Source organism: Daphnia pulex, chromosome 6 (assembly GCF_021134715.1).
Source record: "Daphnia pulex isolate KAP4 chromosome 6, ASM2113471v1".
NCBI lineage: Eukaryota > Metazoa > Arthropoda > Branchiopoda > Diplostraca > Daphniidae > Daphnia > Daphnia pulex.
In genome coordinates, this window is record NC_060022.1 from 2,322,683 (window position 1) to 3,143,344 (window position 820,662).

An 820,662-nucleotide genomic window follows, 5' to 3' on the forward strand; every position below is an offset into this window, starting at 1 on the left:
GTGTTTAATTATGGCAGGTCAGTCATTTATTAGAATCTTTTTCTCTCTCTCTGAGTTTAACTTGTTCTCAGGGGTCTAGTAAGCAAATAGATCCCTCTAAACAGTAAATTATTTTTCTTCTCTCTCTTGAATTAAAGCTAAAATATTTCCTCAAAGTTTCTTAAAATTAAAATAGGATTCCTAAATCATTTTTGAAGGGGGATTTCTTTTTTTGTCACGTAAATTATCATCGCCTAAGTTGATTATTCTCTCTTCCCTTTCAACAAATTTTTTTTTTTGGGGGGATATTGCTTTCCAATATCTAAGATTGGGCAAACTTGGGAACTTCCCTACCTCTTTAACGTGTTCACCTCGTGTGAGCCTTAGGTTAAATTCCCTCTCTATCTCTTGATACGCCTCCCGGCATTGTAAAAACGAATCTCAGCTGATTGGGTTCACTGCCCGTTCTTTAAAAATGGGATAACGCGGGAATCTCTTTCCTTTCAAGAATTTTTTTTTGGGGGGGCTTGCTTCCCTACCTCTTAGATTGGGAAAACGCGGGAACTTCTCTAACCCTTCAATGAGTTCGCCTCGTGTGAGCCCCAGGGTGAAAAGACTTAAATAAATTATCGCTCTCTTTGCTATGGCCTTAGACCATTTCCCGAAAACAAATCTCTCTCATTTTTTGAATTAATTTGCATTGTTTGTTATTCAATCATTTGGGTAAATCTCTCTCTGTCTCAGAAGGCACAACGATCTCTCTAAATACGACAGAAAAATATTCTCTTTTTTGGGGGGCTAGGCCGGTTTCCCCTTTAAACTGGAAAAAACGCGGGAAAATTCTCTACCCTTTCAACGCGTTCGCCTCGTGTGCGCCTTAGGGTGATTAAAACTTGAATTTTTTTTCTCTCTCTCTATTTACAAAGGCCTTCCGCCATTTCGAAACAAATCTCGCGCTCTTACGCTCTTGCATTTTTTGTTTGCTTAAAGGGAAATCTTTCTCTTTTTCTGAGAAGGCACAAAGCGCCCTCTGAGCACAAAATTGGGAATTAGAAACCGCCGTCTTGCGGCAAAAACTCTTTAAATTCTCTTTCCTAAAAATTGTTATTATGCCGTTTGTGGGATTGTAAGGAGCTAGAAAATTACCCTAGCTCCAAAATCATTCAGTTTTTGCAGATATCTTCACATAAAGGAATTCAAAGAAAGTGGAAAAGACAGCAGAATTTAATTCGGCACCACGAATCTCCGAAGACCGAGCAGAACAACAAACAAAAAGGCTAATCAACTTAATCAAAACATTAATTTAAACTAATTATCTTCTTTTCGTACTCTCAGCAGCTCCTTAGGAGCCACCTCCAACTCACAATGGCTCCAAATTACGCAAGAACTTTAATTAAAAAGCATATCACCCGTATCATTAACCTCGTCGAAACGTACAAATCAACAGAAATGACGTTGGAAGCGTTTATCGAAGTCGAAAAATTAGAAAAAAAGCTAGATGGATTCTACAAAACTTATGAGATATTCTCAAAAAGGGTCCAGGCTGAAATGTACAAAGAAGGCGAAGACCAAGAAGAGATCAATGCAGACATCGACACCATGTACCAAACAATGGACGATGTTATTGTCGCCAAAATTCACATCTTAAAGAAAAAACGAAGAGAATGGTTAGACAAACTCGAAAAGGAAGCAGATGACGAAGAATGGGAGAAGGACAGAGAAAGAATGCTCCAAATTCTCCAACATCAGGCAGCAACCCAGGCAGCAAACCAGGCAGCAACCCAAGCACAACTCAATCGGGACATAATCAGTCAGGTGATCGCAGCCATCTCAACAGCCTTTTCAGTGCCCGTCGCTCCAGGAGATGTCAACTTATCACCAACAGCTTCTCAGGAGCCAGCTTCTCAAACAAATCCAGTAATAGAGTCAATTCTCAAAACCCTCTCAACATCTCAATTTGCAGCAGTATTAGTGCCAAACCCAACTCCACTAGAAGTGTCGTCGCTTACGACAACAAGCTGTAGTTTTCAAAACACCCCTTCATACCAGTCAAAAGAAAATATCCAGACGGAAGAAAAAGAGACTGGAACGGCCAGTCTCCCTCACCCACCGAAAAAAGGAGACTCACTCTCGGATTCTCCGGATGGGCCAGACGGATATCCCGACAAAAAAAGGTTTGAAAGGAACGAAATAAAAGAAAATAATTCCTTTGTTTCAAAGTTAGAAAACTCAGCAAATCTGGAAGGAGCAGAAAAAATCCCATCATCGAACGCGAAAAGTTGCTACAGCGACCAAAACGTCAAATCAGCCCAGTCAAAAGAAGTCCCGATGGAAAAGGAGCCTGGAACAGCCAGTCTCCAACAACGACCAAAAAAAGGGCTATCAATCTCAGATATTCCGGTCAAATCCAGTGGAAACAAAGACGAAAAAAGGTTTGAAGACGAGCTGAAAGCAACTAACCTCAAATTTGCAAACTTAGATGGTGTAGATGCAGTGGAGTCCAAAAATCTCTTGAGCTCCTCTAGCAACGAAAAAACTGCTTGCACACTCATTATTCAAGAAGCTCCAGCTACTCCGGCAGAAGCTCCTCGTCCTCTCATTATTCTAGAAGCTCCAGCTACTCCGGCAGAAGCTCCTGGTACTCTCAATCTTCAAAAAGCTCCAGCCAATCCGGCAGAAGCTCCTCACTCTCTTAGTCATCAAGAAACTCCTACTTATCAAGCAGAAGTTCCTGACACATTCAATTGTCTAAAAACTAAAGATTCAATTATTAGGATTCCGCCAGCCGGCTCCAAAGAAAAGGATATTCCTACCTTTCTTTTTTTCCCCTCGGGAAGGCCAGCTGCATCGCTGGAAACACTTAACTCTTTTCCGAGTCAACTTAAACAAACCAACTTCTCTTCTTCTGGAAATTTATCATCGTCGCCAGAAATCCAGGAAGCTTCGAAAGAAAATCCTCAAGAAGCCGCTGCATTTGTCAATTCAACAAACGTAGAAAGCAACCAAGAAATCATTCCGAAGTTCAGATCGCCGTGCAGTCAAGCAGCAATTCTTCCGGAATTGGCCAATCAACAAAACTCAATGAAACGGAAGCGCTTGGAGCCAGTAAAACCAGCTCCTAAACGCATCTCAAGGTTACCAAGTATAGAAGAACATCTCATCAACCAGTTGCTGTTCTCTTATTCGTTAACCCAGGTACCAAACAAAATCGTTTCACATCTACTAAAAAATATTCTTGTGTTAAAGGACATTGAAGAAGATTCCAACACACACCAATCGGTATGGGATCCTGGTGGCAAACTTCCAAAGAGTCAGCCAACTCTCAATCGGAATCAAATGGAATGGACAATTAACTGAATCCGTAGCCAGTCAACGAAACAGCTCCTCTTAATCCAGGCCATCCATCTTCAACCGCATTTTCAGATCTCCAATCCAACGGATATCAAGTCGATCAGGATGTCGAGCCAATTGAACGGGCTCTACTGGGGAGTGTGTTGGGAATTTATTGCATCCCAACAGTGATCGACATTATTGCTATTGTTAATTCTGTGTAATTTGTAGGGACCTCAACAGAGGGCCCCAATTTTACCCTCTCTTCCCATTCAATCTATTGTTCCCTACCCTACTCAACCCTAAACCAACTATTGAAATACCAAAATGCTGTATTATACGGCAGTGTGAAATATAAGGACGAACTAGCAACAACAAAGGTGTCATCTCTTATCTCAATCTTGGAAGTTGAACGGTCGACACCGCCAACAAGAGTTCCATTTCCAACATCTTGCCCTGCTGTAGACTATTTCATCTACATAATCTACTTTCTCTCTTAATCACTTATTACTGTCACTGCAATAGATATTTTACATCTATGACTTGCGATTTCTCGTAGTCTAAAGTTCCAAGACAAACGATCTCAAATCTGCATCTCATTTCTACATCTTACACACTCATTAGCAGACAACTTGACTAAAATTGGCGCCAAATTGTCACGCCTGACAATAACTAGCTAAACTCCCCTCTAGTATGTGAACAGGAAACGAATATAAATATAAATACACCAACATTACATGTAAATCGGATTTGAATTTTACTTTTAATCCATATTCCGTCATATCCACCATAAGTTCCGGTTGGACGACTCGTCAGTAACGAAATAAACTCGAGACTAAGTCGAGCTCATAGTATTTAAATAAATGACAGAAGTATGTGATCAAAAAAAGATCACTGTGCTACGATGAGCCCTCCCTTGTGTCATTACATAATAAGCTGCAGAGACCCTACTGTAGCTACAGTATACTAATGTCATGCAGGTCTACAAAGAACTGTGGCCAACTCTCTCTCCCACTCTATCCTTCGTCTTCTTGGCTCATTCAAAAGATCTTTTGAATAAAAGAAGGAAAGAAAGACAAGAATATATAAAGACAAGAATCTAACGGGTCAAATCCTCTTCTCTATCCGCTCTCGGCGCATACATCACCAACTCGAGAACCACAAGCGGGATGAGAACATATATCGGTCAAGGTTTTTAAAGCTCTTGCGTGTGTTATTTTTCTATTTCAACATAGTTTACATTATAAAACCCTTCCACCGAAATCCTTTCATCCTCAATAGGTTCAAGTGTCTGCAAAACAAAAGAAGGACGAGTTATGCGCACACACAGTGGACAGACGACCCTGTTTCTCTTTTTTCCAACTCTAATTAAAGTGTGAAATCAAACAAGTGTGCAGTCAAATAATTCTTGGGCTGGTTTTTTTAGGTCATTTCTTTTTTTTTGTCCAATTGAGCGCAACTAAACACAAAAATCTAACCGAGCGGAACGGTGACACATGCACGCGTGTCTGGATTATTACAACGCCAAAATGTAATAAGCTGCCTCGGGCGACTAGCTCGTTAGCGCAATTGGAGCCCTGTACAGATAGGCGAGTATACAGTCTTCGAACCTGTATTTTTACTATATTGTCCATACGCAGCATATACTACGTGTTATATAACTGTATTATTACATGCTCGAGAGAGAAGGCCGGTGCATGTTTGAACAGCCCCGGAGCATTTTAATAATACACACACACTATCTGTAAAAATCTATTACACTTTGGTTGTTTTTTTTTCTCTTGCATAAGACAATCGGACAGGTAAAAGTCTCACACTCTCTATGCACTGAGATAGTGTTATAGTGTCTGGGTCCGGTTGCCCGTGTACAGGATATCTATATAGTACTCAGTTATCCGTCTAGTATAGTTATACTACATTACTACTACACACTTTTGACCAATATCATTTTGTCGTTTTTTTACGAGGTAAATGGATAGGCGGTGCAGCAGTCGCGGTGCCATTATAGAAAAACAAACAGGGGGGACCAGCAGACCTACTGCTGCTGGGCGTCCGTGACGATATCTTGTCTAAGTGGGTGCGCATATAGACACGACCACTCCTTTTTTTGTGTTGGTCTTGTGTTCTAACGCGTCACCTCCGGCCAGCATTTTATTACTATAGTTGCAGTGTGTAATAACAGTATAGCGGTAGCCAAAAAACAGAAAACTAAACTAAAAGTCGACTATCTTTGTCGCTCAAGGTCCTCGTCTCCCCGCATTGGTTAGAATCTTTTATAAGAAAAATGTGTCCACTAGAAGAATGTCCATTCCAATTTAATCCTCGCGGTACTACGTGCCGAAAAAGAACCTTGAAATCTACTATACTACTATGCTACTCTCTTTTACCTTATTTGTTTTTTTTGTGAAAAAAATCTAGGAGAAATCGAAATAATAAAATTGGTTTTATTTTATTTGTCGCCGCGTGCCGGCCGTTGGAGAATTCTAACGGCGACTACCAGCAGCTCAATTTCTGATCGTGTCTTTGTTATTTTATTTTGTGTGTCTAAGTCCTTTCTCTTATTACATTTTTCGGGGGCCGGTCCGGTGTAGAGATGTGGGCGATGATTTCTGCATTTTCATCCGAAATCAGAAATTCAAATTTCCCCCGTTTTCTTTGATTCGGAATCGTAGCAGCGACCCATATTTCTGACTTTTGGCGCATAGTACTTTGCTCAATTATCTTACCCGTGTTTATTGCGATGGCCGAAAAAAGCCAAACATTTTTTCTCCCGCCGTGGTCGTGACGTCGTGATGTTCCATCTATATCCATCCGACGCCAACGACCTTGCCCATATTTTTTTTCGGCTAGTTATTCGTACCGTGTTTATTTCTCTCCGTTTTGGGCCTTTTTTTTGTTTAGTAGATCGACAAGCCTCTCGGCCGTGCTGATCTATTCAGATGAGGGCGACTGAGAGAGTCTTTGACGTTCTTAATGTTTTCTTCTCGTGCCAACACACTAATACTCCCAGACAACACAACAACACACAACAACCAGAGAAAAAGAATAGGCGACTTTCCCTCTCGGTAAATCATCCGCCCGCCAGCAGTTTGAACGAAGCTGTGTGCTGGATACAGAGTCGGGACTTGTGAATTCCGAGCCGGCCGAAAAAAAGAGATAGTGAATAATGAGTGAGTGAGAAAAAGAAAAGAAACAACCAACAACTCGACGAGGGAAAACATTTGAGCTAATAAAAACCTGCCAGCGCTAGCATCAGTTGCCAGCAGCTAGATTAGTCTCTCCAACCCATCCAGTTATCATTACGTTTGATGATTATGTTATTATTTACCATACCACTATATACTACATTCTCCCCACAGTTTTGTTGGCCTCCTCGATTCGTGTTGCGCTCACGAAATTGTGCGAGATGAAGCGATTCGTTCGTATATTTTTCCCAATAATTGTGAGGCGTTCGCTGGGAGAAAAATTCCGATGATTTACGGCGTTCAAAGGAAATGGCGATTTTTATTCGCCGAACGTGTGCTGCATGGCGTTAGCAGTTATGGCGGTTGCCGATTAATCCCTTTTGTATGCTGTTGTTGCAGTAAAAGGAGACAATCGCCAAATTTCGGGGGCGATGTTCCAGATAAGTGCAAGTCCAAAAAAGAGAAATTGAGCGAGAGGAATATTATAATAAGGTCACACGTCACCGCAGTCAACTTCTCGTGAAGAGAGTCATGAATACGAGTCAATCATTTATATAGCGAGATGATTGTGAGCCACGGATGCGAAGATTTATTGGGGGGTTGCTGCGCTGTCTCTTTGGCATTTTGGATGGATGAATAGCGCAACCGGTTATTCTCTCTCTCTACTATACATTTCAAATCGGAATATGATGTACGTGTGATCGACTCTCGTGCTTCCCCTTCACCTCCCGAAATCTGAAATAGTTGAAGGTGAAATGCCAAATTTGTTTCGCTTGGCAAACTACCGAAACTGGAAATGGACATGATTTTTAATTTATTCATTTTTCTGCAATTCGGAGCTGAGGGTTTTCATTTTTCAATTTTTTAAGTAGGAAAAAAGAATTCAGGTTACTGATGTGATGTCCACCTCTTTGATGTAATAACCGAATATAGAAAATAGTGACGTATTATTCCAGATGGTCAAATCGGAATTATTTGGAGTGATGATCTAGCTAGCCTCAATTAGCCTAGATCTCGAAAAACAGGTAGCGGGTCAAGGTATAGGATAGGTCTTCTCTTGTGCCTTCGAAATGTATCAAAAATAAAACAGATTTGGAGAAATGCAATCACTTTGATTGGGTCGTCAAGGCAAAAGGAGACGTTGAAATCCTGTTGCAGCTGTTTACCCGTTGATATGGGAAAATCGAATTTGGGATGAAAATAATAAAACAGGTAAATGTGAGGTAATCAAAAAGAGTCGAAATCACAAGGCATTTCGACCATCAAGAGTTCACCGAGTGCCTTGTTCTCGTTTTTCAATGTTGTTGCGGAATTTATTGCACAGACGACGACGGCCGCTTTATTACATTAGAATGAACCGTATACGTGAGCGCGTAAATGAACCAGAGGCTATTATACAGGTTTACGCAGTATAACCCTAAAAAGTGAAAATCTCTTTTTACTTTTACCTATTTTTCCATGGAAAAACAAAAAATTCAAAATGTTTCGGCGCTCGTAAACTCGTCGCGGTTGTGTCTAACGACAGCAGTCTCATTCTCTTGTTTTTCTTATGACACCCCAATTCCTTTTTTTTTACCGACAAATTAGCCACTTTTTTATTTTTAATTTGAGACGATGGAGGAATTACCCACAAACAAACACAAAAAAATTTCTCGTTTATATGCGGCCATTTGAATTTCCCGCCCCAAAACAATTATTGACTTTTCAAACCAAAAAATGTTGATTTCTTCGAATGAAGCCGAGAGGTGAGGCTGGACAGCAGCCGCACAATATGCCGGCACACGCAACGTACATTTGCGCGTTTGATGTGTACACATTATATATTACACGTGCTGGTGGTGGTGGTGGAGGAGGTGTATCTACTGGTAACTCTCGTTCCGTGTGCGCGTAGGCTGGAAGGACGACGGCACGCGCGCTCGTTTGTTACGTGTCAGCTCTCGCATGTCCGTGCGGCGTTGGGAGGGTTCGACGGACAAAAAATCGAAAGTCTATTCTTCTATTCTTTAACTATTCACGTCATCCATTGCCAAATCTCCTCCGCATCATATCCGAGCCCCGGCGGAGGGACAAGTGAAAAGCCAAAACGGACGAGAGCCTCGCTGTTCGACAGGGGAGAGCGGATGAGAGATGACGAGATAATATCGAAACATTTCGGTAGATTAAAACAGTTTTTTTTTTTTTTCAACTGGAAAAATGAAGCGGAGATTTTTATTTATAAGTGTGTAAGTCATTAACATATGATGATGGAATGAATAGCCCAGCCAGCAGCATAATTAACCTCATTATTAAAAAAAAAATTGGGAAGAGGAGAACAGCAGCAGCGTAAGAATGAATGAAAGAGAAAGTGAATAACTTTCGGCCCTTTTTTTAATGTATTTATTCAAGTATTATTATTATTATTATACTAGCGACGGGTGAGAGAGTCCATCTCCAAACACACCTTGTTTCTGACGAAAGTGTCTGCCGGGGCCAGATGATGTCTTTGTTATACATAAACATGTGTCTACACAATCGCTTGTGTAAGAAATGTATAAACAGTTATATATTTCAAATAATGGCGCGCCGGGCTGTTGTTGCTGCATATCTTTCACCTCGAACGGGTTCAGCCGAAGAAAATTCTTACGATCGCAGCAGACTACATATTTTCACTTTCTATAATCTGAATAGAAGATGGCTGTTGTATATGACGAGAGTCGCGGTGTTATACGGTTGCATTACGTAGTAAAAAAAGGCCGCCGTGAGTTATTCCACACGGACGTGGGGGTGCTGCTGCGCCATGGCGAATTCGAACAATTGTTTCGCGCGGGACTCCGACAGCTATAGTGAAGGGGATTCTTTTTTTCTTACCAACGCGTGATTGCAGCGCGTGAGGTTTTTACGCGAGCACAGCAGATATACATCCGCGCTCACGAAAGCTGTCGGCCATTGTTGGGCTCGCTGTTATTTCTCAGAGAAAAAAAAAATGAATTTTCTTTCGTGCGGCCGTTCAGTTTTCCCATCATCGGCCACAGCTCGTCCGGCTCTCGTTTATGAAAAGAGAAAATGACTTAGACTTTTTTTTTTTTTTTTTGGTGGCAACCAAAAGGCAAACAACAACGCCACACAGCAGACTATGGATATATCAAATGATGAATGCGACATTTAGTCTAGATAGTTTATTAGATCGGGTCGGCAATTTTGCCTTTCGGTGGGTTGCGCAAACACCTTTTGTTTTTCACTTATCAAATATTATTTTTTTGGTTTTTTATTTACGTGGGAAAAATTCGAATTGAACAAGTTTTTTTAACCTAGCGGCGCTGTCAACTGATGTGGGCTGGCAAATTTTATATTGCTCTTTTGTTTACTATAGTTGACGTCCAGGTTGATTTTCAAAAATCCAACAAACGGATACACAAGGGCCATTTTCTAGTTCGGAAATGGACTGGCCATCAATAGAAGATGAAGTGAGAGTGAGACTATATGGCCGCCAACTTTCACCTGCCACTCCTTATTATCGACTTGTCGGACTCGTTATCTTTCTCTCGTATCCGACACACGACGAATATGCCTCCGTGTGAAACCCCAGGCGCAAGTTGTTGCTGTTGTCGTTATTTTTATACGACGAAACTATTGGCATTTCAACGACTGCGCATGTCTATGTATGTAGAGAATTACGATTGAGCCAGTCATGTTATCGACGTGAGAGGAACAAGGCAGGGCCATTTCACGGCCAAGAAAATCACGGCGACAACAACAACAAAAAAAGCCTTTTGAAACGTGCAAGAAAAAAATAGAAACTGATTAACAGAAAAAAAAGGGAAAGCTGTTGCTGTTTGTACGTGTGATGGCCCGCTCAAAACTCGTTCAACACACAAAAATAATAGGACAAAAATAACCGTTTGACAAAGCGCCTTTTTTCTCAGTACTATCTACTATGCACCCAGTCAATATTTTATTAACAAGCCCAAAAAGAACAGAAAAAAAAACTAACTTATCGAATTTTTTCGGGTGAACGGTGGCGGGGAATTTAAACGGTCAAGCGGTTGACTTTTATTTTTTCTTGTTTCACCGCAGAGAGAAACTCAAATTCTTTTTTTCCTTTTTCACGGTTACCTTTTACCGATGTAAACAGTTTGGAATTGAAAGGGCATGTGTCATTAACACACACAACTAAAGGAAATGTAGTATGTACAGCGCGTATATAGATATATAAGAACACAAAAAAATTACATTTTTAACAAAATACACCGCCCGTGGCGAATCGAACTCGATTCCTCCCATGTGTGTTAAGTTTATTTGTTTCGCCTCGGTCGCTGGCGATAAAAATAGAGAGTAGATCGGGAGAGTTATATACATCTAATATAATATAGTTTATCGACTGTGTGTGTGTGTTTGTGTTGGCTCATTAACGTGTGCTATAGGCCAGCTGGCAATAGAACAGCGGAGAGCGATTGTCCAATAATTCGTCACGACCGCATCTGCTGTCAACTGTATAGAGACTCCACCCTTTTTGATACATTTAGAGAAATATCAAACATTTGTTTGTTTTGTTTGTTTTTCAAGGGAAATTCAATCGTTAAAATACTGAGCCAAAGAAATCAAGCGGACTGGACCCTAACATTTAATAGCTGATAATGACTCTCTCTCTCTCCTAGCTCTAGAGCTGGTTGTCTGTGAGTCAAAGCAATCAACAACCAGTCCATGTATAGAAAGCGATTGTCATCGCTCCGATTATCCAAAAAAGAAAAAAAAGAAAAAAAAAAAAACTTATTGCAGCACACGCGGCCGTGCGTTTTCTGTCTGTCCGCGCGCGCAAGTTTTTGCGGTTTTCTAATGTGGTCGCCGCTGATGATTTTTCGGTTTTTTTTCTTATCTTTTGCAGACATGGACGTGATGCCGGGCATTAGACACGCGCATATAGATTCGGCCATTGCTCAGCAAGAAAAATATAGACAAGACACACAGTGCCAGTACATTGTTGTGTCCACTTTCTCCCGAACGCGCTAAAACAACAGCAACAACAACAGCAACATTCGATTCTCCGGAATATAATTTGAGACACTCTATAAGTCTATATACAGCTGGATGAGTCTGTAATACGGTAGATGGTATTCTTCTAGTTTCACTATAGGAAGAGACAGGTGGGTGGGTGGTGGGTCTGGGATGGACGAGCCTGGTGATGACGGGGAGAAAATGTGGGCGGCCGCCTCCTCCATTTTCACTTTTTTCTCATATCGACACATGATTACGTTACATCCGCATGTGCTGCGTCTGGCCTGTGTGGGGGGTATACGGCCGACAAAAAAAATTGCCGTGTAATTATTTATTTCTAGACGATTCACGACACTCAACAAGAAGAGAAAACCGACGCAAATTATTTAGTTCTGGGCGGAGTCAAAACTCCAAAACATTTTGGCGCGCTTTCATTTTGAAATGTATTTAATTTTGTTTTTAAAAAAAGGTCACAACTATAACTGGCATAAATAATAACGCCTATCCGATTAAAACTTATTTATAAAAGTACGTGGTCTGGTCTCTTTTTATTATTCTACCCAATAAAAATTCGGGTTGAATTGAAACTTGGCTGGCGAGTGTTACAAAAAAAAAAATTTAACCTACATAATCACCGTGTCAAGTGTTATTTGTGTTGGCGTCAAAAGCTGCTGCTGCCGGCCGCAAAAAGAAAAGTGGGAGTTTTAAAAAAATAATACGAGATGAACACGTACTGTATAATTGGGTTGTTGCTCGATGGTGTGTGTTGCCTTTCGTTCGAATGCGGGCAACCCGAGCGGGACTTTGTCTTGTTCTCTATACTCCCGCTCCTAAACTGTGTTTGTTTCTCGTCTAGCGTGAATAAATACACACACACACAAGACCAACTTATTTTTTTTTCCTTTCTAGCCAAAATAAAAATATTCCAATTACATCGCATCATCTTGTTTTTTTACGGCGCGAGCGGTCTGACGTCGTCGCCTGGACGACCCTAACGGCAGTTTAGTTTTCATCGTAAAAAAAAAATCTAAAATAATAAAAAAAAAAGAGGAGAAGGAATTCGTGAAAAAAGAAGCGCAAGAGAGAGAGAGAGAGTGAACGGTATAGGTCGAACGTTCTGTAAAAAGTAGCAAAAAAAGCTCCGAAAACAAAAGAAAAAGAAGAAGAAAAAAAGCTACTGCTACTAGGACAAGGTGAAAAGTAGCGAACAAAAGGAGCTAAAAGGGCAGCGATAGGTAGTAGAGAGATAGGAGAAGTGTTACGTATAGAACCGCACTGCACCATCACCAGGTATTAGACTTATACAAAAGCGGCGCAGCATAGAATAGCAGAGAGAGAGAGAGAGAAAGCCGCCGCCATCTATTCAAAGTCGCTCTCTGTGTGTGTGACCTGTTAGATGTTCTACACGTATACGCACACGCTAAATCATTTGTTATTATACACAGAGAGAGATGAGGTCAGTAAAATCTGCAGTCTAGCTAGTCTCTAGCTATATATATGTTGTGAGCGCGGCCGATTATGATTATGGTAGCGCTAATAACACAGCGGATCGCACTGGGTCGTGATTTTTCATATAAATTAGGTATGCATATGCTGGAATTCTTCTTTTTTTGAGGGGGGGGGGGGGGGTTTCCAGTGAAAGTTGCCGGTAGAGAGCGAGGGGGGGGGGGGGTTAAAAGAATAGATCAGGTGAGAAACGGATCCATCTTGATGAGCTGGCTGTCGCTGATGTGCGTCTTATTGATTGAACGACGTTCATCTCTGTGCTTCTATTCTCGTTTATTATAGACGTCTGTAATGATGACGATGGTGGAAAAAAAAACACGACCTGCGCAAGTTGTTCTCTACCCCCTCGTGCATGATATTCTCTCTGCTAATGAACCAACCCCGCCCTGAATTGATAGAATGACGGATAGGAGTGAGCGACCCCCCCCCCCCTTCTCCTATAATATAGTAAAAGGGAACAAAACACATTTCGCCACGGTGTTATAATATGCAAATGAACTTGTTTTTGAATATTGTTGCCAGTGCGGTTTTTCACGTCTGTCCCAGCCCTCAAAATCGCTAATCCCATTCTACGCTGCTGCTGCTGTATATAGACTATAATAGGATGTCTAATTTAAATGATACCTCAGCGAAGAAAATTTCTATTTCTTTACGCAATACGATACTATCTCTCTCTCTCTCGCCTGATCTAGCTGTTGCGGGAAAAAGTGACATCAATCGATTTTTATTCTCGTTTTTAGTCCGGTCACAAGAGTGAAAGAAATAGAAAATGCTGGGCAGCGTGCAGAGAAAAATAACTAGAGCAACTGTATATATAACAGAGCCAGACATTCCCGGGCGCAGGTTATATATTCTCTCCTGGGCTGCTGCATTCTCATTCATTCTCGTTAGGTATTATGTATAAATGTAACACACGTCTTGTATGTGTATTTAGATCTTTTTTTTTCCCCTCACGTCGGAATTCGGACACCGTCTCTTTTTTCTTCGACGGAATTTGTATGTGCGCGCGGATACCCCTCTGGTTTTTATTTTTTGGGGCCAACGCCTGTCGTTTTCTACTACTCGAGAAAAGGTCATCATCATCGTCCAAACTTTTCTCTTTTTCTTTTATCTTCTTCTTCTCCGCTTGAATGTCTAACTGTCGGGTCCAGCTGGACCGTTTTCACGCCGCACGAAATGCTGATGGCCCAAAAGAGCGCGAATGAAACGGAGCTCATTAGTATTCACGCTGCGCCGTCCGTGTGTCTAACACACACATGAATATTCGCAGCTATAGCTCGCCGGCCGCTTGATCCCACAGAGACTTTTGGGATTCTTTTCCAGATGTGTCGACCATGTGAAACAACATCCCCCCTCCTGAAGAGCGCGTGAGAAACTTATATCCAGCACAATACCCAAGCTGAATAATACACCAGGGCGATTTCAATTCATTATTCAACACCTTCAGACGCTCTCTAATATTTCCTGGAAGATCCTACTGTTTCTTTTTTGTCAGTATATTCCCAGATACTATAAAACTGAAAGCAGATGATGGCACTTGTGAGTGACGGGCAACCATTCTCTCTTTTTGGCCATCACACACCAGTTCGTATAAACTGTGTTGTTTTCTACGTATTATTGATGTTGTTTGTGTTTCAAATGAGCTGCGATATGCAATGCTGGTTGGGATACAGTATACTTTTACATCTCTCCAGCTGAATGTCAATTAGTTATGCGGGCAAGTGGCCAGTGAGAAAAAAACCCAACAGAAACGGACGGACAAAAAAAATGTGAGGTAAATCTATTGGCGAACAAATTGCCTGGAACTCTTTAACGATTATACGGGAGAGACATGAAATAATGAGCAAGTAGATGTGATGATGGAGGTTTTTTCTTCATTTTTTTTGGGTTTCATCGGTCGGTTGCTTTAGTAAATAGATGTGTTACAATAATGGAAACCAATTAGAAAGAGATAAGGAATAGTGCGGTTGAAAAGTGGACAACAAAAAAAAAACAAAAGAAGAAACCCCAAATTGTCTATGGGGGCTGTCACTTTTGCTTTTTCTCTTTAGAGTTTGAAAAATCATTAACTTTTTTTTTTTTCAAAGTTTTCTAGCCGCTGATTTCACTCTAGAGAATAAGACGGCGAAAGCTCTTTTGTGGTTTTTTCCATTCATATTGATGGTTTCTATTTTTTGTTCTTTTTATTTTTTCCCTTTTCTGGGTGAAATTGTTATTTCGGCAAGAGATGATGATGAACGAGGCGTGGCTACTGCTGCCGCAAAAAAATATATAAAAATTCCTCGCCAGCCACACACAATAGAATTCTCTTTTAAAAGAAGAAGAAGAAGAAGAAACTGGAGAGCTAGCGGGGTATATAACTTATATAATGCGCCGCTCACACAAAAACATTTATCTATTCGCTGGTAATAACGTCGCGGCGACAACAAAAGTATAAATGAATGAATGAAATGAAAAGAGGAAAAAGGGAAAGATGATGATGATGATGATGATGAGAGCTCTACAATTGTCTAATCAACAGTTTGTCAACCGCCAGGCACAACACCGCCAGAAGTCGGCTCAAGGACAGGAGAAGACGAATCAAATTGCCAACATAACAAAAGTGTTTTTGTTATGCTCTTCTCTCTCTCTTATAGTATAAATTCGTGAAAAAAAAACGAACGAACGAACGAGCGTCCCTGAATGCCGACGACATTTTCCCATCGTAGATTTTCAAAGTTCTTTTCCCTTTCTTCTCTCATGATCTATGTCATCACTTGCGGTTTTTATTTTTTCTTCATTTCATTTTCGGGATTGTACCGTGCTGCGGGAGACAGTCACTAGCTGGCTGACTGGGCTGCACCATATTCTGTCAAAGTGTCTCTCTTCTGCAGCAGAGCTCCAGTAAAGAAATGGGACCGTCGACGTTTTTTTTCCTTTCTTATTTATTTATCTATTTATTTATTTCTATGGGCTGAGAAGAAGACCGCCCGGTGCACACTATACTTCTCTCCCTTTCTCCAGTACATGTCCGAATAGATAAAAAAGAAAAGAAAAAAGTTGCCAAGCAATTTGGACACACGCAGTCGGAGGTGCCGACAGGAGGACGCAACTACTACAAGAAAAAAAAAAGAACAAAACACAAAACGGAATGGAAGAGTTTTTGGGTGTTCGGCCTTGGGGGCTCGAAACTTTCCATCAGCGATCGGCTAAAAATAAACAAAACCAAAATTCTTAAAATTACGTGATTCCATTTTGGTTTTTTTTAAATAACTCTCTCTCTTCGATATAATTGGTACATGTGAAAACATGTTTGCAAAATTGATAGGACCGACCTAGACTATTTAATCCCTATTATTTTCAATTTTTTTCTTGTCTTTCTGATATAATTTTCGACTTATAAAATATTAAAATAAAAATAAAAGGCGAAATCTTATTTTTTTGTTTGGTCAGATTTCTGATTGTCTTTGTACCGGGTGCAGAAAAGCCGACGATACATATTGAAGGAAACGTTCCGTAATCACGAAGACATTTAACCTGCGGGTCGTATAAATTCAACAAACTCAAACTGAAATAAAAAAAATAAATACAAAAAGTTTCATCTAGTTTTTTCTTTCTTTTTTTTTTCTGGTCGGTGTAATTCACGTTCATCCCGGGGCGGGGTATGGTCAAATTCACGATTTTAAAAACCCTTCTGACCGTTTTTTGTTTTTTCACGAATCACCCTACGATAGAACAATGTAACGGAAACGTCTATGTACATGTGACGGCACGCAATCAAACCGACTGCCCCTCTAGAGTTTGCGTGACGTTTGGAAGGAGCGTTGACATCTTCTTGTTGATGATGAGCATCGGAAATCATCGGATCGCATTACCATGTCACCGAAAATAAACCCGCAGCAGCAACCCAAATCATTCCAAATCATTTCCCCCCTTTTCCAACAATGTATACTCTGCTCTGCTCCCAGACAAAAAGGGGCTAGTCTCTATCCCCTTTGTTTGCCGACATTATTCAACTCCTAATGATGAAGAGAGCTATAGGGAGGACACTGAACGGGATTCATTGAACGGAGAGGGGTAGTAAATTTTATTTTTTTCCGTCTCCAGCGGGAACCCAACGGGGGCACACTACTATACAAGTCGTCGGAGCACAAAGTGGATGTGGAATACATATAAAAAGAACTCGGATGGGATCCCCACCCTTTTTGGGGTTCGAATGAAAACACCGAAGAGAGAGAAGGGAAACTTCCGTCATCATCATCATCATTCTGAACGCGCGCGGTGGACATTGAAACGCGGGTATATATTACACATTAGGTCAAAGTCAACACGAAAATTATACACCCCTCCCTGTTGTGGAAAACCGTAAAAAGTCCGCCCGGATATGTGTCTGTCCCCCCTCAATCCATCCATCCATCCGTCCGGTCAGTCTACTGCTGGCTCCTGTCACGCTTTATTGAAAACGAAACGACGCAGAAATAAAAATAAAAATAAGGGAAAATAATAAAAACCCCATCAGCCATCCAGCCATCCAGGCATCCAAAAAGGGGTAAGTAAATGGAAGGTGGAAAAACCCCCCTAGGGATATTATATACCAAACAAACACACACACCCAAAAGGATATCTCAAATGAATGTCGAGAGAAAATAGAGAGATCTTGTCACTCGTGAGCTGCATCAGATATTATTATCCACCGGGTCGTATATCGATGGTAAAATGGGCAAATTCTATGGAGCAGACGACAGGAGCAGCAGGGAGAACTAAGAGCAGAGTCTGGGGTATTGATCCAAGTTCTCTCTCCCATTGGCGCCTACCTCCCCTTTTTCCACCCGACCCCATCAGTCGCTTCCTGCGGATCCCAGATGAGAATGGGGGGGGGGGGGATCCACGACGACGACGTCTTATTTCCCTCCTGCTCCTCCCATCATTGGCACAGTGAACGGATGGCTCTCTCTCCCTTTTCCATCGACAACCGCCTACACTTAAGAAAGAGCTCCTGTGTGCTGCACAGCCTATAGGAGCTGAATCGAGCGCAGGAGCCGGATGAGCGGAAAAGGGGAGACTCACCGATTCCAGCGCGCAACGGTGCGGCTTAGACTTTGGCGCGTCTCTTTTCTCTTTCTCTCCCAAGGAGCAAGGCGGACGGACGGGCAGAGATTTTGATTAAGGAGTCAAAGCTCGAGTTCACCTCCTACCCCACCAACCTCTTTGTGTGTCTACTGGACGGAACGCTGACGAGTTGGGAGCCATTGGCTTCAAATTGAAAGAAAGGAAGGATCCAATACAAAATAAGAAAAAAAGGAGCGGACCAGATGGCACAAGGATCGCAATCACGATTGAGATTTCCGCCATCAACCGAATTTTCTCTCGCTCCTGATTCGGCGACTGGCAACGAGTCTAGCTACTACTATTGGGTATAGGGGATGAATTTCCAGTATTGTTCCGCCCGTTGATTTGGCAGTTGAGAGAGCCGACGACGACGATCGATCCTGCCAGCGGAAGGAAAATTGAATCGTCAGTCAGAGAGGATCGTGAGCGACGTTTTTCGGTTTCTCTCTCTCTCTTGAGGCTGCTGTTGGGGCTCCTGATTCATCGATCGGGACCCCATTTTCGACAGTCTTGAACGTCAAAAGTCTTGGGAAATTGTTTTTTTCGTGACCACATAAGAAAAAAAAAAAAGGATCTCCAGGGGGGGGGGGGGGGAACGCGACGAACTTGCCGAACGAAACCGGAAGAAAATACCAAATCATCGACATAATAATAACAATAAGTCGGGAATATAATCATCTCTCAAAAAGAATCCGACTATTTCTGATAAGACTGCCGTTTTTTGGGTTTGATTCCGCTGAGCAGACAATAAACGGAAACTTCTTTGCTAGACTCTATCTATCCCGCGATCCCGATGGGCTGCGGGAGTCAAGGAACTAACCGAGCACATGTTCACATCTTCTTTTAAAGAGAAAGAAATGGAAAGAAAGAAAAGAAATTCTCTTTACATGTCTATGGCAGACAAACAAACTTCGGCCCTTTTTCAATCTCTCTCGGGAATCGAAAGGATCTTTTATAGTTTCCTGCCGTCAGTTTTTCTTATTCTTTCCTTCCATTTCGTCAGCGGGAGGAGAATGATGGAACGAAAGAGAAAAATCCAGACATATTCCCAATTCAAATTTGCCGCCTTTTAATTTTTAAATTTTTTTTTTAAATCACGGAGGTTGTTGGCGGGATGATGATCTAACGCGGTCATTAAGTTTGACGGTTAATCGATAAAAGAAAAACGGTGGGTGGGGTACGACGAACCTGGTGGTGGTGGTGGTGGAGATGGGAAGAAGAGTGTCGTGAATGGCTGCCGCTATGACTCGCCGTGATGGGTAGGTGACCGCACAAAACAGATGCGGCGGAAGGCGACAGCATCCACAGATCAGAGGGATCGCAACCAGAGTCTTTCTCTTGCTGATCCTCGCCGCCGCCGGATGTCGGCCCGTCTCCACCCGTCAGAGACGAAATTGACGCATCCCGACGGCTTCCACCCGTCGATCCTGTCACCACGATAATTGCCATTTTCTGTTTTTTTTCTCCCGTTCTATTCACTCAAATTTTTGTCTTTCTTCTTTTGAATAAAACAAAAAAAAAAACAAAAACAAAAAATGTCCACTGACAATGACTCGGGGAAAAAAAAAATTTGATTTCAGATTTTCTCTTAATCAAGTCCGACCGGAGAAACCAGAAATACAAAAAAGATGTCCAGTTTCTATCCCAGCCGCTCTATTAGATGTAGGAAGCCGAGATGTTTTTTAAAAAAGCCAGTTTTTAGGTTTTCTATCCAAATTGGGTTGAAATTGAAATTTGGCTTTGATTTGAAAATGAGGACGACGCGCCAATTTCAAGTGAAAAGTTTGAAGTTTTCCCTTTTTGGGTGCGTTCGGGAAATCCAGATGCTTTTTCTTCTTCGTGTCAGGATCTCTGACAAGAAACACAACGGGAACAACACTCACAAACATGTGCCCCACCTCCCAGATAGAATCAAAAAAAAGGGGGAAGGGGATTATAGATTCACGCTGGAAATAACAAGGAAGATTTCACAACTTGTCAAATAATCGGAGCAGAGAGTTTCTTCTCCCGATCAAAAGAAAAACACAAAGAAGTTGTCGTGAGAGAGGCTGGTTATCCGCTAAACAACACCACCACCAACAACAACAACAACAACAACAACAATCGACCGGCGCTTTTGGGCGGATGAGAGTTGAAATAGATGGATCCGAATAACCGGCAGAGCTGGCACTATTCTGGCGGATCTCTACCGCGTGTCGTCTGGTCTATATGGCATCCTCCTCCGGCGCGGATCAAGGGAAGCAGGAGCACACAACACACGCAGCCGAAAGGAGGGGGGGGGGCATTCATATAAAGACGGAACGATCGCCGCTGAAAAAGATCGCTGGATAGCACGCGCATGCGTTTCATCCGGCCATTTCTCTTTCTCCAGACCATCAGCCCGGCGAGAAAGAGATGGAGAGCTGTACGCAATATATTTGAAATTGTGCACATAGAGAGAGCACACAGCATTGTACAGCGTACATGACACTGTTGGATGGTGGTCTTTGACTTCTTCTTCTTCTTATCGGTGTGAGACCGGCTCGTGCGTGAGTGGCAACTCGACAATGCCCCTGGTGTACACACATCCAGCCGAGAGAGAAAACCTATATATAACTACTACCCCCGTTGGTCAGTTTCCAAGGGCCATTCCCGGCCTATATTACAGTATATAACGTACTACACCCTTTGATATTATTCTCAAGTGGTTTCTTTCTATTAGTGAGTGCTCCATTATTCCCGTCGTGTATACGGCTGGCTGGCTGGCTGCTGGATAAATCATCATCCCTTACGTATCATTATGTTTCTCTTCCTGGATAAGATATCCATCCTATTTATATGGGTGGGTGTGTGGAGACTCTCATCTGTACGCTGTGGATATGAGCAATCGACCCCCTTTTTTTCTTTCTCTCGGAGGATATAGTTTCTGTATAAGCATCAATTACATTCACTTTATTGCTGCAGACACACCACCACCACCACCCTGCAGCCGACAACACACATCTATAGTAGGGCATCGGGAGGTTATATCATATCATTGGGTGCTGTTTGGCTGGACTTGGGTGGGTGTGTCGGTCTCATTTTTCTTTTTCTTTTTTTTTCGGTTAAACAAATATTCTACATGTTACATGGAGCGTATATTCTAATGATAATAACGATGGCATTTTGACGTTAGTTCACAATTGGCGGGTATTCACGCGTTGGGCACGCGTGATCATTTCCAGCCGAAATGGATCAAATATTGAACGGGGAAAAAAACAAACGAAAGAAGAAAAAAGGGCCAAACGCAAACACATTTGTGTGTTTGTTTGTGTTGAACGGGCGGTCGCGTCTCGCTCTGCCGCACACCCACACACGCTCTCGAATTGCACGACCGCCATCGTCGTCGTCGTCGTTTCGTATTAGATATAAGAGCCGACACCAGTTGACAGTTTGACAGCCGCGTATTATACAGCTCTCGGAGAAGAAGAAGAAAAAAAGAAGAAGGTTGTTGTTTTGTTGTTGTTATAGCCTATACAACACGTACATAAAAACGCGACTCGGGTGACAACGATCTGGTGTGTAATATAAGACACCTTATTACAGCACACAGCTAGACTCTTGGTGAAACATTTTTGGCATCAGGTGTTTTATGGCCGTTTAAGTCGTGAATCAGCCGCCACTTGAGTAGCTTAGCGATATGGCACAGTAGCACTCTCGAAACGGAAAGTGTTCTAGAAATCAAACGGGGCCAGCAGCAGCAGCAGCAGCGTCGAGCTCGGATCAAAGATAAATAACAAGCACACAAAGTGCTGCTAGAGTAGTAGTTCGACGACCTATTGAATTTGAGATTCAACAGAGCCCCCTTTTGCTGCTGCTGACGATCGCCCAGCGTGATTAGAAAAACGCATGTACACATCACCTTGTTAGGAGCTAGAACCAATCAAGCCGTTTCCAAGAAATCTCTCCCCAACAGCACATGTGTGTGTGTGGTTACTGGAGAAGAAGAAAAGAGGGCGGCGAGAAAACAGAGTCACGGACATACTCTCAACTTATTAGATTCCATTCACTTTAGAATTAGATATAAATTTAGATGCACCCATATGTGGCTAGGTATAATCACGTTTCGCCGCCGCCGCTGCTCCTCCCCCCCTTCTCGTTTAATTGAATTGAATGGGACGATGGAAAAAGTGTGAAAAATGTGTTACAGTTTCTCTCAAAAAGGATTCTTTTTGAAATGCTTTATACATAGTATAACCCGACATTGAATTGAATTTCGGGATTCTTTAAGCCTTAATAATTTTACGGAGTGGGGGGAGAGATGGCCATGCCAGGTGGATGGCAATGGAGAACAAAGGGGAAAATGTATAGTGACGCTCGATTATACCAGCTCGGGAAAGTTTGCGTGAGCCAACCTTTGACACCTACGTGCCTTCGTCAAGCGAAAGCAGAAAAAAAAAAATCCCGGATGCTTCCGGTCGTCCTGACGACATTAACGTGTACCTATACAACACCCACCACTCAAAAAGAAGAAGAAAAAAAAGGCAAGTTGACTCTAGGAGGTCTAACACAATCACGAGCGTAAATCAGCGAAAATCCTTTTCTCTCTCTCTTCCCGAAAAAGTTTGGCAAGAAAATCAACATGACCAAGTTAAAAAATTTTCGATCCCGTCGTATTAGACGAACCGGGAAATGATAAGTTGAGAGAAGAAGAAGAAGCCCTTCCCATGGAAACAAGAACAATTCCCACTTGCTACAAATGTGTATAGTTGAGAGAAGAAGGAAGAAGAAGAGGAATATTCACGTGGCACTAAAATTGGGAGCGGCCCTCCCCAGCTTTGGTGGTCGTGGTGTGGGCGTTCCTTCTATTATTTTCTCTTCTCTCCCGCGTGACCCTTTTTTCTTTTCTTTTTTTACGCCTCGTTATATATTTTCTCCTTGTCTCTTTCTCGGCTAGAGACAGCGGGATCACGTCAATGACGTACCCCAAAAGAAAGAAAAATAACACACACAACTCAGGAGGGGGATGTTTTTCATTGATTTCCAGCTATTCTTTTTTTGATATTTTTTGGTTGTTCCCGAATTGTAGATGATGATTCAACCCATTCGTGTGCAAGTTGCGTGAGTCTCCCCAATGATCACGCCGCCCCATCCGTCTCTACACGCCTTCCGCACACGATATGACCCAGCGTCAAAACTATACCAGCAACCACACACACGGAAAAAAAATCAAAACCCCCCAAAAAAGGCAAATACGATTCGATTGAAAAATCAAATTATTTCGGAGTAAAACAATAAGGTGGGGCGAGGATTATATACAAGGCCCGACCATCACACACACACGTGATAGTAAGGAAAGACTATGCGGAAGATAGTTGGCGATCGATTGTTTCGAGTCGCGGAAGAAAATGGACGACAATAGCGTCGCACGAGCAGCTGCAGTCAGCAGCTCTTTTCTTTTTATTGAATTAATGTTTTCTTTTTGTTTTTCTTCTGTCTATGTAGGGGGGGATAGAAACGAAATAAAAAGGGGAAAACTCCGGGGGAGGAAGTCAACACCCCGGAATTCATCCCACCGCGACAGCCAACATCAGCGATGATGAATAAATAAATAAATATCCGTCAACAGTCGGAGCTGAGGAAAAGAATGTCGCGTATATGTATTTATCGTGGAAAAAAAAAGGTTATATAGCTCTCAATATTGATCGAAAAACGTCACGTTCACTTTGGTGGAAAAGCGGAGCGAAACCCACAATTCGCTGGGTGTGCGGATGGTGAAAGAAGAACGAGACTTTCACCCGTGGAATAAAATAAAAAGGAAAGAGGAGGATCTGCTTTTTGTTTTTGTTTTGAAACGGTTGTTACAAATCAAGAAAGATTAGAGCATAGCCAAAAAGCTCGTTCCATTTGCGCCAGCAGTCTCGGGTGATGCGATTCTTGATCTCTCGATGGCATTTAACTTTTGGAACGCGCATTTTGAGGTGAACGAGATTCTAGTTATGGCCGCGCCAATCGTCGTCACGACTTTCACGATGTCTAAAAAAGGGAAAATGCAACCGGCACCTATAGAGTCAACGCGATCTAGTTTATATAATTTTCTTCTTTAAGGTTTTTTTTTTCGTCTTCCTTTAGACATTTCTGAGATGGGCAGTCTCACAAATACAAATAAAAACCGGTCGGACGTTTCTTTTCTTTCGTTCTTATCTTATCCGTCAATCGAAATAGAACAAACGATGGGCTGCAGAAAAAAAAAATAGTCCCGCTCGTCGTTCGACTTTCACCAATGAAATATTTGTTTTTTCATTTTTTTTTTAAATTGCTCCGTCTCATCATGTTGCTCGTCTTCTTTTCTTTTTCGACATTTCTATCGACAAACGGGACGCAACAACATTCACGTTCGCCCATCCGAAGACGAAAGAAACGGGATTGTTGCGGAATTCACGTGACCAAGTGAAAATAAATGTTTCGTTTAAAAAGAAAGAAAAATGAATAGAAAGACTCACATGGTTGCTGTCGACGTCTATGATCATTGAGTCCGCTTTTTATGATGATGAACGTTCGTTTTCTCTCGTTTCTTTCCCTTTTACCAGCCGCAAACAAACAATGCGCTTCTGTTGCAATCGAACCCAAACCACGACGCGGAGTTGACGGCGGGCGTCGGGACGCGATGGCGAGCAAACACAATTTGTGATGAACGACCTTTCTCGTTTTTCCTTTTTTTTTTTTTCGTTCTCCAAACAATCGCTGACCGTTTCCACCGAAATGGCTGCGGCAAACGCTCAACCCTTTTTCGTTTTCACCGGTTATAAATATAAAAATAAAATACCAAATGGAAAGAGAACTCGACTGATGACACCACGCCCCAGCAACTATCCTCTCATAAATCGCGTAGGCAACTACTACTGACTGACTACGCCACCAGAAGCACACAACCAAAAATTTCTATAAAGAGACTTGTGCCGGGCTGTGTGTGTGTGTGTAACGATGATGATTGGATTAAGTTTTCTCTCTTGTTTTGCTGCGTCGTCGCATACCACATACCAAGTAGTCGTCGCATATAATAGACACAGATAGGCTTTCTTTCTTTTTTCCTGTTCAAACTTTTATTTTGAGTTTTCAAAGAACCAGCGCAGCGCACTTGCATGCCGACAATAATGCACCAGTTCTGGCTGGTTTTAACACATACCACGGCGATCGAACATCCCAGGAAGCCTCCCACGCGAATATATATACCATGGAAACAAAATTGTACCAAAGCCAAGTACACTATACACAGCCTATAACGCATGCATCCTTGTCACGTGAAGACTTGCGAGAAGACCTCAAAGTTGACCATACGTGTCGTCGAGGAAAAAAGTAAAAGAAAATGAAAAAGGAGTTGGCAGCATAATACGAGGCTTGGTCAAAAAATTGTCTTGTTGCACTTTGCTTGAAGTGTTTAAAGTTCAAGTATTTTCGATTGTGACCCACAGAAAACGTTAATGTGAGGTACAAAACAAAACAAGCCTGATCTTTAGTCGTTCAACAAATGAGATTTTTAGTGAACTCTTACTGAGAAAAAACAAAAACGGAGAGAGAAAACAGTTGCAGTCAGAACCGCCTAACTCAGGAATAAACGTACTCCATGAACGCCACCAAAAATTGTCAAAAAGGAAGAATTGAGATCAATTTGGTCCTACCTTTTATGCCCGGGAAATACAGCCAGGCATCCACAGTTGCTCCATCCATCCGCTGAAGAGTTAAATTGCCCCAGACGGGATAGGGAAAAAAGGGTGTCCTCGTGAATACACCCACATTCACATGGGCGTACACGTGGACATTTAAAGAAAGGGGGAAAGGAAAGATCCATAACTCGATTGACATCTTTAGATTTCCCAGTGCAATGCAGGATGCTTTTTATCTAAATAAAAATAGAAAATGGGTTACGAATAAATATTGTCAGAAACAACAAGAAAAAGTTAAAAATGAGACACTGCCCTAATTGTTAATAAATGGGAGAATTTAAGGTTTACATGCTAATACACTGCATTTATGCAGGTAATGCAGCATTAAAATATCTAGTAGGTCACAGACGTCAATTAAAGTAGAACCTGGAAATCATTACCCAAGTGATGATCCTGAGATTGTTGCTGATGGCAGGTTAACACCTGCACAAGGAAAACTTGCATATTGTGTGGTTGATGGCTGGCTCTGGCCTCAAGTTTGCAAACAAGAAAAAAGTTACATATAGTACAAACTGCCATGTGGTATCAACAGGGCAATCACATGATAAATGAACTAGTTAACAGGTTAACAGGTTTAACTCTTCTATAGCTCCCACAATCATTCTATTTGTATTCTTAGTTTTATTTACCCGCTAAACAGCATGGAGTTGGAGTATGATGGTTATGAAAAACAAATAAATCTATAACAATAGAAATCTTGAACTTATTGTCTCTGACTTTTTCGAAATTTTAAACTAAAGGAAACAGCAGACGACACTTGCCAATTTTCTTCTAATCAGCATCAGCATGCTTACGATACCATGGTGATAAAACGATATCGATAGAAATTATAAAAAATCAAATTCACCCACCCCCTCAAAATCCGAAACCGCTCAAAAATGATGAGGGAATAAGTTAAAATATTCCTGTTAGCAATCCAAGTAGAAAGCTTGTCGCATGATGTCGTCATTCAAATGCGGTTGACCCCATTACCCGGAGAGCAAGATCCTAAAATTAGCGGATGACTATCGCCTAAAAATTTGAAATTCATAAGCTTTATTTATAGATGCCAATTCGGCTTTGTAAGTAAAGGAAAGGCTCGAGTTTTTATGTACTTTTTGTGAGTTTATTGTCAGTACACAAATTTACGTGACAATCGACGTCATGTGGGTGGATAAATGGAGAGTGAAAAATTTAACCTATTTTAGCTGGTAGAGCACAGTTTTTTAAAAGCCTGAACGAGAGAGAAGGAGACAGAAAAAAAGCACCGAAAATTGAAACAACAATTCAGAACTTGCTTTCTCATTCTAACTTGAAAGGTTTTTTTTTTCAATATTATAATAATGCCGCTCAGTTATTTCTCCAGCGACCGACACCGAAAATCACAAATGTAAATGATTAGCAGATACTTCCGAGTGTACTTGACAAGATGTTGGAGGGTATCATCGTTTCTTTTCTCCCTTTTGAGTGCGTTTCTTCTCCTTCTCCTTTCGATCGAGTGCGAGCTGCTTCTGCTTCTCGCGATCTTCTTTATCCTTTTCTTTCTTCTTGGCTGAATCCTGGCGCAGGGATTCCTTTTTGAGCTTTTCCAGCTTCATGACATCCTCTGCATTGGTGTTACGAGAAAGAAGTTTGTCCTCATAATCATCATCATAGCCACCATCTTCTTCGTCTAGCCCTCCTTCACCATCAGACACCTGAGAAGGGACAACGTTGTGATTAGCCTTCAAGCTTATTGTTTCATGCATAAATAGATACCTCTGCGTATTGCGACAAGATGTTTTGCTTCAGCTTCCTTTCTTCATCAGATGCCTTCTTCTGGGGGACAACGATGAGGGCTTGTTGCTCCATGATTCTTGCAATTTGTATATCTACAGCTGTTCTCACCGCCTCGTCGGATTTCCCTTCAGCAGCAGCCGCCCGGCACAACTCCCATTGGTTTATGATTTCTTGGCAGATCTCATTTTGAGTCATGCCATCTGTCTGCATTGTGCATTCGATAATTTGTTAAACAAATCATAAGACAGCGGATGTGGAAGCGGTGGGAAGAAAGACAAAAGTCACTTTACCGTAGAGATTTCCACCAAGATTCCCTCGAGCGCCTCGATTTTCTCATCTTGAGATTCTTCGCCTTCTAAAATGCCCTTGATGTAGTCTCCAAATATACTTTCATCGGTGTTCAAAGATTTTAATTTAACCGAGAGCCATTTGTCAAAATCAAGGACTGTGGAGGCAGCCATCTTTGGCTGGAGACGTTGCCAACTACTGACCAAATTAACTTCCCATATTCAATATCATCGCATTGCAGGCTTTGCAGCAGCGTATTACAGACTTTGATTGTCAAACGTTCACGCCTTCACGGCGGGATCGTTTATCATGACGTGAAAGCTTGCCGAGACGGATATTGAGCCACTTGATCCATAGCCTATTTGAACGATTTCCCCCCTCCCACATTTCGATAACCTTGTATCGATCAATTTTCGAACCATTTCTTCCAGATTTCCCTTTCGAAATAGAAAAACGGCCGTTTGCTTCCATTTGAATTATCACTCGAAGCGTCACGCTCAACATTTTTACATCTTAAATAAATAGGGTGTAGTAAATGGAAAAGAAACGGAAAACACGGGCCGAAGCTAACAGCCAAAAGTGCGGTTCCATATCGCTGCCGTGATCTCTCGTACTCCCCCTTTCAGATTTCGCGTGAAAATTGGAAACAATGAAGCGGCTTCACATGGGCGAGCAGGGCATTCAGAATTGTTTATCTAGCTTTCACTGATCCTCTTGTTTGTCTCGTCTGTATCACCTTGAGTCGGGAAATATCGTTCAGATCAAGGAGAGCTATATAATTTTCGACCAGAAATCTCCGCCTTAAATGGGTTAGCACAAAGTTTCGTGCCAGATCCCTCGCAATAATCGGCCCAAACGATTCGTCGAGCCCCCACGAGAGAGCCGCAGTGATTTGTGTTATTAGACCATTTCGAGCATAACCGATTGCAACTGCATATTGCTTATACTGCTATAGCTCCAGCATCACACGAACAAATTCTCAATCAAACTCACGCTCCTTTACAATAGATAGTTCTCTTGAATTTATGTAAACTCAATCCCATGAAAAAAAGAAAAACGGAATAAATTTACTGGAAATAGCTTTTGCTGATTTCTTTCCTCTCGCTCATTAATAACTGGAATACGCACCGTTATGTCCATCCCCAAAGAAATTCAACGCAATCCATTTATTTTTTAACCGGATTACTTGTTTGTTTCGAGGTGCGTTCTTTCGTTGAAGTCGCAATCAGCAAATGTTTTTCGACTTACTTATTCATGCAACGCAGGAAAGTATCGCGGGGAAGACAACGAGAAACGTCGTAGCAGGGGGAACGCAAGCATGATAACAAAAACGAATTAGTCGATCCATTAAATTGAAACGCGATCAATGATTTAGAGTTAGGGGTGACTCCACCCGCCCCTTGCCCTCTTTAACGAAATTTGAATATTAATTGCAACTTTTTGAAATGAATATTTCGAGTTCGGCCCATGCACCTGGCCGAAGTTTTAGAGAACATTGTAAAACATAAAAAAATGTATGCTGGTTGCACAGTAATTGAGAAGCTCAGTTTTCGGAGGAATAACTGTCGAAAGTCATATTAACTGGAACGACCCCCATCAAGGAAAAAGGGCTATTAGTCTGCGTTTAGTCTCAGTCTCTTTATGGCAAATCCTGGAAAGTGCGTCTATAAAACGTACGTATAACCACGACCCCTCATTTCTCGAAATAGAAGATCAAACGGAGGTATGCGTGTCTGCTTCGAAAGAATGTTGCAACTTGCTCGATACAAAAAGTCTCGATTGGAAAATTTGTATTGTAGTTACGACTGCTGAGTGATCTTAAAACTTGTCCAAGAGCTGAAGGATGTGTTGTTTCTCTTCTTCTTTCGCTTCGCTTTCACTGCCATCGCCAAGATTTCCTGCGTACTCTGCGCGAAGGACCAAATAAATATTAGTTTAACTTGGACAAGGGCTTTACGATTGGACGAAAAGCGAAAATATTTACCTCTCATTATTTCACGAATTGTCTTGACTGTGCCTCCTCTCAAATTGAGCGTATGCAAAACGCGCTGCTTGATGGTTGCGGCTCCTGAGGCGCAAACTTCCATCATAATGTAGTCCACCAGCTGAAGCGTGAACAATCCACCTTCCAGACGTTTAAGGTACATTTCGTCCTCGTCCTCTTCGTCGTCGTTCCGCTGGAGTTGAGCGTCAATCACGCGTAATTTGTCGAAGTATTTGAAGTGCAACTCCATCAGTCGATCGGTTTTTTCGTGGTCGTTTTCTGTAAACTTCGTCAGAAGTCTGGTGCGCTGTGATCCTCGGCACGACTTTAGCATACTTGCAATCACCGAGACTATATGTTCTAAAAAAACGATTTACACGGGTCACGTTTTATAAATTTGTGATGCACATCAGTATTTGCACTATATTTTATATTTACCTTCATACTCTTCTGCTGACATCCCCTTTCTCTTCAGTTTATGCGGCGTTTTCATGAATAGCGGAAAAATAGTCCTTAAGCCGAGGATGTCCACAAATTTGGTGCAATTATCTTTACCGGCCTCACCACTAAGTGCGTGATTCAAAACCTTTAACGCGCCATTTCTGGACATTTTTTTCTCTCTGTAAAGAAAGTGGGGAAAAAAACGGGTCAGGCTTCAAGATCAACAATATGAATGGTAGCAAGCCGGATCGTGGGAATTTCAACAATACCGCAACATGAGGTTCATAAGTTGCAAGCCCTCTCCCTTCAGAAATCTGTCGCGGTTGGGAACGTGAATCAGACTGGAACAAACACAATCGAACAAATTCTCCATCATTTCTTGTTCTTCTCCTGTTTTGGGATCTTGCCGCTTGAAAATCTGCGAGAAAATAATTAAAAAAATGACTTGCACTTTTACACAAATGAAAAATGAATGAAGAAAAACGTTTTCTTACGGCTAACTGTTGAAGCAAAATATCAATTCCGTCAATTTCACCCAGAAGTTGCCGATTTTCTGGTGTGCCTTGAAGCAAAATGGACAATATTTCACTGCAATATAGTTTGTTGGCGTCGAATGGTAATTTAGCTCTTAGCCGCTTCATTATCCAACTCAGCAACCCCTGTTGGGCTGCTTGTTGACACACTTCAGGCCTAATTTCCGTTAAGTTTTCCACAATGGCTGAAAGAACAAATTATTTTGTGAACAAAAACTGGGTACTTATGAATTATAGAAACATAAATGATCGTCTATACCTAGTGTATTGTGAACTCCGTCAGATTCTTCTGTTTGAGCTTCGTTTAGTCTTTCCAGGTTGTGGACTAGGAGGGCACAGATTTGCTGGTCCAGGAGTGCATCAATTAGAATTGCAGCTTCATCTTGACTTTCATTCAGAGTATCAATGTCAGTCAATTCTTGAAGCAAATTGACCACAGCGACAGAAATGTCTGCATTGTCATGTGACAATAGACCTAGCAATGTTGGTATAAGCTTTTGTTCAACACCTACTGTGTATAGTTCAGGAGCTGTTGCAAGTGCATGCATCAGTTGAATTGCTTCATGCAATTCCAATTCTGATTCCATAAACCTAAAAGATAAAATAAAAACTATTATGAAGAATGATGACAAAACAAGCAGAGGATAGGAATCATACTTCTCTGGCGCATCTGGAAATTTAACACGTAGTTCTTGATTTTTCAGAACCCGCTTTTCAAAATTTAGAATCATTCTCTTTAGGGAGGCTTCATCAAGGCTTTCAGAACCTTCATCTTGCTCTACCAATTTGAGCAATTCTTCTTTTTCTGGAGTTTCAACAACTGGGGGAGCAATATATGTGGCTGTTGATCTTGGGTTTGGCTTTACATTACTGGTTGGAAACTGTTTAAGTTTCTTTCCGGGACGTTCAAACTCTGGCTCTTTATCATCATCTGCAACATCTCGTTTGGGGTTTTGTTTTGGCTGTAACAAGAAAGTAGTGATTAATCATAATAAAACAAATGAAAGCTTTCAAAATAATCCAACAAATGCCATTGCAATATATGCTCCATGCAATCCCATAACATCCAATGCTTCTGTTTCCCCTTAATGGACTTATAGCTAAAGAAGTGTTAATACAAACTGATTTACACACCTTAAAAGATAAAAGTTCACCGACATCCATTGCAGATATTCGATTAAATTAAATAATGAACCAGCATAAACAAAATTTGAAGAGATCTTTTGGAACTTTCAACTTTTTAAAAAACACGATGTGTCAAACATGAAAATAGAGTCATCTACCGTTAGGAATATCAGAATAAAAACGCCATCTGGCCATAAGTAATGAAACTCGATGGGTCGATTTTATGATTAGTGTTGTCTGCTTTCGTTTTGTTTGAAAGTTTCGAAAAAGAAAAAGAGACAAAGATTTTTGGGGGGAAACGTTACGTTGCTGCACGAAAAATAGCACTAAAAATTAAAAACAAAAATGTGATTGCCGTGTCAACTCTGGTCGCCGGTCGCGTGTCTTTATAGAATCGCTTAATGCACATACACATGCTGCTTTAGCAGGTAAAAAAACCCCATAAATTCAAATAGAATGACTGACTAGCATGTATCATGTAATAAGGGGCTTACATGATAAGTGTTGCTATTGCATGTGTGTTTGTGAGCACTATGTAACATTCTCATCTTTGTGCAGATTTGAGGCCAGAGCCAACCATCAAACCACAACATATGCAAGTTTTGCTTGTGCCAGTATTCACAGTGTCATCAGCAACAATCTTAGTATCATCACTCAGGTAATGATTTTCGTTACTTTTATTAACCTGTTAGATGTTTTAAATAGCCATCACTTGCAGAGTGTTACAGGGAATTCTTACATTCTCTTGTCCATTAATAAATAGGATTCATCTGCTGTCTTGTTTTCTATTTATCACTAATTGTTTCTGTAAATATTTTTCGTAACTCATATTTCATATTTGATTTTTATTTAGATAGGATTTATAGCATCCCGTTTGATTGGAGAGACTATCACCGATGTCGACCGAATTTCTTCCCCTTTCTTGGAATGTCCTCTTTACACCCATGTGAACGTGGACTTAAAGGCTTTAAGGTAGAAAAACATTTATCTAAATTCTTCCTTTTTGACTGTTACTTGGCGTTGATTATAAATTTTTGAGTACGATTATTCCTGAGCTATGCGGTTGACCGGAACGGTTTTCTCTTGCCGTTTTTGTTTACTCGGTCAGGGTTTGAAAAAGTGGTTGCTCATTTGTAGAACGGCTGCAGTTCAGGCCCTGTTTTGTACCTCACAACTTTGTCTATAGGTAAAAAGTCCAATTCAAAAATATTTCAACTTCAAACACTTAAAGCAAAGTGCAACTAGAAAAATTTTATGACGAAAGAGGGTCCTTGGTCGCCACACTGGCACTCGTTCTTAAAATATTCCCTCGGTTAACCCTCGTTTTCAATTAGAGAAATTTTTAAGAAAGTTTTTATAAATGGTGTTATACCAAGAGGAATAAGTTTTCCGGTGTCGTTTGTGGTTTTAGGGTAAAATTCATATTTAAATGGAATAATAATAGGAGGCTATTTAATATCACACCGTATTAAAAATGCCTGAAGGAATTGAAACTTGAAAAAGTAATGATTCTAAGCTACGAATGATATTTCTCGAGAAACCGACGACAAATCATCACATGAGCAATTAAAAGGGTTCATTTTTACGACGCACTTTCCAGCTGTGGAGAGTAATAACCAGCGACTATTCATCTAGAAAGCTTTTAAACAGTCGCCTTTTCCTTTCCCATGTGCAAGCCTACAGTAGAAAAAGTCCTGTAATGTTGGAAAGTGACTGTCTCTCGTAATAATTACGATATCATGCCATTATGCTGGCTTCCTCTGACACTATTCAGAGCTCTTGGTCGTGAGTGTTGCGACCTTTGTCGCATTCAGTTTTACCCGCCCCATCAATGATTACCCGGAATTTTCCTTAGTCGAGTGGGACGACGAAAAAACGAAATCGAAACTGACACATTCTGTAGGCTACAGTGTACAAGGAACACGACTCGTGACACTGGCAGACAGCAGTTGCTGCCTCGAGTCACCGTCACACAATATCCGGAATTATAAAAGTAGTATACATGTTTTTTGTGTTGTTGACCGCCGTGACCTCCATCAATCCTTATCTGGTTTGGCGCAAAAGAAATGGAGACGGGAGGGAAAGGCGGAACAGCAAGAAACCGCAGCGACAGGGTCGGGAACTATTGAAAAAAACCCGCGGACCATTTTTCCCGTTTCTTTTTGAGCAAGAAAAACGCATCTATATACTGAACAGAATCGACATAGTTGAATGACGCGGAAATCGGATTTTATTGCTTTAATTTTTGGCATGCTCCCGCTAGGACAATGTCTTTACAGTTTAATAGTCCGTAAAGTTATACTATGTTCTCTGGCCAGCTCTTGTTGGACTGCGCAGGGAAATGAAAAAAACAACAAAAGAAACAACCTCGTCAACAAGGCGAGTTACACATGGAAGATGACAAGTACTTTTCTCAAAAAGCCTTTTCGAGTTCGTTTCTTTTTTATGACGGTTTTAATCATTTCCCATTCCAAAAAGGCAAAGACCCAATCGGGAAGTGAAATTTCATATAATGTTGACTCATCGATGCGACATTTGGCTATCACTTCCCCCGGCACACGCGAGTCAATATTCCTTATCGATCATGGGGAATGTTCATGTTTGGAAAAATGAAATGTAAACATGGGTTACGATTTACGGATATGTCAGCAACGCATATATGTTATAGTGACACAGTTATTCAGTGACGAATGAAATTGAAATGCCACGATCTGTACTGACTGCACTGGTATGGAATAATTTCCTTATCAGAAAGTGCGCCCCGCCCGACAGATATTTATTTCCGCTATTCGCGGAAAAGCGGATGCATAAATTGCTCAAGGCCGGTTGTTTATTCAAATTCAATCATGCGTCCGCCAAATTCAAGAATTAGATACACAGTTTCACAATAACGGATAGATTAGTAAACCCATTTCAATTCATATTTGGCGCTCAATAACGGAATTTCCTCCGGGGTCTACATCCTCATCTCGTCATGCCCAAAATTAGAAAGAAAAAAATTAAATTTGGTCTTAAAAAAGAGTAGACAACTTTCAACACCACCTGCGAATAAAATGCAATCGAGCGCAACGTAGTCTGAGCTGCCTTAACGTCTACTAAACGGGTTCAACCACCAATGAATTGCAATATTTTTAATGAATGGCGTTTTATTTCGATCACGCATGACTGACTCACGATTCAATGGTCATTTGGTTGGTCCACCCAGTTATTATTGCCTTCAAAGGAAACAAACAGAATAGAGATTAGATTGTATCTTTCCCGAGTATTTTTACGGCTTTTGAGCGCGGTCGAGCGCTGGCTAAAGGGGCTATGCGAGTATGGATAAAAATTGCATTCCAATGTAGCACCGAAACACAACAACGACGACGAGGTAGATTTCTCTTGCAAGTTGTAGCGACGAGCGTATACGTAGTTGAAGGACTGAAGGTTATAAGCGCCAGAGTTTTATATAGCGTCTGATGGTCCTTTTCTCTCCGGCATCAACAAGGCCTTAAATTCCAGCATCAGTCTTGCATGTGACCTTAGCATCACCTTAGATAGACTGTCGGGGAAATAAGGAATAGAATAAATGTACGAGAGAGGCCGGCAAAGTCGTCTCTTTCCTATAATATTGCCCAGGTGTGGCCCAGCCAGCTTCACACAGACGCACACGTACGCATCACTCTTTTAATGATGGTGCGTACAAATCTAGCCAACAGAGCGAGATAAATTCACCGACATCACGACGAATAAAACTGTAGCCATCGGCGGACATACAGAGAGAAAGGATCGGTTTTCAAAAAAGTGTGTGTAGCTATCGGAAATTTTTATTCGCTTTCGTGTTTGATTTTTATTTTTGGAAAATTCCTCGCTTTTTTCAAAAATTGGGCGCGTATACTACAGAAACGTTTATTGTTGTTACCCTTCTTTTTTTATTATTTTGTCTGTTTTCTTTTAAATTCCTTGTGGCTTTTCGTGTATCTATAGATTATCGCTCACTTAAATACCTGGACGGGGTCACTATACTGGCTGGTGGGACCTTTTCGAGTCGCCCGGAGGAATTTCCATTCACAACAAGCAACCCGAAAGAAGTTTTGGGGATACAAAACGGCACGACTTATTTCTTCTATACACATGCACACTTGTGTGTACGTAGGTATATGTGTGTGCACCGATAGAGGCGTCCAACCAATCATCTGGCGAGCACGCAGCGATCCATTAGCGCGCCTAATCGACTGCTTAAGTAGCTGTAGGCGGATACGAAATAGCTTGTGATTACTTCTCCAGGAGAAGGTGTGGTTTTTAAAGTGAGAAACAAAACAAAAAAAGAAAATAAACGTTTTTTTTGTGTTGAATATACAGGTCGCAACCTTCCAGCAGTCGGGGGAAAAAAAAGAAAAATTCCGAATCGTGAAATGTGTCCGCACGGAGATGCTTCCAACTGCGCAGGTCCCCGCCCGCCACTTCCCATTTTCGGCCGCCATGACCATTGGCACGGCTGCCAGCGCCTGGCGGCGGTCTAGCAAACAGGGGCGACAGCACAAGTCCCGACGAGTCAGCACAGACTGTTGGGGTCTACATATCCAAACGAAAGGAAAAAAACACGCTCACTTCAACGTCGAACGTTGAATTGTGCACATTCTCTCTCTCTCTCTCTCCCAAGTTGCACTAGTCTGGTGCTGACTAGGACACTCCGGCGCATCATTCAGACATTCCTCTGTGAAATTGTGTGCCGAATAACAACAGCCAACTGTTATTCAACCCGTCAACGGGAACCACAGAGCCAACAAATCACTAGACAATCCTCACGAGTGTGTTATTGTGCGAGTGAATACATCAGCTGATTGCCAGTTCGCGTCCCACGGCCTAGCAGGTGAGTCATGTGTATATATATCTCTCTCTCTCTGTGTACGTTGTTGTTGTTGTATCGATCGGACGTCATTTCGCCCTAGTATATAGTCCAATCTATCGTGCCTAAAAATAAGCTTGGTTCGTTCGTTCGGCGGAAGGACGAAAGAAAGTAGATACGCTCATCCATCCCGGCGTCGTGTTTGATATGAACTCTCCCCCTGTTGTCTACGCAACGTGTAAATCCGCGTCCTTCAAGAGCCTCTTCCTAAAAATAGCTTCAAAGAACTAAAATGCTGACGGTGGTGTTAAGCAGAAGAAAAAAAGGGGAGAAAAAATAAAATGAAAAAGATTTTTCTGACCCACATAAAAGAAAACAAAATGCCCAAAAAGAATCTAGGAGCGGATCGAGGCCTCTGGCCAGACTAAATAAGGAAACGCCAATCGTGCAGCACTGGGGTTGGTTTTTCTTCTCTCGAAAGAGGAGAAGAGAAAAAAGAAAATAACAACCAGAAGTTGTTCTTTTTTGCGCTTCTTTCGTGAGAGATGCCCTTATACAGATTTTGGTTTCGTCTCTGCTTGTCCTCGATTTCTCTCTCTCGCTTCTTTTTTGCGCATCAGCTGTCGTAGGGCGATTGACGGTCCAATCGAAATTCCAGAAAACCCGCTCCATTATTGTCATTCAAACAGGTCTAGTGAGTTGGAAAAAAACCTTCATGGCGATAAATTCCTCCTTATCACCAACGTGTTTTGATTTTTTGTTGCTACTTGTGTCGAACCAAACTTTTATTTTTAAGAGCTCTCTGTTGTGATGGGTTGGTGGGGTTTCAGCATCCCAAAACAAAATTTCTCTCTCTCTCTCTCTCTCTCCCGTGGTGTCGTTCACATGTGCGCAATATCCGGGAGTATTCCCGATTTGATTGCCAATTATGCGCCGGTGCTGGTCGATTTCGAATCGTGACTTCCACGCGCGCATATAGCAGAGCTAGCCAGCCAGCCAGACTCAGCATTATTATTTTCATGAATAAATAACGAGAATCCTTGGTTCCCTTTTTCGTTTGCCCGGCAGCTCTCGTTCGGCCTTTTTCATGCATAGAGAAATATACTATGAACTCTTTTGCGGTCGTGAGTTTTTTTCTGAGCGACAACGCGCGTGCAATGGGAGCAGGCAATAAGGGTATCTACTTTGCTACTTCGCTAGAGAGTGTGTGTACTGTGTATACAACGATGAACTTAATTAAGTCTTTCGCCCATACCCAATTCGGCCATAACGGGTTCTTCCACGCGGGTGTACTCGTAGGTATTCCTCGAGCTTATAAAAGTCGCTGAGGTTTTTTTCCCGTCTAGAGCTGCTGCGCTTTGTGGATTCCCGACTTCGTTGCGCGCCAGCCACTTGACGACAAACGCGTGTCCCCACGCACGGAACACACACACAAAAAAGCGGATATTTTTAGGTACACTACACAACATATTGCGGATGTCAGAACGTTTTAAAAAACATATATAGAGCCCTCACACAAGCTTGGTGTCTCCTCCCCCTTCCGGGCGAACGCTTTTTATCATAAAAGAAAAAGGGAAAAACGAAAAGAAAGATAAAATATGTGTATTTTTGTTTTCTTGGCTATGTGTTTCTATGTACGTGCTTTGTATGTATGGATTTATTCAGAGGATATAGTCTTATTATCCGAAAAAGGCCAGCATGGATCCTACGTCAGCCGAATTCAAGCAAGATCTACGTCAGCGACTCACTCCGCTCCAGTGGTCAGTCACGCAAGAGAAGGGTACGGAAAGGTGAGTTGCGTTTTGTCTACTTACAATGTTTATTAAAAGCTACCCGTTTTTTCGTCGTTGCTAGAAGGTTATTCTCCTTGTTGTTTGATTCTTTATTTTTTTTAAAATTTTCGTGATGGCTCACAATCGAGTCTATAAGTGCACGCGTCTTTCCACTTCATTTCCTTCCTACACACGATGTGAGACTTGAATCTCTAACTCCGGTTTTTTTTCTTGTGCCATTCCGGCGGTATTCCTACATGTTTGCGTGATCAGAGCGTTTACCAACAAGTACTACAAGCTACGAGACAAAGGCACTTACGAATGCATTTCGTGCGGTCGGGATCTTTTCGACTCGACGACCAAATACGACTCGGGCTCGGGATGGCCAGCTTTCTATGACGTCATCGATCCGAAAGGGGTCAAACTTACCAAAGACGCCTCTCACGGTATGTGTGTGTGTGTTATCGTCGAGTATTGTTTTTCTTCTTTCTTCTTACATGATGCGTGACTCATTTGCATTTGTCACTTGTTCGGGGAGAGACTCTATTACGTTCATACTAGGATGAATATCTTTATGGGTCTGTCTTGGCTCAAGGCTTTGGTTTCACACAGAGGGCCATCTTTACAACTTCAAAAAAAGATTTCTCCGGATTTCTCAAGGGTTATTTTATTTTCCTTTTTTGAATTTTGGAAGTTGTAGTTGGAAATTATGTACAGTAAGTAGTTTTGCAACATAAAACCGGAGCTAAAATTTCATCAGAACACTTCACTCTTTAAAGCTATACTATACTTAAATGGCCGAAAAATGCCTTTCCTTATATACACTTATCGAATTTCTTACGGTTTGGACCGGTCGTAGTTGTGTAGTACCACGTTACTTATTACTAATCATTTTGCGGTATTGATTTTCTCTTTGTCTCCTTGGCTTGTGGTTTTTTCCCCTCTCTTTTATTTTTATTTTATATATCTGTCTGCTCCATCGCTCTCTTTCTGACATGGACCCCTATGTGTACATCGGACGAACTCGACTCCTTTCACTCAATTCCCGAAAATTGCACGCGCGACTTTGTTGTCTCTTCAACAACCAAAAAAAATTACCTCACGACCGCAATGACTATCTCCGCCTCTACTGGCGCTCAACTTTTCGGCTCTGACCTTTCATCGACGGATTGGTGGTGATGCGTGATGCTGCAGTCGGGGCCAATCTACTTCTTATAATCGCCAATCCAGGTTTGGTGAGGACCGAAGTGAGCTGCTCCAACTGCCGGGCTCATTTAGGACATTTGTTTACCGACGGTCCAAAGCCAACCGGTCTGCGCTATTGCATCAACTCCTCGTCGCTAAATTTCCGCCAAGCTGCTGACGCTGAAGCCGAAAGTCAGCCGACGGGTGACAAGTCGTTCAGCTCTAGTTCGTTCAGTTTCCCCGCCACTCAGGGTGGATGCGGTCCGCTTCGGTGCGGTGCGGATACAAGCATCTCCTGTTCTAAGAAAGTGAACGGGACCGTTTGATTTGTCTGTCAAAAAAAGGTGTTGTTCAACGAAGTCTTCACGCAAAAAATATGTCCGGAAAGGATGCGCTACCTATCTTTTGTATTATTTAAACGATGGATAGCTGTGCCCTTGATAAGATTGTTCGAAATAAATACACGGCTACCACACAATAATGACTATGTGTAGTTGAATCTTATCGCTTTTTTTTTTGTTTTTTTTTAGATTTCTGGAACAGTTTAAAACCTCAAACGTATAGCGTCCGTATTCAATACGGTACAGGTAAATATCCTACCCAATACTATAACCTAACGTTCTTTTTGGTAAAAGGACGCCTAATTGAACGTCAGGTGAGTTTAGAGTTTATAGAATTGAGATATTGGATATATTGATATTGGTCCATACATAGTTAAAGTGGACGAAATGCATATTTTCGTGCACAAAACCGAGAGTTTCAAATGTTCAACATATTGTATACAGTACAATCGTTTACCGCTAGATGCTGCGTTTACTTGTTATGATTCGTTTCGTTTCAACCGAATCTCATTTCGTTTCTCTGTGTGTGAGTTGACAGTTTGGTTGGATCAGTGCTACACTTCATCTTGTTTAAATTGATTAAACTGATTGATTTAAATTATAATGTCTCAACCCAAGAAATCTGTGTTGTTTGTTTGCCTGGGTGAATATGATTTTTTTTTTACATGACAGCATTTGATACAAATAGTATAAAATGGAGATTGATAACATAACCGAGTATTCAATTTTGGCGTGATGTAGGAAATATATGCCGCTCTCCGATAGCAGAAGCAGTTTTTGTAAAGCAACTTAAAGATGCTGGAAAATATGATGATTGGATTGTTGATAGTGCTGCGATTGGCAGTTGGCATGTTGGAAAAAATCCAGACAGGCGAGCCATCTCAGTCTTGACCAAACACCAAGTGCCCACCAATCACAAAGCTAGACAGGTATGTGCCAATTATTATTACATCTACATTCATAAATGAGTAAATTTCATTATATTATTCAGGTAAAAAAAGCAGACTTTTCAGAGTTTGATTACATTTTTGGAATGGATGACGACAACATTGATGACCTCAAATCCATGGCACCTGCTAGTTTTAAAGCCAAAATAGAAATGCTCTCGAAATATGATGATGCAGAACGGACAATAAGAGACCCATACTATGTAAGCTAAAATGCACTTTCACTGTACTTGAGCAATAACATCTCTTACTTTGTTGCTTAAAGTTTCTATTGTTTACTTTTTCTCCAGATGATTAATTGTTTTTAATGGCATATTTTAATTACAGGACAGTGGTGAAGAAGGGTTTGAAAAGTGTTACCAACAGTGTGTAAGGTGCTGCACAACTTTCTTGCAACGAATCGGTTAAACCTTTGGCCAATTATGTGACTGAAATATCGAACTGTCAGTTCTGACATTCAGTGCAAAAATAAATCGTGAAACTTCTACTTGACGTAGAAGGATGCTTAACTGTGTAGTGAAAATTGTACCTTATAGTATTTTTCCTTTAAAGTATTAATCCAGCGTCAATTGCATATGATAGGCTGATAGTACTAAGGTACCCAAATCAAATTTTTGACAAATTTGACAATAAGAATTTTTGTTTATTTGACCATTTCACCGTGGTTTTTGCAAACAAGGATAGCTTATTGAAATGTGGACAAGCCAAATTTAGTGCAAGGTTCGTTGAAATAGTCCGGATTCAGCCTTTTGTAGGCAAGTCGGGATCTCACTTACCAATAGTATCCATTGCGATATCCGTACCTGCTGTAACTGTAAGGATAACCATAATAACTACGGCCGTACCATTCGTTAGCGTCCAGGTCACCATCAACTTTAACATCGACATCTTTTTCCGGTGTTATTTCATCTACGGATCGACGTCCACGCCAATATCCCAGACCGTAACAGCCTCGGCGAGACTCGTTGATTTCCAGGTCAGTATTAATGGTTCCATCTTCTTCTGATGTCATCTCCCTTTCAGCGGAACGACGTCCACGCCAGTGTCCACTGGTACTTAAGTATCGACCATAGTACCCATAAGGACGGCCGTAGTAGCGGCTTCCGTACGATTCGTTGCCATTCAAGTCATCTCTAACTTCAACGTTGCTGGCTTCTTCTTCCTGTTTTGCTTCTTCTACTGAGCGACGACCACGCCAATAGCCAAGATGTCCACCGTAGTAGCCGCGACGGAACTCGATTGCCTCCTGGTCAGCAACTTCGATGTTGGCTTCGTGTTCCGGTTGCACCTCCTCGACAGACCGACGTCCACGCCAGTATTCACGATATCCACCGAAATAACCACGTCGGTGCCATTCAGCGACGTCTTGATCAGACACTTCCACGTTGCTCTCGGTTTTAGGTTTTACATTTACCTCAACGGCAGCAGTCAGTGCCAATGAAAGGCTAGCCAATATAACCTAAACATCAACATTTAATAAATTTGTGTACGGTACATCATAAATGCTGTCAAACACGGTGTAATGATAGCGACAAAGAACTCACCACGAACTTCATTTCGAAAGAGTTGAAAAAAATTAGTAGCAAGTTGTTGGTCAGTTGCAAGAAACTGATGCTGTTGAAATTTTCATTTGGACTATTTATACTTCGCCGTTCAATGACAAATCCGGCCACATCGTTTAATTCTTTCCACATTAGAAATTAACGATTAACAAATAAAACTTCACATCGTCCCTGAATTCTGTTTGTTAGATGTATATCTTTTATGTTCGTATTATAGACTATGGTTACCGAAACCATCCTTAACCGGACATGAGAAGTGTATCGCGAAATTATCTTCCGTATAGAGAAAACTTTCAAGGCAGCCCAAAACATTACTGTTAAGGTTAATTAGTTTGTACAAAGACAATAAAGATACGGTTGAACCAACAATCAGCAAACAGCTTATCTGCTTCGATACACACACGGTTCGTGCCACATTTCCCAGAAAATGTAAGGGAACATTAGTTTTGCTTAACACCCTGTTTTATTTGTTTATTTTTATTCGTCTACAGTCTACACTAGCGTGTCCGTTAAACCGTTAACGGTTTAGTAAACTTGTACTCAATAACTCAAGTGTCCCACCCTAGATGGCGAAATCCTCGTCATGGAAAATGTTTGTCTAATTTGGGCATTATTTCTTTGTTGAAAAAATGGCGGTCATGTGCGAGTGTCGGGACTGTCGGGACGTCAGGTTTAATTAAGCGGCAGCAAGTAACCGGCTTATTACGTCAACAATTCGTGCAGTAACAAACAGCAATCAGCAGTGTATTGCAGCATGGAGTACCAAGAAGAAGAAAGTTTAGAAGAAAACAGTTTCAAACAGTAAGTTAAGTCAGAATTTTAGAATTTCAGCGAAGGAAGTTGTTTTGTTATCATGACATGTCATTGGTCTCTTCAGATTTCAGAATACCTTTTAATTAATATTAATATGTCAGAATTAATGTTAAATTATCATAATTAATCAAACTCATTGTATTCTACTAAATGAGCCATCGAAATTATACAGGTAACAACTAACACTAGCTTTATTACAGTATTGCTGCAACATATATTCTTCTCATGTTTTATAGGATTCATCTTAATTATCGGCTGTTTGTATTGGAGATCACCAACCCCAGCATGGACCAATCTCTCATTCCATCTTCTATCGGATAATTGATCGGTGCTTTCATGCATAAGAAGATCACTTGTTTTGTATTGTTGTTTTTTATGTACAGGTTCTTAATTAAAGGTTTATAAATTGGCATGACCAACTTTATGAGAAGTCATGTCCATTCAAGAAAAAGGACAAGGACTATACAGTCAACAAGGTTCTGTGTTTGCTATCCTGCTACCCTTGAATCTCCCTACACAGGCCCTCTTGCTTTGAGGTATTGCTTTCTGTCGCAACAATCTCTATGAATATTAAATTGCCATCCAAATAAATGCTCATTCTGCTTGCAGGGTAATCCTTCCCTACTGATCATGGACTCTATTGGTGAAACTGAAAACCGACGAGAGAATGCTGTAATTCAAGACTGATAAATTGTGTAGTTAGATTCAATTACAAGTGTATTTCTGGGCTCCCTTCTTTTCTGTGGCCCCGTTTCCCTAACTAACCACTAACCAACGCCCGCCGGTGGTCACTCACCCGCTGTGAAACCAGGAGGAGGGGAGGGCTCTGGTCGAACGGGGACTTGGAAGGCGCATGATCCGACGAAAACTTAGGGTCATGAGTCTAACCCGGAAACTTAGTATGACTAATCGCTCCCCAGTAAAACTTGCCTCGCACTCTTCTCTCTTCTTCCATTTCCAGGTAATCTCCCTGGATCTACGCCGACACTGCATGTGCGAGTTTTAGCAAGCAATCCGCCACCCAATTTGACAAAAAGTGATAGTTTGTTTTCACGGAAATTTCGTCAGACGGTTACAAAATTTCTAATTCAACAATCTCATGTAGAAATTTGCATCTAGTCTACTGGTGCAAATTGTGATTCTTTAAGCTTGATTAATTTAGGTGATGTGTTAAAAGAGCAATTGTGGGTAGCTAAACAATTGAACTACTTTTTCTGAATATTTCGGTTTTAGATCACTTTGTTGTTATTAGATTTTCTTGTGATCTTCAAAATATTCTGAAAAAGCGAATTGGTTCTATTTATTGGCTACTCACAATTTTTTTAACACATCTCCTAAATAATCAAGCTTAAAGAATCGCAATTTGCACCAGTAGACTAGATGCAAATTTCTACATGAGATTGTTGAACTAGAAATTTTTTAACCGTCTGACGCAATATCCGTGAAAACAAACTATCACTTTTTGTCGAATTGGGTGGCGGATTGCTTGCTAAAAAGCCTCGCACAAAAAATATTGTCTCGAACCGGACGCTCTGTTTAATAAATTGTTTATTTTGTAAGTGTTTCAATGAAGAAATGAGTTTTCATATCATATAATTAGTTTATTTATTCAACAATAATATTTATATATTACAGATATGGGGAAATGGGTGTTTAAGGAATAGATGTTGGTGGTAGTTATGGGGTTTAAGGATTGGATGTTGGTGGAGGTTATAAGGTTTGAGGAATAGAAGTGGTTATATAGATAGGTATATGGATGTGATAGACAAAGGTTTTTTGTCCTACCTTATTAAAACAAACCACAACTTCTTTTAGTTAATGAAAATCAATTGCCCCCCCCCCCTAATCTCCTCCTCGCTGGTTACCCAATCGCGAAGGCATGTTTATTATTTGTTCAACGTAAAAATTCCCCGTATTACTATTTTTTTCATTCTCAACATATAAACGCTTCATAGACGCAAATAGCAATTAAACAAAATACTGGATGTAACTTATGTGGCACAACACCAGCGATTCAACACCAAAGAACTTTTCTGTTCCTTTTCAACATAAAAACGGTTAACTGCATAGACACAAATAACAATTAAAACTGGATGTAACTTTTGTGCACAACACCAGCAGTCCGGCACCAAGGAACAGCAACAGCATAACTCTATGCAAAAAATCTTTCACCAGTATAGGCTGCAACAACATGCCATATTGGACAGCAACATCACTGCTACGTAAACATAAACCTAAGACCAAAATGAAATTAATGTTTGATCAATGGAAATTTTGTATAGAATAAAACAAAAATCATTTCAAATGGAGTTCACCCAAATATTCTATGGCAACACCATCTGATAACTATAGTTTAAACAAAAATTTACATGAATTACTAGATTACTCATTTAAGATTTCAATACAAATTCATTTGAAATTTGTAGTGCTCTGCAGCGAAACAAAAACATTCTTCTACAATATCTGCCTATCTTGTTAACCAATTCCCCTTAAACAATCCATAACTCAATTTACATATGATCAAAGGAAAGAGCTGTTGACATTATGAAATCCCCAAATGTTTAAACAATGTATAAGCAATTATAGTAGTCCAAGCATGATACTTCCCAAGTTAGAACTTATAATTTTTATCAAATTACCATTTCAAGGAGTCTTCTTGCAGTTCTACTAGATGTCCAACATTTTGGCAACCACAATACAGCATGATCCAGCGTCAACTCAGATATGGCTGATTCCAGAAGACTTGAAGCATGGAACTTTCCCACACTCCAGGACAACATCAGCACCAAAGACTGCATGCAACAGCTCAATTTAATCACACCTTTCACTGGATGACTGCAACCAATCCATGTGCACATTAGAGTGCAACAAAGAAGCACAGACTTCACCTGGCTATTGAAAAACAAAATCAAGTTACTATCAAGGAACAGAATCTCATGTAACATAACGAAATGACAGATGTATGAAGTTAAACTATACAATCTCTCAGAATTAGCTTGATAAATCTTACAAAGGAATTTGTAGTTGTCAAGTTTTCCAAGTTGAAAATAACAAATTATGTAATCCACATTTCTTCTCTCACCATAATGGTCTTAACTCATAATTGCAACAGAGAAGCAAAGGGGTCTACTCTCTAGTCGAAACTAAATCTGTAGCGATCAACTATAATTACTTTAATTTTTCTGAAAGTGTTCCGTATGTGACGAAACGAGCAAGAGACATTTTGGAATAAATGGATAGCAGTTTCAACAAACGAACTATGTCCAGTAAAAAATATAGAAAGAAGTAAAAAACACACCGTATACCGTATACCTTTCCTCTCAGTGGTGGTGGAGCGTGGGCCGTGGTGCCCGTGGAAGACTACAGCTTTGATTTTTTACCTTGGAACTGCAGACGAACTTCCGCTTTTCAGCATAGTGCCTGATGGAGTGATGGGGCCATGGACTCGTTAAATAAAAATGAAAAGAACATTAGATTTATCGCAAGTCGCATCCCCAGGGCCACGGGGGTGCCAGCATATTTTGAAATAATTAAACTATATATATTTCCCAAGAAGATTTTTAAAACTGATTCTTATCACTAATTTTTTCAGAACTTTACTCCACGCCACCGGCGCCACCAACCTTACCATAAAATTGACTGAACGTCCGGTTGGCTGTATCTGTGCTGCTGACTGGCGAGAGGTGCAAAGCTTACGGGCTTACGGCATTGTAGGTCTTTATTATGTAGGGTAGTAAAGCCGGATTTTTTGTATCTATTTTTTCGTTTATTTACATTCTTAATTTGATTTTCTTGAGAGGATATTGATGTATCGACATTCGAATAGAAAACGTTAGTGAACTGAACAATCTTGTTACACTTGTACTTTCCACTTACGTACGGTCTTTTCAGTTTTTTCTTTTCAGGGTGTTGGAGCCTTATTTCATAGAAATTCTACAGAAAAGGAGTTGTTTTCATTTGTTGTGAATAAAAAAATTAAATACTGTAACTCGGCAAGTACCATGTCCAAAAGCATGCAAATTCTAAGTAAAGAGTTGTTGCTCCTAGAAATGAAGAAAAGCATCCCAATACTAAGTAGTTCATTGCACAAAGGTGAAAGTGGTAGAATCGGAGTGATTGGTGGTAGTTTGGAATATACAGGAGCACCTTATTTTGCTGCAATGGCTGCCCTCCGTGTGGGTTGTGATCTTGTTCATGTGTTTTGCATGAAAGAAGCTGCTCCAGTTATCAAGAGCTATAGCCCTGAACTAATTGTCCATCCATTGCTTGATAGCCCAAATGCACTACAAGCTATTTCTGAATGGTTGCCTCGAATTCACGCTTTAATCATTGGACCAGGTCTTGGTAGAGATGCAGGAGTTTTTAAAATCCTGGGTCCCATTATTAACCATGCAAAGGAACTGAAAATTCCTCTTGTGATAGATGCTGATGGATTATTTTACATCAATAGCAATCACCAAATTATTCATAATTGTACCAATGTGATTTTGACTCCAAATGTCATAGAATTTACCAGACTTTACAAAGCTGTTATGGGCATATCAATTGATCCTAGTCAACCTGTACTAGTTGAAGATGTCGCAGCCTTGGCAAAAAGACTGGGCAATGTAACAATCCTGCAAAAAGCTGAAAAAGATATTACTTCTAACGGAATTGACGTCAACATCTGCGAGAAGATGGGTTCACCGAGGCGATGTGGAGGACAAGGAGATTTATTGTGTGGATTTCTGGCTACTTTTCTTTATTGGAAAACTCATGACAAGTATACTCATGAAGTCACACTTTCCGCTGCGGCTGCGGCAACTCACCTTAGTCGAATGATTAGTCGAAAAGCTTTTGAAATCCATGGTAATTAATAAACTAATAATGACTGTATATTTTGTACTTAACTGTTCTTACCTAACATCGTTTATTTTATAGGTCGTGGAACTCTCGCCTCTGACATGATACCTTACATCCCAGAATGTTTCAGGTCACTGTTTAATCAGGAGTAAATTATATTTATGAAAATTTTAATGTTAGAAATTTAGCATTATGTAATATTTTTGTAGATGACAACCAACTATAATACAAAATATGTCCTATGCAGATTTTATCACCAAGCGACTTCATTCAGTTGATTGTATAATTTCATTCGGTTTCAAGATTCGCATATAAAACTATAGATTTGCAGCTTGGCCGACAGAGGAAGATTCCTTATTTGAACAAAAGAAAAACGTTAGGATAAGTAAAAAAAAATGAATAGAACAGGGAGTTAAGTATACTTGTTGATCGCTATTCTGAGAATGGTCCGCTGATGCAGATAGTTCCGTAAGTGGTATAGCTTCCTTACTTCCACTTCCTCTCTGGACGGTAGGGTGAGCAGAGGAAGACCGTGGCCGTACGGGTGTATCGGATCTTCCTGTTACAGCTAGACCAGGGGCACGACGGAAACCAATTGGTCTGATGCCAAATGGTGATGGAAAGGCATTTCCGGGAGGAGGTCCTACATTACCGGCCACTCCACGACTCAAAAGAGCATGGCCTTCATTAAAAATCGTAAAAAAAAAACATTGAAATCGAAGGGTGTGAACAAAGTTCAAAAATAATATTACGCGAAAGCGAATCCTGTCGCATGGCATGCAATGTTCCTAGCGGTGGTGATGAAGGAGTAGAGGTATTCACATCCAGTAATTTTCCAATCAAATGCATTTTTCTTTGTCGAGCTTTGATTCGTCCTTTGCTTAATCTAAAAAGGAGACACCTTTCATTACAAATTACAAGGCCAAGGAAGAACTTAGCGATTAGAATTAAAAAAAAGACCTCTGTTTAGCAGCCATACATCGAATATGGTCGTCGAAAACAAAACGAGCTGCTAATTGTGGTAATCGGTGCGCAGGACTACGTGAAGATAGAAATGTAGAAGCCGTTGGCGAATTATGGACGGTCACATGCAAGCAACGTGAATCGTCTTTATCCCCGGTAACTTCAACATCCTAATCAGTAATAGAATCATATAAAACAACAATTCCTAAGTATTATTGACAAGATATTGAACCTGTAGGAAACCGACAAACTTGGCGACTCCCCAACCAAGTCTCCTAGAGTCAGGCTCGACCAATATCAACTGGTTAGGGTCGATAACTAGAAATCGCCGCAACCTAGTACCCTCTCGGTTGACCACGGTGCATGCTATCAAGTCTGAATTATCTAAAATAATTACCAAACGGAAATGTGAATTAATCTCATTTAGAACAGCAAACGATCAAGGGTCATGTCTTACTTAAATCAAGAATATCAGATATTTTAATGCACTGCTGTACACAGACTAAGGGAAGTTGAGCTTCTACTTCCCCACTGACCGCTAGACTTAAACGCCTCATCAGCACGAATACTCTTATGGCTCGGCGAGCTCTCTCAACCTAAGAAAATATGATTTATAAGACGATAGCATAAATAAATAAAATTTCAATAAAACAAATTTCCAACCTCTCCACAGGGAAGACGTTTGGTAAATTCGATACCAGTCATCGGTGTTCCAGTAGGTGGCAATAAAATAGAGCTATCCTGTAGCAGATATTCAACCTATACAAGAAATTATTATTATGTTGACAGAATCACTGGTTTAATCAACTGAACGGACCAACCTGCAATGGACGCTTGATAATCTCATTGACTTCTGCTTCAAAGAGCTCGAGAAACATGTCTTCTGACTAAATTGTTATTCAAGATTCATGTTACATAAACACGCAATATGAAGTATTTGATCTCTGCATACCTTAAAGAATGTTCGAGCCACCATAATGCTCTCCTCTTTCGCTTGTTCAAGGAGAGCAATATTCTTATCATCCAAACCATGCGGCACTGATGAATTTGGCACAGCAACCACTATAAGCAGGTTGATGGCTAGATCAACGGTAACTGGGCGAATTTTGCTAATCATCTGACAGGCAGACGACAGTAACAACATTAGTTTGCCAACCAGGGTCGGCTTCCATTCAACTGTATTCCAAAACGGTTTATCTTCGTTGACACCTAATAACAAGAAGAGTTCACACCTAGTATAAAGTTACTTTCTTTACATTAATTTCACCTCTATTTTGCCCAATGGCGTAGAGAAGACTTAGGCCAAAAAGAGCTTCGTAGTCATTTTCCGCAGGATCGAGGGATTCTAGAATAGTTTCCAAGTGAGAAGTCAAGTTGCTCGACTCGCCAGAATTCATAGCAGTAGATGACGACATTCGCTGCTCTTTTTCTTCGTCCGTGATATTATCTTCAATAGCTGCAGCGTTATCTTGCTGGACAGCGGCGATTGCCATAGCCTGACTCTCTTCGAAATTTATAAGTATTCTGAGAATAGTGACCACTAAAGGCCTGTGATGAATGATGAGGAAAATTTGACTTAAAAGGAAGAGAGAGACTACTCGGCTGACCATAGGACGATCACCACTCTTCATTTGAACTTGTCCTGGAAAATGAAAAATTTTCTTTATAACCTTTATTTTAACAGGCTTAATAAGTTGGATTACCTTTATTGAGCGAATTGATATAAAGGGGAAGTAAAAGGCGCTGAAAGAGTTGTTCGACCAGAACTTCGTTCAAGTTGTCGATACCAAGGCAGAGAATATCGTTTACGTAATGTATATGGTCCAGGTGCTCTGCCACTAAATCCGAAAGTCGACCTCTGCTTTGATGACTACAAAGAAATTTTCAATGAACCAAAATTAAGAAAAATTTTGATGACGACTAAACTTACTCGGCATCAGCCCGAACACAATTATCTAGCTCGACAATATGGTTCCCAATAAACCAGACTAAATTAGAAAAGTAAGGGGCAGCTGTTCGGTCCCGGATAAAGTTTAGCATAGCCTCATCTCCGACCTGATTCAAATTGGAACATTCAGAAAAAGAATATATTTTCATTGATGTATAATATGAGGAGGCTATAGACCATAAACAACCATTTAACCAGATGGCCTTGAAAATATTGCAGTATTTTGTATTACAACATATTTATATTCTAGTATTTTGTCTAACCTTATAAACGTTTAATGTGAGCGTCCGAACAGCAATTCGCACCATACTCTCCGAGTGATTGAAAAACTTGATCGCTTCAGTATAAAGTGGGAAATCATTTGTGTTCTAAGAAACAAATTAATATGGTGTAAATAACAGTAATTCTTTAGTTCAGCAAAGTATTAAATTGTAGTTTACCTCATTAAAAAAGAAGTGTATGGTGTGGACATTCAATTTTAGTGACAAGGTCTTAAGAAAAGATATGTAATAAGCCATCACTTCCTCGTCAGAGAAATCAAACTTGTGCACTATGATGCAGTTGACATGGTTATTTGATAATAAATAATCTGTATGAGACATTCAAAATTCCATTTAGATATTTCTCAATAAAAATTTAAATTAAAAAAAAACTCACACAAAGAAGTTTCATTGCGGATGTTCTCAAATAAAATATTCAAAGTCTGCAAAAGCTGGACACAGACAAATGATCCACATTTTTGTTTCATTATTCTCAAGAAAAATGAAAGCATATTTTTCTCCAAAAAAAAACTAAGAAATGAAATTTAGTGATCAATTTGTAAGTTTAAAAATATAGTGTAAGAAAGCATACTCAAACACTGAGCTGTCATTTTGGTCTCCCCAGATGAGAATTTCTGTAATTGATCTTAAACTTTCAACCAGTAAGCTTCGGTTACTTTCACTAACTGTTTGGTTCTTGATCATCACATTGTATAGATACCTAAAAATGAATCAAAATATCATTTGCAATATGAAGAAATTTTCTATGATGTCCTTCAATATTCTGCTTACTTCAGATGATCCAGTGAATGCGGATTCTTGGGTTTCGACCCACCTCCTCCAAACCATGAACCAGAACGACTTCGAAACATATTTTTTACCCTTAAACTTTGAGCAAGTTCTAAGTTCTTATAAAATGAATGTCTTCATCAACAATAGATAAATTTTACAGTGACTTTTAAGCAATGTTATGTTCCTGATAACCCTGCTTTGTTTTTAATGGACGTAGTACACTAGCAGACTACAGTGCTCAGTCCAGTCCACTGTAGGTCGTATTACGAAGGATGCAGCATTGAAATTTTTATCACAGGTGAAAATATAAATGAAAATAAATTTGCATTAAAGAAAACACGAAATGATCGGAATAAAAAATTTGTCTTTTAAAAAAATGGGCAGCATAATCATTTCTAAATTTTTTTGTTCAAAAAGCATCAAACGGTCGTTGGCAATCATTTCAGAATGTTTTAAACATTACGATAATTCAAACGTATCTTCAGCCAATTTATATGAAATCTTCTTAGTTTAAATATTTTTTATGAATGTGTCAAAACTTAATAGGATAAAAAAACAATTATTAAAATAATATGCGTGCGCGCACGAAAGAATAAGAAACGTCCGGCAACCACCAGTGAGTTGTCACGTCAAACGAGGCTTTACAAAAAAGCCGGCAGGTGGCGGCGTCAATACTTCACGTTCTCAAGTCCAAATACTTTCAATCTGAATCTGGTAAGTCCTAATTTCCATTCCTCTCTGTTTTGCGTATTAAAAACACGGTTAGTGGTTTGAATTCATTTTCTGAATATTATTCAGACCATTCTATACATTTCTAGTTTCAAATATTGTTTATTTGAAGTAACTTGATGGATAATAATGGTTGGATAAGATACCCGGCGTTCAATTCGTCAAGTGGTTGACACTAGATTTTCTTGCCTTAAATATTGAATCTTTTTTTGTAAATGTATAGTAGTAAGAACCATGGTTTTGCATGAACTTATGCTCTATTTATTTTGGAATCCGAACAGGTCCTTTCACCATGGATAACTGGCTCAAAATCTGCTTATTGGTTGTGTTTGCTGTTGCAACAACCGGAAATGAAGAAGCAACACCTGCCAAGCTTCTTTTCTCAAAGCAAATTCTAAACAAATACCTCGTTGAAGGAATGGACATTGTTATCAAGTGAGTTGAACACAATTTTGTGCTGAATTTGGAATTTTTCACTAGTCTTTTCATTTTCTCTCCTAGATATTCTCTCTTCAATGTTGGTGGTACTGCAGCCCTTGATGTTCAAGTTGCTGATAACACATTTGGACCCCAAGACTTTGAAGTTGTTGGTGGTCAGCTGAAGGTCACAATTGGTATGTTTTTCGCCAAAAAAAATTCTTGTTTGCATTGGATTTCATACTAAATTCAATTTTATCATAGATCGCATTGCTCCTGGTTCTAACGCTACTCACGTAGTCGTCATCCGTCCATCAAAGTTCGGATATTTCAATTTCACTGCGGCTGAAGTCACCTACTTACCAAGTGAAAATGCTGCTGAGGTATTACTGATCAGGATCTATCCAGTTGAAACGGAAATAACATATTTTTATTTTTAGGCACTCGTTGGTCTTTCTAGCGAACCCGGACAGGGTGCTATTGTGCCATTCAAGGAGTACGACCGAAAGTTTTCTCCTCATTTGGTAATTTATTGACTTCCGCCTTTATTGTGTAACGTAACTAACTATAATTTATTTGATTGAATTAGTTGGATTGGCTGTCCTTTGCCGTTATGTCGATGCCTTCTTTGGTGCTTCCTTTTGCCTTGTGGTTCTCTTCAAAATCCAAATACGAAGCTGTCTTAACACAGAAGAAAGACAAGTAAAGTAGCTACGGGGATTTATCAACAACTTTGAAGTGAAGTAAAAATAACCCTCCACTCTGCAAAGACTTATGTGTGCTCGAAGAGGCAGTATGTTATCATTTTTCTGTTAAAGAAAATCAACTGAGGGTTTTTACGGGTGCAAGCAGAAATAAAACTGTTTTATCCTGATCAGTGTGTTTTCATTACAGCGGTACATATCTTTGATATCAGCCGGCGCAGCTATGTAATTGATCGAGAGCATAAACCGTTGACAAAAGTAATGAGAAAGTTGGATCAAATGAGAACTGAGGGATCTTGCAGATACCAAAAACGGTTTCGCGTTTTTTTGGCATGTACAGCTTTGTCTTGAGTACTTCTGAAAGTCGGAACGTAAAGACGGATTTAGTTATACAGCATCCGGCTAGGAAATAGCGCAAAATGCTAAGACTGTATTAAAAGCAATCTGCAGAGCCAATCGTCATAAAGACGGAGATCGAAAGAGCCCAGAATTGGCAGCGGCGAAAAGAGCTATAAAGGCGAAATGAAATGGAAGATTTAAGGGTGTGTATAAAACAGGGCTGCTCATATGGCTTTATTACCTTATAATAGTATTTTAGTGAACCAGACAGAATGAGTTCACTCAATGTGGCTGGCAGTGGAGCTCCGCAGAATAAGTGATGTTGGGCAGGGCGGCAAGCCCTGCCCTGTATAGGCTGGTAAAACGGGGTATACGTCTAATTAGTTTTGAGCGTTACTACGAATTAAATTTGAAGAAGTGACTTGTGAGTTGTGACTGTTACTCTGTCCGAGTTAAGAACTAAGAATAGATTCATTTTTCTATTTCTTACCAAGACATAAAATTATTGCAATTGGTACAACTACATTAATTTGGCATTGGCATACTGTCAACAACAAATTTGTTTGATAGAGGCCACATAGAGGTTTTTGAGGGGTGTAATAATAACGTGACAAATTTTTAAACTTTATGATCGGTTCATTAATATAAAGCAAGAATGAGTGAATACGAATCTGCTGGCGGTCTTAATCTGCCAATTGAATCCATGAAAATGATGGCAGAAAGTGTCGGTGTCGCCGGTCTATCAGACTCGGCTGCTAAGGAATTGGCAGATGAAATTAATTTCAGAGTTAAGACCATTATCCAAGATGCAACAAAATTCATGCACCATGGAAAAAGGAAAAAACTTTCTACAATGGATGTTGACCATGCACTTAAAATTAAAAATATTGAAGTAAGTTGGAGAATGTTTGAAATTGTTCATTTTGAATTCTCGATCATAATTTCTTTTCTTTCTAGCCTCTGTATGGGTTTTCAAATCCAGACCACATTCCTTTTAGATTTGCAAGTGGTGGAGGCCGTGAATTGCATTTCCTAGAAGATAAAGAACTGGACATTGCCGATATCATTGGCGGTTCTCTGCCAAAGTTACCATTAGATGTTTCTCTAAGAGGTACATTTATTCAACTACCCTTCAAAGTGACTGATTATTCACTTTACAAACATGTATTTAGCTCATTGGCTTAGTATTGATGGAATACAGCCAGCAGTTCCAGAAAATCCCCCATCCTTGTCCAAAGATCAACAGCGGCTGGAAAGCTCTGACCCAGTCTCTAAACTTGCTAAAATTGGGGACAAAACCAAAAAGGCTTCAACTCTCACGTAAGTTGTTTTAATCACTTAATTATTTCAATTTCAATTCACATTTCTTTTGTTTTCAGAGCAATTAACAAACCTAAAACAGAAACTGTTCAAGTTAAACAGCTTACAGCGCACGAATTGTCTGTTGAACAGCAACTCTACTATAAAGAAATTACTGAGGCGTGTGTTGGCTCCGATGAAGCCAGACGAGCTGTAAGAGATTGTGATTTATATATTTGTTGGTTCCTTCCGAATACCCTTTTTTGTGTTGATTCATTTTAGGAAGCATTCCAAAGTTTGGCTTCAGATCCTGGATTACATCAAATGCTACCTCGCCTGTGCACCTTTATCGCTGAAGGCGTTCGAGTTAACGTTGTTCAAAACAATTTGGCACCTCTTATTTACCTTATGCGAATGGTTAAAGCACTGCTTTCCAATCAAACGCTTTACCTTGAAAAATATGTGAGTTTACATTTTTGCAGTTCTTTCCCAGAAAGCCCCGTTATGTATAATTTCATTTATGTTTTCAGCTTCACGAGTTAGTTCCTGCTGTCACGTCTTGCATGGTCAGCAAACAACTTTGTCTTCGGCCAGAAGTGGACAATCATTGGGCTTTGAGAGATTTCTCTTCACGCCTGATTGCACAAATTTGCAAGAATTACCACACAACGACGAATAATTGCCAGACTCGTGTCACGCGATTGTTCTGTCGAGCGCTGGCCAACGACAAAATGCCATTGGCGTCATTTTACGGGGCTCTCGTTGGTAATTTCATCATTGTATAGGGCCCAAATGATTTAATCAATTTTTCAATTTCGTCAAATTACAGGATTATCCGAATTGGGAACGGAAGTGATCAAAGCCTTCATTATTCCGAAAATACGAGCGATAGGTGAACGCATCGAACTTTACTTGGATGGAACAGGGCAGGCCAATGCCGATCGGATAGCAGCCTCCCACATCAAGCAATTGACGATCGTATGGTGTTCCCTTGAAAACTTTTTCATCCGTCAGCTCCTATGTTCTGATTTCAATTACAGAAAGTCATGGTGCCTATATTGAAAGTGACGCGCCAACCGCCTGATAACATTGACGATTACCGTCAGGAGTTCGGGTATCTTGGGCCGGCTCTTCACGGCGCCGTAACTAGAGCCCGATCTCAGAACACAACTCCGGCGGCGTCGTCTACTGGCATTTCATCAGCTGCATGTAAGGATTTTGTTACTCATTCATAGGGTGGTATCAGGGTCAAGTCCAATAATCGTAAAATGTCTTTAGCTGGCAGTCTAGGAATATCTGCTGGGCGTGGGACTATCGTCATGGGCGGAGCTTCCAGTTCAGCTGCGACTTCGCGAACTCAAAGTGGCGCTGTAGCCAACGCTGCTGGCAATCCTACTAAATACATGTTCGTGACTTCTAGACCTTCAACTCCTGTTCAGGTACACACACACACACAATGATTCAACTGATGTAGAAAATCATTTCTGTATTGTGCTTCCAGGCTGCCGCCCCTCAGACCACTCAGGTCGTCAAATTAGTTTCCGGCGCTGGACAGGGAAATAAACCGAATACCATGTCTGGCAACCAACCTAAATACGTGATGGTTCAAGCATCCAACACCACCCAAATCGTTCGGGTAAAATGGCACATATTTGTTTGGTCAAAAGAAAATATCAGTTAACTTGATTTTTTGCTAATTAAGGCTCCTATAAAAGTGGAAGGCGGTGAAGCGACGGTGGAATCTACCATGGAAATCAAGACGGAAAATATCACCATTCTCGATGATTGAGACAAATATAATGAAATAATGGAACTTTTCTCTTTTATGCAATGCTAATAAATGAATGATTGATTTAAATAGAAATCTCAAAAAGTGTCGAAGACGACAATAGCAATAATAATAATATAAATTGATCCGTTGCGCAAAATATGCCAGGTTTCAAATGACGTGAACTTGCCCGGTGCAATGCGGACAGCAGGTAAAGAATGACTTGTTCATGGAACGACGGGCCAGGGCTGCTACGTGATGAGCTGTAACATCGTTAGTTAATTCTGACATAGTACAGGAACCAACTGGATGATCCGTCATAACCTAAATTTTCAATTTAACTTGTAGGACCTTTCTTTTAAGCTAAACGAAATAAAACGCACCTCTTGGGCGGCAAGCTGGGCTGGAGACAGTTTCGCCGCGATAGAAGGATGAACAGCAGTTGAACGGGCTGCTGAATCTTCATCTCCTCTGACTTGAGTGTAGGTACCCAATAAACGTTTTGCGAGGCTTTCGACGAGTCTCAGAACGGACACACTTCCCTCTATCACGTCGTAAGCAACCAATTCCGGAGTCTTTTGACTCGACGCTCCAAGTGGATGAAAGGCACTGTTTAAGGCTTTCAAATGACTGAAAATAAAAGGGGGGCAATAAAATCAAATAAGTTGTAATCTCTCAATAATGTTAATAGTATAACTATAGTACTTGTAGGTTTGGTTTTGGTGGTTTTGAATAGAATTCATTTCATCGAGTAATCCTTGAATGCACAATTGAAGATTATTATTGCGGGTGCAGAGGGCGGATTTCCATCGGGTTAATTCGTCAATAATCACACTATCGATTCAAGAAAGAGATTGTATAATATGTTTGGATTTGTTTGTTTTTTTAAGGAATAAATCTACCTAGATGCCAAGAATTTGCTTCTCCAGATATCTGCTTCGATCGATAGCTTTTCTTTCTGCTCAAAGTCCAAAGCAATTTTCTCGACGTACTGTCTGATATTATCGCCCAGTTTCACTTTGTCTTCTGTTAAAAAATGAACTCTGGCTTCCATATCTTCTCCAACACTTGCCACCAGTAATGCTTTCAATTCTGCATTGACCTATTGATTCAAAGTGAGATGAATATGATCATGTTAGAATGATGTTTGGAATACATGTTACTTTAATACATACCTTGCATTGAATTGCCAGTTGTTTTTCTAGCTCTTCCTTCTCTTTAACTATTTTGTCGTAGTCTTGTTGGCACACCACATTGCTGACAGTAGAATCTTGTTCTTTACTTGATTTCTTAGCACAATTTTCTATGCCTTTCAAATGGTGAGCGAGTTCTTTTTTGCTGATCTTCTTCTTCGATGGGACAATGGGTTTGACTGCTGCCTTGTACGGCTCGTAGGGAACAAACTTGGCCTTCTTGTTTTCCATGGCTGAACTGGACGTTTTGGGTTTCATTCCTGAGAGGTTGGATATTGGTACAAGGCTAATGATCCTTTCAGCCGGTGGTGGAGACTTCAGCGGCAATATGCTCAGCCTCTCCATGGCATTCACTGCAAAGGCACTTTTGACATCTGAAGTAATTGGTGTGTCTAACGATTCCATACCGTCGCCCTCCGTCCGAGGGCAAGAAGTATTAATCAACGTTGGCTTATTATTGTTGCTAAAGCTGTTTTCCATCTTCGTCGTTGTAGGAAAATGTGACGTTTATGTTTTGAAAATACCGTCAAAACTTTTAAGTGGAAAAAAATAAAATCACGGTTCAATCTGCCGTATTTATTTTATAAAAAAATAGAATCTATGTACACTGTTTTATTAACGAGTTTCTCAGACGTACAGCCTTGTTCATGAAATAACTCGGTGACGTGGAAAATCTCTCTCGATTGTTTTGACAGCTAAAAAGAGCAAATCATTTACATGTTTCTGACTGAGCACACAGCGTTGCCAAATATTTTCTATTCACTATTATCTTCGTCCCAGTCGGAAACGCGATCGGGTCGATGGAAAGCCACTTGCTTGTCGTAAACGAATCGAGGATCCGACGGACCGATGACGTTGTTGATAAAAGTCAATTCCATCAGCTCCTTTTGACGTTTGAGTTCCGGTTCGGAAACGACATTCAAATCCCGTTCGACGTCGACCGAGAAGCGTTGCGTCACTTGTCGTACGGCCTCGTCCACGTCCAATCCGATCATCACTTGCTGGGCGATTGAAATGAGTTTGGTCAATACCACAGTGGGGACGGCGGCCAAATAGGTCATGTGACGTAATTTCAATTCCTCGGCTCTGGCCCAGGGATCGGCTGGTGATTTCAGGTTCCTAATCGGCATGAATCTCTTCCTCACTTTGACCTCACCATCCTGGTAGAGAAGAATCAAACTCAACGGGTCCAGTTTCAATCCGATCTTCCGGGCACGGATGACACGACTCGTTTTGCCGGCCCACTGCGGTGACGCCATGTCTACAAGGCTGACTCACCAACGATTCTTTTAGCGCATTATTTTATGTTTTCGCCCCCCTTTGTTGTTATTTTGACGGTCGCTAGGGGCAACGGCTGAGTTATATTATCCGATGGCAGACGCGGTGGCGGCCAACAACCTATCGTGATCCTGATGTGACGATCAAGTCGTCCTACCCACCGCTCCCTCCCTGTATAGAAAGCCATCAATTACCACGTCAATTCAATTAAAGGTGGGACTCGCTGGAAATACCAGGAAAAAGGGCCAATCACACGATAAGGAAAAATGAGTCCCATCAGACTGAACAAGTTTCTATCTTTTTTTAGGTTAGGAGCTAATCAATGAAAGTGAAGGAGTGTGTGCGTAAGGCACACTCCTGTTGAATGCAGGAGGAGCCGAGAGTCAGTCGCACTTTTTGGGATATTTACAATGGCGCGTTCGCTATCTTTTTACAGGGAAAAGTGGCGTCTGAACCTTCTAATGAATAATTCAATAAGCCAGACTCTCTCGGAAGAAGCGCGGCGGATCTAATTGATCAAGAGTCCCTGGTACAGCCAAGTCTATAGTAGGAAGGAAAAAAGATACGCGTGAATCAACCCCCTCTGCTCGGCTCTTTCTTCCTATAAATGTTGAGCAAGTAGACAGGATATAGGCGCAAGGGATAAAACGCGCCATTATACAATAAGTTGGCCATCTATGCTGCGCGCAGAACTTGAATATATACATACAGGAGCTCCGCAAAGAAGACCCTATCAGCTGAAAAGATCCTCTTTCGGCTCCTTCTGCTGTCTCGGTGGATATGGCCAGAGACACCACCCGAATGAAGATGGAAAAGAGGAAAAAAAACTTGTTTCTTTAGTCATTTTTATCCACTTGCCTCCTTACATGTTAGGAGCCAAGTATTGGATGACTTCCCATATTGCCTGGGGTGGGGAGAAAAAAATCCTACGAGGATCCTTTTGTGTGCTGTAGGCCTATTAGAGGGACTTGATTGAGTTAAAGTTTTTTTGATGTCACATTTGTTTAGATTCTACGCAGTCTGGTAGTACTTGTATAGACTCCCCCAACCACCACCCTCTCTCTCTATATAATTAAGTCTCTAGCAGGGCAGCAGTCTAGGGTCATAATACATATATATATACGCTCGACTCGTCTTTATACTATATAGTGCGCGTCGGGCGCCATCAACTCTGAACTGCAAGTAGTTTGCAACGCTGGGGAAACTTTTGTGGCCTCGGATTGTGAAAGTTTTCGGGAGTGTGTGTGTGTGGGGAGGGGGGACGACGACGACGACGTGAATAGGAGGTGGCGTGTTGGATACATAGAGAAAAGGGAGGGGTCGGCGCACACATTGGAAAATGTTGTGACAGCGCCGCAAATGAGTTCCTTCTTCATCAGCGAGTCGTGACGCGACCTTAAAAATAAATTGCGAATGTTTAACAAACGTGACTAACTCTCGCCCTTTTATCCAGATCTGAATAAATCACCAGCAGACTGTGTCGTGTGTGATGTACATATATAGACAAGTCGCGTTTGAAAAAATCTTAAATGACGTCACTCTAAGCTCGACATTATGATTCGCCTCCGGGTTTATTATTATTATGGATGTTGTTTTGTCCCACGCAAAAATAGTCGACCGTTCGAGTGGAAAGAAGAAAAAAAAATAAAACAGATCAATTTGTTTAAGAGACAAGTTGAGAAGCTCAAAATGGCGGAGACTCGATCAACTTATTCAAAGTTGGGTCTCGGCGACTTTGCAGCGAGCTATTGGAAAACTTGGGCGTGTCTTTGAATACCCTAAAAGACTTAACACGGGAAACGCATGAGCTACAAAAAAAATTTAAAAAAATAAAAGATATGCAGGTTGTGTTTTTTGGAAACTTTTGAAAATTGGATAAAAGTTTAGTTTAGCTTCTCCGGGGTATATTTTTTATTATTCGATAAAATAAAACTTGTGCTAGTTAAAAAACGGTTTCTATGCTGATTGAATTTCAATTTTATCGATGAGCCAATTAATATCGCGTTGTCAGATCTCGAATAGAGCCATAACCGTTAAACTAACTTTATATGGGCAATTCTAGAAAAGAAATTGTTAAGTTTGTAGAGTTAAATGTGATTGATATTTTCTTTCGTACACGTTGGTCTGGTTTCTACACGATTGTCACATAGAATCCATTTTTTAATTTACTTGCATGCCTATAAATTGCCGCTGAAATTTGTGAATGGCCTTTTTACATATTTCTATTCGGCTTTTGAAAGATCTAGAAAATTGGCCGTTTTGAATGAAATGTTGGATATTCGAGGGGGGACTTGTGTAGAATGTAATGAAATATGCCTTCGTGTTGGATTCACATCATATGTGTGGGATAGGGTAGGGGAAACGGAGGCCATGGCGGATAAATAAAGACTTTGCGTGACAGACACACATTTTGTTGGTTATTTGCTGTTGGTTGCTTTTTGATGTTCCCTGTAGGGTTCAGCACACAGGCAATGTATAGGCCTATATTAAATGTAATTTACAGGAAAAAATAAAATTGCCCTGTTGGCTTCACGGGGCTGCTGATTAAGGGTCATAACATTTTCCCAAACTATTTCTATTTTTAAAAAATAACATGCCAGTCGAGTCAGCATTTGATACAATTTATTTTGAATGAATTTTAGAAAAATATCATGGATTCGAAACCTTCCCCTTTTTCTTGTTTCTTTTTATAGTTACAGCACATGACGTAATTCCCACTCTGTACCCGGTGACATTCAATATATCCACTAGATATCGTCCATATTCGGGAGAGTAGACAAGGAAGTTTTCAAAGTCAACACATAATGTAGTTTGGCAGTTCAGCTAGCAGCAGCGGCAGTAGAGTCTATGTACTTTCAACCTTTGCACAACACATCTACACAAAAGACGTCACAGCAGGGCGATATGTGTGTGCTGCTGACTCATTCGAGCCTGAAAGACAAAGAGGGTTTTAACGTATCATCTTCTCTTATTTAGATTTATATGCTGCCGTATTGAACATGTGTCGCCTCATGTTTGCCAGATGTATAATACTTTCAAACCCAAAAGTTTGAAACGTATATGTATAAACCAAAAGATTTGCGTACCCACGCCAATTATAATGCACGACACATGGACTCGAGACCTGTTTTCTTTGTATAATAGTTATACGACAGACTAAAAAAACGGTTTGTGTACACAAACTATAGAAAAGGACGTAATTATAAAATTGTTCTGTCTACAATGGGAAATAAAATCGGAAAAAAGATCACAAATGGTCGTTGAGTATTTTTACAGATTCAATCATTTGATGGGTAAAATTGCCCTTTAGATTTAGAATAGTCTGTATATAAATATTACTTAATCGTTTCAGGATGACTTTGTTCTTTTTACTAGGTACCGTTACAGGAAACTATTGTATACGTAAAATCTATAAATGGATATCCGTTTTGGCCATTATATGCAGCAACAGTTTCTATAATATGCAGGGTCATGTATGAGCCTGTTTAGATGATCAGGAGACGATCGATCATTGCGGATTATTCCAGACAGCAACCGCGTATGCGATAGGCCACCGAGGTTGGGTATACTGTGTGGCGGCGTAGATCATTTATTATACGAAAAATCACAATATGTTGGCTGCCGTGCTGTGCTGTGAAGCTCCCTCGCCATGAAAAATAGATCGGCTAAGTGTACGAGGGTCCCTCTAAAGTCCCTCTTGGTTATATTACAGTTTCTCTAGACTTTGCACTTTGCTTGAAGTGTTAAAGGTAAAAATATTTCCGAATTCGATCGTTTCTACCCATGGACAAAGTTGTAAGTTACAAAACAAGCCTGACCTATAGTCGTTCTTCAAATGAATTATTGAATAGACCCTGACTGAGTCACCAAAACAGCAAGAGAAACAGTTCTAGTCAGCACCTAGCCTAAGAATAATCGTATTCCGTACTATCTAACAATTTAAAATCAACGCAGCCAAATAGTCAGAAATAAGGAAGACAGATAAATTCTTCCTACCTTTAAAGCCTGGGAAATCTAACGGCCAGGCATCCACAATCGCTCCATCCATCCGCAGAGAAGTTGAATCCACCAGGCGGGATAGGTGTCCTCGTGAATACACCCACACTCACACGGATGTACACGAGAACAAACGAGATTTAAAAAAAAGGAGAATTTCTCCAATTAAGGAAGATGCTGTTTATCTAAATGAAAAATAAAAAATGGTTACGAAAAATATTGTGGATATTGGATAAACTCTAATTGTTAATAAACATGAGAATTGAAGCCTTCAATTTGAAGGTTTCCACATTGCATTAATACAAGTCATGTACCATTAATATCTAGCACGTTGCAGTTTCACAGGTTAATAAATGTAATGAGAATCATTACCCAGAAACGATGACACTGAGATTGTTGCTGATGCCAGGTGACCAGGATGATGACAGACCAGCACAAGCCAAACTTGCAAATTGTGTGGTTAAGTTGGCTGGTTCTGGCCTCAAATATGCAAAATAGAAAAAGGTTACATCGTGCAAACAAACTGCCATGCATCAACAGGGGGCATACATGTTACATGATAAATGCAAGGCTAGAACTAACAGTTGACAAATTTGGAACAGGTTTAACTGTTTGATTCAAACCCCAATAATTATTCTATTGATATTCTTGATTTTATTTACCTGCTAAACAGCATGGAGTGTGTATTAAGCGATAGGCGACGAGAGTTACCACGCGATGACCACATTTTTGTGATTTTAATTTGAAACTTTAAGCAGACGACATTAATATTCTAATTAGCCCTAAGATATCGATAAGAAATGAAATGGAAAGTTGCCATTCATTCAATTTGTCTCTGCATAATAATTCCCAATTCCAAAAATGGATTTCCCCTAATGATGCTGAATTGGTATGACTCATATTGTTCACGTTGAAGCAGATCGCAAGTCTAACGCAATCACTCCCCGATAAGAAAACAGTCTACAACATTTTGTTATTCATAAATGCTGCAACCGGCCAAATAAAGAAAAACAGGTTTTTTCGAACCGAACAAATGGAAAGAGAATGGGCGTTATGTATCTGAAACAAAATAAAAGGGCGTGTATTACATAAAAGAAAAAAGGGCGTTCTACCCCCTTCCCAAAACAACAACACAGACTAAGATATTTCGAAACAGATAAAAAGTTAGACAAATAAATACATCAAGTCTAATCATATCAAGACTTAAATATATGCACTGCACCAAAACATCACGTCTAATTCTCAACATATACACAGCAGCAGCAGCAGCATATCCTTCACAGCGTGACTGATATATAATCCCGTATTATTAATACAATCGAGTGAGACTGGCTGCTGGCTGCTGGGCTGTTGTGGGAGAAAGAGCAGCTAGATATCTTTGGGGACGACTCTCTCTCTCGCACAGCAATGCGATATCATCTCCACTCTTCTGTGCTGTACAGCAGCACATATCTATCTTTATATACACATGTACAAAAGGGACCTTTCTTTTATATTAAACCTCTTTCGAGGAAATGCTGTTCTATGCACAATAAGTCTATATATAGTGTTTTTCTTTTTAAACATGTGCACAGCCAAATGCGCATATGCGGTATAATTCCACCATTTTCACCACTCGTATATTGGGAGTGTGTGTACACCATTTGTAGATGTCTAACAATTGAGCTGCTTATAATATGCTCAACCCCAGCCAACAGCAAAACTAATATATTATTTAACTTTATTTATAGGAATGAATCGAGATTTCATTTAGCGCCGGGGTTCATTGGGTGCAGGTGGACAGTTGATTTCTTGTACAAATGTGGGCGGGGCCATATTAATGTGTCTAATTAATTAGAAGAGGCCGATGTGTGATGATTACATAACATCAGTTGATTGCAACACTAGTTGATTCATTCTCCCAATTTCTTTCTAAAAATAAATGCAGCCGAGAAATCGAGTTACACGATGATGACTACTGTAGGCCTACACAGCATACAGAGTCAATCAACACAGCTGTCCGTCTTTTTGTTATTTTCTTCTACGTCTCAGCTGACGAATTTCCGACATTCCTCTCTCATCTCGCTTGATGCAATAACAACAACGGCCCAGCAGCAGCAGCACCGAGAGAAGAATATATAAAAGCTAAAAGAGCTTCAGCAGCACGTCCAACCAATAACTTGTTGATGAGCTGCTGCTGGACACGCTGGCCCTGCAGGGAATCGCTCCAGGGCCTTTTCCTTTAAACCTTATATTACGTGTGGGTGTGTCTATACTACGCCAGGCCAATTTATCTATAAGAAATGAAATAAAAGAACCTGTTGTAAATGTATTGCTCTTGTATAGAATATAGATGTATAGAATCATTTGATATTATCTATTTAGAATTACTTATAAACAAAGTCCGGAGAACGTTTAACATGTAAAGTCCGCGAGCAATCACAGAACTAAATAGACGCACACATATTCGAGTTATACAACTGTTGGATTATATAGTCCAAAAGACAAGTAACCTCTTGATGATGTCTCGTGCATAATGTATGGTAATTTTATTCCTAGATAAATATTCTATCCGCCGATATCTATAATACGTGGAAAAACCCCAGCAGCAGCAGCTATACACGCAGGAGAGAAAATAAGATCTCATCAAACAGCCCAAAAGTTGAGACATCTTTCCTGGTCCAAACTTTGACTTTATGTACTGAACACACACGCCCCTATACTACACGCGGACCCACTAAATATATCTACTGTGATGTGCTGGGCAAATATACAACTCTCTCTTACTATACATTCATTCCCGATACACCCAGCAGCAGCAAATCAGCTCTCTCACGCCGGGCTTCGTCTATAGTTTATAGGGTATAGAGGCTACTAACACAGCAGCAGCAGCAGCTAGAACGAAACTTTGAATGAGCAAAGTTTTATACTATACTTTTCTCGTCTATAGCTCTCCTTGTCTGTATATAGACTTGTTTCTTATTCGGATGGGCACGGCGGCAGCAACAGCATGTCAAGTGGGGCTAAATCACGCACCCCTGATTTGCATACGGACGAAACGCGCAGCCACCGCGCGTCCGTATCCTACATATTAATAGCTTATTTAGGTAGATTGTACGTATATGTAGAACTTTATATAATTCCAGCGCTGCTGCTGCTTTTAGGAGGAGTTGGAGCAGCTGCTGCAGAGAGTTGCATCAAATTGATTTAGGCATAAGGAAACGAATTGGGGGTAATTCATTTGCATCTATTTAATTCTGTCTGTTTTATCAGAATTGTTTTGCAATAACTTTGAAAAGATGCGCATAAAAGTATACCCATTTTAAAGTGCCATGGCAAATGGGTGTATATTGGCTGATGTATACATCAGCCATTTTGAATATATTCAAATTGTTCAATATTATTGTCAATTTTGTGGGCTTATACATCTTTTCTACAATTGAAAAAAAAACCTTTTTATTGCTTCATTGCTATTCTCCTATCGTCCTTTCCTTGACAGTAGAGCCCCATATAAAAGATCTGAATAGGCATAATAGCTATTGCTCTGTTAGAGATATGTAGGCCTACACATTTCTATTCCTATTTCGGCACCAGATTGTCCCATCATTTCTATATCTTCTTCTTCTATTTTTTAAAGGAAATGTATAAAGTTAAACATTTCTTATATTTAGATAGATATTGTGTCCACCACGCGGTGCCCAACTAAATGGCATACCACCCAGTTGGAATACCTAAAATGTTTTTTCTATACATTTCCCGACATGCGTGCTATAACAGCACTGCCATGTCCCAAATAAATGTGTGTGATGTGTCACTATAAAAGGAAGAAAAAAGGGCCATCGCCTTCTGCTTCTGTCGTCAACATATATCGTCATCAGCACTCGCGAGAAACGAAAATAGCCTATATTACATATAAAGAAAAATAACAAATAACAAACCTGACTTGGAAGAACAAACAGACGTGGAGACAAGACCTTCTAATCCATCATATAATAACGTTTGACCCTATATATAGATCTATGTATGTTAACATCTTCTTATACAACCAGAATTATAATATTTTAAATAAATTTGATGTAGAAACTTTATCAATCAGCCCATTTTTCTATTTTTGATTCGAATTTGTTTTCGCATGATTTGACAAAATATATTATTTAGTATAACAAATTAAATTGATGTACTTTGCATCTTATTTCTTATTACCATAAATAAGTCAACATTTATTTACTGTGAACGTGGTTGGATATAGAGCTGATTCAGCTCCCTTTGCATGCGCACTGTAAATGTTCTTTATACATTTATGTGAACATGTCCATATGACATGTGAATATTTACATAAACATATCCGGATATATGAAAAACCTTATTGTATTCCATCCTCTACTACAACAACAAAAAAGAAACAAGTCAAACAACAAAATTATTGTGATGAAAGAAACCCCCATCATGTCTATACGAAAACACCTCTGTGCAACATTTGCGAGCCGAGAAATATAAACGACATCACAAATTCGGGAAGAAAATAAGAAAAACCAAAAAGTGTCAAACGTCAATGGGATCGAACAGCAGCACAAGGGGCCGGGGGGAGAAAAAGAATAAAGGAAATCAAGCGGCTGTGGGGCATTTTATTGATCCCTGCTGATGCTGCCGTGCGCAGCCAGGGCGATGTCTCCTTTTAGATATTACAACAGCAGCAGCAGCAGTATAGGGCCGGTATATAGATATATTAAAAGACTCTCTCTCTCTCCGCTATAGCTGCTGCTTTATTGTATAGATGGGAAATGGTTTTTGCGGGATGCTGCTGCGCTGTATGGGTCTCTCTTATACTATAAAGAGTGCTGGGGTATATGTATATCCATGTATATACAGGCTGGAGGGGATGCACTTAACCAAAGCATCCAGTAAATATGCATGAGATATTATATAAACGAGACGCGATGTTTAACCTTTCGCTATGTATATCCTCTATGTAGACTATGTCTATGTGTCTATGCGGCGGCCAAAACCCACCACCACCACCCAAAAAGAAATTGACGTCATGTGTCTCGACTCTGGTAGAGAGATATTATTTATGCATATATGTGTGCTGCTGGGTCCTCTAAATCTAATATAGAGACCCCCCCAAAAAACATTTTGGAAATTTTAGAAAGAAAAGGGGGGAGTCTTGATTAGATGCAAAAGGATTTGATGTCATCATATAGAGCCGGGGTCTTATAACCACCACCAGCAAAAGAAAAACAAACAGCCATAGCACAGCATCCAGCAGCCCGGTGCTGCTGCTTTTAGCTAGGCTGAAAGACTTGATTAAAAGTTGCGTGCTGCTGGGGTTAAAGAGAGGAGAAACTCTATGCCTGTGGGCATGATATTGCCTAATAATAATGCGCGATTTATTCTGCTCTTAGACCGCATCAGCCTCTGGTCTCCAGCATTAATCCGCACATATTATAGCTAGCTGCTGTGCTGTTGCGGTGCTTTTCATATATAGACACTCGTCGATGGCCAATGTAACAACGTCCTTAATATTTCTCGGCTCCCAGCCACATTTATAATGACTGCTGTAAGACTGATGTATTGAATTGGTTTATTTGCAAATGTCTTAGATTTTTCTCATCATCATTTCTATTCCGGCGTTTCCTTAATGTATAGCCTATAATAGAATCTACATCCTTAAAATGGTGATTTATGCATTGGTCTCCCAACAGAGGAACAAAGGAACTGCCAAGTAAAACCGTAATAGCCTAATAACAACCCTAGCAAAGACCAGCAGCAGCACAGAAAACAGTGTCTATATAGAATTTCGTGCTGTTTTGGCTATAGCCCACATTAAGAATATAAGACGAAAGAACGGGGTGCCGCATACTACTACTCGTTTCCATTTTCACGCTTCTTTCTTTGCACTCGCGGGGGTTCATGTGCTGTAATATACACTATACTTAGTGCTGGGACAAAAACGAACTACTGTAGGCCTATATCAAGTCTGATTCCATCCTCCCATAAAATTTAATTGATGCATCAGGGAGGCCAGCATCAACGCGAAGGCCTGTAATAAAGCAAAAGCTCTACTATTTTCAGAAAATCCTATGAAACATTCATCAGTTCCGCTGGTGTTCCATTGAAATTGAATTAAAACAATGCGTCTTTTTTTAATTGCCGCTGATAATCTCGCACTTTAAAACTCACCTCCTGATTTTATAATAGGCCTTCTTTTGCCAGCGTACTATAAAATACACGTCTATAATAATATAATATATAAAGATCGCAAATCACGGCAAATCATCATAAAACCCTGGCGAACCCCGTTGACTCGCTCGGCTAGTTAGTCTCACGTTCCAAAGTTGCGTGGGAAGGATATGTACGATTAACCCCTGAGGATCGTCGTCCGTTCAATCGGTGTAGTAGGTGGTCCAATTATATATATAAGACCCAGTCTATGCAGCCTACACAATCAAGTGCGATCGTGTACCCAACGCTCCTAATATAAATGATAAAAATTAAACAGAAAACAATAACTATTTTTGATTGTATGATATATAGCAGTCCTAATAGCTATAATGTTTGGCAAGTTTTCCAGTTGATTATACTTTATCTTCTATTTCCAGCGAATCTGCTGCTGCCACAATAGCAGCCTAACAAAATGCTTATGGCATATTTATAAATCTCTTATTTCCATTACGATGATTAGATTTTGAGCCTAGGAGAATATTATTATTATTTTGCCTGCGGGTCATTGATTGTGCCTGTATATCCCGGCATTGCAGCAACAGCTAGCGCCCCCCAGGCCAGCACATATTCCAGCCTCTTATATTCATATCTATATAGAAATTACTCAGCAGCTTAAAGGCAAAGAGCATTTATTCTTCTATATATATGATGGTGCTGCAGTGTATTCCTTTATAGCTGATGATGATGGCATTATACAGTATAGAGTAGTAGGCTATATATACAGAAACCATCATCTATCATAGTTTTGTGATGCTCATAATAAGATGGCGGCGTATTAAGCAGCAGCGGGGCACAGAGGAAGAGCTACGGTGATGATGATGATGATGATGAACGTGACTTGCGGCCTGACAACCTCATTAGTAACTCCTTTAAAACCCCCCAAAAGATCTCTCTAGCCGAGTATTCTTCTTTATGGGCTGTATAGATCTGCATGGCATTGAATCCTATAGGGCAGCATCACTCTATTATTACATAACATTTGAAAGACTCAAGCAGCTAATGTAGTATATACATTTTATAGATACATCTACAATAGACAAAAGAATAACATTTTCATTGTATAATTAGGCTAAACAAGAGTTGATATAATATTTCGGTTGGCCAGCAACCGTTATACAGATGCTAGTTTAATTAAGCCTATAATTATGAAATCCTGCGTTTGATATCTAATGATTAAACATTGTCTGTAGGCTAATATGGATAATTATAGCTCAAATTAGAAACAGATAAAACATGTAGAAATGGTGATGAAATGTGACTGGTTTTAAACTTTGTGAATTTCAACTATTTTATAGACATCACACATCAGCAGCATGCATGGTGGAACCATCGCATAAGTAAATATATAGGCGCATCTATTAGTCACACCAAAAAGGATATACTGTATATATAATATACAAAGTTCGAGATTTCAATCTAAACAGCAGGGACGAGGAAACTTTGTTTTGACGTCACTGTTATATATATAGCTCCTCCATTGCTGTGCTGTCTAATATATATATATATATATTCTTATATGTTTCCTATATCGATCCACGTGTCACACGTGGCCATAATAGTAAAGGAAAGACGAATCCATATATATAAGGACACTGCGTATATTATACTGGCTGTCCAGCCCCTATATATATCTATATAATAAAGGGTCAATAAGCTCGCATCTCTTTCGATCGCGAGGATGCTGCTGTGTGATGCTGGGCGCTGCTGCTGGCCTATCCCATTCAATATTATACCGCAGCAGCATCCATTTCCTTTCTTTTCCTCTATATGCCACGCCCTTTTGTGTATCGGAATTTCGCTTCTGACATGACAAAATGACGTAACAGTACATACAAACTCGCTGTCTGACTTTATATACTATAGTTTTGTGTGCTGCTTCAGACGATAGTTTACACATTTTGGCTGTTGCCAAAGTCGTTTGCGTTCTCAGACTTTATTATAGATGGAAGGGGGGGTTGCCTGATTGGTGCATGTCTAGCCGTATCAAATATCGTTCAAAATGCGCACACATACTGGCACGAGACACACACACATACTTGAGTCTCGTCCTTCCAATCTCGGCCAATCTCGGCTGAATATCTTTATATATATCGAGTTTATTATCGAGTATAAAAAGGCAAGGCGCTCTATTAGATATGAGAGGGGGAGCTCCCCCTCGTATATAATAACATCCCCCCTCTCTCTCTTCCTTTTTCCCTTCCTTTTCTATATATCCCGAATATATATATCCGCAGGAGCAATTCCCGGACCGAATCGAAACACACGCCACTGTGCTGTGCTGCTGGGCGCCTTACATTCGCTGTCTATTCCCTCATACATCATATATTATAGATAGATAGAGAATATATACTACCATATATAAAGATATACACTGGAACAACCAAACTATATATGTGGCAACCGCTCGCCAATGTGGTGCTGCCTAAACATTTGATATGATCAGAAGATTGCTGTTTATTGTATATTATATTTCTCTGCTGTGCTGTGTTGATGTACTAGACTTCAAGTTGTATATGCCAAGTATATATAGAGAGAAAGCCTTTGTGTATTATATCACACCCGTGTATACGATGTGTCGCACTGGGAGCCCAGCAGACGAGACATACAACGCCATGCAGAAAAAGGGCAACAAGAAAAAAAAGGGGATTTTATGGGTCATTGCTCTTGGCTGGATAAATATGATCAATATATTCAATGTGGCTGCTGTGCATGTGTGCTGTGTGTGTTGTATTGCGCTAGCCTTATTATATGTTCAGTTTCCTTATTGTATTTATACATATACAATTCCAGGAGCTGCTTTGTTAATATTCTGTATACCTGGTATAAGATTATGCAAACATACGTTATGTAAATATACGCATAAGTTGATTGCGTAATAACGATTTTGTTTTTTTCAATATTCTGTATTGAAAATGATAAGACTGTAGAGTGCTGGAAAAAGAAGAAGCTATAGACCAACCAGCCCGTATAATACTAAGGCATCTACCTAATAAAAGAATGTTAAATTTTTGGCGCGTGGAATAAGCTCGTAGCGCATAGAGGCGAAATAAGAGGAGGCGTGTCGTGAAATTTTCATGTCCATTGTCGTAAATTTGTCGACGGCGAAATGAAAATCCATAAAACAAAAACTACCGCGCGCCGTCTATAGCCTACGGCAGCAGCAGCTAGCAGCCATGGCATAGAATATGTAGACTACTATATAGTGCAACACAGGGCAGCCGTTTGACATTAAACGGCGCCAAAGTTGAACGTGCAAAAGCTATTACGTCTGATGCTATGCTGCCCTTTAATAATACACACAGCAGCCACTGTATAAGACTGAAATGTATCTATACATTTTTTAATAACTTTGAAAAGATATAGAGGCCTACTATCGCAAAATACTGTAGCCTGCACAATATAGACGCTTTAAAAATCTTTAGAAATATAATATCTAATATTTTTTAAAAGTAATAGATAAAGCGAATAGAACCGTTGTAGAACCGACTGAAAGTGCTCGCCATATATTTTCGGCTCACCAATACACTTTTGATGGCTTTTTAAAAGGAGGGAAAAAATAAAATGTCCATATCAAATATTTTGGCCTATAGCTGCTATAGCTGCTGGGCTTTTGCATAATTGAAATGGAAGATTTTATAATAGATGTATACTATAATATAAGCAGAGAGATCCCACAGCATCTCTATCGATTGATGATGCTGTATAAAGTGTCTAAACGCTCCCGCCGAGAGCGTCTTTTCCCGCGGATAGTATAATAGGCTGCAGGTTGTTAAAAGGAATAAGATGTGCTGCTGGAAAAGAAGCTGCTGCTGCTGTGCTGCTGGTTGGTGGTGAATAAACGTACACAAAAGAAGAACGCGGTATATATGGTCCTCCACAGCACACATGTCTTTGCCATCTGCCGTGCTCTTATTCGTCCCTCTGCGGCAGTTCTTTGTCCCCCCCCCCCTCCTGCTGTCCTCCTATGTATTCTAATACATATAATGTGTGCGGCACTGGCTATTAAATAGGTATTTGCTGCTGGGCGTTTCGACGTGTGACCAGCCCCAAATGCTGTTGGCATTACATTTTGAATCTATACAGTCTAATTACACGGTGATGTATGCTGCTTGTGCAGCCATAATAAGTAATAAAAGACAAATTGCAATCAGCCGGACGTTGTTTAATCAAAAGTGATTGTCTGTAGCTATATACAAATCAAAAGTAATTAAATATATAGTTTATAAATTAAAAATAAGGTTTTGCTGCATATTACCTGATTTCCCTGCCTATTACCTGTGATCGATCAATTGGCTCATAAATAGCCTAATATATAAAAAGGGTGAGTGGAAGTCTATTAGACAGATCAAATTATTGATCGATCCTATATAATATATCAGATAGAAACTCAAATGGCGTCATCGAATATCTCGTTTCCCAGTATATTCATCACCAACCCCTTTGATCATCAGCACGTCTCGCGTTTATCTAATACGCATCACAATCAACTCCTGCTGTGCACAGGAAATAAAACTTGGCGCGGACCTTTTCACCGTATTATTATAAATATAGATTATAGGAAGTGAATGATGCCCACATTAGCAACAGGCTTTCATCGTGATTGGAGATAATATCTTGATGTTAAATATACTTATATAAAAGGTGATGTGGCCGACGTCGCACATACTAAAAAAGCGGCACAACTTAAATCATATTATATAATCTTCTGAAATAATATAATGTAATATATTTGATGATTGTCATCAGATGTGATGTGTCGCTAATGCGACTTTCGTGTCGGCTTTCACCAAATCGTTGCGCACAGCGCCACCCTTTTTATACACACACACACATCCATCTGTGGACGTAGGCTATATTGTGTAAGCAGTCCAGCATGTATAGACAGCACAGCTCTATACCCCCATCAGCCACAAATCCCATATATATATATATATAACAATTTCCGGTGACTGGGCTGCTCTTATATAAAGGCTGACCCCGGCTCTTCTTATACACAAATATAAAGTGCGCCGAATATATATAATAAGAGAGAGAAAAGAGAAAGTGCGCTGCTATGTGGGAGGGCGGCCACTTGTTCGCCTCAATTTGGGTGCTGCTGACTGTGGCGGCCCAGCTATATGACCACTTTGGTCCTTTTTTTTATTTCAAGCCCATAGTCTTTTGTGTGCTCTGTTATATTATTATATTCACCTCTCTTAGCGCGACCCAACGTATATAACATCATCAACGAGCTGTTGGAGATGATGGGCGAATTCCAGCGCCAATCTTTTTAGAGAGATATTATTCACATCAGCCGAAAGCCATGGGGCTTGAAAAGGAGTTGGTGTATTATATCCAGACGGGCTAAAAAAGGACATGGAAAAATGTTCAAAATGATGACGTAATAATTTTATAAATCTGTCAATTGCTGGATTTATATATATCATATAGGGCGGGGCTGTATATATCCTAGTAGAGTGATGAATTGTACATTTCTCTAAATAACTGTAGGGCCTAAATAGTATACGTAAAATTCTAATAAACTCGACAGCATCCATGTCCATGTAAGAAAGAAAGAAAAATATATAATATAAATATCAAGCGATGCATCATTTATAAGTTATATATTTATATAGAAAGTATTTAGATAATTTGCATATATAAAAGTCTGGTGGGGAGAGAGAAGATGGATGCGGTTGGGCTCGATCACTCGTGACAGATTCAATCACTTGTTGCCCTCACGGCTTGTATTATATAGGCCTATGTGGTAGTACGCGTATAGACATTCGTCTTTCATCATTTTGCCCAAATTTTTATTAGATAGATTCAGCTTGATATGGACTTGTATAGATAGGATAACTTTATTTGGAAGTCCTTTTGGCGCATTATCTGCCTGCTGTGATGTTTATATTAAATAACCAGTTTGCTTGGGACGAGATCCGTGTCATTCAAAACTTATATAATCATCAAATGATAATAGTTTTATAATGTAATATCAAAGAAGATGGAGGAATTGTAATATTATAGGCCTATATCTGCAGTCTATTGCTGGGATGACAACTATTCTGTTTCTGATGGAAATCGATGTTACAATATGTAACCAAATACAAATCATGACCTACTAATTACAGACGTACTCACCGTCGTATTGTATAACTCCTCCTACTGGAGATCAATCGCTCCCCGACAACAAGAAAAATCGATTGGCATATAAAATTGGCAATAAATTATGTGTTCACGTAAGATATAGAAGGCCATTTTCATTTTCGGCACGCCATCACCATGGCAGCCAGTTATTTTTCCTATTGTTATTATCCATTTACATTTATTATATTATGTTGTGCTGAGGAGGTCAAAAAGTATAACTCGTGACTGGAATTATATATCAGCCATCATCTGCAATTCTCCACGTCTATTATTTCGTTGTTATTGGTTGCCTTTACACGAATTCTATCATCATTTTAATTCTCTCTTATACATATCATGTTATTATTTCATCGTCACGGTGAATAGACGCCGAGAGATGGCGTAGCCCGTGACTATTTCGTCTGTGCACGACCGCGAATAGAAATATAATAAACGCAGTTGTGCTGGCCATAGTTGCTGATGTAATACAGTAGATAGATAGGTATATATATATAGAGTGCTGTGTGCTGTTATTCCGTCTGGAATAAAACTCCTAGTACGTCAATAGATATAGATTGCGTAAGCGCATGTGTCTCTTATTTAGGCATGCCCTGTTTCATCGAAACCCGTCCCGCCGGTTGTATGACTCACGGCCGTCACGCAGCCACTCACGACAAAATATATCGACACACACACACACAAAAATGAAAAATCGCTGTCCAAAACTTTTTGTCTACGTCGCCTAGTAGTCATCAATAATTTCCGCATATAGTCGAGTCAAATAACTGTTACATAATGGAGTCATTTTCTTGACAGAAATATGTTTATAGAGTTTTGTATCAAATTATTATTCAAATGTGGGCCGAAAATCTTGTTTTGGCGCCAAAGAATTTCCAAATCGAATTTACAGGTGTGAACGTGAATGGTAGGATATAATCTGATCTAGACGATCGATAGAAAAACCGGACCGCTCTACATTTAATACCAGGAATAAAATATAGAAATCAAAGTCCACCCTTTTATAAATTCAAACCAATAGCATTTATATTGGATCATGCACCAGCAGCAGTCTCCATTATGGTATATAAACCCACTTGTAGGCCATGGAGATTTGATTTTGTATATTAGATTACTACGCTGCATTGCTCTATATTATATAATATCGTATAAAGTAAAGAATATTGAATTCTTTTCTCCTGTTGGTCATTCGATCGAATTGGATAGAGAGGGGGGGGGGGCACATAATCCTCTATTTTATAGAAAAATCAAAATTGGTGGGCCGATGTTGTATATATGTACCTATCGACTATATATATAGGCCTATCTATAACTAATAAGACGATGGACGCGGGTCTTATTCATATTGAATGTAGGCCTTACAAATATCTACCTATCAGAAATGGGTGCCATTTTGTTGGCGAGGAATGCTCGCTTTTTAGCTAAATATATAGCCTATATAAAGTACTATCCTATGTATACACGGTCATGTATATATGATTGATATAATATTCGGCTGCTGTTGATGAAAGATGAAGAGCAAGGGAAAGGCGCCTATTATATGATGATGATTATTATCCGCCGCTCTATATGACTGCTGCTGTCGGTCTATACTACATATATAACGGAAGAAAAGGCACATAGGGCTATAGCTACGGGCCAGTTTCTCATTGTGCCCAGCACGATCTATATAGGGGCTCATCTTATATATGTGTATACAAGTTCTTGGAATATTTCTCCTATATATATATAAGCGATGAAAATGGACTTTCCTCGTCGCATATCGGATATATAAGAGGACAAATATCTGAGGAAAGAAAAAAAAAACCGACGAGCTTTTGTCAAACTATTCAAGTCTGATGCAGAGACTCTCCTGCAGAAAGTGATGAACCCCTGGAATTTCATGCCTTTTTCTCTATAATATGTTTTTACGCAATCTTTTATCATGTCGAAAATTCGTGGAAATGGAATGCAGAAATCTATATAATATCAAGCTATATAACCTGATTATAATATTTCAAAAGAAAAAGAAGAAGTATATAGTAGTATAGTAGTCTTCAATCGATATAAGGTGGAAAAACTCTTTCGCATGAGGAAGCCGCGATGTGTTCAACAATCTAAAAAGAATTGGGACGTCGTGATATTATTTTCTAGCCTATACTGCGGGCTGCTGAACGCAGATATATATTAGATGAGAAACATTTCTCATTATCGCTCAACTGCTGTGCTGCGCTGTATAGGAAAAAGGGGGGAAATGTATAAAGGACCTGTTCTCTTCTCTTATATACATAATATCCACCCGCAACAGCGACAGGGGGTTGAAATAATAAATAAAAATTTGAAACACGATCTCATTTAACTCTTTTTCCTTCTTGTTTAGACGTAGTAGGCTCACACACACATGGAACATGTCTAATATATAAACATATATATATAGATCCCCCCTCTAGCTCTATATAACTGTGAATAAATCACTGTCAATGTGTATGGTACACTATATTATAAATATACAAAAAGGGATCGAGAAAGAAGAAGAAGCTATAGACATATATCACGACCCCACCCTTAAATTTCCACCACCACCACCAGCCCAAATGGAGGAGGGCCTATAGCCGCCCTGTTACACGTGAGTAGAGAAACTGGTGTATCATAAAGTCATAATTCAATTCAATTTCCGCATATATATAATACTGCAAGGATTTTAAAAAATAAAAATAAAAAAAATCCCATCAAATGACGCAACAATCCGGAAAAAATGAAAGAAATCGATAAAATATAGAATTTGATTATTTTTCCTTGTTTGCAATGTAGCAACAAATAGAGGCAGACATCGAAAAAAAAAAAGTTGTTGGACCGGCATACTTAATATATACAGTGGAACGTTTTCACGCTACATTGAGCAGTCTCACGACGACAGCAGACGGAGAGAACGACAACAACAAGAGCAATAAAAAGAGAGCCACAAGAAGAAAAAAGAATCTAAATAATAACCAGAATTGAATAGAAACACGAATGAATAACAAATATGGAGGGTTTTTACACAGCACAAAAAACATATCAGCATATGCCCCTAATTTGAGTTTGTACGTATAATCATAAATAATATCGTGACGATTTGCAATTTCGGTACAAAGTCGAATATAACAAAACAAAATGACTGGAAAAAATAAAACAGCCATGTACCCACGCAGTCAAGTAAACCGTAAATGAGTCAAAGTCGCCAGCCAAAAGTTATTGGCACGTGATTCACGCAAAAAAAAAAAAAAAAAAAAATAGGAGGGTTGTATGTGTGGATGGACTGGGTGGAAAGTTTGCGTGTGATGGTTGGCGAATGTTATACAAGAGAAGGTCGACCCAAGAAATATCTATCCCCGAGGCTATTGGCTCGTTCGTGAGTCACGGACAAGAGTCTGAAAAAAAGAAAACCGGGCTTGCACGTTCGATTGACTTATGGCATGCCGGCCATCAGCATGTTACATCTATAGTCCTCTTCTTCCTTTTTCTTTCTTATATTTCTAGATATTCCACGTCTTTTGAGAGATATATATATTTTTTATTCTACATTCTGTATTATAGACTGCGCATAGCATATATCCAACGTATGGAGAGTATATAGGACATGATGGCATGTCTTGTTCCCTTTTTTTCTCCTTTTCTTTAAGTGGATGTGTCTGCTGTGCCGGGACTCTTAACCGACTCGGCTATACAACCAAATAAGAGAAGGACACGTCATGTATATAGTCAGAACGATCAATATTTTTCTTTTTTTTCAGCGGATAATTTTTATTTTATTTTTTTTGGCAATTTCTCATTATTATTAGATTTAATAATTGTACCGTTATTATTACACGCATATGGAGGTATTATTATTATTATTATTTTGCTTTCGAGAGGGGAAGAAATACAAATGGCCTTTTTGAATTTTTAATGGACGGCATCCGTGGTCCCGCGTACAAAGTGCGTTGAATATTATTCCTTGATTGAAAAGTTCCCAAAATTCCTTGCGTGGCGTATATAAAATCCAGAAATTTAATCTCCCAACTGAATAAATAATTAAATTCTACAATACGTAGGTTATAGAAAATTTAATAGTTGGAGGTGCTTTTATATTATATCTCATCATTCGGAATATGTATGCGCTGAAATTTAATAACGAATTTGCGGTTCTTGTCGTCGTTAACATTTCAATGCGACACGCGATGATGTAAATGTAGAAGCGGAATTTCCCGCGCTCATTCGTAATCAATTCGAATTTTCCAACCCGCGCTCGCGCCGCCATCATCACCACTCAGAAATTTGATATTAAATTCTACACAGGTCCGAGGGTTTATGATATTTCTCGTCTGAAAAACCCCAAAAAATATTTTTGTTGTTCCCCAACAGAGTCCAGACACCCGAAAAAACAAAAACCTCCCACCAAAAGTCTCACACACACAACACTGCACGAAGAAACAAAAGTTATACATAACATTCCACTCTGCGTGTTTGGATATATTATCCGACGTATCACGCGCGCGCACCTGTGCGTCAAATTCTCTCCTCTCTATACTCATTCGCCTTTTTTTCTGTTTGTTACGCAGCTGGGAAAAATTGTTATTTCATTTTATTGTTTAAAAAGAAAAAGAAAAAAAGGTGCGTTTCGTTCTTTTATATTCGTCACTTTAGTCTGTTTGACCAGTCGGGACCGTGTGCGGTTGCACCAGGTGTGTGTACTCCCCCTCCTCTTTTTTATATTGTCGGTGTTGTGCTTATCTTCGTGTCAGTTATGGAAGTATACTCTGTAAGGCGAGTGAATATTATCAACGGTGGTTAAAAAGGAAAAAAAAATAAAAGAAGAACCGTTATATCATTTGATCCCACCTTACAAGGCCGTGAGTGTGTGATTACAATCGAACCCATCTCAACCCGACCTTAATTAGATTTCCATCTTTTTATTTTTTCGCAGACATTCGAGGAGAGACTAGAGAGAGACCCATCATCATCATTCACCATTTCGGAATATTTTGATTATTTTTTGGACGCCCTAATCTTTTTCGTGTTCGTCGTTTTTGATCATTCGTGGAATCATCGACGTGCAGGTAGGGACGCCATTTTGAAAAATTTCACCTCCCAGCTGTTCATTTGTGTGTGCTAATCAAGGGGGGGGGGAAATAGGTGTTGATTGTAAATGTATGTTAGTTTTCATCCCGGAGATTCAACTGATTTTGATTAACGACTGTGCTGCCAAGACACACAGTCGTAATAAAATTTAAAAGTAAACTAAAACGAGCTTCAAGTCGAGCAGGAAAAATGGCAGATCAAAAAGATCAAGGTCAAACAAATAAATAAAATCTCCGAAAAGAAATCTTGGCTCATTTCAAAACGGAAATGACAAATAATAAAAAGCGCCGTTCTAGTCTAGTCTAGTCTGTGACGGTTCGAGTTTCTGTCGGTTTCCGAACCGCGGCGCTGCCTGACGAACACAATAGGCGCCGGCCTTGGTCCAACGATTACGAACCCACCGTGTGTTTGTTACATTCATTTATTCAATTTCCAACATGGCCGACTAAAAGAGGAAACAAACTATACTAAGGCTCTTGGTTTTTTTTTGTGTTATTTTAACCCTGCCATTCCAGAGACTGAAAATTCCCGTGCAAAACTCTCGTGATTGCCTAGAATTCATAGACAAAATAGTTATTTAGAAAGAAAAAGAGACTGCCAGAGAAAGTAAACCATTTTTAAGTTTACCTGCAACCACCTCACTGCACACCCCCCCCTTGGCTGGTTTCATATTTTGTTCTTCTGCTTGTTGTTGACAACGACTCGAAAAAGACGAGAGAAAACGGTGAGTCGAACATTTATTTTTCGTTTTGTTTTTATTCCCTTTTTTTTTACGTGTGTGTGCTGTGTGTGTGTGTGCTTGAAGCATTTTCTGTATATATAGACAGGGTGCACCCACCCACCCTCTTGTTCTTGTAGAGTGTACAGAACATTCTATTTGTGGCCGGCGTGATGCACATTCCCGAAGGTAAACAAGGCAAAGCCGGGGCGCTGTCACTCGACACCTTTCGGGCCCGGGTTATGGCGTCTCGCCCCTTTCGCCTTGGTACACACACAGACATGGGCCCTGCTGCTTAGAACAGCATAGCAACAGGCTATACACCAACTAATGACCGTGCTGTTCCTTTTTTTCCAACCAACTTTCCTCCTCTTGCTTGGGAGAGTCTTTTTAGCGTGCCAGTTTCCTCTCCATTTTAGAACTCATCAAGCTGATTCACTTACCGAGTCACCTCTCCCTGGCTGGAACCAGATAATCCTTTGTGGAGCCCACTCGCAGGTGGTTGCCCACAAGGAGTCAACCCCTTTCCGTTGAGATGGTCTTGACATGAGAATGGCCAATTCAGCATGCCATGTAATAGACTCACTTTTGCTGATCCTCTCTTGTTTGCCAAGCATGTTGAATACTCGCAAGAGTGGCACCCCCACTCCTGATGGCCACATCTTGTTGCTTCATTGATTCCGATTCCTTATCAGGGCCAATTGAGGAGGAAAAGACCCCCCACCCACCTTGTGCATAGATAAATCCAGGGCCCATTCTTCTTAGTGCCACTCTTTTGTCCATTAATCAATATGGAAACGCTAGTGGTTTCAGGGGGGGCTCGTGTACTTTTGTTGTTTGATGTGGGGTTTTTCTCGTTCGCCGGGGTCGGATTTATCAGCCTCGATTCTTCGCTTCGAGTAGTTTGTCAATGTCATGCCCGCGTTTGTTGTAAAAGGGCACATTTCAGAGATTGGTTCCTTGCTGCTGCTGCATGGCCCCCACCCACTCTTGCCTCATCAGGTGAATGGATCCTCGAGTGATGGGTCGAAAGAAGAAGGAGGGGATGGAGTCAATAGTAGTGTATATAAAAGAGAACTAGTATAATCTTCTTGGCCCACAACTTGATATTTCCCCGGGCTGGCTTAATCGCATGTTTCCCAATCGCTCGCTTGAATGATTCACTTTTTTCTTTTGTTGTTGTTGTGTCGCTCCTATTTGCTCACCCGTTCCACTCACGATATATCTAAAAATAAAAGACGAGGGTGGCTCTTCTTATTCCTCCCCCCTCTCCGACTAAAGACTATTGTAAGTACTGAAGGGTTACTTCAATCTTGTCGGCGGTAATTAACGGTAAGAGTCGCGTGCTGATTGCCTCTCTCCCTTGGCTTTTATTTTGATTTTGTCTCGGCTATACTGCTGCCGACTCCCTTTTTATCCGATTGGTTCGACCGTCTATCGTTTTTATTTTTCGGGAGATGTTGCGTCATCTTCACCCTCCTTTCTTGCTGGGATCCTAAAACAAATGATGGATGCGTCGTGGTAATAAAAATAGTGATCGATCTGTTGCCGTGGAGAAAGATACACAACAAAGGGGGTGGGAGAGAACAAAACGCCGAGCTTTTTTTCTTTTATTATTCCGTGATTGCATGTACATATAAAATTCAATCGTTTTGTCTTCTATTCGGTTGTATATTTAGCGTAAATTTCAATTTCATTGTTTTTTTGTTTTCCGGACTATCGATTCGTGCGGTTGTACCACCAGAGTGGAACTTTTTTGATTCGTCCACACACACACACACAACAGGAGACCATTTTTTGTTTCTCTCCCGTTTCGGAAGTCTAGACGTTTTGGATGGTTGCCGCGCGTGCGGGAGGGTAGAAAAAACGAAAAAAATGATTATTATTATATTTATAAAGGAACTTGTTTTCTCTCTTTGGCATTTGCCATTCCCACCCTTTTCCCAACGGTTGTTACGTATACGCAGAGCGACTCTCTGCTGCGACGTTTGGAACGGCGCCGAACGGTTGCTGGTCCCGGCCGTGTGCTAATTGACCCCAAAGGCTTGTCTCTTTTTTTGTTGAGGAGGGACAACAACGACGTGATGAACGATATCCTCTCGACCCTCTTCTTTTTCACCTGGGAAAAAAAGAAAGAAAGAAGCTGATTGAATTTTTGCACGTTAAGGCAGAAAAAGAAGTTTTTATTTTTTCATTTCCCTAGCGGTCGTTCGTGAATGTTTTAAAAGGAGGGAAAACAGAATAAGATGAGATCGTTTTTCAAGATGTTGCACAGCACACGGAACGAGTAGGTGGTATAGTGGTAGTAGTAAGTAGTGGTAGGGAGAGGCTCGCTATGCGGATTCACGTCACTCTTGGGTGTGATGGATGGTCTTGAAGGAAGGGCCGAAAGAGAAGAGAAAAGAAAAAGATGAAGGAAAAGACATAAAAAGGGGCCCCGACCAACCAAGACTCTAATAAAAGATTCGACTTCTTTTCTTTTTTGTGTGTTTGTGTTGGATAGTTATTTCCCCCGGTGTAAGCATCTTTTCCTTTGGTGGAGAAACAACACGCGTATAATGCAAATATAATAATAAAAAGGAAAAAGGGGGAAGAAGAAGAATATACGCGAGTCGAGTCAATCTTATTTCTGGGAAAAGGGCGGCGTTTGCCGAATGCAAAAAGGGAAGGATGTTGGCGAGCAGCGGAAGAAAAAAAAAGGGGGAAGCAGCTAAAGACTTTAGGGACTTTTGCGCTTCTCCATTCCATTGGGATAATACATGGGTTAAATGGGGAAAAAGGAAAAAAGAAAAGGAAATTCAGCTGGGCTACTATACCACGGCATAAATCGTTACTTAAAAGGTCCAAACGGTGGGCGGAATGTTGCCATGTTGTGTGTGTGTCTCCCCGATGGATCGCTTCGGATGGATGTGGGCGGCTGGTGAGTCACCCCGACCGATTTGCACTCTGCACATTCATGTATATACTCCTCTCTCTCTCTCTTTCTGTGTTTTTATCATTTCCATTTGGGTTGTCATCATCTTCTTCTTCCACATGTTCCAGCTGGAAATGGCAACAAACCGGAGAGAGGCTCCTCCCATTTTCGCTGGGATATTGATGGAAATCATTTGCCCCGAGGATTCGTGACTTTCCGACAGTTAAACGTCTCTAGCCATCGTTAGTAAATCATGATAACGCACATTTTCCTAACCGAAATGGTGGTGGGGGGTTATACGCCGCATCCTTTTTTAACAGCATGGGTTGTGCAAAAGTTCTTTTTCTTTTTTTTTTAATTTATTTCTCGGCACCGTTTTAAATGCTGAGCGTTTATCAAGTGCTCGATTTGTCTTTGGCTTTTCTAGACGTTTTGTTTGGAAATCCATTTTATCGGGTTTGTCTTTGATTATTTTTCTTTTTCTCGGAATATGTCTGCTAGATCGATCTTCGGTCTGTTTTTGTGAGGCTCGTTTTCATTTTGGGTGTTGTCGATGGACGTCCGAAAATCCGCTTTTTTTTCTAGTCATTTAAATCTCATTAAATTCTCCCAAGACAAAAAAAGTCAAATACTTTCAACGTAGGGTTTTTCGTCTCTATTTATTGGGCGGATTTTCAAGAAATTCAAAGATGGAAACCATCTGTTTTCTTTTTTCTTTTAAACGTCCCCGCCCAAAATGTATTTCAAAACTTATCCGATTAGAATTTCGTCGCATTTTCCCGTAGTAGTAAGAAAATCTTGATGTTGTTCCTCATTTCTTTTTTCATTACTTGAAACCACACACGACGTCGCATTTTCAGACGGGATTATTTAAACGAGCTTCCCGCTGTTTTCTTCTTCCCGCTACCCAAAAAAGGGGGTAAGGAATGAAAAGTTCATTTTTTGGTTGTTGTCCGGGGTCCCTTTTTTCTGATATAAAAATAATAAAAAGATTAAAAGAAATGAAGAAGGGAGAGAGATGCCTTGTTGTATGTATGTATGTGTGTGTGAGAGAGAGCTCTGCAAATCGTTTGATCCCTGCACGACTGAACCCGGAATGATCGGATTTGGTGCGGTGCGCGCGTGAAAAGCCGCGCGGGAGTGAAGCGACGAAGAACATAAAAATGGCAGCAGAAGCGAAAGAAAGAAAAAAGGGAAAAGAGAAACACACTCATATAAGATCTGACAATAAGAATGGGCTTGTCCTCCTCCATATAAATAGCTTCTCTCTCCTTTTTGATTTTTTGATTCTTAACTATTTTTACTTCTCCCGCAAGTTGAAGCGGAAAATAAAAGAAGAGATGCAATCACCGACGACCGAAAAGTCTTTTGCTTTCGACGACGCCACTCGACGTCGTCGGCGACGGGAAATCACCGCCGCACAGCAGGGAGAATGGGACGGGGATGGGAAATGCGGTTATGTATTTTTAGAAAATGCTTGCGAGTGTGTGTGTGTGTGTGTGTCACTTGTTGATGTTTGACAATGTTTTCTTTTCATCTATTTTGCCCTCGATTTATTCCCAATTTCTTTTCTTTTTTCTCGTTCATTTTCTGATTTATTTTTCGACCGGAAGTCGGAAAACTCGTTCGGCAAGGGTGTGTGGGGGTTCTTGATAGCTCTTTAACGTCATTCCTCATTTCCTTTTAAAAGAAAAGAACGAAAAAAAGGAACTTCTTGGAGGGGATTTGATGGAAAAAACAGAAACAAGTTTTTTTTTTCGTTATTTCTTAACTTCCAAACTCTTGTCGGTCTGGGAAATGTGATCCAATCTCTCATCTTCTCCTTTCGTTCTCGGTGTGCACCCCCACCATCTCTACATCCCCTCCAAAAACTGGGAATGATGATGATGATGCGTCCTCCCTTTGGCTTTTGTGTGTTTAAAACATCTACCCAAAAAAGATTTATTATTATCTGATTTTCAACAGTCGGTTATTCATTTTTTAATCTAAAAAATGTTTAGAAATTTTAAAGCGAAGATTTTGAAACTTCATTTTTTCTTCCCGAATTGGCGATTGATAAAGTGTTGGCATGTTTTGTTCGAAAAACCCCTACAAGACTAAAAATGTTTCCATTTTTTGTTATCTTGTTTGCGTGTGTGGTTGGATAATGAAACTTTTTTTAAGGTTCTTATCTCTTGCCAGTTTTTGTATTTTCTGATAAATTTCGGGTGGGAGAAGATTCGAGTCTGAAACCGCACCGCAATCCGGATAGCGGCTTGCAGTATGTTTGATTTTCTCCGGTAACCTCATCCGGCCACTGTAAGAGATGACGTCAAGAAAACTGCATCCTAACTGTCGAGATAAAAAAAAGGCCAACACATTTCGTCGACCAACAATAATTTTTCAGTATCAACGCTGTCAAATGATTTCCATTTCGTTAGCGACCGCAATTTCTGATAAGTTTTTATCGCCCGCCTTCAATTGTTTTTAGTGTTCGGTGGGCGACGGTAAAAAAAGGCGGCGTGTGTTTGGGACCGGTTTTCATTTTGATTCTTCTGAATTTCTAGGAATCCCAAATTGTTAATCATATCCACAATGACTTGTCTGCTGTGAGAATGTCTAATTAATGTGGAGAAAATTACAAAAAGGAAAAAAGTCGAACCAGATTTGTCTGTTCCCTTTTTTCAATCCGGTGAATTGGATAAAAGGAAATAGTAAAAGAATTCCTTTCATCAATCTGACTAACTGGTGGTGTGACAAAACTACTTGACGCTTCTGCGTGTCATCCCGATCGAAAATGATGCATCTCTTTTGATTTTTTCCTTCTCCTTTTTTCTCTCTCTCTCTTATACAGTTTTATAGATTGCCACTTGGTGTGATGAGTCGTGCGTGTCGACGGCCGCCACCATCATCTTTTCCTTCCTCGTTCTCTCCTTTTTTTTATTTTTTATTTTTATGGATTGACGACGACCGAAAATCCGTCGTATACGTACGTATAGGGATTCGTCCAAGTGACCAATTCGGTCCGAGTCAAGGAGGGAACAAAAGAACAAGATCCCATCCAGCTCAGACTATAGAGTCGTGGTAATATGTGCTGTGTGTGTGTACGACATTCGCTTTAGATGTCAGTGGGTGTGTGTGTGTTGGGGGGGATATTGGGAAGTTGAATTACGAGAAATTGCGGTTGGAAAAGCGGGGCGGCCGTTGGTGGGGGGCTCTCTCTATGGCGGCGGCAGTATGTAGTTATAAAAGGATAAGGGACAGAATTGGATGGGAGGACATTGATGGCGCATGATGTGTGCGGATGCTCTTATTGGATGGATTGTCGTCATCGTCGTTATGTGATGATGACGGTTGTGTGTGTGCGAGGGGACTGGGGTTGTTTGAGGGGGAAAGGATGAAGGGAGTTATAACGGCCACACGAACCGTCCTACCAACATATCACCCGTCCATGGCCATATATCTTCGCGTTCTGTCTGTCTGTCGTGTTCTTTCTTTTTGTGTTTGCTTCTTTCACGACCGGAGCAAAGGAAAGTCGTTCGGTTTTTTTCTTCTTCTTCTTCTTTTTTGACGCAATAGAAAAGTCATTGGCACTTTTATTTTTTAATAGTTGAGTTTTCTTTTTCGCCCCTTTTGTGAATATAAACACGTCGCGTCGTTTATTATTGGCGATAAAAAGGAGAGAGAGAGACGGGAATGAAAAGAGCCGGGGAGCAAAGTTTTGATTAAGGTTGTTTCGGCCAGGGCGAATGGGGGAGAAGAACGATTGGAACGTGATGACGAATGGCGTACGTACATAAAAAAAAAAGAGAGGGACGGGAAAAAAAGATCGTCCAAATTGATATTGCAATTCCTTCCTTTTAAAAAAAAAATAAAATAATTTTATTTTGATGTGGAATTCAATTCATTCTCCGACAAGGGGAAGAAAAAAAATATGATTTTTTCTTCTTCTTCTTCTTCGTTTTTGACTTTTCTCCGTGGGAATGTGACAGCGGGTGGGGCGGGATTGTGTACGGTCCGACTCGCAAAAACCCCGAACCCAAAAATCTTTCCATCGGCTCGGTTGTAGAAGAAGTTGCCGCCATTCGCTTCATCTTTTTCGACGTTCGGCCGGGGGTTCTTTTCTCTCTCTCTCCTTTTCACGCTGTTCGCTTCACTTGACATTTGATATACAGTGAAACTGCGCCGCATTTCCCAAACCATACGAAGTCATCGATGATTCGGAAAAAAAGAGAGAAATAATATTTAGATTCACTTCCCTTCTTATCCAACTTGGAATATTATTCCGTTTCAACAGTAGGGGGTCCTCCAGGCTCTCTCCTTGTGCTTGGGTTCTCACGTACGTACCTCCTTCGCACTCTCTCCGTCAAACGTCACGTCGACAAAGAAAGGGGAAAAAAAAGGACGGACGACTTGGAAATCCGACAGGGCGGAACGTTTCATGAGATCATTTTATTTTGTCAAATATGAAATTTTTTTTTCACTATGGAATAAATCCGCTTACATCATTGGATTTTGTGTGTGTGTGTGAAAGGCACAGCAGATGTATGTATACAAGACATTATACATCCGTGACGTTGGCGAGTTTATTTACCTTCTATAGCACAAAATGGTGGGGGGAAAATTGAACTATAGGCATCTGCAATTTCTTTTCTACACGACTGTCCGAAACTGCAGCATTTTGAACCGGACGGACGGGAGAGAGAAGAAAATAAAAGTGTGTTCTATTTTTGGTTTGGATTTTTTGGAGATGAGAGACAGTCTAAAATAGGGGGAGTTTGGTTGGGCCAAAAAAAAGAAAACGAAAAAACGGGGGAGATGTAAGCCACTTTTGCCCACTAAAAACACCCAACTCGTTTGGGATCCCAGTGTAGGACGATATTTTTAGCCGTAGACCCCCGAAAGTCGTTAGTAGTAAATACTTGGACATGGTTCACGGTGTCTATATAGCAAATTGGCGGGGGGGTTTCGTTCAAAATTGCCGCTCTGACGCCATTCGTACGTGTCTGTTGACCATCTTCTTTCCAACTAAAAGTATCGCCAGTTTGTTTTTTTTTGATCCAACAGATTTAGGCAGTAAAGGGAGAGCTGAGTGGAAAGACACTTGTGAATCTTTTTGATTAGTTAACGTTAACGCTCAAGTCGTTGCTTATTAGCTCCGACTTGTGTGTGTCCAATCGGAATGGTGCTGGTGCTGGGGAGAAGGAATTTCTACGTTCGTGATTTTGGTTGGCTTCTTGACAAGGATCACTTAATCAAGTCATCAGAGAAATGTTTCAAAAAAAGAAAAAGGTTTTTTCTATATTTTTTTTATTTGTGGTGGCTGGTCTTTCGGTTCGTACCAATTAGTCAAATTGGATGCGACACTGGGAGAAGAAGAAGAAGAAGAATTTGACATTTTCTTTTTGGTTGTTGAACGCAGCTGGCCGTGACCGATAGGACGGAAAATCAGCTTCGCCGCTGCTGCCACCGCTACATCTTTTTCCACCCTTTTTCCTTTTTTGTTTGTCAAAGGTGACGACGATGTCGTCACTGTCGACTGTCATTAAGTCGCAATTCACCAGAGCCACGGGCTAAGCTCTAAGCGAGTCTGCACGAAAATTCGATTACAGTCTCACAACGCATACAGCACACCCCCAGACAGACAGACACAATCAACGGCCCTTTTTTTATTTTCTATTATTTATTCTCTGTTAGACAAGCGCAAAATGGAATAGAGAAAATTGGTTAAATTGTTGTTGTTGTACAGGGCAGACATCGTTTTCTATTTGATTATATCATCATCTTCCTTAACTAAAAAGGAAAAAGGAAAAAACAGCTAAGCGGTTGGCGGCTGTTTGCCGGAGCGTGTGATGCGATGCGTCGTCGCCTTGGCCGTGTCTTTGTCACTGGACTTGATTGAATGAGAATTGTTGTTGCACTCTTCTTCTCTCTCTCAATCCACCAGCAGTCAGCCGCACAAAAGAGGAAAGGATAAGGTCAAAGGTCGTTCCACCCCATTGGATTTGTCTTCTCCTTTTTTCGCCCTCGGGAGGAAGGAAAAAGAGTTTGCGGGTCTTGTGGTGTGTGGATGCGATAGACCCCCGCACGAGTCCATCACGTGACTGCTTCGTGTGTCTGTATAGTTTGGGGGGGGAGAGAAGAAAATGTATTATATAAGCCTATATGGAAATGATGATTACTCTACCGAGGACAGGCACTGGCGAATGATTACAATCCATCCCGACGAGATGAAGGAGAGAAACAAAAAAAGTCCCACTGGTAATTTTCCACTAGGGGTTTTTAGCTGCTCGGTACCGCCGCCGCCACCACCAGCCGTCGGTTGGCTGGTTATCATTGGGTCCTACCAATTTCCCCCCTCCGTTATTTTGTTTTTCTTTTGAACACAAAAGAGGAAAGAGAGAGTTATTCACGTCATCATTCGTATGTGTAAGCTAGAGTTATTGTTTGTTGTCATGGCGGAGGGTTATATGTTGCGCGCAGCGAAAGAAAATTGCGCATTCCATTTTTGTTTTTGTTATTTTCCCTCTCTCGCCCGTTTTGTTATTGGTCTGATGGACTACTACGAGTACTATACTCTTTTTACCTTCCAGCAATAAAAACTGGGCAGAGTGGACGCTGAAATTGATGGAGGGGAAATACATATATATTTTTTGTCGGTATCCGATTATTCCCGTACGTGAGTTTTGAACACACACGGCCGCCGACCCGATGGTTGTGAAGTTGTGTAGGCCTCTTGTATATATTGTTGTCGGGGAACCTTGTTTTTCCCTTCCGTTTGAAACGGATGGATTGCCCAGAAAGCGAGTCGAGGAGGGGGGGAGAGCAGAGAAAAATCGTCTGTGTTCCGTTACACGTAATAACGTTCACATTAACCCGGGTGAAATATGGGCACGGGATCTACACACACCCCTGCTGAGATTCTCTTCTTCTTTTTGTGTGTGCGTTGGATATTTTTCTTTTGATTCTTTTTTTCTCGCTTCGTCATGGATTCTAATGAGATTCTATTCTCTCGCTCGTTCGCTGGCGCGTCCGGTTGGGGTCGACTCAAGGTGAAGGAGAGAAAAGAACGAAAAAATATCTCCCCAGCACACGACGATGGAAAAAAAAAAACGGGAGAAAGAGCGCAGGGAATCGTGATCGAGATTCTGGTCGGGACTTATGAACAAGTGGTGGTGGGATATCGCCAACCCAGCCAACCAAATAAATACATAAATAAATAAATGATAACTTAAAAAAGAAGTAGAAGAAGGGGTCGAGGGGAAGTGCGAGTTATAACACCCGCCGAGAGAGAGAGACGATTTTCTTCGTGATGATGTCATTGCCGAGTTGAGGACTCTCAAAATGGCGTCGGAGAAGAAGAAGAAGAAGAAGTAGATTTTTCATTTATTTGCCTTTACAAAAGTACGTCCACAATGAGGACCCAGGGACGTTTTCTCCTTTTCTTGTTATTTTCTTTATTTAGAAGATAATTGAATGGATCGTAATGGAAAAAAAAGATCGGGGGGAAACGGGAGGAGTCTGGAAATAGCTCGACCTCGCCCGCACGCGCCAACTTTCAACAATCCTTTTTTTTCTTCTTCTTCTTCTATTTTCTAGCGTCCATTTTGCTGGACCCCATATCTCCTCTTTTACCCCCCTACAGGATCGCTCCCAACTTGTCTAAAGAGAGAGAAAAACAAGCCCTACTAGCCCGTGTTAAAAAACACTGCAAAGCTCTCACCCCCCGTCCAACTTTTCTTCGGTGTCTTTCACTATAAAACGACGACCAGCCAGAAATAAACGAGTCACTAAACAAGAGTGAGTGAGTTGTAACACTCGAATAAATATCAAGTTGGAAACGGCCTACACACATTTGTCGAGCATTGACCTCCTTAATTTTTCTTTTTCTTTCAATGTTTTTATTATTTTTCATTCGACAGATTGCCACGATGGGAATGTGCTTTTTTTTTTAAAGATTTCAAAGTTCAATTGTTTCTTTTGTATTTCTTTTTAAATATTATCGGCCAGTCGCCCTTTTTATTTTTTAACTTCATCGTGTCGCGCGAGTTTCAACAGAATCCAAAAGATTCTGGGCGTGAAATTCTTGTGAAAGCAAGTCGGGATGGGGGGAGGGGGACTGGGCTGGAAAACTATACACGCACCCGACCATCCATCAACTTCTTTTTCCTAGCTAGAGATTCTCGACTTTGTCCCTTATCTTCCACAACTCGAAAAAGGAGAGAGAAAAAAAGTTGTTTCTTCTTGCCACATATTTCTGAGCAGGGAATTCCTCCACCGTATTAGAATTGTTAATTGACCTCTTTGTTGCTCTCGTCTGCGGTGGTTTTCCCTTTTCTCTTGTCTGGTCCAACATGGAAGAAAAAAAAGGGAGTCGCTCCTCTCCGATTCCACACGTCATTCTCTTTGCCACACCCTCACCACCACCAGAAGAAATCAAAATGTTTCGAAGAACGTGTGTGTGTGTTTCACTCGTCTCACAAGAGGCTACTAATGTGTTTGTCAATAGCCTTCGAGATATCGAGCTCATCGATCCAATCCGGGCCGGCCGTGCGGAAGGTTTTTCTCATCTATTTATTATAGGGAAAGAGAAGGGAGAGAGAGAGACCTTTCTGGTTTCTGGTCGTTTGCTTGTTGTTGATGTTGTTTGAGACCATATTAGGTCGAGAACCCGAGACGTAGACATTGTTGAATCGATATCACTACTACTACTCTTATATATAGAGAGAGACTTATACTTGTACCACCATCACACCAGCCGGGCAGTACCACTGGCAGACATACAGAGAGGTCCATTGCGGCCCCGCCTTGTTTTGTTTCTCCCCCCCCCCATCTCGCCAATCGATTCAGACACACAATTTCAAATGAGATTACCGTGCCAACAAAAGAGAAAAAGAATGCCAGCAAGAGAGTCTTTAGACTTAATCTGTTCGTGTGTGTGTGTGTGTGTGTGGGGAGGTAAAAGATTGTTGTGTGTATAAAAACAGAAGGGAAAAAAAGTTGCCCGGCAGCTGCTGCTGCTGCTGTGCCCGGCTTGCTGCCTTTGCTGGCCGCCAAATCTATCAGGTCGATGCCAAATTGCATGTTTGTCTTTTACAGAGAGACGCGCGCACGCGGGCGCTCTCCATTCGTTGCTTCCTTCCTCCGCACACACACACACCCGAAACTTTTTTTTCTTATTTTTTTTTTTTATTTTTTGCCCGTCTCCCGTCTGGGACCGGCCTCCGCCGCTGCCGTTACGAGGGAGGAGTTTTTTGGTCTGTCCACCTATTTGCGTGTGTCTGGGCTACCAACTGGAGCGAAGCAATAAGCTGGCAAAGAGAGAGAGAGAACTTCAGGGGGAAGTTGTCTATAGCGCAAACTTAAACAAAGTAACTAACCACACCCTTACAGTCTCTTTCTCGACTGCGAATTTACAGAATAATAATATCCCCCCCCCCAAAAAAAAAAAAGTTTTCAATTTGAAATAAAAGAAAAAGTTGACGTCGTCTCCGGTTTTCTTCATTTTAATTTGAGCAGCAGCAGCAGCGGCGGCACCAGCAACGACAATTAGTTGAAGCCGACACAAAGTCGCCAAAGTTTTTATTTACATATTAGAAAAGTAGAGGGAACTAACTACTGTTAATGTGATTCAAAGTTTTTTCGGGGGTCCCGCGCCAGCAGCTGTTGCGAGATCTTAAATTTTGTTTGTTTGTTCCCGTTGAAACTATATAATTGAATTTTCTACTTGATTTGTATTTTGGGTTGTTGTAATCGATATCGATCGTCCCCCCTTCAAATACTTTTTTGTTTTATTTTTCTTCTTTTTTTTCTATTTGCCGATGTCGTCGTTGGTCTTTGTCTCCCCAGAGCGTTGACGTCACGGGCTATTTGAGAGTCGAGCCGGAACCGAACGACGACGACGACGGTGGCGGCGGCGGCGAGTGCGCGTGACCGCTGCCGGGGTGTGGGTGGTTTATGTTGGGTGGGGTCTGGGTCTTGTGTGTGTGTGTGTGCTGTGTTGTTATTCTGCTGTTTTTCTGCGAATTATTAGTTTTGTTTTTTGTCTAATTTTATTCTCGCCGTTTCTGCCAGGAAGGGCAAAGAAAAGGAAATCATCGCCTCCGCCATTTAATTTTACAGTTGCGAATCGAAATGTGAAGAGAGAGAGAAAAGAGAAAAAGAATTCCGCATAGTCTTTTTTCTTTTATTATTAGTTTTCTCTCTTTCTACGTCTTTGAAGGGGAAACATATCAAAGAGAGGACCCGCCCCTCCGTTGACTTCCAAACCGTATGTGTCCGTCCGTCGGTCCGTCCGTCTGCGGCTTATCTTTTCAACAGCCGGTGCTGGCCCGACTCGATTCCTCTTCCTCTCCCCTCTTTCTTTCTAGCAGCGCATTACTGTGCGTGTGTGTGTGTGGAACAGGCTACTACTATCCATCTCACACAATCCCATACAAATAATAATAAAGTAACAGAAAGAAGAACAGCCGTTAAAATTGAAATCGAAACAGAAAATCTTTTTAAAACGTTAACTGGTGGAAAAGGAGGGCCTCTTCGCCCTCTTGTGTAATGGCCGTATACGGCGTTAATTCGAAACGTGTAACACACACGAGAGAGTGAGCGTACGCAAGAGTTGTCGGGTTGCGTCATCCATTGGCCAGAAGAGCGAGCGAGCAAAGAAGTCAACTCTCTTCTTCTTTTCTTCTTGTTCGTCTCTTTTGTGACTCTGCTGCTGCTGCTGATGTTTCCAAATGAAGTGGCGCGGCAGCAGCAGTGTGATGGCCAGCGCCGTCCATTCCATCCATCCATCCATCATCATTTTCAACAGCTGCGGGCTGCTAGCTGCTAGCTGTTGAATCACCGGGGAAATTGATAAGACTCTTTCGGGATGAACGCTGCGTGTTTTTATTTTTCATTTTCTTTCTTGTTTTTTTATTTTTTTTTATTAGATATTTTTTTTATTTATTATTTTACAAGACAAGAACAACAACAAACTGGCAGAGAGAGAGAGAGAGAAAATGGGGACAAATTATGAATTATGATTCAAAAATGTCGAGAAAGGAAAAACAAAAAAATGAAATCAAATAAATAATCGGGGGGACCTATTTTGTTTGACGTGAGTCATATCAATTTTTATTTCATTTCGTCTCCTCTCTGTTTAAGGGGGAAGGCTTATCCATCGAATCGAAAGAGAGACACAAAAAATAAAAACAGAAAAATAGTTGCGTACGATTCTGTTTTCTTCGACTTTTATGGCCTGGGTGTTGTTTTTTTGTTTCTTGTCAGTTTAGGAGCCAAAGTTGACTCTCCTCCTGATTTGAGTCACGTGGGAGGAAGGAGAAAAAATTTAAAAAATAAAAAAAAAAGAAGTTGGTCCGTCGTGCGCCAATGTCTATTCCCGGTGAGTCAAGACGCGCGGCGGCCGGTTCCAACAACAACAACACCAACACCACCACCGCCAGCATCATCAGAGTTATACCGAGAAGCTCGGCACAAAATGGGCGTGAGACTATTTAACTCGACGTTGACGGACACACGACGGCCTTTTGTTCAGCGCAGAGTTTTTTTCTTTCCTCCTCCAAACTGTTTAGTACGACTCCAACCCACATTGAAGAACTGGCCGTATCTAAATAGATGCAGATAGGGAAGAAGAAAACGGAATAGAATCAGACGGTAGGGAGAGGGGGCAAATGTGAATATTCTTTTTCTGGCTATTTGTTTTGGCCGCGGACAACAAAAGAACTTGTCTTGCACGCGCACCGCCCAAAAGCTTCCGCATCTTTTTCGAGAACTCTTTCTATGCTGCTGCTGCTGCTCCTTGTATTCTTCAACTTTACTTTTATACACAAAAGTAAAAAGTAGAGAAAAGATTAAAACTTTATTCTCTTCTTTCTTTTTTTTTCTATTTGGTTTGAAAATGTTTCGGGGTTTGGAAGGGGGAACAGTAAGGAGCTAGAGGATAAAGAGAGGCAGAAGGAATTGGTTTGGCCCGATTGATTTACAACGAATTGGAAGGACCGTGTCACCCGGGTGGCCGGCTCCTCTGTCTCTCTTTCTCTCTGTGTGTGCTGCTACGATTGCATCGCATCCAAAGACACGAGAGTGTGTTGTCTAGTACGTATACTTGGGTGTACCGTATCGACCTTTTTTTTTTTCTTTCCCTCTTTATCGGCTGCCTGCCATCGACTGTGAATGAGAGAAGGGCAATCTTGGTATTTTATATCCTTCGTGCCCGTTCGCTTCGCTTCGTTTCTCTTTTGTTTTTGTTTCTTTTTTCGCTTCAACTTCGTGAACCGATTCTAATCTCCCCGGCAGTTGTCCTTCTTCAAACGGCCCTTTAAATGCCCACCTCTCTTGTTGTCTTTTGCCTCGTGTGTGTGTGTAGTACCTTGTACTGCTTCGGGGTAAGAGTAGTAAAGTAATAATAATAATGCTTTTCTTGCTTAGACACAACCATATACCACCTGGTGGGGGCAGCGCATTCGTTTGTTTTGCGCCATTTTAGGCCGGAGAAAAGTCGAGAGAGAGAAACGTGATTCCCGATTTTTATGTCTTTTGTCCTTTTTTTCTTTGTGTCTTCTTTAACAGCTCCTGGGACACACGTACGCAAGACAACAACAACAACCGGACAAGCAGGAGAAGAAGAAGAAAAGTGTTTGGCTGATTTGGACACTGCCACGTTTAGAGACGCTGTTAACCTGTTGAGGATCGACCGCACTACCCGACGTCACTTAATCCTTCGTTTCCCATTCGAGTCGCGTCAGCTGGCCAACCCGATCGAATGTCGATGATTGACGGTAAGTCCAACATCCAATTTTCATTCTTTTTTGGGGTTACATCATTGGGCCGAATGGTGTGGCGGCTAGATGACGTCTTGATGGCCGACGATGATGATGATGATTCAACCCGACATCTATTTAAAATTTTACTGCCAAATTTTCGGTGTTGGAGGGAATTTTGGGTTTTTATTAGGTGGGAAGGCTAATAGCCGAATAGGAGGGAAACTTTTAGAACTTGATGTCAAACAAACAGCTGTGTCTGTGTGTGAGTGTTTGTGTCGCTTGTTTGTGTTTTTCACCCTCGTCGACAGCCAATTGTCATTTGGTCTGGGGTAATAAGAGGCAGAAAAAGAACAGCTGCCGCGGTACTTTCAAACAACCGAAAACCGAAAGGAATTTTTTTTCTTTTTTCCTTTTTATTTTTTTCTCCCCTTGAATTTCTGGGATATGGACGCATGATGAGTATTACGGTAGTTAGAATGCGCCCCACTGTTTTTCTTTTTCTTTTTTTTTTGATTATTCTATCGCTGTGACGTAAGCGATGGGATTGTGTCGGCCGAGATGACACGTAGAAAGAGAAATGTTCGTTTTTGATCCTCCCGATTGATGGATTCCTTTGTTTTATTTTTCCCCTTTTCTTGTTGTTGTTTTATCTCATTTTACCTCGCCATTCATTGTCCCGATACATCGAACAACATCCTCCATTCTCTCTCTCTGCCGGCCAGACCGGCCAAAGATAAGCGAAATGGAGAGAATACGAAACAAAAAAAGAAGAGAGCCCGGTGTGTGTGTGTCTGTGTGATTTGTTATCGGTTCGATGTTGTTTTGAATGAATAAAAAAAGAAGAAGGAGGAGGGAAACAGTAAAAAACAACCAGGAGAGAGAAAAGGACGCGAGTTCCTGCAGTTTTATAGCCTCCTCCTCCTCCTGTCTATATGGCATTAAATATATACAGAGTAATGGTCGGCTTGCTTACTTTATTGAGCTGCTTTTCTGCCGAATGGCGAATCGGGAAAAACAAAAAAAAAAACAAGAGGAAAATGGAGGACGGTTTCACTTTGGAATTGACCTCAGAGGCGATCTATGTTGTGGATGAGATTCACGATGAATCTTTGAAGAAGAAAAAAAAACAACTTTGCCCAGCCGAGGGGCTATACAGCAAAGTCGCTAAGAGAATGAAATAAAACAAGAGCAGGAGGAGGCGAGTCCAACTTTTCTTTTGCTCTCGTTCGTCCATCTTGATTTCAGCCTCGAGAGAATCGCAGGCGAATCGCGAAGGAGCTGGTAAAAGAAAAAGAAAAGAAAAAAAAAGACAGAGAAGATTAATGACATTGGCCGCTGCGATTGGATGGAGCGGTGACGCCAAAACCCCCCACACACACGCGACGCACTTGCGATCCTTCCCAGACTCTTTGATTCTTTTAAATTAATCTTTTTTCTTTCTTCCCCAGAAAAGAGAGAAATAAAAAGGGAAATTCATCCTCTCCATATTTTTCGGGGTCCCACTCTCTTGAGCCAAAACATATTGTGTGTGTGCGCGCATGTTGGCCAGCGTCGTTCGCGTTGTGTCACAGCAAAAGTCATCCGATCGTCTGGGGGTCGTGACGGCCGACCGTTGGCCGCCAATCCCCTCCAATTTGCATTGTTATTGAGGAGGGCCACCGCATACGTTTCGGTAGCAGAGTGCTACGGCCCATGTCGGCCGTATTGTTTCTTTATTCCCTGGCTCTTTTATTTTTTACTTTTTTTGTGTTATTACTACTACACCGGGGGATGGGCAAGATGAAAGCAAAGGGCAACGAAAAAGTAGTAAATGGATTTTTCAGGAATCAAAAGAGAAAAAGAAAAAACGGAGGAACAAAACGTCGTTTTCTTCCACTCTTCTTCTTCTTTTTTGTGTTTGCGCGATGTGGATGGATCGATCCGGTTTTCCTTGTTAGTCCCGTTGCACGCATTTCCGCATGGGGTGAAACAAGATTGCCGCATCAATCGATATCGCTTTAATATCTCCTCGATGGTTTTTTTCTTATTTATTCCTCCAGTCTGTGAAAAAGACGTTGGTTGGAAACTGGGAAAAAAGATGTTCCTCCTCGCAGGATTTTTTTGTTGAATGAAGTGAAACGACCAGAAATTGAAACAAAAGGAAATAAAAGGAAGGACGGAAAGAAACAAGAAGGGTTGGAAATGTAATCCGGGCGAAACGGGTGGTCGCTGTACACACACACACATTGGATATAGGGCCAAAGAAATCTAAAGAAGTTTGAGAAGGGAAATGTTGAGAGAAGTAGAGCGCGAGTGTTGCGTTTCGCACGCTCCGGAAGGAAGGAAGTATACAGACAGGGCAGACAGACAGACAGACAGACAGATATATATATATGTATATACACAGCAACTACACTGTCAAGTGTGCTGTGTTACTGCGAACAATCCAGGAGCAGCAGGAGCAGCCAGCAGCCAGCCCAGGCTCTGTATAGAGTCCCACCCACAGCTCTCTCGTCTTTTTTTTTCGTCGAGTAAATATCCTTTTTCGAGTAAAGTACTTTTGCCCCTCCTTCACTCCCCTCCGTCTCTGTCTCCGTGTGTCTTATTTTATATATATACAAGAGAAAAGAGAGAACTTGCACCGGGGGTATATATATAATCTCTTTTCTCCTTTTTTTTGTGTGTGTTGTCTTGTGCTTCTTGTTCTCTCCCTCCTCTGCCTCTTTTGCTCTTTCTCCTTTGGCTGTTTGTGTGTGTAGATTTCTGGCTCGTGTCACGAACGAGTGTCTTGTTTCAGCACCAAATCCAATCCAATATTGTCTACGTATCGTCGTCCTTCTCCTACATCTTCTTTCTTGTGTTTCTTTCTTTTTGTTTTACTATTTTCCAAGATTGTCCTGTCGGTAGGGAGCAACCACCACCACTAGAACAACAACAACATTCCTTCCTTCCTTCCTTCCTTCCTTTGCGTTTATTTGCCCTGACTTTTTCGTTCTTTCTCTGTGATGGGAGACTCACCGAGATCCCCCTCAGCTTCAGGCAAAAATGGCGTCTTTGTCTCTCATTCCATCAAATAAGAAACGATTTCCCAGCTGGATCGATAGCGGATCACTCTCTCCCTTCCCCCAATTTCAATTCCAATCACGAAAAGAGCCAGTAGAGAGAAAGACGGAAACTTTTATTCGGCTTTTATTTTTGTTCTTCTTCTTCTTCTCAACACAAAACGTTTTATCAATAGTATGTCTAAATCAACCAAGTTGATAAATCTTCAATAAAAGATTTCGATCCTTCCAAGGATCGTCGGTGATGTCCGACAATCCAAGAAAACCCCCACAAAGTTGTTGTTTGAGTCCGGCAAGTGCTGTTGTCGAGTCTGTCGTGTTGAGGAGGAAGGAACTCTGTAAAAAGAAGAAGATCTTTTTATATTTGATTTGATTTTCATTTTTTATTTTTTGGCCCTTCTCTGTCTTGTCCTTGGCTGCTGCTTCTGCTGTACACGCTCCGTCGAGCAGAGAGTGACATCATTGTGGAGGCATCTGGAGATGAGATCACGGTGATGGAGAGAGAAGAAGAAGAAGAAGACCTTCACTTACAGGCAAAAGGAGCCCCCAGGATACACACTGTGTTATACTACCTCTCTCTTTTTCTCTGTGTGTTGTGTTTGGGGGTTGCGCTGTTTGGGTGTAGTTGCTGTTGTTGGGTGGCTGAGGATCTTTTTTCCTTTTTCTTTTTTTTATCAGACTGGTTGCACACACACACACCCACCCACTCACATCCAGAAGAGAAGGAACACACCCATCAATCGGCCATGGGGAGTGTGAAGGGAAGGCGTTTTGATAGAGTGTGGATGCGTGTGTGGAAAATTTCATCTTTTTGGTCGAGTGAAAAATGGAACGGAGAAAAAGAAAAATTGAAATGAACAAAATTTTTTTAAATGGGAAAAATAAAATCCTGGGGGTAAGAAAAATGAAATCAATCAATGGACCAGAGAGGAAGGGGTCAAAGTTTCTGTTTGAAAAGGATCAAAGATAAAAATCTGGTCGATAACACTGAGGAGGAAAATGGGGGGCGGCTTTGCCAGCAGTATTTATAGGCTCAAAGACTTTTTGAGTTCTCCTTCGACTGAGATGATGTACCAGCAGAGATGATAACGTGGAATGGAACTCCAATCATCTTGTTTCTTTTCTCTCTAAAAAAGAAAAAGAAAAAGAAAAAAAAGAGAAAAATCATTAGCTGTTATTTATTTATCTTGCGATGGGTGGTGGTGCAGTTTTTTTGGGTTGGGTTTCTTAACTTCCTCAGGACTAGCTCCTCCGACATTGGGTGTGGGTGAAGACGAGAGACGCCTGTTCACTCGACTTTCAATCTGTCGTCGTCCCGGCCCTCCTTTTCTTTTCTCGGATTTTTGTTTTGTTTTTGTTGTTCTGCTTTTCTTTTTCTTTTTTCTTTTTTTTTGCTCGTTCCGTTGTGTCTTCCGCCTTCTTCTTGTGTCTCCGGACTAATTGAAAAACAGTTTGAAATAGTTTCGGGTCGCCCGAAATCCCAGCCAAAAAAGAAAAGATCACCAAAAAAGAAATGTTGGAAATCGACTGTCAACTGATGAGTGACTTGCCATTGGTCACATAAACCAAACAGGAGGTTGTCTAAAAAAGGGACCCCAGCCTAAATCTTTATTTGGCAGATGCCATCAGATGGTTAATGCATTCTCCATTCAATTACAGTCACCTATGTAGTAAGTAGGCTAGTCCATCCGGCTTTTGCAAACGTACCCGGTATAATCTCTCGACTAACACCCACCCCAGTCGTCATGGGTGCATTACGTGTACGTTTTGTAACCTTTTCTTCTTCTTCTTCTTCTTACAACCCCGGAAAGAAATCAAGTAATCGGCTTTTGCGTACTTTGAAATGCTCGTCAAACATCCTGCTAGCGTTAGATTAGAACGACTACCGGGGAAAGAATGGGACTCGATACACTTTTGACACAAATGAATTGTGTGAGTGGGTTATGTTTCCCCCCCTAAAAAAAACTGCGCCCATGTTGGGAAATATGAAAATATCAAAGGGGCGCGGCCCCGGTCGTCACTGGCGCTGGCGCTGGCTCGGCTGCGGATGTGCGGCTGTTGTTTTGGAGCGAAGCCAACGAACCCCGTCTCCCCCCCCTTTCTAACATTTCCCAAAACTCTTGTGCTGCCATCATCCATATTCCTATCTCTTTCTGACTGGTAGAGAATAAAGCTAGAGGATGAATATCAAAATCAAACATTTTTTTTTCTTCCCCCCGATAGAAATCCCGCACGAAGCGCAATTGATGAGTTCCACACAAACACATTTTCCCGTCCCTGGGCTGGTGGGAGGAGGAGGAAATTCATTTCTCATTATCTGCTCAACGGGCAGAGAGTTTTTGTGTGTGTGTGTCTATATCTACCACCACCCCCCTCGCTCTCCTCCCCCCCATTCCCGTTTGCTCGCACATCACCATCGATATAGCTTCATTATTCCTTATCGAGGAGAAAAGTCATTAATTGCTTTTTATTGTTGACTGAGCGAGGACTAGCGGGAAGAAAGTCCAAAGTCCTCTGCGCATTCATATATTTTCTCGGGTTTGTTTGCTGGTCTTCTTCTTCTTCGTCTTCCTTCTGGCCTCTTCGTGTTGTTAATATTTATTTATTACATCTCCAAGTTTGACGGGACGAAAGAAAGACAAAGGGGGCTAGGGGGTGGTTGGAAAACAAAAAGGCGAATCAATATTCATACACTAATATAGAACCCGTGTCTATATATAGGTAATTTTACACACACACACACGTACACGCACACACAGAACCTTTTAAAAGAGTGGGGAACGTGTACGTCGAGAGGTGGGAGGGAGACGAAAGGTGGTCAAACGTAGAGCTTCTCACCCATTTGACACAGAAAAGGCTTCACTTCCTTTCGTTCACAGTTGCACAGGATAGGACGCACTGGATTCTCTTATGGCTTCACGGCCTTATAGCCGCCCTGCTTACGTGAGCGCTGACGGGAAAACAAAACAAAATAAAAAATCCCGAGTCCAGCAAACCAGATGGGATATAGTATACGAAGATTGAGTTTTTGTTTTGTTTTGTTTTTTTCCCTTCCATTTGCATTTTTTAATTCAATGTCCGGAAGCCCCTTGGATTCAAAACTATTTTTCTTGTTATAATAACAACACGACATCGATCGTTGACCCGTACATTTTTGTATCACTCGGACCTACTATATACAAGGGAAATGCCAAAACACAGACAAAAAGATGTTGTGTGTTTGGTGATGGGTGCAGTTGTATCGATCGTAGATATCCTGAGAAATCAACTCATTTCGAGTTGAGGAGAGTAAGGAGTTGAGGGCGAGGTAGTAGTTTGAGATGGCGGGGGTGTTGCGGGTGAGGGGGGGGGGAGAACTTGATGAAGAAGGATTGATGGATCAATCAGCTGACATTGCAAAGTCTTTCGTCGACTCCGGAATGCGGTGGGTGGAGAGTTACCCAGCTGGGGAGGAGTGTGTGTCTAGTTGTAGTAGTGACGAAGATGTCGAATGTGTGTTTGTCGCTTGCATTGTGTAACTACAAGATTGTCGTTCGGGATGGAGCAGCAGAGCGGAGCCGAGCATTGTTGCCATTCCGCCGCATTTCTAAATGAATCGAAATCGTTTTTCAACGGAATATTCCTCTGTCAAAAGAAGACAGAATAATTGTTTCGTTATACCTTTTTTTTCCCCTCGTTTAAACGATTGAGACATGGACAATTTGGTAGGAACTGGGGCACGTCATTTATTTTTTTATTTGGATGGGGGAACGCCCCGACGGTGGGCATTACGTAGCCCCTCGTATGAAGGGGTCTGGCATCCGAAAAAATGTCTGCACCCTAAAAGATAGAGGGGACTTGTGATATTTGACTTATTTATACGTTGCCCTTTTGCGAAGCTCATCGGCAAGCACAGCAGGTATTGGTGGCACGTTTCAGCTTCTTCTTCTTCTTCTTCTTTTTCTTCCACTTTTTCAGGCCGGCGTTTCTCTCTCTACATTCGCCGGTTCACGTTCGTGAACGGGCCATTAGTTTGCGAGGATTTCATGCCTGTCTTGTTGGGATTTCTTTTCTTTTTTGGGGGTTTTTGATTTTATTTTTGTTCGGTCCGTTCTTGTCGTGCGTCGAGGAAGAGCCCCCTGTTGTTTTTGGATCGACGAATGGACGGACACCACCCAGGGCAACCTATCCCCCTTTTGATTCTTTGATGGTTGCCCATTCAATGAATTATTCATCGCTCCTCGGCTCGGCCCCAACAACCGGCTCCTTACGACTCTTTTTTTCTTTTTCCTCTTTTCTTTCTTGGAAATGAGATGAAAGAAAAAAGATTCCGACCAGCTACCGCGCCGATGGATATGATGAAATGTGTTGCGACAACAATTTGGCCAAAAAAAGAGAAAGAATAAGAAAAAAAAGGAGAGAAATTGAATTTTGTTTTGGGGACTCGAAAAAAAAGAATTTGAATATATTTCGAGGGACAAAAGAGAGTCGAAAAAAGAAGAAGAAGAAGAAAAAAAGGAGAGATAAATTGGTAGGAGAGAGAGAACGCGGAATGTGTGGAGCCGTAAACGGATGTTGCGGTTTGCCACACAAATAAACAGAAACGAAAAAGAACGAACGAACGAACGAACGAACGAACGGAGGAGTTTGTTGTTGTTTGTCGGTGGTGGTGGTGGGGAAACTGGAACACGACGATCGCCGAGCGACGGATCATTTGGCCATCGGTAGGAGAGTGAAAGATCAACTGGGAAAAGGTCAGAGACACTTTTATATATATACAAAAAGAGAAAAAAGGAAATGTTATGGCGGCCAAAAGGTTCTCTCTCTCTCTCTCTCGCTTTTTTCTTCTTCTTGTGTTGATACGCTCGTAACAATTTTTCCATGTCTGGGATATCAAACAGCTGCTGCTATACACAGCAGCCCAGCCGAGGAGGAGGAGGAGGAGGCGGCGGCCATGTTTGCCAACTACTCTTTACTGTGTGTAGTCGGGTGAGTGAGTCACCACCGCCGAGCACAAAACCATTTGGCGACTCCTCCTTGTGTGTTGTGTGCTGAGCTGAGCCCCCCACCACCACCAACTGCAATCTCGTGCTGCATCTCTGCCCCGACCGAGTTAATAAAAACCGCACACACACACACGCACACACGGAACGGGAGTTGGGAGTTTCCAGGAAATTTCGGGCAGCCGCAATCAATTCTAGAGAGAGAGAGAGACACTGCGGAAATCAGGTTTCAGTTCGGCAATCATTAAGAAAATGTGATCTCTTAAAACAGGATTGAACACTTTTTATTTTTCGATTGTTGGTCGTGTTGCAAAATGACGTAATGCAGTGATGAAATAACAAACGTTTGCCGGGATCGATATAACGGGTTCTTTTAATACCGCCGGTATAGATACACAAGTCTAGCGCTTATAGTTTTATCGTTCGTGATATATTTTTCGGTTGGGAGAGAGAGAGAGAAAGGGGGGTTGAAGGATCGTCACGCGAAACAACTCACTTTACTTTATTTTATTTTTTCACCCCCCCCCCCTTTTTTTGGTGCTGTGCTGTGTGTCTGGACTGGGACTCCCCACCACTCGGATGTTAACCGACCATCCAGGGCGTGCACACGCATCAGGGGCCAAAGAGAGTGAGAGAGTATCCAACTCTAAATGGGGTCCGGCTTAATCGGTCGTATATCAACGGACCCAGCCAACCCAACTCGGCGACTCTGCTGCTGCTCCTACTATACTCTCATGTGATGTACAGTGGAGAGTACAGTCTGAGCGGATCGATGTGTGGGAGCTCTTTTCCCATCACCCACAACCACCCGCTCTTCTCTCGCTCACTCTCTCTCTCCTTCCGCCCAATTAAATTCGGACTACAGTACATATATAGTGGCGGGGGGTCTGCTACTGCTGGATGGCACCCGACAATATAACGTCGGCGGGCGCGTTCCAGCAGCAAAACTTGTCCTTTTTTTTTCCTTTTTATGGGTGGCCAAATGACGACGTTACATTCGTCGGTGGGTGTCGATTACTCGATTCTTTTCACTTTTTCGTTAGCAGGGTTGCCGCCGGTAAAATGAATTTTTTGAAAAGTCTTTTTAATTAAATCAATTAATTCTTTCAAATCTTTGAATTTGAGCACCTTTTTTTGGAAAACTCTTGGAAAATCGAAATTTTCCTGACAGTTTTCAATTTGTTGTTATTTATTCGCAACATGGCAACATCCTTGAGGTTTATTTTGGGGGGAAATCGTAATCCTTTATTAGGGGCTTAGGGCTGTAGCAGACTACAAGTACGGTGACGGCATTCTTTCTGTGCACGTGTTGAAGATGAAGATAGTGCAAGTAAAGTTGTGTGTTTTAGTTGAATTCGTGGTTAAATGTGATGGTTCAACAATGGGACAAGCAAGTAGAGAAAGATGACTCGTAATCAAAAGAAGATTAGAGAAAAACAGGTTGGCAAAATGCCGAGCTCTGCCAAGATTTTAGTGCGTAAGTGGAAAAAGTGGAAGGCGAGAACCAATATTATGTGAGTGTCGGTGGTGAAACCAACACTTATTCCTATTTTTGAGAAGGTGGACTGAATTGTCATGCAAAATCACCCCAAAACACTTAAAGACCTTGGCCCCAGAAAAGAATTCAAGCTTCGGTTCAAACATCTTCCAATCTAGTTGAGTCACAGTTTACCAGGTATGATTTTTCCTTTTGTCGATTTCTTTTTGCTTGTCAGTTGAAAGTAAAGAGAAGCTGTCTATATTTCTAAAACTCTGCTCGGGGAAGTGGAGTCACAAATTGCCATTGCCATTGCCATTGCCAAATTGATATTCTGATATCGTAGGTTACTGTAACCAAGATATCATTCAATATGTAGACTGGCAGTTTTTGTCTTTCAAGAATAGCCAAAACTGGTCGTTGAATTCTTCCAATCATCTTTGCACTAATCAAAGTGGGAACCCCTGGTTAGGACCAATTGCCCAATGATGGAATTAGGTGGGTGGGTGTTATGTTACTTATAGGTCGACTAATTAAACTCCTCGGCCTGTACTTTCCATTTCATTTCGTTCAATTTGTTCTATTCGAACGTTTTTCCTTTTTTTATTTTTTGGCTATTTTGTGGAGCGCGGCAACCGTTTTCTGTCTCGTCAAATTTCACCGAATTCAAAATTGATCCTGGAGACGAGCAGCTGGAAACTTTCCCCTTCCTTTTAGGAGAGTCGGTTAATTTTTATGATTTCCTCCTCCTCTCTCTCTCCCTGCCTGTCTAGTTTTGGGGAGTTTGTGTTGTTTTTGTTAGTCGCATCGTCAATGTAACACGCTCACTTGAAACAAAACAACAACCAGAAAAACAAAAAAAAGTGGAAGGGGGGAGAGAGGGAGAAACCGGATGACCGGAAAAGCATCATCCCATCCCCCGGCGAATGTGCCAATGTTTTATTATGACACATTTGATGATGAGGAGAATAACACGCGCGCATTCAAAAGAGAGAGAGAGAGAGAGAGAAAACAAACTTTTGTTTGAAATATATTATTTTTTGCCGCTCCCCCCCTAGTGTGTCGTTTCAGTATTCATAGAGCCGAAAAGTGGGCGGGACCGTAACCGCCCCCTCTATTGTATCCGAGCGGACGACGACCTTTTTTTTTATTTTATTTATTTTTTATTTTTATTCGTTTCTCCCTTGCTCGTCTCTGTGAACTTGTGACGCGTGCATTGGATTTAATGTGCGACGTCGTGCCGCCGCCGACCCACACACACACAGACGGAGCAAACGAGCGACGCCGTGTGCGTGCCGTCGCCACTCGGGCGTCCGATCGGGAGAGAGAGAAGTGGATGAAGGGGGGACACACACACACACACTCGAACTGGGTTTGCGTGTGGAATATTGGGTAGCCAAGAGAGAGAGAGAGAGAGAGAGACCCATATAGGTTGTATTCCCCTCTGTCTGTTAGTCAGTCAGTCTGCTATAAAGTCTAATAGGTTTTTATTCGATTTTCCGTTTGTTTTTGGCTGGCCGAGAACGACGACGGCGGCGGCCAAGTAGTGAAGGGGGGTTTACTCAAAAAAGTCTAATCGAGAGGTACTGCTCGGAGCAAGGGCCCCCTCATCTATATACAGCCGGACGGCACGCCACATTGCAGCTCTTGTAAAAACAAAAACTTGTATCGAACGCTGTGCTGTTTGCCCAATTCCGCACGTCTAGCATTGACGCCGGCATCCCGGCCAGTCTGGCGAATAGTATTTTTTTTTTTGAAAAATTCGACAGGGAAAACAAGAGGTGAGATATGCGTGGTAGACTTTATGCGACGACAGGGGAAACAAACAAAAACAAAAATATAAAAGAGAGGCGAATGACAAAGTTGACGCGAAGTAAAAAAGAGAAAAAGAGAGAAAGGTCGATGCCACTTTATAAAAGCCACTTTACTCGTTCTTTTTCCTTTTTTCCCTACGTGTGTGTGTACGATGTTGTGGAAATATAGTTTGTTGTTTCCCTTTTTTCTTTATCGAGTCGAATCATCTCCCTTTCTCTCTCTCTCCTTGCAGACACTGTCAGATCCAATCGGGGTCTAATCGGACGTCTTGTGTACTTGCATGTACACACAGAGAGAGAGAGACCCCTCGAAAACTATTCGTTTTTCTCTTTTTCTGTTTTATTTCGTGGATGATGTTATCGCCACGACGACGGCCAGCGACTTGTTATTATTCGCCAGTGAAATTTACATGTCGAGTCGTACTCACAATGTTTCTTCTTCTTCTTTTCGGTCGTGTGTCCGGCATTACAAAGCAGCGGCAGCCGAAGAAGAAGAAGAAGAGTAGTACACTAACTGCTCGCTGTGTAAAAGACGACAGGGGAGGAACAAAAAAGAGAAATTGACGGGCCTTGTATGGACAAAAAAAGAAGGGGGGGGGAAGAAGAAGAGGTCACCAGTATGTCTCCTGATTTACGATGACGCAAGACTCACGAACGAAAAAAAAAAGAAATAGAAGAAGATTATCTGATAAGTTACTACTAATGTGTGCCCATTTGGTGTAGAGTGGCGGTCCCTTTCAAAAGGAAACGGCGCCAAACTCTGAACTATTTGAAAATTGCTATTTATTATTATTCCTCCCCACCAATTTTGACGACGATGGAATTATCAATTCCATTTCTCTCTCTCTCTCGGGCGACGCGTGATTGGGTAAACAAATTGAAAACAAAAGAGCAATCAACCGAAGCAGAAATGAGACGACGACGTCCCCCGCCGACTTATCAATTTCTTTTTCTCCCATTAATTCCTCCCAATCAGCAAACAAACGAAATCCAATAAAAACGAAGAAAATTGATGGCGAACAATGTAACGAGTTTGAACGTTCAGATTGTTGTCGTCGGCTGAGGAGGGTAGGAACCGGTCGACGCGCCGAATGTCGTTGTGGATATGACGAGAAATCGGCGCCTGCGCCTTATCGACGCGCTCCTATACTCTACCGCCGCCGCCGCCGCTGCTGCTGGATCTGTCCGTCTAATATTTCCCCCCTCCCTTCTTTCCTATGTTGTTGTTGTTGTTGCCGGCGAAGCGAACGATTCTCCGCGCCCGGCACAATTCAAAGTGGCACGTTTCTCACGTTTTTGGATTGCGCTAGAGACTCCGCCCACTTTTTCGTGTGTGTGTGTGTGTATCCCCCCTTCTCTCTCCATCGGGAGAGAAAACTTTTCTCTCTCTCCCCTTTTTGCGCCGTCGTTTCCCGTCCGCTCCCCTCTCTCCCTCCCCTCGTCCGTCCCGATGTGTTTTGGGGGGTGAAAACGGGAGGAAAGAGAGGAGGAGAGGGGGAGCTACACACACACGTACACACTGATCTTTCTCTGCTGGGCTGTGTGTAGATGTCGGTGGAGAAGGGACTTTAGTCGTGCCGGGACTGAGCCGCCGTCCAGTCCTCTCTCTCCCCCTTTCTTCTTTTTTAGTGAAAACAGCTTTGTGGCCGCGCCCGTTCGCTCTCTTGTGTGTTTTGTTGTGTGTGTGTTGTGTGTTTCTTGTCACTCACGAAAAATTAAGGAAAAATTACGGAAAAAAAAACAAACATCCATCGAGCGATAAACCGAAAAGTTTTGTTTGGCGAAATTTTTCAATTTTTGATCGAAACCACAACATAACGCGCCGCCGCCGCCGCCGCTCTGCTGCCGCTTCTTCTGCGCCAGTTTGTTGTTTTTCTATTTCTTTTTTCGCCCAGTTGATTTCCGATTTAGCCGTCGCCGCTGCAAAGAGAAGTTTAAGAGAGATAACACACACACGAATTGAATCGCGCTGCTTTTGTTGTACGATTTTTATTTGATCGTCAAACCGCAAGCGACCACCGCATTTTCTCACTTTTCCTCTTTGGCTCTGATTTTTTGGTGTGTCTGTGTGTGTGAGTGTGTACGCCCGTGTGTGTGTGTGTTCCAGCAGCCCCAACACACTGGAGAAAAGAAGGGACGTACATTCTTTAGAGTTTTTTGGTTTTGTTGAAAATTGGCTCCGCTCCGCTGCTGCCGCCGCCGCCGCTAGAAATTCCCTGTTATCTTCTGATTCAGATCATCACACACACACTTGGGGACAACAACAACAACATCCACAGGTTCTCACTTGAAAAAAAATCGGCGCGGATTGTCATCGAAATTTTCTCTCTCTCGCTCGTCGCTTTTTCTCTGTGCGGCTCAAAGAAACTCAACACGTCGCCGGATCGTGATTACATATGCGTCTCGCTCCTTCTGATACATCAAGACAACAACTCGCAACTCTCTCGTGTGTCTTGTGTGGTTCTTCTTCTTCTTCTCCCACCATCGATCCATCACGCACGCCAACCGAGGGAGAGAAACGAAATATAAATTGAGTTTTTTATTCTTATTCCCCCCCCTCGAAATCATCGAAACAAAAAAGGAAAAACTTAAACTCGCGAGCTCTTTTTTCTTGGTGGTAAGCGAAGCTTTTTTTATTTTCCATCTCATTTTCGATTCAAATTTTTGCTCACACAAAAAAAACGTGTCTGAAAGAATTTTCAAGAGATTTTTTTTTTCTTGTCTTTTTCAATTTCTGGTACGTCATTTTTTGTTGTTTCTCCTTTCTTCAACTCGAGACGTGATGAGAAAACGAAACATTATTTTTTTTCATATTTTTTGGGGTTGGTTGTTGCTCTTTCTTAATCCCTGACGAGCTTCAAGTTGAGAGAGAAAAGAAAAAGATTTTTGGGACGAGTAAGTGGATACAATTGGGAAAAGACACGAATCGTGTGCAGCCCAACTCTACAGGCTCCGGTGGTCGCCATGTTTCGCATTTTTAGATTAGAATAAAAGAAGAAGAAAGAAAAACGTCGTCTAGTGTTTCTTGCGTTTTGATTTTCCGTTCAACTCCTTTCCGCGTGTGCCCGTCTTTTCTCGTCGTCGTCGTCCTTGGTCTACGATTTCAAACGGCCAGTCAGATTCTTTGGCTTGTGACGTCAAAAAAGACACCCGACCGTTGTCGTCGTCGTCGTCCTTTTTTTTAAATTTTATTTCCGCCGAATCAGAAAAAAAAAAAGTTGCGGATGATGTCGAGGGGGTTAGAAAAATTGGGAGAGAAATTTTGGTGAACAACAACGGGTAAAAGAGGGAGAGAGAGAGGGAGAGTGGGGTTGGGGGGACCGTCTGCGTGTGGCGGATTCTATTGATCCGCCCGTAGTTTGAGCTCACGTTGGCGGAGAGAGACTTTTGAGTAGTTGTGAGGGACACGGACGAGCGGGGGAAACGGAATTACCGGCATCTCTCCCCTCCTCCTCTTTTCGGTGACATATTACACAGGAGGATTGATAAGGGATCTCCGATGGCCAAATTTGATTGTCCCGCTCCTCGCTCCTTTTTTTCCTTTCTTATTTCGCATTAGCGACCAATAAAAACGGGTTGAGGACCCCACCCACCAGCACTCAGCTCGTCGATTGATTGAAGGAAATTTCCAACGGATGGGGGGACTCAGTTGATGACCTAATATTCGAATTTCGACGGCGATATCTGTTTGGTTACAAATGTAAATGAAATCTTCTCTTTAATAAAAAAAAAAGATGTAGACGAACCACACACAAGTCCATACATAACCAACTATGCCCCCCCCCCTCAAGTGGTGGTATGAGTTTTGCTCGCTTGGCTTGCCTCTCTCTCTCTCTCTTTCTCTCGCATTTTGCCTCGAGGTCAACACATATAAAAGCGTATCGAACCATCCGATCTTGTCCTTCTTCTTCTTCTTCTGGTTGGGGAACGTTAGCAGCTGGAGAGAGAGAGAGATGTGCTGCGCTCGCTTCTCTCTCTATGTTGTGCTGCGCTGGGCTTTGACCTTTTCGACCTCGATTGGCGTCGTCAGCAATGCTTTCTCTCTTCTTCTTCTTCTTCTTCTTCTTCCAACTCTTGTTGGCACGAATCCATCGTTCCAGAAGGAAGAAGAAGAAGAAGCTCGTTTATCTTTTGTTTGTAAATAGATAGACGAATAGAAGAGAAGAAGAAGAAGAAGAAGAGAGCCAAGGCCAACTCTCCCTTTTTCGGAGTGTGTTCTCTCTCTCTCGCTCTCTGAGCTTGTGTGTTTGTTCCTCCTTCTTTCTCTCTCTGCTGACTGTTCGTTCGCCTCTTGTGTGTTTGATTCCCAATGACGCCATTTCAACACACATGTGCACACAGCCGTGCAACACTCTTCTTCTTCTTCTCCCCTCTGGAATCCGAGTTGCGTTTGGTAGTTGAGAAAAGGTAGAAGAAGAAGAAGCGAGTGGTGGTTTGGGGAGGGGGGAAGGTGATAAGTTTTGATAACTGGCCGTGTAACAAACATGCAAAAAAAGATTTCTCTCTCTCCGGCTGGCTGTTTTTTCTTTTGTGATTTGTCCTCGGTTTCCCTTTTTTTTTCTTTTCTTTTCTTCTTCATTCTCCCCACATGACGGCGGCGGCCACACATAATGTGCTCGCAACTGTGTCTCTCTCTCTCGTTGGCTCGCTAGCGCAAAGGAAACGAAACTCGGGGCTGACGTCGAGGCACGTAGGAGAGCAAGACAACAATACAAGTGTCTGTGTGTGAGGGACGTCTGGGAGCAAAACCTCAAAAAGTCTCTCCAGACATCCAGAGGGCGTGTGAGTATTATGTAGCCGGGGTTGAGAGACCAGCAGCAGCAGCAGCATAGACATTCCATTCTCTCTTTTCTCCTATTCTTTTTTTCTTTTTTTCTTTGACTCTACGCCCTTGATAATATACTCATAAATATATACACACACACAGACACGCATTGGATTATTACAGTACACACACACACAAGAGTTCTAGAGGATGGATAGGCCTTTGAGGAGAACCTTTTTCGCTATTGGGTGAACCGTGAAAACGTCTACACACACACAAGACATCTTTTCCTCCTTCTCGCCCTTATCTCCACTCTACCATCCCTTATACTATATACTCCTATAAATACTATCTAAGCAACTTTTTTTTTTTCTTTTTCTTTTTTTCCCGGTTGTTGTTTTTCTTTCCTTTGGCCGCCCTCCTCCCGTCAATAAAAACGAGCTGCAAGGCGAAGAAGAAGAAAAAGTTTTTCGAAGCTTTTGCGCCCGTGTTTTTCTTAGAGCGCTTGGATGCTGCAGCAGCAACATCCAGACAGCATCTAAAAGAGCAAAACTTTGTGTTTGTCTGCGTGTGTGTGTGTGTGTCTGTCTGTATATAGTCTATAGATCCTCTGGGAGAGAGGAGTAAAAGGCAAAGGCAGAAAAAGGGAAGGAGAGTCGAGGCTTTTCTAGTATCAAACGTACACCCACATGTGTAGCGCTAGTTGATCGTTAATCTTGTCAAGTGTGTATATATATATATATGTGAGTGTGCGAGTCTTAGGAAGAGAGAGAGCGCCAAAAAGGAGAAGAAGAAGAAGTTTTGGGCAAGGCTTTTTCGTCCGTCCGGCAGGCACGTACTGCGGCCCGTCTTGTACATAACGTTTCTCTGCCGAATGCGTTTTGGCCAGGGCGAAAAACATATGACGGAAAGTACATCTTGTCTTGTTTATTGTGTCTTGCCTCTTCTTTGGGAGGTAGAAAAAAAGGGGGGTAGTTGTAATAATTGCATGTATAAGCACTTCGTGGATGTGGCTACTCTTGATGCTCACATTGATGCAATGCACTTAACTGTGCTGTGCCATTAACCGGGCGAGCAGATGGGATAAGTCTCGGTCGTCTTTTTTAGCCCTTTGGGGCATTTGATTTTTGATTAGCATGGGGTGCGCTGCCCTGACTCCTACTTACGTAAATGCACTTGAAACTATTTGATCTCTGTCCAAACTGACGTGGAAGAAGAAAAGGTCCTTTTGGCGTAGGGCGACGGAGAATTCCGGGATAGTTTGGTCCTCCTTTTTCCTTCCTCCCGCGCGCTTCCCCAATGTGGCCCCAATAGTTTCCGAGTATAAAAATATATACTGACACACGCCCAGAAAGAGAGAGAAAAGAAAGAGTCAAAAGAAAAAGAGAAAGAAAGAAAGAAGAGACAGAAGGTCTATAAGCAGTTTTCCATCAGCGGTAAGGAGCCAGAAGCCAACCCGACAGTCCTAACAGTCTCTCACAACAATAACAAAAGAGGAGCAGGAGCAAGAGCCCAGGAGCCAAAGGGAAACGACCAAGAAGGAGGCAACAGCAGCAGCAGCAGCTGCTTTTGTATTAGTTCTCGGCCGGAAAGTCATTTGTCACCTCCTCCTACACACATACACACACACACTTTTCTTTCTTTTTCTTTCTGGCACGCCATCTTCTTCTTCTTCTAGACTTTCTATTCTTTTTCTCTTCTTCTTCTTACCGTTTTCACGTGTTAACCGTTTTTCTTTGCGGGCAGGAGGAGTCACGTGATCTTTTTTCTTTCCTTTTCGGTACGGAGGAGGTCTCTGCTGGGGTAGTATCTTTTCGTAGCCCGGCCGTCTAATGGCAGGGTGTAAGCGCCCAGGACGTGGCAGTTCGAATATCATTATGAATGGATGGATGGCTGGTCTCTCCCTTTTTTTTTCTTTTTCTTTTTCTTTTCTCGTTAATATTTGATAGAAATAAATACTAGGACCGACTGCGATCCCACGAGTTACAAAATCTCTCGAGCGGAGAACCTTCCCCCCCCACCACCACCAACCGACTATACTATTACACACGTCCATGGATATTATACATTAATTTTATTACATGTCTTTTTTTTTGCGCTCTTTTTCTTTTGTTTTTCTCTTCTTTGTCGGTAGCAGCAGACAGGACATCCAAAAGGAGGATTGTGTCGACAGCCCCCCGTTCTTTGTGTGACGTCATCCCGCTTCCTTGAAAAGAAACCGATCCTTTTGTTTGTGTGTCTATGTGTGTGATTGTGCCGTGCTTTTAATCGATCGCGTAGACAACAATTTTTCCGATTCATTCAAAAAAAAAAAGATCGACCGGATCAAAAAACTCGAACTCGGTAGGGGAAAAGACACACACGAAAATAATCGAAAGTCGACTAGAAAAGTGGAGTCGATTAGTGACCGTGTGCGTTGGTGTTGAATCATCATCAACAGAAAACAGGCCGAGACCAATCATCATCATCAGCTGCTGCTAGCGCCCAGTGCTGGCCCTCCTAGAGTAACCGTCTGAATAGTATGGCTGTGGTGAACGTCAACAATCTCAATAACATGATCAATGCCAAAGACTCGCGCTGGCTCCAGCTGGAGGTCTGCCGCGAGTTCCAGCGCTCCAAGTGCTCCCGCTCCGACTCGGAATGCAAATTCGCCCACCCGCCAGCCAACGTCGAGGTGCAGAATGGACGCGTCATCGCTTGTTACGACAGTATCAAGGTAAGGACACAAACAAACAAACAAACTCTTCTTCTTCTTCTTCTTCTTCTTTGATCGTTTGTTTCTTTTCTTCTTTCTTTTCTTGTTCGGCGGAATTCCAACATGGCCGGCCAAGGGAGAGGTCGGGAGAAGAAGGGTCTGAAAAAGGGTCGTTGGATGTGCCAAATGATCCGCTGCGGCGGTCGTGTAATTGGCGATCCGTGTTGTTTGGCCGGGGGTTGGTGGTAGTAGACGGGCGGCTGGAAGAAGAAGAAGAAACAAAAAAGAACTGGGGATGTGAAGTGAATGGGTTGAGGCAGTGAAGGGGAGAGAAGGAGAGAGAGAGATATGGCCGCGCGGCTCCTGATCGAGTTACGACGATTCACGAACGCGAGCCGTTACGGTCTAGTGGAAGGGAAAAGGCTAAACCGGTTACAAGTCGGTCGGGCACCGTTGAACGCAACAACCCCAGCAGCGCCGCAGGAAAGGAGAAGAAGCAGAAGAAGAAGATGAAGAAGAAAGGAAAGAGGAAATAACGAGAGCAATAGACGCTCGCCCCGTTATAATATATGACAATCGTCTGGGCTTTTCGTTTCGCTCCTTCTTCCATTTCTTTTTCTTCTTCTTTTCGGCAGGTTATTTTTTCCATTGCGCCAAAAAATGAAGGGGAAAATTTGTCGTGTGAATCGAGTCGGATGGATATTTTTTCTAGTGACGTCATCTGCGACCGCCGTGAGTCTTTGGAAGTGAATGACTGGGAAAGAAAAGAAAAGAAAAGAAGAAAAAAGGGGATCGGCTCTTGTTGCTTGGCCTCAAGTATCGGCCGACAGAGGAGAGAGAGAGGGGAAACAAAATAACGGTGACTCGGCGCAATATAAAAATGGCGTCGTTTCAAATCACCCGAAAAAATAAGAAAATTTTTTTTTGTTGAAATAAAAATCTTATCTATAAATAAACATTAAAAAAAAGGGAAAGCGAGAGAGAGAACTGGTGAGGGGGAAGAGATCGATTTCAGACGCATCATCTCAATAATCCTGTCGTGTCTGTCGCCCATATGTTGCCCGGCACCGCACACCAACAGCCGCCGCCATCATCTTCCGTCATCGATTGGCCTCGTGTGTGTGTGTGTGTGCACGTCTGCGTCTATTCGGGAGCGTGAGTCATTTTTGTGTGTGTTGGTTGCCCGAAAGAGAGAGAGAGAGAGAAAAGTCTTGTCGTCGCCATTTTGGAAATATTCCAACTATTCAGACAGTGTAATCACACGACGGCATTTTCGGGTGCACCCAACAAGCGCCCAAGAAGAAGAAGAAGAAAAAAAAAACTTTTTGGGAAGTTGGTGGCGGGGGATATTTTTTGGACGATAAGAGAAATGAATCACACACACACACACACACACCTGCCCCCTCCACGTAACTATCGGTCGCCTTGGGTCTCTCTCTCTCGCAAGAGCTCGAGAGAGTTCGGAGCCAAAAAAGCTTTCAAATGAATATCATTATGTAAATTTCTCTTATTTCTTTTTTTTCTTCTTCTTTCCGTGTCGGGACTAGTGGTGGTGGGGTGATACTACGAAACATTCATATCCCCGCCGTCAAGAGCAAGTAAGTTACGCGCACAGCTGTTGGGCCTCTTTTGTCGGGGATTTTCGATGATACTTAAAAACGGAAAAGAGGGAGACCGAACCAAGAATTTCATTTTTTTTTTTTTTTTGTGGGTTACAGAAATCACCGACGCCATATTTGTCCCGTTTTGTATATAGGAGAGAAAAGAGAAAAAAAAAAACAAGATCGGATTTTTATCGGTTTTTTGCGGTCGTCCTTTATATAATATACCTTTTTAAAACTCTCTGTCGAATGTGTGTGTGTGTGTAGCGACGCCCCAAGGCCCTCTGTGTTGAATAATCTTGAAGCCGCGTCGAAGGCTCGTTTCCCCTCACCCGAGCTTCTCTCTTTCTTTCTCTCTGCCACTCAGTTTGGGAAAAAAATTTTATTCCCTTTTATGTTTGCACAGTCTGCGCAGCACAACGGTGGGTGGAACCAATTCAGACGTCGCTGGGTGTGGGTGGAGGGGTGCGACTGTTGAAAGTTATAAATCACATCTGGGGGGCCGCTTTGTATATTACTGTAGTTAGGAATTTCCGGTTTGGTGGCGACGGTGGTAACGGGAAGCTTTTTTTCTTTTTTTTTCTCTCTCTCTCCAGTAGGCGTTGGCATAGTTTTGATTTTTTCCCAAATCTTTGCTTTTCCACTCTGAATGAATCAAAGAGAAATAGGAGGAAAAACAGACAAGTCAATATACATAACACAGTCCGAAGAGTTGGATGGGCTGGCGTTTGCGATTCCGGATTCAAATCCAATTGAACCGAAAGTTTTTATTATTATTTGTCCCTTTTTTTTCTTCTTTTTATTGGATAAAATATAAAAAAGGGGCGAAATAATTTTTTTTCTTTTTCTTTTTCACAACTGACGTGCGTAGTGGATTTTTTATCCGGCCGTATATTTTGGTGTTGTATGTTATAGGACGGGCGGAGGTAGAAAGGACGAGCTGATAAAAACTAGGGAGATGGAAAGAGAGAGAGAGAGTAAAGATGGCTCCTGCGGGAAATCAACACAGAGAGGACCGGCGGGTGGGGTGGTGGATGGACGGGTTGGCGGGTGATGAAAGAAATGAAACTGGCTACGGCCGCACGGCTGTATATAGTTCCTCTCTTTCCTTCCTTCCCTTTTTTTGCCTATATACTTCCCCTATCAACTTTTCTCTCTCTCTCTCTCTCAGCTACGTGAGGGGAGAGAGAAGAGCTAAACATAAAGGCGTCGACGGCGTCGACATTCACAGAGAGAGAGAGAGGGACAACGCCCTTTTTATTTTTATTTTTTCTTCTTTCCTCTTTCCCTTTCACTGGCGTTACGCGCGCGCGCAGAGAGATCAAACGGACGCGCAGACTGGAAACTATCACGTCGCAGTTGATGTTTTATTTATACACGGCTGGCAGTTAAAAAGCGCAGCGGACGGACTTTAACCCCTCCCTTTTTTTCTCTCTCTTAAACACAAACAGACAGTCGTACACACGCGTCCGAAAATTTAAAAAAAGAAATAAAGAAAAAACTCACGAAAAAAATAACGTTCAAAATCAATATCGTTTTCAATCATTTTCAAGTCCTCCGACTATCGGCGCCCATCCGCTTCGCCCGGATTCGACACGCAAAAAAAAAACAAAATTCTCCCGACAAAAAAAAAATCTATAAAAAATGCAGCGTGACTGCACGACTGCACGGCTAATGACGAGTTATTGCGGCCTGGAAGAGAAGGAAGGAAAAAAAAAATTCCGGCTTGGATTAGTATCCGTAGAAGTGAGAGTGTTAAGGAAGCCATGGAAAAAAAAGGGACTGAACAACGAACGAACGAGGGATAACGACCGAGAGACTAGAAATAGTTTTCAGTTTTTTATTTTAATTCTAGGGGGTTAAACAGTACATGGATGAGGAGAGCAGCAGCAGCAGCTAAGAGTTGAAACCGAGTCGTGGATAACGCTGGAATGTTATTTGCCCCGTCGTTCGTCTTGGGTCGTAAATCGCCAGTCGTTTTCGTCCGGGCCGTCGTCGACGGATGAGATTCGTGGAATAGTCAAAAGGAGAAGGGGAGGGGGATAGATAGATAAAACGGGGAAGAATGATAATAGTTTTGTTTATTCCTGTTTTCTTTTTCTTCCTTCTGCTATTCTATTCGTGCGGATGGGTGGAAATTGTTCACCGCGATGGGGTTCTCGGAAAAGGGCTGGATGAACGGAACATCCGCATAGATACCGAGACCCCCCCTTCCACCAATGAAAATGGATCGCGGAAAGGGAAATGGAGTCTGATGAAAAGACGGCCCGGCAGAGATGATGATGTTGATGATGTGAACCATCACCCACGCACAAACTCCGTCCAGATTGCATCAAAACTGCCGGAAGAAAATACCCAGAAATCCGGATGCCATTTTTATTTTAATATTTTAATATTTTGTCTGGCTTCTCGGAACGAAATTGTTGAGCGAAAAAATTATGCAGTCCATATATTTATTCGTCATTCCAATCCGCCAAACACTCATCATTTGGTTATGAATGAACCGGAAATTCTCGACTCCCCTCCCCTCTCCACCCCAGAGATTAAATTTCCATTCGAGGCTCTTGTGCTTGAGCTTTTTACACGGTAGTTAGATCGAGTCAATTAGTTTTTGACCAAATGAAGAAAAAGAGATTGGTTAATCTGTTTTTCCCCACCGAAATTCGACTGTCCATATCGGGCGGTTGACTGACCATTTTGTTTTGATTCATTTTCGAGTGGTACTTGTTTTTCTGGTTCCATTTCAGCCACACCCGAGAGAGCATTTGGCCCGTCAGCAACAGCCGAATGGTTGGCAGGGTGGGTAGAGAAAAAGAAAATAGAAAAATAAAAAAATAAAATGAAGTGGATGACATCACCGAGCGCTCACTTCTTCAGCTCACAGTTTCTACCGTCCATATTTTGGCTTGTTTTGTCGTGTCAAAATCGCTGCGACGGCCACAACTTGTTGGACTTTTTTCTTTTAATTAGGCCGGCCAGAGGGGAGTTCGTGTTTCTCTGGCATCAACAAGTTTCAAAGTTCATCCTGCCAATCTCCCTGACAGACACACACACACACGGACATATTTTTTGGGAAAAGGGCAGTCGGAAGACGTCGACTATATATAGTGTGAAAGATGATGATCTAATTCGGCGATAAGCAGAAGCAGAGAAGCTGCGCTCTCGCCCATCCACCGTTTCTATTTAAATTTCAAAAAAAAAAGAGCGGCAGCCATGTTTTTTTTTTTTTGGTTGAGGGGGATTTTGAACTCTCTGGCTCTCTGCCAAAAAATGCGCACGGACTATGTCTGTGTGTGTGTGTGGGTGTGTGTGCGTGTGTAGGTACTTGATCAACTTCTTTGTCTCTTTGTGATTCGCTTGTCGAAAGAAGAAAAATCAAAATGAAAAGAAAATAAGAGATCCGTGTGTGTGTTTGACACGATGACAAAACAAAAGTTGTTTCCACCGTAACGGGAGCAAAGAGAAGTTGGAAAGGGGTAGAGTTGTGTGTGACGTCACGGACGCCTCCGTTCCGCTCGGTTGAACCCATCTGTCAAACGCAAGTCGCACACACACACACGGACCCAGACAACACCAGACTCAAATGTGAGACGGGTCAGCACAGTTGGTTGGAGTCGCTTCGCATCTTCTTCCAATTCGATTCCGTCGAGCGGGTCCCGCCGACAGCCAACACGGGACCCGCTAACGTGAAGACAAGACTCTCCGAATCGTGTCACGCTCGCTTTGCATTTCTCTGTGTGTCTCTGGTTTTCCTTGTTGGGTCTTGATGCTAATCGCTTTGAACATGTTGCCTATTGATTTCGATGGTGTTGTTGTTGTTAGGGGGAGATAGAGAGAGAGAGAGGAATGTTGTTGTCGTGGGGCGTCTGCTAAGTTTCGAGGTGTCATTCTGTTTGAGATTTCGCCCCCGTGGGAAAGCCAACACACTCACAGCACACACACACATCTCTGTTTCTCGTTACATTACGGCCGTGACTCAACAGCCAACACGTAGGAGCCCAATAAGGGGCAGGGCGGGCGGGCAGGTGTGTGTGGGCAATTGCGGTGAACGCCCGCAGTGGGGAGTCGACGATAATAATCAAAAGAATAAAAACAAAAAGAAATTATTTTTTTTTGTTCTTTTGTTTCGTATTTTTTTTTTTTTTTTTCAGGAGTTCCGTCATTTGCATTTTGTGAATTTGTTTGATGCTGGAATTGCGTTTGATGATCTTGTTAAATCGAAAAACGAGGAGGAAAACAAAAAGATTTTGATTCGTTTATTTGATTCTAATTTTTTGTTTGTTTATTTGTTTGTTTGTGTGTTGCTATAGGGCCGATGCAACCGTGAGAAGCCGCCGTGCAAATACTTTCACCCACCGCAGCACCTCAAGGACCAGCTGTTGATCAACGGGCGCAATCACCTTGCCCTCAAGAACGCGCTGATGCTTCAAATGGGCATGGCGCCGGCTGGCCAGTCCGTCTTACCAGGACAGATACCCACTATCGTAAGATTGATTTCTGTGGTTCATTTGTTTTTTTTTTCTTTATTTTTTTTTTTTATTATTATTATTATTATTTTTCCTTTTTAAGATTTGATTTATTTTTTTGCAAAAGAAATTTAAATCAGAATTTCAAATAATAAGTTACTGACGATCTATTCTAATCAAACTCGTAAATTATAATTGTCTTTTGGAAAGAAGCTATTTCTGAGTTTTTTTATTTTTTTAATTGTTGAAATTCAAACCTACAGAAAAACTAAAGAATTTTTCATTCTTTACCGATCATTCCTTTTTATTTTTGTTTTCTTTTTTTTTTTTTTATTTTAAAATCTATTTCTATTTATTCTTTCGCTACTCCTTTATTTTTCCGTGTGGCTGTGGCTCTGCTTTTCAGACGGCATTTACATCCCTTAGTCTTCCCGTGACGATCAGTCCCCCTACTCCTAGTTATTCATGAATAGAAAATGAAATGTTCATTTCATTTTCTCTTCAGTCGACAAAATTTGATTATTCGAAAATTGTGATGTGATATCCGCGGGAAGACACGATGGATGGCTTTTCAAATCGTTTGTTTTTTCACTTAATACCATCACCCCCAGCATCTGATTGGCCGAAATTTTTTGTCCTAACACCCTCCACCAAATAAAAAAATCAAATCAATCCTATCAATTAATTCGCCATTAAAAAAAAAAAATTTGAAAGATTTAAAGAAAAATTGTATTTTCAGCTTTTAACCAAAAAAGAATCGAATGACTTGCGAGCGCTATGATGCTAAACTACTACTACACTTAACTATCTGCTGCAATCGCCGCTTTTTATTGTTTTTCTTTTGTTTTTGTTTCTCTGTTTTTATTTTTGCATTTGATTTCTCGACTCGTTCGCACAAACCAAGAAACAAAAAACAAAAATCTTTCAGAACTTTTATCGAAATCGTTTCAAACTCTCTTCTTCGTTTTGCATTTTCGTTTGTTTTGCTGATTAGAATGTTTCATTTTAACGGAACTAAAAAAAAAAGGAATCATCACGTTCGAATGTAGAGAGAGAGCCGCATAGCGCCGTTTGAAGTATTTAAAAAAAACCAATTCGATTCGAAGACAATCAAAAATATTTTCCAATGCATTTTGTTTCGTTTTTCATTTTTCGGTGTTTTGATGTACACACACACATTTATTCACGACGATGTCGTCCATTCTAGATGAAAAAAAATCATGAAAGATATTTTTCCTTTTTTTTTCTTTCTAAAATTTATTTAAAATTTTAATTTGAGAAAAAAGTACGACAAAAATTATTGACCTTGTCCGTGTGTTTGTGTGTGTTCGTTTGTGTGTGTGTGTTCGTGTAGGACTACGAGTTTCGGCCGGTGAGATGTCTACCGTCTTCCGTTCACGATTGGTGTGAAATGTCTGTACGTTGTCCCACAATCTCCTCTCTCTCTCTTTATCTTCTAGTCTCTTCTTCTTCTTCTTCTCTTTCAATTTTTATTGATTAGAATTGACCTTCTTCTTCTTCTTCTTCTTATTCCATTTTGAACTGATTTCGTTTTTGGACGTTCTCCATGATGATTTTCTATTCGATTGTGGCATTGGAAATTGGCGCTGCTTCTCCCATCGACTAATTTCTGAATTTATTTCTCTGCCCAATTCGATTCGCCTCGGACGGATGGAACGGACGCTAATTGCTGGAATGTTGTGCCGAACGATCGTGCAGGCATCTCCGTACCTGGGAATGCCACAGTTGAGTTCGCCCTACAGTCACTACACGATGAGCGCCAGTCCCATGCTGCAGGTGGTCTCGCCGGCCGAGGCGGCCGTCAACTCTCAGCTGGGCGTCGTGGCAGCCGCTCAGGCCGGTGGCGCCGGAGTCGGTGGCTACCACGGGGCGCCGGCCAACAAGCTCCAACGCTCCGACCGCATCGAGGTAAGAAAAAAACAAATTACAATCACATTTTTATTAGTTCAACTAAAAATATCTCATAGAAAATTCATTGCCCCTTTCGTGAGTTCTCGTTCTGTATTTTTTAAAAATCAGACGTAAATGTTGTATACGTAATATATTTACCTATTTCGGCTGGTAACATCCAATCAACCCCTCCGTTCCCCCCAGCCACCATCCCACCCCTCGTCGACCCCTCCTGCCTTTTAAGCAGCAGCAAATTGAGCGTAGATCGTTACAAAGTAAAATAACACAACAGGTATCGTCCCATTCTTCGATATATTTCAGAGCTCTACTTATAGTTCGTTGACCAGCTTGATTATACATTCACATCAGCTCGAATCTTTCATCCTTAGAATGTCTCTCCCCTCGTCTTCTTCTTCTTCGGCGTTTGTAATTTCTCTTCTCCTCCTTTTTGTTAGTTCCAGCCAATGATCCACTGATTATAGCCAATCCAATGTGGATGATTGCGTCCATTCAATCATCCACTTCTTTTCTTTCTCCCCCCCCCTTCTCCTTTGTTGTTTTCTTATTTCATTACACTCCATCGGGCATGGGGGGAAAAAAGAAAAAAAGAAACAGCCGAGTCGTGTTCTGTTTTTCAAATCTCTCCTTTTACAGCCCTTTTTTTTCTTCTTCTTCTTTTTCTACTTCTACTTCTCTTTTTTCACGTAGACTCCTTCTCATCTTCCGCATTTGGTCTCTTGAGCGTGATGATGATGATGTAAGAGCTCCACCACCACCCCGCCGGCCAGATTTTTTTTCTATAAGCCCCAGCGCAAGCAATCGAAAAACGAAATGAACTAATCATTCATTTAAATCCCTCGTTTCTTTTCTTTTTTTTCTCCCCTCCATAAAAGGTGATCATTGAGCTCGTGTGGGGGAAAAAGAATTTGTTCTCTCCCTCTTTGTAGGAAAAAGAAGTTCTCATTTTCAGATGAATAACAATCGATGAGTAGATGATGTTGAGAGGCGTGGCTCGTTATAGAAAGGCGGGGTGTTGACCAATTTTTTTTTTTTTTTTTTTTTTTTTTCCCGGAGTGGAGAAGATGGGGTGGGGGGGATGTTGGGATCGTGTTGCTGCTCCCCTCGACACGACCCACGAGGAAAAGAAGCACGAAAACAACCAGACAAATGATTGGGCTGATTTGTGGTGTTCACCATTTCCCCAAAAGTTGTTTAGTGGTTTGTGCCCGGCAGCTTTCGACAAAAAACAAAAAAAATAAAAATCCCGGCATAGAGGCTCACTGGGGCACCTCCCGATTGTAGAAGAGCAAGTTTCGCCGCTTGTAGCGATCCCGCCCGACAACAACAACAACGAAAGAAATCCGAAAGAAAAAGGTGTGGCCGCTCGGAGGAGATAAAGATCAGAAGGGTCGAAGCCAATTCAAAGGTGTGTGTGCCCTGTTGTATAGTGGTAGTAGTAATACATATCCATAATTATACGGGGGGGGGGGGTTTCCAGCACCATCGGTCTCGGGGCAGAAAGAGTCACGCAGCTGCCGGCCGGGAAGAAAATTGTTGGCACTTCTTCTTCTTCTTCTTTTTGATTTTTGCGTGTCGCTGCGCAGAGACGAGGGCGCGTCTGGCATACCACCACCAGCAGGGGGTGGGCGTGTTTCCTTTTCTTCCTTTTATGGATGGGAGGAGGAGGAGAGGAATCCTTGCTCAATCGTTCCTCCCTTTTTATACTTGGAACACTCACGCTAGACCGTCAGCCTTCCGACGCAACTTTTTTTCTTTTGGTGAGGAGGAAGAAGAAGAAGAAGTTGAAGGAGGGGAGAGTTATCGGTTCCCTTTTCTTTTTTGTTGTTGGTCCGGGTGGAGTGGATCAGCTGTCTGACTTTGAGTTTTCTTTTTCTTTTCTTTTTCTTTACTAGACTGTTGAATAAATGATGATTGGGCCGTAGAAGAAACTTTTTTTGTGTGTGCGCCCCTCTCTCTCTCTCGCCCAGAAAAGGAAAATGGCTGCCACTATTATTATTATTATTACTGCTACTTAGTACTTACCGTTAAGTGCGATCCAGCTGAGCACTCGAAACATTTTTCTTTCTTTCCTCTTTTCCCGTTCGAGTGGCATTATTAACAACACTGGTAGAACAAGACGTGAAAGAGCTGCTAGTTAAGTACGACTCGACGCCATACGGGTGGGGTCGGTTAGTCCATATGGAAATGAGACGTGCATCGAGGGGTGAATAGAGAAGGAAGATTATGAGCTCCCGTGTGTGGGTTGGGTGGGTGGCTGTGTGTGGGTGAGGAGGGATCTAATTGAGAATCGATCGGTTATACACTAAAGACAAGATTCTTTCCGCTCCAGTTGGTCATGCGTTTCATATGTTCGCCCTCCATTTTGGGCTTGTCTTTCTGTGTGTGTGTGTGTGTGGCCCCCCTCCGATCCCTTCGTCGCAAAGTGGATCGAGTTGTGCTCTGCCCCGACACGGTGATTGCACACACACACACACACACACACACACGGGTCTATATATAATATCATCCAGTGATGTGCACGTCAACGGGATTTGTTGACGTACCAAAAAAACGTAGAAGTCATACGTATTTTAAAAGTACTACGTAATAAGTCAAAAAAAAAACGTCAACGTAACGTAAATTTTTTCATACTTCAAACGTATGACGTTACGTCACATATACATCATTACATTATTTATTGCTATTGCCCATAATATACACAGATTGCATTTGGAAAAAATAAGAATGAAAATTAAACATGGAGGGCTATTTTTAGAAGAATTAAAATTTCAAGAAAACTATCAGACAGTTTGTTCCTTCTAACAGTTAACAATTTTCAAATGGCAGACGAATTTTCGCAAAGCAAATTGTTTCTTGACTTTTACGGTAATAACTCATAACTGGACTTTTTTACACGTCAAAAGTATACGTAAAAAGTCAGTATTTTTTTTCACTTACGTAGAAGTCACCGTAAACTTCAAAAACAAGGAAAATTGACGTAACGTACGACGTAACGTCAAATTTTCGAATAAGTCACCGTATGACGTGCACATCACTGATATCATCCAATCTAGTGTGTGTGTAACGAGGAAGCACAACGTCGTCATCGTTTTTGTCTGACGAGAGCGAGAGAGGATAAAAGAGGATGGCCCTTTTCTTATTTCTTCCTGGAATCCCCTCTACCCCGTTTCTACTTTTTTCTTTATTACTTTCTTTCAAACTCTTCTCCGGGTCGACGAACCGATTTGTTTGATTGGGCGTCAAATTCTTTTGTAAGAAAAAAAAAACGTATTTCAACTTTTATTTTGATGATTATTATTATTTTTGATTCGCTGTCCCCGTCGTTCCTCAGCTGCTGGGAGAGTTGTTATCGTCGTCGCAAATAGCCTAGTACTGTGTGTGTGCTTGTTTCTGTTTGATCATTCGGGCGCTTCCCGTTATAGATTGTCATGGCCCTTTTGCTTTAAAGCAACACAGCCACCACCATCCAACTCTTTTGATGTGTACAGAAAAAAAAAACATGGACACAAGAATAGGTTGTACGCAAAATGACGAGAAGAAGAAGAAGAGAAAAATACCCGACACACAGAGTTGAGAGAGAAAAAAGATCTTTCCCCCTTTTTCGCTTTCATGTCATTGTCCCTTTAGAGTCTTTTGTCGTTCCGCTTCTTTGACGCTGACTAGAGGCTTTGATAGCTTTGATTGAACGAGAAATCAATTTGTTTTCATGCCTTCCTCCCTCCCCCCTCTTGTCTATATAAGTGTAATCGAAAAACAAATTGAAGCAATTATGAAATCGACTTAAAAATCCCAAAACGAATCTCAAAACGGGACCGAAAAAATCCCCAAAAAGATGGAGACGTGTCAGAACAACAACGCGGCGACGTCTGGACTTGAACAGCAACAGCAATTACTGCTCCTGCCCGTGAACTTGGTGATGGATGACAACTGTTCCGCCGCTGCCGCCGCAACGACCGCCGCCGCTGCTGCTGCTGCTGCCACCAGCCTGCGCATGGCCAAGAGACAACGGGACCCGGTCGATGAAGACCATTTGCCTATGGTATCTTGCATCCATCCGAGTCCGAAAAAGGAATCATTTCCAAAATGGAAATGATCCCCCCGTAGCCAATCCCGTTAGATTCCCCTTCGCTGGCAGCTCGACACCTTGTCATTTCAAATGAAAATGGGTCGATTCAAATTTCCCGGGCATTTTCTTTTTCTGACGATGATGAAGATGATGATAAAGAAATGAAACTTTCCTGGAATTCATTCAATCCGCTTTTTGTTGTCAAGATGAGAGTCGAGTGCGCAAATCTCGATCGAGAATTATTTTTCTTTTTGTGTTTGGCGCCGATCGATCGATCGATGGGCTCAGATATGTCCCCTCACTTTTTCAATGGATCGATAGGACAAGAAGCCGATGGATAGGTACAGGGTCGTCGTTTCGTCGGTCCCTTTTTTTTGTAGTTTCTTGTTTCACTTTCAGGGAACGCCGTTCGTCGACCTGATCCGTTTTGATTTCATTTGCGCTTCCGATCTTCACTCGAGATCAAGGAATCTTCCTGCCCATCCGTCACAGACACATAGACACACAGCGACTCTTTGATACGCGATTGAATCAGGCCCCCACCCCTTCCTCCTCCTTCTCTTCCCTATTTTGGGTCCTTTTCATCCGGCCCCCGACGTGGAGTGTGTGACTTGTTTATAGTCGTCGTCGTCGTCCTCTCCATGGAATTCTCTTTTGGGAGTCCCGGCTCTCTCTCTCTCTCTTATTCCTGGGAAACCTTTAAAAGGATTGGGAATCAGATAAGAGAAAGGATAGATCCTTGTACTCACTCCGCCCTCCCACTCCCGCCTTTCCTGATCCGATCCTCCTTATTTACATTGACTACTACCGAACTACTTGATATTTTAATTTCTTGAATTACATTACAGTTAAAAGTAATGTTTTTTTTTGTTAAAAGTAAACTTATTTTAAGAAGAAGGAAAAAAACAAAATAGTATGCTTGTTAAGTTGAATAGGTTTAAATCATATTATATATTAAGATAATCATGTAATAACTGACGTGTGTGTCTGACTGTCTCTCTGTCTCTCTCTTTGTCTCTTGTCTGTCTCTCGCTCTTGCGTGTCTGGGGTGGTGTTTGGGTGCTATACAGAACGAACTCAACAACCAGCTGCCCAGCAGCAACACAACGTTCTATTTTCCGGCAAGTATTTTATTACACATTTTTGGTTTTTTCGTTATCAGACTTTTTCCTTCTTCCTCCTATTCTGACGTAATAATAATATTATTAGAGAACATGTTTCCTATTTTTTTTTTTCGTTATTATTTTTTATTCTTTTTATTTAATATCGTATAAGGGGGAGAAGGGTCGATTGGATTATACCCGCACTCAGCTGCTATATACCAACCCACTTTGTACCTTGTTTTCCACGCAAATTCCTACATTTTCATTTTTGTATTTCTTTTTTTGTTTGTTTTTATTTATTTGATTTCATTTTTGTTTCGTCCTTTGATATGTACACCGGTCGCCTCTATTTCAGGGGTTTCATCTATTTTAAGTTTTCACTTTACGCAATTTCCTCGCAACTTTATTTTGTTTTATTTTTCTCTTTCCGGAAGCTTTTGACCGAGAAATTAATTTTGCGCTTGTACGGTGGTCGGTGTTGTCGATGTGTTGTATAGGCTTACCCTGGGATGATGCAACAATACAAGCGCTCTGCCGGCGACAAGAATTCGGCGGCGCAGAACATGGCGGCCGTGTACCAGCAGCACCAGCAGAGCGCGGCCAACGCGTCGCACCAGGCGGCCATGACGGCCGCGGCCTACCAAGCCCAGGCCTTGATGCAGTTGCAGCAGCAGCCTTACGGCGTTCCCGTCTCATGTGAGTACAACACTCTGGTCTCCTCCTCCTCCTCCTCCACTTCCACCACCTCTGCCACTTGCTCCTCCTCCTCGTCCACAACTAGCAATCCTCCAGCTGTCACAATCAACAATCTAGCAGCTACTACTACTACTACCACTACTACTGCTGCTCCTCCTCATGCTCCTGCTGCTGCTCCTGGTTTGGTAGCCACGGCGGCGGCAAACGTCACCACTTCTTCTTCTTCTTCTATTCCTTCTTCCATTCCTTTAACCTCTTCCTCCTCCTCGACTGGAGGTCTCCTAATCGCAGCCAATCCTTGTCCTTCTTCTTCTTCTTCTTCTTCTTTGACAACCAACACGACCACGACCAATAGCTCCTCTTTACACAACCCAATCGCTTCCAGTGCTTCTTCTTCTTCTTCTTCTGGTTTCAATTCGATTTTGCCCGCATTGTCGACGGCCGCTGGCCCTCTGGCCCTTGGTGGTGGTGGCGCCGTCAAAGTCTCGTCTGCTGCTGGTGGTGGTGGTGGCCTTCTCCAGCCTCCCACCGGCTTGAGTTTAGCCCTGACCAACGGTAATGCGGCCGCTTACGAGGCGGCCACTCTGGCCGCTCTGACCAACTTCTCCAACGCCAAACGGGCGACGGAAGAGTCTGAGCGGGCGGCCGCCGAAATGGAAGCCCTGGCGGCCGCCGCTGCCGCTGAGGAGGAGGAGGACGACTCCTCTTCCGCCTTGTGCATGAGCAAAAACAACAACAACATCAACAGCATTAGCGGCTGCATTAATAGTAGTAGTACTGTTGTTGGTACGAGCACGATTAGTCACGGTAGTACTCTTAGTAGCCAACTCGGCGGCCATTTTCCCACGTCCGCCTCCTCCATTTCTTCTTCCGCCGCTCCCACGGGCGCCTCGATCGCCTCCCTGATGAGTTCAGTCGGCGCCGGCATCAAACGGCCGCGCTCGCCCAATTCCAGCCAACAACAACAACAGCAGCCGCACCAAATGTCGAATCATTTGGCGTCGCAATTCTCTTCCAACTCGCCCAGTCTCCTCTCCTTCCCGCCTTCTTCCTCGTCCATCTCCTCCACTTCCGCCTCGGCGTCGTCGGCCTCCTCGTCGGTGGCGACGGCAGCTGCGGTCGCCGCCGCGGCTGCAGCGGCCGCTTTGCACTACCCGGCCCTGCAGCAGCCGCAAACGGCTCTGGCCTACACTGGCGTCTCGTTGAATAAGCAGCAACAACAGCTGGCACAGCAACAGCAACAACAGCAACAACAACAACATCACCATCAGATGGCCGCCGTGAGTGCAGCCTCGATGGCTCCCGGCTCGGCCTCGTTCCCCCATCAGATCCAGACGAGTTTGGCCCAGGCCATGCAACAGCAGTACCAGCAATATCTCAATCCCTATTACAGTCTGGCCCAGGCTCAGGTCCAGCAACAGGTCCAGGTCACTCCGGCGGCTTTCGCCAATCCCAGTTACGGCGTCAATCCGTTCGCCGCCGCCGCCGGAAGCGCCAATCATTTGCTAAATAGCGGTCATGCCGCCCTCGGGCTGGCCTTGTCCCACCACGGACTAGCGGGCCAACACGGGCACCATCAAGGCTTGAACGCTGGCCAATCGCCTCAGGCTCAAGCCGTGGCCGCCGCTGCTGCCCAGCAGATTCAGGCCCAGCAACAGTTGGCCGCCCTCCAGCAGTTGATGCAGCAGAATCCCGGTCTGATGGCCGCCGCGGCCGCTGCCGGCTATCACCCGGGTGCCCATCACCCGCTGTCCGGCTCGGGCTCCGTTAACGCCTCCAACTCCTCCCATCAGGCCGCCGCCGCTCAGGCTGCAGCGGGCAGCGCTCTCGGTATGTACGCGGCCGCAGCCGCCGCCCAGGCTCAACTGGGCAATCACTTTAGTAGTTTGGCCCATTTCAATCAGCAGCAACCGAGTCAGCAACATCAGCAACAACAGCAGCAGCAGCAGCAGACGCAAATGCATCCGCACATGCATCCGTCGCAGTACATTCAGTCGTTGACCGGCCAGGCGGCCGCCATGAGCCGCGGTGGCGGTGGCGTCGTGCCAGTGCCCAATCCGGCCGCTGCTGCCGCTGCCGCCGCCGCCGCTGCGGCCATGGCCAACGCCGGCCTTCAACCGTACAAAAAAATGAGGACCATTTGAATCCATTAAAAAAATCAGTAGAAATTCAATTTAAAAATAAAGAAAAAAAAAAGATTGATTGAGAAATTTACAACAAAAAATGTGACATAAACAAGGGCCATAATCCAGTTTGATAACTTTTAGTTTAGTCGAGTAGACGACATGATTTCTGTCAGTTGATTTATTTTTTGAAAAATTCCTTTTTCATTTGATTACGGATTTTCAATTTTAGAAAGAAACAAAACAGTTGAGTAATCGTTTTTTATCTCTCCCTATTCGTCGCCTAGCTCTCCCAACTCTCTTTTTTTTTATCCCCTGTCGTTATTTTTTTTTGAAAATATTTTTTCTTTGGCTCGAGTTCAAATTTTGAAAAAAAGATTACAGTTACCGAGAGAAGAGGACGAGACACAAAATAGGACAATCCTAGTCGTTGCGCAAAAAAAAAGGTGGGCCAATTCCAAAACCAACAAGAAATCAATTTCTGTCAAGTCGTTTGACTACTAGTGTAGAAAAGTTTTTTTGTCGACTTAGGATTTTCTTTTTGGAACAGACAAGATAAAATGTGAAACAATTGATTGAATTCGTGTAATGATTATTATAGTTTAGGTAGTGTGATTAGATCGTCGTAGGTGTTGTCTTATTATCTATCGCCACCCCCCTCCCCCCACTTCGAAAAAAAACGTGTGTTGACGCCATTGTTGTATGTTAGAGCTGTAGCTGCTAGCAGATTCTTGACACAAACACACACACACCGAAAAGTGCCGGTTTCAATTTCTCGCTCGTCGGAGACGCTATACGTACATTATATCTATCCTTGATATCATATCATTTACTTTGAGAAATTGATCCTTACCTTTCCATCCACCTATACTCTCTCCCCCTCCCCCCTCCAAAAAAAAAAAAAAAAAAAAAAAAAAAAACGACCGAAAACCCAAAAAATGTTGAATAAGCCAAAGATTCATACACACATTCCTTTCTTCTCTGTTTCCTTTTTTCTACAAAGAAAAGAATATTTGATTATATTACACGCATATAAAAAATAACAAAAAAGGGAGAGAATGTCGGAAGAAGAAGAAGAAGAAAAAACATTTAAAAACAAAAACTGAGAGCTGGTCTTGGTGGGGATGTGGTTGGACGTTGCTGGTCTATTCGCTTTTTCTTCTCCAAAAAATTCTTTTTTTCATATTCTTTCCTTGAAACATTCCCACAACCTTTTTTTTATTACGTTGCTCGAAAAAAAAAGAAACCCCTTCGATTCTTTTGCCTTTTTATCCGATTCCTTCCCTCCCTCCCCCTCGTACACACTCACGCACCACACAAAACAACACACAGATACACACACATCATCTTTTATTGCAACCCTATCTTCCCCCCCGCCAAAGAAATATTCATTCCTTTTTATTTAAAAGGAAGGGGGACCCAAAAATCTTCCCGTTTCTTTTCTTTTTGGAAACGTACCAAAAAACAAACAAATCCGCAAAACCCAAATTGTTATGAATTTTACCAGCCAAGAAAAAAAAAACAAAAAAACTACCTTTTCTCTTTCTCACCTTTTCCTACCTTAATTTGGTCAAAACTTCTGCTACAGTGCTATTTGACTCGCCCACCATCACACACAGTCACCAAACAACACTCACAACGCAAACACTGAAAGTCTCCCATTTGGGATTTTCGGGAGGAATTTACCGGGGGTCAGAGAGGACAAAGTATTTCTAGTTTTTATTTTATTTATTTTTTTTATTATTTAAAAATTTCTTTTTGATTTTTTTGAATGGGGAAATTTACTAATAACCCTCCCGCTGGTCTTGACAATGCCAAGTTGGTCTTAGCTCTTTTTTTTTTGTTTTAATTCTATTCTACTGCCAGTGATTTTGAACGTAATTTCTCCCCTCGTTTTCTCTTTTAGTATCCTTTCTGAACGCAACAGTTTTCCAACTAATAATTTGACTGCTGAATGCAGCTTGAGTTTTTGTGACTTTTACACAATCGCAAGAGCAGTGTCGTAAATGCTCCGAATTACATTTTCTGAATTTGACTGGTCGCCCCCAAAGAGAATGTTCACTTTCTTATCAAGCGCTGTCCTCTCGCCCCGGATTGGGAAAACGAATAAGATCAAAGATTCCGGTTTTCCCATTTTTCCCTTTTTATTTTATTTTTGAAATAGTTGATTCGATTCCAACCCCAAACGAAAATGCCAAAGTGTGAGAGACACGCAGGGGGGACTTTCAATTGACTACCAAATGTGGGCTGGTAAAATTGAAAGAAACCCAAAAGACACGTTTTTGTTACACGAAGACACGTAGACACACGCAAAAAGACCCGGACGTTGTTGATTTGCTAATGGCGAGTGAAAATTTTCATGGAAGCTGTGCTAGTATATATCTATTGTGGCGTTGTTCGTTGACTTACCAAGTATATATTTATCTATCAAGTAGATGCCGCGAAAGTGCATGAAATAATTTTTGCTCTTGTTATTTGGACGTTTGCCCTGTCCTCATTTGCATTTCCGGTTTTTCCCCCAACCACCCTCTGCCCCCCGTCTCTTTCCCCTCCGTTGATTTCTCAGTTTTCCTTGGACTCGGTGAAAAACAAAAACTTACAGCTTTTCTGAAGTGCAATTTCGAGGGAAACAAATTTATTCCACAACACAAAAACATTTGCTTTAAAAAAAAATTTTCAAATGCCGGGAGGGAATAAAAATGCCGTCACACACACACACACACACACACAAACTATCCTTGTCTCCCGCCGCTATTTCTTTTTTATTTTATTTTAAAATTTTTTATTTTATTATTTTTATCTTCTCATTTCTCTGTCCGGTGATCGGTGATTGTTTTATTTTTATTTTATTTTTTTATTTCCAACAATCCAAAATAATCATGCATCCAGCTGAATTTATTAACACGCATTCCGAGAAAAAAAGAAAAAAAAAACACACACACACACACAACAAGAAACACAAACGTTCTCACAAACCTTCTCCCATTTTTCCTCCTATTTGTTTTTTTTAAACGTAAAAAAAAGAAATAACCAAGTGTTGATTATTTAGTGCCAATCAAACAAGAGGCGTTTTTTTTACGAGTTTAGAAATTTTCATTTTTACATTTTTTGAGCGTGAATTGAATTGCATTTTATTTGTCTTGTCTGGATGGGGGGGGAGATTTTGGAACCAAAAGAAAGTCGTTTTAAATGTTCTCATATTATGCGTCGTTGATCGATTTAAAAGTTAAGAAAATTCAATTAGAAAATGCAAAAAAAAATTATTTTAATAACCAAAATTGCGTGTTTTTATTGGCCGTTGAAAAAGTTCATTGTAGATTCAAAGATTGTTATAAATACGACATGGGCTTGTCTAATTTTTTCTTGGGCATTTATGGTAACACACACACACACACACACACACCAACATCTACACCGATTTTTTTTTCCATTTCGAGATAAAAAGAAAAATTGCAGGAAGAAAATCCCCCTCTCTCCCGTTCCCCATGTTATACACCACATTGTCTCTTTTTTTACTTTTTTTTCAATGGCTATTCGGCGCTGTGTTGTACATGTATTGGCAGATATTTTCATTAATAATAATGGCTTCTTTGATCTGTGCATGAGTTTTTCGTTATTGACCTTCGTATTTGCGCGCCTCTTTTTGACATTTTACTGCCAAATCCCCTCCGGAAAAACAACGACTCACCCAACACCTTGATTTGACCCCGCCTACCCTTTATTTCACGTCACAACCAAATTTATTGATTTGTATTTTTTTTTATTATTAATTATTATTGTATTATTTTCTACGGTTGGATTTGGGTTCGAAACTTAGACTTAGGCGGAAAATAGGCCGACGCAAAAAGCTCTTTTTAAAAAACAAAATTTCCTTAGCTACTGTCTCAGTTTATTTATTTTTTCTGTGAACGGGGGATAATCTTCTCGGTCGTATTTCGCTCTACTACTTCAACGCTTCCATACAATGTACTATAACACATTCCAGCAGCTAGCCTTTTATTATTTAGACCGCATTCTCCTTTTTTTTCTCTCCTGTAATCTATTGCCTGTTATATATTTCTCTATTTCGCCGTACCGCTGAATTAGGACATATCAATTCATTTTCTTTTCATTTCCTACGACTTTTTTTTTTGCTCTCTCTCTCTCTATCGCCCCATCTACCCATATCTGTTGAATATATTTAGACGTTTATCTATTTCTGTCTGTGCTTCAAAAAGAGCCTTATTAATACCGTCTCATCCATGTGTCTGTGATCCGCTTACAAAAATCCCCATCGCACACACCCTCTTTTATTTTTCTCTCTCTCTCCTATTTTTATTTTATCTCTTTTCGCTGTTGAAAGTCGTCCCTTCGATACAACATCCGCACACAACACGTTAACCAAAAAAAAAAACGAAAAAGAAAACCACCTTTTGATCAAGTCTAAACAAAATAAAATATTGTTTTTTTTTTCTTTTTTTGGCATCAGCGTGTTGGCTTTCCTGGAATTCATTCTCGAATGATTTCAACAGGAAATTCAAAGAAACCGCTAGGAGAAAAAAAAAAGAAGAAAAATGGAAAAAGAAACAAATCGCTTTTATGCTCTTTCATTTGGTCACGAGCGCTGCGTATTTCTGCTTAAAAAAATCGTGTTTTTTCTTCCCCCTTTCCAAAAATAAATACCAAAACATGAATTATTTATAATATTCTTGTATTATAAACATGAAAAATCGATGTTGTTTGCGTTATGTAGTTGCGGGGCGCCTTTACACAATTTTCCATATCTTATATCCTTTTTTTGATTTCTTTATCTGCAAAAAAGAAAAAATTATTTCGTTTTTTCATAGAAACACCTCCTTATTTGCTCCCCTCAAACTTTCCAGCAGAAAAAATTGTCCTAAAAAAAAATATTAACTTTTTTTGAAACTAAACTTAGTTGGCAGCTGCTTCCCCCCACTTCCATTTTTCATCTTCTTTAACTTATTCTTCGCCTTGCGGCATCCTCAGCTTTTATAGTAATCTCACATCCACTCAGACACACGCGCTATAGAAGACGTTTTTGTGATGGTAATCGTTTCTGACTGGCCCGTAGACGTCCTACTACTAATTAACGTGAATGTAGTTAGTCTGTTTTGTAGTCGACTGCTGTCCGAGTCCAGAGAAAAGGAAAAAAAAAAAGCCTTTCAATGGACACATTTTGACCGCAACGAAACACACACAATATTAATCAGCGAAACTGTACTCTGTATTATAAAATTTACGCTATCGTGCAACGAAAGTAGTTGATTGCCGGCCAAACAAAAATTACGAAACAAAAGTGTTTGTGACGCGCAGAACGTTGGGTTTCTTTGGAATGATCTTCGCTTGATTAGATAGAGCAAACAAAAGAACAAGCAAAACACGGAACAAAAAACAAGAAGAAAATCTAAGCAAAGCCAAACAAAAGATGGTGGTGCTCACTTTTTTTTTTCTTTTTTGCTCCACGGCTTTTATTTTTTAAACAAACAAAAACAGAACATTTGGTATATTCACACCACACACGGCATTGTATAATCAGCCGGGACGGAATCAGCAGGTAAGTATGTGTCAAAATTTTTATTTTTTCTATTTCGTTTCAAATTTTTTGTTCAATTATTTAGTTTGTCCTGCAAGTCGGGATTGTTTATTTTTTTTTCTCTTAGCTATTTATCAAATGGATGCCTGATTGTTGCATTGTTAAATTTAAAAAGAAAAAATTAAAGAAAAAAAAAGATTTGGTGGATTTGCATTTATATCCTTTGCCTGCAAGATCTTTTTTTCTCTTCTGTTGTTGTGTTGGGGTGATTCGTGTTGACTGCCTTAGATAAAGAAAAAAAAAATTAATTAAAAAACAAAAAACGAATGAAATATTTTGTTTTTCCTATTTAATGTCTTGAATATTTTCTACTCCTATTTTGCATGCGACTCGACTCTCTCTCTGCTTTTGCTCGCAATTATTTTCCTGGCGTGGACTCTTCGATCCCGGCGACATCTTCGAATGTCAACCCAATCTCGACGCGCCTTCAACATTTTAATTTTCCACGTTCGCCACATTAATTTCACACGCATGTTGTTGTACTGTTTTTCTTCTTCTTCTTTTTTCTTCGTTTGTTATTTGCCTGCCACGAATTGTGGATGCCGTGTTTGACATTATTTTGTTTGTTTTTCTTCCGCTTGACATATTTATTGAAAAACAATATTTCATCGGGATTGTAAATTTTTGCACGAACACTCTACTACCATCCTGATTCTCCTCCTCTGTTGTGGTTTGGTGGTGGTGGATGTCTGGTGATGGTTATGCTAAACGACAATTACCCACACAACCCTACCATTCGGATATTGATTGTGATGCGCGTCCTCACAGTATCAACTAACGTTCTCAGTGTCAACTACACTGACGAACAAGGCCAAGTAAGTGCTCGATTCTTTATTCTATTGGAAATGGTAGAAAATCAAAAAACGTTTGCTCCGAATGGGGGTTGATTCCCACCTGTGTTTTGTTTCCCCACTACTACTACTACTGCTGTGCTATGAATTGACTTACGGTAGACTAATTGCCTCCCCCCTACTACTAGAAAATTATTGCGCTTTATTTTCTCTCCATTTCAGCCCTGATTTTTCTCGTCTCTTTTTACTTAGATTTATTTTTCAATTCGTAAAATTACTATCTCTAGTTTTTTTAGTAGAAGCTTTTTTTATGGGGGGTGACAGGTGTTTGATCTCCCACTATTCAGAGGGATTTTTAAATTTTTACTTTTGTGGTATCGGATGTGCAACGCTTTCGTTTCTCATTTCAGTTTTAAAATATTTATTTTTTTCTCAATTTAATTATTTACATCCACCTGCAAACAAAATGTACCGCTTTGACGTCTGTGTTGCATCCGTGAGTGGGAGGGAGAATCAAAAAACGCCTTAAAAGCCTTTTACACCTGCCGCTGCTGGCCACATCTTTGCGCCTCGATAGCATTTCGCCATATTAAAAAAACAAAAGAAGCAAACGCTCCGTTTTGTTGTTACGTGATTTCTCTTGTGTCTAGAAAAAAAAAACGATTTGGTTTTTTTCCAATAGTTGCCATTCATGCTCGGCTTTGACCTTCTCTGCCTGGTTCCGTGTGGTATGGTAAGCAAGCATAAAACCATTCTCATTCTTGTTGGCCAGGTGGATTTCGTGCTTTCATTTAGAAAAAGGAAAAAAAAAAAAAAAACATATCCTTCTTTTTTTTTTTACTTTTTATTCATGTACTTGTACTTTACTATCCTCTTTTTAGACGTTTTAAGAGCTAATGTTTATGTTTAATTGCACAGAAATTAATAGCTTACGTTTGAGTTACTTTAGCAGTCGTTGTTGTGTCTTATATAATCTTCGATGTGTGTCGAGCAGTAGCTACGATATAACAGATGGTAGAAGTGCCTCATTTTTTTCAATTTTTCTTTGCTAATTGCTTCTTAGAATGAGAAAAACACATTAACTGAGCTTGACTAGACGTTAAGAGTATCTTGTACTACGCTTTTGCTTTGAATCGATTGCCAGCATGTTATTGAGTAGACGAAAAAAAAAGAAAATTAATTCAAAAAAAAAAAAAAATTAAAAAACTGTCAACAAAACGTTCAGACCTCTTCAACCTCCAACTCCAATTTTTTTTAGGCCTCCTTCTTCACACCTAATAATATAATCGATATACATTCAATTTACAGTTTATCCAATTCCAAATGTGATTTTAGATACTTAATGAAACATTTCACGTACCCAACAATTTCATGTCCACCAATTTTTAATGTTTTGTCGTGTGTCGTTTGAATTTCGGTAACTTATCGTCTCCTTTCTTTCGATCCTCTTTTTTTTTCTATGTTAAACAGTTACTGGACACCCTCCCGGTCTGCCGCGATTTTAAGTACGGCGAATGCAAACGCGCTGCCTGCAAGTACATCCACCTTCTCGACGGTAAATTACGTTGAATTACGCGTCAATCGAGTAGAGCGCCGAGTGTGCTGCTGCTCAAGTAGCACACTGAGTGCTGTAGTTTATTATTAGAATAATGGTTCACGGCGATTGGCCAACTCTAATCATTGATCCGTCTCTGTTGTGTCTATCTCCTTCCGTCTAGATCACGTGGAGATTACAGACATGCGCGTTACCGTGTGCCGAGATGCCGTGTCTGGCAAATGCCTCCGGAATTCATGCAAATTCTATCACCTTCCTATCGTGTTGCCTCATCCGGCCACCCTCGCCTCGTCTCTGGCTCGGTGAATCAGTTGCCACATACACAAACACTCACACAAAAAACACACACAGACGATGATGCTCCCCCCCATCAACATTTAACAAGACAAGACAAATAATTCTACAGAAAAAGCAAAAAAAAGCAAAAAAAAACAACAAAATACCAACACATGATCTTCGTGCTCTTCTCTTCCATCATCTCCATCAAGTCGCCGACACGTTTTCTCGTACTCCCGGAACTCCGCGTACGGTTCACATCCTTTTCTCCCCACCTGTTATAATCCCCCCCCCCCCAGATGATTTATCTCTTTTCTCCATCCATCTTTCTTCTCAAGAGACACAAACTTCGATTTCTACTTCTTCTCTCCGACAAAACAAAACAAAACAGAATTCTCAACAAATCACGTTTGTTTTCAAATTGGTCTCGTTGACTCAAGATCATCAGTTGTCGTCGTCTCCTCGATCACGAATTTGTTTCTATCGATTCTCTCCCCCATTTTAGGTTCTTTCTCGAATTTTGTTTTAAATCTTTCCAATTCTTCGAGTAGCGTACATGAACTATCTTTTCTTTCCCCGTTCGTTCACTTCGTTCACGGACCAAGTCCGCCTTCAAGAAGACTGAAAAAGATTTAACAAATTTTTGACCAGAAATTAAAAAAACAAATTTTTTTTTGAAAAAGATTCGAGACCAAAAAAGCTACCAGATGAAACGACAAAAGTCCCGCTATCTTTCTGCCTCTCCTACTACTCCATTTAAAAAAAAAAGAAAAAATTGTCTCACATCAAATTATAGTTTAAGTTTAGATGCAAAACCCCGGTGAGAGAAGAACACGCACCCTCCCCCACCCAAAAAAGGAAGAGAGAGTGAGAGAGCGAGCGAATGTTGTGTTTCTGTGTGTTGTACCGTGTGTTCGTCAGTACCCTTGAAAAGGGGCGATTTTGTCATCGGACACAAGAGAACGCTAAAAAAACAAAAATTGCCATACCCATTTGAGAGGAAAGGAAATTCAACCCAATGCAAAAAATTTTATTAATTTTTTTCCCTTTAAAAATTTAGAAGAAACAAAATAGAAAAAAACAAAAAAAAACAAAAGAGTTTTTTTAAAAGAATAGAAAAACATCTCCCCCTTGCTGGAAAGAAAGGCTTAGATGCGGATGGGAATGATGTTGTTGTGGTCTAGTCAAGTCCACGGATCTAAAGGGTTAATGTGTTTTGTGTACTGTACGTAGACATATCGGAAGGGAAGAAAGAAAGAGAAGAAATGATATTATCGAGACGGATTATAATGGGCAAGGGTTCTTTTTTTTTGTCGTTTTGTGTTGGGAGTAGAAGAGAATCAAACAAATTAGGTTACCAGACAAAAGCAATCTCCTTGAAAAAAAAAACAAAATGATATTTTTCTCTATTCAGTTGAACAGAGGTACAAACGTGCGGGACAATCGTTATTTTGAAAATAATAAAGAAGCCGAGTCGAGCAGAAAATCAAGCGTGCCCGTTTCCTTAAAAAAAAAAGTTATTTTATTTTTCTTCTTTTGTTTCGTTTTTATTTTATTTTTTTGAAGACAAAATTTAAAAACTTGCGCAGAAAGGCCTTTGAACTCCTCACCAATCGACCACATGCTGGTGAACGGAGTCTTGCAATCACCCTTCCTGAGTTGCACGATTCAATAAAAAAGACCCCCAAATGAGAAAAATTTAAGTCGCTATAGCTGGGCTTCAGCCGATTCTGTTCAAGATTCCCTTTGCTTTTCTATTTTGCTAGGTTTTTTTTTTGTCTAGGGCGGTCCCTCTCCCGCGTTTCAAGCTGATCGGCCCCGTTAGTTTTTTCTTCATCGCCAGACACTTGAGACAGCGAATATATTATTATTATCCCTTTGGCTTTAATTTTTTCTTTTTTTTAAATCCTTTTTTTGGCGACGCGCATTCATCATTGCCCACACAGACACACCATATACATTTATACTTGCGTACACAGCTTTTGTCTCTATTTGCATATTGAATATATCGCTCCCTTCTTTCGCATTAGTCCCATCATACCAACTAAGATTGTTTGTTTGTTTTATTTTATTATTTTTTCAAAGATGGGAAATTCTCTTTTTGTGTCAAACAAATGCGGAGCCCCCGAAACGAGTTAGTAAATCCAACTCTCGCCGATGCGTTCTTCATTTCATCCAGCAAGTTTTTCATTCATTTCCCCGAAATCGTTGCGACATCAATTAGATAAATCCTCCTGTTTGTTTCTTTTTTTCCCTCTCTATTATTATACGAAGATGAATGATCCCCCTCATCCCGTTTTGACATGTAGTCGTTCGCTGTCTCGTTAACCAAAATCACGTAGCTTAAACATATAACTATAGTTGATATAGCTTCGCTCGCCCGTGAGAGAGAGCATCATTTTCATTAATGTACCGATGTTGTCCGCGCATCGAACGGTGGCGGTAATAGAATTTTTGCAGATTTTTTTTTCTCTCTCTCTCTCTACTCTCGCTCTCTCTCTTTTTACCATCCCCGTTTCGCTCTCATTATCTTCCCGTTGATAACGCAATCGAAAACGATCGCGATGCTTTGTGCTTTTCTCTCCTTTTTTATTTTTTCTCGGATTATTATCGATAATATTGTGGACATTGTTTTGCTCTCCCTCTCTCTCTGTCGGAACTCTTTGCTTGACAACATGGGAAAACAATTTTGCGGTTGCGAATGCGGATTATTTTTTTATTTTTATTTTTTTTCTCATGTAGGAAACACAACCACACACAAGGCGCACTCGCTTCAATGCCCTCCCTCACACCTCCCACTTTTTGCTAACGTCCAGTAGATTTCCATTGGAACAGGAAACGGAACTTTTTTTTTTAATTTTTATTTAATTTTTGTTTGTTCGTTTTTTTTTTCAAACCCCCTTTTTCCGAACGTGCAAAAAAAAACCAACAAACAATACGAACACACACTTTAGAAATTCCTTGATTTTTTCTTTCACTTTCAAAAAGGCCGCCAAAACTACAATTGTCAAAAAACAAAACAAACAAAACAAAACATATAGAACCGTCAGCATTCCTACTCGACAAAAATGTTCGTTTCTCTTAGAAATTTCAAAATTTTCAGAGGTCGAAAAGTTAAAAGAAAGACAGCTGATAGTAGTCTCCTTTTTCAAAATTTTTGCGGAGGACAAGAGTTCATTCGGACTGAGTTGTGATACGCTCTTTTTTCGACACATATATATAAATATACATATAATAGAAAAAAAAGCAAAACATGTCGTGGTCGGAAGACGTGTTTTTTGGGAGTCCCACTGAGAGAATTTTCTTATAGAGTTGAGAAATAAGCCCATTTTTGTAATTTTTTTTTATTTTCAATTATTATTATCATTATTATTTTATTTTTCAAATCGTGAAGCAACCATTTATTAAATCCTGTATCGGTTTCCCACATCAAGAGTTTTTTTTACCATTATTATTCATTTAGAACAGATTATGAAAATTGATTGTGTGACATGTTCTTTATTTTTTTTCCTTAATATTCTTCCATTTCGGAGTTTCTCTTTATTATATACTTGACTCGTGTCTTTGTTATCATGAATATTGTGTAAGCCAAGTTAAAAAGAAGTTGTCATCTCATCAACCATATGATTACTGTACCCCCCCCATTCGACGATTTGTTCTTTATTTTTCCGGTAAGGCCAGTGGCGCGGTGCAGATTCTAAAATGTTTTCGATTTATCATTTTTGTTGTTTCGTTTTTTTTTTCTTTCTTTCTTCTTTCCCTGTTCCCCCCTTCACTTTTTTCCCCTCTACACCGCTCTAAAATTATGATATTCTCACACCCTTCTCTTATATATCCATCTATGGACGGTGGGCATTATATCCGAAAAAAAAGAGTCTGATCGAGTAAAAGTTAACTAAGTGTATGCAAATTGATCGATGAAAAAAAGAGGAAAAAAAAATACTCGTAAGTGAACAAAGAAAAAAGGGCAAACAAGTTATTTGTGAATGTTAACACTTCATCATGGTTGTTGTTTTGCTGGGTGTGTTCTTTCCCTCCCCCCCTTTGATTCAGTGGTGAACCGAAAGACATTCGGTTCAGAGTTCGTTGAATTAGTTATTGAAAAGGAGAGGCAATTGAGAAAAAAAAAATCAGACATATTTGAAGTAATAAAAAGTAAGGGTAATGCGTGACTTGTTTCATCGAACTTATTTGCATGTTGATTTAAAAAACAAAAAAAAATAAAAATAAACAAACAAACAAAAAAAAAATTATATTTCGTTGTGCTGAGCCTGGATCGATGGGACGAGTCGTTTTTATATACGGGGGCCGGTTGAATGCCAATGTGACAACCAACCAGTCTCATCATCGTACATCATATTATAATCATTTGAACTTCCCCCTTCTTCCCTCATATTCTCTATATCCACCGACAACACACACACACAATGTACTCATTTAAATTTCGGCGAACAACATGAACAATTCGAAACATGTTGGTCTTTCAGTAAGTTCAAGTGTATTGTGGGCATGTAAAAAGTAATACATTATCAAAAAATCATATACCCGTGAATGAACTATGCAAGCAGACGGGCCAAGACCCCAAGAGCACCAGCTGTGTATGTATAAGCAGCATTTGGTAATCAGGAAATTTGGGCAATGCCATGAATGTCCATCATACCGTCGCTAATGTAATCACGTCTGCGCTTGATAGATAAGCCAAACATAATTGAAATCCGGACAAAGATAGGCCCAAGCATACATATTGGAAGTGAAATGAAAATTATGAGGGGGAGTATATCTTGGATACATCAGGGAATGGATTTGGATGGACGATAGTCCTTCTTTGATGATAATAAATGACTGAACCGAAGTTGTTCAATTATTTTATTGCGTGGGGTAGACGATGATTCCGGAGGATGATGATTGATGCACTTGATCCTTGAACGGAAAATACGAAGATAATTACAAGTTATAAGGATATCGTGACTTTGATGGGGTCGTGCATAACTGCATATGCCTTGTAAAGCCGTTGTAAGTCGTTTAGACCAACTATAGTTAAATGACCTTAGAGGTCGTTCAATTATGAATTTTAAAAAAAATTGAAACAAAATAATTGAATTTAACAAACAGTTAGCGAAATATAATCAAGATAATGGCGAATTTCAATAGCAGCATTTGTCCGCATGAAAAATGGCAACGTCAAACTCTGGCAACGTCTGGTTGTTTATATTTCTGTGAAATCTTCACTCTTCAGTCGTCTGCTTGCTTAGCTGTCATCCAGTCATCGACCTTCTTGACTGTTGATGACTAAAGTTTCCAAGGAACACCTGCTGATTGCACAATCATCAACTTGGTGAAAAAGTATTCTTTTCCGCCCAGTTTCCTGTAGCCTTGTCATGTTTTTTTATTCAGTACTGCAGTCATAATATTTTTCAAATATCATGACTTCTTCTGGAACAACTTTACAACAAGCTATAGAGCTTGGAAAAAGAGCTGTGTTACTTGATCAAGAAGGAAAACATGAAGGGGCTGCCTACTTTTATGAACAAGCTGCTGTTGCCTTGGAAGAAATAGTAGCTACAAATTCAATTGTACAGTCTGCAACTTTGGCTGTGAAAGCGAATGAGTATAAGCAACGAGCTACATCATTAAGAAATTTATGTAAGTTAATGTAAATAATTTGTACATGCTTTTTGGGAAATAAGTTCATATCTAAATGGTCAAAATGGGATATGTTTTAAATAAAATAAGATAAAATAATTGTGATTTTTTCCCCCAAAGAACCTGAAGAAATTAATTAATTTAAAACTAGTAAGATATTCCAATAACAGAAACAACTTTTATTTGAACATTATCTTAAATTATTTTAGATAATGACATTTTCCTTCTATTGTTTATTAATTTTGGAACATATTGGCTATAATAATAATTTTATTCTGTTTTACGAAGATTTGTCATCCAATGACATGCCTTCATTGACAGAGGAGCAGCAATCAATTTTAAATAATGCCCGCAACTCAGTTAATAAAGCTTTGGAGGTTGATGAAATGGGAGAGCATAAAAAGGCTTTACCGCTCTACATAGATGCTGTTGAAGTCTGCAGTTCTGCTGTCAGTCAACCTTCTTAAATATGTTATCAGTTACGTATAAATACAGTTTTTTCATTGCAGTTTTACGGTTTTTTACAGGCTAAAGCAACATCAGATAAAAACCTTCAATTAAAACTGACCAAATTAGCAATGCAAGCTTTAAATCGCGCTGAAGAATTGAAGATGAAACCTCAAACAAACAAAAAGACAGCATCAGCTTCACCAGCAGTATGGGTTGTTACTTAAATTAAAAGAAAAAATACAGTTTATCTAATTTCTTGTGTGTGCTTATTAGGCATCAGAAAGTGCACCAGTTGAACATCTTTCTGTTTCCAACTTAAAAGTGTCTGGGGCCCAGACTTATTCAAGCGAAGAAAAAAAAGTTTTAGAAATTACATCTATGATAAATGGACGAGAATATGTTCCTTTCATGGCCGGTGATCTGCAAGAACGTTTCATTTTATTATCTACTTTCTCGGACAGACATGGAAAACTATCTCTTTCGCCAAAACAGAAGAAATCATTTTCGAGATGGGCAAGGGCGGAAGAAATAAGTGCTGACCCGAAAGTGATTGAAAACATTGACTGCTTTAGTATTAAACAGACTGTGGTTTCTGATTGCTCGTTCGTCGCTTCTCTGGCTGTAAGTTTCCTGAGTTAACTTACTAGACTTACATAAATGTCTACTATTTTACTCAATCAATATTATATTGTAATAATTCAAATGATTCTTAAAGCAAGCTTGTTTTTATGAACTTGATACAGGTTTCTGCCCAGTATGAAAAACGTTTCAACAAAAAACTCATCACCAACATAATTTATCCGCAGAACAAAAGTGGCATGCCACTTTACAATTCATGCGGCAAATACATGATCAGATTGCGTATTAACGGAGTCTCTCGAAAGGTTGTTATTGATGATTATTTACCCATGGGGCGTCACGGAGAACTTCTTTGTTCATATTCAGTACTTTATTATAACGTTTGTATCGGATTAAATGTTTTTTTTTAACCAATCAATGTTTTACTTAAGGTAAATCGGAACGAATTGTGGGTTTCCTTATTGGAAAAAGCTTACATGAAGGTTGGGTGTTTAATTATTTTCCGTCATCTGCATAGCTAATAAGTGACCTTATTTGTTGTGTATTTAGGTCATGGGAGGATATGATTTCCCTGGGTCAAATAGTGTAAGTTATGGTCCAAAATTGCATTTTATCAGTGCATTCCATTAAATTTATTATGTTTAGAATATCGATTTACACGCCTTGACCGGCTGGATACCCGAACGTGTCGCTTTGAAATCCAGCGGTGGAGAAGAGTTTAAAAAGGAAGAACTTTTCAAGAAACTTTATGACAGGTTTCATAAGGGTGATGTCCTTGTTACAGTCGCAACGGGCGAAATGAGTGAAGCGGCAGAAGTTCGAACTGGATTGGTTTCAGCACACGCCTACGCCCTTCTAAACATACAAGAAGTGAAAGTACGTTTTACAATTCTTCCCTTCGTTTATTGCTCTGTTGCGTAATTATGATTGTTTATTCGACCAGGGAATCCGTTTGATTATGCTTAAAAATCCTTGGTCACACGTTCGATGGAAAGGCAATTACTCTGAACTCGATGCCAATCATTGGACGGAAGATTTGAAAAAACAGTTGAATTATAATCCAGAAAGTGCTGCAAACTTCGACAATGGAGTGTTTTGGATAGATTACGATAGTCTGTGCACTTTTTTTGACGTCGTATATCTTAGCTGGAATCCTTCTCTCTTCACCCACACTTTTTCAATTATTGGGTAAACATTATCGTTTATAGTTGGTTATTTAATGACGTTAACATGTTTCACTTGTTTTGTGTTCGACAGCTGTTGGAACGCTGGCTCAGGGCCGGTTAAAGATTTGTACAATATTGGAGAGAATCCTCAATTCAGCTTAACAGTGCGTAGTCCTGGGTCTGCAGCCGTCTGGATTCTTCTATCGCGGGTATGATACAATTTAATATTAAGTGACATGCAACCTCAAAAGGCAATTTGTTTTTTTCAGCATATTACCGACATAGACGATTTCCGAGAAAATAAAGAATATATAACTGTTCTAGTATACAAGAACAAAGGGAAACGTGTATATTATCCTGGTAAATCATATAATTACTTGTTTTTTTTCTTCAAGAAAATGTAATTAAGTTTTGAATTTCGATATGACCTCGTTCCATAAAAAATGTGATCTAGCCGATCCACCGCCTTATATCGATGGTATCCGCATTAATAGTCCTCATTACCTATGCAAGCTTCTTCACACGCAAGCAGGCGTCGAACGCTACACCCTCGTCATTTCACAGTACGAGAAATCTAATACCATAAACTATAGTCTCCGGGTGTATAGTTCTTGTCCAATTGAACTAAAAAAAATAACGAATCCGTACAGATTCAAAGATGAAGTAAGTGCGCACCCTAAAAATTACTTAACTTTATATTCTTTAAATATCGTATTTTGTGTCTCAGATAAGAAAGGATGGCTGGAAAGGAGTTAGTGCCGGTGGCTGTGGAAATAATCCTCGTACCTATCCAAATAATCCGAAATATCAATTTACTTTAGAGAAGACGAGCGATCTTTTAATCGACCTTAAAGGTCCGAAAGAATTTTTAATTGGATTTGACGTCACATGCATTTCACTCTGCGATAATGATTCTTCGTCTGGGACATTTACAAAAAAATCCTCGGGCGCATTTAGGTAATTTACTCTGAACATTATCCTGTAAACGTTTTTCAAATTTTATTACTTTCAAAATTTACCAAATAGATCAGGATTTGTGATATTAGAACTGGAGAATGTTCCTGCGGGAACATATCAAATAGTTCCATCGACATTTCATCCTGGACAGGAGGGGTCATTTTTCCTTACCATCCAGTCGCCTAATCAAATCAAACTTAAAAAAATACAGTGAGTTTATATTATCGCTGCCAAGCTTTGTGCAATAAATAGGTTGTATACATAATTCTCATTCCGTATTTGAAGTAACTAATAATCAATATTTAAAAAAAATGCATTTTTCTTAGTTATTAAGTAGGTCTGGCAATCACAGGAATTGTGACGTTTGACGTAGAAGTTATTTTTTGCAAATTCTTCGGATCGTGTGCAAGTGCAACTGTGCAAGAGTACATGTTTTGACAACTGCTCACAAGCATTTTGAGCTTAAAGAAAAAGAGAGAAGGGGGAGACAGCTAATCTTGAATCCCAGTGGACATCAAAGGGAACAATAGAGCTCAGTTTAGGCAACACATAACATCTTTGCATTTGAAAACAAGTTACTTCCATCAACGGATGAAGAATAAGAAAATGCCTATATGTTGCAACATTTCCACAAAAATCCATAGTCAACAACCAGGTAAGGATGCCAGAATGTGATACATAGTAAGTATACAAATAACATCTGCAATGTTACATTTTTTTTTATTTCTAAGAGCAACATCAAAAGACAGAATAAAACAAAGATGATATTAACAAACCACACCTAAACATAGAGGAATGTGTATGTGACATATTTTAATCCTTCCAGCTTGATCCCCATTCTTGCTTCATGACCAGGAGAGTATGGTTGCTCATTTCAGGACCAATCAAAGGATTCATTTGCATCAAGTAGCAGCAAAGCCAGCTGAAATCAAAATGTAACTTTCTGTTAAAAGGTTTGATTTTTTAGTAAAACAAACTAGTTTGTAAAGAACACAAGACAAAAATAATTAAGACTAACATTAGATTCATATTAACAAAAAATTGGTGTAAAATTGGCTAGCATTGTTCATTAAGATAACACAAACTTGACAATTTGAAGTGTTAGTAAATTATGACTCACAACAACCAGCAGCTGCAAGCAGTCATGACGAGGACTGTTTGAGTAACCCTGTGTAGAAAACAAGATCACCTATTAATTTTAGTTCAAGAGTAGATAATTTGTTTTCATTGAAACTCACCCCCTGTTTGGACCTTTCGGTACGAACCAAGGTAATATGGCACCAACAACGAACCAAAAAGCTGTTACGACAATGATTGGAACAGCACTTGCACCCATGTTGAAATTATTTGGTGGATAATTCAACTGCTAACGTTTAACTACTTGCAGAACTTCGAGTTGTTATAAAAATGGTCTGGAAAGAGAGATCACGAGAGATATCTTGTGTCATGTGACAGCTAAACATGGAAACCAACACAGATTGGGCACTCGTTTTCTGTTCGACACCAGCGCCGCCTGGAAATTGTTACTCAAAACCAGGTATAATATAATCAAACTAAATTGCATTTACCATTTCCTGAAAATTTTCTTAATTTAGTAATTTGAAAATCTATAACTTTTAAAAATGAAATTCTGCGTATTTAATCTAGGCACTGCTTTCATCGAAAGCGTCCTCTCTCTTTTACTCTGCTTGACATTGGATGTTGTTTACGAAAATCGATATTTTACGACCTCTTTCGAAATTTCGAAATTATGACTAATCCTTTTAGTCAATGTTCTACCACGATATGTGGTTCTACGGTACTTATTAATTATTAATTACAAAAGAAACGTAGACAACAGTGAAAGAATATCTAAGTAAAGTCTGATTTAGTGTATCTATCGATCAGTCGACTTGCATCCGCATTTTGTCGCATTTCTAAAATTAAACATGGGGTTGAACGCCGCTGTGTTTCTGTTCGGTAGCTACCATCATGAGCACAAAACAGCCGCTCGAAAAAGTTAGTCTTAGAGAAAGAAGAACGGGTTGCAGTCTAAAAAGGCCAGCTCATAGTTATTTTAAGAAACATTGAAACAAACACAGATACAAAGACCGGATACTCTTACCGGGTAAGCAACTGCACTTAGTACAATATCTTACGTTATTCGTTGAAGTAATTTTTTCTATCTAGGTTTATCAAAACTCGAATAGCACGTGCTATTATAGATAGCGATAGAACATAGGCATGGAGAGCCCTGTAGATAGTGCCATTCAGGTCGAAAAAGTCTCACTTTGGCGTGCTACTCGGGAAATATTTCGGGATTCCCGATCAACATTAAAATATGTTTTGAATGAGTGTCCTGCATCTTGGCGAACGATTCGATCGGGTATGTCATGGTGTTGTTTGCTCCTCATCATCAATGGAGCTTTTTGGCTGTTTGGTGGACTTCTCTTTGCTTCGTTAGAAGGTATGTTTATGTTCATAAACCTTTTGTCTTTCACCACAACAAAATGTTACCCAGGGTTTGATTTCAGTACAACCGCTAGATGGCATGACAAACTTCTGTCTGCTATCCATGTAAATGTAAACAAAGAGAAAATTTATGTTTTCTACGTTGTTCCCTTTAAGGCTGGCACGAAAGTCGCTACAAGTGTGGAGCCTTGCGCATCCGGCGTCACTTCATTGAAGAATTATGGGAACAGTCTGCAATATTACCCGAAGACGAATGGAGAGAGTTGGCCCGTCAACGGCTGATTGATTTTGAAGACCAGCTTCATGAAGCTTTCAGCGCTGGTCTCACTTCTTACACAGGAAAAAGAACTTGGGGTTTTTGGGATGCCGTCGCATTTAGCATGACGACAGTATCTACAATTGGTAAATAAAATGTTTGTTCAGCTGAAAGTCATGTTGGTGGCAATGTAATGGCAATGATAGATATTTTATTTTATTTTCAGGATATGGCCATATAGTGCCAGTTACGTGGCTTGGACGAATGATTACTATTTGCTACTCCACTTTTGGAATTCCTCTATTTCTTATTTTGTTGGCTGAAAGTGGGTTACTTCTGACAAGAATATTGAAACTCTCATGGGTTTATATTGTCAGATTTGGGGCAACTCCCTCAGGAAAGAGAATTTGCCACTCAAAACTTATCAATGTAGGGGAAAAAACATATTTTACCTTTATATTTCTGAATTCTTCTAATAATTCCTTTATGAATATAGAATTTGTTGAGGTTAATACATAACACAATCAACAAAATTTTTGAACAAGGAAAATCAAAAAGGCTGGTTGGGCCACTGTTTGAAACTTTTCAAGGAATCTACAATAATGCCATCAACAGTGTTAATACTTCCAGAACCTTCTCTGTTGATGACCAGTTTGACATTTCAGCACTAGTAGCCATCTGCCTTCTTTTTCTTTATCTTCTCTGGGGATCCATCCTTTTTTTCTTAAGTGAAGACTGGTCTCCTTTAGAAGCCTTTTACTTTGTTTACATAACATTGACAACAATTGGATTTGGTGACTATGTACCACAAGTAAATTAAAAAACCAAAGTCCTTGGAGTAGACAGTTATTGTTAACCTTTAATGTTTTATATTACAGCATCCTCTTGCTCTTTTGACAAGTGTTGTATACATTATTTTCGGTCTTGCTCTCACAGGGCTCTGCCTTAACACCATTCAGGTAACATTGAATTAAATACCTTTCCTTATAAAACTATATTTGATACACTTTTCCTGATTCTAGGGCGAACTATTGAGAAAAAGTGACAATGTGCGCGGCAAACTTTGTGCGTTACTAGGACTTCAGTTAAATTGTAACGAAGTTGTGGACCTCGGATGCCCTGGCAGTGAAATATTTTTGCCTGCTGAAACCTCTTTCCCATCTGAACCAGTTCCTTTGCCATCTGAAAAAGTTCCTTTGCCATCTGAAATGCCTTTTCAATCTGAGGAAACAGATCCTATACAATTAGAAACTACAGAAATAGAGAAGAAGGACCAGTAAAAGTTACCATCATCTAGTTTCATAAAACTTTCCTTTTATTTAATGTGTTTGAACTTTGAAGCATGGCTTTAATTTGTTATGAAAAAAAATGCCATTTTTTTTGTCTTAATTGTGTGTACTGAAGCATACATAGTTACACACATAATTAAAATACTTTTTTTTTTGTAAAATTTATAATAAGAAAAAAATGAGTTCAAGTTAAAAATGTGCTCATGCTCTTCTAGACACAGGGCTTACATGGATGTGCTGGTGATGAACAGGTCTATGAATAATTGGATACCATTAAATATATGGTATTCTTCATGATTAGTTCAATGTTAATTTTTATGTTCACATATCTACATGTCTTTTTTCACTTTATTTCTTCTATACATTTATTTACTTATCAGCTAATTTAAAAAATAGGAAAACGATTTGATGATTCAGTCGTTTAACCGCCAGTCCGCCCGTTCACTTTGAGCTAGTAGGCCTAGTTGTGTTTGAGCTAATAGTCATCCGTAATCGAACTTGCAATGGCATTCAATCAAGACGGGCTTCAATTTTCGAACATGATGCCGATGATGGACAAGTGATAGTGCTTTACCTACGTAATCCTTGTCAAATTTGAGGTCGATTTCATAAAAAGGTGGTAAATTTTTTTTCTACGTTTTATCAACTTGTTGGACATATTTATGATTACAAGTGTTTATTGAAGCATTGAAGGTTGTAAAGTTTGTGTCAAAAGGTGGGGTTAGAATTTTTGTCAAAAGGTAGGGTTAGTAGAATTCGTCCACCAGGTGGTTTGGTGTTGCAGTCAGCTACTGTCAGTTCCTCAGTTGTCAGTACAGACTACAGAAGACCGAGGCGAACAGAAGTGAATACTCCTCTACAGTATTACCTTATTCGTCTTCGGGACGCTGCACGCTGACGATGTTTGTCATGACAACGAGCTTCAACATTTTCCATTGTGAAGATGAAGATTTGTTTTAAATTTATGTCCATGAACGCTATTGTGTATGTGAATTAGGTATATTCTGGTATTCGTGTGTGGATCTAAAGGTTATTTTGCCTACAGGCTACAATATCAGTCCCACTCCCAGTGTGTCGTCCGACCATGTGTCCTGAAAGTGCTGTCCGTATGCTGAAATGTCTCGTTACTTCAAACTTTATTGGAATGGTAACTATTTTTGATATTCGTTTTCCAAATTAAGTTGTAATATTAGTCAATTAAATATATTCCTTATTGGATATTTCATTACATTTTCATTCAGTTTCATTTTGTTTCAACTACATTTGATTGCAAAACAAGTGTTGACGATTATTGCTGGCTTAAAATTTTGAAAAAGAATTGTTGAAGCAACGTTTAAAGAAGTCGTTAGCACGCTAATTTAATTTTGTAACTACTGCGTATTTCCAAAGTTGAAGCAATTTTTTTCCTTTAATTTTCGAAAGCTAGATTTATTCAAACTGTTGAATGATGGTGTTTGCTGCTCGATGTGTAGATGGTGAAAGGTGTGGTTGACTCGGAATAAGCTGGGGTTGACTCTGGTATTGGTTAATCTACAGTTTCTTTGCTTACGTTAACCTTCTTCCGGAAAGTGGTTTGTATAGGAATGTTGATGATAAGATATAATTGGTTTCTAATAGACGTGCCTAAGAATGTTAACTTTAGAATCAGTAAAAAAGAGTGACAAAGCCTTTTTAAGTAAGATGCTGGATTGCTTTTGTTTATCTTCACTTCAAAGGTGATTTTTACGTAAATCGTGTCATTCAGTGCTGTAGAATTTGGGCGAGAACGAGACATGTTTTGTTACACAACCATTTGGTATTAATTTTGATTTTGTTTGTTGTAGACCCATCCCCATTAGGAAAGTCAACCTGCAGAAGGCTGGGCCAGTTTGTATGTCCTTTACTTTCGACGGTCACGGAAAGCATTACGTAAAACATGTCATGCAGTAGTGTAGAGGTTGGGTGAGAACGGGATGTGTTGCATCATTATCAAGCAGGTACGGAGGCCGTAAGGCTTAGGAGGTGAAACAGGGTGAGAAAAAATCGTATAAAAGGAGAGAGAAAAGGCGTTTGAAATCAGTTGAGTGAGCAGCTCCGACGCGGCAACAATTGCAGAGCACCATCTGTCACCAGCTGTCTTCTTCATCTTAGTACCAGTCCGTAATCATTGGTATGTGTTCTGTTTTTATATGATGTTTTGTATTTTGTGTTTGTTTTGTTTGTTTTGTTTTGTGTTTCGACTATGGCGTCGTGCTGCTGATGGGTGTTTTACCGTTGATGGCTGTGACGACCATTTGTGTACAGATGTCCTCTGGGTATAGCGGATACCGAACCGCAACGCCGACGATCTACTAACAACAATAAACGCAACAGCCAACCACACCACCAAGGTTCCAGGGAATAACACCACAACTTATGATGTCCATAGCGCCTACACCGGCGCCATGAATTGTAGATTATAGATATCTTATCCTGCAGTTGCTGCAAGTAGTAAGTGTGTGTTTCTTTAATTCTTTATCGGTTTCAGACCTACAGCATTTGATTGTTTTAGTTGGCATGGGAAGAGACATGAGCTTAACGGATGTTTTAATCCTCTCGTGTCCTCTACACTATCAATGTCTAGAACTTTTGTTGAATTGTGTGTAAGTGTTTCAAGTAGAGAGCGTAGAGACAATAGTTTTGCTAAGGAAAAAAATGTATTTTAAATTATTTTAAGTGAAGTTCTTCTCAACAAGTCATGTAGGATTTCGTGTTGGAATTTGTTGGTATAGTTAAATTTGAGCGGTTCATGGGCTGCTAAACTAATTTTTTCAATCATTCTTATCTTACTTCTCCAATCTCAAATGCTATTTACAAAGCGAGTTTTAAGCTGTAACCGTGATATTCCTTTTGATATTGGTTGTTGACCTGTTGTAGACCTGTTGTAGACCCATTCCAATCCCCAGTAACATAATCCAGCAGAAGGAAAGATCAGTTTGCATGTCCTTCCTTCGCGCTCGAAGGTCACATTGATGTTTAAGTTATTAAACGTGCTATGCAGTGCTGTAGAGGTTGGGTGAGAACGAGAAATATTTTGTTACATAACCATTTGGTATTCATTTTGATTTTGTTTTTTTTTGTAGACCCATCCCCATCAGCGACGTCAACCTGCAGAAGGATAGGCCAGTTTGCTTCGAAGGTCACGGAAATCATTACGTAAAACGTGTCATGTGGTGTAGAGGTTGGGTGAGAAAATGACGTGTTTCATTATCAAGCAGGTACAATACCCGCAAGGCTTAGGAGGTGAGGGTGCGAAAAAAATTCGTATAAAAGGAGAGAGAAAAGGATACAGACATCAGTTGGGTGAGCATCACCGACACGGCAACAACTGCTGTGGACCACCTGTACCAATTGGCTTCTTCATCGCATTACCAGCTCGCAACAATTGGTAAACATTCCGTTACTCTACATAGAGTTTTGTATTATTAAGTTTACTATTGACTATGGTTTAATTATCAGTTGCTATTTGATGCCAATGTTTAAATATATAATTTGTCTATTTAACCATGGCGTCGTGCTGCTGTTGGGTGTTGTATCGTTGATGGCTGGGTCGACCACTGGTGTACCGATGTTTCCTTCACCAACGCCATCACCAACTGGATTGTTCATCGTTTAACCAGTTCGCAATTATTGGTAATGTTATGTTGAATGTTTATCAATTCTTCTTTGTTCTATTTGGTAATATGACGGTTATTGATATTGATATTAATATTAATATTTTTAATTGTTTAGCTAACTATAATGTCGTGCTGCTGTCGGATATCGTTGATGGCTGGGTCGTCCGCTAGTCTACCAATGACTTTCGGTACGGATACCAAACCGCAATGTCGACGTCCTACTACACAACAACAGCATACGCTTCAGCCGGTTATTACACCATCAATGCTCCAGGGAATTACACCACAACTCATGATCCCCCGAGCTACTACACCGACGCCCTGAATTTTAGATATCCTTCAGCTTCTGCAATGCAGTAAGTGTGTTTCTTTAATTCTCTATCGGTTTCAGACTTCCAGCATTCTGTTTCAGTTGGTATGGGGTGAAGCCAGGAATGAAAACAGATGTGGGGTTCAATGGGTGTTGCTTTAATTTTATCGAGATTTTCTCGTATCTATACACACTTTATGTTTGAAATATTTGAATAGTTATATGCAATTGTTTGAAGTGGAGGGTGGGGAAAATATTTTGACTGAGGAAAAAATTGCTTTGGATTAATTTAAGGGGAAGTTCTACATAACAAGGCATTTAAACATGTGGGGATTTGTGTTAGAATGTGTGTGGTTATGGGGCTCCGAAACTGAAGTTTATCTTCTGCTAGATTTCTCTCAAATAGTATAATCCATGAAGCGTTTTTGACTAAATAGCATCTGACCGTATGGAAGGGCTTTTTAGCTTTTACATGTTAAGTCATTTTTTCAATCATTCTCATCTTATTTCTCCAATGTCAAATGCTATTTACAAACCGAGTTTTAAGCTATTATTATGATATTCCTTTTGATATTGGTTGTTGACCTGTTGTCTACCCATTCCAATTCCCAGCAACACAAACCAGCAGGAAGAAAGACCAGTTTGCATGCCCTTCCTTCGCACTCGAAGGTGACATTGATTGTTAAGTTAACTTGTCATTCAGTGCTGAAGTGGTTGGGTGAGAACGAGAAATGTTTTGTTACATAACCATTTGGTATTCATTTTGATTTTGTTTTTTGTAGAGGCCAGTGTGCTTCGAAGGTCACGGAAATCATTACGTAAAACGTGTCATGTGGTGTAGAGGTTGGGTGAGAAAATGACGTTTCATTATCAAGCAGGTACAATACCCGCAAGGCTTAGGAGGTGAGGGTGCGAAAAAAAATGTGTATAAAAGGAGAGAGAAAAGGATACAGACATCAGTTGGGTGAGCATCACCGACATGGCAACAACTGCTGTGGACTGCCTGTACCAACTGGCTTCTTCATCGCATTACCAGCTCGAAACAATTGGTAAACATTTCGTTTCTCTACATAGTTTTGTATTACTAAGTCTATTATTGACTATGGGTTAATATGCCATTCACTGTTTGTCTATTTAACTGTGGCGTCGTGTTGCTGTTGGGTGTTGTATCGTTGATGGCTTGGTCGACCACTGGTGTACCGATGTTTCCTTCGCCAACCCCATCGCCAACTGGATTGTTCATCGATAAACGAGTTCGCAGTCATGGGTAATTTATCCTTCATTGTTCTATTTGTTGCCGGTTATTGAATATTAATATAAATATTTTTAATTGTTTAGTCAACTACACGCCAACACGCCCTGAATTATAGACGTCCTTCAGTTTCTGCCAGCAGTAAGTGTTTCTTTTATTCTCTATCGGTATCAGACTTCCAGCATTTAGTTTTAGTCGGCATGGGGTGAAGCCAGAAATGGAAACAGATATGGGTCCAAATTGCTTAATTCTCTCGTGCTTAGTAGAGGGAAGAGGGAAGTAGAGGGTAGGGAAAATATTTTGGCTTAGGAAAAAATTGCTTTGGACTTATTTTAAGGGGAAGTTCTACATAACAAGGCATTTAAACATGTGGGGTTTTGTGTTGGAATGTGTGTGGTTAATGGGCTGTGAAACTGAAGTTTATCTTCTGCAAGAATTCTCTTAAATAGTATAATCCATGAAGCGTTGTTGACCCTTCACTAGCACATGCGCATCGAGTTTTTCCATGCCAAGTAATTTTTTTTAATCATTATTTTAAATGTCAATTGCTGTTTATAAATTGAGATTTAAGACACAATTATTTGGTGTTCATTTTGATATTGGTTGTTGTCTTGTTGTTGTTCTTGTTGTTGACCTATTCCAATCCCGGTAACGTCAACCTGCAGAAGGAAAAGAATGTGAATGCCATGCAAACTTCCGAGGTCACGGAGATCATTACGTAAAACTTGTCATGTAGTGGTGTTGGGGGGTTGGGTAAGAACGGGCCACTTTTCATTGAGTTAGAGTGAGAAAAAGTCGTATAAAAGGAGAGAAGAAAAGTGTAGAAATCAGTTGAGCAAGCATCTCCGACCCGGCAATATAACTGCACTATTCCAATTCTCAATAATAGGTAAACAAAAAGTTCAACTAGTGTTTTGTGACAATTCAAATTTACTTGTTTTTGTGTCACTTTATAATTGAACATTGATTATTCTCATTGTCTAGTTAACTGGCTTCGTGCTGCTGTTGAATGTTGTATCGTTGCTGGCTGAGTCGACCACTGGTGTACCGATATTCCCTGGGCATGGCGGATATTAAACCGCGACGCTGCTGTCTTACTACACATCAACATAGGTGACGACCTGTTACCACACCGGGACTACCAAGTATACTTCACAGAAAATGCAGAATATTACACAAGTACATGTGCTACCCCAGTTTACTACATCGAGTAACCTAAGCATTACTCTGGTCCGAGCTACAACAGAGGCACTGTTTACTACACCACCATTGACCCCGATTGTTACGCTGCCCCCAACCGCTACATTGAAGCTCCGAAGTACTACACCATTGAAGGTAAACCAATTCGCATTGATGGGTAGATATTCATTTATATTTCGAGTCGTGAATCAATTCTACATAGTTTCTGGTTGTTGATAATTTGATATGACTGTTGCGTGTTGTATCATTGATGGCTGGGTCGACGACGAGTGTACCGATGTATCCTGGGTATGCTGATTTTCAAGTACCAACAGCTATAGAATATTACACCACGTTGCTGCCTTACTACTTAACATTAACATACGCAATATATACGAATATCTACGCTGCTTCGAGGTACTGCACGGAAGTATCAGTCTACCCCAAGTTACATCAACAAAACGAGTACTACACTGGAGATCTCAAATTCTACACCACCAAAGCTACAAAGTATTTTACCACATCCTACGCTGTTCTAGGTTACTATACTGATGTTTCGAAATATTATTTTGATTATAGGCACTACACCGAGGCTGCAGCTTATTAAAACACCAAAGCGGTTGAGTATCGAGGGGTGTAAGTACTACCCCTTAACCTACTGCAGAGTAGTGTTGTTAACAACTGCCATAATCATTAGAAATATTCTCAACCATGGGTAAATATTACATTTTAATTAGAATCGTGGATTAGTGTTATCGTTGTTGTAAATATGAATAGTTACAATTTAAAACTAATGTTCACATTGTTTATCTTTTAGATAACCGGTGTTTTGCTACTGTTGAGGATGGTGATAAAGTGATGTGGTGTTGGTGTAGTGATGTTTCCTGGGTATGGCGGATATTAACCAGCGACGTTGCTGTCTTACTACACAACAAACTTTACGACCTGTTACTACACCGGGATTTATTAACGGGAAATATTAATGTTACACAACCACGGATGCTAAATCAGTGTCTACAATCAGTGTCTACAATCAGTGTCTACAATCAGTGTCTACAATCAGTGTCTACAATCAGTGTCTACAATCAGTGTCTACAATCAGTGTCTACAATCAACAAACCGAGACTTCTATATTACACTACCAACGCCCTCAAGTATTACATTACAACCTACGCTGCCCAATACTACTATACCGAGGCTTCGAAGTTCTACACCATTAAGGCATAACCAATTCGCCATCATGAGTAAATATGCTTTAAAACTGCCTTTTTTTTATCTTGATTTCTCTTTATCCTATTCTTTTTGTTTATCTTTATTTTAACTTTTTTATTTTTTCCTTATTTAATATTTTTCTTTTTTTAATTTTTTAGTCTTTCTTTTTCTATTTTTCAATCTACCTTCTTTTTCTTTTTTTCAAATCTTCCTTCTTTTTCTTTTTTTAATTTTTCAATCTTCCTTCTTTTTCTTTTTTTAATTTTTCAATCTTCCTTCTTTTTCTTTTTTTAATTTTTCAAACTTCCTTCTTTTTCTATTTTTCAATCTTCCTTCTTTTTCTATTTTTAATATTTCAATCTTCCTTCTTTTTCTATTTTTCAATCTTCCTTCTTTTTCTATTTTTCAATCTTCCTTCTTTTTCTATTTTTCAATCTTCCTTCTTTTTCTATTTTTCAATCTTCCTTCTTTTTCTATTTTTCAATCTTCCTTCTTTTTCTATTTTTCAATCTTCCTTCTTTTTCTTTTTATAATTTTTCAAATTTCCTTTTTCTATTTTTAATTATTCTATCTTCTTTTTCCTACTATCTTCTTTTTCCTACTATCTTCTTTTTCCTACTATCTTCTTTTTCCTACTATCTTCTTTTTCCTACTATCTTCTTTTTCCTACTATCTTCTTTTTCCTACTATCTTCTTTTTCCTACTATCTTCTTTTTCCTACTATCTTCTTTTTCCTACTATCTTCTTTTTCCTACTATCTTCTTTTTCCTACTATCTTCTTTTTCCTACTATCTTCTTTTTCCTACTATCTTCTTTTTCCTACTATCTTCTTTTTCCTACTATCTTCTTTTTCCTACTATCTTCTTTTTCCTACTATCTTCTTTTTCCTACTATCTTCTTTTTCCTACTATCTTCTTTTTCCTACTATCTTCTTTTTCCTACTATCTTCTTTTTCCTACTATCTTCTTTTTCCTACTATCTTCTTTTTCCTACTATCTTCTTTTTCCTACTATCTTCTTTTTCCTACTATCTTCTTTTTCCTACTATCTTCTTTTTCCTACTATCTTCTTTTTCCTACTATCTTCTTTTTCCTACTATCTTCTTTTTCCTACTATCTTCTTTTTCCTACTATCTTCTTTTTCCTACTATCTTCTTTTTCCTACTATCTTCTTTTTCCTACTATCTTCTTTTTCCTACTATCTTCTTTTTCCTACTATCTTCTTTTTCCTACTATCTTCTTTTTCCTACTATCTTCTTTTTCCTACTATCTTCTTTTTCCTACTATCTTCTTTTTCCTACTATCTTCTTTTTCCTACTATCTTCTTTTTCCTACTATCTTCTTTTTCCTACTATCTTCTTTTTCCTACTATCTTCTTTTTCCTACTATCTTCTTTTTCCTACTATCTTCTTTTTCCTACTATCTTCTTTTTCCTACTATCTTCTTTTTCCTACTATCTTCTTTTTCCTACTATCTTCTTTTTCCTACTATCTTCTTTTTCCTACTATCTTCTTTTTCCTACTATCTTCTTTTTCCTACTATCTTCTTTTTCCTACTATCTTCTTTTTCCTACTATCTTCTTTTTCCTACTATCTTCTTTTTCCTACTATCTTCTTTTTCCTACTATCTTCTTTTTCCTACTATCTTCTTTTTCCTACTATCTTCTTTTTCCTACTATCTTCTTTTTCCTACTATCTTCTTTTTCCTACTATCTTCTTTTTCCTACTATCTTCTTTTTCCTACTATCTTCTTTTTCCTACTATCTTCTTTTTCCTACTATCTTCTTTTTCCTACTATCTTCTTTTTCCTACTATCTTCTTTTTCCTACTATCTTCTTTTTCCTACTATCTTCTTTTTCCTACTATCTTCTTTTTCCTACTATCTTCTTTTTCCTACTATCTTCTTTTTCCTACTATCTTCTTTTTCCTACTATCTTCTTTTTCCTACTATCTTCTTTTTCCTACTATCTTCTTTTTCCTACTATCTTCTTTTTCCTACTATCTTCTTTTTCCTACTATCTTCTTTTTCCTACTATCTTCTTTTTCCTACTATCTTCTTTTTCCTACTATCTTCTTTTTCCTACTATCTTCTTTTTCCTACTATCTTCTTTTTCCTACTATCTTCTTTTTCCTACTATCTTCTTTTTCCTACTATCTTCTTTTTCCTACTATCTTCTTTTTCCTACTATCTTCTTTTTCCTACTATCTTCTTTTTCCTACTATCTTCTTTTTCCTACTATCTTCTTTTTCCTACTATCTTCTTTTTCCTACTATCTTCTTTTTCCTACTATCTTCTTTTTCCTACTATCTTCTTTTTCCTACTATCTTCTTTTTCCTACTATCTTCTTTTTCCTACTATCTTCTTTTTCCTACTATCTTCTTTTTCCTACTATCTTCTTTTTCCTACTATCTTCTTTTTCCTACTATCTTCTTTTTCCTACTATCTTCTTTTTCCTACTATCTTCTTTTTCCTACTATCTTCTTTTTCCTACTATCTTCTTTTTCCTACTATCTTCTTTTTCCTACTATCTTCTTTTTCCTACTATCTTCTTTTTCCTACTATCTTCTTTTTCCTACTATCTTCTTTTTCCTACTATCTTCTTTTTCCTACTATCTTCTTTTTCCTACTATCTTCTTTTTCCTACTATCTTCTTTTTCCTACTATCTTCTTTTTCCTACTATCTTCTTTTTCCTACTATCTTCTTTTTCCTACTATCTTCTTTTTCCTACTATCTTCTTTTTCCTACTATCTTCTTTTTCCTACTATCTTCTTTTTCCTACTATCTTCTTTTTCCTACTATCTTCTTTTTCCTACTATCTTCTTTTTCCTACTATCTTCTTTTTCCTACTATCTTCTTTTTCCTACTATCTTCTTTTTCCTACTATCTTCTTTTTCCTACTATCTTCTTTTTCCTACTATCTTCTTTTTCCTACTATCTTCTTTTTCCTACTATCTTCTTTTTCCTACTATCTTCTTTTTCCTACTATCTTCTTTTTCCTACTATCTTCTTTTTCCTACTATCTTCTTTTTCCTACTATCTTCTTTTTCCTACTATCTTCTTTTTCCTACTATCTTCTTTTTCCTACTATCTTCTTTTTCCTACTATCTTCTTTTTCCTACTATCTTCTTTTTCCTACTATCTTCTTTTTCCTACTATCTTCTTTTTCCTACTATCTTCTTTTTCCTACTATCTTCTTTTTCCTACTATCTTCTTTTTCCTACTATCTTCTTTTTCCTACTATCTTCTTTTTCCTACTATCTTCTTTTTCCTACTATCTTCTTTTTCCTACTATCTTCTTTTTCCTACTATCTTCTTTTTCCTACTATCTTCTTTTTCCTACTATCTTCTTTTTCCTACTATCTTCTTTTTCCTACTATCTTCTTTTTCCTACTATCTTCTTTTTCCTACTATCTTCTTTTTCCTACTATCTTCTTTTTCCTACTATCTTCTTTTTCCTACTATCTTCTTTTTCCTACTATCTTCTTTTTCCTACTATCTTCTTTTTCCTACTATCTTCTTTTTCCTACTATCTTCTTTTTCCTACTATCTTCTTTTTCCTACTATCTTCTTTTTCCTACTATCTTCTTTTTCCTACTATCTTCTTTTTCCTACTATCTTCTTTTTCCTACTATCTTCTTTTTCCTACTATCTTCTTTTTCCTACTATCTTCTTTTTCCTACTATCTTCTTTTTCCTACTATCTTCTTTTTCCTACTATCTTCTTTTTCCTACTATCTTCTTTTTCCTACTATCTTCTTTTTCCTACTATCTTCTTTTTCCTACTATCTTCTTTTTCCTACTATCTTCTTTTTCCTACTATCTTCTTTTTCCTACTATCTTCTTTTTCCTACTATCTTCTTTTTCCTACTATCTTCTTTTTCCTACTATCTTCTTTTTCCTACTATCTTCTTTTTCCTACTATCTTCTTTTTCCTACTATCTTCTTTTTCCTACTATCTTCTTTTTCCTACTATCTTCTTTTTCCTACTATCTTCTTTTTCCTACTAATGAAAACAAAAAATTAAGAAAAAAAAATAGATGAAGAATGATATAAAATTCATTTAAAGAAAAGTAACTTAAAAGATAAAAAATAAACAGCAGTTTATCACAGTTTATTTACTTATTCATTGCGAATTGGTTGTGTCTTTGATGGTTTAGTACTTAGAAGCTTCAGTTGAGTTGTGTGCAGTGTAGGTTGTAAAGCAGTGTTGGTGATGTAGTAAATAGCAACATCTCTTGTGTCTTGGAGCACAGTAGTATTTGAATATCTCGAGGTCTTAATCTAAGATAAAGATAAAAACAAAATTACTAAAATATTAAAATATTGATAAATACAAAAAGGTAAATCAAGAAAAAAAAATATTTAAAGATAAAGACAAAAAGAATAGTCTAAGATAAAGACAAAAAATATATAGAAAAAAAGATAAACAAAAATAGTTAAAGAAAAAAGATATAAAGAACATTTTAGTAAAACAAAAAGACTTGGAGATAAAAAACAGCAGTTTAACAAATTATATTTACTCATGATTGCAGAATGGTTGTGCCTTGATGGTGTTAGTTGTAGTGCAGCTGTAGGTAGCGTAGGTTGTACTTAAATTTTCTGGGACGTTGGTGGTATAGTAAACAGCAACCTTTGTCGTTTCTCGAAGCACAGTAGCACTTGAATTCCTCGGTGTAGTAGACTGGAGTAGCATACGTGGATGTGTAATTTTCGGCCTTTTCGGTGTAATAATAGAGAATCCCGGAGTAGTAACTGGTGATTTGAGTTGTGTAGCAAGGTAGGTGGCGTTGTGATACACTAAACCGTCATACACTCGTGGTCAACCCAACCATCAACGATACAGCATCCAACAACAGCACAACACCATAATAATCTATACTTAACAATTAACAGTTCGAAAAGACTTTTAATTAAAACTGGTTATATCAAATTATCAACAATTAAAAACGATATAGAATTGATTCACGACTCATAATATAAATGAATATTAACCTATGAATGCGAATTGGTTTTCCTTCAATGCTGTCCTTCGGAGCTGCAATGTAGCGGTTGGGGAAACAGGAGCCTATGTTTCAGCTTAGATTCCTCGGTGTTGTAAACTGGGGTTACGTCCGTCCTACTAGGGCCATACGGGTTGTGTAAGTGTAGTTGGAAGTACCTGTGTAGTAACAGGTCATTGAAATTGTTGCGCAGTAAGACAGTAGCGTTGCGATTTCATATCCGCCATACCCAGGAAACATCACTACAACAGTCATATACATCACAGATACAAGATTCAACAGCAGCACGTCACCAAATAACTATAAATAAATAAAATAATCGTTTTCAGTTATTAATTAACATTAGGGAAAATGTGGAATAATTCAAATTATGTAAACATCATATTTACCCTTGCTAGCAAATTGGTTACAGTTCCATGGTGTAGTACTTCGGAGCTTCAGTGTAGCGGTTGGCGCCGGCGTAACACTCGGGGGCGATGGTGGTGTAGTAAACAGGAGCCTCTGTTGTAGCTCGGAGCAGAGAAATGCTTGGGTTCCTCGGTGTAGTAAGCTGGGGTAGTATACGTAGTTGTATAATATTCTGCCTTTTCGGTGTAGTAGTTGAAAGTCCCGGTGTGGTAACAGATCGTTACAAAAGGTTCTTGTGTAGTAAGACAGCAGTGTCGCGGATTGGTATCCGCCATACCCAGGAAACATCGGTACACCAGTGGTCGACTCAGCCAGCAACGATATAGCATTCAACAGCATCACGAAGCCAGTTAACTAGGCAATGAAAATATCAACATCAGTATTCAATTATAAGTAACACACCAACAAATAGAAAACTTTGAATGGACACAAAACATTTTGTAGAACAAAACAATATTTACCTTTCATTGAGAAAAGGAAGAGTGCAATTGTCGCCGGTTGTTGTTGTAATTAAGGACCCCGGTTTAGTAGGCAGGGGCAGTATGCGTAGTGTAGTATTCCGGTGCCTTAGTGTTGTAGTACTTCAAAACCTCGATGTAATTTGCTGGCTCTTTGGTGATGCACTTTACCACTTTAGTGATGCACCGCCATATCCAGGGACCTCAGCACACCAATGATCAACCCAGCTTTCAACGATACAATCCTAGACCGGAAGCACAACACCACAGTTAACTAAAAGATAAACAATGTGAACATTAGTTCTAAATTATAACTATTCATATTTACAACAACGATATATTACACTGATTCACGATTCGAAATAAAATATAATATTTACCCATGATTGCGAACATTTCATCCGATTATGGCAGTTGTTGGTTAAGGGGTAGTACTTGGACCCCCTCGGTACTCGACCGATTTGGTAGTTTAATAAGCTACAGCCTTGGTGTGGTACATATGATCAGAATATTATTTCGAATTATCAGTATAGTAAGACAGAACATCGTAGTTTGTAGAATAATACTTACTACCTTTGGAGGTGTAGTATTTAAGATCTTCATTGTAGTATTCAGACGTTTTGTTAATGTAACTCGGAGCAGAGTGATACTTCCGTTCAGTAGCTCGGAGCTGCGTAGATATCCGTGTAGTATTCTTGGAGCCTTGGAGGTGTAGTATTTACGAGCATCAGTGTAGTGAGTAGGTGTTGCGTATGTTGTTGTTGTTAAGTAGTGAGGCAGCAACCTGGTGTTCTATTCTATAGCTGCTAATACTTGAAAACCACCATACCCAGGAGACATCGGTACACTCATGGTAAACCCAGCCATCAACGATACAACACCCAACAGCAGCACAACTTCATAGTAATCTAAACATTAACAGTTCGAAAATAGACTTAGAATTAAAAGTGGCCATATCAAATTATCAACAACTAGAAACGATATAGAATTCATTCACGACTCGAAATATAAATAAATATTTACCCATCAATGCGAATTGGTTTACCTTCAATGGTGTAGTACTTCGGAGCTTCAATGTAGCGGTTGGGGGCAGCGTAACAATCGGGGTCGATGGTGGTGTAGTAAACAGTGCCTCTGTTGTAGCTGGGAGCAGAGCAATGCTTAGGTTACTCGATGTAGTAAACTGGGGAAGCACATGTACTTATGTAATATTCAGCCTTTTCGGTGTAATAGTTGGAAGTCCCGGTGTAGTAACAGGTCGTAACGTATGTTATGTAGCAAGACAGTAGCGTTGCCAGGAAAAATCACGACACCAACGGTCATATGCATCAAAGATACAAAATTCAACAGCAACACATCACCAAATAACTGTGTACAATATTTAAAGAAACCATTTTCAGTTTTTATTTAATAATTAGAGAAAATGTGGAATAATCCAAACTATGTAAACAGCATATTTACCCTTGCTTGCAAATTGGTTGTTCATTCATGGTGTACCACTTCGAAGCTTCAGTGTAGTAGTTGAGGGCAGCGTAGTATGCATGTAACATTCAGATGCGATGGTGGTGTGGTAAACATGAGCCACTGTTGTAGCTCAGAGCAGAGTAATACACAGATTCCTCGGTGTAGTAAACTGGGGTAGCTTACGTCCTTGTGTAATATTCCGCCTTTTCGGTGTAGTAATTGGACGGCACGGTGTAGTAACACGTCGTCACCTATGTTGTTGTGTAGTAAGACAGCAGCGTTGCGGCTTGGTATCCGCCATACCCAGGGGACATCGGTACACCAGTGGTCGACTCAGCCAGCAACGATATAGCATTCAACAGCATCACGAAGCCAGTTAACTAGACAATGAAAATATCAACATCAATGTTCAATTATAAAGTGACACAAACAAGTAGGAAAATTTGAATTGTCACAAAACACTAGTTAAACTAAACAATATAAGAATATGTCTACAACAAAACAACCAATATCAAAATGAACACCAAATAGTTTTGTCTTAAATCTCACTTTATAAACAGCAATTGACATTGAAAAAAATGATTAAAAAATGACTTGACATGTAAAAACTCAATGCGCATGTGCTAGTGAAGGGTCAACAACACTTCATGGATTATACTATTTAAAAGAATTCTTGCAGAAGATAAATTTCAGTTTCGCAGCCCATTAACCACACACATTCCAACACAAAACCCCACATGTTTAAATGCCTTGTTATGTAGAACTTCCCCTTAAAATAAGTCCAAAGCAATTTTTTCCTAAGCCAAAATATTGTCTCTACCCTCTCACATAAAATGTTTCAAATATTTCAGACTAGTGTGTAGACACGAGATTTAAAGCAACACCCGTTGAGCCCATATCTGTTTCCATTACTGGCTTCACCCCATGCCAACTAAAACAAAATGCTGGAGGTCTAATACCGAAAGAGAATTAAAGAAACACACTTACTGCTTGCAGCAACTGAAGGATAACTATAATTCAGGACGTCGGTGTAGTAGGTCGGGGCATCATAAGTTGTGGTGTAATTCACTGGAGCCTTGATGGTGTAATAACCGGCTGAAGCGTATGCTGTTGTTGTGTAGTAGGGCGTCGGCATGTTTGGTATCCGTACCCAAAAGAAATTGGTACACTAGTGGTCGACCCAGCCATCAACGATACAAAATCCGACAGCAGAACGACATTAAAGTTGAATAAACAATTACAAATATTAATATTAATATTCAATAACCGGCATATTAATAAAAAGAACAAAGAAGGATTGATAAATTACCAATAACTGCGAACTGGTTAAACGATGAACAATCCAGTTGGTGATGGGGTTGGTGAAGGAAACATAGGGACACCAATGGTCGACCCAGCCATCAACGATACAACACCCAACAGCAGCACGACGCCATAGTTAAATAGACAAATTAAATATTTAAACATTGATATTAAATAGCAAATGACATATTAACCCATAGTCAATAGTAGACTTAGTAATACAAAACTATGTAGAGAAACGGAATGTTTACCAAATGTTGCGAGCTGGTAATGTGATGAAGAAGCTAGTTGGTACAGGCAGTCCACAGCAGTTGTTGCCGTGTCGGTGATGCTCACCCAACTGATGTCTGTATCCTTTTCTCTCTCCTTTTATACAAATTTTTTTTCTCACCCTCACCTTCTAAGCCTTGCGGGTATTGTACCTGCTTGATAAAGATGCAAAAGATCCCTTTCTCACCCAACCTCTACACCACACCACACGTTTTACGTAATGATTTCCGTGACCTTCGAAGCAAACTGGCCTATCTTTCTGCAGGTTGACGTCGCTGATGAGGATGGGTCTACAACAAACAAAATCAAAATGAATACCAAATGGTTTTTAACAAAACATGTCTCGTTCTCACACAACCTCTAAAGCACTGCATAACACGTTTAACTTCATATTTAATGTGACCTTCGAGCGCGAAGGAAGGACCTGCAAACTGGTCTTTCCTTCTGCTGGTTGATGTTGCTGGGAATTGGAATGGGTCTACAACAGGTCAACAAGACAACAACCAATATCAAAAGGAATATCATGGTTATATCTTAAAACTCGCTTTGCAAATAGCATTTGACGTTGGAGAAATAATTTGGGAATGATTGAAAAAATGACTTGACATGTAAAAACTAAAAAGGTCTTCCATACGGTCAGATGCTATTGAGACTTTGAGAGTCAACAACGCTTCATTGATTTTTCTATTCAAATGAATTCTTGCAGGAGATAAGCTTCAGTTTGGCGACCCATGAACTGCACAAATTTAACTATACCAACAAATTATGACTATTACTAACTACTATAACTACACCTATAACACACTATAACTATACCAATAATAAATGGCATTATTCAAAAGTAACATAAATACAAATCTTCACATAAAAACTGAACACATACCCATGATTACGGACTGGTAATACGATGAAGAAAGCTGGTGACAGATAGCGCTCTGCAGTTGTTGCCGTATCGAAGCTGCTCACTCGACTGAATTCTTTCCGCCTGTTCTCTCTCTTTTTATACGATTTTTTTCTCATCCTGATCCACCTCTTAAGCCTTGCGGATATTGTACCTGCTTGATAATGATGTAACACGTGTCGTCCTCACCCAACCTCTCCGCAGTTGCATGACACGTTTTACGTAATGATCTCCGTGACCTTCGAAAGAAAAGGACATGCAGGTTGACGTCGCTGATGGGGATGGGTCTACAACAAACAAAATCAAAATGAATACCAAATGGCTGAGCCTTGCGGCTATTGTACCTTACTTAATAATGATGCAAAACGTCCAGTTCTCACCCAACCTCTACACCACCGCTTTGACAGTTTTACACGTGCTGTTCCCTGCGACCTTCAAGCGTGAAGGACATGCAAACTGGCCTGCACGTTGAACTCTACAATGGGAATTGAAAAATATTTAATAAACACTGCATTAGTTGGATCATGTTGATCTCCTTCTTTTTCTTTTCCATGGACTGCATGTAGCAGACCGATACGTTAAATTATTACCAATTCCCGTGGAAAAAATTCATTTTTGAACAAATGGAACTGTCTACCATATGTTTAAAAGATTAAGAGGAAAAAATTGTTCTGTTAAGTTTAAATTAAAATTTTGATTGTACAAGAGTAGAACAGAAAACTTTTCAATAAATCATAAGACAAAATTTGAATAAAATGTTCTGTAAATTAAAATGAAAATTTCTTTCCTAGTTAAATCAAAAAGATAATTACAAATTGGTTCAAACTGAAGATTCAGATTTGTCTTAACAGAAAAATGATAGCAGGAAATAGTTTGATTACTATGTTAATAATTTTCTACATATTGTGAAGGTTCTACTATCTACTTGTTACTTGAACACAGCAATATAAAATAAAACCATACAACATTCCAGTTACAAATATTTTAAATCAAATTAGCATTTCCAGTTGCTGTTACATTTTACATAACACACACTTACTGCTTGCATCAGCTGCAGGTCAACTGGAACTACCTCTCACCAGCTAGCTGCAATAGAATCATCTGCATGAAAGACGCAGCACGCATATCATGAACTGGGACCAACATGAAATTAATCTTTAGCATCAATAGACATACTGTATGGTAAACACATTCACCTGATGTACAATTATCTTTCACCATCATAGTTAAACATGTCACATTGAACAGTAACATCTATCTACTGTGTAAATGTGAACCTATAACTGATGTGTAATTGATCTTCAACATCAATGGACATGCTGTATGAAAACCAAATTGACTTGAAAATTCTTTCATTCACTAACTCTCTATCTTCACAACAACGTTCACTTTGCACATGTCGTCAGAATAGCGATCAGAAACAGTCATGTATAACCTAAGGGTAACAAAGATGGACTGATAAATCACATTTTCAGTTGGCCTTGAGGGGAAAAAACAACATATGTCCATGCTGGGGTTAGTGACCTACCAACATCAAAAAACAAATAACTGTGTTGATAAATGTTCACAGGGATGTGCAAACTGCAAAGTAACTGAAAATGACTAATTTGACAGGAAAAAAATTAACAAAGGCTACGATAAAGCCATCTAGCGTTAGAAAAAGGAAACGTATAAGTCACACAATTCGTTTGCGATTCGCAAAAAGATACAAAAAAAAATAAAATTACGGAAATGTTTCCATATTCGTCTTTAATAATCCCATACAATTTACAAAACAACAAATAAAAAAACAACATTAAATTCCACTATCAGACATAGAAAAACTTCTCAATTTGTTTTTAGACTTTAACGGACTAACTTTTCCTCCGGACCAGATAGGGACAGCTGCTGCTAATGGTAAAACTCTTTCCACCAAAATAAATTCGTCATCAATATGGTCAATGCCATAGAATTTTGTCAAATCTTCAATGGCCTTCTCTTCGATCTTCACATAAACGAAATACCTCGTATAAAAATTAACGCAAATATTTACGAGTAACATGAAGAATTCAATTTACTTACCAAAGTTAGTTTTAGCGGCTTTGTACTGATTTTGATCAAATTTTTTCGTTCAATTCTCTCTTTCGCAATAATACGTTGCAGGGGCACGAATTTTTCTTCATTTTCAGAAATTTGAGCTTTTGATGTATCTTGGGTTTTATCCGGACTTCCCCAAACAGAGTGTACTTTACTCTTACTGGGGCTATTAATGGGATCGTCACGACATATGATGGATTGGTCCATGGGATCCAAGGAAACAGTTATCCGATCTGCACATTGCGGTTCTGAAAAAGTACTCTTCCAAGCTAATGAAGAAGTATTCGGAGTAGCTATTACGGAGTTGTTTTCTTTAAATTTTCTTTGCTTTTGCGAAAGTTTTCGAAATTTTTTGCATTTCTCATTTTCTGGTGAGTTGGTCGCCTGGAAGATCGTTGCCACTTCAAACAGTGTCAGACTGTTTTGTTTTGCAGGAGTTTCATCGTGTTCATTGACAGGTGAGCTAGCGCCGATATTGCTATCAGTCTCCTTAGAACGAACACCCAGCAACACTTTATTGTTATCTGGGATTTGAGCTTTAGAAGGAGAAGAACTGGGATTTAATTCTTTAATCGGAGTTTCAAAGCTTAGAGACTTGTTCCGTTTCTTTGGTTTGTCGACCTAAATTAACATGTTAAAATTGTTTTCTTATCTTACGCTTGCCACGAAAATTCTTATATTACATATTTACTTACCTTTGACCAAACTTCCTTTTTCAAGCATACCGTATTTTCGATATTCGGGTTTACATCACTTGTTAACGGTGAACAAGGTTCACTTATTTGCAACTGATGAGGATGTTTGAATTCGCTCCCTTTTTTCCCCGATTTTCTCCGCGTTTTTTTTCTTTTGACATCTCGTTCTCGATTAACGGAAGCTAAATTGACGTCTTCGAGTGATTCAGTGATCGTGAAAATATCCAAATCGTCAGAAGTGAGGTGTTTGGATGGAGTTGGAAGTCGACTAATTCTAGGAATGAACTGTTGGTAGAAATGTGTTAGTTCCTTCATGACTTCTTCACTAAGGCAATTCCATACTCTATGGATCCAAATATAAAACACGCATAATTTAGTATATTGCATTTTAACATAAAACGTAAAGATACCTCAGTTCAATCACGGCTGGTAGATTGCAACATACAAAATGCATGCATGAAATTTTCAGCTGAGTAGCGTTATACTCTGCTGCAAAATCAAGAACTTTCCCAACGTTCTTTATTGAAAGTAATCCAACAAGTGCTGATTCGCATATTGAAACCAAACGAGGAATCAGAAGGAGATCGGCCGATACCAAGCAATTGCTTATCCATTCCACATCTTCTGATTTTTCCACCTTTGAAGCTTTATCTTCGTAAAAGTAGTCTAAAATAACTTCGAGAACCAATGAATGAATAGGAAGGGGGATCTTTTTCGAAACTACGCTCTACAAAGGAAGAAAATTTAAAAAAAAATTCGAATTACAACGTCGATAAGTTATTCACCTCAATCCAGGCGTAGCTGAACATACTTCGGAAATAATCCGACCGAGCAATCAAAACAGCGCGATGTGCATCAAACTCTTTACCGTCGTTACTAACAATCTTAGTATCATAGAAATCGTCTCCGGAAAACCGATTCCATTGTTTCGGTTGAAGGTATAAGCGATCATTGCGAATCAAACCAGTATTTGCAATGTGGGCCTAAATTTAAATGCAAGTATTTGAGATACGCAATAAAACTGAGACTGAAATGTTCAATGAGAAATAATTATTACCTTGTCCAATATTTCCGCCAGTTTTCGAAGTCCTACATTTTTCGCATGAAATTGTACCATTCGAAGGACACGTGACAATCCATCTCGTTCATTTGACTTCCATTCCTCGCCTTTTACTCTTTTCAGCTCTACGGCGCTAGGAAGATCTTCCGCATAGTTGTCCTTATCCAAAGGTTCCTCCAAAGGTAACTTTAGATTCCACTTGACGGCTTCAGTTTCGAAGATGGCACAAGTGCCAGTGTATATAAATTCCAATATTAATTCAAAAACTTCTGCTGGGACGTCGGTGATGTGGACAGTTTTGTTATCATTTTTAAAAGATAATGATGAAGCACAGACATTCTGGTAGAAAGCGTTGCAACTTGCAGACAAAACAAAACGATGCGCAGCAAACGTTTTTGATCCCACAAGAAAAACGATATCATGTGTTAGATCATAAGGATCAGCATCCTGAAGAAGTTGTTTCAAATCCGTTTGCAATTGGGAAGGAGGAATGCAAATCTGAGCATCTTTCATTTCAGCGCTAGGAAGAATCTAAGAAAAACACGGAAATTAAGTGCAAGAAAGATGAAAATTTGCAAGCACTTACCTGAATTACAGCAAAGTTTTTACCAGCTGGATCACACACAATACTTGTCGCACGATAAACTCCAGGTATTCTCTGAATTTGAATTCGAATCAAATGTTCCTGCTTATGAAGCTCTATTCGTGAGACATTTTCTTGAGTAGCACAATGAGCTTCTGTTTTGCGTTTGCTAACGAACCTTTTCCCAATCGTACCAACAAAAGCTCCACCTTCTATGTTGACAAGTACAATGGCATTTTTGCAAAGTGAAACATCCTTTATAATGCAAAACGGGCTACCGCGAAAAGCACATCTAAAAATTTTGCGACGAGCAAATTAATCAGCGAAATTATTACTTCAACATCTTTCACATACTTTGTAAGCACCGGATGTGTTTGTGACCAGATATATATTTTTCCACTCTTCGTTAAAAGAAGAACCTGAACGCGTTCAAAATGGAATCAGTTTAAAGTTGTATAAATATGCCGAAAACTAATATGGCAATTTTACCTGAAATGGAACGCTTGTATCAGCTGCCAAATCTTCTTGAGAAAAATCCAATTTACCTCCTTCCATGACTATTTTCAATAAATCATATTGCCTAAGGAGAAAAATCCTTGTTTGGATATATGAACGTCACCGAAATTAATTGTAAAAGTACTTTGAAGCGATTTTGCGACACTGAAACTCATGCAACACAAAGACGTTTCCACCTTCTGTGGCGATTGCAGTTGCACCATCAGATGCTGCTACGTGAGTGATTGTGTAATTTTCTTCAGATAAGAGTGGAACCTGAATTAAATGCAATTAATTCCATTTCACAACTCAAGCAGATATTTGAAATGAATGTATACTCGTTTAGGCGTAATGACGGTTTTATCCCCTTTGATATGCCCAAGCGCTCCAGCGTTAAGCCCACAAGTGTACACATTACGTTGACACCAAAACACCGAATGAAAGCGGCTTGCAGAAATACCCTTGATAATGACTCCTTTGCTTTTGTCTTCAAACCGGGTAATAACTTTAGGGGCGACTAGTTGATTCGGAGGAGGATTGTGGCCTAGCTGAAGGAGGCAAAATAAATGGATAAGTTAACGGATTATTATGTTTATAACTGCGTAAAACTTACTTGATGATACATATTGCTGCCAAAGGACAAAACCTTGTAGATTGAAAAATATTTGATAAATAAATGCCATTTTCGTAAATAATGTATAATCAACCAACTTACATTTCCACCTTCAGTTAAAAGGATTGTATGATATGTTCCCAAAACTGCCTCCAGGATAACTGCAGACTTTTTCACTTTGCTGTTTGAAGAGTTTTCAGCATCTATGCTGATTTTCTGTGGAATTATAACAGTGGCTTCTGAACCAAGTCCTAGTTTGCCTCCTTGGCCAATTCCACAGGAAAAAGCTTGGCCTGATAATGTCAGAAACACTGAGTGGAATTTGTTCATAACCACCTTCTTAATGCCACCACTTCCTTTAGGAAAAATATCCAATAATTCTGGTAATTCTGGACTTTGTTGCTTTCCAAGTCCTGTAGAAAAAGAATAGGAATGAATATTGATTTTTTTTAAATTTATTTAAAAAAAAATTGCATCTTACCAAAATTTGAGTTTGATCCCCACACATGTACTTGAGATGGGAGATTAGCATCAAGTTTATTCAAATCGGATCTGTCTTGAATTAAATGGTCAAATGGAGACATATAGTCATTATCTAATGGATGAAATAAGCTAGCATTATTGTGCAGCAAAGCTCTTGCAGCTTGTAATTGCCCATAATAAAAAGTTCTATGTAAGGCAGAGTACCCAGACTCTTCATCTTTAGCATTGACATAGACATCATGAGAAAATAGCCAATGCAGAATTTTCATTTTCCCGAGTGAAGCTGCAACTTGTAAAGCAGTTCTTCCTGATGAGTCTTTATTGCTGGCTATGTTACAGCAGGTTGGTAAAAGTTTCATAACCATATCCTCAAATTCATCACCAGCAGCGATGAAAACTGAAAATATGCTATCTGCATGTTTTCTTGAAGAACATTTTGTTGTGCATTCTTCCCACATGTTTAATGCTGTTGATGATCAAATATATGTTATATGTTCTATCTCAACAATAGAATTATGTTTAAATGAATAGCCTTTTAGTCAGACATGCAATTCAGTTTAGGAATTAACCTTTGGGAAATGGATAAGCTGTCACTTTTTGAAACGATTTTTTTTACTTAATATTCACAACTGGGTATGCCTCTATATAATGCTTGTTTTTAGAATCTTGATCAATCTTGTTGAGACTTACGACTGTTGACTATTCGTGTTCACTTGACGAAAATTCTCCCAAATATGATGACGGAACTCTTTGTTTACAAGGTTTCACTGCCATCTGTAGTCACTTGTGCGAGCTACTACAATTCGTAATTTTTGACACCAAGTCACAACAGCAGACAACAGAGACGTCAAAACATCTCAGTATTTTTTATTTTGTTATCAATTGCCTGCGGCCGGTAAGTGGATAGCGGAATTATCTAGCCTCGTGCTTGTATCAGGGTTTAAGTCAGATAAGTAACGAGACGCAGTCTGAATTGGAACTAACCACGATGAACAAGTTACTGAAGTTATCCTTAGCCGTACTTCTCCTTGCATCTGTGATCGCTTGGTTTCAACCAAATGTTTTGCATAATAATACCAAATATCTCCACGATGTTGCGGCAAAATTTCCTGCATTAGTATCTTTCTTCAAATGGTTCCATGGTTCTAAAGGGTCTACTACTTCAACTGATCATTCTGATCATGCTCAACTTAAAGAACCAACATCAGCACCTGTTGAGCCCACACGTGTCTTCACAAAAGAAGAGTTAGCGAACTACAAGGGAGAAAATGGGGGTGACATTTACCTTGCCATTATGGGTAGAGTATATGACGTCACCAGAGGAAGAGATTTTTACGGACCTGGAGGGGGTTATGCTTTTTTTAGTGGCAAGTATTATACAGTACATGAAATGTATTTAGTACTCTTGTATATTATGTCGCCAATAACTGTTGAATGTTGTATTTGTAGGAGTTGATGGTTCCCGAGCATTTGTGACTGGAGATTTTAAACCAGAAGGACTCATTGATGATATAACTGGATTAGGAAGCCAAGATTATATAGGACTTAGAGATTGGTTGGACTTCTACACAAAAGATTATGAATACATTGGTAAGTAATTAGTCCAAAAGTTTTGTTGTTATCATGTTTATGTAATATTTTCTATCTTCAGGTAAACTTCAGGGATTATTCTTTGATGCTGATGGGAAAACAACCGAATATTATCATGATGCTCAACAGTGGATAAAAGAGGCCTCTAGTCACAAAGAAGATGAAGACTTGTTCAAAGAGAAGTTTCCCATGTGCAATATTGAATACAAGCCAGAAGAAGGATCTCGCGTGTGGTGTTCGACAAAGAGGTAAAATTACTACATGTGTTATGAATGAACGTGTGTGATTAACTGATGCCATTTTGTCTTGGTTAGCGGTGGAATCAAAAGGGACTGGGTAGGATTTCCTCGCTCTCTCTACTCAGCCGATTCCAAAAATATTCGTTGTGCCTGTGCTCAAGAGGCTGATCTGAATGATTCGTTGCTTAAAGAATATCCCAACTGTCCAAAAGATGCAACTTCGTGCATGCTCCCAAAATGATCGTTCTTATATTGTTGAAATTTCCCTATATTTTGTTTTGTTCTTTTTACTAGTGTCGCCTTCAGTTGCTGTCCTTTTTCTGTATGTGCAACCGATTTATTGTTTTATGGGATGTCAGTGGGATTTATAGCGTATAGATTTGAAGAGAAAAAAAAAGGAATTGGACCAAAAATAACCACACACGTTCTATTTTTCAAGTCATCAAAATGTAAAACATAAAAAGATACGTCTTTTGTTGTTGAACCTTAACGGTCAGTTATTACTTGGCGAAAGGAAAATTTGAGAAAGAAATAATAAAAAAGAGCTTTTTTTTTCATAATACTTGGATGTTGATTAGGAAATGTTTAGCCGGAACCATTTGCGTTAGGATCGTGTTCGTCTACGTTGGAAACCAAATTCTGTAAAAGGTGCTGCAGAGCTGGGTGGGCGTGTAAAACATCGATTGGCAACGTTTCCAACACTTTCGAGACGGATTTTGACCAGCACACTTGAGCGTCCAACCGGGCAGAGAGATCATTCCAGCGGTAGGAACCTAAGTCAACGACTTTTTCCATAGTTAACGGCTCAGCTTCTTCTCCTGCCTTCCGTAGTTTGTTTAGTTCTTCCTTAGCTTCGAGCAAAGCTACAGTCTGAGCGTTAAGGCTTGCCAATAGTTGTTCTCTGTAGAGAAATGTTTTATGGTTCACAAATTTTTGATAACAGAAACAAATGAAGCAAGTTTGTTACCTTTCGTCATTTAGTTGATGCATGGTAGAATCTTTATCCAGAATCAAACGCCGCAGAACTCGCAACAGCTTCGACAGAACATGATCGGTTTCTTCGATTTGGTCGACCAGGGAAGCGGCTAAGCGCAACTCTTCATCTATTACTGGGTTGGGTTCTTCGCGGCCTTCAGGTGGACGACGACGAGTGAGATTGATGGCGTCACTCAGATCCTAATGCAATGTATAAAAATTAAATACAAATTTATCCAACAACAGCATTTTTGTAAACTACCTGTAAGCTGGTGCTTCCGACAAGCCGCTGAATCGGCTGTGTTTGTTCAGGCATTTGAGAATTGTCAGTTTCAGTTTCATTAGTATCATTTTCTAGATCAGCTGACATTGTCGAGAATTCGATCAGATTCGGCAGCTCAGCAGAAATATTTGAACTCTCTTCCTTAAAAGTCTCATTAGGGAAGACTAAAGCTTCTAGTTCAGCACGGGGTAAGGTGTGACTTTGCAAAATTATTTGAAGAAGTCCGTCCATGCGTGAGTGCAGCTTAACTAGATCTAATGCCGCTGCCGAAAGCTGAGCTCCTTGGGCCAGCAGAACAGAGCCCGTACGTCCTTCAGCTCCTTTCAAGTCGGCTTGCAGAGCAGCAAGTTCATGTCGTCTTTGCTCTGCTAACCGAACAAGATGTTGGCACTCTTCTTCTTTAAGCAACAAGAGTCGTTGGGCGTCGGCAAGTTGGGATTTCAGCAAGCCCATTTCGGATTCAGAGTCACGAACGGCTTCGTGCAAGGCGAGTTTTTCTGCTTGCAAGAAATCCATCATCTCACGGTTCTCTGATTCGCTTTCCTGGATCTGTTGCAAGAGTGCTTTTTCAGCTTGAAGGCTTCTGTCAAGTTCCAAACGTTGGGCGATCAGCGCTGCGTCCTGCGCCTCCAACTGTTCTTGTAAAACCGAAATGGTTTGCGACGAAGTCTGCAGATTGGTCTCCAGATGAATAAGCGAGTCACCGCGTGTGTGAAATTCTCGCTCGACACCTTCCATAGAATCCAGCATAGCTGCTACGCGTTGAGTGGTTTTTTCCAATTCCCGTTGGACAATCTGTCGCTCTTCCCGTTCTTCATCCAACTCTTGTTGAAGCAATTCAGCTTCATCTTTGCTCTGAAATTGAATAAACAAAAAGTTTTATTTAGTGAATTCGTTTGTTTTAGACCGCATAGTGTACAATAAATACCTGCATGAGCATTCGTTCCAGTTGACGAGCTTCCTCATTGTTCTGCTGCTGCCACGATAAGCTTCGAAGTTTATGGCAAGCTTCTTGCCCCTCTCGAACATCTTTATGAGACATTTCAGTCTGAGCAGATTTCTCCATGTAAATTACTGTACGCGGTTTCATAATTGGGCCCGGCAAAGTTGGGCTGCTCAACTTCTTCATGGGTCGTGGCAGAGTAGCTCCACCGTCCATTCGAATGCTGGAAACTGGTTCGGGTTCTCGTACCGGTTTTGGAAGACAAGGTCGATCCTTGGTTGGTTTTCGGCGAGGCAAAGTGGCAAATTTATCTGCTGTGGCTTTTGTCTCGCGAGCTGCAGCTGTGATTTCCATGGAAGTACCACCACTCATCGACATCGATATAACTGGCGAACTGAGTTTGGGCCGACGACCAAGAGTGGCGAATCTTTCGTCCGGTCGCTTAGGGGGCGTCGATGGTTTGGTGGGCGTCACTGGCTTATTGGATCGGATGACGGAAGGCTGTTTACCAGAAGCTAGAAACGACTTTGCTGCCGGAGAATTGGTGCTGGTAGAAATGACGCTACTACTGCGTCTGGGAGTCATGGGACTTTCTGGTGTTTTTGCCTTGAGAGTGGAGGGTTGACGGGTCAGTCCAATCGGCTTAGGTGGAACTGCGGGTCGTGAAGAAGAAGGAGAACAAGATGGTGGTTTTCGTATCGTTGATGGAGTAGTAGGTTGGCTATGTGGGCCTGATACAGACACAGTTCGCCGGGTGGCAAACGGGGAAGGCGAAGAATATCGACCTTTGCTAGAGCTCGTGTTATCAGTATAGCTTGAACGAGGTGCCATTAGCCTCTGTTGATCTCTGGATCTGGAGCTGGAAGATGTCCGGCTGGACAGAGTGCTGCTGCTTCTTGGCAACATACTTCTAGTAATGGAAGGCTCATCAGGTTTGTAGTACGATTGAGAAAGAGAAAGTCTGCTCATTTCTTCCTCTGGTTTATAATACGATTGTGACAGAGAGAGCCTGCTCATATCTGGCTGGACATCTGGCTCAATCAAGACGGTAGAATCTGCAATGCTGGAAGTCAGGCTACAATCGTGGAATTTGAGATCAGCAGTGTTGGTCTCACTGAGATCCTCCAAAGCGGAGTGCATTTCACTGTCCTCCCCATCACAGGAAGACCCTTCATCGTCACCCAAGATGACCTCCGATTCCAGAAGATTGTTCAAACTTGGCAGCCTATGAACATGCTCTCTGTGGGGTGACATGGCTATGGTGGGTTCCATCATTATTGCCTGCAATACAGAAAAAAAAAAGATGTTATCAAAGAAAGCACGAGAAAAGGTTGTGGGTTTTCGTTACTATTCGCGTAAAACAAGCCGACACAACCATAGTCATGAAGTCATTTTTGGGGGCAAGGTTGAGATCGTGAGTAACGAATTGCGTGAGTTGAGAACCTAGAGCGTGATATCAAATTTACACACAAAATTCTCCTGCTGCTCAATGATCCCGTCTGTATGGCTAGTGTGTTCGGCGTGCTGGTTGTGTATATTTTTATTGTATTCTTTCGAATCGACAATGGCCGCATGGTGGATAGAAGAAAAAAAACAAAAAACTAACGCCATCCGCCCCGAGTCACGCAAGAATAAACTGCCTGAGGCTAGAAAAATACGGGAAATATTATCGCCGTTTCGTAAACGATAAAATCTCACTGTGAAATCTCAATTTGTGACCAGTACGAAAGAGACAAAGAGAAAAGAGTACCGCAACTATAATCACGAGCGCGGCCGCACACACACATTTTTTGTTGTTTCCCTTTTAAAAACAGACGACGCAACAACATCCGCAGCCGGGAGGCGTGCTGCGTATAGAACCGAACATAACGTGGGAAATAGACAACCCCCTACTTCACTCGTTTTCTTTTTTTTTTTCCCGAAAAACTTCACCTCGTAATGATTTCCTTTTCGCCCCTTTCCGATTCCCATTTGTTATCAAAAACTTTTCTCTTCCAAGGACGTGCTAAGGTATAATAACGTTCACTGTCAGCAGTGTCTTTTGTTTGGTATCTATAGCGTTCAGATTTTGTTCTTGTTCTTTTAGAAATGGTGGTGGCGTGACTGCGGACCGATCCGGACTGCTGAACGATGGTTCAGATAGCTCAGGGGAAATATTCGCATCACATCCACACACAAAAAGGGGAAAGGGACATCGATTTCTGTCAAAAACCACCGGGTTGGAGAGAAGGATAAAAATAAAAGTGAAATGGAAAGAAAAACAATCAGGTCATGGGAAGGACGACTATAGTAGACAGTTGATTTCCACGGTGATTTTACGCATATTTCTCGCTGCGGGTAAAAGAGCCGATTGTTGTTGTTTCGAAACCCCAAAGCCAGTGGATAATACATGCTCACTCGTCTTTGATAAACTTGACGTTTTAGGTTACAGCTGATTTGTTTCTCGGATGTAACAGAATGTATATGATACAATGATGTCTTATATATATGTGAGAGTGCGGGAGCGTGAAGGATAATTCGCTACGGGAGAAGCGATTTGAGCTATCTACGGTACGTATCCCGTTGCGTGGAAATCGGATAACAGCTGTACAAACAGAATTCTTTTTTCTTTCCAGTATACCATAGGGACACACATAGGAAGAAGAACTCAACCCCAATGGGCAGCCATTAAAAATAACCGGATACCAGTCGCACAAAGGGGGCAACAAGAGGGGGGAACCGTATGAACGCCCTTTGCTCTCTCCCTGTTGGTCGAAAAGAAAAAAAAGTTAAAATAACTAAATCCCATCATGTTGGAGCTTCGTCTAAATCTTTGCCTAGTCATCGAATCGTGAACGATGCAGGTAATTGGATGTTTATGCAAAGTCGATGCCTGCAACACGATCCTCGTGTATCCAACATGCTCACAGACGCATTAAAACATACTACGACAAAGAAGTTCACCGTAAGGCTTCAGTCTAAGCTTTAACTTGATTACGACCTGCACACGCGCCTCTTTAAATATTTAACTGCAGCATTCTGTTACGACATAGTTTGGGAACAAAAAAGATGATGTGAATATATGAATGTAAACACTATGGTCAATGGGGACTAGCGAGGGGGGGGGGAGAGAAATGCTATGCATGGAGTGCGCATCCAGCAGACTCGAAAGATCTGTGTGTTGGCCGACATCTGTCGTTTTTCCCCCCCACACACTCAAAGAAAACTAGTATACCGGGGGAGAAAACTTTTGGATTTCAACTTGGAACGCGAAGAAATGATGACAGTCACTTACTTGTTTTGGCAAGTTGAGTTGTTTGAATTGTGGTGTTTTTCCCTCGGTCGGCGGCTGTACAGATTCAAGGAAGTAGTAACATGTTTCGTTAAACAAGTCGGGAGACTGTGTGTGCAGGGAAACGTCAGAACGGGTCGGTTTTTCAGTTTGTTGTGGCCGCCATCAGCGGCGGGGATGGGGGTCCTTGGCTGTATGGGGGAGGAGCTTAGTCGATGGGGTTCGGCAACTCCGAAATTTGCCGCTCGCTGCGCATATCGGGTTGTTGGAATGGATAAAGGCCGCGCCACAGAAAACGGGTGTTGTATTGTGAGTTCCTTCACCCAGTTATTATATTACGTAAACAATAGCCAACCCTAGTCATTACACGATTTCCGCCGAGTGCCGGTCCACAAAAATTCCAATAATAAACCGTCGATTGTTCCGGTCGAAGCTTTCACTTCCATTCTCTTATGTTGTTGTTCCTTTTTGTGTCTATAGTTTGTTATTTATTTGAAACTTTTTTGTTTCGTCGGCCGGTCAGGGGAATGGGACCACAATTTGTGGTTCGCGCAAGCTCCATTTTGAGCTGCCTACACATGCTGTTCCTCGGGGATGTATCGATTTATATTTCCCTTTTTTGTTACCATCGGTTTGCTGAAGAAATAGAGAGCTGCTGCATTGAGGAGCTCCGCGGCAGAAGGCTAAAAGGGTGTAATAATAAGACAGCACAGCAGACGCGAGATATATACGTATGTAGGTGGAGAGAAAACCGGTGATAAGAGCAGCGCAGCCATTTGCTCTCAGCTAAAGAAAACAGTTGAGTCGGTCGACTTGTGAGAGTTAATCATGTCAACGACCATGGCCTCCGCACATATATACACATTTTGGAAACAGCTGTAGGAACCGGCAGTAATTGCTTTAGCTCATCTAACGTCTTTGGCTTCAGGGGGGAGAGAGAGACTCTCGGGAAACGCACCCAAAAACAGGAAATTTGTTTTTTTTTTGTCACATGGCTCTGCGTGTCTGACGAGGGTTAAAAAAGAAAAAAAAAACGAAAATCATGTTTTAAAAATAAACTTTTCATTCTAATAATGAATTATTTAATGAGGTTGTCTGGAGAGACACGTGTAAAGGTGTTGACGGACTGAATTGGGGTTTTTTTTTAGATATCGCCCAATGTTGTTTCGGTTGGATGTATAAATTGTTAACTTACTTTTTGTTTTGTCAATGAAAAAGCGTGATGATCAGCAGGCCGTGAAGTCTGCTCCAGTAGAAATGGTTGTTGGCTACAGAACACACACACAGAGCTGAGGGAATGAAGAAAAACCGCACTACTTCGCGGAACCGTTATATAATTCCAGGGCGACCATGTTATTAGTTACGCCAGAAGCCAAAAGCCTATAGTCTTGATGCTTGCGCTTCTATGTGTATATACGTACGTGTTTGTTATTTTTTTTTTCCTTTCCCCGTTTAAATACAAGTTTCGCCATTTTTCTTTTTCGGCTTTGAATCCACCATTGTCGTCGTTTCCTGCCCTCAATTTCGGTCGTCGTAAGATCAGATAGACTCTTGTGTTTTCTCCCAGCTCGATTTCTTCTCGCGTGTACAATCATCTAGTCTCTCGCCTCATCCTTTTGGTCTGAGTCAATCCAAGTCATCAGGTAACCGTAATTGAGGTCTCGAGATGATTGTGGAAAGTGATGGATGCTGCACCACACTCAACCACACGATTCTCCTTCAATCATTTTTCCTTTTTTCTTTTCTTTTTACTGGATGAATTTTTATTATAATTTCAAAGCCACAACAGCATCTATCATCATCATCATCGAAAGATCAGGAAAAGAAAAGGAAATAACCAAAACAAAACAACAACCCAAAAAAAAACCAGGGACAATTTGACTAAATTTAAACTTGTAACTTGTTCGGAACGATTTCAGCACCGCAACACGTGTTTAAATCGTATGGGCAGAAAAAAAACAAAATCATTCATTTTGGTTTTTGAAATGAGATTTAAAAAAAAGAGATCACGACACAATACTTAAAACTATTGTATAATTAAAAAATTGGGGGCTGAGATCTGAGGTTGTTTTTTATCGGGGTCCTATTCATAAAGGAATGTGGAACAAAGTCGTCGAATGTTGTAAAAACACAATTCAAAAGACTGTTTTTGTCTATATTATTTAATAATAATAGCTCGCTGCATTTTTTCTTTCTTTCTTTCTGCATTTAATTTGTTGTTGTTGTTGTTGTCGTCGTTCACTTATTCCCACCAGCGTCGGACTTTGCGGGAAAGTCGGTCGCTTCGTCCATAGGAGGTGGATAACTCCAGTACCACTTTTCGATCATCTTTTTTGATTTGGCACTGCTCATCGACTGAGGATCGACCGACGTCGAGGACCGCAGCGACCGACGCCGGCGAACCGCTGCCGCCGAGGCTCCCGCCGCACTACCGGCCGGCAACTCGTCTTGACGCAGACGCACGGGCAAAGGTTGGCAATGAAAATCGTCCTCGTCTTCCTTGTCCATCGACTCGGCCAGCATCAGAATCTCCCAATCGGGATTGTAAGGAGCGGCCGGAGAGCGGGCCGGAGTCGATTTCGACGCTCCATTCGACGGAGCGCAAGCGGCGGCGGAAGCGGCCGACGCCGCCTGTCGTCTAGAACCGACAATATCCAAACTCATGGCCCTCATCTTTTTGCGTTTGGACGGCGCAATCGTTTCGGTTGCGCTGCTGCTGCTGCTGACGCTGCTCAAACTGCTCTCCTCAATGTCGACGATAAAGTCTCTGGGATTGCTGGTGACGGGCGACGACTGCATCCGGTGCCAACACGAGCCGAATTCCAGCTGCCACAGAGGCTCCGGATTGAGAACGGCCGCCGTTGGCTGGTGCTCTTCAGCCGCAGAGTCGAGCATGTCGTCAATCGACGGGCACGGACTCGGTTGCTGATGACTATCGCTACCGGGCGACGACGACGACTGCTGAGGGGTCGACGGGCTCGGTGGTGCCAGGTGAATAAACGAACCCTTGGAAACAGATCTCTAAGGAATTGATAAATTGGAAATCGTTACTCATCGCTGTCTTGAGGTGATGGTGGCGTGTGTCCAGATTAATCAATTGATTTTTGAACCCCACCATCTCAACCAAACAAACGAATCCGGTTTTATTTGGGTTGATGAAAAGAAATAAATAATAAAAAAGAAAACTGACCGCAAAATAGCGCAAGGTTCGGCTGTCGTCGTCGCCTTCGTCGTCGTCACTCTCGATGGAACTTGTTGGTTCATCCTCTCGTTCAGAGTGAGTCTCCGAACTGTCTGCCTGCTGGTGAATAACCGGTATGATACTAACCGGTAACTGGACTCCAAACGATTCCAGTTGAATTTCAAGCTGAGAAATGAGTTGGTCCTTTTTCTCCACTTCGCTACGCAGGAGATGAATTTGAGCTTGGAAGCGGGCCTGGATTTCGTCCTGTACAAAACACCCACACCACCCGCCCAGGAAGAGAGTCATTAGTTTTAACCGTAAAGCGTCCAACTATTTATGGCTCTAACAGGAGAAAGCGGCGGGCAGGAAGAACGGGAATGAGAAAAGAAATAAAATTGATACCAAGCGTTCTTGCAAGACAGTCTTGATGGCCGTCAGCAATTCGGCGACGCACTCTTCTTTGACGCCATCGTGCCCAGAAGCTTTAAAATAAGACAGCTGCTTCTGTTCGACGCCCCCCATAGATTTGAATCCCGGGAGGAGATCCTGATGATCCAGCGGCAGGGGCGTCGGCGGCCGAACCGTCGAATCCGTCACCGCCGGCTGATGGAAGGGAAGCGGAGGCGGCGACGGCATCGTTTGAGCGATCCGGTGGTTGTTCTTGAGGCGTTGGTGGTTGAGTTTGGTGAAATTAGAGTGACGGACAGCGTAGCCCTCGACCGTCTGCGAGCGGAGCAATTTCATCCGGTGATTCTGATCCTGCGGAAGGAGCATCTCTTTGCGCGACGCCGACTTGAGCATCTTCTTCAAGCAGACGCGCTCAGGAGTCTCGTTGCTTTCGGCCGCCGCCACCGACGTCCCCACGCCTTTGACGAGGCTCTCGACGGCCGGAATCTGTCCGCCGGCTGACGAATTTTTAGTCGTCGAAACGGTCGTCGTCCGTTCTCCGCTGCTTTCGCTCACGATCGACACGGACGTCGTCGCCGTCGTCGTCAGCGCCTTTTGGAGTTCGACGATTTTCTGTCGCTCGTTGAGAATTTTGAGCCGCTTGACGAAGGGCAGGACCGTGTACTCTGGCGACAAATCGTCGATGGAATTGTAATCGCGAGAGCTGCGGTTCTTGCACTGGCGCAGGTTGAGACGCTGCGGCCGCTGCGGCGGTCGATCACCGACGATCGTCTCATGCCTAACCGATTCCCAGTTGGTGGTCGGTTGTCTCATGGCTCCTAAATTTGCACAAATACATAAAACAACAAAATCAAAGAGAGAGAGAAGGAGGGGGAGAAAATACAAAACGATGAAATTTGGAATCCGACAGAGCCGGAAAAAAGATGATTTATGATCGCCGTACCGTAATCCACGGATGCGGGTGATTGAACGGCTGGGTTGGCGGACATCAACGGTTTGGTGGAGGCGGTGGATCGACTCGACGACTTGGAACTGGGCACGATATCTCGTAGGATATCACTCAAGACCCCCTGAACGTCAGAGACAACCTGAATGGTATTTTGGCGTGAAAATCGCCTACCAGATAGCGGGACGCCCGAAGGACCTAGTGGCCGGCTCTTGGATGATGAAGATGATGAGGGTGGCGGCGGGGTCGACGACTGCTGCCGTTGCTGCTGGTTCAAATCGCCACTCCAGTGCCACGGCTGTTTGATCATTGAGCGAAAATGTTGAACGGGTCGATATGGCACGTCGTCCGCTTCGGCGACCGAACAAGGAGAGTCATCCGCACGCAACGTCTGGGCCCTCCGCGGCGGCTTCTTGCGCCGGATGCCCAGTCCGGGAAAATGAGGCGCCGGGGGCCGCGGAGGGGCCAAAGGTCGAGGCGGAGGCGACGGTGAAGGCTTGCTGGATTGCCAAAAGGGCGGAGTCGGCGGAAGCGGCGGCGGCAGCGGCGGAGGCGGTTCCGCTTGTTCGAGGGAATCGATGGCCGACGACGACGACGACGCCTGTTTGATCGTGTTCAGCCGAGACAGTCGCGTCTTGTTGAGTTTGGCCGGCTGCTGCTGCTCGCTGGCTCGACCCACCATTCCGGGCAGGGTCCAGCGGGCCGATTTGCCGCGCACCTTGGGCGGATCCACCGGAACGTAGTCGCGCTTATTCTTCTCGGCATTGGTTTCGTCGACGAAACTGATGTGACGGGCTTGTTTATCGTCGCGCATTGTAGACGGAGGAGGCGAAACGGGCGGCGGAGTTGATTTGCCCACGCCCACGCCATCCGCCGCAGTCGTCGTCTCCAGCAGGGCCACCGAAACCAGCTGCAACGAACGGATCGTTTCCGCATCTTCTGCTTTAGAAAGCAACGCCTCCTGCTCTTGTTGCTGCTGTTTTTCCTTCTCAAGTTCCCGCTGGCGGAGGAGTTTCAATCGCTGGAACAGAGGCAGACCGGCACCAATCACTTCCACCTGTTTTTAAATAAAATTCCGCCAAGACGATTTTGATTATCCGGAACTGTGAATAATTTGGCGAAATAAATAAACTTACTGGCGATTCCGGTTTCTGAAGCAACGGCTGGGTCAGCCGGCAGTCCTCGCTGGAACTGTGGTGCGTCGTTTGGGCCTCGTCGCTAGCGACGCGAGGCATCCGCCGGAGCAGGTGAGATTTCGATCCGGAAGGAGATAACGACAGCAGAGTCGAATTACCCAGCGGCACCGAACTAGCCTTAGATAATCCGCCGCCGATTCCGCCCAATGTGGAACCCACACCGCCGTAAGTGCCCATCTCGATGGTCGGACTATCACTCTTGGGCCTGCCGGAACAAAGTACAGAATAAAGTAAATACAAAATCCATTTTCCTACTCGGTTAACTTCTGCGCTCGTCTAGGAATTATTTGACGTAGTGTCGGCGTGGGAATGTGATTTAGATGCGGGGAGCTGGGTAGGCTACATATTTTCAACAACAACAAAAGAAAACGGAACATGCGCATTTATGATGTAAGCGGAAGCAGTTGATCGTTTTTTTTTGGGGAGGGGGGGGGCAGCAAAGCGTTGCTCGTGAGATCAGATTTTATGATTTTTCTGGGTCTCGCAACGGTTGGCGCAACCGTTCGGCCGACCGGCGGGGAAAATACGCTAATCCACTGGCAAGTTTTATGGCGATTTTTCATGGCTGTAAAGTGCTGGTGGTAGTAGCGGGTTCAACTAACAGAAAACACACAAAACGAGGTGAATTGCTCCAGCCTTTTACGTCGTTTTCTGGCACGTGAAATTTTGGTATTTTTTTAAATTTTCTTTCTCACATTTTTCCCAGTGTTGGGTGACTAGGGATGTCACCTAGCGGAAGAGCGGACAACTCGATTGGGATTGTTGGGGGGGGATTGGGGGAATAAATTCGATTGATTACGAGGTGAAATGGAATTGATTTCCGGTCATTTACCTCCGTGATTCTTTGAAGCTTTTGCTGATGGCTTTTTTCAATCCAAACACGTCGCTGCGGATGCGGTCCGTGAATTTGGAAGCGGCCGATTGAGTTGATCCTTCGGCCCCCGCTCCCGTTCCGGCTGTCGCCGCCTCTTGCTGCTGAGCTCTCAGCTGGGCCGCTTTCTCCAGAGCCAAAAGTCCTTTGCGCGCCATTTGGGCCCGATGTTGACTGGCCATTTTCCGAGCTTCCATCAATCGTTTCCGGCCCAAACTCAGCAAAATCTCCTGCAATTTTAGCGCGTTCATTAAAAAAATCAATGCGATTCATTTCAATCACTTTGTGGGATATCAAATATGTGGGAATGGACGAAGGGGAATTGATTACCTCGGCTTCGGGGTAGTCTTTCATGGCCGTCAGGACATCCTCCCTGGAAAGGCTAAAGAGTTCGGCATATCCAACGGATCGAACGTCGGCCGTCCGTCTGCGTAGTAGAAAGTATTGACAACATATAGGAAAAACGATCCATCGAAACGCATCAGAGTAGTATCAGAGCTTGCTGCGAGCTCAAGCCGATCGCGTGCACAAACAAACAGAATGTCGTGACGGCTTATTTTTTCCCCTTACTTGTTCAGTCCGTCCAAATTGAGAATGCCAATCTCTCCGAAAAAATCACCGGCCTGCATGCTGGTCAGAACCTTGCCCGTTTCACTGCTTGTTGAAAAAGACACGATAAAGTTAAATATACAAGAAGATTGAATGTTGTTTCGATTTATTTTTTTTTCTTATTCTGTTCCGGTTTGGATTTCCCCAGACGTCCAAACGATCGGCTACCGTTTGGCATTTGGGCGGAATAAATCTTCCTCTAATTCCGGGCGTCATTTTTAGGACTTTCATTTCCTTGTTATTTTTCCACCCTTTTATTTTCCCCCTATACACATATCCGTATTTACCTAATGACTTCCAGAATTCCGTCGGCTATGATGAACATTTCACGGGCCACTTCTCCTCGTCGGCAGATCATGTCACCAGGCGTGAAAATAGAGGCACGCATTTTGAGCACCAGATCGTGCAGGAATTCCGGCTGGCATTCTTTGAATATGCTCACCTAAATCATGCATAACAGCGGGAGGGAGGGGGGGGGGGGGAGAAAGAGATAAAAAGAAAAAAACCTTGAATATATTATCGAGTTATTTACTAAATAGAAGCCCCAGAGTCAATGAAAAAAAAAGAAAAATCGATATTAATGTAATCTCTTTTCTCATTTTGGGCTGCGCGACGAACTTGGCCCGTTCGTCGCTCGACCCATTTGAAAAGGACACCAACAGCAATCAGCCATTCAACACACACGAACTCTCACTCTCACGCTTCTTCCTGGATTGTATAGAATTCTAGAGCTGAGTGACGAGAGCTGCCATCAGGAATGAAAAGATTTGAAAACGAAAAATTCCCCCAGTGTCGTCTAAACTATCGATCCCGACTCTTGAGGGACGGGGAGGTTTGTTACCCCGTTTACTGAAATTAGCAGCCGAATAGAGAGGGGGGGGGGGGAGCGTGAGAGAATTTCACGAGAATCTGAAGAGGAGCGATCTCTTCAAGTCTTTTGAACTCGATGAGATGTCGACCCTAAAGAACTGCGTGTGGACTTACGTAGCGAGAGACAACATTATGTGGAACGAGCAGAAGAACACACTTCTGGACGCAAAGTTTGAACAATGTCTTGTGTGTGTGTGCTCCCGGCTCGCCTGGGCACAAGTTGAGCACTCGGTTATCATTAAAAAGAGATGCTGTACGAGATCCCCCCCCCCCCAACTCCTTGGTCGCGCTCCTAGTTACCCAAAAAGTTGGCCGTCCAGGTGACACAAACAATAGGCCAGTCTCCTCCTCGCCATGTATATTCAGTTGACGAATGAATGCAACTCGGAGCCTAACCATTCCATGTCATGTGCATAGTAACAGAACTTGTATAGTATACTTGCTGCCTGCACTGCAGCCTGGAAAATGGGAGATGTCTAAAGTATTTTTCTTTATACTATTACCTTCTTCAAAGTGGCCAAGTTGACGTGAAGTGCCAATTCGGTTTTCAACTTGTCCGGCAAGATGCGCAGTGCGGAACTGGTATCTCCTCCACCTTGGATCCTGCCCCTGCAATAAGTAGATGAAAAATACACAATCATGGTCCAACATTTTTTTTAATTGATTTTTTTTCCCCCGATCTTCGATGTCCTTTTTTATTTTTACTTTCAGGAATTTCAAAGTCAATAATAAGGGGACGAAAAAGCCAACGACAACCGCATCATCCTGCACACACACAGACGCTCTTTGAAGTTTGTCGAATGGAACCCAAGCGATCAATCAAGCGACAAGCTCTCCTAACTCACTCAAGGTGATGAGCGGATCGTTTCTCTACGATCCGAAACGACACAGAGTGCACTCACGAATACCGTCGTCGACGAAACCAAAAAACCAAAATCAAAACTAGACCCAAAATGTCTGATAATAAAGACGTATGCGACTAGAATGTTGAAAAATCCATCGGGATCGCTCCTTCTAATTGAACTCGATCGCCCTTAACGAGGAAAAATAAAATCAAAGTCGAGGCGTCGTCAGCAGTGTTATCGATTGGACTAGTACAGGGCTCTGATGGGCTCAACTTTATCTCTCTACCAACGCGGCCCTGCTGGTCGCCTGGTCTCAGCCCCAAAAGGGATCAAGAGAAAGAAGACGGGAGTCGGCGTGAGAATACCTTAAGCTGTCGGGTCGCTCTCTTTTCCCATTGTCAACACAGAATCGAAAGTGATGATGTCGCAAAGCAAATATTGGGAATCAAAGGGAAAACACGAGAGATTGAGAGATTCCTTCAGCAACGCCAGACTCGAAATTTTCCCATCACGACAGCAAGAGAGTTTGAACGACCTCATCTCTTTGCTCTGCCGCCGCCCGCTGCTGCTGCTCGGAGATGGATGATGATTATAAGCCCTTTGTAGATGTTGCAACACGAACCCCGCAAGACACGATATTCTATTGTTGGATAAAGTAGAGTACACGAGTACATTATCACGTCCCGCGGTCTAGTCTTGTTATTCCACCCACTAGTTTCTCCCCCCCCCCCACCCACTCCCGTAACTGCAAGGAAAGTAAACGATTAATCGCAATCAGATCAACACCCGAGTTTGCAAAAGAAAGAAATTGTTCGCTAATGGATTCACCACTGTGTGCCATTTTCGATAACAACCGATAATTGGGTAAGGGTCTCCCAGACAGCGCAGTGGAACCAATCAAATCATGAGTAGAGGCAGAAAATCTTATTTTAGACGAATACACGGCATAACATTTCCTATTGTGGTTACCGACTGAACGGAGTAAATGTCACTAGGAACGTTACCTTTTTTTCTTGGAAAAATGGAGGGGAAAAAAGCAGCGAGAAAAATCCGTGCTAGTCACATTTCATTTCTCGACTTTATTAAGTCATCTTGATGATTAGAAAATTTAAAAAAAAAGATTAATTTAAAAAAATGTGAAATATGCCGACAAAAGGAGGCCGGAGAGAGATGAGTTTGAATGATGGAGTACATATGCTGATGCAGTCTAAGCACCTAGTCGAGATATTCTTAATGTACATTTCTAATTAGAGGGCGACCAGTCCAAAGCAGACTGAATTCATGAATGGGTCCTTTTCTCTGCTTCTGTCTGTATAGGCCATCTGATTTATAAACAGGCAAATCTCCCGGTTCGTTTGGGCCCCCGCAATATCGACCAGCAGTATGTCCGTCTCTTTTCTCTGACGAGAGAGTCCCGTCCTGATTAACTTTAGCCATCGACCGCTCATCACGTCAACTCGGCTAGTTAATGAGGATTGATAGGATCTCGTTATCCTACAACAAAAACCGACTCGACGAAAACTGTCTGGCGGTTGTCATCCACTTTGTCTCGTCAAATTCTATTTGAAAATCAAGTGGAATAGTTGTCATTACCGGCTCCACGAGTAGTCGTACCAGCGCTGGACTCTTCGCTGCATACTGCGAGGAACTTTGTGATGTCTCATGTACAACTTGGCGGTATCCTAAAAAGAAAACGAAAGAAATAATGACAAAAATTCACCCGAAACTCGTTACACACGTCACAAACAATGTCTCCTATAGCTTAAATCAATGTATATAGTTGTCGTACCAAGAGTCTTTCGAATTCCAAACGGCTGGCATTCCGATTGGTAATGACGTTGCCCACCTGACCTGCAGAGACGAACAAACATACGTCAGCAGAGCATCAATAGAGACATTTCTCTTTGGGGAAAAATGCCGCAAATAAGATTCCGCGAATTACCGACGATAGTGGCGAAGATAAAAACGCCAATCAAATAACTGGCGATGGTGAAAATGTATCTGCAAGATGAAAGACCCCGTCAAAATATTTTAGATTCAGCACAACAACAGAAAACAAAACATAAATAAAAACCAAACAAATTCCACGGAAATGACAAAACAGGTCTACGTGCGCCAGGGAAGGTCGATCCGAATGTACGATATAAAAATTGATTTAAAAAAAAGTCACAAGCGAAAGCCTGAAAATCGGATTTGATCGGGTGGAGTTGGAGATGTGAAAACAAAGAGGCGAGCATGTATGCATGTATAGTAGTGGTCCCGACAACAATATCTTCCACCAAATTCTGTTCTCTTTGATTATTCAAAGACAACAAAAGATGGGGCGAGAGTCAAAAACATTTTTTGAATTGGCAACGTTTACATCTCTCGGGGTCGGAGCGGTACGTGAAATTTTGCTGCTGTCGACCTTCCCTGTTTCAGGTTGTTTTGTTTTTACTTGTATCACATCATATTATAAAAAGAAATCAATTTGAATACAAGAGAATAATGACGTGAACTGAACGAGGAACAAAAGAAAAGGAAGTCAACCCAATCTGAAAGGAATAAGAAATGACGAAGCTGATGCCATTGGGTTGATAACTGAGCGGGGGAAAAAGTATAAGGTATAACTCGAAAAAGACCAGGCGACAACGAGAGTGGAGATGAGAGACGACGAGGCGATATCCGCGACGCACGAACGGACGTGTTTACACGTTATCTTTTAATTTCGACTTGCATCAGTTGTATAGACTTTCTTCGACAGGAGGATATAAATAATATCAGAAAGAAAATGAAGAAAAACTTCAAACATCTCAAACTGGGCAAAATGATATGGGGCCGGAATCAAAGAAAGTCATCATGTAGGTCTTTAGAAAACCGTTTCTTATTCAAATGAAAGAAAAAAATAAACTTTTTTCCCATTGGGCAGCGACATTACAAGCCGCCATTGATTGGTGTCATGGTCAAAAAGTTTTTCTTTAAAAAGGAACGGCCGTTCGAAGGCTATATACGCACACGGGACCATTTTAAAGTACGGATTTCACGATATCTATTTGGTTTGTTGAGATGGGACAGAAGTATCGATTGTTCGACCAACGTAATCAATGAGAAGAAGAAGAAGAAAAAAGGGAAGCAATGGCAAACTATTGAATCTCGATTACAATATAGTCCGTATACAACTATACGTGAAAGCGAATAAAATCACGGAGAATATATAGTGGTTCATTTGGCTCGTAACCTATAGATCGGATATCTCGTTTCGCCCCCATCATCTACCTCGTCGTCTGTCTGTCTGTGTACACTGTAATACGACACGAAATCGAATTTCAAGCGTATGAGATCCAACTAAACGGGGGGAAAGATCATTCAGCCAACCAAACAAATCAACCGAAAAATAATAAGAAAGGAGTCTGACCAAATAAATAAATAAATAAATCAGAATCATAATAATATAAGATCAATTGATTGTAGCGCGATCGGACCCTTGATTGGTGGAATGGTGGAGGATGCGGGACTTGAGGCCGCGTCTGGGCAACGCTTGCAATCCGTCGTCGTGGCCACCGTGGCCGCCGTATCCTTGGCCGGACACGCTGGCGGAAGCGACACTCCAGCGGGAAGTGTTTGAACATTGGCCGACCCATCCAGGGGCAGCCGTCGGACGAGCAGTCGCAGAAGACATGGTGGCCGATCGTTGCGGCCGATGAGGTTTTCTCGGCCGGCTGAAAAAACCAACGCCAAAAAGTTCCCGACCGGTCGACAGCAACAAAACGTATGCGCCATTGACCCCAAAAGAACAGCCGTTTCATCTCTTATTCAACTACGATAGATTTTGACAGACCACCATTTGTTCTGCCTTCCTTTTCTTTGAAATTTTGATGTGAAATTTTTTCTTTTTTGATCGCAACAATTTCATCAAACATTAAAAAAAGGGAGGGTAGATCAAAGTCAACTGATTTTTCGTTCTGTTTTCCAATATCTCAAAAAAGAATTTTTTTCTCCAAGGGGGAAATTCACAATTGTTGATCAAATTTTTAAAAAAGCCGATTTCAAAAATATATAGGAAATATGGAGGACGGAAAATAAAAAAAGAAAAGAGAAAGGAAATCAAAAATTGAATCAAATGGCAACTCACTCTGCGTTGGTCTCCGGAGTGGGCAGATCGCCGATGGTAGTGAGTGTAAGAGTGGACCAGTAGAGCGAGCCGAGATATTTGCGGGTCAGCGTAGCGAAATCACCTTCCGGATACGGATAGGACCAATCCGACTGGAAGCCTTCCCATTCAGACAGCAGATAGTAAAAGCAGCCAAACCAGTGGGCCAACATGAGTAGGATGTGGACCAAATTAACGACCCGCCAAGCATTCGGATACACAATTCTCGATTCCACCCTATAATAATATACAAACGAAAAGGTATGTTGATGAAAGAAAAAGAAAAATTTGAAAAATTCAAATTTTCAAAAAAAAAAAAAAAGGCGGGAGATTTGCATAAGAAGGATTTTTTGGAATATTGATCGATCCACTTGAACGAGCAGTTGATGACAGAGAAAGAGAGAGAACTATGGCTTTTTCTAATCAAAAGAAGGCACGTTCTTGGATGGGACTTCTCACTCTCCTTGGAATCAATAGGGCGCAGTTCTCGGGATTCTCAATAAGTCCGCGGGTCCAATCAGCGACCTCTTTATTTGCACTATTGATAATAAATATTCTAGCCTTTTTATCCCGTTGTTATTTCGGCTTTCCCATTTCAAATGCTGGCGAGAATTCAACCGTATAAACAATCAGTTTGTTGCAATCGATTTCTTACGACCGAAATAAATCCACCTCCACCGGATCGATTTGCCATTTCGAATAATTATTCATTGCTGATTCTCAGAATAGTATAATAAGCAATTCCAATCGCCCCCAACCATAAACGATATGTTACATCTAGCATATGCTAATTGAAATAGATATCTATAAAGACACAGGTAACGGTACTTTAAGGACTAGAAAGTAAAATAAATAATTACACATAGTAAAAGGCGAAGACTCGGTAGAGTTTGGTCAAGCGTAAGAAGCGGGCGGCTGGCCGCCATCGCGCCATGACTGGGTTGGCCACTTGGTCCGTCAGCAGCATCCAATCAATGGGCAGCAAACTGAAGATATCAATCAGGAAGGCCTTTGAGCGAATGTAGTGGGCTGCTAGCATGCGGCTGTCGTGGACCATGATGCCCTGCTCCAGGTAGCCGGTTCGGAACTGGACGGCAATGTCCAGGGCGTAGGCAGCATCTCCGAGGGCGTCGCACACGTTCCAGGCGAACAGGTTTTCGCCCTGCTGGAGTTCGGGAAAGGCCAGCCGGACGACGACCGTCCATAAATTGTAGAGGACCCAAAGAGCCAAAAAGGCCAGCCAGTAAAATAATCCGTTTTCGTCCGGATTAAGGACGGATCGGGGCGGTTTCTGGTGGCGGCGACGGCGTTTGACCTTTTCGGAGGCCGAATTCGAAGATCCAGTGCCACCACCGGCCACTTTGCTGTTGTCTCCCAAGGCCGGCAATCCACCCCCGCACGTTCCGCTCCCGCCGTTGCCACCCGAGCTACTTCCGCCTTCGTCCGTCGCATCGAATGTCTCCTACCGGAATCATCCCGTCCATCAATAAAAATAATAGCAAATTTATTAATGAAATAAAGAATCACATTTCTTATTTTTCTCGACTAAAAGTCTCTACAGTTGATCCCCTCGTATTTAATTCAGACGTCATCTTCTTTTAACGTCCATTAATTGCTCATTAAAAACCCATGGGCGGCGTTTGCCCTGCGGCCGTTTCACGTTACCAGTAGATATAAACAGGCACCCGTGAAATAATCGCTAGCTTGTCTTAATAATAAAGTAGCACAGTATGGAATTCGAGATGAGAGATCGGCTCTGTATAGTTTTCTTTTTTTTTGTTTTTAAATTCTGAGTCAGCCATTGGCTTGGTTGAAGAGGACTCCCGGAATTGGTAGAAAGTCACGAGCGTGATGCATGATCCAACGAATGCATTTTGGCATGTCCAATGAAATACACAAAAGCCCTGACGGTTCGAGTCCTCCTCTTTGCATACGTGAGGATCTAGAGCCCACTATAATGTCCCGAATAACCTATGCGAGAAGAAAGAAACCCAAAAGAAAGAAAAGCAACGACGTTCTGGAAAGAAAAGGGGAAAAAATAAAAAAAAAACTAACTGGATCGATGTTTTAACTTTTAAGCTTTTCACCCCCCCCCCCCCCCCCTATACAACACGTCCGGAAGGGAGAGCAACAAGGTTGGGGCGGGCAGAGAGATCCGTGCTCGGGTACAATGCGAAACAACACCATGGACGTCATGGACATCTTTTACGTGGACGGAAAAAATCAAAAGGATAGTATGTCTAATCCACCGACAATCTCTCGGAAATTCCAAACAAGGACAACAAAACAAAAATATATGTCGCCTATCGATTGACAAAATCTAAGCACAGCTCCCCCCCCCCCCACTCACTTTTATCATGGCATTATCTATAAAATGAAAGAAAAAAGAAATCGTGAACGAGAAATGTACACTGTCAGGCCTGAGCTCTACCGAGACAGTTGCTATATCGTGCAGAGCGGTCGTGTATGCACGCTGGAGTGTAATAAACCGCCACAGGCTTTATTACGTCGGCTCGAGAGGTAAGATATGTATAAAAAGAAAAGAAAAAAGGTAATAAAATCAAACGTAATCATGGCTGCACGAAAAATCGATGGCTTCGAACGTATGGCGTAAGTAATTAATTGATTTCAAGATAAGAGACCCAACGCCATGTCCTTGTGTAGACTTTTATTGCGTAACTTCTTTTTTTGTTTGTCTGCATATTGTCGCACAGTTTCGATTTAAAAAAAAAGGCCGAAGAACAAGAGGCCGTTGCAACGACTCGAAACCCAAAAGTCAACAGCCAACGAATTGTGTTTCCTGCATTGTCTTTGATGTTCATCGCGACTGTCAACTGCTGTCGTAATCATCTCTTGACGGAATCCCGTCAAGAGCCATTGCGTCCCCCCCCCCCTCCGGTTATTGTTTTAGCACCGACTGAACTGCTCTAGACAAGAATTTGTCCTGTAACAATTTTAAATTCGACTTTTGGGAGGTTTCTCTCATTGTAGTTGCGCATTTTATTTATTTCCCAATTGAATTTCTCCCCCCTCACCTTGGGCTTGTTTGTTGTTTGATTGAATCAAATAATTTTTGTGTTTTTACCTGAGCTTCCGGGAATTGGCGGGTTGAGAATCGAGCGATGAAGGAATCCTCACGTTTGAGCGACGTCTTCTTGGACTGGGCGACCGAGCTGGAGATGGCGCTGGTCAATTGGACGGTCGTCCGCAACTTCATCCATCGCTGAGCGCTCCTCGACCTGCCCTCGACAATCGAAGACGGATCATGTGAAGCCGATGGTTGAGGCGCCGCGTCGGGCCCCATAGAGGCGGCGGCCCCCCCGTTGCCGTTATCGCCAATTCCGGGACTCCTTATTTAGTTTTTAACACACACACACACAGACACGCACACACATCCCGCAACGTAGTCGTCGTGCGTATTGTTTTTGTTTGGTGGTAGTACGAATGCAGGAATAGAATTGGTCGTTTGCGCGGGGGGTTGTACGCCCATGCACCATTAGTTTTTGGGGGTACGCGGTACAAGTGGTGGTGGTGGTGATACACAAGCGGTAGATTTCGAAGTTGGTAGAGTAGTTTCGAAGAGTTTTTTTGGAGTCGGTCCGGTTAAGATAGAGGAGATGGTCCAGCGATCGACGTGACAACAGCCGAGTGGGCACATGGGTTACAGAGTGGTAACAAGACGGTGTCGAGCAGGACCAGAAATCAGACAAAGATGGAGAGGGGTTTTGTTTTGTTTTTGTTTTGGACAAGAGAGCAGACGAGACGATGGTTGTTTCAAGAGAGAGAGATAGAAAAATACACAAAAGAAAGAGAGAGAAAGAAAACAAAACAGATCAGCCGCAAGCAACAGCGCAGACACATTTTCTTTTTTTTGTTTTCCAACAACAGCGGCACATAAAGGCAAACCAAAGATCGTCTCAAGAGTTTGGTTGAGAGTTCACGTCTAGACATATGTGTGAGATATCAAAGTCTACACGTATGATTGATCATTGGATACATTTACATCTTTTTCTGCCAAATCTTTCGAAAATCTCTGCATGACGTTATGTGCAGGTGGGAATCCCAACATTTCTTATCACTTACACTGTTCAAGCCTACAGAATCTAATAATAACGCAATCTCGGCGCGGTCAACGCACATTTGGCCGATTACATTGGCCTCTGCGGACAGTCAAATAAATAAATAAAAAAGACCATACGACAAAAAAACAAACACAACGCAAGCAAATAATAATGTAAAAAAAAATCCAATGTCCCGATACAACCAGACTCTACCACCCGACATGTTTCTCTGACAGCAAAGAGATTTAGTTCCCCCTTATCCTACCTCAAATGTTTTGTTTTGTTTTTCTGTTTTTTTTTTTTTGGTATATGCAGTATCAATAACACACTTTCTTTTTTTAAATCTAAACTCGTTATTCAAGGAAACCAACAACAGCAAACAACCCCAAAATAGTCGTAATAACAAAAAATACGGGTAATCGTATACTACTGACTTTTTGATCCTGCGCAGTCGGGTGTACCAGGCCATGACAGCGCGAACACTACATTTCAAAATAAAACACAATCAAAAAAAAAAAAAGAAGAAAAAGAAATACAAGAGAAGAAACCTTTGTTAAATACCAGTTTGTGACAGACCAAAGAAAAAATAATAAATTTAATTTAATTTAATTAAAGAAATTACAAAATTAATTTAAGAAAAAAAAAATGGCAATTAACGTACCGAGTCCATTGCTTCTCGCCGACGCTCCGCGATCGTGCCCGGCCTTCCTGTTGACAAAAGGACATCCTCCTCTCGGAAGCGACAAGAAGTCCGGCGGGTCCTCCTGACGATGGAGATTTCGATCCTTCCGGCGCCAGGTGAATGGCGTCGTCATCTCCTTGCGGGCGAGTGGGACTCAGGACAACAGCCGACGGCGACGGCGGAGCAGAGGCTGACGAGATGTTGAAGGCTGGATGTTGATCCGCTTGATCTTTAGACTGGCCGCTCATTAATTCTGCATCTGAAGGGTCGGCGGCGTCGGCGGCGTCGACGGCAGCGGAGACGGCAATCAGAGGCGGCGGTGGTGGCGACGTTGTCGTCTCGGACGTTTCCTATTTCACGATCAATATGGAATCAATAACGCAAGTTTTTTTGCCATAGTAAATATAAGCACGTTCGCCATGCACAATTTCAAAACGGTACAGTGTACACGGCGCGCTCCGCCAGCTAGAGTTGATCAAGCTTTTCATTGCCGTAGCCTTTGTTGTTGTTACGTCAATCCCGAGTACACAGTAATACTTTGAAGGAAAAAATAAATAAATATAGAAAACGGAAAATCCCAGCTCGCCCTAGCATTCAAGTCTCAAATATCCGGATCTATAAGATCCCCCTATACTACTCGTGCATATATTCTAGTCGAATTCGATCCGGGCCCGTTATTGTCATCACTCGAATGTAATACAAATAAGTTTGTGTTGCCTATGTACACTACTTGGTCTCTCCTGCCATTTGTCATACTCGAGATATCCGTAGCTGCTGCTGAGCACTGCTGCTGCTCCGGGATTTTGTTCGCATCAGTTGACTCTCGTCCGATATACACAAACGTATATACAGACAACCATCTCTGTTTTTCCGTTTTTTCTTTTTTTGGTGGGGGGTCATATCCGCCGAAGCCCCACTACGGTATGACGTTATTTATTACAAGACGATGAAGGGGCTTTGATCATGAACATATGATGATCAAATCGGTTAATGGATCTATAAAAGAGTGGTCGACTGTGTACGATGGCGGGCTCGACGGATTGATTGAACAGCGCAGTCGTATTGCTTTCCGGGGTTGGCGGATTACGAGTCACAAAGTGTGTGGAACTTGTGTGTGTGCTCAAGTCCCACTGTTTCCTTATCGTTTCTTCTCGACGGGTTGGAATAAGCGCGGCGCAAAAGCCTACTAGCCCTCCCTCTCTTTTTCGGCAAAGATATTGGATCAATTTGGAGGCAGTAGAGTATAGGTGGAGACGACCAAGCGACGAATAGATGAATCTCTTCTATTCGCTGCTGACTCACTACTTGGCGCTGGATTCATAAAATTTACGGGTGTCCCACCGCGCCATGATTTCACCACGACAACGCGCCGCCAAACCAATATATGAAATCAACTCCGGGTGTTCCGGCGATGCGAGTCCCACATTATAAACTGATTTGAGTCGCCCACATCAAATCGGATAGGGCCCGGCCGCTCTGAGCTATACAGAACTGTGTCGAATTTTCCAAAACTAGCTGGCCTTTTATTTATACGCATCGTTAAAGGAACTTGATTTCAACGGGCGATTCTCCGAAGGTTATTTTAACCTGGATTTCTGATCAATACTAACAAATTTAAAAGGTTAGTACCACCAAATTTGACTCTCCCCATCTCCCTCCCTCTCTCCCCTTTTATCTAATTGCTTGCCTAGCTGCTTGGCTGCTTCGTTTATTATGTGTCGACTTGAGAGAGACCGTAGGCAAATTCAATTCACCTGGGACTTGAACTATCCTAAAAGGGAACAAGACAAGCAATACTTTAATAGGACCAAATTTCCTCTCCGACTCTTCGCCTAGCATTACCTTAATAAATCAACGAATTTAACATGCTACTAATGGATATCAAAACTGTTATCGTAGCTATTAAAAAACAAACCCTCACACATATCAGCGGTGTTTTTAATATGCGCTCAAATAAACCCACGCAAAATGAGATTCTTTTCTTTTTATTTTCCCCCAATATCACTGAAAGCGCAACATTTCTCTTGGTGATTTTTGTAAAATTTTGGGTGGTATGCCAACGCAATAAGAAACGGACGAACTCACGAAATCAAACGGAAAATCTAATTAAATGATAGCACAGCCCTATATCCGCTGTCTGTTGCTTACGAAATGACAGATGGCAGAACATTTTAAAATGTTTCCATTGTGCGTCACCAGATTCTTTCCGTTCACATTTTATTTATTTATTTCATTTTTTATCTCCTAACCGAAAAAGTTATTTAATGATTTTTCCATTAAGATTACGTTTGGCGACTCGGGAGAGTTGGTTCTATACTCAAAGAGTCTGCAACGTTATTAAATATTAATCGCACGTCAGATGCTGGGCGAGCAGCTCCACGTCAGCGATCCATCAAAATCAAAAATTTATATCATTTCCTTAAAGAAGAAATTGAACGCAAACTCACTAAATAACTGAGAGAGCCAGCCAGGACGGCTGGCCCGTGGAATTGATTTTAAAACGACGTGACTAGGGTGCATTTATATATAGAGACCGACTTTTAACCAGAAATATATTGGGCTAATTCAATCGATGCAAAATAACTGCATCGGGCGACGAAAAGCGTCCGCTACACTCCCGACTGAATGTCAGGCGAAAATCAGGGATTCGAGGGAACTACTTTTACCTTATTTCTTTGCTTCTATTTCGACTCTAAACGTTCTATTCAGTTAGTTAACTTCGTTTTAGCTCGGAAAGAAAGAAAAGAAAAGACGCCAAAGCGAAATGTGCGATACTTAACTAAAGAATGGAAATTGCGCATAGGCTGGCATCAGAATCTGAAAGAATAAGATTGGAGGGGGGAGGAGCGAAAAAATGCGAACCTGGCACGCAGCCCGCCATAAAAGAAAATCTGGAACGATCGTCAATTTTTCCCTATTTGGTTTTATTCAAATCAAATTCACCACAAGAGATGCGCCATTCTTCTTTTACAAAGTCGACGACCATCAATTCTTTTGAAAGGGGTCGTCGTCGAATGTATAATAAAGGTAAAAGTGAATAATCTACTGCGATTGGCTCAGAATAATTCAAATGGATTTCGTTTACCGCATCAACGTATAAAAGAGCAGCAGCGCAGACACCACGGTCGGTGAAAAGCAATGCGACTCGTTAGCCATCGGTTCTACTGCCGTCAATGTAATTACGCGTCGATGATTTTCGGGGGGAAAAAAGTTGATTGGCAGATCATTAATGAGGTGGAGGTGCACACATATCGGAAACGTGAGAGCAACGGAAGCTGTTGGATCTAACAATGGAACTTGGAAAAAAGAGGATATAGCCGGGCTGTGAGATGGAGAGTGATCGTGACGAACGACACAGATCGTGACTATCGGCCCTTGCCCATCTGTCATGTCAATTTGAAGGCCGAAACAATGAAGCGCATTTCGTCGGAAAATCTTGACCAACAAACACTAGCCGGTTGCTTATGACAACGCTAATCCATAGCGATACAATAGTCACGAGAACGCGAAACGAATTGGTGCATGACTGGTCAGGGCTAGGCTAGCTTCCTATCTCTGACCGAGTTCTGAAATAGTATCAGCGTCCAGCATCTATCGGGACCGATCCAGGATCCACCCTCTCTCATGATGTGCGGTCGATGAGACTAATTTCCGTGTGGTTTTAATGAAAGCAGTCGATATATAAGACCCAAAGGCCTGCAAACAGCTTGGCACGGTAGAATAGAGAAGGAAAATCGCGTAGGACGTTTCTCTTTGTTCTCAGCTTTTTCGGCGAGTCATCATCATCGTGATTTACTTCGGTAAATGTCACATATTCCACCCCCCCCCCCCCTCCTCTACACGGATAATAACGTCTGATCAATCGTTAAACAAACCCTGGTTTAACTCTCAACCAAAATTGGCGGTTTTTCGTCGAAATCAATACAAGCTTAGGGAAAAAACCCACAACAGCAGCAGTAGCAGAAACCACGCACACACACACAATAAGCTATGTACCTGACTAAATAAATAACCAAAGTTGGAAGGTGCAGCACCCTCCAGCGTCGCACACAAATCGTGAAAATCATTACAAAAAAAAAAAAAAAAAAAAAAAAAAAAAAAACTTTTGACATTTGCCAGCGTGAACAAAGTTCCCGAGTAGGTATATACGGTAGTAACCCTGTAAACGCAAAATAGAGTCTCAACTTGGAAGGTAAGAAGCTAGGGAAATACGTAAGCACCGCCAACCTTAGCCGTCATCCACAGAAGACTTAAAAGTTGACAGTAAATTTTTTTCCATGTTGGGGGACGATGGAGGATTTGTAAAGAAAACAACACAGTTCAGCTACATTACCGGGGAGGAATATTCTTATGGATTTTTGTAAGGTGGAAAAACAACCGACATGGAAAATGAGACTATTCAGCATCCGAACTTACCATGACGTAGAAGGAAATCGGCGACACTAATCGATCAAAAGTACTCAATAAATAACAACTAGACGATAATCGATAAGAATTTCGTCGTCAATTCAATAGTTTTCCACCTTGTTTTTGTTTTAATTATTTTCACTGAACAAAAGTCACGGCGCTACTAAGGTTAGTACACGCAGTCACAGATAGACACGCAATCACAGACACACAAAAGACTCGCACTCGGAATAACGATGGTCACACAGACACACGCACCAAAAGTCGCAACATTGTTTTGAAAATAGGAAACAAAAAGGTGGTTCGGTGTGGCTCCCGGTGACTGAGGGAGGGGGTGGGGGGGATGAGAGAGACCTGGAGCGCGTCGACACCGCGTCCGGTCTGCTTGAAAGACCCACCGGTACTGCGAGCGATCCTGCCGGCTGCCACAAGGTACTGTACAAGTAGTAGGATGATATGGCAACGCAAAGGTAGACGAGCGGCCGGAGAGTAGATAGATAGACTCACGCGTGGTGGGCGGGAACAAGGCGACAAGAAAAGAATGTTTCATTTTCATCTATTTCGTTATTAAGTTTGATTTGATAAGAACTAAGAAAAGTTTCGAAAAAGAAATTGGGAATGGCACAGGTAAAAGGTGAAAATGAAACTTTTTGTTTTTAAACTTTTAGAATGTTGTAATAGGAGGTAGAGGCTGTTATTTCAAATGAAATCAGAAAATACATAAGAAAAGAAAAAAAGGTCTACAACTTCCGGCGGCCAAAAGAACCTTTTTATTTTAGTCATCCCTAACTCCACGTTAAAATGATATGCGCACCTTTAATCCTTTTTTTCTTTTTACTCACTCCACCCCAAGTATTACCGAATTTTTCACAAAACATTGAGACATTATATTTCCAGGTTTACTTTTCTACGAAAACGAAACCTTTTTTTTTATGTCAGAGAATTTTCACAACGACAATTTAAAAAAAAAAAGGCGAAAAAGGGGAGGAATCCGGATAATATCACGATAAAAAAAGGTTTACAGAGGAAAAAGAGATTCAGATCTACATATACTATACAGCAGGGCGCCGACAACACACACACACACTATACTGCGTAGTTAGATGGTATGGATAAAAGGTATTAGATAAGGTATACAACATATAGCGACGGAGTCATGAAAGAATCACGAACGATATATTTACGCACATTGACAGTGTCTTTTCAGCCCTTAAGACTCCGGAGAAAATGACACGGGGCATTTTCAGACTTCAATCTAAATGAGAATATCAAAAAAAGGTGACAATCTTCTTAGACTTGAAATCCCTTGAGTCGCACCCACACACCCACCACGCTGTACCCCAAGTTTTTAAAAGTCGGGAAACTATAGATTGAATACAACACGTATTGATTCCCCCCCATCAAGGAGCCATAGGGGAAACCCCCCCAAAATAAATAGAAATAAGTAAATACATTTTTTTCGTGAAACAATATCTGGAAGGAAAATTAGCTTGCGCGCTCCTCCCATAACACAACCGGGGCGTCGGAGCGTCGGAGGAATCGATCTTGAAAAGTGGAAGGTAACAGTTTGTGGCATCACTGTCGCTAACTATAAACACTCGCGATCACGTTGCTGTGCACTACTTGCCCTAGCGCGCATAATGGATATTGACATCTGGCGCACCCCCGGAATGATTGCGTACGCTACCGGCGTGTGCATAGTTTACCCTGTATCTATATAAATATACCTGCGAGTTATAGTTAGTTGAATTGGGCTTATTAGTGCACGCAAACTAATGGTTATACGCAGGAATCACGAAAGGCGGACGGGAACACGCAACAGCAGCAGCAGCAATTTGAGATCAACGTTCGATCTCTTTTCTTCTTCCAGCCGAGTCTCATCTTCAAAACCTGGCGGTTACAAAACTTTATTAAAGATTCGCCCGGCACAAAATGGGGGGGATTTTTTGGGGTGGGTGGGTTATATCGAACAAGGACAAATTGTCGTAAGAAAAAGAACGTGATGGTATAGTAGAAATTGTGGAATTTCCTTTTAAGTGGTGATTTGTTATCTTATATATAGGAAAAAGGGGGGCGGGAGGAGCTGAAATTGGTCAAAGATTTATGATCGTCAGAAAAAGTCTAGAAAGAGAGACAGCTTTGATGGTCTAATTATTTTGATGGACGGTCGCTCATCTCCCTGCTCACCGACCCAACTCGGCGCAGAGAACCGGAGATGGCGGGGGGAGAAGGTTTGGAAAGACGCGATTTTTCAGAGTGATTGGGTAACATTCCAGTTTTCTCTCTTTTTTCTTTTACCAGTAGTGGGGCAGCTCTAGTATAAAAGTAGGATGAGCGGACGCAATACAGCCAAAGAAAAAGAAGACTATACACAATCAGGATGCCATATCATCGCCGCCTCTTCCAGCCATTACGATCCCGCCGCTGTGTACTACACGCATGGATATGCCCTAGTCCTCGCACGCACTGGCCATCGATTTCTTGTACACACGGTGCGGGACGAGCGCCATGATCGCGTAAGAAGACTCGCAAGCGCTCACGAGCGCGCGACCCGACCCAATCCCATTACCCAGACACTAGACGACGACGACGAAGAAGAGAGAGAGAGACCCGCATACAACGGAAGGAAGGTTCTTTCTTTTTCTCTCCAGCAACGAGTTTGCGCTCCTGCCGAGTATTTTGTCTCCGCTTCCTCCCGCTTTCACCCCCCCCCCCCCCTCTCTCTATGGATTGTGTAGGCCTTCCCGTTTTTCTTTTTGGGTCGGCCTCTCGACGACAGGTTCATTAATTGAGCGGGACACCAGCAAACTACGGGAGACAACAGCCGTTGATGAGGTGTGTGGGGGGGGATGAGCAGAAAACCTGCGACCCACAAAAGCGCGTGATAATCAAGTGACTCTCTCGTTTCCTTTTCTTTCTTTTTTTTTTCCCAGCGTGCCGGTGTTCAATCGCCAAGCAAAAGGAGCCATTGGAATGGCGCTCGATCGTGAGTGATCGCTCTCTCCTTTTTTTCCCCTTTTTTCCTGCTTATCTTTCACTTGAGTGACTCGTCATCGCCGGGGTCGAGCATCCACAACGCCGAGAACATTGCCATCGATTGGCCGTGACGTCCGTAATACTCCGGCACGATTGGGGGAAAAAAACAAATAGGAGAGGAGAAACAACAAGGGGAGGTGAAGGAGTACAAGAACAAAAAAAATCATTCATAGAGGAATTTTGCAAATGTCAAATCAAAAGGGGGAAACTACCTCGATAAATCAAAATAAAATGCTGCGTAGTTTTGGAACGAAAGATAAATTTGCATGTCATTTCGACTGATTTTCCAGTTAGATTCGTGGTCGCTAGACTGCTCCTTTGAAATGACTGTTGTTTCTTTATCGAACCGAGAGAGAAAGAGAGAGAAAAAAGTTTAGAATCCTGGCCGTATACCTTTGCCTGTACAGGATCAATAGTGACTGCCGTTTCCCTTTTTTTACTTTTCTGAAATTCCGGGTATGTTCTTCCTATGAAGAAATCTTCCGGCACACATCAAAAGCCATCGGGGAAAAAAGGGGAGATGGCCGTCTAGCCGTGGTTATATAGAGAGCGCTAGGTTGCAAATCGATCCTCATTTCTCTCTTAGCTGCTCGATGCTGCTGGCTAGGCTATTCATTTCTAGATTGATGATCGCGATCCAACGTTTGAATGGAAAGGAAATCAAAAAAAGAAAGAAAGGAACGGGGCAAACTCTGTGTAAACGCTATTCACAAATCTTGTCAATATGGCTCCTTTTCAATGCTGTACGACTGATCAGAGAGGGGGGAGAGAAACATGAGATATATAGGTCGCGCGTGCCATCCCACCGTGTTCTGATTAACTCAGCCCCCCCCCCCATTTGCATAGCGAGAGATATTAAATATTTCAATGATTGCCGTTTGAATGATAAAGCGAGGAGAGAACGAGACAGTTAAGTGGTAGTAGGAAAGATGGGGGGGGGGGAGTGAAATTTGACTTTACGAGCTGCTAGTAAGAGTAGGCTACTACGGTACATTATTTCTCCGGATGAATAGGCAAAGTCGTGCCATTCAAACTCCAGCACGTGGGGATGTTGACCTCCTTTTTGAGTCTGGCCGTTTCGGCCGTTCGACCGCGGACAATTGCCGCCTGGTGACGTTGTAATAGGACTGTTTCAAGGTAAGCCTGATTGAATCTCGTCCAAAAGTGTTGAAACGGTTCCGACAGCAAACAATTGGCCGGGGGCGAATCGGAAGAGGAGGAGCTGGATGGCCGATGATCCGCTTTCAGTAGTCGGCAGCGCTGGGCCGATCGCAGAATCAACACGCCTTGCTTGACGAGCTGCTCGAGGTGCTCGGCGGCGTCGCTGGAGTTGGCCGCCACGGCTTTGAGTCTCTCGGCGTGCTGCTGCTGTTGTTTGAGCAATCGGAGTCGCCAGCGCTCCCGCCTCTCGTGCAGCTCGTTGCGGCGCTCCATCAATTCCTGTGCGCCTTGCTCGTGACAGTTGCGCTTCTCCTGGATTTGGTTGACAGCCTTGGCGAGCTTTTCGAGACGAATTTCGGCGATGCGCTGCTGCTCGTAGGCGATTTGATCCCTCCTACGCAATAGCGAGTACAAGGCCCAGCGTTGTTCGTCCAACTCGCCACTATCGACGCAATTTTCGTGTAATTGCTGCCAGCTGTGCTCTAAGCGACGAGGAACACTGTTAGATCTCTCGACACACAATACTACTTTGTAGACTCGGGGATTTCTTACCTAAGCGGCGCTCCAGGTTCTGGCAGATTGTCTGCTCTTCTTCCAATCCCTGCAAACAGACACAACAGATTACCGGAAGGTTAAGAGAATGACGCCCCCAAACGTGTTGGGGGCCTTTTTATTTATATAGATAAAGAGGGGTACTATAATGGCACACATTAGCTTGACACGATTTATATGTACCTGATTAATGATATCATCTTTACGGATTTGGAAATTGGCTTTCTGAGCTGTGTAGCTTTCGCGATAATGAGATTGCAGAGTGCTGATAGTCGAGAGCAGGGAACGCTTCTCTTGCTGGTGACAAGTCATGGCCGAAGTATAGTCTGTCACTATCGTCGCTTTGAATAAATTACTTTCCTGTTGATAAACATTTGCCAGTATGTTCAGTCTGGAGACATGCTCATCTATGGATTTTAATAAAACTATAGCCCAGATTAGGTTAGTTTAAATGTGTTTTTATACCAAAAGTTCTGTCTGTTTCTAGTTTTTGAATGTTGCAAAGTTGAACGAAATCCAATCCATTTTGAAGCAGAGATTCCATCAGCCGGTTAATTTCTGTGATATTCTCGCTGTAGCGCTTGTCAAAATCCAATTTCATTAACTGTTGCAAAAATAAATTTTAATGAAATTGGCACAATAAAGTCAACATTTCAAGACAAACAAATAAAAATTTTTGCTAATTTTATACTTCCAATTCCCTGGAAAGTTCCTGGCTTTTCGCATCTCGAAGGACATGCCTCCATTTCTCAATCAATTTACTTTGATTAAGACGAGTCAAGTTCTGCTCTTTCAGAAGTTTGTGCTGTTTGGAAATGATTACATAATTAGTCACACAATTAGTATTATGAGTGTCTGTTTCTCTTCTGCTAGCAAACATTTGAAAATATCTTACCCTGAGAAAAGAATTGATTAATTCTTCTCTCATCCTTCTCCTTTCTTCCTCCACCGCAGCACGTTGCTCTTGTTGCCTGTTCTTGGCATCTTCGCTCAACTTGGGTTTGGCCTTCTTTTTGCCACCCTTTTTCTTACCCTCTCCTTTTGTGCCTTTTCCTTTCTTTCCACCACCAGCTTTCCACTTGTCTGATTTCTTCCCGCCAGCCATTATTGTATACCGTTACTAATTGAAACAAGTTTTCAACGACGACTGTATCATCCGTGTTTCAAACAACACACTGACGGCGAAGGTGAAATTACCTTCGCCCACATCGATTCGACAAAGTTTGACGTTGCCGGGGTTACAATTTTCCTCCCAAAAAAGATCAACGCGATGTTGCCAGTTATATCATCAAATCAGTGTATTTGTATGTAACAAATTGTAATTGCGTACACAAAGAGGACCATGTCACTCTGATTGATTGCAGACAATCGTAAATTTTAAAAGGGAAAATTCTAATTCCGGCGCAGTCGGCGCTGTCGGGAAATACGCCACGAATTAGGCTCCTCGTATTTGTTGTACAACGGCTCGAGCCGTTGGTTTCGTTTGACTTTGCTGAGCTTGGTCGGGTCAGAGAATCTGAAAAAGGCCGGAGCAAACTCCACCAGCCACTTGGCATCGATGACAGTCACTTCACGCATGTACTCTTTTGTGGTTTGAACCAATTCATGGTAGACGACCCACTCGGGTTGCCGGTTAAAGATCGCGCTACTCGGGTGGATGTAGACCACCTGGCCGTCCACCAACGTCCGATAACCTTCTTGCGGATCCTTCTTGGCCGCATTACGGAAGAAACCCGAACAGATGGCTTTCTGCACCCTAGCCGTATTCTTGCCAGCCGATACCACGTCCAATTTGTGCCTGGAAAGTGTAGAAGAACAAATGTTAGATTTTTGAACGGATAATACAATTTGCATCAAAGACTAAACATACCTGTCCATAATGCCCAATAGCTGTTTACGAACATCCTGAGCTCGTTTTAAGGTACGCATCTGAACGAAATTCTCGTAACACCAGGCACTGCTAAACTTGTTGTTCTTCCAGGAATTGTAAACGGCCAATAAAGTGATGTGATCTCCTTCGGCTTGATTGAATTTGGCTTTCTTCTGATCAGCCAACTGTTGCTTATCTTTGGGTCGGTAGAAGACGTTCTGAACTGACAACATGGACACGACTGTCAAAATTTCGTCCGAACACATCTAAAACAAAAATTTTTAAAACGTCAATTACATCGATCAGGAACAATTGTTGATAATATCATACCAAGTGAACAGACATGATGAGCATCTTGGAGAGAGAAGGCTCCAGAGGAAATTCGGCCATACGTCGACCAAGACGCGTGAGTAATCCTTCGTCGTCTAGAGCGGAAAGGGAATGCAGCTGTTCAAGTGCCATGATAAGTGACTCCACAGGAGGAGCGTCCATGAAGTCGAAGTTGAGCAGGTCATTGATGCCCATAGCTTTGAGTTGCAGGACAGTGGAAGCGAGATTAGTACGCTGGATCTCGGGAACAGGCGTGGCAAGCATTTCATCACGATAAGCTCGCTCCGTGTACAAGCGGTAAGTCTTTCCAGGTCCAGTACGACCGGCGCGACCAGCTCGCTGCTTGGCTTGCGCCTGTGAAATGGGTGTCACCACCAAAGAGTCCATTCCGGTCTTGGAATTGTAGACTTTCTGCTTGACAAAACCAGGATCGACGACATAGTAGATACCGTCGATGGTAAGACTGGTCTCGGCGATGTTGGTGGCGATAACAACTTTTCGGGAGCCTGGTGGAGCCGGTTCGAAAATTCGAGTTTGCATTTCAGACGGTAGAGCGGAATAGACGGGAAGAATGATGAGCTCAGGAACGTCAGGGCCCATGGACTTCATGCGCTCGTATAGAATTTCGCAGGCAGTATCGATCTCTTCCTGACCAGTCAAGAAAAGAAGAATGTCGCCCGGTGGTTCGTTAAGGTGGATCTGCATGACGGTAATGAGCGAGGCATCCAAGTAATCCGTCTCAGGTTCCCGAGTATACAATATCTCGACGGGAAAAGTTCGACCCGGAATGGTGAAGATGGGCGCCTCGAAAAAGTACTGCGAGAATTTCACGGCATCCAAAGTGGCCGACGTTACGATGAGTTTGAGTTCGGCTCGCTTCTGGACGGCTTGCTTGAGAAGACCGAAAAGAACGTCTGTGTGAATAGTTCTTTCGTGGGCTTCGTCCAACATGATGCAGGAATACGATTGCAGATCGGGATCAATCAAGCATTCACGCAGCAACATACCATCCGTCATGTACTTGATCAAAGTTTCAGGACTGGTGCAATCTTCAAAACGAATCGTGTATCCAACTTCCTGTCCTAGACGACAACCAAACTCTTCCGAAACTCGCTTGGCAACGGACATGGCGGCCACACGACGAGGCTGCGTACAGCCGATCTTTCCACGAGCCGTGAATCCGGACTCGGATAGATATTGAGTGATTTGCGTAGTTTTTCCCGAGCCCGTCTCACCGATGACAATTAGGATTTGGTTGTCATTGACAGCTTTGATCAGTTCATCTCTGAGTTTGTAGATGGGAAGTGATTGACGTTGCTCGACGATGGACAAACTAGTTTTCTTGCCGAAAGAGGCTCCTTTCGGTCCACCAGTGATGTGCTTTTTCCATTCGGGCATGTCGTATACAGGGGCTCCCGTTCCGCGACCCAACGACGTTGACGGTGCAGCCCCAGCATCCGGCATGGGATCAATCCAGGTCTTGTTGGCGCCTTGAGCCGGTGCGTCAGCTGCTTCTTGTTCTTCTCTGAGCAACATTTTCTGTTCGCGGCGTTCTTTGCTGAGAGCGCCTTGCATCATGGCGGCTTGAGCTAGAGAACCGTCGGGATTCTTGACGATACGAACCGGACTAAGTTCATTAAGCACTCGACCGTGACCTCGAAGAAAGGGTGCCTCTTCTTCCACCAACTCGATTTCGATATCTTCTTCGTCTTCGGCCAGCTTTGGCAGTAAACCCGTTTCTTCGTCGAATTCGGGCAAGTCCATTTTGTCGATACAATTTGCTGCCATCATTTGCTTCAGTTCCCAGCGTTCAGGAGACGAAATCCGTTGCACACGCTTGCGGTTGGTTAGTTCATCCTCCTCTACATTTGCCTTCAAATCTAGCAATGAGAGAGGTCGATCTGGATTCCTTAAAGCTGTTTCACTTTCCTGGCTGGTTAGTCCAGGGCGGCTTGACGTCGAAGGAGCTGGGTTCAAATCTTCGCCAGTGTCTTGGTCCACATCTTTCATAGAAAGAGAGATCTTTTGGCCAGCAATGCTCATAACTTTGACATGAACCTTATCTCCACGATTGACAACTTCAGCCACACTATTCACACGGCCTTCTCGTCGCAACTGGGAGATGTGCACTAGACCCTCACATTTTTTCCGTATTCCTTCAATTTGTACAAAACAACCAAAAGCTGCAAGATTCATGATTTTTCCCGCGTAGACATTTCCCACTTCTGGATTCTCTGGAAAATCTTTTTGAGGTTTCTTTCGACTTGGGGATTCTCGTCTGCCTTCGTTACTTCTTTTATCATGATGACGATCACTTGTTCTGTTTCGATCTCCTCTATCTGTACTCCTGGACCTGTGACTTCTGTCCCTGCTTCTTGATCTCCTCTTTTGATCTCTGCTTCTTGACCTTCTACTTCGGTCTCTGCTTCTGGATCTCTTGCTGCGGTCTCTGCTTCTTGATCTTCTGCTGCGGTCCTTGCTTCTTGAACGTCTGCTTCTTTCCTTCTTGTCTTTACTCCTTGCTCTTTCCTGAACAGGCTCGATTGCTTCAGTAGAAATCTTTTCTTCTTTAGGAGCCATGGCTTCTAGTTCAGCCATTAAATCGTTAGCTTCTTCAACATCTTTAATAGTCAATTTTATGTCTTCGAGAAGCATTGTTCTTGCCTTAGGGTTATCTGCTAAGGCAAGACCAGGGAAGAGTTCCCGTTTCTTCTCTGTTTCTGCATTGTAAACTGTTTTCTTTACCTGGGCTAAGTTCACATCAGTTGTTTTCGAGTTGGCTGATTTCATGTGTTTGATAAGACGAAGCAAATTTGCAATGAGAGAGTCTGAAAACTCGGCGCCATTCTCCAGCATTACACTTTTGAACTCATCAAAGGTCTTGTGTTTTTCGGCCAATGCGATGATGAACTCTGCCAGATCTTTATCGTTGAGTCCCAAATGGTTTTCCAATTCTGTGCACACCTTAGAAACAAGCGACAGGTGTTCGAGTTTCTCTAATTCATCCATGATGATATAGGATATTTTGCCACTTATTAAATCATTTACAAATTGACAGCACAACAATTGGGATGGCGACGAATGTGGAAATTGACGAGCCGACGAAAAAACGAATGCTTTCGTTGTTAAGACAACGTTGCAAGAATGCTGTAAAAGAAAAATCAAAATTAATAGATGAACTGGCAACATTGCGCGCAAAAAATATTTACATTTTTTCGAAATGAATTTGTTAACTTTTGCGTTTCACAGATTGAAATGAAGAATTATCTAATCTTTCTCGGTTCTCTGCATTTTGTGTTTGAATTTGAATGAAACTTTTCCATGTTCATATTGAATTGGTATTCTAGACATACAGGTTCATTTTGCAAAATTCATATAAGAATGTAAACAACGCCGATGCTGCTACTAGTAAAAGACATTACTCATTAGTCAACAAGAGTTAAGTTTTTTTTAAATGAAAGTCTATTTGTCTAATGTCTATGATGATAAGATTTCACGAAAATGGGCAACTTAGTGAATTAAAGATTATAAACTAAGTTGCATCCATGAAAATGGTCAGCCAATTTAAAATTTATGTACAACACATTGTCAAAAGTAAAATTAAAAATATGACTTAAGCTACAGCTCTTCGAAAAAGGCCACGCGCGCTCCAGTCGATCCAGATTTTGACTAGGAAAAAAAGAAAAATTAACTCAAATTTGAATTAATGACTCTCATTCATGCGTACCTTTTTGAGAGTTGAGTATTTGTCGTCCCCTGAACGGAGTTGCTCTTCGTGTAGCTGATCGTAAAGCGTTTGTTTTTCACCTACTTTCAAGACTTCAATCTCTGTACGCAATTCTCTCAGTTGCTCCTGCAGTTGCTTCGATTTTTCCAAGTATTCGACTCTAAATTTATTTTAAAAAATGAGCAAACAATTACGCAACAATTCCTACGATAGATTTACAACCTCTCTTTCTCAATTTCAAGTGAGAGTTGCTCCATATCGCCATGTGTCATAAGGTCATAGTTGGATGAAGAGTTGACCAGTTCGGAAGCAGCAATAGCTGATAGATATCCACTACTACTTAAGCCAGTTAAGTTGGTGAGGCCAGTAAGCTGATTAGCCAGCGGAATAGGAAGGCGGGCCTCATAAGCCGGCAAACTTGCTTCGTTAGAGACATCGTCGAGTCGTCGTAAATGTTGCTGAATGTCCGACTGATGATGTAAATGGTGGTCTGATCCAGCTACCGACGAACTTGATGTCGGAAACAAGTTGGGAACAGACTGAAAAATGGTAATTGTAGTTATTCGCTCATTAAAATGTTGACAGAAACTGCAAAGTACCAGGACAGACGCGGACGACGGGATGCGTGTAATTGGACGAGATGCCGAGTGTAAGGCTGCAACACTAGCTTGTGTTGTTAAAAACTCTAGTAGCTTCTTTTTGGCTTGAGTTTCAGCGTAACGGGCCTGCAAAAGGTCACCTTTTAGCTGCTCTGCTTCTGCTGCACAACGCTCAGAATTCTCTAATAACCTTGAGGCAATTTGCTTCGCCTCATGTAATTGTCTCTGAGACAAAAGTTTTTCCTCTTCGGTCTAGACGCAAAAAGACAATTAAATGTAAAGCTACCTAAATAAGTTATGAAAAAATTCACTTACTTTCATGGCAGATAAACGAATTCTTTGCAACTCTTGTTCAGCGTCTGAGGCTTTTTGAGTTAACAACATTGACTCTTCTTCTGCAACTCGCGCCTTTTCGGCCAGCAGCTCAGCCGACTCTTCGGAACGCCTCTACAAAATTGGTATAATGAAATACTGTACTTGATACTAAAACTAAAAATTAAACTGAAGAATATCATACCAACTGTTCGTTCGCTACACGGAATTCTTCCTGAAAGTGAATTAACTGTTGTTCTAGGGCTGCTTTTTCACGTTCAGCTGTTTCGCGTAGTTGCTTCTCTCGTGCAAGCTTATTTCTTTCACTCTGTCGTCTGAAAAACGGTAAAGTAACCACAATAAGAACTCAACAATGAATAAGACAAAACTTGTCAAGGTCAAATTTACCTGAGTTTCTCTTCTTTAGCCTGAGCCTTCATTTGCTGAACTTCAATTGAATCCGGTTTCCTCCGACGCATAAAGAGATCATGATTTCCAATACACAAATCTAAGATCTAGACATAAAAATGCGGAAATAAAATTCGCTATCCTTTTTCATTTATGTAAAAATCATGGATTACCAATTTGTTGACTCGATGCTTATCCGAATAGAAAATAAAAGGGGGTGCAGTTTTGTCGACTGGTTTAATGGCAAACTTTTTGTCGTCATAGCTGATGTTTTGGATCTCTGACCAGGGAAAGTTAATGCGCGGTACGGATTTGTTATCCTGCTCGTAAATATTCAGACCGAGGGCCGTAACACCAAGCCACAACTCGGAATCCCTTTTATTCTGTTCAAATAGAATAATAAGTTGTAGATTAAAACAAGTTAACAATATGCAAGATATACACGCATTTTAGTTTTAGCTAGGGTTTCTAAACTCACTTTTATAGGAAAATAGTTAACGCCATACATTTCTAAATCCTGTACGATTCTCAAGTACTCCATTTCAGCCTCATCACGACTGAGACCTTTATGATCCGCGTACCTATATAACATAAAGTAAAGTCTTAAGTCTATAAAACGGTTAAAATGGAAATGATGATCCTTATTACCAAATTTTTATTCTTTCTTCCCACATTTCAGCTGTCATTTGATACTGATCAAGAACTCTCTTAGGCAGTAAGTCTTCTGTACCAAGGAGACCAGGTTTCATGGCTGCCTCATCATAATCACCATACTAATGGGAAGGAAAAATTAATTGTGGAAAATCACCCAAGATATAATAATATTACCTTGGCTTGCAAAGCATATGAAGCAAGCAAGACTGATATTTCAGGAGGACAGTATATATCCATGTTGAGTATACTCTGCTTTACTTGCAAGAAAAACAAATGTTGAGTTATTTCTTGAACCAGCTCTTCAGCCACATTCTCGGGATAAAACTTAGCCAAAAATACAAAAGGCACAGGAGTTGTTTTGGGCACATCTTGGTCCTGAACTATAGATATTATGGCCATACAAACAGTTATTAGGTGAATGACACATAATAAGCATTAACACTCACCTTTTCTATCCATTTTCAACCACGCCAGAAATCCTTTGCAGTCTTCATACTGTAACCCAAAATACCAGGTCTCCCTTAATCCAATAGTTCGACACACTAGATCAAATAAATCTCTTCCATTTGCTTTGCACTACAAGAGTTATAATTGTCAGTTTTTTACATGAACATGATTATGTGAATAAATAATACAAACCTCTAGGTTGAATTCAAGTTGTGCGTCTAGGGTAAGAATTTTTACTGGAAAACATTTTGACGATTTGTGCTTCCGGCGGAAATTCATTTTAGCACACCGAGACCTAAACTTAATCAAACAAATCTAATGCAAAAACTTATAAAACTTAGAAAACGTCTTCATTTTGATTCATTCCATTTGTAGAATCAACACAGAATTAACAAATACTGTTCTTTCAGCTGATACAAAACAACGGAAAATGAACAAAAACAGGCTTGATTGCAGACGATGGGATTTTCCATCTATTGACTATTGCCACAGTGCACAGCCATCTGGACCCTGGCGGGACAACATGAAACTACTGGCGGGAAATCGTTTTTTTTTCTTCAGTTTTATAAAAAGAAACATTTCATGTCTGGTCGTCACAAAATTACAGCGTAAATGTCATGCTTTAGAAAATAGTTGAATACATGTATAGTAGGAGTATGACGAATTTCAAAATTGTATTATTGTTCACTGCATTTTCATTCAAATAAAAATAATACATTACGTGCACTGTTGACTTCAACCACTAACATCTGATAACATCAATATTTTAAATTTTGTTTAGTAAATGCAATAAAGTTAAACACAGCAGCCACGTGTGAGAATTCATTAGGGAAAAAAAAACAAGAGCCAACATACCCTTTTTTGTTTATGTTACACACTCCAGAGAAAAGACTAGGTATTTTGTTAAGGGAATTATAAACATCCATAAAATTGAAGGGATCAAAAAAATCTGAGTAAATTTACCCGTGTCCAAAATGCATCGAATCGATAGGATTTAAATTTTCCAACCACCGCACTTCCAGGTGCATATCTGAGACAACAAGCAGTAGCTAAGCTAGTAAATTTCAAGGGGAATGAATGTGTTAAAGAATAAGTATCTTGAAAAAATGATGTACAAACGGCGAAACCAAACATATTGACTAGCATGAGCTGCCATTGCTCTCTAAACGTGAACACATAATTAATTTATTTAGCAAAAGTCTTAATTGACATTATTAACTGTTTAAAAAAATACCTGAATGTTCATCCTATTAACCCAATCGGCAGTACAGATTAATGCACTAGGTTTGATTAAAATCGAATCAATAAATCCCAAATATTTTCGAAACAAACTGACCGTTTCCAAAATGAAAACTCGGACAGTAACTGTTGGAAAAATTAAAGACGATCTTTTAAATATCAATACATTTAATTATGCACACTATAATATAGTTTAAATACCTCTTTTTTTGCTTTCTTTCTTTAATTGCAACACCCCCTGATAAATCGATTTATGATTTAGGTGGCCACTGATTCCATTCTCATCAAAAGTTATGAGCTATAAAAAATTGCATTAAATTGTATTGTTAGTTAAGCCTATTAATCTATTCCTGAAATACTTACACTGTCAATTTTCAATTTTTCAATGTAGATATTCAAAGTATCTGCAACTGATTTGAAATCCCACAAAGAATGTGGATCATCTTCAAAGAAAGGAGGTCCACTGTTCACAGATAATGTAGAAATTTAAGAAAATTTAAGAAATTTCAACAATTTATGAATGTTTGAATGAATTTTTACCTGTGAATTATAATATTGGAATCAGCTAGTCCAAGAATCTTGCAACTTTTTTTTAGTTCCTCTCTCCTTGTTTTACCTAAGCCATCAGCATTGCCTTGAAATAGTGAATTTCACACATTAGAAATATTGTTATAACGTTTGAATTTAAGCACAAGTAACGAACAGACAAGTATATGAGTCCAAAGAAAAAGCTATAGTTCATGTAAGCGTATAGTAATAGTGATATGTAGTATTGATTTACCATCACTCAAGCAAAGAATGTAAATATCCTTTGCTTTCTTTTTCCTGGACGAAGAATCACTTAATGATGGTTGGACTAGTGCTGTGATGGCAGGTCCAAAAAACATGCATCTATTATACATGCATTCATAAGTGCATAAGAGAAAAAAAGTTAGATTAAGGTATTCCATAAAAATGTATATCTCAATTAACAAAACATACTCGTCGTCCGGATGAGCAATGACGAACAAGACATTGCTAAGCTTTTTAAAGAAAACTTCTTTAAGAAACAAACTTTTCTTTTGACTCAAATATCGGTAAGTGAAAAAGGAAACGAAAGTCCAAATTCCTAGTATAAGTAGTAAGTACCAACACATTTTAAAAATAAATATAAGTAGATAAGCCGAAATTGCTCTTCGAAATTCAAAAATACACAATCCTACAGCAGACGACAGCATTCGTTTTACAGCTGCTACCTGCTAGCTGTTTAGCGACTTTAGCCTAATGTGAAAATAAAGAAAATGAAAATTTGAAAACTTATTTCAACAACAAAATAGACCATGCTAATCCGCACAAAGTTTCTTTTAATTATCCTAGTAGCACAAATAAATAATTATCCTAGTAGCACCAAAAAATTATGAGCTTATCTTGCAACTCAATTTCACGTTTTACTTCTGCTAATTTACATCAAGATAATATGCCGGCCGGTATACTTAATGAAGAGCTACTGGCCGTGATGTAAGCCTGTAAGCTTATTTAACTTGAAAGATAGTTGCCACAATCAACAAATTCTCTTCTAATTAACGAAGCAGAAGCAACGTTGCAGATGAAATTTCTCAAACAAACAGCTAACGATTATTTACAGACTACTAATGTAGCTACGTTTTAAATCACGTATTATGACAAGGTACAGTGGTACAGTATATTCCGTGTGTTGTCATGGTTATAGACTTATAGGCTCGCACTTTGTTGTCGTTATGGACTATGCGCCACATCCTTTGATAATCAAAATGTTTACTAAAGCAGGTGAAAGATGAAACAGAACGAGTAGTCGTGGGCGCTTCTTGACTATAAAGATCAGAAATGTGCAGCAGGAGTCTGAGTATGTTATGGAAAAGCAGCGCCACTTCATGCTAAACATTGTATTTACATTCAAGGAAAACTGCGAGCAAACTTCTTAATGACTGCATTAGCTAATCGTGTATTTACACAAGAGTAATTCGCCTTCCTAAGTAGTCCTAACAGTATCAAAGCATCTAGTTAGGATCAAAACAGTCATGTGCTGTAAAAGATTAAAAAAGCTACCCTGACAACTCGTTGCTGTCGCTAGGCAACAGCACAGTATAGAAATAGTAGGCATATACAATTTTTCTTATCCTTTTTTCCCTGATGCAATAACTCGAGTGATTGCTGATCCAGTCGGATCCAGCGGTGATGTAAAAAGTACAACCCAACTTCTTCTTTGTCTCTGTATACTTTAGTAATTGGATATTGTCATCGCCTTAATCTTTTACATCTTTTAAATTGTTATATCAAAAGGTGAAACAAGCTAAAACTGGTTAAGTAATACTTTGAACTTCATTTTCAAAATACGTGAGCTATAACCTAAAAACAATACAAATATGGCGATGTGTATAATGCCATCGGAGAATTAAAAACGGATAAACGCTAGAGCCTTGCGAGTTTGAGTTCACGAGGGACTGCTGTAGACATACAAAGTTATTGATTAAGTTATCACATGAAAACAAGAGAATGCTATGACGCTATGTCAATAAGGTGTCAAAAAGGCTAATAGCTAAAGTAAACTATTGTTTGTTCCAGACAGTTTGGAGAGCTTAAAATGTAAACATTTTATTTGTTCGTTTTTTTTTTGCCTCCTTGACGTCACTATATTATATCTAACAGTCTACTCTATAAGCCTCAACGTTACAAAGGTAATATACTTGACTTTTTTGAATGATGCATGAGGGGCGTGTTACGTCCAACTCCTATGGGATGCACTTTTGCTGTTTAGAAATTTTGTTAAATATGAAAAGAAGGTCAAGACATTTCAACTGTTCAGTACCGTGCAATAAAAACATCACTGGCTGTAATACGTTGCTGCAGCATTGTCTAACTCAGTATGGGGATGGGTAAGAAGAAAAAAGGAAAATTGGTGGCGCAGGTAGAAGTGGTGGAATGAAAAATATTCGTTTTCTCACCTGCCCCCCTACCAATTAATGAAAACTTAGGGAAGAATGGGCGTAATGCTACAAAAAGAACAAGAAACTTTTTGTCGAACGACGAAGGTCATTAGATCCGAATAAATCAATGGGCGACTTTCTTTTCGTCACCATCACTCTTGTCAAGCTATAACAACCTATTCATAATCCGGGAATGAATTTCACAATTATGATCAAATTTCAAATTCGGTGGAATTACATAAGAGCCCACTCAGGTTTAGAACCTGTATTATTCATACATGAGCGATCCTTACGGATCCTTACACGGGTCATTATATATTCCCAGTCATACAAGGGGTACTGCCCACGTGAACGTCATTGGCAGGTCGTTGGTAATTCCACTTTCTCGCCATATCTCAAACGTGTAACATAAAGAAGGTGTCAATAATTACACTTTTGTAAACACTGTGTTGTACTTTGTTGATTCTACTATGATGGGCTTTACAACACCGATAAAACTGTCGAGTCCATAAACTTGCGTGTCCCCTGCTAATCGAACGCAGTCAAATGTCATGATTGCCAGTCATATCTCAAGACATGAACGAGATTTTATTTTTGATAATACTCTACTACGCACACGTTAGTACGTTATATAAAAGGACTTCTCGAACTTTCTTCAGTGCAACATTTTCAAAATGATGAAACTACTTCTTGCGTTAACTACCTTGGTGGCTGCTGCCCACTGCTGTAAGTAGACATTTTCAGCAAAACATAAAATTCAATGTTGGGGATTGTGTTGCCTGTGGGCTATAATTTATAACGAAAAGTAGTATGGCCTCATAGTATTCACAGACTTTTGCTTAATTACAAGTTACAAACGGCAGCCAGGAAAAAAAAGTTTTTGCGTTCACTTTTCCCAATTATCAATTGACGTATTTATTATATAGTTTCAGTAAACCCGGCTTCCGGCTTCACTGGAGATAACAACGAGCCATGCTACAGCACCGCATCTAGTGGAAAAGACGGAGGCATTTGCCTCCAAACGGTACGATCAATAGGAAGCCATTACTATTATATTTAATGAGAGTCTATCCAGATTGGATGAAAGAATTAAAGAGTTCATAATTTGTTATAATAAATGTGTTCTATTCAGGACTGCTGTGCTGGTGCGACCTACATTTCTAACTTGTGTCCTGATTACCAGGCCAACGTGAAATGCTGCTACTCTTATAATTCGTGCAACACAAATGGTAAAATGCACCTTTATTCATTTAAAGAGATTAACATTGAAAATAATGCAACTATTTGCTTTAGCCGTTTCTTGTCCGGCTGCTCAGGCTGTAGCTTGCGAAGTTTTGGGAATGCACGAGAAAGGCCAGATTTACTTGAAAGGTGAGCACTTTGATGCTTCGGGCAACAATCCTTATGATGGAGCCAGCGCCTTATCCAACATCCGTGATACGTGCTACGGCAAACATGCCAAGCTATCCGCGTAAGTTAAAAAAAAAACCCATAAATATTGAGAAATGATTTTCAAAGTTCCTTTTTCGTTGACCAAAGCTACGGTAATGCTCCCGGAGGAAATGTTTGTCTGACAGCAAAGATGGTGACCAGCTTGCGTGATTATGCTCGCAACTATTACAACTCAAACGGTGTACCCATCGAGGTATATAATTTAATTTCTCTGCCGAAAATATGATCGTTCAAGACTTGAGTGGTTCTTCCAATAAAATTTAGGTCAATGCGTTGGCCGGATCAAGCCATTCCGCTACATCTTGGCACTACCAAGGAAACACTTTCGATGTTGGGTGCACTTACCCCACGTAAGTGCTCTAGTGTTACTCTTTCACACACGTATTTCTGATGATCGCTGGTCTATTTACAGAAATCATTGCTCGGCTCTGACCACCTGGTGCCGCAATCAAAACCCCGTGGAATTGTGCTACCCTGGAAGTTCATGTGGAGGTTGGTGAACTATCGCGCACGTGCTAACGATTTGTCGATTTCTAAACATTTGTTTGTATTTTGCAGGTCACGAGACATGGGTCCACTGCGCTCATTAAAAGAATTCAAGAAAAACACGCTGACTTTAACCAACTTTCCCCCTTTTTTCTGTAATTTGATAATGCAAAACTTCCTTTTCTTGGCCTGAATAAACGGTGCAAATATTCTAGAACAGTTTTTGTGATAACACTAAAGATGAAAATTAATTTTCTTATTCTTATCGAAACACCGTATTAAAAAAAATTAATAAAAAAAAGACTGGCGTGGTTCTGAACGGATCGCTACATGGTTATAAGACTCAGATTTGTCAAGGGCTATTCAAACTTTATAAAATGTTGTTTCTCCAGAGGTTCCCATCCCGCCGTGGGTGGCGCTAGTATAAAAAATCACGTTTTTCTTTAATTACAATTAAACGATAAAATCAATCAAATGAAACAAAAATGTTTTCCCATACCGGGAATCGAACCCGAGCCTCTTGGGTGAAAGCCAAGTATCCTAGCCACTAGACCATATGGGATAAACTCTTGCCGAAACCCGGGATCGAACCAGGGACCTTTAGATCTTCAGTCTAACGCTCTCCCAACTGAGCTATTTCGGCTTACAACAAGACCATTATTTTAGAATACCAATCGCCTTTAAAGGAAAAAAAGAAAAAACACAAACATTTCATCTAGGGATCGCCAAAATGTCAACAACACAAACAAAATTGTTTTAGTTATCTTCAGACCTGTTAAGATTCTTTCAAAGAGAAAGTTTTTTAAAAGTGTAAACTGTAAAGTCAGAGTTACAACTACATTCAAGATTCAATGCATTTTGATTGTCAAGAGACAACTTATTTTTCTGAGGCATAAGTTCCTTTTTTGTTTGTAAATTTTAGCATTTTTTTCACGTACTCAACTACTCACGCCTATGAAATATCAGTTTTGCTATATAATCTATGCATAGTCTATTTATTGCTTACCTCCAGCCTCGAGAGTGCTGCATGTCTAACGAAGCGACTGTTGACTTTGCCAGCATGTTCCACTTCAATAGTTTCATTCAAGTTTCTCTGCACACAAGCTGCAATTATTAAATTTGTGATTTTGAGCTTGTTCAAAGTCCACGAACTTTTACACCAAAATTAGTAATTTTATCAAAGGCTTAGCTTTGAACCTTTTGATGTCGATAATTTCTTTCGTAATGAATACAAACTCTTGAGTTGCATCTGTAACCTACAACATTGAACACTGATAATTTTCCTGAAAAATTTTAAAGAATATTAAGCTGAGAAAGACGTGCTAATTTAATGGAACAAATAAAATAACACGTTGCATTTTTGGGACATAAACTGATAACATATCAGATCATTGGATATATTATTTTACAAATGTCACAAAGTTGGTGGATATATTTGATTATGAATAGCTGCGAAAAATGATAATAATTGGGAAATTAGTGGGACACGAAGGTACAGAAACGTAGAAGGAACGGAGACAACGGCAACAACGTCAATTCCAGAACTAAACAATGCTGATGGGGGATCACACCAAGTCTGTGCCGAAAATGCCAAAAACACCCAAAATGACAAATGTGGGTAACATCACAGACTAATACGTGTGAAAAACAAAAGAAAAAAAGACAAATTTCACGTATCTAAATGGAAGGAAGGTGGAAAAATAAACTGCTGTACGTCAAAATACGGACAAGAGAAATTGAATGTTACGTAAATGCTTGACTGAAAGTTTGGAGGGATCTGCTGAGTCGACTGGAATCTGGAACAGAACTGCCCAAAGGCTCTCTCCTTGGCGTTTGTAACAACAAAAGAAATTCTTTTTATAGGCGAGTCGACTCGACTCGCGCACAAAGGAATTGTGATGAGCAATGTTTTATCCCCAAAATTACTTGTAGAATCCATCATCTTTGGCCATCTGCTGGAACTCATTTCGTAATTGCACCCTTTGTTACAAACTTCTCTTGGCTATTAAACGAAAGGATTCAAGGAACCTGCCCATCTTTCGTCTAATCTCAAACGTATTCGTTGGTGCCTGGATGGTTGAGCGGCTCCACCTCCGGTGCTGACGGCTTAGACCGCCCCGACGGCGGGTTCTTGGACAGAGCAAACTTGTCCTCTGTCGTCTTTCTGTAAACGGGATTATCAAAGTTCATACTCGTCGCGTTCCGCAGCACAACATGTCGGTAGACGAAGAAACCCACCTAAGTTGTTTTTAAAAATAAGCATCGCATTAGTGTTATGACTTGTGATTCACGGAGTCACGAAAAGACTTGGTTACCAGGGCGACAACTAACAGCAAAGCGACGACACTACCAATTACCAATCCGGTAATGGTTCCAGAGTCGTTGGTCAGGGAATGAGTTGCTTCCTCAGAAATAGACGTCAATAATGTATCGTTCATCGTTTTCGACTCTAAAAATACCAAAGGGTTTTAATATCATTTTCGTGTAACTAAAAAATCGATAAAAAATATTGCACTTTACCTGTACTTGTAGTTGATGTTGTCGTTGAAGCATTGCGAGCTAGTAAATGAGCTGTAATGGAAAAAGAGGTGTTTTAAATTCATTCATAAAATTACACAGCACTCAATTTCAAGTGGAAACTTACTTTCAACGCAATTAAGTCCGTCGTCCAACATCTGAAAGTTGTCTGGACAAGCGCAGGATATCTTAGCCGAGCGGTCATTGATCTGAGGGGCTGGCAAGCATAGATGGGAGCAACGGCCGTTGAAGGGCATACAGTGATTGGGTCCACCGGGCTGGCGATAGGAATGATAAACGTGCACTACCATGGGCAGCTGTGACTGAATGTCAATTGAATCGTAAGATGAGTGAGGAGATATATATTGCGTTATAATGGATTTCATACCGAATGCGTCTGAGTGACTGAAGTGGCATTTTTGCCATTGAACTTGTTGGCTCGCATGATGGTTCGATGATCCCAATCCGACCAGTAGATCCAATCTTCGAATACAGTGACGGAAAATGGGTGGCTAATGGCCGGACCGGCGGCAAGCACCACGCGTCTGTTGGATCCATCGTAGTTGCAACTGCCGATCATATTCATTTTGGCGTCGACCCAAAAGAGTCGTCTATCAACTCGATCCAGCGTGATACCGTTGGGCCACTTGATGTGTGAATCAATCAGCACCTGCCTGTGAGTGCCGTCGAGGCCAGAGCGTTCAATGCGCGAGGCTCCGCCCCAGTCGGACCAATAGAGCCAGCCCTCCAAAGGATCAACGGCGATGGATCTTGGCTGCTGGAGCCCTTCCGTCAGCAATGTCTTTCGGAATCCACCTTCCAAGTCAGACACTTGAATGGAAGATACCAGCGACTCTTTGGATGAGTCGGTCCAATACAAATGGCGATAGATCCAGTCGACTGCCAGCCCGTCGGCTTTGACAACGTGGCCCGAAGCCACAACCGCTTTAGTTTCACCCTCATCGATCGGGGCTTTGTAAATCCGCCTGTCATTGATATCACTCCAATACAGCATGCCACTCTCGAAATGAAAGTCGAGTGCTGTTGAACTGCGCGTCTCGTTGACAATGGACGTCAAATCCCGACGGTCGAGAGAGAAGCGGCGGATATCCGTCCCGTGGGTGAAGAGCAACGCCGAATGTCCTTCATTAGCTTTGCAATGCGTTCGGTCGTGCGGATCGCGGGTATAACCCGTAAGACACTCGCACTTGAAACTGCCTTTTTCATTGATGCACGTCTGCGAGCACGTTCCTGGCTCCAGGCACTCGTCCACATCTACAAAAGAAAAACAAAGAAAGGGTGTGTGTTTTTCTCTACTGTTTCTAAATGATCCCACACGAGAGATAAAAAGAGGTACTAACCAACACAAGTCGAGTTGTCTGAGAGCGTGTAACCAGGATGACACCCACACCGGAATCCCCAAGTCGTATCTGTGCAAGTGTGCATACATCCGCCATTGTTGATGGAGCACTCATTAACGCTGCATTTGCCTTTGGGTTCGTCCTGCCATTGACCGCAATCGTCGACTCCATCGCAGACCTTGTCGAGGCCGATGCACATTCCACCGCCGCAATCAAATTCGCTCTCAGGGTTACAGCCCGTGGAGATTGTGCCTATTTTTTTGTTAACGTTATCACTCGTAATTAAATTCCAGAGAAAAAAGAAAAATACCATTGCAAGACGTTTCGTCGGACGTGTCGTTGCATTCAGCGGCACCACTACACTGCAAATGACCCGGAATACATTCGCCGTCATCACAGCGGAACTGATCCGGTCGGCAGGTGGATGGAGAGCAATTACGTTCGTCGGATCCATCTGGGCAATCGCTATCCCCGTCACACTGCCATCTGTTAACAATTAAATGTATAAGTTATGGGAAATGCCTGATTAACTACACAAGTTATGTAATTCTTACGAAGAGTGGATGCAGTCAATTCCGTTCAGGCACTGAAATTCTTGTGCGTTACACTGATTAGTTCCATTGAGTGCCGATGACGGGCAATCCTGAACATTTCCATTATTATTAATAATGAGATATAATCATTACGTGGGTGGGAGAATATAAAAAGAAATAGTTATTACCGCTTCGTCCGATCCGTTAGAGCAGTCAACAAAGCCATCGCATTTCCTCTTGTTGGGAATACAGACATTATCACCGCAATTGAAATTATTGTCTGGTGGACAAGAGTCTTCCGGGCAGTGGTCACCTTCATCGGAATTATCGCCACAGTCATCCTGTCCGTCACAGAACCACCTTTTCTGGATGCATCGACCGTTGGCGCAAGTGAATTCATCCGTCGTGCAATTGACATCTGCAAAACAGGAATTTCATATAAATTTAAATGTGAGATTTCATGGAATGTCTTTTGTTCTTTTTCCTTTTCATTCTCTTTATTTGATCAAGGCTTCTAAGAATTTGCGTCGGTAATCAAGACGCGGAATGAGTCGGGTGGAGGGGGGCTGATCTCATTTCTTATCTCGAGCGACAGCCGGAGGTATTAAATTTCTCTCTACTCGACTGGAAATACGATTGGCTCTTAACGAGTTCGTGTCTACTTGAGTGACTCTCTCCAAAGGCCTGTTGCGAGAGAGAACAATCGAATTGTGTGTCCCAAGTGCAAATTATTCCACTCCGGCAACTATCACCCGACGATGACTGGGCCGGGTGGGCCGCCCATCTATTCCATTTTTGATGGTTGCCGAAAAAACACCCTCTGTGGAGAAAATGACTTACTGCATCCTTCCTCGTCCGTCCCGTCGGAGCAATCGGCATTTTTGTCACAGATCCACGACAGCGGGATACATTCACCGACCCGGTTCTTGCAGGCAAACTGCTCCTCGGTACATTTTTTGATTTCTACAGGAAGTAGAAAAGAAATTTATCACACACGCACAAAGATCAATAAATCAATAATCGATTACATCAATAACAATTCAATCTAATCAAAAAGACAAATAGTGCGGAAAATACAACGTACCGCATTTGGTCGGATCCTCGTCGCTGCGATCCTCGCAATCGTTTTCTCCGTCGCACTGCCTGTAGAGAGAAACGCGAATCGATGATTAATGTCGAGGTCGAAACTTGTTATCATTGCACAAGGGCCGAGGTTCTAGTTAATTATATATAGCTTACCATCGCAGCGGTATGCAGCGCGGGCCGGACGAACACTGGAACTCGGTATCGGCGCAATGGACTGACCCTGTTTAAAAAGAGAGAAGGTTGGCAATTAATCAAGTAGGTCACTCAAATATATACGCACACTCCACAGCTTCCTCTAAAAACAATTTGAGTGTACAGGAATTGGCGTCTTATAGCAAGGTGGTTGTCAGGGCAAGCCGGAATGAAATCAGACAGCCGGAAAATGATCCTGCAAGGATGCAGTGCGGAAAACTTTAAGCCGACTTTGATGAGAGGAACTTGGAGGATCGTTTTTTTAAGAGACGGTTATTTATTTTATGAGTCCAGGTCCCCCCTCCACTCCACTCCATTTCAAAACTCGTCGCATAATCACGACGCGGATTGACTCGGCGTCGGGAACCAATAGAAATGAAGCTATCAATCATCCCACGTTGAAGCCAGACCAATGAGAATAGACTGTGACGTCATCGACAGATGGCAATCGTTCGTTCACGCGGTCTTTTTCAATAGTCCCACGAAAGCCGCTATTGATGGTAAAACATGGTCCTTTCCCGATATCCCCCCCCGCTCTATTCAATAACGCCTCTCATCACGGGTGGTGAGAGATCCTTCCTTGTTGATGGAAACGTTCAAAAGAATTCCCCCTTAATCTAACAGACGGTAACGGCCTCGGCCTGATCAAAAGAAACGATCGCGCAACTGGATTCTAAAATAGCTTCCAGCGGAAATATCTAAAAATCTCGTCATGTCAAAAATATTGCATGCTGTCGTCTGATGTAAAAAATTTAAAAATTCATGATTGGTCAGGACATGACCAGACTAGTAAAGTGAACCAGAAAAAAGGGTTACGCCGGAATCATCGATTTTTCCACTCTCGACTCTTCAATATAAACGACGCTGTATTTAATAGCATAAAGAGCCCTTGAACTACACACGCCATTTAAATACATGTTAAGGCTAATGGTAGTACCCTGTGATCTATCAGCGGTTGTTATATGTTATCCTACTCTGGTGTGATTGAATTTCCGTTACGGTCTCAAGAGTCTCTTTCGCGCCACGATGAAACAGGTTCCAGTGCTCATGGAACTCTCACACAAAAAGTGGGACCATCCCCCAACCGACCAATTCAGTGTTGGGAACACGGCCCTATTGTGGAAATACTGCATCCTCATTGGTCTGAAAAAGAACCGCGCCACTATCTCACCACCACCAAAAAATATATACAAGGGAAAAAGAAAAGTAAGAACCGTTTTTGTAACGAACTGACGGATGGAATACTAAAGACCCCTCCCATCTAATGCCTTTTTTTCCCTATGGACAATTCAAAAAACCCTTTAGGCGGTGGAATGAGTTTCGGCAACCTGACGCCGGCTTAATCTTTTCCTCCCCATGATGACATGGAAAAGTGTAGAAAAATGCCGGTATTAAATGAAAGGCAGGAAATGTAATTCCCCGTGACGTAAAATAAGACGTCAGATTACTCACCACGGCAATGTTCGTTTTCGTCTGATGAGTCATCACAGTCGTTTTCGCCATCACACGACCACGAGAAGGGAATGCATCGTCCAGAGGCGCATTCAAACTGATGCGAAGCACAAACCTCACCTGTTCGAATGCCAATTGAACAATGTTTAATCAATGGAGAAATAGACGGAAAATAAAACATGAATTACGTACCGGCCAACCCAGATTTCAGACATAAAAAGAACAGAAAAGTAATCAATAATGTGGTATGGCCACGATGGTCCAACATGATTTGTCTAATCCTCAATGCCAATGTCCAATGTGAAAATTCTGTTGCAACCAGACACACACGTCACGTGATGTTGTGTGTCCTTCTAGTAGGATTTATAACACTCGATTATTTTTTTTCGCCAAAGCCTTGATTCAATTACGAAATTGAGACCGTCACACATACACACACACACACCAGAAAACTATAATCTAATCAAAAACTAAATTTGAATCAACAACTAATTTTGGGGCTTTTTCTTTTTACTTCTTCTAAAGGTGGCCGCCGGGAGACGTAGCAGACGAACGACCGATTTCTAGGGCAGTCGAGTTAGTACTGAGCCTCTTGCCAGTGGCCAGTGACGTGGATGGTGGTGGGGGGGGGGGGGGGGGGGGTTTATTTCAAAAAGAGGTTCTCCCACTGTGCAGTAGGTGCGCATAGCAGACGACGCGCGCAATGCTAAAAGATTTTTTTAAAAATGGTGAAATGGAAAACACCACAGGGGAATATATAAAAATCAAATCTTGGAAATGGTGGGTGTGTCTCTGTTATTTTTCGTTCAAATAAGAAAATATATGATAAAAAAAGGCTTCTTTGGCATTGGCCGACTTTTGGGAGAGTGTGTATCGAGATATTAGTTTGAAAGTCGGGGATTCGGCAACTTTTTTTTTTTCGTGCAAGTTGAGCACGCGCGCCAGGCGACACTTCAACGGGAATCAAAATAAATGTTTCTTGAAAAATCCCACTCTACTACATAGCCAAGTCCGAAATCAAATTGTACAAAAAGGAAAGATATTTTATCATTTTTTTTAACTTACTGCGTCAAATAAAAAAAAACCCCGGGCGTGAACGTGAAATGTGCGTAGTACAACACGAATTTCTCTAGTATTATAAATTTTTTTTTATTCCAATTTTTTAAAAAGTTGTTCCAATTAAATAACGCCAAGAAAGAAAAAAAAACGAGTCTGGGGTGTAGGCTACTAGTTTGACTGCGTTCCATTTATGATAATGACATGATCACATGACTCTCGATGAAGAGGAAACGTTCCATTTTCATTCCATCTCCTTTTTTTACAGTATATACGCCAATGCTGGTCGAGTTCACTTCAAGCCTCGGCTTTCCCGTCTTTGTTAGATCCTCTCAAGACACACATTAAAGTCCGAATGCAATAATCAGCAGCAGCAGCAGCACGGCAAATACGAGCGTCTCTTAGGAGCAGTTTGGGTGGGTGGGCGAAGAGCTGTTTGAGTGTGAGCAGCAGCTCTGGCCATTGTGGGGATAGTCCACACATACACTATATATACTTCTAATTCTCTCTGCTCTTTTGTTCTCCTTTTTAAGCTCTGTTTACCGATGGTCCGTCCGGCTCTGTGTGCGTCTACCCCGAAAAAAGCCCTACAAGTCACGAACGCATCGAACCACCTAGGTACGATCAATTGCAGACGAAAAACGAGTGTCGACTGGGTGTAAATCGTTTCATTTTTCTTTTTCGGAAGAAAGCTAGATATTATGTTATAATATCCATTCGAGATGAAATCATGGTGTCTACATCTACACCATTTTTAAGGAGAAATGGAGGATAAATTGGAGTGTTTCTTCGTAGGCTACGCGTTACGCCGACTCAGTGGAGCGTGACACTGACAAGGCGGCGCTTCCGCTGGCGTCATATGTCTTGTCAGGGATATATATATACACGCCCAAGCTTTTCGTTATGGCCAAACTCTGTATGTAGCATATATATAATATCCGCTTACTTTTAGTACGAAAAAAAATAAAAAGATAAAGAAATCAACCAGCACTCTGTCCGGCCCTTCCATTATGATACAGTAAATATTGATGTGCCATGTTACATCTTTGTGTGTACATCATTGTGTGTGTGTGTTTTTTCTTCTCAACTCCCCCTCACGTCTCTTTCTGCATGAAATCTGTCAATAGTCGACGAACCGGCAAAACGCGTCCGACCGATATGTAGAGAGATGGAAAATGTATGCAGAAGGAGCTAGGAATCTAAAAAAAAGTCAAACAAAAGCAAACAATCCAAACGAAATAAATAAAACGGGAGAGAGAAAAGAAAAAGAAAAATACATATCTACTCCCTTTCGTCTTCTGGATCTCCAATTTTCCATGGCTTATATATACGTTAAAGTCCCTTTGTGGCTGCGCGCAACATCGATCCATCCGGTGTATAGTGTATAGACCTCCCCGGAGGAGGCATTTAATCATCAAAAAAGAAAACGATTCCATCTCTCTCTCTTTCTCCATAGCTCGTCGTCTATTATAATTCTCTCCTCCATTTCTGTTTCTTCACTTTTCTCCGTAAATCTCGCGGGACTCTAATTTGAGAAGAAGAAGAAGAAAGATACGACGAAACTACAAAATACACGTGTGTACAATCAAAAGTTAAAATAATGTATATTGTTTTTTCTTGTTTTTTTTTTGTTTAGGGATGTAATGTGTGTGTGTGTGTGTGTGCGTGCTATACAGAAACGGGGAAACGGACGACAACGCCATCTCTGAGCGGGAAATGTTAGTCCATTTTTGTTCTAAAAACAACAACAAAAAATGCGTTTCAAAACGGGGAAACGGCAAATCAATAGTCTCCAATGTAGGTGGAATAGTTGCTCGAGTAGAGTCCACTATCGTAGGAATCATTAGTCCGTAACTTGCGTCCCAAGTTACTCCCGACGGAACCGCCGCCGCTAATTCCCGACCGACGACTCTGATGAGCGGCGTTGCTGCTGCTAGTGGATTTAATCGTCGACGTCGAAATGGGAGCGACGGCCGATGGCTTGTGTCCATCTTCGCCAAAAGTGTAGAAACTTTTGAGCTTGATCCCGTCGGTCGCCTGGTCGACGGCCTGCTGCTGGCTCATTCCATCATTGATGGAATAACGATCCCTTCCCGTTCCGTCCGAACCCAAACTCGACTGCGAATCGTCGTCCGTGTCGTTTTCCTCGTCGCTGGGCGGAGGCGGAGGCAGTGACTTTTTCAGGAGCTTGGCAGCGGAAGATGGAGGACGGCGCAGGGTCGATCCGGCCGACTCTGTTTCGGAGAAAGAGTCTTCCACCTTGTCCAAAAGCTTCCGCCACGTTTTCTTGATGGACAATGTCTTTTTATGATCCTTGAGCGATCCTTCGAGATGACCCATGCGAGCCTTCAGCGACAGGGCGATCTCCATGCCTTTGGATGCGCCGGAAGTGCGACTCTCTTCCCGCTCGATCTGGGCAATCCGCTCCAGGACGTTGGGTAATTTGATAGTGCCACTGGGCGACGGATGGCTCAGGATGAAATGGCCACTGTAGATCTTGCTGTCGTCGTCGTCGTTGTCGTCGTCGTCGACTGTGAGGCCCTTTTTGGCGGAAGTAGCGGTGTCGGCGGCCGCTTTACCGGAACTTCCGCCTTTCCCGTTTTTTGGCGGAAGGGTTGGCGGAGGTGTCGATTCCGTTTGGACTCCCCGGGAGCTGTAAGGAGGCGGCGGCGGCTGCTGCTTCGGCATCTTGGGATGCTGATGGACACCTGTGGGAGGTTTCAATTCTCTCGGAATGGCCGGAGCCGATGACGGACTGGCGATGGATTTGATTGGTAAAGGAGGAGGGGAATTGGGTTCGGCCAGAAGGGCTGAATGGTGACCGTAGATTCGTGAGTCGTCGTTTCCTGCCAACCGTAGGAGAATTTGGGTATTGGATGCGGAAACAATCCGGCTGGGAGGTTTTTTGGTGGTTTCCAGCGTTGCCGTTGCCCATGTTTCTGGCTTCGGTTGGTGAGTGCGGGCCGTGTAAATCTGACGGAGTGAGACGACACTTCCGGGTGGAGGTAATTCTTCCTTTTTGATCCAGTCTTCTTTATTGGCCAGACTCTCGCCGGAAGAGCCCAATCCGGATGAAGAAGAAGATGGCGAAACGGGTGCCACATTTCCAGCCGCGTTACTACTAAATTTATTAATGGTCGATTTCACCGGCTGGATGGGCCGCTCCAGCGAATCGGCGATAAAACTCTCCTGTCTTCTGAAAGGCGGCGCGGATTGCGAATCGTTGCGACGATCCAGCGTGTCCGGTTCGAATGCTTCCTCGTCTTTTACGCTGCGGATGTCATCCACCTGGATGGTCAATTTGTTCTTGAGACAGTCTTCCACTATCGTAATTTTGCTACTGGAACTGGACGTGTTGCTGCTCGAGTAAATCACTTCCGGCGGAGGTTTCTTGAATTCTTTATTGACAAAAATGCCGTCCGGCTCCTGATTGCGTCCGATCGTTTCGTAAATGTTGGCCCCGCCCCGATTGGGTTGTGCAACTATGGTCGGTTTAATTAATCGCGGAAGAGTTGGGGCTCCAGTGTCCATATTGAACAGCTGATTGCCCACTTCCATGGCCTCTTCGGCTGGCAGGACGCGGCTAAGAGATTTCATCGAAGTACATGTGCTGGATGTGTAACCGGCCGCGCTGCTGCTGTTCTCATCCGCTTCGCGCATTTCGTCATTGGTGTCCGATTGGTGTTGCTGGGCGCGCTTGGTCCAGCGAGGCGGTTTCTTTTGGTACAAATGCGGCTTGCTGTTGTTGTTGTTACTGCCGCTCCCGTAATTGGTGGCCGGCTTCCGATCCAGACTGTCCGGCTCGAAATAAGTTTTACGGTTCATTCCGGGCCCGGTGATTTTAGGCATTTTCGATTCCGCCTCGGAGACTAAATCTGAGACGGCATCGCTTTCCGCCCCGCTCTCGGCTCCTCCTCCTCCTTTGTTTAACCTCGGCGGCTGGGAACGGTCCAGCGACCGGTAAATTTCTTCAATTGACGGATTGGTGTAAATGGAAACCAGATTCATCGTCTCGGACGACAATCCAGTTGATTTCCTGCCCGGCAGTGGGCTTTTTTGAAGGAAATTGGTCCTCAATTCCATCGGATGGTAGATGTCGTCTTTGTTGTTCTCTGACAGGACGGCAGACTCGGCCGCGCCATTGTCGCCCGTCGCCGTTTTACGACCGAGTGAATTGCGCTGGAGCGAGTCGTATTTCTTTGTTGTTGGCCGCTTGAGAGTGCCGTATGAATTGCGCAAGCCTTCCGTTTCGTCAACGGTAGTAAACGGCGGCCTATTGTGAAATGAGCCACTCCGGCGCAACTCGTCGGCGTAGTGCGACAAACCCTGGTTGCTTCCCCCGTAGCCGGAATAATGGCTCAGCTCTTCCGGAATGTCAATTAAGCTGGGCATGAATCGCTTGGAAGACATTTTATCTTTGGCCACGTCAATCATCCCACGGATTCGAGTCAGGAATTCCAGCGCCGCGGGAGGCGGCGACTGCTGAGAAGTATTATTGTTAGCCGGATAAGAAATGTCAATTTTATTTTTAACAGTTAACCTCTTGAGTCACATACTTTGAGCAATTCCAGATCGAAATAAGCCGGGCTGAAGTAGAGTCGCCGGTTGGCGTCATTGGTCATCATTGGCGAATCTCTGCGGTAGTAATAGGCGGCTGCCTCGTGCCCAGCGCTGGCGTCAACAGATGAATCCCGGAAGCAATCTTCCGATTGACTACTGCTGTAACGGTAGTTATTCATGGTCGGATGAATGTTTCCGGCCGGGTTCGTGGGACGGCTGCGGCGATTTCCCTCCTAACCAACCGCAAAAAAGCAAATGACATTTTCTAATTTTTTTTTTTACGGAACACGGAAACGTTGGACGGATTTTTTTTTCTGCATTTTTGTGTGAAAGTGAAAATGAGAAACAATTTCAGATCAATTCACGCCATTATTTGTCCTGTTTGTGGTTCATATCTCAAGGAAATGCGATTGCAACCAAAACATTGACTGGGAAATTAATCGAGTTGAACAAACATACAACATTGGTACAAGGTAAATAAAGAATGAAATTGAATTACGGATCGTGATTCCATGGAGGATCGATGATGAGGTCTGACATTTAGAGACGGGTCAGAAGAGGCTGGCCGGCTGCTGGTTCTGTTAGATTGAAGCAGCGGATTGAGCCGCATGATGCCCAGTTCCTGGACAGGAGTCGAGGGCTGGGTGGATAATTTGATGTGGACATTCTCCAGCTGTCGCTTCCGGCGCCGGTAGCAAATGAAACCCACAAGTCCAGCCACGTAGAGCATACCGAGCAAAGCAGAGCTAATGCCAATGGCCAGATAATCCGCATGACGCAATCCGCTTTTTTCATCGCCACCTCCGGCACCGCGGATGGATTCCACCAAACCTTTGCATAACATTATCCAGAACGGGAATGTCGAAAAATAGTATAATGTAAGTTTCTTCACATCAATAACAACGCCATTGGGGGAAGAATACACATCCTGTCTAACATCCCCACAACTGATAAAATAATAATAACCAGATAGACGTCGTTTTGGAGGAGATTTAAGAATAGCGGGGGGGGTTTGTCTACTTGGCATCTTCCCATGCCCACTGTTATTTATTGGACCATAAACCAATCAAAACTACGATTGGGAAAAAAAAATAATCCCATGAAATTGATGTTACTGTTTTGGCAATCCAAAAAGTTTCTCGAAAAATACCGGGTACAGTGCCATCCATCGATGATGGATCAAATCACGTGAATATTTCCCCGGCTGAATAATTTTGGCTCCATTTTTTTTGTTGTTGTGTGTGTGTACAAAATCAAGTTGTTTTTATTCCAAGAACTGGATTGACCTTTATCTTAAAATAGTGTGTATCATAACCCCCTTTTTGTTTCCACCTCAAAATAATCTCAAAAAATAAAAATAAGACACACACACGCGTGATTTTGATCAAAGGGAATAATAGCCCAAAGGATCGGTAGTCTGAGATGAGTCCATTGCGTGTCTGGCTATATGCAAATCATCTTCTGAGAGAGGGGGGGGGGTAGACAGGCCGTAATGGATGAGGTTCATTGCATCACCCGAAAATCGACAAGAAGATTTTCGGTAGGGAATGAAATAAAATATTAAAAAAGAAACGAATTACCTGGACTGCCGGCAACGCGGAAGGCGATGCAGGGAGAGAAGACGCCGATGCGCGCATTGGCCGTGTCCTTGCACAGCAACTTAACCAGGACGATCCGGCCTTCCATCAGCGACCGAAGTCGCGGTTCGCCCAACCACTGAACAACAACAACAGCAACAACAAAGAATAAGAAGATACGATTTCTCTTTAAAAGATGATGTCAATGGAATGTTGTGTGTGTGTGGGATTGTTACGGTGATTTCACCTGTAAATGCGTTCGGCCGGATTCGCGAGCGAGAGCGAACGGCAGTTCCCGATCTGTCGGGATGCCAGAAGATGAATTGTCGGAAGCCATCCATCCGGAACGGGTCAAAAAATGAGATTTGGAGACGACGCAAACGGGTGAAACGACCACTTGACCTTCGGCTCGTACATCTATTGACAACAAAAAGAATAGAATAGAAAGAAAAACGGGACGTGATTTAGATCTCGTGTAAAAAAAGATCAATAACCTCGACAAGGTCGTCTGACAGCTCTCGAAAAATGCCCACGTGCGCTGGACTGATGGGTCGTATACAATAAATACACGGCAAAGCGGATTCAATTACCTGATAGGGCAATTTCAGCGTTGGGATTGATCAGTTGGCCTTGGATGGGCAGGAAGACGAAAGGCACTTTCTCCGATTGGATCCCGCTGACGTAATCGGCCAGGGCGCATTCTGCGGGTATGTGATTACACATAGGCAATGAATGATAGACGTATGTAATATACAATTAGAAATCAACCATAAAACAAAAGTCAGTCGACACTCTTCTCTCTTTTATATTGGGACAGAGAAAATCCCCCCAAAAATGTAACGGACATTGTTGCCGACCCTTTCACGGGAACTTGCGTGTATGTATAGTATCAAATTTTTTTGTTTTGTGTGTGTGTTGGAAAGGGGGGGGGAATAAAAAGGAGAGAAGCTCTGGATCAGTTGCGGTATAATTGATGCCTCATCTTACCAGATGGTTCACATGGCTACGAGGGAAAAAAATCACCAGAGCGTTAACTCATGGACGTGTAACGGGAGAGGGGAATCGAATAAAACACACACACACACTTCTGTTTTGTGTGTGTGTGCTGGATCCTCCCGCGGCTTTTAGAAATGATTCCGGAGACCCCTTCAGGCCGGAGAAGGTCAGCGAGTCGAAAAAATGGTCCATCTAGTATAAATAATCATCTAGGACCCTAGAGCTCCGTTGATAAGAAAATTGCAAAGCTCAAAGACATAAAATACAATCCGACTTTTTTTTCCCGTGTGATGATGGCCAGTTGCTGGCCATCCAACAAAATGGATCTCCTTTTCACGCCCACCACCAACAACTCCCATCCACCCCACTTTAATCATTATTAAGTGCGCATCATCTTCTTGTATCGTGACGAGGAGTCGTTAGATGTAGCAAAAACTTGATATCAAATTCCCTCCCGGTCGTCAGTTTCCCTCAACTTCTTTTTGATATAACGGCGATATTTTATTAAAAACGTAACGTAGACGACGACGAGAAAAAACAACAACTTACCGTCTATGGTGCTGACGCATTGCTTGAGGTCTTCCCGGTAGATGGGTCGGTCCATGGGGCACTGGCACTGACAGTGGCGGCCAAGTCGGGCGGCCGATAGGCTCCCATTATTGCGCTGGCCAAGAGCTGATAGACAAGCCGCAGCATTGCATTCGCCAGCGGCACCTGTACATCGATGTGTAACGAACAAGCCATCATCTTCACTGTACCACCGAAAAATACTATCTGAGATATGAATTTAAAAAGAATAAAAACCTTGGTGAGAGAAGATGTCTCCCTGCGAGTGCCGATTGATGGTCGACGGTCCAGCAGTCGTCATGATGGCCAAGGCGATTTGAAAGAAAGCCAACAGAGCGAGCCCGAAGCCAGCAGTCGAGTGCATTCTCTTGTTGTCTTCTTCTTCTTCTCTGTTGCTGGTCTTGTTTTTATTTGTTATCCCCACAAGCAGAGCTAATAACGACAAACAGTAAAACCGAAAAAAATTATACAATACAATTTTTAACTTCTAGCTAACAAAAATGATACGTCCAAGATGCGCAGAGAAATATAAATACACCGACTTCCAAATAAGGGGAAACTTTCGCGCCTCGGCGATATGATTTTTACAATCTCTCGTCTCGTCTTGAAGGGAAATTCGTTACACTTGAAGTAGCCACACCTATTTTGTTTCCGCCGTTATTATACACAAGATCTATATAATAACTTCACGCTTTTTTCTTTCAATCCTGCCATTACGTCAAGATACGGCTAGGGTAGCAATAAACTCTTAAAGGGAAAAAACAGATGATGGCTATCAGCTTTCTTCTCAAACTATCCCGGGGCACCTTTGCAACACATGATTACACATAGTTCTCCCTCTCCTTACAGTGTCGATTGTTGTTTTTCGGCCTTAGCCGACACGTTTTCTTTTTAAAATTGCAGCCGTTTTGATAAATCGACCAGAATTCACCCAAGAATATCAAGGAGGTCATTGATTCTCTTTTTAAAAAGGCGTTCAAATCGGCGAAAACGCGTCATCCCGTGCCATGTGTGTTCCTTATGGCTGGGCTGGAAAAAAAAGCGACTGTAAGGGATTTGTGTCAGTTGCCGAAAAAACCTAAATGTGGGAATACACGACCGCAACATTCTCACGAGCAACAAGTGCAGTGGCCGAAGACGTGACGACATTATTGGAATTAATTTTGTGCATGTGTTGGTTTGGCTGATCAACAGCGTGGATCGGCCTGCATGACCCAAAACACATCACACACACACAATCCGACCATCACATCTTCGTGAGATTAGAAAATTGCCTATTAGTTCTATAAAAAAAAAAAAAGTTTTCAGCGATTGATAATCGATCACGAAAAACCTAAATATCCTAAAAAGCTTCACGCCGACAACATTAAAGTAAAAATGGGAGCTCAAATAATTGAATCAATGCGGGAAATTTAAAAATGGTGTAAAAACGCGGAAGCGCTTGTTAAAAAAGGACGTTTACCTCTTGGTTTTCAAGTATCCATCAGGAGAAACACATTCACTCGGATTTTTCAGTCGATGATTTTCCTTTTAAAACCCCCCCGAAATTACAAACTGAGTTTGAACAGAACGGAACGGAGAGTCGGTTGCAGATCGTACCGAACGGTAGGCAAGTTCGAGGCCGACTGATTACGGACGATGCGTTCGGCTGAGCAGCTTCGCGGGTGCTTGCACGCGGGAAAAGAAGAGATATACGTGTAGCACTGTATAGCTAGATCCAAGAAAATGGTTGGAAGAAGAAGAACGGCTGGGTATATAGGAGGACGGCAGACAGATGGTTCCGTGATTCTTGACTCCCTTCGGGCTTTTTTTTATATTCTTTTCCTCCTTGTCGACTGACAAAACAGTTCACTGTCCGATCTTTTCCAACGTCGACGACCAAACATTTTTTTTCTTATGACACTCTGCAGATTTTTCATTAAACTTTTTTTTTCCGTTTCCTATTGAGAAAAAGAAAACAATCAATTGTCGGGAATTTAGTTCATCGTTACGCTTCATTCTTCTCTGTCAAAACAGCATTCAGGCGGCAAGAGACAAATACCTCCTTTGAGGGTTTTGTGGACTAAAACATTGCGATTACAAGAACGCGGTGGAATGAAGACAACATTTCGAAATTATTCAGAAAAAGAAATTAGTGATTTATAGCGGGTGAAACGATTACAAAAAAAATGGCCCCAGGTGTTGTTATACTCCCAATGCTCATTTCAGAACCGAGTTACTACACGTTAGCCTTATAAGATGTAACCGTAACCAACCTTGAGATCTTTACCACATTATATCTGACGTGAATTTAAAAAGAAAAAACGAATGAATGAATAGTTACCCCCGTTAGCCAAATCGTGCAGAGACCTCACAGCTATCCTACATGTTGTAATTTCTAATTACAGTTAAATCTCGGATAGAGTTTTAGGGTGAAACTGTGAAGATTTTATATAGGAAAATCTCTGTTGATAGCCATCAAGTTGGACATTACCTCGTTATCCAATTTGAGTGCTGAACGGGTTAACTGATGCGCAACTATCGCGCAGGGATCAACCTGCAACAGTAGAAAGGGATTGAATTCGTTATTGCCTGGACGATAGAAAACTGTTCCAGATCATAAACAGTTACACCTCATTCCATTGGTCACTTTTCTGTTTAAAAAATATACAAATATGAGGTTACATACACACATGTGAAAGAAATCAGATTTTCACTTGGAAAAGAGGAAGCAACGCTCACGGCACTTTTCCTTTATCGATTCACAATCCGTTAGGAACGAGAGAGAGTCATTACGGGCACACCTATTACCTCCGATCTTGAAAAGCCTACGAAAGTTTTGTGGAAAACATTTTTCGAAAAGTGAACGCCATGTTGCATTCCGTTACGGTGCAAAAGGATGTGCCATCTGTCGCTACTTCTGTTCCAGACAAAGATAGATCCTATAGCCCCCCACACAGCACAAGAATAATAATAATAGGCTTTTCTTCTTTGATGCGACTTTCAGTTTTGGCCTAGGGCAGAATAATGGATCCTCAGTATATATTCCTGGGCAGAAATTTAACGTCATTGATTCAAATCTTTTATTATTGACGACCCGTGAAATTGAAGAAGGAAAAAATTATTGCGAGAACACGACAGCGAAACAAAAATGGCTTGAGGAAGGACAATAATATTTGTGGGCTAATTCTTCCTTACACGGAAAAAAGAACAATATTTTCTTATTCGAGCTTTGTGTGTGCTATTATGTTGATTACCTGAAACCATCGTCGGAGAAGCGCCGGCGATCTTTTTATTTTCCGCATTCTGAATAAGAAAACAGAACATGTATTCCGGTTTTAGGAACACAAAATCTTGCCGAGTTCGGACACGCGTTACCTCTTAGCATAATCGAGAGATTATACCAACGCTTCTGCGCCCCAGGTGTTGAATAAACAAGCTTGACCTTCTGCTCATCATCATTCGACTTGATACGGATATACACCAGCATCTACTACTACGATGTTGGTTTAATGAATATTAACGAAGCCTTATGTATACATATGCCATCAAAGATAACATACACGCGTATCGCCCTGCCATTCATCTACAAATTAGAATTTGAGACAAGGTTTCAGACTACTGTCTTGTGAAATTCAAATTAGACAAACGAGATACTTGACGAGAGCTCAAGTGTCCCGTATGTTATACGAAAAGCTCTAATCTTTTTACGAATGATGAATAATTCAACTTTTCAACAAAAAGGGCACCAAACAACAACAACCGGGGCGATAAGTGTCCAGCCATGAAACGCACACGCAATATAACGAAAAGAAAAATTTACAATTTTTAACCTCTGAGAAGCTGTCGAAAGAAAATTTGTTAGGGCAGAGGTGGTTCTCGTATTTAGGCCCGTAAAAACGGTTATGGCAGTACACTGCCGGGAAACAACCCGAGAAAACCAACGTTCCAGGCGGTTGACCAGAAAATCATCGACTCTAAAGAAAAAAAAAAAATAAAAAAGTCCCAATGGCGGTCGGTTTTTTTTACTTTTATCACCTGGAACAAGATTTTCGATGGCGTTTGCTGTTGGCGATCTAAAGAGTGGAGGAAGATGGCTTTCTAAAGAGCTTTGCGAAATCACTAGGAATACGTAAATTGCTTGGCAGCCAAAAGCCATTCAAAGTTGAGGTACGAGATTTCTTTACATCGTTTACAGACGGCACGTTCGGTTAGTTTCGCTTTGTTATGTGATGAGAGTGACAACACGTTTCTTTACGATTTCCGCATCATGAGATCGAGTGGACTATCTGACGTTGTTATTTTGTTTAACGGTAGATGAAAGATGCTAGCCAGAAGCTACAGTGATCGTCTCGTTTCAACAAATATCGTGAGGTACGCCACATGCTATCCTGTACATCATTCTGAATTTTGAAAATCTGTCGCTGCCATTCACAAGCTCGCGACAGATGGTTAATCCAATCAATTGCTTTTCAATAGTTCAATTACCACAAAATGCCGATCGCTTTTCTCTACTTTGCATGTCAGAACCGTTATTGCTACATACATTTTACCCTTTCACATTGCATACAGTTTGTCTGGTCTTCCTTATATTACGATTTATATGATTGGCGTTACACACTCACCTTTTCATCGTTGAAGCGCAAAAATCGGGACCAAGGAAGAACGACGGTGAGCCACCTGAGGACTAAAAATACAACTACGTTAAATACGAACACATGGCTGTGTTTTTTTAACGGAAAAATGGCAAAAGAATTCGATGAGAATCGTTGGTTTAATCTGACTCTTCGAGGACTCTTGAACGAAATTGAAAAATGCTGCACAAGTAAAAAGGAAGGTCAGTAATCGAGATATCATTTACGTTTCTGAGCAGGTCCCTATCTTGGCCATAACATTTTCTAATTGCAGTTTACTGATCAAAGTCAAAACATTTTTGAATTTGAAATTCTTTCAACAATCTTAATTGTGAAACATGGGTTGTTTGTCAGGAAATCATTCCATTGCTGTTCTCCCAAGAAATTCAAACGTTTTGAATAACAAAAGACGATACATTTGCAAAGTAAAATTGTTGAAACTATAATAATTATTACTGCAGCAAGAAATAGTTCAGGAAAATTTGCAAGAAAATGTGACAATGTGCATGTTTTTTACACCATGTGTTCTTACTATGTTTTCTAAAATCAACATGAGGGATTCCCACAGAAACTTGTAGTCCCAACAACTGGAATGATTTCCTGACAAACAGTACAGTTTTGATTCACAACTTGGATTATTACATGATTTCCAAAGTTAAATCAATTTAAAATGTCTCATCTCCATAAGCCAAGATCAAATAGAAAATTTTGTGTTTAGTACACGTTTTCGAATATTAGTTACACTATTTTCACTATTGCTTTTCAAATAGATTGTAAACATAGAAATACTTTAACAATATATTTAATCATTTCAAATTGCATTTTACCTTCAGTCGAATTTCGAATGGTATCATTCCATTTGGTTTCTAATCTTAAACTTCGTCTCATTTTTAAACTTGAAGTAATGAAGTTGGAACAGAGCAGACGAAACAGAAATCGATCAAAATTTTTAAAGAATCGATAGAAACATTAAAAATCGACCCCCCTAAATCCAAACCGCTCAAAAACAATAAAAGCGGTTTTCTCGCTCGTTTTCTCAACAAGTTACGTAAAATCAGCATGAATTTAAGAGGGAATAATGTCTATATGCTATGCTCACTGATTTATCACGGGATTTCATTTCTCTAGTCACAGAAGATTTACTTGCGAGTATCCACACATTGTTTCCCATTCACTCTATCACAGCCCTAGATCTCATCGACCATCGGAGTGTATCTCTATTGACAAGTCCTTCGGGTACTAATTTATAAATTATTTACAGTGAAAACCAGGTATACGTCTGCTTTAATCCTTTAGGTAGAAAAATTTACTCTTGTCTAGGAAGTTTGGGGACGCCCTACCTCATTTGCTACACTGGATTTACTTGCACTTGCCCATCGTTCCGGCACAACTTTAACATCGAAAATCTCTGGTGTAAACATCTACTGGCGCTTCAACTAAGCCTCGCAATGGGCGTTGTTCAAGTGAAGGAAGTCTCAGAGGAAATAATGATGACTATGTTGAATGAACTAGTCATGTGTCATGAATGAAATATTTGAGCAAGACATTCTTAGAACTTTCTAATTAGAAAAGTTCCCAGAAGTCTAGTCTAAAGAATGCAAAAGAATTGCAAACCAATAAACTTCTATTTCTGACTTCTAATTGTAACACATGAGACATGAATGATTGTGAATTTAGAAAAAAAAAATTTAACTTGTAATTTTACCCATTGATCCCCTGCACACACACAAAAAAATTATACTATCAACCAAAGTCCGTTCATTGGCAGAGGAACATACACAGGATACGAGACTGTCAGGATTTAGAACGGTAAGAGAAAAGTGAAGGGCAAGCATCAGGGTTATCAATTCGGAGAAAAGAGTGGGGATTACAAGTGAGGGTTTTGAATTGTTTCTTTAAAGTTTGCTTCATACATCATCTTCCACATCGGCTAATCTCTGGTTTCTTTTTACGGTGTCTACATTTCAAGAAAAATTGAAAAGGGGAAAAAAGAGAAAACCCGAGTAAATAAACTAAGGCATACGGTTTATATTTACACACAAAAAGGAAAAAAAAAAAACAGCCAGCAGATTTCTTGGACCATCAAACATTCACGCCCTCGGAGGCACTATAGAAAAAAGCCGCACAGGTGAGGGACGGGGAAAAATGTCTAATTGGATCCAAACAAAATGTTTCCTATTCGACGATTGAAAAGTAAATTCGTTTCTCAACTTCGGGGTGCCAAAGTAGAAAAACATTGGAGGGGGGGAGACAAAAAAGAGAGCTAGAAATCACCCAGTGTTTTAGTAAGTCGTTTGGTTTGAACCGAGTTTTTGTTTTGCTTACATCTACAGACACAAAGGACAAGGGAAAAGTGGTGGAAGTTTGTAACTAGATGAACGTAAGAGGGTCGAGTGAGCAGCCCGTTCACCACAGAAAAATATAGATTCTTAAGAATCAGGACTTTTTAACAACAAAGTCTCCTCGTAAATGATGATTCAACTTGGTCCGGATTAATTATGCAACATGGGGAGGAAAAAAAAATCTGTTTCGAAATATCAAGATCCTGAACAATTGCTCGCAAGATATTAGTATAGTAATAATAATTAGTAAACCTGACGGCCGAAACCCTGAATGCATCGAAAGTGCGCTTTTTACGTAAATAAAATTAAAAAAAATATATAAATGGTTTGATGTTACGGGATTTAACATGACGTGTTCGTGTCTTTCTTCAATTTTAAGCTAATTGGAGACCAGTTGAGGTTCGACCCACTGAGCCACTCCTCGGTTGACCAGCTGCCTGTTGATGAGCGCTTCCTCCGTCGATTCCATTTGATACAGATAGACGAGCGGCAATCCTTCTAGACTGTAAGCCATTGCCTGGCCCTGGAGCATCCTGTCTCTCGTCAGACTCTCCAACTCGTCGTAAGCTTCGGTCGTCCAGCCCTCTTCTTCTGCAAATAATGTTAACAAATAATGTTTAACAACCAAAAGTTCAACACATTGGTATTATTCTATTTACCTGATGCAGGAGCGACGTTGGCCAACAGACATTCGATGGCTTGGAAGGGTAGCGACATGAAATCGGCACGAATTTGACGTAGGCACGAGGCCGGCACTCTGCTGTATCCACCGTAATCAACAAAACAAATATCTACTTCGTAATCTTCATCGGTCTCAGGGATCCTCAGCTCCAATTCTGGATCAGCCGCAGCTACTGTATTTTCAGTGGAATTGACCTCTCCTGTTACTTCCCGCTTTTCAGCATTTTCATCTGCACTCGCCAGAGACGCTGTTGGGTACACGGCAACAACTTTGGCTCTGTACCAGCCATCCATTGAAGGGGCTGCGCAGACCATACTAGGCCGAATGGGTAGGGGAAGACCCGGTGTTACGAATTCGTTGTAGCATTGTGCCATGCAAATATCGAGTCGAGCAAGTGATGGGTAAGTGGGATGAGTTATTTGTTGAAGGAAAATGTGGTTTGGCGACACAACAGCACTGATCATAACGTCGCAACTCACTTCGGGAGGAAGGAGCAACTAGATAAGAAACAAAGAATGTTGGCTACGATTCAAGAAATTGAAAAACAAGAAATAGATTTACCTGGATGGAATCGGGCAAAACAGGTTGGATGGCTGTTGTTTCTGGAGCAACATTTATCTGAGCCATAGTTATGTGGGGATAGCGTTTGATAGGGAATTTACCGCGAATCAACTCAAGGGCGGTATCAATTTCAGTTTTCGTACCTATATATTAGGAAAAACAGTAATTAGGTCGCCGTGCTAGAAGAATTTTAAACTTTAGAATATATATACCTTCAACAGCGCAAAGTTTGCAGCGCCGATCACGATCTTTGATGAGCAGACTGGCACCCGTCTTGTCCTTGATCTGATTTACAAAAGCTCCATACTTGCCGATAAGTAAGCCTACAAGGGCCTGTGGTATTTCAAATTCATAGACGAAAAGTCGTTCTGGCAAGGGCACTAGTGCGGCGGTCGGATGGTGAGGCGACAACGGTGGCGTAATCACGTCGAAACGATTCGACGCGTGGTGGTCACCATTGGTATTGGCACAATCCGAACCCCCTTTGCCACTGTCGTTTGAGCTCTGAAATGGAGCAATTAAATCGCATTTAAATATTTCCTCCTTTTCAAACTCCCTAGTAGATGAATCTACCTCGCTGTGAGAATCTGAATGCAAGTTTCCGGACAAAAAATCAGACGGACTATGGTTGGCTGAATCACGGTCAGGGATTTCGGCCTCCTCGTTGCCAAGTTGCGGCGATTCCGCGGGCTGCTGAGCCACTTTAAGTTGTTCCATAGTAGAAACAAGCTGAGAGACAGAGTTGTTCGGACAGTCGATTTCTGCTGCGGCTGCCATTGCGATAGAACTAATGTAGATACTTTTCCTTCTTTTTCGACTGGAAGTTGCACGTTGTTGGACGTACACTGCACTGAGACCAAGTGTCACTGATGCGATCGCAAAAGCGCAACACTTGAGCTTCAAGCTCCAGTCCATTCAACGATACACTAGTTTAGGAGGAAGTTGTGGTTTGCTCCAGTAACTGTAGACATAAAGAAATAAGTTCGAAAAAAAAAGAAAAAAAAAAGGATCTTATCATAAAATATGGGTTTAAGGGGAGGGGGCCCTACAGATAAAGAAACATGGCAATAAGGTTGTTTTACTCACTGAGAAAAGCACAAGTTTAATAAGCTTTAAAATTTGGCATTAACTCTTCACTTTTGCTTAAACTTCTTTCATAAACCACTCAAAATTAACCTATGCACTTTCACAGCTTCTTGAGCCTATTTAGAACACAATTGATTATTCCTGTGAAGCCACAAAAGTTTATCAGAGACATATGTCTATCAATACACAATAGATAAGTGACAAAACACGAACAGTTAAATTAAAGGACTGAATGAACTAAATGATAACTTGATAAGGTACATCAAAACCTAAATTAGCACACTTCAGGGTAGTCTAAAATTCAAAACAATTCAATTGCCATTTAAAGCAAACTTTAACTTAAAAGCAGAGACAGTAAACCCAACTTCAACTGTAATGTTGAAGTTACAATTCCTTGATTTTACACGCTTCCCACCCTGATCCATATGGAAGTTGAGAACAACGCTTAGTCACCGCAATGCTTTCCGATTGTTTTTACTAGCATATTAAATACAAAACAAACAAATTAATCAAGCTTACCTGTAGTAGAGAATAACAACTGTCGATTTTCGAAATTAACGAAGTAAGTTAATGTGACAAGCAATAGATATTCCAATTATTAACTAGAAAAGTTGGGCTGAGTAAGGAATCGTTTCACCACGCTGCCACGTGTGTACCAGTCGGCCATTAGACTGAATGATTTTGCTAGTCGAAGTGGAGTTTACCTATTAGAAAAAGCAAATAAAATTGGTTTCAACTAAATTAATATTCGAATTATTAATTAATATTAATTTTAGTAAGACGAAATATTACAAAATACTAATTTTTAAATATTAATATTAGTATTTAGTTTCTGATTTGACCTCCGTGAATTCACGTGGCGACGGTGGCACATCTAGCGTCAAAATCTGAACTACGACCAGCAATATGTATAGACGAGACGGGCCATGCGGCATTCTATTATTTACCTCGTTAGTCTACTTTCAAGACTTTTAGAGTGCCTTTCTCTCTGAATGACCAACTTTCGAAACGAGTTAGTTTAATTCCTTTCCCCAGTTCATTCAAATAGGATATTTTCAAGGAGCGAAGTCAGTTTACGTAATATACTAACTAAAAATGTTTTATACATATTATAGTATATAAAATACCTTTCAAACGGTAAATTTTTAGTTGAATTGGCATCACTGTTAACCGAGATGAATGGATGATTGACGTATATCTTTGGAGACATCTAACGAGCAATCTAAAAATTCGAACAATTCCAGACAAGATTATAATCCCCATCACTTGACAGAACTTGATGGAATGAATATAAAAAAACATTGTAAATGACCTTGGAAGATTAACAATTTTTCATTATGGGTGGTTCAAACAGAGCTTAGATGGACAGCCCCACAGGTGAGGGTCACTGGGGACGAGGATGTACCCAATTAGCTAGCATTTTTGGCCATCTTATACCTCTAGAATTGATACAAGTGTCTGTATGGAGATAATGACTATTAGGGAAAGCTTGGTACGGTTTTAGTGATACACATCAGCTTAAACCCCAGATTTGTAGACATGTAATGAAGACTAATTATTTTTGTACAAACAATCAAAAACGTGTTTATTTCTTCTGCGAAAGAACAATCAGTGACCAAGGCGTTGCAAATCTGAGACAAAGATCAACTTGAGAAAAGAGGGTAGGGGAACTGAAAATATGAGGATGCTTCGGACTGGCGATTACTATAGTGACAAAAGAAATCATAGACTGAACAAAAAGAAGAAATAATTGTAATCAGAGATGAGAATGGGAACTGAAAAACTGAAATTTGAGGAAAACATGGCAACAGCAAAGCAAACAATGAGAAAACAAAATTTTTCTCTTCCTCCAAATGTTTCTTGTTTTCAGAAATTTAGGGTCGACTACGAAGAATTCTTCCCTACCTAGGGATTATCATAATCGTAATCATACTACAAATTAAGAACGTTCACATCGTCACCGACTAGACAACACGTTTTTCTTTCTATGTCAAAATACAGCCCGCTATTGATGAACGAGAGAAGGATTTCTCTAGCTTAGCATCTGGAAAACGTCTTAGATTAATATAACATGTTTTTTTGTTTTTGTTTTCTTTTTTTTTTGTGGCATTTGTGTTTACTGCAGAGGCGGCGAGACTTCTAGGGCATTTAACCTCCTCCTTTTTCCTTTCCATCACGCTATGTATCGTCAACATCCGCACAATCGCACCGTCAAAGGGGAAAAGAAAATCACAGACGCAAGGCCTCCGGAGGGTATCAGCTCGTGTGTGCCCTTACCCATTAGAAAAAAGCGTAGTCGAAGAAAATTGCGGCGGGATTTATGATTTCCGCAAACTATCGGCTATAGCTTGGACCTTGTCAATTTTTCTCCTTTGAATGTGCGGTGGTGGCTTGCCTTTCGTTTTAGTTACTTTAATATATAATCAGCAAACAATAAATGTGCGATCAATCGGCGCCCCAAGTCGTTTCTACAATCTTTGGGAGGGAAGGAAGGGGGGAGGAGGAGAAAGAAAAAATTACACTTTGTACAGTATGGTTACTTCACAGCCTCGGATCGAATGGTATGGAGAAAAAGGAGGAATCACTCGATCACGACGTAAGGCAACAAATGGAGAGGATCTCCATGGTAGGAGGCGACCGTAACAGTCTCATGCCACTGATGGAACTCGCCGTTGATGTCACGAGAGCCATTCACGTCATCCACTGATCCGTTGTGCAGAAGATCTACATCCTCATCGGTCACCTGATTAAATAATTTAAAAAAAAAGTTAGATTTTGCACGCCGGAACACTAGCTTGGAATAATGTATGTTACTGGACGCTCTGGTACAGAAGAGTCTGTTTCTAACTCTTCTGTTTCCGGTTTAACTTCTTCTTTCCAAAGGGAGGCAACAACCGCCGGATCCAGAGGAGGTAGACGAGCGTAAATTTCCGCAACCGGGTCATTTATGGCGGGAGTAGCAGTAGTTTTAGGTTTGCTAACTACAGTACTCGTGGTCGTGATACCGTCACTACGGCGATCAGTAGAATGTGATCGGAAAAATTTATCTAAGATTTCCTGCTTTGCATCAGGCCACTGCCGGGCTTCATTCGACGGCGGCACGGTTAGAGGTTGTTGCTGATGTTGCTGCTGATGGACTGAATGAATTTCAGGTTTAACAATTAAGTTGGGCGAGCCACTTCGTCTCGCCAAATCTTCCAGTAACTCCTGGGTCGTTTTGACCTGCAAGTATTCAAATTTTGAGCTTAAAGAACGCGAACACAAATAGTATGAGATATACCTTAGAAACCCTGGCAATTGAGGCGAATTTTTCTCTGAGTACGTCGCTTGTTGGCTCCGGTTTGACGTTTACCTCTGCCTTGCTTCTTCCACGGGGAGGTCGGGAAGCTTTGGATGAAGAAGAAATGGAGCGATCCTCTCCACCACCTAAGGCGCTGTGGTTTGTCATCCGCAGCGAGTCTCCGGACCAGCTCAAGTTGCTATCACGGCTGCATTCGTCCATCCATGGCCAATCCACCCCATTACTGCCTCTCGACCGCTTTCCCGTCAGCTGTTAACCAACCAAAGTTGTTTACAAATGAAATTCTCAATCAGGAGAAATGATTGAGAGACAACCTCGAAGCCCGTCATAGTCTCTTCATCGTTGTCTCTTGTTCGCTTGATACCCCGGTGATGATTAGTTTTAGAAGGGAACTCTGACGAGTCAATCATGGGCCGACCCGGACCGGGACTGATCGCCTTTGACTTGACCACCAAGGAGGAAGGAGTAGATGGTCTAGACGAGTTAGAATGTGTTTGGGAAAGGGAGAAGCTCAAACCAGGACTGGTGCTGGTGTTGGAAGCCACAGAGTTGCTGGGACTGATGACACGTTGTTGCTGCAGCTGCAAACCGCCCGTTGACTGACTGGACTTCCGCTGCAAAGCTGGGCTGAGGGTGACACCGCGAAATGCCGGACTGGTAGGTGAGATTGCAAGGTTGTGAACCGGTCTCGGCAAAGCTGGACTAGCTGTTCGGCCCATCTCGCACAGAGCCGGACTCGAAACAGAATTTTTCACGCCCGCGACACGCAAATGGTTCACTAAAGAGGCCCCTGGCAAAGAGAAAGCAAAAAGTTGCCAACAAGTCCTCTTCAAAAGTAACATCTTTTGGCAAGCTTGAGACAACCTTGCATACCAGGTCCTTGTCCAGTTCCACCTGTGCCATTTTCTGATGGCTTTGAAACCATGTCCCTCCATCTCCTGACCAGGTCCTTAGCTCTACGGGCCAGACTGTCATTCTTGGTCTTCTTCCTCATTTCATTCACCAATCTCCCCAATCGTGTAGTCTATAATTAAAACAAGTGGTTGATTATTCTACTGGATTCATAAAGGAAGACCAAAGTCAATTGTAATCCAACCTCGAGAGCTTCTTTGGTAACAGGAGTCTTCTCGAGTAAGGATACTGCCTCCAACGCCAATGCCATATCCACAACCTGGCAGAACAGAGAATGGAACATTACAAAACAACCAACTCAGTAACATTTTATTTATAAGTAAAGAACATGCATAATAAAAGCTTTGTGAAATGAATGTTTTATGTCCATAAAATATTTTTCTGGTTAAGTAAAGAACACGTTCGACACACTACCCATATTGCCCATGGAAATGCTGGACGTCATCGTTTCCCTGGGTATAAAAATTTCGTCACATTAACATGCAATTTTGAAATTGTTATCAATGGGACGAGAACTGCTAAAAATGGAAGTTTTGTTTTTATTAATTAAAAAAGAAAATGGCTGTTTGGCAGTGGGTACGAATTAAAGCGAGGCGGCAACGTCCGTTGGCCTCGTAGCGGAGAAGAAAGGAAAAGAGGAAGGAGAACTAGAGAGAATATTTCCAGTCCTTTTGCGCTTGCCCAGACAAGTTTGCGGGTTGGGGAGGGAGGACGAGTACGCGGCCCCAGTAGCGGCCGCGTCGAGGCGCCATGGACTGGACCAAGGCTTCCTCGCGTTTTCGACGACACTTTAGGGCGCACTTAAATCGCGCTTAACACAATCTTTTTTGATTGTTTTGAGCACCATTCGAACGATCGCAACGAGAGCTGTGTCTTCGTGTTATTCCCATCGAGCTCGCTTGTATTTTTCCCCCGAAAAGTTTTTAAAAACATCGTTTTCGTGTCGTCTCCCGTTGGATGGCTCTTATCTGAGAGCAGAGTCGACAAAACGATGGGGTCGAGTAGCAGTAGCAAAGGGAGGATTTAAAGACGTTTTTCGGACTAAAGGGTGGTCGCAACAACAGTAGTGGCAACCAGTCAGCAGAGAAAACTCCTTACATGATAATCGCGGTCGAGAGCTTGCAATAATTTCTCCTTGATTTGGCTAGGCGAGTGCGGCGGCGAGGGCTGCTGCTGCATTGAGGCAACAGTCGTCAGAGAGGAGAAAAAAAATTAATCTAATGGCACTGTGTAGTTGGAATTCGAATGGAAAAAAAAAATCTGTTAAAAATGACCAGCTATCTTCAGCCAGCCCGGTTTTTGTCGGTACATGCACCGACAACAGTTTTCACGAGACTGTGTGCTCTCATAGGCTGTCGAGCTCTTTTTGCTTGTCCCTTCCCCTCCGTTTTCCGCCCTTCCTTCTGCTTTATATACTCTTGGTGACGTCAGACGGTTTCACTATGCGCCAAGCAAAGTCGGAGCTCTCGTATTCCGTTAGGAACCATGTTTTATTTCCATTTCATTTTCTGACATTCATATTTTTTTTTTACTACTTTTGTTATATTACTTAGCAATTCCGATTTCTTTGTTAGTTACTTTGGTGGAAACATGATTTCACCGTGTAAAAGTGTTAAATTTTGCTTACGATTCTCGGCAAGGTAAAGAATATAAAGGTCAAAGAGAAAGTTGGTGTTTATTCTAATTCTTTTACTTATTATCATGGTTACCAGCTCTCAAGTGGAAGTACAATGCATTTCTGATTCATCTATAGAAGAGTCAACTTTTATTGTTGTATTCAGGTTTCAAGGTTCATTTAGTATGTTACAGACCTCAACCACTTCAGCGTTAAATTTTTTATTTTTTTTTGGTAGGGTCCAGTCATTCTAGCATCCACTCTTCAGTATCCACCATAGTCTTCATTCATTTAATGTGAAAAAGCACTATTGATACTCAAATGAATAATCAAGATATTGCTGATGAAATTGAAGCTCTGAGTGCTATCTTATGTGCAGCTAGTGAGTTTGAGGTGAAGTCTAGCGATGAGAACGAAGTGATACTAGTGATCCAGCCTCAACAAATCAATAGTAATGTTATCAGTTTAACTGTCGTTTTGGATCCTAAAAGTTATCCCAGTTCTAGTCCACAGCTATCAGTTCAGGTATTTTGTTTCTCTTCAACCCAGTATTTTCAACTATCACATTTTTGCTTCTTTTTCAGAGTCCTAGGCTGAGTCGAGCAGAATTGCAGAATCTTGACACACTGATCAAGCAACAAGCTTCCAAGTTGCAGGGAGAAGTGACAATTTTATCATTAGTTGAATGGCTGGTGGAATATTGTTTACGGTACGAGGAAGAAACGATCTGCCGTGCAACGAACCCTGTGATAGAAAGAGATATCGATAATGATTATACGGTTGTTGCCCAGCTGGATCACATTCGCAGTAAAACAATTTACTTAAAAACTCTGAACCAGTGGTTTCGTGAGCTCGATCTGCACGGAGTCTTGATCTCCTATCGAAAGTGGATATTTCTCTTGGTCTCCGGGAAAAAAGATAGTCTCCAGGTAATATCTGCGTTTGTACAGACAAGTTTGATCGATCAGCTAATACATTGACCCTCGAGTTAGCTGTATCTAAAACGACACAGGACTCGGAACGTCGACGTCGACTCAGGCGGAAGGCCGTGTAGAGAGCGCATGCTGACTGTTCTGGGTCAAGTGGAAGAACCGCTCGATGCCGGCGGCGTACTAGTCGAGGTGGAACTAAATGATTCCGGTGAAGACTGGTCAACATATTGGAAGAGTAGGTCATTGTTAGTGAGTATCTATCAGAAATTTATTCAGCCACAAACTGGACAGAAGAAATGATGAAAGTAATCACAACACACACCAGCAGGGCAGCAACAAGAGAAGTTCAAGTCATCCGGAAGATGAATGAACATAAAAATAAAACAAAAGGGAAAAACAAAGAAAACAAACACACAATCTAACTTCTGTTCAATCCATAACCTTTTTTTTCCTTCTTCCGGCGAGATCACACTCGTCTTTTTCCACTTTTGTTTTTTTTTTGTTTTGTTTTTCATCCATTATTGTACAAATTGTTAAATATACAGCAGTTTTCACGATACAAAATTCATCAAACCCGCACAAACGTTTCCTTTTATTTTATATAAATATTGATGGATCAAATTAGAAAGTGATTAAGAGTGCGCTATATATCACATCAACCACTTGGTAGCATGTAAGCAGGAGTGAAAAGAAAGATACATCTCATACCAGGAGAAATAAAAAAATAGGAAAAAAAGTAACCCTAAATTTGACTCCCGTAGTCCATCATTTGAGCTGGATTGTAAATCTGTACGTCATCGATTCGAAACGAATGGGAGGGCCAGGAAAAAAATATGAATTATTTGTACATCACAGATGAGAAGTTCGTTCAACTTGATCGGGCTGCGGTTGTTGCTGTTGCTGCTGCTGCTGTTGCTGTTCTTCGACGGACGAATTCTTACGGCGCCGGAGTTCAGTGCTGGCTGCAGCAGCAGCTAGAACGCAAGGCTCGACCGAGATGTCGGGTGGCGGAGTAGATGCTAGAGGGATGGGAGATGCACTCCTCGATCGTGGACAACGTTTCACATTAGACGGAATCTCCTCCTCCTTAGTATTCAATGTATCCGATTCGAATCGGACCGTTTTTGGTCCATCGGACGAAGTAGACGCAACAGTTGGATCGACAGGCTTGCCTTCTTCCTTTTTAGTCTGGCTGTCCGATTCAGCGGCAACTTCCGGAGTCTGTAATAATATTGAAATCATTGACACAATTTTTTAGTTTCACTTTTGAGCTATCGACCAATCAAAGCAATTTACCGTTTGCGAAAGTATGGTGACACGCGGCGGGCTGATGACGGTCACTTTGGGCAGACCGCAACGTTGGTTAGTAGTTGAACCGTTGTTGCTGGAATTGGGCGGTGTGCTACTGCTGCAGGCGTTGCATAGAGGTGATATAACCAAGTTCTTCTCTGCGGAGCGCGGATGGAGCCTGTCGGGTGAGAGAGCTCGGCGCAAAAGTGGCGATCCAGGCTCGGCCGACTTTGGCCTAGAGAGAGCGCGTTGTTTGGCGGCCGGTGAAACAGAAAGCGAAGCCCCAGGACTGAAAAGTTGCGTCGAATGAGAGCTGCCGGGAGGATGATGGACTTGCATGGGGAAGGCCAGCGGGCTGGGCGAGCGAGTCGGGGAAACTGGGAGTGGCTGCTGTTGCGGCAAAGGTGAAGGTGACGGAGTGCGGGCCAGCGGAGAGAGTGGTATGTGTCCAGCCGATTTCCGTCTAGACGGCGAGTGCATGTTCTTAGCCACCGAATGCAACTTGTTCTTGAGGCCATGCAGAGATGACGGCCGGTGAGGTTGAAAATGGCGTGCGGCAGAGGCTGGAGGTCCGCCTGAATTCATTTGGCCGCTAGCAGGGCTGTTTGGGGCAGACGAACCCGGCGAGCTGGACGGTGTTGAACGAGGCGACTCGGACGCCGGACTGGCAGCAGCCAATTGGCAGTGATGGCGCAAAATCGGCGGAGAGTAGCCCGAAGCCGAAGAGCGACTTCCGGGCGAATTGGACCCCGACTCGTGGGACGGCAACGATCGATTCAGCGAATGGAAACTCCTGCTGGGCGTCAGCACAGGTGAAGACGATCCTCCATAGTTGGCCGCCAACTAGTCAAATACACGTGCATAAAGTTCCAAGGTATTATTTAGCATCAAAACATCATTCTCCTCCTGGTGGATTGAAATTTCAATCCGCTGGCTTTTAACGAGTTCATATCACACGGCACGGCACACGCATGAGCGCAAACATCACGCACGACTCGTCATTCTCACTGCACATTCCGTGCCTTCCCAGAAAAATAAACACGACGTCAATAGATGTCCAAAGGAAAACAGATCGTTAGTCTCAGTCCCCTTCAGTAGTGCAGTAACGCTGTATACTCCACTACTGTCTAGTTGTCGCATTCACCACCAGGCTGCCATTTTAATCTCTTTGGCAACGCTGCATCGTCTAGTCTACATAGTTTGCTGCTCCAGCACATTCTTCGAATTTCAATTTTCCAACCCGTCATCAAAATCAAACCCTCCCCCCTAAACATTCAAACTGACAACAACAACAACAACTAAAAGAAATCCACTTGTCAATCAAACTAGCCCAGCCAAAAAGGGAGGAGGAGGAGTCAAAGCGGATTCTGGCTTATTTTTTTCCGGCGGATCAGAAATTCAATCAGAAAAATGGGGGGGGGGATGTAACGTTGTTAGGGCAAGCCAGGACTGGAGAGAGAAACAAGACGAAAACAACAAAGCCGAGCGCGCAGCAAAGCAAAAAAAAGTCACTGGCCGATGCCGATTCAAAATGGCATCGAGTGTGCACCATCGAGTTTTGTTTTTTACCAAAAAAGGAGACGAGTGGCCGCGCGGAAGCACGGGAGCCGACATGGGGATCTGCAATCGGAGCGACTGCAAAAATACACCATGTCAATGGACCACAGATGGAATTCGTAGTGGCGTCAAGAAAAACAAAACCAAAACAAAAAAGATTGTAGAGAAATGGACGCGAACGTCGTCGTCGCCAAGGCGCACAATGTCGGTAATAGCTGCTACTAACCTGCTGGATTTCAGCGCTGGCACGTTTGCTACTCAGACGACGGAATAATGACGATTTACGGCGTCTATCGGCCTGCTCGCTACTACTCGCCCCTCCGGCTTTGACTTTGGCTCCGCCAGGAGGTCGTCGTCCGGCCCCGTGCGTAACGCGGTAATAACCCCGGCGAGCCAAACGGCTCTTGGCTAATTCTCTTCTCCGTCCGCCAGTCTGGATACTCGTCTGGTCAAGAGGAGTGGCTCGCAGCGTCACCTTATCTCCTTCCGACAAAATCAATTGCAACACCTAAAAATAGAATTAAAAAAACGATCAAAAGTCCATCCTCTCTCTCTCTCGTCCGTCGTATTGAAATTGTACCTGCGTGTGAAACAGTCCCTGGATGGCTTCGCCGTTGATGTGAGTTATCAGATCTCCAGGTCTTAAACCGGCCTCTAATGCCGGACTTCCTTCGTCGACAGCCATGACCAAGTGATGAACTGTGTAGAAATCGGAATCGCCCAGGTAGACTCGAATAGCCCGGAGTGTGAAGCCAAATCCGCGTGGTGCTCGTCGGAGAACAATGGGAGGCTTCAGGCTGCCCGTAATGGTGGGCGAAAGCTCCCGACATGGAGAAGTGTCACGAGAACTGGCCGTGCTGGAACCACCGCCAGGTGACGGCGACGGACCCTCTTCCGCCAATGAAATGACTAGCGACAAACCCGATGCCGCAGGATCGGTTTTGGTGCCGCGTCGCTGTTTGAAGTTGGGCGAGAAGGACTGGGTCAAGACATTCTTCGGCCGGACGCCTCCGCAAGCTGTTAAGTGAATTCCGGCAGACGTCGGCGGAGTGGAATCGGTTGTTGTTCGATCCCCTTCGTCGACGGGCGAGAGTTCACGAATGTGATCCGGCGTCGAGATGGGCGTCATGCAGCGGCCACCCGATTCCGATTCGACAGAGATGGAGAAACGCGGAAGAGATTTCAGTTCACGATGAAGCATCCGGCGACGGCGTTGCAGCTGCGGGCTGGAGTCTTCGTTCTCCGTAGATTCCGGCGTCTGCTGGATGGGAGGAAGTGTTAGAGACTTGTCCTCACCAGCGCTGAGACTTCCACACGATTCCGATTGATCCGAAGCGCCCGAACCGGAATCGTTGCTAGACTTGGCGTCAAGGAAAAGTCCGTGCGATTTCTTGTATCTCGGCGAGCAAGAGGAGAAGGATCCAAAGAGCGGAGTGGTGGCGCCACCTTCCGTCGTTTCCAAGTCCAGTTCCAGATCGCCGGAAGCGTCGTCATGGCAGTAGCGATCGGCTCGAGTGTCGAAATAGCTCGTGTCGTTATCGTCGTCCAGCTGCGGAACGAAGCCGGCTTTTTGGCGTAACAACGAGTTCCAATCCAGACGGTCAAAGAACGGATGCGACTTGACTTCGGCTCCGCCGGCCGTGCCCAGTCGATCCCGCGGGTTCTGCTGCAGCAGCGCCGTGATCAGATCTTTGGCTTCGACCGGAACGGGCCAATCAGATTCACTTGGCCATTCGATATCGTCGTTGACGACGTGGGAAAAGAGCTCTTCGGGCGTTTCGCCAAAAAACGGAACGCAGCCAATCAGAAACTCGTAGAGGATAATGCCGGACGACCACCAATCCACCGGCTTGCCTACAAAAACAGCACAACAAAAGTCGTGAAATGAAACGCGATGCCAAAAGTGACAGGGTACAATGACCAAGCAACAGCCGGGTTAGTTAGTTAGTTGGTTAGTTACCATATCCTTGACGGAGGACGACTTCGGGAGCGATGTATTCCGGAGTGCCAAAGACTTGCTTGTCGGAAAACTCTCGGGTCTCTCGATCGATGAAACCCTCATACAAGTTGGTGGCCAGCGACATGAGACCCATTTTGCTCAGACCGAAATCGGTCAACTTGATGTGTCCCATGGCGGTAATGAGCAAGTTATCCGGCTTCAAGTCGCGGTGCACGATCCCGTAGCTGTGCAAGTACTCGACGGCCAACACCATCTCGGCAAAATACAGTCGGGCCATGTCGCAGGGGAATGGTCCCATGTTCTGCAAGTTTCAACAAGAATCAAATGAATAAAAAGTCAACAGCCAAACAAAAGTGCTCCTTCATTAACGACTGTGCACAATTGAATCGCTTCAAACCACAACGTGACAAGCCCCCCCCTTCCAAATTAAGTTTACTCCGAGTGATAAATCGTTAACGAAACAAGAATTGGCATCTGAAACTTGAACAAAGCCAAAGCGAAAAAATATGAAAAGAGGCACAAGGCCAATATTCAGAGTAGACATTTGACCCAGTAAAATTGTGCCAACAGAATTTTCAAATTCTAATATTTTTTCTCCCCTCCCCCACTCGGCGGATGTTGGGAAATGTTGGTTGGGGCAATGTTATCAGCGTACCTTGAGGAGAGTGGCGCAATCGCCTCCTTCGACATATTCCATCACCATGCACAAGTGCCTTTGCGTCTCGAAACTGCACTGGAGACTCACGACAAAGGGGTTGTCGGTGAAGCAGAGGATGTCACGCTCGGCAAAGGCCTGCTCGATCTGGTTGCGTAAGAGCAGGTTGCGTTTGTTGATTTTCTTCATGGCGAAACGCTGGCGCGTTTCACGGTGACGCACAAGGTAGACGGCCCCGTAGGCGCCGTTGGATATCAGTTTAACCACTTCGTAGTCGCTTTCCTTGGGCAAGTGCGACGTGTCGGCGACTTTCTTCTTTTCGGGTGTCGACGTCGTCACTGGCGAATCGGTTCCTTCGGTCGGCGGCTCCGGAGTCGAACACGTTTTCTCCAACTGACTTAAATCCTGTTGAAACTCTGCCAGTGGATCACGGTTCAAACCCAGCTGAGTGACAATGTACTGCGGAAAGTCAGTCACGCCCTAGAAATTCCAAACAAAACGTCAATTTTGGTCAGCGCTGGGCATCCGAGAAATGTCAACAATTTGTTTGTTTTGTTTACCTGTGTGGTTTTAACCTGTCCTTCGGCCTCTTCCAACATGTGATAAAACTCCTCGGGATCAAATTCTAGGCACTCTAGAAGCCTGGCCGGCCGGGAGATGATGAGCAGGAGCTTGCGAACGAGTCGACTGAGATGGGGAACAGCGTCGACTGCCTTGTCTTTGGCCTCGTTCAAGAGCCTCTCCAAATTGTCCGACATGTCGTAAAAGTAGCGGCTCGTGATGAGTCCCTGCTCCGATTTCTGCAAGCAATCTCTGCCCAGCTCGATCACCTGATGCTGGACGAATCGCACAATGGCTATGGCGTCGGCTGGGATGGGCTCCGACGAACCCTCGGCAGCTGCCACGAGCGCCTCTGAACTCTCGACGCTTGCGTTCTCTTCGACGAACGTCTTGAGCCTCTCCTCCATCTGTCGGGTCGCCTGCAACGTCATTCATGTACAAGATGGATCGTCTCTCACTCTTTTTATATACAAAATATAAATTGGATGTCTGCCAAAAATACCTTGGGGAAGCGTTCCTTGTACAACATGTTCATCATCACCACCTCGCTATCGACGACCGGAGAGCGGATGGGACTACTGCAAAATTCCCCGCCCAAAACGAAAAGAAATTGCAAGTAATGAAGGCACGTTCCAGCAGTTGCAACGTTAAGAAAATACAAACCTCAAGCTTCTGGATCTGGGCCGCATTCTGGGCGAGTGGCGTCCAGCAGCGGCAGCGCCGTCCGTCTCCTCGATGACTGGGTTGCTTTCGTTGGAGGAAAAGTGTCGCGAGAGGATCCTCATCTCTTCGGCCGTCGGCACCGTCGGCAAGTGATTCAACCGCTCCTGACTGGAACACTGTGACTGGAACGCATCAATACAAGAGGCCACCGGGTGGAACGACGGGAGTGGGAAGGGCGGGATTAGGCAAGACAAGGGCAAACGCAACGAAAGAGTTAAGAGAAAGAGAAAAAAAAACAGAGATAACAAAAAAAATAATTGTTACAACATAACCTCATGCATAAGCTACCAAACAAAAAGTCAGCCAATGTTTGGTCTTTTTCATTGTGTTCAACTAAAAAATGCCAAACGGAAAACAAACAAATTGGATTCGCAAATAGTAGAACAGCCACCAAAGCCAAGTGATTTTAATCATTAAAACAACCAAATAGCTAAATTTATGTTTCTACAAATAAAAAAATTCAATTTCTTTTAAAAAAGGCCGACAACATAATGAACGAATTGGGATGTGTTTGTGTGTGGATGTGGAGAGGTGAATAGGGAGAGTATCCAAAGTTCTAGACATATCAAAATACGCACCGACACATTGGAGCTGGCCGGAGTAGTGCCGTAACCAGATGAAGGCAATGAGGCCACAGACCATCGTCGACATTCAGCCCTGAACCAGACAGAAGATAAACGCGTTTAATTGCGACTGTAATCATATTGGTCACAACTTCCCCCGCACTCAAAAAGAAAAAAATGTCATTACTTTTTAATTGGGATGAAAGCAAATTGCTGACTGGGCGACATGTTGCGTGGACTTTCCATCGGGCTCCCTGGTGGTTTTTACGATTGAAAACAAATCATTAATAATTGAATCATTCTTGCTACCCAGTGAATTGCCAAATTTAACCTTGCGACAACGGCGATTGGCAACGAGGTGGCATGGTGGGCGATGTGGCCGATATCATGCTCTTCCGATGCTGCAGGTGATGATGCTGGACGCGGGAGCATCTTCTGGGCAGCAACAAATCCCTCTGTAAAATTAAAAATTGAAAAGAAAAAACAACCGAATAAATGATGAGACATTTGCCGATAGAGGGCTGCTGGAACACCGGAAATCGATCATCGAAATGAGAGCAGCAGCAACAACCCGTGATGTGCCCTCACGACAGGATGTTGACGACCAACATGGGGTCGTCATGGGAACAGACATCCTAAATTGCTCAACACATTGGGCCAAACCAAGCACCTGGGCCACGAGGCCGCTCGATCGAATCAACAACTGAAAGACGGACGCTTGGCCCCCGTCTCACCTTGAGGAGGATAAGAGCGGGATGGACGAGAGTTGGCGTAGTGGGAGCGGACGGAGTGGAAGCGGCCGACCAACTGGCCGAATGGACAGTCAACGGCAGCGACAGGTGAGATCGAATCGAAGAGCGACGCTCCTGCAGTCGAGTCCGGAACGCATTGCCGGTCGTCGAACGCAAGTTGTCGTCGCCGGACACAGTCACGCGGACTTCGGACGCGTTCATCTAAGCCACACACACACACACAGACAGAGAGAGACACGCGATAGCCCGTCGTCAATAACTAGCCATCCAAAAAAGAAGAAAGAAACGGTGGGTCTGAATTTCTCACGATGCGGGTTTCCTCGAAACAAAACAAAAAGCGCCAGGTGGATTCGATCCGAATATGGGAACCAGATATCAAATGATAGAAGAACGAAAAAGTGAAACGCAATGAAGATCGGGTGGGGGGGGGGGAAGAACACAACAGGCTTAGAAACTTTTTTTCGTTTTACGCACCGTTTGATGTTCGTTTCAAAAACTGGCCTAACGAGAGAAAGTTTGAAATAAAACTTCAAAAACTTACACCGGAGAGAATGTGACGGAAACCACTGAATCGGCCACAACAACAGACAGCTGGACAAGCGGCGGTCGGAACATCGGCAGACTCTGGAAACGACAGGCTACGACGAATCCAATGAATACTGGGAGATCCCAGACTCATTTTGTTGGTTGGAGGTTTGGGTTCGGTTCTGGCAAGTGTGTGGTTCACACAACTTCCTCTTTTGCACGTGTTAGATCAAGTGAGCCATGAACTGACTAGCTGGCTGTTTTCTCGCGATTGCAATAAATCGACAACAAGCACGAACGAAGAAGAGAGAGAGAGAGCAGTGCTTCCACAATTCCATTCAGGATCAAAATGATTGAAACGTCAAGTGATGTGAACCAGTACGCCCTGGCGTTGCCAGAAAACTCAAATACGTTTCTTTTCTTTTCAGTTAAAAAACCCTTAAAAGGAAAACTGACATTTTTCGTGAACAAAATTTCGAAAACCCTCAATCAGGGTGTTGAAAGCCCTGGTTCTCTCTCTTCCCCCCCTCTCACTGTGCCCAAACATAAACAAAACGGCTTTGAAAAAGGCACTGCTCCGTTCGGGTAGACGACCAGAGCACGACTAAAGTCACGAGACACCAAAGAAGAATGGCGGGTGGTGGTATCTTTCCCCAAAGCAGAAACGGTAATTATCACCGTGCAGCAAACAACAACCAAAAAGAAAGAAAAAAAGAAAAACCAAACGAATATCCGGCGGTTTTATTTTTTGTTTTTCGGACCCTTCGGCCACTTTTTCCGGTGTCGACATGAACGCAAACGCCAACCGCAAGCCGGCCTTTCCCTTTATATTTATTTTCTGACACAAAATCAACGTCAACTTCCAATTCTAATTGATAAAAATAATGATGACGTCCGGTGGCTGGTTGGCCGACCTGAATCGCATTTTGGCAAAAAGCGCCAACGTTCAAATGTTTTAAAAATAATAATTAGAAAGAAAACCACGAAAATAGGTAAGTATCGAAAAATTTATCAACGGGTATACCACACTCATGTGATACCACAATCAATGATCCGGGATGGATATTGAAGAATGTCCTTGTCGACGTTTGAAAATAGGTCTCAAATGTAAATGAAACAAAAGATGACATTATCTCGCTACTGACGTTGGTCCATTTAAAGACACTCGTCTATCGATCCGCTCGCTATTTTGTTTGCCTTTTTAAAATAAAAAATCCTTATCGATGATAATGTTGTTTACCTCATCACTTGCCCAGATAACTCCAAAGACCTTCGCCAACGGGGGGAAAAAAAATTTGCCCCCTCATCTTTCGATTAAATGCTGAAATAAAAATAAAAAAGGAAAAAAACTAAATCTTGCGAAATAAGCAATTTAAAGTCTGGCGCGTGGGCAGGAATGTAAATACGTGCGGAACCAGTCAAAAATTGTGGACAGCGGGAGCGCATACAAAATGGCGTGGAATAAAACTGATTGGATCGATAGAAATCGACCCGCCGTCTACACACACAATAGCGGAATAGTTGCCAGCAATAAAAAAAAAGAACATTTTCTATTTTTTCAATTGAGGAAGTGATCAAGTCTTTAACAGGATTAGTTCCTTCGAGGATGGGCAAATAGGAGACGAGTTCAGAACCGCCAAGGATCCCCAAACGCCGCTGACGTCATAAACGCCCGCTAGCTATCTTGAGATCACACGGATTTATTTTTCTTTTCTTTTTTGGCGTAGAGTTTTTCTATCCGGCCGGATCGATGATGTGTAGCTTCAACGCATTCTCGGCTCTCACAAGCGCATTCTTGTAAACGCATTACGACCATTTCACGCGGTACGCATTTCCGACAACTGGTCCAATACAGCTGCGATCCAGAAAGCCCACAAAAAGTGAAACTTTGCTTACAACTTGGCTTCCGTTACTACGTCACCTGATCGATTGGCCGAACGCAACAAACCGCAACCTTCCCGCTAGTTCTATTTCTTTTTTTTTCCTTCCTTTCACGAAACTGGGTACTGAATATAAAGAAAAAAATTCCGTCTTTTGATCATTCCTCCTGGAGATTGCGGCAGAATGGCCTGCGACCTCTTTTCTCCAGTTCTCTCTATTCTACCCCGTGTGCCCCATTTTAAAAAATGGCAATCGATCCGTGACGGAATAAAGAGAGAAAAAAAAGGATTCGAGGAAAAGGCCAACCCGGAAAGTAAAGAAATTCAGCCACACACACACACAGAGGCAAATACAACAGTATCATAAAAGTAGAGAAAGAAAACCGAGAAATACGGTGGTAGCTAATTAACTGTAATAATGATACTAGACCGGCTGGACGTCTGAGTTGAGATCCCCACTCCACTGGATACAAACCAAAATTGTGGGCAAACAAAACTGACAACCAAGAGCTGTTCCACACGACTGTCAGACGTCAACGTCGACGACACAACAGACACACACAAGAACAGGGTCGAAATGCGCGCGCATCTCTCGTTCAAAAACACTGTCTAAGGCTTCCTTCTCTCTCTCTCTGTGTGTGCGTGTGTGTTTTACATTAGACAAATTCTCCGGATAAAAGGACGGAGGGAGAAGACCGGATAACTTGAAATCGTGTTCCGACAGGATCAAAAGGAAAATCATTATCATCGAAGCTCCTTAGAACAACCCCGGCCCAAAGACTCATCTTCTATTCAATATCGCGAACAATCAATCGCCGAGATCAAAACCATTTTTCAATTTCAAAGTCAAAAAGTTTCGCTCACCACCGAGTTGGCCGTCAGGGACGGGGCCGATTGGCCCAACGCCGAGCTACGGATCCGTTGTAAATTGTAACCATCTTCTGCTTCAGCTCCATCTATAACAAAAAATAACAATGTCATCAATCAGATTGTAGAACAAACTTGTAGACTCGTGTTTCATCCCTTTAATAATAACACGTATAGGTTTTCCCTTGACCCTATTAGAGGACCTCTGGATGTTGTCCCCGAACCGCCCACTCTTCTTTACGCCTACGCAACAGAGTTTGAAATGATCCCTCGACGTTGTCGTCGTCGTCGTCGTGACAACACATATCTTTTTCGATGTTCCTCCCGAATACGGGGAATTCGACTTCTTTCTGGTTGTTACCTTAGTAACCAACAATTGCATCTCCCTCTTAATCAATAGTGCCACTATACTACACTCTTTACACCCCGATTCCCCAAGGCCGACTCTTAAAGTGCAGCTCGAAATCACATTATCCGGCAGGGCGGATCTTTAGCGGAAACGTGCACTGTAAACCACCCCGCTGCGTAAGAAAACGCAGAGCTGAAAGGCGACCCCGAACGCCATGCTTTATTCACAGCATGTCTACTCGGCTGGTTTTTTCCCCCTCCTTAATGTGATCTACTGTAGTGTGTGTATACCATTGGCAGCGGAAGCGGCCGCACTGGATGCGGTGGCCGAGTGAAGCCGAGCGCTATGAACCAAGTTGCCGGGCATCAATTGTAGACCGCCGACGCTGTGACGATGGGACGGGACGCCCACGCCTGTGGCCAGCGGCGAATAACATCCTCCATTCGATCCATACTGGCCGGCTGCGTAACTCTCCCTCCGGCGGCGTAAGTCATCCGAAAGTTGACGAGCAAAGGCACGCGGACGAAGTAACAACATGGAGGCAGCCAAGGATGAGGATGCCGATGATGACGGCGAGGAACTCCCGCTCCCGCTCCCCAGTGACAAACAGTCGACATCCAATGAGCGACGAACCGGAGTCAGGCATCCTCCTCCCCCATCCGCCTAAATAAATAAGAAAATGCCAAATCAATAAAGCATTACATTATGTACTGTACACCATTCCATTCGAAAGTTGCGACCTCAATTGGGATCGTTGACTTGCGATTGCGCTTACGATTCGCAAGCTTTTCGGGAATATACACTTTCTACATCCTCCGATCGATCACGAACCATTTATTTCATACGAGAGACTTTCGCGCCATCTAGTGGTCACATCGTAAACTACAACCCAAAACAGCTTGCGCCCGGTGACAACAAAACAATTGGGACGCAGCTCGGCTGCTGCTCGCTAGCTGGGCTTTTTCACGTCCAGCAAACACAAATCGGGTCAGACGTGGAAACACGGCAAGTAGGACGGCCACACAATCTCTCGCCGGTTAGCAGGAAAAAAGAAAATAACATTACGACGAAAAAGAGAGAGAGAGAGAGACATTTTCGCCATTTCAGCTCGAATGGAGATAGAACCTTATGAGAACGGCGAGTTGGCAAGTTGCTCTCGCGACCATTTGGCTCGTGAAAAAAAACCTTGGACGGGCAACTGAATATTAATCAAGTCGGTTGGCGAGCGGTACGGCATCGATGGACGCCGACAACCAAAACACACACACACACACACAAATCGAGGCATGGAGAACGAAAAACCCTGGACCGTTCAAGTGGGCAGAAGGCCAGTCGGAGGCCAAATTTGGCACCAAGAAATGACCACCTTGAAAGGAGAAGGGCGCGGGCGTGAGACAGTGTCAAGGACGACACGGTGGACGTGAGACGTCGACATCAACATCACCCAGATCTGATCTCTGCAACCACTGGGCAAATAATACAGTTGCAATTGGGAAAAGTGAAACCCCAAACGCAACTGACCCAAGGTTCGATTAATCAACTAAGATTAGCTCGAATCACAACATTGACCAAATTGTTTTAACAAAAAGAAATGAATACCTTGAAGGTTTCATGACAACAGGAAATGATCACTCAACGACAAACAAATTCAAATAATGAATGATTACATTAATTACTTGGTTCGAGGTAGTCGAATCGTAGACGGGTGACAGGACGGAAGAAAATCGTGAATAAATTGGGATTGGTAATTTTCGGCAGCGCTGCCCCGATCGCGATAAATACGTTTGTCCCGCAGAGTCGGTGACGTCAGCGCTATCCGTTCGGGATAAATTCAACGTCAAATCTTGGCGTTTCATTTTCGTTTCCTTTTCCCTCCTTTGGGTCTTGATTTGAATTTTATATTTCTTATAAAATTTGACGAGTCTCAACAACAGTTCCACACGATTCAATTACTCTTTTTAATGAAAACATGTTTCGTTTTCCCTCCCTTATTTACTGGCGGGTCAGCTGTTAAAATTCATGACCGCCAGAGGGTTGGCCATCGACTTGGAACACTGTCTAGAATAAATTAAGTGGGCCATGGGAAATACACGCGTGTTTTTTTTTTCTTTTTCTTTCGTTTGTCCTGTTTGTTTTCAGTTGGTTTCGGGTAGTTGTTTTCGATGAGGATCAATGTCAGATCTCGTTTCACTAGGCTGTCACTTTGTAGTTGCAATCATGACGACGACGACGACGAAATTGTCTTTGCTTTGCTGGAGAGCCGACACGAAGGGAATCCCGAAGAAAACTCCATGGGGGGAAATGAAAGAGCCGTCTCTCCCCTGCCGAGTCAGCTGATGTATCTGTGTGTCACAGGACTAGCCCAGGAGACCATCACACGGGATTTTGCAGTTAGGTAACCACCACGACACACACTGAGCTGTCAAATATGGCTGACTGGGTAGGCGCGCGCACACACACAGCCGAGATTGCCACACGTGGGAGTTCTTTTTTTTTTTCTTCTTTCCTTTGCTTCTTTCCAAAAATGGCAGATAGTTGTAATAAAAAATAAAAAAAAACACGAGAGCCGATCGGTGAGCGTGTGCAGTTAGTACTACGTCTGTGTCACGACTGACCGGAGGGCCGCAGCTCAAGCAATGCAGCAAGGCACAAAGTATTATAGCAAGCCATAAGCCTCTGGACTACTGCTGCTGCCAAACTCTCTCTCTACTCTCCTGTTGCGACTGGTGGCGCCACCGTGGCAACTTTCTTGAAACTCGTCTAATAACAAAAATTTCGCCCCGTGTGTTCACCGCACTCGGCAGCAGCTGCACGTTTTCTCACTAGCCGGAAAGAAGAGGAGAAGAAGAAGAAGAAAAAAAGAAAGAAATTGTGTGTATATAGAGTATATATTTATACTCGTAAAAACCGCAGAGACAAAACCAACAACAGGCAAACAGAGCCGAGAGAGAGAAGGAGGAGTTGGGGAGGTCTTGTTTCTTTCTCTTCTTGTTGACCAACAATGGGCCGTCGCATTCTCTTCTGCTCCACTCGACAGCAGAGAAAAAGAGATTGACCTCAATTTTGGCAAGAAAAAAAAAAGGGCTGCGAATAATTGTCCGCTATTTGGAATCCCCAATAGTCGCGAGATCAACAACTTGTCATACGCCAATGGTCGGAAAAAGGCCGTTTCGGGCTAGACGGGCGGCTCGAAATCCCTCACAAATTTCAATACCCCCACGAAAACCACTTTTCTTTCAATCCTTTTTCTTTAGTCCTCCCCCAAGGTTAAAAAACCCAAACAATTCATAACGAGCTCTTGATTGAAATTGCTCCTAGGCTTTCTTTTCGGGGATGGTGACTGAAAGAAATGGCGTCACATAAAAGCCAAGTCAAAACGCCCAGTCCTGCACACAGCACACATATCCTAATACCATAAAAGGAAACCGTTGGAATAATAAAAAAGGGACATTAAAAAAGAAAAGATAAGCACAAAGTATTGATCCAGACACTGTGTGTCCTTTCAGTCAAATCCCCGGCACACGCAGTCGGTTTATCGCATTGATCCGGGCGCAATAAGTCGACTAAGAGAGAACATATCCGGATAACAATATCCAACTAACTTAAAAATAAGCCGTCGTCGACGACGACGTCATCCTTGTGGCAACAACAACAACAACGGCAAATACCCACCAGACGGCAGATAACAAAATGTAAAGACTGAGGAGGGAAAAAAAAAAAGATACCGTCTACACAACAATGAGAATCAAAAGATCATTTGGATCACGGTCTGGAGGTTCTTATCGACCTGCTTTTTCGTCTCCCTATTTTTTTTTTTTTTTTTTTTTACAACGTGAAATAAACCAAACAGCCGTCGTAAAACAATATTGTTTTCCACGGCCAGCATGTTAATAAGGTCTGCGCTGATGACACGCAGCAGATTAGCGAACGTAAATAGAATTCGTGAACCATCAAAAGATCAAAAGGATCACCTTTGGGGCACGCTACGTAAAAGAAAAAAAAAAGGCACAACCATTAACGATTAGTAATCTTATGACGGATGCACCTTCAGGAAAGATTCCAGAGCCTTGGCAACGGATGCCAAAGGTCCTTTCTATTTCCATCCACCCTCAGCGCGCGTTTTTCTTCTTTTTTCTTTTCGGTGTGTGTACTATACTACAGTACTATACTACGCTCTCTCAACAACGGCGGATAGAAAGTCATCACACAAGTGGAGAAGGAAAGAGAGAGAGAGAGAGGAAAAGTCGGTACCATCGAGCCTGACCATATAAAGAATTGTTGCTCAAGAACCCCTGGCGCAGCTTGTTTGGCGGAAGCTGGACCCTTGCCAACAACGCCAATCGATGAATTCGCGTCTCTTTACAACCTACATCCGTCGTCGCCCCGGCCAAGAGAATTATTTCTCCCGGTATTTTTTTTTTCTTATTTGACGCACAGCGTCGACGCCCACCAGAAGCGCGTTCAAACGCTGTTTTTATTTCTCTCTCTCTCTTTTTTCAATGCCTACTTGAAAAGAGCCTTGATTTCTCTACGGCAAAAGACTCATTCAAACGGAATTTATAACGCTGCCTTGCCCGGAAAGTCGTGCGGATGTATTTTTTTTTCTCTCTCTTACTCCCATTTCAAAGAATCCCTTACTACCTAGCAACACTCACGGGGTCATTTTGTAATAATCTAATATGGCCTTATTTTCCTCTTGCAAGATAACAGCAAAAACAGGTTTTTTACATGGTTTTTTTATGGTAGGCCAACGTCACGGTCAACTTTTGGATGGGTTTCAAACTTTCTGTACTAAGAGGATTTTCAAGAGTATTTTTTTTCCTTTGGTTTTGTTTTCTATCCATTAGACCGAGAATATCGACCGGGTCGTCCCACACGCAAAGGGTAGTCAAGAATGAAAACATCCGGCTGCTGCTGGCAGAATGCGGATTCAGCTGGATGACGTGAAATATGAACTAACGCTCGCGTGACACGAGCCATCGAATAAGGCATAAATCCGTGGGATGTTCTACGACTAGATGGATTTGCTATCGCTTAGACAAAAAAAAAAAAGGGTACGTGGGGAGTGGCCGACGTGGAATAAGGAATACCCACATAGACTAGGGGGTCTAGAACCAGCATGAGTCACCTGATAGATCAATAATGGCGTGTGCACGATGGAAGCAATTGTTTTTTTGTTTTTGTTTTACCTCTGATTGGTTGATCCATTGACGGGCCATTTCGACTGCGTTCAAAATGCGCTGGCGCAATCCGCTTTGATCGGGCAAGTTAACCAAATCCTCCGGCAACAAACTGGTGAAAAGGGCGAGCGGCGTATCTTTCGGGTAAACCTGCAACGAAGGGAGAGAGAAAAGAAAAACAACGACATTATTTTCGATGCTATACACACTAGTGTCCTATTTCACGCGTTCAGACCGCAGAGTAACCAACGGTCCCCTTAACCGACTCTCGGTTTGAAAATGGCGTTGGTAATAATGTTACAACCACAACGAGGACAAACTCGTCTTACCTGCAGAACTTCTTCCATTTGCGGGAACTTGGCGCAAAAGTCGCCCAAGTCGGCGGTTGACGACGGAGTTGACGAGGAACGACCGAGCAAAGCCCTCCGCCAACGCCTCCAGTGACCTCCAAGAACTCCTCCCGCCCCTCTGAGATCCTCGCAATCATCCTCGCATCGAGGAGTTAGTGAGGACACGGCCAAACGCCGACGCCGTTCACCTATTTGACAAATCGAAATGACACAATTTTTACGTCACCCTAATTATTTTGTTTCGCAATTGTAGTTGCCTAGTCGAATCAATTTATTCCGAACGGTTATCACTTATGCAATTCATTGCAACACACAAAGTGAAATTTTTAATGACATACCTGAACGGTCTGGTTGAGACATTGCCCGTGTTTTAATTGCAACTCATTGACGGAGTCAATCGAGAACCGGCAAATTGGCGATGAGATGTGACAGACCTGTCCGTCTGAGTGTAGTTGACGACTGTCGTTGGTGAAACCAGTAGCACGAAAGTGTTGGCGGATGGGAATGTTCCCACGCGCAGGATTCAGCGCAACCGATGAGAAATGCAGCCGATGTCTCCAACAGCAACGTGTCAGGAGCGGTACGTGCGTGACCGGATAGCTGACTGAAAATGTGCGGTTGGCAGTTCTTTCTTTAATAGAGCGTTAAGTGCACCATCTCGCAGAGTGGTTTTCGGGTACTAACACGAGCGGGTCGATAGCAGAATCCAAATTTTTTTACTGCCCACAATGAATTGCTTCAAAGGACAATTGGGGGTTGGGCAAACTTATGGGTGGAGTTCCCGTCATTGGGTACCCATTTTCATTCTTTGATAGAATAGAGCAACAGTCTATTAGGTATCAAAATTACGTATTGGTAATGGGAAATCAATTGCAGCTCATTAATGGAGTGGTTCGCTGATCAGATCATCATCGGCACAAGAAACACTGCTTCTTCACTTGAGATCCACCTCCTCATTTCAATTTTGGCCCAGTGGGGCTGCCTGTTTCAGATCCTCGTGAGTTGCACAGCATAACTTACTGTGAATGTTGAATGATGTGCTGAAACATCAAGTTGATGATGAAAGAAGGTAGTGGTTAGATTCATTTTGGAAAACCACACTGTTGACATACAAAATTGCAAACCATTCTTCTCAAGGGGAAGGTATTGGGTTTCTTCATTTCAGGCATTTTATAAGGCAGACTGAAGCCATCTTTGATGAACTCTTGTAAGTTAGTTTGGATGCTGCAGTAAGGCTTCATTGATGAGATATAATGAATTCTTCATTGTATGTGATGCTAAATCAGGTACAAGGTCAAAATTGTTAAGAACGATAACTAAATCCCTCAAAAACAAACAAGATATTGAGTATAGTTTTGATTCACAATCACACCCAAAAAATCACTTGTTACCTTAAACTCGGTTGCAACTTAACCGATGTCATCTAGCGATAAAATATTGCAAACGCCAATAGTTAGAATTCCAAACCAGATGGCGTACGGGCTGAACAAAACAAAACTTTTTTGTACCGTTGCGGCAACGTCGCGCCAAAATAGCCGTCTGCCGAGTGCCGTCCGTCAAATCAAATCTTTGGAGTTTGGAATTTTGGACTCGTATGTTTTCTTATGGATTTGAAAAACATTCTTCGTGCAGTTTAACGCTGTTGTTTTTCAACTGCTTCAAAGAATTAACAAATAAAGTAAGTAACCAACGCACATTTTATATATTTAGTTTTTCGAATGCAATTTCTTGCAAATAATTTTAACTGAAGTAATTGCAAAATACAAGTTAAAGCAATTTTACTTGAGGGGATATTCACAGTAGAATGAACAAAACAACTCACGAATAAAAAATTTGTTACAATTTTTAATGTGGTAACGACGTTTTTTGGACAAGTTTAACTATCAAAACAACCAAAACTAGCAAAAATCCGAGTGTCGTCTGCTGTAATGTTTACGCTTACTTCGTAGCTATCTATTTGGTTGATTGATATCAAGTGATTCTTTCATATCTGGTAATTTTGATAAAATGTTAAAGTGTATACCTTTTATTGGATGCATTTGTAATATGTACAGTCACTTTCAGTTAAAGCATTGATCTTTTGTCTTATAGTGCTGTCCTGTAGAAAATTACAAAATGGATCCAGAATTACAAGACATTCTTAAAGATTTTCCTCCTGGCCCTCTCTCTGAGTACAGAAAAAATGCTTCTTTTAATTGGAAGGATATGTGTTTGTTGATCCAAGGCAAGGATGCCTTAATTTTGAAGGTATAGACAAACAAAATAATATCAGCAATTTTATTTAAAATTTCAACTAAAATTTACTTAACAGCACAAAATATGGTCTACTCTCGAAAAAGATCCTGCATTTGCTCATTGTGCTACCAAGCCTACTCTAAAAGAGAACCGTCTTCTCACTTTGCAGCGTGCTCAAAAACTTGCTGAGTATAATTTCATGCCAGCAAAAAATTTGTTGCAGAAACCTGAAATGGTTTGAACTCTAAATTATCTTGTGTGTTGGTATTCTTTTCTAAATCTATTTGTGTATTTAAAAAGTTGGATTCTGTTGTTATGGCCATTGGACAGCTTGACTGGAGTTCCATAGTAAAACTTCAACTGCTCTACAACTTTGTGATTTCAGCATTATATGGAATGGGTACAGAAAGACACTTTAAGGAAATACAGAGATTAATGAGAAGAGAGGTAACCAGTTTAAGTCTTGTGTTGAAAAGAGAGAAATCCTGATTTTGAATAATCAAAGTTAATATTTTAATGCTCATATTTAGATTGGAGCTTGTTTTTGTCTGACAGAAATAGGCCACGGTACCAACACCAAAGCAATGAGAACTACTGCAAAATTTGATGTCAAAACTCAAGAATTTGTTTTTCACACACCTGATTTCCAGGCAGCCAAATGTTGGGCTGGAAACTTGGGTAAATTTTTTTTCTCCGTGAATTTATCCTAAAAATGTTGCGCATAACTTAAAATTTTCCTATCTATAGGCGAAACAGCAACCCATGCCGTTGTCTTTGCTACACTATACACACCTGATGGCGAAAACCACGGGTTACACGCCTTTTTCATCCAAATTCGAGACACAAAGACATTCGAAAACCTTCCTGGAGTGAGCATCGGTGACATGGGTGAAAAACTTGGTTTAAATGGTGTTGACAACGGGTAACAAAGAACAAATATTCATTTGTTTGTTTCATTAATTTTTCAAATTTCATTTTGATTGAAAGGGTGATGTTATTTGATCAATTCCGTGTGCCACGTGCTGCGTTACTTAACCGGACGGGAGACGTGAGCGAATCGGGTTTGTACGTGTCGCCCTTCAAAGATAAGAAGAAGCGTCTCGGTGGGTTAACTGGGTTATTCGTCAATACTGATAGTCCAAAGGGTCTTCATGAACTACTTAATCTGATTTCGTCATTTTGTTTGTTTTTGTATTTTTAAATATTAAAAAAGGAGCTTCACTTGGAACGTTATCGGCTGGACGTGTTGGCATTGCAAGTATGGCGACAGCCAACCTTATCAAAGCTATTACAGTGGGTATCCGCTACTCTGCCGTACGACGCCAATTCGGACCGGAAGATAGTAACGTAGAATTGCCTGTATTAGAATATCAGTTACAGGTTATATTGTAGAAAATTATTTTAACATTGAAAACAATTTGTTAAAATGATATATTTTTTATTCTTAGCAATGGCGTCTGTTTCCTTATTTGGTAAGTGTTGTTTGGATTTTGTTTTGATCATTATTACAATGGTATTCTTGCAAATTTGATGAATTCGCCATTTTTTCAAATAGGGAGCTGCCTACGTCCTGATTAATTTTACTCGGACTTTCCGCAAAGACTTTATTGACATGCAAATGGCTATGATGAACAAAGAAGATCCTGATCGATTGGTAAATAACACGCAACTTAACCAACAAATATTTAATAATTGGCTAATATTATTTCTTTGTCAAGGCTTCGGTTGGTGCAGAAGTTCACGCCATTTCATCTTTTGCAAAACCTCTTTCTTCTTGGCTGGCGCAGCAAGGAGTTCAAGAGTGCCGAGAAGCCTGCGGAGGTCATGGATATCTGGCAGGTGATGGATCAATTCAACATAGATATTCAAATTTTTATTGAAAATTGATTTTAAATAGTTAGTGGTTTGGGAAGCGTGCGAGAGGACAACGACGCAAATTGTACCTATGAGGGCGACAATAATGTTTTGCTTCAGCAGTCAGCAAATTGGCTTCTGAACCTTTGGTCACTTGTCCAACGTCGCCAAAGCGTCGCTCCTTACACCCCACTTGGTTCCGCCATTTACCTGGATTCCGCTGAGTCTATTCTTAAATCTAAATGTAAACTAGATGCTCCACAACAATGGTTCGAACCCCAAGGTAACATTATGAATTTTTCAAATCAAATTTAAACGTAACGCTTCTATAATCTATTTAGCTTTGTTGGATGCCTACCAGTTTGCTGTGTGTCATCTTCTTCGTTCGACGGCGAATAGGATGCAACAGTTGATGGATCAGAAGATGGATGCCTTTACTGCCAAAAATCAAGCACAAGCCTATCACTATCGTCCATTGAGCATCGCCTACGGTGAAACATTGTTCTTGATGAGAATGATGAGACTTCTAAACGATCCAAACATCCCTGAACAATTGCGGGCTGTTCTCAAATCCTTAACTGCCTTATTCGGTGCAACCAATTTGATGAAACATTTATCAGCCCTCACTCAGGGCGGATACTTCCAGTCCAACACGAGTGCTGCCCTGCAAACAGTCATCGAACAACTATGTGAGAAATTGAAGCCTGATGCAATCGCCTTGATTGACGCAGTAGCCCCGTCAGACTTCGCCCTCAACTCTGCATTAGGACATTCCGACGGTCAAGTATATCGTCACTTAGAGGAGCACATGGCCTCTAGTATGAAGACCCGTCCTGACTGGTGGCAGCAGGTTTTACTTCCTCCGAAAAAGACTTCTCATTTGTGAGGTAGTTATTCATTAAATTTATCTAATCCCCTTCTATATTTTACGGTATAGAGTGAGCGTACATTTAATTACTTAAAAAGGGTGACGTTCTATGTAGTTATTCAAATGAAGGAAATGACATTTATATTTTGGGAAAAAGTTGGTTAATACAAAAATATATTGATAATAATTAGTTATTATCGTGCTTGTGGAAATAAAAGGTGGCTAATTACATAAATACTCGAAAGAGAGAGTTCTTACTTAAAACTTTGTCAAGATGTGAACCTTTTTGTTACGTAACGTCATCCAATATCGTCCTGACAGAGAATCTGTTACTTTGCATCACCACAATTTTACCGAGCCAGCGGAATCGGAAAACGTTCGGTTCGGTTCAACGTAGTACGAAGATACTTAGCTTCAATGTAGTAAGTCGTGGCTGCGTAATACCTGGCCGGTTGTGGTTGCGTAGATCGAGGCAGAGTAGTAGTTTGGCGCTTCAGTGTAGTATTCGACCGTTTTGGTGAGCAATAAGCCTCGGTGTAGTAGCTGGGAACAGGGCAGTACTTATGCGCATCGGTGTAGTAAGTAGTTGAGAACAGAGTAGTACTTGGCAGTCTCGGTATAGTAGGATGGGGGGGCAGCATACATAGTCGTGTCGTACTCTGGTTCCTTGGTGGTGTAGCAACTCGGGGCAGAGTAATACTTCGGGGCGTCGGTGTAATAGTTCGGAGCAGCGTAAGTTGTGGTATAACACTCCGGTGCCTTAGTGGTGTAGTAACTTGTCGTTGCGTAAGTTGTTGCAGTGTAGGCGTTGCGGCTTGGTATCCGCCATTCCCAGGAGACATCGGTATACCAGTGGTCGACCCAGCCGTTAACGATACACTTTTGCTCGAAACACCCAACAGCAGCACGACACTATAGTTAACTAAACAATTAACAAATTAAAACATTAATATTCAATGTAAAACTGGCATATAAACAAATAGAAAAGAGTAGAATTGATACAAAACTCAAAGTCGAAAACAGAATATTTACCCATGATTGCTAACTGGTAATACGATGAAGAAGCAGTTGGGGACAAATAGTGCGCTGCAGTTATTGCCGTGTCCTCACTTGACGGATTTATACCAACTTTTATTTCTCCTTTTATACGACTTCTTTTTTTAAGACCACTCCTTTAACGCAGAGTAATACTTCGGGACGTCGGTGTAGTAGCTCGGGGCAGCGTAGGTTGTAGTGTAGTCTTTGGGTATGGTATTAATTAGGACCCTCGGTGTAGTAGGCAGGAGCAGCATACGTAGTCGAGAAGTATTCCGGTGCCTTAGTGGTGTAATACTTGGGAACCTCGGTGTAGTACTCCGGCTCTTTGGTGATGCAGCTTGGGGCAGAGTTATACTTCAGGCTTCGGTGTAGTAGCTCAGGGCATCACAAGTTGTGGGGTAATACTCTGGAGCCTTGGTGGTGTATATGTTGGTAACCTGTTGTTGCATATGTTGGTGTGTAGTAAGGCGGTGGCGTTGAGGTTTGGTATATGCCATACCCAGGTACACCAGTGGTCGACCCAGCCATCAACGATACAACTCCCAACAGCAGCACAACACAGTTAACTAGACAATTATTAAATTTAAACATTAAAATTCAATAATAACTGGCATATGAACAAGTTGTCAAAAGTAACATTAAAACAAACTCCATAGTCCATACAAATAACAGAACATTACCAATGATTGCAAACTAGCAATACGATGAAGAAGGCTGGTGACAAATAGTGCACAGCAGTTGTTGCCGTGTCGGAGATACTCACCCGACTGATTTCTATGGCCTTTTCTCTGTCCTTTCATACGATTTTTTTTCTCACCCTCACCTCTTAAGCCTTGCGGTATTTTACCTGCTTGATAATGAGGTAACACGTGTCGTTCTCGCCCAACCTCTACGCCGTCGCATGAAAAGTTTAACGTAATGATCTCCGTGACCTTCTAGTGTGAAGGACATGCTGACTGTACTTTCCTTTTGCAGGTTGACGTTACTGGGGATGGGTCTACAACAAACCAATATCAAAATGAAAACCAAATGAATACCAAAACAAAACACGTCCCGTTCTCACCCAACCTCTGCACCACCGCATTGCCAGTTTTACGTAATGTTCCTCGTGACTAGCAAGTGAGCTTCTAAATATTGAAATTCTAGATTTTTAGCAAATAAAAGTGTAAACAGAAAAAAACATAATTGTAAAAGTTCAACATTTTCTATTTGAAACAATTATTTTCTGGTTAAAAAGTAATCAATCACGTCTTCTGGTTAATCAGACACTGTTAATTGTTGATATTTCAATAAAAGGACAGGCATATGAAGAATTTAATATTCGGGTGTATCTAAATAGGAAAATTTTTAAAAATAATGAAGCTTGTTCTTCAGAGAGATGTTTCAAATAAAATACTCTTAGTCAGGGGTGGAGACGGTCGAGACGGAGAAGAATGAGGATAACTGTCAGTTTCTTGTCCGTTTCCATCCAAGAATTCAAGGAGAGACTCGGAGATTGCTTGATTAGAGCTCGAGAGAGACGGTTCAGTTGTTGATATTTCTTCCTGCAATTCCTGTTCTTGCCCAGATTCGTCAAAGACCTGTATTTCTCGATTCATTAGATACTTCTTAAATGGAGATGTCAAGGGTCCTGTGCTTTCCTGGATAAGGGCACATCCTGATAGGATAGACGATTCCGAATCAACTGTCAGACTAATGTCAGAATCCTCCTCTACATCCGAATTATCTTTATCAGATGAGGATGATGACGATGACGAACATGATGGTTCTTCGGACGCTTTATTGGTTTCATGGACGGATGGTGGTGGGTGAATTAGGTTATTCATGTTGGCTAATTGAAGGGAATCCGAATTGGGTACTAGATCGTCGGCGGGCTCATCAATTGGAGAGAAGGTGAAGACCGGTTTTCGGCAACGCGGAGTCATGATGGAATCCCTAACGTAAAAAGGGAAACGCTGAGCCGATTGCGTCAATGGAGAAATAACCTGGTCTTGATGGATATTGCTCTCTTTGGTCAAATCTGAATGTACAGCTGACAACGGGTTAGAAGCGACATTCCTAGGAGGTTTGGTAAAGGCCGGATGTCGAATGTAATCCGATGATGTGGGAGTGGATTCAAGCAAGCTCCGGCGACTACTGACATGATGAAGTCGACCAGACTTTATGCTTGGTGATTTACACTCATCACTCTAAACAGACAAAAATAATTACAATAAGTTTTAGTACAAAAGACCTTAGTATGTACAGTTATAAATCCGATCAACATTACCGAAACTAGCGAATCCGGAAGAGGCGGCGAAGTTTCTCCGGAGTAACAGAGCGCATGAGCACGGCTGGAGGATTTTGAGCGCCTTCTTTTCGGAGTCACCCCAGTTCCGTTAAAGAGGTGTTTCTATGAAAAGGGAAGAGAGAGAGAGAGAGAGAGACACATAGCTTAGAGATTAGAAATTAGCACAAGCTTAGAGCTTCTACAACCGATAATCAACTCTAACGAAAAAATGTTATGATGTAACTTACTCGTATAGACTGTGACAAATTCTTGCAATTCTTGGCACAGGCGTCACTGATGCTGGAATTCAATATCACCTTAGGTGTACCACAACCGTTTTCTTTGTTAAACTTATGAACCCACTTTTTCTTGACCTCAGATTCTGGTTGCGATTGAACATATGCGTACAATTCAGCTAAGGCTGCTTCGGTTGGATCGAGTCCTACCTCTGCTACAACTTTGGCAGTCATTTCCCTATAGAATAATGTACAATTCGAGATATTTTATGAAATTAAAAGGAGGAAATTAAAAATAAATAAAACCTGTCTACGAAGGTAATGGTGGTTTTGACGGGTGGAGTGGATGATGTACTTGAAGAATCTTCTTCGTTGTCACGTTTAAAATGGAGACGAACGTCAGATACAAATTCAGGGGGCAAATCAAATAACACCTTGGTGGTTTCGATCATAAACGAAACTATGTGAGCCAATGATGATGCATTTGTTGTCAAATCTTCTGCCGACATCTAAAAACAAGTTTTTATTATTTTAAAGATTATGTGCTGATAAGTTGAGCGATTAACATACTTTTCGCGGGCATAAGATGTGTGGGGCAAGTACGATACCGAGATTCATCGCATTCATTTTGTTTGTTTCTTTATGTAAAGAAACCTCATGCAACATGTTTAGGAGTCGACGAAGAATTTCAGCATTCTCGTTTGGCAAAAGAAGGACAAGCAATTGACAGCCTTTAATCTGTCTTTCTTGATGATTCAATTCTAAAAGTAAGAAATGTCAAGCAAATTTTTTTAACGGAGAAATATAATAAAATCTTCATACTAGCAAGGCAGCAATGAAGAGGATAATAACTTTCTATCAACAATGGCTCTGGCATTTCAGCTAACAAATTTTTCAATACAGTAGCAACTTCATGCACAGAGTATTCATTTGATTCTAGCAGTGCTGTAATTTCAGAAACTTGTTTCTCCTTTACAAGGTTCATGAGTTCTTGCTGTTGCTTGACTTTTCCATTTCTTCGAAACAGGCCTTCTTGAACTAAACCTGTAAAAGGTAACAAACCACGGTGACGAATAAGCAAAACAAATCCATAAGAAAATTTAAAGTCAGATTTGTACTTGAAGGTTTCGATAAATAATCTATAAGTTGGTTGATCTGTGAAGCATATTTAATTCCTTCACTGTTGCATGTCTGCTTTGGAATGCGTGTCTTTTTGTTGCTTGTGACAGACTTCTTGTCTGATGTCTTACTTGGAGTCAAACAATCCACTCTGAGGAATCATTCTTTTTTATTAAATGTAAATAAAGAAATAAAGAGTACTAAATCTTACTCGTCGGTAGACTGGTCCAAACAAAACGAAAGATGCATCTTTACAAGAGAGGTAAACTGATCGGGAAAATCATTTCTCAACTTTTTCACTACGGCTTCGTCGGAATCCATTTTTCTAAATTTCTCAATTGATAAGAAGAAAAAACTATTGTCGCAATTTACTTTTACCTCGAACTCGGATGAAACTCAAACATTGTTTGTTAACTGCACTTTAAGGTAAGAAGTTAAGGCCGTTTGCACACCTTTCCTACCGTTGTCAAAATTCTCGTTGACATATAAGTTTGAATTCTCGAAATGCGGCGTTGTCAAGCCGAACAAATTGCAACCCAGATACGCCAAAATCTAAATAAACAAAATTTGTTTTTGCCCACTTTGAGTTGTGAAAAGACCATGATTACTCTATTCTATTGCCAATAAAGCAAAAGTAAAAATTAATTAATAATTTTGTAGTAACAAGTTCAAATTTCAAAATATATATTTTTTTAAATTTCTTATGAGAACGGATTCAACGGAAGATTGAGGCTCTCCTTCCTCTTCCTCTCGGCAATTTCAGCGACCAAAGTACTTATAATGTACTTATAATACGTATTATAAGTGTTCAAGTGCTGATCTGAAAATGTCGAACAACTATGTGAGAAATTGAAGCCTGATGCAATCAACTTGAGACTTGACCGACGTATCACGCTTTACTAGAGCATTCTGACAGGCAGGTGTATCTTCATTTAGAGAAGCACATGGCCTCTAGTATCAGGATTCAGGAGTCGTCTTGACTGGTGGCGGTAGTACAGCAGTTCAACAACCTACAACGAAACTTCTATTTGTGATGTCATAATTTAAATTAGTCCCCTTTTATATTTTCCAGTAAAAGGTGACGTAGTTTTACAGTACATTCAAGCAGAGTGGCGTTCTTATGTAGTTATTCAATAAGAAAAGACAATTTATTGTTTTGAGAATAAGAAGGTTAATTTAATTTTAAAAAACAAAAGGAAAAATAAATAAGAATTAGCTATTAACGTACACGTGCAAATAAACAGTGGACAATGACATGTTTACTCAAAAAGATGGTTCTGATTTTCAAGCAGTCTATTATCACAGATGAAAATTCAGTTTGAAAACTTAAAACCTTTATTATGTTTTACCATGAATCATGAATGAACCACCAGAGCAAGAGGCAAGAGAATAAGCACCACTGAAGCCCAGCAGCAGGGCTCGCAGAAATAGATTTTGAAGAAGCAATAATATCGACTACTTGGTAACGGCCCTCGCCCGGTCCTGCGTTCATGTCCTCCTCTAAAGTTTGCATACCGGTCGGACAGCTCAGCCAATATGGGGCCGATAAAGACGGAATAGGGTTGACTACCCGCATCCGTCTGTCATTAAACTCCCAGAACACTTTGCCTTTGAAAAAATATGTTTTCCCTAAAAGCAAAAATTTATGTTCTAATTATGCAAGGCAGAATTGTAAAAGCAAATTTAACGTTTACCATTGGTGTGCTGGAATACTGCGTCAATATTATACGGTACTCCTTTCCACATGGACATATCCCGAGGATAGTCCAGCTCCACCTTACCCGTCTCTTCGTCAAACCTGTATGTAATAGTGTTATATACTTATGAATTTGATATTATCAATTAGCGGCGATTACAACTGACCTCCAATACATTGACCCACTGAAAAAGTATGTTTTTCCATTATGTCCCCAAACTAAGGCTCCGTCCAATTTCTCCAGATCGGTTGGTAAACCCAAATTTGTTAACGGATAGGGTCCAAGTCCTTGTTCATTATTCGGATAGATCCAGTACTGTTTCCCGATGAAAATGACCATTTCTCTCTGACCAGACGGTTTTTCATAGATGGCGTCAATGTGAGTGAGATTGACTGGCAACTTGCTCCAAAAACGTTCAATTTCCACGGGATAATTTGCCTCCAATCCAGTGGGTCCGATTCGCCAGAAATACTGTAATTGGCCAACCAATTCTTAAATTAGTAAAAACGTTTAATGTCATAATAAAAACAGACCAAGAAATTTACCCTATCTTTGAAAATAAAGAGTTCACGGCGAATGATGGAGATGGCGTCGTAAGTGGTATCGCATGTGCTGGGCTTTCGGCCTCCATGAGGAGGACGAGGATGAGGTTTGGGAGGATGGACGGGTTTTTTGGTCGGTTGAGTTGGTTTGGTAGGAATTTCGGGCTTGCCTGTTATCCTTGGACTGGGAGTTGTTGTCGTAGACGGTCTCAAAGCCGGATTGGTAACCCGACCTTCATTTCGACTGCCTGTTAAAACCGGAAAATTCCAATAATACCAACATATCGTTTTTCCGAATTTACCCAAAACAAAATACCGTAAATGGCTTGGATTCCGGTAATGTCGTCCGAATGCAGCGAAAAACTTCCATCGACGGATTGGTAATATGGGAACATGATGGCCCCTTGAACGGACGAATGGGAAAGTCCTAGCGAATGCCCAAATTCGTGAGCCGCAACGGCAAAGAAGCTCAATTCCGAATCTGAATCAATTGCAAACAACTGATTTGTATAGGGTTGTGAAACAAGATTAAATGGTCAGATAGTTCTACTGACTTTGAGTGGCTTCGTCTGGAACCCAAGGTTCTTCATCATCAAAATGGGCATCACCACCGATCCCTGTCCCAGGAAAAAATGCGTGCGCCTAATGCAAAACCGTTGAAATTTTAAATCGTATTACATTGTGTTGAGCAGAGAATATCTTATACGCACCAGCAGCGTTCCTTTGCCATCGAACGGATATCCGTCGTTGTGGAAACCCCTATATTTGATTGTTTAAAAAATAATAAGAATAATAAGGTTTCCTTACTTACTAGGCTGGTTCATAATCATAGATAATTAAGAAACTGGATACTTACGAATGAAACGAGACGCGGATGTCTGCATCTTCATGGTTAACTTCGGTAAAGGTGAGCCGGGAAGCCTCTTGCCACAGGTTGAGTGCCCGGTGCACCTGGTAGCGGATCTGTCCACTATCCATGTCCCTGGACTTGGCTCCTTTCCGCAAGCTATCATAAAAATGAATACCAACAATTTTGAAAAAAACCTCTTCTATTTGAAACTTTTAGATTATTTATATCCTTTTTACTATTTCAAATAAAGTAAAGTTCGAGTCTCGAAACATTTCCATAAACGTCTCGTTCATCGTACGAAAATAAAATAAAAAAACTAACAAGCGGACGTGTTCCAGATGGCTTTGTGACGGACGGCTGGAAATTCTGGCCCCATTGCAAAATAACCAAAAAATTGTCACGACTAGAAATTAGTAGCAGATGGTTAATTTGTGGCTACTCTCTTGATATGGGCGTGTCTGACAATATCCTCGTCGGGGATACGCCCACTTCCGTTCGGCACATCTCTCTCTTCATACGTTTCCTTTCTTATATGTGTACAATGGTCTAAAAAGCAGAACTGCGATAACGAGCTCCGGATACAACAGGGTGGCGCCAAGAAGTGCTAACCAATCACAGATGAGTTTTAACATCAAGCGGGAAATTTAATTTCACTCCTTAAACATCGAAAACAATGCAGCCTGAATGGGTATTATATAAAAGCACAAAGAGGTTCATCTGCGAGCATTCAGCATTGTTATATAACCCGTATGTTTTCCAGAGTATTCTGTAATAATATAAAAAGAATCGAGAAAAACTCTTATCCCAACAAATTTTGCCGAGTGAATTCGATACAATTGATAGTGGTGAAATTCTTTGACTCGGCTTGTTTGTTGTTGTTTTTTTTGTTGTTTCAGTTTGATCCATCATTTCAAAAGATTTTGAATTTAAGTTTTATCTAAGATCTGGTTTCACATCGCATAGCCACATAAGCGTTATTAGAATCTCGACATAAAGTATCCAGTGACCTAATGGAATGCGGGTCTTATTTTTTTTATGGTTTCTCTATAGGCCTCCCCTCCATCTTTCGTATTACATCAATGCCTGAAAAGGTTCAACAACCGTCTAAATTCAAGACTTATTTTCTTACAAGAAAACGCAGATGTTTTGCGAGGAACGAAGGGGGATCTGTTTTCAAGGGGGGGGATGTATAATAATAAAAAAAGGGGCCTGAAATACGGTTCAACGACCTGGGGTATACGAGCCCCCCTCTTCTCCCTGTCTATGGTCAAAAATGGGTCAACACAAGAATTGTAAAAGTTAGCCCCCTCCGACTATCGGTCGGTCTCCCCCCCCCCCCCCCCGCACGTTATTATTATTACTTCCGTTGGTCACATTTTAGCCAAGACCTTGTTTGATCCTCCGTTTATTAAACCTTACAAAAATTGTTTTTACATAATGCGAAGCCAGAAAATGGTATTACGACGCCGGAGTGAAATATCACCCCTATATACAACGCCATCTTCTTCTTTTCAATTCTTTGTTTGCACGCTTCTTTTACGTATTCATTTCCACGTCAGAAAATACAATAGACGAAAATACAAAAATAAAAGAGAGGACATAATGCTATGCAGCAAGAGTCCTTGGACCGGAATATCGCATGACAGCGCGTTCATTTCTCTCAACGACAACAAAACACTACAACATAATTCACTTTTTTTTTTAAATATAAAACAAAATCGAGATTACGGCAGATGAATTATCTTTCGCTACTTCACTCACTCAAGGAGGTTGTGACGAAAACAGAAAGTGACCGAAATTGGTCATATTTGTTTGGAAAACTACACCACAACCAAATTGAACGAGGAAAGTCGCCGAAAGTGAAAAACTGCTACATCAAATACGAACCCATCGGACAAAATTTAAAATAAAAAAGATAAAAGTTTTTCTTTTTTTTTCAAGTTTGTTTTTCAATTCAACTTGTTGAAGTTTGGGAGAACTGCGTCTGTCCCAGGGGCCGACCACTTCGCAACTGACGGGGGGAAGAAGAAGAATGGAAGAATTGCGCTTTACTTCTCTGCCTGTTTCTTTTTGTTCGACCAATGGGGACGCTAGCTGTTGCGTCTCCCGCCCCCCTTCTCAACCCCCCCCCCCCTCTCTCTAGCAACCCTCTTAACAAAAGACATTCCTCACGTGTTGACTGACAGGTCAAGCAGTGACATCTGGAACCATGTCACACATTTCCATCTTCAACATGTGGTAAATCTTATCGGTAATGGCAACATTAGTTCTAATTGGATCTGATTTCTTCAAGCCATCCAGCATAAATATGGTACGTAGGGCGAAAAGAGGGGGGGGGGGGGGGGCGATGACCTTACTCCTCACAAGAGGGGACCTTCGAAACTCGAAGATCCTGAAGAGGGGGTAGAAGAAAATGTGACGTGGTTTCCAACTTTTTAACACAAGACTCGAGGGTGATGAAAAGACCGTGTGGGAACAAGAAATGTCGGACCAAAGGAAACGAGGTCACGTCAGTTGTAAATCTTAACACTACAGAGAAGTGGAAGGTTCAGAAAATTACAGAATTTGCGCTCAAATCAACTGGTCATTTTAACTGGCCATTTTGAAAAAGTCAATCAAGAAACAACACTTGTTTTAACTTGGAAGGCTACAAAACCGATAACGACCGGCTGTAAAAATGGCGGCGCGACACCCCCCAAAATCTATTTTGCTTCATATTTTCCGAAAATGATTTCCTTCATGACCGCCATTTTTAGTCGTCAAGGTCGACAGAAAAACCCATTAAACTTTAAGTGAGTCTTCGAGAGTTCGAGGGCTGATTTTTCCACAACACATAACCCCATGCAGCAGCAGTGGTTATAACACCCCAAAAGAATTAACAAAAGGGGGCTGCCAAAAAAGAAAGAACGGCCATTGTAAAAGATGGCGGCTTTTCGAAAGAGGGTAACTATTTTTTCCTTTTCTCAACATAGAAAAATAGAGGGAAAATAAAATGGTGTCTCTCACCTCCATGTCAAATTGGTGTAGTGCCAGCGCTGACCTTGGACAGTATAGCGTTTATTTCGTGTAGTCCTCGAAGCCTGATGTCGCAGCCTATGTCTCGGCTCCGATTCCTCATGGCTGCTCAATGACCGTCTTCAGACAAAAAGAGAATCAAGTTACACTTTTTAGAAATGATGGTTGCTGGTAACTTTCAGACGAGAACGAAACACGACTCGCCATGCCCGGAATGAAAATCTCAATAAGCCAAAAGCACGTGGGGCTTTCGCGCTCGCCATCTAGCGGCCGATTTCAACACGACGTATTAAAAGTGTCGGGAGGGTTATAAAATACGAAATTAGATCCACGTGATCGCCAGTCACGCTTCGCGAAGGAGAAAAGAATGATAAAAACACACACACATTTTGGACGAATGAAAAAATGTTAGCCATACTTTGCCCGATAAGAGTCTGAATTGATGTCAGGCAGTCCACAGCGCGGTTTTTTCATCAGCTCACGTGTCGCCTCGTCGACTATTCCCGTAACGGGAATATGGGCAAAGGCCTGGATCATACATATATATATACAGCATCGATATTAATTTCATGCATAGGATGCTCTTATCTCCCGACAACCGACCGAAAGAAATAAACATAATTGGGGACGAATGCAACCATCCACTTGCATTTCTCTAACTATGTTTTCCCCTCTCCCATCAAGGAAGCTGACAAGAAAATCAGACGCTCGTTGACGTGTGACTACGTAAATCGACGTAGAGATTAACAAACACACACGGCCCGACGGCCGGTAGACCAAGTATCGAGCATTCCTGTTTATTTATTTTCTTCTTCTTCTCCCTCCTCGAACGGCGGCATAAAAGATGCCCAGCTTTTGAGATGCAAGACCGAACAGCTTGACATCGATTTTCTCTGATGGATGAGCGTGTTAACAGCTTTAGAATATATTTATTATTTAAATTCGAAATGTTCATCTTTCCCATTTAGAAATAAACGACAATCCCATCAACAGGAGAGCCGGTTCGGTAAACACACAGGCATCACGCCGATTTATGATAATTTGCTTTTTAAAAAAAGATGAACAAAATGCAATTCTTTTTCTTTCTTTGAATACATTTTGTCTAGAAAGAAAAAGAGTGGATCACCCTCTGCGTTTGGTTGTGTTATTTACCTGTAAGGTTTTGATGGCATCACGGACCTGATGCTCCGTTCGTAAATTCCCAGTTTCCAGATCCGACTGCGGCAAATACCCGAAAGTCATCAGAAACATCAACTGTTGTAGGAGAAATAAAATAAAACAAAAAATACAAAGAGTTATCACCGGTTATCACATACAGTCCATAACTTTAGACATTTTTTTTGCTAGTTTCGGTAGCTATTTTAAATTGTTACTCGGTCTTTCGTTGGAATTCGCAAACTTCTGTAGACATCGACATAACTTCAACTGAAAGATTGTCAAGCATAAACCTGTCAGAGCGATACTTGTGCGCATATTTTGGTATAACACATTTCATCCGGATAAGGTTGCGATATAAAAAAAAAAGCCATCAACTGGAATTAAATGGAAGAGACAACTTAAACGTCCATATAGAAAATTGTCTGTTTAATGTGCCACGCTATATATGTTTCCGGGCCAAGCCTCCAACATGACACCTCCCAGAAAAGAATGCATTCCATTTATAGTGTTAAAAACGTAAACAAAACTCGTTATTTTAACCTTTTTAAAAAATAAAAGTTCTTTGAATAAAACCACACAAAGGACCTGTATATTGTTACGAAGGAATCCACACAAAAGGGGGGGATATATATAAATGTATGTTAATGAACACCTGCTGTTTAAGTAAAAAGCTAGCGCTGGAACGGCCATTTCATCCAATTATAGAAACTTTCACATTTCTCTGAAGAACGGAATGAATTTTAAAAAGATAAAAATAAAACGCCTTTTTCAAAAGCAACAGAAAGGGTTATGCCCTGCTAAAATAATATTTTTAGATGAAGTCTGCATGATGTCTGTTCACTCTTCGACCACATTGCTTCATCATTGAATTGACAGCTGGTCATAAAGCTGTTCCCACAGCTACTTTCAAGATTTCTCAATTGAAACAAACACATTTAAAAGAAGTAAACAAGTTCTGAGATGATGAAGCTAAATTTTTAATATTATTGACAGTTCAGCCTTTAGAAGTAAGGATTGCGTGGCGCAACGGTAGCGCGTCTGACTCCAGATCAGAAGGTTGCGTGTTCGAATCACGTCGTGGTCACTCCTCTTTTATTAACAAAATAAACTTGAAATGAATTTTGTTTTTCCACTTTTACTTTAAGTTGATCCAAAATCAAAACAAAGAAGATGTTCTACGATTGAGAGAACAATTTTTAGAGTTTTGATCCGTCTGTCGGTCATACGAAAACATCAACTCGTAGCCGCAAGGCGGCTTTAAGAACCCAAAAAGCGGAAAGTTCCCGAATGAAAAAAAAAACTTAGTTTGATAGCGGAAACATTGAGCATAGCCGCCAACCACAAGTCAATGCTCTTCAACCGTATCCTCGATATTACATGTTATCTTAGTGAACATAAATTTATCGAGAACAAGAATGGGTGCAGGCCATATACAGTTGGCCAACCTTTCTCATATTTAGCCTCATTACTGTCATTAGCCATAGAAAGGGACATTTTAGTGGTTGAGTCTTTGACGGGCCGAACCAAGTTAATTAAATTTCTAGCCAACATTGAACAAAATTCTTCTGGGAAAAAAAATATATAGATATACGTCTGTTTGCTGTCCCATATTCGCCTGGAATCCATTACGATTGTTGGAAATTGTGACAGCCGTTCCCGGCTGTTTCCCAATTTGGCCGTCTACTATGGACCTTCCCGACAAGAATAGCCCAAAATCCGGATTCTCGACTTGTGACTCCATTCACTTGCGCAAAATCACATCCACCCACACCGTCTAGCAGCTTCGTTTTTCAGTTATGACCTAAACTATCTTTGGGTCGGCATTCTTTTTCAAAAGAGAAACAAAAATACTGGAATTCTTTTTCTTAAGACTGGTAGTAGTAGCAGCTGAGCCTTCAAGTACTATACGCCACAATCTATCTCGTTAAAATAATCGGCAGCATCAAGTAAGAAAGAGATAGGAGCAAAGTTCATTCTCTATCGAGTGATAGAAGAATCGATGAGCAGAACGGTGTGTGGGCGGGGTCCATGCGTGTGCGACGAGACAGACATCTGGTCGTCTGTGGCAGTTGTTCAAACAGCCGTTCGTCATTCGTTCACGATGATGGTGCGCTACATATCCATAAGACTCTCCAGCTATATTGAATAAGCTCGAGGGAATGTGTTCCGTGAGAGGAAAAAAATAAAAGACACAAGCGTCACCATCATTACCGCATTAAATTCATCGTCAACAGAACGGATGGTGGTTTAGCACAGGACGGGCGGAGGATTTGTTGTTACCTTGGAGCGTGGTAGTATATACGCCCCGCTCTTTTATATCCATCTCTCTAGGACTTAATGATGAAGCTTTCCCGTCTCTTCTTTCCCAACTAACGGAGACCGGACCAGACCACCTTCACGGGCAATCTAGCGTGTCGAAAATGTACTCGGTAAAATCCCAAAATAATAACTAGAAAAAGAAAAAGAAAAAAAAAGGAATGGCTGATGACGTCCGCTGTCGTGTGTTGCCGGGACAACTAAACAGATGACTGAAGTTACATCTCCTTCTGAACGGCTGCCAAAAAATACGCGTCTAGTCGAGCAGAGCACGAGCGCAACACTTTTGCCAAAGAAAATAACAACAAGCGTTGAATAGATCGTTTTCTCTAGGACGATTCCCGCTCGCGCGCGCGGATGCCCGGAGTTTTTCCATGATTTCTTTTCCCGGTCATCGACGATTGCAGTCGAGTCCCTAGCCGGCCTAAATACATCAACCGAAGCACTAAATGAAAGTTCTTGATGCCTAAAATACACACCCAGTGAGAGACTCGGTTTTGGGTGTCGGGAAAAAAAACACGGACACAACCGCACCCCCTTTTACCATTTTTAACTCTGGCCTTCTCAAAATGGCCGACATTTAAATGTGTGTGTGTGTATAGTTGCAGCGGCGAGGGGTTGAGACAACCCTCCCTATAAATACTTCTATTGTTACATAGTTTTTTTAGTGTGCATGTCTGTGTTTTTTCTCTCTCTCTTTTGTTCGGTTACAACTTGTGTGTGTCTATGCGGGATGTGAAAATTCCCATGATAAGAGAGATAATGTACTACGAGGCAAAAGCCTCCGGAAAACAGCCGTTAAACGTATTACCCCCATTGCTGTTTGTCGGGGTTGTCTTTTTATGATTTAACTTTTTTTTTAAACACCCGGAAATGACACGTTCACATTTTCTTTCTTTTTACAAAACATTATTTCAATTCAGACACGTTCAAGGCCCTTTTCTCTCTAACATTGACAAATTATTCAGACTTTATCGACTTTTCCTCCGAAAGAGTTTTACGGGTTCCTCACGACGAGGGTGCGGCAACTATGTTTGCGTCTGTAAAGGAGGATCGACGTCAGTAGCTACCGACGGCGGTCGATACCGAACTCGGGTGACTCATTCACTCTACCACGGCGCCAGCACGCAAATCCCTACGCTAGCTTACATGGTCGTAATTTTTTTGGCTATTTTTCCACTCGCTTATTCGGCGTTGTTTTGCATCTAATGCTGCAGCACTGACGTTTTGCGGCAACCCTATGTCAAAGCCTAATTGGGAAAAATAACGTTTGCTTTGTTGACCTAGCGAAAGGAAAAAAATAAAAAAGTCGACCATGCGACTAATTCAAATATGGAATGAATGATGGGTTTGTACGTATGAGTTAACGACCCGGAAAACCTGTCAAGTTTTATTCACGATGCCTTTTTTTTCTTTTTTCAAATTACCCAAATGGAACTGGAACCGCACCCACCGCCAAGTTTAGAGCAATCAAGTTCTTTTGAACGTGCGGGAGTTGGGAGCCGATTGAGTTGTATAATATCGATCACAGCGTGATTATACAACTTGGCAGACGGAGCACACACACCCCGAGTGTGGCTAGACTGTCTCTCTTGTATAAAAAAACAACAATTAGTTGTCACGATAATTTCAACACGATCCCGAAGCCCCCTATGCTTGAATTCGATACTCGTGTAGGGCAAATCAATTCGGTAGAGAGTAACAATTGTGTTTCCCCCCGCCTCCTTTCAAGGATTTCTAATGACGTCATCGATTGACTAAAATAAGAATACAATAAAAAAAGTAACGTTTTCCCACGTGAAAGTGGTTGTGGCCTCCAAAAATTCCATTGTCCGCAATTCTTTTAGATGTATAGAGACTCTCTCTCTCTCTCTCTTTTTCCCTTGATCGCTTCTTTCACTCTCTGGCATTTAAATCATTTCTCTTCGGAAAGAAAAAAATAAAACCCTCCCGACAGTGTGAGCCCCATGACACGAGACCACGAAGGAAAAATGATCGGGATAATAAGAAGGGTATCCAGAACGTGGCACGTCATAAATAACTGTTCTAGCCATATAGTAACATATGAGATGCGAAGAAGCTCCTCACCACTTCAGCTTCTCAAATGAATTTAAATACTATCAAGCATTCTTCTCTTCTTCAGAAGAAAAACGAAATTTACATATACCAATGACAGTCTACCAATGGGGTCCCAACGAGATGGCCGTTAAAACAACACATTGGGGGGATTTTGGCCCCAGGTACAAATTCGAAAAAAAAAGGAAACAATTTACATATGCTGGCGCCAGGTATAATCCTGTGACGTTGCCTGTCTCACGTATTTTTCTGTTCAAGTGGTCGACGTATTTTTCTATTTCTTTCTAATGCGTGTGGTCGCAACGTTCCTATGACTCACGCGTTGCAGAAAAACCAGACACGGCAATTGGTCAAGGTTCTCCTTTCTCCCCTATAGGGGTCGCCTGGTTCTTAATCAACCGAAAACAAACTGATTGCTAATCATCTCTACCTCTTCATCAAGTAGTTCACCCGTAACGAAATGATCCCATTCAACTAATGAAAACCAACGCCAGCGCGAACAGATGGCCCGCCGCAAATCTTGAACGATTCGCACATCTGCCAATGTGTGGGGAGGGAACCAGATGGGAAATCGTCGAGAAAATACAGTGTGAAATGTTTCCAAGATTAAGTTTCTCACCAAGTTGTCGTTGATGTCGCGCGTGCTTCGACTGGGACGAGCGTGATCCTCCGATTCCGTCATTGGTGAAGCCCAATGATCGAGCCGCCTCTGTAGCGGATGGGATTCAACCGAAACACCCATCTGCGCCATGATTAGACTGGCCATCACCAGCAGACCATTGAAACTACTCGGCCGTTTCATCCTCTTTTTTTTTTCCCTTCGTCTGGGAAAAAACAACCTTCAATGTTTTATGGGTCTATCCTTCGTTTCCTTTATTTGGGAGGGAAACAATCACTTTTGAAATTTCGCCATCCGGCGAGAACACTTCCGGGACGGATGCATTGAAATTAACCGACAAAACTTCCAACGCTGCGGATGTTTCAAAAGCCTGGATGTGTAAAAGAAAGAAGAGTTGAAGTAAAAAAAACAAAAACCGAAAACAACAAAATATCAACCACAAATGATCGTCTTAAGAGTTGATGAAATCCTTCCGGCATCATTCAACCGCTACCTCCTCTCTTTCTCTCCACAAAGGCATGTGAGGAAATGCCAATCAAACCAAAAAATCTCATAATCGTGAAAGAATTAAGGAAAATGGGAAACTTACTCGTGTTTAGGTTGAGAGACAGACTTAGAATTCGAAGCACTTGAATACACATAAACATTCACATAGAGAGAGAAAGAGACACATACGATCACACACGAGGAAAAGAAGAGCCGGATTTCCAGCAGTAAAAACAGTTCAACGGCCCAATGTGTGTGTGTGTGTGTTTCGTCTGATTGTTATTGTTTGTTGTTGAAGGACGTCGCGATGTCAAGCCACACAGCGTCGGGCGACGGCAACGCTGCTGCTCCCATCGGCACTTGCGATCCAACTGGGCCGAGCCGGTAGAACTGAACCGAACAACATCCCCCCCCTCGTGTAAACCCCGCGTCAATCCAAGTCCACATCCAGATGTTGTTCTAATAAATAAATACAAAAAAAACAAAACACCGAAACTTTTAAAACTTCGTGAATCCCGAGGCTACTCAATAACAAGTTTGTCGCGTTAGTCCTGAAACCACAAATCACTTTTGTCGGGATCAGATATCGAATTCCCCTTGTAGACCAACAACTTTTCAAAATATTGCGAGAAGAAGATAACCATCCATTCTGGGGCAAGCGAAGTCAACAAAGAACAAAGTCGCATTCGGATGGGATCTCTGATAAAAATAAGAGATTTTCTTTTGTCGTTTGAAGGAGCGCCTTTGCGACTAGGAAGGATCGATACTCTCGCAGACGCCGGTGTTACAAGCTCTGAGAGACGCCCTCTTTTTGAGCTGTTTCGACCCTCTCCTCTCTTTGACGGTTGACCCGAGCTCCATTTGTAACGACCTTAGGGTATTTCGGAAAAATAAGAAAGAAAAAAGGGGGAGAATATCAGACGATGGTTGGTTGACAGCCCAAAGAGAAAAAGTAGTGTACGTATAAGATATCTCGACAATGGCTTTGTTTGATGTTTACACGCTAGTAACCATGGTAACGTCATCAAGAGAAAAAGAACTTGACACAAAAGAACGACTTTATGGAATGACGTAGATTGATTATATATGATCTCTTTGTCTGTCCAAACTTCTTTTTCGTTCCCGAGAAGAACGTGACTCAAATACTCATCTGGTGCAAAACTTGTCTTTCCAATGATATCAAAATCGAAAATCACCTTCACCGATAGGCAAGGAAGAATTTCTACTTTCCCCAAAAAACCTAGCGATTCCGGTTGAATTAGTTATAATCACGAAATGGAACTTTAATAGGGCAACCGCCCGGCCACCACGTCGAAAGAGGGTGTGTTCTTCGTCGCCCAGGAAATAACACACACACACACTTAAGAGTTTTGGACTCACTCTCCCCCCCTTGAAAAATATTTCTTTTTTTTTCATAAACAAAATGAAACTCGAGCAGACTCCCTACCACCCCCACCCTTCAAAACAAAATAAGATAAGATAAACAAAAAAATACCCCTACGCATTTCCAGGAAACTCTCCTTTAAGGATTCGATCTCCGGCAAACAGTTTCTGGCTATTTCTGTTATTTCAAAAGCCGGAAGCCACGTGGATCTTTTGTGATGGGACTGGAAAACCTCAATCCGACATTCCCAATTAGAGAGCGAAGGAACTTGCCCACTCGGCAAAAAAAAAATGGAGAAATCATTATAATTCTCTAAAAACTCACCACCACAGTAAGAAAAGATGAATAAATAATCAAAGTAAGAGGGTGTCTAGTATTTCTAGTGGAGATAGGAGAGAAGTTGTGTTTATCCGCTGCTAAATGGACGATCATTCATCAATGTCTAAGGGGCTGGCGTGGTTGGAATACACATTCAAACAATGGAACTTGTGTAACATTTGAGTTATTCAAATAAAACCGGAGTCCAAAAGGGGAAAACGTCGCGACAGAAAGCCAATGAAATCCGAGAGTTGAAGGGCGAGGAAGAGGTATTTGACTGGTAAGTGAGCAGAACACATGTAATTCAATCAGCGGTTAGGGGGGTGTCTCCAATAACGGCGCCCGACAAGTTCTTCCAGTCCCGGGAGTCGATTATTCACCTAATCGCCCACCCCAACTTCACATATTAACAACTCCTTTTTTCTTTCCCCACTAGTCTCCTATTTCTGGATTAAATGAAAATATTAAATTTTGGTTCGTGCGGTTTTAAAGAGCTTCTTCGTGTAACACCAGGCAGCCGAATCATTCACACTCTATATGTTTTTTTTTAAAGTTCAGGGCGAATATAAAGCGGTTCTCCAAAAAAAAAAAAAGAAAAATTAGATAAGGGGAATTTGTGCTGGTCAACATTGCACAAACTGGTCAAAATAAGAAAAGAACTAGTTCTTCCTTATTTCTGCCAGACAGCTGCAGTTTTTACCTGCCCAACACCTCATTTTCCAAATACTTTCCTGCAGAAGCCGTTTGAAGCAAAAGGGAATTTAAGAACAGTACACAATTTGTTTTTACCGTTTCCCGCTGTCTAGCACGGTTATTAGGACATCGGAGCACAAGTTCAAGCTTCATATTGCGAAGCCAGTTGCGTCGATATAATGTATCCTGTATCAGACATTCTTTCCCAAAAAGCCACAGACAAATTATAAAAACTTCCGATTTCTAATCAGGACCGCAATATCCACTTCCGAGATCCTTTTCTTGTAAGTTACAAGCAAAACAGAAATTGCTTTCCAAAACCGAGATCATATTTTGAAAGTTGATTGGTCTACAAGAACATAAATCTATCTACCATCGAGATAAGAATAAGACAGAACAATAGAAGAACCGTCTAACAGATTGAGGTCGTTCACACCGCTGGAGATTGCCGACATCCAGCGGACGAGTTGTTTTCTACATTACATTTTTTTTTTCTTCCGCTTTTATTTCCGCTGCCAACGGATTTGACACGCATCGCCCGGTTTTGTGGTCGACGTCGTAAAACTAACTTGAAAACCGAGATGATTACAAAAGTCTGACCCCGGAAGCTTGACAAAATAAAAAACATTTTGCGACGCGTGAGTGTGTTAGAGACGAAACCGACGCGTCGTCTTAACTATTCTGTCAGCAGCTGCTGTTCTCATTCGGCCATAAAGATGACACTGGCCCCAATCGAAATCTTTCAAACATCACTGTGCTACCTCAGCTACTTATTGTGTGCCCGAATATCGTAAATTCTACACGACAGTCTAGAAGGCATGCCTCTGCTGGAGTGTTGCCAGTCTTTTCCCAATAAGCTCCAGAATTTAGGCTTTAGCTGCACGCCGTGCACTGGTACGAACGAGTCACCATTAATGGCGCGTCCAACACCCACACATTTTCGTCCCACACAGTATTTGCAAATCCTTATTTCCTCACAATTTTACAAAACTACTAATACTTCAAAACATCTTACCCAATTCTTGCTGAAACTTTTCTGGCTCTACAATTTTAAGGCATGCATGAGCTAATTCAAGGAATATTGGCTCCTTCATTGCTTCAGTGATAGATGCCTCCGGTGTTTGGCTCTGAACCAGAGATTTCAAAATATCTCTGACATGAGGATTAGATAGACACTCTTTCAGCTCATCACTTTGAACTAAAAACAAAAACAAACACATTTAATAGGGGTATAGGCAGCATGGTTTAGGTTGAACAAAAGAAGAAAAATACCTAATGCTTGTAGTTTTTCAATTGGCACTGTATCAGTGGTGGGAAACTTGTAAGTCAAAGGCAGGCATTCACCTACCAGATTTTCAGATGGAGTAGAACTTGGTTTTTCACATATTGGTGATTCCTTGTGCGCTTTGAAACACAAGAGGCTGCAACTATGAAAGGACAAGAGTATTTGAAAAATTCAATCATTACAAAATACCGACAACCAGAGCCAAGACCTTTAAACCATTATAGACTACTGTGGGTATTTAACTTCACCAATTAAAAGTGTTAATTACACATTACTTACTATTTAGTATAACAAGTTGGACACTTGTACTTAAAGGGTTGCAAATTACAAATTTGACATGTAGTCGTCATTGTTTTTCAAACAGGACTGTACTTATAAGAAATATCACAAGCAAGTTATTATAGGGATATTAAACTGAATACTGTATTCAACAGAAAACGTGCTTATCGTACCACGTAGAATATTGAGTTGAGTGGTCGAATAGTCGAATAACAATACTTGCAGACGAAATTTGCCACGCAAGTTCAACTCATGATTCCTAGGTGGCACTTGCGGGCCAAAATTGATTATTCAAATTATTCTAAGTATCTAGGCAAATTCCAAATAAAACAACTATCATTATTGATTCATAAGTTTATGAATCAACATATATATTTCTGAATCAAACGAGGAATTGGGAATCGCAGTCAATGTAAAAAAAAATTGTAAAACAAAAAAAAAAAATTAATTTTGGATGTTCATGGCTCGAATTGTTTGCAAGTGCTTGTCGATGTTCCATCCATCGCACACATACTCGCCATTTTGCACAAAATGAATCTTCATGTTGGGACTGTAATCAAGACCAGGAAGCAACTAAATAAATAAAGAAAAAGTTAATTCTGTGGATGAAGGAGTTTACAGTTAACAAGATAACAAGATTACTTTAGGAGTAAGAAGGAAATACTGGGCGCTTGTTTCCCTGCATGCCGTTTCGACAAGTAAATCAAAAACACGACGCTCATTGATCGGATCCATACCCTTTTGAAATAGAATTTGTTATTGTAACGTATCATCGATGACTGCTATTGTTAAAATGCGAACCTGGTTAATTTCGTCAACACATCTGAAAGGCACTTGAGTTAATTCTTGCATAGCTAACATATATAGGGCAGTGGCAACTGCTCTCTCGCCTCCGGAATGGTGGGTTCCTGAAAGATCAAGCAGTGGTTCTGAGCTACGATACTTAACCCGAATTTTGATCCCATAGTTCCTGAAATCATCCTGTATGATAAGGGGAAAGACAACATATAGAAAATGATAGCATGTGATTGTAAAGTTAACAAATCATACGTCATTTTCTCCTTCTCCGGTATGCAAGCACACCTCTCCAACACAATTCATGCTTGCGTAAAAGCGTCCAAAACTGTGGTTGATATGAGAAATCAACTGAAGCAAAGGGGGTAGGAACTTTTCTTTTAATTTGTCTCTAAAGAAATATATAGGAATTAATAACCCCACACTGAAAAAAGGAAAAATGTATAATAAATACATTTTGTCTTTCATGGACGTCGCTCGACTGTTAATGTTATTAATTTTCTTTGTGAGCTGTTCGATAAGGATTTCTCGTGCTGCATAGTCGCGTACAATCTGGTTTATGAAAACATAAAATCAAATATAGTTTGAAACAGAAGAAATATTTAAAACTATAAAGACCTGTTCATCGGCTCTGCCCATTAACTGAATTCGTGCAGTTGCACTGCCGATGGCCTCATCGATCTCTGGTATAGTGTTTGGTAGAAGCTCAAACATGGCGCGCACTTCTGCAGTAAGTTCTTCCTTCACTCGGATTCTTAAACATCGATAAGCGTCTTCTTGAGCTCTTTTAGCTCTCAATTTTGCCTCTTCTGCCATTCGACCTGCTTCATCTTTTTCATCCTTAAAGCAAAATAAATGTAAGATTACATCGAAAATAAACGAATAAGCAATTTCTTTTACCTTTAATGATACAATCTGCTCCTTTTCTTCTGCCAGTTGGTTTTTGGCAGCATGAATTTCAACGCGAAGGATATCCAAGTGTATCTGAAGAGCTTCCCTTTCCATGTCTTGCACTAGAAGCTGATCCATGAGCTTGGAAAACTCTTTCAACTTTTTAGACAAGGCACGAACCGCGATCTTAAAATTGAAGAAATAAAAACACATTTTAAGCCAAAGGGAAGAAATGTCTAAGAAGCTAAAATCAACTTTCTTTACCCCACACTTTTCTTTGACATTTCGCTCCTCTCCAACAAGGTCGACAGCTTCTTTTTCGGAGCGCATTAGTTGCGCACGTACTCTTTCGAGTCGTGACACCACGACACGTCGATTGGCCTGGATCCCTTGGATACTTCTTTTTTGCTTTACAAGGTCTTCGCGAGCTTTATTAACCCCAATTTCATCTTGGCTGATTTTGACTTCATCTGCCTTATTTTGTGCTAGTCTTTGTTCCAATTGTGCAATTTTTGCATAATATTGTTCCAACACACAAGTGTCAACAGTTTGATCAAGAAATCTCGACGGCCGAATTTCGGACATTTGGGTAATCGCATTTCTGCTATACCTAGAGCCTCTTACTACAATTTGTTGATTACCTAATAGGGAAAAAAATAATTATAAACAGCAAATGTAAGAATTAAAAGTTTTGAAAAATGTTTTTGATACCTCCAAAAAATGTAGGGAAGAGAGAACCGTATTGGTTTCTAATGACACCGAAGTTTTCGTAAGCTCTTTGATCACCAACTGGAATGTTATGAACTTTGTACATTTTGCACAGATACCGAACAACGGGCTCAGGTCCAACAAACAATTCACGCAAAAATGAATGAAACCCCAAGTCCCTTTTATTATGAGCAGAATAAATGTGTTATGTTTACGTTTCGAAACAAAATTTGTTCAACTAACTTTAAATCGGATATAGCCATCCTTGGTTGAAACTCGGAGGTCAAAGGTTCATTGTCATTTCTTGGGGAGTGAACCACATTGACTGGCAAGTGGCGATCTTCTCGAAGTATTTTCATCAAATCATTCACTAAATAAAAGTTCATAATGGTTAGCAGAAATAAAAAGTTAAATATCTAAACGGGAAGTTACTGTCATCCTTGTTTTCACAGTAAAAGGCTTTCATATCATTAAAACCAATACTGTTTTCGACGTATTTCGCCATTTTGGTGTCTTTTACGCTCAACTGCAACAACAAAAACAAAAAAAGGTACAAAACGCGTTTTGAAACGTATCTTTAAAAAATGTTTGTGAAGCCTTACCGATATTAAAGGTGGTTCATGAATAGGGGCACGGAACTTGTTCTTGTTTTCCCGCAACCACATTACGGCTTCATAAACTGGCGTAAGGCCACGATCCGCACGGAGCAGATTCAAGCGGTTCTTGTCGATATCTTCGATACTTTTCACTTTAGACTGAAATTCTGCAAAAATAATTTAGTTTAAAAATGAAATTAAAATATTAAACGCAAGAATCCCCTTTACCATTAATCTCGTATCTTAAACGACGCATTTCTTCTGCTAATACATGTTTTCTCTGCGCCAATGCTGTTTCGTGAGGAGCGATTGCATTCAGCCTAGCATCAATGTCTTCCAATTCTGCACTGGAATTTTTTTCTTTGACAGAAAAAAATACGTCAGTATTGATTTAATAAAGTTAAAACACCATTCAAAATACCTTGTTCGTCCAATGCTTCCAAATCCTTCTCCAAGTTGAGAATTTGTTGACGGAAACTTTGCTCATTTTCAATACGCTTTCTTTCCGCGAGCTTTTTCGCTTGGAAATCTGAAGCTAAACTTTCCATTTTTTGTTTGTGTGCATCTGCACGGTACATTTCTTGATTCATTGTGGCTGTCTTTTGGTTGAATTTATCTCGCTGAAATAAACAATAACGATTACATCAGAAATGTTTAATTATTGACACTCAACATTGGTACTTTATAAACTTTAATACCTTAAGTTTAACAGCAGCTTCGGCATCTCGGACAGTTTTTTCTTTCTCAGCAATCGTTTTTTCCAATGGTTCAAAGCGAGACGCAGCTTTAGCATATCTTTTACCAATTTCAATCGCCTTTTCTTTAAGATTTTTGAAATGGCTCAGTTCTTCTTTAAACGTTAGCCAAACTTTCTTTTTTTCCAGGTTTTTAACATTTGCCTTCAGTGTTTCCCTTTCTTTGAAACTTTTAACATCACTCTCCCATCTTTTATTCTCTTCCTGGAGTTTCTTTAATTCTAATTCATCCTTTTCTTGATTTAATGATTCACTTCCAAGCTGACCTTGCATTTTTGTCAACTAACAAAATAAGGTTTATTACTTTCACGAATTTTACCATATCTTCACATTACTAACCTCTTCAAACTGCTCTTCCAACTCTGGCTTTCCTATTAAGAAAACATAAAGTTTCCAAAAGTCAATTGAATTTTGTAAGCATAATACTTACCAACTGCTTTCATTGTGCCAATCAAAAGCTGCTTATCCTTCAGCCGAGAAAAATTTTGTACTTGTTCTTGTGGCAGGAATTGACAGAGATTATCTACTTGTATATTCAGTTTTCTAATAACATCTTCAATCTAAAGAAAATTTAACATTCAAATGGTATCTTTAAAAAGTTGGTTAGTATATTACTTGAGCACTAGAGACAGGTTTTCCTTGGTATTTCCAAGCAGATTTGTTGTCCAATGTTATTTCTCTGGTTACAAGAAATTTCTGGCCTTCAGAATTGTGCAGCTCTATATTGATGATTGCCTTGCTTGCCCCATGCCGCACATAACCTGAAAGCTGTAAACCAACAAAACCGGAATGACAACTGAAACACGAAGTAGATGGATTGAATTGCCACTTACCGAACTAGCTCTTGCTATAGTACTTGGTTTTCCAGCCATTCCAAGACAGATGGCAGAAACAATGGCAGATTTACCATTTCCATTTGGACCAAGAATCAAATTCAGATTCGGTCCTGGGATTAATTCTACTTCATTGTATGTCCTATAAAAACAATTCACCCAATATGAAATTAAATCATCCAAAATTAAGAAGAAAACACATTCTTACATGAAATCTTTCAAATGGATTCTCACGATCGCTCCCTTAGTAAAAGCAACATTTTCTGACGAGGAAGTTTGACTTAGTGGTGGCATTATAAAGCCACTTTTGCTGTCGAACATGAAATATACAAAGAAATTATCAAAAAGAAAAGAATCAATATCAGAAAATATTTACATTTTCTTTAGACCATCAATCGTGTTATAATGCAAAATACTGCTAGAAAGAAACGAAACAGACCATGCCGCCAATTCGCTCGTTGAAAATAAAACGATTTCTTAGAACCAGGGCTGCCAATTTGTTGAATTTTGTTTTTAGATTAAGCAAATTAGCTCTTTCTTTGAGTGAATGAAATGAGTGATTTACTGAGTCTTTTTCTTTCTTTGGCCATTCTCTCTTTGAATTATAAAGACCAGAATGATTTAATGGATTGGATGAGCGAAAAGAGTTTATTTACAAATTAGTGTAAGATTAGATTAGTGGAGGAGAGGGATGCTTGCGTCGATTCGAATATTTTTCTGATTGGATAATCGACGTGTGGAATTTACCTAAATATTTAAGTCCATAAATCAAAGAGGGTTTATATCTGTTCTCGGGAAAATGTCATAAAATAACTAGACTTATAATCTAGTGCGCGCCATATAATAATATCATAACCGCTTTTATTGCCAAAATGCCTAATCCAGAAATATATTACATATGGGAAATGAAATGTCAAGGTTTCTTCTCTTTTACAAATTAACTTTTATAGACATCAGCACTTAGTACATGAGATGCTTTAAGTGAATTTTCTTTAGAATAAAATAGAGCAACTTCACTTCACCAATTGATATTGCTCTCATGGTTCTGTTACCTTAAAAAGGGTAAAAATAAATAAATATAGAGAGCGGAGTAAAGACTTTTCATTTTCATTTGGGACCGATTTCCCTTTTGCTCTTGGCCGCTAAGTCACTTTCCTTTTCTTCCACTTGAAAAATTCATCCCACATCAAATTATCGGCAAACTTTGTTGGCATGTGTTCAAGTGAGAAAATGGACAGTCGTCGCACCACTTTGGCCTTGAAAAACTACTTACCGTAAATGTACAGATTGGATAGGCTCATCGCCAAATTTTGAAAGACCCTATTGAAAATGTCGTCTTACCTTATGTGTACAGTTGATCAACAAGTCAAAGCTACGTTTATTTTTTAGCTGATTCATCCAGCAAGCATCAATTCTGTCGAGTAAGGATAAATTAAGCAAGAGAAATTCTTAAGATGGAGAAAGTGGAGCGTAACGTTCCTCGGGCCATTGAAAAACAGGTCATGTAATAGTAGAAGGACGATGTATAGTGTGAGAAAAGGCGGATCGCCAAGGAATTAATTAAAAAAAAAATAAAAGCCTGTTTGAAATCTTACTACAAGAAGTTCACTGACAACAGTCACTCTCAAGCAGTCTACCTTGTCTCTTGTACTACTGGACTCATGAGAAAAGTGTGAGTGAACTTGTAGAAAAATGGGTTCCCTTTTTCTGACCTTCGTCGGATTGAGTTTCGTCATTCTCATCAATCATTCAATTCAAGGTAAGATAACATATTCATCAAACGTGTAGCTATTACCTCATCGTGAAATTTTCTACAAGCAATCTTTTTTCATTGAACGTATCCGGTTGTCAGGTGCGCCTTCAGGTGAGCAGAAAAGTATTTTACCGACGTGTTCCCTTTGCAATCTTGTGGTCCGGGGTATCTTCCAAAGTTTCGAAATTGGACTTACGGATGAAGACATCGTCGATAATATCGCTTTAACGTGTATCAGTCGGAGTCTCTACGACGAAGAGATTTGTCGAGGTGTAGCCTCTGCCGCCATCGTAAGGGAATAATTAGATTCATTATTTTAGTACTTTTTAGCTTCTATAAAACTCCTTGAGGCATTTCATTCCTTAAATTATTCATTCATTTCCTTCTAGCCCACAGTGAGATACATCTACAATAACTCACTAGTGGATCCAGGAAACGTTTGCGGTATCCTTATGCAAGAAGCAAATTGCACGTTTTCTGATCGCGAGAAATTGGAATGGAGTATCGCGCCAAGTTCGATATCAAAACCGGATGTGGTTCAACTAACTTTACCTTCGGTATGACCTATATGTTGCAGATAACGATGAATTTTACAATAGTGTTTTTATGCTTACCTTTCGGCCTATAGGCAGAGATGCCAACCATCAAAGTTCTCCATTTGGCCGATCCTCACTGGGATCCTGAGTATATGGAAGGTTCAAATGCTAACTGTGGAAATCCGCTCTGTTGTCGGGCTTCTTCGGGTCCGATAACGAAAAACGAAGATTCGGCCGGATACTGGGGTGACTACCGAAAATGTGATTTACCTTGGAGAACTCTGGAAAACTCGGTCGAGCAAATGTCGAAGCATCACCTTGTATAAAACGATTTAACAATATCCAATTAGATTTGATTTAACTATCACGTATTTCCTATTATAGGACTCCGCTTACATCATCTGGACTGGCGACCTTGTTCCACATGATATCTGGTCAACCAGTCGAGAAGAAAATATGCTCATCCACGAACGCTTACTCAATCTTGTAAAACGATTCTTCCCCGACACGCCTATCTACCCAACTTTGGGCAATCACGATGCTCATCCCGTGAACACGTATACCTATAAATTTATTTCCAAAGAAAGTTGAGTTATTGCATAATTTTCAACTGTTTTCAAATAAAAGGTTTGCCTTACCAGAAATAACGGATCAAGAACTTGGCACCGGCTGGTTGTATCAAGATGCTGAGCGTCTTTGGACCAAATTTGGTCTTCCGAGTGAAGCTTCTTCTACGATCCGCCATGGAGGCTATTACACTGCTTTAGTTCAACCGGGGCTCAGGATTGTTTCCTTAAACACAAATTATTGCTACACATTCAACTGGTGGACACTTTCTTCGGCAAAAGACCCGGCCTCTTTACTCTCGTGGCTTACGAAGACTCTCGAAGCCGCAGAAACAGCGAAAGAAAAGGTATTCGAGGGAAGACAAAACGATTAAAATAAGAAAAACTGCATAATTTAAATGACTACAAACAGGTACATATTATCGCACACATTCCACCTGGTAATGAAGACTGTTGGACAATCTACTGTCGAGAATTCGACAAAATTATCAATCGATTCGAGTCGACAGTCGCCGCTCAATTTTACGGACACACTCACAATGAAGAATTCAAAATATTCTATGATGAAACAAATGACACGCGTCCTATCAATGTTGCCTACATAGCGGGAAGTCTGACCAGCTTCACAAACCTGAGTCCTAGTTACCGGGTGTATACCATTGATGGCCAACGACCAGACTCCAGTTGGGTTGTCATATTAGTTTCTGGTCAAATGTTGTATCAAATGTGACTAATGATTCTTCTCTCAATCTTATTTCTAGAGCGTGTTGGACTTCAGTACGTGGACGATGAATTTGACTGAAGCCAATGAAAAGGGTCCGATGCATTTGCCCGAATGGTTTGAACTTTACCAGGCTAAAAAGGAATACGCCTTGGCCGATTTAAGCCCGAAAACAATCGATGAATTTTTCTCGCGCATGTTAAATGATGACGCACTTTTTCAACTGTACTTCAAGTAAGTGGTTCTGACCAACAGTCTTCTACGCATTTTTAAATTGTTTGCTTTTCACTCATTCATGTTTGAATAACGCAATTTTTTAACGATAAAAATTTAGGAATTATTATAAAGCCACTGACAACTTTGTGTCCGAAGGTTGCGATGAAGAGTGCCGCAAGAAAATTTTGTGTCGATTGGTCACAAGTAATATCGCCGATAGAAAACGCTGTAATAAGATCGATCGAAAATAACCAGCCACGAAGATCCTCATGTTACAATAAGTGCGCAATGAACAAAGTTGCACGACAATGAGTTTTTTGTTGCTTAACAAATAACGAACAAGAAATATTTTAGTGTAGCGAGATATTTTTTAAGTTATTAGCTCATAAATGCCTAGAGTTAGACCGATCTTTTACTTTACGTTAAGGCCCAGTGCGAAAATGTTGAAGTGCAACAAATATTTTAAAATTTGAGCCCAACTATAGCAAGGAATCGAAATTTTAAATTATACAATGAATTAAATTCCACCTATTATTTAAAATACTAATGCTCATTATTTCAAATATTTCAAATATTAACAGATATGTCAAATATTTCATACGACGAATACGACGAATAAACGAAACTGCAAACAAATACTACGATTGAATTATTTAAGAAAATAAACGATCCCAGGAAAAGGATTGATTGTTAAGTTTCTAACCGTGCTTCTGGCTAAAAAGCTATCCGTAGATAAAATAAGAAATAGAACAGAACAAGATATTTCCGCGAAAGAAGTGTTTTCAAATGTGACGGATGGCGCCGAAAAACGTATTAAAAATATTTTTCCTTAGGTTCCAATTTAACGATTGTTTCGCTCACTTCCCACAATTTTTTTGCAATTCCAACATCTTGTGCCAGCTTTGAAGGTTTAACAATCTGATTTGAAACAAACAAATGTTCTTTGTAGAGCATTTAAATAAGGGCATGGGCATACGAGGCTATGAAGAATAATTGTTATTGGAAATAGCTAACCTTGCAATCTCGGAAATATTGTCCTGTCACGTTTGCAACATCGTCAGCGACCGCCAAATAAATTGTGGTCTGTGCGCCTTCTCTTGGTGACTAGAATATTAGAAAGAAATTTTTTTTTAATTATTAAACCTGAACTTTACTTTTCAATCACTAAATTGCTCAACGAACACACCTTCAAAAAAGGAGCGAACAATCTCATAAAAATGTTTGCTACTATGGAAAAACGACCAAACTCGGTTAACACTGCTCCTGGGTGCAGAGAGTTCACAGTAACAGCTTTTCCTATTTTAAAACATTTTTTAAAAAGATGAAAAGGGCGCATATCGTAGTATTTCATAACTATACAGTTAATCTTGCAATTGTTTGAACAAGAGAAGTGCAACATTTCATTTTCCCACCATAAGAAAAACAAAATATATTAGAATGATATTATACCGTGGGATTGGAGTTTGTTCGATAGTTCGACGCTGAAGAGAATGTTGCAAAGCTTCGACGCTCCGTAAATTTTTAAAGGTGCCAACAGTGTTCCTGCAGTACTGTCACGGGCAAAATTCAGATCATCTAAGTTCAAATTTCGACACAGAAAGCTGAGATCGGCGCTGACGTTAATAACGCGGGTTTCCTCCTGTTCCTTTTCACCAGTCTCAATCATCAAGCCTTTTTGCATTTAAAGGACAAAGAGTTCAAAAAATATTTCATTTTATAATTATCAATCTCCTGTTAATTAATAATCAAACCATGCCTATAAGTAAATTTGTAAGCAAAAAATGGCCAAAGTGGTTAGTTTGCATTTGGTTTTCTAAACCATCCACTGTCCTTCTTTTCTCAATCCCAGCACATCCAGCATTATTGATGAGGATATGTAATTTGGGCTCATTTTTCAATACATCAGCTGCAAATTCTCTGACAGAATCAAAAGAGGCCAAATCAAGCTTCTTGATAACAATATTGTTGTTTCCTGTTTTTTCAACAACATCATCTAAAATTTAAAAAAGTGTTTATTGAGCATTTAACTGAAGACTATCAAGGAAAAGAATTTAATATTTGATTTAATTAATAATTAAAGATAATTATTTGAAAATAAAAGACTAAAATAAAATAATTATTTTACCTTTTGCTAGGGTTGCTTTTTTCAAATATCGACAGGCTAAAATTATTCGACCGCCTCTTAGTGCGAGATCTAGGGCCGTTTCTTTACCGATGCCAGTATTCGCACCTGTAATAATAATTGTTTTCCCATCAAGTCTCTTCTTGCTTCTACAGACTCCCTTCGTTATTTCAAGATAGATTTTAAAGGTCACTATTAAAAAGATGCCAACAATAACACTATTGGGTACATCAAAATTAAACAAAAACATTTGGAAAGGATTGAATCGATCGAGCAAGACGAATCTTCTCATCCAAGTTAGGGATTAAACGTCAAAGTGGCAGCTCTATGCTAGTGCTTAACTTACGACCTAGATGGAGGGTTACCTGAAAAATTCTAATTAAACGTTAGTAGAGAATTAGGAGATACGTTGATTATGTTTATTTCCAACACTGCCGAATACTTGAATAGTGTCGAAACTTATTATGGCAACGATGATAAACTGGAAGAACACATAAGGTTTCTAGGATGAGACCGAGTGACGGCCACAAATAACCCTTTAAAAATATTTTTCTGTTGGTTCCAACTTAACGATCGTTTCGCTAATTTCCCACAATTTTTTGGCAATTCCATCATCTTGAGCCAACTTTGAAGGTTCAGCAATCTGATGGAAAATATGGTAATAATTTTTCGATAACATTTAAATTACGCAATAGCCATTTGAAACTAGGACGTATATTTTGTGGATAGCAAACCTTGCAATCGCAGAAATATTGTCCTGTCACGTTTGCAACATCGTCGGCGACCGCCAAATAAATTGTGGTTTGTGCGCCTTCTTTTGGAGACTAGAATTTGTTTAAATGAATATAAACAAAAAAATATTTTTCTTATAAAATAATCTTTGCTGTAATCATTCACTAGGCTACATCGTTTTCAGAGAACATACCTTCAAAAAGGAGGCGAAGATTCTCATAACAACGGTGACTACTGTGGAAAAACGACCAAATTCAGTTAACACTGCACCTGGGTGTAGAGAATTCACAGTAACAGCTTTTCCTGTGATAAAATTTTTTAAATTCAGTTAAATAAGAAAAAAATATAATAAAAATCTTATATCAAATATAAGACCAACTAAAAAATATGACCAAACAGATATTAATATAACAGTGTGAGGGACATGCTGCAAATAGTATGCAAGAGTTGCAAGACTGTAGTGAAGTTTTATTTCCAAAATTTTAAGAAAAAAAAAGTTATTATAAATGATTCACCGTGGCGTTCGAGCTTGTTTGAAAGTTCTTTGCTGAAGAGAATGTTACACAGCTTCGACGCTCCGTAAATTTTAAAAGGTGCCCACAGTGTCCCCGCTGTACTGTCATGAACAAAATTCAGATCATTTAAATCCAAATTTTTACAGAAGTTGTTGGCATAGGAGCTGACGTTGATGACGCGAGTACATTCTTCTTCCGATTCAGCAGTCTTGATCATCAAACCTATTTAAAATGAATGAACTATTTTATATTTTTTAGTCAACAACTCAATTTAAATTAACATCAGCATACCTATCAACAAATTTGTAAGCAAAAAATGGCCAAAGTGGTTAGTTTGCATTTGGTTTTCTAAACCATCCACAGTCCTTCTTTTCTCAATCCCAGCACATCCAGCATTGTTGATGAGGATGTGTAGTTTGGGCTCATTTTTCAATACATCACCTGCAAATTCTCTGACAGAATCCAAAGAGGCCAAATCAAGCTTCTTGATTGATACATTAAGGTTTCCGGATTTTTCAACAATGTCATCTAGTAAAAAATAATTTTGTCTAGTATTATTGCTAAATAATATTTTACTATCTATGCAATTTCTTTGATTCAATTAATATTAACAATTTAAAAAATTGTGTTTTAATTAATGAAGTGTTTTGATAATTTTACCTTTAGCTTAACTTGCTTTTTTCAGATCTCGACAGGCTAAAATTATACGACCACCTCTTAGTGCGAGATCTAGGGCAGTTTCTTTACCGATGCCAGTATTCGCACCTGTAATAATAATTGTTTTCCCTTCAAGTCTTTTCTTGCTTCTACAGGATCCCTTGATGACTTCTGAATATATTTTTATAGTCACAATAAAAATGGTGCCCAAAATGACACTGTTGGGAAAATCAAAATTAAACAAAAACATTTGGAAAGGATTGAATTGAGCAAGACGAATCTTCACATCCAAGTTAGGGATTGAACGTCAAAGTGGCAGCTGCTAGTGCTTAACTTACGACCTAGATGGAGAGTTACCTAAAAAATTCAAATTAAAAGTTAGTTAAAAAATTAGATCAGTTTACGTTGATTGTGTTTATTTCCAACACTGCCGAAGACTTGAATAGTGTCAAAACTTATTATGGCAACGATGATAAACTGGAGAAAACACATAAAATGTTTCTAGGATGAGACCGAGTGACGGCCACAAAAAAACCCATTAAAAATATTTTTCCGTCGGTTCCAACTTAACGATCGTTTCGCTAATTTCCCACAATTTTTTTGCAATTCCATCATCTTGAGCCAACTTTGAAGGTTCAGCAATCTGATGGAAAATATGGTTATAATTTTTCGATAACATTTAAATTACGCAATAGCCATATGAAACTAGGACGTATATTTTGTGATAGCAAACCTTGCAATCGCAGAAATATTGTCCTGTCACGTTTGCAACATCGTCGGCGACCGCCAAATAAATTGTGGTTTGTGCGCCTTCTTTTGGAGACTAGAATTTTTTGAAACGAATACAAACAAAAAAATATTTGTCTTACATAATTAACTTTGCTGTACTGTACATCGTTTTCAGAGAACATACCTTCAAAAAGGAGGCGAAGATTCTCATAACAACGGTGACTACTTTGGAAAAACGGCCAAATTCAGTTAACACTGCTCCTGGGTGAAGAGAATTCACAGTAACAGCTTTTCCTGTGATAAATTTTTTTAGACAAGTTAATACATAAGACCAACTAACAATATAACCAAACAGATATCAATATAACAGTGAGAGGGACATGCTGCAAATAGTATGCAAGAGTTGCAAGACTAAGAGTCATTTCCACAATATTAAGAAACAAAAGTTATTATAAATGATTCACCATGGCGTTCGAGCTTGTTGGAAAGTTCTTTGCTGAAGAGAATGTTACACAGCTTCGACGCTCCGTAAATTTTAAAAGGTGCCCACAGTGTCCCCGCTGTACTGTCATGAACAAAATTCAGATCATTTAAATCCAAATTTTTACAGAAGTTGTTGGCATAGGAGCTGACGTTGATGACGCGAGTACATTCTTCTTCCGATTCAGCAGTCTTGATCATCAAACCTATTTAAAATGAATGAATTATTTTACATTTTTTAGTCAACAATTCAATATTAATTTTAAATTAAATTAACATCATGCCTATCAACAAATTTGTAAGCAAAAAATGGCCAAAGTAGTTAGTTTGCATTTGGTTTTCTAAACCATCCTTTGTCATTTTCTTTCCAATAAAAGCACATCCAGCATTGTTGATGAGAATATGTAGTTTGGGCTCATTTTTCAACACATCAGCTGCAAATTCTCTGACAGAATCCAAAGAGGCCAAATCAAGTAGCTTGATTACTATATTGTGGTTTTCTGATTTTTCAACAATATCATCTAGTAACCAAACAAAATGACAGTATTATTAGGTATTTATATTTTACTGATCAAAAGTATATAAAGCACATTCGATTAAATGTAAATAAGAATGCATGTAGGTAATTGTAATGCATTAACTAACGTTGCAATAATTATTTCACCTTTTGCGAGAGCTGCTTTTTCCAAATCTCGACAGGCTAAAATTATACGACCACCTCTTAGTGCGAGATCAATGGCAGTTTCTTTACCGATACCACTATTCGCACCTGTAATGATAATTGTTTTCCCATCAAGTCTCTTCGTACTTTTACAAACTCCCATTGAAATTTCAAAATATATTTTCAAGGCCACTATTAAAATGACGCCAACAACGACACTATTGGGGACCAAATCAAACAAAAACATTTTTGGTTAGGATTGAGATGAGAACGAACAAGACGAATCATCAACGTTAAGTTCAGCTTAAATAACAGAGTTCGAAATAAAAGTTACCAAGTGCCAAAGTGGGTGCTTACTAACTTAAGAACCAGATCCTAGATGGAGAGTAAATTCCTACCCTTTCTATTCCACAAGATCCCGCCATTTACTAAAGAGCAGTGAGCCTAAAAACACAACACTATTTCATGCAATAATAATTTCCTCGTAATATTAAACAACAATAAATTAAAGGAAAGAATTTTGAAAAATCAAACAAAAAAACAGTGCCAAATAGATAGCCGCTTTTCGCAATGGACAGTAGAGATTTCAATTTCAGTAATAAAAACATTAGCTACCCAAATTTTCAACAAGATATTTCTGTTTTCAATGCCTATGAAGTCTCATTTTAAAAAAATTACTTCACGCATTACTAGAAGCATTTTCTGTTCCAGCTAATCTGAGTGTTCTGTCCGCCTACTAAATCTAATCTGGAATCTTGGGAAAAATTACAAAAAAGCGAAATAAATAACACAGAAAACGATTTAATTAATACTGAACGACTCGTATTCTATCTTAGTCAACATTCAAAATGTAAATAGAAATGGCTTTGTTGGGGATTACACCGATCTACTAGAGTTTGGATGAGAAAAGACACATACGCACTATGTGTTTGCTGTTTGGTATCACTTGGTATCGTTTCTTTTGGACGCCTCTTTCTTCTCCTTGTCAACGTCGATAATGTACTGCAATAAATCGTTGAGACCAGAAAATTCCGTACGACCCTGAGGATTGTTTCGTGGGACGGTCGGAAGCCAAGTACCAACTTTCAGTCGAAACTCTTTCAACTATTAAAGCAAATAAATCTAATTAGTTAGATTGCAAAGAAAAAATGATAATAGTGGGGCACTGTCGGCCATTGGAGTGAAATCTGCGCGTGTGGGAAATTCTTTACAGTTACGGATTAACGAATCAGTTCATTATTATCGTCGAGAAACTACGCTAGCATTATGGTCACTCGGTTCCAACTGAACCAAAGGAAAAACGATATGCGGAGGTTACGATGTATTATAAATCATGGAATATTTTCTAAAAGGCTGCTGGCAACATACCGCTTGAATTATGACGCGGAGTAAATTATTTTCTAAAATAGCCTGACAACTGGAACGAAAACCTGTCGGCAAATATTTTTACTTCCCTTGTTTAAATCGAACATTGGCGCCTGCTGCTTGCATTGAGAATTTACAGCAAGACCATGACCTTATTGGACAAGAATCTTACCAAGAAAGATTCTCCATTGGTAAAAGAGAAAGTTTCAAATCATAAAGCCATTTGCCGTTGAAACTTGGCAGAAAACCCTTCTGTGCCAAATGTAAGGCTTGTTTGTGTGTTGTTTTTTTGTTTTCATTCTTGGTTCTAGTAAATCGTAAGACATTGTACTCACGTCATTAACAGCCATAAGTTTCCAGATGCCGTAGAACAGTACAGAACATCCTGTCACTGCATAAAGAGTGCCCCAACCGAGAGCTCGAATAGCTAAAGATGCACCCGGCTCCACAGATGACATTGATACTGGAACACGTCTTCTCACTGCTGCAGTCGTTTGACTTGAAATTGGCTCTGTCGTTTGTTTTTCGATGCGCCCAGTCAGACCTTGGTCGAAAAAATGAGGATCCTTCTTCTTGGCCGCGGCGAGAGTAGTACCAAATCCAAAAAGAATCGAAACACCAGTCACACCGGCAAGGAAAGCTGCAGCTATTCCACCACAGAAAACCAGAAATGAAAAATGTGTGATCAAATAATTATTTCATTATTTATTACTATTTGCAAATCTAATTTATGATCTATAAATAGAAGTTTTATGCATGCTTTCAATATTGTCAATTTTCTGAGAGTAGGCTACGGTTTTTACTACTAACAACTATATCACACGAACTCTGACAAACTAAATTTACTTGAATATCGTAATTTACTTGGTTGTAAGTCTAAGGCCAGTAGAACTTATATACATGATAGGGGAAATTGTGATGTAGAATAACCAGTAAGATTATGAGAGTGAAAATAGGACTGTCTATCAGATTACAACGAAAAATAAATTCAATTCCTAAGATTGGAATCTCATCCGAAACATGGCAGTATGGCATGACAGTAATATTACATTATTTAAAGAAACAGGCTAATTTAAGCTAAATTCTTTCATTACTGCTCAGCTGATAACTACAGAGCTATTTCAACATCAGAATTCTACCCTATATGCTATATCTACTTGGAAAACATGAAAATACCTTTAAATTTGAATGCTCTTTCATCTTTTTCCTTTGATGCTGCACTGACTGCGACACTATTGATCATCTGATCGTTTTTTGTTTCATCTTTGTTCATGACTAGAACAAAAAAAACGAGCGGTAAAAGGGCGAGAAAAAATCATGTGCTCACTCAGAGCATGTTCAGACGCAGGTGTAAAATTGAAAACAAGACTTGAATACAGCGTTTCCAGATTTCAATAATCTGGAATTTCATTTCAATCTTCCAATGGAACAATTAACGTTTCTTTCCATGACCAGTAGATGGCGCCACCATACTATTTATTTTCTTATTTTTTCATAAGGGGGAATGGGGAAATTGAAAATGAGATTCATATCAAAGCTTGCCCTTTTTTCCAATTTTGTCATATCCAGGTAAAGTGCTTAATTACAAGTTCAATTTATACTTTCACCATTGTTATTCTCAATTATTTAGAATCACAAGGAAACAGATATGGAAGAAAGTACGACAGAAGATTAGCAATATCCCTCAACTGTCAGTAGACTGGGATTCAGTAACTGACCGGTTTATTGAACCAATAATATGGGTGGTCGATCATTTCGCCGATTCCCTAGGAAGGGTAATTTTAAATTGTTTCATGTTTAACACAGAGTTATGTGAACATTTTCTATTTTATCTGTATTCAGATATTTGTCACTCTAGTCTGGCTCTTGATTCAATTTGTTGTTGGTGTTGCATATTGGATTGGACTCTCATTTTATTGGAACATCAGTGCAGAGCTCACCATCGCCCTTGTGATATTTGGGCATTGGATTTTACTTAATGTAGTATTTCACTACTACATGGCTTTAATAACACCTCCAGGAAACCCTCCAAATGTAAATTCTGTTGTGATGCAATTTTTATTTTGCCAACACTTATATAATGTAATTATTAGGTAGACCAAATTCCCCACATTAAAGCTCGCTGTAAAAAGTGTCAGTCAGCCAAACCTGAGCGAACTCATCACTGCTCAATTTGTCGGACTTGTATCCTCAGGATGGACCATGTAAGAAACACACATTGCCAACCACCCTTTTTAGTTTTTCTCTCAATTTTAATTATAACATTTATTTACAGCACTGCCCTTGGTTGAATAACTGTGTTGGCCATTTCAACCACCGATATTTTTTTCTTTTCATGGCGTACGTTGTACTAGGAATGATTTTCCTTTTCATTTTCGGAGCCCCAGTCATTGTAAGTGTATTGTTTACATGTGAAATTGCACGAACATATCTAATCGGTTTGAATTTCAGCTTCACGAATTATCAAATTTCGATCCTTCGGAACCAATAGGATACCCAGTATTCAGTAACGGATCTCATGTGCATCCAGTGGTATCAATGAATATCAAACGAACGTGCATACAAACTGTTGAAACTCTTAATCATTTAATTAGCAGGTAGAAGAAGTAGCTCCAGCACCTCGACCAAGATCACTGAGAAGGGCTGTCGCTGTAACGGAGGCAATACTCTGTGCCGGAGTTTTAGCTGCCTTGAGTGCCTTAGTTGGGTGGCACGCCAGACTTATATCCAGAGGGGAAACGAGCATTGAAAATTTGACTAACAAAGATGACCGCGAAGCTAAACGATTAGAAGGAAATGTCTTTGTCAACCCACATGACTACGGTACTTATGAAAATTGGCGGATATTTCTTGGGCTCTCTGAAGGAAGGTAATCAAGTTTAAATTGCTAAAGCTTTATGTTCGGTGATTAATTGTTCTTCTCTCAGAACATGGTGGTGCGTTTTCTTTCCATCTGTTCATCCTCCACGAGGTGACGGAATCTCATGGAACTTCAAAAATGATCTGACTCATGTTTCTTACAAATGATCAGTTTGTATAAATTAAAACGCTTATAAGTTACTCCCGCTTAAATATGATTGTGAAACCTAGTGTAATTTTATTTGTGATTAATCGAATTTTTCCAATCAATAATTCGAAATAAATCTCACGTGTGCAAACAATTGAAATGATTTAGCGCATTTTATTCATAGCGAGCAAATATGCTTAGTGGCATGACATTTCTCACAATGTTTTAAAAACGAAACCGGTCATGATACCAGCAAAAATGGAAACAAAAATAAAGATTGAAAAAGTTTTGGACTTCATGTTTAGTTGGAACCAGAGTCAGAATCTTCAGAGTTTGATGGTTCCTTGACATCGATGGTAAACTTGTACTCTTGATCACATCCCGTGTACGAATCGCTCATGAAATAAATGGTGTAAGAATGCTGGCCAGGAGTCGTTGGAGCCGCAAAATCCAATTTGACTTTGGCCTTCTGCTGTAATGTCTGACGTTTGATGGAAACGAGAGCATTAGCCTTCGGGTCGCCGATTACTACCCACCAGCCTTCTTCGCGTTTCTGTGGGAAGAAAGGAGCAAGGACTGGGCCAACGACTTCATCTTCACGTTCAAGGTTCACTGCAATCACTACAGATTGTCCTGAAGTGATTCGATCGCGATCCAAAACGTCAAATCCCAACTCGATGTTGGGGTAACGATTGCAGAATCGCGCGACGTCCGCCATCTGGGACTCATTAAGTCCGAGTAGAGTGTTGCGCTCGTCGTCCTCCATTTCCATGACGTCGAAGATTGTTTCGAGTCCCTTGTCGGTGCACCGTTTGACAATCTCGGTGGTGAAATGAGGTAGCTGCTTCAGGTACGAATCCTTGGACCACATAGCTTGAGTCACCATCTGCGATAACTCCATGGCGGCCACAGCTGGTGAAAGCCATCCGTTGGAGCTGAGCACATCCACAGAGGCCTGAATCAATCGAATCGCCTTGCCCAGAATGAGTTCCGTATCCTGCTGCAACTCCGCTGGCAACTGGACGCGAGACAAATGAGCTTGCAGCAAGAGGAACGTTTTAGTGTGGGGATCGCTAAACTTGGCATTAGTCTGAGGCTTATTGGGAAGTCTGGTAGCCAACTGACGTAATACGGCTTCTTCTCCATGCCGGACTGGCACGCTCTTATACTCGGCGGCTGCTGAAATAATTTCCAATAAACCACGGATTTTGGTCTTGGCGTTGAGCGACAAGCTGAACAACTCGATCGTCGTGTAGTGGATGCAATAGTAGGCAGCAATCATGCCCAAATTAAGCGGACTAACGTCGATTTCTTCCTCGATGGTAATGCACTTGGATTGCTCCAAGTCATTCAGCGTGCTTTCCACCAACTCGGACAAGTGGTCAGACAAGTGTCGATGACTCACTCCCTGAAGATTGTAGTAGTTGGGATTCTGAGTCATCCGCCGGTACAAAAAGGTCCACGTCAAGTTGTCGACAGCGTCCTGCTTGTTTTCAATTGTTTTGGTCACGATTTCGGCGTTGAAATGATCGTGAAGGCAATGGTCCAAATGGCTCTCGATGGGCAATGGTTCGTACAAGAACTAGAAAAGAAAGAAACAAATAAATAACAATCAAGTGTTACAACATTAGGAGAAAGTTTCCAAGTTTACCTTTTTATAGAAATCTTTTTTGGACGATTGGCACAGGAGAACGCATTTAGCGTCGTCATCTTCGCGCGGTCGATTAGCCCTGCCAGCCATCTGGATCAAATCGGTAATGGGATAGTCATCGTACATGTGTTGTTGACCGTTGTAACTTTGCGTGTCCATAATGATAACCAGGTGAGCGTGAACGGAGACAGCCCAACAAAGAGTGCGCGAAACGACAACGATCTGGATGGCCCCAAGTTCAAACAGCTGCTCCACAATTCTTCTGTCTTGGACTGTAAGACCTTCGTGCAAGTATCCAACACCTTGCTTAAGTGTTTCGTGGAGTGTCTTGTCGGTTAGCCGTTGGATGAAAGGTTTGATGTCCTCCAACTCGGCATGGAGATAGCGTTCCGGTTCGTTCTCGGCGGCGGCGTAAGTCAGGATATCGAAGGCCGTCACGCGAGACTGCTTTCGCGACGGAACAAAGACCAGTACCGGCTTTTTCGGTGAATGCTTAGAAATAGCGTTATGCAGAGGTTTAGCCATGGCAATGAGGCGAGACGCATTGTGGGTGATGTTAAATCCCTGGATGTGAAGTTCCAACGGAACTGGTCGCACGTTCGGGTGGAAATTGAAACTGCCGTTTGCTGGGCAACCCAACCACTGCGAAACGTCCTTGGCATTGGCCAAAGAGTGACTCAAGGCCACTAACCTGATGGGTTTCTGAAGCTGGGCACCGATGTAGCGCATTCTTGAGCAAACTACTTCGAGTGTAGGCCCGTCTTCTCCGCCCAGCAATTGAAGTTCATCGACGATAAACAAGTGAACGTTCTGGACATTCTTCCTCTGCTTCCAACGACGTGACAAAACATCCCAGTGCTCTGGAATCGAGATCAAGATGTTGGCCTTAGCCAAAAGTTTCAGGTCGGTGCCTGTTTCTCCAGTCAACATGGCCACTTTCTTGCCTAATCGCGATGCGAATTTGTCTTGCCAGTTGATGAAGAGATTATCCGCAAGTTCTTGATTGGGGGTAACGTAGACGCAACGAGCTTCAACTTCAGCTACTCCTTCAGCCGAAGCCTCTTGTTCTTTCTGACTGAAAAGGCGCAGAATGGCAAATTCAGCACAAATGGTTTTTCCAGCTCCAGTTGGAGCACCAATAAAGACGTTATCGTCGGTGTTGTACAGCGCGTTAAACACTTGCGTCTGAATGGGATTGAACTGCTGGAACGAGTCGGCGTAGAGAGCTTCGTAGGATCGATTACGCAAAGCAGTGACAGGAAGCGGCTGCAAATCCAACAGCTCAGTCGGTGGTGGGTATTTATCCGGCAAAATCAAGTGACGGAATGAAACAGGCAACTGCGTCTCCGAGGAAATCCAATGATCCGAAACAACGCGGATAAAGTAGTGGGGTGGCAGAGGTTCGAAAACTGGAACGAAGAACTTGACCAGATGTTCGTCTTGTGCGTAAATCGATTTCAAAAGAAAGTATTCGTGGTGGAGAATAACCTCAGAGTCCACATCCTCGACAAAGATCCAGAAAGCTTCAGCTTTGCCGTGAATCTTGTCGTCCCACTGGAAATCGGGAGTAATGGTCAATTCCACTTTGAGCGTGGAGCGAGTGATTGGCTGAATGTGAGTAGACAACTCCAGCTTGGGAAACTGATGAACATACTTGTGGATGGTCTTGCCCAATTTAGGAGCTCGAATAAGTTCTCCCATTTCGGTAGGGCCTAGATCGTAAAGTCTTTCCCACGGCAAACTCTTTTTCTCCAATTTTCGAATGATCTCCTCTGGCATCTTCTTAAATTGCCGAAGCGGCGACATGGATTGCCACATGCGACGATTAATCATCTTGCTCAGTGAGAGGGCTTTATCAGCTAGCTGGGCCCATCCTCGGCTAAGAACCATCTCGAAAATGGCTCGGATGAGACGACCAGCTGACTGAGTCACGTAAACCATGTCAGCCATCAAAGCGAAGCCTTCCAGTTTCAGCTGCGAAATGTAGGCTTGCAATAGAACGTTGACTTTAGCACTAGGCTCCTCGATACTTTCTTTGATGGGTATAGGCACACGTTCCATAAGTTTCTGAAGTTCCAATTTCTCTTCGTCACGTACGGTGATGTTGCGGAACTCGGAAGAGAGCGAAAAAACTCGGAATAGTTCAATTTCGCTCAAAGTTGGCTTCAACAGCTGGTTGTAGGTTGCCATGCTTGCGTTGGTGCAATAATAATGACTGGCAATTCTTCCCAATTCCGTGCCTACATTCCAACACAAGACCCATCAATTTCTGTGGACATTATAACAAAATTGCAATGTAAAATACAGTACCTTGAAGTTGACCGGATTTGCGATCGTATTTGAGCAGCTGGCTCTTCTCAAGTGAAACTGCTGCCGTATGGATCAAGTCAGCTCGGTGTTGCTCGAGCATCGGATCTTCCTTTAGTTTGTCGACCGATATGCCGTAAAGTTGCGGTGAACGAAGCATCCTGATGTAGAGATAAGTGTAGCTCAACCAATGGACGGCGTCTTTGACATTTTGCACTGTGCCGGAAACGATTTCAGCGTTCAGCATGTCTGGTAGTTTGCTGACCATTTGCGACTCGACGGGCAATTGCTGATTTTGCAGCGACAGGTAATACTGTAACTCGCTGTGGTTGGTGATGAGGATACCTTCACCTTTGGTATCGTACTGCGGTCGACCAGCACGACCCAACATTTGCAAGACATCGAGAGATCCAAGTTCGCACCATCGACCTTTCTCCGGATTGTAGACTTGCGTTCCTTTGATGATGACAGTATGGGCTGGCAAATTGACACCCTAATATTGGTAAAAAAATCGTTAAAATTTGACCTTTTCTAAAACGCTCTGATTAGTTATTATATTTACCCAGGCCAAAGTAGCTGTGGAAACGAGCAACTGGATGTGACGATCAGCAAACAAATCTTCGACCAAAGCACGGTCCACACGGCTCATACCAGCGTGATGGATGGCAAAACCATAGGGAAGTAGGTCCTTCAGCTCCTGATTCTTAACTTGTTCGGCTTCATTGCGCAAAACTTCCGTAGAAGCGGAACCCTCACGTAGAAAGGCTCCCAGAGAGTCTTTCTCCAAACAAAGATCGCGGATGGAACGTGCTGTTTTGCCGGTTTCTTTCCTCGAATGAACGAAGACGAGAATTTGATTCTTGCCGGCGTGCTCCATTACCTTCTCGTATACAATTTCGTTCATAATCTGATAACGCTTAACAGCTTTCTTCTCCGTGATTCCAACGTACTGCTGTTCCAAGGGTACAGGGCGGTAGCTGTTGTCGAAGAAGAATAGACCCGTCTTGGGTCGGACACGCAAGAAAGTGGCCACATCTTCGTAATTGGGAAGCGTGGCAGAAAGACCCACCAATCGCAAATCTTCTTGAGTGGATTCGACGGTGCGGATAGTACGAGCTACCAAGGCTTCCAAAACTGGACCACGGTCGTCGTGCAACAAGTGAATTTCGTCAAAGATCATCAACTTGACCAGTTGCGTGTAGGTTCGGTCTCCTGATTTGCGAGTGATAATGTCCCACTTTTCGGGCGTGCAGACAATCACCTGAGTTTGTGCAATTTCTTCACGGCTGAGTTGATGGTCGCCCGTCAATTCGGCAACTTTCAGGTTGAAAGGCGCCAGTCTTTTGCCAAAACTGCCCACCATCTCTTGTACGAGCGAACGCATGGGTGCAACGTAGATGATTTTGAATTCATCAACGCGAATTGTTCCGTCCGGATTGATGTACTTGCCCAATTCTCTCATCATTGTCAACAAAGCCACGTTGGTTTTGCCGGCGCCGGTTGGGGCGCAAATTAACATGTTCTCATCCGATTCGAGAGCTGTTTTATAGATTTTAGACTGGATTCTGTTGAGCGTTTTGAATCCTTCGAAAGCTGGTTGGGCGTAGGTTGGAAGTTTATCGATAGGAATAAGCATTTCATCAGCATCAAAAGGCCTAGGTTTCAATGGTGGCACATGAACTTCTTCGTAGCCTTTACGCTGTTTTCGGAAAGAACCTGCAATACAAGTCCATGTTTAAATTTTGATTGAAATTAAAAGATGAGAAACTAAATTATTATACCTTCTGGAAGTGTACACTTTTTGTTGGCCATGAAGTGAGAGCCCTGAGCGAATGCAAGATCCTCCAAGTCCAGTAGCTCTCGAAGACCTGGAATGCCACTGTACCCTTCCTGTCCTCCACCTCCGACTTCTTTGGAGGCAGAAGTACCTTGACGTGAACTCTTTTTAAAATCGACTTCCATCGGTTCGATTCCAGTGTCGTCCCTCACAGTATCTAATTGTCGAAGGATCTTGTTCAGATGGGGATTGCTCTTCATCTCGTCTTGAATGCTTCGACGTTCAGCTTCGCTCTGTGCGGATGCCAGTAACGAACAGTAAAGAATCATGTGTCTGTTTTGTTTAAGCAGCTTGATGAAGTCAAAGCAGTCAAAACCAAGCAAGACAACTAGCTGATTTTCACATTCTCTTTCATCCTGGATATTCTTGAGGATGTTGAGGACTTCACCGGCTCTGGCTTGAGACACCATGGGGTCACTGTAAAACTTTGACAGCTTCCTCTGAAGCCAATAGGCATCAATATCGAGGGGATGCAATTTCTTCTCTTTTTTACCGCCCAAATCGACGCCACTTGCGACAGCATCAGCATGAATGGCATGGTCTGTTTCAGCTTCATCAGCTTCATCCTCACCGTCATCTTCTTCTCCAATCTCTCCATACACATTTTCTTCTTCGTTTTCTTCGTCTGTGTCTTCAAATTGCACATTGATGCCATACTGGTCGTCCATTTGCTCTTCTCCAGTACCCATTTTCTCGTCTTGGCCCCAATCTGTGATCTTCTTACCCAGGTTAACGAGCAGGGCAAATCTTTCTTCTGGCAAGGAGCCAAGCATAGCCTCTGTTTCCTTTTTCTTCTCCTTATCCTTGAGCTTGTCGTTCTTGAGAACCGTGAGGACTTCATCAGCAGCACCACACAACACATCTCTGGGTTGATCACTCAACGCTTCCTGAATAAAACTGAGAAGCACTTCGTAAGTCTGTTTGGTGTCCTGCGTTTTGGGCCTGTAGATGATGCCAGAGATTTCATCCAGGTTGTCGCTTTGCAAAGGTCCTTTTCCACCATTTTTACCACCAATATCAGTTTTGTTGGGATCACGCTTCTGACGTTTTGCCGGTTTCATCCGTTGGGCTTTGTCACCCATGCGAGTTCCTTCCAACTTCCCAGTAAGGGACATAACCTCACCGGTGGCTTCATCTCGTGCTCGGCGATCGATTAAACGAACGTCAGCTTGTAAAACCAAATTAGAATTGGCTTTATACTCGTACTGGAGCGAACGTGCTGCGGCGTCCGCCATTTCTTACGGCTTGCTTTTAGACACTGACGAAAGTTTCGTATGCTGTTCGAACAGGCAATTGACAGCGTTGCCAGTTTGTAATAAAACAAAATTCAGAATTCGAGAGGAAATTTGTATATTGAAAAATTTAAAAATCTCGCCATAAAACTCTGGGTCGACACGCGCGAAAAAAGGGATAAAAAAAATACAGAAAAAAAGCAATTAAGAAACTAAAACACCATTTTTGTAAGGAGAAAAAACCAAACATTTTTCAAAAGTCCATCGGTCTTGAGAATGAAATGAGAAAAAAACACAGAAACAAAACCCCCCACTATGCGAACTACAAAGGAGATGGAAAAACAAAATCAGGTCTAAATAGGGTAAATCTATAAACGTTAAAATTCACGCAGCGTTATTGCAAAAATAACTCTAAATCGACGAAATAAAGAAACATTGGTAGAGAAAAAAGCCATCTAACGCTGTACAAAGCTTTTTTGAGAGTAACGCAGATATGAGGTGGGACATAGGGATGAAAACAATATTTTTTCAATGATGTTGTACGAGAGGTAATAACGACACCAGTCAGAGAAATCGTCACTGAGCTACGGCAGCCTGGTCAGTGGCAAGATACAAAACAACACTGCATCTTCACAACGAAAATTATGCACACACAACAACACGCTCCGGCATGAATTTGTCATAACAAATACGAAAGCCAATAATAATTAAAAAAATAAAAAATAAAGTCAAAACGTTTTTTTGTCTTTTGTCAAAAAGTTGCCCGCAAGTAAAAATGGTTTCAAACAATATCAACCGCCCAGCGCGCCAAGTGTCATAGATCTTTTGAGATCCGTCATCCGCACAAAAACTTGGCTCCTATTCCGCAATACATCCAGCACCAGACATCAAAATTTAAAAAAAAATTTCCTGTCGACAACAATAAAAAGAAAAATAGCCATGAAACAACAAAACACAATCAGACAAAGAAAAAGGAGGGGAGACGTTTGTTCCATGTCAAAATCAAGCGGAAAACGGATTAAATTTCTACAGTCGGAAATCCGAGCGGTTGTTTTTCTTTTTCTCGGAAAGGATTAAATAGTATATATATACGTACACATTGGGGTGTGGTATAGTCATTTGTTTCACTCGCCGAAGCGAGTGCAAGCCTTTTTCCATTTGCATTGAGTGCACCACTGCTCGCGGTGTTCCATTCCGTAAACCTTGCGGCACTTTTTGGCCTCGCCGCGGGGCCGACGAACGGGACTGCTCTTGACTGTAAAGACCGAAGCTCCGGTAGTAGATGGTGGCGCTAGTGGGGGCGCCGGTGAAGGAGACGTTTTGGGCGACACAACCACTTTGGCCTGTTTGAGCGCATTCTAGAATAATAACAAATAAATTTTAAAAAATTAGTGAAAATCTATAATTGACATTGATCACGGTCGTGTAGTTTAGTAGGGCGTGGCAACTTACCGAGCCATATCCGTAACCGGAAGACCATGAAATGCTGCGGACACGTGCCGGTATAGCGATCGGCCTCGCCTTCATCAATGCGCGTTGATATTCTGGATCTAATTAGATAAAAGAAACCGGTTCATTTTTCCAATTAATTTTTCGGTGTCACGCTGCTCGGGGGTCTACCGACCTTCGTGCGGAGGTCTTGCCATGTCCATGTGGGACAATGTGGGTGGCGAACTAGCCATCCAGCCTGGATGCGGTTGCTGAAAGCTCTGCGTTTGAGCGACTGAGGATTCGACGACCTCAGCCATTGGAGGTAGAGTGGTCGACTGCTGATCCGCAATCTCTTCATCACCTTCCTCTTCCACTTCCGTGTAATAAAACTCTTCCTCGTGATCGCTGATCTCTTCATCGATTTGACGTGGCCCGAGATGGATGGAGCGGACGTGGGTCTCGATGGCCTCGCAATTGTCTGTAGTAGTCAAGCAGCCGGGCCAGGTACACTGATAAATTGTTCTAACCTGATGATGGATGGGGGTAATTAAATAAAATTACAAAACAAACCCAATTAAAATATACCTGCGAAGGAGAGGGCCCTTCATCGCATTCGCTGATGGATTCATCGCTGACGATTCCATCGTCCTGGGCGTTTTTGGCAACAGGAGCTCTAGTAGCACCCGGATGAAATTTGTTGAGACTTCCCGAGAAATTAGCAGGGGCGCTGCCGCTCATCAAAGGCGGCGACGGTGTTGCCGAACGAAATTTCAGCTTGCGCCCAGTGCCGACCGGAAGAACCCGGCCGGCCGCTCCTGTTGAACCCGACGACGAAGCGTGCGGTGGTGAATCACTGCTGCTAGACACACTTCCGCGCCACGAAAAAGCCCCACTGCTGCTACTGCTACTGTGATTACTCTGCTGCCATGCTGCAACATCTGTTGCGTAAGCCGGTCATTATTACACAGTTCAACATGTATAAAAGGGACGCCCATTTTTATTTGATAAAACTCACCTTCCCATCGAGGGGAATGAGGACTGCAGGAGAGACGCATGAGGACCATGGCGGCTGCGCATTCATCCATAACATCGCTGTCTTCATCTTCGTCCATGATGACGTCGGCCGCGCCGTTGGCACTACTCGGACTGGAGCGACGCTTACGCGACCTAACGTGATGGTGGGCGTCGCCAAATAACAAAAAGGAACAGATTGCACAGGTTATTAGATGCTGTGACGTCAACCACCTTGCACAGACTCTGTGACGTCAATCGCCGACGACGACGACAACAATCACACATTCGAATCGGTTATCGGTGTAAACATGAGACAACCAGACGGCCACTGTACATCGACCCCGGATGAGAGTCTTTTGTTTTGCGTTGGGACGTGCGTTTTTTCGGTTGATGCGCAGACAAAAAAGAACTCGGGATCGAACGTGTTTGCTACCACGTTTGCGCAAAATCCGACATAATCTTATCAGGAAAAGTTCAACGGACTTGTTGTGTCACCAGGAGTTTCGACTTCCTGTTCATTTTTTGTTGTTTCTCTTATTTTCTTGGAGGAATTGATGGATTGCGTCATTTTACTGGAAAACTTTCGCTGATTCTAGGCCGCGCGTCAATAAAATATGGAACAAGCTGACTGCTCGATCTCTTGTACAACTTCCGGCGGTATCCAATTTTCGCTCGATAGATTTTTTCGAAACAAATTGAGAGCACTTAATCCGGACTAGAAATCAAATCCCAACTTCCGATGGATAACGTCTCGATCAATGTAGAGAGAAAGTGAATGACGGGGGAGAAATTAAATAAGAAATGGGTCAACCTCATCGAGAAACTTCATCAATTCAACAACGGCAAATATATATATAAGAGAGAGAGTTATTTTTTAAAGCGGTTTCAATAACTCCACCCATCAAAAAAGAAGGGGGGGGGGGGGGTTCGTGTTGTTGTTGTTGTTTGTTACACTTTTCTCGGTTTTCCTCGGTTGGTGTAACAACTTTTGGTTGGTCCCTTTCTAGTCGCTTTCCAGATGAAGATAATCGGCCCGTGACCCACTGACACGCGGACGCCTCTCCTTTTTACCGCGTGCAGAAATCGTGCCGTGACGTCACTCACGGCATTCACCCACTTTCACTCGGCCTCGGCTTCATGCCGTGACTCTTACCTACATTCTTCTTAATTGTCCCTTGAAAAATAAAATAAAAATTCTCCGTCCCATATCCACTGGCTACTACCAACAATCAGGACGACGACTATATTAGAAAGCTGCGCCGGAAGATCTTTTGGGTTGTTTGGTTTTGGGCTTACCCGAAGAAGGCGCCGGGTACGTCGATTCCGGACGTTGATGCGGATGAGCAGCGCTTGCGGGGCGGATTGCCAACACTGATTTGATGATGGTTGGATTGTGAACAATCCTGGTGTCCATTAACGGATGCAGTCAGCCCACCGACAACTCCTTCAGCCAATCGTGCGAAATCCACGTCGTGTTGATCCATCAGCCGGAGTGATTTCCTCGACTCCATCAGTCGTACCTCTTCCATTCGTTTGACGATATCAACCGAATTCTGCAATAATTAATAGGAGAATAAATAAATAAATTATTCAGATGTGAGATAACGAGTTGCTCTTTGGTCGCCAGGAAGATAAACAAAGAATAGAAAGATCTGGACGGATTAACAAGGCAAAAATGAAGAAATAGTAAAACCTAACGTTGCGGCCTTGTTCTCTATATCTTATTGAGGTTACCAGGTTTTTCTTTCTCTCTTGCTCAAATATCCACACACACACACACGTATTATTGTGTTAAGACTATTTTGCCTAACGGGTGGCGTGTGGTGGCCCTGCGTAGTTGTTGATATTTCCTTTTACAGGTTCGGCGACACATAACGGAACCCCGAAATCAATGAAACGCCCTTTTCTTCTTCTGCAGCAGGCGGCGCAGCAGCTAAACACCTGAGGCCACCATATTTATTGTACGTACGCAACGTCGTCACACCGCAGTGGCGTCGTCAACGGGCAAAAACCGCACGACGCCATCGCTGCTGCTGCTGTACATATACGCACAATAATAATAAAAACGGAAAAAAAAGAAACGAAAAATTCCAAACAAGATGGAAAAACCGGTTGCGTCAAGAACACACTCGGCGGGAGAAAGGCCAAGAGAGATTTTTGTTTACATTCGCACACATGCCGGTGCGCAGTTGTTTTTATCCGCAACCCGAGGAATAACGACGACACACACCAAAAAACCAAAATGGCCGCCAAGGAAATTTTGATGACGTTGGGAGAATTGACGTCACACATGGCGGCCCTGCGCGCGCGCGTTCCATTACCTCCTCCCGAAATGAACCAATCGGGAGAAACTTCTTTGTTTACAAAACAAGGGGATGGGGCAACAAAAACACCGGCTTTTTCGAAAAATAATAAAAATGGTATCATCACAGATATATTTTCATATCTGAACATGTATAGACACGATTCAAGGTCGACAGAAATCTCATTTCCATTTGGGAAGGATTAGAATACCACCCGCCACTCTTCTTCCTGTCAGTAGTTGAAAATGGCACCGGTCATTCAACTCTTTTGATATATTTCTCAACCCTCACCCTGCTGCTGTTAGTGTGTGTGTTACCAAGAGGATGTATTTTAACAAAGCCAAGGTTTCACCCTTGAGCAGCAGCAGCAGCTCTGCCGCAAGGCAAAATAGGAAAAATCTCTTTAGACAAACACTTGGGCACCCGGGAGAAAAGGCCTTGGCTCTACAGCGGCCATTGACTCTACTGTTGATTGCGTCAGAAAACAACAACAACAACAACAACCTCCTCGTTCAATGCAGACGACCGGGTTGTTTTAATATAAGCATTTCCTCTCTATTTCAGCCCTAAATGCATCCATATTGTATACTACCGTATCTGACAAAATATATCCGCCCGGTTTCACATGGTATCAATAATGGGAGGGGCCTGCGAAAAAGAGGCGTTAGTCCAATAGTAATTTATTTTCCCCGAGTCCAACAACAACAACAACAAAAATGGCCTACTTTTGGCCAAAACAAAAAGGAGAGAGAGAAACCCCAGAATTTTTGCTGTGACGTCACAGTTGCATCACGCGCTGCATCTGCTGATGTCATCATCGGCATTTTTTCCACCGAAAAATTTTTCACAAAAGTAAAAAGTTATTGCAGCTACACATACAGTGGGTTGGCCCAAGGTTAGTTTAGCGTGCGGATGAAAAGCTCTCTGAGATACATATGCGACTACGTCTTCTGGGAGAGAAAAAAGATGGCCGCTCCAAGGCCGTACGAAAATATCAAAAGCTTAGCTTGTTGACATCACTTGATTGGGGCAGAAAACGGAAACGCCCCCTACTAACTGGTGTAGACCACACACACACACACATGAAATGTTAATGGAAAAATTTTGTTTAATTACCGAATTGGAGACTTGCAAAGTGATGTGAACTTCATCGACGTCGGGTCGGTGTTTGGTGACGTGACCGGCTACTTCACGACCGGTAAAGGTTATGTACACCTTTTGGCCGGGCTGGAGAGTCAAGCCGGCCGTTGACTGGAAACCTGGGCCAATCAGATCGACTTCAGAGTATTCAAGCAGTTGCTGACGGCCAGGGTGACCTGCAGTCTCCATGATTGAACGGACGGCGTATTTCGTGTGAGAGAACAACTGCCCCCTGGACGGATCCATTTCAGCCGTCTTTACCGCTTGAATTATACCTTTTTATCGTGAGCCAAAAATAAACAAAGAATCAATACTCGTACTCTAAATAATCAAAGTTTAGAAATATTATATTACCTGGATAATAAAGGCCATCTTCACGAAGAACCACCACTTTTGTACCGACAATTGATCTTTTAGCCAAACGCTTCCCTGTCGACATTCTTTGTGAGCGATTTTGTACAAACTAATTTTTGGAAGTATCGAATTTAACTCTCAAATAAAGACCCCCCCAAAAAATAACCTAGCGGAAATTGTCCAGTATTGTGCTATCGTGGATCTCGTACAGACATCTGGGATTAATTTCAAACGAATTGCGAGTCCAATCGGCCAGCAAGTTCAACATGGTTTCTCAAACTCGAACGAAAATAATTCCCGGCCCAAAAATGTTTCGTTGGGGATCGCAGAAAAGAAAAACAATGGCTCCCAGAAATAGTATGTACGCACGGGCAACCCAAAAAATCTTGCCTCGAAAAAGTGGGTCCCAATCACAAAGGACGAAAATACGATGGATGGCAAACTCACACACACACAACAAGTTTTTTTCGGGAGAATCGTTCAGTTTCGTTGTGAATGGCCGAAATCTTTCAAGACTTTTTTTGTCGGGATTTATAAATAAGGGAAGCACAGAATTTTAATTTCGTTTTGATAATAAAAAGGTGAAGAAAACAAAAGAGTCGGAAAGGAGAGGGACTTGAAGATGAGCGCAACTCGCGAGTCAGCGGTCGAACGAGAACTGCGAGTCTTTGTTTTGGAGAGAGTAGGAAAAGGAGGAGAGGGAAACGCGAGGGAAATCCTAGTTGGACAACAACAACTAAATTGTGGTTGTCGTCAAGTGTAACACTCTGCCACCTAGCGGTCAATTTCATTTCAAGTTCATTTTATCACTTTTACTGCTATTTACTCATCTGATTTTACGAAATTGTTTGGTAGTAGTTTATTTTAAGCCGTTTGGCGTTTATTATTCATTTAATTAATTGAGTTTTGTCTTTGATAACGACACCTTTGGTAACTGGCCGCTGCAAGCACTCAGATAACAAAGACCGGCGTCTTTTGTTTTGAAAGTTGTCGGGAAACGACTAGCCACTAGATGGCACCAGCCGTTCCAGCAACAACAACAAAGCCCTTGTTAAAAAGCCGGTTAACAACAAAAGAAAAAAGAGCTCAAATTTATCCATAGGCCAAATAGATATATGTGTGTGTGCATCACAGATATTTGAAAAATAACAAGAAAAAGCTATTTTTAATGTTGAAAGAAACGACCGGTTATTACGGATAGAGCAGATTTTTCTCTTCTTCTTCCCTCTTCTTTCCTTTCTCCTTTATTTCTCTCGGCCTTTCACACGCTTTTCGTATACGACACACACTGATGTATACGTGAGGTCAGTGTGTGTGTGTATACAAACAAAAAAGAACGGGGGGAAAAAGTTGCCAACGCATGCCACCAGAGCCGGCCGCACACTTTCGGCACACTTTCGCCTTCTTCGATGGCCAATTTGGCAACCAAAAATTCACCTTTATTTACAAGCTCTTTTTTTGGTTCTGTTGTTCTCGTGCTATTAAGTCACTTATGTAAGACACACTCGTATACATAACTTGTAATACATCGGCATTAAACACACACACAGGAGAGTTATGTAACTAGATATCGATTTATACAGTCACCATGGGCTGTGTGAACTCTTTTGTTGAGGAAGTCCCCTACATGGCGGACATTTTTATTTATAAAATTGAGGTCACTTAAAAATCCCTAGCCTCTTTGTGTTGTCCTGGCGTATTTCTTTTTCTTTCTTCCCTTTTTCCGTTTGAGTGGGTAGAGCCGGACGTCTTAAACTTGAGATTAAATGGCAGAGCGACTTTCTGATTGGCTTGAATTACAATTTTCGTCCCCAAATTGATGGCGTTTCACTTCTTTTCATATCTTTTATTTAAATAAAGATGCGAAATTTCGTGATCGACCAGGCAGGATCACAATCGTATTATTCTTTTGCTTTCCTTTTATTTAAATTATTATGATGAAAAACCAATCCAACAACTGAACTTTCTAGTCTTCACTAATGTTGATAACATCCACCTCTTACTCAAATTTATAAGAGGAAATTCTTGCGAAATGAAAATATTTTTCCAACTGCGTATTGGCCGCCCGGCTTAACTTTCAGCTGTGGCGCTCCTTATCGACCTACTTCCGTATATTTTGACATCGCTGTCCTCATTCAAAATTTTAAAAAATTGTGAAATACACTAACATTTTTCCTTAATTAGTCTTGATTGTTCGTTTCGTTCTTTCATGTCGCATTTCCGTCGGGGAAATCCAAGTTAAAGAATTTCACGAAATAAAAGAAAAAGGAAAAACGTAAACAAAATGCGCGCAGATACCCCATACTCCATGAAGCCTCATCTGTGGCAGTACAAAACTACAAACTGACAGGTAACAGATTTCTGACTTCTTTTTTAAAAGTGGGAGGATTTTCTTCCTAATTAGATTTATTTAGTAGTTTCCTCATCTTTTTGCTAAGACAGATTACTCAGTAACATGCAGTGCAATACGTTTTACAACCCCGTAATGTTAGTGTCAAGATTTTTATTAGTTGTCCTTTGTTGCTGTTATCTCTTTTGTCCTTGTCTAACGTGCGAAGGCGATGCAAAATTCCCCTTCGACAACCAAATAGAAGAAATTAATGCAACTATTCCAAACATTTTTTTGTGTCGAATGTGTGGCCTTTCTCAGGATGATGGGGGATCATTTTTAGACACTGCCAGTCCATTTAGTTTGAGTGTGAGAAACGAAACCATTGTTTATGAGCAAAGAGCCACCAAAGTTGTGAAAACCGTACCTGTGCAAAAATTGAAAAACCCAGCGGGCAATGTTTTTGATGTAGTCACTTTGAAAAATTCTTCTTGTAAAGGAGTTGGCAAGGTTGCATCTTCATTTCCTGTTTTATCTTTTCTTTAGACAGCCTAAATAGAATACTTTAATTATAATGGCATTTATTCTTTACAGTGGGTCTCAGATTCTACTTGGTTCCCTGGATACAGTTGGAAAGCCTGTGTTTGCAACAAGTGCGGTCGTCATTTGGGGTGGTATGTTTACACTGAAAAATGTTTCAATGTCTACCTTGACTAAAATTATTTTCTTTGTTGCAGGATGTTTGAAGTCAATTCAGCAGTTAAAGGATCTTTACCTACCCAACCTACCAAAACTGGTTTCTATGCCTTGATTCGTGATTATATTTTAACAGAGTCAGGTAATCTCTAAATCTTTACCTGAAAACGTATGCCTACAGCTCATTCTAATAGAACTGTGTTTTGTGCGTCTATTACAGTTGCCCAGACATTGACGTACGTGCCAAAAATCTTCAGAGAATAGTTTAAAATGGAGTTGACGGAAGAGCAAAAGTGTTTTCTGGCCGAATGCGAAGAAGAGTTTTCCCAGCGCTACACAGAGAACGACGCCGAATTCATGAAGCTGAAGAATAAACCATTGTCTAATCCGCCTATTGTGGATCCGTGGGGTAACAATTTCAATCGCAATCAACAGAGGGGAGAGATGGACCGGGGAGGTGGATACAGGGGACAGCGCCGTCCTTACGGTCGGCGTCAAAGAGATTATCGTGACTCTTATTCCCGTCATGACTCACGACAGTCGAGAGATAGACATTACGATGACCGAAGTCATCATCGAGATCGATCGTACGAAGACCGCGGGCAGGACAGGACGGGACAAAATCGTGGTAATGTTCATCATGACAGAGAAGACGGGCACCACCAACCCCGCTATCATCCCTACTAATTTTTTTTTTCTCATTACCCCACGGTATTGACAATAAATCAAATGATGGATTCCTTGTCTCTTCAAATTAAACATTGCATCATTCCGTCACATCCCGTGCCTATTTTTTTCGTTCAAATTGCTATTCTAGTCCATGACTTCTACCCTAGGTAGCGACCTAATAGAGAATGGAACAGGAAAGTGTGTTTGGTTCCAACTTTCATTTCCCCTTTCCCTCATAATGGGGACAGGGTCTCCATAGCAACGGCCTTAAGTAGTTCAATGTGCACACAGAATCAACCAATTTTTTGTTGTTTGTGGGAATGCAATTTTTTGTTGTTGCCATTAATCTTTTGTTTGTGTGTTCTTGACCGTAGGTATATCCTTGTCCGTCCCAGTATGTCTATTTGGTTAGAAAAGTGGATGTTGCATGGAACGGAGAGTTATGTACTAGAACCGGAAGAAGCCCCACTCCTCCCATCGGCTTGACTTTAGTCGCGGTCTAATACTCGGTAAAAATGAGCCTTTCTAATTATATGTAGCGCGAGAAAGAAAAAAGAAACAGCAATTCAACTTGGGTGTTACGTGTAGTAGAATCGGACTTTGTCGGGAGTTTAAAAGCGGTAACCACCAGTTGGAAAATGAAAATTGGGAGTCGAACGGTTGTTAAAAAAAAAGTAAAAAGGTCAGGAGGAACGTTATAAGTAATTTTCTTGTTGTAGGTTTCGAGCGAGTGACTCCAAGGTCAGCTGTTTGAAGGAACAAAGGGCTATATGTTATAGGCTAGCACATACCGTCTTTTATATTACTTTTCAGAAGAAAGAAACGCATCCGCGCTCCTCCCCTAACACTGCCCCGGGATATTCTTGTAGTTCACCTGCAACTGGACATTTTAGGTTCATCCAACTGCGAAGATGGCTTTATATGGATATCGGATTGCCCTTTCTTTCCGTTTGGATGCCAACCACATCCAAGTCAGTTCACAATATTTTTAGAGTGAAATCCTTCAAAGGCGTTTTCCATTGCCCACAATCACTCACTCAGTCTGATATTTAATAACTTTGCTTGACGCTTCCCCTATTAACATGATTTAATACATTACAGAGTATGCAAATAACGGTTCTTTAAATCGAATCTTGACCAGAGGAATCCGATAATAGGTTGTCGTAAGTATATCGCAGCATATTTTCTTAATTCCGTTCTATAGTTGCCAACGAGCAAATGGCGTGATGGCGTGCAATTTCTTTTGACGTCGTGATCATGTTTCGTGTTGTAGTGCAGACGGAAGCGGAATGAAACTCGCCTTACTCGATGCAATTTCCCCCCTGATGGACATAGGTCATCCGCAATAACACACACTCTGCAGAGGGGCTTTATATATAGTATACCATCAACGATCGTTACGTCCTTCCGCACTATACCCGGTAAAAACCATCGTCTATTTCTCATCTGCATTATCAAGTTCCCGCCGAATTTACGACATTTACGCAATCGATGTCACCGCTCTAATGACACGCTGGCGTTTTAGACGAGCACTATTCTACAAATGAGACCAATTATCCAAAATTAGTAGCGATGCGCATTTTTTGGCTAAATATGACCTGTCAACATTTAAACATAATTCAGTCAAGCGCTCTCCCAACGTTTTTTTCTTAAGCAAACGTTGAGCGGCCTCCCAAAAAGCGTGACGTCAACTGCTTCTTGGCAATAGTTGAGACGTTGTTAAATTGGAGGTTTGATCAAATTCTATGATTCTTTCACACGCTATTCTAGCGTGCGAAAGTCAGTTCTCCTGTTTGTCGGCGAAAGATGTTTACCTTTTCGTTTGGGGTTCACGCAAACACGGTAGCCTACGTGAATCGTTTTTGCCTTTGTTAGACGGTGGCAGGCACGAAGTTTGATCGATAGCTGAGCTGAGCTGAGCTACTTGGACTCCTTGTCTGCTGACGCCCTTTAATACCTTGTATACACTTGCGGTTGATATCTATAGGTTGCCACTAGCCCGGCCGACGCTTCACTCGCTGCACGCGGGAACTTTCGCACTGCGAAGACCCCTCTCAATAAAAAGGTATCGTCATTTTCAATTGAAAGTTTTTCATCCATTCTTGTTATAATACGATTTATTATTCAACAAACCAAGCAAATTTTTTTGGTTTATTTAAACGTAGACCGGACGATTTACAAATTGTGGACGTTAAAAAGTAAATACTAGCCTCATTTCAATGTTTGAACGCGATTCAAATCTTGAACTTTGACTATGAAACTTTGAACATGTAAAAAATGAACAAAAATTCAAATTGTTTTTAAAATTATTTTGTAAGAAGCTTGCTCTATCTATCGAGTAAGATGTGAACTGATTCAACCTTCAAATGTCCTAAAAGGTAAACATGTCGACTCCTACGGAAGGTACTGCTGTTAAGGTTAACCACCAGCGCCAAAAACAAAATGAAATTATTCAACCATTACTTACCGGTATTTGAATTTAGTGATACAGAGAAATGAAAAGTTTAATTTACCGTCATGTTTCTTTGAACAATGTAATGTTTTCAGATCTGTACCAGCTCACCATGGCGTACGCGTACTGGAAATCGGGGAAAGTGGAAGACACAGCGGTCTTTGATCTGTTTTTCAGGAAAAACCCGTTCTCTGGGGAATTCACAATATTTGCTGGTCTCGAAGAATGCATAAAGTTTCTATATAACTTTCGCTATAGTGACAGTGATATAGCTTATCTCAAGCAAATCCTGCCTCCCTACATTGAGGAAGAGTTCTTTCGTTATTTGAAGGACCTTACGGTAGAAGATGTGACTCTCTTTGCCATTCCTGAAGGTTCAGTCGTGTTTCCCAGGTATTTTACGATTACGGTACACAGTTCTGTTGGTTCCAAGTACAGCTTTATTTTGCAGAGTTCCCTTGTTGAGGGTCGAAGGGCCACTTATTGTAGTCCAGCTGTTAGAAACAACATTTCTGAATTTGATCAACTACTCTAGGTAAATCAAATAAGCCCATTTGTATATTTCACAATTTAACTCGCTGTTTTCTAGCTTAATTGCCACCAATGCTGCAAGATTTCGAATGGCAGCAGGAAAGAGGATTAAACTTCTTGAATTTGGTTTACGTAGAGCCCAAGGTCCTGATGGAGGGCTTTCTGCATCCAAATATGCTTATCTAGGTCTTATTCTTTGTTAACATATTTTAACATAGTTCCATGCTAATCTTTTAATTTATTTCCTATTAAAATAGGTGGTTTCGACGGCACTAGCAATGTTTTGGCTGGTAAACTGTTTCACATACCAGTCAAAGGAACTCATGCTCATGCATACATTAGTTCTTTCTCTACACTAGCTGATTTAAAAACTCGCGTAGGTTGTCCACTTACGCTATAAGTAGCGTTTACGTGAGTTGAACAAGCTATTACCTTTTTTTATGCTGTAAAATAGGATTTGGCGGTGCAGAATGAAAATGGTTCAGATTTGATAGAGAGTCGCGATTTTGTGGAGGCGTGTACAAGGCGGCGCGATCAGTTGGCTGCACTGCTCGGTATTCTGTTGCAGGAAGCTAACGACGGGGAATTGGCAGCTTTTATTTCCTACGCCATGGCATTCCCTGATGGTTTCACAGCCCTAGTCGACACTTATGAAGTTCTCAGGTACTATATTCGATCATCAGCTGTGACCAATGCGAGTGAACAGAGGAACGGGTGAATGATCCTTATTTAGACAATTATTGGTACGACAGAAAAAGAACACAAGACTATGCGGCCTTATTTCTCTTCTTGTCTGTTTTCTTTTTGTGATTGGTCTTTCACTTTTTGCCAGTTGGAGCGGAGAAACCCCTAGTCAGCGCTATGTATCGGAGCCACGTCTCCATTACAGGTCCCTCCCTTATAAATTTCATCCGCATTGATTGAAACCTTACACTTACATGTATATAGCGTCATTAGTAATCTCTTATCGTATCAGTTTGTTATTGACCGTTAAATTTCTTTTCTGAGCTTTTCGATTGCGCATCATTTGTTCTTTTTCTAATTGTCCCAGCTTGATTAGTTTCTTTTAAATCCATACATATACACTACAGATTGTGTGAATATTATTTATAAAAATGTAGCCCTTTTTTTTATTATTTTTAAAAATTATTTCATTTTATTTGGAACGATTACTAAACTCGTTTTGGGGTATTCTTTTATGTTCGCTTTGAGCAGAAGTGGATTACTGAATTTCTGTGCAGTGGCTGTGGCATTGAGCGATTTTGGCTACAGACCCATTGGAATTCGGCTGGACTCGGGTGACCTAGCCTATCTTTCGAACCGAGCCCGTGATGCCTTCCGGAAAATCGCCGAAGAATTGGCCATTCCTTGGTTTTCTCAGTTGTCCATCGTTGCTAGTAATGACATCAATGAAGAAACCATACTGAGGTAAGTAATACACACCCAATAGTTGCATTCTGCATGCATAATCAAACGTAGAAGAATGCCGGTTTAATAGTTAACATTGCTTTTAAAAAAATTGCTCATAATTCAAATTATTTTCCAGTTTAAACGATCAGCATCATCAGATTGATTGTTTTGGTATTGGAACTCATCTCGGTAAGTAAAATGTAATTCAATTTGCAATTTCAACAAATCTTTCTATTGTATTTTTCTCTGATTCCTCAGTGACTTGCCAAAAGCAACCTGCTCTTGGCTGTGTTTATAAGCTTGTAGAGATCAACAAACAGCCCAAGATCAAATTATCAGAGGATCTCGAAAAGGTGACCATTCCAGGACGTAAAGACATCTATCGCCTTTACGGATCAGATGGTATGCAATTTATAGTTCATCATCCCCATCACATTGACTCGAGACTGACACTCATTAACTTTTTTGCAGGTCACGCTTTGATAGATTTAATGCAGAAACATGGTGAACCTCCACCATTGGCTGGCAATCGAGTTCTTTGCCGCCACCCTTTCCTGGAATCAAAGCGAGCCTACGTCAGTCCTGCTCGGGTTGAGCCGTTGCTGCATATCTACTGGCAGAACGGTACATGTTCTCAGCCCTTGCCATCCATGGAACAATTACGTCATCGTGTTCAACACCAGCTAGGAACTATCCGCCAAGATCACAAGAGAAATTTGAATCCCACTCCCTACAAAGTGAGCGTCTCGGATTCGCTCTATTCTTACCTCCACAAATTGTGGTTGCAAAACGCACCGATTGGGGAGCTATCGTGAAATATGTATCCTCTCATCGTGTAACACAATGAACAAGTATTCGTTGCTAGCTAATTAATGACAGACTGGACTAATGCCCTGTTTTCCTTAGCGCGCGTCACAGATGCGCATCTCATATATTTTTTTTTTGTCTCTAGTCCTCGTAGGGGTTTCAAATTCAAATGGGGGTTTATCTTTAAGTCTTTGTTGGATTATCCAGATCGCAACCTGCACATCGACTGCCATTCTTGTGGTGGTAGTACATTGTTGTTGTTTTTTTCGGTGTGTGAATCTGCATGTTAGTCTGGGACTGGATAAGCAAGGGCCAAGGCTGTCACGAATCAAATCAGGCCACTTTGTTCAACGGTTTGCAGTACTAAATTTTGTTGTTTTACTTTAATATACAGATTTGTTCATTTTCACGCGTTGCTCTTACGCCGTTAAAAGCAATCGGACAGAGATGTTTATGTGTCCCACAAAGATGCCCTGTTGTCGTCTTTTTCTGTCGATATCCGACTTGATTATATACCAGCATTCTCCTCTGAACGAATCTTTAACGGTTTCGTCTACGTTGAATAAAACATATTAGATAAGCGCATATCGTTATCGATGTTGTTTATATACAAATCAGTATGAACAGTACTGGTATGGAATCGGGGTTTTTTCTTGTTACGAAACCGTGATTTTGTGCTATCGTGATATCGGTGAGGTCATAAACTAATCCAAAGTTTGAGCATGCGTGCTCTCCTTATGCATCGGCTATGTTTGAAAAGGGAATGAGCATAAGAGAGATAGATATGGGTTTCATGTACGTTCTTGAAATTTAAGCATTTCTAGTCTACATTTTATCTAGTATATTGCTCCGCCCAAGCGACGACTTGTATTATAGTATAGGATACCTAAAAAGAAGACTGAAAGCTAACCGGAAGGCTAGTTGGAGGCAAAATTTCGTCCCGAATAAGTATACGATAAATCATTTTCTCTGTTTCATACTGCAAAGCGTTTTACAGTTTCTCTCTTTAGCATTGGAGCCGCAACCCTTTCAGTTGCTCCGCCTACCAATTTGTATACCTTTCTCTCTTGTGAAATCCCTGCAGCAGAAGCAGACGAAACTTGAGCAGAACTGTGAAAGGCAGCTATCAAATAATCAATGTAAGTCTTGATTCATTCAGGCTTTCAAACGGTTTCGTTTTAATTTTCTAGAATGTATTTTACTGTTTAAAGTGTTAGATCGAGTTTACTTTTATATTGGTATTGGGTTCATTCACGCTAGTTCCACCTCCACACTTTGAGGTCGAGTGAACTTGCAAACAATTATTTGTACTCAAACGGTGACAGTGCTGGTCGGTCGATCGAATAGAAATCTGAATCCAAAAGTAGGGCGTCTGTAAAATAAACGACACTTTCCCCATTCCCTCATTAAAACGTGTAAGTAGAATGTATATTGATTATTATTTCTGTTATTGCAACTGCTGTTGAAATGACAAGTCAATAATAGAAATATCCCATAATATAAGACCATTTTTAGGTCATGTGCCCTACATTTACCTGGTAATAATAAAGAATTTTACATCTTATTCTAGGAGATGCCCATAAATATTCTTACCCAACTGAAGCTGGAAAAGTAAGGCATTAGTGGTGATGATATGATGAAATATATGCGGCATTTTTTTCTCCTCTGTGGCTTTGTGTGCATTTCCATTCTCATCACATACAACTACAGCACTCAAACGAGAGAGGGTAAGAGATTTCAACATTTTTTGTGATATATATTTTTTTATTCTATTCTAGATTGCTCCATTTTCATCTTTTGTTTTATGGCTCATTGCCAACGATTTTTTTTTCAACTTCTGTTGTACTCATGCTAGTGTTTTGTTTTGTTTTTCATTTGGTTTTCTTCATCTGCATATATATTTCGTTGCCCTATCCATATTTGCTTGTTGGAATCATACTTTCTTAGGATCTATAGAGAATGTAGGTAAGTCCCAGTTTCAACCTTTTGTTCACAGTGACTAAGTTGTTCCCAATTCTCTGATAAAAGTAGTTATTTTGTATTGATAAGGTTGACACAGTCGGCATTTTTTCTTTATCTCCCATACTCAGAAATCTTTAAACTATCCTACCCAAATATTGTGTCTTATCATTTGCAAAAATAAAAGATAACTTTTAGCTCTGTGTAAAGATAACCTCAAAAGACAAATAACTAAAAAGCAAATTTTTTTAAATGTTACAAACAAGTGAGTTTTAATATTTCCTTTTTGTTGGTTTTTTTAGCTCCCAATTTCACGTGGAGTGTGAATTCTAGTCGTGATTTGGCGATATACGTTGACCCAGAAAATACTACCGCAGTAATTACCAACGAAAACTTGTGCGCGCCCAATCCGGAAGACGATCCGCCGAAACCTATCCTTCTTATCATTGTGTGCTCAGCAGTGGGCAATACAAAAGCACGTGAGGCCATACGTGAGACATGGATGTCGCTGGAACCTAATCAGACAACTCCGTTTGATGTGCGAACAGCTTTTCTGCTCGGCCAGACAGTCAATGATAGCAGGCAGAATGACGTATTGATGGAAAGCAACTTGCACGGGGATATAATTCAAGAAGGATTTATCGACGCTTATTTGAATTTGTAAGTCTTATTTTCATTTCTTTCAAATTGATTCATTCTATTGATAACTAAAGAATTGAAATTTTCTTGTCTTTCAGGACCTTGAAGTCTGTGATGATGTTGAAATGGGTGAAGACTTTCTGCCCCCAAGTGACCTTTGTCCTTAAAACGGACGATGACATGTTTATAAATGTTCGCACCCTTACCGAGTACCTGTCGCAATCTCACGTTCTGCAGCGCAAAGACTTGATCGTAGGCTCACTTTTTTGCCGTGTTAGCCCCATCAAAGACGCCGGTAGCAAGTGGTAGGAACAAAAGTCAATGGCCATTGTTCGACAGAAATATTTTTCACCTAACTGGATATGCTTTGTATTGCTCTAGGTACTCACCCCTCTTTATGTACAACGCTAAAGTGTATCCCGATTACGTCAGTGGAACGGGTTACGTTATTAGTGGGCCGTTAGTGCCCATTCTATTCGAAGGCGCCCTCCACGTACCGCTTTTCCACTTGGAGGACGTTTACACAACAGGGATGGTAGCGAAACAGGCTAACATCATTCCGGAGAACAGCAACTTGTTCAGTTTTATCAAGCATCCCACAGCCAATTCTTGTCTCTATCGCAAAATCATCACGTCGCATGGCTTGAACCCCAGCGAATTAAAGTCCATCTGGAGCCGAATCAACGATCCTCACCTGGATTGCACCTCCGTCCGCTTGCCCAAAATCGGCGATCCGAAATTCAAAAAATGCCACAAGGCCGCACGTTTGACCGTCCATCGCGGAGGTAGAAGGGGCTATGGCTAAGCCCAGTCGCCGATTTGAGGGGGGCGCCAATGACGTGAGCTCGTTTCTCTTTAGATTAGATTCATCCTCTTTGCCTCCCTCCTTACTAATAAGGTTAAAACCACTTGCAAGGATCTAACTCGAGTGTGAAATTTCGTTGAATTGAACTAGAAAAATTCTTCACAAGGTCTGTCATTAGGTTAATTCTACTTTCCTAGTCCAAGGATTTGAACGCTGGGGTATGTTCGCCAGTGAAATCGTAAAACAGATTGTTTACGATGACCGAAAGTCATGATTTTCCTTTTTGATTTTGTCTTATCATATTTTCTTCTCCCTTTATTCTTTTTTTTTTTTTAAACCAGAAAAAAAAAATATATTGTATATTTTGTTGGCCTTTTTACAGCATCGATTTGTCGATAGATATCGATGTGTGTGATACGTCCCGGTAACTGCCTTGATTGCAGTGCACCATCACTTTGTTTTGATGTCTCCCGTGAGAATGCGAACAAATACAATTTAGCTACTTAAAAAAAGTAACGATTTTAATTCATCTCATGTCCAACAGTCATCCATACAGTGAGAACTGTTCAAAGTAGGTAAAATAAAAGAATCATCGGGGCATATAACGTTCATGGTCGAAACTTGTTGTGACATGGTAATGATGGAGCTCCTAACAACATGTGAATCGGACCAGAAGCTGAGACGTTATTGTCTCGGAGGAGATGTTCCGAATTCCGGCGAACAACGGGCTTAACACTGGCGTTCTCGGGGGTAGTAGTAGTAGATACAGTAAATAGATTCTATTAGAGATGTAGCACGATTCATTCCGTTTATTCTTTTGAATTGTATCGTCGCTCTTTACAAAAGAAGAAGAAGAAGAAAGAAAAGGGTCGAATAATCGTTGCTCATTTTGTCGTTGCGTTGAAGTCTCGTTTTTTAATTCTTCGCCTCGGCTGGTTCCCGACTCGCACGCATTGCTGGTCGTCCGAAACCAGTTGACCTACAATATGGTCATTCCAACCAAGCGTCTCAATCGTTTACCACTCACCGTTTCTTCTTCTTCTTCTTCTTTCCTCCGCTTATTCTATTCCCCCTTGTAGTTTAACTCTTTTGAAAAAATTCAACTAGACTCATCGACTCTCTCTCTAATGTAATTCACCCATATTTCGAGCTCGAGCAAAGTTATTATGCACAGCACACGCAGCAAAGCTAGGGGAAAGAAAAGAAATCCGCATGGATTCGTCGCTCAACCGCACCACCACGAAGACGCGCCCGCTCATCATCATCATCTCCTCCTACCCCTATTCCTCCTCCTCCCTCCCTCCTTTGGCTCGTCTTCGTACCTCTCTCTTTTGCTCGCCCACCGTCTTCTTCTTCATTCTCTCCCTGCAGCGCTGCTGGCGACCGAGCCACCCGTCAGAGGTTTATATTGAGCCGCTCCATCCACTTGAGATCCAGTTGTCCTCAAGCCTCTCGAACGTTAAGATGTTGACACGACCAAGTTTCCTCCTTGTGCTGGCCTGTGCTTACGTTCATGTCTCCTCCGTTCCACTCGGTATTACATCGTAGTTTTAAATTATGTTTTATGTCAACTTGTTTTTTTAAATTACCACATTTTTCTTTCCCCCCCTCTGTGGTAATCACGTTGAAAAAACATCTAGTCGGCCCACCTTCCATACGACCATTAATTTGCCTCAACAAAATCACCAACCAGTCAGGCGTGTGCATGTTCACGATGGATTGCCATCGCATCAACGGGACGGCCATCGGCGTGTGCGGCGACCGTTTCTATTTCGGCTCGTGCTGCATCGTTCCCGCCCTGGATGAGGAGCTGAAGGTGCTGGAACGCACAGCCGGAGCGCCCAACAAAAGGCGGCACAACCCGGCCATCCACCTGTTGGAGATGAAAGAAGATCGCTCCCTTTCGTCGTCGGAAGAACTTCAACAAGAGGATTTCTAATAATTTCATCTCGAATATCAGAAGAATTGGATATATTTTACGAATTAATATTTGGTCCAATTTCTGATTTGGGTGCGTGTGTCAAATTATAGCGCCGGTCGCTACTGCTGGTTATATATACGTACGTCAACTGTTACTCGTTTTATCTGTTACGTTTTGATCTGAATTTCAATACATTTTTTCTTTGGTACCACTAAATACCCACGCGCGTTTCAGTTCAATCATATACATAGCTGTTTAGTTTGAACTTTACACAAGAGGTCGAGATGGCGCAACCGAATTTCTTGGGTTTGTGAAATAACACGTATATACGCAAAACTGACGTGCAGAATGAAAAGGTCGTCGGGAGAAAAGAAAAAGGGTGAAAAACCGAAATCTGTTTTGCTACAATTGCTCACACGAATGTACACATCGATCTAACGGAACTCGAACCACATCCAGCTGGATAACAGTCATCCGCATCTCATATCAAGCGATTGTCTGTACACAGCACCGACTGCATAGAGAGCGCCCGCGTCAACTCTACAACTTATTCAATTGAGTCGAACTTTGGTTGTCTAGTTAACAACTGGGAAATTCTTCGACCTCATTTCTAGGATTTCGATCACACACACACAAGAAGAAAAAAGGAAAAAACAAATGTGTCTGCATTGCCAGACCGTGTGTGCATGTACATAATGGTTGATTACAATCAGGCCCTAGATCTATGCACCGTATAGTATATACACCTGGGCGGGAAAAAATGTCGAGTATATAATATGACCGACGAACCAACGGGTTCATATATACCTGCCGTCGCTTTCCTCCCGTGCATTACGGTGTGTAGCCATCACGTCTCGCCGCCAACCTTCGCCTAGTACCCGCCAGAGTCCTGACCCTCCTTTCGTGAGCCAACTGATCTTTTGATTTTCTTCTTTTTCTTATTTCTCTTTACTGTCTATGTCATTAGTAACTGATTGTTGGGAAACAGTGGCCTGGCAGATTTTCCAAATGTACTGTAAACGTGTGTGAATAATTCTTATCCCTTTTTTTATATTTTGAAGAAGAAGAAGAAATAACATTCAACTTGACGTGTCATGACTGTGAGTTTTTCCATGAAGGATGACTGGCGCCTAATGCATTCAATGCCTTCCATATACTACGGCCCATTCATGATGGCTGGCCCATCACATAAATCGGCCGATTCAGATGAGCGAGATGGTACTTTCCGTGCTATTTATTTCCACCGCTCGACTCACACAAGAGCAGCTCAAAGAGCTTGTTGATAAGAACAAGGAGCGCGCTGGTGTCCAAATAGATTTAAACGTCCATATCCAGCCAAAAGGATTCCTGTTGTGGTGGTGGTTAACTTCCAAGAAACTCTCCAAAATAAGAATGGACCCTCGCTTTCATCTTTATGTAGGACGAAGAGTTTAATCCCGCCATCCCAGCAACTCGTCTTCTTTCTTCAGACCATCAACACTTGACGGTTGATTGGCCTCTCAAGTCTTATACTCGCTTTCTTATTTACAAGCCTACATTCGGCGCAGTTTGCTTTATACCCATAATTTTAGAAATGATCTTTTCTTTCTTTCTATTTTTCGCCAAAGCAGTATAGCCTACTAGAACTGTTTGATCTCGGGAAAGCAAAAAAAAAAAAAGGAGTACACAGTGTATATCATTGAAATATAATACGGCGGTGGTGGTGACTTCCATTTTACCAATTTACGACGCTGCTGCCTTGTAATTATTTTCTTTCCATTTGTTGTTTTTGACGGTGAAACAGAACAGTGTACAGTCATTTATTTCTCACAGATTTTCTTTTCTCCCAGGTGTATGTCGCCGCAACTGATTACATAGACATGTATATGTGAACAACCGTTATGGCCAACGTTGGAGACAAGGACGCCAAACCGCGGAAACCTAATTCTTCCACAATCCATCTCTCACAGGAGAATCAAGGAAAATTACTCGCATATACTATCAGACTAATGTCGCGGCTCGTGCTGTTTTATTCTGCATTATACTGTATAGTGTTGATTGACAGGGGGGAGGGAGAGAAGTAGCCCAACACCTGCCGAGTGTTTTCTTTGTAACTGCTGCGCCACGACTGCTGCCAAAAAATCGGCTGCAACATTGTTTCTACAAATAGACGTACAATAGCGTAATTGGAATAACATTCCGCGGTGTCTAGTAAGTAATCCAGCTGCTGGGGTGTTGTAAAAATTGGAAAGTGTACAAATGTGTAGTCGGTAGATCAGCTTCTGTCGTGAAACCGCATCTATTTGCCCAGATTTCTCGTCTTTGACCCTAATAAAAACCAAGTGGATAGCATAGCCCAGGTAGAGTCTAGAGTGATGGTGCTGGCGATGAGGGAGGTCATTGTATCCGTCTAATATGGAAGCTATTTTCGTCAAAAAATAAGGGGCGTCGGGTCTATCCTCTCAGAGTTGATTGTCAAGCTGCAAGACATAGAGCGGAACGCCAGACACAAGAGCCCGCAAGATAAAAAAAATAAAGTGACGCTCAAAGCCCAAAGCTTTTAGAATATAACTAGCGGAGTGTTGCGTGCAGTGGAGACATATACTGTGGATCCGCATAAGAAAATTTCTCCACAGCCGATGATAATGTTTGAAAAAAAAACAAAAAAAACAATAGTATTATTATTAGTAGTAAAGACGAACTTCCTTTTGTCACCGTGTCTTGCATCAATTAACGTCTCTTTCATCAAATCGTGTCCGGTTAGAAATCGGAAATTCCAGACCACGGTCAATTTTATGTTTATTTATTTTTTGACAAAAGAGGAGAACAAAGTTTGAGGCATTGATGATTTATTCATAGAAATTAAGCGGCAGAATTTTTAAAATGGGGAAAAAATGGGCTAAAGACATTTTCTTCGGACGGCTCACGCCAGTGAGAAAGATGAAACTGCTCTATACGAAATACCATCTGGCGGCGGCGCTTAAAATGTAAGTATAGCCTATAATAACTCTGGCGTCTTCCAAAAAACTCTTGTGCAGAGTTGTTTCACGCTGCGACTTTCTCTCCGTCACATCAACCTCCATTTCAATCCCAGAACGATATTATTGTATGTAACCTTCTTTTTCCTATCAGTTGACAAGTTTAAAAATACAAATTTTTTATTTTCAACTTTCTCAGCTGGAGCGGAATTCAACGAAAGGAGTATATAAATGCGAGGAAATAACTTGCGCATGGAATTTGTCCCGTTGGGCGTGCGTAATTGGCGACAAAAATTAAAACCGCTATACACTAGGAGGAAACCCGGCTGAACGGTGAAGTGCATTCTCGATGGCTCGGTCACGGCATTGGGTGCGACATTCCGGATTCACAGTCAATCAGCCGTCAACGCGGCTTATCCCAAGGCTGCATAAAAGCTCTCCTAATCGACCATATTCTACCGCATCGAGTTGAGACAAAAGAACCGATCGGCGTTCACGAGATTTTCTTTCAACCCATCACGCAACCGCAGTCGCGTCGCCATCCTTTTGTAATGACAAGACGAAGAAGAAGAATAGAATAGAATATCTTTTCCATTATTTATAGGTAAACTCATTAAATGAAACAACCGCATGCTCTCAGAGTGCTATAGTATATAGACTTTTATACGGTAATGTTAATGTGCAGTGTATACATGCTCCACTTTCAACTCCTTTTGTTTCAATTTTTCGGCGCTATTGTGCGAGGTTATACACTTTGGTTCAACTTGATCTACTTCATGGCGTGCATGACGACGCTGGAAATGATAGAAAAAGATGGGTTCTTTCACGCAGCGTCAACAGCGCTGCCCATTGTGAAAATGAAAAATGTAAACGAATTTGAGCGGAAAGTAACAAAGTCCAACAATTCGGTCAATAGGCCTATGTCGTCGCAATCTAGTCATTATTTTAAAAGAAATGTATAAAATTTACTACAGCTGGACTACATTCCATTATCTGATGGGGAAAAATGTCAAAAAGAAAAACACAGTCACATAAGAGCAGGAGGCGTAAAATGAATAAGGTATTCCGGAATGGGGAAAAGCGTGCCAAAGGTCTGGAAAATTACCGATATTTTTGGAATAACTTGATCACGATTATTGGTTTCGAGATTTGGGAGGCTAGATTCTTTTTCACTCAAAAAATTTGGACCAAAAGGAAAGAGATTAAAATTTTTATTCTTTTTAAAAAGTACAAAGAAGAAGTTGTCGTTGTCCCACATAGGGCCAGCAGCGTTATTGACGAAGAAATAATACAACTAGCAATTCTCCAAGAAAATGTAGAGAGATACAAATGTGGAACAGCAGCAATAGGACATTTTCACCAGTTTCGTGCTGACGATGGCGAATAAATGTTTAGTACTGCAGCTGTAAAGTGGATGAGGACCATTGAGAGGTGAATGTCAATACAGGTAGGTAACGTTGCGTATTGGTCCTTTAACCACAAAACCATCATTGGTTAAATCAACATCTAATTGGTCATCAACAGCAGTATTAGCACTTAAAAAGTATGCAACGGTTTAAAGGACGAAATTTACATGAAGGATACAATGTCCTATTGACTTTGCTGCTGTTGGCTAATTAAAAAAATCTGGTGTTCATCACGCAACATTTTCTGGATTAATCTAATCGTTTCAAAGCGTACGGAAAAATTCGTGAAGCCAAAGCATAACGTAAATTTATTGCTAGATGATAACTTGAATTTAGAAGTGGGTTACGTAACCAAATATGCAGGAAGCGCAACAGGAGCCGAAATTCGAAAATTATTACCCAAATAAGCACTTTGAAACACATGCAATGAACGGGTAATTCCCATTTGAATGAGAAAGGCGGGGAAAGGCTGCCGGAACGCAAAGTTAGGCCGTAAAACTAAATCATGAGAATGGTTCACAACTTTGTAGGTTAATATTGGCAAGTCATACGATATAGAACTATATAACTCTTTTATAAAAAAATAAATATGCTCGTGTCTCGATCGCTTGCGAATTTCTACTCGTCATATGTCTTATCAGGTTAAAATAAGAAAATCTAAGCAAAATAAGATGTGGTAGAGGTAGAGGGTCTTATTGCATGGCGGTTTCGGTCTAAAAGTAAATTATCTTCAGGTTTAGTGAAAAATTTGTATTTATATCTTGACCGTTCATCGGATGTCGAGCGCGGCTGAGAAAACTGCTTTGATCGCTTTTGATCGGTTTGGATTAGGGGTGAGGGTGGTCCGATTATTTAGCTATCGATACATGACTGATTAGAAAATTTGTGTCGTCTGCTTTCGCAAGTTTCGAAAAAAGAGACAAAGTTTAAGATTATTATGAAGTAAACGGAACGATTCCTTTTTTGGAAAACGAACACGTGACTGAACGAAAAACAGCACAACAAATAAAATGACAAAAATGTGGTCGTCGTGTGAAAACTCTGGTGTCGGGGCTCTCTAAGTCTCCCTGCTCTCCACCATTGTATTCCTGTACCATGCTCTCCCACTAGTCCACTCCACGATGTTTGGCGGGCAAATAAAACTGAGTATGCTAATGGAATGATGATGGGAGCTTAGATAGAAGAGTTAAACTTATTCAACATTTTTGAAATTTTAGCATCCTATAATGCAATTTGTTTGCAAGCTGTAACCTTCTTGAAGCAGATTTGAGGCCTGAGCCAGCCATCGAACAAAAAGATATGCAAGTTTTCTATTGCTGGCAATGACCTGTCATCAACAATCATCAACAATCACAGTATCATACTGAGTTGTGTTGCTTTTATTCCTGCGACCACATTTTGATGATGCATGACTTTCATAAATACTGTGTATTACATGGCACCCATTACTAGTACCACAGTCTAGTCTGAGATATCTATGCTAGTACCTTCAATCCTTCCATTCGTGAAAAATTTTCAACTTTTCCTTACTTGTTGTTTCTTTCAATATTTATCGTAACCTATTTTTTATTTTTTTTTCATCTAGATCAAATCAGCATCCCGTTTGTGAGTGTGGGTGCATTCACGAGGATGCCGGACGCTTATCCTGCCTGGTGGATTCAACTTCTGCAGATGAAGCACTTGTGGATGCCTGGCCGTATTTCCCAGGCTTAAAGGTAGGACGAATGTTATCTCTACTCTTCCTTTTTGACTATTTGGTGACGTTGATTATATATCGTGACATAGTACGGAATACGTTATGCTTGAGTTAGGCAATTGACTGGAACTGTTTTCTCTTGCCGTTTTGGTCAGTTAGGGTTCATTAACCAACTCATTTGTTGAACGACTGCAGATTAGTCCCGGTTTTTTACCTCACAACCTGGTGTGCGGGTAAAGAATCAAATTCGAAAATCTTTTAACTTTAAAAACTTGAAGCAAAGTGCAAAATAGAAAATTTTATGATCAAGAGGAAACTGCCGTCACACACTCACACCGTCACTTCCTCTCTTTATTGCGGCTGAAAAATTGAAAAATTATGACGTAGTGTTGTGTATAAAGTGTTGCGCATGAAAAAGAGTTAAAATGGCAGAAATTCAATGGTATGAAGATGATGAGTTGATGACCCTCGCTACATTTTCCCTCACCTGATCCGTTTTATGGTCGACGCAACTATTTCTTTTTCAAAGCGGCTTCTTTCAAATCTCCCGATTTTCCCTGAGATTCTATCTCGGTTAACGACTCTCCCACCTACCACCCAAAAGATGACGCAATCGTGTAAAAGTGAATAAAAGGGAAACATTTCCAATAACAAATCGTTGAAAATCAAATAACTTTAATTCGTGGTTCTAGTTTTTCACCTTTTCAATTTATGATACACTTTTCGGGTTGTAGATGTCGTGACAGTGCACGGTAATGTTATATCATCAAGTACAGATTTCAAGTTATCTGCACTTCATGTGTATATTTTCAGTTTGATTTGATGAAGTAACGCACAACAAAAATAATTCTTAAAATGAAATCCTTGTATTTGCACATGGTGAATTTTTTCTCCGCAAGATGCTGACACTTACGTAACCAAACGTGAATTGCCGAATCACGCTTTTGGTTACAACAAAGGCTTTAGGTGTTTTTTTTTTCTTTTTTTTTTCTTTCTTTAATAGGGTAGATTCACATCTAAGCCACCGTTTAGCAATAAAGTATAAATACGTCTAAACTTTTTTACGGAGTACTTTCCTTGGCAATCCCAAAATAGCGGTCAGTATTGTTTATTCCCGTTATCGTTGGTGCCATGGTCGAAAATAACTTTTTAAAAGTAGTAATTAATACAAATTTCATTTGAAACATTTCTCGGAAAACGACGCTTTTAAACTAGAAAATTTCATGCCAATTCTAGACAACATCGAGCTCTTTACAAGTAACATTTATTAACGCTGTTTTCGTCACGAATTCATAAAGTTTTTTCCCGCTCTTTTTGAACGTCCATTCTACCACTAGAGAAATGTAATTTTGTATGTTGTTTGTTTGTTTTTCGAATTTGTAAATTCACTTCAAACGCTGCGGTGGCTTTACTAAAAATATTTTGCACCACATTGAAAATAACTGAAATCAATCAAATCACAAATTGTCTGACGTCTAAAAATACGATGAAAGTCATGTAAGGAACAAAAGTACCAGGCCCTTTTTTTGTTTTTGTTTGTTTTTTACAATATTCCTAGCACTTTGACTGAAGCTAGCATTCGTTGAAAGGAAGCGACATAAGTGTTGTTCAAATCACCGGGAAGATCAGCCCCCATACCGGCGGCACGCGTCCGATCCAAGTCCACTCGGACACCGGGAATCATGGGGACGATCGATGATGGCGAGTAATTAGTCACGTTCAACTCCTTGCAATCGATAAGTCGACGAGCTGTTTCACGCCATTGAGACGGTCCGCCACGAGAAAGGATATCGTTGGAAGGGACGGCATTTTTGAACCACTCTTGGCCAGTGATGTTCGTCTTCCAAGACGGAAAAGTCACTTCCCCTATAAATACCAATATAATTAAAAAATTGACTAACAGAGGGCAACAATTATGTATCATGTTACCTGTCGTAAGATCTATAACGTCGTCCACAGTGAAGAATGAAAACGTGACATTCTCGTACAAGGCATTCGCTATCGACTGAGTTGGAATATCAGAAACGTCGAGGTAGAAGACACCGCTAACAGCCCACCGCGCAGTCATAACCTTTCAACAAATTATTAATAAAATTGAATTCATTTTGCTTTAAAAAGGTAGAGGGGGAAAACCAAGTATTTGTACTTTGGCGACAGGTCGAGTGAGAGGACTTTTGACAATGAGAGCCGCGTTCTCGTCGACGCCGAGGCCTTTGGGGGTGTCGCTTTCGACGAGCGTCCTCATCAGTCGCACTTCGCGACCCTTTTCACTCAATTGGCTTTCTATCACGTAGTCCACGTTGAGGAGATTGAGGCCACCTTCCTTGTGAAAAGAGAAAGGAGTACGGGGGAAAGAGACGAATCGAGTCCCAGTCACCAGGGCGCTGATGGAATCGCCTCCTAAAATGATGGCCGACTTGCTCTAGAAACCGATGCGTCAAACAGTGAAGTTCCCTTAAATGATTAGAGTTTACTTGAAAGTTCTAAACTTACCATGACGGCGGCATTTCCAGCCACCATTCCACCTCGATTCAAAACTGTTTTGATGGCCGCCAATACCAGCGAATCCTTACCAGACGGACGTAGTGTATCAATCAAATTTTGGCGTTTGTAGCTTGCGCTTTCGTAACAGACAGCGCCAGCGGGCGGCTCTTCTGTTCCATCACTCGGTCTGACCAGTGAAGAGACCCAGTTCAAAAAATTCCAGGATCGATCTTCCGAGTCTTCAACGATAAAAATCCCCGTCTGATCCTCGACTAACTTGGCCTATAAACAAATCACAAATCCACGAAACTTTTGAATTGAATTTCTTGGTAAGATTTTATTCGGTAACTTACCACTTTAGGATCATTTGCGCCAATTGCAGACACTGGGATCCCTATGGCTTTAGCTCCGTAGAGTCGGACGAAATTGTCAATCACTTTTTCACCTTCTAATGTATTCAGTTTAGAAGCTGAGATGACTCCGATTCTAGCCACGCCCGATCCGCCCTATATTTTTTTAATCGATTGCTTTTTTAAATCTGCCAATCACAGTAAAAAATGTGTCAAAATACTTACAGCCAAATCGACCATTTTGTTCCAGATTTGTGTATTGTCGTCTCTTAAATTACCGCCGATGAGAACTAAATTCTGACCGACTGTCAGAGTAAACCACGACATTGAGATGATGATGACGGATGAAATTAAGCGACACATTTTCGTTTTTCACTTGCAAGTGGGAAAGGAAACACTTCCAACGACGTACTGACTACTGACGTACTGACTACGTTTGGTCTGGCTACTGACTTTTTTACAGCTGGTGAACTGCAGATATAATGTTCAGCTGTTTGAAATTCTGAATGTGTCAACATCTGAGCCACATGTGGACAAATACAAAAAAAGAAGGGCGTTTCTATAAAATGTACCGGACAGAGTTAGAGAATGATAATGCGGTTTGTTGCCCATTTCAAGGCCTTTCAGCTATTTAGTGGTTTAAGCCATTACTGTGAATTTGTTTATTTTCTCACCCACCCTTATTACCTTGATGCACAAGAAGGGATAGCAATGCGCATTACTTTTCTTTTTTGTAAAAGCTTTTTTTTTTTTTAAATAACACGTTTATGAAAATTACGACATCAATTCCAACAATTGAAAGTGGATCTCTGACCAGGTATAAATATGTCATACGAACCAGTTCATTCGTGATCAAAAGGGCTTGTTTTTAAAAGTGAGTAGTTAAACCAACTCTTAAACAAATCTAGAAAATTCAAAACGATTGAGCGCAATTACAGTACGCAATTATAAAATCCGAATAAAATGTTCTAAAAAACAAACACATGATCAATAAAAGTGAAATTCAAATTGTTTGTGAAATCGAAAATGTTGGGCAAGAATTCAATCCGGAACGCACCGGAACGTACCTATGCAGTTGTTTTACGCGCATCATTGAATAACAAAACAAATAGGCTAACTCCTGTTGCGCAACGACAACAGCTGCGGTTTTTAGATCAGCATCAAGATTTCTCCTGAAAAAGAGGAAAAAGAATTGTGGATGGATCACTTTCCGTATGTTATTTTTGTTTTCGTCTATTACTATATAATGGAGCTAGGTGAAATCCTTAATATAGTAATATATTGTTAGGTTATCATGAAATAAAGAAGGCAAACATTTGCGTTATTCCATTTGTACTTAGCTGGTGTTTTGTGAAACAATTATTATGGGGGTCTGTTTTGTCTTTTGGTATTTAATTTTAAAATGTTTACGTTAAATACCTGGTAGCTTGCAATGTTGGAAAGGTCTCTTTAACAACTTTAAATATTGGAAAAAAAATGTACACATAAATGTTCAAATGTCTTTTACTTGCGCTAGATGACGTCAGTGTTCATTTGTTGCACGAAAACCGCACGCGTGATAACGTGACACGACAGGAGTTTGATTTGCTCCGATAGATGGCGTCATCAGCTTCGTGAAAGAAACCAAATCGACTTGTTTCGCAATTTTACCATTCACGTCGGTAATAAATATTCAACACATTGAGCCGCCAGCCTGTTGTTTAAAAGTGACAACTGGCCGGACCGTAAAGCGGGCATTCCCGCAACAGTAAAAGGGAAAACCCGTTTCCCTACCTAATCTCGACCCCTTCCCAACTATTTTAGTTCCAACAACGACTAAAAGGCCATCATCCTGCATATTTCACGCATGTGCGTTGACTTGTTGGCACAAGCGGTGGCCATCGTTTGGCGTCAATCGTTCAATTGCACCACAAAATGGCAGCAAATTTGAAATTTCACACAGCCAGCTATTAATTCTGTTCAGGGGGTTCTTTCCCTTTCAGATTTACAAAAATTCACGATCTAGCTTCATTTCACATTTGAAATGTTGTTGTTGTTAGCCCTAATCACAAGTCAAAAAATCTAAATGAGAACAAGGTGTTTCAAAAAGGAAAATAGGAATTTGTAAATAAACCAGCACAAGGTAGAAAATGTTATTGAAGAGAAAAAAGTGTGCTGATGGAATACTTTCACGGATCTACCAACATCAATCCGAATCGCAATTGGAAAGGCAATTAATCAATTGAAAACAAATGTGATGATGAAAGAATCTGCAATAACTGCGTTCCTTTTAGTGTCCTCTCGCGATCGACTTGATTAATTGTGTTTTCAAATGAACCACGTGACGCACATGCTGTATCAGGTTGGACGTCTGACATAGACAACCCCACCCATTCCGATACGCACATTATAATTTATTCCCGACCGGCGTGACTCGAGCCGCGCTGCATGACGAAACAGACCGACGTTGTCATTTTGAGAATCTGTCATGCGTCATTTTTTCGATCCTGCTCGGAAATGAGTGACACATCCTCCGCTCACCTTACCTGTATCTCATGACTCATGACTCTTCCCTCGCTTGATTCGTGAGCAATAAGCTTTAGATCTGAATTGACTAGTTTACCTTGACTTCCTGCTCGCGTGACAAACCTGATAAGACATTACGTACCTTCGACCTTTATTCTAGCTCCATTTTCATTGTTTTTCTATGATTGAGTCACTCGCTGCACACCGTTTGGGCATAACCGTCCTATCACTCAATGCCGTCGCTCGTCAACTTTGACACTTTATTTGCATAGCAGTGATTATTTCAGAATGGACTCGTAAAAGTACTATTAGACAATCTGTAAACGGAGATTTCATTTTCAAAATCATTAAGCAACTGTGTAGTACATCCGCGATATCGCCAAAGTATTTATTTCCCCTAGCTTCTTTATGTGTCGGGACTTCCCTTTTTCCCAGTGTTTAAAGGTCGTCGTCACCTTGTGGTCTTGCACGCGTTACCAGCCGGCGGCGTCAAGTTTGGTGATCGTAATCGGCAGTGCGTACGTACTCGGGACGAATCTTTATTGTTTAGGCTACCTTGAAAAGTGAAAGAAAAGGAGATTTATCATTTGTTGACTTGCATCTTATTCGTCACAGTATTTCACTTTCAGTTCATAAAAAAACGGTTATAAATTACGAGATACTATACACATTAAAAGCGAAGAAATGCCTCGGCCTCGTTTCAAGTATTATTTGATGGACGAATGATGCTGGGGTTAGAACATTGTGGCCATAAATTTGATGGGATGCCATAAACTCGAGTATTAAAGAAAAAAAGCTTTTTCTTTTTTAAATCAATTATATACTGGGATTTTCTACTGTTTTCTTATAGGAAATAAGGAAGGAAGATTTCCTCACCGGATCATTGAATTATTTTACAGTCCAAATGTGTAACTGCGCATGGGAAAACCGACAAATAATTTGACGGGTACGTCGTATGCATTATACGGTGTATTCTGCGCGTTTATTCAAATGAAATCCCCCAGCAATTCCGGAAAGCTTTGAGAAATGCAATAGCTTTTGCATGTGTAATGTGGATGATTCATAATAAAAATATTTTGCTTGCGTATTTTTTTAGAAAGAACTAGTATTTTACAGCAAAGGGGAAAAGCTTTTACCTGCCAGGTATTTTTTTTTCCAAGTTCAGAAATGGCAATTTAAACAAATTAAAGCCAAATCAAAGTGTTTGCAGATACCGAGTGATTTAGAGATTCACTGCCTGTTTGGTACATTTAACATTAATGTTAAGGATCGACTGGTTAAACCTTCGAAATCTCATTCTAAATTGAACTTCTGAGTTCTCAGTATTGAAATATTATGAATTACGCAAGTTTGATGGCCAGCTAAAATCCATTACGAATTCCAAATACGTCGCACCCCACAATAATTCCCTGTGCTGTAACACCAACCACCAACAACATACAGTAGTCTCAATACACAATCACCGTGGCAACGTTAAATCGATACGTCAGCTGGCCCGATTCCGTAGCGTCATCGGGACTAGGTCCACGCGACATCGACTAGCGAATAGAATCGTGAAAAACTTATAGTGATGTCTAAGTAAGTATACATTTATTCACGCAGTAATTGTTATCTAATAGACCCCCTGTTCCATTTCCTACATTTTCGAGACTTTGTCCGGTCATTTACAAGCATGTCTGCTACTACGCTCCCGCGGTACGTTAAACCCCGGCTGACGGGTGAGTAGGTCAGGTTTGAATGCACAATTGTCAATCTGGACATGGTGGATCGAGTGCTTTTATGTATATTGAATCAAGTGGGAATTCGGGTTGGTTAGCTAGCTTCAATATGCCGTACCTTGTCGGTCGGCGATGGCGCCGTGCCCTTGTTTGGAGTTGCTCCGGAATTATTCAGAAGCTCTCGCTCCACAGTCTATTACACTGCGCAGTATGCATAATGTGTCAAACCCGTGAAGACTCGGGTCGATTCTGAATCGTATAATATAGCTAGTGTAGAGACGGCGACAAATTGTGTCTAGTGAATGTGACAGTTGATTTTTCGTCATTGTGTGACAGGACGGACTTGAACGAATTGTGGCGCTGGGCCGAGGACGAGCTGGAGTCGCTGTGGGACCAGGAGAAAGCCATCGTTGCCTCCCTGCCGGAAAAGCACCGCCACGTCCTCTTTTCGCGGCTGTCTCTCGTCTACCTGCGCTACATTGTCGTCGCCCGTCAGCTGGACGTCTGCTACCGGAATATGTTGCATGTCCAGAAGCGTCGCGACATCAGCGCCATCATACGGGCCGTTTTGGGTCGGGTGGTGGAACTCAAGAACGAGCTGGCCAGCCTGGACTTTAACGAAACGCCGTTCGTCGGGACGGCGCTGGCCCAGCTGAAACTGTCGCCCGAGCAAGTCGACCCACCGCTGACGCTCTTCATCGACGGAGACCGCGACGGCAACGCCTCTTTCAGGTCGGCCAGCGAGACGGAGCGCAAGCAGCTGGTCCAGCGAGTCCTCCTCAAACTGGAGCGCAATCCTCGGCGGCAGCTGAGCGCCGACAGCGCCTCGATGACGTGGGATGAGGCCGTGGCTCTGATTCAAATCCACGAGCGGGCCCGCCAGGGCCGCCTACGTTTCAACTTGATGAAGCAGATCCGCCAGCAGAAAATGCTGGCCGGACGCGGCTTGCACAAGCTCAAACCGGCCATGAACACTTACACGGCGGCCATCAAAATTCAGAACGCTTGGCGCAGTTTCCTGGCCCTCAAACGAGTCCGACAGATGCGTCACCAGGAGATGGTCTTTCTCGGAATGGTATGGAATCTCTCTTCACAACTGTCACCATTTCAATAACAAAGTCTACATAATCCAATCATTTATAAAACAGCCATCAATCAGCCAGCGCCAAGTATGGCATGTCAATTTATTACGCCATCCGGGGTTGTGAGTTTGGACAGTTAAATCTGTGTCAACTGACCTTTTAAAAATTTGGAAGGTTGTTTCAATCACTTTTGCTTTTTTTCCGCCCGTAACTCTCAACTGCGTCATGCTGACTGTAGAATGACTTAAATGACATTCGCATCCTCAATGTAAAAAGAGTGTTTGCTCCGGGACTCAAGTACCTACACACTTACAATAGAGCGCTGGCTTTGTGTAGGAAAATGAGATCGGGACGAGGTTATGTGTGCGCACGTTTATATACAACAATCCAGTGTCGAATGCATTATTTATTAGATGTCAAAAGGAAACCCCGCGGAAGCGTCGGGTCCTTGGCCTGCTGGTGAAATTGCGGAGCCTTGAAAGAGGCGCGATGAAATCAGCGCTTCTTCTTTATTCTTTCTTGTTTATCTCTATTCTTTTCATTTTTTTAACGTTCAATGGCATCAAAAATGTTTGATGGATGACTCGAATGTTGAGAGAAAATGACTTGCGAATAAACAGGTCCCGAGGAACTACAAGGAAAATCCGGAGATCATCCGAGCTAAAGAACTTGAGAATCTGAGGACGCTGAGGCAATCGGAACTCGAAGCCCAATACCAAATCGAGCTGGCAGCCCTGCGTGATCGCCAAAGGGACAAGGATGGAGCGGCGATTCGTGAGTCTTTTCTCGAACAAATCCGAACTTGGTACATCGATCACCGAGAGCAGAGCGGGAAGTTCCCTGACCTTCCAGCCGAGGACGAAGGAGGTTCGAAAATGATCTACTCCATGAACGACGGACCATCGGAAACGCCCGTCCCGGTCGTCGTGAAAAAAGTACTAAAAGAAAAAAGTTCAAATTTTTTGGCGCGAAATTTAAAAAAAAATTCCAAAACTTCCGCACTGTCCGCAAAGAAAGATGCAGCTCCGCCGATGGCTAAAACGTCCAGCAGCATGAAACGGGCCGAAGAGGATCGACCCAAAGGTGTCGACATGGCGCCGTCCCAATGGCTCGAAAATATCGTCCACGAAAATCAGAAATATTACGGTCGGTTCTAAACGATCGTGCGCAATTACTGGCGGATGCTGGATTAAATTTCCCTTGTTCTGATTGTGCAGATGTTTGGAGAGACCGGGCAGAGCCGGGAGGAGAAGTTGGCTGGGATGTTGAGCTCCTCAGGGCTCAAGTGTCTGAAGAGTTGAACGACGAGATGCGGCTGGAGGCGGACGTTCAGGCCCGTTACGAGTTGGATCGTCTTAGATCGGCCTACGATCGTGATCGCGGGCGGAAGAGTAAAGGCAAGCGGAAAACGGCCCGCAAGGCGGCCAAGAAGTCCAAGCGAGGGCGCAAAGAGAAAGATTTGACTCCGGATCGGACGCTGGAGTCGCTAGTCGAGGAGCTGGTCCAAGTTGGCATCATCCGCTCCTATCCCAAAGCTGACATCCGGGATTTTCTGGGCTCCGTCGCCGTCGTCGACCCACTTAACCGGAAATGGAAGCGGGACACTTTCCCCGGACTGGGCGACATCCGCAGCGCCCTTATCGAATATTGCATCCTGACTCTGGGTGAAAAACATTTTTCCAATCGATCCTTTACAGAGCAAATGGCTAAAACTGATTTCTTAATTTGATTTGTAAAGGTTCGGAGGAGATCCGGAAGAGAACGCCACTGACTCGATCCATCTTGCTGGCCGGTCCGCACGGCTCGGGTAAAAGCTTTTTGATGCACGCCATATGCAACCACATTGGGGCTACTTTATTTGACATCAGCAACTCGTCGCTGATGGGCCGGTATCCGGGCAAAGCTGGAATGACCATGTTGATCCATCTTATCACCAAAGTATATTCCATGCCACAGCACATCTGTCAGCAGCAGCCGGCGGATTTTCTTTTTTCAAAAAAATAAATAATAACATTTTGAAAAACGCCATTCTTGGTATCTACCTTGAAGGTTTCCAGATTGCTGCAGCCATCTGTGATCGTTATCGAAGACGTCGATCGTCTCTTCATGAAGAAATCGGTGAGGATGGAACGGTGGGACATGCGCCGAATGAGGAAGGAATTGCCGAAAATTCTGAGAGCTATCGTGCCGGAGGATCGAGTCCTCCTGGTGGGCACATCGGCCACTCCCTGGGAATGCGATCAAAGAGTTGAGTTCTTATTTGGCCCTTATATTTCTTCATCTTTTGTAACATTTCCAAGTATTTTTTGAACAAAGAATTTGTCGCAAGTGTTCCAGCGGATGATTGGAATCCCTCCGCCCGATTACGGCACGCGTTTCACCATGTGGGACCACTTTATCCGGCAGGCGACCCGTACGGCCCAGTACACGATGACGCCAGCCGAGTTGACCAATTTGGCCAGGATCTCCGACTCTTACACACCCGGCTCAATAGCTCGCTCCGTCTCTGAAGTAACTAACTCCTTTCTATCACATGGCTAGACAGAAGAAGGAACAGCTTTTTTCTTCTTCTTTTCTTTTTTTTTGAATATTGTGACGTCACAGATATTGAGCGAGCGACGGAAACAGCTGTTGCCACGTCAATTGCTGCGAGCCGACGAGTTCGTGTCGGCCATGGCCCGCTGCGAGCCCATCTACAAGTAAATTTCCCGGAATCAAATTCTTTTAGAGTGTTACTTTTTTCAATCGACATTTTGTGTTTGTTTTTCTTCTTTTTTAAACTCTCTCTCTCTCTCTATCTCTCTCGCCTTTTCTTCTTTTGAAAAAGATTGGGATGGCTGCCAAAAAATGGCGATCTTTCTCTTATATAAATATAAATATAGCCAATGTGAGTCAATAATAAAGGCAGCCGGTTATGGCAGCAGCAGCGTAAAAATAACGCGCGGGCGCGGGGGCGCGCGCAAAAAGGAAGGAAAAAGTTTCGACTTTATTTTGGCCGATTTATTCCGGCGTCAATTTATGACGCCATCCGCGATGTGTATACCAAAAGAAAGGGGGGAGGGGGGCGAGTGTAGAAACCGCTATCTTTTATGACGTCAATTTCAACATTTTAATTTTTTTATTTTCAAAAGATTCCAAAAAAGGGAAGCGACCGATTAAAATTGTAATTGATGTTGATTAGCATCTTTTATTTTTTAATTTACATTTGATTAAGGGAGGATGAAGAGAGTCTGAGAGTGTGGTACGGCAAGACACCGTGTCGACGGAAGCGACACCGAAATGCTGAAACCGAAGAGGTAAAAATTTCATTTTTCTTTTCTTATTGTTTAATTTTAGTCTGGAAATTAAATTCAAGGTAAAAATATTTGGTGATTTAATTACAGGACGATTTTTTGGCTGGGGGCGGAAACGTCAAAGAGAAGAAGAAAAAGAAGAAAAAAAAGAAAGGATCGAAGAAAATGGGCGTGAAATCGACCAAGGCCAAGAAGAAGAGCAAAGCGTAAAACTAGAAATTTCATCCGCCATTTGCACCTTTTTTTAAAAAATGAGAGGAATGACTCGAAAGAAAAGACTAAATTACGATCATTTGGAAGAAGCGTTGCGTAACCCAGCCCCCAGAAAAACAAATGGTGAACCCACCTTTTTGTTTTAGTTTGATCACTTCTCCCTTTTCATTGTATCGACCAAAGGTCGTCCTAGGTCACATGTAACCCAGTTCTGTTCAAACTCTCGACGAATGTGGACGGCCGATTTGCGCGTTGTGTTTACATTGATCTCGAATTTTTTCAAATATAGATTTACTTATTCTTATTTGAATTGAATCAATTCACCCGATTTTATACTCTTGAATCCACTTTTTGTTATTTTGTTTGTTTGAAAGTCTTCCATCGTGTTTCACGCGTATTCAAGCATGTTGAATGCATCCATTTCCACATCAGATGAGGGTAAGTTTATTTTTTTTTTTTTTAAATTAAATGAAAAAGCAAATTCCCGTTTTCAGACTGTGATCGATGGTCTTGCTGTTGAATATCTTTTTTAAATTGTTTGATGACGCAATTCTCCATTTTTTTTATTTCCAATAGTGCGGACGAGTACGATGCAGGATGTGAACGTGGTCCCCACGGTCAGTTCAACAACCTCGTCATCATCGGCCGGTCTTGTGAGCGTCGTCGTCGTTTGTATGACCATCATGGCCGTCTGCGCCCTGGTCTATTTCGCCATCCGTTGCTATTTTGACGAAAGGCGATGGAGGGCCAGCGCCATGCTCTGCAAATGTTTACCACCCGCTTCAGCCGCCTCGCTTGTCGAATGTGGCAATCCGTGCCGATACGTCGAGGTTAGCCATTTTCTTTTTTTATTTATATTTATTCAAACGTTTCTGTATTTGAGGTTTTGATTCTTTTTTCTTGTATTCGGTTTGATGGGGGGTTTGGATCAATACTTTTGTGGCCTTTTTATCCATCGTTGCGGATGTGCCATTAACCTTTTTTTTTTCTTTTATATATTTGATGTTTTTATTGTTTTTCCGGTTGGTTTTTACTGTTGTTGTTGTTGTTGACATTCCTCGCATGTGCCGTTGACAGCGTCGAGCCGTTAATGTGGCTGTGCAAACTGGAGCTCCGTCTGCTGGCGCTGAAGTGGCGACCGGAGCGACAGCGGCTGCGAATTGTTGGCCAATGTCGTCGGATGTTCGCATGTCGGAAGCGAAACGCATTTCGGGCTGCGCCTTCAGCTCGCCGCTGGCCAACGATAACGAGGCGATTCCCAATTGGCGCCCACCGGCGACGGGCTCTAGTCAACGTCATAGCAGTGCTCATCACTATCGTCATTTGCAAAAGTCGAGTCAGCGACAAAAACATCGACACCACCGACAAATCCAGCGCCAATATTACCGCGAGGTGCAGCACCAACAAGATGACGAGTGTCAGCACTACCCGCTGCGGCGCGTCCGTCCCGTTTCCATGATGCCGTCCATCCAGGTCCAATCGCCGTCCAGCTCTGAATCGTATTCGATTCTGGCCATGTCGACCAATTCGAAATCTGCCGCGCTTAACAAGTTGGTCTAAACAATTTCCCCGCCAAAAAAGATTTTAAATTCAATTTTTACTTATATTTTGAAAAGGGAATTTACGCCCATGACGTTTTCCGGATCGGAGGAAGATGATGGAATGTCTCAGATTCACCACCAGTACAGTAAAAGCGGATTATCTGAGGGTCATTCTTATTGCGGCTCTACGAATCCTTACCATCCGCGCTACAATACGCCCGTGTCTGAGATTCACCATAACGACGTGGAAGTGGTTGTGGCGACGGCCGACATTGAACAGGTCGTTCCGGTTGTCGAAATGGAAGAAAAGGAGAATAACGAAGGACGAGAATTCCGACCGGATTTGATGAATCTTTTAATGGACCGCATGGAAGGTCGGAAATGGTCGAGACGGAGTCCGAGTGCTTGCAGCGCGGCTGACGGACTCTCTACATCCGCCGAGCATTCAACGACTCCGGCCGCCACTACTACGACGACGACGACCAACACCACCAACAACACGACGGCCACGACGGTGCAGCTGGTGGACGAAGCGACTCAGAGTTGTCCGTCTTCGGTCGGCGGTTGGATGGCGGGCAATTTGAAAGGTTGCCAGACGTCTAAAACGAACAGCAGTTGCAGTCTGAACGTTGCGGCTTCCGCTGGCTTCGCTCTTCCGCTCGATATTGCCCGATCCGGTCTGCCGCTCAAGGGCACTTTTCCGTCGTTCGAAGTTCTGCCAGGAGGCCGCTTGGTTCGTTTCCAGTTCCTTTTCTTAACACACCACCACCACCACCACTCATTACCATGTGTGGTAGACACATTCACTCCCCCCCTCTCTCCACACTCGTTACGCCTTCGTTGCTCCGCTTCCGTTGGCTTTTTTTATTTTATATCCCCCCACCGTCTTCCACTTATCTTTATTTTTTCATTTCTCAAAAAATTATTTTTCTTTTTTCTTTCTCTTGGGGGGTTGATGTTTGAATTGTACAGATAAGCAGACGGACGCAGACGGATAACGTCAGTCTGGCTTCGCTGGATTGGGATCCTTATGAAAGTGAGCGGTTGCGGTCTGCGACTATGGCTGATCTGTACGACGAGGATTTCGAGGGTGGCGGCGATGGATACCATCGGTTGACGAATGTGGATGAAGGTGTCGAGGGGATGACCGGTTCGGCCACCATGTTGGCGTTGTCTCACGTCTCTGCCGACACGACGTTGCAGGCGTCTCGCATTTCGCATCGATCGGCCTCGTCTCCTTACGTTCTCTGTTACGAGTGTAGCGACGATTTTGGCGTCGCCAGGCGATCGGAATATTTCGTCCCTCGCCACACTTCCAGCTCGAGTCCGGCGAGTCGCAACGCCAATCGACGACGGTCCGTTGCTCCGCCGCCATCACCGCCAGCGCCGCCGAATCTTTCTGCTGGTCTATCGCCGCAACATTCAACCTCTTCCAGCCATCATCTTCAGCCGGATGGCCAAGATGGACGATCGAGTAAATCGGTCAGACCTCGCCGGAAGTGAAATTCATTTGTAATCGATTTTTTTTTCTTGGCGCTTTTTTGGCGCCAAATTCAAATAATCTTGTTTTTTCATTCTCCATTCTTTATTGTATTCACTATTTAGGAAAGTTATCCAATTATTCCGTATGGCGGATTACGGAGAAAAGAGTTCTTTTTCTTTATGTCTCTATGTGTTGTCATGCAAAGGGAAGACTTTATAGTGTATGTACTCCGGGGCCTTATGGGATGACGGATTGCTCCATTCGTCGTCTTTTTAAAAGGGCCATATCCATCCCTTATTTCTAGCGCTCTGCCTCTTGTCTGATTTCGTCTAGGGGGACATTTAGGTTGACTTTTCCTTCTTTCTTTCTTCCGGATGGAGTTAAACCACAAGGACTGGAAAAAGAGTAAAGAAAAAACAACAAAGTAGCAGAGCTGAATGTGGGAGGGTTTAGCAGCCGATTGGGTTGTACGCCACCACCACTCTATATCATTCGCGACGGCATCTAATGCGCGCGCGCACGCAGGCTCGCTCACTCCAACTCGTTTTTTTTTTTATGTGATATGATTTCGTTCACCATCTTTTCACGATCTTGGCCGAGGGAGGCGACAGAAAGAGGGGAAGGGGGTGAGAGATGGAAGTGTTGGCGTAACCCACTTGACGATCGTTACGCGCGCCGTTTCTCTGTCTCTCTCTCTCTGCTGTGTGCTGTGTGTGTGTCTATTCAATTTCAACTGGCGGCTCAATATTTGTTTTTGTCTCTCCCCCTCTGTTTGTTTTTGTTTGTTTCAATTTATTGATGTCAAGACGCCCTAGACTTTATATCGAAGAGAAATCCTGATTTTTTGACGTTAGCCTTATTCGTTTTTTTTTTTTGCTTGTTGATTGTAATATTTGAGTTGTTTTTGAAATTCCCGCCTTGTTTTTGATTGAAAAACGAACTTGAAAAATAACAAATAAGAATGATGTGTTGATTAAAAAGGAAGAACCTGTTTTCTTGTTTATGGGTCGACGCTGTGGTTAGTTGAAACCAAAAGTTGCGTGTACGTCTGGCGAAAGTCGTACATTCTGCCTAGGGTTTAAAATGAAATAGAACTGCACTGGAAAAACCTGCTCCGATTAGATTAGACCGGTTATGATGATTTGATTTGATCTTGTGTTGTGCTCTCCGGTGAAGGGGGGGTACGTTTTGATACTGTGTTACTATTTTTGGTGTTTTTCTTTTACAGGCTTGCCGAACCACTTTTGCTATCGATTGGACGAGAGTGGCTGGCGGAGAGCGAAAGATTAGAATGAGTAATCGTGTCGTCACGGGATTGCAATCAGGTTGAATGGCTGCGATAGAAACAGCAATCATCTACCGAAATCGGCACGTTCAATCATTCACTATTAGTTCGAGTTAACGGACCTCTGAGACATGAGTGAAATGAATGTTTTTTTTTCGTTTTCTTTTTACTCTCTTTCATTCTAGACCCGTCATGAAAGATTATTGCTGTTGCCGGGAACAAAGAAAGAGAACGCTGGCTGTTTGTTATCCTCTAACGAAGGGCTGGAACTCACGCTGCAGCATCGCAAATCCCCCCTCCGCCCTTATTGATGTTGGAGGCTCATTAGAACGGATGGATCGTCAAGTCGTTGTTGTGTTCCCCAACCGTCGGAGTAGCCCTATATTGACATTCTTATTCCTTTTTTTCTTTTCTAGATTTTAGTTAATACTCTTCTTTTGTCACATCTTGCCTTTTAAATTTAGACGCCAAAACTCATCGACAAGACTTTTGAACTTGTCTGTAGAGCGCCAAATGTCTTTTCTCTCTCTCTTTCATCTCCAAAGTTTTTCGGAGCAGTCGGTTGGCTATGTACTACTTTGTGCATTCGCCATCTTTGTCGGCGGATGGTCGTCGTCGAGGACGTTATCGAGTTCCGCCGAAGAGGTTTCTATGTGCATGTGTCCAACGCCGTCCGTATTTTCCCTTTTCATCCGCTTTTGAAGCCGACAAAAAGGAAAAAGAGATGGTGGGGGGAGAGACAGAGAGATCCGAATGTGTGCGCGCGCTTGATGCCAACCTCGACGTCGGGAGGCTCGACTGGCGTCTCCATCCGAATAGCTGTCAGACGTCGAGCGTCTTTGTGAGGTGGTTGTTGCTGTTGCTGTCGTCGATCCCTTTTCCTATATATCTTTGATAGCATTATATATCTTTTCCCTTATAAATTATTTCTTGTCGTCGTTGTTTTTTCATCGGTGAAAGATAACAAGATTATTTGGTTTTTCCTCCCCCTCCCCATCCGTCGTGTGAAAATTCCGCAGCTGTAAATTTTCTGCCGGAATTCGATTACGTTTTCGAAAAAAAAGAGAGACGCTTTTTGGGTTATTGTTGGTTCTCTTTTTGATTGCGGAGAGTTGGAGCGTGTGATTGAGTGATTGGTTGAGTATTGAAAAAGTAATTAAAAGATAGACTGTGGGGGTGCCGCCAGCAGCAGGATGGATGGTCGATTATGGATGTTGACCGTCTTCTTGATGATGGTGGTCGTGTTTCCAGCCGCAACGTCCGCTCTGAGATGTCTCAACTGCAAGGGCTGTTCCAAATTCGAAGATAGTCAAGCGGTGACTTGTCCCTCTTCGGCCGACAGATGTCTGGTAAAATATTATCTTTTTGAGTCGCCAAACATTCTTAACCGACACCTCAAGACAATTTCTAATTGGCCATGTGAAATTTGAATGTTTTTATTTTGCTACTTTCCTCCTTTTTGAATTTGGCGCTTCTTTCGAAAATGGCTTCGATTCAATTGGCTGTTTGGTTTTCCTCTTTTTGCGCTTTCTCTCTCCTTTCCCAGCGTCTTATTTCTTTGGTTTGGCTGGTCCCAGCAGCTCAGCTCAGCTCACAAAGTCAGCAACTGTGCCAGCACAGTTTTGTCGGCATACGGTTTTTTGGTTAGTGTGTCCTTGTTTGATGTACGCTCTTTCCATAGTAAGCAGGGCCATTTTCTTTTCTTTTCCCCGGCTGAGCCATCTGCCATTATACCCATGGCCGACATCATAGCCTATACATGTTTGTAACGCACATACTAACATGTGGGAGAAAAAATCAAACTGAATCGATTGTCATCATTTCAAGAAAATTCCAGTTTTTCCTATTTTTATTTTTAAAAACTACATTTCTCCGTGTTTTTCTTGTATCGTTTTTATTGATTTCTTTAGAAATTGCACCTGCCTTCGGGCCTAATCAACCGCGAATGCGGCGATGAGAAAACCTGCGTCGACAGTAAGTTGAATCATTTCCTTTTTTTCGTACTTCCTGTTTTGTTTTTTGAAATCTACAAATATTTAAATTCTATTCTTCTTTTTTTTATCGTTTGTGATGCTAAACAGCAGACGATATGGCATCCACAGCCAGTGTATAAATAAATGAAAGTAGGGCACAGGGGTTAGATTTCTGCATGCGATTAGACCACGAAGATCCCAGCTCCTCTCTCCCGGTAGGTTATATAGAGGGGCTGTTTATTATCATTCCTTTGCGTGATAACAGAAGAAGGGGGGGGGGAGGGGATCAGCTCTCTTCTGTATAATAACACACTTTCACTTTGCCAAACCGAAAAAAGAAATACGCAAGCATCTGTGTGTGTGTCTCCATATGTCGCCGTCTTCGTGACTATTCACTCGAATGCCCTTCTTCTTCTCAACTCCATTTCCCATCGTGAATATAATCACACAATAGACCCTCCCCGTTTTCTCGTCGTCTCCAGTTGACTTTTCTTCTTCTTCTTCTTGTTCACGAAGCGCATTTTTTGTTCTCTCGGTCGCGGGAGAGAAATTTGGCTTGCAAATTTTCGAAATGCTTTTGATGCCAGACACAATCGAGGAAAAGGGCTGGCAAAAGGAAGGGAAATGAAAAAACATGGCGGTGGCCACACTTAATCTTCATGTGTTTTGTGTGAGATTTGGCATTTATTTTTACTTATATACTGACGAGTGGTTTGATGGAATCCTGTTGTTTATTCCCGTTATACCCCGCACACACGCTGCTGCTCATTTCTGATCTGAACCGAAAATAATTGATAATAGAGAGCAACGATCGCGATCGCTTCCTGGCCGTCCACTGCTGCGAGACCAACATTTGCAACGGCGGAGTCAGCAGCTCACGCTGGACGTCATCGGGAGTCGTCGCGGCTATTCTTCTCCTGTTGGCGACATCCTTCCGTTCCTTTTTCTTCTTCCGCTATTGATTTCGTACACTCCCTTCCAACCACCATCTTTTTCTTTTTATATTTTTTCCCGAGCTCGGTATCGTTCCTCCTCCCGCTTTTTGGTTCTCACGCATTCTATCCACTATATATCCTCCTCCTCCTGCCCCCCTCTCATGTTTCATATTTTTTTCTTTTCCTTCATCAATCTATCTTTTTCTTCTTTTATCTCTTTTTATGGGTGTGTGCCTGATAATACACGGAGCTTCTCCCTTCTGTTTTTCTTCTTCTATTTGCCCCCGTAGAGTAACTGAGGGTTGCGCACAAGATCCTGTGCAGTCCGGGCGTGTGATAATCAAGAAAAAAAAACGAAGGGAGTCTGGCTAGTATATAGTAAGGCTCTTTTCATTTTGGCCATATTCCCAACGGTGGTCGAAATCTCAAGAAAAAACTTGGGCTCTCTCGCCGTGTTTAGATTCTCACTGCCAGCACCACTCACGGCCCTGCTGGAATAAGCCGTCGTCAAACGAATAGAAAAGAGGTCAGCGTGCCATTGGGGCCGTCCTCTTTGCCGCGCTTCTCTTACGTGAATTGAGTTCTGAATGAATTTGTTTTTTTTTCTTTTTTTCAGAATCCCGCTTTGTCAACTGTATAACGTTGGAATAAGAAAAAAAAGAAGAGACTCAACCGTTTGATTTACGACTGTCTGGCTACTCTACAAAAAAATGTCTACAAAGAATAAAAAGGATCACGAAAGTTGTTTCCTCGATGCAATCAGCAGATGGATGGGATGGATGCGGAGCACGTTGGCGTTGGTGTTCCCTCGAGGAAATCACGTCAACCAAATTATGCGATGAATTTGATGAAAATATCAAATGTGCGGTATACTACATTTTATTTTTAAATTTATATAACGAACCCATTCGATTGTGTTGAACGCTCAAAGATAAGATGAAACCACCAATGCCGTAATAGGTCGAGAATGTGGCGACCCCGGTGTGTATCGGCTGTCGGCCGACTATCAGCTGAACCGCCAACGACAAGAATTTTGTACGGAACACCAAAATACCAAGCCAATGAGGAAGTTGCCAAGTTCAAGGTTTTCCAAATGGCCCTTTTATTTTGCCATCCGATGACGACGTGCGTATCGTGTGCCCTACTCCCGATGCCAACCGTAACCGGCTGGAAGAAGGGGGGGTTCTTCTTTTACACGGAAGGTCGGCCCCTCTTTTTCTTTTCTGGTAGTAGAGAACCACTCGAGGGGATTAATTTTGCGGTCGTTTGCTTCGTGTGTGTGATGTCACTTTTTTGAGGTCACGCAACAACAACAACAACAACAATCCGACTGCTGCTGCTGCTGCTGCACAGGTGGTGCAGTTTCCCGCAGTTTCTTTTGGGATTTGAATTCATTTGTTGTCGAGTTATTTTCAGGTTATACGGACTCGATATTTAGCCATCACGCCACTTGGTGGGGAGTCTTTTCGGATGTGCTCTGATAGTTTTCTATCACACTGGCCATCGATGACGTAAGCACGTGCCACTTCCTTAAAAAAACAAAAAAAACAACGTGTGTGTTACGGGGTACAAGGTATTTACAGTTATTACGTCACGAGTCATACCGAAGAAATTTTCTTTCGATTATTTCCAATAAATCAACGGTGCGTATACTACCGGACAAATGTTTCCCGGTAGAACATGTATGTATACTGTGTCGGCCGGCCGCCATTTCTGGGTTTGTTTATCCCGCCGAGCTCGGCCGTTTGAAAGATACTACATGTACCCACGACCTCGATTTCCGTTCGACAAAACTGTTAGTTACATACTGCACTAGATTGCATTGTATATACATTTGTTTCTCGCTTTGTTGGTCATATAATGGACCTTGTTATATTTTTAGATTCTTTTTCCTACCATTTTATTATTTCATTTTTCTGTTCAAATGGCTGTTTCTACTTTTGGAAAGCGAACTACACCTGGTTTAATGGGTGTGTGTGTCGGCTGTGCAGGGCAGAGTACTTACAGAAGACCGTGCTCGTACCGTACAAGGAATACAAGTGACCAGTTGTTATACTATTTTCGACTTCATTATGGCTAAATATGATACGCAATCTTACGAGACCATTACAAAGAGAGTCGGACTCGTATACGACGATCCACCGTTGGTTCGCTGGTGGTGGGAGATTGGGTGGGTTTTATGGGCGACGAGAAAATGAACGCCGAGTATAGGAGTCACTGTAAATTCAGCCATATGCTGTCAAAAAGGAGCTCAACATTTTCTTTTTTCTTTTTTTGAAAAACACTCGCAGCAACAGCGTTGTGGGTTTTTTTTTTCCAGATAAGAAATTAAGGTAAAGTCCTAAAAAGAAATTTTTTGTTGTTGAAATAAGGGAGAGAGCTCGAAGCTAATAAGCAAACGAGCGATGATAATAATGACGGTGGAAGTCGGGCTGCTTATCTGCGTCGTGGACGATGGAGGAGGTTTTCGGGGCTCACGGACTCCAACAACCGGAACGGAGGAAAACACACACAACACACTGGCCACACCTGCTGTTGCCTCATCCACCCAAACCGAGGAGCCCAGTGACTAAGTAACCTGATTAAGATAACACGAAAATGATGTGTCGAAAAAAAAGAAAAAGAAATAAATTGCATGTTTGACTCTTTGGTGCGATTAGACTTTGCCATCGAAAAAAGATGGAGGCAACGGCGGGCTTATTGATGGCGACAAACCGGAAAAATGGAGATTAATGGACTGCGGTGCCACTTTTAGATAAAGAATTATGAATTATGACACGGAATTTCCCAAAGCTCGTGAAAGCAACTTTGGTATTATTATTATGAAGAACTTAAACAAAACAAAAGAGAAGCGAAAAGAAAAAAAGAGTCAGATGGCGATTTTCCACTTAGACGCAGAAGGTGGAGCAGCAGCACGTGTGCGGTTCGTCATTTCCTTCAATGGCCCTTAGTTCAGCTCCATCATTACAGTTATTTTGCCTTTTTTTGAAATATTTTCACTCAAGTATGTTGAGACGCCACGGCAAGGAATATGAACAAATTTGCGGTTACGTTTTAAAGTTGAACGCCATTTCTCCATTCACATTTTTGAATATTTGGTAGATTGGCGCCCATTTGTTTGAAAGTCGACGTTAGATGGCGTCGATCCACGAGATAGGGGAAGTGGAAAGACGTCATCACAGAGAAGAGGGGGGGGGGGGGGGAGAAACGCACACACACACAAACCTGACACACATGACCGAATAAGAAAAAAAAAAACTAGTAAAACAAGAAAGACTAGAGACTCGCGTGAATGGTAATGTCATTTTCCTATCAGATTTGGAGGATCTTTTCGAGTTAATTGCCCAGTTGGGCCAGAGGAATGGCCGCCATTTCTGTTATACGTGTGTGTGTAGGGGGTGCAGTACACACACCATCACGATTAAATTCTACAGTATATTTATCCGGCAGACAGAAAGAAAGAAAACAAAAAAAAAACAGGTAAAAACCAAAAAAAGGCACACAAGGTTTCCCGGCTTGTGTGTGTGTACGTACGTATGTATGTGTGTGGGGGCGTGAGTATAGTCTCTCTACCTCCTTTTCGCCCATTTTCTCCGCTTCTGTTGTCTGGCGTTGGGGAGAGTCGCACTTCAGGCACCAGGCCGGGCCTTCAGTTGGCCAGTAGAAGTGTCGCTGATCGTGTCAGCCGGTTCTCTCTCTCTCTGCCACACTTTATTTCTAGTACAAAGCCAAAAAAGAAGGACCGGTTGAACATCCCATTTTTAAAAAAATTATTATCCCCCCTTTATTTTCACGAAAGTCGTCTTTCGCAACGGGTTTTCAGTTTGCCTTTGGAGGGATTGTTTCGTCACCATTTTGGTTGAGATCACGAGTCGCAAGTTGGGTAAGTTTTCACTTTATTTTCTCGATTGTCTGTCGTCAGAGACCCTCGAGCCATTTGGCTTCATTTTTCCTCCCCCTGATAAAGAAACGTGCCCGACTTGTTACATGTTAAAACCACCTGTTTCTCGAGTAATCCTGTTTTTCTTTTAAAAAGTGAAGGAAAGTTAACTTTTATTTTATCTGTCGGAATCCAGAATGGAAATTTTTGAATTTACAACATTAATGCGGTTTTCTTTGGGGTGGAGGGCCGCCATTCTGTCTGACACACAATGCTCGAGAAACACGCGCTCATCTTGTGTGTGTGTGTGTAGCTCTTAGATTTCCTTGAATTCTTTTTTTCATTTGTCTTAAATTTGGTGTGTAGAATTTTCTGTACTCGGTGAACTTGAGTGAGAGAAATGGCATCTCGAAAAATGGAAAATGTGGCGGATGATGAATCGTTCGTGTCTGCTCATAAAGGTGGAACAGGTGAAGGAAAGTTTATTGACTCGTAGATACTTCCCCCTTGGAAAAAATAACGAAAAAACTGCCTCGTGACTTTGAAAACGGTCGTTTCCCCGTATCTGATTAATTCCCGAAAAATCGATTGCTTATCGTTGTGTGTGTGTTGCACGTCTCTCGTTTCCATCCGAGTTTTTCTCGTTATTTTTGAATTGATTGCGAGTGTCTTTTATCAGCACACGGAAGTGTGTGTGTGTGTGTGTGACGACCGCACGGCTCTAGCCTTATCGCGTATTGTTGGCAAATCCCATAGTTGTTGGAATAATAGAATGATGCACAGGGGAAAGGAGAACGTATGGGTTTCTGTCCATTTTCTCTCCTCACGCAATCGCTTTAAACCCGTAGGAGCTAGCCAAAAAGAAATAAAAACCAGTTCTCTTCTTTTTCGTGTTCCACATTCGGTTTTTTAAAAGAAGAGAAACACGATGCCTAGTATTTTTCAAGGTGTGGTTTCTTCTTCAAATTTTTATGGCAAAAGCTAGACAGAAAAAATCGCTAGTCGAAAACGATAAAGAAAAATAAAGTAGGCTCTAGTTTTTTATTTTTCTTGAAGAGAGAGGAAAGGACCGGGACGGATTCCCGTTAGGAATCTAAAACCCCAGAGTTCTTTAGAAAGAAGAAGAAATGGAAGGGCGGATGAAAATCCCTCGCAGCTACGGCATGACCTGACGACCTACTAAATGGAAAAAAAGCCCACCTGTAAAAAAAAAGAAAAGGAAAAAGACGAGCTAGTGTGTAGAGTATCAAACCCTAAAATGTAGAAAAATAAAAGGCTAGAAGAGGAGATCCAATCGAAGTGAAGCCACGCATCTTCCTTCTTCTTTTCAACGGGATAATAAAACAAAAAAAAGGTACACCGAAAAGAGGAGAAGGAAGGTAACAAAACGCCGTGAATGAGTACCGTACGTCCATCAGGTTGTATCCGAGACGACATGAGAAGAAAAGAGCCTTGACCTGACGGAATGCGGAATAAACAAGAGAGAACGGCCAGGAGCTATAGGTCATCTCGAATGATTATTCAACATTTTTTGTATTCCCCTTTATTTCTCTCTTCCTCTTTGGTTATGCCTACGTTTAATATCGTGTGCCATCTATCGGATATTGGTCGACACACATTTTCGGCAGGAAAGTGTAGTGTACACATTTTACGCTGACAGACAAATCCCAGCGGGAAATTTGCCCATTTTGTTGTTGTTCTAGGAAGGAATTGAAAGCTTATTTTTTCTTTCATCTGGGAATGTTGGGGAAAGGAAGATGGACGTACTTTCTAAAAGAAATAAATACAAATGGCCGCCAGGTGTTTGGGCGAAACTCACGCCACCGGTTGTCGTGATTACACCAGACGAACCGCTTTCGCTTTCCTAAATTAGCTCATCACTTTTTACCTTTTTTTATTGTATCTTCTATGCATTTTTTTTCGATCACGAAAATGTTGTTCTACTCTTGTTTTTTCTTTGCTCAATCGATTCCTGTTTCTGTTCGTTGGAGAGGTGACGAGATAGATCCACGTGAATTAAAATTGCAGCATGTTCTTTGTAGTTTCGTGATGTCATCTTATGCGGAAATGTCGGTCGGATGCCCAAGGACGCACGATAGAAAGGTTGCTGTGGCAACGGGATTGTCATCACGAAGACGATAGGTAGACTACAACCATGAATCGTCTTTTCTCTCTACTGGGGAATTGGGTACCCTTGATATCGATTTGCTGCTATTGACAAATTCTTTGGAGAGATTGTCGAATCATCATTCTCCTCTCTATCTCTCACTCTCTTCTTCCGTTATTTTTGAAAATTGGAATTCATCGCACAATCTGCCCGGTGGGGGGATCGTGCCGAGTTGTGTTTGCGACTTTCTCTCTTTTAATATTATTTTCAGCCCATCCGACGAGTAGTCTTTGCTCGCACCTTTTAAAAATGGTCTGTGTTGGCTCCCAACTGGTGGCCGTTGATGGTTGTGAACCACAAAAAAAAAAAAGAGAAATGCCGCAAAGAGAATAGAATTCCATTTTGGAAAAAAGGGTTTTGATGTACTTGTATTTACGTATTCGAATTTTCACTTTCTTGCACATCATTTTCCTTTTAGAAGAGCGAGACTGTGTGCTGCCTCCCCTCTGGCCGTTGACGGCCGGGTAAAAGAGTCCGTGTTTGTTCCTCCTTCCGCAACCCAAACTTTCGTTTGGCAAATAGAAAGTTTAAGAGTTTAAGAACGAAATATCTGTTCCGTCTAGTCCGCACATCTTTCTTTCTCTGTTGATGGCTGGATTGTAAATCTTTTGACAGCGGCAGGTAAAGCGTCGGAGAGAAGAATCAAGTAATCAACAAAAAGCTGCGGATATTATTCAGTAGGTCAGGGACATGGAAGATTCGGATTCTTTTCTAGTACACCTTCTTCCTTGTCGAGGGTTTAACAGTTGACCTTCTAACTGTCCAGAGTGTCCACCCCTTTTATTTGCGCATCTCTGGAGAAATCAATTTTTATGTTTTGGGGAGGATAAAGCAAAGAACTATCCAGGTGAGCGGGTATTGAAAGGTGAGGATTTTCGATTGAAACATTTTCGGGGTCGTGCCCAATTCAATAAAACAAAGGATTCAAGGGTCGAAGACACTTGAACCGGAGCCGTTGTCTTTTCCGAAATTCCGGATAGATTGTTGACCTCTTTATCCGCACGAGGTCAAAAAGTTCGTTGTGAATTTCGCCCCGTTTATTTTTAGTCCAATAATAATTGTAGGGCGGAATTTCAACAGTCATTTTGTGGTGTTTTCCATTCTCTTTTTTGTTTTTATTGATTTTTATCATGACTGTTATTTGCTTGAGTTGATTTACGATGGCAAACGTTCGAGTGTGTCTGTCCCTTTTCTTTTAAATTCCCGTTCACGTTTTGTCGCACGTTTTTTGAGCTCCCGCTTTATGACCGTGTCCCCCCTCCCGTTGATTGGCTCACTCTCTTATATGAAGCACTTGAATTGAAGAGTTGTTAAACGTATAAAAAGGGGGGAAATAGTCTTCAAACAACAAGAGTTATTATTATGGGATCGATTAGCACATTCCGATCAAATACTATCGCCCAATTTAACGCTAGGTGGCGTGCTATGGCATGCGATCAAGGAGCCAATTGAAACGAGTCGTTCGAAATCGAGTTTTTTCGTCGGTTTACCATCTAATGAAACGAGAGAAAAAATGAACGATTAATTCGGTAAGGTCAATGGGTATTGTGGGTGCCTCTAATGTAGGTGTATCAAACAAGTTTTGATCAAATTACTATACTATTGTTTTCACAGACTTGGATGTACTAGTGATTTTTTCCTTTCAAGAAAATTGCACGTGGATTAAGAACTGGTTTGTCCATGGTTAATGGTGAAACTATCAATTGCACGTGTTGGAACAGGATTTCGAAGGGTCCCTTGCATCGAGAAACAACCTTGATTGCGTATTCCTGAAGGGTTTTATTTTTACACAAACAGGTTTCTGTTGTTGGGCATCTGCTCATTGTTGTTGTACCTTGAACTATTTCTTCACAAACACTCGCAGGCAAAACAATAATTAAGCTTCAATTGTTTCAATTTTTGCTTCTTCGTTAATCCTTGATGCGCAACATCCACACTGTGCCAAATTCTTGGAAAGTCGTAATCGACAACATAACATAACTTACTGAGAACCAAGCAAGGTCGACACGAGATGGAAAGCAGATGAAAGGTGTTTGGTTGTTGTTTTGCTTTTAATCTGAAAACAGTTGGCCATATTTTATTTTTGCTCGAATTATTGGAAAGTCTCACTTGTGCTGCCTGGCCCCAGATGAGAGGCGGGGCTACACCTTCGACACACCTGAAAGGAAAAAAAGGTGTGCACAGATATATATATATATGCAGGCCCTTAAGTCAACTTGATGGTCATTCTCCGACTCTTGGTTACCTGAGAGCGCAACAACTTTGAGGTGCTCTGGCCCTTTTCAAGTCTCAACTCTTTTTTTGTGTGTCTGTGTGAAAAGGACCCCCATTTCCACGTGGAGCAGAGTCTCTCTCTCTCTTCGCCTACTCCTTCTCCGTGTGTCTACGTGAGTGGTGTGTAGTGTCTGCGCGCGTGCGCCGACTTTCCCCTCCGATTCGCTGCACGTCCACCGTAGCGCTTCCGACAGTCGACAGTGAGTGCTTGTTGCGGCTACACCTGCCACTATTTTTGCTTTGACTCGTTTGGCGATTCCGGTTTTGAAAAAAAAAGAAACAATTTCAAAGTTGTTTTTCTTGTGTCCTCGTTTAAGGTTCGGGTGCGTGACCACTTTAAACATTTTTTGGGTGCGTTTCTCTGATCTTGTTTGAAATTCACGATTGCCTTTCAAACCGGCTCCATTCACGTTTTGGCTATTTCGGTCGCTACTCCTTCTACTTTTGATTTCCTTCTATGGTCGTTTTAGATAGTTAGCAATTTTCATATTATTTCACTCAATTATTTATTTATTTATTTTTTTCATTGAGTGTCCAGTGGTGCGAATGGTCGGCAGAAGAAGAAGAGAAAAAAGATTAAAGAAAGTTTGGGAGAAAGTTTTGTGTTGTTTTGTTTTTTAAAAGAAATAAGGAGAGAATTACGAAAAACAAGAAAATGTAGGTCGACGGCCAGGGAGATGACGACTCGCCAGAAGGTTTTGTGCGAGCACGCAACTGAGGGTCGGACTGTGAGGTTTTTCGAGAGAGTCAAACGCGCTGATGAAATTTGTCAGCTTCTTAGAAAATTGAAATCTTGTGTCGTATTATTGGCACGTTATTGCCAACAATTACGGTGAGTCCCCACCTAAACGCACTTCAAATTTAGTATTTCAAAAGAGAGAAAGAAGGAGATGCGTATCGTTCGGTCCGTTTTGAGTCTGGACTTGACTCGTTGCCCAATCGAGACGAGGAGGAAAAAGAAGTTTCGAAAGAGGAGGAAAAATAAGAAGAGGGGTTGGAACAGGTGAAAATTCTTTCCATACCTTTTTTCTTCTTCTTCTTCTTCTTGCCTGTGCCGTGAGTGTGTGTTGATGCCCCTCCTTTTCTGATTATCGACGCTCTATGCGTGTGTCTACGTGTGTATGTGTGTGTATCATCGCTCTAAGCCATGGTTTGACCTGGTTCCTTAACGAAAGAAGACAAGGCCCCCCTTTCCTCCTTCTTTGACTCAAATTTGTTAAAGTCTTGTCTGATCTTTTTCGAGAAATTTTTATTTATTTTTTTGTCGGTCAGGGGGTTGGGTGATTGGCATCTGTGTATAGCATCACACCATCTCACCAGGAGTTTGAGCGAGCGGTGTGTATTCCGCAATCTGACGCAACGGCCGTTTTCGCTGACCCTGTTTGGCTTTTTTTTTTCTCTCTCTCGTTTGGTAATGTAGAGGTAGTGGAAAGTCATTCTAAATTCTGTTACACCCAGAAAAAGTTGTAGAACTCGTTTCTTATCTGTGCTAACCGCTTGCACTGGACAATCTTCTTTTCCGCGCCAAAAGGTGAATGCGGTCGCTGAAACGGTGAATCTTAAAAAGAAAAGAAAGAGAAATGAAAGTGCCACATTCATTCATTTTGCAATCTCTATACAAGATGAAAAATCCCCATTTGAACATTCTAAAATTCCTGATATAAAACTAAGTTGGATTTCTATTTGAGTCGGAAATGACTGCCAGCATGGGCTCACCTTATTGTGCAATACTAATATCCTCATTTCTCGTTTGCTATCCGTTAGGTCCGACTTTTCATTCCGCGTGGGCCACATAACGTCGAAACCCGGTGGCCGGTTTTTCTGCTGCAAAGTGAAACGAAGTAGACAAAAGAAATTCCAACAGTGAAAACCTAGAAACGTCAAAAAAAGTAGCGATACAATATGGCGTCCCTTGTGGCTACCGTCGTTGACGGATACAACACCATATGGGATCTAAGAGGTACGTAGTCTAAACTTGTTTCTTTCTCTTTCAAACGGGTCGGTTGTTGATAACTACGTTTTTCTCGGTTGGGTTTCCAACAGACAGGAGAGTGGAGAACTGGCTCTTTATGGGCTCGCCGCTGTCCACCTTGGCTATTTGCTTGAGTTACGTCATGCTCGTCAAAGTGTGGGGACCGGCCTACATGAAAAACCGACCAGCCTTCCAGTTTCGCCGCACTTTGGTCATTTACAACGCGATTCAGGTCATCTTCAGCACGTGGCTCTTTTACGAGGTAAAACAAACTGTTCCATGACCGAGATAAAATTTAAAGTCAAAGTTTAAACTACAAATTAAAAAAAAAAAAATCAATTAATCTGCATCGCATATGGAAACGAGGGAAATCGCTGATAAAGCCATAGAAAAAAATGCTTGGCAGGGGGGGGGGGGAAGAAAGAGCCAAATGGATGTGTTGTCAGTTGAGAAACAGAGAAAAGAAACCTAAACCGTCCTGCCACCATATTGTCCACACCGGTATCCATCCTTACATATCCTTAAATCCTTTATCGAATCGGACCAGTCCGTTTCACACCTGATTCTTTCACCTTAAACAAAATCATCGAATAATCCTTTACTTTCTTTCGACGAAATTTCAAGATCTTGGATTTTTTTTTAAAGTTGTCATGTCAATTTTTTTTGGTTAGTGCCAGAGAAAATTGTGATTTTTTTTAAATTGGGAAAATGTGATGGTGGGGAAAGTGGATCCGCTGTTCATTTTCAGAAACAAAATTTGCGTCACATTAAAATAACTGTTCGGTAGTCACGCACAACACGCTTTCTTTCTCGCCTTCACATCTTTTTACGTTTTATTCGAATTATCTCCTCGCATTTTCTCCCCTTTTTCTGTTTTTCTTCTTTCTCGTTATTAATGTCACATTTTTTATTCGAGTTCTTTCTTTTTTGATGGGGAAGAACCTGGGGTGGGGGAGGAATTTCTTACATAAACTAGGCGATATTGATTAGCATACCTTAGTATTTGAACTGGACGTGCATCGAATGTTGATGGAAGGAATGACAAGAAATGTGTGGACAGTGGGACAACGGTGTGGATCAAGTCTGGTGGGACGACGAGAGAGTAAAAAAATGGCCCCAAGTTAATTTTTGGGTTTGTCAATGAAACGATGAATCTGTAATACTATATCTGTATGCGTCTCGTGACAGTCGCTGATGGGTGGATGGCTCTTCCACTACAGTTTAAAGTGTCAGCCCGTTGACTATAGTGACGATCCTATTGCCATTCGGGTGAGTTCAGTCTTTTGTGTCTCCCGTATCGATTATCTCTCTCCATCTCTTACTTTTTGCTGCCTTTTTTTTTATCTTTTTCATCAAAGTAATTGATACTCTCTCCACTCTCTTGGAATTTGTCAATTTTTGCCCTCCACAATCAAACACGAAATCGCGTCAGCCACATGAACAACAAGAATGTCAACAATTACGAATTTCAAACTTAAAATCTCCATTTTTTTCGCGTTCGTCGAATGAAAGTTTAATCAAAAATGAGTATTCATATTTGTATTCCATTATTATTAATGTTAACAAAAGAAAAGAAACAGGGTCGGCGATTTTTTTTTCAACATTCTCATCTCATCTGCTTTTTTTATTATTATTTATTACTCGGGTGTATTTATTCGTTGCTTTTGGTATCTCTATTCTGACCCCAAAGATTTTTCTTGTTTTGCCTCTACTATTTTTCTATTGGCAATTCTGGATGACAAGCTTTCTTATCCATTTTTAGATCATCATTATTAACACTTACACCACACCACCAAAAGTAATTTTAAAAGTAGATTGCGGTTCTCGTGAGAACCCGGGGAAAATATTCAACCAAACCAAAATTAATTAAAAACAAAAATAATGATAATGAAAAGGAATGATTTCGCAGGAAAGTCCGCGGCGGAGGATGTGGTGTGGGGGTCTGTTCCAACCTGATAGAACTTGCAGAAATTATATCTCTATCAAATCTGTCCTGATTTTTCTCTTTACACTTATTACATTCCCTGGTTCCTACCTCAGTTCTCCCTGTAATCCTCCCTCTCCTTGTATCCCTATCCTTTAAGACCACAAAGGTGGGTGGTAGGTTGGTTACTTTTTTTGCGCCATACACGCATTTCCGTATCACGGAAAGTTCAGTTTGGCGGTCGAATAATAAAAAGGAAGACAAATTTCGTCTCGTGTTGGATCGTAACAGGCCATAAAAAGCAAAAGTCCACCTTTTGTTATAATAATCCGATTGTTATTTTTTATTTTGTGATTCTTCGCAGTATGGTAGAGGGGGCTGGTTCCACGGATATAGCTTTGTGTGTCAACCAGTTGACTATTCCCTTGACGATATGGCCGTCAGGGTGAGTTTTGAATTTTTTCAATATCCCTCCCTCTCCCATTCCCTCCACAATCTCCGTCCATCCATTCAGACAAAGACGAAAAATATTTGTATTTTTTTTTTCTTGAATTAAAACTATTACCCCGCAATTCTCTTTTTAGCCCCACTACTAAAAAAAAAATTAAATTAAACAAGCGTCGGTTTGGTCAAGTGAACAACGCCCCTTTGCCGGCCTCCGCTCTGGAAGCATTCCGCCCTCTCTTTAATTTCTTTACTTTGGACAATATTTTGGTTTTTTGTATAATAATCTCGAAACTCGTGGGATTGGTCGTGTTTGTGCATGGAGGTGAAGCATTTAAACCAATCTCGCTTACATTATTCCAAACTAATCGATAGAAATGTTGTTAACAACTAATCCCAATTCAAACATTTCAGCAGCTAGGATGTTTTTATTTTTGTATGGGATTCTATTTGGTATCAAGTAATGTAGTTTTGAGTATTTTACTTATCGTCAAACACACAAAACACACCACACTCCTTTTCCTTATTGTTGATCCCTCTATTCTCTTTTCTATCTTTCCTCATCCGGAACGAGCTGATTGACCCCGGATGGCATCTTGTCTCATTCTCTCTACATTGTCTGCAGGGACACATTAGGCTATTAAGGGAGGGGCACCCAGATGGACGGGGCAGAAGAACGGTGTAATTTTTTTTTCTTGACCGTCCGCTTTCGTTTGGTGGACAATCGGTCATTTTGTTGTCAAGATGTCACTGGGTTCAACAGCTCTCGGCTGCGGACAAGAGATTAAGTCGATCACCAAAAATCTATTTCTTCTTTGGACACAGTTCTTTATCCGCACAAGTCTTAAAATAGAAAGGAAAGATTGACCCCTTTCCTTCACTCTTCCTAATTCTTTTGGGATTCTAGACTAAAATAAATCTTCCTTTTAATTCTTTACTTTGCCTTGTCAACCTGTTTTCACCCTACTATTCCTTCTCTAAATTCTGTCTCACTATTGAATGCTGCCAAGTGATCAAAATTTAAATCCCTTTTAAATCTTCACTCCGGAAGTCGAAAAAGTGCACAGCTTCCATAACAAACAAACAAAAATGGGCAGAACAAAAGAACAACGGGTCCACTCTCCATTTCCAAATTTTTTGTCTTTTAAAAAAGAGTGCTCTCGCGAAAAATCAATAAGAGAAGAAAGTTTATCACTTTTTGTCGATATTTATCGAGAAAGAAATGAAAAGTATCATTTTTTGCGTGCTTTTTTGAGGGGGGATTTAATTTTAATTTATTAAAAAGAAGAAAAAAATTTAAAGACAATTCGTTAAACAAGAAAAGAAATAATTTTTGCCAATTGAAATGATGGAATATTATGGTGACGGTGCGCTCGCGCTTTTATTTTATTTCCAGATAGCCATGTCTGGCTGGGCAAATAGTTACAGTTACCGATGCCAACCGGTGGATTATACTGATAATCCGCTGGCTATTCGGGTGAGTTGTGTGCATGAAAAATTATCCTTCGACATACTTTCTCAATAGCCCATGTCCATGTTTTTCACCACATTTCCGCACTCCTTTTCCTCGTCATCCTACTCTACACAAACACAAACACACAATTTCTTCCCTGCCTCTCTCAATATCTCACACTGTTCTAATAATTCCACTTTCTTTGTCGGCTTTTCATCCAAGACTTATTTAATTTTTTTTTCTGGTATTCCTTCCAGTATTCCTTACAATATTTTTTTTTTTTTGTAATTCTAACTTTCCCACTTGACTATACACTTGACTAACACAATGCTGTAGTTAGTGCAATTTTTTAACTAGAAAACGACAAAGTTAAAAAAGAAAGACCGACTCTCGTATTGACCATAGAAAACTGTTCATTCATTAAAAAAAGGAAGACAAAAATAAATCGCGACCAAATCGACCGACAGATCAAAACACGAATCCCCAATTTGCGAATTTTTTTTTTTACGTTTTTTTATTTGCACATTGTCCTTGCTTCACAGTAATTTCAAACAGTTGACGCACTTTACGTTGTCTCTTCCCGACACGCCTCCAACAATGTCCTCCGTTCTCAGAAATCCCAAATTTATGTTCAAAAATTTCTTCACCCATTCCTCTTGTCATCTCATAGTTGATCTTAAGGAATCTTGCAATGACCCATTGATTGATTAAGACACTACTGATGGCTGTCTTAATCAATTAAGATTTTAAAAAATCAATCACGACTTTAATTGCACGACTCTTTTTTGATTGATTGTGAGATTGTGTGTTCAATTCCACGTGTTATTTATTTCCTCCTCATTTTTTAAAACTTCCAAATTCAAAAACTAGACATACTTTAACTGAACGTGGTGATCTAATTGTTATTATCTCTTTGCGCTCGCCAAATTCGTCGATACAGATGGTCTACGCCTGTTGGTGGTATTATTTCTCCAAGTTCACCGAGTTCTTCGACACAGTAAACATTCTAGAAATTCTTTTCCTTAACGAATCGGATCACATTTTCTGAATTTTATTTTGTGTTCTAATTGTGTCGTTTCTTTTTTTTCCAGATTTTCTTCGTCTTGCGCAAGAAAGATGAGCACGTTTCTCTGTTGCACGTCGTCCACCACGGCATCATGCCAATGAGCGTCTGGTTCGGAGTTCGTTTCACGCCTGGCGGTCACTCAACCTTTTTCGGTTTGCTCAACACCTTCGTCCACATCGTCATGTACTTTTACTACATGGTGGCCGCCATGGGACCTCAATACCAGAAATTCATTTGGTGGAAAAAATACCTCACCGCATTCCAGATGGTGAGGTCCTATCTATCTCTCTCTCTCCCCTTGTTATTCGGGAAAAAATGGCTTCGATTCAGACCACACCCTTTGCCCGCCGCTTGCTGCAAATTGATGTTTTTTTACCGGGAAATCGATGTGGTCTACTGGCACTGCTGTTCGATCGGTCGTCTGTCTTAGTTTGGTGCTTAGTTTTCCTTGACGTCTCATGAATATGTGCGCTCGAGATCGATGGACTCCTTTCGCTCGAGGGAGTGGCTGTTGAAGGCGGAAGTCCGACCGTGACGACATGACGATCTCAATGCAACACATACATTAATAATTATTTTGTTGTTGTGTGTCCCTTCCCATGTTGTGATTAGGTTCAATTCATCGCCATTGTGGTGCACGCTTTCCAACTGCTCTTCATCGATTGCAACTACCCCAAGGCCTTTGTCTGGTGGATCGGCTGTCACGGCGTCCTCTTCTTCTGCCTCTTCTCCGATTTTTACAAGCGCAGCTACAAGAACGCCAAGTCTCGCGTAAGTGACCTCGCCTTCTCCCATTTTCTTTTGATTCAGCCACCCGGCATTGTTGTCTGCCTTTTTCCAAAGGAGAAAAAATAAAATAAAAAGAATTCGATAATGAATAGCCGACGATAGTAGATTGTTGGAGCCGTTTTCTTTTTAATTGGGCAAATCCACGCTAAGGCGAGATTTTAGAGCCTATGGGAAAATTCTAACCCCCTTTCTTTTTTTTTTAAACAAGAAAGAGACATGGATTACTTTCAGCCCCACGTGTCGCTCCGCCCTCTTTTCTCTCATCCCTCCTACCTTGTCCTATCCGTCCCTTGTTTGATTTCAATTCGAAAACTACACCCAAAACCCGTTTTAATTTCATTTGCCGATTTTGAAAGGCTTTTGATTGGCGGTGCGCTTTAACTGTCCTCATTGTTGTCGAAACTCGTTGACTTAATTTTCTTTTGTTTTTATTTTGTTGAATGGAACGCAGATTGCCGCTGCTACCAATGGATTGAAAGCCAATGGGCACAGTAACGGATACTCTAATGGCAGCACCAGCAATGGGCACAGCAACGGCCACACCACTAACGGGCATGCCAACGGCCACAGCAACGGTCACGCCAACGGCAAAACCCACGAAAAGAACGGACACTCCAACGGCCACTCGAACGGCTACACCAATGGAGCTCTTCATTCCAAGAATGAATAGATATCATCACCCTCTTACCCTCTCTTGGAAGAGAGAAAAAAAAAAGCAAAAGCTGCTTCTCCTTCGTATCTCTTAATTGTTTTCTTTTCTCCGTTCTTCGTCGCATTTTTTCCCCCCGCCCAATCAACAACCTGGCTGTGAGAGATGATGTTCATCTGTCATTTGTTTTGTTTTGTTTATTTTCTTCATCTATTTTTCCTTGTGCTCAAAATGCTGAATCAATAAAACGAGGAACGAAAGAAACGAAAGAAGAAACCTTAAAATAACGGAATTGAAAAAAAAAGAAGACAGCCCAGTCAAATGCGAGGACCAAAAAAAAAAAAAAAAAAAGACAAAATAAAAATAAAAATGTAATGGGTTATCTCCTTTTCTATCGTTGCCTTTGCCCAAGTTTTTTTTTTTTTTTTCGACAAGTTCTTTCCCTCTTTCCCCCCTTTTCCCATGGAATTCCTGTTACGGAAGATGTGGCACTGGGCTGAACAAATAACTGGAAGAAAACGAAATCCGCCGGGTTCATCTTTTTTTTTTTCATCTTCTCCGATTTAGTTTTTCACCTGGAAAGACACCAAACAAAAAACAAACAGCGTGTTTTTTCCACTCCTCCCTCACCATCCCCTTCACGGTTCATTTGATGTTTCTTCTTGAAATGAAAAACACAATAAAGAATTAATAAAGAAGAACGTTATATCTTATCTTGTGTGTGTATCTACGGGAGAATTGGGTCTTTCGCTTCTTTATTCGATGTTGGCTTCATTTATTATTATTTTTCTCCCACTTCTTTATTTTCACACAAATTTTTGCATACATTCCGACTACTCCTTTTTTTTCTCTCTCTCCCTTTACACCTGTTCTCCCGAAAAAACTCCCCGAGATGCATGTTCAAGTGCTCAGTTAATTGTATTATTTTTTTCACCCCCTGACCCTCTCCCCCCCACCCCATCCGTACCCCTTTTGTGTTAATACATCATTACTACATCTCTTACCAAAAGATTCCGTCATTTTACAGATTCTTCTTGCGCGTTTTATAATTCCAGTTTATTTTGCAGGATCCAATCAGCTCCTAGCCGTCTGGCAACCGACAGTGTTGACCCAGACGGTTTTTACGAGCAGTTGGGTCAGTTCCATTCTTGGTTCTTTTGTCGATAAAGCACCGACCGGCCGTTCAACAACAACAACCAACTTCTCTAAACGCTGGCCGTTAGGAGCGCGGACGGTCGAAGAGTCTGGAGGACAAGGAAGCGCGGTGTCTTCGTGTTGTTGTATAAAATAACGCGAGAGGAGTCGAGGAAATGCGAGAAGAATGGTTGAAGAGTTCATTGGCTTTCGTGCAGCAGTCGGAGAAGAAACAAGAGAAACTTAACATTCTCCGACGGCGGAGACACAAGAGTTCTCGAGTTGCATTTGGCTTTAAGATGCTGGAAGACCAACGCAGATGGATGGAATAATTTTGAAATGAGTACGCGAGGACCTAACAAGAACTCTGGGATGGTGTGACCATCTTTAGGGGCCATTTTTCAAGGATAAGGTGGGTTACGTGATGCGAGTTTATCCCTTATTCGGTTCACATTTGACTTGAATTCAGGTAGCCTTTGGCTGCTGGCATTCGACGAGAATCGACACGACAGCAACTGACAGATCCCCTGATTGATGGATCGGTTTGTAGAATGTGTTTCCGCTTCATATTTTTGCTATGAAAAACAGTTAAAATGTAAAAGCTTTATTTTATGTAGGTGTTAGTTAATGGTTCAAAGTTAACATGAAAACTTCAGCTGAAATTAACTGAAAACATTTAGTCAAGAATGCAGTAAGAATCATTATTTAAAGATTGTTTTCTCTATAACTTAAAAACAGTTGACTTGTTATCCGATCTCCGCTGTTAAACTTTTTAAGTAACTTATGAAAGTTACGAGTTACGACGTGTACTGTCATGTCTGTCTGTGATTGACTGACTGTGCAACTAACTTAAGATTCAAAACCCATTACTAGATGTCGTCATGACTGACTGTGCAACTAACTTAAGATTCAAAACCCATTACTAGATGTCGTCAGTGTCGCCCATGTTGTTCTGACATCGTGAAACGAGGCGAAACAAATTGTAGCTAATTTATACTTATATTCCTGTGATTTCAAATACCAAATTGAACTTCGTATCCTATGTAGGTTTATCTTACACTAGTTTCCTTATTTTTATACTGTACCAACTTATTTCTTGAAATTCTAGATGCATACTGTCAGTCATTCCAACAAGTTGACTTAGCGCTCAGTCAATTTCCATCCATTAGGCCCACCATGCTGTCAAAAGCACATATACTGGAATACAAATGTTCCGAGATAAGGTATTTCCCCATAACTGCTACCAGACCATTACATTTCAGATTTTCATATAACATAGGTATTCTTGTTTATGAACCATAGGATCTTTCTGAATCTCGCTTTTTTGGTGGCTTTCAATTCATCACCCATATGATAAAAGTAAGCATCAATACCACCTATTACCACGCTACTGCAATACTTCATGACACTTTCTTAAGCATCAGGAAATTTATCTCAACATGTGGAGTAATGCTGTTGGTTGCTGTGAATTCCATTTTTACGGTTTTTTCATCATGAACATTTCAGTGTGCTTAGAAAAGGTAAAGATTGATATGCTTTATTCATTGTTATATTTTCATTAATGTAAAACATTTTTTTTTTACAGAGCACGCAGTTTCTTTATGGAATCGTGTGGTCCTGGCACGGAGATTCTTGTGCCAATGCTGACCTTTGTCCATGACGGAAGAGGAACTTCCACCAACGTCCATCCTTATCTTCGCGACGCACGCTCATCTAGCTTCACTGCTTCTAAACACAATTGACAATTTGTTTTACTTCACTGGCGACTTGGCGAGTTTCTGGACCACTTCATGATCGCTTCCGTCCGCTGTTACACACCTGCAGTCACTCACCACGGAATTATGCCCAGGTACCCAACAATTGACTTATTTTCCTAGGTTATCTACCAATAGTCTAGTTGCGTTAGACTCTGTCTGTGTAATAGTTTCCAAAATCAGTCCCTTCTTACGCGCAAACGAAGTTTTACTTGGACGTTTCTTTTTTCTAACGCTAGATGGCTTTTTGAAAATTTGCAGCTGTCAAAACAGTCAGTTTCAGTTACTTTGCACATCTCTTTAAACATTTATTGGCAGTTATTTTGTTGAAATATTTAGTGATAACTGACGATTACTATTCCAGCAACAAAGCTCACTTGTTAGATTTTCGATATTTGATTTTTTTTTCTACTTCCGGTTTACTCATTTCTGTCAGTAGTTTAGTCAATATTGATCTGAAGCACAAAAGAACCACATATTCGTGATCCTCGTAAAATTTGTGGTAAAGTTCATGTTCTGTTTTTTACGTACGCGTACTTCCGGTTTCGAAAATTTTCCTGAACTATAGTTCAGGAAAATTCTCGATTTTGGCAAAATTTTGGATTTCGTTTAAATCACACCTAATCGACCCCAAATTTTATGGGGATCACGAATATGTGGTTTAATTTGACGACAGCTCAATGGTTGAGGCGCTGTGGTTACTTCCGGTATACTTCCGGAATTTTTTAAAAAGACTAGTAAGTGAGCTTTGTTATGTGTACAGTTCTCAATATTGTTAGGTAGATTTTAAGCAATTTAAAGCGCGCCTTTGAAGTTTTGAGCAAAAAAACCAGATCAATGAACCTATATGTATTATGTGACTATTATGTAGCTTTTATTGGCATGTCACTAAATAAGAATTGTTTTCTCTTTATTCAGGTAATGCAGAGGAAACGTCGAGAAGATGGACATTAAAACGCCGCCGGTATCTCCAAAATGTCAGCGCGGATCATCATTTGTTGTTGGTAATATGTTTTCGTTTGTGTTAGTTAACCCGATGGCTGCCACGCCTTTGTTCTCCCCTAGCTCCTTAGCACGGGCCGCGCTGTTCGGTCTCGTGGTTTTCATGCCGCGGGGTCGGACAGTCGCACCAGCCCCAGATTCGCCGAAAGGCCATGTTAGGCAATGCACCATAGGGACTTCCCCCTTGTCGATACGGTGATGGATTCTAGAGGTTGTGCATTCCATCTTCTCCTGTCACCGTGTCAGCCCGGACTTGTCAGCAATGGCAAGTCCCACCTTGGTCATAGATCCTTCAGACGTGGCGCGTAGAGTAGTAGAGAGCAACCTACGGGTTGTATGGCGTGGCAGCCAACGGGTTAACTTAAGTGTATGTGTATGTATGTATGTATGTATGTATGTGAGTGATTGTAAAATGTGGTGGAATTGTGGGTGGAGGTGGGACAATAAAGCAATTCCTTTTAAAGTTTTTTGTTTGCTGTGTCTTATAACTTAGTAAATAATGTTTAGCACCTGACTTGTATATTTCTTACAACTTAAGTTTTACATAAGTTATAGGCAAGCAACTGATTATCTCCAAGACTCTTTAAATAAACTACTGTGAGGAACTAAACACTATCTGCAACTCCTTTGTTACGCCAATTTAAAAACAGAGCTGTTAGCGTAAAATTTTTTTAGCAAACACTATACAGTACGTCTCATTCGTAACTTGCCCTGTAAATGAAGTTCATCCCAACACTAGAAAATGTCGGAATGCAGAGCAACTAGAGCAATAGTCACGTCTAACATGCGAAATGGGAAAGATCGAACAAAAATCAGAATACGTCGCAAAGTCAAAAGGCTTTTAGGTGGCAAGAGAAGTCTTACAATATGATTACCCAGTATGAAAAATTTATTTTCTCATTAAAGATCAACAACAATTCCCAGTGACTAGTAAATATTAAGATATGACCGAAAAGTCTGAACATAATTATTAAAATTGAAAATTCGACTCTAATTTAGGAACGTCCCTGTAGTAAGTTGGAGAAGCGTAGGTTTTGGTGTAATATTCAGGTGCCTCAGTAGTGTAGTTACTCGGGGCGGAGTAAGAGTTCGCAGCTTCGGTGTAGTAGCTGAGTGTAGCGTAGGCTGTGATAATTGGAGCTTCAGTGAAGAATTTCGGTTCAACGATATACGAAGAGACGGTGGTTGTGTAGGAAGTTGAGGCAATGTAATACTTGGCCGCGTCAGTTTTGATTATGTAGCTCATGGCAGAGTTGTATTTGGGCGCTTCTGTGTAGTATTCGGCCGTTCTTGTGGTGTAATAAGTTGGAACCGTACTTGCAAACATCGGTGTAGTAAGCTAGCGCAGCACACGTAGAGGTTTAGTACTTCGGTGCCTTGATGGTGTAGTACTTCGGTGCCTTGATGGTGTAGCTCGGGGCAGCATAAGTTTTAGCGTATAATCTGGAGCCTTGGTGGTGTAGTAGTTGGACGGCTCGGTGTAGTACGCTAGGGCTGCATACGTGTAGAACTCCGGTGACTTGGTGGTTCGGTGTAGAACTCAGGATCTTTGGTGATGTAGCTCGGGGCAGCATAAGTTGTGGTGCAACTCTGGAGCTTTGGTGGTGTACTAGTTGGGCGACTCGGTGTAGTAACTGATGGTTGCGTATTATGTTGTGTAGTAAGACGGCGGCGTTTTGCTTAGATATCCGACATTCCCAGGAGACGTCGGTACACCAGTGGACGACCCAGCAATCAACAATACAACACCCAACAGCAGCATGACGCCATAGTTTACTAGACAAAAATTATTTTAACATTTATATGCAATAATAAATAACAATTTTAAAAAAATAGAGTTGATTCACAGCTTCAAAAAAAGAATATTTACCCATGTTTGCGAAATTCGGAAGCTTAGTTTGAGGTGTAATATTCGGTTGCGTTAGTGGTGTAGCAACTCGGGGCAGAGTACTGCTTTCGGAGCTTCGGTGTAGTAGGTCGTGGTTGCCTAAGTAGTGGTGTAATACTCGGACGCCTTGGTGGTGTAGTACTTGGGAGCAGCGCAGGTAGTAGTGTAGTGAACTGGAGCCTCGGTTTAGTATTACAGTTCAACGTAATATTCCAGTGCCTTCGTGGTGTAGTACTCCGGTGTAACGTAGGTTGTAGTGCAGTACTTGGACGCCTCTGTGGTGTGACAAGTTAGATCCTGGGTGTAGTAGCTGGGAACAGAATAGCACATGGCAGCATTGTTATAGTTAGCTGGAACATCGTAGGTTGAAAATTACTCAGGAGCCTTGGTGGTGTAGTACTTGGGGTCTTCGGTATAGCAAGTAGGCGTTGACGTGTCTGTTCAGTAAGTCGGCAGCGTGGTGTAGTATTCTTTCGCTGCTGAGTTTCGGTATCAACCATATCCAGGAGACATCGGTACACCCGTAGTAGACCCAACCATCAACGATCCATCACCCAAGAGCACGGCGACGTAGTTAACTTCACAATAAACAAATTGAAAAATAAATTTTCGAATATAACTGTATCAACAACTAAAAACAAGATAGAATTCAGGAGCACCTTCTGTGTAGTAAGTCGGGGCTGCGTAATCCTTGGCAGTCTCAGTCGTGATTGTGTGGATCGGGCAGAGCAGTAATTTGGCACTTCGGTGTAGTATTCCACCGTTTTGGTGGAGTGATAAGCCGGAGCCTCGGTTGATTAACTGGGAACAGAGTAGCACTTGGGAGCCTCGGTGTAGTGGTACGGGTCAGCATACGTCGGTGCCTTGCTGGTGTAGTAACTCGGGGCAGAGCAATACTTCGGGGCAACGGGTAAAATACTTCGCCAGCGAAAGTCTTGGTATAACACTTCAGTATTTTAGTGGTGTAGTACTTAGGGGGCCTCGGTGTAGTAACTAGTCGTTGCGCCAGTTGTCGTGTAGTTAGGCGGCGGCGTTGCGGTTTGATATCCGCAATACCAAGGAGTCATCGGTTCACCGGTGGAGTGGTCAACCCAGCCATCAACGATACAACCCCAACGACGATATAGTTAACTAAACAGACAAATTTAAAATTAATACAACTGTATAACTGGAATATTAACAAAAAAAGCATGATTGAAACAAAAATCAATGTCAAAAACAGAATATTTACCCATTATTGCGAATTGGTTACACGATGCGGAATGCAGCTGGTGACAGATGGGGCACTGCAGTTGTTACCGATTCCGGTGCCTTAGTGGTTTATTACTTGGGAGCCTCGGTTCAGTACTCCAGCTCTTCGGTGATGTAGCTCGGGGCAGAGTTATACTTCGGGGCATCGGTGTAGTAGCTCGAAGCATCATAAGTTTGGGTGTAATACTCTGGAGCCCTGGTGGTGCAGTAACCGGTTGTTGCGTATGTTGCTGTTGTGTAGTAAGGCGGCGGCGTTTCGGTTTGGTATCCGTACCCAAAAGACATTGATACACTAGTGGTCGACCCAGCCATCAACGATACAACATCCGACAGCAGCACGACATTATAGTTGACTAAACAATTAATAATATTAATATTCAATAACCGGCATATTCACAAATAGAACAAAGGATTGATAAACACACAACATAATATTACCCTAACTGCGAACTAGTTAAAAGATGAACAATCCAGTTGGTGATAGGGTTGGTGAAGGAAACATAGGTACACCAGTGGTCGACCCAGCCATCAACGATACAACACCCGACAGCAGCACGACGCCACAGTTAAATAGACAAATTCAAACATTAATATTCAATAGCAACTTAATCAACTCATTAATAGTCAATAGTAGACTTAATAATACAAAACTATGTAGAGAAACGGAATGTTTACCAATTGTTGCGAGCTGGTAATCCGATGAAGAAGCCAGTTGGCACAGGTAGTTCACAGCAGTTGTTGCCGTGTCGATGATGCTCACCCAACTAATGTCTGTAGCTTTTTCTCTCTCCTTTTATACGAATTTTTTTCTCACCCTCACCTCCTAAGCCTTGCGGGTATTGTACCTGCTTGGTGATAATGAAACACGTCCCTTTTTCACCCAACCTCTACCACTGCATGACACGTTCTACCTGGCCTTTCCTTTGGCAGGTTGACGTCGCTGGGGATGGGTCTACATTAAACAAAATCAAAATGAATACTAAATGGTTATAAAACATCCCGTTGTCACCCAACCTCTACACCACTGCATGACACGTTTTACCTGGCCTTTCCTTTGCAGGTTGACGTCGCTGGGGATGGGTCTACAACAAACAAAATCAAAATGAATACCAAATGGTAATAACACATCCCGTTGTCACCCAACCTCTACACAACTGCATCACACATTTTACGTAATGATCTCCGTGACCTTCGAACTGGAAGGACATGCAACTGGCCTTTCCTTCTGCCGGTTTTACGTTGCTGGGGATGGGTCTACAACAACCAATATCAAAATGGAGAAATGGTTATGGCTTAAAACTCACTTTGACACATTATACTAATTGACATTTGAGTCATTTGACCCATTTCTTCGGTGAATGAATACATCTTCCATTTCGAACCATTTGAAGGACAGTCGGATTTTTTGAAAATATTGCAACCTTATATCTAAGTTTCAAACACATGATAAATCCACATTCATTTCATGATGTGAGATCTAGGGTTTCAATATCCAAACATATGCTTTAAATTTGTAATATTTTTACCTCAAGATCATCTTCATCAGATTAATAATGGATATAATTTATCCAAAGAAAGAACAATCCACTGACGCGAGAATAAAAACTGGGGGAGGGAGTTTGTTGTTTCGGGTTGTTAAGCAGAATACGACGACAATAGAATCTAAACCATCCCTGTGAAAGCGATAACACAAAATATAAACGTGATCAACATAACTTCAAGGATTGAAAAACTAAATAAATAATCATTTAGATGAGATCTATTTACAAGGGAAGAGGAGACATTTTGAAATCTGCAACCCACATGGACGAGGTTAACTAAGGTTTGGGGGATTCCGACAGGATGGGCCACAGAGGATTACCTGATTAAGAAATCGATCGTGCCCCCAGCACTTTTGAAAGAATAACACGTGTGAGCATGAGTCGGTGCTAGTTTTTGCTGCCATTTCTGTCGAATTTCGCAAAACGCGCGTTCCATTTCTGTCATGGGGAGTTAGCAAATTGTGGATTCAACATTGATTTCTTTTTTCATAAGTGACGGAGGCGTCTTTTCGGTTTTTCTCTTTGGACCTCTTTAATTTGAGGTGCTAATTCATCAATGTGAATCTAGTTGGGCGCCTTTTTCGATCATTGGATACACCGGCATTTGATGCAGGAGGAGGTGCGAGATATCATTGGACATACAGAGATAAGAGGGCCATCTATAAACAACAAATTTAATGAATTCAAAACACTTCAGAAAATATAATTGCAAAATCATCTTGAGTATGAGTGACGATTGGCCAGGATCCAGCTCTTAATCCGCTTCTCCTGGAGAATGTGGTCACGTAGGGTAACTTGTGCCAGACAGAAGAGAAGCATCCTAGCTCAAATAGGACGAATGGAAATTGGAATGGTGGGCAATTGCAACAACATAGGATGAACAGTCTGCAATATGACAGCATGGTTGCAAAAAAAAAAACGTCCGTTTAAACTCACTGCAACCTGGAATGGAGAACTTGTGAAACAAGCCAACAAGTACCATTTTTGGTGTCTCTGTCCTCTGATGCCTAGTTTTAGCGAAAGTGGATAGCTCGTCGGGTCCTGGTTGACATATGTCTTGTGTCGGCCGTGCATACACAATTTGAAAATGGCGTTGGCTGGTAAAAGAGATTGAGATTTGGTGGGGGAGAGGGGGTTCACCTCCTTGGTAACGAATCCACCAGAATCATTAATCGCAAGTCAACATATGCGCACTCCACAATGGCAGTCTTGAAGTGTATGGAATAAGTTTCGTTAACAGTTGGTGTACCAGTAATAGATAGTTCTTAGCTGACTCTTCTTTGGATTTGGATTCTACATACTTGTAACGTCAAATCGCCATCTGCAACGCATGATTTGTTTACCGTAACTTTTTCAGTTACCATTTTGTTCCCTTTGTTTTGATTCATAAACAGATCAGGCTTGTCATCTTCTCTCTCAACTTAGATGACCGTCTTAAGGGCTTTTCTAGCAACTCACTCATTCAAATCTTGAGAGGATTCGATGTTAGCCTACTAAAACATAGCAAATTATGGGCGTCTTTTATGACAAAACTAAATTTCTGTATGCACCTTTATGCTTTTTTGTCGACTGGAAGGAACCTGTTTCAATATTTCTTGCCTCAAGCTGCATTTTCTCATGACAAAGGGCCTTTTCAAATTTTGTCTTGACGAATTGCATGCAGCCATTTAAGTTGACATGGCTGCTCAAGTAGTACCACATCTTACAGTCCTCCACGCCAAGTTTTTCAACCACTGCCAATTTCTTCCCGGCTGCCACTTTAACGGTGTCTTATATAACGACCCACTATATATGCAGCCCATGTCGGTCATAGTACAAAGATTTCAGAATCTGAAAAGAAAAAAAACAAACAATTATGTTAAACTACTCTTACACTTGGAGAATACATACAATCAAGAGTTGCCAAAATCTGCTCGTTATGCAGGAACTGTAGGACGAGAAAGTCGAGAAGATTAGTTTTTATTTTTAAACCTGGAACCCGTAGGCGGAAACTGGTCCGTATGTTGACGATCCCGAAACTTTTTACAATAACGTCAACATTCTTCTCACTGGCTAGCATTTTGTCTTCAACAGAAAGGCATATTTCATTGCTTGATGTGGAAGTGTACAAATTTTTTTAACTTCCATGTAGATTGGAAAAAGCAATTCGGGCTACATTTTTCTGGAAAAGAAGTGTACAGGATCAACCAGCAGGTACTTTTCCATCACTGGATTCTTCAAAAGCACAAGACAACACCAACTATGACTTAAAAAGCTTAGACTAGTATTTGAGCTAATGTGATGATGGCCCAATAATAAAGACACAGAATAAAATTTTCGGCTTCTTGCACTTTTTCACCATGGAGAAGTTGAATGACTGAATGTCCAGTGCAGGTGAAACAATGCAAATCTCATTTTGCATAAATGTGATGTGATAATGCTGGATTGACACCAACGTTTCCTTGACATGAATGATTCTCTTAAACCACGTGCAGGGATGCGGGACAACCACTGATAAGTATTGGACAATCGAATCGAGAAACAAAGAAGACTTTGCGTAAACGGACTTCATTACCAAATGCTCGCCACAATCTAACCGTAAGCGTAATAAGACAAACAACAACATAACAATAATATATCAAACAATAACCTACCTTTCACTAATTAGAAGCAGTGAATCTGTGGTTTTTACTTTTTACTTTTGCACTGCAGACGAACTGTCAAACGGTTGCCATTGGCAACTTGCCAACATTTTAAAAAATACCTTTTTTGCGGGAAAAATCCGATGTTCCGAACGTGGCGGCACCTGGTGTCAGCTATCAAGCTTTTTTATTTGAAATTCGTCTGCTGCAATGTGGTGGTAAAATCATGGTGAAGTTGTTCTGAATTTTTTTTATACAATAGCAAAAACGGAAAAATCAACATACTCTGAAGAAATATCTCATCATGGAGTTAACTGTCGAAAATTTAGAGAAAGCCGTTAGTCATTTTTATCAAAATTCGGCCACACAGTCTCAACTTAACTTGTGGTTGACTGCTGCCCAGTCATCGGCTCAAGCATGGATATTCGGATGGCAACTTCTTGATCAGTCAAAAGTAAAATAATAAAAAATATAAGTTAAGCTTGTGATTGTTTTTTCTAAATTTTATATGTTACATATCTAATAGCCGGTGGAGGTGCAGTACTTTGGAGCTAGCTCATTGCAGATAAAAATCTCTAGATTTTGGCAAGAAATTCCAGCTGACAATTATGCAGCTTTCAGAGAAAAACTAATCGATGCTGTTATGTTTTATGCAAATGGACCCAAAATTGTACTAACTAGATTATGCCTTGCAGTAAGTGAAACAAAGAATCTCAAAGTATTTTACAGAGTTTTACTTATGTTGGTTCTTGAAAACAAGCTGTCATCCATGATTTTGCACTCTATTCCTGATCAATGGACTAGTCCTTTGAGCGATTTCATATCAATATTGCAACGTGCCAGTGGAGGTAGCCAACTAAAACCACAACATGTAAATCTATTGTTAGAGATATTGACTGTTCTTCCGGAAGAGGTTTGATTTTTAATTTATTTTCTAAACGTATTTATTTAATATTAATCTATTTGTTGAATCAGTTTCAAAGTATGCGATTAGCACATGAAAGAAAAATTGCTATCAGAGGAGAACTACTTAAAGCAGTTAAAGATGGTATAAATGTGTTAAAACTTAAAGATAAAACAACAGTTTAAGTTGCTTAGCTTTTCCCCTCACAGTACTGCCAATTTTACGTGAAGTTATTTGCCGTGGAATTCATCGTGAAACACCGGTTTCTTCAGATGACGAATCAACTTCTCAATCCGGCATTAAGTGTTTTTCGTCGTGGATTCAACATGGAGTTGGAGTCGGCTTAGACGAAAGCCTCCATTTGGTAGAACCTTTATTGGCAGCGGCCCGTAATCCCAATATGACAGAAACATCACTGGAAGCATTAACTCATCTACTGAATCACCCTGAAACTCACCGTTATCCAAATTTGCTCATGGACATGCTGAACCAGCTGCTCTCGCTTCAAGACCATATTCAGCTGTTGAGGTATTTTGCATTACGTCTAACATTTATATCTGCATTACAAAAAAAAATGTCTGTGAATTTCTTAGACGTGAAGGAGACTTGGAGGGTGCAGCTCACATCTATGCTACGCTTGCGGCTTTTGGCGAGAGCCACTCTCGTCTTCTGTTGGATGCAGTTCTAGAAGACGGATTAAAGAAGGAGAATGTTCTTCAACTGATACAAATCATGTTGGAGAGCACCGGAACTCCTGGTCGATATCCTCTAGACGAGAACTGCAGTCACTTGGCTTTTAGTTTCTGGTAATTGCCCCTTTTTTTTTAATTATTATTCGTTGATTGCCTGATAAAATTATTATTTTTTTTTTCCATCAGGTACATTCTTCAAGATGATATTTGTACTTCACCTGTTGACAAACAAAAAATCTATCAGTCATTATTTGGTCCCGCGTACTTGACTCTGGTCGATATTTTGATGACCAAATCAATGATAGCAATTGATCAGTCGGATTGGACCCCTGACGATAAGGAAACTTTTCGGTGTTATCGACAGGTATTCGATTCAAAAAGTTCGTCCATTAAAATTTTATCATCTCAATACATGTTGGTAAATGCCAGGATATTGCTGATACGCTAGCTTATTGCTACAAGTTTTTGAGATCCGCAATGATGGAACGTTTGGCCTCTCACCTGGCCTCAACCGTGTCTCAATGTAATCAGAATCCCAATGAGTGGCCTCCATTGGAGGCATGTCTGCATGCTTTAAAAGTAAGATCCTTATTATTTTACACCAGGCCAGTGAACATAACATACCTACAAATGTCACTGAACTAACAGGCGGTCGCTGAGAATGTTGAAGCGGAAGCAGATCTGCTCGTACCTCAGATACTGAGTTTGTTCGGCAGTATTCCATACGGTTCCGGTCATCGCTACGTCGTTAACACGGCCCTTGAGACCCTAGGTGCTTACGCTGAATGGTTGAGTGCACACCCCACCTACTTGGGCCACGTACTACCTATTCTTCTTTTTGGGCTTAATAACCCCGACGCTGCCCCGGCAGCAACTTTAGCCCTTAAGGTAATTTGCGCATTTGAATGTTACTTTTGATTTCTCTGAGGAACGTAGTGTTATCGAATATTTCTCTGTAGGACATTACGCGAGATTGTCAAATTGGTATTCGGCCGTATGCCGAAGCATTATTGCAAGGTGCTGAACAAGCTCTGCGCCTCGATGATCTCAAAGATAGTGAAAAGGTAGTATATGCAATTTTGACATTTTTCTATAACTTATGAAACATACGTGATGTGACTGACTTGTTATTTTTCTTTAGATTCGTTTGATGTATATTTTAGGGAAAGTGTTATCGATTCTTCCTCTGGATATGATAGTGGCCAGTTTGAATCGTGTAGTAGGTCCGTGTGTGGAGGAATTACGAGCTCTATGCACTACCCGTGAACCGGACGCCACTACAAAAATTGTTCTTATTACTCGGCTTAAAATGTATTAATTACTTACAATGTTACTTACTTTTTTTTAATTATTATTTGTACGTTTTTCCTTTTGTCTATTTCAGGATTGCCACTTTATGCACTACTCTTGATTTGAGAATCTCTAGTGGAGATGATTCTGAAGCTGACGAATCCACTACTCGACAGGTTTTAGCAATCCAGCAACAGCCCGTCCTATTGATTGCACAACAGCTGCTACCTTTTTTGAAAGGTGTTGTTGATCACTGGGGTTCCGATGAACAGATTTCAGAGGTATAAACTGCTTAAGCCGACTATTAGTAATAGTAAAGCTCACGATCTAATACTTTATTTTTAAAAATTACTTATTTTAATTTTCAGTCCATTTGCTTGGTTGTCAAACATACCGTCTCGACGTTAATGGAAGAATCATTATCTTTTTTGCCAGAATTGGCAGCTGTGATAGTCCAATGTCACCGGTTATCACCGCAAGCAGCTACATTGGACGTGGCCAAAATGATCATTTTGATTTTTAGCCAGACCTCGAACGACGCTCAGCAGCTTATTAGTGCCTTTCTCTCGGAGATCATAGGAACTACGTTGCAAGTTTGCGGAGTGGACTGCAACACATTGACACTTGATGGAGTTCCATCGATTGATGTTGCCCGCCTCGCTGATAACAATGAGGTCTTGGGTAGTTTTCTCGGTCTACTAACTCAAATCATTAGGAAGAATCCCAAACTATTGATTGGTTCGTCTTACCCTTTGCCATCACTTTTTTATTGTGGTATCGCCGGTTTGACGAGACCAGAATCACCAGTCCTCAAAGCATCTACTCAATTTTTGGTCCACTTCATCACACAAAGCAGAGAGAATCCCGAGTTGGTATCTGTCGTGCAAAATCAAGGCCTACTACTGGTTACTCAACTTTTAAGCTGCATAGGTAAGTAAAATAAATATTTCTTTGGTGTTTGGATCATTCTAACATGTCGTACATTTTACTCCAGGAGGGGAATCTCCTCGAGCTCTTGTGGAGCACACGGCCGATGTTATTTTGGCCCTTAACAAGAAATACTTCGACAGTCTTTGTCGATGGATGAGTGCATCGCTTGGTCGTGAACGTTTTCCATCGGCCCTTGTCAACCAAATTCAAAAGGAAAATTTTTGCCGGTCTATCCTTAAGTAGGCATATATAAGATTTCTGCTAACTTTTAGCGTTCACTTGTGCATTAATTAACATGTTTGTTATCCTGCCCCAGGGAAAAATCTAACAAGAGAAGACTGCAAGACATTGTAAGAGAGTTCTCGCTACAATGCCGAGGACTTGATGGTACTGAGTACTCGGAACAGACAAATCGATTACTTCCTTGAAATTTTATAAACAATTTGATGTAATTTGTATATCTTTCTCGTCATTACAAATCCGCTCGAAATATCAACTTGTGTACCTTTTCAAAAATTCTTTCTGGAATGGGCTTCCTTCGACCAAACAAATAAAACCAGGAGTACCCCCTTGAACAACATACCTTTAAAGAAAAATTAAGTCATAAGCGATTAAAATATATAATTTAGGTATGAAAATATTACGTGTTTTGGGACAGCACAGTCTTCAATGAACTATTCGGATCAACAACATGAAGTTTCCCGCTATCTCTGTGTTCATAATACATCCGGATTGAAGCTGGATTGTATTTTTTCTCCAGATCCCAAAGTGGTAATTCCTCAAACATCAATTGCAGATGGTCCATAAAGCTACACCACAGGGAGGAAAAAAATTAAGTTAGCATTTCATTGAAACTGAGAGATAAAAATCAATAACGACCAAGTGTCTTCGTGGAATTCCTGAACGAAGTCGGTTTCCCCATACTCTGGATACAAGAAAAGGACTGGCCAAACTAAACAACCGTCGACAAGGTGAACACGTTTCCCAATCCTACGTCAGACAAAAATTTTTACATTATAAAATAATGCTGATGCAATAACTTTTCGTGACACATACGCAGCAGGATGGCATGGTTCAATGCTTGACAAGTCCAAGATTGCGCGTTCACTATCCTTTTTCCTCTTTAAGCCAGTGTTGATTCCACGAACACCTAGGGCGGTAATTAGCTCGTTAATTAAAGCTTCTTCTTTTCTTTCTGCTATCTCTTCTTTTCTCTTGTTTCTTTCCTCAAGTTTCTAGTAATTAAAGAATTCGATTAGTTGACACATCTATTTGGCTGAGTGGCTTCACAACATACTTGACCCTGCACGAGCTCAGTTCGCAATTTAACAAGCGAGGGATCAGTGTTTTTTAGTCTTATTCCATAGTCGCACCATTTCTGGCCGTCAGCGTACCGTTTTAATTTTAAGCAACATTGGGCAGCTCGTACGACGGCCTTTGTGTAATCAGGTTTTAATTTTGCAGCTTGCAGGCTGTCATTCAAGGATGACCTTGGGCATGAAATCTTATTTTAGCTGATTGAAATTTAAAAAAGCAAGTTAATTTCCAACCTGTAGTTGCCTAGATGAAATTGGCAAGCAGCTCTATTGAGATACAAGGTTGCATCAATTTCCACGTTTCCACATTTCTGTTTAAGACCTTCAGTATAATTCGCGATAGCAAAGCGATATTTTTTCAGTTTGAAGTTGAAATTGCCATCATCTTTGTAGGACAAAGCTAAGTCTGCAAATTAGGTCAGAAAAATTGTGAATGCCAAATCAATTACCAACACTTAAATTATGATTACCTTCAGTAGTATTTTCTTCTGGGTCATACTTTAGCTGTTGAAAAGCTTCAAGGAGAGGTGGTAAAGGTTCTCCCTCTTCTGGAAGTTTCTTCATGAAAAATGGATGCTGCTCCATTTCCTAGTGACATTGGGGATATTAGTCAATTTGTTTGAGTAAATAAACTGATTCAAAAGCATACTTGTTCCCAGGTCTCCTCGTTCCATCCTTCAGAGTAAGGAGTATTTTTACGGGAATTTATAAATTCTTCTAAATCTTCATCAAGCTTCAAGGCTAACTGATGCTTCTCTTCATCTGTCATATGAGCTTTGGGGTCTGTCATTTTCTGTGCAAAAAGAATATTGTTATTAACAAGGAGCTAGTCAGTACAACACAGGATAGAAGGAGATACAAATAATAACCAAGCAACCAACAGCGCAAGTCTGCCGTAATCACAAAAGTAAAATAAATGATACGTGTCAATCGAAACTGCAATCAGATTTCAAACGGTAACAGTTATGAGCAGACATGGCGTACATCAATGGCCCCACCTTATTGACGTTCTATTTATGCTTTACTTCAAAACCATTACCTTTCGCTTTCACGATGTCTAACCTTTTGTTATTCAAGCAACTTGCATCAACACACGTGCACTAAATTACTCGTCTGCATCAGACAGTAAAGCCTCGTCTGCATATGGGAGAAAAGTAGAGCCATCTATCTTTAACTTTTTAACGAGTTGTAATCAAAATCCCGAATCGATGCTTTTTTTCAAATTGAGAGTCCTTAGATCAATTTTAAATAATCATACATTCATTGAAAATTCAAGGCATTGCTAAAAGCGGCCGAAAAATTACAGATGAAAAGGTCTCGACAGAACGAATTACCAGATGGCAAGAATAACTATAAATAGGAAGAGACGGAGATATACTGGGTATTGGCTTTCGCCACGCTGCGCAACTACAATGAAGCCAATCGAGACTGATGGAGGCACAGCGCACAGCTCCCATGTTGAAACTTGTTTTTCAGTGAAGGACTCGATTGGCGCTAAAGTTGGTTACATGTTTGAGAGTTCTTTAGTCAAGTTGATTTACACTGTTAGTTTAGCTCAAGGGTGCCGATTCAGTAAAAGTATAGCCTTAACAACAAGCAGCAGTGAGCTGATACCTCCGGCAATAAAGCAATAGCCAAATGAAATAGATGCCCCAGAAAAATATTTAATTCGCTGTTAAAAGCGTTGTAGTATACACCAATCAAGGAGATCACATTCTACCCACTTTTTCACCCAATGATATGATAGAGTGGACTTCATTCAATTCAGTATCTAGCAATATTGCCGGGTAAAATAACACAATAATAAAAAAAAAACGGTACCAATATTCGTCCACATGCTGTTCCTGCATTACTCGATCACACGCCGAGAAGTTAATTAAGTCTCCCTTGTTGGATGCGCAGCGCAAGTTATGTTAGACCACACAATAAAGGCAATAGATCTTGTGAAAGTCGTGGGCTGTTTCTATCGAAACGAATGTAACGTAATAGAATCATCTAACCTTTTTCGTTTGGCCTAAAATGTCAGCGCAACAGCTTCCGGTAGAGAACGTTTGCCAATGTGTTTGTCAATTGTGTTGCTGCAGAAAAAAACCTATCATTGGAAGTTTGTACATAATTCAAGGCGAAGAGGTGATAACAATAACAGCTGATTACACATCAACCTGTTTGATCCGCTAGCTCGTAATTCCAAGACACTTCATGAATTTCAATGTGGTTTTACTAAACGCAGTTTATAATTATTTAGGCACATTTTCCTCAATACTCGGATGCTAAAAGTTAGGAACTTTAAGTTCCTAGGAAAAGTTAGTTTTGTTAGGAAGTTTAGTTTCCTAAGAAAAGATAAATTACAAATTGAAATGGTTAAGTGCTAGTCGTTAGAATTAAAATGTCAACAGCTTCCGGTGGAGAATGCACGCCAGTGTAGCCAAAAAAGAATTATCCTTTAGCAGTACATAGCATTAGCAGTACACTTACCTTTAGCGGTACATATTTAAGGTTTAAGATGATATTAATTAATTACACACCCACCTGTCGGATCCGACCAATCTCTGACGACACAATCCCAGACTTCATAAACTTCGACGTTGTTTAACTTAACAGCTTCTAATTATGTTGGCACATTCACTTTCTTCCTCTGTATTAGGATGCTAAACTAGTTTCCTGAGCGTAAATAAATGAAAAAGGTTAAGTGTTAGGCTACTGAAAATCAATAGAGGATAGAAGAAGGAAATTTAAGAAGGTGGTTACTTGCAATTTAAGCTTAAGATCGCTGCTGCCGTTGGAAACATCGCGAATTATTCTACTCCATTTCTCCAAAGAAGACGAATCAGCTATAGAATTCACCCAGCTATTTGAATCTATGGCACATACTGGTCGTTTACAAAGATGATTTCACCAATTGAGTCTGCTTGTTGCTACTCCTTGTACACCATAGCAACTCGTCTGTCCCTTCGTCACTATATAAAGTCCATCCAGCATCCGAAGAGTATCAGAGTGTGCGCCTACATCATCCGGTACGGGAACCTCGTGCGATCTACTCACCTCCTTTCCTCATCTGGTAAATAAAGAAATTTATATTTGTCATTTTCTGTTAAAAGCTTATGGTATAGCAGAGTAGATGGTATTGTTATGGCAAAATTTTATAGTTTTACTTGAAATGTCATTTTGAATTTCTAAAAAAAAGAGTTCTTTCATAATTTTGCAATGTAAAAATGGCATGTTAGTAATTTCAGTTGTTCGTCGTAGTTACCCCATCTCATTCCTGATAGCGGAATTTTTTTTTGCACATTTCAATTTCGGTAAAAATTAAACCTTGATACATTGAAGAGAAAACTTTCACATAGCATTTTGCTTCGTTCGAATACTCAACTTGAATTTTACTCTAGATCACTCTAGATTTACGCTATTTTTCCTGTTTAAAATTTGATACTATTTGAAACGATAATTTGGTCACGGAAATAATCAGGGCGTTCATTTTTGCCATTAGTGTTGATTGTACGGAGATTGTAACGCGTTTTGATGTTCTATGACCCTCGGCTTCAGTCTATCCATAAAATAAGTCCAGTGTCGTGTGGGAAATACAAAATAATAACTCTCGGCTTGTTGCGCAACAATGGGTTTTGTAACTTGACAGAGGACACCTGGGAATTCCACCCCATAAGAATAGAGGAACTTAAAGGTTCTTTTATCTTGCGTCAGCACGCCAACACGTTTTCCATTCACGTATCCACAGGATTCCCAAGATGACGATCACGTAATGCTTGAAGCAATTTCAGTTTCCTAATTTCAGTTTCCCTCGAATAGTGTGATGACCAAAGGTTTTTGGGTATGACAATGCACTTTGGAAGTCGCTTTCTTCTGGTAAAGGCCAGAAAATAATAAGGGTGTCTCTCGTTAACTTATCTAACAGGTTTCATTAAAGCCGTATAATATTAACTAACATAGTATTTCAAGAAGTCGTAACAAAACAAACAACACATCGGTTTTCTGAATTTTGATTTTTCACGTCCTCTTTTTTTTCTGTGAAATCAAACTAACCCAAAGGCTTATCAGCTAGACACATTATAATATCTAGAAATGAGGCCGATCTAGCAGCAAATCCGAGGCGGGTGATTTAGTATTAGCAACTATACAAGGCAATATGAATAAGAACAGTTACTTTGTCACCTATTTAAACGTGAATATGACACATTCGCAGCAGGAAATCGAAAGCGGGAGACTATATGGTTTTAAATATTCAGAATTTTGATAAGGGCCGAGGATTGAGAATAAAGACTAGGGTAAGTCTCGCTATGTGGGTACCGTCAGATTAAACTAGAGCCATCGCCCTTTATTCTACTTTGCCACATATAGAAATTCGAGTCTGTTATAATTACTGACCTGGGCTCTGTCTGATCAGATTCAACCCCAATGCAGATTTGGAATGTTAAACACCCAATGTTATTGTTTTAGCAGCTATCTATTAGCTATCTAAAGAGGCATTTTAATTGATAAAAACCTGTTGCGTCATATACAAACGCCATCAAAACGTGACTTGTGATAAAAACAAAATGTTTTACGCTTGAGTATAGAGCAGAGAGAAAGAAAGAAGGAGGCGGAAAAATATGAGGAGGAGTTCTCTCTACCGACAATAACATGGTGAATGGGAATAACCAGGTAAGAAAGGGCTGTAATCCATCGGATCACCGGGGGGCAGAATCACGTGACTCACCTACGCACGCCTAGTATAAAAGTGGAGGTTATTCTCGTGATTACTCAGTATTCTTACAGTTTTAAAATACTTCCTTTACTTTGAACAACAAAGAGTGTCAGTTCCCTTTCGAGAAATCAAAGAAATCAAGAAATCCCACGTGCAAGCGAAGGATTTGCGAAATTAACAAAGGTAAACAGAAAATTCTGCAAATAAGAAAGTTAATGCAACCGGAAGCGCCTTTTTGACGGCTTAGTCTACAATCAAATTTTTCTAGTTAAATATGTAGTAGTGGCACAATCTGTCGCCAATGAGTGACGCGAGTCACAATTTTCTTAATAATAGATTAACTTTTGGAATACGAATTCGTGTTCTGATCTAATCGTCGATTGATGAGCTTTTCTGGCTCTTCTCTGACAACAACTGACAAGAATTTAACAGCTGGCTTTTTTCTGAGAAGAACTAACAAGAATTTAACAATTGGGAAATAATATTAGTTTGTTTTCAACTATTTACTTTTGGCTACATTTCTCAACCAGAATTTTTGTTCACAAACGATTTCAATACTATTACCCAGAGTAGAATAGCTGTCTCAGACCACAGTCAAACAGAGAAGAAAAATACAATCAAATAGAGGATTTAACTTACCCAAAATTGAGGTGTCCATATTGATTTCGAACCGATTAACGGTCCCAATAAACTGTTTGATCGTGCACAACTTGTTGGTTCGGTAGGAGAGATGACGACTGGCGATCAGGCGAGAAGCAAATTTTGAAGGTGGTCGCCACACTGGCGACAACGTGGCGTAACGGAATACAATTAAACTAAGAGAAGGGACTTGTATGGAAATCGTCACCAAATTCATATAATATTTCCATGCTGCGTGATTGTCTTTTTATACCAATGATTTCATCGGTCAAAAAACACGAAAGATGTGAAAAAAGATCAAGGACTCCCAAGAATTCGTGCATGTATTATCAAATCATATGTGCTATTTATAGTATCTAATTTCCACCGCTAGATGTCCAAGGGAAGAGAAATCAAACAAAACGAGGGAAAAAATAGAAAATAAAGGGGGTAAAGTATAACCGATTGTCGTATTGTCATATATGCTACACCCCCTTTTCAGTATTCCCCTAATTGGTTTAGTTCATTCGTTGTGTTCTGTTCCGGTTCCGTTGCACCGCGTTTTCTCCAATTTGAAAGTACCCCCTAACTACATACTTCTCCATGGAATTTGTGTAACTCTAAAAATTAAATTAGCATCGCACTAGCCGAAATCAGTTGGCCACTCAGTGAAAAGTGGAAGCTCAATTTAATCCTGTTTTTACAATAGCTATGTATAACACAAACTTGATCGAGAACATATCCTCCCCCATAGTTACTAGCCTTTTCCTCTTTCCCTAATAGAGGAGGGTACATTTGTCCTTCAATAGAATGATGCAAACTCATAAGAAAGGGAGGAAGAGGTTGCAAAATTTTCTCCTGTTACTCCCCATCCGACTATTTGAGCCGCTCTAAATAGCTGGATCATTTGTTTTCACAGATCGAAAAAGCTCTAGGAGAACGAAGAAAACCATGGCCGCAGTGCAGCAGAACGGACGCCAAACACACAGTTCCTACTCCATTCGATCTCTTTTGGGCCTAACCACTTTATTGGTGGTTTTGCTTGCCATTCTTCCGTATTATCCAACATCGGCCATGTCTGCTTTATCTAGCGGTCATCACTCCTTGTCAAAACGCTCTTTCTTCGATATCAATTGCAAGGGGCTATACGACAAAAGCATTTTTGCTCGTCTCGACCGCATTTGCCAGGATTGCTACAGTCTCTATCGCGAACCCGAGCTTCACACACTGTGCAGGTAAATTAGTTTTTGTTTTTTCTCGCCGTTTAATTTTGTCCTTAATTGAACTTGCAACATTTATCGAACAAAGATTCAACACACATTCATTTGTTACGACTGTAAGATTATTAACTATAACGCAAGTGTGTTGCAACTCTGTTATTAGGAAGAATTGTTTCACCACCAACTATTTCAAGGGCTGCTTAGATGCCTTGCTCATCAACGATGAAAAAGACATTCAAAGAGTGATGAAGGATATTTCAATCATTCACCAGATTCCAATTTAAAAGAGGGCATACTGTCCAGGTATAATTAGCCATCCTTCAGCAGCTGGTTTGCCAGTCCATCTTTGCTTTTCGGCATATGTTTAATAACCGGCAAATTATTCGTGGCATCCGTTTTAGCTTACTCCGCTTTAATATCAACAACTCTTTTTCAAGGCCCAACAAGACTGGTGCCGTATTAATAAGTTTCTATGTGGCTTAACTAACTCGGTAACAACTAAGGTATTAGCTGAACTAACTGTCAGATTTAAAAACTGGCTGGTGATTTGCGCATTTGTTTTAACCCACTTTTTAAAAGTGTTAACAATTGGATGGTGATTGTTTCTGTGTTTCTCTCCGCTCTTCTAGCGCATTCAAATTCTTCGTGCAGTAAAATTAATCGTAGTCGTGTTTTAATGTATATCCAGGTCGGAATGTTTTACAACTCCTTTCTTCAAGGCTTGCCTCAAAGTCTTGCTTATGGAGGACCAGGATCCAGATTACTCCGAAATGATCGACAAAATTGGCCGCTAACGCAACTTTCAAGATAATATCGTGGACAGAGCGCGCGCTTCTCCTCTCTAGATCTTAAACTACTATGTGCATCATCCTATTTATTTGAAATTTCGTCGGCTGATTTTTTTCGTCTTTGGGCAACAGTGCAAAACACCCCTGAAATTTTTCTCCAGTTCCTTTTCTTCGTGCGCGTAATAACGCACGAAGAATTTTATTTAGACAGTCGAAGATGGATAGAACAGTGTAATTGATATCTTAGCAACAGGTTTATGTTTGTCGTAATTCGTCATATCTCTTGGCTGCTTATCTTGTCCCTAATTTGCTGCCCTAAAATGAAATCTAGTCTACTCTTCTGAACAATCAAGAGCCTATATATTTGTCACACGTGAAAAGCTAAATCGCGAATATATTTATACATGAATCTATATTGTTATCAGTGTCCAGCGGGAAATATAAAATCCCGTTCTATTATTCCCCCTTTCAGTGCAATCCCGGAGGAAGTTAATTATACCTTTTAATCCTCCATTCCTATTTTCTATAAGTTTCTCTATATTAATGCCTCTTTCTGCTATGTCCAATATATGTACTTGAATGTCCACTGTGTCGGTCATGTTTCTGGATATACAAATATACTATTAATCAAGCATGTTACTTAAATATGATAACCAATTTCAGAAACAGAAATGTGAAGAAAATTTACAAACTTTTGGGCGGTAAACTAAAATTTGGACAACATCGACTGATGATTCTTTTTAAAGTGCAAGTTGAAGTCATTTTTAATTCTTCCCTCTGGGTTAACATTGCTTATATAACTTCATATATAAAGGAAGGACCAACACTTTTAAACTGAGAAACCAAACTGTTTTATCGGGCAACGTACAATACGAGAAACAAGGACGGACATTTTGGAATGTTTCTGTGTTTCAAAGATAACAGATCAATTTAACTAAAAATAACCAGTTGAAAACATCAAAACTGAAATACGATTATTTGAAAGGAAAAACCGCTAGTACAACGTACGAGAAATCTGCGATACTCACCGCGTTAGTTAAAGAAATTGGTTGGTAAAATCTTTTCCCAAATTCAGTTCCTCTCTCATCCGGTTGTACTTGATTTCTAGGTTACGTAGCAATTCTTCTTTTTCGATTTGAAATTTAATGCCCAGCATCTTTTTTTTTAGTTCCAAGAGGTTGCGATAGTTCTCGTTGTTCTCAGTGCGAGATTTCAGTTGTGAATAGTAGAGGTTAAGCTCCAGATCAACAGAAGCACGGTTATAGCGCACTACCATCAATTCCGATTTTTCTTTCTCGATTTGTTCTAAAGTTTGTTGATACGCAGCATTTTTAGTTTCAAGGTCTTCTTCAGCATCTTGCAAATCTTTTTTAGCATTTTCTAGTTGAGAAACAGCGAGATCACATCCCTTCACAGCAGCTTCAGCCCTTTTTTCCTTCATAGCTAATGTATTGCGCAGATAATTCTTGAAGTCTCCTTCTTTGGCGGAATTCAACTTTTGTTTGGCTTCGCTGACGCCCTTTTCTGCAGCAACGGCCTGGGAACGAGCCAAACTTAGGGCGATAACGAATTCTTTTGCGATGTTGGATAAGGAATCTCTTTCTTCTTTGCATGCGTCGACCAAGCATTGAGTTTGACTAGCTTGGCGTTCAAGTGACTTCAGTAGATCTTCTTTACTTGCTAATAATTCTTTTTCAATGAGCAACTTTGTTTCCAGCTCAGTTATCTTTAACCTTTTTTGTTCAGAGAGGACTTCATTAAATTCCAACGAATACGAAGTTATCAATTTTTCCAACTCCCTTTCCTCGGCTCTGAGTCCATCTAATAACTCAACATGTGTGCAGTCTAAAATACAGAAATAGAAATTAGAATTTTAAAAATTAACTTTATTGTTCTGTTAATTAATTATTATTTTAGCTAACCTGATTTAGGGTTCCAAGGAGAAGGAACAAGTTTAAAATCAATTATTGGTGAAACGGCTGGATCGTCTAACGAGTTAACTACCCTGCTGGGGTTCCATTTCACCAGTTGTTGTCGTTGCTGAGAAACATCTAAATTTCGAAAAATGTTCATTAAGAATGGATACACAAATAAAGGGACTTTCGCTGCATTAGTCTGGCAGTCAACTCCTATCTTTTATAAACTATCATAATCATTGGAACATGAAAATTTGTAGGCCTACAAAGTACAAACCTATATCTCGCCTTTTGATGGGGGAAATTTTAGAAGTGGGTTTCTGATGGACCTGTTTTTCAATGTTGGTGTTGGATGATACACTCAAAATATTCGTTGCTGCAGTTTTATTGGCATAATGACTAACAGGTAGCTCATTTTTCTTTGAATTTGAGCTAACATTTCCATTTTCCAACTTCCGAATTTTAGCTGGTTGCAAAATAACAAGAGTACACATAAACACTTTGGTTGAAAATTTAAAGTATTCACATTACTTATTACCTGGATTCAACCTGTCAATCCTTTCGGTTTCCTTGTTGCAAATGTTTAATTGTTTGTTCAATGGAGGCTGATCCTGTTTGAAGCCAACAAAGGACTTACTCAAAACTTCTTCAGATGAATTTTGCACGTTTTCAAGGTATATATGGTCAACTTTATGGTTTGCATATGGTCTAACACCTTTGGAACAATCAGAACAACACTTCTCAGTATTGCTTTTAGGCTGAAAAAAGATTTCACAATCATAACAATTTCGTATTTTTCTGCTGCTTGTTGATGTTGACGATCCCTCAACATGATTAGATTTAGATTTCGTTTCCTTGGTCATCTCTAAAATTGAAGCAAAATAAGAAGGTTTAGCGCCGTTTCCACCATTAAATTTCCTATGGATTTAAGTCGCTATCTAGCGGCCATATTCGCAATTGTGTCTAAACTAAATATGTCGGAAGTCGGATTAATGAATTCTTAATCAGAAAACAAATATTTGTAGCGGAAACAGTGTGCAATACTTAATATTTTTTTTTTCATCGACTTCTTAGTTCTTACATTCTTAAGTTTGAAGAACACTTCGATTTAAAAATCAACTCAAAACGCGTTTCTGTAGAAGAATATTGGATCGTAAATCATATGGTTAATTCGTTTTCACTACCCCATAATCGTCTATGTTTACGCGCCAACGTGAAGAGAAATGTTCCGTCATAGCTTGATCTGATTCGGGGACTCGAGTTAAAACTGGCCAATTCCTGTTGAGCATTTCACCATTTAAAGTTCATGCGCTTGCCAAAGTGCATACATAAGAATACAATTTACTCATCAGCCAAAGCCAAGGGAGAAACGTTTGTAATTTCAATTCAACATTATTCCTGAGAAAACACAGTTAAGAATCAAACAAAATGGTTTCACATAAACATGAACGCGGAAAAGAGTTACCGTGTTTACGAAGTATTTCCAAATACGAAAAATGATTTAATTCAAATCAACCGAAGAACGCGCCAACAAAAAAAATAAATTTCAAAAGTTCGACTGGAAAGCAGCAAAACTCAAGGTGACAGCGACAACATCTGACTTCTTTTTTCTCTTTCCGCGTCTAGATCCTTCTTTTTCAGTACGAGTTTAATTTCAAGGGATTGCTGGAATTCCAATCTTTCCTTTTCCAGCTTTCTTTCGTGCTCTGAGCATTCAATTGTACTGCGAAATGCATTTCGCCTAGACCCTAAGGGTGTAGACCTACATTTATTCAGCTTTTTAAAGAACAAAAAGAGGGGGGTGTGCTGCCCTTTCCTCTTACCTGCACACGCCCTTTGCCATTCAGACTTATTTCAGCTCGCGTACAGTGCAGTCAGAATTTCAGAATGGCAGGCCCTAGTGATTTTTATGGTTGGCATAGGCACCAGAGAATGGACCCACGGGCCGTAGGTTTTCGTACTGAACAAGAAGCTAGAGATTGGGCAAATCGTTCTCGTGATTGGAATGGTCAGCCACGCGACCGTTTTGTTCACTTTGATTATCCAGATAGAGAAAGGTCTCCTCTTCGAAACTATCGAGAGTGGGCTCCCTCCTTTGACGCTCAACCGCCATTGTTTAATATTCCACCCGTGATTCCACCACCGGCTTTTGACGTTCCTCCGCGTGATCAGTTTTTTCACGGAGACCGGTTTTATCAAAATGATGTGGGGGATCGACCAAGGGGGCGTGCGAAGGAACGGGGGAATGGCGCCGAGTTTCCGTTAGATGATAGGATCGAAGAAGAAGCCTACGTTCGTTTTAGCAAGCTAAGAGACTTGGAAGAAAGAGAGAAGCGGGAGAGCAGACAGGAGGAAGACGAAGAAGATGGCGAGTATCTTGAAGTAGAGGACGAAGAGGAAGAAGAGTTAGACGAGGGGGGTCCAAAGCTAGTGGACCGTCCATGGCTACCAAAGGAGCGTACTCCCCAAGCCCCTGCCGCCGGATCTAAGTCGAAAGGGAAGGCTCTAAAACCAACGCGCGCGGCAGCCGCGGCAGCCACGGCAGGCTCATCCAAAGCAGCCAGTGAATCAGGGGAAGTGACGGCGTTCATCCCAACAGCGATTTCAGACGAGATTAGGGTTTGGCTAACGACTGGCCTGTCAACCGACGATTCAAAAGCAATCTCAAAGAAATTTGAGCTCGAGTTTGAGGACCCGACTTTCTCGATTAAACCGCCTAAGCTCGACGGCTTTATGTTGAGGCATGCTAAAGACAAAGATCGATTGAAAGGGGTTAATGCTTCGGAGGAAGCGCTTATACAGACTCAGCTTAAAATAATGGACGTTGCCCCACCTCTGTTTGATTTATACGCTAAAGTGTGTGCTCTTGGAGAGGGAGAAACGGTGACGCAAGCCAAGAATACGGTGCGGGCCGTTTTACAACAGTGGGGTAGAGCGTACTACCACATCACCCAAAGAAGAAGGCGAGCGGTTGTGACATTGGTGGAACCGACATATGACTTCATATTGTCAAACCCTGACGCTTTCGCACCGGGAAAGGAGGCAACTGAGCTCCTTTTCACGGACAAATTCTTAGAGACGATGCTCAAGGAGGCGTCTCAAGACGCCACACTGGCAAGCTCATCGGCGGCTCGAGCGAGGGCTAAGGCAGGTGGAAGAAAGGTAGCAGTGAACCCAGGCCCATCTCAACGGGTGTTGCGCCCAAGGAGAGAAGCAGCGGCCCAATTTCCCGTTGAAGGGAGGCAGAGTGGTGGGGTCGGAAGAGGACGACCGCCGGGTGCAACTGCTTGGACTCGAGGAGGTGAAAGGTATGTTTTCGTCCCTCCTTCTGATCCCATTCAAATTTTACGCAATACTGTTGTGTGTGAAAATGTGGGCGGGCGTATTTTACATTTTGCTAAAATGTGGGAGACTGTTACGGACGATCGTTGGGTCCTAGACAGCGTGTCAAACGGGGTTAAGCTAGATTTTGTAGAAACCCCGAATCAAACTAAACTTCCGCGTCCGATAACAATGTCGAAAGAGATGGCAAGCGTTTGCGACCAGGAAGTAAAAGATTTACTTGAGAAGAAAGCCATTGTAGAAATTTCGAATAGCGGGGAGGATGGGTTTGTCTGTTCTCTATTTGTTATTCCAAAAAAATCGGGCGGTTTTCGCCCGATTGTAAATCTTAAACCACTTAATGTATTCATCCGGTATGAACACTTTAAGATGGAAAATCTTGATTCCGCACGCTTCATTTTGAGAGAAGGGGACTGGCTAGCAAAGTTGGATTTAAAAGATGCTTATCTTACGGTCCCTGTGCACCCCTCCCACCAGAAATATTTGCGTTTCACCTGGAAGGGGCGTATTTTTCAATTTACTTGTCTGGCTTTTGGTTTAGCTCCGGCCCCGCGGTATTTTACGAAAATTCTAAAAGTAGTGGCGGCTTTTCTGAGAAGGCAGGGCATGCGTCTCATCGTGTATCTGGATGATATATTAATAGTTAATACATCAAAAGATAGCACCAAAGCCGATGTAAATAAAGTGGTTGAATTATTACAAAATCTGGGTTTCTTGATCAATTGGGAGAAGTCAATTGTAGAACCGTCGCAAGTAATAGAGTATCTGGGCTTGGTTATTAATTCGGTAAAACTTTCCTTTTCGCTGCCGTCGGACAAGGCTGCAACCGTTAAGGCCAAATGCGATGCGGCCCTTGCCAGGAGCAGAATTTCATTGCGAGAGATTGCGTCGATAATGGGCAACTTTACTTGGGCCATACCTACGATACCTTTTGCGCAGTCTCATTTCAGGAGGATGCAGGCATTCTATATTAAGCAAGCTAGAAAAGTGGGATTTAATTTGAAGTCGGAATGCGTGCTATCGGCGGAAACCAGGGACGACTTAGAATGGTGGTCCAACAATCTAGGCTTAAAAAGGGAAAAGTTGTTCTTTCCTAGCGTGCCAGATCTGGAGATTTTCTCCGACGCTTCTCTAACAGGCTGGGGAGCGTATTGTAATAATGTGAGGACGAGGGGCTCATGGACTTTGGAAGATACCAAGAGGCACATTAATGAACTAGAGATGTTAGGCGCGTTATACGCGATTCAATCATTCGCGGCGGTATCGGAAAGTATAGCGATAAAAATTTATTTAGACAACGTCACGGCAGTGGCTTATATTAATCACGGCGGGGGTACCAGGTCCAAAGCGTTGACGCAATTATCAACCACTCTGACAGCTTGGTGTGAGAGCCGGAATATTGCAATCGAAGCGGTTCATTTGAGCGGCAAGCTGAATGTAATTGCTGACGAAGAGTCTCGCGCCGGACCGGATGCAAGCGATTGGAAATTAAATCCATCCGTTTTTTCTCGCGTTCAAAAGATCTGGCCATCAAAAGTTGACCTTTTTGCGTCCCATTGGAACGCGCAGCTCCCCTCTTTCTTTTCGTGGCGGCCGCAACCGCAAGCGTTGAACACAAATGCCTTTTCAGTTAACTGGAAGGGCCTTTCGGGGTATCTTTTTCCCCCTTTTGCGCTAATTTTTCAATGTTTGGAAAAAATTAGAAGAGAGAAAGCTGACGTAGTTTTCGTTTGCCCCGTATGGACAGGTCAGGCCTGGTTCCCGGTGCTACTCGAGCTAGCGTGCGACGTAGTATTTCTTCTTCAGCAGGAGCCGGACCTCCTGACATCGGCACTGAACGAGCCGCACCCGTTATTAGCATCCAGCGCACTTCACTTGGCCGTTTGGAGACTGTCCGGCGACAGTTGCGTGACAGAGGCTTTTCGTCGAACGTGGTCGACCTTCTTGTGGCCGGAAATCGACCGACCACCCTCGCAACTTACGATTCCGCATGGCGGAACTGGACACATTGGTGTGTGCGAAGGGATACGGATCCCTTGTCGGCGGATTTAACCGAGGTTTTGCAGTTCCTCACCGACTTGCTGGCCTCGGGCAAGTCGTATAGCGCAATCAACATTCACCGGTCTATGTTGTCCAGGACCCTGGGGTCCATCGAAGGCGTTCAGATAGGCGCGCATCCGCTTGTCGTCCGATTAATGAAAGGCTGCTATCACAAGAATCCCCCCAAGCCCAAGTACAACGACATGTGGGACCCGAGTCAAGTTGTAGAATTTATTAATTCGTTGGGCGAAAACCGACACCTTACCCTGAGCGTCTTAGCTAGTAAATTGGTCACCATGATAGCGTTAGCTACCTTAATGCGAGCGTCGGAGATAGCGGCAATTGGTTACCGATCCGTCGTCTTCTCAGAAAGAGGGGTAGTATTCTCATTAGATAGGTTACGGAAAGCACAGCGGAACGGTCCGCTGCAGTCCTTTTCAATATTAAATGATCCGGATCCGATTTTATGTCCAGTCTTGGCGCTTAAAGAATTTGTGGAACGTACGAATCAGTTTAGACGCGAGACAGACGAAGGAAAACTATTTGTTGCACTCATCGCGCCCCATAGGCCGGTCTCAGCCAGTACAGTGAGTCGCTGGATTAAATCGTTCTTGCAAAAGGCCGGCATAAACACTCGGTGTTTTGGGGCGCATTCCACAAGAGGAGCGGCCGCTTCGAAAGCGGTCAGTGACGGCGTACCGGTGGAGGCAATCTTGCGAGCCGGAAGTTGGTCAAAAGAAACGACGTTCAATCGATTTTACAATCGAGCGTCGACACAAACGATGTTTGTTCAAAATTAAAAATTCATCATTGGGCTTTAAAATCACCCTTAGGGTCTAGGCGAAATGCATTTCGCAGTACAATTGGTAAATTACCCGAGGGATCGTTCTACGATCCTGAAGGGTAATTGAAATTGTATAAGAAATAAATGTAGACGACGACCCTAAGGGTCTGTCTCCCACCCATACCCACCCTGTGTCATCATTTATTTAATTATGATTCATTCAATTTTGGAAAAAACGCGTAGAAATCAAACCTTTCGTGGCCGGAAAGCTGGAGGTTATTCTAGAAGCAAGAATAACTAGACTGGCGAGAAAGTAAGAAGGCCCCATTACGTGTTCAAGTTACGGCAGTTGGCAGAGCTGTCCAGAAGAAGAAGCGCACTATTTTTTGCTGCAACCATTATGTTCATGTTTCTGTGTTTCATGATATGTTACCTTGGGATAGAGTTTTTTTACCCTGAAGTCCTCAGGTTTTTTCTCGTATCCCCCTCAAACTGTTATTTGGAAGTTATGTGTGAAATTCTCTCTGATTATGTTTGATAACATGTAATTGTGTTTGGTTAAAACCCTGTACACGGATCTGTAGCTATAAGTCTGAATGGCAAAGGGCGTGTGCAGGTAAGAGGAAAGGGCAGCACACCCCCCTCTTTTTGTTCTTTAAAAAGCTGAATAAATGTAGGTCTACACCCTTAGGGTCGTCGTCTACATTTATTTCTTATACAATTTCAATTACCCTTCAGGATCGTAGAACGATCCCTCGGGTAATTTACCAATTTTGCATTGTATTTCAAGCAACTGCTCCTTGAGTTCGAAGTATTTACAAAAGTTTTCCAAGTTATTGCCTTGCAGAAGAGACTCCAGTTGTGAATGAGCACGTTTGACTTCTTCATCGGTAGAATTGCAGGTATCGTGCAATGCCATCAGTTCTGATTTCAACTTTTCGCCTTGCAATAACATTTCGTGATGAACAGCCTCTTTCGATTTAAGGTCCCCTTCTGTTTTCTTCAGATCTTTTTCCGCCTCTTCAAGTTGGGAAACGGTGTACTTGGCTTTAGCTTCTGCGTCCTTTGCTCTTTCTTCTTTTTTCGCCAAGATGGTGATTAAGTAATTCTTTACAACCTCATCTTTTGATTCTTCTAATTTCCGTTTGATTTCGTTGACTCCCATTTCAGTTGAATCGCATGACGAACGAGCCAGTTCTACAGCAGCACCGGCTTCTTTTATGTGGTTGCGCAGCGAATCTCTTTCTTCTGCAAATGCTTCTACTACGCATTGAGACTGGACGACTTTTAATTCGAAGGATTTTACAACACCTTCTTTGTCGAATAGCATTTCTTTCTCGGCGGAATGCCTGGATTCTAGTTCAGTTATCCTTTTTTGTACAGAAGAGATTTCATCATAATCCAACTGATATGGAATTAACATCGTTTTTAGTTCCACTTCTTTGACTCTCAGATCATCCAACTCCAAAGTTGAGAAGTCTAATGTAAAGAAATATAGAAATAGGTAAAGATATGATAAGACTTCTATTCACTAACCTAACATATGGTTTGAAACATGTTGAGGAACATTTCGGATTGTTAAATGTTCGGGATTATCCAACAATTCCGTACTAGGCTTCTCGCCGGAACCGCTTGACTTCGACGGTGGCATTGAACGGCATAAATCTAAAAACAAATATAATTTAAACATTAACTTTGCAGATCCAGTCCGTAGCAGCTTTTTTAAGGCATTCTAAATCATTTCAACAAATTATATTCATATTTCTTTTCAAACATTTTTCACTAACCAGTTTTGCTTAACTGAGTTAATTGATGGAATTCAGAAGGGCAAGAATCACCAGCCTCATTTTTAAAGCTAGCTATCTGGGATGAAATGGCATTTTCCATGCAAATGACTAATTTATAAAAAACCCAGATGAAAATACATATTTCAAACATAAAACCTTCTTTTTCAGGTCCAGTTTAAGTGTTTACATTTACCTTGATTCTCATCTTCATCATTATTGGATTCATCACAAGACGATGTAGATAAATCAATAACAGCTAATGGAATACTGTCAGTTGATTTCCTAACAGCTAATGGAATACTGTCAGTTGATTTCCTCAGAATACCAGTACCTGTTGCTGAGGAACTTTTCCCAATAGCACAGGTTGTTGGTGTTTCAGATCCTAAAGTGGTGCTGCTAGATGAGATATTTTTTATGACTTGAACAGCATCAACTTCTTTAGTTCTGATTCCTGTGAGTGTTCGCTTTGCAGTTTCCATCGGTAAATTGATATGTGGAACTGAAATGAAAAAGACAGTAATTAAATACAAATTGATTCATTTTTTTGGTATGCATGTTATGGTGTGATTATTTTAAATTATGAGCATACTCACTTGCTGAGCGTAAATTCGTCCCTGCGAGGTCAATTAACAAACTGCCATTGGGAACAGAAAGAATGCCAGGTTGGTTTTTAGGTACCAATTTTATTGGTTCCAATTTCCAAACAGATGGCTTTCTTAGACTTAGACTGGACTGAGATTTTTTGTTTCCTAGATTACTTTGATCTACAGCAACAGCGTTTATGGGTTTATCCGCACTACATTTAGTACAAAACTTGTGTTCTTTTGAAATTGGTTGATAAACTTGTTCGCAATCATAACAACGAGAAACGGTTTTAGAGGTTCTAGCACGTTTTGCTTGATTAGAACCATGGCTTTCGTCTTTAGAATTTTTAGACATTTTGACGGGGAGAAATTTGAAAAAAATTATTGATAGAAAGACTAACAACTTCTTGTTATTACAACTGTAAGACTTTAATGAACATAATCGGATAATCAAAACGTGGTTGGAACAAATCAAACCAAATGAGAGGGGGAAAAACAACTCTTCTCAAGCTCTCTAGTCTCTACTAACGCTCTTAACATGGCAACAACTCCTAAAACACCATCTAGTGGTAGCATAAGATATTTTTAGTTCAGCTGTGCGCCATATTTTTTTAATTAAAATTGCATTGAAATATTTCAACAGCAATTTTATATAGAATTTTCTTTCCTCTCATTTTTCTGATAATAAGCGGAGAGAAGTGTCGCACACGAACGACGAACCAAACGAAAATGTTGGAATCCTAGAGTGCTAATTTTCTTTCTCGCTCGCGTGATTAACAAAAGTCCCTGTGCATGTGCGGCCGTTTAGCGACAGAAGGAAAGAAAAAAAAGTAAGGATTTAATTTGTACTGCTTGCACTCTTGTGTATTATTCAAACAGACCTTTTTGAAATATGTATATTTACTTGAGGCTCTCTGCAGTTGTGTTATAATTATAAACAACCGGAATCATAAATCATGGCAACAAATTTCCTGTGGCAATGGAAAAGCTATTTGTTATGCAACACGTCCTGTTTTAAAAAATGCAGTGGCTGTCGATTGACGGGAAAATTTAGAATTTTCATGTTTCGTTATGTTTCATGATCCACAACAGAGATGGCGCAAAATTATCCTGCGAGTTTTCTAAATCGATTGAGTTGACGAGGACATTTCTTATGCTGGATTGGATTACTTGTTTTCGTTGACATTATTATTACGTCATGTTTTTTGTTGTCTTTTGTTTTCTTTTTTTAAGATACCCACCCATTAAACCCAAACGCGTTTCTCGAATTTTCCACTTAAGTCTAACTTAATTGTTTCCAAAGTCAGTTGATGCATTTAAATTAGGTGAAACTATTAATCAAATTTGGTTTCACCGGCTTTTGAGTCCGACGGATATGCGTAGGCTACGAAAGATTCTTGGATCTCATTTTCGTTTTGCTTTTTATTAGGACGTTAACTCAATTTCTTGGAAGAGGACTGAGTTACGTGACCGTACCAAAAGTGGCGGTTCTATATCAGAATGGTATGTACATTGCCCTTTTTAAGTGTGAACTGTGTGACGCATCAGCGTCATCGTACCAGGCGACTCAACTGTTTCACTCACGTAGACCAACACCCGTTTTGTGTCAACACTATTCCCTACTTATTGACATAATGTTAATACATCAGATAACATTCGGACAACCTGTGCAAGTGAGCCTCTGTTCTGATGCATCGAAAGTACACACACAAACGCTTCTATACCCTTATGTACAGGTGGATCTCAAAGGGATGCCCGTATGTTTGGACAGACTTAATCAAATAAGACCTTTGACTTGACACGTCGCTCAAATGACATGAGACATTCACAGACTGCTATTACGTAGTAGTACGTCCCATATAGTCGCCTTCGATTTCCTGGCAGGGCATCCAAGTCCTTGGATCTCCATTTGGTTATCGCGTTTTACATATGCATGGACGTATAGAATAGCTGCCATATGGGTTATTAACACGTACTGGATGGTCTACAGGGATCGGCTTTCCATTGTGGGACCTTCATCCTCCGCGTCCATTGTTCACGGACGTTAGATTAATTATGCAATATCCAATTTCGTCGTCCAAGATGCTGGTAGCCCGTCTCAAGAAGGTCCGCAAAATCCCGTTTTGTCTTGGCGCACAAAACTCGACTACATACAGCACACACACACAAGTTGCGTCGTCGAGACTGTCATCGATTGAAAGGCAGACTCTGGTAAGAAGATGCGGCGACGATAAGAAACGGTCGTCGCTATTGATTATTGGACTTTTGGCAGAGAGAGAGAGAGAGTTGGAAACTGCTCACGCGATTGCCGATCAAGCGGAATACGTACCCTTCTCAAAGCCCTGTGTGTAGTTTGGGACGTTTAATTATCCACAATAAAAGAAATAGTAAAAAGGGGAAATCAAATGAGGGATTTCAAGCCATACTACGGCTGATGAAGGACAAATAGTTGTTGGAGAGATAAAGAAAAAGAGAACTATACACATGACCCGTCGTCCCCAGTGGCAAATGTTAATCGCTAATTCAGCCTTTTAGATTGCCAGACTCAAAACTTTGCATTTCTTATCGTTCGAATAATGGCGGGAACCCCCTGGCTGTTGTACAGCAGGGGGGTTATTGATTATCAAGTTTTCGAACGGTAGACGCTCATCGACGCACTAATACGGAAACGTCGAACGGAACACAAACTTTAATTAATAATGGTAGAAATGAAAAGAGAACAATTTAAAAGAAAGAAAAGGATGATAAATAGCTGCCGGCAGTCAGAAGAACTCGAATAATACAACTGCGCAATAGTTCAAGTTTATTCTTACATTTATGCTATTAAATTTCGATTTGGTCGTTGCATCATATCTTTTGTGTATTTACCGGAGAACTTCTTATTTTCCTTTTTGTAGCCCGGAGGATTTAATCGGATTCACTTTCCTCTCTTTAAACACGTTGTATTAACATGTGGCCAACAAGAGAGGATGGAGTACATACGAGAAATCCCTTCTTCTTTCTCGATTATTATAATGCAATCACTTTCTATAGTGATTTCACGCATGCAGAGAAATTCCTTTATACGAAAACCTATACTATACATCATATCGTTGTACAGGCATATCCGAGTACACCATTATAAACGACCTTGTCACATTTAAATGCATTGAATAAACGAGCAACCGCGTCCGACAACGACACCACTCTCGTTAATAATATCAATGCGCAACTCTCTATTTGGTTTTTGGTTTGAAATTTCTCTTTATTTTCCGCTCTATTCTTTCAAACGCGGAATGAGTTGAACGAGAAGAATTGTTGCAGGAAGTATATAGCGGAATAAAGACTACTGTGCACGCCTATATTTTTCCCGTCGTCTATATAGTATAAACATGAAGAGAAAAAAAAGGTTTTGAAGAGCGACACGACGAAACTATTAAAGAAAAGGGGCTGAAATAAAAAGAAAGAGAAGAAAGCCCATATCTTGTATGTAGTAGAGTGAGAGCGAGCAAGCTATAGACGGCGGCCGGGGAAAGATAAGAGAACTAGGGAAGGAAATAATGGACGTGCGCTTCGGGACTAAAGATTGAGATCGGGAGTGCCTTGGCAGTACCCGAGTTCTCTTCGCGCGTGTCGGTGCGTTTCCTACCCGCTTCCATCGCCCGTTGCCACGCCACACACACACACACACACACACATCGGCATTTGAATTCCTTTTCAGGTGTTTGCTACTGGATTTATCGATTCTCGCTCATTCGACGAAATCGACTGCATCGATCAAAACGACAGTTTGAAATTTAAGCGTTTGCCAATATTTTCTTATCGCGTTCAACGATATCAGGTAACATTATTTATCGTCTAATGTTTACACTTTTGTCGTCTTCCGTCTCTCACATCACGATTATTTCAGTTCTCACGGCGTTTATTTTTACAGCTGCTGCTGTGTATATAAACCAATGTTGAAGTAATGGAATTGATTGATGGAATTTAATTCTTCTTTTTTGGGCGTATGAACGCAAGAATCACGATGTCGCACACCTCGCCTAATGGCAGCCAACTGCTGGAGGATTTGCAAAAAGAGCAGCCAGAGACAATAGCGTCCAGTGATGATAATCCGATCGATCCGGTGACTGGTCTCAGCCAGCGGGAAAGGGATTACATACAACAAAGTTGGCATCACGTCCGTCAAGACCTCAAAGCTGCGGGGCTGGGCTTCTTTCAAGCGTATGGCACTCGATCTTCTCATCATCTTTTTTTTCTTTTATTTTCTTCATCTTCTCCTTCATATATTTCAATCATTTCCGGCCGTGCCAGCGGCGCGTTAATAACTGCCGGATATCCTCTTGAACGATCGCGCGGCAAAAAAAGATTTTTTGAAATTGTTTTTCTTTTAATTTCGCAGGTTTTTCAAGGCTCATCCGGACTATCAGCTAAAGTTTAAAAAGTTCGCCGACGTTCCAGCTGACCAACTGGCCGATAACAAATCGTTCCTGGTATCAAATTTCGAAAAAAAAAAGTGTTTGTACATACTTAAATAGCTGGAAACTAAAATGCGAATATTGCACAGGTGCATGCCATGAGTGTTATGAACGCCGTCACAATGGTCGTCGATTCTCTTGATGATATTCCGAAATTGGTGAACGAATTGAAAAACCTTGGCAAGAACCACGGGCGTCACAATATCAAGACCGAAAACTTTCGGGTACGTACATAGCCTTTCCTATCGTTTAATCAAACAAACACCAGCACCGCCATTCCTGGTTGATTAATTCAAAACCCGTGTTGAATATTGCGACAGAATTTGACCGTGGTGCTAGTGGCCTTCCTCGAGAGCGCCCTGGGCCCCCAACTCTTTCCCGAGGATGTCAAGCAAAGCTGGATAAAAGCGCTGGATGTTGTTGTCAGCGTCGTTGCCACAGGTTTACCGCAACCCTCACCCGATGATGACGCAGGATCGGCCATGTGAAAGTAAACAATAACAACGGAAACTTGCTGCTTTTGTTTTTGTTTAAATTTAGCTTGTTTGGTCATATCGAAAAGGTATACATCCTATAATTCTCTTCCCTCAAGTATTATTTGTAATATCATCATTCCTCCTGAATAGACCTACAGTATCTCTGTCTTTTTCTTGATGGAGGCCAATTGTTCGTGAAAAGTATTGATTGATAATACTTGTGCAACATTTTCTATACAAACAGCATATTTAATAAGAAACTGTTTTATTATACTCTCTCCCATATCTTTCATCTTCTCACACTGTTCAATTGTTTTGGTGTTGGCCGTTTGCAGCTTCAATCGTCTCGTTTGAACGTTCACCTCATTATCTGTACACTTTCTTCATTTTTATTAGACTATACTTTAATCGAAAGTCGAATACATATTCGTACATAAGCGTTTTTTTTTCCATATTTCATTATCTAATAAATTGACTGGGTTTGACGATTTGCTTCCTCAACACGTGCACAGGTTATTCAAATTAAAAATCACGCGTGATTTCGGGCTACTTTTGTGGTTTCAGCGTATGGTGAGGGGGATTTTAAATTTGGAATGAACAAAAAACAAAAAGACAAACATTACACGAGATATCATTAGACTGTTTATTTCTTTTAATTATGGGAGCTTGAAACAAACAAAAACAAATTGACGTCATCTTGTTGCGCTTATTTCAATTTCGGGCGAGTATAGTAGCTGCCTGTGCATTTTGAGCTAGTTGTTAGGCTTGAAAAAGTTGCACACCACCGCGAGATTCAACGGCGGATAGGATCAATACTTGGGGGAGATCGTCAAAGTTTTAGTTTGAATAATACAATAAAGAAATGACGCATGTTTATCGTGAAAGGCGGAGAAGAAGAAGAAATAACGCCGCGCACAAACAATAATTAATGTAATACCGTCTCAACCGGCTGCTGCCATGTAAAAAGTTATGGCTTATAGGAAAGTTTGACTTTATACAACAACCTAAGAACTTTTACGCCCAATTTCGATTGTGAAAGGTATAACGAACTTTTGCGAGGGTGCGCCCTTTTTGTTATTTTCCAATTTGTTGCGTCACACAATAATTTGGAACAGAGTCAACAATGACCTTTTTCTCACGAACGGCCTATAATCGTGTTTCAAAAAAAAAGGATTTGCGTCGTTATTTCTTTGATCACAACGATTTGGCTCTGTTAGAGTGAGAAAAAAAGAGGACGAAACCACTTGAGTTGATGCCATTTTCTTTGTTTCGTGAAACGAGATGATGGAATTTCCGGCAGCTGATTATACCGAGGCAAAACAAAGGGGGGTGTGACGATGACGACCGTATAGCGTGTGCTTTATAGTTCCTATCTAATCAAACAGACGGCACTTGATGAAGAAAGATCAAGGCCTCAACTCAAAGTGAAACCGGACATGAAAAATCGTGTTTCGTTTGCCCATCACAAAATGCCAAGTGACGTCTAGGAAAACTAATTTCTTTTTAATATTCGAAATGACGGAAATGGGATTTCCGCATTGAAAGCGCCTGCAGTTCTTGGACGAACTCTCAAAGAGGAAAGCAATTAAGAGGGATAAAGCACTATTGATCACGCTTGAACGACAAATAAATCCTAGAGATTTCATGATGTACAAACACACTGGATTCAAGCAACATTCCCATCCATCACTAGTCGCCGTGAAACTCTCAGAGAAGCGGAAAAAAAAGTTTGAAAATTTGCATTTTCACTAAATAAATCAGTCCCGAATCATTTGAAATAATTCATCACGATTCAAAGGACAAGATTAATGACACGGGTTTCCATCATTAAATTTTTAATTAATGGTGTATATTGCTTACCGGCTCCTGTCACCCAATTTCCGAAAAAGGAATCATTAATAGATCAGTTTTCACGTATGTACATATGGCGAAACAACGAAGGTGAGTGCATAATTGCCTACAACTATGCACAGCTAAGTTTTGTAGGAAGGCTGTATAACTTTATCGAACCGATCTTGTTCGGGTTTCACGTTGAGGAACACATTGCAAGACAACGTGACCGAACGTGACAAAGGACCTTCGCCAACTTTAGCAGTGTTAACCAAACAGCACGTGTTTTGAGAGTTGCATGCATTTTGATTGCAACACAAAACCACAAAACTCTCTAGCTGGATAGTTCATGCTGTAATTACCTGCTGCTCTTAATCAGCGTGATAAAACTGAGATTATACATTTAAAGATAATTCTAAAGAGATTATATAATTAAATATTTACAGACAGATAGCAGTTCAGCTTCAAAACGTCATTTGAATTTCATTACCCTTGACTTGGAAGCGCTTTCATTCCATTTGTTGGATTCCTATAAACCGACTCCAAAGAAGGTTTTACCACCTCGTTGTCTAGCCGAGTAAGGACACATTTTTAAAAGATGGCCTCGATGATACGAGAGTTTCTCTAACACAACAAAATGGCCACACAATTTTACTTTTTATTTAATTTTACATAATATACTTGTTAATTTGCATTTAGTTGAACACAAGACAATTTATTTAAGGAAGTTCGTGTAATATGTAATGGTTCAGCAGTCTCATACGTTTAGTCCGGAGACATGAGGAAAAAGAGAAAACATTTTTATTATAACAAAAATCTTGTTAGTCAGAGTTGCCTCACGTGGCGACTTGGCTAGTTACCCACAAAGTCGTCTGATGTCTGCCTGTCAAATTCAAAATTGAATTCCGTACAGACAGCGAAGCCTTTTCTAGCTTGCATTCAAAATCCTTAGTTTTAAACCGATTAAAAAAAAATTACGATCAAAATTATTATCGATCTCAATATCAAACAGATCACAGATGTCTTCATTTTTAAAAGAAAAGATAAAAGTGTTTATTGGTTTACGAAGGCAACCGACAATTTCACAATAAAGCCTGCAGGGTAAAAAACTAAAATTAAAATGCCAAAAAAATAAATAATACCGGTACGTGTGGAAAGACTCCAGAGCCAAAAACACACACACGTACCGTGCATGTTAGCTGTTACAGCACACGTCGCCCGCCCATCCTTCTAGAAGTTCACGTGTTTGTTAACGTGAGCCGCGGAGCCCTCTAGTGCCAACAGGCGAGAGAAAGCCAAAGTACCGGCTTCAACAACACACAACACAGCTAGCCGCCCTGTGTGTATATACTGCTAGTGCGCGTGTGTTACAACAATCCCCGAACGGAAGAAAAGGGGCAGAGCTTCGACGTGAAAAAAGGGAGAGAGGGCCACGTGAGATGGTCCCTTGCAACGTGATCTCGGCTACGACGTTATTCGCCCATGGCCCAAACGCCAGCTCTCGTTCCATTTCAGTCGTACTTCGTGTGTTGACCTGTGTGTGTGTTGGCCGTTGATTTAATTCATGAGAAACAAAAGAGACTTTTGGGGCGATCAGCTAGACTAAAAACCACGTCCTTCAAACTTTGCTGTTATTCCACACTTCATTGATGAAATTTCAGTTGTTGTGAAATTCAGGTTGAAATCCATGTGAAAGTTATTTTTCAACTTTATCGGTGAGTTTTTGTGACTTTCAGTTGACTCTTCACCGTGTACATGTATTGATTTGTTGTTTGTGGTCTCTGTTCTTTGACGTTTGTCAACAGTCGCCATCTCGAACTAGATAGTCCACCATTTAAGAAACCACCCACCATCCAGATTCCCTTTAACATTTCATCCCAAACTAACAAAACAGATTTGCATTGATACAATAAATTGGCAACGAAATCAAACCAATGAATTGTCCACATTTTTGTCATCACAGTAAAAACACACTTGTTATTGTTATGATGAAATTAGGGTTTTAAAAATATTGTTTTAAGTATTGAAATGTTCTGAACTGTTCTGATCTGACAGCAAAAGACCGTGAGCCATTTTTATGTTGCAATCATTCAACCCAACCAGTAACACAAGTTTTGAGTTTTGTTTCTTGTTACCATTCAAGGCAAGGTAAAATCTTACGTGGTTTATATAATGGCGTCATCATTTCAGCAGCGTCACGTAAACCCACGCTGCTCACTACCTTCATTTGTATTCCATCCGTTAAATTATAAAATGACGTATCCCCGTTACTTCCATTTTTCATCTTCTCCCAAGCTTTGTCTTTTACTTTTTGTCAAGTTTTTCCCAGGTCTAAAATTATTTAAATATTTGGAGATTATACATCGGTCTGGTCTGCCTGTCAAGAAATCGAAAAATAATCTGTAGTTCGTGCAAGCAAAAGCGCACCATCAGTTTGTGCTTTTAGTTAGCCTTGATCTGGGAGTATAGCAGGTAAGAAAATGGTGACCATGGTTCCCGTTTTTTTTAAAACCTTTCACAGGTGACTCTATCGGTACAAATTTTGGTTTGCCTTTATATATTTTACTATTTTTCACATTTTGAAATCCAATATATCGATAGTCGATAAAGGAATGCATTGGGTGATATTATTTAATCAGTTTCTCCAGTTTCTGTTCAGGTGTATTCTCTAATGTGACAGCAAACATACTTTTTATAGAAAACATATAAAGGCAAACGAACATTCTCTTTTATAGACTAAAAATAAGACGATTCTATTATGATACCCATATTTCCTCAATTTTTAATCGGAATACTGTGATGTCGATTTCATGGTTCGATTCCTTTCTTGAAACTTGAAAGGTCTCCAATAAAAATAACGTCCCAGATCTCCGCCCACTCAACGTGTTCTATCTTTAGTTTTTGTTTTCCCCGAGAACCTACGTAATTACCGGACGTGCGTAATTACTTGTGAATGACTCGGTGACATTTTGAGAAATTAATCAAACAATTGCACCTTTGTTCCTTCAAACAAACAAAAATGAGCCAAAACTTTTATTTTACCCCTCTGTTTTCTTTCATGTGTGTCTTTACAGAGTCTTTCTACTGAAAGAGCACCGACAGCTGTCGCCTGTCAAACATGTCAGAGAATGATGGCAGCAGCAAATCATCTTCAGGACCGTCGAGCGGTTCTTCGCGAATGGATTCAGCCGGCTCGGCAGCGGGCTCATCGGCTGGCAATTCGCACTCGATTGGAGCCCCTTCTTCCCACGCCGAATCTGATTCTTTCCAACATTCGCACATGTCGTTAAAAGGGACTTCAAATTGCAACATATCGGCTACTTCCGATTCGGCCTACGGAGGCTCCATATCAAACAGCCAGTCGCAGAGAAGTGGTAGTGGAAGTGGCAGCCGTAGCAGCAAGTCCCAGATCAGCTCCAATTCGTCCAACAAGTAACTAGTTACAAACATTTCTAAGGTATACATCAAATAATCACAATCTTGTTTTGTTATTTTGTAGTGCCGGAGCCCAGCAACCACCAAAGTTACGTAAGGAGAAGGATCCTAAGAAACGCAAATCAAAACAGGCGTCCATACCTCCAGTGCAATCTCCTGGGCTTACGGTCGACCGACCTGCTTCAGCTGGATCCAATAAAGCCGCCGCCTCGGCAGCCGCTGTTATCTCAGCCACGTCTTTGGCTATGGCCAATGTTTTTACGGTCGAGGGGGGAGACTTAGTAACGACGAGTGGACCTAGTCCATCCGATTCTACAGGATTCTCAAGTGGCACTGGGGCGTCTATTGGCGGCAGTACCGGAATTGCATCGGCGACTAATCGTAATACACGAATAAAGATAGCCAGATCGACTATTGGAATTCGTGGCTTTACTGAATCAAGAGCCGTTCAAGCCGCAGCTTTGTCCAGGGCGTTGGATTGTCTCAAAGGCACTGGATTGGGTCCAAGTAAAGGTGAGTTCTTTGTTCTTTTTGGAAATATAAAAAAATGCAAATTGTGCTAATTTCTTTATTTGAAAACAGAATCAATCAGTTCATCAAAGTGTGGAAAAGAGGATGCCACCACATCGTCGTGGAGATCCATTATTGATCCACTGGAATCGAGTTTGAAAAAAACTTTTGCTCATTTGGAGGAAGTGCCAACTGTCAAATCAAAGGTAAGAATAAGATATTTAAGTTGGCATTGATAAAAATATTCAAATTTGATTTTTTCTTTTGTTTTTCTAGGAAGCTTTTATCGCGGCTATTAGTTTACAGGATGGGATCGTAGTGTACGTCACACCTTCCCTAACCGAAAAACTTGGTTATCCCGTTGAGATGTGGTGCGGTCGTTCCCTGCTGGATTTTATCCATCCTAAAGATCGACTCGCTTTCACTAACCAAATCACTTCAAAATTGTTGGCCAGTTTGGACAAGGACGATTCTTCATCGGGTTATTCGTTTAGTTCAGGTAATAAAAGAGATAACAGTCCATTAAGTAACATAATATGTAATCTTGGGGATTTTCTATTCAACAGACGAGGGATTATTCCCACGCGGTAGCATGATTGGCAGCTCATCCTCACCACCAAACATGCTCTGCTGTCGACTTCGAATGTACCGCGGTTTACGCACATCTGGCTTCGGTATCGTGGACAAAAAGACTTCCTACTTGCCTTTTAAGATCATTTTGAACTTGGAGAAGATCACACTACCTCGTGAATCTCCTGAAAGCCAAAACGAAAAGGAAACGGTTGCAGACGGCTCAGTACCCAAGAATCCCGAAGAAGACGATTCCGATTCGGCCGAGTACTACTTGTTGGCTTACGCAGTACCAATTTCAACAGCTTACAAAAGTATGTTTTTAATGATGCCCCGAAAATCTTGAAAAGTTTTTAACGATCTATTGATTTTTCTTTATCGCCAAGATCCAGATGAAAAGAACTCGACGGGAGAATTCGGCTTGCGTCATTCCGCCAACTGTTTATTCAGCGAAGTGGACATGAGCTCCGTGCCCTATTTGGGACATCTTCCGCAAGATCTTTTAGGCACTTCAGCACTGGATTTTTACCACCCAAACGATCTGCCCGAGTTGAAAAAGATTTACGATTCCGTGATTGGTCGCCAAGGGAAATCGCTCCGCTCTAAACCATACAACTTTCGAGCATTTAATGGGTGTTATGTCCTCCTACAAACGGATTGGACTTGTTTCGTTAATCCATGGACCAAAAAGCTCGAGTTTGTAGCCGGACACCATCGAGTACTTAAAGGACCGTCTAATCCTGACGTGTTTGCTAACCCTCCGGAAGGAACAGTTCCTTTCGTCGATTTGGATCCCACAGCAGCCGAAAACACTAAAAAGCTGCACGCTGAAATATGCACCATTCTAACTGGTAATTTGATTTATGAAATACAGAAAAAATAGTAATTGATCTTTTTTGTGATGCTTTTTTGAATCAGGTTCAGCCAAACCTCCCCATCAGGCACGTACTTCACACAACAGGGTGGATACGGCGTTACTGGAGACGGCAACCCGCCGCCGGAAGAACTTAGCAACGCTGATGGGTTCCTTGATAGACGAAGTGGCCAAAGCAAGGGGGAGTAATTCCTGCGGCAATTCGTGTTCAAGCAGTACCTACGCACGTTGCAAACCGCAGTTACACAGCCCAGCTGAAGAGGGCTCATTACTAGGCGACGCTTCGGTAGTGATGGGTGATATATCAACTCATGGAGGTTCAGCATTTGATTCCAACAGCGCAGATACTCCACTCTCTTATTCTCTGCTAAACTACAATCAAAATTTAGAGCGGTACTTTCAAAGCCAGCCTAAAATGATGCCTTCAGATGGTATGAAGAAGCTTTTTTAATAATCCCGTGATTGAGACCTTGTTGTTAAATTTTTCTTTCTTCTTGGTTTTAGGATCAGGGGAAAGCATTGGTTCGGGGTCAGGTGATTCCAAGCCAGGTAAAAATCAAACTCCAAATATGAGCTCAGAGGAGGAAGGTGGTTGTCTTGGTACCGACGACACTTTCTCTGGAACGTTGCCTAGCACTGACAGCCAAAAGCTGAGCAGTTCGAATAGCAACAGCATTAGTAACAGTCGCAGCACCGACAGTCAAAATGGCATGCCATATGAAGCTGGATTCAAGGGATTGCCATTAACTAAAGAAGCAATGGCCAGGCACAATGAAGAAATGGAAAAAGAGTTTATGCAACAGCACAGGTATAAAACGTAATGACAAAAAAGAAAATAATTGCCTATTTCTAAGCTTTTATTAACATTCTTGGTGCATCGCTTGTTCAGAGATCTACGAAATCGAAGCACACCAGGCCACAGATGTGGACCACCTCACTGTCGGAAAGATCTACAAGGCGTCAAACGCGGTCAGGCCGCTTCTTGGGAAGAAGGAGGTGCTGGTGGAAGGCACAAGCATCCACACATGGATGCATTTTGCGCGACGCCTCATTGCTATCAGAATCCGTTGACAGGAGCTGCCACCGGCCCATTCAGTCAGTTTCAATTTGTTCCGTTTCCAGTTACATTGATGCTTATTTCCTCTTTTTTTCTGTTAATTCTTTCAGATGACTGGGCTTCACTAACGAGCCCTTCATTGATTCCTTCGAATCTACTTCCTCCGTTTTCCGTGAGTGCGACGATGCCCAATCAACAGTCACCTCTCTTCAGGTTGGTCCTACAAGCCCCTCCCAGTATGTGTTGCACAAGTATTGATTGCCAGGTTTTTATTTTTATGTCTTGTAGCATTCCTATGACAAATCGAGGGGAAGTTACCAATTCGTTGCCAGCATTTTACCTGGCTACTTCCGCTGGAGCAACAAGTTCTGGCATCCGGTCGAATAATGGCATGTCCATGGGACCGTCACCGTACATGGTTCAAAATGAACATCATCATCAATCTCTCGGTCCTGCTTTCTCTCTCCAGCCGTACGCCGCGTATCCCCATGGCGTCATTTATCAACCCGTTATGGTCCCTCCCATGTTGTTTCAACCTGGTTTGGGCATGATGATGTCCCCGTCACCCTCCATGACGCAGCCTCAATCTTCTCGTCACAGACCTTTCCTTCATCAAAATGTAATTTCAATCAGCAATATAACCATAGCAACTGGCCTAGGAAGAAACTAATTAACTTTTTTGTCACCCATTTACAGTATCAAAGCGAGAATCGTCATCGCCAACCCCAACCTTACCGTTTGTCAAGCGGACATGTGGATAATCCTGTTGCTGGCCCAAGCTATCGGGACGATGGGGCTGCCAACGCCAATTCAATTGAGCAGCAGAACTCTTCATACAGACAACAGTTTAGAGAAGCGGTGAGACACACTTGTATAAAGATAGCAAAAAGACTGTTGACTGACTTTTCATTATTTCTTTTCGATCGATAGTCTGCAAGTCGACAACAAGGAACGGAACAGTATGGTTCGAATCAAGCCCAAAATCAAGCTCAGGCTCCGTCGAACCAACAACGACCAACTTGCAAGAGGATTCCTCCTTGGATGGAAGCCGTTTCAGTTTCAAACGAACTCGTTTATCAGTACCAGATTCCTGGACGTAACTCGACGGACGTCCTAGAGGCGGATCGTGAGAGGTTACGGTTACTCCAGCAGCCCGTCATGCTCAACCACCAGCTTATGCAACTTTACACAGAAATGGAAGCAGAACAGCGAAACGGCATCGACTTGGCACTCGACGATAGTGAAAACAGTATCTCGTCGAGAGATACGGATGAGACGAATCACAGGAGAAGAGAGTTACGTCGACGAAGTAACGATTTTAGACGGACGATGCTTTATGAAGAAAATGCACCTTTCCCTCACCCCGAATCATCATCCACAGATGGATGACGAGATCCGATGGACAATTGTGAATGTTACTTGTTTTTATTTGCTAATTTCTCGCGAACTTATTTTGATTAATTAGAAAGCGTCGCAGATCGAAAGTTCCTTATATATAATTCGATTTAATATTTTTACAACAAAAAAGCCAAAATTATTTTATTGGCATTGGCTGTAACGCATCAAATCGTATCTACACACAATCATGTTAAAAAAAAACAGAACTTTTCGATTTGTTCTTTCTAGTCTCTGTATAATGTACTGTGGTAATGGATTCAATACAGAGAATTCACGCGTGTGTTACATAACAGCTTAAAAATGGTGAAAATGTTTATTGAATAATAAAATGGTTAAATTTTGCTTCGACGTTTTATTTGTTTTGTAAACTAAAGTTCGTCATTCTCCAATATCAATGTTGATCAGCTGATTCTCCAAGCGAATGTTTAATCAATTTCCGCTCCTAGCTACAAAAATAACCTAAAAGAAACTTTAGACTGCCCGAGGCAGATAACCGGAAAGTACCGAAAACAAGTCCCTAGCTAAAGTAAAGTCAGTTAAGCTTTCATAGACTGCCAAGAAGGGGGTGTTGATTTGTTGTTCCTGGTTATAATTTCCTATTAATGTTCGTGTCAGAAAAAAAAGAAATTCGTTTAATTTCTTGTGGTCTAGAAAAGGCAATTTAAAAAGAATTCGAGTTAACTGAAGGAATAAAAAAATGACAGATGACTCGGCAGAACTAGAAAGACAGAAATTGTTGTACCGATTGCAGCATATCATTCCGCGCAGCTTATCCACGTCGAGTTTTTATAATAACAAACTTCAAATTCCTTCGTCTAATAAGACGTCTGCTGATGGCCCTCAAGATGTTGAATTTCAAATGACTTGGGGGAAAGTGGCAGGTAGCAACAGGTTTAAAGTTTGTATTGTATGCCTAGCTAGAACTTGTATCAAGTTTTCAAAGTAAATCTGTCAGATACCAATATTTAAAAAACTAATTGTATTTTTCAATGCAGCCAGAATATGGGGCCCACCTGATGGACGTCCAGTGTTCGCTATCCACGGATGGTTGGATAACGCTGGTACGTTTGATACCTTGATACCTTTATTGCCCAAAGACTTGCGTATAGTTGCTGTCGAAATGCCCGGTCACGGTCTAAGTGATCCCTTCCCTCCCGATGCCGCCTACAATTTCATGGTACAAAATCAAATTTGAAAAGTAATCATTTTTCATATGATTTTCAAAATATTAAAATATTCTTACAGGACTGTCTAGTCGCTATCGAGCGGTTTGCCAAGTACTTTAAATGGGAAAAATTTTCGTTTATTTGCCATAGTCTAGGAGCTACTATGTCTATGATGTATGCCGGAATTTACCCTGATAAAGTTGACAAACTCGTCCAACTCGACATCGTGCGAGTGGAAACTACCAAACCGGAATCGATTGATTACAGATTACGAAAAACGGTTGGGAAATTGCTCAAGTACGAGGCTGAAATCATTGCTGGGCCGGAGAAACCTTTCAGTTACGAAGAAGCCATCGAGAAATGTATCGGCGGAACATTTGGATCGCTCGATAAAAAAGCCTGTGATATTCTATTCAAACGTGGATTGAAAAAAGTTGAAGGAGGATACGTTTTCCGTCGCGATCGACGTCTGCTAGCCGCCCCACTATCATTTGCTCCGAAAGAGGATCAACTCATTCTTGCACGCAAAGTCACGGCCGATGTCCTAATTATCAAATGTAGTGATGGACCTGATTTTGAAACTGCGGAAAATTCATTGGAACACGTTGAAGCACTCAAGACCAATGCGAAACGTGTTCAATATGTCATAGTGGAAGGCAAGCATCACACTCATCTGACAAATCCTGAGCTTGTCGCTCCAATCATCACCGAGTTTTTCAACACCTAAAGAGTGAATTCAACAACGGTCAGTTTTCCCTGTTACGACCATTTTTACTTATCTTTCTTTAATGCACATATTTCACGTTAACATAAATTGTTTTTGTACTAACTTGTAGTACGTTTTCTGAACAGTAATGTGTTAATATGTCTGTTCGTTTCAGAAACTATAATAATGGGTTTTGTATGTATTATTGGATGACACAAAATAAAATAAAAAATACTTGAGCATGGCGTTTATTATTTTGTGAAAATGATTTATTAATATTTCATAATAGCATAGTCATATCATATTATTAGAACAGTTACTGCAGCAACTTACAACGAGATAAATTTACATGGCTGTATAGATCTTGATTTATATCTTCTATCGACTATCGGACCAGACAGTGAGTAAGTGACACTGACAGGACAGACGCAGTAAGGTAACAAATATCTAGATATTCAAATGGCAACGCACCGTACGCACGGCTCTCGGCCGATAGCACTAGCAGACGCTTTTTGTGATTGTACTTGAGCTTTGAGTTTTCCTGTGTTTGTTTTTGTTTTTGAGATTATGATAATAATCAGCATATGAAGTTTTCATATTCATTGTTTGAATAAAGATTGCCCCGCTGGTTTTCTCGCCCTGTTTTCTGTCTTTCTTAAAAGGCAATTAAAGTATAGGATTTATAAGTTCAGTAGGTAAGTTTTAGAAATGAGACCATTTCTTTACCTTAACTGAGATCAACATAAACATCAACATAAAATAATATCTCATTATCAATTTTTACCCAGAGTTAAAAATTGAACACCCACATGGCCAATGATGCAGAAAAATTGCTGTTCCGAATGCAGCATATCATTCCACAGCAACTTTCTTCAGTTCTGAATGTACATGACAAGGAAACAGTATCATCAAATGTTAATCCAATGGAAATTGAATTCCAAATGACATGGGGGAAAGTAGCTGGTACGTAAAAACACATTTGTTGTAATAGTATACAGATATAAGCATTACATTTTTGTATTTGTGAAATAGCTAAAGTATGGGGACCACCTGATGGACGGCCAGTATTTGCCTTACATGGATGGTTGGATAATGCTGCTACCTTTGATGCCTTGATACCTCTTCTGCCACAAAATTTAAGAATAGTTGCTGTGGACACAGCTGGACATGGACTCAGTGATCATTATCCTCCTGATATTGCCTACAACTTTTTTGATTGCCTTGTTGCAATTGAGAGATTAGCTGGTCTGCTCAAATGGAAAAAGTTCTCATTCCTTGGCCACTCAATGGGCGCGGCCATGGGGATGCTGTACGCGGGAGTTTTCCCGGAAAAAGTAGATACCCTTGTCTGTCTTGATTTAGCTAGAGCAGAAGTCACCAGACCAAAAACGGTTGGCTACAGGCTAAGAAAAACCACAGAAAAACTGCTGAAATACGAAGCCGCTATCGTCGCAGGTCCAGAGAAACCATTCAGCTATGATGCAGCAATCGAAAGAAGTATAACTGGCTCGTTTGGATCACTGGACAAAAATGCGTGTCATCTTCTTTTCAAGCGTGGCCTTAAAAGAGTTGACGGTGGTCACGTTTTCCGAAGAGATAGAAGATTGATGGCTGCGCCTTTAACCTTAACTCCTAAAGAAGATCAACTCGAAATGGCCAAAGAAGTTACTGCTAATGTTTTAGTTATCAAGTTTGCTCAGGGACCAGATTTTGAGAGCCCTGAGAATTTCATGGAGCACGTCAAGACGCTTCAAACCAAAGCCAAGAATGTTCGGTATGTAGAAGTGGAAGGTGCGCATCACGTTCATCTTACTCATCCAGATCGTATTGCTGCCATTATTTCCGAATTCTTCAATGCTCCAAGTAGTGGCGGCATTCCTTGACCAAGTTCGGTGCAACTAGATTTAGCATCCCCGCCCTCCCAAACGGTAAAAATAACTGTAGTAATATCGCAAACTTACGTGAATCAATAGGGAAATTGTAATCTCAATTTCCCTTGAGGACCAAATACTGCTAAACTTCTTCCCGAGTGAAATAAAAAGCATAAAAATTGCTTTCACCAATTCTCATTTCTTATCATACTATTTGTGCTTTTCGATGGTGGTATAGATTAAAAAAAAATCAAATTAAGTGTATTTAGAAATTTAAACGAGCAATTCATTATGCCAATAAATATATTTGTTTAAAGATAATTTTTAAGATTTGCTCATGCAGGTTTTTAAGATGCGCATAAGGGAAAGGATAGATCCTTTTTTCGATCCTTATTCAGCCTTTACTTTACAGCTAGTTGTCAACATTCTGCAATAGATGGCAAGATGATAATATTGTGTTTTTGCTTTAGACAACAGACTATACCTGTTTAAACTGTAAAAATCTGTCACTGTCATTTTGAAAGAGATCGTTACTCGTTATCGGCCGCCTGAGGATTTTGTCTCATTATTTGAGTGATAGCAATTTACACCTTTCCCTTTTTCTAAACAGATTTGATTACAAACTTGCTGCTTGCTGTAAGGTTTTGTGGAAGGATTCAGGAAAGCTGGACAAAAGCTTTAAGGGGAAATACGTACAACGTTTAAGATGCCTGACACAAAAATGTACGATTCGTCTCAAATTATGAATTCCATGCCGAAAGCCGTAAGTCATATACTAACCAAACAATATATTTAAATATTTAAAAAATGATCTAGAACAAATGTGCACGCGTAGTATACAATGTAGCTTTAACATGACTGTACTAATAGTAATTTCTCATAATCGTTCGTGGTAGTACCTTTAAGAAAATTGATACCGTATTTTCCGTTTTCCGATGTTGATATAAGAAAGGAGTTATGAATTTCAATTTTGTTTTTTTAAAGGAGAGTTTAACAAAATATTTTGAATCATCATCTTGTAGGAATTACATGCTCATTTGAATGGTTCGCTGAGCCTATTAACCATACGAAAGTTAATAGATCTAAAATCGTCTCATAATTGTGAAGACGTGCACAACCTTGAATCAATCATTACAAAATTATGTGACGAAAAACATAATAAAACACTCGATGAGTAATAATAATATTCTCCGTTGAAATACCGTCCCAAATTGAAATAGTAGTTTTTTTTCTATAGGTGCTTCGAGGTCTTTAAAATAATCCACCAGTTAACTGACAGTGAAAAAAGCATTTACATAGCAACAGTCGATGTGGTAAAAGAATTTGCCGAAGAAAATGTGCGCTACTTGGAGCTCAGAACCACTCCACGTGCCATTGATGGATCTCTTGACACATATGTAGATGCCGTAATTAGAGCCATTGAGTAAGTGTATTGGGGTGTGATTTTTGGAATTACTTTCTTTTTATTCATAATTTTTACTAATTTATTCTAGTGATTGTCGTAAAGAAGAAGTTCCCATCCTTGTTAAATTATTGCTATCAATCGATCGAAGTCGAGGAGTTGAAATAGCCCAAAAAATTGTGGATTTAACCATTTCCCTCGGACACGCTCGCAAAGACGTTGTTATCGGACTGGATGTTTCTGGAAATATGGCACAGTCGAATGTTACTGATTATTTCCCGTTGCTTCATAAAATTAAGGAGGCCGGACTAAAGCTCACTGGTAAAACAAATATTACCAAATAAGTTTTCTTATGGAATAACGTTTTAAAAATAACATAAATTTGATATCTTTCTGATATTTACTTAAAGTACATACTGCCGAAATTAGGAATGACGCTGAAACCGAAGCAATTCTGCGATTAAAACCTGATCGAATAGGTCACGGAACTTTTATTTCTCCATCGCTGATTGGAAGCCCACATTTACTTGGACTTTTGAAGGAGAACAATATACCAGTGGGTACGCAATCTTTGATTTCTTTTTATGATTATTTGCTAGAAGCAAGGCATTTGAAGAGAAGACTAAAATTAAAATATCTTCGTTTCAATAATGTTTTGCGCTTAATCGGTTTTCAGAGCTCTGCTTGACTTCCAATATAGTGTGCAAAACTGTGCCTAGGTACCAAGATCATCATCTAAAGATTTTTCTTGACCACGGCATTCCATTCTGCATTTGTGTAAGTTATTACTTGAATTGGAAAACCATTTGCATAGCGAATTCGATTATTTATTTTATGTTATGCTGAATACGGATGTGTGTTAAAGACCGACGACAAGGGCGTGTTCTCAACCAGTCTGAGCCAAGAATATCTCATCGCTTTTCGGACTTTCAACTTCACCCTTTCATCTGTAATAAGATATTCTTTTAAAATTCGTTTGCAATTAAGTATCATCTAAAAAAATTGTTTTACAGATGTGGAGCTTTTCTCGGAAATCGCTGGATTACACGTTTGCTACCGAAAACGAAAAAGAACATTTGAAGAAAATATGGAAGGAATGGGAGCATGAAAATGTAGATTTGAATTTGGTGAATAGCCAGGAGACAAATGAATGAAAAGGTGTATGAACCATGTGCAATATAACCAAACTAACCACTAGGTTTCAAAATCACCTTGAACACAAATGCTACTTTCAGAATTCGAAACACATTTGAATTGTTATGTCAAAAACAAGTTTTTTACTTTTCAGAAATCTAATGAAATTGAACGAAGAAAATTATATCATGCAAGCAAAAAGTAAGACCAAAGAGCGTACTTAGACTAGAAAGCAAATTTTAAAAAAACGAGGAAACTAGTTCATATAAGTAAAAACTGGAGGGCAATAGCAAAACTTAAAGCAGGCCGTTCGGGATTTGATGTAACGCGGTCATGTTTCCAGTTTAATTTAGAGCAAGTGAGCAAGCAAGCAGGAAAAAAATCTGCTTGCTCACAAACCATTCCAATAATTTTATTTGATAGTTATGTATTTTTCGAGATTTATTTATTATTATATTTTTATTATATTGCCTTATATTTTTCTCACAATTTGGCTCATAAATTGCTGTAATTTATTGTGCCCGTTAGATGGAGGGACGTGAGATCCACGAAACAAGTTGGCCGTGTAGTCGATTTCAAAAGATTTCTCTGCTGTCTGCTGGCAGTGCTTAAACGACCTTTATAAAGTTGGTCTGAAACTCGTTTGTTTATTTCCTACATAGTTGTACGAACCGTGACCGGCTATCGTAACTAAAACTATGAGAAACGAGTTCTCAAGACGGCAAGTGATCTCATTCTCAGCAAAATTGCCAGTCTGAAGATCACGTCAGTGTTTCAACGAGAGCTCTTCTATTTGTAGTGCTGTCAGGATTCGGAGAAGAATAGCATCGATCCAGACGACTCAAGGTAGGCAACAAGATCAAACTATTTTCTGCTAGCTTTATCTCTTGTCAAGTAGCTATTTAGTTGCATATCGTCAGCATCTCAGTGTCGATCTGCGTCTAAACCAATGAACAGACTGAACATTTAGACCTAATAATGTTTTTAGACACAATCCTGTTCAAAGTCAAAATGTTTCTTTTGTTTTGTTACTATGGAGTCTGAAGGTTACGTTTGTTTTTCACTACAATCAACGTATCAATTGATTCTTGATCGATTGCCCTTTACATCAGTCTGCATTCTATTTGCCATTGACACCAGGAAGCGATAGTTTTGTCTCCCGGTGGGATTTTTTCAGTCATTCGACGTGACAAAGTGCACATTTGAGTGAACTTCGGCATCAGGATTATAATTCTAAATTTTTTAAGCCCGTCGTCGTCCATTGCGATTTAGTCGCTCGTTGTAGATATTTCGTCGACCCATCTGGTGAGTTTTTGATTCGCTTCTCCAGAAAAATGCAAAATAGCATTGACGCTTATTATGCATTTTTTTTTTCAAATCATTTTTTAGAATTGAAAAAAAATGGAGAACGAAGCAGAAAAGAAATTTTTTCGTTTGCAACACATCATTCCGAGGAGCCTGTCAGCCGCTTCCGTGAAAGTTAGTGCTGGTTCATCGCCAATCAGGGAAACCGTGTCGGCAAATGCTAACCCTGAGGAATTCGTCTTCAAAATGACTTATGGAAATGTAGCAGGTATTCGATGGTTCGTCTTCGTTCATCAAATTTTAAATTCCGTGACGAATTTTCTTTTGTTTTTGAAAAAAAAAGGCAAAATTTGGGGTCCCCCCGACGGACACCCCGTGTTGGCACTTCACGGCTGGCTAGATAACGCTGGCACTTTTGATACCTTGATACCTCTACTGCCACCAAACTTACGAATAGTTGCTGTCGACACCGTATAACACACATTTTTTTTGGCTTTAGCTTATGTCTGAAGTTTAACGAACAAAATTTCTAATTTTTTCTTTAGGCCGGACATGGATTGAGTGACCCTTTTCCTCCTGACATTGCTTATAATTTTGTTGACAGTGTGCTTGGCATCGAACGATTAGCCAGACACTTCAAATGGGACAAATTTTCGTTGATAGGACACAGTTTGGGCGGTGCCATGGCTATGATGTATGCCGGAATTTACCCAAATAAGGTGGATAAGCTCGTATGTCTCGATGTCGTCCGCGTTATTCCTACTAAAACCGAAACGATTCATCTCCGATTGCAAAAAGCGACCCATAAATTGCTCAAGCTAGAAAATGCCATCATTGCAGGTCCGGAAACACCTGTGAGTTATGCAATGGCTGTCGAGAGATGCGTTCTTGGGACATTTGGATCCCTTGACGAGAAAGCGTGCGATGTTCTCTTCAAAAGAGGACTGAAGAAGGTCGAAGAAGACGGATATGTTTTTACTCGAGATCGACGACTCTTGGCCGCTCCACTGTCGTTCATCGCCAAAGAGCACCAACTCTTTTTAGCTCATAAAGTAACAGCTGATGTTTTAATTATCAAATTTTCGGAGGGACCTTATTTTGAGACCCCGGAAGATTATGAAGAACATATTGAAGCACTAAAAACTAGTTCCAAACGTGTTCAATATGTCACCGTCGATGGCATGCATCACACTCACCTGAGAAATCCCGAATCCGTTGCCCCAATTATTTCCGATCTTTTCAAAGATCTCTAAATGTTTATATGTATCATTATAACTCAAATCACTTATTCAGTTTAAATATTGTATATCCATCCTAGTGTAGGACAATTAACTTGGTTCTTATTATCAAATAAATTTTTTTGTTGGGGGTTGATGAAACAATTGAATTTCAAATTTGGCTTGCAAGAATTTTAATTTTCTCTATTCTTTCCGGTAACTTCTTTTTTAAACTAGAATTTACCGACTTGCTTCGGTGTGCGGTGTATTAGGAATCACCGTTTCGCTAAGGTTTTTTTTGAAATCCGAAAAACATTAACTCAAAGATAATTTTTTTTTAAATTCCAGTTATATTTTTACTATTCTTATTTGTCAATATTACAACTAGAATGTTTACATTTGAAAGAATATGGAATACTGTAAATTTTTTGTTTTGTTTTTATTTTCTATTATCCTAATCATTATCATGAAATATAATTGATTGGATTCATAGAAAATAATTGCTGTCCAGAAATACTATTCTGATATTTCTGAAAATCAGTAATTGATTTTTTATATCGAGTAAATCATAAACGTCTCGTGGTATATTATATGTAGGAAGTAATGCTAAATGATCTCTAATCGATTAATAATTCACGGGATCAATTTTCAAAGAAATTTGGCTTGTTTCAAGTTATATAGGCCATTATATGCTTTATATGCGATTATAAGAATTGAAGCATATTTATTTATTAGCCTATGTAACTTGAATAGGTTGCTACTCATATTTTATATTGCCTTATTTCAAATGAAAATTTTATCCCCCCTTGAATTTTAAAGAAAAAGTATTCGATATGCTTAACGTCGATACTTATTCTGATCAGCTACTTTTTTTTTCTAAATGTACTTGTAACACTATGTCAAAATATTGTACCAATACGAAATAAGTTGCTGCTCAGAGGAGGCACCCGATAGTTTAACCAACTATCTTAGCCGAGGCAATGGCAATATGATCTTTGCTACAGTCCATGTAACTTATTGCATCACAAACGGCGAAGCCATCGCAGACATAACCGAATACGGTCGACGTTCGATGATTTTCGTTACTTTCTTCTCCAAGGTGAATGCAAAATTCTGTCGAAACAATACTGCATTGCGTTTTTACATAGTCGCGTTTTAATCGGAAAAAGATGGCTCCGCGGGTCTTTTTTAAAGGCGAAAGATCCGCCATGTATAATGCTTCCGGTCCTGGAAATTTGCCTCCCATGATGTATGTCTTCGGCTTCGACTATAATACAATATTCAATTTTTATAAAATAGGTTTTCTCTGAAAAATTCGGTCATACGGATGACAGTTTAAAGCCTACTTGATAAATGACAGTTCCAGGATAAGCGGGTCCTTCGGTAGCTTGACAACTTTGAACAAATTGCTGGCACATGACTGGAGCCAAACTAATGGTAAAAGTCGGAAAACAAATTATTAATTGTCAATTTCTATTTCTATTCAAACAAAATGGTTGTATACTCCGGTCGAAGTTCAAAGACGATTTTTCCGTACGGCCTTCCATTCACGGCTAGGTTAAAGACAACTGTTGTGTTTTTTAATGACACCAACGACGATGCCCTCATTCGTGATGGCCTAACGCTGTAAGTCTCTTGAGAGGTCGTTTTTAATGGTTGAAATTCTGGGCTTGATAGATTCCAACTCGGTGACAAGGGTTCATTTTGTTTTTGAGTAAGTTTCTCTTGCCTGGTAGTGGTAGGACGAAACTGGCCAGTTTTATCATAATCCGTTTGCTGACTGCTGGAACATTGATTTGCTAAGGACACATCCGTTTTAGTATATTCAAAAGACTCTGGCCTTAGTGCTAAATAGGAAGCTGTTCGTGTTAAAGGTTTGCCTATTTTTTTATTTTCAGCTTCTTTTCCCGGAGAGACTTCCAGAAATTTGACTTCTGTTGTGTTTCGCCTTGCTTTTGTCATTTTCAACTTTCTCTGCATCACAGAAGATTTTGCTGGTGATTCCATTTGAACGCTCAATAGAATCAAAACGAACAGAGAAGTTAAAATATTCGATTCTTGTTCGTTGGCTCCTTGTGCGGGGAAATTGATTAGGGCACGATTGAACAGAGGAATTGATAGCTTTTCACTGTTTGAATTTTGTACGTCAACGGAGACCATTGCGTTGCGCATTGAATCGAAATCCGTCGTTTTCTTTTGTTTCAATTCGCTCATCAGTTGATTGTATTCCTGGAATAACCCGTGAATATTTTCTCCCGTTTCTTTTTCTTCTAATGGTTTGCTTAATTGATCAGCTACGTCCTGTCAAAATAAGTTGATTGAACTCCGCGTCTACAAAGAAATGAATTTATCCGAAAAAAAAAAATAACCGATAAATGATTTTGAATTTTGGTGATGTGATGTTCGGTTTCTTTGGTGCGGGTGTCGATTTGCGCTTCAACAGCTTGAAGAGCAATTTTTGCGGCTTTCAAAGTCGATTCCATCTATGGGTTGTGGATTATAATTAGGTCTTGGCACTCGCCAAATAGCTGATGCCATGATGGATGGCTTTTTTTTTACCTCTCGATACTTGACCAAAGACCTATTCCCGTGAGCCTTGCACGTTATTAAAAGCGATTTAAGGTGACTTTCGGCCATCTCTCTTCCGGTCTCCTCTTCCAAGTCATGCGTATCGTGAATTTTTAAGCAGCTTGTATTTTTCGAAACAGTCGTGTTGCAATTAATGCACCAGTAAAAGTCATTTTTCGGATTTTTCAGAGACTCAACATCAGGAGTCCTTAATGAAAGGAGCGTGTGAGAAAAACATTTGATTGCGGTTTAATAGATTCATACGTACTCAGCAATAGCCACAAGGTTTGGATTCTCCAATTGCTTCATTATGTAGAAGTTTGTTTGGAGGCTTTTGTCTAGTTCAGAATTTAATTCCGTATCTTGGGCGCATGTTGGGCAATTAACAGTTCCGTTGGTTTTACAATTCTTAAAAATCGTTAAGTATAACAATCAGGTTTGAATGAAATTTATTTCCGTTGTAAATCTTTAATTTAAAAAAAAACCATTTTGCCAGTGGATATTCGCTGTCCGCCGATTGATGGAAAAATTTGAAACAAAATAAAAAATAAAAAAAATGCTAACCTCAAGACATAATAGACAAAATGTATGGAAGCATTCCAAAAATTTTGGTTTTCTTTTCAGTGTGTCGTATTCTTTTGTGCAGATATCACACTTCGTTGCTGATGATTTCATGGACGCCATGACGCAATTGACTTATTTGAAAAGTGAGGGGAAAAAAGACGTTTTTAACGTCCTACTCTTCGAATTATGTTGATTTATCTGTAGGATTTGCTTTGTTGCATGTACTTCAACGTTTAAAAAGCATCTTGCTGATAGGGGAGGAAAATGAGATAACTTATCTAATCATACTGTGTCGAATAGTCATATCGTGCAATCTGTTCAAAAACTAGCCAGTGAACGTAATCGCATAGATATTAAATTTTTTAAACTTCTTTGTGAGCGGGTTGAATAGAAAAAAAAAACCAATTCCGATCTGGAAAGCAAATGTAATGTCTCATATATAGTTCCGTAACTACACAAACATTGGGCCAAAATGGAGAGAAAATGAATCAGAAGAATAAGACATACAAGACTGGATGATATTTCGCATGTAATTGTAAAAACGAATAATGGTAACAGGGTCTGGCATTAGGGTTTACCAGTATTATTGTTGTCCCAAGTTTAAATAGTATGATGCTCCGATTTCAAGAGAATATTATATGGCTAAACGGGCACCGATACGATACACAGTAAGATACAATTAAGCAATCAAAGCATTTCTTTTTTTTAGCCCACGCAACCACGCTGGATTGCGTAAAAAAAGCGTTGCGACAGGTACTTCTTAGTTTTTCATATTATTTCCTTTTCATTGTCTGTGTAATTGCCCCAAACGGTTATTGATTGATTGCAACGTCCAAGAATTGTTTGTTTGTTTTTCCAAAATAGATACACTTTAAAACTTATTTACAGGTAGCATACGATTATATATAATATAACATTATATACGGACTGTATAATAATATTTAGAAGCCAAAGATTGATGGATAATTATCACATGTAAACCAGACTAAATGTAGAGGCGTTTTGTGTGTGGATTTCGCGTAGGTGTCTACATGGACCTTTTTTTAAAAAAGGGCGTGTGGGGAAGGGGGATGGGAATGAAGCGCTGGTACCTTGAAGCGAAGACACATCGAGTGCCATAAGGCTGCCGAGAAAACATTAGATTAACCAAAATAAATGAGGGGGGGGGGGCATGGTCTGTGATATGGTATTGCACTATCAACGCATTGTTAACCTTCACCGGATGAAAAATGAAGAAAGATTAGACATACAAACAGACAATACGGTACGTGAGACTACTGCTACTGTTCCAGCACGTCCGATTCGAAGCTCAGGTGGCCGGATGTGGGATCATAGAAGCCGGCTAGGTAGAATTGGTCGTAGCCAGAACTGTTGTTGTCGTCCAAATTCAAATTGACGTCAGGTTTGCCTTTGCACAGAAGGCGGTACTCGTCTAGCGAGGAGACGGTGCAACAGTGTGAGATGGTCTGCACGTCATTCTCGTCGACATGGTTCGATTCAAATAAAGCGCCCTTTTTTTTATAAACAACAAAATATTGCACATGAAAAATTTTGAATTTTTTAGAAATTTTTCATTACCGGAATCTTGAGATTGGTGAGCCGGCGTCCTCCGCAAGTCTCTTCGGGGTGGTAGAACCAACGAACTTTAACTGTCATGGAACCACCCCACGACTGCCAGAGAAGCTCGATACGGCCAACGTAGGGACGATCAGGTCTACCGGCTGACAAGAACACGGCACAGTCACCGACCTGTTTGGACGAAATTTTGATTGAATTTGGGTTGAATTGAAACAAATTTGAATGGCTGGTACTTACGCGGATGATTTCATCTCCGCGATGGATGGCTTTGTAGAATTCTTTACGGCCTTTCCCCTTGGATGCTTTCTTGAAACTGGCGCCTAACCACTGCCACAATTGCCGTTCCGGCAGGAATGCCGCCATTTTGCTCTTATTGGTTTTACGCTGCTGCTGCTGCTGCGGCTGCTGGGGCTCTGGAGATCTGGTCTTGGCTGCCGCCCGGCGAGGAAGCGGCGAAGCTGTGTACGTTTCGATTCAAGTCAACACATACTGTGTAACATGTCATCAAAATGATGAACGAATCGGTCTCATACCAGAGTAGTTGACCGCTTCTTTGCTGCCTCTCGTTTCCATTTTGACGATGGGCTCGCTGTCATCCGCCGCACCCTCTAGAGCGTGATCGATGGCCAATCCGGGACTGATGGGAATGATCAAATCCGGCTGGTCCAACACCGGAGGCAGCTCATCTGACGTCTCAATTTGGCGCTTTTTCTTGTGCTTCTTTTTATGTTTTTTGCTCTTTCTACACTTTTTTAACTGGACGTTACCATCGTCGTTGTTCTCTTTAGACTCGTCACCTTCCGTTTTCTTGTTCTTCTTCTCGGCCGGCTCGTCCACTTCCGCCGCCGCCGCCATTCCTTCTGCCTCTTTGTGAACCGACGGCTTGACAGCTGCTACGGGAATTTGGGCTGCCGTGGCAGAGGCCGGCTCGGAAATGCGCCTCTTATGGCGGCGGCTCTCTATCGGCAGCAGTGGATTGGGATCCCTTTCTGTTGTAATGTCGAAACGAAAATGCGATTTAGTAAATCGGACCATAGGAAGAGAGTATACAGCCAGTGGCTGTAATGTCAAATCGGATTGGACACTTGCCCAACACGGGATAATCTGGCGGTAGAAGTCTAATTTGACTGACGGGAATGCGGCCGCTGTCGCCGTCGTCAAACTCGACGTCAATCTCATCCTCGCGTGCAACACTTCGATGACCTGAATGACAAAAGACAGCCGTAACGGATAACGTCAATACATACGTCATAGCCGATAGAATTGAAACATTCGTGATGTTAATTAAGTTCGTACTGGCGTTGGGCGGTAGAGTGGCCGGATGGATGTTGGATACGAAACCCGGATAGAGGCAACGTGACTTGCGACTCCAGTAGCCGCAAACGCGTGTTCCGACCTGCAGCTGGCTGAGACCGAGCGGACAAACTTCCAGCAACTTAAAAATTGAAATAATAAAAAAGGGGAGATCATTAAAAATCACGTAGGATCCTCCGTCATCTGCTATCAAGTTTGCCGAGGGACACTCGCGTCGTCGTCAGTATTCTGATCCTATGACATTCACACTGAAAGAACAAAGAAAATGGGAGGAGCTTTTTTTTTTCTTTCTTGTTGCGGAGCAATAGCCATAACTATCCGGACATCCAGTTAACGATTCGACGCGCCCGGGTAATAAATGATCAGGACGACACTCGTAAAGTAAAACCCAAAAAATGATGGGAAAACTGGGAAGACGCTGGGCTCACACACATCGAAAAGTATATACAGGGCAACTCACTGCTTCGTGAAGTAGTTCTTCCGTTGAGAGAATCCTAGGCCGGCTGCCACGCTCACCGTCTACCACGACACCGTAAATGTCGGGTGGACAGATCCCCGATACGGTGCCACCATGGAGAAGTCCTTCTTGTTCCGATATCAGCACGCGTAGCCCGTCCTGCAGTAGATCTTGAGTCAATAACCACGGCGATTTGGTGGTATCTTTTGTTGGTTCCGGATCGCTGCTGGATCAATGGTAAAAAAGGATTAAATCCATTCAATCGGAAACAAAAACTGAGTTTGGCTATTATTTCTTTTTGGTTTGAGGTTGTACCGTTTTTCTGGTTCAGTTGGCCGCTCAACGACTGGGACTTCAATCACCGGTTCACACGTCGTCGCAGGTGTAGTCGGCGCAGGTATCGGTTGAGTAGGGGTAGCCAGTGGAGGAGTGGGAATAGGTGTAGGGGTGGAAGCCGGTGGAGGAGTAGGAGCCGGTGGTGGTGGAATACAAGTCGTAGAGACGGTATCGATTTCAGCATTACTATCGTCGCTCAACTGAAGAAATTGCAAGGCTGGCAAACAATGTCGCTCCAGTCGATCGCACTCTTCTTCCGCATCTTCCTTCGCCTCTCCTTCCAGAGTTTCTTCTTCACTTTCCTCGCTGCTGCTGCTACTGAGCTGCTGCTTCAATTGGAGCTCGGCTATTTAAAACGAAAAAACAAACAACATCGCCATTGATCAAGTGGACAACACATAAACAGCCGAGCATTCATTTTCTCAAGGAAAAATAAAGAACAGCCCAAGATAGATCAGAGTTTGAACATTTTAGGGAATCCCGAATCTTTGACTAGAGACGTGACTTGAATAATTCTGCTCGACCCTTTCCCACCCCAATAGGGTTCTATTGATCTCATTTGTAATGCTATATAGCCTTGAGCAGGTTCTATTGGACTCTTTGGGTTGGAGAGATAACAACCTGATTGGTAAGCTGGACGCGCGCCCAACTTCCACCTGTGGCTGGAAAAAGAAGAAAAGAAAAAAGAGCAGAGAGAAACCAGTTCCCTCGTCTATACTTTTGCTTCATCAAGCCAAAGCATCTTGCTCAATTTTGGGTGGAAGAGGGGACCCCAAGTGGACATTGATCAATGTCATTTGTCGATTCCATCAACGGAAGCTTCACCGCAGGAAGGTTTTTTTTCTACTACGGCCGGAAGAAAAAGGAAAACAATAGGAAACACATTTTCTTACCTTTGAGTTTGGGTTTTATTTTAGGTTTGGCGGGACTTTTGGATTTATGTCCAGAGGAATTCTTTTTCTTGTTCTTTTTGGTGGCAGATGGATCGCCCGAGTGGCACCACTGGAACAATTGGAAAAATTTGCGCTTCTTGCTGGGCACAATTGTTTCGGTCAATTCGGAATCTTGCTTCCGCACAGGGAAATCCGGTTTGCGCTTCTTCTTCTCCGCCGGAATGACAGCATTGGTCGGCAGTGTGGGGGCTAAAGCGTTGGCAGCTGACGCCAAAGCGGCCGCATACGAAGTCGGAATCCTCGGCAGTTCCACTTCATCACCTTTGGAAGGAAAAATATCAAAAAAGGGAGAGAAACGTTAACAATAATGAAGACCAAATCCGCTTTTGTTAGACCGCAAATTCGATTAATAGGTAGGGGCGGATATTTGTGGTTTTCTGGACTCTCTCATCATTACGGTGGGGCGCTCTCTTTCCTTGATGGAATCGAAAAGCATTAGTCGCCAACGACAGAGACAAAAAACCAACAGAAACAAAAAAAACAAAAACATGTTGGAAATGTTCAAATAAAAAGAAACGGGATCGACTTGTTAGCGAGCTGTTGTTGCAAGGAAATGGGGAGTTACATTAAGTCATTTTGAACGATCTAATCTCGCCAAAAGCGCTGCGGCAGAGGGGGAAAGACAGCTCGGAGAGAGTTGGTCGATGCAAAACAAGAGGTGGGCGTCTATGACGTTCGTTTTGTGTTACACACCCGTGAACCGTTGCGTAGTAGATGACGGCAGCTCCAAACGACCGGGAACGATAAAGTCGACTGGCGCCGAAACGATTTTGGCCAACTCGCTCGACTGATCTGGTTGCTTTGTTGCCGAATGGTGGCTTCCGTCGCGGCTACTGCTACTGCTGCTATTCCGTCTTCGGGAAGCTTTCTCTTCTTTGTCCGAGCTGGATCGCTTCTTTTTCTTCTTCTTGTCCGACTTCTTCTTGCATTCTGCAAAATGAACAGGTACATTGTTAGTCAAAACTACCGAACGCACCACTCGGACGGGGGGGAAATTATTGACATTCTCATTTACTTAGGCTACTCAGCTCCTTTTGTTTCTCCTTATACTTGCGTTGTAATTCAGCCAGCTTGGAGCGGAAGTCGAATTCCACCTGAAATCCGGCTAGGCGTGGGCCGCATGACGTGTCCGGCAAAATTTCCCTAGACTCGTTGGTCGATGGAGGCGGATCTGACTGCTGGTACAAGGCGGCCGCGCACAAGACATCTAGCGCGTTTCCGGCCATTTCCACTGTCACCGGCTTGTCGCTGCTGCTGCTGCTGCAGTGCTCCTTTTTGACCATCTTGATTGTTTCCGCCTGGTTCGTCAATTTCGACTGATCAGCTGAAACAAATCGCTCTATGCTATCCGACAAGAGCTGCAATCCCGAATAATCCGCCAATGGCGCTGGATTTTCCTGGACTGTCGGTGAAGGGACGCGTCGATCGTCTAATGAATTTGGAACGCAGATGATTGGATCCTGACTAACTGGGATGGTGGTGAGGTTGTCTCTGACTCGGATGGTTGTTTGGTCCGTCGTTGCTGTGACAGATTCCAGCGGCTGGGCCGTTTCGGACGGGATCGGCTGTTCATTTTTCTCTGGAACAGGCGGTTCTGGACTCATTCGTTCTTCCTTGATGTCTGCCACGTTGGTGGGGCAACTATTTGTGACGCATTCGGGTTTGGACGCGTGGGTGGATGACTCCTCAGCCCTCAGAAGCGGCAGTTCAAAAGCCGACCCGATGACCGGCGGATGGAGAGACCATGAAGCTGTCGGAGTCGCTGCCATATCTGGTGGGAGTCCCCACGGCGACTGAGCCGACGCCGCATAGCCCGGCCACAGAACCGTTGCCCGTGGATACGAATCTGCGCATTAAAAAAAAAAACAAAAAAAAAGTTGAAATTAAATTTTACGGTCAGTCAATCCAGTCAAATGATTATCGCAAGTGAAAGATGAAACGGTCTTATTAGCTGGATCAAATTTTTGTTTTAAATGGCGATCCGCTTCAACGAACCGAAAGGAAAAGAAAAAACTTTTGTTTTTTCCCCACGACAACGTCCTTGGTGAGAACCAAGTGAAAACGAAAATTGCCTTTAAAAGTCCACCAATCTGTTGGCAGTTTTACTCGTTTAGATCGGGAGCATATCGAATTAGAATACAATAGCTGGCATCCCGTCCATGGCGTCTCCTGGATGCGGGATATAATAATGGGGTCGGGTGGAGGGGGGAAAAACAGAATTGGTCCTTTCTCTTTTCATTTAGACGAGACTAGTTTCAAACTGATGAACTTTGTTCTCTCTTGTCACGCCGGTTTGTCGACATGGCAGTACATTTTAATTTTTTTATTCTTCGATGTTGTTGTTGTTGTTACCAGATTGTGGGGGTGAAGCCTCTCTCTATCTGCTCTATTCTCTTTCACGACACTAGAGATGTTGTCAACTATAGTGCAGCTAATGTGAATTCAATGGAAAGTCTCGCGGGCTATATAATGGATTTCAGTGAGGTTGATCGATCAACGCAAAAACATTCGAGTGAAAAGAAAACCCACAACTATGTCGAATTCGTTCCCCTTGGCGACAACAGATAAGTTAAAAAAAAGGAATGAATCATTTCGGGAGGGGTATACTGATATTCCACGTCGCCTGTGGTGAGACTTAATCTTTGCTTCATTACAAAACTGTCGGGCACTTTTTAAATCGTTTTTATCAGGTCATTGGTCTTTTAGTGCGGGATACTCGGGATTTGTTTTACGGGAGGTACCAGAGTGCGCGCGCCGACCGTTTCCTGTTGCTCTCCGTTCGAAATTCAAGACGACGTCAAGATGCAACTGAATCCCACACATTCTATATGCTCAACACTGTGAACTTGTTCCTTTTTAGCGTGTTTTGTTTGGCTTCCAAGATTCCATTTCGGTATTTTAAACTTTAAAACCCGTGTGTGTGTGTGTGAATGAGCTGCGAAATTCTTTCCTATTTTTCCGTCCCGATCGAATCGGGATCAATGGACTCAGATCTGTGATGTCATCCGACAATACCAAGTGATCGGATTATATCGGACGAAAATGGCTGACTTTTCCCGATTCTTTCAATTCGTTCGTCGGGTATTATTTCTCGTTCGCATGTTGAAAGATAAAACCAAACGAGAAAAGAAAAAAAAAGGAAACTCACCCAGACAGGCGGTGGGGATCAGAAGGAAAGGCGAAGGAGTCATTCCGCCAGCGAGATGATGATGATGATGATGTTGATGCAGGAGAGATGAAGAGACGCTGGATGACGGTGGAGTGGGTAGATAAGTCGAATAGCCCATGATGGAGTTCATGTCAGTTGTCGACCAAAGGGAGTTGGCCACCGCAGCATTATATTCCGCCTGATTGGACCAGCCCCAATTTGCGGCCGGAGTGGAGACGAGCGACGGAGCTGCTGGATGACCAGCGTAAAGAGCCGTTGGATTATAAACAGCTCTTCCGGCCGGATAGCTTGCACTTAGGCCAGCTAGTGAAGAAGGACTGAAGAGATGTTGTTGCTCAGTAGATCCGGCGGATGAGTTGGACATGGTACACAATAGGTCCGTTGGGTAAGAAACGGGACTGGACTGGGCGGCACGCCTAGCTTTGGGTTGGACGGGCGGCATGGGCGTATCGGAGCGGCATTTATCCCTACGCTGCCTGGCCACGGCAATGCCGACCGGAATGGCAACATTCGATGAAGAGGCCGTTGTGGCGTTGTGCTTGCGTTGCGGATGGATCAAAGCCTTCCGCTTGGGAATAGAAGCGACGAAATCGAGATCAGTGGGCGGTGGTGATGGTGATGGCAAGGAGCCGTCTACTGTCATCACCGCAGCCGGCTGCTGGATGACTTGCAATTGTTCATCCTGGTGCCGTTTCTGCTGCCTCCTCTGGTGCCATTTGAAGAGACTCGCCTCCGGCATTCGTGGCATCGTCCGGCTACATCCTCCCCCCATCTCTTCTTCTTCTTCTTCTTGTGTGCCGCTATCCACTTGGTCGTCGTCGTCTCTACTCTCGTCCTCATCACCGCCGTCGGAATCCGGCGATTCCGTCTTGACTTCACGTTTGATCCGCGTCTCCATCTCTCCGCCACACTCTCCGTCCACCGTCACTGTAATAAAAGGAAGTCACATTGGCAACGCAGGCCAAATGCAATAACAACAAACGTCAGTTCCCAGAAAACTTGGTCGGATGTTTAAAGACGCAAATGATTGCGGAAATAGCTCCAAGTCAACAACATGATTGTCAAACAACGGCCAAAATTTTTTCTATTTTCGGGTGGCTAACAAGGGGGCTAACACACAATCATACTAGTCCAGCAGACTCTCTTCCCAAGGCCACACACCCAAGCTTCGAAAGGTATCCCCAGGTTATTGTCGTATATAAAAGTTAAAACACATTTCTCTCTTGTTGTATATGTACATTCACAACCCCCACTCCCTCAGGGGGGGGCTGAAAGATTAACAGGTAAGAAAAAGGGAGGAGTCACTCCAACCCTCGAAACTTTTTTAACACACAGGTCGACTTGAGAAAGGTGCATTTCAAAGAAAAAGAGCGGGAATCTAATTGAACCTTCCTTCACTTTGTTTCGGAATGGAAAATTTCCTCCTTCTTTTTACAGGATTAGATAGTTCTGATCACCAAAGTGAATCTGTCCAACTGCCAACATTTCCCAGAGCTCTTGTATTACCATCGTTTTTTTTTCTCTTTTTAATTTCTATTTTTCTCCGTAATGTCTGTCGAAATTCAACCCTACTGACGTTATCCCTCGAGGGGTGGTACAGAGAAAAACAGTCAAGTAAATGACATGGCTCTCAAAAAAAAGTTATGTGGTGCACTAATAATAACCATTGGCTAGTAGAAAAGAATAGGAAGAACGCTAAAACACAAATAGGCCTATACATAAAGTCGTAAAAAAGTTATCCGTCATGGATAGAAAAAGGTCCTTCAAGTGAACTTTGACCTTGTTGCGCGACTTGACCACCACCACCACCACAGGGGTATTGGTGACAACTGACAGGACCGTCCTCTCTCTTTTTGTGTCTGTTTCATGTCCCGACAAGCCGCCCCCATCGTATTCCGCGAAGACTATTATTGAAATGAATGTCTACTGAATTCGACTGGACATGCACTGTGTGTCTGTTTACCAGGAGTGTAAGGTGACTGGATGGATGAAGGGTGGTGGTCGACACCACGGGGAGACAGATCCAGGACGACGGGCGGACCGAAACCGTGCCCATCGTAGACGGGTGGAGGTCCTGGAAATTCCGTTTTCATTCCGGGAATCATTGGAGATGTGTTAAGACGTGTCGATCCAGCAACGACTAGCATCGCAGCCTGCTGCAACTGCCCGACTTTGCCCGATTCCGGATCCATGATTATTTTTCCTTCGCCAAGATGTCTTACGATTGTTTCACGAACAAGTCACGGACGTTGCCCATTGCACCCAACGCTAAAAATACAAAAGAAACGACAAATTAGGTTATTGATCGATTGCCTAAGATATTCGAACGTCCATCACATCTAAATCAGCCCACGTCAGCGTTCACATCGATCCTTTGCTACAACCAATCCTAGGAGATCAATAGCCACACAACGCTAGAAGTTCTCTTTTTATTTTATTTTAAATAATAATAAATAACGGCGCAAAATAAAAAAGTTAATTTGACCTCGTGACTGTGGGTGACGACTACTAGAAACATCAGCCGACACAGCAGCAACTGATAACGATATCTCTCCCGGGCAACTGATGTGAAGACTCTCGGCGCGACAATCAAGAGAATATTACGGCTAAACACACGGGAAAGGTTTTGAGTGAAATCGGATCGGACTCAACCTACAAGCTGGAACGCGAAGCAAGCGGGAAATTCGATCACAGTGAGGGGGTGGCGGTTGAAAATTGTTCCAAAATATAAATAAAAAAAGATGTTTAAAATATTAAAAGAGAAAACGCCGGGAAAGAGGTCATCAGCAGATGGGAAAATGCATCTCAACTGAAAATTATATTCATATGCTGCAGCCTGTCTTATCATCGTGTTATTGAGTTTGTTTATGGTAATTGCAAGCAGAAAAACCACCTACGTAAAAAGTTAGTAGACACGAAGGGATTGGCCTAACAATAGTAAATGTCTTGAGCCATTGCGTCATTCAAGGTAAACGTACAGTTGCAGCAAACATAAATGCCCATGGGACACAGGCCAATCAACGTGCTTTCTACGTAATATCATCAGTTGGCGAAAAATCAACTTCAAAACGTGCCTTTGATCTTTGGAAGAAAAATCAAACTTCCACTTGACAAGACTAGGAGCTTCTAAAATTTCAAGAGTTTTTCTTACCCGGTAAAAGCCGTCGGAATTGTGGTCAGCTAATAAAGACTAGCGTCAACACGGGGGCCTAAGATAGTCAGTTCAGCAGGATGAACTACGCCGCAAAAAAAAAGATAGAACTGCGACGGTGCCGTCGCGGAACTTTCCAGGCGGCGTCACTATTAGCAAACAGTGATCCAACGTTTTCCAAAAGGTGGAAATTCGGTGAATTTTTAGATATTTTCTTCGCTTTCAACACACGACAACACTAAACCGATATCGAACTGACAGATTTCTGCAATGTCAACTTTGTTTTCACAATCAAAAGTGTTGTTTTGATGAAAATTGTGCCTGGCACCAACAATTTCGACTGAGCGTCACTACGAAAAAAAAAACAGCACAAACGAACGTAGTTTACTCGTCCGCGTCTCTCAACAGAATGGTTGAACGCGAGTCGAATGCAAGAGAAGAGTCGAGCCCAGTGACTCCGCCCTCCAACGAATTGAACCAATGGCAAGAAATGGTTGTTTATCTAGCCCCGCGCAACAAACTCCGCCCAGGGCCTTTTGCAAAAGAGGTGGATTGGGGGGAGAGAAGGGGGGACCCTTTCATTATTTTTAACCCGTTTTTCTTTTACTCAGCGTCATGGCTCTCTTTTTTGTTGTTATTTTTTAAGCCGCGTGAATTTTTATCGGACGGCTGCCGTCTTTCATGCACGCACGAAAACGCCCTATTTCGCGCAGGGAGTTTAAGAGAGAGAGGGGAAAAACGCGCGGGAGCGGATGATCAGAGTAACAATACTTCGACTTCCGTTTGCATCGGCTCTTTCAAAGTTTCAATACGACCGAATTCATATCTCGACGAACTGCAGCTTACTAATGTCATATTTCATGGTTTTTCTTTATGTTCCAGTTTTTTTATGACCCCGTCAAACAGGTTTTTTTCTTATTGAAGAAAGGAGACTGCTGCTGCAGCGGGTGTTTCTGAACTCTCGGTAAGTGTTGAGATGGATTGTAGTTTTCAAACTCTCCCAATTCCGTCACTTTATAAGCTACAACATTTATCTGGATTAGAAATAGTGTTGTCAAATAACGTTGGAAACTAATTTTTTGAGCATTTCTTGTCTGGGAGGTTCGTTAGTCGCGACAAACTCGGCCAAATTTCCCTTTGGCTTTGACATTTTAACCTTCAACAGCGGCAACTGCAGTGAAGACGCTATCTGTGTCTCGTGGCGGCAGAACGAACCTGTGGGCCATCGTGCGTGACTGGGAACTTTTTCGAACCTTGGTTATTACATACCCTCCAGACACGAAAAAGCAGTCGAGAACGAGAAGAAAGACATCTATACGTCGAAACAACGAACTACGTGGTAAGTACATGATGTATTTCTTTCTCGCAAACAGAACCATTCAAGCCCCTTCAAGCCCTTTCGTTTTTGAAACATTCATGAAATTAGATTTAGAAATGTAAGATGTAGTCAGACGGAGGTAGTTGAAATAGATAAACATTAGTGCAGTGGATCCATTTCTGAAGGCAAAGGAATTTTCTTTTGAAGGGCAAATTTCTGGAGGGCTTCATATTTGCGATGAAGGGCTTCAATCTCTTCACGGATCTTGCCATTATCTTCTGCCAGCTTCTCTGTTTCTGAAAGTTCACCAACCTTCTCCTGCTCCAGTTCGTCCTTTTGCTCTATCCTCTTGATGCGACAGCTAAAAAACAAACACTTGTTAGCTATTTTTATTTTATAGGAAATACCCAACATCAAACACAGTGTGATGTAACAATATACCTAGCAGCGTAACCTCTGTTCTTTAAGGTTCTACGGCGTTGCTTCATCCTAACTATCTGTAGAACAGTCTTGTTAAAAATATGCAATGTGTCAGACTGAAGTTTCTGTTACCTCTTCTCTTGTCAAACCTCTAAGTTTGAGTTGTCTATTCAAGTCTCGAACAGATATGGATACTAACTCATCATCAGAAATACCCAGACAAGGGGATGGAGACAAAGGTTCCTAAAAGTTACCTCACATTAGTTTTGCATTTAAAAGTAGTAAAACAACAACAAACATTTTGGATTTCATCACTCACCAGATCAAATTTGTTGGCATTAGCATTTCTATCTTTCTTGTCACCTTTTTTCATTTTATTTAAAATTTTCGTTTTTCTAAGGCGAAAAGTGGGAGTTCTACGAGGTAGACGTGAAAGAAAAATTTCATCGCAGGTAGAAAACGCGCTGAGTCATTCTCTATCGCGATGTTTTTCTATTCCAGCCATGTTTCGCTTATTTTGACAAGGCCTTATATAAAGAGAAGGCCGGTTAAACCAGAATATATGTATAGTTACACCGCAACTAGAACCACGTAGCGGTAGGGAAAACAATTCTTGGAAAAAAAAAATAATTGAAAAACATTGAAAAATGAAGGAGAAAACCGATTTTATTCCCTAGTTCCTCTACTTTTCAGTTTTCACCTTAAAACAAAACGTGCGCTTTATTAGTAGCTTTATACAAAATATCTATACAGTGTATTTGTAATCTTGTGGAAAACTTACTAAAACTTGCGGACCTACCGAAAGTGACAGTCTATGTAATAATGAAACAATTAAATGTTAGTTAAAGTTTGTAATAACATAGAAACAACTGGGGGAATAATTTTGGTCGACATAAAACACTAAGATACAGAAAATTAAAGTTGTAATGCGAGGCGGAGATGAAGTGTCCATCACGCACATCGATTCAGACTTCAAGAGTAGACCATTTCAGCTTTAATCGGGATAAACAATGCGCCATATGTGGTAGGTTCTTTTGACATTTATTCGCTTTCAACGACAACTGTTCCACACAATATATCGTATAGAGTACGATTATGTTGAACAACCATTAATGGGAGGAAAGTGGGAAACAGAATGGCTGTGCCCATATTCTTCAGGAATGCTCGACCTAGAGATCTCCAAAATGTGACTTTCGTTGCAGGTTGCACGAGCACTCGATTTTCTCCTGTAAACAAATATAATGTATACATTTTAGCAGGTGTAGTAATGAAGATGTATACATACCAACTGGGATACACTTTGTGCAGGAAATTATACTGAGTCCCATTGTTCGTTTTCCTGGAGTGCCACCTTGAAGGGTAAAACAAACTTCATACAGAACTACTAGCAAGCGGTGAATCAGTTCAATAGTTAACAAATTGGCAGTAATTGCCATGGCCATTTCATAATCAGCTTCCTCTGTTATTTCTTTTTCTTCAGTTTGGAAAAAACCTGAATCTCTGGAGATTAAATTTTATTGTTTGTATTACATAATCCATACTGATTAATAAAAATAAAATTGTGACCTACTCCATATTCCAAGCATCTAGAACTGTTAATGTCACAAAGGCTTTGATGAAAAACAGTAAACCAAAATCAATCACTTCAGCCAATAAGCGCTTTGAAAGTTTTGGGACTTCAAAAACTCTTCCTAATAAATAAAAAATATTGTTTTAAATACTAAGCATGAATCTCGCTAACAAAAATTTTTTGCTTATTAAGAAAATCAAATACCTTCTATGGGAGGTGTTGCCGGAACTGAACCAATTCTAGTAGATGGCCTTTGTTGGTGATTGACATTTGTCACTGGCGTTTCAGTTCTAGCCGAAACTGGTGTACTATTGGACAAAGGACGATGTCTACTTTGCATGAAAACTGAAGGCATTGAATAAGGGAGACATTGTAATGTTTGCCATTGATATGCTTGTCCCAACCAGCTTCTTAGCTGATCGGCATACTCTCCCATTCTTCGGAGTTCTCCAGCAGAATCTTCAGATTCATTTACACCACTATTCATGATCAAATTCTAAGAAAACCGAAATGTTTTTCACTGTTGTAGGCCAAATTACATAGCCTACGTTGATTCCGAAAGAGTTTCAATAACTCAACCACAACAAACCAGAGATATAGAGATACGACACCAAGAAGTATGTCTCCATGACAGCACACCCTACCATCTAGCGGACAGAAAGCAGTTTATAGGTGGCGCTAGTTATACCGATTGCTGTCTAATACAGCACTTTTTAAGCGGCGTTGGCAACGCTGAATCGCCGATGAGGAAAGGGGGAAATGGACGAAGAAGACAATTGTTCTCAATTCCTGTGTCAGTTCTCAGTTCTCAGTGTCTCTCAGTTCTCAGTGTCAGTGTCAGTCAATTGTTAATCAATTCTGGTGTCAGCTGTCAGACTCGAAAGAGATGAGTCAAGTTAGCATCTCCATGGCAACAACTGTTGCGTGTATTTGTCATCAACTGCATTCTTCCAATCCGTAATCATGGGTAAATATTCGTTTTTCTTTTTTTTTATGTAAAGTTTTTAATCAATATGTTTTTGTATGTGTTAAGTGCTAGTTGTAACTGAAAATTAATGTTAGAATTTTTCATTGTCTAGGTAACTATGGCGTCGTGTGATTTTGGGTGTTGTGTCGTTGACGGCTGGGTTGGCCACTGGTGTACCGATGTCTCCTGAGTATGGCGGTATTGCTACGAAGCAACAACATACGCAACGACACCAACAATAGACCAAAGTTCTGCTCCGTCCTTATCTTCCCTTCAATCTTCGCGCTCATCTAGCTTCTATGCGTTTTATGTTGCTACATAAAACTTGTCTTATTACTCCACTGACAAGTTAGACCACTTCAGTCCGCTGTTACTCTCATGGTGAAATGCCCAGGTATCTGAAAAAGTTTTCATTATTTACCAGTAACCTATTAGCTTTAAACTCTGTTTCTGTGTTATGATCCCTCAATGAGACCCTTGTTCATTGAATGAAGTGTTTCTTACACATATTCTTTTCCTAACTTTCGTGGCTTTATTTTCAGCTTTTGTCTTTGATAATTTTCAGCAGTCTAATTACGTAGTTTTTAGTTACTTTGCAAGTCCATGTAAATATTTATCGGCAGTAATTGAGAGCTAACTTTTGGGGTGGTACCTTACGACATTTCACCATCAAAACACATTTGTTAAATTTTTGATGATTGCTTTTTTCATCTACTTTCGGTTTCAAAATTCGTTAATAAGCAGCTTGTAAATATTCACTTGACGCCAAAAAGAACTTAATAAAAGAATTCCTCGTCAAATTTGATAAAATTAAATACAATACTAATAGTGATTAACTTTTTTATCCTTAGATTACACATGACTGTTTCTGATAGCTCTTGATGGTTCATGCACGTGATCGTTGTCATGATGAATACGAATTAGTGAACAAAAGAATTTTCAAGTTAATTTGTTTTTCATACTGAATTTCCGTAAAACGTGTCATGGAGTGATGTTGAGGTGGGGTGAGAACGGGAAGTGTTACATAATCATTTGGTATTTATTTTGATATTGATATTGTATACCCATCCCCAGCAACATCAACCTGCAGAAGGAAAGGCCAGTTTTCACTTTCGGAGGTCACGGAGATCATTACGTAAAACGCGTCATGTGGTGTAGAGGTTGGGTGAGAAAGGGACGTGTTTCATTATCAAGCAGGTACAATACCCGCAAGGCTTAGAAGGTGAGGGTGAGAAAAAAATTTGTATAAAAGGAGAGAGAAAAGGATACAGACATCAGTTGGGTGAGCATCACCGACACGGCAACAACTCCTGTGGACTGCCTGTACCAACTGGCTTCTTCATCACATTACCAGCTCGCAACATTTGGTAAACATTCCGTTTCTCTACATAGTTTTGTATTATTAAGTCTACTATTGACTATGGGTTAATGTGTCAGTTGCTATTTGATGCTAATGTTTAAATATATAATTTGTCTATTTAACTATGGCGTCGTGCTGCTGTTTGGTGTTGTATCGTTGATGGCTGGGTCGACCACTGGTGTACTACATGACAACAATATACGCTTCAGCCAGTTATTACACCACCAAGGTTCCAGGGAATACCATCACAGCTTGTGATTTCCAGAGCCACTACACCGATGCCGTGAATTGTAGATTATAGACATCTTATCCTTCAGTTGCTGCAAGCAGTAAGTGTGTGTTTTATTCTTTATAGGTTTCAGACCTACAGCATTTGATTGTTTTACTTGGCATGGAAAAAGATACAGGCTTAATGGGTGTTGTTTTAATCCTCTTGTGTCCTCTACACACTCAATGTCTGGAATTTTTGTTGAATTGTGTATAAGTGCTTCAAGTAGAGAGGGTAGGGACAACATTTTGGCTTCTTAAGAAAAAAATTTCGTTTAAATTATTTTAAGTGAAGTTCTTCTCAACAAGACATTTAGTCATGTGGGGTTTCGTGTTGGAATTTGTTGGTATAGTTAAATTTGTGCGGTTCATGGGCTGCTTAACTGAAGCTTATCTTCTGCAAGAATTCATTGGAATAGAAAAATCAATGAAGCAATGTTGACTAACTAGTATCTGACCGTATGGAGGCCTTTATAGTTTTTACATGTTAAGCTATTTTTTCCATCATTCTCATCTTATTTCTCCAATATCAAATGCTATTTACAAACCGAGTTTTAAGCTATACCCATGATATTCCTTTTGATATTGGTTGTTGACCTATTGTCTACCCATTCCAATTCCCAGCAACACCAACCAGCAAAAGGAAGTACCAGTTTGCATGTCCTTCGTTTGCGCTCGAAGGTCACATTGATGTTTAAGTTATTAAACGTGTTATGCAGTGCTGTAGAGGTTGGGAGAGAACGAGAAATGTTTTGTTACTTAACCATTTGGTATTCATTTTGATTTTTTTTTTTTGTAGACCCATCCTCATCAGCGACGTCAACCTGCAGAAGGATAGGCCAGTTTGCTTCGAAGGTCACGAAAATCATTACGTAAAACGTGTCGTGTGGTGTAGAGGTTGGGTGAGAAAGGGATCTGTTGCATCTTTATCAAGCAGGTACAATACCCGCAAGGCTTAAGAGGTGAGGGTGAGAAAAAAATTCGTATAAAAGGAGAGAGAAAAGGATACAGACATCAGTTGGGTGAGCATCACCGACACGGCAACAACTCCTGTGGACTGCCTGTACCAACTGGCTTCTTCATCGCATTACCAGCTCGCAACAATTGGTAAACATTCAGTTTCTCTACATAGTGTTTTGTATTACTAAGTCTACTATTGACTATTAATGAGTTGATTAAGTTGCTATTGAATATTAATGTTTAAATTTGTCTATTTAACTATGGCGTCGTGCTGCTGTCGGGTGTTGTATCGTTGATGGCTGGGTCGACCATTGGTGTACCGATGTTTCCAACACCAACTTTCCTACGCCACTGGATTGTTCATCGTTTAACCAGTTCGCAGTTATGGGTAATTTATCAATCCTTCTTTGTTCTATTTATTAATATGCCGGTTATTGAATATTAATATTAATATTTTTAATTGTTCAGTCAACTATGATGTCGTGCTGCTGTCGGATGTTGTATCGTTGATGGCTGGGTCGACCACTAGTTTGCCAATGTCTTTTGGGCACGGACACCAAACCGCAATGCCGGCGCCCTACTACACAACAACAGCATACGCTTCAGCCGGTTATTACACCATCAAGGCTCCAGGGAACTACACCACAACTTATGATGTCCAGAGCTACTACACCGACGTCCTGAATTATAGTTATCCTTCAGTTGCTGCAAGCAGTAAGTGTGTGTTTCTTTTATTCTCTATCGGTTTCAGACCTCCAGCATTTTGTTTTAGTTGGTATAGGGTGAAGCCAGAAATGGAAACAGATATGGGTCCAACGGGTGTTGCTTTAAATCTCTCGTGTCTACACACTTAATGTCTGAAATATTTGAATAATTTTATGTGCGTGTTTGATGTAGAGAGGGGTAGAGACAATATTTTGGCTTAGGAAAAAAGTGCTTTGGACTTATTTCAAGGGAATTCTTCATAACAAGGCATTTCAACATGCGGGGTTTTGTGTTGGAATGTGTGTGGTTAATGGGCTGCCAAACTTAAGTTTATTTTCTGCAAGAATTCTCTTGAATAGTATAATCCATGAAGCGTTGTTGACTCTTCACTAGCACATGACCTTGTGTAAGGACTATGAGTTTTTACATGTTAAGTCATTATTTTATCATTTTCATTTCTCTAATGTCAATTGCTGTTTATAAAGTGAGATTTAAGACAAACCATTTGGTGTTCATTTGATATTGGTTGTTGACTTGTTGTATGTAGACCTATTCCAATCCCCAGCAACGTCAACCTGCAGAAGGAAAAGGCAGTTTGCATGGCTTTCACATTCGGAGGTCGAGGAGATCATTACGTAAAACGTGTCATGTAGTGGTGAAGGGTTGGGTAAAAACGGGGCGTGTTTCATAATTATCAAGGAGGTACAACAGCCGCAAGGCTTAAGAGTTGAGTTAGAGTGAGAAAAAGTGGTATAAAAGGAGAGAGAAGAGGCGATAGAGATCAGTCGAGTGAGTATCTCCGACACGGCAACAGCTACAGTTCATTGTTTGTTACCAACTGCATTCTTCGTCGTAATACCAGTTTGAAATTATTTGGTAAATATTCTGTTTGTTGTTTTACATAGATTTGTGAATCATTTCACATTTGTTTTAATTGTTAATATGCCTGTTATTTAAAATTAATGTCAAATTGTTTACCGTCTATTTTACTATAGTGTTGTTCTGCTGCTGCTGGGTGTTGTATTTAGCTGATGGGCCAGGATTCAGACCCAAAACCTAAAAGTAGAGAAGGAAGGTGATAGATCAGTTGAGTGAGCATCTCCGATCCGGCAACAGTTGCAGCTGCACTCTTCCAATTCTCAATTATAGGTAAATATCATTTTGTTCAACTAGTGTTTTGTGACTATTCAAATTTTTCCTATTTGTTTGTGTGCCAGTTCTAATTGAATATTGATGTTGATATTTTCATTGTCTACTTAAAGGGCTTTGTGCTGCTGTTGAATGTTGTATCGTTGCTGGCTGAGTCGACCACTGGTGTACCGATGTTCCCTGGGTATGGCGGATACCAAGCCGCAACGCTGTTGTCTTACTACACAACAACATAGGTGACGACCTGTTACTACACCGGGACTTCCAATGACTACACCGAAAAGGCTGAATATTACACAAGGACGTATGCTACTCCAGTTTACTACACCGAGGAACCTAAGCATTACTTTGCTCCGAGCTACAACAGAGGCTCCTGTTAAGTACACCACCAACGCATCTGAATGTTATAGATAATCTACGCTGCCCTCAACTACTACACTGAAGCTTCGAAGTGCTACACCATCAATATACAATCAATAAGCAACGGTAAATATGCTGTTTTACATAATTTGAATTATTCCACATTTTCTCTGATTGTTAATTAATAACTGAAAATGATTTATTTTATTTATAGTTATTTGGTGACGTGCTGATGTTTAACTTTTTATTTTTGATGCATATGACCGTTGGTGTAGTGATGTTTCCTGGGTATGGCGGCTGGCGGGTATTAAACCGCAACGCTTCTGTCTTATTACTCAACAACATACGTAACGAACTGTTACTACACCGGGACTTCCAACTACTACAACGAAACAGCAGAATATTACACAACTACGTGTACTACCCCAGTTTACTACACCGAGGAACCTAAGCTTTTTACAAGTTAATAACTCTGCTCCGAGCTACTACCATACACTCTCAACGCCCACGAGTGTTACAATACAACCTACGCTGCCCCCAACTACTACAATGATGCTCCGAAATATTACACCATCAAGGCACAACCAATTCGCAATCTTGGGTATATGTGGTATTTTAAACGAGTTTTGAATTGTTGATAAATTGATTTGACCACTTTTAATTCAAAATCTATTTTCGAACTGTTAATTGTTTTAGATTACTAAGGTGTTGTGCTGCTGTTGGGTGTTGTATTGTTGATGGCTGGTCGACCACGAGTGTACCGATGTCTCCTGGGTATGGTGGTTTTCAAGCACTAGCAGCAATAGAAGAGTACACCACAATGCTGCCTTACTACTTAAAAACGATAACGTATGCAACACCTACTTACAACACTGATGCTCGTAAATACTGCACCTCCAAGGCTCCAAGAATACTACACGAATATCTACGCTGCTCCGAGGTACTGCACGGAAGTATCAGACCCCGACTAACATCAACAAGACGTCTGAGTACTACACTGAGGATCTTAAATAGTACACCACCAAAGGTACTAAGTATTATTCTACAAACTACGCTGTTCTGTCTTACTATACTGATGCTTCGAAATAATATTCTGATCATAGGTACTACACCGAGGCTGCAGTTTATTAAACTACCAAATCGGTCGAGTACCGAGTACCAAGTACTACCCCTTAACCAACAACAACTGCCATAATCGGATGAAATGTTCGCAATCATGGGTAAATATTACATTTTAATTCGAATCGTGAATCAGTGTTATCGTTGTTGTAAAAATGAATAGTCATAATTTAAAACTAATGTATACTACATTGTTTATCTTTTAGTTAACTGTCGTGTTGTGCTACTGTTTAGGATGGCATCGTTGGAAGCTGGGTAGATTATTGGTGTACTGAGGGTCCTGGATATGGCGTTGTATCACCCACGGCAAAGTGCATCACGTAAACTACATCAAGATTTTTAGGTACTACACCATCAAGGCACCGGCACCGGAATACTACACTACGCAAACTGCCCCTGCCTACTAAACCGTGGACCTTAATTACAACAACAACCGGCGACAATTGCACTCTTCCAATTCTCAATGAAAGGTAAATAATGTTTTGTTCTACAAAATTGTGTGTGTCCATTTAAAGTTTTCTATTTTTTGGTGCGTTGCTTATAATTCAATACTAATGTTCATATTTTAATTGTTTAGTTAACTATGGTTTCGTGCTGCTGTTAAGTGTTGTATCGTTGATGGTTGAGTGGACCACTGGTGTATCGATGTTGCCTGTGTATGGCGGATATTAAACCGCAACACCACTGTCTTGCTACACAACAAAATACGTAAAGACCAGTTGCTACTCTGGGCTTATCTATTGCTGAACCGAAATGGCCGAAAATTACACATCCACGTATGCTACCTCAGTTTACTACACCGAGGAATTCAAGTGCTACTGTGCTCCGAGAAACGACAGAGCTGTTTACTACACCACCAACGCCACAGAATGTTAAACTACAACCTACGCTGCCCACAACTTCACTGAAGCTCCGAAGTACTACACCATCAAGGCACAACCAATTCGCAATCAAGGGTGAATATGCTTTGTTAAACTTCTTTTTTTATATTCTAAATCTATTCTTTTCTTTAAATGTTCTTTATGTATTTTGTCTCTTACTATTCTTTATCTCTTTTTCTTTAAATATTCTTTATCTCTTTTTCTTTAAATATTCTTTTTGTCTCTATTTCTTCAATTATTCTTTTTGTCTTTATCTATTTCTTTAAATATTCTTTTTGTCTTTATCTATTTCTTTATTCTTTTTGTCTTTATCTATTTCTTTAAATATCCTTTTTGTCCTTTTCTTTAAATATTCTTTTTGTCTTTATCTTTTTTTTTAAATATTCTTTTTGTCTTTATCTTTTTCTTTAAATATTCTTTTTGTCTTTATCTTTTTCTTTAAATATTCTTTTTGTCTTTATCTTTTTCTTTAAATATTCTTTTTGTCTTTATCTTTTTCTTTAAATATTCTTTTTGTCTTTATCTTTTTCTTTAAATATTCTTTTTGTCTTTATCTTTTTCTTTAAATATTCTTTTTGTCTTTATCTTTTTCTTTAAATATTCTTTTTGTCTTTATCTTTTTCTTTAAATATTCTTTTTGTCTTTATCTTTTTCTTTAAATATTCTTTTTGTCTTTATCTTTTTCTATCTTCCTTCAAATTTCTATCTTCCTTCAAATTTCTATCTTCCTTCAAATTTCTATCTTCCTTCAAATTTCTATCTTCCTTCAAATTTCTATCTTCCTTCAAATTTCTATCTTCCTTCAAATTTCTATCTTCCTTCAAATTTCTATCTTCCTTCAAATTTCTATCTTCCTTCAAATTTCTATCTTCCTTCAAATTTCTATCTTCCTTCAAATTTCTATCTTCCTTCAAATTTCTATCTTCCTTCAAATTTCTATCTTCCTTCAAATTTCTATCTTCCTTCAAATTTCTATCTTCCTTCAAATTTCTATCTTCCTTCAAATTTCTATCTTCCTTCAAATTTCTATCTTCCTTCAAATTTCTATCTTCCTTCAAATTTCTATCTTCCTTCAAATTTCTATCTTCCTTCAAATTTCTATCTTCCTTCAAATTTCTATCTTCCTTCAAATTTCTATCTTCCTTCAAATTTCTATCTTCCTTCAAATTTCTATCTTCCTTCAAATTTCTATCTTCCTTCAAATTTCTATCTTCCTTCAAATTTCTATCTTCCTTCAAATTTCTATCTTCCTTCAAATTTCTATCTTCCTTCAAATTTCTATCTTCCTTCAAATTTCTATCTTCCTTCAAATTTCTATCTTCCTTCAAATTTCTATCTTCCTTCAAATTTCTATCTTCCTTCAAATTTCTATCTTCCTTCAAATTTCTATCTTCCTTCAAATTTCTATCTTCCTTCAAATTTCTATCTTCCTTCAAATTTCTATCTTCCTTCAAATTTCTATCTTCCTTCAAATTTCTATCTTCCTTCAAATTTCTATCTTCCTTCAAATTTCTATCTTCCTTCAAATTTCTATCTTCCTTCAAATTTCTATCTTCCTTCAAATTTCTATCTTCCTTCAAATTTCTATCTTCCTTCAAATTTCTATCTTCCTTCAAATTTCTATCTTCCTTCAAATTTCTATCTTCCTTCAAATTTCTATCTTCCTTCAAATTTCTATCTTCCTTCAAATTTCTATCTTCCTTCAAATTTCTATCTTCCTTCAAATTTCTATCTTCCTTCAAATTTCTATCTTCCTTCAAATTTCTATCTTCCTTCAAATTTCTATCTTCCTTCAAATTTCTATCTTCCTTCAAATTTCTATCTTCCTTCAAATTTCTATCTTCCTTCAAATTTCTATCTTCCTTCAAATTTCTATCTTCCTTCAAATTTCTATCTTCCTTCAAATTTCTATCTTCCTTCAAATTTCTATCTTCCTTCAAATTTCTATCTTCCTTCAAATTTCTATCTTCCTTCAAATTTCTATCTTCCTTCAAATTTCTATCTTCCTTCAAATTTCTATCTTCCTTCAAATTTCTATCTTCCTTCAAATTTCTATCTTCCTTCAAATTTCTATCTTCCTTCAAATTTCTATCTTCCTTCAAATTTCTATCTTCCTTCAAATTTCTATCTTCCTTCAAATTTCTATCTTCCTTCAAATTTCTATCTTCCTTCAAATTTCTATCTTCCTTCAAATTTCTATCTTCCTTCAAATTTCTATCTTCCTTCAAATTTCTATCTTCCTTCAAATTTCTATCTTCCTTCAAATTTCTATCTTCCTTCAAATTTCTATCTTCCTTCAAATTTCTATCTTCCTTCAAATTTCTATCTTCCTTCAAATTTCTATCTTCCTTCAAATTTCTATCTTCCTTCAAATTTCTATCTTCCTTCAAATTTCTATCTTCCTTCAAATTTCTAATGGTTATATTAAAATGGCAATTACAATGATTTTTTTAATTTTTTATAAGTGAATAGGTTTTAAAAAGTAGGGTTATGGAGTATGATGTATAGTTTATGGCAAAATTGTTACCGGGGTTATTGTTGTAGGATTATTGAAGGTTTTAAAAACAAAAAAATAGTTACAGAAAAAAATAAAGACAGAATAGTTAAAGAAGAAGATAAAGACAAATAGAATAGCTAAAGAAAAAGATAAAGACAGATAACAAAGAAACAAAATTAACACAACATATTTACTTTTGATTTGGTTACTTGATGGTGTAGTCCTACGGAGCTTCAGTGAAGTTGTGGGCAGCGAAGGTTGTCATTCGGGGGTGTTGATGGTGTAGTAAACAGCAACCTGTCGTTTCTCGGAGCACAGTAGTACTTGAATTCCTCGGAGTAGTAAACTATGATAAAGATGAAGACAAAAGAAAAATAAAGATAAATACAAAAAGATAAAGATAAAAAGTAGTTATAGAAAAGATTTAAAAAAAGGATAGTTAAAGAAATTAAGACAAAAAAATAGTTAAAGAAAAAAGACATAAAGAACATTTTAAGAAAAGAAAAAGACTTGATAAAAAAACAGCAGTTTAACGGCATAGTTACTCACGATTGCAGATTTGATGTGACTTGATGGTGTAGTACTTCGAAGCTTCAGTGAAGTTGTAGGCAGCGTAGGTTGAAATTTAACATTCGGGGACGTTGATGTTGTAGTAAACAGCAACTTCTCCCCTTTCTCGGAGTACAGTAGCAATTGAACTCCTCGGTGTAGTCCGTGGATGCGTAATTTTCGGCCTTTTCGGTGTAGTAATAGAGAATCCCGGAGTAGTAACTGGTCATTGCGTATATTGTTGTGTAGCAAGATAGTCGCGTTGCGGTTGACTAAGCACCATACACAGGGAACAGCAATACACCAGTGGTCGACTCAGCCATCAACACTCAACAGCAGCCCGAAGCCAAAGTTAACTAGACAATCAAAATATATACATCAATATTCAATTATAAGCAACACACCAACAAATAGAAAACTTTGAATGGACTCAAAACATTTTGTAGAGCAAAGCAATATTTACCTTTCATTGAGAATTGGTAGAGTTCAATTGTTGCCGGGTGTTGTAGTAATTAAGGACCCCGGTGTAGTAGCCAGGGGTAGTATGCGTAGTGTAGTTTTCCGGTACCATCAATATACCATCAAGCATCAGTATAGTAAGCTAGAACAGCGTAGGTTGTGGCATAATATTTTGTAGCTTTGGTGGTGTAGTATTTAAGATCCTCAGTGTAGTACTCACTATTCAGACGTTTTGTTGATGTAACTTGGGGTAGAGTGATACTTCCGTGCAGTAGCTCGGAGCAGCGTAGATAATCGTGTACAGTATATTCTTGGAGCCTTGGAGATGTGGTATTTACGAGCATCAGTGTAGTAAGTAGGTGTTACGTATGTTGATGTTGTTGTTAAGTAGTAAGGCAGCAACGTGGTATACCATTCTATAGCTGCTAGTACTGAAATACCACCATACCCAGGAGACATCGTTACACTCGTGGTCGACCCAGCCTTCAACGATACAACATCCAACAACAGCACAACACCATAATAATCTAAACAATTAACAGTTCGAAAACAGACTTTAATTAAAAGTGGTCATATCAAATTATCAACAACTAGAAATGATATAGAATTGATTCACTACTCGAAATATAAATGAATATTTACCTTTGAATGCGAATTAGTTTTCCTTCAATGGGTGTAGTACTTCGGAGCTTCAGTGTAGCGGTTGGGGACAGCGTATAACACTCGGGAGCGATGGTCGCATAGTAAACAGGAGCCTATGTTGTAGTTCGAAGCACAGTAATGTTTAGGTTTCTCGGTGTAGTAAACTGGGATAGACGCCTTGTCCTCGTCCATGTGAAATATTCAACCTTTTCGGTGTAGTATTTGGAAATCCCGGTGTAGTAACAGGTCGTTGAGTAAGTTTTGGCGTAGTAAGACAGAAGCGTTGCGATATAATATCCACCATACCCAAGAAACATCACAACGGTCATAAGATTCAACAGCAACACGTCACCAAATAACTCTAAATAGATCAAATAAATCATTTTCAGTTATTTATTAACATTAAAGTAAATGTGGAATAATTCAAACTATGTAAAACAGCATATTTACCCTTTCTTGCAAATTGGTTGTACATTGATGGTGTTGCACTTCGTAGCTCCAGTGTAGTAGTTCAGATGCGTTGGTGGTGTAGTTAACAGGAGCCTCTGTTTGGTGATACCTCGGAGGAGAGTAATGCTTAGGTTCCTCGGTGTAGTAAACTGGGCCTGGGGTAGCATACGTCCTTGTGTAATATTCAGCCTTTTCAGTGTAGTAAGTGGAAGTCCCGGTGTAGTAACAGGTCGCTGAGTAAGTTGTTGAGTAATAAGACGGTAGCGTTGCGATTTGATATCCGCCATACCCAGGAAACATCACTACAACGGTCATATACATCCAAGATACAAGATTCAACAGCATCAGGTCGCCAAATAACTCTAAATAAATAAAATAAATCATTTTCAGTTATTTATTAACATTAGGGAAAATGTGGAATAATTCAAACTATGTAAAACAGCATATTTACCCTTGCTTGAAAATTGTTTGTGCATCGGTGGTGTTGCACTTCGAAGCTCCAGGTTAGTAGTTGGGGGCAGCGTAGATTATCATGTACCATTCAGATGCGTTGGTGGTGTAGTAAACAGGAGCTGCTTAGGTTCCTCGGTGTAGTAAACTGGGGTAGCATACGTCCTTGTGTAATATTCAGCCTTTTCGGTGTAGTACTTGGAAGTTCCGGTGTAGTAACAGGTAGTTACGTATGTTGTTGTGTAGTAAGACAGCAGCGTTGCGGCTTCGTATCCGCCATACCCAGGGACCAGTGGTCGACTCAGCCAGAAACGATACAACATTCAACAGCATCACGAAGCCAGTTAACTAGACAAAGAAAATATCAACATCAATATTCAATTATGAGTGACACGCAAACAAATAGGAAAAATTTGAATTGTCACAAAACAAAATAATATTCACCTATCATTGAGAATTGGAAGAGTTCAATTATTAACGGGTCGAAGTTGCCCACTCAACTGATCTCTATCACCTTATTTCTCTCCTTTTATACCACTTTTTCTCACTCTAACTCAACTGTTGATAATTATGAAACGCGCCCCGTTCTTACCCAACCCTTCACCACTACATGACACGTTTTACGTAATGATCTCCGTTACCTCTGAATGTGAAAGCCATGCAAACTGCCTTTTCCTTCTGCAGGTTGACGTTGCTGGGGATCCGAATAGGTCTACAACAAGACAACAATCAATATCAAAATGAACACCTAATGGTTTTGTCTGAAATCTCACTTTATAAACAGCAATTAACATTGGAGAAATGAGAATGATTAAAAAACGACTTGGCATGTAAAAACTCAATGCGCATGTGCTAGTCAAGGGTTAACAACACTTCATGGATTATACTATTTAAAAGAATTCTTTCAGAAGATAAATTTCAGTTTCGCTGCCCATTAACCACGCACATTCCAAAACAAAACCCCACATGTTTAAATGCCTTGTTATGTAGAACTTCCCCTTAAAATAAGTCCAAAGCAATTTTTTCCTAAGCCAAAATATTGTCTCTACCCTCTCACATAAAATGTTTCAAATATTTCAGACTAGTGTGTAGACACGAGATTTAAAGCAACACCCGTTGAGCCCATATCTGTTTCCATTACTGGCTTCACCCATGCTAACTAAAACAAAATGCTGGAGGTCTGAAACCGATAGAGAATAAAATAAACACACTTACTGCTTGCAGCAACTGAAGGATATCTACAATTCAGGACGTCGGTGTAGTAGGTCGGGGCATCATAAGTTGTGGTGTAATTCCCTGGAGCCTTGATGGTGTAATAACCGGCTGAAACGTATGCTGTTGTGTAGTAGGGCGTCGGCATTGCGGTTTGGTATCCGTACCCAAAAGAAATTGGTACACTAGTGGTCGACCCAGCCATCAACGATACAACATCCGACAGCAGCACGACATTATAGTTGACTAAACAATTAAAAATATTTATATTAATATTCAATAACCGGCAACAAATAGAACAATGAAGGATTGATAAATTACCCATGACTGCTGCGAACTTGTTTATCGATGAACAATCCAATTGGTGATGGGGTTGGCGAAGGAAACATCGGTACACCAGTGGTCGACCCAGCCATCAACGATACAACACCCAACAGCAACACGACGCCATAGTTAAATAGACAAACAGTGAATGGCATATTAACCCATAGTCAATAATAGACTTAGTAATACAAAACTATGTAGAGAAACGGAATGTTTACCAATTGTTTCGAGCTGGTAATAATGCGATGAAGAAGCCAGTTGGTACAGGCAGTCCACAGGAGTTGTTGCCGTGTCGGTGATGCTCACCCAACTGATGTCTGTATCCTTTTCTCTCTCCTTTTATACGAATTTTTTTCTCACCCTCACCTTCTAAGCCTTGCGGGTATTGTACCTGCTTGATAAAGATGCAAAAGATCCCTTTCTCACCCAACCTCTACACCACACGACACGTTTTACGTAATGATTTCCGTGACCTTCGAAGCAAACTGGCCTATCTTTCTGCAGGTTGACGTCGCTGATGAGGATGGGTCTACAACAAACATAATCAAAATGAATACCAAATGGTTTTTAACAAAACATGTCTCGTTCTTACACAACCTCTAAAGCACTGCATAACACGTTTAACTTCATATTTAATGTGACCTTCGAGCGCGAAGGAAGGACCTGCAAACTGGTCTTTCCTTCTGCTGGTTGATGTTGCTAGGAATTGGAATGGGTCTACAACAGGTCAACAAGACAACAACCAATATCAAAAGGAATATCATGGTTATATCTCAAAACTCGCTTTGTAAATAGCATTTGACGTTGGAGAAATAAATTGGGAATGATTGAAAAAATGACTTGACATGTAAAAACTAAAAAGGTCTTCCATACGGTCAGATGCTATTGAGACTTTGAGAGTCAACAACGCTTCATTGATTTTTCTATTCAAATGAATTCTTGCAGAAGATAAGCTTCAGTTTGGCGACCCATGAACTGCACAAATTTAACTATACCAACAAATTATGACTATTACTAACTACTATAACTACACCTATAACACACTATAACTGTACCAATAATAAATGGCATTATTCAAAAGTAACATATATACAAATCTTCACATAAAAACTGAACACATACCCATGATTACGGACTGGTAATACGATGAAGAAAGCTGGTGACAGATAGCGCTCTGCAGTTGTTGCCGTATCGGAGCTGCTCACTCGACTGAATTCTTTCCGCCTGTTCTCTCTCTTTTTATACGATTTTTTTCTCATCCTGATCCACCTCTTAAGCCTTGCGGATATTGTACCTGCTTGATAATGATGTAACACGTGTCGTCCTCACCCAACCTCTCCGCAGTTGCATGACACGTTTTACGTAATGATCTCCGTGACCTTCGAAAGAAAAGGACATGCAGGTTGACGTCGCTGATGGGGATGGGTCTACAACAAACAAAATCAAAATGAATACCAAATGGCTGAGCCTTGCGGCTATTGTACCTTACTTAATAATGATGCAAAACGTCCAGTTGTCACCCAGCCTCTACACCACCGCATTGACAGTTTTACACGTGATGTTCCCCGCGACCTTCAAGCGTGAAGGACGTGCAAACTGGCCTGCACGTTGAACTCTACAATGGGAATTGAAAAATATTTAATAAGCACTGCATTAGTTGGAACATGTTGAGCTCCTTCTTTTTCTTTTCCATGGACTGCATGCAGCAGACCGATACGTTACATTATTACCAATTCCCGTGGAAAAAAAATTCATTTTGAACAAATGGAACTGTCAACTGTCTACCATATCTTGAAAAAATTAAAAGGAAAAAAATTGTTCTTTTAAGTTTCAATTAAAATCTTTATTGTACAAGAGTAACAGAAAACTTTTCAATAAATCATAAGACAAAATTGGATGAAAATGTTCTGTAAATTAAAATGAAAATTTCTTTCCTAGTTAAATCGAAAAGATCACAAATCGGCTCAAACTGAACATTCAGATTTATTTTAACAAAAAAAATTATAGCAGGAAATAGTTTGATACTATGTTAGTAATTTTCTACATATTGTGAAGGTTCTACTTGTGACTTGAACACAACAATATAAAATAAAACCATATGACAAAATGACATTCTAATTACAAATATTTTAAATCAAATTACCATTTCCAGTTGCAGTTACACTTTACATAACACACACTTACTGCTTGCAGCAGCTGCAGGTCAACTCGAACTACCTCTCAACAGCTAGCTGCAATAGAATCATCTGCATGAAAGACGCAGCTTACATGTCATTAACTGTGACCAACATAAAATTAATCTTTAGCATCAATAGACATCCTGTATGGTAAACATATTAACCTGATGTACAATTATCTTTCACCAGCATAGTTAAACATGTCACATTGGACAGCAACATCTGCTGTGTAAATGTGAACCTATATAACCAACATGGAATAAATAATCTTCAGCATCAATTATGTATGAAAAACGAATTATTTCATTCACTAACTCATATTCTCCACAACAATCACTTGGTTGTTGTTCACTTAGTTGTCACCGAATCCAGTGGGGGAAAAAGACAAGATTAGACAACATTATTGAATTAAAAAGTTCTGTCAAATGTAATGGGGATTTGTTTCCTAATTTAATCCAATTAAGATTATTACAACTCGTCACAAGCTGATCATGCTAGTCTATCCAAAGTCTTCTTAACACAAAAACTCTAGGCAGGAAAAATTTGATTACTACATTACTACATCACATCAGGGTTCTACTTGTGACCTGAACACAGCAATTTAATAAAACCATGCAACATTCACAGTTACAACCAATAATCTCAATCAAATTACCATTTCAAGATGTTTTTGGTTGCTGTTACACCTCGGGTAATAAGTTCTTAGGGCCCCAATGCCTAAACATTTCGCCGAAAAGTCCGAGTTAGATGATTGGGCGAAGTGGTATTTTTATGCTAGATGACCTCTGTTAAGTTACACATCGATATTTTAAAGAAATTAACAAGAGTCAAGAAATACTTTTTCACTTTCATCATGAGAAACGTCAGGACAACACCACAAACACCAGGCCAAATTCAGTCGCTGTTCGCTGAAGACACTAGCGCAACCTGGTGAGTGGTGACATAACTTTAGCCACCTAGCGACAGCGAATTGCTTGAGTAACCAAAAAGGAAAACAAACCTTAACCTTAATTAATGAAATCGAAACCCGATTGCGCAAACACCAATTTTTGTCCTATCCGCTCCTTGCGGACTGCGTGTTAATTAAACTCACTCAATTTCACTGTAATCTTTTTATTTAGTGTGTAGATCAAAAGCTAGCATAAATCAAAGGACGACGGGAGGAGGAGCACTCAAAACGGGTAGATTGGATGAAAAATACAAGGGTTACAAACCAGTCGTCGACATTGAGGAGGGCTTGTTTTTTTCATTTAAAAAAAACCGTGCAGTTGGCTTACAGACACCGTTTATCTGCACAAAAGTGGGATACGATAAACGTGTACATGTATTACATACAATATAATATAGGTACATCAGTTGGCTGGGCGGGCAACACATAACAAAAGGACGGTGAAACAAAAAAAAAGGGGAAAAAAATGATCCCAACAGTTAAAATCGTCACGTAACGTAAAAGAAATCATTTCCATCGAGATGGACCAGTGTTAAATTGAAGAAGAAAAAGGGAGAAATAAGAATATAGGAATTTCCAACACTTGTTCATCAACTGTTTCATCAATCCAGATGGATCATGCTTGCTTTACGAGACATGCTTGTGAACTAGGCACTTTGACGCAGCTGGCTGGCTTTAAACAAAAAAGTGGAGCCCGGAACGTTTTTCTCATTCCAAGGGAAGGGAGGGGGGGGGGGGCCTAGGGGATCAGCAAACGTTTAAAAATCCAGGTTAAGATATATATAATTACAAACAACGTTTTTTGCGTCCCCCCATTTTCCATTTTAAGATTTCTGCCTTATGGGCTGGTTACTGCTTTCCTCTTCCAACATAGAGTCCAATTCGTCCGTCAAGTCAGCTAGCATGTTGCCAATGTCGTTCAACACGTCGCTAGTTCCTGTTAATTGAAAACAAAAGTGGCATTGACAAACAAGCGTTGAATTTGGCAGCAAAAGCTAAACTAAATGCAAACGCTAAAGAGTTTTCAAAGCGAGGCAAATGTAGGACGAGTGAGAGAATGTACTTAAGAGACAGGGGTGCAATGCTGACCGAGATTTATGTTGGTGTTGGTGTTGGCGTTGCTGGTGGATGGCGCCCGTCGGCCGAGTGACGGAGACAGAACGGCGGCGACAGAGGAAGAAGAGTACGTCAGTGCCGCAAGGGCCGGGTGAGCCCGCGCACTTCGCTGTTTGATGGTACCGGCGTTGTCGTTGGCAAACGGCATTGAATCCGATTCCGTGCTGGACGTCGACTGCTTTCACCACAGATAAATACAAAAGAGTTGTTTGAATTCGTCAAACCAATTTCGAATGGAATCATTTGCATTTTTACCTTGAAACTGGCATCGGATCCATTCCGGCGTTGACGGAATTCCATGGCCGGGCTTCCCGGTTCGGTATCTGAAGTTTCAATGCTTTCGCTTGGACTGCATTCTCTGGTCGAGACCATCTTCATGGAGGACATGGTGCTGCTACAAAAATAAAATAAAACAAGACAGAAAAAAACAATTGAAAGTTAACCATTTCCATTCATTTCCATATATATTGAAATTTATTCCGTTGATTTTACTTGGGGCGACTAGGTGTAGCGTTGGGGACTCCATAATGAGACTGTTGCGAATGGGGGCGAGCTGGCCAATGCCCAGCACCCGTGCGCTGGAGGATGTTGTCGAGTCGTTCGCGGACAGAGGCGGCAGCCGAAGAGGCGTGCTGCCCGTGTTGCAGGTACGAGTCGGATGCTGTAATCGGCGCTGGCGGAGGAGGGAAATCCTCTGAGTCATCCGAATAAGCCAGGAGGCTCATTGAATCGGCGGCAGTGACGGGTGGCGGAGGCGGTAGCGGCAAGGGACTAGACTTGGCACTCCGTCCGTAAATGGGCTCGGCCGCCTCGCTCTCCGCCGAGATGGAGCTGCTGCTGGCACGTTTGGGCGGGGCAGGAGGCGGGTTCTTCTTCCCGAGCGTGCCGTACAGCGGCTGTGTAGGCGGACTGATGGACAGAGCTTTGAGGTCATCGTGAAGGTGTGCAGATGGATCGGGGCAACAATCGGTTCTCGTCTTGGCGCTGATTTTGGCCACTGGGCGAGGTTTGACTGTTCCTCGCGGGCGCGGTAAAGTGCCACCGCCCGGCACATTCTGCCCTTGCGGCAAAAGGTGATGACTGTGCTCGCTCACCGGCGTCACGTCACCATCCTCGTAGCTCCTCTGACGCCATCCGGGCTTGTAAAACGTCTGCTGGAGAGCAGCTGGCTCAGCGTTTGCAACAGGGCCAGGCTGGCAAGATCGAACGTCTTCCGATGACCTATTCCGGTGAACCTACAATTACAAGAAAGTCAATTATGCATTTATTTTCCCAATGCAAATTTAATTGCTGAATGACGCACCTGAATCGCCACGACATCCGGGCGGTATGTCGGCTGTTGATAATGATAGTAAATAGGTTGCTGTTGTTGTTGTTGCTGCTGCTGCTGAACATGATGTTGCTGCTGATAATGTGGTTGTGGTTGAGCCTGTTGTTGTGGCATAAAGAAGACAGGCCGCATGATGGAAGGCGGAATAGCGTAGTGAGATGAAGATGCCGATCCGTTGCGGTACTGGAACGTCGAGAGAGACGACATTTCGTGCATTTCACCTCCTGGCGAAACCATTACGTCGCCCTGTTGCATCTGCAACGGCACGTACTTGCCAGCCAAAATGTCTTTCACTCGCTTAATGGCCAGCATGATTTTCTTCTGGTGACCAAGTCGTAATATTCCAAAATCCTCTAGATCCTCCCACGTCAGCTGGGTGACATCTTCCACCGTTCTGTAGCCCTGGCGTCTCAAACTGGGACTGTACTCAGCCAGTCCTAGTAGAGCCAACCATTCTTCGAGCGTTTCCTGTTAAAGCCATCAGCAAAATGTTAATGAAATTCAATTCAATCAAATCATTAATTTTTTTTTCTCCCTACCGGTTTGAAATCAGGCAACCCGTCCGGTATTTGGAGCAGGGCCATTTCAGCTTTAAGCTTTTTGCGGTGGTTTGGCTTTTGAATCCCAATGGCCGTCAAGTCCTGGAAAACAAAAAGAAATAATAGATTAAATCAATTACCCCCATATTGCGGTTTTATATTGCATTACCTCGGGAGTCATCCGGGTGATAGTGTGCATGTCGTAACCTGACTGGACAAAGAGATCGTAATATTCTTCGAAGCCCAGATCCGTCAACCAGGCATTAAGAATCTCGTGTTCCTTGAAAATTAAAAAAAATCAAATAAATAAATAAAAATAATGAACTATAATTTTCTAAATGATGAGGGGGAAAATGACATAAGAAATTACCGGCATTCCTTGAGAAAGCATTTCGCCAATATTGATTCGATGGATGTCATCGATTTTGCCTCCACTCGATCCCAAACTGGACGAAGAACTGTGGTAGCTGTTACGCAAGCAGCTCTCGTACGATTGGCCCGAGAATCGTTGCTGTTGCTGGTGCTGGACCAACAACATTTGACCGCCTGGATGGTGGAAAGTGGACGTGGTTGACGTCGACGAAGTGGAGCCGTGCCGCTGGTTGGCCCCGTGGTGATGGTGGATGTCATAAGTGCCCGATGCCCTTCCACTGTCTAAGCTCGTCGTGCTGGTGGTGCTGTGGCGACAGGAAGAGGATCCCGTCAGGAGAGCCGACGCGGCGCTACTTCCGCTGCTACTCCCGCCGCTAATGTTGCTCTTCAATCCCACGCTGACCGTACTGCTGCTACTCGACGGGCTCTCGCGGCCCGGACTCTGCGTCAGATCGATTCCTTGATCTTCCATCGACAGCTGATGACTGTAATTTGGATGCGGAAGCAACGTCATGCTGGGAATGGCAGTGGCCGAAGTTGAGCCCGATCCCACCGATGCCGGTGAAGTCGGGTGGTTGTTATCCATGGCGAACGACACGTGCTGAGAGCTCGACTGGCTACCGGATCGATACTGCCCTATCTGACCGTAGATACCATTCTGCTTCATTGAAAAACAAACAAACAGCATTCGGTTAGAACAAAATGTCCATGACCACAAAAATACACGGTTTCGAAAAAAAAAATAAGGCAATCGCTTACGGTATGGTGACTGTTGGCTCCTGACGCCGGATAAGTAAAGATACCGCCAGGTCCGCCAAAGCCGGGCGAGCCCAGATTGCGTCCGCTATACACCGGCTCGTTTTCTCCTACTCAACATAATACCAAAATACACACAAGAAAAGAAAAGAAAAAGAAAATAAAAAACCCGAAAAAGTGAGAAAATTAGATATGGCCGACATGATAGAAATTTGTATACAAACACACGGCAGGCAAAGAGGCAATACATTTGAATGTGAAATAGCGGGATAAATTCCAGAAATCGGATAGTGTAGGAATGCTGCGGTCGGTTGGCGTTTCTTTTCTCGAAAAAAGAGAAAACCAAAACGCCCAAAAAATATTTTTGGGGTTTTTTTTTTTTGTCCCCCGATGCATCGTCATCCGTGTAGCCGGATGGAGAATGAGACGAAGCTAAGCATTCTTAATGAAGCGTTTGATTTTGGCAAAGTGACTGGAATGCCACCAAGGAGGAGTCACGAAAAAAAAGTGGGCGGAGTAGGGAAAAAACAAACCAAATACAACACCCGATACGCACCTCGACTGTACATGTGGTGTTTGTTGTTGGCGGCGTTGTTGTTGGCGTGGGCGGCCGGCGACGAGGGTGGAGGCGGCAGAAAGGCGTCGTCCAGGCCGATTGAGCTGCGCTGGTCGCTGCCGGCTTGGCTCCAGGCCGACGACGAAGGAGCGTGACAGCTCGACAAGCTTCCCGTGCCCGAACAGTAGCCACCGGAAGACGATTCGGCCGAACCTCCCGAATCGAAACTAGATCCGGAATGACGATGTTGTTGTTGCTGCTGCTGCTGCTGCTGCTGCTGCTGTTGTTGGTGATGGTGGTTGGGATGCTGTTGTACGGACAACGACGATGACGATGTTGAAGCCGTCGCCGATTCCGGAACAATTGGCGGTGCCACTCGTTTGGCTTGACAGACGCGCAAGCTCCGTTGACTCAGACCGCTGACTGAAAACGACACCAAACAAACAAAACAAGACATTGAAATTCCAGTTTTTCTTCTTCTTCTTCTTTTGACTTAAATTCCTCACTGGAATTTGATTGTCTCTGACAATAAAAATAATATTAAATGTTGACTAAAGCGACAGAGTGAAATCAAAATACGGTCACCCTTCTTCTGGACGCGGTTCATCGCTAAACATGAGAAACGCAGTTGTCTCCACTCGAGATACGAGACCCGATAAAAACACGTACGCACACACACACACACACAAACTGTCCAGAGTTCAAGCAGAGGGGGGCAGAACGAGTAGGGAAAAAGGCCAAGTCGCCGCATGGCAACGTCCAATAACAACCTAGCACCATCAGAAGAAGGAAAAAAAATCCGAGACAATCTCCCAAAAAAAAACGTATTTGACATTTGCTCAAGCGATAAGCAAAGCAGCAACGATCGTAAAACAGACTATCAACCATCTCTCTTTCTTTCTCTCTTTCGCTTCGCTCTCTCTCCCAAGGTCCACGCGGCAGTCGACAATGCCAAAGCCCATCCGTCATATCGCAATCGGACCATCATCTGAGCATTCGCAGATCATTACGTCCAAAATGGAAATAAATCAACAAGCCTCGAATAAATAAGATGATGATGGGATAGTCAAAAATGACTCGAACATTGTCTCCGACGTACGATAAATAATTTCTGAAATCAAAACTAAACGTCTAGAAGCGCTCATACACATACAAACAGACAGAGAGAGAGAACAACTTCAAATGGAAATGGATGATTTCCAAACTTTAATTTTTGACCAGGAGGAAGGAGGAGCAGGCCAAAAGTTGTTTAAAGTTCTCTCGATTATACAACCATGTGGAAAACTTGACGCCCGAGGATATTGGTTAGCCAAGAAGACCTTTTTCTTTTTCTTTTTCCAAAAAAAAAAGAAAGAAAGAAAGAAAGAAACCCAACTTTTAATGGATTTATTTAAATACAAAATCTCCTTCGTGTGTTACGCCAAACTTTATTTTTGGGAGGAGTCGGACACAAGTCCAGAGAACGGGGCAAGGTCGTCTTATAAGAAAGAGGTTCTTTTTAACCACTTACTATTGAAACCAACGGCAACAGCAGCCGGAGCAAGGTCCCGGTGGATTTTTTTTTTAACTCAATTCGTGTTTCTTCTTCTTTTCATTTTCCCCTTTTTTCTAATTCCTTCTTCTTGGGGTTTTTTTTACGACCGGGATTGCGGGAGCAACAATGCAGAGCCGTTGGGTAAGACAGGCTCTCTCGTGCGAGCTCATTAGCATAATTCAAATGGAATGACGGTGAAGGGGAGAGAATAGGAAGACGAAGAAATATCAAATAAAATCAAATAAAGATTTCGTTCGTTCGTTCGTTCTCTCTCGAGGGCGACTGAACAGAAGGAGGAGAGAACCACAGAAAAGAAAAAAAGTGGGGGGGGGGGGAATCACATAACCCGAATGTTATGTGTGTCTATTATTCCCACAGACATGGGCAACCGGTTATCCCCTAAAAATAAAAAAAAGGGTACATGAATAAATGATTGAAGAGTTCAAAAGTTCGAATCGGAGTTCAATTGCCGAAGGTTAGGCATAGACGCGTCGCCGTGTTTCCGACTACCAGATCGGCCATCAGCAAAAAGAGACAAAAGCCCACCTGCCAGCTGTTTTAGGTATTCCCAGTATTATTTTTTCAGAAAAAAAACTTGTTTCGGAGAAATAAATTATTTTGTTTACAAGATAAATTTAAACTTGGCCTTGCTCCTTATAAAAAAACGGAATTTTTAAGTAGCGAGGAGGGAAAACGAGTCGATCGATGCATCTTCACAATAAATTTCCAGCTCTTCTGACGTTCACTAGCGCGTCGATAAGTAATATTTACGTTTTTTTTCAAAAATGGCGCGCAATCCAAAATGGAATTTCAAATTTTTATTTTGGGTCCACCGGTGGTTAGGATAAATAAAAAATGAATAAATAAAAAAATAAAACAAAAAAAAAAGTCAATTCCAAATTTGTCGAGCGTTCGCCCAAAACGGATGTCGTGTCGCGCGCGCCCCCCAAAATAGGGACGCACAAGTCGAGGAATGAACCAAGAGGGGACACAACAAAAAAATGATGACGATGATGACTTACGCCAGTGGTGAAACCAATGACCGTGACTCAGGGTTCGTAGGCAACGGTGAACCAATGGCCAACCGCCCGGTGGTTCGGGAGAGCAGCAAGATAGGAGGCCGTCGACGGCTATCTCGGACCTGGTCGTCGTCGACTCTCGTGTGGTGTTGGTCGACAAAATGGACGATTGGGATCGGTGTAATGTGTCAATCGATTGGCTGCTGCTGCTACGATTCTTGTTGTTTCGGCTGCTGCTGCTGCTGTTATTGTTGTTGTGCAACAAGGCAGCAGTTTCACGCCGGGTCCACTCGGGGATGTCGGTCAGCGTGAGCGATTTGTGCGATAGTCCGCTAATGGACGTATCGCCAGCCAAATGGAACGACTGGAGACTGACGTCGCTGTCGCGGAAACTGCGATACGTCGACGAAAGCGACTTGCTGACTGCACTTTCCTCTTCTTGCGACTTGTTTTGTCGTCCCGCTTGTTTCTTCAGCCGTTGCCTCGAACCGCTCAACACTTCCATGACGACGGGGGACAAGAGGCAAAAACAAAACGGGCAGCCAAAAACAGAGCGCAACCCTCACACGACCAACATCCAGCTACAACGGATAGCCAATCGAGACTGAAGAGAGGCAAACGACGCAGCTAGTGGAGATAAAAAAGAAGAAGAATGGCGCTACTGCACACACTACCAAAAAGGAACGTTCTCAGATTTTTTTTTTTTTTTTCAGGTTGGGCGGAGCCATCCAACACACAAGCACACACACACATGTGTATGTGTGTTTCTCTTTTCAAACATCTCTTCGAAAATGTAATCATAAAAAAATACAGGCGCTTTCGCCTCCCGGCGGCTCCCTACTCTCTCTCCTGTATAAGTCTGAGATTGGTGCATATCCTCGACACAGCAGTCTGCAGCTATAATGTATTCGTACTTTTTTGGGGGAAATAAACGTAAAAAAAACGTTATCCTCCCCATAAGAAAAAATAAAATAAAAAGGTAGAGACTAACAGACAGTTGGTGGAGGGATTTTTCACGTTATTTTACGATCGTTTGGAGCGCAATCTATCAGATCCGCGGCTGCAGCCCATCTCGTTCCGCAGATTATTTCCGACCGACCGCCGAACGGCAGGGGAGAGAGACTTGAGGGCTCTCTTTTGATTTTCATCTCTTTTTCTTTTCGTTTCTCTCCCCAAAAGAAAAAAAAAAAAAAAACCATTTCGGTTCTTCTTTTAACCGCTAAGAAAATAAGGAAAAACAAAATATATCCATGCAGACAAGTCCGCATTCTTCGCCTTATTTCTCCAGAAAAAGAAGAAGATCTAGATTTTCCCGTCTTCTTCTCCTTCCATCCGGAACTCGAAAAAGCTCAAAGATTCCCGGAGAATGCGCCGTCAGGTTTCAAAAAACACGACCCAGCTGGAGACGCGGAGCGTGATCTGCTCCACCAGCGGCAGGCCCGTTCTCCCTTTCAACCTCCTCCTCCCCCTCTCCAGGTTGTTTTCTCTGAAATATTTCGTATTTTTTTTCCCTCTTTCTCTCTCGTCTTCACCCTCTGAAGGCGAACATAACTTTGACGTGCGAGATGGGGGAGAGAGAGAGTCTGGCAAAAGAAGTTTCGGGTTTCGACAATGTGAAATCCATCTGTGTGTTAAGATGCTGGTTAAGGATTTTCGGTTGTGGGGTCTCTCCTGTCGCCCAGTTCTTTTCGGTTGAAAAATCGTAAAAGAAAAAGGAAAAAAAAAATACATTTTTTTCGTGTTTTTGCTACTTTACTTGTCCTCTATCTCAAACTCTGACTGTTCTCGGGGTGGGTGTCGTATGGCTTCTCGGCTAACAATCCGAGCGAAGCGGAGCACAAGGTCCTCCAGGGGCCCCGACTGGTACACAGTACAACAACTCCACCCTGGCCATAAAAAAAACAAAACAACATGGACCTCGCACAAACCTCAAAAACCAAATAGACGCACATTTTTCTACTTTTTCTTGGAAGGAAAGTCTGGCTCATAAGAAAAAATTTTAGCAGCAGTGCCAACCCGATAGCGGCCGCATCTGTGCAGGGACAAATCGCTGGTGTGCGACTGATTGGCGACGCGAGCGCAAGTCCTCGCTCTTAATAAGCGGCCATAAAGCACAACCTCCCCAAAAAGTCAGTCCACCATCACTCTTTGATTTTCTCTCTCTCTTCCTTCTGAGAAAAAAAGAAAACCTCGAAAAGTCAAATTCCGGTTGGGCGCCGGCCAAACAGAGTCGAGTCGCCACCAATCACCCCCACCGAATCCAATAAACAAAAGAAAACACAAACGTCTCTTTCTCTCTCTATGGCTCATTCCGATATCCCCCAGCCAGAACCGTTACGTCAATGTGTTGTGTGTTGTACCTATCGTTTTTGCACTTTAACAAAAACTCTTCTTTCGGGAAAGAGATATAAAGCCAGATCCGTATACGGCCAATGTGATAGTTTGGACGGAGAATTCCGAATCAACTTTTTCTCTGAAAATGATTTGGAAGTAAAAGTGTACAGAGACGATATGGAATATCATATTGTTCTCGCAAAGAAAGTGGGTTTTTTTCCTCGTTTATTCCATATATAGGTCGGCACCCGAAGAAGATTGTATAACAGCGGATGGATCGATGTGAACGAGGAATCCAATCTCTCCGGGGTTTCTTGGTCTTGGTCGTTCCGTTCGTTCGTTCGTTCGTTTTTTTTTCTTCTTTATTCTTTCTATATAAAATTGTAATCTCAAAAGGGCGGAACAAACTATTCGGTTAGATCTGAAGAGTTGCCATCCTTCTTCTCAAGTTCTCTATCCCCCTCCTCTCCCTCAAGAGAATCCAACAACAGAGCGGGCGGGATGCCATCACGCAAGAAGAAGAAGAAGCAACAGGAACCTCCTCCACTACACCACCTCGTCACTGAATGTCTAATGCGTCTTCTGCCCTATAGTGCTTTCTCTGCACACACGGCCGTCCCGTTCATCAGAGTCCCGAAGAAAAGACGATAAGAGAAGAATGAAAAGAGCAAGACGGGGAGGGAAGAAAAACAAAAAACAAAACTAAAAAAAATTTAAAGAGAAGAAGAAGAAGAAGAGAAACGTGAAAATAGCTTCCAGGCGGGAGAGAGAAAGAGAAGAGACTTTTTTGCTGGACATATGAAACGCCCTTTTCCTTTTTCTTTTCGATCTTACTTGTTTTGGAGTGAATAGTTGATTCCTTATATTAAAATAAATTTAAAAGGAGGAAAGAAGAAAAAATAGAAGGAAAAATTTAATCGCTAAGTGTACACACATCCCAACGCAGCAGGATTTTTTTTTTCCTTTTTTCTTAGCTGCATCATCGTTGCTTTTATTAAAGGCTCCATAATGATGCCCCATTAAAAATGGGGACGTGTAAACAAGCGTTTTGTCCCGACAAGCGGTAAGCGGACGAACGAAAATTTCTCCTCCCGAGACATCTGAACACATTTCTTCTTTGATGAAAAAAGGAAAAGAAAGAAACTGTTGGGATGCAGCAAAATGGAAATCAATCAAACGGCCGAGACTTTACAGAGACTACCATACTATATAATATGTCGCTCCCGACCGTATAGGGCGCGTCATGACTGGAAACGATTTCCCGAGGGCCCAACACCACCACCAGAGTCATCCACGCAGCAGACATTTCTTTTTTTTTTCCCGCCTTCCAAGTCGACAAGAAAAACAGAAGACGAGCTTTACATTCAGTGCCTACGCTATAAATATACGCACGTCAGTCAAGTCACCAAAAAATAAAAAAATGTTTGACTGACTCAAGAAAAATAAATAAATGTCAATTTTCTTCCACGACGTTAAGTTTCTTATTTCCAAGGACGGCAGGGAATTGTGAGGTACAATCGAAATTCTTTTGCTCCGACGCCAAGAGACACTTTTTTTATTATTTTTATCAAACCAGAAAGGAGTGCGTGGAATAAGAAATCGATGGAAACAAAAGTCAATTATTCCTTCGACTTTGATAACACAACAGACAGACGAAAAGTGAGAGGGTGGTGTGTGTGTGTAGAGTGGTTGAAGAGAAAACACCCAAAAACGTTGAGAATCGAAAAATCAAAAAGAGAGAAGAAGAAGATTGAAGATGTGAGCTGATGAGGCAAGTTTTTTTTACGTGTGTTACTCTCTGAATTTTCAATGACAAGACAAACTTTCTTCCACTCGTTCGTCATGTTTGGAAACACGGACACTCTTGACAGATCAATTCGGTTATTCTACACAGCACTTGTGTCCCATCCCCTCCCTTCCCTTTATCCCTGATTATCCTCCCAACAAACTTTGCGTTTTAAACCGCTTCTTCTCCATTTTAGATTTCGGTAGTTGGATGGGAGCAGCGTATTGCGTGATGGATTTTTTCTGTTTTCCGTAATATTTTATTTTCACCCTCTTGCAGCACGGTAGCCAGGAAGAAAGACAGAAAAAAAAGAACACAGTTGGTCGCCCAATTATTATAAAAACTTGGAAACACGCAACCGCACAAGATGGAATTCTCTTTCAGCTATATCTTCTGTCTATTTCTTTTTTCTTCTTCTTCTGAACAATCGAAAGAGATAGAAGATAATCCCCTCGCCCATTTCTTGTTCTTCTTTCTTATTTAACGGGAAAATGGCAGTTTGAAATTGCACGAGAAAAAAGATATGCGAGACTATAATGAGACGACCACAGATGCAAATCCTCTTCAATCTCTTTTCATTTTGACTGAGCGCAGATGATACTCTCTGCCCATTTGACATTGCCCAAAACTAACCGAAAAGTTTTTAAGAGTTTTTTTTTTTTTCTTTCCTTACATGGGCGAGAAGGACAGGAACGACGCCACTGATCTCCAATGTCGCACAAGAGAAATAAGAACCGACAATGCAATCGCATCCATCTTGTGTTTTTTTCCTCCTTTTTTCTTACCGGCAATTGCATCGTTTCCTCCGCATTTCTTTTAAAGTTTCTCATTCGGCAATGGCGTCGCGTTTAATGACGCGTCTTCCTTTTATTTCCTTTCAACATCCAATACCTTCGTTTACTTGGAAAATCAGCGGCCAATCCCATTAAAAGACGAATTGTCTTTTTAGTAGTATTCCTCGACACAAAGTCGCACCGCCAACACCATTCGTTTTACACGGAAATTAATGGCACCGACATTTTTTTTTCTTCCGGTTTAACCAAAACGAATACGAAATAAATAAAACCACGTGACGACGACGACGCCATTTAGACAAGGATTTTCACATGGTCATTTCCATGTGAAAAAAAAATAAATAAATAAAAATGGAAACAAATAACCAAAAGGGTCTCAATTAAGTCAAAATCACAGAGCAGTAGCCAACCCGACCAAAAAACCAGTGACGTGTTTTACGTGGCCGTTAAAATAACAAAACTTTGGGCGAAAACAACACCCGAAAGCCCCCCTGTCGACGTCTTTTCACAGTACATTATTGTACAAACGCCAATAAAAATATGACCCCCAAAATCGTTACTGTGTGAAGGCTTCTGCTGTTGCTTTTTCTGCTACTTGCTCACTCTGCCACCGTGAGAAATCATGTCCAGCATCTTTTCTCTCTCTCTCTCTGTCGCTTTGCCTCATCTCCCGTGAAACCACAATCATCCCGCAGGTTCTCAAAAGCCACGGGCGCACCAGCAGGTTCAAATTTCCCGCATTCTTCCCCGACCATGTTTTCACAATCATCCCCCAATTACTTAACGCGCGTACAGAATCTTATTGGAAAGACAACCTCAAACATAACGGGAACGGAACCCACAGAAGGAAGAAACAAAATTCTTCGTTTTTTTTTCTCCCTTCGGATGTGGTCGACGTCAATTCAACAAGAGAGGAGGGAAAATCACGGGGGCATTTCCAATGACAAATTAATGCATACTTTGTTCGTGTCATTGGAGCGTGAGAATCTCATAACAACCGAAAAAATGGCGTCGAAAAAAAAAAGAGAAAATCCCAGGCCCCTGTAGATTCTACAGTTTTTATTTTTATTGTGTCCCCCAGAGCGATCAAGTGCATAATCCACCGTACACTTTGTACCGTGCCTTTTTTTTTATTGCCGATTGTTGGGAGAATAGTTAGCCCACATATTTATTTTATTTGATTACATTTTATCTATATTTTTTGTCCCTCCTGTTCTAGAGCAACCAGAACCCGTTTCCCTTTTGTAATTACGTAAACGACTAATTGGAATTCCGATTTCTACTCGATTCGCCTCCAGGGTCAAGCGCCGAATCGTTTTCTTTCTTTTCTTCTCCTTTCGATATACTTAAAAAAATATAAGGTAACCAAAAGAACTTGGCGTGAAATCTGGCGCGGATGATTTGCGACGGTCTCTCCATCTCTGCCTCATTTCTCCGTGTCTTGCGTGCGCCTTTTCATTTCCCAAACGAAATCGAAATCACACAGACAAAACAAACTCTCTCTTCTCTTCTCAATGCCACAACCTCCATCACCTCCTCCTCATTAAAACACAAGATAATAATTGAATTTCAAATTTTCGTAAACAAGATCACGCCAAACGCAGCTGTCAAATCCTGAGGGGAGATTGTCTGACTAGAAATAAAGTTGACGAATTGACGAAGCGATACAGAAGGAGAGTTGAGGGCTAGAACCAACAACTTTGGCATCCATCTACCGGTAACGGCGAAAACGACGCTGACAATTGACACACGAATGCCATTTGGATAAATGAATATAACATGGACGACGACAAGAGAAATTTAATAGCGCGAGGGAATCTTTGAAAAGAAATTGTCGGAGTAGCGACCGAACCAGACTTCGAGGAGATTTTGTCCTTCTCTCTCCCTACTGGCCCGATTCCAACTCGAATAGAAAAATAAAAACATAAAAATGTTGAAAAGGATTTGAAAGGAAGACGAAGAAAGTTAAGGGCGTTGTTGTGTATATGGACCTGCTGTGTAAACATACGGTGAGCGAGCATATACACACACCACTCCCCTCTATTTAACGCGGACGGCCAGAGAGAACCAGAAAGAGCCTGCCAGAGTTTTAAAGGGGACCTACAAAAAGTTAACTCCAAGTTGAAGGTCGTTAAACCTATACAATTCTTTTCGTTCGACCCGGACATCGCTGGTCTGTACTGGAACTGTTCAAACGATGACCACGAAACATTTCTAGCCCACCCCTCGAGTTGCTAACAAGTCCAACCCTCCTGACAACAACATCTTCTTCTTCTTGCGGTCCAAGAACAATCGGTCAGTTAAAGAAATAAAAAGACGCCAGGGAATTGTTTCCGCTCTGCTTTTTGCGCCTTTTCTTTTTATGTTCTGGCCATTTCAAGAGTTTCTCTTCCATTGCGAATGGCACATTATTTTCTCGGTAGAAGAGAGAGAGGTGGAACCGAATAAAAACAACAATAATAATAACACAAAAGGCAATTTCATGAAGCGCAGCCGGGGCCGAGCTGAATATCATCATCATTCCATTTGGACTGGCAGCCCCAGTCAAGTCAGTTGAGAGCCAAAATATTATCTTTCTACCTTTTTGTTGTTGTTGTTGTATGGGAGGGTGACATACAGACGGCCCCCGAGTCGTCCCAATGTTGTTATTAACAGCAATAATAATCATCATCATCACGACGGAAACATAGCGCGTCGGTGTAAGTACGACATGACACGAAGAGCGACGCCGGATATGATGCGGCGGCAGAGTCAAACAAACGCCTTTGTATTTTTTTTCTATTATTTCATTTCATTGTTTCGGGGGAAAAAAAAACAATTATCATTTTTCTTTTTTTTACTATTATTATTATTTCCCTCCCCTTTCTGTCCGTTGGATTCGAGTTGACTGACGGGCAATGTGCGGGAGTGAACAATAGGAAGTCGAGAACGTGAATAGAGACCTCAAAAACGTTGCATTTTCATTCCATTCTCTCTCTCTCCTTTTGTCTCTTGACCGGTCAATCATTTGGCTATGTAGGAGCTCCGAACGCAGAGATGATGGAATTTATTCAACAGTGCGTGACTAACGCCTTTTTTTTCTTTTCAGTTTTATACTGCGGATGCGCAGTGATGCAGGGGCAGAAACTATACGGAGTTGATTACCTTCACATTCTCCAAACGTAATTCCTTCCATTCTTCCCCCCTTTTTGTTTACAGCCTTATGATAAGAAGAGGAGGAAATCAATAGACACAATCTCCAATCGCCATTTTCCTCTGTCTTTCTCCCCTGGATGGGAAATATACAATTGAATTGAAAAACTCCGCAGAGACTAGTTATATGATGCATTATTAAAAAGCCACGCCCAGTGTTTTTTCAATCGAAATATGAATAGGAGGAGGAGACTCTTTAAACGAAAAAGAAGAAGGGAGGTTGACAAGAGAATGTGTTTTTACACTGCACCATCTGCCGCCAACTCAAATCCAGTTTGGCTGCTCTAGTGAACAGCAGATGGCCTAGCAGCCCCAGTCCCATCCCCCCTAGACGCAATCATCAAAATAGAGGGGAGAGTAAAGAAATAGGACCGAAAAAATAAAATAGCTGGTGGGCCGGAGTGGGGAATTAGCGAGGGCGTCCATTCCGGCTGTACTGTAGTGTACAACAACATCCATACACTGGGTACAAGTCTCTAGCGCGCGCGCGAGCCGTCACCTCATCCATCATTCCCTACACTTCTCTCTTTGCTAGACCTGCTGCTGCTGCTGCCGCCTCCAGAGTCCCGTTACACGCGCTAACTCCCTCGCACATACATCCACACACACACCTTACACCTTTTTGACGTTAAAGGCATCTCCAACAACAAGAAACGGGAGGCGATAATCAATAGAGAATGTTATTTAGATAGAAACCAGAGGGTTCGGCCTTGCCAGCATGTTTTTTCTTTGGATTCGCCCGAGTCCCTTTCATTGCGGCCCATCACACAAATTCGTTCCACCAAATGACGGTGTTTAAACTCGAGGGAGAGAGAAACAACAGCGAAAACAACAACAGGCGACACGTTACAAGAAAAAAGAGAGATTGGTTGGCATCCTACCTTGACACAGAATCATCAAAGCTTTCAAGAAAATGATACCAACTGTGAAAACTCTCTCTCTCTCCCAGTCTCGCTCGGCAAATCTCGTTGGGTTGCTGCAATCCGTTGGGAAACAGGTCTGGCTGAACTCTTTTCGTGTCCAGGAAAATCCGTGTGCAACCAACGGGTGCAAAACCTCGAAGTCTGAATTTTGTTTGACGGACTACACACAATCCATTTGACGTGATGCAATCCAAACAGTCGATATATCGCGTAGAGTGGAAAGTCGAGCGCGCGCGTGTATCACCTTAATTATCATTTGGGTTGTCTTCTTATTTTTATTGAACGGCTTGTATTTTGTCCGCCTCTCCATTTTGGGGGAGAATTTGACACGATGGCGACATTTGTGTCACAGACACGCAATCCTTTTTTCTTTCTCTACCCTCCCCCCATCCGTTGCAGGTAGGACCAAACCAAAAATTGACGATCGGGTGTCAATCGATGCACGCGAAAACCTTTAAGCCTGGCACCACCAAGCAAACCACCGTTTCCTCTTGTAAAGCAAAATATCAAACAAATGTGACGGTCGGTCGGTCGGTGCCAGAAAAACAAGAAACGGATGTCCACACGTGGGCCTTTATTTCATTCTCTTCCAGCTGGCCGGATGCTCTAAGCACTTTTTTTTTCCAACCCACTCGAACTTGGATGACACCTGGACACGGAGGAACGCCGAACGCAAGTTCGCTCGTGCGCTTCCATCTGCTGCCATCGTTAAAAGAAATTTCGAGAGGAATAATTATTCCTCCCACAACTGGAGAGAACGAAACAAGAAGAAGAAAAAAAAAAGAAGGAAATGTATTCAAGAAATTCAAGTGTTTCTCTTTTTTCTCTTGAATCATGAATTCAAAGAAGGTTGGAGGGGGGCGCCTAAGAAGGAGGGGGGAATGTTAAATCCCTTATTCAACATGTCAAAAAGTCGCTACCACCAACTCTCGCCGGATGAAGGAACTGCCCTGAAAGAGTTGTTAAGGAGAAGGGGGAGCAGCTAACGCAAGAAAAGACTCAAATTTCGGTGAGCACAGAACAACTGGATTTTGTTTTTAATTTTTACAAAGCAGAACGAACCCCCCTCCCGTTCTAAAGCCTAAAGAATTTCCGAGGGATTGTGTAACACGAGATGAACAACGTAGAATGCTAACTTAGGTGAAAGGGGGGGGGGGGGTTATTTTTTCAATGTTTTCAATCACATGTTCTACTCACTCTCCTTCCGTCTCACCTCCTTCCCTCAGTGGAATAATAAATCATTTGACAAAATGCTGGCCGCGACGACATGGCTCATGACGGTGGAAAAACGTGCGCCGAATCGGCAATCGGGTCGTTCACACTGCCATCACGAGCCGCAGAATCTCATTAACATCCAAGACGGAAAAGAAAAGAAAAAACAAGAGCCCCAACTTTTCTCCTGCCCCCCTCTCACATATACATCCGCCCGGGTGTTGTTACCAGGAGACTCTCTCTCTCTCTCTCTCTGTCTACACATTGATAATCATGGCGTTCTTCGTCAGTCATAACTCGAACAAGAAAAAGAAAAGATGGAAGAAAAAGAATCCTTTTCTTCAAAGGACTAGGCATTGGGTCGAGACTTGCACGACGTCCATTGTCGCTGGCTCAAAAGAAAGAGAGAGAGCCCCCTCTCGTATGTGATGTGTAAGGAGGAAAATAAAAAAGTTCGCCCCAACCATTGGCGTAATGGTAAATCACAGGTGTTTTGTGTCTTTTTTCTCCTCCGTCACGACCAGAGTGCGTCACGGAGGCCGAATCATCATTAGCGCTTGGTGGAAAGTCGTCGCATCAAAGGCAAAGCAGAAGAAGATGTACACACGCAAAGTTGTTGGTGGTGGGCCATTAATGACCAAAGGTTCGAGGTCGACTCCCATTGTTTTCCCCAGGCTTTTTGAATGCTGAGCACACACACACACAGACATCATCCAACAGAGAAAGCCTTTCTATTGTAAAAGACGTTTTCTGGGTGTGTGTGTGTGTGTGGGGAGATGCTTAGTCGGTCGGGGGCTCATCACAACGGGGGACATGATGATGCCACTCTTCAGCCTCAGTGTCTTATCACGGTTAAACAACAAGACCTACAAAGAGATTATATAAGAGAGAGAGTCGTAAACTAACCCAAAAAGAATATTCAAGTGTGGCTGATGAAGTCATCTTTCACTAGTAGAGAAAAAAAAAGGGAAGTTTCAGATTGAAGACTTTTTCCGGTGCTGTGCACTACCAACGAGCAAATGACATTATTGGGTGTGAAATGTTTCCCCTTTTTTTCCTCCCTATCTGGATGGAAAACCGTTTTTCTCTCTCTGCCGCATGAACGAAGATGAAGCGATTCCCATTCTATATAATCTTAACTCGAGCGAGATCAATACCATCGCTCAAGAAATGCTCGGGAGAGAGGGGGGAGAGAGAAATAGTGTCGAGTCGACACTGAGCCAGTGATGGAGTTAGTGCGTGCAGGGGCAATAGAAAGAGAACAGCGGGAGTGACATAATGAACGCGCAGCGCCAATGCCGCTCCTTTTTGGCAGACAAAGATCCCCCCCCCCTCTGCTCAACACTCGTCGAACTATTTTCTTGCCGATAACGCGCACGCAATAGCCATCACTCTCTTTCGCTCCCGATTATTTTCGTGCCAAATGAAAAACCTTAAAAATAAAAAAGGAACCAGGACAAACAGAAAAATTCTCTTTAATAATAATTCCTTTTTATGTTTCATCTTCACGCCTTGTCAGAGTCGAACAGAGTTCTTCTTCTTCTTGATGGCACCCATCGATTCAACAGCAGCGCAGCGCAGTAATAAAACGGGACGGATCGATTCTGGGCGGACTCTCCATCGCTCATATTGCGCGACACTTGTTATTACTTACATATTATCCAGATCGTAAAGAAAAAAGAAAGAGGCAAAAAGAAGCCTGCTTTTGTTATTGATCTGTCTTGTTTCTTTCTTTTTTCTCGTCGTAATTTAATCACAATATAAGATGATTGCATTAGTGATTTTCGGTCGGCAGGAAATAATTTGATTTCAACCAAAAATGGGAGAGATATTTACAGCAAGAGAAACGCCTCTAGGAGAATCACACACACACCAAAGTAGTTTTGAGAGATCAAGAGCATTTATATGTAGACCGCCTCCTACTCATGGGAACCGTGTCAAAGTAAAAGTTACCAGTTAAAAAGAAGAAAAAAACGAGGGGGAAAAGGAACGATGATGGATCAGGAAGGGAGAAGGCCCCATTTCCGGACCGGAATACACGCTAGGGGAAGACTATGGACAAAATTTGTGAGCAACTTGGAAATGATTTTTCTTTTCATTTGTTTTTTGTTTCTTTCACCCCTGAAGTCTTGTAACTTCTCTAAACACGAATAGAATTCAGACGACGAAGAAAATGTGATTTCTACACATAACAAAAAAGGAGTTCTCATCCGGGAGAGAAGAAACGGAAAAGCCATCCATCATCTTCTTTTCCGCCCAAAGTTCAAACAAAAGATTTTCTTTTTTTCAAATCACACATCTAGTAGTTAGTTATAATGCAACTAATTAAGTATTTGTGTGTAAAAAACAATTCCCATCAAAATAGATGCGGGAGTCGGGACAAAAAATCTTATTAAAGGGAAGTGGGCGGGGCGTACGAGATGACGACGTCTAATTGTCAAACGAGACCCGTATTTAAAAGAATCTATGGGAAGGAGAAGGAAAAACGAATTGACGAGACAAACAAAACAGGCGCCCAACAACAAAACAACAAAAAAATCCAATTCCTGAGGATCTATATGGAGGCATATATACAGAAGAAGTAGTAGAAGAAGATGCAGCATTTTACAACGACCCCGATAAGAGCATTGACTTGGAAGAAGCTTTAAGAGATGCACCACCACCACACAGCAATCTGTTGTTGTCCCTTTTTTTTAAATTTTTCCTCCTTTTCTTCCTTTGTCGTTTCGTTTTTCATGTGACCTGGTTCGTAGACCCAAGACGAAGAAGAAAAAAGAGACAATGGAGTTGCTAGATAAAATGAGGGGGGAAAAAAGACGAAAATTGGAGAACGGGATATCAAGGAATGGCGCCAGGCTGGAGGGAGTTGTATCGCTCTAATGGTCCTATCTATTAACTCCTGTATTTCCTTTTGAATATATATCGAATTAATAATTCAAACGAATTTTGATACTCTCATGAACCCGAATTTTTTTGTTTTTTAAATAATAATAAAAACACGACAAACAACAAATTTCTGAAACGTCGGTCCGACTTGTCCCCTTTTCTTTTCTTTGACAGATGGCAAGGCGACACGGACAAGCACGGCCTTGCAATGGCCCGTGAGTTGGCCGTTCCTTCCAGTTGTGGCGGTCGTGACAACCCGCTTTCTCCTTACTCTCTTGTCCGTCTGTCCGTAAGAGATGCGACTTTATGTAAACAAACGACGCGCTCACGTAACGGTTTGCTGGACGAACACGACATCAATCTATAACGCGAAAACAATAGGCTGGTTTGAGCACATCAGCGGGAAAACAAAAGAGGAATGATGTGCGGTTTCTTCTTCGTTTTTCCTCCTCAAATTTTAAAAGGGGGAAATAAAAAGCAACGGGATGGGAAGAAAAATGAATTCGAATGCGGGTGGAACTGTTGCCATGGTAACGAAACCTGTATCTTCCTCTCCAACTAATTCTTCTCTTTCCAAAAGCAACTCGTTATTATAATGCGCTCACGAATCAACGAGTGCCTGCGCTTGATTGCGCCGTTGTTTGATAAAGAAAAAGAAGAAAAAAGGCTTTGGCCTTGGTATGAAAACGCGCGGTCGTGAATTGAATTGCTCACAAGAGCATGAAAATAAAAAAAAGGGGCTAAATTATTTCGGAATCTTTCGAAAAAAGAGAAACACACATGAAAAAAAAAGCGTTCTGAGCATTAACGACTGGAAAAAGATCGCCGATAAAAATCATTTTTCTCATTTTCTATTGTCCTCGAAGGAGAAGAAACAGGAAAACCCGTATCATTGGCCTTTTTTTTCATGACACGATCCAGTTGTGGGTTCGGCCATTTCCAGTGAGAATCGAAAAGAAAGAAAGAAAGAGCTAGGTAGATCAGATTACTCGCGTGGTGCCGTCATCATCTTGCATCCTTTTACATTTATCAGAGCCCAAGGAACCTGATTACAATCGTTAACTGAAGAGAGGCAAAGAGAGAGATAGCCCCCGGAAGCCAAGTTCATCATCATCATCATCCCGGGCTACCGGATTATGTTGCGAAAGCGATCGGCAGATCGGATCGTACGATTCCTCCCCCCATCCATCCGGCCCACCCAACATTTTCCTATTCAACTCTGGTTAATCCGGCTGACCGTGCACCGAAAGAGGAGAATTTTTCAAAGATGGGAGGAAAACAGATTGCGCGTGTGCGGTTTTTCCATGGTCTCCCCCGAAACTGTCAGATGAGCAGATTGCATGGCTTGCACACATACACAGAGAGAGAGATCCGTATCCTCTCGCAATATACCCAGTGTGTGGATGTGGCTCAGATTTATTTTTATACCCAACAACCGGAACTGATGCTCTTCACGCTTGTCACATACATCTTCTTCCTGTGTGCGCTCTGCTCTTGCTTCTTTTCTTTCATCCGATTTATCACACACGGGCGGTACCTACCACCACCCCAGACAACATCACACAAGACGGACCGTTGCGAAACGTTGTGTTGAAGAAAAATATCTCGACAAAGAAATCCTGCGAGTTTCAAAAGGGCGAGAGAGATGATACGGAGAATCAAAGAGTCAACGACGAGGTTTGTATACGAAAAAAGGCGGCGGCGGCAGCGCATTGCAACAGAGATCCAAACGAGGAAGGTCATCTCCCGATTTTACGGCTCTTTTTATACGTGAAAACAGCTTCACCCGACAAAAATCTCTTGCGTCATTAAGTCAATATGAATAATAATAAAAAAAAAGACTCACTGCACAACAGAAGGTAGAGACTGGCTGTGTACATTGCAACAGGATGCACACGGCTATACACACACACACATTTGGGGTTCTCTCTCTTTTTGTTCGTAAAAGGGTCGATCGAGTGAAATGAAACCGTGGCCAACAGTTTAAAAAAGACAGCCCATCTGTGCGTGGGTTGTATATTTCTCTTGCCATCGAGATGTGGTTCTTCAATGAAACAGGTCTCGTGTTCAGAAAAGAAAACCAGACACCCTCTTCTTCTAAACCCTCCGAAAAAACCACAGACGTACACACTTTGGGAGCTAGTCGTTCGTGAAAGAGCAAAAAGGAACAGATGGATTTATGTGTAACACAAATATATCTGGTCGACGCTTGAAATGGAACCTGAAACACTCGGAAAGACTTTTAACCATCAGAAAATGTTGAATAAAAGATGAACGTGATCTCTCGGTATGTGAGTGTCGTTGTCTACACACCTGAAAGATGTATATAGGAAGATGTACACGGAGGGGGAATCCATTCAATTATACAGCGACTCGGTAGGGTTATACCTGTTTTTTCCTCTCTCTCTTGAACAGAGACGAAATGGAGCTGCTAGCTCTTTGAAACGGGATTTTTCTAGCGACTCTTTGACGAAAATGACACGTTATCCGTAACGTCTCATCTTTTTCATTTGAAATAAATGTTTTACAAGAGCGGAGGGAGGGGGAAATGCATCAACTTTGAAGAGGGGTGACTCTAATGCGATCAATTGGATGAACGATGAGACTTGTGTAGAGCAGCACGAAATTGTTTCTCTCTTTTTTGTCGACGGTTAAGGAAAAATGTCAGTTTGAGTTAGCAGAGACACTGGAAGTCGTGTCCATCACATTGCGAGTGCTAATCAATCAAAAGGATTCGATATAGTGAGGCGGCGTGAGCAAGGGAACGTGACGAGCTTCGTTCACTAAACCACTACCAAAAAATAATTCAGCGAATAGCGTCTCTACTAGTTAAAACAAAACCAAAAAGGGTCACCTGATCCCTTTCAACGAACCGGAAAAGCATCTCATATCACGACACTCAAAAAAAGAGACGATAGCCGTTTCTCAAAAAACGTAAAGACCCAAAAAAGGATAAAGAGCGATAATAATCACAATCTCCTTTTTTAACAAAACGAAAAAAAAGCCATTAGGGAGAATGGAGAAAAACTCACCGGGTAATTTCCTCATGTTTCCAATCGGGTTGAATAGCAAAGAGCAGCAAGGCAGTTGCTGCTGGGGCATTGGACCAATTCCCAATCTTATTGCACTAAAATCATTTCTTCTACTTGGAATTGAGGTGGGTGTTCTTGTTAGTTTGATTTCTCCTTGAAGTATTTCGGTTGTTGGTCTCAGAGATATCCACAAAAATATTTGATTATTCCACTCTCTCTCTCTTCACTTGACTTTCCAACACACACACACACACACACTACCCGAACCACAAAAACACACGAGAATAATTATTTATTTTTTAGAAAATGAAAAATTGAACACGTTGGAACAAAAAACACGACTGGTCAGACTCGATGGCAACTGTGGAATGAAAGCTTTGCACTGTGTTTTCACGGCGTGTATATATATCCTGTTATATTTCTTTTTCCAAAATATATATTTTTCAACCGAGAGAGAGAGAATAAGAAGGAGACAAGTTTTTTCACTTCCAACCGCAACGCCGGACAATAAAACTGTGAGCCGTTGGGTTGGAGAGGCAGTTGAAGGCAAGGGGGAAGAAAAATGGGCCAATGCGTCAAGCCAAAATCAAAGCACAGTGTTTTTTTTTCTTCTTGACGCTGTTTTTACTGGGATTTTACAGCGAATTGCGTTTCGTAATATTTATTTAAGGAAATTAGATTGTCGAAAAAAAGAAAAATCTAGTTTCAAAAGTTCAAAGTAAAACGCGATTGCACAATAATATACAAATAGATCGAGCCGGGGGTCATCGCGCGCGGCCATGATCACATCTGGACGATCATCATCCAAAATGGCGGATAGTATGCTTTTTTATTTTTTAGAAGAAAGGGAGAGAGATCTTTTTGGAGGGAATCTTTTAGAAACCCCCGAGGATGAAAAAAAGATGGAAGGAGGGGGGGGGGTTAAAGTAAAAGGCGTCTCTGCCCCCTGGAAAACATTTTGAGGGAAAAAATATTATCCACAGCAGACAAACACGGCACATGCATATACACAAGGGACACTGTGTCGTAGCTGCCGATTCTCTTTTACCGTTTGTATTCATCCATTTTCTCTGGCTTTATCCACGTATTCGTTCAACCTTAATTTAGTCTGCTGGAAGAACATCCGTCATTTTCTATCTCTCGCGCCACGTGTTTTTCTCTCTATGCCCTGTGGCGGAGCCTCAGAGATCTTTTGCCAACTTTTTCTCATTTTGAACCGTATTGTTGTCTTGTTTTGAACTGAACTGGCTGACCCTCGCTGAAATCAACTCATCCGTGAAATGAACTTTAAAATACGGACCAACGCGCACCGTGTTTCTGTAATTTCAACTTCCGTTTCTATTTTGTTTCGTGTCTTTTTTATAATAAGTGTCCCTCCCGGATGTTTCCGCGATTGACCACCACCACCGCCATTTTGAACTGTGTGTTTTGTGTGACGAGTCCACGTATTGTTTATACATACACTGGGGTTTCGTCAAGTTGTGTGTGTGTGTGTCTACACACACTAATGCAGCTGTCGCAAGCAGCAGGTGAATTTTTCTACCTATTTTTTCTTGCCCAGTTGTTTAAGTTTGAGAATAATTGCAGACGGTCATTTGTGTTTTACGGAAGCACGGGTTCCCGAAATGTCTAAATAAGGCCTCCACCTGTTCCTGGGCATTCGATTGAACAAAGAGAACCCAAATTAGAATCATCCACTGTAATAAGTCATTTCTCTTTGACCACCACGGAATCGTTTTTTCGGAGGCCGGTTCAATTTTCTTTTTCCTTCCGAATCAAATGGACGTAGAGTCCCCCCCGTCGAGTTTTTCATCAGATAAGCTTAAAGAAAGAAACGAAACGAAATTGTCTGTTTTTACGAGATGATTTTTTCCTTATTTCATTTTTTGGGTCCATTTTTGTATCCCCCTCCGTGATAAGGTTTCACGATCGCTCGTGAAACATCATGCCCAATTCGAATCTAAAATAGCCGGGGAAAAAAACAAAAACAAATCGAGATAGTTTATTATACAAAACACATACACACACGAGAAAACCAAGGTTGTGTGTGTGTGTAAAGCCCCTAAATAACAGCTCAATCAATTTTCACTTTGGCGGAAGTCTTTTCTCTTTGTTTTTTGGTTTTTTTTTCTGCTGTTGCCACTGGAACATCAGAGTCAAATGGGCGTAGGCGAATTGCGTCGGAATAAACGATCAAAAAACGTGATAATAACTGGACTCGATGCCAACCCATCATTTTTCAATTGAATCGTGACTTTCCTCGGCAGAAAAAACCAAACATTTGCGTCAAAGTCCGACAGATGGCGGAGCGATCGAACAGTCAACAAATCCTCTTACGGCCAGAACGCAATAAAATTGCACGGCGAATAGAAGGCGAAACGCACCGGATACCGCAACAACAACAACTAAACCGAGAAGTTGTTATGGGCAAGATTACAGCAGGGGGGTTTCTAGTCAAACCTTTATTTTTTTTCTTTTCTCATATCTATTTAAACGGGACAGATGGCGCAATAAAAGATGAAGGTAAACCCTCGGTGGCCACCCTCCACATTCGCTGTGCACATTTGCTGGGGAAAAAAGAAAGAAACCAAAATACACAAAGACCATTTTAACGACACGGAAGTTTCTGGAAGGTTGCCCACCAGATATTCAGCTCACTCCACTATGTGTGTGCGCATTAGGTAGTTCTACACGGTTGATTTCATCACCAACGCTTTTATAGATTGCGAAACGGGGATTACTAATCGCCGTGCAAAATAGTTCAAATGAAAACCGCTCAGTTTCAAATCGAAACCTTGTCATTTCCCTTTCTAAAAAAACAGCAAAAATTTTGGACGATGCCAAATTTTTGGGTTGGTTGCGTAATTGAACCGAAAAGACAGGCGAAAGCGGTGAGCGATGTAATTAATTTCCAATTCCATCCCGCCAGAGCAAGCGGCGTCGGCAAGCGACCTTTTTGATGAATTATTGATCGCTTTGAATAAATCCTCCAGCTGACGTTTGTGCATGTTTATCGAGCTACTTATTTCAACAGCCCATAATGACTAATGAAGAAAAGAAGTGGGGAGATATATATAAGAATATACGTCAAATAAGAAACGCATAGACGGCGGCGTCGGTGTACAAGACAGCCCAGTGCATGTCTAGTCGGAGGATTTATTAAAAAGGTGAAAGGCCCCCAGAATGCTGGGCGGAAAATAAAGAAAAAACCACGTCAGTTCCAGCTGTTGCCGAAGAAAAGTTTTCACCCAAGAAATAAGAAGGAGAAATGTCGGAGACTATTCACGACACCTTTCAACTGGTTCTTTATATCTTTTCGACCATACACTATAGACGGAGAGGGGTTTTATTTTCGAGGTGTTGCTTTTGGGTGTTGCCCCGATGGAGAGAGAGAAAAAAAGGACCCGCCCAGTAGTATATAGTACGTTAGCACTCAAACTCAAATAATCAATAAATGTGTTACTGGGACTGCGGGACTGCTGAGACTGAGACGAAAAATTCTGGGATTGCAGCCAGAGCGTTAGAGATAGCGTGTACATAGCTTATACCAGATTCGTCTTTCTTTCTTTCTTTTCTCACTGCCAAAGATAACTCTTTTGGAAGAACGTTATCTATATAACTTGGTCAGGTCTAGAATCTGTGTGGGGTCCCAATGAGAAATCTATTGGCAGCGATAGACATGTCACACACATGTAACGAGAGTCAGAAAAGAAGAAGAAAAAGAGAGCAGCTGCCTTTGCTGCCTGGGTATATAGCAGCTTTTCAATGGCTTTTGCGGCTAGTGGTATATTCGTAGTCCCACCATCTTTTCAACAAGACTAATGTCCTCATTCCTCCTCATGTGTGTGTGGGGTGTCCGCTACTTCTAGGTCCCCCCCTTCTTCTTTTTTAGACACCCTGAAATAAGAATCAGATAGTAGGGAATTTTTCGACAGCCTGGCAAATGGCTGGGTGTTGATTGACTTTTTGGGTGACCTGATGAAACCGTTGACGGATGACTAAATCCCCCCCCCCCCACCCCACCTACCCCACACCCACGGTATATATCTTCTCCACGAGCACCGCCCATGAGCAAATGAAGCCTTTTCAAAGCAGCTGCTCGCTTCGGTTCTTCTCTTACGTTAGACACCACAGACATATGCTGAGCTACTTACTTTATAGCGCCCAGCTCAGCAAATGGCGTATACATGTACACATACATACACACACCACCCCTTCAAGAACCGAGTCATACCCCAAGCGCCCATCCGTCTGCTCCGGCTGTGAACGTTTTATAGACCCCGCCCTTTTTCTTTTTTGTCGTAATAAAAACATTTGAAGTCATCAGATTGATGCGATATCGATACGTCTCGATTTCAACAGGATTTCTGGGTGGTTGAGAAACGAGCCCGATTGATACAACAGTTTCGCTTTTTTACCAATTTTTATATTTGGGTTTTCGGTACAAATAAACGACGTAGTACGTCATCTCGCAGGCCACAGTGTACACAAGTCTGCATATATTGATGGCCCAGATATACAGAACTTGTTAGCCGTGGTATATGTATAATATATAACACACAGAGTTCGGCCTCTCGAACTTTTGAACTCTGGCGCGTGATGATGTCAACTTGATAAATGCCAAGTTTCTCTCGACTCCACCACCAGCAGCAGCAGGAGCCCAGCTGATTTTGCTTATTTGGCTCTGGGTTGATCCGTCCGTTTTTGGCTACACGCTGAGACTGTGCGAGTTTCAACTTTTGAGAATATGAATTCTCATCATTTCTCCTCTTTCGCCTTTTGCCAATCTGAGGTATGAAGGACGTCATTCCTACGTAACACGTAGCGTCGGAATGGTCTAGCTCTATTTGATGTGTACATTTATTGGAGCGAAAAAGGCTGGAAAGTGTAACATATAATAACCGGGCAGCACAGCCAGTTCAGGAGCGAGTGTATAGGGCAGGAGCAGCAGCACTCTAGACCGCTCCCGATTGAATCAATATTAGGAAGAAGATTTATGCTGCATGTGTGGGGGTGATGCGTGCAAGAGCTCTCTAACAGTGTTGGCCATCATTAAATATGGAGGAGAGAGAATTGATTTGAATAGCGCGGGAGCGGCGGATCAAAAGAGAACTGGAACCTCTACCGAGGGGGGGGGGGGGCACGTGGCCAACGGAATCGACAGAGAGAGTAGACGTTGTGTAGAGTGCTCCATCGGACGGATTGGACGGAAGGGAACGCGACCGGATGAAATAGTAGTACCGTATAGAAGAATAAGAGAGCCCCAGCCAGCAACCCAGCCCCTCTTGTGTGCTGCTGCCGTGAATCAGTCGTGACATTGGCTCCGTGCAGCATATAGAAAAGCAAATCGATGGGCCAGCTTCAGCCTCAGAGTTCACAAAGGAGATGAATTTCGTGACTCGTCCCGCGGTACAAACCAGACGAAAAATAATACAAATCACGCCAGAGAGACATCAAGCAGAAGCCAAAGCAACACAAAAAGATCGGTCATCCACCATCATCGTCTGCCATTTCGCTCCGCTGATCTTCAATACACCAAAAAAAAAAAAATGTTCGTTCGAAAATTCCAACCGAAATGGACAAGAGATCCCATGACGAATCGAATTTCTCCCCTCAGACACAAAAGCAGAAAATGACATCCGAATAATAAAAAAAAAAACTGGCTGGCTGTTAGCGATTGATAGAAAAATAGATACTATTTCCTTTCAATTAACATCAATCGTCATTTCAATTTCACGTTCTCATTTCATCCGTGACTCTAAATTCCAATGAGATAGAAAAAACTCGTTTGAATCATCGCGCTCAAGTAATAACGTCATTTTCCCTTTCTAAACGCAATCAAATTAGAAAGTTATGATTCTTTTATATTTTTTGAGTTGGGGCTGCTGCTGCTGGGCCTTATAAAAAGAACGGAAAAACAAAAATCCCACCAGCTGTGAAATCCCGACAATCGAGCGTGGCATCTGTACATAACATTCACCAGCCGAAATAAAACTTGAAAGAATAAAAAGATTCCGGTTTTTTTATTTTTTATTTTTTCAAGTGGTTCGAACGGAGAAAAAAGGTGGCGCCCAATACACACACAGTCTCTCACTGCACTCGATATGCATGTGTGTGTGTGTAAGAAAATAAGATTGGAGATCTATAGACCCTCTCTTTTTTGGGGGTCGGATGTTTGTGTGCACGGAGAAGAGCGGACGTGACCGTTAGAGATCATTTGACCCGCTATATTCAAAGTCACGTTTTTTTCTTCTTCGTTTTCTCCTTGTTCGATGTATGCAAATTTTGTTTGTGTGTGTGTGTGTGTGTGTGGAGAAAGGAAAAAAAAAAACTTTGCGGAGAAAAAATATTTTTCACGGTGACTGACATTTCGTCCGCGTGGGTCTGCCACCGTGAATAACTGGTCTACGCCAGGCAGTAGACAATATAGGATATCGCAACAGCCTAGCTAGTGCTCCGGCACGTTTTTCGATTTGTTGCGTATAAAATGGCCATTTTTCTCTCTTCACCGGGGGCGCCAAAACAACAACTTTTCAAAAAGGCGTAGTATATAACCTCATCGGTCTAAGTTATTCATTCAGGTCGGGGCGGAAAAAAAAAACGGTATTCACTGCAGTACACATTTATCCGAGCCATTATTATTAGAAACACGCACGATCACGGAGCGCGAGAACCGCGTGCATGAATAATTGAATCAACCAGAAAACGATGAACGATATGCGAATCGACTGAGAGAGAAAAAAAAAGGAGAGAATGATGATCGGGACTTACCGGACTGACTTTTCGACACGGATCGACTCTCTTCTCGCGTGACGGCCAGCGAGTCGACACTCTGCAACCAAAATTTTATTTTTTTTTCAATTAGAAATTCAAATGAAATTGTTTAGTTATTTTTTTTTAAATTATACATTTGATAAAACTGCTCGTACATAATTGAGTTGAGACTAAATTAGACTTATTAGACCGCAAAATTGATTGCGTCATTTATTCAAGTATTAAATAATGAATAAGGACCGTACCTGATGGTTTTTACTGATTCCGGCCGGAACGCCGGATTTACGGAAGAGAAGCGATCGACGGAAAACGCTGCTGGCCGGTCTGGTCAATGTACGGTCGCGAGCGGTCGGTGCTGTCACTTCTTCTTCTTTAACCAAAACTATAGACAAACACAATCAATCAAAAAATCGAAGCCAATTAGAAATGAATGGAATCGTAAATATGTTAGGCAACTAAATTGTACTACAGTATACTTGGTAACAACAATAATAAACTTCCAAGAAAACATCAAACCAGATGAGAGATTTGTACTCGTGAATACATGTAGCATAGGCAATCTGGCTCAGCCAAAATCCCCACCGAACAATAAGCCAAAACATTTCCGTTTGTTAGCCACAAAATACAAAAGCGACAAATTCAACGTGACGTGTTGGCGGTGGTGGTGGGGGGATATTCTGGAGAATCTCGCGGATTTCATTAGCGTCTAGAGAACCCAGAGAGAGAGAAGGAGGAGGAGATAGACTTAACGGATGTGTATATATATAGAGTCGCATCCATCTGACGATGGTTATCGGATAGAGTCCCTCTCTTTAGCTTCTGTCTGTCTTTCGACGATATCATCTCTGCTCTTAGCTGTGCCTCGTATTACATTATTGATCGAAGCTGCCAACAGAATCTCTCCCCCCTCCACTCTCTTGTTCTCTCTCCATCCCAGCCAGCCCAGGCAGCTCTTTCCAGGCAAACTTACGGCGAGAGATGAGAATAAAAAGAGAAAGAGAGCCAAACTCACTGACATCCTTTTATAGTTATACACAGCACAGTCCCAAGTATAAATGTAGGGGGGAGCATCTTTCTCCCCCCCTACAGCATCGACTGCTGGGGCGTATAGGCCTATAACATCAAAGATCATTTATATTGCCTTGTACATAAGAACCTGAACCCAAAAGAAAGAAAAAGAACCGCGACCGCGGGAGATGAAGCGGCCGGTGCCTGGCCGGTTTCGGTGAAAAATGATGAGCCGAAGCGGCCAAAGAAAATTGGATTGGACCGTGTGCGGTGGTGGCTATTTGGCTGGACAAGATTTTTTCCGCGCCTCGTGTCCCAACGGCTCAAAGCTCGTTAAGAACCTAAACCTTTTTTCTTCTTTCTTCCATTTTGACTTTTTTTAAAAGAAAAAAAGAAGAAAAGAATAGGATAGCAGTTACATGTACAGAGTCTAAGCGGATTTTCACGGTTATCCAAGCAGACGCTATATTGCCTAGTCGATCATCATCTCTTGTTGTTCTTTTGTTATTTTTTCCCTTTCGAAATCCCCTTCCGGATTTGATGGTGTTGGATGATGTCGACTGGCTTTGAATCTCTCCCCACGTTTAGAGTAGCGCAGCGGGAGGTGTGTGTGTATGTAGCGTCTACATCGTCTAAAAGAAATAGACGCTCGGTTATCACGATCCATCAGCATGATATATATACATCTCTTCCTAGCTCTCTCCCCCACACAACTAACCGAATCCTTGATCTCTGGTGTTTCTTCCCAACCAAATATTACATAACCACGGTCTACAAACACTTTGATACTCTTGTCTGATTTGTTTTGATGATGGCGCAATCGCCGCAAAGCGCATCTGAATTCATTAGCAGAGTGTGTGTGACGACTCACCGAAATCACCGGTCGCCCAGCTGTTGGCCGTCGTTAAGGAAATAGATAAACGGCCGTCGCCATTCAGAAAAAAATAAAAAAACAAGATCCTGGCGCTGAACTGGAGAATGGGAAAAAACGGAGCATCGCAGACAATGTCGTCAGCAAAACGATCGGCGGAAAGTGCAAGACTCCTCCTTCTGCCCGCCACTCACAGGCATTCCTCCGGTAATTACCTTTCGATGGAGATTAGCTTATAACTTGGTCTGGCCCAGCACCACACGTTTCCTGTTGCCAGCGAGAACCTCAATTCCATTTCGAATGGCGGCCGGAGGTGTTTTGTTGTTTCTCAACCGGAATATATACATTTTTCTCCGGCATTCTATACGTGTACGACATGTTGAGCGGTCATCATTTCTCTCTTGTGTGTGTTTTTCTAAGGGAAAAGAACAGGAATTCGATGGATCACGCTGTTGCCCCGCTCCATTAGTTTGGGAGTTCCGTTTCCAGAGGCTCCGGCTCACCGGAAAATAAATAAACAAGGCGGCCATCTACTACTTATGCATGCGGTTGAAAACAAGCGGGGGGGGGGGGGGGAGAGAACAGATGAGAGTCGAGAATTGCATAGCTGCTTGTACAATCCCAAATTTCCAACAACCCCTCAAAAAAAAAAAAATCAAAAACCACAAGGAAAACAAAAAGAAAAAAGAACAAGGTTGGACAAATTGGACGGGCTGCCCCCGCGCATTCTTCTTTCTTTTTCTTTTCCACTCGTCTATAATTAGTATGTCTGTTTGTTCTTCTTGGCTCGACACGACACGCTGTTGTTATTCACCTCCCGCCTCACGCTCCCGCCCGTCACAAATTCGTCTCAATTTGACAGTTTCGTGTCCTCTCCATCGACCCGGTTCGACAACATCCATCCATCAAAAATTAACAAAAAGAAAATTGCTGCGCATTTCGTCGCTGATAATCGATCGGGCGATAGAGAAACAAAAAAGCACAACGGAAAAAAAAATTAAGGAAAATTCGATTTTGGGTTTGATTTTGTTATTGATGAAAGAAACCCCGGAATAAATCTCGGTCTAAATGAATTACTTATATAACAAAAGGGTGGGGTGGGGGGAAGACAAACTCGGTCGGGTACTTTTTTGTTTGGGTGAATCAGGACCGAAGATGGAATTGTCCCTGGCTGAGAAGGAAGGGTGGGGGGAATGAATATGGTTTAATTAGATTTGCTTTCCCATTTCACCCTCGGCTCTCCTATACTGCTACTCACTCACTCTGTCTGCTGGCGCATTACGACAGTCCCTCCTCCTCCCACCCCCCGTTCTATATAGGGATGGCGTTCATTTCCAGGGTGCAGTACCACCAATCTGGCTGCTGCTGCTGCTGCTGTTGCTGCTGGATATATGCGGGTGTGTATGCTGCTGTGGTACTCTGTTTAATTTGACACTTTTTCCGCCTGCGAGCGCGCCACACGTCGCCCAGACAATTTTTTGACGAGACGCAATGACGCAAATAGAGACTTGCCGGCGATGCCCGAAATTCAATCTCGTTTCGACGACGACGACGACGACGTCAAAAAGGCCGGGATATAATTTTGCCTCTGGGGTTCGTGTAATGAACACCAGGTCCTTGTCAAAAATACAAAGAAAAAAAAAAACAATTGCTTGGACGTCAGCAGAGTCTATCTCCTATGTGTAATCCCCTTTTGTTTGTTTTTTCAAAAGCCAAAAGAGACCCTGATTGAAATTGAATCTCCCGCCTCTTTCCCCTTCATTTTAGAAATTCATCAATTTCCATCAAGTGTCGAATTACCCAAATAAGACTTTTTTGTTGTCCCAACGAAGAATCCAAACAGGGGCTAATGATCTCTCTTTCTTCAATGTGGACTTTACATAATGAGTTAGCTTATACTGGTAATCACCGTTCATTAAGTGACTGGCGGGAATTTCAAAAAAAATCAAAAAAATAAAACTTTCTAATAGGACATCGTCAACTCGACTTTTATGTCCAACGGACGAGAAAGTCTCTTTCATTCACTTTTATATCAAATACAATAAATTTGATTTTTTCTCTTACATAAGGGAGATGTAAAATGCCCATAATAGTGAAAGAAAAAGGAGCGGATGAATCTTTTACCCAAGAAAAATATCCTTAAGAAAAGAATCCGTAGAAAAAACCGCTGGAGCAAAGTTGTTTGACGAAAGGAGCCCACACAACATGTTATGTACTGCACATCAAGTTGTCTGTTCCGTTAGTTTTAAAAACACCACACAGAAGGTTGAATAATAGTTAAATACAAATTTAAAAAAAAAAAAAAAAAAGAGTATTATTAGCTGTCGACGGATCTCGTCCAGCCAGTAAACCGTTGTCGAGTGGCATAAGGCATTTCCGGCAGCACTCAAACAATTCTAAATCCTGATGCTGGGCGTCTTCTTTTTTCAATTGGAAACGAACGAGAGGAACAAAAAATGTTCCAATTTGTTTTTTTAAAAGACTATACAGAGTCTCGATGACACATGTAAACACACACAGACAAAGTTTGGACGCCCGACTTCTACCGACTGTTTACGGCTGGACGCAAAGTGATGGCTCCGAAATGTTTGAAAGTTAATAATAAAAAGGCTCAACCAACCAAGCGCGGGACGAGCGAAGAAAACAAAAACTCAAAAAAACAAGTTTGCGAGTAAACAAATAAATATCTAATATGGATCCATCGGAATCTGTATAGGCCGACGGAAGGAAGCTGAAGCATTTTGTTTCCCCTTCGTTGCCATAGCGACCGACCCAAAAAAGTAACCGAACGGAGAGATATGTATACTATATACGTAGCACGATCCGGTGCGTCTATAGAAAGTTGCCCCTTTTTTTCTTTTCTACTTTGACGGGATAAATTTGAATTTAGATCGACTCTACAAAACGTAGGAGAAAGAAGAAAAAAGACTTAAAAGAAACGGTCTCTACGGGGAGGAAGAAATGCTCCCGACCGAGTCCGCTCTGCTCCGTGCCGTGCCGGGATCAAAAAGACACAGAGACACCCCCCTCCATCGCATAGACCGCGTCCAACCATTTTCAATATCGGGCGATTTATGTGACAATAGCCTCCAGGGCGGCTATAATATATAAGAAAAAGGGGCTAAAGGCTTCAAAAAAAGAAAAGAAAACGATTTTTATGACTTTTCTAGCCCAACATTCCATTTTCACGCCCCAAAAGCGTTTGGATGAAATCGAAATGGTTGAATAACGACCGCGATGTGTCCGTTTTCACTTCCAGATTTTTGTTAGTTTGTTTTTTTTCTTTTCCATTTATTTGATTTCGGGTTTGAGACGCGTCCGATCTCTTCCGTGTTGTCTCATCTGCGTGTGTTGTCAGTGGCAGGCAGGCAGGCGGGCGAGGATTAGATTGTTTCTGTCGTTCACTTTTCCGACTTTTTGATATTCTTTCAATAATCGATAGCCTCCGCCACCATGCACCACCCGCAGCGCGGGAAAGGCATACACAACGGGAGGGAGAAACGGGAGAAAAGATTGACGAGGTCCCGTCACATGGCTTATATTGGAATTACATAGCTCTTTCTCTCTCTCTTTCTCTCTCCCGTCGTCATATCCCGCGTGACCCGACCAAAAAAATCAAACGCCAAGAAAATAAAAAAGAAACAGAAAAAAGGAGGAAATGTCACGTAGACAACGACGGGACCCAAAAGGAGATGTATCGGTTGCGCATTTAATGAAAAACTGACCGCCAGCCCAGTGTGTGCACGGTGGGTGAACTGGACAACCCAACAAGAAGCCACACGCCCACCCCTCTTTCTTTTTAGTCTCCTATCCTATCCTGTCCATAGATACAAGGAGTTATTACGTGGTGTGGCGTATTACTACTCTACATGTGTATGCGACATCGATCGCTGGACTAGATGAAAAGAGAAGTGTCAATCCTGCGACCAGCAGCCAACAGAGAGCAACTCTATATAGAAATATAAATCTTAGGTTCGTAACAAGCAGCAGACTCCCCCCTACCACTTGTATCAATAGCAATTGATTTCTGGTTGACCAAGGCCAGTCGGACTCATGGCAGGTCAAATCCCATCCAAAAAAAGTCGTTTTTTACTTTTTCTTTTCAAGGCCCGGAAAAGTTATACACAGGAACACACACACGAACAAATTGATTGAATCAACTTGTCCATCTATCAAAGAGACGGGAAATTGCTTGGCCTATAGGGTCCCAGCCCAGCCCAGCCCAGCAGACAGCCCTTTTTGGTCGAACGAAATGAGAGCAAATCTCTTGATAAATATCCTCACGTCATCAGCTAAATAATTACACACATCCTACAGCCTACACACACGACAACTAATGAACCGTTTTTCTTTTTCTCCTACATAGATATATATAAAAGAAAAGTCTTGCTCTCTCTCTCTCTCTCTGTCGTTCAGGGTTCTCGAATCGTGACAAATCGGCCGGGAATAAGGAACGTGAAAAAAAGATAAAAGAAGATCGTCTATTTCCTCCCTTCTTTTTTGGATAAGTCACCCAGCTCGAGAAAAGTCGTTGGCTTGTCCGTCTGTGCATTACGTCTATCTATATATAAAAGGGGAGAAAATGATCACGTATATAGTAGTAGTAGTAGTAGTGAGTGTGCAGGGTCTCGTTCGTTTCTCTGAACGAGTCGGCCGAGCGTACGACGATGATGGATCTCTGCATCTTTGATATATTCAACGACAACTCTATATACAAGATTTCCCCCTCTCTCTCTCTCTTACTCACTGATGTAACTGCTGTACGAACAAACAACTGGTAAAAAAAAAGGGAGATGAGAAAATCTATGCGAGAGATGAGATCATTTTAGTGAACGCCGAACCAAGGCCCATGATGGATGTCGCAATCTGTGGAGTGAACAACAACAACAACAGCACGTGTCCATTCACCGACAACTTTAGAAACAACAAGAAAATAAAGAGAATTGATCATCATCGTTTTCCCCCTTTTTTCTTTTTTAAAAATCGAAAATTCAAAATCATTTCCACACAAAAAAATACGTGTCCGATATCTTTTTTCTAATCTCTCAGGGATCGCCGGCTGATCCTTTCGTCTGATCCACACACCGTCCGAAAAAAGAAAAAGAAAAATCTTAAGTGAAAGTGAAGACTATCCGCCGGTCCTACTATATATAAGCTGACAATCCTCCCTCGACCCCCCTCTCGTACGTAATAATAAAGAAGTAAAGGAGCGTGATGGCTATACTACGTGGAAGCGAAAAGAGAAAAAAGGAGCTTTTTGGGTGCGGATCGATCGATGAGAAAAACCCCCCTCGCTCTTCTCCGTACCTCGTTTTCCTCCTTCCCCCCGCAACGAAAATCCAGTGTAACTCTACAGTAGCTAGCTACAGTCCTATATACAGCTGTAGATCTAACACATATAAATTGTATTGTGTATATTCTTTAGGACACATATATATATAGTCCTATTTTTATTATAGTGGAAGTATAGAGTCCTCTTCGGTGTAGACATTAAGAGAGAGAGAGAGAGAGAGCTGGGCAAAAAAAGCTGGGCCGCCATCGATCGACTCTCGTCAACAACAAAAGAACTCGAGGGAGAGATGGAGCGAACTGCTGTACGGAGCTCTCTCGATCGGCCACTATTATCCAACCAGACGAGAGAGAACCAAGAGAAGTGAGAGAGAGAATGGAGGACTCAAAAACGGATGAGGAAGCGAAAGAGAAACCTATAGAGATGAGTGGGAGAATAGAGAGAGAGCAGAGAGAGAGAGAGACTAAGCAATTCACCTCCTGCGGAGGGGCTGTCGTTTGCAAAAAAAAAAAAAAAAAAAAATATCAAAAGCGGAACAGGAAGATCGGATGTTGCCGACATCAGCACACAAACAACTTTTTTTTCCCCTCGACGCGATCAAAATCGTATTGCATTTGTATAGTCTATCCCCTCCAAGAAAAGATTTCTTCCCTACCTAGAGGCAACATTTGCAATGCGAGTTCAATGTCCGTGGGACATGTTTTCAATCAACTCAATGTGTATCAAATATATCACGAATGGAAATGGATTCAATTTTTCTCAACATCTTCTTCTTTTTGGTGGGGCTGAAAAATTCAAACAAACAAAACCCCAAAAGGCCTATATATATTACAGCCTGGCCTCTCCTTCACAACCAAATTCCAGCAATATGAAAGGCTGAAAAGCAAAATGTTTCAACAAGTTTGAAATTTGTTATATTTATAGAAAATGAAACACCCCAGACCAAAGTATAAAAAAGACAAAAAATATATCTAAGATTATTGATTCACTCAAAATCTAAGAGGCTGCTGCTGCCTATAGGCGGCGTCTGGTCTGTCTTAGACAAGTAAAAAACAGACGCCCATCCTAGAGACACTTATGCAGGCCGACAACAACAACAACAACAACTAAAAATCCCGAGTTGAAGAGGCGGGCGCGTGATGTTCTAAGAGAAACACATCCTCCTCCACCTCCACCCCTTTTTCACGATTCAATTCCCCTTGCATCTCTCTGGTATTGTCTTCATCCCGTGTTGTTGCTGTTGTTGTCGGGCAATTAAGAGGAAATCAAAAAGAGGCGAAACTGATGGCAAAAGAAACGAACCAGCGGTTGTTGTTTTGGTTTTGGGGTTTTTCACGCGTCCCACATCTCTAAGCAAATCAACATCCCGAAAGGAGAGTTACACGAGAGTCAGAAAAAAAAACGTGAGTGGACATAAAAAGAAGCTAGTGCCGTCGCGTTACACACAATAGACACCGCGGATAGGAGGAAAAAAAAACAACAACCAACAGCGTTCCGTTGCTGGCGTGCTGGATCGGGACTTTTGGCGATGGGATGATAATAATAACAATGCGCGTGTGGTCTTTTTCTTTTTTGATTGTCTCTCTCACGGCCCGTGTTGTTGGACAACCAATACCGGGGCAACAACAACAACCGCGCGTGAGTTAAACAAGTTACAAGGAACGATTTGAAATCCCCCAAACAACACGACACTTGGTTTTCTTCCCTCACCTTTTTGGGAGTTGAAAATTAGCCGGGCGACGATGTCGATTCCAAGTTTGTTTTTAAATAAAATCACGTTAAGTTGATCACTGATTCAAACTGGAAAAACCGAAATATCCACGTCAATAATTGGAAGAAGAAGAAGAAGCCCCGTCAATGTTTGATATTTTTCTCGCAAACGAGCAAAAGAAAGAGAGACAAACTGCGAGAAGCTTTTGACGTTGGTGGACTCTGCTGGGCGACTGATGAGTACACAGGGGGGTGGGTGAGGGATAGTCCACGTCTCCTAGGGTAACGCTGGCGCTGCACTATAGAGCGCGGCGTCGTCGACGTCGCGCAGTCTCCCTCTTTCTTTTCTTTCTTCCCCCCTCGTTCTCTCTTTCTGGCCCCCAGTTTTCCTTTATCATCTCGTACCATCTCTCTTCTCTCTCTCCCTTGCTGTGTGTTTCATTGCAACAACAGCCTCCCCCCCCCCCTTAGTTTTTCTCCAACAGGAGCGACATAATCCCCCGGTTAAATGCGTCGCACAGAGTGTAGTAGGACACACAGACTTTAGAATGGACTACTTCTCACTACGACACAGCAGAAGAAATGCCAAAGAAACACACACAAAAGACCAGTATAGCTCATTTGCATGCACATTCATCTGTACGCGAATAATCCGTGTGACGCCGATTGGCATCCGAATCATCACCAGATTTTCTATTAAAGTCCAGTGTAACCCCCCATCGTCCGTTTCACTTGTCCGGCACAAAGATGAAAGAATGCCGAGCAGATTATTAGTTTGCATAGACGTCAAATCAAAACGTCTAGAAAATGTTGGACTAAATGGACTATTACACACTAAACTAATTTAACCGATTACTAGATGACGCATAAACAATCCAGTCGGTGACTCACATAATAGACAACGCCGAACAAAGTCGCCTAGAGTCATTTATTTCTCTCTTTGGCCTATAGCTAGCGCTAGCTATACAAGCAGTTTGTTGTTGTATACAAATCGTTCGGGGGCTATTTATGAGATGATGGGGCGCTACCGCCGCCGTCGCTGCCGCCGTCGCCGGAAGATGGAAGAGGCGCACGGACTGCAGTCGCTCAAGAGACTAATGATGATGACGACGTCGACGAATGCGACGACGACGAATGCGACGACGACGACGAGTCAGGAGGAGGAGGAGGTGTGAGGGCGAGCCAGGAGCTTCCAACCAAAGAGGAGAAAACAACACCCAAAACGTGCTGTGGCCCAGCACTGCGAAAAAAGGACGGACCGCAGAAATTCGGTCAGGAAGTGGACAACAGCCCACACGCGGCAGAGTCGTCAACGTTTTCGAGCTGGACGCAAGAGAAGAAGAAGCCCCTGCAACGGTCTTTTTTAGGTTTGTCTGTCCAGGGGTACACGTTACAAAGCCAATAGAAGAAAAAGGAGAAAAAGGAGAAGCCCTTTGAAAAAAAGAGGGAAATGTATATAACGTGAAACAAGGCTGGAATGTCGACTTATTTTTCACCGCCAATATCGATCGACTACTCTGCAAAAGACGGAAGAAACTATGTATAGTCCGATCGATAAATGACTTTTTATTTTTATAAAAAGAAACTGCTGGGCGAGCGCGGACGACTAGATCGCATTTTCAAATTTCGCGCGTCTTATTTGGCTAGCTTGCTTTCTATTTTTTTGGACGCATTTCACACGATACGTTTCCAGGGAATGTGACTACATACCGCAGTCTCCAGAGTTTGTCGTACGTATATAAAAGTCCAGCAGAAAAAAAAATATCTCAAACAAATTGTGTCCAAAAGAAAAGGAAAAAAAAAGTTCCATTTCGCTCGATTGCCTTTGGCCACACAGCAGCCCCGCCCCTGCGCATTTGTCACTGACAAGTTCGGCCTACATACATCATCACACAGAGAGAAAGAGAGAGAGAACTCTATATAGCAACGCGTCGCGCTTATTTGGGGCTCCTGTTTCTCTCTCTCCGTTCCGGGCCGTCCCCAATTTTTCCCTTTTTGTCGCCCAGCTCTCGTTGCGTGCAGGACCGCAGGAGAGAGATGAGAAGGGGGGGGGGTGAATAAATATTTCGCCGCAGTATAAGTAGACATAGTAGTGTAGTACCACTAATACATTAGGAAAATGGATTGATTTGAAATCCTCTCTTTCTCTCTTCCGACTGTATGTGTGTGCATATAAAAAAGGAGAGACTTGCCACTGGATTTATGCGCCTCCCAATGAACTGAAAACCTCCGAGACAAATAGATGTGAGAGATCTAATTGGACTAGGATAGGGAGTGAAGCTGGAGGGGTTAGGTATGGTCAAAAGCTACTCTAACTGCTCCATAGTCCGGATAGATCTTTTGTAGTAGATGAGGATTGTACAGGAAAGGCCGAGATAATTAGTTATTATCCCACTCGTCCATGATATTAGCCGAGAATGAGCCCGAGTGAAGAAAATAGGAGAAATGAGTCGCTTGAAAATCGGCAGCAGCAGTCGAGGGTTGAGATAGAATTTCCCCGGCAGTATAGATATTTATTAATGATAGAATAGTCTATAACTATAGCGAGGCAGCAGCTTAAATCCATGAGCACAGAGAGAGAGAAGGAACGGGAAACAGCCTCAGCACGTTAGACTCGTTTGAAAGTACAGCCGACTGGATAGGAATAAGGCAAGGCACGTGCGCTATTTCTCTCTCGCTACAACTGACTTTTGAGCTCGACTGCTGCTGCTGCTGCGGCCGGGATTGTTTGTACGTGTAGACTTGTGCTGCTGCTGCTGCTGCTTCACTCGCTCGTCTTCATAAATTAACAAACAGACGCCACAGTAGAGTTCGTATAGCTAACACACACAGCTGGCTCCCGCTGCTCCTCTTTTTTTTCTTCTGCATTCGTTTCGCCCTTCGTCTTTTCTTTCTTTTTAACTACTCGACGTGTTTTTGTGTTTATGTGTCGCTTCTTCTTTTTCCATCCATCCAGCATCTTTTTCGGGTTATAAAAGCTCCGCAGGATGACGATTTCACCTTTAGTAGCCAAAAAGTGACATCCGCCGCATCCCCCCTTTTTTTTCAAAAACCAAATCCTTTTCACTCCTGGGCTCCTATAGCTCCTGGCAACGCCATATTAAGGAACCGGCATGTCAAGAGTGAAAAAACAACTATAACCCTCTTTTGCTAGACGTTACGCAATTGCTTGGCAGAGCCGAAAAAAGGGACTTTGCGTAACAACAAACGGGTCTGAATTTAAGATGAGAACCGACTAGTCGGCTACCATCTAGCGGCGTGAATCGGAATCGCCAAGTCACGAATCAAAATTCGACAAACACAACAACAAAACGGTACGGATAACATAATAAAATGAGATAAACACGAGGAGACAACGAAATGAGGTTGAATAATCGTAAATTTTTTGGTTTTTTCTTACCTTCATCGCGGACGCTTCTGGTGCTGCCACTGGTGGCCATATCTTCGCCATAGATCGGAATGACCGGCATAAAGCCAGGTCGGTAGTGAACCTGTTTATTAAGAATCAAAAAAATAAAAGAGAACGTTAAAATAAAGAAGGACACGAAACAAAAATAATATAATTCAAATAAATAATAAACCAATAAAAATAATAAAACAAAAGAAAAACAAAAAAATCCGGTGGCAATAAAAAGAAAGAAAAAAAAACAAACAAACATTGGTATCCCCTCGATCCACTGCGTGCTGTAGACTAGTGTAGCCGGTATTATATCGGCAATCACGAAGTCTATTAGAATTTATAATCAGTTGGTTTGGTTTTGTTTGTTTTTTTTCACCATGAACTTGCATTTCCATATTTTTCATGTTTCTTTTTTTTTCAGACTGCGATCGCATTTATTGGCAGAAGCCACGTACCCACATAGTTACCCAACCGCAAGGTTCTTGTTGTTGCCGGGTTACTTATTCACGAGAAAATTGAGGGGGGAATTCTAACGAGGAAAAACAAATCCAACCGATGGCCACCGACAGAGTTTTTTTTTCCCTTTTGGTCTCGTCTTTGATTTATTCATTTTTGTTTTTTTTTACAGTTACGTAACGAAACATTTCTGTCCCGAAAATTGAGATCGTGCGCATTTCAAACTTGCACATGTTTTTTCTTTCCTTGTCTATTTGTTGTATAAATTAGTTCTACACAAATGTCGATCGAGAGACCGATCGAGAGGAGGATAGAACACACCTACAACAGCCCAGCAGCCGTTACCAACACAAATCTATCCGACAAATAAATCTACGAGGATTATCAGTTCAATGGCCGGACCTCTCGTGAAAATTGTATTTTTTATTATTATTCTTCTCCCGGTGAAATAAACCCCCACTCCAATCGCGTTCACGTGTTAACTGAGCGTTAAATTTTTTAAAAAAGGTATGAAACATAAAAAAGGGATGGACAGCGGGAAAAAAAAAAACTTTTCGTGACCCGTCATCTTTTAATCCCCTCTAGTCCTGAAAAAAAATCAAATAAAATCTTAAAATAAATTTCGTGATAGAAGATGGAGAAGAAAGACGCTTATTGTTGCGGGGAGAAAAAAAAAATAAACGACGAAACAACTGAATAAATGTGTACCTTTTTTTTCTTAGCTTAGTTTATAGCTGAGGGCTCGGGATATTAAATTTATAAGGCGAAGTAAATCAGACGCGCCAAAGAATTTTTTTTTTTTTTTTTCGTTAGGGAAAATGAAAAAGAATAAAAATGTTTTTGCCTATTAAATACTCTCATCAGCTATTATTTAAAAAATAAGAAAAAATAAAAAAAAAAGGAATTTCATCCCGGTGAAAATGAAAAATAGAAAACGGGAGTGGAAGATTCTTTCAATGAATAAAAGAGATGAGCTATGACTGTCGTCCGCTCTTGCGTGACGGAGTGAAAATGTGTGTGTGTGTGTCTCTCTCTTCTGTGTATAGAGTGAGTAGTAGTAGTAGCTCTCTAGCTGATGTTCTTTTCCCTTCTGGTTCACCAAGTTTGTCCCGCCGGTGTTGTAGGAAATATTTCAAGTCAGATAACGTCAAACATTCATCAACTCGAAAAAAAGGGCTTTCTGCTGCTGCTGCTGCTGCTGCTGCAGCCCCCCTGTGCAGTTGTGTGCATGTCACCGTCCTCTTTTCCCGTTGGCGACGTAAATGGGCAAACGTGAGACGGACGGCGCTAGATGGCAGCACGCGATCCCAGTCACGAAACGCCGCACGGAGAAAATCAAAAATCAAATCAAAATAGCAACGAAATATCAAATTCCTTATAAAAAGGAAGAGAGAAAACGATCGACAGATTGCCGACGTGAAAAAGAAAAAAAAGGTAAAAACCGGGATGGAGTTCTCGTGTTGTTTTTAAAAAGAAGAGGCTCTTGATTCACTCGGCGTGAATTCCAAGAAGAAGAAGAAGAAGAAGAAGAAGAAGAAGAAGAAAAAGAAAAAGGATTCCTCCCGCGGTTACAACAACGGCAACAACAACCAGGGGGGCCCCCTGTCGTATACGCAGAGACGGGAGAAGAAAAATTCACATGAGCATTAACAATAAGGAGATGAGTGCACAAACTGGCAGAGTGCACATACGTCTCTGTCTCCCGCATTATATATTATGACTGTGTTAGGTATCCAACTTGGTGGATATCATGTCACGATGTCCACGACGACCCGGTGAAATTCACTGCGCAACAGGAGGGAAGCCCACAGCATCAACGCAACAACAAACTCTCGGATGAGTTGTTTTTTAAAATATACATTCGCCGTTGATTGCAATTAAAACAGTGTAGAAAAAAATAAAAAACAAACTCAAAAACTCAAAAAGAAGAAAAACAGATGACGCTCGACCTCATTTCGCACGACGACAAAAAAAAAGAAATAAAAACGAATTAAATAAATAAATAAATAAAAACCAACTGTCCCCCCGGTTAACAAATCAAGAACGTGACCGTATTTTCTTTTTTTCGGCGACATTCACGTTAAATGTCTATGCGTTTGTGTGTGCGGAGAGACCTCAATCCCAGCTATACATGCGTAATGGCATAGCAGGAGAGATTACATTCAATCCAGACACATTTTCTCCTTCTCAAAAAAAAAAAAAAAAATTGTAATTCATTTTCATATCTCTATAATTTATTTCTTTTTTTTATGTTCGATTTCTTTTATTTTCTCGACTATTATCTCTTTTTTCCTCGCATATTTTCGCTTCTTATCATCATAGCTGGCGGATAGAGGAGGGCAGTTAAACAAACGGTCTGTAACGCTCTTTATTATAACAATGGCCAAACTTCTTTTGTGTTTTGTGGCCACAAGGTCCGTGTCGCCTTTTCGATTCTCTCTCTCTCCTTTTCCCAAACAACAAAAAATAAAACGAAAGAGAAGAGACACAAGAGACGGCGCTAAAAAGGGAATGATTCCTCCCTCCCACCCAAGACAGACAAAAAATATCTTCCGACGTCCGTTCTCCGGTATCATTTATTATGCACAAATCTTTAAAAAAATAACAAAAAAAACTCAGAGGGAGGCTATAGAGAGATATAATATAGCCAAAAGAATTGATGAAAACAAAATAAGAAGAAGAGGGGCCTGGGGTGTGAGAGAGTCACGACGCCAAAGAGCGCACCTGAACCGCAATAAGCACCGCCGGGTCTACACAGTTCTTTTTTCTTCCAGTCGGGTGTTGTCGGAAGAATTTGGTTATTTATTTATTTTTTTTCAAAAGAAGGGAAAATCACGGCATAGAGAAAGGTAAAGAAGAAGAAGGAGGAGGGAAACAGGCTTTTGTTGGCGTCCCCGTCGTTTTCGCTAGGCTTTGGCCGAGAGTCGGCAAAGGAGAAGGAAGCCGCCGACAGCAAAGAAGAAAGAAATGACACAATAAGACTGGGCTTCTCTCCCCTTATACGGTCCCCCAGCTGCCGAGGGAAGAAAGGAATTTCTCGGTGGATAATAATTATGTAGTGATACGCCGGAGCAGTGTGTGTGTGTGTGTCTACCGTATACTTTCTCTCTCCCTCTTCATTTAGACCTATATTTCATTATTAGGTTACAAGTCCACCGCAGAAATCAGGCCCCGTCTCCATCATTTGATTTTTAATGTCCAGTTTTCTAGTCGACACCGGCGGCACGTCCTTGATGCGACGTCGATCACGTCTATTCCCCTATTCCCTTCGACAAGTTTTTTTTCCTCTAAATTGGAGACGTCCAGTAATATTATAGACGTTCTAATCGTCAATCACATTTCCATTTCTTTTTTTTCTTTTCACCACTACATGCGGCGATTTATTTCAGTGTTGATTTCTTTCCCCTTTTGCGCTAAGAATTTTCTCATTTCGATCCTCTCTGGACGGTTTTTTTCTTCTTATTTATTTATTTATTTATTATTCCCGAAAAGAAAAAGAAAGAAAAAATATAACTCCAACGTTCCTTTGGGGACTTGTTGAAGTGTTCAATCATATGGGAGCGCTGCTGCCGCGCTTGGCTTTGTTATATCCAATTCAACCCTCTTCTTCTCCGAAGTCGAATATGAAATGCGCTAGAGCCAATCAACCCAGGGATAAAAACATGTCGAGGGGCTATAAATTCAATTCATCATCTATCTCTCCCCCCTTTTTTTCTAATATTTTTCCTAGTACATTTTTTTACCTTCAACAAGGATCGTTAGATTCGGGCACTATATAGGTATATAATATACTCCGACCAGAGTCTATCCATCACTGCCGTGAATGTAGAAAAATCCGGTAAATCATGTTCTTTCCAACATTTTTTGGAAATAAAATAAAATAAAAAAAGATTTAGATTCGTTTTCCATCTCCTCGTTATCTTTCAAATCGAATCTTTTTCCCCCAAAAAATATTCACGAAACGCGCATTTTCATTTTCTTCCAAAGTCCCAATACGCTCGACATTTTTCGCCTTGATCCTTTTGGTATATCCAACTCTTAACAAAAAAAAAAGAGAAATGCGAAAGATTTGATGGATGATGTGGCAGCGTGTTTTCTGTCCGGATGAATTGGCGGTAAAAAAAAAGTGGAACCGCATTTGAATTTCCACCGCAAAAAAATTAAAAATATAGACGGACGGACATGATCATATAGGACAAATGAAAGTTCTTTTTTCTCTCCTCAAAGAGTACATGTAATGAATGAATGGATTTTTTTTTTCCTTTTTTACAGATTGGCCGATGACAGATTGCTATTTAAGCATTTCTTGCGTAATAAAAGCGTACGTACGTCGTGCCCAACAGTCCAACGGACTTTGTATCTTTTTTTAAAAGAAAAGAAAAAATACAAGACTGGATATAGTAGAAAGCACGACTCTTTACTGTCCCTCATTATGAATCATTGTCGACCGCGTGATCGATAGTCCACGATAAAATCCCGCTGTAAATATAGACAGACCGCAAACAGAGAGGAGCCCCGAATAAAGAAACAACTATCAAATGAATCTTTCCCCCCATTCTCCCGCTATTCGGTTATTTTTTTTTATTATTTCCCGTTGTTGCCCGTCTGCCGCCCGTATATACTATAAGTCCATTTTCACGGCTTGTTTCGCCCTCCTCACCTGCCCAGTCTGACAATTCGGCGCCACGCCCGATTCAATTCATTCCGGCCCCTTCCGAATCCCCCCCTAAAAGAAAAAAGGGGCTGCCCAGCACAATCTTCTTGTTTTCCATCTCCCGACAACATTGCTGGAATCATCGATCGTTCGCCCATTTTCAAATCAAAACAACAAGACGTGATTTGGTTAGTTTTTTTCTTTCAACGAACGAGAGGGACCCGCCCTTCGTTGGCTGGGCCGGCCGCTGTTTCACGACTTGCAATTGACCATGTGGGCTGCGCATTTCCTGCCAACTCGAATGCGCTAACAGCAGTTCTTCCACTAAGTTGTAACAACCTCGTAGATCACGTAACAAGATTGCCGCCCCCCCCCCCCCCCCATCGTGAAACGTCAATAGAAAACGCAACGCTTGTCTATTTCAAATTCGTGATTCTCTGCCCGGGAAGATTTGAATTCCTACTCTCTCTCTCTCAAGGGCAGCGAATAATAATAATAATAATAATAAAAAAAAAGCCAGTTACTAAGGTAACCAGTTTAGATATAGATAGATATATCCTTTCTTCTCTTCATCAAATGTTATTCAGCAGTGAATTTATGGATCTTTCCAGCCTTCTTTTTTTTTTTTTAATTTTATTTTCCTCCCGTGAAAGAAAAAAGAAATAAGAAACAGGTGCGAGAATATAGAGTGTGTGTGTTTCGTCACCGAAACGGTTAGATTTTACGAGCCTTAACATACATACAAGCATGTACTGTATAAGAGACCCTGAACTGACATAAATAACGAAGCGAAATTTTCCCTCCAGAAATATTTCAAAGAAATATATAAAAATGCCTCACTTATTTTTTAGCGTTTCAGTTGCATAAGAAGTGGAAATGTGTTTTGCATGCGCTGCTGCCGCTCTGGGTCGATGTGTCGTCCATAATCGGCGGGACAAAAAAATAAAATAAAAATAAAGGCGAAGGTCCTTTTTGACGGTCGGTCCAGCACCAACTTTCTTGCCCGCCATTTCACGATTTGAGTCGTTGCGAGCTCGCTCTCTCGAATCGAATATATTCGTGAGAGTTCGGGAGTCCCGAGCTCGGAATTCAGATGGCAAGCTCTCTCTCTCTCTGCTGGCCCGTCGTCATCAACATTCTTTGCAGAGTTTTTGAACAACCTATGCGCAGCTTTTGGGCCGGCCACTTTTTTTTTTCTCTCCATACAAAACAGCATTTAAGGCGACTAGAACCCCAAAACGCCAAAAACCGGTTAGCCAGCAGCAGCAGCAGCAGGTCAAACGTCCTACATTTGCGCACAGATATGGGGACGGCCGACATACCCAACCCAAAAGGGCCGGCGACACACAGCGCGATAATAAAAAAAAAAAGAGAGCCGAATAATGTGGGCGAAATGAAACGCTGCAGTGGCCTGGCCAAGATAGACTGGAAGAAATATTTGGGTCCCCCGTAGAAAAACGGCCAATTTCTGACGTAATGTGAAATTGTCAACATAAAAAGGGTCAAGTCTGCTTGTCGAATCAAGATAAAATCCTCTTGGAAATAATGTTCCCGAAAAGAGTCAAACGAAGACGACAGAGAATTAGAATTAGAATATAAGGAAAGAAGAAGAAGAAGAAGAAGAAGACGAAGAAGAAAAGAGATAGACCGTTTTAAAAAAGTGACAAGTCAGACAGCAGAGACGGACGTCTGCGGTGCCCGTTTAGGCGGTGATTTGGGCCAATCGCGACACAAGACGATGCGCACCATTGAGCACTTTTTCCGAAAGACGGACATCACACAACTGCGCACAAAGAAAACACACGCCCTGGACCGCCGCAGACACTCGGAGGAATCAAAGTTAAAGAAAATAATAAAAATTCAAAAAACGACCAAGAAATATAGTAGAGTGCTTGCTGGGCCGCTAAAAGCCTGGCCGGCGAGACCCAAAATTATGACAATTTTGGTTGTTGTTGTTGTTTGGTTTAGGAAACCCTTCAAAAAATAACAAAAAAAAAAATCCTTATCTCTCGGGTGCGTTTCTTTTGTGTGCGCATATGACAGTCTCCTCTTGTTATTTTTTATTATTTTCTATACACGAACGAAATGGTCGAAAGACACGCGCTTACCTGTTGTGACGAGGCCGAAGTGTCTTTCTTATTCTTCTTCTTGGTGCTGGACGTAGACTGCTGGCCGGGCTTGGCCAGCATCGACCAAAGGGTCAGGAAACGCGAAGGCATCTTCTTCTATTTTCTGTTCTTTTCTTTTTATCGTTTCTCGTTTTTCCAAAAAGATGAAAGAAAAAAGGAACGAAAATGTCGCCGTGTGTTTTGTTGATGGATGCTCGGCTGCGTCGTGTCACGTCGCGGAAATTCCACTTGACGGCAGCAGACGGAATAAGATGGCCAGCAACGGAATTTTCTACTCTCCCGGAAAATTCCTGTCCACCTGCTGGAAATACAAGAGAAACAAAACACGGAATGAAATAACAGAAAAGAGAGAGACTAACGAAAAAAAAAAGCGAACATTAGTAGCACATTACACCGTCACACCTCTTAATGACGTATTATATCATTTTCTCGGAAAAGAACAGAAAAGAAAAGAAAGAAAAAAAATCTTCGAGCTGGAACAAGAATGTTGAGCTTTTTCTCTTGTCAATTATTTACTTATGCCGCTTGGCCGGGACCGACTCTGTATAATAATCATCTTTTTTTGAAAAAAGAGAAAGAAAGAAATAAGAGGGTCTCTAGGCATAGCTGAGCATCATTAGGCACAGGTGGAGGGCTAGCGCTAGCACTAGCAGCAGCAGCTCATTCCCCTCAACCGGAAAAAAGTTGGATAATATTTTTCCCGTCTGTTGGCCTTTTGTGGGGAGGAGGTATATAGGAATATTGAGCCGTAATTTACGAGTGAAAGAGCCGCAACGCTGCGATTCGCTACGCCCTCTCTACCTGATATTTATTCAGCAGCCATTTGATTCCAGCAGAGTTCTCGGAGATGAGCGTCCGACCACCGATAAAGCGATGCCAGTGAGACGGCCGCCGTTAGAGACGTTCAATTTTCTTCCCAGAGATTCCGACTTACAACTTGTTGGTGCGGAGGAACTGTGCAGACGCCAACGAGGAAAAAAGAAAAACGCGCGTCGAATAAAAAGCGATACAATAATAATCAAAAAAGATTACAATCAAAACGAAATGAAACAAAGTTCCTTTTTTGAGCCCCACACTAAAAGAGAGGAAGGAGAAAAAGATAATCATCATAATGCCACGGCAGGCAATTTTCAAGAGGCGTCCGTCCCGTTTCAAAAAATAAAAATATATTTGACAAAGGGCGTCGTTCTCTCTCTCAACCTCCTGTCTATAAAGGGAGAGGAGAGGCTGAGCCACCGCCCCTTTTGAATACATACGGACCCAGCGGACACATCAACAGTCCTGGCAGCAGCCTCACATCATCCCCCCTCTGAACATTTTTAGGCAATTCAAATTCCATCGCTTTTTTTTTCCCGGCACCCAAAACCCGAAAGAAAAACCGAAAGTGGATTAGACTATTCCGGGTTGGTATAGCGCCTGACGTTGTTTCGTGGACGGCGGATGCGTCGAACCGTGAGGCTGCGGTAGAGCAGATTTCACAGAGCCGTGAATTCGTGAACAAATCACCAGGGAGCTATACCCCTTCTCTCTATACTCCTCATTTGCTGACCGAAAGAAAAAAAAGAAAAATTCCGGAGAGTCGACTTCCGCTCGACCGGACAAACGCGGACGCTATATACATCCACCGCAAAGAGAGAAATACACACATAGCGGTGGTACACCTTGGAAATCTCCTCCCATTTTTTCCCTCAGACAGCGGACAATAAAAGTCGAGTGAATCGAATTTATTTTTCTAAAAAAAGAAAAGAAGTTCTGAGAAAAATAAGTTTCTTCATGGCCAGCACACGAAACACAAGAGCCGATGGGTGCGAATAGGCTAAAACCTTTTGTTAACTTGTCCTCTTGGCACATTTCTTTTTTCACATTTTATATTTCACTGTGTCTTTCGGCCGTATAATAATCTCCCCCCCCCCCCCCCCCACCTCCTTCCAAACGATTTGTCTCGGACACCAGCACCGTGACAATCAGACTCAAAAGAAAAATGACTTTTTTTTTTTTAAATCCTCAACCCGGATGTGTATGTTCTTTTCTTCCCAACCGCAAGCGATAAAGCCTTTTGGGCGGAGGCAACGACGACGACGACGGACCTGTACACACCTTCTAGCTCGGTCCATATAGTACACATAAGAGATCACAATCGCTTTTCTTCTTTTTTTATCACCAGCAAAAAGAGACAAGGAAATGTAAAAGAATCAGATAAACTTTTGACGACAACCGGAACGTTAAAAATAACAGGAAAAAACAATACGAAAATCAGCGAGACTTTTAACCATCGCCTATAACTTTAGTTTTAAATTTCGGACAACTTTCTTTTCAAATAATAGAGTATGTGTGTATAGAGTGAGCCACGTTGGAAATTACTATACTATACATAACAAAAACCCAAAAAATAAGGTTCCCCTCTATTTGGATTTGGTTGTACACGAGCCAATATAGCGTTCGATGGGTCACCGTCACAAAAGTTTCGGGTTAGAAAACCCGTTGAAGCGGGACCGAGCCGAAGCCGTTAGACTTATATAACATAATAGTGTATACATATAGGTTTTTGTGTGGGTACACACACAGTGAGCTTTCGTCGGGCAAACCAAACAACCAAAAAGGGGGGGGGGAGGCTACTGACTGTACCGTGTCACGGTCCACCCCGTTCTTTTTTTCTGTGGTGTGTATACAAGGGCGACTCTCGACATGGTTTATTCCCGTTCGGACAACGTGAAAAAAAAAACAAAAAAAAAAGAAAAGTAAATAAATAAAATGCTCCATCCATCGTGAGCTATACATCTTTCCTCTATGTGTGTATAGCGTCCCGCGAGCGCCGAGAAATATACTTTGTGGCCGTTCCAGGTGCTGCGTGTGCCGTCGCCCACTTTTTTGTTTCGGGTTTGTTTATAGTTTGAGACGCATACAGACGATCCTTCTTGTTTTTTTTTCTTATTTTGTCATAGTAAATAAAAAAGAAAGGGGAAAAAAAGACATGGGTGACTCATGTTTATAGGGAATATATAGGGGCCGGGATTTTCATATCTGGTCAGTTGTTGACCGCAATGTGGGAAAGAGAGACAAATAAGAAGAGTCCAATGCTGTATTTTCTTTCTTTCAAAATCTAATGGCAACTCTTAAGGTGAAGCCTGGGTATTTTGTTTTTCTCTCTCCTAGAAACGGTCAAGGACTTTTATAACACAAATTCGATGTTATTCATTTCTGTTATTAATCTTCCTTCGGTTTTATTTTCAATTTTTAAAATCTCCCCCCTCAGAAAAACGACGTCAAAAATGTGAAATATTAAACAAGCAGAAAAAAAAAGAAATAGATACAAATTCTTATTGGAGACTGTGTGGGGCCATATAAACTGAAAACAACACACACTAACACTTTATATTGCTCAAGACTGTGTCCATGTATATATTTAGCGGCGCATAATTTTCTTCTGTAAAAAAAAAAAGATTCCCCAAAAATTATTCGTTTCCTTTTCCCCCATTCTTCCAGTCTCAAACACAAACACTTCCGACCTTCGAGAAATAAAAATGCCCAGATAATAAAAACAAAAAAAAAAAAAAGAAATAATACGACTTTTGAGGGTTTTCTTTTAACGTCCGGCAAAGCCATTTAAAAGTTAAAACAACCAAATGGAGAAGGCATTATAATGACGCAATTATACATTTTTCGACTAGCAATAAAAACGATGATCGAGCGAAATCATTTTTGTTTTTTTCCCCTTTTAGATTCAAGAAGAAATTTCTTTCTGTTGTATCACAAAATAAAATATCGAGACCTCCAAACCGACATAAAGGTTGTGATTAATGAGCTCTCCGGTCGTGATCCATGGCTGCACAGATCATAATCGGCTTCGCGTGTGTGCATATATCTTTTTTTTTTTTTTTTGCAAGCGATTCAAAGTGACTTTGGGTTGCGGGATTTTAAAATCCAACATGTGGCCGACAACAATAAGGAGACTGGTCGATGATTCTCTAAACGGACTGCCCTTTTATTTTATTTTATTTTTCTTTGTACGACGATGGAGGAAAAAAGATTTCCCTCCACAATTGAATTTCATTTGCAATGGTAAACAGTTTTGGTGGCCGTTCGTGGTGGTGCGTCATCGTTCAAAATTCATCTCTCTCTTTTCGTGTTTTTATACGTACATTCAGCTGCCGGAATTTATTAGCCGCATTTGCTTTTTATTTGTTTCTTATATCTCCGCGAGAAACGAAACTAGAGAGACCGATCATCACGCGCCGGTTGTTTTTCACGAAACGCCATCGGTTTCCAATGGATTAATGAACCCCAACTCCCCCAATAGACAACAGACGGACGACTGGCCAGCACTACATTACAAATTCTAGTTGGGGCAAAAAAATAATATACTCGGCCAGCAGACAGGAAATCAAAATTTATGTCTGTCTGTGTGTGTGTATATATATCTAAGAATATAACAAGGTGAAAGATTGATTATTCAAATTTTCCTGTCCCGGAATCGCTGGCGGTGGGAAATAAGAGAAGGAAAATAAAAAAAATGGCGCATCCGGCGATTACGTCATGCAAAATTTTTGTTTTTTCTTTGTAGGTGAAGAACTGCCAAGAAATTTATTTTGAAACAACAAACTAAAACATCAGCGTCAGCAGAGCCCCCGCCGGTACCGCAGTTGCTTTGAAACTCGACACTATCGTCATTGGTGAACTCCACACACGTTCGTGTAGGAAAATAAGGTAAACTCTTTTGGGTCCCTCACTTAAAAAATGTTATGCATCCCGTTATTTTCCTCTCTTTCTCTCTACCCCCTCTCTAAAACGGATACGAGCAGCCCAACAACAACAGCAACAACATTCGAGCTCCAAAATGGCAGGTCGTTACTCTATACGAGTATCTAAGAACTTCTATATATACAAAGCAGGAGCCTTTGAAAAAAAAAATTCTTCTCAAATGCCAGGCAGTCGGTAGCTGTTGAATTATGCATAGCTGGTGGCGCACACAGCACAGCAACTACCCAAGACCATGCACAGCAAGAGAGCGAGTTGAGCTGCAAAAGACCTAATGACCTTGCCGTGGTGTCAGCCAAGCCCCTCTCGTTTCCTTGGTTCGAAAAATGCCAAGACAAGTGGAAGGCATTTGGCGTCGTCGGCCAATCCGTTTCAAAGTCAACGAGAATGGCGGTCTCGGTGCCAACAGAGCCCAGGTATTATTACCCAGGTGTATAGTATATACACACGGATGTGCAATTGGCCCGCTCGTCACTCACGCGTGATCCCCAATGACACGCTCAAGTGGCTGCTCACGCTAATCAGAGACATCACCTTGTTGTGTCACAAATCGTCGCTAAAAAAAAAAGACGCACATCTGGCGCAGAGGAGCCCAGCCGGAGGAGAACCAGTTCTTCCGCACGGGCAAACGGCGAAAGTCTGTTTGAAGGACTTTTTTCGTTTTGTTTTGTTTTTGTTATTTTTTATTTCCCTTTTAACGAATTTTGTCTTTAAAAAAAATTGGAAAATTTTAATTTTTCGACTCCTTTCTAATGAAATAAATAAAAAATGGACGACGCAAACCCGTTGTGTCGAGAAAATTTTCCTACTTTATTCGTCTAATTTGGAATGCGATTCGACAGTCCGAACGACAGGTTTATAGACAGGTATAAAATGAATATCTTTCCAGCTAAAAAGAAAAAAAGCTGGGGAAATTTATTTACAGGTGTGTGTTGAATGTCTTCGGGGAGGATGTATAGAACTCCTCCTCTCTCCCCAGAGAGACAGAGAGAGGTCAAAGGTGCGTTAGCAGTACGGTACCTGACCCTTTAGTCGATTTAATCCTCCAACCAACGCCACTTATCCTTTCTCTCCCCCTCACATTATACCAGCCCACGTATTGTTAAGGCAAAAGGTAGAAAGGTGGGAATTAAAAAAGAATCAGGGGTCTTGTGGGAAAAGAAAAAAAAAAAAGCTTCTTATAAAAGAGAAGAAAAAAAACGATTTCTTTTCCGAATGCAGGACATCCTATCTACACTACACTGGGGGGGTATTCCACTTTAATGACATATTTTATGATAACCCCCACTCCATGGCAGATTTCTGGGTGATTTTTTCGTTTTTTCCATCTATTGTTCTTGGCGCAAATCAATTCTCTACTGGTTCTTCCTGTTTCTGCTAAGAATATTTTATTTTAAGGAGCACCACCTAACCTAACTTTTGAATAGATCTCTGATGAGATGTTTGTATATCGCGGGCATCATCAGCTGTTACACATTCCGATCGACAAGACAAAATAAGGAGAAAGAAAAAAGAAAAGAAACAAAATCCAAAAAACTCGATTGGCCAAACTTGTGGAAGGTGACCCAGACGTTCTACAGCTCCCAAGGAGCGACGAGATCCCCAAAACTCTTAGAAGGACGAACACGGGCTGAATGTTAGATGAGATGAAAGTCGGCCGGCCGTAACACTATTTACTACGTATATACAACTTGGATGAAGACACACGCACTGGACAACACGGGCCGGGCAAGACGGGAGTTTTCACCGGGACAATGTCGATGCAAATTGTTAAGGTAAGTACTACACTAGAAACCTAGGGCCGGAGAGGATGATCCTCCTCCTCCTGGCCAGCGGCCCTTTATTGGCGTCAAAGTACGGGCGTCGTTTTGGGCCGGCCTGCAGCAGCAGCTTCAACCAAAGGAATCGTTAATCGATGGGGCCCCGTCAAGCGAGGAAGAAAAAGAAATCCGAGGTCGAACTCTCCGTCTGTTTATAAATCAAACGGGCCTACATTTTATAATAAGAGAAGAAGAAGATCGGGTTGCCATGCATCCCAATACGGCGTGTTTTCTCCGAAGCCCAGATTGAAACGTAACTCGACACCTCCTACCCACCACCACCAGCCTATACACTCACTCACAAAAAATAAATCCACCCAAACAACAACAAGGAAAAAGGAAAAAACAAGACCGGCAAAAGGCCTTGAATGGGTAAAGACAAAAGGAATGAAGAACTTCCAGAAAAATTTACAAAATGGTCGATCACGACCCCCAAAATGAAAACAAAAAACAAAAGAAGAAGAAAAGTCGTCACGGAGCTCCGAACGCAGCACGCTATCTTTATGTTGCCTAGTGCCAACACCATCATTATTTCACGCTTACCTTTTTCGAGAATGAACGCGGCGCTACTACTTCAGTAGTAATAATAATAATGGTAAACCGAATAGGAGTGAGAAATGTATAGTCCACTATCGACGACTGGATTCAAACAGCAGGAAGTTGGGCTAATTATCAAATCACTTATTCGAACAAATCCACAAGTTCCATCCTTTCTCCCCGATTGCACTCAAAACACTTTTTTCCGATGCAAATCCAGCGGCAGGTATTAACAGAGAAACTTCCAAACGTAACAAAAAAATAAAAAAAATAATAATACGAACAAAAAAACAAAATCACACTTGCGTGTGATATGCAGAAAGCGCTCCGGCGTGTATGCACTCGACCACGGCTGGAATAGCACTGCCAGTGTATAGTAAACTACAGAGGCACTAGAGTCGCCGCCCGGCTATATACATGTAGGACCCTCCCTTTTTCTCTCTCTCTATGTATACTCGGAACTTTTTGAGCTTTTTTCTTATTCTTTTCTCGACTGAGAATCTCCTTCAATTGGGGATCTCCATCGACTTCCTCTACTACAATCAACGATTCAACGTTGTACTCTTTTTTATTTCCTACTACTTTTTTCTTTTATTATTCGACGAGCGAAGAAAACGGATAAGTCTCGTTGGAACTGGCGGACATGTCGCTCGATAGACATCAGCCAAGCATATGGCCAAACAAAAATCAACGAATGTATATGTTGTACGCGCGCACACACATACACGACGAGAGAGAGAGAGAAAAAGAACGAATGGAAAGGAGAAGAAGAAGAAGGAGAAGAAGAAGAATATTAGCATTGGAATGGCGGTCGTTTCGATCCAGGTGGTCGTCGTTTTCTCAGCATCCCTCTCGTCAAGACGCTCTTCTCTTCTGTCAAAAAGATGAAACGTAACATTTTCCACACGAGAAATAACCCTAAAAATGCACCCCCTTTTTTCTTCTTGTGCGCATTGAAAGATAATCACCGAGGAGCAGTTGGTCCACTTGAAAACGTTACTCGTCTTGTGGATCGAGACCTCTGTAATCTCCCCTGATGGAACGCGTTGGTATGGGATTGCGTCTCAAAATAACGAACTCGGCCTAATTGACACGAGAAACAAGACACTCGAAAAACAACAACAACAGCAACAACAACCCAAGGCAGCAACTCTCCAACCGTCTAGATTGGGGAAATAAAGAGGTTGAAAAAAAAGGTCACGAGCTTCGTCTCGGTTGGTTCTTTCAAGATTAGAAAGACGCAATCAGCAGTTCAGCAGAGTTTGTGATGATGATGAGTGGTGCGGACATCCCATCACTTGACGCGGCCGTGACCTCCACTCTCATCATCATGGGACGAAAAGGCCCCGGAACGGAAAACTTTTCTTCCCACATCATCCAACTCAAAAACTTGGCTCTCTCTCTCAGTCTCTCGTCACTCTCGGCACCCCACAAGACAAGGCCAAAAACCAACAATGGTGGGATTAATAAGGAGATTAAATGGGCCCGAGCTGACGTAATCTAAGCGGACCAGAACTCGGTCAGAATAAAAGAAAAGGGAAAAACTCTCCGTCGGACCTCATCGTCGTAACAATAAGGGCAACAGTTGGCCCCACGGTATGGGACCGGATCACGGCCGGTCAAATCCGGATGCTCGCCCACATCGTCATCCGTACCGGCCAGTATTATCTCGATTGGCTGTCGAAACAAACTTGAGAAAAATATTAAATAAAACCTTATCCCGAAATAAGACGCAATTTTTTTTAAAGAAATATACAAGACGCTCACGATATATTTTTTTAAAGATAACCCTCATGGAATCGTACGGTAGAGGCAATGTGTACACATATATAGTTTACGACCGCATGTAAATGCGACCTGTCATGTAACACGGCCATTTCAACTGGGGCTGCCTTCCATAGAGGCGGGCCGGATCGATTGATTGAATTTATACGCAGTATAGTCCATGTGTGCTGCGTGTGAGTGTGATGAGGGTGCTTTCGTCGGAAACTATATATTACCGGCCCGTCTACTAATACACGATACATACATATCTACCTGTACCAATTTTTTGGTGTGTACTATACAACAGCCGGTAGATGTAGAAAATAGAAAGCCGGGCTCTAATATAACCGAAAAACTAAACAAAAATTTTGGCCTTGCATTTCCGAACTCTAGACTCTTGTTCGTGTATCGACATGTGTGTAGTTGGCCCCAGCTATTACACACTGTCGTCCATTTCAATTAGGGAAGACACACGGTGGCGGCCGACAGGGCGCAAAAACCGCACCGAAGGGGCCCACACGTTGGTACAATTTAGCTCCCGCTTACGTGCGTTACACACTCAGTGTGAGTGTGTGTGTGTGGTGGTGCTGGGCACCGCAGCAGTCTATAGACAAAGTCTAATACACCAACACTGTGTTTGTTAAATGGAAACGTGTTCCATTTGTCTCAGGGTCGCTGTCTAAACCAAAAGAACTTTTCTCTTTTTCTTTTTTCGTCTTTCTCTTCTGGTCGGCACACACACACAGAAAGAGAGAGAACAGACGCGCTTAGCAAATAATATCGACATTCATTTATTTCTCTCGGTCTAGTCGTAATTCGAGAGCAAGGACCCCTCTCCCTTCTAATAATTCTAAATAGTCCAACGCTGGCGGATCTTAATTGAGACGAAAATCTCAAGGGGAGGAAAAAAGATTAAAGAGAAAAAGAAGAAGAAGAAGAAGAAAACGGATTGTAAGATTTATTTGTTCTTCGATGGGGGAAATAAAATCAAAGATTAAAAAGAAGGGTATGTTCGATCGCGACGTTCTGTTCTCTATAAGTCAGTGAAAAAGAGAAAAAAGAAAAAAACGGGCTTTACGACGATATAGGAGCGAGCGTGATTGGATTGTTGCGTGAATTGATGGCCGCGGCTGCTGCTGCTGCTGGACGCGATATACGTCATGCGTCGGATCGTTCAATCAGCATCGAAATAAAAAATACAAAAAAATAAAAAAAGGAAATATATTCAGCGATGATATACGCCCATCGCGTACGTAGACACAGCGCAAGAGACGAGCAACAGCTAAACAAAAACAAAAAAAAAGAAGATGAGAATCGCTTCGTCGACAATCAATAGGAATAAAAAAGAGTGTGCCCTGCCCTTCGGATCAAACAAAAGAATACAGAGAGTCGAGTAATCATGGATGTATAGACAGAAAAGAAATATCGCTAGACTGTAACAAAAGAAAGAAGAAGATGCATATGATTATTACTATTTGTAGAGCCAGCACGACGAAAATCACATCTTCATAAATTGGCTGTTAGAGAAAAAGAATGTCTAGAGCGTAACGTTTGTTCTATACAGCCGAAGAAAATAGTTGCGTATTTTTCTACCTGGCATCGATCCCAGGTACGTCAAATATTTTTCTCAAAAAACAAAAAATAATCTGAAATTCGACACGCGTCTTATAAATAGGCGTCACAAAGGCAGAAAGATGAAATAGTAGGAGCATGGCGGCAGCGGTGGTGGTGGTGGCGGCAGATCAACACACAATCACGACCGCGCTCGAGAGACGTGAAAAATAATAATAAATGCTGCAACATGTAGCTTCGGTTGCCAGCCTCCATCTTTTTTTCATTCCATTTTTTTCTATTTTCTTCATATTCCCCTCTCTTATTCTGAACGATGCCTCCAGCAGCCTTGGTTCATTTTTTCTTTTTTCTGTGTGTAAAATGTATTCAATGCTGTGCGCTTGTGTGCCCCATGCTCAGTTGGTAAATGGTCAAGTTTCTTCTTTGCTCACGGCCCCGGCCGGTGAAACTCTCTCGAGGGAAATAAATCAAAGTAACGTGAAGAAGAAGAAGAAAAAAAAATAAAATAAGAGAAATAATGAATTGAACTGCTAGCCCTTTGAGCGAGAACACCAAAAAGCCGGTTTCGTCCAGCTCTTGATTTTCCCATTTCATTTTTTGGAAGGACTTGTGCTGCTGCTGCTAGGCACCACCACCACCAGCACACACACACACAGAAATCAAAAGACAATTTCACTGCAATCAATCAACTTCATCAAGAAGAAAAAAAAGGAAAAAAAGCCCCGAAAAATGCTGATTGAATTGATCACTTTCTTTCGTCCAGCAGGGCTTGTTTCATTACTACTTCAACCGTCATTTTGTTGCTTCCAATTTCGAACAGAAATACAGAAAAGATCGAGATTATATTACTTTTCTATGTGCAGCCCATTTTTTTAGAACCCCCAATCACATTTTTTCTCAAAGAAATGTTTTTTTTAACAGAAAATCATCAAGAAAAAAAAAGTAATAACAAAATAAAACTAATGTTGAAAAAAAAAGTTGAATGTCGAGTTTTTAGTCTCAAATGACTGTGATAAATTAGTTTCTGTTTCTTCTTGTTCATCTTGCGAGCCAAGAACTGAGAGAGAAACCCCACAGTCCTTGAAGTGCTCTGCTGCTGTGTGTGCCCTTGTGTGTGATTTCTTGTCGTAAATACATATTCCAACATCTCAAGTGGTCGTGTGTGTGGGCAAAGAAGAACAAACACGAGCAAAAGAGTAAAAACATAAGAGTTACTATATGCGCGTTCAGTCTTGGCAAAAGGGAATGAAAGAGAAAAAAAAGGGCGTCGTATTTGGCTTTTGGCTTATCAAGTGCTGGGGCGCGCGGACTGCACGGGAAATCTTTTTTCAAAAATCTACACAAACCATCGCTAGAGAAAAGTCACTCCAAATTTTCTCCATCGGGAGAAGAGAGGCGGGATGAAAAGAGGAGAGAGAGAGAGAGAAAAAAAGACGGGGGGCGCACAACTATTTGTATTCAGATGCGCAATACGGGTTTCTACAGCTCCCGAATGCGCGCACACACACACACCAAAAGGCAAACAACATGGGGCTCAAGTTTCTAGACTCCCAAAAAAAGAAAAAAAAATTATTATTATTATTGGGTTTTAATTTCAGAACTGGGCGCGTTCCGACGCCCGTTCCGCGTGAAACATCACGCGCGCGCGCGCTCGTCCTACATTGGCTTCGTTTGGTTTTATTTTGTATTTGTTTCTTCTTTTTTCTTTATCTGACCCGATTGAATGTGTAATAATTCGCGCGTCGTCATTTCTATCCATTAAAAAGAAAGAAAAAAAATCGTGTGACGTTTAACGAATTTCAATTTGAATTTTTGTTTTTTTCTTTCCTGGTTTGAAAGTGGCGCGCAAAATGCGATTCCACGCTCTTTTAGCTCTGCATTAGAGATTTCGTGCTGCGATAAGCGCTAAGGAGATCAACACAGCTCCTATTTTCACGAACGAGTGCCTAAAAATGGGCGTCGGCCATCAGTTCCATCAAAAACGGAATAATCGGGTCGATTAGAAAATGGTCAAATGATCGACCATTACCAGTTCACTGCCAGATTTCGCTTCCAGATTTCCCGTACGAAATAAAAACAAAAAACAAACAAGCCCAAAAAGTTGAGCTGGACTTTCAGATCTCCCGTTTGGATTTCACAGTGTTGGACAAGTGACGATAGAGCCGGTGATGGCCGCTCTCGGTGTAGAGAGAAAAGAAAGGAAGCCAAAGGAAGAAATCCAGCTTGACGGGCAGCACGTCGTCGTCACCCGATGATTATTGCTGGGCGGTGTCGCGACGACTGCATCAGTCCTTTTTCGGCACCAAAGTGTAGTGTATACAGTCAGTACTTTTCTCTTTTCCCTTCTTTATTTCGTTGTTTTTTTTCCACCCAATTTATCTCCGTAAAGTTAACAATAACAGCAACGACTACAATAACAACAGCAACGACTACAATAACAACAACAACAACTGCTAGACAAAAGTGAAGAAAGAGAACCCAAAAATATATATATACGTATACATCTATAGACGACAAGCGACTCCCGCTGGCTCTTGGCCGTTGCGCTGCCCCCATCGTCGTCCCTTTTGTTTTATTTTGATTTTCTTTTCCAACCAATAGAAAAAAAAAAAGATTGCAAGAAGAAGAGAATTGTTCTTTAAAATGAAAAAAAAGGTACGTGTTTATACTTGAACGGACGACTTGATGGCCAGAGGCGTCGACAGACATTTCAGTCCAGCAAGTTCAAAAACAAACTAACTGTGATGATGCCGAGCCGGGCGGATCTTTTTTTTCTTAAATTTTGTGTGTGGCCCATCCCAACAGAGTAAACCTGTGATGTATTAGGTCAAGTCCGCATTGCTGAGCTCGACCGTGTATAATTCTCGGACGCTATTTGTCCGTCAGTCGCGTATCAGCAGAGAAATGGATGACAGGGTTCCCAAGGGACAGATTAAACATTTAACATTTTTCCGATGAAAAATGTGAACAACCAAACTCGTCGACTCTTGAACGCCAAAGAAAAAAGAGCTCCCGACAACAGCAACAGCAACAAAAAAGAGAAATTCAAAAGGCGAGAGAATCGAAATGAAAAGTCAACATGCCACCACCACCACCACCAAGCTCATTGGACGTGACACAGGGCGAAAGCGCGCTGGCAAACAACGCGGACGACGAACTCATCTCAAAGCCAAAGAAGAAGAAGAAGAAGAGGGCGAGTTGCTTGGAGAACGTGAACTTCATGCCCAATAAGGTAAACGAACGTGCAACTTCAATATACATTCCTTCGCCGTGATATTCTAGAAAAAGAAAAAGACAAACTTTTCTTCTTCTTCTTCTTCTTTCCCTGGTGCTGTTTTTCATCCGCATTAAAAGGCAAAATGAAAGAAAAATAAATGCGCGCACACACACACACACACACACAGAGGACCTTCTTTTTTTATTTTCCGAATAAAAGTAAAAAAAAAAAAAAAAGAAAGAAAATCTCTTGGCTCAAAATGGAACTCACGAGACGAACGTGATTGCGCTGCTCTCGCTTGTGCAAACAAATCGGCATGCCAAGCCAACTATTCACGCTCGGCAAACCTTTTTATAAGCTTCTTATTTCATCTCAACCCGTCCACCTGTTCTCATGTCGTGTGACGACGACGAGTTGAGCAATTTACCGCAGTCAAACGGGCGGTTCGCATAACGATAAGGAAGCAAATGAAAATTCAAAAAAAGGTAAAGCGACGAGGACAATATCCAATGAGCGACATTCGTCTTGTTTTTTTTTGGCGTCCGGTTTCGTCTCAATTTAAAAAGCGGGAAAAATAAAACAATAAATAAAATCCCAAGGTAAAACAAAAAGCTTTTTTCTCTTCCAAGGGAATTGTGTGCGCGCTGCCAGCGCTGGGTGTGTGTGTGTGTAATGATAATAAACAAACGAGATTGCGCAGCCACCCGCACAACATCAACAGCACCCAGCATTTTTACAAATATAGAACTCGACTATATACTACCAGTTTTCAGCGTTATACTGAGGAAACAAGATCTCTGCGTCGCCATTACAAAACTTATTTAACATCCATCGTAAATATTGTGCTAACGATTTTTCAGCATTTCAAGACAACGGCGTAACGGCGTAGGATTTTTTTGGAGGGAAACGGCCATTAAGCGCAAATGGTATTTTTTGGTGGTATAGAGTAACAAAGAAATCACGTTCTATTCGAAAATAAAATAATTCAAATAATCACGACTTACCGAAAGACTATGGATTCAGATGTGTGCTGGGCAGCCTCACTGGGTGTTGAACACTTTGAAGAGAGAAATGATAAAAGTTCACATTGACAGGATAATTGACACGACGTGGAGAACGGACCTCCGCACTGGACCACGAGGCGAATTGCACTGCATTTTCTACCGGTGGGTGGATGTTGTAAAACTGTTACGCAATCAAAAGAGAGGGAAGGGTCGAGAAAAGTCACTACCAAAAAAAATTACGGGGAAGGGTTCGGAAAAGAACATTAAGGAAAAGAAAAAACAAAACAAAAAACCAAATCAACCAAACTTTGTAGAAAAATTGTAATGGCGTCTAAGAATCGTTCAAATTTGATATTTTACCTTCCCCCTAGTTTGATATCCTTTTCCTCCTTTTATTTATTTTTCTTTTTAGTAATCTTTGAGATAACCGTGAAGGTTGTTGTTGTTGCTGTTGTTGCTGAAATTCGCCATTGAGAAAGAGCGGAATAATCGCTTGAGCCAATCCCCTTTTTTTTCTTCTTCTTTTTTTCTTTCCTAGAAGTTGCGCGATTCACCTAAAGAAAAAAGGAAATAAAATTCCTTCACGAACGAAAATGTATGCCGAGAATGAAGTTGCTGGCGGAGTCGCTCGACTGTTGCCAAATACCTGAGACTCATTGGATATTCGAATGGGCGGCCGACCGGGACCGGCTGCTAATGCGATGACACAACAGATGCGCTGCCACTGCCAATTAACATCTGCCAAAGGGCCAAAAAGCGAATATAATAACGCTTTAAACAAAGTTAATAACCAGCAGTTTGCTTTTTAGATTATTCTTAATGCAAAAGTGACGACGGAAGACCAGAGGGGAGGGTATAAACACGAGAGAAAAAAAAGAAAGAAAAAAAAAAGAGGAGAACATTTCGGGAGTGGCTCGCTCCGCCTACCCACCGAATCAACAATCCATCAGGTGGATGAACCGCAATCCGTCCTACTTGTTCCGTCCAACTAAAAATACGTTTTTTTTCTTCTTCTAATGAATACAAAAAAATTACAAAAATAAAGTTAAAAAAAAATTAAAATTAAAAAAGGAAATAAACAAAATGCTTGGGCACGATGACGAGAAGCTTCTAATATCATTAGCACCACGACTGCGCCGGTAACACAAAAGACTGTCGACTTGGACGGTATACAAGCTGTAAATACCGCCGTTGCGGGAGAGTCTGCGACACTTCATTAATTCTGATTACACACCTATAGTCGAGCTGCTGCTAGTGCACCCCATGTGGTTGTTGGAGCTGTTGCTATGCCTTCCCGCCGATGTGTCGGCCCTCGGCTTCTTTATTTATTTCATTTCCCTGGTAAATTGAATTAGCACCTTGTTGCATTCACCACTTCTTCCACACTTGCTGGGTCCCACACTCGCCAACACGGAAAGGGTTGGTATAAGTAGCGTGTAGAGTTGGGTGAGACTGCACTTTTTCTTCTTTTCTCTCACCTCTGGAATTCATTTTTTAATTTTAAAATCCCGGGTAACCCTTCAACGACAGAAAATCCCCTGGCTGCGGGATGAAGAACCTCGACGACATCCGTAAATGCAAATGACACATGGGGAAAAAAAAAAGTCTTTTGTCGACGAAAGAACAATCTTTACAAAGAAACGACACGGGGACAAGGGAGGTGCTGTTTCATGCCTGCAAATAGTGTAACAGCATCAGAAACCTGGTCGAGGAGTGAGTGTTGGGACCGTATGTGCTTAGCATGGTTAAAAAAGGTCCTTGAAAAAGAAAAAAATATATAAGGAGTCTATACTAACCTTACCACTACACTTTTCTCCCCATCGTCATCAACCTCCTCCTCTTCGTGTTGGTTTGCATTATGGGCTTATTTCACGTCACGTCCCGGTCGTAAAGAAAACGAGAAGAGGAACAACTCACGAAAACACGGTCTGGCGAGGATCTCTACCGCTTCCAGCGCCATCTGCACAAAATGGTTAACTTTATACCCACCACCACCACCATCATCATCATCATCTACTTGGCTGAGCCAAGGTAAAGGGCCGTTTTTCCGGTTTGCTGCATCCCAGTACAACGTATCACTTAGCAAATTGAAAGACGGTACTAGCGTGGCGATCCCCCCCCCATCGATCCTTGCTCCACCCCTGCGCTTTCTCAACTCTACATACAGGACGACATATACAAAGTTAACAGCGGCGAGTTCATCAGGCGTTTACAATTAGCCGACACGGTTGACGCGTCACGAGGAGTTGCTGAAAGAGCGAGCGAGGCAACTGCTGCGGTATAACGAGACGGAGGAGGTTCAAAGCCGGCAGTCTATACACTACACCGAAGACGCACACAAGTGGTGAAAGAAAAACTAACGTCAGGCAATTCACCGGTCGAAATGACGCCTCATTATCCGACCAACCGTGAGAACCTTCGACAAAAAGAAAAGAGAAACGGAGAAGAAGAAATAGTAGAAGTCTAAAAAATAAAATGCCCGAAACGTCCCCCCCCCCCAACTGCCACAGACCCACGCCCAACGGCCACTTGGAATGTGTTTTTGAAGGCCGAATGTGTCGAATTGTCTTAACCGAGCAAGAAAAACCTTTTCTCGACACCTCGACTCTGATCTTGAACTCACAAGAGCGTGAAAGAAAAAAAAAGAAAGAAAAAACCCAGTCGTGAAAACCACTCAAGAACAATAACACAAACTGGTCTCCCACTATTTTTACTCCACTACACTATTTTGCTCTTAAAAAAAAGAAAAAAAAAGCGCTGCGAGTAAATCAAAGTTTTTTTTTCCGGCATGTAATAAAACGTCCTTGGCTACACGCTCGACCAGCTCCCGTGACGTCTAATGCATCTAAAAAAGAGATAAAAGCAAAGAAAAAGTCGCTTTTTTTGCAAGCTCCTGCTGTTGTTGATAAAGAGTTTATTATTTAGAATTGATTGATTTTTTTTTCAGACTGAATCTTGCCAAACAAGTGCTCCGCATTCGACCGACTCGACCAGACCTTTGCCCATAATGAGAAAATCCTGGCAGATGGCTTCCAAATTGGGGGCTAACCGCTTTTCACCACCTGCGGCCGACGGCGCCACCAACATGGAGCCGTTCACGTGGGAGACTTTAAATTCAGTTGGCGTGCTCCAGGCTTTGTCGATCCACATGACGCCGATCAGCAAGCCTCCATACTTGTCATAGAAAAAGCGGGCCTTGTCGGCATAGGCCAATCGTAACTCATCCAGCAGTCGATCGACGGGCTCGTAATCGTAGATGGAGAGCGTCTTCCTCGGCTGGTGCTCGTGAAGCTTCACCTTCTTGTCGAGCACACTGTCGAGCGTGTACAAACGGCGGGCGACAGCGCCTTTACACAGATGGATCACGCAGTTGTAGGCATCCAAGGGTGGACGGAATGCCTGGAACACGTCCACGGTTTTCACGTCAGATTCCATCAACTGACGCTCCAGCAATTTGAGCGACTCTTGGGCTAACACCATCAGACGTGACCAGACGGGCAGCGGTGGCGTGCTACGCGTGAACGCCACGCCGGATGGATCGTAAGGTGTCACCAGGACTAAAGGTGATTTCAGGTGGGCTCGCTGGGCTGCGACAGATGTTTCAATGTCGCGAATCACTTCTGGTGTGAGGTCATTGTTGAAATTGATGACGAGCGGCTGGCTTGTCCAGTCGTACGTCGAAACTAACTGGAGGAACCGGAAGAAAGCAACTTGAGGTGTCAAAGGTCCCATCCAGTCGATGGCGTCATGCAGCGAGGACTTGGCGCCGGATTCTTCTTCCGACGGTAAACCGTACATGGTCGAATCAACAAACAGGCTGGCTACAATCATTTCAACGGCTTCTTCTTCGAGATATTCCAACAGCATGTGCGAAGCGATCCAGCGCTTGGCCAAACGAACGGCCGTGCTGTAGGCTGGCTGCTCCGCATGTAGGGCACGTAGTGCCGCTGCCAGTCTCGGGGTAATCTCTTGATCCCTCTGCAGGAGGAGTGATTCCGGATTGTCGCGGTACCTATGACAAACGAACAATGCAAATCAAGATAGGACCAAAATAGCTTTTGATCAAAAAGTAGTGGTAACTCACTTGACAATTCCGTTAGGCTCGACGAAGCGTTTCAACAAGGCTACATCTCGATGATAAGCGATCACCAACTTGAAAATGTAGCCTCTGCGCTCCACAATGATGTGATCGGTGAAAACTCGAACGACGAGGTCGAAGAGGACGCGAAGTTTTTCGGCCAGCTGGATGTAGAAAGCCGCTTTGATCCGGCGAACGGCTTCGAGATCATCGGGCCACTTGCCGCTCGTTTGCAAAGTCAACAGGACCGATAGCGAGGGAAGGTAAATAGGAGTCGCTTCGACAGAAGGGAGCATGTTATCTCCAATTTTGTCGAAAAGAGATAATCGACCTTGCGGAATCCCTGGTTGGGGTGGAAAGGTTTCGGCGTGCCTGAAAGTTGCAGCCACTCCTTGCACTTGAGCTATCGAGAGAGGCAAGTCCTCCAGTGATCGCAGATTCTTCGTTAGTTCATCCAGGGCTTCAAGGGCCTTCATAGTGAACTCTTCTCCCGTTCCGTAGGCGACCGATTTCTCCAACCTAGGAATAAACAGGGCAGTCTCCAATTGATCGGCGATGTAAACGAAGCTATTAGACAAGTTGAGCCGTTTCTCCAACAGAAATGAGACGATTCGACGGCAGATGAGACGACGTTCAGCCCAATTACTGGCTGGCCAATGTACTGCTTCGCAGATGAAGCCATCTTGAAACCGTCTAAGTTGAGACATTTCGCCCCAGAAAGAGCGAAATTCGACAGACTCTGGGCTGTCGGCGGCCGGTCCTTTGTTCACCACTTCCCATGCAGCGGGAGAATTGAAACAGAATCCGAATGCCAACTTCCGTGAAGAGTCTTTCGGTGGTTCTGTTGCAACGGACCATGACCCAACTGGCAGCCTCCTGCATGCCGCCAATTTCAGACGATCGCCCAATCCTTTGACGAGACACTGATGAATTTTCTCAGCTGCTCCAGTCAGCCAATAGAGTTGACGTTTGTCTTTTTGCAATCTGGCTTGCGCATCGTCAATCATGACAACGTTATCGAAAGTCAACAAAAACGGCTTCGGAGTGATGAACAGGGCGGCGAAACTGTTGACTCCCTTCTTGTTGAGCAACCCAACAGCCAGGGTGGATTCCCATCTTAGCCATTCGTAGGCTGCCTGAGAGAGGTGGGCGCAGAAGTTCAACGTACTCGTCTCATCCAGAAAAACAATCGGGAACGAAGCGTGGGCATCGGCGACCGGCAACGGAGCCGTATCAGACTGTTGACGTAGAGTAATTCCTTCTTTAGACCAATCTGAACGAGATAACTGAAGCCAAACAGAACGAATAATTTGATATATGCTCATGTTCGGGAAGAGCTTCTTTGTGTCAACCAAGTAGACAACAAATTGGGTCAGGACGAACATGCCGATAGACTCATCAAGTTGTCGGTGTCGAAGCCAGATTCGTAAGAGTAGGCACGAGTCCAGAATATTCTTCTTTGATGAGAGTACTTCCGATGCGTGCTGATTGATCTTGGCCATCCGCATGTCGGCTAACACGCTCATGTTGTACAGAGGACTTGGCTTGTTGTAAAAATTTTTTGAACTAGAGTTTGTAACACAATTCCGTCTGGGAAGAAGTTTTTCTACTGCTACCAAATCCGCAGAAGCAGAAGCGTAAATGCGGAAGGCTACACGCTGGTTCAGTTTTCCTGTAGGTTGAACGAGAAGAATGGGTCTTGAAAGATCTCCGGAAAGAGACTCGAACTGAGCATCTTGAACCAATGCTGTCGCTTTCTGTAAATGGGCAGCCAAGTACGCCAGATACAAGGCTCTTTTTCGATGGTAGGTGTAATTCAGATAATCGTCCCGTTCTAACGACTCTCGAGGAATCTCAATCAGGATATCAACTGATATGCCTTTGCCAGTCATGCCAATAGCCCAAGAGCCAATAGGGATGAGCTTTTGTGGTTTCAAATACTGGAATGTCTTAGTCGAGTCATAACAATCAGATTCAAAAGGGCACGTGACATTTAGTTCGTCGAGCCAAGTTGTGTCAGAGATCTTTTAAGAAATAAAAAAATCCATATTAACTTTGTTGGTCATCTGTATATGCTTTGGTTGACTTACTGAATGTGTACCACTTTCAGGTATGTTGTCAATGATGTCTTGAAGTTGATTCATCCAATCTTCGATTTCTTTCTTGCGTTTATTTTTCATTGAAATTTCTGCTAACATTTCCTCAACCTGAAAACTACATGATTATGTATATGATATATATATTTTTAAAAATCTCAATAAACCTGAAGTTTGAAGATGTTGGAGTGGAAAAGATTCTCAGTTTCCCGCAGAGCATTCATTTCTTGGGAAGTTGGAGGCTTCTGTAAATCTTTTTTGTGAGCTTTGGTAACATCCTTCTGGTTAACTTTTTCTGATTTCTAATAAGGAAAGATTATATATTACTATCGCTAGGTGAAATATATTGAGCTCTTACAACTTTAGCAGGAGCTTTAGTCTGTGGTTTAGATGTCTGCTTAGCTGGCTTTTTAACGATTGAAACAGCCTCAGTAATATCTAAAGGAATTTCCTCCATGTCGTCAAAACCATCTTCACTATCACCAAAACCATTGTCATCTTCATCTTCAAAATCTTCTTCTGGAGAATCGTTTATCACTTTCTCTACGACTTTTTTTGCTTTTTTAAATGTCGGCTTCTTTTTGGTTTGAGGACCTCCAGATTCGTTGACTAAAAACGTAAAACATGTTCATAATATAGTCAGATTGATGTAAAACACTGTAAAAATAAGCATTTACCTTTGCGTCTCTTTAGTGCCATTTTCCCCATGTAATTATGAAGTGATTATGAAGTGGAAGGAATATTTTGAAGCTAAGTCAATTTACAATTTTTAGGAGCACGTGCTTGTGCTTCGCGCATCTACACACACTTGTCGTCTGCAATGAATTTTTCCACTATCTTTTAAAAGCCTTTAACAGATGGCGTTTCTTGCCGCCATGCACGTGGTCCTTTTCTTTTTCTGCTTCTTTCCCCCTCTGTCTTTTTCTCAGTCCATTCTCAAAAATAGCACATCACACTACTCTGAATGTGTGGTGTGGTCTGTGATTACGAGCCAAATAGTTTTGAAATTAAAAAAAATTAGTCTTAGTGTAAAATGGAATATTTCGTTACGCTCCACGAAGATGTCAGCCGAAGCGGAGGTACATAGGTTTTGTTTTAACTAAAGAATTTCTACTAGACAGAGAAAGCGGATGTTTCGCCGGCAGTGTTTTTTGTCTTCTTCGTGTTTACGCAATCTTTTTTTAGTTTTGGGCGGGTGGGCCTATTTTTACTATGAATTTCTAATGTTTCTGTCGAAGATTTTGGCGGATTTTGGCGCCAAATTTGTTTTATATCTCGTTTTACTTAATAAGATTGTTATGTAACGTAACAGACTTGTTGAGTGATACATGTCCATCGTGAAAGGAAAGGGACAACTTTCCGATCCGTGAACAGACTGCATGGTAGACTATTGATTTCCTGCTGGATCCACCCCCGTGTGTCCCTTTATATCGATTTTCTAATCAATAAGGAAAATTTTCCGCTTACGCTGCAAGTCACTCACCAATATTTGTTCCATAATCAAATTCCACTGTAATTTGAGAGCTGATATTTCCGGTGTTTTTTATTAGATCCGCGCGTCGCCAACTGGTTTCTGGTTCGCTCGCCACTGCCAATCATTGGAATAATAGTCTCGTATTTACTGTTAGTCTTTTATGGCCCTCGATTCATGGAGAAGCGTACAGCGTTCACACTTAAATATTTGATGCGGATCTACAACATATTCCAGATAAGCCTTTCGGCTTATATGTTTTACGAATTTCTCGTCACCTCTGTTTTATCGCGTTATGATCTAACTTGTCAACCAATTGACACTTCCATGGATCCCCTCGCGCTAAGAGTATATGACGACATAAAGTTGCAAATGCGTAACAATTAATCTAGAATTTAATATTTTTGTGAATTTTAGATGGCCGATGTCTGCTGGTTGTTTTTCTTTTCAAAAGTTATCGATATGATTGATACGGTATGAATTTTTAAGCACATAACTTGGCATAAGACAACCCTGATAAATCCTGTTTAAATTTCTAGGTATTTTTCGTTTTACGAAAAAAGAACAATCAATTAACATTCCTACACATCTTTCATCATAGCACTATGGTATTTAATTGGTGGCTCGGAGTTAAATACGTTCCCGGAGGACAATGTGAGTCATTAATAAATTGTTTAGATAAACATAAACTTAAATAGTTCTCAAATATCCTGTGATCCTGTCTCTCGTTTCGAAAAGAAAGCCTACCAGAGAAAGAGACCACCATGTTTTGTTCAAATAAGTAGTTTTCCTTGCGCTATGCCCACGCATACGCTTTTCAACCCTCTGTAACCATAGCCTACACACTTATCTAAGATATGTATGGGAGCGGCATACAAGGGCGAGGTCTCTGACCCAAAGTATCGTCTCATGGTACAAAGTTTACAATTCTACCCGCTCCCATTGGTTTTGCAGTGTAAACTGCTTGCACCAAGATCTATAAAAGCTTATCTCCAAGGCAACCATTGCTACAACAAAGCGAAATACGAAAACTTGTACAGCCTTACTGCTTTAATTAATCATGTTCCCGGAAATGTTTTAATCGATAAATTTCTTGTTCTTTTACAGCTTTCTTCTGTGCAATGCTCAACTCCTTGGTTCATGTTGTAATGTACAGCTATTATTTATTGAGCTCACTCGGGGCGTGGATTCAGCCGTATCTGTGGTGGAAACGCTATTTGACTCAATTCCAGATAGTAAGAAAGACATGGCATAATAAATTCAAAACTGAGATAACGATGACTCATTCATTTTGTAATACAGGTTCAATTTGTTCTTATCGTGTTTCACATCTCCTACGGTCACTACAACAACTGTGATTTCCCTTCGACACTCAGCGTCGTACTGGCACTTTACTGTTTAACACTTTTAGTGTTCTTTTCCCATTTCTACATTCAAGCATACCTGCGCAAGTCAAAGAAACTGCCATAATGGCCACGAAGCAATTTTATTTCTAAAATTGACGACCTCTTTATCGATTAAATTGAATTTTTTAACACTATAAAATAAAGAACTCATATAAATTACAATATCTTGTTTCATCACTTAATAATACTAGAATAGTTTGAAAAGCACATACATGAAGTTAAATTCCGGGTTAGAAAATGGAAAAAAGTTTTTGTTCTGGAATTATTGAAAATTCAGCAATTCGTTTCTTACGTTTAGTAAAATAGTAATATAAATCAAACTTTATTTCGACTGTTGTCGATTGAGTTGAAATTCTTATCTTGTTTTTCTGGAACACTGGCATCCTCTGATAAAGGCGAATCGTGAGAGCGTTGAGAATCTTCCTCGCAGGCTGGATCAGTATTTCGCTTCCGCTTCAAAGGAATTTTACTTGACGGCTCCGAGGTTGAAACTGTGGGGTCTTCAGATGAGCTATCTTCTCCATTTTGAGGTTTTGATTGGGAAGACGTGCAATGACGTTTAGATTTTTCATCACCATTTGGTTCTTCCACACTTTTGCGTTTGGATGGGCGTGACGAGGAGTTCTCCTATAAATTTTAAATAATTTTTTAATACAATATTTTTGGTGACATAAAGGTTTTTTCAAATCTCAAACCATAGCATAAAGTTGTGTCCATTTTTTGGCATTCTCAATAAACAATGTTTTGTTGGCAATATATTCTTGTGCCTGGTGGTGGTGATGAAATGAAAATAAAAATTACTAAGGGTTACACTTCAAAAACTAAAATTTAGATATGCACATACAATCGCTGAATCTAGAGGATCATGAGGATTTGGATCTGACAATAATTGTTTGACTGCAGTAAGAATCAAGGAAAGATTATTCACAGGTCTCCAACGACCTTGTGGAGGCATTTTCAGAACATCAAGACAAATTAGACCAGTGACATTGTCAATGTTGGGATGGTACACCTTTGTCAAAAACTTCAACTGAGGTGGGTCCATTGGATAACTGCAATAACATTGAGAAGGTAAGTTTCAGTGAAATTTGCTGTAGGGGTTTTCACAAGCTGTATTTAATGTCACAGGTCTTACCGTTCTGGAATGACAATGTCAATTCTGAAGCTGCCATTTGCATAGGGAGTATCTTCACTACCTTGCACAACTATAAATAGGAAAACATTAGAAAATATTTATAAACTTACATAGAAAACTCAACTTACTAGCTTCCAAAAGATCATTTCTGTCATTTTTGGGCCAACAGGTGATTCCATGAGGAGGATTTGTTGTCAAGTCTTTTATTTCTTTCGCCATTCTCATTGTCCGAATATTACTGGGCATCATTTCGTTAAATTTTTCACAAACCTGTCGGAAAGAAAACAAAAACTGCAAGAGCCCAGCGTTCATAAAATTGCGTAGAAGAACCGTTTTAAGTTTATCAATGAGGTTATCTTTCAACCAACTGATACGCTGATACATACAGACTCTGGTGGCCCTCTGGTGGAAATTTTCAAATAATGGCGGTAGAAAATGAAAACATGATTCACAATTGCAAGCTTATTAATTAGAATGTAGCCTAGGTCTTTACATTTTAACTAGTGTATAGAAATACTAATTAATGCTACAGAAAAATTATTTTGATATTTAATTTACAAAAATATAATTTATTTTGAATTTTACAGAAATGTGGCAATATTAACTTAAATGTAGGCGAAGGGGGTGCATGCCCAAAGGCAATTAAAGTGATTAGCAAAGAAACTAAAAAAATTTATCATTAGTCATTACGCCGATCACGTCAAGAGAGAAAACAACCTCAAGTGATTGCCATCATGTTTACTTAGATTACTCGTCGTTAATCTGTTTTTTAACTAGTGGAAATTCACCAAAATAAAGATATTTCATTTGTATTTAGAACGAAGAGTTACCTTTCCTTCACGCCGTCGTGCAAGCCGGTAAGTTGACTTTTGATATCTTGGTATTTGACGTAGCAGCCTTGAAGGACACTGGTGCCATGTGATGGGTTAGCTATTGTTCTAAAAAGACTAACCGTAATTAAGCGAGTCTGATCGAAATGAGCTTGTGAATAATGATGTATGGAAGTTCTGTTTTCTGATATTCTGCAGATACCAGAGTATAGCAACAAAAACTGAGAATGCTTTTCCTGGGGCTCGACTGGATTTCGAGAATTTCCATTTTCACATCTTTCTTGATCGCTATTTCAATTTCCATCGGCCATTCGCACACGTCTGACTCCACTATCTTTACTGATAAATGGGCGGTACATGTCATCGGTGGAGATAGCGTGGCGGATGCCATTGCTGCAAAACATGGTTTCAGAAACTTGGGAAAGGTGTATATTCCAGATGACTTTGCATTAATTGTACTTTATTGATCGTAATGTATTGCATACTACAGATTTTCGACGATTATTATCATTTCCAACATCGCAAGGTTGCCAAAAGATCAACGCACTCAAGTTCCAATCACCATTCGTTACTTACTAGCGAAGCAGAGGTACAGAATGCAATGTTAGAATGGTAGAAGATGTGTATTGAATAACGATTTGTTTTGAAGGTTCAATGGGCACAGCAACAAGTGGCAAAACGACGTGTCAAACGAAATGAACGATCGATTCGTTCTGTCAGTCTTAACGATCCTGGATGGAGACAAATGTGGTATTTGGTGAGTGTCCGCCATTTTATTTCATTTCATTCATTGGGGAAAGCTGTAATTTAATATAATTTTCAACGTAGAACCGAGGAAACGGACTTGATATGAACGTACAAGAAGCTTGGGCAGAAGGCATAACCGGAAAGGGCTCAGTCGTCACTATTTTAGACGATGGATTGGAAAAGGACCATCCAGATATTATCCGGAATTATGTACACCTTTTTTTTCCTGTTACTTTCCACCTAGATTTTTTTTTTAATTTCTTGTGTTTATTTTCCTGGTCAGGATCCCATGGCCAGCTTTGATGTCAATGATCACGACGATGATCCATCACCTCGATATGATGCCACCGATTCCAACAGGTTAGTTGATGCAATTTTACCATTTTCTAAAAATAAACATTTCTCATCTGCTTGGTAGACACGGTACTCGGTGTGCTGGTGAGGTCGCTGCCCAGGGAAACAATTCGATCTGCGCTGTTGGAATTGCATTTAATGCCAACATTGGTGGTATATTCATTAACAGCCCATCCGATTAATAAACGATTTATTCACTTTCTGTTCTTTAGGTATCAGAATGTTGGATGGTGAAGTGACTGACGCTGTTGAAGCCCATTCTCTCAGCCACAACTCGCAGCACATTGACATCTACAGCGCTTCGTGGGGTCCTGACGACGATGGCAAAACAGTAGATGGTCCTGGCGAGTTGGCCACTCGAGCTTTCTTAGAAGGGATCCGAAAAGTGAGCTCAATTCCTGATACAAGTCCTATTGAGTCTAAATGATTCTCGGTTTATAGGGTCGTAATGGAAAAGGATCAATTTTCGTGTGGGCGTCAGGAAATGGCGGCAAAGAACGCGACAATTGCAATTGTGATGGTTACACCAACTCAATTTGGACGTTGAGCATAAGTAGTGCCACAGAGAACGGAGCCGTGCCCTGGTATTCTGAAGCCTGTTCTAGCACATTAGCTACAGCCTACAGCAGTGGGGCTGCCGACGAAAAACAGGTATAATACTTTAACAATACATGTCTTATTGCAACTAATCTCCTTTTAATTTGATCAATAGATTGTTACGACAGACTTGCATCATTCATGCACACCTAGTCATACAGGTACATCAGCCGCAGCACCACTAGCTGCAGGTATCTGTGCTCTTACGCTGGAAGCCAATCGAAATTTGAACTGGCGCGACATGCAACATATTGTCGTTCGCACGGCTAAACCTGATCACCTTATTGCTCATGATTGGCAGGTTAATGGAGTTGGTCGAAATGGTATTTTCATTTTTTCTTTCTCTACATAGATTTAATTTGATCGAGCAACACATTTTAATTTTTGTTAAAACCAGTAAGCCATTCATTTGGTTACGGGCTCATGGACGCAGGAGCAATGGTCCGCCTAGCACGGGTCTGGAAAAGTGTTCCTCCACAACAGTTTTGCGAAATTAAAGCTGCTGATACCAACACGTAAGTTTAACCTGATAAATGTGGCGCAAAGGACTTCAGTTACGTATGCGTGTTAACGAGTGATTTGATTTATCTACTTTGTGTTTTAGGATAATCGCAGCCAAAAGCTTGAGCAAACTGCATTTATTTTTGCGAGAGTGTGGAAATGTCAACGTTATAGAGCATCTTCAGGTATTTTGATTTAAAAACAAATTTAAACTTTGTACGTCATTGTCAGCTTGCTTATTTTAGGTATTGATTTCCCTATCTGCGGCGAACCGAGGAGAGATTCAAATTTTCCTAACGTCTCCTTCAGGAACTCGTTCAACGCTTCTTCAGCGTCGCCCTTTAGACAATTCTCGTAACGGTTTTCATTCGTGGCCTTTTATGTCGGTTCATTTTTGGGGCGAAAGTCCTTTTGGCGTTTGGACTCTTGAGATACAAAATGAAGGCCGATTTCCTGGTGAGTTATCTGATATGAATTTTCCTTTACATCCTTAGTCTTAATCAATATGTAATTTGCTCCTTAAAACTCAAAAACACAACTTAAAGATTAACCTAGTTTCTGGAATATTTCAAAATTGTAGCGACATTGATAGGATGGACTCTAATAGCGTACGGAACCAAGGAACACCCAGAGTCCCAATTATCATCTGATGACATTCCCATTCAACCAGTGAAACAATCGGTTGCTGAATTCGTCTCAAAAGATAGTCAAATTCAGCAGCCTCTTCTATCATCGGGACTTAACGTGGAGAAAAACCGTGAAGCAGAATTGCCCCAAACTCTCTTAATGACGACCGTTAGCAGAAGTCTTAGAGGTACTACTTGATTAACTTAGCATGATTGATTAACATACCATATTTGAATCCATTATACCTCTTCTGCTGTGGCTCCCAGGGTGTGAAAGTGGTTCCTATTTGTGGGAGGGCAAGTGCTTGGCAGTCTGTCCGAATGCTTCACATCCAATGAATCGCACCGAACTAAATGGTCTCCTTAGCGGTGTATGCGTTCCGTGCCACTATTCTTGTCTTTACTGCAGAGGACCAAGTGATTCTCAGTGCACTTCATGCTATCCTGATTCACAGCTCAAGTTTGTTTCTATACCAGGTACTGATGGTTAGACCTATGTTTGAAAAATCTATTAACAAATGTTGTTTCACCGTAGGATCCCAAATAGAACCAGAATCGCACTGTTATCCGCATGAACTCGTAAAGCAATTAACGGGCTACGAAAACTGGTCCGTGGGTGTCGAACTGGCTCTGGCGTTTAATTTAGCACTCGTGATGGCTTTAACGATTTACATGATGTGCACTAAAAAGAGTTTCAGTTCTTCTTTTGTTTTAAACTGTTGTAGCGGCAGCAACGAACGGGAAACGAACCACAGGCAAGGTGACTACGATCTGTTGACACAAACAAGCGCAAATCTTCCTCCACCTATTGGCGCCGAAAAATCAGTTTAAAGAGTAAAAGTTCTAAAGTCAACATTGTTTAGAAGATAAAATGTCAGTTTTTAATATTTATAAAATGTAAAGATTATATTTGTAAAAAGGTTCTATAAATATTTGAATGAGCGGTTTGCCAGATTCTGTAATAAATTACATTCTAACGGATACCATATTGATTGTCGTCGTCAGTCATTGTAAAAACTGGTAAAAACCGTGTTTGCTATAGAAGGCCTAATGCATATAAAACAAATAATTAAATGAGCTTGGTAAATGTATAGTGAAATAAATTTGCAGCAATCACAAGTTGTGTTAAGATTAAAGTTTTCACTAAAATATATGATTCAAATATAAAGGTAAGAACAAAGCCTACTAAATTAAAATCATACCTGAAAAAATGTTTATACATCACATCACAATAAAAAAATATGCATAAGGATTCTATAATATTAGAATAAAAAAGGTTATAAAAAATGATTTTTATTAGTTATCCCTATATGTACAATTTTTCAATTTGACTACAAAGATAAATTCCAGATAATTTCCATAACCTTAACTGTCGTTTTGGAGAAGGTTACATTTTATTTTCTTTTGACGGTTCTTGTTTTTTTGTTTCATGTTTCATTTCTTGGTCAAGTCGTTCTTTAGCTCTGTATACTTTAGATTGAAGGTAGAATGAACCACCTTTCGTCTTGTCATTAACTTGGAACAAGTGATCATAGTTCTTCTGCACCAACTCAGGTTCTAATTTATCCACATTCAAGATTTCTTTTGCTTCCTCAAGGGTCATGCCTGTCTACAGAATGAAAAAAAAAACATGTTAACTTTTTAAAATTTACTGATATTACATAACTTTTGTGTGTAACAAACAAACCTTGAAGTTAGCTTCTACACGTGATGCGCCGGCTTTCCCACCACCAGCTCTTTTGGCAGCTTCCTGGCTAGCTTGATATTCTTGTTTAAGAGCTCTAGCAAACGCTCGCCCAATAACCTGGCCCCCCATAACAATTATTTGGGCCAAATATTTTGCCATAACCGTGGCGAGATAGATTCAAAATGATTACGTGATGATTTACGTCTGTAGTAGTATCAAGGTAGTATACTGGAATGTTTAGCAGGCGAAAAACAAACGGAAAAGCTACAGAAAAAAATGAAGACTCTTCTCTCAGAACAGACAGGTCAGTTTAAAAAATTTAGTTTGAAAAATCTTAAATAACTTAAGTGATTGATTTGTTAAAAATATAAAAATATTTCATAAAAGTAAACTAAATAACGATAAAATTTTCTTTTCAATTGATGAATTGATCGCCCCACCCACTTGACCACTTGATGTCTCTGTCTGTCCGTAGCAGACGACGGATTCAAGCGTCGTTCTGTCGTTCCGTTGCTAATGCCGACAAAGTTTTACTTTTTATCAACACAGTTAAATTTCAATGATTATTCTTTTGACTGTACACATCTAGTGTTTTAGATTAATTCAAAATGGCTAATCGAACAATCAAAGAGGCAATTTCTGTTAAAGGAACAAATCCTCAATACTTGGTTGAAAAGATTATTAGAACTCGAATTTATGATTCAAAGTACTGGAAAGAAGAATGCTTTGCTTTGACAGGTATATTGAAAATTTTACTTGTGTTTTGATGCACTCATTTTATTTATGTATATGTATTTTTTTAGCTGAGTTGATGGTGGATAAGGCCATGGAATTAAGGTACATTGGTGGAATATTTGGTGGTAATGTTAAACCTACTCCATTTCTCTCACTTACACTAAAAATGCTTCAAATCCAACCAGAAAAGGACATTGTAGTGGAGTTTATAAAAAATGAAGATTTCAAGTAAGTTCTTTGACCAAAACAGACAAGTTATACAGGAAATCACCTAATATAATGTATCATTATAGATATGTCCGTGCCTTGGGAGCATTCTACATGAGACTTGTTGGAACATCTGTGGAAATCTATAAATATTTAGAACCACTTTACAATGATTACAGAAAAATTCGGTTTCAAAACAAGGAAGGAAGTAATAATAAAAATAAGATATTTTTAAAAAGAATACTGCAAATTAACATGTGGTTTTATTTAGATTTTGAGCTTCTTTACATGGATGATTTCATTGATAGTTTACTGAGAGAAGAGCGTTTTTGTGATGTTATCCTGCCCAGACTTCAGGTATAAATGTGAATTAGTATTCAACCTAAAAAATACTGATTAAATACGGTTTATTTTACTTTCAGAAACGTCAAATTCTGGAAGAAGCTAATGAAGTTGAGCCGAGAGTATCAGCTTTGGAAGAAGACTTGGAGGAAGAAGATTCAGAAAGTGAAGAAGAAGAGGGTGAAAGGAAAGGAGGTTCGTTGTCGCCCCCTCCTACTACATCGCGTTCAAAGCAGGACAGTGATCGAGAACGGGAACGTTCTCGTCGTAATAGGGATAAAGAACGTGAACGAGAGAGAAGTAGGGAAAGACGTGATCGACATAGAGACAGAAGTCGAAGTCGTGACAAAAGGAATCGCAGCCGTGAGCGTGACAGGGACCGCAGTCGTGAAAGAGAAAGGGATCGAAGTCGCCGCCAGCGAAGCCGCTCAGTCGAACGTTCGCGTGACTACAGAAGAGACCAAGACAGGGATCGTAGAGACCGCAAGGACCGCGGGAAAGATCGTGAATCAGAACGAGATCGAAGCAAAAGAGGCGAAGATCGTGACAAGTACAACAACAAAAAGAAAGATAGCAAAAAGAGTAGCAGTTCCAGTGCTGCCATCGATCCTGAAATTGCAGAAGCGAATGCCTTGCGAGCTAAGTTGGGGCTGGCTCCTTTGCGACCGTAATCTGCTGTCTTTTTTCTAATCGTTTTGTAATAAACACTCTTTTCATTTCCTTATTATTCCGAGGTCTATCTGATTCTTTATTCTTATTTCTTGTGTTGGATGTGCAGACTTCAACTTAGACAAGAACTTAGGATTCTTCCTAAGTGAGACGGTGTTCGTTATTGCAAATGTAAAAGAGTCAAAAACAAGGTAAGTATTAGCTGATCCCAACAGACATTTTAAACACAAATTTGTAGATCAATCATCATTTTGACACTACTATTTAATGTTGACCCCGTTTTCTGAATTCTTTGTAAAATGGCGAAAAAGTTTATATCTGTTCACGGATCCCGAAAAACTATTATTGCCCTCGGCGCGCAGTAATGACTTCATGATTGGCTGGTGCACCAGTATGAATTTATGGTGATTTTTATTTTTTGAGATAATTTTTCCAAAATTTCCTTTCGTTAAGAACTTACGAAGCATCAGCCGTTGCAAGAATAACAATCAGAAAAGGACTTGTTCCTCATTTGAAATTTTTCCTATTATTTTTCGTCACTTACAATTTTTCCTCAGTACCGTAGTTACTAGTTAGGCTAAAGATCTCGTAGTCTCGTCCTATAAGATAAAAGCTCAACACGGATTACGGTACTACGGCCTCGGAGATGCAGACGACACCAGCTTCCAATCCTTTTTAACGTGGTCTGACTAAAATTTAAATGATCTGTGATGTGTGGGATCTTCATGGTTTCTTTTCTTTTACTGGAACTGGACATCATTTTTCCAGCTATAAAATGTATTGCCATTAGATCACTCGTTGGCTAAAAACTATGTCCACTAGATGGTGTAAGTGTCTTTGATAGAATCGAAATTCCACCATTTTTTTTTCTAGACACTGAGAGAAGATGTAGATTGCAGATGTAGACAAAAAAAGACCGAACGCTACCTCAGAAAGTATCCTAGAAAATGAAGAGAGTTCTTCGAATCCTTTAGTTATCGAAAGGGGAATGTACACACCACATAATTTCTTCGAAGGCGGTGCAGTGGAGTAGTAGTTTCTCCAGGACGCTGTCTAGGCAAAGTACCGATGGTTCTCAGATAAACTTAATAGAGTTCCGACGGCCTGCCAGATCAGGTGCAAGCTGCAGAAACGGTGTATATATGGCTTGAAATCCGGTTTATTATTTATTGCAAAGTACCTTTTCGAATTGGTTAAAACCTGTCGAATAAATCAAACGGTTATTGGATAAAACAGATCTAAGTAAAATGTTTAATATCTACCAGCTTCTTGAGGAAAAACCAGGGGCTTTGTTCTTAGGTTGATTGATGGTCCCACGTTTGAAACACCAAACAGCGCGAAATATTACCTGTTATGGCTGTTATGAGCCTTCGAAAGAAAAACAATTTGATGTAATAAAAACAAGCACAAATAAACAACCAAACATAATGCAAAAGCTAAGAAAATATTTAAACACAGTTAATCTAGGGGGAATTGAATAGGGGAGTTGTGATACCTTAAGGACTTGAGGAAACTGAGGTAGAATATTTTATAGGACAGCATGGACTTCCTTTTTAAAAACAAATCAAATGTGTGTTTGCTGTTAACTTTGAATGAACCTGTTGGAAGATGGAAAAAAATAAAGTTTTACTCGAATGGAATAACAACCAGCAAAAGATTCTCTATTTTAATTAGGAAAATAAATAACATGTGTTACCATTTTCCCACCTGGTGAATTCTTAATTTGCTATCGCCTCCAAAATCTAAATTGAGCTTGGATGATGTTTCAGTCAATTCAATTCGTGAAGTGGACAATCAAAAGAAATCCTCTTACACAAATCGGAACCGGAAATCACCTGAAATTGCAGTGCATCATTAATTTCCAATTTTAGATTTTGGTCTGTAAGCTTTGTTCATCCTTCTGTTCTCTGATTAATAAGAAACAAAACTGAATTAACAATAGTTTCTATTATATCTGGTACTGTGGTTAAGTACTTGGTTATCTCACATAATAACACTAACAAGTTAATGACGACACGATTTTCTGGAAACTAATAACGAGTCGCCTCGCCTCGCCTCGCCGTTGAACGGGTTGAACTTTTTTCGACCATCCTCTGCAAAGACTACTGACAGAATGCGCCAATGCGGACAGCTTAAATATTTTCGCTTGAAAGCCCATCTAGTGAGACATTCGACAACGTCACAAGCAAAAGAAACCCTTTCGAGTAATCATTATTAGAGTAACTGCATAAGCACGATGCATTCACCTTTGTGTTTGTATTTTTAAGGCGCGATTCAACACGAGAAAGAGAACAAAGTGAAGGGATTAATAAAATGGTTTGTGATGAATTCTTCTTGAATTTTAACATTTTTGTTATATTTTTACTCAATTTTACAATGATAGAGACGGAGTTTGGCCCCAAGTCAGTTGGTTCAAGTTAAACGAAAATACGATGAAGATGATGACCCAGCTTGGTCAGAAAAGAAGAAAGGAGGCAAGAATAAGAAGACACAAATAATAGACAGAGCTTCAGAGTTTCTTTCTCCATTTCGTAAACCACTTGCTCAATGTAGTCTTCCAGTTGAAACCAATTCGGAAATGGCTGGATCGTCATTCCATGTAAAACATTAACTATAATAGTTACTTAACTCTATTGCCTCAAAATTATAGCTATTAACTATTTAACAGGAAGAACTTATCAAAAAGATTATGTCAAAGCCATTCAAAATACCAATACCAAACTACAATGGGCCAACCCTTAGCAAATCACTTGGAATGAGACGAGCTGGAGTACGACAAGCTTTACATGACCCAGATGAACCTGGTGCTTTGATTTTATATTCCCCTCCAGAACTGTCTGCTCATGACAAGCTGAAATCATCCATAAGGTACAATATTAAATAGTTTGAAAAGACTGGGGGATTAAATTTTCACATCTTTAAATTTTTTGTTAGTGATAAACATCCTGTTCATGTTGTTGTTGATCCAGTATTGACCAAAGTACTTAGACCTCATCAACGTGAAGTAAGTTCCACTTATGCTGCTGTAATTCTGGTCTTCTATTAATTTTCTATTGCTAGGGAGTGAAGTTCATGTATGACTGTGTCACTGGTCTATGCATTGAAAACAATTATGGTTGCATTATGGCTGATGAAATGGGATTGGGGAAAACTTTGCAGTGCATTACCCTGCTTTGGACACTACTCAAACAAGGCCCAGACTGCAAGCCCTTAATTTCAAAAGGGATCATTGTCTCACCTAGTAGTTTGGTCAAGGTGCATTGATTCAATGATCACTTTAATAATTCACTTTGAAATTTATTAACTGCTGTATTTTTTTTTACAACCAAAAGAATTGGCAGAATGAAATCAACAAGTGGCTAAGTGGACGAGTCAATACGTTGGTGATAGACTCTGGAAGTAAAGACGAAATTGATCGCAACTTGAATGGATTCATACACACACACGGAAGGCGAGTCGTCACTCCTGTTCTGATCATCTCCTACGAGACATTTAGACTTCACGCCCACGCCCTTCTCAAGGGAGAAATAGGACTTGTTCTTTGTGATGAAGTACACTTACTCATAATTAAGATCATTATCTGGCGCGAGTCTCTTATTCAACTAACAACCGTTTGTTCGTCTCGTTAGGGACATCGTCTGAAAAACAGTGAAAATCAGACATATCAAGCTTTGGTTGCATTGAATTGCAAACGACGTGTCCTTCTTTCCGGAACGCCCATTCAGAACGATTTGCTGGAGTACTTTAGTTTGTTACATTTCGTTAACCAAGGCATTCTTGGCACTGCTCAGGTGATTCAAGATAAAAATGAGATCCTTAACTAATAATAATGACAACAAACACATTTTCTTTTTGCAGGAGTTTAAGAAACGGTTCGAGACGCCCATCCTTCGAGGTAGAGACGCTGATGCGACGGAAGAAACTCAGAAGAAGGGTCAGACACAATTGAAAGAATTGGCCGATCTAGTCAATAAATGCATCATTCGGCGCACATCCGCTTTGCTGACCAAATATCTTCCAGTCAAAATTGAATTGGTTGTTTGTATTAAGCTCAGTCCTGTTCAGGCGTCCATTTACAAGAAGGTCGTAGCATCCGAAGCTGTCAAGAGCAAAATGAGGGGTAAATATTATATAAATTAAAGTACATGATTGATTAAATATTTTGTTGCTGTCCTGCTTAAACTTAAATAGAAGCCAATGAGAAACCGAGCAAATCGAGCATGACTGCACTGGCAGCCATCACCAATTTAAAGAAACTATGCAGTCACCCGGAATTGGTTTACGAAAAGTGCCAATCGGGCGTTGACGGATTCGAAGGCACTCTGCCGTTATTTCCTGCCACCTTCGATCCCCGGTTAGTCCCACACCATTCGTTTGCGACAGTAGAAAAATCTATAACCTCGCTGCTGATTTGATCGATAGAAAACTGCAAACCGAATTGTCCGGCAAGCTCTGCGTCCTCGACTGTATTCTGGCTATGGTGAAAAGCACTACCAACGACAAGATCGTCTTGATTTCCAACTACACTCAAACTCTAGATTTATTCGAGAAACTTTGCCGAATGAGGTCTTACCCGTGCGTACGCCTGGACGGCAGCATGAGCATCAAGAAGAGAGCCAAGGTACACAGACAAATCAAACCAGTCTTAGTTCTTAATGAAGTCGGGTCAGGAAGGACTGTTAAGTACCTATTTTGCATTTCAGATTGTGGAACATTTCAACGACCCAGCCAGTTCAGATTTTGTCTTTTTGCTCAGCAGCAAAGCCGGTGGCTGCGGATTGAACTTAATTGGAGCCAACCGGTACTAATTGGTTAATGCATTCAATTTAGAATGTAAGATTATTCACAAAAAAAAATGTTGAATTACTTTCGCACAAGGTTGGTGATGTTTGATCCGGACTGGAATCCCGCCAACGACGATCAAGCTATGGCTCGTGTTTGGAGAGACGGACAAAAGAAACCCTGTTTTATTTATCGCCTGTTGTCCGTAAGTATTTCTACCCAGAAAAAACAGTCGCAAATTGGACGGTTCTAAAGCAAATAATAACAAAAATAACTCGGTCGATTTAATGAAACGACAGACTGGAACCATTGAAGAAAAAATTTTCCAGCGTCAAGCCCACAAAAAAGCACTCAGCTCCTGCGTAGTAGACAACGAAGACGACGTGGAACGCCATTTCAGTCTGTCGGATTTACGAGATTTGTTTAAATTGGAAGAACTAACCTCGAGCGATACTCACGACAAGTTGGCATCATACCAAAATTTGGAATCAGACATTCATTCAAAAATATCTTTTTTTTTTAACAGATTCAAATGCCGTCGCTGCGTCAATCGGATCCAAGTCAAACCGCCACCGGATGACGCGACTTGCAATTCGGATTTGTCTCAATGGAATCACTGTGCGGATCGCAAAACCATTCCGGATCCTGTTCTCAAGTCTGCTTGGGACGCTGGAGTCACGTTCGCCTTCCATCAAAAATCCCACGAGCCTAAAATTGTTCCTTGAATCTTTCAAACAACAAAGAGAAAATCTTCCGCAGACGAAAGAAGTTAGTTGCAAATGCTCTGTGATTTTTCAGTTTTATGTTTTTTTAACTTACACGAGTTCTGTTGTGCAAAACACTGTAAATGTACTTTGCATTTTCCCCCCTTGAATACGAAATTGTTATAAAAGAAAACCAGATTGTAAAAAAGGTTCGTTAGATTGATTTGGACATTTCCTTGTAATGCTGCAGTTTTTTCTTATGAAAGAGGAAATAAGGAATTTTCACCACTTTTGCAGAAAAGCCACGAAACTTTTACAACAATTTTTTGTAATACAAACTGGATGACCTTTTTTCAAGAAATTTTTATCAATTAAACGACGACGACGACAGACGGAAAAAATAACGGGGGGAAGGAGACGATGTAAATAATTAAAACGTGGTACGAGGTGGGGAGACATCACTGACACATTAAATGGGGGGATGAATCAAGAAAAACAATAGGTGGAAAGAGGGGAGGGCGAAAATAAATCATCGAGGAGACAAAATGCTCCAAGAAATCATTTTTGTTTTCTTTATGTTTTGCTCCCGCCGGGATAAAACAAACAAACGAACAATCAACTGGGGAATTTTCCTTTATGTTTCACAGGAAAAAATCCTATTAAAGAAAAAATAAACGAAAAAGAAATTGCGGAGGAAAAATACAACAAAACAAACGGCATGGATTTAATTAGCGAAAGAAAAAAAAACTTTCAGGGCAAAAACGAAATAATTTGCTGAGCTTTTTTTCCTTTTTCGAGTTAATTTTTCTTTGATTTTGTTTTATACACGCGCAAAATAAATCCGAAAAATTTTGTGAATTCCATCGACTAAAAAAAGAAAAAAAAGAGAAACAACGAAACAACAGACAAAAATTGAGGGGATTTTGGGTGGATGGAGGAAGAGGACTTTTTGAATAGACCAAAACAATTGCATGGGGCGTTTAAACGAATTAACAGAAATGGGAAAACCGCTCGGTAATTTAAAACGATTGAACACAAAAAAATTTGTCAAGCACTTTTTGTTTTTTTTTGTTTTTAACAAAACTGTACAAAATACTATTGTTATTTTTCTTTTTTTCCCGGTCACCCCCCTTGTCCGTTTCCACACAAACCGACCGACACTCTATTGGCCCATTTAAATAGAATATGTATGTAACAAAAAGACACGAATGCAGGAGACGGAACAAGGGGTTTACGGGAATGGGGATTGCTTCTTGTTATTTTCTCTGATTTGCATTTTCTTTACACGCAGAAAAAAAACGACACGACGCGGACGAAACATTTTTTTCTTGTTTTTTCCCTTCAAACTTTTTTTTTAGTTTTTTTTTCTTGTTTAAATTTTGTACAAAAACATTTCAGCTAAATGGATGAGGGCTTGTTGTTGTGGCTGCCGATAAAGAAGACACAGACGCAAAAAAATTATTCATGTCCCTGAATTTGAACGTCATGGACCTCAGTCTTCTCGGTAGAAGAGTTGAAATCGCACAGAAATTTTTTTCTTTCTTATTATAATTTGTTTTCTTCAACTGAACTCTTCTCCTTTTCTTATTCAAAAATTATTCTAATAATAATATTTAAAGAAATTCGAAATTTCGATATGCTTCGTAAAAAGGAAAATAAAGAAAATTTAAAAACCCAAAGTAATAACCAAAGACATCCAATCCGCCAGATTTTTCCTTCACTGCGTGAAAATGGAGAGGGGGTGTGATTGGGGGGAACAACTTTTGATAGAAGTTGAGGTAGATGAATGGGAGGGGTCGCCCAATGATTTTCGATGGAGGAGTCGGGTCAAAATGATGACGATTTGATTCAACTACTTCTTTTTTTTCTTTTGATGGAGGTTGTGACGAGAAGAATCTAATCCGAAGAGAAATCTGACGAAAAAGACGACAAGGTGAACAAAGGAAATCATAAAAGGAAACCAACGAAAAAGATAAATGAGATCTGACGGATTCGAACCCGACGCACGCTCACGCAACCGATTGGACCAACACTCTCTCGCGCGCACACACACACACACACACACATAAAATTCCCATCCAATTCCTAGCGTTTTCCCAGTTTCTTCCTGTGACGGGCGAGAAAAATTCCCCCGAAAAACAACACAAAAAAATCATGTTTTATTAACCATTGCATCTTTGGTTGGCCTCGATCGACTTTTATAGGAGTTTTCTTTTCTTTTCTAAGAAGTCGGGCCGGAGGAGAAAAGGCACCCCAACCCATCCTTCCCCATTTTGGTGGGGAAAGAAATTCAAAAATAAAAAAAAAGGGGGGAGGAGGGAATAAATCGAAGCTGAAAGCCGGAAATCAACCAATAAGTGAGGACACACGAAAAAAGCGAGGAGAAGTTGCTTGGGGGTTTTTTTCAAAAAAAAATTATCACAATGATGCAATGTGTACGTTCAAGACCTACAGTCAGGGTGTTTTCCGTGCTGATTGTTGACGTAAGATTATTATGTCAAAGAAATGTGTTTTTTGTTGCTGAAGTTGTTGTTGTTGTTTTCGGTTGGTTGGTTGTCTGTGTGGGTGATTTGATTAGGTCACCAGACCTAAAAAAGCGCTTTAGAATTGAAGGAGATGTCTGAGATCGGATTGAATCTATGGCTGTTGTTGTTGTTGTTGTGTTTTGTTTGTTTTTTTCTGACGATTGTTGGAGAAGAAGGATTGGGAAGGGAAATTCCGGAGCGAAAAACCTCAGGCACAAATCAAAGTCTTTCCACGAAGATATGCATCAACTCAAGGAGAGCGAGAGAGAAAAGTTATATAAGGAAAAGAAAGAAGTTGCCCGTCCTCTCTCTCTCTCTCTCTCTCTTATTGGCGAATGTGAGGAGAGAGAGAGGGATAAGAAAGGGTTAAGGGACAGCGACGACTGGCGATACTTATCCGAACCTCTCCTTGACGAGGAACATGAGCTTCTTTTTGCCCTTGTAGGCCATTTTCATGTTTTCAATGAGCTGGCCGAATTGCATCAGACCGTCGTGAGCCAAAAGGAACGTCTCACGAGCTTTGGCCAGAAAGTCGATAAAATCGCCGTAGTGACGTGGACTGATGTGCGTCAATCGCGAGTGCGTCGTATTGACATAGGCCGCAATAGCGGCGTCCAGCAAAGGTTTCAAAGGCGCCTGAAAACGAAAATAAATTTTTAATTAGAAAACAAGAAAGCAAACGAAACGGCGGGGTGGACAATAGCAATAACAACAACAACTCTTATCAACTGGATTGAGCTGATGGGAGCGGACAGTTGGGAGAGCGTGAGGGTAGAGTAGACAAATATCCATACTTTATCATATGGGAGTGGCTTGACGCAGCGCCGTTTGGCTTCGGGTGGACAGGCGGAGGCGACGCCAGGAGCCGAGACGGCGCAACGTCTGAGGACGTCAGACAAGACGGTGGCGCACTGGACATTTTTGACCAGCAAGGGAATCATGGTGCTCAATTCCGACTTGCCCAGCGAGTGACTCAGCGCGCACGCCCAGTGAATGTCGTTGATGGCCGCGTGCGTGTCCTAAACGAGCGCAAAAAGGGACGGACAAAATAAGACGGATGAGTCTAGTCGACAAACATTTTCGTGACCATTTTGACCAGCGACCGCTCTTACCTGATTGTAGGCCAGGTGGACGTTCTTCATGGCCAGGAGGGCCAGCTTGTACGCCCGGTGAGGGTATCCTCGGTGCTCCATGTACCTGGCGATGGTGAAGAGCTGCATGGACGTCATGATGTGCGAGGCCGCGTCGATGACGATCTGATAGGCCGTTTCAAAGCTGATGGGGGCACTCTCGCACAGGTTGAGGGCGTTGAGCGCACAGTTGGGCGGATCCTACAAACAGCAGACACATCCATCAGTTCCATATATACTCTAACACGTTTATTTTTTTGGGGGGTACTACTCGATGGTCAAGCACATTTCTGCTTTTCCATTTTTCTCCACCCTCTCCCCGGGGCTTTCCGCCCAGGAATTCTCTGTGGAAGTATTCAAACGCACCTTGGTGGCGCATTGGAGGGCCAATGTCCTGGCGCAGTTGGACAGCTCCTCCTGCTGGACGTAACTCAAGTTGAGCCTCATGACTGTACTGTGCGACATGATGGTGCTGGCGACCGGTCCTGAAACCAGAAAGCAAACACACAAAGGCCATTTAAAATTTTTGGGTTTCTTTCTTTCTTTTTTAAAAAAAGAAAAAGTCGTCAGTCCAGTCTTACCGGTGGCTTCTGTGGGCGTGAACAGCTGATACCAGTTGTGCATGATGGAGAGCAAGGCTTCGAAGCCGACTTCGGTGGCGCAGGTGACGAGCCAGCGGACCATTTCGCGCCGGCGCCAATTGACCGACGACAGCGTCATCCTCATGACTTGCAGGCCGAGTTCAAAGGCCACGTTGAGCAGAGTCGGATGCCTCGGCCCGTCCTGAGGCGTGGCGAAGCGGAAGGCGTCCTGCGCCAACTTGAACAAATGCGACGAGCTGTGGATGTTGCGCTGCGCCGACTCCAGCACCGTCCGCAGCCGGTGAATGTCCCCCTTGGCGGCGCTCAACATGGTCGACGCCAGGGCGCACTGCTGGGCCTCAATGTGGCCCAGCGTGAACCAGCGCGGGTAGCGGCTCAACACCAGCGAGCTCACGTTGCCGTTGACGGGATCGTCAACGTCCTCGTGGTCCTCCAGGATGGGCAGTCGCATGGCGCGGAGTCCGATCCGGTAGGCCAAGTCCGTGTCGTGCGGCAGCAGGGCCAGGAAAAGGAATTTGGCGTACGTGTGCATGGGGATGCTCTCCGGGTGGATGCCGGAGCCGAGGCCGGAAGTGGGACCCGATTCCAGGAGCATCATCGATTGTTTCCGCAGAACAGCCACCAAAACCGTGTCCAGTTCCATCTCCTGCAGCTTCTGAAGGAGCCGCTCTTCCTGCTTGCACGCCTTCTCCTGCGAGTAGAGGCCGGCCGGCATGACTCGTTGCTGGCCGAGACCAATCAGGGCGGCCTCCGTGGCCAGCGTCAGGTACGACTCGTTGCGATCCCTCGATCCCGACACTCCAACGTGCTGGTAACGAGGAGGCGTGGCCGTGGCGCTCTGCTCGCCATCCACGTTGAGGCCAATCGGGTCGTAGTAATACTGATTGCCTCCACCGCGCTGGTTCTGGTCGTCCGGCACGAGCGAGGCTTCGGCTAGCGTGTCAAAGAGGCAGCCGATGGGATCGAGTGGGTGGCCAATCCAGCCCTCGGCGGCCGAAGGCACCAAAGCCGCGTTCCTAGCCACAGCCGAGCCAGTGCAGTCGACCAGGTGTCGACCCTGTTGCTCTACCCATCGCTGCTGGCTCTGCAATTGTCCCTGCTTCAGCGTCCGGATGATGGAGACGGCCAACCGTAGGGCTTCGACCGTATAGCCGTGAGACCGGAGGGCATCCACCCGAGCACAAGCCGTCGGGACGTGTTCTGTTTCAATGCATCGAAAGGGAGACCAGAAAAAGTGGAAGAAAAAATGCCATGAGATAATGTCATTCAATCAATCAACTATTGCCCGGGTCCATTAAAATGGGTCGGCAAAGTGAATGTTCAACAAAAACGAGCGGATGATAAAAAAGTATCCATCAAGTTTCTTTTCATTTTTTGTTATTGTTGTTGTTTGTTGCTGTATGTCTGTTGATTGGAAGTAGACAGACAACATCCTATAAAAAAAAAACTGGAAATACATCCGATATAGCTGAGGTAATTGTAGTAATTGCTGTGTCATCATGTAGCGATTTCAATCGGGATAAATATTGTCAAGTTTCCCACGAAGTTTTATCACAAAACCGGCTACTACTGTTTTTACTACTAATTTTTTTCGAGGACGAAACATTTCCGTGGGAAAGTTAAGAAAATTTCCCAATTTGATTTTCAACGGACACGTAGAAAGGGGGAAACAAAAAGGAGAGCAATTCTCCTCCTACGAATGGCCGCCGCCGCCAGCGACTCGACTTGAAATACATTTTCGATAAATACTTGTTTATATATATAAATACAAATCTTACGACGAAACGGTGACTCGACTGGCCAACAATTTCCCCCCAGTAAAAGAAATTCTATTTTCAGTTTAGCAGACAAAAAAAAAAGTTTGTTTTTTTGTCTTCTCTCTCTCTCTGGCTGGGAAAAAAACAAAATTACAAAATGAGTTTATTTTCTCTCTGCGTTTCTCGCCAATGCAGTTACTATCCAGCACTCGAAGGTTACGAAATCTGTTAGTTGACGCAACTCGAAAAAAACCTAATCAAATGCCCACAGCAGACAGATAAAAAATAAAAAAGTAAAAAATAAAAACAGAAAGCTGCTGTCAAACACAGACGGGGCAAACGTACAAATAGCTAAACACACACGCACACTCACACAGCATGTGTGTGTGTGCTATAATAAGATGGCGAGAGAGAGAGAGAGAGAGAGAGAGAGAGAGAGAGTGAGTGAGAAACGAGAGCAACCGAGGCTTTTTCTACCCATTCAAACGCCCAATATTTCTTCTCCTTGTGTGTGTACGCGAGAGTTTTGTCTAGAGACAAGAGAGAGAAGGAGAGATACACTGGCAATATTTACCATGCCAAAGAGGCTGTCCTTGTGGGTTGATGTTGTTTGTGCTGTGAGGCTCATTGCTGGCCGATAGGTTATCGTGGGCTAATATTAACTTGAGATGGCTGTTGTCCCACGTCAAACTGATGGCGTCGATGGCCCTGTATAGTTCGTTGTCCAAATATTCCAGAAACATATCGAAGAAAGAAACAAAATCACAAAATCAATTAACGCATTTCAGATTACGAATAGGAAACGTTCCAACGCTTTCCCTAAAAGGCAACTGACGAATTTTTGTTTTGTTTTTGGTTTTAAGAAATGTGTCGCTTTCATACCGATGGAAAACGCTACGACGTCGGGCCGCAACGGGCGCTCCTCTCGCATTCCTCAATGCCGACGCATTGTTGTTGGCGTTGTTGTTGTTGTTGTTGGCGGCGGCCGCCGCCGCAGTCGCGTTCCGGTTGGCGTTGCTCAAACTGTGATCCAAGCTGGCCTCCCGCCCGCGTCTAATAGATTAGATAAACCGAGCCAAGAGAGAGAGAGAGAGAGAAATGAAATAATAAAATTCACAGTTTCGACTGATGAGATCAGAAATGAAAATAATCAGACGCAAAACGTTACCGAGATGCTTCGTCGTCGTCGTCGGAACTCTCTGAGCTGGTCGTATCGTCCCCTTGAACCGACCTCCTGGGCCGCAGTCGGTTACTCTCCTGACCCGATGACGTTTGCGGTCTGTACAACCGACCAGATTAAAAATTGAATTTTTCTTTCTTCCAAAGAAACAAAAAAACCCCACCAACAAGTAGGAAAAAGGAAATTTGTGGTGGAAAAAAAAGAAACCAACTCTCCACAAGTATAAAAAGACGAGAGAGGGAGGGTGGGTGGATCTGGAAACAACACATACCTAAAATCGGGGTCCTCTGGAGGACAGACGTCCACTTGGGACCAGCGTTCCAGCATTTGGCGCCACTGCAGCTTGTCGCTCGAGTTGCAGTGGGGATTGAGGACGACGCAGACCCACAGGGCTCCTGGAAGGTTAACAACAACAACATCATTAGCCAAATTGCGCAGGGCATTTAGGGGAGAATAAGATTGCCAATCGGTCGAACCCGAAATCAAAGGCGAGAGAGAGCGAGAGAGAGAAAAAAGGTACAAACCGAGTTGATCCCAAAGTTGTCGGCACTTGTCCGTCATGGGCGTGCCCTGCGTTTTCCACTGGAAGAGCCGGGGATCGGCCAGGAACTGGTCCGTGATGAGCGTCAGCATCCGGGAGCCGTTCGAGTCTCGGGCTCTGAGCATTTCCCTGACTTTGGCGAACATGGAGACCAGTTGTTTGTTGACGTTGTAGTAGCCGCCCTGCGAAAGGAACGAACGCACCTGTTCGCAAACCTGCTCCTCGTCCAGGTGCCAACTGTGCTCGTCGTCTGCACTGGCTCCCGCCGTCGGATCAGGAGCGCCTGAATGATTCATTCCGGTTTAGTTTATCGACATCATTTTTGGCCGTCATATAATGTGTGGAGATTTTAATGGATGCCAGTCCAGTCCCATCTAATTGCTTATTCGGCGGAGTTGATTCTCAACACATTTCGGGAGGTCGGACAAAATCAAGAAGAACAAAAAATACAACCCGAGAGAAGACCCGGTTTTCTCTTCTTTTCCTGCCCATAATCGGATGGATATTATGTCCAGGAGAATAGAAAAAAAAAAGGAGAGAGCGAGAGAACGGGACCATCGCAGCTGGGGATATTTGTAGGGTCCAGTTTTGTCGGTTAGTACCTGGAATGCGATTGATCTCTGATCTTTGCTGAAGGATTTCGTCGGCCAACTTCTGGGCCGTGGGCAGGACTTCCGTGTGATGTTCCGAGATGAGGTATTGCACAAACTTCTGCAACTGCTGCCGATCCATTTGCAGCAAAGTTTCTGCAATTTCATCGTCACGTCCAGTCGCCGAGAAAAAAGATAAACCAACCAACAACGAAACAAAAAATGGACGATGAGTAAACAGGAAACGATGATGCCATCGAGATAATACAAGACAATAAAAGAGCTGCCCTGTCGAGCTTGTTGGCCAACTCGACGAGCAAACAACAGGTAAGAGAGGGAGGATAAAAATGTGAAATGATATTTACCTGAAATGGGAACTCGTAATCGGACAGTGTCGGCATTGCGTATTCGAAACAAGGCCAGCGCCACAACGTGTTGACACCAAAAGATGTCTCTGGCTTCGCAGCTGCACGTCACAGAAGTGATCTTACACCTGCGGTCGCATTACGCCCCGTGTCCAGTTGTACGCATCCATCCATCCATCCGGAAGGAGAGAGAGAGAAAAAGAAAAAATTTCGATAAGTTTAAATAAAATAATAAAAATAAAAATACGAGACACAAGAAGAAGAAGGGAAGAAGGTGGGTGGTTGAAAACCGCCACGCCGGCGGGCGCGGCGGCGTCAGATGTTGGACATGGCGTTACCGGTCGAAGCTGACGGAGACTCGATATTTCTTCTCCGTTTCCACTGGCGGTCCTCCCGACGTTCCTCCTCCTCCTCCTCCTCCAACTGCTCCTCCCGTCGTTCCACCCGGAACAACAACGCCTCCACCGGCAGCGCCACCGCCGCCAGATGATGAGGCCGGAGGTAGTGGACTACCGCCCGACGTTTTAGGCGCCGTCACCGTCCCGCTCAAGTGGAAACCTGCGAAATAAAAAAAAAGAGAGAAACAAAACAAAACACAAAATCAACAACCAATTCAATTCAATTCCCAGGAAGAAATTCCGCAGTCGGAAAAAATGTCAAACCCCCCAAAAAGAATTCACGGCTCCAGCGGGCAAAGAGCAATTCACCGGATCGATATTTTATTTATTACATCATCATGTACTGTACAAAACGAGAAGAAGAAGAACGAAGAGGGGGGTGGTGTTTTCAACCAGGGGGGAGAGAAAAGGAGAGAGAGAGAGAGAGAGACTACCACCGTATTGATTAGTGTGCGGATCTGTTGAGAGGTGCCAGTGTGGCCCCCAGCCTATGCATATCCAATGCGGTCCGTCCATCCATCCATCCACACAAAGGCAAAGGAGACGTCTCTCTGTGTGTGCGTGGAGGAGCCTTACGAGTCTCGAGTAGAGACAGATGTGTGCATGTTTAACTAACTACAGTCCTCCTCCTCGCTCCTTCACTATACAACCTCCAAACTGGTATAGTGGCGCGGAGGGGCCGGCTGGACTCTCCTCGCTCCCGAGCGAAGAAACTTTTTTCCTCTCCGGAAAAGAGAGTGAGAAAAAAAGTTGGTTCTCTTTTGATATGTTTGTTGGCTTGTAACTACACACTACTCCAAATGAAAAAGAGATTTCTGCTTTTTCTTTTTTGGCAAGACGGTGGGTACGAGTACGCCAGATTTCCAGACTCCTGGGCGCATATCTTTTCTTTTTATTCTAATGACTACGATGACTCAGAAAAGCAGTCGAGTCTCTCCTTCTTCTTCTTTTGCGGGGAGAGAGAGAGGGGGATATGAGTATAATATAGTCTAAGTATATGGTTTACAATCGTCCACATGGGCCTGAATAAGCAGCAGCAGCAGCACACATGTGGGGGAGAGAATAAGAAGCCCCAGGACCAACTCCCTCGACTGAGAAAACCACCGCCATCCAATCACCCACCCACCCACCAACACTACCGTATATACAACAGCTCCGCTGCTGCTGCTGCTGCTGTACCCACTACAACTATACACTTCTACTATTACTAACTATCTCCATCTGCAATGAATAGGACACTATATAGCGGGGGGTTGGGTGGAAGAGGGGGGGAGGGGTCGCTAGGAGCTTTTCTAGGAGCAGTTTCGGATAGGACCGGAATAAGAGGGAGAATAGAGCAAACACTCAGACATACACACACACACAGAGGGACCAGAGGGGGCCATTTTTCAAAGGGGGTTATATATATATGTGTTGTGTACGTATATATACGCACACGGGCGTAAATGCTCCTTTCTCTCCCTGCTTCCCTTTTTTGAGTCTCTCTTTTACTAAATCCTATAATACAACATGGGGGCATCGTCAATGGTAAGTCAAGTAATAGGAACCTGGAAATAAAAGAGAGAAAAAAGCAAAAGGAGTTGAGCAGGAGGCGCGCGCGCAGCCCCTTTAAGTACACGGTACTACTCACACTACCACCAACCAGTAGATATTTATGGAATCGATAACACACACACACACGTACGTACGTACGTATATATTTTGATATAGAAAGTTTTTTGATTGGATTAGCTCCTTGCAGCTTCAAGTTGAGAAGGGAGGGGACTTGAAGAGTTGGAAGGGATGGAAGAAGAATAAACTTGACTGCCTCCAAGATTCTATTCCGGTTTCTTCCAGTTTTGACTTTTATTTGGGCGATGGATATTGGCCTCTCTAGACTAGAAGAAAAAACAAAATCTTTTGACCAAAAGAGAAAAATAAAAAAGTACAGACTGTTTGTTGGTTTTTTATTTTTCCCTTTTCGAACACAGACTGACCCTGCGTGCGTGTTCTTTTCTCCCGGTTTAGTCGTGCGGGATGGGGCAGAACGGGAGACGGAAGAAGCTCGAGGCGGATAGTTGGAGGAAAAAATACACTTTTCTTTTTTGTGTATGTAGAAAAAGGGACAGCGGTGGCGGCGGCAGCACACACACATCCGCAGGAAATTTCAGTTGTGTGGGATATGATAACAAAACGAAATGACACAACAACAGACGAAAAAGAGAGAGAGAGAAAATAAAAGGCTTCTCTTCTCCCATTTTCCTACGACAACTGCCACCATTTCACACGGCCACACACACATCCTCTATCTTTCTCTCTCCCCCTGCTTTCATCTTTCATCCGGGCGAATACAATCAATGAATGAATCAAGGAAGGAAAGAAAATGGGAAATTCATTTTAAAAAAAAGGGACGACGACAAATTTTTGACACTAGGTCCAGTCGTGTCGTGAAAAACAAGACAAAACCGGAAGAATTCGACAACGAGGGGGGGAAATGAAATTCCTTTCCCTTTACTACCACCACACGACGACGACGACGACTACTACAACATTGTTTTCCACCTTTTATTTTTATATTTTCTCCTCTTCTTTTTTTAAAAGAAAAGGCCTTGACTCAAAAATAAAAAGAAAGAAAGAGGAGAGATAGGGGGGGGGGGGGGGAGAGCCGAGTCCTTTTAAATCACGGGCGAACGCGAAGGAACGGAAGGAGCGCAGATGATGAAAAGTCGTGAGTGGAGGGGAAAAAAAAGAGAGAGGTCGTGAGGGGCGTCGGGTGACGTCACGTTCGCCCCTTCACGTCACGACGAGGAAAAAGCGATAGGAGATGATGATGAAAACGGTGGATGAGGGGGAAAGCAGATAACAGGAGGAATGACGTAAGGAGCCAGAGAAAGGAGAGCACAACAACACACAGAAAAAAGGGAAGAAGAAGAAGAAGACGGCCAATGTCAAACTGGTGGGGGGATGCTACCAAGAAGAAGAAGTAAAAATGCTTCGACGAAAACACCGAGAACTTGTAAAAGTAGGGCCCTCTTTTTTTTACATTTTATTATTGTTATTATTCTTAGAGAGGGGCTCGAGGTTTTTCTCCTCATTTTTTTGTGAAGGCGTTGTGGTCGAGTTCCCAGCTGCTCCTTCAAGAAAGAAGAAAAAAAGAGTCTGTCTCCTGATCCACGCTCCAGGGCTGGTAAGAAAAGAAGAAGAATACTATCCAATGTATTTTAACCGGAACTTGATCTCCCCCCCGCACACACACACACACTCTTTTTTATTTTTATTATTTTTCTCACAGATCTTTTTTCCTTCCTTTCTTCTTATTTCTCTTGCCTCCTTTTTTCCACCAATGCGGTGTGGAATGCTTTACACATACAGGAGAGAGAGATAGAGAGAGAGAGAAGAAAGACGGACCTGGACGTCGTCCTCGGGTCCCGGTCGCTGGCCCTTTAAAAGAGGAAAAAGGGGGCAGGAGAGGCCCCAGCTATAAGATGGGAGAGAGAGACGGGTCTGTCCGTCCTTGACTCTGGTGGTAGACCGGGGGGAATGGAAGAAGAAGAAGAAGAAGAAAAAGGAAAGATTCCTGTTTTGTTTTGATTCTTTTTTATTTCGGACGTCTTCTTTCGCCCAGCATTCCGTCCCTCCTCCCACCCTACGTGCTACGCGAGTCCTGGAAGAAGAAAAATAGAATTTGTTTTTCTTCTTTCTTGTTGTTGTGGGATTCCAGGCAACTTGGAATCCCTTTTTGTTTTCCCCTTTCCTCCTCCTAACACTATAAACAACAACTTTACTAACTCGAACCAAACGCGCGTGTGTTCCGAAACTTTTGACTGGGCACAACATTCCCCGTGCACAAGATCCTACCTCAACCCACACTCGGACCCCAATGCTGGGCACACGACGACCCACGGTCGTGTGCGAGAGAGTTGGACAGAGTTATGACATCATCGCTCCCACCAATCGATATTCCTTACACGAGTCCTGCAAAAAAAAAAATCCCCTGTGATTTTTCTTCCAACATTTCTAAACCAAAAATAGGGAGAGGATCAAATTAAATTCTTCTATAATTGACTGAAATGCCCTTGTCCAGCCAAATAGCTTTTGAGTAATCCGCACAAATTCCGGCTCGTTTGTGCGCCTTGACCTCCCTCCCCAAAAAAAGTAATCGAACCTTTTATTATTATTATTTTTCTGGAAACTATTAATTCGCTATTTTCGCTGATGCTGTTGTGTGTGTGTGGCTGGGCTGCCTTCCGGCTAAATGAATTCATTTCCCAACAGACACAGACACACACACAGACAATATATACATAGATATACACCTTCTTTTTTTCTTCCTTTCCAACTCCGCCCGCAGGTGATGGGTTCCAGGTTCGCTCTCCCCCGCTGTACGTAGTTTGTATGTGTGTGTGTGTGTCTTCTTCTCAACAATAAAAATGGTTGTGTTATTTTATTTTTTCCTCTTCTTTTCTGAGGGGAAATAGAAGACAGACAAAAAAACACAAACATTTCTGGAGGGCAGGTCGAGCTTGGGTCTGAAATAACTGCGTGTGTGCTTTATTGATAGGGCCATAAGTTTAAGAGAGCGCGGCCATCTTCTTCTCCTTATTATTTGAGAAAAATGAAAAACAAGAAGAAGAGAAAAAAGGGATTCATCGATTTGTCTGCTGGCGGCAACACGGGCCTCACAGAGAAAATAGAAGGGGAAAAAAAGAGAGAGAAGAAAGTTAACGATCAGAATAAAAAAGGTATTGATCCCCCCCACCAGTCGCTATCCATCCACACCGCGAACAACAAGATTTTTTGGGATATTTTCTTTTCGAGGCAAAGCGCCATTTTCGACAGGCACCGGTGAACTACCGACACGACTCTACTAATGCCATCCCAGGCAGCCTCATGTACAATTGTACAGCCGCTCCATTTGACACGTGTGAAGCCAAGAAGAGAAACTAGACCTCCATCAAAATAGATATGGCCCAATAGCCAATAAATAGTGCTAGCCACTCCAGCCGACAAAGATCAAAAAGAATTCAGGACAGCCAACCTCAAAAAACAGTAGCATATTTTCTGGAGGAGGGAATCAATAATTTGCAACGAAAAATACATTGACACCCTACACGCAAATTCTCATGGGTGTGCCTGGTGCAAAGAGAGCCCGATTTGATATATTCCCGTACGCGGTTTTTCTATTTCCATCTTTGATGATTTGTGAACGGCGCAAGCGCCGATCTTGTCAATTGAATGTGCGGCCCTCAATTTCTCTCCTCACCCCACCCAACCATCACCCTCTTCTTCTCCCTACTGACACATTGAAATGCATCCCGACATCGATTTCCGATATAACCTCGTCGCTCCCGTTTACGCGTGTACGATATACTAGAGCTGGCTGCTACTACTGGTTGTAGACGCTCTTTTACTAGCGGGACATGTCGCCCAGTGCACCGAACCCACAGACACACACAAGGGGATGATGAACTTGAACTGAACTTGTCTACTACTAATCGATCCATTTCAACTTGATCTCATCTGCTGGGATTGTTTCGATTAAGACACGTAGAAACTGTTTCAAACGTTTTGGCAAAAGAAGAAAATGGTGGATTCGTCTTCATGGGAAAAAATGACAAGGGACTTGTGCGTTCCACCCCTTTTGAAGGAATAATCTACTACACTTAAAGCGAGTAGCGGAACAAAATGGCACCCCCGAAGCCATTTTTCTGGGTAGAGGGGGGGGGGGCAACAAATATTTCTAAAAGGTAGAAAAAATAATAGGAGGGGGGTAGTATATATTTTTTGTTAATGTATGCATTGCGGTTTCCAAAGAGTTTTTGAACCTGACACATAAACACCAAAAAGAAGAAGAGAGTCTGAGGAAAATTGGAAAGTTGTTTGAGAGAGAGAGAGAAAAAAGAATTCCTTGAGCCTTCAGGTTTTTGTTCGACCTTAATGGCCAGAGAAGAAGAAGAAAAAAACTAAAAATCTAAAAGAAAAAGGCTTTCTCTTCTTCGGAAAAATAAAGATTGAAAATAAAACAAAGATGGTTGGAACGTACCGACTTGTAGGACGGAATCGACGCAACCCGATTCCAAGAGTTTCAATCCTCGATGAAATGGCAAATTTTGGTATTCCACAGAATTGGTCGAAGGTCTTGAGAGTGACGAGTACATGCAAATGTCTCGCTCGTTGCGGGGGAAAGACCAAAAGATGACGCGCCGTTGAACCGGCTCCGGAATGCGGTCGTATCTCTCTTCGATCCGCTGGAAGGGGATCTGTTGAGCCACAATACGGGCGCAGATGTCGAGCAACGTGTCGGGCGTCCGACCCGATCCGGAGCTGCTCCCGCCGTTGTTCATGCCCGAACCACTGCCACTGAAACCGCCAGAGCCCGAGCCAGATAAACCCAATAAACCCATCATCATTTTGGCACTACCACCACCACCGCCATTATTGTCACTCACAGCCAAACTGCTGCTGCCGCCGAAACGGCCACCACCACCGCCGCCTCCGCTGCAGCACGGTCTGCGCGAGGCGGCCATTCTCTGTCATCTGCTAGTGCCTTACACACTTTGGTTTTTTGGTCGAAGAAGAAATGAGAAGAAGTAGAAGAAAAATACACACACACACAACACACACGAAAGAAAGAGGAGGAGCGAGGCTTATGGCTTCCTGTGGCTGCCAGCACACTCACACACACACACACACAACACACTGCGAGAAAATTCGATAAGAGAGTGATCCGACGACGAGAGAGAAAATGGACGACACACACATACACACACACAACACACAGCAACTATTCCACCATCACTTTCGCTTTGAGTCCAAGTTTTTTGTGGGCGCCCAAAAAACTGTGTGTGGAGGAGAGAACACAACTGCGACGACGTGGAGAGTTTGTTTTATCAAAAGTAATCCGTTTCTATTTGTCGTTTTTTCCCCGTTTTCTCTCGATTTTTTTGAAACACACAACACACAAAGAAGGGGGACGAAAGATTTCACTTGTGTTTTTGTTTGTGTGTGTGCGTGTGTGTTGTGCCCTGGATGTGGTCGACAGAGACCGGGACAACACGCACTGCTCGGCACCACTTCTCGTTCTGACTAAAGATGGACGAATGTTCGTCTACTATAGAAAAAAGGGGGCAGGGCCTAATTCGCCCTTTTTCCTGGTTTCCCCCCTAAGGGCCTTCGACCCCAAGCAATTGGCCAATGACGATTTTTAGGACTTTTCGCCGCGCTCAAGCCATCTAGCGGTCGACATTTCAACGTCAGAAGTATTTTTCGTGTAGCAGGCACACAGAAACCCGTCTGTGTTTTCTATCGTTACTGACTGACGAGACGATTGGAGTCGGTGATTATGTTTTTAGTTTTCCCCTCCTCGATAAAAAAAAACATTCCGAAAATGCCTGAGCGCAGCCGCGTGGCGTGCCTCTCTCAGCAGCAGTTTCATCTCGTCGTATCAAACAAATGGAAACATGTGTGTTGTTTTGTGTTGTAGACCTCTGCACAGCTCAATAGAAACATGTTTTTTTTTTCCTTCCCCATTCCCGTCGTTCGTTCAGAATTCTGTTTTTCTCAAACAAACAAAAAAAGATAGAGAAAAACGACAGACAGACGAGAGGGCAATAGGTGTGCTATGCCCCTCCCATCACGTTAGATTTCGTTCCTTTTTCTATTTTAATTTTTCCGGTTTCTCGGTCGTCAGGCAGAGAAAGATTATAGAAGTGTCGTCATTATTCCTTCTACTCGTCTCTTTTCATTCCACGTCATTTTCTACCTCCTTCCAGACCTTTTTTTCTTAAATGATGAAACGTGTGACTAGGCTCACGAAAACGGACCGAGCGACCGACACACGAAATGAAACGAGAATACGAAGAGAAAAAAAGATAGACTGTTCTGCTGGCTGGCTGGCGCTGGCTTATAATATACATTGACTATTATACGACCAGGCAGCAGCCAAAAGAGCCGTGCACACACATTGGCATTTGCTCAGCAGCCAAAGCCTCAGCAGCAGCAGCAGCAGCAGCAGAGAGACAAGCTCTTGAAAGATAAAATGGCCGGAGTCTCGGTGCGTGTCGTCCTCAGCTATATAAGGCCATTCTATATCCTGCTGCAGCAGCGTCGTCGTCGTGTATCTAAGCTTTAACGGCAGGCCTCGGAAATATACATGCAACGGTCTACAAACCTACACACAAGCTGATAGCTTTTTGGCTCCGAGTTCTCTCTCTCCATCCACCACCTCCTCCGCCTTCTCGAATGTTCGCCTATTTCATGTTTATATAGATATGCACAGGCAATAGGGGACTTGCACAGCACACACCAGCCCTTTTGGTAATATTACACAAAAGCCTCTCTCTCTCTCTCCTACACCCACATTCCACGCAGACGCTCGTTTTCATTTTGATACCATCTCTATCCTTTTTTTTTTCTGTGGGCTTTTAGACTTGAAAGACAGTCTTCCCCAATAAAATAAGCGAGCTATAGGGCAAAAAAGAAGAAGAAGAAAAGTGTTAGGCGGCTGAACAGCAGGGCTCTCGGCTCATCATCATGCTTGAAATCCTACATCTTTCTTTTTTGCTTCTTCTTCTAGCTAGTCTCTTTGGCTGGCACTCTTGTGTCAAGAGAGCGAAAACTCGGCGTTCCTGCTGCCATATTCAATGACTAGAGAGCTGCTCTCCCTTCCATCCTCATTTATACATATCCCATGTAGCGGCGACCGTGTATATCTACTATATATATATTGTATTGTTGTGTGTGTGTGTGTGTATTGTATACCAAATCCAGGCATTCACAGCTGGTATTATCTGACGGAATGCTTTTGTGTGTGTTTCAGCTCTTATTCTTCTATATGTACGATTTTCATTGCTTCTTCTTATTATTATTCTTCCCCCCACTTTTATCCACCCTCTTTCACCCACTACACACATCTGATTAAGAATATATACGCGTGCCAGGATGCAGCGCCTAGCCCTGGCAGAGATAAAAAGGAGAGAAAAAAAAGTTTTCAGGTTTTTTACGACGAGCGTAGGCATATTTTTTTCAAATGGATAGAAAGAGAGATGCCACCACCGCCCAGTTTCTTTGATTTTTTCCTTCCCTGGTAATAACACGATCCCGACGCGCATCCAAAACGGATGGAATAAAAAAAGTGGAAATTCCAAATATCGTTTGCATGTAGCAGCAGCAGCTGCCCCCTTGTGTTTCTTTAAAGAAAAATACTAAATGGTCGAAAAGAAGAAGAAGTTAGTCATTCCATTCATTCAGTGGAATGTTTGAATTCTCAACTGGGAATGGGTCGATTCCTTGCTTCTTCCTTTTTGTTTTGTTTCTTTCATACCAGCATATCTTTCAGCCGGGAAAGAAACAAAACGATACCTCCGCTCCCTCCTGCTGTGTTCGGATCGTCTAGAGAGAAGAGAAGAGAAAAGAAATGAACTCTCTCTCTTATCTTGTTGAGTTGCGTTCGGTTTAGCTAACTCGTGGGGGCCATTGTTCGAGCCGATGATTCGAATTTCTCTTTTGACAAGTTGCTGTCGTTAACAAGTCGCAAGCGTGGTGATGGACAGCAACAGCTTTCGTGTGTCATTCCATTCCTGGGAGATTCGTGACGACGTGTGCGCACGCTCACGAAACATTCACTCAAGTTGAGTCCAAGGTGGCGAAAGGAAGACGGTAAACTAAATAACGGAAAGAGCTACAGAACCAAACAGATGATGGATTCCTACACGTAGACCTTGTTTGAATTACAAATCACCCACTCGGACAACTCACTGACGCACAAGACTGGCCAGAATTTAGAGAGAGAGATACAACGGTCGACTAAAAATGCATCGCTACAAAACCAGCAGACCTCAGAAAATATCGACAAATTAAAAAGAGAGCTTAGATTACTTTATGATTTAAAAAAAAAAAAGGTAACTTGAAATTCAACAACCAAGAAGAAAACTGATGACGGGTGAAGAAAAAAAGAAAGTAACAGGTTTTGGGGGGGGGGGGGAAAGAGGTTTAAACGAGGCTTGTGATTCTTATTGAGCATTAGTGAGAAACCTCGTAGAGTGATGCCAGACCGATTCTAAATGTCAACAATCAATAGACCCACAACAGTACTACACTCTCAACGCTTTCACGACCATCAGACAGTGAAGAAACCTGACGCCTTACAACACAAATGGAATGATGGCTTTGCGGCCGCGGGGGTAGTCTTTAAAGTCTTTCTTGTAGGATCGATGCTTGCCAATAGCCCAAATGACCATTTGGTAGAAGCCAGCAAAGGCGAACAGACCGGCTAAATGAAACCAAATCAGTTATTAGCATTTTTCTATGCATTGCAATTTTGGAAAAAGTGAAATGCTAACCTGGTATGCACTGCGTCATGGCGGTGAAAGCGACCCAGCCACCGACTTCGTAAGTGTAGTTGGGGCACGAGACCAAATTGAACAACAAAGTCAACGGGTCTTTGGTTGGGCGAGGAATACGGCGCTCCTTGGAGCCAGGTGGGCGAAGATTGCGTAGAAGCCAGTGGATGCTAAAGTTACCCAATTCGCATACCTGTCAAGGAATGGAAAAAAAGAGAGTTGATTATTTGTTTTCCTTTTTTAAGGCCTGAGGAAATGCTTACAGTCCAAAATCCAAGAGCGATATAGCTCTGAATTTGGCACGGAGCAGTGTAGAGCGGATGATTGACATGGTAAGCAACGTAGGCAGCAAAGACCCAATAGTAGGCGCAATTGCGAAACAGGTTGCGTACCGGCATGGTAGCATGGGAGAACCGATGAACAAATAGAGTTTCCAAGATGCGTTTGCTGTAGTGAAACACCCAGCAAATGGCTGCAATGCTGTTAACACAAACAACGAATTAGGAAAAGAAGAAAAAATAACAGCAAGTAAATGAAACCTACTAGCTAACTTGACTCATGGGCTGGCTGGCTGCATCCTCCCCATAAAAGAGCCAAGGCCTTGTATAAATCCATGCATAGACAAAGAGAGGGCCAGCATATTCAGTCAAGAAAACTGTCTTCCATGCAATTTGTGGTCCCAAATCCTAAGCGTAAAAAGACAGCAGCCATTAAATGATGTACTATGAATACAGCATAAAAGGTTGAATACTTTAAGATACAACTTGCTCTTGTCTTTCAAACCAAGTGCTGCAACTGTTTTGCTCTCATCCAGTCCCTTGCCACGAGGTTCTTGACGAAATTCTTGCCTGTCAGGGTAGAGATGAGATTTCAAGCGGTGAATTTGGGTCTTCAGCTCCTTTAGTGTTGAATTGGGGTCAACCTAAAAGAAGAAATACATTTAGTCAATGGTCATTCTAGTGGCAGAGTGCCATACTTGTGTGTCAGCTAACTCAACTTACCGTTAGGGTTGCCAGCTGTTTTCCCCCTGAAGTACTTAAAATGCCAATCTAAAAGTGAACCCAAAATGAAATGTTATTAGCAATTTTTCAGATTGATTCAAAATAAAAAGCAGGTATAGGTATTGATAACCAAAATAAAGCGAGTTATTTGATACACACCTCCATTTTGATTTCCTAAGTCAAATATCGTTTCTCGCGATTCAGAACGAAACCGACAGACAATTTATAGCAAGTTCTACAGCTGAAATAAAAGTTGTCAAGCGAGTGAAGCCCGTGGGCAATTTCAGCTGTTAACTCTGTATAAATATGTAATGCCGGAAGAAAAGCTAGAAATTCTAGTCTGTAATAGTCCGCACAATCTTCGTTCACTTGTGACGTTTCCTATTCCGTGTAGTTTTTAACTCGGTTTCAGCAACCGCTTGTGGATTATCAGCTATTTAGATTTCAAACTTTTAGCAGAGAGACAGAGAAAGTGCTTTCAGAGTAATTTTTAGAGAAATTCATTTGGCTTTGTATTTTGTCCATTCCTGTTTTTACATCCATTTTCTTTTAGAAATAGCAATTAATACACAGTTAATAACGGTAATTCGGTTTGTGCTTAATGTTACAAAAAACACGGAAAATCTACTACAAATTCTGATAGCGGCTACTATTATTACGTAATTATCTAAGCAGATGGGATGATACAATAAAACTTAAAGCGCGTTTATTTTAGTCACCCTTCACGAACCTACGATCCAGTAGATCTTGTCGACGGAAGCCAAAGGTCCCACCGTAGGAGACGGTGAAATATTCGCCCATTCTGGTACAAGACACGCTGCGTAATGATAAGTTTCCATTGAAATCCGGAAAAAAAAACGAGGCGGAGCAACAAGAAAGAGGTAAGGAAATACTTGATGTGCCAACCAACCTGCAACATGACTGTTTTATACAAAGGTTTTACCTAGGAAGAATTCGAAAAAACCGGTAAGAACTAGCACATCCGGAAGAGGAATCAACATTTTGTGAATCCTCAAAATTGTAGCTGCAGTATACAATAGGGGCGAGATAACTACATATCTAAGTTATAAAATGTAGACTCAATTAGACTAACACAATCCAGTTCTCTAAATGCACGTTGAAATTTTCCCATGACTTTTTGGTGTTATCGAATCATATCAACAATCAAGATGACAATTACGACATGCATGAATGTACAGTTATTAAGATTATTATCGCCCAAAATATTAATGGGAAAGCATACATTTTATTAACTCGACATCAAAGATAAATTCAAAGAGCGTCATCCTTAATTCCCTGTGCGGATAAATCGCTCTAGAAATCTTAGAAGATTGACAAGGGTGGGATACGTGACAAACGAACGGCTGTATGAAATCCAATAAAATCAAATCATGAAGGCTGTATCCAAGTCATGATCCGTTCCGGTACGTATTATATTTTATATAAGAGTCCTTTAAAGTTGATAATGTAATTCAAGCTCCACGCATCTAAGGCCCTGTGGAAGTGGTACAAGTGAGGCCAAGTGTAGATAAATTTGAATCTTGTTCGCGCTTTACCATCGTAAAAAAAAAAAACACATTTTACGTAACGCTAAATTGGATTCCGCATATCATTTTCCGTCTTCAGGATAATGTTTTCTCCATAACACCCATACAATTTCTCTTTTATCTTAGTACTGAAACATATTGCTATTAAATTATTCCAGTGAAATGTAAAAATACTGTATACCTACTTACGGGAGTAACTTAGGGTTCGTTTTACATGCGCAATTGATCAGTACGTATGAATAGCAAGAAACAAGGAAAAGTGCTTGCGCCAAATCAATCCTTACGATAATTGATCCAATTATGAGGGAACCGTACCCTAATGGTAATCCTTTCTTACAACTCAAATGATGTAGCCTCTCTTTTGTGAATGAGAAATCCCAGATAAACAAAGCAATAATTGATTGGAATTATTTAATCAGAACGGCAAATCTTTTTAGCACCTCGCGCTATATTGCGGCCCGCTTCAGTTCAAAAGTTGCGATTGCGCAGTTTGGATTGCTCTTACCGCATTAGACATAGAAACGTACATTTTTTTTTACAATTTGATTATTCATTGAACTGAATAACGGACCCTTTAGGTTATATAGGTCACCAAGCAGACAAAATTTACATAAATATTACACCTTACCAACAGCCTGACCAAACCCACTGGTAATAATGACTGCTACATAGCTAGCTTCTGTTGTGTATATTCGTTTGTTAAACAATTAATATCCTTGTACAGGCTTCTCCGCCTTCTCATCTAAACATTAAGTTCTCACAATACGGAATCAAATCCAATTACGCCCCTTTCAAAGCGCAAGTGAGCGGTGGGATGTGCTAGGGCAATATATTATTAGTATGAGTATGCGCACCGTTTTTGTATAATCTTTTTAAGCTTCTGGACAGACATACTTTGTCCCAATGGAATCTAAAAATGAAGTTAGAAAATTCATTCTTTGATTAGTAGTCTCGTTATGAAATTGGGCAGATCCGTGTTGAGTCCTAAATGGAATCATTCATCAATCGCACCATTTAATTGCGTCCTTCTGACGTCTAGAAGTCATGGATCTGCAAAATTGACTCGAGTTATGTAAGCTAAATTTTACAAGATTATCTCTGTGAATGCACGGACGAAAAAAAATTAAGTAGTGGAAGCGTGTCCCGAGGATTGGAAAACACCCGTGCAACTCTTTCCAAAACAACAGCCGCCTTCCTCAGATATCGAGCACTTACCACTAAGATAACTCAATTAAAGCTATGTAGAGTATCGTGAAAACATATCAGCTTTTTTTTGTCCGTGTGACGCGCTAAGAGGAGACCATTCAAATGTTCCTCGAGCTGCACACATTTGATGGTAGGCCAAGTGCTTCCCGCTGTGCAAAGTATTTAAAGCGAACAACACCCATAGAATTCTCAGCAGCAAGCTCATTCTTGAAACAGATCGGGAGCAGAGTTGGCCTTTTCCTTCGACTCAGCAGGAAGCTACCCAGTCCTCCAACAACCGAAACTACAACAACTGAAAATCAACAACAAAAAATTCATTTCTAAAAAAAAAAAAATGATTTCAGTCAATTTGACAAATGCAACTTTTGCTTACCGCAAGACCCAGGCCGTCTGGGGCTTTCCGGAAGGAGCATCAATCATTGACACAGTTTCGGAGGACATGTTGGAAATGATCCATCCTCACTGGAAGAAATTCCCTCCAGTCAATCCAATGTGGCACTATCTGCTGGTAAGTAGTAGTCTGTCTCCTTTAAGTATTGAAACGAGTCCATTAATGGTTTAATTTCAAACAGGGATGCGTTTACTTCTTTTTGGGAATCACCTCCATCACAGGTAACTTGTTCTGCCGTTTCCTTCATTTGTAACTAACTGTGCATGTGTTTAAACCACTTCCATCCATTTCAGGCAACTCTCTGGTCCTTCATCTTTTCTCGAAAACGAAAGATCTGAAATCACCAGCCAACTTGCTTGTCGTCAACTTGGCCGTCTCCGATCTGGGCATGATGATCACACAGTTCCCCATGTTCTTCTTCAACTGCTTTAGCGGAGGTGTCTGGATCTTTGGCCCTTTCATGTGTGAACTCTACGCCTGCACCGGGTCCATCTTCGGTCTCTGCAGCATCTGCACCATGGCCGTCGTTAGCTACGATCGCTACAACGTAATCGTCAATGGGATGAATGGAACACCTATGTCATATGGTGCGATCAATTTCTGTTATTACAATTATAATTTAGTCCGAATAATGATAATTTTGCCGTATCTGTTTGTTGCCGTCAACAGGAAGAGCCACTTCCCTAATTATGTTTTGCTGGGTCTACGCAATTGGCTGGAGCCTTACTCCCTTCTTTGGCTGGGGCAAATATATTCCGGAAGGCATTTTGGATTCATGCTCCTTTGATTACCTCACCCGTGATACCACGGTTTGTCATACATTCTTTTTACCTAAATTGATAACAAACAAACGAATAATAATTTACAAAAAAATGATCTTAGACTATTTCCTATACCTGCTGCTTGTTTGTCTTCGACTACTGCGTCCCACTCATGGTCATCATCTTCTGTTATTACCACATTGTGGGCGCAATCTATAAACACGAGGAGGCTTTGCGTGAGCAGGCTAAGAAGATGAACGTCACTTCTCTTCGTTCGAATTCCGACCAGAATGCCCAGAGTGCCGAGATCCGTGTCGCCAAAATCGCCATGATGAACATCACTTTGTGGGTAGCTGCTTGGACACCTTATGCTGCGATCTGTTTGCAAGGAGCGGTCGGAAATCAGGATAAGATCACGCCTTTGGTTACCATTTTGCCAGCTCTGATTGCCAAAAGCGCTTCGATCTTCAATCCTATTGTTTACGCCATTTCGCATCCGAAATATCGTCTGGTAAACTCAGTTAATTGCTGGTGATAAAGCGGACTGCAAATTTAAAATCTTTTCTTTTTTTTAAAGGCTTTGCAAAAAGAGATGCCGTGGTTCTGCATAAACGAAAAAGCTCCATCTGGAGGAGACAATCAATCCAATTCCTCTGTTGTCACTTCAACAACTCAGTAGTAGCAGTATTAGTAAAGGATTCGATCTGATACATTCCGATACATTCTGACCCATTCTGACGGACTGACACTCAATAAGCACCATGAAACGAATATCTGATTCAAGTATAAATACTTTTCGTACCCAGCAGTAATAGGAGTAAGAGTTATATAGTTTGTTGGACAAATTTCCGAAATTTCTTTTTTCAATTGACCAACACTATGGTAAAAGTTACTATACCTCAAAGCATTTTACATTTCCTAATTAACAGTTTAATCAGAAACTACCGGACGGTACTTCACTCAGCAGTAATCAAAAGGGCTTAAGAGATTGCCTAAATATGCTTTATTTCCGGATTCCCTCATGCGAACTTGTTCTCTATAATGTGCATTGATGTCTTATATTAGAAAAGAATCCATCTCTCCTTTACCGTGCGTCTGGTTAAATAGTGATTGGTCCATGTCACGAATTTATATACTCATTAATTATCCTGTTACTATTGTACGTTATATATTATGGTCATATAATACACTACCCAAGCATCTATTTTTCACTGTTTTCAATTTGACGCTATAGCGTTTCAGAGCTCAAACATGTCTAATAATTAGAAAAGAGTTAAATGACTCTTTGGGGAGAAAAAAAAAGAAACTCAACGCAAATTTTAAGTGAGAATGTTGCGATATTTGTTTGCAGCGTTATTATACCTTTTATAATAATGAGAAAAGATTTTAATGACATTTTGGGGAGAAAAAGAAATAACGTAAATTTGAGTAGGAAAGTTGCGGTATTTGTTTGCAGAGTTATTCTTTATCAGGCAAAAATATTTTGACAATAATTAGTCATGAGAATGCAGGTGTTACCGGATATAGATTTGACGTAAGTAATTTCACATGACTGGTCGCGCTCGGAAAAAAAAAAATACGCTGAAGAAAAAGAAATGAAATACGGCAAACAATCAATAAATCGCGCTACAAAAACTCGTTCGGGAATTCTTAAATTATTGCGCTCGGAACCGATTAGAAGGGTTTTTAACGAGGACTATTTAAAGACGAATCTTAACATTTATAACTTTTCTTTAAATTTGTTTAGCCTAAATTTTCTATTTCCGTCTCAAAATTAACCATTCGGGTAGACAAATAAAAATTAAGTGAAAGAGTGACTCACATTTTTTTTAGCAGTGCGACGATATTATTCGATTTGACAGGCAGGTACGGTGTTCGTGACATCCCTCAGCCGCTATTGTAGAGGTGCTAGAAAAAAATTGAAAAAAAAATTAGCCACTTAAACTGGATCAATATCGTAAACGTAATTTGAACCCCTGCGTTAGGCCTATGGACAGCGTGAAGCTCAAATCCAAAGTCGAAAAAACAACAAGCAAAAAACGTGATACACTGATACAGGGCTTAGTTTTCAATGGGGTACTTTTCTCTGCTGACAGCTTGACCAAGCCTGCTAAGGTTTCACTGTTTTATTCTGTTTGCAAAGATTTTGAAAGCCAAAGTTGCTCTGGGGCTTCTCAGTTCAACTGGTTCAACTAACATCAACTCTCAGCCTAATGATCTATAAACTCTCAGCCTGAACCTATCCAAGCCACGACTGTGTTAGCTATGTAAAACAAATATACACTAATTTCGCTGTTGGTCACCAAATACCAGATGACCCTTCGCCTGTCTTCTCTTCTCTATTTTTCCATTCTAATATAGGCTTAATTTATAGGAGGAATGCTACGTTAGATAAGTTAGCTAATGGAAGTCCCCCCAACAGAGCTTTTTGCAAGGGGTCCGCAACTCAAATTTGCTTTAAAATAAAAGGGAAAAAAGATTCAATACAAGCTAAAAGACTATACAAGAATATACATACAAGAATATACTATCTAAGAAGTAAAAAAAGAAAATTGACACAATCAAAAAGTAAACAACAAAAATAATAATGATAATAATAATAAATGGCAAATTTGAGTTGCGGACCCCTTGGTTTTTTATCAGCGAATTAGACCCCTTTAAAGACGTGGTGGTAAGATGAATGCACTTACCGCTAGTCAGCAGTCCGCTGGCGAATGCACTCATTTATAATGATACTAAGTTTCATCTTTTAAACGGATTGAGCAAGGGCGCAAGATCAGCATCGGATACCAGGACTAGCAAAAATGCACTTAACGATTGCATTCACTAATGTTCCCATAGTTGGGACCCGACTAGAAATACAAATTTGCTGGCGAGTGCGCTTTCCAACCACCAACCGTTTGTTTTAAAGGGGGTTTCAGTTCGCTAGCCAAAAAACCCCATTGAGGAATCGTTGTTAATCAAAGAGATGGCTCATTTTAAAGGTGTAAGCATGTAGCGCGTAAAAGCTCTGGTAAATTTTGTTCGCTCCCAAAATAACATATAACTACTATTTACCTGAAACAATTTCTTATCAATTTAAAATTAGTGTATAATGGATAAATTTTCTAAGGTGCTTAGAAAATTTTCAAGATTCAAGGAAAGGGTCTAATAAAAGTATTCAATGGGTTGGCAACTACATTTTCCTGTTTTCCTCAATTTCCCAAATTTGCTCCGTTTTTGTTTAGTTTTTCTCTCTTATACCCTTTCCTCTGAGAATAGCAGAATTAGGTAATCCCATCCCTTGATGAAGTAAAAAGGAAAAGGCGCCAAACAAAAATTGACAATACCCGAATTTTTAGTTGCCAACCCCCTTAGGAATTATTAAAGGAGCGAGACAAAGTAGTTCATTAAAGTTAATCTAACTCTAACTCTAATGTTTCAACTTTAAATGCGATGAAAAGATAATCGTTGTTCAGAACGAACCTGTACGTGATGAGCTCCGGAAGCAGATTGATACCTTTTCTCAAGAATGCCTCCGATCGTACCTTACCCATCCCTTCCCCCATCCCCTTTGGAAGGATACTTACCATACCAAACCTTCTACTACAACGATATCCTTCGGGGAACACCCCAATCGGCCATGCCCCCACCCAGGAGTTTCCTATAGAGAAATTGTATAACCCCTAATTCTCTAGAAGATAGGGAAGTACGTCACTCCCAAAATGTAAGGCACAAACGTTAATCGAATCAAAGGGTATATAGGCTTTCATATCCACCTAGCTAACTATAGATGCGCTGTATTAAATTTGGGAGCAGTGGATCAAACCGAGCGCGGTGCATTTTGAAGACGTCCGCACGTTTCGTTATCTCAATGCGTGCGTGCGTATCAAATTTTTCGGAAGTGATACAAGTGCAATACAAATCATTTTGAATTTGGCTCATCTTACCGTTACAGAAAAACGTTTACGTAAATGCCAAATTGGATTCAGAATTCCTGATAAAAATGTAACTGATGTATCAAATTCATATTCCACGTGAATCCTTTCCCTCGTCTGGAAAGGTAATCCTCTTTTAATAAATGATTGGTCGTGATATGTTTTCTGCTTCAATACATATAGTATACCATCTGAAGCTAATTTAATAAACTATTGTTAAGGAAGGAGTTGAAATAAATAAGAAGAAATATGGCTTAAAATTTGAAACCATTTAAATTTTCTGCATTGCCCCGGCAAACACCAGAAATGATTTCCTATGATACATATCACTGGCCCAATAGTTTATGTAAGGTGATCCAATTATAAGAACATCGTTCCGTAGAAGTACCCGCTGTGTACACCAGCGAGACGCAAATTGTTTTGTGAATGGAATTTCAATGGCGCGGGATTAAAATTGTCCAAAACTCTTAATAACTGGAATAGTGACGATGGTGCCAATAAAATGGGTGATGGCGGAACACGTTTGCTAATCATTATAGCTGATTAGCTATAGTTAATCATGTGGGTGTTACCTGGTTAAACTGCAGGCTAGGCTCTAACGAATATAAATCCTATGCATCATAATCTTGGGCGTACGGACGCACTTGCAAGAAATCCAATTATACCACTCGGAGCGCGAACTGGAACACTGAGAAAAAGATGAAGGGTGATATGACGATGGACTTGGCTCTACGTTACGTAATCACTGTAAGCCATATTGTGTATGAGGAAGTATGTCGCTCTTCTCTCTGTCGTTCTTCATGGAAATGAATTCCAGAAACAATTTAGCTTGAAAAAAAAAGTGATTGGCTCTTCTCATTGTATAAATGCTGACATTTTACTCCTTTCAAATTACGTAGGCATCACTGAATTTAATCTGTGCAGTTAGAAGTGATATTAGACATTATCAATAAAACGGTTTCTCTTATGTAAGATGAAATTTTACAAGATTATCTTCGTCAAAAACAGGGATGAAAAATGTTTACGCCTTCAAGCATGACGAATCATTTCTTAAAAAGAAGTGTAGATGCAACCCTTCAGGGAATCTTTTCCTCGGCTATCCGACACTTACCGCATGCTAACTGCATTAGAAATATAACATCGGAAACAACTTTAATGTGATGGCACGTACGCAAGCGGCGAGGTGCCATTCAAAGGTTTCCCCGATAAAAGTTAAGGCGGCAAAATGCACCTCGCAGGGACCAGTATTTAAGGATGCAATATCCAGGGAGAACGAAGAGCGAGCTCATTCACTGAGTAGATCCAGAGTAGAGGTGACCTTTACTTTTGACTCCTCATTTTGAATTTACTCCTCTGATATTCGATCAATAAAAACAACCAAGATGGAAATTCTGTCGAACGCTACTTTTGCTCACCGTAAGACGGAACTTGTCTGGGGCTTTCCTGCCGGCGCATCACTTATGGACACGGTTCCAGAAGACATGCTGGAAATGATTCACCCTCACTGGAAAAAGTTCCCTCCAGTGAACCCAATGTGGCACTACATATTGGTAAGTTCTATTCTTAATTATTAGTTTGTCCAATTCACATTTGATTTTGAAATAGGGAATTGCGTACTTCTTCTTGGGTATTACCTCCATCACAGGTATAAACTACACATTTCTCGATATTTCCTTTTTTAAAATAGAGTCAACTTCATGTCCGCTTTGCTCCTCAATGTTATAGGGAACTCCTTGGTTCTCCATCTGTTTTTGAAAACCAAGGAGTTGAAAACTCCTGCCAACATGTTCGTCGTCAACTTGGCCGTCTCCGATCTGGGCATGATGATCTCGCAATTCCCCATGTTTTTCTTCAACTGCTTCAGCGGAGGTGTCTGGATCTTTGGCCCTTTCATGTGTGAACTCTACGCCTGCACCGGGTCCATCTTCGGTCTTGGCAGCATCTGCACCATGGCCGCCATCAGCTACGATCGTTACAACGTTATCGTCCATGGCATGAAAGGGACCCCTATGACTTACGGTAAGCTGTTTTTCCGTTTCTTTTATGCCTATAACTAAAATAAAAAAGGTTTAAACTAAATTAGAAAACTAAAATTTACAAATGCAGGCAGAGCTGCTGCATTGCTGCTCTTTTGCTGGACTTACGCAATCGGCTGGAGCATTCTTCCCTTCCTCGGTTGGGGAAGATTCATTCCGGAAGGAATTCTAGATTCGTGCTCTTTTGATTACCTGACTCGCGATTCTTCGGTACTATAAGATGAATGAAGCAGCAAACTTTTGATTTTAAATCTTCAAATACCTATACATTATTCATTCCAAAACAGACTGTATCGTACACTTGCTGCCTGTTCGTCTCCAACTATTGCACGCCCCTTCTCATCATCACTTTCTGCTACTATCACATCGTCAAGGCCATTATGCATCACGAAGAAGCGCTGCGTGAGCAGGCCAAGAAGATGAACGTCACTTCTCTTCGTTCCAATGTCGACCAGAACGCCCAGAGTGCCGAGATCCGTGTCGCCAAAGTCGCCATGATGAACATCACTCTGTGGATTGGCATGTGGACACCTTATGCGGCCATCGTTTTGCGAGGAGCTTTCGGCGACCAGGATAAAATCACGCCTTTGGTCACCATCTTGCCAGCTCTGATTTGCAAGTGTGCTTCGATCGCCAACCCAATCATCTACGCCATTTCACATCCCAAATATCGTGTGGTAAGATCGCACACTATAAATAGTTTGGCGGATAAAGTCTTTCATTCAAATCAATTTCTTGCAGGCTCTGCAAAAGGAGATTCCCTGGTTCTGCATCAACGAGCAACCTTCGAATACTAAAGGAGACACACAGTCGCAAGGATCCGCTTGTACAACTTCAACTGACCAGGCCTAAAAACGATAAGCAATATCGAGAATTATTAGTTCGGATACTTAATTATATTCGCGCTCCATCACTCTTCTTCACGGTTTGACACTATGCAAGAAAACTCATTAAAAGGAAATCGGATTCAAGGCAATAATAATAATATATATTTTTTTTAATCCAGAAGTAGAATGAATTGTTTGTTATTTAAACGGAAATATTAATGAATTTGTTAGAGTTGGATCAGTGCTCTACTATGCAAAAAGTTTGATTGTCTGTACCTATTATATTGTATACCTCATGGCATTGTTCATTGATGTTCTTATTTAATAAGATCATTTTCTAGCTTTTCCTTCACAGCGTATTCGAAGAATGAAGACTCCATCGAGCCATCGATTACGTCTCTTTCTCAGAAATATGTTAATTTCAACCATATTTTTTTGTATGATATTCGACAGCTAAAGTTAATTGTCAAGTTAGTCATCGTCTTATCGTCATCACGAAAAATCGATCAACATGCCATACATTTACATACTCATCGTATTATAACAACCCCGTACGTTAGACTTTATTGAAAATCGTTAATACACTACCCAAGCATGAACAATATCGATTGCCTTTTATTCTGTCTCATTTTTTCCAAGCGCTTGAACAGTAGCATTAAGCCTTCGTATTTTCCTTTCTATCTATTTTAATTACAACTTAACATGCCACCAAGTTATTATCAAAGTTGCTGCAACACTAGGCAGCATTCTTTGCGTGTTCGTTATTTGTTTAGAAATGGTAAATCAAACTCTACTTAGTATAATTGGCTTCATCGTGCAATGCTTCAAGTAGGTATAGATACAAGGGACAAACGGGACATCGCGCACGGTAGGATTATGACACTTGTAGAGCGTGTAGCTTGAGTGAGCTTACAATGGTTTCTCCATTTTGCCAATTCAGAGCACTGGTTACTTTTCAAAATAGCATCAACCCAAAATGCGATGTTTGTATAGAACTAGGTGTGACTTTCGAGACCCTACAAGTTTTGACGAATAAAATGATCCGTGTGTTTGGGATATAAAATTCAACCCACAGGTTAGAATGGAATTGAAACATACTGTACATATTTCTAAAACCTTTGTCATGTGAAAACGACCTCTCAACCTTTCATTTCAGCCTTTAAGTAACAGGATTACAAGCATTTCCTAAAACACTTGAGTAGTACTTCCATTCAAAAGGTTTTCAGACTTACAGACAGCCAGTGGGCAAATACTTGCGAATTTTTAGATGATACACGGACAAACAGCAAAAGCCATAGTAATGCCAACAAGAACAACAAGTCATTGATGGATAGAACATAGAAGCAAAGTGGTGATAAAGCTGTCGCAGAGGCCAACTCTTAAACTATTGCAAAGGAAGCATAAGCGTGGAATAACATTTAACGTGAAAAGCTCCTTAGATGCCCTGCTAAAACTATGTCGGTAGGCTAACGATAAAAAAAATTTCCGAAGCCGTTTGGGCCTGACAGGCCTGGCAGAATTAAAAAATGCGGCGCAATACAACTACGCATCGAAAAACAAATGGCTTCTGTGAATTGCAAGAACTCAAGAAGTGCTTAGGGCGTTTGAAGTTAAATTGTTCGGTTAAACCTCAAAAAAGCATATTAGTCTCCGTCTCAAGTTTTGGTAGGCTTACTTTTACATATTTATATTTTACCTTCTCTAGTTTTAAACTTTTTTATAATGTGTTCGCATTCTTATTTTTCACTCGACTGCGTTTAAGTTAGAAGCCTTTCTTCTATTTAATCTCTCTGTGAGGAAGGAGATGGGTTATTAAAGAAAATAAGGGGGTCGCAAAAATTTGATCTCCTATACGTATTACGCTCAGGTACGTGCAACACAATAAATCTAAGACGAATATTTTTTTAAATTCCAATAGATTTTTGCTTCCATGTCACTGTAATATGTAACACCAACTCCAATATTCAATAAAGCTTGGATTTGATTGGACTAGCAAAGTGATAAAATGGCATGAATCTAACACATGCTACAATAATAAGGTATTTAAAAAATTATTAAGTATACGTGCGACTTTATCCGTCTACTATTACGCTGAGACTCTTTCAGGAACAATCCTCTCCTCCATCCGGGATTGTCAATTAAATCTTCAGGAGTTTTGGCAAAGAAGTCATTAATTTTCCGCAATTGGTATCCACAGTTTCTGTAAGGCTCTTTTTCATATTGGTCAACAATGTTTGCAAATCTTCACCGAACGAATACTATAATAAAGTTAAAAATGTTAAGGGGGAAATAAGAATTTTTTTATTGCGATTGGTTTAACTCTTATACCTGTTCAATAGAAGCATACACAGCCTTGAACGCCGGCTGTTTCTTGTTATGGAAGCTACCTCTGTTTCCGTGGAGAACATGTATACCTTGTTCTTCAGCTGTCTTACAAACGCTCATGTACATACTAGAAAGGAGATGATACAAACTCGTATTCCGTGAATGAAAAAACAAACATTCAAATACGGTATATCTCACCAATGGTCTGGACGGTAGTTGTAGTGGCAAGGATAAACGTAAAGCTTTTCGGGGTGAAAATGGAAGACAATATTAATGATGTCTTGGTCTCCCCATACTATTTTGCTTTTATACTCATGATATATGGGAACGACATATTTTTCCCAACCAAAGTGCCGCATTCTTGTCAAATTCATCAACATCACTCCAGAATTTACACCTAATAAAATTCAAAATGAATATACTTGAAAATCAGTAAAATTTCAAGCTGAAACTTTCAATAATAACACACTACCCAAATTTCCATAGTAAGGATGTCTTGCAAATCTGTTATACCACCCAGTCGAGAAATCTTCATGCTCAGGGGCAACAGCAGCCATCTGCATTTCATCCATTTTATTAAAATGTTCCCACACATTCAATGGGGAAGTGAGGAAAATTGTGTCAGTATCCATGTATAATACAGAATCCACATCTTGCAGCAAACTCTAAAAGGAAAAGATGAGAAAAATATCAAAATTTAATACTGATGCAATGTACACAAAACGTTATCATAAACTCACCGGAAGGAAAAGTCTTTGAGAGGCACACGGTTTGAATAGTTTCTTCCATTCTTCAGCCTTGTCAGCAGGAAAAGTTATGGGGCGGAGATCAAGAGACATACGGTTTAAAACTTTGTCAGGCCAGAGTTTGACTGTTCCATTTAAGGAGGAAGTTGCAGCATCATCGGCAAATAGTATAAATTTGATGAAGATACTACTCCTAATCAAGGCAGATTTGATCATAACTATTGTTTCATTTGTTCGATTCCCACAGACAACTGCAGCTATGTGAATTTCTTGGGGCTTTTCAATTTTTACATTTCCATGGGGATGTTGCTTGGGTGTATCAAACCCTACATCCCTCATGGATTGAGGCACAGAGGAAAGAGTAGAATCTATTTTAGTAGGGATTTGTTGGGGTTGCTGCAGTCTGAAAACCCAGAAAAAATTCCACAGGACTAGTATCAGAGAGATGAATATTACAGCACGTATAAAAAACATAGTTTTTCTCGCCATTTGGAAAGCCTTGTTGGTGGAGTTACATTATCAATAGAGCAAGAAGAATCCATGTAATGGAAACTGTTCAACACTTTTATTCAGTTGTTGTTTTTGTAATTCTATCCAAAGTTTTCGAAACGCATCATAACTTGGGCGTCCCTAAACTGCGAAAGCGAAACGCGAAACGCGAAACGCCTAAAATGCGGAAAAGCTGTGCGAAACGGACCAAAATTTTGGGACCGTTTCGCGGGACCAAATGCCGGAGGGCATACTAAAGAGCGAAACATCTTGCGAAACAAAAAGTTTTCCTTTTCTCCACAGAGGTCCAAATTGACGGAGATTGCCGCCATTTTTCATTGTCTCCCGCTATGATGAGGCATTAAAGGAGGAAGGGGGGCAATCAAATTCGATTTCTTCGCCACTACCCCTGTTTGTTTTAATGCGCATTTTACGATTATTAAACTAATGAAAGACATAGAGCAGCACGTTATGGTGATATTTTTAAATAATAAAATATTAGGTAATGGCCCAGGGATTATACATTACATTAAATAATTTAAATCAACCAGTAGGTACGTGCACAAAGAAATAATCGGTCATAACAGTATGAGTGCCTTATATCAAGCTAAAAATCAAAGCTACCATGTTCCAAATCAAGCTAAAATTTAATCAGCTAAAACTTTCCTTAAAATTAAGAATGATAATCTGATTGATATTTGATACTGATACATGGGAACGAGAAGTTCCATTAATTTTTTTATACCAATCTTCTAATTAAAAACACCTATTGCATATTGCATTCAAGGTATTCCGTATTCATGGTCAACACACAAATAGACTAGCCATAAGGTGCGCGAAACTCGAAGTCTCGAAAATTTGAAACTCTTAACAATTTGTTTGTTGACGGCATCCATTGTCGTCTGCTACCAAGACGTTTACACTGCGACGTTTCGCAAACACCGATTTCGCAGTTTAGTACGGACCCAAAGACTAAAATGCGAAACAGGGTCCCAACTTTTGGGTCCGTTTCGCACAGCTGTTTCGCATTTTAGGCGTTTCGCGTTTCGCGTTTCGCTTTCGCAGTTTAGGGACGCCCTCATAACTTCGTCAATTTTTTCTCGGAACGTCAGAGAACAAGCCACACGTCAGTTGCCACCAAGTGGGATTTTTGGGAACTTAAATTCAAATTTTGAATGGCAGCAAAAGCGGGAATTTGGAATGTGGATAAGTGCGAGGAAACACAGCAACCACGTTGGTGCGATCGTCAATCGAGTCTCGGCCAAGGTCTCGGCAATGCTAAGGTTTCAATTAATTTAATTCGTGCTAATATGCAAGTGTGGGTTATGTAAGGAGAATGTCTTGAAATCGATAAAATCCTATTAGAACTGTTTCTCAGCTGTTCTCTGGGTATCTTGCTGGGTAACCTTACAGAAGTGGTATAAATGTGCATAATTTTGCATTTCTTTTACTTTATAGTCAATGTAAAAAAAGGCATTTGCGTCATATAAAATTGGATTGATCCATTATGCGTTTCTATAGTCATGAAAGAAAATAATAAATCACGAATTCACGCATCGCGCTACGTGACAATTTGCGGAGTATAAGCCTTACTAGTTTTATGTCAATTGATCCAATTACAGATAGGTGCCGGCTGGTACACCTGAGCACCATAAAGAAGGACCTACATAGTACCCTGACATAGTAATCCCTTTCACAACTCTAATATTGCTGCTACTGCTGTTTCACACCCAATTTGTGAATGGAAACAACAGTCGGAAGCAATTAATAATGTAACAGAGGCTCTTGATTAATAATTAAATATAGTCACTTGCGTCATCGTTCCTGAGATTCACATTGAAGTTTATTCTTGCATTATTAGCAACCCAGTAATATTAAACCAAATTTGGCAACGGATGAAGCACTTCGGCATTATATGGTTACTTTGGAATGTCTAGCTTAAAAAAGTCGCTAGTTCTATACGCCCCTTTTGCCTTTCATTTGAAAACCTTTTGAATTAAAAGAAAACCAGGCGGCAGGAAACAATACCGACCGTACCTACTTTCCTGACTAAAAACAGCGAGCTTCAACTTATTTACCCCCCTCCCCCCTATTTTTGTCTTTTTTGTTTTTCAATCCGATTATTGTTCAAAAAGCCAGCAGCACTCACGTGGTGTCAGCGCAAAGGAAAAGTTACGATATCAGCCAGGGCAAGTCCACGCCAGAAAACTTAAATTACCTTTTTCTTGAAAGTCCCTTAATTGATGTTGATTTGTGTAGAGGCATAAAGTCGGACACACATTCTTTAGTTACCTTCGCAGAATGCAACCTTAGACCTTAACTGGCATATAATTAGGAATGATTTTAACACAGTTAAGTATGAATCAAGGCAATACACAATGTATAGTATTTAATATAAGGAAGTTTTCTGTTTTCATCCGAGTCTGCGGTTATTATAAAATTGTCTAACTGTGGTCTCACCTTGGGTTTCACCTGATGGGGTGGACAAATTTTCACAGGTCTTTAGCCAAGACTCTTCATTTCCTTTATGTTTTATTGCGGGAATTTTCCCCAGTTTATACAACAATCTAATCTTGTAAACATTGTTTACATAACAGAAAAGCTTTTCTATAGTTTCTTTTTGTTCTACTTTACTTCTAAATAAACTTATAGATATTATGTTTGTAAAAAAAAATAAGTAATATAGCTTTGATGATGGTCAGTGCTGAGAAAAAATTTATCGGTTAGCTATCCGAGTTCTGTTGTAGAGAGAGAAACAAGGCGTACCCATTAACCCCTAGATTAAAATCAAGAGCATCCTCAATAGTTCAATTTTCTACCTGGTTTCGATAGACAATGAATTCAAGGATTCTGCAAAACTCATTGGAGACTGGCTTTTTATGAGGCAGGACAAAAATCTTTTGCAAAAGAAACACTCCATAAGTGTATACTTGTGTAATCTTGAATATGGTCACGTTGCAATACACATCGTCTAGGTCACCTTGGTGCGCCAAGCGAGTCAGTATAAGTACAGAATTATATAATTCGCGCATACAGCACGGTGTACATATTTCTTCCAATTTGATTCGTAAGAAATCTAAGCAAAACTGCTACTGACAACAACAACAAAAAATCGCGCCATAATTGAAGAGGCCATATAGGATTCTCACCACTGGATCCTCATTCCATCAGTACCATAAAAAAACTGGCCAATAATGAGACCATGCAATAAGGGGTTATCCTACCTATGGGGAAGTTACCCTACTTGAAACACACAAGAAATAGAAAGAAAAGCTATAGTCCGTATATGGCTACATTGTCACTTCAAAATATATCGACAACTTTTAATATTTTTAGGTGTGGCGATATAATGTGCTGTCACGCCCGCACTATATAGTCTCAACGCCCATCTATTGGAAGTATTTTCCCCACAGTTCCTCATCACTATAGGTGGCAACTAACTCAATTAGAACATATTGCAATTCTTTATGAGCGGCGTTCATTTTTCTTTTCAACACGGCGCGTGTCAATGAGAAGCCACTCAAATGTTTCTCAAGACATAATTTGAGGGGAATTAGAAAGACAATGAGTTGCGGGGTAGTACTTAAGGACACAATAACCGTAGGATACCGCAGGACAAGCCCATTTACGAGGTAGAAGTTGAACACCTAGCTTCCCGGCGGTCTACTCCGAAGAAAGTTGGCGGATATTATATAACACTCACATAAAAGACGGAAGCAACATCTTCATTATTCGAGATGGAGAATTTACTACTGAATGCTTCTGTAGCTTATCGCTCAGCAGGAAAGCCCCCACTAGTCTGGGGCTTTCCTCCCGGTGCATCCATTATCGACACAGTTCCAGAAGACATGTTGGAAATGATCCATCCCCACTGGAAGAAATTCCCTCCAGTCAATCCAATGTGGCACTACCTATTGGTGAGTAGTAGTAATTTTCCCTTTCCAATTTGCATGATTCAAATTAATCAAACTTTTCTGTTCCAAAAAATTCAGGGTCTCATCTACATTGTTTTGGGAATCACTTCCATCACTGGTGGGTGTTACACTTATTGTTGTTGTTTCCCTATACAATTTTGAATGAAATAAAAACAAATTTGGATTTATGTTTTTGATAGGAAACTCTTTGGTTCTTCATCTGTTTATGAAGACTAAGGATTTAAGAACTCCGGCGAATATGTTTGTGGTAAATTTGGCTTTTTCCGACGTGTGCATGATGATTACGCAATTCCCCATGTTTGTCCTCAACTGCTTCAATGGGGGAGTCTGGCTGTTTGGGCCTTTATTCTGTGAGCTTTACGCTTGCACCGGATCAATTTTCGGTCTCTGCAGCATCTGCACCATGGCCGCCATCAGCTACGATCGCTACAACGTTATCGTCAATGGGATGAATGGAACACGAATGACATTCGGTAAGTTCTAAATAAATAAATGGATGATAATTTGCCATGTGGAAATTAACTTGATTAAAATTTGCAGGCAGAGCAGCATTGTTCATTCTCTTTTGCTGGGTTTACGCTATTGGCTGGAGCATCCCTCCCTTCGTCGGATGGGGAAAATACATTCCGGAAGGCATTTTAGATTCCTGCTCATTTGACTACCTCACGCGTGACACGGCGGTAAATGACCTAACAAACACAATTATGGCCTTTGTCTAGAAAACAAATTTGAAATGATTTAATTGACTTGCAGACTATTTCCTTCACTTGCTGCTTGTTTGTCTTTGACTACTGCTTCCCACTCATTATCATCGTTTATTGCTATTACCACATTGTCGGAGCCATCGTTCACCACGAAAAAGCGTTGCGTGAGCAGGCCAAAAAGATGAACGTCTCCTCGCTCCGTTCCAATTCCGACCAGACTGCCCAGAGCGCCGAGATCCGTGTCGCCAAAATCGCCATGATGAACATTTCTCTGTGGGTAGCTGCTTGGACACCTTACGCCGCCATTTGCTTGCAGGGAGCCGTCGGAAATCAGGATACGATCACGCCTTTGGTCACCATTTTACCAGCTCTGATTGCCAAAAGCGCTTCGATCTTTAATCCTATTATCTACGCCATTTCGCATCCGAAATATCGTCTGGTAGGACAATCAATAAAAATTCAAGAGAATAATTAATATTCAAAGTTAATACGTGTTACGTTTTCCAGGCTCTGCAGAAAACGGTTCCATGGTTCTGCATTAACGAGACCGCTCCACCAGCATCATCTGGAGGAGACACGCAATCGCAGGGATCCGCCTGCACGTCTGCGACTAGCTAAACGAAATTTGAATGGCATATCTTCTTTCACCCTTAATTTTACTCTCTCCGGTTCGAAACTACTAAATTTAACCAAACGAAATTCTACTCGATTCTACTTCAATTATATCAAAGGGGAAATGTCTACTGTACCTTTATACGCGCGTAAGTTTGGCAACCTTTCGTCAGGTCTTTTTATGGGCATCAAGGTGTTTCTGTTAACCGCGCCCTGTTTTCCAATCAATTTAAACGCATCCTTATATTATAGTTTGTACTTTTAATGAGCTGGCTTTCTATATATTGTACTGTCAATTCAACCAGCAGCCTATAACAAAAGTAATCATTTCTCAGCTTAAATCAAAAGGGATATCTTTGAGTTGACAGCGCACGACTCTTTTCCCAGAAAATAGAAGTATAGCCTAGTTATTTGTTTTATGATATGTACCTACCGATATGACCTTGTATGATGTAAAATGTTCTTTATCACATTCTGAGTATTTATGTCAATAAGGTTTACAAAATCAAAAGACACATACACATATTTACCCACTATGTAGCTACGAAACCTAGATTGAGATTGAATATGAGATAGGATTAAACTATATAGTCCAAGCAAGTATAAATTGTTGTTACTTAATTACTTATCAGCATCGTTCTCGTATATTTAATTACCATTATGTAGATCTCATCACGTTGCTCGCAAACAGCCCATACACCCTGCATGAGACAATTATTTCTAGGTATTACGTAATAGTATGCTAATAGCCGCGCAGGGAAGTTAATAAAAGAACACTTGGAGCTAAATGTGTTGCACCGTTATGGTTTCGGCTTGTATCATCAAGGTGAAACAGACGTGAAATTATTTGCAATTAGCTTTGAGCTCGAGTAACACTGGTCAAAGATCTATTGAAGTAGCTCGTGCTTTTAAGGTTTCAAGTTGTTTCTTTTTCATCAACCCTATATACAGCAGTGTAAATAAGACTAAAACTCTTTATAGTGATAAAATATGCGGACGACTAGTTCTCTGTTCCGCACCAAAAATCTCTTGTTTGGCTTCTTGACGTCAATTTGATGTGTCCTACATTATATAAAATATATCCAATGGCGGTTAATCTTTTTGAGAAAAGAAACGAAACAAGTAAAATAGCCATAAAAGATTGTTGGGTTTAGATAACAGGCGAATCATTTCATGTACAAACCATACCGTCACGTTGAAAAGAAAATGGATTACTAAGAAACTGACCTTGCAAATCCTGTTAAGCACACGCGGATAGCTACATCCTGTGCTGAAATCCAACCCCCTTGTTGAAAACTCAAACAATAAGCTTGCTTAATTGAAGGTGTAGTCCAGACCACCAAATTTGCTATACCTTTATAGGCTAAACGATACAATTCATGATCCAAGTTAACCTATCAGTAAGAGGTTATCCTAATCATCGCCTCAATGTGGGTCTAAACCTAAACGGTATAATCCAGTTAGTTTACATGATTGATAATAGGGTGTCGTGGTAATAACCAACCACAATTGTGGTTGGTATATATGACTACTGCTTCCCACTCATTATCATCGTTTATTGCTATTACCACATTGTCGGAGCCATCGTTCACCACGAAAAAGCGTTGCGTGAGCAGGCCAAAAAGATGAACGTCTCCTCGCTCCGCTCCAATTCCGACCAGACTGCCCAGAGCGCTGAGATCCGTGTCGCCAAAATCGCCATGATGAACATTTCTCTGTGGGTAGCTGCTTGGACACCTTACGCTGCCATTTGCTTGCAAGGAGCCGTCGGAAATCAGGATAAGATCACGCCTTTGGTCACCATTTTGCCAGCTCTGATTGCCAAAAGCGCGACGATCTTCAATCCTGTTGTTTACGCCATCTCACACCCGAAATATCGTCTGGTAAGTTTTAGCAAAAAAAATGTCCAGGAACAGGTTTTTTAAATGTTTGCTTTTGTAACAGGCTTTACAAAAGGCACTTCCGTGGTTCTGCATTCATGAAAAAGAGGAAAAAGAGCCACCTCAAGATCGAAGAGAAGATTCTCAATCAATAGCAACAACTAATACAAATTCTTCTGACGTGACGTTGCCTTAAATTATTACGGGCACTGTCCGTGAACAGAAAAGAAAACCATGAATCTCACTCTACGATGTCTCCGAATATATTAAAAATTGATCCTCATAGTTACTGTACTCATCAACATGAATTATTAACCCTTCACCCTCAATCATTTTAATTGGAACACCAAATATACTGCAAGTCTTATTAGTTCTTCATGATTCTCATTCTGTCCAACAAACACATAAAAAATAAGTGACCTATTTATATCGCCGAAATAGCTCAGTTGGGAGAGCGTTAGACTGAAGATCTAAAGGTCCCTGGTTCGATCCCGGGTTTCGGCAATTCTTTTTTCCTTCTTGGCATAATGGTCAGTGTTAGGTAATATTGTTGTAAAAGCAATGGGGAGGAAACAGAAAACATTTAAATTCCTTTGAAGTACAAGTATGGCCATAGCCGAGTCCTTGCTAATAAGCGTGTACTGACTGCCCCGTTTGCTGCCGTATGCTGCCCTACCGTGATACACGCATTCTGATTGCACGAGGACGAGTGTGCACTCGCACCAACTCACGAGGGGCAAGTAAGAATTGACTTTCCGTTTGTTTGAAGCCACTTCAATTTTACCATCTACACGTCACCCCAGGACATATGAAATTTAAAAACTAAGGGCGCGATAACCAAATTAATATGTAGGAACGGGCGTGGTTAAATGGATTTAATCGAGGTGCCGAGATCAAAGGTCCACGCATTATCTAGTATTCACTTAGCAGAAGAGGGATTTTTTGATAAGAAATGATAACGTACAATATCAAAAGTAGTAATCCATTTACACAGTTTACATTGCCTCTCTCATGTATCTCTATGATGCACTATATATGCGTGGTTATATAACCTGGGGAAAAAATTACGCATTGCGCACCATATCTTGTCCAAGTGAATCCAAAGAAACCTACAAATATGAAGGATGTCAAATCAAGTTAACGTGCAAAGCCCTAGGATAATCTCGAACGGGATATAAACGTCCGTAAACGACATCCCAAATTTTTGTTTTCACCGGGGAACTGAACGAGATTCATCCGAAGAAATAAGGCTCCTGTTATTATCTATTTCTTTTGAAAGAATTTGTAATTAGCTTTTCTAATACATAGTTCAGAAGTGTAGACTAGATTTTATTTTGGAGCAACAAAGTAAGTGAAGCAGCCAAGAGAAATGAAAGAAAGACGACAAACGTAGTTGCTAAGATAATTAAACACTGTTCTATTTATCTTCGATTGTCTAAATAAAATACTTCGTGCGTTATTGCACGCACGAAGTAAGGAACTGGAGAAAATTCGCACTGTTGCCCAAAGACGAAATTTCTAATAAAATAGGCTGATGCACATAGTAATATAAGATCTAGAGAGGAGGAGCGCACGCTCTGTTAATCACGATATTATAATCTTGAAAGTTGCGTTATTTAGCGGCCAATTTTGTCGATCATTTCGGAGTAATCTGGATCCTGGTCCCCCATAAGCAAGACTTTGAGACAAGCCTTGAAGAAAGGAGTTGTAAAACATTCCAACCTGGATATACACCAAAACACAACTATAAGATTAATTTAATTTTGCGAGTTGGGGTCAAAAACTAATTTACCTGCAAAGTGTGTGAAACTCGGGTGAGCGATAGAGACTGGAGCAATCATGGCAAATGCGGTTCAGCCGATTAAAAATGCTTTTGTCGTAAAGCCCATTGCAAGAGGAGTGGTGATCGCTTGATAGAGCAGACATGGCCGATGTTGGATAACAGGGAAGAATTGCAAGCAAAACCACAAGTACAGTGGTTAGGCCCAAAAGAGTTCGAATGGAGCAGGAACTGTGTGATTGGCGTCCAGAGTCCATGACTATCTTCGTGTTACTGAAGCGTGTCATTGGATCTGTGAAAAAAGAAATGGTCCTACTACTTATAGAGCGACTCAAAATAGTCGAACAGGAGAAAATTTGCAAGGTTCCTCTTTTCTCCCTTTTTTATGACTTTGCATTGTTACAAATACTTTTTTTTAGAAAGGGAGAAAAGGCTCTGAGTATAACGTTACGCAGGGTTTTGTTGCTAATTTTGGACCCTTTTCCAATTGATATTCTCAGCCACGTAGACCGAACCTTTCTTTTTCTTTTTTAAATTGAGCCAAATGGTTGGTTGGTCAGACAGAGTTCACAGAGTTGTGTCTGCTTTTACATGGTACACGCGATACCGCCTTCATTTGTTTTTGTTTTTCGCATGGCTTTTCAGCAGATTTTCATTTAGTTCCTAATTGTCGTCTGTTGTTAAGTGACCTCGTGATCTTCAGAGCAATCCAACTCGTGTCGGGACAGTAAGTAACGACAATCAAGATTCTTCCATTTATATTAAGATTTCACTGTACCTCGTAAACAAATCGGTAATGATATGCTGCTAAAATTGTGTATTTTCACAAATGATTAAGGCTACAGTTTTAACATTGTAAGAAGACAAAAAAAAACCTCGGAAGAACGTCAAATCAGATTAGAAATTTAGTGTAGCGTAAAGTATTTCGTCTGGGAATTAATGAGACTTGCGAAAAGCCACGTCACAAGCAATCAAACCATCTTTCCAGGCTTTTCTTGCCTCAGTGGAGAAGGATTGACCGAGTTCTTCTTCCATGACCGTAAACATGACCTCACCAAATAATTTAAGATCATCAGGCTTGACAGCTTTGAAGACTGGTGAATTTAGGTGGGGGCATTGTTTAGGGTTCTTGCCTAGGTTCTCCATGTAGGCATTCAAACCGGCCAGGCAAGTGTAGACTTGGTTGAGGAAATGACTGTTGGTTGGCAGGTCAGCCAAATCGACATCGGCGAAGGCAGCGAACTGCTTCTGGGCCTCGGGTTTCAGTTTGAAATAACGAATAAAGGCTTTGGGGGCGATGTTTCCATTCTTCTTGGCGATTCTCCAAGTTCCTTGGACCAAAGTGCGATCAGCCTCCTTCATGGCGTATTCACGGGTCTGAGTCTGAAGATGAAAGACATTTGTTTACGAGATGAAAGGACAGAATGTGTTTAAAGTTAAGACACCCTACCTTGGAACTGTGACCACATTTGTGGGGGCATTTGGTTCCATGTTGACTGTGAGGGCACTTAGATCCTTGTTTACTGTATGGGCATTTTGATCCATGACCATGGCTGTAAGGACAATTGGATCCAAGCTTGAGAGATGATTTCTGTACAATAATTATTGATTCAATAAGACATGTTCAATTGATTTGATAGCAAAATATGTTTACTTGAATTCCGAATGGGCATCCTTGTCCATTAGCAGATTTCTTCAGATGGGGCAGCAGCAGATGAGTAAATAGATTATTGTTCCAACTGTAATTGTTTCTGTTTTATAACATTTAAGAAAAGTAAACTGTACCTTGAAGCCATGAGGGCAACCACTAGCTGAAGCATCGGCGGTCTGTAAATGAATAAGAAAAAATTGTTAATTATTTTTCTCTTCTCATTTTAAATCAGGAATGAGGAATTTACCGTGAATCCATAAGGACATTTACTTCCGGCAACCATCTGTTTCTGTTAAAATAGAAAACAAGTAAGTAACACTTAAGAATGATTCTTGATTCACAAACAAGTTTAATATAATTAACTTACTTTGATTCCAAAGGGACAACCGTGTCCAGAACCGGAAGACTGAAAGAATCGAAACGATTGTGACGCTGTTATTTTGAGACGAACAAAATGGTCCTGCAACTAATTACTTACCACGAAGCCGAGGGGACACTTGCCATCGGTCGATTGGGTGAGCTAAACATAAGAAAAAGTATTTCATACAATTAGTGCCACATCTATACAAGTTCACTGAAGAATTCAAATTGACTTACCGAAAATCCAAATGGGCATTTCGAGCCTTCAACTAGTCCTCGCTGAAATTTGCAACAGGTTAATTGTAACTATAACCTAACAGGATATAATATATTTTCTTAGCAACTATTAGTACCTTGATACCGAAGGGACATCCACCAGCATTTTTCTGTTAGAATAAAATAAAATTGGGTTAGGTTGGGGTTGCATGTTATGAGTAGTGGTAACACCAAAAATTACCTTGAATCCGTAAGGGCAACCGGAAGCTGCTGCTCCCTCCTTCTGTTAGATTACGATGAATGCAAAGTTATTTGGGTTAGTTCTCTTTGAAAGCTGACTATTTCAATTAAACTTACTGTGTATCCGTAAGGGCATAGAGTTCCTTCTACCGAACGTTTCTGTTTCATCGTAAAGGATATCATCGATTAATTTCCATAGTCATCACATCATGTGAAATACTTTTCTATTCTTTTTGCTATGGTCATTAAACTGTACCTTGAGTCCAAGAGGGCATCCCTTTCCAGAAGTAGGTCCCTAAACGTAAAAAATAATCCGCAAGAGTTAGATAAAGTCAAAAACGAAAAATTAAATTGAAGTTTACCTCAAATCCAAGTGGGCATTTTCCATCAGTAGCAGCCTCTCTCTGTTACAACGAAAACGCCAATAAATTTTTGTTACTTAAAATTTTATTACGAAAAGGCTTGTTCGCTGTTTAAAAAAATATTCTCACCGTGTAACCGAAGGGGCACGTAGATCCTTCCACCAATCCTCGCTGAAGTCGGGTGAACGGTAAATTGATTAACATTTATAACGCGAATATTAATCATCCTAAAATGTTACCTTTAAACCAAGAGGGCAGCCAGAGTCAGATTTCTGTAAAAATGTAGATATGTGCATGTAGATCTTTTACAACTCTGAAGTAAAATGAAATATTTGGTTTACCTTGAAGTTCAGGGGACAACCGGGCTTAATCTCAGATGCCTGCGCAAAATAATTCGTCATTTTTTGGTCGTAACATATTTACCATCAAATGAAGCGCAAAGTTGGTTAAATTGAAGCGATACTCACGGAGTAGCCGAATGGGCAACGGGTGGAATCCGATGAAGATTGCTGTAAGTTAGAAATTAGAAAAATGTTGTCAAATTTTGTCGGTTATTGATCGCAAAAATTAAAGATCTTTACCTTGAATCCGAATGGGCAAGGATCGCCAGAGCCAGTCTTCTGTTAGTTTCAAAAAAATACTATGTTAATGGAATTTCCCTTCGAATTAAAAAGAAAATCAACTAAACGAAATATAAATTACATTGAATCCATGTGGGCAGTTTCCGTCATTGAATCCGACCTTCTGAATAAGACAATTAAGATAATTAAATAATTCTACGACAAAAAAATAATTCTAATTTTGTATTCTTATAGACTAACCGGGTATCCGTAGGGGCATCTGCTCTTGGCCTTGTAGTCGGCTTTCATCTACTCACAAAAAACATATAAGGTAAGTGATTTGAAGATCTTTTTTTTAGTTCCTAAATGTATAATTTCAATCGCAATATTTACCGAGTGGTAAGGACATTTGTGCGCAGTTGCTTGTGTTTTCTAGTATCGAAAAATAATTTTAAATCAAGTAATTGAATTTTAATAAGTGCCATTCATTGCTCCTCCTTTACTTACGCTGAAACCATAAGGGCAGCCAGATGCAGATTTCTATTAAAATTCAAAAGAATGTTAAGTTTTAGATTCTTTTTTCTAGTTATAGTATGGTTTGTTGAGGATTTTGTACCTTAAAGCCGTGGGGGCATCCGTTAGCTGCAGCATCACTCTGCTATTGAAAACATAATGCGAACGTTAAAATATGAATACTTGATTCAATTAAATTATATTCATACGCCAAATCCGTAGGGGCACTTGCTTCCTGCAACTAGTTGTTTCTATTTAAAAAAAAGAATAGCATTTTGTTAGTATTTACACTAAGTAATCGTTCTAATTGATGTTTTTAATAATGCAATTTACCTTCAGTCCGAGTGGGCAGCCATTACCAGAACCAGTCGACTATAATTTAGTAAAAGAAATGTATTAAAAATTGATGCGTACGGTAGGAATGTTAAGTGCGTTGGGTACCTTGTATCCAAATGGACACTTTCCGTCATTAGCTCCTTCGAACTGTAAAAGTTTTTAAAGTTAGGGAGATTAATAATTGGAAAAAAATGACTATTAAAATTGCAGATTTTCTGCAGATTTTATACAGAATTTTAACTTACAGTGCCGCCGTAAGGGCATTTGGATCCAGCGACTAATCCTTTCTGTATTAATTGAGAATTAAGATAATGTAATTTTCCGTTGGAAGTCAATGATGGAAAGATAATACGGGTACCTTGAGTCCCAATGGACATCCGGAGACACCTTTCTTGAAGTTGTGAGGGCATCCTGGTGCAGCCGCATCTTCTCTCTAAACAAAACAGAGATACTTAGATTTAGACTTTGTCCTTGTGCAATCATGTGAAATCAGCTTACAGTGTATCCGAAGGGGCATAGAGATCCTTCAACCAATTGTCGCTATACAGAAGTACCGGTACAAAGTTTGTTAACAGCAGTCATTACGAAAAAAATGAACTAAATTGGGGAATGGCAATTGTACCTTAAAGCCAATAGGGCAACCCTTTCCAGTCGAGACTCCCTAAAAAAACAAAAAGAAAACATTAACATCTGGCTATTACTTGAGGGGAAATTCGAACTTGAAAGGAAATAAAAACTTACAGAAAATCCAGCGGGGCACTTTCCGTCGCCAATTGATTCTTTCTGCAATTTTAATTAATTTTTAAATGAAGCTCTAAAATTACTAATCATTTGTCAAAAATACGTTGTATCCGAATGGGCACTTTGATCCTTCGACGAGTCCTTTCTGCAAAATTAAAAGTAAACGGGATTAGAGTTGGGCTAAACGGACTAACCAAGAAATAAAAGCTCGATCGTACCTTCACTCCTAGTGGGCATCCCGTGTCAGTATTCTGTTGATTTCAATTAAAAGTTATAAAGAGAATGCAAGCGAACAGTTTTTGTGACAAATACGTTACCTTGAAGCCGTAAGGACAGCCAGACTTGGAAGCGGAGGCTTTCTAAAAATGCGAAAAATGGAATTTGTAAAGGCGGAATTTTGCGGATTTTTTTTTTCTAACTTACGTCATATCCGAATGGGCATTTGGTTCCAGCCACAGATGATTGCTATTTATGATACAACAAATTTTAGAAATTAATATCATTAAGTCTAGATACAAGTGCCTTTAAGGATATTTGCTCGGATATTAGTTCTGGCAGAATAGTTACCGCAAAACCCCATGGGCATCCAGCACTTGAACCAGTTGCCTGAAAATAGAAAATAACTATGGTTACCACTTGCGAGCTGATGAAGCATTAATCAAAATTGATTTACTTTGAATCCATGTGGGCATTGTCCGTCATTGAATCCGGATTTCTGTTGACAATAATAAGTGAAAACCACGACAAATGATATCTTTAAAAACAAAATCATACCGGATATCCGTACGGACAGCTGCTTTTAGTCCTGTATCCAGCTTTTTTCTACTCGAGCAAAAATGATAAATTAACGTAATGCAAATTCAACGCCAGCCGAACTCGGAATACAAAATGACTTTTCCGGATTGTTCTTACCTCGTAACCATATGGGCATTTGTTAGAAGCTGTAGCGGGTTTCTGGGTAGGTACCATCAAAGAGAAAAAATGTAACTGAACCCGCTCTTATCGATTTTGAATTAAGGTGATTTTTCTTGTAACTCTACACTTACATTGAAGCCATAGGGACAGCCAGAAGCCGATTTCTGTTTAAACGCAGAAATGTTTTAGAAAATGTGTAAAAGAGTGTTAAAGAATAAAAATTAAAATCATACCTTAAATCCATGTGGGCAACCATGGGCCGCCATGGCAGCTCCCTAATAGATGCGACGAAACATTAAAATCTAAAAAAATTATAAATAACAAAGCACTGAAAGTCCATACATCGAATCCGTAAGGGCATTTGCTTCCTGCAACTAGTTGTTTCTGCGTGCAACAAACAAAACATAGTTAGAGTCAATTCCGAAAATCTTTGTCAACCAAGTAAAAATATATTACCTTCAGTCCAAGAGGGCATCCATTTCCGGATCCAGATGACTAGTAAATGAATAAATAATGGATTAAAAAATTTTGTAAGCAATATTTACGGATCGGTTTGTTTACCTTGTATCCGAAAGGGCATTTACCGTCGTTAGCCGATTCAAACTTAAATATAAGTTGATTAAGTTAAAAAATGATCAGAGGAAGTAATTTAATGCAAATACTGTGTTGATAACTTACAGTTCCACCATACGGGCATTTAGAACCAGCTACTAATCCTTTCTGTAATAACAAATGACAAAAGTTTGATTTCCTCTGTTTTGTAACTTTGGCGCGTTTTTAAAATAACATCTGTATTTGATCTCTTAGGATATTGGTACCTTCAGTCCCAATGGACATCCGGAAGCACCTTTCTTGAAATTGTGAGGACAGCCTGGAGCAGCCGCATCTTCACTCTGAAACACAAGGTAAAAAAAAAATCTGATTTAGATCTTTTCTGTAAGGCAAGTTATTTCACTAGATGAACTTACGGTGTATCCGAAGGGGCATAGAGATCCTTCAACCAATTGTCGCTACAAAAGTACAAAGTATGTTAATAACCGCTAACTAAAATGAATTGCTACAAGCGCGTTTTTAGTAATTCAATTCTACCTTGAAGCCAATAGGGCAACCCTTTCCAGTTGAAACTCCCTAAAATAATAGATTACAATTTTGAAATGAAACACTTATGACACAGGATTTAGATGAATATTATTTAAAGCCAACGCACGGAAAATCCAGCTGGGCACTTCCCGTCACCGATAGATTCTTTCTGCAAACAGGAAAATAATTCACATAAAAAAACCGAGCGCTTTAATTGAAAATAATTTCTGAAACTTACCTTGTATCCGAATGGGCATTTAGATCCTTCAACCAATCCTCTCTACAAAACGAGAATTACGAAAATAACATTGTGAAAATACATTTTCCAAGTCTACAACTTACCTTAACGCCAAGTGGGCATCCTTTGTCGGAATTCTATTTTTAATTAAAATAAAAAAAAAGACAATCATTATTATTTGAAATTATGTTTTAGTTTGTTTACAAAGAGTTTCACAAGATAGGTGTTATACCTTAAAGCCATAAGGACAGCCAGATTTGGAAGCGAAGGCGTTCTAAAATTGACATGCAAAAAATTACGTTAATTAAATTTCAATTTTTCAAGTAGGAAGTCGAGCTATTAATGTTATACAACTTATTTTCAACTTACGTCATATCCGAATGGACATTTGGTTCCAGCGACAGACGATTGCTATTTTGAAATGTCAGTTGGTTATATCACATCAGAAAAGGATTTTAAGACCCAATTTAATTTTGCAAACAGACCTTATTAAATCCCCAGGGGCATCCACTTCCGGGGCTAGTATTCTATGAAACAGAATCAATCAATATTTTGAAATGTGACTTGAGTATGAAACACTGAACTTACTTTGAATCCATGAGGACACTGTCCATCATTGAATCCAGATTTCTAAAGTTTAAATGTATGAAAATTAATTATTATTCTATAAAACGTCTAGATCACAGTTAAATAAATGCACTTACCGGATATCCGTAAGGGCATTTGCTTTGGGTTCTATAACCAGCGGATTTCTTAAAATAAAACAAATAATACAAATAAAAACTGGTATGTCGCAATTGATTACATAATAATGGGTTAACATACCGTATATCCGTAAGGGCACCCTGTTCCTTTACCAGTTAAGTCGATGGCGCTCTGCAATATTGAAAAGGGAAAATTAGCTTATTAATTTTTACAACAAATGGGAGCATTCAAAATTCGAAACATTTAATCAAAGCAGAAAGGAAGACAGAAAAAGTTATGATCTCACATGAGGGTTCTTCCCAGCAGATCGTTTGCTGTAAGGGCAATTGTGAGCGCTTACTGCTGCCAGGCAGACAGCAATCAAAATGAGAATCTTAGTGATACTCATGGTGCTTTTCTCAAACTTGTGTAAAATTTGTGCTTCCAATTCGTGGTTGGATGGTCCTTGTAGTCGACCAGTTTCTGAAGCTCAGCATCTTCGTCTTGGGTTTATATACCCTGTCGTCCGTCGTCCTTGTCACTCATGAAATTCCATATCAACCAATCTAGATGGCCGGTCAATGTTTCCAACCACCCAATATCCTGTTGATTTCATCATAAGCCAGCAGCTCCTTCGGATGGACTTGGTTTCTCCGTCGCATCAGTCTAAAAACAGATAAACTCTGGGTTTACGCCTTCGTTTTTTTTGTGTGTGGCCTCGTTTTGATTCCAAGATTTCACTAGACAAACGCTGTCGAAAGATGCAAGTCGTCTTATGATTCATTCGCCATGCTAGCTTTATGTAAAAAAAATTCGACGAGCAAATAGACTCACAGTCAATGTCTATTACCCAAAAATGATTAAGAAAACTGGCTACCGCAAATATTGGTTACATAATTATATTTGTTACATAATTTATAAAATCTGAACTAATATTTGTGCGTGTGAGACTGTAAGACACTTCGTGTAAACGCTATAAATATTTCTAGTATATGTGGAAATTACGTGTTTAGGATTCAGTTCAATAAAGTTAAATAGAATGAGAAGATTTGGTGTATTCTGGTGTATTCGATGGGAAACAAGCGTAACATTTTGTTCCCTGTAAAAACATGCTGTGTCACACAGAAAAGGCAACGCTTCAACAGAAATTTATCAACAAAATGTTATCTCGCTTCTAGCCAGTCAACAGTTTCGACAGAACAGCTGTTGCTGCCTTTGACCTATACATGAAACATGAGCAATTTTGAACTTTCGAGAAACCTTTTGCTTCGGCCTTAAGACAAAGAAATATCGACAAAGAATATGATTAAATGTGATTATTTAAAGCACTTCATGATGAGTCGTGTTCCGATTTGTTTCAAATTCGTTTAATAATTACTGGATCCGGCCGGCATCATATTTGTACTTCATGAAAGATTTAACTCTAAATAGAACAAATCCTAACTCTTCCAATTTATTATTTGGGGTCGCTAGATAATAAAAATAAGCTTTTCTCAAATCACTCAAACTTAACGATTCAGCAATTAAACGCTTTTTTTTCTTCAAATTCATACTGAAGTTTCGGCGTCATTTCGCTTTTTTCGGCTACGATATCTTTGTCTTGCAGCATCTTGCTCAACGAAAATGAATATGCTGCGTATCTTTCAAAAATGAATAAAGGTCACGCAGATAAGATGAGTTTATGTGTACGACGCACCAGACAACTTTTGGGTAATTTTATTCACAGCTGCAGATGAGGTCAAAAATTATGAAGTTATGTAACAAAAATTTTAAAAAAGAATTAAAAAAAAAATTATTATCCTCGATTTAGTCCTGGCATTCACATTTATTAGCGTATCCAGGGTGGAGTAGGATCTGTTGATCTTTCTCAATTTTGTCTAGTCGTTTGCCACAAGGGAAGATGGTAATTCCTTTCCAATGAGAAATTCCAAGGACTTGAACCGATACGAATCCCAATCATTTGCACCTGAGTCGCAATCGCTATCCAACATACCTTGGTTGCACATTATTACGGCAGCGAAAGAATAAAATATGAAATCGATTTTCAAAAGTAAATCAAGCAACGTCAATCCGAAATCAAATAAATAAAAGTTCTCTCAGACCACGGAATGGCATCAGTTTCGTTTGAAAAGAACGTTGTGAAACTTGACGAAATGGTCAAAGATATTGGTAGCTCGGCGTACTGTTTTGATTGCGCAGAAGGCTTAACTCCGACACTCCTTCCGGTCAACGATTCACAGAGTAATTAAAATATATATTTTGCATGCTGCTAATGAGATTATATTGTGATTTTGTCCAGGTGCAAGAGATAGAATCGCCTCGAAGATGGAGTGCCGCAACGAGGACGTGCGCATCTACGACAAGTGGGATTTTCCTCGCCGTCATCACTATGCAGACAGTCGGAGAATATCCAGCCTCCTCTTCGATCTCGGCATTCATTGGAGAGCGATAGTTGGCACGGAAGATTACTTGCCGGGAGGTCACGGATGGGACAACATTTACAGCGACATGGCAGCCATATTCGTGGCTCAGGGACCATCATTTCGTCGTGACGGCTCGACAGTGGATCCATTCTACAATATCGAATTGTACAATTTAATGTGCTTACTGACTGATGTTAGTCCAGCCCCCAATAACGGTACGTGGGGTGCTTTGCATCATTTATTGGCCAAAAAGCCATCAGAGCTGCCTGTCAACGATATCGTTGCTACTTACATTCTTGATTATCCGCTGGATAGTCACGGGCAGCGAACGCAGTACATGGATCACCAGAAACGTAGACGAGTTTGCGATCTCCTCTCGGGTAATAATGATCCTCGCCAAGTAAGTTTTTCCCTCCTTTCAAGTGTAATTTTGAACAGATAACTTAAATGATGGATCATCAATAGAATTTAGGATTTAACCTGACGGAATCAGCTGCGAAGCAATTGGTAGAACTGCACGCTCCTTGGGGTTTGCCAGGTTCCAACAAGACAGGCGTGAAAGTGCTTATCAGTTCTGATTTCATCATCGGTAAGTTTTTAAATTTAAAACAAAATAGAAACTAGGTAAATGCATATTTATGTATAGGTTTTAACGTCCAAGACGGGATACCATCTTGGGTATCCTATACCCTTTCGAATAGTACCAGACTATCAAATGATTCACTTACCCCATCGTGGCGAACTGATCCACGTCTTCGAGTTTCTGACGTTTCTATTTGTGATCGTCTGAAAGAAAATCCACAATCGTCTTCATTGCTTTTGGCTCCGCTCTTTTTCCCTAGTACGACAACACTATTTTTGATTTTTAAGTATGAAATGATTATTTAAAATATTTACAAAGGGCTTAGCAGTTCGTTACGGCATCTGACGGATGCGTGGGTAGAAACCAACGCTATCGAAATCTCTGAAGCTTTCGAAAAGTATTGGGAATACATTGAAGCCACGATTGTACAGCTTTCGGCCGACCTTCCTGGACGATTGAACGTCTTAGCCGGGCCAGTGAGGAACTCACCCAGTCCAGCAATTTTCCTCGTCGTTTCGTACTGTCCCGATCCAATTGAGTTAGGTTGCTCCGAAGATCAATTGGACGTCCAATCTTTCATGTTTCCGACTCACCTTCACTACAGCCGAGACTGTTTATCGACGGATCTTTTTTCACGCAGTCACTTAACAACTGTGCGTGACGTAGAGAGGGCTTCCGGACTCCATCTTTTCCAATCGCTTTCCAGCGAAGCTAAGGTTCAATTGTTGAGGTGCACTCCTTTGGCTTCTAGTTTATTAGTTGACCCTCGTCCCATTGAAAAAAAATTTTTTACGGATAAAAATTCCGCATCAGATGAAGCTACTACTCTAACCTTTTTTTCTCGATGGGTCTTTAGTATGTTGTCACTAATTGTAAGTGCAATTTGGAATAATTTCAACGCTGATGTTAAATTTCCTTAAAGATTTAACTGTTTTCTTCATTAATGCTTATAAGTCAGTAATATCTAGAAGCCACTTTTTTGGATTTAGATTGATTCTGGCTTTTCTTGTATGAAGAAATAAATCCTTTATAGGTAAGATAACACAACAAGCGAATAAGCTTGAATTTACATGGATTTTTACATTTACTGCTTCTTGGTTTAATAATCGCTGGCTTCTAATATACACAGATAAGCGAAAAGTGCGCTAAGTGATCATTGTTAATTTTTTCAGTTGCGATTGTATGTCTTGTTTATACGACTTTTTGCTCCACCCTGCTTGGTTTAATGTTTTATCCCTCTTTGCTAGAGATTTTAAATTTTTAATGTTACATTTCTTTTTATGGTCGACTGTGTTTTTTTTTTTTCTGTTTGGAGCTTACCAATCTTAATACAATGCTCACGCAAAAAAAATTAATGAGTCTTCTGACCTGACCTCTTCTGATGGGTGTATGAATTGTCTATCTGCAAGGTACCCGAAGTAATAAGACAATAAATCAAGGTTTTACCGTTAATTCGGTTCTTATCCTGTAACAATTTCTTCAATTTTTGTTATTTTCGCTGATTTTCTACAGTCCAGCAGGTAAAACTGTAAAAGGGCAACAACGCTTCTTAGTTCTCACGGAAATTCGTCTGCAGTGCAAAAGTGAAAAGTTGTTGATGAAATGTAAGATTACTAAGCTTGGTCTTTCCGTTTCCTACATGTTTACAACTTTACAAGCCTTCGAAAGTGACATTAGCTCTTTGCAATTGCCAATTGCAGAGATCCCAGATGCGAAAATGGCCAAAACTGAAAATGGCAATGCTGCGCCTTTTACTTTAAACATGGCTGCTGCCAGTGCTGCCTGCTGACAGCCTGACATTCAACGAGATCGTTATGGTGGTATTAAAATGTACCGGTACTGCGCCATTTTCCATTATGAAAGTTAAGTTAAAAATATTTTGTTTCGTTACGATATTGTATGGTTGCTGAACGTAAAATTTTTACATGTTTATTCACAGGAAATCTAGCCTGTAATTTCAAATCTGCCAAATCACCTTATCAGTTGTCAGTTGTCACGTCATTCACGTGACCTGAAACCATCCTGAAACTCATGTCGTTGCTTGCTACTGGTATCGGTTGTATGTACAACCCATGCAAAAACACTTGACAGCAAAAGTAAGTGTGTGTGTTTGATTATGTCAACCGATTTCCATTCAAATTTAGTTAATTGTTGACAGAGCAGATCTAGATCCTGTCTTGTTGTAGAATCGATTGTGTTGCATCTTCAATGGATATGTGGTTTACGATTCAATTTCCATGGGGTTGAACTAGACTTACTAAATTGTTAGTTGGGAAGTCTTGCCAAGTGTAGATTCTATGTAAAATGTATGATATCAGAATGGCAAAATGAGCACAAATTCACAAATAAAGTATCCGTTTAGTTTTGAGGGACTGTTTAGTTCAACTTTATGCCCTTCATTATATTACATCCAATGAGACATTTCCTTCTCAATATTAATTTAATATTTTTTCAATTGTTTTAACAGCATCTGAGTATGAGCTGCAGCCAGTTGGTGAAGGTGTACACAAACCCAAAGTAAGAGTGCTAAATTCATTTTTCAATAAATTTAATATTATTATTTTGAAGTCTTGCAGGGGACACTGACTGAATTGATTGACCCGGCAAATGGCGGTTCTTTGCATTATTTCCATCCGACTACTTGTCCAGTCGTTTCAACTGAAGAATTTTTGCAGCGGATGGTGGAATATACGCGTAGAATATAATTACAAAGTATTAGGTCTGGAAGAAGAAAAGGTGGAAAGAACAGAACCCACTTCCAAAGAAGAAGAAACGAAATGAGCTTTTCTCGGTTGGCCTGTGCCGTTTCCCCTGACCAAACTTCTTTGATTCTTCTCTATGCGCACCTCTGCTTGGATCTTGACGTCCAGCTAGAAGATGCCGTTCGACTCCTTCAGCAAGTAACCCTATTCATTTAAATTTTGTGTGATCAAATAGAAAATTTCGTTTTGGTTGATGCGCAGGTTGAAACGCTGCACGATCATCGACTAATGGAAAAATGCATTCAGAAATTAAACCAGAAAATGTCACTAGTCACAAAAAAAGTAAGATTTTCATCTTTCCTGCAAATGTACGATTATTAATTAAACTTTATTCTTATTGTTTATTTATTTTATTGTTTGCTCATCAGAAGGTTATCCACCTTCGATCATCATTCGTTAAATACGCGGTGGGACTTGTTATGATATACCAACATAGCGCTTGTAAGCCACCGTTACTGTGTGTAATCGAATCCTGGACACACCATGATCCACCGTAGGAGAATATTTTGTAACGTCCTTTTCGACGATGGGGAATTCTTCCTTCGTTGCTGAAGGTAATCGTAATGAATTTCGAATCACCGAATTCCTACTCAACTTATTGGAATTTTTTTTTACAGATAATTTAAAACTCAACACTGATGTGTCGTTCGTCAGCAGCCATCCGAATATCGGGCTTTCTTTTGAACGTTTCAACGGCCGCCGATACTCCAATGCTGAGATGATCTTCCCAGAGGATGAAGCCTTTGCTCTTTCCCTGGTCGGATAAAATTATACGTATTATCGTATCGTATTATGTAATTGTCTGCCTTTTACGTACATTAGCTGCTAAATAGTTTCGTCAAATTTTACGAGAAATCAAAAAATTATTTAGGCCATTCAGGTTGTTTTTCTTAAATTCAACCAATGTACAACTGTATGTAAAATTGTAAATCAGGTTCTTGTTTCACCTTTTCATTCATCATTTTGTAGCTTAAATCTTGTGTTATTTTGCAAACAATTTTAACTTTCACTTTACTTAAAAATTCCAGACAGAACTCCCTCCTACCTCTGGGTATCAATCTGGGTCGCCTCTGACCCCAATTAAGAAGTAAAGGCCCCCTGTGTAAGAAAGGTAGGTAAAGGAAGGAATCCAACATAGAAGACTTTAAACGTAAACAGAAATCTAAAAGATTTATTTTGTAACAACTTACAAGTGATTTTTGTGCTACAAAATAGCACTTATAAACCAATAAAATCAGACAAGGAAGAGCATTCACAAAGACAAATAAGTGGAAGAACACAACTAATTAAATGAGACAACACCCGTTATTTTATTAGGTGACATGTTGCTTTCTCACCCTCGATAATAACAGCGTCATTATTTTTTGACGCAGAAAAATTTGTTGATCTAGTTAGTAGTTGTCAATGAAATCACTCCTGTATCATGTAAGATCAGGTTCAGGTGCCTTAATCTTACTGCATGGATGACATTGGAAACAGGAGATTTGACATGGCAGTCAAATTAACAAACAACACATTGAATTGTGGCACCACAGACAGTAACAGCTTCAAGCACACCTTTCACCATCTCCATTAACAGCCTGAGCATCAATGGCCATTGAAACCTACAGAGAAAGATTCATCACAAGGCAAAGTGCAGAATAATAGAAATAAAGTGAAAAGTTAAAAAAAGTGACACGAAAAGGTAGCAGTATACGATATTCCGTCAAGAATCTGGAATCACTAACAGATGCCATAGACAAGGCACAGATTCAGAAGAATCAAGAATGTCAACTGTGAACTGTCAATAAGCTGCCTTCTCGGCTTCTCCTCATTAAACCTTGGGGATTTCGTCTGTTGTGATGTTGATGTGTGATGCTGCAGTGCTTTTTGGTGTTTTTGGTGAAGACGAGATGTAAATTTGGAGAGGAGAATATTACGTGAGTATCAAAGTTATTTGCCTTCGTTTGTTAGTTCTTTCTTTCAACTGTCAACGAGCTAGAGCGGACATTGTTTTCATGTATTTATTTTTTCTGACGCTAGACGGTTAGCCTTTGATCATTTTCCACTCAGTTTAGTTACGTTTACTTTGCACATCTCTGGAGAAATTTCTCGCTGCTACTACAAAGAAATTTTGGGTGATAACTGTCAGTTTCTCTTTCAGCAACAAAGCTCACTTGTTAGATTTGTAATAATGGGGTTTTTTTTCTACTTCCGGTTTTCTCATTTCTGCCAGTAGTTTAGTAAATATTCATCTGACACACAAAAGAACCACATATTCGTGATCCTCGTCAAATTTGTGGTAAAGTTCATGTTCTTTTTTGTACGTACGCGTACTTCCGGTTTCGAGAATTATCCTGAACTATAGTTCAGGAAAAATCTCAATTTTGATCAAATTTTCGATTTCGTTTAAATTACACCTAATCGACCCCAAATTTCATGGAGATCACGAATATTTGGTTTATTTTGTCGGGAGCTCAATGGTTAAGGCGCTATCGCTTACTTCCGGTATACTTCCGGAATATTTGCACAAAACTAGCAAGTGAGCTTTGTTTTCTGGACAGTTCTAAAGATTGATTGCTAGGTTTTATCAAACAAATATGGACTTTTCAAGTTTTTTGAGTATCTTAAGACCATCTGCAAATACTGAGTTTTGAGACGTGTCAAATAGATGGCGTGTTGATTTTGTCAATAGAATGGCGGTTTGTTGTCAAAAGTTAAGCTATCCTTTCTTCAAAAATTAACAATGAATTCATTGGTAAATTCGAGTTATTTCGTCTCTAACTTGTCGGTGATGTGTTCTATTCCGTGTATATGTTGGATAACCTTAATGTTTCCCATCAACTTTCAGGAGGAAACGTGAAAGGGTCGTGGCCGTCGTGCAGCTTACCGTCAACTATTTGTTCAAAATCATTGTATTCTACTGAATGTGCCATCGAAATGCTACAGGTAATAACCAACACAAGCTTTATCCATTTCATGTATTGCTGAAACATATATTCTTCTCGTCTTTTATTAGGAGTCATAATTGTATTGGACTTGCTAGATCACCAACCCCAGCATAGACCAATCTCTCATTTCATCTTCTCGAGAGAAGATTGGATAACTGATCTGTGGTTTCATGTGTAAGTTCACTTATCATGTCACTGAACTTTTTTTTCCATTGCAGTCTAACATGTATTTAAAGTATAGATCTCTACTTACGTCTATGGTCTATCTGATTTTTAAGAGGCGCTTTTGAGTGTTTACTGATAATTGTTTATTCTTTTAGATCATAGACGTCAAGCACATTGATGACACAAATTATAAACAAGCTGACTTATTTTTCTTTTTTTATTTACAGGTTCTAAACTCCAGCTTTCTAAATTTGCATGGCAGACTTAATGATAAGTCATGTCCTTTCAAGAAAGTCAACAAGGTCCCTGTTTACTAACCTGTTGGCTGCTACCCTTGAATCTCCCTTTTTACTTTCTTAAGCGGACATCTTTATTTGAGGTATTGCTTTCTGTCGCTACAATCTTGTTTGAATATTATTGTCATCCAAATAAATGTTCATTCTGCTTACAGAGTAATCCTTCGCTACTTGTCATGGACTTCATCCACTGGTGAAAACCGACGAGAGAATGCTGTAATCCAAGACTGATAAATTGTGTAGTTAGATTCAATTACAAGTGCATTTCTGGGCTCCCTTCTTTTCTGTGGCCCCGTTTCCCTAACTAACCACTAACCAACGCCCGCCGGTGGTCACTCACCCGCTGTGAAACCAGGAGGAGGGGAGGGCTCTGGTCGAACGGGGACTTGGAAGGCGCATGATCCGATGAAAACTTTTGGAGGGTCATGAGTCTAACCTGGAAGCCTAGTATGACTACATCTCCCCGGAAAAACTTGCCTCGTACTTCTCTCTTCTTCTCGGTCCAGATACTATCTCTGGGGGCCGTAGACAAAACCTACAATTGCATGTGCGAGTTAAAACAAAGCAACCCACTACCCAATGAAACAAAAAGCCATGGTTTATTTTTTGCGGAAATCTGCATCAGTCAAGTTACAAATTTTTCTAATTCAACAACTCGCGTAGAATTTTGCATCTAGTCTATTAGTGCGAATCGCGATTCCATGTGTTTGGTAGTTTAGAAAATGGTTGTTTAAAAAACAAACAATGGGGTGTTCTGGGTAGCCAAAAAAACTCACCATTGTTTGTTTTTTAAACAACCATCTTCTTAACTACCAAACACATAGGATCGCTATTTGCACCAGTAGACTAGATGCAAAATTCGACAGAAGTTGTTGAGTTTGAAAAATTTGTAACTTGACTGACGCAGATTTCCGCAAAACTATACCATCGCTTTTTGTCTCATTGCCGCAGCGGTGGTGGCGGGTTGCGTTTAAACTCGTACAGAAGAAAAATGTCTTGAACCGGACGCTCTGTTTATTGAATTTTTTCTACGTTTAAAAAAAAAATAATAAAAACTAGTGTGATGTATTAAATTTTTTTATTTATTACAGACATAGGGTTTGACATTGGTTTATGTGGTTTAGGGTATACATTTGAGGGTTGGTAGGTGTAATGTTTGTGGGGTCAGAAGAATTAGAAGGTATAAGTGTGTGGGGTTTGGAGATTAATTGGTAGGGATATGTTTGTAGGGTTATAAATTAACTGTTTTTTAACCAAACTTGAAATATCCCCCTTCCACATCCTCCTCTTTCCTTTCCCAATCCCGAAGACATGTTTATTATTTGTTTGACATAAACATCCCCATATTTCTTTTTTGTTCCTTCTTAACATATTAACGGTATACTACATTGACACAATGCCAATTTCATAAAATAATAATGCAACTTCGGTAACACGACACCAGCACCAAACGGCCAATTGAATTTGATGTAGAAAGATCTATAACCAGCATAGGCTGCAACAACGTACCACAGCGGACAGCAACTACGCGAACATACACGATAAACCTGTAACCGAAATTAAATGAATTAATCTTCACCGTCAATGGAAATGCTGTCTGAAAAGACAAGGCTGTTAGTGTGATGTGGAATTCACCAGCATTGGCTGCGTACTGTTCGATGACCTCCGGCATGTCTTGGGCTTTCTCTTTGTCCGGCATTCGTCGGAGCAGCTGCTCCACTGTTCGTTGCGACTGGCTCCCTTCCTACACATATTTTCCATGTCTGCTTCGCATTTCTTATCCTCCCACGGCTCAGTTTTCTGTACGGCAAACAACAGAGACAAAAGAGGAAGTGTCGATTACTAGACTCCTACCAGCACGCAATTGTTGTTTGCTTAACAAAACATTAGGACGTACCCAAGACTTGCTGACGAAAACATTCAGCAGATACATGGCGTAATTGACGTTCTGCATTCTCAAAGGACACCGCTCAGAGACGATCGTCAGCACGTCAGTTTCTAGGTTGTAACGCTCTTTCACTAGTCGAAGCAGTTTATCCTTGGCGTGATTGTCCGATTTCAAAGAGCTCGATTTCACCTACATGAAGGAAGAAAAGAGTTACTTTTAACAGGATATGAAATGCTCTTTTTTTCTTCTTTTCAGACCTGGAGTGTTACTATTATGGATCGGGCATCCCTCAATGAGGGGGAAGAATGGAGGTAATCACTAGTTGTGATTGTGATAGGTAAATGATTTTCAATCTTTTCGTTGGTATCCAACTCTTTCGGCCACTCTGTGCAGATCTCTATAAACAAATAATGCGTAAAGCTTTATAAATATATCTATTATACTGAAGGGTTCTCACTTTTCGATGCTTGGCATTGTCTCTCAATGGCGGGTGGTGTCAAGTGAAGAAAGTTGGGGATCTTCAACAACTCTGCATTGGCAAATTTACCGGGTGGTGGTAATTCAGCGGTGGTGGAACCCGCCACCACCGCTGCGGCAATGAGACAAAAAGCGATGGTATAGTTTTGCGGAAATCTGCGTCAGTCAAGTTACAAATTTTTCAAACTCAACAACTTCTGTCGAATTTTGCATCTAGTCTACTGGTGCAAATAGCGATCCTATGTGTTTGGTAGTTAAGAAGATGGTTGTTTAAAAAACAAACAATGGTGAGTTTTTTTGGCTACCCAGAACACCCCATTGTTTGTTTTTTAAACAACCATTTTCTAAACTACCAAACACATGGAATCGCGATTCGCACTAATAGACTAGATGCAAAATTCGACAGAAGTTGTTGAGTTTGAAAAATTTGTAACTTGACTGACGCAGATTTCCGCAAAACTATACCATCGCTTTTTGTCTCATTGCCGCAGCGGTGGTGGCGGGTTGCGTTTAAACTCGTACAGAAGAAAAATGTCTTGAACCGGACGCTCTGTTTATTGAATTTTTTCTACGTTTAAAAAAAAAATAATAAAAACTAGTGTGATGTATTAAATTTTTTTATTTATTACAGACATAGGGTTTGACATTGGTTTATGTGGTTTAGGGTATACATTTGAGGGTTGGTAGGTGTAATGTTTGTGGGGTCAGAAGAATTAGAAGGTATAAGTGTGTGGGGTTTGGAGATTAATTGGTAGGGATATGTTTGTAGGGTTATAAATTAACTGTTTTTTAACCAAACTTGAAATATCCCCCTTCCACATCCTCCTCTTTCCTTTCCCAATCCCGAAGACATGTTTATTATTTGTTTGACATAAACATCCCCATATTTCTTTTTTGTTCCTTCTTAACATATTAACGGTATACTACATTGACACAATGCCAATTTCATAAAATAATAATGCAACTTCGGTAACACGACACCAGCACCAAACGGCCAATTGAATTTGATGTAGAAAGATCTATAACCAGCATAGGCTGCAACAACGTACCACAGCGGACAGCAACTACGCGAACATACACGATAAACCTGTAACCGAAATTAAATGAATTAATCTTCACCGTCAATGGAAATGCTGTCTGAAAAGACAAGGCTGTTAGTGTGATGTGGAATTCACCAGCATTGGCTGCGTACTGTTCGATGACCTCCGGCATGTCTTGGGCTTTCTCTTTGTCCGGCATTCGTCGGAGCAGCTGCTCCACTGTTCGTTGCGACTGGCTCCCTTCCTACACATATTTTCCATGTCTGCTTCGCATTTCTTATCCTCCCACGGCTCAGTTTTCTGTACGGCAAACAACAGAGACAAAAGAGGAAGTGTCGATTACTAGACTCCTACCAGCACGCAATTGTTGTTTGCGTGCTGCCAAAATTCTACGCGAGTTGTTGAATTAGAAAAATTTGTAACTTGACTGATGCAGATTTCCGCAAAAAATAAACCATGGCTTTTTGTTTCATTGGGTAGTGGGTTGCTTTGTTTTAACTCGCACATGCAATTGTAGGTTTTGTCTACGGCCCCCAGAGATAGTATCTGGACCGAGAAGAAGAGAGAAGTACGAGGCAAGTTTTTCCGGGGAGATGTAGTCATACTAGGCTTCCAGGTTAGACTCATGACCCTCCAAAAGTTTTCATCGGATCATGCGCCTTCCAAGTCCCCGTTCGACCAGAGCCCTCCCCTCCTCCTGGTTTCACAGCGGGTGAGTGACCACCGGCGGGCGTTGGTTAGTGGTTAGTTAGGGAAACGGGGCCACAGAAAAGAAGGGAGCCCAGAAATGCACTTGTAATTGAATCTAACTACACAATTTATCAGTCTTGGATTACAGCATTCTCTCGTCGGTTTTCACCAGTGGATGAAGTCCATGACAAGTAGCGAAGGATTACTCTGTAAGCAGAATGAACATTTATTTGGATGACAATAATATTCAAACAAGATTGTAGCGACAGAAAGCAATACCTCAAATAAAGATGTCCGCTTAAGAAAGTAAAAAGGGAGATTCAAGGGTAGCAGCCAACAGGTTAGTAAACAGGGACCTTGTTGACTTTCTTGAAAGGACATGACTTATCATTAAGTCTGCCATGCAAATTTAGAAAGCTGGAGTTCAGAACCTGTAAATAAAAAAAGAAAAATAAGTCAGCTTGTTTATAATTTGTGTCATCAATGTGCTTGACGTCTATGATCTAAAAGAATAAACAATTATCAGTAAACACTCAAAAGCGCCTCTTAAAAATCAGATAGACCATAGACGTAAGTAGAGATCTATACTTTAAATACATGTTAGACTGCAATGGAAAAAAAAGTTCAGTGACATGATAAGTGAACTTACACATGAAACCACAGATCAGTTATCCAATCTTCTCTCGAGAAGATGAAATGAGAGATTGGTCTATGCTGGGGTTGGTGATCTAGCAAGTCCAATACAATTATGACTCCTAATAAAAGACGAGAAGAATATATGTTTCAGCAATACATGAAATGGATAAAGCTTGTGTTGGTTATTACCTGTAGCATTTCGATGGCACATTCAGTAGAATACAATGATTTTGAACAAATAGTTGACGGTAAGCTGCACGACGGCCACGACCCTTTCACGTTTCCTCCTGAAAGTTGATGGGAAACATTAAGGTTATCCAACATATACACGGAATAGAACACATCACCGACAAGTTAGAGACGAAATAACTCGAATTTACCAATGAATTCATTGTTAATTTTTGAAGAAAGGATAGCTTAACTTTTGACAACAAACCGCCATTCTATTGACAAAATCAACACGCCATCTATTTGACACGTCTCAAAACTCAGTATTTGCAGATGGTCTTAAGATACTCAAAAAACTTGAAAAGTCCATATTTGTTTGATAAAACCTAGCAATCAATCTTTAGAACTGTCCAGAAAACAAAGCTCACTTGCTAGTTTTGTGCAAATATTCCGGAAGTATACCGGAAGTAAGCGATAGCGCCTTAACCATTGAGCTCCCGAAAAAATAAACCAAATATTCGTGATCTCCATGAAATTTGGGGTCGATTAGGTGTAATTTAAACGAAATCGAAAATTTGATCAAAATTGAGATTTTTCCTGAACTATAGTTCAGGATAATTCTCGAAACCGGAAGTACGCGTACGTACAAAAAAGAACATGAACTTTACCACAAATTTGACGAGGATCACGAATATGTGGTTCTTTTGTGTGTCAGATGAATATTTACTAAACTACTGGCAGAAATGAGAAAACCGGAAGTAGAAAAAAAACCCCATTATTACAAATCTAACAAGTGAGCTTTGTTGCTGAAAGAGAAACTGACAGTTATCACCCAAAATTTCTTTGTAGTAGCAGCGAGAAATTTCTCCAGAGATGTGCAAAGTAAACGTAACTAAACTGAGTGGAAAATGATCAAAGGCTAACCGTCTAGCGTCAGAAAAAATAAATACATGAAAACAATGTCCGCTCTAGCTCGTTGACAGTTGAAAGAAAGAACTAACAAACGAAGGCAAATAACTTTGATACTCACGTAATATTCTCCTCTCCAAATTTACATCTCGTCTTCACCAAAAACACCAAAAAGCACTGCAGCATCACACATCAACATCACAACAGACGAAATCCCCAAGGTTTAATGAGGAGAAGCCGAGAAGGCAGCTTATTGACAGTTCACAGTTGACATTCTTGATTCTTCTGAATCTGTGCCTTGTCTATGGCATCTGTTAGTGATTCCAGATTCTTGACGGAATATCGTATACTGCTACCTTTTCGTGTCACTTTTTTTAACTTTTCACTTTATTTCTATTATTCTGCACTTTGCCTTGTGATGAATCTTTCTCTGTAGGTTTCAATGGCCATTGATGCTCAGGCTGTTAATGGAGATGGTGAAAGGTGTGCTTGAAGCTGTTACTGTCTGTGGTGCCACAATTCAATGTGTTGTTTGTTAATTTGACTGCCATGTCAAATCTCCTGTTTCCAATGTCATCCATGCAGTAAGATTAAGACACCTGAACCTGATCTTACATGATACAGGAGTGATTTCATTGACAACTACTAACTAGATCAACAAATTTTTCTGCGTCAAAAAATAATGACGCTGTTATTATCGAGGGTGAGAAAGCAACATGTCACCTAATAAAATAACGGGTGTTGTCTCATTTAATTAGTTGTGTTCTTCCACTTATTTGTCTTTGTGAATGCTCTTCCTTGTCTGATTTTATTGGTTTATAAGTGCTATTTTGTAGCACAAAAATCACTTGTAAGTTGTTACAAAATAAATCTTTTAGATTTCTGTTTACGTTTAAAGTCTTCTATGTTGGATTCCTTCCTTTACCTACCTTTCTTACACAGGGGGCCTTTACTTCTTAATTGGGGTCAGAGGCGACCCAGATTGATACCCAGAGGTAGGAGGGAGTTCTGTCTGGAATTTTTAAGTAAAGTGAAAGTTAAAATTGTTTGCAAAATAACACAAGATTTAAGCTACAAAATGATGAATGAAAAGGTGAAACAAGAACCTGATTTACAATTTTACATACAGTTGTACATTGGTTGAATTTAAGAAAAACAACCTGAATGGCCTAAATAATTTTTTGATTTCTCGTAAAATTTGACGAAACTATTTAGCAGCTAATGTACGTAAAAGGCAGACAATTACATAATACGATACGATAATACGTATAATTTTATCCGACCAGGGAAAGAGCAAAGGCTTCATCCTCTGGGAAGATCATCTCAGCATTGGAGTATCGGCGGCCGTTGAAACGTTCAAAAGAAAGCCCGATATTCGGATGGCTGCTGACGAACGACACATCAGTGTTGAGTTTTAAATTATCTGTAAAAAAAAATTCCAATAAGTTGAGTAGGAATTCGGTGATTCGAAATTCATTACGATTACCTTCAGCAACGAAGGAAGAATTCCCCATCGTCGAAAAGGACGTTACAAAATATTCTCCTACGGTGGATCATGGTGTGTCCAGGATTCGATTACACACAGTAACGGTGGCTTACAAGCGCTATGTTGGTATATCATAACAAGTCCCACCGCGTATTTAACGAATGATGATCGAAGGTGGATAACCTTCTGATGAGCAAACAATAAAATAAATAAACAATAAGAATAAAGTTTAATTAATAATCGTACATTTGCAGGAAAGATGAAAATCTTACTTTTTTTGTGACTAGCGACATTTTCTGGTTTAATTTCTGAATGCATTTTTCCATTAGTCGATGATCGTGCAGCGTTTCAACCTGCGCATCAACCAAAACGAAATTTTCTATTTGATCACACAAAATTTAAATGAATAGGGTTACTTGCTGAAGGAGTCGAACGGCATCTTCTAGCTGGACGTCAAGATCCAAGCAGAGGTGCGCATAGAGAAGAATAAAAGAAGTTTGGTCAGGGGAAACGGCACAGGCCAACCGAGAAAAGCTCATTTCGTTTCTTCTTCTTTGGAAGTGGGTTCTGTTCTTTCCACCTTTTCTTCTTCCAGACCTAATACTTTGTAATTATATTCTACGCGTATATTCCACCATCCGCTGCAAAAATTCTTCAGTGGAAACGACTGGACAAGTAGTCGGATGGAAATAATGCAAAGAACCGCCATTTGCCGGGTCAATCAATTCAGTCAGTGTCCCCTGCAAGACTTCAAAATAATAATATTAAATTTATTGAAAAATGAATTTAGCACTCTTACTTTGGGTTTGTGTACACCTTCACCAACTGGCTGCAGCTCATACTCAGATGCTGTTAAAACAATTGAAAAAATATTAAATTAATATTGAGAAGGAAATGTCTCATTGGATGTAATATAATGAAGGGCATAAAGTTGAACTAAACAGTCCCTCAAAACTAAACGGATACTTTATTTGTGAATTTGTGCTCATTTTGCCATTCTGATATCATACATTTTACATAGAATCTACACTTGGCAAGACTTCCCAACTAACAATTTAGTAAGTCTAGTTCAACCCCATGGAAATTGAATCGTAAACCACATATCCATTGAAGATGCAACACAATCGATTCTACAACAAGACAGGATCTAGATCTGCTCTGTCAACAATTAACTAAATTTGAATGGAAATCGGTTGACATAATCAAACACACACACTTACTTTTGCTGTCAAGTGTTTTTGCATGGGTTGTACATACAACCGATACCAGTAGCAAGCAACGACATGAGTTTCAGGATGGTTTCAGGTCACGTGAATGACGTGACAACTGACAACTGATAAGGTGATTTGGCAGATTTGAAATTACAGGCTAGATTTCCTGTGAATAAACATGTAAAAATTTTACGTTCAGCAACCATACAATATCGTAACGAAACAAAATATTTTTAACTTAACTTTCATAATGGAAAATGGCGCAGTACCGGTACATTTTAATACCACCATAACGATCTCGTTGAATGTCAGGCTGTCAGCAGGCAGCACTGGCAGCAGCCATGTTTAAAGTAAAAGGCGCAGCATTGCCATTTTCAGTTTTGGCCATTTTCGCATCTGGGATCTCTGCAATTGGCAATTGCAAAGAGCTAATGTCACTTTCGAAGGCTTGTAAAGTTGTAAACATGTAGGAAACGGAAAGACCAAGCTTAGTAATCTTACATTTCATCAACAACTTTTCACTTTTGCACTGCAGACGAATTTCCGTGAGAACTAAGAAGCGTTGTTGCCCTTTTACAGTTTTACCTGCTGGACTGTAGAAAATCAGCGAAAATAACAAAAATTGAAGAAATTGTTACAGGATAAGAACCGAATTAACGGTAAAACCTTGATTTATTGTCTTATTACTTCGGGTACCTTGCAGATAGACAATTCATACACCCATCAGAAGAGGTCAGGTCAGAAGACTCATTAATTTTTTTTGCGTGAGCATTGTATTAAGATTGGTAAGCTCCAAACAGAAAAAAAAAAAACACAGTCGACCACAAAAAGAAATGTAACATTAAAAATTTAAAATCTCTAGCAAAGAGGGATAAAACATTAAACCAAGCAGGGTGGAGCAAAAAGTCGTATAAACAAGACATACAATCGCAACTGAAAAAATTAACAATGATCACTTAGCGCACTTTTCGCTTATCTGTGTATATTAGAAGCCAGCGATTATTAAACCAAGAAGCAGTAAATGTAAAAATCCATGTAAATTCAAGCTTATTCGCTTGTTGTGTTATCTTACCTATAAAGGATTTATTTCTTCATACAAGAAAAGCCAGAATCAATCTAAATCCAAAAAAGTGGCTTCTAGATATTACTGACTTATAAGCATTAATGAAGAAAACAGTTAAATCTTTAAGGAAATTTAACATCAGCGTTGAAATTATTCCAAATTGCACTTACAATTAGTGACAACATACTAAAGACCCATCGAGAAAAAAAGGTTAGAGTAGTAGCTTCATCTGATGCGGAATTTTTATCCGTAAAAAATTTTTTTTCAATGGGACGAGGGTCAACTAATAAACTAGAAGCCAAAGGAGTGCACCTCAACAATTGAACCTTAGCTTCGCTGGAAAGCGATTGGAAAAGATGGAGTCCGGAAGCCCTCTCTACGTCACGCACAGTTGTTAAGTGACTGCGTGAAAAAAGATCCGTCGATAAACAGTCTCGGCTGTAGTGAAGGTGAGTCGGAAACATGAAAGATTGGACGTCCAATTGATCTTCGGAGCAACCTAACTCAATTGGATCGGGACAGTACGAAACGACGAGGAAAATTGCTGGACTGGGTGAGTTCCTCACTGGCCCGGCTAAGACGTTCAATCGTCCAGGAAGGTCGGCCGAAAGCTGTACAATCGTGGCTTCAATGTATTCCCAATACTTTTCGAAAGCTTCAGAGATTTCGATAGCGTTGGTTTCTACCCACGCATCCGTCAGATGCCGTAACGAACTGCTAAGCCCTTTGTAAATATTTTAAATAATCATTTCATACTTAAAAATAAAAAATAGTGTTGTCGTACTAGGGAAAAAGAGCGGAGCCAAAAGCAATGAAGACGATTGTGGATTTTCTTTCAGACGATCACAAATAGAAACGTCAGAAACTCGAAGACGTGGATCAGTTCGCCACGATGGGGTAAGTGAATCATTTGATAGTCTGGTACTATTCGAAAGGGTATAGGATACCCAAGATGGTATCCCGTCTTGGACGTTAAAACCTATACATAAATATGCATTTACCTAGTTTCTATTTTGTTTTAAATTTAAAAACTTACCGATGATGAAATCAGAACTGATAAGCACTTTCACGCCTGTCTTGTTGGAACCTGGCAAACCCCAAGGAGCGTGCAGTTCTACCAATTGCTTCGCAGCTGATTCCGTCAGGTTAAATCCTAAATTCTATTGATGATCCATCATTTAAGTTATCTGTTCAAAATTACACTTGAAAGGAGGGAAAAACTTACTTGACGAGGATCATTATTACCCGAGAGGAGATCGCAAACTCGTCTACGTTTCTGGTGATCCATGTACTGCGTTCGCTGCCCGTGACTATCCAGCGGATAATCAAGAATGTAAGTAGCAACGATATCGTTGACAGGCAGCTCTGATGGCTTTTTGGCCAATAAGTGATGCAAAGCACCCCATGTACCGTTATTGGGGGCTGGACTAACATCAGTCAGTAAGCACATTAAATTGTACAATTCGATATTGTAGAATGGATCCACTGTCGAGCCGTCACGACGAAATGATGGTCCCTGAGCCACGAATATGGCTGCCATGTCGCTATAAATGTTGTCCCATCCGTGACCACCCGGCAAGTAATCTTCCGTGCCAACTATCGCTCTCCAATGAATGCCGAGATCGAAGAGGAGGCTGGATATTCTCCGACTGTCTGCATAGTGATGACGGCGAGGAAAATCCCACTTGTCGTAGATGCGCACGTCCTCGTTGCGGCACTCCATCTTCGATGCGATTCTATCTCTTGCCACTGGACAAAACCACAATATAATCTCATTAGCAGCATGCAAAATATATGTTTTAATTACTCTGTGAATCGTTGACCGGAAGGAGTGTCGGAGTTAAGCCTTCTGCGCAATCAAAACAGTACGCCGAGCTACCAATATCTTTGACCATTTCGTCAAGTTTCACAACGTTCTTTTCAAACGGAACTGATGCCATTCCGTGGTCTGAGAGAACGATTATATCAACACATCCGAGAAGTCCATTGGCAGCCATGGTATTGAGTAATAGTTTGATTTGATTATCGACTATTACAATCTGTTCGTCCACCTATTTACTCCCGGAATCATATAACAGGAATAAATTCATTAAACGTACAAGCCAAATTTTTGAAAGCATTTTACCAATGGTGACCAAGGGCCGTTACTGTGGCCTGAGCCGTCAGGTTCTTCTAGATATAAACCGATAAAACTTGGTCGGTTTGGTTGAGGAAGCTGTAGCCATTCTATAACTTGACTAACCCGCTGTTGGAACGGAATTTTCCCGTCATAAGGTAGCCAATAATCTGGTCGCCGATCGGGGTCGTCGATGTAAGATCCAGGCCAGAAGAAGGCAGCACTCTTTTTACCCTAAGAAATGTCGGTGACTCATAGATGATTCAAGGAAATTGAAAACGGGGAAAGCCATTGACTTACTTGCCGTTTAAGGGTGTACCAAATGGGTTCGCCCGTCCACCATAGGGGATCGAGTAAATTCGGGTCGGAAAAATTAAAACCGGCAGCCGGTAAACTGAAGTTGCGCCCGAGTTCAGGATCGTAAAATTCGTGGGCTACGATACCGTGCGATTCCGGATACAAACCCTGTAGCGTTATAAGAAGGAAGAAAACATTATTTATAGGAAACCCCCCGCCGGAAATGTTGAGGAAGTGAGAGGGAGAGGGGGGAGACTAATAAGAACTCATTATGTTACTGTGACGATAGAGTAATGATTCGGAAGGGTGACAGTGGGGAAGACGGGAATCATGGAAGCCGCTTTGACACCACACCGGGCCAGACGAAGAAGTCCATTCGTGGAGGATGCCAGCACTAATCTCCCGAGATAATCGGACCGGAAGCCGTCGAGAGAGATAACCAATAATGGCGGTTTCTTTACTTCTCCGTTAAGAGACAAGTACGTGTGGCATCGGGTCTCATCAACGTGAAATTCTGCACATGACTCATCGGCAAAATGATGGAGATTGAGAGCCAAACTGGCGCCAACCTTTAAAAACACACACCTCATTTCAAATATAACCAAGTCATTAGATTTTAAAAATATTTCAAGCTATTTTACCAGAAGACTAAACAAAGAACAGTAGGTGGGCGTTGTTCTCATAGTAACGAATTGTTTCAGAGAGTTCAGCTCGTGTAACAATCCGATGAGATCTCGGGACACGCACAATTTGGCACAAGTTTCGGGTTTCAACGGTGTTGTGCGCACTTTTTCAGCCGTTTCAAATTTTTCTCCCGGTGATTTTACTGTAAGCTGTTCACTTAGGCTTCATCAGCTAACTGATTCCGCGGGCGTCTCTGAGTTATCTACAAATACCCGACGAGGGCGATGCCCAAAATAATACATTTATAAACAGAGTCGCCGACAGCCCGACAAGGTTCACTTCTAACGTAAACAGTGCATTCTATTACTAGCGCTGTGCGCGCAGAGATGGTGCAGACATTGCGAAATCTCATGACGTTATACACTCACGGTATAATCGGTGCACGGGAATTTCATCTCGGTCCACTACCCATTACTCTTAATAAAAATTGATATTGATGCCAAATAAACGAGGGTCCCTCTTGGCCATAAATTTTTTTAGTTGCACTCTGTTTAAGTGTTAAAAGTTAAAACATGTTTGATTTTTTAAATAAACAATCTCAATTGTGAAACACAGGTTTGTCTGCAAATCATTCCATTACTGTTCCTCCAAGAAAATCAGAATGTTTAAAATTGCAAGCAACAATATGCTTGCAAAGTAAACTTTAAACTGAAATGATATACAATGATGGTACCGAAGCATGAAACAGTTAAGGAAAATTTGCACGAAAAAAAAATAATTTGTGTTTACCATGTTAGTATGATTTTTCACATGCACTTGTGAACAACACTGGATTGATTTGCCCACATACAACCTATGTTTGATTCACACTTGATTGTTAAATGTTTAAACAAATTCAAAATAATGAGTTTAACTGTAATCTCTGAAAGTGAAGAGCAAATATAAAATTTAGTGTTTACCATGTTTTCACACAATTGCTTTCCAGATTTTAGACAGCAAACATAGAAATACTTAAACAATATAATTTCAAATTGTATCTTACCTTTAGCTGAATTTCGAATGTAATCATTCCGATTCTGTTTTGTTTGTTTCGTCGTCTCATTTTATTGTAAACAAAAGGAAAGCAGACGACACTTTTCTTGATTTCTTCTACTATTGGCTATCTTTGAGAAATCGATTAAAACGATAGAAAATCGACCTCTCCCCTGATGCTGATAATTACTTTTTGACGGAAATCGCCATTCGCCACCCTCTTGGAAGCCAAGAGGAAATAATGAAATTAATTTATCACTGCCGTCCGTGTGCGTGAGTAATTAATATGGAAGGGGTTTCGAAAACAAAATATTAGGTCCCAACGAGACTCGAACTCGTGATCTCCTGCTAACTTCATGAATACTAGGCAGGCGCTTTGCCATCTAAGCCATGAGACCATGAATCTTTAAAAAAATATTATTTATCTAAATTGTTAAAAAAAAATTGACAGAGAGAAATCACTTCAAATGCAATGAATCAGTCATGAAACATGATTTAAAAATAGAACTAACCGACTAAAAATGAGAATCTTTATCTGTAACTGCTACAGGCATATTTGTTTTGCAATTACTGTTGATTGATGCTGGCATCTCTAGCTGCGAATAGCTAAAGCTTCATTCAATCTTATCCGAGTTTATGCAGACCATTTTTAATGAAAACAAAACAGTGCACCTAGTAGATGGAGTCGTAAAAAAAAGAATGGTTTAATTAGCTACGTGTAGCCTAGTATTATTATGCACGCATCGAGCTGGAGGCAGAGCTCTTCATGGGTTGAACCATAGTGATTATCTAAAACTATTCGGGGCCTTTACTGACGTTGATGAATTTATCAAACATAATGGCCCTTTTAATTGCAAATTCGTAACTTAATCAGCTGCACAAAGCCAAGTTTAAATGCATGGCATGTCTTCTTATAAATCTACGGCCAAAGGGATGAACACGGTGCATAAAATTCGTTAATTTAAATTCTATCTTGTTGGAGAAGATTTTTTGTTTCTTACAGAATATAAAACGTGTGCATTTTCTAGACAAGAAAAGAGGAAAAGAATTAATCCTGTTCGCTATGCAATTACTTGTGGCATTCTGAATATCATATGGGGGATGATACCTGATGTCACGATTGCGTACAAATCGCGCCATATGTTTGAGAAACTCTTGCCATTTTGTTCTTTCATTAGAAACAAAAAGAAATTATTCGACATAAAAATGAAAATTGACACTGTTTTTATTGCTATTACAAATGTTATTAGAAAAACCATAGTTATACAACACACATTAATATGAGGCGTGACCAAAATGATCCCGTTCGGATTGGCGTTCCACTGCTGTAGCATTCCACTGTCAATGTTTTCGCCATCAGCTTCCGGTGTGCACATAGTTATTTATTTGTTGCCCTATTTTCAATTTGTTTCATCGTCTAAAAATCAGCCTAAATGATGGTAAAAATGCAGTCAGCAGTTTGAATTTGTAGTCAGAAAAGTTTCTTTCTTTCGGCGGGCAGTGCGATTTCAACTCTGTTTCTTCCTGATCATGTGGTCGATTTTTTCCATGAAAGACGGCCACTGTTTGATGCCGTCCCGCTGCTGCTGCTGTTGCCGTTCGCTCACCAGAAGGTGGGCCGTTTTTATAGCGTGAGGCGTCGGCAGAACGTGACCGATCCAGTGGCACAGCTGGCTCGGCTCAGGTTGAAGATCCGATTCGTTCCTCGTCACCTGTGCTGGACCCCTACCTGCGAACGGGAGACAATCATAAAACATTTTAAACTTCTCAATGTTACAAACGAAGGGAGTAAATGAATCATAAACATTCAAAAAAATAATACAGCTCCAACCAAAATTTCCAGTAAATATTTAGACGGCGAAGAATAATTAACGGATATTAAAGACGGTGGTCATTCATTCTTAACAATGGATATATGTAATGCACTCGTACAATTTAGAGAGAATAACGAGCCACAATAGTTGGCTAAACTTATCAGGGAACGACTGGAAAGAGAAATTAAATAATAAACTTTTCCCCATCTATTCCATCAATGATGAGCTTTAAGACGCGATTAAGCTTTTGGATTGTTTGCTGAATAGTAGAGAAACCAAGAAACATTGAGTAGATGTACATAATGAAGTTTGACTGGGTTTAACTTTAAAAAAAAAGAAAAGAAAAGGAAACCCGCAAACAAGTTCTGGCGAATGGCTAAACGGGTACATACGAATTACACCAGGCAGACATTTAGCGAACGATTATCTACGCCTGTTGTTCTCCTATTCATTTTTCTTTTCTTCGAGACCGAAAACATTCCACACGCCTTTATATATACCGTACAGCCTTCACGAGCCATTCATCAAGCTGACAATCGATCCCCATTGTCCTTTTCCGTCTCTATTCTTTTCTCCTGGCCAGCCGAAGAAACAAAAGCTGTGGAAATAACACGCCGCAGCATAGTATAATTACGTACACGCGAGAAGGGGGAGAATTCCCAAAAACGACTAAGCTTTTTTTTTTTCTTTCTTTCTTTAACAAAAAAACTCGGTAGATATTCGTTCGTGATGGCCAACCTCTCTCTCCTTATTGGAACGATACAACAACAGATGGGCACTGAGGGAAACGAAGGAATGTGCGTTCGGGGTCAAGGCGTGATTTTCCTTTTTTTTTTATCTCTCTCCACAAGAAAGAAATGAAAGGAGTGAATGAGTTGAGGAAGAAAGAAAAAAAAAACCAGTCACGCCATTCCGTTCTATCACGATTTTTCAACCTAGTTATTACAGGAGATATCCATCCCATTCGGTCGAGTTGCTCGGTACTTGAATCATTTTCATTCGAGGATTATAATAGTACAGACAACAACAACTGGACAAAGAACGAATGAAACGTAAATAGGAGAGTTGATCGATGACTTTGTCCTTTTTAGTTTTGATTCGTTGGATTGTTTGTAAGTTTTGAACGATGCCCGTTACAACCTAATCGGGATACCCGTGGAATTTCGGTCCGTAACTCGCCTGTTTGCTGCGATCAATTTCCCATTATCTGTTTTTGGGGGGCTGATTATTATTATTGTTCGATCCCTCGATCCGAGTCTCTTTCCCGGGTTTAACGAGCAGTTCCTCTTTCCAGATTGTACGCTATTTCCCCCCGTGTTTCATTTCCCTGCTGCGTTCCCGTTTTTACCTGTTGACCAGAAATAATTGTCCTCGATCGTTGGCCAGTCCACCCTTCATCCCACATGTATACGGTTCGACGGACTACCTTTCCCCTTTTTAACCGGGCAAACCATGCGTCTCTTCTTTTTTCTTCTTCCGTTCTTTAGTTATTCCCTCACCATGACGTCGCCGTTCCACGTGCACCCGCTCACGTGTAAGTGTGTGTGTGTGTGTACTGGGTCAATTGCTCTCGTCATTGTCAAAATGGTCAATAACCTTTTTTTCTTTCTTCTTCCACGCCCAATTCCCAGCATATAAAAATGTTTTATGCATTGAAGACGGACATGGGCAATTGATCGCCGCCCCTCTTCCGCCGTCAATTTCCCAATTTTCCAATTGAGAAAAATGGCGGATATGCCTACCCATTTGGAATTTTCATTCAGTCTAAATCATTCCGAGCGAGAATTACATTTGATCACACGGCGCGAGGACCGCCACAAAATGACTTCCCGTCCGGAACCCCTAACCTTTTTGGAATCTTTTCAATTCAAAATAATGTGTGTGTGTGTGTTTTCTCTCCCCACGGCGCCCTTATTTATTTTTTTACTCCGGCGACAATTTAGACAGTCGACGACGACTCATTAACACAAAACCTCAATCTTTTTTTTTTTGGCACCGCCGACACACGCACGGAACCGTTACTCAGCAGCAGCCAGCGCTCATTCTTATTCCCTTTTTCTTTTCTCGTCTGTCTACTATTTTATATATGCACTATATGCCTTCTATTCACCTTTTTTCCCAGCATACTATACTACAGTCTCCCCTTAATTTTACCACCAAGTTCCTTCGTCGTCGGTAATGAAGAATCGTGGGGGTCAGACGGGTCAGGAGCCCCACTCCGTTCCATCCGCACTTTAACCATTTAGCTGGGATTTTTTTCCCCCTCCTATTTAACCACGACACCAAGAAGAAGAAGAATGAAGGGGGGAAAAAAATTAAATAAAATGATGAAGAAGAAAAAAAAAAAAATTCAGAGGTTCACCATCTGTTGTGCTTTTCCCACGGCTCCATCTCCTTTTTTTTCTCCTTCTCGCTCCCCTTTTAGGAGGCGAAACAAGTTTCCCTTCGTTTTCTTATTTGTATCTTTTCTCGGTCGTGTGTGTGTGTGTGTGTACATAGGTCTTGGAAGAAGAAGAAGAAGGAACCACGACCGAAATCACTTCTAAAAGGGGCGGGATATCCCAGCCTACACTACATATACTATACCATCCCTCCCCACACCCAAACTACCTTCAATCTAAACCCTTAAAGAAAGGTATAAAATTGCCCTTTAACTATACACATTTCTGATGGGGCAACTCCCAATCCTCACTTGATTATTTGGGGGTTCCCGTTTCACACAGTCGGCCCAATCATTCCGACCGTCGGAAATTCGATCCTTTTTTTTTCTTTGTCTTTCGAGTTTCTTTCATTGCGTGTCGAAAAAAATTTTTTTTCTTTTGTGATTTCTCTTGATTCAATATAACGACTCGGCACACCTGTCGCTAGGAATAAATGTCTACGGCTCTACGCCAAGAGAAAGAAAAAAATGCTCAATGGAGCGGATGTTTTTTTACTCACTGGATACGGTGTCGGCGTCGGAGGTGGTGGCCAATTCCTGGGCCCTGAGTCGTTGAAAAAGAGCCACATGGAGAGAATCGATGTATTTGATGGCCTCTTCGATCACCTGCACCTGTTGTGATCAAAAATAGAAAATGAGTCAATCAGCCAAAGGACAGAAAAACATTAAAAAAAACCATAAGATAACGCGCCTGACGTCATCCCGATTTGTTCTTATTCCGGATAAGTAAGTGATATGACAAGTGTCAATCTATTTCTTACCTTTGAGACGCGTGATTGGGCGGCGACGGCCGGCACCATGTTCTTGAGTCTGAGGTATTCTTCCTTGGTCATCCGTCTCTGGTGGCGCATCCTGCGCGCCCGCCGGAAGGCCGAGAAGCTCAACACCATCCCGCCGTTGCTGTTGTTGTTGTTGTAACTGTTGAGTGAGTGGTTGTTGTTGTTGCTGATTGCCGCACCTTGATTCCACCTGCGCTTCAACAGGCGCAATCGCCGACGCTCACGGACGGTGGCGGCAGCTGTCGGTGACACGGTTCTTTCACCGTCGGATGACTCGGCGCAAGACATTTTTTTAAACCCAAACAAAAGTGTCGAAAGTGCGTTCGAAAAAAATAACCAAAATTTTTTTTCCGGCCGGAATTTTATGCGGAGAAGAGGAGACGACACACTGTTAAGGAGGAGGACGATGCGAACGGAACGAAGGCTCGGTACCAACTGACGGGCAACAGGTTTCCCGCAATCGGTTTGGCTTTATCTGCTGGCCTCGCCTCCTTCTCGACTGCATGTGTTGTTGTTCCCTCCTTCTGGGCTCTCTCTCTCCCCCCCACGAGCAATGCACATTCTATAGGCTTAGAGATACACCCACCCATCGTTTTTCTTTTTTTCTTTTTCTGAACACTTTGAAATGCTTTATGGCATTTCCCTTTACCCACACAAACATAACAGCATGAACCCCTCACATTCTCCACACTGGACAGCCGTCATCTTTATCGGGAAATTAACTCTCAGAATTCGCTCTTGTCTGTTTGTACAGGAAATTCAAATTAACATCTCTTTCTCGAGTGTCAACTAACAAAACTCGACTTGTTATTATCAACGGCCGATGGGTTTTTTTAAAAGGGGGAGGATTGTTTCCTAATCTATTAGTTATAGTCAGCGGATTATTGGGTTTATTCGGTACGCCGTACAATAACAGTTTATTTGCTTTTGCCTTCATGCAACGACGATTAACAAATTCCCCGAAAAAAAAAGAAATAAGAAAAACAAAATTCGTGCTGTGAGTACGTGCCGGACTTAAAAGTTCGTCAGGTGCGAACGGATGTGTGTATAGGCCGGTTGGCCAGTCTTTTTGGCCTCGGGAGAAGATGCCCATCACATTACGCTCTTTGAAGTAACACGTCAGCTTGAACACGACCGCTTTTTATAATGCGCGATCAAATGGGCCAGTCTCTAAGAAGAAGAAGAAGCAACTGGCGCGGGATAATAGAGGAGAGACGGAACTCATTCTTCGGCTTCTCCGGCCGGCCCCCCGAAGAAGAAAAAAAGCCTGAGAACCTTCTCAAACAATTTCAAATGCAGACACACACGAGAAAAATCCATCAATTCGTTCACGTTCTCTCTCGTCCAGGGAAGAAAAGGAAAAAAAAAAAAAAGAATAACCGGCTGCTCCTTACGTAATTGTCCAAATGCTGGCCCAACTGTTTGACTCTAGTCTATACACATCGAGCGGTCGTCTCCTATTTACCTCGTCATTCGATTGCCTACATTTTCTGAGCTGCGCCAACTGTTCATCCAACAGCCGATCATTCTGCTGTTGAGTCACGAAAGAAAAAAAAATCCGGACAATAAAAAAAGGAACGGCGAACAAAATGAGAAATTAAATTCTCCCAAAAAAGAAAAAAATCAGGGTGGACTCGATCGCCATCGACCGCAGATTGGATTGAAAATTACGTTGGGGGTCTAGAGAGAGACGGCGGAGGAGTCCAACAAGGTGTTGAGAACTCGGCCGTGATGATGTCGAAATCTACCACGGGGGCCAGCCAAGCCGTAGAGTGTTGCCGTCGTTTCGGACGCGGGACAGATGGTCGCTGGCTGCTTCTCCTTGCAGTTATTCCCCTTTTGTTGTTGGCGACTGTTGTTGTTGTTCAATTATACAACTTCTCAACCGTTGCCTCGAGTAAGAGAGTGTATAGGTATCGCAGTCGTTTCATTTCCAAACGAAACAGGAGAGAGAAAGAAAAAGAGAGAAAAAAAAGCGATGACAATCCAATCTACCGTAATGCCCTACAGAATAGTCTCAAAAAAAGAAAAAGAGTTGGCCCACCTCGAGGCCCAGCACCGGCTGTTGGCCGTTTTGTCTAATCAAAACAGCCGTGTGCTGTGCTGTGTTGCTCGGACAGAAGAGAGCAAAAGAGAGAAAGACAGATTCAATTATATTGGGACTAGAGAGATTTGTCTACTTCCATCATCTGCAGCAGCAACAGCAGAAGCAGCAGCAGCTCTTCGCCGTGAATGCTAACTAGCAATTGCAGCAATCAAGAACAAGTAGACCAGTTCACGATATGTCCACCGGCGGCGGGCTGGCGTAACGGGTGGTACGTGTGTAACACACACACAATTCATCACGGAGCGTCTAACAAAAGCGGAAGGATTCGCGGCCGCAAGAAAAAAAAAAAAAAATGTTATCCCGCCACACGAACGTGAAGCGTCGCCTCGCATGCGTGTACTATATTATCGTCCGTATACACACGCTACTATATCTTTCCAATAGAGAGATGGAGGGGGGTCCCAGAGAAGTACTTAATTGTAAGAAAACATTAACATCAAGCACCTGTGCACCTCTCTACGGACTGCATAGACACACACACACACACACAGGCGGGGATATGGGGCCAGCAGCCAGAGTCTACACGTATATATATATACACACAAGCTCACACGGCGGACGACGTGTGTCCGCGCGCTTCTCTCTCTCTCCTCGCCCATGTGTGTGTGTCTGTCTTTAACCACCTGGATGATTTACACGTAGAATTCCGGGCGAGTTGGCCGAGGAGGTTTCACGCTGGGCGCTCCCGGGTCCTCTTTGTACAATTACATCTCGCGCATATCCCCGAGTAAAGAAGAAAAAGAAGAAGAAAAAAAAAATGTAGAATTAGTCTATAGATATGCTCTTTTTTTTCTCCTATTATCTGCTATGTGCCATTGGGTATTCCCGGGTATTCCAACAGTTCAATGGGTGGCCATCGAGCGGAGAATGACAAACGGCTTCGCTCGGCGACCAACGTGCAATAATACTAAAGGCGGAAGAGCCCGTTTTCTTTGATACTTCATTTTTTCTCCGTTTAAAAACCGTCACTCATCACCTTTTCCTTTTTTCTTCTTCTTGTGGTCCACGGCCATCAGAAGAGTGGAGCTAACTCGAGAGTCTTTTCGCTTGATCGCCGTTTATTTAGACCCCCGAAAGGCTTGACGAGAGAACCCGTTGAACAAGTGACGACTCTCTTTTGATCTTTCCCATCTTGTGCACCGTGAATTCTTGACGTTTTTCTTTTTTTTTTTACCTGTTGCTATCAAATGAATGCTGCTGCTGCTGCCCCCATAGTGATACTATACACCAGTCTACATCTGTTCCGTCCATGACGAACCCGTCCGGATGGCAATGGCATTCTCTTCGCCTCTGAGAAATAAAAGACCTCGTGACGCTCTGACGTCTGAGTGAAAGTGACCACCTGTTCTATGTGCTGCTGCTGCTGCTCTGTCCTCCAGCAACCCTCCAACATCTTTTTCCGAATACAACGGCTGCTGCCAACTCTCTGGCTCTGGCATTCTCAATGCGGTGCGCAATCGCATCTAGACTATGGACAAACAACACACCGTGGTGATGACCGGCCACAGCCCGACGGCCAAAGCGCTCGGTTGGCCGTCTGTTGCTGTCAGCAGTCTAGCAGCCGGACGCTCTCGTCCGAATCGGAAAGAGCAAGAAATTCAAAAAACAACTGGAAACAAAGTCAATAAAAGAAAAGGGGAGAAAAAAAAATAGATAAAAGAAAAACGTCAAATAAAAGAAAAAAGAGACACCCAAACTCTTAATTATTTCGGCGATTCGCTTGGAAAACGACCGACCAGATAACAGGCCTCCCCCCCCCCCTCTAAAAAAAAGAGACAGGACATACGTTATAATAAAGCCAATAAGAGATAAACGAAGAGGAAAAAAAAACCGTGTCAGTGGTGGGCGAGAGATAGAGAACGAGGTACAACTCTGAGCTGTTTTTCAGCGGCCGGCCTCCAGCAATAGACCCCGGTGTCGTTAAATAGAAACGAAACAACACAAAAACAAGACAACATAGTATTCTTGTGGACGAATTATACGATCATTAGAGTGTACAATCATATACACACACGCGTAATGGGACGAGAGGTGAACGAGAAGAGCCTTGGGAAAACAGCAGATGCTGCGACGGGAGCGCGGGCCATGTGGCCGGTCCATTCGGCCACCACCACCGCGACATTAGCGTACGGCCAACAGTCGGCAGAATAGAAATGTCAGAAAGAAAGAAAAAGAAGAAGAAGAGATACACTCAAATGGAAACAAAAGTGAACTCGTTCTACTTGGAACAGATAAAAATAAGAACTTCCCCAGCGGACAGATGTGGGAATTGTTGCGATAGAGCCGAGGCGTCAAGGACGGACTTTGTCAATGCGAAAAACGGCCCGAAAGAAAAAAATATATAACTCCACACAATATCTACTTAAATAAGTTAACAACTATAGCTTGTGTTGTCTGCTGTTGTTTCTCATTTCCTCGGTTCTTTCGTCGAGCACATGGCACGCCGCCGCCGCCGGTTACAACCGAAATCATTTTCTTTCTTTCGTGTATATAGGGAAGAACCGCAGCCGTGAGTTGTTGTTGGCACGACCGGGACTTGCACTATTCGAGCCTATCATTAAGAAAGTTTCAGACTTTTTTCTTTTGGCCGCACAGCCGTTGTGTGTGTGTCGCCCATACAGTCGGCGTGAAGGGAAAGTGTGTGCCCGAGATTCTATTGGGGGCCCAGGTTATACTAAGACGGCCGCAAAACGTTTGGCTGTTTAGTCCCTTATATAGGATTATATGCTCGGCAGAAGTGAAATCGCGGTCGGCAATGTCTTGTTCACCGTTCAGCCAACACGCACAATTGGTCTGTATGGCTGTTTCTTCTCATTTTCAAAGCGTGGAGCCCACACCATATGGCTTGGCCGTCATCGTCGTCAACATTCAATTGTTCCCAAAAGAAACGAAACGAACAAAAAAAAGAAAAAATAGTAGAGAGCCTTAGCTTTATTTCTCTCTGTGTGTGTGTCCGTTTCTTTTTCTCTCCTCGGATCCAAATAAATACGGTAGACTACACTGCAATTGTATAGGTGCACTTGACGAAGAACAATTGGGTGAAAGAAAGCTGATCGGGCTGAATTGCAAAATGTACTATACGTAGCCGGAATTAAGGTTCGTGCGCTGCTGGGCGCGTTCACTCTCCATCGGCGCTCTAATTAAACTTTTCCTTTTCGACTTCGACCCGAATTGGACGGAGACTGTGTCACGTCGGTTTTCTCCGGCAACAACATTCCGATCCTCCTCCCACTCCTCGGTATCACATCCGCCACACATCCGCACCAAGGCGTGTGTTTCGATAACTAGACACAATGTAGAGAGCTGCAGAGCGCGTCTCTCAACAAGATGCCAGATGACAATTTCACATCGTTTTTTTTTTCCACAAGAATAAAATAAAAAAAATTACAACAGAAAACCAAATGCCTTTTCCCGAGAGTGATCTTTTTTTTACGTTCTTGTTTTTTTTTCTTTTGTGGCCTTACACATTGTATACGATTCCATCTTGGCCGATTCCCATCGCGATAAAATCCAAATCGTCTCCGCTGCTGGCCGGAATAATCTCCCTACAATACTACATCGTTGCCCATCTGCGACCGGAGCTGAGCCAAACGACAGTTGGTCGCCTTTTATTTTATTTTTCCTTTTCTTTCTTTCTTATTCGACAATTTGATTCTACAGACTTCTTTTTTTGTTGTTTTGGGGGAGGAGGTTCAATCTGTCAGCGGAAGAAAAAAAAAGACAGAGGAGAACCGGTTGTGTTTTGTTTCTTTTTCCACAACAAACGGAAGGTGCACAGACGTCGCTCCCACACAACCGGCGCGTAAAGGAGAGACGTCCGACCGACCGTGAATCCCTCCAAAACAGCAGCTTGGATGATTTCGTGTCTTCCAACAGAAGGCACAAGATGCAACAGCCAACAGCCAGATCAAAAGACAAAAGAAGAAATAAACGAAAGAAGAGAAAAATAAAAAGTTTCAAAACAATGAACGACAACTGTGAATGCAAATGAACCTGCCGAGTGTACTATACTCTATAACTAGTGTAGCTGCTGGAAGGAAGAGTGCGTCAAGCGGTTCCAGCAGCCGGTAATAGTTTCCTACATCTCGTCTCTTTTTTGCCTACGTACTCGTCCCGAACACCCAACGAAAAAAGATGAAGGTGGCCACAGCTGCTGGTCTTGCCAGTTTCGTGTCAAAATTGCGTGACGAGACGAGCGTTACATTATTTCTTCTCGGCCAACAAAAGGGGTAACAGTATCAGCCCATCAAGTTGGAAGAGCACAGACATAAGAAGACTTATTACGCAGGACATGAACGACGGGCCTTTTTATCTTTTTTAAGTTGTCGTTCGGGAGCCGGGTGATTATGTCCGCATGGATATACGACGCGATGCGTGTAACATTTAAACCGGCGTACAAGAAATATTACCGACACGCTCGCCCACCTTGACCGCCCCCGAAAATGATGCGCGCTCATCATTTATCTTTAGAGCTGTCGCATTTCAACACAACCCTCCCGCCTCTTCCTCCCACTGAAACCCAAGAAAACCGCGACGGATTGCAGAATGGACCCGAAATAATGTGGTCGTCATCTTTTTCTTTCTCTTTTTCTTCTCCCCCCTCTGCTGACGAATCACATTACGGACGGAGAGGTTTTCCCTTTCGTTGCTACACAAGATGGAAAACGAAAAACAATCTGGGTCAATGAGAAACAACTCTCTCACGTGGATATTATAATTCACACATATCACATTATACTCCTCAGCTATAGGTTCCATGGTGACAAGCGTATTAAACGAGCAACCCAAAAAGAATCCGAGGCTTCCAGATTTCATTCGCGGCCAATCAGACGTGACCGGGAATGATGTAACAACACCAATATCCATTTCCAAGGCTTCTATTGTTGGCTGCCATGTTTGTTTGGTTTCTTTTTGGGGGACTGGTAACTGGACACTATATGCGCATTCGGTTAGTTTAACTTTGCCTTTCATTGATCGTTCAGATTGGACCTGGGGGGAACGCACAGAGTACGTGCACATAAAATGAGTTTAAAGTGACGTAAAAAAAAACCCGTCTGAAGTCACAGTCGTTGAGGCGGCCATCATTTTACGAGTGGGCGTAACTAACCAACCGATTCCACACTATCTTGTAGTAGTCGCCATTAACGACTGCACTATTTACCGTCCGGCTCTTCTCGGCCAGCGGAAAACGGAACGAAAAAATCAAAAGCGCCGCTCGTGTGTGAAGTTGGGAGGGAACTTGGCCAGATTATTATTCGAAAAAAGAAATGATCCGTACGTCCCACGTACTGTAATAATGTCAGACACACAGAAGCACTTTTTCTCTTCCCCCAACTTCAAGACACTTAAGCCCTAAATATTCCCGATTGGCTATCAACTGTTTTCCCGCTGCCTACCAGACACCTCCTAATGGCGTACTGTATACACATACCTGTAATAATCGAGATATTTTGTTTTTTGCCTTTTTATTATTATTAGTCTTTTCCTTTTTATGGTGGAATTCGGATGAAAACATACGGCTCTATGCTTACACCCAGAGTCTCTTTTGGAAAGGTGTGATATAAAATAAATTGGGCTGTATATCACATCGGGAGAAATGACGGTGTGACGCAAGAGGTTATTAAAAAATTTCGTGTTTCATTTTGAAAAATAAAATTTAAAAAAGGCGGAAAAGACGCGATCGATGTTTATCTCCATCTGCTGCTGTGAGCCACTGAGCCTTCTGTTCGCCCATGTCCTCGATCTCTTGACTGCATCAAATTAACACTTGATATCATATCACGGTGATAACGACATCAAAAGCTGGAAAACTCTCGGAAAAAATAATTGACGAATAATTTGTTGCCCGGCGCAAATCGTTTAGAAAGTTGTCGGCAGATGAGTTTTTCCGGTTAAGTGACCGTGTCGCGCTGTGCACTTTCATCCGCTGGCAGCAGCATCAACATGTACTAAATTTGATCTTTAAAATCCTCAAAGACTCGGCCTTGTTTCTCTTCAGTAACGGTGTTTTAAGAAAGGACGGAAAAAAATAAACCATTTAAAATGATACTCGACTTGACGGTCTTCTGGCGGTAAAGCTGGCGTATTACGTGTTACGAGTTTTCTCCATGTTTGGCACCTTTTCGCTAAAGCTCTTGCACGTCATCACGGGGGATGTTGTTCGACAACACGAAGATATTAAACGAGTCCATTGAAAGGGTGAATCTGGTGGACGTGAGAGTGGACGTCGGACGGAACAGTTGCGAAGCTAGTCAAGTAAAGTGTAACAGCCATTTTCTCTCGTGTTGAAACATGATGGGCATTAAAAGGGACTCTTTTAACTACTCGCGGATGATGGCCCGACGCAAGATGGCCAGCTAGAATCCAGATGGTGTGCCACGGTCAAAGTCCTTTTAATGAACGGTTACATCTTTTCCAACACTTGTACTTTTCAACAATCTGATGATCATGGCGATGCGGGTCGCTGGGAACGACTCGCTCAGAAGAAGAAAAACAAAAAATGACGTCAATTTAAGCAATCTAAATCAAAACATTTCTCATTTACCGCAAATGACGTCACGTACGCAATTTATGACCCCCCCATGCGAACGATACTTTCGAAACCCGGATCTTTGTTTGGTTAAGATTTACGTTAAGACAGCCAAAATACTCAATATGTTTCTTGCGTGTATTACGATGGGCTTTCGGGGTAAAAATAAAGCCAAACGTACACTGGGTATTTCTCATTGGGAAACGCTTCATTAGAGAACCACAACAAATAACCGGACTTTTAAAGCGTTCCCGGTGGTTCCTCTTTTTTCAGGCAACCTATAAATCAATAATTGACAAGACAACAAGTCTATAAGCAATTCGTCGAATAAGCCAACAATTAAAGAAGTGAAATTCGTACCGCGGCTTTCAATGCCTGGTCCAAATCTGCAATCAGATCACCGACATCTTCCAGACCGACAGATAACCTTATCAAGTTATCCGTGATGCCTAAAGTGGCCCTTTCCTCAGCACAGACCGAGGCGTGAGTCATCAGCGCCCTAGAGAGTAAAAATCCCTGTAAAAAAATACTTTTGCACACGCCAATTCTTAATAGACATAATCAAATAGCGCATTAAACTAATGCCCTGACCACCTTCAAAAAGGGAAACAATTTAACCGCTGCGTGCAGCGTACGGCGGATGATAAAAGCTGCAACTAAAAAAAGTAAGAGCTCAGCCACCAAGCTAGTTCATCAATTCTTTTGCATCAGCAGCAAGAAGTTGCGCGTTGTTTCATGCAAGGCGCATTATGAACGTTATGGAGTTTACGATGTGAATAGCACAACAGGGGCATCAAGTGGCGTAGTCGTAAAAATTATCTCATCACTGTTGCACAGGGAATGAGTGTCGCTTTTCTTCTCTCCCACCTCTCATTCGGTGCCCACAGGCAGCGGCACACATATGGTGGCTGGCTTTGCCAGACAGCTCATTGAATTTTTTTTGTCGAAAATAATAGAAAGATACGCTAGGCAACAAATTAGGCACGAAATCGACTGGTGCCAGCTGTTACTTAATATCGAGAACGTTCCGACGGCCTCGTGTTAATACCATGCAAAAGAAATATTCGAAGCTGAAAAACTCACGGCAGTTCTGCTAAACTCTCGTATCCTCCCAAGCTTTCAGCCAAGGTGAAAACTTTGAGTGCCTTGAAGAAAGCGCGGGACTCGGGCAGTCCTCCCTTGATGTAGATGGTGATCATTCCACTATGACCGTAACACTGTCGCTTGGCAAGTTCATGCTGCGGATGCGAGGGAAGTCCTAAAAAAAGTAGGTCGGTTTTTATTTTATTACACTGTTCACGGAGGGCAGCGGAAACAGCAGCAATTACCTGGGTGGATGACGCGTTCAACGCAGGGATGGTTTTCCAGGTAGCGAGCAACGGCGAGGCCGTTTTTCATGTGCTCCCGCATTCGAAGGTGCAAAGTTTTCAAACTGCGGTTGACCAAGAAACAATCGAAAGGCGACGGAACAGGCCCAATAGCTGAACACCGTCATAAATTTCAAGCACCGACAACCAAACATTAAAAGGGTTTTTTAAAAATAGAAAGAATAATCTCAAAATTTACCGTTCTGGAGGAAGCGAAGGCGAGTATGAACATCATCGTCATTCGTCATTGCTGCACCCATAATTACATCGGAATGGCCATTCATGTATTTGGTTAACGAGTGCATAACAATATCAGCTCCTAATTCCAATGGTCGCTGCGCAACAGCAGACGGTCGAGAGAAACTTTCAGTATAGTTCGGCAAGGTTTGTAGCAAGCTATTTTTACCTGGAAATAGGAGGAAAGGAAAGTATTGTCCACAACCAAAAGAATATTTTCTCTCTTGTGAACAATCTCAGCAACTGCTGCAATATCCACTAGCTTCAAAGTGGGATTTGTGGGAGTCTCCACCCACACCAGCTGCACTCAAATAAAAATTATCTTGGCATCTGCTTTATGACACAATATCTGATAATGAAGGCAGCTAACAGACCTTGGTGTTTTCTTGAATCGCTTTTTCAACATTCTCAGGATTAGTGGCATCAACAAAAGTGGTTTTGATATTCATGCGGTCAGCAACTTTCCTTAGGTAACGATTAGTTCCTCCATACAAATCATCCATCGAGACAATATGGTCTCCTGCACTGAGAAGGTGAACAATAGTGGTTGAAGCAGCCAGACCGGAGGCAAAAGTCAATCCTAGTTTAACATAACAAACAAAGACCAATTAGACCGTCAACTTAGTAGTGGACTAACTTTACTTTATATTATGTTTGTATACCATGTTTAGCTCCTTCAAGAGAAGCTAGCACTTTTTCAAAGGTAGTTCTAGTTGGGTTTCCACTTCGGCCATATTCATAACTCTAAAACCCAAATTCCCAAGGTCATAAAACATGGTATGGAATATAAACAGGTATTAAAGTTACTCTGAATTCAGCAGGGGCATCCTGTTTGAAAGTGGTGGCCAGAGAAATTGGGAGAACAACTGGCATGGCATCCCATTGTTCAGGATCTTGTGCATCATGAATAGCTCTGGTTGCAAATGTAGGATCTTGCTCTTTGAACCCTTCGACAGACATTTTTGGCCTACATAAAAGTGAATTTTTCAGCAAATGTACAACAGTAGAAATAGAAACACTCAGTGTGCTTTAATCCTTAATTAGATTACTCTTCGTGTGTGTCCCGAACTCGGGCTCAACATTCAAATGTGCTTGAAAATTTAGTCCCGATCGATAACGTTCGGGATATTTCTACTATTCTCAAAACTTTACTTTTGGCTCTATTAGTCCAAAATATACCGAAATTACCTTTATGTATATGGCAGGAGGGGTGCAAAGTTCGGGACAAGTTAGACAGCACGGCTATATTGACACACGTGGAAAACGAAAGTGATTTTGCCAGTCGTGATGTGCGCAGTAGAATTCCAGACTTTTATCAGATGTAGTCTGCTAGAGAAGCGGCTATTGATCCTGCACACATTCCCGATTCTGACCGATCCGCCGCTTTTAACTATACTTGATTCTGTGGAAAAATAAATGATAATAAACATACACGAGAAAACTGGCAAGACCATAAAAAATACGAAAAAAAGATGTAATTTATTTTTGAAATCGCGATGCCGCTATGAAATTTGACCTTGCTAAAACAAACCCAAGGTAACCGAGCTTCCGCCCCCCTCAAGTTATCGACAGATGACGGGCTTCTATGTAGGATGCCATAGCGACGAATTACTTTACAGTAACCATAGACGTCCATGTCAAATTTCCAGTTGCCTCTCTACGCTATTCAGTTACATCTGATAACATCATTATGTGATGACGAAGCAAACCTAAAGAGAGTTTATTCAGTTGATTTAAATCTTCAACACTCGAAAATTCAAGTTTTTCACCCAGATTCTTGATATGTTCATGACTGCGCACAACTGTCTAGCTGTAATGCACTATCTATTGTGCGCCAGACTGCGGGAGGCCAGTTTTTTTAAAACGTATTTGGTTAGTACATTACATGCCTCCTTCGTTCAACAAAGTCTGTCAGTAAAAAAAGAAAAACGAACGTCACGGGTCATAATTTTTCTTTTTACATAAATCTCAAACGCAGTCGTTTCGACTGTTCTTAACTTCACCTTATGTTATTGTGTAATTTTAACTACAACAAAAGCTTTTGTTTTTTTTTTTTAGTTTACTCTCGTCAAGGGCACGGTAGCAGAGAAGCAGTAGCTCAATTCGTATAATATACCAGTTTTGATCGTGAAGGCCAAAGAAACTGGAAAGGAAGTTGTTTGAACGCTCCAAACCTCGTCCAAATAAACGATATCACGAAAACAGAATTAGAATTCTTCTTCCAACAAAGTCGTTTTTTAATGGTTTATAAACTATTCGAGTCATTTGAGAAGGAAACGCCATTGGCAACAGGAATCCATAGATGCCCTCTTCGCAACTCTTTCTTTGTTGGATAGAAAATTGCATTTGTAACCTTCGGAAGGCTATAAGGTTAACTAACTAGACCTATCATCTGCTGCCTGAAGTTTTCTGAAAACGCCAAGCGCGTTCATTTCTAATATTTAGTCACTAACATGTGGTCCGCGTTCACGTAAGACTTTTTACCTGGACGTCTTTTACACGCACTGCGTAACATACGATTGAACGCTAGCTAACAATTACGATGCTAGCTCATTTGCAATATGCTACCTTGCTGTACGACCGCATGTGCAGTTGAAGCTATAGAAAAAAAAGGAGGATTAATTGTTATGGGTTGCTGCATTTCACGCAACAGACTTTCGGCGTTTAAAACCAACATGTGTCTTTATCGTTAGCAAGGGGTTTTCCCCTTATAAATTAGTTAAGCTAAGAGAAAAGCCTACGGTAAGGTAAATATGGACCTAGGCGCAAAATAAAATCGTAAACATAATCAGTGTTTCGGCAGCAGCGAATTTAATCAACGAGAATAAAATGTTGCATAACCCCTCACGCCCAAAAGAATCCGGCGCTTAATGGACATCAAAATTTAACATTCTGGTACCTACCTAGAGATACGTATAATGATACCTACAGAAATGTGGCGTGTAATGATAAATGGAGGCCGAATAGAAATCCAAGAATCTTTTGAAAGCGGAATAAGGGCACGTGACGCTCGGATGCGTAATGCGCGTCGTAATCAGATTTGTGTTCGCATCACCACCACGTGCGCCACAGGAAACGTTTAGTCTCGGACAACCTTGTTATTATTCCATGATGACAACCGTTGGGTTTCTCGAGGAGGGGGAAAAATAAAGATGTCGGGTCGTTTTATAACTGACGTTTCATTTCATTTCTGTCAAGAAGAACTAAAATATAGTTTCTTCCACAATAAATTGAATAAACCGCATCTTTTTTATTGGATTGGGTTCCATCAAATTGGAATGCACTTGTTATTTCCCTGTATTTAAAATTTTAAACAGCAGTTAAAATTCGCCTAAACCAAACAATCATTGCCTTTTGCCAACAATAAAAAAGTAAAAGACAGCTGTTGTTGCAAGAACAACCCAATTCAAATGATTCACTAAGCAAACATATTTGGCCATAGGCAGCATAATCACCACCTAGAATTAATTGCCTTGATAATAAAAGCATTAGCTTAGCTTTGTGCAGTCAGGAGGATATCTGGGCTCTTATTCATCGATCGAAATTAAGGCGAACGGACCTATAGAGCCGAATGATATCATTAATTAGTATTAGTCGAATTAATCCTAGCCAAAAGCAACTTGATCAAAAAAATAAATCTTTTGTATTACAGCTCTGAGTGCTTGGTCCAAATCTGCTATCAAATCGCCGACATATTCCAAGCCAACAGCCAATCTGATCAAGTTGACCGGAACATCAAGTTGGTAAGTTTCCGGCATCAGGGCGCTATGAGGAAACGGAGCATATTAGACTAGTTTGTTGTTGCATAACAGCTATATGTACCGTATATATCACAGATCAAATCAAAAGTTTTACTAACGGGATTTTGACCAAACTTTCGTATCCTCCCAAGCTTTCCCCTAGAATAACAACTTTAAGGCCTTTGACGAAAGCTCGACATTCGTCCTTTCCACCTTTGAGGAAGAAAGTCATCATGCCACTGTGGCCGTAGCACTGTCGCTGGGCCAATTCGTGCTGCGGATGTGATGGTAAACCTAATTTGCAAAAGATTGGCTTTGATCTTGCAAATGATATTCGGTTATGTAGGCCAATTTTGATTCAACCTGGATGCAGAACTCGCTCAACGCTCGGATGGTTTTCCAGGAAACGGGCGACAGCCAGTCCGTTCTCCATGTGTTGGCGCATGCGAACGGGCAACGTCTTCATTCCACGATTCAGCAAATAGCATTCGAAAGGCGAGGGAACGGCGCCAATAGCTTCAATTTTCCCCACATTATACAATAAAAAAAAACGTTAATGTCTTAACTGATTGCGCTAATGGTTGGCATTGATCAATGAGCGATTAGTACTCCTCTGGAGGAAGCGGAGACGGTCGTGTACTTCATCATTGCTCGTCAAAAGCATTCCCATTAGCACGTCAGAGTGGCCGTTAAGGTACTTAGTGGCTGAGTTCATCACAATATCGGCTCCGAATTCCAATGGCCTCTGTTGATTCGGAAATGAATAAATCATAAAGGGTATCGAATGAAAGAAACCCTTCGATGGGGGGTTTTTGAACGTTGTTCTATAAAGCCTACTTGAAAATAAGGAGATAAAAACGTATTGTCGATGGCGAGAAGGACGTCTTTTCTCCTACGAACAATTTCGGCGACTTTCTCGATATCGACCAACTTCAAGCCGGGATTAGAAGGCGTTTCCATCCATACCAGCTATATATATATATAAATGATGCAAACAACAGAAGCGCTTTTTATATAAATAGCATTGCCACTGAATAAAACAATGAGGGAGGACTCACCCTGGTGTTGTCCGTAATGGCTTTCTCGATATTGGCAGGGTCCGTGACGTCAGCAACAAAAGTTGTTTTAATATTCAGACGGTCGGCGACTTGCTTGAGATAAATGCTGGTGCCACCGTAGAGATCCACGGAAGAGACAATATGATCACCGGGGCTTAGCAGATTGAAGACGGTAGTAATGGCGGCCATGCCAGATCCATAAGCGAGTCCGTATTTGGCTCCTTCTAATGACGCCACTACTCGTTCCACTGTATTCCGGCTGGGATTATTCAACCGGCTGTACTCGTAGCTCTATACAGAATTGATATTTTATTAGTCCCATCGTTCAATTACATTGCGTTATCTATTTAGGTCCATACCAAGAATTTTCCCGGGGCTGGCTGCTTGAAAGTTGTAGTCAGGGAAATTGGCATGACGACGGGATTACCATCTGACCATTGTTCCGGTTCCTGTGCGCCGTGAATAATTCTAGTAGCAAATGAGGGGTCTTGTTCTCGGAATCCATGGACAGTCTGAGTAGTTGCAATCAACCTGCGCATCAAAGAAACAACAGCATGATTTAAAAAACAATCCAGGTGTTGCTGATTTGAAAAATTTAAAACTCCCGCTGTTTTATAAAAAACAAACCTGGCATTCGCAAAGTAAGGTAGATGGAAATTTTGGCCTAACTGCATTAAGCGTCGTGCTTGTCCAGTCAAATACATTTTTAAAGTTGATGCAAAAATTCTGTTGACCAGCAAGTCAGTCAAATGAAGTTGTGCTCTCGAAGGAGTCAGCAACCAAGTCAGGGCGTTTACTCTTAGTTATCTCGACGATAGTGATATCTTTTGTCCATTTAATTACAAGCTTTCCAGATGCCATTCCATCTCCCAGCAAGGCAACGGCACTAAACCTGACTCGTTCGCCTTGAATTATCCAAAATTGGGTGAACAAATGCCATTAGGAATTAGTTTCTTATCTCTTTCGCACAAGACTCTCTTCTATATGCGACGTCAAATGCGCGTGCCGCTGGGCGAAGGACAGCCCAAGAGCATGTCCTTATTTTCTCGTCAGTCTAGTCGGGGTTGTTTTCTTGTTTTGTTTGGCTCTGGCTGGAAACGTTTCAATCGATACGGGTGATACCGTGATGTGTCTAGAATAAGATGCCAATACGAGCGGAAGAATTCCCCCTTCCCTCTCGCCACATCTCTTCTTTTGCACGACTGAGAATTGTCTCCTGGGATGTGCATAAACAACTCGGAAATTGCTCTGTAGTGAGGGCTTTTATATGCGCGGAAGGCGACGAGGGAATCATGAGTATAGGGCATACATATACTGTCAAGCTCTGTACATCCAGTGTGTGTGTGCGGATGGCCGAATTCCTCATTTGTATTTGGCTTTTTCGAGTCAGCTTCCGTCCAAGTAGAGAATCTAATCGATAAGGACCGGAAAAGTTTAACTTGCTGTACTCTGCTGAATGCTATATAAGCGAGCGGATGTTGTTCGGTGAAGTTGGAGTGCGAAGAAAGATAGTAGGTGTATCTCTGCCTCTGGCTAAATCATCTGATGAATGCTGTACACTGTATACCCAAGGGCTGAACAAATAACTTGTAATTTACTACACCGCAACGTCTGTCTCCGATCCCCAGATGTTATTCAACCAACATTTGGAGGAAAAAAGAAAATAAAAACTTGTGCCGCCAACAGCTTGTGCAGCTCTTATTCAATGACAGTAAAGTATAATGTATAAATAGCCAAGATGGCTCAGAGCCCTGCCGAAATAGCAAGCGATCTAGGGTGCTGCTACAAAATATTGTCTATAACATATTAGCCTAAATTGCGAATAAGAAAAGCGTTTATTCAGACGTGACGACGATGTCTTGACCTTAATTACACGGACTCACCGCTCCAGAGAGGCGTACGTAATGTGTCGTGTCATCAGCACTCTATATTCCATCATGTATTAAGCCTTTACTCTCATTACAAAACATAACGGCCTTTTGATATAGACTGGCAGCATCATCAAGAGAGATGTATCGAGTCTTTCGCCAGCCTATTTCCATCGGGTCTCTCATCCGCATTGACGTTCCGCTGTCTTTTGTCCTACATTTTTGTTACAGCTCCTTTGACTTTGATGTTTTAACGGTTGAAGCCTCCGCTCAACAACAAAGTAGTAGGGGCTAATTTGATTCGTATTGCGGAAAAAGTTTCGACGAAAACTTTGAATCCCTACATGTACATGAACGAAACTCGGCCATTTTCTTTTGGCCAATAAAAGTTTTACGCTGGAAATGAGTAGTGCGGACCCCCGTCATATGTCGGTAATAATAATTTGAACCGACAATTTCATCAGCTTTGGTGGGCGCCATTTAAGCCTAGTGGGATAAAAAAAGACATATTGCTGTGCCAGTTGATATCAACCCGTTTAATTAACGTTTTTGATGACGACTCCCGCCCGGTTGGTCCTCATCAAGTGAGAAAACAACCGACAGAACGAAACCGAGTGGGAGAGAAGTCAATAACACTATAAATGGCCCCCTTGGTTGTGTTATGAGGTATGAAATGAACGCTAGATTGAAGTAGTTAAAATTGAAGAGTCGTCAATCCTTTTTTAAATATTACACGAAAACGATTTCGTGCCGTAGACAAGTTTCGGTTGCAATCGAAAAAACCATTTTAAATACTTAATCAAGTTCGGGACAAACCGTCACATGTGTTGTACATAATGAAACTATATCGTCGGAACAGTTAGGCACTTTTTCACGAGAATGGCCGTCCATCAACATCTTATACACAGCAGCTTGGCTTTTTTCTTTGTCGGCAAATGCTCACAGCCGGTAGATTGCGAAGATCTTTACGCCTATACGCAGTCAACCCATTTCCGGCTGCATCTCTCGATTCCGCTACTCCGGCATTCAGCCCATTTCCTCCCGGGCAATTTAATATTAAAAAATTCATTCTTTTTGAATCGCGCTCTGAATATGCTCTGTTGAAATTATAAACGAGTTTATACTATCTTTTGTTGTTTAAATTTAGTTTTGTTTGGTAAAAAAAAAACAGAATTGACAAATTAGGTTATGTCAAATGTGTTTGGTTTCGAGTACTGTCTAGTGTTGCAAATTTAGTTCAATTTAACAATTTGGTTTTTTCGAAAAACTTATTATTAAGTTTTATTTAGTTTTTTAACTGAATAAAAAACTAAATAAATAAACTCCTCACAACACAAGTGTTTTAGTCGCTTCATCAACAAGAACGACAAAGTGCCTTTTACACATGGCTGATGTTGAACAAGTAAAGTCTGAGATGACTAAAATGATCCTTCATCAGTTTCATCAAGTTTCCTTCTAATTCGGCCGTGGAGACCTAACCCTAGCCTCTGACAAGAAAGAAAGCAATGACTTTGTCTACCTCTGCCAGCAATTTACAAGTTACAAAATATTTCACAATCAAGTTAACAAAATCAAGACAAACATACCTGCCAAAATAATAGATGCCCGTAGTGAGGTGCACAAACTATTTCCTTATTACAGGTTTTCTTTGCGATTTCTGGCATTTTATCACACTCAAAATAAAATAAAAACAAAGTCGTTTCATCAATCATCATGTGTCGTTACACTAAATTGTAGTCTGAAATGTGGGATCGTGTGGGATGGACAGGTTTCGCATTTGCCAGATTGCGAAAATGAGTCGAAAATTGCCAATTTGTTTAAATTATTATCGAGTTTTTTTAACTGAATTTATCTTTTAAAAAATATAAAAACTAAATAAAACTAAATAAATCGAAAACCGAATAATACGAATAAAACTACAGATAGGCAAAACTAGATTTGCAACGCTAGTTCTGTCCACTACAGAAAAGTCGTGACACACGAATTATTACAGAACTGCTACAATAACGAAACACCGTTTTCTCATTACTGGTCGCTCAGTGGGAGATGTTTGCCCGACATGCGACGTTTCATCACGACATGTGAAACTAATAACACTTTTTTGTTCATTTTATATTTCATCCGCCAAACGGCGGGGTTTTCAAATTAAAAAAAAAAATAAAAGGTAAAACAGACGTTCTCTTTTTGTTGACACATTCTACAGTGTATTTTTTGGGAACAGAATTGTACACAGATCTGGGCGAAATGGAAACCAACAACAATATTTGCCGTTGGCACGATCTAATTCACGCAGCAAATTTTTTTTTTAGGGGAATGTTTTTTTTTGTCTTTTTGTTGTAGTTTGCTGATAGACTCACACCGATATGTTCTATAACCTATATTTTTTTTTGTAACAGATTGCCTTTTAAAGAGAATTCTGCGACAAATCAGAATTTCTTTTTTCTCGCGATTGCCGACTTGTCGCCGATGATGTTGGAATAAGAGGCGACAGATAAACTTTCGTTATGCATCGACTTCGCTCGCCCTATCTCTCCGAAACGAATAAGAAAGAACGTGATGTACATGTTGTGTGAAACACCAACCAAACTGGTCGAAACAAAGTGAATGTTGACTATAAAACGTTCGAAATGAAAACGTGAAATTTAAAAAAAAAAGATGTGAAATCAAAGATCCGAATCAAAAAGTGAATTGACTTTGAATGATTCCAAACCAGATGAAAGTAGACCGACAGATATTCAACAAACATGACCAATAAGAAGAAAGAATGTTTCCTTTTTTTCCGATAGAGAAAAAACAAAAAAATAAAAAATAAAGATGTAAATATGTCGAAAGGTGATAATGCTAAAAGAGCCATCTAAAAATTAGTACAATATCAACGACCTTTCAAGAATTGAACCAGTCTAACTTGTGTGTCTGTGACGCCAAATCAAAATAAATCGAAACCATCAGCAGTACATGCGCGCCAGCTGTCTGGGGTAAAAGCGCTCAAAACATCGTGTAGGAGCTAAGGGATAAGCTCCTCAACTTATTTTTTTGAATGGAAACTGTTATTATGGAGATAATTCAACACTGAAAAACAAATGGGATATTTGAGGGAGAAAAAAAGATGGTAAAATTATTTCTTTTCTTATCATTTTGAAAAATTGCGCTAGTCCCGCACTTGTAAACGCTTTTTTTCTGCTGATGTCTTCTGATAATTTTTGGGGGTATTTTTTTTTCATAAATTATCAAAAGTAAGTAGTTTTCTGCAGATAATTGATTTGGCTTCAATTGATGAAACTCTATTTCATTCCAAGGAGTAAGAACTTTGTGGGGTTTTTCAAAAGTAAATATTGGTGAAGCATTTGATTTGCACATCGCACAGTTTTGAACATACTCAGATATACTTTTATAGGAGTATCTCCAAAAATGTTTTTGCTGCAAAATACGATGCATTTTTTTAACTCCATTATGAAAACCTAACAATAAATGTTGTAAGTACTTTATCATATCAATGCAAACACAGCCATATTGAACTAGTACCTTTAGTGCCATCAACATGAATTTGTTGTAAAATTGCAATTTTGGCTTCTTCATCAAGGACAACTTTTCGAGGCCGTCTTCTACCATAGAACAACTCACCATCTTTTAACTGTAATACAATGGATTAAAATATATTATTATGAGAGTTATTTAAAAAATACTTCACTGAAAAGAAACATACAAAGTAATTTGCAGCTTGTATTTTGACCCATGATGTATTGATGTTTTCTTGTGTTGGATCCTCAAGATAATGGAGTATTTGCTCATAGTATTGCTGATTGTCTAGTCCTTGGTCATCATTTAAATCTGTCATTTTGCTTTGGGTACATATGCAGTATGCATAAACATCTCAACTGAATATAAATTTTAATATCATGATGAAAGAAAGGGTTCAGTACGGTTCGATGAAAACAACAACAAGGCCATGACAAGAACAGTAGGAGCGACAGCGACTACCAGAGTCTTGGTAGTTTGTGGAAGTGGAACTTGGAAAGACGTAGGCTATGTAATTATGTATGATGATGATTAATAACGGGTGGTGCATGCTAAAAAGTTTTCTAATCAAATCGCAAGTTTCACAGCTACAATACTTGTTACTCGATTATTATTTATCATTAACATTCAAGATTCAAAAATATTTTTTAATTAAAAAAACGCGGGATAAGATTTTAAAAATTCACGGCAAGATTGCCATTTTCCGAAACGATTATCCGGCCTTTATTAAAATTAGCAATAGAAATTCAAATCTGTTTTGCGAATGTTTCTGCGACATAATTTAGTTTTTTGTCATTTTAGGGAATTTAATAAATGGATAGAGTAACAAATAAAGAAATGTCTTAATAAGAACGTTCATCGTTGGTTCTTTAAGACCTCCGCCATTTGTAGTTGTGCAGGCGAAAGGCGAACGTGATCAAGCTAAGGTAATTTTATCTACCTTGTGAAAAAGTTTTCGTTGAAAATTGTACGTAACTGCGTTGTCCGTTACATTTCAATGCTGTTAAAGGTTACCGTTTTAGTACTAAAATTAAACAAAAATCTAAATATCGAAAATTCGATTCTGTTATCTTTTACCGGCTGTGAAATTGGATTGCAACTACTGGAATTTGTTATTTAATAAATTAGGTTCTGGTTTAACTTTGTCTGCAATGGAATCACTAATTTTTTTTTTTACTTATATTATTTGTTTGTACTAGGAATGGCAAATCATCTTGTAAGATACGCTGCTCAGCAGACCAAGGCTAGGATCACCCCAGCCATTTCTCAAGTCAGAGCTGCTCACGATCATGCTCATGAGCATCATGCAGTTGGAGACCCAGTTAAAGCTGTAATTGGAAACCGAGAAATTGTTGGATTTGGCATGAATGGTCAGCCTAACTACATTGATCGTGTTGACTTCCCTCTGCCTGCTATCCGGTACAAGGAAGTTACTCCAGACATTCAGGTTGGTAGCTATATATTTTGTGGTAGCTATAGTATGTCGAAAAATTAAATAACAATTTCTCTAGGTTTTGAAAGAAAAAGAGAAGGGAGACTGGAATAAACTAACCATTGAAGAGAAGAAAGCTTTGTACAGAGCATCTTTCTGCCAAACCTTTGCTGAAATTAAGGCACCAACTGGTGAGTGGAAGTCCGTTGTTGGATATAGTTTGATCGCCTGTTCGCTTGCCATGTGGATCTTCATTTGGATGAAGAAATACGGTAAATCCATTTGATTTTCAATTTGATGAACTAATTTATAACTCTTTTTTGAATAGTATATGCTCCCCTTCCTAAAACTTTTACACCAGAGTGGCAACAGGCTCAATTAGAGCGAATGCTTGACATGCAGATAGGTCCAATCGAAGGTCTTGCTTCGAAGTACGACTACGAAAAGGGACGATGGAAGGAGTAGATTCCTAAAAAGTAAATATTGTCAGACCATCGGAGACATTGTACACAGTAGTTTGAACATCCTTTATGTAGCTGAAAGGCCAAGCTCGATTGGAGTTATCGGTATGTTGGCTACTAAAAATAAATACATCTGTCGAATACATAAAAAATACTATCGTATAATTTGATTTTTATTTGGAAATTACTTATCACTTATTATGGGACGTATTCTATAATTTTGGTGGTGATACTAATACGGGTTTTTTTTACCGCATGAATAAAACAAATTTTAACTGCCAACATAGGCATAATACAGCAAAGGCATTGAAATTAGGGATTCTATAATATTAAGGGATTTTCACAAAGTCCCATTTGGCAGCAGATGTATCAGTACAAACCGTCATTATAACGGGAGTATTATCTAGGTTTGGATTGGCAAAATCTTTAATACCAGAAGATGAGATTCCTAAGCACAAACCAGCCGCAATATTGTAAACTGGCGTATCGATCTGAAAATTACGCAATGAGGTTCAAATCCATGAATAAGTTAAACGAGGAATTTTTATCATTACATCGTCATGGTGTTTCCATTCCTGCAGTCCGCCCATTTCGTGACACTTTGAGAGTCGGGGTTTCTGTTTAGAGCTTTCCGGTGATTCCATGCAAAGCATTTGAGCCAGAACCATTTCTCCTTTATCCGTCACAGACCATAGCTTAAGATTTCCAAGCCAAATTTAGTTTCATCACAGAATATAATAATTACTGAAATGATTTCTTGTTTGTTTGCATACCTGTTTTTTTGTTCTTGAACATACGCTCAGCAATAGCGTAGAACCTTTTGAAGTCACCTCTTTATCACTTTCCACGCACAGGTGACTACCAGACAATTTGATCTGTGGCCAAATCACAAACCATCCATTAATAGGTAATGAAAAACTATACGCTTAGTACAACTTAGTGAAAGTCTTTCCTATTACCTGATATGTTGCGACGTAATTCTTCTTATGATACTTGCGTCGTGACTGTAGTTTACTGATTGTTTCTTTTTTAGCTGTCTGGTTACTTTCTTTTCCAGGAACAGTAAGTTCGGGATAACTAAATAACGCATAAGTAAAATAGCTAATATCCAAATTTAAATGATAAATTGTTTGCAAAATGAACTTACACGTTCTTTAAATACCAATCAAACGATTGACATTTCATTAGTCGCCGCAAACGCTGGCGAGGTCCAACGTCTCCATATGATACATGTCTTGCATCCGGTCGTACATGGAAGAAGTGCTCCTAACAAATAGATGATTTATGGTAAATTTTTGTTCATCGATATTGTAACGGACATGCTTTACAATATAATCATCGAGCCAGACGTGAGCAGCGCGAAGTGAGTTGTAAGTAATAGTATCCTCGCCATTAGGACTACCATACGGCCTTCGACGCCGAAAGACATGGCCTACTCGAGAGCAAGGAATTATTTCTAGTCTTCCTCCACACATCCAAATCTGAAAATATAGAAATAGTAAATAAGAGAGACTTAATCAAAAATCTCCTCCCAACAATTTATACTTCGTACCCTAAATGATATTTCCAGATTTTCACCGCCCCAGACGTTCATCCCTGCATCATACTCTCCTATGTCAAAGAAATATTCTCGTTCGATGGCAAACAAACCACCGGCCATTGTGGGAGATCTGATAAATTTAAAGTTTGAAAACATTATATGAAAAAATAAATAAATAAGAATCCAATTTTAGTATTTCTGTCATACAAAATCGGTTTGACAAAATCTTCATTTGTCTTCAATGTGTCATCGGGTAAGCTATCCCACTTAAAATGCAGACCCCAGTTGAAACCACCTCGAACTAAAGGTGAAGAAGTGTACTGGAATGTATCAGAATTGATTATATCAATTATAGGAGTAACGACAAAAGTTCGATTTTCTTGAATTCGCGCAATTAGAGGTTGAACCCATTCTCGATTCACTTCGCAGTGTGAATCTAAGAATATTAGCACCTGAAAATGAATACAAATTCAATGTTGACCTGGGACTTTTATTTAAATGATATTATAATATATTGTTTACTTGTCCAGTTGCTTTTTTAGCACCAAAAATTCGCGCTCTGATTAGACCTTCGCGCTTCATTGTTTTCAGAAGCTGCACTTTAGGGGGGAAATTCTTGCCTACAAATTCTTCTACTTCATTGTGAATATTACCTAAAAGTTCTTATATTATTTTACCATTTAATTAAATTGAAATAAATCATGAATATTTTACCTCCATCACTGCTGTCATCCACTAATAAAACTTCATGTAGCAGCTCGGCAGGAGTTTGATCCAGGACTGAATGAACAGTCCTAAAGAGAGTATTGGGATCTTCATTGTAAAAGCAAATGATGACACTAGTATTGAGAAATAGTTTGGGATATTTTTGGGTTTGGCACCTGCACAAAATACACAAAAATTATGTGTGTAACTGTTTAGAAATAGAATTTGGTGAAGAATATTACATTTTATGTCTTGAATCAGGAATCTCCCTATGGTAATCAAGTCTTGAACTTACAAGGACATTAAAAGCATGTTTGCTGTAACCATCCTCCCTGATTTTTTGATCTTCACTGTTCCTAACCAAACCCAAATTCGTTTCTAGATTGTTTGATGCAGATTTACTAGTCTTAGCTTTGGAATGAGGAACTACATTTTTTTTTTGTGTGTTTTGATCAAACTCATCTAAGTAATTATTTATCACATTATGGGTAGTACTACTAATTCCCTCTTTGGTAGTCACAATAAAAGGGACGGAGTGATGTTTCAGTGTCGTACTGCTGCCTATGGGGCTGAGAGAAACGTAAAGATATAACACAACACACCAAGTAATTGAGGTAAATATAATGCCTAGGAAAAAGGGCTTGTAAGAAGCCCTCATTTTAGATCTAGTTGAACTAACAATGTTTATAAAAGAATTTTACTGTAACACATTCGTAACCTGTTTACAATTTTTAGAACTTTTACATTCTCTTTTTCGAATGCTTCTGACACGACATCTAGAGGCTATCTAAGTAACAAACATCTTGACAATAGATGTCGATTGTCAGATTTCCAGATGACTAGGACAGGATTTAGTAATCAGTAAATCACCCAAGGTATATGATAAAATAATTTGGAATTAATCAAAATAAAAAAATATCTTTAAATAAATATTTTATAAGTTTGTAGTTATGATTTTAAAATAGACTTTGAATGAGCGTGCCAAGGTGCCATCAGCCCATCACGGTACGTGAAAACTGAAAACTTATTGTCCGGAAAAGTTTTAACTTGAACTATTCAAATTTTATTATAAAACAAAAATATACAGAACATTAAATAGGTAATCCTTAGTTGGGGTTTTGATTATTGTAGATATTATTGAAAAGAATACAAGAAAAATTCATCTAAGAAGAGAGGGCAAACTGTTACCATTCAGGATGTGATTCTAAGAATCATCGAAATTGAGGGTTCGAATTGGTAGACCATATACTACTGCAGCCGCTCCAGTTAAAAAGTTTTTAGTGACTGGGCGGGACTGGGCCACAGCACGAAGCATTTCGGGTTCCAACTGTTCCGGAGGAGAAGGTAGATCCGTTTTGACGCTTCTTTCATTAGGTGGCGTCTGATTTAGCTTTTCAAGCACCTTACGTTTTCGGGCACCCAAAATTAGATCAAGTAATCGAATGGTAAAACGATCGCAATCGACATCCGTTACTTCCCATAACATGCCGACCATTCCAGGGCTGTAAACCAATAAACTATTAATTACGTCTTTATGATTTGCAATTCGTAGATGTGGATCACCTTCCAGCCAGCCAAAAGATAGTAAATGGGGGCTCCAGTAGGATCGGCTATTCTTCCACTCACAGCAAGTTGACCGCTAGAACAACCCATTAGAATAGGTGCCGCCCGACAATCCAGTTTGACTAAATTATCCATTGGAAAATATTTTGAGCCTGACCCATGACCACAATATCTGTAGACAACAGACGTTATTTAAAAAAATAAAAATAACAATAACAATAAAATTAATAATAATATACAAGAATATATCTCGTTCCATTAAAGATTGCTTGATCTCTTGTTCAACGGGAACAGCTCCGCTTAAACCACATTGTTTTCCCCATATTTTCTCTAAAATAGGCTGAAGTCTTAGCTGAACTCCGGGAAGATCTTGTCCAGGGTTGATTATGTAATAGGCCAGTTTAGGGTTGACTTCAATACCGTTGGATCGTAATTTCAACTCTGTCGTAGGGGAGGGATTCGGTCGGTCGAAAGAGTGTTTCCATGTAAGCGAATTAAGAAAATGGAGGGATGGTATCCGGGAAACTGGTGTCGTGCTTAACATGGCGATGCTTTCCCAAGGTAGTTGCTGGATCACCTTGTACGAAAATGTGAAAAAAGGTGTTTGAACAAGAGAAAAAACATCCATGTATTAATTTACCAACCTTATCTAGAACGAGGATGACTGGATTGCGCTTTGCAGTTTTAAATTTTTCGAGATCTGGCTGCACGTTTTTAAATAAACTGAGAACCTCTTGCATTATTGGACTTCTTACTGTGGTATTAAGTATTTTTAATAAACCACGAACAAGTTGCTGGTGATTCAGGTAACAAAAACATGATATCAACAACCTAATCGAGGCTTCTTCATCTGAAGTGAGGATTCTTTTCATTTTTTTCAATAAATCTACTACAGATGATGTTGTGTGGCTGAGCAACTTTATATCGGTCGGGTCACTGAGTTCTCCTATTAACAAACACTTCCAAAATCCTAGCCACCAATTCTCAAGAGAATTAACCAAAACCTGAATAATAGAGAAAAATTGTAATTTTATATAAATACAGAAAATGTTGTTCTAAAATATTTTTAAATTATTACCGTACCTTCAATTGATCGTGATGTTCTTGTTTCAATTTCCAATACATATCACGATTTCCACGAAAGTCTTTATTTACAGTGCGGTTTCCCTCCAATATTGAGTGCAATTCAGCAAGTAAACTTTCCCCCAATAAACCACCTGCTGGTTCATCTATAAACCTTGTCAACAGGGATCCAGTATGACCTCCATGAAAGCGTGCAATTATCAGTTTGGGCAAACTGTAGGCAATAGGAGGTGGACCAAATCCTTGCATCTTTAAACTTTCATAACCTTGCCAAATTTCTGATATGTGAACAATAGTCCATTCAGGAGGAAGGCTGTAAAGAAATTTGGGGAAATTAGCTTTTGAAAATTGGAAGGATTGATCAAGCTGGTGAATGGCTTTTGAGTCTTCATTCCCTTCTTGGGCTACTGTGTTGCTCTTAGAAATCTTTTTCTTTGCCAATTTATCTCGATGAGCATTAACAGCAGCATGTCGAAGAGATACACAGTGAGAATCAACAAGATGTGCAAATCCATTATGAAATTCATTATCTTTCAAAAGCTTCTCTGCTTTCTGCTTCTGGAGCTCTATAAAGGAAGATAATAATAGCATAATAACAGCATAAGTACAGAATGTCGATTTGTTGCTATAAATCATTAATCGGTTACCAGAGTGAAATGGAGAACATGGAAAGGATTGATTCATAAGTAATGCTCTATCCAAGATGTTTTTAGACTCTAACAGATTTCTCAAGTAAACTGTACTTGCACTCATCTTTAGTTTTTTGGAACTTGATTGCAATAATACGCCACGATCTCGCACTCGCAGCAATTGATATGAAATTTTGAATCTTAGTTAATTTCTTCTGCTAGAGCCTAGAGAAGCCAAACGGCAATTCGGTTGCCATTAAGGCATTAACAGCCATTACATTTACATTACAGTTCACATTGATTATAAATAACATCTAAATATTTTCAAAAATGAGATAAAAAACAATGACATTTTTTTTATTAATAAGGACTTTTAACTAACGATCTTTTTTTTTATTAATTCGCATTTTTAACTGTTGTGTATCAGCGTTGCCATTTCAGACGTTTGTTTTGAATATTTTGAACTGTTGTAATTGACATAGAAAGTTTCTTGTCAAAGAGCTTTTTTATTCTTGTCAGCTTAGGACTTTTAAAATTCTGTTTGCAGCGTTGTTAAATGAAGTGCCGACAATATTTACTTTCAAGTTCATAAACAAGTGTTTCAATTTCATATTGTCATTTAAACTATAACTACAGAGCTTTATCCTGACCAGTATTGTTACAATGGAAAATAATTCTACTTATTTCTACTTCTCTTACGGGAGTAACATGTTGAAAGAAAGAATCCAAATAAATGACCCTAATGCTAAGCCGTATGCTGCTGCCAGATTAGATGTAATGTATGTTCATCATACAATTAATTCGAGTTATTATAAATTCTTCTTCTCAGGATTTTCGGCTAGAATTCAACTACAGAAGTCTTCGGTGGATGGGAGCAGTTGCTACGATTGTAGAAACCCATGGCTGTCATTTGTGGGGTGTTGTCTGGATTAAAAATAATGATACTATCACATCATTAGATGAGTAAGATTTTATATCACATTTTTATGTTGGGATTTCAATTGATTGGATATTTTAAAAGTCAAGAAGGTGTTCATCAAGGAATATACAAACCTTTAACTGTAAAGGTCACTACAGTTAATGGAGAAACTTTAAACTGCCGTTGCTACCAACAAATTTGTGAATGGGAAGTAGACAGAAGACCATCTGTGGTTTATAAGAATATTATGATTAAGGGAGCTAAAGAAAATGGTGTTCCTGAAGATTACATAAAAAACAACTTGGAAAATATTGAAGACAATGGCTATAATGGTGAAGTGCAAGTGAAAATGGATTTATTGCAAAAAAATTAATCTGCTTTAGATTAACCCATCGAACGAATCGTAATGCACGGACTGCATGAATTTTTTACCTTCAGTGCATAATTGTACAACATAGCTCGAAAACAAAAAGTGCAAATCTTCTTATTAACATCAAACATGGAATTAAAAATTAGTATATTGTAGATTAAATCAATTGGTGAATGTGCAAAATTTGTGTTGAATACACAAATAATTAACCTAACCAACCTATAACGTGTTTATGTTTAGTTGTTTAATTTCGTAATTATTAATTAATAATCAACTTGTAATGCAAACATTCACTTTTATTTATGCTTTAACTTTCAGATGTTCAATACTATTTGTTTGCTACAACTTCAGTTTCTATATGTTTTTTCTTTCTTGGTTCAGTAATTACATGTAAAGTGGCATCAAGCCCTGGGTAATGATCAAATTTGGTTTTTAAGATTTGTTGGGTTCCATTGTACTTGATGTATAATTCGTCTTGCTTGAGAAGTTCTAGTGCCATCGACACATTAAACTTGTCAAGTTCGCAACGAGGAATTTTTATGGTGCAAGCTGGTTGGTTGTTGACGACACAGTTTAGCTCAAGATTGTAGTCCTTATCTACTTGTGGCCAATTTTGTTCTAGAACCGGTTTATCCTTCAATAAAAATGTAATCATTGACTAGATATATATCAATTCAAGCTATTCTATTAAAAAGTAACATTTACCCAATCAAAGTCATCAGAGAGTTTGGCGGCATTGTCAACGAAAGCGCTCCACATTTCTGAAGCAAAGTGAGGTGCCAAGGGGGCCAACATTACGATTTGCACTCCAAGTGCTCTCTCAAATTGTCGACTATATTTCAGGTTGAATCCTTTAGGAACTTTCTAAAAGTGAAGAAAGCATTTGAAATGATTCAATATCGATCGTACTACTACTACTAGGTAGGGCAAACCTTCAGAGCGGTAGTCAATCCTTGCATTTTGGAAATGGCGACCGAAATGTGTTGACTGTGATGGATACCAAATGTCACACCCTTTAAATAAAAATTGCGAGCATCGAACCAGATGGTCTCTTGTTTATCTAAAGTCTCTTTCGCAGGTGTTGATGGGTTTCCTTCTTGACGCTGATGATCAATCCATACTTTCATAGTTGCCCACATGCGATCCTGCCATCTCAAGATTCCGGGGAAGGCTGAAATCGACCGTTCATTGTTATTTGCACTACTAACAAGATATACTGAAGTCTTTACTATCTTTGGACCAATGTCTCGATGTTCGTGGACTGACGTCAGCTAAGATGAGAAGACGGGTGGTATCAATCCCATGCTCGTTCCAAACAGATTCAGGCTCAACTCCGTTAAATTTCGATTTGCTCATTTTCTCCCAACTAACGACCAACGGACTTTTCGTCGACATTTCAACGGGCTTCTCCCCTTTTAATAAAACAAATAAAAAGCAAAGCGAAAATATAAATAATACTAATCAAATTTGTTTGGAACTTAATAAAATACTACCACTAAAATCGATTTCTTCCGGCTTCAAGTATCTTCCCGTTCCTTTGACTCTGTAGCTCCGTCCCATCACCATACCCTGCACGAGTAATCGTTTAAAAGGTTCGCGTTCCGGTAACCATCCAATGAGATGAAGAAAGTGTGATATGAATCGCGCAAAGTAAAGATGCAACACGGCTATGGGTGATGAACAATAAATAAGTAGGTTCTTTTTTTTAGATTAAGTGATAAAAATAAAAACACACCGTGCTCTTTGCCTCCTATATAAATGTCAACAGGCATGGCTGCTCTTGCACACTCTGGATCAAAAGGTACTTCCAAATTTTTAGGGTCCAAATAACGTAGAAAATACCAGGTCGAATCAACAAACGTATCCATCGTGTCCGTTTCCCGCTTAGCTTCTCCTCCACATCTATAGATAATTAAATACGGATTAATATTGAAAAGAAAAAACGGATATTTTATTTAAATAATGGATAGAGTACTCACTTTGGGCAACAAACGTTTAGGAATTCTTCGTTTTGAGTTAGAGCAGCATGTCCTTTAAACCTTTCATTGGAAGGTGGTAACAACACGGGTAGTTGATCGGTTGGAACAGGTTGAGTGCCGCATTTATCACAGTGAATCATTGGTATAGGAGTACCTGCAAAAGAACAAGTATTGATTGCAAGCCATTTTTTCTAAATAAAAATTACAGAAAAGATAATTTTACCCCAGTACCGTTGCCGAGACACCAGCCAATCACGAAGTTTGGAACTCGCTTTATAACCACCCCAATTTTCGGCGAGAGCTTTTTGACATATCTGTTCTCCAGTTCTTTGGTCGTCATTAGATAGCATTTTGAGATTTAATTCGGCTGTAATTGCAGCTAGTTTTGGATCCACCAGTGGATCGCCGAGTAAACTGTCAGCTCCTTCTGGATAGTCCAAATCATTCGAAATCACAACAGGCAGTAAGAGACCGTTGAGTGGATTCACAACGCTGATTTTCAGTACGCTCGATTGAGGAATTTGATGTCCCGGTTTATCCAAAATATGACCCGATTTCAAAGCCACAAACTGTGCCGTTTTCAACGATTCCGGATTTCTCGTCCAGACGGTCAACGTTGTGTGATTCACTTCCTTCACAGGTAAATCAAAGTTATAGCCATCGCATTCACCGATCCAGTGTCGTTGCAGTTTAATAATGTCTCCCCAGTCTTCTTCCGTCATTTCTTCTAATCCATCTGTCAGTGATTCCGAGAGTCTAGTCGTTTTAACAAACCATTGTTTCAATGGTAGTTTTTGCACTTTGGCACCCGATCGCCATGAACATCCATTAGCGTCAACTTGCTCTTCAGCCAGAACTGTTTGATCCACAGGATCCCAATTGACTAGGGCTTCTTTTTGATACAGAAAGCCTTTTTCGTAAAGCTTCAGGAATATGAATTGAGTCCACCTGTAATACTCAGGAGAGCATGTTGCTACCTCTCGTTGCCAGTCAAAACTGATTCCTAACTTTATCAGCTGTTTCTTCATATACTCCATGTTGGATTTTGTCCACTCATCCGAAGACAAATTCTGAGAAATTGCAGCATTTTCAGCTGGTAAGCCAAAAGCATCCCAACCCATTGGGTGGATGACCTGCATCAACAACAAAAGTGTTAAAATTAGCAGACGAGCAAGAAGTTTTGAAACTAAATTTACCTACTTCTTTCCCTTGCATCCTGTAAAATCTTGCCAAAGAGTCACTGATCGTGTAAACTCTTACATGGCCCATGTGGAGTTTTCCTGATGGATAAGGAAACATAGACAATATGTAACATTTGTTTTGGGACGGTAATGCTGTAGATCCACTGTTTCTATTGATTTTATCTCTCCAGTAATCTTCAATCTGGAGTTTCATTTTGGCTGTCAATGGTTCCTGGATTGAAGTTCTCAATTAATGTCCTTTTGTTGTTTTAACAAATAGAGTGAAACATACCCATTTTTTTGTCTGCTGGTAATAATGCCTTTTGATTATTGCATTCGTAAAACCTCGATAGAATAAAACACAATTCATTTCCAAAGTGGTACGGAGAATCAAACAACAACATGTGTGTTTGTAGTAACCGGTGATCATGCGGTGTTCCTAATGCAAAGAAATCAAGGCACCATGGCGCGTATTCACGAATCCCGATCGACATGCACGATAAAAATGTAGTTTTGACTTACGACCAAACAGAATTATTAAAATCTCTCGATTCGGTGCACATAATTTTTCCACGACTGCAGCCAACCGTTCTGAAAACGAATGGCGCAAAATTGAAAAACTAACCCCAAAAAATCGTGAAATTTCAAACAGCAGCCGATGGCAATTATCCGAATGCATTATCCATAAAGAACAATTTGAATTTCTAAACAAAGATGAAGATATACAAAGATAAACGTGGACCTATTAATCATCCGTCGTTATGGAATTGATTATACAAAATTCATCGAACAAGCCAGTAATGGAAGCCAATAAAGGCGTGATGACATTCGTGCCAGGAATAACTCGTTTTACGGAAAAGGCACAACGCGTTGTATTCTGCTTACTATTTAAAAATAAAATAAAAAAATCTGCTTTAGCTGTAGCTCTGGGTTGTTGTAAAACACGAACAATGGCCCACACTGTGCAGACGCACTCGCGGAAGTTAAAGAAATGCGCATGTAAATCTAAATAAATGCAAGCAAACAGCGCGTGCAGAGCTCTGGGCCATATCGCCGCTCCTAGCCCGTTGTTGCAGGTGGATTTTTATTTATTTTACTTTTTTAATTCGGGGGGGGGGGGGAATTTGCATGGAGAGCGTGTGCACCGCGGGTACCGCTCCGTGTTTTCGTGAGTGCTGCAATGGCGGGAAGATGTGTAATTTCAACTATTACGTACCGATAAACGGTCAGTTGGTTATGAGATTCTTTTCATTACACGACTCCCCCAGTCATTATCCTCCTTTTTTTTTCCTTTTCCCTTGTCCGAGCGCTTGTATATGCGCGTGTTAATAGCCTTTGGATATTTTTTTCCACCTCGGCAGGTCAAGTATCAACACGCGGACGCTTTTTCTTCATTTTCGGTGTTATTCATTAACGGCGTGTCTATTTTTTAGTTTCTCTCTCGGGGGAATATTATACAACATTTTTTTCCAAATTGTTTATTTGTTTTTTTGTTTTTTTCTCGAAAAGAGGTGAAAATCTCTCCTCGCCGGACAGACCGAAACAGCTGACCCGTATTATCTGATAAGGATTTAGCCAACCAACGTGTGCGTACACGTAATCACCGCCGGAGAAGCAAGCCACATCACCTGGGCTGGGCAGCAGGCATTACGCTATATACAGCTAGGAGAAAATGATCGGCTTTAGTTTTATTCCGGTTTTATTATTTTTTCCTTATTGTCCTACCTCCTTTTTTCATTTTACTAGATGCATACATAAGCGCACAGGTATATTATTTATATGGATGATAAGCTGAAAGTGGTTAATAAACGCCATCATTACAACCGGCTGTTCCATGATTTATATGCGCCGACAAGTCTCTCTCGCGTTTGAAATCTCAAAATCCTGACGAGCACGACAGGTGTGTGTGTGTGTGTCTGAGAGAGAGAGAGAGAGTTTGAAATTCAAATTGATTCGCGCTGGTTCGTGACAGCTTACGTCTTTTATACGATCAAGTTACCTACTGCCGGCTTTGATCCTGTTTGAACCTCTTATTTTTCTTGTTGTTGCTGTTATTGGCGTTGTCTTATTTGAAAGGACGTTGGATCTAGTCATTTCTTTTTATAATCTCCTATGATGAATTCATTCGTCAACAGCAGTTTGAGTAGTGTGTCGGCCCATTTCCACACTCCCACAGAGCTTAACACGCCAAAATCTATTCAATTTCAGAATGGAAAAAAAATCCAATTATGAAATTATTTACCAAGACGAGGTGATATTTTCTCCAAGATTATCAAATATCTCTGCCGGTTATGTATCCGTTTGATTATAAACATAAACGAGTAAAACGACACACTATAAAGTAGTTAAATTGATGAGAAAAACCCATATTTTGGTGAATCTATGTGAATTCAACGAAATCAGCATCCACCATTCATGTCTTGACCAATAAATACGTTGATCAAATTTCCCAAAATTCCAAATCGTCTAAAAAGTCAAATACGTAGGCTAAATACCCACCCAAATAACTCTGCCACAGCTGCCATGACACAAAAATGACAGCAAATCCACCACGAAGGACAGGAATCAATAAATCGGCCAAGTTTTTAAATAAATCTGCGCGAGAATGTGTACATAAAAGAATCGATCTCCAAAACTTTGAAATGGCAAATAAGTAGGTGACCTACCTTGAGTGTGCATACGACGTACCCCCAAAAAACACAAAAACAGCCATCACGGCTCCTACAAACACCTATAAGAGACACACTGTGCGCAACACACCTTTGGCACTATATACATACGCAGCACACACACACACACTACATCCAAGATCATAAGAGGATAGATGGGAAACGAGCGTGTGTGTACCTTATTTGACGCTTCCAAATACTCTGATGCATCGCATTTCACCTGTCGAAAGTCGAGAGAAAACAAGTTCTTCTTTTTATTTTATTTTTCAACCGTCGAAAATGTTGTTGCCGGATGAACGAAAAAAAAAAGTTCTTTTTCCTTTTCGTTCGGAATATAATACGTTCTCCGCCCTTGCGAAGGGGAAATTTTCCATGCCGTTCGCTCTGGCTTTTATGTTTATTTATTTATTTTGTTGTTAATACCAGGAAAGAAAAAGAGAAAAAAAAAAGAAGCGACGTGACGTGCATGTGTCGAGGTCACCCGGCGCATATTTACATTTTTGCATAATGACCTATCAATAAATCGCAGGCTGTCAGGTGCCGTGCAGCAGCGCCACCTCCCATCTCCAATCAGGGGGGCCCGTGCCAAGCGCCGGCGACTTTCGCTTCTTGACCAAAAAATAAATAAAAATTCAACAGGTCGAAATAAAAAGATGTTAAAAGATACGGAAATTTCTTCTTCTTCTTCTCCCTGTGGATTGAACTGTACAACGTCTGAGAAGTAGAATTCCAACTGGTGCGGAATGTGTCCCTTTTCGGCACTAACAAATTGGTCCGAATTCCATGTACAGATACGACGCATATTTATGGATGCGTAGCAAGGTAATCCACAGGTGTGTGAACATCCATCTGAGAAACCACTTCATTTTGCGGTGGTCGGTTGTTGTTGTTGTCGTCGGTTGACAGTTCCAGTTTCCTTTTTTTCTTTTTTTCTTTTTTTAAATTATTATTGTCATATCTCTAGAATGTATAAACCTATCACATTTTGATTTGTCTATATACGTGAAATTGGGGATTCGGTTTTCTTTTTACCTGAATATTTAAAAGATAGGCCATTTAAGGTTTCACAAGAGAAAATGTAGCGCTGCGCATAACATTTCGTCCGCGGGACAGGTGTCTATAAGAACTAAGAACCATCCGGCGGAGCAGATGAAACACTTAGCGGACCGACTTTACATGACAACAATACAGGTCGAATGATATGTTTGTCTACATTCAATACAACCAGTTTGTGTGTTGCAACTGTCCAGCTCAAGGTGATTCTTCCATTAATGGGGAACACAAAGACACAAAGGCTACATCATCTGTGTGTTTGGATTATTTCTGTCTTTCTTCTTGTGATGTTTACATATAGAGGCGTACTGTTGTTAATATTATATATGTACGAGAGCCGGGATATAGTGGTAATGTCATCGGCCATCATGAGACACACACACACTATATATGACCAGCATAGGGGCTCAATCCGCCACTATAAGGCTCTGTGGAAATGTCAAGGCATTCCATAAAAGTCTTCATCAATTGCCAACTCTTTTTTTATTTCTTTTTTTATAATTCAATTCCACTGAATCAAATATCAACGACGCCGTGATGTCTGTATTGGCGCCAAACGTTTGAAAATTCTAACGGCCCTCGGAGAAAGTGGCCGCGATTATCCGCGCTGATGTCCTCCATCAAAAAATAAAGAAAAACAAATAAAATTCCGTGGAATATCCAAATGTTTGTGAATATTTCACGGCAACGGCAGCAGTCGGGGGGAAAGACAAAAAAAAATGAAATAAATAAGAAAGAAAGGACCTGCTGGAAGACCCTGTATGACTTGTGCTGGTCTAGACCATGGTGATACACCTGTCATCCCTCAGCCATCGCCTCCATTACTCATCTGGTAGAACGAGAGGGTCGATTTACGGCTGCGCTTGATTTCTCTCTCTTCTTTCTCTTTCTCTTTCCAACCTGAATTCCAGACGATGGCGCATTACAGTTAGATCATGTACACTATTATACATATAAGGCTGCTGCACGATATGCAGGGAAAAAGTATATAGATGATGGGCCTGGCGACAGTCTTTTTTTTTTATTACCCGCTTTTAATTTCTTTTTATTTTACAATCATCAATGTGTGGTCTTATACATGTTGTTATAAGGACCTTTTCTTTTCTGATTATTCCTTTTTTTTTGTTTTGTTTTTTCCGGCTATCATTTTGGCTGGACAACTGATGAGGAAAAGAGAAATGGAGGAGGGTTCACTGGGCTGCTGCTGGTATCATAATAATAATATGTAAGGTTATGTGTGTGTGTGAGCGCATAATATAAAAAAGGAAGAGAAACCGGTCGCGCGCCGGCCAGGTGTCGTGTCCTGACCGGACTCTGACAATTTGCCCCGCGGTCGATTTAGACGACGACGGCCGACACAGTTCACCCCAAACGGAGAGGGAAATTTCGAACCCTCAAAAACAAGAACAAAACTAAATATGACACACGGTCAAACTAACTACTACCAGTATAATATAAAAATTTGATAATAGACCTGTTATAACCTGCACCAGTTGAACCTGTGACGGACCGGCAGCGCAGATGAGTGTGTCTGTAGCAGCACTTGACGTGTTGGGGGCTTTCAATCCTTTTCCATTACGCATTCAAATTCGTGCAATTGTTAACGCATTGTTGATATTATTAAACAACAGCGAGAGAGAAAAAGAGAGAGAAAAAAATAAACGTCCGAGCTGGACGACGGCCTTGCCTTTGACGTCAATCACATTTTTAAAAAAGACGACCGGACGACCTTATTATTAAATATTCGTCGGGTTGTTGTTACAACAGACATCCTTCAAAGGTGAATTCGGAGAAAACTCATTCTTTTTATTTTCTTTCTTCCAGTTGTATGTGGTAATTTTTGAAAATTTCAGGATTTAAAGAAAATGAAATGCAATTTGAAACCACGTCGGCATATCTACTTGTACGTTCGTGTTTTCATTTGAGAAAATTTTTCAATTCTTTTTTTTTTTTTTCTATTCTATTCCAGCCGATTGCCATTGGGCTCCTGATGTTTTCATTTGACGTGAAACAAAAGACGAAATCGAAAAAAGGAGAGAAAGAAATGAAAACAAGAAAACAAAAAACAGGCCGTTTTGTGTAACCGCAGTCCAGCCACTGGACTGGACCTTGGAAAAATAACAATTGGAAAATCTCAAAGACATCACGTCATCACATGGGATTTAATTGCTGGTTTCGGCTCTCCGCTCGAACGAGCCTATACAAATCCGTTTACATAATGGAGACAGGGAGAGAATAAAAGATTCCAAAGGCATAAAAAGAATTAATAAAAAAGAATAAGAAGAAAAAAAAATTCCTTATAATTTATTCGGCTCATGTTGGCCAAGAAAAAAATAAATAAAGGGAGAAATGAAAGAACATAATCTCGTATTACCAGATGACTGTTATCCTGTACGGCCTAGTATGTATTGGGTAGTAGTACGTAAGATATATATATACGGCCCAGCAACGGTCTTTCTTTTTCTACTCGCTCCCTTTTGAAATTAAAAAAAGAGAAAAAGAATATCTAGAAATCGACGCTCTTTCTCATTGTCGATCCTCTTGTGTATTTAATCATCGACCCGTGCACACCGCCGCTCCCGACACATCCGCACGTTTCTACACGTGGCCAACAACATTTGGAGAGAAGAAGAAAAATAACAAGGAAGCCCCACACGCCGGAGACTATTGTATCTAACATAAATATCGAGACATAAATAACGACGTGACGCATCTAAATATATTTCATCCGCACAATATGGACGAAGAAGAAGAGAGCACTGGAATCTTTTACACAACATAATAGGAAGCGCTTCAATTAACATATGCGGCGCACAAGGGATTCGCGTTCGGTTCAAAAAAGGCAAGTCGGCGTACGTATGTATGTATATTGGAATTGAAAGATATCTACTTTACGGGGAGGAATGAAATGTGGAATAAATATTCCGCCGCTCAATTTCTATATGGAACTGATGGCGACGATCGTCTTTATTTTTGGCTGGCCCTCCTTATAAGCCCACGCATAAATTGATTTGAGCCCCCGACCATCAAGATGGGAAACGGGTGTCAAGTTTGCTATCCCGAAACAAAAAACTCAAATAATGCGATCACGGCAGCAGCAGCAGCCGCAGCTGTCCCGCATTTAATCGGATGGAGAGAGAGAGAGCGCAATATTTTGATTTTATTCCACCGGCCAGGGTAGAGACGATAAAGATCGGCGATCATCAGCTTATAGACAGAAAGAGAAAGAAAAAATAACGAAGACAAACGAAAATAATATTCATCTCTTCGAAAAACAAAAAAAAACAAAAAGAAAAGAAAGAATCCGGGATGGAAGTGAAACTCGGCGATCCAATAAGAAGCTGTCGTCGCCCAATTGGAAAATAAAAGAAAAAGAAAAAAAGATCCCGAGTTATTGATAGTCACGAATCGTGTCGATCGGCGGGAAAAATAGGGGAAGGATATGTACCCAACAAAAAAAAAGAATGAGTTTGACGATGTCCAGCTGCTCAAAAGTTCAGAGGTCCCTTTCCATCTGGATGAGCGGGAATTTTGAAAAACCAAAAAAGCGCTGGTCACGAAAAGAGGCTCACACAAATGAATTCGAATTGGTAAAAGGCAATCAAATATTAAAAGGGGACAGGTAAAAGTGTTGGCGATAATCATCATCCGTTTTTAATCGGGACCGAGTAATAACAATAAGACAATGACGACGGATATTACATCGAAAGCGAAATAATAACACGACGAGCGCGGGGCCCACCAGACGATGGCGTCATGGTCGAAACAATACGAAAAGGATATCATCGACAATCTGTTCCAAAAATCTGACGAGCTATTACCCAGGGTCATTCACGAAACAAGCGGGTTATACTACACATCCACATTGGTTTCTTTTCTGGAACTTGTTGAGACCCTGAGGAGCAGAGGACGTGTATGGGCAAGGAAACACATCGAAAATAATATAGGGTCCAAATTCAACTATACAAAGTCAAACGCAGGTGACAGCAGGTGCATCACGGGTAAAGTTCCAACCCCCAAGGTTAGAAAAAAAAGGTCGTAAGTCAGCTGCTAAATAAGTAAATAATCATAAATAAATACTGTATACTTTTTCTTCTTCTTCCAGGACTTTTAATCTTTGATCTTTTATTTTTTTGTTACTTTCTTTATCTTTTCTCCCTGTTTGTTTTCTTAAAGGAATAGACTAAGAGAGAGAGATATAGCTGACTCTCTCTTTCCTTGAGAGTGTGGCACCAAGGCCGGCACATTGTGTAGCTCGCAGATATTGGCGGACATAAAATGTTGTGTTCGTTTCCTGAGCTGTATATCGCCGGCTACTACTAAGTTACTATTTACCCACTTGCCAGAGAATACACAAAAGAATATTTGAAAGTGCGTAAATCACCCAAAGACAGATTCCCCCCCACTTTTTTGTTTTAGTTTTGTTTTCTCAGCTCTTTCTTTTGTCGTGTCATTTTATTATCGTCACGACTATAAAAGAAGAAAAAAAACAAGGGTTCGTTAATCCAGCGCTGGAGGAGAGATTGACAGTCCGGAATAAAAAAAAAAAGTCCGAGTGAAAATGTTTTTATCATTTCGATGATTGGACTAGGGTCAATTTGAAATGAAAATGTGCTCTAGTATAGAAAAGAGAAAAACAACTTTGGGATTTTTTAAGAAAAAAGGCGCGGGTGATGGGTGTGCTGTTAACGCTGTCGTGATTTTCGTCCGACATGTAAAAGGCCATCAAACAGGTTCAGCTTTCTTTAACGGTTCTCTGCACTCTCTCTCTAAAGTTCTGGCGAAACGTAATCACCGAAAAGTCCCTGCCCGGCTAAAGAAGAAGAAGAAGAAGGGAACGCCCACGAGAAGAAGGGCCCCTTGTATAGATGAGCGCCGTATTGTTCAATTATTTATAAGAGCATCATCGCAGCAGCTTGGGAAGAAAGAAGAAAAAGAATATTACATTTATATACAAGATCGAGGCGCAACTCTCTTGGTATATATACATGCAATTCGCTCTGGACCCGGGCCGGCCGGCCCATTTCATCCGCCCGATCTCATCAGAGCTGGGAGACAATGAAAAAGAACTCAAACAACAACAACAACAACAACAACAATATAAAAACGAGACTTTGCAGGGCAAAACACCAACACAAAACCCAAATTCTTTAAAAGAAAAAAAAGCCCGTGAGAAAAACCTTGTTATCGACAGAGAGAGAGGTGGCTGGTGGCTGGATATATATACAGGTACAGGTTCGACAGGTTGTTGTTGTTGTAGCCTTCTTTTATACTACCTACTATGAAAACAGTTATATCAAATAGAAGACGGCGACGATGCTGGTTGATGTATAAACATTCAAGCGGGACAACAATAGCCCCCACAGATTGGGCTGATTGCTTTTTTTTATTATTTTTTGGGCTTGGAAATTGACGTGCTGGTCATCTGGGCAGTAGTAAATCTATTAACCCACAGAAAATGTCTAACCAGAAACCAAAAACAAATTGTCTAAAACCAAAAACCAAAACCAAAAAAAAAGAAGACAAATTACACATGTAAAAACACTCCAGTTTTTTAAGGAGAACAAGGATAAAATGACCAGAGTGGATGGATAAAACATCTACCGAATCTGATCAGCAAAAAAAAAAAATTCCCAACAAGAAAATTCAAATAAAGTTTACTAGGAAAAAATAGTTTTCCTTTTTTTTTTGTTTCAATGTTTTCCTTGGAAGTCGTGAACGAATTCGTCGAGTTCGAGAGGTCACCACGAAAAAGAAGAATATTCCACTTGCGAGTTGCAATGGGAGAGAGATGGGGGGGACTTGTTGGCTGCGTGGGCGGTCCCCAGTTCTATGGCGGCACCGGTGGGGGGGCCTCCCTTTCATTTCTAATTGTTATGGAGGATATCATCGGAATTCGTCCGCTCCATGTGAAGAAAGAAAAGAAAAAAAAAACCAAGTGGGGGGACCCGATAGAAATAAAAGCAGAGAGAGACCTGCCCCATCTCATCTCTCTACCTGTTGTTGTACAACAGGTTGTTTCTCTCCCTCACAGTCTGGGGTAAATCTTATAGTACATACGCTGGATATATTGATGAATATACGCGAGTATATATGTATATATAAGAGCTGGCCTATATTACAAATTGTAATGGAATTCACCGTCTCATCGTTGGTGTTATGGGCTCCGGTATACATGTACCTGACATAACACGGCCGAATTACGGGCCGGCTCTTTTTATTTTTTAAGAACCTACACGACTTGCATCATCTTTTATTCGCCTATTGTGTATGTGGGGAGATTCTATACGCGTTTAGTTTTTTAGTTTTTTTTATCTCTCTAATATACACACACTCAACTCGGGTTAGAGATATTCATTCATGTCTGGCGTGTTCTTTTTCTTCCTTCCTTCGGACCTGTTTCCAGTCATTAGCGTTTAACAGTTGAGTTCAGCTCTCACGCCGATGACCGCACATGGATGGAGCGCCTCATTCTTTTCTTTTTTCCTCATTTTTTCTTCTTCTTCTTTGTGTGAACGCCATAACAGTTTCACGTCTACTTGTGTGGCTATACGCGTTTATTTCATTTTTTTTGTTGAGAAGTAACAACAACAACAAAGTTCTATCTTCTCTTGGAGAAACAAAAAAAACAACAACTTGTTGTTGTTTCCATTTACAATTCAATATTATCGAGCGCTGGATGCCGGAGAGTCGCTAGCGGTGACTTTCACATTTTGTTGGATATATACCTATTCGACGAGAGTTGTGGCCTGCTGCTTTTTATATTCTAATATCTAAAGCGGGGCTATATAGATTTCCTGTAGACGGTAAAATAAAAAACAACTACAACCCAAAAATATTATGAATCGATAGCTTAGAAATAATATATATATATACCTAATAGGAGACTCGGACGACGGGGCTATATTTAGGGGCTACATAAATTCCCATTTGGAATCGGCGCTCTTATTTTCATTGCAGAATATGGAAACGAGAGCGATATGAGCCGATCGATTTTGACTTTGTTTTTTGTTTTTGTTGTGTGTTATCGAGATCTTTTATGACGCAATAGTCGTATAGAAATAAATACCCGCGCTCGGTCAAGTGGTTATTACATTCGTTTGGCTATATTTATATATACACGTTGGGATTTTGGGTGGGTGCACCGATGATTGAGTTTCCAGACGGGGGATATGATTCGTTTGATTGTTAAATTATCATTTTCGAAAAGAAATTCTATTACCGAAAAAACCCAAATTTCATTCCATTTTTTATTGTTATTTGGAAAAAGAAAAACAAAAATATCGAAAGAAAATCAAACGAGCGTCATTACGTTTCATAGTTCATTCATGAAACGTTGGAGCTGGGGGTCTCTCTCTTTTATGAACGGATAAAACATAAAGAAACAAAAGAATAGCGAAAACGAAGCAGTGGCCGGCGGCCACACCCTTTTTCTCTAGCAAACAGACGGACCGGCTGTCGAGCACAGGTATAGACAGGAGAGACAGGTGTTATCAATTCAATTGTTTTTTCGCCATTTACGGAACCGCTCAATAGTGAATTTTCATCAAAAACAAGTCGAATAATTATGAGTTAACTGAGATTACATTAACAAAATGTATCCTGAGCGACGATGATTTATTGATTTAGTCGTTGGCTAACGTTTTCTAAAGAGGACGGATGCTTGGAATTTTCTCAAATATTTACCAAAAAGAAATAGAAACTGAAAGCTACCGCGCGGCTGTTGTGGGAGCGGATGATGGGCGGTTAGTCCGGGTCGGTCCGGATTCCGACCAAGTAAAAAAAGAAGAAGAAGAAGAATGAGAATAGACGGTAAGCCACACACGCCAATCAGTCGATGATGTATCGATGCTCCTGAGAAATATTTTCTCTTATTCTATGGTCTAGGAGGGGGGTGGGGGAGTTAAAACATGTAGCCAGAGGCCACATCATATGCATCGGTATAAATACATATTAGAGAATCTCTCCAGTCTCTCTGTGCCAACATGTGTGTACGTCTGTACACATATAATAGAGAAAGAACGAGAGAGGAGATTCATCATTTTCGCCTGGATGAAGCGCTCCGCACAGCCGCTCTTCTCTGTCCATCTTTCTTTTATCTTCTTCTTCTTCTTCCTCCTCCTAAACGTCTTGTGTTATTAGGAAGAAGAAAAAGGTCGGCCGATATAATAGCGTCAGGTAGAGTACCTACGTACAGTCTAACGTAAATAGGCGGTGGGAAATCAAATCGTTTTCCACCACCCCCGAAACATCTTCAGACATAGACACACACACAGACATCCGACCGCTACTCAAATTAAGAGAGGTGTGTGTAATACGTGTACACACAACAGATCGACTTGTTCAGATTCAGTCGGCCGTGTACGAAATTCAAATGAAAGACGGGCGAATCATTTGAGCTTGTCACAAACATCACGAAGCAACAGGTGAAGGTCAGTTCACCAAATGTTGTCAAAAGAATTCAAAATGCGCAGAGATTCTTTTTTGCGGCTGTTTGTGTCGTCTCTGAATGGGCCCAAAAGCTCCGAACCAAAAAATTCCGTCTCTCTCCGAGTTGATCCACCAGCGCTGAGCTCTGGTCCCAACTTTTTATCCCCCGACACCTTCCACATTCACAAACATAAAAGGACAACAACAGCAGCAGCTAAAAAAAGGAATAATATCAAAAGGACCACCTCGGCACGGCACAAAATACTTTGCACACCTAAGAGAGCGTCACTTGTGTGTGTGTGTGTCCATATCGGTAACAGTAATCCGCGTCCAGGTAGACATTAAAAATTGTGGGAAGGTATTTTTTTTTTTCTTTTTCCATTTGAAAGGGACAGAACGAAGAGTTTTTCCTTCATTCTTCATTCTCGATGGGGCCATTGAAAAATAGATTTATTTGACCTTTCGCACACATTTGAATGACAGAATCAGGTGGATATCAAAGTATAGACCTCCTCGCCCGATGAAAAAGGTAAAAAAACGTTCAGTAGTAAACAGTTTTGAAGAGACTCGGCCAGCAATAGAATATATTAAGTATCTAACCTTTTTTTGGAGCTTTTGGTCAGTAATTTCATGGCCAAACACTTAAAAAGAAATTTCTCTATATTTTTTTTTTGACCCTGGCTCCATTCAGAAATATATAACGTTTCTCGACTATATATCTGTCCGTCATTTTCATCTGCACTTGGCAGAAAAGAAATCATTTTGGCTATTTGAAAAAAGGAAATTCTTTTTCGATCAACGAGAACTTGAACCAACAACTGGAAAAATGCTGGTTTCTTCTTCTTCTTTTTTTCTTCACGTGGAAAGTGTCTAAATCCATCACGTGATGTTGCTCTTCTCTTCAAGAGATCACGAAGCCTCTTCTATAAAGCAGCCAGTCAGCCACAGCTCTAGATGAATGTAGGCTACATCACATCTATAAAGAGGGGGGTTGTGTTTCCCACGTCCTGTCTCCTTTTACGTTTCCCATCCGCATTGTAATAAAAAAGCATGATCGAACAGCCCGGCCAGTCCTACTAAATGTACACAATCGCAGCGCTAAACCGCATTTTCGATGCCCAAGAAAGAAAAACATATTGAAAAGAAAACCCGAAAAATTGTGAATTTCTTAAATAGAAAAATTGTAATTTCACTCTATTTATTTTTTTAAGAAAAAGAAGAGCCGAAAAAAGATGTATTTTTTTTTCACGACTTGATCCCTCCCCTGTTATTATATCTGTTGTGAATAGCCAAGAATAACAATACGATACCAAATAATAGTTTAAATAGCCTGAATGTGTAGCACTTTTATAAAGATGAATAGGATTCTTGTTCAATTTTTTTTTCTTCATTTCGATTCGTTGCTCCGCTTTGATTCGACTTGATCTTCTTTGACACAACACGAAAAAGTAGGCTATTACACATTACGTAAACGAAAATGAAGGGCGTGTTTTTAAGTGAAAAATCAGATTTTATTTTTTTTCTTACTCGTTGCTTTTGATTCAATCTGGCGTTTTCAATAGTAACAGAGTGGAAGCGTAGCCGTATAAACATATTTTGATGTATCATAAGTACAGACCGGTCGTCTACTTTGTCTCCGTGTCAATCACGAAATCCTTTTTTTTTTCTCTCTCTCTCTCTTCTTTCCATTTTGAAATTGTTGCGTATCCTAATGCTTCGCTGTCTCCCAAGGCAACCCACAAAATCTTTTCTCTTTTCTCTCTCTCACTTTGACCAGCAGCCAGCGCAAGTGGCCCGGCCCGGATGCGTGTTACTTTATACTTAATAAAAAAAAAGTAGCTCCCAGCGCACGGGGACAATAACTTGAAAGAAGTTGCGGGTCGGATTTGATGGAAGATGTAGCTAGCTAGCTAGCTAGATGCGCGTTATTATTATTTGGCTTTGATATTTGTTCCTATCTAACAGAAGAGAATCTCCGGCTGTGTGTCGCTTCCCTAATGTGGTGGATGATTATTGTGATGTCGCGCCAGATGTCCAGTCGAGATAACGAGGCGGCCCAGCAGAGCATTAGCCCCTTTCTATATGCGTATAGACTCCGAATGCGCCGTGTGTGTTTGCCCGCCGTTTTATTGCCACCGACAGCGGGCGCGTGTCCCCCCAAAGGCCGGAGCTTCTCTCTCTAGCTACCACTACTACATATGCGTGTCCTGTCTATATTTGTGTATCAAGCTCTGGGATCATCCAGCATCAACTATCATTCGATAGACAGAGGAGGGGGTCATATAAAGTGTCCCATTCCTCTCCAACCCCCGTTTCCCAATCCCTGTTTTTAGATATAAAATTCCAAGCGGGAAATTCGGTCATAAGAAGAAATTTCAGTTGATGAAATTGACGTGATTGAAATAATTCCCCATCTGAACCTGTTGCAGTATTTCAGCAGAGCGACTGACGACGCTAATGCAATCGCTTCCTATTGGTCAACCAAAGAGGACGGCGATCGCAGTTTGGGTACAATCAACGGCACACATCTCGCTCCCGCATGTGTCTGCGTTGTGTCGTGAAAGCCTTTCGTGAACTCTCACGGCTGGATGGGGGGTAAAAAAAACCCAAAATCAAATAATAATAAAAAAAAAAAAAGATAACCGGAGATTTGCTCTATGGACGCGCGGTGTTTTGTGCTATGAGCATTTCAAGTAGAAGAGCGTGACCGAACGTGAATGTTTCCCATCAAGTCTAACTGTTTAGTCTATACCAGTAGGTGGGCATATTTCATCAACTTTGCTTTATCTGAAGCTACGTACGTCTGGACTGATGAGGAAAAATTAACCAAACAAAAAACGAACAAAAACACGTGAGAAAAACGTGTAAATACAACGAGGAGGTGCCAGTGTGGCAGCAGGTCCCTCTTGGTCAAAACGTTTTCGAGTTGCACTTTGCTTGAAAGTAAAAATATTTTGGAATTTGATTGATTACCAACAGACAAAGTTGTGTGGTACAAAACAAGCCTAATCTAAAGTCGTTCTAGTTATTGAATGAAAGCCAAGAGAAAAACATTTCCAGTCAACCGCCTTGCTCACGAATAATGATACTCCGCACTATGTCACGATTCATAACCACCGTAATCAACGCCACAAACAGTCAAAAAGGAAGAATAGAGATGAAAGTTTCCTACTTTTATGCCTGGGAAATTCAGCCAGGCATCCACAAGTGCTCCATCCGAAGACTAGTTGAATCCACTAGACGAGATAGGAATAAGGGTGACCTCGTGACTGCACCCACACTCAAGAAAGGGGAAGAATAGCTCCGTAACTCGATCAGTAGTTTCTTCAATAAGATGAATGCTGTTTAATTATCTAAATCAAAAATTAAAAATGGGTTACGAAAAATATTGACTGGAACAATTAACAAGTAAGGAAAAACTGGAAATGAGAAAGTGTGTAAACACAATTTTTAATAAATGGGAGAATTTAAAGGTTCCCATGCAGTACAAATAGCATTTATGCAAGTCATGCATCAATAAATACCTAGCAGGTCACAGGAAGAATTGTCACGAAAATCATTACCCAAAGGGTGGTGACACTGAGATGACTGACGACAAGTCAATCCAAAGCACAAGCAAAACTGGCATATCTTGTGGTAATGATGGCTGGCTCTGACAGCCTTAATCTGCAAAAAGGAAATAAAGGTTACATAATGCAAACAAACTGCCATGCATCAACAAGGGCTTTCACGATAAATGCTAGCCAGGAACTAACATCTCACCATCTCACAAACAGTTTTACCTCTTTCATTTGAGCTCCCATAATCATTCTATTACAATTCTTAGTTTTATATATCTGCTTAAACAGCACGAAGTGTCTATTGAGCTATTCCTATTCTATTAATAGCATCGACACCAGCGAGTTGGCACACACGACCACATTTCTGCAAAGACACAACTTTTTTACAGAACGATGGCAGACGACACTAATATTCTAATTAGCCAAAGTTAAGATATCGATTAGCCAAACATAGCAACTTTAGATATCGATAGAAATCTCTCGTCCAGTTAAGTGACTCTACGGCTCTACCAACTACCACTCTAAAAAAAAATAAAGTAAAAATTTGCACGAACCCGCAAATAATTACTTTTAGACTGAAACCGCCACAATGAGACACTCCAGGACCCCCTTAAGAAGCCAAGAGGGAATAATCACAATTTAATGAAGTGCTTCTTTAAAAAAAAAAAAAAATAAATAATAAAGTAAAAGTGGGTTTTTTTTTATTTATTTTCTTCTAAGAGAGAAATTTTCCCGGATTCGATTATAGATTAAGCGCCCCTTTAAAGAAGAGAAAATATACGTCGGGAGGTGATGGCTGCTGCCTAGCCACTTGATGGTTATCTGATGAACGGCGTGAGGGGCAGTTTCAGCTTATATTTACTTAAAAAAAAAAAGAATCCAAAAGCACCTCTCGCACCGATGTGAATCAACCGACCGACGGTATATATACGCGTCTATACACATTCAACACGACGACGGCCTTATACGTTCACATAGGCAGCAGGACCCATTAAAAGAATTTTGTTTTTTTTCTGCGTCGTCTTGGCGATTATTCACGGCGTTCAGAAAAACTTTCTCACATTTTCCCACAGTGCCACACATAAAATAGCGTGCGGTGAAATTACACGGCACTCGCCAGCACAAGAGACCCTCAGACTGTTGTAATACCTGCCCGATGTGGATGGAACCGTCCGTTCACGCAAAAAAAAAAAGAAAAAGTCCATCCGCAGCGCTGGGCTGTGTTGATGTCTTTTGCCGAGTTGAAGGATCGTATATTTTACGGGACGACTTGATGGGTGGCTGCTCCTGCCGCTTCCCCGCTTTATTTGTTTTCTTTCGCATTTATTATTAGGTTACACATTGAAAGCTAGCTGGGCAAAAGATTTTCTCTCTCTTATGTATTTCATTTCCGTCGTCGACCGCGTCTGCAGGACAAATCACGACACATAGACACGACCGATTTTCCACCTTTTCCACCTTTTTCATCTCATTCCGTTTTTATTATTTCTTCGCTGCTATTTTGATTCGAAAAAAAAAGAAAGAAAAACATGTTTTTTTTTTTAAGGGGGGGAAGCGACGGGCACGAAAAGCGTTTTGTCGGTTTTTGTCGTCTTTTTTTCGGTTTTAAAAGTCAGCGGGAAAAAGCCCAAAAAAAAAAAAAAACCAGTCCGAGATTTATGCGCTCGTTCGGCCCACTGTCTCTCCTCTTAACCCTTAGCCCCCCTATATGTTACCAGGTAAAAAAAGAAAAAAAGGTTAGTTCGCCGTCATCCGACCGAAATGTTATTTTCTCTCTCTCCAAACAGCTTGCGAAATCGCAATAAAAAAATCTCGAAAATCAAACAAACGAAATTATATTTTATTTTTCTCCGCCGCTTCGTTTCTCGGCAGTTTGGATTTTTCAAATATTTTATTTTCCCTGGAAATATACTATGCATTCTGGTAATTGATGGGACGTATGCGAGTTGATTCTTTTCGTCAACAGCGCAGTCATCTGAAATTCTGAATGATGAATTTTATTCAACTCAATTTTTCCGTCTCATCGGGGTCAGTTTGTAGGAGAAAAAGAAGAAGATTTCTCTCTCCTGGAAATGGGATGCCAATTTTGGAGTTTTTCCTTTCCTTTTTTATTGTGGGCCGGCCACTAAATTTTAGATTTAGTCTCTCCGCGGTTATATAAATACGCGCACAAGAGACGGGCGAAGAAAAAAAGAAAAGTAGAAGAAGAAAAACACATTTAGTTTTCTGGTAGATGTTGTGTGGATATTTGCAGTTTAAGAGTTTTTTCGTGGTCTACTATAAGGAGGCACAAGTGGGAGGGGCTGGAGGTGGGGTAGGAGGAGGAGGACATGGGCTGAATGGTCCGGGTTCTTCTCTCCTGGGCAGGTTTTTTGTGGACCAAATCTAATAACAATGGACAAATAGGATGAAGAAGAAACAACAATAGTGACTCTGGAGACCGGTGCGCTTCTATGTTGTTGGGCCCATTTAACACAGCAGTGCTGGACTTTTTCCACGTCCGGCGATGGGAAAAAAAGTAGCCAAGGATCAAGCGATGACAACTGAGAGAGTGTCAAGTGGATACACGAAATACAAAAAGATCTGGATCTATGGGTAAACTGCTTGGCTATAGGTATAGAAAAGATCCCAATGGGAAAAAGTTTGGCGGCTATATCCAATCCAAACCACTGGAACTTTTTGGGGGAGTTGAGATGGACCACTTCCGCCCAAACCTTATGTGTTGTAGACACAGGACAACTAAACAAGTACCCTATAGATAACCCATTGAACTTTCCCTTGAAAGAAGAATCAAAACTTGTGATGGCCTCCTGGACTTTTTACAGCCACCCGAGCCAATTCCGGATTTCTCTCTCCTTTTCAATCAACTCGGATCGAGAGGAGAAATTGAGGATCTTCTAGTGCGTGTGTCATCCGACCGCCTTGCGTGTAGGTACCTGGTACCACCAAGAGAGTTGGAATAGTTTCTTTCTCTGGATTCTCTCTAAAGTTACGTGAAAGTGAAGAGAGCATTGAAGACGGATCTGTCCGTCTTGCAGCAGCAGTGGCTTCTTTCTTCTTCTGCTTTCTATTGTATTGCCGACGTTATCATCCGCAGGCCGGACAAATGGAGAGCAAATTGAATCCGCGTGTCATTCAAAAGCTCATCTTGATATTTATTTCATTTTAAGAAAAAAGGGAAGAATGGGAGAACATTTTAAAAAGGAGGGACCAACTCGAGTGCACAAGCACTACTCGCACTAGTCGACACAGACACACGTGTGCACTTCTCTATACACAGGTTGTAATAAATAGAAATAAAATTGAGATAGTCGAGTTTCTATACGCGGCCACTTGACCTGGATATTGTCCGATGTCGGCCACCGATTCTTTATTTTTACATTTCCTCCCCCTTTTTTTTCCCACCCCAATTTCAATTCCATTCTCTTCTTCTTTTTGGGCTTTAATGGCTTGGGTCAGCTTCCTACAAGGCACCTGATCCGGCACCTCATCATGGCCACATCACCGGTGAAATAACGCTATTATGCAACACAGAAAGAAATAATAACGCCGAGAAGAAGATTTCTATCGGCTTCAAACAAGGACAGCACGAGGAATAGTAGAACAAGAAAAGGTGAAAACTTAAATTTACAAGAGTGACTGGAACAAAAATATATCAAATTGACTATTTTGTGGTCTTTTCACCTTTTCCAGGTATTCGCTTTTCCTTCGTTTTTCTTCCCAAAAGGCAATAGAATGCAACTGAAAAAATAAATTCTCCACTTTGGCCATTTCGCTCCTCCAGCTGTCACGATGATATGACGACCGGTGTATATAAATACTACGCGTGAGTTCACCTCTCTCTCTCTCTCTCTCTCTATGGCGCACATGCCAAAAAAAAGCAGGTGTGGCTCTGATTATGTATTTCCTTCCTCGTCGTCCAAATGTCCTTATTTTATTTTTTCTCCCGACCATTCCGTATTCACGCGGGATCATCGCTGTGTAGGGCCATCGAGGGCATACGCGCTCACACACTGTGCAGCGCTTTGTATGTGTCCGCGTGCGTCCAATAACGGCCGCCCCATGTTTGGCCTGTCGCTGCGATTGAAAGAATCTCAATCGGTCCGCGAGTCTGCGGAGCTATAGGAGAGTTATCTAAGTTATGATTCACGATGAATCGTAATGATATCCTCCTCCCCCCGATGCCCCTTTTTTTTTTACTCGACTCCAGTATGAACGCAGAGGCTCGTCCCAGTGTCTAACCTGCCCAGACAAAAGGCCAAGGCCCCGGCGCAAATGGAAACCTGTTGCTCTCCTGTCGTTGACTGCCAAAAAATGCGCGCATATTTATATTATTATTATTATTATTACAGCGCTCGGGAGAATAGAAAGAAAGAAAGAAAAAATATAAGGAGGCCAGCAACAACAACAACAGCAACAACAACAACAAACAGTATACGTCATATCCAGGATGATGATGGAGCCTGGACTTGAGAAAAGAAGAAAGGGAAAATAGAAGACGAAGAAAAGGCGCACGCGCTCTATGGCAACTCTCCGCACAATCCAATATATAAGTGCGCGCTTCACGAGAGAGAGGCCGTTTAGCAGCAGAAGAAGAAGAAGAAGAAGAAGAAGAAGAAGAAGAAGAAGAAGAAGAAGAGAGAGTTCCATCTCAGTTGGCGGCTGGACGATAAGCGGAGGGAGGAAAGAGAAAAAGAAAAAGAAAAAAGGAGTAGGCGGAAGGACTTGTCGCGGGCGCGCGTCGCTCGGCGGGAGACGCCAAACTCTGGCGCACGGCGCTCGCTACATCCACGCGCGATGAATAATGGAACGCTCTCCACCACCGCACATAGCCGCCTGCCAGTGCCTCCTACTGGCTGCAGCCAGCATATGATTTTCATGAATGAGAATATCAGACAATAACAAGAGGCCAGTCTCTCTGTCCAGAAAATAAAAAATAAAAAAAAGGAATTTCTTCTTTTATTTTTCTTCTCTTCCAGCCAAAGTAATAATAACAAAAGAAAAAGAAAACAAGGATGTGTAAGGTGACGGTCATGGTGTGTGTGCGTATACTATACACCAGTATAATAACCGCATAATGGCCCGGCATGGTCGACGATGTCGTCATATAAGAGCGTCCGTCGAGAAGCGGCGCCATGGCCGCCCATTATTTAAAACCAGACGGCACTTTTCTATTCTATTCTTTTTTCATTTTTTGGTTAGCCCAAAGGTCGTTTGCTGGTAGCTGCTGCTGGCCCATCTGCGCTCCGTCGTTGCGGATGATGAAGATGACCAGAGCCATTCAAGAGTCAGTTAGCAACAAACATACCGTGAGCATAGCGAATAAAATATGAGACGGTCGGTTAAACGGGAACAAAAACCGCACGAGGCATATTTATAAGAGTTTGAAGCGGACAAATCGGCGGCCAATCAGTCACCTGGGCTGATGACAGGTGAATGGGACTTGAGCGAATAATATGTACATAAGTGCAGCAGTTATTGGCAGTTATTATCTAAGTGGAGGAATGTCCTGTTTGATAACTCCATGTAGTGCGGATTGGCGCAATGGATGGATGATATTGTTTTGCTCCAGAGGAATACCGGGCTGAATGGATTCGACTGTCATCCGGATATGGACGACCGGAGTTATCAATGAAGGAAGACAAAAGAATACAAAAGGAAAAGAGGGTTGCACGGCTATTATGAACAAGTCCACCTACAAGGATGTATTCATACGGGTTCAAAAATGTTTTACCCCGTTACTCTGTGAGATTCTCACGAGATTGCGGAATGAGAACGCGCAGATGAATGTTAAGAGAGGAAGGAAGAAGGGCATGTCGTGGCTCTGCAGAAGAGGCAGGGGAGGTCAATGAACTCAAGGAGATTGCGCAGACACTGGTTAAGTACTCTTTTAAATCGACCCAGAACCAATCAAATTATAAGAATGACGAGCTTATTACTAATGAGTTTTATTGATGCATTTCATGACAAGCATCGCCAAGTGTTGTTACTTTGATTACCAGTGTTTTAACACACATTACAACTGGGATTGAACTAACTTATTTTACCACCTAGAAAGTGACTCTTCATTCTAATTTAAAGATTGGCTTTTATTTCCGTTATTCATACGTGTGAATGACATGGATTCAAAAGCAATTTTTTCCTCTAAGTCACAATTATCCTGTCAACATGCTAACAAATAGATTTGTGTGGCGGCGCGGCTTGACGGTCGGCACTTACCACTAAAACTATCGGTTCGGCAGTTGATGCAGGCCTTTGTCACTGATTCAGATACAATCCCATTTCAATGTCAATTCAAAATCATCAAACGCTGTCTCCAGAAATTTGAATAGTTCCTAACTTGAATCTAACCTCATAAACGGTCGATCTAAAATCGTTGCAAGTGGTGTTTAAAATTGGAGCGCCCATGAAAATATCGTCGTTATTCCCGAAGGTTTACACTGTGTGAACACAGTTCACTTGTTATAAATTCCAGTCAGCAAATCCTTGAATGCAAAACACAGGCAATGCAGCAAAATGGAGAGAAATGGCTACCGTGAGTATCGGTCATAGTTGCCACTGACTAGCTGATCATGACAGCGTAGCCTCACCGGCCGCCGTTTCAATACAACTCTGATAAATTTAAGCCAAATGAATTTTGAACCTAAATAGATGAGTTCACTTTCAAAGAAAATACTAAGTGGTTTTACATCAACTTTGGTTGCTTTAGTAGCTCCCGTCCCCTGCCCAAGTCACTACCTCACTTAATTGATAAGTATGAGTGATGTTTGAATTAAAATTTATAATCGAATATTAGACTTGTATGATGTAACATGTTTCGTGTTTCTACACATGAACTTTACTGATTAAATATTAGACTACTTTTTCCGATACAACCCTTGTGATGTAATCGTATTGGCCACATGCGAGGTCTCCGATGGAATACACGCGCGTTGGTAGCAATGTTTACAACTACTCATATTTAAATAACAAGATTTTTTTTCATTGAAATAGGATCTCTGAGAGAGCTGTTCTCTTCATGGTACCAAAAATATCCAAATGAAGTCAAAGTTTCGATTTTTTATCGGAATTGTTCCACAATGTCTTTGGAATAAAGAAACAGCATAAATTTTAGTGGCAATCCAGCCAGAATATCAATCAATTTTACGGTCAACTTCAATTGGTGAAAAACTCGAGCTTCAGCCAAGTGAAATGTTCGAATAACGCCTCATGTTATAAATTGGGCTCATTGAAAGCATTCTGTACAACAAAATCTTCATAGTTCACGGTCTTAAATATATCATTTCGATGTAAATTAAGGTGAATTAATACATTTACACCTCAACGGCAAAAATTTTATGCCCAACCTTTCAACAGAGAAAGTAATTTACCGGATTTTTTGTCAAGATTTAATAGAATAACGTAGGACATCAATCTCTTCAAAAGTTCTTCGTCATTCACTTAGTATACTAGACGGACACACGAACAAGTGATGCAAAAACTATCGACAATAGCCATGAGCAACAGGTGCGAAGTGCATTGGATGTTAATAAACCAGAAAAGGATGAGAAGAGGGCGGATCGCTTCCGAAGGGATCGACAGTGAGCTCAAATCAGTTCCTGTCATATTTATCGCTCAAAACTATCATTTCGAATATTACGATCTATGATGTCATATATTTCGTGTTTCTAAACATGAACTCAATTAATACATCAATAAACTAATATTCGGAATACCCCAAGTGAGTAAAATAATGTATCCCAACTGCGGAGTCTCCAATGAATTACCCGTGGGTATGTAACTCAAGTTTTCGTTATCTTATTAGCCTTATATAGAATTTTGTGTTAATTAAAATCAGGTTTTCCCGTGCTCGATTCAATAACTCGTGAATTCTTCGTTTGTACTTGCGCGTACATGAAGAATTCCAAATATAACAACTCCAAACCAGACATTAAATGATGGAATTGAATGAACGAGTCGAGCACACAGCTTACATGAAAACGGTAATCCGACCAGAATATCAATCAATTGAATGGCAAACCTTCATGGGTGAAAACAAACGATCTCAAGTCACTAATAATGTTCGATTTAAGCCTCTTGTCATAAATGTGGCTCATTAATAGCTATCTGTGCAACAAATTCTTCATAGTTCGTGGTCTTAAATATGTAATTTGGATGTAAATTAAGGTAAATTAATAGAATTAATGCAAATACGATCGACGATAGCCGCGAGCAACAGGTGCCAAGTGCATTGGATGTTAATAAACCAGAAAAGGATGAGAAGAGGGCGGTATTACTTCCGAAGGGATCGACAGTGAGCTCAAATCAGTTCCTGTCATATTTCACTCAAAACTATAATTTCGAATATTACGATCTATATGATGTCATATATTTCGTGTTTCTAAACATGAACTCAAATTATACATCAATTAATTAATATTCTGAATACCACAAGTGAGTAAAAAAATGTATCCCAACTGCGGAGTCTTCAATGAATTACCCGTGGGTATGTAAATCAAGTTTTCGTTTTCTTATAACCCTTAAATAGAACTTTTTATTACTACAAAACAGGTTTTCTCGTGCTGGATTCAGTCAGTCGTGGATTTCTTCGTTTTTGCTGTTTTCGGCAACAAAGAAATCACACCCATAAACTGCAATCTATACGTTAATGAACGAGCCGAGCTTACAGATTACTTGAAACTGGTGATCCGACCAGAATATCAATCAATTTAGTGGCCAAGTTCAGTTGGTGAAATCATTCGAGCTTCAGCCATGTGAAATGTTCGAATATCGCCTCTTGTTATACATTGGGCTCATTATTAGCCCTCCGTACATCACACTCTACAAAGTTCGCGGTCTCAAAGTTGTCATTTCGATGTGAATCAAGGCGGAAGAATACATTTTCACCTCATCAACAAAGATTGGACAACACCCTCTCACCAGAGTTAAGGCAGTTTACCGAATCTCTTGTCAATAAAGTTGAATGACGACGAGTACGCGATATCAAACTCTTAAAAAGTGATTCGTCTTTGCACACTTTGTTTAGAACGAAGCGAACGTCAAATAAGGCAGCACTCCAGATGCCCAACAAGATTATAACCAGCAAGGTGTGCAACGTCTACAAACTACTGCGAAGATGACGGGAGTTGGTTAAACAAGAAAAACAAAATCATTTGAAAAAAAAAGGGCAGAATGAAATAGCGCTTTTTTCTTTTAGGTGGGGAGGTTTTGAGCGAGAAAGTTTCAAAAAAGCAACTTGGCCATAATGAATAGAAAGAGACGGTTAGAATGTATACAACACGAACGAGAGCCCAGCGGACCCAAAAGCGAAGAAGCAGGTGATATGGTCCTACCTTGAAAACTCACAAGGGGAAAAAAGAAAAGAAATAAAAGGGAAAACGGCAACAGGACGAAATAACGCGCAACCAACGACCCACAACCAAAGGACCCGAAAAAAGAGAATAACCCAACACGTCTATCTATCTATCTACAGTACATGTATACGTATATATATATCTAAAAGGGCTAACCAGGTAGAAAGATATATATGTATACAAGCTGGCACCCCGTCGAGTCAATACGCATATGTTTGAATCGCAAATTAGAAGAATATCTTCATTTCTCTCTCCTTCCACGAAAATGAAAAAGCAGCTCGTCTTGTACCTCCAAAAAGGTTCTGCCTTCTCCCGCAAAGGACCACCACCAGAGGAAAGTTTTGGAGAAAAAAAAAGGACCCGAACAAACTCCCAAACGGGAATAATCATGTAAGAAAGGAAGGAGGAATAAAAACGAAAGGGAAAAGAAAAGAAAAAAAGACGAATAGAGCTAAAAAGCATTGACTGGTGGGCTCTGCCATGATCTATAGTGTTGTGATGGCCGGACACATTATCTGACTGGGAGATCGACGCTATATACAGTCGTCTGTTTCTTATGTTTCTCCCATTTGCTTTCCCCCCGTTCCGTTTATACATTTAATGTGTATAACTCTTTCGGGTACCTCGCAGAGATATGGAAAGGTTCAGGCTTTTATTTTTACTTTTTAAGAAAAACCCCACCGGGGCAGAGAGAGAGAGAGAGAGCATATAGCTCCTCGGCTGTGCTGGCCCTATACACAGCTGTCATTGGCTTTTCGTGCAAGCGTGATACCTTCTTTTGCCTTTTTCTGTTTTTTTTTGTTTTTTTCTTTTCTTTCTGTATAAACTTGTTGGTGTTGTTCTTCATCATCTTCAACACGCCTCGTTATTATATTCTCTCTTGTATTATTTCCATCGCAGTGTCTTCCTTCAGTCTCCATCACCTGATATCCATGTTGCTTGGATATAGCGCCAGTGCTGTGCAGTGCAGCGCCCGTCTAGATAGAAGGAGGATAGAACCAACGCCATTTGCATGCTGGCCAGCAGCGTATGTATACACATTTGATATATACACATCGGAGCCTAAAAGTCCAAGGTGATATGCCCAGCAGTGTGTATATGTAATAGAGGAAGAAGAAGAAGAAACAGCTAGGGGTTTCGTACAGAAAAAGAAAACGAAAAAGTATTTAGGAGAAGACGGGAAAAAAGAAATACGAACGAGCGCCCGATCCGGATTGTTGCTGTTGTTGTTGTCGTTGATGAATACGAGGCACAGCACCAGACACAGACGTATATATATATATATACACGGCCATATAAACACACGAGGGAATAACCATCAGCACGGCGCTGTATCAGAAAAACTTTGCATGGGAATTCGCTGGCCACGACGGCACCGGCCACGTAGCACAGCAACCCGGGACCGATAGCATCACACGGATTTCCTCGTGTCCCCTTTCACCTATTATTTCAACTTACCCACTTAGATTCTTCGTCTACATTTTTTTTTCTTTTTTAAAAAACAGTTGGAATTCTTCCTTTTGTTTTGTTTTTTTCCCGACTTTATTTTTACGACAAGAATGAGAGGCTACACCTTGCGCGTTGCGCAAAACGGGCCTCCTCGTGAGGGGCGCGCGAGAGCAACCTGATCCGGTTGGCATTACAATGCAAGAAAAACTCGGTTGGAGCGGGCCAGGGACGAGGAGGTGCCCGTGTGGCGGCAGGTCCCTCTTGGTCACGAAATGTTCAAAGTTAATTTTCGAATTTCATCGTGGATACCCACAGACAAAGTGTGTGAGGTACAAAACTGAGCCTGATCTATATATGCTTATTTAACCCCTTACTGAGTAAAAGAAATAAAAAAAACGGCAAGAGAAAACAGTTCTAGTCAACAGCCTAGCTGTGGAATAATCGTAATCCGTACTATGTCAAATAACCACCGTAATCAATGCCACGAAATAGTTGAAAAGGAAGAATAGAGACGAATGTTTCCTACCTTTATACCCGGGAAATACAGCCAGGCATCCACAAGTGCTCCATCCATCCGAAGACTAGTTGAATGCACTAGACGAGACAGGAATAAGGGTGTCCTCGTGACTGCACCCACACTCGAGAAAGGGGAAGAAGAGCTCCGTAACTCGATCGGTAGTTTCTTCAATCACAGATGGATGCTGTTTATCTAAATCAAAAATCAGAAATGGGTTACGAAAAATATTGACAGATACAACAAGTTAAGGAAAAAGTTGATATGAGAAAGTGGCTTAACCTAATAAACTGGAGAATTTAAGGTTTCCACATAATTCACTGCATTTATGCAAGTCATGCATCATTAAATACCTAGCAGGTCACAGGTTAATAAAAGTAATGAGGATCATTACCCGTAAGTGATGCTGAGATTGTTGATGACAGGTCAATCCCAGCACAAGCAAAACTTGAATATCTTGTGGTTATTTGATGACTGGCTCAGGCCTCAAATCTGCACAAAAGAAATAAAGGTTACATAATGCAAACAAACTGTCATGCATCAACAGAGTGGGCATAAATACATGACAAATGCTAGCCAGGAACTACCTTTTCACTAATTCAGAACAGGTTTAACTCTTCTATAATTTGAGCTCCCATAATCATTCTATTTCTATTCTGAGTTTTAATTTACCATTACGGTGAGTGTATTCGGAGATTCCATAAAGAGCCGAGACCAGAGTTGACGAACACATTTTTGGAATGACACACACGTTGAAACGAGAAGTTAGCAGACGACACTAATCATTTCATCAAACATAAGATATCGATAGAAATTATTAAAAATCGACTCCCCGCCTAAATCCAAAGCGCTCAAAAGTCAAAAGCCATGAAAGCGGTTTTCTCGAGGGTTCTTTAAGGGAGGGCAAGAGGAAAAGAAATTCCGTGATTACGCCACGGCGAGAGAAGACGAAAAATAAGAAAATCATACATGAAAAACAAACCCCAAAAAAAAAAAAAAAATAACAAAACAAAATGAAATGGTAGATGTACAAAAAGAGAGGGCGGGAGTCGCGGGGCTCATCTCGGCTGGATGTCCCGCGCCGCAGCATCACGCAAACTCCCACAATTCATCTCGTTTCTCGGAAAATGAAGCCGCAAATTCTCAAAGGGACACACGTACGTATACACCGACTTTGATTCTCATCATTCTTATAGATAGATGCATACACACGCACGTGCTGCATCTCTTCGATCAATTTTCTCTTTTCAAACTGTTGATCTTTCTTCAGCAAATATTTCTTTCCTTTTTTCCAAAACTTATTTCTTAGATAGATCTCCAATTTTCTTTTTTCTACTTTTTTTACTTTTTTGAGTTTGGCTGTTGTTGTTGGTGTCTCCGCGATGGTCTCTGCTACACGCCCAGATGGTTCTCGTCTCCATTGATTGTGTTTCCTTCCCGTTTTGGAACAAACAAGAACGCATGTATCTTCGCAGCGACGATCCATGTGCCAGCAGCAGCAGCTCGTGTCCAGCCTCAATTGCGCTGCTGCATGCCTCACCTTGTAAACCCGGCAGTGCTGGCCGGCCGGCCAGCCGGACATGGTGAACACTCTATTTATATCTGCACCGAGAATCAGAAGAGTCACAACGACTCGGCTTGTATAATTGAGAGGTCTTATTTGAAAAAAGAAAAAGAAATACAAGAAGGAAAATAGTTTGGGCGGGGGGAAAAATCGAGACGGGCCAGCAAACTATATAGTGGAAAGTGCTGCCCAGCAGTTATACGTACCGAATGTAAACCAACGTGATTTGGAGATCCCCAAATAAGCCAGCACCAGAGGAAGAAAAGAGAGAGAGAAGAGATGGATTGCTATAGTTCGTTAGATTCTCTCTCCGCGGTGATTTTCCAGGGAAAAGTCGCAGGCTGCTGGTCCAGCAGCTCAGCTCATCTCACACATATAGGGCTGCTGCTGCTGCTGCTGTGGGACTCGATGGTTCTTGTGTATTTTACAAGAATGATGACTACTCCGTCTTCTTTCTCGATTTGCACATCAGTGCGCTTGTAGTCTGCCCTTATTTGGGGAACAAGAGAGAACAGATTGGTTGTTGGCTGCTCTCGCTGGACCGCTATTATTATAAGACTCTCTGACTCGAGTCTATGTGCGCACTATACCTCAGACTAGCTCTCTTATATAGCCATATAGCTTTCAACTTTTTCTTTTTTTTTCTTTTAGTGCCCAGCCAAGTCTTTGGAGTGAATGAATGAATTTTGTTTGTGCGCCGTTTGCGGTACATCACAAGCCCAGATACGGCCCGGTTTTTACCGAGAAAAGAGAAGAGACAGGGAGACAGAGAGAGAGGCAAAAAGAAAATTTCCAGTCAAAATTACAAGGAATGCAGCAGCAGCAGCACACAGTATATAGTAGATCAATGGAGTTTTGTGTCTAGTTGAACTCGGGATCACCTTGACCAGCAGCAGCACCTCATTCCATTGACGATGGCCCCTGTGTGTATGCACCTGACTCTCCATTGTGCCTGTAGATGATATGGCCCGGCTTTCTATGCGTACCTCTCCCTCTTTTCAGACCGTTTTTCTCTCTCTCTCTGCTGGACAACAAAAAAAAAGAAACCTTCTCGACGGACGACGATATTGTTGTACAGGTTGTTTTCTGTCGGCTCCGCGCTGCCGCCGTGCGAGTTTTTCTCCCCTTCCTCCGGTTTGGCCAGGTGCTTTTTGCTCCTCTTGGTACCTCAGCTTGATCATCATTGACGGGCGACAAGTCGAGCGGATCAATGCAACCAGCTACTTCCATCCCCAATCCATCTAAGCCAATCCTGTCTGTGGCGATGACCTCCTTTGACCATCTCCAACAAATCTCCTTGCCCTCCCCCTCTGGCCGTCCCAATATGTACAACCCTCGATGGCCGATACGTCTTGTTCCGAATCAATGTAATACAGCATATCACAAACCTGTTGCTGCCGCCGCCCGCTAATGCCCTGCAACACACAGAAAACAAATTTTGTTTCAGACAAACGCGGAAACAAACAGCTCAGCAAAATGGAGATGGAGTTTCACATTGACGTAACGCTCCATTTGGGTTGTGATGGAGTGGGTGTAAGCATCTTCTGACCTAAAACGAAATGAAAAAAATAAAAAATAAAATAAAGAAAAAGACCAAAAGAAAAGAAAAATAACCAAACTGCGCTAGTGAATATACTCGATCTGCTGCGGGAGACAATGAAACAGTGGGAATAGGGCGGAGGTATATTTTCTTATGTAATATTTTCATTTTTTCTTAGGGGGGATTTTCCACTGTCGTTCTTTTCTCGCCGTGTTTTTTGTTTCTTTCTTTAAGAGGAGAGGCCCTTTTTTTGTGGTTGCGGTTGTTGTTGTTGGTGGTTGCTTCACGTTTCGTCTTTTTCTCGCGACCGGGAAGGCGCGTGTACCGTGTACAACGTGCTGTACGCGTGGGGCGGTGCTAATGATGACTAACGATCTCCGTGGCCGTTTCGTTGTGTGTGTGCGCAACGTTTACAAAAACAAGACTGTTTAGAACACGTTTATAAGCTCGTTAGGCACTCGATGAGTAGACAGAATCCATCCTGTTCTCCCCCCCCCCCATCCCCGTTCCTTTTTCGTCTTGGAACTTGGTCGTTTGTTGTTTAAATTCGGTGGTGTCAGGCGCTTGTATTTATTTTCCTTCATCTTTGACGCAACTTTGATTTTCTAGTTTGAAATACATTTACGTACGCAGCGCATCACCAGCCAAACGAAAAATACTATAACAGTTGTTAACCCAGAATTTAATCATCTAAGTTCACTGCTGGGGCACATTCAATTCAAGTCGAGCAAGAAGAAAGAGCCTATAATAATCGAATTCTAAAATCTGGATCTCTCTACAGCTAATTATACAAAAACCTACTGGTGCTGTTTCTCTCAACGCCCGTCTTCCGTTTCATTTCGCACCAGCGCACCCGCAAACAGTTGCAACACATATTTCCAGCCAACAGATGTTGTTATGCATTTCGGGTTGCTCTGTGGGGCGCATTCAAAAACCCAGTGACCGGACAACAGCGCGCCAAACATGTTACCGGCCCCGGCTGAGAAATACTATGTTGACAGCTTATTAGCCGACGAGTATTCCAACTATGTCTCGAATCACTTGGCGGCCCCAAACCCGGTCTATACTATTCAAGTGTACATACAGTATACTATTATTACATATAGTATACTATAGCATTCGCAAGGCACATACGGTCCGTTTTTCTATGTAATAAGAGAGACATTCAAAACGTTGAGGGGGGGGGGGGGTGAGACGATGGCCATCAAGCCACAAGACGCTTCTGTTTGTATATCTACTGGCCCCGTGTGGGTGTACAAATACAATCCGCGCATACAAACGTTATTGGTCTGCTTCTTGTTACACATGTTTGTAACTTGTAACTGTTTGTGTGTGCGCGCATTCCACGAGCCCGACCGCATTGATGGGCTAAAGCGAATCACTCATCGGAGATATTGTTCGAAAATGGAGAGAGAGAGAGAGAGAAGAGCCACTTGTTGTTTCGTGGCCCAACGGTCAGCGGTTTGAGTTGTACTATATCTGGTAAATGATACAGTCTCTCTTTGATGTTGTCGAGGGGACCCCATCCACTATAACGAGTGTTGCATTCCTCCGCATTTTTTTATTCTTCGTCGAGTGCTGGGCTGGATGGCTGAGACAGAAGAGGCACGGGACTGGGACTGGGACGGAGAGTACTTATTCTTGTTTCCTATAATGGGCGCTGCATCAAACACAGTAGGAGGCTTTGTTGAGGGTTAGACGCATCACATCCACCGAAAATCTGAAGAGCTACAAAATGATGGGCATTTGGGGGCAAGTAACAGATAAGCGCACACCCCCACTCTGTCTCATTCCATCCGTTATACATTTTTTAAAAATCCAAATATTCCGAACGAAAGAAATGGCAACGAGAAAAACGAGACAAGAAGGAAAAATCGTTTCAATGGAAAACAAATTCCCTTCACCGCAACTATTTCAATTCGGCTCTTTGTGCTTTAGTCGATCCAGCCACCGACATTGTTCAGAAGAAATGTTGTTGAGGAATCTATTCGATGAGCTACATAACATTTTTAAAAGCCACCGCTTTGCCTCAAGTCATTGTTTTTTATTCGGAGCTGATTCGGAGTGAATGGATGTTTATTATACCCATACATGTGTATACTGCAGTCGATTGGAAATATCGAAACTTGTCCTGCATTGGCCAATGTAACACACATCACTTGCCGCTGACGCGTTAAACGGGTTGTTGTTGCTTGTGCACCGCTGCATTTCTATTCTGCGGAATGTTTCATCCATTTCTAAGAAGAAACTATATCAAAATTTGTTTTTATTTTCTTGTTGTCATCGTCCATAACTATCGTTATTTGGCTTTTATTACCTGTTGGATCTGATTTGATTCTTCATTTCTAGTCGAGTGTGGATAGCCTCAATCTAGCGGAGGCCGCCAGTTGCCACCCCCATCATCACCAATGTCTTCACAGGGGATGGAAAGCGAACGGCCAGAGTTCTGTTTGAGTAGCGACACTTGAAAAATGGACCAAGGGAAAGTAGAGAGTATAGACACTTTAAAGGCCCTCAAGTACCTGTTGGTATCGTTTTGGAGAACACTGTGTGTACACACACACTATGGACCGGGCCGCTCTTCTTTTGTTGTAACGCAGACAGCAGTCAGTCCGGCTCCTTGTGTATGCGCATCTTGTGTGCAAAGAGAGAACAGTACGCTGTGTGTGTGTATATACAAGACGAGAATATGTATACACTATATACACCAGACACTAGAAAAAGAAGAAGAAGAAGAAGAACTGTTGGCATACCGTTCCAGTCTGCATTCCATCGAGCCATCGACTCCGGCTGCCCCTGGACGGATGAAACGTCTTTCTCTCTCTTTTTTTTCTATTCATTTTCTTTCTACGCCGTTTCTCCTCTATTTTTCACCTGGGCCCATTATTAGAGTCACATTCTCCGCTTTTTTCTTTCAATGACTACAACACGACACGGCAGTTCCAAGAGAGAGAGAAAAAAGGAGCAAAAAGGGATGGAAGTAAGGATACGCTTCATCCATCACGGCCAATAATTCGGCTTGTCGTCAGGTATAGATATCGCCGAGTAGCTTCTATGGATGTATGCCGTCTCTCCTTGAGAACCTTGTACACACTGTTTAGAAGACATTTTTCTATAACTTTGTTGTTGTTGTTTGAAAAAAAATCGTCGTTGCCGCGCTTGTTATTTCGCCTCCGCCGCGCGCATCGGCCGCCACTGTGATCGATGACACCAATGTGCTCGCTATTAACAATCAGCTGACGGCAGTGTACGGCAGTCACTTTTTCTCGGCATATCATGTAATAACCATTTGGGGGGGGGGGGGGGAGGGACTTGCATCATTTTTCTCAGACATTTTCTGGCCTTTTTCTTTGAGATTTGGTTTGAATATTTGATTTCTTGGCGCGCTCTCACCCATTTCCCTCGCATTTTCAAATTTTGGAAGCAGAGATAAGGCAGGTAACCCGGGCAACACCTGGGCATTTATTTTTTCGTGAATTCCGTCGTGAGAATAAGCACGTACGGAATGATGGGCCACGTTAACATTTTCAAGGTAAAAAGAAAAAGGAAAAATGTTTCGGATGGGAAGAAAAAAAGAAAGAAAAGAGATGGCGATATCATCATGACAACTATGAAACATAAAGATTACGAAGGCGCCCGATTCGTCAGCCCGCCCCATAAGAGTCCATAAGCGCTTGTATATAGAAAATAAAAAAAGAAACGAATTAAAAAATCAAAATCTCCACCTGACAAATCAAAGGGGAATTTACGATCTCGTAAACGACCGAGACGCTTTCCAGGTTGTTTACTTATTAATTATTCATGTTCATTTTTATAGGTGGTATTATGATGCGTTAAAGACCACTTCTTTCAAGCCCGCAGAGAAATAAAAATAAACCAAATGAAGAAGAAGAAGAAGAAGAGAAAGAGAAGGCAACACAACACACACACACACGAAGGAAACACACAGTTGATATATAAATACACGTGTGAGGTGGTGCTGGGCTGTTTGTTAACTCTCGTTAGTGTCTACTGTCTATTCCTCCTCCTCCTCCTCCTCCTCCTACCGGCTCATTTTCTCTGTTAAATAATCGACCACTTCCGGTGCTATCCCGGTGCATTCCCCCCCCCCCACACAGCCAACGGTGAAATAAGAAACAAACAAAATGCCAAAGAACAAACAAACACGCCGACTGCCCTTCTTATTTTCCCCCTTTTCTCTCCTATCAAACGTTTGGCATCTAGAACTGACTGTGGTACGCGTCCGTGTGTGTGGGTGTGTGGGTGTTTGTCTTACGGGTTACGTGAAAAGATCGGGGGCAATTGATTCGGTCGGACGAGCACAACGTCGGCGCGGGTCGAGCGGCGGGCGTGATTTTATTCGTTCCGTGATTTCCATATTCCGTTTTTTTTTTTTCTTTTTCTTAGAAATATGTCTTGGGTTTTTTTTTTTTTGGGTTGTTGTTGTTGTTGGCGTTCCCCCCCCCCCCTTTAGTCTCTTTTCACACTTGGTGGTTGTATTAGTATCAGGTATGACAGTGTCGCGCCGTCTAGGTCGTCGCCGACACGCCCGCGCTTTCTCTCCGTTCCCTTTTTTTTTTCATTTTCTATTTTCTTTTTTTCCCCCCCCATCCGGCCGTCATCTCGGAGACCTCCTCTCGTGCATGATGACCGCTGTTTGTATCTCTTCTTCTTCTTGTTCGTGCAGTGACTGTAGATCAGCTTACACGGGAGAGCGGCCAGAATAACCCCGACAAGGTATCACTCGCCCATCATAGACTCATTCCCGCCCATTGCGACCGACCGACGTGTCTTCCTATTTATTTGTGGTAATCGCCGTAGTGATAATAATAACAATAATAATAAGGCATGCATATATTCATCAGCCAGCAGAGAGAGAAACACAAGAGAGACAGAGGGAAATGAAAATGAGAAGTTTCACGTTTCGCGCTAAAAGCTCATTTCAGAACCCAACCGGATTCGATTACAATTGCGTGTCAGCATATGTTGAAAAATGATCAAACGCTCTGTCTTCTCTTTCATTTTCATCTCCCTTTTTTTTGTTTTGTGTGTGTGTGGGTGTGTGTCTTTTTACAAGGAAATGAAGAAGAATTTTTAATCGGACAAAAACGGGGCCCCCTCTGACCAATCAAAGGCTGGCGCAGGATTAAAAATCATTCCACGCTCGTTGAATCAACAAAACAAAATGCACAAGCCGAGGAGAGTCTTTCACAGTCCGTGTCTAACCTCTCCGGCAGCTATCGTTTAGCTCCCCCAACCAAAATCTTGATGTTTGCTGGACTCGGCCGTCCTTTTGGCACTAAAATAGGCGAGTTGATGAATCGGGTCGTCCCGGGCAACACCAAAAACAGGAGGCGAGGGACCGAGAAGGAAACAACAACAACAACTCAAAGAGTTAAATAGCCCAGCGCTCTTCACCCAACTGCATGGAGGGGGTGAAGATAGCGCAGACGTCCTTCTCCGCTTTCACCAAGTCAGAAAAAGTTTCATCCATTTTCATTTGAAGATGAGCACACAGAGAAAAGCTCCTCCGAAGGGCATCGCCATCCGCGTTTCCCTCGACCATCGGAAGAAGAAAAAAGAAAAAAGACGAATGTGTTGACAGAAGCAAAAGGAATGCGCATCAGCTAATAACACAGCAGCGAGCAGAGAAGCAGAGAAGAGACTATGAGAGAGCTGGACAGACACACGTCGTCGTCGTTCGTCAAAGGCCCAGCAAAACAGCGGGAACGAGAGTTAGGATATAGGAGCGTCGATAAATATATAAATATAAATACACGTGCAGATATATCTATGCAAACATCTTTTTTGGGGAGAAGGAAAAAAAAGTCCAAAAAGAGAAGAAGAAAAAATAGAAAGGGTCATGAAATGATTGAAAAGACAGGGCGCTCCGGTTTGGAAAAATAAAATAAAATAAAAACTTTCTTGATGCGGTTGGGAGATGAGTCAGACTTCCCAAAAAAGTTTTTTTCCCCTGTGTCGTCGTCGTCGTCGTCGTTGGATGCCCTAAGTGAGAGAAATGGCCGGCCAAAAACGGGATTGGGTTACCCGTACACACACACACTTCAGGTCTGCTGTGCGCAGCACAGGCAATATGCATATCGCCAAGGATTTGTCTTGTTTCAAAAAACTTCCTGCTCATGTTGACTCCTCTCTCTCTCTCTCGGCTGTAAGTATATAACGATCGCGAGATTGTTGTTCAGAATGTAACAAACTACTATACCGGATAGGAGAGACAAAAAAGGGGGGGGGGGGACGGGCCAATGTAGCAACAGCATAACAGCATGTGTTGCGGGGGTGGCCTCCGTTGTTAAATGTTGTTGCAGCTGCCCATCAGCCCACACGAGACAGAGAGAGAGAGAAAGAGAGAAGTTATTTTTCTGTGGGCCCGGGTGGCTCTTTTCTATCCCTCTCTAGCCGGCGCGCACGCGTTCGCGCTGACACCGAAGACGAACTGTTGGCTCGTCAACCTGTGACACAAACTGTCCGGATCCTATTTCTCTCTCTCTCTCTTCAACGGCTGCTGCTCCAGCAGCAGGCTTCATTATTATTATTCAAGCTCAGATTTGTACAAATGAAATAAATATTTCCAATCGACTGCAGATAGTTACTTAGACTTGGTCGCTGCTGGCACTGTTTATATTCTTATATCTTTTTTTTATGAAATTATTATTAATGGTTCGGGAATGTGGTCGATCCATCAACTTCCAGGGATTCTCTTGATTAAAACATAGCGCCATTACGTCGTCATAAATCACCAAATAGGCCTAATAAACATATTTCATCTAGAGAAGGCCAGCAGCAGCAGCAGCCGTGTGGTAGATGGACACTTGAACGGCCGATTCGATTCGTACACACAATTGCTCACCGGGAGGTTGCTGCTGGCCGTCCTCTATACAAGAGAGAAAGCGACGAAGAAAAAAAATACAAAATTGTGAAGGAGGGATAGAAATCAAATGGATCTCGGAGGAGATGGTGGATGAGGCGCACAAGAGAATATTTATACCTATCGGGAAAGCGACGGAAAAAAGGGGGAAACAAAAAGTCAAAGAATTAAATGAGGCAACTCCCTTTTTTTTATTTTCTATTTTTTGAAAATGTCAGAAACGAGTGTTTCGAACGTTCGTCACTTGTCCGTTTGGCGCCGAAGCTTCGGTCGCCGACCCACTGCTGGCTCCTTGTTGTGGCTGAGCCATCTCGTCGGGGAGAGAAGGAAAGATCCATCAATTCTTTTCACATATTTCAACAGCTAAATGGGAGTGACTGAACTGTGGATTCCTCCGTGTGTGCTGTGCAACAGCGTTTTCTTCAGATTCCCCCCCTCCGTACCATTCCATCTCCACGCAATGGCCTACTCATTCTATTCTAACCATTTTACCCCGGCCTCTTTAGCCCAACAAGCCCAACAAGTTCAAACACACATGAACACATCTTTTTTCTATCTGCGCTGGCTTTTCTTTTATTTGGGCGGCAGTTCGTGTAGCGTTCGTTCTCTTTTGGCTTCTTCTTCTTCTTTCAATTTCTCTTTCCTTCTTCTTCTTCTTCTACCCACCCAAAAAGAAAGAAGAGAGAGAGAGAAAAATATCGGGCGATGAATTATTCAGCGACCGGTTGTTGCACTGCCTCTTTTGCCCGATCATCATCAGCTCTCTTTCTGTCCAGACTGACTCTCTGTGCACTAGTATGTAGTATATCTATACCCCTGCATAAACATGCATAAACCTGATGCAGAGGGGCCCAAAACAAGTCGGAATTATAATGCAAAATGCCACCCACCACGGCGCAAACTCACTTGGCTGGCGGTCGATTTAAACGCGGACACTATCAGCCGGGCCACGTCAAAACAAGACAATATTGATTCGAAAATGATGCCAAAGTCAAGAATGAGTCGAGCGATGACGACGCTGATAACACAAGAAAAGTCTACTATACCAACTAGAGCCGGCCCTTTTTTTCTTTTTTTAAAAATCATGACGGCCCACGATGATGAACTCCTTTCTCTACATAAATACTACGTAAAAGAATACTATATTTGTGTGCGGTTGGAAAACAAAAACAATCTATCCAACATGCTACACACTCACAAAGGGGCAACGGGTTCATTTATTTATAGACGTCATTTTCCAGTCGAACGCCGAGCGTCTTGTTTTTATTATGTATCATCGAGAGAAAGAGAGAGGCTCTTATCATCGCGCATTCTGATTTCATTCGTGTGACCGGGCATCACGCACCACGGCGCGGTGACCGGCGCAACCCGCGTTCCGACAGCCGAATGGAATAGAACAACTCGAGTTAAAAGGCCGTCCTTTTTTTTATTTTATAAGAACGTGCCGATTCCAAAAGCTCCAGCAACGTCTTTTCCACAAGGAGAAAAAAAAAAGAAGAGAGAGACGGACTAGACAGCTGTAAACGACGGGCGAGAAAAAGAAAGAATAACCAAAAAATGACCGTCACGAATACACGAGTTACAAAAAGGAGCCTAGCTGGTAAGGTAGCCATCTACACACGAGTATACGAGTATACGTCTGGTAGATTTTCATTTGATTCGCCAGCAGAGAGGTTGGCGCGCGTTCGTTCTTGTCACGGTGTCAGTTGGCGGAGAGCGGGATCGAATGTCTATGGGTTTTAGCCATATGCACTTAAAAGGATTGCGCCGCCCGGGCGCCTGTGCGTAGGACATACACACTCAAGAATGGGTGCTGATTGTCAATCAGGTGTACTGCGCTATACACGTGTTACGTGGGGTTTAGAGACTCGACTGGCTGCAATCCAATCTCATTCGATTGAACTACTGCGCGGTCGCTTTTAAACAGTCCCGATTGTTGTAATAGTTTAGTAGGGAGGAGGGGGTTGGACATGTGGAATTTATTTCCATCACTACAAAAAAAGGAATTTAATAACAAGCGGAAGCGCTATAGATCTTCAGAGTCGTCCAGAAATAATAATAATAATAGGGGGGGGGGAATAAAGGCTGGTGCTGCGTCTGCCGATGAAGGAGGTATTTTTACCTTCTTCTTCTTCTTTTCTTGTGTACTTGAATTCACTTTTTTTCTTTCTTTCTTTTGGTACGGCTGATATGGTTAGCGATGGCTCGTGTATACTGCCGTTAAAGAGTCCAGGGGCCCGCCGCAGCTGTTCTCCTTTCGACAGCTTAGATTGTGTGTGGACGACCCCGACGATGATCGCATTTCTTTCATAGTTTGCCGTCGATGAAACTTCCGGCCTCCTTCTTCTTGTTGTTAAAGGGGGAGGACGGAGAGAAGGGCCCTTGGCCCCCTTTTCTTCTTCACTTATCAATTCTCTTTTCTTTTCTTATTTTTCTCCCTTTTTTATTTTCCTTTTTTTACTTTCGATCCGCAAGCGTTGGGTACACATAGGACACACGGGGACACACCTCCGGATGAACCGAAATGCTTAGAGACTTTGTTATAAGACATTGAGAAATACAATGCTGCTTCATATAGACTCTCTCTCTCTCTCTTGTCCCAGTACTATTCTCTACGATGATCGGAATGTTATATAATCCCTTTTTATTTTTTAAAAAAAGATTTACAATCACCGTGTTGTATAGCATATATAGGCAGCACTGACATTCACCGGATGGACGAGTTCAACTACGCAATCCGTCTCCTGTTGCGCGCTCGCAGGAAAAGATTAACACAAGAAAAGAGCTGGAAAATCAGGAATACGAGACACCTGGAAAAATGTCAAATCTGAGTGGAGACTGTAGATTCGAGTGAGCGTTGCGTTGGACGGGAAGATTATCAAAGCAACTTGGACGAAAGGTGTCGCATTTTTTTGTGTTCGATTGCGCCAATGCGCAAATGAAGAAATATATGTCGAATAAACCTTGTCCCTATTCGAGTATTAACACAAGCAATTTGGTCAAGGATTCTCTTTTCTCTGATGAGCTATTTCGTTGTGGCGCTATCAGATGTGTGTACGGTGGAGTTGTATAGGATGTCAAGAATGAGTCAGAGAGCACAAAGGGCAGCAGACAGCGCAAAGTAAAATGAGGAATACAAACAAACAAATCCGACCTTGCCAGGATATTGCCAGCCGTTTGTCAACGTGCTGAATAACTGAATGCCATCGCAACGACGAATTTTGGTTGGGGGGGAAATAAAATAAAAAGGAGAAGGGCGCGCGCATTTTTAAAAAAGGCTTTAAATATATGTAGGAACAACCTTTATTTTTTTTTAATGGGGTAAAAACATCGGAACAATATTCTTTTGTCTTTTTTTTTTATCTGTTACCCCTTTTATTTTTTGGGGGTCCTCCTGTTCCCATCTTTTTTTTTCCCCTTTTGTGTTCGGTTAGGTTTCAGGTGACACAGAAACCTTTGACTTGTCAAGATTTTGACCTCATAATATATTTATCCACGTCGACCCCCCTCTCTACTTTCACAACTCTCTCTTCGGGACTCTCTCAGCAACAACCCTCCTCTGCTGGCTGGCTGGTGTGTCTCTTCTTGATTTCACATCGCTTTGACCATTGTGGAAAAAAAAGGAGAGAGAGAAATAAAAATTTCGGAAGAAAAAAAAAGGGGGAAAGAAGCTAAGCATAAGAAGACATTCTCTCTCCGGCGACGCATTACATATACATAAGAAGAAGGTCGAAGGAAACTAAAAACCACCAGATTTTTTTTTTAGAGGCCTATGTGTTTGTGTGTGTGCGCAACCCCCTTTCACCCCCCCCCCCCTACGGTCTCTCCATGAGCGGATAATGTTGCCCAGCTCTCGTGTGTACCTCACCCCATCAGGGGCGCAGAGACTGCACACAGAGACATCAGACACAGAAGTTGAACGTGTACAGCCCACAGGTTGGTGGTGGTGGTGGTGCAAGGCTCTTTACTGATGGTTGGTTATATATGTACAGGTGACCACTTGTCTTTGTCAAGTTCCACCTGCTGCTAAACGATGTGACATTCTTGGGACTTCTCGTCTCCACCTTCTTGACCTATAACCCTCTTTTCTCCAACATTTCTTCTTCTTTCTTTTTTCGCCCTCTTCATTCCTCTTTCTCTCTCTCTTTCTTTCGCTGTGTATAAATAGGTATAGAGAATAGTGTCTAGTAGTAGTAGCCCATAGTATGTATAAGTAAATGCACCGGCCCATACGCACATATTTCCCTGCACACGCTCTTTCATGTTTCTCTTTTCTTATTCTTCTTCCCCCCTCCATTTTCTTTATCTTTTCTTTTCTTCTCTGGCACAGCACAGCACACACACACACATCCATGCTGGGCCTTGCAACAGGTTCTTCTTCTTCTCCTTCTTCTTCTGGCCTTTTGGTTTCCCCTTATCAGCGCAGAGTGAGCGCCATATAACCATCGGAGAGAGGTGATCTATTGTCGCTTGTGTGTGTTTCCCTTTTTCTTCTTCTTCTTCTTCTTATATTTTTTCTATTCAGAATAAACCGGCAGCGTGTCTGTCTGGTACGCAGCACCGAGAGATGCAAACATACGGCACACAGCAACCTGCTGTATATGTATACACAAGCACGTTTCTCAGTGTGTGTGTGTGTGTGTGTGTGATGGGCTCGGCTGAGCGATGAATAATGACCGTCCCTGCGGTCGAGACAGCATCAGCTGTTTGATTACGGCAGAGAGGTGAAAGTTTGGATAAAGAATTATCAAAAGGAAAAAAATAAAATAAAACCTGGCCAGACCGAGGTACACGGGAGAGCACAAACGACAGGAAGCGCGGCAAAATAACGTGTTCAAATTTCGGTATTCAAATAAACGAAGAAATCTTTGCGCGCGCGGTTCAAAACGAGCCGAGATTGAATGAAATCGCTGGAATAGATTGAGAGAGAAATGAAGAGGTTGATTTAGCGGTGCTGGTGCGCTCAGCAGCTCTGTGCTATAGGAGAGCGACGGTCGTTTCACCTGTCGGCGCCACAGCAACGGACGCGAGATTCTCACAACCGCCCGTCCGAGAAAAAACGCACCAGCCCCGCGCATTCCACGGGGGCGAGGCTCTGACACACTACGGTAACGGCCATCATTCCGACGGCCAACAGAAGCGACGGCCTCTATGGCCTGACGTCATTTGACAGCGAAAAAATAGATACAAAGTTAAGCGGCTACTATCCGGGGGAAAAAGAAGAAGAAGAAGACATCTCGGCTTCACACGGACACACAAAAATTGGGCAAAAGTTTCAAGAAGCCGAGGAATTCCGAACGTTCCGACACATATCGCCTAGACGACAAACGTTTCCAGTGGGCTGTTTCTTTTTCTTTTTTCTTTCTATACAGCTATTGAGCTATGCGCTCCGCATTCCGGACTCATCATCATAAGAGCAGAGAAACCAGTTCCCCAATGCGCAACTACCAAGCGCAAGAGATTTCTGTCGGATGAGTCGAGCGCGACTGTGGAACGTTCACAAGGTCCGCCGCCTCACTACTCGAGAGTCTCTGATGGTTTGATGAGGCGACAAATCGTTTCACGTTTCATAACCTAACACGTAGAGACTTTGGAGGGAAAGAAGAGAGAAGCCATCAGAAAGCGCTGGGCCTATATACAAGAGATTCTATTCGAGTGGGAGAAAAGGGGTCCCAACCGCCCGGTGAGCGGAGCTGCGCAAGTTAGAAGAAGAAAAAAAGAAAAAAAAAAAGTTTGAACCAACTTGTGTAGGTCTCCTTCTCACGTTGTGTCTGATTTTCAGGAATGTCGGCCCTAACAGTTATCAAATAGCGAGAACTATAAGAAGTTAAGAAGGATAGATAAAGAACGGGGTAAGAAACAAAAGGAAGAAGAAGAAAAAAAATTGAGTTGGCTCTGGCCTATACAAGTGCGGATGAGAGCGGCCCGAAAAATCCCCCAAACAGCCATATTCATTTAAGAAATGAGAACTCGACCTGGAAAAAAAAGGAAAGAAGAAGAAGAAAAAAAACTACAGTAAATTCTCTCTTTTTATTTTTCTTCTTCTTTTCTCTGTGCGTGGTGTGCTGGAACTCTCCTCTCCCTTGATTGAAGGGAAAGTTATGTTACTGCTGCACACACACACACACAGAGAGAGAAGAGAAGGTTAAATTTTCTTATATATTCCTCCCGGATGAATGTTGTGTGTTTATTTAGGTCCCTTTCTCTCTATCTCTTTTTCCTTTCGTTCGTGCGTGGATATATATCCAATCCGGGCAAATGGAATTAGCTGTTACTTGACAGTTCGGGGGAAGAACTAAAAAGAACTAAAAAAAAGACCTTTACACTATAGTCTGAGCTGTGTGTGTGTGCATTTGCTGTATATATATATGTGTGTGTGTGTGCTATATAGCCAGCAGCAGGGTGGGCAGACGGATGAGTGACAAGTGGTGTTTGGATAGGGCCCAGCAGCTCCCACAAGACGTATGGAAACCTTAAGAGTTGAAAGCTTCGTCTGGATAGAAACTGGAAAAAGTGTTCTTCTTCTTGGAGAGCAAAAAGAAGTCCGTTTCTTTCTCTCTCTCTCTGACTGGGCCGTGAAGGCCTCCAAGCTTCTGCCCTCGGCTGGGCTTGTCTTTCAGATTATCGCCCGCGCTATCTATCTATCTATATATATATATTTTCCAAACATCACACGACTAGCAGTACTCAAAATATTCCTCCTCTTTATTTTCCCCGGCTTGTCTGCTGCCCCCTGATTTTCCTTGACATCTTCAAATGTAATAGACGCTCCTGCTCGGAAACCCTGGCTCTGGCGCAATAGCTGTCGAAAATGGGGCATACGCCATCACACACGGGCAGCAGCCATCGGCGGCACGTCTCTCACAGCCGACAAATTGGAAAAAAAAAGAAAAAGAAAGCCGGACCTTTAACTCGTGTGTCAGCAGAGTTAGAGCTGCCACGCTCTGCTCAAGTACCCTCGGAAATGTTAAGAGATATTCTGGAAAATGAGAACTTTTGCGGTGCGAGAGGGGGGGCCATTGCGGCCATTGCGACGATGGGTTTAAATTTAATCAGAAGCGCGCGCGGAGGAGAAAGATCAATATTATTTTCAAAATGACTCAGAAATATTTTCTTGTTACAACCCCCGAAAAAAGTTGTGCAGTTAAAGGTGACACGGCAGTAGTTTCACGTCCATCGTCACTCTCCGAAATGGTCGCTATAACCGCTTTCCAGCTAATGCAATATATTACCCGCTAAAGCCAGCCAATAATAGAAATCATTTGAATATTACTGGAGGGAAATTTCAAATCGTCAAATGAAACAGACGATGAGCATTTTATCGTAAAATCATCGTAATTTCTGGTACACAGCTGCATCTTGTCAAAAAAGCGGAATATAGTACGTATGCAGCATTCGCCATTTTCCAAAAATCCACTTTGTGGATATTCCTGAAAGTTTCACGGTCCGTTACGTTTTCTCCTTTCGGAGCTTCTATTTCTGGTGTTGATGTCCGCCGCTCCTGCCGCACTTTTTCCCGGTAGCGAATTTTCTGCGCACTGATGCGAAAACTTTGGGATTTTTAAAAACCCGGGAAAATTAAAAACCCCCAGAAAAATCCAATGAAACCAACAAACCAAAAAATGAAATGATTTCCTTCAAAAAAAAAATAATAATATGCGCATGGTCTTTTGAAAAAATAAAATGATGCGTGCAGACCGGAAGGAAAACACATTTCACATCATCAGCAACAAGGATACAGACATACAGTCGCCAAACACATAGTGGTGTATATAGAGACTCCCAAATAAGCCTAGGAAATTTGGTTTCCTTTTAAAAAAAGAAATAAAAAGCCGAAGAAGAAGAAGAAGTGAGGCGGAGAAGTAGGAGTGACTTCGTCATTTACCCATTTGTCAAAACGACTCTCGGCACACACACACGCGCACGCATAAAGAGCATATCGTTCGGTCCCGTTGATATATACACGCGTATGTACAGTATTATATATATTTAGACTTGACTGACTTGACTTGAAGACGGTGACCCTGCGATTACGCACAAAACTGCGGGCGCACCGCCGGTTATATTTATATGCAGACATGTTGTGTAGTAGGTACACAGTTGTTTCGGATGGGTGTTTTTTTCTATATTTTTCTGAACTAAAAAATAAAACTATTCGACCTTTAGCGACGAAAAGGGGAACCCACAATATCAGGAAGAAAGAAACAAAGAAAGACAAGAGAGAATGTTCATAAATTAAGGCGTCGCTCGCTGTACGTATACGTATGGAGGACTATACACAGGCAAACAATCAGATAGGATCGAGAGAAGTGTGGCCCAGGAGCGGAGAGAAGGACAACACAATTCCTAGACGGAAAAAAAGAGGCACAACTTTGCTGGGCGCGGGATAAGTAGCTGATAAGACGAAGAAGTTTCAAGAGTTGTTCAAGAGTTTCAAGGTATAGGAAAATCAAATAAAAACAAAAAGGGGCCTTTTAAAAACCCCATCGTACATCTATAATTATATGTAGGCTGCCGAGCGATAGGCCGGCCCGATTTTGCCGCTTTTGAGCCCTTTCCTCTCTCTCTCTCGTCGAGACTGGGCAGCCGCCCGCACAAGAGCCACAAACGGTCGTTATTGTTGTTTCCACTTCAAGTATGTGTGTGAATTGACGGGCCATAAATTCCATTGTCACCTGCGTTAACGGCTGGTCGTACGTCATTGGGACTCAATCAGATCAATGGGGCCGGTGGTGGTCAATTGCCGACGAACCAAAACACTGGACAGAAGATTTTCCAGAGACAAAACCAAAAGCAAAAGGAGAGGAAGAGAAGAACTTTTGTTTTTTCGCTTCTAAACATTTCCGAAGAAACGAAAGGAAAAGACAAGAGAGCTAAAGAGAATAAGGAGAAAAGAAGGTAGATGTCCATAAAAAGATGCTAAATAGGCGATTCGGTCAATTTATTATTTGGTTGTTTGTACACACAAAACAAAAACAGACGGAGAGATCCACCGTAAATTCATTCCTTTTTCGTGTATTGTTTTTTTTTGTCTTCCCCCCACCGTGTGGTGTGTAGCGAGTTGGGATAGACTGGGCGATGGGCGCGGAGGAGTTTTCGGTTGTTGTTGTTGTTGTCGTCGAGTTATTTACATCGGAATAAGAAGTTTCAAAAAGGAGAGAGAGAGAGAGAGAGAAACACACGAACAGACGTACGAAATGGCAGCAGCTCACATTATATACCGATGCGGATATACACACAGCACGGTGAGACAACAGTGGCCGCAACAGGCGTTCACATATCAGCCAGTTTCCACCGGCGCCCAACCAAACAAAAAAGCCAAACAAATAAAACAACAACAACAACAACAACAAGAGAGAGAGAAAGAGAGAGAAAAATAAGTTGCATCCGCTCCTGGATCCCCGTTATTTACCACCTCATTATTTACGATAAAGACCTTTCATGCCACGGAACAGACCACTGTCAGCAGCAGGAGGAGCAGCGGGTTAGTTTTTCTTTAAGTCTTTCGTGTGTGTTGTTTTCTCAGTGGCTATATTGCGTCATTGAGTCAACAATACACATTAGCCGAAACGGATATTATAGCTTATTCAGCTCCTACTATAATACTATCTCAATCTGTGCTGCTGTCCTTCAAGATATTTCAAATTCAACCAACGTATATCCCTTCTGAGAATCAAATCTAGTGGAAGAACGAAAGGTGCCGATGTGGCGGGAGGTCCCTTAGTAGTAATAAAAATTTCTAGTTGCACATGGCTTAAAGAGTGAGTAAAAAATAAAAATAAATAAAAATGCAATTCGATTGTTTATACCCACAGACAAAGTTGTGAGGTGTACAAAAACAGGCCTGATCTGTAGTCGTTCTACAAATAATGAAACCTGACTAAATCAACAAAAAAGGCAAAAGAAATCAGTTCCAGTCAACAGCCTAGCTCTGGAATATTCTGTGTCACTCACGATTTTTATAATCTACGCCATCAAACAGTCAAAAAGGAAGAATAGAGATGAATGTTTCCTACCTTTAAGCCTGGGAAATACAGCCAGGCTTCCACAAGTGCTCATTCCGTTGAAAAGTTGAATCCACCAGGGATAGGAAAAGAAGATCCCACGTCCTCGTGAATACTCCCACACTCACATGGGTGTACACGAGGACAGAGGAAGAGATCCGTAACTCGACCTACATCGGTGGTTTTTTCCAATCAAAGAGGGATGCTGTTGATCTCTAAATAGAAAATAAAAAATGGATTACGTAAAATGTTGATAGACACAACTAAAGTTGTAAATTTGAAATGAGACAGTGACCTAATAAACTTGAGAATCTAAGATTTCCATATAGGCTAATGCACTGCATTTGAGCAAGTCATTCATCATTAAAATAATTAGCAGTTCGCAGGAATAAAAGCACAAATCATTATCCTAGCCACGATACTGAGATTGTTGAAGACAGATCAATACCAGAACAAATAAACTTGCACAGTTTGTTGTTACGATGGTTGGCTCAACCCTTAAGTCTGCACAAAGAAGGTTACATTCCAAACAACTGCCATGCATCGACATTGGGCTTACATGATCAATACCAGTCAGGAACTACTATTTCACTAATTTGGAACAGTTTTCACTTCTTTTTATGCTCCCATAATCATTCCATTTGCTTTCTTGGTTTCATTTACCCACCAAAAGCAGCATGGAGTGGAGAGCATGGAGACTTGGAGAGCTGCGACAGCAGAGTTCACACGACAATCACATTTTTGTAACATTATTTGTTTCACTAATTTTCGTGTAGCTAGGTTTGTTAAAAAAAATGATTTCGTCCGTTTTCGTTATAATGTTAAACCTCGGCTCGTTTTCGAGACTTTCCAACAAAACGACAGCAGAGTAGCAGACGACACTAATTTTCTAATTATTAGCTTAATAAGGTATCGATAGATGAAAATCGACCCCTAAATTCCTCCCCCTAAATTCAAACCGCTCAAAAACAATCCAAGCGGTTTTCTCACCCACATCCGGTGAACGGATCAGCATTATTTCGTATCTAATAGTTAGTATCATCAAGTCACACCGAGCCTCCATTACGACAGTCGAGATAAAAGTAAAAATTCGCACCTTTCATGCAAATAATTACTTTAAGACCGAAACCAGGCCAGGACCCTCTTCTTGGAAGTTGGAAGCCAAAAAGGGAATAAAGGGGTGTCTTACCGCATGTCCTGCCAACGGCGGATGACCTTTCCGGCTGTTGCATTATTCTAAAGAGAGAAAAAAAAAGAGAATAAAAAGAAAACTCTAAGAAGACGGAAAGGAAATAGAAATGTGTTTCGGTGGAATGATGAGGTCAACCGTAGGATATTTTACCTCAACCACCACTACCACCCGCCTCTATACGCTTTGAATTTGTGTGTATGTGTGTCTTCAAGTCTGAGAGAATTTAGAGATACATTCCTAGGACACACTCAAATTCTTCAGAAGGTTTTGACTCTCACCCCGAGCCCTTCTTCTTCTTTTTTCTTTTCCCTGAAAAAAGAAAAAAAAAAACTTCTCAAGTGACAAGACAAAAAGAAGAAGAAGAAGAGAGAGCGAACCGATGAGAAAGTTCCGTCTAGTGGCTCAGGTGTATAGGCCTAAACCAAAAGGTATTTTTATTTTTATTTTTATTTTTATTTTCAATTTGAATAGTACGTATGTTGAAACGGGTTAACGGGTTAGTTCCCCTCCATCTCGATTATTTAAATCAAATTGGGGGAAAAAGGAGAAGATGAAGACTTTTGACTACATTTAAGGAGAGAAAAATCAGCGATAGAACAGTCATCCCACGGCTGCTGCTTCTGGTTAGTATGTGGGGGAGGGGAGTGTCGGGAAACTTCCGAGTATCCATCTGTATTACACAGCTCACGAAAATAACCCTGAAAGAGAGAGAGAGAGAGAGAGAGAGATGGGGGAAAAGTCTCACCGAGAAACAGCGGAACAATTAGTCAGTATAACACACACAACTGCTGCGGTAAATAAATCCGTGGTCTCATATATATCCGATTCGAAGAGCCATCCATCTTTCACATTCCCACCCACTCGTTACCTACTTACGCTCCTCTACTTCCCCTCTCATCCAGTTTTGTATTTGTTTCTTTCCCCACGCACCGATATTACGCATTTATTTGTAACCTACTGTGTGGCGCGCTTTTAAAAAACTCGGTTCCAGCTGGCCGAGTTCATTCTGCCGGGGTAGTCGTCGGCAGGCCAAAATTAGCTCCAAAACTTTTTTCCCTTCAAAAAGAAGAAGAAGAAAGAAAGAAAAAGAAACGGTTTCGAGAGGATCTAGCGCAGTCTCTCTCTTACGTGCGTATAATTCAGGGCGGATAAGCCTGAGGAATGCATAATATAACATTTCACATCTATAAGCTGAGACGTTCAACTGCGTATAGCCCATAGGATACATCTAATAGCAGTTAATACAGTCAAACTGGCTCGTTTACAAGGATTAGTTCACCGTTTTCAGCGTCAAGCTTTCAATCCATTAGCGTCGCTCTGCGTAGAGTCCCGGACCTTCTGGGTCCCATCGAGGAGGAGGAGAAGGAACGAAACAAGACTGAAACCGCTGAAGCGGGAAAAACCAAAAAACCAAAAAAATCCAGAAGAAGGAAAAAAGACATTGAGACATGTGTGTGCGAGGGGCTTCTTCTTTCTTCCCTTCGACTCGACTCTCCCAGTCACGCCGACCGTTTGATGAACGACCGTATCCCGCCGAAACGGGAGGCCGCGCTCGGCTGCTGCACCTGCTCCGGACTTTATCAAACGACAATTTCTGTTTTTTTTTGGTTACGCACATCCTCCCTCCCCTCCTTTCCCCTTTTGCTTCTCTTCCGCCCATTTTCATTTCTATAATCAAAAATCAACTCGTTTACAGACCTCTTTTATTTTTTAAATTTCTCCCGCTCTCCTATCTTTTCCAGCCAACTCCCAACGCCAACAACAACAGAAACGGAATTCAAAAAAAGGAAATGAAGAGTAAAAAAATAAATAAAATAAAATAAAATAAAATAAGCGGCGGCGAGAGCGTGCCCGTCGTCACAGTTTAATTATACACACAGGCACACACACTCGTATCAATGTGTAGCGCTGCTGCTGGTGGATGGTGCTGCTGCGGCCGGTGTATTCTATATCCACTTGTGCTCTAGCGCATTATGCACACCGTGGCATTTTCTACGTACGTACATGGCAACATATAATAGGAGTTTCCACATATTTCAGGGGATCACCTGTCCGTTCCTGCTGCATGGGCTCGGCTGCGATAGGAAACCGAGCGAAATGGGCTCCCACCTGTCCTCCCTTTCTAGACCTTTCTTTCTTTCTATCCGCATCGGAGCGCCGGGGCTCCCGTCTGTATCCGCCAAACATGTGTATGCATATACAAGTACAAACAGTGTGTGTGCGTGTGTACCTAGTGGGGAAATAAAACACCAAGACACGACGTGAAACAACAAAGTTCTGGTCCATTTTTCTTAACGTTGTTGCTGTTGAAAATGCCAATGATGCTTTAATGCTTAATGGTCGAGAGCCAGCGGGAGTTTTTAAGGGGGGGGGGGGCATTCAGGGAGTCTGTGTTTGTCGAATATTTATACGTATAAAAGAATTAAGTAAGAAGGGGAAAAAAAACGTGCTGGAAAAGTGGAAAGCTGAACTAATGTGACACTGAACGCTAGCGTCATTCATCAAAGAATTTTCCAAAAGTTTAAAGCTAAACCGAGACCGACAGCTCTTGAATTCCAACCCATTACTTTTCTTCCTATCCCCCCCTCATGTCCACCCGACCCTCTTTTCCCCTCCTTCTTCCCACCGACTTTGTGTTTTTCCTTCACGTGAAGAAAAAAACGGTTCGTTTAATTGCATTCCGGCTGGCAGAAAATTGAATTTGAATTACGCGCGCGCGCGCGCCCGGAGCGCGGACACTCGTCCGTTCGTTCGCCCGAAAATTGAATCTAAAATGAAACGGAATGGAGAGGAGGCCGTCTGTTTTCGTGTTTGTTGTTCCTCTCTCCTTTTTTTGTTGTTTCCGGTTAAACGACTGACTACGGAACGGGCTGCGGAAATAAACCGGAAGAGTCACGGTCGATCATGTGCACACACACACACACATAGCTACGCTTGTGTTTTTGGCTGCTGGTTGATGTTTGCTGTTTGCTTCTGCCTCTTCCGGTTTACCAGTTCCGACTAAGCAGAAGGGGAGGGGGGCATACCCGCGCACTCACGCTGTCATTCTCCCCCCTCCTAACCCCACCACCCGTTTCCCCCCTGGCTCTGTCTGTATCCATCCGTCTGTTACAACATTCTGTCTATTCTCACTTGTCGGTATAATATATACGAGCAATAACAATGACCGAGTGTAATGAAACACCTGACCGTTGCCTATTTGCACCTGTCCAGGAGGTTTTTTCTTTTTTTTCTTTTTTGATTCGTTTGTCCCTGATGTGCTGCTGCTCCTGCTGCTGCCGTCCCGTCCGTCCGTGTTTGTGCGTGCGTGCCAAAAGGGGAAAGATAAAAACAGGAGATGGAAAAATGCGCAGACACCGTGACCAAATGCGGGTCAATGAAAAGAAAAACACAAATTTGGAAAATGAAAACAAAAAAATTTGTGAAATTCCGGATCAAACTTCCGCATTTATCCGAAAAACAGCAGGAGGAAGGGGGTAAAAATGTTTACAACGTGTGTGTGTGTGTGTGTCCTCGGTGGCTCGATTGTTTCGGTTACGTCACCCGCCGGTGTAACGTCGTTGTAAAACTCATCTCCTCTTTTCTTTCCCCCGGAAAAAAATAAACATTTTTCTGTGTCAACTTTTGGGTGCGTTTCAATTTCCCGCGCTTCTTGTTTGAATTTTGGTTTGTTTTTGTTTTTTTTAATTTTCACCATCCAACGCAAAGGAGAGAGAGAGAGAGAGAGAGGTGGGAAAAAATGGTCGACTTTTGGTTGGCCTTTTGATTTCACATCCATCACATCACACGACGGAGAGTGCATGATGGTGTCATATAAAACTTGCTACTGTTGCCGGGCCGGGCTTATTCGTTGCTGTTGGTGTCGCTCGAGAATGTCGGGGAGAAGCAGCTTTATTGTTTTTGACACAGGAACAAGAGTCCGAAATGATGACGACGGCCCAGAGAGACTACAGTGTACTAATAATGGCGATGAAAGGAGGCCACCTTCGTGTGGTTAAGGTCACCGTCTCCGGGGTCGAAACCAACACACGAAAAGGCACATCTCAAAGCCCCAACAGCGAAAAAAAAAGAGGCAACAACAACAACAACACCGGGAGGAAGTGGCTTATATAATACACAATAACTATCTACACTACAGTTGCCATGGTGTATATATACTTTTGGGCTTGTGTGTTGTGTGTAGAATGAAATTAATGTACTTATATACGAGTAAACTACACAACCTTCTCTCTAGAGTACATTTTAGTACAACAAATATTCTTTTTCTTTCGGACTGTTGTTGGATATTATGACCCGACAACAGAAGCCCGCCAGCAACTACATAGACAGACACTATGTGTGTGTGTGTGTGTGTAGTAGTAGTAGTTTGATGAGAAACGGCATTTTTCTCCCTTGGCTCGGCACGGTACCTCTCTCTCGGTCGCCACCCAACCACCTGGAAAAATCCACCATCTTCCCAACACTGTGAGTGTAGTGGTGGTGGTTTTGGCTTCTGCTTTTTCTGCTATGCCACAGTTAGTCGACGTACGTGTCTTTTGGCTATTGTTTAGTGTGACACCATCTGCGCCAAATAAGGAAATTTGATCAAAAAGAAAAGAAGCCCCGGATTCGGACCAAGGCGTCCCTTTCGGCACGCAGAAAACAACAACAACAACCAAAAGAAAAGCAGAAACACCCAAAAGGAGAAACGAGCGACTCTATTATTCTCATTTTTTCTTTTTGTTTCTTTTTCTTTTTTATAATTTTATTACAAAGTGACGTGATGTATCATCTGGTTCAAATGACGTGCGATGCTTCTCGCGCTCTACAAGGACGGTGTGTGTGAGTGTGACGCAGTCGCGCGGGAGACGGTCTACGTGCGGGAGGAAAGGCTGATAATAAGGTTGTAGATCGATTTTCATGGCCCATCAACCTGCAAAAATGGTCATCGGGAAAAGGCGGCGGCGGTGAGGGCCTTGGACTTGGAGCGATCTGTTTGACGGACGAACCTGTTTTTTTGTTTTAGTTAGGACGGGCGCGAATCATCGTCTGTTCGTACCAGATGATCTCGAGTTTTGAATTTCAAAAAAGTTACCGGCGCGCGCCCTTTTTTCTTTGATGGGATAGGAGGAGGTTCTCACGTCAGAATTGCGTGTCAGATTCGGCGGCAACAAACACACAGCCTAGCGTCTCTCTCTCTCTTCAAATGTAGTAATTCAAACCCAACGGCCTTTTTATAATGTATGCCACCTGAAGGGCCCCTATTTGCGCTCGTTGGCCAGCCAGGCAAAACAAAAATAAAACAAAACAAAAAAAAAACGGGCGAATATCTAAGAGAGAAATATCGATAAATATAAGAGTATATACATAATACATTCAAGTCTCCATACGTACTATATCAATCGGCGCTGGCCGGCTATAGATTATATGAGCGCACCGTATTTTATTAAATTTCTTTTTTTTTTCTCTCACAGTTTCCACAGGTATAAAAACTTTTGTTTTTTGGCGCGCGGGTTCCTGATTGAACGGCCATTTTTGGATGGTGGAAAACGATTTATTCTTTCGGAGAAAATATACAGGAGAGAATTCGATAGTGTTTTTTTCTTAGTTTTCTTTTTATGATGGAAGATGCCAAGTGATTCTTTATTCGATTATTTCTCGTGTGTGCATTATTTATTGATTTATATTTTCTGTTTGTGTTTTTCTTTCTCGGCTTATTTTATTTTTTCTTCTTCTTCTTTTTCACTCGCGTGACGTATGAATTCCAAGCCGCGTGTTGAAAGCACCGCGCAACACGCGGTGGGCGTGCAATGAATTTCTTTTCTATCGGCGCTATCTCAAACTGCTGGGCCAGCAAGGCAAAGAAGAAGAAGAAGAATAACACAGCCACAGAAAGATGCCATCTTCTATCTCTCTTCTATCCGTCTATTCTTATCTTATATATATATTTCTCTCTCCTCTCTAGCTCTCTTCTCCTCGCATTCGACCCTGTTGTTGTTGTTGTAGTAGATCGTGATGAAACTGGAACAAACTATAAAAGGGGACCGTTTCCTCCGTCCGAATTGCCAGCTCCGGCATTGCCCGTTTTGCTCGTTGGTTCCTTTTCGTTTCTTTTCGTTTTCTCTTCAATTTCCATTACGACGATTCTGATTCGAGACAAACCCCAAAACAAAACAAAAAGGACAACCATTTTATTGTCTGGTTATTTTGCTTTGAGTTATATAGCGGGCCCGGGCTGCTGGGCTGGTGTCGCACTGGATTTCTCCGAGCTGGATCTAGTGCCAGCCAGGTCATACGATGATGGCATTGGGCGCTGCTATTTCCGCTTTTCTCCAACGACTTTTTTTTCCCCTCTGATTTTGATTCTTCCTATACAGAGCGACGCTGTTTTGCTCACCAGGCCATCCATCCGCGTCTCATTCTATCTCGACTTTGCCACGAATCAACTCAATGCTGGCCCTGTTGTATACGCATAAAAGACGCAGCAGCCAAAGCGAAAACAACGAAACGAAACGATAACGAAAGAAAGAAAAGAGAGAAACTACTTGAATCAAAAAAGAAAAAGAAAACAACTTTCCCCATAAAACACGGCCGATTGTACTACTATACAGATAGAGAAGAAGCGCTAGGGGAAAATCTTTCTTCTTCTTCTTCTATATATCCAATTTTCACTTTGCGCGTCTTTTTTACTTTTTTTCTGTGTGTTCATTTCTTTCTTTTTCTTTTCTATCCTCCTCCCGACTTATTATAGACGTAGCACCGAGCGCCGAGAGAGCCGGGGCCCTTGTTGATTATTTATTAGTTCGTGTTGGGTGTTGACTTCTTTCACCTCGGCCGGATCATTATGTTTCTTTTATTATAGATTTCAAAAACCTTATACCTCCTTCTTCTTCTTCTTCTTCTTCCTTCGGCGCCTTATTCTCTTTCTCTCAACTCTCTCTCAGTTCTTTCTTCTCCTCCTACTATCTAAGCGTCGACCCTCTCTGCCCAACTCGTTTAACTATCCATTAAAACCTATCGGCCATGGTGTGTCTACAACGGCGTTCACAGCATCCCCCGAGCCGAGAAGAAGAAAATACCCGGGCACTGTCCTCCTTTCTTCCCCCCCAAGTCCAAGATATTAATGGACTCGAACACGGACGTTTTTTTTTTTTTCTTATTTTTCTGGTTCTGGGGGTCAGAAAGAAAAAAAAAATAGAGAGGACCATCCAAAGCGATATAGGTAAGAATGAAAAACAAGAAAATAGAATGGGAGAGAGAGATAAAGAGAGAAATAAACGTTTTGCTCGAATATCTTTTTACGATTTGGGAAAGTCATCGTATAGACCACATACGACGACGGCGACTCGTCGACTCGAAGGCGGGCTGCGTTTTCTTCTGACTTTGCTTCTTCCCAACGTGTTTGGTTGGGTTGTGGAAGAAGAAGAAGAAGTTTCCTCTATTTCTTTCCTTGAACCAGCGAGAAAATAGAAACAGAAAAATTCCTTTTCGGAGCAGAAAACGCGCTCGTTTTGCATAAGCATGTCATCACGATCATTAAAAAGAAAACAAAATCGAAATCTCTCTCTCTCTCTCTCTTCTCCCGCAACTTCTTTGGCTCTAGAGGGGGAGAGATGTTATTGAAAGGAATAACGTCTTGTTATTGCCTGGTTATTTCTTCTTCTTCTCCTATTTTTGGGGGAGGCGAAAGAAGAAAATGGAAAAGAAAAAGGTCAAATTTTTAACACTCGAGTCCTTACGAAGGAATGCGCATCTCCTGGAATAACATCCGGATTTGTGATATAGATAAATAACAATCGTAATACTAAAGGTCTTTTTAACAGTTTGTGTGTTTCTTGCGAGTTTTTGACGACATCTGCGCGCGTCCATATAGAAAAACGAAATGACCGTTGCCAGCAGGTTCTTTGTTTTTGGACGATTCATAACGTCATCATCATTCCCCTGCGCAGTAACCCAAACCGGCTAGTATTATAATAAAGCGGCAGCGGATTATTTAGAAACGAAATTGATTCCCCCCTAAAAAAAAATTATTCCGTCCATTATTTATTTTTTCGCGACCAGTCGAGCGAATAATTCCGCATAGCTTTTCATCCATTGCAATTGGAAGGAGACCCGAGAATGTTTCAAAGCACGCCCATTCATAGTGTGTCCAACCGACCACAGCGAAATCAACCGGCAAACCTCCAACCGCAGGTTAAGTCCCGTCTCGTATGAAAAACCGCAACCAAACACTCCCACCATTCCGAGAACGGACGCAAAAGCGATCGTCCATTCCAAACGATTTGCGACCAGAAAAAAAAAAAATAAGAAAATAAATTCAGCCAAAAAGGAAATACTTTTTAAGCCTCTCGCCACATCATCCCGCGCAACGGGCGCGGTTTCTTCTTTCTCCCTCCATCATCACACACGCACAAAATCGCAAGCAAATTATAGCGAGAGACTGTAATAATACAACATTGTATAATCCCGCGTTATATAATAACATCAACTGTGTGGTAACCGTAACGCCCCCGAATGGAAATCTCAAGCGCATTCCGCAGGAGCGCGGTCGAAGCGGATTGCGGGATTTAAGACATTCCCACTGACCGTTTTTTTGTTGTCCTCCTGAACGGCTGGAATGTTGATCCGATATTATATTGGACGTTCATTCGCCATATCCCACCGATTGATACACGTAACCAATGTGTGATGTCATAACTACAAGAGCCAACGATCGTTAGGGGATTATCGGATTTTTATTCCAACAACTTGCTGTTTGGCACACACAACAACAACTCAATCCACTCGTTACATTGTTGCTGTTCGGTCGGGGGCATTTCAGTTTCAATGGCCGGAAAAACCTTGGGAGAAAGAAAAAAATCCGTCGTCACATTCCTGACGGGCAGATGAGAAGTTGAAGGAGGAAATAGTTCAACTTTCGTTACTGTGTGGATTCCACAGCAGCCCAGCCCAGCAGCAGCAATGTTGTTCTTCGATGATAGGATTCCCCTGAACAAATAAGCCGGGCGATTGAGCGCTTAAATAAATACCAATCCGATAAGACGATGAAAGAATAGTCAAGACAAGCAGGGCCCGCAAGTGGACGGACTGATGCACGGGGGCCCCATATGCCCAGCATTAGAAATGTGCAGAGCGCTTTTGTGCCCCAGTCCGTCCAAGGGGGGCACTTGAACTGACATTTGGCTCGATGGACGGGCGCGCAGTTGCTGCGTTATTTGCGCTCCTTTGTCTGTGTGTACATAAGCAAATTATCAAGAGGGAAAAACAAATCAGAAAATGAGAAGAAGAAGAAGAGCCCCCGCAAGTCGGGCGAAATGAAGAGGCTATCCCCAGGCACCCAACCGGAAACGGAGTCGGTCCTCAAAAGAAGAAGAAGAAGAAGAGTAACCCAAGACGGGGTCCATCAGTCAATGATTTTCTCCGCTCGACGGCGGATGGACTGGAACAATACTTTCCAGCGGTTCTTATAGCCTCGCTGTTTGACGATATTTCGCCAAAAAAATAACGGAAGAGGAGGACGGACCTCCTTCTTCAAAGATGTCTTTTCTTCTTGTCCAAACGGAAATAAAAACACAAACCCTCCTCTACAAAAAAAAAAGACTTAACAAAACGAAGCGGAGATGAAATTCTACGAGCCGAGTGTTTTCACTGGAACACGAGAAGAAAGTAGGGGGTTACAACAACCCCCTGGCCGCACCGCTCTGTTTAGAAATATAAATCAAACCTGTTCCCGTTTTTTCAAACAAATAAAATAGAAAAAAAAAAGACTTGTAAAAGAAGAAATGGAGAGTGAACTTGAGGAGATGAAACCAATGCAATAACAAAACAGAGAGAGACCCCCCTTGGGAAAAAAAAACTAAAATTGAGAGTTGTATTCCCAGTTTGATTCGGCGGTGCAGCTGCCGCAGCTGAGTTAGAAGACACTGGTTGCTCGATATATCCATTGCTCATGTCACCTACATACATGTAGGGTATCTCCTTTTTTTCATCTGCTCCTGCGCTTTCTCCAGTTGGCTACTCTTTTTTTTTTTGTTTGATCGTCCCGCTAGCTGTCCAGGCAGCAACAAATTTTTTCCAGGGCCGCTTTTTGTGTGCGCTTTATTGGTTACTACACAAGAGAGGCCATCAACGATAACAACAAAAAAAAAGGTTAGATCCCACGGAATATAAATCAGTGCACCGGATGAAAAAATAAAATAAAACCGAAACACCATCCAGCTTCTTCTTCTTCTTCTTTTTTCTCATCGTCCAACTGTTTATGGTGAGCAAATCTCTCCCCCAAGGACGCTCTCACGTGATACATACAACACGTAGACGTTTTTAATAAATAGAGCAAATGGTTTATATGTGAATCTAAAGGGGGGGGGGAAGTGAGGCTTATGTAACAAAATGACAATAAAGTCTGTTGCTCTACATCGACCCTCACTCCCCTCTTGCTCTCCTTTTTTTATTTTTAGATTTGCGACTATAAAGCTGAGCTCTCCCCTCTGTACCTCCGTCAACTATTGAATTCGGAAACGCTAGACAATCGGCGTCTATCAGCGTCCTGGGCGTCGCCGTGCAACCCCCCCTTTTTCTCCTAATGCGATCCCACGGTCCTTTTTTTTATTTCTTCTCATCTTTCGAAAACCTGCTGCCTCCACACCAGCACCGGTGGCTGTTGCTGCTGCTGGTGGTTCGGCTCCTGCTGGCTCATGATGGTGGTGGTGGCCGACTGGTGGTGTGTGTGCACTATAAATACGTGCTCTCTTTTAAATCAATAACAATAACCATTTTCCCCCCTCTTTCTCTCTTATCTTTTTAGATGGATGATTCTTCTTCCTCTCCTTTTCATTATACCGTCATGTGTGTTAAACGGCGCCCGTCGTCGACGTCGTGGGAAACCGGCAACGATCTAGTTCAGTCTCACGTCTTTTCTCTCTTTCTCTCTCTCTATCGGTTCTATGTGTGACTCGGATGCGTGCATGGTGATTTAGTGTGCGAATAGAGCACACACACACACCGGATCGCTCTCTCAGCAGCATCACCCTCTCCTTTTATTCTTATTTTATTCCCCCCCCCTTTCCCTTACCCGTACTTGTTGGATCTAACACAACAAGAGAAAGAGCGCGGCGTGTAATATGTTATGGAGAGAATCGCCGACCGGAGAGCAGATGCAACCCCGCTGTGATGTAATTCCCCCCTTCCCTTTTTTTTTTCTTCTTCCTTGTGTTCTGAATCTTCTTCGATGGACTTTTGAGAGCATCGATGGCATAACATATATTATAACATCCCGAGACCAGCTGCAACGGTTTTCTCCTTTTCGGTGATGTGACCGCTTTTTATTTTTTTTTTACTTTAACCTTTTTTGGGGTCTGACACGCCGACACGGACGCTGCTGGATCCGTCCCGGCCGGTCAGGTTGATAAGGCAAATTTCTCCCCAGTTTGAGCGATTGATTCTATACAAGCGCCGCGCAACGGCGGATAAACTCACGTGTCCAAGACATCAAAACCGTGACGTCGTGACACTCGAATTGGTCCGACCCCTTGTCGATATTTAGTCAATGCCCATAATGTGACGTCGACACAAGATTCGAAATTTGAATTCGTCAATTAATAATCTTCTTTTCTGTCGTTATTTTGAGTTGCCGACTCGATTCACTTGGAAGGATTGCACAGGAGAAGCCAAGAGGTAGAAATGGAGTCACGCTCTCTTATTGTCTCCTTCTTTACGTATACTATACAACCTCCTCCCCCCTGACTTCCCATCGCTCTTCTTCTTCTTCTTAGTACATCCCATTTCAGAAAGAGAAACCAGCATCAAGAAGCTTTGTCTAGACTACAACTTTGTTGGAACTTTTTTTCGGGTAAAATGAGTCGGCGGTGGCGACACAGCGACGGTAAATCGACAGGTGACGGTTCGAGAAGAAGAAGAAGAAGAAACCGGCGACTTATAGGATGCGGGGGAAAAAATATCTTATAAGAAAAGAAAGAATATAAGAACCGACTCTTCTTTTCTATTTCTCTCTCTCTCTCTCCGAGTCGTAATAGTAAATGTATAGTCATCAGACTCATCCGACGTTGTATAACAAAGTGGGGGATTGTCTCTCTCTTCTCTTTTTGATTCGTCCACACGACAACGATGACGACGCCCCACGGAAAACGACGATGGAATACAACATGTAGAATAGCACGGAGAAGAAGAAGGTACCGGTGGTAGTATATATCTACAGCCCCGAAAACTTCCTGTCAGGTGTTGACGATGAAGAAATATGAACACGGGAGAGAGCAGCTATAGTGGAAAACGTCTCTCAACCTGCGGGGCCTGTCTGCCGGCTGGGCCATTGTCAAATAAAGAAGTTAAATATATTCACACAAGAGCTGGAAGAAGAAGAAGAGGGAACCTGATCTTATTGTTATGGACGCGCACAGTTTCCCTTTTTGGGTCTTGCGCGTCTATCTGGTAGTTCTGGCCCCTGGCCGTGTAGTCTCTTTTCAGTCTCTCGTTCCGGACAGATTGCCGCTCTACGGTGTCTTGGTTTTGGGCCCGTCTCCGACGACCTTCCCTTCCCAAAAAAAACTCGGAAGCAGGAACCCGGCCCACTACTACGTACATATAATCAAACTTCACACACACACTCTATAGAAAATAATACAATAGGCGGCGGCCGCCCTCGTCCGATGACGATGGAAGCGGCCCCGGAACGGAGAAAGCGGATGAACATGACCCATGCGTCGGCCGTCATTAAAACACATTTTTCTGACAGCAACTGCACTCGAATAAAAAAAACCTTCAAATAAACAATGAATTTCTCGAAGGAGGGGGGGGGGGGGGAATTATAAATAATAAGAAAAAAAGAATAAAAGAGAAAATCCATCTCATCTAACTATGGATAAGAGAGCGCCATCGAGCATCTGTTCGGAGTATTTCACCTCGTCTTGTTTGCTGTTCATCAAAGATTCAACACCAAGCCCTCAACATACATCGAATCCGTGTCCGACATTCGATTATCTTCTTCTTTTTTTGTATTTTGTTATTCAAAAGAATTTTCTTTTTCCCTTCATTTGATTGTAATTGGAATCGATCGACCGGAGACCGGGACAAACCTTTATTTTGAATTTCAAAATAAAAAACTTGTTTTTCCATTTAGTAGAAAAATCAAGAAAAAATGTATGCAAGTTCGTTCCCAAATAGACTGTTGAAAATGCCAGACGAAAAAAGGGGGCTGGGGGAACGTCAGTGCAGAGACCCGAATGGAATGCGGGAGAAAACAAGAAGCCCCCAAAAAAGACTGGAGAAAAATCACGCGTCCAAATCGAATAGTTGAGAGAGTGATGAGTTTTCGCCACGGCATATATGCAGCCGAGTGACGAGAGCAATAAGACGCAAAGAAACACGGCAAAAGATGGGCATAGATAGTAGTTGTGTACAGTCTACACTATAGGGTATAGTGGGTGGGCCCTTGCCCGGTGTTTTCACGAGCTTCCGAGTGGAGAGAGAAAAAAGAAAAAGAAATAAAAGGACGGACGGGCGTTTGGAAATATCAACAGCATCGGGAACAAGTTGTCGTCGGCTCGTCGAAGGCGCCCGGCGCCACATCAACAACAAGAAGAAGGAAAAAAAAAAACAGAATTACAAAAAGAAAAGAAAAAAAGAAGTTGCTGTCGTCGACGACGACCGATGGTGCCCAACCTCATCCGTCCACTTGGTTATTGGTGAGCGCACGTTCTACTACTATACGACAGCGGTGCCGAAGCGGTCGACCCTCTCTCCTTTTTGCCACCATCCGGGGCTAAATCGAGCATCCAGCTGTTGTTGGCCCCCGCGACTGGTGACTCGATGACATCTGACTTTTCTGTTTCGAACGGTTGTTGACTGTGGTAAGTTTTGATGGTGCCGTGGCTGGGTGGCAACGACCAACCCGGGGGGTGAAAAGAGGAGGAATCGCCCATGCCAAGGAGCTTCTCGACTTTAGTTATTCGTTTAGCGTGTGCGTATATGACTACCGCAGCACCGGTGGGGTTATTGGGTGAAGCAACCGACGAAATAAAAGAGCAACAGAGAAAAAATTCTCGGTATTATAGTAGACATAAAATATTTGAGCGAAAAGAAAAAAAGAACTGTGTGGTTATTATACAGTGGAGGTGGTGGTGACGGCTCACGACGACAGGGTCGTCAAGATTCGACCCAAAAAAAAAGACGACGGACGAGGGGGGAAAAAAATGGCTATATACCGAGCACACAATAAATCGGTGATGATGGACGAGGCTCCTATAAACTACCGGGGTCGTCATCAAACACACTGGAAATGAAGAAGAAGATCGTCAACACATTTCCATCAACGCAATATCCGTCCGCTATTCCCCCCCCCCTCCCAAAAGAAACCGGACGAGCGTGATCCCGAAATGAGACATATTCATTGGCACATATAGAAAAAAGGGGCCCTGGCGTTTGATCGTAAAAGTCAACCGCTCACTTTTTTCTTTCTCCTCTTTTTTTACTTACAGAATAAAGTTTCCCGTTCTTCATAGACACCTTTAGACATGGCTCTCACGTGTCCCTCGTCCAGCAACTTTGCATTCTGTTTTGGGTTCTTGTTGTTCTTCTTCTTCTTGCGCGGTTTCATTTGTGTTTCTTGTCATCTCCGGTGATCTCCATCGTTTTCCAAGGCAGCCAAAGGGAATAGACAAACACACACATCGACTTGTAGTCGAGAGAGAGATAGCCGCCCTATTGTCTTGTGTGTGTGTGTTGAACATAAAAAGTTTCAGAGCGAGCGCGGTCTTTTAACAGAGAGAAGAAGAAGAAGAAGAATACACATGAGCACATGTATCTAGAAACATAGTCGTCCGTAGCGCTTGATATAGTGGAAAGGCAGAAAGGGAGGAATCGACCGAGCGCATCACGAGACTTTGGGATGTTGTTGTTGTTGTGCCTTTTTGAAACCGAAATAAAATCGGGATGGAAAAGAATAACCAACCCGCGCTAGGAGGAGAGAGATAATATACTTTGTGTCTTGGGAAATCTCTCCGCCAGGAATCCGGATGTTAAATAGGTCATCCACCTGGCGAAAAAACAAGAAACAACAACACAATTTTGGTTTGTTTCTTCTTTTTCAATTACATTCGACTCGTGTTTTATTTCTTTTTTGGCTACGGCGCGACTTTTCTCTCTCTTCGCGCCACATCAAACACTTTTGATTCGATTAGCCAATAAGAAAAACGATCGACGATTGGCGAGTTTTGGAGACGGCGTCGAAATTCCTGGCCAATAACACGTCGTCTCGTTCGACTCTCGACGGAAAAAAAAAAGAAAAAGAAAAATCTCACGCCCGTTTGGCCAAATGAAATATGGCGGGAGAAGAAGAAGAAAAAGAAAAACGGGAATGCATATAGTATAAGACTCACGGGCGCGTGCCTTCCTCTCTCTCAAATATGGTCTCCCGGCGTCTATATAGATACATCTATGGATTGGTGGAACGAAAGCCGATTCGACTCGACTCATCGGCTCTTGATTGAATTTGATGCAAACGGGCCGCCCGGGAGAGCGGAGCCGTTTGGGTCCGCGCGGCGTGAATGAAGATATTTATCGGATCTTTGTCTTTTTCTTTCTTCTTCTTAGTCGGGAGTTTTTAAGAAGAAAAAAGAGTCTATAGGAGAGTCTATGTTTTAGCCGATGGTGTGTATAAAGACAGAGTACAACAGTATGTCTCTCGTCCGCCGTGACTGCCGCCGAGCCGCCAGTTCTTCTTCTTCTTCTTACGTAAGAAAAAGAAAAAGAAAAAAAGGGCCGGCGAGAGCGGACGCGGACTTCTTTGCACGTCACTCTGAATGGATGGGATGTTGCCTTATTCTCTCCTCTTTCTCTCACTCTCTGCCCATTAGAGTGAATGACATGTGAGCGCCCTCACGCACGCACACACCAGCGCATCACGCACATTTGAATAGACACACACACGCACAAACACACAGACAGCGAGAAAGAGAGAGAGAGAGAAAAAAATCTATGCATATGTTTAAAGACATTAACGGCCGCAGGTTTTTATACACGTACACTGTGTGTATACGTCATACATAGAAATAGTTATATATTTTTCGGGAGGTTGTTTAGTTGTACGCAGAAAATATTACCCGTGCCACCATATATTCCAGCTAGACGTTAGACGTCTGTCGGAGTCGATGAGAAATCGGCTGATGGAAAGGAGAGAGACATTTCATTACATTTCTACTGATGGACTCTCTCTCTCCTTCTCTCTCTCTGCTGGGTGGGATCATCACGGACCTGCGTGGCGCCCATTTGTATATCTAACCTCGCACACACAGTACCGAACATTCCCCCCAAAAAAGCGACTGACACATATGACCGCTGAGAAATGATTTAATTGTTCATTGTCCATCCATCTTCATTTCGATTAGAAATGGATGTTAACAAAATATCTCTTCTTGTTTCCGGGGGGCTCTTCAGACACACAGACTTTTTGATCCCATCACGTTTTCCCTGTTAGATTCGGGTTTAACTTCTCTCTCTCTCTCTCTCTCTCTCTTCGCTTGTAGGTCGGTTCGACAAAACAAAAGGAAATAGAGTTCCCTTATTTACGAGGAGGTACCGGTGTGGCGGCAGGTCCCTCTTGGTCAAAAAATTGTCTAGTTGCTTGAAATGTTAAAATTAAATTTGATTGTTTAACCACAGACAAAGTTGTGAGGTGCAAAACAAGCCTGATCTGCAGTCGTTCAACAAATGAGTTTTAAAAAACCCGCCAAAACTGAGTCAACAAAAATGGCAAGAGAAAAAAAGTTCCAGTCAACCGCCTAGCTGTGGAATAATCGTACTCCGTACTATGTCAAATAACCACCGTAATCAACGCCACGAAATCAAAGTCGAAAAGGAAGAATAGAGATGAATGTTTCCTACCTTTATGCCTGGGAAATTCAGCCAGGCATCCACAAGTGCTCCATCCATCCGAAGACTAGTTGAATCCACTCGACGAGATAGGAATAAGGGTGTCCTCGTGACTGCACCCACACTCAAGAAAGGGGAAGAAGAGCTCCGTGTAACTCGATCGATAGTTTCTCCAATCAAGAGGGATGCTGTTTATCTAAATCAAAAATCAAAAATGGGTTACGAAAAATATTTAGACAGAAGTAAGGAAAAGTTGGGAATGAGACAGTGGGTCAACCCAAATTATTAAGTAACATGAGAATGTAATGTAAGGTTTCCAATTATTCACTGCACTAATGCAAATCATCATGAAACTATTTAGCAGGTTAAAAAAAAAGTAACGAAAATCATTCATTACTCAACAGTGATGATACCGATATTGTTGATTGAAAAACTTGTCTTCTTGTGGTTATGATGGCTGGCTCAGGCCTCAAATCTGCACAAAGAACAAGGTTATGTAGTGCAAACAAAATGCTATGCATGGACAGGAGGCTAAGGGAGCACATGACCACACCACATGATAGGTAAATGTTGTTAGTCAGAAACCAACATTTCACAAATTTAGAATTAGAATTGATTTCTCTACTATTCAATTTCCTATAATTCATTCTATTCTTATTCTTAGTTTTATTTACCTGCTTAACAATACAGGGTGTGTGTGTTAAGTTATTCCATAAAGAGCCACGAGAAAAGATGTCCACACGAGACCACATTTTTGTCATTTTATGAGCAGACGACTCTACTCTTCTAATTAATTACCGCGCTTTTTAGATATCGATAAAACTAATTAAAAATCGATCCTCAACCCCAAATTCAGTTCCCCTCTACCAAAGTGCAAAGTCAAGATAAAAGTTAAAAAAATTGCAGGAAACCCTCAGATAATTACTTTTAGACCATCACAATAAAACCCTCCAGGTCCCTCTTGGAAGCCAAGAGAGAAAATAATACTTATTGCTTTTGACATCTCGTCGATGACTCCCGACAAACGCCAAACCTCATTTCCCACATTTATTTAAAAAAAAAAAAAAAAAAAAACTTGAAACGATCCTTGCGTTCGTGCGACGAGGTACACACTAGACCGGTATATTTAGCACGGCAGGGCGGAGGACTCAGGGGCCATCAAATGTCAATACAGCTGCGGCGGCAGTGGCTAGACTAATAATAACGGCCATAAAGTATCAAACAACTAAACAAGACTTTACGAAACACACAGCTCGCTAACCTCTCAAGCTATAGTCCCGTGCGTACCGTGTTACCAACCCTGTGCCGTGCAGCCCAATGACCAGCTATATAGTATACGCCGGTGACAGGAGACGGACCCAAGAAAACAAAAAAGACCAAAATTCGTATTTATGAAAACGACTGGCCGATAGACTTTCGAATGGGAGGAAAAAGAAACTGTCAATTCCACTGGACGCTTGTCGGTTTTCTGTTTATGTTTTTTGTCCACAGCAGCGTAAAAAACTGAAACTCAAGAGCCGGCCTGTGTATATGTCTACCTTGTAAACTGTTGCAACTGTTGGATCAATATCGAATCTTATCAAAAGAAATAGGTTTCAATGGCTGCACAAGTAGTGGTATTCGCTTTGGCCATTTCTCGCCAGTGTTTGGGATATATAGGACCCAGCGTGGGGTAGTTTGTTGCCCAGTCAGTCACGTCATGGGCTTCTAAAAAAAAACCTGTCCCGCGCGCTATGGCCCCAAAAGTCCGCCTGCTATCAGAATACTGCCCTGTGTGTGTGTGTGTGTTTGCCCTGGCACTTGATTGCCCCGGCTTATAGTATTGCCTCATCATCGATAAACGGTAAATGCGTCATTTGTCATTTGCTCCTGATTTGCGTGCAGCTCAGAGATATAGGCGAGAGTCTCGGCGGCACAGACAAGCGGATCCCGACAAGTCAGGCGCCGTCGTACATGCATACTATATACTGCGGGTCATATGTCTAAAAGGCATACAACACGCAGCCCCGACACAGCCGAGCAGTTCAGCCACAACTTGGAACCGGTTCAAAGACGGCGCAACCCGCGCGATGAATTAGCGTCGCATTGAAACGAGGCTCTTATATAGTCGGGGCAAAAAAGAAGAGAAAAAGAGAAAGAAAAAAAATGTGTACGTAAGTATATAAAAACCTATAAAGCATTGGGCCGGATGACGTTTCATGGCGACCCCATAATCTCCAGTGGTGGTGGTGCTCTCTCTCTCTTTCTTTCTTCTATGCTGTAACCAGCCACTCTTCTTCTTCTTCTACTCCGATCCAATCTTGTTTATACACACACCATCACCAGGATATGCGGTCACCATAACGCGCTCTTTTTTCTGCCCGCCGTTGCCGAGAGCCTCATTTCCACCACCAACCGGTGCGCATTTCGCCGCGGTTTGCCATGCCAATCCAAATATAGCGATGATATGCGTAATCTCTCTATGCTCATCTCTGATTTCTTTTTCTTATATTTATTTCTTTTTTTTCCCTTCTTCACTTAAACCTTTTAACGCAAGAATGTTTCTTCTTTCATTTTTTTTTTACTTTTTGGCTTTTGATAAATTTGGTTGGTTGAATTTGTACCAAGAGATTTGTGATCTTTTTGACTTTTTGGCATACCAATATGTTGAGTGATGCCTCCCCCCTAACAGTCCTCCGAGCGGTGCTATCATGTCGGCTAGACACGAATATTATTGCGCAGGTAAATTTTTTTCTTTCAAACAGAAGGGAAATTTCAACTATGGGGTTGAATTGAAAGAGGAAGGCAAACAAACCAAAAAAAACATGTCAATCTTTTTTTTCTCCTATTTTCTATGCGGGATGTGTGTTTTTCTCAGACACGATTTTTCTTCCATTATTATTATTTTTTAAATTCAATCTCTTTCGCTTCTATCAAGCGTAGAGTGCAAAATGAGTATAGGGAATGAAACAGAATAAATAAATAATGGAAAAATAACATATTTTTTTTATTTTTTATTAAACAAATCAATCCCCGGAAAAGTTCAAATAAATTCGGAATGAGAAACTATACGGAATAAGAGGAATAAGAAAAGGAAAACGGCTTGGAGCAGCACACAGCCGCATACATGGGGCGCTACATGAAGGATGGTTGTTTCTTATCTCATCTTCTTCTTCTTCTTCTTCTTCTTCTATTTATATATATATAAAAAGGGACGGGACCGAGTCCGTTTAAGGACTTGCTGCGGCCGGCGAATATAAGTTGACCACTCCCGTTTTCCTTTCTCTCATCCGCAGCTCCTCCATTGCCGACCGGATCAAGTAAAAAAGAAACTATAAGCAGCTTATATAATACACAGCGCGGAAATACTTTAAAAAAAGAAGAAAAAGCGGGGAACTTTTTGACCAGCAGCAGCTGCTAGCGCCAGATCTTCCATCAATTTCAATTTCGCCATCAATCCGTGGTGTGCGGAATCATCGGGATTTTTCCTTGATTAGTCATACGAAAGTAAGGCGCGAACAAGACTGTGTGGTGCCCCCGGTTTTTGTTCTCCATTACAAATCCACCACCACCAAGAGGGGCCGCAACCTAAAATGAATCTCTAACTATAACACCACCCGGCCGACCTTGCAACATGCCACGGTGAACGACACACAGGAGGATATTAGAGCGAGAAACGGGAGTGAGCCATCAGAATAGATCATCAAGACATATGGACAGCAGCATTAGGTAGGAGGAGGGAACCGCAACCGTATACATTTGACGCAATGGACGTGTCGCGTCCATCAGAAGATCAGAAGCCCAAAGCCGCCCGGCAGTTCAATGAATATTCACCGGGTGAGATTCTTCTTTTTCGTGTTCAAAGTCGTTGGGAGACCAACTCGGCAGCTATATATTGCGTGCTATCGAACAAGTTCACTCAACAGTTTTTTTTTTCCAGAATTGATCAAGAAACGTGTCGGATAGTTCTAAACACAATCCGGTTGAAGAAGAAGAAAGGAGCTTAGTTCATTTCTCTCTCTTTGGTGGCTACTGCTGCTGAGCGCTGGAGGGACAGGAGAGACAGGTGGAAAACGGCGGCACAATAAGTAGCCACTGCTGCCGGTCCACCGGTCCCAACACACACTGGAATGGGTTTAAGCGGACCTACTACTAATTAGTCACGACCTGTCTATCATTCTTATTCTCCTTTGTCTGAGCTATGTGCTGTGTGTACAACTGTTTACCACACAGCTACTTACTACAGAGTTATCGATCAAAAAGAACTTTTGTTTTTTCTGTTTTTCTTTAAGAGTTTCCAATAGAAAATAGTTGAAAATCTTTTGGGTTGTGGGTTTTTGTCTCTTTATACCTTGTTTGTTTCAAATGCGTCATGCGGATTTTTTTTTAAATAAAGAAAACTATTATATTCTTTCCTGTTTTGGGTTTTTTGTTTATTTTGTTTTCTTTTGTTTGCTCGACTCGCAGGATTGTCATCGCGGTTAGCAACGTGCACCGCGTGTATTTTTTCGAAAACGTTCACCGCTCAAACAGTCCAATGCAGCAGCAGCAGCGGGAATATGAAATATTATAAGAAAAAGTAAAAAAAAGATGAACAAGTCAGCCCAGTCTCTCCCGCGCGTCTTTATCTGCCGTTCAAATCCATCTCAGCGTTATTTCGGCAGACAGTGCTTGCACCACACACACACCGTACAATTTTCTATTGTTCTGTGTGTGGATGTTGTGTTTGTCGTTGTTGTTTTATTTTGTTTTTCTTGGTCTTATTCTCTCCTTTTTGATATTCCTGTTTTATATCGAATAGGTTTCAAAAGCTTTCAAATGACGTGTAGCCCCGCGACTGTCGACAGTTGGTTAATACTCTATATGCCGGATAATCGCCCATAAAAAAAGCGAGTTTGAATAGATTATTAGAATTTCTGCGATTGTTCACGCTTCTCAAGCGGGACAACAGTTCCGGTTGATTTCCACGTAATTTTCAATGTGGTCATTTTTTTATTTTGGTCACTTGACAATGACGAAAGAAATAAAAAAAGTGAAAATACATAAAACAGGAAATATTACAAACTATATAGAGTCTGTTTTTTTATTTTAAGCAAACCAAACAAAAGCTGTTGCCATAGGACGAATAAAAGAGAAGGAAGCAAAGTACTTGCGGTCGTCACCTGTCTTTTTCCTCTCTCTCTCCTGTACACTGTAATATACTTTGTTTTTTGTTTCGTTGTGTGTATGTGTGTGGGTGAGTGTTATTTGTCTTTCCTTTCTTTTCCACCTCTATATAGTAGCTGTTCTGACCCGAGACTGCCAGGGTCTTTGGAGGAGCTCGTGCCAGCCAACCCCGGCCCTGTCGTAGTCTAGATGATATTTCTTTGCCTGGCGCCCGCTATAGCTATAGTCTTTTGCCACATCACCACTTGCATTTCTCTCTCTCTCGGACATTAAAAAAAAAGTATAGTTGGCGCTTCTATACGTATATTCCTACATTGACACTTTCTTCATTTTCTCGATTATCGGCTGATTGATTTGGATAGACTCGCTGGTCCAGCCGATGGTGATTGTCGTATATATTTCGACCAGAAAAACAAACAAGCGAAAAGTTAAAAAGAAGAAGAGACACGTATCCAGAAAGTGTTGGCGATGGAGAGAGAGCGGACCAAAACTCGGAGTCAAGTTAATGACAGAGCAAGGGGCACAGCATTGATCAGCAGATGGTCAGCAGCAGCAACACAAGACACGATTGCCGAGCAAAGGGGGTCAGCCCAAGCGGAAGCCCATCCACAACACAAACAGAAAAAAAAAGAAAAACAAAAAATGGACGCCGCGTACAGTTGCTGTCGGCTGACGGGCGTGAGTTGGCTATCCCTCTGAGCGACCAGTTGTGTCATCCGACCAAAAATTAAATAGAAAAATAGAAAAACGAAAGAAAAAGAAAAGAAGAAGCACCTGCTCTGATGTGTATACACTACTACCACTACTACCTGTAACCTTCTTTTTTTTCCACCCAGGGGGATGAATAGCTTATGTACAAATATAGTCTTAGACATATTCTTATTCCCCCCCCCCCCCTTCAATCCTCTTTTTCTCTTATATAGCTCGGAGAGAGACAGAGACTCGGCGCTCTTATCCAAAGTTCACATCAAGAGTCGACCGTGTTATTAGCTCAGGCTAGATCAGTAATATAAAACCCGAGCTTGTCTCTTTATTTCTCTTCCTACGTAGTATGTCTGTGAGAGTGGAAGAAAAAGAAAAAGATGGAGATAGAGAGCCCCGCATGGCCGCATATGTTACCACAAAGAATTATGTCATAACTCTTTTTATTTTTATTTTGTACTGTATATGTAGTGTATGTATTTCTTTCTTTTTCTTCCTTATTCTGATATTACTACGCTGCTGTGTGTACCTGTATGTGTGTGTGCTCTAATCGAGCCGGGAGAAGGTCACGACGCGGTTGCTGCTCTCGCTCGCACAGTACGGTACACGTTATGTGTACACGTCGACGTATTTACTATGTAGTCCCGATTATCGGGCACCGTTACGCGTGGGAAAGGGGCAAACCGAAATGATGATCCCGCCCCCCTTCGATGAGGCACTCATGATGATCGACGACCATCGGGAGAATCTCAATTTGTGTCGGGAATTTATTTTATTTTTTTGTTGAGGGAAATATCTTTTCGATTTTGTAATAAGGAAGCTAAAAACAACACAATTACGCAAGGAGAAGAGCGCGCATTTTTCCCGGGGGGAAACGAGAAAATCAAACAATCATCATCACTTTATCGAGCTGCGAAAGAAAGGAGAGAAATTGGCCAATTATTGAAATGTGTTCAAATAATACGCAACGCTGTTGTTGTCCCCTCTAATCTTTTTTTTCCAATCAGCTCCCAACTCACGCCCTATAATGCATTAAACAAATAATCAAGAAAACCAAAAAACCAAAAAAAAAAAACGAGATAAAAAAAGGGAATGGAGTTGTTGGTGCTGTCGGGCCGGTACGACAGGAAATGCTTGGACAAAAAAAATAAAGTCTATCTGGTTATATATGTATACAATACATATACACATGCGTGTGTGGCGCAATAAAACTGGAACGTGAAAAGTGAAAATACCAAGGGTTATTTCTTCTCTTCTTTTTTGTGTGTGAGTCTGCTGTCGCTTGTCCGCTCGGATAATACATATATACGCCGAAATGACAAGGGCCTGCACACTCCTAGCCAATCCCATTCAACTTGCAACCGGCGCAAACATGTTAATCTCTTTTTGGGAGCTGTGCAAAACGACGACAGCTATGCTGTAATATTTAGAAGGGCCCTGTTGCGAACTATAAGAATATGTGTTTTTTTTTTTGGTCAACCTTTTTTTCGACTTCTTCGAAATCGTCACGTTCGAAAGTGGAGGACATTGAAATCCTCCGGGTCTGAAAAAGGAAAGAAAAAAAACAAAACAAGCAAAACAATTTGTATGAAAATTGGGTTCGTCGGGAGTGAACCCGCAGTTAATTCGCGCTAAAGCCGGCGATCAATCACGGCCGATATCGATCAGTTTTAAAAAAAGAAGAGTGTACAGGTCCGCGCATTAACCCACTTTTTATGGAAAACCATCAACAGATTCGAGTCTGAACGAAACTCGAAAGAGAGAGAGAACCACACGCGTGGAATGGAGAGCCGAGTGTCACTCTGTGGCGTTGGCTGCAATATTATAACAAGAAGAATATGTGTATGTATATTACAAGCATGGGACTCTCTCTCTCTCTTTTTCGAAGGGAACAAGACGGCGCGAGCAAAAGGCGAGCCGTTTGTTGTCACGAACGGCACGTCCGCCGCCCAGCAGAGACCCGGCCCGGTGACAAAAAAAACAACATTTTTTGTTCCACCAAAATGTAATAACATCACGACTGACCAATTTCTTCTTATAAGTAACGCACCACTGTTTCTCCTATTGTCAATAGCTCCTATTCTTTGGCCAGGCTCGCGGAGCGCTAGTCGAAGAATTCAAATAAATCAATGACAATCCCGCGGGAAAAAATGATTTTTCGAAAAATGTTATTTCGGAGAGCGATGGAGACTTGTTAGTTTGACACGGCGAAGAGAGAGAGAGAGAACCGGAGGAAAACCAAGTGTCGTGTCACGTTTTGGTTGCAACTTTTCCTTTTTCCTCCCAGCAGCTCTCTGCTTGCGCTGTGCACGTTATACGTTATAAGTTGTGCACGCATATGTATATATACATACACCGTCTGCTTATGTCTTATCAGAAAAAGAGACTCGAACTCGTTTTCCCTTCAATAATATCTGGAAAAAAAGACACCAGTCTTAGATAGATAGACACCTTAGACACATTTTTCTTCGAAAAATTGATTTGTGTGTTTTTAATTTTTTTCTTTTTCCCCGTCTGCTGCGTTTTGGCTGGCGCGCTCACGCCCGGAGAAAAAAAGTGTGTCAACCCCGAAAAAAGATATAGAAAAGAAAAAGGTGGGATGTATACTAAATCAATGCAACACAGGATTATGCGCGTGATTTTCAAGTAAAATAAGAGAAGAACTATGTGCGTCGCTTCTTGCTGAAGACAGCACAAGAGGATTCATATATCCGTTTTTCTCTTTTTCTTCTTCTTAAAATAAAAATAAGAATTCCTTGTAGTCATTTTCACCTCTTCTTTTCTACATGCGCTGCGTGTGCTGGACCCTTGGTTGTATCTCTCTCAGCTCAGCTCGGCCAGCGTTCTCCATTCATTTCCGAATAGCACCTGCTGCTTATTCACATCGGGGTTAGAAGAAGAAGAAGAAGAAGGTCTTTTTTTTTTTCGTGGCCCCCATCTTCTTATTCTTTCCTTTTCCTTTCCATTCTTTTGGGGTTTGTATTTACCTGCTGGTCGTCGTTTTCTTTTTGGAGGAAAATTCGGGGCTGCTATAGTGAAAAAGAAGAAGAAGAAGAAGAAGAGAAAAAGACAAGAAGAAGGTTCGGAAGGTCAAGCTGATATTACACTTGAAGATCTCTCATATAGCGCAGCACAGGTATTTCTTGTATATAGATACAGACCCCAAGTTTTAGCCTTCATTCCGTGTGCTGGTTAAGTTTCTCTTTCTGACTGGGCGGAAAGTTTTTTTTTTTTTTTTAGCCGATGAAGGGCCGACGCAATGAATCTAGCGAACCTCTCTCGGACCGAGTCGCTTGGCTGGACCCTGATCGCGACCGTCCGTTAAGAGTTATATATATAAGACTCGTCCGCTTTTACACATTTTTGGAAAAAAGGAAAATGTGGTTGTTGCTTCTTTCTTCGATTCATTTGTTTGATTATTTCTTCTTCTTCGTCTTTCTTTTTCTTTTTAAGCGTTTTTCGTGTCGTCCTTGTTGTCCCGCCGGCCGTGATCCGCACCCGTCCAGATTTATGGCTTGTCCATCCATTCCGTGTGGCATGTCCGCTCTCTTACGCATCTACAGGATAGGCATCAGGTGCCGGAGCAGCCCAAAGACCGGCCCAATCTGGTCAGAGTATAAGAGAGTCATCCCCTTGATACCACACCGGGAACCCAAAGAAACAAAACATCCCGAGACCAAACGAAACTATTCCCGAAGAAGAAGAAGAAAACCCAAATAAAGACGACAGAGAAAAAAAGAAACTTGCTGGCCTAAAACACACGGACTATATTTATATAAATGTGTGTGTGTCTGTTCAAAACACCAGACCTTATCGCCATCCATCCCAAAAGCATCCGCATCCAGATAAATGGATTTGTTTGTTTGTTTGTTCGTTCGTTCGTTCGTTCCTGGAGAATTTAAAAAAAGACAAAAAAAAGTCTATTTTCTATTCCACACGGAGTATAGTACGCAGACACACTAGCAGTTCCCTGTGTGTGTGTCTGTGTGTATACCAAGCGCATGTATATATGTATGTGTGTTTAGACCAAATAATACAACTAGTCTATATCTGTGAGAGTTGGTTCTCGTTCGCATTGGTGCGGCCGATCCCTGGAAATTCGCTGCTGCGGAATCCTTCCGGTTCTCCAAGGAATCTACAAAGAGTCGGACTTGATGAACAACGCACAGGTGACGTTGCCACACACAAAAGACATAATAAGGTGCGGCTGGAGAAAAGAAAAACTAAATAAAAAACAAAGTTCCTTGAAGGTCCTTTACCTTCTTCGAGTTGTTTTTTTAGTTTTTTCACTCCCGACGGTTGGTGCTCCCGATTTGGTCACACGGCCAACAACAAAACAGGAAGAGTCTCACACCACACGTATGCCAAGCAAAGCTAGAATCGACTAGATGCGTTCGCGAAACAACAAAAATAGGGGAACATTTGATACATCAAAAAATCAGATTGTGCTGGCGGAGTAGAAGAAAAAAGGGAAAACAAGAAGAAAAACGTTTGAGATGAAGATAAGAGAGAGAGAGAGTAGAAATTATAGACGATGTATCGCAGTATATTTATAAGCGGCGCAATAGGTCAAAAAAAGGAGTTTTGGGCGACCGCGAGAGACTTGGGCCTTTAGATAACTTGCGAGATTTTATTTGCAATTTTTATTGATTTATTTATTTGATTTGTCCTTTTTTCTTCTTCTTGGCTCTTTCCAACTTGTCCCGATGTGTCGTCCTTTTTATTTGGTGGAAAGGGGGGGTGGGCAGGAATTGGCGGCCGTCGTAATTCACGCTCGGGCGGCGACGTGGGCGGCCTTATATCCCGTCCGCCGCCACCAAACAGAACACACCACCCCCTTTTTCGGCATGCCCTTAAACAGGTGCTGCGGGAATATATATCTAGACGTGCAATACTTTTCATTTGATTTTCAGACGTTCACCTTGCTGAATCTTTCAACATTTTCTCGTTCGTTATTCGTGTACAGATGAAAAACGTTTGGTTATTTTTTTATTTCAAGCTCCTAACGCAGGAGCTGTAGGAGTCGAAGGAGAAAAAGGAATTGCTCGAATGATTTCTTATATGCGTTTTGGTCGAAATGATTTGCGTTAGGGGAAACATTCGCCGATTTCCTTTCTCAATTTTTATAGACGTTTTGTTCAAGATCATAATTCTGTTGATTTCTTTTTCACTGGATTTCGCTGTTGACACGACAAATGCCCAAGTCATCGTTCGTCGCCGGCACGCGCCCAGCCATCGGAAAAAAGTGGCCGGCCATGTCAATATTACAATTACAATATTACGGTCATCGAATAAATAAAACAAGACAAATTCGAAGTTGTGGTTTTTGTTTGAATTTTGTTTCTTATTTGTCGTTTTTTAAATAACTACGTACATTATACAAAGGCACTGGGCATTCAAGAAATTATTTATAAATCTGTAAAAAGGTATAGGGAGAGAGGAAAAAGTGGGGACCAATGAGAGAGTGACAAAATATATATCAAAAAGTTGAGTTGCTGAGTTGGGAAAACGAGCCAAAAAAGACAAAATATTCTTAATCAGAAATTGAGTAGACACACACACACACACACGGGTATATATACTGTATATATAATAATATAGGCGAGGCTTTTTTTGTGTTTTTAAGGTAAAAGGAGTGCTTCAACTCCAGCTTGGGTGGGAGAAATCCAAAAAATCTTTTATAAAAGAGAAAAAAGAGGAGAAAATAGAACGAAAGAAAAAAAATTGTTTGATTTTTTCCTTGTCTTTCTCTCTCGCCTTTTTGACCAGACCAGTGTCCAGGACCACTGAAAAAATATTGAAAAAATACACGTCGATATTATACAGTCGGACATCCCCCGAAAAACTCTCAGACACGCAAACACCCATGAATTAAAAGAGACTCTATGTTGTAGCTGCTCGTTTCACATGAGAGAGGGGGGGTTATACAGTATATCTATAACGTCGATACAAAGATACAAATCGGGGATTTCGAAAAGAAAATATGAAATTTTCATTTTTTTTAAAAACAAAGAGAAAACATGGAGAAGGGTACATCATCAAAGAAAAAACTGGTTCGGGTTCTGTTTTGTTTGTGTGTCCGCATCATCTTCGTGTGAGATGGTGTGGAAAAAAGAAACAAAATAAAAATGAATAAAATAGAATCTGAGATATCTATAAAGAGATGGGCAGCAGCAGCTGCCAGCAGCTCAAAAAAAAAGACAATTTTCTGTGGTACTTTTGGTGGCGAGAGAGAGAGAGAATAAAACGGGGAAGGATGTGAACATGTTGAGCAAAGGCTCGATGACTAGGGCTGGGTTTGTTTCTGTACCAATAATCTCTAAACCCCCGATGATGATGATATCCGTGAACGGCTCATCATCAATGTCGCAGACAATTCAGAGAGGTTCAAAAGAATGTTTCACCTTTGCGATAGAAATTTCAAGAAAAAGAAGGACTTTGGGGAGCGACACACAGAAATGAATTCCTCCTCTGACAGAAATTGTGTTTTTCCTTTTTTTTTGGCACGGCGAATTCCTTTTGTGGCTTTTCCTTTTGGTCGAGTTTGTCACTACTCGCACAAAAAAGAAGAAGAAGAAACTGATTTTTAGGAGGGTGGACTCGTCAGGTGGATGGCCCTCCAGAAATTTCAGAAAAAAGAAGAAGAAAATCAGAGAATTTTTCAAGTTGGACACGAAGAAAGAAATGACAAAATCAACCAACTGGAACAGTAGCCAAGAATGGCTATACGGGGGGATGGGGGGAGACACACACACACAATTCTCTCTCTCTCTCTACATGCATCTAAGCTCATCCAACAGGTATTTAGCACGTAAGGTGTTTCTGCCCCGGTTACGAAACAAGTCGAGATCGTAACCTTAACCAAACTTTTTCTTCTTTTTATTTTTTCAAGCGACTTCTCGCTTGGCAACGGCCAGGAGCTGCTGCTGCTGTGCGCCGTTGGGCGAGGGCGAGGAGGCGGATGAGCTGCCGCTGGAAGCGTTGCTGGCTCCTCCGCATCCGCATCCGCCGTCCTCGTGCTTGGAGAGGAGCGACATGCGCGAGAAAGTCTTGCCGCACGACTTGCACGAGTAGCGCTTGACGTCCGAGTGCGTCTGCAGGTGGGCGCGCAAGTTGGAGCGGTCGGCGAAGGAGCGGGAGCAGTGAGGGCAGGAGAAGGGCTTCTCGCCCGTGTGCGTCCGGATGTGGCCCTGCAGGAGCCACGGCCGCGAGAAGGCCTTGCCGCACAGCAGGCACTTGCACGGCAGCGTGTGCGTGCGGATGTGCATCTTGAGGGCGCCCAGCGAGACGTAGACCTTCTCGCAGTGCTTGCAGCTGAAGGATTTCTTGTTGGCCGCCTGCTGGGCCGCGCAGTGCAGCTCCTGGTGCTTGGTCAGGCCGCAGTAGGTCGAGTACGACTTGTGGCAATCGGGGCACTGGTAGCGGGCCGTCGTCGTCGTTCCGGCCGACGTCGAAGACGCTGAAGAGGCCGATGAAGTGGATGAGGCACTGCTTCCGGTTTTCTTGTTACTCCGCACAAGGCCGGCCGGCGGGCTGTGGTGGTGGTGGTGATGATGGAGGAGGAGTGACTCGGTGCCGCTCTCCTCGCATCCGCTGGATCCGCTGGCCGGTGAGGAAAGATCTTCAATGTCGCTGGTCGACTCTGACAATTTCAAAGCCACGGCGCTGCTGATGGCCACTGATTCCGGCCACTGGACTCGGAGCGGTGAGCTCTGCTGCTGGCTGGCCGACTCGCTGGGAGCGAACGGCGACAGCTGCTCGCTGCTGGGCCGGTGCGGGCTGCTGTTGGAGGCGGCGACGGCCGGGTAGAGCGGACTGATGGCCGCCGTGCTGAACGAGCGATAGGCGGGAAAGTTGAACGGCAGGTAAGGCGCGTACTGGTGCTGGGTGTGATGGTGGTGGTGGTAAGGCACGGCCACGTTGATCTGGTTGTTCAAGTGCAGTGGCTCCAAAGGTGTCGACAATTTGGCGGCCAGCGACGGGCTGCTGCTGGCCTGGGAGATGATGTGCGAGACCGAATGTTCCGGCGCGTAGTGGTGGTGGTGGTGGCCCAACGGCGGCGTCCACGATTTGAGCGGCTGGTGGGCCGGCGGCGGCGACAAAGCGGCCGGCGTCATCGAAGATCCCACCGCCGCCGACGCTTCCAATAAAGTGCGGAGTCGCTTCTGATTCTGGCGCTCACGCTCGGCAGCCGCGTAGCGATCCTCCGGTTTCAGGCTCAGATTTTCCGGCTCTTCGCTCATGGCCGACGTCACCAGCGCGGCTTCTGTTAATTTTTAATTAAAAATGCACAACTGTTAGATAGAAATTCTTCCAGTCATTTCGGATGGACGGATGGATGGACGATAGTCTTACCTGTGGCAGCGACTGACTCGGCTTCGAGACTCTCCTGCAGGAAATAGGAGAGCGGCCGCTTCTTTAGCGGACAGTGGCTGTAATTTTGATTCTTCTTGACGAGGAAGGAGCGCGGCATGGTGCTGGCTTCTAAACTGCTTCCGCACATGGATCGACTGAGAATGCGACAAGCCGCAAAAATTTCGATTGTTTTTTTACTGTTTCAAACTGGTGTCTAATGTAACGTCGTCGTGTTACACTTTCGAGAGATGAGATGAATGAACAAACTTTAAAACCAAATCGCGGAAAATAAATTTGTTCCAAGTTCTTTTTTAACTGGATTGGGAGTTAGGAATAGGAGAGAGGAGAGGAGAGAGAGAGTATCCGGTCGGTGCGAGTGCTCGGCGCTGACTGAATTGTTCACCGCTCCGCCCTGCCCTTCTTGTAGCCGCACTCGATCCAAGCGCCACCGCTGCTACAGGTGCTAGAACTCTCCAGTGGGGGGGAGATCTAGAGAGAGAGAAAAATTGGTGGTGGGGTGGGTCCCTCCCTCTCGGAACCCCACCCACCGCCACCCTCCGGAACGAAGCACGTGCCCCACCGGCAGCCAATCACAAGGCAGAGTTGCGACACATGAAAATAGGCGACCCGACAGTATAACAGCCAAATGAAATAAGAACGGGGGGTGCACCCAAATACACACACTTGAAGTTGTGCACTGGAAAAATGTTTCCAGCAGGCACCCCCCACCCCACCCCTACTACCCCTCCCTTTAGATTTCATTTGCCTGTGTGCCCAGGTTGGTTGTACTATATATCCAGTCAAAAGGGAAAATCAAATTTCATTGAATGGACAATGAAAAGGAGAGAGAGAGAGACGAGCATCTGCTCATCTTTAGTGCACAGCTCAATGGCTCCGTTTTCATAGCATTTACGTCAAAGGCATTATCGAGGAGCGGCCCAGGAGCAGCAGCCGGGCAACCCAGGTAACAAATAACAACAAGGAGCAAAGAAGAAAGAAAAAAAACCAACACAACACAGATTGCACATTGCACTTGGTTGGATATTGTGTTCCAGGTTGCAGAGATAATGCGCCGAGATATAAACAGACCAGGTGCAGATTTTCGTCAGCATTGATTGAAATCATTCAGGACGGACTCATTAAAAACTATGAGAGAGAGGTGAAATGGCTCCTTCATCAAATGTCAATTCGAATTAAACCGACGGAAAGTTGACACGTCGGCTGCAGCCGGAAAACTTGTGCGTGTCGCTGCTGCTGATGTTTTCCAACGACCTCCGGTTGTTGGCACTGATTGAATGGCATCACACAAAAACTTATTGGATATGACGAGTTGAGATTAACATCAAAACCCTTTTTTTTTATTTGCGTGTGCGTCTATTTCTCTCTTCCTTCCGCAGATGTTATTGTCACCGGCCAACTTCCTGTCGCCCAGAAAGAGAAAGAGAGATCCAATCAGTGACCACCGCATCAATAGATCCCCCCCGGAGTTTTGCTCTCTCTAATCCGTTGGTAACCGAAAACCTTTTCCGCCGCGATCCTATAGCAACGGAACCTTGGCATACCTTCCGCCCAGGAGGCAGGAGGGGGTGAGACAAGGAGGAAACAAATAAACAAACGTTGAACGATTGGCAGTTTAACTTGGGGGGAAAAAATAAATAAAAAGCCGGGACTACTATACGGTATTAGCCCGTTTCAATATCTCATTAAGGTAAAAGTCCTGCAGGGTCTCTGTGGCAAAAGGGGGGAGCCCAAAAAAAAAGTAGGTGTCACACAGGAGGGGAATCGATCCAGTGCTGGATGGATGGAAAATGAAATAAAATACAAAAATATAAGAGAGAGAGAGCGACGTGTGAGAGAGTAAAGAAAAAGGAGAGAACATGATGGATGGGGCCGGATGGTTTAACTCTTCCGCGCGCTCGGCCAGCACCAAACAACAAGGCCAGCAGCAGCACACACAGCTCATCGTTTCGCTTCTTTTCTGGCCGTCGAGAAAATAAAAAAAAGGGCCGTCCGAACTCAACTTTCTTCTTCTTCTTTCTAAATATGAGCCGTACGCATTTATAATACTGAAAATAAATAAATAAATACTCGCACAGAGAGACAGACAGACTGATACCGATTGCTTACTAATGACTTATTCACGTGCCCTGTATGAGCTTCTAGATCCGTATAGCTTATATACTACACATATACACAGTACTGTCAGCTCCTCCTTCTTTTTTTGCTGCCCCGAGTCTCCGGAATCTTTTTTTCTTTTTGAGAAAGAAAAAAATTTTTAACTTTTTTTTTTCTTTTACTTTTCTGACGGTTCGTTCGGGCCATTCATATGCAAACGGGGTCCCGCCGAGCAGCGCGTCAATATATTTTATTCGATAAATGTCGCATTTTCTTCTGGTACATTAAGAAGGCGACACACAACCACCACACACACACACACACATAAGTAAAGGAGGGAAGAAAGGAATGAAGGAGAAGAAGAAGAAGAAGAGAGAGCGCTAAGCTAGCTGATAGAAGCAATGACTTCACGAAGGGATTCCCGCGTGTAACGGGCGCGCGCGCGCGCGCCAGCGCCAGCCCCGGCGACTCTCGCCGATCCAACCCGTCGGGTCAAACGGTCGACGGCGTTACATTTGTCACTGGCTCGTATATATATATATACATATAAAGTCTTGAAATTGTTATTTATCCCTTTTGATTCCTTTTTATTTTTCTTCTTCTTTTTCCCGTTCACGCGTCCCCCTAGCTGCGCGTTCAATATAACCGAGAGAGAAAGAGAGAGAGAGCTAGCTCGGTGCGTATATATTTACTGGGATATAGGATATAGCGTTACAAACTTATTATGCAAGAGTCGTGACCTTTATTCATACCCACATTTTTCTCTTCTTCTTCTTTTTCTTTTTTCCGCGTGGCGTTAAGGAAAAATATCTCCCACTTTTTATTTTTATTGTATTATTATTATTCCTCTTTTCTTCCAGTTATCTAACGTTGGCCATCTCTCCAGCAGACCGGGAGGAAGCGTGAAAAAATTAACAAACAAAAAAGGAAGAAAAGAAGAGGAGAGAGAAAAGAAAAGAAAAGAAAAGAACTTGAAAGGAATAAACGAGATGATGTGGCTGAGAGAGACGAGAGTGTATTGTGCACTGGCTGCTGGAGCTCTTGTGTGTGTGCATTTCGGTTAACCATCAGTCGCACGCTGTTTAAAACATGTTAAGCATCGACCAGAGTCGCTTTCCATTCTGGTTTTTATTTTGTCCCGTTGGTTATATTTTCTTCCGGTTTGATTCGTTCAGAGCTGGGCAAAAGAAAGAAAGAAAGAAAGAAAGAAGATCGTTTGACACATAACATCCTTGGCCCCTGCCGTCTGATGAGATTTTTATTTGCCCCCGTCTAGCCACATTGTCGTGCATTATTGATAGGCCTCTATATTCATGCAAAGCGGTTGAGCGCAGACATTGTGAGCTACAATACACTTACCTAGTCTTGCGTCATTCGTACTTTGCGCATCAGCCGGAGGAATATCCGATCAGCATACACTTATTATCCTCTCTCGTCTCGCCAACTAATACGAGTTCCACTCTGTTTTTGTTTTGTCTGATAGGTAGGGAACGCGCACCTGGCAACTAACTTTGAGATCATTCCAGGTGGGCGGGAATTTCCTTACCTTGACATTTGTCAAACGGGGGGGGGGGGGGGGGGGTTGAACTTTCAAGGATTTTCACCCAACATTTCTCGGACACCGACATACATGTATGGAAGAGAAAAGCAGCCATTATTGAATCATGCGATGATTATTATTTAGACGACGACGGATGTCTCCTGCCCGATTCCCAACTGGATTTTAACTTTTCATCGTGTCTTTGATCCTGCTGTGCTGTCGGCTGGTTTCTTAAAATTTCTTTTCCCAATAAGAAGTAAAAAAAAAAATAGATAAGCCATTCTTACATGTTCTTATTGTAGAAATTCGTCACCTAACTGCTGCCATTCGAAAGGTGAGGGAGGGGGCCGGGACAAATGACGTTTTAGACACTCACAAAAACGTCTTTGGGCTTCATTCACGCGGCTTCATCGCTCGCTTCAAGTCAAGATTATCTCTTCGATCTTGACATGGAAGAAAAAGAAGAAGAAAAAATATCATATCCCCCCCTTGTTATCATCACAATAATAATTTTTTTTTTCCACGTAATCGTTCACCCCCAAAAAGTTGACAAAAGATATATATCCATCCGGAGTTGCTCAGGACGGCCAAGGAGGAGAGATGTGTACAACCAAGAATAGAGCGTCTATATAGACGGTGCTGGGGCGGTTGTATTGTCATCGACGGGCAGCTGCAAGACGTCAAGGTATTACCGCTCGCGCCAGCCAGCCAGTTTCAGAATAAAAAGGGAGTTGAAGAATCTTCTTCTTCTTCTTGTTGTCGATGGGGTGTTACACACACACAAGGTGGCTAAGGAGGGTTGGAAAGAGGGGGGAGAAGAAGAAGTAGCCGCGACGCTGAAAGAAAAGTGGCGCGTCGAAGCTGATGATCGGGCCGTCATTGAGCACGGCGCATTTCCACCAGCTGCTCCCATCAGCTGGCCCGTCTTCCAAGGAGCGTCAAGGAGGGGACCAAGAAAAGAAATAAGAAAACATGATTACTATGCACTATAACAATCTGCTATAGAGAGTCAACAGTACAATATTATTCGCTTCTATTCAAATCGAGTCGGCGCGGGCTAAGGTCGCGTGCCCGACGAATCACCTTTTCATGGCTGGACGGCCCAAACGGAAAGAATAGCTCCCAGAAAAAGAGAAATGACCGGGTTGAAAGCGGGGCGCCGATTTTTTCTTTTGTACAACTTTGCGGATGAATGGAATGGAATCTCCAGGCCTTTATATTTCTTTTTCTAGCGGACACACACTTTACTTAAACACACATCGTTTGAATTCCTTTAAGTATCACGCGGTAGTTTTAAAAGCAGGTGATCGACGTCGGAAATGTCCGACTGGGATTGATTTATTCACTCTTATATTTTATGGTGTATCGAATGTCGCTGTTGTATTACAGCCGGCAGTAGCAGAAACCCACAAATATCCGTAACCGATCAGAGTCTATTTTTATTATACCTGTAAGGGATAGAGTGGTGATGTAACGTGTATAGGGAAATAATAATAAAAAAGGAAAATGTCGGTTCTAATAGGCGTCCATATCACCTGGCCGCTTCTTGTGTACATATATCCCAAAAAGATCTATACTCGAAGCTGATGGGCCAAGGCAGTAGCACCCCGGCACCCAACAACAACCGGTAACATACGAACCCTTCTCTCTCTTATTCATCTAATAGTCGCTGTCGAACATCAAATGTAATAATCCCCTTTTGGTTTTCTCATCACCGCGTGTATGTGTACGGATGAGCAGGGGAATTGATGGAACATCACCGCAGCGTGCAACTCTTTTCGGTCGGGTCGGGTTCTGTTACACACACACACACAGCACCCTGTGTGTGTAGCACCGGCTTATAGAGCGGCAGTTGCTGCTGCTGCTGCTTATTTTTCTTTTGGGAAAATCGGTGAGCTCCTATCCATCATCCGAACGGCTTCATCGACGCCATCGATCATATTTCTTTCTCTCGTCTCTCCTTTTGTTGTTGTTGTTGTTGTTGTTGTTGGGGGCAATATAGAAATGTGTAGTGGGTTTTTGCCCCCTATGGGAGCGCACTGTCGACGGCGCCCATAATGGAATCAAATCAGCGCCGTTGATTACCACATCATCCTCTTTTTTTTCTCCATCCGTCCGTGATGGGCAAGGAAAATAGTAGAAGGGGAATTCATCCATCAGACTTAAGTGTTTTGGCTGTTGCTGTTGGTATAAAAAAAAACGGTAGTTTTTTTGTTATCCCATTTGAAATTGAGAGAAACATTGAAGATGTAAAGTAAAAAAAAAAACGCATCCGTGTGCATAGGCGGAAGAGAGAGGCACTGTGTACATATAATAACAATAATAATATGGCCAAATAATCAATTGAATGCGCTGGCTTTTGGTGGGGGTAATACCGGTGTGTGTGCTGTGATTATTAGGGCCGGCCAAATCGACATCGTTTCTCGCGGTACTACGGGGCCTTTCCTTTTTTGAAATGATCAAACGTTAGTTGCTGTTTATTTTGATTACAAAAAGAAAAATCCACATAGAAGCGCGCACGGTTATTAGTTTGGTGGGCGTGTCCTTTTCAAGTAAAGTTCCCCCAACCAAATAAAAAAAATTATATTTGAGAGAAATGATGAAACCGTCTGATAACGGCATTAAAAAAAATATTCCGATTCTACTTTGTATGAATGTTGTTTATATTTGGCCAAAAAAAGGACCGTCGCAGAATATTATATACTGGCCATATGTACTCTACCCCCTCCCCCCCAAAAAAGAGCGCGTGCTGCACCTTTGGAATAAAAGTCTATAACCCGGATTTGTTTTTTTATCTTTTTTCCTGTGTGTATGTGTGTTGGCCTTTTTGCTTTTTTTTCGTGCAGCTGCTCTCTGATGATAGCGAGTCCGGCCAGCACGTCTCGCGAGCACCTTGAGTTCCTCTTTGGCACCTTACACACACACACACATAGAGCTATAAGGCCATTTGCACTATCCATTTATATCCACCAGCGACCGGAGCTCAGCTTTTTCTCTAGTGAATAATCCACAACACGGTGCACACACACACAGAGGGCCCCCCCCCTCTTTTTGGCCCCATACACAGACGTATCAATACATATGAATCGAACGTATCAACAGGCCGTTTGTGCTGTGTGCTGTGCTCGGTGCTGTGTGTCTATATCCTTATGGATGGGCAACAGGAGGTGTGTGTGTCTATACGAGCAACACATGCAGCAGGAGAAGAAAATGCATAGAGAGAGAGAGAGTAGAGATTGTAACAGCCGACCATGGTGCTGGGCGCTCTGCGCTGTTGGGGCTTAAGCTTTTGACCTATTGTCCGTTTTGGGGCTGAATAGGCCCCCCCGCCGACCTTTGGGTTTCCATGTTGTTGCTTCATATCTCTCTCTCTTTCCCCGATGAGCTTTTGTTGTCCATTGGAGTTTCTATATCCTCTGCATCCAACCTTTTATATATTTCTTTTTGGCGCTCGGTGATTTGATTTCTCTCTCGTATACGACGGACCCACGCACCTGGCGCTAGATCTCTCTCTCTCCTGCATACAAACCCCCACCACCCTCCAAAGCCTATGTATACCACCCCACCCCAATATCCCTATCTCGGTTAAAATAAACCTGATTGTAATCGATGGCTGAGCGTCGTCGTCGTCGTGAACCGGAGCGGACAAAAAGTGACGGCTGCTCCTGTTCGTCTCATCACCCGCCAATTTCAAACGTTGAAATTGTTGACAATTTAGTAGCCGTCGCCTGCTTGCGGGATCTATATGTGAATGAGCTCGAGATATTAGGCAAATGTCCAAACGGCCGATATCATTTCGTAATATCCGCAGCGCGGCACTTCACGGGAGAGAAGCGGACGCAGTGCGACTTGATATGGAAACGAGCGCGGCTCAGTCAAACATCTGCGCCTTATTCATCGCTTCAACAATGGCGACGAGAGTTATAAGGGGAGGGAAGCAGTCCCCCCGTCTATTCTCCGACTGTCTATATAGACACACATAGCGATTCCAACTTTTTCCCTGAATGGAACGGATTGCCAGTGTACAGCCGTAAGAGTAAATACGAGTGTTGCTGCTGTGTAGTACTATTATAGCAACAGCCGGCCCTTCCGAAGTTAAGGCCAAAGTTTTATGTGATGTGCACAGATTCCGACGTATACATACAGCAGCAGCAGTCACACTCTTTGGCTATGATTTTATGGGGAAAAAAGGACCTTAAGGTTATGGTGCGGGGCGCCGCACGAGCGATTGTCAGATTTATACATGTAATTTCCCTTTTTTTCTATCCTCCTGTAACGTCCACACCACCTGCCCACCCTCTGCCGTGGCCAGACTCTCCACCACCGATGTGTGTGTACTGTGTACACACACAACCGCCGCCCGAAAATATATACAGTCAAAAGACTTGTGATCCCCCTTATATACCAGTGTTGGATCCAATATCCTGCCAAATTGATTTTCAGACGCAAACATTTTAGATTCAATCGCATAGTCAACGACGTCATCAAACGCCGTTCTCGGAATTTCCGAGATGAATTCCAAAATCGCTGATCAAAGGCTCAAATACAATCCGTTAAAGGAGGAGTCGTCGGCTATTTTGCATAAACCACTCAAACAATATTTTTGTCTCTTTCTCAATTGTTTTCGCCCAGGAAGGAGGTTTTGATGTGACCGCGGCAGAAAATGAGATGGGGTCCGTGTAACTTGATCCGTTTCTTGTGTACCGAATAATTAACGAAGTAGACGGGCCGAGTACGCGGACCGTTTTTTTTTTTTGGTTTTCTTTTGTTCCCGAGAGGCAAGTCGACACCGGATCTCTCCTGAAAAAAAAAATTAAGAACGTAACTCGGAAAAAGAGGGGGGTTCAGTTCCTGCTCGCGTTCGTTCATCATTTTTGTTTCCCCTCTTTATGTCGCCATTGAATCAGCTGCGTTTGCTTAGCGTTTGCCGTTTGGACTCTGCGAACCAAATAGAAGAAAACATTTGTCATGTATAAACGGCCTGTGCACACGCACGTTTACTCATCACCAGCTACAACACACACAGGGAACGGCTAAAAGTCGGAATTGGCTGGCGGGGCTAATAAAAGAATTGATTCCGGAATCCTATTATTATTCAAGGTTTTTTTTTCTAAATAATTAAATTTCAGGATTAGATTTTAATATTTTATTTGCAGGGGGTTGGTAAATTAAATAAATATACAGTAGTGGACCACATATATAACCCATTTTTCTATATCCTTGATAGTTTTTTCCCCCCACGGTCACTCGAATGTTTTGAATAGAATTATGGACATCACAGAAGCAGAAGCCGACAAGTTTCCCTCCAGTTTCTTTTTTTTTCTTCCCCCCTTATCAATTGATATCCGATTCCCAGAAGATTCAGACATGAGTATTTTTTTTTCCCATGGAAAATGGGGAAAAAATTATCGATAAATCCAGCGGAGGGGGATGCAATCATAACAGGAGATGGGCTGCGCCAACAATCCGCTAGCCAGTCTTGCACACACACACGTACACATATACAGTATGTATACGGACGCAATCAAAAGACTCGGCCAATACAGGTGTTCATTTCTACGATTTCCTACTGTATAGTGCGCGCTCAAAGAACCATTTATTATATATGATCAATTCAATGAAATCTAGCTAGCTCTCTTTTATTGTATGTCTAGATTCCCCTCTTCTTCTTCATTCTTTCTTTTTTATTATTATTACGGTAGCCGTGCAATATTATTGGCTCACACTGGATGTATACGGTCTCTCCCTTCATGATTAGAAACTATATAGCGTAGTATAGCTGGCGGGTTTTTATGATCCAACAGTCGCCAAAGCAAATAAGAGAGAGAGAAAAATATATCAAGTTCTTTTTGATGGTGTTTCCTTTCCCATTTTCATTGATGACCGACAACTTGTAGTAGTAGTAGTAGCCGAAAAACAGTTTCGTTTTTCTCATTTTTTTTTCTAGCGAGTGGATTCTCTTATTATATTCCAGCGCAACGAAAGAAACCCATGTGTTGTTCAATCAATAAAAATATCCCAGTCGGAGAAAAAGATGTATTTTTAATCAAAAGAAAGAAATTCACATGGAAATAAATGATTTCCCAACATCAAAAGGAACAAAAGTCCACACATACAGAAATAGAAAAAAATGTAGCCTACAGGAGAGAGAGAGAGGCGACGGGAGTGTCAGAATTTCTACCTCTGCCCAGACTGTCGATTTATCAATGCGTCTGAACTCCCATATGTGTGTGGGAAACGTGTAGTATATTTGAGGATATCTGTCAATGCGAAACGGCCAATTGTTCAATAGACGAGAGAGTCACCGATTTCAGTTATTTGTGGAAAAATGTGCCGCACATCATCTAAAAACGCACCGGTTCGATGATGGCGGGAAATATAAGGAAAATAAAAAAGGAAAAATTCCTGGGCGCACACATCAAACCGCCGACCATCGGTAGCCATTCCTTCGGGTGTGGTGTATATAGGTGCCGTCAATGATGCGCAACCGTTGCCCACCCTCCTCCTCCTCCTATATCTGCACCCACCAAAGTCCAGCACCATCACGTCCGTCTTCTTTTTTTGGATTTCTTTTATACACTGGAGAAATTCTCGGCGAAAAACTTGTTTCATTCTCTTTTCAGATCACGATGACGGCTTTTGTGCAGCAGCAGCTTCTTGTGTGTGTGTGTGTGTGTTGTTTGTCTGTGTGTATAGCTCTGCTGCCATCGCTGGCGAGATGCAACACGTCAATAACCGGAGGTAGGTGGTATCACAGGGATCCGGCCAGGAGCACAGGATGAACCAAACAACAAAAACTTCCGCTTTTCCATGGCCAACAGGCCAACAGTTTTGTCTCATATTTTCCCTTTTTTTTTCTTCTTCTTCCTCTATAGAAACATTTCTCTCTGGCCCATACTGAAAAATGCCAAGTATTTTGACGGATGTGTCTACATCTTCTCCCACAGGCACAGGTATAGAGGGATCAGCCAGAAACGTCACTCTCTCTCTATGAAACATTCCGATCGGTTTGACAGACACACACACAAACATCAGAATGCGCCACCAAACAGTTGCCGTGTGACACAACAAGTATAGAATAATATGTGCGCGTATTATCCAACAATTACACAATACTATATCCAGCGCGCGGTTATAGTTCATACGAAAAACATTATCCGACTCATCTCGAAAAAAAAAGTTGTGAAATTGAAAGCGAGCTGCTGCAATCACCAGCACGGCAACGGTTATTTTCTTTCGCCGTGTAACCGCTCCTCGCAGGAGTTTTTCCAAAGGTTCTATTTTTAGTGGTTGAGAAATATCTACAAGGATATACGCGGCGGAGATGGTATAGAGTAGTTGGGTCGGTGCTCCTGCCGTCCGTCTCTAGGAAAAATCCGGTCGCCTTTTCTCTTCTCTTCTCTCCGCTAAATTGATAAATAGTCGGAAGGAGAAAAGGAGGCAATGGATACATGTCCTTCCAGCTGCTCGGGCCGTCTCCGATGTCATCGCGGCCCAGACAACAGCGACTCTCTCTATACTTTTAGCTTGAGACTTTTTTTTTCTTTCTAAGAAGTTTCAACAACAACAAGAGAGAGAGAAAGAATCAAATAAATAAATGAATCAAGATGGAAATCTTCTTCTTTTACCGACCCTGGTTGACGGTTATACTGTATCATGTCGCCGACGTTCAAATGCGATTGAAGATATATTCGAAATCGAAAAGGAGGGCAATCGTTTGAATACAAAGAGCTACACAGAGAGAATCCGAATAGTCAATGGAGTGAGCTCAAATGATATGGAGAGAGGCTCTGCTGAGAAATTGAGAGCTGCGCTGGCCGAATTAGTAGCCGCAGAGATCGGCAATCGATTTATGAACGCCGGATTGAACATTCAGATAAGCGCCGCCTGCGAAACCGCACCTATCCAATTGGAGATGGTCTGAGCAGCCCTTTTATATAACATAATCGAGTAGCAGAGAGGCTATTAATAAAATATAGGCGAACAACATCACGACGAGTGCATTCAACTAGTCCAAGGATGGAATCAGGACGGGACGGTGTTTCATTCCAGCCCTGTGATCTTGTGTGCAGGCCAGCAGCAGCTCTATACGACATGAGAAATGCATTAGTATACCGAGTCGCGGGGAAACTTATTGGCCAATAATAGTGTCACGCAATGAAATGCATCGCTCTCTCTCTCTAGTCTCTCTACTGCGTGGGGCTATATATACATGCTGGTCTTGTCGTGTTACATTGACAATCTGGGCCTATCAAACGATTTCTTCTTTCTATCCAGTCCATCACAGGGCCGGCGTGTAATCCTCTTATAGTTAAGAGGCTCGATATATACAGTAGGTTGTCGAAATTTTCCGATGGCTAGAATATAGTGGTCGTTTATCTTATTAGAAGATTTCCTCCATTGAGGAGAGGGCCATTAGTATAGCAGAAAGCATCCATCCTATATGTATTCCGGATCTATGTACTCTATTCCGGCTATAGGAGTTTTCTTTTGGATAAAAGAAACGAATCGGAGGCCGTTGCTCTCTCCCACCAATTTACTGTGCATACTCTCGCCAAGCTATATGCACATCAGCACTAGCAGACTCTATGATGCGCAACTCGTAAAATCTATCAATTTCAAACTGAAGAATTGGCGGGTAAAGAACCGGAATTGATGGGTGTCGAATTTGTCTTGCGAGCAGCCGCAGATGTATAGGTATATGTTATACGTGTGTGTGAGAGTTACGGGGCTATAAGTGGAAGGGGGGGGGGGATATACCACCGCAGTTATATACCACCCGCAACGTGAGGTGTTTCCTCTTTATTCTCTCCCTGCCATTCCTCTGTGTCTACATTAGAGAATAGGCCGGAAAAAGGTTCTCTTCTTCTTCTTCTTCCTCATCTTCTCATCCGCCGTTGATTCCCCCCCCTCCCCTTTTTCTTTTTCCTTCCTATTTTTTAAAGAGATTTCATTTTTCTTCAAATGGCCGCGTCTATTCAACTTTCAAACACAAACACAATTGTGGAAGAGTAGTATAAGAATAGGCAAAAGAATGGATATAGGAGCCGGGACTTGCCATGGAAATGTCTGACCGGTTTTTTTATTTTTTCGGTCTCTTCACTCGATCCGCACCGGAATTATGGGAAAACGAAAAGTAGAAAAAAGAGAAAAAAATCAAATAATAGAAGAGGGCAAAAGAAAAAAGGGTCGGACTACATACAGCTATAGAGAAAAGCGGAAAGGTTATTCAGCTCCTTCTCTGCCATCTCAACAGGAGCTTTGGTCGCCCCCTTTACTCTAACCTCGTCGATTGGGGTAAAAAGGCGACGTGATTAAAAAGTTCAACAGAGCAAAAGACAGCAGCACCACCGTCGAGAGACCTGCTGAGTTTTTAAGGGGGAAAGAAAAATGTCCATGTACGAGACTGCGGTGTATCTCTCTCTCCTCTTTGGGCCGGAAACTCTTGAAACTGTCGCTCTTATTCTCCGGGTGTAGACACAGACACCTTTCGCTTTTGTGCTGGCCCACAGCCAAAATAACTGCAGTTGGAAGAGAGAGAGAGAGAAGGTCAAATAACAAATAAAATAGAAAATAGGAATCGTGGGGGAGAGAAGAAGAAAAGTAATAAAAATACACCTGCTCTTGGACTTGTCGAGGTTATTATTATAGTCTGATATTCTTCTTTTCTTCTTCTTTTCTCTACATATAAAAGGCCGATTTCTATCTCTGCTGTGTGTAAATAGGCCTAACCGGTAGAGCTCTTTGACCTTCTCAATCCGTTTTGGCAAGTGCCTTTATATTTCTTTTCCTCTTTTTTTCAAGAAATTTTGTTTGGTTGTTTTTCTTGCATGACTAATGAGACACTGAAAATAGTTGGCTGTTTGTGCCAGTGTGTGTAGGGTATAGCGTTGACAGGTGCCGGTGTGAAACGTCAGATCGGAAGGCTCGCGAAACTCCGCCCGCCGCTGGAGCGGAAATGAGCCGCGTTGCTCGTCTATGTCCTTCTTAATGATATGCCCAAAAACCGTCTCACCTTCTGTGTACTGGAGAAAAAAAGAAAAACAACTTTCTTAGACTCTCGCATCAACGACGAACCTCATAAATGACACAGAGAATGCCAACAAGATCCCGCACCGTCGTAGTCTTACGTATTAACCGGATTTTCTTATTTCTCCCCCACCAGTTTGGTTTTTGTTTCTTATTTTTGGGTGGGGAGAGAATAGAAAGACGTTGGGTGACATGTGGCAGTCAGGTGTGTGTTTCTATCTAGCTCTCTTGTGGCTGCCTGGGCCGGCTGCTACTCTTGTCGACCGACGCTGGTGGCGGCGGCGGCCTGGAACGCGGGGCCAAGAGAACTCGCTCTCAATAAAAATAAGTAGAAAAAAGAAGATTTACGGAGGCTTTGAACTGACTTATCTATACTGGAATTCCATCGGCATTTTTTTTAAGGTTTTTATTTGTCTTTTTTTTTATCCCCGCGGAGTCACGTGAGTTTGGAGGAGCGCGTGATCTAATAGACAGTCCCGAAGAAGTCGCCGAGTTATTGTTTTCCAATTTTCCTACCAGGCCAGTGAGGCTCAGTGAGGCTGCCACGCCCGCAGCCTGCGCGCCGTAGAGTTCTCCGCAGACACAACAGCAACAACAACTTCACTACAACCGAAAACGAAATGGGGAGAGCCTAGATTTGGTTCTTTTCTCTTTTGGGTTTCAAACTCACGCCGGGAGAAGAAGAAGAAGAAACAAAAAAGACAAAATAGGGATCCTCTTGCACAGCACAGCAGTCGGCGCTATATCGTCTGTTTTTAGAATAGTAGTATGTATCCCGCGCACGCTCTCTTTCGCTTTTGTCTCCTCTTTTCTTTTTGACTGACCGTTTTGGAACATTATCCGGCGTCTTGCACGATTTTCTGTGTGTGTGTGTGTGTGTTTATTCTTTTCTTTCAAAACAGTCAAAAAATCTTTGCATGGAGAGAGAGTTGTGTGTCTTTATGTTCATGGCTTTATTCTACGCACGAGATACTGAGATAGATCTCGTTTTCATTTTTTCTTTTCGTTTGTTCTCTCCTTATATTTATGTATTCCCTAGAAGCTACTAAAATAAAAAAAAAAACAATGCCAGCAGCTACCAGTGTGATGTGTACTGTAGTTAATAACAGTCTACTATTCCCTATTGGCTTCCAAGAGGGTCCTGAAGGCCTGAAGGGGTCTCATTGTGGCGGTTTCGGTCTTTAAGTAATTTTCTGTGGGAATCTTACAAATTTTTACTTTTATCTAGACTGAGGTAGAAGAGGCTATGAGATGAACTAATTATTTCTCTACACTCTACTACAAATAATTATTTGGATAGTTTCTATCGATATCTTAAGGCTAATTAGAATATTAGTGTCGTCTGCTGTAGTTTTGTAAAAAAGTTTTGTCTTTGCAGAAACGTGGTCGTGTGCCAACTCGCTGGTGTCGCTGGTCTTTACAGAATAGCTCAATAGACACTCCATGGTGTTTAGCAGGTATATCAAACAAAGAATTGTAATAGAATATGGGAGCTTAAGTAGAAGAGGTAAAAACTGCTGTTCCAAGTATGTCAGATATTAGTTCCTGACTATATTTCATCATGTAAGCCTCCTGTCCATGCATTGCATTTTGTTTGCACTATGTAACCTTTATTTCCTTTGTGCAGATTTGGAGCTTGAGCCAGCCATTATTACCACAAGATATTATGCAAGTTTTACTTGTGCTGGACCTGTCATCACCAACAATATCAATGTCATCCTTTGGGTAATAATTTTCGTTACAATTATTCCTGTGGCCTGCTAGATTTTAATGATGCACAACTTGCTTAAATGCAGTTTGTACTACATGGCAACATTAAATTCTCATGTTTATTAAGCATTATGGTTTACCCACTTTCTCATTTCCAACTTTTCCTTTTCTGTCAATATTTTTCGTAACCCAATTTTGTATTTTTGATTTAGATAAACAGCATCCCTCTTGATTGGAGAAACTACCGATCGAGTTACGGAGCTCTTCTTCCCCTTTCTCGAGTGTGGGTGCAGTCACGAGGACACCCTTATTCCTATCTCGTCGAGTGGATTCAACTAGTCTTCGGATGGATGGAGCAATTGTGGATGCCTGGCTGAATTTCCCAGGCTTAAAGGTAGGAAACATATATTCATCTCTATTCTTTCTTTTTTGACTGTTTGTGGCGTTTATTACGGCGGTTATGACGTGACATAGTGCGGAGTATCATTATTCGTGAGCAAGGCGGTTGACTGGAACTGTTTTTTTCTTGACGTTTTTTGTTGACTTAGTTAGAGTTCATTAAACAACTCATTTGTTGAACGACTGCAGATCAGGCTTGGTTTTTTCCCTCACAACTTTGTTTGTGGGTAAACAATCAAATTCGACAATTTTGTAACTTAGACTTAATCTTTTCAACACTTTAAGCAAAGTGCAACTCGAAAATGTTTTGACCAAGAAGGACCTGCCGCCACATCGGCACCTCCTCGTATGTATATTATACGCCCAGAGCTCCGGCTTAAATGCATCTAACGATCAGCACACGAATTCACGAACAACACACACACATACAGACACACAACTCTGAATAGTTAAAAATATAGAGATGTTTTCTTTTCTTCTCTCCTTTTTTGTTGTTGTCCGCGTGAATACGACCGGATTGTTACACCTATAGAGTTCTCAGTGTGTATATACCTTTGGCAAATTGATGCGTTCTCTTTTTGTTTCTTTCTTTTCTTGTGTGGAAACATTTTTTTTTGGGGGGGGGGGTTTGTTTGTTTCTTTTTTTTTATCTGCCTCTCATTTCCATCTCGTTTTTTCCCTTTTGTTTTCTTGTTTCTTTTCTCCGGCGACCAGAGCCAGCGAGATGTTGAAAATGCCAACACAAGTTTTTATTAGCAGTCGTATAGATAGCGGGTAGGGAGGAGAGTCCAACGGGTTCGGTCGTTAACCAGACACACAACCTGCTGCAAGCACAGCCGTTAAAACATCTCCGTTAACACAGCAGCAGCAACAGCTAGCGCAGCAGCAGCCACCACCACCATCACCACCGCATAGCTCCTTGGCTAGGAGCTAGTGGCTATCAGGGGGGCTCCTGGTGGCTATACAACAACAACAAATAAAACCGCAGACTACAAAAATTCGTAACAAAGAAACAAGACCAAAAAAAACAAAAAAACAAAACACAATCGAAAATGGCAGGCGAATATATAAAAAGGAAAGGTCCGGGGTGTTGATTACATTCTCCAGATTTCGTCTAGAATTCTCGATCCGTCCGGCATTTTCTTTATTTTTCTTTATTTTTCTTTTTCGACTTTAAGAAATAACAATTCAAGCCAAGTCTTTCCGTATACTAGAGAACCGGCACACACACGTATGGCAAATTGAGGACGAATAGTCAATTTCCAATAGGTTTTCATCACTTTCGGAGGTGTTTATTTTGACTGTTGGCCATCAGGACCTTTTCTCTGCGGTCCGATTTCCAACACCGTGTGTATATACACAATGAGGAGAAGGATCACGTCTGCACTTGTATAACCTTTCCTCCCCCCTTCACTTGATAGTTGATACACATTCCTTTGCGGCGATGGCCGGCAGTGAGTTTAGAGGTGGGCCAAGAGGGGATTGGTCCCATTTCGTATTCTTGTCTTTCGCGCTCCAGACATTACACACACACACAGGGGTTCAGAGTTTGTGTTTTTCTCTCTCTCTTCCAAAGTGATGGGCAGCACTGGCACTTCAACACCTGCTGTTGGTCCGTCTAGCCCCAGATTCTTGACTCTCCGCTCGATATTTCTAGTCTACACAGCGCCATGGCTGGCCCAGGGATTTTCATCCGCAAACGCCGGATTGACCTCGATTCCTTTCGTCGTCGTTGGGCTTTGCAACTGGAATTGAGCATAGCCGGCCAAGGCCAATACGCATTCAGACTGGCATAATCTCTCCTCTTGTATTATCTGTTGCAAAAGCAAATTCAATTTTTAAATCGGATCAAATGATGTTGAAAACAAACCAAAAAGAAAAGTTTCCGCTTATAAAAAAAGGAAGGCAACAAAATATTTAGCGAAAAGCAAACTGTAAACGAACAGGGCGAAGTTCAGCGGGTCTTTTTGCTACTAACGTGCGGTGCTAGTATGCTATATGCCTATTTACTACATCACTCTGGATGGAGGATCCTGTAATAGCCGGCCGAGGTTTAGCTAGCTGCTGCATCACTGAAATATATATATATATATACACACACGCGCTAGCACGCGCTCAGCAAGTAACACACAGGCAGCGCAGCCACATCTGAGGAGTTGAAAGACGAGGGGCAGGTGGCGAGATCCAACTCTTATAACTCAACGTCTTGGCGGCCAACGATTCCCGGCGCTCCCCTCTTTTTCCCTCATTCTCTTCTCTCGTATCTCCCCTTGGCCAAAAAGGCAAAAAGGTTTTTATTATTTTATTTTTCCTTTTTAAACCGCTCCTGGGGGAAAATATTTCCAGGAAAAGACGATTAAGGCGGTGGCGGCGGCGCGTAATAGGCTGGAAACGTTTCGGCGTATAGAACACGGAAACAGATTTTTTGGTTTTTACCCGGGAAAATTTAAATTTAACCCCCATCACACTTTCCATTTCGAATCGAGTTCAATTTTTAATGGTAAACGCGTGTGGTGGCGGTGCTCTGAGTAATTGCGAGGCACTTTGCTCTTCTTCTTCTCCTCCTCCTCCTCCCACACACATTATGTACAGGGTCCGTCCGTCCCGCCCATCTACACCAGCCCCTTCCACTCCGTTTAGGAATGTCAAATGATTCCCGGGTGTTGAGCCTAGCGACAATCCGCTCGGCGATTGTCATCCGAAACCCCTCGCACACGAACGGGCGTGAGAGTCGCCCGTTTCCCCGTGATCTATTGACTTTCCCCGTCTCTTTTTTCTTTAGTCGAAACCCAAAACAAAAGTCGAAATTTCTTTCTTTTCTTTGATATTTCCACAAAGTCAATGGATAAAGAAAGTGATTCCCTTCTCACTCTTCAGCTCCTTTTCGACTCCTGGACTCCTGACTCCTTGCGACTGGTAACGAGAGGAGATTACCATTTTTCTCCCGTCTCTGCGGGGGGTGTCGGATATAATGAAACGCGCGTGTTTTTGTTATTATTGAGTTACCCACTAAACAGCCCTCCTCTTTCTCACCCTGGCCAAAAGCAAAAGGAGAGAAAAAGGAGATACTACTCCAAGAAATATAAAAATAAAAAGAAACCATCACGAGCGCCGGGGAGGTAATAGAAACCATTCGTCTATGGCCCTGGCTGGGTAGCCGTGATGTACAGGCGCGTGCACAGGCGGACTTGTTGCCAACGAATGGAGGTCCCGGTGTGTCCAGCTGTTGCTGTATAGGTCAAAGTCAGGTTCACATGGTGCGCATGTCACTTTTCACCTTGCCTCTTCTTAATCTTCTCTCGGCTTTTTTACTTTTTCTCTCCCATTTTCTTTTGATTTCTTTGGAGAAGAAGGCGCGCACTACTAGGGCCAAGAGATTTTCTGATTTCTTTCCGCGCTCGCGTTACCGCACCCGAGTCGCCCTTTTTCTCCCATAAGGACACACACAACAACAACTCGCGTGTCCGCAATCGGCTGCGGTGACGACGTACCGGCGAGAGCAGCAGCAGTCTCAGTCATAATGTACCAACATAGTAGAAGAGATCCAGTCAGTGTGCGTGTGTATATTTAAAACTGACTGACTAGTAGTTCGCTTGGTAATGTACCAAGCAAATGGAAAAATTCCGTCATTTTCTTTTCCTTTTTTTTGGTGCAGCGCCTAAAAGCGGTCGGCTTGTAATAGCCAAAACAGCTGACACGGAGAAGAACACACACACACACACACGGTCAAGTTGAAAACTTTCAAAAAGAAAAAGAGAATGACGATGTGTCGGGAGATAAATAGCCCGAGCTCAATATTCATTTGTCACCGATGATGCAGGTCAGAAAAGGTTCGGAAATATTCTTTTTTAGTTTGTAGACGCGCATATCAACTCGTCCTGCTGTTGCTTCCATGAGGAAATTTTCCAAAGTCTTTTTTTATTTATTTTTTGTTTTTTCAAAGTTCCCTCCTCTTTTAATTTCAAACATTTTTACCGCCTTCTCGTCCTACTCCTCCCCCGCAGCACCTACTCAAACAAGCGCACCACTTATATAGACAAAGTACCTACACTATGTGTGTGTGTAGGACAGACCTGCGGTGTGGATAGTCAGAGCCACCATTACCATCGCACCTGGAGTATATAGACACATTTCACGAGTCCAGCAGGCCAATCAGGGCTCACATTGTAACGGCGGAAAAAAGGAAATATATTTTTCCGCCGCCGCTGGACGGAGGGGTGAATTTTCAATCAAAACAAGACGCCTATTCCAAAAAAGACCTTCTTTTTTTTCCAGTAACATGTTATTCTGCTCTTTTTTAACTCCAGCACCGACGTCAGGACGGATGACGTTGAAATTAATAGTCGATACGCACTGGGCTGGGCTGGCCGGCCGCTCGTGCTGTGTCCGAAAAACGGGCGACGCAGTACTGCCGTCCTGTCGGTAAAGCGATGATAAATGATCACGTAAATGAAGAGGGGGGAGAGAGAAAGTAATAAATAAATAGATATATATATCTCGTCCATTGAGAGTGTTTCTCTAAACTCTGTATGGACAGGCGTGGGCAAAGCAACGCATTAGAAAACGTTGTACCGAGGACTAGGCTGACAACAAAAAGTCTCCAGGTGCGAGTTTGACTCTGTAAAGGTGAGTTTTTCCTCCCCCCTTGTTTTCTCCATCCACCCACCCCCTCTGATAGGTTTGTGAGTGAGTCAGAGTCTGTGCAATCAAAAAATAAAGAACTTGGTGAGCGATGATTTAGCACCGTCATGTCGCACCTTTCCCCGACCGGCAGCCGGTTCTTTCCCCCCTCTCCGCCTGCGCTTATATTCAAGGGTTTAGTCTTACAGGCTCGCATTATTAAATAGAATCTTGTATTTATGTATAAATCCTTGATGATTTGATTTTTCATTGATTTCAATTGGTCATTTGTACCCGGGGGTTTTTTCCCTCCCGTTTATTTCGAAATTTTTTCGCAAGTGCGCTGGGATTTTTATTGTGGCACAGAAACTGGGTCATACGTTCGGATTAGAAAAGAAACTTCGTGTCACTCTGCGGAATAAGGTCCAAGTCGCGTCCGTGTTTGGGATCTCAATCGAATATCGGCCCTCCATCAGTGATGATGTCGTCCCTTTTTTGATTCTTTTCTCCTCTCTATGTTTCTCTTTCTTGTGATGATTGAGATCTGTGTGGCATCTGCCGTTTTGGTTCCGCGGTGAAATCTCCACATCGTCGCTACATGGGAAATCACGATGTTACACATAATAGCGGCCGACGCTTTCGTTCTTGGGCGACAAAACAAACGAACGCACGAGATTCTTTTTCTTCTTCTTCCCCAGTCCTTTTAAAATGTTGGCCAGCAAAAGAAATCATTCTTTTTCTTTTTTAATTTAATTTATTTTCTGGGGGAGACTTTCTCAATTCTTTTGTGAATAATGGGCCTGATTGCTCTGCTCTCCGGTTCGGGATTCGACCGACGATATTTTCTCCGTTCGCCGTTTTCTCCCCGTGAACTTTTTTTTTTCTTTTTTTTCTGGCTCTGGTTCCGTCACGAAATAACGTGTTAGTTGGTTCTTCCTCTTTCGGCCGGTTCTCGTCTATTCTTCTGGGTTCTTCTTTTCACCGAGACGTGCGCACACATAACCTCACGCCGACCGAGGCCGAGTCAATCTACACAACAACAACAACCCAATTCATTGACGTTGTAACTAACGCTCCAATATAATATACATATTCCCTCCTCCTACTCTTCTTCTTCTTCTTTCTCCTCTTTCGATCTCTATTGGTTCAGATTCATCGACTCGCGGGAGAAAAGGAACAAAACAAAAAACAAAAAATAAATTTTTTGGAGTCGAAGGAGGGCGGCCTCGTTTTTTGAATTTAATATATTTCGGCCGGTGCTTGTAATTTAGACGATGCAACTCCCACACCCTTATTTTTTCGCCGCAGTTCCTCCTCCTCCTCACTGGTAATATGGAAGGAGAGAGAGAAGGAAAACAAATCTCGTAAAGAATCGACAGCTTTTGACATGGTTGGCCGATTGTAAAAGTAACAACCACAACAACAAGAGAACAGAAAGTCGAATAATTTGGCAGGATCGTATTCACTATGGGCTGCCGCCCGACGAGAGCGCCCAAATCATAATAAATACACAAGAGTAGGGCCCCCTTTATTCGTTATGTGTTGCGTGGCAGTTTCACAAGTCCCAAAAGGTTTCTTTCACTTGCAAATTTCATGTCGACGAGTTTTGAAGAGCCCGCCAGTCTTAGTATACACAGCATGGCCGGGGCCGTTTCGTTCGACTTCGTGACGGACGCCGCTCACTCTGATCGCCCGTCACCGCGGCCCAGGTTGTATTTTTCTTTAGAGAGATCACAGCAGCACTATATGAGTCTTATAGACCACGTTTATTGTATATTATACGGACTTGTAACTTACAAAAGAAGAAAAGGAGTTTTTGATACATATTTATTTATTCCAATCTTACCGGCTGCTCTTCTCCGTTTCTCTTTGGGTTTGATCTCGAACACAATGGAGATCCGTTCATGACGGACTAGTGTTTGGGGTATCCGCGCAGCCCCCCCACCAAAAGCGAATTTAAACAAGAAGGTGAGAGACGTCGACCTGCATGCCAAATCACGTCAGAACTCCCCAGCGTGGATGTCCGTTTCTAAATTTTATCTTCTCTTATATTGTTCATTCAACCACCCAAAAAAGAAAAGAAAAAAACAAGGCTTTTGGTTCGGTTTGGGCACACCAATTGGACGGTTCTTTCTGCTAAACATATCAACACACAGACACACGTACGGACGCACCTGGACTCGTTTGGTTGGTTGGTCCCCTGAACTGCAAAGTTTGTGTGTTGCTGTGTGTCTCTCTGTGGATATTTGGGCGTTTGTTGCACACGTCGTCTGGGGTATCAGCTTATTATGTTTGCTGCTTCCTGCTTTACTCTACGCGCCATAACGCGATTTCAATCCGTTCCGGGACTTTCTTCCCCTTTGACAGCCCACCAAAAAAGTTTTGTGTGTGTGGTCAGACCAGTTTTTTCTTATTTTCCTTTTTCTTTCTATTTGTTCCGAAGGGATAAGGAAAAAGAACTTGAAACTTTGGCATGGCGGTTACGTACATTATCCAGCGACTTGATGAGGATTAACAATAGGAGGAGACGGCCAGGAATCCGAAATCCGGGCTGGAAAGGGAAGGAGAGAGAGCAACCATCCAATAGATCTCCTTGGAAAAAAAAAGTTATATAATGAAAAATACTCCAACTCGGATGTATAGAGGGAAGGAAAAGAGCGGCTTTAGTCAAATAGAGCACAAGGATGTGCACGTATATACAGAAAAATAGAATAGCTCCGTGTGTGTGTGTGTGTGTAGATGAAGTGAATGTGGAAAAAGGAACTCCAGGTGCAGATGGTCTGGAACAACTCACCGGCTCTTTTTTTTCTTCACTCTTTCATTCTTCCGTTCTCTCTCTATATATATAATAGCAGCACGAAGAAGAAGAAAGGCAGTTGAAAACAATCAAAAGCCAGTTTGAGAGTTCCAAAGGGGAGACTGAGAGAGAGGTGGAAATAATAAAGAGAGCGGGGGTCCCGTGATTTTTGCGGTCTTGTTCCACCGCATTAATCCTGAATGGTGTGTAAGCGCGCCCGGTGCATAGAGAGAGAGAACTTACACCAGTTCTATTTCAAACACCCCTTCCGCCAGCAGCGCAGCCCCCCAGCCGCTATGTGCTTACTACACCCAACACACACATGCCGAGATGGCCAAAAGAAAAAGAAAGAACCCGTTAACTTTCTCCGCATTGAAAATAACCGTCTTCCGACGTAACGTTACACAATCATGACCCAAAGATTTGACCGGCATCTGCTCACCCCCCAAGTTAGATAACAATTTTTCCTTTTCTTTTCCAACTCGGTGAATTTTTTCAAATTATTTATTTCTTTTTTGAAAAAAACCAATAGCTGTCGCATTCCAGGCGGACATTAGCTACGTATGCGCACTCATCACCCACCACCAGCGCCACATTTTGAAATTGATAGTTTTCCAAACGATTAAATGGATGCACAGTGGCCTAGATGTCTTAGAGTCTTAAGGACCGTCGGGGAATGTGCTGTGGCGATATGAGGTGTCTGTTGTCGCTCGATCTATTCCATCGCCACCGGATGGATACATCATCGACCGGCAATCAGAGACCTTACCAAAACTCAGCGCCGTAGTCGGTACTCACGCAGAGAGACGGTCACGTAGGACGACCGGAGAAATTTCCCCACTGAGGATCCCGAAAAGTCGCGAGAGCTCTCCAAAATCCCTCGGCGGTCTCGCCACCGAATTTTTCGTGCGTTTTATATTTAGATCGCGCGCGGGTCTATAGCGGCGAGTTGAAAAAAGAATTGGACGCGCGGGTTTTTTTTTAAAGAAAAAAAAATGTCGACGGACCGTATAGAAAAATGAGCAGAAGAATTCAATTGCCTTTCGGGGGGTGTTGACTGGGCTCTCATTAGTCCCTCGAAAAAGGAAACTTTGTCCGTCGAATCTTCATTTGAGAATCGCCTTGATTTTGTTGGCTTCTCTATGGTTATAAGAGAAATGCCAATCCGAATGGCTGCACAGCCATTTTTTTTTGTGTATACCACCACCAGTGGCGTACGTGTGTCCGTTATGTACACATCCGTTTTAGACAAGGAATAGGCAGGCGGAAGAAGGATATTTTCGGTGTACATGTGTACTTCCCCCCTGCCCTTTTGTCTTGGAAACTTTTTTTTGACGTGGTCGCCAGAGTTCATCATCGCATTTCATCATCGACGTTTTTGCGGATGGGCAAATAGACGGGCCGGCTGCTGCTGCTGCTGCCCGGTTACCGCGAGGGTTATACTATGTATAGTTGTCAAGGAGAAGGTGCCAACCCTTTTTCTTTCTTTCTCTCTTTCTCTCCTGGCCGGAAGTTTGTTGGAACACTCGACACAAAACGTAACCTGACTGCCTCTATTACCTCCCACCCCTTTTTTAGTAGTAGTATATTCGATTCACTCTTCCACCGTCAAAGGGTTCAATAACTCCTCCGAGTCCATTCAACACAACAACCCCAATAGTGGGGTGGGGTGGGGGGGAGACAACCGAACCGAGGGGGGCTGTGTCCTATCGGTACTAATCAAACGACTGCTGCTGCTGCTTCCACTTTGAGCTAGAGCCCAACAAAAGGACCACATTGGCTATAGGTTAACACTCTAGTGCAGTTTCGGGGTGTAGTGTAGATGGGTACGGTACGCATTTGCTTGTATATTCCAGGTAACTTTCCATGTGCAACTCTTTTATTTTCATAGTCATCAATGACTCGAGACCTTTTTTCTCTTTTCAAGTCGCATAGAGACTCGAAAGGGCTGGGCCGGCACTATACGTGTACGTCCATGTGTGTGTGGCGCCTGAGTGTATATAGCAACACCTGCCCGTCTTATCTAAACAACAGACTCTCGACTTTTGTTCTCAACAGCTTCTAAAAAAACACAACAACAACAACCCAAAGTTTTTATTTCATTTTTTCAATTTTTCACCGGGGCGACCCGTCTGTGTACGTAGACAACATTCAATTCCTTGGCAGATGATTCCAATCGTTAATAGTTTGGTACACCTTTGGCATTGAGACCCTCCTGGTTCTTGCTGGGTCTCAACTTTTCAAAGAAACAGATATCGGCTCTCCTATATACCATCGACTATATTTTTGGGTTGTTGTTGTCGTCGTTTCGTGCCCGTCTATTTCTGGTAAAATGCATTTCTCCTTCTTCATTTTGTCTGTGTGTGTGTGTGTGTGTGTGTATCTATTTCGGGGTGAGGCCGAAGGGGGTTACAGTGGTGATAGGATTCTGTCCGTCTAGTATCAACAACCTGATCGATGACTCTGTTTATTTTTTCCGGCCCCTTTTTCTTCCGTTCGTCTTTCGTTTTCGCCTCGTTTTTTTATTTTTATTTTTTAAATTTTTGACTGGATAAGATTCCCCCGCTCGAGTCGCCGTGGGCAGCAGAAGCAGAAGTAGCAGAAGCGCTTTTATATACATTTATAAATCAAAGATTGGAAAACATTTCCCGAACGGACTGCGTGTATTATACCTACTACGTGATTATCGTTTCAACTAGTTTCGAGTGTCTGAATTGTTGTTAGACGTATAGAATTCGCATAGTGGCGGGTTGTATACCGTCAGCCGGGCAATTCGGGTTAGGAACAGTCGAGTCACGCCGTGGGGTGGGGTGGGTAACATATATTGTCGGTGGGAGGTGAAAGGTCACGAAGAAGCTGCTGAATTCCGATTTTCTCCTACTCCTACTCTCGACCGCGCTTGATGAATAGAATTGGTTTCTCCTGCGGTTGTTTCTCGGCTGTTACGTCTAGCAGCTAGCAGCTCAAACCCGATGGAGAGATGCTGGAGTGGCGCTCGCGGACGAACTTCATCATCATCATCAACGTCAGCGCCTGTGTATCTTGTGATGTGAAATGTGTTATTTATGGGAAAAAGGAGAAGGAGAAGAAGACGAAGAAACTCGTCCCGGCATATCCACACACAACTGAACAAACACATTTTTTCAGAGCGTGTCTGTCTGTCTTGTAAATTTTCTCTACAGCCCAGAGAGAGAAAAAGAGAGGTGGTAAAAGCCCGAAAATTCGTGATGGAAAGGAGCGACGCCGCCGACGCGCTCACCGCTTAATGGGCTCCCTTCATTAAGCAACCGAAAGAAAATATGCTGGAAGATGTGGGTCTCTCTCTTCTCCCGCTCCGCTCTTGAATCACTCACGAAGGAGAGAAAGAGAGAAAAACGGGATAGAGGGTCCAATGATAAAAAAGAAAGCCTCCCGAAATAAGTGACGTCATCACTCCCGGTTGAGAGAGGGGAAGGGGGGAATTGACGGCTATGGATCCGCCACGATCTTTCATCTCGCGCTGATGCGTCTTCGCAGCTCTTCTTCACCTGGTGCGAGTGAGAAATCAAAAAAGAATGGAACGACAAAACAACGGGCGCGCCGTGACTGGATCGACACAGTTCTGTTTAAAAAAACAACAAAACAAAACAAAAACACGCGTGACGTGAGAGGTAGAGAACAACAAAATGTAATAAAAGTCAGACTGACGCCACTATAGTTTTTGTTTTGTTTTTCAAAACGATCGTCGCTCATCTCTCCTATTTTATATCCTGCGATGCGATCGCCATCGTCGTCTTTTGTCTCACACGATTTGCTCCAGTTGGACCATCTCCTCCAGTTCGCTAACATCCTCCACGTCGGATTTTGTCGTCTGGAAGGACGAATTTCCACTCGATAAAGAAGCGGAAAGATTGGAAACCCCAAAAAGAGAAAACGACCCAAGTTGTCTCATATTATTACGTAGAGATTTGAATATTTAGAGTTTGTAGTTAGCGTAAAAGATTGCGTCGATGTTTGTAACATTATTGGGTCTATAGGGTACGCACACACGCACACACATACCGTTCAGGAGCTATTCATAGTTGGGAGGGCGTCTTGGTGTCGGCGTCGTTTCTCCAAATGGACCGTTGCGTTTATTTGACATTCGGGACGGGCCGCGCGCGCCCTTCTATCCCCTCTGTGTGTTCCATCCCTCCTGGAAGGAGCCAAACAACCCAACCCCACTCCTCCTCCTCCTTCCAGAAAGGAAAAAAAAAACATATTGGTGCAACGCAGTTAATTACCGGATGTAGAACACACACACACACACACACATGCAAGCGCAAGAACATTGCCCGGGCGTCGTCCCAGCCCAAAAGTTGTCGGCGTGAATTGACGCCATACACCGTTCTAGAGATTCCCAATTTCATTTGCATTCGTCTCTCTCTCTCCCTCTGAGCTGCTGCTAACCCTCTTTTGCGTGAGTTGATATTCTTGCGCCGGGCATCACAAAGTGCGCGGTTCATTATTTTCGGGGTAAACTTTATCAATGTAGAATGCAAAAGTGTCGAGTTGTCCGCCTCTTACGTCTCTCTCTCACCCACATACACACAATTTGAGGTACAGGGCTCCTGGGCTCCTGGACGTGGTGTGTACTGTTTATAGCCTTGTCGTTCGTTTGTTTGTTGCTTAGGGAGTTGTGTCGCAGATGCCGTACTGCTTAACGCGCACTTTCAAACTTGCCTTTCTTCAAGCTTCTTTTCCTTCCTTAGTTCCTTCCTTCTATTTTTTGTGATAATCTTTGACAGTTTCCTGATCCTCAAGTTTCTTTCGCAATGGGCTCCCGCGTGACACATGTCCTCCCACTCCCGACAATTGAATTAAGTATGCAGCGGGGGGCTGCTGTACATCCATCCGTTTGAATCGTCAAATAATTGAGCAGACACGTACACCCCTTACTTGCTCTCTCCTCTAGAACGATTTTTTTTTTTTTTTCAAAGAATGAAATGAAATTGAGAGAAATACGCGTAATAATAAATTTTAAAAAAAAACGGGTTATTACCACCACCACCCCCAACGTTACGTGAAACGAGGAAGATACGGAAGGCGTGTCAGGCCTATAAATTGGTTGCGGTCTTTCTACTCCCCCGACAAAAAAAAAATATATTTTTCAGTTCAAAGGGGAAAAGCGAGTACTATATTCAATAGATGAAATTTAAAACAGATAAGGATCAATTCGAAAGTCTCTTTTTTTCTCCCTATGATTATTATTATTACCGAGGGGGGGGGGCGTGTAAAGAGACGACGGAAATGCATGTGGGCGCGTCGACGACTCTTTTGTTTGCTGCTTGAATGACGATGTCGTTGATATGATTATTAAAATTCTCAATTGAGCTGTTGTCTATTTTTCTTCCTTTTCAACCCCCACCCAAAAAGAAGAAGAAGAAGGGCCTGTACGTGCAGGGCGATATAGACGCCACGTCGCCCGGAGTGTCTGTGACGCTACCAATTAGGTATTTCTCTCTTTCTCGTATAGATGTTTTATTTATTTTTCCTTCTTTTCCCCGTGTTATTTTTCAAAGAGTCTACGGGTCGTTATCACCCGGCGCTTTGCCGACTCGACAGTAATTCTATCGTCACGTCACAACTGGTGGCGGGTCCCGGCCGGCCAGCAGCTCCGGCAAATAATGACTTTTCTTCTATAGCTCCGTCTCTCTTACTCTATAACTGTTTTTCTGACTCTAGCAGAGCTCTATATCCTCATCGCAAACTCGATGCCCATCATGTGTGTGTGTGTGTGGGTGTGTCGGCGGTGCTCTAATTGACGCCAAACTTCCTAGCTGGCCACCCAGGGCATATCCTCGCCAGTTGTATACAACATTCCTCTTCTTCTTCTTAGGGTTGCTAAAGGCAATAGCAGGAGCCCGGCCATTTGTTCGTCATTAACCGCTACGCTCGCTTATCCGTCAGCAAGTGAGAGTTGAGAATCTTCCACCCTCTTCTCAACCATTTCCAGCTTCTTTCCCAACTTTCTCTAGACAAGCTAAACATTTCTTAATTTTATTTTTCAAAAAGAAAAGAAGGTGAGAAAATGCCATCGTTTAGAAGAGTCTCGCATAGTTTGACTAATTTGAATCAAGAGCCTATCTACGTGCTCTTGATTCGTTTAAAATGTGTGTGCACCTTCTGTTTGGGTTTGACAAGAGCAGGTGGAGGTGCTGTGCGGAGCAGGTGTTTTTTATTTTATCTTTTGGGCGGTGGGTTAATGTCAATCGTCTTTATCGTATCATGCGCCCCGAAAAACGTCCAGATATTCCAGACTTTCTGACAGCTAGTTAACACTATCACGTATTAAAAAAAACAAAAACAAAAAACAAAAAAGCAGTTGGGAAATTCACCTGCGGATTTTGACAGACGACTTGTGAGCGCGTTAGATGTCTCGAAATGAAACTGCGTGTGGGTGTTGACGAAACGGGGAGAGATAAGAAAAACCATTTTTTTCTTTTTTTTTAAATATCTAAATTATAGATGCGATAGGAACGTGAGAAACTAGTCGGCTTCCCCTCTATACACGCTTGGATAAGAATCAGACAGTTTCCTATGAGTTTTGTTTTTGTAAACTATTGAGGGGGTATAATACTATGTATATACACAGCGCATTATTAAGGTGGTTTCAAGTCCGGGACTCTTTAATATAGAACCTGCATCATCCGATCCCGGCGGCCGTGCAACCGCTGCCCGTTCCTCGTGACCCGCGCTCGATTCTAATGGTCTTTAAGGACAGCACACACAGCACATCTATTGACTTATTTATTTATTTTTTATGGACTTTGATGTCACGACCGCCCACCGGGTCCGGGCCGTGCGTACGTACGTATGCAACGATCTTAACCGCCGCTTTTTAAAAAATACATAAGGGAAGAAGGACGTCGGGGACGTATCCAATCACAAGTCAATAAATAAAACGAGCAGCATCTGAAAATTCTGAATTAAGAATAAAACGACAGACTGAAATGGGAACTAACAAGGTTATTTATTAGAGTTGGACAGACACCAACGCAACGAGTCCCGTAACAGTTGCGTCATCGTTTTTAATCGTTAACTCACCTTTGTCTATTTGTGGACACACTGTGGTGCACCCGGTTCAATGAGTCACTGCTGCTGCTGCTGCTGCTGTGCTCGTTTCCAGACGCTCGGGGTAAATTAGACGCAATGCTGGAGAGAGATCTGCTGTGCACAATGGAAACCCCTTACGCTTTAATAATTATAAATGTACGGAACATGTGTAATGCACATGAGAAAATGATGTATGGCCCTCGGTTTTTACCAAGTAAAAGAGCGTGAAAGAAGCGGATCTGTCTCTTATATTCTCCCGTTTGCTGCTGCGTTAGATTTTGTTGTATGTACCTTTTAAAAAAATAATACTAATTTCTCCGACTCGGTCGGCACAAACCATTCGACGTAATGGACGGGAAGAAAAAGGCAAAAAGAAGAAGAAGAAGAAAAGAAGCGCGATGGATGTTGTGAGAAGGGGCTCTTCTAGTGCTGTGCAGAGATAGCTAGGCCATAAGGGCGCATGTGTTCAAGTTTCCACCCATAATCAAACCTTAAGCAGCCGAAAATGGATACGCTTGTTCCGTGTTTTCCACCTAGGGTCTCCCAAAACTGAAATGTTTATCTATTTTAGATGCATATTATTCCCTTCTTTTTTCTTTTTCTTTTTCGTCAGAGGGGAATTTTCACACAGCACCCAACAGAAAGAAACAAATTTTTTTAAAAATAAAAACAGATAAAAAGAGAAGAATGGAATAAAAAGCATGGAGAAAAGGGGGCCAGCCTGCGCAGGTATATATATCTAGAGAGAGAGAGATGAGATATATATCAATATGAAAACGAAACAAATTAGTCGACTCACCCGAGCCACCCTGTTTCATTCTTTTCTTTCCTCGGTCAGCTCATATGTGAGCTGGGCACACACTCATCCACCTTCTCGTTTTTTTTTTTTGTTTCGGGCCGGCTCTCTCCGCCACTGCTGCTGGAACACACACACACATATACCTATTAAATAAAGGGGGCACCCTAATACTACTAGACATATCGTCCGTGAGAGGAGCGCAGGGCCTGCACATGACAGTAACGCATGCCATTAATTATCTCTCTCTCTCTCTCTTTCTTTTGTGGACACAGTTTACCCTCTGTTAACTCCATTTAGGACTTGTGTAGGAGAAGAAGAATATATAGAAAGGGACCACCACCCCACTCTCTCACTGCTGGGCCGTGTGGTGTTATTGCCCCTTGTGGAATCGGGTGGGGGGTAAAATGCCGGCCGTCATCCCTTATAGTTACGCTTGTATTTATTTCTTATTGCCTTTTAACGTGCTCACATGTGAGGTAAGAGACAATAGGGACTCGCATATGTTACACCTAGACGAGCTCTCTCTCCCTTTATTCACGTCATTTCAAATCCCCCCCCTCTCCACCTCTTCCCCATTCCCCCAAATAAAAATGGGCTATTGGGTTACCTCAGCGAGCCCTGAATGTTTGTGAGCAACAGCAGTCATGTGTTTCACCTTTCATTAGCGGTCTGATGACTCATCTGAATGGGATGATGCGGATCATCGGGAGGGTGAGGGCCTCTCATCATCTGTGCCACGGGAAATTGGGAAACACAACACACACACACAAATAAAATTAGAAATAAACAATAAAAGTTTTGGCCGTGTCGATCAGGTGTTGTGTTTGCCAGACTCCTGCCGCGCTCCTGTTCCTCGCCGTTATAGCTCCTAAAAAAGCGCAAACAACATTGTCGGCCTGTCTATATAAAAATACGTACAGCAGTCGAACGCGAAAGCCATTTTCGTGTGTGTGTGTGTGTGTCGCTAATTCTGTTATGTACGCTAGCACAATTGATTCATAACCAAACAGAACATCAATCATTCACGGCGGACGCGACCAAATTAGCAAATGGATCTTAAGGTAGTCTATTTCCGGCTGCCGGACAAATTGTTTACGATGCTTTATTGTATAGACTTAATTACTGAAAATAGCGGAGTATCTAATATCTAATAGTTATTCCCTCCTGACTAACAAGAGAGTCCTGGAGGGTCTAATTTCGGCGGTTTTCGTCTGAAATTTATTATTCTTTCTATCAATATCTGAAGTATATGGCTGATTGAAGATTAGTGTCGTCTGCTTTCGTCTTTGTGTCTTTACAGAAATGTGGTCGTGTGTCAACTCGCTGGTGTCGTGGCTCTTTATTGAATAGCCCAATAGACACATATAAAAATAAGAATTGTAATAGAATATGGGAGCTTAAGTAGAAGAGGTAAAAACTGCTGTTCCAAGTATGTTAGATGTTAGTTCCTGACTATATTTCATCATGTAAGCCTCCTGTCCATGCATAGCATTTTGTTTGCACTATGTAACCTTTATTTCCTTTGTGCAGATTTGGAGCTTGAGCCAGTCATCATAACCACAAGATATTATGCAAGTTTTGCTTGTGCTGGACCTGTCATCACCAACAATATCAATGTCATCCTTTGGGTAATGAATTTCGTTACAATTATTCCTGTGGCCTGCTAGATTTTAATGATGCACGACTTGCTTAAATGCAGTTTGTACTACATGGCAACATTAAATTCTCATGTTTATTAAGCATTATGGTTTACCCACTTTCTCATTTCCAACTTTTCCTTTTCTGTCAATATTTTTCGTAACCCAATTTTGTATTTTTGATTTAGATAAACAGCATCCCTCTTGATTGGAGAAACTACCGATCGAGTTACGGAGCTCTCCTTCACTTTTCTTGAGTGTGGGTGCAGTCACGAGGACACCCTTATTCCTATCTCGTCGAGTGGATTCAACTAGTCTTCGGATGGATGGGGCACTTGTGGATGCCTGGCTGAATTTCCCAGGCTTAAAGGTAGGAAACATTCATCTCTAGTCTTCCTTTTTGACTTTTTGTGGCGTTTATTACGGCGGTTATGACGTGACATAGTGCGGAGTACCATTATTCGTGAGCAAGGCGTTTGAATGGAACTGTTTTTCTCTTGGCGTTTTTTGTTGACTCAGTTAGAGTTCATTAAACAACTCATTTGTTGAACGACTGCAGATCAGGCTTGTTTTGCACCTCACAACTTTATTTGTGGGTAAACAATCAAATTCGACAACACTTTTGAATTTTGAAATTTCGTGAGCAAGAGGGACGACCTGCCGCCACACCGGCACCTCCTCGTCTAAAATCCCCAAACAAATACTCTTGACCGATTGAAATGAATTCCCCCAATTGTGTTTCACCGTCATTTCTTCCCTGCCTCTCAATTTGCGGGATATCTGGTGGCCGGCCTTGATGGCCCTGTTAATTTGGCGCTGATTCAATTGATTCTAAAAATACCAGCGTATTACATTGTAGACACCGGTTGTAATATGCACGTCTTCAACGTGCGTATAATATGAAGAGCTGCTAGCGATCGTCCGCAGGAGGGCTGGCTCAATGATGATGATGATGATGGGTTCCGTTAGACTCTACCATCTCACCAATTCTTTATTTCTTTTCTTTTTATTTCTACGAACTCGACTTCTATAGGAGTGACTCGGTGTGTTTTCACACCGAGATTTAATGGTTCATTCTCCGGCAGAGTGTACATCGGAGTTGAGCTGGGCGCGAATAAAGCCCGCGTAGTATAAATGTGATAATCAACCTGTCTGATTAGAAAATTCTTCTACGTGTATTTGTACCGTACGCTCGTTTCATTTTGTCCCAGATATTTTTTCGAAAAATTTAATTTGGTTTTTTTCTTCTTCCCCGATGGTGAAATCTTTTTCTCCCCTTTCGAAACCGAATTCCTCTTCATCTCTGGTCGATTCTTTTTTTTATTTTTTTTAATTGAGCTTGAGCGCGGCCTTCGGCTTCGCCCGTCTTTTTTCATTCTCTTTCGGCGTTAGTGTTTTGCCTCTCGCTCCGATGTTGTTGTTGTTGTTGTTGAGCTGGTGCTGGTATAGTATAGTGGTTCGAATAGTTTCGGTTGTTTGGCGAGCCCCACGACGGCTCCAGGTAATTATATCGTGCCGTAACCAAATGAGATCCCGCCACGACGTCGAGAGAGCGTGAATTTACAATAAGACTCTTAAAGTAAAAAGAAAAAATAAATAAATAAATAAACCGAGAGGAAAAGAAAAGAAAAAAAACAGCAGAGAGAGTCTTAATAAACGGCAGCGCGGCATACACTCTTGCGCCATAGAGGATGCACAAGATGGGAGAAACGGACCGATGGAGCGCCGCGGCGGCGTCGCCGTCTCATCTACACCGCCAACACACACACACACACACAAAAAGCCGAAATATTTTTTTCTTTCTTTCTTTCAATGAACATTTTTCTGGCTGTATACCGTAAACGGAAAAACAAAACAAAAAAAACGAGTGGGGAAAACCGCGGGCAAACACATTCACGGCCGCCAATACACAACAGACAAACACGGACCTTAGCGACTGCTGTGTGCCCGACCAAGCGCGGTTCCACCTTACACTGTTTGTACACACATCAAGCCTAATAAGGGACGACGATGTTGTTGTTTGGGCAAACACAAGAGCCACAGACAACATGCACATCAACAACGACCGCAGCGCATCAATGAACGCGGCCAGCGCTGAACCGCCGCTGCTGTGATTTTTGCCGTCATGGCGATAAAGATGCGTCGAGAAATTATTTTTGGCGTTACATCTTTTTCTATTTTATTTTTCAGTGACGCCTCTTAGATGGTGGGGGAACTTAGTCTGACAATTGAAAAAAAGAAAAATGAAAAGTGGAATTTAAATATAAATCAAATAGGTCAACATGCGGGAAATAATCAGCCGCTACGATCCGACAAAATAGGAGACGATTTATTATCATCGTTTTTTTCTTCTTCTTCTTTTCTCCGTAAAACCACAGAAAATAAAATAAAAAAGCTGGAGCCGGTGCATTTCTAGAAGACGAGGGGGAAAGAAAAAGAAAACGGGGGAAATCACCGTCAAATCTAACGAGAAAGGTGCACTTGTTTCTTTTCTTTTTGGCCTTATTTGTGGTGAGCAAGGGACGAAGGGGGTTTTAGACACAGCTCAGAGAAACTCTGTGTGTGTGTGTAGTTTGTTTCTTTTTCTAAAGGCTCGAAAGAATGAAGAAGAAAAAGAAGAAAAGGGGGAACCTCATTTCAATCTACGACTGTAATTTATAGCGGAAGCTGACGCGGTCGCCAGCAGTAGGTCAAGTTCTTAACCCCCTCAACTCTCTCTCTCTCTTTTTCCACTTCATGCATATGTCCTATAGCCTCGCATACTCTATTCTCTCTCCTCTCGTCTGTGTGAACACACACATAACCCGAAGAACAAACTACCATCCAGCAGTTCCAGCCGCGCTGCTGCCCCCTTCTTTCTTATAGACTTGGAGGTTCCAGCAGGTTGTGCATAGACTCTGAAGAAAAGCTGGCATTGATAAGCTACATCAAATTCCACTCTATTCCGATCTCCGGCCGCCCGTGTTTAATTCCATTTATTTGTGCCGACTCTATATAGAAAAAAGAAAATCAGTTTTCTATGGTCAGCATCGCGATTGATACGTCGTTTCGTTCAATGTAAATGTTTGGTTTGTTTGTTTTATTTTCTTCGACTGTATTTTGGTTATAAGAGAAAATAGGAGAAAAAAAAAGAGTGCCGCGGTCTCTTTCACGGTCTAAAGAAATAAAAAAGAAAAAACAAACAAAAAACACGAAATCTCGGCGGCCCCATCTAAACTGTTTCCATCTTCTTTTCATTGGCTATCGGAGGTAGAATAGATTTCTTCCATAAAAACCAAAAGAAACATTCTGTCCTTTTTCTTTTTTTTCCCAACCGAGATGGTGATCAGCAGCAGAACGAGTTCTTCAGGTGTTTTCCCCCTTTTGTTTTATTGATTTGTGCGCGCGCGTAACATTTGTTATTTCCTTGTTTTATTTCGGTTTTTATAGCGCGTCAATTTGTAATCGACTTGTTGCCAGCAATCAGAATTCGATCGCTCGGCTCTTCTTCGGCGCAACCTGTTTGCCGGACTTGTTCCACTCGCTTACGTCAACACCGTTACATACATAGAGGGAGAGGGGGATAGAAATACCTGTTCCTCTCTTGTATAGTCTGTCGGTCAGTCGCCGTATAAGATATTCAATCACATTCATCCCCCCCCCCTTTTCTTTTTCGTTTTGTTTCCCCAACAGAGAAATAATAAAATAAATAAATACAAATCATTCCCTCAACCTCCGTCTCTCAAATAGAGAGAGAGAGAAGAATCAAAAGAGAAAATGGTCAGGGGATAAAAGGTGGGTTGAGAGAAGAGGTAGGATATGAGGCGGTGCTGATGGAGGAGGGAGGCTATAAGGAATATTTGGGTTGTGTTGTTTAGAAGAAGAAGAAGAAAAAACCCACACAATTTAAACTGTCTAAGAGGAGGTTTTTTGTTTTTTTTCGATATGGGCAAGAAGCAGAGAGGTGGGCGGGAACGGGCCAGCCTTTTATTCCTAAAGGAGGGGATTCTCCTCTACAGAAAACTTGGAGAAAACGGCGCTGTACACACACCACCCACCTGCAAATAGATGAGCCCACGGCTCAAGATGAATTGTCTTTGGGTGCACTAGGCAGCCAGCCAGAGCCATCCAGAGCCATCCAGCAGGTCCAAACAAAAGAGGAACGTTCCGGAGAGAGAGGGGGGGGGGGTCAAGAGGGGGTTGAAAAAGAGGTAACCTTCTTTCTTTTCTTTTTTCAAGGAAGAAGAAGAGGAGAAAAAGAGATTTCTATATTCTTGTAAATTTGAACTCTTCAGCTTTTTTTTGTAAGGAAAAGAGATATAAATGTATAGCCTGGAAGAAAAATAATAAAGGGCCCCCCTTTTTTCTTCTTCTTCTTTTTACAAGTCGATGCGCAAGAAAATGTCGAAAGGCCAAGTCGAAAATAAGAATTCTATGCCACCCTCATCAACATTCCCCGTCTTGTTGGCATGTGTAAATTCGGCACGTATTACGGCCGATGCGTGCAATACCTTACTATGTGTACCACCACCGAGAAAAAGTCGGTGATGGTGGTGGTGGTGGTGGTGGATGATGACTTTTACGGAGGATATGGCGCGGAGGTCATTTCCGTCACGAAAGGGGGAGAAAGAAAGAAAAAAACTCACGCCGGGGCCGGCAGACATTATCAGGCAAACGAGATGAGGCCGAGTTATTATATCAAATAAGAAGCCGCCCGAATTAAACGCGACCCGAAAGTGCTGGATCGAATCGAGCCGTCAAATCCAAGAAACCGCAGAATAAATTTCAAAATTCTTTTTTTGGGGTTTTTAAAATTCAAATTTGTTTTTTCTTTTCCGTCTAGAAGAGAAATGGCGTATAATGGGTGACTTATGCGCTACACTTGTGTACACTTTGGAAATGGAGAGAAAAGCTCTAGCTGTTGGCTGTGCTGCTGCTGCTGGCTGAAGGCGAGCGTGTAACACGTGTCGCCTTTAGCTGCGGCAGAGCTCGCAAATCCATCATCGCCGCCCATCAGCTTGAAATTCCTCGTCTATCCTTGTCTTTTCTCTTCTTTCGCTCTCTCTCTCTCTCTCTCTCTCTCTCTGCAGTCGAGTCGAGAGTCGAAAGGACTAAGGTTTGTCTTGTTTATTGGCTGGAAACGAGCGCCTCGAATGGATGTAGGTTAGAGATCTCCACGACAAATTGTCAACTGGAGCAGAGCGCAGCGCCCAGCCAAGGAGACCCCCCCACACACAACACGTTTCGCACTTGTCACACGTTGGGCCCCAACGTGAAACAGCTTGGGCTGACTCGATACTTTTTTTTTTGTTGAATGGTTGATGGCAGTAGTATATATATGCTGCTGCCATACTGCCACAGTCTCGGATTTCATTTCTCGTCCTGTGAACTGATGGGTGGGTGACTCCAGTCGGAGAAAAGATCATCACGATTCGACCGACTTTATTCTCTTGTTCAACAGTTCGCCAAAGGGGAACGACAGAAAAAGATTTCCTTGTTTTTTCTTTGGGTTTTTTATCGTTGCTCGACAGTCCGTCGTCACTTGAATCTCATTATAGCACACAGTGATATGAGCACAAGTTCTTGAGCTGTGTGTTCTTGTTCTTGCCAGTCCCACACATATATATATCTAACAAGCTCCGGCCAAACAACAACAGCCGGCGAATGTGAAACGGTTTTCCCCCCTGACAGTAACAGCCCAAAGTCGCGGACACAATATGATGGCCGAGTCACGTTTGTCGTTATTATCTCAGCATAGTCAGGGATATAAATAGTATACATCTAAGCGCGGTCATATATAAATATAGCTAGAGAGAGAGAGACAGCTATTACAGCACTATTCCAGACGAAGCGCAATGTCCCTGGCAAATTCTTTTCTTTTTTATTTAATTTATTTATTTGTGACAACCGGACATCAAGAAATGATCCTGCGACGGATGAGTTTTTATCCGGAGCTATTTTTTAACCTCATTTTTTGGGTTGGAGCCGTGACTTGATTTCAAGACAATGATGTACCCCCCTCTTCTAATATGTGAAGAATCTATAACCCCCCTCTCAGAATAACCAACATGAGAGAGAGAGAAAGAAAGAGAAGATTACCTGTATAGAGGAGACGAAACAAGGCCACGAATAATAATCACCATGGGCGGCCGCCCGTGTTGAAAAAGATAAAAAGAAGTCGAAGCTCGAAAATGTTTTGTTTTTTTCTTGCTTTTTTGCTTTTTTCTTCTCTTTTCACCGCGATCGAAGGAAAACTTACAAGAGGCGGAGGGAAATCAGAAGAGGAAAACGAAAAAGTTGCCTCTCTTTTGGGATCGGGTCCCTTATGGTCGGATTTTTTGGCTTGAAATTGTTGGGCATTTTCTTCTTCTTCTTCCATTTTGTTTGATGTTGTTGTTGTTGTTGGTGTAGTAGTACTACACACAAGGTATATTTCCTCATCTATACCGCCCTCTTTGTCCTCAACTCTCCCAAAAGGCCCTTTTTGTTTTTGTTTTTTTTCACCGTGGCTGAATGTGTACTCATTAATTGCTGTGTGCAATAGCCAAGAAGAACGGGCTGATGGTCGGTCCTCATCTTCATACAATCCCCTCCCTTCCAGCTCTCTCTCGGTGCCCCCAACCAAATTGGAGGTACTGATGGTGTACGTATACCACGTTTCTAACTATAGGAAGAGATGGAAGAGGAAAAATGCTAATCACCGTGATTTATTCCATCCCACCCAGGAATATTGGTCAACTTTCGAATATATATCTTCAAGGGCGATGACAGGTGAGAACAATCACGACTTTCTGCCTCTTATAAACGTACACACACACACTATTACATTCTCTCAGGTGGATAGTGTAGTAAATATTATAACGTGGGTCTCTCTCTCTCTAACGTGTGTGTGTGTGTAATAGTTGGATGGTAACGGATTCCAGCGCAACACAATGCCCAGGAACCCCGGACAACCTGCAATCAACAATTCAACAAATGGGAAATAAATGGCGCTATGAGTAGATACTAGACACCAAGGACATACACATGTTCACACACATGTTCAGTGTTCAACGGCCCTATTACCGCCCGATAAAAGGGGCTGCCTCTTTTATAATATTATATTTTCTTTTTTTCTTTTATAAGCAGTTCTCTCTGCTCTCCCCATCATCAGCTGTGGGCTAGACATTCAAGTTAATCATCCGAGATGAATAAGGGACGACCCGATAATAAGATGAAAGCGGGGAATAAATAAAAACTGGCCAGTCTTTTTTTCTTAATATTATACTGTTGTAATGGGTCTTATTCTCTATTAGTCTATCGTCTCTACTATATTATAGTAGCCTGCTCTTCGGTTGTGTGGGAAAGGACCTGCGGCTTTTCAACTGTATTTTTTCGCATTAGCATCTCAGCAGCTCGCCAGATTAGAAAGACATCGATTCGTTTTGTTTTTGTTTCCCGAAAGAAAAGATGCGCCCGATGACAGGTTATATTCTATCCCGATGGGCTTCATCATCACGAGCCATGCAGTTGTGTAGTATTATAACGAGGAAAGAGAGAAACAAAAGAGATCTATAGCCATAGGAAATAATACAACGCAATAATAACATGGCAAAAGGGGCCGGGGAAACAAAAAAACAAAATGTTAATAATCGAAAGAAGAAGATGAGCGCAAATTCCGCGGCTGCCGCCACCACCGCCGTAACGATTGTATCATCCGAGCCGATCATTGAAGCGATGGAGAGGATTATTATACAAAGTGATGGGCAAAAGACGAGAGAAACTTTGCCGGGGCAGAGCCAAGGATATAAATCTATTCGGCGCTATTTAAGCAGCAGCAGCGCGCCGGGACACAAGAAAGGGGGGGGGGGAAGGCTTTAGTTCGAGGAATGATGGCGACGTGAAAATATGCGATACAAATCGTCACGAACGAAAAAAGAAAAAGAAAAAAAAAGGAAGAAGCTAAAGCGCATAGCTATTTTCAGGAGCCTGGCAAAGTACCGTATAGACTCCTATGTTATATATTCCGTCCCGCACGCGCTCTCTTCAGTGTACAGCGTCTTATTCTTATAATTAAACCATAGATCAAAGAATCGAGCGAGACGACGGTAGGCAAGAATTATGTCCACCAGCCGCTGCGTTGTGCAACAACAACAACAACAAAAAACTAACAGCCAGTTGTGTGTGTAGAAGCGGATGAAAGAGGGGCCAACGCCAAACAGCGCTAGCTATAGAAAGAGATGGAGTTCTCCACTTCACGCGCAAGAATGTCGGGATTTTTTTGTTGTTGCTTTCCTCCAGCTCAGCCAAAGAGGAAAACGGCCCGGAGCGAAGAAAAAAGAAGAGCATTTGTAATATATCACAGCGCAATATCTGTCGGCGCTAACAGCGTGAGATGACACGGCCAATGGCTCCCACGTGTTTGATGTCATGTTTAATCACACGCCAAGAGAGGCCAGCTCGACGGACGGGACGAAAACTGTGCGGCTGTTTTTTTTTCTTTCTTTCTTTTCATTTCTGACCGCGCCTTTCCTTTTACGTTTTTGTAACATTTTTCTTTATCTTTAACGTCCGGCTCCTTTTGTTGTTGTTGCGCCTCTTTACGGACCGATGGAATTGTCGTAGTCGATCCACGTTCGACTCAATTTTCTCCGTGTTTTTCTTCTCTCTCTCTCTCCTTTTTATTTTATTTGTGCGCCCGTGATGTTTATTGGAAGTCGAAAAGGGAAGAGGATTTAAGACTTATATAAAGATGGTCGTGTGTAGGAAGAAGGACATGTATACAAATCAAAGGGGGAAACGAGACGCTTGCGGTCGTCGGCCATCAACTCCCTCCTTTGAGATCATTAATATAAAGACTGTTATCATTACGGCCTTGCGCTATAAATGTGTACAGCCCTTTTCAACACGCCCTCTTCTTTCTTTCTTTCTTCCCCCTTCCGTGCTGCTGCTGCTGCTGCTGTGTGAGGAGGTGGTGCTTGATTGAATCGTCAAGGTGGACCTCAATCCAAAAGGGCGCCAGTCTCGTTCAAAGTTTTATTATTATTATTATTTTTTTTTTAAGTTTGTTTAATTTACGCGCGGGAATTTTTTTTTCTTCTCTTTTATTTTTATTTTTTATTTTATTTTTTTTGCGCATTGCGAGTCTTCCGTTCCGGCTATACTTCTGTTAATGGTCTGCAGTTTTTTCGTTTTATTTTTAAATGCCCAAAGAATTTGTGGTTGCGACGTTTGGATATCAAAAGCCAGCCACAGATATATAGCTTCACAGTTGCAATATATCCTTTTGTGTGTTGGCTATATAATCACGATTTTATTCATTGCTGCCCCCATCCATCGCCCCCCCACTTCTTATTCTCCTGTTGCGGGGCCCTTTAGCGATTCGGGTCAGTTCACTCTCCGACATCTTCTGCTTTTATATGCCTCACGCCTTTTTTTCTTTATCCTTTATTTTTCATTCGTTATCTATTTTTTTTCGTTTAGAAAAAAGAAAACAACTCGCATATCCTTTATTTAGCATCGACGAGTCGTAGCGTAGAGGTTGGAATAGGCGTATCATCCAGCAGCTTCTTCCTCTTCTGCGTCGTCATTAGTTTTTTTTCTTCTTCTCTCTGGGGGCCGTCCGCATCAGCGTGTCCGCTATACACGAACGAAATGTATGGGATACGTCGTGATTGCTCGACCTGTCGACGTTCTTCTTCTTCGGATTATTTTTTTTTTCTCTCTGTCCGATAGAGCAAAGAGACAAGGACGACGACTAGGTCTCGTCTTTTTTTTTTGTGTTGGATAGTCCGGCTGCTGGATAGATCAAGGGCTCCCTCCCATTTTTGTAGGTCATCTGACACACAACAACATCCTGGAGCTCTCTCTCCTGTTTCTTCTCCAACTACGCCAGGAACAGATATAGCTACAGTCGAAACCCCCAAAGGGTCAAATGAGATATACATACATTTATTTATATACATATAATACTACCACTACTACTATAGATGTATATAATAATATATTTACACACACACAGAGCAGAGCCCCCCATCTTATTATACACATCCCCCCTTCGGTTCTTCTTCTACTCTGGAGAGACACATTTTCTTCTTCTTTCTTCCCCTTTTAAAGCCGATTTACACGTGGCTAACCTCTTCAGCCTGCTTTTGCTCTCTCTCTATCTCTATTTTTTTTTTTGGTTCTTATATAACATCTTTGCCCATCTTCTTCTTCATTTAGTGGGTCTCTCTTCTCTCTTTTTGCCTTTATTCTGTCCATGTTGGTGCCTTCCATCTCTCTCTCTCTCTGGCGCTCGACACATTTGTAGACATTTAGGAAGGCTTGGCTGCGTACGCGGAACAGCGGAATGATGAACAGCCGTAGTGACAAGGTTCACAACTCCGTGTCTGTGTGTCCGTCTGTCTGTTGATAAGCATCCACATCTAACGAGCGCGGCCTTTTGTCAACCTTCTTATTCTTCCTCGGTGTTCCAGAATTTGTTTGCCTCATCTTTTATTCTCTTTTTCTTCTTCTATTTTTTTTCCCCCTTTCGTCTTCTTCGTATTCATCTAGCTCTCTCTTGGGTGCGCTTGTATTTTTATTTATTTCTAGATTGTTGTTGACCATTTCAAACGTTTTTTTTTCATCAGGTATTCATCCCTTTTTTTATCTAATACATATTTTTTTTCCAAGGAAAAATGAGTTAAGAAACTAGACGTTTTTTGTAAGAATTTTGAACCTTCAATAAAATTTAAGAAGGTTTTTTGTTCGATAGTTTTTATAAATGTGTGTGGCGGTCTCGTTTCCCCCTCCCTTTTAATATGTTTGGCGTTTTTATGTCCTAACGGGGTCCCCGGAGACACGGAAAGAAACAAGTTGCTGCCGAGAACTCACCTGCAGAACGCGCATAATAAGGTGTATAGCTTTTGCCATTTCCTATACGCAATGTCGACGACAGGCTCTTATTACGCAGTTTTTCTAGCCACTTTGAGAAAGCTCCGATAATGGATTTGCAACTTGGACGCACGTATGTATCATTTAAAAAAAATTTTCAATTTGGGCGATATCTCTTGTTCACATTTTTTCCCTTGAGAGTGTATAGACCACGTACGGTACCTTTACGTATATCGCCTAGAAACGGAGAGAACCCTTTTTTCTTTTAGTTTTTATTATTATTTTTGAGTTTAGGAATTTTACGAGGATGTGGGCAACTCCAAAGTTAGCTCTTACTCACTCACACGTCGACCGCGTATTTAAAAGTGGACGCCACCATGTAGCCGGGCGCGTTATACGCCATCGGAAGTGGCGCCCGTCAACATTCACGATCCATAAAGGCCACGCAGGGTCCGGGCTGATTATTTACGAGCCGAACGAGCCAGTCTCTCTCTGTTAACGTACATGTTACACACACCAGTCATCCATCCACCATTCATCCTGCATTTCTGTATAAATCCCAGAAATGATGGAAGAATAATATGTTTATTATAATGCTCTTATTATACGATTCTTCGCCTTGTTTCTTTCCCTTTCGGAATTCGACGGCAGGGAAACTACACCGATGGGTTGGTTGCGAAAAAGAAGAAACGAAATGACCCAACTTCGTCTTCTTCTTCTTCTTCTTCTTCTTCTTCTTCTTCTTCTTTTGATTCTTTTATGATTTTGAATAAAATATGCGGCGCAACTTGCGCACAAGAGGCTCTCGCGGACCGTATCGTAACCGGACGCAAATGCGGCCGAACGCGGAAGGATTTTAATAAGCGCGTTCACGCCTTCTCTTCTTCTTTTAGAACAACAATTCAATACTGGGCGCTGCTGCGTAATTTAGAAACGTCGATTCACGAAACATTTTGGTGGGTTTTTTGGGCAATTGGGAATTTTGTTTGATTAATGCAAGACCATTTTCACATTTCCTCGACCTTTAATGTATTGCTGCGGGAATTCTGTTTACAACTGAAACAAAATGTAACACGGCAATTTTTGGTAGCAAAGGATTCGCCGATTCGGCTCTCTTTGGTTTGCAGTGACTTCACTTGATAAACTCGAGTCGTTCCTGAGCTTCTGCTGATGGCGATGGCTCCTCTTCGACATCTTTACTTGTCAGTCCCAATTTCCCTCTGCCAATATTAAAAAGAAAAGATAAAAATGTGCTGGGCTTTAGGCATGTGAAACCCCAATTGGGATGATGCATGGAACAGGTTTTTGGAAAGACTCAGCAACAACGGGGGAGAATCCAACACAAAGAAGCTGGATGACTTACAGCCAATAATGTTTGTACTGCGTGGCGAGATGGTCAGGTTCACCTCCGAGGTGGCAGGATTCCGAATGTTCGCCCAATGGATTCCTATATGATGGGGAGGGTGTGCATTGTGTTGCTTCTTAACAAGGGCTTTTGAGATAAATTGCTTACTTATTCTTTTTGCGAAGACCCACCGCTTCCAGCAGGCCGTGACCAAGTGCTTTGAACCGGGACCACCACCGACCATCATCAGCCCCATTCGGCTGTTGCCTACCACTCGTCTCGGACTTGACCTCCTCCGGTGTCGAGTTGTTCTCCATCGCGACGGGTAACTTTTGTTTCGGGCAGCGGGGACGAAGGAGAAGAAACAAAACAAGGAAATAAAAGGCAACACGAAACTTTTATTCATGAAGTGTAAATAAAGAGGCAGGTGACTGTAGACTACTAGAGCCCTACGTTCTACCCTACCTACTTGTTTTCTGGTTGGGAATTGAAATGGCGACTAGCCATCGTCCGTCCGTTTGAGTAGTAATAAAGAGTCAAGTCAACGATAGGACGACGTCGCCCCGACAAGTCGTTAAAGGCGCAGGCCGCAAATTACCATAATGTGAAACTGAATTGGATAAGAAAAGTTTCCGCTTAAGTAATGGACTCTTAGCGTTCAAAAATTGATGGCTTTCCACTTGTAACCAGGTAGAGTGGCATGGCCATCGCATGCAAATGAGGAAAGCCTATCGCACCGGCGGCTCTCTTTTTCTTTTTTTCTTTCACGTTGGATCTCTCGCCATGTTTTGAATATGTTTATATTCTTCCTACAGATCCACTAAATGCTGATTACCGCTTCGGTTGGTTATTGGTTGTCGATGTTTATTGCTATACGTACTATTATACTCGCCTACGACCATTAGATGTATCATCATAAAGATTTGTATTTACAGCTCTTCTGTTTTCCATGCGTTACTTTTTTTTATAGAAGGCAACGGCTAACCTTGAATTATTAAAAACGCTATTTTTCATTTTTTTTTTTTCATTTCACTACCAGCAACGCCACCTAGCTGTTGCAATTGCATTAGACAAAATAATTGCCATCTGTTATCGTTTAGAGTTAACTTAGTGCAAGCAATGGAATAAGGTCGTTGCATGAAGGTTGAAGGGGATTTCGGTTTTGGTTAAAAAAATCGTGTAAAAATAAATAAAAAATTTCATGTGAAAAATTCAAATTAATGTATGTTATTGTGACATCTCTTGTTTTTTGTATTTGTCGCGTAAGTCCTCTCATTATAAGAAGACCTTGTTTTGTTGTGAATGTCAAGAATGCCGCTCTATGCCATGCAAGTTGATCAGCGTCTAGAACTGTTATTGTACGCGTCGAATTGGAATCAAAGTGCTCCTTTAGCCTAACTGTTTCAATACATTCATTTTTGTTTTCATATTCTATTCATTTTCATTGGCTATTCATCTTCACCTACAAAAACCACTGCATACTAATAAAGCAGTCAAGACCTTTTAGAAGATGTCGAGGCAATAGATTTAACAAAATTTGAATGATCTGTGGTGAATCTTTTTCTTTCAAAAGCAGGGGGGTAATAAGTCATTTGCTAAATTGATTTAAAGTAATTTCGAAAAAAATTGAACAGTATTTACATTTTTCTACTTATTTCTTTAACATACGAAATTCATTTGTAGTGTTGTTTAAAGCAAAAGTCGGACTTTTTTAGCTTTACTTTCATGCTTTGGCTGTTGGCTCTTTGCAATTGCAGCAGATTGTCCCGCTAGGTAAAATTGTGTCCACCAGGTGGCGGAGTGGCTGTTCGTGAGTGACGAAGCCGCCATTTGCGTTTGAAACAGTGTACGGGAATGTGTTGCTGCTTAATGCGGTGTTCTTCGCTTTTACATTTAAAAAAATGATAAAGGTGTTTCCACGCCTTTCGACCAAGCCGAATCGAAAGTGAACAATTTTAAAGCAAGTAAGTCAATTGTGATAGTTTTGACTTTTGGAAAAGTCCATTTTCTAATATACGAAGAATCAAAATTAAGGCAAAGTGCAGAATAACAGGAATAAAGTGAAAAGTTACAAAAAGTGATACGAAAAGTAGCAGTATAGGCGAGTATAGGATATTTCGTCAAGAATCTGGAACAAGGCACTGATTCAGAAGAATGTCAACTGTTAAGCTGCCTTCTCCTCATTATACCTTGGTGATTTCGTCTGTTGTGATGTGTGATGCTGCGGCGCTTTTTGGTGAAGACGAGATGTAAATTTGGAGGGGAGAATATTACGTGAGTATCACAGTTATTTCCCTTCGTTTGTTAGTTCTTTTCTTTCTTTCAACTGTCAACGAGCTAGAGCGGACATTGTTTTCATGTAAACGTTTATTTTTTCTGACGCTAGACGGCTTAGCCTTTGATAATTTTCCACTCAGTTTAGTTACGTTTACTTTGCACATCTCTGGAGAAATTTCTCGCTGCTACTACAAAGAAATTTTGGGTGATAGCTGTCAGTTTCTCTTTCAGCAACAAAGCTCACTTGTTAGATTTGTAATAATGTGGGTTTTTTTCTACTTCCGGTTTTCTCATTTTTGTTAGTAGTTTAGTAAATATTCATCTGACGCACAAAAGAACCACATATTCGTGATCCTCGTCAAATTTGTCGTAAAGTTCATGTTTTTTTTTGTACGTACGCGTACTTCCGGTTTCGAGAATTATCCTGAACTTATAGTTCAGGAAAAATCTCGATTTTGATCAAATTCTGGATTTCGTTTTAATTGCACCCAATCGACCCCAAATTTCACGGAGATCACGAATATTTGGTTTATTTGGTCGGCAGCTCAATGGTTAAGGCGCTATCGCTTACTTCCGGTATACTTCCGGAAAATTTGCATAAAACTAGCAAGTGAGCTTTGTTTTCTGTACAGTTCTAAGGATTGATTGCTAGGTTTTAGCAAACAAATATGGACTTTTCAAGTTTTTTGAGTATCTTAAGACCATCGGCAAATACTGAGTTTTGAGACGTGTCAAATAGATGGCGTGTTGATTGTGTCAATGGAATGGCGGTTTGCTGTCAAAAGTTAAGCTATCCTTTCTTCGAAAATTACTAATGAATTCATTGGTAAATTCGAGTGATTTCGTCTCTAACTTGTCGGTGATGTGTTCTATTCCGTGTATATGTTGGATAACCTTAATGTTTCTCATCAACTTTCAGGAGGAAACGTGAAAGGGTCGTGGCCGTCGTGCAGCCTACGGTCAACTATTTTGTTCAAAATAATTGTATTCTACTGAATGTGCCATCGAAATGATACAGGTAATAACCAACACAAGCTTTATCCATTTCATGTATTGCTGAAAGTCTGAAACCCCTTCTCGTCTTTTATTAGGAGTCATAATTGTATTGGACTTGCTAGATCACCAAACCCAGCATAGACCAATCTCTCATTTCATCTTCTCGAGAGAAGATTGGATAACTGATCTGTGGTTTCATGTGTAAGTTCACTTATCATGTCACTGAACTTTTTCCATTGCAGTCTAACATGTATTTAAAGTATTGATCTCCACTTACATCTATCTAATGTTTTAGAGACGCTTTTGAGTGTTTACTGATAATTGTTTATTATAGACGTCAAACTTATTGATTACACAAATTATAAACAAGCTGACTTATTTTTCTTTTTTTATTTGCAGATTCTAAACTCCAGCTTTCTAAATTTCCATGGCAGACTTTATGAGAAGTCATGTCCTTTCAAGAAAGTCAACAAGGTCCCTGTTTACTAACCTGTTGGCTGCTACCCTTGAATTTTTACTTTCTTAAGTGGGCCATCTTTATTTTAGGTATTGCTTATTCTGTCGCTACAATCTTGTTTGAATATTATTGCCATCCAAATAAATGTTCATTCTGCTTACAGGGTAATCCTTCGCTACCTGTCATGGACTTCATCCACTGGTGAAAACCGACGAGAGAATGCTGCAATCCAAGACTGATAAATTGTTTAATCGTTGGATTAAATTATTAGTGCATATCTGGGCTCCCTTCTTTTCTGTGGCCCCGTTTCCCTAACTAACCACTAACCAACGCCCGCCGGTGGTCACTCACCCGCTGTGAAACCAGGAGGAGGGGAGGGCTCTGGTCGAACGGGGACTTGGAAGGCGCATGATCCGATGAAAACTTTTGGAGGGTCATGAGTCTAACCCGGAAGCCTAGTATGACTACATCTCCCCAGTAAAACTTGCCTCGTACTTCTCTCTTCTTCTCGGTCCAGATAAATATCTCTGGGGGCCGTAGACATATCCTATAACAGCATGTGCGAGTTAAACAAAGCAACCCACTACCCAATGAAACAAAAAGCCATGTTTTATTTTTTGCGAAAATCTGCATCAGTCAAGTTACAAATTTTTCTAATTCAACAACTCGCGTAGAATTTTGCATCTAGTCCATTAGTGCGAATCGCGATTCCATGTGTTTGGTAGTTTAGAAAATGGTTGTTTAAAAAACAAACAATGGGGTGTTCTGGGTAGCCAAAAAAACTCACCATTGTTTGTTTTTTAAACAACCATCTTCTTAACTACCAAACACATAGGATCGCTATTTGCACCAGTAGACTAGATGCAAAATTCGACAGAAGTTGTTGAGTTTGAAAAATTTGTAACTTGACTGACGCAGATTTCCGCAAAACAATACCATGGCTTTTTGTCTCATTGCCGCAGCGGTGGTGGCGGGTTGCGTTTAAACTCGTGCAGAAGAAAAATGTCTTGAACCGGACGCTCTGTTTATTGAAATTTTTGTACTTTTCAAAAAAAATAATAAAAACTAGTTTGATGTATTAAATTTTTTTATTTATTAAAGACATAGGGTTTGACATTGGTTTATGTGGTTTAGGGTATACATTTGAGGGTTGGTAGGTGTAATGTTTATGGGGTCAGAAGAATTAGAAGGTATAAGTATGTGGGGTTTGGAGATTAATTGGTAGGGATATGTTTGTAGGGTTATAAATTAACTGTTTTTTAACCAAACTTGAAATATCCCCCCTCCAACATCCTCCTCTTTCCTTTCCCAATCCCGAAAACATGTTTATTATTTATTTGACATAAACATCCCCATATTTCTTTTTTGTTCCTTCTTAACATATTAACGGTATACTACATTGACACAATGCCAATTTAGTAAAATAATAATACAACTTCGGAAACACGACACCAGCACCAAGGAACGGCCAATTGATTTTGATGTAGAAAGATGTTTCACCAGCATAGGCTGCAACAACGTACCACAGCGGACAGCAACTACGCGAACATACACGATAAACCTGTAACCGAAATGAAATGAATTAATCTTCACCGTCAATGGAAATGCTGTCTGAAAAGACAAGGCTGTTAGTGTGATGTGGTATTCACCAGAATAGGCTGCGTACTGTTCGATGACCTCCGGCATGTCTTGGGCTTTCTGTTTGTCCGGCATTCGTTGGAGCAGCTGCTCCACTGTTCGTTGCGACTGGCTCCCTGATGGTGAAGATTAATTCATTTCATTTCGGCTACAGGTTTATCGTGTATGTTCGCGTAGTTGCTGTCCGCTGTGGTACGTTGTTGCAGGCTTGCAGCCTATGCTGGTGATAGATCTTTCTACATCAAATTCATTGGCCGTTCCTTGGTGCTGGTGTCGTGTTACCGAAGTTGCATTATTATTTTATGAAATTGGCATTGTGTCAATGTAGTTTACCGTTAATATGTTAAGAAGGAACAAAAAAGAAATATGGGGATGTTTATGTCAAACAAGTAATAAACATGTTTTCGGGATTGGGAAAGGAAAGTAGAGGATGTTGGAGGGGGGGATATTTCAAGTTTGGATAAAAAACAGTTAATTTATAACCCTACAAACATATCCCTACCAGTTAATCTCCAAACCCCACAAACTTATACCTTCCAATTCTTCAGACCCCACAAACATTACACCTACCAACCCTCAAATGTATACCCTAAACCACATAAACCAATGTTAAACCCTGTGTCAGAAACAAATAAAAAATTTAATACGTTAAACTAGTTTTTATTATTTTTTTTTGAAATGTACAAAAAATTCAATAAACAGAGCGTCCGGTTCAAGACATTTTTCTTCTGCACGAGTTAAAACGCAACCCGCCACCACCGCTGCGGCAATGAGACAAAAAGCGATGGTTTAGTTTTGCGGAAATCTGCGTCAGTCAAATTACAAATTTTTCTAACTCAACAACTTCTGTCGAATTTTGCATCTAGTCTACTGGTGCAAATAGCGATCCTATGTGTTTGGTAGTTAAGATAAGAAGATGGTTTTAAAAAACAAACAATGGTGAGCTTTTTGGCTACTCAGAACATCCAATTGTTTGTTTTTCAAACAACCATTTTCTTAACTACCAAACACATGGAATCGCGATTTGCACTAATAGACTAGATGCAAAATTCTACGCGACTTGTTGAATTAGAAAATTTTGTAACTTGACTGCTGCAGATTTCCGCAAAAAATAAACCATGGCTGTTTGTTTCATTGGGTAGTGGATGCTTTGTTTTAACTCGCACATGCAATTGTAGGTTTTGTCTACGGCCCCCAGAGATAGTATCTGGACCGAGAAGAAGAGAGAAGTACGAGGCAAGTTTTTCCGGGGAGATGTAGTCATACTAAGCTTCCAGGTTAGACTCATGACCCTCCAAAAGTTTTCATCGGATCATGCGCCTTCCAAGTCCCCGTTCGACCAGAGCCCTCCCCTCCTCCTGGTTTCACAGCGGGTGAGTGACCACCGGCGGGCGTTGGTTAGTGGTTAGTTAGGGAAACGGGGCCACAGAAAAGAAGGGAGCCCAGAAATGCACTTGTAATTGAATCTAACTACACAATTTATCAGTCTTGGATTACAGCATTCTCTCGTCGGTTTTCACCAGTGGATGAAGTCCATGACAGGTAGCGAAGGATTACCCTGTAAGCAGAATGAACATTTATTTGGATGACAATAATATTCAAACAAGATTGTAGTGACAGAAAGCAATACCTCAAATAAAGATGCCCGCTTAAGAAAGTAAAAAGGGAGATTCAAGGGTAGCAGCCAACAGGTTAGTGAACAGGGACTTGTTGACTTTCTTGAAAGGACATGACTTATCATTAAGTCTGCCATGAAAATTTAGAAAGCTGGAGTTTAGAACCTGTAAATAAAAAAAGAAAAATAAGTCAGCTTGTTTATAATTTGTGTCATCAATGTGCTTGACGTCTATGATCTAAAAGAATAAACAATTATCAGTAAACACTCAAAAGCGCCTCTTAAACATCAGATAGACCATAGACGTAAGTAGAGATCTATACTTTAAATACATGTTAGACTGCAATGGAAAAAAGTTCAGTGACATGATAAGTGAACTTACACATGAAACCACAGATCAGTTATCCAATCTTCTCTCGAGAAGATGAAATGAGAGATTGGTCTATGCTGGGGTTGGTGATCTAGCAAGTCCAATACAATTATGACTCCTAATAAAAGACGAGAAGAATATATGTTTCAGCAATACATGAAATAGATAAAGCTTGTGTTGGTTATTACCTGTAGCATTTCGATGGCACATTCAGTAGAATACAATGATTTTGAACAAATAGTTGACGGTAGGCTGCACGACGGCCACGACCCTTTCACGTTTCCTCCTGAAAGTTGATGGGAAACATTAAGGTTATCCAACATATACACGGAATAGAACACATCACCGACAAGTTAGAGACGAAATCACTCGAATTTACCAATGAATTCATTGGTAATTTTCGAAGAAAGGATAGCTTAACTTTTGACAACAAACCGCCAGCCATTCCATTGACACAATCAACACGCCATCTATTTGATACGTCTCAAAACTGAGTATTTGCAGTGGTCTTAAGATACTCAAAAAACTTGAAAAGTCCATATTTGTTTGATAAAACCTAGCAATCAATCCTTAGAACTGTCCAGAAAACAAAGCTCACTTGCTAGTTTTGTGCAAATATTCCGGAAGTATACCGGAAGTAAGCGATAGCGCCTTAACCATTGAGCTCCCGACAAAATAAACCAAATATTCGTGATCTCCGTAAAATTTGGGGTCGATTAGGTGTAATTTAAACGAAATCGAGAATTTGATCAAAATCGAGATTTTTCCTGAACTATAGTTCAGGAAAATTCTCGAAACCGGAAGTACGCGTACGTACAAAAAAGAACATGAACTTTACCACAAATTTGACGAGGATCACGAATATGTGGTTCTTTTGTGTGTCAGATGAATATTTACTAAACTACTGGCAGAAATGAGAAAACCGGAAGTAGAAAAAAAAACCATTATTACAAATCTAACAAGTGAGCTTTGTTGCTGAAAGAGAAACTGACAGCTATCACCCAAATTTCTTTGTAGTAGCAGCGAGAAATTTCTCCAGAGATGTGCAAAGTAAACGTAACTAAACTGAGTGGAAAATGATCAAAGGCAAAGCCGTCTAGCGCCAGAAAAAATAAATACATGAAAACAAAGTCCGCTCTAGCTCGTTGGCAGTTGAAAGAAAGAACTAACAAACGAAGGTAAATAACTTTGATACTCACGTAATATTCTCCTCTCCAAATTTACATCTCGCCTTCACCAAAAACACCAAAAAGCACCGCAGCATCACACATCACAACAGACGAAATCCCCATGGTTTAATGAGGAGAAGCCGAGAAGGCAGCTTATTAACAGTTGACATCTTCTGAATCTGTGCCTTGTCTATGGCTTCTGTTAGTGATTCCAGATTCTTGACGAAATATCGTATACTGCTACCTTTTCGTGTCACTTTATTTTAACTTTTCACTTTATTCCTGTTATTCTGCACTTTGCCTTACTTGTGATGAATCTTTCTCTGTAGGTTTCAATGGCCGTTGATGCTCAGCAGGCTGTTAATGAAGATGCTGCCTAATGAGGAGATGGTGAAAGGTGTGCTTGAAGCTGTTGCTGTCTGTGGTGCCACAATTCAATGTGTTGTTTGTTATTTTGTCCGTCATGTCAAATCTCCTGTTTCCAATCTCACCCATGCAGTAAGATTAAGGCAACCTGATCTTACATGATATAGTGGTGATTCCATTGACAACTGCTAGATAAACACATTTTTCTGCGTCACAAAAATAATGACGCTGTTATTATCGCGTTTGAGAAAGCAACATGTCACCTAATAAAATAACGGGTGTTGTGTCTCATTTAATTAGTTGTGTTCTTCCATTTATTTGTCTTTGTGAATGCTCTTCCTTGTCTGATTTTATTGGTTTATAAGTGCTATTTTGTAGCAAAAAAATCACTTGTAACGAAATAAATGTTTTAGATTTTTCTTCATGTTTTAAAGTCTTCTATGTTGGATTCCTTCCTTACCTACCTTACTTACACAGGGGGCCTTTACTTCTAATTGGGGTCAGAGGTGACCCAGATTGATACCCAGAGGTAAGAGGGAGTTCTGTCTGGAATTTTTAAGTAAAGTGAAAGTTAAAATTGTTTGCAAAATAACACAAGATTTAAGCTACAAAATGATGAATGAAAAGGTGAAACAAGAACCTGATTTACATACAGTTGTACATTGGTTGAATTAAGAAAAACAACCTGAATGGCCTAAATAATTTTTTGATTTCTCGTAAAATTTGACGAAACTATTTAGCAGCTAATGTACGTAAAAGGCAGGCAATTACATAATACGATAACCCCCCCCCCTGGGTAATACGATACCCAGATTGATACCCAGAGGTAAGAGGGAGTTCTGTCTGGAATTTTTAAGTAAAGTGAAAGTTAAAATTGTTTGCATAATAACACAGGATCTAAGCAACAAAATGATGAATGAAAAGGTGAAACAACAACCTGATTTACATACAGTTGTACATTGGTTGAATTAAGAAAAACAACCTGAATAGCCTAAATAATTTTTTGATTTCTCGTAAAATTTGATCAAACTATTTAGCAGCTAATGTACGTAAAAGGCAGGCAATTACATAATACGATAATACATATAATTTTATCCGACCAGGGAAAGAGCAAAGGCTTCATCCTCTGGGAAGAGGGTCATCATCTCAGCATTGGAGTATCGGCGGCCGTTGAAACGTTCTAAAGAAAGCCCGATATTCGAATGGCTGCTGATGCTGACGAACGACACATCAGTGAAGAGTTTAAAATTATCTGTAAAAAAAAAAATTCAAATAAGTTGAGTAGGAAGTCGGTGATTCGAAATTCATTACGATTACCTTCAGCAACGAAGGAAGAATCCCCCATCGTCGAAAAGGACGTTACAAAATATTCTCTGTGGATTATAGTGTGTCCAGGAGTCTATTACACACAGTAACGGTGGCTTACAAGCGCTTTGTTGGTATATCATAACAAGTCCCACCGCGTATTTTAATTTAACGGATGATGATCGAAGGTGGATAACCTTCTGATGAGCAAACTGAAGTTTAATTAATTAATCGTACATTTGCAGGAAAGATGAAAATTTTACTTTTTTTTGTGACTAGCGACTTTTTCTGGTCTAATTTCTGAATGCATTTTTCCATTAGTCGATGATCGTGCAGCGTTTCAACCTGCGCATCAACCAAAACGAAATTTTCTATTTGATCACACAAAATTTAAATGAATAGGGTTACTTGCTGAAGGAGTCGAACGGCATCTTCTAGCTGGACGTCAAGATCCAAGCAGAGGTGCGCATAGAGAAGAATCAAAGAAGTTTGGTCAGGGGAAACGGCACAGGCCAACCGAGAAGAGCTCAGTTCGTTTCTTCTTGTTTGGAAGTGGGTTCTGTCTCGACCTTTTCTTCTTCCAGATCTCATACTTTGTAATCAGATTCTACGCATATATTCCACCATCCGCTGCAAAAATTCTTCAGTTGAAACGACTGGAGACGTAATCGGATGGAAATAATGCAAAGAACCGCCATTTGCCGGGTCAAGCAATTGATTACAGTCAAGTGTCCCCTGCAAGAACTTCAAAATAATAATATTAAATTTATTGAAAAATGAATTTAGCACTCTTACTTTGGGTTTGTGTTCCACTTGAGATTACCTGATGCTATTACCTGACGTCGGTTTGTAAAGAACATTTTGATTTGGTGGAGGTACCACTGCTTTCGGCCTTGATTGCTCCGCCAAAACCATTATTCGTAAGTCAACAATGGAAAGCCACAATAATGCTAGTCTTGGAGCGTGTGGAGTAAGTTCCGTTGGCTGTTTGTATACCGGCAGTAGATGGTTCTTCTGGCTCTAATTTGGGTTCAGATTCTTCTTTTTTCTCAACGTTGACGACCATCTGAAAGGCATCTCTAACAAAATATTAACATATATTAAGAGAAAAACTAAGTAGTTTAATTCTACGCACTTTCATGTTCATTTTTCAACTTTGTTGTGGCCTTGTGGGAGCACCTTTTCTCAATTGTTTGTGTTTTGCTCTTGATACAAGGCCTTTTCAGATTCCATCGTAACTAAAACTCTAATCAACTGTTCGAATTGATGGGGCTGCTCGAATAATACCAAATCTTACGGTACTCCACAGCAATAGTTTCTTCACACCAATCCACCACCGTCAATTTCTTCCAGGCTGCCAGTTCCTTCATTGATCTTACAATGAATCAGTATTTGTGAATTGTGACGATGGTGGTCTTAACCCAATTATTCCAGATTCTGAGAGAATAAATGAAGAATTCCATTATAATATTCTGTAATTATGATCAGATGCTGGTTAAGAACCAATAAGCCTTCATTGGTTATTCCATTTAAGAAACATTTCTTTAGAAGATAAGTTTGACTTTGGCAGCCCACAGCCCACACACATTTAATTATCCCAAAGTTTTAACAGCAAAATACCTTTTATTCTAAATCTTTTGTTATTTCCTCTAAACATACAGTGTGTTTCCTATATACCAGAGGAATTCTCTCCATCCTTTCTACTTCACACAGTTTACTTAACAAATATTCCAGTACTTTAGTGTGTGAAAGAGGCATGAGAAGATGAGAGCAATACCTGTTTCCTGTTCTTGCTTCACCATTGGTACTCCTTCATTCTAAATGTTGTGTGTCTGAAACCTAAAAAGAATACAAGAAACAATTATTATTAGCACATTCATAATTATTGAAAGATTTTAATTTCTACAATTCAACTTTTACTACACTTTAGTAAACTGAGTCACATTTCTGGCCTTCAATTAGTGTACATGTTACTGACGTTCACAGCAAAGGTAAATGAGTTCCATGCAGCCCACACAATAGGATGGCTAAAGTTCCATATTTTAAAAGGGGCCTGCAATACAACATTGTAAATGTCATGATAAAAATTTTAATTAGTTCAATCAATCGCAATCAATAGTTATATCGTTTTATCAGTAAAAACATTGTAATGTTAAATGTTACTCAGCTTCACGTGGGGACAGCGTGGTGGACAGCACGGTAGACAGAATGGTATCCAAATCTTAAAGCACGGTCTCGGTCACGGACCGTGCTTAAAGCTTCAAAATTCGCCTACAAATAAACGACACTTAACACTTTCTGGGCTATATCACGATTATCACGTACAAAAATAAAAATCGCGCTCGCCGTAGACAACTCTTCAGATTTAGAAATACATCTCTACCAAGTGCCAACTGCCAAGGAAACCACCTAACTTCAAAACTCCAACGAAGGACAATGGCATCTCTTTCTCTCAAGTCTCAACACGCTTCTATTCAACTGTAAAGAAGTGGAATCAGACAACAGCTTTCGATGACTGCCGCGAGATGGGCACAAACTAGACGACTTCGCCATCTAGGGTGGGGAGTAAAAAGTTTTCTAAAGCGTTAACGGTTTAACGGTTGACGGACATTTTAGTGTAGCACTGTAGCTGTAGCGGTGTAGCGGTGTATATAATGCATACAACGACAACCCAAATCTACGATAAGTCGATAATGAAACTGAATTTCGCAAATGGGAATTACAACGTGATCGAGGAACGTATGATGAGGATACGTGCCTTGATCATTTATATAGATCGACTTGGATTATGGCATAACGCCATCACAGCGACCATATTGTAATCAATCTCCACGGCAATCGCAGCCGATGTAAAATTGTGTCATCGTACCGCTGGCGGCAAAAAAGTTTGGTCAGTTAAAACTACGGATTGTGCATCGCCCGTTTTGACCCCAGCAGCTGATCCTTGCGGAACTTCCAACACTCTGGGCAAGAACCTGCCCTGCTCTTGACCGTTGCGTTGACTGAGCTAAGCTAAAGTTTTCCAGGCGAAAATATGAATCAACTTGATTTAAAAAGGCCGGAGGGAAGCTTACAAAAAGGGGATCACCAAAACCATCTGACAAAATACGGAATGCCTGCTATTTAGCAATGAAAAAAAAATGGCAAAATTTCAAGGATGTCTGTCTAAAAGTCCTGCAGCCACGTGAAGAAAAGATAAAAGAAATGAATAAAAGCTTCTTATTGGACTGACGTCAATTCAGCAACAAATTATCACGATCTCCGTGAAATTTAGGATCACGGGAGGTTACATGAAAAGCCAAAATAAACTAAAATTGAAAAAAATCCGGAAAATCTTTGTTCGGTGAATTCACGATTTTAGAAGTTTTCGGATATTTTCTGTGCTGAATTTGTAATTTACCCAAAATGTAACACTTGTGATTTTGCATTATATCCTTTGCTCCCATATGTCACATATGTAGTGTAGTAGGCCAGTTTAATTCTCAAGCGCGACTACCGGTATTAGTCTGTGGAATCTGTTCATTAATTGCCAATGCCATAGCAAGCAGTCCGCCCCATGTCTCGATCGCAGTTGGTTTAATTTCGTCGAGTGGTAACATGAAACCGTTCGTCCCTCTGTCTCGCAGTTGCACCACGAAAGAATTCACAATCCCAAATGTCTCATAGCAGTAATCAACTGCTGATCCGGGAGCCGAATCTGAAAATCAGTCAATCATTTGTTCATTTCATAACTTTTGAAAGAAAAACATAAAGTCAGTATTGTACTGTAATCTAACGGGGGTGGGGGGATTCATGAGCTGTATTGCATTTGAAATAGATTGTATAATATGGAGTGAGTAGCCTAATTGATTATGTATAAAAGAGTGTACTCACACAAAATATTGGCGATACTTCCAAAATTAAAATCGGTTCCAAAGAAAGATTTAACCGCATTGACAGCCTTAGACATTACTCTCCTCTAAAGACATATTTAATTTAATCAAATAACGTAAAATCACTCTAAAAGCTATTAGTACCATCTCGGGATATTCCTTCGGATAGGTATTGTTAACACTGTATGGTGAAAGCCATAGCTGTGAAAACGAATGGATGAAAAGTGTTGCTTTAATTCGGTAGCTGTTTAAATATAGCAGTTTGGTCAGGGCTTTGGTTTCTTCTTCCGATTCTGGTTCTACTCCTCCGTAACTGATTGAACTATAATTTCAAAACATTCGAAAACATACAGATGGCTCTTTCCTGACTATTGAACGTTATACACAGTGCGTACCAGGGATTTCTAGATGTAGCATTGAATCCGACATCAAAATTTCTGTTTAAATCTACACCACTACACGGATTACCAGGAGAGCGGTTTTTGCGCCACAGCCGATCCTTCCAAGAAATTTCGATTTGATCAGCAATTTCATTGAGTATTAATTTATTTAAATTTATAGCTTACCGTAGTCCACGAATAAATATAGCCATCAGGATTTGCTACAGGAACAAACCAAAAATCATACGTGTCCAAAAGGAGTGACGTTGCTGATCCTGTTTTACTAGTGACAAGCTAGAAAAAAGAGTCAGTTGGAAGTCATTATCTTATTTTATAGTTATTTAGTCGTTGGTTTTAAAAGATTATAAAGCTTCTTTTTATAATTATACGTCTACATAGGAAGATGCAAGGTCTTAGATATTAAGAGATAAGATCACCTTGGCCAACAAAATGTACCACAAGACTAACCTCATTAATCATCCAAAGGCAAGAAGAGATAGAGATCCATTCTCTTGCATGCATTCCACAGTTGATATAAATTACAGCTTTTGATTGCGATTTACCCATCGATATCGGTCTGATGCTGCGTTTTTGAAGGAAGTTTGATTTCTGATAAGTTTTCGATCCGTGTTCTTGCTCCACTGTTTGATGTTGATTTAAATCCTCGCCTTCTTTACTTCTGGACTTGTTGGCGCTGATTGAGACCAGTAAGAGATCATTTCCCTCATAGGATTTACCCATAGAGCTCAGACTGATCAAACTGCTTGCGTTAGCTAGCGTTTCGAGCCATGTAACAATCTGTCAATCAACATTTTCGTTAAAATATTTTGTTTAAATGAAAAATGGTGTCGGGAAAAAAATTAGATAGGCCTACCGCTTCGTATGGATGGTAATTTTCAAAATCAAAGAGTTCCGTTGTTTGCTTGTTGCGCCGCTCGGCTATAGAGCGTTCTTCTTGGTCTATCAATCTTGAAAACATAAAATAAACAATTTTTTTCAGTTTTCATGTGTAACAATAGGAACAATGTTTTTAATTGCTACGTTTGCATATTCTGAATAAGGATATTAAATTTCAATTTATTTCCGTGAAGAGTCTTCGTTAGTCGATGCATGGAACCGGCCTTCGCGAAGATGTACACTGGAATATCCGTGTTGGTTGGTAAACCCCAAACCTGCGCATCGATGTTGAGGCTATCAAAATTCTGTAGGTACTTCTTATCACTTTCAGATTTCGGAAAAACGCGTAGCAACACATCCCTGGGAAGAAAAAATCGACACAACTTAGCTGACAACAGATGGCTGATTCTAAATCGATCAGACTACGTGACAAGTGAATATACAAATATCGATTGCATACATTGATTAGCAGCATAATGTAGCTGAGCAAAATTATGCTTGCACAAGTATTTTTTGACATAACGTACCCAGAATAACTTGTTTTGTTTTTCATGCCATTGGCAATTAGATGGGCGAAACCCAAAGAAGCTAAAACGACAATAACTACGATTGAAATAGCGGCCCAACACTGATTCTGGCGTAGACTTAAAAAATCCGGATAGCGACGGTTACGTCCTGTTCTTACTGAATTAAACATACTGTCAGCAACAACTTGAATCACCGGCAGCATTAAGTAGACTGAACAGAAAGGTTTTCCGTCGAACGCTTTCGTACCCTACCTTGCTATGTGACACCGCCCCCTGTCGACAAACCCTACCCTATCCATTAGTTTGGTTTGATGAACAAAATGTTGCTGGGTGAACATTCCTATATACACAAGTGTGTCTTGAAAAAATCGATCCGCTTCCGTCCGCTCCCCCTGACTATAATAACATTGTATTACATAGGAATCAGTCGAAATTTATTGTGATTGTTATTGTTAGTGGGGGTCTATACAAGTATTCCACGGCTGATGATGACGGTAGTTCATTAGCCAGGCAACATAGCGGATTACCGGATACAATAGTTAACTAAATAGTGGAACACCTCGCAAGGAATGTATAAACGTATATAAGATATGCATTACTTGTCACGAGTTGTGGGATAAATATGAAAAACAACACTGTTCTGGAAGTAGGTGGACGTAGGACTCAGGTCTACTTGCCAATTCAAGG

At 41.3% G+C, this 820,662-nt stretch overlaps 100 protein-coding genes, 21 long non-coding RNA genes and 4 other non-coding genes across 321 annotated transcripts; 52 read left to right on the forward strand and 73 right to left on the reverse strand.

The window, feature by feature from the left end:
* Positions 1-26,824: 26,824 nt before the first annotated feature.
* On the reverse strand, positions 26,825-27,992 carry LOC124195480 (coiled-coil domain-containing protein 43-like). Its single transcript, XM_046589908.1, has 3 exons — positions 27,790-27,992; positions 27,479-27,703; positions 26,825-27,417 (listed from the first exon to the last, which is right to left on the reverse strand). Exons 1-3 carry the CDS (start codon positions 27,958-27,960, stop codon positions 27,163-27,165), a joined length of 651 nt encoding a protein of 216 aa, XP_046445864.1. The 5' UTR covers positions 27,961-27,992; the 3' UTR covers positions 26,825-27,162.
* A 1,568-nt stretch (positions 27,993-29,560) lies between these two features.
* On the reverse strand, positions 29,561-32,047 carry LOC124196546 (beta-catenin-like protein 1). Its single transcript, XM_046591684.1, has 8 exons — positions 31,880-32,047; positions 31,403-31,707; positions 31,005-31,336; positions 30,707-30,930; positions 30,482-30,630; positions 30,210-30,391; positions 29,772-30,131; positions 29,561-29,694 (listed from the first exon to the last, which is right to left on the reverse strand). Exons 1-8 carry the CDS (start codon positions 31,907-31,909, stop codon positions 29,606-29,608), a joined length of 1,671 nt encoding a protein of 556 aa, XP_046447640.1. The 5' UTR covers positions 31,910-32,047; the 3' UTR covers positions 29,561-29,605.
* Positions 32,048-35,861: 3,814 nt separating this feature from the next.
* On the forward strand, positions 35,862-40,136 carry LOC124196548 (peptide methionine sulfoxide reductase MsrB-like). 7 transcript variants are annotated; one of them, XM_046591691.1, is made up of 6 exons: positions 36,018-36,142; positions 36,212-36,722; positions 38,045-38,151; positions 38,364-38,488; positions 38,744-38,916; positions 39,701-40,136. In XM_046591691.1, the coding sequence occupies exons 4-6, from the start codon at positions 38,397-38,399 to the stop codon at positions 39,979-39,981; spliced, it is 546 nt and encodes a 181-aa protein (XP_046447647.1). In that variant the 5' UTR covers positions 36,018-36,142; positions 36,212-36,722; positions 38,045-38,151; positions 38,364-38,396; the 3' UTR covers positions 39,982-40,136. The 7 variants fall into 7 exon arrangements, with proteins under 7 accessions (XP_046447642.1, XP_046447648.1, XP_046447647.1 ...); XM_046591686.1 differs by lacking the exon at positions 38,045-38,151 and having other exon boundaries at positions 35,862-36,142; positions 39,665-40,136; XM_046591692.1 differs by lacking the exon at positions 38,045-38,151 and having other exon boundaries at positions 36,016-36,142; positions 38,391-38,488.
* Positions 40,137-40,483: 347 nt separating this feature from the next.
* On the forward strand, positions 40,484-41,452 carry LOC124196550 (low molecular weight phosphotyrosine protein phosphatase 1-like). Its single transcript, XM_046591693.1, has 4 exons — positions 40,484-40,639; positions 40,738-40,925; positions 40,988-41,146; positions 41,271-41,452. Exons 1-4 carry the CDS (start codon positions 40,600-40,602, stop codon positions 41,349-41,351), a joined length of 468 nt encoding a protein of 155 aa, XP_046447649.1. The 5' UTR covers positions 40,484-40,599; the 3' UTR covers positions 41,352-41,452.
* A 113-nt stretch (positions 41,453-41,565) lies between these two features.
* On the reverse strand, positions 41,566-42,674 carry LOC124196547. The gene is made up of 2 exons (XM_046591685.1): positions 42,488-42,674; positions 41,566-42,402 (listed from the first exon to the last, which is right to left on the reverse strand). Exons 1-2 carry the CDS (start codon positions 42,635-42,637, stop codon positions 41,716-41,718), a joined length of 837 nt encoding a protein of 278 aa, XP_046447641.1. The 5' UTR covers positions 42,638-42,674; the 3' UTR covers positions 41,566-41,715.
* Positions 42,675-46,944: 4,270 nt separating this feature from the next.
* Positions 46,945-48,408, forward strand: LOC124195379 (ATP-dependent (S)-NAD(P)H-hydrate dehydratase-like). Of its 2 annotated transcripts, XM_046589750.1 has the most exons (3): positions 46,945-47,149; positions 47,210-48,166; positions 48,239-48,408. In XM_046589750.1, exons 1-3 carry the CDS (start codon positions 47,125-47,127, stop codon positions 48,310-48,312), a joined length of 1,056 nt encoding a protein of 351 aa, XP_046445706.1. In that variant the 5' UTR covers positions 46,945-47,124; the 3' UTR covers positions 48,313-48,408. The 2 variants fall into 2 exon arrangements, with proteins under 2 accessions (XP_046445706.1, XP_046445707.1); XM_046589751.1 differs by having other exon boundaries at positions 47,009-48,166.
* Positions 48,204-52,369, reverse strand: LOC124195378 (protein CLEC16A homolog). The gene is made up of 17 exons (XM_046589748.1): positions 52,124-52,369; positions 51,924-52,052; positions 51,729-51,862; positions 51,512-51,660; positions 51,335-51,439; positions 51,054-51,178; positions 50,827-50,993; positions 50,391-50,765; positions 50,076-50,332; positions 49,945-50,010; positions 49,787-49,882; positions 49,581-49,719; positions 49,356-49,507; positions 49,121-49,293; positions 48,913-49,046; positions 48,583-48,842; positions 48,204-48,513 (listed from the first exon to the last, which is right to left on the reverse strand). Exons 1-17 carry the CDS (start codon positions 52,201-52,203, stop codon positions 48,478-48,480), a joined length of 2,577 nt encoding a protein of 858 aa, XP_046445704.1. The 5' UTR covers positions 52,204-52,369; the 3' UTR covers positions 48,204-48,477.
* A 558-nt stretch (positions 52,370-52,927) lies between these two features.
* On the forward strand, positions 52,928-54,143 carry LOC124195343 (translocon-associated protein subunit beta-like). The gene is made up of 6 exons (XM_046589700.1): positions 52,928-53,020; positions 53,134-53,287; positions 53,354-53,466; positions 53,534-53,652; positions 53,710-53,793; positions 53,859-54,143. Exons 1-6 carry the CDS (start codon positions 52,972-52,974, stop codon positions 53,973-53,975), a joined length of 636 nt encoding a protein of 211 aa, XP_046445656.1. The 5' UTR covers positions 52,928-52,971; the 3' UTR covers positions 53,976-54,143.
* Positions 53,922-54,643, reverse strand: LOC124195346. Its single transcript, XR_006875154.1, has 2 exons — positions 54,554-54,643; positions 53,922-54,482 (listed from the first exon to the last, which is right to left on the reverse strand). It is a non-coding gene; the product is annotated as an uncharacterized LOC124195346 (long non-coding RNA).
* On the forward strand, positions 54,642-57,469 carry LOC124195341 (transcription initiation factor TFIID subunit 6-like). The gene is made up of 11 exons (XM_046589698.1): positions 54,642-55,204; positions 55,270-55,423; positions 55,485-55,632; positions 55,692-55,824; positions 55,894-56,073; positions 56,142-56,376; positions 56,441-56,589; positions 56,652-56,820; positions 56,890-57,050; positions 57,113-57,247; positions 57,314-57,469. Exons 1-11 carry the CDS (start codon positions 54,968-54,970, stop codon positions 57,398-57,400), a joined length of 1,788 nt encoding a protein of 595 aa, XP_046445654.1. The 5' UTR covers positions 54,642-54,967; the 3' UTR covers positions 57,401-57,469.
* LOC124195342 (golgin-45-like) lies at positions 57,417-59,588 on the reverse strand. The gene is made up of 5 exons (XM_046589699.1): positions 58,555-59,588; positions 58,282-58,481; positions 58,085-58,213; positions 57,763-58,009; positions 57,417-57,703 (listed from the first exon to the last, which is right to left on the reverse strand). Exons 1-5 carry the CDS (start codon positions 59,050-59,052, stop codon positions 57,551-57,553), a joined length of 1,227 nt encoding a protein of 408 aa, XP_046445655.1. The 5' UTR covers positions 59,053-59,588; the 3' UTR covers positions 57,417-57,550.
* On the reverse strand, positions 59,170-61,658 carry LOC124195344. Its single transcript, XM_046589701.1, has one exon. The coding sequence runs from the start codon at positions 59,829-59,831 to the stop codon at positions 59,328-59,330; it is 504 nt and encodes a 167-aa protein (XP_046445657.1). The 5' UTR covers positions 59,832-61,658; the 3' UTR covers positions 59,170-59,327.
* A 1,358-nt stretch (positions 61,659-63,016) lies between these two features.
* LOC124195345 lies at positions 63,017-64,586 on the reverse strand. The gene is made up of 4 exons (XR_006875153.1): positions 64,509-64,586; positions 64,219-64,326; positions 63,847-64,031; positions 63,017-63,418 (listed from the first exon to the last, which is right to left on the reverse strand). It is a non-coding gene; the product is annotated as an uncharacterized LOC124195345 (long non-coding RNA).
* Positions 64,587-80,867: 16,281 nt separating this feature from the next.
* Positions 80,868-145,140, forward strand: LOC124195665 (hormone receptor 4-like). Of its 15 annotated transcripts, none has more exons than XM_046590185.1 (11): positions 80,868-81,020; positions 81,095-81,227; positions 97,431-97,639; positions 115,838-116,419; positions 122,310-122,483; positions 123,820-123,882; positions 124,185-124,394; positions 129,534-129,584; positions 130,064-138,793; positions 140,240-140,324; positions 140,488-145,140. In XM_046590185.1, exons 4-9 carry the CDS (start codon positions 116,225-116,227, stop codon positions 132,404-132,406), a joined length of 3,036 nt encoding a protein of 1,011 aa, XP_046446141.1. In that variant the 5' UTR covers positions 80,868-81,020; positions 81,095-81,227; positions 97,431-97,639; positions 115,838-116,224; the 3' UTR covers positions 132,407-138,793; positions 140,240-140,324; positions 140,488-145,140. The 15 variants fall into 15 exon arrangements, with proteins under 15 accessions (XP_046446141.1, XP_046446139.1, XP_046446142.1 ...); XM_046590183.1 differs by having other exon boundaries at positions 115,841-116,419; XM_046590186.1 differs by having other exon boundaries at positions 115,844-116,419.
* LOC124195666 lies at positions 100,777-101,783 on the reverse strand. The gene is made up of 2 exons (XR_006875352.1): positions 101,238-101,783; positions 100,777-101,139 (listed from the first exon to the last, which is right to left on the reverse strand). It is a non-coding gene; the product is annotated as an uncharacterized LOC124195666 (long non-coding RNA).
* Positions 145,141-145,827: 687 nt separating the features above from the next.
* Positions 145,828-150,790, forward strand: LOC124195338 (calpain-7-like). Of its 5 annotated transcripts, none has more exons than XM_046589694.1 (16): positions 145,828-145,935; positions 145,995-146,243; positions 146,532-146,692; positions 146,771-146,899; positions 146,967-147,314; positions 147,437-147,637; positions 147,704-147,754; positions 147,822-147,857; positions 147,918-148,148; positions 148,216-148,460; positions 148,530-148,647; positions 148,708-148,798; positions 148,893-149,101; positions 149,166-149,395; positions 149,465-149,605; positions 149,722-150,790. In XM_046589694.1, exons 2-16 carry the CDS (start codon positions 146,024-146,026, stop codon positions 149,726-149,728), a joined length of 2,418 nt encoding a protein of 805 aa, XP_046445650.1. In that variant the 5' UTR covers positions 145,828-145,935; positions 145,995-146,023; the 3' UTR covers positions 149,729-150,790. The 5 variants fall into 5 exon arrangements, with proteins under 5 accessions (XP_046445650.1, XP_046445646.1, XP_046445649.1 ...); XM_046589691.1 differs by having other exon boundaries at positions 145,850-145,935; positions 146,771-146,905; XM_046589692.1 differs by having other exon boundaries at positions 145,879-145,935; positions 146,003-146,243; positions 146,771-146,905.
* Positions 150,097-150,874, reverse strand: LOC124195340 (V-type proton ATPase subunit e 1-like). Its single transcript, XM_046589697.1, has 3 exons — positions 150,634-150,874; positions 150,516-150,563; positions 150,097-150,317 (listed from the first exon to the last, which is right to left on the reverse strand). The coding sequence occupies exons 1-3, from the start codon at positions 150,729-150,731 to the stop codon at positions 150,209-150,211; spliced, it is 255 nt and encodes an 84-aa protein (XP_046445653.1). The 5' UTR covers positions 150,732-150,874; the 3' UTR covers positions 150,097-150,208.
* A 291-nt stretch (positions 150,875-151,165) lies between these two features.
* On the forward strand, positions 151,166-153,527 carry LOC124195339 (TWiK family of potassium channels protein 7-like). The gene is made up of 7 exons (XM_046589695.1): positions 151,166-151,502; positions 151,565-151,841; positions 152,003-152,248; positions 152,329-152,531; positions 152,599-152,913; positions 152,981-153,061; positions 153,125-153,527. Exons 2-7 carry the CDS (start codon positions 151,619-151,621, stop codon positions 153,380-153,382), a joined length of 1,326 nt encoding a protein of 441 aa, XP_046445651.1. The 5' UTR covers positions 151,166-151,502; positions 151,565-151,618; the 3' UTR covers positions 153,383-153,527.
* Positions 153,528-155,872: 2,345 nt separating this feature from the next.
* LOC124195407 lies at positions 155,873-157,969 on the forward strand. The gene is made up of 5 exons (XM_046589796.1): positions 155,873-156,425; positions 156,493-156,565; positions 156,628-156,797; positions 157,030-157,042; positions 157,142-157,969. The coding sequence occupies exons 1-5, from the start codon at positions 156,382-156,384 to the stop codon at positions 157,349-157,351; spliced, it is 510 nt and encodes a 169-aa protein (XP_046445752.1). The 5' UTR covers positions 155,873-156,381; the 3' UTR covers positions 157,352-157,969.
* Positions 157,970-158,224: 255 nt separating this feature from the next.
* On the forward strand, positions 158,225-160,050 carry LOC124195387. Its single transcript, XR_006875167.1, has 3 exons — positions 158,225-158,603; positions 158,675-158,729; positions 159,573-160,050. It is a non-coding gene; the product is annotated as an uncharacterized LOC124195387 (long non-coding RNA).
* Positions 160,051-160,059: 9 nt separating this feature from the next.
* On the forward strand, positions 160,060-161,040 carry LOC124195386. Its single transcript, XR_006875166.1, has 3 exons — positions 160,060-160,277; positions 160,347-160,482; positions 160,585-161,040. It is a non-coding gene; the product is annotated as an uncharacterized LOC124195386 (long non-coding RNA).
* Positions 161,041-165,015: 3,975 nt separating this feature from the next.
* Positions 165,016-170,048, reverse strand: LOC124195478. 6 transcript variants are annotated; one of them, XR_006875212.1, is made up of 13 exons: positions 169,861-170,048; positions 169,617-169,629; positions 169,295-169,475; positions 168,305-168,687; positions 167,889-168,211; positions 167,417-167,751; positions 167,224-167,327; positions 166,847-167,117; positions 166,367-166,739; positions 166,207-166,277; positions 165,970-166,135; positions 165,498-165,850; positions 165,016-165,258 (listed from the first exon to the last, which is right to left on the reverse strand). It is a non-coding gene; the product is annotated as an uncharacterized LOC124195478 (long non-coding RNA). The 6 variants fall into 6 exon arrangements; XR_006875213.1 differs by lacking the exons at positions 169,617-169,629; positions 169,861-170,048 and having other exon boundaries at positions 167,889-167,986; positions 168,045-168,211; positions 169,295-169,534; XR_006875214.1 differs by lacking the exons at positions 169,617-169,629; positions 169,861-170,048 and having other exon boundaries at positions 165,498-165,855; positions 169,295-169,534.
* An 80-nt stretch (positions 170,049-170,128) lies between these two features.
* Positions 170,129-170,989, reverse strand: LOC124195656. The gene is made up of 3 exons (XR_006875344.1): positions 170,935-170,989; positions 170,763-170,875; positions 170,129-170,169 (listed from the first exon to the last, which is right to left on the reverse strand). It is a non-coding gene; the product is annotated as an uncharacterized LOC124195656 (long non-coding RNA).
* A 1,514-nt stretch (positions 170,990-172,503) lies between these two features.
* On the reverse strand, positions 172,504-177,597 carry LOC124195649 (inhibitor of Bruton tyrosine kinase-like). Its single transcript, XM_046590160.1, has 14 exons — positions 176,784-177,597; positions 176,405-176,715; positions 176,303-176,335; positions 176,028-176,237; positions 175,835-175,965; positions 175,684-175,774; positions 175,549-175,613; positions 175,198-175,486; positions 174,609-175,142; positions 174,337-174,534; positions 173,962-174,278; positions 173,552-173,894; positions 172,842-173,477; positions 172,504-172,764 (listed from the first exon to the last, which is right to left on the reverse strand). The coding sequence occupies exons 1-14, from the start codon at positions 177,241-177,243 to the stop codon at positions 172,576-172,578; spliced, it is 3,807 nt and encodes a 1,268-aa protein (XP_046446116.1). The 5' UTR covers positions 177,244-177,597; the 3' UTR covers positions 172,504-172,575.
* A 7-nt stretch (positions 177,598-177,604) lies between these two features.
* LOC124195653 (neuferricin-like) lies at positions 177,605-179,176 on the forward strand. Its single transcript, XM_046590166.1, has 4 exons — positions 177,605-178,152; positions 178,235-178,375; positions 178,437-178,623; positions 178,690-179,176. The coding sequence occupies exons 1-4, from the start codon at positions 177,774-177,776 to the stop codon at positions 178,853-178,855; spliced, it is 873 nt and encodes a 290-aa protein (XP_046446122.1). The 5' UTR covers positions 177,605-177,773; the 3' UTR covers positions 178,856-179,176.
* LOC124195650 (FYVE and coiled-coil domain-containing protein 1-like) lies at positions 179,028-184,264 on the reverse strand. Of its 2 annotated transcripts, none has more exons than XM_046590163.1 (5): positions 184,090-184,264; positions 180,801-182,096; positions 179,852-180,727; positions 179,582-179,790; positions 179,028-179,515 (listed from the first exon to the last, which is right to left on the reverse strand). In XM_046590163.1, exons 2-5 carry the CDS (start codon positions 182,088-182,090, stop codon positions 179,200-179,202), a joined length of 2,691 nt encoding a protein of 896 aa, XP_046446119.1. In that variant the 5' UTR covers positions 182,091-182,096; positions 184,090-184,264; the 3' UTR covers positions 179,028-179,199. The 2 variants fall into 2 exon arrangements, with proteins under 2 accessions (XP_046446119.1, XP_046446118.1); XM_046590162.1 differs by lacking the exon at positions 184,090-184,264 and adding an exon at positions 182,164-182,681.
* Positions 184,265-186,076: 1,812 nt separating this feature from the next.
* Positions 186,077-207,055, reverse strand: LOC124195647. 6 transcript variants are annotated; one of them, XM_046590155.1, is made up of 20 exons: positions 206,304-207,055; positions 201,867-202,237; positions 201,640-201,687; positions 200,230-200,383; positions 198,005-198,606; positions 197,127-197,381; positions 196,477-196,713; positions 194,958-195,016; positions 194,805-194,866; positions 194,609-194,697; positions 192,674-192,779; positions 191,588-191,742; positions 191,262-191,348; positions 191,022-191,118; positions 190,653-190,921; positions 189,761-190,025; positions 188,622-189,681; positions 187,673-188,496; positions 187,277-187,534; positions 186,077-187,107 (listed from the first exon to the last, which is right to left on the reverse strand). In XM_046590155.1, exons 1-20 carry the CDS (start codon positions 206,304-206,306, stop codon positions 186,325-186,327), a joined length of 5,784 nt encoding a protein of 1,927 aa, XP_046446111.1. In that variant the 5' UTR covers positions 206,307-207,055; the 3' UTR covers positions 186,077-186,324. The 6 variants fall into 6 exon arrangements, with proteins under 6 accessions (XP_046446111.1, XP_046446110.1, XP_046446109.1 ...); XM_046590154.1 differs by having other exon boundaries at positions 191,262-191,345; positions 200,230-200,494; XM_046590153.1 differs by having other exon boundaries at positions 200,230-200,494.
* A 124-nt stretch (positions 207,056-207,179) lies between these two features.
* On the reverse strand, positions 207,180-212,252 carry LOC124195652 (dynein regulatory complex subunit 2-like). Its single transcript, XM_046590165.1, has 7 exons — positions 211,939-212,252; positions 211,735-211,848; positions 211,509-211,647; positions 211,227-211,450; positions 211,044-211,092; positions 210,323-210,973; positions 207,180-208,184 (listed from the first exon to the last, which is right to left on the reverse strand). Exons 1-6 carry the CDS (start codon positions 212,146-212,148, stop codon positions 210,324-210,326), a joined length of 1,386 nt encoding a protein of 461 aa, XP_046446121.1. The 5' UTR covers positions 212,149-212,252; the 3' UTR covers positions 207,180-208,184; position 210,323.
* A 71-nt stretch (positions 212,253-212,323) lies between these two features.
* Positions 212,324-216,384, reverse strand: LOC124195648 (ATP-dependent RNA helicase DHX8-like). The gene is made up of 3 exons (XM_046590159.1): positions 213,244-216,384; positions 212,914-213,179; positions 212,324-212,841 (listed from the first exon to the last, which is right to left on the reverse strand). The coding sequence occupies exons 1-3, from the start codon at positions 216,250-216,252 to the stop codon at positions 212,436-212,438; spliced, it is 3,681 nt and encodes a 1,226-aa protein (XP_046446115.1). The 5' UTR covers positions 216,253-216,384; the 3' UTR covers positions 212,324-212,435.
* A 167-nt stretch (positions 216,385-216,551) lies between these two features.
* LOC124195651 (merlin-like) lies at positions 216,552-219,889 on the reverse strand. Its single transcript, XM_046590164.1, has 13 exons — positions 219,583-219,889; positions 219,390-219,519; positions 219,118-219,323; positions 218,938-219,062; positions 218,768-218,870; positions 218,463-218,672; positions 218,290-218,396; positions 218,087-218,216; positions 217,885-218,016; positions 217,570-217,821; positions 217,193-217,509; positions 216,971-217,130; positions 216,552-216,912 (listed from the first exon to the last, which is right to left on the reverse strand). The coding sequence occupies exons 1-13, from the start codon at positions 219,667-219,669 to the stop codon at positions 216,862-216,864; spliced, it is 2,010 nt and encodes a 669-aa protein (XP_046446120.1). The 5' UTR covers positions 219,670-219,889; the 3' UTR covers positions 216,552-216,861.
* Positions 219,890-220,045: 156 nt separating this feature from the next.
* On the reverse strand, positions 220,046-223,455 carry LOC124195654 (N-acetylglucosaminyl-phosphatidylinositol de-N-acetylase-like). 2 transcript variants are annotated; one of them, XM_046590168.1, is made up of 7 exons: positions 223,332-223,455; positions 221,411-221,520; positions 221,170-221,263; positions 220,993-221,092; positions 220,831-220,927; positions 220,625-220,755; positions 220,046-220,552 (listed from the first exon to the last, which is right to left on the reverse strand). In XM_046590168.1, exons 2-7 carry the CDS (start codon positions 221,514-221,516, stop codon positions 220,445-220,447), a joined length of 636 nt encoding a protein of 211 aa, XP_046446124.1. In that variant the 5' UTR covers positions 221,517-221,520; positions 223,332-223,455; the 3' UTR covers positions 220,046-220,444. The 2 variants fall into 2 exon arrangements, with proteins under 2 accessions (XP_046446124.1, XP_046446123.1); XM_046590167.1 differs by lacking the exon at positions 223,332-223,455 and adding an exon at positions 221,611-221,978.
* Positions 223,456-224,152: 697 nt separating this feature from the next.
* LOC124195655 lies at positions 224,153-225,723 on the forward strand. The gene is made up of 8 exons (XM_046590170.1): positions 224,153-224,297; positions 224,498-224,595; positions 224,704-224,800; positions 224,865-225,042; positions 225,111-225,216; positions 225,288-225,373; positions 225,436-225,515; positions 225,582-225,723. Exons 1-8 carry the CDS (start codon positions 224,246-224,248, stop codon positions 225,611-225,613), a joined length of 729 nt encoding a protein of 242 aa, XP_046446126.1. The 5' UTR covers positions 224,153-224,245; the 3' UTR covers positions 225,614-225,723.
* A 276-nt stretch (positions 225,724-225,999) lies between these two features.
* Trnae-uuc lies at positions 226,000-226,071 on the reverse strand. The gene has a single exon. It is a non-coding gene; the product is annotated as a tRNA-Glu (tRNA).
* An 8-nt stretch (positions 226,072-226,079) lies between these two features.
* On the reverse strand, positions 226,080-226,152 carry Trnaf-gaa. Its single transcript has one exon. It is a non-coding gene; the product is annotated as a tRNA-Phe (tRNA).
* Positions 226,153-226,818: 666 nt separating this feature from the next.
* Positions 226,819-233,513, reverse strand: LOC124195349 (very low-density lipoprotein receptor-like). Its single transcript, XM_046589704.1, has 14 exons — positions 232,843-233,513; positions 232,651-232,770; positions 231,160-231,226; positions 231,005-231,063; positions 230,761-230,883; positions 230,109-230,338; positions 229,942-230,030; positions 229,698-229,873; positions 229,388-229,639; positions 228,415-229,301; positions 228,154-228,349; positions 228,030-228,080; positions 227,825-227,958; positions 226,819-227,747 (listed from the first exon to the last, which is right to left on the reverse strand). Exons 1-14 carry the CDS (start codon positions 232,916-232,918, stop codon positions 227,559-227,561), a joined length of 2,649 nt encoding a protein of 882 aa, XP_046445660.1. The 5' UTR covers positions 232,919-233,513; the 3' UTR covers positions 226,819-227,558.
* A 1,684-nt stretch (positions 233,514-235,197) lies between these two features.
* Positions 235,198-246,936, reverse strand: LOC124196325. 5 transcript variants are annotated; one of them, XM_046591300.1, is made up of 13 exons: positions 246,847-246,922; positions 246,011-246,072; positions 243,730-243,942; positions 243,006-243,346; positions 242,869-242,933; positions 241,644-241,838; positions 241,389-241,553; positions 240,434-240,544; positions 240,091-240,260; positions 239,847-239,982; positions 238,766-239,097; positions 238,263-238,499; positions 235,198-238,188 (listed from the first exon to the last, which is right to left on the reverse strand). In XM_046591300.1, the coding sequence occupies exons 6-13, from the start codon at positions 241,768-241,770 to the stop codon at positions 235,489-235,491; spliced, it is 3,978 nt and encodes a 1,325-aa protein (XP_046447256.1). In that variant the 5' UTR covers positions 241,771-241,838; positions 242,869-242,933; positions 243,006-243,346; positions 243,730-243,942; positions 246,011-246,072; positions 246,847-246,922; the 3' UTR covers positions 235,198-235,488. The 5 variants fall into 5 exon arrangements, with proteins under 5 accessions (XP_046447256.1, XP_046447253.1, XP_046447252.1 ...); XM_046591297.1 differs by having other exon boundaries at positions 235,200-238,188; positions 242,869-243,346; positions 243,730-243,767; positions 243,880-243,942; XM_046591296.1 differs by having other exon boundaries at positions 235,200-238,188; positions 242,869-243,346; positions 243,880-243,942.
* Positions 246,074-247,653, forward strand: LOC124196343 (zinc finger SWIM domain-containing protein 7-like). 2 transcript variants are annotated; one of them, XM_046591353.1, is made up of 3 exons: positions 246,074-246,222; positions 247,154-247,255; positions 247,316-247,653. In XM_046591353.1, the coding sequence occupies exons 1-3, from the start codon at positions 246,129-246,131 to the stop codon at positions 247,546-247,548; spliced, it is 429 nt and encodes a 142-aa protein (XP_046447309.1). In that variant the 5' UTR covers positions 246,074-246,128; the 3' UTR covers positions 247,549-247,653. The 2 variants fall into 2 exon arrangements, with proteins under 2 accessions (XP_046447309.1, XP_046447308.1); XM_046591352.1 differs by having other exon boundaries at positions 246,078-246,222; positions 247,148-247,255.
* LOC124196336 (A-kinase anchor protein 1, mitochondrial-like) lies at positions 247,626-251,643 on the reverse strand. 2 transcript variants are annotated; one of them, XM_046591339.1, is made up of 7 exons: positions 251,533-251,643; positions 251,210-251,394; positions 250,178-250,565; positions 249,817-250,108; positions 249,605-249,747; positions 249,021-249,540; positions 247,626-248,952 (listed from the first exon to the last, which is right to left on the reverse strand). In XM_046591339.1, the coding sequence occupies exons 3-7, from the start codon at positions 250,517-250,519 to the stop codon at positions 248,741-248,743; spliced, it is 1,509 nt and encodes a 502-aa protein (XP_046447295.1). In that variant the 5' UTR covers positions 250,520-250,565; positions 251,210-251,394; positions 251,533-251,643; the 3' UTR covers positions 247,626-248,740. The 2 variants fall into 2 exon arrangements, with proteins under 2 accessions (XP_046447295.1, XP_046447294.1); XM_046591338.1 differs by lacking the exon at positions 251,533-251,643 and having other exon boundaries at positions 249,817-250,565; positions 251,210-251,372.
* Positions 251,621-252,473, forward strand: LOC124196345. Its single transcript, XR_006875666.1, has 2 exons — positions 251,621-251,767; positions 251,840-252,473. It is a non-coding gene; the product is annotated as an uncharacterized LOC124196345 (long non-coding RNA).
* Positions 252,426-256,138, reverse strand: LOC124196335 (mediator of RNA polymerase II transcription subunit 26-like). Of its 3 annotated transcripts, none has more exons than XM_046591336.1 (7): positions 256,002-256,138; positions 255,088-255,162; positions 254,865-255,015; positions 254,306-254,781; positions 253,971-254,240; positions 253,505-253,912; positions 252,426-253,433 (listed from the first exon to the last, which is right to left on the reverse strand). In XM_046591336.1, the coding sequence occupies exons 1-7, from the start codon at positions 256,080-256,082 to the stop codon at positions 253,272-253,274; spliced, it is 1,623 nt and encodes a 540-aa protein (XP_046447292.1). In that variant the 5' UTR covers positions 256,083-256,138; the 3' UTR covers positions 252,426-253,271. The 3 variants fall into 3 exon arrangements, with proteins under 3 accessions (XP_046447292.1, XP_046447291.1, XP_046447293.1); XM_046591335.1 differs by having other exon boundaries at positions 254,856-255,015; XM_046591337.1 differs by lacking the exon at positions 256,002-256,138 and adding an exon at positions 255,318-255,477 and having other exon boundaries at positions 254,856-255,015.
* Positions 256,139-256,283: 145 nt separating this feature from the next.
* Positions 256,284-258,029, forward strand: LOC124196340 (RWD domain-containing protein 3-like). Of its 3 annotated transcripts, none has more exons than XM_046591348.1 (5): positions 256,284-256,543; positions 256,616-256,692; positions 256,757-257,043; positions 257,103-257,447; positions 257,511-258,029. In XM_046591348.1, the coding sequence occupies exons 3-5, from the start codon at positions 256,840-256,842 to the stop codon at positions 257,748-257,750; spliced, it is 789 nt and encodes a 262-aa protein (XP_046447304.1). In that variant the 5' UTR covers positions 256,284-256,543; positions 256,616-256,692; positions 256,757-256,839; the 3' UTR covers positions 257,751-258,029. The 3 variants fall into 3 exon arrangements, with proteins under 3 accessions (XP_046447304.1, XP_046447306.1, XP_046447305.1); XM_046591350.1 differs by having other exon boundaries at positions 257,531-258,029; XM_046591349.1 differs by having other exon boundaries at positions 256,616-257,043.
* Positions 257,697-276,075, reverse strand: LOC124196324 (microtubule-associated serine/threonine-protein kinase 3-like). Of its 19 annotated transcripts, none has more exons than XM_046591276.1 (18): positions 275,001-276,075; positions 274,642-274,850; positions 274,322-274,462; positions 269,423-269,795; positions 268,781-268,872; positions 265,091-265,214; positions 264,947-265,013; positions 264,775-264,853; positions 264,137-264,312; positions 263,976-264,051; positions 263,473-263,892; positions 262,913-263,392; positions 262,258-262,558; positions 260,878-262,151; positions 260,524-260,805; positions 260,310-260,375; positions 258,747-259,583; positions 257,697-258,671 (listed from the first exon to the last, which is right to left on the reverse strand). In XM_046591276.1, exons 1-18 carry the CDS (start codon positions 275,020-275,022, stop codon positions 258,300-258,302), a joined length of 5,391 nt encoding a protein of 1,796 aa, XP_046447232.1. In that variant the 5' UTR covers positions 275,023-276,075; the 3' UTR covers positions 257,697-258,299. The 19 variants fall into 19 exon arrangements, with proteins under 19 accessions (XP_046447232.1, XP_046447231.1, XP_046447234.1 ...); XM_046591275.1 differs by having other exon boundaries at positions 264,137-264,318; XM_046591278.1 differs by lacking the exon at positions 260,310-260,375.
* Positions 276,076-276,146: 71 nt separating this feature from the next.
* On the forward strand, positions 276,147-279,854 carry LOC124196327 (peroxisomal acyl-coenzyme A oxidase 3-like). Of its 4 annotated transcripts, none has more exons than XM_046591304.1 (13): positions 276,147-276,340; positions 276,754-276,909; positions 276,974-277,132; positions 277,198-277,344; positions 277,428-277,575; positions 277,645-277,819; positions 277,885-278,000; positions 278,111-278,277; positions 278,346-278,369; positions 278,453-278,551; positions 278,616-278,736; positions 278,795-279,034; positions 279,093-279,854. In XM_046591304.1, the coding sequence occupies exons 1-13, from the start codon at positions 276,257-276,259 to the stop codon at positions 279,635-279,637; spliced, it is 2,181 nt and encodes a 726-aa protein (XP_046447260.1). In that variant the 5' UTR covers positions 276,147-276,256; the 3' UTR covers positions 279,638-279,854. The 4 variants fall into 4 exon arrangements, with proteins under 4 accessions (XP_046447260.1, XP_046447263.1, XP_046447262.1 ...); XM_046591307.1 differs by lacking the exon at positions 276,147-276,340 and adding an exon at positions 276,507-276,655 and having other exon boundaries at positions 276,767-276,909; XM_046591306.1 differs by lacking the exon at positions 276,147-276,340 and adding an exon at positions 276,520-276,655.
* Positions 279,744-281,675, reverse strand: LOC124196344. 2 transcript variants are annotated; one of them, XR_006875665.1, is made up of 3 exons: positions 281,338-281,675; positions 280,652-281,223; positions 279,744-280,541 (listed from the first exon to the last, which is right to left on the reverse strand). XR_006875665.1 is itself a non-coding variant. In XM_046591354.1 (2 exons), the coding sequence occupies exons 1-2, from the start codon at positions 280,653-280,655 to the stop codon at positions 279,970-279,972; spliced, it is 576 nt and encodes a 191-aa protein (XP_046447310.1). In that variant the 5' UTR covers positions 280,656-280,789; the 3' UTR covers positions 279,744-279,969. The 2 variants fall into 2 exon arrangements, 1 of the variants encoding a protein (XP_046447310.1); XM_046591354.1 differs by lacking the exon at positions 281,338-281,675 and having other exon boundaries at positions 280,652-280,789.
* Positions 281,676-281,842: 167 nt separating this feature from the next.
* Positions 281,843-284,815, reverse strand: LOC124196328 (rho GTPase-activating protein 19-like). 2 transcript variants are annotated; one of them, XM_046591309.1, is made up of 10 exons: positions 284,660-284,815; positions 284,493-284,606; positions 284,281-284,432; positions 283,985-284,206; positions 283,733-283,923; positions 283,469-283,671; positions 283,175-283,400; positions 282,927-283,049; positions 282,054-282,846; positions 281,843-281,988 (listed from the first exon to the last, which is right to left on the reverse strand). In XM_046591309.1, exons 1-10 carry the CDS (start codon positions 284,683-284,685, stop codon positions 281,972-281,974), a joined length of 2,067 nt encoding a protein of 688 aa, XP_046447265.1. In that variant the 5' UTR covers positions 284,686-284,815; the 3' UTR covers positions 281,843-281,971. The 2 variants fall into 2 exon arrangements, with proteins under 2 accessions (XP_046447265.1, XP_046447264.1); XM_046591308.1 differs by having other exon boundaries at positions 281,843-282,846.
* A 508-nt stretch (positions 284,816-285,323) lies between these two features.
* Positions 285,324-297,449, reverse strand: LOC124196329 (matrix metalloproteinase-2-like). 2 transcript variants are annotated; one of them, XM_046591310.1, is made up of 13 exons: positions 296,992-297,144; positions 296,555-296,924; positions 291,538-291,639; positions 290,804-290,913; positions 290,377-290,505; positions 287,377-287,526; positions 287,231-287,279; positions 287,075-287,162; positions 286,837-287,001; positions 286,524-286,768; positions 286,145-286,449; positions 285,976-286,079; positions 285,324-285,910 (listed from the first exon to the last, which is right to left on the reverse strand). In XM_046591310.1, exons 2-13 carry the CDS (start codon positions 296,735-296,737, stop codon positions 285,627-285,629), a joined length of 1,914 nt encoding a protein of 637 aa, XP_046447266.1. In that variant the 5' UTR covers positions 296,738-296,924; positions 296,992-297,144; the 3' UTR covers positions 285,324-285,626. The 2 variants fall into 2 exon arrangements, with proteins under 2 accessions (XP_046447266.1, XP_046447267.1); XM_046591311.1 differs by lacking the exon at positions 290,804-290,913 and having other exon boundaries at positions 297,144-297,449.
* Positions 297,149-301,215, reverse strand: LOC124196341 (zinc finger HIT domain-containing protein 3-like). The gene is made up of 4 exons (XM_046591351.1): positions 301,000-301,215; positions 300,708-300,862; positions 300,451-300,633; positions 297,149-297,499 (listed from the first exon to the last, which is right to left on the reverse strand). The coding sequence occupies exons 1-4, from the start codon at positions 301,068-301,070 to the stop codon at positions 297,471-297,473; spliced, it is 438 nt and encodes a 145-aa protein (XP_046447307.1). The 5' UTR covers positions 301,071-301,215; the 3' UTR covers positions 297,149-297,470.
* A 122-nt stretch (positions 301,216-301,337) lies between these two features.
* On the reverse strand, positions 301,338-306,422 carry LOC124196326 (structural maintenance of chromosomes protein 5-like). 3 transcript variants are annotated; one of them, XM_046591302.1, is made up of 21 exons: positions 306,017-306,422; positions 305,786-305,887; positions 305,578-305,719; positions 305,360-305,512; positions 305,175-305,304; positions 305,084-305,115; positions 304,688-305,026; positions 304,411-304,609; positions 304,218-304,349; positions 303,996-304,156; positions 303,826-303,919; positions 303,637-303,763; positions 303,397-303,572; positions 302,950-303,326; positions 302,695-302,871; positions 302,413-302,634; positions 302,249-302,346; positions 302,050-302,185; positions 301,801-301,980; positions 301,642-301,737; positions 301,338-301,572 (listed from the first exon to the last, which is right to left on the reverse strand). In XM_046591302.1, exons 2-21 carry the CDS (start codon positions 305,869-305,871, stop codon positions 301,444-301,446), a joined length of 3,186 nt encoding a protein of 1,061 aa, XP_046447258.1. In that variant the 5' UTR covers positions 305,872-305,887; positions 306,017-306,422; the 3' UTR covers positions 301,338-301,443. The 3 variants fall into 3 exon arrangements, with proteins under 3 accessions (XP_046447258.1, XP_046447257.1, XP_046447259.1); XM_046591301.1 differs by having other exon boundaries at positions 305,954-306,422; XM_046591303.1 differs by lacking the exons at positions 305,360-305,512; positions 305,578-305,719; positions 305,786-305,887; positions 306,017-306,422 and having other exon boundaries at positions 304,688-305,024; positions 305,175-305,274.
* Positions 306,423-306,937: 515 nt separating this feature from the next.
* Positions 306,938-311,802, reverse strand: LOC124196339 (retinol dehydrogenase 11-like). 2 transcript variants are annotated; one of them, XM_046591346.1, is made up of 7 exons: positions 311,495-311,802; positions 311,126-311,362; positions 310,819-311,040; positions 310,556-310,665; positions 310,384-310,473; positions 308,505-310,287; positions 306,938-308,429 (listed from the first exon to the last, which is right to left on the reverse strand). In XM_046591346.1, exons 1-6 carry the CDS (start codon positions 311,781-311,783, stop codon positions 310,183-310,185), a joined length of 1,053 nt encoding a protein of 350 aa, XP_046447302.1. In that variant the 5' UTR covers positions 311,784-311,802; the 3' UTR covers positions 306,938-308,429; positions 308,505-310,182. The 2 variants fall into 2 exon arrangements, with proteins under 2 accessions (XP_046447302.1, XP_046447303.1); XM_046591347.1 differs by having other exon boundaries at positions 306,938-308,183; positions 308,263-308,429; positions 308,505-310,473.
* Positions 307,194-310,497, forward strand: LOC124196334 (sphingomyelin phosphodiesterase-like). The gene is made up of 9 exons (XM_046591334.1): positions 307,194-307,336; positions 307,430-307,620; positions 307,720-307,887; positions 307,959-308,186; positions 308,251-308,423; positions 308,494-308,779; positions 308,845-309,120; positions 309,194-309,387; positions 309,488-310,497. The coding sequence occupies exons 1-9, from the start codon at positions 307,270-307,272 to the stop codon at positions 309,618-309,620; spliced, it is 1,716 nt and encodes a 571-aa protein (XP_046447290.1). The 5' UTR covers positions 307,194-307,269; the 3' UTR covers positions 309,621-310,497.
* A 93-nt stretch (positions 311,803-311,895) lies between the features above and the next one.
* LOC124196148 lies at positions 311,896-317,991 on the reverse strand. Its single transcript, XM_046590962.1, is given in 15 exon segments — positions 311,896-312,134; positions 312,226-312,315; positions 312,417-312,526; positions 312,739-312,960; positions 313,030-313,266; positions 313,399-313,698; positions 313,800-313,872; positions 313,937-314,038; positions 314,129-314,218; positions 314,309-314,418; positions 314,589-314,810; positions 314,889-315,125; positions 315,269-316,369; positions 316,966-317,276; positions 317,807-317,991. Coding segments are annotated over 13 exon segments (2,142 nt in total). The 5' UTR covers positions 315,513-316,369; positions 316,966-317,276; positions 317,807-317,991; the 3' UTR covers positions 311,896-312,029.
* Positions 317,992-318,117: 126 nt separating this feature from the next.
* On the forward strand, positions 318,118-319,791 carry LOC124196338 (palmitoyltransferase ZDHHC16B-like). The gene is made up of 8 exons (XM_046591345.1): positions 318,118-318,199; positions 318,261-318,405; positions 318,473-318,664; positions 318,724-318,834; positions 318,906-319,022; positions 319,082-319,162; positions 319,225-319,499; positions 319,558-319,791. The coding sequence occupies exons 1-8, from the start codon at positions 318,135-318,137 to the stop codon at positions 319,655-319,657; spliced, it is 1,086 nt and encodes a 361-aa protein (XP_046447301.1). The 5' UTR covers positions 318,118-318,134; the 3' UTR covers positions 319,658-319,791.
* LOC124196333 (zinc finger protein 704-like) lies at positions 319,226-333,585 on the reverse strand. Of its 2 annotated transcripts, XM_046591332.1 has the most exons (10): positions 332,907-333,575; positions 332,529-332,827; positions 330,406-330,662; positions 329,111-329,262; positions 328,681-329,033; positions 328,289-328,622; positions 328,117-328,214; positions 327,780-328,022; positions 325,364-325,369; positions 319,226-319,240 (listed from the first exon to the last, which is right to left on the reverse strand). In XM_046591332.1, exons 1-8 carry the CDS (start codon positions 332,989-332,991, stop codon positions 327,789-327,791), a joined length of 1,812 nt encoding a protein of 603 aa, XP_046447288.1. In that variant the 5' UTR covers positions 332,992-333,575; the 3' UTR covers positions 319,226-319,240; positions 325,364-325,369; positions 327,780-327,788. The 2 variants fall into 2 exon arrangements, with proteins under 2 accessions (XP_046447288.1, XP_046447287.1); XM_046591331.1 differs by lacking the exons at positions 319,226-319,240; positions 325,364-325,369 and adding an exon at positions 326,766-327,573 and having other exon boundaries at positions 327,761-328,022; positions 332,907-333,585.
* LOC124196323 (U5 small nuclear ribonucleoprotein 200 kDa helicase-like) lies at positions 319,792-326,712 on the reverse strand. The gene is made up of 5 exons (XM_046591273.1): positions 325,377-326,712; positions 324,158-325,311; positions 323,599-324,088; positions 321,289-323,528; positions 319,792-321,219 (listed from the first exon to the last, which is right to left on the reverse strand). Exons 1-5 carry the CDS (start codon positions 326,665-326,667, stop codon positions 319,939-319,941), a joined length of 6,456 nt encoding a protein of 2,151 aa, XP_046447229.1. The 5' UTR covers positions 326,668-326,712; the 3' UTR covers positions 319,792-319,938.
* A 1,664-nt stretch (positions 333,586-335,249) lies between the features above and the next one.
* LOC124196330 (nicotinate phosphoribosyltransferase-like) lies at positions 335,250-342,385 on the forward strand. Of its 19 annotated transcripts, XM_046591322.1 has the most exons (19): positions 335,250-335,745; positions 335,830-335,909; positions 335,973-336,073; positions 336,152-337,109; positions 337,192-337,259; positions 337,320-337,341; positions 337,414-338,442; positions 338,588-338,665; positions 338,979-339,069; positions 339,148-339,445; positions 339,504-339,587; positions 339,642-339,769; positions 339,841-339,959; positions 340,038-340,246; positions 340,416-340,472; positions 340,799-341,011; positions 341,130-341,182; positions 341,252-341,395; positions 341,465-342,385. In XM_046591322.1, exons 7-19 carry the CDS (start codon positions 338,407-338,409, stop codon positions 341,806-341,808), a joined length of 1,854 nt encoding a protein of 617 aa, XP_046447278.1. In that variant the 5' UTR covers positions 335,250-335,745; positions 335,830-335,909; positions 335,973-336,073; positions 336,152-337,109; positions 337,192-337,259; positions 337,320-337,341; positions 337,414-338,406; the 3' UTR covers positions 341,809-342,385. The 19 variants fall into 19 exon arrangements, with proteins under 19 accessions (XP_046447278.1, XP_046447274.1, XP_046447277.1 ...); XM_046591318.1 differs by having other exon boundaries at positions 336,152-337,640; positions 337,702-337,763; positions 337,874-338,442; XM_046591321.1 differs by having other exon boundaries at positions 336,152-337,640; positions 337,702-337,757; positions 337,874-338,442.
* On the forward strand, positions 335,362-336,195 carry LOC124196149 (protein cereblon-like). Its single transcript, XM_046590963.1, has 5 exons — positions 335,362-335,388; positions 335,557-335,745; positions 335,830-335,909; positions 335,973-336,073; positions 336,152-336,195. Exons 1-5 carry the CDS (start codon positions 335,362-335,364, stop codon positions 336,193-336,195), a joined length of 441 nt encoding a protein of 146 aa, XP_046446919.1.
* On the forward strand, positions 336,202-336,618 carry LOC124196150 (RNA guanine-N7 methyltransferase activating subunit-like). The gene has a single exon (XM_046590964.1). The coding sequence runs from the start codon at positions 336,202-336,204 to the stop codon at positions 336,616-336,618; it is 417 nt and encodes a 138-aa protein (XP_046446920.1).
* Positions 342,386-342,601: 216 nt separating the features above from the next.
* Positions 342,602-347,340, forward strand: LOC124196337 (beta-1,3-galactosyltransferase 1-like). 4 transcript variants are annotated; one of them, XM_046591341.1, is made up of 9 exons: positions 342,602-342,748; positions 342,811-342,939; positions 343,012-343,215; positions 343,371-343,527; positions 343,748-343,765; positions 344,062-344,419; positions 344,497-344,703; positions 344,780-346,737; positions 346,844-347,340. In XM_046591341.1, exons 4-8 carry the CDS (start codon positions 343,434-343,436, stop codon positions 345,201-345,203), a joined length of 1,101 nt encoding a protein of 366 aa, XP_046447297.1. In that variant the 5' UTR covers positions 342,602-342,748; positions 342,811-342,939; positions 343,012-343,215; positions 343,371-343,433; the 3' UTR covers positions 345,204-346,737; positions 346,844-347,340. The 4 variants fall into 4 exon arrangements, with proteins under 4 accessions (XP_046447297.1, XP_046447296.1, XP_046447299.1 ...); XM_046591340.1 differs by having other exon boundaries at positions 342,811-343,215; XM_046591343.1 differs by lacking the exon at positions 343,012-343,215.
* A 5,754-nt stretch (positions 347,341-353,094) lies between these two features.
* On the forward strand, positions 353,095-364,860 carry LOC124196182 (dynein regulatory complex protein 11-like). Of its 2 annotated transcripts, none has more exons than XM_046591037.1 (11): positions 353,095-353,202; positions 360,577-361,315; positions 361,943-362,257; positions 362,336-362,468; positions 362,540-362,986; positions 363,061-363,260; positions 363,372-363,569; positions 363,639-363,833; positions 363,927-364,021; positions 364,537-364,618; positions 364,706-364,860. In XM_046591037.1, exons 2-11 carry the CDS (start codon positions 360,758-360,760, stop codon positions 364,823-364,825), a joined length of 2,343 nt encoding a protein of 780 aa, XP_046446993.1. In that variant the 5' UTR covers positions 353,095-353,202; positions 360,577-360,757; the 3' UTR covers positions 364,826-364,860. The 2 variants fall into 2 exon arrangements, with proteins under 2 accessions (XP_046446993.1, XP_046446992.1); XM_046591036.1 differs by lacking the exon at positions 353,095-353,202 and adding an exon at positions 359,638-360,100.
* LOC124196184 (cyanophycinase-like) lies at positions 354,432-356,980 on the reverse strand. The gene is made up of 6 exons (XM_046591039.1): positions 356,243-356,980; positions 356,021-356,173; positions 355,677-355,949; positions 355,330-355,605; positions 355,113-355,254; positions 354,432-355,049 (listed from the first exon to the last, which is right to left on the reverse strand). Exons 1-6 carry the CDS (start codon positions 356,378-356,380, stop codon positions 354,727-354,729), a joined length of 1,305 nt encoding a protein of 434 aa, XP_046446995.1. The 5' UTR covers positions 356,381-356,980; the 3' UTR covers positions 354,432-354,726.
* Positions 364,847-369,010, forward strand: LOC124196183. The gene is made up of 5 exons (XM_046591038.1): positions 364,847-365,266; positions 365,405-365,658; positions 365,906-366,378; positions 366,445-367,102; positions 367,342-369,010. Exons 1-5 carry the CDS (start codon positions 365,233-365,235, stop codon positions 367,870-367,872), a joined length of 1,950 nt encoding a protein of 649 aa, XP_046446994.1. The 5' UTR covers positions 364,847-365,232; the 3' UTR covers positions 367,873-369,010.
* Positions 369,011-369,322: 312 nt separating this feature from the next.
* LOC124196186 lies at positions 369,323-372,306 on the forward strand. Of its 2 annotated transcripts, none has more exons than XM_046591051.1 (3): positions 369,323-370,486; positions 371,048-371,111; positions 371,219-371,905. In XM_046591051.1, exons 1-3 carry the CDS (start codon positions 370,331-370,333, stop codon positions 371,248-371,250), a joined length of 252 nt encoding a protein of 83 aa, XP_046447007.1. In that variant the 5' UTR covers positions 369,323-370,330; the 3' UTR covers positions 371,251-371,905. The 2 variants fall into 2 exon arrangements, with proteins under 2 accessions (XP_046447007.1, XP_046447006.1); XM_046591050.1 differs by lacking the exon at positions 371,219-371,905 and adding an exon at positions 371,912-372,306 and having other exon boundaries at positions 369,329-370,486.
* A 3,262-nt stretch (positions 372,307-375,568) lies between these two features.
* LOC124196185 (elongation of very long chain fatty acids protein AAEL008004-like) lies at positions 375,569-389,666 on the forward strand. Of its 9 annotated transcripts, none has more exons than XM_046591045.1 (8): positions 375,569-375,928; positions 382,131-382,326; positions 382,410-382,600; positions 383,527-383,607; positions 387,100-387,156; positions 387,251-387,493; positions 387,838-387,996; positions 388,466-389,666. In XM_046591045.1, the coding sequence occupies exons 2-8, from the start codon at positions 382,269-382,271 to the stop codon at positions 388,682-388,684; spliced, it is 1,008 nt and encodes a 335-aa protein (XP_046447001.1). In that variant the 5' UTR covers positions 375,569-375,928; positions 382,131-382,268; the 3' UTR covers positions 388,685-389,666. The 9 variants fall into 9 exon arrangements, with proteins under 9 accessions (XP_046447001.1, XP_046446997.1, XP_046446996.1 ...); XM_046591041.1 differs by lacking the exon at positions 383,527-383,607 and adding an exon at positions 384,627-384,707 and having other exon boundaries at positions 375,586-375,928; XM_046591040.1 differs by lacking the exon at positions 383,527-383,607 and adding an exon at positions 386,103-386,183 and having other exon boundaries at positions 375,670-375,928.
* Positions 389,667-390,297: 631 nt separating this feature from the next.
* Positions 390,298-391,221, forward strand: LOC124196187. Its single transcript, XR_006875605.1, has 3 exons — positions 390,298-390,840; positions 390,906-391,020; positions 391,100-391,221. It is a non-coding gene; the product is annotated as an uncharacterized LOC124196187 (long non-coding RNA).
* A 2,203-nt stretch (positions 391,222-393,424) lies between these two features.
* LOC124195476 lies at positions 393,425-396,775 on the reverse strand. The gene is made up of 8 exons (XR_006875209.1): positions 396,735-396,775; positions 396,368-396,644; positions 396,131-396,142; positions 395,673-396,045; positions 395,101-395,572; positions 394,818-395,019; positions 394,424-394,751; positions 393,425-394,329 (listed from the first exon to the last, which is right to left on the reverse strand). It is a non-coding gene; the product is annotated as an uncharacterized LOC124195476 (long non-coding RNA).
* A 459-nt stretch (positions 396,776-397,234) lies between these two features.
* On the reverse strand, positions 397,235-397,888 carry LOC124196503. The gene is made up of 2 exons (XR_006875742.1): positions 397,554-397,888; positions 397,235-397,365 (listed from the first exon to the last, which is right to left on the reverse strand). It is a non-coding gene; the product is annotated as an uncharacterized LOC124196503 (long non-coding RNA).
* A 65-nt stretch (positions 397,889-397,953) lies between these two features.
* Positions 397,954-399,956, reverse strand: LOC124196502. 3 transcript variants are annotated; one of them, XR_006875739.1, is made up of 5 exons: positions 399,867-399,956; positions 399,124-399,394; positions 398,784-399,063; positions 398,213-398,726; positions 397,954-398,118 (listed from the first exon to the last, which is right to left on the reverse strand). It is a non-coding gene; the product is annotated as an uncharacterized LOC124196502 (long non-coding RNA). The 3 variants fall into 3 exon arrangements; XR_006875741.1 differs by having other exon boundaries at positions 398,213-398,701; positions 399,124-399,804; XR_006875740.1 differs by having other exon boundaries at positions 398,213-398,723; positions 399,124-399,804.
* Positions 399,957-400,038: 82 nt separating this feature from the next.
* LOC124196497 (importin-13-like) lies at positions 400,039-404,166 on the forward strand. The gene is made up of 15 exons (XM_046591605.1): positions 400,039-400,308; positions 400,381-400,548; positions 400,615-400,767; positions 400,830-400,902; positions 400,968-401,286; positions 401,352-401,564; positions 401,637-401,814; positions 401,880-402,029; positions 402,099-402,338; positions 402,410-402,514; positions 402,592-402,761; positions 402,835-403,021; positions 403,109-403,670; positions 403,735-403,909; positions 403,987-404,166. The coding sequence occupies exons 1-15, from the start codon at positions 400,159-400,161 to the stop codon at positions 404,096-404,098; spliced, it is 2,955 nt and encodes a 984-aa protein (XP_046447561.1). The 5' UTR covers positions 400,039-400,158; the 3' UTR covers positions 404,099-404,166.
* On the reverse strand, positions 404,083-410,454 carry LOC124196499 (tetratricopeptide repeat protein 4-like). 8 transcript variants are annotated; one of them, XM_046591614.1, is made up of 14 exons: positions 410,325-410,454; positions 407,883-408,041; positions 407,735-407,817; positions 407,516-407,647; positions 407,149-407,316; positions 406,987-407,078; positions 405,636-405,779; positions 405,457-405,574; positions 405,221-405,392; positions 404,968-405,160; positions 404,727-404,905; positions 404,550-404,660; positions 404,315-404,479; positions 404,083-404,253 (listed from the first exon to the last, which is right to left on the reverse strand). In XM_046591614.1, the coding sequence occupies exons 7-14, from the start codon at positions 405,774-405,776 to the stop codon at positions 404,163-404,165; spliced, it is 1,170 nt and encodes a 389-aa protein (XP_046447570.1). In that variant the 5' UTR covers positions 405,777-405,779; positions 406,987-407,078; positions 407,149-407,316; positions 407,516-407,647; positions 407,735-407,817; positions 407,883-408,041; positions 410,325-410,454; the 3' UTR covers positions 404,083-404,162. The 8 variants fall into 8 exon arrangements, with proteins under 8 accessions (XP_046447570.1, XP_046447569.1, XP_046447564.1 ...); XM_046591613.1 differs by having other exon boundaries at positions 407,735-407,797; positions 407,858-408,041; XM_046591608.1 differs by adding an exon at positions 409,612-409,707 and having other exon boundaries at positions 407,149-407,280; positions 407,739-408,041; positions 410,325-410,419.
* LOC124196501 (crustacean hyperglycemic hormone-like) lies at positions 407,878-412,317 on the forward strand. The gene is made up of 3 exons (XM_046591615.1): positions 407,878-408,044; positions 411,223-411,538; positions 412,212-412,317. The coding sequence occupies exons 2-3, from the start codon at positions 411,255-411,257 to the stop codon at positions 412,315-412,317; spliced, it is 390 nt and encodes a 129-aa protein (XP_046447571.1). The 5' UTR covers positions 407,878-408,044; positions 411,223-411,254.
* A 728-nt stretch (positions 412,318-413,045) lies between these two features.
* LOC124196498 lies at positions 413,046-415,165 on the reverse strand. The gene is made up of 4 exons (XM_046591606.1): positions 414,766-415,165; positions 414,505-414,693; positions 414,234-414,362; positions 413,046-414,156 (listed from the first exon to the last, which is right to left on the reverse strand). Exons 1-4 carry the CDS (start codon positions 415,088-415,090, stop codon positions 413,348-413,350), a joined length of 1,452 nt encoding a protein of 483 aa, XP_046447562.1. The 5' UTR covers positions 415,091-415,165; the 3' UTR covers positions 413,046-413,347.
* Positions 415,166-415,586: 421 nt separating this feature from the next.
* Positions 415,587-423,301, reverse strand: LOC124195440 (ankyrin repeat domain-containing protein 26-like). 6 transcript variants are annotated; one of them, XR_006875195.1, is made up of 7 exons: positions 422,774-423,301; positions 422,374-422,679; positions 422,181-422,288; positions 421,930-422,058; positions 421,162-421,872; positions 415,693-415,942; positions 415,587-415,625 (listed from the first exon to the last, which is right to left on the reverse strand). XR_006875195.1 is itself a non-coding variant. In XM_046589843.1 (7 exons), the coding sequence occupies exons 1-7, from the start codon at positions 423,117-423,119 to the stop codon at positions 415,803-415,805; spliced, it is 1,698 nt and encodes a 565-aa protein (XP_046445799.1). In that variant the 5' UTR covers positions 423,120-423,301; the 3' UTR covers positions 415,587-415,802. The 6 variants fall into 6 exon arrangements, 5 of the variants coding, with proteins under 5 accessions (XP_046445799.1, XP_046445801.1, XP_046445798.1 ...); XM_046589843.1 differs by having other exon boundaries at positions 415,587-415,942; positions 422,374-422,469; positions 422,512-422,679; XM_046589845.1 differs by lacking the exon at positions 422,181-422,288 and having other exon boundaries at positions 415,587-415,942; positions 422,374-422,469; positions 422,512-422,679.
* On the forward strand, positions 415,949-421,159 carry LOC124195442. The gene is made up of 2 exons (XM_046589847.1): positions 415,949-417,535; positions 420,637-421,159. The coding sequence occupies exons 1-2, from the start codon at positions 416,115-416,117 to the stop codon at positions 420,692-420,694; spliced, it is 1,479 nt and encodes a 492-aa protein (XP_046445803.1). The 5' UTR covers positions 415,949-416,114; the 3' UTR covers positions 420,695-421,159.
* Positions 423,302-426,254: 2,953 nt separating the features above from the next.
* LOC124195592 (neuroglobin-like) lies at positions 426,255-428,147 on the forward strand. The gene is made up of 5 exons (XM_046590074.1): positions 426,255-426,584; positions 426,764-426,967; positions 427,146-427,236; positions 427,311-427,445; positions 427,542-428,147. Exons 2-5 carry the CDS (start codon positions 426,771-426,773, stop codon positions 427,707-427,709), a joined length of 591 nt encoding a protein of 196 aa, XP_046446030.1. The 5' UTR covers positions 426,255-426,584; positions 426,764-426,770; the 3' UTR covers positions 427,710-428,147.
* Positions 428,148-430,741: 2,594 nt separating this feature from the next.
* On the forward strand, positions 430,742-437,712 carry LOC124195525 (period circadian protein-like). Of its 10 annotated transcripts, none has more exons than XM_046589970.1 (15): positions 430,821-431,242; positions 431,671-431,999; positions 432,602-432,959; positions 433,027-433,475; positions 433,545-433,678; positions 433,749-433,971; positions 434,039-434,356; positions 434,429-434,893; positions 434,961-435,347; positions 435,421-435,724; positions 435,806-436,011; positions 436,084-436,186; positions 436,262-436,592; positions 436,670-436,831; positions 436,904-437,712. In XM_046589970.1, the coding sequence occupies exons 3-15, from the start codon at positions 432,646-432,648 to the stop codon at positions 437,360-437,362; spliced, it is 3,855 nt and encodes a 1,284-aa protein (XP_046445926.1). In that variant the 5' UTR covers positions 430,821-431,242; positions 431,671-431,999; positions 432,602-432,645; the 3' UTR covers positions 437,363-437,712. The 10 variants fall into 10 exon arrangements, with proteins under 10 accessions (XP_046445925.1, XP_046445926.1, XP_046445918.1 ...); XM_046589971.1 differs by having other exon boundaries at positions 430,850-431,242; positions 431,847-431,999; XM_046589965.1 differs by having other exon boundaries at positions 430,853-431,242; positions 431,333-431,999; positions 435,421-435,733.
* A 137-nt stretch (positions 437,713-437,849) lies between these two features.
* Positions 437,850-439,482, forward strand: LOC124195527 (serine hydrolase-like protein). The gene is made up of 3 exons (XM_046589973.1): positions 437,850-438,252; positions 438,367-438,548; positions 438,617-439,482. Exons 1-3 carry the CDS (start codon positions 438,069-438,071, stop codon positions 439,262-439,264), a joined length of 1,014 nt encoding a protein of 337 aa, XP_046445929.1. The 5' UTR covers positions 437,850-438,068; the 3' UTR covers positions 439,265-439,482.
* A 269-nt stretch (positions 439,483-439,751) lies between these two features.
* On the forward strand, positions 439,752-441,296 carry LOC124195532 (serine hydrolase-like protein). The gene is made up of 3 exons (XM_046589981.1): positions 439,752-439,938; positions 440,032-440,206; positions 440,276-441,296. The coding sequence occupies exons 2-3, from the start codon at positions 440,053-440,055 to the stop codon at positions 441,124-441,126; spliced, it is 1,005 nt and encodes a 334-aa protein (XP_046445937.1). The 5' UTR covers positions 439,752-439,938; positions 440,032-440,052; the 3' UTR covers positions 441,127-441,296.
* A 148-nt stretch (positions 441,297-441,444) lies between these two features.
* Positions 441,445-443,713, forward strand: LOC124195530 (adenosine deaminase-like protein). The gene is made up of 8 exons (XM_046589978.1): positions 441,445-441,877; positions 442,137-442,288; positions 442,352-442,537; positions 442,608-442,837; positions 442,927-443,076; positions 443,193-443,293; positions 443,382-443,465; positions 443,530-443,713. Exons 1-8 carry the CDS (start codon positions 441,821-441,823, stop codon positions 443,668-443,670), a joined length of 1,101 nt encoding a protein of 366 aa, XP_046445934.1. The 5' UTR covers positions 441,445-441,820; the 3' UTR covers positions 443,671-443,713.
* Positions 443,714-444,179: 466 nt separating this feature from the next.
* LOC124195531 (serine hydrolase-like protein) lies at positions 444,180-446,349 on the forward strand. Of its 2 annotated transcripts, none has more exons than XM_046589980.1 (5): positions 444,180-444,496; positions 444,791-444,955; positions 445,029-445,223; positions 445,299-445,426; positions 445,501-446,349. In XM_046589980.1, the coding sequence occupies exons 3-5, from the start codon at positions 445,052-445,054 to the stop codon at positions 446,206-446,208; spliced, it is 1,008 nt and encodes a 335-aa protein (XP_046445936.1). In that variant the 5' UTR covers positions 444,180-444,496; positions 444,791-444,955; positions 445,029-445,051; the 3' UTR covers positions 446,209-446,349. The 2 variants fall into 2 exon arrangements, with proteins under 2 accessions (XP_046445936.1, XP_046445935.1); XM_046589979.1 differs by having other exon boundaries at positions 445,040-445,223.
* Positions 446,350-446,525: 176 nt separating this feature from the next.
* On the reverse strand, positions 446,526-449,515 carry LOC124195529. The gene is made up of 7 exons (XM_046589976.1): positions 449,305-449,515; positions 449,009-449,148; positions 448,732-448,948; positions 448,542-448,655; positions 447,677-448,473; positions 447,519-447,603; positions 446,526-447,439 (listed from the first exon to the last, which is right to left on the reverse strand). The coding sequence occupies exons 1-7, from the start codon at positions 449,422-449,424 to the stop codon at positions 447,128-447,130; spliced, it is 1,785 nt and encodes a 594-aa protein (XP_046445932.1). The 5' UTR covers positions 449,425-449,515; the 3' UTR covers positions 446,526-447,127.
* Positions 449,516-449,709: 194 nt separating this feature from the next.
* On the reverse strand, positions 449,710-460,678 carry LOC124195528 (protein winged eye-like). Of its 2 annotated transcripts, XM_046589974.1 has the most exons (15): positions 460,263-460,678; positions 459,075-459,379; positions 457,091-458,038; positions 454,958-455,788; positions 454,636-454,872; positions 453,883-454,203; positions 452,969-453,335; positions 452,657-452,879; positions 452,179-452,317; positions 451,972-452,085; positions 451,416-451,871; positions 451,120-451,340; positions 450,883-451,053; positions 450,586-450,815; positions 449,710-450,517 (listed from the first exon to the last, which is right to left on the reverse strand). In XM_046589974.1, coding segments are annotated over exons 2-15 (4,488 nt in total). In that variant the 5' UTR covers positions 459,304-459,379; positions 460,263-460,678; the 3' UTR covers positions 449,710-450,516. The 2 variants fall into 2 exon arrangements, with proteins under 2 accessions (XP_046445930.1, XP_046445931.1); XM_046589975.1 differs by having other exon boundaries at positions 449,710-450,815; positions 452,657-452,876.
* A 917-nt stretch (positions 460,679-461,595) lies between these two features.
* Positions 461,596-462,530, reverse strand: LOC124195534 (transcription factor MafK-like). Its single transcript, XM_046589983.1, has 4 exons — positions 462,320-462,530; positions 462,133-462,243; positions 462,022-462,077; positions 461,596-461,941 (listed from the first exon to the last, which is right to left on the reverse strand). Exons 1-4 carry the CDS (start codon positions 462,371-462,373, stop codon positions 461,740-461,742), a joined length of 423 nt encoding a protein of 140 aa, XP_046445939.1. The 5' UTR covers positions 462,374-462,530; the 3' UTR covers positions 461,596-461,739.
* A 306-nt stretch (positions 462,531-462,836) lies between these two features.
* On the reverse strand, positions 462,837-464,202 carry LOC124195533 (protein FAM8A1-like). The gene is made up of 4 exons (XM_046589982.1): positions 463,775-464,202; positions 463,571-463,691; positions 463,286-463,500; positions 462,837-463,226 (listed from the first exon to the last, which is right to left on the reverse strand). The coding sequence occupies exons 1-4, from the start codon at positions 464,055-464,057 to the stop codon at positions 463,042-463,044; spliced, it is 804 nt and encodes a 267-aa protein (XP_046445938.1). The 5' UTR covers positions 464,058-464,202; the 3' UTR covers positions 462,837-463,041.
* A 318-nt stretch (positions 464,203-464,520) lies between these two features.
* On the forward strand, positions 464,521-471,426 carry LOC124195535. 7 transcript variants are annotated; one of them, XR_006875257.1, is made up of 13 exons: positions 465,678-465,904; positions 466,107-466,226; positions 466,964-467,271; positions 467,500-467,512; positions 467,593-467,838; positions 468,825-468,978; positions 469,092-469,464; positions 469,614-469,939; positions 470,035-470,365; positions 470,442-470,558; positions 470,692-470,927; positions 471,035-471,165; positions 471,248-471,426. It is a non-coding gene; the product is annotated as an uncharacterized LOC124195535 (long non-coding RNA). The 7 variants fall into 7 exon arrangements; XR_006875258.1 differs by having other exon boundaries at positions 466,964-467,101; positions 467,157-467,271; positions 471,035-471,426; XR_006875259.1 differs by having other exon boundaries at positions 466,964-467,036; positions 467,102-467,271; positions 471,035-471,426.
* Positions 471,427-473,777: 2,351 nt separating this feature from the next.
* Positions 473,778-479,196, reverse strand: LOC124195553. Of its 4 annotated transcripts, XR_006875268.1 has the most exons (12): positions 479,044-479,196; positions 477,919-478,450; positions 477,601-477,843; positions 477,027-477,097; positions 476,387-476,733; positions 475,936-476,297; positions 475,692-475,846; positions 475,486-475,598; positions 475,064-475,370; positions 474,848-474,985; positions 474,385-474,740; positions 473,778-474,181 (listed from the first exon to the last, which is right to left on the reverse strand). It is a non-coding gene; the product is annotated as an uncharacterized LOC124195553 (long non-coding RNA). The 4 variants fall into 4 exon arrangements; XR_006875270.1 differs by lacking the exon at positions 479,044-479,196 and having other exon boundaries at positions 475,486-475,846; positions 477,919-477,934; positions 478,140-478,358; XR_006875269.1 differs by lacking the exons at positions 477,027-477,097; positions 479,044-479,196 and having other exon boundaries at positions 475,486-475,846; positions 477,919-478,357.
* A 1,999-nt stretch (positions 479,197-481,195) lies between these two features.
* LOC124195543 (caskin-1-like) lies at positions 481,196-547,882 on the reverse strand. 34 transcript variants are annotated; one of them, XM_046590012.1, is made up of 18 exons: positions 547,186-547,882; positions 546,036-546,127; positions 545,750-545,943; positions 545,390-545,612; positions 530,700-531,018; positions 523,482-523,572; positions 511,448-511,584; positions 511,200-511,260; positions 485,717-486,139; positions 485,164-485,270; positions 484,403-485,062; positions 484,202-484,312; positions 484,033-484,134; positions 483,467-483,961; positions 482,656-483,398; positions 482,419-482,557; positions 482,137-482,338; positions 481,196-481,984 (listed from the first exon to the last, which is right to left on the reverse strand). In XM_046590012.1, the coding sequence occupies exons 5-18, from the start codon at positions 530,808-530,810 to the stop codon at positions 481,872-481,874; spliced, it is 3,495 nt and encodes a 1,164-aa protein (XP_046445968.1). In that variant the 5' UTR covers positions 530,811-531,018; positions 545,390-545,612; positions 545,750-545,943; positions 546,036-546,127; positions 547,186-547,882; the 3' UTR covers positions 481,196-481,871. The 34 variants fall into 34 exon arrangements, with proteins under 34 accessions (XP_046445968.1, XP_046445969.1, XP_046445965.1 ...); XM_046590013.1 differs by having other exon boundaries at positions 482,419-482,554; positions 530,700-531,021; XM_046590009.1 differs by having other exon boundaries at positions 530,700-531,021.
* A 404-nt stretch (positions 547,883-548,286) lies between these two features.
* LOC124195542 (nucleolar protein 6-like) lies at positions 548,287-552,385 on the reverse strand. The gene is made up of 6 exons (XM_046589990.1): positions 552,241-552,385; positions 551,922-552,172; positions 551,731-551,865; positions 551,558-551,674; positions 549,474-551,491; positions 548,287-549,401 (listed from the first exon to the last, which is right to left on the reverse strand). Exons 1-6 carry the CDS (start codon positions 552,269-552,271, stop codon positions 548,333-548,335), a joined length of 3,621 nt encoding a protein of 1,206 aa, XP_046445946.1. The 5' UTR covers positions 552,272-552,385; the 3' UTR covers positions 548,287-548,332.
* Positions 552,386-552,501: 116 nt separating this feature from the next.
* LOC124195550 (elongation of very long chain fatty acids protein 7-like) lies at positions 552,502-554,602 on the forward strand. Its single transcript, XM_046590030.1, has 6 exons — positions 552,502-552,642; positions 553,114-553,382; positions 553,452-553,508; positions 553,574-553,688; positions 554,142-554,269; positions 554,337-554,602. Exons 1-6 carry the CDS (start codon positions 552,597-552,599, stop codon positions 554,502-554,504), a joined length of 783 nt encoding a protein of 260 aa, XP_046445986.1. The 5' UTR covers positions 552,502-552,596; the 3' UTR covers positions 554,505-554,602.
* LOC124195549 (ubiquitin-conjugating enzyme E2 T-like) lies at positions 554,544-555,972 on the reverse strand. The gene is made up of 5 exons (XM_046590029.1): positions 555,704-555,972; positions 555,576-555,645; positions 555,285-555,492; positions 555,136-555,207; positions 554,544-555,067 (listed from the first exon to the last, which is right to left on the reverse strand). Exons 1-5 carry the CDS (start codon positions 555,957-555,959, stop codon positions 554,756-554,758), a joined length of 918 nt encoding a protein of 305 aa, XP_046445985.1. The 5' UTR covers positions 555,960-555,972; the 3' UTR covers positions 554,544-554,755.
* Positions 555,973-556,189: 217 nt separating this feature from the next.
* On the forward strand, positions 556,190-560,211 carry LOC124195547 (furin-like protease 1). Of its 2 annotated transcripts, none has more exons than XM_046590028.1 (16): positions 556,190-556,432; positions 556,604-556,830; positions 556,896-556,994; positions 557,055-557,162; positions 557,234-557,362; positions 557,436-557,512; positions 557,571-557,659; positions 557,719-557,891; positions 557,948-558,157; positions 558,219-558,426; positions 558,501-558,618; positions 558,708-558,789; positions 558,850-559,060; positions 559,185-559,418; positions 559,498-559,707; positions 559,766-560,211. In XM_046590028.1, exons 2-16 carry the CDS (start codon positions 556,633-556,635, stop codon positions 560,059-560,061), a joined length of 2,442 nt encoding a protein of 813 aa, XP_046445984.1. In that variant the 5' UTR covers positions 556,190-556,432; positions 556,604-556,632; the 3' UTR covers positions 560,062-560,211. The 2 variants fall into 2 exon arrangements, with proteins under 2 accessions (XP_046445984.1, XP_046445983.1); XM_046590027.1 differs by having other exon boundaries at positions 556,248-556,432; positions 556,581-556,830.
* A 296-nt stretch (positions 560,212-560,507) lies between these two features.
* LOC124195551 (mitochondrial import inner membrane translocase subunit Tim16-like) lies at positions 560,508-561,165 on the reverse strand. Its single transcript, XM_046590032.1, has 2 exons — positions 560,918-561,165; positions 560,508-560,839 (listed from the first exon to the last, which is right to left on the reverse strand). The coding sequence occupies exons 1-2, from the start codon at positions 561,074-561,076 to the stop codon at positions 560,618-560,620; spliced, it is 381 nt and encodes a 126-aa protein (XP_046445988.1). The 5' UTR covers positions 561,077-561,165; the 3' UTR covers positions 560,508-560,617.
* A 215-nt stretch (positions 561,166-561,380) lies between these two features.
* On the forward strand, positions 561,381-562,921 carry LOC124196099 (pre-mRNA-splicing factor 38A-like). The gene is made up of 5 exons (XM_046590912.1): positions 561,381-561,655; positions 561,721-561,880; positions 561,946-562,067; positions 562,131-562,216; positions 562,282-562,921. Exons 1-5 carry the CDS (start codon positions 561,526-561,528, stop codon positions 562,870-562,872), a joined length of 1,089 nt encoding a protein of 362 aa, XP_046446868.1. The 5' UTR covers positions 561,381-561,525; the 3' UTR covers positions 562,873-562,921.
* On the reverse strand, positions 562,104-564,954 carry LOC124196102. 7 transcript variants are annotated; one of them, XR_006875588.1, is made up of 5 exons: positions 564,872-564,954; positions 564,567-564,705; positions 564,366-564,468; positions 564,133-564,238; positions 562,104-564,070 (listed from the first exon to the last, which is right to left on the reverse strand). It is a non-coding gene; the product is annotated as an uncharacterized LOC124196102 (long non-coding RNA). The 7 variants fall into 7 exon arrangements; XR_006875587.1 differs by having other exon boundaries at positions 562,104-563,638; positions 563,798-564,070; positions 564,567-564,924; XR_006875582.1 differs by having other exon boundaries at positions 562,104-563,993; positions 564,051-564,070; positions 564,567-564,923.
* A 104-nt stretch (positions 564,955-565,058) lies between these two features.
* On the forward strand, positions 565,059-568,708 carry LOC124196095 (DNA repair and recombination protein RAD54-like). Its single transcript, XM_046590908.1, has 14 exons — positions 565,059-565,186; positions 565,254-565,469; positions 565,539-565,738; positions 565,805-565,874; positions 565,931-566,125; positions 566,203-566,421; positions 566,500-566,661; positions 566,729-566,990; positions 567,062-567,224; positions 567,293-567,491; positions 567,574-567,671; positions 567,749-567,857; positions 567,952-568,115; positions 568,179-568,708. Exons 1-14 carry the CDS (start codon positions 565,184-565,186, stop codon positions 568,375-568,377), a joined length of 2,259 nt encoding a protein of 752 aa, XP_046446864.1. The 5' UTR covers positions 565,059-565,183; the 3' UTR covers positions 568,378-568,708.
* LOC124196094 (zinc finger SWIM domain-containing protein 4-like) lies at positions 568,576-584,520 on the reverse strand. Its single transcript, XM_046590907.1, has 14 exons — positions 583,467-584,520; positions 577,385-577,604; positions 577,047-577,174; positions 576,694-576,837; positions 576,075-576,374; positions 575,822-575,945; positions 575,539-575,649; positions 575,253-575,423; positions 574,945-575,078; positions 572,593-573,813; positions 572,378-572,496; positions 571,994-572,212; positions 571,676-571,900; positions 568,576-571,517 (listed from the first exon to the last, which is right to left on the reverse strand). Exons 1-14 carry the CDS (start codon positions 583,948-583,950, stop codon positions 571,275-571,277), a joined length of 3,843 nt encoding a protein of 1,280 aa, XP_046446863.1. The 5' UTR covers positions 583,951-584,520; the 3' UTR covers positions 568,576-571,274.
* A 2,583-nt stretch (positions 584,521-587,103) lies between these two features.
* Positions 587,104-589,132, reverse strand: LOC124196101 (probable very-long-chain enoyl-CoA reductase art-1). The gene is made up of 7 exons (XM_046590913.1): positions 588,924-589,132; positions 588,765-588,812; positions 588,515-588,685; positions 588,307-588,449; positions 588,027-588,243; positions 587,764-587,956; positions 587,104-587,693 (listed from the first exon to the last, which is right to left on the reverse strand). Exons 1-7 carry the CDS (start codon positions 588,927-588,929, stop codon positions 587,566-587,568), a joined length of 906 nt encoding a protein of 301 aa, XP_046446869.1. The 5' UTR covers positions 588,930-589,132; the 3' UTR covers positions 587,104-587,565.
* Positions 589,133-591,703: 2,571 nt separating this feature from the next.
* On the forward strand, positions 591,704-593,873 carry LOC124196097 (compound eye opsin BCRH1-like). The gene is made up of 6 exons (XM_046590910.1): positions 591,704-592,025; positions 592,090-592,129; positions 592,202-592,495; positions 592,578-592,717; positions 592,791-593,180; positions 593,247-593,873. Exons 1-6 carry the CDS (start codon positions 591,852-591,854, stop codon positions 593,346-593,348), a joined length of 1,140 nt encoding a protein of 379 aa, XP_046446866.1. The 5' UTR covers positions 591,704-591,851; the 3' UTR covers positions 593,349-593,873.
* A 3,898-nt stretch (positions 593,874-597,771) lies between these two features.
* Positions 597,772-600,053, forward strand: LOC124196096 (compound eye opsin BCRH2-like). Its single transcript, XM_046590909.1, has 6 exons — positions 597,772-598,136; positions 598,192-598,231; positions 598,312-598,605; positions 598,693-598,832; positions 598,910-599,299; positions 599,364-600,053. Exons 1-6 carry the CDS (start codon positions 597,969-597,971, stop codon positions 599,472-599,474), a joined length of 1,143 nt encoding a protein of 380 aa, XP_046446865.1. The 5' UTR covers positions 597,772-597,968; the 3' UTR covers positions 599,475-600,053.
* Positions 600,054-601,412: 1,359 nt separating this feature from the next.
* On the reverse strand, positions 601,413-603,138 carry LOC124196098 (glucoside xylosyltransferase 2-like). The gene is made up of 5 exons (XM_046590911.1): positions 602,515-603,138; positions 602,247-602,439; positions 601,973-602,171; positions 601,778-601,901; positions 601,413-601,707 (listed from the first exon to the last, which is right to left on the reverse strand). The coding sequence occupies exons 1-5, from the start codon at positions 603,007-603,009 to the stop codon at positions 601,588-601,590; spliced, it is 1,131 nt and encodes a 376-aa protein (XP_046446867.1). The 5' UTR covers positions 603,010-603,138; the 3' UTR covers positions 601,413-601,587.
* A 3,470-nt stretch (positions 603,139-606,608) lies between these two features.
* On the forward strand, positions 606,609-608,867 carry LOC124196509 (compound eye opsin BCRH2-like). The gene is made up of 6 exons (XM_046591628.1): positions 606,609-606,926; positions 607,002-607,041; positions 607,124-607,417; positions 607,485-607,624; positions 607,698-608,087; positions 608,156-608,867. The coding sequence occupies exons 1-6, from the start codon at positions 606,747-606,749 to the stop codon at positions 608,264-608,266; spliced, it is 1,155 nt and encodes a 384-aa protein (XP_046447584.1). The 5' UTR covers positions 606,609-606,746; the 3' UTR covers positions 608,267-608,867.
* A 916-nt stretch (positions 608,868-609,783) lies between these two features.
* On the forward strand, positions 609,784-610,510 carry LOC124196151 (compound eye opsin BCRH1-like; the record flags this gene model as incomplete). Its single annotated transcript, XM_046590966.1, has 2 exons — positions 609,784-610,143; positions 610,205-610,510. Coding segments are annotated over 2 exons (492 nt in total), but the record flags the coding sequence as incomplete, so codon positions are not given.
* Positions 610,511-610,571: 61 nt separating this feature from the next.
* Positions 610,572-610,644, forward strand: Trnaf-gaa. The gene has a single exon. It is a non-coding gene; the product is annotated as a tRNA-Phe (tRNA).
* Positions 610,645-611,448: 804 nt separating this feature from the next.
* Positions 611,449-612,239, reverse strand: LOC124196510 (crustacean hyperglycemic hormone-like). Its single transcript, XM_046591629.1, has 2 exons — positions 611,933-612,239; positions 611,449-611,862 (listed from the first exon to the last, which is right to left on the reverse strand). The coding sequence occupies exons 1-2, from the start codon at positions 612,205-612,207 to the stop codon at positions 611,757-611,759; spliced, it is 381 nt and encodes a 126-aa protein (XP_046447585.1). The 5' UTR covers positions 612,208-612,239; the 3' UTR covers positions 611,449-611,756.
* A 481-nt stretch (positions 612,240-612,720) lies between these two features.
* On the reverse strand, positions 612,721-620,317 carry LOC124196507 (multiple epidermal growth factor-like domains protein 6). Of its 2 annotated transcripts, none has more exons than XM_046591626.1 (58): positions 620,124-620,317; positions 619,958-620,008; positions 619,837-619,884; positions 619,721-619,762; positions 619,618-619,659; positions 619,502-619,543; positions 619,365-619,406; positions 619,237-619,269; positions 619,133-619,174; positions 619,022-619,063; positions 618,904-618,942; positions 618,783-618,824; positions 618,633-618,707; positions 618,493-618,534; positions 618,376-618,417; positions 618,271-618,309; positions 618,157-618,198; positions 618,048-618,089; positions 617,946-617,978; positions 617,812-617,853; positions 617,674-617,721; positions 617,573-617,614; positions 617,467-617,505; positions 617,323-617,364; positions 617,217-617,258; positions 617,118-617,150; positions 617,003-617,044; positions 616,900-616,941; positions 616,781-616,819; positions 616,657-616,698; positions 616,517-616,591; positions 616,404-616,445; positions 616,264-616,305; positions 616,156-616,194; positions 616,032-616,073; positions 615,926-615,964; positions 615,817-615,849; positions 615,703-615,741; positions 615,571-615,618; positions 615,452-615,493; positions 615,331-615,369; positions 615,217-615,258; positions 615,091-615,129; positions 614,989-615,021; positions 614,879-614,920; positions 614,750-614,791; positions 614,644-614,682; positions 614,505-614,546; positions 614,389-614,430; positions 614,285-614,317; positions 614,169-614,210; positions 614,050-614,091; positions 613,939-613,977; positions 613,819-613,860; positions 613,706-613,747; positions 613,575-613,613; positions 613,371-613,511; positions 612,721-613,303 (listed from the first exon to the last, which is right to left on the reverse strand). In XM_046591626.1, exons 1-58 carry the CDS (start codon positions 620,223-620,225, stop codon positions 612,857-612,859), a joined length of 3,003 nt encoding a protein of 1,000 aa, XP_046447582.1. In that variant the 5' UTR covers positions 620,226-620,317; the 3' UTR covers positions 612,721-612,856. The 2 variants fall into 2 exon arrangements, with proteins under 2 accessions (XP_046447582.1, XP_046447581.1); XM_046591625.1 differs by having other exon boundaries at positions 615,926-615,967; positions 620,124-620,313.
* A 144-nt stretch (positions 620,318-620,461) lies between these two features.
* LOC124196508 (ectonucleotide pyrophosphatase/phosphodiesterase family member 1-like) lies at positions 620,462-624,293 on the forward strand. The gene is made up of 5 exons (XM_046591627.1): positions 620,462-622,057; positions 622,116-622,639; positions 622,705-622,828; positions 622,886-623,080; positions 623,141-624,293. Exons 1-5 carry the CDS (start codon positions 621,925-621,927, stop codon positions 623,740-623,742), a joined length of 1,578 nt encoding a protein of 525 aa, XP_046447583.1. The 5' UTR covers positions 620,462-621,924; the 3' UTR covers positions 623,743-624,293.
* Positions 624,294-624,354: 61 nt separating this feature from the next.
* On the forward strand, positions 624,355-626,849 carry LOC124196511. Of its 6 annotated transcripts, none has more exons than XR_006875745.1 (7): positions 624,355-624,426; positions 624,523-624,918; positions 625,290-625,339; positions 625,391-625,722; positions 625,786-625,866; positions 625,953-626,138; positions 626,202-626,849. It is a non-coding gene; the product is annotated as an uncharacterized LOC124196511 (long non-coding RNA). The 6 variants fall into 6 exon arrangements; XR_006875746.1 differs by having other exon boundaries at positions 624,391-624,918; positions 626,202-626,734; positions 626,800-626,849; XR_006875747.1 differs by having other exon boundaries at positions 624,397-624,918; positions 625,956-626,138.
* A 3,175-nt stretch (positions 626,850-630,024) lies between these two features.
* On the reverse strand, positions 630,025-631,459 carry LOC124196152 (28S ribosomal protein S35, mitochondrial-like; the record flags this gene model as incomplete). The annotated part of the gene is made up of 5 exons (XM_046590967.1): positions 630,025-630,522; positions 630,611-630,775; positions 630,873-631,052; positions 631,121-631,260; positions 631,321-631,459. Coding segments are annotated over 5 exons (807 nt in total), but the record flags the coding sequence as incomplete, so codon positions are not given.
* Positions 631,460-631,929: 470 nt separating this feature from the next.
* Positions 631,930-632,732, reverse strand: LOC124195408. The gene is made up of 2 exons (XR_006875179.1): positions 632,516-632,732; positions 631,930-632,427 (listed from the first exon to the last, which is right to left on the reverse strand). It is a non-coding gene; the product is annotated as an uncharacterized LOC124195408 (long non-coding RNA).
* Positions 632,733-635,558: 2,826 nt separating this feature from the next.
* Positions 635,559-638,060, reverse strand: LOC124195668. Of its 3 annotated transcripts, XR_006875354.1 has the most exons (7): positions 637,982-638,060; positions 637,490-637,885; positions 637,069-637,118; positions 636,686-637,017; positions 636,542-636,622; positions 636,270-636,455; positions 635,559-636,206 (listed from the first exon to the last, which is right to left on the reverse strand). It is a non-coding gene; the product is annotated as an uncharacterized LOC124195668 (long non-coding RNA). The 3 variants fall into 3 exon arrangements; XR_006875355.1 differs by having other exon boundaries at positions 636,686-637,009; positions 637,490-638,017; XR_006875353.1 differs by having other exon boundaries at positions 637,490-638,017.
* A 42-nt stretch (positions 638,061-638,102) lies between these two features.
* LOC124195667 (ectonucleotide pyrophosphatase/phosphodiesterase family member 1-like) lies at positions 638,103-642,753 on the reverse strand. Of its 2 annotated transcripts, none has more exons than XM_046590195.1 (10): positions 642,623-642,753; positions 641,598-641,842; positions 641,235-641,525; positions 640,960-641,124; positions 640,669-640,893; positions 640,351-640,594; positions 639,769-640,292; positions 639,580-639,703; positions 639,328-639,522; positions 638,103-639,267 (listed from the first exon to the last, which is right to left on the reverse strand). In XM_046590195.1, exons 2-10 carry the CDS (start codon positions 641,637-641,639, stop codon positions 638,666-638,668), a joined length of 2,412 nt encoding a protein of 803 aa, XP_046446151.1. In that variant the 5' UTR covers positions 641,640-641,842; positions 642,623-642,753; the 3' UTR covers positions 638,103-638,665. The 2 variants fall into 2 exon arrangements, with proteins under 2 accessions (XP_046446151.1, XP_046446152.1); XM_046590196.1 differs by lacking the exon at positions 642,623-642,753 and adding an exon at positions 642,540-642,558.
* Positions 642,754-642,926: 173 nt separating this feature from the next.
* Trnat-agu lies at positions 642,927-643,010 on the reverse strand. The gene is given in 2 exon segments: positions 642,927-642,962; positions 642,974-643,010. It is a non-coding gene; the product is annotated as a tRNA-Thr (tRNA).
* Positions 643,011-643,819: 809 nt separating this feature from the next.
* LOC124195675 lies at positions 643,820-656,273 on the reverse strand. The gene is made up of 3 exons (XM_046590208.1): positions 647,628-656,273; positions 647,367-647,478; positions 643,820-644,341 (listed from the first exon to the last, which is right to left on the reverse strand). Exons 1-3 carry the CDS (start codon positions 647,931-647,933, stop codon positions 644,121-644,123), a joined length of 639 nt encoding a protein of 212 aa, XP_046446164.1. The 5' UTR covers positions 647,934-656,273; the 3' UTR covers positions 643,820-644,120.
* A 132-nt stretch (positions 656,274-656,405) lies between these two features.
* On the reverse strand, positions 656,406-659,230 carry LOC124195674 (cystathionine gamma-lyase-like). 3 transcript variants are annotated; one of them, XM_046590207.1, is made up of 10 exons: positions 659,074-659,230; positions 658,693-658,852; positions 658,548-658,629; positions 658,260-658,465; positions 658,055-658,186; positions 657,848-657,983; positions 657,610-657,762; positions 657,365-657,539; positions 656,642-656,780; positions 656,406-656,559 (listed from the first exon to the last, which is right to left on the reverse strand). In XM_046590207.1, the coding sequence occupies exons 2-10, from the start codon at positions 658,843-658,845 to the stop codon at positions 656,551-656,553; spliced, it is 1,185 nt and encodes a 394-aa protein (XP_046446163.1). In that variant the 5' UTR covers positions 658,846-658,852; positions 659,074-659,230; the 3' UTR covers positions 656,406-656,550. The 3 variants fall into 3 exon arrangements, with proteins under 3 accessions (XP_046446163.1, XP_046446161.1, XP_046446162.1); XM_046590205.1 differs by having other exon boundaries at positions 656,525-656,780; XM_046590206.1 differs by having other exon boundaries at positions 656,525-656,780; positions 658,693-658,854; positions 659,077-659,210.
* Positions 659,231-661,115: 1,885 nt separating this feature from the next.
* Positions 661,116-666,287, reverse strand: LOC124195673 (cystathionine gamma-lyase-like). Of its 2 annotated transcripts, none has more exons than XM_046590204.1 (9): positions 666,138-666,287; positions 663,043-663,214; positions 662,684-662,974; positions 662,463-662,594; positions 662,235-662,370; positions 661,989-662,141; positions 661,745-661,919; positions 661,536-661,650; positions 661,116-661,444 (listed from the first exon to the last, which is right to left on the reverse strand). In XM_046590204.1, the coding sequence occupies exons 2-9, from the start codon at positions 663,094-663,096 to the stop codon at positions 661,430-661,432; spliced, it is 1,071 nt and encodes a 356-aa protein (XP_046446160.1). In that variant the 5' UTR covers positions 663,097-663,214; positions 666,138-666,287; the 3' UTR covers positions 661,116-661,429. The 2 variants fall into 2 exon arrangements, with proteins under 2 accessions (XP_046446160.1, XP_046446159.1); XM_046590203.1 differs by lacking the exon at positions 666,138-666,287 and adding an exon at positions 663,311-663,583.
* Positions 666,288-668,862: 2,575 nt separating this feature from the next.
* Positions 668,863-670,122, forward strand: LOC124195676. Of its 3 annotated transcripts, none has more exons than XM_046590210.1 (4): positions 668,863-668,993; positions 669,267-669,514; positions 669,579-669,771; positions 669,828-670,122. In XM_046590210.1, exons 2-4 carry the CDS (start codon positions 669,269-669,271, stop codon positions 669,962-669,964), a joined length of 576 nt encoding a protein of 191 aa, XP_046446166.1. In that variant the 5' UTR covers positions 668,863-668,993; positions 669,267-669,268; the 3' UTR covers positions 669,965-670,122. The 3 variants fall into 3 exon arrangements, with proteins under 3 accessions (XP_046446166.1, XP_046446168.1, XP_046446167.1); XM_046590212.1 differs by having other exon boundaries at positions 668,962-669,034; XM_046590211.1 differs by having other exon boundaries at positions 668,970-669,195.
* On the reverse strand, positions 669,666-673,218 carry LOC124195671 (polypeptide N-acetylgalactosaminyltransferase 11-like). 3 transcript variants are annotated; one of them, XM_046590201.1, is made up of 13 exons: positions 672,907-672,925; positions 672,636-672,774; positions 672,448-672,561; positions 672,215-672,381; positions 672,023-672,153; positions 671,708-671,952; positions 671,513-671,630; positions 671,289-671,441; positions 671,108-671,226; positions 670,920-671,037; positions 670,734-670,835; positions 670,515-670,655; positions 669,666-670,451 (listed from the first exon to the last, which is right to left on the reverse strand). In XM_046590201.1, exons 2-13 carry the CDS (start codon positions 672,665-672,667, stop codon positions 670,290-670,292), a joined length of 1,602 nt encoding a protein of 533 aa, XP_046446157.1. In that variant the 5' UTR covers positions 672,668-672,774; positions 672,907-672,925; the 3' UTR covers positions 669,666-670,289. The 3 variants fall into 3 exon arrangements, with proteins under 3 accessions (XP_046446157.1, XP_046446155.1, XP_046446154.1); XM_046590199.1 differs by lacking the exon at positions 672,907-672,925 and having other exon boundaries at positions 672,636-672,806; XM_046590198.1 differs by having other exon boundaries at positions 672,448-673,218.
* A 23-nt stretch (positions 673,219-673,241) lies between these two features.
* LOC124195672 (separase-like) lies at positions 673,242-675,749 on the reverse strand. Its single transcript, XM_046590202.1, has 6 exons — positions 675,499-675,749; positions 674,852-675,417; positions 674,413-674,772; positions 674,008-674,345; positions 673,769-673,940; positions 673,242-673,707 (listed from the first exon to the last, which is right to left on the reverse strand). Exons 1-6 carry the CDS (start codon positions 675,602-675,604, stop codon positions 673,636-673,638), a joined length of 1,614 nt encoding a protein of 537 aa, XP_046446158.1. The 5' UTR covers positions 675,605-675,749; the 3' UTR covers positions 673,242-673,635.
* A 172-nt stretch (positions 675,750-675,921) lies between these two features.
* On the forward strand, positions 675,922-676,983 carry LOC124195677 (gamma-glutamylcyclotransferase-like). Its single transcript, XM_046590213.1, has 3 exons — positions 675,922-676,254; positions 676,310-676,443; positions 676,502-676,983. Exons 1-3 carry the CDS (start codon positions 676,144-676,146, stop codon positions 676,770-676,772), a joined length of 516 nt encoding a protein of 171 aa, XP_046446169.1. The 5' UTR covers positions 675,922-676,143; the 3' UTR covers positions 676,773-676,983.
* Positions 676,984-677,047: 64 nt separating this feature from the next.
* Positions 677,048-680,386, reverse strand: LOC124195670 (probable leucine--tRNA ligase, mitochondrial). The gene is made up of 10 exons (XM_046590197.1): positions 680,222-680,386; positions 679,949-680,161; positions 678,972-679,881; positions 678,749-678,902; positions 678,505-678,671; positions 678,263-678,436; positions 677,999-678,181; positions 677,702-677,940; positions 677,475-677,633; positions 677,048-677,403 (listed from the first exon to the last, which is right to left on the reverse strand). The coding sequence occupies exons 1-10, from the start codon at positions 680,357-680,359 to the stop codon at positions 677,098-677,100; spliced, it is 2,643 nt and encodes an 880-aa protein (XP_046446153.1). The 5' UTR covers positions 680,360-680,386; the 3' UTR covers positions 677,048-677,097.
* A 31,771-nt stretch (positions 680,387-712,157) lies between these two features.
* Positions 712,158-712,882, reverse strand: LOC124195678. The gene is made up of 3 exons (XR_006875356.1): positions 712,584-712,882; positions 712,379-712,507; positions 712,158-712,309 (listed from the first exon to the last, which is right to left on the reverse strand). It is a non-coding gene; the product is annotated as an uncharacterized LOC124195678 (long non-coding RNA).
* Positions 712,883-756,173: 43,291 nt separating this feature from the next.
* On the reverse strand, positions 756,174-759,600 carry LOC124195679 (protein escargot-like). Its single transcript, XM_046590214.1, has 2 exons — positions 759,206-759,600; positions 756,174-759,116 (listed from the first exon to the last, which is right to left on the reverse strand). Exons 1-2 carry the CDS (start codon positions 759,351-759,353, stop codon positions 757,738-757,740), a joined length of 1,527 nt encoding a protein of 508 aa, XP_046446170.1. The 5' UTR covers positions 759,354-759,600; the 3' UTR covers positions 756,174-757,737.
* A 15,231-nt stretch (positions 759,601-774,831) lies between these two features.
* LOC124195681 lies at positions 774,832-805,530 on the forward strand. The gene is made up of 4 exons (XR_006875357.1): positions 774,832-774,993; positions 791,819-791,916; positions 792,114-792,295; positions 804,292-805,530. It is a non-coding gene; the product is annotated as an uncharacterized LOC124195681 (long non-coding RNA).
* Positions 803,670-804,423, reverse strand: LOC124195680. Its single transcript, XM_046590215.1, has 3 exons — positions 804,275-804,423; positions 804,125-804,208; positions 803,670-803,981 (listed from the first exon to the last, which is right to left on the reverse strand). Exons 1-3 carry the CDS (start codon positions 804,421-804,423, stop codon positions 803,894-803,896), a joined length of 321 nt encoding a protein of 106 aa, XP_046446171.1. The 3' UTR covers positions 803,670-803,893.
* A 3,365-nt stretch (positions 805,531-808,895) lies between the features above and the next one.
* LOC124195682 lies at positions 808,896-809,586 on the reverse strand. Its single transcript, XR_006875358.1, has 2 exons — positions 809,486-809,586; positions 808,896-809,397 (listed from the first exon to the last, which is right to left on the reverse strand). It is a non-coding gene; the product is annotated as an uncharacterized LOC124195682 (long non-coding RNA).
* Positions 809,587-817,327: 7,741 nt separating this feature from the next.
* Positions 817,328-820,197, reverse strand: LOC124195683 (carboxypeptidase A2-like). Its single transcript, XM_046590217.1, has 9 exons — positions 819,976-820,197; positions 819,593-819,808; positions 819,426-819,519; positions 819,020-819,349; positions 818,738-818,845; positions 818,567-818,670; positions 818,316-818,493; positions 818,173-818,257; positions 817,328-817,996 (listed from the first exon to the last, which is right to left on the reverse strand). Exons 1-9 carry the CDS (start codon positions 820,176-820,178, stop codon positions 817,782-817,784), a joined length of 1,533 nt encoding a protein of 510 aa, XP_046446173.1. The 5' UTR covers positions 820,179-820,197; the 3' UTR covers positions 817,328-817,781.
* Positions 820,198-820,662: the final 465 nt, after the last annotated feature.

Excerpts from the sequence above, each read along its gene's own strand:
- LOC124195480 (XM_046589908.1), bottom strand. The coding sequence starts at position 27,960 with ATGGCTGCCTCCACAGTCCTTGATTTTGACAAATGGCTCTCGGTTAAA. Across the intron at positions 27,704-27,789 it reads TCTTGGTGGAAATCTCTACG|ACAGATGGCATGACTCAAAA; the intron begins GTAAAGTGACTT and ends TGCACAATGCAG. Across the intron at positions 27,418-27,478 it reads TCTTGTCGCAATACGCAGAG|GTGTCTGATGGTGAAGGAGG; the intron begins GTATCTATTTAT and ends GTCCCTTCTCAG.
- LOC124196546 (XM_046591684.1), bottom strand. The coding sequence starts at position 31,909 with ATGGATGTCGGTGAACTTTTATCTTTTAAG. Across the intron at positions 31,708-31,879 it reads GTGAACTTTTATCTTTTAAG|CCAAAACAAAACCCCAAACG; the intron begins GTGTGTAAATCA and ends TTCTTGTTACAG. Across the intron at positions 30,392-30,481 it reads CTTATGAACCTCATGTTGCG|AGAGAAAAAAATGTCCAGAA; the intron begins GTATTGTTGAAA and ends CTTTCTTTACAG.
- LOC124196548 (XM_046591686.1), top strand. The coding sequence starts at position 38,397 with ATGGATCCTACGTCAGCCGAATTCAAGCAAGATCTACGTCAGCGACTC. Across the intron at positions 38,489-38,743 it reads CAAGAGAAGGGTACGGAAAG|AGCGTTTACCAACAAGTACT; the intron begins GTGAGTTGCGTT and ends TTGCGTGATCAG. Across the intron at positions 38,917-39,664 it reads TACCAAAGACGCCTCTCACG|TCGGGGCCAATCTACTTCTT; the intron begins GTATGTGTGTGT and ends GTGATGCTGCAG.
- LOC124196550 (XM_046591693.1), top strand. The coding sequence starts at position 40,600 with ATGTCTCAACCCAAGAAATCTGTGTTGTTTGTTTGCCTGG. Across the intron at positions 40,640-40,737 it reads TGTGTTGTTTGTTTGCCTGG|GAAATATATGCCGCTCTCCG; the intron begins GTGAATATGATT and ends GGCGTGATGTAG. Across the intron at positions 40,926-40,987 it reads CCAATCACAAAGCTAGACAG|GTAAAAAAAGCAGACTTTTC; the intron begins GTATGTGCCAAT and ends TATATTATTCAG.
- LOC124196547 (XM_046591685.1), bottom strand. The coding sequence starts at position 42,637 with ATGTGGAAAGAATTAAACGATGTGGCCGGATTTGTCATTGAACGGCGA. Across the intron at positions 42,403-42,487 it reads CTTTCGAAATGAAGTTCGTG|GTTATATTGGCTAGCCTTTC; the intron begins GTGAGTTCTTTG and ends GTTGATGTTTAG.
- LOC124195379 (XM_046589750.1), top strand. The coding sequence starts at position 47,125 with ATGTATCGACATTCGAATAGAAAAC. Across the intron at positions 47,150-47,209 it reads TCGACATTCGAATAGAAAAC|TTTTTTCTTTTCAGGGTGTT; the intron begins GTTAGTGAACTG and ends CGGTCTTTTCAG. Across the intron at positions 48,167-48,238 it reads AAAAGCTTTTGAAATCCATG|GTCGTGGAACTCTCGCCTCT; the intron begins GTAATTAATAAA and ends TTTATTTTATAG.
- LOC124195378 (XM_046589748.1), bottom strand. The coding sequence starts at position 52,203 with ATGTTTCGAAGTCGTTCTGGTTCATGGTTTGGAGGAGGTGGGTCGAAA. Across the intron at positions 52,053-52,123 it reads CATTCACTGGATCATCTGAA|GTATCTATACAATGTGATGA; the intron begins GTAAGCAGAATA and ends ATTCATTTTTAG. Across the intron at positions 50,011-50,075 it reads TGGCTCGAACATTCTTTAAG|TCAGAAGACATGTTTCTCGA; the intron begins GTATGCAGAGAT and ends ATAACAATTTAG.
- LOC124195343 (XM_046589700.1), top strand. The coding sequence starts at position 52,972 with ATGGATAATAATGGTTGGATAAGATACCCGGCGTTCAATTCGTCAAGT. Across the intron at positions 53,467-53,533 it reads TCAGCTGAAGGTCACAATTG|ATCGCATTGCTCCTGGTTCT; the intron begins GTATGTTTTTCG and ends ATTTTATCATAG. Across the intron at positions 53,653-53,709 it reads CAAGTGAAAATGCTGCTGAG|GCACTCGTTGGTCTTTCTAG; the intron begins GTATTACTGATC and ends TTTTATTTTTAG.
- LOC124195341 (XM_046589698.1), top strand. The coding sequence starts at position 54,968 with ATGAGTGAATACGAATCTGCTGGCGGTCTTAATCTGCCAATTGAATCC. Across the intron at positions 55,633-55,691 it reads AAAAAGGCTTCAACTCTCAC|AGCAATTAACAAACCTAAAA; the intron begins GTAAGTTGTTTT and ends TTTTGTTTTCAG. Across the intron at positions 55,825-55,893 it reads CCGATGAAGCCAGACGAGCT|GAAGCATTCCAAAGTTTGGC; the intron begins GTAAGAGATTGT and ends GATTCATTTTAG.
- LOC124195342 (XM_046589699.1), bottom strand. The coding sequence starts at position 59,052 with ATGGAAAACAGCTTTAGCAACAATAATAAGCCAACGTTGATTAATACT. Across the intron at positions 58,482-58,554 it reads AACTGGCAATTCAATGCAAG|GTCAATGCAGAATTGAAAGC; the intron begins GTATGTATTAAA and ends TTGAATCAATAG. Across the intron at positions 57,704-57,762 it reads CCCAGCTTGCCGCCCAAGAG|GTTATGACGGATCATCCAGT; the intron begins GTGCGTTTTATT and ends TTGAAAATTTAG.
- LOC124195344 (XM_046589701.1), bottom strand. The coding sequence starts at position 59,831 with ATGGCGTCACCGCAGTGGGCCGGCAAAACGAGTCGTGTCATCCGTGCC.
- LOC124195665 (XM_046590185.1), top strand. The coding sequence starts at position 116,225 with ATGGCTGTGGTGAACGTCAACAATCTCAATAACATGATCAATGCCAAA. Across the intron at positions 123,883-124,184 it reads ACGATTGGTGTGAAATGTCT|GCATCTCCGTACCTGGGAAT; the intron begins GTACGTTGTCCC and ends ACGATCGTGCAG. Across the intron at positions 124,395-129,533 it reads AACGCTCCGACCGCATCGAG|AACGAACTCAACAACCAGCT; the intron begins GTAAGAAAAAAA and ends GGTGCTATACAG.
- LOC124195338 (XM_046589690.1), top strand. The coding sequence starts at position 146,024 with ATGACTTCTTCTGGAACAACTTTACAACAAGCTATAGAGCTTGGAAAA. Across the intron at positions 147,315-147,436 it reads CGTTCGTCGCTTCTCTGGCT|GTTTCTGCCCAGTATGAAAA; the intron begins GTAAGTTTCCTG and ends AACTTGATACAG. Across the intron at positions 148,149-148,215 it reads TAAACATACAAGAAGTGAAA|GGAATCCGTTTGATTATGCT; the intron begins GTACGTTTTACA and ends TTATTCGACCAG.
- LOC124195340 (XM_046589697.1), bottom strand. The coding sequence starts at position 150,731 with ATGGGTGCAAGTGCTGTTCCAATCATTGTCGTAACAGCTTTTTGGTTC. Across the intron at positions 150,564-150,633 it reads CCGAAAGGTCCAAACAGGGG|GGTTACTCAAACAGTCCTCG; the intron begins GTGAGTTTCAAT and ends TTTTCTACACAG. Across the intron at positions 150,318-150,515 it reads GCTTGCAGCTGCTGGTTGTT|CTGGCTTTGCTGCTACTTGA; the intron begins GTGAGTCATAAT and ends TTTTGATTTCAG.
- LOC124195339 (XM_046589695.1), top strand. The coding sequence starts at position 151,619 with ATGGAGAGCCCTGTAGATAGTGCCATTCAGGTCGAAAAAGTCTCACTT. Across the intron at positions 152,249-152,328 it reads GACGACAGTATCTACAATTG|GATATGGCCATATAGTGCCA; the intron begins GTAAATAAAATG and ends TTTTATTTTCAG. Across the intron at positions 152,532-152,598 it reads GCCACTCAAAACTTATCAAT|AATTTGTTGAGGTTAATACA; the intron begins GTAGGGGAAAAA and ends TTATGAATATAG.
- LOC124195407 (XM_046589796.1), top strand. The coding sequence starts at position 156,382 with ATGTTTAAGTTATTAAACGTGCTATGCAGTGCTGTAGAGGTTGG. Across the intron at positions 156,426-156,492 it reads TGCAGTGCTGTAGAGGTTGG|ACCCATCCCCATCAGCGACG; the intron begins GTGAGAACGAGA and ends TTTTTTTTGTAG. Across the intron at positions 156,566-156,627 it reads AAGGTCACGGAAATCATTAC|GTACAATACCCGCAAGGCTT; the intron begins GTAAAACGTGTC and ends ATTATCAAGCAG.
- LOC124195649 (XM_046590160.1), bottom strand. The coding sequence starts at position 177,243 with ATGTGGGAAGAATGCACAACAAAATGTTCTTCAAGAAAACATGCAGAT. Across the intron at positions 176,716-176,783 it reads GGGATCAAACTCAAATTTTG|GACTTGGAAAGCAACAAAGT; the intron begins GTAAGATGCAAT and ends CTTTTTCTACAG. Across the intron at positions 174,535-174,608 it reads TGGCGGAAATATTGGACAAG|GCCCACATTGCAAATACTGG; the intron begins GTAATAATTATT and ends ATTTAAATTTAG.
- LOC124195653 (XM_046590166.1), top strand. The coding sequence starts at position 177,774 with ATGAACAAGTTACTGAAGTTATCCTTAGCCGTACTTCTCCTTGCATCT. Across the intron at positions 178,153-178,234 it reads GGGTTATGCTTTTTTTAGTG|GAGTTGATGGTTCCCGAGCA; the intron begins GCAAGTATTATA and ends TTGTATTTGTAG. Across the intron at positions 178,376-178,436 it reads AAAAGATTATGAATACATTG|GTAAACTTCAGGGATTATTC; the intron begins GTAAGTAATTAG and ends TTCTATCTTCAG.
- LOC124195650 (XM_046590162.1), bottom strand. The coding sequence starts at position 182,199 with ATGACTATGGTTGTGTCGGCTTGTTTTACGCGAATA. Across the intron at positions 180,728-180,800 it reads TGGAACGAATGCTCATGCAG|AGCAAAGATGAAGCTGAATT; the intron begins GTATTTATTGTA and ends ATTCAATTTCAG. Across the intron at positions 179,516-179,581 it reads CATCAACTAAATGACGAAAG|AGAACAACTATTGGCAAGCC; the intron begins GTAACAAACTTG and ends ATTTCTCTACAG.
- LOC124195647 (XM_046590153.1), bottom strand. Across the intron at positions 190,026-190,652 it reads AGCTTCAAAGAATCACGGAG|GCCCAAGAGTGATAGTCCGA; the intron begins GTAAATGACCGG and ends TTGTTCCGGCAG. Across the intron at positions 189,682-189,760 it reads TTCAGAAACCGGAATCGCCA|GTGGAAGTGATTGGTGCCGG; the intron begins GTAAGTTTATTT and ends ATTTAAAAACAG.
- LOC124195652 (XM_046590165.1), bottom strand. The coding sequence starts at position 212,148 with ATGGCTGGCGGGAAGAAATCAGACAAGTGGAAAGCTGGTGGTGGAAAG. Across the intron at positions 211,451-211,508 it reads AGAAACAGACAGAACTTTTG|ATGAGCATGTCTCCAGACTG; the intron begins GTATAAAAACAC and ends TAAAATCCATAG. Across the intron at positions 211,093-211,226 it reads AAGATGATATCATTAATCAG|GGATTGGAAGAAGAGCAGAC; the intron begins GTACATATAAAT and ends GTCTGTTTGCAG.
- LOC124195648 (XM_046590159.1), bottom strand. The coding sequence starts at position 216,252 with ATGGATGAATTAGAGAAACTCGAACACCTGTCGCTTGTTTCTAAGGTG. Across the intron at positions 213,180-213,243 it reads TCATCATGTCTGTTCACTTG|ATGTGTTCGGACGAAATTTT; the intron begins GTATGATATTAT and ends TTTTTGTTTTAG. Across the intron at positions 212,842-212,913 it reads CTATTGGGCATTATGGACAG|GCACAAATTGGACGTGGTAT; the intron begins GTATGTTTAGTC and ends TACACTTTCCAG.
- LOC124195651 (XM_046590164.1), bottom strand. The coding sequence starts at position 219,669 with ATGAATTTCCGCCGGAAGCACAAATCGTCAAAATGTTTTCCAGTAAAA. Across the intron at positions 218,871-218,937 it reads GAAGAAAGAATAAAAATTTG|GTACGCGGATCATAAAGGTC; the intron begins GTAATAAGGATC and ends TATGTTATATAG. Across the intron at positions 217,822-217,884 it reads TTCGTTTATCTGCCATGAAA|ACCGAAGAGGAAAAACTTTT; the intron begins GTAAGTGAATTT and ends TTTTGCGTCTAG.
- LOC124195654 (XM_046590167.1), bottom strand. The coding sequence starts at position 221,846 with ATGCTGTCGTCTGCTGTAGGATTGTGTATTTTTGAATTTCGAAGAGCA. Across the intron at positions 221,093-221,169 it reads TCCAATATTATAATTCACAG|TGGACCTCCTTTCTTTGAAG; the intron begins GTAAAAATTCAT and ends ATCTGTGAACAG. Across the intron at positions 220,928-220,992 it reads AAAAATTGAAAATTGACAGT|CTCATAACTTTTGATGAGAA; the intron begins GTAAGTATTTCA and ends AATTTTTTATAG.
- LOC124195655 (XM_046590170.1), top strand. The coding sequence starts at position 224,246 with ATGATGAAACTACTTCTTGCGTTAACTACCTTGGTGGCTGCTGCCCAC. Across the intron at positions 224,801-224,864 it reads TAATTCGTGCAACACAAATG|CCGTTTCTTGTCCGGCTGCT; the intron begins GTAAAATGCACC and ends TATTTGCTTTAG. Across the intron at positions 225,374-225,435 it reads GTTGGGTGCACTTACCCCAC|AAATCATTGCTCGGCTCTGA; the intron begins GTAAGTGCTCTA and ends GTCTATTTACAG.
- LOC124195349 (XM_046589704.1), bottom strand. The coding sequence starts at position 232,918 with ATGTTGGACCATCGTGGCCATACCACATTATTGATTACTTTTCTGTTC. Across the intron at positions 231,064-231,159 it reads CGCTGCATACCGCTGCGATG|GCAGTGCGACGGAGAAAACG; the intron begins GTAAGCTATATA and ends TTCTCTCTACAG. Across the intron at positions 228,350-228,414 it reads CAGTCACTCAGACGCATTCG|TCACAGCTGCCCATGGTAGT; the intron begins GTATGAAATCCA and ends ATTGACATTCAG.
- LOC124196325 (XM_046591300.1), bottom strand. The coding sequence starts at position 241,770 with ATGCACTCGACTGCTGGCTTCGGGCTCGCTCTGTTGGCTTTCTTTCAA. Across the intron at positions 241,554-241,643 it reads AGACATCTTCTCTCACCAAG|GTGCCGCTGGCGAATGCAAT; the intron begins GTTTTTATTCTT and ends ATCGATGTACAG. Across the intron at positions 238,500-238,765 it reads CCTCCATGGAATCACGATCC|GAGGGAAATCGCCGCAGCCG; the intron begins GTAATTCAATTT and ends GCGGTTGGTTAG.
- LOC124196343 (XM_046591352.1), top strand. The coding sequence starts at position 246,129 with ATGGCAAAAGAATTCGATGAGAATCGTTGGTTTAATCTGACTCTTCGA. Across the intron at positions 246,223-247,147 it reads CTGCACAAGTAAAAAGGAAG|TCACAGAAGATTTACTTGCG; the intron begins GTCAGTAATCGA and ends TCATTTCTCTAG. Across the intron at positions 247,256-247,315 it reads TCTATTGACAAGTCCTTCGG|GTAGAAAAATTTACTCTTGT; the intron begins GTACTAATTTAT and ends TTAATCCTTTAG.
- LOC124196336 (XM_046591338.1), bottom strand. The coding sequence starts at position 250,519 with ATGGACTGGAGCTTGAAGCTCAAGTGTTGCGCTTTTGCGATCGCATCA. Across the intron at positions 249,748-249,816 it reads CAAACTTTGCGCTGTTGAAG|GTACGAAAACTGAAATTGAT; the intron begins GTATATATATTC and ends CCTAATATATAG. Across the intron at positions 249,541-249,604 it reads TTTTGCCCGATTCCATCCAG|TTGCTCCTTCCTCCCGAAGT; the intron begins GTAAATCTATTT and ends TTTCTTATCTAG.
- LOC124196335 (XM_046591335.1), bottom strand. The coding sequence starts at position 256,082 with ATGCAGCAGCAGCCCTCGCCGCCGCACTCGCCTAGCCAAATCAAGGAG. Across the intron at positions 255,163-256,001 it reads CTCTCGACCGCGATTATCAT|GTTGTGGATATGGCATTGGC; the intron begins GTAAGGAGTTTT and ends CTGTTCTGCCAG. Across the intron at positions 254,241-254,305 it reads AGACTATGACGGGCTTCGAG|CTGACGGGAAAGCGGTCGAG; the intron begins GTTGTCTCTCAA and ends GTTGGTTAACAG.
- LOC124196340 (XM_046591349.1), top strand. The coding sequence starts at position 256,840 with ATGAATAATCAAGATATTGCTGATGAAATTGAAGCTCTGAGTGCTATC. Across the intron at positions 257,044-257,102 it reads GTCCACAGCTATCAGTTCAG|AGTCCTAGGCTGAGTCGAGC; the intron begins GTATTTTGTTTC and ends CTTCTTTTTCAG. Across the intron at positions 257,448-257,510 it reads GGAAAAAAGATAGTCTCCAG|CTGTATCTAAAACGACACAG; the intron begins GTAATATCTGCG and ends CCCTCGAGTTAG.
- LOC124196324 (XM_046591275.1), bottom strand. The coding sequence starts at position 275,022 with ATGTCTCAACCAGACCGTTCAG. Across the intron at positions 264,052-264,136 it reads CCCAGATCCAGAAGCTTGAG|TAGTCCCATCCGCTCTCCGG; the intron begins GTTTGTATTTTC and ends GGAATTTTGCAG. Across the intron at positions 259,584-260,309 it reads GCCACTCGTCTCCTTTTTTG|TTGGCGGCCAACTATGGAGG; the intron begins GTAAAAAACAAA and ends GTATTTGACTAG.
- LOC124196327 (XM_046591304.1), top strand. The coding sequence starts at position 276,257 with ATGTTTTCTTATGGATTTGAAAAACATTCTTCGTGCAGTTTAACGCTG. Across the intron at positions 277,576-277,644 it reads ATGTTGGGCTGGAAACTTGG|GCGAAACAGCAACCCATGCC; the intron begins GTAAATTTTTTT and ends TCCTATCTATAG. Across the intron at positions 277,820-277,884 it reads TTAAATGGTGTTGACAACGG|GGTGATGTTATTTGATCAAT; the intron begins GTAACAAAGAAC and ends TTTGATTGAAAG.
- LOC124196328 (XM_046591308.1), bottom strand. The coding sequence starts at position 284,685 with ATGTTTGAGTTTCATCCGAGTTCGAG. Across the intron at positions 284,207-284,280 it reads TTATTTATCGAAACCTTCAA|GTTTAGTTCAAGAAGGCCTG; the intron begins GTACAAATCTGA and ends TACCTTTTACAG. Across the intron at positions 283,924-283,984 it reads TCTTCATTGCTGCCTTGCTA|AATTGAATCATCAAGAAAGA; the intron begins GTATGAAGATTT and ends TCTTACTTTTAG.
- LOC124196329 (XM_046591310.1), bottom strand. The coding sequence starts at position 296,737 with ATGAAACGGCCGAGTAGTTTCAATGGTCTGCTGGTGATGGCCAGTCTA. Across the intron at positions 287,527-290,376 it reads TACACCAATTTGACATGGAG|CTTGCGGAAAGGAGCCAAGT; the intron begins GTGAGAGACACC and ends TTTTTATGATAG. Across the intron at positions 287,280-287,376 it reads ATCCGCGTCTCGTTTCATTC|GGGTTTCCACAACGACGGAT; the intron begins GTAAGTATCCAG and ends AATCAAATATAG.
- LOC124196341 (XM_046591351.1), bottom strand. The coding sequence starts at position 301,070 with ATGACGACTACATGTCAAATTTGTAATTTGCAACCCTTTAAGTACAAG. Across the intron at positions 300,863-300,999 it reads CCAACTTGTTATACTAAATA|TTGCAGCCTCTTGTGTTTCA; the intron begins GTAAGTAATGTG and ends GTCCTTTCATAG. Across the intron at positions 300,634-300,707 it reads TGAAAAACTACAAGCATTAG|TTCAAAGTGATGAGCTGAAA; the intron begins GTATTTTTCTTC and ends TTTTGTTTTTAG.
- LOC124196326 (XM_046591302.1), bottom strand. The coding sequence starts at position 305,871 with ATGCCACCACTAAGTCAAACTTCCTCGTCAGAAAATGTTGCTTTTACT. Across the intron at positions 305,720-305,785 it reads ATCCATTTGAAAGATTTCAT|GACATACAATGAAGTAGAAT; the intron begins GTAAGAATGTGT and ends TTGTTTTTATAG. Across the intron at positions 301,981-302,049 it reads CCGGAGAAGGAGAAAATGAC|GATGATTTCAGGAACTATGG; the intron begins GTATGATTTGTT and ends CTTATCATACAG.
- LOC124196334 (XM_046591334.1), top strand. The coding sequence starts at position 307,270 with ATGGGTTCCCTTTTTCTGACCTTCGTCGGATTGAGTTTCGTCATTCTC. Across the intron at positions 307,337-307,429 it reads CATCAATCATTCAATTCAAG|GTGCGCCTTCAGGTGAGCAG; the intron begins GTAAGATAACAT and ends TCCGGTTGTCAG. Across the intron at positions 307,621-307,719 it reads GTGTAGCCTCTGCCGCCATC|CCCACAGTGAGATACATCTA; the intron begins GTAAGGGAATAA and ends ATTTCCTTCTAG.
- LOC124196339 (XM_046591346.1), bottom strand. The coding sequence starts at position 311,783 with ATGAGAAGATTCGTCTTGCTCGATCGATTCAATCCTTTCCAAATGTTT. Across the intron at positions 310,666-310,818 it reads GAACAAACTCCAATCCCACG|GAAAAGCTGTTACTGTGAAC; the intron begins GTATAATATCAT and ends GTTTTAAAATAG. Across the intron at positions 310,288-310,383 it reads AATATTTCCGAGATTGCAAG|ATTGTTAAACCTTCAAAGCT; the intron begins GTTAGCTATTTC and ends GTTTCAAATCAG.
- LOC124196338 (XM_046591345.1), top strand. The coding sequence starts at position 318,135 with ATGGGGAAATTGAAAATGAGATTCATATCAAAGCTTGCCCTTTTTTCC. Across the intron at positions 318,200-318,260 it reads TCCAATTTTGTCATATCCAG|AATCACAAGGAAACAGATAT; the intron begins GTAAAGTGCTTA and ends TCAATTATTTAG. Across the intron at positions 319,500-319,557 it reads CTTGGGCTCTCTGAAGGAAG|AACATGGTGGTGCGTTTTCT; the intron begins GTAATCAAGTTT and ends TTCTTCTCTCAG.
- LOC124196323 (XM_046591273.1), bottom strand. The coding sequence starts at position 326,667 with ATGGCGGACGCCGCAGCACGTTCGCTCCAGTACGAGTATAAAGCCAAT. Across the intron at positions 325,312-325,376 it reads AAAGTGTACACTTCCAGAAG|GTTCTTTCCGAAAACAGCGT; the intron begins GTATAATAATTT and ends CTTGTATTGCAG. Across the intron at positions 323,529-323,598 it reads CAAATCCGGTCAACTTCAAG|GCACGGAATTGGGAAGAATT; the intron begins GTACTGTATTTT and ends GTTGGAATGTAG.
- LOC124196333 (XM_046591332.1), bottom strand. The coding sequence starts at position 332,991 with ATGTCGACAGGGAAGCGTTTGGCTAAAAGATCAATTGTCGGTACAAAA. Across the intron at positions 329,263-330,405 it reads GTACCCGGCGCCTTCTTCGG|GTCGCGTAAGCGTCGCTCCA; the intron begins GTAAGCCCAAAA and ends CCATCACGTTAG. Across the intron at positions 328,623-328,680 it reads AAGGGCCCTCTCCTTCGCAG|GTTAGAACAATTTATCAGTG; the intron begins GTATATTTTAAT and ends ATCCATCATCAG.
- LOC124196149 (XM_046590963.1), top strand. The coding sequence starts at position 335,362 with ATGCAGTGCAATACGTTTTACAACCCC. Across the intron at positions 335,389-335,556 it reads GCAATACGTTTTACAACCCC|GATGATGGGGGATCATTTTT; the intron begins GTAATGTTAGTG and ends GGCCTTTCTCAG. Across the intron at positions 335,910-335,972 it reads TGCGGTCGTCATTTGGGGTG|GATGTTTGAAGTCAATTCAG; the intron begins GTATGTTTACAC and ends TCTTTGTTGCAG.
- LOC124196150 (XM_046590964.1), top strand. The coding sequence starts at position 336,202 with ATGGAGTTGACGGAAGAGCAAAAGTGTTTTCTGGCCGAATGCGAAGAA.
- LOC124196330 (XM_046591323.1), top strand. The coding sequence starts at position 338,407 with ATGTTTACCTTTTCGTTTGGGGTTCACGCAAACACG. Across the intron at positions 338,443-338,587 it reads TTGGGGTTCACGCAAACACG|GTTGCCACTAGCCCGGCCGA; the intron begins GTAGCCTACGTG and ends TGATATCTATAG. Across the intron at positions 339,070-339,147 it reads TATTCAACCATTACTTACCG|ATCTGTACCAGCTCACCATG; the intron begins GTATTTGAATTT and ends TAATGTTTTCAG.
- LOC124196337 (XM_046591340.1), top strand. The coding sequence starts at position 343,434 with ATGATGAAATATATGCGGCATTTTTTTCTCCTCTGTGGCTTTGTGTGC. Across the intron at positions 344,420-344,496 it reads ATCGACGCTTATTTGAATTT|GACCTTGAAGTCTGTGATGA; the intron begins GTAAGTCTTATT and ends CTTGTCTTTCAG. Across the intron at positions 344,704-344,779 it reads AAAGACGCCGGTAGCAAGTG|GTACTCACCCCTCTTTATGT; the intron begins GTAGGAACAAAA and ends GTATTGCTCTAG.
- LOC124196184 (XM_046591039.1), bottom strand. The coding sequence starts at position 356,380 with ATGTGTCGCTTAATTTCATCCGTCATCATCATCTCAATGTCGTGGTTT. Across the intron at positions 355,606-355,676 it reads CTGGAAATGCCGCCGTCATG|AGCAAGTCGGCCATCATTTT; the intron begins GTAAGTTTAGAA and ends ATCGGTTTCTAG. Across the intron at positions 355,255-355,329 it reads TCACTCGACCTGTCGCCAAA|GTTATGACTGCGCGGTGGGC; the intron begins GTACAAATACTT and ends ATTTGTTGAAAG.
- LOC124196182 (XM_046591036.1), top strand. Across the intron at positions 363,570-363,638 it reads CCTGGGAATGCGATCAAAGA|AATTTGTCGCAAGTGTTCCA; the intron begins GTTGAGTTCTTA and ends TTTTGAACAAAG. Across the intron at positions 364,619-364,705 it reads GAAATGCTGAAACCGAAGAG|GACGATTTTTTGGCTGGGGG; the intron begins GTAAAAATTTCA and ends ATTTAATTACAG.
- LOC124196183 (XM_046591038.1), top strand. The coding sequence starts at position 365,233 with ATGTTGAATGCATCCATTTCCACATCAGATGAGG. Across the intron at positions 365,267-365,404 it reads CATTTCCACATCAGATGAGG|TGCGGACGAGTACGATGCAG; the intron begins GTAAGTTTATTT and ends TATTTCCAATAG. Across the intron at positions 365,659-365,905 it reads ATCCGTGCCGATACGTCGAG|CGTCGAGCCGTTAATGTGGC; the intron begins GTTAGCCATTTT and ends TGCCGTTGACAG.
- LOC124196186 (XM_046591050.1), top strand. The coding sequence starts at position 370,331 with ATGGATGGTCGATTATGGATGTTGACCGTCTTCTTGATGATGGTGGTC. Across the intron at positions 370,487-371,047 it reads CTTCGGCCGACAGATGTCTG|AAATTGCACCTGCCTTCGGG; the intron begins GTAAAATATTAT and ends TGATTTCTTTAG. Across the intron at positions 371,112-371,911 it reads TGAGAAAACCTGCGTCGACA|AGAGCAACGATCGCGATCGC; the intron begins GTAAGTTGAATC and ends AATTGATAATAG.
- LOC124196185 (XM_046591045.1), top strand. The coding sequence starts at position 382,269 with ATGGCGTCCCTTGTGGCTACCGTCGTTGACGGATACAACACCATATGG. Across the intron at positions 382,601-383,526 it reads GCACGTGGCTCTTTTACGAG|TCGCTGATGGGTGGATGGCT; the intron begins GTAAAACAAACT and ends GTCTCGTGACAG. Across the intron at positions 387,157-387,250 it reads TCACCGAGTTCTTCGACACA|ATTTTCTTCGTCTTGCGCAA; the intron begins GTAAACATTCTA and ends TTTTTTTTCCAG.
- LOC124196497 (XM_046591605.1), top strand. The coding sequence starts at position 400,159 with ATGGAGTTAACTGTCGAAAATTTAGAGAAAGCCGTTAGTCATTTTTAT. Across the intron at positions 403,671-403,734 it reads TCAACTTTTAAGCTGCATAG|GAGGGGAATCTCCTCGAGCT; the intron begins GTAAGTAAAATA and ends ATTTTACTCCAG. Across the intron at positions 403,910-403,986 it reads TTTTGCCGGTCTATCCTTAA|GGAAAAATCTAACAAGAGAA; the intron begins GTAGGCATATAT and ends ATCCTGCCCCAG.
- LOC124196499 (XM_046591614.1), bottom strand. The coding sequence starts at position 405,776 with ATGACAGACCCCAAAGCTCATATGACAGATGAAGAGAAGCATCAGTTA. Across the intron at positions 404,661-404,726 it reads GAACCATGCCATCCTGCTGC|GATTGGGAAACGTGTTCACC; the intron begins GTATGTGTCACG and ends TGTCTGACGTAG. Across the intron at positions 404,254-404,314 it reads ACTGTGCTGTCCCAAAACAC|GTATGTTGTTCAAGGGGGTA; the intron begins GTAATATTTTCA and ends TTTTCTTTAAAG.
- LOC124196501 (XM_046591615.1), top strand. The coding sequence starts at position 411,255 with ATGGCCGCAGTGCAGCAGAACGGACGCCAAACACACAGTTCCTACTCC. Across the intron at positions 411,539-412,211 it reads GAGCTTCACACACTGTGCAG|GTCGGAATGTTTTACAACTC; the intron begins GTAAATTAGTTT and ends ATGTATATCCAG.
- LOC124196498 (XM_046591606.1), bottom strand. The coding sequence starts at position 415,090 with ATGACCAAGGAAACGAAATCTAAATCTAATCATGTTGAGGGATCGTCA. Across the intron at positions 414,694-414,765 it reads GATTGACAGGTTGAATCCAG|CTAAAATTCGGAAGTTGGAA; the intron begins GTAATAAGTAAT and ends TTTTGCAACCAG. Across the intron at positions 414,363-414,504 it reads CATCAAAAGGCGAGATATAG|ATGTTTCTCAGCAACGACAA; the intron begins GTTTGTACTTTG and ends TTCGAAATTTAG.
- LOC124195442 (XM_046589847.1), top strand. The coding sequence starts at position 416,115 with ATGGCAGGCCCTAGTGATTTTTATGGTTGGCATAGGCACCAGAGAATG. Across the intron at positions 417,536-420,636 it reads TGGACTCGAGGAGGTGAAAG|AAATCAAACCTTTCGTGGCC; the intron begins GTATGTTTTCGT and ends AAAAACGCGTAG.
- LOC124195440 (XM_046589842.1), bottom strand. The coding sequence starts at position 423,119 with ATGTCTAAAAATTCTAAAGACGAAAGCCATGGTTCTAATCAAGCAAAA. Across the intron at positions 422,059-422,180 it reads AACTCAGTTAAGCAAAACTG|ATTTATGCCGTTCAATGCCA; the intron begins GTTAGTGAAAAA and ends ATTTGTTTTTAG. Across the intron at positions 421,873-421,929 it reads TGTTTCAAACCATATGTTAG|ACTTCTCAACTTTGGAGTTG; the intron begins GTTAGTGAATAG and ends TCTTTACATTAG.
- LOC124195592 (XM_046590074.1), top strand. The coding sequence starts at position 426,771 with ATGTCGCACACCTCGCCTAATGGCAGCCAACTGCTGGAGGATTTGCAA. Across the intron at positions 427,237-427,310 it reads CCGATAACAAATCGTTCCTG|GTGCATGCCATGAGTGTTAT; the intron begins GTATCAAATTTC and ends AATATTGCACAG. Across the intron at positions 427,446-427,541 it reads TCAAGACCGAAAACTTTCGG|AATTTGACCGTGGTGCTAGT; the intron begins GTACGTACATAG and ends ATATTGCGACAG.
- LOC124195525 (XM_046589962.1), top strand. The coding sequence starts at position 432,646 with ATGTCAGAGAATGATGGCAGCAGCAAATCATCTTCAGGACCGTCGAGC. Across the intron at positions 433,972-434,038 it reads GGGTTATTCGTTTAGTTCAG|ACGAGGGATTATTCCCACGC; the intron begins GTAATAAAAGAG and ends TCTATTCAACAG. Across the intron at positions 436,012-436,083 it reads AGCTGCCACCGGCCCATTCA|ATGACTGGGCTTCACTAACG; the intron begins GTCAGTTTCAAT and ends TAATTCTTTCAG.
- LOC124195527 (XM_046589973.1), top strand. The coding sequence starts at position 438,069 with ATGACAGATGACTCGGCAGAACTAGAAAGACAGAAATTGTTGTACCGA. Across the intron at positions 438,253-438,366 it reads GACTTGGGGGAAAGTGGCAG|CCAGAATATGGGGCCCACCT; the intron begins GTAGCAACAGGT and ends TTTTCAATGCAG. Across the intron at positions 438,549-438,616 it reads ATGCCGCCTACAATTTCATG|GACTGTCTAGTCGCTATCGA; the intron begins GTACAAAATCAA and ends ATATTCTTACAG.
- LOC124195532 (XM_046589981.1), top strand. The coding sequence starts at position 440,053 with ATGGCCAATGATGCAGAAAAATTGCTGTTCCGAATGCAGCATATCATT. Across the intron at positions 440,207-440,275 it reads GACATGGGGGAAAGTAGCTG|CTAAAGTATGGGGACCACCT; the intron begins GTACGTAAAAAC and ends TTTGTGAAATAG.
- LOC124195530 (XM_046589978.1), top strand. The coding sequence starts at position 441,821 with ATGCCTGACACAAAAATGTACGATTCGTCTCAAATTATGAATTCCATG. Across the intron at positions 442,838-442,926 it reads GGCCGGACTAAAGCTCACTG|TACATACTGCCGAAATTAGG; the intron begins GTAAAACAAATA and ends ATTTACTTAAAG. Across the intron at positions 443,077-443,192 it reads GGAGAACAATATACCAGTGG|AGCTCTGCTTGACTTCCAAT; the intron begins GTACGCAATCTT and ends ATCGGTTTTCAG.
- LOC124195531 (XM_046589980.1), top strand. The coding sequence starts at position 445,052 with ATGGAGAACGAAGCAGAAAAGAAATTTTTTCGTTTGCAACACATCATT. Across the intron at positions 445,224-445,298 it reads GACTTATGGAAATGTAGCAG|GCAAAATTTGGGGTCCCCCC; the intron begins GTATTCGATGGT and ends TGAAAAAAAAAG. Across the intron at positions 445,427-445,500 it reads GAATAGTTGCTGTCGACACC|GCCGGACATGGATTGAGTGA; the intron begins GTATAACACACA and ends TTTTTTCTTTAG.
- LOC124195529 (XM_046589976.1), bottom strand. The coding sequence starts at position 449,424 with ATGGCGTCCATGAAATCATCAGCAACGAAGTGTGATATCTGCACAAAA. Across the intron at positions 448,949-449,008 it reads AACCTTGTGGCTATTGCTGA|GACTCCTGATGTTGAGTCTC; the intron begins GTACGTATGAAT and ends CCTTTCATTAAG. Across the intron at positions 448,474-448,541 it reads AAATTCAAAATCATTTATCG|GACGTAGCTGATCAATTAAG; the intron begins GTTATTTTTTTT and ends TTATTTTGACAG.
- LOC124195528 (XM_046589974.1), bottom strand. The coding sequence starts at position 459,303 with ATGGATCCGGAATCGGGCAAAGTCGGGCAGTTGCAGCAGGCTGCGATG. Across the intron at positions 454,204-454,635 it reads TACTACGCAACGGTTCACGG|GTGATGAAGTGGAACTGCCG; the intron begins GTGTGTAACACA and ends TTCCTTCCAAAG. Across the intron at positions 453,336-453,882 it reads AATAAAACCCAAACTCAAAG|CCGAGCTCCAATTGAAGCAG; the intron begins GTAAGAAAATGT and ends CGTTTTAAATAG.
- LOC124195534 (XM_046589983.1), bottom strand. The coding sequence starts at position 462,373 with ATGAAAAAAGGTGACAAGAAAGATAGAAATGCTAATGCCAACAAATTT. Across the intron at positions 462,244-462,319 it reads ATGCCAACAAATTTGATCTG|GAACCTTTGTCTCCATCCCC; the intron begins GTGAGTGATGAA and ends GGTAACTTTTAG. Across the intron at positions 462,078-462,132 it reads GAGGTTTGACAAGAGAAGAG|ATAGTTAGGATGAAGCAACG; the intron begins GTAACAGAAACT and ends ACTGTTCTACAG.
- LOC124195533 (XM_046589982.1), bottom strand. The coding sequence starts at position 464,057 with ATGAATAGTGGTGTAAATGAATCTGAAGATTCTGCTGGAGAACTCCGA. Across the intron at positions 463,692-463,774 it reads GGCAACACCTCCCATAGAAG|GAAGAGTTTTTGAAGTCCCA; the intron begins GTATTTGATTTT and ends TTTATTTATTAG. Across the intron at positions 463,501-463,570 it reads CTAGATGCTTGGAATATGGA|AGATTCAGGTTTTTTCCAAA; the intron begins GTAGGTCACAAT and ends TTTAATCTCCAG.
- LOC124195543 (XM_046589991.1), bottom strand. The coding sequence starts at position 488,774 with ATGGAAGTGTTGAGCGGTTCGAGGCAACGGCTGAAGAAACAAGCGGGA. Across the intron at positions 486,140-488,272 it reads TCATTGGTTTCACCACTGGC|TCAGCGGTCTGAGTCAACGG; the intron begins GTAAGTCATCAT and ends TGTCGTTTTCAG. Across the intron at positions 484,135-484,201 it reads TCACCCGGATGACTCCCGAG|GACTTGACGGCCATTGGGAT; the intron begins GTAATGCAATAT and ends TTTGTTTTCCAG.
- LOC124195542 (XM_046589990.1), bottom strand. The coding sequence starts at position 552,271 with ATGGGGAAAATGGCACTAAAGAGACGCAAAG. Across the intron at positions 551,675-551,730 it reads CCAACATCTTCAAACTTCAG|GTTGAGGAAATGTTAGCAGA; the intron begins GTTTATTGAGAT and ends TGTAGTTTTCAG. Across the intron at positions 551,492-551,557 it reads CTGAAAGTGGTACACATTCA|ATCTCTGACACAACTTGGCT; the intron begins GTAAGTCAACCA and ends ATTTCTTAAAAG.
- LOC124195550 (XM_046590030.1), top strand. The coding sequence starts at position 552,597 with ATGGAATATTTCGTTACGCTCCACGAAGATGTCAGCCGAAGCGGAG. Across the intron at positions 553,689-554,141 it reads ATACGTTCCCGGAGGACAAT|CTTTCTTCTGTGCAATGCTC; the intron begins GTGAGTCATTAA and ends GTTCTTTTACAG. Across the intron at positions 554,270-554,336 it reads ATTTGACTCAATTCCAGATA|GTTCAATTTGTTCTTATCGT; the intron begins GTAAGAAAGACA and ends TTTGTAATACAG.
- LOC124195549 (XM_046590029.1), bottom strand. The coding sequence starts at position 555,959 with ATGTATCAGCGTATCAGTTGGTTGAAAGATAACCTCATTGATAAACTT. Across the intron at positions 555,208-555,284 it reads ATCCTCTAGATTCAGCGATT|GCACAAGAATATATTGCCAA; the intron begins GTATGTGCATAT and ends CACCACCACCAG. Across the intron at positions 555,068-555,135 it reads GGACACAACTTTATGCTATG|GAGAACTCCTCGTCACGCCC; the intron begins GTTTGAGATTTG and ends TAAAATTTATAG.
- LOC124195547 (XM_046590028.1), top strand. The coding sequence starts at position 556,633 with ATGCTTTTCCTGGGGCTCGACTGGATTTCGAGAATTTCCATTTTCACA. Across the intron at positions 558,158-558,218 it reads GGGCTGCCGACGAAAAACAG|ATTGTTACGACAGACTTGCA; the intron begins GTATAATACTTT and ends TTTGATCAATAG. Across the intron at positions 558,790-558,849 it reads ACGTTATAGAGCATCTTCAG|GTATTGATTTCCCTATCTGC; the intron begins GTATTTTGATTT and ends TGCTTATTTTAG.
- LOC124195551 (XM_046590032.1), bottom strand. The coding sequence starts at position 561,076 with ATGGCAAAATATTTGGCCCAAATAATTGTTATGGGGGGCCAGGTTATT. Across the intron at positions 560,840-560,917 it reads GTGTAGAAGCTAACTTCAAG|ACAGGCATGACCCTTGAGGA; the intron begins GTTTGTTTGTTA and ends TTCATTCTGTAG.
- LOC124196099 (XM_046590912.1), top strand. The coding sequence starts at position 561,526 with ATGGCTAATCGAACAATCAAAGAGGCAATTTCTGTTAAAGGAACAAAT. Across the intron at positions 561,881-561,945 it reads ATAAAAAATGAAGATTTCAA|ATATGTCCGTGCCTTGGGAG; the intron begins GTAAGTTCTTTG and ends GTATCATTATAG. Across the intron at positions 562,217-562,281 it reads TTATCCTGCCCAGACTTCAG|AAACGTCAAATTCTGGAAGA; the intron begins GTATAAATGTGA and ends TTTTACTTTCAG.
- LOC124196095 (XM_046590908.1), top strand. Across the intron at positions 565,739-565,804 it reads AAGCTGAAATCATCCATAAG|TGATAAACATCCTGTTCATG; the intron begins GTACAATATTAA and ends ATTTTTTGTTAG. Across the intron at positions 567,672-567,748 it reads AACTTAATTGGAGCCAACCG|GTTGGTGATGTTTGATCCGG; the intron begins GTACTAATTGGT and ends CTTTCGCACAAG.
- LOC124196094 (XM_046590907.1), bottom strand. The coding sequence starts at position 583,950 with ATGGCCGCCTCGCGCAGACCGTGCTGCAGCGGAGGCGGCGGTGGTGGT. Across the intron at positions 572,497-572,592 it reads CACGCCCACAGAAGCCACCG|GACCGGTCGCCAGCACCATC; the intron begins GTAAGACTGGAC and ends TTCTGGTTTCAG. Across the intron at positions 572,213-572,377 it reads CCCTCCAATGCGCCACCAAG|GATCCGCCCAACTGTGCGCT; the intron begins GTGCGTTTGAAT and ends TGCTGTTTGTAG.
- LOC124196101 (XM_046590913.1), bottom strand. Across the intron at positions 587,957-588,026 it reads TCGCTCTTGGATTTTGGACT|GTATGCGAATTGGGTAACTT; the intron begins GTAAGCATTTCC and ends ATTCCTTGACAG. Across the intron at positions 587,694-587,763 it reads CATGACGCAGTGCATACCAG|CCGGTCTGTTCGCCTTTGCT; the intron begins GTTAGCATTTCA and ends GGTTTCATTTAG.
- LOC124196097 (XM_046590910.1), top strand. The coding sequence starts at position 591,852 with ATGATTTCAGTCAATTTGACAAATGCAACTTTTGCTTACCGCAAGACC. Across the intron at positions 592,130-592,201 it reads GGGAATCACCTCCATCACAG|GCAACTCTCTGGTCCTTCAT; the intron begins GTAACTTGTTCT and ends CATCCATTTCAG. Across the intron at positions 593,181-593,246 it reads CGCATCCGAAATATCGTCTG|GCTTTGCAAAAAGAGATGCC; the intron begins GTAAACTCAGTT and ends TTTTTTTTAAAG.
- LOC124196096 (XM_046590909.1), top strand. The coding sequence starts at position 597,969 with ATGGAAATTCTGTCGAACGCTACTTTTGCTCACCGTAAGACGGAACTT. Across the intron at positions 598,137-598,191 it reads CAATGTGGCACTACATATTG|GGAATTGCGTACTTCTTCTT; the intron begins GTAAGTTCTATT and ends ATTTTGAAATAG. Across the intron at positions 598,833-598,909 it reads ACCTGACTCGCGATTCTTCG|ACTGTATCGTACACTTGCTG; the intron begins GTACTATAAGAT and ends ATTCCAAAACAG.
- LOC124196098 (XM_046590911.1), bottom strand. The coding sequence starts at position 603,009 with ATGGCGAGAAAAACTATGTTTTTTATACGTGCTGTAATATTCATCTCT. Across the intron at positions 602,440-602,514 it reads CTCAAAGACTTTTCCTTCCG|AGTTTGCTGCAAGATGTGGA; the intron begins GTGAGTTTATGA and ends TTTTCCTTTTAG. Across the intron at positions 601,708-601,777 it reads TGTATGCTTCTATTGAACAG|TATTCGTTCGGTGAAGATTT; the intron begins GTATAAGAGTTA and ends ACTTTATTATAG.
- LOC124196509 (XM_046591628.1), top strand. The coding sequence starts at position 606,747 with ATGGAGAATTTACTACTGAATGCTTCTGTAGCTTATCGCTCAGCAGGA. Across the intron at positions 606,927-607,001 it reads CAATGTGGCACTACCTATTG|GGTCTCATCTACATTGTTTT; the intron begins GTGAGTAGTAGT and ends CAAAAAATTCAG. Across the intron at positions 607,418-607,484 it reads TGGAACACGAATGACATTCG|GCAGAGCAGCATTGTTCATT; the intron begins GTAAGTTCTAAA and ends TAAAATTTGCAG.
- LOC124196510 (XM_046591629.1), bottom strand. The coding sequence starts at position 612,207 with ATGACACGCTTCAGTAACACGAAGATAGTCATGGACTCTGGACGCCAA. Across the intron at positions 611,863-611,932 it reads GAGTTTCACACACTTTGCAG|GTTGGAATGTTTTACAACTC; the intron begins GTAAATTAGTTT and ends GTGTATATCCAG.
- LOC124196507 (XM_046591625.1), bottom strand. The coding sequence starts at position 620,225 with ATGAGTATCACTAAGATTCTCATTTTGATTGCTGTCTGCCTGGCAGCA. Across the intron at positions 618,535-618,632 it reads GATGTCCATTGGGACTGAAG|AAAGGATTAGTAGCTGGTTC; the intron begins GTACCAATATCC and ends TTGTTATTACAG. Across the intron at positions 616,074-616,155 it reads GCTGCCCACTCGGACTGAAG|AAACAACTAGTTGCAGGAAG; the intron begins GTAAATTGCATT and ends TTTTTTAAATAG.
- LOC124196508 (XM_046591627.1), top strand. The coding sequence starts at position 621,925 with ATGGCATCAGTTTCGTTTGAAAAGAACGTTGTGAAACTTGACGAAATG. Across the intron at positions 622,640-622,704 it reads GTAATAATGATCCTCGCCAA|AATTTAGGATTTAACCTGAC; the intron begins GTAAGTTTTTCC and ends GATCATCAATAG. Across the intron at positions 622,829-622,885 it reads CAGTTCTGATTTCATCATCG|GTTTTAACGTCCAAGACGGG; the intron begins GTAAGTTTTTAA and ends ATTTATGTATAG.
- LOC124195667 (XM_046590195.1), bottom strand. The coding sequence starts at position 641,639 with ATGAGAACAACGCCCACCTACTGTTCTTTGTTTAGTCTTCTG. Across the intron at positions 641,526-641,597 it reads GTTCTTTGTTTAGTCTTCTG|GTTGGCGCCAGTTTGGCTCT; the intron begins GTAAAATAGCTT and ends GTGTTTTTAAAG. Across the intron at positions 640,293-640,350 it reads TCCGGTCAACGATTCACAGA|TGGCAAGAGATAGAATCGCA; the intron begins GTAATTAAAACA and ends GGTTTTGTCCAG.
- LOC124195675 (XM_046590208.1), bottom strand. The coding sequence starts at position 647,933 with ATGTCTTGCGCCGAGTCATCCGACGGTGAAAGAACCGTGTCACCGACA. Across the intron at positions 647,479-647,627 it reads CCCAATCACGCGTCTCAAAG|GTGCAGGTGATCGAAGAGGC; the intron begins GTAAGAAATAGA and ends TGATCACAACAG. Across the intron at positions 644,342-647,366 it reads CGACGCCGACACCGTATCCA|GTAGGGGTCCAGCACAGGTG; the intron begins GTGAGTAAAAAA and ends TCCCGTTCGCAG.
- LOC124195674 (XM_046590205.1), bottom strand. The coding sequence starts at position 658,845 with ATGTCTGTCGAAGGGTTCAAAGAGCAAGATCCTACATTTGCAACCAGA. Across the intron at positions 658,630-658,692 it reads ATGCCCCTGCTGAATTCAGA|AGTTATGAATATGGCCGAAG; the intron begins GTAACTTTAATA and ends TTTGGGTTTTAG. Across the intron at positions 658,187-658,259 it reads CGATTCAAGAAAACACCAAG|CTGGTGTGGGTGGAGACTCC; the intron begins GTCTGTTAGCTG and ends ATTTGAGTGCAG.
- LOC124195673 (XM_046590203.1), bottom strand. The coding sequence starts at position 663,387 with ATGTATTTGACTGGACAAGCACGACGCTTAATGCAGTTAGGCCAAAAT. Across the intron at positions 663,215-663,310 it reads CCTTACTTTGCGAATGCCAG|GTTGATTGCAACTACTCAGA; the intron begins GTTTGTTTTTTA and ends TTTGATGCGCAG. Across the intron at positions 662,142-662,234 it reads TCTCCGCTTCCTCCAGAGGA|CTATTGGCGCCGTTCCCTCG; the intron begins GTACTAATCGCT and ends GGAAAATTGAAG.
- LOC124195676 (XM_046590210.1), top strand. The coding sequence starts at position 669,269 with ATGGCAAATCATCTTGTAAGATACGCTGCTCAGCAGACCAAGGCTAGG. Across the intron at positions 669,515-669,578 it reads AAGTTACTCCAGACATTCAG|GTTTTGAAAGAAAAAGAGAA; the intron begins GTTGGTAGCTAT and ends CAATTTCTCTAG. Across the intron at positions 669,772-669,827 it reads CATTTGGATGAAGAAATACG|TATATGCTCCCCTTCCTAAA; the intron begins GTAAATCCATTT and ends TTTTTTGAATAG.
- LOC124195671 (XM_046590198.1), bottom strand. The coding sequence starts at position 672,863 with ATGAGGGCTTCTTACAAGCCCTTTTTCCTAGGCATTATATTTACCTCA. Across the intron at positions 672,382-672,447 it reads CCTGATTCAAGACATAAAAT|GTGCCAAACCCAAAAATATC; the intron begins GTAATATTCTTC and ends TATTTTGTGCAG. Across the intron at positions 671,631-671,707 it reads GATTTTGTCAAACCGATTTT|ATCTCCCACAATGGCCGGTG; the intron begins GTATGACAGAAA and ends TAAATTTATCAG.
- LOC124195672 (XM_046590202.1), bottom strand. The coding sequence starts at position 675,604 with ATGAGTGCAAGTACAGTTTACTTGAGAAATCTGTTAGAGTCTAAAAAC. Across the intron at positions 674,346-674,412 it reads TCATCCTCGTTCTAGATAAG|GTGATCCAGCAACTACCTTG; the intron begins GTTGGTAAATTA and ends TTTTCGTACAAG. Across the intron at positions 673,941-674,007 it reads ATGGAACGAGATATATTCTT|ATATTGTGGTCATGGGTCAG; the intron begins GTATATTATTAT and ends TGTTGTCTACAG.
- LOC124195677 (XM_046590213.1), top strand. The coding sequence starts at position 676,144 with ATGGAAAATAATTCTACTTATTTCTACTTCTCTTACGGGAGTAACATG. Across the intron at positions 676,255-676,309 it reads ATGCTGCTGCCAGATTAGAT|GATTTTCGGCTAGAATTCAA; the intron begins GTAATGTATGTT and ends TCTTCTTCTCAG. Across the intron at positions 676,444-676,501 it reads ACTATCACATCATTAGATGA|TCAAGAAGGTGTTCATCAAG; the intron begins GTAAGATTTTAT and ends ATATTTTAAAAG.
- LOC124195670 (XM_046590197.1), bottom strand. The coding sequence starts at position 680,359 with ATGATCACCGGTTACTACAAACACACATGTTGTTGTTTGATTCTCCGT. Across the intron at positions 679,882-679,948 it reads ACAGGATGCAAGGGAAAGAA|GTCATCCACCCAATGGGTTG; the intron begins GTAGGTAAATTT and ends TTGTTGATGCAG. Across the intron at positions 678,903-678,971 it reads GTCTCGGCAACGGTACTGGG|GTACTCCTATACCAATGATT; the intron begins GTAAAATTATCT and ends GTTCTTTTGCAG.
- LOC124195679 (XM_046590214.1), bottom strand. The coding sequence starts at position 759,353 with ATGTGCGGAAGCAGTTTAGAAGCCAGCACCATGCCGCGCTCCTTCCTC. Across the intron at positions 759,117-759,205 it reads CGAGTCAGTCGCTGCCACAG|AAGCCGCGCTGGTGACGTCG; the intron begins GTAAGACTATCG and ends AAAAATTAACAG.
- LOC124195680 (XM_046590215.1), bottom strand. The coding sequence starts at position 804,423 with ATGGAGAACAACTCGACACCGGAGGAGGTCAAGTCCGAGACGAGTGGT. Across the intron at positions 804,209-804,274 it reads GGTCTTCGCAAAAAGAATAA|GAATCCATTGGGCGAACATT; the intron begins GTAAGCAATTTA and ends CCCATCATATAG. Across the intron at positions 803,982-804,124 it reads CAGTACAAACATTATTGGCT|AGGGAAATTGGGACTGACAA; the intron begins GTAAGTCATCCA and ends TAATATTGGCAG.
- LOC124195683 (XM_046590217.1), bottom strand. The coding sequence starts at position 820,178 with ATGCTGCCGGTGATTCAAGTTGTTGCTGACAGTATGTTTAATTCAGTA. Across the intron at positions 819,520-819,592 it reads CTTATTCAGAATATGCAAAC|ATTGATAGACCAAGAAGAAC; the intron begins GTAGCAATTAAA and ends TATGTTTTCAAG. Across the intron at positions 818,494-818,566 it reads GCTACATCTAGAAATCCCTG|TTCAATCAGTTACGGAGGAG; the intron begins GTACGCACTGTG and ends TTGAAATTATAG.